The sequence below is a fragment of the Rousettus aegyptiacus genome, unplaced genomic scaffold (genome assembly GCF_014176215.1).
Source record: "Rousettus aegyptiacus isolate mRouAeg1 unplaced genomic scaffold, mRouAeg1.p scaffold_m13_p_12, whole genome shotgun sequence".
Taxonomy (NCBI): Eukaryota; Metazoa; Chordata; class Mammalia; order Chiroptera; family Pteropodidae; genus Rousettus; species Rousettus aegyptiacus.
In genome coordinates this window covers 54198728-55352160 of record NW_023416287.1, presented here as the reverse complement: position 1 = coordinate 55352160, position 1153433 = coordinate 54198728, and the positions used below count along the sequence as shown (strand labels likewise).

At 35.0% G+C, this 1153433-nt stretch overlaps 6 protein-coding genes and 8 pseudogenes across 24 annotated transcripts; 7 read left to right on the top strand and 7 right to left on the bottom strand.

The window, feature by feature from the left end:
* The first annotated feature begins 28201 nt into the window (after window positions 1-28201).
* CETN1 (centrin 1) lies at window positions 28202-28725 on the top strand. The gene has a single exon (XM_016164544.2). It carries the CDS (start codon window positions 28205-28207, stop codon window positions 28721-28723), a length of 519 nt encoding a protein of 172 aa, XP_016020030.1. The 5' UTR covers window positions 28202-28204; the 3' UTR covers window positions 28724-28725.
* An 11868-nt stretch (window positions 28726-40593) lies between these two features.
* Window positions 40594-41172, bottom strand: LOC107520576 (annotated as a pseudogene).
* Window positions 41173-46860: 5688 nt separating this feature from the next.
* CLUL1 (clusterin like 1) lies at window positions 46861-77001 on the top strand. Its single transcript, XM_016164542.2, has 8 exons — window positions 46861-46966; window positions 48070-48251; window positions 53446-53613; window positions 55443-55875; window positions 60643-60780; window positions 70949-71163; window positions 74241-74425; window positions 76727-77001. The coding sequence occupies exons 1-8, from the start codon at window positions 46861-46863 to the stop codon at window positions 76728-76730; spliced, it is 1431 nt and encodes a 476-aa protein (XP_016020028.2). The 3' UTR covers window positions 76731-77001.
* A 4600-nt stretch (window positions 77002-81601) lies between these two features.
* On the top strand, window positions 81602-91037 carry TYMS (thymidylate synthetase). Its single transcript, XM_016164564.2, has 7 exons — window positions 81602-81859; window positions 83530-83603; window positions 84383-84557; window positions 86751-86852; window positions 87587-87762; window positions 88098-88169; window positions 89293-91037. Exons 1-7 carry the CDS (start codon window positions 81673-81675, stop codon window positions 89428-89430), a joined length of 924 nt encoding a protein of 307 aa, XP_016020050.1. The 5' UTR covers window positions 81602-81672; the 3' UTR covers window positions 89431-91037.
* Window positions 90350-123042, bottom strand: ENOSF1 (enolase superfamily member 1). Its single transcript, XM_036229024.1, is given in 16 exon segments — window positions 90350-91900; window positions 92713-92794; window positions 99756-99843; window positions 99846-99854; window positions 100119-100248; window positions 103873-104007; window positions 105698-105773; window positions 107972-108006; window positions 108815-108897; window positions 109241-109308; window positions 109401-109471; window positions 111244-111270; window positions 111601-111743; window positions 114877-114940; window positions 117744-117852; window positions 122899-123042. Coding segments are annotated over 15 exon segments (1176 nt in total). The 5' UTR covers window positions 117807-117852; window positions 122899-123042; the 3' UTR covers window positions 90350-91798.
* A 7387-nt stretch (window positions 123043-130429) lies between these two features.
* On the bottom strand, window positions 130430-203900 carry YES1 (YES proto-oncogene 1, Src family tyrosine kinase). 6 transcript variants are annotated; one of them, XM_036229890.1, is made up of 13 exons: window positions 202774-202950; window positions 157673-157725; window positions 153545-153817; window positions 150233-150332; window positions 147457-147555; window positions 146143-146246; window positions 145891-146040; window positions 144345-144500; window positions 143996-144175; window positions 137255-137331; window positions 136320-136473; window positions 133637-133768; window positions 130430-132778 (listed from the first exon to the last, which is right to left on the bottom strand). In XM_036229890.1, the coding sequence occupies exons 3-13, from the start codon at window positions 153807-153809 to the stop codon at window positions 132570-132572; spliced, it is 1626 nt and encodes a 541-aa protein (XP_036085783.1). In that variant the 5' UTR covers window positions 153810-153817; window positions 157673-157725; window positions 202774-202950; the 3' UTR covers window positions 130430-132569. The 6 variants fall into 6 exon arrangements, with proteins under 6 accessions (XP_036085783.1, XP_016020044.1, XP_036085784.1 ...); XM_016164558.2 differs by lacking the exon at window positions 202774-202950 and adding an exon at window positions 160443-160564; XM_036229891.1 differs by lacking the exons at window positions 157673-157725; window positions 202774-202950 and adding an exon at window positions 203664-203900.
* Window positions 189908-190022, top strand: LOC118610157 (annotated as a pseudogene).
* An 81183-nt stretch (window positions 203901-285083) lies between the features above and the next one.
* Window positions 285084-946360, top strand: ADCYAP1 (adenylate cyclase activating polypeptide 1). Of its 14 annotated transcripts, none has more exons than XR_004953682.1 (9): window positions 285084-285754; window positions 286089-286199; window positions 288328-288459; window positions 288911-289009; window positions 290059-290199; window positions 343430-343540; window positions 351062-351275; window positions 380713-383151; window positions 383408-387018. XR_004953682.1 is itself a non-coding variant. In XM_016164561.2 (6 exons), the coding sequence occupies exons 1-5, from the start codon at window positions 287096-287098 to the stop codon at window positions 343509-343511; spliced, it is 639 nt and encodes a 212-aa protein (XP_016020047.2). In that variant the 5' UTR covers window positions 286576-287095; the 3' UTR covers window positions 343512-343540; window positions 351062-353079. The 14 variants fall into 14 exon arrangements, 3 of the variants coding, with proteins under 3 accessions (XP_016020049.1, XP_016020047.2, XP_016020048.2); XR_004953683.1 differs by having other exon boundaries at window positions 285084-285768; XR_004953677.1 differs by lacking the exons at window positions 285084-285754; window positions 286089-286199 and adding an exon at window positions 286576-287280 and having other exon boundaries at window positions 380713-380880; window positions 382411-383151.
* LOC107520577 lies at window positions 452224-455289 on the bottom strand (annotated as a pseudogene).
* Window positions 457582-457700, top strand: LOC118610488 (annotated as a pseudogene).
* LOC118610210 lies at window positions 606191-606309 on the bottom strand (annotated as a pseudogene).
* On the top strand, window positions 624543-624661 carry LOC118610500 (annotated as a pseudogene).
* On the bottom strand, window positions 665744-666753 carry LOC107520578 (annotated as a pseudogene).
* Window positions 946361-1089020: 142660 nt separating the features above from the next.
* LOC118610302 lies at window positions 1089021-1089139 on the bottom strand (annotated as a pseudogene).
* Between the last annotated feature and the right edge of the window lie 64294 nt (window positions 1089140-1153433).

Below are 1153433 nucleotides of genomic sequence, written 5' to 3'. Positions count from 1 at the left end.
TCTTTATCAGCTCAACCCATGACTACCCAAACCATTTCTTCACCCTTGAATGTTCTCCTTCCACCATCCTTCCTTTCAAGTCCCATCTCACATAGTCCCTCCTCCCCAAAATTGTTTATCATCTCTCAGCCTGAAATGATCGGGTCTTTGCTTATATGTATCAAATGTATGAAACAGAAGGTAGGTCTGTGATTATAATATATTCCTTGCATTACTAAAAGTTACTGTTATCAGGAATTATCTCCACATGGGTAATAACAGTATGAAAATAGACATTTGTGAACCAGGGTAGTATTCAATCCATAAAAATACATTCATCGTAGAGAACAATTATTAAGATCTCAATTTATTTTGCATTTTCTTTTATGTCAACATTTTTTTTCTTTGCTTTTGTAGCAAGGCATACACTCTCAGTTGCAGCCCCAAATGTCAGTTTGTGGGGCACAGTGCAATTTTAGGAGTAAAAATTGAAGTGCTGATATGTATATCTTGATTAATTAGAAAACAGTTTCCCTTCCCTTCCCTTTTTCATGTACCTCCTTCTCTTTTTTCTATTTGAATTGGCATGTAGATGTGGTGGATCTGCCAAATGAGTAAGTTGAAATAAGAAAATTTATTTTTTCATCCAAAAGAGTGTCAGCATTGTTCTGGGGCGGGGGATGGGGGGTTGGGGGGTGGGGAAGGTGTTGATATGTGTCCTGGCAGACCCTATCCCAAGAAAAGCACAAAAAGTGTTTGAGGAAAATCCAGCATAAATCAATGGATTGTCTGGCAGTTTAAATAAGTATGCGTGCACTAAACTATCTAAAACTGGTTGTCTTTTAGAATGAAGTATGAGCAGGTCCAGATGCAAGACAATAGAATAATTCCAAGCCTGCTCTGATTCTAAATTTTAGTTGAACATATATACATAGCAACATGCACAGAAGTAGTCACCATTCTGACTCTGCAGTTTTCATGGGCTATTGCTAATGTGTTCCATAAGATGGTAGTGATAATGGCTTGTCACTATTTTGTCACATATATAGACAGCCAAAATCTTATATATAGGTCCCAGTAGGAGCTGTTCTACTTATATCGATTAATCAAAAACTTCTAGCAATTTTTGAATGCTTATCAACACTGACAGGAGGTGCTGATCCCAAGGGCAACTTCACTGAGCAAATTCTTACTGTATATCCTGACAGGTGCCTCAGGAACTGAGAGGCTTCTGCTATATATGCTTATGAAAAAATTAAGAAAATGAATGAACTCTTAGCAAGCTGTTTGGGCTGAGGGTTTGGGATACCAAGGGGTTAATGGGACCTGAGTGATTAATGGGACTGGTGATTGTGCCAGCTGGGAGAGAAGAAACACACTCAGGCCAGAGAAGCCTGCGACTCATCTCCCAATCCCCACTGCAGCTAGTGACAACTTCCCAAGGTGGATGAGGTGGGTCAGGCAGACCAAAAATCAGGCCCGGGCCATCACCCACTCCCAATGCCTTTCTGTGCCATCTAGAGCAGCAGTCCATTGGTGTGAGAAGAAAAAAAAATTAAGATCTCTGTCTATATTAAAATTCTGTTCTAAAAGTAAGAAAAATTAAGATTTCTTAATACTTAATATAAACTGCCACTGGAACCTGTATTCCAACAGTTTGTTAGGGTCACACATACTATGTTTACTAAGAAGAGAAGGGGACCTCATTTTATGTTCACTTTCTGTATATCTCAAGGTTTTAAAGATGTCTTTGCTGAGATTGATTTTATAAAAATGAGATTATAGTAAGATGGAAACTGACCAAGAAAGTCTCCCATTGATTATCTTGGGGCAAAGCATTTGAAAGAATAGTTGAATATAGAGATAAGTTATACATTTTTTACAAGACAGTTTCAAATTTACTGTCATGACAAATAGTGGTCAGTAGTTTACTACTCAACATAGTATTTTTTAAGTAAATACTCTTAGGTTGGACCTTTACCTTATATTATATACAAAATTTAACTCAAAATAAGTTGAAGACCTAAATGTAAGAGCCAGAACCATAAATTTTAGAAGAAAACATGGGAGAATGTTTTATGACATTAGATTTGGCAATGATTTCTTGGATATGACACTAAATTCATGAGAAAAAAAGGAAATATAAGTGAATTGTACTTCATCAAAATTTGAAACTTATATGCATCAATGAACACTACACCAGAGTGAAAAGGCAACCCACAGAATGAGGGTTGCTACCATATATCTGATAAGGAATGAATGTCAACAGACATTTTTTGTCATTTTTTGTTATTGAAAACTACAACTCAATAACAAAAATTCAAAAATGGGCAAAGAGCTTAAATAGACATTTGTTCAGAGAAGATATTCAGATAGTAATACACATATGAAAAGATGCTCAACATCACTAATCATTAGGGAAATGCAAATCAAAACCACAATGAAATACCACTTTATACCCATTAGGATGGCTATTATCACACACACACACACACACACACACACACACACACCACAGACAAAAATAAAAAAAGACAGATGGTGGTGAGAATGTGGAAAAATTAGTACCCTTGTACATTGCAGGTGGAAATGTAAAATGGTGCAGGTGCTATGGAAAACAGTTATGATTCTCAAAAAATTAAACATAGAATTATCACATAATCCAGCACTTCCACTTCTGGGTATATACCCAAAAGAACTGAAAGAAGGGACTCAAACAGATATTTGTACACCCATGTTCATAGCAGCATTATTCACAATAGCCAAACAATGAAAAACAACTCAAGTGTTTATTGACAGATGAAAAGATAAATAAAATGTGGTATATACAAACAATGGAGTATTATTCACTTTGAAAAAAAAAAAAGGAAATTCTGGCACATGCTACAACATGGATGAACCCTGAAGATATTATACTAAGTGAAATAAGTCAGACACGAAAGGACAAATATTATATAATTCCAATTATATGACATACCTAGAGTAGTCAAATTCATAGAGAAAGAAAGTAGAACAATGTTTGCTAGGTGGTTGTGGGGAGAGAAAAATGGGAAGTTGTTGTTTAATGAGTACAGATTTTTAGGTTTACAAGATGAAACATTCTGGAAGTGGATGGTGGTGGTTGCACAACAATGTGAATTTTACCACTCATTGCACACTTAAAAATGGTTAAAATGGTAACTTTTCTGTTATATGCATTTATCACAATAAAAAAATAAATAAATAAAAATAAACACTCTTACTCTGTTACTTCATGATAAAGGTGATCTGTTCACAACGAATGAGAAAGTAAATAGCATCTGAATGAAATTTGTGCTATGGAAAAAAAGCATGGTGATGCTTTTTTAGATGGCTGGAAAAACTCCCGTAATTACGGAATTCTATTACCAAAAAAACTATGTGTCATCTATAAAAACCTGGATATCTGCATTTTTAAAAAACTTGAAGAGAGAATTTATAGCTTCTTTTTAAGAATTCCAGTCAGTTTAGTCAGTTTTGAATCCACTTTTGAATGCACAATATAGAAATGCAGCACTTCAGTTTAAGAACCAACTGATTAACACCAGGGGGTATTTAGGTTTACCAGAGGAATATGAACAAAAGGCTTTGTATAACTGGTGGCTATAATTGAAAATTAGGTGTCGGGAGGAAAGGCTTACTTACAAATTAATACTGTAAGCATTCACTACTTAAGAACATACCTGTAAGCTATAGGAGTAAAATCTAGATGTTGAGACCTGTTTGCTCAAAAAAAGAAAGAGAGAGAGAAGAAGAAAGGGAAAGGAGGTAGGGAGGGTGGGAAGGAAGGAAGGAAGGAAGGAAGGAAGGAAGGAAGGAAGGAAGGAAGGAAGGAAGGAAGGAAGGAAGGAAGGAAGGAAGGAAAGAAGGTAGGAAGGAAGGAAGGAAAAAGAAAGAAAATTAGGTATCAAGTTTTAGAAAATTTTATCAATGATGTAATTCTTATTTTTGGGTCTATTTATCTCTGTAAGAAATCTTTTTCCATGTTGTCTGTTAAAAAGCAAGCAAGCATCATGTATGTAAAAATGAGTTAGTACACATATCTCTCTGTATGTATGTCCTAGTTCTATCTACTGGATGGACTTAGAAGAAATGAAACTCCAACAACAATGAGTACACAGTGGTTTCTAAATACCATTTTCTAATAAAAATAACTGGGTGGGCTCCATAGGAGAAATTTGTAATTTCAGGGCTGGGGCAGGGAAAATACAAGATAAACCTGGAGCATCTAGTAGTACTAGAAAGTAGAGGATTGCCACCCAACCAAAAGCATGGTGGCATGTAAAAGGGACAGAAAAGCCAACCTAAAAGAACTCCGAATAGCCAAAGCTGGAAAAATTTGATTGATAGATAGCATGATATTGGATTATAACCAACTATAAAATAAGTATCCACCAGTCAAGGCTGATATAAATAAATGGAAGAAAAAGAGACAAATCTTCCTCACAGAAGAATTACAAACAATATATGTAGATACTATCCCTCCAGAAGGTAGAGCTTAATTTCTAACCCATTTCCCCCTGCCATAAGGGTGGGCTGGACATAGTGACTTGTTTCCAAAGAATAGAGTAGGGAAAGGGAAAAACAGTAACTCTGCAGTGGAGAAACTTGGCAAACAGAGAAACTTGGCAAACACTGCCTTAACCAAGTGATGGCTAACCTTTCTGTCATGTCACATGGCCCTCATGCATCTCTGACATATAATGAGAAGTGCACCTTTGCATTTGTTCCAAAAAAATCACTCCACTCTTATCACGAGAAAAACATCAGACAAACACAGATCAAGGGGCCATTCTACAGGCTACTTGGCTGATACTACCAGAGACTCAAGGTCGTGAAAAACAAGAAAAGACCCAGAAGCTGTCACAGACCAGAGGGGACTGGGAGACACAACTACTAAATGCAATGTGGACCGTGGGTTGGATCCTGGGGCTGAAAGAGAACATCACAGTGGTGAATCCCAAGTAAGTCTAGAGTGTACTTAACAATAATATACCCGTGTCACTTTCTAAGTTTTGACAAATGTACCACAGTAATGTAAGATGTTAGTGGTGGGGGAATGGGTGAGCGGGACACACAACCCTACTATCTTAGCGACTTTTTGTAAATCTACAATTATTCCAAAATAAAGAGTACATTTTTAAAGCATCAAAATACATTGAATTGAGAACCGAACTTGAACATTGCTACCTCACAAAGCATTAAACCAAGATTTCCATAAATACTGAAACTTCGATAACACCTCCCTGAAAATTAACATTATTAATAGTTGTAGTCAGAGAAAATTTTGTTTTTGCTTAATAAATAAAATAAATTATTTTAAAAAACATTATTTTAGTTTTTGCCCTTTCCAAAAATGTCTGTGTTTTTTGTATGTTCTATAATATAATTAATTTATTAACATTGTCATACATTTTACAGTTTCTAGATAAGTTAACATCATATGTATGTTTAGAGTATATGTTCAAATATTTTCACAAGAATATGAGGCTAAAAAGAAGTTTGTCCATCAGTGGTTTAAGGATATAGCCAATATGTCATAATAGAAATCAAACCAGAACGTCTGGGTTCAGGTTCTGGCTCCACTGTACACCAGTTGAGTGATCGTAACTGATTCACCTTGCTTCTCTGAGCCTCAATTTTCTCATCCATGAAATGAGGATAATGATACTACCTATTTCTTGGGATTGTTATATTGGCCAAATGAGATTGTGAATGTGAAAGGCTTTACAAACAATAGTGTCCCATAAAGTGAGTGGTAAGTCACACCAAGAGGAAGTGGGGTGTTCATGGTACCAATGCTAAACGCTAAAATCCAAGGTCAGAAGAGACACAAAGTACAGTATTGATTGCAAACTGAGTAGCCTAGCCAGCTTTAAAATACGGACCCTTAGTCCTTCCCAAAGCGCAGGACATGGCTGGAGTCAGAGTTTTGCCTGGGACCCCTTCAGATCAGTTGGGGTCTTATAAACAGCTGAGGTCATGAGGTCATTGAGGCCTGGAGGCTGGGCCTCAGTTTTTTTCTTTTGGTTCAAAACCTTGCTCTAATCAGTTAATTCAGGGATGTTGGAATCTGGGGAATGAATTTCTACAGGAATCAAACTTGAGAAAATTGATTTATGAATGAGTAACACATTTCCCAATTTGATGGCAGATGCGCTTGCCATGGAGAGTGTCATACTTGGTCCGCCGACCAGGGCCCGCCTTTCTGGTTTCTTGTAAGTTTGCTTGGAGAATGGAATAAGGCAAAGAGTGAGATCATCTAGCTGGGTATTCTGCTCTGCTTCAGGAACAACTTGCCACATAAATCACAACTCCTTAGTGTGCTAAACAGAAGCTTCTTTTTCCAGGTCCCCTGATAACCATCTCTTTCTGTTGCCATGACAACACGCCTTCTCCATACTATCCAGTTTTTACTATAGCCGACAATCCAGGGACAAAGCATTACAGGGATGGTGCCTGCTCTTTCTGATATCTGTAGAGGCATGTTAATCTCATCAGTAACATCTCTAAACCCCACAGCAGGACCCTTTCATTCTGAGAGTGGTTCAAGCCGTTTGGACCTGTCTGGGTGCATTTCAATAGCTTCAATCGTGAAAACTATTGCTATTGTAATGGTCGTTATTTAAAAAAAGAAAAAAATGCTCAGAGGGTGGTATTTCTCTCACTTGATCATCGTCATATACTCCTCTTGACCTCCCATCCAGATGTGTCCCGTCTTAAATCTCAAGGTCTTTCTTGCATTTCCACCACCATGACTAAGATGTGCAGATTTTGTGTGTGTGTGCGCACATCCAGGCACTTCTGTTTCCCTTCTCACTGATCTTCGGAGATTTGAGCCTGAAACTTACTGCTGAGACTTCCTTCCCCAGTGACTCCCTGTGTAAACAAAAACAGCTTGGAAAGATCCAAACAAAAAACATACAAACATCTCCTTATGTAGCACAGTTATACCATTCATTCCTCTTGGAGAAAGACTCTATGTCTTATCCCAATAAGAAGCCGGGTGCCCCAATCTATGATTATTAAGATTCTTGTCACGTAAGGTTTTGAACAATGTTTGGCCTCATTAAAAAAAAAAAAAAAAAAAAGTTGTCTGGTGCTGCATAATACACAACCATTTCTTTCATCCAAGTGTTTTGAAAAAGAAAAGCTGCAGAAGTTATGGATTCCACCGTCAGAAGGAGACTCCTTTGATAAAGGAATGTTTTTAATTATTTAAATACTTTCACAGCAAGAGTTCACGGTAGGTTGATTTCTAAAAGTATTACAGAGTCTCACTGCAGGTAACCATGTAACTTTGTCAGAGGCACTGATTAAACAACTTGGCATGAGGTAAAGTATCTTGTAGGAGTGTGTCCCCCTACATATAAACGTGCAACGCTGAGTATTAGCAGCCATTTATTTACTAGGTTTTATTCACTTTCACTTCTCAGTGACTAGAAGTTTTACTGTATCATCTATCCCACCACAGACTTCCAGGGTTGAGGTGAGAGAAGCACAAACCTCTGCTGGCTTTTTTATCTTTTTAAAAAACAGTAAAAGAATAACATCAAAGACAAAGAAATATTTTCCAATTTATAGGCAATTAGAAGTAGTCTTGAAACTCTATGAAAATAGAATTCACTAGTTCTTCTATCCCTTGGGAAAACATTTTCACATATAGAGAGGTAATTGCTATCCTGGGAATCTTTTTTGATTGCTTTCATTAAAAATAAGCATTGAAAAGATTGTAAATAAGGTCAAAGTTCAACTGGCCACAACTACTAAGCATTCCTTTTAACTGAGACATCAAGATAAGAACATACACAATTCTTCCTTCTCTCTTTTTCTCTTTCCCTTCTTTCCTGTTTTCTTTCTTTTCTTCTTTCCGAAAATATTTAGCACTTACTATGTGCAAGCATTACACTAGATGCTTGGGACACAAAGATAAATAAGTGGTCCCTCCCTTCAGATCACAGTTTATAGGGAAACCCAAACAATTAAATCCTTCCTTTTTCCCGTCCTTCTTTCCTTCCTTCCTTCCTTCCTTCCTTCCTTCCTTCCTTCCTTCCTTCCTTCCTTCCTTTCTACATACATTCACCCAACCATCCATTACCTGTAGAGTGCCTACTATATGTGCCCTGCATTGCAGTAACAATAAAATGCTTATTTACCTAGGGATGCAAGTGAATGCTTAAGCCACCTGGATTAAAAACAAAGGGGTGGTGGATGTTCATGTTCTCATTTTTTCTACCTGCTTGTGTGTTTGAAACATATAATAATAAATAAAAATAAACATTTTTAATGATCCATTATCTAGATTTTGACATAAAAAAATTACGGTTAGGATTAAATGTAATGAGATACCCATAAGGTAGTAAGAGGCATCAGCTGAACTGAAACTTAGTAAAATGTTTTACATCAAAGATAAACAGGGAATAGTCTCTGCAGAGTATGTTTAGAAATCTTTCCATCATTATGTAACTTTCTTGCTTAAAAGATGTGTTTCACCTCTTAGAACTCTTTTATCTTCCTATTTACATTGGAAAAAAGATTATTTCTTAACTTCCAAATGAAGACTCTCGGTGGTTTCCGAACCACTTGTCAAAAACAGAAAAGCAACACTTTCAGATCAAGGAAGACAGAAATTTTCTAACCAGATATTAACAAAAATCTTGCATAATTGGTACTTGGAACTAAAATAAAACAAACAAAAAAAATCCAGTATTTGCAAGTGCATCTGGAAGAATATATATATGTGTGTGTGTGTGTGTATATATATATATATAAAATACCATTTATATATATAATATATATAAATGGTATTCATATATTTTAGTGAGGTGTCTTTTTCAGCTATAAAAGTCATTAAAATCAAGTATAAAAATCAAGTGAACTTAGAACTAAATTTTCAAGTAGTTCTATCATAAGCTAGTAAACCAAAAATTTTAAATATGATAAAGTGTATTTGATGTCTCTGTAAAAGAGAGCAAAAATTGTTTAACATTAATAAATGTTTAAAATATTAATAATAATTATTATTAAACACTAAATATTCTAAAGGAGTATAGATCTTGACTGAAGATGGCAGAGTAGGTAAACACTGTTCTTGCCCCTCACAACCACCTCAAAATTACAACTAAACTACAGAACAACCATCATTAAGAATCACCTGAAGTCTAGCTGAACAAAAATCCTCTAAGGATATACAGTAAAACACATGGAGACTGGTAGGAGGATGTAGATGCTAACAGGCTGGTCCCATATCCTCATGTGGCAGTTATAAATTGGGAGGGATATCTTGGCTGCAGAGGTCCCACTGAGTGAGGGGTATCAGCCCCATACCAGGCTCCTCAGCCCAGGGTTTCACCGCTAGGAAGAGAAGTCTTCATAACTTCTGGCTGTGAAAACCAGCAGAAATTATAGCTGAATGCAATAAAAGGCAACTGAAGTCCCAGCTGCTTCTCTTAAAGGGTCCTCACGTGGAATTACTTGCTAATAGACTCACTCACTGGGAGCTCCAGAACTGAGGTATCAGCTTGAAAGGTGCCAGGGCCATATGTGGAGGAACTGAATTGTCTGGCGTCAGAGCAAGGGAGGGATGGGCAGCTTTCTTCCAGACACAAGCGCTGGCAGAAGCCATTGTTCCTTTGTTGAGCTCTCCCCAAAACTAGCATGTAGATGCAAGTGGCCACCATTTCTAAGTCTCCACCAACCTGGCTAAAACCCTTTGCTCTGCCCTGGTGATTCTTTGAGACTCCACTCCACCCAACTTACAGGCATACCTAAGTTGCTTCAAGTGGCTTTTCCATACAAATGGCCTCTCTTGACTCATGCTCAGACTTTCCAAAAATCTCTCAACGATTCAAAAATCCCAAATGAGCAGTATCTGGCCTCGGAGTGCCCTACACATCTTGCTGAGCAGTCTCAAATCCGGCACTAGCAGCAGCTGGCCTCAGTTCACTACTTAGCCTCTCTCAGGCACCTCCAAGCCCGGCACAAGGAACAATCATTTGCAGGTTACTTTGTAGCTTATACCAAGTGGCCCCTCGCAGGGAACAGGCAATAGCTGACCTTAGCCTGCAACAGAGCCCCTCCCAAGAGTCATCAGCACCAACGCACCTAATGGCCAACTTCAGACCACACTAGAGCACCACCCAACTACCTCCACAAATGATACACACAAAAGGGCAGACTCGCCAGGCACCAGAGCCCTGCTAAAGTGAATCCTCCTCCATAGGGTCAGCCCCGGCACAACAACTCCTCCACTGTAGTCACAGCCATTCCTCACAGCCAATCAACCTGGGAGTCAATCCCTCCCACTGATGTGCAAACAGCAACCAAGGCTCAACTACAGCAGGATGACACACACAACCCACACAACAGATACACCGTGAGCACCCGGCTCACGTGCCACTGAGTTCCCAAAGGACACCTACTACATAAGGCCACACTACTAAAACCGGGAGACAGAGCAGCCCTACCTAATATGTTAAAACAAAGAGAGGCAGCCAAAGTGGGGAGACAAAGAAAGATGTCTCAAATGAAAGAACAGAACAAAGCTCTAGAAAAAGAACTACAAATGGAGACGAGCAATCTATCGGAGTTCAAAACACTGATTATAAGGATGCTCAATTATCTCACTGAGAACTTCAACAAAGAGATAGGAAACATAAAAGTGAAAGTAGAAAACATAAAAAGAACCAGTCAGAAATGAAGAATGTGATAATTGAAATAAAGAATATATTAGAGAAAATCAAATGTAGATTAGATGAAGCAAAGAATCAAGTCAGCAATTTGGAAGATAAGGTAGCAGAAACCCAATCATAACAGCCGAAAAAAAGAGAGAGAGAGAGAGAGAATAATTTAAGGAACCTCTGGGACAACATCGAGTATACCAACATTTGCATCATAGGAGTACCAGAAGGAGAAGAAAGAAAGAGAGCAAGGAATTTAAAAACTATTTGAAGAAATAGTGACAGAAAACTTCCCTAACCATGTGAAGGAAACAGACATACAAACTCAGGAAACACAGACTACCAAACAAGATGAACCCAAAAGGCCAACACCATGTCCACCTCTCCAGGCACTGCTCCTCCATCCTCACTCTGCCATCGTTCCACCTCCTGACCTGTTCCATCTGAGCTCTCCAGCTGGTCCCCAATTGCCCCTCTCCCCTTCCTTGCTCTCTTCCTCCCTTCATCTCCTCAGCCACTCCCCTCCTAGTAGCCTCTCCTTCCTAACCTCTGTCTCCAAGCCTCCTAATCCTGCCCATCCCTACACTGGCTGATCCCTATGTCTCCCTCAGATCCCCTTCTCTCAGACAGTGCCAGGCCAGGGTGGGGCCGGGGCCAGGGTTGGGACTGAGCCCCGCAGCTGCCCCTCCTCACCTTTTTTGTATAATTTAATAAAGACATGGTCGCACTTCAAAGAGAGAGAGAGAGAGAGAGAGAGAGAGAGAGAGAGAGAGAGAGAGAGAGAAAATCTTTAAAGCAGCAAGAGAAAAGCAGTTAGTTATCTACAAGGGAATTCCTATAATACTGTTAGTTGATTTCTCAACAGAAACTTGCAAGCCAGAATGGATTGGAACAAAATATTTAAAGTGATGAAAAGTAAGGACCTACAACCAAGATGACTCTACCCGACAAAGCTGTCATTCAGAATTGAAAAACAGATAAAGAGCTTTTAAGATGAGAAAAAGCTGAAGAACTTCATCACCACCAAATCAGTATTACCAGAAATGTTAGAGGGACTTCTTTAAGAAGAAGAAAAAAATATATGAATAATAAAATGGCAATAACTATATATCTAGCAAAAATTAGTTTAAATTTAAATGGAGTAAATGCTCCAATCAAAAGACATAGGGTGGCTGAATGGATAAGAAAACAAGATCCTCTCATATGCTGCCTACAAGAGACTCATTTCAGATTGAAAGAAACACAGACTGAAGGGATGGAAAAAGATATTTCATGAAAATGGAAATGAAAAAAAAAATCTAGAGTAGCAATACTAATACTAGACAAAATAGACTTTTTTAGTAAAGCTATAACAAGAGACAAAGAAAGACCCAGTAATCTCACTTCTGAGTATTTATTCGAAGAAACCCAAAACACTATTTCTAAGGACATATGCGTCCATATGTTAATTTCAGCATTATTTACAATAGCCAAGATTCGGACGCAACCTAGGCGTTCATCAATGGAACGAATAGATAAAGAAGAGATGGTACATATATACAATGGAATATGATTGAGCCATAAAAAAAGAATGAAATCTTGCCATCTGGAACAACATGGATGGACCTAGAGGATATTGTGCTGAGTAGAGTAAGTCAGCTAGAAAGACAAATGCCATATGATTTCACTTATATGTGGAGTCTAAAGAACAAAAGAAATGAACAAACAAAACAGAAACAGACTCATAGATGCAGAGGACATTTTGATGGTTACCAGATGGGAAAGGGCCTTGAAGGACGGGTGGAAAAGGGGAAAGAATTAAAAAGTACAAATTGATAGTTACAAAATAGTTATGGGGATGTCAAGTATAGCATAAGGAATACAGTCAATAATATTGTAATAACCATGTATGATATCAGATGGGTACTAGATCTGTTGGGGTAATCACTTTGTAAATTATATAAATGTCTAATTGCTATGTTGTATACCTGAAACTAATAAAATATTGTATGTCAATGATAATTGAAAACTAAAAAACTATTTTTAAAAATATAGAAAGAAGAAACTAATAAAGATGACAGAAATTAATGGGGGGAAAGGCTATACTAAATAGGATCAGCAAAGACAATTATTTGAAATGACCAACAAGAATGCCAATCTCTTGCAAGACTGACCAAGAAACAAAGATAAGATAAAGCATTCATAAATAATATTTGGAACAGAAAAGGAGACTAACTATAGTTACAGAAGATATTTAAAATACTATATAATAATATTATGTACAACTTTGTGCCAATAAATTTCACAATGATAAGTGAACTATGTGAGTTATTAGAAATATTTAAATGATCAAAATTGGCTCAAGAAGAAATAAAAAATCACAGTAATTCTATATACATGAAAGAAATTGAATCATAAAAGAAGTCATTAAAGAAAATGAACTCATAAAATTGAAATAATTCAAAATCTTTTCTCAAAGAAAATAACAACCCTATTGTTTTACTATTGAGTCCTACCGAACATTCAAGGATTAAAAAAATTCTAAGCTTTACAATATTTTCAAGTTATAGAAAAAAGAGATTAATCCCAAAATCTATTATTATGCTAGCTTAATCTTAATACCAAAACTTAACCAGACCAATAAGAGAAAGTAAGAATATTGGCTAATCTCATTCATGAACATAGATGTAAAAATTCTAAACAAAATATTAGCAAACTGTATCCAGCAATGCTTGAAAAATATATTATAACTAAATTGGATGTATTCTAAGAATGTAGGTTTGACTCAATATCAAAAAGTCAAGTAAACAGTAAACAGTTTAAAAGAAGAAAACACATCTTCTTTAAATATGGAGAAAAAGAATTCAAGAAAAATCAGTTACTATTCAGAATTATAAAATAAACACCAAACACCTAAACAACAAGACACAGGAGAGAACATCTTTAATCTTACTAAAGTATCTAGACACACACACACACACACACACACACACACACACACAGGAAACATTATAATCATGACACATTAAAAGCAAAGCTTTTTAAATCATGAAAAAAGATAAGAATTCTCATGAATAACACTTGAAAGGCCATGCCAACATATTAGATATTTTTTAAAAAATCATGATGGTTGGAAAGGGGAAAAGAAAGTTTTCATCATTGTTTACATGAAAGACCCAAACTTATACCTTATTAGAATTAGAAAGAGATTTGTAAAACTACCAAATACGAAATTAATATACCAAGCTAACTGCATTTCTCTTCATTAGCTACTAATGCTTAGAATATTCAAATGAAAGAAAAATTACCATTAGCAACAAAAAAATTTAAGATACCGAGGAATAAGTCCATAGATGCATAGGAAATATGTAGAAAGTCATAAAACTTTAAAAATACATTAAATGATACTTTTTTAAAACCAAAGAGATAAGATGTTTATAGATAAAAAGACTCAATATTTAAATTCATAATTCCCCCTCTCAAATGGTTTATGGAGTCAATGCAAATCCAGTCAAAAATCTCAAAGATTTATTATGGAATTTAATAATATGATACTAAAATTTATAAAACCAAACAGCCAAGAATATAGCCAATAAAAGTAGCAATGAATATAATAAAGTAAATTGTTACTGGATGAACAAATGAATGAATAAATGAAAGAACAAAGAAAAGAAAGAATATATTTAGAATAACCTGATTAAGTATAATAAAAATGTTAAAAAATATATTACATAGCTAATGTTAAAAAATATATTACATAGCTAATGTATTTATGAAAAAAGAAAAGAATTTGTCCTACCAGAGATTAAGACATTGTACCGATACTAGTATACCAACAGACCAACAGAATCAAGGAGCCAGCCATAGACCAGCATACATGGGAAACTGATAAGCCCATCCAGTAGATGATGCTGAAACAATTATCTACATGGGGAATAAATGAAAGTGGATCTGTACTTTACCCCATTCAGATAGATTAAGTAACTTTAATGTGAAAGGCAAAAATTTAGAGCTATTAGTAGAAAATATAGTAACTTAAAGTAGGAACAGATTTCTCAAATAAGACATAAATAGCACTAATCATAAAAGAAAATATTGAAAAATTCAACTATAGTATAAGTTAAAACTTTCGATAATCAAAAGATATCATAAAGAGAGTAAAAAAGCCAGAAACTTGGAAGAGACTTTTAGAAACATATACAATAAACTATTTTTATTATCTATTGTGTAACAAACTACTCCAAAACTTGCTGGCTGGAAGCAGTTATTATATTGCCCATAATTCTGTGGGTCAGGAATTTGTGCTGAGCTCAGATGGGCAGTTCTTCTGCTTCCAGAGTCATTAACTGAGGTCACACGCGCATCCAGCTGGGAGCTTGGCTAGGGCTAGAACTTCCAAGACACTTTCACTCATATGCATAGCTTATGAGTTGAGGTGGTTGTAATGGCTAAGGTTTGCCTAGGCCTCTCTACACAGTCTCTCATTTTGGAAGGCCTCTCTCTCTCCACATGGCCTCTCTCTCCAGCAGGATAGCCAGAACTTTTCACATGGCAGCTGGCTACTAAGAGGGCGAAATGGATGTTGCAAGGCCTCTAGAAGGCTTAGGCCCTGAGGTCACACAGAATCACTTCTGCCACATTCTCCTTATCAGCTCAGATCCAAGAGGAAGAGAAGTAGACCCCAGGTCCTGATAAAGGTAGCCTATGCATTACAGGGATAGGAGGAATTGCTGGCAGCCCTCTTTGCAGGCATTTTATACATTAGTAAAGTTTCAGTATCCAAATATGTTAAGAACAACTATGAAAAATGAAGAAATAGATTAATAATAATAATAATAATATGCAAAAACACACATTCATAGAAGAGAAAACAAAAATGGCTGTAAACATATAAAATAATGCTTACTCTCATTATTAATCAGGGAAAACATTACATCTACCAAAAATGTAAAAGTCAGACAAGCCACAGTATTTGTAAAGAGATTAATAAGGACATAAAATGATATATTACATTAGAAACCAATTTTATGTTACCTGATAAAAATGAATATGCGCACATAAGCAATTTTACTCTTAGAAATTCTTGAATATATGCCTCAGGACCAGGGGGGTTGGTGAACACTAAAAACAACACAAATGTTAATCAATAATAGAATGGATAAATAATGGTAGATTTATATCATGAAGTACTATAATGCAGTGAAAATCAGTGATCTACAGATAGACCTGTATCAATATGAATGATTCTCAAAAAGATCATTTTGAGGTGGAAAAAGTCATAAAGGAATATTTCAGTGTGATTCTATGTATATGAAAAGTTCACAAACAGGCAAAAAAACCTGAACAATATATCATTTAGAGGTCCAAACCTACATATGGTAAACACACACATGCACACACACATGTGGGTGGGGGAAATGATTAGCCCAAATTTCAGGGGAAAAGGAGATGCTGGTAATCTCTCTCTCTCTCTCTCTCTCTCTCTCTCTCTCTCTCTCTCTCTCTCTCTCTCTCTCTCTGTAGCTCTATCATGGTTATATAGGTGTTTATTCTAATATTATGCTAATATTTTTAGTTCATATACTATTGGTTATAGAAACATTTTGCATATGTAATATATTTTTAATTGGCAAATGACCGTTCAACAAACCGCTGAGGACAAACAACCTGATGACAGGAACAGAAAAATAATACTTTTACATATGGCTGATGGGAGAACATCAGACTGGCATGGGAATCAAATCTTTCTTAATTCATACTGAAGTGTTTCCAGATGAAATGTCTAATATTAGCTTCCAGGAAACCTGGGAATGGGATAACGATGAAACAGTATTGACCGTGAGTTAGTAATTGTAGCTGAATGGGTGCATGGGGGTTCCTTTATATTATTCTCCCTATTATTACATCTATGTGAGGAGGAGGAGGAGGAGGAGGAGGAGGAGGAGGAGGAGGAGGAGGAGGAGGAGGAGGAGGAGGAGGAGGAGAAAAGAAGGTGGTGGAGAAATCTCACAGAAGAGAACTGAAACAAGTAAGGATATTTACTGATTATCCGACTGTTGAACATTCTCTGCTATAAAGAATAAAACATAGAGTTGATATAAAAATGGAATAAAATAAAGGGGAGTTTCCAGCTCCTTATATGCAGGGAAGAGTCTAATAGGCTGGAACACATAAAAGGTGCAGGTATGAAGACATGAGAGGTCCCTCTAGGTTGGCAGGGTAGGTGGAAGAGGATGTGAGATCGTAAAGGTTGGCCATGAATGATCGTATGAGCTGTATAAGAGGTCTTCCCTTTCTCCTGCTGCTGCCGAGGACCTTCATGGTTGTGCAGCAGACCAGAGCCTTTGGGCTGGAACACGAATAAGGCACTGTGGTCATCTTGGTGTGCTACACTGGCCATCAGCCAACTGACCTTGGTGGTCTACAACAAGGAAACCCACATCCCCACAGACCATCTCATTGCATGACTCTGACTTTCCAGGACTTCCATGGCTTATGCTTGCCACCCCAGTGCCTTCCATTCATGAGTATCTGGCAGAATTCCACAGGGCTCAGGCCATATCCTACTCCCCATCACAATGCCCCACCTTACCTTCATATGCATACATCCTATACTCAACCAGATGGCTGACTGGCAGCTCTGAACTTACTGTTTCTTTTCTTGTTTTTACTCTTTTCTTGTATTCCCTCTACCACCAAGTCTTCTGCTCTTTTCTCCTCCTAGACAATTCACCCACCAGACGGGCTGGAAGGGGACTTCCTAGAGCAGGTTCTCTCTGACCCACAGGGCGAGGGGAAACCTTCCTCCCTTGTTATATAGCTTCATACTCAGTGATACAATTATTTACAATCTTCCACTCTTTCCACCCTGATGAACTGTCACTCAGTTGAATATCCCAAAATTGTAGAAGACTCTTTTTTCGTGTCTCTATGACCATCATTATACATAGAAATATTGTCTTGAAAAAGCACACGTTTCCTATTTAAAAGATGGTAGAAGGGATCAGAGAGGAAGGTTATTATGTGCAGAAGGAAATGTAGGTTAGTCCTAGTTTTGTTCTTGACTTTCTGTAATTACATTTTGCTGTGATTTACATGGAGTTAGCCTAGAGAAGTTTCTGCTGAAATAAAGGACTGTGAGTGATGCTTTCTTCACCTGAGTATTTGCCCCTACTTTATAAGCGACCTCTCTCACCAGCCCCCACCATCTGCAAAGCCAGGCCAACCCCCAAGTGAGCCAGGCGTGGGGGAGATGGAGGCGGCAAAGGAGGTATGGGTTTTTAGAAAGTTATAATACCAGTGTCTTTCTTGAAATAAAATATTAAAGCATTTTTTTAAAAAGCAACCTGAACTACATCATGAAAACTATGCTAAAACAAAGCCGGATGCAGTTGAACTGAAGTTACTTTTTCTATTTCACTTCAGGACTCCCATGTTTATTAATCCTGGGAGAAGTACTGCCCTAACTGTAGCCAGACTTGGCAATTTAAACATCTGTCAGATCTGCAGTATCTGTTTTTATTTAGTAACGTTATATATTTTTATCCAGCACTGTTCTATTTCGCATGTGACATTTTAGTGCATGTGCAATGTTTTGGACCATATCTGTGATACAGAGGGCAGTCACTTTAATTTATGGGTGATCTCAATTGTCACTTCCCTCAAACAGCAATGGAATTTTTCAATATCCTCGGAATAAATCCCTCCTCTGGAGCAGTAAACACAATATGACAGTGTGTCAACCACGGATTTGTTTCTAGATTATTTACTTACAATTCAACAACACTGCTGGCCTACAGAGTGCCCTGTCAGCAAAAGCTGCATTGTTTGAAGTAGCTCAGGGAAACAGCCAGGGCTTCAGAATCCAAAGAATGTAGTTTTCCTAAATACCTCAGGATTACGAGATGCTATAGAACTAATAAATTTGCTCCTTAAAATAGTCCAGAAGGAATCCTTAACTATTCTTACATGTTTGAAAGTTTAGGTTATTGATGGGGAGAGAGAATGTAGTTTTGTCCTTTAAGCTCACATAGTAAGTATCATGAGTAATTCCCTCCACCCTATTTTCTCCTCATTATAATCACTTTTAAAAGGCTGAAACCCAAAGGTAGATAACCTTTTGGAAGAGAAGGAAATAATGATGAAATGAAGAAAGATTATCAGCAAGAACCCACCTGAGTGCAATCATTTAAGCAGCAAATGTTTACCCGATGCTTGTCACTATTTCCCAGGATGGGCTGGGAGAATTCATCCACCTATTGAGTGAAGTGGGTTGTGCCACAGGTAGATATATCTGTCTGGTAATATAGTAACAGAATGGAATGGAATATTTTGTCACTGGTTTATTGCTTATATTTAGGCAGTAACCAAATCTAACCTATATTTACATCATCCTTTATGTGTTTTAAAAGGTTTTGCTGTATGCAATCTCATTTTTATTTCAACCACCCAGAGAAAGAAATTATCACCATCACCATTGTACAAATTAGGAAATTTAGGCCCAGGAGACTTAAGCACCTTGCCTAAGTTCACATAGGAAATGAGTCGAAGAATGTACACAAAACCTCAGATCTCAGCCAGTGGTCAAAACTTCTGCTCTATCCATGATGTATTTGTGCAAATCCACATTTGTCTATCTAGAAGAAACGTGTACATGAATCATGTGCAGAGACTTCATCCACAGTAGTGGATTTTTAAACTGGGAGCATGGCCATCAAGAATAAAGAATTCTCTTCTCAGCCTCCCTTGCAGCTACATGTGGTTAATGGAAGCAGAAGGTGTGCAAGCAACTTCTAGTTCATAGAAGGTTTGTGTGCTCCTCTCTCTCAGCCTGGACTTCCCTGGGAGTAGAATCTGAATCTAAAGCTTAACTGAAAGTCTATTTAGGAAGGAGGGAGAGTCAATTCAAGAATGAGTTACTGAGTTCACCACTATTATAGGTGAATGATACTCAGTCCCACAGGACCTTCTAAAGTGGGGGGAGGGGGGGACAAAGGTGGAAATATCCACTGATATTCATATGTCACTGGTCAAGGTCATTGGTCAAAACTCTCCTACACCACTGGGTTATACTTGCTGTAATATCCACAAAGCCTCAGAACAGAAAGTGAGAGGTTTGGGGCCTAGGCCAAGGTGAAGCACAGCCAGCTTGCAACTGTACAACCTGGCAAAACACCTGTATAGCCCTAGGCATCATAGGAGTAGTTAGGTAGGCAGGGCGTAATACATCTCCTTTCTTGCTAGCTAAGATGCCTATGGTGGGAGCCATCTTAGCCCATATAATGGCAAATGGACTAGGAGGGCAGGAGCAATAATATTGAAGGATCTTGGTGCCCTGAGAATATCTGAGTAGCCAGATGAGCTTGTATTGTGCAAGAGAGAGAAGCAAATCTCTTATTTAAGCAACTGTTTGTAGAAACTAAGGTAAATCTGATAATTATAAGTTATAAGCATCAAACTTGAGATATTTATTCAGGGAATACAAATTTTAAGTGTCGGTAAATAGTTGACAAGACCACGGTCTACATGGCAGTCACATTGAAAATCTCACCACCGTGTGGCTCAGTCCATGACACCAAAGAATAGGCCTAACAACTTGGTACCAAATTATTGGATCCACACAGTGGTGTTGCCACTAAAACACGGCCCCTCCAAACACTTTATTAAATACACATATTCTTGCCTTGGAAAAGTGTATTTTAAGCTAAAGCAAAGGTAGTACTTTTTAAAGTACAAATATTATAATTTTATATCAGTGTATCACATCAATTCTTAAGGAGAACTGAAATAGCCTATAGAACACAAAACATACCCTCAAGGAATCATTAAACTTTGTAGCTAATAGGTAATATGTGACTAAGTTTGACAGAGCCTTAAATAGGATATTCCTTCAAACTGTAAATAGCGACCCAAAGGGAAGATTGTGCTGCATCGGGAAGGAGGAGATAGGTTCAGAGAAGTTGTGCACCAACGTAGCACAACCTGAAATGCCAGAGCTGGGATTTGAACCCAGATGTGTTTGGCTCAACGGCCCAGGCTCTACCTAGTTTACTAAATGTGACCGAATAGTTGTAAACATCAAACTTTGATACTCCCTGAAACTTTAGAAGGTCTAAAATAATGTCATCTGCCTTGTACTTAAAAGTGGGCACTATAAGGGAAGAGCACTGGAGCGGAGATCAGAGGACGGGGTGGGTCATTGCACTGCTGTTTGTGTGTGAACGGGAAAATTGCTGAGTCTCTAGTCTCAGGTGCTTCACTGATAAAATGGCAACAATGAAACACACACACAGTATAGGCTTTTTGAGTTGTGGAACAAGCTAGTGTTTGTCTGTAGACATGCTCTGCCAACCATAAAGCACTAAATTTACTAAGCATTTCCAGAGGGCCAGGCACAGTATTAAACTCTTTATGTGGATTATCTCATTTAAAGTTACCACTGCAATCCTATGAGCTAACCGCTTTTCCACCCCATTTTATAGGAATTTGAAACTTAGCTCGCCTGAGCTCATATAACTAGTAGTGGGTGGCGCTGGCATTCAAAGGCTCTATCTCAATCCCGCCACCACATTGGTGCCCTGCACACATGGGTCATATAGTCACAAACCTATAAATTTACATACCACGACATAATTTAAACAAAATGTACCCTATAAGCTACAATATTTTTGGTTTCTCCTTGTTGGAACTACCATAGGCTCTGGCAGAGGTAGAATGACCACAGTCAGAGGAAAAACCATGAACTGTGTTGAGGATGGGGAAATTTTCCCTTTCCTTCCTAGTTTTGGCTGGTACAATTATTAAAATGACATAAGGCAGATTAACGGGAGAAAATCAAGTTTTAATACATGTGCCTGGGGAATTCACATAAGCATGAAAATTCCAAAGACAGTAAGGCAAAATGACGTCTGTATGTCATTCTGGACCAAGAAGGGGAAAGCAGGGGTCCAGGACTTCAAAGGGAAGTAAGGAAAACTTACAAGAAGATGAAAAGAGTTAATGTTTAGTAAATAAAGTTTTGCTGGGCCTCCTTGAAACAATGGGACACAGGAGGGACTTAAATGGATTTTGCTAAGTTCCTCCCTGTCTACTATACCTAGTTCAAATTAAAGTATAGTTATCTATGATATCTCCCTTTCTGGAGCAGGCCCTCTATTTTAAATTCTTTTAGGCAGTAAAGGGAAGGTCAGATTATTTCAGCTCAAAATAATCTGCATGCCAGAGTAGTACATTTTGGAGATACTCATTTTGAACCCCCCATATCTGCTTTTTAGTAAGATAAAGAATACAATTCCTGAAAATGTTCTTAAGCTTATTCCATTTATTTAGACATTAATCCTAGCCTTGTAAATTTCTGGAATGTCCCCATGCTAAATTAAAATTTATTTGTTCTGTGCATTCTAAATTAATCCTTAATGAATCAGAAATTCTAAGGCACTCTTTCCTTTATTTCGAACAACATCTAAGCATAAAATATGTCGTTTGTGCTTTAGTCTCTAAAATTCAACTGTGTTGGAAAAAATTAGGATGTTCAGTTTTAAAGTAGAAAAGAGAGGCTCAATACTGCCTATCACTTTCTTAAGATTCACTAAATACTCACGATTTTGTTACGTCCACAAAGACAGGACTGTGGTGAGGTATGCGTCCCCCCGCCTTTTCAACCAAGCTTGGTAGATGAGTTAGAAGTGTGAGTTTATATCTGAGAGCTTACTTGCTTCCTCTCTCTTCCCTGGTCTCATTCCCATCTGTTATCCTTAAAGCATTATTTTTCAAAGGACCTGTATGAAATCTGTTCTTAGAGGATGTGGGGAACTCTAAAATTAATAAACCATGGGTTCACTCTAATTCAGTGGGGCCTGAAATCACCCTGGCAGGCAAACACTTTGTATGAGGTGTAATTGAAAACAATACTACAAGTAAATGACCCACTTTCCCATTCTAAGCTTTGTCTCATGCACAGCAGTCAGGGCAAAAGGAATCCTGATTGGTGCCAAAGGAAAAAAAAACAAAAGAACATGGATTTCAGATAAGAATGATCCAGAAACCAAAGGAATTTGGAAAGGGCTTTGTACATGCAAAGTAGCAAATGCAGAACATGACAGAAAGTGGGAGGGCCGGCAATTCTGGGTGCTGAACCCACTGAGTTTCAAAAGATGTTTAACCAACATCTAAATGAAAAACCTCCACGGGGATGGTCAACTGCCAACTAGAAAGGATGAGGGAGACCTCAGCTCCTCCTGCTCTAATTGCACCCCCTTTCTTATTTGGAGGCTCAGCAGGAGGGAGCTGTAATATGATTACTTGTTCATGAGGGGATTTCGAGTTGCTGCTTCAGAGGAGACTAACATGACCTATTCGTTTCCTTTGATGTTTTGTTTGCTGACACAACTGTTAAACTTTGAAATGCAGTAGAACTATACTTTAGTTCAGAAGCTTATTTTTAAATGTGCATTGCTGTCATGGAACTGATTTTTATTTGAAATCCACTTTTAGAATTTTTTTGTTAATACACGTCCTTTCTTCATAAAAAAAATATACATTACTATCACTTTCAATTGGTTTCCCCAATTCCCAGGGAGTTGGGGAGCAGACCTCTGAAAACACGGCTGTGGCAGCATATGTGGGAAAGAGTCACAGTCCCCAGCTAATCTGCTCCCTCGCTGTGTCATACACTAGACCTCAGGGTTAGTCCCCAGGGACTGTATCTGGATCAGCCCCACTGCCAATCAGAGGTGCCCTCTAGGCCCAAAGAGGTGCTGGTGAAAAGGACACAGGGACATGGTGGGCAGAGTGGGCCCCTCTCCATTCAAGCTGGTTCAGGGGAGAAAACCAAAGTAATTGCTATACCTGCAGTAGTTCACTGTGCCTTATGGGCTGGTCCTATGGCATGATCTATCCTTCAATAAGACATTTATGCTTTGCTAAAGCAACTTGACATGAATGGACTTTGGGCTAGAATTCAATTTTCCCTTTGGCTCTGTCTTTTTGTCTGAGAGGTGTCCTTACTACTTAAACCCCACCAGAAGTGGCCAATACAAGGACCAGATGAACAACACGCAGCCCATAGGCCAAATTCTGCCTGATCTGTTTTCTTGGGCCTGCACAGTTATTTTGTTTGTTTTGTTTTTTAATTTGACTTCCAATGACTTTTAAAAGGGCACAAACTCTCCAGGCCACTGCTAATCCCTAAATACACCCTTAGCATGCAGCCCACTTGGCTCATTTTGTGTTACTAACACCCCTGTGGGCTTTTGACCTTTCCTCTCCTAGAGAGCAGAAAATTCTCCTCAGTTGATAGAGGAGTCAGCTTTAGATGCTGAAATCTCCAGTCTCTTGGAGAGTGAAAGAAGGTGGATCAAAGAGTAAACCAACAGCTTAGTCTCTGAGATATTTTAAAAATCCAAGTAAGCCATTCCCAGGCCTCTTGGTTCTGCATTTTCTGTTACATGCCTGCACTCGATGGGCCCTCTGCAGATTTCTTACTGGGTGGTGAACTACTGGATCATAAATCCTGTGAGGTTCTGCTTTGAATTTATATCTGCATAGATTGTGTCTTTTCTCAGCTTTTTCCCATCAAAGTAATGCTTAAGTTGGGCTAATTTGGGCTCTGAGAAGAGTGGGCAGTCATTCTTTCCTTGAATGCATTTCATTTCACCCCAAACTCAGAATTCTCTAGAGTTTCATTTATCATCTTCTCTCTCCTCCTCACATGTCCTTTCTCCCTCTTCTTTGACTCACAAATCCAAATGATGTATAAGTGGAGAGGATCCTGGTTGGGAGTGGAGGAGGAGCATCATCAATTTTTATTTTTCTCCACATCAGATCTCACATCCACGTTTGCTAAAGCATAAAAAGTTCTACTAGCCTGGCCATGTCCTCTGGGTACACTTAAAGTCACAACATAAGCACAGTGCATTTTTTTGGAGGGAATCAAATTTGTTCGATGGCCCATCATTTAAAAACATAACAGAACCAGCAAACGTTCTGTTATGGAGCAAAACACTCATTTTTAAAGAAGATAAAACACAGAATTTCATGCTTGGTGTATGCTTTTTTCAAATGTTTCTCTGGGTCTCAAGGGAGTACTTTAAATCTCCTTCACCGTTAGGAGTATTTGGTGAAAGTTTGAGAAGCAACGTGAGATTTTGGTAAATTCCTTTCTAAAACACAGTCTGCTTTTCTATTTGAGTGGAGTATTTCTCTATTTCTGGGGTTCATGGAATGAGAAATTATGTAGCCCTTGGCTGGACACTTAAGTCTGTTCCTGGGTTTGCCAAAAAGGCCTGAGCTGAGTCACTGTGCTGGACTTCTTAGTCTCAAAGACCACCGGGATTGTAAAACTTGCTGCTCAGCTCATTTTTTGTAAACGGCTCCACATATTCGAAAATAAATAGTTTAGTGCTGTTATTTGTTGGTTTGGTTGTCACCCCTCCACCACTCTGCATGGTTGTCCTTACATAGAAGTGTCAACCATTTGTATTTTCTCTGTTCTGCGTATGTTGGAAAGTAAATAAGTAACAATAAAGAAACTTTATTATGCATGTTTTCTGCCTTGGGTGGTACCTGGAATTTGCTGAATTTGCTGACTGAAGCTTAAATTTTAAAAGGCTCCCAAGCCTCACTTTTTCATGCCATGCAAGTCAAATGGAAAACCAAATAATTAGAATAAGCAAGTTGTGTGGGTCCTTCCTCTTGGTCTCAACTGACCCCAGACCTTGTAGTGGAATTCCATCCCCTCTTTTTACCCACTTCCAGCTGTTAAGCTTCCGTGACTGGATTTAAACAACCGTCTCCTCTCCCTCTCTCAGATAATCAACAACTAATTTAGTATAGTACTTAGGTCATTCTGGTATGGAGAATTTTATGGGTAAGAACATAACAAGACAAAACTGCTCATGTCCATTGATTTTCCAGGACCTCTCATTTACTTTATGTAAATCTTATTGAACTTAAAAATTGATATTAAAGCAATAAAATTGATTTTCACAAGCACTATATAAACTCTAATGTCAATTAAAAGTACTTTACCCAGATTGCTTCCCACTAACTTGTACTTAGAGCTGAAAGCAGGAAATGGAGCGTAGCATAATTTAAAAAGAATAAATGTAAATATCAAGCATATTGCTCTTTCTCTCAATGAGTTGGTCCAGAATGGCACCCTTTCTGAGATCCTATAAAATCTTGTTAAATCTTCCTAAGCAAGATACTTAATAATTGTTAGGTTTAGGGAGGGAAATCAGTATCATATCTTTCAGCGATACTACTTTTTAGTAATAGTATCAACTTTTAGAGAAGGCAGTATGGTATAAATAAAGCTTAAGGATTGGACTCAGACAGGCCAAGGTTTAAATCCCAAAGCAACCATTTATTGGCTGTGTACCATTGGATACATTATAGACCTCTCCTGGGCCTCGTTTTTTTTTTTTCCATCTGCAAAATGGGAAATGATGGCAAGGATTAAATAAGACAGCAAATGCAAGGAGCCAAGTTCAATCCTAGGCACACGATCAATGTAAAAGTCCCCTTCTTTTCAAAATCAGATTACAGATTATGAACATAAAGTAACTCCCCACCAAGAGCTGACTCTGCTGAGAGCACTGTTTTCTATGAAGGAAGTTCTTGGTGGCCCTTAGCCATGACTGTTGATTGCATACATTTGGAAACCATAACAACCATTGTGCTTTGAGCTCAGTTTGGCCCAAATATAGCTCTGCCTAAGGCAGCTTCTCTACTTAAGTCTTTCCCAGCACATCATAGTATGGCTTGAATTTGGGCAGAGGAGTGGGTGTCAAGAGAAATGTACAATGTCCGGGAAGAATTCAGACTCAACTAACAATTATCCAGACCTGTATAGTCCCATTTGGGGACTGTCCCAGAAGGAACTCATTGAACAAAAGTCCTCTTGAGAACCTGTATTATTATGCCTACTTTGCAGATGCTTCAACTGAGTCTGTGAGGTTAAGTGACTTTCTCAATGTCACAGAGATAATAAAGCATGGGCTCAGGCTAAGATCTTAGGTTGTTTGACCTGATTAAGAAAGCAGGAGGAATTGCAGTGTTGGAAGATTGGCAGCAGCGGTATCTTCTTGCCAGTCCACTTTGCACGACACATTCTGTGACAAGTGCTTGACAAAATAAGTTTCATTGACCTTTAGAAACCCTGTGCCCAGGTCTTCTGTCCATTATGTCACATATAGACTGGGGCAAGTAGTGAGATATAACTAATTAAACATGTCAGGTAAACAATATCTGACCACTAATTTTAAAAAAGCAAAATGTGTAAAACACTCCTAGCATAATTTAATCCTTTGGGGTTTTTTTTTGTTTGTTTCATTTCAATGATTCAGAAGTATATTAAGACCAACATTAATTGTCATTTATTTATTCAACATATATTAGTCTACCTACTATGTGTTGAACACTTCTAGATTCCGGAGATACAAAAACTCTTCAATAAAAACTCTTAAAAATGCCCTCTCTTATGACAGATTGAGTAGCGAAAGTCAGTTTTTTTTTTAACTGTTAAAAAAAAGAGTTAAAGAAATACAGAGCAATTCTAAAGGTAATTCCTTTTTGAGCTTACCTGATGACTTTTTTTATTTTCTTTTTACCTGAAAAGCTTCCATTTTCCTCTTGTCCCTCTGTTTTCAGGAGGCAATTTTGAGTCCCAGCATGCTCTGTATCATCTGCCCAGGGCCACTGCCAGAGCAGGGCAATGAGAGTGTGGATTTCAGCACAGCTGTGATTGGATGATTAACAGTGAGAGTAATAGGCTGCTAGAGATTTTTTAAAATGCCAGAACACTGGAATGTAATGTTTCAACCTCCTTTTCTCCAAATCAAAAGCCTAGTGAATGAAATTATGACCGTTACTCAAGTGCAATTACCCTGAGTTTGTAAAATTGAAACACTGCAAGTAAATCATACATTTGGATATATTACATTTCATATTTCGGTGTATGCCAAATAAGCTAGTGAAGTTTTATTATTGTTGAGTATAATGTCAGGAGACAAACTTCCACAAATTTTATACATAACTTTTTCCATTTTATCTGTTTTCCATTTATGTCAGTTTGAACACATGGTGTGACTTTTAATATTCTCTCCTCCATCTTCCCCACATTTAATGCCAAGGGATCAAACTCGATCTTGATTATCCTAAATTTACCTTTAGGTAACCTCAGACCAAGAGGCTTTTTAAAATTAGTATGGAAGAAAGACGAAGAACCTCTAAATAACCCTATAAACCTGGAAAGACTAGCAAGTGTCAGTGCATTATAGAAGACAACTGTGGCTGCAGGCAGTTATTGCCAGAGTAGGTCTCAGCTCTTGGAAACCGGGTAATCACCGAGGGAGCTGTGGATTACAATGAAATAGGATCTTGCAGAAATGACGGGCTTTGTGAGCTGGGTCTCTCTAAAGAGGGCACAAGAAAAGGGTTTGAGAACGAATAAAGGGAGGCCCTGCGCATGCGCTCCGGAGGGGGGGAGGGGTTGACGCGAGCGTTGTGACCGCTGTGGCACCGTTAAAGGTACTAACCGCTGCAGAAGGATGGCTTCCAGCTTTAAGAAGTCAAACGTGCCCTCTACCAGCCAGAAGAGAAAGGTGGGTCCTAAGCCTGAACTCACTGAAGATCAGAAGCAAGAAGTTCGCGAAGCGTTTGACCTCTTCGATGCTGACGGAAGTGGGACCATCGACGTGAAGGAGCTGAAGGTGGCTATGAGAGCGCTGGGCTTTGAACCCAGAAAGGAAGAGATGAAGAAGATGATCTCCGAAGTGGACAAGGAAGGTACGGGGAAAATCAGCTTCAATGATTTCTTGGCTGTGATGACTCAGAAGATGGCCGAGAAAGACACCAAAGAAGAAATTCTAAAGGCTTTCAGGCTCTTCGATGACGATGAAACTGGGAAGATCTCCTTCAAAAACCTGAAGCGCGTGTCCCACGAGTTGGGGGAAAACCTCACTGATGAGGAGCTGCAGGAAATGATTGATGAAGCCGATCGGGATGGAGACGGCGAAGTGAACGAAGAAGAGTTTCTTCGCATCATGAAAAAGACCAACCTCTATTAAAATCGGTTTCTCCGGCAAGCATGTCGACAGTACCTGACTTTGCTGGATTCCCAGGTTCTGCTTCGTGAAACCTTGCACAGAGGACAGCTCTATCCTAACTCTTACCCCATTTGTCTAGATCCCTCTATTTCCAAATCTTTCGCTCAAGTATAGAATTTTAAAGATGCTTTTAATGTGAGTTTTGTTTTTTTAATTCTCAAGAGCAAATCTGGAGTATTTAGACTGAATTAAAAGGGGGGGGGGGAGGCTGAAGCTTCAGTCCACCCACGATTTGCCTTGCATTAGTGGACATACATTAAACTGAGCACAGCGAGGCTTCTTGGGACAAACAGCAATGCGGTTCCCTTGTCACTTCTTTGGTGGTCTTAAATTATCTTGCTTCAAAAATTATTCCTTAAATTCAAGTCACTATTCTAGCACGAGGTCGAATCAACAAGCAGAGGTATCCCAGCTATTGCTTCTCACTTAACTGAATACTGGTTTGAAGGAAAGCAGGGCAGCCATTTATCTGAGTTCAGGAAAGATACCGATATAAAGTATAGGCTTGCCTTTGGGTGGTGCTATGCTAAATTGTGTAACTTAGACTATTCTCTGACTTAATCACGTGCAAATGATTCTTCATTTGTGTGGAATAAATCATTTACTATGGATTATCCAGGGCCAGAATGTATACTTGAGCTATAGAATAAAAATAAAATTTAATATTGGCCCAAGCTAAGTATAATTTGCTTAAGAGATCAAGCTACTAATGATTTTAATAAACATTTACAAGTGTAAGATCTTAGTTTAGGGGATCCTAAAAAAATATAATGCATTTTAAGCTGTTTATCTGTCCTAAGAAAGATCAAGTGTTTTAGTTATTAGGCTACTATAATTTAACCATTGTCATTTACTGTTTTATTACTAAATAAAAGCCACTATCTACCTGCTAATTCTTAGAATATCTTGGTTCTGAGATGTTCTTGATACTTGATATTTTTCCCCCTCTGGTATATAGTTGATGCCAGAGTGTCTGTCATATAAATTGTTCTCTATTTTATCGCCCCAAGAAACTATTTTGCTGTGCCTTGTGTACGTGTTGATACTACTTGTTTTCTGTTAATAATTAAGCCTTTCTTGTTTTGAAAAGGCTACCCTTTTGAGTATCTACACATCTGAAGTTAGGGAAAATTTAAATAACATAATTATGGAAAGATAATCTATTTGCTGAGATGGAGGCCTAGACTAACTTTCAAAAATACACAACAAAACTATTAAACAGGCGAGATATTTTGGCCACAACTAAACCCAAATTAAATCTTCATACAAAGTCACATTGCAGAAAATTGCTGAAATTCTGGAACGTTTGTCACTTGCTTTGCCAGCAATTTTACTCCTCTGAGGGTGGTGGATCTAATTGGGGGAACTACTGCTTTGGGCTTAATTCTCATTAAGAGGAACTAACTTGTCAAAGCAGTAGTACTAGCTTAAGTGATGGGTATATGGGCATTCACTATGAAAAAGGATTTTTCTAAGGTGACTGGTACCAGGTAGGGAACTCACTCGGGCTGTAAATGCTAACAGTTCAGGTTCGAGGTCTTTGCAAGTGAGTTGTAGAGAATGCAGGTGCAATTTGGGCCAGCATCAGTGTGAAAGGCTTGCTGAGAGGAGTGTGGCATTCTGGGAAGCAAAGAGTTTCTGGTATCCTGTTGACCAGTCTTGACTTAAAGATCTACATTTGGATCAAGGTAGAAATATCAGAAAGAAAGAGAGTTGGCAGAAACTAAGAAAAAGAGTCAGAGCCTCAGCCAATTGAGCTGGACTGGCTCCTGGCCCATCAGAGGATAGAAGTGAAAACCAGAAACGTGGCCTTAAGCCCAGCAGTCTGTCTGCTCAAATACCATAGGGTCAACCATGGAGGCTGCAACCCACTACTTAAAAGATTTGCCCTTAGGGTGCAACCCATCCCACACAAAGGAAAGGGGCTCCAGAATATTTCTGAATTCCGCTCACAGCTAAGGAAGAACCTCTCAATTCACTATTATAGTCTTACTTCTCAGTTGGCTCATACTCTCGGGGATAGAAGGTAATGGGGAAAAGGGAGACAACTAGAGCAGGCCTAGACATTTGAATTTTAAGAGAAATTAATCATAACATGTCTGGCTGGGTCTTACATGTATCCAAGTCTTTACAAAAGTAGAACACAAAAGATTCAAAGAAAATATATAGATGCCTATATGCAGATGAGGAAACAGCTATAAAGTTTGGGAAAAACTGAAAAAGTAACTCACCGTATTATTACAATTGATCCCAATAAAGAAGCAAGAAGCATACCAAAGAAACCCATGTGACTGTGTAGAGACCTCACTGATAATCCCTTGCTTTCTAATGATAAATATAATAGATGAAAAGCAGAGCCTTGGGCCAAGGCTAAAAATATGACAGCATCAAAGTTGTATTAATATCTATAAAGTGAATGCCCAAAATGAGCAAGGAAAGCAAAAGAATTTTTTTTTCTTAAAGACATCTTAGTTATATTTAAGAAGATATAGGAAGAGATGGACCCAACTTTTGAGATTATTGCAGGTTGGTTTCTATGGGAAGCAGACTCTTGAGTCTGAGGTTTGTGTGCAAGAAGTGCCTTCTCCAGAACACGTGGGAAGGAAGAAACCAGGACTGGGCAGAGGGAGAAGTTGAACCATGACACAGTCATGACAAAGACCTCAACTCAGCTCATCCTATGGGGAGCTCTGGAGCAAGGATGACTCTATGGAGATGCCCAAATTGGAACAAAAACATTGAGCCTTTAAAGATTTTCATTGATTGACAATCACTGGACATGAGCTGTCCTCAGCAAGGGGGTATGACTTTGAGCAAGGTGGCCCTCCTCAGCTAAGGGTAATTACTGGGAAGGAGAATTCATTTGCAAACTGTTAGCTGTCAATACTCGCAGCACCTGTGGGGATGAGGATTTCAGCACTGAAGTGCAGGGCCAGAAGGGAGATCCGGGAAGTGTCCTCCAGCTTCCACTACAGTCCACCCTTCTATGACTTAGATCTTTGTGTAAGTTCTGGGAGATGCTAATTCAGGATTCTGATGGCCCTCTATTCGTGAGAGAAATTTATAAAAGCAAGATTAGAGAGATAAACAACAGCCCCTGCCACAGAAGCTAGTCTCAAGGCACAAATAATACTCATCTCCCTTCACTATCCAATCTAGATTCCCCACACCCTCAGCACCTCTGCTGATGTAGACGACTAACCAGGTGAAATGACCCCAATCCTCATCTTTGAGAAGTCCGAGCACTGCCCCCACTCCCTGCCCCAATCACCTGTTCTTGTCAGGCTGTGGCTGCTGCACTTATTCATTTACTTCAAAATTGAGTGAAAGAGCACCAAGAGACACTCAAGTACATTACCTGGTGCCAAACATGCTCTTTCCATATTCTTTCTGCAGCTCTACCTTCTCCTGATAACCAGGATCAGTTATTCATGGATAGTGTGTCCTTTCCTTGACTGTTGCTCTCTCAACATAAGGAATCCACTGTGATTGGGTGACACACATAATTCGAAATTCAATGGCTGTCTTGCTGTACCCACTGGTGGAAGTATTTTTCCCCTCCGGGAGCCCTCTGGGAGCCAAGATCTCTAAAAGCACATAGACCAAAATTGTGGGGATAAGAAGCATGAATTAAAGAACAGATGACTGAGAATTAAGGTAAGAACTACTTCCACCCTTGGCTTTCTGGACCCATGTGTTCTAAGAAAAACCACCTCATATAACGGTAATAATGCTGCATCCTGGAATATGGCACCACATCTTCACTGGTCATCATGTCCAAACTGGCCCCTCGGAGGCATCTTTAATGGCCTTTTCCATTGCTCCATCAGGCTGAAAGCTTCCGCGTGTTATAGGGCTCGTAGATTCTGTTGTCATATGCCCACTGCTGCACCTCCTTTCCTGTAAAGTGGGTCCCTTGGGCCAACGTAATATTATGTGAAATCCTGTCAGCAGAATAAATCCTCAAATATGGTGCTAGATAAAGCTCTGCAAGCAGGAAAGGCAAACCCATGACCAAAATATGTGTCAAAGCCAATCGAGATGAGCCACTTGTCTTTCCAAGATAGAAGGGATCCAATTGGACTATTTGACACCAAGAAGGCAGGTTATCTCCTTGATGGATGGTAGTGGTTTGCATTTGTCAGCAGCAGTAGCTATTTCATCCTTGATGACTGAAAGCCTTTGCTGTGGGGTCAGAGCCTTCAATTATGTCACAATGACTGCTTCATTCATGTGTCTATTATGCCAGCACTGGGGTGTTCAGTAAGAGAGGCAGATTGATGTTAACTGCCCAAGTCATTCTGTCTTCTTGGTGGTTTGGTGTCTGTAATAGGCACTCTCTGATAGGTGTTAATATGAATTACAAAGATCCTTACACTTTCCACCATTATCATAATTCCAAATATGTGCCTTTTTTCTCAGACCTTTTTTATCCCTGATGTTTCCTTTTCCATGGTCTTGAACAATCAGCCAACTGGCTTTTGGCCACTGTCTGAGTCCATATATATTGTAATCCCAGACCACTTCTCTTTCCGTACAAAGTGGATGACCAAGTCCACTACCAGAAATTCTGCCACCGGGAGGATTTCCCCTTCCACTGCTATCTTTCTGGTCCACCTCTACAGTCCATTATACCAATTGGACCTATCTTTGAACTAAGTTCAGCCTTTTTACTCCAACATCTGGTCATAAAGGACCCACTACTCCCATGTGGTCATAGGTTTGAGCTGAGGGAGAAGCAACTTCATGGATGACATGAGGAACCTCTTCTTTACACAGCTTACTTGGGCCCTCTGCCCATGTTTATGCCTGATCCTAGATATATCACTTCTTTTTCTAGTTTCCTAAGGTGACAGATTACATTATTTACTTTAGATATTTCTTCTTTTCTATATATACATTTAATGCTATGACTTTTCCTCTAAGCACTGCTTTTGTTGTATCCTGCACATTTTGACAGGTCATGTTTACATTTTTATTTAGTCCCAAATATGTTTGAATTTTTCTTAAGACTACTTTTACCCATGTGCTATGTGGAAGTATATTGCTTATCTCAAATATTTGCAATTTTCTAGCTATTCTTCTGTTATCTTTTCTAATTTAATTCCCTGTTGTCTGAGAACATACTTTATATGAGACCTATTCTTTTAAATGTGTTAAGGTGTGCTTTATGGCCCATAATGTGGTCTGTCTTGGTAAATGTTCCGCATGAGTTTGAGAAGAATGTGTAATCTGCTATTGTCAGATGAAGTATAATAGATGTCAGTTATATTCAGTAGATCGATGGTACTATTGAGTTCAACTATACCTGCTGGATCTGTCCTTTTCTGATAAAAAGCTGTTGAAGTTTCTAATTATAATAGTGGATTCCTGAGAGTGACTTAATTTCACCTCTCATTCCTGAAGGATCTCTTTGCTGGATATAGGAATCTGGGTTAACAGTTCTTTTTTTCTTTTGGTAGTTTAGTAAGTATGCAATTAGCTATCAAAATAAGAACTAAAATAAAATAAAAATAAATGTCTTTACAGGATTAATTCATGAAAGTACAATTCACTGAATGAGGAGGGAAATCTATTTCTATGATCTGGGGGACTGTGCTCACTTTCGGATATTACATATTAAAAGGAATTGAAGAAATTGAGGTCTGTTGAGAACAATGAGATAAATAGGATAAAGGGACATAAACCCATAATCTAAGAGAAATGATTTAAAAGAACGAAGGCTTTTTTCCTAAAAATAAAATACTCTGAAGTCATATGACCTCTAAAAAAAATAGAACTTGTTCCATAGGTCTCCAAAGTGTTTTAATGAGAAGGAATGATAAGGGGGAAAGATTTCAATTTAATGTCAGAAAGACTTCTAAACAATCAAACCTGCCCAGAGATGGACCATGCTGTCTAAGGATTATGTTCCTGTCATAAAGGTGGAGAGATATGGGTTAGATGAATATTTTGCTAAGGTGCCACAGATATTTCAGCCTATTGATGTTGAGATGCCATACCACGCATTTCCATTTTTTATATGGGTTTCTTAGATCTAAAATAAAATGGAATGTGTTTAGATAGAGATTTAGACTCACAGATTTCATTTTGATTTTTACAACCAAATAAAATTACTTTTCCAACATAAGAACATTTTATTACTACAGTTGTTGATGAATACTAATAGAAAATATTTCTATTTTCTATTGTTATTGTAATTGTTATTGATCTTGCCCTTATGTTTATAATTCAAGCTGATGCTATAAAGTGATATGTGTGATTTTAACAACAGTCAATACTTAAATAGCTTATTCCATACTACCCACTATTCTAAGAGCTTCTACATACTCGATTATTATCTCCATTTTATAAAAGAGGAAACTGAGTGATGGACAGATTAAGTAATTTGTGCACAGCTACATAGCTAGTAAGTGGTGAGGGAAGATAGAAACCAATTTGTCTGGCTCTTAACTCTAGACTCAAAACGTATACCTTATCCACTACTTTAACCCTTTTCTTATTTCAATCAGCTGGTCAAGAACAGTTCAATCCCCTTCAAAGGTCACACACTTAGTCGACAGTGTTTCTGGACTCAGAATATTTTTGGAACTCTTCGGTAGACAATCTAAAAATCTCCAGTATATTTTTCTGAACATTCTCAAGAGGCAAATATATTCCATTCAGACTGGGCTTAATTTTCAGAAATTACCTCGAGTTATTTATACTCAAATATGATGAACAGAGTGTCTGGAAAAGCTGGATATTATATTTTGAGGTTTAAAACAGTAATTGCCCCTGAAATGTTGAGACTAATGACTTTGCATGATTTGTAAATTCACTATAAAGATACTTCCAAAAGAAAAGCACTGAAAAGGTCGTAACTGACAACAGCATCGTTGGAATAAATCTCTAATTACCAAGGCAACATAGTGTTTTGAAAGAACAACACTCATTGAGATGTGTACATCTGGTGATATTTTCAAAGATGCATCAAAGAAGGCACCAAATAAGATATTTCCATGCATTAAGTGAATAATATAGGTGACATTAGGGAGAAAAGACAAAGCCTTTGTCATCTCAGGTAGAAGTAACAGAGTCATCATATCATCTTAGGGTAGCAACAGCTTCCTAGTGAGACAAACTTAGGTTTGAAGCTCAGCACATAGCCATTTCCTAGCTGGTGTGGGGGAAAAGTACTTGTCCAAGACTCAGAATCTTTATCTATAAAATACGGGGAATTATGTTGCTTTGTCGGTATGTTTTCAGAATTAGAAATCATTTATATAAAGTGATCTTACACATAGTAGATGGATAAAGGTAAGCTATTAAAATAATAGATGAAGTATACTAAAAAAGATAAAGTAGATAAATAAGTACATTCTTCTCACATATAAAGTGCCATAACCTCAGAAAAATACTGTCTAAACTAAACTTGCCTACCGATCCAAAATTCACCATCCATGACTACTGAGAGGCAGTTTAGGGAGGTAAGGATGGGAATATTTTTAAATGTCATGGCCCCTTATCAAGAGTAGACTTGCAGTTTGTGTTGGCTTTTCTGCTCTCTAGCTACTTTGTCCATCATCCAGAGTTTGTGAACTTGAGGCCCAGGGGCAGAATCTGGCTTATAGATTGGCAGCTACATGACTCACTTGGCAGCAACGTGAGGGCTGCCTGCAGCTGTGCAGGGTGTCCCTCCACAAAACGCCCAGCCAGCCAGCTAGTGGAGACTGAAACAGAGCCAGGACTTACTCATTAAGCCTCGTGCCTGGCACAGGGAGCAACTGCTCGGAGGTACCTCTGACTTGGCATGCTTTATCTGTCCAGAGAGGTGCTTTTTTCTAACTTGCACAGGTATTGTGTACATTACCCTTGGTCTACATCACAATGTTTTTTGTTTTCTTTTTTAACTGAGTTAGGTTGCCAGGTTTAAAAAGTAAAGAATGTCACTCAAGAATCAATATTTTAGCTTCTTTTGGAAAACTGGATGTTCTTTCCACAGTAGGCCCATAGTCCTGCTGACAATAATCAACTTTTAGTTGGAGCCGAATGACCTCTGCTCCCTTCGGACCTGGACACACTGGGTCTCCGCAGGCCCCTGAAAGCCAGTTAGGTTTCCCACCCTCTGTGCTAACTTTCAGCTAGCGGCATATGTGCCTCCAGAGGGCAGTACTCGGACGCATGTAAGTGATAGGTGAGAGCTAATAACCTTTAGGTCGAAGGCATGTCTCTCCTCACCATCCTGCTCACTTCTTCAGGGAGCCAGGGAAAGCCGCTCTCAGGTAAGGCAGGGCGAGCTCCGTGGATGTTCCGCCTCTTCCACATGGACAGAACAAAGTCACTCCTTGTTCTCGTCCAGAAAGGTAGAAACAACTGGTGGCTACTTCAGAGACTGCCAGCAAAGCTCAAGCAACCTCCACAGCTATTTCAATCCATTTCTTCTCTTCTTTAAAATAGCCAGGAGGAGAAAGGAGGTAGAGGAATGGAGACAACTGATCCCTACAAAACGACTGGCAAAAAAAAAAAAAAAAAAAAAAAAAGGCAGAAAAAGAATCACTGACATACGTATTAATGCTTGGGCATTTCACACATTGACAGTGCAACTTGCTAAGATCAGCATTGGAGGAAACCGTGACTTAGCCCAGTGATTTCAATCCACAGTCCTGACAGGCCCTGGTTAACTGTATTAATAAAACAAAGAGCTGCACACACTATTTACGGCTAGATTAAGCTGATTACTCTAGCTTGGCCTACTTTCAATCCACAGGTCTTATCAGTGGACAACAGAATGCTTTGTTATCTGTTTTTCTCCCCCTGGAACTTGTCCCTGGACATTAAAAACAGAAACCCTAACAAGACTATTTTTTACCTGTCTCATTTGAGAACAGAATTTTCAAACTCCTCCCTCAACATTGAAGAAACCCCTCAGTCCCTGACAGTGACTGGTGGAAGTTTGCAAAAATATGCAGCAGCAAAATTACTGAGAATAGATGAGATGTTGTTACCTAATAAAAATGCCATAAATATAGAAGGATGAACTACCAAGGGAAATGAATCAATAGAGAAGGACACATTGGAATGTGGGTTAGTAAAAATCACTTAAACTTTCCATGACCTTGAAGAAAGTCATGGCAATATATTTTTCCAGGTCCCTCAGATAGTGTGTTTCCCAAATCTTTCCATCCAATGAGCTGAATTTAAACCCTTTCTGAGCCTTCTTCCTCAACAGCCTGGAGTCTTTCTTGAGTCCAAAGAGTTACCTGAGTTCCGCCCTACACTCGGCATCCTTTAGGCAGGATCAGCTAACGAGACAATTAATTCCATAGAAGCATCTCGTTTGCAGCAGTGGGAACAGGGGTGCCTCTCTTTGATAATTTAGAGTAGCGGTGAGCAGAGGGTCAGATCTCCCTGGGGTGGTGTCGCAAACTGAAAAAGTGGCTGTGGCACTGCGCTCCTCCACAGTTTTCTACAGCTGTTCCAGATTTTCCATGGGCTCACCTTTAAATTAAAAGAATTTCTGCACTTTCAAGAATTTGAAAACAAAGCCATGTGTGAGGATATGAGATACACTCATATGCCCCTGCAAGAAATAGGTTGCATTCCTTTTTCTGCACTTAAAAAAGGTACCTTCTTTTTTTTTTAGGATGCCATATATGTAAATGAGCTCAAATTAATCTTTAGCATGTGCCCATGTTGTTTTGATTTACAAACTTTAAAAATATGCCCATTGTTCTCTTTTAATAGCTTTTGGCAACTTTTTCAGAAATTGAAATATATGACCAAATTAGCAAAATGAATAACATTAGCAAGTACCATTCAGCAAGCACTAAAGGTACAAATACCTCTACGATACAGAGAAAGCATCATTAGAAATCTTGTAACACTATGTAAGGTTTCTTATTTAACTCTACTCTTAATTAGCAAAATACAAATTTATAGAGAGAGAAGCAAAATACTAGTTACCAGGATACTATTTTTACATCTCTTTTAATTGATTTTGTTTCTGTTTTTAAGGTAATTATGTGATGTAGTAGAAGGAACAAAGAGATCTGGGTTAGATAGAATTTTGGTTCTCTAACAGTTTTGTGACATTGGGCAAATAAGTAAAACTAGAGTCTTAGTTTCTCTGATACTAGTTTTATTTATCAATGAAACAAAGTTGGTAATACCCATATCACAGGGTTGAAAGGATCAAATGAGATTCTATGTAAAATGCCTAACAGGGTGCCTGACTCAGTGTAAGATGCTCATTATTTGTAGTTTTCTCAGATGGTGGTGATTTTGGATACCAAAATTTTTACAAATTTTAAAAATAGTTGATTTTTAAAATTACTTAAATGATTTGTATTTAACACCAAAAATGTCAGTGACTGCCTTAATCATAGAAATTAATAATGATTTCTCATAGATACAGAGAATGAATTGATGGTTGCTAGATGGGAGGAGGTTTAGGGGAAAGGCTGAAAAAGAGGAAGGGATTAAGATGTACAAATTGCCAATTATAAAAACAGTCACAGAGTTGTAAAGTACAGCATAGGGAATATAGTCAATAATATTGTAATAACTATGTATGGTATCAGATTGGTACTAGACTTATTCAGGTGATCACTTCATAAGTTATATAAATGTCTAATCACTATGTTGTACACCTAAACTAACATAATATCGTATGTCGATAGTAATTGAAAAATTTTTTAAGAGATTATGATTTTAATCATAAGTATTATTAAACTATTTCCCTTACTATCACATCACATAGGTAAATCTTAATTTGGATGACTGGTTTATCTGTTCCTCTTATATACAAACTGTTGTTTGGCCTATTCGCTGCATGTTATTACCATACTCAGCAGTTGGATTTTTTAAAAAATTTGCTTTCCTACCAAGATTCAAAGCAATCCATTTACCATTTTTCCCCCTAAAATCTCTCATAAAATATGAATACAATATACTGGCTAAACACTTCTGTACTTACATAAAGGACACATAAATCACTATCTATATGATGCTTCTCACTAATAAAAAGAGTTTATCTGGTTCAAGAAACGGGTGGTTTTATTGCATATTTAGTTTCTATAGTTCAGCCAAAAGCTTGAGGATAAAGACTTGCTGCATGAGGTCTGAAATTGGCCTTGACCATTTTCTCACTTACCATGTACAGTGGTTCCCCCTTATCTGTGGGGGATACATTCCAAGAGCTTCACTGGGTGTCTTTGCTCTGTATATACTATGGTTTTTCTTATAAATACATACCTATGATAAAGTTTAATTTACAAATTAGGCACAGTAAGAGATTAACAGTAACTGATAAAATAAAACAATTATAACAATATACTATATTAGAAATTATGTGAATGTGATCTCTCTCTCTCTCCAAATATCTTATTGTACTGTAGTCACCTTCTTGTGAAGTCTTTCTGGAACTATTCCATAGAAAAGATGGCTGTTACCCACTCTTTCTGATTATGTTGCCCGGACTGTTTTTGTTTTGAGAGTTCTTGGTTTCTTTTGCTCTGTACACCATGCCTGGCTTTATCATGTGCCCTGCAGTATTGCCACATACTACCAAAGTTGATCTACCCTTCTGTGTTTTATGCCCTGGTGCCTCCTTTGCAGTTTTATGAATGTAGGTTCTATTGGAGCCTGGTTTCATCACAACCGAAGATTTGCTTTGGATGGTATCCTTTCTCCTTAATCAGCTTTTTCAATTCTGATGGAAATGTAGCAGGTGTGACTTCTCCAGTAATTTTTTTTTAATACACAACTTTTATTGCATCTTTAAAATATCACAAATAAGTCTGAGGAATCATCTGACATCTTGGTGTCTCTGTAGCTGGACAACTTAGATCTTATTCATCAGCCTGTTGAACTGCTTTTTCAGAAGCATAGATACCATCCAAATTTTTTCTGATATCCTTATTTTTAACTGCTGTGGCTTGTTGAATTTGATACACATTCAATGTCATTTCCTTCAAGAATTAACTCATCTTTCTGGTCTTGAGATACTGAATAAGCAACACTTGACCTCACCTGAACCCTGGAAATGTATTTTTCACCCAAGAATGTTCAGATTTCAATGAAAGAATCATTCTCCTGAACAATGATGTTGATGGGAAAGTGAGCATACACAGGCCCCATCTCACGACACAAGCCCAGTGTAACACCCTTGATCATGTTCTGTACACGACTACAAGTAGTGCGAACAGTAGCCAGTTTCTTTCTATTTCCTCACCATTTGTCAATCCAGATTCTTTTCTTTTTCTTTCTAAATAGACTGGATTCTACATTGATGTGATTGAAGCCCCTACGCAGGGTGCCTCTGGGGCCCTTCACAATGACTGTGTGTCCCTTCAGAGTGATGTCCACATTTTCTGAATGTCAACAGTCTGATTGCTGAGAATGGTCTTCATCCTCGCAGTAGATGCGTCAAAGAGAGCTCCATTAATTTTGTGGTCCAAACCTATTCCTGAATCTATGTAACCATCCCTTACTTGCAGTAAATGGCTTGGTGTTGTTATTTTCAGGGAATCCCTTGCTGAAGTCTTCATATAGGTTCAATGCTTTCTGATGCAATTCACTGCAATCAGTCAGAACATGTTTTCTGCTCATGTCTTCCAGACATAAATTTAATGCATTAACTAAATACTTCCATATACTGTGACTGTAACTTTTGCAGTTTGAGGTGCAACAGTAAAACTAGCACAAATTTCTTTTTCCTTCACAATCTCATGGATAGATTATGGATCATTTCACTTGTTTGCTCTGATGGTCTACATGCTTTAGCTTACTCAATAACAAAGTTCAGCAGTTATAAAGCCATTAACTCTCATGGGCCTTTACATTCCACAGGCCCAGATACAATACATCGCCTGGCAGTCTGCTTGCTTTGGCCACTGGATTGAAAGAGAGAGCAAAGTCTGGGATGATTCCCAAATGTCTGGATCTGGTGACAGGGAGACCATGGCAGGGTGAGCTTGAAGAGAAAAAGCTGCATTAGGAACTGTTGAATCTGAAAACCCTGTGGACTATGTGGTCAGAGAGACAGCCAGTACTGAAGGCTGTGCATGTCTGTGGTTCTAGGTCACATCAGCCAAGGGGGGTGCCTTGGCCTTGTCCCCAAGAACAAAACCCTGGAAAATATAAACATCTAAGAGTGGGACAGGAGAAGAGGGTTCAGGATAAGGACTTTGAAGGTGTCTAGTGTCTGGTAATTGCCTGGCACATAGCAGGCCCTCAGTAAATACTGTTAAAGAGATGAATATGTGACCAGGCCGTCAGGGCCCACATTGGGTTGGGTGGGCAAACAGGCTCAGCCCATTCTTACCGGCAGCTACTAAGAAATAGGCCTGGAACCCAAAGTCCCCTTGTCTGCTCTTCTCAGATCACCTTTTGGTAACTGTTACCAAAAGGTCTTCATCCTCGCAGTAGATGCGTCAAAGAGAGCTCTTTGTAGGTAACTAAGTCCGTGTCACATGACCTTGTCTCCTTCCTTCTTGATCTTCCTCACGCCTTCCTCTTCATTTCTCCGGGGTTCTGGCTCAGCTCACTCCACTGACCTAGGCCCACCTGCCTGCCTCATCATCCTCTTCAGAGTGGGGAGCACTTACAAGACAAACCTCTTTCTGCCAGTATAGATGGGCTCTCATGGCATTATTGTCCTAAAAGACGCTCTTCCTGCACAGGGGTTGGGATGGATAAGACAAAGGAGATTTAGAGGATGGCAGTCCCCAGTGAGAATGGGGGGTGGAATTAAAAGGATGAAAAGAGCAGACAGCTAGAAGAACCCCGAGAGAATGGCCTCATCAATACCAAAAGACTAGGTGCTTTAAAATACAGGTGCTAGTTTACTGTGTCAAATGCCACATGGAGGACAAGTAAGAGAGTGGTGAAAAGAAAGTGAGTTTGGCTGTCATCCCATTGGCAGTGGGAGTCTGTAGGACATGAGTGAGGGCAACATGCCCCGGGTTTTCTCATTTCGGAGAGTGGCATCAACATCTATCCTTAGCTCAAGCAAAAATCCAGGAGTAGTCCTTGATTTTACTCTTTCCCATACTTCACAATCCAGTCTTGCCTCCAAAAGAAACCCCAAATCTTGCCACTTCTCACTCTGTCCAAGGAGCCACTATTGTCTCTGTTATGGTGATTAAAACAGCTTCCTGGCTGGGTCCCTCTTACCTCACTGTCCTATAATCCATTCTTCATATGGTAGCCACAGTGGTCTTTCAAAACCAGTCAGTCCTCAACAATTACCCCATTTCTTACCCTGCCATACTGCACAATCTGTAGTTTTCTGTCTTTTCACCTAATATCATATTTTTCCTCTCACTGCACTCTACCACATTGGTCTCTTTTCTGTTCCTTAAACCTGTCAAATTTGTTCCTACCCTTGCACTTGTTACTCTGTCTCTCAGGTAGGGCCAGCTTCATGTGCATGCCACCTGTGCCCTATGCCCTGAATGACCCTGTAACTGGTTTAATGCTTTACTGTTGCCATCTTAAATTCTTAATAATTTTTGAACAAGGGGCTCTGCTTTTTCATTTTGCTCTAGATCCTACAAATTATGTAGCCAGACCTGCTTTCAGGGATGGTGTTAGCTAGAGGTCCCCTGCTCAGAGAGGCCTTCCTTGGCTGCCTACCCTTCCAAAGTAGACCCTCCTCCAACAAATTACTTCCCTCCCACTGGAATATAACATGAGCTCCCAGAGAGCAGTGTCTGTTCTGTTCCTGCCTTATCCTCAGTGTGTGGAACATAATAGGTGCCCAATGTACATTTGTTGAAAAAACTATTGGAAGTAAAGAGAAGTAGCCTGTTTGGTGTAATGAGAATTTTAGACTGTATTTGGTATTTATATACATCCTGATCAATAATTAAATTGATCTCCCTCAATTTATATAGATAAATTCTGACTCCGTGATGAAGTTAAGAGAGATATAATTTCCTCATATTGTATTCAAGCTACCTCTTTTTCATGAATGATTTTGAAGTCTAGATTTAACGCCTTCTTTTGCTTCCTATGTTATATGAGCCTAAAATAATAATTTTAGTTTAGTCTGAATTTTTAAAAGAGGTCGTTGGTCTACCTACCAACTAGAGTGTGCTCTATGGCTCAATAAAACATTTTCATTTGTATTAACTAAATGTGCCTGCTTGCAACTCTATAAATGAGGTAAGATAGCTATAATGCTTTATTTTACAGATCAATTCAACTCATTCATACACGCAAACTATGATGAAGCTTGGTGAGAATAAGTGAAAGATAGTTACAAAACTTTAGAACTGGGAGTAATAGTCGTGATTATTTCTTCCAATTATTCCCTATTTTTAGACAAGAATATAGAGAACCAGAGTGCACAGATTGGCAAGGATTTTGATAGAACCTGATCTCTTAAATAAGTAATCTTAATATATCACCATTGGTCCTCTATCAGTGAGTTAGCCAACTTTTGCCTGCAAAAGGGATAATTCTTAAAGGAGAATTGATACTCTACTGCTCAAATTTTGCTTTTTGATGTAAACCCTGTCCTTTAAAATTGTTAAATGAAAGGCTGAATAAATGAGGGTAAGAAATAAAATAAGAAAGAAAGAAGGAAGGAAGGCAGGGAGGAAGGGACGGAGGGAAATGAATCTAGTGAAATGAATTACTATTACAGTCTACATGAATGATTTAGTTGCATCTTTAAGCTTTGTCTTTTATTTTGCTTCTCTAATGAGATCCCTTCCTGATTTTTTTTTGTTTTTTTTTATTGGCGTTGAGTGGGGCGTGGGGAGTGATGGGGAATGCCTCCTCCTGCTGTGGAGGGACATCTACCAGGGCAGCCCTCTTGTCTCTTACCCTCCCAAGCAGAAGTTATTTGACTCATGGGAGAACATATTAGTCCATGGATCTCAACGGTAGTGGAGAATTCATTAGGTATTTCCTCGCTTTCCTTTCCTCTCCAACATTACTGGTACAAGACAGAAAATCCCAGCTTGTCTACAGGACACATGCAAGGCTCCTGGGCTGCTTAATTCCAGGGAACCACTGACCTTGTGCCTTAGAATTGGATGCCACATGGGAAACAGCACTAACAATGCAAGCTTCCTGCCAAGTAGGTGTCCCAACAGGAAGTCCAAATGTTGTCTGGCTACTCCAGTGCCAGAAGGGGTGGGTATAGAGGCAAATGTAATCTGGGGCAATTTATTAGCAAGTCCATTATGTCACATATCTAAGAAACTCTAGTCAAACCTGAACTTAGCAACTTAGCTTGACATTTTGTTGTCTATCTGTTTTACTCTATTTCTTGATCGATACCTAATACATCTTTTTAACTAAGATGACCTTGCTTCTAGGTATCCTTAGTTACCAACTAGATATTTATAATATTTTATAATCTACTTAAATCTTGAACATAATGATGTCATAATTACAAAAGTGACTGGATTTTTATGAAGTATTGCTTAATCTTAAGAACAAAATGGCAGCTGTGAAAACAGATGAAATAATTAGAGGAAGAAATTATTTCTTTTTGGAAGCTTCAAGATAGTTTAGGGATAATTGGTACTAGTTAGCAATAAAGTTCTCTTCTCAGAAATTGCACTTAAAGGGGGAACATGGGTTGCAGTAAAAACCTGTCTGCACTAGAGGATGAGCCACCGGACTTCCTAAACAACTGGTTCCATTCTCAACAAAATTTGGATTTGTTGAAAAAGAACGATGAGCCATGAATGACCTCAAATGGGCTCAAACTCGGACAACTGCCAACTACTGAGCAAGGGTTCTCAGGGTTGTAGTAGCGCTGGAGGATTTCCTATAACTGACATTTTCAGAACAGTGTTCTACTCTTCCTAAGAACCACACTTATTTCATATTGTTGCATATGTTTTCAATTAAAGAAATTTATTTGCCTGTATAAGAATATGCATATCATAAATTTCAAATTGAAAATATTTTTAAGGCTTTAATGAGTCCTATTAAAACATATTCGTGTAAAATAAAGTAACGAGGCCATTGTTCCTGATCATGTGCACAGCCCGCCCTCTAGCGTTTCTTTGTAAACCCTACCAAATGTTAAACCATACTCTTAATCTCAGAATATTAGGTTAATAGGATTAAGAACTGTGTCATCAAATTAATAGAACAAGGCCAAATCCCTGACACAGATGAAAACTAAATCAGAGAAAAGTGAAGATTCTTTCAGAAGAAGGTGGTAACCTCGCTGGAGAGATACTGCAAAGTTAGTGGTAAGTATATTTAAAGGTTTCATTTGGGAAACAGGGTCTTAATAAAAAAAAGAGTAGTTAGTCCAAATGATAGATATAGATGTGTGTAAAATGTGATAACTTTGTAACTACTAGTGCCAATATTATTTTATTATGTTACAAAGACATTCTGAATGTTGGTTAAATATTTTTTTTCCAAAATAGCAAATAGACATAATGCAGATAATTAACATTTTATAGATTTAACATTATTAAAGCATACAGCTGTTTTAATTCATTTAACTTTTCTTAGTGAAGTTTTAAACATTTGGAATATTTATAATTAACGTATATCAAATTAAATTTAAAAGGAAATCATTATCTGAAAAGAAAAAATTTAACTGTTCTCTGTTCACATAGCTTGATGGGTTTTATAAGAAGTACAAGAAAAATGTGTGAGGCTATTTTGCTTTCATAAAAAATACATTATAAAAAAATAAGTAGTTAGCCATCTAGGTGAACACTCCCTTGAGGATTCCAAATTGGAGGGGGGAAAAATCCTTTAGATATGTTTTAACTAATTCTGTGTTTGGGGATGTTGACAAGGAAATAAAACGAAGTTTAGATTTTATGTGGTTGTGAGCCATGCTATTCATTACCTTAAATTTCAAGGACTTCAGATGATTACTCTTATTTAACTGACATAAAGAATGTAAACAAAATAGAGACAATAGGGGCTTGGGTTGTCTTCTTCTTTTTTAAATTTATATTCCTTATGTCTCAGGCCTGTTAGCATGAATTGTCTAAAATCAAAAAGAAAAGCTGACAGAAAAATGCTTGGGATCACCATATGTTTTCAATTGCTGCAGACAGAACGTAACCTAATGGCAGGCATTTGATGCAGGTTTATTTTTCCTTTGCAGCAACAGCGGGAACATGAAGCTGCCACTCTTGGTGTTTACTGTGTATCTCCTGTGGTTGAAAGATTGTCACTGTGCACCTACTTGGAAAGACAAAACTGCTATCCATGGAAACCTGAAGGGTATGTTTAGTTTCTTTATCTGCGCTGTGTCTTGTTTGCATGTTTGCATGTCCCACTGGCACAGTGATTTACAGTTGAGAGATAACCGTGTTCATTATGGCCCTCTAGTTTTACGGTGAGACGTTCTCTAGGCACTTAAACCAAGTAGACGTGATGCCAAACATCTGGATAAAAATAGAAAATTCCAATCGAGTATCTGAGAACATTCACATGTCCAGATGTTTGCTGTCACACAGATAAAACTTGCCAACTTTTTGACTTCATTTCTTGGTTTCAGCCAGATGTTCAGTGTCGTCTAAGCACAGTTTTAATGAACAGTGAAATTCTTTTCTAACATTTGAAAAATTTAAACAATTAAAGTAGTCTGTGCAGTTATTCTTGAGATAGTTAAAGAATGGGTTATAATGACATTGAATCTGGTCGGCCTGTGCTCATTAACTTATGACCTTTGCTTGATAATATATGCTTAACACTTAGAAAAATAAGGTAAGTTAAAATGTTGCTTTGGGGGGTAGTCTATGATTAAATTTGAGGCAAGAATAAACTCCTTAGGAAGCCACATTGGCTATTGTAAAGAAAGAATGACAATGAATTTTACAGTCACTAAGGGCTTATAGGTGTGTAAGAGATGTTCACTAGGTCATTAAAGAATCTTGCATTATGTGAGATACTTTTTAGTTTTGATGCCTCCTGGGGAGGTTATTAAAGCTAAAAGAAAGGGAAATTGTTCATGGTGTTTGGGGTTCCCAGTTGGGCATTTAACATAAATTGAAGGGGAAAAAATCGAAATTTTTTCTAATATAAACACACTTGGGTTTTAAGTGAAAGAAAAAAATGGATAAATGAAAATGGGCCTTGAAAATGGCAAAAGCAAAGTTAAATGAACTCTGACTTGTCTAGGAGCTCAGCAGTGAGGAATAGAAGATATCGTCCATGTGGCAGCTGGGTCCATGTGGCAGCTGACAGCTAATTCATTATGATCTGCTTTCAGAGTTTGAGGCTATAAAAGAACAATTAAGCCTCTCTTTAGGAGACATGAAAAACTGGTGAACTCATTGTCTCCTGATGCAGATAGAGATACAGATACGTTGTAATCTCATCAGATCTCAAAGAAAATAACTGCACATATCGTTTAGGTTTTTCTGAGGCTGAGGAGATAGATCTAGATGAAGAGGTGAAGAAGGCTTTGATTGGTATGAAGCAGATGAAAATCTTGATGGAAAGGAGAGAGGAGGAACATACCAATCTAATGAAAACCGTGAAGAAATGCAGAGAAGAAAAGCAGGTATAGTAATTGAAAATAATATCTGTTCTTAAACATATCTGGACCATAAATATTGTACTTGTTAGGGCAATTGGCGAATTACTTATTTTCCCTAATACCAGATTTTTTGGAGAGAAGCTCTTATTGGAGGAAAAGTTTGAAGGTAATTTAAAATTTCTTCAAAGAACATATTCCTTGTAGAATAGGACTTTGCAGGACTCCAAACCCAGGAATTTCAGGGATTCATCTCTATTTGGAAAGTGCCACTTTCTTAAAAGTGCTTTACCCATAGATAGTTCCTTTCAGTTTAGGCTATTGAGTCGAAAGTGTTTAAGGAATTTTTGGTTAGACCAGTGGTCTCCAAAGTTTTTTGATCTCCTAACCCTATTACTAAATATATACATTTTAATTTATTTATAAGTTAGAAATATGAATTCTACCACCAATAGCTCAAGGCACAAAATACACTTAAGGCGAGGTTGGGTTCATGGTTAGCTAGGGTGGATGTAAGTTTATATTTCAAATAATCTAGATATTTTGAAATTTTTAGCCAACTTGCCAAGTCTAATTAGATCATCATATTTTACCTCTGTCATCTGGCTGGCTAATAAGGAGCTCAGAACAAAGGACTGTCAGCTCTACCATTAACTTCTTGTCTTCTTGAGCCAAAATTATTCGTATTTTTTTTAATCTACCAGCTTTTTCTTTTCAGGAATATTTTTATCCTCCTATTTATTTACCGAGGACTAGTTTAATCAAAACTAGATAATAAAAATAATCATTTAACTGAGTCATCTTAAACAGCAATTCATTACAATTGGCCGTAAGTGAACAGAGAGAGGGAGCCAGTGTCAGTGCTTGTGGAATGTGGAGGGCCCCTCGTCCCCAGGGTCCATGCGACGGTCTGACGTAAGCACAACAGAGCACCAGTGTTTGTGGAACAGGACATTAGCCTAATCACAGTTTTTATTCAAATACCTTTACTTAATAACTGTAGTTCAAACTATGTATCTTACCAATGGAGAATATGCATTACATTTGAACATCTATAGATGATGTTAAAAATTGTTTATGTGTTACAGTTATAAAACTCAATACATTTCTGAATTATAAACATTGCATGGCTCATAGTTTAACAGCACTGACCACTGACATAATACTCAAAACCATTTAAAAATTTTTAAATTATTTTCCAATATTACCCTTAAATCGAAGAAATGAAACTGTAAAAAAAAATGACTTGGAAAATATTTTAAATTTTAGCATTGAGAGTAAATTATTTTTAAAATTTGTTTTCATTAAAAAATGTTAATTGTAAATACACATAACATAAAATTCATCTCCTTAATCATTTTTTATGTGTACAGTTCACTGGTGTTAAATACATTCACATTGTTGGGCAACAAATCTCCAGAATTCTTTCCACATTGCAAAACTGAAATTCTATGCCCATTAAACAACTCCCCATTTTTCCTCCCCACAGTCAATTTTTAAATTAAAAAATACAAATAGAAGTTCTAGTATTTCCTCCCTACCCTACAAAGTTGGGGGCCACTGAGTTCCCGACAGCTACTGGAATTCTCTTCACTTCTCGGCACTGTCCTCTGGGTGTCCTATGGCATAGTGCTGTGTGTGGCAGGCTGACTACAAAGCTGTAGTCAGCTTGTCCACAGACTGGTCGATGCTGTGGCCACACCTACATCCCACCTCGCTTAGGGTCCCTAGCAAGGAAAGTAAATTGCCTGACCAGCAGCTGAAAGCCCTCCTCCCTTTGGGAGCATTCAAAAGTCTTTCAGGAAATTAAAAATAACTCCTCATGAGGAAAATGTGGAAGTCCCTTGAGCTGGGTTCTTCTCTAGTGGGTTTGTGAGTCTGGCCACTGGGAATAATGACACTAGATATCATTTATAGGGCCTTTATAAACACATTGTCACATGGAATCTGGGTAAACCATTACTTTCATTTATAGCTAAGCAAACTGAGGCTCAAGATGTTAATTAACATGTTAACCCAACTCTGTAATGAATGACCAGGCAGAAAGTCAGTGGCTGCTGTGCCTGTTGGACCCAGCGACTTTCTGTTTTTCTCCCTTTCCCCAGCTTCCTAGCAAGCCGAAGGTGTAGTACTATGAAAAGAATGCTCCAGTTAGGGGTGGGGCAAGTAAGCAAGTGTTGCTTTCAGTTCTGGCCCTAAAGAATGTTAGGACTCATGGAATTTTATTCTTAAAAACCTACCGTTGACTTAAGAAATGTCCAAACTGGTAGAGTATCTTAATGAGTTTATCTGAGCCAAACTGACGACAATTGCCAGGAAGCGAAATCACAATAGATTAAGAAAACACTCCAGAGAATGGCAGTTTTGCAGTTTGTTTTACACACTAGAATCAAAGGAGGAGGTCTAAGAAGGGTTACGTGACAACCATTGGTGGTAGATTAAGGGTGTGGGAAAAAGCTAAGTAGGAAAATCTCTGGGACCGGATAAAAAGTAAAACAGAGAGACGCATTCTTCTTTTACATTGGTGAGTACACGAGTTAAAAATTAATGTTTATAGCACATAGAGATTATGTACAGTATTCAGGTGACAAGATAACAATTAGGGGTAATGTGACTGTGCTCTGGTGCAGTGGATGTGCCCTCAGGGGTCTAGACAAAAGGGATTACTCTGACATTCCAAGAGTGTGTTATCTTAGATGCAAAAAGACAATAGTTAGGCTCAGGTAAGGTAAAAATTGGCTTTTGTCAAGAAAGCTACAGGTTCAGAATGTAACTACTACTGGTCATAGGTGACCTCCTTTTAATTAGGAATTTTTATGTTCAGATCATCCTGTGTAGTTAATTATGGTCTCTGAATTTGTAGGGCCTGCCATGCTGGCCACCCTGAGCTTGTCAGATTAGTATGTGGCCTCTTTTTCATCCACAGTGTGATGGGTGGGCAATTTTCCAGTAAGCCAGTATTAAATATTTACTTCTGATTCTGTTAACCAGGGTGTGGTGATCTGATCAAAGAGATGCTAATGGCCAACTGTTAACCAGGGTGTGGTGATCTGCTCAGGGATGTGCTTGTGGCTATATAAATTGCCTCTTCTGGGAGCTTGGGGCTGATCTCTTCTAACCCTGCGTGGTAGAGAGTCATTCTCTGGCCGGCTAATAAAGGCTCACAATTCATCTCAATTGGCTCCGTGGGTCTTGGATTTGATCGCACCACAACAACAGTAGAAAAACTTATTGAATCATACTCTTCAGGTCTGGACACATAATTAAAAAGTTAATTTAAAAAATTAAAAAGCTGTTTAACACTAAGTCTCCTCTAAATTATTTTAAACCTAGAATAAAGGATACTTTAGACAAATTATGAATTGGAAAATATGGAGTTGGCACCCCCAATCTCCCAGTACAGAGCACTTCTCATCTTCAGTTGGCCCAGCGTCATCACAGTCCCTCTCCTCAGCCCCTTCTTATTAATACTTAATAATAGTATCTGAAACTTATTTTACTTAAATGGAAAACCCTAGAGCGGCTTAATGTGATTTGTCCCCAGTCCAGGTTTATATGGGACTTTGATAAGCTGTAAACTACAAGAATAGGTATAGACTCTGTCAGTGGGTGGGGCATTTAGGGGGATATGGAAGAGATGGACAAGGCATTCCTGAACTAGAGATCTACTTCCTCCATGGCAACACTTCACTACCAAAACTTGGGACATAGGACTTGGTAATTGGTTTTTGTTATACACTTGGAGACAAGCAGAAGGAAACCCGAGATACTAATAATAATGTGCTAGGTGCCTTGCTTGCTTGCTTATCTTCTTTAATACAAAACATTAAAAGGTAGATCCTATTGTTATTCCTTTTTGCTAAGGAGTAGACTAAGGCAAAGAGATGTTAGGTAATTTGCCCAAGGAAATATTGGGATTTAGGCTTATGTTGACAATGAACAGAAGATTTAAATCTAGGACTTGAGAATCTGGGTGGTATTGTTGCCTGCCAAGGAGAGGCAACCTTTCTTGAGAAGATGTTGGATTCCAGAATTGTTCTGCAAAGCCCAAGGAGACAATAAAATCCTGTCTGGGTCACAACATGCATTTGGCAGGCTGGGACCCTGCCAGTTTTCTTATGTGGGTCATAGCAACTGCCACCTGGCTTAGCCTCAGGATTCTGCCATGAGGGCAGCTGCACAATGCAAGCCCAGCAAAGGAGATGCAGAATACTGTTCAAGTGTTTCTTTGGGCTTAATATGCCAGAGAAGGGTGAGTTATCTTTCTTTTCCACTAGATGAGAATGCACACTAAATTGGTTTTAAGTACAGAAACTTTGCTCCTTTGTGTAGTTTTTACTGCAGGGGTGGCCATTAGCTTTGAAGCTGTTATCTTATGGATGGGTCTATTATATCCTGTAACTCCCCTGAACTACTTCTCAGGCATCAAGGGAGCCTGTCTTTAGAAGTCCACACTTGCAGTGAGGCCAGGAATCTAGGTAGGGGTGCCGGCATGGAGGGAGCTCAGGGGACAGGGCTGAAGTTCTTAGGGACGGGTATCACTTCTGCTGGGCTCCCTACCACCTAGAGTAGGACCTGGCCAAGTACAGGAAAGTACCACAAGGGGGAGTGCTCGGAATATGGACAAGAAGAATGAAGATGCTTAAATAGAGCATCTCTGTAATTAGAATTAACTCAATGGGAGGGTTTGATTTCATATACAAGAATCATGCTTTCTTGCAATATTAAACATATATAAAAATTAAAGGCTGTGTAAATTAAGTAAGTAAATAAATGTGTCAGCTTTCTATGCCTTAAAACTGCTTCCCACATCTCACAAGGACTAGATGTGAAGACAGACAAGTAAACAGGTTAATTACAGTTGTTTCCCAGAGTAGGAACTTCATTGTTGTTGGTTTGCCTACATCTAGGGTAATGTCTATCCCATAGCAAGCACTCAATAAATACCTAGTGAATGAGTAAATGAACAGATGGATAAGATTTGTAGTCTGCAATAAGGATCAATCAATTCTCTTTTCTTTGTAGTCTGCAGTAAGGATCAATCAATTCTCTTTTCTTAATCAGAGAGAAAGCTTTGGGGTAGATCTGTCAGCTGCCAGGGGCCTGAAGAAGGAATGAAGAAGTCATTTAGAATAAGCACATTTTTAAGGAGTGAATCAACTAAGGTATACGTAAAGTCATGAAATGGAAATAGGATTATTTGTTTCTACTTTCTAATTAGGAGGCCCTGAAACTTATGAATGAAGTTCAAGAACATCTAGAAGAGGAAGAAAAGCTATGTCAAGAGTCACTAACAGATTCCTGGGATGAATGCAAATCTTGCCTGGAAAGTGACTGCATGAGATTTTATACAACCTGTCAACCTAGTCGGTCTTCTATGAAAAATACGGTAAGGGGAAAATAGAGCTCAAGATTTCAAAGTTCTTAAGGTATCAGCTTCAGCTTACTTTTAAAAAATTAATTTATGTTAATGTTTAGACTAGAGATACCTGATCTCATATTGGCCTTTTGCAAGCTTATGTAAGATTCACCTGTGCATATACAATTTATAAGTTAGAACAGCTATTCAGTGTTTTTCCCTTCTTTAATGATGCTGTGTGTATCTCTTTGAAACACCCTAACTCTTTCTGCCTTGTATTTGTTATTCGTGAACACGTTCCCACTAGACTGTAAGCTCTTTGAAGCAAGGGACCATATCTTATTTCTTTTAATTAAAACATCACAGCTATTCAATAAATGTTTGCTGAATTGCATTCTGAATAATAGTATTATAGTCTCTGATTTCAATCAGCTTTGATTTGAAGACATTCTCGACCTCCTGAATTTCTCCTTCAACAGGCTTGCCCTCAGCATGCATGTGCATGTACACGTGCTCACACACATGTGCACACACACACATCCATAACCCCTTTAACCCTACCCATGCATGTCCTATAGGACTAGCATGTTTCCTTTTTTGTCCCCTTTAGCTATCTTCGGGACAGAGAGATCACAGAGGGAGGTGACCTGAATTGGATGAGCTCTGCCCCATAAAAGTCTCCTACTCTATTGGCCTGAATTTCCCTTCCCCTTCAAGAAATGAGCTGAATATGAAATGGAGTATTAGAGCATGCACTAATTAGAGTATGCTCCTGGCTTGGCAGTGCCATAACCAATTATAGAGGGAACAACCCTTAGGATGATTCATATGCCAAGTTAATTTGCCTCCACTGTTAATTGCATCTGCTCTATTTTTATAGCCACTGTCATTCTCGAATACACCAGAATATGGTGGAATAAGCACTGGAAGTCAGGAGGTTTGGGGACCATTCCTATCTATGTCAGTTGTGTGGCCTTATGAAAATTTTTTTGGGCTTTAAAGTTCTGTTTTTGTAAGTGGATTCAAGTTAACAGAAGCTGGCAGAGGATAAGGCAGAAGATCCATCCAGATTATTTTTTGAAGAAGGCATATGTCCTCTAAGAATTCCTGGTGAATTCTTTGAACAGCACTGCGGTCCTATAATAGTGATGGTCAGTAGTTGATATGTTCCTTATCATGCAACATAGCCAAAAGGACATGAGCTTAGGTGTCACATAGAAGAAATAGAGTGTGGTGTGACTGCTGGAAAATCTCCCAGGGAGTAGGGAATTCTATAATTAGAGCTCCATTCCTTTCACTATGACTAAGGAGAGCTTTAATCACTGCAAATAAGTAACTATCCCTAAGAAGCCTATTAGGCTGTATTAAGCATTTATAGTTCAGCACGCATATGTTGATGAGATAAGAAAGAGGAGGACATAAAGACACTAATAATATTTGACTGAAGCAAAAAAAAAAGGGGGGGGGAGAGAGAACTGAGACACTAAGAGGTGAAAGACAAGAGCCTTCTTTACACATTTTAGGCAATATACATGGTGCCCTTTAGACCATGGCATGCCAACCACCACTAGTACATCAGACCGTGGCTTGTCGACAATATTGAAAACTTGGCCTTTTTAGAACTTTGATAGGCAAACATAAACCAGAAGGAATTTTCAACCCTTTCTCCACAAAGTCAAAGCCAGTATGAGAATATTAATAAATAATTTTAAATTAAAGTTCTTTTTCTTAGTTTGCCCAGACTTTTTCTTGATCTGGAAAGACTGCTATAAGTTGACTTTAAAATTTACAATAAAAAAAGTAATCCAGAAAGAAAATTAATTTCTTATCCCATTTCTGTCCCCCACCCCACCCCACAGATTGAACAGTTTTTCAGGAAGATATATCAATTTCTGTTTTCTTTCCATGAAGATAATGAAAATGATCTCCCTGTCAATGAAAAGGTCATGGAAGAAGATGCACAGCTGGTCCAAATAGAGCATGTGTTCAGCCAGCTGACTGTGGATGTGAGAGTTCTCTTTAACAGGAGTTTTAACGTCTTCAAACAGATGCAGCAAGAATTTGACCAGGCTTTTCAGTCATATTTCGTGTCAGATACAGACTTAACTGAGCCTTACTTTTTTCCAGCTTTATTGAAAGAACCAACGAAAAAGGCAGATCTTATGCAAAGTTGGGATGTTCCCAGCTTCTTCCAGCTGTTTTGTAATATCAGTCTCTCCATTTATCAAAGCGTCAGTGAAACAATTACTGAGATGCTGAATGCAATGGAAGATTCACCAAAACAAGACAAAGGCGAGTATTAAAAGATTATTTTTACTTAGATATCTATACTAAAGTCAATTTTTATTTAGCTTTGGGAATGGTAGTTATTTCTAAGTCATCGTACATTGTTTCTGAGAGTGACGATGTATGGATAATCAAAGTTTCAGAGCCTCTTAGAAACTTCGAAGTCTGCTAGACACCATCCCTCTTCCATCATTGTCAAGAGCTCTGTGGGGCTGTTTTCTCAGTAAAGCAGACTATCAAAGCTAAAAAATAAAATGGTGGTAGAGATAAGAACTTGGAAAAAAAAACAAAACGTTGCCTCTTTGATGAAAACGCATGTAGGTGCTCAGCTCTATCCTGCTGGAACCTCATGGAGTTTCTTTCAAATCAGTCTAAGCTCCTCAACTCCCAGTTTGGTAAGAAGCCTAGTGTCATGTAAAACCAGGTCACTTTTAGTACCCTCCACAGCCTCCTCTGCATCACTACTGTAATTCCCTAAACCGTAACATTTATGCACAAAACCATAGAAAGTACTCACAGACAAACCCAAAACTACAGAAATAGGAATTTCTGTAAAAGATAAGAATTGCCTTCTACCAATACCACTCATGCCTATGCTCCAATATTTCATGTTGGAAAAACAATGCTGCTTTATGTTGTAAGGCAGGAAAAAGTTTCTTCAGGCTTCTGTGTAGTGGCTGGGACACAGTTCTCAGAAGTGAGAGCTGCCATGCGGGCCAATTATAGGATCTGTGTTTCCTTGGATTTATTTTCTATTGACCACTAGGCCAAGTAAAAGGCTGCTTTCCTCTGACAGAAAAATAAAATGAGCTCCTTCTAAAATCCTGTCATTGCGACAACACGAATGAATGTGAAAGAAGACATTATGCTAATGAAATAAGCCAGACACAGAAGGACAAATACTGTATGATCCCACTTCTAAGAGGAACCTAAAATCATCAAACTCATAAAAGCAGAGGGTGGAATGGTGATGGCCAGGCACGGTGGGGAGTGGGACATGAGGAAGTATTGGTCAGAGGGCACAGAATTTGAGTTACACAAGTGAATGAGTACAGCATAACTCCCATAGTTAACAACACTCTATGGGATGCTTTAAAATTTGCTAAGAAGGTAGATCTTATGTTTCAGTTCTTGTCAATGATAATAATAATAATAAATAAGAGGGCAGGAAGACATTTTTGGAGGTGAAGGATAGTTTTATGACATATAGATTGTGAAGATGATTTCATGGGTATATACTCATTTCCAAAGTCAACAAGTAGTATATACTAATTACATACAGATTTTTGCATGCAGATAAAAGGCCTCCTTCTAGCTGTTTTCCAGTTATATCAGCTGTAGTTGGCAACATCTGAATCAAATGCTCAAAATTGCCACAACATTGCGTAAGGAGCCTCTACATAGGAGGCGTCTACCTCACACTATCAGAAGCCAAAGCCAGGAAGCAGTGCAATACACCCTTCCTGTCCCATTGTTCCACGAGTGGAACAGCCGTTATTACTGGAATTGTCATTAGTTTCTATTTTAGGGTCTGGAGGACTTTTCTAGTAAGTCAGGTGTTTCGTCTGGTATTCCATTCTGAGGTTCCAAATTCACCAAATATTCAAGAAAAGATCAGGGTAGTAGACTAAAAATATCAATGCTGGGATGACGTTGAATAATTTTTGCCTGACGTTTTTTAAAAAGTATGAATTGCCTTAGAATAATATTCAGAATGTGTCATTAAAACAAAATGACATCTCATCCTATCTTTCACATTGTGTAGCAATCTGACACATAGGTTGCTACATTCAAATGTGCACAGAAGTGTTAGTGATTCAGACAATTGAAATTTAAATAATTTTCCAACCAGTACAACTCCCTCCCACCCCACCAACTCAGAAGGTGGGTTTCCATCACTCTGCTTGAGGTTCCTCCCCAGTTTACACAGGACCAGCCTCTGCTCTCATCTGGCTCATGGGTACCCTCTCCCTGCCCCATGCACCATCTTCACCCCACTGATAACTTGGAAATCCAGGGTCCTCTATAAATGCAAAAATTAAAAACAAAAACAAACATCAAACATAAAAGCTTGTGTTGCTCCTTTGCATACTTCTTTCTCCAGTATCTCTACCCTAACCAAACAGTATGCAGCAAGCTCCAAAAGAGGAGACATTCTCTTCCCAGATGAATACATGAGGACTATTTATCAAAAATAGGCAAGCAGGGGCAGGAGGGCATTTGCATGTGGTTTCCACCACTTTTCTGGATGGGTGGTAGGTGAGGAATAAACTTATTGCCTCTAGAAAATCCATCTAATGAGAAGATATTTTGAGCTTCGCCCCTTATGCTAGGCAGAATAATAGCTTTCCTAAAATGTCTACATCCAAATCCCCAGAACCTGTCAATATGTTAGGATACATAGCAAGGGGAGAGTAAGGTTGTAGATGGAACTGAGGTTACTAATGAAGTGACCTTAAAATAAGGAGTTTATTCTGGATTATACAGCTGGGTGAAATATAATCACAAGGGTTCTAAAAAGTAGAAAAGGAGGCAGAAATGAATTAATAGAGATTGCAGCATGAGGACTTGGCCCTATTTGACTGGCTTTGAAGAGAGAGGAAGGGGCCATGAGCCAAGGAATCCAGGCAGCCTCCAGAAACTAGAAAAGCATGGAAATGGATTCTCTTCTAGAGCCTCCAGGGAAAAAAAAGCCCTGATGACACCTTGATTTTAACCTAGTGAGACCCATTTCAGACTTCTGACCTCCAGAACTGTAATATAATTTGTGTTATTTCAAGCCACTAAATTTGTGATAATCTGTTACAAGAAAAATAGTAAACTATTACATGTCTCTTGTTGATTACAATAGCCAACATTTACTGAGTGAGTACTATGTATCTGGCAACCTTCAGGGATGGAATTTATTTGCCATAATCGTCCTGAGAGCAAAAATAGAAAAATAGCTAAAATCAAATAATGAATACTTTTAAAAGGAGGAAGGTGACAATAAGCATGAAATATTTTGTTTAATACAATTTTTTATTTTATTGAGTGTCTTTGCAATTTAGTCCCCACATGGAAGAATTTTTTTCCTACTTTGGTCTTTCTAGACCTCAATTCCTGAATCCGTTGAAAAAGAATAAAATAGCTGTCCTCACTTGCCTTATAAATCGCTGGAAAGAAAAGGTGAGATTCTGTTCACTGAAACTGTGATATAGTAGTTTGACACAGTGCTGGGAGATCTGGGTTCTAATCCTACCTTAGAGGGTGTTTGCTGACCTTAATTTTCCCTTGGTGGGGAAAACAGAAACAGGTGGGAGAGTAGATGATTTATATTAGCGATGGCACCAGAAATTGTTCCCTGGAAGGGCCCTGAGGCTCTGTCATTGAGACCGAAATGAGGTGATGGCTTATTGCCATAGATACAGGATGGGGAATTGGTGTCCTAAGGACCTAGAGTTTACGGCCCCTAATCTATATACCAGGTATTAATTTAGATGCTGGAAATAAGACAATAATATGACACAGCCCCTGACTTTTAGGAGCTCCATCCGGAAAAAAGAAAAACAGACAGGTCAGTGGACAACTACATTGCTATCTCATAAGGGAAATGACGGAAGAAGGTATTTCAGAGGAATGGCGAGATTAAGATAACAAGACCAAATTCCTTTCCTCACAGGGCTCAGCATCTAATAGAGAAGATAAAGCATACAGTACATAAGACAGAGATAAGTTTGACAGTAGAACCCCTCGCAGGAGTTCTTGGGAGCAAGAGGAGATGCCCGTAAGTCTAGAGCTGGAAGCTGGGAGGAAATGACTTTCTATTCGACAAAGGAAGTGGTTGCCTTACATACCATATGATCTAACGATTGCCTCATAGGTTTTTAAGCAATGAACTTCATAATTTATCTCAAAATGAAATGTTTCATTTTTAAATGTTGAGGATTAAATATAACAGAAAGTCATCAAGCTTTAAATTAATAATAAATTTTTTCTAATGTGAAACAGTTGGGAACTGTTAGTTTTCTGTTGGATAGACTTCTTTATATCATAATTTTTATATGAATAATTAATGCTACCAGAAAAAAAATAGTTTCTCAAAAATTGATCTGGTTTAAAGGTTTTTCTAAATCTTTGATCCTCTGTTCATAACATTAAGTATATGAAATGCAAAAAGAATAGTAATAAAGTAAATCTCTACTACCTAGTTTGAGAAACAGACATCTTTAATATCTTTGAAACTCCAATGTACTTCCCCCAATAATGGCTTTACAAATTAAAATAATCATTAGTATTTTTTAATACAAGTCCAAAGAGAAAAGTGGCTTACCATCCCCTATTTAGTTAACCACATTGACATCAGAAATAATAATGATAAAAATAAGACACACTAAATTTAAAATAATTCATATACACAAAGGAACAAAATTAATGAAAGCTGCCCTCTCCTACCCCATCAAGTCTCTCTCCAAAAAATAGCTACTATTAATAGTTTCTCATGATTCCTTCCATAAAATAAAATTATGTGCACTAACCTTTCTGGGGATGGGGAGAAGGGAGTGTACTAAAGTAATTAGTCAGAATAATAGTAATGAGATTGCTGGATTAAAGTACATATGCAACTTTTAATAGATGTCAAATTGTCCTTGCAAGTGGTTACACCAATATGCAGTCCTATGTTTGAATATAGGAAGAAGATTTTGAAGGCACAGGTAAGAAAAAAGAAATGACATTGTATGTAGTCCTTAAAGTGCTCTAATGGCACCAATGTGTAAACTCCGTTACCTGCAGATGCTGACCCTGGAGGCCTCAGTTCAAAGATGATGCCTGTGCAGGACAGAGTACTATGTGGAGAACTTCACCAGAATTTCTCGGAATGCTTCCAGTTTCATGCAAGATGCCAAAAATGTCAGGATTACCTGTGGGAAGGTAAATAATTATTGGTTTCTCAGGCCTTCAATAGTATTCTGGTCAGAGGTCAAAATCTCACTTTTACAAGCATCGTGGATTCATTTACTTCCCTTCGCTCACTTTTTTTGCAAACTCATTTCCATATAGGTGTGCTCAGTGTAGGTTTATGACTTATTATTCAAAAGTAGGTGAACTCACTTTTCGCCTTTTTAAAATTTCCTCTTCGTTCCTGTAAAAATATTTTATGGTTAAAGACCAAATAAACACTAATGTGGGCAGAAGAGAATTATGAACAAATTAGGGTAACACTTTCCTTCTTACTGCAAAGGAAAACCCACCAATGGAGGAAATCTTTCCATTGTGTAAGCAAATTTTAACCAAGGGAGTGTTTCCTTTTTTTTTTTTTTTTGAAAGTGACGTTAATTCTTTCTAGTTGATGGCTTAATTACTGACTGGTGTTTAAATATGAAAAGCGGATTCTTCTCAAAAGCCCCGAGCCCACTTTGCTCTCCCAGATCTAAGAGTGACCTTCCTGTTCCTTCCCCAGGTGAGAAATCCTTCTCTCCATCCACCTCTTCCCCCTTTCCTGCCTCCTTCCCCTCATCTTCCTGTAACTAAAGTTGCTTTTCCCAGCCAGCTAGGGTCTGAAAGCACAATTCCTTTCCTCACAGGGCTCAGCATCTAATAGAGAAGATAAAGCATACAGTACATAAGACAGAGATAAGTTTTACAAAAGCCAAAAAGAGGTTTGATTCTGGTGCTTCTGTTTTTCACCTTGATAAAGACTTAAAGGAAAAAAATTTTTTAAAGTGTGCCTAAGGGCTTGGAGTAGGAAATTGAATCTAAACTAGACCTTTCTGTCAGAGCCAATGAGGATCTTGTTTCTCCTGAATTGCTCACTGGGTGACTCTCTGCACCTCTGTTTCGTCATTTGGAATATGGCATTAATTTATCTACTTCATATAGGTATTTTGAGAACTAAATAAAATGTCTGAAATATTAATGATTCTCATAATTCAAGTGTTTTGTTTTTTAAGTCACAGTTGTAAGGTTGCATACAGAAACAAAGTTTTTATAAGAGAAAAATATACACTAATATACTAACTACTTACAAATAAAGGCCCACTCAGAATCTGAAAAACAAAATAAATAAAAAAAAAAAAAAAAACAGAAACAAACTCATAGACACAGAGAACATTTTGATAGTTGCCAGATGCTGTGGGGTCTGGGGAGATGGATGAGAAAGGGGAAGGGATTAAGATATAGAAAGTGCCAATTATTAAAAAAAAAGTCACAGGGATATAAAATATAGCATAGAGATTATAGTAAATAATTTTTTAATAAGTATATATGGTGTCAGGTGGGTATTAGACTTATCAGGAGATCACTTTGTAAAGTATATAAATGTCTAATCACTCTATTGTACACCCAAAACAAATATATATTGTATATCAACTGTAATTGAAAAATAAAAAAAGTTTAAAAAATAGTCCCACTCAAACACCTCATCATTAACTTCTTTTCATCCAGTTCAAAACTTTGATGAATAATCTCTCACTGATTATTGTAAAATAATACAGAAGATGAGGGGAGAGGGAATGGGAGAAAGATGGTCACAAGGTAAAAATTTCCAGTTATAAGATTAGTATTAGGGATTAATGTGCAGCATGGTGACTATAGCTAACGCTGCTGTATGGTACATATAAAAATTATTAAGAGAGTAAATCCTAGGAGTTCTCATCACAAGGAGGTTTTTTTCTTTTCTTTTTATTGTGTCTATGTGAGATGATGGATGTTAACTAAACTTACTGCAGGAATCATTTCATGATATGTGTAAATTGAGCACATGCTGTATACCTTAAACTTATACAATGATGTATGTCAATTATTTCTCAATAAATCTTGAAAAGATAATACAGGAGAAATCAGATAATACAGTATAAACACATCGTATAATCAGTATACATCAGATAATGCATCGGAGACAGTATCCAGCAGGTAACACAGTAATTAATGTGTTATGTAATGTAAATAGACTGCTTCACAAGTAAAACATAAAAGAAGGCATATTCTAATGTGTTCCCATACAATTTAAAACTTTCGTTGTAAAATGCATTTTAGCGTAAATATGTAAAGAACAAATAATAAAAACCCATGCGCCTATTGCCTAAATTAAGAAATAAAACATGACCAAAATAGGTGAAGTCCCCACTGCGCCCCTTCCACATCACATCCTCTTTATCCCTAAAAGGAAACTGCTGTTTTTGAATTTGGTGTTTATTATTTCCTTGCATTTCTCTATATTTTTATCATGTATGTTTACATATAACACACATTATACATAGCAGTGTTTTACATGTTTATTATTTTTATATTGTCAAAGTATAATGTTTAAGCTTAAAAATACGACTCATACAATTATAAAATGAGCACGTGTCAAGATTAATTTATTCATGAGGAAACAGCAGTGTTCAAGATGTTTCAGGAGAGTATAGGAGAGACTGCCTGAAGTATTTATTTATAGTCAAAGATAGACAGCATGCTGAAGTAAGATTGCGAAATTAGATTTAAAAAATTAGTTAATGTACTAAAGGGCAATAAAACTATAATTTTTGCAGTTATCTTTTCCATTAGACCAAAATAATTTACATCTCCACTGGACAAAAATCAGTTGTAATTTTCTAATCTATAATTTACATCTAACTGCATAGAGTCTGGCCCTAATCAACAGTAAATAGTAAATCCAACAAGGATCATTTCCTCAGGCCTTGCAGCGGTCCCCAACCTTTCTGGCATCAGGGACCCGTGCTCCTATGAGAACCTAATGCCTGAGGATCTGAGGTGGAGCTAAAGCGGTGATGCTCCCCTATGGCCCAGCGGCAAATACAGATGTAGCTTCGCTGGCTCGTCCAGTTCCTAACAGGCCATGGATAGGTACCAGTCCACAGCCTGGAGGTTGGGGACCCCTGCCTTAGGGAATTTAGTAGTCATTGGGTGGATCTCTTAACCAATGTTTTATATGACATTGCGAGGACATGCAGCTGTTCTCTTGCCTTATTTCCAAGTTTTGGATCATTTTTCTTAACAACATAAATTTTATTGCTTATGTATTCTTTTGCCACTTGGCTCTTTACGCAGTATAGTTTGTGAGATTAATCATGTGAACATATGCTGTTCTAATTCATTAATTCACTGTCATATGTTAGTCTATGTAAGCATACGACAATTTACTTATGCATTCTCCCACTGAAATATGTTTAAGTTGCTTCCGACGTTTTGCTATTACAGACAACTCTCATATATTTTGTCAAACAATGATTTGCCTCTACAATTACCATTTGATTCACCTTTTATTCTAAAACTAAGCACATAGCTATAATTATAATCTTATACTTGTTAAATATAAAATAAATGAAATATTTTCCAAAACATTATAAATCTTTTTTCCCCACTATTTATTATACATTTTTGGTCCCAGTTTTAAACAGATACAGTGTAAGTGGCTCTTTTCTTCTTTTCCCATACCAATTACTGGTACTGAATATACACACTCAAATTCAAAATAGTAATTTCCTTTTGCGACAATAAAGGGTTGTGATGTGAAGGGAGCACAGTGGGGGCTCCATCTATTTGGGTAATATTTTATTTTTTAATACAGGTTGTTGGCACATGTGATTAATACTGAGTAATTTCTGTCTCTGGCCTAGTTTCTATAAGACCATGTAATTATCAATTAAACTGAATCTCTTTTGAAAGTGATGTAGGCAATATTAATAATTACTCAGAACAACAGGTATAAACTGGGAATGCTCACAGACTAAAGGGCACATATATACAGTAGATGAAAAAAAAAAATGACCACAATATTCTGAAGTTCCTTCGATCAAGAGGTGGAATCTGTTTCACTGATCTCTGAATCTGGATTTGGCTATAAGTCTGTCCTTAGCCAACGAGATATTGGCAAACATGACCAAAGTGAAGCCTTGATACGTGCTTGTAATTTAAGGCTTGTCCTCTCTCGCTGTCAAGAAGCCAAGCTACCCTTCTGGAAGATGAGAAGGCTTGGCCATACCAGCTGAGGACCCCAAATATGAATGAGGCCATCCTAGACCATCTGGCCCCAATGGAGCTGGCTCAGACATAAGAATAGTCCAACCAATGCACAAAAACAGGAGAAATAATAAATATTTGCTGTTTGATGTGCAGCTAAAGCTAATGGAATACATATTGTCACACTTTATAAAAGACAACGCCAAATATGGGCTTTCTTTCTTCCTTCTCTGGAGACATTCGTTCTTACATCTATGTGGTGACTAAAACATGCCTTAAGGTGCTCTGGGTCCCGCTGATCATATGAGAGTCTTTTTTAAAATAACAGCTTTATTGAGATACGCTTGATATAGCATAAAGCTCACCCTTTTAAAGTGTACAATTTAGTGGTTTTTAATGTATTCACAAAGTTGTATAATGATCACCATTATCTAATTCCAGAATAGTTTCACCCCAGAAGAAACTCCATACCCATTAGCTGTTACTTCCCCTCTTCCCGCCCCCTCTCCTACCCAGCGGCCTCTGGCAACCACACTGATTTACACCTGTGTTTTCTTCTAAGGGTTTTATAAATTTAGTTTTTGCATTTAAGTTTGATACATTTTGATTTAGTGTTTGTATATGTGTGAAGTAGGGGTCCAGTTTCTTTCTTTTGCAATTGGATATCCAGTTATCTTAGTTCCACTTATTGAAGACTTTTTTCTCCCATAGAATTGTCTTGGCACTCTTGTTAAAAATCCATTGACAACAAATGTAAGGGCTTATTTCTGGGCTCTCAGTTCTTTTCTTTATTTTAATTTTTATATTTTATTTTTTCAATTATAGTTGACATACAATACTATATTAGTTTCAAGTATACAACACAGTGATTAGACATTTACATAACTTCCAGAGTAATCACCCCAGTAAGTCCGCATATAGTTATTACAATACTTTTCACTATATTCCCCATGCTATACTCTACATCCACATGACTATTTTGTAACTATCAATTTGTATCTCTTAATCCCTCCCCCCTTCATCAATCTCCCTGCTCCTCAATCCAGCAACCATCAAAATGCTCTCTGAGCTTGTTTCTGTTGTTTCTTTGTTTATCTTGTTCTCTAGATTCCACAAATAAGTTAAATCACATGACATTTGTCTTTCTCTGTCTCAGCACAATACCTTTAAAGTCCATCTATGTTATTGCAGATGGAAAGATTTCATTCTTTTTTATGGCTGAGTACTAATCCATTGTCTATATACACCATTTCTTCTTTATCCATTCATCTAGAGATAAACACCCAGGTTGCCTCCATATCTTGGCTGTTGTAAATAATTTTACAATGAACATATGAATGCACATGAAATAGTGTTTGGGGTTTCTTTGGATAAATACCCAGAAGAGGGGGGTTACTGGGTCCCTCTTTGTCTTTTGTTATAGCCTTTCTAAAAATGTCTATTTTATCTGGTATAAGTATTGCTACTTCAGATTTTTTTTCATTCCCATATTCATGAAATATCTTTTCCCATCTCTTTACTTTCAGATTTGTATGTCTTTTGATCTGAAGTGAGTCTCTTATAAGCAGCATATTAAAGATCTTGATTCCTTATCCATTCAGACACCCTATGTCTTTTGATTGGAACATTTACTCCATTTACATTTAAACTAATTGTTGCTAGATGTGTAGTTATTTTCATTTTTTAATTCATATTTTATATATTTTTTTCTTCTTCTTAAAGAAGTCCCTTTAACATTTCTTGGCATACTGGTTTGGTGTTGACGAACTCCTTTAGCTTTTTCTTGACTGGGAAGCTCTTTATCTGTCCTTGGATTCTAAATGATAGTTTTGTTGGGTAGAGTCATCTTGGTTGTAGGTCCTTGCTTTTCATCATTTTGAATATTTTCTGCCAATCATTTCTGGCCTGCAAAGTTTCTGTTGAGAAATCAGCTGATAGTCATATGGAAGCTCCTTTATAAGTAATTAACTGCTTTTCTCTTGCTGCTTTTAAGGTTGTTTCTTTGTCTTTAAGATTTGGCATTTTAATTATAATATACCTTGGTGTGTGTCTCTTTGGGTTCTTCTTGTTTGAGGCTCTCTGTGCTTCCTGAGTTTGTATGTCTTCATTCTTCACCAGGTTAGGGAAGTTATCAGTCATTATTTCTTAAATAGGTTTTCAATTCCTTACTCTCTCTCTTCTCCTGCTGTCCCTATGATGTGAATTTTGGTATGCTTGGTATTGTCTCAGAGGCCCCTTAAACTATTCTCATTTTCTTAGACTCTTTTTTCTTGTTGCTATTCTGATTGGATGTTTTCTGCTGCCTTATCTTTCATGTCGCTGATTTGATATCTGTGCGTCATCTTATTTACTGTCTATTCCCTCTTAATGTATTCTTCATTTCTGACTAGTTCTTTTTTATGTTTTCTATTTCCCTTTTATGTTTCCTATCTCTTTGATGAACTTTTCAGTGAGATCACTGAGCATCCTTATAACCAGTGTTTTGAACTCTGTGTCTGGTACATTGCTTGTCTCCATTTTGTTTAGTTCTTTTCCTGGAGCTTTGTTCTGTTCTTTCATTGGGGCATGTTTTTTTGTCTTCCCATTTTGGCTGCCTCCTTGGGTTTGTTTCTATGTATTAGGTAGGACTGCTCTGTCTCCCAGTGTTAGTCGAGTAGTAGATGTCCTATGCGGCCCAGTGGTGCAGTCTCCCTAGTCACCTGAGCTGGGTGCTCCAGATATCTTCTTTCTTCCTTTGTGAGGGTTGCGTGTGCCCTTCTGTTGTAGTTGGAGCCTTGGCTGTTTTTGGTATTGACCCTCTGGTCAATTGGTTGTGAGGGCTGGCTGTTACTACAGAGGAGAAGCTTTTGTGCAGGGGATGACCATACAGAATAGGATTCACTTTAGCAGGGGTCTAGTGCCTGTCCATTCTGCTCTTTTGGTGTGTTGTTTGTGGAGGTGGCCAGGTGGTGCTCTGGCTAGGCTCGGTCTGAGATGGTCACTGGGCCTGCTGGTCCAGGGCCTCCTGGGAAGAGCCCTGCCACAAGCCAAGTTTCAGCCACCTCTATCTGTGATCTTCCTGGGGTCACCTGGCATGAGCCACAAAGTGATCCACAGATGTCTTCCACCCTCACTGGGCTTGGAGGTGCCTAGGAAAGGCTCAACTGCGAACTGCCGAGCTTGGGGCTACTTAGCAAGAGGTACAGAACACACTGAGGTCAGACGTTCCTTATTCGGGGTTTGTAAACCCTTGAAAGATTTTAGGAAAGTCTGTAGCCTGAGCCAAGACAGGTTGTTTGTTTGTATGGAAAAGCCACTGGAAGCTGTTTGGGTGGACCCACAAGTTGTGTGAGGTGGGGTCTCAGGGAATCACCAGAGCAGGGCGAATGGTGTTAGCCAGGTGGTTGGAAACTCAGGTATGGTGTCTGCCAAAGTCTGTATGCTGGAATGGTGGAGGACTCAACAAAGGAACAATGCCCTCTGCCAGCACTTCTGTCTGGGAGAAAGCTGCCCCTCCAGCCCTTACCCTGAAGCCAGATAATCATATGTCCCCAAAGCTTTTGGAGCTGCTTCCCCAGCACTAGAGCTCAGAGCGAGTGAGTTCATCAGTAAGTCTGTTCGTGAGGCCTTTAAGAGGAATGCCTGGGACTCCTACAGCCTTCTGTCTCATTCAGCCACAAACTCCACTTGTTTTCACAGCCAGAAGTTGTGGGGACTTCTCTTCCCAGCTGGTACTCTGGGCTAAGCAGCCCGATGTGGGGCTGGGATCCCTCATTCCTTTGGGGAGAGCTCTGCAGCCAGAGATATCCCTCAGATTCTCAACTGCCACACGTCGGTATGGAACCAGCCCATCTCGTGTCTCTACCCCTATCACCAGTCTCCACATGGCTTCTTCTCTTTGTCCTTAGCTGTAGGACTTCTGTTCAGCCAGACTTCAGGCGATTCTCAAAAATGGTTGTTCTGTAGGTGTTCTGTTGATTTGATGTAGTCATGAGATGAGGCCAGCACAGCATTTACCTACTCTGCCATCTTGACTGAACTCATCTCTGGACTCTCAATTCTAGTCCATCGATCCATATGTCTGTCCTATGCCAATCCCGTCTTTCTTGTATTTAGTAGGTTTTGAAATTAGGAAGTGAGTACTCCAACTTTGTTCTTTGTTTTCAAGATTATTTTGGCTATTTTGGGTCCCTTGTGTTTCCATGAATTTTGGGATCGGCTTATCAATTTCTGCAGAAAGAGCAGCTGGGATTTTAGCAAGGATTGCATTAAACCTGTAGCACAATTTGTGGAGTATTAACAATATTAAGTCTTTCAACCCATAAACATAGATGTTTCTCCATTTAAATCATCTTTAATTTCTTTCAAAGATCTTTTTTAGTTTTCATTGTACAAGTTTTGCACTTTTAAAAACTTTGTTCACAAGCATTTTGCTCTTTTTGATGCTATTTTGAGTGGAACTGTTTTCTTAATTTTATTTTGGTTTGTTCACTGTTATTGTATAGAAATAAAATCAATTTTTATATATTGATCATGTGTTTTGCAACCTTGATGAATTATTAGTTTTAATAGGGTTATTTTTTTCTGTGTGTGTATGTATTCTGTATACAATAGCATGTCATCTGTGAATAGCTTACTTTTTCCTTTCCCATATGATTGTGTTTTGCATGAAGGTTTACCTTTCTTCTTGAGAAATCTTTTTCCTGGATGGCACTTTCAAAAAGAGCAAATGAGTGTCCTTGTAGAATTCCACTTGCCTAAGATCATGAGGAAAATCACTATCTCTTCCCCCCATAATTAAAAAAAAATCTTTATATTACTATTCTAAAAGTTAACAACTATAAATTTGTAATTGAAGACATTTTAAAAGAATATCTGTATCTCCTTTCATATATATACTGTATCTTGTTTACTATTACTCCCTTTGTTTTCAAAGTGTTTTCTTGAATTACATTTCAAACATACACAATTGCAAATTTGTTTACTTGCAAGTACAAAGGTCTTTCTCTCCTGAAGATTCCAAAACAATTTCTGCAAGAATGTGAGGCACCAGAGAACCTTGTATTATATCCATGTGTCAAAAGAACAAATAAATGATGTTTAAAACCTAAGATGAAATAGTCACCTGGCTTCTGGTTGGTGGATTCTCCCCCATTCCTATCTTGCTGAAGATGTAGCTTTCAGTAAACAGCAAGACATAGTTTAGAGAGTCTCTGGTCTTCTTCCATAATGATCTCATTATCCTGGATGCTCTAACACATAAACACTTCCATAGTCTACAGATAATATTTATACTATATCGAGCTGCTCATTAGCACAGCTATAAGTTCCTACAACCCTGTTTCAGTTTAGACAGGCTTTGTGCAATAATAACAAAGTACCACAGACTCTTAGTGGCTTGGAAACACAAAGGTTTATTTCTCAACCTGTCAGTTACAGTTTGAGCAAGAGCTCTGCTACACATCTCCTCACTCAGGATGATGCGACTCCACCACATGGAGCAAAACTAGTTCCACCTTCATAGGGAAGGGAGCATGATAAATCCCAAACTGTTCTTAAAGTCTTCCTCCAGAAGTGAGATACACAGCTTTGAATAAGGTTGTGCTCAGGTTCGAGGTGGCAGGGAAGTGTAATCCCCCATGTGTCCTGATCAGAATATCAGTGAATAGCCCTGAGGACCTTCGGAGACACCATAGAAAGGAGAAAAAGGAAGGAAATGGAAAAGGGACATTTCCTAACCTGTAATGCATGCTGCCCTGTGATCGGGTACTTTATGTTATTTCATTCATTCATATTTTACCTAGTTAAAAACTTACTCAAAATCAAAAGACTGGAAATAAAAAGCTTATGGGCTAGGACAGGGGTCCCCAAACTCCAGGCCGTGGACTGGTACCGGTCCATGACTTAGGAATCAGGCTGCACAGCAGGAGGTGAATAGCAGGCAAGTGAGCAAAGCTTCTTCATCTGTATTTGCAGCCGCTCCCCAGAATCACCACCTCAGCTCCACCTCAGATCATCAGGCATTAAATTCTCATAGGAGCACCAGTCCCTGGTGCCAAAAAGGTTGGGAACCACTGGGCTAGGACTTAAACCCACATCGCCCAACTCCAAATTCCGTGGACCTTTTTCTTTATTATATTACTTTCTTCTTCGTTAGACTGTCCTGATGTACCTGAACTACACGCAAAAGTAGATGAGGCCCTTAAATTGGTCAACATATCCAATCAGCAATATGGCCAGATTCTCCAGGTGATACAACATCACTTGGAGGACACTACATATTTGATGGAGAAGATGAGAGAGCAATTTAGCTGGGTGACTGAACTGGCAAATCAGACTACAGGAACTGAGAACATCTTCAATTCCATAAAGGTAATGGAAAGACTCAAGAACAGATATGAAGATTACATGTGCATACAGTGATTTTTCTGTTAATTTACTTAATAATTACACCTGAATTTGAAAATCAGCTATAGGAGGATATTCATATTTCCATTGTGATTGTATTCAGGCTGACTTGATATAATGGAGTGCATGGCCTTTAGAAAACAAAAAACTCTATAAAGAAAATCAATTTAAAACACAAAATACTTTGTAATTCAGAGATAGCTAATTCTGTTGAGAGCGATAGGGCTATAACTAATATAGGTAATCTTGAAGAAACCTGATCAATGTAGTTTTTAAGAGAGAAGACTTTCAGGTAAAGTAACTTGAGTTCAAAACCTGACTCTGAAACTTACCAGCTGAATATGTTTGGGAAAGTTCCTTAACTTTTCTAGGCTTCAGTTTTTTTCCTGGAAAATAGAAATAATAATAGCTACTTTAACATGTATTTCTATAAAATGATTAGTATAGGTCCCATATACAAAGCAAGAGCTCTGTAAATCATAGCTCTTATTAGTTTTTGACACAAGCTGCTAACTTACCTTGAGAATTAAACATATTTATATATTAATCTTTACATAAAAGCATATTGTCATCTTAAGTTGGACTTAAACCATGTCTCTCTCATTCAATTAATAACACCTTTATGTAACATATAACAAACAGTGACTGAATTTCTTTCCTGACTCAATCCTCACCCCACACACATTACATCAATATACAAATGTGCCAGGCTAGTGATTTCTGATGAGATTAGTATTGGTGATACAAAATACCTGGATACAAAAATCACTGGGCAGAACAATTGAAGATGTAATAATATTGGTGGCCTCCCCTGATCTTTGGGTATCCCACAACCATCTCTAACTGCTGCTACTGCTAACTGCTCAGACCTGCAACCTTCTCCACAGGGCTGTCCTTGGGTCCACTTATGCTTCAGAGGCCCTGCAAGATCAGGCTGAAGCTAGATGTCACCTGAAGCCACAGTATCAACTGGCTTCTCCCTCTTCTCTGTCTGGCTTGCCACATGCCCTAAAAGTTTCCCTGAAGGCACTTCAGTGAATCATTCATGTCTGGATCTCAAGCTTTTCTTCTAGGAAATTGACCTATGACATCCTGTAACCTAGTGTTTCACTCTCTCTCAGACTGTAGAGTTGTAGCCCGTGTATGGTTTGACAAATACATTTAAAGAGTCATAACCAGCACATTAAAACAACAATAGCAACAAAAGCAGAATAGAACAGACTACAAGAGAAAATATTAGAGTGCATTACATTTAATGTCATATGCACATGTCATGGAATTTTCATTTCCATTATGTGTACATTTATGTGTGTATATACATATACATAGACATATGTATGTTTGGAGTCATGATGTAAAATATATTTGTTACTGTAGACCACAGTCAAAGGTTTTGAAAGTCACTGCTTCAATCCACACTAACTCTAATTCTATTACTCCATTAGATTATACTCAAAGAGCTCAAAATAATTCAATATATTTGATCACCCTTTTAATATAATGAAGAAAAATTCTTCTCTTGAAAAATAAAATTTTAAGAAAAACATTAACAGTGATTTCACTCTTTAGGAAGGCATAGTCAATATTTAACTGTTTTTTTTTTTTTTTTTTTTTTTTTACTGTAGTCAGTATTTCCCATTCTATGCTTCAATCTGCTTTCTTTCTAGGGTCTCTCAGTAACACTGACATATTTATCTAAAATTCTTTATACTGATAACAAAGGCACTTCTGTATAAAAACCTTCATATAAAATAACATTATGGTTTTCAATGATACATTTTTATAATAATCCATCACGAAAGAGCACTTACTATGTGTCAGGCAATGTTCTAAGAACGTTTTTTTATAAGGTAGGTATTATTGTTTTCCAAATATTTCAGATGAGGCACAGAGAAGTTAAACAACTTGTCTGAGTTCACGCAGCTGGTAAATAATAGAACTGGTATTCAACCCAAGCAATATTTCTGCAGAATGAATGGCTTACCCACTTTGTTGAACTTCCTATAAGTTACTTTTCTCAAAACAGCTCTCATTTCATCGTGAAAAGGAAAGTGCAAAGCCATAAAACAGCAAGTACTGAAGAGGAACCTTGTGTAAAAAATATACAAATCCCAACAGGTGAAAAAAGTTATGCTCTTTTGGTTGTAGTTGCATGGGTATTAGCTATACTTAGTTAGCTGTATTTAGTTTAATAATTATTTATTAAACTAAACATAAATGATTTTTGCAGTTTTTATATGTGCTATATTCACCAAAAGGAAAGGGGGAAAAGTTATGTTAGTTATTCCTTTATAATCTAGAATTTAGAAATTACCAGTTTTTGTCTTAACATTTTGTTTTAGTTTTTTGATAGGGAATTTATTTGAAACATTTTCAAAATAGTTCTCTTAAAGTTACATGAAGCTGCATGTCAGTGGTTTCATTGAAATTATTAAAATCAAAGTATATGCACTTGAAAATTCATTAAGAGAGTCACATGTGATTCAGATAACTGGTTATTATAAAAATCACACAAAAAACCCATAAATTATAAATCTCCTGGGAAAACTCAGCATAAAACTTGGTGTGTCACATTAACATTTGTGGCATAGACGGCAGCACTCACCAGCTATTCCATCTGCTCACTCCCATTTTCCAGTTCCTCTTGCAGTTAAGTGGTGCCATGTGGCAAGTTCTGGCCAACAAAATGTGAACAAAAATGGCAAGGGTTATTTCTATACTGAGATAGTGAAGAGTCCATGTGTGGTTGTCCACTTTCTTTCCTACCGAAGACACAAAGAAAGCCATTTGTTCCATATGCTACAGCCATAAGATGATGTGCCTCTGTCAACAAGGGTCCTGAATGTCTAAGTGGTATAGAGCTCTTAATGGACATGTAACATGACTGAGAAATAAGTTTCTGTGGAAGGAAACCGCTGGAATGTTCGAGCAAATTTGTTACCTCAGTGTAACCTAGCCTATCCTGACTAATGCGCTATTAAATTAATCCTGACTGTGCACTGGGATTTAGTCATCATTTACAGTATAATTCTTCTTCTTAGGTAGTCCCAGGTGTTCTTGAAGGAAATTTTTCCAAGGAAGATGAAATGATGATAGACTTAAGCATTCTGCCTTCCTCCAATTTCACCTTCAAGATCCCTCTTGAAGAAGGTGCTGAGAGTTCTAACTTCATTAGCTACATATTGTCAAAAGCTGTACAACATTTCAAGGAACATTTTAAGATTTGGTAAGCAGAGTACCCAATTAGGTATGCTTTGTTGGCAAATATAGATATAATTCGATTATGGGAAAAAACACAAACACTAGTTTTAAAATACCTGGAAAATATGTTCAACCTCATTAATAATCAAAGACATGAGAACTAAGACAAGATAGCATTTTTTTGCAAATCAAATTTGCAAATTAGAAAAAAATACAAAATCCCGATAGGAGTATGATGAAATGGGAATTCTTATAAGAAGTGGAGTGTCTGGTACTAGGGATATTGAGAAGTCCTATTAAACTCATCTCTCCCGGTAGGGGCCTTTGACCTTCTCTCTGTTCAGGAACATCTTACCTGCATGAGTCTGAGTTCTTTCTTTAGTTGTAGAGACCAAGGCAGCTAAAATGGAAGGCTAATGTCTGATGAACAAAATCAAAGGGGAAACCAGATAACCATCCCTGAAGCTCAAACTCTATAGGTTTGAGACAGTAAGATACTATAGGTTTTTGAGAAGGAAACTATGTGCTACTGCTCAAATAGATATTGACTATACATTATCTCCAAATAAAAATATTTTCAATAAAATCATCTGTTCACAGATTTTGAAGTGGTGAGGGTGCAGTGACAATGGAAATGAGATATTGAGAAACTGAGATTTTGAGCAAATTATTTGCTAACAAGGATTGTAAGATGATCTTTCACAAAGGCAGTATGAATTTTTACTTTTTAATTTATAGTTGTTAAATTCTAAAATCATAAATTTCACAGAAATTAGAAGGCAAAAATTATCCACAATCTCACCAATTTAACAATATCACTATTATCATCTTACTATTTTTTATTAACATTTTTTCATTTATTTTCTTAAATAGATTCCAAGTAGAGTGATTTGTTTAAAGGTTAACCTTCAATTGTTTTTCATATATATTTGATAGCAGTAATATCTGAAGTACCTCATATCCTAACTAATATTTCAATTTTTAAAACTTTACTAATAAATGAAAAATTTTATCTCACTGTTGTAGCTTTTATGTTTTTGGCTATTCAACAGAATGAACATTTTCCAAGTTTGCTTAACTGAATTTGTTCTTTCATGCATCCTATTCAATACAGTGTTTAAGATTTTGTCAGTGTTCTGGTCAGGTCAATACATCAAGGTCTCAAACCTGCAAACAGTGAAAGAGAAACATACTAAGGAAAATAACAAGGAAAAGGGCGGGGGTTGGAAATCAACCCAGTCATTTCTGATCACGTGAATATTTGTTAAGTGCCCTAGCTGCAAATATGTAGCTCGCTAAAATACGAATTCCAGTTTTATAGAGTGGAACATATATCTAGGGTCCTTTTCTGGAAATCTCATCTAGTAATCTAGCTTCCTGAGTGCCTGACTTCCCTGACTGTTTGTGGAAGTGTTTTATATCCTTATTCCAAACTTTCACAGCTGTCAGGCCTTGGATCAGGCTATAACAGAATACCTTGCACAACCCAAGTACTCAGCAAAATGTCACTGCCACCAATCCAGTGCCAACTGGAGTTCCTGGTCTAGCGTGAGGTAAAAGGAGAAACTTTATTCAGGTGAATGGTTTGCAAATAAGAGAAATGCAGCCACCTATTAAAACCAAAAGTGCACTCCTCCAAAACAAAGGGAAGGCCTGCTTATATTAGATAGAGAAAGTACCCACCCTGGTCTCTGATTGGTCCATTTTTATGCAAACGAAGAATCCAAATTTGCACAGTTTGATTGGTCCAAATAGCACTGATTGGCAGTAAAGATGCAAATGAGGCTATAGCTGCTTAGTACTGATTGCTGGAGAGGATCTCAGCCCATTGGTTGAAATATATGATCCAGGAACTCTTTTATAAGAGTCAGCTCAGCCTGCAGAAACAATGCAGGAAGTTTGGCATCTCAGTCTGTGGCTTTTCTCTGATAAGCAGTGTACATGAAACTCTGGTTAGGAATTTGGGCCCAGTTAGCCACAGGGAGTCTTTCTGGATGGATGTATTCCTTCTCAGGGTCAACAGTTATAAGCAACAGAAGTTTACTGAGCAAACGCTGTGTGTTTGTGAGGTACAGAGTAAAGACTCATGTCAGAAGCAGAGTCCATCATAGAATTTCATCAAACAAGGGGATGTGTGATGATGCTTTTAAATAGTGCTATTAAAAACATCCATACATATGGGTTTTCTATTATTTTGCTATGTGTTAATTTTTTCAAAAGCCAAGAGTATTTATTCTATTACTCATTCTGGACTTTTAGTCCAAGAAAAAAGACTCTGTTCATAAATAATATATTAATATTTTGATTATTGCTGCTTTTTTAAAAGGTAAGAAGATCTAATGCATCCTATATCCAGCGAATAGAATTACTTCTTCAGCTGAGACCTGAAATTCCTGCAATATATAGGGTAATACAATAATCATAGTTGCAGAAATGTTTGTCAGTTATGTATTATGAAGTACTATTTTCTTATGTTGAGGGGCAGTTGACTAGCTATTCAAATTGAATTACAATAAAAATTCCTTTTAAAAAAATCAAATATGCATATTAATGTACTATGGTACATTAATAGTTCTTTATATATGTTTATATATTAAATAAATATTAAATCACTGAAGTATCTGTGTTCTATCACTTCTGCTATACACATTCCACTTCCTAATTAACAAAAAATTATTTTTTCAATTTACTTTTGAATTTAATATATAATAATTGACTTTTTGGGAAAATATCCCTAATTCATTCCTTTATTTGGTAAAGACCTATACCTTCCTGCATAAGTTTTTTGTTTTTTTGGTTTTTGGGTGTGTGTGTATGTGTGTGTGTGTGTGTGTGTGTGGTAAAATATAACAAAAATTACTGCTTTAACTATTTTTAAATGTAGAGTTTGGTATGTTCATAGTGTTGTATAGCTGTAGACACCATCCATTTCCAGAACTTTGTTATCTTCCTGAACTGAAACTCTGTATCCATTAAACAATAATTCTTCATTTCTCCCTTTTCCCAGCCCTTTGCAACCACCATTCTACTTTCTGTCTCTATAAATTTGACTATTGTAAGTACCTCATATAAGTGGAATCATATAGTATTTGTCCTTTTGTGACTGGCTTATTTCACTTAGCATAATATCCTCAAGGATCATCCATGTGGTCACATGTGTCAGCCTTCCCTTTCTTTTTAAGGCTGAATGCTATTCCATGGTATGTGTGTCTTGCATTTTGTTTATTCATTTCATCCCTTGATGGATACTTCAATTGCTTTTATCTTTTGGCCATTGTAAATAATGCTGTTATAAACTGCATAGTTTCTTTTTAAATTAATAGAACAGTGTTCTCTTTTAACAAGTCCATACATATTTTATGAAAACACAAGATGTTTTTGGCTGACACTTACATAACCTCATAATTTGGACCTTGGTACAACAATAGGAGAGCCACTTGCCAGTATATATCACTAAAGTTTACACCAGGGATATATTTAGTTAGTCTTTCCTATTACAAAAAGAAATAGAATTAAAGAGTGGACTCAAAATATTTAGAACATTTTATACCCAGTCCTGAGGTATTTGATAGAAAGATTTGTCAGAAGAATTTAGAGCTCACAGGCAGCTCATTGAATATAATAAACTCTAAATGACGATAAGGTCTTTCCTAACATAACTGAAAGCTATATTAAAAAAAAAAACCTAGGAAACTATTGATAGAATCCTGGATTTAATATACAGTAAATTTCAAATAAATAAGCCTATTCAAACATACATTTCATATGTTTGTTAGAGAAGAAGCCAAAAAATAAGTTTAAAAGGGAATCTGACTATTGTATAGTCAACGAGCTATCAAAAACTTGTAGACTGAAGAGAGGAAAAGGAGAGATCGGGCTTAAAGCAGCTGGGCAGTGAAAAACCTTTGCATTCAGGCTGAGCTGGATTCAGGCTGCTATATTTTCTAGGTATGTAATTTTAAGCAAAATCCTAATTTCTCTAAACCTCAGTGTCTTGATAAAAGGAATAGTTTTTGTTTTATAGAGTAGTGAAAACTACAGTTAATAATCCATAATAAACATCAGTAAATGATAGCTTTGACTATATAAAGAATACTATTATCATGTACCTGACTCATAGTTGGCTCTCAAAAATGTTAGTTTCCTGCTTTCCTTTCCCTAATTGTACCAATATTTTTGAGTTTGTTGTGTAAAGGGGAACATTTCTCTAGATCAGTAATAGTCACATGTTTTTGCCCTGATATTCCCTAAAAGGAACCGGAAAAAGTTACATACACTCTTGTACATCATTTTTCAATGTAAGTTGAAAGAATAGAAAATTTTAATTTTCCTGTGTATTGTAAATACTAGCAATTTAAAAATAAAACTATTTCATTCCTCTTTAAAATGTACTCAATGGAATCTAAATATGGCAATTTGGTACCCAACATCATCCATTTAAACAAATATACAATTTTTTATTTAAGACTAAGCAATTTTATCTCATTTCATTTTCTCCTTAAACTCTTACTTTCAAAAAAATGAACTCTTATTTTCATTCTACTTTCTTCAGAGAATTTTATCTTAATTTAATATATTCTTATGCTTAAACATCTTTTACTGATCAATAAAATGGAAATATTTAAAAATATTTTAAATTAAAAATTTCCTAAGACACAAAAATCCAGTTATCAAATATTTATTCGATATTATTATTATAATTATCACTTATAATTTATAAAATACATAAATATATTATAAATTTCTATAACTATTAAACATAAAAATTAAATTAACATAATAGACCTTTTAATAAGAAAGGCTTTTTTCCTCTCAATAAATTAATGGATTTATTAATAATTATTATTTCTTCCTAGAATAAGATAGCATAAATACCGTCCTTATTTTTCATTTTTAGAGATGCAAGTGCTGGGAAACCTGCTGGCACAATGCACTTGAGATTGGAATGCTTTTTCTCCAGCTCTTCCCCTGATGATGTCTTCTATTATTCAGGACTCAGCTCAAAGGTGACATCCTCAGGAAGCCCTTGTCTGATGATGGCATCTAAAGTAGTCTCTCTGTACCCTCTGTAGCCCTCTACCCAGCTATGTGATCATCATAGCACTTGCAGGTATCTTGTCTGGGTACTTATGCATTGTCTCTCTCTGCTAGAATGAATATCAGTTCTGTGAAATCAAGGACCTTATCTCCTCCTTGTTGACAGGTGGTAGGCACTTGATATAAATCCTTGTTGGACGAATGAATGAATGAATGAATGGTATACTTGCCTAAAATGATCATTCATTTTAATCTACATTTACGCTGCAGCCACTGGGAAAAGAACTATTCTCTTTATTATTATCAAATCAAGATCCTCCAAGTGCCACAGCAGAAGAAGAATCTCCATGCGGGCAGGGGAGGGGAGTCTATCCCTGTCTTGAGATTCATGTTGTGGTACAACTGATATTCCGCCGGAACAATTAAACTTAGCTCAAAATAACAAGAAAATAAACACGGAAGGTACCTTGTAAGTGGATAATGTGGGATATTTTCAGCCTGGGATCCTCTCATGATTGGAAATGTGTGGAGACACTTTTCAGTAGGTGTGGGATTGGCTTTCTCAGAGGCATGCTGAAACCCTGAAATAATATGCAGGACAATCTCACTCCACCCTCTCCCCAGCAAAGACTCTGCAGTTCCTGGCCCGCCCAGGACTGCACCTCCATGCAGCATTTTAGCTTCTCGCACTCAGGGGCGCTCTTAAGCTACCAAAATGTGAGTCTCCCATTCCTGTCTAAAGCCTGCTTTCTGAGTTTGGTTTCCCGACAGAACAAGCATCTGGAGACAGCCCACTGCCATCCACCTTATCTGAACAGTACAACACAATATAGAAGGACCATCATTCCCAAAGGAGATACAGTGACTTTTTAAAACTATTATTACACTGATATGGGGGCGGGGTGGGGAAGGTGCAGGCCATGGGGAAGAACGAATCTATGTTGACCTAGGAAAGGCCAGCCTAGTATTGTCATGGATTAAATAGATTTAAAATATCTGATATCAGTAACCCAATGTACTTCAATGTAGTGGGGCCTTTGTGAGCATTCATACAACCAAGCACCATGAACATGGACTTTCCAAGTATGACGTTTGTGCAATGTTCCCTGAAACCCTTCCTTAGTCTGTTCTTAGGGGTTTCCCGCCATCCAATTAACCCAAATAGCCAGCTATTTTGTAAATTATCTTTGATTCAACTTATTTTGTATAGGCTTTGTGCCATATAAAGACATGCAACATTATTTTTGCTGAAATCAGGCAGATCAGCAGATGAAAGATATTACCAGAATCTGTTTTCCTGTTACCAAAACGTTAACCCTGAGTTAAAGAGGTACACATTAGCAGAAAGAATCCACAACCTTGCAGAGAATAAACTTGAGGTAACCAGGGGGAAAAAAGTTTATTGAATGGCAAGAAATAATGTTTATGTTCCCAAGAGAGCCCACATCTTACTCTTCATAATTCCAGATGTAGCAACAAAATATTTATTGACCATCTCTTATGTCTTCAATAAACAGTTGTTGATTCAAAAGATTGCTTACTGCATGTAGGTGTATTGGTACATTTTAAACTTATTATCAAATAGTTCCATCCACCGGTTGTTTATATTACCAACATTTCACTAAAATTTAAATTTTTGCTATTAAAAGTTTGAAAACGTCTGGTTGTCATGTAAAAAAGCTGCCTTTCCCCCCTGCTCCAGCTGCAGGCTTTCAGTGAGGATGAGAGAAAATGAAAATGTAAATCACTTGTTAGCACGCCCCCAGAGGCCGTAGGAAAACATAGCTCAACTAACAAGGTTTTCTTTGTTTTTAATTTTTCGAACAAGTGGAGATGTCCCAAGCTTCACTGCATCAGCATGAAGAAGTGGCGCCCGAAATTTCCCAACTAGAGCGGTCTTTCTCAGCCAATGCCCCAAGATACAGGCTTTAGAATTACTGTCTAGGACAAAGGTTCTTAACTTTTAAAATGTGATAAAGGCGACCGGATTCTGGAGGCTTGTGCGGGGCGCAGGGGACGTGGTGAGGTACGGGACACTGCCACCCCGCGCGCGGCTTCGCGCGCTCCTGGGACGCGAGGAGGCGTGAGACCGGGTGGGTTCGGGTGGGCTCGGGGGCGGACCCGACATCGCTCAGCAGGAAGAGGCGGAGTCGTCTAGGCGGCGGGAAAAATTGGCGCTCGAAGCGGCTAGGCTGCATTCCCGCAGTTGTCTGTCCCAGCGGTCGCGTCCGCGCCATGCCTGCCTCCGGTTCCGAGCTCCAGCGCCTGCCGCAGGAGCGGGACGCGAAGTCGCGGCCCCACGGGGAGCTGCAGTACCTGGAGCAGATCGAGCACATCCTGCGTTGCGGCTTCCAGAAGGCTGACCGCACCGGCACGGGCACCCTGTCGATATTCGGCTTGCAGGCGCGCTACAGCCTGAGAGGTGACGGCGGCCGCACCAGGGGCGGGGGAGGGCGCCCGCCGGGTGGGCTCGGAGCTGCAGCCGAGGAAAGCGCGCGCGAGAGGCTGGGCGCACGGTTAACGTTTAGTCCTAACCTCAATCCCGAGAGGCTGGGGAAGCATCCTTATCCTCACTTTACGGACGCCAAAGCCGCAGCTCGGAGTAGAGAGCTGATTTGTGTAGGGTCACACGAACAGGAGTGACAGCTGGGAAGTAAAACCACGCAGGTCCTTGTGGCTCCAGGACCTGTGCCCTTAATCATCCCGTTATGCTGCCTCTCCCAAAGCGGGCACGACCAGCAGTGTTTGCCTCGTACTAGAGTGGGAGAGAAGTGCCCGGACTTGAGCTGCGGTGTGGCTACAGGTCCCGGTGGTCGCCCTTCCCCTCCCTGTGTTGCCCTTTCCGCTTCGCAAATTCAAAATTGGAGATTATGTGGGCGGAGCAACGACGGCGGGAAGAGAGCTAACCGAGAGGCAGGGTGGGAACTTGTGGTTCGTGACAGTTTTCCCATCTGGTCTCCCAAACCATCTTTTCTCTTAAACCTTGAAACAAGAACTCCAGAGTCCGAGTAGAAATTCTTGTCTTTTCCATTAAAATAGGATGGCTCCTGGGAAGAAGTGTCTATTGGGGGTTGGTGGGGTCAGTCAGAGTCAGGCTTTCAGGGCGAAGCAGGTTCATTGTGGTCTGGGGAGAAACCATCTCTGCACGCCACACTTATTCTGAAGACTGGAAAATACCCCACTGCAGTAGCTGAACTACCTAGAACAACTTGGGGAATTCAGTTGAGCGGAGGACCCCCCTTCCCGCAACTCTAAATGTAGTGGCCTCCAATGAGCCACAGACCTAGTTTTTACTCCCACCCCTCTGTTTAGACCTTGTTACTTAATCTCTATGATCTTCAGCTTTCCAATGTGCTCAAAATGGAGGAAATAATGCTCAGTCAATACTGATAAAAGTAGGCACTTGAAAAATCTGTCCTTGTTACATGAATTTCAACCATACAACTGAATAGGTACTGAATTTAGAGGTAGGCTTTTACATTTATCTCTGTCGTTTGATGCAAAACTCTGTCTTCTGCCGTGGTGCCTGTCCATAAAGGTGCCTCATGGAGGCTTGTATTGAGGATTAAATAGCATCAGGCATATAAAGTGTTTCAACAGTTAGCGTTTTGGGGACGCATAAAACATAGGTTAATTTGCTTTGCACATCTTTAAAAACTATTCTGTAGTTTGGGCTAGTGTGGCATATACTATCCCTGAGTCCAGAAGAAGTTTCTCCTGGCAGAATAATCATGGAATAGCTCTGGGAACCTTCAGACTTTGCCTGATGGCACACTTTGTATGCTGTCTTTACACCTCTGCAAAGGAGTCACATCGACAGAGTAGTGGATGGTCTCTCTTTCCCTGTCCTCACAGGCACCAGTGGATGAAGGGCTCCGGAGGGTGGTCTCTGTCTGAATTGTGTCACTGACTTGCACTGTAGCCTGGAAGCTCCACCCTGATCTAGAGCACCCACTAGGCAGGAGACGAAATTTTCCAGTTCCTGTGTTCACTCCAGGGCCTAATATTTCTGGGGCAGTTTTATTTTACATGGAAAGTTGGATGGCATGTTTTATTTTCCATCTTGAAATTATATGGCATACTGTTTTTCAGATGAATTTCCTCTGCTGACAACCAAACGTGTATTCTGGAAGGGAGTTTTGGAGGAGTTGCTGTGGTTTATCAAGGTAAAGAATGATGTTAGAGGACAGTCACAGAGCCCAGGTTGTGTTGCACCATAGCCTTGCTTGTAACTATTACAGCCTATCATACCTGAAGGCACCAAAGGCTGACAGGGGTCTGTCCTTGACCTGGACTCACAATTAGGAAACAGGTTAAGATAACAGGGGCCAAATCTAATAAGACAGAATAGAAGATAAACATGAGGCTTCTTGTACTTGGCAAAAATGAAAACAAACCAGTAACACCTTAACTGTGCAAGTACAGGTTGGGGTAAACATAACTTGATAGCGGTACATATAAGATATGTGACAGATTCATTTGCCAGAAAAGCTAGTGCTGATAAGGCCATCTTGTAGAAGTATTCTATACACCATCTCTAAGGTACACCAAACAGGTTGCATGTGAGGCATTAAATTCACTCTAGGTATCACACTTGGACACAGAACACATTTGGTTAAGAAACACAAAACCACTAATGGGGTTGGGAATAATTAAAGGACTTGGAGGTGTTTAGTATAGAAAATTTAGATGAGGGGAACAAGAAAAAAGACTTGAGAGGGTGGTTCCAAAGAAGGGATCACTGTCCTGACGGCCCTCCAATTTTGGGCTGGGACCACCATGCTTAAAGATGGGATGGCCCGTGCAGGGAAGTGTTGGAGGCTGTCACAGGTCTATCAGCACAGAACAGAGGCCAGCTTGTTGGAGGCTGTTGGGGGTTGAGTCCTGATGACTCAGAAATCTCCTGGATGAGGGAATTCACCTGCTCTACTTCCATCTCTTCCAGGGATGCACAAATGCTAAAGAATTGTCGTCCAAGGGAGTGAGAATCTGGGATGCCAATGGGTCCCGTGACTTCCTAAATGGCCTGGGATTCACCTGCAGAAAAGAAGGGGATTTGGGCCCAGTTTATGGCTTTCAGTGGAGGCACTTTGGGGCAGAATACCAAGATATGGATTCAGGTGAGGAAACAGTGCTGCCTCAGATTCCTGAGCATCCATTGTGGTGAGTTTGCCCCACGGTTTCAAGTGAAGTATCTGGGTTGCTGATGTATAACTTTGACCTTGTGAGAGATTGTTTCAGATTCAGGAGCCACAACTATACCTTGTAGAGGTCAGATCACTCATGGTTATTAGCATTATTGGGTGCTTAGCACTTTCTGTACCTTGTTTCATTAAGAGTTGGTGACACGGTTAATCGCTGTATTGGGGAATAAGGAAGGAAGTTCATCTGGGAGGTTAGATCTCCCTTTTCTTTTCAAGACCTAGCCACCAGTAGGTGGCACTGCTGTGATAGTACAGTTCTCAGGTCACCCTCTCCTCACCCCGCTGGGTGGAAGAAGATAAAACATCTTACTCTTAGATGTCCACCTTCCACTGTAACGATTTGCTGAGTGTCACAGAATCCAGCTCTGGTTTTTTGACTCTTCCTGTCAGGGATTACAAAAACAAAATTGTACCCTGGGGTGGGCGGACGCACATGCACAGGAAGTAACAGTTTGCTGGCTGGGCAGAGACCAGTAACCTGGGAAGCATGAGTCTTATCTAATGGGTATAGACACATCTTACATCTAGTGAGCTAGAGAGATATGGGCCTGATATTGTCAGAATTCTTTAATAAAAGCCTAAACCCTGCATTTTATGTGCAATCAACTTTTTTTGAATGTTGGCAATTTTGATTAAGTTTTAAAATCGTGTGCGGATAGAAAGTAGAATGGTGGTTGCTGGAGTTGGGCAGAGGGGTAATGGGGAGTCGTTTAATGAGTAGAGAGTTTCAGTTTAGGAAGATGGAAAAGATCTGAAGATAGATGGTGGTGGCAGTCGTACAACATTAGGAGTGTGCTTAATGCCAATGATTTCACACTTGAAAATGCTTAAAATGGTAAATTTAATATTAATAAAAACTTTACCGTAATCTTTTTAAAAATGCTGTGTAGTCCATACTGTTTCTGCATGTAAATGGTGTTGGTTATTAGTGTGCAGTCTTTGTTTTAGGACATCCTCAGGGTGTGAGGCTACTCCCCTGTCTTAAATCCCACCTAGTGTTTATTCTTGCTCAAAGTGCTTAATTAAATCATGTCCTAGTCTAAAGTTGTATGACTACTCAGCTGTTGGACTTCAATAGGAGAGATTGTCATTCTTGTTTATTTTTAAATTTTAACCTTTAAATAATTATAGGTTCACCAAAAGTTGCAAAAAAAAAGAAAAAAGTACAGAGGTCCTTATACCCTTCACCCGGTTTCCCCCAAAGGTAACACGCTGTATAAATTGATGTTGACAAAATCCACAGCTTATCAGATTTCTCCAGTTTTATGTGTCTTCATTAGCATGTGTGTATGCAATTTTAGCACATTTATAGATGTATGTAACCACTACCACAATGAAGACACAGACTGTTCCACCACAGTTCATCCTTTTTAAATCTCGCATATTGCCTTTTTTTTTTGGAACTGATTGTGACAAAACTTTCCTCCAAAAAATTTAAGAACTGTTAGACTGGAACATAGTCTGGTACCAATAAGTGGAAATTTAATCAGAGGAGAAACATGAAGCTCCGCACTTCCCAGTTTCTAGTTTCATTTTAGAAGGAGGCAAATTAAAGTCCAAAATTCAGAAATGGGAGAAAAGTACAAATGGTATAATAATTATAGAGGTTTCCTGATATTTACAAACTAATAGGTGTTTATGTTGGAATGTCAGAAGAATAGTGTCATGGTTGTAGAAAACTCACAATCCTCTGTTGTGCATATGGAAGGCTATATTCTATTTAAGACCTAGTACTTTCTGTGGGACAGGAGTAAACTAGATCATACCAGTGAAGTGTGATAAAAATGGTTGATGGATATAGAGACTTAAGTCTTTTGGGGACCACTGGGAGAAACAAATTGTTGAGATTGGGGAGAGGGAGGAGGTGACACCATGACCAACCAAATATTTAAAGGATTCTTATGTAGAAAATAGACTTCGTTATGGCTCCACAGGACAGACCTAGGAGCCTAGACTAGGCCTTGAATTCAACATAACCCAATGAGATTTGTGGAGTGCATTGGATATCTTGTAACCATGGGCCAAGGTGGGTTATGGAAGGACAATGTGATGACCTCTAAGGCCTCTATGATTATGTGCACATGTTCTCTCTTTCTGATAATTCTACAGATTATTCAGGTCAAGGAGTAGACCAACTGCAAAAGGTGATTGACATGATCAAAACCAACCCTGATGACAGAAGAATAATCCTGTGCTCTTGGAATCCAAAAGGTTGAAAGCATCCCAGTCATCTTCTTGTGTTCTAACTGTAGCCCAAAGGGAAGCACTGTGGTCTTGCGCATGGGAGGCAGGCCCTGGGAACTGCCCCTAGCCACATGTCTGGTTGGGAGACCCTGGGCAAGTCACACTTGGCCCTATTTTCACCTTTGGAGGATGGGATTTGTATACTTATTCTTACTCTAAATGGGTTTTAAGTTGCCTATGAAAATATATACAAGATTTTAACATTTTAAATTGAGGCAGGAGTTTCAGATTGCTACCATTTCTGTTAACAACTGTATTGTAAAATTGAACTTTACTAAGGTGTAGTAAATACCCAGAGTGGAATGTTTGCATCTATAATAGAGGCTTTGGATACAGAAAGGTGTGCCTGAGACACTAGTTTTCTGTGGCCCCTGCAAATGAATGAATTCCTCCTGTACTTGTAGTTTGGTGCTATGAAGGTAGCACAAGTAAGTAATTTCAGCTGGGGCGGGACAGCGTTGCTTCTGTTGTAAGCATATATCACAGGTCTCTGTTGGCTTCGTGCCATCCCTGGGATTAGAATGGTCTGCTTTTGTCATGAGGGGAAGGCGTGGGTCATGACAAAAGATGTGGCCCAGTGGTTCTTTCTCATGGTACTTCGCTTGTGAGTTGACTTCTATTTCTCTCCTGTTTTACTTTGCCTAAATAGTATTCTTTAAAACTACTACCCATCTTGATTTTCCTCTGTGCTGGTTCCTCAGATCTTCCTCTCATGGCCCTACCTCCGTGCCATGCCCTTTGCCAGTTCTATGTGGTGAATGGTGAGCTGTCCTGCCAGCTGTACCAGAGGTCAGCAGACATGGGCCTTGGTGTGCCCTTCAACATCGCCAGCTACGCCCTGCTCACCTACATGATCGCACACATCACAGACCTGAAGGTGGGATGCTCTTGGGAAGGAACGATTGTTGCTACCATAAAGCGCTGGACTCTTAGATTCTTTAACATAAAAAAAATTGCAGAGAATTCTGATTAGTTTTAAATATGAGCTGGTTTACTATGGAACTTTCTTGTCCTTGTGTTTTGTATAAACAGGTTTATATAGGTTGTTTATAATATAAGCTAACTTATGAATTAACTTTTCTTAAAAGGAACACTTGTTAAGTTATTTTCTGAAGAGCTTTGAGATATCTACATGCTTATATAATGTGTTTTTAAATAGTGCATTTTAAAGGGATTGAAATTAAAATACTGTTTTGCTTCCATGTAATTTAGCCAGGTGACTTTATACACACTTTGGGAGATGCACACATTTACCTGAATCACATTGAGCCGCTGAAAATGCAGGTAAGAATTCCATCTCACACTTTGTAGTTTGGTCCCTTCTCTCGATAAGTTGATTTATGGAATATCCCTCCTGTACTAGGCATTCTTCTTGGTCCTATGAAGGAGATAATATGACCTGTTCCACCTGCGAGGCTTAGGTTTAGGAATGGGGGGTGGGCAGGGACAAGGCAGACACATGCCTCAACAACCACGGGCACCTAATGTGACAGGTGCTATGGGGTACTAAGTACCAATACCAGAAAGTGAGCCACATCCAGACGAGGGAATTTGGGACCTTCCCAGAGGTAGCATTTCAACTCGTAGTCTTATTTGAAGGAGAATTTAAATGCAAATGTTTTCGCTTAATTTTATGCTAAATACAATACTTAGGTTTGAATTTTCAAAAGTTTGTTCAAAGTCATAAGTTAGAGCAGCCAACAATGATTCTTTGAAAAGGCAATAAAAATAAGAGTGTCTGCATAAAGTGCCCTAAGAATAAAAATTTCAAACCAAAAGCCTTATAGGCCCTTCCAGATTAGGTACAGGTTTGGGAAGTTTCTTTTTTGAAGAAGAGTGTGACTTCAGGGCTTGTCCAGATGCTTCTCTCTGGCTATCCGCTCTGGTTGTGCTGGACAGAATAATGTGAGGTCGTGAACAATATTCACATCCTCATTGACACTGTTTGTTCATCCTAGGAGTTCTGGCTTGCATCCATCCCTATGTGTTTAATTTGTCAACAGATGTCATCTCTCTTTGCCCTTTCTGCCGAGAACAATAGGGATGGGGATTTTGGTACTCACATAGCCATTCTGAGTGCCTACTATGAGTTGCAGATACAAAAGTAAAAACTGTGGCCTGTCTTTAATAAATTTACCAAGAGCACTCAATTATTAAAACTTATCAGGAGCCACCAGACTCCCAATACCACGTGATTCCACAAAATACCCTTCACCATGTTTGTGAGAGTTGGTTATACTCCATCAGTGTTATATAACTAAGGGCAAGGTATTTACAGTGGTACACCCCTGTAAAATAATACTTTGTTGAGAAAAATACTGTGTTCTTGTTTCATTAAGGGACATTAGAGCAGAATTAAAATAGGTTGTACAGATACAGCAAAATAATGGTCCTATGTTGTTTTTAGCTTCAGCGAGAACCAAGGCCTTTCCCAAAGCTCAAAATCCTTCGAAAAGTTGAGACAATTGATGACTTCAAGGCTGAAGACTTTCAGATTGAAGGGTATAATCCTCACCCAACTATTAAAATGGAAATGGCTGTTTAGAGTCCTTTTAAAGGGGTTGTTTAAAGGATACTGTCTTTAGGGGTTGCACTGGATGCTCAGGTGAAAGTTCTTTTTGCTCTAAAGCAGAAGGATCTAGGTCAACTGTTAGGTTGGTGACCTATCAATCATTATTCATTAACTTTAATTTTTTAAATTAGAGTTGTCTTTCAGTATTGTTTCATCAGTTGCGGGTATACAGCATAGTGGCTAGACATTTACACAAGCTATGAAGTGATCCCCCGATTAGTCTAGAATCCACCTGGCACTATACACGGTTCTTACAGTACTGTTGACTAATCCCTATGCTGTACTTCACATCTCTGTGATTTTTGTTTCCTGCAGCCTCTTAACTTTCTAAAGCTCCTTGTTTTCCAGCCACCTATTTCTTTTCATCAGCTTCAGTCTTATAAAAACAACTTGCTGGTTTCTCTTTGAGGTGCTACAGCTTTATCTCCTCAGTGAGTCCTTTTCAAACATGGCCTTTTCTGCCCTGAAAGCTTTTCCCTCCAGCTGCTTTCCCCTAGCTTTCTTTCCTCCCAGGTGAAGTTTGATGCCTACCCTCTGGCACTGTTGTCCCGGCCTTGTGTTAACACAAGCCCAGACACTGGAAGGCTGTTCTGTATTTGTCCTGCCTTCAAGCCTGCACAAGCTGCATAGGGCTCGTCAGTCCTGGGCGCCCTGATGAGGACCCCACAGAATCAGAGCTCACGAAGTTGACCGCAGACTCTGCCAGATGGAACTTTACTTTTTCATTTTTTGTAAAAACGTTAATCTCCTAAATGTCTTTTCTTTTAGCCTGGCATTCAATATCCAGAATAACCTGACGTTGGATAAATTTTCTAGCACTACCTTCCACTAACCAACCCTCTTTGTGAAATCTTAAGGTCAATATGTCTGAGATATTCGTTCCTCTTCACACTTTGGTTTTTTTATTGTTTTTTCATCTATTTATGTATTGATTGGTTGATATATATCTTGGTACTTTTGCTTACCTTTTCCCACCTTCCACCTGTTGGTAATCCTATTCATTCCACAAATGTCACCTCTCCTGAGATGTCTTCCCTGGTTTTCCTTATTAGCACTCACTAGTCACTCCTGGGCTCCATGACTCTGTTTATGGAAGTGATTACTGCTTGCCCAGGTGTTGTGTGTGTGCTCATCTGTCCTACCAGGTTCTGGGGGCCTGACTTTATCCACAATCTCAGCGTTTTTGTACATCCTCAGAGTTAACCAAACCCTACGCCTTTTATTACTAAGAGAACCAGCACAGATAATCTGCCAGTGGCAACAGCCTTAAGAGTTAATGAATACCGGTCAAGATGGCAGGTGTACCAAGCCCTTTCATGCTGGAGACACACAAACATGGTACAACAACAGCCCTTGTCCCCACGAGAATAAAAATTTATGTATTCCTAACAAAAACATGTACATGCATTTCAGTCTTGTGTTTTTATGAAGGTTAGTGATTTTCAAGAATTAAGTAAGCTGTTCCCCAAATTTAGAGCTGAATAACATCAGTCATAATGATAATGTATAGTTTGTGTGGTTATGAACATTTAAAATTGTATTTGTTTTATATATGACTATAATAAAGTATTCTACATTCATCAGGTTTTTTGTTTTTAATTTTTTATTGCCATTCTGCATGGTTCCTACCCAAAATAGATGAACTCTCCTAAACATGCTATATTCTTGTTTGGATGCTACTGAAAAGGGTAGAGTATATTTTAGAATTGCTGGCTATGCTATATTTTCCCTGTTTCCCTATGATTCATCTAATTCTAGCTGTATTTTAGCTATAAAATATAATTATTTAGGAAAAGAGTATTTTTTAAAAGGTTATAAAAGATACTGATAGCATTTTGTCCTCATCAGTTTCAGCTTGGTATGAATTCTGTAATGTGCTTAGACTGATCAGGAAAAGTGCTAAACCATTTCAGAGCTAATCAGCGGAATCTTTTTATCTTTGTTGCACACCAGATACCCCATGGTGCTGCATAACTATTTTTATTCTGCTAATTTATGACGAGTGTTAAATAGAATAAGGAATTGTTCCAACAAATTATACAACATGCTGCTTATTTTCAAAGTACAGCTGAATGTCTGGGTACCAGCACTTGATAGAAATTTTAACATCTTCCTGGACTTTAGTTAAATCTAAATTTGTTTAAGGATTAAGTAGGAGAATGTGTGTTTATCAGCTATAAGAATTAGTGGTTACTGGGCTGATCCCTAAAGTTAATATGACTTTCAGCTGAATTTGTTTTGATTGGTAGGATGATTTTTTCCCCCATATTTTTGTAAAACCATGCCCAAGAAATTTTAAGCCTTTTCACTTAAAAAAGAAAAGAGTGTTAGGGCTGAACACTTAATTCCCCTGAGCAGCGAGGAATTTCTTCCAGACTTCACCATCTGGATATTGGTGTTTCTTTACAGATTCCTCCTTCATTTCTGTGGAATAACCAACATCCTATCAGAGACCAAAAAATGGAGCAGTGTTAGTTAACACCTGGAACAAAAACATTAATGTATTTCTGCTGTTCCTAGAATGCTTTTAAATCTAAAATTCAGAAGCAACTGAATTAATATTAAGTTTTCAGGTTGTTTGAAGTGGGGTAGAGGGACACACTGTTGGCTACTTCCCAGGATTAGTTAACTAATCAAGCCTTCAATAGCTCAACCTCTGTTCATGAAAATGAGCTCTGACCTCTTGAACATGATGAGGATAAATGGCCCAGATAACACAATTGTAGTCAAAACTTGTAAGTTAACTAACCTGCGAGATGGTGCCAGGTTTGGTTTGGTTTTTGCATAAGGAGTACCTGTTTTAAAGTCTCAGCTAGTGAGGAAAGGCTGGCATTCAAGAAGACTTGTCTGCAGTTTTACCCCTAAACGCCAACCTCCAGGCCCTGGGAATTTGCTGTGGGATAACTAAAGAGTCATTTGTTTCTAGATATAAAAATAAACTCTAAGGAGTCAAACTCTGCTCACAGCAGTTCTCAACCCTTTGACACCAGGGACTGGGTGCTTCTATGAGAATCTAATGCCTGATCTGAGGTGGAGCTGAGATGGTGATGCTAGCAGCGGAGAGTGGCTGCAAATACAGATGAAACTTCACCTGTCACTCACCTCCTGCTGTGCAGCTTGGTTCCTAACAGACCATGGACCAGTACTGATCCACGGCCTGGGAGTTGGGGACCCCTGCCTAGGGTCTAGCTCACAAGAATGAGCATAGTGGGGGCTGGCACACCTGCTCCAGGAGGCCTCCCTAGCCAAGCTCACCTGAAGAGGCATGTAGGAAGCATTCTTGATTATCACAGGATACTTGAAATGTTCATACAGGTGGTTGACATATTCACATATCCTTGGAGGAAGGAATCAGGGGGGCAATGATGCCTTAAGTTCAATCATTCTTGTGGTGCTGTTAAAGCAGAAGGGATACCTCTACGAAGAAAGGGTGCCTCAATCAAGTCTTGACTGATAACACCTGTTTGCAAATCCCCTGACCTCTACGCCACATCTATAAAAACAAGGTGGGGCTTTGGTGAAATTAACTATGAAATGTCTTATCCAAGGGTTTTGTGATCCCTAAAGCATCAGCTTAGGCTCCATAAGTATCTTGGATTAACTTTAGCCAAAAGTTGGGTAAATTAAAATCACCAAGTGAGGTCCACTGCAACCACACACGATTTAGAAGAGCACAGGGTGGGAAATAGCGTAGATGACAGAGGCTCTGTTCATCCCCCTGGCGACCAAATCAAAGTTGTGACAGAAACAAGGAGCAAACAGCAAGGAAAAATTGCCTGGGAGCTAGATGAACAAGCCATATGACTAAGGAGAAATCTAAGAAATCACCCTGCGACAGCAGAAGGTAGGACAGGGCTAGGACAGTCCCAAGCGGCTCAGTGGGACAGAGGCTGCAGAAGCGGCAGCTGCAGATGCCTCTTAAAGGGGCCGTGTCCGCGAGCAAACTTCTGCGGTGACAGACCTGCTTGCTCTGAGCACCAGTGCTGGGTTGGCTGCACAGGGACTTACAGGGTGACACTGAGTTGTCACAGTGAGGGCCATGGTAAGGCTCTCTCCCTGGCAGAAGTGCCGGCGGTATCCATTGTTCCTCAGTTGCACTCTTCCTCCTCCCAGGGCAAGGACTCCACAGCCATAGCAGAGACTCATCAAGCTAGATAACAGAGGGCGCTCCGCCCAGAGGATTCCCTGAAAACCTGCCTCCCCCAGCTCACGGCCCCACCCAAGCTACAACCGGATGTATCTTCAGTGAGTCAGGTGCCCCTTGCTGAGCAGTGCCTAGACACACACTGGTGGCAGCTGGCCTCGGTTTCTGGTGTGGCCTTTTGAGGCAACTATAAGCTCAGCATCTGTGGATTGCTTGCTGAATCTTAACAGGTGGGCTTAGAGGGGCACAGGCTTGGGCTAAATTTGGCCTGCGGCTGAACCCCTCTCAGGACTATGCCATTGGACACCTATTTCACAAAGCCTCACTAATAAGACCAGGAGACATAAAAGCTTTGCTTAGTACATAGAAACAGACATAGAAAGGCAGCTAAAATGGAAAGACAAAGAAGCAGAAACCATGTGAGAGAACAGAACAGAGATCCAGAAATAATGGAGTCAAGCAATCTAACACTGGTTATAAAGATGCTCAATGAATTTATGGGAAGGGAAGATGAATTTAGAACTTCGACAAAGAGGTAAAAAAAAACATAAAAATGGAAATGAAAACTATAAAAGAGAACCAGTCAGAAATGAAGAACACATCTGAGATGAGAAGTATATTAAATGGAAAAAACAAAGTGAATAAAGAAGAGGATCAAATGACCTATATAGAGGATGGGAAAGCCGAGGACATTCAATCAGAATGGAAAAAAAAAAAAAAGGAAACCAAAACTATAACAATAATTTAAGGAGTCTATGGAACACTATTAAAGGTAAAAATACCCATGCCATCGGGGTACCAGAGGGTAAACAGATGTTGAACAGCAGCTATTTGAAGAAATAATAATGGAAAACTTCCCTAACCTGGAGAAAGAAATAACCGTAAAACACCAGGATGCTCAAAGAGTCCCAAAAACCAGGAACCCAAAGAGACCCACACAAGATACATCATAATTAAAATGCCAAAGTTTAAATACAAAGAGAGACTCTTAAAAGCAGCAAAAGATAAGCAGATAGTTACCTACAAGGGAGCACCCATGAGACTGGCAGCTGATTTCTCCAAAGAAATTATGCAGGACAGAGGGCTTGGCACAAAATATTCAATGTGATGAAAACCCAGGATCTACAACCAAGAATACTTTACCCAGCAAAGCTATCATTTAGTGTTGAAGGACAGATATAAAGAGCTTCCCAGACAAAAATAAGCTAAAGGAATATATCACCACCAAGCCAGTATTACAGGAAATGTTGGAGGGACTTCTTTAAGAAGGAAAAACAGCTATCAAAAATAGGAATAAAGAATGGTAATAATTACATTCCTATCAACAAATACCTCAAACGGAAAAGAATTAAGTCCTCCAACCAAAAGATAGAGTGGCTAAATGGATAAGAAAAGAAGACCCCTCCATATCCTGCCTACAAGAGACTCACTTCAGATTAAAAGACACACGCACACTAAAAGAAAGGGGATGGAAAAAGATATTGCCTTGATGGATCTAGAGGGTATTATGTTGAATGAAATGGCCCAGAAAGACAAATATCGCATGATTTCACATACATGTGGAATCTAAAGAACAAAATCAACAACAACAAAAGTGGAAATAAATTCATAGATACAGAGAATATTTTGAGGGATACTAGATGGGAGGGGTGTTGGGGGGAAAAGAAGGCAAAGAGATTGAGAGGTGCAGGTGGGTGGTTGCAAAGTAGACATGGAGATGTAGAGTACAGCCTGGGGAAGATGGTTAATAATATTGAAATGGTTGTTGGGGGGAGAAGGGGTGCTAGATTTAATGGGGTGAGTGCTTTGCCAGTTGTGTAGATCTCTGATCAATATGCTGGACAGCTAAGGCTGTGTTGTATGCCGACTATAATTGAAAAAAAAAACTCATTGAATTGTACAATGTAAATGCAAGCAACTAGTTGTCTATTACATTTCAATAAAGACCAAAAAAAGGAAGCTATAAAAATAAAATATTAAAAAAAAAAAACCAGTACAGAGGGGCTGTGAAATCATCAACTTGCCTGCCCTGTCCCACCACCCCAACAGCCTGGTAGAGGTAACAGAGACACCTCAGAAACACAGTAGGGCCACTGACCATTAGTGAAAACAAGGTCGTGCTGGGAGCTCAGAAAAACTAGTCTCTACCACCTGCCACATACCTCCACCGCAGTGGTAGTGCCCTGTATCCGAGGTGAGCTGGTCACAGGGTACACCCCCTATCTCAGTGGATACGCAGCCTTTTCCTTAACTAAAGATGCTGCTCCACTGTGATCCCAGAGGTGCAAATAGGTAAGAGAAAACAAAAACCTGCACTACAATGCCATGTACTGGAAAACAAAAAAGTACCCAGCCTAGCAACTTCTGAATTGTAGAGAGCAGAGCAGTATCTAAACAAGAAAAGAGCTTACTACCTCAGATGTGCAGGCGGAACAACCAAGGTAACATGGGAGCACTAAACTTATGGACCTTGGTCTCAGAGGAATTATTGTGAACTTGACCCCAAAGGCAAAGGAAGGAAAAGCAAACACAAATGAATGGGACTACATCAAACTAGAAAGCTTCTGCAGAGCAAAAACAAACAAAAACCATCAACAAAACAAAAATACAGCCAACAAAATGGGAGAAGATATTTGCAAACAATACCCCCAATAAAGGGCTAATATCCAAAATATATAAAGAACTCATAGAACTCAACAAAACAAACAATCTGATAAAATAATGGTCAGAGGTCCTGAACAGATATTTTTTTAAAGAAGACATTCAGGTGGCCAACAGATAGATGAAAAAAATGCTCAACATAACTAGTTATAAGGAACATCCAAATCAATACCACAATGAAATACTACCTCATATCTGTTAAGAATTATCAATAAGATGAGCAAAAACATGTGTTGGAGAGGATGTGAAGAAAAGGGAACCCTCGTGCACTACTAGTGGGAACGTTAACTGGTGCAGCCACTGTGGAAAAAAGTATGGAGTTTCCTCAAAAAATTAATAGAGCTGCCATAAGACCTAGCGATCCCTCTTCTAGGCATCCAGCCCCCAAATTTTGAAAGCACCCATAAAGATATATGTACCCCTATATTCACAGCAGCATTATTCGCAATAGCCAAGACATGGGAACAACCTAAGTGTTCTCCGATGGGTGATCGGATAAAGAAGATGTGGTACATATTAACAGTGGAATGCTACTCTGCCATAAAAAAAGAAATATTGTCATTTGCAACAATATAGATGGATCTTGAGAGTATTATGCTAAGTGAAATAAGTCAGATGGAAAAGGACAAGAACTATATGATTTTACTCATATGCAGGATGTAAAACAAAAAGCAACAAATGAATGAACAAAATGAACATACAAATAAGCAAAAAAAAAAAAAATCCTCAGAGACACACACAACAGGAGGGTAAAGGGGGTTGAATAGATTGGTGATGGAGGTAGACTAGACTTCAGGTGGTGGGCACAAAATAGGGTATACAGATGTTGCATCACAAAGTCATACAGCTGAAATTCATACGATGTCATTACCCAATGTTATCCCCAATAAGTTTAATCAAAATTTATATATATAATTTATATAATTATATGCTCACATGCTGTTATTAACCAGTGTTACCCCCAGTAAATTTAATCAAAAGGTATATATAGTTACATATAAATATATATAAAAACAAAATATTAAACATGCATGATATGGTAAAAAAAAAAAAAAAAAGAAGAGCACAGGTTTTAGGATCAGACCAACCTGAGTTCAAATCTGTGTCAGCCACTTTTTTTTTTTCCTAAGAGGTGGACAGCTGAATGGTGAGGACATTAAACAGAGATCAGTGAGGAAACGCCAGGAAGGTTTCTGAGGTGAGAGGCCAAACCGAATGTTTTGTGATAGGGCTGTGAGTGCAGGTAATGAGATCCCTCACATTGTCCACTCACTAATGAATTTTTTTTTCCTTTTGGCCAATTCCTTTTTTAAGAAATGATCCCCAGGTATATGGTTTTCAAAACAGAAAAAAAAATCCTATGGAATAATTTTCTTCTTAAGACATTTTTCATGACAGAAATTACCCTTTATAGATATCATATCGTAAGATGGGACTAGCATCTGATTGAAGGGTCTAATGCCACTGGGTATGTATTCTTTTTTTTTGTTTAATTCTACATATAAGTGAAATCATATGGCATTTGTCTTTCTCTGTCTGACTTACTCAACACAATACCCTCGAGGTTCAACCTTGTTGCAGATGGCAAGGTTTCATCCTTTTTTATGGCTGAGTAGTATTCCATTGTATATATGTACCATCTTGTCCATTCATTCACTGAGACACCCAGGTTAGTTCCATATTTTGGCTATTGTAAGTAGTAAATGCTGCAATGAACGTATGGATTCACATGCCCCTTGGAAGTAGTGTTAGGATTTCTTTGGATAAATACTCAGGAGTGGGATTACTGGGTTCATCTCTGTCTTGTTATAGCCTTTGTTTTAAAGTCTATTTTGTCTGGTATATGTATTGCTACCCTAGCTTTTTTGTTTCTATTTTCATGAAATATCTTCCCATCTCTTTCAGTGCGTGACTTTAGATCTGAAGTAGGTCTCTTGTAGGGAGCATATGTAAGGGTCTTATTTTCTTATCTATTCAGCTACCCTATTTGTCAATTGGAGCATTTAATCCATTTACATCTAAAGTAATTGTTGATAGATATATAGTTATTGCCATTTTATTCATATTATCTTTTTTCTTCTTAAAGAAGTCTCTCTAACATTTCTTATAATACTGGTTTGGTGTTGAACTCCTTTTAGCTTTTTCTTGTCTGGGAAGCTCTTTATCTGTCCTTTGATTCTAAATGAAAGCTTTGCTGGGCAATCATGGTTGCTTTTCACCACTTTCTAATTTTGTAACCTGAGACAAGTGACCTAACTGCTGCCTTACTTTAGTCATGGCTAATGAACAGCTGCTTTGAGGGGCAGGCCATGTAACCCCCTGCTAGGGATACAGAAAGGAACTGGCAGAAGGGGGCCTCACGGTTTCAGATACTCAGTGGACATAGATACTCAGTCATCGACTATAATGTGGTGCTATGTATAACCTAGAAAGAACAGATGAAGTACCAGCCCCATGGGAGGTGGCAGTTGGGCCATGAAAAATGAACAGAGAACAGGCATTCCATGCAGACAGAATTACAGAGCAGAGGCAGCGTGTCTGGTGGCTTTCTACTTGCACAGTGGCATTCCTGAGCAGTGAGGTCTGCTTTCAGGAGAGTGGCATGAGGCACTTTTATCCACTTCTGGGTGGTCATAGTGCACAGTGGGTCAGGGCTGACCCTCTTTTTTTCATCCTTCAAGACCTGCAGGACCTTTTAAGGTCGTTTGGAAGTCCCCATGGTCCTGCCTTCAGGAACTGAAATGAGAGGGACAGAAGCAGAAAAACCTAGGAATGTTTATTTTTTAGAGTTTAAAATATTTCAGGCATATTAAAGGGCAGCATGTGCCTACTCACTAACCAGCTTAAGAAACCAGTACTTTATATCCCCTTACATGTTGTATTCTCTCTCACAATCCTAAATTTGGTATTTACCTTTCCCATGCATGTTTTTATGCTTCCACTATATACTTCTAGTGATCTTTCTGCAGTATCACATTTAATTCCAGGAGGATAGAAAGCATAATAAAGCTGTATGTGCGCAAACAACTAGGAGGAGACTATCTTGATTTAAAGCTCACCTTGGGCTTGTTGAGAAATAAGATGGAACTAAACAGTTATGATGTGGCCAGATCAGGGAGGACTCCACTGTTAGGAAGAGAATATACCCATGATGGAAGCAGGGCTTTAGAGAGTCAGAAACAGGTGCTGGATGAGGAAGGAGTTCTGGTTTCCATCTGGTTGAAAACTCACACTCCCACAGACACCCTCACACTTAACAAAACAAAGTGAGTCAGCTACCGAGAACCTACCCCTCTAAAAGAAAAGGGACTATTCACTGCTGGGTCTCCTCATCACTGCCCCATGTGGAGAAGCACAAGCAAAACCAACTCAGCCTTTAAGTTACAGGATGTGCCAACAGACAGGGTTCTTTGTGCCTCTGGACATGAGAGCAGAATGAAAAGACATGGCCTGAACTGAGGGACACAATTGAAGTTAATGCCATATTACTCACCTGTTTTTAAGGCTTGCAGAGACTGATATAAAGTCAAATATAATCAGATGCTGCACCAATTCACAAAGGCCAACTCCACCAGCATGGGGCAAACAGGAACTGAAAATGAAGACATTTCTATTGAAGGTCAAGAGTAGGGCAGAGGGCAGGAATGGTGAGAGAACATGTGGTTTTTCTTATTATTTGTAGGTGATTAAGTTATGCATTCATGGGATGAGATTCCGGGAGGAAAATCATCAAAAGATTCCCTGATTAGGCCAAAAAGAGTTAGAAAAAAATCAAAACGGCAAATTACAGAAGGAACCACAGATGTCTGACGGGCAGAGAAATGGAGGTTTGATCTGCAGGCCGCTGTGCCCTTACTTTCAAACTTTTTAGCCATCAGCAACACTGAAAGGTTCTCATTGACACTTCCCAGCCTGCAGCTGTCAATCTGGAGAAACTGCAGGGCTTTCACCTGTAGGAGCTGCTTAAATATCACTCTATTGTGGCACTGAAAATAGAATTAAAACCAACGGAAGAGTTAGCGATGGCTTTCAAGATCTCTAAACCTGACAATGTGCCAATTCCAAGTCACTCATCAGAGGTCTTCAGGAATCCTGGACTATATTCTTTGTTCTCACTTGGTATGAGGCAAGGCCTGATAGTCCAGGCAGGGACCTCCCGCTCACTCTTTTCAAATCTGCTGGTGGAACAATGTGAGTCATGCAAAATCACACTGCTTGCCATTTATTAAGAAGTAACCGTCATAGCGAAGCAAAGCATCAGGATAAAATACGGTGATGGCAATGAGCAGATGGCACGGACAACAAAACAGTACCATGGCAGATCAGCATTGCTCCTTTTGCTGGGAAAACCGAGAATCTGTTCCTTCTCACTGTTCTGCTCGTGGGCTGACTGCCGCAGGCTTTGGCAGGCACTTGCGCTTCGTTTGTAAGCACAAAAAGTGAACGCAGTAATGTTTACTCAATTTGGAAGCTGGCTTTCTTAAAACCACACAGTGTATTTTATGCCCCTGCAATGGCAACTTTAATTGCTGCCCTATAAATTTCCATTAGACACTGACAAAAATTAATGATGTTAGTCATATAAATTGTAGAAAAAATGCATAAACTGGACTATATCTGATTGCAGACCCTAATGAAGTGCTGTAAAATGGCCCAATTTCTAGGACTAGGAAGACTTTCCAACTCAAAATACAACAGGTGATGTAGCCTAACATATGATGATGTCCTCAGTCAGTGTGGCCACTATATGCTGACCCCAAGGAGGTGTTACTTACCTGTTCTCCTGTGGCAATGCCAATTCCTAGTGGGACCAATGGCTATAAAATATAAGGCAACCTGATGTTATTTTGCTAAGTTTTTGTACTGAAACTCCTACCATTGAAAAATTCAGAGCTTAACCACTTAATGTTTAAGTGTTTAGAGCTGAAGGAAGACATCCCTGCCACAGAGTCCTATGAAGTTTAAGGAGTGGCAGAAGGTGGTCAGGGGATATGTGTGTCTGCAGAGGAGAAAGCCAGTGCTTGTTCACAAGCTGCCATTAGTTTCCTTCCTGGCTATTACTACAGCTTCTGTCTGTATTTCCCAGATGAGAAAAGGTGCATGGGGCAAGCAACTGACCCGCGTCACAAAGCTAGAAAGGAGTGAAACTGGGCTTGAAATTAGGCTGACTCCAGAGCCAGAGGAGGCATCTGAATCACTAGATAGGCCAACTCCCCTAAAGAAAACGCTTTAATTTAGGATCCAGGGGCCCCTATGTCCACTATGTGTCCTGCCTCTAATAGGATGCATGGACTTGGGAGAGTCATTGACCACCTGAAGCTCTGCCTTCTCGCCTGCAGGTCAGGAGTTAGAGTGGATGGTCGCCGAGGCACCATCTACTGCTAACAACTTATGCTTCCTAAAACTTCTAATTTAAGTATGCTGAGTTCTTTATCTCAAAAGAAAATAGGGGTAGGGGGAAGGAGGACTGGGGAGGGGAAAAGCCATTTGACTTACTCATTCTACCATTTTACAGCATATAAGTTTCTGGCATGTAATAGGTACCAAATTTTATTTTCTCCTTTTGAATACTTCCTGAATCTGCCCTACTCCAGCTGCCCTCTACCTTCCTTTCCAACCCTTTAATGCGAAAGTCTCCTAGCTTCTATCTCAGTCTCCATCTCCTTCTCATTCCACACCTTTGCTATGTCCAATGTGAATCCCTCCTACAAGTGTCTACCAGTCAAAGACCTACAGTGGCTCACTGAGTTCAGCTGCATCTTCTGAGCAGGTGGGCCCATAACCTGGCCTCAGGTGCCTACCTTCTCCACGAGCCCCACCTTGCACTGGCATTCCATCAGGTACCTCCATGGCTCCACTGTGCTGTCTTTCTCAGCTTCCCCTGCCTTGGTTCCTCTGTCCCTTCTTCCTTAGATGCCTCCTGAGGGGATGGCCTTTCCAACGTAAACAAAATCTCAGAGGGTTGAAGCCCAGCAGAGCTGCCGGGGAGACTCTCCAGGTGGGCAGAGGTTGAGGTCCCTGTTTGGACAAGTTGGCAGCCACTAGACATGGCTACACTACAAGCACACAAGACAAAATGTCTTGTTTAACCATGGCCCCTCACCAGATTCTCATTTTGGAAGGATTTCTTGGAAGGTTTCCATTGTGTTTAAATACAGGCTATGGTCATTCCACAGCTCCTGCTCACATCTCCCTCACCTGCAGTTCAGCTTTCCTTATGGAGTCAGCTCTGTCCCAGCCCAGAGCCACCTTTCCCTTCAGTGACCTTCTTTCTACTGCCCTCAGCACTCAGGGCCCCGACCCAGTGTTCCACATGCCTGTTTCACACATCTTTTTTCTCTATAGCCAGGCTGTACAGTGGGGAGAGTGGAGGCCATTTCTTAAACACAGGCTTTAGTATAGTGTCCGACATAAGGAGATCATATGCTGATTTACTGAGATAAATGGACCCCACAGCACAGTAGGACCTGTGACTTCATGTAAGGCACATGAAGGTGTCCCTCCTAGAACTTGAGACTAAGACTGTTCTCAGAAGGAAAATTTTAAGAGCAACACATAACTGGGGAGAGTAGAGAAAAGCCAAGTTGCCTCAAGGAGAAAAATCAGTTCCTAGGCTCCTTGGCAGGTGAGACTTGCCTCTAAGCCAAATGAAGGTGCCAACCCAACTGCACAGTGTGGTGGTAAAGGGTTATCTGATGAAAACATAAAAGGAGGGTCACAGGCATGTGTTGGTACGACCTCTGCAAACACTGCCGGGGGAAGATGAGGCTTAAGACTCGACATGGCTAGGGTCAGAAGTAAGTATATCTGTGCCGCAGAGGTGAATGCGTTGGGCCATCTTAGTCTGACACTATCACATATTCAGATCCTATAACCAGTTCCTGCTCTGATTCCTCACTCATCCAGCAGCCTTTGGTTGAATATAGCTACTCATGGAGCTTGCTCTAGTCAGAAGATACAAAAATCTAGCTCTCCCAGAAGTTAAGGTTATCCTAAATGAACCAGTTGGCATTCTGATGTTATACATCCGTGCTATAAACTGGCCTATTGGGAGACTCTCCCTGAGAAATAGGGTGTTCTGGCAGATTATGTTCTTGCTAAACCTGAAAAGGACAGAGGTTGGCCCTCATTTAGGGTGGATTTGCAAAAGAGCCCTGGTTCCAGGGAAACAGACAGGCAGCCTTCTCTTGGGGAGGCCTCACCTCGACATTAGCTAAGCAAGTGTTTTCTTTTGAGTTACCCAGAGGAATCTATACTTTTTGTTTAATTCTAGGCTAGTAAAATATTTTAATATCAGTCAGATTTCTTATGTTCTTACAAAACATAAGGACCACGTCTATTAACCTTTGGATGGTTTGTAGCCATTCAGCTTTTAGCCATTTACTTTCTCTCAAATAAACAGAAATAACGGCAGTAGATAAGCTGAAGTGAACAAATGGATGTCAGGTCTGGAATCTAGTACTTGTTACAAGGTACAATTATTTCAGCTACTTCATCAGAAAATGTGAAGAAGAATAAGCAAAGGAATTCTAGGGTCTGCTGCAACCACTCTGGAAAACGAAACAAAAAGTATATGGTAGTGGCAGCCGCAACAACAGCAGCTTTTCTACCTTGGAGATGGTGGTGTGTCTCAGAATGTCATCAGGGGAAGTTGGCTCCTCAGTCCACAGTGGCTTGAACTCAGCCAGCTTTGACATCCACTCCACTGCCTCGGGCACATCCCAGCACTGGTTGGCATTCTTCATCTGTATGGAGAGACCCTTGGCAGTGAGGTCTGCCTGCTGCTGAACTTGCTGCATAGCTGTGACTCCGAGGGAGGAAAAGGCTGTCATGTCACTTACTGCTACCCACTGCTGAGCAAGACTCCCAGCGGGAGCCTGACATTTCTTTGGAAGCCCAGCATGCAGCCATAACAAAGGGGGCCAAAGAGCAACCACTTTCGCTCCAGATACAGCAAGTACTCGGTGTCATTTCATTAGAACGTTGATGAGTTGCCATAGGAACTTAACTCTCGTTTATATCAATTAGCCTATGGCAAAACAGGTTTCTTTATACATTGTTTTGCTTAAAGCTGCAGAACCGACTGATGATGTTATATGAGGATTTATTGTACTGTCTTGGGAGGAGTTGGGAATCATGGAGCTGCTGTGATGTCCAGGAGTGTCCTGGGCTAAGCCCATGACTAGTGCTCACTGCCCCAAGAGCTCTGGCTCAACATGCATTTAGATGCCACCCAAATACATTTGTGTTGCAGTGTTCATTGTTTATAGGAACTGTTTTATCACATCCTGAATCATGCACAGACAATACTGAGTCTGTTCAATGGTCATTTACTGATATTGCCTACTATGTACCTGACACAATAATGAATAAGCCAAACTCTACCATTAATTAAGCACCCATGCCACTAGGCATTTTATGTATTTTGTCCAATTAATATTTATAATAACTCTGAGGCAATTCATATCAACCCATTTTACAGAAAGAAAACTGACACACAGAGAAGTTAAGTAACTTTGCCATAAATAATAAGTCAAGTAAATGGTGAATTCAAGTCCAGGCCTCTCACTCCAAGGCCCTGGCTCTCTGCATGCAGTGATCTTGCCTGGAAGCCAAGTGCTGGGTGTGCAGAAATGAACAAAGAGCCCCTCCATCCCAACATTATTATTCTTCAGGAAGACAGACACAGAGACGGCTATCTCTAGTAGAATGTGCTAAATGGTAGGAGTGCCCTTACAGGATGCTATGAGAACCAGATGACAGTACACCCCGAATCAATTACTATCATAAATAATTTCGATGAGGATGACCTCATAAGATAAAAGTAGCATTAATTCATGTATAAATAATGAGATATCTGATCCTAGGTCGAGGACTCAAAACTTCTATTTTAACGTAGGAAACAGTCTCTAAAACTTTACCAAAAAATGTTATTACTTTCTTTTATGAAAATACTTTACACATAATAAGAAATGATTTCAAAACTACATAGTAACGACTGATCCTTTCGTTTACCTCAGAGTTCTAGCATTTCTGCAGCAATGGCTCCCTGAGACCCATCTATGTGATGGGCTGTGGGTGGGGGATGGAGGGGGATGGTATCAAACTTAATAAGAAGGAAGATTAAATGACTGACACACCAAGGCCTCAGTGGGAGACCTGTTTGCTCAGGTGCATCTATATTAAGAAAACAGAACAATTCCTAATCCTGATCTTAACTAGTTCTGCAGAATAAAAACGTTCAAAACTATAAGCCCCCTTAGTTTTTTTTAAGAGTTGGCCCACTACAAGACCACAAAGCTGTCCTTCCTCTAAAATTCAGTTTAAAAATTCCCAATGTTCTTTAATCCTTGCTTGAAATAAATTGTAGACTGGCTCTGGACAAAGGCTCCCTGCAAGGCTGCTTATTTCTCCGTGGGAGGAGAGGACATCTACCAAAGTCTTCTCAGGTCCAATCATATTTCTGATGAGTCGGCATCTATGGAGATCAGCACTGACTTTTACCTTAAACCTATAAAACCAATTTAGTCTGATAGTTCAGATCTGTCCCCTGACTTGGCAAAGATACTGAATCTTCTGCAGAAGTGATCATCTCTGTGAATAATTCACAGATCACACTTTCTAGTAATTTTGTGCTCTTTCCCAATCAATCTTCAGAGAAGTCACTTGAAAATACCCTGCAAATGGTATCTCTTTACTCACAAGCGGGGCGATTGCCCGCTGACCTGAAGTTAAAGAACTGGAGAAAGCAGTTAGATCTCTAATAACATTAAATGAGTTTTTACTATGCCATGAAAAGGAATTAAGAATGAAAAAGCTACAGACTTGAAGAGGAGAGTGGGGTTTGGAGGGGCAGCTGAGTGAGCTGTTCTGTTATACCCTGAATGAAAGTGTACGGTTGATAAAATACCCATATCTGCGTGGTCCTTTATAAGAGGGCTTTGTCCTAAATCAGCGAGAGGTCAGCCACAGGGACCTCGTGGTGCAGGGGCCTGAGGTTTAGGGATTAAAATGACTTGGTCACATAACTAAAGAGCAGCAGAGGCTCCCTTTACATCACAGCTAGCCACTTGCGGGGAGCTCCCTTAATCTGCTTTGGTACCCAATTGTTCTCCAGAGCCACACGTCTACATTGTCCCCGGTGACTCTGCTGAAGCTGTTTTTTCCTTGTCAAGAGGTGTGGTTGGCCTGAGCATGACACTGCCACGAGGAGGAGGAGACACCATGCCACTGTGGGTGAGGCTGGCATCCTTTCCCTTGCTCACTAGCCTCTCTGCACACTGGACGTTGAGGTCGCCACTCAAGACAGAGTCTGAGGTCCTTCCTCTACTCTCCACAATGCCCACCCTCTGTGCCAACAAAAAGCCCACTGCAGAATGCTACATACACTCAGGCATCCACTGCTGTTCTCGCCCCTCTGCTCAGTGCTAAACATACTAAAGAAGACATTATTATCCCAGATGGGAGCTTCAGCTTCCAGATGCTGGACTTCCTGTGCTGGGAGGCCTATGCAATCTCTCCCTGGCCTTCTCTGACTCACCAGTTATGACTGCTCCAGGCTTTCCTGCAGAGAGGGAAGCCGTCAGCATTTACTGGGCACCTGCTAAATGAATCCTGACTATGCTGGTCCTTTTTAGATATGGCAACTTTGAGGAGAACCAGGACTTAATATTATTCCCATTTTACAGAGAGAGAAAAGGAAGTTCGAACAGCAAGTATTTGCAGAGGATGAGGGAAAAGGGAAACATTCGATTCCGATTCCATCACATCCCTAAGCATCTTCCCACAGCTTCATGTTGCCTCTTCCAAGTTCTCGCTCCTCCACCCTTTCTTTAGCTTAGAAGTTCACAAGAATTCAACCCATTTAGAAGTGAATGGCCACACCCTTTACCCAAGGGTTGTGTTAAAACGCAGATTACAATGCAGCAGGTCTGGGAAGAGGTGTTGCTCCACAGACCACGCTTTGAGTAGAGTCATATAGAAAGCCTGATGACATATACCAGGCAAATGTGTCATCTTGAACTGTGCTGATGGACTCACAGTGACCAAATCAAGAGATGATGGTCCCTGTTTCCTCCACTGCATCAGGATTTAGGGCCAGTGACAACTAGTTTATTCAAAGGAAGACTCTAGATGCCCCGGGGTCTATAACCATGCTGGACAGAGATGTGCAGATGTTGAGTCTGGTGAGTTGATGGCCCAGAGGAAGGGAGGGGCTGTCATTTGAGTGGAGGAGGAGGAGCCTGGCTCTTGGGAACTCTGAAAAAAAAATAGGACCGGTGGCCAGAAGTAATGTGGAAACAAAGGGTTCACGACACTGAAGCTCTTTTTTACACCTGGAGCCCTCCAACAATGCAAAAGTGCCTTACAAAGTTAAGCTGCTGCCTCTGGAGATTTTCAAGCGGAAGCCGAATCAATGCTTGTTACCAATAGTAAAGAGTGGATTTCTAGTCTAGCTTGGTGATTGAAACTGATGATCTTCACCATTTCATCCAACGCTGATGTTCCAGGATTCTAGTTTGAACTTATATCTTCTTTGGGAAAAGAGCCTGGCCTAAACTGAAACTTATCTTATGTGACCCTACACACCAGACTGCTCCTGGACAAATCCTAAATCCCTTTGTGCCTTTTGATCCGGCTCCCCTCCATTGCCCAGCCTCTCATTTGCTAACTGGGAGAGTCAAGTTAATTCTCACACAGATGAGTTACCTGGTCCAGCCGTCCTTCAGCGCCTCTGTGCAAAGCTGTGGGGAGAGGAGCACGTCTATCATCTTACACTGAAAAGCTCTCTTTGGTCTGAGAGCACCTCAGTCACTTCTGATCTGATTCCACAAATACTGTCGTTTTAGCAGGAACCAGAAGAACAGCCATGTGTTGTTGAAATTCAGAGCAGAAACAGCTTAGCCAACAAATATAACTCTTTGTACTTGTAGGGCAACTTTCTTTCCTTGTCTCTATGGCAACCATTTCTTTAATTGTCACAACACTCCTGGAGGGGGAATGGAGCGTTTATATCCCTCTTTTTTTAAAGCAGGATATTATGTGGCATCCACGGAACTAATGGATGTAAGCGTAATAAACAGAATCTAGTCTCTCTCTCACTCTTAGCTGTAGGTTGAGTATAATATGATGGGCGTCATAAGTCAGCCGTGAACTGACGGCACATCATGTACCAAGCACTGTGTTGAGAGTTTACCTAACTTATGGCATTTCTATGAATCCTCAAAACCACCCACAAGATAGAGATTATTTCCCTAGTTTCGGTGAAGAAACTGAGGCTCAGTATGGTTATGTGTAACACTGTACAATGTTACACTGCTGCTTCTGCCTAGGAATCAAATCCTAGGCTGTCACCTTCCAGAACCCAAGGTAGGAACCACTGGTCGCAGAGCTCTGTGTCTACAATGTGTGAACAGCGTCGCCTTCACTCGAATATAAGTACTTCTAAAGCGAGGCCTTGGAGCCATAATGACTTACAGAAGAAAATAGTAAGTCTCTTCTAGAAAGCCAGGAATTTAAAACCTGTCTACAAAACCAAGTTCGAATGCCCACCTGCTTCAGTGCGTCGTCTAAGCACCCCAGCCAGGCGCATGATATAGTGTGGGCAGGGTAGCCATGTGTCAGCATTTGCCCTCCTGTGGAAACACAACGCCCATAACATTTTGTGTTTTCCAGGGACCTTTAGAATTAGAATTGCCTGTAGCTAAACTGCTGCCCCACAGAGAATCTCCTCCTGATCCTGCCCTTCACGTGCACCCAGCCCTGCAACTGTGCAAATTCTGAGGCTGTCAAATGGAGGTAGGAGAGGGTCAGGATGCCCTCTAGGACTGTACCGCTAACCAAGGGCCTTCCTGCAAAGTTACACCCAGGAGACTCACCTGGTTGTCACGAAGGACAATGTGAACCCCCAAAGGACAGGGATTTTTGAAAGAGGGCAATGGTAGCAAAAATAGTGAAGGAAGTTTCCTCATAACCCACCTTTCTCTTTTTTACCAACTCGACCTTTCTGTAATATTTCTGGGGGAAAAAAATTAAAAGCATCATCACTCTTAGACAACAAAGCACACCATTCACTACGTTATTTGCGCGTCAGCATGTACCAGAAAACTTCCAGCTCCATCACTTGAGAATGACTCACCGTAGGCTTCCTCCTGTCAGGACGTCAGTGATGTACCTGAAATCTATGCAATATAACAGCATCCTGGGGTCCTGGCAGGATGACAGGAAGGGAGAAAGGCCCAAATCAATTCACAAGATGATTATGTTTCTAAGAATCTGCTTACCCTGATACATGGAGCTTACCCTTTCCGGGAAAGGGCCTTTGGGATTTGTTTTACATTGTTTGATTCTTTCATTCCTCAGTATAGAGTCCTTCAGAGGGTCATTGCTGTCTCCTGGTAAAGTCCTCAGGCCCTCCCTCAAATCCTAGGCTCCCCATTCCAGGCTTCTGGAAGGAGAACCTGGTGTGTGGCAAGCACTCAGCATGAGTTAAATGGGTAGATGAGTGCCTGGTTTCACTCTGTACAACACTGCTCCACACTGCAGGGCTGACCATGATCCTGGAGCAGCTGAGCAGGAGAGGAAGGAAGGCTGGTCTCAGAGCTGGGCTGCTCAAGGTCGACCCTATGCCTGATGTTTATTAGCAGCATAGCCTTGGGCAATTTGTCTCCTGTCAGATAGGGACAATTCACTTCACTGACAGGAACAGAGTGTATTAAACTGAGAGTGCCCAGCATGCAGAGTCCCTGGATCATCACTGGCTGTACTCTCCCCACCGCTTCCCACCCCATGCTCAGTACTCCACCCACACTGGGGAAGGCAAACATGCAGTCAGGCCCCTGGCAGAGACCTCTCCCCACCTCACGCTAACAGTCACTTGGGAAGCAACTGGTAGCTCCATTCCCACGCAGCTTTTACTGTGACAATTATACTCCACTATAACTTAAAAATTGTAAAAGCTCTTTCAATGCTGAGATTCTGCTTCTTTTAAGAGTACTGGCATTGAAACACGGAACAGGATTTGAAAGAATTAGAAGTCCATGGGTGGCATTTCCAGCACTTTCCTAGTGACCCTCAGGATCATTCAGTTTTGGGGGCCACCCCCTGAACCCTTCTGAAAGGCTAACCTTGAGCCAAGAGGTCCATGTTCTTCTCCTTCAGACGGCACCCGTATGCCACTTATAACTATCAGAGAGATGCTGTGATATCCTACTGTCTTCAGTAGCCAACAGTCTTCAAGGCCAAATGATGCCAAATGATAACAAGGGCCTTCATTTGTTGATCACCAGAATTTTAATGCCCATCCAAGGCATTGCCCTGAGCCAGCTGACTTTCAGAGAGGTTAAGTGACATTCCCCAGGTTACCCAGCCAATAGGTGGTAGAGCCCAGAGTCAAAGCCAGGTCTGCCTGAGTCTGAAGTTCACTGCCCTTAACTTGCCCAGAGTTTTCCTCCTCAACTGCCAGGTGTTCACCCCTGCTATAAACATGTCAAGGAGAAAGGAGACAGCAAGATGCATATCTTTAGAATTGTACTTAGCTCCTTTCCTTCTGGAATGGTACAATCTGATCCATCACTTGCTTTCGGAGTCAAAGTAACCATATTATATCTTAATAATAACATCTTGCTCTTCAGAGTTTGTGAAGCACTTTCCTCCTTTGGTCTTTAAACCAACTCTATGAGATTTCTGGAGAAGTTATGAGCCTCTACTTTTCAGTTAGGCAACTAGAGGCTCTGAGAATTTGCATTATGTGTGAAAGCTCCACATTGGGGGAGGAGCAACCACCCTGCCTGCGGGAGCACAACTATCTGCGACTTAGAATGTCAGACAAGGGGTTTCAGATTCTGCTGGTGTTCTGCTTTATCATCACTACAGTGATCCCTAGACAGTCCTGAGGATATTGACTGATTATCAAAAGACAAGTAATTCATGAAATCCATTTCATTTACGGAAACAGTTATGATGTTAAAGAATTTACTTACCATGTCAACAAGTAACTTCCGAAGAGGCTTGAAAAAGAAAAAACTTTTAAAAACATATGTGTAAAGTATGAAAGTAAATGCAAACCCCCCTTCAAACAGCTGCCCACCTGCCAATCTGTCTCCAACACTGCCTCCTAAACCCTCACCTTTGCTGCTCCCCCCTTTATTCTCAATCCTTTCTAACCTTCTCCTACAATTTCCTAACTACCGCCAGTATCTCTAAAGGGAGAAAAAAATCAAACGACTGCCTACATTTCCTTTGGGGAGCCTGTTATGTATTTGTCTTTCAGGCTGCTCTTAGGGGAGCTGTTTATTCCTCTGCATGTGTTGCATTGTCCCACAGCGCTCCGGAGTGACCGACCTTTCCTGCTTGGCCTGCTTGGCCCACAGGTCCCACACAGCACTGAGGATGGCTGCTGTAGCCAGATGCACAACACCAATCTGGACCAATCTGGTTAGGAAACAAAACGCACTTGCTCTTCTTAGAAATGCAAAAGATACTCAGGTCTCCTAGCCACGGTCACATTTCAAGAATAAAGGCAGCAATGTAAACTCACTTAAAGGCTAAGTTTTTTTTTTTTTAATAGTTTCTAATCTACAGAATTGTTGCATGAATACTACACAAAATAAATCCTATATGTAAATCCTATATGTAAATATAGGATTTATTTTCGATCTCTCTCCCTCTCTGTCTCTGTCTATAAATTTTTATGAAAGTAAAAGTAAATACAAACTCCTCCTATCAAACACCTGCCCACCTGCTGAACGGTCTCTAACACTGTCTCCCAACCCCTCAACTTTGTTGCCCACCTGCTTCTTCCTCAGCCCTTTCTAATCTACTTTAAAATTTCCTAACTGCTGTCAATATCTCTAAGGGAGACAAAAAAAATAAATAAATAAAACAATTTCTTTTGGGAAATATTTTTTTGGGGGAAACTGCTGTGTCTTTATATAAAATATAATATAGAATAAACAAATAAAATTTATTTTACTGAACTATTTGAGAGTAGATTGCAGGTATCACGTCCCTTTAATCCTAAATACCTCAGTGAGCAGTTCCTAAAGCAAAGGACATTTCTCTTATATAACCATAGTACAATGATCCAATTCTGAGACCTGAACATTGATAGAATTCTATTAGCTAAAAGACAGTTCATAATCAAACTTCACAAACTGTCCCAATATTGTACTTTATTTTATTCACACATTGCATTTAGTTGTCACATCTTTTTAGTCTCTTTTATCTGGAACAATTTTTATTTTTTTAAAAAAAGTGATGTTGACATTTTTTAAGTGTTCAGGCCAGTTGACTTGTACAGTGTCCCTCAGTTTGGGTTGATCTGGAGTTCCATCATGACTGGATTCAGGTTAGATATCTTTTGCATGAATTCTATGTAAGCGATGTAATTTGTTTTTTTATTAGGGCTTTTAACTTTTAGTGCTTGGGTAAGTTAATGTCTATTAGACTGCTGCACTGTGAGGTTGCCATTTTCCTTGTCTAAGCAAAGCGATTACATGGCTCCCAAATTTTAGCATCTACAATTATAGTTGCGATAATTACAATAGGGTGATTGCCTGATGTTATCATTCCTTTTATATCAGTTTGTCCTCTATTGTAATGACAATCTTTCTCTGTTGTTTGTTTACTATCTGAATAAACTCATGGATTCTCATGTTATTCAATGAATTATAAGCCATCACTACCATATTTACTTTGATGCTTGTATTGTCCCAGATTTGGCTACTGGGAGCTTCTGAAAGAGGATGACTTTAAGAGCAAATTTAACTCGCTTTGCAGGAGTTAAGAATGAAATCTGAGGCAGTGTGGAAAGGGGGTTCCCTCATGTCTTTCTCTGTGAAGGGACGGGAGACTGAGGGGAGTTAGGAAAGACAAAGCCATGTCAGAGACAAGGGCAAGGCCTGGTTATTGGAACGATTTGAAGTGACAGAACCCTTTCTCTAGAATCTCACTTTTTTCACACCTCGAACTTAGGGTTCAAATAATATCTATACACATAAGAGGTGCTCTGGTCTATCTTCTTAATTTTGCCCTTCTCTTATGTTTCTGCCCTTAATCCAAAACTACTCTCATTCTCTCTCCTCACCAAAAGGTTGCCCATTCAGCACTTAATCATCGAGAGAATTTAGACGTGGGTCTTTCTATTTAGGGGCTGGAGATGAGGTCCAAAAGGGTAGAGACAGTCTCAAGATTCAAATATGTCTAGATTTAAGTCTTACCAAAAGGAACCGTTTACCTCAAAACACTGATTCTATAAATAGTTCAAGTCCTAACTTATCTGAATAAAATGTTTTACTTCAGAATTGTAAAATCGTCTCTATTTTCACATTTGTTGTAATCAAAGGACAACTCAGACCTTAGTAACATTATTTATAGAAGCATTTTACGAAAGAGACCCCTTGCCCATCTGAGCTGCCCATCACTCGTGAGCTGCCTATAGAAGCCTCTGAAGTCACCAACAATGTCCTTAAGATCCTTGTTAAGCACAAGGGGCCAGGGCATTCACAGCACAGACAACTGTTAAAAGAGGATTTAAGTCTAGTGTATGTCTGGGTTTGAAGTCAATAAATTAAGACATGCAAGCACTACAAACTAATGTTGATGTTTTATGAAAGTAATTTTAAATACAAAAGTATATGTTTTTAAAACTTGCCCCAGATATATCTTCTGTGGTTGTCATAGTATCTGAGAAGTAGAACAGCTGTTAATCCATATACTGAGCTTAATTTCTGAGCCAAGCAAACACATTTTGACTGGTTGCCATGTGAAAAACAGACTACAGATCCAAAAATTTAAATTATGTTCCCAAATTATTTTCTTGTTCACTTTGTAAAAGTGTCCAGACAGTCAGATTCAAAACCAAACTTTGCTAGTTCATTGTTCCAAAGGAATAAGAAGACTAATTTATAGAAGTAAAAAAAGAAGTGCCTATTCATTATTTTCCAGTAGGGGAAAATATCTTGAATTCACAACATAACACACTATTAAAGATGAAATGAATTTGCAATTAGCCTAATACAGGTCAGCTGTTAAAGTACATGAAAACACTAGTTATAACATTAAGTTGCTTACTATTGACTTATAATATACTACATTTTTCATGCATAATTTGAAGATTAAATTTAATTTGGGTCAGCATTACAATGAATTATTTATTTTTGGTGTTTTATTTAAAAAGGCTTTATTATGTTATTTCAGACGATGAATAAGTAGCAAATCAAATGGGAATTTCTATTTCTTCTATTCTTTGCTCGGTCTATAAAACACTTAGTCTATATGTAAATGGCTGAAATAATCAAATCACCAACTTAGTCCCAAAGCAATTCATTTATTAGAAAAAATTCTGATAAACTTATTTGGTATTGTCATTGCTTCGATATTAAAATTTTCAGGTCATTTAATAGGATAGTTGTAGAGATACAATTTTACTATCAGTCATATCCTAGGAAGAAGACCTTTGAAAGTATTTGAAACATGCTCTTAGAAACATGTCTGGCCTCTGGGTGAACAGCTCTCAGAGGATTACGCATCTGTTCTGACATGGAGCGTTTAAGGCTGAACCAACTATCCTGTGTTAATGGGCTACAGAATCATTCCAGTTCAGATATTCATACCCTCGAGTTGTGAGAAGACAGAATCCTCACTCCTTGATGGGTGATGCTCTTCGATTACAGCCATCTAAAGTCAGCAACTCAGAAAGAGGCAAATTGTTATCGATGTCAAACCTCCACCTCATTGATGAGATGGTTGCTGGAAACCACTGACTGAAGCACATCTCTCTTTTGTGACACAAGGGCAATGTATTTAACAAAAGTTAAGGATGACCTCGTTTTTTACAGTTCTAAAAGATGCACAAGCAACACTAACATTTCTTCTATAGTATGTGGATTTTCCTTGCTCAAACTGAGGCCGCTTGTTGCAAGCAGTTAACTAAATTTGATGCATCCGATAGAAATTTGGGTTGCGGTCATCTGACTCCAGCACAAAGAAAAGTCCACTTCAGGTTTTCATGTTTGATACATTATGTGAGAAATTTATCTGGAAAATACTGGTCTGTGAAGGTAGCTTCTTGCTGATTAAACTGAAAAGTTCTCTCTCCTACTACATCTGTCTGGGACTCAATTCTGGGACCTTCCAGCACAGGAAGGACAAATGAGTAAAGCATATGGATGACCACGGGTGTCTGAGCCTGAGAGCTGGCATGAATTCTTTAGGTATATTGGTCTATTCTATATATTAAAAAAAACCAAAAGTAACCTACCCTCCCTCTCCTCTCTCTTTTTATCTTTTAATCTCTCTCTCTTTCTCTCTCTCTCTCTCTCTCTCTCTTTCTCTCTCTCTCTCTCTCTCTCTCTCTCTCTCACACACACACACACACACACACACACACACACACACACACATGCACTCAAGCATTTTCTTTACGGTAATGAAGAAAGACTATTGACTATTTTCTTTCTTTTTTTGTTTGCATCATAAAAGAATGATTAGGTAAGTAATTTGATAAAGGCTACAGGAGAACAGCAAGGAGTTAATGGGATTTTTTTCATCTTTAATGTGAATGCCATGTAACACATTCAGCAAGACTGCAGTGAGTCACTTGATGATATATGTAGCAAGGTTAAAGTTAAAATGGATTCTGTCATGCTGTGGTTTGAAGAGGCAGATGCCAACAATATCACCACAGAAGAACCATTTATTAAAGCCATAAAGAACTGAAAATTGATCTAGCCCTGTCTGAGATGTCCATCTGAACAGCTGGATAGGATGAAAATGGAGGAAGGGAGGGACTGTGAAGACCCTAAAGCACTGAACTCAGCAACCAGCCCAGAAGAGCCTGATATCTGGCTTAGTGGCATGCAGCATGCACAGGGTCCCTCCACTGTGTGGAAGTCAACAAAGTCCAAAGTCTTGGCCGTTAATAGAAAGTGGTTCCAATGGCCTGTCCCATAACATATTTTGTAACCCTTGCTGAGTTTTAAACAACCTTTGGGGGCCACTTGCATGGTTTGCAGTATGGAGAAAGCAGATTCGTAAAGTACTCAACTCAGACCAGAGACAAGTAAAGTCACAGAAGCTACAACACAGCTCAAAAACCTATCACAATCAGCGGGCACTGCTTTGGGGTAAATGGTAACAGTAAATGCTTGACAATGAAGAGGGGACTGGGAAATCATAGCCAAGTCTCCTCCTGCCTGGCAAATTCCAAGTTACCCTTGAGACTCACTTCGAAGCCTTATCTCTGCTTTGAGGCCATCCTGGCCCTCTCGGGCAGTGAACTAACTGTTCTTCTGTGTAACTTGTAGCCAATTTAGAAAATAGTCTTTTTCACACTGCACTAGTATTTCTTTTATGTTTGTCTCCCTGAGTTTATGCATTCCCTTTTCCTAGTATGTAGGACTGTCTCCTTTTTTTTTTTTTTTTAAATTATCTCCACTAACTGGCAAAGTGCTTCATACACATGAGCACTCAAGGGAAATTTGTTGAAGGACTAGCCGATGGCATGACTGAACACCAGTCCTGTGGCAAGCTGGATCAGTAATGACCTTGGTGATATCCACTTAAAATTCAAGAAAAGTTCACTTGGCTTACACAAACACACACACACACACACACACACATTCTTTTATCTACTCAACAAGATTTTGATTCTACAACTGAGAGATAGCTGACAGTATACATATCTACCGAAGAAGTATCACATCACCACTAAAGTTAGAGAATCTGTGTCTTCCCTGCCCAACCCCTCCCTCTTGAGCCTGTCATAATTTGGCTTTGGCCCTAATGATCCATTGGAATTGATCTGGCAAAGGTCATCTTTTTGCATTTCATGAATTTTGTGCCCTGTGCATGGATTATTCATTTTAAAAAAAATTTGTATTGAAATGTTCTGGAGAGGCTGCTTCAGGCAGTCAGGGCATTCTGCAAGACCCGTTGAGCAGCTGTTTGGGCCTCAGTTTCCTTATCTCTAAAAAATGAGGAGCTTAAGACCAGCACTAAGCTCTGGTCCAGCTCTGAGAGAAGAACAACTAACTCATGGATCAATGTGCATCCTACATGATCTGCCTTTCCTAGATGAAGGCTCTGAAACTGGGCAAGTCCAAAGGCGTAAGGCATGAAGAGCAGTGACCTTGAAACCAATTCAGTGTGAAGCATTTTGAAAAGTGAGTAGACACACTGTGTACATCACGACAAGCCTTGCTATGTGAGTGCAGGTCTGCCCCGCTCATGTTCCTCAGTCACTTGCCTAGTTCCAGTCCTCAAAGCTCTACAGAGAAATGGACCAAGATTAAAAGATTTTCCCACAGGCTATAGATAACTACAAGGGGAGAAGCTAAATTCTGCCACTTTTTAAATTTCTCCCAATGAAATAAATAACGATGAAAGGTTGTTTTTACTTACTCTGGGCTGTAAATATAGAAAAAGACAGGTCAGAGTGAAATTTAAGCATTCTGGATCCTTAAGAGAATGTTCAACTCACCAACTTCAGTGCCTTTTCCCAGAGTGAAGGTAATTCCATACCCCTCGAGTCTATCTTCTGCATCGGTCTCTAAGACAACATAGGCAGCCGAGTAGTCAGGGTCTGTGTTCTGCAGGGAAAATTTCCCCACCCAAACAACACACACATGAGAGATCCAAAAATATACTTGACAATGATAACACTAAGAATAGAAATTGCAACAGGAGATATACAAGAAAAGCTCCAACCTGATGGAACCCTGCATGTACCCCAAAGAAAATATATACACTCTTAATGAACAAAAGGGATGTCCTCCTGAAGGATTCAAACTATTTTAACAAGTGCAATGTGTACATTTTTAATACCAGTTTGTAATTATGTTTCCTTTGATGTTCAGCTCAATTTTAAACCCAGGAGTCCACAGCTTTCTCTGTCAACTCTTTGAACAGAGTTACATTCACAAACAGTTTCAAATTGCACAAGCCAAGCTTTCATAAAATTCTCACATAAAATTAAATTTATCTTCATTATGGCCATTTAGAGCAGAGCCTAAAAGACAACGGCATAAATTCAGAGTTGATCACTGAGAGGGAGAGGGGGAGTGAATGAATAATTAAAACTTCAAGACAAATTAAGCTATTTTCTGTTTTGTTCTTTTTTGAAAACTTCTTACTATCAAATAGTATTTTGATAATAAACATTTACTGATGGACTATTATGAAACTCAACATTACTTGTTGACATGCTCCCATGTTAGAAGTGAAAAAAACACAAATCTATCTCTAGAAATTTCTCATAGAGTGGGGAGAAAAAGCCAACACGCAAGAACCAGGTGAGAACAACTGGTAAGACAGTACAAATCATACGCTGATGTGTGGTTAGTTAAAAGTAACATAAAATTTCAAGGAGGAAGAGCAAAGAGGAAATAAGGGACCAGGCCATTTGGATGGACAAAGGGGCAGGTGAAGGCATGCAGGCAAGAGAGTGATATAAGAAACTGAGGTCTCCTGAGATAGAGAAATAAAAGGCCCATGAGGGCACTGTTTTGCAAGTGAATGAAGACAAGATTGGATGGGTGGTGTAGGGGCAGGTAATGGAGACCCCGAAAAGTCAGGCAAAAGATCTCAATGGATTAATAAGAAATGCAGGATGCAAATCCTGAAAAGTTTTGCATAGGGCTATGACAATTTATTACCATTGTTGTTGTTGTATAATATTTATTATTCCAGGCAGTCTATTTTAAGAGCTTTACATGATTTAATTTAATCCTTACAACAATATTATAAAGAAGGTGCTATTATCCTTATCTTACAGATGAGGAAACTGAGTTTAAAGAGACAGAATTTAAATCCCTGTGTTCAAGGACGGGGAGGATGTGCACATAATGGACAGGAGGCCTTTCCCTGGCATTGAAGCCCAGGGGAGGGCATTTGATGTGATATGTCGCCAAGCACGACCTGCATTGCAGAGATCATGCAGGTTGCTGAGGGGCACAGATATGTCCGCCCTTGAGAAAGTTCCAGTTTGGAAGCCATAGTTATAGAAAGTCTGATACTATGAGCCAAAACATGGTAAGTCTCTGAGAAAGACGCAAATGATGAAAGCCAGAAAGAGAACACTATTAGCTATATGCACCTGAAGCTGGGGTAGCATTAGGATGAAAGCAGAATCTGAACTGGTCAGTTGAGGATGGGGAGCTGTGCAGCAATGTGGAAGGGGCATAAAGGATCTGGGAAGGAAGAATCTCTCAGGCCAGGTGAAGGCAGTAAACGGACAGAAAACGGAAAGACTAGAGTGTTTTTAAGGGTCGGTAACCATCCTGGTTTTGGTGGTTCCTGAGGGAGAGGCTGGAACATAAGACTCAGAGAGAGACTTCAGGAATTAAAGACCCATGGATGAATCTGGCCTACATGGAGAAGAAGCAATAGAAAAGAGAATCCTTTCACTGAAGCCTTCTGTGAGGGTCAAAGGAGGAGATGAGCTGAGAGTGATTTGAAGTTTTTGAGTCCTTAGGACTGGCAGAATGATCCCAAAAGGATCAGGATGGAGTGTGGGTCAGATTATGGAAGACAATAAGTTCAGATTTTGACGGATGGTGTTTAGCATAAAGGTGAAAAATCCACCACAAAGTGCCGAGGTGGCAGCTGGACTTGAGGTGAGAGGGAAGATCCGGAAATGGGGTCTGGGTGTCTTTGGCATTAAAGTGGCACTGAAACTGTGAACATGGAGGGGTCTTAATCAGAGTGTGCAATGAGATGGGAAAGGCTTGAGGCTCGAGCCTTGGAAGAAGGGGGTCAGTATAGGAAGAAGGATCAGTCAGAAAGGCGGGAGGCCAGCAGGGCAGAGATGGCAGAAAAAGGGGTAGCAGAGAGTGTGAATAAGGGACACTAAAAGCAGAAATAATAAGGGGACTCAAGGAGAAGAAAGGAGACAGAAGGCAACTTCGGATTAAGGAGAAATCAGATGTAAAGGATGAGGCAACAGGCATGGAATAGTAATTTAGTGTTTGGTGGGGAAGGGGCAGAAACAGAAGGGCGCAGAGAGGTATGAGGGTCAAGTAAAGACTATTCTACAAGTGAGAAGCCCTGTCCAAGTAGGATGGAAACAGGATCATTGGAAAAGGAAAGCCTGAAGATAAAAATGCTAGAGATAGAGGGGATGAGAATGGGAGACTGGAGGTCAAGAAGGGTGAAATGGGAATAAAGGAGAATAGTTTGGGAGAAAACACAACTTACAGAAAAAAAGGAAAGAGGAGAAGGATGGTTTGGAGACTGACGTGCAGAGATAAGGCCAAGGATTCATTTGTCTTCAGCATCGTCTAGAATGCAGTGGGCAACATCTTCTCACTGTTGGAGGTGCAGGACTAGGGGACCAGAGGACAGAGAATGGTCTGGAACAGCTGATCCAGCAGACAATAGGAAAAGGAGAGAATAACAAATCATAACTGGAACCCTCTGCTTGAACAGATTTTGGGGACAGTTTCAGGGGTCCTTCAAGAAAACATCCTGCTTATGATCAGGAAGGCTCACCCTGCAGCTATGCAGCTAAGTGCTGAACATAGCTGAATTGCCAAGTCCAGTATGTCGCGAGGGCATGGGAAGCAATCAGGAGGGTAATGGCAGCACCACTAAGAACTGCTAAGTAGCATATTCTATTAAAGAGGCACTTGAGAATCAGCATACAACATACACCATATCTCTGGAGATAAATACTTAAGTATTTATGAGCTTGTAATACAGGTATCAGATAATATCTCCTGATCCAGAGGTTATAAAACACTCAGGCCTAGAGACAAATTCCATTTCTTATTCTACAGCAAATCAGGCTACTTTAACTCATCATAAATTCAAAGTGGAGGAAAGTCTAAGTCAGGGCCCTTCAGCTTCGGTTTCCTTATATATAAATAGTAATCATAGCAACCCTTACTGATGGCTCTCACTGTGTCAGGGCTCTTCACAGGTATCTCATTTACAAGTATGAAGTGGACAGCATTAGACCCATTCTACAGATGAGAATACCTACGCTTAGAGAGATTGAGTGGTTTCCCCATAGCTGCTGTGGCAGGCTGACTCTGCCTGGCCCCTTCCTGCTCCAAGGAGTTCATTCCTGACTGCCCTTCCTCCACCTCAAGGGCTCTTCAGCTAACATCAGTTTTTCCATAGCTTGCCAAACATTTAATGTTCTTCCTTATATCTAACTGTGTAGGAATGACAAGACTGTATAAAACTGCCTGTTATGTTACAATCGGGGCTCAGCTTTTGGATAAGAATCTGCTGAGTCTGTGTTGGCATCAATAAACGCTGCTTCCTGCTTATAGCCTCGGTGAGCAGTCTCTCCGTTGGTGAATCCCACAACACTGCTACACCTCAGAGAGGCAAAGGAAGTTGCACTAGATCAGGTATTTTACAAGCCAGTAAAATTTCAAACATTTATTTGGAAATCCCCAAAGGATTGTCAACTGGGTGTTTTTTTGTCCTTTACCATAATTCCATATAAGGAAGATACATAAGGATATTAAAAAGCCAGAAGACCTAACTTTAGAATAAAGGAGATTCTTTTAAATGTAATAACTGTTTCGTTAGCATTTTTGAACAAGAGGTCTATTTTTATAAAATATTTAGGGTACACAAAGAGCATAGGTAAGGTAATAAACATTAAACGTGCCCTCTACCCACTTAAGAAGCACATTATGGTGCAAATTAGCATCCTCTAGGACCCATTCTTTTCTCTCTCCACAGGTGACAGGTCACCATTATCCTAACATGAGCATTTCTTACTTTCCAGCATGTGTTCACATTCACGGCATACTCATGCAATTGTGTTTTTCTAATGTGGCCATATCGTGGGTGGATGGAGGAGGGCAGTGAGGATCCAATGGGTGACAGGCCTCGAGGAGACCCTGCACAGAGCTCATATATTTGGGAATCATTGCACTAGATGGTGGTGGTAGGGGTGGGTATCCCTCTAACACTCTCAGTAAGCAAAACGGCATTTACTATTTAGGTAGGAGTTAAAGTCCGTGCCTTTAATGCATCTCCAAAGACTGATACTTGCATAATTCTTTACAGTGACAAGTCCTTTCTAACTACATTTTCAGGTAATTTCATGAGAGCTTCCTCTCATGTGACCTAGAGTTACTAAGAGCTTGTTTGTCTCATTTCCCATCCATACTGTGATTCCTTCATTTCATAGATGAGACCAAGAGGCCCAGAGAGTTTAGGTAGGGTATTCTCCAGGTCATACAGCAAGTTATGGCATGGCCAGGATCAACACCCAAAACACCCAGTCCCGGCTTCCTGATCTCCAACAAAGAGAACCCCATCAAGTTCTCAGTACAGAAGTCTGTGCTGTGTTCTAGGTTTTCACTGGTCGGGTGCCCAGCAAAAAGCATTTTGCTGTTGTTGCATATCATGCATCCTACCATTTCCAGCAAAATACGAATCATAAATGTAAAAACATAAAATATTAAAGGCCAGCAAGATAAATAAATAAAAGAAAAAAGAAAAAAACCCCAAGAGGGTGGAAAGTGTCTGGATATTTTTGTTCTCCTTCCCAGCCTCTTCTTTTACAAGTCTGCAAAGCTGGTAAACTGCCCAGGTCTTGCCCAGCTCCCTACGCCTAAGCTGGCGGAGCACCAGCGAGGCGGGAGGGCACCCGGAGGTCGGACAGCGCTTACCATGGCGTCAGAGCCGTGTCCCCCGAGCGACGTGGGGAAGCGTCTGTCGCGGACCGACAGCCGAGAGATCCTGCCACGCACCAGAGCGTCGTGCGCCCGGAAGCCGCACTAGTCCCCGACTTTGGTGGGGACCCGGTGCTCGCAGCGAGCGGGAGGCGAGAGCGGGCCGAGTGCGGTGCGGCGGGCTCGGATTGGCCGCGCGGTCGCGCACGTCAATTCGGCGGGACCCGAGCTGCTGGCCGTGCCCGGGCTCCCCCGACCCACCCGCATTCCCGCCGCGTTTCCGCCCGCACTAGCCTGCGCTTCCCCGCGCGGGTCGCTCAGGGTCGCGGAACTCGGGAGCAAGGAGGAGGTCCCGCGTCCGCGCCCCCGCAGGACCTTCTCCGCCCGGGACTGTTAACTAAAGAAGTGACCTTCCCCAGAGCGGCGCCCAGGACCGGAGAGCAGGAGCTGACGCGAGCGCGATCGCCTGGAAGCAGATTCGGGTGTTGGGCTCCGCTCCAGGGTCTGCAGGTCGAGGTCCGCGCAGCCAGGAGAGCCGCGGGATAGAAAATCCTGAGGGTCTACAAGTACCTTTAGCCTCAGTTTGCCATCTGATGAATTAAGAGGCGGTTTACCATTTAACACACCCCCGCTAATACAAAGTGCTTTAAATACATTACCTCTTATTTGACCAACCCTGCAATGTAGGTAGGTCGTTTTTCTTTTATTGGTGAAGAGATGGGAATTCAGAGAGATTAAATGACTTGCCCGAGGCCATACAGCTAAACAGCAAAATATTTTGACTGCAACCCTGGGCTGTCCTCTGGATTGCAGGGACTATTTTCAGAGCTATAGGATCCCTCTCAGAACAAGGTGAAAGCTATGGACACGCTCCCCTGGACCCATCCCCAAAGTTTGCACACGCATTGTGTTTATACCACTTTAAGGGTTTACTGATCCTTTGCCTTGCAGCACAGCACACAGCCTTTCAGTTCTTATCTCTGGGGAATGCTTTGAAGGTTAAACGTTTGAGAAGCAATGCTATAAATATATTATTTTGTTAATATGTGTTTCTGTGGGTATAGCAGGGATATTTTCAGGGACACTCAAGTCACCTCTGCTGTTCCAGGATGCCAGTAACCCTGTTGGATGAAATTGTTTTAAGGCCGAGATGGTCAACCCAAATGCCTACAGAGCCTGGGCAGGCACCAGGAAGCAAAAGAGTGAAGGCAGCTGTGACTGTGGCTAAGGGCCTTTGCTCTTTGAAAAGGGTAGCCAGTTGACTTCAGCTGATTGTGGTCCTGTGGAAATTAGAGCCCTGGGTTGCTGTATCTTCTTCTTCCAAGAGAAGTCTGAAATTTAACATGAAATTTCCTTTCTTTTCCCCTGTCCTGCACAACCCACTTTGCAGTACATATATAGAGATATTTTACATATGGATCAATATAAACACTTAATTTTAAACTTTACTCACTTGCTAGTTCACCATTATTTTTTGCTTTCTTGAATTTTTGGGGTGTTATGTGTGGCTGAAATATATGCTCTAATCATCTCTCCAGAATGGGTCTATGGCCTTGTTGCTATATTCTGAGTACTTTGTGTTCCAAAGATGTCTGTTTTCTTTCAGATTTAAATGCCGGTTTTGTTGTATAGAATTCTAAGTTCAAATTAATATTTTTTAGTGTTAAGTTTCATTCTTTAAAGAATAAACTGGCTTTTTTCTCTCTCTGGGAAATGTTTGGTTTTCTCTTTACTTTTATAATTTTGAGATATTACCAATATGTGTTTAGGATTTATTTTAAAATTAATCCTATTCAATAATTGATGGATCCCTTCAACCAGAAACAATATATTTCTCTGGAAAATGTTCTCCACTATTTCTTTCATTGGGTTTTCCTCTTTACTGTTTCCTTCTTCTGTAATTTAATGTTGAATTGGTAGTGAACCTCTAAAATTATCATTCATGCTTTATCTTAAAAAAAAGTTTTTTTGATTTTTCTTTTATGCTGAGTTCTGAGCATTTCCGTTTCCTTACTCTGGTCACTGATTTAATCTCCAACTCTGTCCATTTTTTTATTCACCCAAATTGTTAAATTTTTGTTTGGTGTTATTTTAAATTTCCAAGTTTTCTTTTCATCGTTCCGTCACCCCTTTAGAACAAATGGATAACACATCATCTCAAAACAAAGTCTTCATTTGTTTCTTCCATTAAGTTTGGTTCCTCAAATGTTAGTTCTTAGTTGAGTTTTTTTCCTTCATGGAGCTAGTTTTCTTCACATTAGTGTTCATGTCTGTTCATCATTATTGGGAATCACATTTTCCCTTTCTGTCAAATTTAGATTTTGAAAACCTGTTTCTGGTGATTGTGAAGGAGGGGGTGGGACACGTGGCTGCACAGGTATGTTGGGATCTTTTCTTCTAGGTGGGGTGGCTTGTGTCTCTTCTGAGTTTTCATTTCGGAGTCATTTTCGGGACCCTAGAGGAAAATGTCAGAATAAACTCCATTTTGTTTTCCTTGTGGTGATCAGGATTTACTTTAGGATCGACTCTGCTTTCATCAACAGCCCCCAGATTCCATCTAGGAATCTCCCAAGGCAAACCGAAAATTGTTAGTACTGTTACAACTCAGTATAAGACAACTTGATGTGAAAATATGGGTAAAAGATTTTAATAGACATCTACCAGAGGATACATCAATTTCAAATAAGTTTATGAAAATACTTTTAACATCAGTCACTAGGGAAATGCATACTAAAACCTTAATGAGATACTACTACAGGCCACTAGAATGGCTACAATTAAAATAACAATTAAAACACCAAGTATTGGCAAGGATGTGAAGCAACTGGAACGCTCATACATTGCTTCTTTGGAAAATAGGTTGTCAGTTTCTTCGAAAGTTAAATATACATGTACTATAGAACTTGGTAATCCTACTCCTAGGTATTTTTTCTAAGAGAATTTAAAGGCTGCATTCACACTAAAACTTGTACTTAAATGTTCATAGCAGCTTTATTCATGAGAGCCCCAAACTGCAAACAGCCTGAATGTTCATCAGCTGCTAAATGGACAAAACCAAGTAGTGGTACATCCATCCATACAATGGAAAATTTTGAGCTGTAAAAAGATAAATTTCAAAAGCATTGTGCTAAGGACAAGACACCAGACACAAGTGACTATGTACTCCATGACTCTGTTTATATGCAATTCTAGAAATGTGAAACTATAGTGACAGCATTGTTTGCCTGGGTCAGGAATGAAGGGAGTGCACTGACTGTAAAGGGACATGAGAGAACTTTTTGGAATGATGGAAAAGTTCTGTTAAACAAAAACCTTTGAGACCAGAAGTTGTCCAGAAAGGAAGAGTTTATTGAGCTATAAGCTAGCCAGAGGAAGGACCGGGTTCTGGGGCATGCAATCTAAACCAGCAGCAGGGACAGATAGAAACAAACATGCCAGCTCATCAGAGGTTAAAAGGACTCTTTCATACAATGAGTTTGAGGAAAAATGATGTAACTTGTTTTGAAAGAATTTACATTGGCTATAGATAAGAATGGGGAGGGGAAGGGATGTGGAGAGGTGGTAGGTGAACCGTTAAAAGTTCTAGGATAGGTGAATAGCCTGTAAGGAAGCAGTTGCTGCTTCTGGATTGATTGTGGGCAACACTCCAGGAAGTTCATGCATTAGCAAAATGCGGTTGATGTCTGGTGGTCAGCTATTCTTTTTAGATAATTGCTGACATAGATGCCTGGAAATTAACTCCGTTTTAATATATAGTCAGGACTGTGGACAACCTTTTTGTTGGTTTCAGGGTGTCTAATTAACTTCCCTTGTCTCTTCCTTCCACCCTCTGGCTTGCTGGAATTTAATTAGGACATCTCAGGATTTTGTTCCCTTGTCAGTTCTATGTCATGATTTTGGTAGTGGTTTCATGACTGTATACATTTGTCAAAATGCATCTAATTGTATACTTAAAATGGTAAATATTATTGTACATAAATTATACCTAAATAAAACAAAATATATTGCTTTGGGTCTCCTTCATCTTTGTATTACACTGAGTTTGAATTCTCTGGAATTGCACTAAAAAAACTCTCCAAGAATTTTCTGTTGTATTTGTTTTGGAATGGGTTTCTTAAGGGTCCCCGAGTTTCTTAAAATTTCTGCTAGACTGAGGCCACCCTTTCTAATTTTCTAGCAATAGTAAAGATTACAAAAACAAACTTAACAACGGAGTCGTCTGATCCTTTTGGGGAGGGGAGGTGTTGGAATAGGAGACATAAAAGCATGCATTTAGCTTACAGTCTAATTCTACAGTAAATTCTCAGTTTTAGGGGATCAAGGCTTTTCTTGAAAATAGTGCAATTATACAGTTAAAAGGAATTTGATAACCTTGAGACACACCACTTTAAATAATTCAGTTTTCTATTAGAATGTCAATCCTTTTGGCCAACTGCAGTTTTGCTTTTTATTATACTCACCCCTATTACCACTTAGGCTGGAGGCAATTTTTAACTTTGGATTCTGAGAGTCCTCCAGCTTGCTTATAACTTGACCTTTAAGATGTAAGTGAAGCTAGATTGACAACCCTGTGTGAGGGAAATCTGGTGTCCCTCCCAGGATCTCTGGAAGTGCTTAGCAGATTTATTTTTCTTCCACTCACCCAGTTTAGTTTCTCTAAAATCCACCCTTTCTTTTGTACCTTATCAACCCTTCGGACATTACCCTAATCCTTTCACTTCTCTAAATGCCACTGACCCAAGGGTGTGTAAAGCAGATTTGAAGGAAGTTTTGTGATAACAGAGGAGAGCTGAGAAACCATCTTGAAATTTAGAAACCTAGGCAAGTTTCTTAAAGGGCTGTGTGCCATTCCTGCTACCAGGGATTTTTCCCATTGTCTAATTTAGCTCCCATTGTTTTACTAATTTTCTGAATGCTCCTTTTTCTTCCACTTCCTCTTTTTCTTAGCTCAACACAGCCCAAACCCTCATTCCTATTCATTTTTTAATCCAATTCGTGAATTGAATGATTCATTCAATTTTTGAACTGGGGTGTTACCACTCATCATTGTTTAATGGTTTAATCACATATGGTTTACCTATTTTTGAAAAATAGAAACTTAACTGAAAAACTTGATTAGTTTTGAAATTAGTGTTTTGAATATTCTCAAAATTTGCTGTTCTCTCCAGGTTATAAGGTCTTATGGTCATTTTACATTTAGTATGATATTGCATATTGCTATTATACCAAATATTTTACTATTTTGTATAAACTGTCACTTTGATGTAATGATGTAAGTTTCCTATTTTCTGCTGATGCAGATATTATTGGTAGTATGATAAATGTCAGGGTCCCAACTGGAAACACTCAAATTAAGATAAAGGATATTTTACAAAGGGGCTGACAGGATAGGGGAACCACAAGAATGCAGTAACCAGTTTGTAGAAGCACCCCTAAGGCATAAAAGTTAATGGGAGCTGTTATCAGGCCCCATAGGGACAGAGGCTATATTAAGAGGAACCTTTGATTGAAGGACACAGCCAGCCCAACTTCACGGGGAGGGAACCAGGAGGATAAATACCTTGACCTCTTTTTCGGATTTCCTCTCATTTTCTGCTTGAGCTCCTCATTGACTTCATCCAGCAGAAATCCCGAGAGTGAGGAAACACAGACAAGCAGAGGTCAGCCTTCTAGCAGAGTATGGCTGTGGAGGGCCTAATGGATGATACAGGGCACGCGCTGCTTATTTTAATGCACGTGCTGCTTATTTCAATCGTAAGTATCCTTAACATTAGAAAGGTCTGTATTCACAATTTGAATGTTATTCAGGACTCTGGTTGTTGAAAGAAACTCAATTTGATGTTATTAAACAAAAAAGGAGAAAATGGATAAAGGGCAGGGGAGGAGCTGAATCTAAGGAAATAAATGCTACTGGGGCACACACACACACACATACTTCCTCAGCTCTGCACGTTGGTTTGTTTTGTAACAGTGGGGACCTGGTCTCCAGCAGCACTGGGATGGGCATCTTTAGAGCAGTATCATCAGATAAGGTATAAGGCTCATCTTCCAACTCCATAGAGAAAAGTCTTAGAGAAGTTTACTAAGAGTAGTAAATGAAGATTTGTATAAATAAAAGGGGTGGGAAGACAGATTAGAAAGATGTTAATACATACCAAATTAACATACAAGCTGAATGTAATCCTAAAAAATCTCACTTGAATTTTTTTGGAATATAAAAAATAAAGTCTAAACTTCACCGAGAAATCTGTGGGAATACCAAGGTTAAAAAAAAGTAATACCAAAGGCAACTTGCTTATTAAAATTCATTATCAAGTGATTAGTAATTAAAAGTGTTATGGTAATGGAATGGCAAATTAATTGGACAAAACAGGTATGTGTAGACATATGCCTAAATAAAAGAAAGGATCCAAACCAATGGGTGGGGATGAATTAACCAATACATGGTGCTGGGAAAATTAACAATATAGGGAAAAAAAATTCATGCTAGACCCTTAAGTCACATTTTATACCCAAATAACTTCCAAATGAATTCAAGAGAAATGTAGGAAAAGAGCATAAAATATAACAGATGAGATGAATATTGAATCTTGGGATGCAAAGGACCTTTTAAGCATAAAAAGATTTGATAACATACAAATGTACAACTTAAACGTCAAAAAATTACATGCAAAAATTAAAAGGCAACTAGCATACTAGGAAACTACTGAGGAACTACTACTATATTGTATACAATTTTTAAATAAATGTTTACTAAATTATGTGTTTGATTAAATGTCACTCTTCTAAAATCATTAGGGAAAAAACAAAGCTAATCATTTTAGATATAGTAAAAGGTAATTAATACTAATAATACCTTTTTGAAAATAACAAATGCTTTCAATTGGCCGTTCATGATTTAGTATAACTTTATTTTCATTATATTTAATAGAAGTTAAAACACACACAGAAATAAGGCTCATGTATTTTTCATTTTTAGAAAATTAAATCCCTCATGATCAAGAGTGGTTATTCTATTTTAAATTCTTCAACACAGATTCTCTAAGAATAGCTTAACGCAAATCACTTAGATTTCTCTGTACAATACATTAACTATAGTTGCTGGTATAATTAAAAAAGAAAACTTATAAAAATGTCATTCACCTGACATGGAAAATTAAACATACAGAATGAGTTCAATGATGTTTTGAAATTAATAAAGAATTGTTTTAACTCTGTTCGAGAGTTATAACTGAACTTTTTTTTCTAATGGAAGAACAAATTCAGAATATATTTTGCTTTAAATATCAATTTTAAAAAAATGAATGAGAGTATAAATATTGGCTAAAAAGATAAATGGGTATAGTCAATGAGAATTATTTCAATTATCCATAAAATGATATTATAATACGTTATAAAAATATTAAATTTTAGGCTACCATTATTCATTTAAAAAAGTGTGCTAGAAGGTTTTTTTGCCAACTTTTTTTTGGTAAGGGTTAAATTCCACATTAAGATATTGAAGACAAAAAGCTGTTGGAAAAAAATCTTCAAATGTACAAAGTTGTTTATTTTTTTTGGCAATTTAAAAATACATAACCATTTAAACTGAATACACATTGAGTTAGTGTTATTTCCTCACTATACAATTCATATTATAAGGAACAGCTCCATTCAGTTAAAACCTAATACCATCAACTTTTCCTGGCTTATTTTTCTGAATAGAATTAGTACATAAACATATAATTTTGTTATCCTTTATTAAATGCTAGAAGAATTATATCATAGTTCACATGAAGCCCTTTAAAAATCTGATATCACAGGTTGCAGATGTTAAGGATAAATGATGACGGCAGTCTTCATAGGAAGATCCTCTTGAAAGAGAGATTCAATACTATGCAGGTTATGTAAACATAAGAAACCACCACAATTTTTAGTACCAGAACTGTTGCCAGCTACATGAAGTTCATCTGTCACATTTTAAAATGATTTGAATTTCAACATAGATCCTATGGCACAGAATTTTAAATTTGATGATTAAATCAGTTAACTTATAATAGTTAAAAACTATATTTCTAAAATATGGGGATCTGATGTATTGCTTTATTTCAAGTATGACTATAAAAGAGTATTGAAAAACATAAATACCAGATTTTTGTCAGATTCAGTTCCTCTGCTAGATCCTTAAGCCAGTAATGCTGCTATTCAAATTCCTATTTTGGAATTTCTTTCTGAGTTAATCATAAAAATCTGTCTTTTTTGTATGTTTCACTTCTGCACTTTAGATGGATAAAAACTGTGTCCCCCAACTCTACTTTTACCACTGTTCTTATTCTGAATAAGTTTTCCTCTCCAAATCGACTAAATTCTAAAAGGGAAAAATTCATCACAATTAAGTATATTTAAAACTGAATGTAGATTCGAACATAGATTTGAACACTGTACTTTTAAAAATGTTTTGCATAAAAGCTGTATCATTGGAATTAGTGGGAAGCCTTAACTTAGTTATTTTGAGATGATCATTTATTTAGTGTTTATCGTAAGATTAATCTTATAGACATACCTTATAACTCTTAAAATCTCACAAAAAAAGTGAGAAGCTTTGAGTGCCAGCAAAGCCATTTTGTCATTCCATAACATCAACATTAAACATAACATTCCCTCTATCTGTAAAACTTTCACATTTCATTTTCTCATATTTCTTTTAAATACATTTTCCTCTCTGTTAGTCTATATGCAATAAGAGCAAAAGTGCATTCAAGTCCCTGACCTAGTGATATTTTATATTTGTGGCACCTATCACTATAAGCACATATTTAGCAACATCTCATATTACCAGTCTATTTTTTTAAAGGATTAAATGCTGGGACTTTTTCCCCCTTGGATTGGACAACAATTTCAATTACAGATTGCCTTTAAAAAAATCAATGCAACCTTATAAAAGATTAACTCTCTAGTTCCTTCATTATTCTAAACTGAGCTATTTAGAAAATGATTAAAGTGAAAAATTTCTTCCTCTACTTTCCAGTTCCATGAGTTTGACTGTTAACACAGTGCATTATACTTTCAAATCCCACCGCTGTCATTTAACATTGAATCAAGTTTAGATGTTGTTTATATTCCTATTTGCTTCTAAAAACCTCACTCATTTCCATGCAAAGGAGGTATATACTAAGATTGCATGTTAACTGTTCAACTTATAAAAAACTTTTGAAAATAATGAATACAAGAAAATTTTAGAAATGGAATGGAATTTTTGGTCCCATGAAGTTACCTGATTTTAGATTTTACTACGGTGTAACAGTTTTTATCTCCCGAGTTTTGTCTATAGTGAGAAATAATTTTCTCTTAATAATTCTGAGTTTGGGGATTAAAAGAAATAAAGTGATTTATAAACAGTAGCTTTGTTGCTCTTCATTGTCATATGCTATCACTCACACTGTCATCAATATCTTAGCTATACTTTCTTTGGACCCTGAAATAAGTTGGAAAATTCATCATTGGTACTTTAGAGTTTAACATTTGGGGAAAAAAAGTGGTGTTGTGCAACCATATCTGGAATTCCAGTTTACCATTAAAAACATGCAGAGTGAAGATTTTCTTCTTTTGATTCCTGTAAGTAAGTGAGGAAGTCTACATAAGTTTTTTACATTTTGGCAGTTTTGTGCATATAAGGTAGGCTACTTGAATTATAAATTTTCTCCCGGCTGATACTGTGGCTCTGTAGCAGTGAAGTAGTCTTCTAAGAAGGACTGGATATATTCAAATGTTGGTCTTTCATCAGGATCTTTCTTCCAACAAAGATTCATCAATTCATGCAGGGATTCAGGACAGCCCTGAGGGCAAGGCATCCTGTATCCCCGTTCCACCTGTTCCAGCACTTCACGGTTTACCATACCTAACATACAATATCAAACATAGCATACAATGAACCTATTGCAATCATTTCACAATATATGTAAATTAAACCATCATGCTGTACACCTTAAACTTATAGTGATGCAAGTCAATCATTTTTCAATAAATTAAAAAAAAAAAGAAAAAAAAAAAGAACAAATCCCCTAGCCATGAACTGATTTAAAGTACAGTAGGTTTACTTAGTGAGATTATTTTAACAAATTAATAAATTTTCAATGTCAAAGTATATCAAAAAGAGCTTAAAAAATGAGATCTAACCTGTTCTAACATATCTATTTTTTTTCCCTACCAACCCTGCTTTTAACACTAATCCTTGCTCAGTCCTTGCTTTTAACACTAATACGTTCAAAAGCCAATCCCACTTGATTAATGAAAATTTAGGGTGCTACTTTGAGGTACTGGTACTTTCTGACATTAACAGTTATTAATGACCAAACTTAGGCTAATGAGGAACAATGGCAAACACCTTCAATTACTTGTAAGACAGGGGTTATGGTAAGGGTAAGATGGATGACCCAGGATATTTAAGATGTGTTTATTATCTGAGAGTATAGTACAGATAAATAGCCCTTTTGGAAATGCCCTTAGGGAAAAAGCTAAGGATGAATGCACGGCACACCTCCTGTGTATACCCTAACTCAAAGATTATGACTCTCACAGGTTACTGTCCATCCAATGCCAAAAAAAAGAAAAGAAAAAAAAAAAGGGAGGGTGGGAAGAAAAGAGACAGAGAAATAAAATATAAAGTTCTTTTCCCCTCTTTACATTTCTGCTCCTAATAAGCTCCAGTTAAAGTCACTGATAGAATAACCAAGAGCTAATGAAATGCAAGCTTTACCTGGATATGGCACTCTGCCCTTTGTTACCAGTTCTGTCTGTAGAATTCCAAATGACCACACATCAGACTTTATTGTAAATCGACCATATAGTGCAGCCTCAGGAGCTGTCCATTTGATTGGAAATTTTGCCCCTAAAACAGTATTGACAATCTTAAGTAAATTGTTCCTAAAAATCTATTTGTGTAAATATGGCATAGGGAGGGCTAATTTTTTGTCAGTGTCCGTATATCTGTCATCAGTGTTAAGAACTTCAAAAGTATATGATACATGGGAAAATTTTTTAATATTTAAAATTTGTATTAAAATAAATCACATTTCTTCCTTATAAGATATTCAATGACATAAAAAATGAGTACTGTTGGTGGGGACAGAAAACCATTCAAGAAAATAGAGGTAGAAACTCTACTAAGAAGCAACCAAAAATGTGGATTATAGAATCTACAACTTTTAAGTCTATCACCTAGTAACTGTATAGCTAACTGTTGTTGGTTAAAGAGGGCAATATTCTGTTGGATTCTAATACCTATTGGTTTTTAACCACAATCTCTTTTACTTTATGATATTTCTCTGGAAAATTTTATTGTACTATCATTTCTAAAAGCCTATATTATTCAAATATTTAGTTTATGCTTTTTAAGCACAAGACTTCATGCTAATTGCCATGGGGAACAAAACATAGCCTTTCTGAAGCTTATATACTCATGGTGGCGATTACAGGTGTCTTAAATACTTCAAGTTATTTCTATATGTATGTACATCGTGTTGTAAAATAGTTCTTTAGATGTCCAAACAGAAGATCAATTTTCGCTAGCATAATCACAAAAGGTTTTATTAGAAAAGGGTTAGTTAAATTAAACCTTAAAGAACATTTAGAATTTTTACAGGTAAAGATTTTAGAATAGGAAAATATTCCAGCTGGAGGGAATTGCACAAAGGTGTGGAGGTTGGAAAGAAAGCCTTGTGCTGAAGGTAGGGTTTCTCAGCCTGGCACTACTGGCATTTGGGGCAAGATAATTTTTGTTTGGTAGAGGACTAGTTTTTATGTTGCAGGATGTTCAGCGGTTATGTCTGGCCTCTACCCATCAGATGCCAGTAGCAGCCTCTCAGTGGTATCAACCAAAAAGTCTCAAGATATTGATATTACTAAATGTTCTCTAGGGGACAAAACCACTTCTGACTGAGAAACTATGGTTTAAGATAGTAGTTCCCAATGATTTGTGTATCAATGTGGTCACTGATAAAAAGTCAGTCTGATCAAGAGAAAAAAGGATTATGTATCAATTCACAAATCTAAAATTATTAATTCACAGGTATGTCCTCTATTCTGAGATTGCATCTTTCCTACGTGTATAGTATTAAAATGTTCTTTAACGAAATGGTACTAGATGGTAACAGATAGCTGAAAAACAATTTTTTTTTGGTGTGTCTACTATTTAAACCTTCACTATCCTTTTTACTGGGCTTACCCAATTGGACTGAAAGAGTTTACAATTAGGTCTCAGGCATTAGTGAGCTCCTTGACAGTAGAAACTGTGCCCTCTTAACAGCTGTGCCCTCCCGCCTAGCACAAGCAGGGACTCCAATATCTGTTACAGGAAAAGTGGAGCTAGAGTAGGAGACAGTGAATGACAAGGCATCTTTTTTCTGTAGGTGTGAGGGTGGGTGGGTCACTGAGAGTTTCATGTAGGATGAGCAACCTATGCGGTGATGTGTATTGGACCTTACTCAATCTCTGCCTGTCAAGGTTACATTCTTTCTTCAAGGCCCCGCTCTCAAGCCATCACCTCTGTGAAGTCTTTCTTGTTCTGCTTTTCCACAGTTTTCCATATACTTTTGACATTAATCACACATAGCTTCCTTTATAGTTATTTATATGTTCTACCTTGCCCATTAAAATGTAAGCTCTAATATACACTGAGCATCTACCATGTTAAGTAATGTTGGGCACTATATATCTATTATCTATAAGTTGAGGAGATTGAGGCTCAGTCAAAGAGGTTTGATAACTTAGCTGAAATCCTAGGTCTAATAAAAGATGGAATTGGGATTAAAAAACCCATACTCTTTCCATATGCATGTATTATGTATTCATTAAGTATGTACTAAATGAGAGTTTAGAGAGATGCCAAACAGAAGAATCAGTCTATATTAATTTCCACAAGTTCCCTTCTCTTACTCTTTACAGCATCAATCTTCTAAATGTTTTTATTTATCACAGTTTTATATGTTATAAAGAATTACTGTAAATCTGGCATAGAAATGGTTTCCAAAGCCTTTATAAAACTGTATGCTATTTATTACTATATTAGCTTCAAATATACCTTTTCTCATCCTTAGTGTAGTAAAATCTGGAAGGTTCTCATGTTTTTTACAAAAGGAATTTTAAAACGTTTATTTGTTGGCATGCCACAAGAAGCATACAGAGGAAGGTAAAGGGAATGTAAATGGAGCTATATTTATAATGCAAAGAATACCAGTTAAGTTCTTCCTTGGGGGAATTAACTACCAGAAAGCCGTGATACCATGTATTACATATAATTTTATGAATAAAATCAATGTTTCTTTGACTCTTCTGAGAAGATCTAGAGCTATTCTTTTCTGCAAACCCTGTATATTCAAAGGAATGGTAAAAAAAATCTGTTGAACATTAGGTTACAAGCATTTATTAAAATGTAATTTTACCTTGTCTTGCCGTATATTCATTGTCTTCAATTAACCTTGCTAAACCAAAATCTGCTATTTTGCACACAAGATTTTCTCCTACGAGAATATTGGCAGCCCGAAGATCTCGGTGAATATAGTTCATTCTTTCAATATATGCCATACCATCAGCAATCTTATAAAGAAAAAAAAAAGACATGATACGAAGGGAAAGAGGGAGAAGACAATTTAGGTTAATGTTAAGTCAAATTACTGAAAACTCATCTCTCTCGAAAGGAGATGATGGTAACAGATGGTAATAGTCTAGCGGATAATAGAAAACACCAATAGAAGAGGAAGAGAGGCAGGGAGAATGAGAGGGAGGGAAGAGGAGAGTGAGAGGAAGAAAAGAAGCAAGAGGAACAATCACAGAGATGTATGTGGCCCACAAAGCCTAAAACACTGTTCTGGCCCTTTATGTTGGTGCCAACTCCTACTACTCAGTGCTTACGACCCTTGAACTCAGGAGTATGGACTAGGCTTGGCATATGCTAGAGTCTCACATGTAGTTTCTTGGTATAAAATTTCTCTAAATTTCAGCACATACTGTAGATTTCCAATACTATTTTCTTTGGAATAGCAATCATTCATTGTTTTACAATTTATCTGTTAAAATATACATTTAAATTTTATATTTGTGGATACATATGTTTCTGGAAGACTACATGGTAAGGACAGAATTGTGATGGGCATTACATGCTTGGTTCTAATACTAATGTTATATGAATTTTAGATACCTCTAGTCATCAGATATTACATTATCTATAGTATAAGAAGATGAGATTATCTCTAACGTTCCTTCCAGCTCTAAAATTTCAAGACTTCATTATATAAACAATAGTATTCTACTAAAATTATTTTACATTTTTAATGTAAACTTTCAATTCAAATTGATAGATGTATAAACACACAAGTACCTGAGCAGCCATATCAACCAGCTGTGGGAGCTTCAAATACTTCCCATCACCCTCCTTCAGGAAATCTAGCAAGCTCCCTGTAAGAGATGGCGAGACATTCATGGAAAATTAGCAGATCATAAACTAGGATTGAAAAGACATTCCCCCACCTCTGAAATCACCACACCAAGATACAAAACTTCAGCTTCTTATTCTTTATTAATTTTTGCAGCTTTGGAATTTCTGAATAACTATTTTTAAGATTCTAGAAGAGGGTCCTAAACTAAAATTTTATGAACTTCTCCCAATAACATATGAAAAAAGGAGAAATGCAATAATCTCACCAGATCACAGGCATTTCTTCCATGCTTTGATCAAATTCAATGGTCTCAATTTTGATTCAAAAAGCAATATTAGATATGTATATATTTTGAAGTCAATCTGAAATCGAGAGCTTAGAAAAATGGAAATATTTTGGGGTACTTAAAACTAAATCTAGGTGGTTGAGTTGACATGGAAGTGTAAGTCCAACTAACTTCTCTCAATTTTAGCAGAAGATACCATGGAACATTAAAGTACTATGAACAACAGCAGAGAAAGGCTAGAAAGCAAAAGTCTAGTTGCTATTCCTCTATTACTGGTTAAAGATTTACCATGTTCCTGAATTTAATCAGGAGAAAATATCACACAAGCCCAAGTTAAGACACATCTTATAAAACAAAGATAGTGTTCCCTTCGAAAATAACATGTAATGAAAGACAAGAAAGGCTGCAGGACTGCTCCAAATTAAAGGAGACCAAAAAGAAATTACAACTAAAAGAAATCCATGACCATGGACTGGATACTGGATCAGGAAAAATTGGTATAATTAAGGACATCACCAAGCTGACTGGTTTGAAATCTGAATATGAGCTGACAGGTTGTAGGTAAGAGAAACAGATCAATGTTTTATTTCCTCATTTACATCCTTATGCTGATTATCTAAGACAGTGTCCCTGTCTATAGGAGACAAATGCTCAAGTATTTTGAGGTAAAGGGAACATAATGTTTACAATGAACTCTCAAATGGTTCAGGAGAAAACCTTTATATTTTATATATTGATAGATATATCTAGTTAACAATTGATAAATCTGGCTGAAATACATATGGGACTTCTTTGTATTGTTTTTGCAACTTTTCTATAAGATTCTCATTTATAGAGATTCAGAGTCAGAGAATATATATATTTCTTCTGGTCTGTCTACTGCAGAGGGAACATGTTACTGTGCTTGTCCATTCATCTGTCCACTCAAATATTTGCTGAGGGTCATGTTAGGCAATGTAAAAGGTATAGAAAATACAAAGATAAAGAAGTCATGGTCTCTGCCCTTGAAAAGATTTTGATCTAATCTTATAGATCTAGAACCTATAAAATATATGCAAGCATAAATATTGTCCAGTAGGTATTATAAAAGTTTTTGTAGAAACTACAATGGATACAGTTAATTAATTCATCAGAAAAGCTTCACGGAGGGAGTGCATTTAAAGGAATAATAAGGACAAACAGGGAATTCCAGGAAGAGGGTAACAAGTACAAAGGCTGTAATGCATAAAACAGCACAGTTTAGGGACTGAAAACAGTCCCTCCTATTGGCTCCAGTTCCCGTGCCTCCGCACCACCCCCTGGCCTCTCACACCCACCAAATTTGATGTGACTCCAAGTCCCATGCAGTGACAGCCCCTCTCACTGTCCAGCCCACATGCCTCCAACGACCACCCTGTCACGCACCCTGGGGACGCACGGGCTCACTGCACCCTTTCGCATCTCCTGCGCCCCTTCCCACCTCCTCCAAGGGCGGAGACCTCCTTGCCCTTCCTGTTCCCTTCCACTCCCCACCCCCCTCCCCCTTCCCCCCCCCCCGCCCCTGTACCATGAGCAAAAATATTTTTTTTGGGGTGGGGGGGATAAAAAACAGTCCCTCATATATAAGAACACAGAGCACAAAGATGGGAACTAACAAGAAGGCTGCAGAAGAGAACACAGAAAGCAATGCATCGACGGACTTTATCTCTTTTATATGAAGTTTTATGCTGAGAAATATGATCAGATTTATGTTGAAAAAGTAATATGAAGAATGAAATTGGGCCAAACTGCATAAAAGGATTAAGTTTAAATTTCCTGTAATCATCTAGGAAAGAGAAACCATTATGTTAAAATCTAGCAATGATAGTGGGAACAGCAAGAAGGGGGAAATTTCCACAGATTTAATAAATGAGATCGAGAGCAGTCAATAAACTATTCCTACAAAGGGGGTGGGGAAGTGAAGGTTCCTGGGCCCCATCCTGAATCTGCATTTCTAAGGAGTTTCCAGGTGATGCTAAGGCTGCTGCTATCCAATGCACCAAGGCCTCTTGCACATGTGCAAAAGGAGGCAAGTACGAAGATATTCACTGCACATTGTAACAGCGAGGAACTAAAGGCAACCTAAATGTTCACTGGGAAATGAATGAACAGTGGTATATTCATGTAGAATCTCATGCAATAGTTAAGAGTATCTGAAGTAGATCTTCCCTTATCCACATGAATAAATCTTAACAGTGGATGTTGAAAAAACTATCAACAAAACAAAAAGACAATCTATTGAATGGGAGAAGACACTGGCCAATGATACATCTGACAAGGGGTTAATATCCAAAATTTATAAAGAACTCATGCAACTCAACACCAAAAAAAAATCCAATTAAAAAATGGGCAGAGGATCTAAATAGACATTTCTCCAAAGAGGACATGCTGATGGACAATAGACACATAAAAGATTGCTCAATGTCATGAATCATCAGAGAAATGCATCTATCATCAATAAATCAAAAAAAAAAAAAAAACAACAGCAAGTGTGACAAGAACGTAGAGAAATAGGAATCCTCATGCACTGTTGGTAGGATTGCAAATTGGTGCAGCCACTATGGAAAACAGTATGGAGGTTCCTCAAAAAATTAAAACTAAAATTACCTTATGACCCAACAATTCCACCTCTGGGTATTTATCTGAAGAAAACCCAAACAATAATTCATAAAGATTTATGCATCCCTATGTTCACTGCAGCACTATTTACCATAGCCAAGATATGGAAGCAACCTAAGTGCCCATCAACAGATGATTAGATAAATATGTGGTACAGATATGCGATCAACTATTAGTTGACCATAAAAAGAATGAAATTTTACCATTTACAACACGGATGGATGTAGAGGGTATTATGCTAAGAGAAATAAGTCAGAGAAAGACAAATACCATGATCTCACTTATATACAGAATCTGAAGAAAATAAACACACAAAACAGAAACAGATTCATAAATATAGAGAATAAACTGATGGCTGCATGATGGGAGGGGAGTTGAGGCGCTGGGTGAAGAAAATAAAGGGATTAAAAAGTACTAATTGGTAGTTACAAGAGTCACAGGGATGTGAAGTACAGCAAAGGGGATAGTCAATAACATGGTAATAACTATGTACAATGCTAGGTGGGTACGATTCTAATTGGGGGAACCCTTCGTAAATTATATAAATGTCTAACCACTATGCTGTACACCTGAAACTAATATTGGATGTCAACTGTAACTGAAAAAAAATATGTTGAATGAACTAAAGCTAGTTAGATCTTTGTAAAAAAAAACATACAAATATTGTTAATAAGTAAATATATATTAGTAAAAGCAAATTGACATTAAAAATGCAGATGGGAAAGGTAAACACCAACTTCAAAATTGAGGTTACCTCTGAGGGGAAATGGGCCCAAATGGCCCTGAAAGATGAGCTAAAAGGAAAATGAGTCTCAAGGAGGGGGTAAAAACAAGGATTCAATTAGATAGTTAAATGTATTGTTTCCTTAGAATGACCTGAAGCAAATGTGGCAAAATGTAAACATTAGTTAAATACAGATGGTAAAGATGTGGGTGTTATGGTATTTGTATGTTTCAAATACTCCAATTAAAAAAAAATTACTCTCTAAAAACTGTTGATATTAAGTAAACTTGAACAGCTTTCAAAAAAGACTAAATGGCTGGTTAGGAAGTGAAGACTGAGAGTACTGCCTGTTCTTTAAAAAATCTTGGCTATGAAGGGAAGCAAAAAGGTAGAGCAGTAGGTGAAAACCAGATGCTAGGACCAAGAGAGGGTTTCCTTTTTCAACGTAAGGATAAAGAATGCACTAAAGGACCTGTCCTTAAACAGAGGAAGGAACACTTCTTTTTCTTGGCCTGCAGGACAGACTAAGGTTTTAGAAATACTCTACATTTATACACTCAATATAAAATGCAGAGTGTATATAAAAAGCAAAAGATACAGTTCTTTAATCAATACGACACTTAGAACACTGTTCAGTGCAACAATAGGTGAAGTGCTAAAATTGCGCAAAGACTACAGAGCATAGAAATCCAGAATTAGAATGTGTCATTTTGACAATTCCTCTTCTGATTTTTAACCAATCACAACAAATACCACTTCCCCTTAAATATTTCTTATATCCATTTATTATAGAATGTTTTCTGCTTATCATTGTTCCTTAACCATTTTTTGGTTCATATGTTGAGAATCTGATGAAAACTATGAACACTCTTTCCAGAAAACATACGTAAGCATGAAAAAACTAACGCATAACTTCAAAGTAAGTTCATAAACCCTCTGAAGCTCATTTATGACCCTCGCAGAGGGTAAGTACTCAATAAATAGTAGTGGAACCAATTCAAAGCAGTCTTTAAATTTGTCTCATATACCTCCCTGGCCTTATTTCCTAGTTTCTTCTACTACGTCTGTACTTCCCATTAGCCATTGTTTTGTCAGCCATTTCCTCAATCCTTTTGGCTCTGCAAAAATACCCATTCCCTTCACTTTACCCATCCATATCCTCCATAACTTTAAAGTGTAGTTCAAGACTTTTTTCTAATTTTTCTCAATTTATTCCAGCCTGTGATCTCTTCCTCAATTCCTATTATCCTTATCGAATGTATCAAACACTTAGAAATTCATTATATTTTGGCCTGTAGCTTAGTTTGTTTATAGTGAATCGTCGTTTACTTTAATACTGAATAGTAACTCTTCGGGAGTTTACGTCTTTTATCTCCAAATTTAATGTAAGTTATTTGGGTGGCTTTATTTCTTTGACATCTTTTAATAACGAGCAGAGTGTGTTGTATGTTAGAAGCATTCAATACATTTTGGTTGTTAATAATTTCTAGAGTAGTCTGACTATAAAGATTTCAAAGACCATAATGCTTATGACAGATGGGGATATTAGTGGAAGGCTTCTAATACCTGACTTAAGTACAATGTGAAGGGCGTATAGTTGACAGACTGGTCAAAAGATAGGGAAACCAAATTCCAGGTGAAGGAAATAACACAAACAAACTCATGGAAACATGGAGCAACAAAATTACCTACTTGGCCAGAAAAGTGGGTTTATGTGAAAGCACTTGAGGCAACGAGATGGGTTCTATAGGGCCAACTGCTAAGTACCTAATTAACAAGATGAGGAATTAGTTTTGAAACTAGAAGGGACAATTGTGATCTTGCATTCTAAATTTCCCATTTAGAAATAATCCTAACCCAGCAACCTGACACCATACTTTTCCCATGCTCTCCCAATTAAGTTAATTCTTAAAATCAATATACAAAGCTAATGGACCATTATATTTTTATGCTATCAATATCTTGATTTACTTTTTCTTTTTTTATCCTATATCTTGACTTAAACTTCCTCTTTATTGTTCCTTTCCTTCCTTTTACAGTTCATCCAATGCACTCTGAAATGTGATATTTGGCGGTGGTTCGCAGAAGATTCCTTCCAAAAACTACAATGTGCTTTGGGGCGTTAGGTATGTTTGGCTATCAATTAGTAGGCTATGTCAATTCTTAACCTTTTATTTTTCCTCTTTGTTTTGGGGTGGGGGGAGGGCAGGGATTTTTCCTATAGCAAATGTGGAGCTTGTAGTTGGCCCTGTCACCACTAGATGGAACTAAATTGATGGCCAAGATGGACTGCTGGAGAGCGATGACAATCAGTGTTAGCTATGGATAGTGACTTGTTAAGAGTAAAAAAACGTGGATAAAACTCAAGAGGGTAAAAAGCAAGTCTATCAGCACATTTTATGACTTACTGGTTCCTCTTCTAAAACATCATTAGCAAAGGGAAAAAGAGGGAAGAGCAATCTTTCCTTTTCTTTATCCTAGCCCTAATCATTCCTGTTACTTAAAATCCCACTTTGGAGTCTGAGGTTTAGGAGAATGGAGACATTTCAGTTGATAATAGAAACATAGAAAAAAGTTTCTAGGCATCCATCCCAATTATGGAGAGGGAGAGTATGCTTATATTAAAACGAGATAAAGTTAATTTACTTAACTTTGCTTAATTTCTTTGCTTTAGTACTAAAGATGCATCTTTCTGACTGCATTGTTTTAATTCAATTTGTACAAGCACTTTTTTTTCTTTTTCATTTTCTTAGCTATTCTGCTTCCTTGAATCAAACAGAATGAAGGACTATTCACTTTCAAAATAAATTTGGCCTGCCTTATTTTCCTTTTGAATTTTGTATCTTGGAATAACGGGAGTGAATCACTATTCTGTTAAACAAAATGTAAGATTTTTCTCTTTTCAAATGTCTACAGAAAAATCTTAGAAAACACTGTATGATAAAAATCTGTATGCATAAAAATAAAAACGAAGACTTGCTTTTTAAAAATTTATTAACATGTATACCCTAAGAGATACTAATAATAGACACATACCTTTTGACATAAATTCAGTGACAATGTAAATTGGCTCTTCAGAAACAACAGCATATAGTGGGACAAGTTTGTCATGTCTTAATTTTTTCATTATCTGAGCCTCTTGAAGAAAAGCGTCTGGCATCATTGTACCTGGTTTTAGTGTTTTGATCGCAACTTTTGTGGTTCCGTTCCATGTTCCTAAAAAAACAATACTTTTACTGTTTTAATCTATATTTGAAAAGAATTTACATCAAACTTTAATGAGTAGCATTATCTTAAATATTTCAACATATCTTATAATTAATTGTGGCATTTTAATCTACAGCTAAACATTGACAAAAAAAACCTGAAAGTTCAGGCTTCTTACCCATCCATACTTCACCGAAACATCCTTGTCCTAGCTTAACTTCTAGTCGCAAAGATTCTCGAGGGATTTCCCAAGCATCTTTTGCTAGACCTTGAGTCTGGGGTTTCACAGTTGGACACACAGTTGTTAACTTATGACATAAACCATCAGCGTGTTCTAGATAAATGAATAAACTACACTGTAAAATAAATTACTCAGAAAAATTAAGGTACATGTACTATCAATATTTTTAAAAACTTAAATTATAGAAAATGAAAACAAAAAAGTGTTCTACCAGTTTTTTTATGAAAGCACAAACACAAGGGAGTTGTACAAAGGCAAAACATATAAGAAATAAAATATTTTGTTACATTTTAAAAGTTATTATTTATTAAATACTTATTATGTTCCAGCTATTGTACTAATTGAGCACTTTAGGGATCTCAGTCGAGTCTTGGAAAATTAATCAACTTTCTCAAGCTCACTTGGTGATCAAGATGGGATTCAAACCCTAGGTCTAGCTGCCTCCAAAGTTCTGCTTTTGACCACTGTGCTTTATTTCTTCCCAAAGAGAATACTACCATTAATTGTTATTTCTAGTAACCACCAATATAAGGGGTATACCAAAAATCAAAGAAAAATTTCTTTATTTAGGGGACTGAATTTTAAATAAGGGAGACACAAAAACAGGGAATCTTAAATTCATAAGAGTTTGATTTGTGAATCCTGCTTATACAATCTTATTGTAAATAAGACATGTTCTTTCCCATTCTCAGCAAGTTACCTCACAAACCCACATTCTAACAAGTGCAATTACGACTGATGCCACTGCTTGGCAACATGTTTGATCACTGTCAACACTGGCAGTTGATTTGATAGATTCAGTTTGCAGCTAGCCATCACTGAAGAAGAAATTGCTATGGAAACTTCCCCTTCCCTAGTATTAATTATTTAAAGAATTTCAAATGCATTCATATATCAAATTGGCAAAGAAAATTTTTGAGACAGAAGACTAAGACTGCACCTTTCAAAGGCCCTTGAAAGACTGAGGAATATCTATAGTTGCTCAGGTTAATTTTCCAGGAAAAGAAACATGCATCTTCATTGGATTTATTTTACTTAATAAATAAATCTCAACGAATTTATCCTTTAAGAAGTCTCATATAGTCCAGCCCATGCAGAGGAAGGTAAACCAAAAGGATATCTGATATAGCTTTTTCATAGCTTTACCTACTTAACAAGTGTCCTTAAATAAAATACTTGTTTTATTTATTCCCACAATCTAGCTTGTTATTTAGCTGTTATAACATGGAACTCCAATGTAAACATAATGCCAGTAAGATATTAAGACTCAAATGATGATAATCTGATTTTAACACATCCAAAAATACAATTCAGGTATAAGTATTCACAGTTCCTCATTTAAAAACTAAAATACAACAGATATTTAGTGAGCACATATTGTGTGTAAAGTAGCATGCTAAACCTTAAGAGATAAGAAACATGAATTCTGTCCTCATAAAATAGAACATGAGGAATAATTTTCACCTTTCAAATATTTACATACCTGTGTAATGTTTTACCAATTTCTGCAGAGTATCGAATTGTGCTCTGGTTGTGATATAGTATCCACCATTGTCAAGTTTCCTAATTTTGTAGTGTTTCACATTGTCACCTCTTACTTCATCCCAATCACGAATAGAGAGGGAAAAAGCACCTGTGGGGTGGGGGTGGGGGGATAAGGGGGAATAAAATCTTTATCTTTCTCAAAATACTGCCTAAGAATATTTTTATACTTACATTAACATAACATTCATACCTTTAGTAGTTTCACTCTCTCGTACTAAGAAAATACCTCGTTGATTCCCAGGATTCAGAAGTAATCTTTCAGCATCTTTTCTCCCCATTTTGCCAAAATACCATCTGCAGAAAAATTAATAGTGTTCTGAGTTAGAAAGGTGTATGGATAAGAAAAATTATACATAAGTATTAACAAGAATGGAGTGGGATTTAAAGGATGACAAAGAATAGCTATTGAATATATCATAAAAATACAGTAAAACACGATGAAAGCTATTTATTAAATAGGAATATTACAAATATTACTGTCAGAATATACTCTGGCATAGTATTTCCATGTATTGACTATTCAACATGTCTCTCAAATTCCACCTAGCAGTCATAAAAAGGGTAGTAAATGGAGAAGGAAAGGCAACAAGAGACAGAGCCCTTCAATCGGTGACAGATGGAAATACTAAGACTACAGTAGGAAGAATAAAAGTGATTCTCTGGTAACAGTGTGATCATCCATATTTAGTAGGATGCAAGTAAACCATATCCAAATTCTTAGGAATTCTAATTTGTGTAAATTTAATACAGTTTTAAAAATGACAGTTATGGAGACAAATTAAATATTATTAGTAAAAGCAAACAGTGATATGCAGTGATATGCAAGGCACCGTGTTAAATGTTATGATATGAAAATAAAATAGCATTTATGGATCCCAGATAAACTTAGTTCGACTTGAAAGTAATGTCATTAAAGGTGAACTTTAACTTCTTAAAAGTTGCAAGACTAGTAGACAGAACTCTCATATACCCTCCACCCAGGTTTCCCAACTGTTAACAATTTGCTTTGTCATAGTCTCTCCCTGACTGTGTATAGGTGTGTATATTTTTTTCTGAACTGATTGAGAGTAAGTTACAAACAAGCTGAACCGTTATTCCTAAAATACTGCAGTGTGTTACTTCCTTAAAGACAAGGATACTCTCTCTCCTAAAAAGGTGCAAACACCTAAGTCAAGAAAATAACATGGATATAACACTCCCAACAGAGGGTAAATTTTTAAAGTGAGACAGTACACAGAATACAAAAAGGGTTAACATAATTTTTTAAAGTAAAAGAGTAAAGGCATAACACAGCACTATAAATGTAGATTCGTTTATGATCCTGCTGTAAGTGAATACTATTGCATTAATTATTAATTTTCGAGTAACATCCCCTATTAATATGATACATTAGCTATATTAAGACTGATACGTAATTGTGTGTGTAAAGTTGTGGCTAAGTAGAATGTGCATTAAAACATTTTAAAAATCAAAACAATTAATAAAATATAAAGTAGCACCATACTCTTCTGCCTGAATGGAATCTGCAGGGGCTACATAATTGCTAGGAATATAGCCATTCTTTCCTGTAGCAATTGATCTTGCTTCCCACCAGTCTCCTTCCCTGCAACACAGAAAACAACAGTTACCACAAGGTATACTATTGTTCAAGGCATGATCTATTGCAGGATCTGAAGAAGACAAGAGATATTACTTTCGTTTTGTATTTATGCATTCATTTGATCAAGAATCAAACTCAAAGAATACTACTAAAAATAGGTTTTATGAATTAAGAGAATAAGCAAAAGCACAGCTGCATTTCTGCTCCAAACCAAATTAAAATATCACAGTTTAATTTTAGCTATAAGATCACTTTTTTACAAACTCCTTCAACCTGGGACAATCAACCACACTGAATAAAACAATCTCAGAGGTATATCTTTCAAATTACTCAGTTTCAATTGTTTTCTTTTTAAAAGCTTTATTGAGGTGTAATTTGCATATCATAAAATCCTCCCATTTAAGATTTAGTAGATTTAAATATATTCAGAGTTGTGCAACTATTACCACAATCAATTTTAAAACCTTTCCATCACCCCGCAAAGAAACCCATATCCATTAACAGTCACTCTCCACTCCCCTCCCCTCCTGCCCCCACCATTACCAATCACTAATCTGCTTTTTGTGGTTCTTAATCTATGGATATATCTACTGTGGACATTTCATATAAATAGAATCATACAATATATGGTCTTTTTGACTGGCTTCTAATTTTTTCAAGGTTCATTTATATTTCTGCATGTACCAGTAGTTCATTCTTTTTCTTTTTCTTTGTCAAATGCTTTTCTTTTAATAGGCCATAAAATTATAGTTCCTTTTTAGTCACTTTAGGAAAAAAATCAAGATGCCCTAGAACTCCTGTAGCCAAAATACTGTCAATGGGCAATAACAATAAAAATTTAATTATTGGAATAAAGTATATACAAAAATATTATCTTAAATATCCAAATAAAACTAAAAGCAATTTAGAACATGAGAACTATATACAGTTTATACTACATAAGTCTTGACTCTTCCAAAATTAATGTGAAAGTAGTAAATATTATCAGTCTCTAATGAGGAATATATATGGGTTCTACTACTGAAGATTAAAAGTTATGTTTTGCTTACCAGAGAAAAGTACTGAAAATAGTTTATCTAAGCTGAAATTTCATAAATGCTTAAGGTGCATTTGCTTTCTAGAAAATGAAATGAAAATAATCCTTTGGTGATCAAATATTTACAAACTCATACTTGATTTGTAGCTTCCTAGTATATATTCTATACTTTCAGACATACAAACTGAAAACTTTATATTTAATCCTGCCAATCATTCATTAATTCATTCAAACATTTACTGAATATCTTTTAAATTTTATAAAAAGCTGTGCTAGAAAAAGGAGAAAAAAAAAAGTCCTTACCCTCAAGAAATGTACAGTCTAGAGCAGAATCTCTCAACCTTGGCACTATTGACACTTTGGGCCAAATAACTCCGTTGTGGAGGGCAGTCTTGTGCATTGCAAGATGCTGAGCAATATCCCTAGCCTCTATCCACTAGATGACAGTAACATCACCCTGAATTTAACAACCAAAAATGTCTCCAGAGATTGCCAAATATCCCCCTGGGAAATTTTGTCCTAGGCCAAGAACCCTTGTTTAAAGAGTAAGTAAGTGATAAATTATAATTCAAAATTGGGATGGCAGCTATGCTTAAGGTTTGCATATGTTGCTATGTGAATATGTAAGAAAGGCACTTAATCCAGCAGGAGGTGGGGACTGGGCCGCCAGGGAGTGGAAGAATGTCAAGAAAGGCTTCCTTGAGAAAGGATGTCGGAATATACATTCTGAAGGATGTGTTCAGTTGGCCAGATAAAGGGGAAAAAAATGGAGAGATAAAATGTGATATTACAGAAAAAATAAATCATATGTATGAAAGCGTGGAGCAGGTGAGAAACCACAGTGTATTCAGAAAATTCAAGTAATTCAACATGGTTAAGCAGTGGAGTGAGAAACGGGAAGAAGCTTAATGAGTGATGCCTACTATTCCTGTTACTTTTCTTTCTGGTGATGGCAACTGGTAGCTATTGAAGAGTTTTAAAGCAGAGAGACATGAACCTATTTTATGTTCTGGAACAATAACTGGTAGTAAATGGGAATAAGAATGGACTGAAACATGACCGGAAGCAAAGAGACCATAAATACATATATTGAGAAGATACAAAGTGGTTGCTACACCTGCTAACAAAATTATGGCATCTATTTTCCATAGCTGGAACTATTTTCCATAGCTGGAATTTCTGTAGTGGGCTACTAACTGACAACAAGTTTAAGAATCACTTAGGAAAAAAGCAACTTACTTTGGGCAGTTTGGAATTATAGAAGTTCCTTACCTAGCCTTTTTCCTTTTTTTTTTAGAAACTGATCTCTAAATCACCTAGTACTTAAATAGAATTATAAAATTCTTTTTATAAAGATATTTTTTAAGTAATGTTTTTTGAAAGTAATATTACTTGTTTACATATGCTCGCTCGACCTTCATTCTTAAATCTCTACGTTTCATGGCAGAACCACAACAGCACAATTTGTAGATGTAACTTCTGGCTACATGAGTATTTTACCATGTGTCTAATGAAACCAAAGGCATCATCCAACCCAGTGGGCAGAGACCTATGCCTACTACTCTCATCTCTGAATGGTCAGCTAGGTGAGTCGTTTCAGTTGAAAGCAGGTAACAGTCAGTATTTTTCATTCACAACACTTACGTATTGTTAATTATTTGAAATCTTTCACCCTTCTTAAATGAAAGGTCTTCTGTAGTTCTAGCTTCATAATCATATAAGGCCACAAATATAGTAACACCACCTAATGAAGGAAAAAAGACCAAGGTAAATTATATAGGCAAATTAACAAAAAAGAAAAAAAAAAACACTGCCAGCAAAAAAGTTTAAGCATAGTTTTTTTTCATAGTCTCCAGAATCTATTTTTAAAATTTGGAAATATGGGCAGGTGGCATTTTCAAGTTACTAAGATGCTCTCTTAAGACCTTTTATGAAAGTTCTGTACTTCACAAATTCTAAAATTCTACAGACCCAGAGAAACAAATTTAATTTTGATTCATAGTAGCAACATCTCTAGCTTGAAAGACAGTCAATATTCAAATCAGTTATCTGGCAGAAAAAGCATTAACAAGTACTATAAACTACTGTTACTGATGGTCTAAACTTCTTATGAACTATGAGTGAACATTTTGATCTTTGAGACTAATCATTAACAGTAATAACTAGGGTTTTAGTAAGATAATTTATTATATTAACATTCAAATATAAAAACAGCATTTTTTTTCTTAGTAATTAAATTTTATGGCTAATATGAATTACAAATGCCAAAAATAACTGTGTCATACATATACAGCAGCAGTCCCTAATCTTTCTGACACCAGGGACGGGTGCTCCTATGAGAAACTAATGCCTGATTATCTGAGGTGGAGCTGAGCTGCTGGGGAGCGGCTGCAAATACAGATGAAGTTTCACTTGCTTGCCTGCTGCTCACCTCCTGCTGTTCAGCCCAGTTCCTAACAGGCCACTGACTGGTACTGGTCTGTGACCCAGGGGTTGGGGACCCCTGCCTGATATATACCATTGTGTGCTAAAGATTAGCACACTTAAACAGTCAAACTATTATCTACAAACAAAAGAATAAAACAAATTACCTCATTTATTGGGCTCCCCTCCCCCTGCCCCCCTGTTCCAGTCCTATATTAACTACCTATTTGACATCTCTACTTGACTGGTCTAACAAGCTTTTAAAATATATTATAAGTACAAAACAAAGGTGATGATTTTCCTCTTCTAAACTGCTACCCAAATCTTCCCTACCTAAGCAAATGGTACTACTAACCAATTAGGTACTCAACTCAAGCCAAGCGCATGACCAGCACAGTCAGTGCTACCTCTAAAATATCTTGTCTACTTTCTTTTCCATTTCTACTGCTGCAACCTTAATCCAAGTCCTTATTATCTTTCACTGGGACTGCACGGTCTACTGAGAGTAGTAGCCTCCTAATCTGCTTCTGTATCTGCTTCCCTACATATTCTCCACATAGCTGCCAGAATGTTTTTTAAAAAGGAAATTCAATCATGCAAATTTTTTACTGAATTTCCTTCCACAGTCTCTTTCTGGCTTTAAATAAACCCCAAACTTCTTACCAGAATCTACGAGGTCCTGAGTAATCCTGACTCCTTAATCCCACATCATACAATCTTACTACCTTTCCATACTGATCTCCTCACTAGTCCTTAAAAACTGCCAAGTCCAACTTACCTCCTAAACTCTGCATTCGTTATTCTCTCTCTATTAAGCTCTTATCCTAGTTCTGCATATATTTGGGTCATTCTAATTAACCAAATTTCAGCTCAAATGATTTTTTCTCAAGATGCCTTTCCTTGATCATTCAAAGGGCCCTTCACCAAGTTTCTGGTTAGTTCTTTCATAGCATTTAAGAACTATTAATCATACTGTTTAGTTGTTTGTATAATTATTATCCAACCTTCCACTATAATGTAAATTCCATTAGGGCAAAAACTTTGTTTCTCTTGCTTACAACTTTCTATACTTGGCATACAGACACTCCATATTTATTAATAAATGAACACCCACGAACTTACTATTTCACATAAATAAACTGCTTTAGGTAGCTAAAGTATGCCTTTAAGTTTAATATTTACTTTAATCATTTTGGGTTACTATCTTTCCCAAAGAATCCTGAAAATATTTTAAACTTTAGCTGATGACTGAGAAATACCATCACGGCCATTTATTACTAAAGTATTTAGAGTTAGGAAGTTGGAATTAAGATTGTAACTGACTCTGAGGTCTATAACTCCCCAAAGGAACAGTCTAATAGCATCAGTGCATGGCATTGCTCTGGCCTATTCTTGGTCTAGAGGCAAGCAAACTGAAGGGACAAATTTATAGTCCATGCTTATAGAAAAGATTCTTCTTTTGTCCTCATTGATTGTCAATAAGGACATATGTTGCTTAATTTGATGCTGACAACTGTTTGTCAGGTCTAAAGATAAAGTGGACACTCCAAGGGCTATAGGAGAAAGAGTAAAGAAACATGAGTTGTTGATGACATCAAGGAACTACTGAATCAATGAATCCTAGAGCTCATGCTACCCTTTTAAATCAGATGTATTTTGTTATTCAAGGGAAATGCTTCTAGACATCAGATCTTTCTAAAAGAACTCTCTCTTTAAAATTTCTGACTGTTTTTTAAGAGTATTTCTGGCTCCATTAAAAGTTGTCAGCTGTCACTTCTTGCTGTTCTCTGAAAGAATATTATTATATAAATAATAAATGAAGTTCTGGAATAGGCATTAAATCTGGGCTCCCCTGCATATTATCTGTGACTCTGAAAAAAAAATCATTTAAACTTTGACCTTCAATTTTTTTAAAGCAGTAGTACTTAATAGAAAAACTGTATTATCACCACACTGCCATTTAATTAACATTTATTAAGTAATTATTAAAATATTTTAATAGCAGATAGTATTTTACAATCCTAAGAGTAACATTCTTGAGGGTGAGGTATATTTTTTAAAATTTATTTTTCAATTACAGTTGACATACACTATTATATTAGTTTCAGGTGTAAAACAGACATTTATATAGCTCATGAAATGATCACTCTAATAAGTCTAGTACCCATCTGACACCATACATAATTATTACAATATTACTGACTATATTCCCTATGCTGTACTTTATATTATGGTTTAATCTTTATATCCCCAGTACTGGCCACATAATGGGCACTCAATAATTATTTGACAAATGAATTAATGAAATAATTAATGATGTAACTCAATGCATAATTACCATCAGATTATCACCAAATTTCCCAGAACATCCATGTATATGACTTTAATTTTTATTTTAGAGACTTTAATTTTCACATAAACTTATTTTAAGTTGCCCAGTAAGTTATTTCTCTTACAGAAGGCAAACCTTATGTATGTATTGCCCAAGGTCATGTTCTCAAACTGACAACAGAACTGTCCATTTAATCTCACCTGTTAAACCAGCAGGAAATGAACTTGGCACCACTGAGAATGAGGAAGATGCTCCTCCAAAAGGTGTGACCCCTGAGGATCCTCCAAATGGTGTCATGGAGAGACTGTTAAAATTAACAGATGTTCCCTTTGCTGCGGATGTCGGCGTCGTGGCAGTGTGTTCTGCTCCATAATGGGTGAGGCTTGTACTGACAGGTTCTGTAGTGTTTTCTGTCCTATGTTTAATGGCTGGACTTTTGTTCTCTTTACTTTTAATGCAGCCCATTATCAAATCTACAAAAGTAACAAGGCAAATACTTTGAGAAGCAGTTAACATAAAGGACATGTCAAAGGGTGTAATTCAAAAGTTGACTTTAAACATGGCATTTTTCTCCTGAAAAAAAGAAGTAACATTAAACAAAATAAAGGCAAAAAAATCAGACAGCTGAAAATGAAGCTCATTTGTCTTTATTACAATTCTGCTAAAGCATCATTCCAATCATGTCATTCTCTACCTCAACCACTTTAATGGCCCAATGACCACATGCCACAGTGTCTAGGGCCAATCAAGGGCTGTGAAGCCAGAGATCTAAGTTTGAATTTTGGCTTTCTATTTACTAGTGGAGTGGTTCAAGTATGTTGCTGAACCTCTCTGTATCTCAGTTACTTGAAAAGAAGAATAATATCACCTACTTCATAATGTTTTTTATGAGGATTAAGTTCTAGACAAAATCTGGCACGTAGTAGGTACTAGCAAATACTGACTGTAATCCTATGTATACCAGCACTGTGTAACAGAAATATAATCTGAGCCACAATTTAAAATTTTTTAGTAGCCACATTAAAATTAATTTTAGTAATATATTTCATTTAACCCAATACATCTAAAATATTATTTCAACACAGCAATATAAAAGTTTTTAATGAGGTGCTTTATACTGTTTTTTTTTTTTTTTTTTGTATTCTTAAAAATCTGGTACGTATTTAAACTTAAAATATACCTCAATTTGGGCCAGGCACATTTCAAGTATTCCAGAGCTATATGGCTGGTGGCTACCATATGGGACAGTGTAGTTCCACATCTTTTCCCTTACCCTCTAATAGACACATCTCCCCACTGCTTACCAAATACGACGCCAATTCGACTTCTCAACTTCATCTCCTATTATATCCTCAAACTTTTCTCATGTGTGCAAGAAAATAAAAATCCTATTTCCCCAATACCTATACCCTGTATTTTCTTATTTTTGTGGGTTTTTTTTTCCCTCATAAAAGTGCCTCTGTCCACAATACTCTCCTCACATCTCTGCTTGCTAAAATTTATCCACTCACTGATGAGAATCACAAAATACTTTTCCTTTTAGGTTCTCCACATAATTGGTAAAATATATTTTTCCTTAAAACTTGCAGTGTACTTTTGGGAAAATTTTTATATGAGACTCTTATCTTTTTTTTTTTTTTTTTTTTTTTGCTTACTAGCCTAATTCTCGAGCTACCCCCAAATTACAGGCAATGTTATTTCTTAACAGAGTTACTCATCTCTTATACACTGTACAGCCTACCAACATGACATTCATATGTTTACTAACATTACAATATTACTAATAGTACTAATATTGCATTAGCCTATTCACTTTCTGAAGAAGCACTAATGGAGATTTCATGAATTCACTTACTTTTAAAGGTCATTCTCATTTTACAGTTTTTCTTATATGGCATTCAAAAGGAAGAAGGTAAATAATGACTGCCTCAAATTCTAAAAGACTGAATGTTTATAACCTTGGTTGTATAATATTAATTTAAACTGTGGCTGTAAATATTAAAATAGAAACAGTCTCAGAATCTCAGAGTTGGAAAGTTTCCATATCATTCTTAAATGAGGATATTCTCAAGATGTGACGGTTAAGGCCAGCACTGAAACATGACTGGGCTGAAAATCTAAATATCTACTGAAAAAAACACCATGAGACTTAAAAGACAAATGCATAAAAGCTTCTAAAAGTGAAAGAAGAAACAAAATATAAGTTGTTTCACAATCTAGTGTTGGGAAAGTCTTTTAAAGCAGGACTGCCCAACCCCCAGAGCTGGAAACTGCTACTGCACAGCAAGCAGGAGGTGAGTGGTGGGTGAGCCAGCAAAGTTTCATCTGTATTTGCAGCTGCTCCCCAGCACCAGCATCACCACCTCAGTTCCACCACAGGTCATTAGGCATTAGATTCTCATAGGAGCACTGGTCCCTGGTGCCCAAAAGGATGGGGACCACTGTTTTTAAAGCATAATATAAAAGTAGAAATCTTAAAGGAAAAGACTAACAGACACATGATTATTGAACTTCCATGGGGGCAGGGGTAGAGACAAAAACTCTTAAGTGAAGCTAAAGATATGAGAAATGGGGAGGATATCTTTGTACTTGCTCATGCTCTTACTTCCCCTCTCAACACACACAAATGTACACATATGAAAACTGGGTGGCATTCTTAATATATACAACTCTTACACATAAAAAAAAAAGATAGCCCCTCAGAAAAATAGGAACACCTATCAAGAGGCATTTCACAGATAAAATACGAAAGGCCAATTAGTATATGAAGACATGTCCAACCTTCCCACTCTTCTAATAAATGTAAACTTTAAAAGGTACCTTTTTGTTTACCAGATTGGCAAATTCTGACTCAATACTCAAGGTTGAAGAGTGACTTTTAACTAATAATCAAGATATATATCCACAAAACATGTTAAATGCACAAATGTTTTTAAATCCATACGATCTTCAAAATACCTATATCCAAAGTCTAAATATTAATAAAACATTAACAATTACATAGACTTTGAAAGAATAGCAGTTGTATGATGGAGAAAAAATTATGAAAGCCAGTAAGGGTAATTTACTTTAAATTTCATTATAGGCTGATTGAAATATATCAATGCATAACAGGGATTCCTATATTTATTCAGCCTCCCCCCTATTTTCATTCCTAGCTTCTTTAATTCCTCATTTGCATCATTTTCTCCATCCAGGACCCTTGCTTAGGTCTTTTCTCCCTGTAAGACATCACTTCTAACCCTTCCCTTCCTTTAAAAGTCACACCTTTTTTTTTCTTGCCCTATCAGTTTTCCATTACTACTATTCTCTTAACCTGTCCTCCATCTTCTTTTTCTTTATCCAGAGTCTTTAGTCCAACTTTTCACATCCACCCACTTACCCCTTCTAACAGCTCCAGGATAGACCAACATTTTCAGTCCAGTTCCACTAGCACCCCATTATCAACACACAGAAGGCAACATCACTGCTGCCTATATCCTTCAGAAACATTATAAATGTAGGACATGATCACGATTTAAAGTAAACTTCAGGTGCAACGAGTTCAACAGACTTTTATGGGTTGTCTTAGAAACTAACGTCATTTAAAACATTTACATGCAGAAGTCTCTTTTAAGTTCCAAGCTACTAACACAAATATATAGTTACTAACAACATATATTTATTAAGACACTATAAAGGGAACTGAAAATAGCAAGAAATGGTCCCTTTTCTTTAAATAAGGTTATAAATAAGGTTAGGAAACAGGTATAGTATTGTAAAATGTGACTAACAGAAGATATGAGTTTTAGAATAACTATGGTAGTAGGAATTACAGACTGGAAAGAAATAATGGTGGCAGTAAGCAGAGCTGTAAAACTACTGCAATGACCTATGTGAGGAAGGAAAAAAGTAGGAACATTGTGGGGCCAAGATGAAGGGAAAATGAGAGGTACATATTAAATAGAATAATCAAGTTATGATATCAATTGAATATGAGTAGAGGAGATAATGAAGAAAAAGCAATCATTTACTCACTCCCCAGGACTTTACTGAACACTTTAAAAGTAGTTACTATGTGTTAAGGGCTGGATAACCCCAAACTTTCTAGTTTCAATTGAGTGGAACACCATAACTGAGGAAGAGAAGAAACAGGTTTTTCTGGCCCACTGAGTTTAGTTTCAGATGTTAGTTTTAGATGCCTGTGGGGTATCTTGTTAAGTCTAGTAGGGGACTGATGATAAGTCTAAAGCTCAAAAAAAAAAAAAAAAAAAATGAAAACCAGAAAAAGATTAAAACATAAATATTTTCACGGTTTAACCACACCTGTTGGAGATAATAAAACTCACCCAAGGCACAGGTTTGGAGGGGTGTGAAGAATTAACAGAATGTTGCAGCACACCTACATATAAGGGATAGACAAGCAAAGAAATTAGGAAGCAGTAATTCCAGCTGGGAGTACTTTTATAAATATAAAAACACGGTTGGAAAAGATAACCATAAATTTAAAGATAGTGGAATGGGTTACGGAAGAATTCCAACTATATATGTGGCATCTTTTTTTTTCTTAAAAGAAACATGAAGCAAATAGAGCAAAATGTTAATGTGTTAAATGTGAGTAATGACAATTATTTTAGTTTGAAGTATTTTATAATTTAATACACATTTAATAAGAAATAAAACAACACACTGGAAGTAAAGATACAGACTTTCAGGAAGAAAATGGCTAATAAGGCTAAATACCAAAATAAAGTCAAGTGCATTTATATTGATTTATAAGGCAAGCTGATCAGTAATAGGAGCTCACTGATAACTTTAGCAACAGCATTTCTTAGAGTCCTGAAAATAAAAGCTAGATCGCATTAAGTTGAATAATAAATTAATGACTAGAACATGAAAATGTGGAGAATTTTTGGAATGCAATATGTTCACAAATTGGCAACGCACACCTTTTATTAAGACATTTTCTCATTTCTTAGTCTAATTCACTGATCGTCTCCTTCAGTCTTTGTATAATCTAATACAGTAGATGCTTGGTTACTCAATAGTTGTTGCTCTCTCCCTGCTCTGATAAAAGAACCCTGATTTTGTTCACCCTCCTCCCATCTGCCAAGTCCTCCATACAGCCCTAGATAGTATAGTAAGCAATGACAGAATTAAGTCACTCACATGGTCTTATTCCTTTTGTCTATTAACTGTGTAAGCCATCAGCATGGGTTTCTAGGAAGTTTTTCTCACTTGTAAAAAGAAATGCAAGACAGGAATATTCCTATTCTTTCTTAGATGTTATCTGTGATGCCTAAGTCTGAGAGAGCCACTCGAACACTACAAAGCACTCATCTGAAAAGAGAACACCAACATACTGAGAATGGCAGGACTGAGAGTTGAAATCAACTTGGGTTCTTGATGATGTTGCTCAGATATTAACTTATACAACCCTATAATAACCCTAGAACACACTTTGCCTCAGAAATCTTATTATGTGAGATAACAAATACCTACTGTACATAAGCTACTTTTAGTTTGGTTCTCTGTTAATTGCAGCTGAAAAGATTTTAAATAAACTACTTAAATCACATGACAATGGTTATTAAATCCCTTCTCGACATATCAGGATTTGACAGCTTAACAAAAATACAATCTTGCATTGCATAATATTTTAGTCAACAATGAACCACATATGAGACAGTGATCCCATAAGATTATAATGGAGCTGAAAAATTCTGATTACCTAGTGATGTCATAATGTTTTAGCATAATGCATTACTGATGTGTCTGTGGTGATGCTGGTATAAACAAACCTACTGTGCTATCAGTCACATAAAAGTGTAGCACATACAATAAAGTACAGTATATCATAGTTGATAATGATAATAAAGGACTATGTTACTACTGGTTTATGCATTTACTATACTGTACTTTTTATCATTATTTTTGAGAGTACTGTTTCTACTTATTAAAAAAAAAGTTTGCTGTATATAACAGTACATTGTGCTACAGCACATCTTGTATTTATCTTGTCTCTTGAATGCATCACTTTCTCTTGTGCTTACTTTAATCTTGTGTTGTTTTGTACAGTAATATGCTATACAGGTCTATAGTCTAGGACCAATAGGCTACATCACACAGCCTAGGTGTGTGGTGGGGTATACCATCGAGGTGTGCGTAAGTCACTCTACGATGTTTGCAAAACTATAAAATCACATAATGATGAATTTCTCAGAATGTTTCCCTGCCGATTAGTGCTTGACTGTAAATCTCAAATTTCCCTCAATTTATATAACTCTGAGATAGTCATAATATTGTAAAACATACAGCCTATAAAGGTAAAATTAAAATTTTCGGCAAACTATTTCATACTGATATTTGGTGGAACATAATACGCATGAAAATATGCTGACAAGGCTTTAAACTCAATTTGAATATTCCTGCTGCTTTAAGATTTTTTGAGAAATATGAATTTATTTAAAATTAAGAAATATTCTTGCACACTATCAGAAATACTTTCCTACAATGATTTTTTAAACAAAATCAACTATGAGGTATAATTTACATAAAAAACAAAAAAATGCACCCATTTAAAGTGTATGTTTTAATGAGTTTTGGCAAATATCTGTAACTGTGCAACCGATACTATAATCACAATACCGAATATTTTGATCACACCCAAAAGGTATTATTGTAACCTTTTCTCAATGGATCCCAACCCCAGGCCTAGACAACCATTGATCAGTTTTCTGTAACTAAAGATGTATCTTTTCTAAAGTTTCATATAAGTGGAATCATATGTAGTCTTGTGTGTGTGTGTGTGTGTGTGTGTGTGTGTGTGTGTGTGTGTTTTGGCTAAGCAATGTGTATCTGAGACACTTTCATGCTGTTGTATAAACAGATAATTAATTCTTATTGCTAAGTAGAATTCCATCATATGAATATACCATAATTTATTTACTCATTTACTTGTTGACGGCTATCTGGGTTCTTCTAATTTGGGGCTATTATAAATAAAGCAGTTATAAATATTCCTGTACAAGTCTTTGGGTGAGCAGATGTGTGTCTCTCCCACCCCGCAATATCTAGGACTGGAACTGCGTGGTTATATAAAATTAAGTATACCCTTACCATAAGAAGCTGCTAAACTTTTCCATGGTAGCCGTACCATTTTGCATCTCCGCCAGCAATGAATATGAATTGCTGTTGCTCCACATTTTCCACAACAGTTCTAAGTCTTTCTTTTCCCTCTCAGAAACCCATCATATATTTACTTGAGTTTGGGTGCCACCTAAATATGCAGACAACTCTTTTAGGTTTTATTCTTTCTAAAAAAGCTTTCACAACTGCAATCTATCGATATTAAAAGGTAGCTCACAATATAAAATACATATGGCTGACTGGATGTTATACGTATTTATAACATGAGTATAATCAAAATCATTAGAATTGCAAATTAACCACTGATTTCTAGTTCACTGACAGAAATAATGATCAGGAACTAGGTAATTGCCAAACATCTTTATCACTATTTAATTTGTTCAGAAGCTATCAAAAGCATTTCAACAAGCCTGTCCTCTTAAACCCCAAATTATTTCTATACTTAGGTTAGAGTCCATGACAATTTAAGTAAGAGTGCATAGTTACTAAGACACCGTGATGATTCTTTCATGTTTGTAATGTTTCACTTGATCAGTTTCTCACTTGTAAAATCCCATTTAAAAAATTAAGGCATAAATATGCAAAATTCATCCTTATTAGTGCCCAGGTCTGCAAGTTTTGACAAATACAAACAGCTGTGCAACTGCCACTTCGATGAAGATAAAGAACAGTCCCATCACCCCCCAGTGACGTGTCTGTCCATGCACTTTTATAGTCAACCTCTACCCCCAAGCCCAGGCAACCACTTACCTTGTTTTCTGTTCTTATAGTTTCACCAGACACCATACAGTATGTAGCTTTTTGATTTTGGCTTTTTTTCACTAAACATAATGCATCTGAGATCCACCCATGTTTTTACAGGTATTGGTTAATTCCTTCTTCCTCTAAGTAGTATTCTACTATATGCATACACTGCTATTCATTCATTCCTTCCTTCCTTCATTCATTCATTTCCCAGATGAAAGACATGAGTTGTTCTTGGTTTTTGAAAATCACAAATACAGCCACTATGAACTCATACATACAGGTTTTTCTGTGAAGGAAAGTTTTTGTTTCACTTAAATAAATACCCGGGAGTGAAACTGCTGGGTTGTATGAGAAGTATAGGTAGAACTTTATAAGAAACTGCAAAACTTTTCCACAGCAGCTTTAATATTTTACATTCTCATCCAAATCAGAGTTCCAGTTGCTCCACATCTTCAGTTTTTCTTTGTGTGTAGTGGTACTGCTGTGGTTTTAATTTTCATTTCCCTAATGACTAAGCACCTAATATTAAGAATCTTTTCATGTGTTATTTGCTCCCCACATTCACTATGGCAAAGTATACGTTCAAGTCCATTTTTCAATTGAGTTGTTCTATTTATATTCCGGAAACAAGAATACTTACTACTATAATACTATCATGCTCTTTATATATTCTAGAATCAAGTTATCTTTCAGATATATGTATTGTAATATTTTCTCTGTCTAGTGGTTTCCTTTGCATTTTTATAACAGTATCCTTAGACATGATTTTTCATTTTGATGTTCAATCAAGAATATTTTGTTTTATGGTTTGTGCTGTAAATGCCCTATTTCAGAATTCTTCACCAAAGTAGTTTCTCCTATGCTTTCATCTAGAAGATTTAGCGCTTTACATCAGGCCTACTGAGACATTTTAAGTAAATTTTTATATATGTTACAAAATCCAAGGTACAATATTTTCAAACTGGATATACAGTTTAAAAGACTGTCCATCTCTCATTGAATTATCATGGTACCTTTGTCAAAAATCAAGTAATTATATAGTTATAGGCCTATTTCCATACTATTAGTCCTATTGCTGTGTATGTCTATGTTTATGTCAATTATCGCAATGCCTTCATTGCTATAGCTTTACAATAAGTCTTGAAAATTGATAAGTTCTCCAGTCTTTTCATCTTTTTCAAAATTGCTTTGGATACTCTAGAGCAGGAGATCAACAATTTTTTTTCTGGAAAGGGCCAGAGAGTAAACATTTTAAGTTTTGCAGAACAAATAATCTGTCACAAGTACTTGACTCTGCCATTTTAGTGTGAAAGCAGCCAGAAACAATACATAAATGTGTACGTGTGGCACTGTTGCAATAAAACTATTTCCAAAAAAAGGGGGTAGGCCAGATTTGGCAAGTTGTAGTTTGTCAAACCATGCACTAAGGTTTCTGCATTTTCAAATTTTAGACACAATCTATCAATCTCTACACCGAAAAACCTGCTGGGATTTTGACTGGGATGATACTGAATCTATAGATCAATTTGGGAAGAACTGACATCTTGAAAAATATTATCTCCTGATTCATGCATTTAGTACTCCATTTATCTAAGACTTTAAAATTTTCTCTCAGCAATATTTTGTAGTTTTCAGTGTGTAAGTCTTGTTCAATTTTTGTTAAATTTATCTCTAGGTATTGTTTTTTTGAAGCTACTATAAATGGTATTACTTTATTTCTGTTTCCATGTTCATCACTTACATAATATTAATAATGTGTGTGTGTGTGTAACCTGACACTTATACCTTCTTATCTTATGACCCTACTAAATTCACATTTTTAGTTCTAGTAGCTATTCTGTAGGTTCTGCAGGATTTTCTACATTCAAAATCATGTGTACAAATAACAGTTTTACTCTTTCCTTTCAAGTTGAATGTCTCTCTCCACCTTGCCTCACTGCACTGGCTAGCACCTCTAGTACAATGCGGAACAGAAATGATGAAAGAGGACATCTTTGCCTTGTTCCTGTTCTTAAGAAGGGGATACATTCGGTCTATCACCAGTAAGTATACTAGCTATAAGATTTTTTTGTAGCTGACTTTCATCAGGCTAAGAACATTCTCTGTTTGCTGAGAATTTTTATCACCGATGGGTATTAAATTTTGTCAAATACTTTTCTATATCTACTTATATGATCACGAGCTTTTTCCTTCATTCAATTGATATGGCAAATTATACTAATTGATTTTTTTCTTTTTTTCTGGCCTTATGAAAATTAGCTGCTCAAATTTACATTGTACCATTCAATGAGTTTTTTGTTTCAATTATAGTTGGTATACAGTAATGTATGTTTCAGTTTTACAGCACTGATATCTATATAACATACAAGTGACCACTCCACTAAATCTAGTATCCCTCTTCCTCCTTACATATTTATTACATTATTAACTGTTTTCCTTATGCTACACTTCATATCTCCATGTCTATTTTGTAACTATCCATTTACTCTTCTTAATCCCCTTTTCACCATTCCCTCCACCTCCGTCCCATCTACTAGCCCTCAAAATATTCTCTGTATCTATGAGTTTGTTTTGTTATTGTTATTTTGTTCTTTAGATTCTACATGTACATGAAATTATGTGATACGTCTTTCTCTATCCGACCCATTTCATTCAGCACAATACCCTCTAGGTCCATCAAAGCAACCTTTTTCATCTCTTTCCTTTTAGTGTGTGTCTTTTAATCTGAAGTGAGTCTCCTGTAGGCAGCATACGTAGGGGGCTTATTTTCTAATCCATTCAGCCACTATATCTTTTGGTTGGAGCACTCAATTCTTTTTCATTTAGGTACTTGTTGATAGGAATATAGTTATTACCATTCTTTATTCTTGTTTTTGATACATGTTTTCTCTTCTTACAGAAGTCTCTCCAACAATTCCTATAATACTGGATTGGTGCTAATAAATTCCTTTAGCTTATTTTTGTCTGGGAAGCTCTTTATCTGTCCTTTGACTCTGATAGCTTTGCTGGATAATTTATTTTTGGTTGTAGATCTTGGGTTTTCATCACATCGAATAATTTGTGTCAAACCCTTCTGTCCTGCATACTTTCTTTTGCAAAATCAGTTGCCCGTCTTATGGGTCTTCCCTTGTAGGTAAAATTAACTGCTTTTCTCTTGCTGCTTTTTGCCTCTCTTTGTATTTAACCTTTGGCATTTTAATGATGATGTGTCTTGGTGTGGGCCTCTTTGGGTTCCTCTTTCTTAGGACTTTCTTGAGCTTCCTGGGGTTGTATGTCTATTTTCTTCACCAGGTGAGGGAAGTTTTCCATCATTATTTCTTCAAATACCTCTTCGACTTTTTTTCCTTCAGGTACCCCTATGACATGAATATTTTTATGTTTAATTGTGTCCCAAAGGCTCCTTAATTATTATAGTCTTGGCTTCTTTTTTCTTGCCATTCTGATTGAGTATCCTTGGCTTTTCCATCCTCTATGTCAGTGGTTCAATCACCTTATCTATTGTGTGGACTCCCTCTAATATACTCTTCATCTCAGATAATGTGTTCTTCGTTTCTGACTGGTTCCCTTTTATAATTTTCACTTCCATTTTTATGTTTCTTTTTTTTATCTCTTCGCTAAAGTTCTGAGTTCATCTACACTTCCCCTATGTTCACTGAGCATCTTTACAATCAGTGGTTTGAACTCTGCATCTGTTAGATTGCTTGACTCCATTATTCCTGGATCTCTGTCCTGTTCTCTCATATGGTTTCTGCTTTGTCTTCCCATTTTGGCTGCCTTTCTGTGTCTGTTTCTATGTACTAAGCAAAGCTTATAAGTCTCCCAGCCTTAGTAGTGTGGCTTTGCGTAGTAGGTGTCCAGTGGTACAGTCCTGAGAGGGGTTCAGCTGCAGGCCAAGTTTAGCCCCAGCCTTAACCACATGTTAAGATTCAGCAAGCAATCCACAGATGCTGTGCATATAGTTGCCTCAAGAGGCCATGTCAAAAAGCAAGGTCAGCTGCCACCAGTGAGAGTCCTGGCACTACTCAGTAAGGAACACCAGACTCGTGGAAGACAGAACTCAATGTGGCTTGGGTGGGGCCATGAATTGGGGGAGGTGGTTTCGGGGAATCCTTTGGGTGGAGTGAGCTCTGCTATGGAGGCACTGAGTCCACACACTGGGAGGGGAGAGGGCTCAACAGAGGAAGAATGGATACTGCCAGCACATTTGCCAGGGAGAGAGCCTTGCCTCTGTCCCTCACTCTGACAACTCAGTGTTCCCCTGTAAGTCCTGGGTGCCCCCCATGCAGCCGACTTGGCACTGGTGCTCAGAGTGAGCAGGTCCGTCACCACAAAAGTTGGCTGGCAGACATGGCCCCTTTAAGAGGCATCTACGGCTGCTGCTGTCATAGCCTCTACCCCACTCAGGTGATGGGGACTGGGCAGCCTTGTGTCTTCTCCCCTTCCTCCCTTTTACCATTGCAGGGTGACTTCTTATTTCTCACCCTAGTTGTAGTGCTTCTGTTCATGTAGATCCCAGGTGACTTTGCTTGCTGTCTGCTCCGTGTTTTGTTACAACTTTGTTGTGGTGGCAAGAGGGATGAACAAAGCTCCTATCATCTCTGCCTGAATAATAACCCCACTATGGCACCTTTATTTTCTTGGAATAAAACCCACTTTGTCATGGTTTATTACCCTTTTTATATATTCCTGAAAGCTAATATTTTGTTTGATATTTTTATGTCTATGGTCAACAGGCATTTTGCTCTTCAATTCTCTTGTAATTTCTTTGTCTGCTTTTGGCATCAGAGTAATTTTGGCCTCATGAAATAAACTGGGAAATGTGCCCTTCCTCCTCTATTGTTTTAGAGTTTAAGACTTGTATTACTTCTTACTTAAATGCTCGAAAGAATTTACCAGTGAAGTTATCGGAGTCCAGAGTTTTCAATTATAAATTTAACATCTTTAACATACAGGGCAACTTATGTTCATATTTTTTATATTACTTTAGTAATTTGTATCTTTCAAGATTTGTCTAATTTGTCCAAATTATTTAATTTATATTAGCATAAATTTGTTCTTAATATTCCTTTATTAATCTAGTTCAGCACCATGACCCTTCAGGGGTTTCTATTAAAAGTCCTGAGTAATCAACTAAAATTTTTCTCTCTAGCTACAAAAAACTCAAATGCCTCCCAGCCCTGTGTGACCTCTCAGGGCCATCAGCTCACATCAACCTGGCTTCTCTTTCCCTAGCTTTATAGTTTCATTCTATTTCCGTACATTCTAGAATACTGCTCTCCCCCAATCCCCGCTTCCAAACAAAACAAAACAAAACAAAAACAAAAGCCAAAAACAAAAACAAAAAAACAAAAAAAAAAAACCCACCTCAAGAGACACTCCTATATAGACTTCTGGCATTATTATTCTACATAGTGTCCTGCTGGAACTTTGTCTTGTAACTTGCTGCAGCTTCCTTAGCCTCCAGGAATTCTGACCTCTGACTCCTCAACTTGTTGAAACCACTGTCCTTTGCTCAAGCTCCCTGTCCCCCTCTCTGCAATTCAAACTGCCTCTAGGCAGAGGCTGGAGTGATTAGGTTGCCATTCAGCTCACCTTCTATGTTTCCCATCTTTCAGGGATCACAGTCCTCCATTTCTGTTGTTCAATAGCTGAAAACAGTTTTCATATATTTTATCCAGATTTTCAGTTTGGGGTTTTTTTTGTTGTGTTAGTTGGTTGGTTGTTTTTGGATGATGTGGGGTGGAGATGGTGAATCCATTATGGCCACTTAAAATGTTCTTAGAAGTTAATCCCTAGAAAAACATTTCATCCCTTGTTTTTTGTTTGATTTTTTTAGAGTCAAAAGGAAAGTTTCTTAGAAAAGGAGTAACACTCCGCACACAGAGTGTGGTCTCCTCTCAGAGGCAGAGAGTGAGAGAGCCTTGGTGGTAATATAAAGTACAGAGGATGTTAACTTCTACATAAATTTATAATTTGGTTGATATAACAGAAAAAGGATGTATTCCTTAATGATCACTTTTAAACAAATTAACATTTCAAGAGTTTTACTGTATGTAATCAGTTAAAGTACTCTATGGCATTTTTAATTTCAAGAAAAAAATTTTAAAAAAGAAAATAATTTTTAAAGTATTATTTTCAGGAGGTCCAAGATGGCAGTGGCATTGGAGGATGCTGAATTCCCCCACTCCCATGAGCAAACTTAAATACACATGTATATGGAAAGCAACCACTCCTGCAAGACAAATGAAGACTGAAGGAACAGCTTCTGAACAAGAAACAGGTAAAATAGCCTCAACGGAGAAGGCTGGGAAACCACGGGAGCTCTCTAGGAGTTGCAGGAACTAACTGGGCCAGAGAAGCAGGTAAGCCCCATTGTTTACGATTCCCTTCACTTCCATAAGGCAGGTGAGAGAGCTTTATCCTGATGCTTTCGGCCTACCTGCAAGATCACCTCAGCATTCCCAGCTACACTGCTGGAGCCTTTTGCCTCCTGACAAAGGGAGCAAACAGGAACAATGGGGGTGGCACCTGACCTCCTTGTTAGGGACCACTCCAGTCCCACAGGCCAGTGCCATAGGTACCATAAGCACCTGCCCTGCCCCATATGGCTTCCCAAAACTACACAGCACTCAAAGCCTACACACAGGTTGCTTCAACATAAGACCACCTTCTGTACAAAAGAGACTATATAAAGACTAGGGAGCCAGGAGAACTCTCCAGGGACCAAAAGAATTCTCCAGGGTTGGGGTGCTTGTGAGCACCATTGTTTACATCCCCTTCCACTGCCAAAGGGTGGACGGAGGCTCTATCCAATTGCTCTGGCTTACTTGCAAGGTGGCTGGCAGTATGTTCCCAGACACATGGCCTGAGTCCATTTCAGTTCAAAACAAAAGGAGCAAGCAGGATCAACAGAGAATTACTACATATACCTTGCCTTCCTACCTGGAGCCACCCCGGGTGGGTAAATCAGTGTCCCAGGAAGCCTCACTCAATTCCTATTGACCTGCCAAAACCACTTGGCATATACAGCCTGCACAGAGGCCACTTCTACATAAGGCCATTTTCTCAAGACTGGGAGAGATACTTATTTTACCTAATTCATAAAAACAAACACAGAAAGTTAAACAAAATGAATATCTCTCAAATGAAGGAATACAAATATCTCCAGAAAAAAAAAAAACCCTAAAGAAACAAAGATAAGTAATTTGCCTAATAAAGAATTCAAAGTAAAGGTCATTAAGAATGCTCACTAAACTTCAGAGTGGAACAGAGAAACTTAGGGAGAACTTCAACAAAGAGTTATAAAGTATAATAATAATAATAATAATAATAATAATAATAATAATAAAAACACCAAGCAGACATGAAGAATACAACTGAAACAGGAAGCACGTTAGAAGGAATCACCATCAGATTAGCTAATAAAGAAGAATGGAAGACTAACTAGTGTAAATCAACCAGTAAGAACAGAAAAAATAAATAAATTTTAATAAACAAGGATAGTTTAAGGCCGGGGTCCACAACCTCCGGGATGTGGACTGGTACCAGTCCATGGTCTGTTAGGAACCAGGTTGTACAGCAGGAGGTGAGTGGTGGGCAGGAGGGCAAGCGAAGCTTCATCTGTGTTTGTAGTTGCTCCCCAGCGCTAGCATCACCGCCTCAGCTCCATCTCAGATCATTGGGCATTAGATTCTCATAGGAGCACTGGGTCCCTGGTACCAAAAAGATCGGGGAACCACTGGTAAGGAACCTCTGGGATAACATCAAGCACTCAAACATTCATATTATAGGGATCCCAAAAGGAGAAGAAAGAGAGAAAGAAACAGAAACTTTATAAGGTGAACCCAAAGAGACCCACACCAAGGCACGATGTAACTAAAATGGCAAAGGTTAAACAATCTTGAAGGAAGCAAGGGGAAAAATGAACTGCATACAAGAGAATTCCATATGACTATCAGCTGATTTCTCGGCAGCAACTTAATATGCCAGAAACTGCAGAATACACATTTTTTCAAGTGTACATGGAACACCCAGGATAGATCACATATTGGTCACAAAACAAGCCTCAATAAATTCAAGAAGATTAAAATCATATCAAGCATCTTTTCTGGCCACAATGTCACGAAACTAGAAATCAACTATAGGAAAAAACACAAACACATGGAGACTAAACAATACGCTACTGAACCACCAGTAGAAAAGAGGAAATCAAAAAGGAAATCAAAATCTATCCTGAAACAAATGAAAACGAAAGGACAACTTTTCAAAATACGGGATGCAGCAAAAGCAGTTCTAAGCGGGACATTCATAGCTATACACAACTACCTCAAGAAACAGGAAAAATCCCTAATAAACAATCTTACTCTACAACTAAAGAAACTATAAAAAGAACAAACAATACCCAAAGTAAAGAGAAAAAAGGATATAACCAAGATAAGAGTGGAAATAAACAAAACAGAAATTAAGAAAACAAAAGAAAAGGACGTGGTTCCATAGTGTAGCGGTCAGCATGTCTGCTTTACATGCAGAAGGTCCTGGCTTCACACTCCAGTGGAACCATGGTCCATGGTCTACAGCCATGCCACCCTGAACAAGCCCCATGTCTGATCTCAGAAGCTAAGCAGGGCTGCGCCTGTTAGTACTTGGATGGGAGACCACCTAGGAAGACCAGGTGCTGTAGGCATAAATAATAACAACAACAATAATAATAAACAGAAAAGATCACTAAAACTAAGAGCTGATTCTTTGAAAAGATAAAAATGACAAACCTTTAGCCAAACTCATCAAGAAAAAACAGAGCCTAAATAAATAAAATTGTCAATGAAAGAGAAGTTATAACCAACACCACAGAAATACAAAGTAATACTATGAACAATTATATGCCAACAAATTTGACAATCTAGGAGAAACAGATAAATTTCTAGAAGTATATAACCATCAGACTGAATCAGGAAGGAATACAAAATCTAAACAAATCAATTACTAGCAATGAAATTAAAGCAGTAATCAAACTCCCAAGAAACAAAGTCTGGGATCAGATGGCTTCACAGGTGAATTCTACCAAACAAAGAATTAATAACTATTCTTTTCAAACTATTTCGAAAAAATTAAAGAGGAAAGAATGCTGCCAAAGTCGTTCTATGAAGCCAGAATTATCCTGATATCAGAATCACACACAGACATTACAAGAAAAGAAAATTACAGGCCAATATCCTTGATGAACATAGATGTAAACTATCTCAATGAAATATTAACAAACCAGATTCAATAACACATTAAAAGTATTATACACCATGACCAAGTGGGATTCACCCCAAGGATGGAAGGATGGTTCAACATCCCTAAATCAGTGTGAAACATCACATTAACAAAATAAATAAAAGCCATATGACCATCTTAATAGATGCAGAAAAAGCATGACAAAATTCAACATCCTTTTATGATTAAAACTCACAACCAAGGATATAAAGTACAGCATAGAGAATATAGTCAATAATGTAGTAACTATATAATGTCAGGTAGGTACTAGACTAATCAGGGGGATCACTCTGTAAATTATATAAATGTCTAACCACTATTCTGTACACCTGAAACTAATATAAAATAATATTCGATGTCAACTCTAATTGAAAAAAAAACTCACAATGAAGTAGGTACAGAAAGAACATTATCTTAACATAATATAGGTTATATAAGAAAAACCCAGGACTAATATCAAAATGGTGAAAAGCTGCCAGCTTGTTCTCTAAGATCAGGGACAAGACAAAAATGCTTGCTATCACCACTTCTATTCAACGTAGTATTGGAAGTCCTAGCCATAGCAATCAGACAGCCCCCTCCCTCGCCAAAAAAAAAAAAAAAAAAAAAAAAAAAAGACAAAGAAATAAAAGGCATCCAGATCAGAGAGGAATAAGTAAAACTAAAACTATCATTATTTGCATATGACAAGATACTATGCATAAGAAACCCTAAAGACGCCACCAAAAAACTATTACAATCAATAAACAAATTCAGTAAAGTTGCAAGATACGGAATCAATATATAGAAAAATCTGTTGTTTCTAATACATCAACAGCAAATGATCAGAAAAGTTAAGGAAAAAAATCCCATTTACAATGGTATCAGAAAGCAAAAAATACCTAGGAATAAATTTAACCAGAGAGGTGAAAGACCTGTACTCTGAAAACTGTAACATACTGAAGACACAAATAAATGGAATACTTTGCACATGAATTGGAAGACTACATTTTTAAAAAATGTCCTAATACCTAAAACAATATACAAATTCAATGCAAACTCTATTAAAATACCAACGGCAATCTTCTTAAGAGTTAGAATCACTTTTAAGAATAATCCTAAAATTTATATGGAACCACAAAAGACACTGAACAGCCAAAAAAGTTTTGAGAAAGAATATGCTTCCTGTTATCAAACTATACTATAAAACTACAGTAAACACAACAGTATGGTACTGACATAAAAACATATATAAACCAATGGAATAAAACAGCACCCAAATAAACCCTCGCTTATACATAGTCAATCTACAACAAAGGAGGCAAGGATGTAAAATCAGGAAAAGATAGTCCCTTTCGGTAAGTGGTGTCGGAAAACTAGATAGATACATACTTACCAAAAAAGAAAAAGAAACTAGACTATTTTCTTACACCATATGCAAAAATAAACTTAAAATAAAGATATATATAAGACCTGAAACCATAAAACACCTAGAAGAAAACAGAGGCAGTAAACTCTGACACTGATGTTAGTAGTATTTTTTTCTGATATATCACCTTGTGCAAGGGAAACAAAAGAAAAAATAAAGAAATAGAACTACATCAAACAAAAAAGTGTTTGCACTGCCAAAGAAACCAACAAAACAAAAAGCCAATCTATTGAATGGGAAAAGATAACCAGTAATGATATATTCAATAAGGGGTTACTATTCAAAATAAAGAACTCATACAAGTTCTCACACACACACACACACACACACACACACCTAATTAATCTGAATAAACATTTCTCCAAGGATATACAAATAGCCAACAGATATATGAAAAGATGCTCAACATCACTAGTCATCAGGGAACTGCAAATTAAAACCATAATGAGATTATCACCTCACACAGGTCAGGATGGCGATCATCAATAAATCAACAAATAACAATTGCTGGCAAGGATGTGAACAAAAAGGAACCCTCACACACTGTTGGTGGGATTGCACATTAGTGCAGCCACGTATGGAAAACAGTATGGAGATCCTCTGAAAAAATAAAAATTGAGTTCCCATATGACCCAGCAATTCTTCTGGTATTTATCTGAAGAAAACAAAATTATTAATTTGAAAAGACATATTTACCCCTATGTTCACTGCATTACTAGTAACAGCCAAGACACAGAAGCAACTTAGATGTCCATCAATAGACGAATGGATAGAGATGAATATTATGCAGCAATAAAAAAGAATGAAATATTTACATTTGCAACAACATGGATGAATCTAAACTCTAGAGGATATTATGCTAAGTGAAATAAATCAGATAAAAGACAAATATTATATGATTTCACTTATAAGTGGAATCTTAAAAAACAAACGATTAAAACAAGCTAATGGTTGCCAGAGGGGAGGAGCTGTGGGGATAGGAAAAAAGGTAAATAAAAAATAAAGTTATCGAGTTGGCTTCATAGTGTAGCGCTTAGCACATCTGCTTTACACACAGAAGGTCCTGGGTTTGCACCCCAGGTGGTGCCACGAACCATACTCCAGGGACGCCGGGCTCCCAGGCTCTGGGTGCACCAGATCCCAGGTGCAAGCTGTGAGCATGTGGGAGGAGATGCCCTGCCTTCAGAGATCCAGTTCTTAAGGGGAAACGGCAGCATCCATTGGTCAGGGGTGGAGGGGAATTAAAGAGGAGGAAATAAACAATAAAGTATCATTTCTTTATGTACCTGCTTGGTTAAGTATAAAATTTATACTCAGCATTAGTTAGGCCATGTTGGACTCAAGAAGGGGTTTTATTCTAATGATAAAAATGGTAATAGGGAAGAGGCAAGAATACTCTAAAAATCAAAAACTACAGAACAATCTGATCATACAGATTAATCCCAAAAAAGGTGATATTTAAATTTGAATGTGGGTCTTGATACTAGGTAATTATTGCTTTATTGCTAGGAGTTTATTGGTTCCTCACTATAATGTGGATTCAGTATCTCTATTTCTGTACTGGTCTTGATGATTTAACCAGTTACTCACTACTGGGATGGTTCTTTCTGACCTCATAACTTCTACTTATTTATAATTTTGATTTACTTATGTTCTATTCCAGTTTACTTCAATCTCCCACAGCCACTACTTGATTCATCTATTTCTGAGTTTGCACTGGCATGGACAAGAATAAAAAGCAAAAGAATATAAATTGCTATCTAACTGCTCTAACTTGCTCACCAGTTATGGTTTGGCCATCAGGTGTTCATCCCATGGTCTCCTTAAGAGACTATGGGCCTACAAGGTACCATGCTAACTAGTCTGTTTAGCATTAGCTCTTGCTTTAATAGCTAGTGTAGATAATACACACTTTAGCAAAATGTACTAAAAATGAAAAGCTTTCAAATTGAAACAAATTTCTCTATTAGATTTTTTTAATTCTATGAGTCAAGAGATTGAGATTAAATTTTAGTGCTGATCTAGCCCCACTCAGTCACCTGCCATTACCAGAGGGTAGAGTCAGGTTAATACATGCAAAGTTTAACTTTGATTCCTCATCACACCTGAACTACTTTTTCACTTTTACTGGATAATGAGCAAGAGAAGGTAGAGTGGAACTAAAAATATCAACAGAGCTTTGCTGATGGGGCAACGAGTCCTCAGGAGCAGAGAAGTAAAATGGCCCCATCACTATTTCTTACATGGTTGTCTTGTTACCCCGCAAAAGAACGTAAATTATTGTACTTGAAAACCTAGACCATTACATTTGCTTTTCTTTCAAAATCTTGTAAGAAATAAAGGAGTAATAAGGTAGTGACAAGAAGAATATCAGGTATTTAAGACAGGCATTCTCTTTTCAAACCTCTGGCCTTTCATAATCCTGTCTATTTCATCTTTCCTATTTCTTTTTCTACATATCATACTTTACAAAAATTTATTCCAACTTTCCTATGTTTCTCATATTTGCCTATAATCTCAATTTTGATTTTTCATCTTGCTTCCTGCTTCTATTACATTAAAAGTGCCCATTATGATCCCCAAATTAGTTCCAAATGCTAAGTCCAATAGTCAATTTTCAGCCTTCATCTTACTTGACCTGTCAGCCACATTCAACACAGGGATCAATCCTTTTTCCTTAAAATGCTTTCTCTACCTGGTTCTAGAACATACTCTATTAGTTTTCCCCATCTTACTGGCTGCTCCCTTCCCAGTCTCCTTTGCTAGTTTCTCCTCACCTCATTGACAAATAAAAACAGTGCTGTAGGAAGGACTTCTTCATCTACACTCATTCCTTTGTATCACCCAGGCTTATTACCTTTAAATACCATTTATACAACAATGATTACCAAATTTATATCTTTATGAACTTCTAGCCTTCTCACCTGAATTCTAGATTAGTTTTTTAAAAATGTCTTCAATACACACACACTTAGATGACTCATAGTACTGAATTATTTCAGTAGCCGAAATGGTCTCCCTTGTTCCTGCCTTTGCACCCCTTACTGGCTTTTCTCAAAATATCAGTTATCCTTTTAAAACATAAATCATTTCATAATTTGCCCAAAGATTTCCTGCTGCACTCACAGCACTTACAATGGTCTTCAAGATCCTGCTATGTAGCCCCTATTATTTCTCTAATCTCATTTCCTACTACTGTGTCCTTATTTGCCCCACTTTTGCCAAACGGCCTTCTTATTAGCCTTCAGACAAGCCAAGCATACTCCCATCTCTGGCCACTACATGTTCTTCTCTCTGCCTAGAAAGCTCTTCTGTCAGATACCTGCATGGCTCATCCTCCCAGCTTCTTTAGATCTTTGTGCTACTATATCATTTTCTCAATGAGACCTTCTCTGACCACCCTGCATAAAGCAGCAATACAACATTCCAAGAGCACTGCCTATTCCCCTTGAATCTTCTTTGACTTTTCTTGATATATTTATCATTATATAAAACATAAGGAATGAGAGCACAGACTGTTTTGTTATGTTTACCCGATGTACAACATGGTGGTTAAGAACACAGACTTTAGAGACAATGTCTGGATTCAAAGTCTGTATCAATCACTTAAGAGCTGCATGAGCTTTGTCAACTTACTCAACCTTTGTGTGCCTGTTTCCTCAACTGGTAAATGGTACTAAAAGTAAGATTCAAAAGAGTTATCATGAGACTTGAAATAAAATAAAATTTTAAAAAAGCTGTTGTGAGAATTAAATGAGTTAATATATGTAATATACTTAAAACAGTGCCTAGCATATGTTAATCCCTAATGTTTGCTATGATGGTAATGACTTGGATGATAGTGATGGCTCTTCTTTCCAGAATGTAAAAATGGGCAAGGTATTATTTTCCAATTTTATTAAAGTGTAACACATAAGCAGAAAAGTAAATGTAACAAATGTACAGCTCAACAAACTAGCACAAAGTGAACAACAATGTACTCATCACCCAGATCAAGAAACAAACTCCCAGCAACCATTCCACTGGAAATATACCCTGCAGTAGATTGGGGGCTCACACGGTATGCACCAGTAAATAATTTTTCAGGGAGGCTGTGCTAGTTTATACTCCCATAAAAGAGTATGAGAATTACCACTGCTTCGTATCTTCACCAATAGCTGGAATTTTCCATCTTTTTAAATTTATCTGTTCTGGTGGATATATGGTAGTCTCTCATTGTGATTTCAATTTTATGTTCATAATTACTAATGAAGTGAGCACCTTTACACATTTACTAGCTATTCTCTTTTGTAAAATGTCTGTTCAAGATACTTATTCATTTTTTTCAAAGGGCTGCTTGTCTCTTTCTCATTAATCTATAATGCATTTTCTCTACTTTCTAAATGTCGGAGTAGGATTTTCACCCCTCTCAATCCTGTATCCCCAGAACCAAGAACAGAACTTGGAACATAATAAGCTTCAATAACTACTTTTTAAATAAATGAATGCTTTCTCTGTTTTTCTTCTGATCCTACAATTCTGCCTCATAACCTGACAACATATGTGATTCTCAGTCTCCAATCCAATCCAAGGAGGTTCTAACATGTTGACGTCCTAATAATCTTTATAAAGTAGAACTCTTGTCTATAATACTCTCCAGGGTAAATCTTCCAATGGCTTCCTACTACTAAGAGAATAAAATCCCAATTTCTTAACTTGGCATTTTAGGTTAACGTCCCCAACTTATTTTCCCAGCCTGCTTTCCCTCTTACCTGCTAATCTTCTATAATAGCAGTCCTCAACCTTTTTGGCACCAGGGACCAGTGCTCCTATGAGAATCTAATGCCTGATGATCTGAGGTGGGGGCTGAAGACGGTGATGCTAGTGCTGGGGAGTGGCTACAAATATAGATGAAGCTTTACGTGCTTACCCACCCTGCCACTCACCTCCTGCTGTACAGCCTGGCTCCTAACAGGCCACAGACCAGTACCAGTACTTTAGAACAAGGGCTGGGGACCCCTGTTGTAAAATACAAATTTGGGGTTGGGGAAGACAAGCCAATTAGACACTAACTACACAAATCAGGGGACAGAGATTGTCTCTTAGGCAGAGATAATAGGATGTTCAAAAGCCCAGACAGGCAAGAGCAAGATGGGCTTTTAAACCACAAGTATTCTGCATTAAAGTACAACATGAAAGAGTAAGAAGAGGAAATATGAGGCTAGAATAGATAGAAACAGAGAACAGAGCCTATGCCATAAGGATCTTATATCTCCTCCTATTTAACACAAATTGCTATAGTTGTACGGCATTCATTTAATTTTTGTTGAAAGAATAAATCGCTGAATTGTAACTTGATTCTAACTAATACTGTCCAACAACATGCCTAACATTTTTTATCTCCCCGAAGGGCCAAGCATAGCAAAAGTTCTAGAAATATGTGTAGGTTTTCCGACCATCTCCTAAATTATCAATTCCTTAAGCAGATAAAAGTTTTTCAACTTTATATCACATGGTCATATCAGATTTACCGTATACAGTATCAGGACCTGCTTTGTATATTTAGTAGAACTGGAACAAATTTGAAATAATTTTTTAAATGCAACTGGCTCAATCATTAACAGATACTTTACATTGTACAGTGTGTTAGAGGTATTTTGTTTTAAGAATATTCTATACTTTGACGGTGCTTGGTTTCCAAAGTACTTTATTATTTAATTTGATCCCAAAATAATCTTAATGTTAGCAGAAAAAGAATAGGGATAATGTCTACATAGTAAAGAATCTGAAGCCTGGGGAAGTTAAGACACTTGCTCAAGGAGATGAGGCTAAAAGTGAGCACAACTAAGGAGCTAGGTCTTCTGAGCTCTATGCTGCATTATTTCCATGATCCTTAGAGTCTGTACGGAAGAACTGTGTGTAACAATTTTTGTTCTTTGATAAGTTACTAAATATTAAGCCTTCAGAAAATGTTACAACATAACATTATTGGCAGCTGGCTTCACTGCTCTACCTACAACACAAACCTAACTGAAAACAGTATTCCATCCCTTCTCCACCCTGACCATGTTGCCTTATCAGTACAGTGATTCAAAATTCTCAGATGATTTAACATACTTTTGAACTCTTAAAAAAAGCATGTAAATGTACATTATTTCTATAAACTAACTAGCAAGCTAATTAATTATGACATTATATGCTGTATCCAGCAGGGGAGAAAAGGCCCGAGTTTGGCCATCTTGCCCAGATGGCTCCAACTTAGAACTAAGAATTTTAAATCTTTAAGAAATTATAGAGAAATATATTCATAGACTTAATATCATAAGATATGAAATGATCAGTCTTCATAGGTCATGGTACTTTACAGCCGATTCGTCTCTCATTTTAATTTTTAAATCCCCTCCCTTTAGCATAAAGCACAAAGGACAGGCAGGACTATGAGAGAATAGAAAATACAGAGCAGAGAGGAGGAAACCACAGACTACTAAAGGGCGTGCACTTTGTCTTATAAAAGCAAACAAAGAACTTAATTTTCCAAGAGTCAGAGGAGAATAGAAAATATGAGCAATGGAAAAGGGAGCTTGCAGGGCTCACTGGTAGTAATTTTCTGCCATCGTTTTCTCCCTCTCTCCCTCTCTCCCTTCCTCCTTTTCTCTTGCATTTTCAATAAACAAGCAATTGACCTTGAAAAAGTAAGCCAACTCATTCTAAATCCCTGGCGGTTCCTCACGGTTTTTTCAATGAAATCTGGCCATTGAAGAACCTAATGTAAAAAATATACAAAGAATTATAAAGAATACTTAAAGTTTATTGTTAGGAATTATAATTTTAAAAAATCACTTACAGACTAATATAAAACCCAATGACTTTAAAAAATATTAAATTCAACATAGGACAGTTCTGAATTATGAAGATCCCAGGTAAAAGTTAATCATGTGTGGCCATTTTGGGCAATTATTAAAAACAGTTTGTTGATAGGAAGGCACTTATAAAATATTAGGCCTCTAAGAATTCAGTCAACTCAAAAAAATAAACTGATTTTATACCTACCTTAAGAATTTTTGTCCTCAGATTTTCACAATTTATCAAGATTTTTGAGCTGAAAATTGTTGTAATTACTTTCAAGTCCTTATGTCAATTAAATGTTCCTCTGACACTGTATAGGTTCTTTTATAGTTGGAGTTTCATACCTTAAAACATACCATGCACGTACTTCTACAATAATGGAAATATCCCTTGTTTTTTTTTTTTTATTTTTATCTCTTTAAGACTAAAAAGCAGGAAAAAAAGATATATACACATTTTTAGAAACTTCAGTTTATAAAACTGACGTGAAGCTCTTTGATTTTTCCCAAATTCTTGTGGTATTTACTTTATTTCCACCATGCTTTTGCTGTTACAATACCTTGAGTTTCAATATAAGTTTTAGTCAATAGATATAAAAGTTTAATTGGTATATGTCAAATACACAACTGTAAACATGAAATTAATGCAGAACATCTGGGGAGAGGGAGCTTTGGCAATAGGAGCAACATGCAAGAAACAGGTGTGTTTCAAAAACCAAAATAAGTCATATGATGGGAAGCATGGCTAGAAATGAGTTTAGGGAAGCAAGGCAAGAAGTAAATCAGTTTAATCTGTTACAGCTCATAGAGACTAGCAACCATTTTGATCTCTGATACATTCCAGTGCAGGTATTGCATTGTTAAACTACTAGCCTTTTCTCAGGAATCAGCAGCTGTATCCTTGCCTCTCATACTGAAGCTAGTTTAGTTATAGCAGTAAAAAATAAGTTTTGATTGCTATCCAAAAATTTAATTGTAACTTATGCATATTATATCTAAAATCTATTTTTTTCAGTTATGAAAAATTTTATTTTGAAATAATTTTAGATGTACAAAAGAGTTATAACCACTCTCTTTTTATAAACACTGGTTATTTTGCTGCCTAATATCTTTTCTCAAGCAAGATGTTATATTATTACGTGAAGTAAATAGCTGATTTTGGTTGTTAGTTTAATGGTTTTAAAATGGCTGCTTCGAAATGTTAATTGACAAATATGTCAAAAGATATTTTAATTTTTAAGAAAATTGTGTCCTGACATCAATAATAAAAAAGCTATGGTTTTGGCATACATTAGCTACTTAAATGTTTATTATTCAATTTTCTTAGCTTTTGTGTCATTTAAAATCAATGCCAATATAATTCTCTGGATATCCACTATGTAAAAAGACATATTAAGTATCAATTTTGCCTGTAAATAGGCCTATTTTTCTTCTAAAAATAAGTCTACAGAATAATGGTAATGATACAACAAATGGCAAAGACAAAGCAATACTTTCTAGCAATTTATTGGAAAAAAGCACGATTTTATTTTAAATTAATGGAAAAAGTCTCTCTGATCTAAAATATCAACTTATTAGATATCTACAGGCTTTCTCTTCCAGATACAAAGTGTGAAAATGAAAGATAAGTTCTTGTTTTGTCAAAATATCCACTCACTACAGGAAGCTCTTTTAGTGGGTACAGTTATCTACAGGGCATTCAGTGGAACACTTTATAGGAATCTCAAATTTACCATGTCCAAAAGGGGACATTGTCATCCTTCCCATCAAAATCTACTCTTCCTTCTCTGTCACCCATGTCTCAGTGAATGGTAGGTAAGTACAGTGCTTCCCACCCACCCTGCTGCCTTAATCAGAAACCTAAGAGTCATTCTTAATTCACACCTCTCCCATGTCCCATATATTTAGTCACCAAGACCTGATCATACTACCCTGTAATCTCCAAAATCTTTCCACTTCTTTCTCTACTAATTACTACCTCCCTTAGCTACTAATCATTTATTGCCTGTATTACAAAAAAAATAGTAATAAAAAATAAAAAAATTTTCTTAACTGACCTCTACACAGCTATTGCTACAGTTTCTCCAGTCTTTCCTGGCTGTAGTGTGAAGAATGTTGTGCTTTTTAAAAAGAAAATCTGATTAGGAGCCTTCAATGGCCCAGCCCCCTCTTGCTCCCAATATTAAGTCCAAACTCTTTTAATATGAAATAGAAGGCCCTGCATAATTTGTTTTATTTCCCTCTTGGTTCGTTTCTTTCCATTGATCTCCTTGCATACTATGCTCCCTGCATACTGAATTTCTTTTAGATGCTCAAATGCATCACGTTCTTTACATAGTTAGCCCGGAAGACATTCTGTAACATTCACAACTATAAGAATATCATTAATAACCCTCCTTATCATGATTTGGTATTTTCAAATTAGTCTGCTTGCTAAGATTTATTTGTAACCTCCCAAATCAATACTCACACCATTTTTGCAGTTGCCAGACCCACACATTTCCAGCTCAGGTCAAACAAGTCTCTCATACTGTAAACAAGTGTCCTTTCACAATCAATCTAGTGCCTTTTTCTTTTTTTGCATTTTTGTGCCTTTTTATTGATGGTGTCACTGTTAAAAATGGTCCCCAGGTATTAGTGCTAAAGGGCTGTCTAGGGTTCCTAAGGCCTTTCAGAGAATATACATGTTAGATTAGACAAGCTCTATTCAGACATGAGTTATAGTGTTAACTCAGTATTAATGAGTTAACAATATAAATTAAATAAGGCGTCTTTAAATAGAAGCACACATAAAACAAGATTATGTATTAGTCAACAAAAATGTAACCAGAGGCTCGCAGAAACATAATTTTGTCATTTCTCTAGGAGCAATAGCACAGTATTCACTAATTCAGTGTTCATGGTGACTTTCTAGAACATAACTACTGTAAATAATGAGGATCAACTGTCTATGACTATTTCGATAATATATTTTTCTAAGTCAAAAGTGTGCTTTTTAAAAATTGTGATACATAATGTCGAACTTCCCTCTAATAATGAATTTTTAAAGAAAAAATCTAAAACGTACTTATTAAATGTTTTTTAGACTAGCCTTTTTATTTTAAAATTAAATCTTTAAATGAATTAATAAAGTCCCTGACGATTTCTATACCACTTTTGCATTTTAAGTGAATTAAAATTCATTCAAATGAATTGTTAAATGATATTGTATTGCCCCAGATGGAAAGTCCTGAATTTGCTAACCAGGTACTTAATTATTACTAAAACAAAAATCAATAATGTGAGCAAATTTAGAACATGCAGTTATGACATTCATATTTTCTGTATCTAATATTGTACACATTCACTATATTTCAAAATGTTTTGATGAATTAGTAAAGCAAATAACTAAACACAAGGTAATATGCCAACAAGCAGTCTGATTAAGCATGTAGGGTAAAATAAGTAATGAACTGAGTTATAATCTAGTAAAAATAATACATTTCCTTAATTAGATGATGATAACTAAAGAAACAACAGCTAACACTTACTGAACAGTTACAATGGTATAGCCACTGTATTTTAGCGCTTAAAACAGATTATCTCATTTAATTTTCAAAAAATTCTAAAAAGCAATTACTGTTACTGTCCTCATTACAGGCATAGAACCTGATACACAGAAGGTTAAGTAACTTGTTCAAGGTCATACAATGAGGGAAGCAGTTAAGACTCCAGAGCGCCAATGGTTTACTACTGTGTCCAACTGAACATATTTAAAGTTTCAAGGTATTTATTAAAAATGAAGATTCCTGGCTCTAAGTCCAAGTTTACTGAATTAGAATTTCTGGAGGTAGAACTTAGGAGACTATATTTTAATAGACATCCCAGGTGATGAGCAGTCACAATGAACTTTAAGAGCCCCCACTTTAAGTATATGATTGACCCCTTATTCCTATGCTCAAAGCACACCTACTGACTATAACTGGAAAGCATCTTGCCTTCTCCATCTTTTCTGTGTCTTTGTTCATATTATCAGCTCCCTCTGGAATGTCCATTTATCCTACAAACCCTACTCAAATTCCACCTCAGTCCTTTCCTGTATGTGTATTTTTCTCTCTTCTCTTGATCTGCCAATGAACTTTAAACCTCGAATACAATATATCTCTTAGGCTATCTAAAGAAGCAGTACACTTAATTGAAAAGCAGGAGACTACAGTTTACTTTTTATTTCCTAAAAAGCTTAATTAACATGGTGCCTTGCCTGGAGTAGATGTGATTTTTTTTTTTTAAAGTTGAATTAAAGAATTGCATTACAGATCCTTTTCTCCATCAATGTTTAGGACTTGACACAAAAGACAAATATTAGTTAACAAATTAATGTACGAATCTGGCTTCTTTAACTGAATGGAGTGGAGATAAAAAGACTATGTAAAAATCATTTAATTCATAATAAATTAACATATATCAGAATAATTTACTAGTTATCTACATTTCCTTTAAGCTGTGAAGACATGATAATACTTATGATTTCAATAACTGTTCTAGCATATGTATAAGGGGAGCAGATGACAAGGAAACAGCAACTACAAGAAAGGCAAAATGCATGATGACCATTTCTAGACATTTCTGACATCATATCAATTCGGAGTGGAAACAGCAATTGAAACGACCAGTTTTGCACATTACTTGTTATTTAGTAACCGCTATGTTTCCACTTAGAAAGAGTTAGGAACCTATAAACACTTGAATTAATGAAAATTTATGGGAAAAAAGGATATGGTACATATCAAATTTTTACACAGTTGAGCTGCAAGAACTATATCTATATCATAAAATCAAATATATCTGCATGATATATGTTCTGAAGAATTTCATTCCATTTATAACTTCAATCTCTGAAAAATAAGAATTTCCTGCTTTGGCTTTTTGGAATAAAAAATTATGTGGAAACATTGTGAATGGTTTTATTCTAGTCCAATGAAGCTGTCATATTAAAGAGACATGAAGCTTTTTTGTCAAAATTGATGTTTTCTCTCTTTTCACCTTCAAATTACACGAGGACAATTTTACTTAGTCTCTACTTCCTTAATATGACCTACAAATTAAAGCCAGAACCTTGGGACAATATTTCAGTCCTGAAATAATTTTAAAAATATATGTATATAATACGTGAATTATAAGCCAAGATTTAAAAGCATTATTAAAAAATTAAAAGAATACACTTGATTAGTATTTATCAGATAAAGGAGTGAAAGTTTCCAATGAGAGCCACAAAATATCCTGTGGAAAACTATTAGAATTCAAAAGGTTAAGAATTTTTATAATCCTGACACCATTCTGACACCAGTATATTAACAGCAGTATTAGTAGTATTTGCTCGTTCAGAGCCAAATATATAAAAAAAGTCTGTTGAACTGAACTATATCAACATTTGTCATGTATTAAGGTCCACATTTTATAATAGTATCTATTTAAGGAATGGGTATTTAAAATTCCATGAAGTTACCTATACATGGATAAACTACTGCTTATTGGAAAGAATTTTTTCAAGTTATCATTTATTTGGTACTGACAACAGAATATATGCTATAAAACCTAAAGAAATGGTACACAAGAGTGTTTTTTAAAAAAATTTTTCCTAATAAGATGAATACATGGATTTCCATGATCTAATATGTGTCAAAAAAGAAACGCAAACTGAAATTATAAAATACAATAATTTTCTAAAACATCAATGAGCTACAGGAAAGGCTGTGTTCAGAGCAAAATTAATAGCTTTATATATACATCTTGCTAAAAAGGAAATAATACAAAAAAAAAAAAGAAAACAAAGAAATCTAAAAAGAGGATTTTCACTTGTAAATCCTATTTTTCTATTTTTTCTAATTCATTAATTTTTTTAATTTTCTCTTATTTCGTTAAAACCGAAAAAAAATCCAATATGATTTAAAAGCAAAAGTTTATGAAATACATAGGTCACTAGATTTAATCTTAAGAGACAAAAAGGGAAAGCGCATGGTATTAGGTGTGAGAAGAGTGCTGGAGCCACTGAGACTCTGAAAAGACTATAAATAGGAACTTTGAATAACTCTCTGATAATAAAGTGTTAACAGCTAGATAGATGGAAAGAATAACTACTGAGACAATCAGAAATTAATAAAATTAACTCAGTTAAAGGACAGGAAATCTAAATAAATCAATAAGCATGAAAACAGTTCAAACTATGTCAAAATATCCATCGAAAAAGCATAAGTGTAATATATTTCACAGGTAAATTATCTGACACAGAATAAATTAGTTCTATGCCTATTAATCTCTCCCAAGGCAGACAGGAAAATGTTTCTTATTTTTTGCTGACAGCCAAATCTGACAGTTAGTTTGGGGTCTCTATGGAGCTAAGAAGTTGGGAAAACAAGGGAAATAGCTAGAAGAGACTCTGAGTCGGGTAAATTGTTCTTTCCACACTCAAGAATTCCTGTGTGGACTGCTAGCAAGTATCAGCACTACTCAGTAACTCGCTAATTACAGTTTTTCTGGGGAAGTAACTGTACTAATATATCATAACTACCAAGGACCAGAAGTAGTATCCTCTCCTCACCCACCACCAGATCAATGACTATAGTATTTTTTTTTCAGATTTAGAGAATTTTTATTGACAGCTCTGAAATGCAGCGTTAAAGAAGAAACAAACGGCCTAAAATGGAGTCACTCATGCTAAGCCCCACCAAAGCTTAATATCTAGCCTGAGAGCATTTTCAGCATCCCCCAGGAGTGGAATTTTATATAAACTGGTCTGGAATTTCCTGGTGAGCACTAGTGAAGAAACCTGCCTAACTCCCTGACTTCTACTAAGGGAAAATGACCGTTCCTGAAATAATTCACTTTTAACTTTCTTGTCCTGTCTATCTATAAAAGCCTTCCATTTTGTATAGCTCCTCGGAATACCTTTCTAATTACTAGATAGAATACTACCAAATTCATGAATCATTCAATAAAGCCATTTAGATCTTTAAATTTAAGTTGAATTTTTGTTAACAAGTGCAAATAATAAAACAAGGTATGTTTTTCTGCTTCTAAATCTCAAAACCTATCTAAAGTGTCTTTTGACTTTTCTAATCTTTTGATATAGGGATTTATCCTGAGAGAAATCCAGGTCATTTGTTTTTTAGGGATTGCAGTTTTCTTGTTCATAGAACATTCCGGGTTATCGAGAGACTTCCTTCCCAGCTATTGCCTAGGTAACCCAGAAATTCTCTAGTCATTCATTTATTTATTCCGAAAAAATTTTACTTAGCCTAAAAAGTAGAGATACAGAAGTGAACAAAATCCCAGCCCTCATGCAGTTTGCACTCTTACGGGGAATAACAGACAACTGTAAGTGCTACCAGATAACATATATCAAGTACTATTCTACATACTCTTTCTTGAACATATTAACCCACTTAAATCCTTACAACAACCCTATGAATCAAGGGCGACTTTAACTCTTTCTTTAAAGAGGAAGAAACTGAAGCATAGATCACAAATACTTGTCCAAGATCTTAAGTACTTCTAGGCAGCCTGGCTCAAAGCAGTGTTGTCTAATAGAAAAATAATGTGAATCACACGTATAACTTTAAATTTCCTAGTAGCCAAATTAAAAAGGTTAAAAAAAAAACAAACTGGTGAGACTGATTTTAACATATCTTTTTAACTAAACATATCCAAAATATTACCATTTCAACATGTAATCAATATAAAAAGTTGAATTATTTTACATTCTTTTTATCATACAAAGTCTTCAAAATCTGGTGTGTATCTTACACTACAGCACACCTCATTTTGTACTAGCCACATTTCAAGTGCATCATGAGAGATCATACAGCATTATCACTAGCCAGGAAAAGATCTATTGTTTTCATACCATCATAAAGTCCAAAAAATCTTAAATGGAATCATCTTAGGTTAGGAACCCTCTTATATTTGGTCTTTGCCCCTATTCCTAAAATTTCCTAAATAAGAGCAATAAAAGTGAAAGGAATACCTTTTGTTAATCACAAGTCCCTTTCAACCATACCTGAGTTTATGTTAATGTAGTGATTTTTGGAACACCCCTAAGTGTGGGAGGCTGGTTGCCAGGAACCACCCACATTATTAGGTGGTTGGGACTTTGAGCCCCACCACACACTCTCATCTGAAGAAAAGCTAGAGGTTGAGCTAATCACCAAAGGTCAATAATTTAATCAGTCATGCCCATGTAAAGAAGCCTCCATAAAAACCCTAACTGAAGGGTTTAGAGACCTTTCAGGCTGGTGAATATGTGGAGGTGCTGAGAGGGTGGCTTACCCAGAAGCCTCAGGCTCCTTCTCACATATCTTGCACTATTCATCTATTCCATATGGCTGTACCTGAGCTGTATCCTTTTATAATAAACCAGTAATCTGGTAACTGTTTTTCTGAGTTCTGTTAGCCATTTCTAGAAAATCATTAAATCTGAGAAAGGGGTTTGGGGAACTCGCAATTTATAGCCCTGTTGGACAGAAGTTGTGGGTAACCTGAGGATCCACTATATGCAACTGGCACCTGGTGGAGGAGGGGCAGTCTTGTGGGACTAAGCCCTTAATCTGTGGAAACTAAAGCTAACTCCGAGTAAATACCATCAAAATTTAATTGAAGGACATCCAGCTGGTGTTGCTCGTTTGGTGACCAGAGTGTTCTGTAGGTAGTGACAGAGGAAAGTTTTCCTTTAGTTGGTGTAGTTTTTTTTCCCTTTTCACTACTATGCTAGACAGTGCTTATAACCATTGTTCCATACTTCACAACTAAAAAAATATATAGTTTATTCTCAGAATATAAAAAGCTTTGTATTAAGAAGTCTATTAATATTAATTTATGCTAAAAATATGGAGGAAAGCCAAGAAAAAAAAATTTTGAAACCAGCATCCACCCCTACCTAATAAAACCCCTCCATGAAATAGAAAAAGAAGAATCCTCCCGTAAGATTATATATCTAGAGCTAAAGCTCAAATAAACTCTGGTGGCATCCTGCCTTAATGGCAAACATTAGAAATTGTCTTATTAAAGTTCGTAACTATATTTTAACCTGTTCTGAAAGTACTAACCAAAATGGAATTAGGCAACAGGACAAAATAAGATGGATAAGTACTGGAAACGAAATGGTATTATAATGATCATTTCTGCATAATAATCACATAGAAAAATCTAAGAGAATTAAATGAAAACCCATTAAAATAAGAGACTTCTATAGAGCAGCTACAAAATATATAGAAAAATAAGTAGCTTTTCTTAATATACCAAAAATAGCCAGTTATAAAATATAATTTAAAAATGAACCATTCAAAACCACACACACACCTGCTAAAAGGAACCAGTGCTCCTTGGATAAGTGGCAGATTCCAAAGCTAGAGCAAGGTAAGTACAAGAGGAGTCTAGAACATCTCACACCAAAAAAATGAAGTAGTACTTAAAAAATGATGAGGATATATAAAGAGTACACAGAAGCCATCTTGCTGGTGAAAAATAGGATAAATGTGAGTATAAAAATAAAGTGATACTAATGAATTACTGCATCAATAATCCTTAAGTAGTTTTATTTCCCTAACATAATTTTACAATTTACGCCAATACCTCTTATATAGTATTCCTGCTCTAAAGTCATAATCTGAATCATGAGGAAACATCAAACACATCTGCAATGAGATACACTGTACAAAACAAGCAGTCTTACTTTTCAAAAATATCAACATCATGAAAGATAAAGGCTCACTGTATAAAGTACAGCATATGGAAAATGTAGTCAATAATATTGTAATAACTATACATGGTGCCAGATGGGTAACGGACTTACTAGGGTGATCCTTCATAAGGTAGATAAATGTCTAATTACTATGCTGTACACTTGAAACTAATATAATGTACATCAGCTGTAATTGAAAAATAAAGTTTTTAAAAAGAAAGATAAAAGCTTAAGAACTGGTCAAGTTAAAGGAAACTAAAGAGAAATGACAACTAAGTGCAGTGAACTGGATTCTGGATTTTTGTTATAAAAGAAATTACTAGGATAATTAGGAAAAATTAATTATGGACTGCTGCATTAGTTTCTTAAAGTCTGCTGTAAAAACGTGGCTTACAACAACAAATACATTCTTTCATCGTTCTGGAGGTTTTAAGTCCAAAATCAAGGTGTCATTAAGGCAATGCTTCCTCTGAAACTCTGCACAGAACCTTTCCTTGCCTCCTTCTAGCTTCTGATTGTGGCTGGCAATCCTTGAGCTTCCTTGGCTTGCAGCTGCCTGTTGTCACACGGCATTCTCCTCTAATAAAGAACAGTCATATTGGGTTAAGGCCCGGTTCAGTATGACCTCATCTTAACTTAATTACATCTGCAAAGACCCTATTTCCAAATAAGGTCACATTCACAGGTACTAGGGGTGAAGACTTAAACCATCTTTTGGGGAGAACACAATTCAATCCACAACAACTGTGTGTTAGATAACTACATTATAGCAATGTTAAACCTCCTGAATCTGATAACTGTACTGTGGCAGTTTAAGAAAAATGTCCTTGCTTTTATGAAATACACATGAAAGTACTTAAGGATAAGGAAATACAATGCTTGCAACTAACTTTCAAGTGGTGGTGTATATGTACAGGGAGGGAAAGATAAAATCAAATGTGGCAAAATGTTAACGACTAGTAAATCTAGGCTAGGGCAATCTAAGAGTTCTACTACTCTTACAACTCTTCGGTAACTTTGAAATTATTTACAAGTAAGTTTTGTTGTTGTTGTTGTTTAATCACACAGGAAATAATATCTATGAATAAGCTCAACAAAAAATGTTCCAAGTCTATATTAAGAAAACTCTGTGGGATATGAAGAACTTCAATAAATCAAAATGTATCACTTAAGTTTAGTTAAGATCCATTACTATAAAGATGTCCATTCTTCCTAAATAAATCTAAATAATTAATATTATTTAAATCAAAATCACAATGAAATTCATATGGAAAACTAATGCATAAAAATAGTCAAGAAATGTTTGAAAAAGAAAAATGAGATCGTCCTACTAGTAATCACAATCTCATTGTTAAAGAGTACAGGCTCCGGAGTTAAGGAGCTGGTTACAACCCTAGTTTGTAACCTGAATAAATGTAACTTCTCAAAGGCTATTTCTTCATCTGTAAAAATAAAGATATTAAGAATAAGAATATCTAACTCAGAGCTTATTTAGGCAGGTAGCACATATATTAAAATTGGAAAGATACAGAGATTAAATAGTATAGCCCCTGCACAACAAGGATGGCATGCAAATTTGTGAAGTGTTCGATTTTTTTAAAAAAAATTTCATTAAATAAAATGGCTACATGTCAAATTATTTAAGCCAGATTTTCAAAAGAAAAATACCTGACTCAGAGGGTTTTTGGAGAAATGAATTAGTTAAAATATGTTAAAATATTTATCACTGTGACTAGCAAGCAGGCAAATACTCAATATACATCAGCTGCTGCTCTTTCTATTGTTATGGTCATGATCTTCATCATCACACAGCACCTATGTGGTACTGACACAGGAACAAACAAGTAAATATCTAGAAAAGAGAGGCCAGAAACAGGCCTAAGAGTAAAAGAGTCTGTAAATGCCAAAAGTGGGAAAAGGATACTTAATAGCATTGGTGAGCTATATCATCTGAAGAAAAAATAAAGAATTGGATTTTTATCTTGCAATATATACATAAATATAAATTCCAGAGTAAAGAGCTAAATTATTTACAAAACACTGATAAAAACAGATATCACACTAGATCTTTGCCAAAAGGCCAAGAAGCAATATAAAACAAAAAAAACCTGTGAAGAGAATTTTAAAAATGACCATCAGCTGTGAAAAATATTCTTAAAACAAAAAATCCAGAAATTATAAAAGGAAAATGACTTTTAATGTTTAAGAGAAAATATTAAAGACAAGTAGAGATACAGAGAAAATGTTTGCAACATAAAAACAAAGGATTAATATCCATACTGTAGGAAGACTCCCTAAAAATCTATAAGACAAAGACAAATAACCTAAGCAAAATTGTCAGTGGTTATGAACAAGGAGCTCACCACATGGAAAAATGCACAGTAACCTTCAATTGAAACAGAAACAGAAATAACTTAAAGGTATCTTTATTGCATATATAACAAAAATAAAACAATGTTCTCATATGGGATAAACAGGCATGCGTATATATTCCAGTTCAATCTTCCTTTTTAAAAAATCTGAAAATACATTTAAAAAGCTAACCTGTTAATATTCCTGGATCTGAATATGATCAAAAAGATAAAGCATTGTCTGCTGTGCCATTAGAAGATTCAATTACAGAAAGAAGAAAAAAAGGAGACAATACAGAAGTAATCACTGACCCTTGTTAGAAGGAAACTAAGCTTATCAGGTCCACCACTCACCCACAAGAAAATATCACTGACAAATAATCTAGATCTAGCATTAACTCAAACTCCACAGGCAGGTAGTTCGATGATTTAATAAGGCACTGCTGGACTATTGAAAATTACTTCTTTATAATCTTCCAATTGTTTATAAGTGGTAACTGATTAATAAACTGTTGGAATCAAAGGAAAATTTTCAGTGTCTGCATTTATTAAAATTTATCTTCTCAGGCATCATTTAATCAATTTTATTTGAGATGTCTACTGTGTCCATGATTTATCTATTACTTGTGGGGCCCTGGGAATATCAGAAATGTCTTCCAGAACCTTCAGATAGAATTCTTCTGTACCCAGAAGCTTAAAATCAGTTAAAGCTAGATGCCCTCTTACTATATACTATTATCTACTTTCTTAATCGTTTTTTCTAGCTTTTCTAACTTAAAGAGCATCCTGTTATACAGAAGTTAGGAGATAAAAAGACATGTTAGTTGTTCTCTGTTTTCTATTTCAAGTTTCCTAAGTTGTGGATTTATGGCTTCTTACTTCTAGATGTAAATTTATCTCTAAGAATCACCTATGTCATCATTAGTTTTTTTTTCTAAGCGTCAATCATTCTAAAAATCCCATTCATCCCCTGACAATATTCTAAGAGGTTCTTGACCTCTCTTCTACTTGACCTTTATCACAAGTTCCTCCTTCTGACTTTAGTTTGTCTTTTTTTTTTTTTTTAATTCAAAAATAAAAACTAAGCCCCAGTTGGGGTGGCTAAGTAAGTGTGGGGGGAAGAGGAGGTGTCATGTGAGATGGGGGAAGAGAGCTTTCAGCTCCCATAATTTCCATCTGTCACTATCCCCATCAAATTCTTTCATATGGCTAATTACTGTCTTTTCTCAATCACTAAAAGTGCTATATAAATGCTAATACAACAATCCCCATTCTACTCTGATACCCTCCCCACCGAAGTGCTTCCCAAGCTTTTCATATACAAAGTCTGGGGGCATCTTTAGACTTTTTATTCCTTTAGGTGGTATAGTGCCCATTAGGATCTTAAACCATGGGCTCTGACTGGTTTTCTAATGTTTCCTGAAGTCTAGGACGTATATTTCCTTAAAGTCCAGAGTTATCTTTGATGTTACTTTTAATACAAACCCAAGACAAACACAGTCCCTATCTCCAAAAGTTCTTTCTAGAATTTACATATCACTTTTTTTTCCTATGGGTCCTAATTAAGTTCAAAATAGCAAATATTTTGTTGTTGGTTTTCTTTTATTATAGTTAACATATAATGTCATACTAGTTTCAAGTATATAACACAGTGCCTCCATATCAATATACCTTACAAAGTGATCACAAGTCTAGTAACCTTCTGTCACCAGAGTTATTACAATATTATTGGCTATATTCCCTATGCTGTATATCACATCCCTTTAACTTATTAGTACAGTTTTATAACTGTACTACAGTGCTTATTAGTACTATAATTTGTACCTCTTAAGTCCTTTTCCTTTTCTGCCCATCCCTCCAAACCCCTCCACCCTGGCAAACACCACTTGTTCCATTTTTATGAGTTTGTTTTGTTCTGCTGGCTCACTTGCTTTGTCCTTCAGATTCCACATATAAGTGAAAACATACAGTATTTGTCTTTTTCTGACTTATTTCACTTGGCATAATACCCTCTAGATCCAGCCAAACTGTCACAAAGGGGAACATTTCATTTTTTTTTTTTTTATGGCTGAGTAACATTCCATATTGTGTGTGTTATATGTATACATACACACATCTTCTTTATCCACTCACCTGTCGATGAAAACCTAGGTTGCTTCCATATCTTGGCTTTTGTAAATAATACTGCAATGAACACTGGAGTGCATGTCTTTTTGAATTAGTGTTTTTTATTTCTTTGGTTATATACTTCAGAGTGGAACTGCTGGGTCATATGCTTGTCCTATTTTTAATTTTTTGAGGAACTTCCATACTGTTTTCCATAGTTGCTGCACCAATTTATAATCACACCAACAATGTACAAGAGTTCCCTTTACCCCATATCCTCACACTACTTGTTTATTTCTTGTCTTTTTGACAATAGTCATTTTAACAGGTGTGAAGTGGTAGTATCTCATTGTGGTTTTGATTTGCATTTCCCTAATGATTAATGATGTTGAACATCTTTTCATGTGTCTGTTGGCCACTTGTATGTCTTCTTTGGAGAAATCTCTATTCATGTAAAACAGCAAGTATCTTTATAGCTTCCTTCACTACCTAAAACATGAAATTAAAATTTTCCAGATACCTTGTTTATAAAAAGGAAACTTCCAAAAATGTGTTGAAATTTTTGACATTTTCCATAACCGGTTTCTGTACTAGTAGTATTGCCTTAAATTCAGAAGATACCATCTATAGCCATACCTTTCAAATAAATATTCTAAGCATGTTTATACAACCAAATAGTGTATTTCCATATAAATGTCTAACTTGTTTAACTATTAGGTTACTTCCTCTCCCCTTCTGTGGCAGAGACAGCTGCTACTTTTCCACCAAAAATTCATCCTGTCCCCTGCCAAGGACTATTTTTCCCAGCTCTACTTACAACCAGATATATGCATTTGACTCATTTACATCAATGTAACATAAGAACTGATGTGTGCCAGAGTTAAGAAGCTCAGTTGCTAGAGATACATTTGAAGAATAAGATAAAAAGAAAAAAGGATACTTTTCTTACTGCTCTTTAAGATTTACAAGTCACTACCAAATCAAACCTCAGCATCTCTATTAAAGTAGAAAGTTTATTTGAATTCATCCTGAGGTTAATGCCACTAGTTTAACACTAAGCCTACTACTCCAAGGAGTCTTGAGTAAAAACCATGTGTGGTTACTGCATGAGCTTTTAGTGAGGAGCTAGCTATTTACTGACAGTCCTTTCTCCAATGCCCATGGTAGGCAAATATTGCCAGCGGACTGTTGCACTTTCCTACATTTAGAAATATTTTTAAAGTATCTACTATGTGCTACTACTGTTCTAATGCTTGGACTAACTTCCTTAACCAAAGCAAAGATCCTTTCCTTCATGGAACTTACATTCTGGTGGCAGCCACTCTCATCATTTAGACTTGGCACAACAGCTTAAAACATATCTACCAATCCTTATGCAGACTTAATAAATATGGGCAATGATAGAACTGTTCGAGTGATATATGGAGTTGTACTGTAGATACTGTATGTGGGATAATAACGCTATAAAATCAAGCTAGTATTCCCACTAGAAAACAATGCTCTAGCTTATTAGGGAGGACAAAGGGCACATTCTTAGATACAACTGAAAAAATAAAAGGAAGCCAAAGAAGACAAGGCTTCTAAGGTGGTGAAGGAAATCACTGTCAATGGAACGTGACATAGCGGCAAAAGTAGCAAACAAAATTCCCATTTGGAGCTTCAGATGAGACTCTTCATCCACAGAGTGAGGAATTCATGTAACAATAAGATTTATAAAACAAGGCAGTATGGAAGAACCCTACTGTTTCCTCCAGAAGGAAGTGACGCTTTGAATAGTTGGTGAGTCTGTACCAGGTGTAGGAAATTCCATCCTACTGACAGGCCAAATTAGAAAGTATGCTCTCTTTCTGCGACATGTGTCTGAAATGTGATGGAGGGCCATTTAGAAAATGCAGAACTTCCATCTATTTCTAACACATGTAGGAATAAGTGATAAAATTAGTAGGAATGAAGGAAATGTTGTACAATAAAAGTCTGAGCAAACCTTTGAGTCAGAAGACTCAATCTGAACATGAAAGAAAGAGAAAGGTGAGGAAGAGGAAGAGGGGAGGGGAAGGGAGGAAGGTAAAAGGGAAGCAGGAGAGAGAGGAGCTGAGTATATATAGACTACATATATACTTTATAAACCCAAACTTACAAAAGGCCAGCCTTTGCTACAGTTTAGTGTAATAACCCACCTTTTGCATGAAGCTTCCTTATTCTTTCAATGAATTAAATTTAGACAGAAAAAAAGAAACCTGATTGGAAAAAAATCTGAACACTGTCTGTTAATCTGGGATTAACATCTTATTAAAAAATAATGTTTTGGAATTAGTATATCAATTTTCCATTACAAACCCAAATCTACAAAAGGAAAGCACTTGCCACACTTTAGAAGTGTAATAACTCCTCTTTTTCATATAGTTGACCTTGACATCTATTAAGAAATATGCACCAGGAAGCTATTTCCACTAAAAAAAAAAATTTTTTTTAAGTATAAGTGGCTGAAAATTCTCAGCCCTGATAAAAATGTACAGTTTAAGGGAGGAGGAAAAAGATAAGAAATTCTTTCTCCATCGTTGCTCCTTATTCCCAAGGAAACAGTTTGGCTGTCAGTTAGCTTTAGATTCAAAGCCAGTTCTACCCAATCACTGGTCATGTGACCTTGGCAAATTATATATACTTTCTGATCTCAGTTTCTTCATGTATAATATTTCATCCATGATTTTTGTATATTTTGCAAAGGCATTTCAAAGATTTAAGTTAATGGTAATGCATATGAATGTATAGCATAGCACCTGTCATCAAACAGGCTTTCCTCCTTACCCAGGGCCTAAGACGAGTGAACGGATGGGAAACAGAACAAAGGACACAAAAGGGAAAATTACAAACTCCATTTTACGTCCACTCTTCATTTTCCCAGTCCCTTTTCTACTTTGCTCATTTTTGTTTCTCATTCGCAATCTTTTGAAGCTTTTCTAGTCTTCACACTGTCCTATAGAGTTAGACAGGCTTCACAATGCCTAGCAAGCAGGTGTGAGAAACTAGAGAAGCTTCTGTACTTACATTCAGCTTAACAGTAAGGCCTCTCTGAAAGAGTCCAAGCATCCTAATATAGAACTCATAGTGATTTTTAAGTAGTGAGGAGCAGGGCAAATGGGGTGGAAATATGACTGGGAAGGTTATGGGTTCATTCACTCTATAATCAAAGTGTCTGTCTAGTAGGTTGAATATTTCATCTGTCCAAGAGTTCAGCAGGTTTTAAAAAACCTGAAAAGCAATTAGAACATTTACAACTGAAATACTGTTATACTTTTTAGATTTTTACAGGTAAACTCTAATGGTCTGCTAGAAATCGAACTAAAAGGCTAACGTTAACAGAAAAGATTTTCTCTGGGAAAAGATTTTGATTTTCAAAGAAATGGTTGACAAACTTTGGGAACACAATCTATAATTTTAGGGTTTGTTTGTTTTTACAAAATCTATTTTGAAAATCTTAAAAAGCTAACCATTTTCAAATGCCCATGCTCACTTTGTTCTAAATATTAACTAGATATGCTAAAGAAAAATCCCCAGAACAATTACCTTGCGCTTTTGTCAATTAAAAAAATTAAATGTTTAATGTTAGTGGCTATTTTCCTGATACAATGTGGCAAATCTGTTATGGAAATAGTCATGACTACTATTAAGTGACATCACAACTATCTGCTTCAATGAATAAGTCCTTACTTTTCTAATTTTACTGCAAATGAAATCTGAAAAAAATGTAAAAGTCTAGCTTTCAAATGTCTCCTCTTATTGTAAAACTTCTATATAGGTATTGTGGAGCCTGTGTGTGTCACAAATACCTGTAATAAACTAACATCTAGAAAACATCAAATAACATCTTCCTGCCTAGAAAACTGAATCAATTTACCTGAGGCTAAATCTATCTAGTGCAGAGAGATTTAGTAAAGTTTCAGAGGCATCACAAACTAAAATCATCAAAAATCAGAGTACTGTAATGGATTATCACACTAAAAATATTTATTAACCTACAAAATTTATAACAACCTCATAATCATGGCCAGTTCCACCCAACTGTGAATTCCTAAAAGGCAGCAGTCATGCTGTGATCATTTTCATATCAAATTAGCATAGTATTTGTCACACCACATGTTTAATAAATGTCCACTTAATGGAATAACACTGTATTTACTTGAGAAAGTTCAGTGCCAAGTCTATGGGTCAGTTTTTTACTATAACCTTTACTTACCTGATATCTAATTTTATTTCAAATTATCCTGAAACATTTCTGTAAATTTTTATCAATATGAAAACTTCAATTGTAGTAGAACCACCTATTTATTTATGCAAGGCTGAAAGGATATTAGAAACCATCTGGCCCAACTACCTCCTGTTTCAAATGGTAAAACTGAGGCCTAAGAGGTTTACTGAACTGAGGAAGGCGACATAGCTCTCCATTGTCAGAAGTGGAATTAAAATACAGATGGTCTTCTACCTTTTAGTTTTTCCTTATTATACCATATTGCTTCTCTGCTTCTTTTCAAATGCCTGGCTGTTATTATTTTAAAAGTATCCTTACTCGTAAAATACTAACTGCATCAGAATAAAAGTTGGAAATCAATACAATTGCCATGGAACAATTATAAGTATTAACTTATGCAGCAAAAGCCACCGACTTTTTCGACCCTACTCCAATTTCCACTGAATGCTAAAAAACTGAAAATTACTTTAAAAAATCAGATAACTGATATCCTCCAAAATTAGTTTAGGAAAACCTAGAGTATACATATTGCAAGGAACAGTCGCTGAAACCAGATAATCTTTAAGTTTCAGTGGTCAGGCCTTTTCTCACAGTACTTCCTGTCTCCAACCCCCACTCCCATTAACCAGCAGACATATCCTATAAATTATGCATTCTTTTACACACATTACGTCAAGAAAATCAAGACTTTTTTGTCCTTGAACTATACAAACATAAATCATAATTATAATATTTATTGTTATGAATAATGATAGAATGCCAAATGTACTTCATTCAGAAAAACCTAGGTTTTCCATAGCTTTCTACAGTCACTAAAATAGTAAAAACATTTTAAAATAATAAACCTTATTAGAGACTGGTTTAACAAAGAGTTTCCAGTTCACGTTAGAAATAGTAAAATGATCTTTAAATTCACATTTGCAAGTGTTTAAACAGTTCTATAAAATCATTTTCTAGAACAAAACTTTGAAAGAAAAAATATAAAGAATATGTTTTAACATTAGCTTGTGAAGAAGCACACTAAGCTAGCTTTAGAAAATTTTAGTAGAGGTGTTGTTTGGAAGAAGTCTATATATATAAAGTCATGTGAATATATGCAGATCATGTCCCTGAATACAATTCAAAATGTATTAAGCATTTATTCTACTTGGAACTGTTCTCAAAGATTCATGTAAAAGAGTTCCCTGACACCCTGAGCACCAGATCAAGTATATCTCAGTCATGGAAAGGAATAATTATAATACAAGGAGAAATGTGCTCTTATACCAGTTTTGTGAGAACATAACAGAAGTCAATATACCAGTGTCTTGCTAAATATGTGCCGCAATGACTATATGCCTGTTAATGTTCCAAAGTACAGTCTTCTGCACCTCTTCCTTCCTTCTCATTGTTCAATTCTGAGTGCTTCTCCCAATACTCTCTATCCCCCATTCAAAATTAGCCAAACCATGAACCACCAGTAATGAGAATCATCTCTGCAGAATTTCAGACAGTAGTGGTAAAAGAGAGGACAAGATGCTGTTGCTCTTCACTTGGCATGTTTATAAACAGCAACATTTCAGAAGCAGCAAAAATTGCATATGGCATCTTCCAGTCTGGGGCTTGCCATATTTAGATGATACTGTATCTGTGATGTCCACATTCTCATACCCCCAGGAATAAAGGAAGAACAGGAAAAAGAATCTAGAGTTCCTGCTTGTAAAATTCAAGCAGCCACAAAGGATATGCCATGTGCAGCTAGTTCTAGATACACTCCCTCTCGAAAGTCCTCCACTTCCTGGGAAAAAGTAGGGAGTCCAAAGAACCTGCTTATAAGCTCTCCTGGCATTCCCAATCAACAGTAACAGCAGCAGCACATCTAAAAGACACAGCTTAAAGCACCATGAAGTATATGGTATTTGCTTCCTTGAATGTGAAGTAACATACACACACTCAAACAAGGGAACTGAAGGGTACTGCTATCTGGAGCACAGAGGATTGATTATCACAGTCCCAAAGCACCTTATCGGTACATTATCCTGTACCCTGTCTAAAGTTACAGGATTCTCTCTTTCCTGAAGTGAGCTTTAAGATCTTAAAGAGTGATACCACCAGGTAAATCCAATCGAAACCAGGGTACGTTGCCATCAAGTCTGCTAGTTCCAAGACAACAGTAGTGCTGCTGCAGCCAACGATTCCTTGGCGTACAGACATGTTAAAATGATACTGGCAGCAGCACGAGCTCTTCTCTCTCACCCTCTGCTGTTACTATAGCTCCTTTTGCTAAATCTGCCTCTGAGTTTAGACAGGAGCTGGATGGTTCATAATCACCCAGCAGCTGCAGCTGAGCAATACTCAGCCTAATTGTGGAGCTGGAGCAGCTGAGAGGAAGAAAAGAGATAATACATACCCTGCCACAGCCACACACAAACTGCCGTACACACTACCAATAAGATAACCAAGATACTTTGATTGGAACAGATTATTTCCTTTAAAGAAAGGCAGTTGTACCTCACTACAGGAACTTGTATTTGTATTACAGACCTGTTTAAATGTGAACTGAAGGTGATCTAAGCCATGTAGGGTTCTGAACAATTGAAGATCTTAACTAAAACTTCCTGTAAATATTCACATAACAAAGCCAGCACCACAAACATCACCTTTATAACATGATTGAAAGTTCCTGTGATATAAGAATTTGGCACTGATGTGATCTCTTCTTCAACTCTACATTACAAAAATGCAAAGCAACCAGCATTTTGAAGTCTTTTGAAAGCCCATTGTCATTTGTGTTCTTTTGAAACAAAACACACTCTTCCTTTATGACACATCTTCATAAAACTTAAGTAAACAAAAACTTATGCTGAGAATTTCATGACATCCTTAAGGACAGCAAAGCTAAGGCTGAAATTACTGATCTAAAGTACTATTCCAGAAAACTGAAAGTGACTAAAAGTCAAGACTTATTACTTCTTTACAATGGTTAATTTTGAGTTTTAACTGTCTTATTACTTTTCTGAAAAATACATACTTCATCAAGAATAGTATCCATTAGTTTAATAAGCATATTTTGATTACCTATTTGTCACAATATAAATGCTAAACAGGATTTAAAGTTAGTAAAATCTACTGTTTTCCCTCAAAATATTAACATAATTAACATGTGATTTATATGTCAGAGTAGTTACACACACTAGCTGGTATATGATAATTATGATGTAGTAAGCCTAATCCTGTTAGCAAAGAACAACCAGGCAGTATTCCAATGTTGGTCACCAAATTGTAAGTTCTTTATCTAAGCACTTTATGTAGTACATTACACACAGGCTTCTTTAAAAATGAAAAAGTGTTATGTAAATTAAAACAGATACAGAAAAGCACACAAAACAAATGTATAACTTAATGATTTATACTAAGGCCAACACCCTTGCAACCACCACCACGTTAAAAGAACTTTGCCAACACTTCAGCAGCTGGATCCCAATCACAACTTCCTCCCTCCTCCCATATCTTTATTTTTGTAGAAAGCACTTCCTTGCAGGTTTTTCTTTAAATACAGTTTTATCACCCAAGTTCCTAGACACAAGAGCTTAGTATTGCTCTTTTAAATTTTTTGATATTAAGCTTCTTTTTAATGTAATGCTGATAGGAACTAATAAATGATGCCTATACTGAACACCAGATCGAGAGTTAAATATATGTATAAAGGAAAAATACATTAATAAATTATTTGCTGCCTAAAAAGATGCAAAGTTGAACTTTGTAGAAACAATTCTTACACCATGGGTAGGTAATATTTCACTTACACTGGATCATTGCTACTCTTAGAATATTTATTCTTTTAACATTACATACCATAAAGATTTATTTGCATGGACCCTGATTTTGCAGCTTGAGAATTTCATGAATTAAAAAACTACTTAAACCATGTATTAATATTATACTTCAGCCACAAGACAAATTCCACCTATCCCAGGAAGGTAAGTCAAAGATGTAATTTCACTTTCGATTGAACAGAAAGGAGTCAATTTTGTGGTTTATGAAGTCAGCAAAAACATACTGCAAAATTAAAGCTATTATAACATTACGGTGGTTATGGCAGAATACATATTTTAAGAGCCCTTTTACATTCTGGAAACACAGATATAAACTGTCTTGTATTCAGATTCAGATCAAAGGCCGGGTTTTTTTTGTTGTTTTTTTGTTGTTTTTAACATTTGGGACCCTATGAATTGTCCACCAGCGTTAAAAATCTCCATTGAGGTTTAATGTCCAAAACTTAAAATATAATTAAACTTTCTTGTGTTAATGTCAACTATGGCAGGGGTCTCCTACATTAGTAAAATAAATGTATTGTTTAGAAAATACAACTTTTCTTCAGAATATATGAAAATCATATATAGTGTATACAACATCCTTGGCTTTTTATACAAGACATTCCTTCATTACCTACCCATTCAAAATGTTTCTTGTCCACTGTGAGCCAAGCACTCCTCTAGTTAAGATATTAGATTTACCACATACCTTGCCTTAAATGCAGTCACATGTACACATTTAGAATATCTTCCTTAGTGTGTAATTTAACTTCAGAAATTTAACAAGATGGTTTAAATACACTTAGAATTAACAAGATACTTTTTGCACTGTGATCCTACAATTACACTGTACAAATATGCTATGATCAGGTATATGTGCATGTGAAATCACCTATGTGAAAACGCATATCAGGGGAACATATATACATAATAACCAGCATGAACAAAAAATTGTGATTCCACTAGAGACTTGACTTTAATAACTTACAAAATTTTAATGTGAGTCCATGCTTGTTTAATCAATTACACAGAAAATAATTCAACCCAATCCGAACTATGTTGCCCCCCACTCACTACAAAATTAAAGCAGTCCCTACATCGGACTTGATTTTCGAAGAGCTTCTTAAAAGAACGCTACCCCGTGCCCAGTATAGCAATAGCTGAAAGCAATTATCAAGAAGGAAAACACACTTTAAAACAAAATTTTCTGTAACACATGTGGGCATAGAACCGAACCAACTGGGAGGCGGAGTGGTAATAATACTGTAAGAGTGGATGCTGAATGGCATATTTCCCAACCCCCAACACAAAACAAAGGAAAACTTTAACATGTTGTGGTTTTCAATCAAACGAAGAGAAGGGAGAGGCTCATCCACTCGCCCCCTACACACACTCTCCACCGCTCTCGCCGCACAGCAGCCACTTGGCAGTTGCAAGCCGAGTAAGTCAACACAGACCCCCGACCTCTGCGACAGAAAAGGGCCGCTGCCCTCGCCGCTTACGTCGGGGTGCGAGCCAAAATAAACCTCGCCCCTTCCTCGCTGGGTGGCCCACACGACCTTTAAAGACGCGGGTGGTGGGTGTCCCAACGATCCTAGGACCTTCAGTCGGACTTCGGCGGAACCGGGAAGGACTGGACGGGGCGGAGACCGAGTCAGGGGGCGAGCAGGTAGTGCTGGGAAGAAGACACGCCCGCCGGCGAGTCGGGCCGGGGGATGGGAGAACTTTCTCCCCAACTTCCCGACTCGGAGCCGGAGGGGGCGGGGAGCGGCGGCGCCTCCGGGCGCCGGGGCCTAACGCTGCCTGGCCGGGGTCGGCCGCCTCCGCCCGCGGGGCCCCGCCGGGTCGTTACCTGCCCTCCAGTCGCGCACGCATGGGTCGCTGCTGCTGCGGCTCGGGGTGGCGGGGAGGGGGTCGCGGTGGGAGGCGAGGCCCGCGGGGCCCTCTCCCTCCTTCCACCACCTCGTCCCGGGCGTCTGGCGGCAGCGACGACTACACTGCCGGCCCCGGACGCGTTACTTCAGGAGGAGGGAATTCCCGGGCGCCCCCACCCCTCGACCTCGCTCTCCACCTCCCCTGTGCGCGGCGCCCGCCCTCACTCCTGGCTCCGCCCCTCCGCCCGGGGGCGGGGGCTGCGGCTACCTGCGCGCGCGGCCGGCCCGCTCACCGGAACCGACGCCGCGCCCACCCGGGCTCCAGCCGCCCCGCGCTCCAGCGCCCCCCGCCTTCCGGCGCCGGCGCGCGCTGCCCGAAGCTGCGGGCCTCCTCTGCCGCCGTCCCCCTAGGTGGCGAGTCCGAGCCACTTATCCCGACCCAACATGGCGGCGGGGTCCGGGGCGGATTCCCGAGGCGGCGCAGGCTGAGGGGGCGTGAAGAGGAGGCTCTTCTGCACGCGGAGAGCCGGCCCACAGCGCCCCTCCCAGCCCTGCGGACCCTGCGGCCGCAGACCGGGCCCCCGCGGCAGATGTAGCTAGGGTCGCGGATTCTGCCCCCTGTGCTGTTCACCTTTCCCTTCGACCCGCTCTCTGTCGTGCCGAGGGCTTTGGGGCTTTGATTGTTTTTGTGAGGGAGGACAGGGTTGAGTTTTTTTGGTTGGCTGTTTGCTTCTCAGTACTATGCTTCCGCACCCATTGTCGTTGATAGTAAAATCTCAGCCCAGCCGCGTGAGCCGGGGTGGGTGGAGGGGGGGGGGCGTTACTAACACCCTCATCACCAGCCTGATCATCGTCCAAAAACACTCACGTCTGGCCTTCTTCCGAATCTGTCCCGGCCCCAGGAGCTTCCTGTTGACAGTAGATCGAACCAGCCTTGTCGGTAGAGGGAACCGAAGCCGAGTTTTGTTGGCGACTCTCCCAGTGATGGTGGCTTTGGCTTATCTTGGGACAGCGTATTTTTACACATCCCTGTAAAATCCCAGGGAAATCTTATCCTGTTTGACAGCTATGTAAACTGAGGCTGAGACCCTGAAAGTGGAGCAGCCACAACTAGAATCCTGCTCATCTGAATCCAGGCACCTTTCCTAGTTGCCTTGGCCAGTCGCTGGAGAAGGGAGAGGATCCAGAAAGAACTGGGTTAAAGATGATTGTCAAGATCGGAACGGGTTGAATATTGAGGGTTTTCTGCTGAAATCACTTCTGCCCTGTCACACTCATATTAACTTCCTCTTTGTATTTATTTCCTCTGGCAGAGTTATCAGAACTATTAATGTGGGACTCTTGGTTTCCTTTGTGGTTTTTGGCGAAATTCAATCATCCACAGATATGAAATAGTAATCATACGTGTCAGTATTCTGGTATTCTAGGAACTCAGGAAATGCATATAAGGGTTTGAGGAATTTTTTCTTCAACTCACTAAATGAACTAAAGGTTGGCATAGGCATTCACCATTAACAAAAACATACCCATAACGGAACGGCACTTTATTTGATTTAACTACTATAACTTAATTTGCCATTGACTGTCTTAGGTGTTAAATTTTCGTGTAGATTTATATTCAGCTTTTTTTTTTTTACACTAGAAAATTCTTTGGACTATTTCTTCTAAATTTATAAGTAAAATAGAGGTAATATTGTTGTGGTTATAAACTTTCAGCCTCAAAAAAATCAACTCTAAAATACTAATTTACCCCAGTTAAGGGGTGAAGTAGCTTTGAAGATGCTCTGTGTCTCGTTTGAAAGGTAGGAGAAGGTTATATTAACTCCTCATTGGGTTTTCTTCTGTCCACCCTCATTTTGATTTTTTAAAATTACCTCATTCCTTGTTTTCTTTTTTGGTATATTCATTATACAATCCCAAGCTTTAGTCTGTAAATAACCTGGAGACTTCAGACTTAGGCTCAATGGCTCACTTATTTCCAGGGATGTTTAAAACACCAAAAAGCAAAACAAAACAAAAAAAGAAGAGAGAGAATCTGTAGTCTCGCTTAATTTGATAGAATAGAAATTGTTTTTAAGTAAAAATGTGCTCATGAAATGGACAAAAGAAGCACATCTGTGACCCTCACATACCATAGAGTGATGTGTGTGTGAAAGAGTGATAAGGTACTCAAGTCTTCGAATCCCTGGAGAGTCTGCTAGGTGAAAAAGCTAGGGGAAAGCTTGAAACAAACAATGAAAAATGTTAAGTCCCTACAAAAGTGAAATGCATCATTTAAGTTTATTAATGCTTACAATTTTTTGAAAAATTTGGAGTTTAGCTGGAACATACTTGCTCTCACCCTAGAACGTGTGATTTTGCCAGGAAATGTTTGTGTTTAGGATAAACCTCTCCTACCTGCTGTCAGTAATATGCTGCTGCTACATCCCTCGCTGAAGCTGTGATGATTCTTTCTGACATCTAGAAAACCGCCAGTCCTATGCAGGGTGCGTGCACTGGTCTCTGCTCTCTATAACTATCCCACTACCCCATCCTATCCCCAACACATCTTCCACTGGACTTGTGCTAACCACTCAAAGCCAAAAATTATCTGTACCACCCTAGGCTTGCCTCCTCTACCTGGCCAAAACTGCTTATAGTCCCAGTTAGGAAGAATGTGAGGACCCCACGTAAGCAAAGATTTGGAGGATGAGGCAAAAGAAAAATATTCATCCTTAAATGTTAGGCTCATTGTGCTAAGTTTAGTGGAGAGATATATAGTAAGCCATCAATTTCTGAATGTTCCTGATGCCTTCATTGCCTCAAGGGCTGGTGCTTGTATATTACAGATTTTACTTCCCCTCAACTGGGTAAGTGCTGTCTTAAGAGATTCAATTCATTGGATGTATAAGGACATATCCTACAATGAATAGATGTAAGAAATGGCAGTCTTACATGAGCTTCAGCAATTCCAGCCCTTTTTTTTTTTTTTAAATCTCTTTTGCCACACTCTCCCGCTTCTAACTCATGGCTACCTTGTCTACAATCTGAGAATTCCACCTGTGTTTGGTGTGCCTCCCTAATTCCAGGACTATTTTTTGGAAGTCTTTGCTGTTGGAATCTACTTTGGGGTCATCTCTTTGTTTACTTCTGACTTTAGTTCTTTCTGGTTTTCCCTCAATTTGGTCCCATGCTGGTTATATTTAGCAAAGTCCCTGATTTCAGCTCCAGCTCTTCAAGGTAACTATTTGCCTATTCCTAGGTAGCCTTATCCATAACTTCAAACTTTCATACTCTCAACTTGACTCCTCACTCTGTTCTGGGACAGAAGTTTCCAAGCTGAATGGTACTTGACATCTCACATGCCCTTTACCTAGCAGAATATAGCATGCCATGGACACCTTTTGAGGGGGTATGTTTAACCCAAGTTCCTCCTCTCTGAGAAACAATCCTCTAACAGTAGCTGGATCATAGCCCTATGATCTGAGTACTGCTACTCCCAGAAATTTTGAATTTTAAGGGAGTGTCACAAAAGTGACTCATTATTAATGGTGGTTGTGGTGGAGCTGAGAGACCAGTGGCAGTCAGCAACAAGTGTTCTGTCTGCGTTGATAGTCTAAGCAGACCATCCCTATAGCAGAACTTGGACTCTGCCTCTCCTTCCTTGGTTCTTGCCTGAGCCTACCTCACCAATCGTCCTGTCCATTCCCTGAACTTCCTCCATTAAATTGTTTTTCAGCTTGAATTTAGTAGACTGTCTCCATTCTTTGCAAATGAGAACCACTAAGTCTCTGCTACTTATTTGTACTGTGGACAGTAAACTCAAGTGATGTAAGGGCAGCATCTCCTGCCTCATGCACAGGGTCAGGGTTGGTATGGGTTGGGGGAAGCCAGTTTTCAGAGAGAGAGAATGAAGCAGATGTACAGCAAGAAACAGGGGTATGAGATGGCGGGACCCTGACAGTGAGACTCCAATTGTCTTGAGTCACATTTAAGACCCCAAACCTAGAAGAGAGCAAGTTAGTCCCTCCTCGCCTTCCCAGGGCAGTCATTGCTTTTAGATTGCAGCATAATATAGTTTCTCTCAGACCACTAACTTAATCCTCAAAATTCTCAACACAATGACTCAGGCAGCAACTACCTAAAATTGGTGTTAGATATTGAAACCCATTTGATGTCTCTGCCCTATAGCCTTGTAATTTCCTCTGAAGACATATATTTGTAATTCTTTAGCCATTACCAAATGTTTGGCCTTTACTTTTCTGATATATTAAGCTGATATGTGGTCATAATATGTCAGCATCTCTGATATTGAGTGTAAACACCACTAAAATTGCTACCAGATTGCCACTTTCTGGAAATCTTTACAACTAGGTTATGAAAAGTAGAACATAACTTTGCTTGAAGGCAAGAAGTTAGAATGTTTACCTACATCAAAAGTTTAGAAAAGCACTAAGTCAATCATGCTCTTACCTTTAAAGTTGACTGACATCAGATCATGAAGCAAACAGTTGGTATTCAAGAACTTTTTAATTAGATATTTTGGAAGCTAACATTGTGGCTGGAGTTTAAAGAAATGTGTTAAGAACAAATTATGATATTGAAAACCTGTTTAATTATTTTTCAAGCTAAACCTTCTATATTTTCAGTAGTATAGATCATTATTTTTCACATTTGTGTCTGAACAAATTAAAATCTGACCAGATCTCATATGGCGTAAACCATAGTGCATTTAATCCTTTAGTGAAGTGTATTTATACTTCTTCAATTTGTATATGAACAGATATTTTGATTGCTTAAAATAGCTACCTACTTTTTCTTCTTTCTAAGGGAATAACACGCAACACATATTTAAAATAAGATCCATGCTTTGACAAAATGTTTTCAGTAATCTGAATGAATTCATGAGACTGGCCATACAAATACTAGGATTGATAACAATAAAGGCTGTCTTTTCTTGAGCCCTCACCATATCCCAGGTGCTTTACCTACATCATTCACTGAATCCTCATAATACCCTATTTACAAATTGGATTCCTCAGGGATTGGGAGGTTAAATACTGAAAGTCATTGTGATTATAGAAAATAAATTATTTTTAAATATTATTTCAATGGGCATGTAAAACATTTGTCAAAATTCTGGAATAATTACCTTTGATAAATTGTCTATAATCAGAAATATATAAATAAATGTGGAATTCTATAAATTTATAGAAAATTATTTTACTATCTAAAAAAGATGTATAAGACTAGACTGAGAATGAATTCAATTCAGAAAAAACAGCAAGTATTAAATATAACACATGACATCTATCAAGTCAGTCTTCCAATGACACCTCCCCTAAACCATGGTCTTTAGGCAAATAACCAAATTTCTGAGAAATGACTATATGTGCAGCATTAATACTTACCTTGCCAAATACAAAATATCTAGGTTAAGTCCATGTTAAGGTTTACATTTTAATCTGCCATAGCTAGGTAATAGTAGTTGAGACTTCCATGGTAACCATAAATTAGTTAATAATAAACAGTTAATAATAATCCAACACTAAGTAGGTTTTTTTTAATGTTTTTAAAATTGGCGTATTTATTCATTCATAAAACATTTATAGAATGTCCCCTGATATATTTTAGTTTTTATTGTATTGAAAGAGATGACTTTATTAACTGGATATCTGGAAATTAATGACAGAATACTTTCTTTGTATTGAAATCCAAGGGGTATAAATATTAATAGATTTTCAAAGATCTTATTTTGATTTCCTTTTCAGAAAAAAGGAATTACTATCCTACCAAATTAATGTTAACATATGTTGTTTTGGAAATTTTAATTATAGAGACTAATACAATCAATTGTTATAGCTTATACTTTGTTTATTTACTTACTTTTTTTTTGTTTTGCTGAAAAGAACTAGCCGCTGTCTTTAAAAAATTATCTTTCAGCTTTATTATCATTACCATCATTTCCATTTCTTTCATTAGTTGACTAGTCTACAACCATTTCAAGTGATTTGAGACCTAAGTTCTGGTCATTAATATGCTTGGGTCTATGTCCTTATGAATCCTTGAAACCATATTTACTAAAGAATCAACAACCATGCACTGAAGAATCAAAAGTGCAAACAATGACTCACACTTTAGTGGATGCTATTTAACCAATCCAAATGTGACTAACTTTATAGTAGAGATTTTTCTTTTGGAAACCTGGTAATTTTGGCATAAATAAAAAAAGTTGGCACTCATGTTCATTTTATGTAAAATTAATTCCAACAAGCTAAAAGAGAAACAAAGCTAGAGACCAGGGAATGGATATTTTGAAAACCAAAGACTGGAAAATTTGGTTTATGATATGGCGATGAACTTTTAAAATGTATTTGAACTCCCATTCAGGAAAGTATTTAGGTTCTCCTTAGATATCTTAAGGACATATTGTCTAGTTGTGGATTTTATTTGAAAACCTTGAAATAGAATTTTTTCTTCCTTTTGTAAAACTCTCCAGAATAAATAAATTCTTTGAACTTTTTTCTAAAATCTCATGTATTCTCTGTAAAAAATTATTAGTATCATTTCCTTTGAGATGATGAACTACATATCCAAGGAAGAGAACATTTCCTGAGTCTGTTGAGAGTATACAGGTTCCTAAGTGTTTTCCGTGTACCACCAAGAATCCTGTAGATATTAAAAAAAACAAAGAATACAGAAATTTGTAAAAAATCTTGAGATGGTTAACAGCACAGAATTATTCAAAGTACTCACAAATGTTTGATAAATTTGATCATTTAGACATATAAACACTTGGTGAACTTTGCTTACCTTAAGGTAATCAGATTGAAAATCTATATAAAACTATGATGGTGGAAAAATCTTTGGATTAGGAGTAAATATTAATTCTGATCCTATTGCTAGTGGGTATGGGTTTTCTTTTGGGGGCAATGAAAGTATTCTGGAATTAGATAGTGGTGATAGTTGTACAACTTTGTTGAGTATACTAAAAACCACTGAATTGTATACTTTAAAGGGTGAATTTTATGGTATGTAAACTATATCATGATTAAAAGAAAATTCTGGTCCCATAGTTTTACGCCCTTATGTAGCTATGTAATCTTTTTCTTTCTACTGATGTATAACATTGTGCAAGTTAAAAGCGATAATTTTACATATGTATTTATTGTGAAATAATTCCCACAATAAAATTAGTTAGCATATCCATCACCTCACATACTTGAATTCTTTTCATGTGGTGGGAACATTTAAGACCTACTCTCTTAGCAATTTTCAAGTATCATTAACTATGCTTAATATTAATATTAGATCATCAGAACTTATTCGTCTAGCAACTGGAACTTTGTACTGTTTGACCAATATCTTATTTTTCTCAGCCTCTAGCTCATGGCATCACCATTCTATTCTCTATTTCTATGAGTTGGGCTATTAATTTTTCTTTTATTTTTTTAGATTCCACATGTAAGATCATACAGTATTTGTCTTTCTTGCCTGACTTATTTCACTTAGCATAATACCCTTGTGGTCCATCATGTTGTGACAGTTGCCAAGATTTTATTCCTTTTAATGGCTGAAAAACATTCTATTGTATATAGAAACCACATATCCATTCATCTGTCAATAGACATTTAGGTTGTTTCCATGTTTTAGCTATTGTGAATAATAATGCAATGAATTTGAAGGTACAGATAACTCTTTAAGTGATTTAATTTTTTTCAGATATTTACCCAGTGGAATTGCTGCATCATATGATAGCTCTATTTTTAATTTTTTGTGGAACCTCCATACTGTTTTCTATAGCAGCTGCACCAATTTACATTCCCACTAACAGTGCATAAGAGTTCCCTTTTCTCCACATCCTTGTAACATTTGTTATCTCCTGTCTTCTTGATGAAAGCCATTCTAACAGGTGTGAAGTATAGCTCATTGTTGTTTTGATTTTCATTTCCCCATTGGTTAGGGATGTTAAATATCTTTTCAGGTATCTGACAGCCATCTGTATGTCTTCTTTGGAACTCTGTCTATTAATTTCTTGGGCCCATTTTTTAAATCAAATTATTATTTTTTTGCTATGGAGTTGTTAGAATTATTTATATATTTTTAATAACAACATCTTATATAATATATGGTTTGCAAATATTTTCTCCTATTCCACAGGCTGTCTTTTCACTTTGTTGATTATTTCCTTTGCTGTGCAGAAGGTTTTTAGTCCCACTTTTTTGTTTTTACTTTTGTTGTCTTTGCTTTGGTGTCATATTCAGAAACCATTGCCAAGACCAATGTCATAGAGCTTTTTCTCTATGTTTTCTTCTAGGAGTTTTATAGTTCTAGGTCTAACGTTTAAGTACTTAATCCATTTCAAGTTAACTTTTGTAAGTGGTGTAAGATAGGAGTCCAATTTCACTCTTTTGCATGTGAGTATCCAGTTTTCCTAACAACATTTATTGGAAAGACTTTTTTTCCCCATTTGATATTCTGAGCTCAAATATTAGTTGACTTGTATATACATAGTTTATTTTTAAGTTCTCTATTCTATTTCATTGACCTATGTATCTGTTTTTACGCTAGTACCATACTGTTTTGATTAGTATAATTTTGTAGTTTGGTTTGAAATCAGAAAGTGTGTTGCCTTTAGCTATGTTCTTCTTTCTCAAGATTGCTTTGGTTATGTGGCTCCATGCAAATTTTATGATTATTTTTTCTGTTTCTGTGGAAAATGCCATTGAAATTTTGATAGTGATTGCATTAAATCTACAGAGGCCATTGGATAGTATGACACTGTAACAATATTAATTCTTATTTAAGAACACGAAACAGTCATTTGAATTTTCTTCAGTTTCTTTCATCAAAGCCTTATATTTTTCAGTGAATAGATGGTTCACCTCCTTGGTTAAATTTATTCCTAAATATTTAATTATTATTTTTTAATGCTATTTTAAAGGAGATTATTTTCTCATTTTTGTTTTAGATATTTTGCTGTTAGTGTATAGAAATGCAACTAATTTTTATGTTGATTTTGTCTTGTGCAACTTTATTCAATTCATTTATTAGTTCAACAGTTTTTTGATGGATTTTTAGGGTTTCCTATGTATAAGATCGTGTCATCTGCAAACAGACCATTTTACTTTTTCCTTATAGATTTGGATACCTTTTCTTTTTCTTTCTTGCCTAATCACTCTGTCTAGGACCTCTAGTACTATGTTGGATAGTAGTTAAATGTAGGCATTCTTGTTCCTGATTTTAGAGGAAAAGCTTTCAGCTTCTCACCATTAAGTATGATGTTAGCTGTGGGTTTGTCATATATAGCCTTTATTATTTTGAGGTACTTTCCTTCTATACTCAATTTGCTGAGTACTTTTATCATGAAAGGGTGTTGAATTTTGTCAAATGCTATTCTGCATCTATTGAGAGGACCATACAATTTTTATCCTTCATCCTATTAATGTGGTATACCACATTTTCTAACTATGTAATTTTAAGTAAGTTTCCAATTTCTGAGACATCAGTTTTCTCCACTTTAAAGCGAAGGAATTTTATTAGATCAATGTTTTTTACACTGTGGGTTGCAATTCCTTAGTGAGTGGCAAAATCAATTTAGTGAATGGCAACCAGCATCTTTCTAAAAAATATTAGAGTGTACTGCATATAATAAATATTATTTTTCCAAACTCTCATTTCCTTTATATGTGTGTATATCTGAGTCATGATGTAAAATATTTTTTCCACTGTTACAATAAAAAAAAGTTTGAAACCCAGTGTATTACTTGATTTGCAATGTTTCTCCTTCTATAAAATTCTGTCAATTTACAGTATTTAATTTGGTAGTAGTAATTTTCTTTGAAAACTTGCTGTTTGTCAAAGGCTTTTCTGAACTCTGTGTATTAACTTATTCCTTACCACCAACTATGAAGCAGTACATATGTTATAGTCCTTCCCATTTTATAGGCACACAAGGGAAAGAGAGGTTAATAACTAAAACAAAAACATATAGCTAGTGAATCTGGAAATTGAACACAAGTAATTAATTTTAGAGCCATTACTCTCAACCATTATTTCATTATCTCTAAAATTTTGGCAATATATTTTTTAAAGTGTTAAATCAACCTACAATCTCATAGTCTTTCTCCGCTTAATAATATTATAAAATTGTGTATTTAGATGTAAATATTGATTTAAAAAAATCAGACGAGTTTCCTTGATATTATAAACCATATTTGAGAAAGCATTAAAAGAGGTAGAGGAGGGTAGTCAAAGGGTCAGTTCAGACCATCAGCTCTCTTCCCAGTGCCTTCTGTAGGCATCAAGGCTGAGTAGCAAAAAATTGTAATTTTAAAAGAAAAAAAAAAAGATCTTTTGCAATCTTCCCTTAAGAAAAAGTAAAACAACTGTAATTCCTTTGTTCCATTCTAGTAATGTAAAGATTTTTTTCAACTTTAGTCCACTTGGATTTGGCCACAGAAATGTCTGTTTTTCCTCAGATCACAATTGTTCTCATTAGCTTCCAAAGAAGACAAATGATAATGATAAGCATAAGAAATGAGAAACAATTTAGATGAATTGCTGAAGTCAATGCAATTACAAATATAACAACAAAAAAAAATGCCCAAATCTCTGTCTTTCTATCTTTTTTCTCTTTGATGATAGCTGTATTCTGTAGTACACACACATACTGACTCTTCTACTAATTCGACTAACACAAAAATTATTTTGACATGGTCCTTGCTTCTAAAGGATCTTCCAACTTGGCAGTAAGAATTCTAAACTATTATTTGTAGAGAGTTTGTTCTTAACCAGGCATTTGCCCTGGTTAATATATCAATTAATTTAAATTAGTCTTCACTGCAATCTTTGAGGTTATCCACCACCACTCTTTTTTTTTTTTTTTTTTTTTTTACTGTGAGTACACTAAAACTCAGTTAAAATATTTTGTTATTAAGAGATCCAGCTTGAGTTAAGCCCCAGTTTCTCTGAGCCAAGACTTGTATTTTTCCCCACTGTATAGTTCTGTGTATGGAGGTGTGTGTATTTAGTATGTTTTCCAGTGTTGCCATTATTTGAAATAAATGACATATATCTACCAAGCCATTTTAATTCTTTAGCTTCCATCAGTTCTGGGATTTATTTTACGATTATAGAACATTTAGAAGATTTAGTTTAACCACAAAGACTTTTATTTCTTTTACCTTCGATTCAGCTCAAATCTTGACTGTTTCCTTTATATTTAACAATCACATATAAAAGTTTTACATTCTCTTTTTAATGCTTCACTATAGATTGTAAATTTAAAGCCTGCTGATAATGCAGGCTTTAATGGGCCAAGAACAATGTAGCTATTTAGATAGAATTTTGCAAATTAATCATGGAATTTAAATAGGAATAGAAACCCCTGGTTGAGTAGGGTTTTTTTTTTTCTCTCTCTCTCTAAATATAATCCCATCCCTGGAGCTTGAGATAATGATTCACACAAAGAATGTAATGATACAAAGAAAAAGCATTTGTAGAATGCACAAAATAAGAGATGAACTTCTAACCTGTAAAACCCATTTTGGAAAAATCAGATTATAAACTAATTCAAGACAAAGGAAGAACACCTGTAACAGAGATTTTAGCTAAGTAGGAATAATGCAGAACTAGAGTGAAGAACTTAGTGTGACAAGCCACATACAAACTTTCTGGCTATTTGTTTTCTAAGGCAGGTACCATTTATTTTACAATTACTAAGTTTCAGGCAAATTATTAGCACTTTACATCATTATAATACATTTAATCCATCATGACAATCTTATAAATTTAGTTAAATGAAATTAAAATCTCCTGAGAGTCAGAAATGTTCTTTTGTGGTGAATATCCTTTTCAATTTATACCAAATAAAAAGATAGAGAATACAATTCTAATTTGTGAATTTTCAAGATGAAGAAATTGAGACTTAGCAAGGCAAATATGTCCAAATTTGTGCAGTTATAACAGGTGGTATCATGATTTTAATCCAGGTCTGATTCATAATCACTTTCCTCTTCTGCCTCCACAAATTAGAAAGGTACTCCCAGCCCTGCCCTTTTTCTTAGAGAGCTCAGTTCCTTAACCACATATTAATAAATTTCAACTGCATACAGCTTAGGCATTTTTCAAAAGTTAGAATTTAATTATTGATTATAGATTAGAATCCTTGCCGTTGACGTAAGAAACATCCAAATCCGTAGAGAATTTTTATGAATTTATTTGAGCCAAACTGATGACAATTGCCAGAAAGCAAAATCTCAATGAACTGAGGAAATGCTGTGGAGAATGGCAGTTCTGCAGGTTACTTTATACATTAGAATAAAAGGAGGAGAAGTAAGGGGGGTTACATCAAACCTGTAGGTGGTAGATTATGGGGCTGGAGAAAGCAAAATGGGGAAATCTCTGGGACTGGATAAAAAGGTAAACTGGAGAGAAATTACTCCTTTTATATTGGTGGGTACAGGATAGTTAATAATTAACATTTACAGCACAAAGAGATGATATGACGAGAGCAAGATAACAATGAAGAGTTCTGCAGTCTTTTGTTCTGGTTGTGGGTGTGTCCTGAGGGTTCTGGAAAAGGAGATTACACTGACATTTCAAAGGTATGTTATCTTAGACGCAAAAAGAGAATAGACAGGCTCACTTAAGGTAAAGATTGACCTTTGTCAAAGAAACTACAGGCCTAGGACCTGACTACCAGCTAGGACTCGCTTTTAGTTAGGAATTTTTATGTTCAGGCTATCCTATGTGGTTACTTTTGGTCCACATTACATAATGAAGTACTTTTAGATACTTATCATGAACAGAAAATATTTAATCTCAGTAATAGACATTGATTAATTTCCTCATAATGACATTATAAACAAATAATGTCAACCTCATAGTGACATTCTAAACACATTATTATATTTGTAACTTATTCGGTCTTATTTTACCACTTGGAAAACAAAAATATTTTACGCAAAGTTTCCATTATCGAGTATTTTCTTCATTGTGTCGCTTATAAAAAATCAGAACATTGAAATTGAGAAAAGAATGAAGAAACAGAATGGGGTCACCATAGCTGAGCTAACAAAATTACTTAAATCAAAATGGGCTGAAACATGAGGTATAGATTTTTACTTTAAATAGTCTGAGGACCTAAACTTTTTAACTTTTTTGTTGTCCATTAATGCTTGAAGATATTTATAAATCCTACAGATAGCTCTCTGAAGAACTTAGGAAAGAATATTCACATATGTAGAGCACCTGACATCTGGAAGATCACCATCTCAGACCAATCCGGAAGCCAAGAATGCAGGACTGAGTCTTCTCAAGAATGTACTTTTTACTATCAGATCTCTCCACTTTTCTCTTTTCTTCAGAACAGTCTGGGTTTTACCTGGTAGTGTTGACAGATTTGCGAATCTTAAGATCCTTGAATAAACCTTTGTCATTTAATTCTAGGGAAGCCTCCTGATTCATTTATGCTTGGGCAACAAAAGGAAGTGATTTCTCACTTTCTCTTGCTGAATCAACAGTAGAAAATTATATTGTTAATCAAGAAATGCTTACTGTACTGAGCAAGACAAAGAAATGTAAGAAGGCATCCTACTTTTAGAAGGTTAAGAACTAGAATATTATATACAAGGATGAATAACAGCTCATATTTGACACATTTTAATAAAAAGCATATAAGTAAAATATTTGGGAATTTCGATTAGAAGGGGACTTAGTAGGCAGTTGAAAAGAGCTTTGAAAAGGTAGTAGGACATAATTGGGAAAGACAATTCCATAAAGGCATTGTTAAAGGGAAGAAGGGCTCAAACAGTTTCAGAGCCCAAATATCCCTGAAGATAGAATATTAAAAAATGCTAGAAGTAGAGGGTTTGTGCTGGGGTAGAGTAGGAGATAAAGATGCCTGATAATTCAACATTTACAACTCTAGAGAACATGAATTATCCTATCACAAGCCTCCAGCTCTCACTCTACTGAACTATGAAAGGCGGGTTCTTTATCTTATCTACCCTAATATTTTCGAGGCCTCACATCGTGCTTTCAGGGTGTGGCACAAAAAATGCACTCTGTAAGTATGAGATGAATGGATAAATGAATGAATGAACGAATAAGTCTCAGATGGATTAAGTGAATTACTCAAGATCAAACAACTAGTAAGTGATAGAGTTATGACTGGAACAAACCATTTGTTTTTATCCCATTCAGACATGAACTATAAAATATTATAAAATCATTATTTCTCCATCTCCTTAGCTTTCTATTCAGGCCTTCAACTGATTGGATGAGGCCCAGACACATAGGGAGAGCAATCGTCTTTACTCAGTCTACTCATCCAGAAACACCCTCATAGATTCACCCATACATAAAATTAACCATCACAAAGCTTTACCATTTACTAGTGTGACCAAATCTATTCTATTAAAATATTATAGTCTACATATTTAGTTCTAAGCATGTATTTACACAAGTTCCTTTTGTTGAGGTAGTACAGCCTGGTGGAGAAGTGTATCTCTGTTGGGGTTCAAATTCCAGTTATCAGATGTATGAACCTGATGTTACTTCTCTCAGCGTCCATTTCTTTATAAATTGGGAATAATTTGCTACTATTTATAAAAAATAATATAAACAGAGCAACTTTAAAATGGAGTCGGAGCTGCCATCCCGGAAGAACTGCCTTGCACATCTTATGCCTCCAACCTTTGGAATGTTAAAATAGTGGAAAATAGCCTTTTGGACTGGGCCTAAAACAACACTCCCAAAGAGCTGTTTACAAGGATAGCAAGAAAGCAGATATGACTACTGGACTGCTGACTATGGGACTGAAAATTAAAAACACTGTTTAGAATTAATATCACGATGTTAGTTTATCTGCACCAATAGAAATGCTTCATTCAAATGCATTGTGTAATTGTTCCCCTTCCCTTTCTCATAGATACTCCTTGCCTTTGTCTCCTAATCTGAACACCATTGGGATTGCTGCCTGAATCAGTGCTTCCCTACTAGCTATTCTTTTCTTTTCTTTTCTTTTTAAATCTCAAATAAATGCCTGTTGCCTCTCACTTTGGGTTACTCTTGGGTTCATATCCAATAAGAATTATTAATATAAATTTAATGAATGTGGTATATCACTACTATTTCTTTGATTCTATCATATAAGTATTCATTTAAAGTATCAAATTATGTTTTTAATTTTAAACACTCAAGTATAATAATACTCTTCCATGGCAGGCACCTTTCATTTTATTTATATTTCTACCTTTTAATTCCTAGCATAGTGCTTGATACATAGTAAGCACATGATAAAAAATTAAGAATAGTTACTATTGTATCAGAAAAAATATAATTTAGGGTATTTTAATTCTGTAACCCTAAAAATATATAAATTTGAAAATTAGTATTTTTTTCTTATGCAAAAAATATTGATTTGAAATGAAAGATTTGGAGAAGTTATAATAGCATGGGCAGATCTTTTCATTTACTTAATATTTGTTAATTATGTTGTCTTGTAAGCCTGTAAGTCTAAAACAGTTTCCACAACTATAACTGAAAAACAAAAGATTATTTAAAAAATAAAAAATAAAAGTTTCCGTAAACAACTAAACTTTTAGTTGATTCGGTCAATAAAGTATATAATTTGTTTGGATCACAACATCTTTGAATCTCAATGGCATGGATATAATGATAATGCCTTCTATGAATAATACCTTTTTCCCCCCAAATTATTTGAGTATACTATCACATTTGATTCTTACAACAATCTTGAAGAGTGCATAAGTAGATGTCACTATTCCCATTTTACAAGTGAGGAAACTGAGGAATGAGAGATTCCAATTAGTATGCCAAATGCCAAGCATCAAATTAATGACTGAGCTAGAAACCGTTAACTTAGTATGCTTTCTTATACACAAAATCTCATCAGACTGAATTCTAAACTTCAAAGTAAAAAATATCAGCAAAGTTTACAGTTAAGAAGTGATTTTCCTTCAATACACATGATTATTAGGTAGTATTTATCCCATAATAAAATCCAAAAATTTTACATCGATAGGAATGCAAAGTGGACCTTGTATATACCACATTAATACCAGGAAATTATAATCACAGTAACTAATTAACTAATTTTATACTCTTGAGTTTGGCTCATTAAATAATATCATATACTCTAGATGAAAGCTTTTCTCATATTAAAGTTAGAATCTTGGCTTTGACACAACTGCCTTTTTCTATGTTACTCTAACAAAATTTCCATGATGACGTGATATTGTTTATTGTCTTAAACTCACTTAAATTTTTTTTTTTTTAGTAGGAGGGTGGTGAGCAGTAGAAATAAGAATAGTTTTTGTAAGTTGGTGTAGGATTCATATCCTTAATGCCAATTTAAGACTCAAATCTTTCTATTTATTGAAGTTATAATCTTGACAAGATGGTGAAATAATTAGAATTACATCAAGTCTGCCACTCTGATGGTGTAATTATTTGGTATCACTGCATAATTTTCTCCTGCTATTTCATCCCTTCAGTTTCTAAAGAAGAGTAAATTCCAGTTGGTTTCCCAAAGCCCCAACTTGAATGGCTTCCTGGTAATTTTGAGTTTAAGGATCATGTCTTTCACTTCTTTCATGCCCCCTCTTATATTACCCAGAACAATGCCATGCCTGCAGAAGATGCTTAATATGTTCTAGAGCAATGAATATGTATGTACATGAAGTTGGTTTGGAAGAGACCCGGGGAAGTCTGGGATAGAGGAATGGGAATACTCTCTTTATTTGAAGTACAGATGAATAGATATTTCAAACACTGGGACATCAAAAATGACAATCCTGTGTAGCACTTGGTGAGAAGAAGCAAGGTATAAGGGGAAAATAAAGTAGAGGGAGACACAGAGGCAGTCCAAGGCAATGAAGGCAAACTTTGACCATGAGACAAGGGTGATTTAGGGAAGAGAATGATGTCATCAGAACAACAATAGAGGAAGACAGTTTTGGCAGCAGCTTTTGAATAGACTTTGAAGAAAAAAAATTAGAGAGAGGGGAAAAAGGAAACAGGAAAGGGAAGTCTGCTCAGAACTCAGTGTGACATTCGGAATGGGTGGGGAGCTTCCTGTCGCAGCTTGATGTTTGGAACATCTGGTCACCTTTTATAATGAGACCTTAGAAACTTCAGCTTTCTCAAGTGATCGGGTTATAATATCTATGGATTCCATGGCCTAACAGTCACTGCCAGTAGACAGGCATATCTGAAGAAAGAAAAAAATACAGATGGGAAACGAACTCTTCCCTTACACTGAGAACACTCCCACAAGTTTTCCCATGTAAATATTCATATTTGTAAATATACACACATATTTCATGTGTCTTTGGAATTTGTTGGTTTTGTATTAAAATTAAAGTAATTAAAGTATTGTAAATTCTTTTTAAATTAAATTATCTCAAATGGCGAAATGCGCTAACAGACTTACAAAGTTCCACACCTTGCTTCATTTACAATATTGGCCAAGTTTTCCACAACGCAATTGTGCCCTCTAGCGGTTTTAGTATTTAATAAAAACTACTTTGGCATTAAAATGTGGTCAGAGGTAGAAATGACTCTACCAAAGAGTAAGGCAGCTAGTAATGATTCCCATTTATCATCTATAAGCTACTTGCTGCCATGTTATGATAGCAAATCCCAAATTTTAGTGGCTTAAAAAACAAAAGTTTATTTCTCAGAAAGTCCAAGTGTAGGCTGGCAGGGTCTGTCTATAAGCAGCAACTTGGGGATCCAGGCTTTCTTCATCTTGTGGCCTCTATGACTTCCTCAACTGCTAAAGTCACCTGGACAAGGAAATAGATAGAGGAGGCACACTACTTCAGGCCAGAAGTGACACATGTCACCCTGCTACTTTCTTACTGGCCAGAACTAGTTACACGACCCCAGCCCAGTAGCAAGGGAGCCTGGATGTAGAGAAGCACAAGGATGTTCTGGGAACACTACCTCTGCTAATGCTTCTACAAGAGCAGTTGGGCGTGAACACAATAAACATTCTCGCTTTATTTTTTTTTTTATTTGAAGTTTTGCAATAAGAAGTAGTCAACAAGAATCCAGTAGCAATTTTAATATGCATAATTCTTCATTTTTTTGGTATGACACTTAAAATTAAGTATCCTGTTTGTATAATGGCGGACATGTGAGGACAGATATTTATATTCAAATTTCTGTTCTGACTTTTGTATGAAATGAAGTGTCCCTTATTTCCATTTTCTTTAAGATAACTATCCTCCTCCTCCTGCATCTATTCCTCGGATGCAAATTTTAATTTTAATATTTATTTTCAATTTTAATTTGGATATAGTTGAAAGCTGTTTCTCAAACTGTTCTTACTGATACTCCATCCTGGAGAAATATATTTATTTATGAAATTTTACACATTACCTCCATCAATAGGGAAACATGTATTTAAGGGAACTTTATAATTATCTATTAGCTATTGACATTAATGGCTCTTATTTTGATTTTTCATTGTGGTAAAACATACATACTATAAAATTTACAACTTTAACCATTTTTAAGTGTACAGCTCAGTGGCATGAAATACATGAACATCATCGTGCAATCATCACCATTATCCATGTCTGTCCAAAACTTTTTTATCTTCTGGAACTAAAACTCTACCCATTAAACACTAACTGCCATTGTCCTCTCTCCCCAGCCCCTTATGACCACCATTCTACTTTCTATCTCTATGAATTTGACTACCCTACGTACTTCACAGAGTTGGAATCATGCAATATTTGGCTTTTCATGACTGGCTTATTTCACTTAGCATAATGTTTATAAGGTTCATCCATGTAGTAGCATGTGCCAGAATTTTATTCCCTTTTAAGGTTGAATAATAAAATATTTCATTGTATATATACATCACATTTTGTTTCTCAATTCATAATGGCTCATCTTTGAGGATATTACATTTAGTTTAGTCAATTAACCCTTAATACATATTTTGAAAGTCTTCTATAGTCTAAACCACATCTTTATTAGAGAGCCATCAAATTGTTTAATCCTTGGTTGTTTGTGTCCTCTTAGTCTGCACATCTGATATATCTTACTATTTCTATCTTTCGTTAAGCTTCCTGGCAAAGCTCCATTTTTCTAAGGAACTTCTTTTCACTGTACCTAGTGGTGCTTTGGTAATTAGCCATTACAGTATTTGGCCTTTAGTTACATATTAATGTTTCCTTGTTCTATCTTGGTAGTCTAAGAACAGATTTTTTAAAAAATATCTTAAATATGGAGATGCTGATATTTAAGTTATCTTAAATACAGAATGGTAGGCTCTTCATTACCCCTCTAACCATATCGCTAAATGAGTTTTGGACACTTTGGGTTTGAGGTACCTGAAGAAAGCGGGTGTCTTGCGGAGGACAGCTAGCAGAAGATGAGAATTTGAGTCAGAATTCAGGAGCACTGCCAGGGCTGGAGGTAGATTAGGAATGAATAGTATGTAGGTAATAGCTGCAGCTGTGGAGCAAATGCGCTTGCTAAGAGAGAGAGAGAATGCAGCGTCTACTTAGCCTGGCACCAGCCCTGAGCTGAGCCTGAGAGATGAGTAGGAGTTAACCAGGGAAGAAGGCAAGGAAAGACAGTGCAGGTGGAGGGAACAGTGTTGACACGGAGCCTGCAAGGTGCCTGGCAACTCCCGTTCTACTTTCTGTCTCCATGAATTTGATTATCTGGGTATCTTGTATTCGTGGAATCATGCATATTTACCTGCATGGCTTATTGAGAGCAGGGGTTCTTACCCTGGCTGTGCAGCCAAATCACCTGAGGAGCTTTGAAAAACCACTGATGTCTGGGCCCCGGAGCAAGAGATTCTGAGTCACCGGGTCTGAGGTAGGGGTAAAAATTCTGTATTGAAAAAACCAAGTGAGAACATTTGTTGTGGAAGGAAAAGGCCAGAGGAAGAGAACCTCGTGAAAGCCAAATGAGGTTGAGGGTGAGGTGAATGGCCAACAGGGAGGGGACCCTGGGGCAGCCACTGGGTTTGGCAAACAGGTTTTTATCAAAAGTTTTAGTAGAGGGATAAGGAAATGATTGGCAGAGCAAATCCTTTGGGACACTGGAAAAATTAGGATCAAAATTATGGGTAGAAAGGGGAAAGATTCAAGGACGAGTGGAGATACAGATAAATTATTTGATAGAAGGGATGGAAATGGAGTGACCAGAGGCCTACTAGTTGCAATTGCCTAAGGCCAACTAGGTGAAGTTGCTGGCACGCTTATGGGAAGCCACAGCATAGAGGATTAAGAGCACAAGCTTTGAAGCCAGACTGCCGGGATTCAAATTCTGGCTCTGCCATTTCCCCGCTCTGTGGTCTCCGTGCCTCAGATTTCTGTCAATAGGATCTTCAAATACTATTTTTCTGTCCTGTGGGGCTGTTGTGACAGTTAAAATGAGTTAATACATGTAATGTTCGCCCTGACGTGTAGTGAGGACTCAGGTTTGTTAACAACCATAGAGGGAAGGGTTGGGCTTGTTGGCTGGGCTGCCTCTGAGGGGAATGGAAAAAGAGGCCAATTGGAAAAATATGCCAACTGGAGCTGAAAATGGTTGTGGGTCAGTTATCGTTTGATTTCCTTGGCAGAATTCAGCAGTAGGAAGAGGCAAAGGCAGAACGTCGACAAGTGGCAGGGTGGAAGTCCAGGGGCCCAGAACTACAAGTGCTACTATGACAGTGGAGAAGTGGTTAGACTTTGGCCCAGGTTGGGCTGCTATACTAGCAGATTAGGAGGACTTTGGGCGTGTGAAGGTCCAAGAAGTGTGAAGGAGGAGAAAATGCAGCAGGAGAGAAAGTTATGATTCGAGAGAGAAATTCAATACAACAATCACGTTTTAGGGCTCCTACTTCAAAGTTTATTCCATCTCATCAATAATTTTCAAACTCAACTGAGGAGCCAGGTTCTTTAAAGATGCCTCACGGACAATTCTTTCAATCAGAGAGAATTCATTTTCATTTGTCTAGATAAGTGGAGGTGTAAGGTGGCTGAGGTTGTGGGAGGTGGGGGTATAGGGGGTGTAGAGTGTGGGGCGGTGGGGGGTGTGGTGGAGTGAGAAGGATGTGGGGGGTGGGGAGGGTGTGGAGGGCTGGAAGAAGTATGCACTCTTTGCAAAATTTCTTTGGAAAAAGGGGTGTTTCTGTAGTTTGCTTGTTTTTATTAGGAAACCACTGACCTTTGGTGGAATGAATTTTGGGACTGACAGTGTGGAGACATGGACTTTGATCTGGCCTCCGTCAAAGCAGCAGGGTGGTTTGGGCTGGGTCGCTTACCTTCCTTGAGTCTCAGTTGTAAAACGATTGGGCTGCACTGATGATCCTTTCTGCTTTAACACCGCCTCCTTCGGGCTCGCTGAGGGCTGGGATTCAGCGGCACAGCTGCGTAGCGCCTTGCGGGGTTTGCGGCCGCCACCTTGTGGTAGAAACTGATGGTGCTGTCAACAGGCTCAGCGAGACGGAAGACCTGGGGACCCACGAACCTTTTTAGGCGGACTTCATACACAGAAAAATCTCTCCAGAGACAGGAGCTTTATTTACATACAGAAAAATCTCTCCATAGAGAAGGGATCCTATCTGGGGTAAGAGCACTCTCTTGTTAGAATAAATTAAAGATGAGCACAGTAGCCAGAATCTCATCATGGCAATCAGAATAACCAATCAACACATGAAGATAATTTATGACATGCTCAGTCTGTTGTAGAGAGAAGGTCAATAACATTAACCAAAACTTACTTGGAATCCACTTACTTCAATTCTATTTTTCTTTATTAAAAATGACCTTGAAAATGATTCCATCTTCATATTCAGGCCTATCTCATGAGTTTCCCAGTATGGTTATAAAACTACTCTCTGTGTGTGCTTTTTATATCAAGGTCACTCTACAATGAGTTACATCAGCCTTCTTTTTTTCTAAAGGATTTTTTTTAAATGACTGATAAGTGATATTGGAGAGCCAGGTATATGATTCAGAGAAGTTATTGGAACAAAAGCTTCTGGGATTGGCCTTGGATTATGAATTTCATACCCATGGCCAGAGACAGTATCTGCAACAAAGCCTGTCAGGAAACAAATACAATATAATGATAATGGAGCAGAAGCTGAGGGAGTTTTTCTATCATTGTGCTAATCCTTGGACCCTTGAGGGATGAGGTCCATGACCCCAGTTTTAAACTGCACACATCTACTCCCTACATTTAACCTCATTTCCCCCCCCCCCGCCCCCGCCCCCAGCAAAGCTTTATACAAAAATTTTACTCTCCAAGGAGCTAGTTTCAAAAATTGCTTGGAAGAGTTTCTGTTCCTTTATATTTAGGATCATTTTATTTACTCTATGAAGAAATTTATGTGTTAAAAACTATAGTATACAAAATTTATTATAGGCTGATATTACATCAATCATTTACTTTTATAATTTTATAGATCAATCCTGTAATTCTACCCTTGAACTTCTTGCCCGACAATCACAGATCTTACTTCTCAGAGCAATATAGTACAGTACACCATGAGAAATGTAGACTCTTTACTCTCATCGTTAAAAGTTGATGACATTTTAGTCATTTATATTTTCTTCTTATTTTACAGCAAAAGGTATGCACCTTCCATTTGTGTTCTGGGTCCTACGACTTCTTGCCTCTTATCTTATATACCAATTATCAACCCCTTCTGTATTTCCAACATTTCCTCCTGAGCATATAATCATGTATAAGCAATTTACATCTTGAAACAAAAAGCAAACTTGATGCTATTCTCCACTTTAGTGACTATTTTGAGTCTCCTCTTCCAATCCGAGCCAAACCCCTAATGAGCAGGTATATTCTGTATCTCCATTCCCATATCTTATAATAATTCCTCAAATGCTATTAATAAGGCTTCCAACTCAACTATGCTACTGAAACCACCCCTCCAGAGTCACTGCTGCCAGATTCGATGGATGCTTTTCAGACCACTCTTATGTACTTGTATGTAATAATGATGCCAAAACAACCAGACCCACATGTTGTGCTTTTCTTTCCTGAATACACTGAGATCACTCTCTCTGGTAATTATATGTCTCAAAGAGGTGATCTGATATATCTAATAACATCTCCTTAATTAAGGTCAGAGGGTCAAATGTTAAATTACTGGGCTTGCCATCGAAATGTAGAATTTAGCTTACAAAAGACCAATCCCACAAAGACTTCTCTGTGGTGTTTAATATCATGGACAACCTTCAGCTTTTAACTCTCTCCTCAACCAGTTTCAGTGACACCACTCTCACAGACTCTTTTCTTTCTTCTTTAGGAATTCCCTCTCAGTTCCTTTTTTTAGGCATGTGTGTGCATGAGTGTGTACATGCACATTTAGAATTTATTGAGCCCCTACTAAGTGCCAGACACCGTAATAGTTTGCACGCATTATTTCATTTAATTCTCAAGCAACCTTATGAGGTAGGTATTTTTAATTCTCATTTTATATGAAAAACCCAGAACTCAAAGAGGATTAGTAATTCCCTGAGTAACAGATCACATCCAAGGTCATCTGTCTTCAGAGGCCAAGCTCATATCACTGATGTTATAGTGCTTATTTTTCATCATGAGTTTTATTTTATTTTATTTTTTAACTTATTTTTTTTTTTATGGTGACATTGGTTAATGAAATCCAATAAGTTTCAGTTGTACACTTTAACAATAAGGCATATATACATTTACACTGTGTGTTCACCTCCCATAGTTAGATTTCTTTCTGTCACCACATATTTGACCCCATCTCTCCCACCCTCTACCTTCTGGTAACCACTAGTCTATAGTCCTTGTCCACGAGTCTCTGGTTATCCTGTTCATTTGTTGCTTTTAGGTTTATATTCCACAAACCATTTGATTTTCAACTTTTTCTGTCTGGCTTATTTCACTGAGCATGATTATCTTGAGGTCCATCCATGTTGTTGCAAATGGCAGTATTTCATCTTTTCTTATAGCTGAGTAATAATATTCCATTGTATATATGTACCACAGCTTCTTTAGCTAATCATCCATCGTAGGACACTTTGGTTGCTTCCATGCCCTGGCCACTGTGAATAATGCTGCTACATCAGTTGTGCAAATATCTTTCTAGATATGGGTTTTCAAGTCTTTGGGGGTAAATACCCAGTAGAGGGATTGCTGGATCATATGGTAGGTCAATTCTTAGTTTTTTGAGGCAACTCCATACTATTTTCCATAGTGGCTGTACCACTTTGCAGTTCCACCAGCAGCGTATGAAGGTTCTTTTTCTCCACATCCTCTCCAACATTTATTACTTGTCCTGTTGATTACAGTTATTTTAACAGGTGTGAGATGGTATCTCATTGTGAGTTTGATTTGCATTTCCCTAATAGCTAGTGATGTTGAACATCTTTTCATACATTTTTTGGCCATTTGTATGCCCTCTAGGGAGAAGTTTCTGTTCAAATCTGCTCATTTTTTGATTGTATCATTTGATTTTTTTGTTGTTATTGAGTTGTATGATTTCTTTGTATATTTTGGATATTAGGCCTTTATCAGAGACGTTGCTTGCAAATATATTTTCCCATTCGAATGGTTATCTCTTTACCTTGTTGACGGTTTCTTTTTTGAGCAGAAGCTTTTTAGTTGGCCGTAGTCCCATTCATTTATTTTAGCTTTTACTTCCTTTGCTTTTGAGGTCAAATTCATAAAATCCTTTTTAAGTCCAAGGTCCTTTAGTTTCATTCCTATGTTTTCTACTACACATTTTATTATTGTTTCAGGTCTTATATTCAGGTCCTTAATCCATTTTGAGTTAATTTTGGTGTGTGGTGGTATACAACAATCTAGTTTCATTCTTTTGCAGGTGGCCTTTCAGTTTTCCCAGTGCCATTTATTAAAGAGGCTTTTCTTTCTCCACTGTGTTTTTGTCTTTTTTTTTAATCGAAAATTATTTGCCCATATAAATATGGGTTTACTTCTGGACTCTCAATTCTGTTCCACTGGTCAGTGTGTCTGTTTTGCTGCCAATACTATGCCATTTTGATTACTGTTGCTTTGTAGTATAATTTAAAGTCGGGCAGAGTGATGCCTCCAGCCTTGTTCTTTTTTCTCAGGATGGCTTTGGCAATTCGGGGTCTTCTGTGTTTCCATACAAATCTGATGATTTTTTGTTCTGTTTCTTTAAAAAATGCCAAAGGGATTTTGATGGGGATTGCATTAAATCTGTATAATGCTTTAGGTAATATGGTCATTTTAACTATGTTGATTCTTCCAATCCAAGAATGTGGCATATCTTTCCATTTCTTTGTATCTTCTTTGATTTCTTTTAATAGAGTCTTGTAGTTTTCATTATATAGGTCTTTCAAATGTTTGGTTAGATTTATTCCTAGATATTTTACTCTTTTTGCTGCAATTGCAAACCGAACTACTTTTTCTACTTCTTTTTCTGAAACTTCATCATTAGAGTATAGAAATGCTATGAATTTTTGAACATTGATTTTGTATCCAGACACTTTACTGCATTTGCTTATTGTTTATATTAGTGTTCTTCTGGAGTCTTTAGGGTTTTCTGTATTGAGAATCATGTCATCTGCAAATAGTGACAGTTTGACTTCTTTGTTTCCTATTTGGATGCCTTTTATATCTTTCTCTTGCCTAATTGCACTCACTAGGACCTCCAATGTTATATTGAATAAGAGTGGCAATAGTGGACAGCCTTGCCTTGTTCCTGATCTTAGAGGAAAGGTTTTTAGCTTTTCACCACTAGGTATAATGTTGGCTGAGGGTTCGTCATATATGGCCTTTGTTATGTTAAGTTATCCTTCTATATAAATTTTGTTAAGTGTTTTGATCATAAGTGGATGCTGTATTTTGTTGAAGGCTTTTTTGCATCTATTGATATGATCATATGATTCTTATTTTTTAATTCATTTATGTGGTATATTACATTAATTGATTTTTGTATATTGAACCATCCCTGTGGCTTTTTTTTTAATCGAAAATTATTTGCCCATATAAATATGGGTTTACTTCTGGACTCTCAATTCTGTTCCACTGGTCCATGTGTCTGTTTTGCTGCCAATACTATGCCATTTTGATTACTGTTGCTTTGTAGTATAATTCGATTATACACTACAATCAAGTGGGCTTCATCCCTGTGCCTCTGGGATGAAGCCCACTTGATTGTAATGTATAATCTTTGTAATCCGTTGCTGTATTTGGTTTACTAGTATCTTATTTAGGATTTTTGTATCTGTGATTTGCATCATAAGAGATATTGGTCTGTAGTTTTCTTGTGTGTGTGTTATCTTTACCAGGTTTTGGTACTAGGATAATGCCCTTGTAAAATGAGTTGGGAAGAATAGGTATTAAATCTTTGAATGTTTGGTAGAATTCACTGGTGAAGCCATCTAGTCCTGGACTTTTACTTTTTGGTAGATTTTTGATAATTGTTTCAATTTCCATAATGCTGATCGGTCTATTTAGATTCTCCAGTTCTTGATTCAGTCTAGGAAGGTTGTATTTTTCTAAGTACTGATCCATTTCCTCTAGGTTATTAAATTTGGTGTTATGTACTTTTTCATGGCATTCTTGTTTGATCCTTTGTATTTCTGTGATGTCAGTCATAATTTCCCCTCTTTCATCCCTGATTTTGTTTATTTGTGTCCTTTCTCTTTTTTCTTAAGTGAGTCTAGCAAGGGGTTTGTCAATTTTATTAACCTTCTCCAAGAACCAGCTCTTTGTTACATTTATTTTTTTATTTTTTATTTTTGTTTTCAATTTCATTTATTTATGCTCTAATTTTGATGATTTCGTTCCTTCTGCTGACTTTAGGCTTCATTTGTTTTTCCTTTTCTAGTTTTTTAAGATGAAGCATTAGGTTGTTTATTTTGGCTCATTCTTGTTTTGGAGATAGGACTGTAATTATATGAACTGTCCTCTTATGAACACTTTGCCATGTCCAAAGTTTTGATATGTTGTACTATCATTACCATTCATTTCTATGTGTCTTTTGATCTCTCTTTTTATTTCTTCTCTGACCCAGTTATTCTTCAGTAGCATGTTGTTTAATCTCCATGTATTTTTGGTTCTTCTTGATTTCTTTCTGCAGTTGATCTCTAGTTTCAAAGAATTATGATCAGAGAATATGGTTAGAATTATTTCAACTTTTTTATATTTGTCGAGGCTATCTCTGTGTCCCAGTATGTGGTCAGTCCTTGAGAATGTTCCATGTTCACTAGAGAAGAATGTATAAGCAGCTGTTTTGGGATGCAAGGCTCTGTAAGTGTCAATTATGTCCAGTTGATCTAATACATCATTTAAGGATGCGATTTCCTTATTGATTTTCTGTTTGGATGATCTGTCCATATCTAACAATGGGGTATATAGGTCCCCTACTATGATAGTGTTTTGGTTTGTTACCCCCTTTAGTTCTATTAGTAATTGCTTGGGGCTCCCTCATTGGGAGCATAGATATTAATAAGTGTTATGTCTTCTTGGTGCATGATTCCCTTTATCATTATGAAGTGCCCCTCAGTACCTTTCTTTACCTTTTTTATTTTGAAGTCTATTTCATCTGATATTAGTACCACTATTCCAGCTTTTCTCTGAATGCCATTTGCTTGAAATATCATTTTCCACCCTTTTATTTTGAGTCTATATTTGTCTTTGGAGCTGAGCTGTGTCTCCTGGAGGTAGCATATGGTTGGGTTTTGTTTTCGATCCATTCTGCAACACTGTGCCTTTATTAGTTAGTTCAGTCCATTAACATTTAGAGTGATTATTGAAATATGAGGTCTTCTTATAGCCATTTTATATTTCGCTTTCTAGTAGCTCAGTATTTCCATTGCTTCCTTGTCCTTGTGTTTCTTTTTTTTTTTTTTTTTTTAATTTTGGTTGGCTTTTGTGAGTTTTCCCTCTGATTCTTCTTGTTTTATGTTATGTACTTCAGTTCTGAATCTTTGGTGTGTGGTTACCATTACAAATATGTAAAGGATAGTTATACATATGTACAGTCGTCCATTTTCTTCTGCACGTGCCTTACCTCTATTCCCCTTTGAGAATTTGGATCTTTGAATCCTCCCCTTTTCAGTCATTGTTGTCTCAGTTTGTCCCTGTGTATGCTGAACTTTCATTACCATCTTGCTATAGCAATTCTCTTCTTATTGTTTAAGCTTATAATGCCCTGTTGCATTCCCCTGATTCTATTTTCCTGATAGTCACATTACTCCTAATTATGTATTTTTTTTTTTTTTTGCATTTTGATTTAGGTGAGCTGACCCCCTTTCAGTATTTCCTATAGTGCAGTCCTTGTAGTGAAGAATTCCCTCATTTTTTGTATGTCTGGAAAGGTCTTTATTTCTCCTTCATATCTAAAGGAGAGCTTAGCTAGATACATTATTCTAGGCTGGTAATTCCTTTCACGCAATAGTTTAAAAATTTGATTCCACTCCTTTCTGGCTTGTAAGGTTTGTACTGAGAAGTCCAAGGATAATCTAATGCGTTTTCTTTATAAGTTACCATTTTCTTCTCTCTGGCTGCTCTGAGAATTCTGTTTTTGTCATTGATTTTTGCTAATTTTAATACGATGTGTCTTGGTGAAGGTCTTTTGGGGTTGAGGTCATTGGGTGTTCTGTTGACTTTTAATTCCAAGCTCCAGCTCATTCCTTAGATTTGGGAAATTCTCGTTAACTATTTGTCTGAAAATGCTTTCTAGTTCCTGTTCCTTTTCCTTGCCTTCAATAATGCCCATTATTCTTATGTTTCCTCTCCTGATGCAATCAGCTAGTTCTTGTATTTCTCTTTGATTATTTTTTATCCTTCAGTTTCTCTCTTCTTCCTTCTGATTTATTTCTAGATTTCTGTCTTTGATATCACTGACCCTTTCCTCCATTTGGTTGACTCTATTTCCCAAGCTCGCTATTTCATTTCATTTTTCAACTCTTGCAGTGTATATTTATTTATTTTTTATCTCCAGAAGATCTATTCTGTTCTTTTTTTTGAGAGTTTCGATTTCCTTGCTAAAGAACTCATTCTGCTCATTTAGTTATTGATATGACTTATTTCGGAACTGACTGATTTTTTTCAGAAGTACTATCCTGAATTCCCTGTCATTTAAATTGCATATTTCTATGTCTATAAGCTTATTTTCTAAAGATTTTTCTTTTTCTTTCTGAGATGCCTTGTCATCTTGGTTGTTCATGGTGTTTAATGGACTATTTCTCTGCCTGGGTATTAATGAAAGTGTATTCTGCTGTTTTTCCAGAAAGAAGATTTATTATTTAAAGGTCCCTCTTTAGCTTGTTGCAAAGAAGGTGCTTTTCTTTTGTTTTCCAGTAGGTGGCATCGAAGCTTCTTGGATCTCTGCTTTATATAATGCCTTAATAAAGCTTTTTATTCTCTTATAGATATTTAATCATGCTTGCTACCTTCAGTATCAGCCCTGTCAGTGTCAGCAACAGTTTTGGTAGTGTTCACTCAGATTTCCCTGGGCTCCATGGTTTATCTGTCTCGGAGGAAATGGAGCGAGTCTCCTCTGGGTTGGAGGTTGAGGGCTGCAGCTCAGCCTCAGGTTTGCAACCATGGCCAGTAAAAATCAATGTTGTTTCTCTGCCATCCTGCTTCTCTTCTTTCTGCCCTGATGACTGGGCCCTGCTATCAGCTGTGTGGAGCTCATAGCTTTCCCAGGCAGGGCTGTTCGCATAATTTTCTGCACCTTCTCCCCTCCCCCTCCTCCGCAGGAAGCTCCAGCCGCTGAGAGAGGTAGCTCCTTTATTTCTCCCAGCCCACTTCCTGATACCTGGGGTTCCGACCTGTGGTAGCTCTTATGTGCAGATTCAATGCTCAGACATGCTGGTGTGCAGATTGGGTGTTTTTTTGTTGCATTTTAGATGTTCAGTTTATTGTTGTTTCAAGGGGAGAGATCCGGGGATATGTCTCACTTTACCATGTTTCTTCCACATATATCATGTCATGAGTTTTAAAGTTTAACATGCCTGAAGGTGCTGTCCACTGTTCTCTTACTTTCCCCACGGAGTATCATTCCCACACTTGGATTCAATAACTATTTTTTATGCTCATGTGTGTGAAGCAACTTTTTGTACTGTCATTTTACATAAGTCATTGCCCTCTAGGTATATCTAAATCCATGTCTCACAACCCTCTTAATTTCAATTTGTTTAAAGATTTTTTGAAATTGTTGAAAGAACACTTACCATGAAACCACGAGAATAACCTCAACGAAATTTTAATTTTATGTTTTATGTCAATTATATCTCAATAAATCTGGGGGGGGAGAGAAATGCCACACACATGCTCGCGCGCACACACACACACACAGATGTGTGCGTATGTATATATGTATACATATACATATATACACATCTCTCTCTCTATATATACATGTATATATATTTTTACTGGCACCTACTGTAGTGCCTGGCATGTAGTAGATGGTCAATAAATATTTATTGACTAGACGACTGAATAAATGGATGAATCAGTAAAAAATTAATTTAAGTGTACAATATGATATTGTTGACTACAGTATATTATCAAAGCCCACAGAGTCCTATGGGTGGGGACCTTTCCACACCCAACCTCATTGCATCCTGCTCTTCTACTCACTCATGGCATTCTAGCCACACCAGCCTACTTTCTGTTCTTCAAATAAACCAAACTCATTTCTGCTTCAAGGCCATTGCACATGTTTTTCTCTTTTACTGCAATGCTCTTACTGTGGCTTACTTCGCAGTTTTTATACTTCATGTCTCATCTTATTTACCATTTTCTCAGAGAAACCCTCCTAATCACCTTATTTATAGAACTCTTTCTTCAGTTTTTTTTTTGAACACATCATCCTTTAAGTTATCTTGTATTTGCCTGGTTATTGTCTGTCTGCTCCCACTAAATCATAATCCTTTTGAAGTCAATTCACTTGTCCAGGGCCAGTATAAACATTAGTACAGGTTGTATGCTATCTATGGGGCGTAGCTGAGGTGGTAAGTGGGCTAAAATCTAGTCTGCCTCTACTTACCTCCCAGAAGGGCTGTCTTAAACAAAATTGTACAAAGATATCAAATTCAGGCATGGAGTGGACATGATGTGGTCTGTTCTGTTCAACAGTTTATTTCCAGAGCCTAGAATAGTGACTCTACATATTACATTCTCATGAAATATTTATCGAAATTAACAGAAGGGAGCTATGTATCTTCAGGGCAGGCTTATACTAAAAAAATAACCAACAAATCTTTAACATTTAAAAGTCTTCTGATAGGTTCCATTATGTGCAGAGTTAAATCAGAATTCATTACCTGGCCCATTGGGTCTGGCATGCCCTGCCTCCAGCTTGTATCTACAGCCTCATTTCATAACCACCCTCCTCCCTCTTGATGGCTATGATAAATTGCAATAGTTCTCACCCATTTCACAAAAGACAACCCCCCTCCCCAGATATCTTTTGCTAATCAAACTCTGATTATAAGTTCAGAGCCCACGAAACACAAGAAATGCTATTTCTTGCTATGTCTCAACTTAACGGAAAGGGATAGTTAGTATTTCAGGACTCGGTGGAGGATGCCTTGAACACTTGCATTTTCCCCACACCATAGGATGGCTTTTGATGACACTCAACCAAAATTCTTCCTAGTAACATCAGTTCCTCCAGCTCATATGAGCCCAAATTTCCCCGAGTGTTTTCTTGTCAATTTTTTTTTTGAATACCCACTTAAGTGGGAATTCTGGACCAATTCTGAAATTCCTTTGACATGCTCTTTGATAGTTATCTCTAATCACTTGGTGTCTTAAAGTAATTCCTCCTTAGATTTCTGCCTTAGCTTTCTCTTTGTGAATAACCCAGCTCTCCTACTAGATTCCCACCCTCACCTAATTCCATTTCACCTGTAGTAAAACCCTCTGTTTCCGGCTGACTCCTCTCTCCTCTCCATTTTTATAAGTGGTGGCCATCAGTCCAGGGGAGGCCTCTGATCCTGGTTGTAATAGTAATATAACAGCTGCAGAATCATTTTCTTTCAAGCTCCCTGGGTAAATGATGCGTTTTCTTTCTGGTTATGAGGATAATTGGGAATTCATTTCCTAATGACTCGACTTCCTTTTTGTGATGTGAGAGGAGGGGAAGCAAAGGCAAAGACCTGGACCTCCAAAATCCCTCTTGGGCTTTAATAAGATGTTCGAAAGGGAACTATTTCAGAACATTAGACCAAACCAAACAAAATCCCAAGGCCAAAGTTAAATTTTTCCTTATTCACTCATCAGGAAAAGTGGTGGTAATAGTGGGGATGGCCAAAACAACATCAAGAATATGTGATTTCTCCAAGTCCATAGTTCTGGTTAGGCCAAGTTGGCCTGCTTTATCATGCACATGTTCTTACTGCTGTGCATCTAGTACCCTCAGATCTCTGGAACAAATGTGAAGATCTTCTAAACTCCCATTAGCTTGCTTGATAATTTTGGGAAACTTGGGCACTGAGATTGGCACTGGAGCACTCCAAGCTTCAACCACAGGAAGCCTAGTGTGGAGAGATGTGTTCCTCTGAGCAATTTCTCTGAGGATACTTGCCTGAACCAAACGGAAACCACCTGGCCAAGTGAATTTATTGTCTTGAGATAATAACACTGTATATTTACATGAAGACTTAAAGGGCTAGGTTTTTTGGGGGGGGGGGCAGGGAAGACATTTTAATCAATTAGCCATTCTTATTTCAGTTTGGGGTAGATATTTTAGATCAAATTAAAAGTGATCATTTTCCTTTTGAAATACTTTCTGCCGCTCAATATTCTCACTTTTTAAAACTGCATCTGGCCATCCTTAATTCAAAGAGTAAGAAGATAACGATGATACAAGTGTTAATAAAAATTACGCATCTTTCCAATTATATGAATAATTTTCCACCTAAAGTGATTTTGGCAGAGGATTTCATTATATATAGTAACACATTTTAGACAGTCTGGAAGCAACCTAGATTACTTGACATAATAATTATCAGTTATTAAGCACAGAACATATGCCCTGCTAAATATATACACTAAGCACTTCTTATAAACACTTTCCCTCCTCTCACATCACTGTATCTCATTTAATCTCTAAATTGTAAATAGTGTAATTATTGCTTTTATTTTACAGATAAAGGAACTAAAATCCAGAGGAACTAAGTAACTTGCCCAAGGCATGATGGGTACAAAGCAGCAAACTGGGACCCGAACTCAGGTCTGTCTGAAGCCAGGCACATAGTCTGCGAACTATGTACCATGTAGGTAAGGGTGCTTGTTTCCTTTCTTAACTCAAAACCTCCAGGGATTTAAAATAAACCCTAAACTTGTGAAATCATTCCTCAAATAGAACTTAAAGTCAAACACAAGCTTATTAAGTTCTAATTCTTTTGAAAACAAATTACTATTATGGAAAATTTGGTTTATAATGAGAAGATTTGGGCTTAGTTGTCAAGGATAATACTATTTAGGCAACTGTTACTCATAGCCAGGCCTATCCAAGAGAAACTTTAGAAATACAAATTTTTGTTCACTTTAGAGTCCTTCTACTCCTTTGGCTATCTCTCTGTATTTGGTAGTTTTTAGGGTTCTTCTTAGTAGCATTCAGAAAATCTATCAGCTTAAAAATACCAATCAATTAAAACAAAATAAGACACAAAATCCATTGAAAAAGTTCCCTTCAGCCAAAATTGTTTCAATTATAGTTTATATTAGTCTGGACTCTTCAGTTTTCGTGACAGATACCCAACTCAAATCAGCTTAAAGAAAATGATAATTTTCAGGCTCAGGCAGCTGGGAAGGATTCTGGAATAAAAGGTAGAGCTGCAGGAACTAGGACTTTGGGCTCTGGAACTGGGACTCTCTCCTCATGGCTGTCTGTCTTCCATTTCTGCCATCTCTGCTTGGCTTCCTTGTACAGACAGGCGCTCGCCACAGGATGAGAAAGGGGTTCACTGGAAGCCTCAGCTTCCCTCCCAGATTAGAAACCCCAGAGAAAGGTCCTGATCTGCCCCTTATATATTTCTCCCCATTGCTGTGTGTGGGTACTGAGATTGGCCTGACTTGTGGAACATGCCAGCACCTGGGTCAAGGGATGGGGTCAAGATCAGTTACCTGAAAGAGCAATGGGGCAAAATACGTTGGGCAGCCAAAAGCAAAAGCAACTACAGCTCACTGTATGCCCTGTGTGGTGTACCATGTTCCTTATCGAACTAATTAATTTAGCCAATCAGATATAATTCCTTCAGAATGGAATCTATCTACTTTTGTACCAGTTAGGTTACATTAAATGATGTTCCAAAATAAATAACTCTGAGATCTCAGAAGCTCATGACATTGAATTATTCGTCACATTATATGTTGGTGAGGTTCAGCTCTGTGTCTCCTATTGTGTTTCACCTGCAACTGGCTGTACTGTCATATATTTCTAATACTTACTACCCAGAGTCAGGATCAGACTCCACAAGTTAAGGGATCAATTCTCTGTAAGACTGTTCTTAAATCAGACACTGGACACACTACTGAAGTCCCAAGGCCACCTACACTTCTGACCAACTGGCTGTCAGTTTGGGGGTTTCCACAACTCTCAGGTTTGATAATTTGCTAGAATGACTCACAGAACTCAAGGAAGTGCTATATTTATGATTACAGTTCTACTATAAAGTGTACACATAGATGAGGTCTGGGAGGGCATGCAGAACTTCCTATTCTCTCTCTTTGTGGAGTCAGTTCTTGTCACTCTCTTGGTACTTCACTGTGTTCAGCAACCAGGAAGCTCTACTAAGCCTTGATGCTCAGCATTTTTATTAAGGTTTTATTATATAGTCATGATTGATTAAATCATTGGCCACATAATTCAACTCAATATCCAGACTCCCTCCACTCCCCAGAAGTCAGGCTGCCCATAGTTCTAACTCTCTAATCACATGGTTGATCTTTCTGATCACTAGGCCCCATCCCAAGCCATGTGGGGGCCTCCCACAGTCACATCTTAGTATGACAAAGACACTCCTGTCATCCAGCAAGTTCCAAGGGCTTTAGAAACTCTGTGCCAGAAATGCTGGACAAAACCCAGACAATTCTTTATTATACCAAGTCTTCACTTGAGATCTCAGCCTAAAAGAGCAGCCCCTTTCCAAGACGGTGAGGGAAGGAAGAATCATAGTGGAAACTTGTGTTGACTGTTGAAGCTTCAGCTTGCAAATGGAGTAATTTACTTCTATCCATGTACCCTTGGTTCACATAAGTCATGCAGCCAAGTCTGACATCACTGAGGTGAGGAGATATAATCCTCCCACAATGAAAGGCAGCAAGTTTTTTAAACAGATAATACAATATACCACAACTTCTTTTACAGAAACATAAATATATATCAATAAAATAAAATTTTGTTAGTTTGATAAATCTTTTCGAAGCTCTCTACAAGTTTTCTCTTGGGTAGGAAATCAGAACTTATACTAAGTGCTTACATTATGGAGGTGCTGTCTATGTGCTGTATTATATAATTATCTACTGATTATATAAGGTGTGTATTATGACCATTTTGGCAGATATGGAAACTGAGTCTGAAAGATAACATCACATAATTATTGCTTGAATCAGGTGCAAATCCAGATCTGTCAGATTCTAAAACCTCTTCCTGGGAGCTTGTTAGATATAGAACCTCAGAGGCCCTTCTCCCACCCTCACCTGCCTAATCAGAATTGCATTTTAACAACATTCCCAGATAATTTGTATATGCGTTAATGTTTGGAATTAGATTACACAGAGATTTCAGAAGCTATCTGAGGTTTTTTTTTTGTCCCCTTCACCCCCGCCCACCATATTTTCTCTCTAATCTGTTAAAATAATCTAGGAAAAAATATCTGTTTAGCTGCAATCACTCACCAATACTTCACAAACACAGACTCATTTAAGCCTCATAACAACCTCATAGTGTCAGTACTATCATTCCTGCTCTGCAGATAAGGAAATTGAGTCCTAGGGTGGGGGTGGGGGATCAGAGTACTAATGTAGGAATTGGAAAAGATAAAAACAGTTCCTTTCAGGTGATGTTTAAGTTCAAAATGGTATAAAATATTGCTGCTTTTGACCTTTTTGACTAATGTTTAATAATCAAACAAAGCAGATATTGGTAGTAATAAAATTATAGCTATTTGTCAAGTGCTCACAATTTGCTAAGCACTATACTAAGTGATTTACCCATCTAAATGTGTCAAACAATTATTATATAAATGAATTTTATTCTCTCTGATAATAACAGGTAGCAAGTGTCGACAGTGTGTAAATGAATGAAGAGGCTTTGCTAGAATGAAATGACAAAGTTTTATTCAAATGGCTTAAGGTTTGCAAAACAGAAAACACTACCAGATGACACCCAGAGTGACCCAAAGAAAAGAGACAAGTTGGGAGCTCTTAAAGTAAAAATTACATCCTTGAGAAGATTCAGTCCTGCATTCTTAGCCTTTGGATTGGTTTGAGATGGTGATCTTCTAGAGATATCTGCAGAGAAGGGGAGCTGGGGAGAGAGGCTCAAAAGAGAGGTTTCTGAGAGAGGTGGTCTGGAAGGGCCGGACCTTGAGCATGTTCAGCAGCAGCAGGAGCTGCCATCTGTGAAGCGCTTACGCTGTGCTGTGCACTTTATTTACATTACTTTCTTTACTCAAAACAACTCTAAGAGAGGTGTTATCCCTGAAGCGGAAGCAGAAACTTTCAGACATTAGTAACTTGTCCAAGGCTACTTAATTAGTAGATACTAGAGTTGGAATTAAAATAGTTTTCTGGACTCTAGTTATACTCTCTCTGTCTGTATGTATGTCTATCTGTCTGCCTGTCTGTCTGTCTCTTTCTCTCTATAACAGACATTTATACTTTTAGTTAAACAACCTCCACTCACAAAATAGATGGTTTAAGATTTTTTAGTGAACAGGAATTTAGGTCTTAAGAGGTTTTATGAGTCTGCTACATGTTTTCTGGAAATCATTTGACGGAGCCTTTTAAGACCCCTGAAGAAAATAGAAAAATTGGTTCAAGGAAACTGGCAATTAGATTTTGGAATCAAACTACCTATTCTTAAGTCAGCAAACCCAGATTTGGGAATTAGGGCAATTCCTCTTCTGTATTTTCTGCATACTCTAATTTACCCCAGAAAACAAAAGTTGAGTCTACTGCAAGATGCAAGGCAAACAGAATGCTGTGGTATGCTTTAACACTAAGCTGAACACAATCAAAAGCCTGGAAAGTTTGTGGAATGATAAGAATTTTGAGGGTAGTTTGAGCAGGGATGAGAAAAATAATTAAACAATGCGTGAAGCAAGATCAGAAACCATGAATCTGTACCAACACCCACTTCATGACTTTTCTTAGCAGCCTTATGGGAATAATGGATAAAGTGAGTTGACCCAAGATAACTTCTAAGACTGGACTAAGCAATGAAGCACTTTTAAAGAAAGTCAACCATATTTTTTCCTCTAAGAATATGGTGGCTAGAGGGTTCGTAATGGTCACAAATTAATACTACAACAAACCTTAAGACTAATAATTCTCATCTTATTTACCTTATGTTCAATTTCCATCAGTTTCAATATACACTAGTGTAATTACTAACTTTGCATGAAATTCAGTATTTTACAGCTCCCGTGGAGTCACAGGATTAGAGCAGGAGGCTTCTGCTTTTGTGAAATTCAGTAGTTCTGTGGAGACCAAACCAATTTTGTTTAGGTTAATCAGAATTTGTTCTATTTTCCTAGCAATGGTGGCATTCTTTTAAACTTTTCTTCTTTCAGAAGCAGCAGTTATATAAATAGAATATTAGCTTAAATCTAAAAATGAGGGCCCCCTAGTCAACTTTCATTTTTTCGCATATGGTCATGTGAACAGATTAGGATGCCCTTCACATTTCTAAGCAAAATTCAATTAAAAATATTTGTCCTTGCCAAACTCAGAAAACAAACAAACAAACAAACAAACAAACCCCCAAAACAAAAACAAACCCCAGCCCCTTGAGAGTAAACCAGCAATGGGTTTACATTACATTACCCCACTAATGCTGTAGGTTTCACCACATGTGCCAATAAATCTACACGGCTAGTTCTATATTCCTTTTCCACAGAATTTATTTACATCTACTATACCAAACAACATTTTAAACACTGACATGTAAACTCCCTAAAAATATAAAGCAAAGATAAATGCATTTATAAGAAGCAAGATACATTACCACTTATAGCCTTCAAACATTATGACATTCTAACTTTCACAATTTGATAATGAATTCATGAAACAACCTGAAGAAAACTAGTTTTAACAGACAAATTAAAGAACACTTAAAAAAACAATTTATTTATTTTAATTAGTTTAAAGTATATATACAGTACATTGGTTAAAAATCTATATAGTTCATAAAATAATACTCAGTTGCTGGAGACTGGGCAGCCTCGTGTCCTCGCCCCATCCTATCTTCTGCTGTTGCAGGGTGATTTCTTGGATTTCTCCCTAGTTGTATGGCTTGTTTATCCAGATCCCAGGCAATTTTTCCTTGCCACTGCTTCTTGTTTCTGTCACAACTTTGATTTGGTTGCCAGAGGGATGAACAGAGCCTCTATCATCTATGCCATTTTGGTTGTCTCTAAAGAACACTTTTAAGCAGACATGACTGTCCTAAATTGTTTATTAGGTAAGAACTTCACAAACATTACTTATGTTAGCGGTAATGGTGAAGCTGGAGAGTATTACGCCTTCTTCAACCTGTACAGTGAGAACCACCAGTAGTGTGGTGGAACTCGTGGCCCTTTCTGAGGCCACAGCTCTTGCGGCCTGCAGACCTCACCCCTCGTGCTCGTGGACTGGTTTGGTGCTCCAATGGGTGTCTGGATTCCATCTGGTAGCTTTATGGAATGGATCAATGAAGATAACTTTTGCAGGGTTAACTCAGAACAGAGCCCCTCCACTTAGAAGACTGATAGCTTCCCGGCCAGCAGCCAAGAAAAGCAATACACAAAAAGCTTTCAGCAATGCCTATTCCTAAGGATGTTTTCTGCTGCTACCATTGATGTTATCTGCTCCTGTAACCAAGCAGCACATCTTGCTCCAATCTGAGAAGGTGGCTGCTCCCCTAATGAGATAACCTTTCACTCTGGCTTGTTTGCATAACAAAAACTCTGCTTGCTCTTGGTCAGCAGCTTTATACCTGCAGCTTTGACCAGCCACTGCTAAAGCTTCCCTGCCTCATGAGTAATAAATGGCATTTTTCACCTCTCTGGTCCTCCTGGTGGTTCTTCCAGAATAACCAATACCAGGTGCAAATTTCAGGCCTGGGGCTCCTATGTTATTACCTCAAAGAATTTGTTTGGGGAACTTTTACCAACGCAGTAAATATTCAGGACTCTCAGAGGCCCTCAGAGCGCCCAGCTTGCTCCTTGGTAACAGACAGCATGAAGGCTTCCAGCAAATTTTAGCTGGTTAACACCATGCTAGACAGGCTTGCTGTAGGTCACACCCTTAAGAAATGGGTGCCTGTGGCCACCAAGGGCTCACGTACATCTGTTATATGACGTAACCTTGCTTGGCCTCTATCCTAGCCTGTGCTCTTTATCTGCTGAGGGAGTGGGGTGCTATGAAGTGCAGAGAGCAGGTGGTACTGCCAGCAGGCCCCCCTGAGAAGAAAGCATGTTACATTGGACCGCTTCTTTCTCCATAGCTCCTGAATGTACTTGTAACCATCCATCTTGTCTGATGGCTTCGGCTGGACGGAAAGGCCAAATATTATACTTTAAACATTTTAAAAGACAAAGCAATTTCTTTCATGTTTTATGATACAGATAGATCAACGAAGCACTTTTTTTTTTTTTTGAGTTTATGAGTAGTTCCAAAACTGTTTTTTGAGAAAAAATAGTGTGGTTCTGGTAGCTTCCCTGAGAAAGTAGGATATGCTGTCTCTGGCAAGAATATAAATCAGGTTCCTAAATTTCCCCAACACTTTCAACAGTGCCATCTGCATGTCTGAGATCAAAACATATGTATTTCCCTCCCCTCAACAACACAGAAGACTGGCATTTTAGTCTTTTGTCACTAAGAATTGATTGCAATTCAGCACTTGCCAGAAGTTTGCTTGTGACATCTAATAAAAGAGAGAGAGAAAAGAAGAATGAGAAAAAAGATTCATGGCATTTATGTTTATTTGTTTCTCCAGGGTGTCTAAGGTATTTGACTGAATTATATTAGGTGATCAGAAAATAATAGTATGTGTGTGTGCGCACGCGTGTGCGTGTGTGTGTGCGTGCATGTGCATGTTCATAGTTCCCTTAGAACTATCTATGTAGCAAAGTAATGCCATTGGGCTAATCTGTCATTTTACTAATTTCTAGGGCTGCTTTAATTAAACTTAAAGAAATGTTGGATGTCTCTTTCTTTTCATACTATTTAGGGTCTGTTTCATAAAATTAGATGTTTGATGGAAGAAGACTTTCTTTTCAGATGCAGAAGGCTGGTTCTTCAATCAAGGTATACCAATGTCCAGGTTTTCATACTTGTCAGAATAATTACCTACTCCATTATTCAATGTATTTATATAAGCATCTCTGTGAGAAATTCTTGCTGGACCTAGTTTACCTTTATGGAAGAATTTATGTGCCCTTTTCTATTTGGAAGTGAGATCTCTTACTAAATGTCTTTGCTTTATGGTTTTGGTTACCAGAAAAATCATGGGAAAACGAGGGCTCGATTGCACTGCTTAATTCATTCTTGATGCTAAGTATACATATTGTTCTTTAAAATATTACATTTAAAATTTTAATTGTCATCTTGAGTTTTAATATTTTGTAAGTTAGCTAGAACACTCCTTCTCACTTTTTTTATGCATAGAATTTCCCCATGATTACTTTCTGTCAAAGGCAAAGTACCTTTAAAAAATGGGTAGATCTGACTTTCACCACCCAACATAGTGATCAATTCTAATATTACTAATAGTAGAATGATCAGATATTATGTACCTCTTAATGTATATAATATGATGTTCATGTTATCACTTTCCAAAATATTAACCTGAATGTAATCAAATCTTTAGGTCTTACTTCTAGTTCCTGGAAATATAAAGGATAGAGCAACAAGTTAAACAACATCATAAAGAACAAAATTAAATTTAGAATGTGGGCGATTGTACAATGCAATTGGCAAGATCTTTTAAAAGACTGAATTTCATGAAAATAATTGAGGAGACGAACTCTGTTCTAAATTAAAAGAGGTGGGAGGAGGTATAGAAACTAGATCAATAGTCATTAACAGCAGGCATGTAAATAGTACAGCTATTTTGGAAAACAGTTAATAAAGTAAATGTAAATTTACTATGTAATCCAGCAATTCCATTGCTAGGTATCTATTTACCCAAGAAAAAATATATGTCCACATAAGGACTTGTATATGAATGTTCATTGTAGTATTATTTATAATGGACCTAAACTGGAAATAATCAAAATGTCTACCAACTGGTGAATAGGTAAACAAAATGTGATCTGTCCATACAATGGAATATTTCTCAGCCATAAAAAGGAACAAACTACTGATACATGTTACAACATGGATGAATGTCAAAAACATTATACTAAGTAAAAGAAGCCAGATGCCAAAGACCACATATTATATGTATTCCATTAATATGAAATGTCCAAAAAGGCAAATCTATAGTGATAGTAAGTAAATTAACTGTCTTAAGGGGCTGGAGGTAGAAATGGAGATTTACTACAAATATCATGGGGAATATTTTTTGAGGTAAAAAAAAAAGTTCTGAAACCAGATTATGGTGATAGTTGCACGACTCTGTGATTTTATTAAAAATCATTGAGTTGTACACTTAAAACAATTGAGTTTTATAATATGTAAATTATATATCGATAAAACCAATTTCAAAGAGAATATGGCAGAAGTGATGGTCTTTGAGCCTAGACCTCAAGAGGCCTTGCAGCTTTCACCATGTCCCTGCTGAAACCTGCCCTAAGCTGTCATGGAGGAGAACTGAGGCATCCAGCTAAGAGCCCACAGTAACCACTACAGCTGGAGCATGTCCATCTTGAACCTTCCAGCCCAGTCGACCCTCTAGGTGACTGCAACCACAGGAGTGAGCCCAGGTGAGACAAGCAGAAGAAATACCCAGCCAATCCGTGAATTACGAGGTGTAATAAATTTTTATGCTGCTAAAATTTTATGTATAATTAAATAAAAATATATATTGGTGATGTGGTATGGCAAAGGGTTAATAATTGTATTTCAGTGGTGGATAGATGCTTATTTATATGCTATTTCTATTTTCTGTGTGCTTAAAAATTTTTTAATGAAAAGTTAAAATAGGCACATAGGAGAAATCATGCCTGGAAAGGGAAGTAGTTATTTGGAGTGGTTATAAATCCTTTCCTAAATTCGTGTCTGCACTTCCGCTGATGCCATTCTTAGATATTTGAGACAAGTGTTGAGTGAGTAGTCACTGAGGGAGAAGCAGAAGGAATTCTAATCAGAGGAGAGAGCAAAGGCATAGAGTAGAAACAGGACAGGGCTTGGTTCATTTGGGGCTCGCTTACTCATTTATTCAACAAAAATAATTGGCATCTACTGTGTGCTTGGCACTGATAAAGGTACTGGGGATTTGGTAGTGAACAAATTGGCCAAAATTCCTGCCTACTTGGAGTTTACATTCTAGTGAAAGAAGACTAATAATAATAAACAAGTGAATAGTATATATGGAATACCATATAAACAGGAGTGGATGCAAGTTTGAGTTCTGGAGCTTATATGAACTCGGAGCATTCATTAAGGGAAAAAAAAGATCTTTTTTGGTGAATTTCACAAAAACATATGATTACGTGAATACATTTCTAGGACACTTCCCAGGGCGGTAAAGGGGCCTGTGTATGTGAGCGGTCTGATGCCAATGACTTGTTAGCTTTGTAGCAAATCTGCTAATGTATTTTCATTCAGATTTTACACAAGAGGAACTGGGATGAAGATTTGAGTATAAGTGGTTGATATGGGCAATAATTCCAGAAAATACTGGTAGGAGTGGGAATGTGAGACAGAGGAGAAAAATAAGAAAAATAAAAATAAGCACGACGAATGTGCTTACGCCTACTCAGGGAACTAGGAAACAGTATAAAATATGAAGCTTAAACTTATCTCGCTTGAAGGTCAAAGAGGTTGGGTATAGTTGTCTACGCTGTCGCCTGTCAGCTGCTGGAAGCTTGCTCCCAGAGGCACTATTTCTGGGGCACTTCTGGCAGTGGGACCGAGTGTGTGCCTGCAGTTGGAAGTGGGACACTGAAGTGTCAAGAGGAAGGAGATATGGGCACTGGATCAGGGGCATCCCTATAGTCCACCACTTGCACATCTCTGATCCCTGCCCTAAGTTCACGGCATTCCGCCACCGATTTTTCTAGGATGGCCAATTAAAATTGCTAAAATCTAGCTTTACAACAGGTGATTGGAAGCTCATGCTACAGATTTCTCTGCTGCAGTTGGTCTCCAAACTGTAACTAATATTCACCATCTTCCTCCTCTGCCATCCATTCTAGATTCTCCTCACCCTTGGTTCATCTTTCTGCTGCTCTAGGTTGAGAAACCCAGGCCCTTTCGTGGAGGAATCTGAGCCCTTAATTCCTGTGCACAGCAACAGGTGTGGTTGCTGTGTATGAAAATGACAAATGGTAAGCTGATGGATCCCTAAGTTCCAGACAGATTTTCCCCTGCCTCCACTATGTAGCAGCAATTTTCTTTCCTCAGACAATATCTAGGTCAATTACTCCCACTAGTACAGTGTCTCCACTGTGTTTTCTGGTCCACTAGCATGAGAAGCCCCAAATGGCTGTTACGGCTTTAGGTTCAGTGGACATCATGCTTGGTCCCTTATTAGAAGTGTACCCTGTGGTCAAGGAAAGCCTAAAATTTCAGGGACAGGAACTGCTTCCATTCTATGGTTCTGAGACCTGTGAACTCTGCCTCACAGAGACATGGCTTCACAGCAATTTTACCCTTTCAACAGGGATAGAAAAGAAATACTGCAAAAGACCATGCAGATAAAAATGGGTTGCTTAAAAAGGACAATCCATAGGCTTTAGGAACTCCATGTCAGGAACTGAGATCAAAACCCAAATATTAGAACAAAATATGTGTCTAGTGTTCTTATCACTTAGGAAATCATAAGGGTGTTAGGAGCTCTGTGCCAGGAACCAGGGACAGGGATGAACACACATATTTTCTATGATTGCTGAGTCCTGTTTTTTTTTTTTTTTTTTTTTTTTTTGTGGGGGTGGGTTCTTGTTTCTGCTGGGCCCTGTGCTTAAGGTCTCATGAGGCTGAAATCAAGCTTTTTGTTAGGGTTGCAATATCCTCTGGAGATTGGGATCTTCTTCTAAGTCCATGAGCTGTTGGCAGAATTCAATTCCTTATGGTTACAGGACAGAGGTTCTTACTTCCTTGCTGTTGGCCAAGAGGGGACACTTCTCATACCCTAGATACTGTCTGCCTTCCCTGTCACATGGTCTTTTCCCTAGCATGGCAATATGTCCCTGTGAGGCAAGCAGGAGAATCTTTCTTATCCTCTGAATCTCTTCCTTCGGGAGAAACCCAGGGACTTTTATGAGGTCATCTGATTAGGTCAGGCCTACCCAGGATGGTTTCCCTGTTGATTAGCTCAAAGTCAACTGATGAGCAATCTTAATTCCATCTGTAAAATACCTTCTTCATGTGATGTAATATAATCATGGAAATAACTATCCCATCAGAGTCACAAGTCACACCCACACTCAAGGGGAGTGGATTGTACAGAGCGAGTACAATAGGGACAGGGATCTTGGAGGCCATCTCAGAATTGTTCCTATCATGACATTTCTTCTCACATCAGGTTTTCTGGCTATTCCATAAACACATTTGTATTTAGAACTTGAGGAACTTCATAGCAAGTTTTCTTAACTTTTATTGTCTGGGACTGTTAGGAAAGAGCACTATTGAACAGAATGGAGTAAAAATATTTAGGAAGTATTTCCTCCCTTGTCATGAAGTGAGAAGGATCAGAGTAAAGACTAGGAGCTCTGTGTCTTGTGTTTAGGGTGGGACCGACAGCTGGAGCCAGTGACACAGCATGTGTCAGCCATTCGACTGCCCTATTAATTGCACAGATGAATAGCTTTTCATTAGGTTTCCACGTTCAAATTTGAATATGTTTTTAATCTCTTTAGGATCTTCTGAAAATTAGGTTCTTGAGTTATTTTATAAAAATTTAAGTTAGTTATTTTTAATGATGACTGGAAGAAGGAAGAGAAATTATTATAGAATTTTTAACAGGAAAAGTAATTTCAGTATTCTTTTGGGGAAGCGGTTTCAAGCATAAGTTATCCATAGAGTTTCCATGATTATTACTTCAATTATGAACCTGAGTTAAAAGAAGAAAGACTTGCTGATTTTTGTTTTAGATTTATGTACCGGAGGCACAGGGAATATTTGATTTATTTGTAATGCAATAAATTATGCATTAGATTAACATTTTTTGGTGATTCGCTTTCTCACTTATTAATATAATGAACACAGTTTTTCAAAGTGAGGTTTAATATTGTGAGTAATGCAGTAATTAAGGATGAGGCAGGCCTGTTCATCCTGGGTTAAATGAGAACACCTTTATTTTCATAACTTAGAGCATTATCCCATTTGTAGAGAGACTGAACTAAATACCATGCTTCCTGTATTTGCCCAGAGAGCTTATCAGGATGGTTTTTTAACAAGGAAACATTTCGTGTTTGGCTGAAAGTAGCAATTTACAAAAAATCTCAGGAAAATTTTAGGGACTAAATTACTCCTACGCTGTTAGGAATTATAAATTAAGTAGCTGTGGAAACAAAAAATGGTTATAAAGGTTATTTCTTAATAGGAAATACTATGCACTAGTATCATTAAGAACTTAGAAACCAGTTTTGATGATATATGTGGTATATATGAAATAATAAACTAATATTCTATCTTTTATCCTAAGTGATTATAAGTATAGAAGCCACTGTAAAAAAAAAACATATATAGCTCACAGTGAAGCCATGAATTGCTGGACTTTATGAAAAATGAAATTCATCAATAAGCTTGAAAAGGGAAAATAAGCTCAACATCAGATCCTATGAGATAATAACATTACCCAATGTGCATGTTGAAAATGCAATTGTTAACTAGCATTCCATCTTAAAAACAAATCATGGAGGATTCATTTCTGAGGAGAGTAAACATAATTTGAATAGATTTTTACCTCAACATGTCAAGCAGATGTGGATACTTCCAGGTGGAATGACTTTATTGAAAAGTTTGAAAAATTTAGTCTGTTTTAGTTCTTGGTAGCCACAGCTCTGTCAGGCTACCGCTCACCACAAATGATCACCACAAGTTTAGTTAACATCAATCACCTTACATAATCACAGAATTGTTTTCCTCGTGACGAAAACTTTTAAGATTTATTCCCTTAGCAAATTTTAAACATGCAATACAGTATTGTTAACTCTAGTCACCAAGGTGTGCGTGACATCCCCAAGACTTATTTAGTTTGTGCATTATGACCCCCTTCACCCATTTCACCTACGCCAACCTCTGCCTCTGGCAACTACTAATCTATTCTTTGTATTTTTTTTTTTTTTTGGTTCTCTATATAACTGAGATCATACAGTATTTGTCTTTCTCTGTCTGACTTATTCACTTAGTATAATGTCCTCTAGGTCTTCCCATGTTGTAAATGGTAGGACTTCCTTTTTATGGGTGAATAATATTCCATTGTATATATATCACATTTCTTTATCCATTTATCTGTTGATAGACACTTAAGTTGCTTCTGTGTCTTGGCTATTGTAATTAATGTTGCAGTGGACCTGCGGGTGCCAATATCTTTTCAAGACAGTGATTGTTTCCTTTAGGTATGTATCTCAAAGTAGAATTAGTGGGTCTAATAGTAGTTCTATTTTTAATTTTTAAAGAATCCTCCATACTGTTTTTCATAGTGGCTGCACCAATTTATAATCCCACCTACAGTACACAGGGGTTCCCTTTTCTCCACATCCTCCTCAGCACTTTTTATCTCTTGTCTTTTTGATAATAACCCTTCTAACAGGTGTGAGGTGATACTTCATTGATGTTTTGATTTACACTTCCCTAATGATTAGTGATCCCGAGCATCTTTTCATATATCTGTTGTCCATGTGGACACCTTTTCAGATCTTCTTTTTTGATAGAAGTTAGAAATCTTGGCTCTGTTTTGTATGAGATCTTCCAAGTTTTAAATGTTGGCTCAATTTTTATTAAGGGTGCCATTTGGCCCAAAGGAAACCTGCATGTGGCCCACTGGGGAGAGAGCTCTCAATATCAATGTGGGGCATTGATATCAATGTGGGGCATTGATATCGATGTGAAATAGAAAGAGGGTGGATTCAGGGCTGCTGTACTCCTCATCTACCTGGCTCCTTAGGGAAACCTCTTTATCTCCCAAACTTTAGCTTCTATTTATACACGAGGGGACCAGCAGATTTGTGGTTCCCAGAGGCTGAGTGTGGGGAGGTTGGGAATTAGATGAAGGTGGTGAAAAGGTACAAACTTCCGGTTACAAGATAAATAAGTCCTAGAGATGTAATGTACACAGTGTACAAATTCTAAAAATTCTAGCACTAGCTGTACTACTTCTAGTTTTGCAGAATTTGATTTTTATTAAGATTGATTTCCTAGATTCTTGGAATTATTTTTGAACAATCTGGGCTGTTACACCGTCTAAAAGCATTATACCATTTAAAAAACAACACTCAGGTGTAAAAGAAACACTAAGAAAAAGGCAGCCTCATTGTAAAATTCTATTCAGCGTCCCTAACCTTTTGTCGAGGTCTCTCTACTTTACATATTTGTTGTGAAAAGGTATCCTTAGCAACCAAGATCACTGGTTCATTGTATAAAAGAGACCCCAAACCAGTCTTCAAACATCTAAAGACTCATCTGCTTGATTCTGGGTTTGCTTTTTCTTCCCAGTGATAATAAGCACACAGATGATAAGCCCTGGCAGCAAGAGCACACAGGCCAAAGCATTCGAATAAAAAGTGGGATGTGCTTTGGGCCATGAGCATGGTGGCCTCCCCTTCTCCTCACTTTCTTCTTGTCTTTCAACAGTCTCTTCTAGCAAGTCCGCCCCACAAAAGGAACTCTGGCATTTCATCATGGCGCTAGAGAAAGGAAGGAGAAATAAAATGCTTAGAGAGCATTTTAAAAATCAAAATGAAAATGGTCATATCAAGTTCCACCTGAAAGCAAAATGTTTATTCTTACACATTGTCATTATTGAAAGAAGAATGAGAATGAGACCCAAGGATGATCATACTTGGGCATACTTGAGAAATAATAACATGGAGGCTTTCTCATTTTGATTCAGAAATTGGTGATTTAGTCAATCGGTGCTTCTATGGCGGTCCTTTTTTCATAAACTAGGTTGGGAAAGTTTTCCAAAAAAAGGCTATTATTGTCAAAATTTCTTTGAGATACTAAATGTCCTTCTTTTCTCCTGAAGGAAACTGCAGTAAATGTCTCAATACGAGGCCATGAAAGAAGCATGGTCACTCTGACTAAAGACAGCTTTGACACTAGTGAATTACCAACAGGTCGGAGCTATCTAGAAATTTCATAAATAAGAAAAGTGGGAGAGGGAGATCAATGATAAACAAACAAAACCCTTTCTCCTTTGGTCCTCCTGTTTTGGAACGCCATTTCCTGCCTCTGTTTTGGTTCTCTTTAGTTCCTTTTTAACTACAGAAATGTTTCCAAGAATTGGTCAGTCACACTTATATTACAAACCTTAGTGCTGACAAGTTCTTTAAGATTTTTTTTTTTTTCACTTTTTCTTGGCTGATTGACTGTTAAGTGAAATTTACAATTCAGGCAATGCTTTCTGTTTCTGACCTACCACTCTCCAGGTGGAATAAGGACAAGCAGTTTGGGGATTCTCATTTTGAACAAGGACAGCCAAGCTCTCAGGGAACACTGTATTTCTTCATAAAATGTAGAAATAAGAAAATATTCCAGGATGTGCAAGGGACCGTCTCAGAACTTCTCCTCTTGTAGAATTCAGATCCGGTTTCATAATCTTCCAGTTTCTGAAAACCCAAGGTGACTTTTAACATGAGGCATCAGGGCATGCTCAAATAATCATTGCCTGAAGGAGACGTGCACCGGGAAAGAGGGGTCCCTTGACAGTGCTGTTCGTACCCACGAATTTTGGGTTTTAAACCTGGACACTACTTACTGGGTTTCTTTCTTATTAACGAGTTCCCCTTAAGGTACTAGCTCAGACTGTTCTATTACTTTTTTGTCTGAAATGACCAAATTCACTCTTACATTAGCCAAGTAAAAGGTTGTTACAAGTCACTTTTATGGTTTTTCTCATGTGGAAATTACCCTTTAGAGAATGGTGAACTTCTTTTATTTGGAATAGAACGCATACACTACTCAGAAGATAAAGTGTGTAAAGCAAAGAAGCTTAGTTGTCCGCTTGGGATCAAGCATCCCATGAAGGTTTCTTCAGGATTGGTCCTTTAACAATCCGTCCTGAAGGGCAAGGAAATTCACTTTCTTAAAACGTTATTTTGCTTTACATCAAAAGAATGAGCTTAAGTAAACACACAGCACAAGAGTAAGTGCTCAAGTTTACTGTCAGCATGCCCTCAACAGCCAAGTAAACCTGGAAAAAAATATGATTTTCTCTCTTTCCTAACTATATTTAAAGATAATCAAGTGCCTCCTTGCGGCTCAAGATACTAACTTTGGTAAATACGTAAATGTTATATATTCCTATTCCATTTTTGTATTCTTTTTTTCTGTCTCATTGGGGGTTTCTGTGAAATGGTGCACTTCAAATCGCTGCTATCAATTTCAATGTTTTTGCCTCCTTTTACTTAGGTAGCAGTGCGGGGTGGGAGAGTGTAATTTAAATAATTGAGATATTTATTTAAAGTGAAAGATATGAAGACTGGGGTTCCTACTCACTAATATAAATTGTTTCTGGTCTCAGCTGGCTTTATGATAGATGATGGTTCCTATTTGCTAGGTGGATTTTAATCCGTGAATCAAACGATTTCATGTGATAAGTAGAAATAAGTTTCAGGACCGCTATCCCGGAAAGGCCAAGGGCTATGATTTTGGTAGCGAGAAAGTCCTTCAAATGGGCCACTAGATGGCAGTGCTGCACTGTAAGTGCTAGGACGCCGCACGCCCTCTGCAATTCCAGGGCTGAAAATATTCTGGTGGAGAGAACTCTCTGTCACTGATGCTTGTGCCCAGGAGGAGTTAGGGTGGCCCAAACAGGTGTGGGTTTTTTTATGTTATATATTGGCAACCGAATTCCCTGTTAAACTTTTGTTGAGTCAACAAACCATCGTTAAACAACATTGGAAAGGAGGTTAAGGAGAAAATTTAGCATTTGTCGAGGTTATAAGTACAATTTTATTTTTTATATTAATTTATGTTTTCCATTGGGTGATTAAAATCTTCCCAAGACTGAGGAGTTTTGAAGACTGAATGGACAAATAAAGAACTGGTAGCTGGAGTGACATCAGGTGGCAGGAGCCTTGGAGCTGGAAGGTCACCAGGAAAGGCACCTATTTGCTGGGTCTGTTCTCAGGACCAATGTGAGAGATTTGCACAGAGATTTCTGACGTCCTTTCTAATTCTAAGAATCTATAATTACCTGATTTTGAGCAGTTGCAAAATGTAGAGCTCTTGAAAGCCATTTAATTTGATTCCAGTTTACTGTTAAGGCATATAGATGTTCATGATAAGGTATATACCTAAATAATGCTCTTGTTTGATGTCAGAAGTCATGTCCTTTCCTGGAATTCCAAGATACAGAATGAAAACTTTGAAGGTTTAGTTAAAGAGATAATGGAATTGTCTATTATAATATTATTTTAGCGCTTTATCTTTGCTATAAATGATTTTGAAATGACTGGCCTTTTATTTGCTACATTTAAAATCACATTAGAAAGTCAGACAGAAAGACAAATACTGTAGATTCTAACCCATATGTAGACCCTAAAAAAAAATAAACTCAAAGAAATAGAGAGTAAAATGGTGGTTACCAGAGACTGAGGTGGAGAAAGTGGAGAGATGTTGGTTAAAGGGTACAAATTTCCAGCTCTAAGGTGAATAAATTCTGGGGATCTAATATATAGTATGGTGACTATAGCAAATAATACTGTATTATACACTTGAAATTTGTTAAGGGGGTAGGTCTTAAAAATTATCACCACACACACATAAAAGGTAATTATGTAAGGGGATGGAGGTATTAACTAACCTTATTGAGGTAATCATTTCAAAATATGTACATGTATCAAATCATCACCTCATATACCTTAAACTTACATATGTTATATGCCATTAATATTTCAATAAAGCTGAAAAAACAAAAATTACATTAGAAACTGAATCAAAAAATCTGAAATTAAAGAATCATAAAAATTTCTCTTAGGAACATGGTATATTTTGCACGTTATATATATTCCCTTTGAATTAACTTATTAATTTTCTTTTAAATACTTTATTCATTTATTGAGGGAACCGGTAATGGGCTCTGCCTTCAAGGAGATTACATTTTTCTGGTTAATCATTTGGGCAAACAATTACAAGAATGTGTGGTAAGTAATCCAACTTGATAGAGAGCTCTTCTGAGGAAACATAGCCGTAAAGATGAATATTACTATCTATAGCAACTTCATAAGGAAAAATTGAATCTTAGCTTAGATTGTACAGGGATGTATATAGAAAAATTAACCCCTCAACAGAAGAAATGGAAAAAAGCAATGTGCATCTGTGTTAAATATTTTTTCTTTATGAAATCTGAAAACATATGTAAATTTTTTTCAACATTTTGATCATAGATATTACAGAAAAGCTACAGAAATAATTAGAAAGGAAATATTTTTCTCTTAGTTTTCAAGTCACATAAATGGTTGTATCTGGAAAAAATTTTAAATATCAGTAGTTTTTCCATTCTGTGTGAAACTTCTTTTTTTCCCTGTTGCTCATGCCCTTTCTTTGGGAGAATTATAAACCCCTAATTAGAACTGCATAGTTACCCCAAACTTGAAATAAGGAAGCAACAGTTTGCATTTGCAATATAGAGAATTTCAGATTAATGACAACTTTTACTTATACGAGAAATAAATATACTGAAATCTATCATTCATACTGTGAACAAAAGAAAGAGAAAATACTCATAGAACTGTGATTCATAGTTATTTTTGTTTGGGTGAAAAACCATCTTTCGAGAAGGACAGTGGTTCAATGAACAAATGCCATAGTGCTTGGGATGACACAGCTATACTCACAGCTGAATGGAAGAGGAAAAACGTTTTTTTCTGCAAGGCCAGTTTTGATGCAACTGAGACATTATGTTTATAAGATCCTAGTCATCGTTGATGAATAATCTGATTTTAAGGGCAATCCTTTGTTTGAGATACATATATTCTGACAACGAACTTCTCCTATTTCTACCTCCTAAATAGAATGTTTGAAGTTTAATACATTCTCTATTCATGTTTTCTGCACTGCTTACACAACTTAGGCTCCTTCTAAGTGACACACACAATTCTAGCAACCAGAATGCATTATGACCCTTTCTGTCAGGGACAGTTTTCAGGGAGTTTGTATTGAATCAGAGAATGTTAGGAGTGGACATGGCTTTAAAGATCATCTAATCCCTTATATGGTAGGTTGTGGAACTCTCACTAGAATTCGGAGAAGAGGATAAAGTATGACAGAATTTGTATTTATGAAGAATTTATTGTGAAAGCCATGGAACATACCTTACTTAATTGTAGTCCTTAAGACTAGAAAAGTAAGAGATACCAGTCTAAATCTGAGTTTGCTAGCTTTTTACTCTCACTCACTCACCTCACATACTCACACATTAGAGGCTCTCTGTGCCAGGCACTCTTTTGGGGATACAAGGGTATACAAACACAGATGTACTCCAATATCAAGTTGTTTATAGTTTGCCTGCAGAGACAGACATTAATTAATCACACAAAAATGTAAAATTACACTGACGAAGGTTGTGCAGGATATGACAAGTGTTTCGCATCACATCATGATATAAAAACAGAGTAGAACAGTTTCCTGTGAGTGTGGTCCTTATAGAGTCTTAACTAACTAAGTGCCAACCCCTTGCAGAGCGAGTTTTGGGGATAGGCTGGACCAGTTAGTAGGATGAAAACAGATAGACAAGGTGCCACCCTTCGACTAATTTCTCTGGGGCCTCATGGTCTTGCTTTCACAGATTTTCTCTAGTGATTTTTCTGTCATAGTTTTAACAATAGCTGTATCAATATATTTTTCTTTTTAAATTAAATTTATTGGGGGTGACATTGGTTAATAAAATTATATCGGTTTCAAGTATACAATTCTATAATTCATCATCAATATATTTTTCTTGAAAAATTGTAGAAAAGGTTTCGCTTTGTGAAATGTGCTCAAAAGTGTGACAGCTTGCTTTGCTCTCTCCCAACCACACTTCTGAGTTTTAGTAAAACTCCATGGAAATGGACTGTGACATTGACAGTGACTTTGCTCTCCTAAGAACTATGATCCTAAAAAGTTAAGACTGCTTGCCTATCTATGAGTGAATGTTTGTCCTCCTTCCCTTCCTTCCTTCCTTCCTTCCTTCCTTCCTTCCTTCCTTCCTTCCTTCCTTCCTTCCTTCCTTCCATCCATTCATCCATTCATTTCCATTAGTGGTTTTCTTTTGTTTCTGACACAATTCAAGTCTAAGAAAGATTTTGCCATTGGTTATGATGACTCTGCAAATTTTGTTAGCTTATAAGACAAATCAAAGAAAATATAGAAAATGAAATAATTTTGTTTTGACAAAATAGTGAAACCCTACATGAGTGTTGCCCTTTTCATTTCTACTGTTGTCATTATAAATTTTGTGCAATATAATTTTTTTCTCTCTTTTGGTGACATCTTTCCAGATGTATTTCTTTGCAAACATATGCATATACTTATTCATTTTTTATGAAAATGAAATCATACTTTCAAAAATTTTTTGTGGCCATTTTTCCTTTTAGCACTATATCACAAATATCTTAAGTTCAATTAAAATAGCTCTTAATAATAGTTTCAATGGCTGCAGGGCATCCCATTATAAGAATGTGCCATAATATATTTAATTAATCTCTTTTTGTTGGATACAGTTTGGAATTTCTTCATTCTCATCAATTTTGCTGCAATGGATATTTTTGCATATTTACCTTTGTGCACTTGTCTATTAATTTCCTTCTGATAGGTTTCCAGAAGTAGAATCAATTTACTAAAGCTGCCAAATTGTATTTCACAAGATATATCCATTTATACTCCCACCAACGTGTGAGATATCTGTCTCTCCTCTGATTGCCTGCTGTAGTAACATTAAATAATGCCAGCGAACATTATTATTTGTTTATTTAATTTTTAGCTTTGGAAACTTTCCCATCTACTATTGACTAGTTGCTTTTCTTATTTTGTGAATTGCCTGTCTATATCATTTGGCCAATTTTCTACTAGTTGTTCAGCTTTTTGTTTTGGTAAGGTGTCTTTATATAGAAAAGACAGTTTTTGAGCTTGTCATTTACATATTGACTTAGATAATGATATTTTTTTACAAAATTATTTGATATAGTCAACTTTATTTAATTCTTTCTTTGTGGTTATTGTATCTGCTGCCATATTGAGGAAAGACTTTCATGCTCCAAGTTTATATAAGTATTCTACATTTTTGTTCCAGTACTTTATTTTAAAATATTTATTTATGCCTAGAATCTATTTTGAAATATATTGTGTATGAAGAATAATCTTTTGTTCGAAAATAGATAGTAGGTTGTTAAAGACCAGTAATAGACTATTTTATTTCCTCTCTGACTTGAAATGTCATCTTTGTCATTTATTAAATTTGAAAATATACATGGATCTGTTTCTTGGCTTTCTGTACTGGGCATTTCTGTGCAGATGAAGACACCAATATTACATTGTTCAGATTAATACAGGGTTGGGTTTTATTTTTTGTTATTTTTAACTGTTATTTTATGTCATGTAAAATACACATAATATTACCATTTTAACCATTTTAAGTGTACAATTCAAGGGTATTAGCTACATTCATAATGTTGTACAACCATCGTCACTATCCATTTCCAGATGTTTTCATTATCCCAAACAGGACCTTTGTATTCGTTAAACAGTAACTCCTCATTCCCCATCCCTCCAGCCCCTGGTAATCTATTTTACTTTCAGTTTCTATAAATATGACTATTTTAGGTCCTAATATAATTGGAATCATGCAATATTTGGCCTCCTGTGTCTGACTTATTTCACACAGCATAATGTTTTCAAGGTTTACCTATATTGCAGCATACATCAAAACTTCATTCTTTTTTCTGTGACTGAATAATACTCTGTTGCATGTATATATTACATTTTGTTTATTCATCCATCTATTGATGGATATTTGGGTTGTTTCTTCTTTTCAACTATTGTGAATAATACTTCCATGAACACTGGTATATGAATATCTGTTTGAAACGTAGTTTTATAATACTCTTAAATATTTGCTAGTGTATTTTCCCTTCATTATTCTTTTCCTTTTTTTCCCCTAAATATTCCTGCATGTTTGTCCTTTCTGCTAAATCTGAAAATAATTTGGTTGATTTCTCCTCTCTAATTTCAAATACTTTTGGAATTTTCTTTGTAGTATATTACATTTAAACGTTAATTTTGGCAGAATTATATTTAGACTTCCCATTTATTATGGCTTGCTTCTCTATTATTTACGTTTAAATAATTGTGTCCCCAGTAAAGTTTTGAGCATATTAGTATAGCTCCTCTGTGTTTTTTAAGACTACTTTTAGGTATTTTATAAGTTTTATGGTTATTTTTAGTGAGATAGTTTCCATTTTATTTTCTACTGCTTATTGTTGATATATATGAAGGCTATTAATTCTTGTGTATTAATTTCCGTTACCAAGTACAAACAGGAATAATGTGTATATGATAAGCTTTAATCTGTTAGTTAATATTTTAAATCAATAGTGTGCTTGGGATTCTTTTTGCATGGATTGCTTTTGCATTTATTAGATACATATTTAAAGGGAAGAAATTTTGCTTTAAAAGACAAAATTTTTGCTGCAAGTCCATGTTATAGGGAATAATAGCATTTCTCTTAAAGGGAGACAGCTCTTTTTTTTTTCTTTTAGGCTAAAACTTAGTGAGTATTTTGATTATGGAGGTCCTAGATGGGTAAAGGTTGAAAAAAGGAAAATGAAGCTGTTTTGTCAGGTAAACTAACAGAAACATTCATAAATTCCTCTGCTATCTAAAGAAGAGGGTATGGAAACATCAAGGTGAGAAGAGAACAAACTATGGGGAGTAATGGCCTCAGTGGGGAGCAGAGTCTCATGAAAATATGGCTTCTAAGAAATTCCTTGTCAGACTGGCTAAGGGACAGTGAGGTTTAATTAATTGTAAGTTGATTCCTGTTCTGTGTGCCCGATTATGATATATTCTATAATATAGCATATTGATAGAAAAAATTGAGGTATAGTGAGCCCAATAGATTAGCAAATGATTGCCATTGAAAAGATAGTTTGTTATTCACAGTTCCCAAGAAAGTAGGCATGCTATGCCACCTGGAGCCACATTAGGAAGCACCAGGTTGGCCATGAAACAGAGGAAGAGGGAGGAAATGTGGGCAAGAATTTACTGTGCTTTTTTTTTTTTTCAGGAAACAACAGTTGAGGCAGGGTAAACAGGCTTAGATTGCTAGTTTAAATAATTTTAGCAGGCTCTAGGACATAGGGGCTGTCCCTAGTTGTCTGGAGTGATTAGGGCGGGTGGATAATGGCCAAGAGTATGAGAGTCCCCTAAAGAGGTGGCTGAGAGTGTAGATTCTGTATTGGCTGGTTTGCATTTGAAAAACATGTCCCCCAGAGGAGGACTCCTCTTGAGGGAGCAGGGGTGATGAGGGAGGCTGGACGTCAAAGTAAAGTGACTCATGCATATTATTGGGTTGTCCAGAACAAGGCATATCCAACATATGCATGTAGGGCAGATATTAAAGCATTAAGTTTACAGAAGCTAGAAACATGACTAATACATGATCCTTCTCAGATTTGCTAAACCTTCAGTAAAGTTCTGTTATATGCAACTGTTTTATATTTATGGTACTTGGGGAATAAAGGAAACAGGGCTATTTTCCATGCAGACATTGAAACAGGAAGTGAATAAAGTAGGAAATCAGAGTGAGAGGCAATTAGAGGAGAGATGTAAGCTCTCCACACCAAGAATTCTCAGAAACACTGGGAAGGGCTATGAACATTATGTGGGATGGAGGCTTATGTCAGCTTATTTGGAAAATAAATGCTTTAGGAAGGCTGGAGGAGTTGGAAGGACCCAATGGAAAGCCTTTGTGTTATGATGGTAGGAATTACAAATTTTGGAGGCATTAGGGAGTGGCTTGAGGACTGGTTTGTTTCTAGAGAAGGGTTCCCTTACAAAAGTCCTTCTTAGGGCTTTTAAGTTTCATGGTCATAGATTTTGGGAATCTGATGAAAACATGTATTCTTTTTCCATAAAAGAATGCACACACATATATATCACTTCAGGAGCTTAACATAAGCCTTAGAGCACATCTATAGATGCTGGTCCATGAACCTTGGGTGAGATATCTCTGCCTCAGAAGTCATAGTAAAAATAAACACTGTATGTTCTCCTTATATTGGTCATGACACACTCTGTCCAATTATGCACCTTTGATAACCCCACATGTAAATCGAGAGAACTTTTTCTTTAATCAATTCTAATGCTTAAGTCCTTACCTATCATGTAGTATAAAATCAGGTAAATTTAGAATGATGCAGATAAGATTTTTATCATAAATGCCAGGACAGTTTTTTTAGTATTTATTATTAACACAAATGATTTCTCTCTACAACTAGTCCAGTTAAGAATTCATTTTTATACCCCGTTGCTATTTAGGAATGTGGGTCAAATCAGGAAATCTAATTCTTTTTGGTTCTGAGTACAAGTGAACAAACATGATTACCAAAAGGGAGAGTTTACCTTCAAATTATTGAAAAGTTTTCTCAGTAGTTCATTGAGATAATAATAATGACATAATGGAATAATGATATTTTTCTTAAAATTTAATAAGAGGTAATTTGATAACTTACTGCTGGCTAATACATGCCTTGGGGCTATGAATTAGAAATAATTTCACTGGTAAAATGATACCTAGAGGGACTAAAGCATGGCAATCTCTAAGGGTTTCATAAGGCGCACTTCAAGAGTCTCTATCTGCTTATCTGTCTTAAGTTGCAGTAGGAGGTATTGTGTAATAAAGAATTTGTCTGGTCTTTGCCTTAGGTTCCTAGGATGGAGATTTTAATCCCTTGTATTTTCACAGTGATAGAAGTGACTATTATTCATGGAGGGCCCTTCAGACTACACCTAAGTTTATGCTAATGAGATGACTCACGGCCAGCCTCTAGATGGTTTCAGGATGGGGGCCGGCCATGCAGGGAAGACCAACCACATGATTAGATGGTTGCAACTTTGAGCCAGGTGATATAAGCCCAACCTCTGGGGAGAAAAGTAGGGCTGGAGATAGAATTTAATCACATGGCCAGTGACTCAATCGGTCATGCCTACTTAATAAAACTCCAATAAAATCTCTGAACACCAAGCTCAGGTGCACTTCCCAATTGATGATGTGTCATAATTCCACAGGGAGAGAACATAGAAGTTCCATGTTTGTGAACTTCCTAGATCTCATCCTGCAGGTTTACTCTTTTGTCTGGTCTTGATTTGCATACTTTATAATAAAACTATAATCATAAATATAGCAATTTCCTGAGTCCTACAAGTCTTTCTATTAAATTATCAAACCTGGAAGGAGCAGTGCAGACCAGAGGTTTAGCTAGTTGGGCTGGAGCATCAGTGGCCTGGGAACTCTAGGGCTGTGGCTGGTGTATGAAGTGAGGGGGCTTTTGTGGAGGATTTCTCTCATGAACTGCGAAGTCTGTGCTAACTTGGCAGTTGTATAGTCAACATCTAAATTATTTTTCAGAGTTCAGGTGAACATAAATAGAACTTCCTTTGGTTAGGTAAATTAGACATTGGACCTGGCTATACACTGAATAGGTGATCATCTGTCTTGTTCAAATTGTTATCTTGGCTAGATCTAAGAGATATGGACTAAATAAATAGACTGTCATAAAGTTTTACCAAACTGTTGGCTAACACAGTTAAGGATTTACCTTTTTCTGTTGATAATTAAGGATTTTTATAAAGGTTCAGTATCTAAAATTGATAACAAATTTATGCAATTATGTTAAATGAACACCTAAAGTTCTCTATAATAGAAAAAGTTCTCTATAGTAATTCTGAAAGGACCAGAAAGGTTGATGAAACACTTGTTAAAAAATACTATGTGATGGAGTAGAAATAGGATTCCTATTCTTAAATATGACAAAGCTGTCACAAATTTTCTGCTATTTACACACCATTTCTTTGGTATTTGTCAGTAGTTCTTATAATGAAAAAGTTTCTTTTTACACGTATAGACACTCTAATGAAAAAGAATTTGAGAAAATCTTGGGATTTGAGTACTTGGGCATTTGATTAGGAAAACAAATATCCAGTTATTTTAGACCCTCCAAAAAGAACTGAAGAGCAACTGTATTCATTTCACCCTTGGTAATATTTTATCTACCTAACAAATAGAAATAATGATATTACCAAAGATGTTTTCTAACTCTTGAACTCCTAATGCTGTGCTACAAGTCATCGCAAAAGTTCCAACACAAAGTATTTGTTTAGTATGCTTAAGTAGCGAATAAATACAAAGCAACAGAAACCACAAAGCTAACAGAATATGTAGAGATTGCCATGAGTGCAAAGCCAGCTCTAGACAAATACATGAAGTAAAATTTGTCTTCAGTGCCATTTTGGGATCCAGTGCTCCCTTAAAGCACCTTTCTACCTCTTTTCAGTTTCCCAATAATATCATGCTATCCAGGTAGACCAGGGCCTCCATTGTGTATCGATTTGAAATGATTTCACATCCACTTATTTATGACAGAGATGAAGTTGTTTTTACGAGTAAGGTTTTTGTTTTTTGTTTTTTGTTTTTGATATGACAGTGAAGTAAGTTGGGTCAGAGCATCATCATCTCATCACTTGCTGAGTATAAGTAAATATTAGCTAAGCTGCTGATGGGACTCATCAAATAAAACATGTGAGAGGACAGTTATAAATACCGACAGTTCATGAGGACTAACCAAGAGTGTTTTGTCTGGGTAATGCTACCCTTTGCTGATCTAAATAGCTATCCGAAGACCTTTGGGCATTAGTTTCTGCTGTGGAAATGTAACTATTTTACCATGCAGCAGCCCTGCGAAGGAGAATGTATTGCCTGTCAACACCAGCACCATCATTCTTTACAATGTGCTCCAGCAACAAGAGATTTACTTTTGTACAGGTAGCTGGATGTCAGCTCTCATTGGCTAAGCTGTCTCTCCAGAGTACCAACTCATATAAAGTTACTCCTTGACTAAATTTGGACTTTATTCCTTTCATCTCCTCTTGTCTGGAACAATAGTGCGAATAATCTGTCATTGGCTTAGAGTATGTTATTTCTTTACTGGCTTAATAAAGAGACATTATTCTGTATGCTACTGGTTTGTGAAATTATTATAATTACTATAATCTTCCAGTGAACTTGTGTCGAATAAACTATTGGTGAGGACCTTTGGAAACATGGTGGAGTAAGAGATGTCCCCAGACCTCTCCCCTTGAAACAATAAGCTGAACATCTAAAACTCAACAAAAAAACACTCAAACTGCACACCAGCATGTGTGAGTGTGGAATCTGTGCATAAAAGCTACCACAGGTCAGAACCCTGGGTGTCGGGCAGTGAACTGGGAGAAATAAAGAAGCTGCCTCTTGCAACTGCTAGAGCTACCTGCAGAAGAAGGGGGAGGGGAGAAGGAATGGCACGTTCTCTGAGCAGCCCTGCTTGGGAAAAAGCTGTGAGCTCCCTGTGGCCAGCTGGCAGCAGGGCCCAGTCATCAGGGCAGAAGGCAGAGAAGTGGGACAGGACTGCAGAGAAACATCAGTTGATTTTTATCAGCCACAGATGCAAAATTGAGTGAGCTGCGGCCCCCAACCCTTAACTCAGAATGCCTCTTCCCCCATACTCTCCGAGACCTAACACAGCGAAGCCCAGGGGAATCTGAGCAAATGCTACCAAAACTGTGGCTAACACTGACAGGGACTGAAACTGAGGGTAGCGAATGTGATTAAACATCTATTAGAAAATAAAAAAGGCATTTTTAAGGCTTTATATAAAGCAGGGATCCAAGAGGCTTCGATGCCCCCTACTGGAAACCAAAACAAAAGTGCCTTCTTTGCAGCAAGCTAAAGAGAGACCTTTAAATAATAAATCTTACTGGAAAGAAAAGCAGAATACATTTTCTTTAATGCCCAGGCAGAGAAATAGTCCATTAAACACCATGAACAACCAAGATGACAAGGCATCTCAGAAAGAAAGAGAAAAATCTCCAGAAAATAAACTTACAGACATAGAAATATGCGACTTAAATGACAGAGAATTCAGGATGGTACTTCTGAAAAAACTCAGTGAGTTCTGAAACGAATTATATAAACAATTTCAGGAACTGGAAAAACACCTAGGTGAGCAGAGCATGGACATCGAAACCCTCAAAAAGAACCAAATAGAACTTCTGGAGATGAAGAACACACTGCAAGAGTTGAAAAATAAAATGGCAAGCTTGGAAAATAGAGTCAACCAAATGGAGGAAAGGATCAGTGATATCAAAGACAGAAATCTAGAAATAAATCAGATGGAAGAAGAGAGAAACCGAAGAATGAAAAATAATGAAAGAGAAATTCAAGAACTAGTTGATACCGTCAGGAGAGGAAACATAAGAATAATGGGCATTATTGAAGGCAAGGAAAAGGAACAGGAACTAGAAAGCATTTTCAGACAAATAGTTAACGAGAATTTCCCAAATCTAAGGAATGAGCTGGAGCTTGAAATTAAAAGTCAACAGAACATCCAATGACCTCAACCCCAAAAGGCCTTCACCAAGACACATTGTATTAAAATTATCAAAAATCAATGACAAAGACAGAATTCTCAGAGCAGCCAGGGAGAAGAAAATGGTAATTTATAAAGGAAAATGCATTAGATTATCCTCGGACTTCTCAGTGCAAACCTTCAAGCCAGAAGAAATGGAATCAAATATTTAAACTATTGAGTGAAAGGAATTACCAGCCTAGAATAATGTATCCAGCTAAGCGCTCCTTTAGATATAAAGGAGAAATTAGGACCTTTCCAGACATACAAAAATGAAGGAATTCTTTACAACGAGGCCTGCATTACAGGAAATACTGAAAGGGGTCAACTCACCTAAAACAAAATGACAAAAAAATAATAATAATTAGGACTAATGTGACTATCAGACAAATAGAAGCAGAGGAGTGCAACCCTTACATAGAACAAGGCATTATAAGCTTAAACGATATGAAGAAAATTGTTATAGCAGACATGGGAACAAACTGAGATAACAATGACTAAAAAAGGGAGAATTCAAAGATTCACATTCTCAAAGGGGAATGGAGATAAGGCATGAGCAGAAGAAAATGGACGATTGTGTGTGTGTGTGTGTGTGTGTGTGTGTGTGTGTGTGTGTGTGATATATATGTATATATATAACTATCCTTTACATTATCATAATGGTAACCACACACAGAAAATTCAGAACTGAAGTATATAACATAAAACAAGAAGAGACAGTGGGAAAACCCACAAAAGCCAACCAAAATAAAAAAAACCAGAAACACAAAGACAAGGAAGCAATGGAAACACCGAGCTACCAGAAAGCAAAAGATAAAATGACTATAAGAGGACCTTATACTTCAATAATCATCCTAAATGTTAATGGACTGAACTCATCAATAAAAGGCATAGAGTTGCAGAATGGATCACAAAACAAAATCCAATCATATGCTGCCTCCAGGAGGCACATCTCAGCTCTAAAGACAAATATAGACTCAAAGTGAGAGGGTAGAAAATGATATTTTAAGCAAATAGCATTCAGAGAAAAGTGAGAGTAGCAGTTCTACTATCAGACGAAATAGACTTCTAAATAAAAAAGGTAAAGAAAGATACTGAGGGACACTTCATAATGATAAAGGGAATCATGCACCAAAAAGACATAACACTTATTAATACATATGCTCCCAATCAGGGAGCCCCGAAATATGTCAAGCAATAACTAACAGAACTAAAGGGAGAAACAGACCAAAACACTATCATAGTAGGGGACCTATATACCCCACTGTTGGATATGGACAGATCATCCAAACAGAAAATCAATAAGGAAATAACGACCTTAAATGATGTATTAGACCAACTGGACGTAATTGACATTTACAGAGCCTTGCATCCCAAAACAGCTGCTTATACATTCTTCTCTAGTGCACAAGGAACATTCTCAAGGACTGACCACATACTGGAGATAGCCTCGACAAATATAAAAAAGTTGAAATAATTCTAACCATATTCTCTGATCATAATTCTTTGAAACTAGAGATCAACTGCAGAAAGAAATCAAGAAGAACCAAAAATACATGGAGATTAAACAACATGCTACTGAAGAATAACTAGGTCAGAGAAGAAATAAAAAGAGAGATCAAGAGATACATAAAAATGAATGATAATGGTAGTACAACATATCAAAACTTTGGGACACACCAAAAGTAGTCACAAGAGGAAAGTTCATATCTTTACAGGCCTATCTCCAAAAACAAGAATGAGCCAAAATAAACAAACTAATGCTTCATCTTAAAAAACTAGAAAAGGAATAGCAAATAAAGTCTAAAGTCCGCAGAAGGGAAGAAATCATCAAAATTAGAGCAGAAATAAATGATACTGAAAACAAAAATAAAAAATAAAAAAAATAAATGTAACAAAGAGCTGGTTCTTTGAGAAGGTTAATAAAATTGACAAACCCCTGGCTAGACTCACTTAAGAAAAAAGAGAAAGGACACAAATAAACAAAATCAGGGATGAAAGAGGGGAAATTATGACTGACATCACAGAAATACAAAGGATCATACAAGAATACTATGAAAAAGTACATAACACCAAATTTAATAACCTAGAGGAAATGGATCAGTACTTAGAAAAATACAACCTTCCTAGACTGAATCAAGAACTAGAGAATCTAAAAGGATGGATTAGCAGTATGGAAATTGAAACGATCATCAAAAACCTCCCAAAAAGTTGTAAAAGTCCAGGACCAGATGGCTTCACCAGTGAATTCTATCAAACATTCAAAGAAGCCTTAGTACCTATTCTCCTCAAACTCTTCCAAAAAATCGAAGAGGAGGCAATACTTCCCAACTCATTTTATGAGGCCAATATTACTCCGATACCAAAACCTGGTAAACATAACACAAAAAAAGAAAACTACAGACCAATATCTCTCATGGACACAGATGCAAAATCCTAAATAAGATACTAGTGAACCAAATACAGCAACATATTACAAAGATTACCCACTACAATCAAGTAGTCTTCATCCCAGAGGCACAGGGATAGTTCAATATACGCAAATCGATTAATGGAATACACCACATAAACAAATTAAAAAATAAGAATCATATGATCATATCAATAGATGCAGAAAAAGCTTTCAACAAAATGTAGCATCCATTTATGATCAAAACACTTAATAAAATCAGTATAGAAGGAAAGTACCTTAATATAATAAAGGCCATATATGACAAATCCTCAGCCAACATTATGCCCAATGACGAAAAACTAAAAATCCTCCCTCTAAGATCAGGAACAAGGCAAGGCTGTCCACTATCACCACTCTTCTTCAATATATCATTGGATGTCCCAGCGAGTGCAATCAGACAAGAGAAAGATATAAAAGGCGTACAAATAGGAAACAAAGAAGTCAAACTGTCACTATTTGCAGATGACATGATTCTCTATACAGAAAACCCTAAAGACTCCAGAAGAACACTAATATAATCAATAAGCAAGTGCAGTAAAGTGTCTGAGTACGAAATCAACATTCAAAAATCCATAGTATTTCTATGCTCTAATAATGAAGTGTCAGAAAAAGAAGTTGAAAGAATAATTCCTTTTGCAATTGCAACAAAAAGAACAAATACCTAGGAAGAAATCTAATGAAACATGTGAAAGACCTATAGAATGAAAACTATAAGACCCTATTAAAAGAAATTAAAGAAGATGCAAAGAAATGGAAGATATTCCACGTTCTTGGATTGGAAGAATCAACATAGTTAAAATAACCATATTACCTAAAGCATTAATCAGATTAAATGCAATCCCCATCAAAATCCCATTGGCATTTTTTTTAAAGAAATAGATCAAAAAATCATCAGATTTGTATGAAAACACAAAAGACCCCGAATTGCTAAAGCCATCCTGAGGAAAAAGAATGAGGCTGGAGACGTCACTCTGCTCTATTTCAAATATACTACAAAGTGACAGTAATCAAAATGGCATAGTATTGGCAACAAAACAGACACACTGACCAGTAGAAGAGAATCGAGAGTCCAGAAGTACACCCATATTTATATGGGCAAATAGTTTTCAACAAAAAAGCCAAAAAAATAGAGTGGAGAAAGGAAAGTCTCTTCAATAAAAGGTGCTGAGAATCTGGAAAGCCACCTGCAAAAGGATGAAACTAGACTTTGTCTATCACCACACACCAAAATTAACTCAAAATGGATTAAGGACAAGAATATGACCTGAAACAATAAAATGCATAGAGAAAAGCATAGGAACTAAACTCAAGGACCTTGGATTTAAAGAAGAATTTATTAATTTGACCTCAGAAGCAAGGGAAGTAAAAGCTAAAATAAATAAATGGGACTCCATCCAACTAAAAAGCTTCTGCTCAGCAAAAGAAACCACCAATGAGGTAAAAAGACAACCATTCGAATGGGAAAATATATTTGCAAGCAATGCCTCCAATAAGGACCTAATATCCAAAATATGCAAAGAACTCATATTACTCAATAACAACAAGAAAAAAAAAAACTCAACGATCCAGTTGAAAAATGGGCGGAGGACCTAAACAGACACTTCTCCCTAGGGGACATACAGATGGCCAACAAATATTTGAAAAGATGCTCAACATTGCTAGCTATTAAGGAAATGCAAATCAAACCACAATGAGATATCATCTCACATCTGTTAGAATAGTTATAATCAACAGGACAAGTAATAAAGGTTGGAGAGGATGTGGAGAAAAAGGAACCCTCATCCATTACTGGTGGGACCGCAAATTGATACAGCCGCTATGGAAAACAGTATGGAGTTTCCTCAAAAAACTAAGAATTAATCTACCATATGATCTAGCAATCCTTCTACTGGATATTTACTCCAAAGACTTGAAAACTCATATCCAAAAAGATATTTTCACACTGATGTTCATAGCAGTATTATTCATGGTGGCCAGGACATGGAAGTAACCAAAATGTCCTACAATAATTGGCTTAAGAAGCTGTGGCACATATATACAATAGAATATTACTCAGTCATAAGAAGAGATGAAATACTGCCATTTGCAACAACATGGATGGCTCTTGAGATAATCATGTAAAGTGAAATAAGCCAGAGAGAAAAAGTTAAAAGTTACATGATATCATTTATATGTGGGATATAACCTAAAAACAACAACAAATGAACAGAAGAAACAAACAGAGACTCATGGACAAGGACTATAGACTAGTGGTTACCAGAGGGTAGCAGGTAGGGGAGTAGCAGGGAGGTAGACAGGGTAAAGAGGGTCAGATACAGGGGGGTAAAGGGAGGGTGAAGTGGGTAAAGGGATCAAATATATGGTAGCTGAAGGAAACTGGACTTTGAGTGGTAAACAATAGAATATACAAATATCAAATTACAATGTACACCTGAGAATTATAAAATTTTATTAATCAATGTTACTCCAATAAACTTAATAACAAAATATTCTTAAAAAAAGGAAAAAATAAAAAAAAAATAGAAACCATTGGCAAAACTAATCTGTTTCTGAGCATAATTTGGCACAAAACAAAACAGCCTCTCGCTCAGACTACCTTCTCAACTCTAGAATGCTTTCTTCCACTTCTCCCAGCAAGAGTGTTCTCAGTCATTACATTGAGAAGATCTGATAAACTTACTCTTTCTCAGCTGTTACTCACTGATAAGTGTGAAATGTTATTCCTCCATGAGAGTGTTTTCCTGGTCTCTTACATGGTGTGAGTTGAGCTGTGACAGGAAATGTGTCCTTTTTCCCTACCTGATAAGGTTCCACAATCCCACCTTAATCTAATTCCTGGACTTTGAATATTTTTGATCTTTAATTGACCTTTATTAAAATATATTTCAAAACTCTATCAGCCAAAGTTAGCTAGTTGAAGGGGTCGAAATTGAGTATGGGGATAAAGGCTGGAGGTTGGGGTGTGAAGTGATTATCAGAAAGTGGGTTTCTGTTTGACTGTAGTGTCTTGGAAGAACTCTGGAAAAAGAGGTGAGAAGCTGTCTTGTTAAATTGAATCAATTTATAAAACTCTAATTTTAGGGCTTAAATGTAGCTACGTGAAAGAAGACCTGGAGAAAAATATACACACAACTGTGTGACTGCTTTATCCACCTAGACGAAGGTGATTTTAGTCAAAGTTCTGGAAATGGAAAAGCGGATCAAGTCAGTGTGTAGTTCAGGAAACAATGAAACACAGTGGAAAAGTCTGGGCAGTTTCTAGTTTCACTTTTGCCATGGGACAATTGTATAAACTTGGTCCAGTCATTTAATCTTCCTAGGTCAGCATCTTTAAGGATATATATGAGGTCAGACTAAATGACTGATTTCTAAAGCATCTTCTGGCTCTAACATTCTCATCTAGAACCCTACTTTCTGATAATCTCGAATGTGTTCAATGTGATTTGCTTATTTGTGAGAAGTAAGAAAAAAATAAACAACATGTAGGTTTCGAATTCTTTCTCCAGTGAAATGCCCATTAAAAAAAATCCCATAATATTGCCTTCCATTGTCAATCACATCCTTTTCAAGGGTCACCATACTTAGTGTATATCATCTTTCTCTTCTACTTTGATAATAATCTTTTTTTCTTTTCTTAAAACTTTCAAACTCCTCTTTTTGATTTTGGGTTTGAATTGAGGAGTACAGCTTTCATGGGTCTTTGATTTTAGGTCATCTCCCAAGGTAGGGAGACTGTGGGCAACAGTGGATCCTGGAAACAAGGTTGGAAGCAAGATGGTTATAGCAGGGATGAGTCTGGTTTAGCTTGAGAATAGATCAAATGATAATCTCATTTTAGAGATGAAGAGCAAGTACCAAGTTAGGAGCAAGGATAGATCAAGGAAACTCCAAACTACAGAAAACTTCTTATATAATCCCAGATACAAAAGGACCCAGTGTTTGCCTTTTCCAGGGTATGGCCGAGCTAATACATAAATGGTGCTTCTCTGTAGAAACTCACTTTTGGGCAGATTTTGCTCTACTGGACTTGCAGTAGAATTATAGAGCAGATATAATGGACATGTGTTTGTGTGGGAAAGGACAGGGAGTAGTGAATGATTGGCCGAAGAGGTCAATTAGTCCTGAATACTTAGATATTAAAATATCTAAAATTATCCTGGATAGGTGATTATTTCATCATGACAATCTTACTATTTAATCTACAAAGAAATTTATCTTATATACAACAGTTTATGTTGAGATTGTGTCAATTGGGACTTTCACATTTTGCCTAATTGGACTAGGGCACCAACATTATCCCTTTAACTTTCACAATAACTTCAGAGGTAGGTATGGGGAATTAGGAAATGAATATCAGAAAGGTTAAGTAACTTGTCCAGGACCAATTAGAGAGAATTTAGTGGACCTGGGATATGAATATAAACCTGTCAGACCTCCTAAAACCCAAGGAAGTTTTGCTACTATATGTACCATGGTCAACGTGAAATAATAATGGTTTCTCTGTTACAATATTGTAACTATAGTGGCATGAAAGGCTAAATCAAGTTTCCTACCACTTTAATTTTTTGCCAAAATTCTAGGCTTTTTTATATCAGTGGAATTTTGGTACTTTTGGCAAAGGATGATATAACCAAAGTAAAAATAATGTTATAAAAAAATATTCTTAGGGTTTCCCTTACACTGAAAATATGTAGGCCAGAAAAGTCTTTGAATACTGAGGCACAGGTCTGTTCACATACTGCTCCCCACCCACTACCATTCAAGAGGATCAGCTAGTGAGAAAAATGAGTTTTTTAGTGATAGTGTTATGGGTGGACAATTTTCCAGTAGGCCAGTATTAAATATTTACTTCTAATTCTGTTAACCAGGGTGTGTTAATCTGATCGAGGATTCTGTTAACCAGGGTAATCTGAACAAGGAGATGCTGTTAACCAGGCTAATCTGATCAAGGATATGCTAACGACCAACTGGTAAACAAACCAGGGGTGTGGTGATCTGCTCAGGGATGTGCTGGTGGCTATATAAACTGCCTCTTCTGGGAGCTCGGGGCTGATCTCTTCTAACCCTGCGTGGTAGAGAGTCAGTTGCCGGCTGGCTAATAAAGGCTCACAATTCTTCTCAATTGGCTCCGTGGGTCTTGGATGGATTCGATCGCACCACAATAGCCAATAGTAGAGTTAACCTCTGGTGAAAATGGTCCCAGTGTCCTGTCACCCCTCTCTGCACTGTGTGTGTGTGTGCGCGCGCGCGCGCGCGCGTGGGTGTGTCTGAGCATAAGGCATAATGACATTATACTCCAGGTAGGCTAGGGGTGCATGAGTACTTTCCTTTTCAAGTTAGACCTGGGGGAAAAAATCCAACCTTTGCAGAGAAGCCCCATCCCAAAGTATGGTTTGGCAGTGGCAATGCCGGCAGGGGAAGTCTGAGGCTGCCCCTTGAGTAACCTGTGGACCCAGAGGAGAGCAGAAGGCATTAGAAGTTTCCATGCTCTCATGAGAAGGGTAAGATTGGCTGAGAGAAGGCTGATGGATTAGAAATGGCCTCCAGTCATGAATGAAGGGAAGTCATGATGAAGGGAAGCATAGATGCTGCATAGACCATTTGAATGAGAAACCACAGCTGGAAAAGATGCCTACCATTAAAGACCCAACAAGAAGAATTACATCTTTGTGGATACCTGTGGAAGACAAAACCACCAAGAACTAGACACCTCACCCACTCAAACACAGGCATTTATGCCCTTGTGTAAAAATAGAACAAGGGGGTCTCTGGATTTTACTGGTTAAAAAAATTGCTGAATTGACTAAAAAATGGAGTGATTGAGTAATCATTGATTTGACTGAGTTTACCTAGAAATGATTAAACTTTCTGCTATTAGGCAGTAATAGAAGCTCAGGGCAGAAATTAAATTGTTATGGAAAAATGAAATATAGTTTTACATATTTGAGTTTATGACTATAAAAATCTATTTCATTCAATGTAATAATAAAAAATAAATCAGAGTATTTCCCATCTGCCCCCATGTTTTTTCAGAGTTTTCCATTGATTTTGCTCTTATTTCCTCCCACACAGGCTGAATTGCTAGGCTATCCCTGTCAGCTTTCTCAGATTTAGATGCCAAAAGATGTCAGATTGTTAGTTATTATTATAATAACTGTTCAGTTAAATAAAAGCCCTATGAATTTTAATATTGAAAATACAGCTTTGTTCATTTTGCAATAAAAACTTTCTATTCAATTATTAATTTGACTTATTTCTGGCAATTCTTGGCTATAAATAAGTTGTTTTCAAAATATTATCCACAAACCACTAAGGGTTTCTTCCTAGTGGTAGAGCTGTTATGTATGAAATTGTTGATTGTAAGTAGTATTTAATCATAAAAGAACATTGGTAATGTAAATTAAATTTAAATGATAGTTTATTATTTTGGAAGGACTGGGAACATAAAACAATTTAGACAAAACTTGTGATATCTTATTGTGACTAAAGGGATTCTGCTATAACTTGGGTAGGCTATGATACCCAGTTATCCAATCAAACATTAAGTCTTGCTGTGAAAGTATTTTATAAATGTGGTTAACATCTACAATTAGTTCACATAAAGTAAAGAAGATTATGTTGGTAATGTGGGTAAGCCTCATTCAATAAGTTGATGGGCTTTAAGAATAAAGCAATTTTCCCTGAGGAAGAAATTCTGTCTCAAGATTGTAGCATCAGTTCCTGCCTGAGAGCTCCCAGCCTACTAGCCACCCTACTGATTGCCAGCCCCGCAATCTTGTCAGCTCATTCTTTGAAATTTCTGTCTCTCTGTCTCTTTCATATATATATATATAGAATACTAAAACCTCTAGAACCACTCTCAGTACCAAAATCTGTATCAGTCATATAGTGCTAAACTGTGGATCTCAACTCTGTTGCTTTATGTGCAGCTATTTGTAGTATTACTATGTTTAGATTTTTATATAATTCTGGGTTTCTTTAGCTCAAGAGTTGGAATGTTTGCTTCACCTTTTGGGGTGGGGAGCTTACTCCTAAATGTAAAAGTTTGCTAGCTGTAGGCTACAGTAAAAGAGAACAGGTAAATATTGTTCCAGCTCTAAAACATGTGTTTATCCCTATAGCAGAGACATTTGGGATAAAAGAGCAAAGCTGACCTTATAGAGTACTATGTTTCACTGAATCCAGAACCTATGTATCTCAAGGTACTCTGGGGCTCTAACTGAAAGGTCCTGTGGCCTCCTTCTTTTGTTCCCTGACTATTACCTTGAGTCATGCAGTTTTCCTAAAGATATTGTATTTATTTAACAAAACATTTGCCTTCCTGAAACAGCCTTATTTATGAGGTGTCTGTTGTGTGAACCTCTAGGGAATGGCCATCATATACTTCTGCCCTAGTCTACGTAAATCATACAGACAGCTCTACAGAGATTGCTCTGTCTGCACACCATGCAATGAATGAGTTGGGACAGTAGCTTGTTATTTTAACACACCAGTGAAGCATCACAAGATTGCAAGACATTTAAAAAGCATTAGATAGAGTTAACAATTGCCTTAATCTCTTAGGGCCCATAGCTTTTCAGCACGTGTTATTACAGCTGTTGCTTTACCTGGTTCTGTTGTATTTATGTACTCCCTTCCTTTCGAAGTGCTTCCCAATATGCTTTAAGTATTAATTCTGTTCAGTAATCCTGTGAGGGAGACAAGAGTTTGACCCCAATTTGAAGATAAAAATAATGGCAAAATGAAAGCTGAAGGTGAGGCTGTGTATATAAAATAGGCAGAAGTTCTGTCTGCACATGCAGATAGAAGCAGATCCTTAATTCTTTATAACTAGCTTTACAGCAATGCATTAGAGGGCTTTTCAGTATTTCCAAGCATCCCTAAGGAATTACCTGAACTCTTTTTTAGAGAGGGTGGTTATACCACTTGTGTGAGTTTCCTAGGGCTCCTATAACAAACTATGATAAGCTAAGTAGTTCAGATCAACAGAAATTTATTGTCTTATAGTTCTTGAGGTTAGAAGCTTAAATCAGATGTTGGCAAGGCCATCTTCCCACTGAAACCTGTAGGGGAAGGAGCCTTCCCTGCCTCTACCAGCTTCTGGTATCCCTATACATTTCTTGGCTTATAATAGTATCACTACAATCTTCACATGGCATTCTCCTTTTCTCTTCACATAATCTTCTCTTTGTGCATATCCGCGTCTGTGTCCAAATATCCTCGTATAAGAACACCAGTTATATTAGATTAGGGTCCACCCTAATGACCTCATCTTAACTTGACTATATCTGCAAAAACTTAACTTTCAAATAAGTTTGTATTCTGAGGTACTGAGGGGTTAGGACTTCAACATATATTTCTTGAAGGACACAATTCAACCCCTAACACCACTTCTTGAAAATTCTGTCTAATGGCCTCAAATGCGGCAGCTGACCAAGCCTGTTTGATAGATGTTGTTCAGCCCTAATAACAACTAGCCCTGAAGCCTGGCACAAAAAGGATGTTCTTCATGGAGAAGAGGTGGGGGTTGGGAGACACTAATCAGATGTCTTGACCTCCCTGATCTCACAGAATGTGACAGCAGACATGGATGACAAAGGAGCCAAATTTTGTATAAACTACAAGTGAGTTGATCTACCTCTGAATAATGTAGGAGAGAATCCACTTTCAAGATACAGCTTAGTTTCATTCAGCATAAATTTGATTTAAAACATTCAATTAATCTTATCAGTAATGGCTTACACACATGAGGATTCACTAGATACACTGGAAATGGCCACTCTTGATGGCTGTATTGCTTAGCTCTCTCCTCTGTGTTTCTTCTCACATTTGCCTTTGCTAAACTTCCTTCCTGGATGTGTTGCCTTGGTTCTATTCTTTCTTCTGTCCCAGTTTGCCTTTAGCTTTCCTTCCAAGTGAAGGTCATAGATCAGCATCTTGAGAAAAATCAAATAGATACTTACCTCAGTGTAAGACAACAAAAAAAATTAATAAAGAAGTACATAGTTATTGAAAATGTGATAAAGAAAAACCATGTATTATATTTAAAAATAAATCTTACACTTTTTCTTATTATAAAAATATATATTCTTTAAGAAAAAACTTTAAGAAAAAAATAGCTAAGCATAAAAAGACAATAAAAAGAGTTCATGATCTTCTCCATAATTCCAATACTGGCGATAAACATTGTTAATGTTTTGGTATATGTCTTTCCAAATACACATGCATAAAATTTTTGGTTTTACAAAATTGGTATTGTATTGTACGAGAGGGTTTATAATCTGTTGTCTTTACTTTTCAACAACATATTACAAGAATGTTCTCATTAAAGATTTTTTACAGCATCATTTCATTTCATTATTCTACAATAGAAATAATGTTTCATTGCAGAGATGTACTAAAAGAAATTTAATCAGTGCCCTAGTATAGGATATTTCATGGCTATTTTTAAATGTTCCTTATAATAATCATTGGCACTATGAATAGGGGTCGTAGATAATCTTTGGATATATCCATGCTTATTTGCTTAGCATAAATTCATAGATGCAAAATCAATGGGTCAAATTAATGCATAATTTACAAACTGCTGTCTAGAAAAGTCAGATCAATTTATACTCCTGCCAGCAGTGCTTGAGAGCATACGTTTCCTGGCGTATTTGACATTACAACATAGTAGAATATAAAAAATTATTTCAATTTGGTAAATTAATAAAACATTTTAAGTTGCATTTATATGACAATTTTTTTAATGTAGTATTCATGAAAGAAATCAACAACAACAACAACGAATCATGAATAGAAGGAAATAGACACTGTTATGTAGTTTCCAATGGAAAGGATAAGATACTGAGACAACCAACTACCCATCTGGAAAAAAAAATTTTGTGCAAACTTATTTGCTATTTATATTTCTAATTTTGTAAATTGCCTGTTTATGTCCTTTACCAACTTTGCATTTAGGTGTGATTATCTATCCTTTATGAATTTGTAAGTGTTCTTTATATTTTGAAAATATGAATTCTTTATTTTTCATTAGTGATGGTAACACTTCCCCCAAGTTTTCATGTGCCATTAACTTTATTTGTGGATTTTTTTTTAATACAGAGAAATTTTTTTAAAAAATCAAATTATCTCTTTTTTTTTTTTTTTGGTTTCTTTTAAATCATCAGTCTTAAATTTTCCTTTCCAATCTTCAAATTATTTATATATATTTTTTAGTACTTTTGTCATTTTCTTTTACATTAACATTTTTTAAATGCCAGTTTATTTTTTTCATACTATATATACATAATTTTTTTTAACACTTTATTTTTTTATTTTCCTCCTCCCTCCTCCCCACTCCCTTCCAGTAACCACTAGTTCATTCTCCATGTCCATGAGTCTCTGTGTTTTTGTCCTGTTCATTTGTTTCTTTTAGGTTTATATCTCACATATGTGATATCTTGTGATTTTCAACCTTTTCTGTCTGGCTTATTTTGCTTAGTATGATTATTTCAAGGTCCATCCATGTTGTTGCAAATGGCAAAATTTCATCTTTTAGGGCTGAGTAATATTCCATACATTAACATTTTTAATCTACTTGAATATGCTTGATGTTGTTATAGGATATGAAATAATCATCTAATTATGTTTCTTTTTTTCCCAAATGGATAGTCAGTTGTCTCATTATTCTATTCTTTCCTTGGAAATTACAAAGTGTTTCTTTATATTTATATACTTGATTTATTTTATTCCTTTGATTTATTATTTCACCAGCATCACACTGTTTTAATTGCAGCAACTTTATCACATTTTTAACCTGTGAGTGCAATCTTATTCATTACTTATCTCTTTTTAAGTGTTCTTAAAAATAATACTTACATGTAAGCTCTTCACTTATTTTTAAATGTCAAGAAAAAGCTATAAGAATTGTTCATATTATTGCCTTAGACTCATGTTTTCAAACTTATAGAAAAAGAGATTTGATTTGTGGTTACCAGAGGTTGGGTGGGGAGAGGAGAAATTAGGCAAAGGTGGTCAAAATGTACAAACTTCTAGTTATAAGATAAGGGTAATTTGTAACATGATGTCAAGTTAACCCTTCTGTATGGTATATATGAAAGTCATTAAGAGAGTAGATCCTAAGAGTTCTCATCAGAAGAGGATATATATATATATATATATATATATATATATTCGTTTTTTGTATATATGTGAGATGATGGTTATTAACTAAACTCGTTATCATTTGACAATATATGTAAGTCAAATCATTATACTGTACACCTTAAACTTATACAGTGCTATATGTCAATTATATCTCAATAAAACTAGAAAAAAACTCTCATGTTTTGTTAAATAATTATGTGCTTTTATGAAAGCTGATGTTTCTTTCACCTTTCATAATAATGGTAATTATGCAGCAGTAACAAGGAGGCCAAATGGAAGGAGAAAGCACAGTAACTTTGGAAATAGCCAGTTTTAGGTTTGAAACCTGACTTTATTTGTTAGTTGTGTGCTTTGGGCAAGTTAATTCACCTTTAAGAATCTCAATTTTTCTATCAGTAAAAATAGGCATAATAGTACCATATCTACCTTCCAGAGCAATACGAGGATTAAATGGGACATTGTTTGTTAACAAAATATGTTATTGATATCTAAGGAGGAGCTCAGTAAATGTTAATTTCTCTTCCCTTATACTTGTCTAGAATCTATTGTTTATAAAACCTTTTTATATACATCATCTCTTTGACTCACAAAAGTCTTGATTCATTGGCAAGCGTATGGTTTCTGTGGTATTGAATTACATGATGATTTGATAAGATATGATGATCACGTAATGGCTATTAAATGATTATCTTAGAAAATAATGGGTTTTTTTTACATAAACACATCACTGAAACTTTTGCTACATTCTTATCTATGAAATCATTTTTTAAAATGAGATGGCAATATTTTAGAAAACTTTTTGACAATTTGATATATGTAAATAAGAATATATGCACTATTAATGCACTTATTTTTAGAAGCATATCTATTTTATAAAACAAAGCTCATAAGTATGTGATATGTTTGTAGTCTAACTTAACCAGTTTCTAGTGTAATAATAGCATTACCATTACATACACTTAATTTTTAATTTAAAAATTAATAAAAGAAACCTATTTTCTCAGTTGATCAGATCATAGATTAAAGCTCACATTAAATTAGTAATCTGTATTTATAACAACTCTAGAGAAAATAAATATGTAAACCAGTATAATATACTATGGTTTTTAAGACTGGCTTGAGTCACTGAGACTTGAATTTGAATCTCTGCATTACAATGTAGCAGCTATGTGCTTTGGGAAAGATGCCTAACCACTATGAGCCTCAATTTTTATCTGTAAAATGGAATAATAATAGTATCTAGAAAGAAGATAGGTAAAAGAAATAACTCTAGTCAAGCATTTAACATAGTAAGTGCTTAGTAAATAGTTATTATTACAGTTATTGACTGGGGAGTAGTGAAATTATGCAGCCGTACTGGAAGGAAGAACTTAAGAGAATTTAAAGAAATAATAATTGAAATTTTCAAGTAGTGAACTCATGGCAAATATAAGTGTATTGCAAGCAGATGATGGCTTTTTTTAAAAAATCATACTTGTGTATATTTGGGTAGAGAAAAAGATTAGTTAGAAAGTATTTGCAGAGCTATTATTATTATTACCATGAAGTGCTAGTAATAAAATACAAAAACTCAGAAATTATTACAAATAGACCTATATTCACAGATAATAAGGCAAAGTCTGAATCCAGAGGACAGAAGTTTGGAATGCTATGTAGAGCAATATTCTTCTTTGATTTTCACATTAAAACTTTGTTTCATTGTGCACATGGATCTTCCAACATTTTTGGAAGCTGTCACAAAAACTTATTTAGAATATTGGGTTTCCTAGATCCTCTCCAAACTTTTCTTCCTGCATTTAAGCCTTTTATTCACAGAGGATTTACACTGAATTAGAAAAATGACTTTCTTCTCTTTAGCTTTTAAGAGAACAAAATCTCAAGAGAATTTGACAAATACCTCAGAGTAAGATCTGGGGTATACTTTTTTGGTACCCAAAATATTGCCAGGAACGCAGCCTTGAAAAAGCCATATATGTAAAATAGTTGAAATCACCCAGACCTACAGCAAAGGTTAGATTCCAGTTTTTGCTTCTTGAGTGTCTGCTTTGTCTCAAAACAACTGACAAAATCTCTTGGCTCTTGAACATGCAATTCTGTGCTTGAATTAGAGATGCTTTTGCTCATGTGGTTTGGAAAGGCTTCCTTTGCTGGTTGTTTTTAGAGAATGTGAAGCACTAAATTCTGAAGGTCAGAGAAGTAAGTCATGACACATTATGGGTAAACTCATCAGCTTCTTACTTCACAGTGAGTTCAGAAGGGCGTGATGCAGGCAGTCCAGTAAGTGATGGTCATGATGTTCTGCTGCAGAACATTTGGGTTTCCCTACAGGTGTAATCAGTAGGAAGTGAGTCATTAGTCATCACTTTTTATGGAAGAGTCAGGAACGAAAAAGTTTAGAGTGAAATTGAAAACAGTGTTATAATTTAGTTTTGTCACTCATATGAAAAGATGATGTTTTGCCTCAAGCTTGAAAGTGTTTACTATAGCCTGGTTCTTATGCTAGACACTGAGTAGAAATGAACAGAATGAGAATATATAACTTTTCCAATATGATTTAGTATTATTTGTACCAGGAATGTATGAATATGTGTGTCCATACTCATACGGGATGTTTTTTCATATGGTAAAATAATAATCAATGGGGGTAGGGGGTGGAGGTGGTGGTGGTACAGGCAATGGGGAGAGCAATAAAGCCAAAGAAAGGAAAAGTGAACACATGGAAACTATATGTAGGGTGAGTAGCTAGGTCAGAAGGAAAGAAGTAGAAATCTCCTTACCCTAGGGAACTGAGTCTTGTCTATACTAGGTATTTGCTAATGTTGGAAAGCCATCTGTAAGTTCAAACTCTCGGTGAAAATACTAGACATGTTCTTCTTGTATGAATACAAAAATCCATTTTTTTCCCCCCAAGGACTAAAGAGTTTAAATCAAATGTTGATTGAAAGTTCAAAACTTGAAACTTCAAGGAAGACAGAAGCGTCACTGACCAGGAAAAACAATACAATGCTAGGCTTTTAGGTGGCATTCACTATTTCTGAAAAAAATTTATGTAGTCATATCTTCAGGACAATCAGGTTAAAAAGTAGTTGATATATTAGGAGTTTGAAATTCAGGGTCTTTATCATTTCCAACAAATATTTCCAAACAGTCTCTTTTGCGTAGGTCACTCCTCACCCATGAGACCTTTTACTCTGAAGATTTCCGTGGTTCCACCAACTTTTTGAAACTGAAAATGATTCCAGTTACATGCCAATCTTCCCTGCTATAGCCTGGAAAGAAACTTTGCTGCCTGGGAATTCTACTTCGTCTGACGAACGTTGGGGAGAGGGATGGGGACTTGAAATTCCTTTGCTGTTATCTGTAAATAGGAAGTTCTAACTCTTCGGTCAGTTCCCTTCATCCCCTCCCTCTTTTCTCCCATGTTATTTTCTCCCATCATATATAGGAGAGCTGAGGGCTTCTTTCTCTATCTTAACCTCAGTCACCTTAGGATGATGTAAAAGTCTCTCAGGGAGAGAAAGCCGGGTGAGAACAGGATAAAATTGGAAGGTATCACCCTCCCTCCCCGCCCCCGTTCTGCCCCTCCCAATCATCTCTCGCTTTCCCTCCCCTTCTCCCTTCTTCTCCCACAAAGGGCTCATAAGTTGAGGTCCTTCGGGTCCTCACCCCCCAGGCCCCATTCCTCACCCTAAGCCAGGTTGGCGCCTGCATTTGTGATGAACCAGTCCATACCCGACCATCCAGGTTGGCGCCTGCATTTGTAATGAACCAGTCCATACCCGACCATCTCAGTGCGCGCCAGGGTGCTTCCCCGCCTCTGCAGCCTGGCATTTCAGTCTGATGCGTCCTTCTCCCCGCCGCTCCCGAAAGCTCCCAGATACGTTATGCTTTCAAGGTTCCTTGGAAGCAGCATTAATGTTTCGAGCTGGAACGCTCCCCCCAGATTAGAAGCAAATTCCCACTTTCGAGGGACACTTGTGTAGTTTTGGTCTTTGAGACTTCAATCGCCCCATATTCCCCTCCACTGCACAGAAAGCAGAAAGGCTTGAGCTCACGCCTGAGCGTTTGGAGAGGCGGGTGTGCACCCGAGGCTCCCAAAAGTCTCCGATCCCTCTGTCCGGTCCTTAAACTTCTAGTTCCCTCCTCTGTCTTCCCGACTTCCCCCGGTCCAGGACTTTCAAGGACAGGAAAGCTTCTTTGCCTAGGGGACACCAAATTCGTCTAATCAAGAGACAGTTAATGCCACCAAAGATCTGCGGGACGATCCTGTCTGGGGTTCGGTTCCCCGAAGCAGCTGACTGTCCGGGCGCGACGGGTGTTTAGATTGTGCTGAACATGAATGAGTCTCGAAAGTTAGATTTTTCTGGAGTTTAGTGACCAAGAACCTCAAATTAAACTATCCATTTAGTTTTTAACTTAATTGATTGGGTTCACACCTCGAGGCTGGTAATTTTACAGTGCAGGGCCCCGAGTTCTGCGCCGAGAGTGCTTTCGCCACGAAGGTGGGAAGTAGCAGAGCTTTTTTTGTAAGCCAGAGGCTCAGTTCAGAGTCTTGCGAGCTTGTGAGCCAGTAGTTCCACAATGTTCCCCGCGAAGTTAATTGTTTGTGGTTTTCCCCCTGTAATAGGCCATGAAGTCAACAAACTCCCCACATGGTGGCTCCCTTTACTTAAGTTGAGTAGGGAATTTGTACACGGAGTCTTGGAAAATTTCAAGTATTTCTACAGATTCAACTCATTTCAGAATTCGCGTGGGAGGAAAGAGTAAGGATTTTAATCGGGTTCACCTTTGACGTGAAGCAAGGCGGAAGGCAGGAAAGCCAGAGTCAGTAATAGCTTTGGGCCGTCTAGTAAGGATGACTGCCTCTGCTTGATTATCCGGTCGTGTTCACCGCGGGCTCTCTGTGTGGGAGCTTACTCTAGAGGCAGAGCTGAACACGGAACACATGCATGTTAACACTCCAACATAACTCAGAGAATATATGCAGTAAAGACAAAGAGGTACATTCCATGTAGATGTGGTTCGAAGCTTTATTGCTGGCAAGCAATCTGGAGCATCCCCAAGAATAAAGTAAGAGGAAGTGTGCAGTTTCTTGTGATTCATGGTCAGGAATAAGCAAAACTGTCTTCTTGGAGGAAGTAATAAATATCAAATAAGAGAGCGGGAAAGGCATTGAAATGAGCATTATAATTTTGTCTTAGAAAAAGGATGCAGAACTAATATAGCTTATTTAGATATTAGATCTAAATCATAGTAACAGGAAACTCACTAAATTGCCATTTCCTCTAATTTTTAAGATCCAATCCAAATAATTAACATGTGCACACTAATGGTTATTGAGGCTCTATTTCCTTTTTGAAAAAAATAAATCTGAGTTCTTTTTTTGGAGTAGAAATTTACAAATCTTAAATTACCCAGGGACTTGGAAGCCTCTGGTGGATGTGGTCTTCCCTTATTGCTTTCCACTTACCACGTCATTTTCAGTTAAAAAAAAATATCATTTCCAACTGAGGGATTTGTTAGAAACCCTCAGCAAGTGAACTTGTATTGGAGATCCTTGTGCTTTCCCATTCTGCCTGTATTTCCCTAAACAAAACTCAAGTTGTAAATAAAGGAGAAAAGCATAATTCTTACTCCAAAATTCTTAAAGCTTCAATTTTTCTGGAAGGCACAATTTCAGTTTCAATTCCTCAGATCAGTATGAGACATAGAAAGTGTGAGGGTGTCCAAAAAGGCCATCTAGAGTACCCAAAATCCAAGACTAGCGGGAGACACAGAAGGCTCTTTATTAAAATCTAGACAGGTTGGACCATTCTCAGCTTTAAAGGCATTTGTGAACACTCAATCTGACAGTGGGGTGACTTGGGTAATGAAATGCCACATTAATGGCCCCACTGCCAAATCCTCAGATTTAGAAGCTCTGGTGAAAAATTGAATCAGGGGCAATTTTCAATGTTCGTGTCATCAGCACTCAGAGTCTGGACAGCTCCACAGGCCACACTCTGGACGCAGCTTTAACTGTAATCAATCTACTCATAGCCAGACTGTCAACGACAGCCAGACTCATTAGCAATTTACCGAAAATCTTCCAAGACTTCCCTTTAAAGACAAAACGACTTCCACATTTAATTGTCTATCTGAAAGAACATACGCAAGAAATTAGGAAATCTAAATTAAATTTATTAATAGGAGAGCTTGATGGTGCTTAATTCCAGAGATTAGAGCTCTGATTGCTGGGGCTTGATGAAAAGTAAAGAGAAATAGTAAGGACATAGTTAAAAGCATGACCTTTATGATGCTCAAAATTCTATGAATTCTTTACCGACTTTGAGAAATGGGTAAAACTGTAAACCATCAAAATAATTGGACTTCTTAAAAATTGGACTGTATGAGTGAAAGGTGTTTATGAGAAGTGGATGACTCCAGATCTTATCATCCAACAGGACAGCACAGAATAGTTAATATGTTCCTTGAGGGACTAGGATGCTGACGTCTTTTTCTGATACCCGATCATTACGTGACTGAAAAAAAAAAAAGGAAGTCATTTCATGAATAAAAATCGGAGCGCAACAGTGCAACAAAATATTCTGTACTTAAAGGCCACAGGCAGATAGATATTGGCAAAGAAGTCTCTTCTAAAACCATGTTCTGATAGATTTCTGCTAACTGAACATATAAATAGGAGCAGAGGGCCGTCACCTCTGTAACCACCGGCAGCAGCAGCAGAAGCCGCAGCTCAGACACAACGAGAGGAAACTCAGAGAAGAGAAGCCGCTGCCGACTCGCAGCTGCCTGACCTGGCAGCTCCCACAGATTTCAGCTGCACCTTGGTCCTCTCTCTTTCCTTCCTTTTCTTCAACTATTCCTTTTTTTCTTTAATCACTTACTTCTTTCTCCCGGTGGACCTAGGCCACTTTGTCCTCCACCCCCACTTTAGCTCGTTGCCTCCTCTTTCTTCCTTCTTCTTCATCTGTCTCCTCGCCCCCTTTTCTCAGTGTCACGCTCCCTCCTAGTTCTGTGCGTCTACAAACTTTTGAACAGAATCCTGTCCTCAGCAAACAAGTCCTCCAGCTCCTCCTGCTCGTTCCTGCGGCTTCTCCTCAGATACTAACGCCAGATGGTGATGTCTCTTGGGTTGTGACTCCAGCGCAGAAACTTGGAGGAGCCCTTTGCCCGCCGTCCTACTTGGCAGCAAACCCTCTCCTAGCGGCGGTAAGAGTTGAATGGTAAGGGGGGAAAATCTTCCCACACCAAACTGCTCACTTAACTGCTAATTCTTTCGCTGGCATGAGGGTACGAGTTAGCTTTCCTTCTCACCAGGTCTGGAGAGTTATTGGGTGCTGGTATATAGATACATATTTTTTCTAACTACGCATAGTGAGAAGGAAATGGCAGGGTGCGCGTAGTCTGTCACTAAGCCGTATTCAACACCGGGAGCCACGGTTTTTCTCCCTCCCTCCCCCAGCTCCTAGAGTTTCTTTGGGGTGGAGGGTGGAAAGTCAGGGGCGTTCTGACAGCTGTGTGTCCTCTTTCCTGTCCTGCACAGAATGACCATGTGTAGCGGAGCAAGACTAGCCCTGCTGGTCTATGGGATAATAATGCACAGCAGCGTCTACTGCTCACCTCCCGCCGCTGGACTCCGGTTTCCTGGGGTCAGGTAGGTGCTGGCCGCCTGGGTTGAATTGAAGCTGGGGCTTCCTTTCCTCCGACACCTTCTCATGGTCGCCCTCTTGCATTTCCTCAGTCTCAGCTACGACCCCATGCGCCCCTGAGTGCCGCAGCCAGCCTGGGTCGGGCTGCAAGTCCCTGGCTCCGGCTCAGCTCTAGGGCCGGGCAGGCTCCACTTCGGCTCGGTGCCCCTCTCTCAGCCCACTGCAGTCTAGGGGCCCGGGTGGAGCGAGCGCGCTTCAGAGGGCTGGAGAAACCTACCCTCCTCCAGCCCCGCCCGCGGGAGGGGGGCAGGGCAGGGCAGGGCAGGGCCGGGAGGTTGACATCTTTTCCCCATTCTCGCCCGGAGTTAGAACTTCCGCTCCCAGAGCCAGGTTGCTGAGTTGAGCGTTCTGCTCCCAGGCACTTTGCTTTGTTACATCTCGTTCCGGACTATCGCGGAGGGGTTTCCCTCACCTCAGTCAGAATTCTTTCCCCTCTAAGAGCTTTCTCTTAAGTGATACGTTTTGCAACTGCATTTTGAGTCTCAGGCTGTCTTGGGGAGGGGGAGTGTTGGCTGAGTATGATTGAGGAAAGCGATTTGAGAGAAGAGAAAAACAAGAATGAGTCTGAGAGGGAGGGGGAGAAACGGCTGCAACGGATGCAAGGAAGGAAGAAAAGAAAGCAAGCAGGCAAGCAGGACAAGGACGGCCGCGGCCGCCCTAGGTGGCTTTTTTCTTAATCCTGGTTTCGAATCGGTAGGGTTCCCCGCCTCAGCCCAGAGTCCCCGGCAGGTCAGCGGGAAATCGGAAGCCACTTTGCAGCGCTGAGTCCGCGCGCCGCGGTGTATCCGGCTCCTGACAGCAAGGAGCGCGAGTTTCGCCTGCAAAGCTGCTTCTCCGAGCGATGCCCAAGAACACGCCTTCGGGGCCGCTCAGCATTGATTTGGTCCAAGAGATGCGTTCTGGCTTCAGTATTAGGACGCCAGCAATTGGGTACAGGGCAGGGGTGGAAGAAGCCAGACAGACCCACGGACTCCAGGAAGCCGGGACAGGGCAGAGGCGCGTCGCCTGGGAAAGGCTGTGTGCGGGGTGGGTGAAGGGATTGCCTGCCTTGCCTTAACCTTTCCAGGGATGGAGGAAAGAAGAGCTCTCTAACCCTTCCTAGAGGGCGCGACTTGCCCCGGCCGCTTTGCGAGTCTCTCCAGGGGCCCAAAGCAAGGAGTTTTTGTTTTAATGCATCTCTCCCGTCCTGCATCTAGTATAGAGGTGGTAGGCAAGGGCAACTGCGAGGCTGTTGTACTCCTGCTGGCTCTGCCCCCTGTTGACCCTTTTCCTGGTTCCCGGGGTCTCATCGTCACGCCATCGCTAACGGATTAGCGGGAATTATTTCTGTACTGGATTTAAAAGCCCTATTTCACCCTCGTCTATTTTTAAAGTCCCGTGTGTCTGGCCCTTTCCCCGGACAAGAAACAACGGAGGGCGCGGACAAGTCACAGAATGAGCCACCGCCGAACCGACTAAGTTTAGGGGCATCTATTATTCATGTTCCTGCCAGATTCTCTCTGGCCCAAAATAGAAGCTGGAGGTTCTCCGTGACCTACATCTGCTGGGAAGGGCTCCCCTGGGCTCAGAGGCTGGGTGGGGGTGGCTGCCAGAGTTGGCTGCTGCACACCCGAACCATCCACCTTCTCTGTTTCGCTCCTGGCTTCCCCCATTGGGTCTTGGGGTTGGCCATCGCCCAACGGTCTTTCTCGTCCCCGCCCGTTGCTGTTTGTGCGGGTAGGCTCAGGCGCCAGGCCGGGAGGAAAGGTTATTTTCCGCAGCCAGGTGTGCGTGGTCGGCCGAGACACTTCGGCTTCCTAGTGCCGGCTGAAACTGCGGCCCTGCTGGGCGACCGGTCACCCGCGAGAGGAGGGGTGGGAGAGCCGGCCGCCTCGCAGGGTGGGAATTTCATTTGGGTGTAGTTTCCTTCTCCTTACCTCTACCTCCCACCCCTGTCCCGGAAGAAGAGGCAGTTCTTCATTGGGATGCCTTTAGGAAGAAGGAAAATCAGTAGGAGCCCATTTCTTTGGGTCCTCGCAGAGCCAGGGAGGTACTTGCACTGACCATTCCTTCTACCCCCGGCTACTCCTGCAGGCCGGAGGACGAAGCCTACGACGAAGACGGAAACCCGCTGCAGGACTTCTATGACTCTGATCCGCCTCGCGTAGGGAGCCCCGCCTCCGCGCTGCGCGACGCCTATGCGCTCTACTACCCGGTGGAGACGAGGTACTAAATGCTGGGTCTCCAAGCGGCCCCGGGAGTGAGGTGGTGGGAGAGGCAAGGCGGTAGCCCATCCAGAAGGCTCTTTTTTCATACGGGCCATCAAGGCTCTTTCCTCCCTGGCTGGTTCCCACCGCAGCAAGTTAGTAGCGGACCGGTCTGTACGGAGGGCCGCGCGGTGACCGAAAGGTCCGTGGTCAAGGAGTGGCAGTGAGTGCCTGTCCCGGCTGGGTGGGACGCCCAGACTCCACACCTGCCACCCTGGAGTTGCAGGAGGAAGTTCCGTTCCTGGCATTCACTCACGGAAACATCCCAAGAGAGTTATTCGCGAGTTCTGGGCCTCAGGGGGTTTCCTGTCAGCCTACTGGAGCCGAGGGGCGAGCATGGCAACCGGAGGGCCTGGGGAGGCCCCTTTGGGACAGACAGTGACCCTGGGCGCCCTTTGCCTCCTCATTAGAGATGTCGCCCACGGGATCCTTAACAAGGCCTACCACAAATTGCTGGACCAGCTGTCCGCCAGGAAATACCTGCAGACGCTCGTAGCCAAGGGCATGGGGTAAGAGTTCACGAAAGAGTTAACCCGCGCGTGATGCCGTGCGCGCGCCGGGGTGGGTGTTAGTGCTGAGCATGCGGGGCGTGCGGCGCGGCTTTTACGTCCGTGCGTGCACGTGGGGCCGAGGGTGCGTTTGCGCCCCGGGGTCTACGGGGCCAGCTCCCGGCCGCGGGTGAAGACTTCGGGGCGCATCCGAAGTTTGGCAAAAGCTTGGAATCCGGGAGAGGAAGAGAGAGGGAACGAAAACTGGGCGTGTGATCTATTTTGAATAAGAAAAAGAAACCAAACAAACCCCTCTGTCATTCAAAACCTACAAGCTTCGCGGGATGGTTTGCTATAATTTCCTCTAAGCTTGACTTTATTTTTTTAAAAAACATTACTGTAAATTTAAATTGAAACCAATAAATCCTCAAATTTGGACATTAGGGAAACACTTTCTGCTTGTGCCAGACGAACCCAGAGCACAGCTTGCGTGGAGCATCTCTCAGTAGAAGGCAACATTTTAATAAAGCCCATGGGAATATAGATAACATTTTCCGCAATGAATAATTCATATGATGAAAAATATTGCTTACAGCCTGTCGACTTGTATTATTATCACGTTTTTCAACTTAGCGTGCAGAAGGAGAGCGCTTCGCGTCTGGCGAGGAATTGCGGGATCGATGTAAACTCCATAGCTGCAGCATTTAGGGTTCTTTGGTTATTTTTCTGTGCAAGTGGGGGATGAGAGGAACAGTTAGGACGATTCAGCGCAAACGCACGAGTGGGAGACAGATAAGGCTTAAATCGCTCGCCCTTGGCCTAGACCTCTTCCCTGGCCCCTTCCGTAAGGATTTAGTGCCAGGAAATCCTCAATGGGGAGGGAGGAGTGAGGGGTTTTCGTCGCCGCTCTTCCTCCAGCTCTCACTGGCAGAGGAAGGCAGCGCGGTGAGCACTGAGGGCCTCTGCCCTCTCTGCAGGCTTCCATGTAGGGTGGGGTCCGCTTGGCCCCTGCAGCTGTTGAATCTGTGTCTTCCGCCCCACAACCCTCTTCCTGACCCCTTTCCTTGTAGTGGGAACCTAGGCGACGGCGCGGAGGACGACTCGGAGCCGCTCTCCAAGCGCCATTCAGACGGAATCTTCACGGACAGCTACAGCCGCTACCGGAAACAAATGGCTGTCAAGAAATACTTGGCGGCGGTCCTAGGGAAAAGGTATAAACAAAGGGTTAAAAACAAAGGACGCCGAATAGCGTATTTGTAGCGAGTTAGTTACCAGCTACCCTGTGTATACAACCCTGACACAATGAAAAGTCATTTTCCCAACTAACTGAACAGTCATCGCTCATGTGTTCTATCCAAACGTGTATTTATGTATGAAGTAAAGCCATTAAATGAATATTTTGATAATAATATTGTTTTTCTTTTTACAAAGCACTAGAGAATGCACAGGTATACTTTGTGGGTCAATTATTGATATATATTATAAATATATATATTTAAGAATATATATAAGTATAATAGAGAGCAGTTCATATAAAGTGTGCACAAGGATTGAAAATTTCCCTGAGCTGTTTATGTTTTTATATAAAATAAATAGAAAAATAGACAATCATTGTTTTGAATATTACTCCTATTTTTGTAAACAAGAATTAAAAGGATAGTATTTTTATCCACAACAGGCCTGAAGATATTAATACTGACCATTTGCTACTGTACATAAACAATGATTCCCTGCTCCAGGGAGATTTCAAGGTAATGGTTTGGGAGAATTGTTGTAGGACATTCTTTTCCAGTGAGTCTCTGGGGCAGGCTCCTTCAATCCCAGCCCAACTCAAGTAGGCACTGTCCCCCTCATTGGGTGACAATTCTAATACTTCTGCTTTATTTGATTCTACTTTTATGTGTATTTGTCTCTCTTCAGATTCTCAGCCCAGAAGGAAATTCTCCTGATATAGCAACAGCTCGATCTAAATTGTGCTTCTCCCCGGAATTCACACCACTCCCTGGGGGAAGAGTTGGGAGAATGTACAGAGAAGGGAGACTTGGATGGGAAGTTCCCTTGTCTGTACTTCTCGGAAACCGAACATCCCAAGATTAGGGCAGTTGGAACAAAGTGAAAGGAATACAGGTATATGGGAAGAGGCAGAGTATAGGCAGTAGGAGAACCCTGGAGAGGGGCTAGTTTGGGACTGCCCCAGGTCTGGGATCCTGGGTGTAAGCCAAGTCCCCACCTTAGGTCCCCAGCCTGACTGACTTTGGGCGCTGGGTCTTGGAAATGGAAGCAAAGTACAATGTGTTTTTCTCCAGTGCTGTCCATGCTTCTCATCTTGTGATGGCCAGGATCCTCCCCTTTGAACCCTGCTCTGTAGAAGCCACCCTTTTCTTTTGTGGTTTTTCTGAAGATCCCTCCTTTCCACCCTTTTGCACTGTTTAAGTATTGTTTACCATTTTTCATTCACTTCTCTTAAACTTGTTAACGTGTCTTCTTTTGTTGTTGTTTGATGCAAGAACTTATTGTAAATTTTAGGAACCCCTGTGTAGTTACCACTAAGTAATTATGCACTAAATATGAACCTTTTGTTTCTTGTTTATTGAGTTTGTAGGTAAAATGTATTTTTCTACATTATGGCTTATTGCTTAGTAAAATTTATTTCATAAAACCAACCTTTGTCATATTAGAATGTGTAGTGTTCACATGTTGCTCAGTTTTACTAACTGATAAATCATTTACACCTCTTCTTGATATGTATGAGTACTATCTTATATTTGTGGTCAAGAGTAAGGTAAGCAAGCTCCAAAAGATCCTGAGAATCTCCCCTTGTATCCTTTCTTGGTTACAGAAAGCATGTCTGTCTGTTTCCTATCAATTCCTTGAAATACAAGTAATCTTTATAAACAAAAGAACCTTCACCCAGCAACCAGATCAAGCAACAATAGGCAAACCAGCCAAACTCCCAAATTTCAGGCATAAATTCTTTTGGAGAAAAAAAAAAAAGAACAAGAAAAGATTAAACATTAGCTTGTAAAGTTTAAACGACCTTTCTTTTTCCTTTACGGATTTGATCAGTATGAAGTCATAAATCAAAGAAAACAGAATTGGATTTGCATTCCCAGGCGGGATGGATGCTGCCAGGAGATCACATTGCAAACAGAGAAAGCACAGAGGTATTCGATCTATGCCTGAGTCCTGTGTGTGGGATCAATCTTTCTTTAATTCTGCAGTCTCCTCAGGCAATGTGACGTGGGACGCAGTTTGCAGCTTTAGTGCCTTTCTTCGCCTTTTAAATCGCCACGAATCACAGATGGCTATTTAGTGGCCCTACAATGCTGCAACACATCGGCTTGCATTTTAGTCTTAATTATTTGTTTCTTGGATAATGGGCAGAGTTTTCTGTATTTGTGTCAGCTGTTAGTGGTGAAATAGGACTCTAGTTAACCCTTTATTTATGAAATCTAATTTAGTGTTCCCGTGGCTAGTTGCAAGCATTTACAGTGATCACCCAGTTTAATCTTTTGTATACTTTTTAGAAATGCCAAGAGCCTTACTAACCTGGAGCAGATTTATGATATAGTGATAATTTAGGTACATGTTAGTCTTGAAGCTCTTATTTTGTGTGCAACTGATTATAAAAACATCTTAACCAAGTATTATTACACACATGATATCTATAACTAGGACTTTGATAACTGTTATATAAAGTGTGTAAAATTTGTATGAATAAATTTTTGTAAACAATGCAACTTCGTCTAATGTTTGGAGAAAAAAGACAAGGAAATAACTAAAAATCTCAAAGTATTATATTTTCTTTAGCAACCTTAAGAATTTTCATGTCTGGAATATATCTCTATCCAAGCATCTATGTATTTTCATAAATGTACTTTAATATCTGCTTGATGGGTTACTGATTCAACCAAAAATTTAAAGTAGCTACTTAGAGATGCCTGAGAAGATACTAAGCTCATAAATAGGCATGGGTGTTGGAACGTTGATTGGACTCACAATTTAGATGAATTTCTGTCCCTTAGTGTGTATATACATTGTTCAGTATTCAGAAAGTTACTATCTCGTGGTGGGACAGAGTACCTGGGTACTAGTTACATTTCTAAAATATCAATCTAACATTGTCCTTTTACAACTGCAGACTAAACTGGTCTCAATAAAATGCTGTATAAAAATGACTTAAACAATCAGTTTTGGAGGTTTTAAAATATGTTTAGAGATCTAAAGACAACTATCTTTGATTAAAATGCTTTGGGTAAAAGGAAAAAGAACGCAAGTAAGCAAAGAGTTAAATAAATACCTTTAAAGGAAAATATTCTTTGAAGCCTAGGACAAAATTTGAAAACTCATTTGTGAATTATCTGTTTTATTAATTAATATTAACAAATTTTAAAGCAAAGCCTTCATATGAAATTTCCATACATTTCTCAGTGGTGTTTGTTTTTGATGCCCTTTGATGATTTCTGTGTTAAAAAAAATGTTTTGAAAGTCACTTATAATAAGTCATATACCATTTTAAATTGCCAGGTTTTCATCTTAGAATTAATGAAGCCAATTAATAAATTAATAAATATGACACAATAGTACTAAAGGACCAGCAAAGATGAAAAGATCAGGAAGGATTTATAAACTATCTTTAGAACTTAGCTCAGTATTTAAGTCCCAGAATCATATAGATAGTGGCTTATGATCTAGAGATCCCATTTATAGTAAATTAAAAAAAAAGGATACAGTACCATTCATATTTACATTGGATTTTATTGGGTAAGGAGGTTTTTTTTTTCATCTTTAAACACCCACTCCCCCTTGTAGAGAGAGTATGCATAGATATAGATATAGTGTGATAGTGTGGTAAATGGAAAAATGGAGAGAGATAAAGATAATTTTCTTGGTTGTCATTAAAGACTTGTCCAGAAATTAGAAATGAAGTTCATGTATATAGCAACTTCATGTAGAAGTAAAGTTCATGTATATAGCAAGTTGCTATTCTGTTATGTGGGATAACTCGAATGCTTTTCTCTGAAAGATGGTATATTTAGGTATCCAAGAAATTATCATATGTGTCTTATTGCTGTCAGGGCTGAGAATACATTGATTTAATACAATATATATTTCTTGAAAACCTAAAATCAGCAAAGCACAATGATTGAGAGAGCTTAACTAACACCTGGGAGTTAAGGTAGCACTTTTCCAAAGAATATTTGTCTGCAACAGAATTGCCTGGAAGACTTGTTAATAATGCAGTTTACAGGGCTCCACCAGAGCATTTTAAACACAAAACTCTAGATTAACAGGCACTAAAGTTTGAGACCACCTAGATTTAGAATTTGGTGACATGTAGGCACATATGTGTGTTGGGACTGGGTGTTTTTTGTTTGTTTGTTTTTCTTTGTTTTTTTTTTTTGTTTTTCGTTTTTTACATAAGCAACAGGTCATGCTACCTGCACACAGTAATAAATACACCAATACACCAAAACCAATAAGCTCTGTTCTCCTTGGTTGGACATTAGGTTCTTTGACAATTGCAATGCTTCCTTTAGATTACTAAGGCCATAGTTAGCATCATTTTACTACACATTCTCGTTGAATCTCTGTTAAAAAAGCTTCTGGAAGGAAAGCAGTCCTATAAGTAGAGTTCAAAAAATTCAATCATGTTTTTAAGAGATTAATGAAATAACAGAACTGTGCAGTTAACTGACAGTAATTTTGCAGATCCAGAAGTCCACTTCTAATTGCATTATATCCAAATTTGGCTTGAGTGTGTCCCCCCAGCTGTTTACAAGATGATTTCAGTTGGCACTCCACTATGACCTCAAACTGAACCCTCTTTACAAGATTGGGAACCTTTATCAAGTCTGAGCTCTTCTGTTTCATTTTAACTTTTCTTTGAAGAACGAAGATGCCCACTTCTTGTGCTGCTGCTCATGACCTTACCGCTGTCTTCCTACATTGGTTCGAAACTGGTCAGCCTGCCCTTGGTCATTCTCCCTTCAACCAGGGGGATTTTAGCTCCTTATCATATCCCTCTCAGCGGATGTTCCAGTTAGCCTCCACTGTCACAGGGTTCAAAATTTTTCATGCTCTGGACCTGCTTTGTAGCTAGTTTCACCCCCCAACTGTTTCCCAGTATAGATCCTCCTTTAGAAGGAGAACCTCTTACCAGTCTTTCAAACTCAACTGCTTCTTTTCATCTTTTGTCTCTCAGCAGCCCCTCCATGCCCAGAATGTCCAATCTAAATATTTTGTAAGGTTCAACTCAAGCCCTCCTTTTTTTAGGGGGTCTTCCTCAGCCTCTCAGAGTAACCACATCTTCATTCCCTCATCATCATCTTCACACTCTTTTCCTGTAGAAAAGAGTGCAGAGACCCCATTTATGGAGACTCTTACTCTCCATAGCGCTGCATGTGATAATTCCATGCTGCTCTGGTCTGTTCCTTAACTATGAAAGCACAAGATTCATCTCCCCAACTAGATAGCCTCCTGAAGGGCATAGATGATGCATACTTTAATGTCCCACACACTTCGGGGAACATAATATCCCTTTTGAGTGATTGAAATAACCAAAGGACTTACAGAATTCACTGCGATATTTCCTCCTTTATTCTGATAGGACAGCTACAAAGCATATATAGGAAGTAAAATTAACTTATTTATTAGATGTTCATAAACCAATCTAGATCTCCCTCTAATATAATTAGGTGTGTTTCTGCCATAAAATAAAATGAACTTTAAATTCACATATAGGCAAAGGCTGCAACAGATTCGAGCCAGTAGGCCTTTATTTTTTTCATTATGATAAAGGATTGTATTTTCAAACTAAAGAGAATTCACCTTATACCTCAAGATAGTAATACCTTCTTCTAGAATAAAGGAAAAGGGATTTCTTGAGATGCAGACTGGGAGTTAGACTGCCCTCAAAGTGATAATTTACAGAGCAGTTATCTGCAGCTGCCAAAGAAACTTCTCCCATCAACAGAAATGTAATTTGAAACATGAGTTCATAGACAGGAAAAAGGACATAATGAAAAATATTTTTTAACAACAGTGGAACATTATAGTAGGTGATGTCATCTGGTCTGTTTATTTTCTTCTTAGCTATATCTTTGCTATATATTACAGAATCCTAATTCAGGAAGGAATGTTACCTATAAACCTAAAAGAAGGTAGCATATTGTGTATCTGTACATATTTCCCTTCTCTTGTTTAAATATCCTGATTTTTGTTCTTGACCATATGTATCATGCAGAACATGGGTTTTATGGGACACTAACTCTACTTCTAGATATAGCTAATCAGGATAATTGCAAATGCCTGACCATGGTTCAGGCTTGCATGTGTTCCATTTATGATAGTGGGATTAGAGAAGATATTTTTTTCTTTTTTCTGGAAGCTTCTGGGAAAGTTCTTTCTTTCCTTCTGAGTGGTGTGATATATAATGTAACACACCAGATAAGAAGCCAGCCTCATGGTGGAACTGACTCCATAAAGGACAGGGTCAACAGGAAGAAACATGTCTTTAACAACATCAGCAAGCCCTTGAGTCAAACAAACCCTGAAGCCTGAACTTCTGTCTGACTTTCCCGTTAAATAAGCCAATAAATCCCCTTCATTGCTTAAGCCAGTTTCTGTGTTTGTGGTTTGTAATATTGGTTAGCATCTGTGTTGCAAGTAATGGAAAACCCAACTCAAACTGGTTATGTATCTTTTCTTCAGAACACGGAAGAGAATGTTAGGATTTATCTGCAGAGGTTCCAGCGCAAAGAGAGTGTTACAAGTTCCAGTGCTCCAATGTTCCAAAGATCACATCCTCTGCTAACATTTTACTTTAATGTTTTAGTATTTAAATGTTACAAAACATCTAGAAGTGAACCCTATAACTGTTTTCAACTATAGTAAGAAATGTCCTTTGAGGAGCCCTGTCTTTTGCCATCAATTATGATATTCTTTGAACCATTGGTGGCTTAAAATTGCTCAGCTCTGAATTTTTTTTTTTTTTAATTTTGCCCTTCTCTACACAAATGGAACTTGTGATAAAAATCAGTAGAGAGATACACTGGAAGACAGTTTGCTTGTTGCTTACTGAACTAAACATCATCTTATCATATGATCCAGCAATCAGGATCCTTGGACTTTATTTGAAGGAGTTGAAAACTTACGTTCACACAAAAACAGGCACACCATTATTTAGAGTGGCTTTATTCATAATTCCCAAAACTTGAGAGCAACCAAGATGTCCTTCAGTAGGTAAAAGGATATATAAACTGTGATACATCAAGACAAATATTATTCAGTGTTAAAAAGAAATGAGTTATTAAGCCATGAAAATACATGAAGGACACTTAAATGTATATTGCTATCAAACTATTAACTATCGAAGCTACATACTATATTACTCCAATTATACGATATTCTAGAAAAGGCAAAACTAGGCAGACAGTGAAAAGATCAGTGATTGGCAGGGGTGGGGAGTGAAGAGGGAGAAGGGGAGAATTGAACAGGCAGAGCATAGGGGAACTTAGGGCAGTTGAATACTCTATATGTTATAATAATGGGTATATTATTATACTTTTGTTCAAGCCCATATACAGTTGACCCTTGGAAAACACAGGTTTGAACTATGTGGGTCCGCTTATATGTGGATTTTTTTTTTTTTTGATAAATACAGTTGGCCCTTTGTATAGGCAAGAATTGCATTTGTGGGGTTAACCAACCTCCACCTCAAAATGATATTTTACAACCTTGGATTCCCAACCAAGAATTGAGGATTGAAAATACTGTTTTTGTTGTTTTCTTCCCCAGTTTCTGTCCTTATAACTTTGCTTTTTTTTTTTCACTTCAAGTTTCCATTTCAATTTCTTGCTATCTGTATTTCCTCTAAAATTTTATTGAAATTTCTTTCTATTCAATTGTTCCATATTTTTTTAAAGCCATTATCATTACATAGGATGGAGACATCCTATGGTATCTCTCTTTTTCTTAAATTTTTCAATTAGGGTTGACATTCAATATTATATTAGTTTCAGGAGTATAGCATAGTGGTTAGACATTTATATAATTTATGAAGTCATCCCCCTGGTAAGTCTAGTACTCACTTGGCACCTTACACAGTTATTACAATGTTATTGACTATATTCTCTATGCTGTATTTTATATCCCCATGAGTATTTTATAACTACCAATTTATACTTCTTAATTCCTTCCCCTTTTTCACTCAGCCCATGAATCCCTCTCCCATCTAGCAACTAAAAGTTTGTTCTCTGTATCTATGAATCTGTTCCTGTTTTCTTTGTTTATTTTGTTCTTTAGATTCCACGTATAAGTGAAATCATATAATATTTGTCTTTCTCTGTTTGACTTATTTCACTTAGAATAATACCCTCTAGGTCTATCCATGTGGTCACAAATGGTAAGATTTCATTTTTTTTTATGGTTGAGTAATATTCCATTGTATATATGTACCACTTCTTTATCCAGTTATCTATTCATGGGCACTTAGGTTGCTTGCATATCTTGGCTATTGTAAATAATGCTGCAATGAACATAGTGAATATATCTTTTTGATTTAGTGTTTTGGATTTATTCAGATAAATAGTCAGAAGTGGAATTGCTGGACAACAGATAGTTCTATTTTTAATTTTTTGAGAAACCTCCACACTTTTCCATAGTGGTTGCACAAATTGCAATCCCACCAACAGTCCATGAGAGTTTTCTCCACATACTCACCAACACTTATTTGTTGATTTCTTGATGACATTCTGACAGGTGTAAGGTGAGATCTCATTGCAGTTTTAATTTGCATTTCTCTGATAATTGAACATCTTTTCATATGTCTATTGACCATCTGTATGTTCTCTTTGGAGAAATGTCTATTCAGGTCTTTTGGTCATTTTTTGATTGGACTGCTTTTTTTGGTGTTGAGTCGTATGAGTTCTTTATATATTTTGGATATTACCCCTTTATTGAATGTATCATTGGCAAATATCTTCTCCCATTCAGTAGGTTGTCTTTTTGTTTTGTTGATGGTTTCCTTCACTGTGCAAAAACTTTTGTTTGATGTAGTCCCATTTGTTTATTTTTTCTTTTGTCTCCCTTGCCCAAGGTGACATGTCAGGAAAAATATTACCGATATGAACAATGTTAGAGAGTTTACTACCTATGTTTTCTTCTAGGAATTTTATGGTTTTGAGTTTTACATTTAAGTCTTTAATCCATTTTGAGTTTATTTTTGTTTATGATATAAGAAGGGGATCCAGTTTCATTTTATTTTTATATGTATCTGTCCAATTTTCCCAACACCATTTGTTGATTAGTTTGTCTTTACCCCATTGTATATTTTTTGCCTTCTTTGTCATAGATTAGTTGACAATATAGGTGTAGATTTATTTTCGAGGTCTTTTGTTCCATTGATATAGGTGTCTGTTTTTATGCCAGTACCATGCCATCTTAATTACTATGGCCTTGTAGTATAGTTTGATACCTGGTAGCATACCTCCAACTTTGTTCTTTCTCAAGGTTGCTGTGACTATTTGGGGTCTTTAGTGATTCCATATAAATTTTAAGTTTATTTGTTCTAGTGTATGAAAAATGCCATTGGTATTTTGGTAGGGATTGCATTGACTCTATAGACTGATTTGGGTAGTATGGAGATTTAACAATGTTAATTCTTTCTATTTATGAGCATGATATATGCTTCCATTTATTTGTACCTTCTTTAATTTCTTTCTTCAATGTCTTACATTTTTCCAAGTATAGATCTTTTAACTCTTTGGTTAAACTTATTCCTAATTTTTTTTTTTTAATGCAATTGTAAATGGGATTGTTTTCTTAATTTCTCTTTCTGATAATTCATTATTGGCTATAAAAATGCAAATGATTTCTGAATAATAATTCTGTGTCCCCCTACTTCACCGAATTCATTGATCAATTTTAGTATTTTTTGATGAAATCTTAAGCGGTTCTCTTTTTACATAGTTACATGTCATCTGCAAATAATGACAGTTTTACTTTTTCCTTTCTGATTTGTATGCTTTTATTTCTTATTCTCGTCTGATTGCTGTGGCTAGGATTTCCAATAGTATGTTGAATAAAAGTGGTGAAAGTAGACATCTTTGTCTTCTTCCTGATCTTAAGGAAAACTCTTTTAGCTTTTCCCCATTGAATATGATGTAGGTTTGCATTATATTGCCTTTATTATGATGAGGTATGTTACCTCTATTCTCACTTTGTTGAGAGTTTTTATCATAAATGGATGCTGAATTTTGTCAAATGCTTTTTTTTTTTATCTACTGATATGATCATATGATTTTTGTCCTTCGTTTTGTTTATGTAGTGTAGCAATTAATTTATCTGCAGATATCGAACCAACTTTGCTTCCTAGGAATAAAGCCCACTTGATCACGGTGTATGATCTTTTTAATATATTGCTGAATTTGATTTGCTAATATTTTGTTGAGGATTTTTGCATCTATGTTCATCAAGGATATAGGCCCATAATATATTTTTTTGTAATGTTTTGTCTGGTTTAAAATCAGGATAATAGCGGCCGTATAAAACGACGTTGGGAGCCTTCCCTCCTGTTGAAATTTTCAGAAATAGTGGGAGAAGGATAGGTATTAATTCTTCTTTGAATATTTGCTAAAATTCACCTGTGAAGCCATTTGGTCCAGGACTTTTGTTTGTTAGGAGGTTTTTGACTACTGAATTGATTTTGTTAGTAGTGATCAATCTGTTAAGATTTTCTATTTCTTCTTGATTCAGTCTTGGAAGATTGTTTTTAGTAATTTTTCCATTTCTTCCAGATTGTCCAATTTGTTGGCCTATAATTGTTCATAGTATTTTCTTATAATTCTTTGTATTCTGTGGTTTCAGTTGTCACTTCTTATTTTGTTTATTTGGGTCCTCTCTCTTTTTTTTAAATGAGTCTGATTAAAAGTTTATCAATTTTGTTTATCTTTTAAAAAATAAGCTCTTGATTTCATTGATCTTTTGTATTTTTTTAGAATCTATTTTGTTTACTTCCACCATGATTTTTATTATTTCCTTCTTTCTAGTCACTTTGGCCTTGTTTGCTGTTTTTTTTCTAGCTCCTTTAAGAGCAAGGTTAGATTGTCTCTTTGAGATTTTTCTTGTTTCTTGAGGTAGGCCTGTATTGCTGTGAATTTCCTTCTTAGGACCACTTTCACTGTATCCCATAGATTTTAGGTCATTGTGTTTTCATTGTCTCAAGATACCTTTTGATTTCTTTCTTGATCTTATTGTTAACCCATTCATTGTTTAGTAATATGTTATTTTGCCTCCATGTGTTTGTGTGTTTTTCAGTTTTTTTCCTTGTAATCGATTTCTACTTTTATACTTTTGTGGTCAGAGAAGACACTCAATGTGATTTAAATATTCTTAAATTTACTGAGACTTGTTTTGTGGAATAACATGTGGTCTATATTAGAAAATGTGTTATGTGCACTGGAGAAGAATATATATTCTGCAGCTTTGGGGTGAAATGCTCTAAAAATATCAATAAAATCCATCTGGTCTAATGCATCATTTAAAGCCACTGGTTTTTTTTTGTTATTTTCTGTCTGGAATATCTGTCTGTTGACGTCATTGGAGTGTTAAAGTCCCTTACTATGACTGCATTGCTGTTAATTTCTCTCTTTACATTGGTTAATATTTGTATTATGTATGTACACAATACATAATACATAATATTTGTATTATGTATTTAGATGTGTTGAATACATAAATGTTTACAAGGGTTATAGTCTCTTGTTGGATTGATCTCTTTAGTATTATGTAATGTCCTTCTTTGTCTCTTCTTATAGCCTTAAAGTCTGTTTTGTCTGATATAAGTATTGCTATCCCAGCTTTTTTTTTTTCATGAAATATCTTTTTCCATCTCTTTACTTTCAGTCCATTTGTGTCTTTCAACCTGAAGTACATCTCTTGTGGACAGCAATGTATGGATCTTATCTTCTTATCCATTTGGCTACCTTATGCTTTTTGATTGTAGCATTTAGTTCATTTACATTTAAAGTGATTATTGATGGGTATATAGTTATTGCCATTTTATTATTCATATTTATGTTCTCCTTCCCACCCCTTCTTCTTAAAGAAGTCCCTTTACATTTCTTGTAACATTGGTTTGGTGTGATGAACTCCTGTAGCTTTTTCTTGTCTGGGAAGTTCTTTATCCGTTCTTTGATTCTAAATGATAGCCTTGTTGGGTAGAGTAGTCTTGGTTGCAGGTCCTTGCTTTTCATCACTTTGAAAATTTGATGCCAGTCCCTTTTGGCTTGAAATTTTCCGTTGAGAAATCAGCTGACAGTTTTATGGGAGCTGCTTTACTTTTGCTGCTTTTAGGATTCTCTCTTTGTTTAACTTTTGGAATTTTAATTATGTGTCTTGGTATATGCCTCTTTGGCCATTTTGGCTGCCTTTCTGCATTTTTATGTATGAGGTAGATTTGCTATGTCTCTCAGTCTTGGCAGGATGGCCTTATGTAGATAGTAGGTATCCTGTGGGGCCCAGTGGCACAATCTTACAGGTCACCTGAGCCAGATTTCCAGGAGTGTTTCTTGTGTAGGTTGTGTGTATTTTTCTATTGTAGTTGGGCCTTAATTGCTATTGGCACATCAGTGGGTGGGATTGACCCTCAAGGTGACTGGCTCTGAGGACTGGCCATAACCACAGCCTCTAAGCTGCTGTGCAGGAACTGATCCCAAAGAGTGTGATTTGCCCCAGTGGGTTCATGAGTCTATTGAGACCACCCTTTGGGTATATTACTTGTGGGGCTAATCAAATACTGCTCTGTTGTGGTTTGAAGGTGGCTTCTGTTGTATTGCTTCTGTGATCCCTTGGGAAGGGCTCTAGTGCAGGCCCAGGTCAGCCATTGCCTATGACTGGCCCAAGGCTACCTGGTAGTTGCTATAAAGCTACCTGCATTGGTTGCTGCTGGACCTAGATGGGTGTTAGAGAAGCCATGCTACAACCTGAGGCTGGCTGCCACTCATATAAGTCCTGGGGCAGTGCAGGAAAAGGCTCAGGGCAGCCTGGGGACTGCCATCACCTGCTGATTGCTTTTAAGGCTTAGTTGTAAAAGAGCGCAGGGCAGTACTCAAGCTTGGTGTGCAGGGTCTCAGGTTATCACCAGGGTAGGGCAAGCGGTATTCACCAGTTTAATGCAGATTCACATTTGGCCATGTTAGCGGTGGGTGCTTAACAAAGGAAAGATTTGGCCATGTGTGGGAGGCTGGGACATAGGGACACTGGAGGCTATCCTTCCAGCCCTCACCTTGAAGCCACAGAACTCAGTGTTTCTCTGTATGTCTCTGGCACCTCTTGAGCTGCTGTTTCTCATCCAGAGCCTAGGGTGAGTGCCTGCATGTGAGTGAGTCTGTGCGTGGGCCCTTTAAGAGGATATTTAGGTTTTGAGGCACTTTCTGTCTCATCCAGGCAGATGGAATACCTGCTGACTTTCGCAGCCAGATGTTGTAGGGGCTCCTGTTCTTGACACTGGTGCTCTGGTTTGAAGAGCCTGATGTGGGTTGGGGACCCTTTGCTTTCCAGGGAAACCTCTGCAGCCAAGATATTCCTCCTGATTCTCAACTAACACGCGGGAGTGTGGGGCCAGCCTGTTTTGAATCTCCTTCCCTTCTACTAGTTTTATGTAACTTCCTTACATCCTTAGTTATAGGACTTCTGTTATGCTAGTCTTCAGATGGTTTTCCAAGTTGGCTATTCTATGATTTAGTTGTGATTTCGATATGGTCATGGGAGGAGGCAAGCATAGCATTTACCTACTTGACTATCTTGACCTGAACTACCTTATGGTATCTTTTAATAGCATCTCTTTCGTTCCTAAAATTTTCTTTTCACTTGGTTGCAGGGACTTGACTCTCCTGTTTTTCTTCTTTTTAATACCTATCTCTTTTTCCAGTCTTCCATATTGCCATTGCCTATTCTTCCTTCTTAGATGTGGATGGCCTCATGTTCTGTTCTTCCTCCTTTCTCCTAAGCTATACTTTTACCTTAGATGATCTCATCTATGATGATCTGATGACTCTCAATCCTACAGTTCTTGTGAAGAGTTCAAATGTCCAACTGACATATTCACTTGGATGTCTAAGCTCCTCAAGCACCTCAAGCTCAATATGTTCCCAAATGAAATCATTATCCATATTTATTCCTTCTTTCCACTTTTGGCATTGCTATCCACCATGCTACCCAATCTAAATATTTCAGAGTATACTTCCCTTTCTTTTTTACTCCATTGATTTAATTGGTCACTAAATCTTATAGTTTTTTCAATCTTATTTTCTTTCAGAACTCCACATTTACATAATCTTTTGCTGTTTTTACAATAGACTCCTAACACGTTGGCTCTAGTTACTCCCTCCTAGTCATCTCCTTTGCCTCTAGAATGCTCCGTTTGTCAGACACAAATGCTCTTGTTATGTTACCTCAACTATGCTGGCTTAAAAAGTTTTTGATTTCCTCTGCCAATTGAATGAAGTCCAAAGTCTTTAGCGTGTCTTAATTTCCCTCAAATCTACCTTTCTCTTCTCATCTATTGCCTTCTATTTGTGGCTCCATTTTTCTAGAATGCTCTTCTATCTCCACCCCCCCCCCCACCCAGGTGAAATGCCGCTAATTTTTTGAGGAAGGACAAGGTCCTTTGTTTTCCTGTTGCATTTCTTCATACTACTATTTTAATATTTACTTTCATACATGTTTTTGCTACTAGGTTGAGAACCTAAGGAGCATAATTATTCAACTTCTAAGCCTTAGGGTCTATAGTTTCTGGCACATAATGGGCACTCAATCACTCAATTTGTTGAATTGAAATTAATTGCATGAAAGTTGGTAAACAATTTTTCTTCATATAGACACTAGGAAAAATAATTTCAAGTATAACATGAAGGATTTTGTTCAGATATTAGGAAAGATTTGGGCAGCAATAAATACCTTATGAATGACTGAGTCAAAGCTTATTTCTTTGAATACTTTTATGTGCTGAGGTTATCTGAGTATTGGAGGATTGTTTTCCTCTCTGTTTTATTATTCTCTTTTAATACACACAGGTGATAAATTTTATGCTTTTAGGTGACAGATAGGAATAGTAACATAGAACTTACACATACCAGGTGTTCACTAAAAGTTGTAGATTGACTAAATGAATTTGTGTTCTAAGAAAACACAGGTCACAAATTTAGAGCCCAAATTCCTCAGAGTTGCTCAAAGTCCCCAAGTATATTTGACCTTGTGCATTGACTTGTGTGTTTTTAAAATTTAAGCTTTGGTGAGAAATGAAAAAAAGAAGGCATTTGAACAATTGACACAAGACTTTCTTGAGTGGTTAGGAATTTTCCATCTCACTTGTAGATGTGGATGTTCTTGGATGATCTTCCACTAAGATCTCTTCTGCCTTTTCTGCTTTGAGTGTAAATTTGGATCATTAGGCAAAGGCAGTCTGACTTCTTTATTGTCATATACTCTTTTGTCTGTAGAAACCAGATGCTCAGTCCTACAGTGAACTGGGGAAATAAATGATGCTCTTAGCATTAATTAGATGGAAACTATCTTAGGATTGTTATTTTACAGAGGGCATATCTTGCTCATGTAACTTTTATAATTATGTAAGGAACTATTTGCAGATTCTGTCTTCTGATCATGAAATTATTTATTGTGTTTTAGTTAGAGAGAGGGAAGGAGAAGAAAGAAAAATGTGAACCAGTTCAATTTGCTGATTGCTAGGCATCCTTTGGAAAGGCTGGTGAAAAAGGATATAGAAACTGCCAAAGCAAGACCTCTAGATTTCCCATAAATCTAATCAGTGCATGCTTCTCTCTATTAGTAGTAATGGAGAGAGTATCTTGTCTGTTCTTACTGGCATATTTGTTTGAGATGTAGTAAGGTTAACTCCTGTTTGTTTGTTTGTTTGTTTTTAAATAGTTTAAAGCTAATAATTAGTCTATCTTAATGAGTAGCTTATATCCCTGACATTATTTATAATGTCAGGGATAAAATCGACAGATTTATGGAGTAAAGATTTATCCTATTAAATCTTGAAATAAATTTTAGTCATTTTTAATAAATTATCTTTGTGTAGACAAAAGTCATTTAGACTTTAGGCTTAGTTTTGTTTTCATTCAAGTATCTAAAAACTATGGCAACTTCCCTACCTGATTGTTATAAAGATACTAAACTCAAGTGTTTGTTAAGTAGCTTTTTGTTTTTGCTGTTGTTCTTTTAGATGACCCTGAAGAAATCCTTCAGAGAACCAAGCCGGAGGCTTGGTTAAAATGAGTGCTTGGACACCTAGATATTCTAGAAGTTTTCATTATTGTCATAAACACAAAGGATCTTTTTTAAGCAAAGAATATCAGAAGATATCAAGCTTAAGGAGGTTTGCCTACCCAGTGGTAGGTCAAGTCAGGTAGAGGAAAGCCCTAAGTAAGAGATTTCCAAATCTCTTTTGTCCCAAACTACAATGCCCCAACTCCCAGCTTAACTACTTTATTTGGTTACAACAACTGCCTTTAGCAAGCTGCCTGTGTCTAACATGCTGATAAATATATATTTTTACAACCTTTGCCATACTGTGCACAGATTATTTAAAAGGATTGGATACCACCAATTTATAGTCACAAAGAACAAATAATATAAGGATGACCAATCTGTGAACAGATGCAAATAGACTAGATACATAATTTGTGAGGCCCAGTGCAAAATGAAAATTCAAGACCTTTTAAAAAAATGCTTAGAAATTTCTAGACAACAACGGCAAAGTATTAAACCAAGTGCAGTCCAGGTTGTATGGCCATGAAGGTGGCCCTGGTTCTAGATCTAAGAGTGCTGAGTATAGCAGGCTTTGCCATAGCCTACCTCAGATCCCAACTTTATTTGTTTTTAAATGCTCTCTCCTTAGTGTATGTGTGTTTGATGTGAACGTAATTTTATTGTCAACTCAGTTTGCCAGTTGCAGTTAAATGGAGAATATATATGTATTCATTTATTTATTGTGTTAAAAAACACATAACATGAGATCTACCCTCAAATTTTTAAGTGTACAGGACAGTACAGTTTACTATAAGTACAATGTTGTACAGCAGATCTCTAGAACTTTTTCATCTTGCATGACTGAAACTTTATACTCATTGAACAGTGACTCTTGATCTGCCCCTTCTACCAGCCCCTGGCAACCACCATTCTACTTACTCCCTGCTTCTGTGAGTTTGACTTCTTTAGATACTTCACATAAATGGAATACAATATTTGTCCTTCTGTGATTGGTTTATTCACTTAGTATAATGTCAAGGTTCATCTGTATTGCAGCATATTACAATATTTTACATTTTTATAGCAGAATAATATTCCATTGTATGTATATACCACATTTTCTTTACCTGTTTGTCTGTCAGTATGAATTTAGATTGTTTCCACCTCTTGGCTATTTTGAAAAACCCTGCACTGAACATTTTCATTGTGTTTTAATCAGTCTAAATATTACTAATAAATAACTGTATATTCTTTTGGAAATAGACATGGTACAATTGTTAAATGAATAAATGGAATCATTTTACTGGTTTTGCAATTTTTTCTCTTACTGAAATGACCACCTTAGGTTACCCAACTGGCAATGCAGGCAATAAGCTAGCATTCCAGATAACTAAACTCATTCTGGGAGAATGTGAGATGGCCCAGGCTCCATGCTGGATGCTCTGGGTTGGTCAGTGGCACATGATGCTACTTCACCAGCCTCCACAGGGCTGTATTCCATCAGCAGAATAAAGAAAAATATCACTTTGGAAAGGATGCTCTGAGACTGCGTAAATATTTGTCAGCAGGGCCTTGGCCCCTTCAGGCAGAGAGGCCTGCGGCATTCAGCTGTGAGGACTTCTCTATTAAGAGCTAAGGATTGAGTTACTTGTGTTAGCAATGCTGCTAGCAACATCAGCAGGCTCTGCTCATTCTGGAATCTATTATCTTGTTTGCCTAAATCTTAGTTGTTGGGGGTTTAGTTCTCATTCTTAATTAGAACATTTCTGGGGCTTTTACTTACATAATCTTGTTTTGCTTCAGGGAGAAAAATGGGAAAGTTCAGGTTGCAGCAGTTTTCCTTTGTGAGAAGCAAATAGCTTGGTTTAATATGCAGATAGAAAGGGAAAACGGAGAAACCAGCTAAGTGGTTGCTGGCTCTGCCATGACACGTTTTCTAACAAGCTCCAGGTACGCTGGCTTTCTCACTTTTGGTCTCTTTGCTGATCAAACTCGCGCACTGGTGAATGTGCATAGTGCTTCCTTTGCTATAGACAGACCTAAGAGTATAAATCATCTACAAATGTTCTTAGACTATTTGTACCTATAGAAGCTTCATTGAGCACTGATATGTATTTTTTCCTATTGTGGTGCTAGATGGAACATTCCTTTTGTTCTAAAATTCCGTGACTCTCCAGTCATCTGTGATAATGAGAAGTGGCTACTCTTACCATATTTTAAATGTGTGAGCTGCTTTGGTGCTCTCCTCCCCAGAGGCGCTGCTCAGAAAGCACCAGGGTAGGATTATGTGCAGGAGCCCTCAATGTGGATTGCAGGGATACAGCTGAGGGAGGACAGGGCACCAAGGAAGCGACGTGAACAGAGCCCTCGTCTGATGAATCAGCAAGGCAATGCTGTGATTTATTAGTGATATTTGGGCATGAACATGACCCTGGCTTTTATTGTGTGATCTTTTTTTAGGAGCTAAGAAACCAGCCTTTTATTGGTCTGTTCCTTAGAGTATTGCCTCTAAGGTACTGTGTTTTGGTCTTCACATCTTAAGTTGCATGTGGTAAAATTAGAAAGGGACCACAGATGAGCAATGGAATTGATTGAAGGCATGAAAAATAGGACTTCAGCCTTACGAGGAGGTCTCAAAGGAATTGTGGCTACTTTACTGGAGAAGAAATATTGAAGAGATATTAGTAGGCTTTAAAATATTAAATATATTATTTAAATGGCATTGGTTATCTCTTCTTGAACAGATTTAAGAAAGCTAATGGAAAACATTGAATTTAGATACAAAAGAGCACACTTTTCATAGGAAAGATAACTGAACATGGGAATGGGTCTCTTAAGGAAATTGAATAATGCTTCCTTTTCACTATTTATGGACAGGCTAGATGACCACATTGGTTGGATAGCCAAGGTGTGGGCTCACACCCTCAAGGCCTCTCCCGGAACATATATTCTGTGGTTTCAGACCTATCTTTTACCCAGAGGATTGTGTATTTTCCTGATTTAGTTGGGATTCCTTCCTTACCTATCTGAATATTTGTCTCCCTCTTAAGTTTCTCTTTTAGCTATTTGACCTATGTTTTAGAGTGTATATACTGGTTCCCCTGATATGAGCAGGCAGTTGACTATTGCTAGGAAGCTTGGGTCAGTTCTGGCCACAGTAAATAGAAACCCAGTAGTGGGGCTTAACCACATTTGTGTGTATTGGGACAGAATCATTTGGCATAACCACTACTTAGGCAGAAGAGTGTAACAAGAAGACTTGCTGAATTTTGATGACTAAGGTGTGCAGACCAGTTCTGCCATTTACTAGCTGAGTAACCTTAGGTGAGCCATTCAGATTTTCTGAATCTTACATTCTTCCTCTATAAAATGAGGATAAAAATAACAATATCTAAATCATGGGTGTTTTATGAGATTCAAATGAGATGAGAGAGTTCTCTGTAAACCATATATTTCCATGCAGGGATCAGTCTTGGTCTCTGGCCACAGTTAACCTTTTGCTCATACTTACCTGGCTTCTGGTGTCCCTGTTACTGTCCTCTGCTATTTGCTCCCTGTGCCTAGACCTTGGTGGGGCTGCTAGACTGTCCAGGATTCTGATTTTCTCCTCCCAAGCAAGATTCAGGGCTTCTCAAGTATCTCTGTATGTAGCTTTCCTTTTCCTCATGCTGTCAGGATCCTAATCTCATATGAGGTTACAATAAGTGGGCGGTGGTGGATTGATCAGATAAACTAATCTCTCCAGTCACTCTGATTTTAAATGAACATCCTTTGCAAGATAAAATAGTGTACTGATCCAGGTAAAATGCATGACCTTTTTAAGAAGGCCTTTAAAAAATGAAATAATGCCAGTGATGCCTGGAACCCCAGGCTTCTCTGAGAAGCCTGTGGGGGAATATTTTTGGTAGTGAGACCCCCATCAGTCCCCAAGTTATACCATGTGGCATCTGTCTTGTGTGGCTATGTGCGAATGGCACTGTCTGAGGAGAAGCCAGGGAAAGGGGGTCAGGCCTTCTTGTCTTCCCCACAACGTTCACTTACATGCTCATACACAGCTTCTCTGAGGAGAACAGTCAATTCATAGAGATTAGACTGGGGGCAAGCGGGAGAGCTAAATTCTGAACATTTGTCAGTAAAACTGCCTCTTAAAATAGCTCAAGGATGTTTCTGTGCAGGGTGTTTCTGTGGATATTTGCATATATATTAATACATATATATGTGTATATATATATATAAATCTATGTGTATGCAGAAGGTATATCTTCAGCTACAGCATGTATAAAAACACATAGCACATGCCCTAATATAAGTCATGAGACAAAAATGATTGAACTCACATAAGTTACAATATTTATGTCCTAAGGATAGCTAAACTTAGCTACAACATCTAATTTGCAGTGACGTCTTTCTTTAACAAGTTTTATAAGAGGGATGATTTAAGTCAAGGAAGAGCAGTGACTCATTCACATGGTGGGCCAGCGGCTGAGCTAAGTTTAGAATAGAAGGGATGCTGGGATCTTCTAGGGCTTAGAAGTTTACCATGAAGTCATTTTGCTTTCACACTTTTTTTTTTTAATCTTTCATTTAGGTAAAACCAGGAACTTGTAATGCAATAGCAAAATTCTCATTTTCTTTATTTAATTAGTTCACTTAATATAGCTCTCTGTTTTAGGTTCTATTTTGAGACACCATTCAAATAGTTTGGGCTTAGAGTGATTGTTTTGCAGTTTATGATATGAGATTTTACCAAGTTGATTTTTACCTTTAAATTATGACAAAGGTAAAGGCCTCCAACAATTAGGTGGAAATAGAGATGGAAATGGAGAGACAATTGGGAAGAGTAAGAAATTCTTTTGCCTCAAATGGAGGAGTCAATTATCTGAATAATACACTGTTCAATATTCATTAAAAAAAACCCTTTCATTTAATAACAGCTAGGTACTAGGGCTGGGAGGTGAAATTTAGAAAGCATTAGGGAGGAGTAAATGTGGCTCTATGGAGGTCACTGTCAGGGATGGCCGTTCCGGGCACTCACCAATACCTGCAAAGGCTTAGAAACATGGTATATGTGGAGCAACAGGTCTTAGCGGGTCTTTTTTTTAAAAAAAATTATTGAGATAACACTGATAAATAAAATTAAATAGGTTTTAAGTACACAGTAATACATCATATATAATACATTGTGTGTTCACCACCCAAAGTTAAACTTTCTTCTATCACCAAAGATTTGACCACTCTTACCCCTATCTACTTTCCCTTCTTTTGGATTTTTGTAGCTGGGGCTGTTTAAATGCAGAAAATTTGTTTCCAACTGGAATTGCTCCAAGGGAGGCTGTGTGGATATTACAGAGGGAGGGTGTCTGGAATCCATGACCTTTTAAGAGTCTTTAAATTCCTCTCTGATTTTTAACATTCTCCAAAGATGAGGATTCAGATACTCTGGCTTCTGGCAAGGTGAGGAGTAGGTCAAGACTTGTGACCTGCACACCTTTTCACATGCCTCATGCACCATGGTGTAGGGCAATGGATTGCAATCTTAACTGCACTTTTTCAAACTGTAATGCCCAGACTGTGATCTAGACCAATTGATCAGAATGTCAGGGTTGGGGAGAACCCAGACATCATTTTTAAAGCTCTTCCAGTGATTTCAGTGTACAGCCAAAATTTAGCATTTATGGTCTAGGGCAAAGTGTGGTTCCTGGACCAGCAGCATTAGCATCATTTGAAACTTAGAATTGCAAAATCCTCATCCCACCTGAGACCTACTGAATCAGAACTTTTGGAAATGGGGCCTCACCATCTGTGTTTTCACAAGCTCTTAGGTGAGCATGCTAAATTTGAGAATCATTGGTCTGAGGAGACCATTTGTTCCAGGAACTTCACTTTCCTAATTGATTCAGCAATTCCAACCTTCACTAACTTTCTACCTGGGACTACTGCTACCGTTCATTACCCCACCTGGCCATGAAAAGGCTCTTCTTGTCTTCTAGTCCATACAATTTCTTACTTGTTCCAGCCTGGTCAGATTGGAATTTTCTGAAGGACGTTTACTGAGGGAAAGCAAAAAAAGAAGAAATGATATCCTAAAGCATAAAAATCATTGACTGTTTAGTATATAGATAATTAAAAGTTAACTGAAGTCCATTTACTTATTTAACAAATTTGCATTGAATATCAGAGACACAAAGATAAATTAGAAATGTCTCTAATGTGAAGGGACTCAAGATTTTAGGGAAAGACATATGAAAATAAATGTGTGTAATGAGGTATGAGAGGTGCAACCATATCAATAAGGTCTTCACAGAACTCATCGACAAAGGTGGGGCCAGGTTTTGCAGGACCCGAAGCTCATACGTTTTTAGGGAACCAATTTAAATAAAAGAATACAAAAATATAAAAAAAAAATATTCGGCACAGACCTTGAAACACAGTCTGAAGCTGCAGCTTCCTTAGCCTACTGGTAAATGTACCTTTCCTTATCATAGTTTAGGAGGTAGCCTATAGGGCAGTGCCTGTGTCAATCTTTCTCATTGATATATCCTCTGGAAAGCAGTGCCTGGCACTTAGTAGGGGCTCAATAACTATTCGATGAAAGAAAGAATGAACTTATGTAGATTAAGAAGGAAGCACAAGCTAGTTGTCTTTAGCAGACTGAGAAAACTCCAACTGCAATAACTTTGTTTGACCACGGTCCTATAGGAGGCCTAGGGAGATCTCTTTCATTCAGAGCCCACTCTTCCCTAGCGGAGTGGGGTTCCTGTGAAACCAGGACTGTCTATACTGATATTATTATTACCTGGTTTTCTCCTTTCCCCTGAAGACTGGACTGGTGGATGAGAACGGTCTACCCCATCCTACCTTCAAGAGCCCTACTGTGAGTATTAGGTTTGTTTGTTGGTATATTATTGATTTATTTTTCATCTATCAGGAAGCTGCTTTGACCTGTCCTCTGAAACTATTCCACTTATTCTTGATCTGTATCTCAGGGTCATACTTAATTTAGCTGTACTTATTCATGAACCAGACGGCAACAGCAGGTTATGCCAATTGGTTGAGCTTGGCCTTCTCATTAGCATTTTGGCTGTAATCTGGTTTGATGTTAATGTTCACTGTATGATTCAAAATGGTGGACTCCATCTTTGCTCAGGATGGAGGGCACATTTCTATATTTTTCATCCTCAGTCAGACTGCCACCTATATCTGTTAGATTAAGGAGCATATCAATTTTTACCTCATTTGCATAACCATGAGGCATGATGTGACTAGGTTGAAATCTTACTCAGTGTCTTTGCTGCTGTGATTCTCCCAGGCATTCCTCATGAAGGCAGCTTGGCACAATTTCCCATTGCCTTGGTCACACCTCCAGTATTACAGCTCTTGCAAGTTTGTGACTGTGGTCTATGGGGATATTTATATTTATTGCTTTGTCGTGTTGCCTTTGGGATTTCTTAATAGCTTTGCTTAAATTGCTTAATATTTTCTGTTTTCCTATCTAAAATTTTTCTCTATTGTTGGACATTAATTTGTTTCTACTTTAAAAAGCTATTACATTCTGGTCTGCTTCTTTATTTGGGCGATGGTTAAATGGGTGGGTTCAGTTTGTGAAAATTTATTGAACTGTACATGTCTCTGTATGTTATACTTTAATAAAAATAGAAAACTTATTAAATGTAATCAAAATATGCACATTTGTATACAAAGTTTTTATTTGTTTCAGTTTTATAGACATAAAGCTACTGAATTGTGAAACTTTTAAAAGTTCTTGCTAAATTGCTTTCAAAGGGGTATATGAGTTTACATTTCCATCATTAGAAATGTCCTATTGCTAAAAAGAATACTATGACAAGATATAAGCAAAACTGTTTTATTATTCTAATTTAAATTGTTTAAGTGTCCATACAGTTGAACATGGTCCAATTTAGAAATTTCAAATTATAAAAAGAATCTCTCTCTTCATGTATTTATAGATACATACATATGTATATAAATAAAGTACACATAGATAACATCCATATATACACATATGTAAATATATATATTATATATAGTCATTGTGAATAAGCTGGAAATGTAGAACACTGGAAAGAAAAAATCTAGCTGGTATCTAAACTCTGAATGCTATGACCATAATATCAGAAATTTCATATCTACTGTCATACAGCAAAAGTCACAGTAAAGGAGGTTAATCTCAAAAATCACTTCTAATTAGGTTGCCCTGTTTTTTATTCTCAGATAAAAGCCTAGGCACATTTTGATCTAATTGAAAGCCACCCTGAAATAATTGTTGCAGGTTTCCAAGTTGTATTTACCACAAATAATTAGGCTCTAAGGATAAAGAGATTCTCTTAGATGGAATTCCATTAAACATTTAAATGATAAATATTTCACTCCTACTTAATTGTATTTCACTTAAAAAATTACAATCACTTTGCAATTTTGAGTGCCTAAGAAAGTCTTGCTCGTTCTGGCACATTCTGAATTTTGTTTAGGAAACATTTCACTTGGGAACAAGCAACAATGGAAAATCTGATGACCCTAACTTGGGAGTGATTGCTGCCCAGAAGGTGCATCTTGTTCCAAAATGCATCACTGTGTTTACACTTCTCAGTTCAAATAGCCTTTTATCTTTCATAATGAAGGACTTTCTTAAATTCTCAGAGAATTGGAAAGTTTGCGTGTCATGCCTCGCTAAGAAGAAAACATTTCTCACTAAGTATTTTATTTCAAACCATGATTTTAAAGTAAGCGCTTGGGCCAGTTAATACTCACCGTTTAGATGGGTCAAGGCTATTCCCAGGGGCCATGAGTTTGGGTTCAGACAGCTGGAGGGCAGGCCACCAGAAGAGAGAAACAACCGCTGGCAGTTGGGAATGAACATACAGCAGTGAGCATGAAAATGGTGAAGGAATTTGAGGACATGAGAGCAGGTCATTGACAGCCTTTGCTACACCATCACTTATAAAACAGGTGAAGGAAAGGATTTGGGCCATCTAGGCAGAGGAGGAATACTTTCTCATTCAGTCAAATCGCTACTCTATTGCATAATTTTATAATCTCTAGAAGCCACTATTTTCTGTGGCCATTGCAGGCAACATCTGGGAAGACTTTTGGGTGTGGGTGGGAGAAAAATAATGACAGTTGAGAAAACTCAAATTCATGTTATATACCAGGTTCAGCTATATGCTTTACATGTATCTGCATTTGGCGAGGCCCATAGAATTTTAAGTTGCTTGTCCCAGGTCACATAATTAGGTCGTAGTAGAGCTGGGCCTTAAATGGTGGACTGAGGGCAGTTCATGCTCTTGGTCACTGTGTAAAGCTGTGTACATTATCTGAGGTCTGTGGATCAAGGCTCTGCCTTTGCTTTGTTAAGGAGAAGGCTCCAAAAGGTAGACTTTTTCATAAGGATGAGGATATAATTCTTTCTTAGGGGAGCATTTTCTTAACAACATTTATCATGACTTATAATTATATATCATTTTATTTGTCTATGATCTGAATGCATCAATGTATAAGCTACATGGGAGCAAGGACCAAGCTGTTGGTTCACTAGTAATTAGTGCATGGTGACTCAAGGAGTGGCCTACTCATCTTTCCCCCACTCCCTGCACCATGGCAGACCATAGGGTGGGCTCCTCCTTTTTCCTAAGTGAATTTGAAAGTTAGATGGCTATGTGAACCTGGACACATTATTTAACCTCTTTGAGAATTGTTTTTTTCTGGTAAAAAGTGGGGATAATTGTACCTACTTTAAAAGGATGTTGAGATGACTAGATTTAGTAATTATAAGGAGTATCTAGCATACAACAGAACTCAAAAATATTGAATAGGGCCCAATGTAAAATATAACTGCTGCAAAGGTGGCTGGGAGAGGAGCTTTGTTATTTTCTCTTTGAGTTACAACCAGGGATTCAGACTCAACAGAGGGTTCTTCACTTTGTCTTCAACAAGCCTTGACTATGGGCATGTCTAAGGTAAACTGCACATGTCTGAGCCCATGCAGAACCACAAGCCTTGTGTGTCCTGGCTGCTGTTGAAAGTTGACAGAGGGCTCCCTGCAAGCCCCACCTGCTGCCTTTCATCAGGTAGGATTGGATTGAATGTGTTGTTCCTTAGCCACATGGCTTACTTAGATCCTGGAAACAATCAGGTTCCTGAAGGCATTTCTATTAACCACTTAATATGCTTAGGAGCCAGTAATACTGGAAGCATCACACTATCGACAATAAAGTATTTCTCAAGTAGGTTGAAACACGTTTCTTTCTCTATCCTTCTTGTCCATTCAGAGCAGAGGCTTGTTGTCGTGGTAACAGAAACAAGAGCAAGTAAGAGTTTTTGAGTGCCCTACATGCTTTTGTACAGGAAGAAGGGTGAGGTTGAACTGAAATGTGGACTGAAAATGGAATACTTTCATCTCTCTCTACAGATGGTAGATATCATGATTGTGCCTCAATCTATTCCCCAAAAGTAAGCATATTCAGTCAGTGCATTTAAGGATGCAAGAAAAGAGAGAAAGGGAGATGGAGGGAAAAGAGAGTCTCCTCTTGTCCCCTTGCTCCTTCCCAAATGATTTCATCCAATGACATGGTTCTGGAAACATTTCGTCTCTTTCGTGGACTCATGAACTATAACCCAAACACATATCAGTTTTGAGGAAATTTGTAACTGCCCCCCGATCTCTATATTTCAAAAACATATAGGTTAGGTTCTATTTTTTTAAACATAAATTTGATTTACCTAAGCACACAAACAGAGTGGATTTGGTTTGGAGTTTAGTAAAGAAAAGTGAATTTTGCTAATTTTTATGTTTGACCCAAACTGTGGTCCCTGCTCCTGAGACCAGCCTTCAGTTTAAATGCATTTTTTCTCTGCTTCAGCCCAATAGTGGCCTCTAGAGATCACACATTCTCAGTTCTGCTTTTTTCTGTCCCTTCCTTTGCAAGGTGCAGGAGATTCTCACAGCACACCCTTGGCACCAGGTTGCTTTGTATTGCCCCACGTTCCTACTTACCACCTTCCCTTGGGAATCTCCATAACTTAGCTCTGGTTCCCTCATGCCTTTACAGGGCATAGGGTACCCTCACTTCAAAGTATCTTTCCTTTTCTGTGCATGTGTTGAAAAGCATCAGTCCCCCAAACTGTTTAACATAATAAGCAATTTTAACTAGAAACCTGAGGTTGGAGACCTGAGGCCTGGGTAGGCAAAGGAAAGATGAGAGAGCATAAAGAAGAGAGGATGCAGAGACAGAGAGAACTGTGATACTGGAAGGAAAGGAATAAGTGGCAGAGAGTGGTACTCTGTAGGCTGCCAAGCCCAGGCTCCCCAGGGCGTTGTCTTTTCTGGCTGTGGAAAGTTGGACATGTTGTTGAACTTCTCTACATCTTAGTTTTCTCATCTGTAAAATAAAAATATTAGTACTTACTTTAGAGTTTTGAGGATTGAATGGAATAATGTATGCAAATTACTTGATGCTGTACCTAGCATATGCTAAACGCTTGATAAACTTTATTATTATTTGTGAATATTATTTCCACCAGAGATGAGCTTTGTTGATATTCATAGCTTGCCTCAGAAGAACCGATTCATCTGGACCAAACACCTCCAGTGGTAAGTTTGAGGACATACGGAATCTCAGAGGTTTAAATGGCAGGTTCACATTTGTGTTACTTCATTAAATGTATTCACTATATTCAGATTCTTGAAGTTCAAGAAAAGAATTCGAGGAAAATACTCCTAACATTTGCAAAGCCAGAGGCACAAGATTAAATAAAGATCTACAAACCATATGTCTAAATTCTGAAAAGTTGTACATCCAGCTACCAAACTGTCATTACTTTCCATCTCGACATGTATACCTTTATGGTAACCTAGAAAGCAGCTCTTTTTTTTTTTTTTAAACATGATTTAAAAATAACATTTATTGCTCATGTTTCTAGTTACAAAGTTAATACATGTGCATAAACATAATTGTAGTCATAATTATTTTATTGAGCATTTTTCCCGTGTCAGGTACTATGCTTCAAGCTTTCTGTACATTGTCTCATTTAGTCTATTACAATTCGATGAGTGATGTCTTATTATTATCTCCACTTTATAGACATGGAAACTGAAGCCCCCCCCCAAAAAATCAAAACTCAGAAAAAAATCACTTGCAATTCTACTCTCCAAATTTAACCGACATCTTGATGCATGTTTTTCCAATTATTTTGGAAGGTGGCTTTGAATTTAAAATTCTTGGCCTCCTTGGTGGTCTATGTTGGAAAATGGTGGCATGAGGAGACAAGCCCTGGTCCTTAGCCTGAGGCCATGCCCCTTTGTCCCCATCCCTGGCTTTTTCCTGTATGCACTTATGTGAACCTCCCTTCCTATTGTGTACACCACCCACCCTGTCCCCAGCTGAGGGGTAAACTCTCTAGCTGCGGTTGAGCTTCTGGTGGAGGGACCCTGAGAGGCTGTGTTACACAGATTCTGGAAGTAGGCTTGAGGCTGTTTGATCTAGGAACCCTGGGATCCTAGATACTTAGAGTGTGGTATAAAAGAGGGAGCATGGGCTTTAGGTGTGCACGTTCCTTTGGTCCTATAGACTCCCCCATGGGCACAGGTTGGAGGCACAGCCTGATAAGTGCCATAGAGAGGATTCAGGAGAAGTTCTCTCTTGCCTGGGTCTAGGGGAAATACTTCCTTACTGCTACTGAAGAAAAAGAAATCTGGTAGCTTAAACATTTTAAAATTCCTGCACAACTTAATGAAGGGCTGATTAAGGCATAATAACAGTCTGTGTTTAACAAATAAGTCTAGTAATGCATTACTATAATTATATTCTGGTAGCAGAATTACCTTTGTAGTATCAGTATCTCAGTACTTGCTTGTAGTTTAATAGAACACATTTAGAATCAATACCATATGTTGCTGAATTAATTAAGAACACCATTTGTATTTTTTCTAACTAAAATGAGTCACAGATTTCAACACTTCATTTGTTCATGCAACAAATATTTATAAATGCCCACTCAATAGATAGTTGCTAGGTACTGTATTAGGCACTCTAGGTACTATTAATAATTACATAAAGAATGACAGGAGCTGCATGTTGTAAACAATTGACACAAGGCAATAAATTTGAGATCCAGGTTCAGGGGGAAAGTCTAGGAATTTTCTGGGGAGAACGGGGGTGAGTGTGGTTAGAAAATATTTCTCAATTCATAATATGCTTTTGTTTCTCTAGCACCATCACTTGATTTCCACTTGCTTAAAAAAGGTAAATTATGGAATTTAAAAGCATTTCTCTTAAAAAATGGCTCTTCTCCATGAATACTGAATCCTGTCCATCTTCATGTATCTTATATTCTGGATTTATGTTCTAAGTATATAGACATAGGTTGACCCTCCTATTTGTTCCGTGACCAGGCTATATGATGCTGGAGTCCAAGGGAGACTACATAATGATGGCCTGATCAAAGGCATTTAGGTGAATGCCAGCATCTTCTTCAGGGGTGAAAGAACTGGGATATGGCAGTAATTCTGAGGGTGGACCTCAATGACAGACATTTAATAGATACCTAATAAAAATTTGTTAGATATTGCAATCCCACTCTGTGCCAGAGATTCAATCATCACGATTTAGACCCCTATTAACAGCAGCACCAGACCACAGATGTTCTAATGACCATAAATTTAGTTTCTGCTTTGTTTTTACTTTGTGGTTATATATGTCTATATGAAGCAATGGAAATGGAAAGCAAGAAGTAGCCTTAAGAAGAATGAGTATGTGGATCTGGGATGACTGTGAATAACAGACTCTTATTTAGAGATTATGACCTTATATTCTAGCTAAGTTAGAATTTTTTCACCATTTACTTGAATATCAGTTTCTGGGCAGCATTTTGGTGTGACATATGAAATTTTATTTGCATAATATACACCTATAATTTATTGAAATCTTGTCAATCTAGAGATAGGGCAAAAGGCATGGTGGTCAAACCATTCAGGGATCAAGGAGCATGACTCCTCCATTATCTTTACAGCATCTTTTAGATGCTTTGAGGAGTCAAATGGCGAAGCTCCTTGCATCATGGGAAATAGCCACCTTCTTTAAGAAGGGACAGCATCCCTCTTTTCCCATGGTACTGTAATTCTTTCATTTCCTTGGGCACACAGGCTGAAATTCATATTTCTTCTAGGACGAATTCATGTGGATAATAAGCTCTACTTTAAAATAGTACTACCTTGGAAACTGATCTGAGAATGGATAATTTTAATCCTATTGCTTTCCTTCTAGTACCTCCCTGAAATCAGCCATACTGGATTTGGTGGGAGGAAGAGAGGAACATTGCCCCTCTTGGAGAGAGGAGAGCTGGCCTGGGAAGTCCTGAGTGCAGGCTTCTGGGAGAGACCAAGACAGCTTCGAGTAGAGAGAGAGAGGGGAGAAAAAGGGATAGGAGGAGGGCACTAACATTTTTCATTTTATCTCAGCCCAAATTATCTAAAGGGGTTTAAATGTACTTAATACTTTTTTTTCCCCTGGTAGAGGACACGCATGAATAAAATAGAAGAATGTTATATGTTGTTTGAAGCAATCACACAACTGAGCTTGTGTATGTGTTCAACTTTTTCTGGCTGTATGTTGCAGTGGTCTTATTCATTTATTTTTTTTTTCTAGCTTTATTAAGATATAACTGACATACATCATTGTGGAATTTTAAGATATACAGTCTGATGATTTGAAACACATATATATTGTGAAATAATTACCACAACAGTGTTAGTTACCATCCATCATCTCATGTAATTACCTCTTTGTGTGTATGTGTGGTGAAAACATTTGAGATCTACTGTCTTAGCAACTTTCAAATGTATAATACTGTATTTTAATTCTAGTCCCCATGCTGTACACGAGATCCTCAGAACTTATAGTATTATAACTAGAAGGTCGTACTCTTTGACCAGCATCTCCCCATTTCTCCCACTTCCCTCCCCCATCCCAGTCCCAGGCAACCACTATTCTCTGTTTCCATGAATTCGTTTTTTATTTAGATTTCATATTTAATGAGATCATACAGTATTTGACTTGCTTATTTCACTTAGCATAATGCCCTTAAGGTTTACCCATGTTCAAATAAATGGAAGGATTTCTTTCTTTCTCACGGCTGAACGATATTCTATGGCATGTATATATCATATCTTTACCTAGTCATCCATTAATGGACTCTTAGATTGTTTTCTTATTTTGGCTATGGTAAATAATGCTGTGATGTAATAGGGGTGCAGAGATATTTTCGATATCCTGTTTTCATTTTCTTTGGATATATACCCAGAAGTGGAATTGCCGGATCATATAGTAACCCCATTTTTAACTTTCTGAGGACCTACCATACTGTTTTACAAGTGAGTGTACCAATTTACATTCTCACCAGCAATGCACAAGGGTTCCCTTTTCTCCACTTCCTCACCAATACTTGTTATTTCTTGTCTTTTTGATAATAGCCGTTATAACAGTTCTGAGATATAGTGCGTTGGGGTTTTGATTTGCATTTCTTTGATGATTGGTGATGTTGAGCATTTTTTCATGTACCTGTTGGCCATTTGTATGTCTTTTTTGGAAAAATGTTTATTTAGGTACTTTGCCCATTTTAAATATATATGTATATATATATTTTGCTATTGAGTTGTATGAATTTCTTATATATTTTGGATATTAACCCCTTATCAGATAGATGATTTGAAAATATTTTCTCCCATCCTGTAGGTTGCCTTTTCATTTTGTTGACTGCTTCTTTCTTTGCCATTTAAGTAGGGTTTCCTGGAATGAGCAAGGTCAGGGTTTGTGTCTTGTGCATATGTTTAGGCAGTGGCTAACGTACTCTCTTATGGTTGAAGAGGATCCTTCAGATACTGAGAGTTATTTTAAATCTTTGAGAGAGAATCGTTCATAAGAAGAGATTTTATTTTCAAACACATCATGTGATAAGCCAAGATGGGCCATATACAGAGTTCTATCCCCTACTAAATGAGTAACTTCTAGTAACTGCTGCAAATGTTTAACCTTAAAGAGGGTTTTGAATTTTGGGAAAGTAATTTTTTAGCTTTTCAAAACTGTTTTGTGTGTAAGACCTCAGGATGAAAGGTTTTTTATAAACCCCAAATGGCAGTGATTTGCAGCAAGATATAATGGAAAGAGCATTACGGACCTCTGCAGACAGACCTGGGTTTTGTTGTTTTCTTGCTGCATTAGCTTAGGCAAGTCTCTTATACTCTCTGACCCACATTTGTAAATGGAGATGGTAATTGCTATCTTACAGTCCTGTTTTAAAAGTAGAGATGAGGTATGTGTAATGGACTACATGTTTGTTGGCCCCCACCTCCAAATTTATATGTTGAAATTCTAACCAAGGTGATGGTATCAAGTGGCACCTTTGATGAGGGTGGAACCCTTTGAATGGATTAAAGTCCTTTAAAGGGACCCCAGAGAGCTCTTGCCCCTTCTTTCTGCCAATACAACAGAATTTGGCAGTCTGCAACCCAGAAGAAGGCTCACAAGAACCCTGTCATACAGATACCCCGATGTTGGACTTCTAGCCTCTAAAACTGTGAGAAATTTTTGTTGTGTGTAAGCCACCTAGTGTATGGTATTCTGTTATAGCAGCCTGAGCTCACCAAGGCAGAGATGTAATTTACATTGCAAAGTGCCTGGCACATAGTAAGTGCTCAATAAGTGTTCACCCACTCACCTCTCTTTCTTCTCTTTCTCTAGGCTGAGTAGCACAGAGTAAGAGGGAGAATTTGAAATTATTTCATGAATTTGATAACTGCATTATAAATTTGAACCACTGTACATTTTTAAAAACAACTTGGTAATGAGGCATACCATATATGAAGAAAAGTATACAAACTGTAAGTGTACAAATTTGTGAATTATCACCAAATATTTACACTCATTTAGCCAGTGCCAAGATGATGAAATTACCAGTACCCCAGAGGCCTTCTCACACTACCTTCTTGCAAAGGTAGCACTATGTGACTTCTAACAAGATAGATTACTTTGTCTTTGTTTTCCTTTTGTTTGTTTGTTTCAATATAAATAGGTTCACACAGAATGACCTCATTTGTGTCTGGTTTCTGTGGGGGTTCAGAAAATAACTTCCATCCCACCTTTCTATGTTCTTCTGGCTGGGACACTAATCATATTAGTATGAGACAGATTAACAGGAGAAAAAAATCACATTTAATACATACATACATGTGGGGTACCATAAAAATATGATACCTGCAGACACATCGGACAGTTGAAGCTTATATCTCATTCTGAAGCTAAGGAGAAAGAATGGGGCTAGAAGTTGTGGTTTGAGACTTCAAAAGCAAGTCACGTGGAGACAGAAATGCAAATGTTTGGTAAGTAAATGTTTGCTGGGTCATCTTTAATAATGGATCACAGAGAGGACATTGATCAAATGGGCCCTGCTAGGTTCCTCCCTGTCTGTCATACACTACTTTATATTAAACCATAAGTATCTATAATGATAGCTCCCTTCCTGGAGCAGGTCCTCTATATAAATTCCTTTTAAATAGTTAGGGAGTAAAATCTGTTGACATAAGAAACGTCCGAGCTTGTAGAGAATTTTAATGAGTTTATTTGAGCCAAACTGACGACAATTGCCAGGAAGCAAAATTGCAACAGATTAAGAAAATGCTCTGTAGAATGGCAATTTTGCAGCTTATTTTATATATTAGAATCAAAGGAGGAGGTCTAAAAAGGATTACGTGACAACCACTGGTGGTAGATTAAGAGAGTGGGAGAAAGCAAAGTTGGGAAATCTCTGGGATTAGATAAGAAATAAAATGAAGAGACACATACTTCTTTTACATTGGTGGATACAAACAAGATAGTTAATAATTAACATTTTATAACACATAGAGATGGTATTCAAGGAACAGGATAACAAAGAGGGGTTTTATAATCTTACACACTGAGGGGTCTGAAAAATGGAATTACTCTGACATTCCAAGGGTATGTTATCTTAGATACAACGAGACAATAGATAGGCTTACTTAAGATAAAGACTGACCTTTTGTCAAAAAAGCTACAAGTTCAGGATGTGACTACCACCATGACCTGCTTTTATTGGGCATTTTTATGTTCAGACCATTCTATGTGGTTAATTTCGGTCTATGAGTTTGTAGAGTCTGTCATGCTGGCCTCACCTGAGGCTATCAGGTTTACTATGTGGTTCCTTTTTTGCCCACTTCCACTTAGTCATAAATCAATTCAAAAGATGCATTGATGACCAACCTCTTGGTTGGATAATGTGGTCCCACGGTGCTAGGAAGGCTCATTCCTAGGAAGTATTAGTATCATCGTTTGTCTTGCTGAAATGGCGGACCATTAGAGATGGGGCAAGATTGTAATTTTGGATGGCAGCAAGGCCACATATTTTTTTTCAAAAGGAAAGCCGGGTAAATTGGATGTGGTCAGGTCTTATGCGCCTTCATTAAGAATGAAAACACTGGATCATTTCTAACCTACAAACTATCATGATCCAAGTTTTGCTGTCTTTCTTACTTTTCTGTGTCTTGCATCTAATATAACACTTACTTGTAGTTTGCAGGTACATCATACACCTCTTCAGTTTCTATTTACTAGTGTTGTTCTTATTATTATTTTAATATAACCCATCTACTTCTTATTGGAAGCAAAGTGTCATTCATTATAAGTCTGATTCCTGCTAGTTGTGCAAATGGGAACTATAAGGTTTAATTGGGGCCAAGTTTGTAAGAACACAGCAGTGTAAATTACAATTACCATTTAAAAATTTCTAGAAGCTAGAGGGACAATAAGAGTTTCCCTGTGCCTCAGCAGCCATTACAGAGGGCCATTTTTTTTTTTTAAATAACCACTTCAGCTTCCAACTGAATTAATATAATAAATAGTCTTTGCTGGGTTAGGAGGTAAACATGTTTCCATCATTGGGCTTTTGCATTTATACATAAAATCCCTTTCTCAGCATTCCTTTTCCACTAATGTTCTACAACTTCCCTGTTCTCAGTTTGTTTCCTTTTACTCATTTAGAAATAACCAACTTACTAGGACAAACTACTTCCTTTTACCTTCTCTCAAAAACACATGCACATCCCTTTCCTTTCTTCTGCAATAACATTCCTTCTAAATTTTAAAAGAGAAACCGTAAAATGAGTATTATTGATAATATAAAGTTACTTTATACACCTTCGACAATTATTAACAGTTGGGCTATAGAAGTTGAGAAAAGCCCAAAGAACAAGTATAACTATTATTATAGCTAATATTATTAGCAGACAGTTAAAGACAATCAAACAATTACTATTAATTTTTTAAGTTCAACACCAGTTATGTAGGCATACAGGCCTTCTTGATGTCTTGGGGCATCTGTTTACTTCTGATGTTGGCAGCTTCTTAAACTTGAGGAATCTTTGATGTTTGCTGATAAGGCGCCTTCCAATGAGATTGGAGAGTCTTTGATTGACATCTTTTTCAGGGGACAAAATCTCCTGGTTATAAGTCATGGTCTTTGAAATCTTCATCTCCTAGGAACATTGAAGTAAATAAGTTACTAATTTATCGATTTCTTTAAGTTGGTTAATAAGTACTTGATAATAATGCAGAATTTCTTTTAGTAAGGTTAGTTCATATGTCCCTTCATCCAAATGCATAGGATGACCAGTGACTATTTAATGAGGAGAAAGGCTACGTTTACCAAAAGGAGTAGGTCTCAGGTAAGAAGCACTGTAGGGAGAACTTTTGGCCAAGGGAGATTAAAAGCTTCTGAAAATTTACCTAGTTGAATTTTAATTGTACCATTTGTATATTCCACCCATTCAGAGGACTGGAATGATAAGCTGAATATTACAAATGGATTACATTATTTGCCAGGTAAAATGAGTTCCTCAGTCACTATGTAACTCAGAGGGAATTCTCCAGTTGGGAGTTGTTATTATTTTTTCCAATAATAACTTACCATATTTGTATCCTTGAGATAGTGGCACTTGGATAAAATCCAATTACTGTACCTTAAATGGAACTAAAGGAAGTGGGAAATATTCTTGGACCTGTAAAATGGTTTTCCAAGGTTGTATTTTGGATAGGTAGAGCATCTGCTATACACTTTATGAGTTACAGTAGGTTTTCAGTCATATTGTTTACTCCATGAAATCATCTTTTCAAGATCCCAGTGTGTTAGCTCATGTATATGTTGAAGTATAGGTAATTGAGCCTCCACAGGTAAGATTGGTTTTTGATTGGGCCCAAGCCACATTTGTTTGTTTAGGTCAAAGATTCTCCCTTATTTTTGTCATATTCTTTATTCTTCTTTTGCAGCTATTTATTGGAACTGTAAAAGAGAGTCTTTTATGAATTAAATAGGAAGATGAAACATTGTCAGGTCTGGATAATTTGGCTACTTATTGCTGTTTATCTAGCTGCAGCATCAGCTAAATTCTTTCCTTTTGCTTTGGTGGTGGCAGCTTTAAAATGTCCCGGAATTTTGATAATTACCAATTCTTTTGCTGCTATACAATATCTAACAATTCTGCAACTGGTTTTCCATTCTTTATGAGCTGCCCCAAGGAGGTCAAAGACCTCTCTTTCCACAGCATTCTAAAGTTGTGAGCTATACCAAAGGCATAGTGACTAAATATTGGCTATTTTATCTTTGGCTAATTGACGAGCTCGAGTTAGAGCAATTAGTTCAGCTTCTTGAGCAGATCTTATTCAGGTAAATAAGAACCTTCAATTAGGTACACCATGGAAGTTATTGCATTTCCATCCCAGTAATGTCCCTGTTCATCTTTCAGATAAGATCCATTTGTAAACCAAATTAAGTCAGCATTATCAGCAAGGAATCATTTCTAGAAACACAAAGGTGGCCAGCAAGCAAAACAATCATAATGTCTTCATCCAGCAAAGAAGGTAGCAAAGTTATTGGGTTAAAACCATTATATCGAGTTAAAGCAATATTAGGCACAGAAAGCAAGACTTTCATGAGAAACCAGTGGATTGACTGAAAAGTATTGACTATGATGAGAGTTCAGTAAAGATTCAACAGAATGAGAAGCATAAATAAAAGAGAGTCCATAACTATTTCTTCTGTTCGTTTGTATAACATGGCTGTAGCAGAGATGGTTGTCATACAGGGAGGGAGCCCTTTGGCTACTGAGTTTAATTGCCGACTATAATATCCTACAGGTAAATGATGATCTCCATTTTTGAGTTAAAATCCCTAAAGCATTTTCTTTATTTTTATATATAAAAAAGAAAGAAAGTTTGTAATTTAAGGTTTCCAGAGTAGGAGCTTTCGATAATACTTCCTCCGGAGCTTCTTCAACTTGTTTCCCTTCAGGGTCCCATTAAATTGAATCAGGCCAATTTGATTTTAGTAAGGCATATTGGAGGCTGGGCATTAATGAAAAGTTTGGAACTCAGTTGTGACAGTATCCAGTCTGACCCAGGAATCCACTAAGCTATTTTTTGTTTGTTTGTTTGTTTTTAGAAGAGGAAAGAATATTATCCTCTGAATCTTTCAGTGTTAATTAGTAGCCATCTTTAGGTATTAGATAACCATAGCATTTTACTTAGGGTAAAAGACTCAAAGCTTGTCCTTTGAGACCTCATGTCCCTTTGTGGCTAGCTTTTATAATAGTAAATTGTGTCCTCTTTGGAGTCTAATATGTCCTAGAGCATAAAAGTAAGTCAGCCACATATAGATTAGAGTAGAATTTCTGGGAAATTCAACATCATTCAAATTAGCTGTTAGCACCTGAAATAGGTGGGTCTCTACATATATCCCTGGGGCATCACTGATCAAGAAAACTCATGATCATCATCATCTCCTCCTCCTCCTCCTCCTCCTCCTCCTCCTCCTCCTCCTCCTCCTCCTCCTCCTCCTCCTCCTCCTTCTTCTCCTTCTTCTTCTAAAACAGGAGTGCCAAAAAAGGCACTACACAAATCTATCAATGATAGTCCACAGGAATAGCTGATAATCGGATATGTGGACTTGGAACCACAGGATGTCTTTATCTATAGCTATGAGATCCTGTGCAAATCTCTATCTTTTCTCCTTGGGTTTCTTTGCTGGAAGGATAGGAAAAATAGAGGAGCTCCAGCATGGAATTATAAGCCCCCTTTTTAAAAAAATTAATCTTGTATAATGAACTAATTCCAGCTAGTGCATCAGGTCTTAAAGGAAATTGGTGAACATTAGGTAGAGACAAAGTACTGCCAATAGTTATTTTAATAGGAGTGACTGACTTAATCTTGCCAATATCTGTACAGGAAACAGCCTGAAGTTGCATTGGAATGTCAGTTTCAAGATTAGTTTCCTCTTACGAAGTTTATTTTAAAATCATCATTTTTCCAATTGGTTCCGTATCTGATTCATTTCATTCTAAATACATTTCACCCTTCTGGGAGGATGTGTGGGCATCATTGGCTTCAAGAAAGTCTCATCCTATCAGGTAAATAGGGGCAGATTTGACTATAGATTATATATATTTGCCCGTAATATTCCCTAGCTTGAAGGGAACAGATTCTGAATTTAAGAAAAAAAAAAAAAAAGGCATTGGTTGATTAGATATCCCTAATATTTGTACAGAAGCTTTACTCTGAAGAAGAGAACAAATTAGTTGGGTAGCATTAAGAACAGATAAAGTAGCCCCAGTATGTATAATGGACTTGGTAGTTTCCCCTTTTCTGGCAATTTCAATTTCTCCTAAAATATTAGCAAGGAGAAAGGAAAACACCTTCTCGGAGTAGCCTTATGCTTGTTTCTTTTTCTTTTCTTTTTCTAAATCTCATTTCAGTTTTCTACAATCCTTCTTAAGGTGACCTGACTTTCTACAACAAAAACAGACTTTTCTACACAAGTTTCCCAGCAAACCTTATTTAGTAATTTCGCTGCTTTGCTCTCAGAAACTAGTAGGTGTATTAACTGAAATAGGTCAGAATAGCCAGGATCCTATGTTTCAACAGTTAAATAAACTTTGTTTGTGAACCCATTGGGGTCCTGGAGAGAGTCAGGGAAATCTTCAGGTAGATTGCTTAATTCTGTTCTAGGCCAAGGAACATATATAATCACTGATTCCTCTATGCTGGAAACTGGCTTTTCTTCAAAGGGAGCTGCCAGAATTATTGTCGTTGTCTGTTTTTTCTGGTATATCCTGGTCTGGTTTTCTATTCTGAGTATACCCTAGGTCAGTAGGGAACTGAAGTGGAGGAGGTGTAGAAGAGAGAGAAGGAGGAGGAAGAAAGAAGAGTAAGTCTGGACAATAAAGTTAAGAGTACAGTGAGGCAATTGGAGAAGAAGGAAAAATGGAGCACTGGGATTGAGCAGCTTTGGAAACCTTTAGTTCAGAGAGTCTCAAAAACTTTCTTGTTAACTTCCTTGAGAGAAGTAAGTCTCTGTGTTCCATTTCAGAGGCTTCTATCTGTCAATTGAAGTAAACCTCCCATTCATTCAGTTTGATTTTAGAAGTGGCTTTTTTTTTTTTCCTGTTGTGTGCGCAAAAAATTAATTTAGGCGTCAAAAGAGTTCCATTTGGGCCATCTTAAGTTGATATCACTCCTAGTTAAATTTTCCCATTTCTGTAAGTACTTGAAAGTATAGGCTTCCTATGAATTGTACCTCTACAGGAGTATCAATGGGGACTGGGGGCTGGGAGCTTGTTGGCTTTGGAGGCACAACTTCTCTTGTTAGTTTTAGTTTTCTTTTGAGATCTGCAGGGTCTGAACAAATTTTTAGGGATATTGTGTAGTCGGTCGAAGTGTGCTGCTTTTGGGTTGAGCTCCAAGGGGCTGTCACCTCCCAAGTTGCTTCAACCCTCATATGGGTTTCTCTTCCCCACTGTCTAATACAACCATGAAGACTCTAACTGGCCTTTATGTGAATGTCCTGGAAGAGCCAATTATTTAATTATAGTTGTGTTGGAATTCTCTGTGGGTCTTACTTTTTTGAAGCATACCCTCGAACATCCTTACATAGTTTCTTAGTGTTACCAAACTCAAGGGGTTCGTTTTGCCTGCATGTGTCTATAGCCAAAAGAGACACAGACAGGAGTTTGCAGCAAAGAAAGCAGAGGTTTATTTAAGGAAATGATGCCAAGACCAGAGACATAGGTGAGCTAGTGCTCAAAGACCTGGCTCCTTGATGATCTTGGAGGAATAGGTTATACAGGGGTAAACTCAGTCATGGTAGCTAAGGGAGTTGGGGCCTTGGGCTCTACTGATTGATCAGAGCTAGAGTAAAAGGTAGTTGATCATTGCATCAGGTCCTGATGTCAGTGACTACGTTGTTCTGTCTGGTTTCAAGGGGGGTGCTGGTAGGCTCGTGGCCTTCATGGGTGTGGAGCTGCAAGTTGGTATTATTAGTTTGGAGCCAGTGGGGCACAATGGGCCCCTGCTGGGACCTAGCACCAGGTCTGGGTCCTCAGGGTGGTCCTGGGTGGGCTTCTTTGGAATGCTGCCATCTGCGCCAAGTAAATGTTGATGGAAGAAACATCCAGACCTGTAGAGAATTTTAATGAGTTTATATGAGCCAAACTGACAATTGTCAGAAAGCAAAATCTCAACAGATTAAGAAAATGCTCCATAGAATGGCTGTTTTGCAGCTTATTTTATACATTAGAATCAAAGGAGGAGACATAAGGAGGTTTACATGAAACCCACTGGTGATAGATTAAGAGGATGGGAGAAAGCAAAGCAGGGAAATATCTGGGATTGGAGAAAAAGGAAAATGGAGAGACACATACTTCTTCTACATTAGTGAGTACATATAGGTAATAATTAACATTTTACAAGCACACAGAGATAGCATTTGCAGGATGAGATAACAATGAGGGGTTTCATAGTCCTGTGCTCTGGAGCAAAGTGTTGTGCCCCGAGGAGTCCAGAAGAAGGGATTATTCTGATATTCCAAGGGTATGATATCTTAGATGCAAAAAGGTAATAGACTGGCTTACTTGAGGTAAAGACAGACCTTTTGTTAAGAAAGTTACAGGTTCAGAATGTGACTACCTCCCATGACCCGCTTTTAGTCAGTAATTTTTATGTTTGGACCATCATTCTATGTGGTTAATTTTGGTCTCTGAGTTTGTAGGGCCTATCATGCTAGCCTCCCTAGAGCTTCTCAGGTTTTAGTATGCAGCTCCCTTTTCATTTACAGATCCAAAATTTTTCCTGAGTCTCTTGTTTCTTAAAAATAACCAGCTTAAATAGTCAATATCCTAAAAGGCATATTTTGAGGTGGCAAATTCTACTTCCCCTCATTTCTTTTGCTCAACATTGTTTTTGTGTTTAATCCACATTGTCGATGTAGCAATAGTTTGTTCTAAATCACTGAATTTTCAAGCCAGTAGAGATCATAGGGATTCTCTCACCTACCCCTCTCATTTACCAGAAAAGGGAAATGAGGGCCAGAGATGATAAAGTGATTTGCCCAAGTTTACAAAGCTAATTATTAGCAGGGACGCAATTAGATCCCAAGTCTCCCCATATCCAGTCTAGGCCCCCTTTCTGAAGTATCTGTAGTAGTAGCCTACACAGTTCAAATCCGTCATGCAAAAAAAGGGGGGTGGGAAAACTAATCGCAGCATGTGCAGGTATCTCTGAATCCTGGAGTTGGAGATTTTACTATTGTCTTTAGATCTGATCCTCTCATATGTACCTTCTCTACGTGAAAATCTCTGGACTGATGTTGTGTGCTCAGATGTTCTTATAGCATGAACCACGTGCACATCTTAAAGTATCAGAACCCGGAATGAGAGTCAGAAACATCTACACCTAACCCTTGTCATATTAATAAGGCATTATCTTAATTTAAAAGCTTCCAGAGGAGATTCTCTAATTTTTTCTACTTTTTATAGGCATAAATTAGATCTGCCTATCTAACTCTGAATCCATATATACTCTCATTTGAGCCTGAAAGTTAGTTCATTGGTATCACTTGAGAACACCATATATTACACAGCACGAACAACTCAGGATGCACCTAATTGGATGAATTCCTCTGGAAACCCACTGTTCTTAATGCTGCTTCCCAAACCTGCCATGGTGCCGACAATTCTCTAGTTACAGTTGTCCCATCAAGTTCAAGCAGTATTTCAAGGTCTCTGTCAAAATGTATCTGCATTTCTGTGAATGATACGCTTTGTGTCATCAGTATACTCTGCTCAGAGACAAAATAGATCTGTTTGACTGGGATGGAAGAGGGACAGGTATGTCTGGTTGGAAGGTACAGTGCGGTGTGCATAGGAGTTTTCCCCAAGTAAAAAAATAGACTAGGCTGTATCTAATATAAGGGGAAATCTATTAAAGCCAGTTTTTCTTCTATAATCATGGTCATCCCTAACAGAGGAAAGGGTTAAGAGCCCTTGTGCTATGCAGGGGTGGGGGTGAAAAGAAAAGCCAGGAGGACCTTAGTGATTATAAAAGCCCAGACTCTGGAGTTTGAATTTTTGTTCTTCCATCTGCTCAATGTGACCTTGGGCAGGTTATTTAATTCTTTGTGCCTCAGTTTCTTCACCTGTAAAGTAGGGTTACTGGGGAGTGGGGTTCCTCTTTTGATGTGTTGTCCAGGTTCTTGGTGTCTCAAAGAATCGAGCAAGACACTGAAATGTAGCAGAAAATAATAGCTTTATTAGAAGTGACAGTACACTTCCAGATGTGGAAGTGGGACTGAGCAAGAGAAGACTAGCTCAAAAACCTGGTAATAAAGCCTTCAGGGTTTTTACCCCTATTTGCTGTGCGTGGTTATTTTTCTTAGAGAAGTGGCCTTTCTTGATTGACAGCTAAGATGGACAGGACCCAGTGACTCATCATTTGCTTTCTGCACGTGTAGGTTCCCAGAATTCAGTTGGTTATTTGATATTAATGAACTTCCGGGCATATACATAGTGTAACGAGGCTCGGATGAATTAAAGGTTGTTGGAGTCTTCATTGCGCAGGTGCGAATGACTGGCTGAAACTAGTACCCAATTATCTCCTTACTTGTTTCCTTGTATGAGTAACTTTTAGACCAAAAATGCCTTCTGGCTTGCTTAATTTAGGGCGGACTGCTGAGGACCCTTTCTAGAACAGGATGATGACCTCATAGTCTTTGCAGGCAGACCGGAAACTCCCTAACTTTCCTGCCTAATTCTTTTCTAAGAACCATGGAAAAAAGTTTTATTATTATGGATGTTGAAGAACAGGAGGTCTCTTTTTCTGTATCTGCTTCCTGCAGAGGAGGGTTGTAGTCCCTGCCTATTGTGGTTTCATGGAGCTCTTCCCTCTCTGCTTTAGTCAGGACAGGGTCTTGGGTTTCTTGCTGAAGTGCTGCCTCAGTCCTAGACAAAGAAAAGCAAAGATACAAACTTATTACTCGAATCATATATTTAGTTATATCTATTATTGATTTGCCTATCAAGCAGGTAAAGGAAATCAGGCTGGGTTAATATATTTCGTAAAAGAAAGAAAAAAACTTGAGTTAAAGATCCCCTCCCTTCTCAGACTCCCAGGGCCCTGTTTTGGCCTAAAGCCATTCCTGCCCTGTAATGGGCTAAGGAGAATCTGAGTTTCAGTGATCCTTATCAAATAGCCAGAGGACCTGAGTCACTAGTTACAAGTTAATTAAGTTTTAGAGAGAGGGTCTTTTCTTCAAAAAAAAAAAGAAAGAAAAGACTTAATTAGGCTTACTAAAAAGATTAAGAATTTTGCAAGTGATGGCCTCTATTGCTAGGGTGATCATAACATCCTCATAGGATTGTTAGGAGGATTAAATAAGTTACTTTACATAACATGCTTAATATAGTGCACTGAATAATAAGATTTATTATGATTATTACAACTTCTATTACTGTTTCAATTTTTCCATCAAATAGTAAATTCTCTGTAATTCTTATTGTTGCAGGATTCTTGAACAGGGAGGCAGGGCACCAAAGCAATAAGCAAGAAGCAGCATTTATTGATGCCGGCACCGGCTCAGCGGATTATTATCCGAAGGCTGAGCCCTGATTGTAACATGGAGGGCAGTTTTATACTATCTTGTACTTCCGCATTCCTACACAGCTATAGATATTCCATATAAGTACGGAGAACATAAGGAGAATATTGACTGGCTGCCGAAGTAAGGAAACCGGCTTAATCATTTAAGTTGGTTTTTGGACTGCCATGTCAGCCGGAGAGTCCTGGGATGGCGGGTGTAGCCAGGAACTAACTCGTTCGAGCTGGAAATGGTCAAACAGAGTCTGGCTGCCACCTTATAGCCCTTTATGCTCTCCAAATTATACTTTTCTTATAAAGAATTTCCACCTAAATATTACTACCTCAAAAGACAGGGGCAGAAGAAAAGGATAGTCCAAACTGGACTCTAAATATATAATTTGATTTACTTGACTAGATACTAAAGTAAAATTGGGTGTCAGTTCTGTTTTATCTTCAGGTCTAGTAGGCTAGAAATATGTTTTCTGCTAGCATAATTAAATGCAATTTTACTGTAAGTAAGAGAGGAGACATCTGAGAAATGCAAAGGAAAGGGCTTGTAGAAATGACCGGACTCAGCTGGTTATAGATCAACCACACCCTATACATCTTTAATTGGCCTTCTGGAAATTCTTGCCATACCTACAAGACAAATGATCTGTAAATAGATAGGACTGGTGGTCTGGAAATTTCTTCCCCCTGGCAGCCTCCACCCGAAACTCCTCTGTCAGGTGTCCCTACCTGCAACATAAGGGAATAATAGGGAAGCCTCCTGAACTTCTTCTAGTGGGATTTTTTATTGATTTCCTCCTTTCTTCATTTGTATGTTTTATCCAAGGAGCACTTAGTAGCCGTGTGCCCTTGGGAAATTTACTTAACCCTTCTGGACTCCGTTTCCTCATTTGCAAAAAGGCAGTGACAATATGTACCTTGAAGAGTTCTTATTGAGAATAAGTGGAATGATTTCTGCAAAACAATCTAGTTCCAGGTACATTGGAGGTGCTCCTTAAATGTCAGTTTTCACAGTAAATTCTTAACAAATAGATGACACTTTTCTTTATGCAAGTTTCATTTGTATGTATAATAATTAGTCTTTTTAGCTCCTGGAATTTAGGTAGTCTGTTCGATAATTTTGTATTACTTTCAAGTTCAAAACTGCACAAACCCCTCAGTTACCTAGTATATGTTAAGCTTAAACTACAAGCATATGCTTGCTTCAACAAAGATTTCACTGATGTTTAACATATAAATGTATGGATGTCTTTAAAATACATTTGTGGGTGTATGTAAACCTATGTTCCAGGTACGGAAGTACCTCTAAAATTTATGTATTCTGTTCTATTGTCTAGTCCTGAGGTGTAATATTTTTAATTCGAAAACCTGTTTTATCATATATGAATTGCTGCCTATCCAATGACGTCTTTCTTCTCCTCTAGTAATTATCTCAAACTGTGCTGGATACATCCTGAACTTTAGTAAATTGGATCTGGAATAAGAGGCTATTGAGATAGCAACCCAGACTGTGGAAATATCTCTGAAGAAATAGCAAGTAAAATATGTATACACTTACACATGCACTAAAGAATTATGTAACCAGTTAGAGGAGAGAAGGTTGGGGTTCTCCAGCTCCTCTGAAATTTATTTTCTGGTTCTGGATAATTCTAACTATTGTCTTGGGTTTTGGTTCCCTGTCTATAATTCAGGGATAAGGATAGAGTTATTGTGAATATAAACTGGTAAAATAAGTGGAGTACTTTATGAACCTAGAGCAGAAAAAGTTGTAAAGAGCCGGTGTTAAAAAATTCATACAAGAGTGCACTGGAAGCCAGTAAGAATAAAGATAAGATTTTTAGATCTTATCCTAGGAATTAGCGAACAGTAAGTGTGATAAAACTAGAAACAAATTTTGTTACTTTACACAGTGAGCTGCAAATTATTTACATTTTGTTCTGCTTCCCAAGTGCTAATGATGGTTAACACTGGACCAGTTCATGGGCTTCTGCTGGCTCCATGAGCAGTCTCTGAGAAGGAAAAGGAGAAAGCCCCTTCAGTTAGTTAGGTGAATAAGACGGGTATATCACCAGGCAAATAAAACAATTTACTGTTTCTACAAACACCTAGGGGCGTGGTTCTGGTTATGTGTGGCCCCATCCTCTATCTACTTTGGTTCTCTGCCTGGCTCCTCTGCTTCTAGTAGGGCTGAAAAAAGATATTTTCAGAGCTGGGAACTTAGAAATCTTTTCTGTTTCTTACATCTACACCCCTGGATGTTTATAAACATAAGTTATAGTCCACTGTGTCCAGTTTCGTATGCTTCGAATTTGGGCCCTGTATTAGTTTACTATTGTTGCACAGCAAATTGCCCCAAGCTTAGCAGCTTGAAACAACACACATTTCTTCCCTTGGAATTTCCTCGGGTTAGGAGTATAGGTGTAGCTTAACTGGTACCCTGCTCAGGAGCTCACAGGTGTCATCCAGGCTGCGTTTTCATCCAGAGGCTGAGTCCTCTTCTAAGCTTGCTGGTTTTTGGCAGATTTCAGTTTCCTGAGGACTGTTAGAGACCACCCACTTTTCCCAGTCATCTGGCATGCTTCACAACATGGCAATTTACTTCTTTAAAGCCAATGGAGGATATTTGCTGCTGCCTTGGTTCTCTACGATTTTCAAAAATGGCTCACCTGATTAGGTCAGTCCCGCCTAGGATAATCTTCCTAATGTAAAGTCAACTCTTAGGGAGTTTATTTTTATTTATTTATTCCCATGCCCTTTAATCCCCCCCAACCCCCCCCAACCCCCACCCCACAACTTTTACCCCTGACCTATGGATGTTGCCTTTTCCCCTTAAGAACTGGATTTCTGAAGCTGGGCATCTCCTCCCACAAGCTCGCGGCAGGTACTTGGGGCCTGGCGTACCCAGGGTATGGTTCATGGCTCCACCTGGGGTGCGAACCCAGGACCTTCTGGATGTAAAGCAGATGTGCTAACCCCTACACTGTGGAGCCACCCCCTTAGAGAGTTTAATAATGTCTGTAATATCATTTCATAGAAACACTTAGAAGGTGCAAATACCAAGGAGCAGGAATCTTGGGGCCGTATTAGGATTCTGCATACCACAAGTCCCTTGTTGAAATCTGATCCGCCCACAAGGGACCCCTTTCTCTGAGAACTGCTCTGCTATCAACAGCCATGTTGGTGGCGTACTTGGCCTCAGATGATTGGATTCTAGGAGGTTCAAAGTGTGACCTGTTAAGGTATTAGAGGACGGTTACAGGTCTTCATTTTTCCAGAATCACTCCCATTTCTCCTTACATGTCTATAAACTCTCATTTAAAAGCATTTGGCTCAATTTGCATGTGAGCACTTAAATTGTTAATTCCACAGTTTGAAAAGCTGGAGGCATCTTTTCATGGTTATTTTGTACTTAAAAGCAGCAGTTTACTATCAAGTGGTGCCCTAGCAACACAGAGCACTAGCATCCTCTGTCCAACGGGCTACTTTATTCCTAGAAGTAGGTTATATACCAGGAAAATCTGGTATATCCTCATAAGCAGCCCAAAGTTTTCTTTAAAGAAATAGCTGAAGCAAAGTGTGTGGCTTCTTTCAATCTCTATTCTGGAGCAGTAACTAGTCTGGTGGCTGAGAGTATGGCTCTGGAGTCAGCTGACCTCAGTTTCAGCCCCAACTCTCCTACTTACTTGCTTTGTATTGTTTGGCAAATTTTCTTATTTCTTTAGCTCTGCTCTATGTCTATTAATTGGGGGCCAAAATACCAACTTCACTGGATTATTGTAAGAATTAAATGAGATAATATACACAAATGATTTAATTAATACCCAGTAAGTGATGGGCATTATTACTGGTTTATTCAGAAAGAAATTTTAATTTTATAGTGGGCTATCAGGAGTCGGAAGTTGATTAAGGTTTCTGTGTTACGGATAATGTTATATTAGATGTTAGGTCTTGACAAGAGCTTTAATCTGAAGCATGATAGGCATGGGGCTAAATAGCCAACATATTAGTCTAATGTTAAAGTCATATCTTCAGAGGAACAGAATCATTGTTTCTTAAAAATAAGCCTGGAGTTCCTTTTATCCTTACATCTAGCTTTAGATTCCTTTCTAAAGAATATTAAGAACCTCATTCCAGGCTGTCAAGCAGAATCCCCAGGTTTGGAGAGGACTATTTCTCATTCCTCTAGAAGGAAAATGGCTGGATTTCCTACAAATGCCTAGATAAGCTGCTGTTGTCTTGGAGGCTGTCTGAACTTGTCTGTAGTCTACAACACCTTGAGTAAGTGAACCTAAATAATTCATCACTCCCCATTAATAAATTTGATGATTTTGATGATGTTTCATTTTTTTTTTTTAGGATCCTTTTTTTTTCTGACTTTATTGAAATCAACAATTAGCTGCTGGTATTTACATTGTACAGTTCAGTGAGTTTTTTTCAATTATAGTTAGCCTACAATAATATATTAGTTTCAGTTTTACAGATTAGTGATTAGAGATCTATATAACTCACAAAGTGACCACTCCACTAATTCTAGTACCCCTCTTCCCCCTTACATATTTATTACAACATTGTTAACTATTTTCCATATGCTTCATTTTATATCTCCCTGTCTATTTTCTAACTATCCATTTGCACTTCTTAATGCCTTTGCCCTTTTTCGCCATCCCCTAATCCCCCTTCCATCTAGTAGCCCTCAAAATATTCTCTGTATCTATGAGTTTGTTTCTGTTTTTGTTGTTGTTGTTGTTCATTTTATTCTTTAGATTCCACATGTATGTGAAATCATGTGATGTTTTTCTTTCTCTAACTCATTCAGCTCAATATCCGATTGGTCCATCAAGGGAATATCTTTTTCCATCCCCTTTCTTTTAGTCTGTGTGTGTCTTTTAATCTGAAGTGAATCTCTTATAGGCAGCATATGTAGGGGTCTTGTTTTCTTATCCTTTTAGCCACCCTCTCTATTGATTGAAACATTTAAATTTTTTTTTCATTTAAAGTACTTGTTAACGGATATGTAGTTATTACTATTCTTTATTCCTGTTTTTGAAACATGTTTTTTCTTTAAAAAGTCCTTCCAACATTTCCTGTAATATTGGCTTGGTGGTTATGAATTCCTTTAGCTTATTTTTGTCTGAGAAGCTCTTTATCTGTCCTTCAACTCTAAATGATACCTTTGCTGGATAAATTATTCTTGGTTATAGATCTTGGGTTTTCATCATGTTGAATATTTTGTGCCAAGCTATTTGTCCTGCATAGTTTTTCTTGAGAAATCAGCTGCCAGTCTTATGGGTGCTCCCTTGTAGTAATTAACTGCTTTTCTCTTGCTGCTTTTAAGATTCTCTCTTTGTATACAAACTTTGGCCTTTTAATTATGGTGTCTCTTAGTGTGAGCCTCTTTGGGTTCATCTTTTTTAGGACTCTCTGAGCCTCTTGGGGTTGTATATCTATTTCCTTCACCAGATGAGGGAAGTTTTCCATCATTATTTCTTCAAATAGCTGTTCAAATTCTTGTTCCTCTTCAGGTACCCCTATGACCCAGATGTTTTTACATTTAATTGTGTCCCCTAGGGTCCTTAAATTATTATTCTGGTTTTGGCTTCTTTATTCTTGCCATTTCGATTGAGTGTCCTTGGCTCCCCCCATCCTCTTTATTGGTAGTTTGCTCCTTTTCTTTATTCACTTTGTTTATTTCATTTAATATTCTTCTCATCACAGACAATATGTTCTTCATTTCTGACTGGATCCCTTTTATAATTTTCATTTCCATTTTTATACTTTTTATCTTTGTTAAAGTTCTCACTGAGTTCATCTACATTGCCCCTAAGTTCATTGAGCATCTTTATAACCAGTGTTTTGAACTTTGCGTCTGTTTGATTGCTTGATTCCATTATTTCTGGATCTCTATTCTATTCTCTCATATGGTTTCTGCTTCTTCGTCTTCCCATTCCGGCTGCCTTTTCTCATCTATTTCTATGTACTAATAAAGCTCCTAAGTCTCCCAGTCTTATTAGCATGGCTTTGTGTAGTAGGTGTCCAGTGGCACAATCTTGAGAGGGGTTCGGCTGCAGGCCAAGTTTAGCCCTAGCCTGTGCCCTTCCGAGGCCATCTGTTAAGATTCCGCAAGCAATCCACAGATACTGTGCTTATGGTTGCCTCAAGAAGCCACATCAGAAACTGAAGCCAGCTGCCACCAGTGTGGATCCTGGAGCAGTTACTCAGCAAGAAACACTGCACTTGCTGAGGATACAATTGGATGTGTCTTGGGTAGGGCCATGAGTTGGAGGAGGCAGAGTTTCAGGGAATCCTCTGTGCAGAGTGACCTATAGTGGCCTGCAACCAATCAAAAGTAGTAAATATTTCTTCCTTACGAATTGTGCACCTATCCTAGAACTGCCCTTACATCACTTTTTCCTGCATCACCTCCCCTTATCCATAAACAATGTAAATTCTTTCAAAGCAACTAACATCTTTTGTCCCCAAAAACATAACATACAGAAGAGCCTGTCAACTCCAGGACAGTGGGCATGTTTGTCTTTTTCACCTACCTCTGCTGCTGGTGGTTCAGACTATGCCCAGGACCTAGTTCTTTTCTGACTAGTATTTGACTCAATAAATCCTATATTTCAGAAAAGCTTTTGGCCATTATAATTTTTGTTTAACATTATAGCGAGAGGAACCAAAGCCTAATTAGCAAAGAGAAAAGGTGTATGGGGCAGAGTCCTGGAGAAACTAGGTGCCAGCTTCCAAGGATCCTCTGCAGTAGAATCCCAAAGGATGTGTCTTAGGCCCCCAGTAATGAGTTGTGACACATGTATGAAAAATGCCAATCAGGGAAGCTCATTAGAGACCCAGCACCAGGGCTTTTACTGGGTCACTTAGACAGCCTCTGCTTGTCACATACCCAAACTGCAGATTCCAGAAGGAAAGCAGGTGTTCAGCATACATAAACCACTTGGTTTGTACAAACAATTTATGTCTAATAAGCTTCTCTTATTAGTTCTAGAAATATGGCTAGTGTGACTGAAGAACTGAGTTTTTACCTTTTCGAATTTAATTAATTTTAAAAAGCCATATGTGGCTGGCTAGTGGCTACTAGAGTTCTAGATTGTCCATTTTGTGATTAAATGATCTGTTGGAAAAAAGGATAAGGAGCGATCATCAAGATGATGGTACCAATTGAGGTCTTTCTCCACAAAATGTCCTATATTTCCCCAAATCTTGTTTCTCCCTATTGGGCTTAAGTTCTCTCTCTCTATGTGGTCCTGTCTTCCATCTAGCAGCTTCTACATTTAAAGTGAGGATATTGTCCTCAAGTTTTTCATGGCTTGAATGTCAATAATAGAATATCAATGATCATTAGAAAGGACAGAGATTTCGTGGAACACATCATGCTTCAATATTACAGGCCAGGCAGGGGCATTGGAAACTTTCAGTTATAGACTGTCAGGTAAAACAAATTTCCTGTTGGAGAGAAATCTTCAGACTAGCATTTGTTATAATAGTAGGTATGCTCCATAAAATCATGTTATATAGGTGTTGTTTTCTAGCTTTCTTGGGAAGTAGGCTCTGAGATAGATTTGTGCACAAGAGGTTTACTGGGGAGTGGTCTTAGGAACAATAATCATGAGGAATTGCACAAAGCAAGACTGGGCAAAGGAGAACGTGAACTGAGATTCAGTTGCAGCATTGGCCTTACCCGATCCCTTAGTGGGATGGCTTTTCAAAGTTGTACTAAAGCAAAAAGACCAGGCCTTTGCATGATCAACTGGACGCTGGCTGCAGCCACCACTTTAATTGAGGGACAAAGCCATGAGCTCCCAGCAGACCTCACTCCCAGCAGCCCGGGAAATGAGCACCTTGGCTGTATCACAGCATCCGTTGCAATAGATTTAGTTTTCATTGGGAAAGAAAACTTGTCTGCTTTCCTTTGGTGGGAGGGCTTTTGCAGAATAAAGTTAAAAGCAAGGTTTTGGAATTGGCTCAAGTCCTGTGCTCTGTGACCTTGGGCAAGGTACCTAGTTTCCTTAGGTCTTAATTTCTTTGGCCAGAAATTGCCAATAATGCCACCTACTTGGCCTTCCTACTTGCTGTGGGAATGGAATAACATGATGTGTGAAAGCACTTAGCACAAGCCCTGATGCTTGGTTAACACTCAATAAATGGCTACTATTGTTATAATTCTAGGAATTTTATAAGACACAACTTTTGGATACAAGAATTTCTCACTGGGAGCACAGTAGAGTTGACAGTTTTTTGACAAGAGTATGAAAAAGTGCTTCATTACTCACCGCTGAGGCCTTTTCCTTCTCCTATTTTTCTCCTTGCTCTGGCAGAAGTGCCCAGAATTGGGATAAGCAAAGTTGGAAAAGCCAATAGGAATGAGGGTGCTGCTGTTCTTGGATCCAGAGGGAAGGGAGAGAAGCTACTCAGTGAGCACTTGATCCTTTGCTCAAGAGGAACTAGTCCCAAGAAATTACAAGAGGTTTGCTCATTTATGCTTAGGTCAGTGATGTGACCCTTAGAGATTTCTGGAAATGCTTTCTCCACAGACATTCACCCTTGCTTCCCCCGACCAAATTTTAATTACATTTCTGTAATCTTGATGGTATTCGGTATGAACATAACCCTTTATCACTATTAAGCACTCCAAAAATGTTAACTAATTAAGTCATTTCATCAAATAACAGTTTTTTTGGCTCAGTCTTGGTAGCCCAACTCTCTAGTTTCAATAACAGTCATAGAGCCAAGAAATGTACTTTTAAAACTTTTATTAACATACTTTTTTAAACCTGGACTTCCAGGTGTAGGAAGAAATAGCTGCCAAACCCACCCACTCCAACTGACCCCCAGTTGACGGCTTCTTGCCTTTGCTTTTGTGGTGTTTCCTAGACCTCTTTTACTGCTAATCCTGTGAGAGAGGGTTTTGTGGTCAAAACAGTCTCTCAGACTTGTGTTTCATAAATTAGTAGTTTTTAAAAAGAAAAATTAATTTTCTAAGCAAGGACACCAAAAGCCCCTGTTATTTTTTGTCATCATCATTTCATAGAAAGGAAGGAAATTTTAACAAAACAAAATAAGGAAGATAGTCTTCGGATAAAAAGCACCTTTTAAAGTAGAGTACATTCAGTTTCCTGGAAACCTACATCCTGTATTTTTTACCTCTTGCCTCCAACAGTTACAAACCTCTTCATGGACTGGGTCTGGCCTTGGGGCAGGAGCGGAACATCATCGGACGTACACCTGGGTGGTTCTCGTAGCCACTGAGCCCTGGAAGGACAGCCACCAGGTCTGTTTTGTTTATCACTGTACCTGATCCTTAATACAATACCTAGCACATGTTAGGGACTCAATAAATATTTATTGAATAAAGTAATGAATATGATTATCTGCTGTGACCTTGGCTAAGTCACGGCATTTCTGGGGCTCAGATCTGTACAGTTAGGTCTGTGCAATCCTGTCTATGTGATCTGTATAACTGGAAGGTCATATTGGATACCTGCCAAATTCCCTTTCATTTAAAACAACAAAGACCAAAAGATGGGATTGGAAAGGAATAGTACAGTATTTTCTGTCTCCCTCTCTTTTTTTCTTTTTTAAGAATAATTCAACTTTTGGGTCATTTTTTAAAGAATAATTCAACTTTTGATGACTTTTTCAGAGGCTTGTGGCAATGTTTATCTCCTGAATAAAGGTGTTGGTTCTTTGTAGGTAAATGCTGCTTCTCAGGGGTCCCAGAAGGCGAGAGCCTTGTAGACTAAATTATTAATTTGAAAACTAAGTGTTCAGGGATAGAAAACCTTACTATAATTTTTAATTAGAGGTTTTGATATTAACTCTAAGCAACTTTTTTCTGTTTTTTCTTTTCCTAGACAGCATTTTCAAAAAAGATTTTTGTTATTACACATTTTGTTATTACTATTATTGTAAAGTATCTCATGGCCACTATGTGTAATTGAGTTTAGAGTTTGATAAATCTTTGATGAATAATACAGTAGTCACCTTAGCTTGTACATATTTCAAAGCCAGTTAAATCCCAAGAGCTGGAAGCAGGTAGAGGGTTGAATACATATTTATATTTCTTTTTCTACATTCCTACTCAATACACTTTTTTAAGGAAAAGCTCCTTTTTGTCATGATTAGCCAGAGGTGAAGAATGAAGGAGAGATGGACTTTCATTAGGAATAGAGGCTTTGTATGCAATTTTTAAATCTGTCTGAACATCTGATAGGAGTGGGCCTTTGAAAAATGATCTCAGATGGAATCGTATATTGATTTTGAATAATGCTGTTATGCAAATGTTTCCCTGAGTTATGGCAAATGTTTAACTGAAAAAAGGATTCTTAAGACGATATATTAATATAGATTGTTTGCTTTTTAAAACAGTAACTATGGTCTGTATCCTGTGTTTCTTTGGGAATATAGAGGATTCATTTTTCAATTATGAAATTTCAGATGAATTTAAAGGATATTTTCTCTATTAAAATTTTATTGCATTGTTTCTAGCTCAAAAATGGCTAAAACATAATGATAATATTATTTCACATTAAAAAATAACTAAATAGTATATCTTCAGCTTATTATTTCAAATGGAGTTGTTGTTTATTGGAACACTGAAAATTGAATGAATTTTAAAAATGTGATCTATCATTTGCAGTGCTATTTCTTTAAAATAGCGTGAGGCTTCTTGTCTGCTAAGAATGACCAGGCTGTCTCCTGCATCAGCCTACTCCCAAGAGAAGTCTGGCTCTACCTTCCATTGCCCCCACTTTGCTTGGTACTAAACTACTCTTGGACACATTTTTCTCGAGCTGAGATGTGAACCCAGCCTCCGCTGATGTCACCAGAGACCTTGATTTGTGGGGGTGTTTGTTAATGGGAGGAAGATGAGAAAACACGGCTGGCTTTCACTTCCTCTCTGCTCAGCTCACCTCTCTATTCATACCCTTCTCTCTGTTCTCAGAGGTTTGTGAGATGGAGTGTGAAGACTAGGGTGTTTCTTGTTGTGGGAGAGCATGTCGTAGGTAATTGAGGAGCTCTCTGATTCATTTCTCAAAGCTGGCGGCACTATTTGCTAGCTATGTGGGCACAGTTACTTAGCTGCTCTCAGCCTCAATTTTATTATCTGTAAAATGGGGTTGAACATATACTTCATAAGATGAAGATTAGGTGAGATATTGCATATAAAGCACCTGCCACTCTGCTGGGCACATAGTTTCTTTTTCACACGTCTGTTTATTTCTATAACCTAATATCTTAATTAGAAACAGAATCACTGCTCTAAGAAATTTCTGTCCTCATGTTTAAGCTAACCTTTAACTGAAGGTTAGCCCGAAGAATGTAATTAGCTGGCTCTTTGGGGTCCTGATACTGAGAAGACCGGAAGACCAGTGACACTGTGTGGCTCAGCAAGAGGGTGGAGTTTTAAAAATGTCCATGTCTAGGTCGCTCTGTTTTCACTGATAGACTGCTTGAGCAATTTGGGGTTTGTAGAATCCTTTTCCTTATAAAAAAGTTCCATATTCAACCCACCTTAAAGCCTCAGGGAAGTTCTGCATTGTTTTTTTCATTGTTCCTGTGAAATGGATGGAGCATAGCATTGAGTAGTAATCGATCAAAGAAAATTAGAGCTGGCATCCCAGCTCTGCCCCATGCCCTGACACCCTCCTGCCTGCTCCTCACCCTCCTTCACCGTGTGTTCTTGCTGAGCCCCAGAAAAAGTCCTCAAAATGCTTGATAATAGAAATCACTTTTTTCATTTAAAAGGAAAAAAAGCCCAACTAGCTTCAGGTCAACTTTTAAGGATGTGAAATAATTACTTGAAACCTCTTTGAACTTCCTTTTGGTATTTTATGGAGAAATGATAAAAAGGCAAAATTTTCTTCATAAATGACCATTTAGATACAGTATTTGTGTTTGTTTTTGAACCTACACTGGCTATTATTACACAGAAGAAAATATCATGATATTAAGCCCACATCCCCAAACCCACACCCAATATTTGGATGGCTCTGGCTGAAAATAGAGCTCTAGATCTGTCTTTTTCCTTTTTTCTTTTTCTTTTTAAATCATTAACTAAAGCCCAGTATATGTTTAACTTTAAAAAATTATATTTTTTAGTTCGAGTTGACATTCAGTATTATTTTATATTAGTTTCAGGTGTACAGCATAGTGGTTAGATTGTTTTGATTGTTCAAGCACATTTGGTGATCTGAGTCATCAGGAGTTTTAATAGATTGGATGGCTTAATGAGGGAAAATATCTATTTGGCTTTCTTGGTAGGCTGGATGTTATCTTCACAGTGGGCTCCAATCTTTTTGGCACCAGGGACTGGTGTTCCTATGAGAATCTAATGCCTGATGATCCGAAATGGAGCTGAGACGGTGATGCTAGAGCTGGGGACCGGCTGCAAATACAGATGGAACTTTGCTGACTTGTCTGCTGCTCACCTCCTGCTGTGTGGCCCAGTTCCTAACAGGCCACAGACCAATACTGGTCTGTGGCCCAAGGGTTGGGGATCCCTGTTCTAAGATAAAGTTATTTAAACAACAATGTATTTTTACACGTAATAAACAACAACAATAACCACTAGTTGCAATGGCAAATATAATAGAGCTTATTTTGTGCCAGGCACTGTGCTAAGTACTGTATAATCCATTTATAGTAATTTCTTATAATAATTTATTTTATTTTCCTAATAACTACTTTTATCCCGATTTCACAGATGAGGAACCTTAGGCTTGGAGAGGCTAAGTAACTGACCATGATCACATAGCCAATGAGGGACAAAGATTGGACATCATAACCCTGGCAATATAATATCAAGCCTATGTTCTCTAACTACTACTTAAGTTTCCAGCTATTTTCTGTAAGCTGAGTCTTGACTTAATTTCCTCTAAATTTGTTTAAATGACTTTTAGACATGCAGCTAAATTTCACTGCATATTCCTGATATTTGAACCATTGTTCAATCCCCTAGACTGAAATGTAATTTATATGTGTAGAGGAATGGGCCAATACTGATTCAGTCATCCCATTACACATGTGATATTAAAAAATTTTTTCATCTTGATCCATAGTAAGAATTAAATTTTTACTTTATGATATATATATAAATTAAAATGTGACATAGGTTACAGCTCTCTTGACTGAAAACCCTCCTCTTCCTTTGGGAATACTCTGTCTTTTATTACTTTTATCTTTTCACCTCCCAAAATTCCACAGGGCTGCAGCCTTCCTTAGTGTGATCCATTGCCTTCTAAAATATATCTTTAATAAATCTTTTTCTAAATATCATTTAAAAAATGACATAATATTTTACCTTTATTACGTGGGACATATTCTGATATTGTCTATTCTATTCTATTCCATTTTATTACATTCTATTCCTGTTTTGTTTTATCATAAATAAACCTCTTGAGATTAACTAAATTTTACTTCTCACTAATAGGCCAGAGTCCACATTTTTGAAAAACAGTCCTTTAGCTGGATAACTTTCTCTATTCTTTACAAATACTGCGCACAGTGTTATACATTTCTGCATCCCTCTAGAGGATTTTTCAAATTGTGAGGAATAGTGAAGGTGAAATTGGTATTAGAGGACCCTGAAGAAAGTGGCATTCTCTCTCCGAAAGAGGTCAAGACTATAAATCTAGCTTCATCTGGAACTGAGAACTCCAACCTTAGAAGCTGGGTCCCAGCAGGATAATAGCTACCATGGCACAAAGTCCAGTCGTCAATGAATAAAGACTTAAAAGCCTGAGCATCTTGGGGCAAGGGTTCTTTAAGGGCATTCAAGGACGAAAGTAATCTCGGATTTTTAATAGTTTCTCAATCAGAAAAACACCTCTTACTCTTCAGCAGGACATTGAGGAGCTCTCGAGTGGCTTGTGAAGTTAGCCAGGGTGTGTTTGATAACTGGGAAGTGCTGCAATTTTGACTTGTTGGTTGTCATGGTATCCTGGGTGGCTGCGACTAGCAACAAGGATGAAAGTGAGAAATAAAAGTTAGGGAAAAAATACAACAGTTAGGCATAGTATGTCTATTTTGAATTGTCAGGCACCGATTGTTATTTGGTTTTATCTTATTTCTTATTCTGCCTTTTGGGTACAACTGATGGGAAAGGGCTTAATATTAGTAACAGTTAACATTTATCTAGTGTCAGCTCTAACCTAGGTACTTGTTCAGTGCCTTATATAGATAGTCTCATTTAGTCCTTACAGAAACCTAATGAGGTAATTGATCATCTCCCCATTTTACCAATGTGAACATTAAGGTTAGGAAAGCCAAGCAGACTTCCAAAGATTATATAACCAGTAAGTGATGGACATGGGATTGAACTAAGGAAATCTGAATCCAGAGTCTGTGCTGTGAGCCACCACATCACATTCTGATGATTCAGCTTCTCTTCATTGGCACCTGGTGGTCTGTTTCACAGGGAGGGGGCAGAGGTTGTGGTGGGAGGTGCCTGTGTTGTGATGAGCGCTCTCTCATTTTTTCAATATATATGTATCTAGCGTCTTCTCTGTACTTGGCACTGGAGGGTCTATTGTTTGGCTAGTGAAACTTTCACACTCTTGTTCTTCCAGACACTCAATGTTTTTGGAAAGTTGAACATTCTAGATGCTTGTACTCAAGGGCTTGTAACTTAGTACTTTGACGAACTGTTCAGGTGGCTGAGGAAGGTACTGGAGAACGGACATGGCATTCAGGGTAGCCAGGTCTTGGAGAAACATGCCTGGCAGCTAGCAGTGGGAAGTGGTCTGGATGATCTGGCAGAGCATAGGGACAGAAACAGTGGGTGACAAATAATGGAAATACACTGGAACCATGAAGACAATGGGTGAGATCTGGGAAGGCAGAGCAGCCAAAAGTTGAGCCTGGCTTGGCCTGGGATTCCGGGACTAGACTTTAGTTCCCAGGAAGCCTCAAAGGGCAGAAGAGTCCAAGTGATGGAGGAACCGAGCATTATCCCAGCTTCAAACCTCAGCCTGTGAATCTCTAAATTCCCTTTGAATAGTAAAAGAATTATCCAAGAATTAGCTTAAGTTTAGAGATGAGGACTAAGTGGTTAGGTGTGGAAATGAGAACGTCAGAGGTAGTGGGCTGGGTTGTCGGGAAAGGAGACAGAAATGGTTTTCTCCAAATAAGCATTTCTGTTGGGCAAAATCTCCCAGGCGGCGAGGATAAGTGTTAAAAATGAAAATCTTACAAAAGAAAAATCCAAAAGGTTTTGTGTTTCTTTTTGAAAGGAATAACAATGTCCTGGCAGGGTTTATAAGATAGTTAAGTGTGTATGTAAGGAACTGGGAAAGCTATTGGAATTTTTTCCTTAAATGATAGCTGCCAAACCATTTGAAAGTGAGAATAACAATAACTCTGATTTAATAATCTTACCTCTTTTAAGCATATTCAATGAATGCAGAAAATTCAATTATTTTTAAGAGATTTAAAATTGTTTCAACTGATTTGGCTGTTGTATATTTTATTTTGTGGCCTAGGGTGAATGACTATGCAGAAGACCTGGTAATAGATCTTGAAAAGGAAGTAGATGGCTGTAAATTAATGATTACTACTAAGCTCTTTGGCTCACTGTTAGAATTATTTCACTAAGTATTTTCTCCTCCCTCCTGGAGGCCTGCAGGGGGTTGCTCTCTTAGCTAGTTATTTAGAATCCTTGCAGGAGAGATCTTGGGTTAAATGTTTCTATTGTGGTGACAATTCCATTGATAGTACTTTTTGCTTGTTTTGTTTTATTTTATTATTTTATTTTATTTTATTTATCTTATCTTATTTTAACTTTATTTTATTTTATTTTATTATTTTATTTTATTTTTTTCCCAAGGAGATGGCCAAACACAGAGTACCATACTTTTAATTTGTAGAGGAACACTGCCATCTGGATGAAAGGTTACATTTTGAAAGCTCAATAAGTGAGTTTTATTTCCAACTTTGCTCGTGACTCTAAAATACCTGTTCTACATCTGTAATCTCCATCTGTGTCACAGCAGTGTTATGAAAGTGAGTTACAAAATGCAGTATACTTTAAGTTTCTTTTGGAGAAATAGAAAATATAACTATCCATGAAAAGGATAAAGCTTAGTATATGAATGTACATTTTTATGGCACTAGGATATGATAAATAAAAATGAAATCAACAAACTTAAATTGTAATGTTATTGATATAGATTCTCTGGCTAATAAAGTAGTCTTCCTAAAGAAAATTTCAAAAATCAAGGACAAAACAAAAATATATTTATACAAAACATTTAAAAATTCAAAAAAATCTTAGTGTTAACTAAAACTTCAAACCGTGGCAATAATTTATTTTTATTTTTTGTTATAATGTATTTCATGAGAAATTAAAAGGTATTCAATGCATAATATGTTCAGTGATCAAATATGTTTAAAGTATGCTAGATTACACAGCTAGGTTAAATACTGGATTACATAGCTCTCTTTCTGTGCTTCTGTAGTGGTTTATAGTGAAGAGGAATTTTCCAAGCAAATGGCTAACCTCGTAATCAGCTCTTTGTTCTTCTTCTGTAGACATGCTTGCTGCGTAGGCTGAAGAGCAGGGTGACCTCAAGATCAACTGAAGACTCATCCTCCCCTTTGCTTGTTCTGTCTAGATAACAGATGTATCCCCTTTGCTTATTCACAGATAAGCTCTATAAAAGTAAGGTTACCCCCGAGCTCTAGGCCCAGATCTTCAGAGTGCTAGCTCTTTTGAGACTGCCAGTGTAATAAACCCAAGTTCTCCAACTCTCTGAGTGGTGCTTGGTTTCTCACCAGTCTGATTTTTCTGCAGCATTTCTGGAGGCCCCAGAAAGATTCCAACCATGTTGGCCCTTTAAGCCACCGGACCAGTGGCTTGATCAGGCTGGGCCAGAGGGGTTCCGAGATGAAAGAGGAGACACGCCACTTGACAGTATTCTGGGTTCTCTTTTGGATTGGTGCTCCGACTCTTAGGATGGCTGAGACCCGACTAGAATCAAAGGAGGGATGGACCAACTCAGGATAAGGTAAGGCCCCAGGGCTCAGTACCTCAGTCAGGTCCCATCTTTGGATGGAAGAAGAGCTTGATCACCTCCTAAAGTTTTCAGCAAGAAGACACAGGTCAGGGTTTTCCCAACAGGAGAAGATATCAGGGTCTTCCCGGGGGTGGAAGGGGGTGGGAGACAAAGGTCAGGCCTTCCAAAGTGGGGGAAGCAATGTGTTAACCTTTGGTGTGTAAATGAGTGAGTGAATGAGCATTCTGGTTGGTTTGACTTGCTCAGGCACAAATTTGTGGCTCCATGGCTGGGCACCCATAAAGTCTCCTAAAGGCTATGGAGTCTGAGTGGTCTCATCTGCGATTTCATAGTGCATGGCATATGGTCCAAGGTGGCATTGGACTAGTGTCCGATCGTAAGTCACAAAGCTGAGTTTGCTATGCCAAGTGTCACCTAAGCTCTTTTGGGACACGGCCAGATGAGCACCTGAGTGGTCTCTTCTCTGGAGGAGGCACCCACCCATGTTTGTCTTTGTGCCACTGACACAGGGTGGGATACACAGGGAGGGGGGACAATTGATTACTGATGTGGCTTAAGAATTGTCTATCTCCAAATGGCTGCTTTGACATAGGAGCCCTCTATCAAATTATTTTCTTGAAATTTTAAAATCTATTTTCCCCCTCCATTAGGAAGCTCCCTAAGGCAATATGGGTGAAAGTTCTCTTAGGCCAACTGTCTTAAATTGTATGTTGAAAAATTTTAAGAAAGATTTCCCAGGGGATTGCAGGATCAAGCTGACCTCAGAAAACTTTGTGCTCTTCGTGAGCTTGAATGGCCCATGTTCCGGGTAGGATGGCCTTCGGAAGGGACCTTGGACCTCCCCACTGTTAGAGCTGTGTACCAGGTAGTGACAGGGACCCCTGGACATCCAGACCAGTTTCCATACATAGACTCATGGTTGCAAATTGCTGCTATAGTGCCTGCGCCCTTGGGCCTGGGTCTGTACAAGGACAGAGTAAGGTACTTGTGGCCCAACCAACTTGGGGGAAGGACAAGGAAGAGCCAGCAAGAGTCATCTATCAAGGGGACCCTGAGGAAGAACCTATTTTCTCACTGCTGTACATCCCAACAGCTCCATCAGTCCCCACATAGCCAATCTACCCTCAATTACCGGACAGCCATCCACCATCCTTTGCTGCTTCAACAGCCTGAGTGGCCGCTGACCCCGAGCCTACGGTGTCTTTGCTGTACCACACAGTCAGCCCAGCAGCCTGTGGCCCTCCAGATGCCTCTCTGAGAGATGCGAGGCCCTTTTGAGATTTGCCGGGCCGTCCCGTCCTCTACTATCAGCCATGCAGCAAAACTGACCTCCTCAGCTGGAAGCAGCGCTCCCCGTCCTATTCAGAGAAACCCCAGGCAATGATCGACCTGCTTGAGTTCATCTTCCAAACTCATCAGCCTACCTGGGATGACTGTCATCAACTCCTCCTAACTCTTCAACACCGAAGAATGACGCCGAATTCTGTCAGAAGCACAGGAATGGCTCCAAGGACAAGCACCGGACGGTGTACCAGACCCTGTAGCATGAGCCTCAGGGGCTGCACCTGATGCCAGGCCCATTTGGGGCTTCAACATCTCATATGGAAGACAGTCTCCTGACAGGTACTGGCAGGCCATACTGCAGTGGGTGAAAGCTGGGGCAAGAAAGCCAAAAAACATGTCTAAAATGGCAGAAGTACTCCAGAAGCCAAATGAGTCATGCAAACAAGCATAGAGTTCTATGAGAGACTGTGTGAGGTGTTCCGGGTGTATACCCCTTTTGACCCGGAAGCACAAAAAATTTAATGCACAGTCAATGTAGCATTTGTGGCTCAATCTTACACTGATATCTGCTGCAAACTTCGGAAATTAGAGGGCTTTGCTGGGATGAATGCCACCCCGCTGCTGGAGGTCACAAACAAGATGTTTGTGAACCACGACCGGGAAGCCCAAAAGATAGCTGATAAGCGGATGAAACAAAAGGTGTCCCTGCTGGCAGCCGTGTTAGGGAACCCAAGCCCAGAACAACAGACTGCTGCTTCCCTACGGACCAATGCACCTACTGCAAAGAGACCGGCCATTGGTAAAACTAGTGTCCCCACCACGGGAGGACATTTGAAGAGTCAAAGTTCAATCAATCCCATAAAGGAAAATACCATCCTGAGCCAGTTGTCTAAGACCTTATTGGCCTGGCCAGAGCAGAGTCAGACTAGGGATGACCGGGATCCCTGATCCTGGGTCCCTGGGAGCCTATGGTCACAAAAGAAGTAGGGGGCCAATCAATGACCTTTATGGTAGATACTGGGGCTAAACACTCTGTGGCAACGATGCCTGTGGCTCCCCTCACAGACCTAACAACAACTATCATCGGAGACAAGGGGGACTGAGTTGCTTGCTTATTCTGCAAAGCCCGCTCATGTCGGTTAGGGGTCCACCTAGTGATTCATGAGTTCCTGTACCTAACAGAGTGTCCCATCCCTGTTTTGGGTAGAGACTTATAAATGAAGCTCGGAGCACAGATCACCTTTGCCCCTGGGAAACCCACCAGTCTCACTCTGGGGAGCCAACCTGCTCTAATGATGGCTGTGACTGTGCCCAGGGAAGATGGATGGCACCTCTATTCTCCAGAAAGAAAATAAACAAATCCAACCAGCCTGCTAGAAGAGTTCCCTGCTGTCTGTGCACAAAAGGGGCCCCAGGTCTAGCCAAAAATCACGCACCCATTGTGGTAGACCTTAGGCCAGGAGCCGCTCCTGTCACACAAAGGCAATATCCAGTGCCACAGGAAGCTCACTTGGGAATTTGGAACCACAACCAGTGTTTGCGCAATACCAGAATCCTAGCTGAGTGTCAGTCACCCAGGAATACTCCACTCTTACTGGTCAAGTAGCCTGGAGGGAATAACCGCCCCGTCCAGGACCTCAGTGTCATCAACAATGCAGTGGTCACCATCCATCCAGTGGTCCTGAACCTGTACGTCCTCCTGAGTTTCTTACCTGCCCAAGCAAGCTGGTCCACCTGCCCCAATCTCAAAGACACCTTCTTCTGCCTCTGGTTATCACTGGTCAGCCAGCCTTTGCCTTTGAGTGGGAAGACTCATACACCAGGAGAAAGACACAATTGACTTGGACTCGACTGTCACAGGGCTTCAAGAACTCATCTACCCTGTTTGGCAAAGCACTGGCCTCAGATCTTGCTACCTTCCCTGGACAGACTTTGAACTGCACTCTATTCCAATACGTAGATGACCTGTTGCTGGCTAGCCACATCCAAGAAGACTGCTGGAAAGGTACTAGAGCCTTGTTGGCCTACTCTCTACCATGGAATACAAGGTGTCATGAAAGAAGGCTCAAACCTGCAAACAGGTCAGGTACCTTGAATTCATCATCTTAGAAGGACATTGGGCACTTGGACGTAAAATGAAACTGGCCATCTCTTTGATACCTTGGCCAAACACTGAAAAAGGGATCCATGAATTTCTAGGGGCTGCTGGATTCTGTCATATCTGGATACCAGGTTTCTCTGAAATTGTCAAGCTGCTGTATGAGGCCACAGCTGCATCTGGTAAAAATCCCCTGGAACGGGGCTCCAAATAAGGAAGGACCTTCAGAGAAATAAAGAGACTTTTAATCAATGCCCCAGCATTTGGACTACTGGACATGACACAGGACTTTATAACCTCTTCGTACGTGAGAAGAATGCCTTACTGCATTAATGAATAATCAGGGACACAAGTGGCTGACCAACTCCAGGATAACTCATTATCAGGAACTACTTTGTGAAAATCCACATGTCTGCCTCAAGACTGCTACTTTTCTGCCTACTGAGGAGGGATCTCCCAATCATGATTGTGAAGAGGTCATAGATGAAGTCTAATCAAGCCTGTCAGACCTGACTTTTCTTCAGGACCCAGAACTGGTATTGTTCACCGATGGGAGCAGCTTCATCCATGAAGGACAGTGCAAAGCCGGTTATGCAATAACAACTACAGATGAGATAGTCAGAGCTGAAGCTCTGCCACAGGGCTGGTCGGCACAGCGGGCTGAGCTATGGGCACTTGTGTAGGTGCTGTGGCAGGCTGAAGGGAAATGGGCCAATACCTACTCAAGGTATGCCTTTGCTACTTCACATGTACATGGAGCCATTTATAAAGAGGGGGCTATTGATGGTGGGAGGAAAAGAAATCAAGAACAAAGAAGAAACCCTTCAACTGTTTGAGGCAGTCTGGAAGCCTTCTCAAGTGGCAGTCATCTACTGTAAGGGCTGTCAGAGAGGAACCCTGCCAGTATGGAAACTGATTGGCCGACCAAGCAGCTAAGGAGGCTGCCAACCAACCAAGTACCACAATGGGTTCCGAGCCAGTCTCCAAGTTTCTCTTAGCACCACAATTGCCTCTGTCCCCAAAATACGCCAAGGAAGAACAACAATGGGCCTTAAGTGAAAGGGGAATCAAGAGAAAGGAGGGCTGGTGGGAGCTTCCAGATACCCAAGCTACCAACCCTGTGTGCCCAGATCAGTGCTAGATGTGTAACTTGAGCACAATGCCGGCCAAAGGCCAAAATCCAATCCAGGGGGACTATGCGCTTTGAAGACCTAGAAGGGGACTTTACTGAGGTCAAGCCCTGCTGGGGCCACCGATACTTGCTTGTGTTAGTTTGCACATACTCCGGATGGGCTGAAGCTTTTCTTGCACACACCGAATGGGCATTAGAAGTAGTTAGAGCCTTGTAACAACAAATAATACAGGCTGCTCTGTTTAAGAAACCTTTATGATTCTCATGGAAACCCAAAATAAATACTGCAGGGTTATTAAACAAAAATTCAGGTTACTGTCAGGAGAGGCCAAATGACTGTTTAGCAGGAGTAGTCTCACAAAACTGTAGAGGACTTGATCTTCTGATAGCTGAAAAAGGAGGGTTATCCTTATTTTTAGAAGATGAATGTTGTTTTTATGTTAATCAATCTGGTATAGTTAGAGATGCAGCCAAGAGGCTTACAGATAGAGCCTCAAAAAGAATCCATCAACAATTGAACAAGTCATGGAGGTCCTGGTCCAGAATATGGAGTTGGGGGTCCTGGCTTCACCCACTTGCAGGTCCTCTCCTTATGCTCTTCATAGCAATCTTATTTGATCCCTGTATCCTGAACTGTCTTGTCAAATTTGTCTCCTCACTCCTAGAATACTTAAAATTACAATGGTTGTGACATCCAGACAACCCTTATACCAGTCCCTAGGCCAAGAAAATCAAGAGGTTGATGCCCTATAAGAATTTAAAGGGCATCAAAATGGGGAATTGAAGAGGAATTTTCCACAAATGGCTAACCTTGTAATCAGCTCTTTGTTCTGCTTCTGTAGACATGCTTGCTGCATAGGCTGAAGGGCAGGGTGACCTCGAGATCAACTGAAGATTCGCTTTCCCCTTTGCTTGTTCTGTCTAGATAACATATGTATCCCCTTTGCTTGTTTGTAGATAAGTCTTATAAAAGTAAGGTTACCCCTGAGCTCTAGGCCCAGATCTTCAGAGTCCTAGCTCTTCTGAGACTGCCGGTGTAATAAACCTGAGTTCTCCAGCACTCTGAGTGGTGCTTGGTTTCTCACCGGCCTGATTTTTCTGCAGCAGTAGCATTTCCAAACTACTTTGACATGGAACTCAGTTTGAAAAAAGTTATGGGCTAATAACAAATTTAAATAAGGTGATATTTAAAATGACTGCTTAGTTTTCAGTTGTTTGACTGTTCTTGGTAATTAGTAATAGTGAGATAAATTATTTGGCTACTTTTATATACAATTGACACTCAAATAACATGATCTGAGCTAGGCAAGTCCACTTACAAGCGAGTTCCCTTCAACAAATACAGACAGCACTTCTTACCCTCCAGTTTTGCTTCTGCAGATTTAATAAGCCAAGGATCGAAAACAGTATTTTCCATCTGCGGTTGGGAACCTAAGGTTGGGATTGCAAATATACTGTTTTCCATTTTGTGGCTGGTTGAACTGTGGATGGGAAGGGCTGACTGTAGTTGAATATTTTCAGAGTCGAAAATTATATGCAGATGTTACACTGCACAGGGGTTGGTGTTTCTATAGTTCAAGGATCAACTGTACTTGCTAAGTTAAGAGAATTTAACAATAATACATTACTATCCTTTTTGTGGGATTTTAACAGCTTGCCTATTACATTATATATGTAAGGATGCTGAATATATAATACATGATTCTGTTCCTACTCACATGAATATTCTGTATATACACATATGCATATATGAACTGAGTATCTAACAATTCCATTTGAGTTGTTTTCTGGGCCTTTTCCTGTCCATACATGAATTCCTTTTCTATGTGTTTGTAAATTGTACAGAAATGGAAAATAGATGATTTTAGAGGAAGAAACAATAAGTATTATTAATAGGTACCTCATAAGTTAAGCAGGTTTTGTGGATTTTGTAGCTGTGAGGTGTTAAAAGGATCATATTTACTCTTGAAATAAAAAGAAAATCTTGTAAAAAGCCATGATAATGAAGGTTGCTTCAAAAAACAATAATAGATATGTCAAGGAATGTCAAGGTCCTAAAATATTCAGTCAACAAATGTTGTCTGTATTTGGTAAGGGTTATGAAAGTTTTAGCTGGAGAAGAATTGTTTTAGCTTGGGTCTTTGCTAGTTGGAGAAATAGCTACAACATTTAACAGTGACCCCTGAAGGCTAGAGTGCAGAGTGTCACTGGCATAATTTCATTATTGTTTTAACTTATCAGTTAAAGAAAGGGTTCTTTGGCTTTCTCTTTGCTGGAAGCACAGGATACAGCAGCTCTGTGGTAGAGTCCCCAGTTATCTGCTGCTGTTTGAGGTTCTGTCATTTTGCCTTTCCATCATGTCTTCACAGGATACCAGAGACACCACCAAAGTGGTTTCATTTGATGATTACAATTCTCCACACTCTTGGGCCATGTAGTGTTTGTTTCAAAGAGAATAAGAAAATTCTGCCTTCTGAATGAACATTACTTCTTTAATGAGAAAGTGATCATCATTTAAAATCTCCCTTGGGTACAAAACTGGGAAGACATTTTTCTCTGGAGTTTTCTGACATCCACCAGGGAACTACAATGATGTGAAGTGTGGGAGACAATCAGGGATACCACTCAGACATGTCGGAGAGACATTTTCTACCTATTAGTTTTGCACCACTCCTGTCTTTTCATTTCAAGGTATCAGATGATAAATGGTCTGCATAAGAGCCACTGCCACTCACCCTGTTTAGAGCCCTTAGTTAAAATGAATAATGTTATTTTTGGAAAAATTTTGGACTCTTTATCCAAAGGAGATAAATATTAAATTATTTCTCTCAAAACATATGTAGCTATTAAAGCCAAGTATCACATAACCCAGAAAGAATACAAAAGAAAAAGCAATCAAAGTTTTAAACTTAAATGAATTTTATTATTAATTTGGGTCAGATCCTTATAATGATTGCCTTATTTTCAGAGTCTAATAGGCAAGATACATGGGGTCCTTACCTGGGCCCCACTTATAGTCTGGTAACCTTGAAGAAATCTTTGTGCTCTCTGTGATCTGTAAAATAGGGTGAAAAATATCTGTTCAAATTGCATTGCAGAATTCCTATATTGTTAAAAAAAATCAATGAGAAAAATCATATGCACTTGGTATACAGTAAGGGGATAAAACACTGTGAGGTTATATGTTATGTTCTAATACTTTGTGTAGTATGGAAGTCAATTTTGTTTCTGGTGTCTTTGGCAATAGCAATAAGTAGAACACTGAATAAGGAGGATTAATACTTTGAAGATGAGTGTGCAGGCAATTTGGAGCTGTGGCCAAGAACTGAAGTACTTTTGCCGATGAAGGAGGATTTGCACCTGGCAAGAGAGAAGTACAGAGTTGGGGTACAGGGGTGGGGATGGGACATAAGGGTATTTTAAAGACACTCTGACTACTTGCTGGTGGGTAGCACCTTGTTTGAGGTGTGCAGATGGGTGTCAGCGAATAGCAAGTTGATCTTAAGTTGGAAAGTATGCTCTGTGAGAAGCATGAGGAAGAACCCTGATTGGTCTGGTGTAGCTTGCGTGCCCACAGTTTGGACCAATTACCAATCAATTTTCACTAAATGAAGTAATTGATATTACAACATTTCATAAATTGTAAAGACATATGAAAACAAATGCTATTATAATCATAAATGTAATTATTGCTTTCATCATTTTCTCCTTCCCTTCTTTATCTGGTTCACTTCTTATTCTTCAAAATTCAGTATAGTTGTGGCCTTTCCAAGAGACCTCCTTTGACCACTCCCTTGCCCCCACCAGGACAGGTTATATGTCTCTTCTTGGTGTTGTCCCTTGTCCCTTCATTTCCTGTGCTAAATTCACCCCTGACCATGAGCTCTTTGAAAAAAGCTACATCTTTCTTCTAGCACATAATGTGTGCTTAATAAATATTTGTTAATTAAATTATTATTTTATAGATGAAGAAGTAATGAATAAATGCCTATCAAAGCTAGGATGTCACATAGAAGTTATTATTTAAAATAAATCCATGAATAGAATTTGTTGTCTTGTGATTTGTCTCTGCCAGTCTTATGACTATGTATTACTTGTACTGAAGCAAAATTATTTGAAGATAATAACAATAGTTAACTTTTTTCAAATACTTATATGTCAGACACTTTTCTAAAAGCTTTATACGTGTTAACCTAATTTTCATGAAAATGGGTTTTACTATTATTATTCCCATTTTAAAGAAAAAGAAACTGAGGCACAGAGAAATTAAGTAACATAGAGGAATTAAGTCACACAGCTAAAAAATAGATGTCGGGAATGGTTTGCAAATGTAGATAGTCTGGCTCAAGAGCCTGTACTCTGAATTATAGGTTACTAGTTTGTAGGGCTTTTCTTAAATAAATTTTCATCATACTATATGTTCCTACAAACATGCCTTTATGTTGGTATTGAGGGAACAAATTGTCTCTAACCCTTTGGTTCTCTACTCGGTACCAATCGCAATTACTCTCCACACTACCCTGCCACCAGCACCACCACCAACAGTAACAAAAAACTCCCACTGAGCCAGCCCATTAAGTTCAGGATACAGCACTAGGAACAGGGGACACAAAGGGGCCCATGACACATAGACTTCAAACAGATTAAACTCCAGTTAGAAATACTACTTGGAAGAATGATATTATTCCAGATAGTCTGTGCTACGTCCCAAATAAATAATACATACAATACATATTTTGGAATAGTTAAGGCATTTTAAAAAGTGGCCAGAAATCTGGATTTGAAACTCATGAGATGAGACACACCCCTGTAGACTGTAAATTTCTGGGGATGGGGAAATGTCTTAGTCGTCTTGGAGAAACACAGTGCTTGGTGCAGAGAAGGCCCTTGCCTGTGTTGTAAAGTGAATTGGATCCTAGCTTTGTTAACTTACAACCTGGACATGGGTAAGTCAGCCACCCCACCTGTGTCCAGTTTACTCATCTTACCTCCCTGTCTGTGTTACTTCTGCAGGGTAAAGAGATGGCCTGGGGAAAGTTGGTAGCAGAGTTCCCAGGATTCAGGACTGGGTGCCTTCACTGAGTTTCTGTCCAGGATAAATCTAGGCATGCAGGAAGGGGAGATAGCTGCGAGCCGCTTCTCATGGTTTTGCAAAGCTATCCTGTAGGCATTTAGAGAGGAGCACACTAGGGTTTTGCTTTGGAGGCTGAAATACGGTTTAATTGAGTGTGATGTCTCCAGTGGCAAACCTCTCCATGGGAGCCTTGTGGTTGCAGTTGCTGACTCAGCTGGGCATCGGAGGGCACCGGAAATGTAAACTGATGGATGAACCCAGACTCAAACTTAAATTAACCATTGTAAGTTATCTGCCATTTATTTCTTCACACTTCTTCAGAATGAGCAAAGCATTTCACTGAAAAGTTGGCCCACAAAAAATTTCTGATGAATCCCAACTGGTTCATAATTTGTATATACGGCTGAAACCAAGAACATTTTGTGTTCTCATACATTCTGTTCCCCAGGCTCTGCAGATCTGTTTTTCCTTTTTTTTCACATTGTTGAAGCTGTGACACCCACCTTCTTTTACTGCTGAGATCCTATTCTCATAGCCTCCATGGGAGTCTGCAGTCATGATTAATGACAGAAACCAGACTCACCATGTCTTTCACTCTCCTGCCACTCGGTGGAAAGACAGCAGGAAGGAGAAACGCTTTCTCCTTGTGGGCTGGAATCCTTGGGTGACACCACGGACTCAACCTTCTACTACGTTCCATGGTCAGGTTCACAAAGAGGTTGGAGCAGTCTCTCCTGGCATAATCTGGAAATAAAGGAACCCATTAACCCTCTTGTTTCTTTTGAAGCTTACAACCTATTTTCTGACATTTCTGTTCCATGCCTGGCAGATTTGCAAACACTTCTGCTAAATTGTGTCTAAACACTGTGAGTTTTGTCTTCTGGGAAACACCATATAAATACTAGGGCTGTGGAGTCTGAGAGGTGTGGTTTGATTCCCACTTCCACTTGTTAGCAATACCTCTTTGCCTCAGTTTCCTTATATATAAAATGGGGGTAATAATAATATACATATCTGGTAAAACTTTACTAAGAATTATATGATATGTATAAGCATTTAAAGACCTCAATAAAGTGTCTGGCACATGGTAAACATTGGTATTATTACTGGTGACAGTACTGAGACAATATGATTTAGTTAGAAGTTGGAAAATGGATCACGGTGTTTTTGTATCTCCTTCTTGGAGGGTCTAGGCAGACTGATAAAGACGTAGGAGGATCCAAAGTGGTGGCTACTGGAAAGTCACCACTCGGTCTTCTTGTTCCAGCCATTTCCTTTGAACTTTCTTAGTCTATATGTTTGGCCCACCATCTGACCACCACCCTACTTCCATCCTTTTTGAAGGGAGGTACCTGGAATCCTATCGACACAACAGGCTTACCAGAAGGAAGCGGTCAGATGCGGAGAAGTACTGACAACCTCTGGAATACTTCCACAAGCAGCTGCCTCCTTCCTCTTGAAATCCTGAAGTATCAAAAAAATGAAGCATTTTAAGAGTTTGTGGATTGAAGTCTCCTAGAATGGTGGAGATAGACTTCAAGGTCCTAGGGCTGCCCTGTTCGTGGAGTGGTTAGCATGTTTTGCAGGTACACGGTATGATGATGATGGATTAAACTGGAGCTATGTTCAGCCTTACCTGTGTTCACACTTTTCCCATTGTCATGCCTGGATCTAAGTACACATTGGATTGACTTTACCCACCTCCGATGAGTAGGCAGAAGGCTTCTGGGTCTTCTGCTGTTCTAGGATTAATATTGGTCATGAAGACCATGATAGGTTGGCAGACTGTGACACAAATCACAATCATGGGACACCTTTGTAGTTTTTAGCATTTATTAGTTGAAAAGGAATGAAATGATAGGTAATTGAATAAGAGAAATAAGCAACTATTGGAATCATAGTAATCATCCCGAGAAATGGGAACTTCTGTGAGTTTTTTACAGGGGGCGACTGACCATTCTACCATGAAACTTGTATTCCGAATTAGACCAGACTGAAATCTCAGACTTTACAAATTGCCATATTTAGGTATATGACATCATAATGGACCAAGCGCCTCTGTTTTGATTGTGTGGTGGGTTCTTATCTTAGCCTTATCACATTTCTTTATGTTTGATACTTAGAAGTTTTGAGATTAAAAATCACAGTGGGAGAGAAGTTCATAGTAAAGGAGAGCCAGTTGTCCTCTGTCCTTGTGCCCTGGAGAAAATATGAGACCTAAATCTCGAGAATTGGAGAATTCTATGCCAATGTGAAATTGTTTTTGCTATCCCCAGGCCTGAGGTCTCTCTCCTTTCATAAAATTTTTTTATTTAAAAAAAATTTATTTATTTAAATTAGTTTCAAGTATACAGTACTCCCACGCCTGCAGAATATCTAAATCACACACCCCTGCTCCCTGAGAGCCACTTTTTGTATCTTTCCTGCTTACTTGCTCCCCTTCTTTCTCTATCTCTCCAGTCCATTGGTCCTTCCACTCTCTCTCTCCCCATCAATCCCTCTTGTGTTCACATTCTCTTGGTCCAACTTAGACATCATTGTCCATCATGACCACTCCTTTGTTGCAAATACCTTCACATTTCTTTCTCTTTCTGTCTCACCAATCTGACAACACTCCACCTCTGAATAAACCCAACCATTAACCTTCTCCAGCCCACTCCTGAATGGCTTGGCATTGTTGGAGAATATCTCACAACTTGGCAGTTGGCTACACTGTTTCCACAATAACTAAATGTAACTGGTTTCTCCCCACTGCATGGCAAACCTAATACTGCTTTTTCTAGTAAGCTTTATCCTACCTTTTTCAATGACTTTCACACCTTTTCTATTCTCATTAAAACTTCTCACTCTCCTTCAGTCCCAGAAGATGACCTTGCCTCATATTTAAAAGGGAAACTCTCAGATGGAAACTCTCTGATGCTCCTTTTACATGATCTATAGTAGAGCCTACATCTACACTTTCTTTTCACAATTTGTGATGGAGGACAAACTCCTCTTATCCAGAGTCACTTGCTCCAAATGTGGTTTGAAATCTATTCCCTCTAGCTTTTTCCAACTATCTGGATCTATCTGATCAGTGTTAAAATATCCCACAGGGAACAACCACAGTGACAGCGACAACAAAGATGATGATGGCAAGCAACACCAATAACTACCAACTTTCTTTGACCTTAGTCACTCTTCCATTACTATACTTTCACAGCCACAGGCCTTGTCTGCTCATACTCTGTGTATTTGTTTAACTCTGTCTTTTCAACCCTCTTCAGCCTGGCTTCTGTCTTTACAATGCCATTATATCAGGGCTTCCTAAGTTTATTTGCATGCATTAAATCCAAGGGACTAAGTTTACTTTTCATTTTACTTTATTCGCAGCACCATGCAACATTCCTTTATTGAAATGCTTTCTTCTCTTGACCTCCCTGACACCAAGCACTCTTGGTTTCCTAGTATCCCATGCTTCTCCTTCCCAGGTCTCCTTGGCCAAACTTGATATGCTGAGCCCTCTTCTTCCTCTACACTTTCCATGTAGAGGGCAATCTTAGCCACTCCTGTGATTTAATTACTGTTTGTATACTCCTGTGACTTCCCAATTTATAGCTTCAACTCTGACTTCTCTTTTGAGCTCTAGGCATTTATAGGTGACTGCATTCTAGACACATCCACTTTGGTGGTTGCAGACATTTTAAACTTGAATCATCTAAAATTAAATTCTTTATCTTTTTCCACTACTCCTTGCTCTTACTCTGCTTTTCTTCTGGTATACTACATTTAGTGGCCAGTACCACTATCTATTCCCATTTTGTATGCCCAGGCCATAGCTAATTGAATTGTAAGTTTATCAATTCTACTTTATAAAAATATATCAAATCCATATCTACAACCTAGCTTAAGTGATATCATCTCTTGTTAGAGTTACTGCAGTAGCTTCTTAATAGTATCTGCACATCTACTTTTATATTTCTGATTCATTCAGGACATTATGGTTAGAATGATTTTTTAAAAGCAAAGATTTGATCAAGACATTGTTTCTCATTGCATTTGGGATAAACTATAAAGTAAATAAAACAGCAAGCAAGACTGCCCGGTTTGGTTCCTTCCAGCTTTTGCTAGTCCTCCCTTTGCTTGGCTGATATTTCAGCCATCAAGACCTTGTTCTAGCTCTTAGAATGTCTTGAGCTCTCTCCTGCCTCATTCACTTTCCACATCCTGTTCCTTCTGCCTGGAACTCTCTTTCCTGTACTCTTTACCTGAAGAATTCCTACACATACCTCAGGTCTCAGAAATCAGGTCCCTAAGGTTTAAATACTCTCTTGTAGCATTTTGTAGTTTTCCACCATCACATTTATTGCAGTTTTTTTCTTTTTTATCTTTACTTATGTGATTATTATCTGGCTCCCTACTAGACTGTCAGCTCTAAAAAGGCCAAGTCTATTTTGTCTTCCCACTCTGTATCATAGCACCTGGCACACGATATGGGCCCAATAATGTATGCTGAATCAATAAATGATTCATTAAAAACCCTGGACCAACTGGAGGTGATTATGTCAGAATGTGTTCATTTGTTCCTCCCTCTCTCCCTCCCTCCCTTTCTTTCTTCATTCCTTCAACAAACACTTAGTATTTTTAAATCAAAAGGAAGAATTGCTCTCTTCAACTTTCCCCCAACTCTTTTACATCTTAATATTCCTTAATAAGTTTCACCTAGCTCCTCAGGGACCCAGTCCCTGTCAGTGGCCACGTTTGTTATATCTGCCCGGCTCACTGAATATATCAAGTTCTGGGAAAACATTTTCTTCTCTCTCTGTATTGCACTGTTATGTTCCTGAATGCCCTGACTGTTCTTAATTCTGTCACAAATAATATGAATTCATCTGCCAAAAGTGAAGTTAGGTGTGTTCAGGGGGTCACTTGTATCATCTGTGTGTTTTCTTAAGCAAACATTTATTGGACAACAACTATATTCTAGGCTTTCATAGACTTTTTTTCATTTAGTTCTCACAACCTTTTACAGTGGGTTTTACTATTTCTACTTTATGGGTAAGAAAATTCCCACTCTGTATCAGGGAATTTGAGGTTCAGGGAATTAAACTGCTGCAAATCAGAGAGATGAAAACGCTTTCTTTTTGTTCTGATGTGATGCTTGCATTTTTCAAAATCATGAATTCATGTTTAAAAATGACCACAGCCAAATGTTGAATTATGTCTGGTATTTCTTTCAGAGGACTTAAATACACATTTTTATGGATCCTATTTTATAAGAGTAAGATGCTAGTGACCCAAAGATCCTGCAAATGGTCCAGAATTTAGCTGAGCCCTGCACTTGAGCTTTGGGGGGATGTGGGGTTGGGGGGAATGCACTTGATTCACTCTGAACCAAGTCAGGCAGAAATATGGTACCGCCCTTTTAGACAGACATCTGTTCAAATATAAATTTCCTGTTTATTGAGGCTTCTGTTCTATTGAAGTAAAGGTCTCGATACGGCTGAACAAGTCAATCATTATAAACCTTGTTAGTGTGACAGCCCCTTGTGTATTGTTTAACTGGAAATGAAACACAAATACACCAAACCCCTGCAGTATTTGCTTCACGGTGCATAAATCTACCGTGCATCATGTCACTTGAAATTTGATGGCAATTTACCAAATGGCAGAAAGACTTCATCCTCGGAGGGCTATGCAAATGAGTCCAGGCTCTGAACAATAAGGTGAAAGGACACAGCCTGTCCTTTGCTCCCTTCCCCCATATCCTTCCCAGAAAGCGTTCCCTGGGGTAATTTCTTAGTGGCAACTGGTGAATTATCAAATACAAATGACCAGTGTTCATTCAGTTCCACATGCAGATCTGGCTTCGGATGTTCTAAATAGGGTTGAAACATTCTTCCTGCTTTCCACAAGCCAAGCTGTATTATTGCTTGCAGCAAAACCGTCTCAGACTCTTATTAAGCCATCTTAATTGCTTTCCTCAGCTTTCTTTCTCTTTTATTCAAACCTCAGAGGTGAGGGATCATCTGCTCTTAGGCTAAGATAAAGATACTCATCTCACTCCCCACCTCACTTGCCCCCCTCCGCTAATTTATCATGTATCCATGCCATAGAAAAGCCTGCAATTTGGAAAGGTCTAAACGAGTCTGCTAGTTTGCAGCTGGTAATAGTTCTGGACTGAGGTTAAATTATTTTACCACCAGGCATATTTTCTCTCTTTGGGTTTTAAGTGGATAGGACATTTCTCTATCAAGCTCTACTGGGAAGATTTATCCATCTATTGTTAGAATGGAAACCTGAAGTCTCAAGGTACCATCCATTACAGCTGCTAGACTTGAGCCGATTAAATAATTCAAAACAAGCAGCTGGTTGTCAGAATCAGCCTTCTGGGTCATGGCCAAACCTTGTCAGGGCTGCCCCTGAAGGCAGGGCCCAGGTGTAGGGAGGCTGGGACAAGCCAGTGCGAGTCCATTAGCAGTTCATGGGAGGAGCAAGCTGGCTAATGTCTGGAAAGGCTGGGTCCTATAAGAGCATGTAAATGGGCATGCCAAGCTGAGCAAGCAAAGCAGGGGAAGGCTGGAGCATGAAGCAAGGATTAGGAACGGTGGCCAGATAATGGAGGGTCTACTCACCGTAAAGCCATTGTCTAACTCATCAGTTCTTTCGTGAGCATCTAAGAGGAGCTGTAAGCCTCTTGATGGGCTGAACATGTGTGACAATCTCTCCTATGTTCAATGGCTTTCTTAGAAACACTTAATGTACTTTTTTTCCCTTGTCAAATATAACATGTCCTTTATTAATAAATACAGTAGCCTCCTCTTATTTGTGATTTCGCTTTCTGTGGTTTCACTTACGCATGGTCAGCCACGGCACAAAAATATTAAATGGAAAATTCCAGAAATAAACAATTTATAAGTTTTAAATAGCTTGCTGTTCTGAGAAGCATGATGAAATCTTGTGCCATCCCGCCCAGGATATGAATCACCCCTTTGTCCAGCATCTCCATACTGTATATGCTCCCTGTTCATTACTCACTTAATAGTCACCAACTAGGTTATCATATTATCATGGTATCACAGTGCTTGTGTTCAGCTAACCCCTATTTTATTTAATAATGGCCCCAAGATGCAAGAGCAGTGATGCTGGCAATTCAGATAGGCCAAAGAGAAGCTGTAAGTGCTTCCTTTAAGTGAAAAGGTACGTATGTATAAGAAAACACTATATATATATATAGGGTTTGGTACTATGCACGATTTCAGGCATTCACCAGGAGTCTTGAAATGTATCTCCTCTGGATAAGGATGAGGCACAGTAGTCCTTCCTTTCCACCTTGAGGAAAAGAAGAATTTATTGAATTTTATAACATAATTTATTCCTTTTCTCTGAGAAGATATCAGTGTAACTTTTGATGGGATGAAACATGGAAAACCATATTCCATATAATGAATTGGTTATATTTTAAAATACATGTTTGTGATAAGCTCTTGAAATATCTAAGCAATGTATGAAAACATTATTGATTCATTTTAGGTTAGATGTACCTTATGAGTTAAAAGCAGCAGGCTCTATTTCTTGTTGATGAAAGGGGAAAATAGTCTCCCTTTGTAAGGCTAAAGATTTCATCCTGGAGAACATTTTGTTCCTTAGGAAAGCTGTTGATTTCTCAGAAGGAGCAGTTTATTTTCTCATCTCGGGATGAGGAAATTGTTTGAAAAATATTTTATATGATTCAACACTAGGTAAATCTATATGAATTCCAAAGCTGTAGCATTTTATAGGAAAAATACATGCTATGTACACTTATATAATGCCAAGATATTCCATAGACTTAATAATATTTCATTGCTTCTATAGCCAGAGAATGTGTTGTTTCAAGTATAGGCTGGTTTTTATTAAATAGAGTGAAGAGCAAAACTTTCAGCTTTCTGTTTTGGGATGAATCAAGATACCCGAATCACAGCAATCATTAGGTTACAAGTCTTGCCTCTGTTACTCCATTAATTCTTCCTGAGCAGCAACCTGTAATTCTCAACTATGTAATTTCTGGTATTTTTCTCATAGATGGTCTAGGACACTGGTGTGGGAACTCAGGCAGCCATCATTGTGCTACAAACAGTTGCAGGATACAAAAGAAAAATAAGATATGGTTTCTGCCTTGAAGAATATTCACTTTTAGCTGGGAAGGCAGAATACATGCTTGTGAAGACCAATTAAAGACAAATTTACAAAGACAATGTGTTCATTAACATCTATACATTAGCATATAACAATTACAGCTCCTATTTTCTGTACCAGAGACTTTACATAACATTCTATGGGACATATAACTACCTCTGCTTTACAGTTGAAGCTGAGATTCAGAGAGGTTGTATGAGCAACCCAGGGTTACTCAGTTAATAAATAATGAACTCAAGACTGGAATCTAGCTGCATCTGACACCCATGCCTGATCACTTGCCTACTGCTGTATCTCCATAGGCAGCAGCAGTGAGTCTCCTTCACTACCTTACCTTAGCACCTCACACAATGTTTGACACATAGTAAGTACTCAAGGATGATTTACAGGTTGACTGACCACTGCTAAATTACACAAAAGACTAATCCTGTTTTAAAGCTGTAAACTTGTCATTGAAATAAATTTGTTTTCTCTGAAGTAGACTCTATGTGGTTGGATAAAAGCATTTTTTTTTTTTTCCTCCATAAGGCATATATGGTTTTGCTTTCTCTGTTGAGCTTTTTTATCTGCCTCTGCTTTTTACAAACCATGAGGATGACTTTAGGCTTAGGGAGGGCAGTACCTGTGTGGTACTAGCTGAAGTACTTCCTAGTTTTGTAGTCCCCCTATGCTTGGCTCTGCAGCCGGGTGCCTGGCTATAGCTGGGGTAGGGGTGCTACTCTCTGGACAGCTGACCTCAGAGGCTTCCGCATGGAAGAAGAGAGCGGAAGAGCCCTTTTCTCTGAGAGTTTGTTCTGCTTGTGGCTTCCTAAGTGCAGGCTGGGAAATGCGACTTATTATCCCTCATTAGAAGATCACTCTAATTTACAGACCTTAGAATGAAGTTATGTGCATGATGCACTTTTGAACTCATTACTGAGTATATTAAATCATATTGAAATGCTGTTCCTGCAGCAGGTGTACTGGTGACTGGGAGCTCAGACAGGGCCTTGGGTATAAAATGTCAGGCTGGCAACATTATTCGCTCTTCTTCTGTTGTCGTATTCCTTCCAGTTTGGAACATCTGTTCATATTTGTTTATTGAGCCCTTGGGGCCCACTTATTCAAAACCATGCTTAACTTTATGAAAGTGCCATTTTAAGGACTTTTTTTTTTTAAAGCCACTCTGCTAAAAATGAATGATATATAATAAAAAAGAGCAGTTTAAGGGGTGGGAAGGATCATGACATTTCAGCCCCTTTCATTTGCTGCAGGTGATTAAAAGACATGGACCGCTCTTAAAGAGGGAAAATGGTCTTGGGCACTCATGAGAGTGGGTGTTCTCTGGTGACTGGACTTTCAACGTGGGTTTTAAGCTTAGCCCCTGGTAACAAGCAGTCAGGAGTAGGAATGACAGGGATAGCAAGGTGGAAAGTGCTGCTGCCGCTGCTGGTGGCTGGCAGGATGTATTAGTCTGCTGGTGCTACCATCACAAAGTACTGCTGACTGGCTGAAACAGAAATTGATTGTCTCCCAGTTCTGAGATCAAAGTATAATCAGGGTTGGTTCCCTCTGAGGACTGTGGCAGAGAAATCTGTTCATGCCTCTTTCCTAGCTTCTGGTAGTTTGCCAGCAATTTTCGGCGTTTGTTGACTTCTGTCGTATCACCCTAATCATTGCCTTCATGTCCACATGGCACTCTCCCTGTGTGTGTCTCTGTGTGTGTGTGTCCAAATTCTCCATTTTTATAAGAATACCAGTCATATTGGAATAGGGGCCCACCCTCATGACTTCATTTTAACTTAATTACTTCTATAAAGACCAGTTATTTTCACCCTACTTTTACTCCTATGCTGGTGTGACTTGAGAAGTATAGGTTATAGATAAATAAGGCATGGTCTCTTCCTTAGACAAGCAAATAGAACAGAGTGGGAGGCAAAGAGCAATACATAATTTTAATAGTCACCCCAAATTGGCTCGGCTAATTAATTCAGACTTTGTTCTTACTCTTTATTTCAGATATTGATCATCTGCTGGCTTCTCTCATTTCCGTCCTGTTGATTTTTTAAACCTAATTCTACCTTTCTGTCAAGTTCCAAGAGAGTGAAGTCTCATTTACATACTTTCTCTGAACCCAGCCTCCTGGGTGACCCTGTTCTCCTGCCTAACCCGGAGTATTGAAATACTTTACATATATCACAGTATGCTGATGTTCTTCAGTCTTTTTTATTTGGGAGAGGAAAGGTTTAGGAACTCTAAGGATGGAGGAGAGTTTGAGTAGAATTTTGAAGGGAATGTTGGGGTTTTTCATGTGGACACGGAATAAGAAGGCAGAAAGACACAGAAGCTTGAAATAGTTTCACATGTTTTAAAGAGACTGCAAGTAGTTTGGTATAAGCATGAGGTTCTCATGGGCAAGTAATGATATGAGAGTTGAAAAATTAAGCATGGGCCAAATTATGAAAGGTTAAGCATATTGCATTTTACTCTGAAGGCAAGCAGAGTACATGGAAAAATATTTTTATCAGTTTTATTGGATATAATTTCTGTACATCTTTGTATAAGTTTAAGATGTACAGTTTGATGGTCCGATAGACATATCACATGAAATGATTACCACAAGTTTCCACTAACATCCATTTTTCCTTATAGACACAGTAAAAAGAAAAGAAAAAAAAATTAAGAAAAATGTTCTTTTTGTAATGAAGACTCAGGATTTAGTCTCTTAACAACTTCCTTATATATTATGCAGCCCTGTTAGCTATAGTCATCATGTTGTACATTACTTCTCTAGTACTTATTTAGTATTTTATAACTGGAAGTTTGTAACTTTTGGCCACCTTCCTCCAACTCCCGATTCCCTCATACTCCACCTCTGTTAACCACAACTCTGATTTATCTATGACTTTTTCGTTTGTTTGTTTTTTAAATTCCACACATAAAAGAGATTATACAGTATTTGTTTTTTTCTGACTTATTTTACTTAGCATAATGCCTTCAAGTTCTATCCATGTTATTGCAAATGCTAAGATTTACTATTTTTTTTCATGGCTAAATAATATTCTGTTATATATCTGTACCACAACTTCTCTACTTATTCATCTGTCAATGGACTCTTAGGTTTTTTACATGTCTTCACTATTGTGAATAATGTTGCTATAAACATGGGGGTGCAGATATCTTTTCGAGATAGTGTTTTCATTTCCTTTGGATATATACCTAAGAGTGGAATTTCTAGATCTATTTTTAATTATTTGAAGAATCTCCAATACAGGGGCTGTACCAATTTACAATCCCACAAACAGTGCACAAGGGTTCACAAGGGTTTTCTCCACGTCCATGCCAGCATTTGTTATTTCTTGTCCTTTTTTTGATGGCCATTCTAACGGGTGTGAGGTATATCTCATCATGGTTATTATTTGCATTTCCCTAATGACTGGTGATATTAAGCATCTTTTCAAGTACCTTTTGTATATTTGTGTATCTTTTTTGGAGAAATGTCTATTCAGCTTCTTTGCCTATTTTATTATTATTATTATTATTATTATTATTTGCTATTGGGTTGTATGAGTTTTTATATATTTTGGATATTAACCCCTTATCAGATACATGGTTTGCAAATATTTTTTTCCCATTCCACAGGTTGTCTTTTCAGTTTGCTGATGGTTTCTCTTGCTGTAAAGAAGCTTTTTAGTTTGATGTAGTCTCACTTTTTTATTTTTTGATTTTGTTGCCTGTGCTTTAGAAGGCGTATACAAAAGGTCATCCTGCCAATGGTTTTAGAGGTTATTACACATTAGCTTCTCTGTATTTATAAATCTATTATTTTATAAATTGGTCTAAAACTTTTCTGATATTTCTTAGATCCATTTTCTTCTCATTCTTGGTAAATTGGGGCAATGGTCTCCTTTTATAGTTATTGCTCAAAAAATATCTTCAATTGTTCAAAGATAAAATCTGGGTGTTTTTTCACCCTTTTTGAGTGGAATTTGTTTGGTCCTCAAGTCTTGAATTTATTTAAAGTATTAAATTAACTAGACTTATTGTGATGCTAGTTTCATAATATATATAAATATCAAATCATTATGTTCTATACCTGAAATTAATATATGTCAATTATATCTCAAAAATTATTTTAAAAAAGGACAACAGAAAGAGCATGGGATATTTGTAGCACACATCAACAAAAGACATATCTAGAATCTATACATAATAACTGAAAAGAAAAAAAACTGAATAGAAAAATGAACAAAATACTTGAGTTGGCATTTTAGAAAAGAGAATAACCAAATGGTCTATAAATGTAAAAGCATTTATTACCCATTAGGGAAATTTATTAGAAAGACAATGAAGTACCATTACGCACCTAATTATGTAGATAAAAAATTTACATCTGATAATCCTAAGTATTGTCAAAGATGAGGAAAAATGGGAACTCACATATATTGCTAATAGGAGTTGTGAAGCTTGGCAATGCCTAATTTTTAAAAAATTAAATTTATTGGGGTGAAATTGCTTATAAAATTATATGTTTTAAATATACAGTTCTATAACACATCACCTGTATATTGCATTGGGTGTTCACCACCCAAAGTCAGATCTCTGTCACCACGTATTTCACACCATTTACCCTTGTCCATCTTCCCTCTCCCTACTTTCTTATTGATAATAGCCATTCTACTAGGTGTGAAGTGGTATCTCATTGTGGTTTGGATTTAAATTTCCCTAATAGCTAGTGAAGTAGAACATATTTTCATAGGTCTGTTGGCCATTTGTATGTCTTCTTGGGAGAATGTTCTGTTGAGATCTTCTGCCCATTTTTAAATTGGAATTTTTTGTTGTTGAGTTGTATGAGTTCTTTGTATATTTTGGATATTAGCTTCTTCTTGGAGGCATTGTTTGCAAATATCTTCTCCCATTCAGTTGGTTGCCTCTTTGTCTTGTTGATGGGTTTTCTTTCTTACTTTTTTTTTTTTTGCTGTGCAGAAACTTTAGTTTGATATAGTCTCATTCATTTATTTTTTGCTTTTACTTCCTTTGCTGTTGAGGTCAAATTCATAAAACTCTCTCTAAAACCAATATTCATGAGTTTAGTACCTATGTTTTCTTTTATGCAATGTATTAAATATATATATGTATGTATGTATATGCAAGTAATTTTTGACAGAGGAGCCGAAAATATACAATGGAGAAAAAAAAACTCTTCAATAAATGGTGTTGGGAAAATTAGAAAGCCACATGCAAAAGAATGAAACTAGACTGCTATCTGTCACCATATACCAAAATTAACTCAAAATGGATCAAAGACCTAAAAATAATACTCAAGGCAACGCCTAATTTTTAAAAAAGTGATCTGATCCTGTGTTACTTTCTTATTTTCTTCGGGATGCTTGATCACCTTCCTTCCAGTTCTTTTATTCCTTCCTTCCCTTCTTCTTTCCTCCCTCCCTCTCTTGGCCCCAACCTTCATAGTATTATATGCAATTGTTCTTATATTACCTATTACATTTCACCATTGCTTTCTAATGTATGGACTATTTTCACCTTGTTCCTGCCTCGGGAAGAACATTCTTTAGCCCCAGTCCCCAGTGCACTCTCTATGACTATGCCTTATTTTTCCTGATTGCTGTAATTTTTGTTGCACTGGAGGGAAGATTAAAAGGTTAAAATGGACAGATTTGCTAATTGGGGGATGGTGACGTTTGAGTCAAAAGAATTCCTGACTCTGCTAGGTAAAATTTCTTGTTTGCATATAGACTGGCTGAAAAGTTTTTCCTGGGTTTATATTTCAAATCATTATTGTCTATTTTTATTTATATAATTTTAAATAATAAATACAATCATATCTTAAAGTTTTGTATAAGGGAAACCTCTGTTCATACTAAGTTAAAGAAATGACACTGTCATGCTTATTTTTTATTTCAAAGCACTTAACTTTTCCCCTTAATATGATTACTTTACATATTTAGGATATACTTACCTCTAGGTTGGGATGGGTAGGGAATAAGGAAGTACAAGGAACTTTCCAACTATATTGGTAATGTTCTGTTTCTTAAGAAAGGTGGCACCCCAATGTTTATTGTGCAAGCCTTTATACATTTTTTTGTGTAATTAATATTGCATAATTAAAAATGGTTATACCTATTAAAAGAAAAACACTAAAATTAAAAAGAATGAATTGTTTGACCAATCTTAATTATTATGTTAAAAAAATAAAGTTTTAATTGGCTAAACCTGACGGAGTCCTGCATTCTTTTATTTACTTATTCATCCAACAAACATTCACTGAGCAGCACTTACTGTGCTCTGTGATAGAGCTATAAAGTCAAATAATTTGGCTTCAGATCCCACCAAATCTTCTAGTACAGTGGAATAACCAAATTTGTAAACAAGTAATTATGTTTCTATGTCCAGGGATACACTAAAGATATAAAAATGTGCTATGATAGCTGAAGGTGTGTGTGTCTATGTGCACTTATGGATAAGTATGTCAAGGCAGTCATGGATGGCATCACAAAAAAGAGATTCCAAGCCTCTCTTTTTCTTAATTATATTGAAAGTACGATCCCTGTGAGCCTCATTTTCTGCATTGGAAGCTTATGAGAGTTATTTATCCCTCGGTAGTTGGATAAATATTTTGCATAAGCTCCCAATGCAGAGAATGAGAGGGTGGCACAGGTGGCTGGTCTTGTTTTTACGCACCTGTCTGTATGCTTTTTTTTTTTTGATGCATCCTTTGTTAATTTATCTCCAGTCCAGAATCAATAGATGTTTTACTTTAAGGAAGAGAGCTTTATTCAAGTCACATAGGAAGACTACGAAGAGGTAGTAATTGCTATTCTGGGTTATGTGAAAAGGAAATATGAGCCTAAGTGATTAATTCACGCCTGGCCCCGTTTTTACTTTTTTCATTAGTTTAGAAATGCAGGGAAGTGGTAGAGAGTGAAGGGAAGGGGAAATCAGTTTAGGGATTAAGTTAGACATATCATGCAATTTGGACATAACTCTGGAACATCGTCTGGAGCATTTTCACTGGAAGAGGTAATACTTGGGATGTTTATAAATTGAATTTGATGCTGATAAAAGAATCGATTTAAAATCCTAGTGTTATGTTCATTCCCTAGAGGCAGAGCTAACCAAAGGGCAGAAGTGAGGGGGTACGTTAAATAGGATGAGTACCCTGGGCCCGAGATACCAAGGACTGAAAGAATGCTCTACATATCTTTGTAGTTGGGGATTGCATTATAAAATTTACTTTCGGAGGAGGGGATGAGCTGATCAGGAAATATTCACTCCTACTCCCCCAACATTATCATGTATTTTCTCTAGTTTTTATTAGACTGGTGCGCTTGTCTACCTACCTACTACTAGAAACATTTCTCATGCTCTTTCTAGCAGTCTCTAGATTAGAGAATGTTTTGAGACTTCATTAACTGTTTAAGACTGAAATACATGAGATGCTTGACTAGTATAGTTATGGAAAAGTAAAGCTGATAGTAATTCAAAACCTTTCCACTGCATAATACTAGGGCCAGTATCTTATTCCTGGAGAATATCCCAGTCTTAACTTGTACTTTTCTTGACTTACTAATAATTTTTCCAGAAAGAAATAATAAGACTATCAACTTGAATTGACATCTTGTAACTGTTATGGAAATAACAAGTGATCTTAACAATTTAATTTGATAAGCAGATACCTTTTCTCATCTATAATTGATGAAATTTGGGCAGCAGTCCAAAATTATACCTTCACAGTCAAAGTACAATAAAGTTAAGAGGAACAAATTCAGGTATTTGAGTAACAGCAATAATAAGAAAACTATTTCATTATTTTCCCTGATTTTTTCATTCATTCATTCATTCACCCACTAAATAAATATTTTATTGGATACCTATTATGTGCTAAGCACTGAGTGAAGTGTCAGGGGTAAAATGATGAACAAATAGAAGTCTTAGCCCTATAAAATTTATCTGATAGGAAAGGCAGGTATTGAATAAATAATCATCTACATTTATCATTACAAGCTATACTAAGTGCTATAATAAAAGTATATGAGGTACTGGAGAACTTGGAATAGACAGACTTGGTTTAGCCTGTGAATCAAAGAAAGGTTCCTTGAGAAAGTGATTATTTTTCATTTTTATTTTAAACATTTACTTATACCAGTTTGCAATTTTGTGACTTTCACATGTAAGGCGGTCTTTTGTTTTTGTAGCTTTTACCCCCCTAAATATTAGAGCTAATTTTTGAGCAAGAGATGCTCCTTTTTGTAAAGAATTTAACTGGCTAATTACAGAAAAGAAGTAGGAAAGATTTGGAAGAATTTACAGGTTAAAAGTTTAGTAACCGATAGAAATTATGAAAACTAATAGAACTATAGTAAGTTTTTATATCTCATAGACCAGGTAGTTACAACAGAAATATATCCCAAGCTGTTTTGTTTGTAAAATATCTGGTTTTCATATAGCTAGTTTTTTATTTTTAGAATTTCTTTAATATCAAAATGTCACTTCAGTTCTCATCTGGAGTAATTTGGCATGTAGATAACCTGTATTATTTCTTGAAAATATAGTAATTTTCGAATTCTGTATTTGTTTTTAAGTCACGTAAGCAATGAAGTAGTTGAGAAAGTGGTTTTTGAGTTGAGATCTGAAGGGAAACTAGGAGTTAAGTAGGCAAAGAAAATGGACTGTGTCTTAGTTAACTTGGGCTGCTACAACAAATACCATGGATTAGATAGCTTAAACGACAAGTTATTTCTCATGTTCTAGAGGCTGGGAAGTCCAAGATCAAGATGTTGGCAGATTTGGGTTTGGTGAAGGCCTGCTTTCCAGGTTGGCAGATGTCTGTCTTCTTTTTGTATCCTCACATTATAGAGAGTAGAGAAAGAGAGAGAGAGAGAGAGAGAGAGAGAGAGAGAGAGAGAGAGAGAGAGAGAGAGAGCAAGCTTTCATATCTCTTCTTATAAGTCCACTAATCCCATTCATGAGGGTTCCACCACCTAAAACTATTACATTTGAGGATAAAATTTTAATATAAGACTTTTTTGGGAGGAGGGGAAGGAGACGTACAAATAATCAGTCTATAACAGAGTTCTCCAGTTCTGGAACAATATGTGCAAAGGTCTTGAGGTGGGAAGAAGCATGTGCAATTAAGGAACTTAAAGAAGCCAAGTGTCTGGAGCTCCAAGACAAGAATAGAGGGCTACACTGTGAAGCTGGTGAAAGAGGCAGGGACCACATCATTCAGGGTCTTATAGTAAGAATTAAGGATTTTATAATTATTTTAAGGGAATAGGAAAATTATTTGAGGATTTTAAGCAGGAGAATGGCATGATCGTATTTGCATTTTGAAACATCAATATTATAGAGTGGAGAATGGATGTGGGGAAAAAGAAAATGTTGAAGGGCCCATGAGGAGGATATTCCTTGGAGCAGGAGAAATTTCATCATAATTTGGATTAGGTGGTGGAAATGGAGATGGAGACCATTGGATGGTTTGAGTTATTTAGTGATAAGTTGGTAGGACTTGATGATAGATTGGAAATAGGAGATGAAAGAGGCAGAGGTGTCAAGCCTTACTCCAGTTATCTGGTTTGTTGTACTTGGCAATAGTGCTTATCACTGTGATAAAGATCATTGGAAGAGGGTAAGATTTGGGACAACAGTCATGAAGCTCAAAAGAAAAGAATGGCTAGGGATGTAAATTTGGAAGTTTTTTACATACAGATTGTTTTTAAAGCCATATTTTGGGTGAAATATGGGTTGAGGTTAAGGAACTAACTAATGCAATTTAGCTCAATATGATTACATGGAGGTTCATAAAATTTTTAGCATTGGATGAAAACTTGGAAGTTACCTTTAAAATTTGTTTTTACACTATTAAAACAATTTTTATTATTTTCACTATCAAGTAACGCGTGCTTATTATAAAATATTTTTGAAAAAGCTAGCTAGCTCTCCTTCTCCTTTCCCCATTTTTGTAAACAGATGATGAAGAGGCCACGTTAGGAGATGAAAGTGATTCATCTTCAGCAGCAGATCTGGGTGTAGAACCCTAAACTCTTCAGATATGGTTACTTTATATTATGGTCATAAATTATTTTTAACCTAGTAATTCTTTGATATGGAAGGATAAGATCTTGTGAAACAGAGAAGGCATCTATTACTATTATTTTGATTAGGAACAGGACCATTTCTTAAAAAAGGGTCTTCAACACCAGGACATTTGTAGGTCCTGGGTGACATAAGTAATATACCACACAGAGACATCCTTTTATCTTCTCTTCTTTTCGCCCCTAAGGTTACTTGGTTACCTGATTTCCCAGATGCCATTTTAGTATGGGGAAGGCCAGGTTATATTAGAACCTTCTGTTATTTTGTACAAATTTGTAGTTTCAGATCTAGTTGAATTATTGTTTTTCCACCTGAAATTAATCAACAAATAAGTTCATGTAATTATGGAATTGGAAAAGACAGCAGTATTTTTATCTCAGTGCCATGTTGGGGAAACAGGAGGAGCAAGGTTAAAGACAAGAATTCTCTTGTCCATCCCTAGAAATTAAAGTGTTGGATGCTCTCATGTGAGCTTCTGACCAACATAGGTAATAGGAGAGTTCCTGGTAGGAAAAAAAATGAATTGAGGAGGTGGAAGAGAGTTTTGTGCCCTCTATTTTCCTAGGACAGCCAGGATGAGAGATCTTAAAGTAAGTAACTTTAAGAAATCTCAAACCATGATCTTGCCCCAAGTATTGCTGCTGAAACCACAGAATAACCTTGTAATGGAAAGGGCTAGCTCAGTGGAAATGTAATTAATCTTTTTGGCAGTTATTTACTTTCAAAACAAGAATGAATCAGGGATTTTATCTGAGGTTGGTAGTGAGTCATCTTTGAAGAAAAAGTCTAATCAAACTCTGGACATCTGGGGCCAGGTTGGAAGACAGGATTCTGACCCCTTACAGTAAGTAGTGTCTTATAAATAATTTTTTGCTTGTCTTTTAGTAGATAATGATGCAGGCAAGTTGGATAGTGAATGTACTGGTGTTTATTAAGTATCATTCAAAGGAGAGAACTTACCTGGAAGACATCAGTATTTTTAGTGACTGTATTTTGGTGTATACTATAGGTTGAGTTTGTTTTGGGAAGCAGACTCAGAAGAAGATGAATAGCCAAGGGCTTATTAAGAATTGCAGAAGGAAAAGAAACAGGATTGGGTAGAAGGAGAGGTTGAGCTGTGATGCAGACTCAGCAGAGGCCTCAGTCAACTCTGGGGACATCTGAACTTTGGATGTCCCTTCAGAGTTGTCCTGACCTGGGCCAGGAAGAGGCCATTATATTCCCATGTCAATCAGTCATTAGATTCTGGCTGTCCTAAGGAGGTGTAATCTTGGATGAGGCAATTCAACATGGTAGTCCGATAGCTGAGAGCTTCTGTTTTCAGCACTCCCAGAAGCTGGGGAGTAAGTCCTTCATTAATGATGAGGTAGCATATCCCAGCAGTCACCACAGTTCACCCCTTGGGACATTTTGATTCTCTTCTTTGTATAAGTTCTGGAAGTAATTACTCTAGGATTCCACTGGGTCTTTCTTTCTTCAATGCAAAATTAGAAGAGAAAAGTAGTTTGACAATTGTAGCCCTTGCATTTGCAGTTGGTCTTGGGGCCGCATGAATACTTATAGTCATCTCTCTAACTTTTCATTCTAGATTCCCATCACCCTTCATTAACACCTCTGCTGGTCTTAGTGGCTAACTTGTTGGTGCGACTCAGACCCTCGTTCTGGAGGAGTTGAAGCCCTTGGTGTGAGGAGCCTACAGTGCCCAGGTGGAAACTTCAGCTTGTGGCTCAGTGAGACTCTTGCTGTGTCCCCTGGAGTAAGCATTTCCTCTTTGGACATTGAGACCCGTAATACCACAGAGCCCCACATTGCAAGGCCAGGAAGCACAGATTTCTCAAATGAGACTCTGGGAATAATGGTAAATGGGGCCATTTCTGCTTCTACTCCTTGGTTCTCAGACCCGTATGTTTTACTTGTTAGAGACCTAGTACTCATGTAAATGCCATTGATTTAAAATGTATACTGCATCTGGAAGATGGTCTCTTAACTTTACAAAGTAGTATTTTTGAGGTGGCACTTCAGCTGTGCTTTCAACAGGCTGTTCCATCATTCTACCAGTTTTCAGCTTCTAGGTGTTACAGTACATTATATGGTCATTGTCCTCTCCTATAGCTTCTTTGCTAAAATATACATTGCTTGGTCTGATGTGATGTTATGTGGGCTACTTTTTCAATGGATCAAATATCTGAAAGCCTTTGAATAGTAGTGCTGAATAAGGTCTTTGGTAGGAAAGGCAAACCTTTACTATGTATATTTCCTAGAATTTATGTTTGTTCCTATGAAAATGAATAATTATTCCTTCTATGGAGGAAAGGGTCCAATGTAATCAACTTGCTGCCAGTGGGTGCTTGGCCTCTCAAAGGGTGAATCTGTACTCAGGACTCAGCATTGGTCTTTGCTCTTGGCAGGTTAGACATTCAACAGTCACAGTAGCTAGATCACCCTTGGTAGGTAAAGGGTCATTCTTTGAATACATGCATGGCCTCCATCTCTGCCACCATGACTACTCCTTCAATGTATCCATTGTGTCCATCATGGGATAGCTATTGACAGAGGTTGGCTGACTTCAAATGGCTGAGTTGTTCTGTCTACTTGGCTGTTCAGTGCCTCTTCTATGACAGATTATCTCTGATGGACATTGACATGTGATATAAAGATTTTCTTACCTCATCCCTACCCCTATATGTCCATCCACATCCCTATTCCCTAGATCTCCTTGGCCCTGATCTTACATTCTTCTTCCAGGCTCCTGACCAATTAGCCAAGCCATTTACCCATGCATCCATGTATAATCTATCCTCGGGCCATTTCTCTTTTCACAAAGTAGTCACTGACCAAAGCTCTGCTTGCTGGAGAGAATTCCCTTACTAATGTATTTCTAGACCAATCCTGAGTAGGGTTGTAGTGCAGGTGCCACTCGTTTTTGGCTTTTACCTGCACACTGAGCTGGCCCACATGTAAACTAACCTTAAACTTTTTTTTTCTTCCATCAGCTGGTCAGGTGACCATAGGTATGCCCTGAGGGAGAGGCCCTGATAGAACAATGGTGGATGACATGTGGATCTGGGTTACTCGCTTGTGCAAATTACTTCTGCTCTTTGGCCCTGCTGTATTCAGTCTCCCATGTACCATTTCCATCTGGTCCTGTCCTACCTATGACCAGACATATCAAATTCATAAAGGGCAGTTCCAACCTTATGTCCCATGGTCAGACACTTCATCTCTACCACGGCCCAGTAATGTTCCAGGAACCATTTTCCAAAAGGTGTTTAATTCTCTGTTACAGATTGCATACTGCAGAACCCTATGGATCTGTGTTATGATTCCCCCATTGGTACCTGCAATAAATTAACCTCTTTTCCTACCACTGAAGCCTCAATTACCGTAGGATCTTCTGGGATATGTCATCCAAAAAGCAGAGTTGCTTGAATTGCAGCCTGGACCTGTCACACTGACTTTTCCTGCTCTGGACGCCCCCTCTCCTAAAAGCTGGAAACTTAGTATATTGAAGCAATATTCTCAGGTATGAAATATGCTCCCTTCATAACCCAAAGAAATCTGCTAGGTCTTATGCTTCTTTTTTCATGACGAGAATGCACATTATAGTATTGTCTTGTCCTTTGGAGGGAAAGACCTGGCTTAGTCCAGTCCATTAGACATCTAACATTTTTACTGATATACTGGGGTACTGAGTCTTCGGAGGGTATATCTCCCATTCTCTGGAGTTCATGTATCTTATCATGACCTCCAATGTACCAGCCACATCTTGCTTATCTGCTCTGCTTAGCAAGTTGTCATCAATACAGTTGGCCAATGTGATATTTCTGAGATGTCCAGTTAGTTCAAGTCTTGCTGGTTTACATTATGACAGAGAGTGGGAGAGTTAATATAGTCCTTGGACAAGACTACAAGTGTTTACTGTTGTTCATTTCAGGTGATTGAAAACTGTTTTTGATTTCCACTTATGGTAGAGATGAACAAGAATGCATATGCCACATACCATGAACCTGAAGCTGCTTTAGCAAAGGTTTCACATGTGGTATAGCAGGCACAAATGGAGTCATACTACTTGGTTGAATTTGTGGTAATCCAGTAATAGTAGTTTTTACAGAAACCAGAATGGTTAATTAAATGAATAACATTTAATTCTTTAAATATGGTACTAATCTCTGTCATTCTCCATGGAAGGTAGTATTATTTTTTATTTTTCTCTCTTGGTAGTGGCAGAGGTTTGCAGAGGTTACATCTTGGCTTTCCACACCACTTTTCTTCTCACTCTACAGGCCAAGGAACCAATGCGGAGGTTCTGGCAAGTAGCAAGTATGCCCATTTCAATTATCCATGTGGGGACCAGGAAAAGACCATCAGGTGGGTCAGTGGACTGTGAACTGGACTTGGGTCAGGACAATTTATTATCTGCTCCTATATACCTTCACTCTAACAGGGAGGCCATGATGATATTTCAGTTTTCTAGGTTTTTGTATCAACTTGGATCCACTTAGAGGAAGAGAATCTTTACATCTTATAGGATGCCATAGGAAGGAGGTGTGTGCCTCTAATGAGGGGCTTTCTTCAGCAGAGGCAGTCCTTGAAGGGGCTGGCAGTTGAGAGCATTTTCCTTGCAATGCTCCTAGCAGATGGAAAGCAAGTTCCTGGAGGGAGATCTGGGGAACGTATTAACGTTTATTATAGTGCCTATCTCCTACTATACCAGCTCCTCTCTGTTCCCCACCTTCATGCCTGTATTCTGCCAGAGGCATGTTGACTAAATCTAGTGAAGCATAAGCTTTAAGACCCTTTACTTGCATGGGTCCCTTTCAAGACCTAGAACTAATTTTGTATTCTTTTTCTTAGAAAGAGCCCTCCAAATATAGAAGTTTCATAAAAATTAAATCTTTCTCTTATTCTACTTCAGTTAGTCTGAGTTTGGAAAGGAGAAGAGAAAGGATATTGACATTTGAATATCTATTCTGTCCCAAGAATCACGGTTGGTATTTTGTATGTACTATATTATTTTAGTTTGGAAACCTTGTTTGCATTTCTTCAATGTTCACAATCTCTGATTTCTAAGTACCTTCTTTGCATATGCTGTCTTTTTGCCTGGAAGATCCTTTCTTACTTTGCTTATTTGTGGAAGCCTTTCTAATCCTTTTTGATTTAACTCAGATACTGGCTCATTTTGGAGTCCTTCTCGATGCCTGAAAAAGGGCTGGATGTTTCTCACAGCGCTTTGTGGGCATTCCTCACTAATTTTGTCACAGATCACAACTGCTGTTTACACCAGTGTCTCCCTTGCTCTTCTCTGAGTTCTGAAATGGCCGATTCTGTGCTTTTCACCTTTGCATCTTTCGGCTTTAACACAGTCTGTGTCATGGAGTGGGCGTGCATTAAATATGGGTTGAGGATTCTCCAGTCTGGAAAAAAGTCTCAAGAGCATCAAATTCCCTTTCTTTTGAGAACAGAGCTCATGAAGCTACTTCTGACAAAGAAACATGATTTTCTAGTTTCTCAATAACAGGGTAAAGATGTTCTTAGAAAAAAGAAACAGATATTCCTAGTAGCAAAATTACGCTGTATATTTTCACTGCAAAAGAATAAATCATCTAGTTTGTCAGTAAAATTCTTGAGAAAACTTTATCCAGAGTCAATCTCCCAGATCTTGAATACTTCTAAGTTAATGGATAAAACTGAATTTTAGAAGATGTAATAAAAGGTAGAGAATCTGGACTCTACATGGCAAATCATCATTTTATACTTTCCAGATATTTTTATACAAAAATAGCCTTGTCCTGTATGTCCTGGTTTGCAAATTCCATATCAATCAATAAATGTTGATAGCATCATTTGTGATTTATGAATAGTATTTCATTTTATGAATGTACCATAATTTATTTAACCAATCTGCTTAAAAATATTTTTAAGTTGTTTCTAATTTTTATTTGCCATCATAAACAAAATGTCAGGGAACATCTTTATGCATGTATCTTTGCCCACATATCTAATTATTTACTTCAGACAAATTTTGAAAAAAAGGAATTTCTTGCTTAAAGAATATAACAACTTAAAAATTATGTATATATGTATATGTGTACATAGACATGTGGAGATATATATATGTATATACACATACATTTTTTATATTATTTATTGATTTAGCTACTTGATAGAGACAATCTCATGCCTTTCATCCATTCATTGCTGGGCAGCAGCTGTTCCAAGCTCCCTCTGCATCTCAGTGGGCCCATGTCCCTAATTCTTATCTATGGACACCGAGCAGAAGTAATGGGTGTCACTTCCTCTTGTGCCTTTTCTATGGCCTTTTGCTTTTCCTGTCTCTCGGCTGAGTGTTGATTCTCCAGGTGACCTCAGTAACCACACTGAAGACAGTAGAGGCTCTGTCAATCAGGCTCTATCATTCCCTCTGTCAGTGAGAGAATGAGAAGCCCCTACCACCCATCAGGACTACCCATTTCGGATGGTAGGCAAGTAAGAACTACTCATCATGTGAAGCCACTGTAATTAGGGGGTTGTCCGTTACAACACTTAGTGCTTCCTTATCAAATATAGCTGGCTCATTCTCCAGAAAGATTGTTCCTCTACCAACAGCATATGAGAGTACCCCTCTTTGTTCTCTTCATCCTTACCAACACTTCCACAGTGCTTGAAAAATTGCCAGTAGTAAGTAATAGGTATTTCCTTGTTCAATCATGCAATTCTTTGAGTCCTAGTAAGTTAGACATGCTGATTAACTACTTGTATTTCCTCTTGGCCCAGAGATCTATGACTTCAAAAATCCTGGAAGGTGATAAAAAAGAAATCTAAGTTTTAAAAGTTCTCTTACACGCATATTTATGAGCTCTGAGAGATACTCTTTAATGCAAAAAAGCTAGGCTGAGTTAACAGAACTATGAGAGTAACTTCAATATAGTCTATTTGGAGATCCTCTCAGTGGGACTGTAAGCCAATCTAATGGGGTATGTATGAGTAAAAGGAAAAAACTCAATGCAAGTTGTTCAGTTATTTTAATGAGTCTTGAATCCAGTGGATTAAGTAAAATTTAATTTGATTTAATTGAGTGATACTAATTGATGAAGAAAAGGCAATCAAATAGGCTGTATAGTGGTTATTCAAAGTTTATATTTTTTCTAATTTACCTTTGATATATTACCTTTCTTCTTTTGTGCTCTGTGGACAGATTCTAAAAATAATTTATATTAATTGAAACACACCACAACAGATTAGAGAATGCTCTGTGTACTTTGGTTTGCTTTTATATTTTTAAACTAAGGGTTAAGATATTTTGTTCTTTGAGTTGGATAACTGAACACAAAAATAGCCTGTGATGCATCATCATGTTTGTTGCTAAAAAACCTAAGTCCATAAGGGATGAGATAATTTGCAGAGGCAATAGAAGGGAGAGGAGAAGATTTACAGGAAGAATCAGACTAGTGTAGAAAAGGGAGAAGGAAAATATGGGCCTCCACCAGACTGAAGACATGATTCTCAAAGCTGGGCCCTGTGGATTCAGAGCACTGAGGACCCAGACTCATGTTTATGCTGAGGCATCAGGACCTTAAAGAGAATGGCTGTATGGTACACAGGAGGGGGCCTAACCTCAAGCTGGGGGTTCCCAGCCTTACACGTATCTCTACCTCTGGCAGAGCACAGAAGCCACAAGAAGTTCCTAGGTCTGAGGAGACCATGTAATCTGGGACAGTGGGTACTTCAGTAATAATTTATGAAGACAGATTACATCAACATGACCCTGAAGAGAGGGGCAACCTTCACAAAGCTGTGAAGGAGACCAAGCCAGAAATTAACTTTATTTATTAAAAATTGATTATTTTGCACACCTGAGTTAGTGGACAGAGATTAATGTCCACTCTGTCCACATTTCCTGGGGCCAAATGTCTTAGATCATTATGTGCTCATAAGGAGCTATAGTTTTATTTAATTGCATTTGTTCATTTACTGTAATTTGATAATATTTCCTTTGAGCACACATTTAAATAATTATTCAACTAAAACAATGTTTTCAGAGTTGGCCTGGCAAAGGGGCTTTGAAATCAGAAGACTCCAGTAATATATGATCCCTCAGCAATAGGTTTACATTTGAATTTCATCATGACTTAGCAGAAATCAGAGCAGATTCATTGTGTGCATTTAACTTGGGATAGAGTTATCTGGAGAAAATGCATCTTAAAATCATTAAAAGTGGTATAGAGTGTCATTGAGCTCTAGTTGTAGAATGCTGGATTCCAAATTTTAGGAAAGGACTCCAGAGTTTTCCCCTGTATTTATATCTTTGCTTTAGGGTATTTGAGATTTCAGTCATTGCATTAAGCTTTGAGTTACCTTGAAGAGAAGTTAGAGGGATGTTCTTGGGAGCAGACATGGTGGCTGGCCCTGGCTTTAGGGCCAAAGCCTTGATTTTGGAAGGCTGGACTCCCTGTCACATGAGAATAGACTGTTGCACCAAGCCCTTCACTGTCTTAGTTTGTTTTGAGGCCTGGAGCCACCCTGGTGATGCCTGGGCTCTCACTCTGGGTTCTGAGTTACTGCTGTCTTTCTCATGTTGATGCATTTGGGTTAGTACTTGGGAATCTATTTTGCTAATGCAGATCTTATTGCAGGGCAGGACAAACCAATTCCTAGTTTGTTCCCCACCAACGGTCTGCAACATTTTAGAGTAATTTTGGCATCGATGTTGTCTGCGAGTGGCTAAAAAACTGATATAATTTCTGTCCACTGAGACTTGCTGCTACTAGCAAGCCTGCCTTGACCAAGTCCTTCCTCCTCACCTCTTGGGCTACCTTTGTGTGAGACCACTGCTGTTGCTGTTTTTGGGGGTTATGGTTATGCCAAAGTGCTTGAAGCCCGCTCAGTATGGTTTTCATTTATTTTTATATTTATTTACTTTTTTGCTTGTATGAACCATGATTCCTTCACAGTGACTGCAGGGGTGTCATCCACCTTCTATTCAGGTTCTGTTCAACGTGGTTGTAGCATGCACTGCAGGCTGCCCAGAAGGTCGCTTTGTTGATATAGCTTTATGAGGAGATCAACATATCTAATGCCTATTTTCTGATTTCTGTGAAGGCCACTTCTAAGGTGGCATGGGTCTGGGAGTTCATCTTTGTTGAGGGAAGCAGCGGGAATTCTGTTAATCACCAATGTGAAGGGAGAGGCTTAGCTGATATTACTTCTATATTTGCAACAGTTATAACATTAAGGATTTTGAAGAGACCTGAGAACATGGGCTGATTTGGAGCAGCCTCAAGCCTCTATTCTGGAGCTTGAACTATGTTTTTTTTTGGCAGTCACTCTTGCTTCAGATTGAATTCAGAATCGTAATGTTGGGACTTCACAGGGACCTCTGTCTTTTTTATTTTTCTATTTTTCTTTGACCTACAGATTAAGTTAAAACAGATTTTTAGTCTTACATTTTTTGAACTATGTTTTGGTAGATAACATAACAAAGCAGATGATCTAAAAACACTTCAGACCTCACTTTTTAAAAAGGGTTTTGGGGGGATCTGGCCAATGAGAATGAAGCCTCTGTTTCTGATACAATAGTCTTGGTGAGATGCATGGACAGGAAAAATCTTTTCTCATAGTCAGGAGCTGGGAGTGGTAGGGTTGGGGAGAGGAGATGAGTCAGGTCAGACTAATGCTCTGGTAACACATGTAATCTCAGTGGCTTGCAGTGAAAATTATTTCTTGATCATACATTGTATTTTGCAGACCCTGATGCTCCGTGGGGCAACTCTGTTTCAAGCAGTGATTTAGGAATCCCACCTGGTTTTTTCCAGCGTTTCCTGATATCAACACATGGATTCCAGTCCACAGTGACAGGGGAAAACAGAGTTGGAGGGCTGTGCAGGAGATTTTCACTGCCTTTGCCCAGAAGGGACGCATGGTGCCTCTATATAGAGTTGATTGGTCAGAATTGGTCACCCTACCCTGCCTAATTGTAAAGAGGCTGGGAAGGGAAGTCTCCTCCCAGGAATGAGAGCAGACCTTGCTGTTTGTGACCAATCGTAATGTTTACCCAGTGGAAGATAGATGATAAAAGGACTAAGGCTGTTGTCATGAGGTGGGGCTGCTGTGGCTGGCATTCTCCTGCAGTTTTCTTCCTTTCTCCCGACCAGGGACCATTTTAACGATTTAGCATTGCTAACATGTGATGTTACGTCACATCCGTGATTACCTACATTTTTGCCTGAGAGTTTCTGCTTTGGGGCTCATGTTGAAAGAGTGGGGAGCAAAGGGGGAGACTTGATGTAATTCTTCATTTGTCTTCTGTACCCAATAAGGTATTATTGTAAGACTCATTTAAAGTACTCATTTTGCTTAGATCACATGGGTGGGTATGTAAGATTTTGAAAAGCTGCTGCCATTCCTCCAGCTCATTTAGGAGCCACCTGGAAGAGGCCTTAGGGCAAAGGTGGATGAGCTGTTTCCCTACCCTCTGCTTGTGCGCGCGCGCGTGTGCGCGCACGCGCACGCACGCGCACACACACACACACACACACTTTAAATCACTTCTCTCATTGGTGCTAAATTAACTTTAAAGCTTTCTAAACTTCTGAATGAGCTGATTGCAGGATCCTGGGTGGCAGGATGCTAAGCCTTGTGCTTGGCATTTATTAAATATCAATTGTATTTGTTGAGAGATTTAATGAATGCATTATTAGAAGCAACAGTGCTTCCCAAATGCTAGCCTGCAGATTGGATGAAACAGAATCACCTGGGACACCAGGTAACATACAGGTTCCCAGGTCCCATCCCAGTTCTACTTAATAGGAATCACCGGTACTGAGGTACAGCCGTCTTTATTTGAATAAGCTCTTTAGGCCATTTAGATGCACAGCTGGGTTTGGGAATTCCTGCTGATGTGAAAATAATACTGGAAATTTGAGGTCTGTTAGCTGGGGTCTACTTGTGCTCTATGCTAACTGTGTGGACTTACAAGTCACTTACCTTTCTGTTCACAGTTTTGCCAGTGACATCGTGGTGAGACTGATGGCCATAAAAGGAGGGGTAGTATGAAAATCAATGAAAAATACTAGTTTAAGTAGGATTCATATACTTTCTTTGTCTCTGTCTCTCTGTTTCTGTTTTTCTGTTTTTTTTTTTCTTCCCTCTATCCTATGTTAACCTCAAAATAAAAGGCCAAAGTGAGAGGCAACAAACATTTACTTGATATCCAGAAAGAATAACTATTTGGAAAGCACTGATTAAGGCAGAAATCCAGGAGGATTTCTGGAAGTGAAGGAAAGAGGTATTTATGAAAAAGGGAAGAAGAAAAATTACTTGAATAGAAGAAAAGAATTTCTATGGGTATTAATCAGCTAAGGAATGAATGAATTTTAGATGTAGATAAGCTAATATAATGAGGCTAAATTTAAAGAACGTCTTTAATTTTCAGTCCTGTAGTCATATGTCTGGTTTCCCGTTAGCTTTGCAAACATTTCTTTGAGATATAATGCTGCTTTAGGCCCATTCCAAAATTTACTTTACCCAGTTTTAATAATCCAATGTTTTGAAGAGTAAGATGTGCAAAACAGTTCCTCTGAGATGGCAGCTCTGACTCCATTTTGAGGTGGCTCCATTTATATTATATTTTTACACCTAGAAGAGATATGTATAATTTCTAAGTTCTTAGGTGAAATTTGAGAGAATATCTGAAACTCATTTTAAGATGCAAAGTTGTTCTTGCCTGTAGATTTATTTTTTTACCTTCAATGAAATTTTGAGGTTCAGATCAATATTTTTTGAAGATGAATTAATTAATTTCCAGGTTTTAACATTTCTTAACACATTTGACAAAAGTTCTGGCAGGCAAATCAGACACATTATCAATAAGTATGTATGATGTATGGCATGGACTGTGTAAATAGGCTTTGATTCTATTATTGCATTTAACCATTCAAACAATCTCTGGAATCCTGACTATTTTTGGTTTTGGGATGTCAGGTAGATCTTATATTAGAAGTATATGAGATTAGGTAGGACAGAACTACTTCAGGAATGAAAAAATTTAATTAGGTTCCAAAATTGTCCTGGTTTAGCATAGGACCAGATCCTATAAAATCTGAATTTAGCACGTTATAACAGTTTTATTTTAAAAATAAAGTCATTATTTCCAATATTAACAATAATGACAACTACCATGTGACTTCAAGGTTTTTTATTATTTTCACTCTTTATAGCATGTAGATCCTGAGAACAAGGACAGTCTAACACACAACCACGTAACATTCTATCATATAAAACAGGACATTAAAAAGTTAACACTATATGATACTATTATCAAATATTCAGATTTCACCAGTTGCTATTCATTTTTTGATAATAATATCAATATAAATTTTCATATTCATTTTCAGACTTGAATGTGATAGCCCTATAGTAGTAGTATGGATAAAGTACTATAGGATAATTAATCTATATATTCATTCATTCAACATTAATCAATAACATTTAGGAATATATAAAAGTAATTTCTAGGAGTATAGATAAAACATATTTTACCTTGAAGATTTCACAGTCTAGAGGTGGCCATAAAAGTAGGCAGAAAATCACAAATAGCAGAACATATATGATGGAGAAAATCACAGGGTAATATGAAATGAATGGGCACCATTAACAGAAATGGGAAAATCAGGAGAAGGAAGATGATTTGCGGATGCTGAATTAGAGTATTCCACACATGTCGACTTCCTGTGGGCTCTTGGAGAGGGAGATCTGTAGAGAGATTAAGGGTAGGGTCATAACTTGGGAGATACCATAGAAAAGAGAAAGTTGAAATCTTGGAGGGAATACTTTTTTCAAAGGGGAGAATATGAAAAATTGATGATAGAAAATTGGAAGGAAGATGAAGATCCAGAAAGCCTCAACACATAATCTCATGTAAGACTACTTCTTGAATCAAAAATTTTGACAGGTTATTTATTTATTTATTAGAGGATTAGGTCATTGAAATTTGTGTGTTGGTGTGCCTGAAACTGTAATTTATCTTCTACATTGGATTAGAGGATTTGAAAAGAAAACGGTCCACATACAAATTTAAATAGGAAGTTAAAAATTCACTTTGGCCTTTTTCTGTTGAAATTATGATATGAATCACTATTTTAGAAGCTTTTTGCTTAAAATAGGTAACATCCTGTAGATTTTCCCCTAACTATTCTATTAATTGAACTACTGGCATGTTTATGTTTTGAGGCCTATTCTAGCACTATTGGATTCGCCAGATGAAAAACACAAAGACCAGTTCAACTGAGGACATAATCAATTTTTCATGCTCATTATCATTTAGATGAGTCTGTTATAAGGGAATGGTTGCAGCCTGACACATTTTAACGCTGAGTAACACCTCATTCCTCTAGGTAGCTAAGAGGAAGACTTACCCGCTCCAAGTGAAAAATGTAAAGATCTTAAATTTCAGAGTAAAATAGAAAATCAAAGGAAATTTGTGAAAACAAGAACCAGAGAATCAATAAAATTTATTGCCAGAAAACTTTAAATTTCATCAATATTTTTATGGTTGTTTAACCTTTATTATTCTTTGTGTGCCTTCTGACTGTACCTGAAAGAAAAAGAAAAGCCTTCAAAGCTTAAGTATTTTATTAAATCTTTTATATTTTGACACTATTTGGAACAATTTAATACTTTATACTGAAAAAGGAAAGTCATTTCATGTGTTTCTGAGAAATTAAAATGAAAACAAACCTGATTACACTGGTTTTAGTAATTTCAGCCAAATGTGGAACATCTGACAGCCTCACCACACTGGCCTTTACCTATGTAACCAGAGAGTGACCTCAGAGACTTGATTATTGGGAGGGGAGATAATCCTATGATTTTGAATTTTCATCAATTACTAACATTTCCTCCATCTTACATTTAAAATGGGACTATTCCAAGTAATCTCCCCCCCGTTTATATTCCAAAGTATTTAAGAAATGTATTTACACTGCACCAGGCTGTCCCCAAAGAGTATGATTTACAAAGCTACTTTATAGCCGTGCTTTATTCTTATTTTTCAAAGTGGCTTTTGACCTTTGACCCTGGCTACCAGGCCTACACGCTTAAACTCCTTCTGCCTCCATTCAACCCATGCTGCCCCTGTTCCCATGGGATTACTCAGCAAAGTGTGTGTGCATGAGGTGAGCAGACACACACACTCACATCAGATACATATGCCCATGCCAGGGAATATGTGGCAGAAAAAAACGACCATTTAAAAATGTGAGTACTGAAATGGGCAACTAAGAAACATTGCCACCTTCCCCTGATATTAGATTGCTATTTTTTTTAAAAGTATAACAATTTATTCTTTTCACCATTAAAGCCTCTGGCAGTAATAAGTGTGATTTCCAAGACCGTACATCTCACCAGAAGAGCTCCAACTAATGTGCCCGCCTTTAGTTTCAGCGGAGCTCATTAGAACAACAATGCAAACCAGCTGTCCCCTGGTGTTTGGAGAAGAAAGATCCAATTAAATGGCCATCATCCACCTGGTTCCAAATTTCGCCATCTCCTTATGAGCCTGTAAGAACAGCCAGTTTGCATGAATTCTAGTCATTAAATGCAAGACAGAGGGTGAGGGGAAATGGGGAGGATGGGTATTCTCTGAACTACTGTGTGTGGGGAGGGGAAAGTGAAAGGTCATCTAGAGCTCGGATTTCTGGAAAGGCAGCAACGAATTAATTTAGCAAGGTACTGACTTTAAAACTGTTCCTTATTTTGTGTAGGTTGAAGGCTAGAAATATATTATGTTTTTATGAATGCAAATGTAGAACCATTTTATAATGCATTTGTTTGGATTTTCTCTTTAGCAATAGTGACATTAAAAGTGTGAACCACACATCTATATTGTAATTAACCATTTACCTGTATTGGAATATTTAAATTTCACAAGAAGTCATCAGTAAGGCTTTCCTTCGTGGATTTATCAAAATACGATTAACTCAGAAGTAAAAGCAATGAGTCAAGCCCTTAAGTCATTGTTATTTTATCCTTTGGAATAAAGCACATAATTAGTATCTGGCCATTTAGTACCTGTAATAAAACATCTAATGTTATGGCTCCTGGAATGTTATAGGTCTATGTCTTTCTGGAGTAACATCACATTTTCAATAGAGTTGTCAATAAAACCATCATTTCTGAGCACTGAAGACTGAAAAACCTGTTGTATTACACTTTCCAATCTCTTCAAAATCACATTTTAAAAATCCATTTTGTTGCAAGATGACCAATCTCATCTGATTTATAAGCCGTGGCCTCAGAGGAAATATGGAATGCTTGGAGTTGAAGCCAAGGAATAAATGTGCTAGGTTGTTAAGCAGACACTTCCTGCATTTCGAGCAGTTTCCAAGATGTGCTTTAGAATGTGTCAGTTTAAAATGTTAAGTCATGTGGCAGATGATCATTTACTTGGCAGACTGAGTATGATGCTTATTCTCCATTAAAGTCTTGTATTTTAGATTTACATAGACCTATCCTTTCTATCTGGTCAAGAAAGCATATACACAGATGATTATTTTCTAGAACTCTCCTTTCTTACCATTTTATATTTTAAAGAATTTCATGAATTTTCAAATTGATTGTATTAAAATGGTCTTATTTCAGATGGGTTTTTTGCCTTTATCTCCCTCCTTATTCTTAGTAATGTTGAAATACAGTTTAGAAAATATTGAGATTTCTCTGACCTAGATGTTGTTGTTGCCTATAATGTACAAGAGATAGAGTTTTTTATGAAGTATACTTAGTGGAGTTTCTTTAGATCACTTGGGGGTTATGTATTTTAATTTCTATAAAATTTTAAAGTTAGATATTTACATCATATCCATGACCAAAAACAAACAACTCATCGATCTCGGATTTCTACTACCTTAAATAAGCAGTTGAAAAAAGAAAACAAAGCTCCTCAAACTATAGTCACAGTATTTTTAATGTTAATATTTAAAAATTATTCTTCTAGGAGGGGTTATTTGCCATTGTGAATGAATTGGCTAATACTTGATTTGAGAAGTTCTAATCAATATCTTAAATACTGTTTAGTTTTTCTCAACTTTCCCTTTCCATCTCTTATTACTCAAACCTCCTGTACTTCAAGATATTCTCATTACATTACTTAGCGACTACACCATCTTTCTGAAAGTTATCCTTTTCTTTTTTTCCTCAGTCTTCTTTAGCGGCCCTGATTTCTTTGGTGTCAACCCTTCTAAAACTATAGCTTCATACTTTCTTTATGTTCTCAACTCTAGTCACCTTCATATCCACTTTGAACTTCTTGATAAAAATTACTCTGAACTTGGGTACAGTTTGAAGTTTTCTTTTATGGCAATACTTTCCTTACTTTTGCAACCACCTTTGCTTATTTGTATTGATTGAATTATTTTTGCTCATCTGGACAGTTCAATGTGTTTGTCTGCCCCTCATTACTTGCTCCTTCAGACTCAATTTGTTTCCCTACTGGTCCTCATTCTGTAATTAGCCATTACAATACAGTAAGTAAAATTCCTCAGCTCACTTTACCAACCTTCTGTGTCATTGGTTTTGCTTGCTGCTTACCAAAAATTGTTGCAGAAAGTCAGGATGTCATACTAAGTAAATCCGTACTTATTCATGTTAGGATAAAGACCCAAATCTCTAATAAGCTATATATGACCCTTTGTGAGCTAGCCTAATCTAGTGTCTCTCTATTCCTCTCTTGACTTCTGTTCCAGCCATGATTGCCTTCTTGTGGTTGCTTAAAACCATCACTCATCCCCTTGGTTAGCGACTTTTATTTAGAACAGTCTCCTCTTTATCTTGTTCTAGTTAACTCTTAACCAGTCAGTAGATGTCAACTTAAATATCACTTTCAGTGGTAGTTTAGATTACGCCTCCTTATCTTGCTAGTATATCATAGACCATGTCCCTCTATCAGAGTTATAATTTATATATTTTTTTGTGATTAGAAATTTGCTGTCATTTTGATGAACACACAGACTAAAAGGGTTTCTATTTTTCCCTGTATACTCAACAATTATACTGTGTTCAATAAATATTTTCCATTGAGTAAACATAGTAAATATTTCTACTAAATATTAGTAGTAGAGTTACTACTAATAGAAGTGGCACTTCTATTAGTAGTAACTCTTGAAACAAATTATATTTAGACATCTTCAACTATTAGAAATGTTTTATTTATATTGAAGTGGAATCTCTTTTCCTAATTTTGTTCCTTGGGGTCATAGAAAATAAATTCATTTCCAGTGTGGTGTTGTCAAATACAGAGTAGTGTAGTAGAGAGAGTATTGATTTGGAGTAAGATTTAGTTGAAGCTACCATATTGGAAACTTACTATGGATATGGCACCATGCTCTTCTGTAAAGTGGGAATAATAATAATTATTTAACCCAATTCAGTTTAAAAAGCATCTGTTGAACATATATTGCATTCCATACAGTGCATTAATATTTGAGATAAAAGATTAATAACACATATGCTATATTTATGAGTTTACAGTTTATTGAAGAAGTATAAGAAGATAACAGGTGGACTTTTTGTCAGGAATATGGTTTACTGAAAAATTGACTCGATTTTTTCCATTCTCACAGTACTGATAAACACTCAGGAATGTATTGGGATTCAGATTATTTCCAGTATGCCTGTCGAAGGTAAACAGACAGGTATTTAGACAGAGAGTCTGGAATAGTTGTGACTCAGAGATGTATAAAGATCCCCTGAGGATGGGGTAGGTAGATGAAACTCTTAGAAGAATCTCAAGTTGTATCATTGGTCAATGGGGGCTTTGTTGGGGATTCATGGCCATGGAAACCTGCCTGCCTTTCCATCCCGCACTTAGGACTACATTGCACCCCTGTACTGTGTGGTCTTCTGTGTGCAGATGATTATTTTCTTTCATATAAATAGACTAACTTTTATCCTTTGTCTTTGTCTGATGGTGTCTTCCCATTCTTCCTTTCATCTTTGTATCAATTGTGTAAGGAGATGTACATGTACATCGATCATTTAAATATACGAGGAAAGTGATATGATAGGGAACTTTCATGCAGTGGGAGTATAAATTGGTACAACCTTTTGTGAAACCTGGCATTACCTACTAAATTTGAACATATGCATTTCTATGACTCTGTGTTTTCACACTTAGCTGTATACTCGACAGAAGTGTGTCCATATGTTACCCAAAGATATGCACTAGGATATTCATAGCAGTGCTATTTGTTATAGCTCCAAACTAGAAACTACCCAAATGCCCATCAACAGTAGACTTGATAAATTTGTGTTGTATTTATACACTGGAATATTATATGATAAGAAAAATTTATAGCAAACTGTAATTTGAATGACTGTCACATATAAAATACAGAACAGGCAGGACAAACACAGGTGTTAGAAGTCAGGATAATGACTACCTTTGTTGGGACTAGTTCTTAGATGAGAGCACAGGGCGTCATTCCTGGGGTGCCGATTATCTGTTCCTTGAACTAGGTGTTAGGTAGTTTGTGAACATTTGTTGTGCTTTATGCTTATGGCCTGTGCACTTAACTGTATATGAGTTTATATTTCAATATAAAGCCTGTAAAGAGTTGGTTCTACTGGTTCTATTTTTTTTTTTTAACACCTACAACACCTGGTATTCCTAGGTGGTCTTTCATCCAAGTACTAACCAGGCCTGACCCTGCTTACTATTTTTCTTTTTATTGAACTCAGGACTCCTAAAAGTAGCTTTAGTTACAAGAGTAAAATATGGAAAAATACCATCTAGGAAAGGAGCTATCCTGTTACACGTTGTAAATTGGCACTTGATCTGAAAAGCAATTGTCAAGCTAGTAGGGGGCATCTTTGAACTGATGTTTCATAGATGATAATGCACACTCAGTTGTTAATTTTCACAAATGTCTATTCTATTTGAATAACTTGGGGAATGATTCTAAATGTGCATCTGTGCTGAACTGCTCACTTGAGGTTGCAATCTTTGATGGTAGAACTTGGCACAATTAACTTGCCCACTATGCACATAATCAGCCCTATTGACCTATTTGGAGAATAGTAAACAGAACTATTTGTCAAGTTAATTCTGGCCAAGCATAACTAACTCTGGAAACAGATCTTCATTAGAATAAAATTACATAGAGCCTCATACCAAAGGCTTTTCAAGTTAGAGCTGGAAGATCTGTCACTCATTGATTTAATTTCATTTATATGATGGTCATTCAGCAAATATATTGAATGCCTACTTCATACTGGGCACTGCGATCCAATGATTAATAAGACCTCTGGCCTCAAAACATTCATAATCTGATGGGCAAGGCTGTCTATTGAACAGTGTGCTGATTGCTGTGGTAAGGATAGACACATTAGGACAGGAGTATGTTCTTTTATTACTGCATACTACATGTGTTTCAGAATGTTATGTTCTATGCATCATTCACAAGAGTAAAGACACAATATAATAAAAATCTCTGCCAACAACGTGTTAGAGCAGCAGTTTTATTTTTAAGTCTACATTCTGTTTCTTTGGAAAATTTTTATTCTACGTCAATTTGGACTTTAATTTGGGTCCTATTTCACCAAAAGTAATGTTCGGTAACATAATGTTAGGTAAATAAATGTACCCTTTATTACACTACTTTCAACTTGTGGTTAAGATACTTGAATGGTCAGAACAAGCAGAATGCCTCTTTTGGTTTATGAGTGCTTTAATTAATTTTTTAGTTTGTAATATATTTTTAGTTTATCAGTGCTTAAATTAATTCTTAATCTGGTGTAATAATATAGTATGACCTACCTACACAGATATGCCTTGCCAAGATAGGCAGTTGAGTAATGGATAAATTCAGACATATGAAAAATACTTTATATTCCCCAAGTTTTTAAAAATTTTTTAAAAATTTAGGGTTAAGTATACAGTACATTGGTTAGACATTTATATAGTTTATAAAATGATCTCCCCAACTGCGCCCTCCCTCCCCTGACTCTCCACCTAGCCAATGTATTAATGTCAACTGCATTCCCTATGCTGTGCTTCCCATCCCTGTGACCATGCATCAGCTACTAATTTATACTTCTTTAGCCCTTCACCCCATTCTCCCGGCCTCCCACACCCCTCTCCCTTCTGTCTGACACCAAATTGTCTACTATATTTGTGAGTCTGTTTTTGATTAGTTTGTTCTTTTTATTCCTTAGACTCCACATATAAGTGGAAATCATATAGTGTTCATCTTTCTCTGTCTGATTTAAACATCTTCTAGGCCCATCAAAGCAATATCTTTTCCCATTCCCTTCCTTTTCATATGTAGGGATCTTATTTTCTTATCCTTTCGGCCACTCTATTTTTGGTTGGAGCACTTAATTCTTTTCCATTTTAGGTATTTATTGATAGGAAGGTAGTTGTTACCATTCTTTACTCCTGTAATACTGGCTTGGTGGTGATAAATTCCTTTAGCTTATTTTTGTTTGGGAAGCTCTTTATTTGTCCTTCAACTCTAAGTGATAGTTTTGCTGGATAAAGTATTCTTGGTTGTAGATCCTGGGTCTTCATCCTGTCGAATATTTTTTTTGCCAAGCCCTTCTGTCCTGCATAGTTTCTTTTGAGAAATCATCTGCCAGTCCTATGGGTTTTCCCTTATAAGTAACTATCTGTTTTTCTCTTGCTGCTTTTAATATTTTTTCTTTGTATTTAACTTTTGGAATTTTAATTATGATGTGTCTTGGTGTGGGCCTTTTCGGATCCCTGATTTTTGGAATTCCTTGAGCTTCCTGGTGTTTTACGTGCATTTCCTTCACCAGGTTAGGAAAGTTTTTCATCATTATTTCTTTAAATAGCTGTTCAACATCTTGATTTTCTTCAGTTATGCTGATCAGACAGATATTTAGACCCTTAATAGTGTCCCATATGCTTCTTAAATTATTTTTATAGTCGTGGCATCTTATCTCTTGCCATTCTTATTGCATGACCTTGGTTTTCTCGTCCTCTAGTTAGGGCATTTGATCCTCTTCTTTATTCACTTTGTTTATTCCATTTAATATACTTCTCATTTCAGATAATGTGTTTTTCATTTCAGACTGGTTCCTTTTTATAATTTCCACTTCCATTTTTATGCTTTTTATCTCTTTGTTGAAGTTCTCACTGAATTTATCTATACTTCCCCCAAATTCATCAAGTATCTTTATAACTAGCATTTTGAACTCTGCCTCTGTTAGATTGCTTTTCTCCATTATATCTGGTTCTCTGTTCTGTTCTCTCATATAGTTTCCGCTTTTTCGTCTTCCCATTTCAGCTGCCTTTCTGTGTCTGGTTTTATGTACTAAGCAAAGCTCCTAAGTCTCCTTGTCTTATTAGTGTGGTTTTGTGAAGTAGGCGTCCAGTGGCACAGTCCTGAGAGGGGTTCAGCTGCAGACCAAATTTAGCCCAAGCCTCTCTGCCCTTCTGGGGCCACCTGTTAAGATTCAGCAAGCAATCCACAGATGCTGTGCATAGAGCTGCCTCAAAAGGTCACCCCAGAGACTGAGGCCAGCTGCCTACAGTGTGAGTCTAGGTGCTGCTCTGCAAGGAGCACCTGACTCACTGAGGATATATCTACATGTGGCTTGGGTGGGGCCATGAGTTGGGGGAGGTGGGGTTTCAGGGAATCCTCTGGCCCTAGCAACCTCTGTTATCCAGTTTGACGATGTCATGACTATAGCGGCACTGTGTCCAGTACTCTGGTAGAGGGGAGGGCTCAATAGGGAACATTGGATACCGCCAGCACTTTTATACAGAGTGAGTCTCTTTTTGCGCCCCCTGCGTGCAGTCAAATTGGCACTCAGAGAAAGGAGGTCTATTGCCACAAAAATCGGCTCGTGGACATAGCCCCTTTAAGAGGTGTCTGCAGCTGCCGTAGCCTCTGTCTCACTCAGTTGCTGGAGACTGGGCAGCCTCCTGTCCTCGCCCCACCCTATCTTCTGCTGTTGCAGGGTGATTTCTTGGATTTCTCCCTAGTTGTATGGCTTGTTTATCCAGACCCCAGGCAATTTTTCCTTGCCACTGCTTCTTGTTTCTGTCACAACTTTGATCTGGTCTTCAGAGGAAGAAACAGAGCCCCTATCATCTATGCCAATTTTTCCCCTCTTGCTCTTTTGCAGTCAGTCCCACCCTACTCCCAGCCTCAGATTTCCTTGAATCTGATTTCTGGTATTACAGATTAGTTTTATCTGCTATAGAATCCGATAAAAAGAGTCATTTGCATTGCAGTAAATACAAGTAGTCTATTACTTTTTATTGTTGATCAGCATTCCATTGTATGGATATACCACAATTTGTTTACCCATTCATTAGTGGGCATTTAAGTTGTTTCCAGTTTTTGGTTATTATGAATAAGTTGCTATGAATAAGTGTTTGTATAGACATATATTTGTGTTTCTTTAGTGCAGATGTCCAGGAGTGAAATTATTGGATCATATGGTAAATGTAGATTTAATTTTATAAGAAACTGCCAAACTGTTTTCCAAAGTATTTGAACTATTTTACACTCCCAAGGCAGGATTAAGGCTTCAGTTGTGCCACATCCTTGTCAACACTTATTTTCAGTCTTTTCAGTTTTAGTTATTTTAGTGGTTGTGTAGTTGTAGCTCGTTATGGTTTTAATTTGCATTTATCTAAAGATGAATGATAGTGTACATCTTCTCATGAATTTTTTGACCTTAATGACATTTACTTTAGCAATGCTTTTTTTCTGATTGATTTATTAAAATTTAAAAAAGACTTTATTAAAATATGGTTAACATATAAATTGTATTAGTTTCAGGTATATACCATAGTTATTCAATATTTATATACCTAAAGAAGTGATCATCATGATAACTCCAGCAACCATCTGACACTGTACAACGCTATTACAATATCATTGACTGCATTTTTTATGCTTTATACCACATACCCATGACTTGTTTTATACTTGGAAATTTAAACTTCTGTATCCCCCATCAAGCTTTTCCCCTATTTTTTGATTTTTTAATTACAGTTGACATTTAATATTATTTAATATTATTTTTAGGTGTACAGCATATTGGTTAGACATTTATATAATTTACAAAGTGAGTCCTCTGACTAGTCTAGAATCCACCTGACACTATGCATAATTATTACCATATTATTGATTATATTCCCTGCGATTTACTTTATATCCCCTTTCTATTTCCTAACTACCAATTTGTACTTCTTAATCCCTTCACCTTTTCCACTTTGCCCTGCAACCCCCACACCCATCTGGCAACCATCAGCTTGTTCCCTGCATCTATGAGCCTGTTTCTATTTTGTTTATTTTGTTCTTTAGATTCCACATATAAGTGAGATCAAATGGTATTTGTCTTTCTCTGTCTGACTTATTTCATTTAGCATGATATTTTCCAGATCCATCCATGTTGTAGCAAATGGTAAGATTTCATTCTTTTTAATGGCTGAGTAATGTTCCATTGCATACATGTAACACTTCTTTATTCAATCATCTATTGATGGGCACTTAAATTGCTTCCATATCTTGGCTATTGTAAATAATGCTGCAGTGAACATAGGGGTGCATATATCTTTTTGAATGAGTGTTTTGGATTTTTTGGGGATAAATACCCAGAAGTGGTATTGCTGGGTTGTATTGTAGTTCTATTTTTAATATTTGGAGAAAACTCTTTACTGTTTTTCATAGTGGTTACACCAATTTACATTCCCACAAATAGTGCACCAGAGTTCCCTTTTTTTACACCCTCGCCAACACTTGCTCTTCGTTGATTTACTAATGATAGCATTCTGATAGGTGTGATGTTGAGCATCTCTTCATATGTCTATTGGCTATCTGTATGTCCTATTTGGAGAAATGTTTATTTAAGTACTTTGCCTACTTTTTATTTATTTAATTTTATTTTTAAATTAAGTTTATTGGGGTAACATTGGTTAATACAATTATATAATTTTCAGATATACATTATAATTTGACATCTGTATATTCTATTGTGTGTTTACCACCCAAAATCCAGTTTCCTTCAGCTACCATATATTTGATCCCCTTTACCCACTTCACCTGCCTCCTATTCCCCTACATTTGACCCCCTTTAACTGTCTACCTCCCCCCCTCCCCCGTTCCCCATCCCCTACTCTCTGGTAACCACTAGTCTATAGTACATGTCCATGAGTCTCTGTTTGTTTGTCCTGTCCATTTGTTGCTTTTAGGTTTATATCCCACATATAAGTGATATCATGTGGTTTTCAACTTTTCCTGTCTGGCTTATTTCACTTAGCATGATTATCTCGAGGTCAATCCATGTTGTCGCAAATGGCAGTATTTCATTTTTTCTTGTGGCTGAGTAACATTCCACTGTATATATGTACCACAGCTTCATTAGCCAATTATCTACTGTAGAACACTTCGATTGCTTCCATGTCCTGGCCACAATGAATAATGCTGCTATGAACATCGGTGTGAAAATATCTTTTCGGATACAGGTTTTCAAGTTTCTGGGGTAAATATCCAGTAGATGAATCACTGGATCATATGGTAGATCAATTCTTTGTTTTTTGAGGAAACTCCATACTGTTTTCCATAGTGGCTGTACCAATTCGCAGTCTCACCAGTAGTGTATGAGGGTTCCTTTTTTTCAGCATCCTCTCCAACATTTGTTATTACTTGTCCTGTTAATTATAGCTATTTTAACAGGTGTGAGATGGTATCTCATTGTAGATTTGATTTGCATTTCCCTAATAGCTAGCGATGTTGAGCATCTCTTCATATATTTGATGGCCATTTGTATGTCCTCTAGGGAGAAGTGTCTGTTCAGATTTTCTGCCCATTTTTTGATTGGATAATTTGCTTTTTTTATTGTTATTGAGTAATATGAGTTCTTTTTATATTTTGAATATTAGGCCCTTATCGGAGGCATTGCTTGCAAATATATTTCCCCATTCGGGTGGTTGTCTCTTTACCTTGCTGATGATTTCTTTTGCTGAGCAGAAACATTGCTTATTTTTTCATTGGATTGCTAATTTTTTGGTGTTAATTTGCATGCATTCTTTACAAATTTTGGATATTAACTCCTTATTGGATGCATTATGGCAAATATCTTTTCCTATTCAGTAGGTCTTTTCATTTTGTCAATGATTTCTTTTGCTGTGCAAAACTTTTTTAGCTTGATATAGTCCCATATGTTTATTTTTTGTGTGTTTCCCCTGCCAAATGTGACATATCAGAAAACATATTACTATGAGGAATGTCAGAGTTTACTGAGTATGTTTTCTACTAGGAATTTTATGGTTCCAAGTCTTACATTTAAGTCTTTAATCCATTTTGAGTTTATTTTTGTATATGGTGTAATTTTTTACATGTACTGCCCAGTTTTCTCAACATCATTTCATTGAATAGACTATCTTTACCTTATTGTATATTTTTGCCTCTTTTGTCATAGATTAATCAACCATGTAGACATGGGTTTATTTCTGGGCTCTCTAATCTGTTCCATTGACTTTTGTGTCTGTTTTTATGCTAGTACCATGTTGTTTTGATTACTATAGTCTTGTAGTATAACTGATACCAGGTAGCATACCTCCAGCTTTATTCTTCTTTTTCAAGATTTCTGTGGCTATTCAGGGTCTTTTATTGTTCCATATGAATTTTAAAATCATTTGTTCTAGTTCCATGACAAATACCATTGGTATTTTGATAAAAATTGTATTGAGTCTATGGATTGTTTTGGATAGTATGAACATTTTAACAATGTTAATTTTTCCTATTCATGAACACTTTCATTTATTTGTATCTTCTTCAATTTCTTTCTTCAATGTTTTATAATTTTCTGTGTATAAGTCATTTACCTCTTTGGTTAAATTTATTCCTGGATGTTTAAATTATTTTTGATGCAGTTGTAAATGGAGTTGTTTTCTTAATTTTTCTTTCTGATAATTTGTTCATGTATGGAAATGCAACAGATTTCTGAATATGAATTATGTATCCTGCTACTTTACTGAATTCATTATCAGTTCTAACATTTTTTTTTGTGGGAATCTTTAGGGTTCTTTCTATAGAGTATTATGTCTGCAAATAATGACAGTTTCACTTCTTTCTTTTCAATTGGATCCTTTTATTTATTTTTTCTTGTCTGATTGCTGTGGCTAGGACTTCTAATATTATGTTGAATAGAAGTGGTAAAGGTAGACATCCTTATCTTCTTCCTGATTGTAAGGAGAATGTCTTTCACTTTTCCCCATTAAGTATATTAGCTGTGGGTTTGTCATATATAGCTTTTATTATGTAGATGTATGTTCCCTTTATTCTCACTTTGCTGAAAATTTTTATCATAAATGGATGCTGAATTTGTCAAACACTTTTTCTGCATCCATTGATATGATTATATGATTTTTATCCTTTATTATGTTTATGTGGTGTATCTTATTAATTGATCTGTGGACATTGAATCAACCTTGCATCCTAGGAATAAATCCCACTTGATTATGATGTATGATCTTTTAAAGTATTGCTGAATTTGGTTTGCTAATATTTTATTGATAATTTTTGCATCTGTACTTTTCTTTGTCTGGCTTTAAAATCAGGGTTATGGTGGCCTCATAAAATGAAGTTGAGAACCTTCCACCCTTTTGAATTTTTTGGAATAATTTTGGAAGAACAGATTAATTCTTCTTTGAATATTTAATAAAATTCACTTGTGAAGTCCTCTGGTCGAGGACTTTTGTTTTTTGGGAGCTTTTTGATTATTAATTTGATTTTGTTAGTGGTAATTGTCCAGTTCAGATTTTATGTTTCTTCTCGGTTCAGTATTGGAGATTGAATGTTTTTAGAAATTCATCCATTTCTTCCAGATTGTCCAATTTATTACTATATCATTTTTTATAGTATTTTCTTATAATCCTTTGTGATTATGATTTTAATTGTTACTTCTCTTTCATTTATGATTTTATTTATTTGGATCCTCTTTTTTTCTTGATATGTCTAAAAGTTCATCAGTTTTGTTCATCTTTTCAGAGAACCAGATTTTGGTTTTATGATCTTTTGTATTGGTTTTTAGACTCTTTTGTTTATTTCCACTCTGTTCTTTATTATTTCCTTCCTTCTACTCACTTTAGGCTTTATTTGCTGTTTTTTTCTTTTCTTTTCCTTTCTTTCTTTTTAGCTCTTTTAGTGTAAGGTTAGATTGTTTCTTTGACATTTTTCTTGTTTCATGAGATAGGCATGTATTGCTATGAACTTCCCTCTTAGGACTATTTTTGCTATGTCTCAAAGATTTTGGGCCATTGTATTTTTGTTTTCATTTGTCTCAAGGTATATTTTGATTTCTTCTTTGATTTCATTGTTTTACCCATTTGTTATTTAGTAGCATGTTATTTGGCCTCCATGTGTTTGTGTGTTTTTTGTTTTTTGTTTTTTCTTGTAATTGATTCCTAGGTTTGGAGAAGACACGATATAATTTCAATTTTATTAAATTTATACAGATTTGTTTTGTGACTTAACACGTGGTCTATTTTGGAAAATGATTCATATGCACTTGAGAAGAATGTATATTCTGCCGCTTTGCAGTGAAATGCTCTAAAATACCAATTAAATCCATCTGGTCTAATGTGCCATTTAAAACCACTGTTTTCTTTTTGATTTTCTGTCTGGAAAATCTGTCCATTGATGTCAATGGGATGTTAAAGTTTCCTACTCTGACTATGTTATTGTTGATCTCTTTTTATATGTTTGTCGATATTTGCTTTATATATTTAGGTGCTCCTATGTTGATGTATAAATATTTAATAGCGTTATATCCTCATTAGATTGATACCTTTATCATTATCTAATGTTCTTCTTCGTCTGTTACTATAGTGTTTGTTTTAAAGTCTATTTTGTCTGATATAAATATGCTACTCCACCTTTTTCTTTCATTTTGTCACATGAAATACCTTTTTCCATCTCTTTACTTTTAGTCTTTACTTTTACTTTTGATCTGAAATGTGTCTCTTGTAGATAGCAAATGCAAAGGTCTTGTTTTCTTATCCATTTGGCTACCCTATAACTTTTCATTTGAGCATTAATCAATTTATATTTAAAGTGATTATTGATAGGTACATAGTTATTCCATTTTATTATTCATATTTTTGTTCTTCCCTACCCTCTTCTTCTTAAAAAGGTTTCTTCAACATATCTTGTAATACTGGCTTGGTGGCAGTGCATTCCTTTAGCTTTTTACTGCTCCTTGTCTTACTTTCAATTTTAATTAATAGTCTTGCAGGGTAGAGTAGTCTTGGTTGTAGGTTCTTATTTTTCATCACTGAGTATTTTGTGCCAATTCCTTTGGCTTGCAAAGTTTCTGTGAGAAATCAGCTGACAGTCTTATTGAAGCTTTCTTGTAAATAATTAGTTTTTTTCTTACTGCTTTTAGGATTCTCTCTTTGTCTTTAACCTTTGGCATTTTAATTATGATGTGTTCTGGTGTGGACCTGTTTGAGTTTGTCTTGTTTGGGACTCTTTGTACTTCCTGGACTTATATATCTATTTTCTTCACCAGATTAGGAAAATTTCCCATCATTATTTCTTCAAATAGGCTCTCAAATTTTTGCTTTTTTTCTTCTCTTTCTGATACTTCTATAATATGAATGTTTTATGTTTGATATCCCAGAGGTCCTTTAAACTATTTTCATTTATTTTGATTTTTTTTTCTGTTCCAATTAGGTGTTTTCTGCTACCTTGTCTTCTAAATCACTGATTTGATCCTTAGCTTTATCTAATCTGCTGTTGATTCCTTCTAGTGTAGTCTTCATTTCAGTTATTTTCCTTTATTTCTGATTCATTATTTGTTATGGTTTTTATGTCTTTTTTATGCTTACTATCTTTTTGTTGAATTTCTCATTAAGTTTCTTAAATATCCTCATAACCATTGTTTTGAACTCTGTATCTGGTAGATTGCTTGCCTCCATTTCATTTAGTCCTTTCTCTGAAGTTTTCTCCTGTTCTTGCATTTGATTCCTTATTTTTCCTGCCTCTTTGTGTTTTTTAGATGTATTAGATAGATCTGCTATGTTTCTCAGTCTTGGCAGGGTGTCTTTATTTAGTAGGTGTCTCATGGGGCCCAGTGGTGCAATCTCTCTGGCTACCTGAGCCAGATGCTCCATAATTGATCCTTGTTTGTGTTGTGCGTACTCTCCTATTATAGTTGAGTTTTGATTGTTGTTAGCATGTCAGTAGATAGGATCAACCCTCAGACTGACTGGCCATGGAAATTAGAGATTACCATAGCAAACAAGCTGTTGTGCGTGGGTTGACCCCACAGAGAAGAATTTGCCTCAGGGGACTCAGGTGACTGCCAAGATCACCTTTTGGGTGTTTCACTTGTGCGGCTAGTGGGTGATGGTCTGTCATGGTGTAAAACTGACCATGGGTGTACTGGGGCCCTTGGAAGGAGCTCCTGTGTAGGCCCAGGTCAGCTGCTACCTGTGACTGGCCCATGGTTACCAGATAGGAGCCATAAAGCAATCCATGATTGGTTGCTGCCTGTGCTGGATCTGGAGTTGTATGGAAGAGACCATGCTGCAAATTGAGGCTGGCAGTCACCAGTACTGGTCTTTGTGCAGCTAAGCAAAGTGAACCTTGAGGCCCGTCACTACCTGTTAGCTGTCCATAGGCTCAGCCATTAAAGGATCCTTGGGGGTATGGGTGGTTCAGGAATTGGATGTGGCGGGATCTCAGAAGTCATCAGCATGGCCAAGTGGTGTTCAATGAGTTAATACAGATTCAGATTTGGTGCCAGTTCTGAGCCCGTACTTCAGCAATATCGGATGTAATGTTGTATATGATGTGTTTAAAAGTTTTGTAATGTAGATAATATGTATAAATAGTAAAATTTTAAATAATACAGAAAGTCTGTTGTAATAAAAATAACAATAAAAGATCTCGTCCTAACCTGCCTTGGTTTTCCTGGTACCTTTTTTCTAAAGGCAACCATTATCACAAGTTTATATGCTGCCTTTTATGGTGCAAATACTTTAAATTCTTACAGATCTTATCATATCTTTTAAATATACAGGTTTTTTACTTGTTTTACTTTTTACTTGGATATACTATACAGAAAAGTGCACATATCTCAAGTGTACAGCTTGAGGAATTTTCACAAACTGAACATAGCTGCATAAGCAGCCTAGAGATAGAACATCACCAACACCTTGTGTTTCCTTCCGGTCTTTTCTCACCACTGTTTCAAGGGTAACTATTACCTTGACTTTAACAATATAGAGTAGTTTCATATATGTTAATATTTTATATAGATGGAGTCACCATATATACTCTTCGATGTCTGGCTTCCTTCACTTCACATTTTTTTGTGTGAGTCATCCATTGTCGAGTATACGTATTTGTTGATTGTTTATTCCTATTACTTTTTTGTATTGTAGCATAAGGATATGCCACCGTTTATGCATTTTTATTGCTAGTGGACATTTATCTATTATGAAAGATGTCTCTACACATATTCTATTATACATATTTTGGTGACCATTATATTCATTGCAGTTGAGCATCTAGGAGTAGAATTTCTGGGTTATAGTATAGGTAATGTATATGTTCAGTTTTACTGGCTTCTGCCACAGTTTTCCACAGATGCACCAATTTATACTCCCACCCACTGTGTTCAGGTTGCTCTATATATTCAATACTTATTCCATGTTTTTAGTTTCTGGTGAGTGTTTTCTCATCAAGATTTTAATTTGCATTTACCTGATGACTAATGATATCAGGCACCTTGTCATATGCTTACAAGCCATGTGGATACACTCTTTTGTGAAATGGTTTTCAAGTTTTTGCCTATTTTTCCTATTGGCTTATCTACCTTTTATTTTTTACTTGTAGGAATTTTTTTTTATGTATTCTGAATATGATTCTTGTGGCAGTTATATGTATTGTGACTATCTCGGTCGGTTGATTTTTACTCTTAATGGTGATTTTTCATGAATAGAAATTCTTGATTTCAATATAGGTTTTTTTTCCTCTTATGCTTTTGTGCTTTCTGTATCTTCCTTAAGAAGTCTTTTCCTCAAAAGTCATAGTGATGTATGTTTCCAGTAAAAGCTTATTTTTTTTTTTTACCTTTTATGTTCAGATCTACAATTTTTCTTCTTTTCATACTTTGAACCAACAGTTTACTGGCATTATAAAATAACTAGAAAGTGTTCCCTAATTTACTATTCTTTGGAGAACTTTTGCTGTATTGGTGTTTTATACCTTGAATGTTAGGAAGATTTCACCAGTGAAACCATTTGGGCATAGATATTGTGTGTGTGTATTAGGTGTACATGTGAGAAAGTTTTGTCAATGAATATCATACTATACAGATTTTTCTCTTTCTTCCTCTGATAGCTTTGACGAGTTCTATTTTTGGAGAAATTTTCTTTCACACAAATTGTCAAATTTATTAGCATGAAAATTTGAATACTCTTATCCTTTAGTAGTTTTCATGTTTGTATTATCTTTTCATATCTGTAGGATCTGTAATGCCGCTCCTTTTTTTTAAATTCCTGATATCAATAAGTTATGTTTTCTTATTTTCCTCCTTGATCAGTCTTAGGGGTTTTCAAACATTATTAATATTTTCAAAGAAGTAACTTTTTGCTTTAATGATTATTCATCTTACATATTTGTTCTTAATTATTTTCAAATTAATTTCACTATTTCTGCTGTTATCTTTATTATTTGTTCCCTTCTATTTTTTTAAAGGTTGGATTTGCTGTAAGGTTATATATTTTTGATGCAAACTTTATATTCTTTGAAAACATTTATAATATTTTATATGTATTTCCAAACTCGGTGACAGTGAATTTCTTTCACAACCTAATGGTAAATATGAGAGATGAACAAAATGGAATATTTTGAAGAGTCACCCCTGAGGAGTCCAGCTTCTAGCTAAAAACCTATGTATAAACTTTCAGGCCCAACCATTGACATTTTTGTAATTATAATTATGCGACAGGTAAAATGAGGAAAGCAGCCCTCCTGAGACCATACTTGGTGCATAGCCATTGCATTGCAGCCTGTGAAAGGAGTTATTGTCAAGGACTCTAGGTCTCCTGGCTGGCCATGCTTTTATGCATAGCTGTCTTCCTGGCTGTATGCTTCCATATGGTGGCCTCTTTATCTTGGGTCTTCAGCATAGATTTTTTTTTTTTTTACAGGAGGGGGAGAAAAGACCTTAAAGACACTTTTCTCTATTCTGACTCAATACTAAGTACTTTTCCACTCCTGGAATTTCTCACTCCCTTCCCTTATCCCTATGTCTGCTTTGGCAGTGAAATGATCCCTCCTGTGCTGATTCACCTGATCCTCAACTGGCAACTGGCACTTTTCGTGGGAGAAAATGGAACGGGGGAGTTGATACTTTCTCTAGTTTAGCCTCTTGCTTATACTATTGACATGAGTGGTTAAAGGCTCAACTGCTACTTTCATTTTGGTCACTTAATTGGTCACTTTAACACCTAACAGCTCAGGTCAGGCTCTAACAACCACATTGATCATTTTGGAATGTTTGAGAACTTTTCACAGCAGACAATCAGAGATCATACTTTGCATGTTGAAAAGTAAGAAGCTGAATAAAACAGAATTTGGTAAAGATTAATAATATTCATCTCCTTCTTTTAGTGCAAACATCAAATTTCCCTCCAGAGGATTTCCCCCCTCAAATCAAAATATTTTCAGAACCTTTTCATTTTCAGACAAAGAATTAAGAATTTTCATTAACTTTTCTTTTTCTCTAAGGAATAAAAAAGTAAAAAATAATATTTTTTTTCTTGCATAATGATTTGGAGTTTTGCTTTAAGTAGAAAGGTATTCTGGTTCTCAAACTGCCTAAGATTTAGTTGAAATAAGTTTGAGGCTACACGGAGTTCTGAAGCTATCAAGAAAACTATTTGATTACTCTCCTTATAGTGTTTCTACATTTACACAGTGTTTATATGTTTTATATGTTTGGTGTAGAATAACCGGTCTGAGATTTTCAAGATATATGTCTCTAAGTTGTTAATTGTGAATGTAGGATATACTTTTCTGCTGCTCTTTGTTTCCACTTTTGTTATCACAGAATTTCAGAAGGATAAATACCTCAGTAAAAAAATTATCAGATTTGCCTGTTATTCAGGATTTTACATAGAATTACTGTAATTTTAGGTAAAAAATACTGATGGTTACTCTACTTTTGCCACCACCTCTGAAGCTTTACTGCAATGTTCAGAGACTTGCCTTATGAACCAGAGTGGTGTTATTTCATCCCGTATCATCCAACTTTACTAGGGGATAACTGTGGAAACATTAAGGCGAAAATGGAAGAAATCATCAATGCTGTTTATTGTTCTCTCTACACAAAAGCAAAACAAAGAGTAACACAAAGAACAGAAGAGTCACAGACCAGAATTGTGATTGTGGTTGGTGTTTGTTTCTCCTTTCATCTTCTCCCTCCTTTCCTCTTGCATTTAGAATTTCTAAACTCGGTTACCTTTGGCTTTGGAGTGATCTTTATTTTAGAGAGCTAAGAGGTGAAGAAATGGTAGAATTGTTGTTTTAGAAAAAAATTAAAGTGTCAAGAGAGATAGATCAGCAGCCTTTTAAGTTTACTTGTGGTCTTTCTTGCCTAGGCCATCAGAATAGAAAAGGATTCTGGGCAAAATCTGTAGGAGTTACAATTGTATATATGGTTAAGTAGTTCTTTGCTCCAGAGTGCAAGTTACTACAACAAGAACAAGACTGAACTATTAAAAGTAATATAGCAAGCTCATATGACTACTTTTCATTAGTAAAATCTCTTTAAAATTTTAAATTGAGATATACTTAGGTAAACTGCATAGTTAAATGATTTTTTATCTATCATCTATATCTATCTATCTATCTATCTATCTATCTATCTATCTATCATCTATCTATCTATCTATCTATCTATCTATCTATCTATCTATTTATCTATCATCCATCCATCCATCCATCCATCTATGTGATCTTCAGGTATCAAAAAACAGAATAAGAAATAAATTAAGACATTTCCAGTACTACAGAAGGCTTTCTCATGACCTTTCCTAATTGATATTTTCTCACCTCAAAGTTTCCACTGTTTGGACTTTTGTCCCCATAGATTATTTCACTATTCCTGACCTTTATGTAATTAGAGTCATAAAATATGTATTCTTTTGCTGTATGATTTCTCTCACTTATCATAAAGTATGTGAGCTTCATCCAAATTTTCTCTAATACGTTCTTTCCTCCTCAATATTTTACTTAAAAAAATTTCAAACAGACTGAGACATTGAAAGAATTGTGCAGTGAACACATACATACTCACAACCAGATTCTACCATGCTGTCACTTTGCCACACCATCTATCCATCCATCAATCTAGTTTTTGATGCATTTCAAAATATGTTGCTGGCATCAGCACCCTTCATCCTAGCCCAACTTCAATATGCATATCTTTAATTTAGTATATTTTTGATTTCTGAAAAGTTTAATAGATGGCTGTGTTAGGAAAATCTGTGTGTATTTGAGAGAAAAAGTGAAAATTATTGAAACAGTACTTGAGTTTAGGATTTCCTGTTCTAACATTTCAGAGTTTAGGGTTACATATTTTTTTCTATGGGGTAGCAGTCTTTATTTGTACCTTATTTTTTTCTCTTGGGGTCAGGAGAGTAATGGGGGCCATACAGATCCAGAATTCAGAAAGGAGGAGGATGAGATACAGCAACACAAGGAAAATGGAATCAGGTCTGAGTTGTACTTTCTGACTTTAGAAAATAAAAAAATATGGTGTAGATCTTTCAATTAACCCTTAAGTTTGCTCTGGGTAAGTGAAAATAGCAGATGTTTAGTCGAAGCATAACAAATGTATATATAGAGAGTTATTTAGAAAAAATTTTTTTATTGCTTTTAAGATGAGTAGGCAAATAGAAAAATGTGCATTATTATTTCTGAAATGAACAATGAATTGAAAAGGACTTTAGAGACCACCTAGTCCTGATTCAAGTTAGAACACCACAGAGATTCTGATCTAATTGATCTAGGGTGAGGCCTAGACATTTGTATTTGTAAAAAATTTTTCCAAATGATTCTAAGGTGCAGCTGATTTGAAAACTGATGCAGCTCCAACTTTTGGTGTCTACCTTTGCTGATACTTTTAAAGTTAAGATGTAGGAAGATAAAGTGACACTTAATGCATATTTTTTTTTGACTAGCCACTGCACAATTTTAGACCCAGCACAAAGTTAAAAGTGTTAGTCACCAATTACCATCTGAAGAGGAACCTTTCCACAAATATCTGTGCTTAGAGAAATTCTTTCTATAAATTGGTTGTGTTCTGATGTCAGCAAACACAACTGATTTGGAACTTCTTTTCCATATGAATTGAAATGATTATATATGGGCTCCATGGGTATGGATTATCCAGAATCCAATAATAGCTGAATAAGACTATGTTGTTAACATTTGTTCAAGCTACTGTCTATGGTGATATCCTGACATCATGACACTAGACAAAAACAACAGTCTATGGAGAGGATAGTTGATATATACAGTGACTTTCAGAACTGTTAACTCCACAAAAACTCTTATATAGTCAGTTGCATGGATCATCTCATGTTCCTTGTGAATCTATTCTGTAAGCAAGGTGATATTTAACAAGCATGTTTTTAAATGTTCTCATTTAAATTTTCAAATCAGTTGTAATGTATATTATAAAACAAGTTGGCTTGACATCTATTTATATAAAAAAGATGTGAGTTGACCACAAACTAAGAGAAGCTAACTGTATAATGATCCCTTTAGTCCATCCTTTACTGAACAACGATGTATAGAAATAGGAAGTCATACCATATGAGAATGGTAATAAAAATGAGATGATTCTGAGTTTTGTTGCTAAGAGTTACTCTTTGTTTTTCCAGAAAATCAAACTAAGGTGAATGAATGGGTTACTAGTTAAAGCGAAGCTAATTTTACTCTTTGTAGTATTATAGCTAACATTTATTGAAGACTTGCTATGTGCCATCACTGTGCAAACATTTTATTTTCTTAAATTCCAGCAGTGACCCTATGATAGATACTTCAATCTACTTCATAGATAAATGGGAAAACAAAGTCTTAGAAATTTCTTTGTGGTTGCACATTGATATAGATGAGATTTAAACTCGGTCTGATTTTAGAACTTGAACTTTCACTCCTGTTTCCCAAGGAAAAACCTCCCACCATATTTTGTTGGTTGCCTCAAGATTTAGCCACCTCTTTTTTCTGTCAGAGGGAACTTTTACTACTGAAACCTTAGGAACTCTTCCAACTGCAAGAACCTAAGCTACACGGGAAATAAGACTCTGGCAGTTTAAATTGATAGCGTAGCATTTTGTGGTAGAGAGTATGGATTTTGGAGTCAGGAGATTCAAGCTCAATTCCCAGATTTATTCTTTCCTGGAAGTCTATCTTTGGACAATTTATTACCTTTTCAAGTTTCTCTCCTCTCATTTATGAAATAGAAATAAAAATTTCTACCTTTCACTATTGTTCTGGGTATTAGAGATAATTTATGTAAAGTGCTATTTGACATATAGTACCATCATTATTTTTCAACATAATTTGGCACTTGTGTGGTCAGGGACCACCATTGCAGATCTAGTAGTTGTGATTTGGTAGAGGTGAGTAAGGAAGAAAAAATATAACTTTTCACTAGGCTTTCGGTAAAGTAAGCCATGAATTAAGTTTTACTAGGTTTTCATATGCCTAAATGGATATGAAGGATTGTTTTGGATTGGAAAAACTAATACAAAATCAATCTAGTTACTTTGAAAGTTGCCCTTGTTTTTATCAAGGAGAGTATACTTATAATTATCTGTGACCAGAAGTCTCATCCTCTCAGAAAAGGAACCAATTAGTCTGCAGTTTTCATGCTTTAAAATTGCCCTTTGAGTCAGGAAGTTTGTTCATAAATGCATGTTTTTTGGGGGGGGGGGACACATCAGGAAAAATAGAAATCTAACATGCCCCTTTGGTTAGTTTCCAATCATCTGTTAATTTCTTTAAAATCTGCTGTGCATAGGCAGGGGCCAGGCCTCTTGCTTTGTAGGTGTAAATAAGGAGCTTCCTACTTATTCCAGAGAAAGGACACTGCTTAAAGGGCAATTAGTATACCTTATTCCACTGTATTTTTTAGTAAGGAAGTTGAGTAAATTAGATAGTTTTTCTTTGTGCCATATAGCTATATAAAATAGCAGAAGAATCACTGGCATTTCTGCAAAAGGTGATATAGTTCTTTTGAAGGATTTTTTTTAATCCGGTCTTCATTGAGTATTCCTGACCCTAAGGGGTGGGGGGAAACAACAGAAAAGCTTTAAATAAAAGAAAGAAATTTTATTGGGGTTTCAAAAAAGACCAAGGGACAAGAAGAAGCAGAAAGAGTTGAATAAATAGAGGGAAAGGTTCGGAGGTGGGTATATATACTTGATAACTGTTGAGTTCCATCATCGGTGAGTATTTTAGTCTGGGGAACTATTATTTTTAAAACAGGAATAATCAAATTTTATTCCATGGGGAGAGGAGGTTCTATATGCCTCCAGGCCTATAATTTAGAGCCTTAGCATTCCAGTTAGCACCACTAATGAATTCATATTCCATTAAAAACAAAAAAATAAACTCAGCCCCAAAACCTGCCCTTTACCCTGTCCACCCTTTCCCAAGAGGTTGTCCCATTCTCTTTCACCTAGGCATTGGTTCTCTTTTATTCTTGCTCTGTAATGCCTTTCGCCACCTAAATGTATTTTCTATCCATCCACTTCTCACTATTGTCACAGCTACTACTCTAGACATTATATGTTGCCTGGGTTACTGTAATTGCTTCCTATCAGGTCTTAGTCAACTGCATGTGTTCTCTAATTAGTTCCGCTCACATCTGGAGTAATACTTTCAAAATACAAACTTTAATTTGTACCTCCCTTTGTTAAGAAAGCTACAATGGGTTCCATTGCTTACAGAATAAAGACTGTGGCCTACATGGCTTATGCTTTCTGTTTGTCCAACTACCTCTTTAGCTTCATTTCTTACCATACTCCCCTTCACTCTTCCTCTCTAGTTTTGCAAAACTTTTGACTAAGCTTCCAACTTGTACTCCAAGCTCTGTAACCAAGTTTGCCTTTAGTCTCTGTGCTTAAATCTTTGTCTTTGTTCTCTGCCCAGTATCCCAGTCCGTTTCTATTTCTCCATTTGGTCATTGCAAGATCTTAAATCTTGCCTCTAGAAACTTAGTTTCTGTGTTTGCCCACTATATTTTTTATACCTGAGAGCTTAGCTATTAGTATTTTCTCTATTTAATCCTATATGGTTTGTCCTACTCTCACGCTTCCACAGTCTTTGCTGTGACATTTACCTTTTTTAAAAAACAACTCTTTAAAGCTCTAATTAAATATGTGTAAATAACTGTCACTCACTGCTTTTTTAATTACAAAATTGATTTGTAACTTTACTAGTCAAGTATCGAAAACTGACTCATACTGGGTCAAAACATAAAAGAATACTATCTCATAACTGGGACACCAGAGGCCTGCCAGGTCACAGGTACAATGAGGTCATGGGCTCAGTGATGACATCAATGTCTAAGGTTCTTTAGTGTCCATTCTCTGCCATTCTCAGCATTTTCTTCATCCTAAGCCTAGTATCCGTTTTGATTGCAAGATGGCCACCAGTGTCAATTAGAGGTGTGCATTTCTTGGTTCATGTCTACAAAATAAAGAGAAAGGGACTCCTCCTCACCCCCTTTAAGCATACAATATAAGTCTTTTCCTTCAGTCTGACTATACCAACTTTGGTTACATTCTCATCTCAACTGATCATAGTCATCAGGGAATATGATATATTTATTGGTTTAGAAGTTAATCAAGATGCTCTTTGGAGTTACCTGAATAAAGTCAGGGTTCTACTAGGATGGAAGAAGAAGGGAGTGGATGTTGGATGGGTAACAAACAGCGTCTACTACAAATAATACTATAGACAAAGGGCTGGGTATGACATCAAGATAAAAAGACAGAAAGAACTTTTATAAGTTTTGAGAGACAGACGAGTAAATAAATAAGTATGGTAAAAAGTCATGAATGTTAAATAGTAATGTAAACCACAAGGAGCCGTGGTTTTGGGGCTTGTGGGTTGCAGAGACGGGAGAGTCAGTGAGCCCTGTAGAGTCCTATTCTGTGGTTGATACAACTTGGCGTTCAGTGACCCTCAGGGAGGAGGCTGATTAGATAATGATAGCAAAGGTATTTAACTTTTTGTCTTGGATATTGCCTTTACTGCCTTTCCTAATAAACATGTATGAACATTTAAGCATCAGTCTACTGATTGGTCCATTTAATTTTCCTAAGCCACACTAAATTGAGGAGAAATTCATCTCTAGCTACATCCTTTCCTTGCATCAGACAAAATGAGACCCCACTGCCTAAACCTTGAAGGCTATCCACATGGAGATCACCCGTTCTTTCTTTCTCCCCCTTTTCACTTTCTCTTTAACTTGTCCCCCGTAAGTGTCCTCAGTGCCCTTCTGTTCTCCTGGATATATCTTGTCATGTTTCATGCTTCTCTCTTTCATCTTCTCAAATATATCCACTTATTCTCTCCTTGTGTTTTGCTGATATCATTGCCTCCATTGCTAATGAATGCCAGAACATCCTCTTTTGCTCAGCTCCGTTGGCCTTGCTGAGGGGAGTGAAGGCAACTCCATTAATGCATATGGCATAAGGTTAAGGAGAGAAACCAGAAGAGTTTTTACCCTGTTTGACAGTTGGCTTTTCTCCTCAAACCTGAAATTGGTGCCCCTTTATCAGAGAACTGTTTTTTTCTTCCATACTAAATTAGATTAATATTTTAAAGATTAATTAGAACATTTAAAATGTTTTTTCCTAATGTTTTCTCAGGAATGTCTTGACTTTATTAAGCTAAGGCTGCATTCTCTTCTCTGGCTTTATAGTATAAGGCACCCTTACATAAGCTCTTAATGAATGGGATCAGACCTAATTTACTTCTTTTAAATCTCTAGCTTTAGTCCATGACCAGTAAGGGGAGGATAGAAGTGGGAACTAGAATGACTTGTAATGTGGTGATACAGAAAGTTTATAGAAAGGAGGTGTCAACTGGACTGGGCTTTAATGAATGAGATGTGTAGTTAGTAAGGATAAGTGTGAGGGTGAGACATTCTGGGGCTGAGGGACTAGTAGATATAAAATATGGAGGCATAAAAATGATACAGTCTGTGTAGGATGTTATCCTTGAAAGGCAAAGTGTATTTTGACAATTTGGTGATTATATACTTAAATCTTTCCTTTTCTATCCTGTATAAAATATGTCCTTGTGAAAATATTTTTAACTGAGTCTAGTATGGCAGTGTTCCCCCAATCTTATTTTTAATTCTTGATTGAATTTTGTAGGTAGGAGTGACAAATGAAATTGGGTTTAATTACATTAATTCTTCCAGTTTAAAAATAAAGGTAGGTGATGACATATTGTGAATCAAAATCTTAGGAGTGAAGATGGGGATTGGTGGGTGGAAGCACAAAGTAATTTTTGCATAGGAGAATTATGGCTAATAAAGGATATTTAATTTTAGTTATATCTTAATTCTTCATGTACCAAACTAAAGTTCCAGGCTAAGAAATTAATTTCACATCCTGATAATTTCTCCAAAGTATCAATCATTATATGGTAATTCTCCTAAAGTCTTGGAATATAAAACTGCAAGTCATCCAAATTCTACATATTAAAATCTGATTCTGCTTCTTTGCTGTCTTTTATTGCTTTTCATCCTTCTCTCTTACCTATCTAATACTTTACTACTAAGTGGAATGAAAGGAGCTAATAGACACTTTGCTCTTCCATTTCATGGGAAGATCAATTAAAATACCTGTAGAAAATTTGTTACAATCTTTTGTTAGGGTTGGGGACAGCTGAAAATGTGTTCTTCTGGCCTGTGTTTTGATGATGATAGAACATTTGAAAGAAATGTACCTGAAATAAAAGATGATACTTCCTCATTTAAGGATAGTCTCTTAGTTCCATATTTTGTTCCTGAAGCATCTAGTTGGGGAAGGAGATGTTAGAAATAATGTGAAGCCTATAAGTAGTTGTGGTCCAAGTTTGGCCAGTATTGGCTTAATGTTTTCTGAGATCTTCAAGGAAAATTTTATTGAATTATGACAGGAGTCATTTGTTATTTTCTTGACAGCCTAGCTTAAATCTTGTAAAAATTTGTTTATATCCTAACTTTATTGCCATTTACATCAAATATTAAATTTGGAAGGGATCTTAAACATCGCTTTGTCCATCTTCTTTGTTTTACTTATGGAACACACTTAGAGTTGGAAGTGAATTCCAATTGCATTTTGAGGAATAAATTTAGAAGTTAGGAAATAGAATCATTGTTTTAAGTTGCTTTTGGTGTAAAGCACAGTTCTCCAGAGAAGATCAGATTTGAAAAGTCAAAAGAACAATGAGTAAACCTACAAGCTGCTGAAGTCTAAAGAAACATCACTAAAGCTAGGAAAAATTAAATTTCAATTTAGAACATGGTCTTAGAGTTTTCTGGTTGGGTAGCTGATATCCCATTGCGGATGGCTCCATAAGGTGTCTGGGAGAAAATGGCCAACCATAGTAATGGGACAAGGGTAAAAGTTCATTTTCAGAAATATTTCTTTCTTATTAATCTGCTCCACTACTGAAATTCAAGAATGCTCATGGTGGCCATATTCAGGTGTGCTTTATTTAATGATATTGGTTTGTCTCCCACTCCCCTTAAGTTGGTTGTAAAACAAATTTTGTATTATGAAATTGTTTTCACCATAAGTGGCATAATGGATTGGAAATATTCTCTCAGGAATTTTTTTGGTCTCGACATGAAATGCAAAACAAAACAAAACTCTAAAGATAAAATATTCTATTGCCTTTTGGAAACTTATATCACATAAAGGTATGTGAAATGTTACCAACTTCAAGTCTCAATATGCAAATACCCTGCCAGAAATTTTATTCTCATGTGACTAAACTTATTTGAAGAAAATGATCCTCCAAATGACCTTGCTGGAAAGCCAGTCTTTAGTGACATAAGAGTATAAAGGGATATTGCTGCATAATAAATTACTATAAACATAGTGGCTTAAGACAATATCCATTTATAATCTTACAGTTCTGTGGTCAGAAGTGGGGTGGGCTTCTCCACTCAAGGTGTCACCAGGCCAAGATCAAGGTGTTGGCTATTCTGGGCTTCTATTTGAAGGCTCTGGATAAGAATTTGATTCTAATCTCATTCAAGTTGTTGGCAGGATCCAGTTTCTAGTGGTCCAAGGTCCTTACTGGCTGTCAGCAAAAGCCTGCTCCCTGCTCCTAGAGGCCATCCACATTCTTTCTCACATGGTCCTCTCCACCTCCAAAGCCACAAGAGTACATCAAATTTTTTTCACACTTGGACTCTCTCTAACATCCCTAGCTGCCATCAATTGAAGAAAACACTCTACTTTTGAAGGGCCCCTGTGATTAGATTGGGCCCACCAGGTTAATTTCCATTTTGCTTAAGAACGTAACATAATCGGGAGTAATAATCTTACCATATTTATGAGTTCTACCCACATTCAAAAGGGAGGAGATTATATAATGATGAGGGTGATTGGAGGCCATTCTTAAAGTTTTGCCCACCACAAAGGATAAGCTTGGATTTCTGTAACCCAAATTTTCCTTAAAAATACCAAAGCATGAGCTAAAAATTGGACAAATGTTAGTTTCTCCATTGTTTCTATAGCTAAAGTATTTTCTGTAGACCTGTACTTGAAAGAGTTTCAAGTTTTAAAAATTTTAACCCAATTTAAATTTTAGTTTAATATGTATTACTTTCCAGTTATGAATAGACTATAGTCATATATAATACATATACATAGATGCATAATACATAAGGAATATAAATAAATACCGTTAATGTTTTTGACATATTTTATTTTAATTTTTTTCTGTGCATATATGTATATCAGTTTTTAAATTTTCAGTTGTAGTTTTGGTCATGCTATCTGTGTTTTTGCATCTTTAGTTTTCTTTATTTTTATATCATAATCATGCCTCATATCATTTAACACTTTTTATACACATTATTAATCATTGAATAAAAATGCTGCCTATTAATCTGTTTAATTTGTGTTTTTATTGATCTAGAGTGATACTAACTTTCCAAAAGATGGAAAATATCCACTGTATTTTGGATTCATGCTTCTAAATTACTATTTCCATAACAGTGAATTTTTGGACAGTGACTTTTAAGTGGATGCATACAACTATTTTTTTATCGATCACACATCTCTACAGAAGGTAGGAAGTTCCCTAACACTAACCCTTTTTCTTTTTAAGTTTTTCATTATTTTTTTCTTAGAATGTTATGATTAAAATTTTAATCAATCTTCTATCTGTCCTTGACTGAAACAGGTTCATCCAATAATAGTACATTGAAATACGTGGTTTAAAGTCATCTCTACTTCTGTTGCAAACAGAAAAAAAAATAAAGGGTCTCTAGAAGCAAAATTAATTGCTTTGCATCAAGGTGTATTGCCTTTAAAATAAATTTATCTTTATATTATGAAAATTTCAGGCATATTTCAGTTTTGGTTTTGTAGAGTTTCTGTTGTCAAGCTGACTTATTATTTGTTCGATCTTAATTTCATTAACCTTGAATGAGTGCATTTTTTGGTGAAAAAGAATCCTTATAATATCCATAGGCTTTTATTTTTTAAAAAGATTTCTTATGTCTCATTTAATTTTGAAAATGCTATAATGACATGGTTAATATTATTGATTATATCATTAAACTGTTAGTGTTCCAAATTTGGTAGTTTAAACACTGTGAATGCTGTAGTTGATTCAGAGAATTCTGTGGAATCACAATTTTATTTGGACTTTCTACTTTTATGAATTTCATTTTCACTTCAGATTCCACTTGCTTTGATTTTAGACTATTTAAATCAGTATATTAAGAGAACACAAATATATTCTCAATCCGCAATGACCTCACTCCCCCCTAATAGATTCCCATTGAAGAAGAGTGAGAATGCTCTGTTTCTTTTATCCCCTAATTGCTTTTAGCTTCTACAAAGGTTCTGTTTTGTCCAGGTGGTATTTTTGAAGCATGTTGTGCTTTCTGAATCTCTTGAAATATTTACAGATGATGAATCTGCAGCCAAAACACTCAGTAAACAGCACCTGCAGAACTTAGACTTTGTCTAAATTTGGAAGTTAAAACTAAGGACTGGTGGTTTAGATAGGTCTAGGGAATATGAGTTTTGGAGGAGAATTTCAGAAATTTAACATAAAAACTTAAATCATATTTACAGCCTAACTGCTAGATTTCTTTTTATACAGTGTATTTTATTATAGTTTCAATTGTTCTTTAAATGTAATGTGTCAGGTTACCAATATTTTTGGTAATTAAGAGATTTTATAAATGTTATAAATTTGCAGAACTGTACCTTTAAGTTAATGTGGGGTCTGAAATTAAGGTTCCCTGTACATATTACCCAGAGGGTAGATTTTTGTCTCTGCTCTCATCCTCTGTCCAGTAGTACACTGGTAAATGTTTAACAACTGGCTTGCCAAAAATAAAGCAAAGCCCTAATTTGTAGTATTTGATGATTTCTGTGTAAATACTTCCCTCATGGACAATTTCAAGGTACCAATGACTTAACTGCCAGCTTGCGAAATTTCTGAAAATTTAATAATGAGCTGATGAACTGGTATGTTGAGCTGGTATAATTATGAATTGCTACAAGTCTGTTATAACACACCACTGCCTGAGTCTCTGTTAGCTCCTGACATGTACTTGACTGTCTCAGACATCCACAATTTAAGAATTTTTTTCTCTTCGTATATATCTTGACATTTTTTCCATGTTGCTATTGTGTTAGATTCATGAAAAAGCTGAAACTTTAAGGTTTTCACTCTACTAATTTTCATGCAACAAAATTGCCACTTGCAACTGACTGCCTTCGAATGGTTTCTTTGCATTGAAATCAAGGGATCCTATTTTTAGGGAGAAAATAAAGTTCATTATCCATCCTCCTCCTCCCTCCCTACTGCCTACCCACAGCTGAAGAAGTAAATGAATGTGCATATGAAAGAAAAGGGAAGAGGAATTTTAAAGTAAAGATAAAATTTAGTCTAATATTTATTTATTTCTCTTCATAGCATTTATAGAAATGTTTGAAGTATAGGTACTTTGTTCCTAGCAAAAAGTAGTTTCTTGAAAAAGTGTGTCGAAGGAATGAGAAGCCTGCTTGCCTAGACTAAAGATGGAGAGTCACTTAGGCTCTTTTAGAAATTATAAGAGCTTTCTGAAGATGTTTTACTGAGTGGCCTTACCATAGTGAAGCAGAATAAGAAAGGAAATGATGTGAAAATGGCATTATCATCCCTCTTTCATTGCTCCTATAATGAAGTAGACTTCTAAGAGTTTTGGGGTTTCAGTCCTCAGCTGTGGTTAATCAGGCCACATGAGCAAAGGAGGTGGTGAGTGAGAAGTTTTGAGCATTTTAGTTAATCTGGTTAGGCCAATTAGCAAGAGAGAATAATGACTACCCAAGTTTCCATTCTCTTGGCTTTATCAACACGTCATTTATTTACTAGTATTTGGGTGATTTTGATTTAATTCACCTGGGCTCCCAGAGACATGATTGTATTGCAAGGATATCTCTGAGAACATTGAGGGATCTCAGTGATCACCAAAGCAATGGTTAATGTTTAAAACAGTGAAAATATGAGCCATTTATATTTTCTCTTAGAAGAATTAAAATAAGTATTCTTGGCAGTATAGGTAATGCAGTTATTTGCTTAAATGCACTTTTACTATAATTATCTAGTTTATTTTGGCAAATTAAAATTCAACAAAAGTGCATTTTTTTTAGTGCATTTAGTATAATTGAGAAACTTGAACTAATGTTAGCATGAAAGATTTTAGATATTCTTATTGTATTGTTATTTCCAGTTGTTGCATATGCCGTCAGAATTGAATTGATTCTTGGTTATTGAAACGTGAAATTGTTAATTTCTCTATTCCTTAGGCATGATTATAGAGTCATCAATTCAAGCCAAAGCAAAGGTATTCTAATTAAATCTGAGGGAATAATTAGGTTAAATTGTGACTGAGTTAGTAAAAGTTGGAAACAGATGGAGCTTGAATAGAAAGCTAATTTAATCATATCGGAGATTGAAGTTGTCAATATATACACAATATTCTCAAACTTATAATAAATTTCAAGTTTAAAACACAGAAAAATGGAAGAGTCACTTTTAATAACTTTATGGAGGTATAATTGACATACAACTAAGTACGCATGTTTAAAGTATAAAACGCGATACAACCCTTCACCCCAAATCACCGTTCTTAGGCAACTGTTGAAGTTAGAATATTCTTGAGCTCTATATAAATCTAAGCATATAATATGATTGCATTCTTTCACTGAGCATAGTAATTTTGGAACTGAATTTTTGAATTTTGGTATGTATTATAGTTCATTACTTTTTATTGCTAAGTAGTACTTCATTGTATGAATATGCCACAGTTTATTTTTCCATTCATTGGTAGATGGGCATTTGGATTGTTTCTAGTTTTCAGCTATTATGAAAACAGCTGCTATAAAATTTTGTAGACAATTTTAGGAATGAAATGGTCAGGTCATATGATAGGTTTATGTTGAAATGTTAAAAATTGTCTTTCAAAGTGGAAGGTAAATACCACTTTACCTTCCCAACAACAATATGAGAGTTCCAGTTGTTCCTAATCTTTACTATCACTTGGTATGGTCAATCATTAATTTTAGTCATTCAAATAAATGTGAAATGGTACATCATTGTGATTTTAATGTGCATTTTCCTAATGAATATTGATGTTGAACATCTTTCTGTGTGCTTATTTGCCATCCTTATATTTTCTTTGATGAAGTATCTGTTAAAATATTTTGCCTTTTCTTTTTTTTTCTTTTATTTTTTAGGTTGGGTTGTTTGTTTACTTACTATTGAGATTTGAGAGTTCTTTATATATTCTGTATATAACTCTTTTATCAGATATGTGATTTGCAAATATTCTCTCCCAGTTTGTGATTTGTTTTTTCATTCTCCTAATGTCCTTCAGAGCAGAAGGCTTTAATTTTGATGAAGCTTAATTTATCAACTTTTTCTTTTATGGACCATGATTTTGGTGAAGTATTCAATAAATCTTTGTCTAACTCAAGGTCACAAAGATCTATAATTTCTTCTAGAAGTTTTATCATTTTAGGTTTACTTTAGGTCCATGAATCATTTTGAGTTATATTTATATCATGTGATCTATAGGTTGAATTCTTTTTTTTTTTTTTTGCATGTGGATATTCAATTGTTCCAGTACCATTTGTTGAATAATAGTGTCTTTCGCCACTAAATTGCTTTTTTACCTTCTCAAGAATCAATCAACGAAATAAGTGTGTCTCTTTCTGGGTTCTCTATTCTGTTTCATTGATCTATTTGACTATATACCAATATTACATGATCTTAATTACTCTAGCTTTATAATCTCTTGAAGTCACAAAGTATAAGTCCCCTAATTCTCTTCTTGTAATAAAGTGATTTTGACTATTCTAGATTTTATCAACCTCTCCTATTTCCCACAACTACAACCTCTGGCAACTATCTTTCTATTCTCTGTTTTTGAGCTTGGTTTTTTTTTTTTTTTTCCCTTAAGATTCCACATATAAGTGATGTCATGCAGTATTTGTGTTTCTCTGTTCGGCTACGTCACTTAGCATAACTCTCCCAAGTTTTGTCTATGTTGTTGTAAATGGGAAAATTTTCTTCTTTTTAAAGGTTGAATAACAGACCTGTGTGTGTGTGTCACATTTTCTTTATCCATTCATTTGTTAATGGACAATTACGTTGTTTCCATATCTTGATTGTTGAGAATAATGGTGCAATAAACATAGGAATACAGGTATCTCTTCAAGATAATGATTTCACCTCCTTTAGATATATTCCAGAAAGTGGAATTGCTGTATTATTTGGTAGTTCTATTTTAATTTCTTGAGAAACCTCCATACTGTTTTCCATAATGGCTATACAAATTTACATTTATACCAACAATGTAAGAGGGTTTTCTTTGCTTCACATCCTTGCCAGCATTTTTATTACTTGTCTTTTTTATAATAAATATTCTAACGGGTGTGAGGTGACATCTCATTTTTTGATTTACATGTCCCTGATAATTAGTGATGTTGAACACTTTTTCATGTACCTATTGACCATTTATTTGTATGTCTTCTTTGGAAAAATGTCAATTTAGGCATTTTGCCAAGTTTTTAATTGGGTTATTATTATTATTTTTTACTATTGAGTTGTATGAGCTCCTTGTGTATTTTGGATATTAACCCCTTACAGGATATGCAGTTTGCAAATATTTTCTCCTATTCTATAGGTTGCCTTTTCATTTTGTTGGTTTTCTTCGCTCTGAATAGCTTCTTAGTTTGATGTAGTGCCACTTATTTATTTTTGCTCTTGGTGTCAAATCCAAAATATCAAAGTCAAAGAGCTTACCCTCTGTTTTCTTCTAGGAGTTTTATGGTTTCAGGTCTTACATTCAAGTCTTAAACCCATTTTAAGTTGATTTTTGTGCATGGTATAATTAACAACTTGCTTCTCTTGCAGCTTTTAAGATTCTTTTGTCTTTAACTTTTGACAGTTTATTTATAATGTTTCTCAGTGTGGATCTTTCTGGGTTCCTCTACTTTGTTGTTCTTTGGGCTTTCTGGATCTGGATGTCTGCTCTTTTCCCAGGTTAGGGAGGTTTTCAGTCATTATTTCTTTGAGTAAATTCACTGCTCCTTTCTCTCTCTCTCCTTTGTGACCCCTATAATACATAAATTGGTATGCTTTATGGCATCCTGTTTGTCTGTTCCAGTGGCCCGCAACTTTTTTGGCACTGGGGACTGGTACTTCTATGAAAATCTAATGCCTGATGATCTGAGGTGGAGCCAAAGTGGTGATGCTAGCGCTGGGGAGCGGCTGCTGATACAGATAAAGCTTCACTCACTTGCCTGCCATTCACCTTCTGCCATGCACCATAGACCAGTACCTATCTGCAGCTTGGGAATTAGGGTCCCCTGTGTTATCTTCACTCTTTTACATTTGTTTTTCTTTTTTGCTTCTCTGATTGGATGAACTCCACTGTCCTGTGTTTGAGTCCACTGATCCTTTTGTTCTACTTGATCTACTCTGCTGTTGAAACCTATTTATTTCTAAATTCAGTTATTATATTTTTTAGCTATGTGATTTTTGCTTGGTACTTAATCTTTTTTCTATCTGTTAAAATTCTCACTCTTTATTCATTACTCTCCTAACCTTGATGAGCATTTTTATGACCTTTATTTTTAACTCTTTTGGTAACTCACTTATTTCTGTCTAATTAAGATTGTTTTCTGAAGATCTGTCTGGTTCTTTTATTTAAAACACATTCCCCTGTTGTTTCTCCTCCTCATCCTTGTGCTTCTCCTCCTCTCTGTGTTGGTTTTCATGCATTAGGTAAAATAGCCACTTTTCTTAGTCTTGACAGATGGACCCCATGTAGATGAACCTTGTCAATGGTTGCCTCTCAAACCTATGTGGTTGTCCCAGCTGCTGTCTTTGTTTTTATTTTCTCTCAGTTGAAGGTGTGCTAAGACCTATCGGTGTCCCAAAGGCATGGGAAATGCTCATATACCTATTCAAGCTCCTGGAGGACTACTAATTACTTGCCCCTTCAGCTCCCTGATGTAGGCTAATTGGAAGCCAAATCTTAAGGCAGGATGTTAGATATATTGTCTAGCTCCTATCAGGGAGAAACCAGGAATTGAATGTTTTTGTCTACTTACTCTGTGCTGAGCCAGAGGGAATGAATAGTCACTGGGAGAGCTTGTGCTCCCAAAGAGAACAACCTCTTTGTATAATCCCAGAGGACTTGTGAATGTTGAGCTCCATCAGCTCCCAGAGATAGGTGATTTGAAAGTTTGTCCTTCAGGTGGCAGCTATAACAATTAGGGTGCTAGATATGTGAATGAACTTCTTTCAGAGAAGCTGGATATTTGGTTTTACTATTCAAGTGCACTGGTAGGGACAGAGGGGGATGTGTCTGTCAGTTCTTTCAGGCTCTTGGGAGGATCCCAGTCATTTCGCATATGCCAACTGACTTGGAAGTTGTAATCTCGGGAAGCAGTTGGGAAAGTTTGCATTCAGATCCATTCCAGGGAGAAACTGGGAGAGGGCTTTTGTTTGTTTGTTTGTTTTTTGCCTGCTCCCTCTGCACTGTTCCTAGGACATTCCAAACCTGATATTTTGTTGTTGTTGTGTAATATGGTCCTGTGAGACTCATAAATGCTGAACCTTGTTGGCTATCAGGGATAGGTGATTTGAGGGTCCATTACTTTGGTAGTAGCTGCAAAGTTGGGGAGCTAGATATGTGGGAAAGCTCTTTCCAAAAAAAAAAAATACTGTGACCTGGTTTTATTGTTGGAGCAAGCCAGAGGAAGAAGGCAGAGGATGTGCCCACTGGTTCTTTTGGGCTCCAGGGAGGATCACAGTTAGTTCTAAGGTGCCAACTAATTTACCAGGCAATAGCTGGTAAAGTATGCTATAAAACCCTTTCCAGGGAAAAACTGGTAACTGTCTGTTCCCTCTGCTCTGAGCCCAGGGTGATAGCCATGGGAAATAGTAATGTTCTCATTTAATAACAGCTTCTTTGCTACAAGAAGTTCTGTGGGTGCAAGGCTTGTTGGCTTTCAGATCTAGATGATTTGGAGGCAAGTTCCTTGGATGGCAGTGTTAAAAGTTGGAGTTCTGTATGTGTGGTCCAAACCTTTTGCTTCTCAGAAGCAGGAACTTGGGGGGTTCCTTTTCAATTATAAGCTTCTGTGCCAGGGGTGAGATTTATGATGAGAGTATGTCTCAGCCTTTCCTACCTGTTTTCTTTATGGGTATTTTCTTAGTCACTCAGTGTGTAGGAGTCAATTAGTTCCTGGATTTCTCTCAGAGGGAATTGCTTCATGTGTAGCTGTATGCTCACTGCATCTGTGGGAGGAAGGAAATTCAGGAGTCTCTTATGTTGCTATCTTGGTGATGTCCTAGTCTAAAGCACTTTCTTAGTTTTTGGTTCTGCAAGATGCTCCAGATGTCCCACCCCTGGGAGAACACAATGTGAACATAAAGTCAGAGTTTGGGGTGATGCCTCTACAAGCCAAGGAAAACCAAAGATTTCCTGCAAACAATTAGAAGCTAGGTGAGAGGCATGGAACTAATTCTCCCTCACAGCCCTGGAAAGGAACCATGCCTGCTGACGCCTTGATCTGAGCTTCCAGTCTCCAGAATTGCGAGGCAATAAGTTCCTGTTGTTTAAGCCACTCAGTTTGTGATACTTTATTATGGCAATTCCTAACAGTTGGGTAAAGAGCATAAGATCTGGGTGCTAGGTGTGCTTGTTGCTGCAGAGATGTCATTGCTTCTAAGCCGCCTCAGTGTACAGGCTAGGAAATACATGTATGCATACTAACCCATGTGTGCATAAATTATGATTGTTTCTGCATCACTTTTGTTTTTGAAAGGTATTTTCAGTGAGCATAGAAATGTAGGTTGATAATTTCAGCACTTTAAAGATATTGCTTACTCCTTTCTGGCTCACATTGTTTCTGATAAGAAATTTACTATAACCTATATCTTTGTTTCCACTGTATGTTATATATTTTTATCTGCTTTTAAGAATATTTCTTTATTACTAGTTTTAAGCAATTTAATTTTCATGTGCCTCTGGTGTGTTTTACTTCTTTTTCTTTTTTTTTCTTTTCTTTTTGGCATTCAAGGTTTGTTGAGCTTCTATAGTTTTCATCGAATTTGGAAACATTGCCATTATTTCTTAAAAAAAATTTTTTTTATATAACCCTCCTCTTTCTGGTACTCTAAGTTTATGAGGCAACTTGAAATTGTTATCATGTCTTCAAGTTTACTAATATTTTCTTTTGCAATACCTATTCTAAAATTAATCTCATCCAAATTATTTTTTTCATTTCAGACACTTCAGTTTTTTGATTCTAGAAACTTGATTTGGGTCTCTTAAGTATCTTTATGTGTCTAATTAACAAGTGTGATTTTTTTCTAGCATTTGAACACAAATAACTGCTTTAATGTCCTTGTCTGTTAATTCATTTATCTGCATCATTTCTAGGTTGGTTTTGATTGGTTAATTTTTTTTCTCCTCATTATTTTCCTTTTTGAGTGTATGCTACCCATTGTGAATTTTTGCTTGTTAGATGTGGGATGTTTTTGTATTCTATTTTGTTTTGGTATGCCATTAAGTTACTTGGAGGCAGTAATACAGTCTTATTTTTAAGCTTGGCTAGGTGGAATCAGAACAATCTTGGCATATATTTTTTCCTCTATCTTTATTCTCTTGTTTATTTACTGAAGTCCTGCTTGTACTTTAAGATTCAGTTCAACATAACATCATTCTTGACTTTGCCAGGATGATTTGTATCTTTTCTTACTGCTTGAGATTCCCATTTAAAGTCACCAAGCCCCTCTATCTTCTTAACACTCTTCATACTTTGTGACAAATTATTTCAAAAGTTACTTCTTTCATGAAATTTATCCCCTAGCCAAAGTAGAATTAAAACCTCATTGTTTTGGATACTCTCTATATTCTGAAGACATTCTATCAGAGTACGTGTGACAGACTTAATTTTGCTTCTTCGTTGTAGGCCTCTCTCCATTTATTAGACTTTAATTTACATGAAGGCATTGAAGATTTCTCATTTTTTGTGATTTCAACGTTTGCTACTTACTGAGCATATTGTAGGAGCCTGATAAACGTTTGTTGAATAAATTTAGTGTTCTTAGCTTTGTTATATTTCCTTTAAGATCAAGTAGTTATATAAGATCATAGTTTTGTTTTTTTTAAAGTAATTCAAATTTTTCCATTTAAAATTTTATTATTAATTTATAATTTAATAGCATTATTATCAGAGTGTGTGGCCTATATATTTTACCCTTTAAAAATTAATTGAGTTTTCTCTGAAGCTGATACTGGAATTTAAAAAAATAGTAGTACTTTATATTACTTTATAGTAGCTCTTTAGAGTATTCTGAGTTGTAAAATTCTTTTGATTTGAAAAAAATTAGAAAACCTATTTTTTCTTAATAATGTAAGAATAGACTATTTTGGAAATATCTGTATTTTCTCTACCATTGGCTAATAATTTTTATGAACGCTTCTCTCAAGTTAGAAATATTGTAATCATAGTAAATAGTCATCTCTGTGTACACAGTATTCTCCTATTCCTCTAAAAGTACTTCTGTGAAATCTTCCGATAATTTTTAGTTATATTTTGCAGATTCGTTGTTTTTAAAATGCCAACACTTGTCAAGAATGAAAAGATCCAAAGTTTGAGAAAGGATTTAAAAGATAGTAATTGATAAAAAGGAACAAATATATGCAAATAATAGTAATATAATATCTATTGATTAGATTTAAACTACCTCAACTTTGATATATAGTCACAATTCACAGAAAGAGTAGAAGCAAAACTGTGAGTAAATAGTTGTTATAAAGGTCATACATCAAAGTCTGTATAGTATGTATTTAACTCTATAGAGTCTCTAGGCTTTCACTTAGAGTCTGTTTCTGCTTTAGACAAGGCATTAACAAACATTTAAAAAGTTGGTAGAGTTAATAAATAGTATAAAGAATTAAGGAAACATAGTGGCTTGCTTGACAGCAAAGGAAGAGATAGAAACCTATAATTATAGATACATAAAATTAGGATTTATCCATTTAGATTCTTCAGTATAGGACAATGTCCTTTGAGAGCATTATTATATTATTTTACTATATATTATTTATATATTCACATCTATTATTTTGTGATGTAATCATTTATAAAGATCACCCTGAAACATAAAGAAAGAATGATAGGGAAAAGATTAAATAAAGCTTAGCCTAATCTGGAAAACCTATCTTTGTAGGTTACTTTATTCTATAAGTGAGTTGCTATATAAGTGAGTTGCTGCACATGTGTATTCATATTGTGCCTCTTTCTATGCAATATGCACTCTACTTAGGAAGTCATTTCATTATGCTGTAGTTTGCAAACTTTCCCGCTGCCTTCACCCTTCTGGAGCTCATTCAAGTGGAAACAGACCGGGTTTGGTGACTTATAAATAGAGATGGGTCAACAGAGTCCATTAATAGCAAAACTGTCCTAAATCTCTGGAGAGGACTCAGATGAAATCACAACTTAAAATTTGTAAATATGGATAAGTTTCAAGTCGAAAACAAAATAACAAAAACATATATATCTTTATGCTTCTAATTGTAGGAGGAACAGAGAATATAACTGTCTTCTGTGTGGATGTTCTATTTTAAGCAATACAAATTCTTAGTATATTTTCTTGAACCACCGAAAATGGAACATTACAAACATTTAAGTTTGTACTTGAACTCTGGAGTGACCGAATTTTTAAAATTAGAGAATAAAATCTCATTAAAATGTAAGAAACGTTAAAAAACATAATAGGGAACATTTTAAAATCATGTTCAACATAGACTGCCATTGTAGGACATTTTATTAATAAAATAAATAAATTCTCTTACTTGATTCATCATTTCAATTACAGAGAGTAAACAAGAATTGTAGGTTTTGTACAACCCCTCCACCACACCTTACCCACACATATTTAAAAATGAAACCAAATATCCTTTTGGATTGCATTGTGTTGTATTGGGGTATTTTCCCCAGCAATAAACATAGTTAATACTCAACTCTAAGAATTCAATAAACATTTCTTAATTGGTTTAATTTTATTCTAGAAAGTATTTGTTTAATGAGATAGGTAAATATTTCAGTAGATCGAAGTATTTTAAATTGCCAAAACTGGGGTGGAATGTTTTGAGATCATCAAGTTCAATTGCCTCCTTTTACAGATAAGCAAACAACAAACATTAAGAGGCTGAGTGAGTTATCTTCAGTGTAAAGGCCAGTTAGTGGCAAGATAGAACTAAAACCCGTGCCTTGCATCTTAACTTCATGTTTTATACCCTATTGTTTAGTATTCTGGAATTTTCACATTGATTAGGCTAAAATTTGAAGACATACCTGTAACCATTTATATAATAGAATCATGATGGGTTATGAGTCAAGATGGTGAAATGAAACTATTTTATGATACTGCTTAGCTAGAATATTGTCAATTCTGTCAAACAAATGCAGTAGCAATTTAGTTTTCTCATGGAAGTTCTGGCAAAGGTGTGAAGGTCATTATGATTCAGTTCAGGTTACTTTTTTTCCTAGCTAAATGATGCCTCAAAATTTCCCTATTGTGGGATGGCTCACCTTTACATAGTCAGAAAAATGTAAGGGAAAGTGTGATTATTTTACCTTTACTTCTCAAACTTTTGGGGCTGGCTATATTTGAACTCTTGTTAGTAATTTTACCAAAAGGATAATGCTGTGTAATTGAACATGTATATATGTTTTTAATGATGTAGTGTCTTTGGTGAGTTTGCCACTGATTTGAAATATTTTAGACCATCTATGGTAATTTTCTTGACTTAAAATTAAATTCCTTCTAAATATGATTATAATTAGATTAGGTAATATAACTGAAATGAAATACTAATTTATGTGGACAATATCCTTTCTAAACCTTTTTAAAAATTTGACTTTTTTAATACTATCATATAGTGTTATGTTACCAGAAACACTTTTTTACAGATATTTGTTGAAATTTAAGGGACCATAAGAGTTAATATTTACTTTGAACATTTTCCCAACTAATGCGATTCATTTCATTTCCTCTGCATATCACAATTGCTATGAGCTCAGCCTACCTTCTAATTGAGTTACTTATTTAAAGGGTGAAATGGCTTCTTAATAACTTCTTTAATTATTTAGCTATTTAACAGAGCTTAATCTTCTTGTCTAGAAAATAGTGATGTTAAAACAGGTAGTGTGTGATCCTAAGTGCTGGCATTATTTCTAGTTAATGATAATAAGCTAGAATATCCAGTAATGCCTTCATATTTGTATTTAACTTGTTTTCTTTGCCTTTATGTTACCTCTGTTCAAAATTCAGAGCCCCAACATGTTGAAATAGGCCATCTTTAACCACAAAAAGCACAGCTTAGCCCCAGACTCATTTATTTTGAATTAGGCGAGGTTGGCACCATCCCTGCATAGATGAATGGCTGTTGACTAAATTGTGTTGTGTTCTTCTAAATAGGAAACAGCTTTTTCTCCCCCCTGAACAAACACTGTCACTTTTATTAGCAATCGTTAATGGTTAGACATGAAGCTGGCTGTTCTCTTTATGTTACCCCAGTGATTACGTATTCATTTACTATGTATGTATAACAAATAGGCTCCTTGTCTGTTATCCTTGTGATCATTTTCAGATAACAATCCACAGCCAGTTTGTTCCTGAACTCTGACCCTATTGCTTGTGTGGTATCATCCTCTTTGTTAATTCATTTCTTGATCACATAGCTCTTATGCCTAATATATTTTCATCATGCTCTGTAGCAAATTACCATTATTCTTATAGCCCAAAGCTCTTGTATTTATCTTCATCAGAGTCAGTTTGGCAGTGACTACATCAGCATAGAGTGATACAGTAACAAGGTTCTTAAACAGGATGGGGGAAGGAAATGCTGGGCCATATTCTTAGTTTTTACATCCCAGAGGCTTGGCAGGGAGAGATGCTATGCCCACTAAATCTGTTCACATCCAAGCGTTTTTAGAATCTTGGAATTTTTATGGGGTGGGGAGCTCTTCATAGTGTGGATCCATTGGAAAGCTGATAAAACAGATTGCTTGTAAGAAAGTCAATATAAAAATAGTCTGCAAGAATGCATGCCACCATCTGTGTTGTCTTATCTAGAAATTGTATCTGTCTCAGATTGACTTTCAAATTATTATGCTTATAAATATTAATTGATAGGAAGAAATTAGAAAAAGTGTAAAAGCATGTCTGTGAGTATTATATACGTATACATATATATTTAACACATACACAGTTTTGGATGAGAATTTCCTCTGTCTTGGCAGAAAAATTTAATTTGAAGTTTCCTTTTGAAATGTGTATTAATTAAAGTACATGTAAGAGTTTTAAATATATTCTCTTTTGTGATAACAGTTTTGTAAGTGAAAGGTTAACCATGGAGACATATGTCAACCAGAGCATCCTCAGTGACTCACAAAAGCACTCAGAAATACATTTGCTTTTGGATAATATTTGAATGTGTACATGATATACAGCTACCATATATCATGACATGAAAATAGAAGTAGACATTATTTATTAAGTGAAGAAGAAAAAACAAGGCTGACATGGCATAAAGGAAAAGCTTTACTTAACCAAAATGAACTAGTAATTAAAGGAAAACAAACAGGTAAATATGATTATATTTGGCTCAAGTTGCTGTTCTAGTCAAAGTGAGTCATAATTGTCTTTTTAAATGCCCTTTTTTTTGGATGAGAAATCAGTAGGACAAATTCTCTTTGGCTGACTTATCAACATCGAAGCTCTACGCCTGGAGAAAATCTCTCTGCAATCTAGTTACTCAATAGTTTTTATGAGTTTTCCCATGCTTTTTTTTTTTATTTTAAATTAAAATGGTTTTCTTTAATATACTATTTGTAGGAGGAAAATATTTGAAAATGAAGTTCTATAATCTTCTGGTCTTTTCTTCACATAGTTTAATTTCCTACATCGTGAAAAGTACTTTTAATTGGACAACTTAGAGAAGACAGTTCTGGGAGTAGCAGAATGGAATACAGAGACTAGAACATCCACGCAGTCTTCTTCAGTTGTTTAGATGGAAGCAAGTGAACCAGATCAAAGGTTAATCCCTCTCAGCCCTTTTTTTTCCCCATCTACTATCATGTATTTAATGAATGGTTAGATTACTAGTAGACTTAGCATGGGTTTAGGGGTTAACAGTTCCCTATTGAATATTGATTCAATTGTGCCAGGAAAGACTACCCATCCAAAAGAATTTCCCCTACTTGGATAGAATCCTTTGAAAATGGGGACAAAACTTTTAGTTCTACAATTAGAGTTGAAGTCTAAAGAGGCAGCATTGCAAACAACTTATACTAATGTTAGGGTGACTAGTTAAGTCAGCTCTTAAAAGCAGATTTAGAGGAAAGAGACATACATACTGAGAGCATGAAAACCTTATGTAGTTGAAGGAAGCAGTTAAGGGGCCGTAGTGGGTAAAGTGTGCTAAAAGGGAGCCTGAGATACCTTGATAAATATGTATATGATTAGCAATTTCTGATATGTACTCTCTGGTCAGAAAAATGAGTAAAAAATTTTCACCAAATAGATTGGTGTGTATGTGTGTGTGTGTGTGTGTGTGTGAGCATGTGTGTGTGCTCCAGGCAGGGTATCTCTGTGTAAACAAGTTAAGAAAATGCTTGTCCAGAACAAATCATTCCTCCTGCGGTAAACCCAGGACATATGACACAACAGGTGGGATAAGCTGCTCAAGAGTCTAAAACATCATCTCTTAACCTCTATTAGATGAGGTCTCTGCTTCATTTGTGTACACCTGGGGACAGTAGTGTGACACTGTGGTAGGAAATATTCCTCATCTTCTACATGCCTGTGTCCAGGCCTGCAGAATAATCTGGAGGGCACCTGCAACAGAAGTAGGAGTATTAGCTTGTTCTTGGCCTGCTTTGAGAAATATCTTTTACTGGTCCAGTGGTTCTTCCTGAATTATCTCATACCTAACCTTCATCCTGATTTCTGTGATTATGATAATGGCAGCGGTCTCTAGCCTGGCTATGCATTAGAATCACTTGAATTTTCACAAATGCTTAGGTTTTGAGTCCCCTGCAACCTGGACTTTTTTTTAAAGTTCATAGCTAATTCTGTTTGTAGTAAGGGTGAAAATCATTGTGTTTGTTTCTTTTTAAGGTATAGGTGAAACAAATTCATAATATCCATGGATAATATCTTAGTTACTGAAAAGATAAAAATTATAATAATATTTTGAAATAATGTCTATGAAAGGTATTTTTGTATCTAAGAGTATTAAAGTTTATTTTTAAATTGTGGCAAGTTTAATGAAAAAAAAATCAAGACAATTTAGTTAATTGACTATGGAAGGAAAAACCTACACATATAGGTTTTATATAACTATAAGATATATATAATACTTGTAGAGGGAGTAACAATTTCATATTTTGATAAACTAAAGATGCCTTAGGTTGAAGTCATTAAGTGTTAGCACTATTGAAAGCCACTAATTGCCATTAAACTTGGTATTTCACTTTATAAATGTGATGTGCTTAAACTAATGTGTTTCAATGAGATTATTATGTGAAAGAATATGACATATGTCCAGAAAAACTTGCTAGCACTTTCTTTTATTTTTACTGCTGGTCAAATGCCTTCAGAAAAAGAAGTGCTTAAAAATACATTTAATAAAGCCTGAAAAAAATTTAAAGATAAGAAGTAGATATATACAGTGTGAAAAAATATATATTAAATTTAAATATTCTACCAACGTAAAATATTTATAAGGTGATATTTGACTTAGGGCAATGAGGTAAAGTGGGCAGGGTAGGGGAAAATCGCATATTTAGGTAGTTTCCAATTTTTTATTATATGCATGAGGCTCTTTTTTTTCTGTATTTAGGATTTTTTTTTAAGAACAGATAACCAGATTTGAGTTTATTGAGTAAAAGGCTAAGAACATTTTTTTAAAAATTATTTTTTTTTTATGGTGACATTGGTTAATGAAATCCAGTAAGTTTTTTTGACTCTTAAAAACCTCTTGCTATATAGATTTCCCCAAAGATTTTCTGACTTACACTTATATTAGCCACATGTGGAAAGGTCTGTTTCATGGCAACTTCTCCGTGGGATACTAGACCCAGAGGTGAGGCAGTACAGTTGTCCCTCGGTATCTGTGGGGGAATGGTTCCAGGACTCCCTCAGATAGCAAAATCTGTGGATGTTCAAGTCCCTCATGTAAAATGGTGTAGTTTTGTGTATAACCCACTCACATTCTCATGTATACTTTAATCATCTCTAGATTACTTGTAATACCTAATACAGTATAAATGCTATGTAAATAGTTGTTACACGGCATCATTTAGGGTAGTGGTCCCCAACCTTTTTGGCACCAGAGACCAGTACTTCTATGAGAATCTAATGCCTGATGATCTGAGGTGGAGCTGAGGCAGTGACTCTAGCACTAGGGAATGGCTGTAAATATAGATGAAGCTTTGCTTGCTCGCCGTTCGCCTCCCGTTGTGTGTCTCAGTTCCTAATAGGCCACAGACTGGTTACAGGTCTATGGCCCAGGAGATGGGGACCCCTGAGTTAGGGGATAATGATAAGAAAAAAGTCTATATGTGTTCAGTACAGACACAACCATCCTAGGCCTAACTATATACTACACATCAGTAACAATGTGACATTAGCGGATGTGGCACCTGTGGGTACAGAGGACCAAATTATAAGGAGGACTTTTTTTTTTGCAGCCTCCATTTAATGTTTCTGTTCTTTACTTTCTTGACAAGGGTCAGCTCTGCTTGTTGACAACATTGAAGGAGCTGACGAGGCTTTCTCTTATTCACCTTCCAGTAGTATAGCTCTATTTTAGAATACAGACTTTGTTTAGGTGTTATTGCTTTCTTTAAATCTTTTTCAATGAGTGTGAAAGTTTGTGGAAAGTTGTATGTGAATGTGGTCCACATTAAATTTTTATTATTAATTTTGAGAACTGTGTATGTGTGAGGGTATATACTTGTACATATACATATATGTTGAATATGTTTTCTAAAATATTTTTTAAAAATTTGGAGAAAGAGTTTTGGGTAGTCACTCTACTTCATTTTTATTGAAGTACTTATACTTAGGTTCTTAAGTACTATCATTTTGAAAGAAAAATATATCTATTTTATTACCATAGTCATGGGACTGAAAAACTAATAGTGTTTGCTAGTGTTTTAGACATGTTGATAAATAACTTTTCATTGAATTTAAGTCAAGTTTTATTTTTTTTTTAATAGAGTCCAGGAACATATCAGGTAGCTTATTTTACTTTTCTCAAAGAAAAAGATCTAAGACACTTTTCAGAGTTTCTATAGTACTGCATAATCTTTCTGCTGTTTTATTTCATCTCAATGGCTGGACTTGTTTTAACTTTAATCACATCAATCACTTGAAAAATACCTTATATTTCTTTCGACCTCATAGTACTTATTTGAAATTTAAGTTGTCCCTTCCCAGGCCATTTGTCTGATGACTATTTTTTTTTTCCTTGAGTGAATATTTCTAATACCCAGCCCCGATACTAGTGAGATTATTTTGATCAGTGTCACTTAACTGTCACTTAGCTTTTTGCCTAGTCTGTGCACTGAATACAATTTTGGCTTTTCCTAACATGTAACTTACTAATAGGTCCTGGTTCCCAAACATCTTTTCTCCACCAAAATCTTTACTGCATTTTATGAGCTTGCTCTGATTGCTGTACATCTCATTCTTCTATATAGTTGATCATTACTTTTATTCGTTTTTACATATGTATCTGTGAAGAGTGAAAAAGGTTAGACATTTTGAATTGTTTTCCTGGCAGAAAAGATAAATTTTTAATATTCTGTTTTCTTAGTTTCATCTTTTTATATCAATGGTATGTGTGAGTTGGTAGTTGTGTGTGAAGGCTGTGGTTCCAGGGCAATAATATCATTTTAGAATACATTTATGACATTGTTTACTTATGATACTGAAACTGTTGGACAAATCACAGAGAACATCTATTCAAACAATTCTCTACTTTTCCTGTCACAGCACATTTAGAGGATACACCGCAGTCACATCAGTAACAGTGGTCAGTATAACAGGTCCCAACCTAGGACAGAAATGGGTATGGTTTTTATAAATAATCTGAAAAAGGCCTGTGGAGATGTCAGTCTTAATTCAAATTGCTGAACCAACACTCTCATTTTAGAGTGGAAGGCATTGGGTTCACTAGTCTGTAAACTTTATATCTGTGTTGTATATCCTGAAAATCTTGCATAGTAGTTGCTCAATAAATATCTATTGAATAAATAAAGATTATACTGGGGTACGGAACAGTGAGTGATTTAGCAAAGTCAAATGGCTAGTAAGTTTTATGGCTGGGATTTCTGATTGTTTCCTCATTCTTTTGGTCAATTCTGTTCTGCTTTATAAGGAGAAGAAACACGAACTCTTCTTGCTGATAGCCATTCACTTTCTGTCATTTAAAAATTTTCCTTGCTAGCTGAGAACTCTAATAATAACAGCAGCAGCAACAAATACCGAAATAGTGCTTTCTATGTGTTAGACACACTAATAGTCTTTATAACAATGCTATTACTATTAATAACACTAGGTACTATTACCCCCAGTTTATAGATAATGAAATTAAGTGAGGCATAGAGAGATTAAATAACTTGACTGAAGAGACAGCTAGTAAGTTGCTATGTCTCATACTGCCATTGCTACTCCAATATTCAAACACATTTTGGGACTCTTATCTGTATATGCCTTCTTAAACTTGGTCTATATAAACACTTGAAAGAGAAGAGCTTTTTACTCATTTATTAATTTGTTAAATATTTATTGGGCATGTGTCCTTTGCCAGAACTTGAGCTAAGTGGTAGGGGGAAAGAATGAATATGTAGTGCCTATTATTAAGTAAAAGGCAGAATATAAATGATTATATTAGAACATATGTGTTACCATAGAAGTATTCATTTATTCAAATATTTGAGAGCTTGTGGTGCATCAGGCACTGCGTGCTAGATATTTTTGGAAAATCAGTGATTAAGAGGCAGTGTCTGCTCTCAACAAGATTTTAGCTAATAGGGTCACTGGCACATAAGCAGTTAAACTGTAATATAATACACGTTATAATGGTGGTATGCATAAAGTTCATTGGGAATATTAAGATGGTGTCCTCAAGTCTTCTGAGGACATTTGAAGCCAATTTATTTGTGGGGATGGTGTTGGATTCTGTCCTGAAAAGAGTTAAAATTTGAGTGGATAAATTAAGAAAGAGAGTTCAAAGCAGAGGCACAAAACTGTGACAACATGAGTATTACTGAGGTATGAGGGTGGAAAGGAAAATGAGGGTCGGGTTATGAAGAATCTTACATATCATGTGAAGGACTTTTCTGCTTGGGTCACTATTTTCCGCCATCTGATATCCTATCCTGGGATCCTGATCATACCCTCCAAATCTTTTGTCTTTGGATTTCTTCTTACCTTGTATACACTATTTGCTTACTTCTCTTGGCCTTACTTGAGTTTCTTGGTCTTTGTCTTTGATTTGTCTACAGCTTAGTACAATGTGTCCCTTTTCTGCTTGGAGCTCCTGAATCTGGGTTAGACATCTTGGAATTCCCCAGGAAGTAAGAGAGTTACATGCATGGCAACTAGGGGAATTCTTTCCTTTTGGAAAGAGTTAATTAACTAGGAATCATCTTTTTAATGCACAATGCATTGGCTAGATCATGGTATCTTCTCAAGTGTGCACCAATTCAGTGTTCATTTCTTGCCCCAATTTCTGCTCTTTTGAGTAATTTCCTTATCTCAAATTAGGCAGTAGAATTTTTTTTTCTGTAATTTTACAGGGCAGTAATACATACACAGTTATCTCTGGTAATAATTGAACAAATATGATGGCCAAATATCTTTATGACAATAAAATCATGATGTTAAATTTCCCCCTAACGTTTGATGATTAGAGTGTTTATAACATAATCGCCTATTTCTTCTTTTCTGGATTCCCTGTCACTTACTTTTTGTTAATTTTCCACTTTCATCTTCTAGAATTTTCCTTGTAATTTCTGTATAATGTTATACTTATGATTTTAAAGTAGCATATGAGATTTTTTTTTGAAATGTATGCCTCTCAAATTATCCTTCTGTGTTTCTTTGCATAAAAACTGGGGCGACATTTGCAACAATGTGAATGGACATTGAGGGTCTTATACTAAGTGAAATAAGTCAAAGAAACACAAATACTGTATGATTTTATCTATGAGGAATTAGAAACAAACAAACAAACACAAAAAAACAAAACACGAAACTCATAGATATAGATTGGTGGTTGTCAGAGGCTGAGGGTAGGGGTTGGGTGAAATGGGTCAAGGTGGTCAAAGGTAAACTTTCAGTTACAAAAATAAGCCTTGGAGATGTAGTGTACAGCATAGTGATCATAGTTAATAATACCATATTACATAGTTGAAAGTTGCTAAGAGAGTAGATCTTAAAAGTTTCCAACACGAGAAAATAATTGTAACTGTGTGGTGATGGATGGTAATCAGGCTTATTGAGGTGATTATTTCACAATATATACAAATATCAAATTATTATTTTGTACACCTGAAATTAGTATAATATTTATGCCAATTGTATTGCATTTAATCTTTTCGGCTCTAAACACTATTAGGTACACTATTAAATACATTTTTTGTGAAATTCTGTTTTGGCATTTAAAAAGGAAGAGTTTTGGTGAGAACTTATAGTGTAAAAGAAATAAGTTAGGGAATTTAATAAAATGTAGCTGAGATACTGATATCTATGAGCTTAGAATTAGGGGTTTGTGGCCTAAGGATCGTAGATTCTTCTTCTTACATAATCAAAATTATACAATCACTTAACTTTCTGATAAAGTAAAGATTGCTTAGATTTCTAGGTTCTGGATGGAGTTACGGAGTATAATATATTTGAAAAATAGTACATATAGGAACAGGATTATAAAAAAATTCTATTCCTTTTTAGTGGAAACCAAGAAAGAAAACTAAGTATCTCAGTCCATGTTCAGATGCAACATTCAGTGATTAGTTCACACATAATTATTGTAGAATTCTTTTTACCAGATCTACATAACAATGGTTAGCCTTGTTTAAAAGATAGCTGGAAATTCAAATTCTATCCTGAGCAGTACAGTTTGGTGTGAAGAACATTTTATTTGTAGTCAGATGTGTTAGGCTCTATTTTTGCCTGTGTAACCTATGAAAAGTCCTTCGGTATCTCTGGGCCTTTTCTTCACATCTGTGAAATAAAAAGTCAAACTAATGACTCTTATGGAACAGAAAGATTCCGCAAGTATATCCAAGAAGGAAAGGGAGGTGTTAGTGGTGGAAGACAGCATTCCTATGCCTCTGGCCCCCTGAAGAAAACACAAACATGGTGAGGGCAATACACTCCCTCCTTAGGTTTGGCATCCAAACAACATAACATTAAAACAAAGAGCTAGCCTATTGTTCTTGAGGTTCCAGTGATGAAATATTTTCCTCAAGCATAAATTCCCATTTTCTTCAAAAAATTCCTCAAGCTTCTTAGATTTTATATTAAAAACTTAAAATATCTTACACTAATTTTTATATTTATACTTTTGCTAAAAAGAAGATGCATCTTATTTATTAGCTCTTAGTACTTGACTTTTGTCAAAATGCAAATTATTATTGTTTAGCCGTGATCATTAAAATAAACCCATTTGCAACAAAACACTCCACTGAATGCCTAGACTAAATTATTATGTAATGAGAAGAATGACCATGGGATGAGTCCCACAGTGATATCATCAAAAGAATTTAAGGCTATAAATACCTGGCTATCAAGGGGCCAAGTAGTTAAGTAAATTTAAATGTATTTATGCATTTGCTGGGGTGATATGCTGGTACATCATTTTTTTTTTTTTTACTGGTTTAACATTTTCTAATTTAAGATGAAGGCCAAGTAAGAATATTGCTGCAATGTCACAGTGTATAATTATTGGGCAGCCAGAAGCAATTTTTAAAGCAAATTTCACACTATCTCTGAGACTAGTGTCATTCATTGCTAGTTTGAATTAGTTTGTGAAAGTTATTTATATATCAGATGCTTTAAATTAATGAGAGATAGCATTTCATTAATAAATTAGGTCTGGAAATTTAAGTTTGCAAGGGTGATATAGCTACAAATAGATATGTTAAACAAAGATAAAAATTTAGATTTTTATTTTCTTTTGTGACAATTTACTTATAAATTATTTTCACCTTTTGTGTTGTGTGTTTCTCTCTCTCTCTCTCTCTCTCTCTCTCGCTCTCGCTCTCGCTCTCTCTCTCTCTCTCTCTTTCTTTTTTTTTTCATTAAGACCTTAAGATTAGCTTTAAATATCCATTGGAAAACAAGTAGCATGATTGAACTTCTCTGTTATCTCTTGCTTTCCACACCAACTCAATCAATTCCATTTGTGCCTTCTATGCCAGTTTTTCTATTGACATCCTTGACTCCATTTCCTATAACAACATTTAAGTAACTCTTGGCTGCAGCCTTCGTAGTTTTAAGAGGGGAACCTCCATATTCCTGAGCAATGTAAGGAGCAATAAATGACAAGGACAATCCTAACATCACTACTCTTTACTGTGTAATCTTATTTATATATTTGTTCTTATAGAGTACCTTGGACAAGATAATGTTAGGCTGATTTTTCAAGAATCCAAGCAGAATTTGGGGATGGGATCATGGCACCACAGGCAGGGCTTAAACAATATGCATGGTCAGCTGGCAGAAAGCTGGAAAGAGCAAGGTTATTATAAGACCGAAGATAAATAAAGGATTGTTTAGAAGCAGGATCTACAGATAAGGAAGTCTGCGGTTTGGTTAGCAGGCAAACTCAAGCCAAGAGTTTTCAGTGAGCAAGATGGACGGCTCCCAGGGCCACCTCCGAATGCAGGTGTTTGCACTAATAGCTGCCTCTGGCAGCCCAGGTATGGACAATGGTAGTTCTTGGGTCAGTAACTACAGGCTTGAAGTGGATTTGAAGTTGATAATAATTAGTGAATGATTCTTTGCATGAACTGTAGAAGTACAATAGTCAGTATATTATAACTAATGCATAACTTGCAGTTTTATGGTTGAACAATTAAGCTTGGCCTCAAGGATTGGAAAGGTGTGATAGTGTCTTATAGACCTCCGTGGAATCTGGGAAGCAGTAGGTCAAGATGGTTAAGAGTGCAGGCATTCCTGGCTTTGAATATCAGCTCTACTTCCTAGTTATCTGAGTTACTTACTCTTCCCAAGGCACAATATCTATATCATGAATACACTCCATTTATAACACATGAACGATAATAACAGTACTGACACTGGAGGATTCTCAAGAGAATTAAATGTTAGTATTTATTATTACAACAACAATAATAACTAATAATAATTGTAGTATATGGCATTTACTATATAATATAATCTTATTCATTCTACTAAACCGAATGGCCATACCATCACATGAACCTGAGGATCCTGGTGAATGTCTTAAGTATGCCAGGCTTGTTTGTATAAAAAGCTTTATAAAAGTTAATGGACACTAATTCTTACATCAGAGAAGTGTGGTAAAGCCTCTATGCTTTGGCTTGTATGAAAACCACTATTAAAATATTTAATACAAATTAAAAATCAGAACTTCAAATCTAAAGGTATAACTATGTCTAGTTCCTTGAATGACCAAAGCTAAGATTGGCAGCTTCAATTTAGGAATGTGTGTGGTGATCTCAGATGCACTTATTTTAGTCTTGGTTCTTCTTAATCTTGTAATGAAATACTTTAAACAAGCTATTTAGGTCTACTGTACAGTAATACAGTATTTGAATGAGCTGAGTGGAAATAGTTTGCTATAAAAACTCGTGATTCCAATAACTAGTTGTATGTGACTGTGAGATGTGTGTATGTGTATGAGAGAGGGAGGGAGGGAGTCGGGGGTGGGGAGAGAGAGAGAGAGTGACACACACACACACACACACACAGAATTATATAATGAAGAGTTGTCAGGATTTTTTTTGAAACAGAATAGCTTAAATTTGAATTTCTGAACAGAAACTTACTTTACCTGAGCAAATCACTGAACTTCCTCCAACCTCTGATCCTGCCTCAGCAAAATGTAGATAATATTTATTTTGAGAGTTGTTATGAAATTAGAGATGACATATAGTAAGCATTCAATAAATGGCAGCTATAATTATTTTCATTAAATTAATGTACAAATTCAGCCAGTTATTTGTACCAAATTTGTTTATATTAAAAATTCTCTCCTTTTGTGGTTTTGCCAGAGGTTAAATTTATTCCTTTAAAGAGCCTTCTTTAATGATGGCCTTGATTTTTAAAGTTAAAATGTTTTTAGTTTATTTGATTTAAATATGTAAGTGTACATTCCCCTACTTTTTGATGATATTTTTAATTGAAATCTTAATAGTTGCTTTTAGACATTTCCATAAACAATGTTTACACTTTATTGCTTTTTCAGGTCACATGACAGTACATATTTGTATGTTGTAACTGAAAAGTCCACATGGGTATTGAATTTAAACAGGCTGTTCTTTTCATTAACTTTTACATTTTATGTATTATTACATTTAAATGAACTTCTCCTTTAATAAAAGTCTTAAAAAAATAAACTTCTTTGTCCCAGGAAAAACACATTTTCCTTCGTGGGATGAATCACTGTGGACTGATTCATCTTCCTCTCAGGGCGGAAGCTCGGTCTAGTGGTTCAAGCTGTGATGTGTGAGTCAGTTGTTCTGGTTCCATTCCCCTTTGGCTCTTCAGTAGTTGGTTAATTCCCTTGTCCAATGGTGATGCCACCTCCCCATGTATACTTCACAGGGGGACTGTCAGAAGTGATTAATTTTTGCTAGGGAGAGTGGGGAATGGGATGATGGGGACAAGTGAAAAAAACATTAGTCTTCATTTAAAGCAACACATTCAGTCGTTACTTTTTCCCCTGGATCAATGTTGACTTCAGGGATTCAGTGGTAAATGAGAAGCGGTTGGATACTGGGACTTCAACTGCTGACCAGAGGAGATAATTACCTATATATATCCCTTCTCCAATAGTAGCACTGAAATGACTTAATAGGCAGTGAGGATTGATTACTAATCTGAAGCTTGGAGGCCTGTTAAAGCTTTTATTACAATGATATTTTTTCTTTTAAAAACCATTTAACTGAAGCTTTTCTCAGTATAGTTTTATTCTCTGACAGAAGGGGTATGCAGGGCTAATAGCAAACATATTGTTAGTATTTTATATTGCTCGGTAAGCTTTCAGTTCAAAACAGGCTATAGATTTTACATTTAGCATATAGAGTAAGGTGAGTTTTAAAGAAAACTGCACGTCATTACACAGGTATTTGCAAAAGAATCCATAAAAAGAAGAGATTTTCTTTAAAGGTACATCGGTAGAATTATCAACTCAGCATTAGAATAAACTAGTTATCTATTTATTAAATAAAGGTATGCCAAAGTACTCTTCAAAGTTTCATGGCTTGGTATTTTTGTTTATTTAAACATAGAGGCAAAGTATTAGAAGTCAGTTTATGTACATGCACTTTTTTGTCAAATGATTATTTAATTTTTCTCCAACTCTGGGCTCTTTGGATGTTAATATGAATATATATTTTTTCTCATGGTATTTTCCCTATCTGTACCGTTTGCAGGGGTGCTTTCATCAGAGCCTTAATTTTTATTGTGTCTTAGTCTGGATTCTTCTAGGAGACCCTAAGACAAGGACTTGAGTATAATCAGTTTATTTGGGAAATGATTCCAGACAATAAAGGAATGAGAAAGGGAGACAGAGAAGAGAAGGAAGTCAAGAGTGTTATCAATCAAGTTACTGCAGTGTGTGGCTGCAGCCCAATCTGACTGGGGATCTCTGAGCCCAATCTGACTGGGGATCTCTGACTGAGATACACGTAGAACATGCCTCAGAGTTATCCTCACAGAGGGGCAAGGAAGCTGAAGTATGATCCCTAGCCAGAAGTGGCTGAGGGCTATTTCCTGAGGCCTTAACTATCTTACAGCTTGCCCATGCATAGGTAGAACATGCTCCCATGTCTGGAAAAAACTTGCAGGCAAGGAGACACAGGTGTTCCTAAGCAGTCTTCAGTGTAGGAGGTGGTGCCAGGGGAATACAAGCAGGCATTGACACAGTCTGCCACGTAGTCTTTCCTTCTTAGTTACTTTTATCCAGCAGAAATTTCTCCCAGGTTTCTGACAATACATTTGTCTCGTTTCTTTCTTTGGAAGTATTGCCAAATTAGCTGCTTCTTCTGTTTTTTTTTTTTTTTTTAAAAACTAATTGTGGCTAATATACATAACAAAATTTACCACATTAACCATTTCTAAGTGTACAGTTTAGTGGCATGAAGTATATTTACAATGTTGTACAACCATCACCACTATCAATTTCCAGAACTTTTTCATCATTTCAAACTGAAACTGTACCCATTAATCAATAACCCCCATTCCCCTCTTCTGAGGCCCTGGTAAGCACTATTCTAATTTCTGTCTCTATGAATTTGACTATTCTAGGTATCTGATATAAGTGGAATTGCATAATATTTGTCCTTTTGTGTCTGGCTTATTTCATTTAGTATAATGTTTTTAAGGTTCATCCATGTTGTGACATGAATCGGAATTTTATTCCTTTTTAATATTCCATTGTATGTACACACCACATTTTATCTGTTCATCTGTTGATGGACACTGGGTTGTTTTCATCTTTAGCTATTGTGAATAATGTTGCTATGAACCCTGGTGTACAAATATATATTCAGGTCCCTACTCTCAATTCTTTTGGTTATGTACGTAGAAGTAGAGCTTATGTTTAATTTTTGAGGAAACTGTCATACTATTTTCCATGGCAGCTGAACCATTTTACATTCTCACCAGTCAACAAAGATTCCAATTTTCCCACATCTTCATCAACACTTGTTATTTTATGTATTTTTTAATGAGAGCCATTTTAATAGGTGTGAAGTGATATTCTATCTCATAACTTACATTAACCTTACTTTATCTCTATTCTTTGAACATCTTTGGTTCAGAGCAAAGCACACATTAAAATCTTTATGTAAAATTAGTTGACCTAAAGTGTTCTTTTAGCTAAACTTTTACTTTTTCTGTCATAAATTGATAAAGTACCATTACTGACAATTTGGAAAATATAAAAATATATAGAACAGATAACAAAATTCACCTCTAGGCTTATGAAGTAAATATAATTGATGAAAAGATAATTTATTTAATAAATTACTGAAAAAAAATATTTGTATAATGGTGATTTTTAAAGCTTGGACCTCAAAGCAGACAGTCTTAGAATTAATCCTGACCCAATATCTGTTTGATTTTGGGAAAGTTACATGAACTCTCAAAACCTCAATTTACCTACCTATAAATATGGTAATAATAATAATTACTTAGGGTTGTTGTGGGATTAAATGTAATGGTATGTTATCAAATAAGTTATTAGAACAATAGACCTAGGGCCTGCCACTATATAATAGTCTAGTGAGCAAAGAAATCACTAATGAATATATACAATTGCAAACCAAGAAAAATTCTGGGAAGAAATAAAAACAAAGTTCTAAGAAAGTTTATAAAAAGAGGCCTGACCTAGTCAAGGGTCTCAGATTTTTCTTAGGAAGTGAAGTTTGGAGACATCTAAAGATTGAAGAAAGTTAACTAGCCAAATATTAATTAGATAAGGGCAGTGGTGGGGGAAGAGTTGTTTTATGATGGCTGAAGATACAAATGGAATATACAGGAAATAACACTAAATTCAAGATTGGAAACTCAGAAATGATTTATGGAAGGGGAAATATTAAGCTTTTTTTGAAGGAGGAGATTTTGCTGGGTAGAAATTGGAAGAAGGCAGGTAGTACACTCCAGGCAGAAGGAGAATTTTAGGAACTTTATCCAGATTCTTTAGAAATTGAATTATCATGTGGTGTACTGGGATACTAAAGTATAAAGAAGGAGCAGTGGTAGGTTAAAATGGAGAAGTGAGCAGAGGCCAGATGATGAAAGGTGTTAAAGCCATGTGGAATCCATATTTTTATCTGTGAGCAGTGGGGAGCTATCAAAGGAGTTATGGAGGAATATGACAAGATTTGCATTTTTAAAATAATACTCTGGAGGAAATGTGAGAAATGAATTTGAAGTTGAGGTGAAATTGGAAGCAGGGAAACATAAGGCAATTATTTTGATAGTTCTTTCAGGAGATGATGAGGACCTGGATTAAAGCTGTGATTGTGGGGGTGATAAGGATGGAGAATTTCAAGAGATTAAGTGTTAGAATAGCACTTAGTGACTCATGGGATACTGAGGATGAGGGAGAGACATACAGAATAACGTGAGATTTCTGGATTGGGTGATTGGAAAGAATGGAAATATAGAGTAAGTGTGCCCTGTCCCTTTTTGAACATAGAAGAAGAATTGGAGACAAAGGATTTCAGTTTGGACATGGACATATGGTCGAAGGCCATATATTAGCTTGAAAGTAATGAAAATTTTCTGAGCTAGAAATGCAAAGCTTAGAGACGTTAGTTCATAAACAACAATTGAAGCCAATGAAATGTCCTCCCAGCCCTCACAAATTTCTTTCTCATCCTTTCTTCTCAAGACTAACTCCTTATACTTTATGTTTCAGCTTAAAATTACTTTCTACAAGGGGCTTTCCCTCCTACTCAAGTGTGTTAGGTGCTCTCCTGGCACCATGTCCTGAGTCTCTTGACCCTCAGCAATCTCCTTGAAATGCTTGTCATCCCAGCAAGATCCCTGAGGGCAGATACGATGCCCTTATCATTCCCTTCAATGTACCCAGTGTCTAGCAGGATGCTTGGCACATGGATGATACTTAAGTAATACACATTGATTGAGTGATTGAATAAATGAATAAAGAAGATTGTTCAGGAAAAATGAGTACCATGAGAAGAAAATCTCAGGGTCAAATTGAGAGAGGGAGAGAGAGAGATCAAATAAGATGAACATTTAAAGTGTTCTTTAAGAGCCAATTATTGATCTTGGCCATTGTTTGTTGTATTTCTTTCTCTTTCTTTCTTTTTGGTATGTAGTTAAAAAATTTAACATAGTTATTATTCCAGAAACACAAAATTGATTTTTCCCACTTAATAGTTTAACACAACTTTTTTTTTTTTTTTGAAATGTCTTTAATTTTACTTAGACTTTAATTTGTTAGGTTAGGCACTCCTTTGCTATATAGCAGTGCATTTTATTTATACAGGGACAGTTTCAGAATTCTTATCAGTTCATCTTTAAGCACTTGGTCATTCATATGTGCATACAGTCATTTAAAAATATGACGTTATATATAGGATTTGAATGTCGACCTCACAGAACTCATTGTAGGATGGAGGAGACAGTCATGAACACAATTAATTATAAAAAGATGAGTACTCTAATAGAGGTCTATGCTAAGTACCATAAATCTACAATGAGTGAGGGAGCACCCTACAAATGTTCACTTAGGTAAATGCCTGCTTCAGGGAGATATTTTATTTTTTATTTTTATTTTTTTATTGTGTCTTTAAAATATCACAGGTAAGTCTGAGGAATCATCCGACATCTTGGTGTTTTTGCAGCTGGACAACTTTGATCTTATTAATCAGGCTGCTGAACTATTCTTTTTTCAGAAACATAAATACTATCCAAATTTTTTCTGATATCCTTGTTTTTATCTGTTTCAGCATGTTGAATCAAAGCAGCTGATTTTGATACATATTCAATGTAGTTTCCTTCAAGAATTAACTTGTCTTTCTAGGTTTGAGATACTGAACAGGCAACACCTGTCCTAATCCAAACCCTGCAGATGTATTTCTCACCCAAGAAATTTCGAATTTCAACAAGAGAACCATTCTCTTAAAAAATGACGTTGACGGGGAAGTGAGCATACACAGAGCTCATCTTGTAATAGAAGCCCAGTGTAATACCTTCAGTCATGTTCCCTTGATCGTGTTCTGCACACAACTATGGATAGTGCGAACAGTAGCCAGTTCCTTTCTATTTCCTCACCATTTGTCAACCTGGAGCCTCTTCTTTTTCTTTCTAATGAGACTGAGTTCTACATTGATGTGATGGAAGTCCCTCCTCAGGGTGCCTCTGGGGTCCTTCACAGTAACTGAGCATCCCTTCAGAGTGATGTCCACATTTTCTGGAATGTCAACAGTCTGATTGCCGAGAATGGTCTTCATCCTCGCAGTAGATGCAGCAAAGCCAGGGTGATATTTTAAATTAAATACAGTTGTGTTCTCTTCTTAATTTTATATAATGTCCAATTCTATTTTTGAATATTCCTCTCTTTAAACTTTAGAACATATGTTTGCTTACTTCTCTGATTAGAGAGAAGGAAAAGTGGCATTTATCAATTACTTGCTATGTACTTGGCACTGTGTAAGGTGAAATTATTCGTATCGTTTATTTAAATCTTCATTATTTCCTTTAAAACAGCTGTAGTTATCCTTGTTTGACAGAAGAGGAAATTAAGGCTTAGAAAAGTTAAATTATCTACCCTTGATTACGTGAATCATAAGTAAGGAATTCAGGGAAAGAGTATTCAAATCAAGGTCTGCCTAATACAAAGGACCTTGTGCTTTTATTGTATTCTAAATATGTAACTCAGTCTGATTCTTAAAGAACACAAGGATCTTGAGAAGAAACTTTCGTATATGTAGAACATCTATATAGTTATACCATTTTTCAAATACAATATTTTAATATGTTATAGTGCTCAATAAAGCTATTATTTGGTTTTCCATGCTAATATGGAAAATGACACTTGTAGGTAACCTCATATCTTTTTTTTAATCAATAATTTTACCCTTTTCCCTTCCTCCCCTATGAAGACTCTTCTCAGATCTATTAAATAGAAGAAAAACAACAAGCTCATTTGAGTCCCAGTTGTCTTAAATGCCTTGTGGTAGCAGTAATGATAGACAATAAATCTCCCTAACAAATTATTGGTCAAAGGAAGAACACAGCAATACTTGAGTAGTGATCTGCAGTTGTTTTCTGTATGTACATTGCATTTTCGCAACCGGAACAGCATTCCTCAGGCGATGCCCCTTCCATCTCCCTTTCCTTTCTCTTCCTGTCCCTCTCCCTTTCTTTTTCCCTTTTTGTCCCTTTTTCTCTTCTGCAGCTTCTCACCAGGTACAGGGTACAGAGTAAGTCCTTGATAAATATGTGTTCAATTGACAGGAGCGGGGGCCAGCTGAGCTGATCTCATACTATGTCAGCTGCTGAATAATAGAGAGTGGCCTGTGTGATTAATGTACTTATGTATTCAACTTGTATTAGCAATATCCTCCTTGTCATCTTTCGACTCTATGTCCTCATCCCTAAGCCATGCATTTGTAGAAAGGCACTCTATAAAGTGTGCTTATTAATAAAACAAGCAAGGGGAGGCATGCACTGTAATAAAGGTGTTAGGGAGTTATTTATTTGAAAATATATAAACAATTTATGTAAATGTTCTGCTTCACACGTATACACAGATTGTAGATATAGCCAATCAACAGTTCCTCAGCAATAGCTGAGATTGAAAAGGACATATTTATAAGAAGTTGATGTTACTACCCCAGCCAAGGGTAGTTTTATTTTCTTTAACGTTTCTTAGGAATGTTACACACAACGTAGTTAAAAATGTCTCTATTCAAGGTCATATATGATGTCTTATTTCATAGAAATGCATTGTGTAAAGCAATAAGCAATGATTCCTTTTAATTAAAATAACCTAAGCTGAAAAATAACCTTAGAAAAAATTATAAGTAACTGTTCTTTAGTTACCAGGAAGAGATACAGAACATTTTCCAGATGATGCTCTTATCTTTTCTTTTTAAAAACTATTTTATTGAGATATGATTGACATGTAAACAGTTGTGTGTATTTAATATATACAACTTGATGAGTTTGGGGATAAATATATGAAGCCACCATGACCATTAAGGCCATAGACATATCCAACACCTCTCAGTTTCCTCCTGCTTCCTATGTTATTATCATTTTTTGGTGTGTGTAGTAAGAACACTTACATAAGATCTACTCTCTAAGCAAATTTTAATCTTCTGTCTTCTCAAACCCAGAAAGTAGGAGCAGAGATAGAGGATAATTCAGTTTTTACATGCACATAGTTACAGAAAGGATATTGTAGGTCAGGTCTACTTAGATTTAGTTATATTAGGTACAACAATGCTTAAGATACTTAAGGTAGTACCTTTTAGCAAAAGGGATTTTATGAAACTCACTCGATTCATACAATTTATGAGGGGTCATAACTAATATTTACAAAGTAGACCTAGCTATCTATATGTTTTTGTTTGTTTGGTTGGTTTTTTTTTTTTTTTTTTTTTTTTTTTTTTTTTTTGGTTACGCTGTGAAGATTTTAGACCATCAAAACATTTTTTTTTTCAATATGGAAAGTTGGCATCTCTCCACTGGCCAGGAGTAGCTAGTCATCCTTAATGAAGCACATGCTGTTTTGTTGGCTCAATTCTCTGGGGTCTGCCTGTGTCCTGATTTCTGGATCTATTCCACAATGTCTTGATCTATTTCTTCAGAAACTCTGGCTCTTAGCCTATAGAAAATTGTTGCTTGGCAAGTTGTAGGGACTTTAGTGTTCTCATTGTAGACCCTTTTGGGTTAAAGCCAAGGTTTCGATAGTGTTAAATGCTTCTGGGTTTACTGTGGGGCCGTTCTTGTCCTTGCTGGTGGCTTTCTATATTCTATCCTTAGCTATATGGTGTATATTCTGTTTCTTCACCTTGTGGAATGGGAGATGTAGGATTTAATTCTCATGAAAAACCAGTAATTTTTGTCAGGGAATTTTACTGAAAGTGTTATATGGAAGACTGACTCCTTCAGGAAATACTTCCGATATAGCCTGGTACCTGGGAACGGAGATTCATAAGTTTCTTTACTTTCAAGCAATCCATAGCCATAGCTGTGTTATGCTCCTAGGATCAAAGGGCCTTTGATCATCCTTTTATTTTAAGTAATATCAGTCAATTGCTAACTGATATTGTGCTAGTTATACTTTCTATTCAGATGTGTTTTACTTAATCTTGTTTATTCATTCAATTTTGGGGTGACAGTTCTAAAGCATTCTTTTGTGTGTGTGTGATGCCTAGCTCTTTTTGCAACTTTACCGTTCAGCTTAATAATGGATGGAGATGGACACCTGACATAAAGCCACTCTGCGTTGACCTGCTAATGGACAGTCAGTCAGATTCTCTTCCTGGGAATTTGAATAATGAGGGATCTCTAGACCAGTCATTTGGCAGTGACCTATGGCTCTATATATGGCCATGAAGACATCAGGCTAATGGCCATGTTGGAACTTTGGCTTGACTTTGGTCAAATTCTAACTCTAATCAACCATATGAGCAAAAGGGCCTGGTACTATGATTGATACATTAAAGGAGTTGTTTCTCTACCAGAAAATAAATGGGGTATAGAAAACAGTAATAAATGTCTCCTTACATTTTTTAATATTTGAGAATTTGCCATATTATTTACCTGTGTTACTATCTCATTGACTTTTATTCTCCCTGCTGAGAGTCATGAATCTAAGAGACTAATATTATTTGGGTAAGTAATGCATGTGCTCATTCCTAGGAAAATTATAAAAAAGTCTCAAGATAGGCTAGTTTTGCAATATACTTAGAACAAGACTGGATTTGGGGTGGCTACACATGACATTATAAGGTACTTTGCTAAGCTCGACTGTTGCTCAAGAGAAATGAACTGCAAGACAATGAATAAGTAGCTGGAGTCTTTGAAAAAGCAGGGAGTATTCCTATGTGAAATGTACACCAGACCAGTTTGGAAAAATGTCATGGGTAAATCACCATTTTTCTTCCATATTTAGATAGTTGCTGATATTGGCATCTTGGTGCTCAGAACAGAAGTTAAATTCCAGGAGTGGGAGGAGTGGGAGCAGTGGGAGGGCTCTAATCCCCTAAAAATATGAAGACTTTATTCCTGTAGGCTCCAAACTTACATATGATTATGTAGAGGCAGTATAACTGAAGCCAATTGGGACACCCTCAGAGTGTAGAATAATCTGTTGTGCAGGGGAATATAATGACTGCCACTTGTGTGACAACATGTGCTGAAAATGGTATTAGGTAATTTATTATTCCTATACTTACAGTAAGCATGCAGCATATGTATTATTATTTTTATTTTACACATGAGGAAATTAATTGTCTCATTATTTGCTAGTGAATGAAATGAAAACCCAGGCCTTTTGATTTTAATGACAGTCCTAAAAGAACCCTGCTTTGTCACACTTTGGAGGATTTCTTATATTTTCCAGTAAAACTCAGAACACAGATTAGATCATCTACACTTTACTTTTGGACAAATGGAAAAGTGACTGAGTCCTTAGATGTATCCTAAAACAAACAATAAAAACATCCAAAATACCACATTGTGACCAACTTTCATAACAAACAATTTCAAAATGTCACCTTTCAATCAAAAACATCCAATGAATCCCCTAGAGGAGGAAGTCTATGCTATTTAGATTAACATTCAAAGCTCTTGGCCAGGTCTATAGCCATGTTACCCTGAACAAGCCCAATCCTGTCTGATCTCAGAAGCTAAGCAGGGTCGGGCCTGGTTAGTATTTGCATGGGAGACCACCTAGGAAGACCAGGTGCTGTAGGCAAAATAAATAAATAAATAAATAAGGGATTGTAAACTGACAAGGTCCTTGCAACCTGTGAGGTCAACCAAGGGTTGCCTTACCTAAAAAAAAAAATAAAAAACAAAACAAAACAAAAAAGGAAAAACAAAAACAAAGCTCTTGGCCAGAGTAGTCTCTGAAATGCTTAGTATAAACTAATTTTATCTTTCTAGACTCCTCCCAGTAGAATATTAGTCTTGGGCTGCATCCAAACCTGTCATTCTGCTTTTCTCTTTCCTTTTGCTTGCCACCACCAGCCATGACCACAGCCTCTTCCTCTGTGTGAAACAGTCCTCATTTGCTTTATTCTTTGAATTTTTATGTTTTTAGTCTGTATTTTGTATATGGTAAATATATTATAGCCTACTATAATTATTTAAGAATCTCTACTAGAGTCTCTTTATCTGGAAGAAGGGAGAATATCTTAAATGTCTTTCTTTACACATGGCCACACAAATATTTTATTCCATGATTATTATAATCAAGTTAACAGATTCTTACTTGATATGATAATGATAATAGCTACTACTTATTGAGCATATATTATGTGCAAGATAGTATAAGGCATTTTATATAAATCACGTATCTCAGTCCATGATAATGCTTCTGGGGAGGAAGGCATTGAAGTGGCTGGCCTGTGACTCTATCTTCCCTGATTACTAGGGGAACACTCCTGGGAAGAGAAAGATGGCAGGTGGCTCAGTATAGTCTCCTTGGAAACATAAAAAATGGACCTCCAGTGAAAAAGATTAGTAATTTTTTCTAGTAGGGTATTCTTAGTCTATGGATGCCTGGAGGAGGATGTTCCTGTTTTAGGATTACTTGTCATAAGCAAACCAACAATTGATGGACTTATGAAACATGGCTCCCTGGTGAATATCATGTATGAACTATCAGGGGATATAAAATGGAAGTGTTTTATAACTTGAATACTCTCCACTATGTGGAGTTTTCTTGAGATCTCATCTACTATTTTGGTCCAGGGAGCACATGTCCAAAGCACAAAGAGAACCTAGGATGCCAGAGAGTGTTTCAGACTTCTCTCTGCTTTGCCTCTGCCTCTTAATTGCTTATATCTCCTGGAACTTGTGAATGAACATGTTATATTACATGGGAAAGTAGACTTAAAGTTGAAGACAGAATAAAGATTGCTAATCTACTGACCTTAAAATAGTGAGATTATCCTGGATTGTTTAGGTGTGCTCAGTGTAATCGCAAGGATTCTTAAATGTGGAGGAGAGAGACAGCAGAATCAGTGATGCAATGCGAGAAAGACTTCACCAGTCATTGCCGCCTTTGAAGACAGAAGTGGTCACAACCAAGGAATGCAACCAATTCCTAGAAGCTGGATTAACCAAGGAAGTGAATTCTTCTTAGAACTTTCAGAAGGAATGCAACAGCCCTGACATTTTGATTTTATTCAGTGAGATCCGCTGTAGACTTCTGACTTTCAGAACTGCAAGATAAATTTGGAGTTATTTTAAGCCACTAATTCCGTGGTAATTTGTTACAGCAGCAATAAAAAACTAATACTATAGGATATACCCTACATATCTCCATTTGTAAGATTACTTGCCCAAGCTGACTGACTGTTAAGTACGTTTAAAGCCTACATTTCAAGCCAGGTCAGCTGACCTTAAAGTCTGTGCTCTTCTGCTCTGTTTTACAAGCTCTGCCCTTGTTAAAGAATGCCTCTGTAGAATTTTCTCTTGGATGGTAGTTAGAGTTTCTGGTTTTCTGTCTTTATTTATAACACTTTCTCTTGTTGCGTTCAAGTTTGCTTGCTTCCTAGTAGAAGAAATCATTTCCACTCACTGTCATGCCTAGCAGAGACTTTCCCGCAGGTTTTTAAATGGGTCTTAAAAAGTAGAATTAAAATTACTCTGAATATTAAGTTGAGCTGTTTCAGTAAGAGTGATTCTGATTCAGAAGTCATATAAATTAAAAATATTTGCAAATCTTTGAGAAAGAAAAATTTCTTACCTGCCTAAATTAAATAAAGTTAAATTTAATTCATATGAATATACTAAGTTAGTGTGGCATTGCTTTAAATAGTATCTTATGTCAAGAACAATTTTTACTGTTTATAAGATTAGATAAGAAGTGTTTGGAGTCAGAATAACTTTTGTTTAAATTCAAGCTTCTACTTCTTTGTGTGATCCTGCAATGATTATCTCTGAGCTTTAATTTCTTGATTTTTAAAATGGTGATAACATAACTAAGGTTCAACTGAGAATTCATGTGGAAAACATTGTAATCCATAAACAATATGCAAACTTAAGGTGTAATAATTGATATTATTATGAGATTTGAGAGGGAATATATGAGTTTATTTGAATGTAATTCATTTGCTGTAGGAAAAGTTTGACTGATTATCATTTCCCTAAGGAATTACTACTATCAATTTCATTTGAACAATTACTGGCTGATCAAGGAAAAATTATGAATCAGTTTCAACAATACACATTATTATTAGCTTTCCCAAACTAATTTAGCACACAGAGGTCCCTCAGTGTTCAGAACTCATAACATTTATTATTTATAGCAGTGGTTCACAAACTTGACTACATATGAAAGTCACAGGAGAAAATTTAAAAAAAAATCTTTGGTCCCATGCTGAAATACTCTGATTTCATGTTTTATGATTATGATTATTATTATTATTATTATTTTAATTCCTGATGATTCTGGTTGCTATGCAGGTTTGGATACCACTCATCTATGCCAGTCTTATTTAACTTGTTCTGTTAGGTAATTTTTCATGTTTAAAAATTTTTTCTCAGTTATGTTGTGAGCTTTGTATCTTGACAAAAGTGGTTTGCACCAAATATTATTGCTGATGATGTTTACATAAGGAAAATTACTGAATTTCTAGGCCACAAGTGGTGCTTTGTACTGAAATTATTTGGAAAGATAACAGCATGTTTTAATTATTCATAACACATGCTTAGTAAACTTAGAACTTGACAAAACCATGGAAATTATCTTCAATCTTTTTTTCCCCCTCTTCTCAAAATAAAGAAACTTAGGCCATGAAAAGTTAAAAGGCTCATTTAAGATGTTTATACTAGCCACCAGGACTAGAATCCCCAGATCTTGCCTTTTCTTTCTATTCAAGATAATTGTAGAAGGCATAATTGAAATTCACACATAGTCAAATCCTTAACTGTAGCAGAAAGTCAATCTTCTTTCTTTTACTAGAATTTTTAATAAGTGGCAAAATTCATAGACTATAATTTAAAAATTTCCTCCTTGAATAGTATATGGTGGATGTGCTAGGCAAGCATTTATAAAATTTGAGAAGTGAAGGAGAACCATCTGAATCTGCAAGAGTGTTTATACCTTCAATTGTTTTTATTTTGCTTTTCCTGTTCTCCTATACATTACCCAGCATGGAAATTACTGCAATATTAATCTCTTCCAACATCGTTAATGGAACTGATCCAAACTGAAGTGAGTAAATTGAACAAAAGAGAAACAAAGAGAATTTCAACCTTGCTAAATAATGAAGTATGTTTTTTTACCTGTGGTTTCATGCAACCAGATATAGGAAGAAATTCCTCTTCTATGAGTTTTTGAAAAGTAGATTGGGAATGTTTCAGGAATTACACATTTCAGGAAGAAGGTTCCATTTATTCTAAATTTCTCCTTTGTCTGCTCCTGAAGTAGTGTAAAAAATATATATATATATATATATTTATAATTCTTACTAGACTACATTTTTTAAGGTGTAGATTGTGTCTTATTCATCTTTGACCTTCTGGAACTTACCTTATGGTTGACTGTCAAGAAATATCTGTTCAACTGAACTGATAAATAAAGAAAACAAAAACTTTGAGAGCCAGAGTAAAATAAAAATTTTCCAACTTCAATATTCCAATGAAAACTTTTTTTGTACTAAAATTTAAATAGAAGTTGGTTTCTTTGCCCTTTTTATTAGATTAATTTTTATTTGGCTTTTGACAATGAAATTTGTAAAAATCAAGAGATGTTTATGTTTTGAGTTTTAAGGATTAGAGATTAGACCATCATTTGAAGGAGGTGTATTTAAAACCAGACTTTTAAAATAAAAGTAATAATTAGGGAGGGAAAAATTCACCCTTTTAACCAATACCAGGCACTGTGTCAGTGAACAAAAAGAGTTCTAAATCTGTACTTTCCTTAAAGAGAATATAGAATATGAACACACATACTAGCAAGTGGTAAGTGTTAGAAAGAAAAACAATGGAGTAAAGGGATAAAGCAGTGGTCCCCAACCTTTTTGGCACCAAGGACTGGTGCTCCTATGAGAACTAATGCTTGATGACCTGAGGTGGAGCTGAGGTGGTGATGCTAGCACTGGGAAGCAGCTGCAAATACAGATGAAACTTTGCTTGCTTGGCCGCCACTCACCTCCTGCTGTGCAGCCTGGTTCCTATAGGCAATCAGTCAACCAAAGGCTCAGCTGGTTCGTGTTATCTCAACTACACCTGTTTTGACCTTCCGGTTATAATGTATGTGACATACATGAATCCGTGAAAACTGACAGGATAAATCAGACATTTTCTTTTTTACTTTACTTTAAATTTTAGTTTACTTTAAATTTATTTGAATGTCATCATCAATAATAAAAATCATTAAAAGAAAAAAATAATGTATTCTGTCTTAATCTGTTTAGGCTGCTATAATAAAAATGCCATAGATTGGATGGTTTATGTAACAGACATTTATTTCTCACAGTTCTGGGGACTAGGAAGTCCATGGTAAATATGCTGGCAGATTTGACATCTAGTGAGGACCTGCTTTCTCGTTTATAGTCAGCTATCTTCTCTTGTGTCTTCACATGGCAGAAAGGGCAAGAGAGCTCTCTGGGTTCTCTTTTATATAGGCACTAATCCCATTTATGAGGGCCCCAACCTCGTGATCTAGTTACCGCCCTAAAGGCCCCAACTTCTAATACTATCACACTGGAGATTAGGTTTCGGTATATGAATGGGGTGGGGGAGGCGAGGGCACAAACATTCAGTCTACAGCACACATGAACAATTTTAGAATCCTATTTGAAAGGTTTGTTAAATCCGTACTAAAAAGATCTTGATGTTGTAGTTCTTGTCTTCTAATAGCTCAACTTCATTAGCTATTAGAAAAATGTAAATTAAGACCACAATGAGATACCACATCACACCTGTAAGATTGGCTATTATCAATAAGACAAGCAATACGAGTGTTGAAGAGGTTGTAGGGCAAAAGGAACACTTATATACTGCTGGTGGGAATGTAAATTGGTACAGCCACTATGGAAAACAGTATGGAGGTTCCTCAAAAATTAAGAATAGAATTACCGTATAACAAGCAATCCTCTTCTGGGTATCTACCCTCAAAATTTGAAAACATTTATCCATAGACATATGCTCCCCAATGTTTGTTGTTGCACTATTCATAGTGATCAGGACATGGTAACAACTGAAGTATTCTTCGATAGATGACTAGAGAAAGAAGATGAACATATATACAATGGGATATTACTCAGCCATAAGAAAAGATGAAATACTGCCATTTGTGACAACATGGGTGGATCTTGAGATTATCATGCTAAGTAAAGTAAGTCAGACAGAAAAAGTTGAGAACCATATGATTTCACTCATATGTGCTATATAAAACTGAAAGCAACAAACGAACAAGACAAACAAAAACTCATAGACATAGACAACAGTTTAATGGTTACCAGAGGAAAGAGGGGAGGGGAGAGGTAGATAAGAATAAAGGAGGTCAAATATATGGTGGCAGAAGATTTGACTATGGGTGATGAACATACAGATGATGTACTATAGAATTGTACACTTGAAACCTATATAATTTATTAACCATTGTCATCCCAATAAATTTAATAAAAAAGTAAAAAATAAAAAAATAAAATTTCTGTTGCCAAAAAATTATATTGATTAAAAAAATAAAATGTCTATAAAAACATATTCTAATAACGTCACTTATTAGCTATTTTGTATCTCAGAACAATGTACTAGAAAAAGAAGATAAGAAATTGTCCTGATGCTGCTTTTGTGCAGCAAATACATTATTTTGTTTTATTTTTCCCTGTACATTTTTGTGGCTTCACACTGTTTGCAAAACAAGCATTTTACTATTTTAAAAACCTAATAGTCAATAATTATTGAAAATATGGTTTCTGGTTCCAGATTATGCCTGGATTTAAATCCCAGTTCTGTATATCCTAGCTGTTTCGTGTTGGGTTCATTTCTCAAGCTCTCTGTGTCTCAGTTTTGTCATCCATTTTTATCACCCATAAAATGGAAGGAATATTAGTACTTATTTTGTATAAGTGTTATAAAGATAAGAGGAGTTAATGTATGTGAAGCATTTAGAGCAGGACCAATAGAAATACACTCAGTGAATATTGTCTATTTTTCTTATGTTTATTTGGGGTTGTTAGTGAGCTTGTGAGAGGAGAAGACTGGACTAAAGTTGCCAATTAAGTCGTTTTTTTTTTTTTCTGGTCACTGTGTCAAAATGAAGAACAAAATCTGTAGGGTGGCCTATGAGAGAAAATTTGAGACTACATATGAAAAATAAAATTATTTTGATCTAGGTAAAAGGAGGAATGGAGAATGAGGAGAGAGGATAGGTGGGAGCAAGATAAATATAGTTTAATCTGAATTAAATACATTAGTTGAATATTCTAGATATTCTTTAATGGTAATTGATATCAAAATACTCTGTGAATATAATTTTAAACTTTCTGATTATTGGGAGAGCCTCGCCCTCTAATGTGTGATGCATTGTATATGCCATGGAAAGAAAATCGATATTTTTTTTCGCAGAAAAAAATTGAGATTTTGCACATTGCCAAGCCATAGGGATTTTTATGTTTAATTGAGATATGGTTATATTAAAGAAAAGAGCTATGATGGGCTTTTGGTAATGTGGTTTCAATTATTGTAAAATGTTCTTTTAATAAGACAGATGCCTTTAAAGAAGTTTAGCTGAGTATGGACTATAAAAAGATGCATGGATATAATAGTTTTGAGAAGAGCTACAAGATGTTGGGAAAATATTTGTGAAGTAGAATGTCCTTTATTTTTAATTTTTATTTTTATTTGTTGTATTTCTTTTTAAACATGCAGCATAATTTAGCTGAGGTTTCCTTTATCTGACTCTCATGGTTCTTTTCCAATGAGGCAAATTAAAAATGTGTGCTTTCTAAAAAATTATGTACTTGGCTATTTTGAACCTGTATCTTTACAAAGGTATTTAACATTCTATATAGGCCACTGAAACTCTGTTTCTCTGTTCCTAACCTATCACATTTTTCCTGAATATGCCTGTGTGGTATATGGTCATAACTGTTTTTGACAACCCACATTTTTTTTTTAGTCTAAAACCAAATTTATAAAAGAACCCGTAAGGTATAAATATAAAAATGAGGTATATTTTTTTGATATTCTATTTTTGTCAATTGCACTAATGGAAAGGAGGTAAGGGCTATGTTTTCTCAATTATTTAGATTTGGGTATTAAATAGGAATGATATTTGCAAGGAAAGCGATTAATACACCTATCAGAGTAATTCCATCCTATCTTCCACTTTTGATATAAATGGGACTGAATGAACCGGGGTCAAATGAGAGATGGAAATGTTTAAACTACTGTAGATAAAGGAATTCAGAAGATCATTTATCTTCATATGTATTAAAAACAGGGCGCATTACCTTGATGTCACCAAGGTCTTAAGTCTTCAGGAACTAGATATAATCCATGATTTTTTTTTGCTCCTAAGGATGGTTTCATGGAGCTGTAGATCAGAAATACTTTTAAGGTATTTCATCCATCACTCATCTCAGAAGACAAGGTCTCTCTTATGCTAACGGCAGGACTTACCAAATGTGGCTTAGTAGCTTTTTCTTTTATATTGTGATTAAAAATGTGGGCAACTTTCTTTTTGTCCAGCATTCTGTTATTGAACTATGTCTTTTTTTTCAAACTTCAGAGAAAATAGAAAGCAGTTTGATATCTTTTTTTAAATTCACAAAGTTACCACTGACCTTCTGTCTTCTTAAACTCTCCAAAGATTCTGTAGTTCACTGACCCTTATGAATACTCATGCCCCTCAGGACTTTGGGATTTAGAGAAAGGCAGCAGTGTCTGGTTGCTTGATCAGAAGTAAATGCATGCACATAATATTTGGATACTCAGAGGAGTTCAGAGATGTTTATAAAAGCTCTGATGTCACAGATTGTGGATTTTACATGCAGAATATAGACTTGAAGACATATTTCCTGAAAATATAGGCCACATATAATGCATCTAAGGAATTGCAAAATCTCTACCTTACAGCATGTGGAGATAGAAATCAGTGTCATATCTTCAGGAACTAGAATTGTTAAAGTTAATACAACTAAGGAGTGTAAAATTTGTCTGCACAGTAGCTAAGAGGTGATGTTATTTGTAGTAAATTTTTCAACATGTAGGCCATGATGCATCACTGAATTGAGTGTTATCTCCAAGAATAACTTGGCCTAGATGGAGCAGAGATTGCGTATTACACTGATTATTGATGAAAAACAGACTCTAAACATTCTCAGACTTTTTGTTTGCTTCTTTAGAACTCTTTTATTATAACAGAATGCACTGAAAAGAAAATTGACCAGGGTGGTTGAACTCCTTTTGCTGGAGTGATAAAATGGCCCGTTTTCTTTTCCTTACTCCATAAATTAAAAATCCTTTCATGTAGCATTTAAGTGAATAAATATATACAGCTTGGTAAATAAATTAATTTTTAAAATGAAAGATTAATTAAATTTAAAAAATAATGGAATATTACGATGTGGGATTAATAGAATCAGAAAAAACCTGGACTAAAAATCAAGAAACACAGAATCATGTCCCGTTCTTAATACTTGCTAACTTTGACCTTGAGCAAAATAATTCAGCCTTTTATCCTTAGGTTTTTTATTGGTAAAAATTGTGTGTATGTGTGTGTGTATGTGGGTGGGTGAGGATAATCAGTCAGTTCTCAAATAAGGTGATATTAAACTCCAGGGAGCATTTTTGTTTGTCTCAATGACCTGGAATTTATTGGCATTCACTAGTTGCTGATCTGGATTGGAAAACATCCTGTGATGAATAGGACCATCTTACACAGGGAAGAATTGTGCTTCCTGAAATGCCAGTAATCAAGACACTACTTTGAGGAAACTGTAGGTGATTATGTGGGATCTCTTTCAGTTCCATATCAAAATTACGCAATTGGTCAAAACAATAGTGGATTAAATTTAAAAAGTAAGTTTCATGAATTAAAAACCAGAAGCATAAAGAAACACTTCAAATTTTTATAAAAAACTTGAGGCAAAGGTAGTCAATATGCTTATTTACTGATGTTTCTGTACGAGCCATTTTCCCACATGCAATTGCATACATTTTAATGAGAACAGTTCAATTTAGATGAGCCTGAAGCTAAGGGAGGGCGAGCAACTTGTCTAAAATCAAATTATAAGTTGCAGAGCCAAAGTGTTAATTTGACTCCAATCTGGCTTCAAACCTGGGGCCCTTTCCCTGACTTATGCTCCCTTGAAAATAAAAACAGTAAAGATTAGGGTAGAAAAATACATGCGTGTCAGGGACCAGCCATTATAGACACTGGACACTTCTATTTCTTGAGTGTATGACACTCTTGCCACGAAGCCTTTGCAAAGACTGAAATCTTTTTTCCGAATTCTTCCTCTGCACCTGGCCAGCTCATCTTTTTCTCAGCCCTTGCTTGTGCTTTGCTTCCTTTGGGAAGCTTTCCTGACCACAGTGAACCTAATTTAGGCACTCTGCTTTGTACTCTAGATGCCTCTTACACCTCCTCAATCACAGACACTGCTTGATTAACTTGCATGCTGAAGGTAATCTTCGTGAGGACAGGGATCCCTATTTCCCTAATTCTTAGCACTGTATTTTGCACCTTACCAAATATTTGTTAAATAAGGGAATAAAAAAAGTGAACATGGCAATTTATTTTAAGAAAAGCAGTGATGGAGAGGGGAAAGAATGATGCAGGTGATAGAGGCTCTGTTCATCCCTCTGGCAACCAAATCAAAGTTGTGATAAAAACAAGGAGCAAACAGCAAAGAAAATTGCCTGGAAGCTAGATGAACAAGCCATATGACTAGGGAGAAATCTGAGAAATCACCCTGCAATGGCAGAAGATAGGACAGGTGAGGACATGAGGCTGCTCAGGCATAGCAGCTGAGTGGGACAGAGGACGTAGCAACTGCAGATGCCTCTTAGAGGAGACTTCTCGTTGTGTCCACGGGAAGACTTCTATGGTGATGGACCTGCTCGCTCTGACCACCAGTGCTGGTTTGGCTGTGCAGGGATTTACAGAGTGACATTGAGTTGTCGGAGTGAGGGCCTTAGCGAGGCTCTCTCTCCCATAGATGTGCCGGCAGTATTCGTTTTGTGGATGGACTCAGTGCCTCCATAGCAGAGACGTCATCAAACTGGGTAACAGAGGTTGCTTTGCCCAGAGGATTCTCTGAAACCCTGCCTCCTCCAACTCATGGCCTCACCAAGCCACATCCAGGTGTATGCTCGCTGCGGTGCTCCTTGTTGAGCAGCGCCAAGACTCACACTGGTGGTAGCTGGCCTTGGTATTTGGTGTGACCTTTTGAGGCAACTATAAGCACAGCATCTGTGGATTGCTTGCAGAATTTTAACAGGTGGCCCCGGAGGGGCACAGGCAAAGGCTAAATTTGGCCTGTAGCTGAACCCCTCTCAGGACTGTACCGCTGGACACTTACTACACAAATTCGCAATAAGACTAGGAGACTTAGGCACCTTGCCTAGTACATAGAAACAGACAACTTGGCACTGACATCACTGAATTCCTCTACCCTTCCCATAAGCTCACTGAGCATCTTCATAACCAGTGTTTTGAACTCTGCATCTGTTAGATTGCTTGACTCCATTATTCCTGGATTTTTGTTCTATTCTCTCACATAATTTCTCCTTCTTCATCTTCCCATTTTGTGCTCCCCTTCTGCTCCCCAAGGGATCACATGGCTCCACACGTATCAGAGTACAATAGTGGCATTCAGCTACACATGTGTGATACAATAAGCGGAATTGTGTTTACATATTTTAGGCACAGGCACTCTACTACACTAATGTAACATTCTAAATCCGAGGTCCTATTTTTAGCCTTGAGCCTGGATCACAGCCAGATTTGGGACCAGCCAGGCCTGAGACCTACAAGTGAGAACTTCAACAAAAAGATAAAAAACATAAAAATGGAAATGAAAATTATAAAAGGGAACCAGTTAGAAATGAAGAACACATTATCTGAGACGAGAAATATATTAAATGGAATAAACTAAGTGAATAAAGAAGAGAATCAAATGACCTATATAGAGGATGGGAAAGTCAAGGACATTCAATAAGAATGGCAAGAAAAAAGATGCCAAGACTATAATAATAATTTAAGGAGCCTCTGGGACACTATTAAAGGTAAAAATATCCATGTCATCGGGATACCTGAGGGAAAACAAGATGTTGAACAGCTATTTGAAGAAATAATGATGGAAAACTTCCCTAACTAGGTGAAGGAAATGAATATAAAACCTCAGGATGCTCAGAAATTCCCCAGAACCAGAAACCCAAAGAGGCCCACACCAAGACACCTTATAATTAAAATGCCAAAGGTTAAATACAAAGAGAGAATCTTAAAAGCAGCAAGAGATAAGAAGATAGTTACCTACAAGAGAGCACCCATAAGACTGGCAGCCGATTTCTCAAAAGAAATTGTGCAGGACAGAAGGGCTTGGCACAAAATATTCAACATGATGAAAACCCAGGATCTACAACCAAGAATACTTTCTCTAGCAAAGCTGTCATTTAGAGTGGAAGGACATATAAAGAGCTTCCCAGACAAAAATAGGTTAAAGGAATTTATCGCCACCAAGCCAATATTACAGGAAATGTTGGAGGGACTTCTTTAAGAAGAAAAAACCATGTATTAAAAACAAGAATAAAGAATGATAGCAAATATATTTCTATCAACAAGTACCCCTCAAATGGAAAAGAACTAAGTGCTCCAACCAAAAGATAGAATGGCTGAATGGATAAAAAACAAGACCCCTCCATATGCTGCCTACAAGAGACTCACTTCAGATTAAAAGACACACACAGTTTAAAAGGAAGGAGATGGAAAAAGATATTGCTTTGATGGATCTAGAGGGTATTGCATTGAATGAAATGAGACGAATAGAGAAAAATAAATATTGAATAATTTCATGTACATGTGGAATCGAAAGAACAAAATCAACAACAATGACAAAAGTGGAAATAAACTCAGAGAATATTTTAAGGGATACTAGATGGGAGGTGGATTGATGGGGGGAAGAGGGCAAAGGGATTGAGAGGTGCAGGTGGATGGTTGCAGAGTAGACATAGGGATGTAGAGTATAGCATGGGGAAGGTGGTTTATAATGTTGGAATGAATACGTGGGGGGAGGGGTGCCAGATTTGGTAGGGTGAGTGCTTCACGAGTTGTGTGAATCTCTGATCAATATGCTGTACAGCTGAGGCTTGTGTGTTGTGTGCCAAGTATAACTGAAAAAAAGCTCATTGAATTGTACAATGTAAATGCAGGCAACTAGTTATCTATTTCAACAGAGACAAAAACCTTAGGACATTAGTCAAATAAAAAAAAAGAAAAGTGGTGATATTAATGGCAAACATTTTGAATATTTGTTCTTTGATCACTTGTTAAGATTAGGATAAAATTTATTTTATATAATTATATATTTTTATGTTACATGTATTTTTGTGATTCTTTATAGTGTACAGTTCTAAAATCCTTTCCTCTTATGTTTTCTTTCTCTTGTGCTTTAACTATTTTATATCTTTATTTTATCTTTGTATTTGTTTTGGTTCTTTAGACATGTTTTATTTAAAAGTTAAATGTATGATGCTAATATCTCCTGGGGGCCAGAATCACAGAAAAATAAGAATACAGACTATAGAGCCAGGTAGCTTTAGCTGAGAAACTTGGTTCCACTACTTACTAGCTGCATGGCTTTTGGTAAGTCACTTGGTCTTTATATGTGAAAAATAAGGAAAAAGGGCCACTTATCTTTTATGATTGTTTTGGATTATTAAGTGAGGTAGTATACGTAATATCTAGCATATAAGTAAAACATTTAAGGGGCTTGAGAAAAAGTGCTATTTAGTATAAGTTCAGTTATTACTATTATCTTTTTCTTTAATTAAAACTTTCTGGTATGTTTTTTTGAAAATGTTTGTTATGCCAAGGGGGAGATGTTTAAACTTGATTATTTCCATTCAAGGAAAGGTTAAACAGAGCAAATTTTGATTCACAAAATCCAAGGCAATTTATGCCAATAAGTTAGTGCAAATAAGCAGGAAACATTCTAGAATGTTTTTAGGTCATCCTAGGATGAATTTAGGAGGGGAACATTCTAGAAGAGGACACCAGCTGTCTTGTGCCATTTCCTTACTCCAATACAGCTTTGTTCCAACCCACTATCTTTGTGCTGTTACTGTCAAATGTAGGCTTTTTCTTTTCTTCTCATTTATTTATTTTTAAATTCATTTTATTAAATTTATTGGGGTAGCAATGGTTAATAAAATTGTACAGGTTTCAGGTGTACAATTTGATAATACGTCATCTGTATATTGCATTGCGTGTTTACTACCCAAAGTTAAATTTCCTTCTGACCCCTTTTACCCTCCAGCCTCCCTTTTCTTCTGATAACCACTAAACGATTGCCTGTGTCTGTGAGTTTTTGTTTGTCTTGTTTGGTTATTGCTTTCAGTTTTGTATTCCACATATGAGTGAAATCATATGGTTCTCAACTTTTTCTGGCTTTTTCATTTTCCTTAATGAAATGGTGAGAATGAAGGCTAGTAAGTTTAACAAAGAAGAGATCCTTGGGTGATGGATTTTTGCAATACAGTTACATGTAATTTTAGTACTCTGAGGAAGTTCCAAAACATTCCTAACAGTAATTTAACAAATGGCTTATACATACCTGAAGGATTTAATACATCACCAAAGCCATTTTCTCTTCTTGGTACTGGATCTAGATTAGGCATCACAAAAACTACTTTGATACAAAACCAGAACCAAGACTTTAATATTTCTCACTATTGTTTTAATGTATGGATCACTGTGCACCTCTAGACTGCAATAATTAATAAATGACAATTATACTGCTTTCCTCAAAACTATTTCCTATTAACCTTGGCTTGCCATGCATCTTTTAAATCATATCATTTTAAATCATATAAGTAAATCCTTGTTAGTCAAATGAGTATAAAGATTTCCTGATGCATGAAATGCTAGATTAACAATCATATATATATTTTGTATAATTCCCATCAAGTTATAAAAGGTCTGAGAGGCAAGGAATTTTAGATTGAGCGGTATTATTTTTTTCTCACTTTTGAAAGTCTAGAGAGTTTATATTTTAGTTGTTTACTAAACCATGCATAGCCCAACTGTCAAATTATTATGTTGTAATGTTAAGAGAAAGCTAAGAAAGCCAAAATTATTCATTACACTGTAGGGAACAAGTAGTGTACTGTGACAAAAAAAAAAAAAATAGCTTAGAAGAAAACCTACATGGTGGGACTAACGACATTCTTCATTTTAAATTGATGACATTTAATTAATGGCATTCTCCATTTTTATTTGCTTCATAGGAGAGCATCTTATATTCTTAAATGGTATGCATATGTGAAAACAAATAGGAAGAAAATGTTATAAAATATGAGTATTGTTGGTAACAAACACTGGTTGAAGTTTGTTTTAATGCATACCAAATAAATGTCATTCTATGGCTATTCATTCATAATTATTTGGTGGTTATAGCTGAGTACTCTTGCTAATTAGGAATTGGGTAAATATATAATGTCTATGTTTTACATACACCTATGAATGTATTTTATGTGACATCATACAAATGCTAACATTTCTCAGATGTAGCAACTGCTATGGCTGTCCCATTTGGTCATTATAATTCCAGGAATGTGTTAGAAGAGCTCTTTGCTCTTCAGTGGTTTAGGAGAACCACAACTAAATTAAAGAAGCTGAAAGAAGAAAGGAGGGAAAGTATATATTTGTAAAGTTTGTTATATTAACCTTCTTATTTACTATTTATGGGTCTTTCCATTTCTTAACGCTTTGAATAATCATCTGATGTCATTTTTTTATTTCAATACAGCTTTGCTTTTACATACCTCTTTTGTGGTGTTATTGTCAAATGCATTGCATTTATTCATGTTATAGGCCCAATAATACAATCATATACAGTTAAGTGAAGAAAGATACAATTAAACTGTCCTTTATAATTACCTGCAGAATTATCTTTACTGGCACTTTTTTTTCATGTAGATTCAAATTCCTGTCTGATAATCTTGCTTTTAGTCTAAAGAATTTCCTTTAGTATTTTTTTATAAGGTGAGTCTGCTAGCAACAGATTCTCTCAGTTTGTGTTTATCTGGGAATGTTTTTACCCCCTTTCTTCTGGTATTTTCATTATGTATATTTTGGTGTGCTTAATGGTGTTGCACTTTTCTCTGAGAGTCTATTCATTTTACCTTATTCTTTTTTCCTTTGTTTTACAGGTTGTATAATTTTTATCAATATATCTTCAAGTTTGCTGATTCTTTCTCTTGTTATCTCAAATTTACTGCTGTGTCTCTCTAGTGAATTATTCATTTTTGGTTATTACACTTTCAATTTCAGAATTTTCATTTTTTTGTCATTATAATTTCTCTCTCTGTTAATAGTCTCAAGAACTGATGCCATTGCATGGTTGTGGACACTATCTGATATGGATCTTTTGCATCTCAGTGCTGGGAAGGAAGGAAACTGTTAATATTCAGCTGCCACATGGTCTCTGTACTAGGAAGCTGGGGAAAATGGGTGTTCCCACTTGGCTGCCAAGCCCACTGGAACAGCTCAGAGGTGTACAAGAAAGGAGGAGTGTACTCTCTACCAGCTCTTCTGCTTGGTTCCATCTTAAATAGTGGGAGTCGATATGGTAGAACAGGTAGCACAGAGCTGTGTGAAAATGAGATCTGCGGATGTTCACTGGCTGCTGCAACCACCAGAATAGTTCTTCCATTCTAGGGAGCTGGGGAGGTGGGAACTGCCATTTGGCTACTGATCCCACTGAACCTGCTGAAACAGTTCTCAAGGCGGAGTTGTTAGATGACTAGAGTCCCTGGCTTAAATGCCACAGCCTCACATTGTTCTTATTGGGTTTCCAAAGATTTTGTTGAATAAATGCTTCTAAATTTGTTGCAAGCCGTTTGATCAATCTCCAGAGACTTTGAATAATTATTTTTCTGACTATTAGGTGCTTCCTTACATTTTTAACAACATAGTTTATATAACAAACATCATCAAGAAAAAGCCAAAGTTTTTAATTGAATCATTTTCCCCCATGGTTGGTGTGGAGCCCAAATAGTGACTTTGGGCTTTAAATATGTGCTCTTTGAAAATCTAACTTTACACTCAGTACAAATATGAAGATGATTTCTCTTTCCTGGAAATTTTAGGTTCCTTGGGATACAAACAAAAGGGCTTCCAGGTTGCTCAAAGCATATGCAGAAGCATGCCAAGGCAGGCTCCTGATTGGCCTAGCCTCCTGGGTCTCTGAGGGCCTCATTAATTTGATGTGCTTTGCTTCTATGACAATAGAACACTTACCTAGTCAATTACTTGCACCTGCATTTCTGAGCTTGTCACACCCCGCCCTCTCCTTTAGGATCTGGAAATAACTGGAAAAGAAAAGCCTTGTTGAAAGGAGACACCTCCAGATTTGTTTTCCCGTTGTACCCAGGAAAAGGTGAACCTACTCATATAAAATATAAAAATTGTTTTTTGCAATGTATGGGAACATTCAAGTCTTTTTCTTTGGTACAATTTTCTTATCTCTTTCTTGGCTTTTTAATGGAGGATTTTTGTTTGTTTCCACACACAAGATAAGCAATGTAGTTTGTTTATGCTAAAAGCCTTAGACCAGTAAATACTGCCAATTCCAATATTTTTACATTCATACATTTCTTTCTTTTTAGAAACCATATTGTTACTCTCTCACTTCCCGTATGAGAAAATGGTTATAGTGAAAATGAAGATTAGTGAAAACTAGACTTTTTAGTTTAATATAATGTTACTATAAAGTCAGAATCTCAATTTTGTCTTCTGTCTTCAAGGGTTTGAGGATCCTTAATGTAAGCATTAAATTAGGCTCTATTTTAGTAAAAGATAATTTTACTATGAAAAAGTAGAGAATCTGCTGTTTACTTAGTTTTTCTGTTCACATGCTATTTAAAACTGGTTTTTTTAGTCCATTATTTTTTTTCCTGATATTTCATAAATTCAATTCCTCTACCCGTGTTTTTATTTCTATTCTCCCTAATCTCCTTGAATTAGTATAATAGATATTTATTGAACTCAAAGTAAACACACACTCTCAGCAACACTATAAAAAGTTAAAATTATTTCCTTCCATTTTATGGACGAGGAATTGATCTTGAACAGGTTAAGTAGCATGAGGAAAGTCTTACAAAGACTAAGTAATTGAGCTGAAACTTGAACCCAAGACTAACATAAAAGCCTAACTTTCTACACGTAGTGATAAACTATCAAGTCTAGCTCTTCCATCATCTCTCTCCATTACATTCTTTCCCTTAACTTCTGAGCATGCGCTACTGTCTCATTCCTTGAACCAATAAATTTCTTTTCTAGGTTTTATCTCTCAAGTTCATCTTTTCTTCTCTTTCATTGTTCGATATCTTGAAAGATTAGTTTTCACACACAGACTTTACTTTTATGTTTGTTCCTCAGTCCACAACCACTTGACATTTGACTCTAACATGGTATAAACCTCTTTTGATGAGAGTAACAAGATATTTAAGTGCTGAATCATATAACTTTTTTCTTTAAAACATTTTAAACTTAAGTATAAGCGCACAGAATTTAAGAGTACAGTGTAATTTTTACATGTTTATACAGCACTGTGGGTACTGCCCTCCTGCAGTGATCACGTGCCAAACCTCCTAGGTGTAAGGGAGGAGCCCTGAAGGAGCGGAGTGTGAGGAGAAAGAAAGACTGCTGTAGTCAGGCTCCCTCCCGATACACTTAGCAGCTAACTTCCCTGCGGAAGTGACTCAGCACATCTCCCCTTATGTAACCATGTGTCCAGTACGCATGCGCAGGCTTCCATTAACTGGCAGTGTGCCACTGTTGTTTAACCTGTGTATAAAAGGCGCCGCTGCCTTGAGAGGCTGTCTGTGCCCTTGCTGGAATAGAGCTGTGTCGCAGTTACCTAGGGCTCCCCGCATTTTCTTCCAACTGCCCTCCTGCCCTTACTTTGGAACCTTGAACCTGCAGCAACACAACACTTAGTTCAAACTTTTAAATATCTGCAGCGTTCCAAAAGGCTCCTTTATGCTCCTTGACAGTCATAGTCTTATCTTCATTCAAAGGAGCCCCCAATTCTGACTTCTATCACCACAGAGTGGGTTTAGCCTAATCTTGAATTTCCTATAAACAGAATCATACAGTTGTACCCATGCTTATCTGATTGTGTTTACTCGACATCATGTCTGGCAGGTTTTACAATGTGTTACACCTAGTACTTCATTCTTTTAAGTTGCTAAGTAGTGTTAAAAGTATGGATAAGTCACAAATTACTTATTCATTTTACTCTTGATGGACATATGGGTTATTTCCACTTCTTGCTATTATAAGTAAAGCCACTATGAGCAATCTTGTACATGACATTTGGTGGACATGAACACCCTTCTCCCTTGGATATACACATAGAAATGAAATTGTTGGCTCATAGACTAGGCATTTATTACATTTTAATAGATACTGCCAAATAGTTTCCAAAAGTGATTTTCTCAATATACATCCCTACCAGTAATGTGTGAGGATTTTAGCTGCTTCATATCTTCACCATCGCTTGGTATTGTCAGTCTTCTTTTAAATGGTATTGTTTTTTTAAAATTCCATTTTCCAAATGTTCCTTGCTAGTATATAGAAATATAATTGACTTTTTAGAAAAAGCTTTATTGAAATATAATTCACACAGTATACAATTCAATGGCTTTAGTATATTTACAGAATTGTGCAACCACTACCATAATCAATTTTAGAACATTTTTATTACCTGAAAAGTAACTCCACACTTCTTAGCTATAATCCCCTAGCCCTCCATTCTCCCTCTCCACCTCCTTCAGCCCTAAGAAACCACTAATATGCTTTCCATTTCTGTACATTTACCTATTCTAACTATTTAATATAAATGGAATCATCCACTATGCGATCCTTTATAACTAGTTTATTTAACCTAGCATACTGTTTTCAAGGTTCGTGCATGTTATACCATGTATCTGCGCTTTGTTTTTATTGCCGAATAATATTCCATTTTATGGATATACCACATTTTATCCATTCATTCATTTAGTTGATAAACACTGGATTGTTACTTACTTTTTGGTTTCATTTGTGTTTCTTCAGTTCCTTAGTTCTCTGACAAGTTTTTAACAAGCCATGATTTTGTAGTTAAACTAGTTTGTTCATGTTCAGGTAAAAGTGACAGTATCTTGTGATGTTTGCATTTAAACAAGAAGTGAAACCCTTCCTAGATTTCGAGATGCTTAAATTTTTTCCCATCATAGTAGTCCTGTGAAATGTATGGTGATTTTATACTTATTTCATAGATGAGCAAATGTATACTGTGTGGAGTTTAATGATTTGTCCAGGACTAGATAACCAATGAGTACAGTTTTCATTTAAAACCAGGTCTTTTTATTCAAAATCCAGTGCTCTTTCTACTCACTATCTTTTGGGACCAAGAGGGAGGTAAGAATAATTCATACTTCAGATATGAGTCTAGAGAACCATTGCTTGGTGTTGGGATTGTCAGGTCTGCTATTACCAGGAAGGTGAAGGTTAAACAGGTCTATCTTAATATATATTGTGAAGCATTCCATGAATTTTTCTGTTTAGAATCTTAATTTTGATCCTAATTTTGCTATTCTTTTCAGCAACTGGATAAGTAGACTTTAGAGTTTACTCCAGTCAGGTAAAGAACAGCTGTCTTGGCATACTTTCAGGACCTGCTCTCTGATGTAACTCATTAACTTGTTGGCAGGTGGCTTAGCAGAATTTTTGAAGAACCCGTACTTCTCAGCCAGGGTTACTGAGATCCAGAGAGAGAATGCTTAGCTACTGATACCTGAAGCATAAGTTAACTCCAATTTTGAGGAAAAATTTTTCAGCTAGAAAAATTCAGTATAAATGTTATGATCTTCTGAAGAATATATACTCAGAATCCTCTAAATTTTATATTTTAAGATGTCTAACATAAAATCTTTCACTAATATATGCATAAAATAACATGAATATGTGCCTGGTTCCATTTTTGAATTTTTAAAGTGAGGTCTGATTTCCCAATTTGATATCAATTCAAAAGAAACAAGCCGATGCATAGAGTTAAAGACATCATGTCACGTAAAGTTAGCTTTCAGTGTTCTTTTCTTCCCATCCCTTTGCATATTTTCTTCCTTGTGGCTGCAACTGTACCCCCTGCTTTGGCTTTAAGTATCTCTATATTAAATATTCAAAAGGAAATATGATTTTGTCCTGCTTGACTCTTTGATAGTCTTATCGTCTGTATGTTAGGAAGAAACATACACATGGATAAGTTCTATCTTCTCTTTCTTCTCTTCCTGTCAACTACCTTTCCCTCAGCACTCATCTAATGAGTGTAAATGATAAAGAGGAAGGCCAAAACATATGTTATAATAAACATATTATAAAAATTGTAGTAGATGTAATAAATAAAAAAGTAAAGATCTTTCTTCTGTGGAGTTAGAATGATATTTCTAAATCACAGACAGTGCAGATTTGAATAGACAATTCATCTGCTGGCAAATGCCTCAATGGCTCTTTGTTGACGTAAGGACTCAAAATCTCCATCCTTACTTGGTATATATGGTTCTTCATGGTCTGGTGTAGCTATAGTGAGTGAGAAAAGCACTGGATTTGATATAAAAAGACCTTCATACTCAAGGCCATTTGAAAATGAATTTGTTTAAAATGAAAACTGTAGTCACTGGAACCTGTACTTCAAGTCACACTCTAGTCTCCAGACTCGTGCTAATCATGCTCGTGAAAGCACAGTGATGTATTCAATTCCTTGTCCTTTAAAATTTCGCTCAGCATGTAACGCGACCACTTTTTCTTTTGGGAAACAACTCTGTTCTCTTTGCTTTCATGGCAACTTTCTCTTATGGTGTTCCTGCTAAATCACTTGCCATTCTGCATCATTTAAGTTTTGGACATGTTAATTTTTAAATGCATATGAGACAGTTACTGGGGATCATAAGTAGGTATTTGGATATCGGGCTGTATAGCTTGTATAGCCTCTTTTTTTCAGGCTCCTCCTTCAACTGAGCTCCAAATATTCGAGCTCTTAAACTCTTGGTTCCAAGTCCTTCTCTCCCTTCTCCCCCTCTTTTCCTTTCACATTCTCCTTTCTTCCTCCCCGCCCTCTCTTTCTTCTCTTTGGTGATGACTTTTGCAACTTAGTACAATTCCCACATTTTCATCTGTAGCTAGTGCTTCTCCTCTGAGCTACAGACCTTCATACTCAAGGCCATTTGAAAATGAATTTGTTTCTTGACCACAATGTGAGCTCTACAGGAATAGGACCTTCTCTTGCTTATTCAGTATTGTATCTATATATTACCTAGAAAGAGAGCTTGGGACTCACTAGATGCTAAAAATATTCAACCGGATAAATTCAGACTTTGCTTATTTATGATATTTTGTGCATGCAAAACCCTGTGAAACTCTAACTAAAGATTAGCAAAAATTTCTCCCTTGATAGACCTGTGGCTGGGCGTGTGGATAGTGAAGTGAGAAAAGGTATATACCAGCCAAGCACTGAAGCCAATGGTAAAAGGAGAGTCATTTTGTGGAAGCTTACAAGAGTAAAGTTCTAAATATATTATTAAATTTCATTTAGTTTACTAAATTGTTGCATGATTATACCACAATTTTATCTGTCCATTCTTTGTCAATGGATATTTGGGACATTTCTACTCATCTGTGATTAAGAACTTTGCTCCTATTCAAACTATAAAGTCAAATTAAATGAAAATTTTATAGAGAGCTATGGTCATGTAATTAATTTGTGGAAGGGTCTGCTTTAGCAGACAAAATATACTGATATTCTGGAAATGTTTTCTGAACAAGCGAATAAGGTTAGAAGTAGTATGATAATTTTTTTTTTACATTTTTCCTTTTATTATCTTTTAAAATCTATATAATTTATAAAAGTATACTATATTACATATGTTAATTATAAATCATAATTGCATAAAAACATTTATGAATCTACTTCTCAATCCAAGAACTAGAACAATAAAAACTTTGAGCTACCTATTAATTTTCTTCTCTGTACCATATGTCTCCCTGTCACCTGTATCACTGTTTCACAAAGGCAACTACTATTCTTAAATTTAACATTTTTATTACATTAAAAAATATATAGTTTTATCATAAGTGTGTATATGTCCAATTATATCAATTAGCTTTATTTATTATTGAACTACATAATATATTATACTCTCTATAATTCGTTAGAACATGCTTTTCTTTTTATTTTTTTTGCTAAACATTATTTTCAAGTTATATGTTGTTGTAAATTGTTGTAATTCACACCTTTCATTGTTGTATGAATATGCCATAGTTTTATTTGTCTGTTCTCTGTCAATAGACATTTGTGATGTTTCTGCCTTTATGACATAAAGGTTTTCTCTTATAGAAATCTTTAATGAAATTATGTTTTTTAATTTTTAATTCATTCTTTTTAAACAGATATTTAATAATATTATATTACTTTTCTTTAATAAGATTTTGTCAATGAAAACTTAACCAATGTCTACACATTTTAGACATGAAAAGGATTAGTATTCTTGTTATTTCCTCAAAAGAACCTTATTTTCTCTTTTCCTTGGGCCTTTGCATATGCTGTTCTCTCTATTTTGGATGACTTTTGCCTTCCTATTCATCCTTCACTATTTGTCTTTGATGTAACCAGGAAGCCTTCCTAACCACCCCAAGTTGTGGTAGGTGCCTGCGATTCCCTTCAGACACCCCCTAACCACTTCATATTTCCCTTTCAAGCCACTCATTATTCTCATATGAATTATACATTCTGTTTTACTTCCTTATCTCTACCACTAGCATGTATGCTTGAAATGGTAGACATTTTTTCTCATTTTGTGATCCCTAGAAGCCAACCTAGGGCCTGGCAAGAGATGGATGTTCAATAAACATTTGTTAAATAAATAAATGAGAAAATTTCTAATCTCTCACCTTCTGCTCACCAAAATTACCAATAAGGACACCTTATTTTGTTGATGTCAAAGGACAACTATTTGCTAGTAAATGAAATATTTAATAACGTTTTCCCATTGGACCAGGTGTTATCAATTTTAATGCTGTCAGCTGTCAAAGATGGAGATTAGCAAAGGACTAAACAAACTAGACCACCATTCACTTCTTGTCTCCTTTATTCCATGGAGATATATTCCATAAAGACAGCTATTGATTTCTACCATTAGACTGCCAGGAAAGCCAGCAATAATTGCTTTAGGAATTTTGTTCGTGAATATTTTCTGTTAATTTCCCAGGAGCAAGACCAGCTGCTCCCCTTCTCTCAACAAAAATTAGAGAGCTGGTGGAAATTAACATACTCACAAATGCTTTTTAAGAAAAATATTATTTACTTGACTTTGCAGTAGTGAAGAATAAAAAACAAACCACAAAAGTAAAGTATCTAAAGGATTTATATATAACATAATCTGTAATATATATAAATCAAACCAAAGACAAAAGCAGAAAAATGTATCCACTTTATGTAAACATTATTGTTCCTATTTTTTAAAAATTTGATGTTTTTCAGGGTTTGATAAACCTGAAAGCATGCTTGTCATTCTTCTTAATTAGCAGCTATGAGAGGAATACTAATCATTTCCAAAAATCTTCTGTATCTTTCCTCTTTAGTTTTCTCTCTCTTTCCCATTAGTATTTGAAACTTTCCTCCTTTCCCACAAATCTTTGAAAATTGAAAGAGAGACATTGGAACTGGAATGAAATGTACATTTGAAAAACTGAAACCACGGATCTACTTTGCCTAGGATAATATATGGGTAGCCATTGCCATCTCTCCAGAATCGTCCTCCTTAATTATATTTTAAACAGATCATTCATTCAGTAAGAGTATTTTTGCACACAGAGTTAAGGAAATTGGTTTCTTAAATTGGACACAGGTTGATAATAGCTGTTGATAATATGCATATATTAAAGTTCTCATGCTGCCTCTCCTTGGAGATTTATGCCCTTATAATTTTTCTTTTTCCAGAAACTTTCTGTTATGTTTACTATAGCCCTAGATAAACTTGATAATTTTGTATGTATGTGAACTTATTAGGAATAATAATTAGTAATACTAATTCCTATTTTAAACACCTCCAGTTACTTAGTGCAAAAAGTTTTTCATGTTAGAGCAATTTTAAATGTCTTTCCCCAAGGTATGTAACTTTGTTAAAGTTACATTGGTCATATCACGAAATAATTCTTGGTACCTAGAAATAACGTAAGCAAAAATTGCATATTTTATTTTGAAAAAATCATAATACAGTAAAAGTGTGATGATTTCATCTCTCATTTTTAGGGCAATTTTAGGTTGCTGTGGCATCTCTTTCAGTGTTGTTTAAGGAAAGTGCATTATTTGTTGAATCTTATCACAGAATCTTATGACAGGATTTTTTTTTAATGTGAAAAATATTTACTTTTCAGAGAGTTTTTTGTTTACTTATGTGGTTTTGAGTTTTAACCTAAAATTTATGTACATAAAAATATAATGTTTATCTTTAAAAATTCCTTTATCTATTTTTTATCATCTCCCATTCAAAAGACATATAAATCTATAATCTCAGGTTTATACAGAAACAAGATATCACTGAAGTTTTTGGTTAGTTGAAACTTACTGTCTTGAAAGGTAAATCAACTCTTTGTCTTTATGCATTCATGTTCTAGTAATCCACATCGACGTAACAGAGAATAACAATTTTATAGACCAAATTACTTCCAATGATTTTTTTTTAACAAAAATGTAACTCATTAGTTGTTTGACTTTCCATCAGATATTTAAAATGTTACATTGTGATCCTTTGTTCACGTATTTCACCGACCTCCTTTCTTAGTCCATATATTAATAATAATTATCTTTTTAAAATCAATTTTTTGAATGTAGTTATATACAATAAATTCACTGACTTTAAATGTTTAGTTTGAAACATTTTGACAAAACCCTATACCTGCATAACCACTACCAATTCAAGATTCTGTGTTTGTCTATTTTTATGTTAATACCATATTGTTTTGATTACTGGTCATTGGAATTTCTATATTATTTTTAGAATGAGTTTGCCAGGATTATTAATAAAGCCTACTGACATTTTTATTGCATTAAATTTATAGATCCCTTTGAAGGGAACTGACATCATAACTATACGAGTCTTCTAGTTCATGAGTATGGTGTATCTTTACATTCGTTTAACTCTTCTCGAGTTTTTCTCAGCGGTGTTATGTAATTTTCAAGGTACAAGTCTTGCATTCATTTTTTTTTTGTTCCCCAGCTTTATTGAAATATAATAGACAATTCGTTGCTCATATTTACATTGTTCAATTTGAGTTTTTTTTTAAATTATAGTTGGCATACATTAATATATTAATTTCAATGTACAGCATGGTGATCAGGTATCTATATAACACACAAAGTCATCACCCCACTAAATCTAGTAACCTTCTTCCCCCTTACATATTTATTACATTATCAACTATTTTCCTATGCTACACTTAATATCTTCATGACTATTTTGTAACTATTCATTTGTACTTCTTAATCTCTTTGTCCATTTTTGCCATTCCCCCTACACCCGTCTCATCTAGTAGCCCCCAAAATATTCTCTGTATCTATGAGTTTATTTCTGCTTTTGTTGTTGCTGCTGTTGATTTTGTTCTTTAGATTCCACATGTACATGAGATCATACAATATTTGTCTCTCTCTGATTTAGTTCATTCAGTGCAATACCCCTTAGGTCCATCAATAATATCTTTTCCATCCCTTTCCTTTTAGTCTGTGTGTGTCTTTTAATCTGAAGTAAGTCTCTTGTAGGCAGCATATGTAGGGGTCTTGTTTTTTTTTTTTTTTTTAAATTTATTCAGCCACTTTATCTTTTGGTTGGAGCACTTAGTTCTTTTCTATTTGAGGTACTTGTTGATAAGAATGTAGTTATTACCATTCTTTATTTCTGTTTTTGATACATTTTTTTTCTTCTTAAAGAAGTTCCTCTGACATTTCTTGTAATACTGGCTCGGTGTTGATCAATTCCTTTAGCTTATTTTTGTCCGGGAAGCTCTTTATCTGTCCTTCAACTCTAAACGATACCTTTGCTGGATAAAGTATTCTTGGTTGTAGAGGCTGGGTTTTCATCATATTGAATATTTTGTGCCAAACCCTTCCATCCTGCATAGTTTCTCTTGTGAAATCAGCTGCTAGTCTAATGGGAGTTCCCTTGTAGGTAACTAATTGCTTATCTCTTGCTGCTTTTAAGATTCTCTCTTTGTATTTAACTTTCGACATTTTCATTATGATGTATCTTGGTGTGGGCCTCTTTGGGTTTATCTTTTTTGGAACTCTCTGAGCTTCCTGGAGTTGTGTGTCTATTTCCTTCTCTAGGTTAGAAAAGTTTTCCATCATTATTTTTTCAAATAGCTCTTCAACTTCTTGTTTTCCTTCAGGTACCCCTATGACACGTATATTTTTACATTGAATGTGTCCCATAGGCTCCTTAAATTATTATGGTAGTCTTGGCATCTTTTTTCTTGCTGTTCTGATGGAGTGTCCTTGGCTTCTTCATCTTCTATATCAGTAGTTTGATCCTCTTCTTAATTCACTCTGTTTATTCCCTCTAATATACTCTTCATCTCAGATAATGTATTCTTCATTTCTGACTGGTTCCCTTTTATAATTTCCACTTCCACTTATATATATATGTGTGTGTGTGTGTATATATATATATATATATATATATATATATATATATATATATATCTTTGTTAAAGTTCTCACTGAGTTCGTCTACTCTTCCCTTAAGTTCATTGAACATCTTAATAATCAGTGTTTTAAACTCTGCATCTGTTAGATTACCTGACTCCATTATTTTTGTATCTTTATTCTATTCTCTCATATAATTTCTGCTTTTTTGTCTTCCCATTTTGGCTGCCTTTCTGTGTCTGTTTCTATGTAATAAGTAAAGTACCTAGGTCTCATGGTCTTACTAGCATGGCTTTGTGTAGTAGGTGTCCAGTGGTACAGTCCTGAGAGGGGTTCAGCTGCAGGCCAAGTTTAGCCCCAGCCTGTGACCCTTCAGAGCCACCTGTTAAGATTCTGCAAGCAATCCACAGATTCTGTGCTTATAGTTGCCTCAAGAGGCCACACCAGAAACCAAGGCTAGCTGCCCCCAGTGTGAGTCTTGGAGTTGGCTCAACAAGGAGCACCGAACTCGGAGGACATAACTGAATGTGGCTTGAGTGGGGCCCCTAGTTTAGGGAAGCAGAGTTTCAGGGAATCCTCTTGGCGGAGCGACCTCTGTTATCCAGTTTGATAACATCTCAGCCATGGCGGCACTGAGTCTGCACACTGGGAGTGGGGAAGCTTAACAAGGAACAATGGATACTGCTGATACTTCTGCCCAGGAAAGAGCCATACCTCTGACCTTTCTCTGACAACTCAGTGTCTGCCTTTAAGTCCCTGGTGCCCCCTGAGCAGCCTACCTAGCGCTGGTGCTCAGGGCCAGCAGGCCTGTCACTGCGAAAGTCAAGTAGCGAACATGGCCCCTTTAAGAGAAGTCTGAAGCTGCCACCTGAAGCTGCAGCAGCCTCTCTCCCACTCAGCAGTTGGGGACTGGGCAGCCTTATGACTTTTCCCCCTCCTACCTTCTACCATTCCAGGTTTATTTTTTATTTCTCTCCTTAGTTGTGCTTTTGTTCATCTAGATCCCAGGTGACTTTGCTTGCTCATTGTTCCTTGTTTCTGTCACAACTTTGATTTGATCAGAAGAATGAACAAGGCCTCTATCATCTATGCCATATTTTTTTTGCTCACATTCATTCTTAGTTTATGTGTTTCGATGATACTGTAAATGATATTTTAAAAACTTTTATTTTCCAAATTATTCATTACTAGTAAATAAAAATATAATTAATAGTTGTATGTTGATCCTGAATCCTGTGACTTTTGTATTTAATTAACTGATTAGCATAAATTTTTGGTATATTTTTTAGGATTTATATGTATACAATCATATTATCTGTGAATAATGACAATTTTATTTCTTCCTAATTTACATACTTTAATTTCTCTTATTTTATTCTCTTTCTTTCCCTCCCATCCCCTCATTAAACATTCTGGAATCTGTAGTACAATGTTAAATGGTAATGAGAAGAGTTAATATATTTTTCTTGATTCGAAATTTGGAGGAAATTGTTCAGTCTTTCACCATTAAGGATGACCTTACCTGAAGGCTTTTCATAGGTATCCTTTACCAGGCTGAAAAAGGTTTCTTCTATTTCTAATTTGCCTTGATTAAAAAAAATTATGAATGAGTGTGAATTTAATCAAATGCTTTCTCTGCATCTATTAAAAGGATTATATGATTTTTATCCTTTATTCTGTAAATGTGGTAAATTACATAATTTGATTTTTCAAATATTAAATTAAGCTGGTATTACTGGTACTATGTCAGAGCCTTTCAACAGTTGACTTCCATTTCCTGCTTCAAATTTTTGTTACTATTGTCATACATTTTACTTACAAATGTTATAAACCTATAAAACATATTTTTATTTTATAATGCCAAGTAGGCGTCTTTTAAAGAAAAGTTAAAGTGCTTTATATTTACTCACTTATTATTTGTCATTTCTGGCATTCTTGTGTAGATCCTATCTTCCATCTGGTGTCATTTTCCTCTAGCCTGAAGAACATCCTTTAACATTTCTTGTAATGAAAGACTGCTGGTAATGAACTCTTTTATCTTTTATTTTATGAAAACATGTTTATTGTACCTTCATTTTTGAAAAATATTTTTAGCGAATATAGAATTCTAGGTTGATAGATTCCTCCCGGGCCCCAGCTCTGTAAACATGTGGTTCCAATATTTATTGGCTTATATCGTTTCTGATGAAAGTGAATTATGATTCATATATTTGTTCCCCTGCTATATAATGAATATTTTTTCTGTTTTGGCTGATTTCAAGTTGTTCTCTTTATTACTAGTTTTTAAAATATTTTTTTAATTTTATGGTTGGCATACAATATTATATTAGCTTCAGGTGTGCAACATAGTGATTAGACATTTAACTTCCAAAGTGATCACCCCAGTAAGTCTAGTACCCATCTGACACCACACACAGTTAATACAATATTATTAACTACATTCCTTAGGCTATACTTTACAACCCCCTATTTTTTTTTTTAAGCCTATCGCCCCTGGTATTCTTAGGTGGTCTCCCATCAAAGTACTAACCAGGCCTGACCCTGCTTAGCTTCCCAGATCAGACAAGATCGGGCGTGTTTAGCGTGGCACAAACTGACTATTTTGTAACTACTAATTTGTTCTTCTTAATCCTTTACCCTTTATCACCCACTCCCCAAACTCCCTCCCATCTGCTAAACCTCAAAATATTCTCTGTAACTTGAGTTTATTTCTGTTATGTTTGTTTGTTTATTTTGTTCTTTAGATTCCACATGTAAGTGATATTATATGGTATTTGTCTTTCTCTATCTGACCTACTCTACTCAACACAACACCCTCCAGGTCCATCCTTGATGTTGCAGGTTGCAAGATTTCATTCTTTTTTTGGCTTAGTAATATTTCATTGTATGCATGTACCACCTCTGTTTTATCCATTCTTCCATTGAGGACACCCGGGTGTTGGCTGTTGTAAATAATAATAAATGATACACGAGCACATGGATTCACATGTCCCTTGGAAGTAGTATTTTGGATTACTTTGGATAAATACCCAGAAGTGGGATTACTGGGTCTTTTTTTGTCTCTATAGTTTTCATTTTAAAGTCTATTTTTTCTGGTACAAGTATTGCTACCCCTTGTTTGTTTCCATTTTCATGAAATATCTTATTCTGTTGCTTTACTTTTAGTCTGTGTGTGTCTTTTGATCTGAAGCGAGTCTTTTGTAGGCAGCATATGTAAGGGTCTCATTTTCTTATCCATTTAGCCACCCTATCTTTTGATTGGAACATTTATTCCATTTATATTTAAAGTAATTATTCATAGATATGTAGTTATATTGTCATTTTATTTTTCATATTTTTGATCTTTTTTTCTTTTTTCTTCTTCTTCTTAAAGAAGTCCCTCCAACATTTTCTATAATACTGGCTTGGTGATAATGCACTCCTGTAGCTTTTTCTTATCTGAAAAGCTCTTTATATGTCCTTCAATTCTAAATGATAGCTTTGCTGGGTAGAGTAATCTTGGTTGTAGGTCCTTGCTTTTTATCACTGTGAATATTTCATGCCAATCCCTTCTGGCCTGAAAAGTTTCTGTTGAAAAATCAGCTGACAGTCTTGTGGAAGCTCCCTTGTAGGTAACTAGACGTTTTTCTTTTGCTGTTTTTAAGATTCTCTCTGTTTTTAAGCTTTAGCATTTTAATTATGATGTGTTTTGGTGTGGACCTCTTGGGAGTTCATCTTATTTGAGATACTCTGTGCTTCCTGAGCCTGTCTGTCTGTTTCTTTCACTGGGTTGGGGGAATTTTTACTTCATTATTTCTTCAAGTAGGTTTTTAATTTTTTGCTTTCTCTTCTCCTGCTGGTAGTCCTATGATGTGAATTTTAGTATGCTTGGTGAAGGCCTCTTAAACTATCCTCACTTTTTTGGATTCTTTTTTTCTTGTCGCTGTTTTGATTAGGTGTTTTCTGCTACCTTATCTTCTAAATTACTGATTCAGTCCTCTGCTTGATCTAATGTACTGTTGATTCTTCCTATGGTAGTCTTCATTTATTGTATTTTCCAATTCTGACTGGTTCCTTTTTATGTATTTTTTTTATACCTCCATTTTCATGTTTTCTATATTTTGGTTAACATTCTCACTGAGCGCCTCTACTCTTCACCTAAGTTCATTGAGCACTCTTACAACCAGTGTTTTGAACTCTGCATTTTGCACTCTCCATTTTGTTTAGTTCTTTTTCTGGAGCTTTTCTCTGTTTTTTCATTTGAATATGTTTATTTGTCTCCACATTTTGGCAGCCTCTCTGTGTTTGTTTCCCTGCATTAGGTAAAGCTGTTATGTCTCCTGGTTTTAGTAGAGTGAACTTATGTAGTAGGTGTCCTGAGTGCTCCAAATGTGTCCCTTATATGGATTGTGCATGTCTTCTTGTTGTAGTTGTTCCTTAGTTGCCATTTGCATGTCAGTGGGAAGGACTGATCTCAGGCTAGTTGATTGTGAAAACTGGGTGGTGAGGGGCTGACCCTATAGAGCAGGGTTCACTTTAGCAGGACTCTGGTGCCTGCCAGTTTGCCCTTTGGGTGTTGTTCTCAGATGCAGCCCCGGCTGGTACTCTAGCTTGGGTCAAAGCTGACCTCTGAGAATGCTGTCCCCAGATCCTCCTGGGAGGGACCATGCTGCAGGCGAAGTTTGGCTGCAGCATATACCCTTCCCAGCCTATGCCACCTGGCAAGAATCACCAAGCAATTCACAGGTGGCTGCCATCTGTGCTGAGCTTAGAGTTTTCTTGAGAGGCTAAGCTGGGAACTGAGTCTGGCTGCTGCTATTTCTGGGCTTGGGGCTGCCCAGCAAGAAGTATGAGACACATTGAGGCCAGATGCTGCTTGTTTGGGGTTTTTGAACCTTTGAGAGATTTTAGGAAATTCTGCAGCATAAGCCCAGGTAGGCCATTTGTATGGAAAAGCCACTGGAGGTGGCATGGGTGGATCTGCAAGTTTCTAGGGGCAGGGTCTCAGGGAATCACCTGGGTGAGGTGACTTGTGTCAGTCAGGTTGACGGAGCCTCAAATGCATCAGCCATCTGAGTCTTCGCACGGGGAGTAGGGAGGGCTCAGCAAAGAAACAATGGATTCTGCCAGCACTTATGTCTGGGAGAAAGCTGCACCTTCAGTCCTTGCTCTAAAGCTTAAGAACTCAGTGCTTCCCTGTATGTTCCTGATGCCTTTCAAACTGCTGCTTCAGTGCTGGAGCTCAGAACAAGTAAGTCTGACAGTGAATAAGTCCATGCGAGGGCCACTTACGAGGAATATCTTTGACTCTAGCCGCCATTTGTCTCACTCAGCCACAATCTTTGCTAGTTTTCACAGCCAGAGTTGTGTGAATTTTTCTTCCTGGCACTAAAACCCTAAGCTAGAGAGCCCATTGTGGGGCTGTGACCCCTCACTCCTCCAGGGGATGCTCTGCAGTTGAGATATCCCTTCTGATTCTCAACCACCACATGCAGTTGTGGGACCAGCCAGTTTTGTGCGGTAGCTTCTCCCACTAGTCTTGAAGTAACCTCTTATGTAAGTTCCTAGTTGTAGGACATGTGTTCAGAAAGCCTTCAAGTGATTCCCAATAATGACTGTTCTGTAGTTTAGATCTAAGTATAATGTGGTCATGAGAAGAGGTTAGCACAGCATCTATCTACTTATTATACCATCTTGACTAGGAACCTAGCACTAGTTTTAAATAATTTGATTATGATGGGATTTGGTGCCTTTTATTTATTTATTTAGGTATTTATTTATCTATTTATTTATTTATTTTTAATTAATTATTTTTTATGTTTGTATCTTGCTTGAAGTTCATTGAGATCCCTGGTTCTGTAGGTTTACATTTTTCATTATATCTGGAAAAAAATTATTAATTATGTCATTAAATATTTTTCTGCCTCTTTCCTCTTTCTGGGACTACTCTCATATTTATAATAGACTTCTTATTTTTGTCCCCATGCTTATTGTAATTGTCATTTTTTTCAGCTAGTTTATTTTTGTACTTTTATTTGAAAACTTTCATTTGCCCTTTCTGTAAGGGCAAATTACCAATTTAATGTGTCAAATCACCAAAAAATTACCATTTTTTTCCTCTGTAGTCCTTGTCTGGTAATTTTATAATATCAATATTTTGGGTCTGTTTCTATTGAAAAAACTCAGCTTTAATTTTGTGAAGTATAATTCTTTACTGTCTATTTCCCAATTCTGAAAACAGTTGTCTCATATTTTTGTCCACTTATCTAGGTATTTATGGTGGGATAGTTTAGCCCATCATGAGTGGTAGGGCAAATTCTGACAATTACCTTTTAATTTTGGTTTCTTCAGGGTATTTCTTTCTTTCTTTCTTCCTTTCTTCCTTCTTTCCTTCCTTCCTTCCTTCCTTCCTTCCTTCCTTCCTTCCTTCCTTCCTTCCTTCCTTCCTTTCTTTCTTTCTTTCTTTCTTTCTTTCTTTCTTTCTTTCTTTTTGCATTATATGGAAAAGTAATAGAAGTAAAGTCTAAAGTTTAATTGAGTTGGAGTTAAGCATTCATTTAAAATGGAAAACCAGTTAGATATGTTACTCTAAAGATCTCCCTCTTCATTTACCTGTATGAACTTTGCTAAAGTTCCCATTATTTGCTTTATCTCTTATTTTGGATTGTTAGGTTATGATACCTATTTCCTATTTACCAAAGGCCTCACTTGTCCTTCTCTATATTGCTTTTCTCTCTTGATTTCAATAAGACCAAGTTGCACGTTTATTTCCAAAAATTACCTCCGGTTGTCTATAATTGTTTTAACTCTTAATGATTTCTTCTTCTTACCCCAGTCATTGCTGAAATTGATACCTAAGAACACTGGACTTAGATTCACAAGACTGAAGTATGTATTCCAACATCACTACAGCTGTATGACTGTGTGGGAAATTTGTATAATTTCTCTGAATTAACTCACCTATGGAATCAGAGTGAGAATACACCTTCTTATCTCACAGATTTGATAATGGTAATGTACAAATTTAAGGTTCAAAACATGTTACTATCTTTGTTCTTACTTATATAACAGGATATCAAGTAATTTTGTTTTACCATCTATGCTTTTTTATTAGAAAATTATTCTCTAATGTGACTTACACATTGTCTTCTGCTCTATAAAATCAATTTTAAAAAATTGAGCTAGAAGACAACTCTGAGAGGCATGTCAACCCCCTGTGACTCATTTGGAATTAAGGTGCATTTTGCCCTCTCTCTCCAGCAGATTCCCACAGATCTCCCAGGCTTGCACAGTTGGTGGACTTTCAAGATCATGAAGGTTCTAAAGTTCAGAACCATTAGTTTATAGCGAATTTGTGATTCAAAGATTTTCTTTAAATTTTTTTTTTTTGGGGGGGGTATTTAGAACCTGTTTCCCAAGGACATGCTATTCTAGATCATAGCAAAAGACCAGATCACAAAACTTTGTGCAGACATAATGTAGCTGCACTATAAAGGTTAACTGAAACAAATAAACTACTATTCGTGTCAGAGATATTTGAGCTATGAAGATTAAATTAGTTTTAGCCTAAACATATGAACCAGGGGTATCTCTGATAGGTGTAATCCCCAGGTCTGTTTTATTCATAGGTAATTCGCTTTTAGTAGCTTGTGTTAGCTGATGAGGAAAATCTTTTTTTGTTTGTTTTGCTTTATTCAGGATATATGCTGAGGGCTGAGGATCTTCATTGGATAGTCAGTGAAGCCAGGGGCTTGCCATTGATGGCATATCTTGATTTCTTCCTTACGTATCGTAATATGTGGAGTTATGTGTATGTGTATTTCATAAATGGTATGGACTAAATATGTTCCCATTGAATTCACACATTGAAGCCCTAATCCCCAAAGTAATGGTATTTGGAGGTAATTATAGTTAGATTAGGTCATGAAGGTGGGGCCCTTATGATGGGATTAGTGCCCTTATAGAAAGAAGAGACATTTGTCTTCTCTTTGTATACAGGATACAAGAAAAAGGCAGCCATCTGCAAACTAGAAAAAAGATTCTCACCAGACATCGACATTGTTGACATCTTTATCTTGGACTTCCCAAACTCCATAGTTGTGAGAAATTAATGTCTGTGGGTTAAGCCACCCAGTTTCTGGTTATTTTGTTATAACGATGTAATATTATTATATAACAATATAAATATGTATATATTATTTGTATAACACTGTTATATTATATAGCAATATAAATATGCCATATGTTAAGCATAAGTTGAATATTTAAGTGAACATGTATAATATGCCCATCCCCCTACCATACATATTTCTTTCTATAACTTAATTCTTTTCTCTTCATTCACTCATATCAGTCAAAATCCTGAAAAGTAAAGCAAGACTTATTTTTCTCTGTCCCACTTCCCTTTTGGACTTTTTTACAGTACGGTGCTTGTTTTAAAAAACTGCCACTTCACATCTTTGCATTTTATTCCCCATAGTCACACTTGTGAATAGGAAAACAAAACAAAACAAAATTTTTCTTGGCATTAGGTAAAATGGAGCGAGTTTGTTTTGATGGCTTTGGGGAATTGGTTGGAGGGATAGCTGAAACACTAAGCTTGAGATGTAACTCTATGGGGACTTGATACTGATGTAGGTTATTGCTAAGTTTTAGTATTATCACTTAGGATTTTGATGGTTATTGTGGGAATTGCACTCTGATGAGTATAATAAAGAGTGTAGTAAAAACAGCTTTACTATAACATTGGTGGAGCCCCCATAACTTTCCCTTTGTACAGTTTTGTATTTAATTCCTAGAAAGTAGAAAAGTCAATTTAAGCAAAATAGGAAAAAGTTATTGGGATGGCTAGATGTGTGTTATTCTTTAATTTTATTTGCCTTTTGTTAACCTTGAGTTTTTATTAAAGTCTTGTTTAATTACTTCTGCTTTATCACATTCATGCTTAGGAAATAAAAACAAAATCTTACATAGTCATCTTGGATAGAGCTTTAAAAAAGAAATGACACCCCTCAAGGTTAACCACTGCTGATAAAGATGATGACTAGGTATTCCCAGGGGAAGGTAAATCTGAGCACTTGGAAGCTCACAATGATTCCTCCTCTCATAGATGGTCTTCCCCCATTGCTACGTCAGATGATCTAGCTTAATTTTATTAAGAAACATAACTTATATGTTCTGAATATGAAAAAAAAGTAACCCAAGAAATAAAATATACTCTCCTTTTCCCCCCTCCAGTTTTTAAGTTTTCAGTTTTTGAAGTCATTTTAGTATGATGCTGGTTTATGTTAGGAATACTAGATCTAAGAATACCAGAATACAAGTGTCACAAAGTGCTATGATGTTCTGTAAAACATGAAAATAACTCTTTCACAATTTTAGTAAAAACATTTGTAGAACTAAAATTTTTAAAGAAAATCGATAGTTCCATTTAACTTTTGTTTCCACAACAAGACTTTATAAACTTACTGAAGTTCACTAGTTTACATAAAACTTATACTTTTGTTGCTTTCTCCAAACTTGAGTCCTAACATGGCTCTTTTTGTATCTTGACTTAGCTTCAAGATAATTGATGCCTAGGGAAAAAGTAGATCTACTATTTGTTTTACTGATAAGATTTTTCTGCTTTGCTTCAGTTTTCTTTATCTCCTAACCATTTAACTATCCCATGCATCCCCATCTCCTGTTTCCTAGATAGAGTGCTAACTTAATCTATGAAAATGTGTCCTTCTGGACAAGTTTATTCTAAATTGTTGTTTATGCAATTTGAAATACTGTTAAAAACATGCAATTTATTTTATTAGAATCTATCATTTAGGGAACTTTTGCCAAAGTTAATATCCTGACAAAACTCCTCAAGAACAGAATAAGAATAAGAGATTAGAATTCTAGAGCTGGAAAAGATTGCTGTTGAATTACAGACTCAATACATATAAAGTAGTTCAATAATAAAATATGTAATACTGTGACTTACCAAATTAATAGATAAAATGAGAAAACACATATAATTATTTATAGCTGAAAAACCATTTGATGTATTTCTTCTCTCATTTTTGATAAGAAACTCTTAATGCAATGCAATATATTAACACAAAATATACATAATGTAATAAAAATATAACTATTGTTCCATGTCTAAAAAACAACAGCACCTAGAGCATCGAAAAAATCTAAAGCTATTTTTTTACCTTTAGGAACAAGAGAAAGGCATTGTTCTTTAATGAAGTCCAGCTAATGTAATACAATTAGAGAAAGAAACGAGGGGTATAAAAGTTATAAAATAGAAGATGAAATAAGTATTTGTAGGTATATAGCTATATGCATTAAAAATCCAAGTAAGTTACCTGAAAAATCTGTTAGAACAATAAGAAAATTCAACGAGATGGCTGAGAACATTAAGAAAAAAACATTAACCTTCCCAGATACAAAATAAAACAAGATAGAAAATTATAATTGAAGGAAAGCATCTATTTATTACCCATAGCCAAAAGATTAAATACTTAGGAATAAACTTAATAAGAAATATAAAACATAAATGAACAAAAATTTAGAATACTACTGGAGTATCCAAGAGGAATTAAATAAGTAGAAGTCATTTCCTCTTCTTAGATATGGAAACTCAGTATCAGTATGTTTATTCGTCTCCAGTAATTTTATGTTTAGTTTTCTCCTCAATACCTACACTAAGAAATTTTTTAAATAAACTACACAAACTGATTCTAATGTTCTTATGTTAAAATAAATGTACTCACTGAGACAATGGGTAGTTAGTCCTACAGGATATTAAACATATTACAATGATATAGTAATTTAAGGTTGGTATTGGTACTTGTATAAATAATATATAGATCAATAAAACAAAGTAAAATGTACAGAAATGGGTTTAATATATTTGAGAATTTGTTATGTGTTAAAGGTGGTACTGAAAAATCAGTGGAGAAAAGATGAATTATTCAATAAATGATGCTGGGACAACTTCATAGCCATCTGGAATAAAATAGAATTGGCTTACATTCTGATTTCATATGAAACAAAGGTTTTAGTGTAAAAAATTAATCAGTGAAAATAGTAGGGCAAAACAACAGAAATTAAAAAAAATTTTGGAAAAAGAAACACTTCCAAATGTCATATAAAACCCAGAAGTCATAAAATAAATAATTCATAAATTTAAAAATAACATTTGCATGGCAGAAATAACCATGAATAAAATGAAAATAAGAAATTTAGAAAGAATATTTGTAACTAGGCAAAAACTAATTTCCTTAATATACAAAGACTTTCTATTCATTAACAAGGAAATGATGAATAAGTCAATAGAAATAAGAACAAAAGTCATAAACATATAGTTGACAGAAAGAAATTATAAGTGACTCCAACTTATAAAAACATACATAAGCACTTTCAAAATAGAAGATAAATATAAATTATAACCACAGTGAGTTAGGTAAATATGCTCTTAAAGAGATAAAGATGAACAAATTAGATAATACAAATTTGTGTTTGTGTGATATGGATTAATCATAAAACTAATAATAATAATTAACATCTTTAGTGTCAGGAACTTTCTAAGAGTTTTACATGTATTTATTAACCAAGTTTTCACAATGGTCCTGTAAAGCAAGCAAGTACAATTATTACTTTTATTTTAAATGGCAAAATTGAGGTCTAGAAAGATAAACAACTTGCCTGGTCATGAAGAGTAAGTGATAGAAGTAGAAATTAAACCCAGGAGATCTGGCTAAAAGATGTTTAGAGGACAGCTGTTGTCCTCTAAATCAGTGGTACTCAACCTTTTTGGCACAAGGGACCGGTGCTCCTAAGAGACTCTAATGCCTGATGATCTGAAGTGGAGTTGAGGCAGTGACTCTGTGCAGCGTCAGCAAATACAGATGAAGCTTCTGTTACTGGCAGCTCACTTCCTGCTGTGAGGCCTGGTTCCCTACAGACAGACTAGTACTGGTCTGCAGCCTGGAAGGTTGGGGACTCCTATTTTAAATGGTGTTACAAATGCCCAGTTGCTTTAACTCTAAAATTCCACTGTCAGAGTTTTATCCTACAGATTTATTCACACGTGTACAAAATGAAGAATGTTCACAGATATTCTTTGCAGCCCTGTCTGTTATAGCAGTATATTAGAAACAAAAGTTCTCAGTAGGAACTCATTATATATACTATGATGCAGCCATGCAGTTGAATCCTAGGATGCTAAAAGCAAAATGACAAAGATTTAAATTTCCTCATCTATACCATTTGGATAAAAAGTATATTATTATTTGCAAAAAAAGTATATGTCTATAATTTTTGTGTGGGTCTTCATATTATATTAGAAAACCTCTGGAAAGATGCACAAGTAATTAATCATTGTAGTTGCTTTGGGAAAAGAAATTGGGAATTTGGATAGGAGGAAGACTCATTTTTCATTGCATATCCATTGGTGTTATTTAAAGTTTGTACCATGTGAGTGTATTATACATTAAAAATAAAATACATTGATGCAATTTATTTGATTTAAAAAAATGTTTAAACATCTTTTTATTTATTTGTTTGTTTATCTATCTATCTATTTATTTATTTATTTATTTAATTGAAGAAATGTTTTAAATTCTCCCGTCCATATACTTCCCCGTCCTCCACATTGATACAATGTTTACATGGTGTTTGGAAATGGCTTTACCATATTCCAAAAAAACCAAGAGATGTCAGAGAGGTGATTGGCATGCACCTTGTTGGAATAGCTGCCTCTAATGAGAACAGGTGGAATGGGAATGAGTTGTGTTTTAGATGGTGTTGAGGAGGATCTAAAGTTGACATCTATTGAATCGGGCTTCCTCTCTGCTTAAAGAGACATTTTCTTTTTTCTTAAATTAATTTTTTTTCAATTACAGCTGATGTTTAATGTTATTTTATATAAATGTTAGGTGTAAGACATAGTGGTTAAATATTTATATAATTTATGAAGTGATCCCTCCAATTAGTCTAGTACTCACCTGGCACTATACATAATTATTATATTATAGACTATATTCCCTATGCTGTACTTCGTACTCCTGTGACTATTTTATAACTACCAATTTCTACTTCTTAATCCCTTCATCTTTTTCAACCAGTTCCTCCAACCCCCTTTCAACTGACAATCATCAGTTTTTTCACAGAAACATTTTCTATATCCATATAAGGGATATTGAGGCAATGTTGAGGTTTGCTCTCCCTGTTCTCACCTGTCTCCATTGCCCATACAAACACCAGATACTTGAATCATCTGCACACCTGGTATTATGCCTGGGCCTCCTAGAGACACTTTTTCTACTCTCTCGTCTCAGTTTTGCACTCCATCATTCACTGGTTTGTTTTTATAGCCCAGAATCTTTGTTGTTTTTTCTCCAGTACCATAGTCCACAAATGTGGAGCCTTAGAATGCTTACAGATAATCTAAATCTAAGTGTTTCTTCTATGGAGAAGGATGTAAAGGTCCGAGTGGTGGAGGGTTTTACCTTCTCAATCTCTCTCCCTTGCCCAGTGATAGCAGTTTCCTCTCCATATGCCCAGTTACTGCTGAGATGCCTCTGGTCTGCCTCCTTTCTGGATGGCTTTGCTCTGTTAGATGGAACTGAGAGTTGCTCCCTACCATTCTACATGGATATTTAAAAAATATTCTATAGTACAGAGATGTTATAGATTGAATGATAAATTAGGACATAGCTATTGAAGATACAAATAAGTGTTTATTTTCTCATTGAGTCTAAGTTTAGTTTTAGGCACTTTTCTGGTCAGTGATTGAGTTTGTTAGCTTTGAGCAATAAATGTGGGAGAGGTGTTCTGGAGAAACAACTTCCCTTTGTCATCTTGCTATAAATGTCTTCATCATGGTTATTTTAGCATCTGTGATGCAGCGAAGACGGTGTTCTTGAGAAAAATATAAAGATTCTGGGCTATGAAAACATGGGATTGGACATTGGCTTTGGTAAATAATTTGTAAAGGTGTTCATTTTCCAGTAAAGTAGGATACATTCCAAGTAGCATGCTTCTTCTTGGTACTTAAGGCAACAAAACTCACTCCATGCACTTAAAAATTCAGATGACTTATAAATCAATTGAAGATCTTAAAATTGTCAACTCATTATTTTTAAGTTAACTTCAGATGATTGTGATTAATAGGTAAGTGAATTTAAAAATTAATGAAAAAGTGACTACATCTTGTTATTGTAACAGTGTTATGAATATGCTAGTGTAATTAATGGCAAAAGTGATGTCTATAACATTAAAGTACATGAGCAAAGTGTTATTATCCTTGGTTCTGGCTATCAATTACTTATTCTACAAATCATCATTGAGCTCTAGTACATGCGAGGCACTGTAGAAACTGCTAAATGCTTCTTTGCTATTGCACTCACAATCATTTTATAGCATATTTTTTTATAACAGACTAAGATTAATTTCAGATGAATTATGGGGTGCAAAATCTTAAAGTCAATAAAGAATAAAATATTGCTGAAAACAATATCTCCAGATAGGAAGCCAATTAAATCATGAAAATAAATACTCAATAGTTTTAGTCAAATTAAACCCCTATACTTCAAAATCATCACTTTGAGCCAAATTAAAAAGAAAGAATAACATGGAGAAAATAATAGAAAAAAACAGCTAAAAATATTTCATTAGATGTCTATATATATATAATAATTTTATAGCTATTATTAATAATGTTATTTCTAAATCAAGAGTAGTAGAAAAAATCCTTGCCTTGTAGTGATTATATTTTTAAAAATCTATCTAAGGAACAGGAATCAGAAAATACAATTTTCATGTGTTCCTGTACATGAAACTCCAAAATGGATTCAACATAACTACCAAATTCTTATTTGGGCTTATGAGGTCTTACATATTCACACCTCTTCCTCACCTTAAAAACAAAACAAAACAACCCTATTTAGTTTCATCTCTGGTCACTGTTCCCTAGTATCTCTTCTCCAACAGCATTAAGAAACCCAATGTTTGTGTTCTTTCTTATCCCCTTCTTCTTTTCGTTTCTGTGTCCAGGAGGATGGAAAGATTATGTTAGGAACCCATAGTGATCATCTGGACTTAAATAATTCTGATCCCTCTCCTTGCCTTGCCCTGTGGTTGCAAATCCCTGAATGCCTCAAGAAACTGTTTGGTTTCCTTATTCTGCCCATACCTCTTTTAGTACTCCCTTCCTTAAAGTTTCTTCAGATTCCAGGGGATGTTGCCATGTTCTTTCATATCAACCTGAATGATATAGCATTCAAAATTCAAAATTAAGAGGTGTTAATATTTTTTATATTTTATTAAATTTTAAAGAAATCAACTTTATTTAGGTATGATTTATATAATAAAATGCACCCATTTTGATCACATAGTTTGGTGAATTTTGGCAGTTGCATATACTTGTTACCATCAACACAAACAAGAAAAAGTGCAAATCTAATACTCTCCAAAAACTTCCTGTGCCCTTTCTTGGTCAGATTCCTTCCCCACTTCTTCCCTAGCCTGCACCCCTCTCCCCTCCCCTTCTCCCCGCCCCACCAAGGCAACCTCTAATCTGCTTTCTGTATCTATAGATTAGAATTGTGTTTTAGAGTCAGTTATTAGATGTAATCAACACTTATTTGTATTGTCCGACTTCCTTTGCTGTTGCATTTATCAGTAAACCATTTCTTGGATATATTATAATTTGTTTATCCATTCTTCTGTTGATAGGTATTTGGGTTGATTGCAGGTTTTGACTATTATAAATAAAGCTACTATGAACATTCGTCTACAAATCTTTGTGTGGATATATTTATTTTGGGGGATAAATAATTAGGAGGAGAAATTCAGAAATGTATAGTGTTTGTACAACTTCAAAAGTAGCTGCCATATATTTCTCCAAAGTGATTGTACCAGCTTGCATTCCTACAAGCAATGTATCGGAGTTCCAGTTGCTCCATGTCTTCACCTAGCACTTGTTATTTTCAGTCTTTTAAACTGTAGTCTTACTACAATTTAAATGTGATGTCTTTGAGGTTGTCTGTGCTCTGATGATGTCACACCATTGGTCAGGAGTATTTCATTGTATTTTTAATTTGCATTTCCCTGATGACTGATGATACAGAGCATCTTATCATTATCCATTTGCTCATTTAAAAAATTGAGATTATTTGTCTTCTTATTATTGAAAATATATATTCTGGATATGTCTTTTGTCAGATATCTGCCTTGCTAATATTTTCTCCCAATTTCCCTTGGCCTGTTAGATTTCTTTTAAAAAACTGCACACTCTTCTATTCTCTCCACTCTGGTGGGGCTCGGGAGTGTTAGTTAAATGCCTTTGGTTATGTGCACATAAACTTAATTTGACTAACTTAAACAAAAGACATGATATTATTGAGAGGCGTTTGAGCTCACTGAATTGAATAAAAGTTGGAGGTGAACAATTCTTCCTCTGAAAGGGCAAGGAGCTGGGAAGACTTAGGTTGTCAACGGCAGGAACTGTGAAATTTTTCCCTGGAAGCATTGAGTAACATGGCATCTCTGAAATTTCTGCTCTAGATTCAGATACCTGGGACAGAGAATTCAGTCAGATTAGCATAGACCATGGGCCTACTAGTGCCTAGGAAGGAAGATGTTCTGTGATTAGCAGCCTGACCAGGCACATATGGAAAGGAGAAAGTGAAATTCTTTTAACCTATTTCCCATTTGTCCCTAGAGTATTTGTTGGTAGTGCTTGCAGCTGCAGCATTTACCCCAAAATAACTCACAGATTACAGTTTTAACCTTACCCCTAAATTTTGCCATACGTCTCCTATGCTTTTCAATGAATTGCATCAAAACAGGACTAATGCAGTTGGACAGCTCATTTGAAGAGAAAACAGTTGCCAAACAATCTGAAAGAAAAAAAAGAGGGAGTGACTCTAGCCAGATTCTGTGGTGAATTTATGGCACTGGAATGGTGTGACAAGAACGAGGTGACGGTGTTGTCAACATTCCACAATGCAATTGTGATTGAAGTAGACAACAGAAATGGAAAGAAAACTAAGAAGCCATGTTACATTGTGAATTATAACGAGAATATGGGAGCAGATGACTCAGCTGATTAGATGCTCATTTCTTATTCAACAGAGCATAAAAGGCACACGTTTTGGTATAAGAAAGTCCTTCTCCATCTTCTCAACATTACAGTGCTGAACTCCTACATCCTGTTCAAGAAGGGAAATCCTTCTGAGCACATGATCAGCCATGTAAGCTTTGGACTGAAACTGATTAAAATAATTCTGGAAAAGCATCTTAAGCTAGGACAGTGATGTCTTTGAGGTCTTCTGTGCTCTGATGATGTCACACCATTTTGCCTATCTGGAAGACATTTCCCTAAGAGCATACCACCAACATCAGGGAAACAATGATGCTGCTTGCATAATGACAAGTTTGGCAAGAAGATCCAGAGAGAAACACAATGTTTTTGTGCAGAATGTGATTTTTCACTTTGTGTTGTCCTGTGCTTTGAAATTTATTACATGAAAAAAATTATTAAATATTGATCATCATATACATTTCTGTTACATTAGGATAAGAGACAAGTTCTGTTTAGAAATAACTCCAAAAACAGTTTTTATATTTTAGTTTTACATTGAAAACCAGTTAATTTTTCTTTATCCTCAAAGAGTATTTATATGAAATTAAATTAACACTGGCAGCAAGCTGCATTTTTTTTTTCTAAACAGGAAATGGGTTAAAAAAGTAAAGATGTTTAGTTGGTACAAGAGGGAGAAGTGGTGCTAAGCATATTTACAACAAAATATATCCTCTACAAAGGGGGAACCGTTAAGCCATTGATACTTTGGTGTATATATTTATTAAATTTCATCTTATACTGGTACTTGGTCAAGCAAAGGGGAATGATATTGAATGTTATCATCTGGCCACATTCTAGGTACTTTTATGAAAGTTATTCCATTTAATGGAAAACTATGGCAGTGGAGTCTAGGAGCCGAGATGATAATGAAAGAGTAGTGCTGTAAAGAGGGAAAATAAGGAAGGGCTGAGGGCTATTTTAGACTAGCTTTTCTATAGAAGCTTTGTCTAGATAGAGAGCTCATGTGACTGTCGGCCAATGAGTTCGCTATTCAATTGTCTTCATCTCTACAAAACTTGATTGTATTTAGATGTTTTATATTACTTCCTAGTAGAAACCCATCAAGGACTTTAAAAACAATCAGCTGTGGATAGAGTTCTCTTGGAATTCTGGATGATTTATTTTGTGGAAGAAGTAAATGAGAAGTACAAGTACCATGTGTCAAGAAAGGAGGGAAAAATCATAAATCAAAAGTTACACACCATTAAATTAACTTTCAGATTTGAACAAATGGAGTTTCAGGAGAGAACAAAATAGAGAAGCAGAGATGAAGCACAAGTGCACAGAAATTAATTTCTTAGGAAATGTGGGACTAACATCTGTTTTTGTATTTCGGAGTAGCACAAACATGGGAGATCAGAAAACCTTTACAGGCTGTTGCTTGTAGAGCAAGTACACCTTGCTATAAATAATCTTTGCAGCTCTGACCCTGAAAGCTGATATTAGATAATGTTTAGCTAGATGTCTTCTGATTATATTCCCTATTGTATTCACTTTCTTCACTAGGACTGCCTAATAGGTCTCTAGCTCATTCACAGAAGATTTTAACTGGCTTTTGATAGCATGCTTAGAGATGAATTATGTTGACAATTTGGTCTTTAAAGTGAGAATGGATGTCGTTCATATGCCTGGAAACTTCTAAAGTATTGTATCCCTCATGTTCCCCCAAACAAAACTACATTTTGAGTGAGGAAATATAGCTTTGTTTCTGTTATTAAAATACTTGATGATGATTCTATTCCCTGCCAGATTCTCTTAGGCTACAGGATATTTATTAGCCAGGCATTCTGTATAGGATATTTTTTATTTCAAAATAGCATAAAGCCTCATATGTTCAGACTTTTTAAAAATTAAGAATTTGTGATTATTTGAAAAGATTATCTTCATATCATGAGAAAAGAATAATGTAAGCAATATTGTTAGAATATGTTTAACCTGGATAAAGGAACCAAACCCTTCTGTCATATTCAAAGTACTTATTTAGTGGTTATGGGTAGATTGGACTTATCTATTGTTTGCCTAGTGGAATTTCAAGTGTCTTTCCAGCACAGTTACCTCTGAGGTGCTATTGGTGCTTATTGCTCTTATATCAGAGGGAAAACTATTCAGAGAATATTTTTTGAAGTGCTTTTGAATCTTACAATAAGAATAAAATGGTAATTGGTGACGTTCCATTTAGAATATCTCAGAGCTACATTAAAGCCATGTGTATGCCTACATGAGCATAGCACAGAAGCAATATCTAGGGAATACAAACTGTCTTTAGCAACAAGACTGGAATGACATGCTGAGATAACAAAGTAGTATCTTGTTTTCTTGGGTACCAAAGGAGAGTGTTAAAACACTGAGTTATTGCCAGGACTGTAAGGGATCAATAATACCTCTATCACTATATGAATAAGTAGTGAGAGGAAGCGGTTTTCCTTAGGTAGATAGTATCTAAAAAATTTCATAGGTCACAGTGAGTAAAATTATACTTTTCGAGTTTGCAGAATTTGCATTCTTTGTTATTACTAATGTATATTTATATAGGAAGTGTAGTATAAGACCTGAAATTAATATTATGTGTTGCTTTAACATCTGGTAAAATTGGAAGGGCCTTGAATGGCCTAACCAAAAATGCCCTGTCCCACTTACTTTCTTCAGATACATCTTTTAGCCAAACAACCCTCCAATCAAAGGGACCAAATGAAATTCATGCTTATTTCTGAGTATTGGGTTTCATTTTTCTGCCAGCCTGTGAATTATTCAAACAAGCCAATCACATCCAATATAAGGGAATCAGAGGTGCACCCCAATCGCTTAATATTACAAAACCTGCCTCTCACAGCCCCTGGTTGTTCACTCTGTCCTGTCCTGGAGTGCAACTGCTGTATGGCCCTGCATGGTGTTCTCCTGTCCCGAGCCACAGATATATGTGACTAATAACTATTGTTGATCTCATCTGCCTAGTGACAGGTGTCATGTGGATATCTGTGTAACCTTGCAGTAGGAATCCTTCCTTCACCAATGGAGAGAGAGGAATTAAAACAGTAAAATACCAATGTAGAAAACTACTAATCCCAATATTTATGTAATTATAAGATTATTAAAAGTTATGTCATTATTTTGAGAGAAGAGAAGTATATCAGTATAGTAAAAAAGAATGCATACTCAAAAGGGTTAAATGGTAAAATCCATGAATTGCTTCAGTTGGTGAAAATGTTATTGTTATGACACAGACAATACTCAACTGTGATGTTTCAGCTCATTGAAGAATTAAGTTTGAACTCAGAACCCAATCTAGAAGTTAGAATTTCTGCCACTGTAAATTAAATCTTAATCTACTTCATTATGACAGTGTAAAGTAAAAGACAAAGGGCCAGAATGGGGGAAATCTCATAATGCTTCACAAACTAAGCAGATATAGACTATTCTTGGGAAAATAAGTAATGAGCAACATGTGTTTTAAAAGACCATTTTTGGAAAACCAATTTTCTTAAATGTATAATAAATGAATCCTAGATATTTAAGACTAACTTCGAACAATTATGGATTTAGAAATGGAATGATTTTAATAAATAATAATAACAAAGAACCTGGGATAAGAAAGTCCTGTATCAACATGGAATATTTTGGTAGACACACGGAAAAAGAATAGGAGAAAGTAGATAGTGAACAAAAAGGAAATCTAGAGAACCAGAATAGATCCTGGTCTCTTAGTTGTGATTGGCCTATTTAAAACAAAGTGATTGTGAGAAATTTATATTTCAAATTACCTTTAGCATTCTTAATTTTAATATACAAATTTGCTTATTTGGTAATTTAATGTCTATTTTTTTTCTTGTATTTTGGGAGTCATTTAATTATTATCAACGCCTCTTTTTTTGACTTTACATGGTATTATTATTTTTACAGATCTCTTCTAGTTACCTTTTGTAGCCAAGATTTTTGTGCTCAGAGAGACAAGTTAGGGGATTGGTCTATCCCTTACATAATGTTGCCTCAGAAAGTTTATTTCTCTAAGTGTTTAACATGTGTTTTGTAAAATTAACTATAAAGTATTAATAAAAAACAGGTCAGAATTAATGAGTATTACTACATGAGCTTAACAGGTATATAATATAATCCATAACTGCTCAGTTTTCTTTATTCATCTGTGTGGTAACTCCTGTAGAAATTTTTGTAAATTCTCCAAAATAATTATTTTCATTAAATACTCTATTTTCATGGAACATTCCTTGATAGCATAGCCCCTTTATTAATGTCTGGGAAAAATCTAAATTTATGTTGACTTTTAGTTGAAAAAAAGTCATTTGGAACCTATGTCCAACATCTTGTTTATGTATTGTTTAGAGTCTGAATATTCAGCAGAATTCAAAACCTATTCACCTTACCCACATGAAAAACCTAGAAGTATCCAACGTACAGCTGCTATTTCATCAGTTTGGATTACCCCAGTCCTATCATTGATTATATTATTTGTTTATTTTAAAAAATCAATCACCCTTTATCATTATTTTAAATTACAGTTGGCATTCAATATTATTTTATATTAGTTTTAAGTGTACAGCATAGTGGTTAGACATTTATATAATTTATGAAGCAATCCTCCCAATTGGTCTAGTACCCACCTGGCACTATTCATAGTTATGTCAATATTATTGACTATATTCCCTATGCTGTGCTTTATATTTCCATGACTATTTTGTAACTACCAATTTGTACTTTTAATCCCTTCACCTTTTTCACCCTGCTGACCAACCACCTTTCCCTGAGATACCTCTCTTTTCTTTCCCTGTATTGTCTAGAAGGTAAATTTGAGTTTCATTTGGGTTCTCTTCTTCTTTGTTAGTTCTCTAAAGCTCCTTTTCTTTAGATCCTCAAGCTCGTAATTCTCTACAATGGGCTTTTTCCCCTCATGATCTTGTTGCTTTGGTTTTACAAGTAAATCTACATCTGGGAACTCTGAATGTGCTTGCTTTAGGGAAATACTTCAAATTAATGGAAGTGTATCATAGGGAGCATGTTTTGAAGGCCAGGTGAATGTCAATTAAAATTTGCTACAGAATTTTGGATTTCAGGAAATGATTTTCAAAGTTGCAGATACCTATTTATTAATAACATGTAACAGCTATCAAGATTAATTCTTAATCCTTTCTCTTTAAAAACTTTTTATCAGTCACTGAAACTTCTTCCTGTTCCTTTGCATAATGGATTGCACAAAGCATATTGATACAGAATGGTTGATAAGCTCATGCATTGTGTTTTACCTGTGTGGTTTGGTACCCAGCACACATTTGCACCAGTTGGGCACAGAGCCAGTGCTCTTTGAAAAGAAGTGAGAACAATAAAATCTGTATCCTACTTATACAGTTTCTGGGACTTAGACAAACTAGAGTAGTAAATATCAATACAGTAAAACAAAAATTTGTATGTATTTTTGGTGCAGAAAGTCACTTCAAAGAACACTGCTGTGGGAGTCTCATGGGTTCTTGGTTTGCTATCTCTAATCTAGAAAGGAAAACTGCAAGTTCACCTTCCATTTTCCTTTAATAGCATATTTTTGCATGTCACCTGTGAACATCCTGTAGCTTGCAAACCTCACTTGATACATGTGTTTTCTGTAGACTCTGTGCAGTCACAAAGAGAATTTCTAGAGCTTTAATAATGCCATAGCATCCTTCTCTCTTTTCCTGTCTGACTGAAGTCTACTTTATCTTCAAGGCCAAGTCCAAATCTCATCACCTTCAGCTGCAAAATCTACAGTTACTTCTTTCATTTTCTGAACTGCTAACATTTGTGCCTGTGCTCCTCTTCCAGTGTTAATTCTTTATAATTTCTTATTATAATCCATTTGTATTATTTAATTTTGACATTTTGTTGATTAATAAAACATAGTATGTAGTAGTTCTCAACTAGATTATAAATTCCTTAAGGAGATAGACAGTGACTTCATGTCTATTACATTTTAATTAATTAGGCACCTGTTTGAAGGCTACTCTGCCTCAGGACCATGTTAAAACCTAGAGATAAAACAAACAAAAAACACATTGTCCCTGCCTTAAAAAAAATCACAGCCTAATGTAGATGTAGACATGCAATTTTAATGTAAAATAACAGTTGCATCATTTTAGCTATATACGATTTGTAGTGGGAACTCAGGAAAAGAAGTTCTTTAATTTGCCTTGGGGTTCATAAAGAAAATAATATTTCATAAGAGACTTTAAGAAAGAGTAGGAATTTTTAAACAAGAGGAGAAAGTGGAAGGATATTCAGACAGAAGGATGACATTTTAGGTATGGTGAAGGAGGAACATGTATTTTAGTGTTGTTGGAAGACAAAGTATAAAGATTTCATGGGTGAATAGCTGGGGAGATATCAAATCATGGTGGAAATTTTATGTCATTAGAAGATGCTTCTATTTCTTCCAATGGGCAGTGGACTCTAACTGAAGTTTTATGTAAAAGAATGGATGTTATCAGATTTATATTTTAGAAAGAGCATTCTACCAATTGTGTAAAATTTGTGTCAGAAAGAACAATTAAATTAGAGATAAGGAAGTTATTGCATTATTTTTGATGAGATATAATAAGCTAGGATAGTGGTTATGGGAATGAAGAGAAGAAAAATGTCAATAGATTAATGAAAAAATTAATTCAAAGAATGATAGAAAATGATCAAGAGAAATGGGTATAACTGAGATGATTAGGAACTTTTCAGTTTAAAAGGGTAAGGGCTGAACAATATTAGTGTTTTTCCCTGGGGAAGAGTAAATGTTTTTCATGTGTGATCAATAAGCTATGTGGTGGCAGGAGATGCAAACTGTGGCAGAAATTGCTAGTGTTCACCAAAGCTTTTCTTGTTTTTCTTCTTGGACACTCAAACACATTTTTCTGCCTCTTTTTGTGTCATGTAACTCCATTATAGTCACTGACATCTGAACCCAGAGGATGTGTCCCACTTTTAGATACAGCATATTGTAGTTGTGAGTACAATAATCAAAGAATCCAGAGCTGAATGATTATGTGGATTAGAAAACTCCCCAAATCCTAACCTGGAATATTTATCTTCTGATAAAGAAATCAATTTCTATTGTTTTTGAGCCATTACATAGTGAGTCTATTTGTTATAGCAATTTACCCTATGCCAACTAATAAACAGGCAATATTGAGGCATATTTTGGTAATGTAATGAGACATCAAAACTAAAGAAAAAAAATCTTTTGGGAAGCTAAGGACTAAACTCAAGTCACTTAAAAAATGGAGAAAAAAATCAGCCTGTCCTCAGATTGTTGCATTTCAGCATTTGTTATCAATGGAATTATTCTTACTAGTCTTCAAAGAAAGGAAATGTGACTCAAGCATTTTATATTTAGACAAATTGTTATTCAAGTATAGAGACAACAGATAAATGTATTGAATATGAAAGAACTTAGGGAATATTGTTCTCATCGATTTTTCTGTTAGAAATTGTGAAAGGATGAACTCAGTTTTCCAAGCGATGAGTAGAAAATTATGGCAGAATAATTAACACTGAGAATTGGATTTATTTAAATTAACACTGAGGAATTGGGTTTATTTTTTGACATATGATATGTGATATGTGGAAAAAATAAACACGCCAAAAAGGCAACAATACCACTAATGGGCACTATTTCAATAAAATATTCAATACTTATGTGTACTAGGTTCTAAATAATATGGAATCAACATTTGTAAAGGAACTGCTAAGGAGATTATACAAAGTATAATAAAAGTAATACAAGCACAGTAGCCATGAAAGAATTTAAATTACATTTCTCAGTCCATAACAAGTTAAGGAGATGAAAAAAAATCAAGTGGACAAAAATGACTAAGGATATGAAAAATAGAAGTAAAAGATTGACTTATGAGATATATTTATTTGCTGTGTATTGAACTTTGTACCTTAAAAATAGATAATATGCCTTCTTTTCAACTGCTAATGATGTAGTCACAAAGAATGGCCATATCAGATGCCACAAAGGAAGCTTCAATAGCTATCATAAAGTAAAATATTTTAGACAAAATTGTGTGAAATAAATGCACTAAATTAGGACAACAAAATTAGAGAATCAAAAAGGCCTTCCACATAGAAATTTAGATATTTTCTCTTAAACAACTCATATATATATGAAATAGCAGAATAACTCATTTTGTATAAAATATAAAATATTGATAATGAAAATACTATATAACAATATTGAGGATATACAGAGGATAAATCGTTATGATCAGAAATGAATTAAACATGTCACTAAAGGAGTTACAAAAAGATAAAGAAATCAATAAATTAAAAAAACTAAAATATGGTGAAGCTGTATGTGTACCTAAGAGCTGAGTTTTGAAAAACAAATAATATAAGGTAATGCCAGTTAACTAGGCAAGAAAAAAATGAAAAAGCACAAATATACTAAATAAGAAACAAGAGAGAAAATAATCTTAGTTATAAATGAAATTAAATGAATCATAGGAGGCTGTTTTTCTAAATTCCTTGTAAAAACACTGGAAATATTTTGAAATGGAATTTTTTCTAGGAAAATAAAATTGACTCAAACAGATTCTAGAGATGGGAGAAAAAATCCAAAAGACTAATTAAAATCAAAGAAATAAAGTTGTCAAAGAGTGCATACTCTAAAAAGGACTCTGTCAAGACAGTAACATAATAGATAAACCCAGTACTATTTAAATTACTCCAGAGCTTAAATAATAAAGGAAAGCTTCTAAATACATTCTATGAAGTCATACACATAACATTGTTACCAAAGTCCAATAAAAAGTAGCACAAAAGACAATATACAACATAATATTTGTCTAAAAATCCTAAATACCTTACTAACAGATAAAGGAGTAGTCAATAAAAAGAATTCATCCTACGAATGTGAGGATCTTTCCAATTAGAAGGAGTATTAATATACTTCATCTTAGTAAGAGATCTAATGTTAGTCTTATGATCATGTCCAAATATTTTGAAAAAACAGTGAAATGTTTTTTCAGGTTGAATTATATTACTTGGTATTAAAACAAGAAAAAAATTAAGTATGTAAAATAGGAAATTAAAAGTAAGTCAGTCACAAAAGACTACGTATTGTATGATTCTATTTATATGAAATATTCAGAACAGGCAAACGTGTAGAAATGCAAGTAGATTAGTGGTTGCCTAGGGCTGGGGGAAGGAGAATAAATGGGAAGTGACTAGTAATGGATAAGGGGTAATGAAAATTAAATTCCAAAATTAGTCTAAAATTAGATAGTTACACATCTGTGAATATATTAAAAGCATTTGAATTGAATGGTATATAAATTATACATCAATAAAGCTGTTAAAAATCGATGTACATTCTTGATTTAAAACTTTACATAAAATATTCTTAACTTCATAAGAAAATATATCTGGCTCAACCCCAAAGCTTACAACAATCTTGATGGAGGAAATGATAGTATTTCCCCATAAACAGTTGAGACAAGGCAAGGATTTTCACTTTTAGCACTACAATTTAACACTGTACATAGATACCAGCTGATGCAGTTTGACAATGGAAATTAGAGGCATAACATTTGAAAAAATAAGGTGAAATTAACACTTTTTTACAGTTGCTATTATAGTACACATGAAAAATATAAAACAGATCAAGAGAAAAAAGTACAAAATACAAATAATGATAAAAAAATCAGTAAGATGGATGGATATGGAATTAATATGCATTTATCAACAGCATTATTATTTGCCAGTTAAAATATTTAGTTGCAGTAAGATCATTTTATATATTTGTAGCAGTCATTAGCTCTATGACCTAAGACTTTACATTCTCAGTACTCAAATGCAGAAAAACAGAATCTCCTGAGATAGGAGATGAATGTCATCTTTAATGCTAACTCTAATACGTTAATGGTGTAAGCTGGGGTTGTCATGTTGAGAATAATTGTGAGGCTACCTATGGACTAGGTGGGGAAGAAAAATCTATGATCAATTATGAATGACCTTCTTAGAAGAGGGTATGGCTGCAGAGTTACCATGTTTTTATGGGAATAGACTACACCAGAATATGTATTCCAGATTTCTCCTCCATTTTCATCATCACAATTTTAGCTAGAATTCTTACATTATCAGGACCAAAAATCATAAATACTAAACATAAATGCATACTTAGTACTTATTTATGGTATATGAATAGCAGATACTAGCTTTTTATTAAAATGACAAATCAAGATTTATTAGGAATAAAAGCAAATGTTTCTTTCTTTTTCTTTTTAAAAGCAAATGTTTCCAAGGCAAAATCCAGGATAATACTTGTTATATTGAAAAATAAATCTCTCTTGACCTGCTTGCTCTTGTTCTTTATCTCTTTCTGTCCATTTCTCTTTCTCTCAAATAATCTTTATAATTGTACTTTAAAGATAATATTTTTGTTTGAATTTAACTGTATATAAAAGTCATGAAATCAACAAAACAATATTGTTATTACACTGAGTATATTTTTGAAAAAAAACAAAAAAACAAAATATACCAGAACCTTTACCTTTAAAAAATATCATCTTTCATATTTGCTATATTAGAATGCTAACTACTTATTTCATTGATACTGTTACTGTTTAAGTCATTTTCTGAGCTCTCATAATTATCATCACAGCTTGTAGCATTTTCTTTTGAATATCTTCAATATTGACAAACCTTTGTCTTCTCATGGTGGATTACGTATGTGGAAATAGCTAGAAGTAATTAGAGGCAACTCTTAGGGGGAAAATGTATGTTTAGGTTGAATTATATTACTTGGTATTAAAACAAGAAAAAAAATTAAATTTGTAAAATAATAAAAGTCTTTTCAGATATGTCTTATTTGCTGTTTTCTAAAAGCAATTTTATGAAAAAAAATTAAAATGCTTCAAATGATTGAACTCTAATCAGGATAGGTACATGAAAAGTTATTTTGGTTTTAATACTTGAATCAGCTTCAGACAAGCAGAAATAGATTTATCCAATTATACTGAATATATCCAAATTATATTGCTATACTGAGTACATTGTGGTGTAATGAACTGAAGTCTAGCAGATGTGAATTTCAGTCCTGACATCTCTCTTGTGTAATAGTCAAAGTAATCTCAGGCAGCTTTGCTGTTAGCATCTGTGAAATGGGATTATAAAATATAACAAGTTGTTAGGATAAGTGAGGCAGCATTAAAGTACCAGGACTCATGATATACAAGTGCTCACCAAGGGTTCGCTCCTGGCTGCTTTAACTTGGGGTTAGAATAAGATGGGATATAATAGAATAATATCGATGAAATCTTCTAGTTCTTTTTTATTTTACCATGGAATCTAGTAGAATAGACTATTGGAGAATAGCACTATAAAGTGGTTCTTTATGAATAGATAATTATCCATTTGTGAACATTTTCCGTGTCATGGCAATTTTCTTTCTGGACATGTTTTCTACATTCAGTCTAAGGCATGAATTAATCTGTGATCCTGGCCCAGTCAATGGGAAGAAAGAATCAGTGAGGGCTGCTGACACCTAAAGCTCTACTTGGGGAAGATGGCATCTTTGGAGACCCCAGGGACGGAGTGCTCGATGGGCCCCCATTACACTCTTGGTCTTATAATTACATTTGTAACAATTAGTGCTAACCAAAATTTTAACAGGAATACTGTTAAAATTAGAAAACTCTTCTTAAAGTGGTTTAAGATAAATACATGTAAAGAATTATGGAAGTGGTTTATGAGACTCCTATAGGGATAGAACGGACTTCATTTTTGGTTTGAGTTTTGCTCTTTTCTGTATGTGATTTTGTGAATAGAAATCAATTGATGCCTCTCTTGGGGTTTCATTTTTCTTATTTTCCTTTGAACCTGTAAAAACTTTAATATGGTTTGATATTTGTGGAACACCAGCGTTGTCCATTAGGTATGTGTTTCAGAAACTATTTTATACTTAACCATCTCAATTTTTTTTTGCCTTTAAAACAAAAGGTATATTCTTCCAGAGAATTGGTCCTTTAGCTAGCTCTGAATAGAAAGACAGTGACTCCCTTTGGTTTCTGCTGGTGAGTTTGTTGGCAGTTTTAAGAAACTGGATTGTTCACATGGGATGAATTTCTGAGACTCCAGTTTCTAGTGGTAGAAATGATTTTCTTCCTGTGCAGAATGGAGCTGGCTATAGTGCATGCCAATGAACCATAGAGGAACAAATAATGCTCCATTATCATAAGGAGTGAATAGCTAGATAAAAACTCCCTAGTATAGCAGAAATCTATACTAATGCCATGGTATCCATTTTAGCACAGCTTAGAAGGTCTTTGAATATGACAAAAAATATAATCGAAAGTTTTTCCTAAAAAATCAGACCTAAAGTATTAGTCAAAGGTTGTCTTTTGAGATATCACATTTCTTCAAATAGTGCACTCTTCTCTTTATTATGCATTATTTCACAGATTGAAAACTTAACCTATATGTTGTCAATAGAAAATAAATGTTATGTAAAAACAAATCAGTAGTAAAATCTAAATCAAAATTTTATGTGATTTCATAGATCCATTCTTGAAGTTAACTAAAATAAAGAACCAATATGCTTTTAAAACTGTAAAAATGCTCTCCTGAGGGCAGCTACCCAAGTTCTACACTTATGGTTTTGCAATATCAAAAAAGCTGTAGTGCAGTTTCTCAAACTTGTCTATGGACTATCTGTCATGTAATTTCCAGGATGCTGATGAAATGGGTTGCTTCTTGAGCTCTTTCTTGAGACCTATTAAATTAGGATACCTGGAAGGCATATCTTTAATTGAATTTAATCCTAGATTTATCAAGGGATCACTTTGTAAATTATATGAATGTCTAACCACTATGCTGTATGCTTGAAACTAACATAAAATAATATTGAATGTCAACTGTAATGAAAAATAAAAAAAATTTCATTCTGGAAATAGAATTCATTGGATTAGAAGAAGCAGTTTTTAATCAAAGGAGTAAAGTTGAACATAAAATCCTGACACAACTGAAGATTTTTTTGCTGATTAATGTGTTAATTTATTTAATAATCATATACTGAGTGCTTACTATGGACCAGACAATAGGAATAAAAAGATTAGTATAAAAATGATGGTACTTCTTAAGAACAAAAAGTTAATTTGGGAGAAGACAGACGAATAAACATACAATAGAATGTGATAATTCTGAACCAGGAGGTCTATCCATCATTATGCAGGATAAGAGAGGGAGTGCCTTATTGCTCGTGGGGGTTGGGAAAGACTTCACCACTGGAAGGTCAAGGAAGGGTGTGCTCACCAGGGGCTATGGAAAAGTTGTACTAAGCAGAGGATTAGCATGTAGAAGATATTCAGGTGCTAGGCAAATTTTGTTTCACTGAGATGGTACAAAGCCAGTTCCAGAGGATGAGGAAAGAATCAAAAAGAAATGGGTACATTTTGGGGAGAAGATTTCCAGGCTACTCTAAAAATTTTACGCCATTTATTTAGAGACTGTTCTAGGGATTATGGATAAAACAGGCTAAATTAGAGATAAGAAACTTAGAAATAAACCAAGAAGCCTCTTTATACCAGGCATATGGATATAAGGGTGAGATCTAATTGAGGAATTGTGCAAGTGATAACAAGAGGTTAAAGGGGAGTAGCATTTTGGAGCAAGAAACATTAGCATTTGATGCATCTATTCTGACCTAAAATTCATCCATGAAATTATCTACTTTTCTATATTCATAACCCATAATTCAATCATTATTTTTAAAAGTGCAATTTCATACCTTTTTGTGCATTTTGACTGTGGCAAACACACAATTCTTCCCTAGTATAGTGATTTATTTAAATACTATAATTTTATTAATACCTCCCCAATATGTGGCATATATGGAAATAGCCTATCATTAAGTTGTTGATAATACCATAATGGATTTAGGAAAAATGTATTCTACTGGTAATTATTTTGTGTCCTGTAGCTTCATTAAGTTACTCATCTAGACTTCAGGAAGATATATGTATTGCATTAATGGTCTATTGCCTAGTAACAAGAGTTTTGAAATAAAGGATGAAATTACCAGGGAGCAATCTGTATGAATAATGGAAAAAGTGAGATAATGAAGTGTGAGAACCTCTTTGACACCATGTATCAGCCAAGGCTGTGCAAATTAATTTAAGTATTAAATGTTTGGAACTCAAATCTTTCAGAGAGAATTTCTTTTCCAGTTAGCATTGGAAGAATAGAAGTAGCCAAGTATTCTTAAAGAGACACTACATTAGAATGATATTTTAGATACAGAAGTGAACTGCACAGATGTGAAATTCCTTAAAGGCTATAGAATAAGGGTCAGCAAACTGGCCTGCAGGCCAAATTGGCCCACTACCTGCTTTTGTAAATAAAGTTTATTGGAACACAGTCACTTTCATTCATTTATGTATTATCTATGGCTCACTTTGTGCTATAACAGGAGGGTGGAAGAGTTGTGACTTTTAACTAGCCCCTGCATGAGAAATAAAAAGTTTACTGACCCTTGCTCTAGAAATAAAAATAATCATAATATTAGAGGAGGACAGAGGAGGTCTTTCAGTTCTTCTAGGCCCCTGGAAGCTCCACTTTTGCTTTTTCCTATTCCTAGGTAGAAAGTTAGAAATTACATCCTTTCCTAGTGTCCTTCCTACTTATAGGCATTAAGGTTGGGCCACTTGTTATTAAATTAGTCTCCTGACCTCACCTCTTTTCCTGTCACTCTTGCCTTGTACTCTAAACCACGCTGACCTTCCTGTTTTTCTTTAAGAATACCATGTTTGTATTCCCTTAAGGACTTTTCAACAACTGGAAACACTCTTCCACGATGTTTTTACATGGGTTGTTTCTTGTTCTTCAGTTCTCCCCTTAAATGTCAAATGTTCAGGGAAGGCTTTTCTGACCACCCTATTTATAATGTGGTCCTCATACCCCATTAACCTTTAACTCATTACTCTCGTTTACTTTTTCATTGCATGAACCACTATCTGGAATTATTTTGTCTGCTTTTTTACTTGTTTATTGTCTATTTCTTCCACTAGGCTGTCAGCTTTAACACACAGAGGAATGTTCAGCATATAAAAATCCTCATTTGTTGACAGTGGCTGTTGAAATGATATGCTATGAGGAAAAGTTGACACTGCAATCCAGAGACAGCAATAGAGCCTAGATTCAGATTCAGAAATTTATTTATCCTTATGCAAATTAATGTGTGGATAGGTTCATAATTTCACAGACATAAGGTCTAATTTTACTTACAAAATACTCCCAAGAGCCTTTGTAAGCTTCCAACCGAAAATGACTGCCTAAGTATAGTTTTCTTTGGTAATTCTTAGTATTCTGATTTGTAAGTAAATAGCCTATACCTTTCTCAGCTCCAAATTCTTATCTGATGCCTGGGTTGTCTTCTTTAAGGAGTCACTTTTAGACATGTCAGTTTCAGCTATAATGTTAACTTGAGAGTGAAGGTGGAGTTATATAACAAGTGAACAGCTTCCTCAATTATGACTAATTTCCTGTATTGGTCTTATTATTTATACATGCGAGAATATACATGCTTGAAATCCTATTAAAACTTATATTACCTCATTTTTATCCATGGTGTCCTTACTGGATTTCAAAGTAACCCTCTAGAAAGAAAGCTCAATTATATTTCTGCTTTAATTTTCAGATAATTCCATTTACTGTGACATACTGTTCTCATCAGCAACCAGATTAGGTAACAAAATTTAGGTGGGCAACTCTTAGCTTTAAAGAAGTAGCTATTTGACGTCATTTAAAGAGATCTAGCTGGACAAAGCTCTAGTGCTTTCATAAGTTTGATGAAGTAGTTTTAAATATTGTTATTAGTAGGTTGAACTATTGTGTTATATTACAGAATTAACAAAGAAAAAAATGTATACCAGTTAGCTTCTCTTGCTTAAGATACTTGAAATGGAGTTCAAGTTACAAAGTATGTATTCTAGCAAATTTGAACTTTGTCAATGTTCAACATGCCTAATCCAGGACAAAACAGTGTTGTTTATTTCTTTATGTAATGTTGACTTAAGAGATCTTTGGGATTCTGTGCACTTAAATGCATGTCCTGAGTCACTCTTTAATTAGTAAGATGCTGGAGTACTATTTAGTAAATTACTCCTACAGTGCATTAAATGACTTCCTTCTCTCTGAAGAAAAACAACAAAACTCTGTATCCTCATGTACTTAATTTATACCTAATTTATGATCAAAATTAAGTTTAGCACTAAAAAATATAGTACATTCTCTCATTCAAAGCTGAAATTATGATATTTTGTTCTGAATGGTGTTATCTAGATTCACAATGCTTTCTACATAGTTAGGCTCAGTTCCATACCCCCTAGTGCCAAAATGTGACACAACTTTTAGTCCATAGTTTACATGTGTTGGATTATTTAGTGTTAACTGGACATTTCTGTTACGATACATCTTTTAATATTGCAAATCTCTTTTTTTATGGACTGGATTGTGTCCCTCCAAGTTCATATGTCGAAGCCCTGGTCCCCAATTGACTGTCTTTAGAAATAGGGCCGTTAGCAAAGTAATTAAGTTTAAATGAGGTCATGAAGGTAGTGTCCTTAGAAGAGGATGGCACATTAGAGGTTCTCTCTTTAGACATGCACAGAGAAGAGGCCATGTGAGGATACAATGAAAAGTGTGTAGTCTTCAAACCAACAAGAGAGGTCTCTCTGGATATCGATCCTGCTAGCACCTTGATCTTAGACTTATAGCCTCCAGAACTGTGAGAAAAATATATTTCTGTTATTTAAGCCACCCAGTCTGTGATATTTTATTGTGGCATCCCTAGCAGACCAATACATTCTATATTTTAAGAAGAATATTTGCTATGACATATTCTTCTAAGTGGTGAGTCAGTGACATTACAGAGCACTACACTGGAGAAATCACAGTGTCACTCTCAAGAAACTCAAACCACCATTGAAACTTCTGAGAAGCAATGCAGCAACAACAAATAAATGTGCATGGGGGCCACATCTTAAAACTTTCCACTATTGGTCTGGGTTTGATAAAAACAACTGTTTTAGGCCACACTCAATATGATTCAGGTACTAAAGTGCCTTAAAAAATTGATTAAGAGCTACAGGATTTTCCAGCTAATATTAGCAACAGCTCATGCCTTGGTAAATTTTCAGTGCAATACCCAAAGATTAATAAAGGTAAAGTAGGCACTACAGAGAAATGAAATACTGAGGTTGTTTATTTCACAAGTTCCTTATAGGAGGTTAGTTTTGAAATAGAATTGTCACAAGTTGGGGATAACATTTTGGGATGAAGTGTTGTCAGGGAGTGTGATGTGGGGCACCAGGATAGGTGTTCAGTTCCAAGTTAGTTCCCCTCATGATCCTGTGCTCTCTGCTAGAGAAGAATTGCAATTTTGGCTGCTGAAATTTTTTAAATACCCTCTTTGAATTTTTTCTTCTCGAGTTAATTGTGTTGTAGGTAAAAATCTTCCAGTCTTAGAAATGAGAAATGTAGCTGAGAATGAGTAGAGGGATTCACTCTCCCTAAGCACATTCTTTCTCACTTAAGGCCTCAACAGTTTTAAAAACTAGGTTGAGTTCCCCACCAGCCTGTGCTGCCAGCTCCACCTCTTTGGTCTTACTGTTGTTAGACCCTGGGGAGTTGGTCAAGGCTAGATTATGTGGGGCCTTGTAGATGAGGTTGGTCAGTTGGGTTTTTTCCTCTCTGTATTTGGAGAGCAGTGCAATGACATTGTTTAGTTTAAATTTTAAAAAAATGTTTGGAATAAGTTGTAGCAAATCAAGAGTGAAGACTGGGAGACCAGTTATAGTGCTGCAGTAAAAGAGGCAAGAAATCATGGCGCTTGGATAAAGATGGTAGTAGTGAACATGGAAAACAGTGGATAGATAAGGGTAATATTTTGGAGTTGCTGATGAATTGAATGAGTGGGTGGTGATATAAAAGAAAAGGAAAAATGAGGATAACATTTGTATCTGGGGCTTCGGTAATTGGGTAGTGGTTTCATGTACAGAAATGGAAAATGCTGTGTGGAGCAGGTTTTTGGGGGAAAATTAAGAATTCTGTTTTTGACATGTTAGTGTTAAGATTCTTATTAAATATGTAGGTCAGGTACTTAGACATATTAGCTTGGAGCTCAACATAGTGGTCCAGGTTAGAGATATGAATTTGGAATTCATATATTTAAATGCCAACCTACATATCTTGGCATACCATACATTAGCATTTAAAATCATGGAAATGGATAAAATCAACTGGGGGGAAATGTTAAGGCAGATGCAAAAACGACTAATTCATGATCCTTGTTTCATATATCGTTTCTATGTCTATATCATCTATATCTCAGTGTGTAAATGCTTTAATAGAACTCCGAAATTTTACCCATTTCCACACTCCATTTTTGGTTTTACAACTGCAGATAATTTATTCCCTGATAAGGTAGTTAAATTCATAGCTAAACCTTAGCTTCCTTCCTACTTTTCTCATCTAAATTGAGTTAACCTTGGATTAGCAGGAATGATTAAATCTCCCATTCTCTCAGTGAGAAAAACTGTAACCATTACCCCATGAAGCTGTTTTCTGAACATCACCTAAACATGGTGATCCAGAATCCTCTTGTAGTTTGGCAGATTCTGTGATTTCAAAAATAACTTGTACTCAGGGATTATGGATTCTCTAGAAGAAGGGAATCTAGACTCAGCATGAAATATTGGTACCCTCCTCACCTCACCCTAGTGATGTTAGCCGATGCCTACAAGCTTGAGCAAGGTAAGGGGAAACTAACATTTTTGAGAAACTTGAATGAGATGAGGCTTTTATTTTTATTTTTGTTTGTTTACAAGGAAGAGCAACAGTAAATATGGTAACTGTGATGCTTACTTGTGCTGTTACTCCTCCTTACCAACCTCTTCAACCTCCAAAGCATTAAGGAAAAAGTAAGTGTACCGTGAAGCCTAAGGGCTATGGCAGGCCATGGTGTACCCAATGGAGGCAGAAAAAACTTAGGAATAAAAGTGTAAGAGGGAAATTTTGGGGGCCAACCTTCCTCTTTCTCATCCTGGTGGACAATGGAGAAATATACATAACTCAAATCACAGAGAAGATTTACATCTGATATTGTCACAAGAAGTGTGTCTGAAAATTCAGCTCAAACTCTTGGAAAAGCAAGCTAGTTCTAGTTAATATTTTCCTCCTAACGTCTCACTCCTAAGTCTGTAAACTTGTGCAAATGACAATGGTAAATGTCCTTTTATGAGAGAACATCCTCTTCCTGAAATTAAATATGGCCATTGAATTACATTGGTAGATATACCCTCATCTCATTTTGTTCAGAATTTACCTAGAGCTTTCCTGACATAAATACACTTTACCTCTTTGAACCTTGAATTCTGCTATTGATGCCTCTTTGAGAAGACTGTCAAAATGGTTCCAAGGCCAACTGAGAACTGGATTTCTACCCTAATTCCATTTATATAGACTGCTAGAGCAGTCCCATAATCACAACTTATGACCACCAATGTCCTCGTTTAGACAAGACCACTTGACTCTTAATCCCACTACTAACTTCCTTGAGCCATAAACTACCTAAAAGTGAGTTAATTTAAAAACATAACTGAATGCCATATTTCCCTCTGTTCAAAATAACTAGTCAGAAAGGTCTCCAGAATGCAAATGTGTGCACTTTTAAAAAACTGCCACTCCTTCATTATATTCAGTATGTCATATATAGCCTTTGAGATTATTAAAAGTTCCTTTATTCATTAGAGAAAAGCTAATTTGTCTTCTATTATTCAAGAGGTGTTTTGTTTTCCATATGCACATGGAAGTAACAGAATCATTAACAAAGGGACAAAATATTTCAGTTCCAACCTTTATAATGGCCATGATTTGATACAGTAGAATATTGAGCGAAATCACTAGGAGCTTCCCCTCCCACTATCATGACATCCAATTATATCTTGCAGTGACCCTGGAAGACCTGCTTGAAATCCTTGTGCCTTAATGCCATGCTCTTTATCACAGAGAAGACAAATGAAAACAATGACCTTTAAAATATATATCCTTCTAATTGTCTGCTGATGGTCTTTCATTGCCACCTACCCTGTTTTAATGAGTAAAACCTGATGATCAAAATTTTTTTAAAAACCCTCAAAGTTTAATTTTCTGGAACTCATGATATGTAGCTTTTTGAATGTGGCCTAATGCTTTGACTTAGGATAATGATTTCGAGATTCATCCACATTGTGGCATGAATGTGTATTTTTAAAAATAGCTGAATAGTAATTCATTATGTATCTACATCACGACTTGTTTTTTTCATTTACCAGTTGATGGATGTTTGGGTTGTTTCTAGTTTTTGATGACTATAAATCATTACTATAAATAATCACAGAAAGTTTTTGGTGTAGACAGGTATGTATAACAACATTCAAAATAACACAGGAGGAAGTGAGCCAAGTATGGAAGGAATGTTCATCTTCTAGGGTATAATTTGGTCAACTTTCTTTGTTCAACTTTATTTGCTTTGAAAAGACATACATCTTTTTTTTTTTTGGCATCCATCTTTTTAAGTCTCTGAACTTTAGCTTCTCATTTTGCTTTTTCCTTTATTTGTCCTCAGCATCTATGAGGTACATCCATAATTTTGGAGAAATTTGATAAATACGTGGATTTACTCATACTAATGAACCTATTTAGATTCACACAGTCAGATTGAGGTTTTAAAAAACTAATTGAGGTATGATTGCTATACAAAAGCTGTATGCATTTAACATATACAAGTTGATGAGTTTAGAGATAAGTATATACTCGTGAAATCATCACTACAATCTATGCCATAAACATATCATCACCTCCAAATTTTCTCCTGCCCTCTTTATTATCATCATCATTATTTTATATAAGAACATTTTACAAAAGATCTACCATCTTAGCAACATTTTAAGTATACAGTACAGTATTGTTAACTAGAGGCTCTATATGCTTTATAGTAGATCTCTAGGACTTACCTATCTTTTATAACTGAAATTTTCTACCCTTTGACTAATATCTCCTTGTTTTACCCTGCCCTCAGTCTCTGACAATCACCATTCTACTCTCTGCTTCTGAGTTCGACTATTTTTGATTTTTCATATAAGTGTAATCAAGCAATATTTGTCCTCTGACTAGCTTAATATGACATTCTCCAGGTTCATCATATTGTCATAAATGTCAGGATTTCCTTAATTTTTAAGATTGAATAATATTACATTGTATGTATATACATTTTCTTTATTTATTTATCTGTTGATGAACATTTGGGTTGCTTCCGTGTCTTGGCTATTGTGAATAATGCTGCTGTGAACCTGGGCATGCAAATAACTTAGTGTTCCTAATTTCAATTCCTATGGATATATACCTAGAAGTATGATTGATGGATCATATGGTGGTTCTGTTTTTAATTTTCTGAGAAACCTCTAAATTGAGTTTTAATAACGTAGGTAATTAGTAAACATTTTTGAGCTTTCAGTACAGGTCCAACATTGTTTTAAGTGAATAGAGAATAAGAAAGTTTAGTTGATTGTGTTCAGTTCTTGTTAAGATTTCAAACCACTTTGAATGCTCATGAAACAGTAAGAGAGTAACATTGGACAGCATAACTTAAAGCTATTTTTTGGTATAAATTTTAAAATGCTCTAGCAATTTAGAGAATTAATATACTAACTAATATGCTAATCTTAATTCAATTAGTATATTAATTTCCTATTTTCTGCTGTAAAATTACCACAAACTTAGTGGCTTAAAACAACACATATTTATGAACTTAGTCAGAAGTCTGACATGACTTTCAGTGAGATAAAATCAAGGCATAAGCAGAACTATGTTTTTTAGGAGGCTTTACAAAGAATCCATTTTCTTACCTCTTTCAGTTTGTAGAGGCAGTCTGTATTCTTTGACTCATAACCCCTTTCCCCCATCTTCAAAACCAGCAATGTCAGGTCTAGTCCTTGACTGATTCTTCTGCCTCCCTCTTCACTTTTAAGGACTTTGTGATTACATTGGGTCCACTGGGACAATCCAGGATAGCCTCCCTGTTATAAGGTCAGCTGATTAGCAACTTTAATTTCATCTGCAACCTTAAATTTATTTTTTCACATAGGTTTTCAGGGATTAAGATGCGGGCATCTTTAGAGGGTCATTATTTTGCCTACCACAATTGAGGAAAGAATTGTCATTCTTAAATCATTTGGAAATATCTCTGTGGGCCATAGAAGATATGAACTAGACACTCAATATTCCATTTGTGCTTTCCTGTTTCCTTTTTAGAATATTGTTTTTCCTCTTAATAAAAGGAAAGTGAAGTTTTCTATTCTTTTAGGTTTGTTGACTTTTGGCTAGTTGTTTTGAACAAGACCTTTGGAAAGAACCTAATATTGTAAAAGTAATAGATTCAGATTATTCTAATAACAGGGCCAGTAGGCTTGAATAAAAACCCTTTAATATTTGGAAAAGATAAAACTTTATTGCATGGGGTTCATGTGCTTTCTGAACTAGAAGAATTTGGTCACAGAAACAGTAGAAAAATTAACTAGAATAAAGTATTATTATTGCATCATATCTATTAGGGGAGGATTAATGCTTTTCTTTGTTTAAATAGTCAATAAAAAGATTAATTTTATTCTCTCACTAAAGAATAAGATAAATTTTGAGGAAGCCTCCAAAGTTTGTATAGTTACCTTCTGAAACACTTTGCAAAGTTTGGAAATCTTGTGCTTTATTAGATTACTTAGCCATTGCTTTGATACAGCCTTAGCTTAGTTATGACTTAGCTCTTTGGCTAAGAGAAACTTCAGTAATTAAGTGGATAATTGCTCTAATCTCCATCTAGCTTTTAGATCTACTTCTGCCTTTCACTTAATGGATGTAGAGATATTAGCTAATGGTGATATTATTTGTTCGACAGAGACTGTGCTGGGAAAAACAGTTCTCTTTAGCAAAATTTTTTAAATCAGTGTTCTCTAGAAATTGTATTTCTTTTATGGTCTCCTTGGTGGAATGCCTATAGCACGAAAGTTATCATTGCTTTCCACCTCATGCAATCCATTTGCACTGCTCTTGCCCATCCTCCATTGCTTTATTTTATTAATTATTATTATTGTTATGGAATAAGGCCCAATTTTGCATGCATGAAAGGCAAGATTATTTTAAGCAATTGAGGAAAATATTGCAGACTGGAAAATGGCTCTGATTCTTCAATTCTTGCACAACATATTCTGTGGTAGGTAGTTTAGGAATCCAAAGCAGGCATAGAAATCATGATAAGCGCTCCTATGCAACTTCTCTGGATCTGAAACTGCCCTTGCATACACTGATTACTTGCAAATGCAACTGTCTAGGTTACATACAAAATGAGCATAATAAGTTTTTATTTCCCATGATGATACACCAACAGCTACATTTGGTTTCTAATAGCTTGCAATTCAGTAATAATAGCGTGGTTCGGTTTAGTTTATTGAAGACATAAAAATACTTGGCAGCTAGAGGCTGGAGAGTGTGGTTCAAAAGAAGATTCCAACAGGGACCACAGGATCTGTACATGGAACATGGGTATACTTGGCACTTAGTAGCTATGATTTATTCATTTAGTGAAAAGCAGCATCCCATAAACATGATTTATGTAATTACTGAGGGGGGAATTTGATCTCTATTTATATAGAATGACACCTCAGAATTATGTTGCCCACATTTTACCTTTTTAATAGCATTCCTTTTGGCTGAAGTTATTCCAGCTCACTTTCCTCAGGAGAAAATTCTTCATTTTTATTCTTTGTAAAAAACAAAAGGAAATAGAAAAACACCAAGTTCTTATACTCACTAACTGGCTTGAGCGCTTAGGCTTTACAGATATCTGTAGTGAAAATGAAGATTTTTTGAGTTTAGCTGAACATCTTCAAACAAGGAGAACTATTTGGAAGTCATTTTTATCAATATTGTATTTTCTAGAAGTGAAAATTGAAAACTTCATTCAGATTGGAAAATATTCATTAAATGTGAGATTCTATCATTAGGCAACAAAAATGTTAGGTAATGTTGGTAATAAAATTCACTCTATTTTTATTTATCTTTCATATTAATTAAGTAAAATAATTCAGGATTTGAAAACCTGTGCACCAAAAGCACTATATTCCAACTCTTCCATACTACACACCTGACTGTACAAGCTTTGGGAATTTTCTTGGTTTTCTCTAGCTTTACCAAATAAATGGGCATGTTAGTATCTGTCTTACTGCTACACCACAGGTGTGTAATAAGGATCCCATGGGATAATGCATGCAGATGCGGTAGGTCAATTGTAGAGGACTTCATGGCCCTTTTATTATTACGCAAAAAGTAGCCGCCAGTAAGTGAACACCAGTAGGGTATTCCTTTTTTGGTAGTGGTGGAATTGCACAATTCCACACACTTTTTCTGCTAACTCTTTTTATTGCTATTATACAGGTTGTAAGTAGTGATGAAATGGAGAGAAAGGTTGTCTGTTACCATTACTATGAGAGAAAATGTGGTGCAAAGAATCCAGGTTTAAGACTGAGTTCTTTTAGTGTGAGATCACAGATAATCAATTGAAATTCTTTAAACCTCAGTTATCGCATCTGTAAAATATGTGAATAAAACTCACTGACATGTGTCACCAGATCGTCTTTATCAACATAAGAAATCCATATAAAAACTCTCTGAAAATTTAAGAACTACAAATGCAAGTTATTATCATTACTCTTTTATTTGGACATCGTAACCTTTAGCATTGATAAATGAAGCTACATAATATGCAATTATTTCTTGATAAAAACTTAATGCTATCCTGGTGAAGGAGATAATATCTTCTGTTTGTTTTCTGTGAGAAATAGCTTTCAATATAATTGCAGTAAATAAAATATGTAATGCCTTTAGAAATCTTTATTTAGTCAGAACCCTACCTATTTCATATAGTGACCTTTTCTTTTGAAAATGATGAGGTTTTTTTTGTAAATAAAGACTTTAGGAGTTAACAAATCAACAATTAAATCATCCCTTAAAGAAAGCTCAAACAAAAGGCTTTTATAAGTGTTTAAGAAGTGTCACATATAAAAATCCATGATTTCAAAATAGATTAGTTGGGGTAGGGAGTGGTGGGATAAGTTATTCATTGCTTCTTAATTGCTTTATAAGATTTTAAACAATACATTATCTGATTATAAGTATATTGATATAATATATAGTTAAAAACTAAGGGTTGAAATAACAGCTTAGGAAAAGAAGTGGCTTTTTTATTTTATTAAGATAAAAAGCTTTTATATGATATGAAAGTACTTAAATTTACAGATATATTGAAATCTCAAATATTGAATCAATGCAAGAGCTATATATTTTTTTGTATTTTTAGTGGGATAAAATATATATAACATAAAATTTACCATTTTAATCACTTCTAAGTGTATGATTCAGTGGCATTAACTGCATTCATATTGTTGTATGACCATCATTATTATCTATCTCTGGAAATTTTTCATCATCCCAAACTGAAACTTTGTACCCATAAAGAGATATTTTGAAGAACTGATGTCATCATGATGTTTTACAAAAAATTTACCTTTACATTCAAATAATTTTTTACTTTTAAATAGTGATGTATTATATTTTTAGTGATATTTTGAACAAGGAGCTTTTCCAAATAATGTATTTATGTTAGGTAAGTTGAATACAATATACTCATATGTTGTATTTTTATTTCAAGTTCACTTGTAATTTTGTTTTTGAATATTTATCTGATAACAGAATTTTGCTAAGACAATAATAATTTTTGTTTTAGTATTAATAAATTTTCTCTTTGAAACTTTCTAGTACTTTACTACATTTTTTATTTCAGTGATTACAGGTGTACTGTAATGAACAATGTGGAAGGTGTTTTATTCCAGATAAGTTTATCCAGACTTTTAGAAACACATCTACTAAATAAAGTGAGATGATACCTATAATATTTAAAAATAATTAAAGTTGTGTAATTTTCTATTTTACTTTCTCACCTACATTGTTAAAGGAATTATACATTGGTACAATCTCTGTAGAGGATAATTAATCAATATCTATCAAAAGTTTTAAAAAGTTTTGACCTAGCCACTACATCTCTAAATATTTATCCTATATATATATGTATACATACATATATATGTAAATATATATACACATAAATTCATCAAGGCATATATATATAGAGAACAATATATAAAGAACTCTTAAAACAGTAATCAGAAGTCATACAAATTAAAAATGGGCAAAAAAGATTTAAAAAGACCCTTCAAAAGTGTATAAGTAGCCAAAAAGCCCATGAAAAGATATTTAACAATATTAGTTATCAGAGAAAAGAAATTAAAACTGCAGTGAGATATACTACACACTCTTTGGAATGGCTAATCCCAAAGAGAAGGACAGTTCTAAATGTTTGTAAGAATGTGGAACATCTGGAACTCTCACGTGTTTCTTATGAGAATAAAGAAATGGTATAACCACTTTGGAAAACAGTTTGGCAATTTCTTATAAAGTTAAAAGAAAACATAAAGTGAAATATATGTATACACAAAGACTTGTTCACAAATGTTCATAGCAATTTTATTCAAAATATATTTTAAATGGAAAAAACAAAAATGTTTATCAACTGGAGAATAAATAAGTTGTGATATATATATATATAGACATCTTACTCGGCAATGAAAATGAATGAGCAGCTGATACATGCAACAACGTGGATGAATCTCGGAAGTATGCTGAGAGAAAGAAATTAGAGAAAAGTACACACTGTATGATTCCACTTATATAACTTTCTAGAAGAGGCAAATTCAATATATTTTGACAGAAAACAGATTAGTCATTAAGCAGGACTAGGCCGACTGCAAAGGAGTACTAGAAAATATTTTGAGCTGATGAAAATTTTCTACGTCTTGATTGGAGTGTTTATATGGGACACACATGCTTAAAACTGATCAACCAGTACATTTAAAATGGTCACATTTTATGTTATGTAAATTATATCTTAATAAAGTTCATTAAAAATAATGATAGTAATGAATCATAGTCTGTTAAATAAAATATAAAAGCATGAGCTCATACTGATATAAATAAGTACATTAGAAGTGTGGTTTGCATAGTTTCAAGGCACTTTTGCACAAAATGCTTATTCATCATTGAGGAGAAGAAAATCATACTTTTATAAGGGAAAAAATGGGCAGAAACCACCTTAATCAAGTGATCAAAGTGAACATCATCACTAACGGAACAAATAAAAATCAAGTTCACCTGATAGGTTGCAATAAGAGGAACACATCACTTTTGTGATAGTCCTGCTAAAGGTATTCTTTATAAGCACTGAATCATAAGGAAATATCTGGCAAATCCATTCAAATTAAAGAATAGCCTACAAAATAACCAGCCTGGGATCTTCTGAAGTGTCATGATCATAAAAACCAAGGAAAGATTGAGAAACTGTTTCAGGCTGATGAACTCTAAAGAGATAGTACAAATAGGTAAAACATATAATTCTGAACTAGATTCTTTCGTTATGAGGGACATCAGGGAAACGATTGGTGAAATTTGAATGGTTTCTGAGGATTTAGTGTTAGCATTTGACCAATGTTAACCTCTTGATTTTTGGTAGTTGTATGGTGGTTGTGTAGGAGACAATTCTTGTTTGCAGGAAATATATACTGTTTTGAGGCTGAGTGGCATTGGATTGGCAATTTACTCTCAATTAGTTGAAGAAAACTTCGTGTTGTACTGAAAATTTTATATAAGTTTGAGATTGAAATAAAAACAATAAAACACTTAAGGAATAAAAGAAAAACTCCTTTGTAAACTTTTTTCCCTTTAAGGTTATGAAAAAATGTGTGATGTTTTAGGTCAAATAGCTAAAAATGATATTTCCTTGAATTATTTGCCCTCACAGATTAAATGTCTTATTTTGTTTCTTCACTGAGAATCTACATATTTAGTTTGTTTTGAATTTTTCTTATATTTTTAACTTCTAGTAGTTTCTGTGATTTTTTCTGAATTTTCTCTATTTGTCAGAATTATTCACTGCAACAATTTTAATTATGCATGTGAGTTAATAAATATCTTTCGTATGTTCAAAGACTTAGCTATTAGAAAGCTATAGATGATTTCCAAGTTTTGTAAAAAATGATGTTATTTACTTCAAGTCAGTAACCTGCAACCACTGATCTTTTTACTGTCTCTACAGTTTTTCCTTTTTAGAATGTAATAGTTGGAATTATACAGTAGGTAGAATTTTAAACTGATTTCCTTATTTAGTATTATGTATTTATGGTTCTTTCATATATTTTTGTGGCCTGATAACTCATTTCCTTTTATCATTGAATAATATTTCATTGTATTGATGTGCCACAATTTTTTTATCCATGCACCTATTGAAGGACAACTTGGTTGCTTCCAGTTATTGGCAATTATGGAAAAAATCTGCTATACGCATTCATGTGTAGGTTTTTGCATTAAGATAAATTTTCGACTCACTTGGTTAAATACAATCCTTGATCAGTTATGGTTTTGCAAGCATTTTCTCCCATTCTGTTTCTTGTCTTTTCATCCTCTTGCTAGTATGTTTGCAGAGCAAAATTTTTTCAAAATGTATTTTTCAATTACAGTTGACATACAATATTATATTAGTTTTAGTTATATAACATAATGATTAGACATTTATAGAACTTAGGAAGTGTTCACCTCAATAAGTCTAGTACACCTCTGACACCATACATAGTTATTACAACCAATGTTATTGACTATATTCTCTATGCTGTACTTTATATCCCGTGATTGTTTTTATAACTGGCAATCTTAATACATTCCCCTCTTTGGAGAACTGATCCCTTTATCATTATGCAATGTCTCTCTTTGTCACTGATATTTTTTCTTGTTCGAATTCTGCTTTGTCTGAAATTATATAGGTACTCTAGTTTTTTTTTTTATTAGTTATAACATGGTATACATTTCTCCATTCCTTTATTTTTAATATAGCTGTGTCACTATGTTTAAAGTAGTTTGCTTATAGACAGACAGAGTTTGGTTTTGTATTTTTATCCAGTCTGATGGTCCCTGTCTTTTAACTGGTGTTTTAGGTTATAGGCATTTAAAGTGAATATTGATGTAGTTGGATTGATATCTACCATATTTATTGTCATTTTCTGTTCATTGTCCTTGTTTTTTGTTTCTTTTCCTTCCACCATTTTTCTGCCTTCTCTAGTTTTAATTGTGCATTTTATACGATTTCATTGTTTCTCCTCTCAAAATATCAATTATCCTTCTGCATCTCTTTCCCATTTTTTCTTCCTCCCTCCCTTTCTCCCTCCCTCTCTCCTTCTCTTTTTTCCTCTCCCTCTCTTTTTCACTCTCTCTTTTGTAAGTGGTTGTCCTTGAGTTTGTAGTACACATTTTCATGAATCTCAGTCCTCTTTCAAATTATATTATTTAATTTCATTGGTAGTGCATATCCCTTACTTCTTCCTTCCAGTCCTTAATACTATTCCTGTCATTCCATAAGGTCTAATCACTAAATATATTGTCATCATTATTTTGAACACACTCTTACCTATTAGAATGATTAAGAATAAGAAAAATAAAATGTTTTATTTAATTTCATTCATTCCTTCTCTAACACTCTATTTATGTATATTTGAGTTCCTGGTTTTTTATCATTTTCTTTCTTTCTGAAGGAATTTTTTTAACATTTCATGCAAGGCAGGTCTACCAATAACAGGTTCCCTCCATTTCTGTTTGTATGAGAAAGTCCTTATTTTTCCTGCACTTTTGAAGGATAGTTTCATTGAACACAGAATTTGGGTTGGTGACTTTTTCTTTCAGCATTTAAATATTTTACTTCGTTTCTTGTTTATATCACTTCTGAAGAGAAATGACACTTAATTACTATCCTTGCTTTCCCATAGGTAAGTTTTTTTTTTTTTCCTTTTTAGTAGACTATTTTTAGAGCAATTTTAGCTTCATACCAAAAATTGAGGGGATGGTACAGAGTTCTCGTGTGCCCCTATCTCCACACATACATGGCTTCCCCATTATCAACCTCTCCCATCATAGTGGTACATTTGTTATAATTGATTATTGACAAATCATTATCACCAAAAGTCCATAGTTTATATTAGAGCTCACTCTTGGTGTTGTACATTCTATGGGTTTTACAAATTTATGATGGTGTGTATCCACCATTATAGTATCATACAGAATAGGTTTCACTGCTTTAAAAATTCCCTATGCTTTGGCTATTCACCCATTTGTACCCCCAATCCCTGGTAACCACTGATTTTTTAAAAAAATGTCTATATAGCTTTTTCTTTTCCAGGGTATCATATGGTTGGAATTATATATTTGCCTTTTCAGATTGGTATCTTTCACTTAGTAATATATGTTTTAGGTTCCTTTATTTCTTTTATGGCTTGATAGCTCATTTCTTTTTAATTAATAATATTCTTAATAATCTTAATAGTTATTATTAATCATAATCTTAATAATTAATATTCTTAATAATTTGAATAATATTACATTGTCTGGATGTAGTACAGTTTATTTATCCATTCACTTACTGAAGGACATCTTGGTTGCTTTCAAGTTTTGGCAATTATGAATAAAGCTGCTACGAACATTCATGTGCAGGTTTTTGTGTAGATATACATTTTTAACACCTTTGGGCACATAACAAGTAGCACAATTGCTGTATCGTATCGTAAGAATATGTTTAGTTTTGTACGATATTGCCCAACTGTCTTTCAAAATGGCTCTACCATTTTGAATTCCAATTAGCAATGAATGAGAGTTTGTATTGCTACACATCCTTGCCAGCATTTTTTGTCACTCTTCTAGATATTGGTCATTCTAATAGATATGTAGTGGTATCCCATTGTTGTTTTAACTTGCATTTCCTTGATGACATATAATGTGGGCATGTTGTCATATGCTTATTTGCTGTCTATATATCTTCTTCGGTGAGGTGTCAAAGTCTTTTGTTCATTTTTTAATAGAGTTGTTCGTCTTTTTATTGTTGAGTTTTAAGAATTCGTGTATATTTTGATAACAGTTCTTTATTGGATATGTATTTTGCAAATATTTTCCCTAGTCTGTTTCTTGTATATTTATTCTATTTTTTTCAGCTTTACTGAAATATGATAGACAATTAGTTGCTCACATTTCCATTGTACAATTCAATGAGTTTTTAAAATTATAATTGACATATAATAATATATTAGTTTCAGTTGTACAGTGTAGTGATCAGAGATCCACATAACTTACAAAATGATCACCCCACTAAATCTAGTACTCTTCTTCCCCTTACATATTTATTTCATTATTAACCATCTTCCCTATGCCACACTCTACATCTCCATGTCTATTTTGCAACTATCCATTTGTACCACTTAATCCCTTTCCCTTTTTTTTGCTGTCCTTCCCAACCCCCCTCTCATCTAGTATCCCTCTAAATAGTCTCTGTATCTATGAGTTTATTACAGCTTTTGTTGTTGTCATTGTTTATTTTGTTCTTTAGATTCCATATGTACGTGAAATCATGCGATATTTGTCTTTCTCTATTTGGCCCATTTCATTCGGTGCAATACCCTCTAGGTCCATCATGCAATATCTTTTTCCATCCCCTTCCTTTTAGTCTCTGTGTGTCTTTTAGTCTGAAGTGAGTTTTTTGTAGGTAGCTTATGTACGAGCCTTGTTTTCTTATCCATTCGGTCACTCTATCTTTTGGTTAGAGTAATTAATTCTTTTTCACTTGAGGTACTTGTTGATAGATGTGTAGTGATTCCCATTCTTTATTCTTGTTTTTGATACATTTTTTTTTCTTCTTAAAGAAATCCCTCTGACATTTCCTATAATACTGGCTTAGTGTTAATAAATTCCTTTAGCTTGTTTTTGTCTGGGAAGCTCTTTATCTGTCCTTAGACTCTAAATGATAGCTTTGCTGGATAAGGTATTCTTGGTTGTAGATGCTGAGTTTTCATCACATTGAATATTTTTTGCCAAGCCCTTCTGTCCTGCAAAGTTTCTTTTGAGAGATTGGCTGCCAGTCTTGTGGGTGCTCCCTTGTAGGTAACTAATTGCGTTTCTTTTGCTGCTTTTAAGATTCTCTCTTTGTATTTAAACTCTGACATTTTAATTATGATGTGTTTTAGTGTAGGCCTCTTTGAGTTTATCTTTTTTGGGACTCTCTGAGTTTCCTTAGGTTGTGTGTCTATGTCTTTCTCCAGGTTAAGGAAGTTTTCCATTATTATATCTTCAAATAGCTCTTTAATATCTTGTTTTCCTTCAGTTGCCCCTATGGCATGGATAGTTTTACATTTAATAGTGTATCATAGGCTCCTAAAATTATTATTATATTCTTGGCTTCTTTTTTCTTGCCATTCTGATTGAGTGTCCTTGGCTTACCCATCCTCTATACTAGTGGTTCAATGCTTTTTTTTTTTTTAATCCACTCTGTTGATTCCCTCTAATATACTCTTCACCTCAGATATTGTATTCCTCATTTTTGACTGGTTCCCTTTTATAATTTCCATTTCCATTTTTATGTTTTCTATCTCTTTGATAAAGTTCCCACTGAGCTCATCTATATTTTCTCTAAGTTCATTGAGTATCTTCATAACCAGTGTTTTAAACTCTGCATCTGTTAGAGTGCTTGACCCCATTATTCATGGATCTCTGTTCTGTTCTCATATGGTTTCTACTTCTTTGTCATCCCATTTTGGCTACCTTTCTGTGTCTGTTTCTACGTACTAAGGAAAACTCCTAAGTCTTCCTGTCTTCTTAGCATGGCTTTGTGTAGTAGGTGTCCAATGGCACAGTCCTGAGTGGGGTTCAGGGTCAGGCCAAATTTAGCTCCAGCCCCTGCCCCTCCAGGGCCACCTGTTAAGATCAGCAAGCAACCCACAGGTGCTGTGCTTCTGGTTGTCACAAGAAGCCATGCAAAAAACTGCGGTCAGCTGCCACCAGTGTGAGCCTTGGCTCTGCTGAGCAAGGAGCACCTGACTCACCAAACCTGGATGTGGCTTGGGTGGGGCCACAAGTTGGGAGAAGCAGAGTTTCAGGAAATCCTCTGGGTGGAGTGACCTCTGTTATCCAGTCTGATGACATCTCAGCTATGGCAGAGCTGTGTCTGCACACTGGGAGTGGGGAGGGCTCAACAGAGGAACAATGGATATGGGAGAGATCCTCACCTCTGACCCTCACTCCAACAACTCAGTGTCCCTTATAAGTCCCTGTGTCCCCCCTCGCACAGCCAACCTGGTGCTGGTGCTGAGTGTGCAGGTTCATCACCGCAAAAATCCGCTTGTGGATATGGCCCCTTTAAGAGGCATTTGCAGTTGCCAATACTGCTGCTGCCACAGCCTCTGTTCCCCTCAGCCACTTAGGACCAGGCAGCCTTGCATACTCACCACATCCTATCTCTTCCCTTTGCACAGTGATTTCTTACTTCTCTCCTTAGTTGTAGGGCTTGTTCATCTAGATTCTAGGTAACTTTCCTTGCTATTTGCTCTGTGTTTCTGTCACACTTTGACCATTCTTTTTTTGTCCCACTTGTCTTTTTATTTTTTTGACAGTGTTTATTCAAGAGCATAAAATTTTAATTTTAATAAAGTTTAGTTTAATAATTTTTTCCTTTCATAATTGTGCCTTTGAGGTTATATTTAAAAACTCATCACCACATCAAAGTCATCTAGATTTTTCCTATGTTATCTCTTAAGAATTTTATAATTTTCCATTTTATATTTAGATCTGTGATTCATTTTTAGTTAATTTTTGTGAATTTTATAAATTCTGTGTCAAGGTTTACTTTCCTTGCATGTTAATGTCCAGTTGTTCCAGCACTATTTGGTGAAAAGACTTGTCTTTTCTCCATTTTATTACCTTTGCTCCTTTGTCAAAGATCAGTTGACTAAATATATTTGGTTCTATTTCTTGGAGCTCTGCTGTGTTTAATTGATTTAAAATTTTTTTCACTGATAATACATAATCTTGATAACTAGCTTTACAGTAAATCTTAAAGTTGGATAGTGTCAGTTCTCCAACTTTGTTCTTCTTCAACATATATTTGCTTGTCTTCCTTTTTTTTTTTTGCCTTTTCATATAAACTTTAGAATTAGTCTGTCAATATATTCAAAATAACTTCATAGGATTTTGATTGGAATTACATTGGTTTATAGATTATGTTGGAAGAACATACATCTTGACAATGTTGAGTCTCTCTATCCATTTAGTTCTTCTTTGGATTCTTTCACTAGAGTTTTGTAGTTTTTCTCATACGGGTCTTGTACATATTTTATTAGATTTATACCTATATCTTTAATTTTAATAGGTACTAATTGTAAAGGGTATTATTTTAAATTTTAAATTCCACTTGTCCATTGGTGGTGTATTAGATAGTAATTGGCTTTTGTGTATTAAACTTGTATTCTGCAACAATACTATAATCACTTATTAATTCCAGGACTTTTTTGGTTGTTTTTTTTTTTTTGGATTTTATACATAGATGATCATGTCAAGATAATTTTATTTCTTTGTTATCAATCTGTGTATCTTTTATTTACCATCTTGTCTTATTTCATTAACTAGTACTTGTAGTACAGTGTCGAAAAGGAGCTGTGAGAGGAGACATTCTTATTTTGTTCCTGATCTCAATGGGAAAGCTTTGAGTTTCTCACTATTAAGTTTGATGTTAGCTGTAGGTTTTTTGTAGATATACTTTATCAAGTTGAGGAAGTTCTCTATTCCTCACTTACTGAGAGATTTTTATCAAAGACGGCTGTTGGATTTTGTCAAATGCTTTTTCTGCAGGTATTGATAGGATCTTGTGAGTTCCTGTTTAGCATGTTAATGTGATTAATTACATTAATTGATTTTTCAAATGTTAAATCAGACTTGCATATCTGAGATAAATCCCGCTTTGTCACGGTGTATAATTCTTTTTATACATTGGGTTAAATTTGCTAATATTTTGTTGAGTATTTTTTCCTCTATGTTCATAAGAAATATTGGTTTGTAGTCTTCTTGTAATGTCTTTCTGGCTTTGGTATTAGGGTAATGAATTAGGGAGTATTTCCTCTGCTTCCATTTTCTGGAAGAGATTATAAAAAACTGTTATAATTTGTTGCTTAAATGTTTGGTTAGATTTATCAGTGAACCCATCTGGATACAATGCTTATGTTTTGGTAGATTATGAACTATTTATTGAGTTTTGTTAATAGCTATATGCCTATTTAGATAGCCTGTTTCTTCCTGTGTGGAGTTTAAGCATAATATGTCTTTCAAGGAATTGGTTCATTTCATCAAATTGAATTGTTTGGGTATAGAATTGTTTATAGTATTTTTTTTATTATCCTTTTAATTTTCATGGGATACTCAGTAATATCCCTTCTTTCATTTGATATTCATAATTGGTGTCCTCTTTTTTTTCTTCTTTGTTGGCCTGGTTAGAAGCTTATTAAACTTATTTCTTTTCAAATAACCAACTTTTGGTTTTGTTGATTTTCTCCATTGGTTTCTTATTTTAAGCTTCTCTGATTCTTCCTCTAATTATTGACCTTTTTTTCCCCCTGACTTTTTTAAAGATATATTTTTTTGTTTCCCTGGCTGGACAACCCCATCTCTGAGTATGATATGCCTAGGCGTAGATCTTTGGATATTTATTCTACTTAGTATCCTATAAGCTTCCTGGATCTGTGGTTTGGTGTTTATTTTTAATTTTATAAAAATTTTAGTCATGACTTTAAATATTTCTTCTGTTCCTTTCTCTTTTTCTTCTTCTTGTGTTTTCTTTATGTATATGTTAGAGATTTTTGTTATTGTTCCATAGTTCTTAGATATTCTGTTCTATCTTTTAATCATTTTTTTGCTTTGCATTTCCATTTTAGAAGTTTCTCAAAAAAACTATAACAAAATTGAAAAAATTCTTTTTTTTCCAGTTATGTCTAGTCTATCAAAGGCATTCTTCAACTTTGTTACAGTGTTTTTGATTTCTAGCATGTCCTTTTAATTTTTTCTTAACGTTTCTATCCCTGATTATATTACCCATCTTGCAAGTTGCCCTCTTTTTCCATTAGAGCCCTTAGCATATTAATCATAGTTGTTTAAAACTATTGGCCTGATAATACTACTATCTCTGCTGTATGTGAGTCTGGTTCTGATGCTTTTTCTGTCTCTTACCTTTTTGTCTTTTAGCATGCCTTGTAATTTTTTCTTTAAAGCTGGACATAATGTACTTGGTGAAAAAAAACAGTGGTAAATTAACCTTTAGTGTAAGGTTTTATGTTTATGTTTGTCATAACTATAGATTTTAGAGGCTAAAATTTCCTCTCATGCTCTTCTGTTTTTTAATCTCCCTGTCGTCTTAAGTGTCCTCTAGAGATTTCTTATGTAATATCTGAGATGTTCAGTTCTTCAGTTGTTTTCCACTTTTACTTTCTAGGAGTCCTGCTAATGTTGTGATAAAGTGTGGAAGGCGGAAGCATTCTGTAGTTCTTTGATGAGGTTTCTTGCCCCTGGGTCCAGACATTTACAAGTGCTCCTAAGTTTGCACGCCTCTCCTTAGGTGAGGCAGGAAGGGTAGAAGGGCTTCATCTGGCATATCTTAACCCCTATGTGGAAGGCTACAACAGGCTGAAGTTAGATATTGATCTTCCCTCAGATTAGAGGGGTTGTGGTAAAAGTCAATTAGGTTTTGGTGAAATAGTTCTCTTTAAGGAAAATTCTATTGAGAGGAACAGAATGCTCTGGGCTTATTTCAAAATGGTTACTTTCCACCTTTCCCTGCCAGAAGCACATGAGGATTTTTTTCCAGTCTCCACTGTGAGAACCTGGTAGGATTCCTGGAGGCAAAACTCATAAAAGAGTGGGGCCTAGCTAAGACTGTGCCTCCCTGGAGTTCTTAAATCTCAGACTTGTTCACACTAATCTTTCGGCAATTTTAAAATTGTAATTTAGATTTTTTTTTCTGCCCAATATTGCTTCTCATAGTAGTTTCTGCTCTTAGATTTCTGCTCCAGTAAGTCGTGATTGCCTGTCTTTAATTAAATTGGGCAATGGTTTACCCTATGATCTCAATTATCTGATGGATCTAAAGAGTCATTAAATTTCAGTTTATTCTGTCTTTTTCTTGTTGTGTGAATGGGAGTAATGGCTTCTTACATGCAAGATTGAAAACTGGAAGCTGAGTTGTTCTATTTTTTAAATATATATTAATCAGTTATTTTAAAGTTCTCGGTTGGGATTATCAATGGATCTACAAATATTGCCTTTCTTTTCATGGCTGATTCTATTTTCTTGCTTATTTACATATCTAATCATTTTTAATTATAGCACAGACATTATGTATTAAAGAATTATAAAGGCTTAAGTTAAGATGACCCTTTTCTTCACCAGAGAGGTGTCTCACTTTCCTTTATTAGGAATTTAGAATTTAGGAGTTAATCACTTCAAGCCCATAAAGGGCTGAACTGAATTTAAAAAGGATTATAGCTTAGTAAGTTTCAGTTTATTTCTTTCTCTCATGTTCTTTAAGAAACCTCATAGACTTTTGATTAAGTGCCTTAACAGTGTTTGTGTATACATTTTTGTGAGTGTCCAGGAGATTCAACTCTGTATTTCTGATTTTCTCAGGCCAGAACTCCAGAGCCTAGAGTCAAGCAGTCTGATGGCAAATGTCTTGAGGGGGGGCTGACGTGTGAATGAGATTTATTATTGCTTTTTGAAACTATTTCTTTTTGAAACTTTTACTATTACTTTTAAGAGATTTACTATTACTTTTTGAAACTTTCTTGCTAAATCTTTGGCCTCAAACACAGCGTCAAAACTTATCAAATGTCCTTTGGGAGAAACAAGCAGTGCATTTGAGGCCCCTCAAGCTTGAAATTTATTATTCCAGCTCCACACGGTCATTGAAGTCCTTTTTCTTATTTAAAAAAATTTTTTTTTTTACCTCCAGCAGATACTTTCTGCTTGGGCTACACCTGATCCTTAGTCCACTCTCAGATTTGGTAAATGAACATAGGTGCTTGTAATCTCCTCTGAGAAATGTTCTTTCTTCTCTTGAATTTTATCAGATTTTTCTAGTAGTCTTTGCAGGAGCAAGTAGCATGCTCTTACTTATGATATTCATCTGAGATGTAGAAATTTCCAAATCCAGGAATTTTGCTGTGGAACATAGTGACTAAAATGAAATGTGTTCCTAATAAACAATACCCTTTTTTTGCCAGCTCCTATTTTTAGGAATTATACTCCCTGAGTAATGGTGGTTAGATATACTAATGAGGCAAGTAGAAAAATGGCACTCCTACTAATATTCTATATAGTACAGCAGAGATGGCTGCTAAGCTTTATAATTGGTACATATTTTGTGTTTATAAACAAGGCAATAGAAAATGCAGTATACGGGAAAATTCTTTTTTTACTTAATTTAAAGGTGTCAGAGCACTCTGTTTCCAGCCTCATAACATTAATTAGTCACTGATTGCATTTTCAAGCAAGTTCCATAGACTTAGTAGCTATTACGAATTCTTGCTACATTGGCAAAAGGTCAGTCATTGGCAAAAGGTCAGATCTTTGAGGGGGAGGGTGTAGGATGGGACTGGTTCTTACCTTTTTCATTAACAATGTGTCGAGTCCTGTTAGCCAGGCATAAGATTAGGAAAACCATATGTTTCCTATTCTCTTTTCTGCTATATTCTCACCTTCTGGCATAGTTATTAATAAAAGTCTGTGCTTAGTAAATATTTATTGAATAAATAAATGAAAAAAAAATGAATTCTAGTGTTAGTGACAGAAATAAGAAAAGATGAACGTGTCGTGTGAGTGGCAATCTAGTTTTGGGGAATAGGATGAGATACTTTACTGGTTAGGAAAGGTCCAATACAGGTTGATGGTGTTTGGAGATTGTAATCTTTTCATTGAATTTTCATTTTTCAACTTTATATCTTGATTCCCCTGCCACCACCAGGTAATTGGTAGAACTAATATTTGTTGCTCCATATGGCTGTATACCATAAGGCAGGTTTTAATATTCTGTCCTCTGAGTTTAGAAGTATCCTACTATGGTTTAGTTTAAAGTAAATCATTATTAAAATAACAATAATTTTCCTGTATATCCTAGTCCTAAAGCTCTACAGAAAATAATGGGGAGAGATTAAATGTAGATGTATAGAATTATATCTTCTACTACAAGTAGTTCCAACTAAGAGCACCTAAGTATCTTAATAGATCATTGGGTATTGTTATCTATTGGGAAAAAAGCTTCTCAAGTGCATAATTATAGCAACAAAAAATACCTATAACTGTTTCCATGTTGCCTATTTAAAATGGCTCTTTTTAAGATAATGACAAAAGCTGTTATTTGGTAAGATATGTATTCTGGTCCTTAGTTTCTTAACTTTCTAAAGAACATGGTTGCCTGGTTCCTTACTTCTCATCAGGGACTGTCTGCCTCTGCTGTGCTTTCAGCTTTTAATGGAGATACTTCTTCAACAGTATTGCCTACATTTTCTACTTGGATAATGGTACATTGCCTCATATTCTGCTCTAATGTGTTTTTGACCTATGTGTCTCATTCTTCTCTGATTTGCATTTTGTGGGGTTGCAATTTATTGGATTGTACACATCAGTGTGCTTTGCATACTCAGAGTATTTCTAAGACTTGTAGCAACCTTCTCGTACTGGAGTACTTATGGACATGAAAATGACCCATTACAATTATCTTTCACAAGGAGAGGCTTATAGGTATTATTGACCATGATGAAAATAGTTATACTTTCATTTGGAAGGAGAGCTGTGATATAACCTTAAAACCAGGATCTCCAAAGGGGTATATATTTTTTTAATCAAGTGATTCATCGGGGAAGAGGACAAAAAGAGCACTTTATTTTCCCCTAAGGGAATTTTATTTTTAAAAATTATTTTTTCAATTAAAGTTGACATTCAGTATTATTTTATATTAATTTCTGTGGTATAGCATAGTAATTAGACATTCATATAATTTATGAAATGAACCCACCAATTAGTCTATTACACACCTGGCACTATACATAATTATTACAATATTATTGACTTGATTTCCTATGCTATATTTCATATCTGCATGACTATTTTGTAACTACCAATTTGTACTTCTTAATTCTTTCACCCTTTTTACCAGGCTATCTCCCTGCCCCCAGCCCCACATCTGGCAATCACTAGTTTACTCTCTGTATCTATGAGTCCATTTCCATTTTGTTTATTTGTTTTTGTTGTTGTTGTTGTTGTTCTTTAGATTCTTTATATAAGTGAAATCACATGATATCTGTCTTTCTCTATTTGACTTATTTCACTTAGCATAACACCCTCCTTGGTATTCTGTAAAGTAAGTTGTCACTTCTTCATTTCTGATTATATTTATTTGAGTCCTCTCTCTCTTTTCCATGATAAGTCTGGTTAAAGATTTATCAATTTCGTTGATCTTTTCAAAGAACCAGCTCTTGGGTTCATTGATGGTTTGTATTTTTTTTTTTTTTGACTCTATTTTGTTTATTTCCTCTTGGATCTTTATTATTTTCTTCCTTCTGCTCACTTTGAGCTTTGTTTGTTGTTCTTTTTCCAGCTCCTTTAGGTGTAAGGCTAGATTGTTGATTTTGAGTTTTTTCTTGTTTCTTGAGGTGGGCCTGTATTGCTATGAATTTCCCTCTTAGGACTACTTTTGCTGTGTTTCATAGATTTTGAGTTGTGTTTTTATTTTTATTTTATCTCGATGTATCATTTAACTTCTTTCTTGATCTCATTGCTAACCCATTCATTGTTTAGTAGCATGTTATTTAGGCTCCCTGTGTTAATGTGTTTTTCAGTTTTTTCTTGTCATTTATTTCTAGTTTCATACCATGTGGTTAGAGAAGACAGCTTGATGTGATTTCAGTCTTTTAAAACTTATCGAGATTTATTTTGTGGCCTAACATGTGGCCTGTATTGGAAAATGTTTCAAGTGCACTTGAGAACAATGTATATTCTGTTGGTTTGGGAGGAAATTTTCTAAAAATATCAATTAAATCCACTTAGTATAATGTTTCATTTAAAGCCACTGTTAGTTGTCATTTTCTGTCTGAAAGATCTGTTCATTGATGTCAACAGGGTTTTAAAATCTCCTACTATGACTGTATCGCTGTCAGTCTCTTCCTTTATGACAGTCAATATTTACTTTCTATATTTAGATTCTCCTATGTTGGGTGTGTAAATGTTTACTAGAGTTATATCCTCTTGTTCGATTCATCCCTTTTTCATTGTGTAATGTTTTTTTTGTCTCTTATAATAGCCTTTGTTTTAAAGTCTGTTTTGTCTGATATAGGCATTGCTATTAAAATACAAATTCATTTTAATTTTCATGAAGTATCTTTTTCCAATTCTTTTCAGTCTGTGTGTGTCTTTCGATCTGAAGTGGGTTTCTTGTAGACAGCATGTGTATGGGTCCTATTTTCTTTTCCATTTGGCTACCCTATGTTTTTTTCATAGGAACATTTGATCCATTTACATTTAAAGTGATTATTGATAGATACATAGTTATTGCCATTTTATTATTAATATTTATGTTGTACTCCCCTCTTCTTTGTGAAGAAGTCTCTTTAACATTTTTTGTAATACTTGCTTGAGGGTGATGAATTCTTTTAGCTTTTTCCTGTCTGGAGAACTTTTTATTTCACTTTCAATTTTAATTGATATCCTTGTGGGTAGAGTAGTCTTGGTTGTAGGTTCTTAATTTTTATCACTTTGAATATTTCCTGCCAATCCCTTGGGACCTGCAAAGTTTCTGGTGAGAAATCAGCTGCATTCTTATGGGAATAGCATTGTAAGTAAATAGCTGCCTTTCTCTTGCTGCTTTTAGAATTCTCTTTGTCTTTAACTTTTGGCAATTTAATTATGTCGTGTATTGGTGTGGGCCTCTTTGGGTTCATCTTGTTTGGGACTCTGCACTTGTATGTCTATTTTCTTCACAAGTTTAGGGAACTTTTATATCATTATTTCTTCAAAAAGGTTCTCAATCCCTTGTTCTCTCTTCTTTTTTTGGCACTTCTATGATGTTAACATTGTTACACTGGATATTGTCCCAGAGGTCCCTTAAATTATCCTCATTTATTTTGATTCTTTTTTCTTTTTGCTGTTCAGATTGGATATTTTCTGCTACCTTATCTTCCTTATTGCTGATTCGATCTTCTGCTTCATCTACTCTACTCTTGATTCCTTCTCGTTTATTTTTCATTTTGTTTATTATAGTTTTCATTTCTGATTTTTTTAATGGTTTCTGTGTCCTTTTTTTGTGCTTACTATCTCTTTGTTGAAGTTCTCACAAATCTCATCTATTCTTCCTCTAAGTTCTTTGAGCATCCTTATAACCAGTGTTTTGACCTCTGTATCTGGTGATTGCTTGCCTTCATTTTATTTAATTCTTTTTCTGGAGTTTTTTCCTATTCTTTCATTTAGAACATGTTTCTTCGTTTTCTCATTTTGGCTGCCTCTTTGTGTTCATTTCTATCTATTAGGTAGATCTACTATGTCCCCCAGTCTGGGATGGGAGGCCTTATGTAGCAGGTGCTCTGTATGGCTCGCTGGCACAATCTCCCTAACTACCTGCACCGGGTGCTCTAGGAGTGTTCCTGTTTGGATTGTGTGTGCCCTCCTGTTGACAATGAGCCTTGATTACTATTGGCAAGTCAGTGTGCGGGACTGACTGACTATGAGGATTGGCAATTTACATAGCATGAGTTGCTGAGTAGGGGCTAACCTCAAGGAGTGGGATTCACCCTAGTAGGCTTGTGTGCCTATTGAGACCACCTTTTGGGTGTGCCACTTGTGAGGCTAACCAGGTGGTATCTGTGTAGTCTGATATCAGCTTTCAGGTATGTTGGTTTGGGGGCTCCTTGAGAGGGTTTCTCATACAGGCCAGGGTTAGCTGCTGCCTGTGATGCCCATGAGGCTACCTGATAGGAGCTATAAAGCTATCTGCTGTCGGTCATTGCCTGTGCTGGACCTGGTGGAACATGGGAGAGGCCATGCTGTGAATAGAGGTTAGCTGCCAGCAGTACTGTCCTTGGGCAGGTCAGCAAATGGCCCAGGGTACCCCAAGAGCTAAGTCTGCTTGCCAGCTGTCTTTAAGGCTCAGCAGCTGGGAGAGCCTCAGGCAGTAGGAGAATTGGGTGAAGTGGGATCCCAAGGAGTCACCTGGCTAAGTTGTGTTCCCCAGGTTAGTGCAGATTCAGACTTGGTGCCAGTGCCGAACCTATGGCCAATTGCAAAATTCTTAGATAACACTGAAGCCAGCCATTGCTCACCTCAGACCCACAGACCCCTGATATTTGTTCAAGAAATACTGTAGCTCATGTTGGGGCTGGCTTCCTACCACCAAAAATGACTCTGGAGGCATGGGAGCAGAGGCCTGTTGATTGCTGCTGAAAGAGCCTCCTACTGAGAGCTGGGTGGGGCTGGCTGCCTACTCATGAAAATACCTCCAGCATCGCGTGAATTGTGTGAGGTGGGATCTTGGGGAGTCACCAGGGTGGAGCAAGTGAAGTTCACCAGCCCAGCTGTGTGGGTGGATGGCTCAACACAGGCAAGATGGCTCCCACCTGCAGGCTGCACAGGAGGAGGACTCAACAAAAGATTAATGGCAGCTGTCCCTCCAGCCCTCTCCCTGAAGCTCCACAAGTCAGTCTTTCCGTGTATGTCTCTGGCACCTCCTAAGCTGCTGTACCTTTTCTGGAGCTCAGGGTGATTGCCTGTAAGTGAGAATGTGTGGGCCCTTTAAGAGAAACTCTAGGTTTCCAGCAGCCTCCTGTCTCACTCGGTTAGAATCCCCACTGATTTTCACAGCCAGATTTTCTGGGTACTCTTCTTCCCGGCACTGGAAGAGGGGGCTGGGGAGAGCTGGTGTTGAGCTGGGGCCCCTCACCCCTCCAGGGTAGGCCTCTGCAGCTGAGATATTCTTTCTAATGCTCAACTGCCACACATGGGGGTAATGCCAGCCCGTTTTCTGTCTCGCCTCCCTGCCTCAATGTGGCCTCTTTTTTGTATCCTTTATAGGAGTTGTGTTCAACTAGTCTTCAGATGGTTCTCCAGGTTGACTGTTCTATAGTTTAGTTGTAGTTCTAATGCAGTCATTGGAGGAAGCAAGCATAGCATTTACTTACTCTGCCATCTTGACCAGAACTCAAAAGAGCACTTTTATCATTAAAATGAGGGAAAAGGCAAGTATAGTTAGAAAATAACAGCTGATTCACTAACTACTGCAATCAGGGTTACTTCAGGTAACAAATCACTCCAATTTAATATTAAAAGGGGGTTCAAAAAGGAGATTTAAGTATATAAAGAGACTTACAAGAGCAGAACATTATAGTTGTGAACTGGATACACAGAATTCTGTCAGCCATTGTTGCTTCCACAGTTGCTACTGTCACCACTACCTTTCAACTCACAAAACTGGTAACTAGACACTAAGGTACTTATTCCAGTCACCAGAACTGCCTTAACCACCATAACCTGATTTGCCAGTAGCAATAGTTTTTATTTTTCAAATCTCATCTGATTTGCCAGTAGCAATAGTTTTTATTTTTCAAATCTCATCTAAGGGTATCCAAGTAGTGGAACCTAATTTATATCCAGAACCTTAGCTGCAAGGGAGTCTAGGAATTGTAATTTGTAAATCTCTAGGCTTTTCCAAAGAGAAAAAGTAAGGAAGTAAGTTAAGTGATCAATCTATAGTATCTAATGGACTATCATGCCCATGCAACATGAATCTATAAATATTTAAATAATTATTTAGATTGACCAGAACCTGATTCAGCCAGAGATACAATAGATGTGCAATACCCTACATAATTTGCAAGCATAAAGATGCAGTCTAACACTTTTATACAAAACCTAAGTCCACTTTTTGTATTCCTATCCTTTGCTTATCATGCACGCCTTTCCTTAACCTCTCTGCTGGTTTCCCTTGAGGTAGAATGATGTAGACTAGAGGTTTGCAATTTCTGTTTGTAAAGGGCCAGGCAATAATTATTTTAGCTCTTTCAGGCCACATATGATTTGCTTCTCCTCTTCTTCTTTTTTTTTACAACCCTTTAAAAATGTAGAAACTATCCTTCACACCAAAAAAGGCCACTGTCAATATTTTGCCAACCCTTATCCAGACAATGTATTGCTCTACTTTTAATTCATAGTTACTTCACTTCCTTAAGTCTTTTCTCATCATAAAATCCTCATTATGAGGAGGTGGTTCTGTTACCAGGACAACCAAGAATTAGTCCTATAAAGTTTATTATAAACTGAATTCTCTGCTTCACTGTTAATTTTCAACCTCATTTCTTGCTTACCTCACACAGAGTCACAAGAAAGTAAATATTTTGCAATCTTCCTGTCCTCAACTGTTTGTTCTTTCAGAATGACATAGAGACTTGTAAATATTCATTGGCTTAATTCATTCTATTTCCACAAACTAATCCTGACACATTTGTCTCCTTTAATACAAAAGATTTATTTTCTGATCAATATTTTTGACATCTTACCTCCCAAATAACCAGTAATAAAAAACCTAATGGGTTGTGGTGAGATTATTGCTATAGATAGTAAAAGATCTGAATACTCTTACTTCATTTGAAAATGGATGTCAATAAAGAGAAACTAGATATTTATTTACCCTGAAAATTTGCAAATTAAAATATACCATAATGCTACAAACTATCTAGGTTACGGTTTATCTCTTCTGTTGAAACATCATTGCTCATGTTAAAATATGGAACACAATATGCGGTTATTGGGGGAAAAATGATGGAATGGTGTTCATACAGATTAGATATTAAGCAGTCATTGAGGCATCAGTGACTGTAAGCAGCATATGAATTCCTACAAGCTACAGAATATCAATATGACCTATTAAACTCCCATTTCTTGGAAAACTACATACTTGCATGTTTAAATTGACATTTTAAAAAGTTTTATAAAGAACAATTTAAACTGACAGTATAATGAATAATCTTTAGGTTTATGAGGCCTCAAGACCTAGTTCAGCATGAAGCATGTCAGCTTACTTAGTTATTTAATAAATTATTTCTTATTTTTCTAATATGATATGAGAAGAAATACTGTGATTTTTATTCTCAGGCAATCCACAAATTCTACTCCCACCAGATTTTCAAAGCTGTGGATACTTGGAGGTGTTTGATTCATGTCCCAAGTCGTGAAGAACTTACCCATGGGAGGGAGATTTCATTGAATCTAAATACTTCTGGACATTCTTAGTAGTGTGGGATGGTATACATCTCTACTGCCTAGCTTAGGTTTGAAATAATTTCTCCTCTTAAAAATAACACAGTAAACCAATTAGCTTCCCTAAATTGAATTAACCTAATAACATTCAAAAACTGACAAACATAATCTGCTTGTTTTAAGACAGAAGTGGATTAATCAACAGAATCATATCTTTAGTCAGGTCCAAATCAAGTTATAAATTCTAACCAAATAGTGAGTGCTGGGATCAGTCATATTATTAGTATGCACAGTCATACTGATCTCAACTGTAAGCAACATAGGCTTTTTCAGTAGGGAAATACAAAAATTTATAGCTGAAGAATGTTTTTTCACTTTGCGGTAAAGAGATTGTTTTCCTTTGATATCCACGGCTCCCTTAAACCTTCGTCCATATTGTTACATTCTTGCAGTCACAAGAAGGAATCTCTCCATTTTTCCTATACCATTGTTTTGGCATGTTATTATTTAATGCTTTTTTGACATAATATTGTTTGTTAGAACCTGCACCAAAGCAAAAGAAACAAAACTCAAAGGCACCAAATGCTTTTTTCTAAGTAAAACTTTTTAAATTGAAATATGCAATGTCTTTTATTACTTTTTTTATAAAGTTGTCTTTTAAAGGAGTGACTGATAATATTGAGAAAGATGTGGATTTAAGAATTATTGATGCATTTTATTTATTTATCTGAATTACTTACAAATACAGAAAAAGTCAAATACATTTTAACTTGCTAATATGAATTATCATTGTGACATGTTATTCTTTAAAATCTGTTGAGTTATCTGTCTGTTTATATTCTGTGCCAAAACTTAGAGCACCACCAATAGAATGAGGTAAAAGTGATGCTTCTGAGGCAAGGTCCTCAGATACCTTACAGCTTACCTAGGTTTCTTGGAACGAGTGCTCTGGGAGAAGTCAGCTGCCAACATGACGTGAGCAAATGGATAAGGTAGTCAAACAGTGAGTCCACCTGGAGAAATAAAGATGCATGGATGTTCTTCATCTATTCCAGTCAACCCAGCTGAGATGAAGACATATGAGTGAAGAGGTTACCTTGAATGTCTAAGCCAGTTAGGCCTTCAGGTATCTCCGTCCCAGGTGCTATTTAAATGAATCCAATGAGAGACCCTAAGTGAGAACCAACTTGTTCAATCCAGTCAACACAAAGAACTTTTGAGAGAATACTAAAGGGCTGGTTGAAGTCACTGAGTTTTGGGGTGTTTTGTTACAGCAATAGGTAACCAAAATACAGATGTAGACTATTTGCTTTTTTTTTTTTTTGGTTTCATTTTTAATAACATGCCATTGCTTCTAAATTAATTTTGCATTTAAAATTTTGTTAATTTATTGATATTTCTGCTTTGTAAACATAATTATCTGCTTAGAAAATCTGAATGAAGATGTAAGTGTGTGTATGTGTGTGTATTTTACTATATTATATAAATGGATCTTGAAGAGCAACTAAATTGGCTTTTGCAAAGAGGGAAGAATACTTCTGAATATTTTTAGTAAATACTTTAATCTGGAACAACTATGCTATGAATTTGGTAATTTAATATAATTTTGAGACAGCATATACTGAAACATTTAAAGGTAACAAAGCCAAGTTTTCAAAGAGGAAAAGAGCATCAGAGAAAAGAGAACTAAAAAGAGACTCCAAAAGAAAATATTTAACAGAGAGTTGGTGAAAGGAATATTGCTTTAGTACTAAAATTTTGTTAGATAATTGATACTTAATGTCATTTCTCAATCAGTAAATATTTTAGGGCAGTTAACATCTAGTTTATGGAGAGAATTGAGGATTCCTATGTATTAGCAAAGTGAACAGATGTGTAGTATGATAACATGGAGAAGTTTCCATTTATAAAGTTCACAGAGCTGGAAAAAAACACTTAGCGTTAAACTCAGAAGTTTTTGATGTTCATGTTTGGGGTTTACCAGGCACAATGTTCCAGCTATGAAACCGGGTCTATTAACTAGCTATATTAAGAGTGGTCCTCTAGTAAGTTAGAATATAAGTCGTACCTGTGTCAGATTTAATTTATGTAGTTTAGGCATTGTGAAGAATTGAATTTAGAAACTGCTAAATGTCAGTGTTCACATGTGGTTAGTAGCCAATATTTCTTGGTTCTTCAAGGAGAAAGGTACAGGTCTTAGAAAAACTGAATGATATAGTAAAGTATCAATATTATCACTGCAAAATCATTCCTTAAAAAAAAAACCCTACAGATATCTTAATTTTAAGTGTTAGGATAAGTGTAGAGGGCATAGAACACCTAAATTTGTCTGTTGTATGTAGCAAAGGTGATGTCCGGGAAGTTGAGAATTGAGTTTAAGTCTTTTGGATTGAGTAGATTATCAAGATGATAAGAGAATACATGTGTAAAGGAATGGGGAATGCATTTCAAGTAGGGGAATTGATCCAAGAAAGAGCCATAATATCTTATGTGTTGCCAGATAGTCTATCTGAGCATCTGATATAGTGCTTAACATATGATGATACAAAATCAGTTTCTTATTGTCTGCTTCCTTCACTAGATTGTCAGCTTGAAGGATAGAGACAATATCCCTGTACCTGTTACAATCTCTGACATATCACAGGTGCTCAATACTTACAAGAAATAAATGAAGAAATTAGCAAGTAGAAAAAACCCTATTTATAACACTTATTTTAATAGTCTGATATACATATATTTTAAAGTTCTTTAAATTGTGAAATCTTTTAAGAAAGGGATATTGCCTTATTTTTCTTCCTTTGAATGGTGTGTGACACATAGTTAGGTCTCTATATACGTTGACTGGGAAGCAAACTATAGTTCTTTACCTTTTTAAATCAACCAAGGCCTAATTTAAGCCTATAAACTCATCTGAAATGCTGAGATATTACAATAAATGACCTTGAAGCCAGCATAATTCTACATTATAAATATGAAGTTGTCATATTTCTGTATTTCTGGTTGCCTAGAAACAAAGATGTAAAGTTGTAAGAGTTTATAAGAGCCTATACCAATAAAATTATTTATACAAAGTTCAGCCAGCCTCTTTGGATTTAGAAGGCATCAGTTCTGAAAAGCTTCAGACAACAATGTGGTCCGAATTGTTTCAAGTCTGCAAAGTTTGGCCCTTCTTTTGTTGTAGTGCTAGTATATACACTTAGCTAAAGAAAATAATTCTTCACATAAAGTAACCACAGCAGACCTGTAATAATACAACTACTTTATATTGATTGATATGAAATAAATATTTTCAGACTTTAAACAATCACCTTAAGCGCTGGAGTTTAGAGGAAAGGGAAATGATAAGGAGAAGGCTGATATTTGGCAAACTAGTATTGTCGAGAAACCATTATTAAGATAACTTTGACTTCTTGATAAATAACCAATGGGTGAGAGTGTAGAGGTGGTGCGGTAATACAGGGTAGTAGACTAATTTCTACTGGGTGGTGCTTTTTTCTTCCTGCTCTGGCCGTTCATAAGTAGATAGATATGTAGTATGACATTACAAGAGTAATGGGCTAGGAATCAGGAGTCCTAGGCTGTATTTCTGGCTTCAGACATTTATGTACATAAGTAATGATAATTCTGTCCCCATGGAAATAAAGAAAGGCAAGTTTGCTGATTTTATCTTTTGTTTGTTTATTTTGTTTGTTTGTTGTTTTTTTGTTTCGAACTACTGCAAGAGGAGAATAGGCTAGAAGGAAGAGAGAAGGTTAAAATCAGCTACTGAAGTGAAGAGAGGAAAACTGGAGGATCTGTTCTGAGGAAATCAATGAACATTTAACAACTGTTTTGGACACAGCTGGGAGCAGCTTCCCAGCATGAACCTGTTTTCTTCAAGAGCAATTTCTCATGTGTCAACTCATTTTAATATTCACAACAGCGCCTGAGTTAGTCAGGCTACGTGGTATATTACTAGAGCACATCTCAAAAGTCACATAGATTAAATGATGACATAATATGGTCCTACAAAGAGTTGGCTAATAAACTAGGTCTCTTGATGTCAATCCTAGTGCTGTTTCACTGTAATGCTCTCCTGTATTTGTTATGGTGGAGATCTTAATTATAATTCTCAAGGACAAGTTTAAGAATGAAAATGGTCATTTGGAACTTCTCATGTCATGTGTGGTATGCAGCCTTCTTGTGCATGTTCTGCCATATCATAAGAATCTAAAGGACACTATTTCATAGTAATCAGCATTTAGTAGGTATTTAATAGAAATGTATTAATAGCTTGATATAAACACATGCTATACAATCAAAGAATCTTTAAAATAGTTAAATGTTGTTACAGAACCGTACATTTATGACGTTATGGGGTAAGAAAGGGTTAATTGTTCATACTTTTTTGATGAAAGTCTTCTTGAATAATTATCACAACTTTTTACAAGATAGACTCCTAGTTTGCCCTGGCTATGTTTTATAAAGCCTAGATAATGAACAAACTTAAGATTCTTTTTATTATCTTCTAAAATTCTATTTTTGAGCTAATATAAATGAATGGTCCTCAGGTTCCAGCTTTATATCACCAACTGAAAATTAAAGGAAGGGCTTTTGTAAGAAAACTATTATTAATGTAGATTTCTGGTACCAGAAACTATACTGGGCCCTTTCAGAATTCAATCTTATATAATTCTTGCAACAATGCTATATCATAGATAGCATTATCTATCTTTCATATTGCGATACTCAAAGAAGTGAAGATGTCCTAAGTCACACAGCTAGTTAGTTCTGGGACTTATATGGGTTTGACTGAATCTTTTCGATTTCATAACTTTTTTTTTTTTTTTTTAGTGGGTGCATATCTTCAGAGAAATACAAAGGATACTCTATCTATATATCTACCATCGTGATTTAGTAAGAATTGGCATTTGTTCTTTTTTTCCTTCAGAGCTTTCACTTCATTTTTAACTTAAAAAAAAATAAAGCTCTTTTGTCAGTACTATCCATTTTGCTAAATAATATACTACATTTTTTTTGATTTATCAACTTTAGATGTTACATATTGACTTCTTGCTGATAGAATAGAATTTAATTCAGTTATGTCAGCCCCCTTTTCCCCTATATCATTATATCATTTTATTGTTTTTCCTGACATTACTTTAACTCAGTTTAAATACTTTATTAAGCCTCTATTAAATGTAATATTTAAACCTTTATTTTTTCTTTAATTATAGTCATAATTCTTGACTCTAGAATATAAGATGATAGTATTAATGTTCTTACTCTTCCATTTGACATCCCTTTGACAACAACCTCCCAATTTCTTTTACTTTTATAAAAATTTATAATACCTTCATTCCTTACAGCCATAATTGAGCCTTTCATGATTTGTATATAGGTTGATTCTAAAAGTTGAAATGATAAACAGTGCTTAAATTATCATGATCATCTAACTATTATTTACTACAGAGCTATTTAATGAGCTATTACTATAATTTCCATTTACATTTCTACTGTAGATACCACCCGCAATTCTTGAAGAGTCAAAAGAGAGTGCTCTTACCATCATGTACAAAGGGTGAATCTTTTCACACTCAACCAATTGCTTAAAATAATGACATAATTTTTGTTTGCTTCATATTTCAACTATATATTTATGTAGTTTTAAAATTGGTTTTCTCATAATTTCTGGGTATCGTTTTTCCCGTGTTGGAAGAAACAAGCAAAATGTTTTCCCAATTCATATTTATTCTGTCTACTGCCTGAGTTCATCTCATTCCACTTGACTCTCATTGACTTGTATTCTACTTTGATGTGTTACTTCATGTATGGACTAACGTACTATAACTTCCTTGAATAGTTCTTGTTTCCTGAAATTCAAATTGCCTTTTTTTCTTGCAGTTTTTGACCTTTTATACCATTATTTAAAAAATATATATTTATGAAATTTGTATTTTTCAATAAGAATTGACATTCAATATTATTTTATATTCATTTTATATGTACATCATAGTGGTTAGACATTTATATAATCTACAAAGCGATCCCCCTCATTAGTCTAGTACCCACCTGGCATTATACATGGTTATTATGATATTATTGACTATATTCCCTATCCTGTACTTTACATCACCATGACTGTTTTGTAACTACCACTTTGTATTTCTTAATCTCTTTACCTTTTTCACACAGTCCCCCCAATCCCCTCCCATCTAGCAATCACCAGTTTGTTCTTTGTATCTATGAGTCTGTCCCCATTTTGTTTGTTTATTTTGTTTTTTAGATTCCACATATAAGTAAAATCATATGGTATTTGTCTTTCTCTGTCTGACTTATTTCACTTAGCATAATACCCTCTAGGTCCATCCATATTGTTGCAAATGGTAGGATTTCATTTCTTTATGGCTGAGTAATATTCAATTGTATATATGTATCACTTCTTCTTTATTCAGTCATCTACTAATAGACACTTAGGTTGCTTCCATACCTTGGCTATTGTAAATAGCACGACAGTGAACATAGGGGTGCATATATCTTTTTGAATTAGTGTTTTGATTTTCTTTGGATAAATATGCAGAAGTGGAATTTCTGGGTCATAAGGTAGTTCTATTTTTAATTTTTTGAGGAAACTCCAAACTGTTTTCCATAGTACTAATTTGCAATCCCACCAACAGTGCATGAGGGTTTTCTTTTTCCACATCCTTGCAAACACTTAATTTTAAATTTATTTTATTTAAAGAACATTCTTTTTTGGAACCTGGATATAAGTGTCTAGCTGGAAATCATTCTGAATATAGAAGTGAGAAAGGAGCTTCAGGAGGAGCCGAAGTAAACAACGTATAGATCATCCATCAATATTCCTCTTTTTAATTCTACATATCTCTCTTTCTTTCTCTCCATTATCACTCCCATGTCTGATTCTGGAATTTCTCTTAGGTTTTTCCTGGTAGCTATCTCTTTTCATAAAACAGTCTCTTCTGCATGTATTTCTGTCCACGTATTATCTATGAGAAATTTGTTGAAAGTTCTTGTCCACTGATGGTTCTTCCTCCCATTTGCTTAGCTGTCATCATTTTGTAAGTTTTAATATTTTGCCTTTAACAGGGTTTTAGGAGAGAAAAATATTAATATGTTTTATCTACTGCATTTATTTCCTTTGGCTGCTGTAACAGACTACCACACATTTGTTGGCTTAAAACAGCAGAAATTTATTGTCTCACAGTTCTGGAGGACAGAAGGCTAAAATAAGTATCACTGAAGTGAAATCAAGGTGTCAGTATGGTCAGGCTCCCTCCAGAGAATCTAGGAGAGAATTGATTTCCTAGCCTTTTCAGGGTCTAGAACTGCATTCCTTGTATTTCTTCTCATTTCCCCTTCCTCCATTTTCAAAAACAGTAGTGTAATATTTTCTCCTGGTGACTAAACTTCCCTCTGCTTCTGTTACATGTATTTTTCTATTCTGTGCCAAGTCTCCCCTGCCTCCCTTTTATAAGTATACATGTGATGGCATTTAGGGAACATCTGGATAATCCATGATAAACTCCCAATCTCAAGATCCTTAATATAATCACATCTGAATTTTTTTTCTTTTTTGGCATATAATGTAATATTTACAAGGGTTAGGACATGGATATTTTTTGTGAAACCATTATTCAGCCTACTACATCTACCATTTTGAATCCAGTTTGTATTGTCTTTTAAACATGCTTAAGAGAGGAGGGAGAGGAAGAACTAATGTTACAGTGGTAAGAAATCTGTCCGGTATACATTTACCAAGAAATATTTAGACTTTGAAAGCTGGATTAATCTTTATAATGTCAAAAATAACTCTCAAAATTATTTTTACATTGCCCATGGGTGAAAGAATTCCTTCTGTTGCCATTTGCTTCTATAAAAACCTTCCTGGAGACAATAAGGTAATAATCAATTTTCAGGAAACAAAGCACTGGTGTTTTTGCATTATAAATAATTACTCCTATAGATATGTTACCTATCCTGTTCATTTAATTCTCATTTATGTATTGTTTTGTGATACCACCTATATTATCTTCATATTTTGGGTGTCTAAGCTACAATTGACTATGCTTTCTCAATATCCCCCAAATAATTTTCCACATGCTCTGAATGATCAGTAGTTACTTTTCCTTATAAAAAATATAATAAATATAATTAATGAGCTTCTTCTAATTTCCAGTCAGTTTATATTCACTATTTAACATCATCTTCATAAACTCTTTGTGGTCATTGTTTATTAATATCCCCATTTTCGTATTGGAGAACAGACTCTGGGGTAAGAAGTAACTTTTCAAAACCACACAGTTAGTGAATGGCAGACACCAATATTAAATTGTCTAACTAATGTCAGAATTTATAGTATTTCAGTTACATAACTCCATAGGGAATGTTTATGAGTTAAAATATTATAGATTTAAATCTCTCACAAAACTGTTCATTCTTGGATGCATTTTAAAAATGTAACTTGAAACACAGCTTACAGCAGCAAAATTTAAATTATGGAACATAAAAAAACTGAAGAGAATTTGTGAACTCTTGGAAAGACAGGTTTAGCAATCCATTCCATGTGTTAGGTAATTTATAAAAAGCCTGTATTTGGAAAGATTTTATTTTTCCTTCTTTCAAGCCTCTCTCTTCTGTCATAAAGGCTCCATAGCTTTGGCAAAGTAAGTTAGAGCAAAATTTTAAAAGTATATCTAAAAACATGTTCATCTTGCTGTAGGAAGTAAAATTTTAGAAGTTCGACAGTTGGGGATCCAGATTTGAAAAAGAAGAAGAAGAAAACAGTAAGCATGCCAACATTTCACTTTGAAATAGAAAACATAATCCAAAATTAGGAAAAGGTGGCAATCAATTTGGAAAATCACTTATGAGCTGATGTATAATAAAATGTTTGAATTCTATTTTTAATATGGAACATTTCATAGGGTTCCAAGTAAGGATCTGAAATAGATAAAATTGTCCAAGTAAGTAGTCTCCACCCCACTTGCCAAAAGTATTCTAAACTGACACACATTTAACAAATATTCTCGGGAAAAAATATTTCTACTATGACTGAGGAATTAGTATACTGGTGATTTGAATTGATGAAACTACTAGAGTTTTAGATATACTTTAACCTAAGAAAACAGACTATTTATGTATATTCTAAGTAAAGTTTATGTATATCCTAATTATTCTAAAGTTTATATATATCCTAATTAATTTTTACTCCTCCTGGAACACTCTTCCTGATTTTTTTTTTGCCAACCCAGGTCCTTATTGGCCTCTAATTCAACTATATTATGTGCCTATATTATGTCTGGCAGTCTCATCTCATTTTATTTTCTAAACAACTGACACAGGCACTATCATTTCCTTTTAGGGATGAGAAGACCAAGAATCAAAAGATGAAATGATTTCTCTAAAATTATACTACTGGCAAGTGGCAGAAGCCAGATTCAAAACAACATTTGATTACAGGGTTAAGACTTCATTTTTTAGCCACATCAGCATACAATGGTTTTCATCACTGAATTTAAAATATATTTATAGTCTACTCTGTGTGATTTAACTTTTGTTTATTAATGTTTTCTTCTGAAATATAGCATAAATGCTGAGGAGTTATATATGCTCTCATGTTCCTTGCAGTATTATTCACAATAGACAAGATATGGAAACAACCTAAGTATCTTTCAGCAGAAGAATGGATAAAGAAGATGTGGCATATATGTAGTGAAATTTTATTCATCTGTGAGTAAGAATGAATTCCTGCCATTTGTAACAACATGGATGAATCTAGAGGACATTATGTTAAGTGAAATTAGCCAGACAGAGAAAGAGAAATAATTTATGATCCCAAATATCTGTAGAATCTTTAATAAAAGTTTGAATTCATAGAAAGAATTGAATGATGGTTACCCAGGGCTGGAGGGGTGGGGGAAATGGGGAGATGCTGGACAAAGGAACAATCTCACAGTTGTAAGATGAATAAGTTTTAGAGATCTGATACACAGCATGAAAATTATGTTAAAAATACTGTTTTATAATTAAAATTTGCTAAGAAGGTAAGAATTTCAGCATTCTCATTACACATATATCCAAAGGTAATTATGTAAGGTAACAGATGTGTTAATTAAGCAGGTTGTGGGGATCATTTCATAAAGTATACACAAGTAAAATCATCATGTTGTACATTTTAAATATACAAAATTTTATTTATCACTTATGCCACAGTAAAATTGAAAAAAGATCAATAACATATCTTATTTAAGATATTGATTAAAAAAGAAGAAACTAAACCCATGCAAGCAAAAATAAAGAATAGAGAGTGAAATAGATATTAATAAAATAAAAAGAAAAACAATAAAGAAGATCAATACACCAAAATTTGATCTTTGTAAAGATCAACAAAATTGATAAATCTCTAGCTAAACTTACCAAGAAAATGAGAAGATTCACATTACCAAAATCAGGGATGAAGAGGAGAATTACTTCTGACTTCAAAGAAATGATAAAAGATTATAAGTTGATAATATGAACAACTCTATGCCAACAAAATTTAAGTGAAATAGACAAATTCCTAGAAAGACATAGACAAATGAAACTCATATAAGAAATAGAAAATCCAAATACACCTTCACCAAGCAGAGATTGAAATTGCAATTAAAAATACTTTTCCAATGAAAACTCCAGCCAAAATTTTCTAAGAATCTTACTAAATATTTAAAAAAGAGTTAAAATCAGTTCTTCAAAAACTCTTTCAAAAATTAAAAAGGAGGGAACACATTTTAGTTCATTCTGTGAGACCAGTATTACACTGATACAAAAATTAAATGCACCACAAGAAAAGAAGAATATAGACCTATATCTTTTATGATCACAGGCAAAAACTATCCTCAACAAAATATTAGCAAACCAAACTCAACAATATTTATTTATTTTTGAATTTGTATTTATTTATTTATTTTAAGCCAGGCAACCATTGGGTGACTGCACAGATTGCAAGGATTTTGTCAGCTTACAATCCCTTATTTTTTGATTTTTTACACCTACAGAACCTGGTCTTCCTAGGTGGTCTCCCATCCAAGTACTAACCAGGCCCAATCCTGCTTACCTTGTGAGATCGGACAGGATTGAGCTTGTTCAGGGTGGCACAGCTGTATAAAAACTCAGCAACATTTAAAAAGAATTAGACACCATATCTAAGTGGAATATATCCTGAGAATGCAAGGTTGGCTTAGTATTTGAAAATCAAGTACTGTAATATACCATATATAAACAGAATAAAGGTCAAAACCACATGATCATCTCAATAGCCAAAAAAAAAAAAAAATCATTTGACTAACTCCAATAACCCTTTACAAAAGTAAAACAAAACAAAACAAACAAAACATTTTATCAAATTAAATGCTTTCTGCATAAGATCAGGAACAAGATAAGGATGTTCGAACTCACAACTTTAACATTGCCAGGGTAATTAGGCAAGAAAAAATGTCATTCCCTTTGGGAAGGAAGAATTAAAACATCTCTATTTGCAGATGACATGATCTAGTGTATAGAAAATACTAAACACACTAAAAAGCTTTAGAACTAATAAATGATTCCAGCAAGGTTGCAAGGCACAAGATCAATATACAAAAATAAATTGCATTTATATACACTAGCAATGATCAATTCTGAAATAAAATTAACAAAGATCATCACAATTTAAACTAATGTCAAAAAGAATTTAGGAATATACTTAACTAAAGAGGTACAAGAATTGTACACTGAAATCTACAAAATATTGCTGAAAGGAATTAAAGAAGACTTTCATAAATGAAAAGCATGCCATGGATCATAAATTCATGAATCATAAATCTAAATATTGTTAAAATAGCAATACTGATTTCAGATTTCAGATTTATCACAATCTTTATACAAATTATAGCAATACAGATGGCTTTTTTTTGTAGAAACTGACAAGATTATCCTAAAATTCATATGGAAATTCAAGGGACCCAGAATAGTCAAAACAATTTTGAGAAAAAAGAAAAAGTTGGAGGAATCACACTTCCTGATTTCAAAGCTTAGTACAAAAGTAGAGTAGTCAAGACTGTCGTACTAAAATAAGGATAGACATATAGATCAATGGAATATAATTGAGAGAGCATAAATAAGTCTTCACATTTAAAGTCAACAGGGTTTCAATTAGGGTGTCAAGAATATTTATTGTGGGAAAGAGTGGGGTACTGGAACAACTGAATATCATATGCAAAACAACAAAGATAAATTCATTTTTACACCATATATAAAAATTAACTTCAAATAAATCATAGACCTAAATATAAAAGCTAAACTATAAAAATTATTGGAGGAAAGATAGGAGTATTTCTTAGTGATCTTGGGTTAAGCAAACTTTCTGAGATATCATCCCAAAAACCTTTGTATTTCAAAGGAAACCATTAAGAAAGGGAAGAGACAACCAACAGAATGAAAGGAAATATTTGGAAATATTTTTGATAAGGGCCTTGTATCCAAAATATCAAAAAAACTGTTACGACTTTTATATCTCAAGAATAAGAAACCATTTACACAAAAATAAGCAAATGATCTGAAAAGATATTTCTCCATAGAAAATATACAGATGGCCAATAAGCATCTGAAATGATACTCAACCTCAGCCATTAGGGAAACGCAAATTAAAATCACATTGTGACAACATGATAAAATAAAAAAGACAGAAAATAATAAGTGTTTGTGAGTATGTGGAGAAATTATAACCCGCATAAATTGCTGGTGGGAATTTAAAATGGGACAGATGTTTGGAGAACAGTGCAGCAGTTCTCAAAGTGTTGTATACAGAGTACCAGGTGCCCCAGAAATTCTACTTCTAGGTATGTAAACATGTCTACAAAAAACTTGCACAAGAATGTTTATAGCAGCATTATTCATAATAACCAAAAAGTTGAAACAATCAAAATGTCAATCAAATGATAAATCAACAAATAGAATGTTATGTCTATACCATGGAGGGCAGCAGGTTCTCAAAAAATGTTTCGTTTGTTGTCTTTTTGTTATAATGCTGATGAGATACTGTAGGAACTCAATTCTTGTTTATGTCAATTAGCCTGTGATAAAATTGGTTTCATTATATATCATTTCACTGCAATTCCAGGAACCTATCTATGATAAGTGAGGACTTATTGTATTACTAAGCAATACAAAGGAATAATATTCTTATACATGCTACAATATGGATGAACTTTGAAAACATGTTAACTGAAAGAACCCAGTCACAAAAGACCACATATTGTAAAATTTTATTTATCTGAAAACCCAAAATAGATAAAGCTATAAAAAGAGAACGTAGATTAGTGTTTGCTTGGGCTTGAAGAGTGGGTGGGTGGGTAATGGAGGAATGACTGCTAAAGGGTAATAAATGTTCTAAAATTAGATTGTGGTAATGGTCGCAAAACTCTGAACATACTAAAAGACATTGAATTGTATACTTTAGTAAATTATGTGGTATGTGAATAATATCTCAAAGCTGTTTTTTTAAAGGCCATGTATAGAAGGAAAGTTGAAATTGAAAGCCAAGTTTTTATTTCAAAGGAAACTAGTCTAAAGTGGTTAACAAGGCAGTCTTAAACCAAAGACAATGAAGACAGCAGATTGGTTCAGAATAAATCCTAGGAGCCTAAAGGTAATCCCCTAGAAATGTACTTAAACTGAAATTTCAATTGCTAGAACTGTTAATTAGACATATAGAAAATAGTGGGCTTACTGAGCACCAAGTTTTACTAATGATTACACGGAAGGTACATAATGAGTGACAACATATCTGAGATGCCTGACTCTTTCACATATAGCTCCTAGTGCTCCATTTCCCATACTGTGGTACCCTGGCCTAGAGGATCTTTACTTACAGTCTAATCTTAATTGATTTCTATAACTCTGTTTTCTGAGAATATTTGTTTTAGTCCACAAAGAAAGCAAAGCTTAGGACTCTACTACTGTTATTAACAGAGCAGGGAATAAAAAAATAAAAATATACATTATCATGTTTTTCTAATTCTGTCTATATGCTTTACTTTTAATTTTTAGAGTCTCTTTTCAGCTTTTCAGAAAACCTGATGGCATTTTTAGTAAGTAGAAAGTAGATTATATAAAGGTTTTTATTTTTCTTGGGAAAACCTGAATCTATGAAGATTTCTAAACTACAGTTACACTTATTCTTTAATAAAGTAATTATTTTGTCAGGTGTTGGGCTAGGAGGTTTACCATATGTGTGTGTAACACTGAATTAAATTGGTGCATAGTAGATATAGCATGCATTTAGCTATCTTATTAGTTTATTAGATTTAATCCCCTGAAATATTTACCACTTAGCCATGAGCCTTTGAATTCACTTTAATAAATCTAGCACCTTTATCAGTTGCTTCTTGAAAAATGATTTCATTACTTACCTTGGCCATCAAATGATTGTGAACTACATGCTCATAATGCATTTTTATCTTGATAATTCCTGAGAATAAAGAAAAAACAAAACCCACTCCAGTCAATTGTTTCTATAGAACTTTCTTTTAAATGATGATGTCTGTTGAGATTTGGAAAAAAAATCCATGACTTGACAGTTTTGAAGATAAAACTCACCCAAAGTTTCTGAAATGTTAACATACAGGAATATATTTCATAAACTTCATAGCATTTTATGCACATTTTAAAAGATGTGTAGTGTCTTTTAATTTTTTTGGCTTAAATAAATTCGAAAGTGGGGGCTAAAATTAGTGGATTTTAAAGGAAGAAGATTAAAAAAAATAAATTGAAAAGATTATTGGTCAAGTTCCCCATTATGCTCAGGATTCATTGTTCTCTAAGACAGGATGTTGGTTTGAAATGCTGAAAATCATTCACTCATTAACATTTGGCTTGAAGAATAGGTGACAACACAGAGAAACCAACTCTGCTTTCAATTCCTAATATAAATTATTTGTCCCTGCCGTCTGACATAGCGTGGAACTGACATTCCTCATTTTCTTTTTCTGTGTGGTCTAATGTACCTCACCTGCCCCATAGCCCCAGAAAACACTCAAGCAGACTGGACATCCTACAGCATAATAATTTAAAGAAACTGAACAAAATTAGTCACCAAAACGACTGGTGCTAAAAAATAACTGCACATAGGAAACAGGTTTTATCCATATTTGTCTTTCAGACATCTAATCCTTTTCTGGCTCCCTCTGGCTCATCTGATGACAGAAAAGATCTTTTCCTGTAAAAAAGACAAAAAGACTGGGTAACTGTGTGAAACAGACTAAAAAAAAATCATGTCCACAATAAAATTCTGTCTTGCTGTTTGGTCCAAATCAGTTGCTATAGTTTTTGTGCTTAGTAGATTTAAGTATGGTCTTGGAAGAAAAGCAAAATTAGCGTGACTGGAAAGATCATGTATATTTGTGATTATTTTTATTTTAGTTGGTTGAATAATATTATATTAGTACTCTGGTTTCGTGAACTTCTGGCAGGTAAGCCAATATGTTTTGTTCAGAAATCTCTTAAAAGAAGAACCTTAGTCTCTCTGAAGTAATGCTGGAATAAGTAATAAATGCCATTCTCGTTTCCTACTGATACCAATTTTCACAACCTTCTCTTAGAATTTACCTTGACATAGAAACATGTGAACCATCTTTAACCTTTATAAATTCTTTTCAGTCTTCCAGTTAACCCCTTTTGTGTTTACGTGTGTGCATTTATGTAGTGATTTGGTTATTTATTTGTACTCCCACATTATTCCAGAATGGATAAAAGGTGGCTTGTGAGAATACAGAAAACACCAAAATTATTGAAGTTAATAATGGCAGTGAATGATTAAATAAAAAATGTATGAAACATAGATTGGAGATTACAATGTGGTCATGATATACATAACCTAATAATGGATATACTTATTAATGAGTGAGCTATTAGTTTTACACTAAGTAGTCAATATAAAAAAATAAACCTGATTAGTTGCACAATTCAGAGGGACCATAAGTTAAAATCAAACTAATTTCTCAGGAGATAGACAATTAACTTTAATACTGAGACCAGTCAGTCATTTCCTTTTAGAGATTTTTTTTAAGGTTAATATCCATGGATGGCTTGCTTGGCTGCAGACTTTGGAGACTTTTTAAATAAAAGGATGAAGAGTTGGGCTGGCTGCAAGGCATGGAACAAGGAGGTTTAAGCAAAAGATTAAGAATTCACATTTGGAGAAGTGCCGGCAGACCTTCTGTTAGCTTAAAGTCTTCAAGGACATTTATGACAGCAGAAATCATGCAACTTATCAGTTGAAGGCAACTGGATGGAAGCTCATGGGATAGATGATTAAACAACTCTCAATTTTAATAAATTTCTGTAAACCATCTGATTGAGTGTACTTATTTCAATTTAATAGGATAAAGGAAGGAAAGAAAATAAGACACATCTTAGTGATTTATCAATCATTTTAAATGGGAATAGAGTATGAACAAGTCATTCAGACACCATCTCATCAGTTTCATTAGTAATACAGCTGATTAACATTTTTTAGTTAAAATTATTGGGGTGACATTGGTTAATAAAATCAAATAAATTTCAGTGTACAATTCAATAATATGTCATATGTATATTACATTGTGTGTTCACCGCCCAAAGTTAAATGTCCTTCTATCACCAAATATTTGATCTCCTCTACCCCTAGTTACTTTCCCCTCTCCTCATTCCCTCTGGTAAACATTAATCTTATGTCCATGTCCCTGAAGTTTGTTTGCCGTGTTTGTTTGTTGCTTTCAGTTTTACATCCCACATATGAGTGAAGTCATATGGTTCTCAATTTTTTTGTTTGACTTATTTTGCTCAGTATGATAATCTCAAGACCAATCCATGTTGTCACAAATGGTAGTATTGCATCTTTTCTTATGGCTGAGTAATATTCCATCGTATATATGCACCACATCATTTTTATCCAGTAATCTATCAAAGGACACTTCGGTTGTTTCTATGTCTTAGGTACCACGAATGAGGCTGCAATGGACACTGGGATGCACGTATCTTTGTGGATAAATGTTTGCAAGCTTTTTGGCTAAATACCCAGAAGAGGGATTACTGAGTCATATGGTAATTCTACTTTTAGTTTTTTTTGAGGAAACTCCATACTATTTTTCATTGTGGTTGTACCAATCTACTCTCTCACTAGCACTGCACAAGGGTTCTTTTATCTGCACTCCTTTCCAACATCTATTATTACTTGTCCTGTTGATAATAGCCATTCTAACAGGTATGAGGTGGTATCCCATTGTGGTTTTGACTTGCATTTGCCTAATAGCTAGTGAAGTTGGGCATCTTTTTGTCTATCTGTTGGACATTTGTATGTCTTCTTGGGAAAAGTGTCTGTTTAGGTCCTTTGCCCATTTCTCAATTGATTTTTTTTTATTGTTGAGTTGTATTTGTTCTTTATATATTTTGGATATCAGTCCCTTATCCAAGGTGTTGTTTGCAAATATATTCTCCCATTGGGATGGTTGCCTCTTTGCCTCATTGATGAATTTTTTTGCTGTGCATAAAATATTTAGTTTGATATAATCCCATTCATTTATTTTTGTGTTTACTTCTCTTGCCTTTGAAGTCAAATTCATAAAATTCTCTCTAAGTCAAAGGTCCATGAGTTTAGTACTGATGTTTTCTTCTATGCAATTTATTATTTCAGGTCTTATATTCACATCCTTGATCCATTTTGAGTTAATTTTGGTATATGGCGATAGCTAGCAGTCTGGTTTCATTCTTTTGCATGTAGCTTTCCAATTTTCCCAATTGACATTTTGATGTTTTTATAGGCTGTCTTAGGCTTGAAAGTACAATTTTTGCTAAGGAACAAACTACAACCCTTCTCATGCTAAAAAAAAAGTGGCTTTAGTCCAATCTAATAAATAACATTCTTGAGACATCGCATCTATAAATAAATCTACTTTCTTTACTTCCTGAATCAAGAGTTTCTGGGGTATTGATTTATAATGTAGTTAACATTGATAATTATGCTTCAACATATTTTAATAATATCGTTAATGATCATTATTCTTATTTACATGCATAAATTTAAATAACCAATATATGAAGATCAAGGAAGGCTTAAATGCCCTGGGTATGTGATAGTTTTTTAGTCAGGATAGATTTTTAAAAATCCTATCAATAAAAGAGTCCTGTTTATTTTTGCATACCATATTTATTGAGGTAGTTAAAAGGCCAACGTCTAAGTTTTTCATTTGTATAAAAATTATACATAGATATGAACAATCCCTCTCTTATTTTTTTCTAAGTTTTGGTTTATATCATACTTGTAACATTTAGGGAGGTCTGATATCCTCCTTAAACTGAAAAAAGATAATGCCAGTGAGATTTTCTATTGTATTATATGTGGGTTATGAGAGAAAGAAAAGAATTGAGGATGACTCAGTGTTTTGACCTGAGCAACGAGCAGGATGGAGTTGCCATTTATGGAGATGGGGAAGATGGTACGAGGGGGAGAACAGATTTTGGGGGAAGATTGAGAATCAATTATAAATAAGTTTAATAAGTCTCTGTGACTTCCAAGTGGAAATTTTGAGAAGACAGTTGGATATGAGTACCTGGAATTTGGGAGAGTAGTCTGGTCAAGAGTTATAAATTTAAGAGTCCCAATGTGTAAATTATACTTACAATCATACACTAGATAGGTGAGTGTAAAGCAGAGAAGGGAAGTGGTCTAATTGCTGAGCACTGAAGCATTCCACTTTTAGGAGTTTGGAAAAAAAGAGGACTAATCCGCAAATGAGATTGAGAAATCACCAGTGATGCAAAAGTAAAATTGGAAAAGTAAGGTGTCTTGGAAGCCAAATTTTGAAGTTTTTTTTAGGGAGGAGTACATGATCTATTGTGTCAATATATCTGAAAGGTCAGGTAGGAGCACTGAGAATTAATCATTAGCTTTAGCAACATGGGAGTCGTCAGTGACACCGGCAAAAACAATTTTAGTAGAAGTGGTGGGGGGAGAGTGAGAATAAGAGAAAAAGGAAGAGGAATTTAAGGTGGCAAACATTACTAACTTTGAAAGAAGTTATATTACACAGGGAACAAAATGGTGGAGTACAGCTAGAGAAGGAAACAGGGCTAAGAGAAAAACAAACAAGATGGGAGAAACCACAGCTTATTTTTATGCTGATAGAAATGTTCTGCTAGGGAGGAAATTTCTGGAGAATGTTTTTGAATAAGTGAGAGCAGGTGAGAGGGGATGGGGTCTAGCAAAGGCATTGGACCTAGTGGATAGTACAGAGAGGGAGGGCAAAGAGAGGACTGATACTTGTAGATAAGAGTTGTGGTGAAAAAGGAAATAGCCATCAGCTGAGAATGAGGACTGGGGAGATGGTACATGTTTGAAGAGCCATGTTTATAATGGTTATAAAAAAAGGTAGTATAATCGTCAGGTTTTCTTAAGAACCCAATTCAAATTAATACTATAAATTTCAGGCAAGACTAGTCAGAATCCTTGCATGTCTCTCCAGCCATGTCTGTGTAGGGTTGTGACAAAGAAAGCAGTTATTTTTGATTAGGGTTGGGGTTTCTATGTATTTATTATTTTATATTTAGAATTACCACCTAAAGAGATTCAGAAGTGATATGAGAATTTCACATAGGTAAAACGAATGTAATTACTGTTTTCAGGGAGTTACATATAGCATATGCTAAATAAGTTGTTTCTGGAAGGAAAGGTAGCAGATGACATAGGTTTGTCATGTGAAAGTCCAGGACAATCTATTTAGACTGGAAAATGGATAACTGTTTTGAAAATATTATGCATAGGTACAGAGAAATTATAAGGGACTCAATTATTTCCAATATTTTAAGTCAGAAATCCTTGAACTTTGGTCTCCAAACAATTTTATAGTCTTAAAAAATATTGAAATCCCCACAGAGCTTTTGTTTATGTGGTTATATCTATTGACATTTACATATTAGAAACTGAAGCCAAGACATTTAAACATATTTATTAATTCATTTATAAATAACAATAAACACATTATATGCTCACATAATTAACATACTTCTCATGAGAAATAACTATATTTCCCTCACAAAAAATACTCAAAGTGTCATTGTTTTACTTTTTAACCAATTTCTGATGTAGCAGGTGTAGTTGAATTCTCATATCAGTTTCTGCATTTAATCTGTTTATAGTATATATCACATAGTTTCTGGAAATGCTACTGTATACTTGCAAGAGAATGAGAGCAGACAAGACGAATAGCAGCTTAGTATTTTTAAACAAATAATTTTGAACTTGTGGGCATTCTCAAAGGATCTTGGGGGCCCTGGGGTCTCAGCAGCACAGTTTGATAATGACTATTCTCAGTAACAGCTAATTAAAAACTAAAACAAATGTAGCTGTCATTTATAAAAGTAGCATGTACATAGAAAAACAAAATTGGCCAACAATTTAATTAGAGTAAAAAAGCATTGATTGATAATGTTTTTTGTTTTTAATTAAATTGTTGGCCTATTATAGGTTTTATTTTGCTTTTTTAAAAATGTGTCTCTTAAAAACAGAATTGGCGAAATTTAAAGAGATCTAGAATTCAACTATTTCTGCTCTTCACTATGCAAACCTGGAAGCTGAGGTCCAAAGAAGGGACAATCTGTGGTCTCACTAATCATTAGGGATGGCTGTTTTAAAAAAGAAAATGTAAATCTACTGATTTCAGTGGTTGTCAAAATAATTACATGAAATCAATATAAAAATGATTATATCAAATACTGTAATTTATTATCTAGATTTGATCAACTATTCATCCTGAAACAATTTAAAGTTTTAATTGGGCCCTTTTACTGATACACAACAAATTATCTAGCTGCTTCGAGATGAGGCAGAAGGTCTGAAGGGAATTAGGAAGTTGCTCTTGGATTTTCTTAATAGTTTCAAATCCTTTTATGTCATGGAGATATCATGGTATATTATTCACTTGCTTCAAGAACATCAAAGGCAAGAACAAAACAAAGAAAGGGAAAGAATAGAAAACCATTACAGAGTTTAGTTTTCTAAAATCTGTTTTATTTACTATCCATGGCAATACATACCTCTCTTACAACAAATAGTATTTAATGGACAACAGTTGGAGCTGCTGCAAATCTTTTTTATTACACACTTTAATTACAAACTAAGAAACAACACAAATCTCAACTGCTTTTTTAAAAGAATTGTAGATTCGATATGAGTGTTATTACTCAATACTAGAAATAGCTGATGCATATCTATATGTCTAGTCTGTTTATCTATCTATCATCTATCTATCTATCTATCTATCTATCTATCTATCTATCTAATCTATCTATTTATCTATTAATCATCTATCTATCATCTATCTATCTATCTATCTATCTATCTATCTATCTATCTATCTATCATATATCTATCATCTATCTATCATCTGTCATCTATCATCATCATCTATCATCTATCTATCATCTTTCTATCTATTTATCATTTATCTATTCACTCCCTACCCCCACTTCAGGGGTATATCTGGAGGGAGGAGTAAATATTACTGCTTGTTAAACAAAAGGTCATTAGCGAACCATAATATTTTCATGATGGAGGTGATGTATATACAGCAAGCTAGCTAGAAATTTAAAACTGGTTAATAGAAATTTGGAAAAAAACAAGGTCAGCATGTCTTCAGTATCCTTTTTCCCTTAACTTTTTAAGACAGGCAACTTTCCTCACTTGTATGATAGTGATACTTACAGGATAGGGAAAAGAAAAAATCAACTATACTCAACTTTGTTCAGCCTTGACTTCCTTGTCTATTATCATTTGCTTCTTCCAAGGTACAACAGAGTAACTATATCACTAACTGGCCACCTTTAGTAAGGTTATATGTTTTCACCAAGGTTTAACAAGATGAAAAATGTATATAAATGAAACATTTAGTGGAGCTTTAGAAATGCCTCATAGAACAAACAACACCCAGGCAATATATATTTGAGGACCAAGTACAGTGATTGTCAATATGGACACACCTTAAGATCACCAGGAAAGATTTCAAACACCACCACAAGTTCCTAACAGCATTTCAGATCAACTAAATCAGTGTCTCTACGGCAAGGCTCAGCAATCAATATTGTTTTTAATTCTTAGGTAATACTGATGTCCTAGAAACTGCTCTACTCACTAAAGATAAATAAAGCATGGTCCTTTTTCAAGGAGGTCACAGACTAGTAAGGAAGACATATATGTGGAAAATTGCACTAAAATATAATCTGAGGTTATATAGAATGTATTTTCAAGCTATTTGTTCTGGGGGCTACATATATAAATTCTAATCTATAAACCCTGAAATTTGTTATTATCACATTTTATAGATTTGAAATTAGACTTCAAAAAGGTTTGTAAATTTACCAAGGTCACATGCTAACAAATGAAATAGGATGTTCAGTTTTATTTCTCTGAGTCCAAAGTTAAGACTCATTCCACTATGGCACACTGTTGCTGGTAAGGCCTTGAGAGGTAATAGCACTTCATTTGATTTTAGGAATGCATAGAGTTGGGTGCTTGGACAAGAAGATAAGAAGATTTCAGTATGTGCCAGATACAGAGGTTGAAAGAACATGGTTTGCTTGGAAATTAAGCAGAGTACCATGTAGCTACTGAGAGTAGTCACTAATATGTTTGATGAATGGTGGGAAGAGAAAGTATAAAAGTGAGCAAGGCTTATATTATGGTTGTTAAATTATCTTATATAAATTTCAAAAAAATTAAAGAAATATGAATTTATAGTGACGAAGTGAATATCCATTATTTTGTCTTCTCAGCAACTTCTTTTGTCTTGGGAATATTCCTCAGCTGTTTCGACTATATCTCTACTCCTTTCTCCAACCACGTCATTACATGATTATTACATGCTTTTATCTGTCATTTCCTGACTCTGAGGCACTGACCCCTCTATATAGGCTCAGGAGAGTACCTAGACAGCCTAAGTCCTTTCTCAAGGTTTTCTGACTTGCATGTGAGGAAAAAAGTTATTCCCCTTCAATTGACAGATGCCATGAGATTTGAAGCTCAGGAACTGCTGGCAATTATTTTGCTGCTTAATAAACGGAAAAAGAATAGCACCCACAGTCATGGAAGAGCAGAGACAGAAGCTGAGACAGAAAATCCCTGATTCTGACTATTCTTTAGGTCCATCTATCTATATTTCTAATTATATTAATTAGGATGGCCTATGTTTCTTTGGTATAACAAAAAGCTCTCAAATCTCGGTGGTTTAAATAACACAGATTTGTTTCTTGACCATGTTCTTACCTCTCATGGATAAATGCAGGGCTTTGCTCATCATAGGCATGTAGGGATCCAGATTAATGGAACAGACCCACCTCAAATATGCCGGAGGGAAATGGGTTAGCTCTAAAGTGTCTCTCACTAATAATTAAATGTTCAAACCAGGAGATGCTACAATCACTTCCATTCATAAAATCATTGACAAGGAGTAGTTATGTTGTACCACTTATCCACAAGGAGCCATCAATACATGCCATTTGGCCAGATTGGGGGAAAACCAGAAAATAGTTAATCTAACAGCATTAATAACTATTATATTATCCTTTCACTTTTCTTTCATTCCTTCACATTTCATGAAATGTGCTATTATCCTTCCTATAAATTCCTCTTTTAATTTCCATTTAGTGCAATAATTTTTACGTTAATGAAGTAATAAATGTCTGTAAAGTAAATGATGTGAAAGACTTTTAAGAAAAGCAGTTCTTCCATCATTCTGGGTTCCGATCCCAAGAAACAATCATTTTTAAGTCTTTAAGTTGCTTCTTTCCTTTGCTATATCAGTTACTTTGATAGCTGCCTTCATTCTGTCCCAATATATTGGTATCACATATGTAGAATACTTTCACGGGCCAGGATTTTTCTTTTAGTATGAATATTTGTAGCAATAAATTTAAAATGTTTGTTGTCTCCTTTCTCCCTTATATTACCTTTGAGGGTTTATTGAAAAAAAATTCTTTACTGTTTCAAAAAAATTATTTACAATTGTTTTTATGGGGTTTCAGGAGAAAACAGAAATATGTCATGTATGTTTACATTCTCCATTCCCTGATTTCCCCCACATTCTAACTCAATTGAGATTAAGGGAGTTTCAACAAATATGGAACTCTTTAATACTATGGGTCTTCAAACTGTTCAGCAGTAATATAGGTCTATGGACTGAAATTTTAAAAAATAAATGTTAAAAAATTTATTTCCAGGAACTGTGGTGTATTTTGTTGTTGAACTAGAAAAGCCAAACTTGAATTTATAGATAGAAAATTTGATTTGGAGCCTCTATGAAGTATTCTTAAATTATACTCATTAGTATTATTATATCATTTCCCTGATCCTTTCCACCTAGCTCAAGAATTATAATACAAAGTTAATCTAGCATTGGGACTCGACTGAGAGAAATAAAAATTTTAGTCTTGTCAGGTCATCGATTTTATGACACTGATTTATTTTTCCCTAGGCTTCAGAAATCTTTTCAACCTGTTATCCCTCTTTTTCTCTATTTTGTTTTGAAAATTCTTCTGGGGATCTCTTAAAAAATATGTTTATTTTTTCAATAAGTTTTGGAAGTCACTTGAGGATCTTTCAAGAACATATAAGAATGACAGAGTAAAGGACAGAGTTTATTCTCAGAACAGTATAAACTCTATTGTACATACAAAATTTTAGATTTTCATAGCTACTTGTGGCTATTCCACAGATGATAACTAAAAGAAATGTTATCCTTTTATGATAGTCACAGTGACTCAGAGAGAAAAAGCCTCTATGATTGACTGTTTTCTGAATTATTTCAGTAAATTTTATAGGACTGGGAATATATTTTTATATTTTTACTTAAGAGCTTTGTTGTGTCAACATTGTATGTATTCTTTTTATGTTTCCATTAGGAGTATTGTATTACTGATAGACTTAAGATATTTCAAATCTAAATATTTATTGCATTGGAGTACTTCCAGTATCATCAAAATTTATAACATCCTTTGTTGAATTAGATGCATGCCTACAGTTGCACATAAATTTTTATTGAAGTACAGAGACACTGTTATCTTTAGAAATTAAAATAAAATGATTTAGATGACAAGAATTTCATTGGTCATTTTAGGTTAATTTTTCTACCTCTTTCTCTTCTGGCACCTTTGTTAGAAGCTATTAACCTAGTACTTAATATTAAGAGAGTTAAGATTTTTTAATAATGATGAAATTACTTTTGGGGGGAGGATTGGGTGAAGAAGGCTGAACATTACAGAGGCGTTTTAAGTTTCAGAATAAAGAAATTATATTTAGAAAAGATAAATATGGGTAGTGAAATAACCCAACGTGTACTTCTTATCTTTAAAAACCCTCATTTATCTGTATGAACAGAGGCAGTTTTACTTTGGGTTCTTCTTTGATCATTTCCAAAGAAATAAGTGCCATATTACAGCAAACTAAAATGGTTTTCTTTATACAATAAAGGCCTGTTTGTTTGGGTTTCGTATATAAAAAATAAAAAGTGAAAATTACCCATTCTCTTCTTTTTTCTGTCACTCAAAATAAAGTATTCTAATGGCTGAAGTTTCTTTTATACTATATGATTGCTGTTGGGTGTGACCTGCCTTCTTTTGGACCATGTCTTGACCTCTGTTGTACTCCCTACCCCCACTCACTATGTGCTTTTAGTAGTTTATTCGTTGGGTAAATTATGAAGCTTCAAGTTGGAGCTCAGACTATTAGATGAACAAGCAGATGGCACCATAACAGCTTACTATTTTCATTTGTAGAGTTCTCCCCACTCATGTCCACTAGAAGTAGGCCTCACCTTTACTTCCATTTTCTCCATTCTTTAAAGTCATAATTAGCTGCTTTTTTCCTCATCAGTTTATTTATCATTAATATCTAATTGGGGAACTGGAAAATTAATTAATATGGGTTCTGTTGCTTTAGCCTACTTAGTGCAACAAAATTTAGCTAGTAGTGAAGATCGGCATGATTTTTTTGGTCAGGTCCTTATGACTAGTTCAAATTCTTCCTGGTTTGTTCATTTACTTAATAAATGTTTATTTAAGGGTATCGATAAATATTTATCAGTACTGGGATAGAGCACTGAACTATACTTAAGAACTGGGGATACAACTCTGAACTGGAGGTGTATTTTAGGTGGGAGAGACAATGAACAAAAATATGTAATATGTTAAGAGGTAATAAGTGCTAAGACTAACAATAGAGCAGGGCAATGAAATCAGGTAATGATTCTGTATCTGCCCTGGAAAGGTCTCTTTGATAACTTGTCATTTGAGCCTAAACCCAAATGAAGTGAAGAAAAAGTCATGTAAATAAGTGGGAGAAAATGCTTTGACAGCAGGAACTAGTGGAAAAGCCCCGAGGTGGAAGTGCTGTTGTCATAGTGGAAGTACAGCAAAGAGGCAACTGTGGCTAAAATGGAAATAGGGAGGATAAATGTGATGGATGAGATAAGGGGAGTATGATTATTTAGGACATTATAAGGCTCTAGATTTTATCCCGATCATTTAAGTAAGATGAGGTTGGAGTCTTGGGTTTGGAAATGTGAGGACATGTCCTTTATAAAAAGGGTTTGCTGGAGTAATGAGAAAAAGATTGCTTAGAGTGTTTTTGAGAGAGAATGGGTTGAAATTGAGTAGAGAAAATGAATACAAATGGTCACTGACTTATGATGGTTCGACTTACAATTTTTCGACTTCATGATGGTGTGAAAGCAATATACATTCAGTAGAAACTATACTTTGAATTTTGAATTTTGATCTTTTCCCGGGCTAGCAATATATGGTATAATGCTATCTTGTGATGCTGGGCAGTGGCAATGAGCCACAGCTCCCAGTCAGCCATGCAATCACGAGGGTAAAAAACTAATACTCTACAGTATACTGTGTCGACATATATTTTTTTAAATTTTGCCTTTAACTATTATATAATATTTAAGCTCATAACACCCTGTTCTTAATAAGGGTTGCATTCTCCTGCTTCTGTCTGACTGTGACTCAACTTACTCATAGTTACGTGTTTTTTGTCCTTTTGTTTCAGTTAGAATGACCCCATTCAGTATTTCTTGTAATGCAGGTCTTGTGGTGGAGAATTCCCTCAGCTTTTCTATGTCTGGAAAGGTCTTAATTTCTCCTTTATTGGAGTTTTGCTGGATACATTATTCTTGGCTGGTAATTTCTTTCTTTCAATAGTTTGAATATTTGGTTTCACTTCTTTCTTGCTTATAAGGTTTGTGCTAAGAAGTCTGATGATAGTCTAATGCATTTTCCTTTATAAATTACTGTCATCTTTTCCCTGGCTGCCTTGAGAAATCTTTCTTTGTCATTAATTTTTGACAATTTTAATGTAATGTGTCTTGGAGAAAGCCCTTTTATGTTGACATAATTGGGTGTTCTGTTTCCTTCTTGGATCCGATGATCCAGCTCTTTCCACAGATTTGAAAAATTCTCATCAACTATTTGTTTGAATATGTTCTCTGTTCCCTTCCCTCTCTTGTATCCTTCTAGTGTACCCATTATTCTTATGTTGCTTTTCCTGATGGTGTCAGATCTTGTAGAGTTCTTTCATTTTTTTTTTAAACTCAAGTATTTTTCTTTTTCCTTCTGTGTCATTTCCAGATTTTTCTCTTTGATATCCCTGATTCTTTCCTCCATCTAGCCAGCTCTACTTTCTAAGCTTGTTATTTCATTCTTCATCTCTTTTAATGTGTTCTTCATCTCCAGAAGTTCTGTTTGGTTCTTTTTTAGAGTTTCAATCTCCTTGGTAAAGTATTCATTTTGTTCGTTTATTTTATTTCTAATTTCTTAGAAGTATCAGTCAGAATTTTCTTGCATCTCATTGAGTTTTTTCAGAAGTGCAATCCTGAATCCTCTGTCATTTAAATAGTATATTTCTATATCTTTAAGCTTATTTTCTGTAGATTTTTCTACTTTCTTTCTGAGCTGCCTGTCACCTTGGTTGTTCATATTTAATGAACTATTTCTCAGAGATTGCTTATTTTTTTTCTTTCCCAAAAGAAAATTTATTATGTAGTAATCTCTTGCAGGTCGATAAGAAGAGGTTATTCTTTTGATTTCCAGTAGGAGGCATCTAAGCCTCTTGGATCTCTGCTTCAAGGCTAACAAACAATATATACTTACTCTGCTATCAAGCTGGCTAGGTCCCAGGGCTCTGCCCACATGAAAAGTCATAAAGGGTGATGGGGGTCTGGGAGAGACTCTGAAGAGGCCCTGAAGTCCCATTACTGCTCCAACAGTAAGATGCAATGTTCTACTGCTTCCTTCTTACTCAGCCTGACTGGGTGGGGGTGGGGTTACTTGGGAGAGGCCTGTAGTGTGTGTGGCATCTGTCCCCCAGGTTTCAGCTGTCCTCCTTCAATATCATCACCCCTGTCTCTTGTACCAGCTGTAGTGTATGTTTCAGTACCAGTTGTGCAAATTCCTCTGGGGCTTGGTGGTGCTAGCTTTGAGAAGATATGGGGTGAGGGGAGGGTACACTCTGGGTTGGTGGTGGAAGATGAGGCCAGGCTCTATGACTCAGTCTCCCATTTGGCAACAGTGGCTGCTAAGACACAGCTGTTGCACCTCTGCATTCAGGCCCCACTTCCCTCTCTGTGTGGAACATGCAGTACTATTCAGGGAACCAGCTGCAAAATCTCCCCTCTTCTTCTGCAAGGAGCTCCCGCTGCCTATATAGGCTCCTTTGTTTCTCCCAATCTACCCACTAGACTTACAAGATCCCAATCTTCTGATATTCTTAACTTTCAGACGTGCTTTTGTGCAGGTTGGATATTATTGGTTGAGTTGTAGACGTTCAGTTTGTTATGTCAACAGGAGAGATCTGAAGAGAATCCTCATGCCGCCATGCTTCTGACATCACTCCCAGCTTTTTTTAATATTATATTTGGTTTTCATAGTCCGTCAAGTCTACAAAATGCTGCCTGTATCTCCTGTTTCTCATGAGAAGAAGGCAAGTACTCCTGAGATGAAGTTTCAAATTTCTCAACTTACAATATTTTCAACTTTCAATGAGTTTGTTGGGATATAACTACATAATAATCAAGGGACATCTGTATAAATAATGCTTTAGAGGAGTTTTGCTATAGAGGGTGGCAGGAAATGTTGAGAAGATAGTGAAAGTGTTTATTTATTTAGTTTGAAATGTTTAATTTCAATTGGGGTTATAACACTTTTGTGTGCTGAAGAAAATGAGAATAAAGGGATATATTGTTATTCTGCAGAAAGATGCAATGATTTCTGGACCTCTTTCTCTTTTTTTAAAAAAAAAATTTTTTATTATGGTGTCATTGGTTAATGAAACCCAGTAAGTTTCAGGTGTATAATTTAGCAGTAAGGCATATATATCGCATTGTGTGTTTACTGCCCATAGATTTCTTTTCTTCACCACATATTTAACACCTTTTACCCCATCTACCTCCCTCCTCCTCCCCTACCCACTGGTAACTACTAGTTTACTATCCATGTCCTTGAGTCTCTGTTTGTCCTGTTCAGTTGTTTTGTTTGTTCATTTTTAGGTTTATATCCCACATACAAGTGATATCATGTGATTTTCAACTTTTTCTGTCTAACTTATTTTGCTTAGCATGATTATCTCAAGGTCCATCCAAGTTGTTGCAAATGGCAGTATTTCATCTCTTCTTATGGCTGAGTAATATTCCATTGTATATATGTACCACAGCTTCTTAATCTAATCATTTGTTGTGGGACACTTCAGTTGCTTCCATGTTTTGGCCACCGTGAATAATGCTGCTATGAAGACCAGTGAGCAAATGTCTTTTTGAATATGGCTTTTCAAGTCTTTGGGGTAAATACCCAGTAGAGGGATTGCTGGATCATATGGTAGATCAATTCTTAATTTTTTGAAGAAACTTTATACTGTTTTCCATAATGACTGTACCAATTTACAGTCCCACCAGCAGTGTATGAGGGTTCCTTTTTTTCCCACATCCTCTCCAACACTTGTTATTACTTGTTCTGTTGATTATAGCTAGTCTTACAGGTGTGAGATGGTATCTCATTATGGTTTTGATTTGCATTTCCCCAATAGCTAGCGATGTTGAGCATCTTTTCATATGTTCATTGGCCATTTGTATGTCTTCTTGGGAGAAGTGTCTGTTCAGTACCTCTGCCCATTTTTTGATTGGATCATTTTTGTTGTTGTTGTTGTTATTGAGTCATATGAGTTCTTTGTATATTTCGGATATTAGGCCCTTATCAGAGGCATTGCTTGCAAATATATTTTCCCATTCAGATGGTTGTCTTTTTACCTCGTTGACAGTCTCTTTTGCTGAGCAGAAGTTTTTTTTAGTTTGATGTAGTCCCATTTATTTATTTTTGCTTTTACTTCCCTTGCCTTCGAGGTCAAATTCATAAAATCCTCTTTAAGTCCAAGGTCCCTGAGTCTAGTTCCCATGTTTTCTTCTATGCATTTTACTATTTCAGGTCTTATATTCAGGTCCTTAATCCATTTTGAGTTAATTTTGGTGTGTGGTGATAGACAACAGTCTAGTTTCATTCTGTTGCAGGTGGCTTTCCTATTTTCCAAGCATCATTTATCGAAAAAGCTTTTCTTTCTCTACCGTATGTTTTTGGCTTTTTTTTTTGTCAAAAATCATTTGCCCATATAAATATGGATTTACTTCTGGACTCTCGATTCTGTTTCACTGGTCTGCATGTCTGTTTTTCTGCCAATACCATGCAATTTTGATTATTGTTGTTTTGTAGTATAATTTGAAGTTGGGCAGAGTGATGCCTCTAGCCTTCGTCTTTTTTCTCAGGATGGCTTTGGCAATTCAGGGTCTTTTGTGCTTCCAAATGTTTCTGATGATTTTTTGTTCTATTTATTTAAAAAAATGCCAATGAGATTTTGATGGGGATTGCATTAAATCTGTATAATATTTTGGTAATAAGTTCATTTTAACTATGTTGATTCTTCCAATTCAAGAACATAGAATATCTTTCCATTTCTTTGTATCTTCTCCAGTTTATTTTAATAGAGACTTATAGTTTTCATTATATAGGTCCTTCACATGTTTTATTAGATTTATTTCTAGGTATTTTATTCTTTTTGTTGCAATTGCAAAAGGAATTATTTTTTCAACTTTTTTTTTTGACAATTCATTATCACAGCATAGGAACCCTATAGATTTTTGAACATCAATTTTGTTTCCAGAAACTTTACTATATTTACTTATTATTTCTAGTAATGTTCTTGTGGAGTCTATATAATCATGTCATCCACAAATAGTGACAGTTTGATTTCTTCATTTATTTGGATGCCTTTTATATTTTTCTCTTGGCCGCTTGCACTCACTAGGGCCTCTGATGTTACATTGAATAACAGTGGCAATAGTGGCCAGCCTTGTCTCGTTCTTGATCATTGAGAAAAGGTTTGTAGTTTTTCACCACTAAGTATAATGTTGGATGAGGTTTTTTCATATATGGCTTTTATTATGTTAAGGTGCTTTCTTTCTATACTGATATTGTTAAGTGTTTTGATTATAAATGGAATGCCCATTAATCTTATGTTTCCTTTACAAAAATCATAAGATCAATAAGTGCAAAGAAAACCTCACATAAGCCACACTTTCAGCACTACCAGGAGGCAGAGATTACTATGAATTTTATATTATCTGTAAGTAAAGAAATAAAAACCAAATTGCAAAAGAGCTTGTATTATCGATAGAAACCCAAGAGTATATAGAGTGAGGAAAGGAGATTAAGGGAATGCAAGTAAAAGAAGAGAGAAGGCCAGAGGACATAGATGAAATATTGACAAGTCACTCTCAGAATGAAAAAATCCAACAGTAAAAGTCAAATATTCAGCTGAGATCTGGAACTTGGTAATTCACAGCATTGGCTACAAAAGATGGGCTTGAAAGTGACCAAGGGCAACAGTTCTGGAGAGACATTGCTTCTGGGGGTAATTGGATATGTAGAAAAGGTATAGTGGCCTTTGAATATGTGGTATGGAAGAAAAAAAAAGAAATAGAGGTGAAAATTGAAAGAATATTGTTCACAATAGCCCTTGAGTAATCTAGTGGCTGTATTTCCTCCAACCTAGAGATAACCAGAGAATCTTCAGTAAAATGACAAATAGTGAGAATTTTTAATATTTAATTGTAGAGCTAAGATTCAAAACAAAGGGCTAGCCCAGGGTTGGAAAAATAATGTGTAAACATTGTATGTTATGAAAAAGTAAAAAATGCAACTAAATAATTAAAAGATAAATGCAGAGAGAAAGAAGAAGTAGGCTATCATTGACTACTGAATAGTAAGTAGGTGGGAGCCAAGGGATACCATTTAATTGGCAGCACAGATAGTAAAAATTTAGTTAGAGAAAAACAGAATTAAAACAATAAAAGGCATACATATAAAGGTAGGTAGCCAATAGAATAAAATCCAAGCCTTCCTAATACTAGAAACAATTTAGTTAATTAAAAGACACACTAAATAGAGAAATAACATAATATACATAGTACTTATAAAGTAAGATGATATAATGAGTTGAAACCAAGTGTATTAGTTATAGCGATAAAGGTGAAAGGACCCACTTTTATTCGACATAGTTTTGAAAGTCCTAGCCACAGCAATCAGACAAGAAAAAGAAATAAAAAGCATCCAAATTGGAAAGAAAGAAGTAAAACTGTCATTATTTGCAGATGACATGATACCTTATAGAGAAAGAACCCTACAGTTTCCACCAAAACACTATAGAACTGATAAATGAATTCAGTGAAGTAGCAGGATACAAAATTAATATTTTGAAATCAGTTGCATTTTTATATACCAATAACAAACCGTCAGAAAGCGATAGTAAGAAAACAATCCCATTTACAATTGCATCAAAAAAATAAAATGCTTAGAAATAAGTTTAACTAAGGAAAAGTATAAGACATTGAAGAAAGAAATTGAAGAAGATACAAAAAATGGAAGCATATATCATGCTCATAAATAGGAAGAATTAACATCATTAAAATGTTAACATCATTAAAATATAGATCCAATGGAATCCCTTTCAAAATACCAATGGCATTTTTCACAGAACTAGAACAAATAATCCTAGACTAATTGGCGGGATCACTTTGTAAATTATATAATTGTTTAACTACTATGCTGTACACCTGAAGTTAAGATAAAATAATATTGAATGCCAATTGTAATTGAAAAAATATAAAGATGAAAGGGCTTTGCTTACCTGTTAAAAGAAAAAGACAATGATTGGCTTATTTAGTAAAAACTAATTCTAGACTACAAACAAAAGATATAGCTAAAATATAGTGATTTAAAGCGATAAAAATAAAGGAATGAACAAAGATATAGCAGACAAGTGGAAACAATAAAAAATCATGTGTCCTAATCTTTCATCAGATAAAGTAGAATTCAGGCCAAAAAAACCCAAAACATTAATCCAAATAAACATTAAATGAGACACAAGATACCTTCTCATATTAAAAGCTGTAATTCACTATGAAAATATGTTTTAAATATCTCTGCACCAAAAAGCAGAGAAAGCCTTATATAAAAGGAAGAATAAAAATAAAGTTCCTAACTCATAAAGCTAGAAAAAGAACTACACAGGACACCTGAAGAAAGCACAAAAAGATGATTACTAAAATAATAAATAGATATCAATTAGGTGGAGAATGGAAAAACAGATCAAATCAATAAGTCAAATTCTTGGGTCCTTGGAAAAATCAACAAAATAAACAACTTATTAGTATATTTAATCAAGAAGATTAGAGGAAAAATATATGAAATATATAGCTTTTGGAAAATAATGACCGATACAGAGAAAATTTTTTTAAAAAATTACAAGATACTATTCTGCATATGTCTATGCAAATACAGTTGAAAACTTTGATAAAATAAATATGTTACTAGGATGAGATTGTTTACCAAAATTATTCTCAGAAAAAATAGAAAGCTTAAATAGACTCATTTGTATAAAAGAAATAGAAGTGTCATCAAGGAGCTACCACACAGAAAAGCAACAGGGTCAGGTGGTTTTACAGAATTACATTGTAGTGCCAATGGAATATAAATTACTTAATAGAGAAAAAAATGTATGCATTGATTTCACAAAACAAGTATAACAGCTATGCCTGACTATGTTAAATGAAACACAAAAAAGAAAATTATAAGTAAATGTTACTTTTTAATATTAATAAAAAATCCTAAATCAGATATAAGAGAGGCAACTCCAACACTACATTTAGAAAGTAATACACTATGACTTAGTGGAATTTATTCTAACACTATAAGGGTGATTAATATTAGGAAATCTACTAATATAATTTTTCATTTTAATTGGCTAAGGAAGAAAAGTCTTATGTTTTCTCATAGATGTTGAAATAGGCTTTGACAAAATCAACTTCCATTTCTAATAAAAGCTCATAATAAAATAGGAATGAGTGTGTTCTACCTTAACATCATAAATTTTATATATGTGTGTTTATATTTATATTTATATATACTTAAATTCTAAATTTGCATTATTAAAAAGTGAAAAATGCTATTAAGATGCAAATGCAAACTACAGAGAGAAAATATTTGCAACATATATCTGACAAATATCCAAAATATAAAGATCTCTTCCAATTCAATATTAAAAATATGAACAGTTTGATAAATAATTGGCAAAATAGTTCAGCAAATATTGTAAAAAATCATATAAAGTGGAGCAAAAGAACATGAAAAGATGCTTAGCATATTAGTCACAGAAAAATGCAATTTAAAAACCTCAATGAATATCATACATACCCATTAAAATGGCTAAAATTTTAAGAGCTACTGCCAATGTTGATAAGAATGGGAAACAGCAGGCATTCTATACACTGTTGAAAGGTATGCATGCAGCACACCATTTTGGCACTTTCTTATAAAGCGAAAATACTCTAACCATGTGACACAATGATTTAATTCCCATGTATTTACCCAAAAGAAATGAAAACACATGTACACAGGAAGACTTGTTCATAACACTTTATAGTAGCCCCAAACTGGCAACCTCTTAGGTGTCTATCAACAGGAAAATGGGTAGACAAATTGTAATATATTCATATAATAGAATACTACTCACATCTTAAAGGAACAAGCTACCAATCAATGCAAAACATGCAAGAATCTCAAAAATAATATATTAAATGAAAGAAGCCAGACATAAAAGAATACATGTATTCTAGTTTAATAAAACTCCAAAGCAGGCAATGCTAATCTATAGTGATAGAAAGCACATCATCTATGTACTGAAATGTCAAACAATGGTTTTATTTGGATAGTATCACTTTTTGGATTGTGCTATTCTTAGTCAATTATTTTTTTTTCTTATTCGTAGTTTTGATTTTTTTCTCTATTGATTATATTTAGTTAAAAAAAAAGTTCTGTGGATGTAATATACAGACTATAGTTAACACTTGTATGTTTGAAAATTGCTAAGAGAGTAAATCTCATCACAAGAAAAAAATGTAACTATGTGAGGTGATAGATGTAACTAAACTTATGGCGATCATTTTGCAATATATATATATATGTATATAGGTATGTATAATCATCACATTGTATACCTAAAACTGTTATAATATTATATATCAATTATATCTCAAAACTGGGAAAAAAACGCAAAATAACAGTGCACTGCTCATAATGTTGATAAATATTATTTGACGAAGTTTTGTTACAGTTTTGCATAGGTACAAGTGTGAACTGAGTCACAGTTTAAAATATATTTCTTACTGTAGGACTCAGTCAAAAAAGTTGGAAAAATACTGCCAGAGTAGTTAAAAGGAATATATTAGAGTGATACTCTGTGATAAGAATAGATCTCAGAAATGTAATGTTGAGTAAAAAATGTGAATTGAAGAATGTAAAAAGTGATACTATTTTTTAGAAAAGAAAATGGTTTCATATTATTGAATGTATCATATTTTTGGAGGAATCATATTTTCATACAAAACAGGTTTGACAGATTTGCACTGGGCCCATATCAGAGGAGCTCTCTGGGGACTTAAGTGGTATTTAGAGAGGCTCGAGCTTTATATTGCATGCTTTAGTCTGCAAAATAAATAAATAAATAAAAATGTGTGAATGTTTTACTTGTATATTTAAGTGATTAAAAAATGTTTACACATTATGGAAAGATATTCTAAGGAGCCTTTTAAATCCAGGTGCTTTTCCCTTAGTTTTTGTTTTTCTAATTCCTCTACTGTTACTGATCAATTTAAGCTTTAATTTGAGTATTCTAAAAACCAATGTACTAGCACATTCATTTTTGGGGCAATTAGGCTGAGAAATCTCTGAGAATTTAAGTATTTCTCACCATATAGAGTCAATCTGTACCACATTTCCAAAGAAATCTTTGTACACAAAAGCTCTTCATTTTCCTTTTTATTATTTCACTCTTTTCACTTTAATACTAAGACAAAACACAGGATAAATTGCATCTATATCAGGGCAGATTTTAGATGTTGGTCTAAATACTCTTTGCTGATGCTAAATGTTAAGTGGATTAGTTAATTCAGTTGTAGAAAAAAGAATTGAAACATATAACTTCCCTTGTTAGATTTAATAAGTAATTAGTATACTCAAAATATTCATGGATTTTGTAATTTGTACTATGTATTTCTTTCAAACAGAATTTATATAAACTAATTCTACTGGCCTTCTTTGTGTCTGGCTAAAATTGGGCCTGGGGAATTTTTTTAGGTATTAATTCTCAGTTAAAAAATAAAACAAAACAACAACGGAAGTGAGAGAATGAAGCTTCTCTCTTATTGTGTGGGGTTGACTTAGTAATCATAAACTTAACTTAGATAAGGGAGAGCCCAGTAACATTAGATATTGGGAAAGGATGGAATAGCTTTTTTTAATATTTAAAATATTCCTTGGAAGAGACCAAGTTATTTTTGCACATTTGTTTATGATTTGTAAAAATAAATCTTGTCCTTATCATCTTATAATCATTTTAATCATTAGTTTAGAAAATGGAATAATTTGATAACTGTTCAAGTTTATAATATACTATGATCCCTATGTTCATTGGTTAATTTTTGTTGATTATATTATTTCAAACCAGAATGTAAAATGTATGTATTTTATTTCCAGGGTTTCACAAAAATCATTACTCTCTCATAGCTCTGTACACTTTGCATTTATTTACAATAATGTCCTTCCCACTAAGACTATGCATAATATAAATAGATCATTCAGTGTCTCCTGAGAAAAAGTTTTTCTAGCATGTGACTTTTAAGTATATGAAGCACACATTTTTAATTAATTAACTTTGCTTTTTTAAAAAAATAATTAAAATATTTTTCAAATGTTATCTTTACCTTTTTAAAGAAAATATCTAACAAACAAAGATAACAAACAGAATCACGGACATGACTGTGAATTAGTGGTATATATACAATATACTGTTGAATTTTATACTTGGACCTTATTTGATTTTATTAATCAATGTCACTCCAATAATTTTTAATAAAAGAATAAAATAAAAAATAAAGAAAATGTCCTAATATAATGATGATACTTATATATTACCCAACATAGCAACTGGTAACATTCTCAAACCAATCTTTTAAAATTAACATTATCATTATTGCTGTTATCATTACTATTGTTTGATGCATGAAATACTGTAGCATGAATAATTTAAATGATTTTATGGTTTTGGAGTATTTTTAACTATTTAATAAAAGTTTTTAAGATTGGGATAACACATAACAATCATTTTTAAGTTTACAGTTCAGTAGTGTTAAATATATTCAGCAAGAGAGTTCCATAACATGGATTTTTTAATGGCATCATTTAAAAATCAAAACCAATAGCAAAATACTGTATTTTAGTTTAGAGGTATATTGAATAGACTTATGATTGGTGTTTTATGCATCACAAATTTGTATTTTTTTCAGTAGATTCATCTCCAAGAGAATTTCTTATACAAAGGCAATTCTGATATTTTTCTTATTTGTCTCTATCATAAAATTAGGGCATGGGCTTTAAATTTGGCTTCTTTATTTGCGATATTCATTTTAGTTAACTCCATTAAGAGATTTGCAGTCACCCTTGTATAGAAGTCCTATTCCTGCTGTACTACAAATGCGTGAAATGCATGTGATTAAATGACACCTCTGGTAGATAGGCCACTCAGGAATCCCTAATTAGCTTATGCCAATAGCAATGACAAAAGGCAAACTGGTTCTAAAATAAAAATAATATTGACAGCCTTCACACATGATATTTAGAACTTTGACTTTGGACTTCTTCAACATGAACCAATAAAATAATTTAAAAAAATAATTTCAGAAAATGAGTGTATTAGTCAGGAGAGATGAAAGGATCTTGAATGTCAAATAGTTAAGACTCAAGAGCCAGCTTGAACTAACTAGCATATTATAGCTAAACTCAAGCCAGGCAGACAGTGGTGTTGGCTGCCTGGGTTTTGGTGTCTCCTGCAGATGCAGGTCCAAAGATGGATGTGCAGGCTCACACTTAGGCACATTTAACTTTGGTATCTTCATGTGGCCCTTGTCTGGGTTCTTTATTTTCCTTCTAGCTAGATCTCCTTTCCCCATATGATTACCATGGTCACATTCTAGTTCTGGTTCTGAGCTGATTACCAAATTACCAGAGTCAGACTGGCCTGGGTGACTGAGAGCAAAATTACTGGAATTCCTCAGATTAGTCTCTTCTTCTGCAAAAATGGGGGAAATAACAACCCACTTAGTAAGTTTGTTGTTAGGATTAAATTGAGTAATGCATTCTGCTCTAAGAGAAAATCCTACACTGTGACAACTTTGTCAACTATTATGTCTGGGAGTGTGGTGGGAGTCAGTGGGAAAGAGCTGTTATGTTAAAATTTCCAATAGTCTTTCTGTTTTTTGTTTGAAAGGAAAATTGCTCCTTTATTTGCATAAAATCTTTTTATTTACTTTTTGGCTAATTAAATGGAAATCCAAGATCCTGTTTTGAAATGGACATCTTTGGTGTTTGAAGAGCAAAACTGTTCTACATAATAACATAGTATAGTTGACCCTTGAACAACATGCTGGGGTTAGGAGTGCCACCCCTGTGGAGTAGAAAATCTGCATATTACTTTTGACTCCTTTAAAATGTAACTACAGTTGGCCCTTTGGTCCTCTGTATCTGTGGATGGAAAACTACTGGGAAACCATAGTTGGAAATCTGCGATTGAGAACACAAAAAATACTGTTTTTGATCTGCGGTTGGTTGAATCTGCAAATGTGAGACCTCAGTTATAAAGGGCTGACTGTATTTATTGAAAGGAAAAAAAAATGCTGCAAGTGGACCCGCACAGTTCTAACTGGTGTTGTTCAAATGTCAACTGCGTAAGAATTAGTCTTTGTAGCAACAACATTTTTACTACTCTGAATTTTCACTGACATATACATATCGTAGCTGTAGGAGAAATAACCACCTTCCCTACAAGAAAATGCCCCCATACACTTCAGAGAAACCTGGCTTTGTGGGGAAGAGCCCATTGAAAGAAACATTCACTGTGAGTTCTTAAGTTGGTTTCTCAACCTCAGGGGCAGCCTGGTGAATGTGGGAGTAGGAACTTATCAGGTTACTCTTGGTAGCCTAAGGCCACTTCGTTATACTGGTCATGTCTAGTTCCCATTATAATACATAGGTTAAGTTTTTCTTTCTACTCTGTAATTCATAGCTTTTGGGCTAAATTATTAACACTGTGCTAAATGTTAAAGGTTCTAACTAGTTGTGCTTTGGGGAGGGACTTGTGTTAATATTTCTATACTGAAAATAGGAAGGAGGCTGAGAGAGGACTTGCTGGGGAATATGGTTGCTGAGGTGACAAGAGACAATCAGCACATCTTTGTAAATATACATTCTTTGGGGATTCCAGAGATATTGGATCTCTGCAATCAAACAGAATGCAGATTTAAATTATTGTTATTTGAACATTAAGATGAGTAGAATGTTGGGGAAACACTATCTGCTTTAGATTAATTTATACTTTTAAGAGGTTTTCCTAAGATGGAAAGAATGGTCTACATTGAAAGAATGGATCAAGAATGGTGAAATGGAACTTACTGGTAATATTCGAGGGACATTCTATTCCTAGTGCTCCACCACCCCCAATTAAAATTAAACCAGATTTAGAAATTGGTTCTTATTTTGTTCCAAAAATAAACTGTATCTCAGAGCCTGGCTCCCCACTCCCCTTTCATCTCTTCAAAAACTTTTGAAGCCTTTGAAGAGCTGGATCTGTAATTCTTGGATCTATCCCTGAGCTTACTTTTTGTCTAGCCATTTAATGAAAAGAATAAAACATTATCTTTGCCACCATCCTGTGCTACTAGATAGAACATTTATTTAGTACGATTATGCATATATCCCTTATCCCCCTCTATCCTTCATCCCCTCACCTTGCTCATAACTATTCTGAGGTTCTAATAAAATATTGTTGAGTAAATATTATGGGATATAGAAAATGAGAGTAATGCTGATGATACTGAAATGCTACCAACAGGACTCAAAAGTGTCTGAGAATTTCTGTGAGGGACTATGTAACCTTGGGCATGCCAGTATTTCAGTTATAGAAACAGGTACTAAGTTGGGAACTTCAAGAACAGTGGCCCCAGCCTTTTCAATTGGTATGTCCTACCATTTATATGTAGAACTGGGAGAGCTGGTATTTACGACTTCAAGGCTATTTAAGTCCTCTGAAAAAGGGCTTTACACTGAACGCTCACAGATGGCCAGGAGAGTGATATCTGAAGAATATCAAATGGACCGATTGTCTATACTTTAGAATTGAGTTCTAGCGTCAGGTGATAATGTATGATATTTAGGAATATATGTTTGGATTATTGAAGAAAAACTTAACTTACTTTCTGGTCTGAGGAGAATTCTGTTTTTTTAATTTTTTTTCCTGAATCTTTAACATTTTCCCTCTATGTTAATGTTTGGCATAATGGGATTTTATTTTAAATGATTTGTGGACATACAAATGTTTACTGGAATAAACACAATTTTGATATATTTTAAGATGATTTAAATGCTTGCTTCTTCTGGTTATCTAATATCATCTGAAGATTATCGTTATTTGGCAAACTCGTTTTCTATTTCTAAAATAATATGAAATTGCTCTTTTACTAGGAGGAAAGTTAGTAGCATATCATTTAGGGAAGTTATGCCATTTAACCCATAATAGCCTATGACCTCTAAAAGTAATTATAGAAGAAATAGAGACAACCTGGAACAGAAATGGTGGCTAGTTTACTTGAAAGAAATCTCTTACATTTTTTAACTGCCAAGCCAATTAGGTGGTACTTTTTATTAAAACTACAAAAAGGTAGGACTTGAAGTTTTCCCTCTAAAACTTTTATTCAGTGACTGATTTGATAATTTAGACATATCGTGTCTAAATTAATTTCAACATTTGGGAAAGGAGAATTATTCTTTAAAACAATATTAGTCATTCAGGTTTTGAGGCACTAGGGTACCCTGTCTTGCAAAATTCAGCAGAATTCCAGTTCCGAACTTTGGCTAGATTTTGAGTTATTTGGTTGTTTATAGTGTCTCTATAATGATTTTCCAACACATTTCACAATTAATCTTAAAAATGAGTATTTTTTGCCACATCGTCCACCCACTCATTTTTTCTTGCAGAAACTGTTTTGGGTGATACATAATAGCTAAATATATTCATATATATTCTGGTAGTTAGTTTACAAACAGATACAATTGCCTAGCAATATGGTTTATTATTTCTGGGATTAAATCTTACTAAATAAATACCTTTTTTAAAAAAATAAAATTTAAATATAAATTTTCTTGTCACCTTCCTTGTTTTAATAATTATACATGAGTTTCCTAATGCATGAGATTCATCATGATATTTACACCAGAAAATACTGGAAAAAATATAACATTCTTTAACATTAAATTACTTAACAATAACAAACATTTAATTAATGCTTATTATGACCTGGGTGTTTTACAAACATAGTTTGACTTAATCCTCATAATCATGTTATGAGGTAGGCAATGTCCTCGTTCCAAATTTATAGATGAGGAGATTAAAGTCTAGAGAAGTTAAAAATTTTTTCCAAAGTCACATAGCCACTAGGTGATGGATATGAAACTGAAATCTAAATCAGTTTTCTCCCAAACCTAGCACTCTCAAGCTCTATGTGTTTTGTCAGGTAGTAATTCTGTACATAGAGAGCATTTCTTTGATTTTTAAATTGTCTGAAAGCTATGTGTTAAGTAATAAATCAGTTATGAATGAGAATGGACTTTTGTAGTCAAATTCTCTTACAAAATAGTCTTGATATGAGTATTACTGAGAGTAAATACTTTTGTTCATTGCCCTTTTTGCTGAAGAACTGCTCTGATGGGTGTTACACATGGATTCACTGTGACAGGTAATAGCTGTATGAGCAACTGGGACCTACATTAACTGAATTCCTGACTTCTATGCCCTTTACTGCAGTCACCTGTTTTGCTTGCAGTCACAAATGACACCCTAAGAAAGTCCCTCTTGCTATTCTTTGGAATATATCTTTCTAACTCAAGAGGCAGTTTCTCTTATATTTCTTCTTTTATAGAGTGTTTTCCTTTATTGCATTGTGCTAAAACCCAGAAACTGCAGTGAGAACACTAACTAAACAATTCATGGTGATCTTCTTAAATTCCACCTAGTGTAAATAAAATCAGTCTCAGTAGACCAGCAAGCTCTATCAAAAGGGAAATTCCACATAGGAGAATTCTATCTCCTGACATTTCTGCTTCTAGTCTAGGCTGAGGTAGAACACTGGCCTAGGAATTAAGAGATGTAGTTACCAGTACCAAGTCTGTAAATTCTTATTGGGCTACAGACAAATTATTTAATCACTCTGGTTACCAGATTCTTCATTTGTAAAATAGAGATAACGGCGATTGCTTAACTTTACAGAGTTGTGATGAAGGTTAAATATGGTTAAGTATTTTGAAAAAATAAGGCCCCACACAAATAAAAAGTAGTACATTTCTGTGCAGTGAATTAATACAGGCATAGGAATGTAGGGTTGTAGAAAATGGAATCATTGTCCAGGAGCTATGATTTGTCTAACCTTTCTGTGCAAGGAGATTCTCATGGCTACAGGAAATTAGATTGAGGACATTTTTCTGGGGTAAATTTGGCCTTTTTTCTCTGATCCCTGGCATGATATTTTGTTTGTAGGTTTGTTTTTCAGCTCAGTTGACTCAAAGCTTCACGGCAAAGGCACTGCTACCACAATAATAAGAAAAAATACTTGCCATACTTCCACACGGAAAGTGTGAGGCTTAAACTAATTATTTGTTAAGGGCAAAAAAGAGATCCCAAAGAGCAGCACTTATAAATGTTCTATTGGGTAACCCTGGTTTGGGACAAGCAGTTTGTTGCACACAGAATTTTAAGGTGCATTCCCCCCACCACTCCACACCTTCTGCCCCACCCTCACCCCCTACACACACTCTAAGATTTTCTGCCTTTATCCCTGGAACTGTAAATATCGTGAGCCATTACGTCCACAATATGTATATACTTAATGTTGCTTATCGATTGACTCTGAGTTAATCAAAAGGGAGATTATTCATGCGGGCCTTATCCAACTACATAAACTCTTTTTAAAAAATTCTCTGATTGGTAGCAGAAATCAGTGAGATTCCAAGCATGAGATGGATTCAACCTGTCCTTGGTACCTTAGAAGGTGAAAGGGGCTATTTGGCCAGGAATGTGGATGACCTATAGGGAAAGTGACTCTAGTTTGTTTCACTAACCTTCTTCTTGTAAATTTCCTCAGAGAACAACCAAGATTCCAGAAAAACTCATCTCCTCGGGGGCAGACTACCTGTATGAGGCAAATGAATCTGTGTGGCACAGCAGGTAGGGTGTAGTAAAGCTGTGGTCCCTCTACAGGACAGAGACACTTACTCTATCAGCTGCCTGGAAGATTGGTCCACATTTGAATCCTTCTCTTAGGATTGCCCTTGACCCATGTCCAGTTCTCTCCCCAGGGAAGCTTATGTGCAATGATTGATCAATTTCTGGTTGCAAAGGGGCTCCTGACTTCAGTTTAGTACCACATGAAATGTCCATCCAAGATCTAGATCTCTGTGGAATTGACTGAAGTTTCCGTTGCATCTGCATTGCTCTTCAACTCTTCCCTCTGGCAAATCTGCTTCCCTCACTCTCTTACAGATATTGTTCCAGAGAATAAACTATTAAACCTTCTATATGAAAGTCTATGTCTCAGAGTCTATTTTCTAGAAAATCTGATCTGAGATAGAAGATGTGTAATATATAAGTGTATTACATATCCATAGAAATACACCAGATTTTATCCGGGCTTGTCTTGGGTGATGGGACTTTTGATGATTTTAATTTTGTATGTTAGATTGTTCTGCTTTTATACATTTTTAACATTAGTCATATATTACTATCATAATCAGAATCAAAAATAACTATTATAAAGTAAAATAATTTAATAAAGAATACTGTCTTTGAAACCAGATAGATAATTTAGGTTCTGTGGCTAAAATACTGGCTGTGTGGCTTTAATCAAGTCACTTATCAGTTCTTCTCTAATAGTTTTGTCTTCTGTAAGATGGGGACAGTTAATATTACACAGCCTGGTTTTGTTGTGAGGAGAAACATGATAAATATAAAACACTTGAAAATCTGTAATATACTATAGAGATGTTATTTTTTATTTTATTATTTCTTGGAGCTGTTTACTACTGTTTTTACTTTTATATGTTGGTACCAAGTGAGAGTGGTACTAGCTTAAATGACCAAGAGGATCACTATATATGTTTAATTTACCCTTCAAGTACAGATTAAATAGAACTGAATCAGTCAGTCTCCTTACTCAGACTATACCCAGATCAGAACTTTGACATTCTCTATTAGGGTAAAGGGAATCAATATCTTGTGTAGCTTTTGGAACAATTCTGTATTATCAGGTCTATGATTACTTCTGGGTTTCAAAGCCAGAATACTCAGTGCCTCTAAAATAAATGATTCCCAAGGCATTTCTCTAACTGTTGGGACAAAATAAATGAATGATCTATGGAGGTTCCTGTTTTTACTCGGCTACATGAAAGAATTCTGCTTGCTCTAAAATCTGATAAAGTTGGGACACTTGGATCCGGTTTAAAGTAGCCTTCAAATTTTCTCTAGGCAACAGCTCAAGTCCATGAAGTTATTAAAATCCTGTCTGCCTTGAATGAGGAAAGCATCTTTTCACCACTGTTGAAGGAATTTTTAAATGAAATTTGTGATGATTATCTGTAAGACAACCTTCTGTGACCAAATTAGTCTGGTTTGGGTCAAAACTAATTTAAAAAGATAGCATGCATTTTTATATCTAGCAGTTGATTGAATAGTTTTCCCTTCTGTGGTGAATAATAAAAGGAGATAGAGCATATCTAATAAAAGGTTTAACTGAGATGAAAGCTGATGAGGCTCTTTTTTCACACTAGTTGTTCATTAATGCAATGGGAATTTGTATTCACAGAAAACTGTAACAAATTTAGAAAAAGCATGGCCCATGTACAGGTGTATGAATTGAGCAAGTGTGCAGGGTCCAAAATTCTATATCTTGAGAATTACTACTTGGAAAAATTTCACATAGAAAATGCTAAGTTCTTAAATGCAAGAAGTTATTTGTTGGTGGAGTTTTCTTCTCAGGAAAATGACAAATGATAAGAGACAACCTCTGAGGGTCTCTGTTATTTTAACAGAAAAGGAGACCTATTATTGATAGGGGACTACCATTTCCTGATGTTAAGAACTATTAATTATCCAAGCCTTTGAAACTTTCTGTGGCATATAGTATATAGTTCTCTTTCCTGCTAAGGAATTTGTTAAAAGAAGACACGAAATAACTTCTTATTGTCAGTGTAGTGTACATGACTAGGCCAGATGAAAAATATGAATGCTAATTTGATAAAGCTAAAAAAATCAAAAGGAAAGGATTTTAACTTTTTGAGTCCTTATTATAAGTCTCCCATTCTTTAAAAAAATATTTAATAAAATGTAATTTGTTTACAGTTTTATTAACGTATAATTGACATGTAATAAACTACACATATTTAAAATGTACAATTTGATAAGTTTTGACATATGCGCATTCGTGAACCATAACAAAGGTATATACCACCCTAAAATTTCTTTGTGATCTTTTATAATTCTCTATCCTTCCTGCCCCTGCTTCATCCCCAAATAATCACTGATCTGCTTTCTGTCACTATAGATGAGTTTGCATTAACTTGATGTTTCTATAAGTAAAGTCAGGTGCTTTTTATTGGTCTGCTTTTTTTTATGCAGCATAATTACTTTGAGATTCATCCATATAGTTGCATGCATCTATAGCTTGTTCTTTTTTATTTATGAGTAGTTTTTCATTGAGTGAATTTATCACAATGTTTATCCATTTAAGCACTGATGGAAATTTAATAAACTTTCACCTCATTTTTACTATAATTTTTTTCCTTTAGGGAGGAGAGAAAGAAGTAAAAGGAACACTATGATAAACTTAAGTCTAACCAACAAAAGCAAGTACTCAAGTGCCAGTTGGAAGAATCATGGAAGAAAATGGACATATCCCAATTGAATTAGTTATGACCTTATCAGACAGGTATTTAGACTTCAAGAAAGCAGTTTTCAAAAAATAGGTAATGTAAAGGTATATATCTCTTTCATTATTAAAGTATGAATTAGAGAGACTAAACTACTGAAATAAACAGAGAATTAAATATGTAATGGCTCCACGCAATGGAGTGGCTTTCAGAATGTAGTTCTGGTACTCCTGGGAGATGCCAAGAACCTTTTAGAGATCTGAGATGGCAAAATTAATCCTGCTATTGCTACTAACACATTATTTACGCTTTCCACTCTCTTGCTTTCAAGAGTGTACAGTGGAGTTTTCCAGAGAGTACATAAAACGTGCGCTGTTACAACAGAGAATGCAGAAGTAGATATGAGAATCTAGCTATCTTCTATTTAGCCAGACTTTAAAGAAGTTTGCAAAACTGTTTATATTCTACTCACTAATTCTCTTGGAAAATTTATTTTTCTAAACATATTTATGATAACATGTAATTAGTTTATGATTGCTATTTTAAAATTTTAATAAATATTTTGATAATTTTCAATGAAAATTTCTATTATGATATATAGAGAGTAAATATAAACTAAGTCTCTTTGGAGTTTTCAATATTTTTTAAGAGTGTGAAGGGAATGTGAGATCAAAATTTTATGTAAACATTGCACGGAGGTCTATTTAGCACTCGGGTAGCAATCTTAGGTGGATTTTCCTAGTCGATGGATGACTTTTATCTATGAAGTCATTCAGCACCCCAAACTCCTTCCATATTGTTTCTGTGTGCTCTATGGCCTTCTGTCACATACATATAGCAAGCAAAATGGGGAAGAAATATAAGAAAAAGTATACCTATTTCTTAAAAGTTCTGTCAGGAAAGTAGCAAACATCATTTCCACTCATATTCTGTCATTGAGAACTCACTATGTAACCCATCCAGCTGCAGGTGGGCTGGGGCTGGGAATGTAGTCTCTAGTGGGACAGCCATTTCCATGCTATAGAGATACTTTATGGAAGAGGAGAACTAATTTTTGTAAATAATTAGCAGAAGAGTGATTTAAATAGCACTATTTTATGTTATTCTATTGAATAGAATCTCCAAACTGTAATATTCATGGACATTTTAATCACAGTCGCCATGGCTTATTCATCTTTCAAACTTCTAAACCTGAATGTCATAGTTGGTACAGTAAGAGCTAATGATGTTTGCAGAACGAGTGGCTAACCAATTGAATGAATGAAAGTGTTATAAAAGGTTAACTTTAAAGGGCATTACATAATGATAAACAGATTGATAAATCAAGAAGTCATAACCCTAGTAAACATACGCACCCAACATAGAAGCACCAACATACATAAAGCAATTATTGATGGACATAAAAGGAGAGATCAACAGTAATACACTCATAGTAGGAGACTTTAACACCCCATTAACACCAATGGACAGATCTTCCAGACGAAAAATCAGCAAGGAAACAATGGGCATGTAATTGCTCATAGACATACCAGGCCACATGGATCAAATATTTTCAGAGCATTTTACCCCAAAGCAGCAAAGTAAACATTCTTCTCAAGTGCACAAGGAACATTTTCCAGGATAGACCATGTGTTAGGACAAAAAACGAATCTCAGTAAATTTAACAAGATTGAAATCATATCAACCATCTTCTCTGATCACAATGGTATGAAACTAGAAATCGATTACAAGAAAAAACGAAAATACACAAACGTGGAGGCTAAATAACATGGTACTAAACAATAAATAATGAGATCAAGGAAGAAATCAAAAGTACATAGAGACAAATGAAAATGAAAAGACAATGACTCAAAAATCTATGGGACACAGCAAAAGTGATCCTAAGAGGGAAATTCGTAGCAATACAGGCCTACCTCAAGAAACAAGAGAAAATTCAGATAAACGATCTAACCTTACACTTAAAAGAACTAGGAAAAGAACAGCAACAAAGCCCAAAGTGAATAGAAGGAAGGAAATAATAAAGATGAGAGTGGAAATAAATGAAATAGAATCTAGGAAAATCAATACAAAAGATTAATGAAACCAAGAGCTGGTTCTTTGAAAGAATAAACAAAATTGAAACCCTTAACCAGACTCATCAAGAAAAAAAGAGAGGACTCAAATAAATAAAATAAGAAATGAAAGAGGAGAAATAACTATGGATTCCACAGAAATATAAAGGATCATAAGAAAATGTGAACAATTACATGCCAACAAATTGGACAGTCTGGAAGAAATGGACACATTCCTAGAAACATACAATCTCTCAAGACTGACTCATGAAGAAACAGGAAAATCTGAACCAACCTATTACCACCAATGAAAAAGAATCAGTAATCAAAAACCTCCCCCAAAACAAAAGTCCTGAACCATATTGGCTTCATAGGCGAATTTTATAAAACATTCAAACAAGAATTAACACCTATTCTTCTCAAACTATTTCAAAAAATTCAAAAAGAGGGGAAGCTCCCTAACTCCTTTTATGAGGCCACCATTACCTTGATTACAAAACTAGACAAAGACATTACAAAAAATAAAACTATAGGCCTATATCTCTTATGAAGATTGACACAAAAATCCTCAACAAAATATTAGCAAACCAAATACAGCAATACATTAAAAATAACATACACCACGTTGGATTTATTCCTGGGATGCAAGGTTGGTACAATATCTGCAAATCAATTAATGTGATACACCACATTAACAAATCAAAAGATAAAAAGCATATGATCATATCAATAGATGCACAAAAAGCATTTGACAAAATTCAGTATCCCTTTATGATAGAAACTCTGACAAAGTGGGAACAGAGGGAACATACCTCAACATAATAAAGGCCATATATGACAAACCTACAGCTAACATACTCAATAGGGAAAGGCTAAAACTGTTTTCCTTAAGATCAAGAGCAAGACAAGCATACCCACTTTCATCACTCCTCTTCAACATTGTATTGGAAGTCTTAGCCACAGTAGTAAGAAAAGAAAGATACATAAAACATATCTTAATTGGAAAGGAACAAATGAAACTTGTTGTTTGCAGATGACATGATACTATATATAGAGAACCCTAAAGGTTCCACCAAAAAACTGTTAGAACTGATCAATGAATTCAGTAAAGTAGCAAGTTACAAAATTAATATTCAGAAGTCAGTGGAATTTTATATACCAATGATGAACTTTCAGGAAGAGAAGTTGAGAAAACAATCCCATTTACAGTCGCATTGAAAACAGTAAAATACCTGGGAATCAAATTAACTAAAGAAGTAAAAGTCCTGTTCTCAGAAAATTATGTCATTGAAAAAAGATATTGAAGAAGATACAAATAAATGGAAGCATATATTGTGCTCATGGGTAGGAAGAATCAACATCATTAAAAATGGCCATACAACCTAAAGCAATCTATAGATTCAATGCAATCCCAATCAAAATACCAATGACATTTTTCAGAGAGCTAGAACAAATAATCCTAAAATTTATATAGAACCATAAAAGACCCTGAATAGCCATGGAAATCTTGAGAAAGAAGAACAAAGTTAGAGGTATCACACTACCTGATATCAAACTATACTACAAAGCTACATTAATCAAAACAGCATGGTACTATCATAAAAACAGATACATTGACCAATGGAACAGAATACAATTCCCAGAAATAAATTCACTCCTATATGTTCACTTAATATAGGACAAAGGAGGCAAGAATAAATGATGGAGTAAAGACAGTCTCTTCAATAAATGGTGTTGAGAAAATTGGACATATACATGTAAGAAAAAAAAAAAAGAAACTGAACCACCTTACACTGTATACAAGAATAGACTCAAAATAGATTAAAGACTTAAATGTAAGACCCAAAACCATAAAACTTCTGGAAGAAAACATAGGCAGTAAACTCTCTGATATTACTAACAGTAATTTCTTTTCAGATATACCTCCTTGGGCAAGGGAAACAAAAGAAAAATTAAACAAATGGGACTACATCAAAGTAAGAAGGTTTTGTACAGCAAAGGAAAACAACAACAAAAAAAGGCAACCAATTGATTGTTGAGAGAAGATATTTGCTTATGATACATCTGATGAAGCTAATATCCAAAATATATAAAGAACTCATATGACTCAACAACAAAAAAACCAAACAGTCCAATTAAAAAATAGGCAGAAAACCTGAACAGATACTTCTCCATAGAGGAAAATCAGATGGCTAATAGACACATGAAAAGATGCTCAAGGTCACTAATCATCAGATAAATGCAAATTAAAACTACAATGAGATATCACTTCACACCTGTTAGAATGGCTATCATCAATAAATCAGAGAACAAGTGTTAGAGAGGATGTGGAGAAAAGGGAACTCTCATACACTGTTTGTGGGATTGTAAATTGGTACAGCTGCTATGGAAAACAATATGTAGGTTTCTCAAAAAATTAAAAATGGATATATCTTTTGACCCAGCAGTTGTACTTCTGGCTATTTATCCAAAGAAAACCAAAATAATTATTTGTAAAGATCTATGCACCTCAGTGTTAATGGCAGCACTATTTACAACAGCTAAGATGTGGAAGCAGCATAAATACCTATCAGCAGATGATTGAATAAAGAAGTGATGGTTCATATATACAACGGAATATTATTCAGCCATTAAAAAAGTGAAATCCTACCATTTGTAATGACACGGATGGACCTAGAGGTTATTATGCTGAGTGAAATAAGTCAGACAGAGAATGATAAATACCATATAATTTCACTTATATGCAGAATCTAAGGAACAAAAAGAACCAACTAGTCAAAAACCGATTCACAAGTACAGAGGACAATTTGGTGATGGCCAGAGGGGAAGGGGCTGGGATGTGAAGGGTTAAAGAAGGACAAATTAGTAGTTGGGGATGGAGAGCATGGCATAAGGAATGCAGTTAGCATTAATGTAATGGCTAGGCAGAGAGAAAGAGCAATTAGTGGGATTGTTTTATAACATATAAATGTCTAACCAATGTACTGTGTACTTGAAACTAATGAAATTTTTTTTTTAAAGAGGTAACTCATCTAAAAAAAGGTTAACTTTAACGCAATAAAATTTACAAAAAGTGATGATAATAAGATTTTTTTCCTTCTCTTTGTAGAAGTATTACCTTCAAACTGGAAAGTTTTATAGTTTTAGATGATAAAATTGAGAGGTAAAGTTAAGATATTGAATAATATTGCCTAGTTTAGTGGGGATGGGGCAAGGGCTTGATGGGTTGAATTTATTCCCTGAAATTGATACGCTTGTATTCAATTGGAACACATAAAACCTAGTTTTTGGGTTTGAACACCTTACTGCAAAGGTACTAAAAATATCAATTTTCATATTAGTTCAAGTGAAAACTTACTTAGTTCATCACAAGTCCAGTATGAGTTGAGGTATGAAATGGCTGCAAAAAATATATACTACAGGTCTAGGCAATGTTAATATAGGTGGAACTAAATTTGGGAAATAAATAAACCGTTCTACTGCATTGTATAATTTCTCACCTCTTCTGGAATATTAGGCCATTTTGGACCCAAAATTTAAAGAATGAATTTGGCAAATAGAAAGACAACCATACTGTTAAGAGTTCTAAAAATCATGTTTGTAGAAGGCACAGTTTTAGATTTGGGAATATTGATCACTGAAAAGTGAGATTATAAGGTAAAATGGGATAACGTTTACAAATATTTGAAAGGTATTGATAAGAGGGATTAGGTTTATTCTCTAAGTAGATTTTTTGAATAGAGCAGTGTTCTCAGTCTCAGCGCTGTAGACATTTTTGTCTGGATAATGATTTGATGTGGGGGTTGTCTTGTCTATTGCAGAATATTTAGCAAGATGTGAAATCAGAGATTCTGAGCACTCTATTAATGGTCTCTGGGTTTATTACATCTTTCAGATTTACAGCTATCATAAATATGGTTACCACATAGGTCTAAGGTAATGCATGGCAGTGTCAGCCTTTGAGAAGCCAGGTAGCACATAGCTGTTTACATTGGCAATTTAATTACATTGGCTATTGGACTGGGTCAGCATGTGCTAAACTTTGATCTATCTTTCCTATGAGAAAGAACATTGTTTTGTCTGGCCACTATTTTTTCAGCTGGTTACAAATCACTGCTACTGCATAAGAAAAAAATAGTGTTGTGTCTTTTTTTTTTTTTAATTTAGCTCTGCCTGTGTCATTTCCTTACTAATTTTTATGCTTGAGAGATGCATAGAATTTTATTGGGGTGAAGAAGGGAACGACAGACAGATGGGCAGTCAAGCTTGGTATATAAAAATGCATACAGAGGCCTGACTGGTAATATCTTCTAGCCCAAGTCATGTTTCTGAGTAAATTATTTAGAATTTACATATGAAAGATCTCTCTGAGATCAGTTTTCCATCTGTGACCTGACAGCTTGTGGATGAACATTTAGTGTGTTTTTAAAAAGCCACTATTTTACATTTGATTCATGTGTGTGTCAAAGAAAGTATAGACCTCTCCATTCTTTAATCTCTTCTAAACTCTCTTTACTAATGAATAATTATAGGACTTCTCTGTGGCATGTGCTTTGTAAGAGGGATGATGGCTGTTACTGAAGGTCACTCAAAAAGAATTTATTGTTTGTTGACGGTTATTTATTTACAATTGTAGTATATATTCTGCATGCCTGTATATCTGTCCCTCTTTCTCTATCTTTCTATCTCATCTTCAAACTTTGCCATAATGTTCATTCTTATTTGAAGAGTATATGATTTATGGTTGTACTATAATGTAAGAAAGAATTTTTGAATTGTGGAAATAGGATGATGTATTTTATATTTGACTCTTTTAGATATAGCAGATCATATCATGCACTTTTTTTTTCGATTTGTAGTAATCATCAATTCAGAATTCTTTTGGAATCGGTAAAAATGTAAGATTTCAGTTGGACATTTTCCAAGAGAATATACTTGATTGATTTATTTCATTGTTTTGTTTTAATTAGTAACTTTTGACTGAACTAATTATAAAGGAAACAAATCCTTTGAAAGCTTGATTATGTTTCTGAAGTTTGTAAATTTTACATTCATTTTGTCACTGTTCTATTATTTTTTTCCCTTATTATTACAAAACCATGTGTTCACATTTTAAAGAAAAAATATTTCAAAATTTCAATAACAGAATGCAACTATTTAAAAAATATTCCTTTTTATCCTTTATTTTGTGAATATACTTATATGGCTTTATATTTTTTCTTTAAGTTTTCTATATTAAGTATTTTTAATATTTCTACAATTACTGATGTCAATAACCACAGAGTAATCTGTTAGATAGTGCATTGTGATTTACTTTATCATTCCTCTAATCCTTTTATTGATTTTCTTTTAGAAATTTTTATAATGCTGTAATAAATATTCTTACCTTGATAGCCATTCTTTCTCTGCTGAATTAATTACTTATGAATATTTTATGACTTTTGAAACATTATCATTTTGCAGCCAGGAACAGTCAGAGATACAATTTTATAGTTCCATAATTGTATATAAATATATTAGTTTTATCATATCATGAAAATTCAGTGTCAATATTTTAATTTTTTCATTTTAATAGATATAAAATTATATCTTAATGATATCTTTTATTATTTCTAATCAAGACTGATTTTTTTCAAAATTATTGTATTCCAGCTAATGTGAATTGTCTTGGGATCTTCAGCGTTCTTGGGGCATTTACATAAGCTCTTTATTTTTATTGGTTTTGATACTTCGTTTTTCATATTTAATCAGTATTTCCTCAAACTTTTTTTTTAGTATTTATTTTATTTTTCTTATATTAAAAATGTTATAATGTATAAATGTTTTGGAAATACAATAGGTCAGTCTTCCCTTTGTGATTTTATTATTGCAAAATAGTTTTCCATTTTATAAATGAACTTCAGATTAGATCTCGGAGCAGAGGATAAATTTATGTAAAGATTTTCTGGATTCTAATTTATGCAGCTAGAATCAGAATTATTTATCAGGATGGCTTTTATCGGTGAATCGACAATTTTGAAAACAGAATCAAATATTTGTTATACGTATTTATGAGCTGTTTGGAAGTTGAAGGTTAGAACTATTCTTGGTATAGGTATCTGTTTTATTTTGATTAGAAATGGAAGTAAATGGTTCATTTACTAAACAAATGGTAAATTACTGAAAGGATATCAGAGGCTCACTGAATGGAAGGGTATCTAGAGGCCCAGGGTTAGAAATTGGATAGAAATAAGGAAGCTTTGGCGCTTTGAGCAGTGGCACCACTGCTTAGATCCATCACATCAGTCTGGTCCACTGCTGCTACCAGGATATGGAATTAGGTCTTTTTGGTAAACACTAACCAGACTATTCAATATGAAGAATTCTCCAAAATGGAAATCAGGGTTCCAATGGGAAGGGAATTTTGAATGTTGGAGGGCCCCCAAGGATAAGTGTTTATACTAGCAGTTTTGATAATTCAGCCCTGCCTATCCTTGTATTCTGATTTATTGCTCATGAAGGAATAATTAATGTCTCATAGTTGAAATTCACTAACAAAAACTCCAAGGAAATTAGGTTTTCTCTACATTTGTAAATTTCCTCTACATTTTTAATGGAAGATGTAAATAGCTTAAGAATGCTGACCAGTTATCTATTCCAAGTCTTTTGAAAAAATATCAATTTATTACACCTAATAACTATTAGATATTTAGTCTGATGAAGTTAGTATCAGAAGGAGTGAAAGATAATTATTTTAGGTATTATTTCACTTGGAAGATTTATTGTTTTTCACTTGGTACATTTTTATTCACGGGTCTAACCTTGGTTTTGTGTTTGTTTCCTATGCCTGCTATAACACATTGCCACAAATTTAGTGGCTCAACACAATACATATATATTATTTTATAGTTCCAGAGGTAAGAAATCTGAAACGGATCTCAGTGGGCTGAAATTAAGGTGTCAGCAGAGCTAATTTCTTCTGAAGTCTCTCGGGAAAAATGCCTTTCTTTTCCTTTTCCAAAATCTAGAGGCTTCCCTACATTCCTTGACTTGTAGCTGCTTCTGTCTTCACAGCCAGCAATGGCTAGTTAAGTATTTCTCACATTGCATTATTCTGACACTGACTATTCTGCTTTCCTCATAAATGTTTAAGGACCCTTATGATTATATCAAACCTACCTGGATAATCCAGAATAATATCCCTATTTTAGGGCCAGCTGATTAGCAAACTTAATTCTATCTCCTACCCTAATTCCCCCTTGTCATGTAACTTATTCACATGTTCTAGGGATTAGAATCCCTAGATTAGAATAGAGCCTCCTTTATTAGAACAAATCCTCCTCCTCTAGAGGAGGAGGCTTTATTCTACCTATCACAGTTATTCATAGGGCTTCCCTCCTTCATAGATATTTGTGCTGGCATGGGTGAATGCTGATCTTTTGAAGTTTCATGTAAGGTATCTCTTCTGTTTGCTCATGGGTAGAACTATATAGGTTTATGCTGAAACAGTTTTCTTTCTTTGAACTCTGCTAGATTTAACGTTAATCTCGTTTTGAAAGACATCGAATATTTGGAATATTTGAATACTATTGTTCACTTAGTTTACCTAAAACTTGAGTGACTCTTTAATTGATAGCCATCTATCCCCTCAACATCTTAGTTTTAAGTTAGATCTCAGAACTATTAGGTATTTGTATTCACATACAATTATTAGAACTATTATAGTTATTTCAGTTGAATTATTTGAATTATTACTTATAAGGAAGTATAAATATACCTATTGATATAGGTTTCGAAGCCTTACAATATAAATATTAAACAGTCTTTTACCATAAAAATTTACTTCTGTAAAAATGTGCTAAAGGAGCAACAGGTATTGATTGTTTATACTTTGCAATAGGAAATCCTGTTATACATATTTTTATTTAGTGCTTCAACTCAATGAAACAATAAAATACTTTAACTCATTTTCTCCTTTATTTTTTCCCTTTTAAGATCAAGACATCTGGAATTAATGATTAAAATGAGAATGTGAAAAATATTCTGAAATTTGCGATTGTATACCAGGATTTATTACATTATAAATCTGACTTTTAAGTGGACCTATTTCTGAAAATTTGGCATTTGAGAGACCTCTAAGAATGATTCTTTAATCTTTAGGGTAAAGAAACAAAACAATCCAAAGAAACAAACCCCAAAGTTATAGTTTCTAGTTATAATTCAGAGCCACTATTATTTCAAGACCCAGTCAAGCTAACCAAGTAAAATCTACATGTAGTCCTATATATTCAATTAATCATTTAAACACTATTTTTCTGTGCATTTAATATGGACCAGTCACTATAGCAAATAATTGGTATTCAGATAATCAACATGATCACTACATTCAAGAAGTTCACAGTTCAATATGCTATTAATGTTATTAATTCAACAATTTATAATCTCTGCACTGCCTACTTTTGCCATAAAAAAACCTGAATTATGATTGTAATGCCCGTCCTACAGTATTGTTTAGTCATTGCTGCACAGTCCACTCCAAATGTAGTAGCATAAAAAAAGATAACAGTTATCATTATCTGTCAATGTTCTGGGAGTTGACTGGCTTTTGCTAGGCAGTCTTTTCTGTTGGCTTTCAGGTAGGGCTGGGACTGGAGTTAAGTGGAGGCTTCCTCACCCACATGTTGGGTTGTTGGTGCTGATTAGCAGATAGGATCTCAGCTGAGGCTGTTAGCCGGAATGCCTCCATGTGGCCTCTCTATCTTGGCTTCCTTACAGCCTGGAGGCTGAGTGCCAAGTGCAAGCACCTGAGAAAGAGAGAGTCAGGTGGAAGCTATTTTACCTTTTGAGGCCTTACCTTGGATGTCACTTCCAAAGTGTCACTTCCAGAGTACTCTGTTGATTGAGGCAATCACAAAGGAATATCATGTAGTAAGGAGAGCATATGGAGATATTGTTGCAAGCCATCTTTGAAAAATACAGTTACGACATCTATTTAATTTTGTATGTGGTGTACTTAATATCTATGCTACATGCTGAAAGTGGGTTTACAGAGATCAATTTAGTAGCCATACATGAATTTACTAGGGGATAGAAATGGGGAAGAAAAGACTAGAAAACAATTTAGGGCTAAGTGAATAACAATAATATTAATAATAATGATAATAATATATATCAGTTTACAATCCCTTATTTTTTAATTTTTTTTTTTTATTTATTATGCCTACAGCACCAGGTCTTCCTAGGTGGTCTCCCATCCAAATACTAACCAGGCCTGACCCGACTTAGCTTCTGAGATCAGATGGGATCAGGCTTGTTCAGGGTAGCATGGCCATAGCAAAGTGAATAATAAAAGAGAATGGAAAGCTTGCATATAAGAAATACTTTGTTGGAAAAAGCAGAAACTAATTACTGTTGGATATGAAACATAAATTAGATTTAAAATAATTCTGAGACATTAATTCTGGGTTTCTGGAATAATAGTCATAACAATACCAGAAGTGGGTTTATTGAAAACTATGTCGAATTTTCTAGGATGCTCAAAGTAATTAATTTTATACAGTTGAAGTTCGACATGATTATAGACACCTTACTTAACATTAAAATGCAAGGTGAACATAACATACATTTAGATACCTTCTATAATGTCTTCAGAAGTATGTGTTTTGAGATTATCGGTATGGGAAAGAGAATTTAACCAATAAAATAGAATACTTTATCTGAGGGAATGTTGTAGAAAGAGATGAACCTAAGCTCATGAACCAAATCTGAGGTTTTCTGCAGTTGATATATAGAGAAAAATATTGTGTGATGACTTATAAAAACTTTAAATTCATATTTTGTGGCCCAATATTTGGATTTTTACAGCTTGAGCTCTGAAGCTGCTTGCCCTTTTAGACTTCAGAACTGCCTGAAGAGCCAGCAGCCCCATTGTGCTGATTGTACTGCTTGAAAAATTGTACTCCTTGCATCATTGTTAAATAATACTCTTTGTACTATGACTGTGTGATCAAAGACAGCCTTTTTGTTCTACAGGCTTGAGCTGACACTAGGATGTTGATAAATGTTTAATCATATATTACCCATTGTTCTCACCTCACAACCCCACTTGCTCGAGCACTGAATCAGCCAACTATTAAAAGTCTGGTTGTCTGAACCAATCAGAAAACAAATGATATAAGTTTATGGTCTTGTTTTCCCTAGCAACCCACCTCTTTAATCCATAGCTCCTTGCAACTTTTGCCTTTATAAACCCTGCTCTACCCCCTCTATTTTGGTTCCCTCCCAGTGCTGTTTCCGTTTTGGGAATCATTATCTGAATAAACTCTCTTTAAACGTCTTTAAAAAAAGTTAACTCTGGATTTTTGTTTACATGTGCTTCATTGAAAAACTAGGCATTTTCTGTAGCACATCCTCCCAGGTAATCAGATTCTAGCCTTGTTCACTGTCTTTGAGCTACTTAGCAATTCTTCTAGTTGTAGATAATTGAAATAAGCAAATACTTTCCTGTGATTTTAATCTACCCTCTTGTCTAAGGAAAAACCAGTTTTGTCTTCATTTGCATTTTATCTCAGCAGTTTTTTTATATAAAATTGTACTGTTTTGACTTTCCTTTTGAATCTGTTATTTCATCTGCCTAAGCCCTCTTGTAACAAGAGTAGAAAAAATTCTCTAACATGTGTTTATATTTGTATATTATTAAAATGATTCTTATGTTTTTTAAAAAACAGTATGGAAGACTTTATTTAGTACTATTGGGTGTCAAGACTATCTCAATAGGGTAGAGCAATCAGGCTAAATAAACTCTTAAAACAAGGATAAGTAGAGATTTATAACCAAGGAGCAGTTTGAGAGAGGCCAGTGGATGACAAACTTCTAAGAAAAGACATGAAGGGTAGGGGGAATTCTTGTTAGACTGACCTAACAGGATTCTTGCTAAGGGCAGGCCAGGATGATCAGGTTGTGGTGGCTGAAAAATTGACTCTTACTCGAAATCACTGTTTGACTATCACTATGGGAACGTAGGCCTTTGATTATAGGAACATAACATTCTAAACAAGCTTTCTGCTTCTGTAACCCCGCTTATGCACCTGACCTGTGAGTTGACAGGTAATGAATAGAAGGATAGACCTTTGTGTTTAGACAGAATGGAGAATGGGATTTTGGGCTTAAACACTATCCACCTTTACATTTTGGGGCTGCTTAATTTGGGGTCTGCATACCCCTCGCAGACCGAGCTGGCTGAATAAAGAGTGTTTCCTATAACTCACTCACTGGGTTCTGGTGGTCACTCACGGAGGCTGGCGGCTACAAGGTATTACTTGGGGGATGGTAGGGAATGAGGAATTTGATCATATATTGAGGGTGATCATATATCAAGGATGGGAGGATTCTTTCTAAACTGGCTTAGTGAGGTTTTTTTTTTTTTTGCTATAACTGAGCTAGGCAGGCTAGTTGTAAAGAGGGCTCACAGGTACCTGACTAAAGTTTGATCAAGGAGAGTGTTTGTCAGTGTAATCATGATTTTACTTTTTTTCTGAAAATTATCTTAGCAGTTGATAGAAGGATAATCTGACTGGCAGAAGAAGAACCTAAAGTTGTGTAATGATGAGCAAATTTGACCAAGAGTGAAACAAAGAAAAAACAAAAACAAAAACAAAAACAATGTGTGTCTTGTCTCATGGCAAATTATGACAATTCTTTGAATATCTGTTTCTTCTTACTAGAGTTGAAAGGTAATAATTATAATGCCTTCTTTACAGAGTCATATTCAGCTAAATGCAGTAAAGTGGATTACGTTTTTCAGATTGGTATTATGTTAGTATGAAGTTATGACTACATTTTTGGAGCCAAAAGAAGGGAGTGTTTCAAAAAGAGCTATGGACTAGAAACATGGTAGAGACTGCTAATTGACTCCTAGTAACCATTTTCTTCTTTCTCTGTTGTGGAACTTCTACTTTTAGTTGAGTGAATTACTGTCCACTTATCGTCTTCATCTCCCAGCCTCTTTGATCACTTACTACAGTTGTGGATTGAGTTTTGGTCACAAGAAATGAGATGTGTGGGGTATGATTTTAGGAGGTTTTTAAAAATTAAATATAGTTTTTTAACTACTAGAAGCTAAACTTGCTTTGTAATTTAGTTACTTTTGTTAAAAGTGCTCTGTATTCACATAGACTATGCCCTTTCAATTTTTTTTTTTTTAGTACAAAGATTTTTTTTTTTACAAATTTGATACCTATTTTTTCTTGGTTTGTATTTCCTTTGGCATTTATTTCACACTACTGTCATCAACTAACCCACTTTCCATAACCAGAGGCATTTAAAGAAATATGCAATGTCAAGGGAACAAAGAGAACAGAGGATTTTATCTTTAATTTACAGTTTGCTCTGAAATTCTGAAATTTGCTCTGAAATCTTTAAATCGTGAGATTGTTAAGGGTGGAAAATTTTCCAGTAAGCCAGTATTAAGGATTTACTTCTGATTCTGTTAACCAGGGTGTGGTAATCTGCTCGAAGATATGCTAACGGCCAACTTCTGCTTCTGTAATCTGTTTACTTGTTCTAGGCTTTATAAACTACCTCTTTTGGGAGCTCAGGGCTGATTCTCTAGTGGGGAGAGTCAGTCGCTGGCCAGCTAATAAAGGCTCACAATTCATCTCAATTGGCTTCGTGGGTCTTAAATTTGATCTCGCCACAACAAGATAACATGGTAAAACTGCACGAAAATTATTTTTCAACTTTGCTACTTCTTTAATATATATTTTTAAAAGGCCTTAAATTTTATTTTTACTCAGCTTAAACTCATCAGAGTGAATATGAGTAATGTAAATCATTTAGTCTAATATCCATTTGGGACTCAGAATTATCCACAGGTTCATAAAGGCCCAGATAATTATGCAGTAATACACTCAGTCATATTAGAGATATATTTTAAAATCTTAAGGAAACAGGTCTTGAACATTTCTACTAAACAACTTTCCCCCTCCTACCTACCTTCCCCAAAAGCAAAATGAAATCCAAAAAATGACTATATCAAAATTCTCTGGTTCAATTCATTCATTAGTGTGATTAAAAATTTTTACTGAATCCTTCTACTCTTCCCAAAGGAAATTTTTTGCCTTCAAGATGGCTCTATTTTGTAAATTCATGTAGGGCATATTGTTCTTATATCTTTCTAAAATTTTTATCCTCTTGATATTTTTATTGTTGATGTGCATTTAAGTTAAGAAATAATTTCTTCAGATTCTGTATTTGTGCCAAGACCAACATAAAAATAACAGGATAAAAAAATTTGGTTTGTTTGGGTTATGTTCTGATTAACATAAATATGAATATATTGATTGCTTCACCAGCACTTGTATTTAATGCACTGGTTCACTGAGACTAATCTTAAAAGTGAATATTTTCCTCTTTCACAGTATCCTTTCCTGAAAGGGAATATAAATGTCTGAGTTAGACATCAGCCCTGAAAATGCTTTTGAAAATTTACTTTTAATACCCGTTAGTATATGAACTCATTTCAACTCAGGAAAGATATTAGAGAAAAGCAATATGGATTCATTTATAATGATTCCCTTGCTTTAGGAAATCATTAACTTTGGAAATTAAGAGATTAGGATGACTAAATTTCTCCTTAAAATAGCTCATATCTAGGGAGAATTAGGAATGGGATAAAAGGTACTAGTTCTATGTACAGAGGACTTGAATGAAAGTTTAATATATTTATAATTAGATCATAGAACCAGGAATGGACTAAAATCTAGTTCATTTGAGGCTTTTCTGATATACCACACAATGTTCTACTTGCATAAACATGCGTAAGTTTAAAAATTAGAGTTTTACTACCTTTCTTTTTACCACTTCTAATTCTGACTAGTTTTCTTGTTTACGCCAGATTTGTGGTTTCCTTACTAACTTTCTGCCACATTTTGCTTACCATGTCACTTTCCTAGGAGATATCACCTGTTAGCTGTCCTGGCCTCCTGCTTACTATATAAACAGAACTTCTTTTCCTTAAAAAATTAAGAAAGTTAAAAAAAAATTACAATCGACATTAAATATTATATTAGTTTCAGGCATACAGCATAGTGGTTAGGCATTTATATAACCTACAAAGTGATTCCCCCAATAAGTCTTATAACCACTTGACATCATGTATAGTTATTAGAATATTATGGACTGTATTCCCTAAGCTGTACTTTACATTCCCATAACTATTTTGTAACTGCCAATTTGTATTTCTTAATCCCTTCACCTTTTTCACCCAGGCCCCCAAACTCCTCCCTATCTGGCAACCATCAACCATGTTTGTTCTCCACATCTCTAAGTTTGTTTCCATCTTGCTTGTTCATTTATTTTGTTTTTTAGATTCCACATGTAAGTGAAATCATAGGTTTATTTTTCACTGACTCATTTCACTTAGCACAATCCCCTCTATCTCCTTCCATGGTGTTGCAAATGGTGAGACTTCATTCTTTTTTTATGGCTGAGAAATATTCCATTGTATATATGTACCACTTCTTTATCCATTTGTTTTTTGATTAGAGCATTTAATCCAATTACATTTAAAGTAATAATTATTTACAATGAATGTTGAAGTCTCTTTAACATTTATTATAGTAGTGGTTTGGTAGTCATAAACTACTTCAGCTTTATTTTTTGGTCTGGAAAGATCTTTATCTGTCCTTTGACTCTAAATGATAGTTTTGCTGGGTAGAGTAATTTTGGATGTAGGTCATTGCTTTTCATTACTCTGAATATTTTGTGCCAATCCCTTCTGGCCTACAAAGTTTCTGTTGATAACTTTGTTTCTGTTGTTCATATGACAGTCTTATGGGAGCTCCCTTGTAGGTAACTAATTGCTTTTCTCTTGCTACTTTTAATAGTTTGTTTTTCTCTTTAATGTTTGGCATTTTAATTATCATGTGTTCTGGTGTGGGTCTCTTTGGGTTCATTTTGTTTGGTACTCTGCATTTCTGGACTTGTAAGACTATTTCCTTTACCAGGTCAGAAAAGTTTTCATGATTATTTCTTTGAATAGGTTTTCAATCTCTTTCTCTCTTCTCTTTCTGGTGCTCCTATGATGCAAATATTGTTATGCAAGATATTGTCCCAGAGGTCCCTTACATTATCCTCATTTTTTAAAATCTTGTTTTTCCTTTGCCTCTTCCAATTTGGTGTTTTCTGCTACCTTGCCTTCCAAATCACTGATTTATCCTCTGCTTCTTCTAATCTGCTATTGATTACCTCTAATGTATTCTTTTTTTTCATTTTAGTTATTGCATTCTTCATTTCTGACTGGTTCTTTTACTGTTCCCTTTCTCATTTTTAATGTTTCTTATCTCTTTGTTGAAGTTCTCATTGAGATAATCTATTATTTTTCCTAAGTTGTTTGATAATCCTTATTGCCAGTGTTTCGAATTTTGTATCTGGTAGATTGCTTGCCTCTAATTTGTTTAGCTTTTTTTCTGGAGATTTTTTCCTGTTCTTTCATTTGGGACATGCTTCTTTGTCTCCTCATTTTGGCTGCCTCTCCTTGTTTGTTTCTGTGTACTCAGTAGATCTGTTACCTCTCCAGTCTTGGCAGAGTGGACTTATATGGTAAGTGTCTTGTGGGATCCAATGGTGCAGTCTCCCTATTCACCTGAGCCAAGTGCTTTAGGAATGTCCCTTCTGTGGTTGTGGGCCCTCTCCTGTTGTAGTTGAGGCTTGATTGCTGTTGGTACATCAGTAGGTAGGATTGACCCTCAGGCTGACTGGCTTTGAGAACTGACCGTGACTTTAGCAGAGAAGCTATTGTGTGGGGGAGAACCTACAGAGCAGGATTTACTTTAGCAGGGCTCAAGCTTTTGCCAAATCCACCCTTTGGGTGTGTCATATGTTGCACTAATTGGATAGTGCTCTGGTTTGGCCTGAAGCCATCGATTCTGAGGCTTCTGGGAATGGCTTCTCTCCTGTGCAGACCTAGGTCAGCTGCTACCTATGTTTTGCCTGGGGCCACCTGGTAGGAGCTACAAAATGATCTTCAGTTGTTAGATGCCTGTGCTGAGCTTGGAGGCACCTGGGAGTAGTTATGCTGTGAGGCCAAGTGCCAGTTGTTTGATGTTTGTGGACTTTTGAGAGATTTTAGGAAAGTCTACAGCCAGGTATAGCCTGGCCCCTTGCGTGGATTAGCCTCTGAAAGAGGTTCTGGCTGGGCATGTGAACTGGGTGGGGCAGGGTCTCAGAGACTCACCAGGCTAGGATGAGAGTGTTATTAGCTGGGTTAGTGGAGACACAGACTTGCCACCTGCCTACATCTGTAGGCTAAGTAGGGGGAGGGCTCTGCAAAGGAAGAAAATGGCAGAGAGAGCTGCCCCGCCCCCACCCCTGCCCCCACCAGTTCTTGTTCCTAAGCCAGACAGTTCAGTCCTTCCTTCTACGTCCTTGGTGCTTTTTGAGTTGCTGTCCTTTCACTGGTGCTTAGGGTAAGTGTTTGTGAGCAACTAAGTCCATGTATGGAACCTCTGAGAGGATACCTGGGTTTCTAGCAGCCCTCCATATCACCTGGATTGAGTCCCTGCTGATTTTTACAGCGAGCTCTTTTGGGGACTCCTCTTCCCAGAACTTTTGCTCCAAGCTAGGGAGCCATTGTGGGACTGGGACCTCTCACTCTTAGTGGCGACCTCTGTAGGTAAGATACCTCTCCTGATTTTTAACTGCCACATGTGGAGGTGGGACCAGCCCATTTTAGATCTTTGCCGCTCCTGCCAATCTCCACTTGGCTTCTTTATATTTTTAGTTAAAGGAGTTCTGTTCAGCTAGTCTTCAGGTGATTCCCAAAGGTGGTTGTTTTATGATTTAGTTGTAATTTTGATGTAGTCATGGGAGAAGGTGAGCACAGCATTTACCTACTCTGACATCATGACAAAAAGTAGGACCTCCTTTATGAATTATAGTTAACTTGTCAGGTCTGGTGAGCTGGACCAGGTAATATATAGCCTCAATAAAGCCTCAGTAGTAAAATAGTACACACACACACACACATATAATTCTTCCCTTAAAGGGAAGATGGACATAAGTAATCAAGTCCCCATGCCTTTCCCTCTGCAATAATTTCAGCTCCAATAGCTCCACTTAACCCTAGTCATTTGACCTCAGCCACCCAGGGGATTAAAAACCTCCCAAAAGCTTGAAACAGTTCATGGAATAGTCCCATACAACAAAGGATTATCAGCTTTGAACCCAACATTGGTACCTTGTACCTTGAGAAATAATGTTTTGGGGGAAGTGCAGGTGGGAGAGACAGTTGTGTATCTATTCTCTGTTCTACCTTATTTCTGCCTTTTAATGTCATCTTTGACTCCATACATTTTCTATTATTTTTCATATTTGTCCATGAGTGGTTCGAGGTGAGAGTAAGTGCATTTATTTGTTATGTGCCCATGTTAGGAGGATGGCAGCAGAACCTGAGATTTCTGAAAGGCCATACAAAATAGATGAGAAAGATCATTGTAATAATAGTTTCCAAGCATGATGCTTTGTAATGTGAAATTGCTGCTTTTCTGAGCAAGGGGTGGAGTCTATTTGTCTACTGCTTTGAATCTGGACCAGCCTTATAATTTGCCTTGACCAATAAAAAGTAGACTAAATGATGTCATTTGAGTTACAAAGTTTAAGGTCTGAGAGGCCTTGCAGCTTCTGCTCTTGTTTCCTCTCAGAACCTTACCATTATCAGGAAGACTGGGTAGACTTCTGAAATAGGAGACCTTGTAGAGCAAAGTCTGTAGCTGAGAGTCAGAACCTAGGACCTAGCTATGTAACTGGATATTTTAGACCCTTTAGTTCCAGTCAAGTGGACATATGATTGAAAATGCGTAAGTGACCAGATGAAGCCAACAGAAGAAACAATTAGCTGAGCCAAGCCAGCTCACAGAATCATAAGACATAGTACATCATTGTTGTAAGCCCTTAGCTATGAGGGTGGGACAGGGAGGGTTGCTCTATATCAGTAGATAATTGACACATGAGACCAGAGGTGATTGGGCTTAACAGAAACTCAAAGGAAGAAGACCAGACATGGGAAGAGAATTACTTTTAGAATTGAACATTCTGATTCCTACTTATTAATTATCAGATGTTTAAGTGCTTTCACTTAACACAACTCCTAATTTTTTATACCCTGTCGAAGGTTGCTAAAACTGTCTTACTATGAGATTTTTATAGGAGTTTTTGGTATAAATTTTTTTCAAGAAAAGAAAAATATAAATAAACTTGGTCCTTGTTAGAACAAAATAGTTAACAAAGTGTGGTATTTTATAGTGCCTTTAAGTTAGTAGATATCAGCAGACATCCACTATAGAAGAATGAACTAAAAAAGTTTCAAATAAGCAATTAGGAAGGCTAAATAGAAAACTTCATAACAGCCATGTGCAAACCTGACAATAAAATCTGGCCCTAATCAAAGGAGTCAGTGTGTCTGAAGAAGGGTGTTTGCAATATTGCAAGCATAAATAATCAAAGAGTTCATCACTGAAGGACCGGGAGAAAATTCAGAATATTCTTAAATTGATGTAACAAGCAGGACCAACTGTTATTTGGAGGATATAAGTGATTAAGGTGGCACAAAATCTAAAGGTATTTTATTTTCAGATAGTTGCTGGAGAATTAAAGTAATTTAACCTATATTGTAATTTTATTAGTTGTAAACGCTTAGTGTAGAAACAATAATTAGGAGATAATACAGAGGTAATAAAGAAGTCAGGGTAAAGATAATTGTTCTAAATTATTCTGCTTTAAAGGAAGTTATGGGTGAGAGCTTTTTTTAAAATCAACCTTTAAAATAAAATGCCTCTATAGTAATATAAGACAGAAACTAGTGCTATGTTGTACATCCAGGTTAAAATAAAGCCTAAGAGACTGTAGGGAGATCATGTGGAATGGTGGTTCTGAGACAATTAAGTTCAATTGTACAGCAGCAATTTAGCTACACCATCTAAGGCTAATCTATTAATATTTTTGAGCTCCATTTCATCATCTTTGAGATAATAACAACAATACCTATCTGGGTATATTTTACAAAGGTTACATGAAATGATAAGTTTAAAATTATATGCAAAACAAATGGTAACAAATAGTCAAAATTATTAAAGATAATATATGAGTCTGAAAATGTGGTCTTTTGAGGCTGGCATAATTTCCATATGATAAGACAAACACAGTTTTGATGAATTTGGACATTTGTGCACAATCCACCACAAACCAAATCAAGATAAACAGTTCCATCACCCCCAAATTTCTCTCATGCTCTTTTGGAGTTAGTTCCCAAACACTTCCCTTGCTCCAGATACCAGTTGATTTGCTTTCTGATACTCTAGTTTCAATTTGCCTCTTTTAGAGTTTCATAAAAATGAAAAGCACCTCCTCCCCCTCAATTTTTTTCTTCCTTTTGTCCTTCTGCCCCAGTGTGGAGTAACTGCTGTTAACTATTGACCTTCTCACTTTTCTCAGCTGCAATTAATGCATTTTTGAGAGGGGAGGGGGTTAGCTTTACATCCAAAAAGAATATGTTTCAGTAGACAATACTGTTTCTCATGTGTGATAAAACTGACAAATTATACCTGTGCAAAACACTATATTGACCATGCTATTTCTCTGAAGGCACTATAGCAAGTTCACATATTTTCCTGGGAATGTTAAAATGTTGGCTCTGAGTGTTTTCTTCAGTATTTATGCTTATCCAGGTTTATCTGTGCCACAAAAATTGTGAGAAAAGATGTATGCATGTTTTTAGTTTGATCATTATTAGCCTTTTTTTTTTTTTTTTGAGTCAGAGGGAAAATATGTTCTTTAAGTAGAAACTTAGATACTCCACCCAGGTTGTGCTGCATCTGTGCAGCCAATTCAGGGACTGCTGATGGGATAGATTGTCTAATATGGGAAACTTTGTCACTGCTTCTGGGGCTGGGGGAGGTTTGAACTACTGGAACATTTGAAAACTTTAATTATGAGCAGTTAACTGGTCTAAACATTACACTAATTCTATCTCAAGAGAAATATATTCTGTATTAAACCACTTTAAATGAGTCGAGCCACATTCTCATCCTTCTCCCTAACAAATTATAGTGCTTCATTACTGTATTTATTTTACTATATAAAAAATACTTATACGGGTAAATGAGTTAAACTATTTGGCTCTTAGCTCCAAGATAGAAGGAATTAGCTTATGATTTCACTTATAGACTGATCTGTAACATTAAAATTCAAGAATATGAAGAGAACATGAAGAGAATGAAAACAGAAACTTTCATGACATTTACTATTTTCATTTCTTTTTTTCAGAAAAATTGAGTCTTAGTTGAAATTACCTGTACAAATACTGATCTTTACAAATGGCTTTGGATGCATATCGGTTATATTATAATCAGAAAAATATGAAAAGGAGAATTTCAATGAGAATAGAACCACAAAATATTCTTGGTCATATATGACTTCAAAGGAAGGTGTCGAATTTTGTTATTGGCAATTTCATTTTGACTTTTTTCCCCTAAGAATTCAAAGCATATACTACTTTAGAGAAAAAAAATCTGAAGCATACTAGTGGGCATATATTGATAGTTCTAAAATGTTTTTTATGAAAGATCTATGGTTTGGAAAAAAAAAACTCTCCCAGTAATTGTTGTTATAATGTTGGAGAACTATGAGCTCATTTCCTGTGAACTGCTTCTCCTGAATTTTCAAGGATTTTCTGGGGTTTCAATAAGGAAAAAAAAATATTCTTGTTTGTCTTACTCAGTATGTCACTCTGTCAAAATATATATATTTTTTCTTTACTTTTTACCCTTGATTCCTGAGTCCGATCTGTGCCCTTTGACCTTGATTGGAGAGAAGAATGGCTGGGTTTTCATTCTCTCATACCAATACTTGGAGTTATATGACATGAATTACATCTTGAGTAGTAACAATTTAAATGCTAGGAATCTCTACATTTCTGGTGAATATCAAGCTTTTAGGCAATTGACACTATTTGTTGTTCTATCTAAGTTTTTATTTTTAAAACTTTAAAATTTTCAAGTGCAGTATTTATAGGCAAAATGAGAGATATGTGGGATCTACTTCAGAATATTTCAGTGTGGCAGTAAATGATTGACTCAAATCTATTTTCCTACTATCTTTCGATTTTCTTTCTGTTAAGAAAATACATTTCTCCAACTCTCTTTCACTCTGGATTCCAGTTTTGGTCAAGGGGAGATACTAGTGGAAGAGAAAATGGCAGGAAGGATGAGCCAAGCCTGGGTACCCCACTCCTAATCACTCTTGCCTCTTGTACAATGGTTGTTAATGATCCAAGTATAACTGAACTCCAAGTATACTGTAGCTCCCAGTATAACTGAACAACTCTCATCATGGTTCTAGCAGTGCATCTTTGGGTGTTCTAGCTCCTACCAGATAGTCTTGACATCTGGGCTCTGATAACAACATCTCTTTTTATGGTTCTTCCAACTTTAGGGTTGTCTGGCTGTTGTCCATCCCTGTGTTGATTTGAGATCTCCTTTTAAGCTCAGAACTTCTATCATCTGTGAAACAAATCCACTTACATTTAAAGTCTTTGTACTTGAAAAAAAACAAAGGTGTTCTTATTTTCTGGCTGGACCTTATTGACATATCCTCAGACAAACAAGCAGAAAGGTTGGAGAAACCTTCATTTCTGGTATGGTCATGTAAGCCCACTCCAGCCAGATACATCCACTGATGACACTTAGAAACTCAGAACAAAATAAACAAGCAACATGAAGACTTTGAACATTAATCTAAAGAACAGATTTTGAGAGGAGATCACAATTTAGAGAAGTTAAATGCTTGGGAGTAGAGTTTACTATTTATTTTTTCCTTTAATCGTTTTACTCTAAGGGCAGTCCCTAGCCACAGGTTTGTACAGTGGCACGCGCAGCTAAAACTAGTATAAATTTCATCTTTTTGAACAGGGGAATCAGAAAAGGGAGCCTCAGTTGGCCAGAGAGTTTGAAGGGGGGAAATCCTGTGTGAGAGAAAAGAGCGGGGGAGAGAGCGAGCACACGTGTATTAACCTAAACTAGTCTTAGATTAACCCCCGAAGTATGCATGCATATGACACAAGCAAAGACCCATAGCCAAGGTGTAGGGAGCTTAACTGAAATTTGAATTATTTGAACAAGTCTCCTGACTAACACATTGATGCTCAAACCAATGTAGCAAAGGTTTAAAGAAGTAAATAAAAAATTGAACTACCAACACAGAAGGCAAAACAAACCTTAAGTTATGAACCTAACCAGAATGAATGTCTTCTAAACTGGAAACATTAACACTCTTCAGAGCATTATAATAGGACCTAGTACCTATGCAGTATAATATTCATAATGTCTAGAATATAATTTAAAATTATTCAAAATGCAAACATCAGGAAAATGTGACCAATTCCAAGGGGGAAAAGAAGGACACACACACACACACACACACACACACACACACACACACACACACTAGATGAGCCAATATTGTGAGCATCAGACAAGATTTTAAAGCAGCTATTACAACTATGCTTCATGAGGTCAAGAAAAGTATACAATATCACACAGTTATCATACATAATTAGTTTTGAACAATGATAATTGTCAGGATTATAGTTTGAATTGCTTCTTTTTTATTGTGGCAAAATATACATAATGCAAAATTTACCATTTTAATTATGTTTTAAATGCACAGTTCCGTATCATTAAGATTGTCATGCAACTATCACCACCATCCATTTACAAAACATTTTCATCAACTTAAACTGAAACTCGGTACTTATTAAATAATTAAACACTAGAGATAACTAGGGTGTTTCTCTTTTTGTATAATTAAAAGGACAACTGACAAGTAGAAATTTGATGTTAACTATTATAATGGAAAATTGTGGTCTTTCATTCAATTTTCAGATCTAAATTCACAGACCCAGAGCCCATTGATTGTAGATGAGCTGGAGAACTCTTAAAGAAGATCCTGCAATGCCATTAGAAGTTTACAAAACAAGTGCTTCTTTTATCCTTTCTTAAAAAGACCTGATATTATTTGCTAGGATAACTTTATGATAAGTAAACAGGATTGGACAGTGATACCAGGGGATCTAAAACACTATCATAGTCCTCTGGCCAGACTTGGTCTTGGCTCATGTTTGTTTCAAGGCAAGCTCTGCTGGTCTTTGGGCCCATTTGAAGTTATTTCCTCATATTTTGACTGTATAATTGGAATATATACAATTAGCAACTGGCAGAAACTTTGGAGTTGTATATATCTGTCTATGAAGTAATGACGATCATAATAGAAATGGTCATTTCTGCTACATTATACACCGTTGACCACTCACTCTTTTCTTAAAGTCTCTTCTTCCTTGGCGTCCATGCTTCTGATATTGTTCTGTTATTTATTCTGTCTATAGAGTAATGGGCATATAGCTGAAGTCCTTAAAAATGTCTTTCACTGTCCTGGCCATAATGGTTAATGTGAAAGGCCTGGAGAAAAAAAATTAGTCCTCCAAGCAGAGTGAACAGCCAGTTTAAAGGCTCTGAGATGGGAATAAAATTGATGCATTCAAGAGACATAAATGAGAGCATTGTACCTGGAGGGTGAGGTAGGAAGAAAATAGAGAAAAGTAAAGTTTTAAGAGTAGAAGAGTAGGGTGAGTCATTAAGCTTAGGATACAATAGATAATATGTATATAATTTTAAGTGTTATTTATTAGCACAGGACAGAAGTGCAAGGCAGAGATAGTTAATATGCATAGGAGGGTAAAGATATAACAAGAAATATTTAAAGAGTGGATAAAATGTAAAAGATCTGGGCATTTGTTGGATGTGGGGCATGAAGGTAGAAAAGGATTCTAGGATGACTCTTGGGTTTCTGGTTTGAATGACTATGCTTTCATTACAGTAAAATTATCTGGAAAAAACAACATGAATAAAAGCAAGTTTGAAGGGGGCAGAATAATGAGTAAAATTTGAACATGCTGTACTTGAAGGGAATATATGAGTGAAATATGTCTATATTAGAATATTAGACTGTAAATGTCAATATGTAAATATTTGACTATAAGTGTTTGACTAAAAATAACAGTAATTTAAACAAGATAGAAATTATGTCTTTCTTATGTCAATAAAGTTTAGAGATCAGAGTCCAGGTCTGATTTGTGCCTGGCTCTTGAATTATAAAGGTGATTGAATACCGATGAAAGGAGGGTGGTGTAATTGAATTAAAGTTTATCGTTATTCATAGTTTCACTAGAAATGAGAGCCATGCTATGCAGGGCCACCTGGGGAAAGCACCAGAGTTGGTCAGGAGGTGGAAGAAGGAGTGATGGGAAAGCACAGGTCATAACCCTCATTGGGCTTTCTGTGGGGAAGGAAGGCAGGGCTGGTGTCACAGTTTAGAATTGGCTAGTTTGAATAATTCTGATGGGCTTTGGGGCAGAAGAGATGTCCTTAGTTATTTGGTATCTGACCCTGGATTGATTTGGGGCAGGAGAAATATTGGCTTGGTGTGTGAGAGTTAAGATGATGTTTTGGGATGTGGGCTCAGTACTGGCCGTTTTTCATATGAAATATGTGTTTGCAGGCAAGTTGTTTATTATCTCAAAGAATTAACTCGGTTGGAAGGGGCAGTATCCTCAGCTAGTAAGCTCCTCTAAGATGTCAAAACATTATAAAATAAGTAACTTGGTTAATATGGGGTTTAGTAAAGCAGCTACATTATTATTAATAACTCCTATGTTGTTAATCCTCTATCCTCAACACATGGACCAACCTCAGGGGCCAAGATAGCTCCGTGACCTCCAGATAGCACATCTGAATTCTACTAGTGGGAAGAGGTAAAGATGAACACATCTCTTTCCTTTAAGAATGTTCCTGAAAATATCACACACCAATTTCCTTACATCTCATTGGTAAACATGAGGAAGAGTCTATGAAAGAAAGTGAGAATTGACCTGAAATAAGTAAAAATACAAGGGGTATGGAGCCAAGTGAGTGGAAACTTTAAGAGTGGAGGGTAAAGAGTGTATACAGAATGTAGCAGAGAGAGCAAAGTGTTCTTTGGATAGTCCAAATATAGGGTGACCATCATCACCGCAATCTTAAGGGAGGGATAAGAATGAAATAAAAGAGAAGTGGAGAAATACATAAGATGGTAAGCATGGACTGCTTTTCCTGATGGTCAGCTGACAAGGGAAAGTAAGAAATTGAAGGACACATAGATTTAAGGGATTCGTGTGATAGATGTTGACAATTGTCAGTGTAATCTGCCTAGAAAGGGTAATACATTTAGAAAAAAAATGAGAACAACTGATAACTAAAAGCAGTAATATTCAAATAATAGTTAAATGCTGTTTTAATGGAGGTATTTTGAAACGTATTGTAGCTTATAGTGCACTGGAATAAGCTAAAATAGTGAATGGTTAAGATGCAAGTAATTGAAGACACTGTATGCAAAACTGTGTGCTGGGTAGGTGTAAGCAGAAAAAGAAGACTATGTCATTTGTCTTTAATTTGGTCATATAAACAACTACCCGTTTTTCCTAATGAGGTGGGGTTTTTTTTCCTAATGAGGTGGTTTCATATATATCAATTTAGTAGGATGTAGTTCTTTTGTATGCTCTCCCAGAGGAAATATTTAAGATGAGATTTTATTTAGAAAAGTGGTGAAAAATCAGAGTGATATATTGTGGAAGAGAGTGAGTGCCATCTCTAAATAAAAAGTTTTAAAGAAAGGTTTCCTTGGGAGTACTTTATTATGTAACCTGTCAGACAGTCTCAGTGCCAAATAGGCAGAATTTAAAGACCATTAAGTGACTTAAATATTAATCTGACTTGTACTTTCACAGGCAACCAAATTACTGGTATTCAACTAGCATTCTTATTGTTTAACTGGAAAAAAAATACCCTCTCATTTTCCTTCTAAGATTCAACAAAGTTCCTAATTGTGTCACTGATCTTGCTACAACCGCTGCACTTGACATCTAATATATCAGATTCTAAATTGGTTTGTAGTTGAATTTTGAGAAGGATCAATAGATTCATTTACACTGACGCTCCCTGTTACCAAAACGTGCCTATACATGCAAAGAATGAGATTACTAGATTTGATTCACAACCTTTTGGCAGTCTCAGAAACAGCAGTATACCTGGAATACTGTATAACAAATGAAGAATTAAATTACGAGTACTGGCTGGTGCCGACATTCTCATCTGTACCTAGTCTACATCAAGAAGTTAATGAGATGTTGATTTTTTTTTACCATTGGAGAACACCTTTGTTTGGATTTTTTACCCTCAAAAATAAACCCTTAACTACCACCATTATCAATAATAGCAATAATAATAATTATGATAAAATCAAATGCCATGTTATTTATATGATTCTAACTTCATATTGAAAAACACTGTATCAGCAGATTATCCTTTTAAATTTAACCTGAAGAATTTAAGGAAAACTGTCTTAAAAAATTACATGTCTGTAGAACCCATTAAGGATTTATTTATTATTTATTTGAGTTCATTACTAGATTTAATTCAATAGTTATTGAAATAATATACTATAGTATTATTTGCTGTTCCGTTGTGGATAAAATACATATAAGATAGACACTATTTTCTCAAGTAACTTCTAATTTTTCCAGTAACTTCTAATTTTATGTCTCAATACTCTACAATAGTTACATAGAGAAAGTAGCTATTAATTCCAAAAGAGGATTATGTAGATGGTTTATGTGGTGGTGACAGGGTTGTTTAAACTGTTTTTGAGGAAAAGGCAAATGTCTAATGTGCAGAGAGTAGGTGGTATCTTAAGATGAAGATGAAATAATAAAAAAGGAAATGTAATATGAAAGAGTGTATTATGCTTAGAAAAAGTTCCAGCATTAATTGGAGTAGAATGTAGAAAATGAGATGGAGAAGGTATTAGTCAGAGCAAGGAGGCTCTCAAATGTGTAGGCCACATGCTTAAATTTAATTTCAGGTCAACAATGTGAGGGCCATCATTTTATGTAGAATAAGAGTAAAGATGATTAATTAAGGATATAAATTAATGTCAAAATGCACTGAACATTTTCAGTGTTACTAAATAAACTATATACCCTCTGTGAACCCAGTGTTAATATCACTGTACTTTTAAGTCCAAATCTCTGAAATCAGAAGACCCAATCTTACTCCTGACTCTTCCAGTGATTTGTCTTATGACTTGAGAAGTTATTTCTCTTCTGAGTCCCAATTTCCTCACTTGTATAATGGGAATAAGAAGTTTTCAAGGATCAAATGAAATTACAAATGCAGCATTCGTTTATATAGAAAAGCAGTATATAGGTATAAATTTGTTTCCAAACAGAAGTTTATAAAAATATAATTTATTTTTAAATTTTTATTATAAAATATTTTATGCATATGAAAAAGAATATATTATATTTAATAAAATACTACACATGTCTTCACAACCAGGCTTAAGAAACAATAATTTGAGATCCCCAAGTGTGTTCTCCTTGTTCGCTTCCAGATAAAAAGCATTCCTTTTTAAAAAAAATTTTATCAGTCTATGGCCATGCCACCCCAAACATGCCTGATCTCATCTGATCTTGGAAGCTAAGCAGGTTTGGGCCTGGTTAGTACTTGGATGGGAGACCACCTAGGAATACTGGGTACTGTAAGCGTTAAAAAAAAAAGTTTTATTACAAATATTTCTATAAATATTTTGAAATTTTGTGTTTCTGATATTTATATAAATTAAATCAAATTATAGGTATTCTTCTGACTTGTTCTTTGAATATAATATTAATTTTTAAAGATTCATCTACACATTCAATTTTACTTTCGTTCAATCACTCAAAAATATTTATTGAGCCCATTTTGTGCTAGGCCCTCATTGAACTTATACTCGAGCAGGGGAATATAGTAAATAAACATAAGTAAATAAGGAATTTAACATATTACTTAAAAATTAAATGGTGAAAATATAGCAGCAGGATAAGGGAAAACAATAATACTTAGAAGCAGGTGCTATAATTTTAAGTACAATGGTCAGAGTAGGTAATCCTGAAACAGAGCTATTTAAGCAAAGACTGAGGGCTTAAGCATGTGGGTAGCTGGGAAAGAGTATTTGGGGAAGAGAGAACAGCCAAGTCCAAAAGCTCTAAGATTTTCACATGCGTGGCATATATGAGGAAGAGCAAGTAGGGTGGTGTAATGAAAGTGGAGTGAGAAAAGGTTGAAACTGGTAGAAAATGAAGTCAAAGAGGTCATGGGGCCAGATATGTAGAATCTTCTAGACTATTTTGAGGATTGCGCCCTTTTTTTTTTTCCTCAGGGGGAATTGAGAATCACTGCAGGATATTGAAGTAAAAAAGGATGTGGTCTGATTTATCATTAAAAGAACAATAGGGGGATCATTTTATAAACTATATAAAGGTCTAACCATTGTACTGTATACTTGAAACTAATAAAATAAAATAAAACATTAAAGGAAAACTAATGGAATTTAAATTACTGATTCTAGGAAAATGTAGGCCAAAGCCCAAAGAATTACCCATCTAATATAGGCTATTCTGTTGTTCAACGAATGCTTAATGAGCATGTACTATATGTCTGGTTCTATGCATAAAAGGAAGTGAATAAAATATGTGTATAACTTAAAAAAAAACATTAATCTATTTGCTATGGTGCCACAGGAAGGCAAGTGTGGAAGCAAAACAAAACAAAACTTTAATTTGGAAGCTATTATAGTAAAATTTTACAAAAATAATGGCAGTCTGTCTAGGATGAGTCAATGTGCAGTTGATGAGAGAGGATGGGCTTCTGTATATATTTTGGTGACAAATTGAATGTTGGGTGAGAAAAAGAGAAGTCAAAGATGGATTTAAGAATTTTGGCTGAACAACTGGGAAGATGGAATGATCATCAACTGAAATGAGAAGACTGGGAAGGCTATAAATTTCTGTAGATTATCAGAAATTCAATTTTGGACACTTAAATTTGAGATGTTCCTTAGATACTCTACTGAAAATATCAAGTGAGAACCTGAAAATGATATGAGTCTGGAGTTCTGGAGGAAGGTCTCGGCTGAAGGTATAAATTTGGATAGGTTGACATACTGATGACATCTAAAATTATGAGGCTAGATGACATTGCTAACATAGAAAAAAAATGATAGCCAAATACTGAGCCCTGGAATATTTTAACACTAAGATGTCAGAAGGAAGAGAAGAAAATACAAAGGACACTGAAGAGAGATCAGTCAGGTAAGAAGAAAACCAAGAATGGTGTCATTGAGGTTAAACAAAGAAAGAGTATCAAGGAAAAAAATAATCAGCCATATCAGATGCAGATGATTAATCAGATAAGATGAAAACTGAGAACTGACACTGCATTTAGAAATGTGAACACCATAGATTATCTTGAAAAGGGCAGTTTCAGAATGGTGGTGTTGGGGGAGGTGAATATCTGATTAGAATGGATTTAAGAGTGACTAGAAGAGTGTTGGAGGAAGCCAGGCAAATATTTTAGGGGATTTTGCTGCAGATGGAAGCAGGGAAGTGAGGTGGTAAATGGTGGAGGAAGTAGAGTCAAAAGACTTTTAAGATAGGAGAGTTATCAGTATATTCATATGCTGATGGGAATGTTCTCACAGAAAAAGGAAAAAAAAATTAAGTTTATAAGAGAGGCAGATTTGCTTCTGTGACGTTCATGAATAGATAAGAGGAAATGGAATCTAGCAAATGAAGAATTAGTGTTATGAAGGTATATGGGCAATTTGTCTGAAAAGAGGAAGGAAGATAGCAGATAGGGTATAGCTACGGAAGGGTGAATAGATTGGATTAAGAAAATCAGTGAAAGTACTCTTTGATTGCTTCAATTTTTTTTTTTTTGGTGAAGTTAAAAACTTATCAACTGAGTGGGAATGAAGCAGGAGTATTGATTTGATGATAGAATTGTTTAAAAGAATGGAGAGAGAATGGATCAAGGAAATACTTTATAATTGGTGGACAGCATTAACTTTATGGTTGTGAATTTAAAATGAAATCTCTAGCATGGTTATGTGTTTTCTTCTAGTCATATTCAGTTTGAAGAGAATTAAAAGACGTGTTTTCCAAGAACAATTCTGATCATTGAACTCTTAAAGTCCTTCGATGATTTCCCACATACTTAGGATAAAACCCAAATTCCTTATCAGGATCCATAACTCTGATATCACTCTTATTTACAGTATTCTAGCCTTATTGGCCTTTTCCTGAAAACTGCATTTTCATGACTTCGCCTTATCAGTTAGGCTTTTGAAAAATGTCAATTCCCAGAGAAGCTGTCAATGATCACTCTAGTCTCTTCCTATCTCCATATTGTTTTATTTTTATCATAGTATTCATTGCTACTTGAAATTCTTACCTCTTTATATGATTTTTTTAATACCCTTTCTGTGGTTCAGATATCATGAGAACATGGGTTGGATCTACATTGCTCTCTCTGAATCCTCAATAACTCTCACATAGAATATGTAGGTACTCAATAAATACTGAAGTATTGTTTGAATGAATAATTGTACCTAAACATAACCTGGTGAAATATCAGAACAATAGGGATAAAGAAAAAAATACCTTAATATTTCCAGAAAAAATAAGTGTTTTCACAAAAGAATGGTATTGGATCCTTATCTTAAACCATACATAAAAATAAACTCAAATGGATTAAGACTTAAAAGTAAGATCTAAAATTGTGTAACTCCTAGAAGAAAATGTAGGGAAAATCTTGACATTGGTCTTGGCAGTGAATTTTTTGGATATGACACCAAAAGTACAGACAAAAAAAGCAAAAATAAACAAGTGGGACTACATCAAACTAAAAAGATTTCTGCACAGCAATGATGAGGCAACTACAGAATGGAGAAAATTTTGCAGACCATATGTCTTATGAGGGGTTAATACCCAAAATATATAAGGAATTTATACATATCTATAGCAAAAAAAAAAAAACTAAATTAAAAAACAAAAACAAAACTGAAAACCAAATAACTAATTTAAAAATGGTCAAAGTACATGAATAGACTTTCCAAAGAAGACATACAAATGGTCAGTAGTTAGATGAAAAGATATTAAATATCACCAGTCTTCAGGGAAATGCAAATCAAAACCACAATGAGTTATCACCTCACATCTGTTACAATGGCTATTATTGAAAAGACAGAAGATAACTAATGTTGGTGAGAATGTACAGAAATGGAATCCTTTTACACTGTTAGTGGGAATGTAAATTGATATAGCCATCAGGAAAACAGTATGGAGGTTTTCCAAAAATTAAAAATGGAACTACTATGATCCAGCTATTCTACTCTGGGTATATCCAAAGGAATTGAAATTGTATCTCAAAGAGATATCTGTACTTTCCTGTTCATTGCAGCATTACCCGCAGTAGCCAAAATATGTAAGCAACCTATGTATCTGTCTATAGATGAATGGATAAAAATATGTGAATGTATATATAATAATTATGTTGTATATATTATATATACAATGGAATATTATTGTCAGAAAAAAGAAAGACATCTTGCAACTTGTGACAATATGGATAGACCTGGAGGGCATTATGCTAAGTGAAATAAACAAGACATAAAAAGAAAAATTTCTAATATTTACTCAGGGCAGTCAAGACGATAGTACTTTCTTCCTCCAAATTGTATCGAGGTTCATTTGGGATTTATTCCTCATTGTTCATTTGCTACAATGTTTAATGACATATATGCCAGTCACTGTGCTACATGTAAGGCATAGATATGGCAGTTACAATAGTTTTTCCCTGCCATTCTAGAGTTCAGGGTCTATTTTAAAATTTTAATTTAGACTGTCTTCTTCCTGCTGTCCAGAATGATTTTACTGTTTTGTTAGTTGTATGCCTAGGGAAATATTTGTGAAACAAAACATAATTTAGAAAGTAAATCTTTCTCCTCAAATCTGAAAGTGAATCCCAAAGAGTAAAAATAGTACTTCTATTTTTCTCTAGGGATATATAAATTTTCTCCATTGCCTTTAAAAAGGTTAACGCTGTATGTGTGTGTGTGTGTGTGTGTGCGCGCGCGCGCGCACGCCCACATATGTGCTCCCATATGTTGATCCCGTCAGTGTGCATTTGTTTGTACATTTCATATATACAAAATTTTAATATAAGCACAACTGTTCAGGGATGAATCAGTAAATAACCAAATTGAGAACTTTCACATCTTGGCTTTTCTTGCTAGCAGTGGGATATATCGTAATCTGCTTCCAGATTTGCAGCGGGGAAGAAGATGCTTTTTCCAAGGTTCTCCACTGAACCAAGCAGAGAGGTGATTCACTCACTTGTAGCTGATGACCTCTGGGGTGGGTGACTAATGACGATTCCCTATAAAGCTCCTTATGGCTATTCTATAAAAGACTTGTTTTAGGGAGATACCTGTGTGATGGGATTGCTTAATAGTGCCCAGAAGTTACTTTTAAAAAAATTTCCCATAGAGATATTCAGATTTGGCTGACTTTTCTTGCATATTCATTAAGTGCCAGGTACTATATTAGGTACTGCATACTTTTTCTCACTTATTACTCACACCCCTATGAGATAGGTACTATCATTACCCCCCAAATAGAGATGAGGAAACTGAAGTTCAGAGATTTTGGGTGGCAAAGTTGGTGCAACTAGTAAATGGGGGAACCAGGATTAGAACACAGATTTGATTAGACCTGAAAATTTATGATTTTGATGAATAGTACTACCATATGGTTTTTCCAATTATTCTCAACTCTTAATCTTTTACCTTTACATTGTCCCCATTTTCTTATTTATTTATTTATTTATTTATTTTTAATTGCTGCCATTTACTTCCAAGTACTAGAATAATGATAAAAACTGCTTGGTCAGAAGCCTGATTTATTATATGACAGCTGTAAATATGACTCAAAAGATTATTTTAAGTTACTAGCTAATAAGAGAAATATATTGATTTATTAAAACTTAATAACTGGATTTAAAAAATCCATCTTACTAACATTGAATCAAATAAAACTAACAGACAGTATGTTTTGTGCTTTGAAAAGGGCTATGTGCTTAAAGGGAAAGAGTGCTAGAATAAGAATCACGAATCCTAGATTTTTATTCATTTCAGCCAACAACTAGCCTAACGAGGAAGTTTCATTTTGAAACCTGATTTTCAAAATGTATAAGGTCACTTCCATCTCGAACCTAAAATTCTATGACTTGAGACCACTAATAGTTCGTTTAAAGCTTCTCAGGCCAGTGTGATTACATATATAGCCTGTAATGATATTTAAAAAAAAAAAATCAAATGAGACTATGCATGAAATCAATTCAGATTTTTAAAAGGCAAACTCTGTGGTTAAGAGATTGAAATAGTAGATTTCATGTTATTGCTGACCAAATTCATCTACAGTCTTCAACCTTTAGAAGTCTTCAAATTCGGTAATAGTGAAAAATTAGTGGTAACAGGGTTGATGCTACTTGTTATTTGAAAAATAATTCTATTTTTGTAATCTGAAACAGAGCAATTGCTCATCTACCGTATTGTAGTGGATAAATGGAGAAGACTCTAGGCCAAACTGCAGGACATCTGCATTGCTTTCTGGAGTTGGTAGTAGAGGAGCACACTATATAAGTGTGTCATTTGGTTTAGATGTGCTGTGCCTTTCAAATAATTCTGACATGAGGGCTAGAGGATGTGTGTGGGATATGGAAATACACAGGAGAAGAAACAAATCGGATGCTGGAACTCAGAATAGAAAATGTATTTAAATCTCACATGTTAGGAAAGACAAAATTATATTAATATTGTTGCTTCCGTTCCTGATACTATCATTTTAATTCATTTTTACACAAATAGAAGAGGAAACATCGTTTCTGTGATCTTAGCTCAGAATGAAATTTTTGCCAGATTTTAAAAAAAAAATAAGTTTCCTTAAATTATAAGACAGTGTGATGAATATATTCTGAAATAAAAATAAATCTTGGATGAAGTCTGAAGAGAATGCACTGTGCTCAAATTTTATCCTTTCACCAGTGATGTAAATATTGTGAACTTAATCCAGGAACATATGGCTTAAAACTCAATAATGAAGGCAATGAGGTAAAATACCCCTGTATCTATGTGCACCCCAAGTTAGAAATTATATTTCTTATTCCTCCCTGAAGGGAACATATTTCTGTTGCCTTTTATGAAATTTATGAAGAAATAGGGCTTATTTTTAGAGATTTTAATTCACAGCTTATTTTTCTAATATACACAGACCTACTTTGTGAAGAAGCACACCTAGGCAACAAGGATGTGCCCTTCTCAATAAAAGATATTTGTTGGAGCAGAAATAAATCTTTTACCATAAATCTAAAAATTTTTCCATGTTTCTTAAGAGTTATTTTAACATCTACTCCAATTTGTTAGGAACATAAATTTTTCTCCCCTTCAATCACTGGATAAAACATGAAAAGAATTTGAATAGCCAGTTCACAGAAAAAGAAAACAGATTTCTATTTTACTTACGTCAGTGCAGTTATAGAACTAAACAAAATGTGTATTTTTAAGTCTAAAAGTTTAGAATCTTTTTTTTCTTTTTCTTTTTAAAAAAAGAACTTACTCTATAGTGCTCAAGAATTAATGTGAGTTAAACATACCCTTTAGCATCGAATAATGTCTTTATGGTCAAGCAAAAACTAACTAATATTTATTTGCTATAATTTAAAAAAACTTTAAAAGAACTATCTTGTAACATTCTTTCTTTAAAGATACTATCTAAAAGCAACTTCTTTGTTTACATTTATCTATGAACAAAGGTGAAACCCATAAACTAGAGAGTTATTTATGTGATAAATCTGTGTCCATATATGCTACACTAGTCCCTACACACACTTTCTCTTTCCTCCTTCTCGTAGTCCTCTTACCCACACTTATTTTCCTTTGGTGTTTAAATCTCTTCCAATTTTTTCCCTATATTTTCTGATTCCTTTTGAGCCACTGAAAAACATTTAGAAATGCTGGATAAGGGGGTAAATCTAAAAGTTCTCATCACAAGATAAAAATTTGTAACTGTGTATAGTGACAAATGTCAATTAGACTTGTGGTGATCGTTTCACAATATATACAAATCTCAAATCATCATGCTGTGCACCTGAAACTAATGTTATATATGAATTATATGTCAATAAAACATGCTGGATAAACTATAACAAAAGTCCTTTAAAATGAACAACTGGAATATAAAGAATGAAATGGAAATGCTCAGGGACCCATATAAAGAGGGAGCAGAAAACCATTATGGCAAGCGAATGCTGAAGTCAAGGCTTTCCTGAGGGTATCTGCCAATCTCAACATCCTAGAGCTTTGGGTTTGACGATGTCATTATAAGGAGGCCAGTGAGGCTTGAGGTTTCTGGGACCTATGAAGATCTACAATGTGGATGAGAAGGAAGACTGGGAAAAAAACCATAGACCAGCCAAAAGAGAAGATAAAGGAATTTGAAAGTTTTGTCCTGGGCTTTCAATAAAAACAAAAACAAAAACAAAACAAATCAAAACAAGACAAAATATTCTCTAAGAATCTGTATTGATGAGCCTGTGTTTACATAGGTTTGGGATTCAAATTTATAATGGGTGATCCAGAAAATCCCAGTCTGAAAATTTACCTTAAGTAGCTTCTGTTGGATAGCATCTTTGAGTGCCTGATTGTAGATTAAAAAAAAAACCTCTAGGGAGGAAATAAAAATGGCATAGATGATAGAGGCTTTGTTCATCCCTCTTGCAACGAAATCAAAGTTGTGACAGAAACACGGAGCAAACAGCAAACAAAGTCACCTGAGATCTAGATGAACAGAAGCTATACAAGTAGGGAGATAAATAATAAATTAGCCTGCAACAATTGGAGGTAGGAGGAGGCGGAGATGCGAGGCTGCTGGTCCTGAGTAGCTGAGTGGGAAAGAGGCTGCATCAGTGGCAGCTGGCAGCTGCAGATGCCTCTTAAAGGGGCCGTGTCCATGAGTGGACTTTTGAGGTGATGGACCTGTTCTCTCTGAGCACAAGTGCCTGGTTGGCTTCACGGGGGAAACCCAAGACTTACAGGGACACTGAGTTGTAAGCATGAGGACAGGTGAGCTCTCTCCTGGGCAGAAATGTTGGTGGTATTCATTGTTCCTCTGTTGAGTCCTCCCCACTCCTAGTGTGCAGACTCAGTGCTGCCATAGCTGAGACATCATTAAACTGGATAATAGAGGTTGCTCTGCCCAAAACATTCCCTGAAACTCCACCTCCCCTAACTCACAGCCCCACCCAAGCCACATCCAATTGTGTTCTCAGTGAATCAGGTGCTCCTTGTTAAGCAGAGCCAAAACACACTGGTAGCAGCTGGCCTTGGTTTCTGGTGTGGTTTCTTGAGGCAACTATAAACACAGCATCTGTGAATTGCTTGCTGAATCTTAACAGGTGGCCCCAGAGGGACACAGGCTGGGGCTAAACTTCACCTACAACTGAACCCCTCTCAGGAATGTGCCACTGGACACTTGCTATACAAAGCTGTACTAATAAGGCCAGGAGACTTAAGAGCTTTGCTTAGTACATTGAAGAGACATAGAAAGGCAGCCAAAATGGGAAGACAAAGAAGCAGAAACCATATGAGAGAATAGAAAAGAGATCCAGGAATAATGGAGTCAAGCAATCTAATAGATGCAAAGTTCAAAACAATGGTTATAAAGATGCTCAATGAACTTAGGAGAAGTGTAGATGAATTCAGTGTGATCTTCAACAAAGAGATAAAAAACATAAAAATGGAAATGGAAATTATAAAAGAGAACCAGTCAGAAATGAAGAATACATTATTAGAGGGAATCAACAGAGTGGATGATGAAGAAATTGAACCACCAATGTAGAGGATGAAGAATCAAGGACACTCGACCAGAACAGCAAGAATAAAGAAGGCAAGACTATAATAATTATTTAAGGAGCCTATGGGACACATTCAATGTAAAAATATTTGTGTCATAGGGATACCTGAAGGAAAACAAGAAGTTGAAGAGCTATTTGAAGAAATAATGATGGAAAACTTCCCTAACCTGGAGAAGGAAATAGACACACAACCCCAGGAAGCTCAGAGAGTTCCAAAAAAGATGAACCCAAAGAAGCCCATACCAAGACACATCGTAATGAAAATGCCAAAGGTTAAAAACAAAGAGAGAATCTTCAAAGCAGCAAGAGAAAAGCTGTTACCTATAAGGGAGCACCCATAAGACTGGCAGGTGATTTCTCAAAAGAAAATATGCAGGACAGAAGTGCTTGGTACAAAATATTCAATGTGATGAAAAATGAGGATCTACAATCAGGAATACTTTATATAGCAAAGCTATCATTTAGAGTCAGACAGATAAAGAGCTTTCCAGACAAAAATAAGCTAAAGGAGTTTATCAACACCAAACCAATATTACAGGAAATGTCAGAGGGACTTCTAAAGATGGGGAACCTGAATGGATAAGAAAACAAGACCCGTACATATGCAGCCTACAAGAGACTAACTTCTGACTAAAAGACACACACAGACTTAAAAGAAGGGAATGGGAAAGATGTTGCTTTGATGGACCTAGAGGGTATTTTGCTGAATGAAATGTAAGATAAAGACAAATACTGCATGATTTCACGTATATGTGGAATCTAAAGAACAAAATAAGCAACAACAAAAACAGAAACAAACTCATAGATACAGATAATATTTTGAGGGCTACTAGATAGGAATGGGGTTGAGGGATGGCTGAAAAGGGCAAAGGGAAGAAGAAGGACAAATGGATAGTTACAAAATAGACATAGAGATATAAAGTGTAGCCTAAGAAAAATAGTAAATAAAGTGATAAATATGTAAGGGGAAAGAGAGATACTAAATTTACTGGGGTGATCACTGTGAGTTATATAGATATCTAATCACTATGCCACACAACTGAAACTAACATATTACTGCTTGCCAACTATAAAAAAAGAAAACCTCTCTCACACAGAAGCACAAAAATCCTACTTGCAAATCCCACATGAATTTGATCTTATAATCTATAATGACAAGATACAAGCTACCATGAGTGACAGTCAGCAGAAATTTAAAAAAATATTATTAGACTCTCAAAGGCACTTGATAAAAGAATTATTGTAGAGATATAAAAATTGCTTAGTATATTTAAAAGAGAAAATCGCAAACATAAACACAAAATTGAACAGTGTTTTAAAATAAAGACTTGAAAAAGAACTAAATATTGTTTGGGTGTAAACAAGGTAGACATCACTCTAAATGATCAAAAATGTTAAGTAGCAGAATATACAAACTTGAAGATAATTTGTAAACTGAAACATGAATATAAGCACAATTGTACACAATATAATACAGGGAGACAAAGGAATAGATAATATGAGAGGCTAGGCAACATGGAGGTTAGAATGAAAAGATTTAATCTACCTCCATGGGTATTCCTCTGAAGAGATAGAGAATTTAAAGAATAAGGGAGAAGGACTATTTGAAGAAGTAATAGGAGAAAATAAAATAAAATTTATTTTGAAATACATTGTAGTGAAAGTTTGAAACCTTAAAGCAAACAGAGTACTTAAAAACAGCAAGAGAGAGGAGATGACCAGAAAGGGCCTAGATTTCTGAAAAATGTTAGGAACCTGAAGGATAGAGTGATGGCTTCAAAGTCTTGAGAAAAAATAACCATTAACCTAAAATTGTGTGCCCACCTAGCTATAAGCCAGGAAGAAGTTATAGATATTGATTTAATTTAAGACGTTGGATAAATATGTATGTTAAAAATTTAAAGATAACTAAAAAGTAATAAAAGAGAGGAGGAAACCTGTAGAAGGAAAAAGAAAAGTTGAATATCCCAAACAAGATTAAAATTTGCATAACATCGAGTGAGTGAGAAACGGGACAACAAAAAGATTGCTATGCTGCCAGAGGAAACATAAATTTGTCTGATTTGGGGGACATGTGATACTGCCTATAAAAGATGAATATATGCCCACATTAAGAATATTCATAAAAGCATTTTATGTAACAGAAAAAACTCATATTACCATCAGTAAAAAATAGTTAAATAAATTATGACATTTTAATACAAAGGAATATTACCAAGTGGTAAAAGAAAAATCTGAGCTATAGGTTAACAGAATTGAATCTCTCAAACAATTTGTACAAAAATAGAATCATTGCCATCTGACATTTATATAGTAATATTTAATAAAAGGTCATAGAAGTGAATTGAAATGATAATAAAAGAGATTGAATTTTTCTGTCAGGTAGAAAGAGGATGTACTCAGAGAGAGTCATTCAGGGAGCTTTTTAGGTAGGGGCAGGTTTAGGGTTTTGTTATACTTCGTATCTTCTTGTATTAACATTTTATAGTAGATATTAAAATGGCAAAGCACATGCACATTGACCTAGTAATTCTATTACCATAAGTCTATGTTGCAGACATGCTAAAAATACATTTTAAGTTATATATTCTGATACACCTACTAGAACTTGCCATAGTCTTCACATGGTATCTTCTACCACGTTGACCGCTGAAACCATTAGGTCTGTCAGATTATAGTGCCTAAAAGGCAAAACTGCTTGTACCTCATCCTGTTTATAGGTCTTTTCTGCTGTAGTTCCCACACAAACCTGGTAGCATTTTCTGACACTCTTGAATGGATCAGAACAGTATTCCCAGGTGAGAAAAATACTGCTTTCAGAACCCAAAGAGGCCTATTGGTCTTCGTGTTTCCATTTTAGTGACAAGAAGTGCATGATACAATAATTTTTTCCTTTATATTACAGAGGAAGTCCCGGCATGCTCCTGGCCACTGGACTCACAAAAACTTCACAGATGTTTTGAGCACCACAGATGATTTATCTTTCACTATTTAACTTAGTGGCCTCTTTTTATTCAGTTGGCCTAAATAACATAATATCAATGGCATAATGGACCAATGGTATGTACTACAGAATGTCCACACCACCCAGGCCCCAATCAATCCCCTTATCTTAGAAGAACAGACATGCAGAAGTTGAGAAATCAGTCTTTTCTTCCACTCTTATAATTAAATAATTCTGATCCTCAGCCTTTTCTGCCCTCTGCCTAGAGGATTTGAGAGCCTTTAGGTGCTGGCTACAAGGCCCTCTGGCTTTCACACTTAGCCTAAATTATTGGTTAATCTAATATTTTAATAGATCCTGGCAAGAAGTTTTCTATTTCATAGCTCTTATAATTATTAGTTTCTGTCCCCCAACATTTCAATTGCCACCCAGATGCATTTCCTCCACTACTGCTCAATGTCATTTCACCACTGGTTTAGATGACCCATTCCAGGTCATTTCAGTTTACTAACCTACTTTAAGCTATCAGGATTCCACTTTCCACCAGTCATGGTGATCTCATTGACAGCCAGTGAGTCACTCATTCTAGAATTCCAATGTAGAGTCTGTTTCTGTGGCCCTCCTCAGGTACTAACCCTCATAGTTTCATTTTCCTAGGGGACAGATTATAAAATGAAAATTTACATGCTGGTGATTTATTGGGATTCTCTCAGAAGCAACACTGGTAAAGAAGTGAGTGAAGCAGGCTTAGGCAAAGGGCAAAGTTGAACTGTGATGCAATTGCAAAAGAGACTTCTGAAGGTCTCCTAGAAAGCTCTGTAGGTGGGATAGCCATTCAGAGATACTGAATTGATAAGACACCTGGGCCTTCATAGCCTCCTATCTACACTTCAGCAGCCATTGTGTGTAGGCTACTCTTGGGGAGGGAAGTTCTCTTTGTCCAAGGCAGTTTCTGGAGAGAAATTCAGCTGTGAGCCCTGAGCACTCAACACTACCAGCAATTGGGGAAGTGAGTGCCTCAGTCTTAACAAACAGATTTAGTAAGCACACTGCAGTCTCTACTGGAAAAAAGGGATCAAAAAATAGGAGAGAGAAGTTTTAAATTTTTCTCTATTATCTATCATCTCTCTCTCTCTCTCTCTCTCTCTCTCTCTCTCTCTCTCTTTCTCTCTCTCTCTCATCTATCTATTATCTATCATCAACCTGTCTATCTATCTATCATCTCTCTATCATCTATCTGTCTACCTATCGACATCTATCTTCTATCTATTTATCTATATATCTTATAAAGGTAAAATTTAAATTTTTGCAATGTGCATATTTTTAATTTATTTAAAAATTATATTGTAAAGTAAATGAAGTGGGGGAGGGTGGGGAGGAAATGAGGAAGAGGAGGAGGTAATCTTGATTTAGCTCAAATGATAATCTCTGGTACAAATTTAAAAATGCCCTTAGCAAATAAGGCAGGCAATGCTAGATAAAGTAGCAGTTGCTATTCCTGAAAACTTACATTTAACTACATCCATAAATTTGCATATTTGATTATTAGTTCTTTTGATAATGAAGGAAGCAGTGTAAAAATCAAAACCCTTTGAAATCACATGAAAAACTGTGGTTTGTAAAGGCCAGTAGAGTGAACATAAGACATCAAACACAACCCAGCAGGAAGGAAAGTAGAAGCACCCTGGTCGTACCTAACATTTATGATTGTCACAAGACATTCTCTTTATATAAAGAAATCACAGATTTAAATGGCAAACAAATATTTCTGATGTTATTTTTGGTGCATATGATATTTTGTGTGCGTTAGTTACTGGAGATAACTTTGAAAGCAGTGAAGTAATTGAGAGAAACAAACAAAAATATATACTGCTTTTATGGAGGTTCTAAAATATATCAGTGACTTTAATAAGATAGCATTTTTGTTTTCGTTTGTTAAATTCCAATATTTCATGATTAATTTGATTGTAGAATGCTAGGGAGTTACCAAATCACAAAAAAACTTTTTTTTAAAAAATGAATATGCTTAAAATAAAAGAGAGAAATTCAAGCTATTATAAAATTGTTAATACTTATTGTGACAACCCCAAAATGGGCATTATCAGACAAAGTTCTTGCAAAATACTCTGAAAGTCAATAGTATGAGACAAATCTTTTCATCTCGTTCTTTTCCATCTTTCCTGTAATGCTTCCTCTCCATCCAATCTCTTCTCTCCTCTTTTTTTATTTCTCATTAATTCACTTTTTTATTTATAAATTTATATACATTAAATGACAAGCAGAATTCAGTCAGTTAACAAAAACCACTTTAGATATATCGATAAGGGAAGTATTTAATATAGATCGTTAGACTGGAAATTTGTTAGAAATACTAGAGGAACAAATGGAATAGTATTGAAAGATGAACAATTGAAATGAAGCTGCCCACTGAAGTCTTCTTTCATTGGCATCCTGGATGCACAGTTGCAAAGTAGCCTATGACTGTCCTCTGACCCTAGTCAGCTCTTCTGTGTTGCTATATGCCTGATTAGGGCAAATTAGACTACTACTAGAATCTGAAGAAAATTAATGGCTTCTACCTTCCATTTTCTTTCTAATCTCATGAAAGTGCCTCATTGGCAGACTTTATACTAGAAATATGCTGACAATAGAGCCTTAGTTGTTTAGCACATGAAATATAGGGGGAAAATTAGAAAAGCAGATGTGGCACTAAGTACTAAAAAAGGTAATATCTAGCACAATTTATCCCCTGGTTATTTAGTATTGTGAAAAAATCCAGAAATAGCAAAATTAAAACTATCAAATCAGTAAAATAATATTTAGTAAGTTTGCGTATATAAGAATAATTCACAAACTGGGAACTTTTAAATCCAAAATTGATATGAAGCTCAGGTGCATGATGTTGCAGCGTGGGTTATAAAGTAAAAATGAGGAAGTTGTTTAACCCTTAGAGTTGTCGATTATTACAATGTATTTTTCTAGACAACGGGAAATTGGTTTAAAGTGATTATATTAAACTATTTTTGAGAAGATGACAAGTTTTTTTTTTTTTATGTTTCTGAGCCATTTATAAGAAATAACCCAAGTTAAGTTTGCTTATGTTCATGCAATAAACTAGATTTAGTTTTGCTTATGTGGCTTAAATGGTTTTATTTTTTCAGGGAATTTTTAAGTTTGGTCTCCATTTTGCATTTAATTTTAATAGCATCCACAACTCTTCATGTGTTAATTATTCCCAGTCTTTGCATATTAGCTAGAATCATTCTTCTTATTAAAAAAAAAAAAACAATGATCACAATGTCTACAAAACTAGGGTGGTCACAAAGTCCCATGAGTCACTGTGGTAATCTCTGAGTTTTGTTGAATCCTCTTTTTAGTAAGAACTTTACTAAATATTATACCATAAAGTCTGAATTACATAGTTTTACTTATAGTGAAGATGGAATAATAGGCACCGAATTTATCTTCTGCCTAAAACAACTGAAAAAAACCCCAAATATATGAAACAATGGCTCTAATGACATTTGAAACCTGACAACAAAGTGATCCCTGACATAAAGAAAACAAATGAGGCGAGACCTGATATTACCTGATATACTAACTGGAGAAATTTTCTAGGACATTTCATAAAGATGAAGAAACCAGGCAGAGCACAAGCTGAAAAGACAAAGCTAAGAGTATAGAAATTTCAGGGTAGAACAATGGAGGAGCAAGGGCTGCACAGAGAAAGAACTCCGGAGATCTTCAGAGTACCCTCATAGATTCGGTTTAGTACTAATGGGTGTATGTGTTTGAGTCAACTATCCAAGAATGAGAATTGAAGGAACAGTGCTAAAGCTCATATAAGGCCAGGAGTAGTGTGCCTGTTCCAAATAGCAAGAGTAAAAAACCTGAGAATTGACTGAACTTGCCTCATTAGTGGGAAAAATTAATTTTTGACTAAATGTTGCTATAATTGACCTAACAAAGTTTAAAGGAAGACCCCAAAACATTAATTTCCAAATAACTATTATTTATTCCAAAACAAAAGAATATTTATAGACATACAAAAAATATTTACCAACCAAAAGTTAATATTCACAATATTTAGCATCCAATTAAAAATTATGAGCCAGGCAAAGAAGCAGGGAAATGCAATTTACAATTTGGAGAAAAATTCCTCAGTTGAAACTCATCTTGCAATCACACAGATGATTGAATTAGTGGACAAGAATATTACAGCAATTATTATAATTGTGTTCCATATTTTCAAAAAGTTAAAGAATAAATATTAAGTATAGACATGGAAAATATAAAAAGAACAAATTAAAGGTTTATATATGACAATTATAATTCCAAGACGAAAAATACACTCACACACCCAACTACATGCTATTTATAAGAAACCCATTTTAAATATAAAGGCACATGTATAATAAAAGTAAATAGATAGAGAAAGATATACCAGGCTAACACTGATCAAAAGAATGCAGGTGTAGTAGCTATATTAACTTTAGACAGAGCTGAATTCAGACCAAGGAAAGTTATCAGAGATAAAGAGGGGCATTACATAATAATAAAAAGATCAATTTTCCAAGAATACATAATAAGCCTTAACATGTAAGCACCTAACAACATAACGTCAAATTATGTGAAGCTAAAACTGATAGAACTACTAGGAAAAACATATGAATTCATTATTGTAACCGGCAAATTCAATGTTCCTGTATCAGAATGGACTAATCTAGTCCCCAGAAAATTAATAAGGACATAGTTGAACTCAACAATACCATCAATCAACAGAAAATGATTAATATCTATGGACTACTTCATCCAACAACAGTAAATATACATTCTTCTCAAGCTTACACAGATGATTCACCAATAGAGAGCAAATCTAAATAATAGAAACCAGATAATTTCTGCTATAAGACCACAGCAGAACTCAACTAAAATTAATTATAGAAAGATAGCCAAAAAAATCTCCGAATACAAGGAAATTAACAATGCATTTCTAAATAGCATATGTATTGAGTAGAAAATCATAAGAGAAATTTAAAAATCTTTGGACTAAAAATAAATTAAAGCACAACTTATCAAAATTTGTGGGATTTACCAAAAGTAGTGCTTAGAAATAAATAGCATTGAATGTACATATAAGAAGAGAAGAAATATCTAAAATTAATAATCTAAGCTTCTACCATAAGAAAGCAGAAAAACAAGAGCACATAAATCCAAAGTAAGAAGAAGAAAATAGATAATAAAAGATCAAAAATCGATGACATTGAAAAGAGAAAAATATAAATAAAATAAACAAGACAGAAGTTGGTTTTTTGAAAAGATCAATAATATTGACAAGCCGCTAGCAAGGTTACTAAGAAGAAAAGAGAGAACACAATTTATCATTACTGGAAATGAAAAGAGAGAACATCCCTACAGATCCTACAGACATTAAAAAGATAATAAAGAAATACCATAAACAACTCTATACCTACAAATTTGATAATCTAGATGAAACAGATCATTCTTTGATAGACATTTATCTATTGGAATTCACACAAGAAAAAATAGACAACTTGACAGGCATATATCTATTAATTAAGTCAATAATTAATAAACATCCGAAAACAGAAAGCACCAGACACATATGTGTTCACTGGTGAATTCTACCAAATAGTTAAGGAAGAAATTATACCAGTTCTTTACAATGTCTTCCAGAAAGTAGAGCTAAAGGAAATACTTCCTAACTAATTCTATGAAGCTAGTATTACTTTAAACCAGAAGCAGACAAATAAATTACAAGAAAGAAAAACTATACATTAATATCTTGCATTAATATAGATGCAAAAATTCTCAAAATTCTCAACAGAATGTTGATAAATTGTATCTAACAATGTATATAAAAAATTATATGCATGACCAAGTCAGATATATTTTAGGTATGCAAGGCTGGTCAACACTTGAAAATCAATTAATGTAATCCACCACATCAACAGGTTAAAAAAATAAAGATCACACAGTCATATCACTACATGCAGAAAAAGCATTTGACGAAATCCAGCATCCATTCATGATAAATACTCCCAGTTATATAGTAATAGAGAGGATCTTCCTCAGCTTGGTAAAGAATATCTACAAAAACCTATAGGTAGTATCATTCTTAATGCTGAAAAACTTGAGGCTTTCTCACTAAGATCAGGCAGGGATGTCTCCTCTCATCACACCTTTTCAACATCATATTAGAAGTCCTAGCAAACTCAATAGAACAAGAAAAGGAAATAAAAGTATACAGATTGGAAAGGAAGAAATAAAATTATCTTTGTTCATAGACAATATAATCATTTATTTAAAAAATCCAAAAAGGATAGACAAAAATCAATCCCGGAACTAATAAGCAATTACAACTGGGTTGCAGGATACAAGATTAACACATAAAAGTCAATCATATTTCCAAATGCTGGTAACAAACAAGTATAATTTGAAATTAAAAATATAAGATGTTTACATTAGTATACCTTAAAATGAAATACTTAAGCATAAATCTAACAAAATATGTACAAAATCTATGTGAGGAAAACTACAAAACTCTGATGAAAGAAATCAAAGAACTAAGGAAATGGATATTTTATGTTCATGAAGAAGGAAACAATATTGTCAAGATGTCATTTATTTCCAAATTTTTCTATGCATTAAACAAAATCTCAATCAAAATCCCAGTGAGTTATTTTGTGGATATTGATGAACTGATTCTAAAGTTTATATGGAGGGGTAAAAGACCTAGACCAGCCAACACAATATTGAAGGAGATAGACAAAAGTGAAGGACTAACACTACTCAACTTCAAAATATACTATAAAGATACAGTAATAAAGACAGTGTTGTATTGGAAAAATAGATAATATTGAAGGTGAAACAAAGTTAGAAGACTGACACTCCAACTTCAGTGGTAATCATATGAGTAAATTTAGACTTTTTTCTTTTTATTATAAATATCTATAAAAGATAATTGACAGATGTGCAGTTTTGGCCAACTGGAGTAACAGGAACCAAATTTACTCTTCTACATGGAACACTAAAAAAAGCAAGAAAAAGAAAGAAAAAAATATTTGCTTTCAAGGCATTGTACAGCAGGCAACAAAGGACAGTAGTAAATTCATGAAATACTTAAAGTAAAAGATTATGATGGTTAGACTATATACATAAACATGCTTTTGACAGAAAGACTGAAAGTAAAAGAAAAGGAAAAGAAATGCTATGAAAACACTTACACTGTTGGTGTAGCAATTCTAATATCGGAAAAAGTATAATTGGTAAAAAGGTGAATTACTACATACAAAGAGGACTATATTTATAATATTAAAAGGGTACACCTACTAAGAAGATATTACAATCCTATTTCTGTCCACTCAATTTCATAACTTCAAAATACATAATGCAAACACCAAAATAACTAAAAGGATAAATAAACTCAGTGTCACAGTAGAAAACTTTAACAGTGCTGTCTTAATAGCTAACAGAAAAAGCAGATAAAAATGTTCAATTATAGAGAAGGTCTGTAAAACAATCAACCAAACTGACCTAATTAACAAATATAGTGTACATAACATATTTTCTAAAATTAATCTTACCCTGGAACATAAATAAAGCTTTCACAAACATCAAAGAATTTGATAAAATATATTCTGCTATCACAGTGGAATTTGATTAGATATCAGTAATAAAATAGCTACATTTATAAGTAGTTGGACAGTAAAGAATGTCTAAATAATCCATGTGTTAAAGAAGAAATCACAATGCAATTAGACAACATTTAAACCAGATGATGGAAAGATACATTTTAAAACTTGAGAAATTTGGGTAAAGCAGTGATTAGAGTGAAATTTGTAGCCTTAAGTTCATGTATTAAAATAAAAGGAATCAAAACAAAGGATGAGGAAAAAATAAAAATGAAACAAAACAAAACAAAATAAAATAAAATAAAGGGAAGGTGGAAAATAAATCATCTTATCTTTGACTTCAAGAATTTAGAAAAAGAAAAACAAAATGAGATGAAGAAAGGAAAAAGGAAACAAAGAAAATAAAAATAAAAATTAATAGAATAGAAACAAATTCTATCACAGAATTCAAAGTCAAAATTTGGTAATATGAAAAAAGCAACAAAATTTATAAACTCAGCCTACCTTTATCAAGAAATAAGAGAAAAAAACGTGTTATTAATATTAAAAATTAAAACGTGAACATCACTATAGAGTCTACAGAAATTAAAAAGATAATGAGAAGATTCTAAACTGGCATAAGCCTATAATTTAGAAAGTTTAAATAATATAAAAATAAAAAATATGACTTAAACTAATAAAAAAATAAATAATTTAAATAGGCTAGTAATAATTAAAAATGATTTTTTTTCATTAAAAATTTATTTAAAGAAAACCTCAGCCTTAATAGATTTACCAGGAAATTCTTCTAAACTTTTATGGAAATAATAACATCAATATTATATAAACTGTTCAAGAGATTAGGAAAAGAGGCCCACATAATATTGATACTGAAACCTAATGAGGATATCACATTAATGGGAACTTGCAGGTCAGTTTCTTTCACTAACGAAGTTACAAAAACCATTTAAACCTAAGAGAATTTAATAATATTTAAAAGAGGGATGGGGGAAAGGTAGATAAGGGTAAGGAGGTCAACTATATGGTGACGGAAGCAAATTTAAGTTTAGGTGGTGAACACACAATGAAATATACATACATTGTTATTGAATTATACACTTAAAACCTACATAATTTTATTAACTAATATCTTCCCAATAAATTTACTAAAAAATATTTAAAAGGAAAGTAAATCACATCAGAGTGGAATTTATTTCAGGCATGCCAGAAAGTAGTCTGTCTAATTAATCATATTAACATAAAAAATCATATTAACATAAAAAATGAAGAAAAATTATATAATTATATTGATAGATTCAGTTATAACACTGTAAATTCAGAAAGCATTCACAAGATTAAAAAAAAGCTTAGCAAGGTAGGAATGGAAGATAACTTGTTTAATCTAATAAAGAATTATCAGAGCCATTGTATTTAATAGTGAAAAATTTCTCTGAGACCGGAAATGTGATGAGAATGTCAATTTCACTAGTTCTTTTTAACATTGTATTGGGTACACACTGCAAGAAGGCAAGTAAAAGAAGAAAAAGAAATAAGGATTGGAAAGGTAGGAACTAAACTGTCATAATTCTGACAAAACAGGATTGTAAAACAAAAAAATTCCAAAGACTTATTCACAGATTATTAAAATTAATAAAATAAAGTCATAGTCATTTAATAAAGCTCAATAGCAAAACTCAATTTTATAATTTAAGTACCTAGAAGTTCAAGTACCCAGAAAATTAATTTAAAATAATATAATTTTCAATTGTATTAAAAATTACAAAACAGAAAGTCAAAGAATTTCTACACTGAAAATTACAAAACTATTGACAGAAATTTAGAGATAAAATAAATTGATATACCACGTTCATGGATTGAAAGACACACTATAGAAATATATTTTGTTAGAAACCGTAGTATTACAAACTTCCCCCACATTTTGTGACTTAAAATAACAGCCACTTATTATTATTCATATATCTACTTGCTGTAGCTGACCTAGGTTATGCTCAGCAAATCTTGACTGGTCTCACATATGCATCTATGGGCATCTGGCGGATCAACTAGATTCTAGTTAGTCCAGAATAACTCTACAAACTTGGAGCTCTCTGGCTTTCACTTGGGCAACAGGTGTTATATTTCCATTTGTCTCCTGTAGTTAAGTAGGCTATCCTAAGTTTGCTCAGGATATGGTGGCTTGATAGAGTTTAAAAAGAGAGAGAATAAACACAAAGCTTCTTAACCTATTTCCAGTTTGCCCCAAGAATATGAGCTGGAGGCCTTTGCAGTTGTAGTGTTTGCCCCAAGATAACTCGCAGCTTATAGTCCTAACCTAACCCCCAAAGTTTGCCACAAAATATCTTGCTTTTATTATTATTTTTGCATCGCTCTAGTATATCATTAGTCTTTGGAAACAAATGTAATCATTCTATTTGTAGCATTCTGTTTTTAGTAGTGGTGTTTCCATTTTAAAAATATAGTAATTTTCGATCATTGAAAATGTCAAATTCTAGAAAGTGGAGTATTCCTATGAGTGATGTTAACATTATTCTCAAACAGTTGTTAGCCGAAGATTCATTTGACAAATTCGATTTATGTATGCATTTCTGTTACATTAAGATTAGAGACAAGTTCTGTTTAGAAATAGCTCTAAGAATAATTTTTATATTTTATTTTCATATTGAAAACCATTCAGGTTTACTTCTGCCTCTAAAAGCATGTTTATGTAAAATTAAATTAACACTGGCAGTGAGCTACACTTTTTTTTTCTAAACAGAAAATGGGTTAATGCCTAACAATGATATTTCCATTGCATTTTATCATCCAAAACAAGTCATATGACTTGCCCAGATTCAGGGGTTGAATAAATGACTTTATATATTGATAGGGTGAGCTGCATGTTTCATTGCAAAAAGATAATTATAGGTAGGGATGAAAAATTGTGGGCATTTTTTATTTCTATAAAGGATATTTGTTCTTTCCAAATTTGTTTATACTTCAATGCATCCAAATAAAAATCCTGTGATTTTCTTTTCTGGAAATTGAGAAACTGATACTAAAATTTACTTAGAAATATAAATGACCAACAATGGTCAAGGTGATCTTAATAAAAAGAAACAAGGCGGAGACCTATACTGACGAATAAAGGAAACTGTTACAAAGTTGTAATTAAGATAGAATGTTATCGGAACAGCAATATGCATCACCTCATTTTAACAAAGATGATTTGCAAGACATGTGAATAATTGTCCTTTCAAAACATTGTGCCGGGTAAATTAAATATTTATATGAAATAAAACCCAACATTGACCTTCCTTAACACCACACACACACACACACACACACACACACACACACCCCAATCAAGCAGACTGCAGGTGTAAGTTTAAAAGATAAACAAAATTCTTTAAAAAAGACATTAGAAAACATCTTGATGCTTTAGGAGTAGGCAAGTAATTCTTCATCAGGACACTAAACGTGCTAACCATAACTAAAAAATGAGAACTTAGACTATTTTAAAATAATAAATCTGTTCATCAAATACATTAATTATGTAAAACTATAAATCACAAAAATGGCAAAGAACTGCTGCAACTCAATAATAGGAGACAAACAACCAAAAAAGCATAAACGAAAGACTTGAAGAAAGACCATGAAAAGATATTCGAAATAATAATGCCAAAAGTCAGAATAATGGTTGTCTTTAGGAGGACTGTAATGTGAGAAGGCCTTCTGTGAAGATGATAATGTTCTGTTTACCAATATGGGCTAGAGTTCTAGGGGGAAAAAAAAGAAAGAAAAAAGCCAGTAATATTTAATAATACCTAGAATGTTTTAGAATAGGTGAAATAGTATTGAATTTGAAATATGTAGTACAATTATTTTTTTTCAGATATGGTTTCTTAAACTGGTAAAACTTTATATTAAAAGTGCATGCTCTTATGTTATTTGCTCATCTTCATTCTCATTGATCTCTAGTCATTCAATAATATCATACTTGTCTGATTAGTAATCTTAGTTTACCATCCAGATCATGTCTGAATATTAATGTTGTCTAATGAGACAACATTAAGGACCTAATTCCCAATTGGGGAAAGTACATTTTTTATTAATCAATTCATTTCAGAATTTAATGGGAAAGTTTTGAACTTTTTCCCATTAGAAAAACTGGCAGATGGATTTGTATCAAAAATTATACTTGTGCTAGAATACAAAGGCTTAAGGCCTTAAAACAAGAAAAGTCAGGGCACCTGCCCGAGGGTGCAGTCTTTCTCAGCTTACCAAACAAGTGGTACATTTATAGGAACTGAGATGGGAGCTGTGGAAGTGACGGCACTGTATTTTGTGGCTCCTTTGATAAAATTGTGACCCTGTAATTTGGAGAACAGTTAGTGGCATCAAACCATGAAATATTTATTGTTTTATTTTTCTCGTGAATTTGTCATTAAGGACTAAAGAGCTATTTTAATTTGAGTGGGGTAGATTTTTAAAAGATTTGGCAGAAGGGAGTGCACTTGCAACTCTATAAGCAAAGCACATATGAATAGATACAGATATATATGTATATATAGTATATATGTATCATCTGTCTATGTTACCTATCTGTATTAGAGAATTTCTACTCTTAGTATTGTAAGATTTTTAATATTATGGCATGTGTTCCTGTTTATAGTCTTTTTTTGAGGCAGAAACATGAAAACATTAAAAATAATTCTTTACGACAAATGAATGTACTATTACAATATCCCCAAGGTATTCTCTTTCAAAATATGCTGCACATGACATTATAACTACATATTTTTGGTTGTTGCAAAATGTCTTATTGACTTATTTATTAAAACTCTCTCTTAGCCTATCCTCATTTTAGCTGAAATAAGAACCTTTCAACAACCCTCCCTCCCCGCCCCACTAAATAAAAGGAAATGAAATAAGTAATATCTATTTGGAGGCTGTAATAACCATATGAGAAAAGCGAGAGTTATACCTGTCTTCCCTTTCCCTAATCAGCCACCCTTGCTCTCAGGCAGAGTGTTTTCTTAATTCTGGAAATTTCTGTCCAAACAGACATGGTTTGTAGAAACCTGATAATTTACAATAAATTGTACTTGAACCATGACTTTGCTCTTACCAACTTTTGTTTGCTTCCTTTGTTCTCACTTGGTACTTAAGGAGGATGTAGTTGAGTATTAGAATCTATTTTGAAAAGTAGGTTGTGTATCACAGCAAATCCACTTACGTTTGAAGTTTACTCGGTTTTCTTATTGTCATGAATATAAGAATGTAGAATACACTGAAGTGTAAGATATATGAAGACAGGAACTTTCATCGCTTTACCACCGCATGCCAATTACCTGGAATAGCATGTAATAGGAACTCAGTATAAATTGTTGAGTGAATGAATGAATAGTGTTTATGTTCTTTCATGAAGCAGTTCTAACTCTCCAATTGTTCCTTTTCCCCAAGATTATAAATTGGAGCTGCACTGGGACCAGTCTCCTTTCATCAATTCTGCTTCTTAATATTGCCAGGGAGAGAAGATCTAGTGATTATAATTTATGATGCCCAAATCTCAGTGGTTTAGCAGAAATTTATTTTTGTTCTCATTAAGTTCTTTTAGAGGATGTGGGGACAATAGGGAATTGAAGGGGCGCTAAATTGCTCCAAAAATGATTTTGGGACATGAACTCCTTACATCTTATTCTTTCTTCTTTTTCTAAGATCTTAGAGTCCTCTCTGCTAGATCTTCTGAATGTTACTGGCAGACAAAGGGAGTGAGACGCACACATAATACTATTTATGGGTCAAACAGGATGTGGTACACATCATATCTGCCCATACTCTACTGGCTAGAATTCACTCAGATAACAATACTTAATTGTTAAGTGATGCTGAAAACTGGTCTGCCTGTATGCCTAAGAGAAAGAGAAAGGAAGTTTATTAAGCAGCTAACCAGTTTCTGCTACTGGTATTATTGGCCTCTATATTACCAAAGAAGTTGAATACTCAGGGACATTTGTTATTAACCACTTTCTTCATCTTAAAACTATCTCTTCCTTTGATTTTCGTGATCTAAATTTTCGTATTTTTCTCCTTTAGTTATTATTAGCCATTCATTCTAGGTTCCTTTTGAGGACTGCTCTTTCTCTGCTTGATCTTTAAAAGTCAGTCATAATTCCAAAGGACTCCATCATCATCTCTTTGAGCTGTGTACTCTATATTTAATTACTACAGTATCTTAAAGAAAACCCTTGTCGCACATCTTTCATTTTGATGATTCTTAAGTCTAATAAAGAACTCTTTGCTACAGTCATGAGCCATATTTCCAACAGCCTAATAAATATTTCATTTTGGAAGGTCCACAGGCACCTCAAGTCAATCACATTAAAAAAAGAATCATTAATTTCCAACAAACTCCTTCTATATTTTTTTATGTGGTGAATTACTGTCCTTTGCCTTGCAATTTCATATTCTTTCTTCTCACATACACACTTTTCAATGAATATCATCAATTAAGTTACCAAATTCTACAAATTGTAGCTTTTTAGTATCTTTTGTATCCATATCTATTCTCTGCTGACTGAATTTAGATTGTCACCAGTTTTTGCCTGGCTTTTAAATCTTAGCTTATTAACTGTTCTCTCAGAATTGGGCATTGCCTTCCTTGAACTCATTATCCATACTGAGAATCAGAAGAAAGTTGGAAATATCTAAGACACAGTAGTTGGGAAGAACCAAATTGGAATGCACAATTGACACTGTGGATTGGAGGACTCTGGAGAGAAGATTAAGAGCTAGACAGAGTGGTGCCTAGGAAAGAAGATGGGCCTCAGAGCCACGAGTGATATCTCTGCACAGGATTCATTACCTGAACAGAGACTGTGGTTAAGTCGATGGGCTAAACTATCGAATTTACTAGACAGAGTCATATGGATGGAAAAAGCAGACTCAGAAGCACAGCAAAGAACAGGAATATTCAGGCCAGATGGATGTGGATCAGAGTCATAAACAAATCAGAATAATTCAAAGTGCCAGAATCAGAGAGGGCTGGGGTATAAACTATGAAGCAAACTTCTTAGATAAGCTCTTAACCTGTTGAATGGCCAAAATGAGAATTAGTGTGTGGAAGCTTTAGAGGGGTAGATTTCTGCTCATGCTGAGAAATACCTTTCAGTCATCAGAATTTACTGGTGAAAATGTGGAATGCATTGTGAGCTAGTGAGTTCCCAGTGACTAAAAGGATTCAAAAAGAGACTTCATTACTGTCTGTGAAGCTATCGTAGAGGCATTTCTGTATCATAGGGATGAGGTGATTAGATAGTTGATAAACTCATTATAATCCTCAAAAATTTTTTTCTTGATTTGGCTCCAATTGGGCTATGTGACATTCTTTGACATTTTCCTCCTAATATAGCAGATATTAAGTAACCAAATTTATGTGTTATTCTGCTTGTGTTGAATTCCACATCCCCAAAGAAGTGGTTTTCACCGCAGTTCCACTTATATTTAACAAATACATCAGTTAGTTTGCTCTCCTTCACCCTGTCCTCATTGAATTGAGCTGCCGGTTAACTAGTTAATTCCATCAGATTTTGAGTTTGACTGGGTTTTGTAGTAGAACAGGAAAAATGAAGGAGACCTGAAGTGTAGAGCCCAAATTATGGAAGTTAGCTTTGGCAAATAGCTGCCTAAAACTGACTGGTCTTTATATAGAGACTAAAGCCAAGTAGTGGTGACACAAGATCTAACTGGGGAAGCTTCTAGCTGAGAAGGCTGAGCTTCTTAGATTTGTTGTCAAATGTAACATTTGGAAGTGGTAAATCATTTCAGGAGCCTGGGTGCTTGGCAGCCACATTCCTGCCTGGGCTGCTGGCAATGCAAGCTGTGGCTTCATAGTCTCATACAGTTCTGATAGGGACATATGAGCCATCAGTGACTGATCATTTTGAGAAAACCTGACAGAAAACAGAAATTATCCTTACTTTCTCTTGCTATAATGAAGTGAGCAGAGGCTGAATGATATAAAGTTGTCTCATTTATTATACAGATGACTCACATGCTTTCTGACTCATGCCAGTAAAAATTACTGTCACTAACAGAACTATGCCAGAGCTTAAGAAAAATTGTGTTCTCTGGCCCCCACAGCCCCACCCCACACCCCTTCCTGAGGACTGGGCTATCATAAAGCTGTGTAGATCTGCCCTTCTGCTTGGAACTCGGGCACTAAGTCATTTAGTTGCAGAATGACTTTTTTGGCTATAGACATACCCTTCAGGATAGCATGCTGTTAATCAACCTTGTCCATGACATTATTAAATTAACAGCTCCTGCATACAAGTAACATATTATAGCTATGTCATTCCCCTGATTTAAAATGCTTCTATCCTTTCATTCATCAGCTAAAACAAAGATGCAGTGGAAACCTGTACTTTCTGAACAGATGCTTCCATAACTGTGCTGTCATGATCTGCATTATGTCTCTTTTCCATCTGCTTTTTGTCTGGTTATGTTTGAGCAGCAGCCATCTTTTCTCTTCAGCTTACTTTCAAAACTTGATGTGAGAGGGGCATTGCCAAGAGATTGAATAAAAGCAGAATGTCATTGTGTGATGTCATTGTAATACTTTGCCCAGTTAAACACTCTGAAAATCTACTATATTAATCAGTAATACAATTAATTTGTATTGTTTTTCCAAAATATGTCTAAGTGAACTCTCTCCAGGTTTACACTAAAATTCTAATTTTGCATTAGAGTTTAATGATAAAAATTGACTTTCTGGAAAAATAAAAGTTGTTTATATCTATTGAGATTTCTCAAGGGGTAAAATTTTCCAATTTTTAAGAGCAGGCTTTCACTTTTCAATAGCTTTTTTTAGCAAAAATTCTGTATGGAAATAATAAAATAAAACCTAGAGCTTCAAATGCTTTTACTTTCTCTTATCTATCCAACTTCTATGTGGGTGCAGAGATTTCTCTAGGCACAAGAAAATGAAGTAACCTACCTGATATTCCAGGGGAAAAAATTTCACTGAGGTTCCTGGGCTTCAGGATCTCCATCTTGGTATTCTGAAAGCAATAAAATATGTATGTTATTTTATTTTCTCAATTGATATTCATGTGATATTCATTCTTATGAAATGGCTATTTATTGACAAAAATAATCTAGTTCTTTCTTATTGGTTTTACATTCTTCTCTTGAAGAACTGAATTAATCTCTGCATAACTGTTAACATTTGTCAAAATATATATTTATCTTTTCCCATTTGCCTACCTTCTTTTTCCCTATATCACATTTTGTCTTCACTGGCAGGAGCCTGGCATATGGATTCTTGACAGAAGAGAGCAGGAAGATATCTCTTGCTGACTCAAATTATATGTAGAGGGTCATTTTAAAAATGTATATCAAACTAAACATGTCTAAGGAAAATTTTAAGATGGATCAATAAATGTGAATTGGTCAATAGGGTAGATAGGACTACTTATTGACCAACCTCTGAACTAATTAAATTGTACCTTATCTAGAGTTCCAAAAATATGTCCTATTAGAATAATTGATTCAAAGATAATGAATTTTAACTGTGAGCTTCTTAAGAGTAAGTCCTATATTTCTTGTATTTTTATCACCTAGCATAGGGCCGTTAGTGAAAGCTCGATTTTTGTTGCATTAATAGCAGTAAAGAAAAAGATTTTTTAAAGATTTTAGATTTCCTTGGACAGAAGAATGTGCACTTGAATGTTTGAAAGAAAATTAAAATCTGTTCCAGTCCATTCAAAATGGTACATTTTCCAAAAATAAACTGTTTTCTTTTTTGACATAATTTTAGGTCACCAGTGGAGTCTCACTGAAAATGGATACATTGTATTTATAGTTTTCTAAGCTAAAAGAAAAATGTAGAACCACTGAACAGCTGTTACAGTTATCCCATAAGAGACTAGCCAGCTTTTTTTAACAAGTGTTTTCTAAGAGATAATAAGAAACAATATTAATTAAATCTGTACTTTTTTTTCTCTAGTACTTTCAATGCAAGTCACAGATTTACTGACATTTCTATAACTCCAGTGGAAACAAGTATATAATAATTTCCAGTGGGGTTTTTATTGTTGTTTTGTTTTTGTTTATGTTTTAAAGCTACTGAAAATACCATATAATTATTGTCATGGTATTGAATATGTGGTCTGGCAAAACAGGTGCATGACATGACTATAGCCAATATAATGATAATTTAGTGGTACAGTAATCCAGGACTAATTATTTCAATTCTCTCTGTGTTTTCCTTTGGACACCTTAGGGCCTTTTTAACCTATTTGGTTCTGTTTTAACTTCAGGTGAAAAAAATCACATTAAAATCAACAGAAAGAGGAGTTCTGAGTAGACTAGAAGGCAGTGGTATTGAAGTTGTGTGGAGTTATGGTCTAAGAACACTCTCAATAGATTTGTGAGTCCAGTGGATACATTTATTTGGTATTGATATGGTGGATTGGAGCCATGTTCTGATATAAGAAATAGTATTGTTCCTAATATCAGAGAGAGAGTGATTCCCAGACTGATGGAAACATCTCTTTCAAACTATTAACTGTAGAGTAGATTATTGTGCCATGTAGATCAGAAAAATTTTTTGACTCTTTAGACCCATGGTCTTTACTTAGTCTCACTAAATTATTTACTCATCAGTATTGTCATCCTTGTTATTTTTTAGTAGTAGTTATTTAACTATGTTGTCTAATCATTTTTCTGCTCAAACTTTTGGATGGTTGCATTATATTTATACAATATTTTATTCTTCTCAATAAAACCTTTCTCTTTCACTGTTATACAGCATCTGGAATTCTTTATCTTTCTTAAAAACAAAATTAGAAGAAAATTAGCACTACCATCTTATAGTATCCTCATTCATTATTTCACTTAAATACTTTAAATACCTTTGATTCAATTATTTGTTTATATTCTACTTTTGCATATACATATGCAATATATATATATTTATATGTACATATAAATACACACATATAGTTTTTTTTTAAACTTCTCAAAGGACAGTCTATTTAGCATGAATTTTGGGAAGTTTAATATGTCACATATATGAAATCACTCATAGTTACATAAGTACTCTACATATATTATAACTATCTTAATGATTGTTATGCAGTATTGATTATCTATATGATATTAAGCTAATTTATCCTCAGTTCTATTTTTCTAAAGCCACATGAAAATTAAATGAAGGGGTCTGTGATGGTATTATATCTGTTTATCATGTGATTGGGTCACATAACCTAGCAAAGCTGGACTGATATACTTTTTAGCATATGGAATATTAAAACAATGATGTAAAAAGGAAAGAAAATAATGAAAGAAATACATCCAATTTAGTATAAAATCTTTTTTCTATGGTCATAAAATTTATTATTTTCATTAGGTTGCCATTTTATGAAGAACTAGGGCTAATGTTTCATGTTTCTTGACTTGCAAGACTTGGCATTGATAGCTTAAGTTACTATTAAGTACTGCTGCTTGGAAGCAGTACAACTGTTTGAGAGTTTTAAGACTACAGACTTTTACTACTCAGATCTTGTTTAGTGTATGTTAAAATCAGAAGGTTCTGAACAGCTGGTTAGGAAAGTAGCCAAGAGCAGAAAAGATGTCTGTGCTTCTTTTTCCAGGGCACTATAAAATCTTAATGCTTTATTATTATAACTTGTGAATGAAGTTATTAAACAAATTAAGCAAATATTTATTGAGTGCTTATGTTGTATCAAGCACTAGAGACCTACTATTATGTACATATATTGAGCAAGGGATGATTACTTCCTTTATGGGACTTACTATTTGTAATACATAAATGAATATGTACTAAAATAACTATACATTAATATATTCCTATGAAATTTCGTGGGTAGAGCATTCCAGGCAAAGATGACATGAAATGCAAAGGCTATGACTTAGGAAAAATCGTGGAGAATATTCTAGATAACAAGAAAGATGGCCAATGTGGCTGGAAGGTAACAAGCAAGAGGGAGGATAGCAAGAGATGAGGCAGAGGCTCAGTTATGCAGAGTCTTAGTCCATGATGACGAGTTGGGATTTCATTCTAGGTGTGATGGAGAGCAATGAAAAGTTTTCAAACAAAAGAGTGACATGATTTTAGGCTTTTACATTTCTGTATAGAAAAAAAAATGAATTGGTGGGCATACAAAGTAGAAGCAGAGATAACTCTTAAGCTTATTCAGGCTAGACATTTTGATGACTTATGTAGTATAAACACTGATTTTATTTTTATTTTTCATAATGCAAGTGCCTGACTTAAGCTCTGATTGCTAAGGCATTCATTTCAAAGAGGCAAACACTTCAAAATAGCTATCTCTAACAAATACTTTGCCAACCAAAGGACTAGATAAAGAGCCAGGTTGCCTTCCCCCACTGAGGTTCCATTGTTTTGGAGATCTTGGTTGATTTCAACAACGGACCATTTGGCTACTTGGTTTTTTTTTCTTTTCCTGTGTTTTAAATTCCTGTTCTTATGTTTTAAATTCATCAATGAAGAGTGAGCCCATAAAACCGTAAACCCTTATTTTTGATCCCAATAAAAGCAGCACCCCAGGCATATGTGCTCTTTCCCTCTCTCTCTACCCCCATGATCTTGACCTCACTGTGTGGCCCCAAATATGCTGTGTAATTTTTTGTAATAGTTATTGCTGAAAGATGTCTTGTAATCATAATAAGAACCACAATGGCTGGTCCAGCCACAACATTGGCTATTGATAAGCTGAGACAGGCAGAACAGTACAAAACAGAGTGGTAGCAATGGAAAAAGAGAAAAGTATATGAAGTAGAAAGATATTTTTGGAGGTGATATGATAGGATTTATTGTTGATGAGTTATAGAAGATAAGAAGAGAGAAATACATGAAAATGATGATTCTGGATTGAATGACCATATGATTGGCAGTGATATTTATTCAGAGAGAAACATATTTGGAGATTTAGATAGTATAAGTTCCATTTGGACTTGCTTCTTTGAACTTTCTATGTTTGAGATTTCTATTAGGCATCTAAGTGGAGATGTGATTCTATCATCTATCTATCTATCTATCTATCTATCTATCTATCTATCTATCTATCATCTATTTATTTATCTATCCAGCTATCATCTAATGTGCTGGCTTGGAAAATTATTGCTTGGAATCACCATGGAAACATAGGCTATTACCTATGGGAACATAACATTCCAACAATAAGCTTTCTGCTTCTGTAGCCCCACTTACACACCCGACCTGTGGGTTGACAGGTAGTGAATAGAAGAAAAATAGATCTTTGTGTTTAGACAGAATGAGGAATGGGATTTTGGGCTGAAAAACCCTGTACCTCTACATTTCGGGGCTGCCTAATTTGGGGTTTGCATACCCCTGGCAGACCCAACTGGCTGAATAAAGAGTGTGTTTCTAGGGGTCCGTGTGTCTTTCAGGGGTTGGGGGTTACAACACTATCATCTCTCATCTACCTGCCTATCTATGTATGTATGAGTCTAGGGCTCAAAAAGGAGAAGTCTAGATTGGAGATCAGAGAGTGTGATAGAGAAAAGTGAGAGGGTATAAGAATGAGTGCTGAGATATCCTTATCTGTGGGATTTTGGTAAAGGAGGAGGCATCAGTCAACATAAGGAGTGGTCAGAGGGGTAAGTAGAAAGCCAAGAAGTGCAGTGCATAGAAACCTAGAGGGAGGAACATTCCAAGGAAGAATAGATGGCCATCTTTGCCAAAGCTACAAAAGTCAAATAGTATTAGACAAATATGTTCTCCAATTTAGCAACCTGAGCCACCAACAACTTCTACAAGAACTATTTCAGTGAAGTTTTGGGGATAAAATACAGGTAAATATGCACTGAAAAGTAAATGCAAGATGAAGAAGAGGAGACACAGTATGTGGATAATTATTTTAAATTTTTTTTTTAATAAATGAAGGTAGAGAAAAGGGATGGAAGATAATGTAGAATGTGGGAATAAGGGAGTTTTACTTATGGTTAATGAAATTTATTCTGATATATTGAATATATGAGGCAATTAACACATTGTGCAATATTTCATAGGAACAGAAAGCTAAGAAATAGCCAGAATTAACTCTTAGTTGAGTAATAGTCAAGTATTTTTATTGATACAAGCTATCACCTATCTTGATCATTTCCATACCTGATTATAAATATATGTTACTGACAATAATAATCCACTGAACAACTAGTTTGAAACAACTTTCTTATGTAACTGTCTGGAGCAATCATGGGAAACAGTAAGATATCCTTTATCTGAAGGTGATCTTGGTAAAAAACAATTTTTTAAAAAAGACTTACATGGAAAATTTACTTTTATCGTGATAACAAATAAAGCTCTACATCTCAAGATCATGGCTAGTGTGTCAAGAGAGAAGATATGTATTCAAAGGGAGCATGAGCTGTGCATGGTTCCAAGGCATCTTTTCTAAGTGATGTTGGCCAAGGTTACCACTACATATGCTTTCTGTGGTGGGCTCAGAGCAGAGATGCCACCAGCACTGTAAGGCCCTTCTAAGGAGGAAAAGACATCCTGAGCATCTGTGTTCTGCTGGTATAAATATGTTGCCTTTACCAATGGGCATGGCAACACAGAGTTTGGGGTAGAACTTTTTAAAGACATTTATTGCCCATTGAAACTATCTCTGAACCTAGCACTTTTCAAGGGAATTTGGCTTTCCCTGCTTTAATCATTTGTGTTTCGAAAGCTTCTACTTGGACTAGAAAGAGTTGAACATTAAAAAACTTGCATATTAGAGTATAAGACTCAAAGAACTATTAAATGCAGGAGTTCTTCTTGTGGACTGAGTGTTAGCTAACCTTCAGGATTTTTGGCTCAAAGAATTTTCAGAGGACACATAATCTTATGTGTTTTGATAGATGAGAGCATAATTCCTTATCTTGGCAAAGAAATCAAGTTCAAGAACCAACTCAGCTACATGCCCAAAAGATAAGGGAGAATTTCCTCTGTTTATGTTCTGAAGCACTGTCTCCTCAGTCAGAGATGGTCCTGGGTGGAAATAATGTACAGATTACTGTTACCTGATTCTGACCCTAGCTGGGGAGTTCCTATTTGCTCCCATTTGGCCTCTTCAAAATATGTTTGACTACTTTCAATGATAGAGAAGTCCAAGAGAAGAAGGCAAAACATGCTACATAGTGAATTACTTCTCCTAGGTGGCTGCAATAAAATCTTTAATCTAAAATTGTGGTGTATGTGTGATTATTTGTCCGTTTACTGCAGGGAACTGTTAAATAGGGCATTTGGGAATGAAGGACATCTAATCAACATGTTTGCTGCTGTTTTAGGATTCACTGATTGTTAATATGGTAGTGCCTCTGCTGTTTCATAAAGGTCATGTTGTCACATAAATTTTGCCTGCAGAAGCTCATTCACGGAAAGGTGAGGGCTTGAGGAAGAACAGGGTAATATGACAGTCTCAGGAAGATACATTTATGCACAAGCCTTTGATGAGGAATAGGGAATGAAACTCAGATAGCAGTAATTCCATTTCTTTAATTTTTGTTTTGTACTGCCCTGTTTCATAAAGTGATTTATAGAAACATAAAACAAATGAATATAATTAAGTGATCTAATTTAGAAATGATGGACTTTTAAAGGTGATTATTGAATTTACCTTTATGCAAAAATTCTAAGCTTTTGGAATGTTGGGTTTTGGTCATTCTGTGTGTGTGTGTGCATGTGTGTATGTGAGTGAGTATACATGTGTTCATGTCTAAAATGATTAAAAGTGAAAGGATAATATGATTTTAAAATGAAAGCTTTTTGACAGCCCTCATGTACATAGTTCAGAATTGAAAATAATATTTTACTGTTATTTTTAATGGTAGTTAGTGGCAAACTGATTTGGTCAAAGTATAAAGCGCTCATTGAATCAGGATTTTTATTTTGTTTGCTTTTCGTTCTTTAATAGGAGGGTGAGACCTTAGCATTTTACCAAGCCTAGTACTCACTTTCAACATCATGAAACCAACCCTACCCTATAAGCCAGTCCATCACAACCATACATAGTCCAAACCATAAGCAGATAAAATTCATTTGAGGAAGCCCTAGAGTTATTTGCAGCCATCACCTTAGATTCTACTTGCTTTTTCTAGAATTGCCTTCTCTGGCCATATTTCTGAATAATTCAAACCCTTAAATTTAAAGTTTTTTTTTTAAATTGAGACAAAATTGACATATTCTTAGATTTAAGTTTTAACTTTTTCTCTCTATTGCATCAGGTTCTCAACTTATTTGATTGATTGTGGCTTAACTCCCTGGCTCTTACCATGCCTGAGTTTATTAGGTAGAACTGGGTATGACACCCTGTTTTTGGGACCTCTGACTCCAACCCTGACTCAAAGGTAGCCCTGGTACCTACTGAGGGCACACTCAGAAAGATTATTATTCTCTGTCACCTTACCACTTTAATAGGATCACTTAAACCCCTATGTGAACAATCACTTGAGTGTGGCTTCAGGTGTCAGTCACTGAAGTTTGGCAGTGAACTAATAAATTCATCCTGAATTAGCCGCTATGCTCAGGCATTTGTGTCTTAAAAGAATGACCAAAAGGTAATCAGATCAGCTTCAACCCCATTACATACATAATAATCTTGTAGAATCTCTTCTTTTTTTTTAAAAAAAGTAGTAACTTTAAAGCACTTATTGAGGAGAATTTCCAGGATAAGAACAACTTTACTATAAGCAGTTCTCAAAGCATCCTTTCTGGCAATCTATGAGATCAGAACTATTTTCATAATAATCCTAACACGATATTTCTTCTGTATTCTCATTCTCTCACAGTGTATAACAGAGTTTCTCAGAGGCTGCATGATGTGATGATACCATTGCTGTACAGCTAATGGAACAGGTGCTTGTGTAATCTTGGGTTTTAAACATTTCTCAGTTTTAATTTCTAATATGCTAAATAGCTATAGATATAACCTGTAGAAATAAAAGTACTTTGGATCCTCAAAATTGAGAATTTCTGATCTGGGTTATTGAAATTCATGCCCTGCTACTTGCATTTTTTGATCTAAAAAAAACGAATTATTTTTTTATTGTTTTATCTCCCAAGGTTTTCATCATTATTTACACCAATGAAAAGCTGCCTTGTTCAGAACATTTTCCTTCAAGGTGAATTGTATGGTATTTTAAATATACATATGCAATTTAAAATAATTAGACTATAGTTTCAAATGCCAGGATCCTCAATAATATCAGATTTATAAACTGCCAGTAACTTACTTAGCCTGTCTGTGCCTCAATTTCCTCATATGTAAAATAGAGATAATTCTAGCCATGTCAAATGGTTGTTTAAGTTATGCAAAATAGCACATTTAAAAAATATTTATTTTTAATTGAGATATACTTGACATATAACATTGTATTTGTTTTAGGTGTATAACATGATGATTTGATATATGTATATGTTGTGAAATGATTACCACAATAATTTTAGTTTAAATTAATCATTACACATAATTAAATATTTTTCTTATGAGAACTTTTAAAATCTACTCTCTTAGCTACTTTGAAATATACAATATGATATTATTAGTTATAGTTACCATGAGTGAGCACATTTAAGGTACATAGAGCACTGCTTAGCACATAGTGGCACTTAGCAAATATTAACAATTAGCCGTGACCATTATTTCTACCCATTTGATTAATATTAAATGAGAGCTTACATTTAGAATTGGGGTCAACAAAAATTGTAAGATTAATTATTTTGGAAATAATAATAAAAGTCCAAGAGGAAGTTTAACTTTATTTTTGTATATTTTCCTTACACACCAATTTGATGAATATTTTTCATTTATTAAGTGGTTAGAATGAAACTTTGTAATTGTTCTTCAGATCTTTAATTGGATTAGTTGGGGGTAGCAGAGCTTAGAATGGAAATAATATTAAAAGAGAAGGGGTAATAGTAATAAAGATTTGACAGTCTTATAAAATATGAATGTAAGAATCTGACCTATAATTTTAGGTTATTCGATGGTTGACCTGTTTATTTTAACTCTAGAAAAAGGAGTAGAGGCTAAAATGCTTACTATATGCCACATTCAATTATTTGTAGTTGCTTTTTTAAGGCTAAAATCTACTTCCAAATGCTGAACATTCACTTTTACTCCAATATATACACTCTTAGGATTAGTGTTAAAAACTACAGCACAAATGAATGATTTTCTGTATGGTAAGTAAGGTCCAGTTTGGTGAGGGTAATGATTTGTGACATGAACCTGAATAAGCTACTATAATTGACATAGTCCAAAATATCAGTCTGATTACAATACTCTCAATTGCAGCTTTCTTTTAAACTACTTCTGTCTTGAACTTGGGGAATGATGTCATTGTGTCTCACTATATACATCTTCTATGTATATAAAAAGATCTGTATTCCCTAAAATTTTACATGTAAAGATCTGAATAAACAATTTAGATGGCTTTCATGTTCAAATAATCCTCATTTCAGTTGGGGAAAGGGAGTATTGGGGTTATAATAGGATGGAATTGGAACATAGTCTCAGGACCATTTGAAAACGTTCTTCAAATATTTCCCATAGAGGAAAAAGCAAGCTGAAGAGCTGAAGTACCATTTACTGGGCATTACCCAACCCAGAGGGAGTCTGGTGGCACCTATAGATTAATCCTTTGCTTAGGCTATGTTAGATCTCAGTACCAGAATGAAAATCAGTCAAAATACCTATTTTGTCTGATTTCAGCCTGACTTCAAACTGAAATCCTTATTGCAACACAATTTATGCAAATGACTCCCTATCAAGAGTACACTCATCAGTATAAAGTAGCAGAGAACTTAGAACAGAGTAAGGGAGTAGCTTTGGCGACCAGCCCAGATTTTTCTTACTTGGTACACCTTTTTCCAGGTATTGCCTTTAGTTCAGTGAACTGGATGAAAGAAGAACACATCATACAAAGAGCAAAGGGCCATAGAGAACATGAGCTGCTTTTTTGCCTAGCACAGTCAGTGCTCTGAAGGGTAAAAAGGACAGCCGAACACATGCTTGATGACCTCTACCTTTAAAGGAAGGGCTAATGATATGTTTTTATCTCAATAAATGTACAGTAGCACTTCTTTTTTAGGATAGACTAGGGATGACACGAGTGTGGGAAGGAAAGTCCTGAAGGAAGCTGTATGCTTTCCTTTAGCCAATAAATTTAACCCATCTTATTAAATAAGTGCTTCTGATTTACAGTGTATCCAACTAGGATCACATAATTAAACAAAATTGGCATAATAATAATACCTTCTCACCTGTGACAGTTGGAAATGATTAAGATGTTCAGAATCTATTTCTGAACATCTATCTATCTATCTATCTATCTATCTATCTATCTATCTATCTACCATCCATCTATCTATCATCTATCTATCTATGCCCTAGACTAATGATTGCAAAATCTAAGTCTTTTTGCACTCCAAATATCTATTGGTCATGTTTGTATTGAATCTATGTATATATCTCATAAGCACTTCAAAACTTTTCTAGGATTGTTTTTCTGTCGTCAGTCTTCTAAATCAATTATGGATATTTTCTACTATGAAGTCACTTTTCTAAACAGACAACTTTGAGCTCTTTCTAGGCCCCACCACTCTCTTATTTTTCTAATTTAGTTGATCTCTATGTCCTAGCATTCCATTTTTCAGATATCTACAATCTCATCCCTTCATTGTCATCTTCACTTTGAGTTCAAACATTTATCTTCCTTCTTGAAAACTATCTCCTTCTCCTAAAAATTGTGTTCTTCAAGACCATCCTTAAGAATGCTACCTGAAAGTAAGATATCATGTCACTATAATAAAAATACTTCAATGATTCTTTAGATTTTAGGAGGAGAAGATAAATGAATGATAAATTAAATGAGAAAAAAATCAATGATTACTTACTACATTTTAGGTGCTATGCTTGGAATTGGAAATACTGTGTTTTATTTAATCTTCATGACAATGGTGTAAATGGAAATAATAATACCTATTTTACAGGTGAGGAAACTAAGTTTTAGAGAGGTAAAGTAACTTGTCCAATTTATAAGTGGAAGTGCCAGGATTTAGGCCTAAATTTGGCTGACTCTTTTCTCCTTTGACTCTTTTCGTATGTCCCATTTGCATTTGCAGAGCCTATCAGCTTCTCCTATGACTCCAGCTTTTAGTATTCACCATTCCCTTTATTTTCAGCTCCCCCACTCATTCTTCAGCAGCACTTCCCTTCTTCTTGCTTTGTAAACCTTTCTTTATGACAAACTACTTCTTTAAATCTTCCTTGATTTCCCCAAGCTTCTACAGTATCTGTGTTTAGCTTCATTATGGCAGATATAATGGTTTATTGTAATCATTTTTGTGTTTCTTGCTTTCTCAATGGCCTGTGACCTTTCTAAGGGCGTCTCTTTTCAGCTGAGAATGTCTACAACATTGCACAGTGTCTAACACAAAGCAGGCACAACAGATACTTGGCTGGACAAATGCATAACTGAATGAATAAATGTTAAACAAAGAAAAGCAATGTATAATTCACAAGACTCTACCAATTCAGCTGAACACTGACATGAGCAAACATTTACCTTTTGTCCCCTTCCCACTAGAATGTAAGCTTTAGAAAAAGGGAGTTTTTTATACGATTTGTTCACTGCCATGTTCCTTGCACCTACAGCTGTGCCACACTCATAAAAATTACTCAATAATTGTGTATTAAGTAAATTAATCTCACCATATTACTAATTCCTAGAATCTCATATAAGAGGAGAATATTTAGGTCAGTTTGTTTATTAAAATGTTTGAGTGTCAAATATGTGCCCAGCACCATGCTAAGTACTGGGAATAAAAAGATAAATAAGTATTAAGGAGCTTACATTTTAATGGGTGATTACTGATAATGTCAATATAGTTATTTTTATGAGATACACTGATGGATGAAATAAATAGTTTTCTGGAATCATGATAATTTTTAAATTTACAAATTCCTTCTAAATTTTATTGATTAAACTGTGGTCCTCCTCAGGGATTTTTTATATGGCAGAGTAATAGCCAACACAAAAGAAGAGGTGGCAATTAGTGTGACAACATATGGCCCACAACTTCTGTCATATGTGAATTTATAATAATTTTTGAAAACCTAAAATTTTGCATAAAACTTTAAGGATTTCTCTGTTAAATATAAGATATTTACATTTCCATTTCCTAGAAGATAATCATTATCGTTGTTAATCTATCTAAAACAAATTCTATAGATAAACAATCCATAAAAATCAATATCTTTAGTCTCTGTTTATAACCATCCTCTGTTATAATATCCAAAAAACATGAGCAAGTTGCCATTGTTAGCTCAAAGGTATTTTATCTTAAATATTATTTCATAAGTCAGTAAAATAGAATAAAATGTTTGGTATTAAATAAAACTATGATGAGGAAGATATTACTGAGAATTGTTAAGAAAAGACTAGTGCTTTTTTTTTCAATTAGAGGTTTTTAATTTTTCTTTTTACACTTATGCCATGAGTTCATATGAGTTCCAGTAATTCAGGCTTCTTTCCATTGGTTCTCACACAGTGGTCTTCTCTTGGTGGAGCAGGCTGGTGCTTCAGTTGAACCCACATACCTTTCTCTTTGGCTTCCTTCTTTTTCTGATCATTTTCCTTCACATGTTTCTAGAAGCTGTCTCAGCTCTTAGAGTGCTTAATATGCTCAATATGTACCTTAATTCTCTTGGCAGGATTCTTTCCCTTAACTTGTTTATTTACAACAATGCACACCACATGTTGGTTAACACTGTAGATTACCAGGTTTGCCATAGTAACATTCATGAGGCATTTCTTTTTGAACAGTGCCCATTCCTTTGATGTCTACAATATATCCTTTCTTGTAGATTTGCATGTATGTGACCAAAGGGAGAACTATATGTTTTCTAAAATGCCTAGAGAACACATACTGGGTGCTTCTCTTCTTTTTCTTTGTGGCGGTCATTTTGGGGAATTACTGGAAGATGGTCATTCCAGTCAAAAGGTACAAGGATGAGTTTTAAGATAAGGAATTGTACTTTCTCTCTCTCTCTCTTCTTGCTCTCCCTGTCTAATAACTTTATTTTTTGTGTGTTCTGATATAGGGACTAGCTAGCTATTTGGACTCCATTATAACCATGATGAGTTTTGGATTTCTGAGAACCTGTGGTGTTGTAGCATCTTGGTCTTGACTTTTGAGGCTATACAAGCACTAATGACCAGTACTCAAGAGTATAATGTAAGGATCTCAGTCCTAGTGTAGTTTGTGATTTAACTTGTAGTATGGGTTACATATATACCTTTACATGAACACTTATTTTTTAAAATCATATTTAGTAGTCAGCACTATTGAATTGTAAACTAATTCTGGAGAAGAGACATGGCTCTGAGCAGGTGCTCAAAAATTGTTGGTTGAACTGGTGTTTAATACTGAAATTAAATTCATGTCTTCCACCCCTTTAAACAAAATAACTTCCAGCCTTTAAACTCCATTTCTGGAGTTCCTAACTTATTTAGAAACTATGGATCTTCAACTTTTTTTGTTGTTCATTCTCATTTTACTTCATTTGTGTAGCCCCATCCTTAACATACATATCCAGAATAAAAAGGTTGTAACTTATGTTCTCAACTATAAAGCTGACAGTGATACCAGTTAACATGTATTAGCCTGACTTGTGAAAGTCCCAAATTACTGGCAGTATTCTAGCCTTTACAAGTAAAATCAATGAGTTAAATTGGTTAGAACAAATAAGGTGACAAAGGGTAATGATGAATGGCAGAAAGAGCAAGAAACCTGCAATTTAGGAACCAATAAAGCAATAAAGTCATTGCAGTTAGCTCTGCACAGCAACTTGACAAAGCATATTAGATAGTTAATTATATGTTTTAAAAGTGATTTTATTGTTTTCTCCTGTGAAGTTAAAAGGAGGGTTGCTTATTGAGTATTTTCCTTGGATGAAAAATCAGGATCTCATTCAAATGAGAATTATGGAGGAAGCCATTTGGCAAGGGTGTTTAAGAGATTGAATTGGGTAATTTGAGCTCTTCAAGGAATAGGTTTCATTTTCACCAGATTGAAAAACAAATCAATTGCTTATTAGCAGTGTAGCTCTATGAACAAGGTGTTCCTTTTAATGCATATGTCAGATGTGTATTATGGATCTGATTGGATAAATACAAGCAAAATATAATTCTTCACCATTGAGCCCTTACAGGAAAGAACAAATTGTACAATCTTAACCTCTGAGTCAATCTTTTAGTTAGGTCATAAGAGCTGCATAGAATGGGAGGTGAAGTTTGGGGAGATAGAATTTCTCAGGACTTCTATAAGTAGTTCCCCTTCCTGGGCCTCTGTGATATCAAACTTGATTATGACTTGATGGGAGTGTAATTAATGACTGATGTTTTCTAAGGCAAACAATCAGTTTTGCAGCTACATGCTCACTGTCACCTCTGAGGTTCAATGTCAAATGTTGAATAGTCCTGTGACAAACAACTGGCAAACGATAAGGACTTTATCTAACTCAAATTCTGAGTGTCACTGAAAATATTTCAGGCTGCAAGATACTTAAACAACTACATCAGACCATACAGCTACGCTTTATTAACTGACTATGCCATTAGGCTCCAGCAAACTCCCATGATACCTAGATGCTAATAAGAGGATTTCCAGAGCAAATCTGGAAATGATGGGATGAGGAAGCCTGCCCTAGCATGTTGACTTGGAATATATTTATGTGGCTCAGAGTTTCTTCTGTATGACGTTGAACAATAGACAGGTAGATGTATGACAATACTGTCATTGTGAAAGGTAAGAGCAAAAAGTTGAAAGCAGGAGCAGCTTCATGGATGTGTGTGATCAATGCACACACTTGCTGTCCAGTATTTAGAAGCATCCTGCATTGGTTTAATTATCTGCCTTCACTTTCTTGAAACTTTATTTTTTGAACAAGAGGCCCTGCAAATTACATAGGTAGTTCTGGCAAGAAGCACCACACACATACATTAATAAACATATAGAATGTGTGTCACACTTGGCTCCTCTTTAATGATTCAAAGACATTTTACCATTGAAGACAAGAGGTGACTCTATAAGTGGTTGACTAATTTAGCAGTTTCCAATAGTTACATGTTTTTTTTTCAAGTTTATCCTGCAGGTAAATTCTTTAAATATACACATTAACATGAATTTTTCTTTAAAGATTTCAAGTATAATGAGACTGTAAGACAGTTAAAGACCATATCATAAGCAAAGTTATGTTTCGAGGTCTCTACAATAAAATTTCAAAGACGCACAAGAGAAACTTGAATCTGACATGATGCCAAAAGTTACTAAAAAGTTAAAGAAGTCAAACTATTTTAACTAAAAATATGAAAAGCTCTTTGGAAAATTTCAATAAACATAGTAAAGTAAATTGCTGATTTTGAAATATCTGATTATAATTTTAAAATTAATTTACCAAATAAAGAGAAAAAATCAGATAAATGATCAAATAAACAGAAATTATCCTGGTATTTAGAAATTAATGGTAAGAAAACAATTTTTGGATCATACAAGAAGCAGTGATTTATCACAAAGAGAAAGTTTTCATATAAATTAATGAAAAAGCTCTTGATTTAATAATACTGAATAAGAATAAATTATCTATATGATAATATATACTGATATATAATATAATTATATACATATTACTGCACAATCAAATTTGAAGTGTCCTGAAATCTTAGAGTTCATATATAAGAAACTTGATAAAAGTATGCCCAAATTTAATAACATTACAACATTTTATATGACATTTCTGATAATAAAGAGTGAAACTGAAAGAAGTTTTTCTGCACTATCAATTTAAAACTTTTGATTCAATTTTCTAGAGGGTAGACAATTATCTTTTTATTCATATATAGAAAGTATTATAAAATATTATATTGTTATATAACAATAGAGGCCATCAAAAGATCTGTAGCTGAAAATGTAGGTAAAGGTACTACAAAAGTGTTTCATTAAGTTAAACTACAATGTTCTATATTTCTTGGTAATATTTATGTTTGTGAGTTACTTCAAATTTGCCAATTATTGTAGCTTCTTTTATCATTTTAAATAAATATTTATTTCTAAAACATCTAATTTGATATTTACAGTTTTGTATTCTTTTTCAAGTGCTAACTGATCTCTCCCCATTTGATGTTCTTCAAGCCCCACAAAACTTGGCTTCTCTTCTGCCCATTTCAAAAATTTATTTAAGAAATGAGGATACTTGATCTGATTTTCTGATCCTAGAGTCAGTGGTTTAAGTTTATCCTTTCATCTTAAACTCAACTAAGATCCTGTAGACTTTTCTAGTTGTAAAGTGAATAGGTATCCAAAAGGAAAGGATTGCTCCACTCCACTGCCTTCTTGAACTTTGGGCTTTTGGGGTGAGGTAAGTAGGGCATTTGAGAGCATTTGACAATGTACCCAATTTCATAAATTAATGAGGTTTCAGAGACCCAAGGGTGATAAGGCATATGTTGATGATAAACATAATTTAGTCCAAAACATTTTCTTTGTAAATGAGAAGAATGAGGCCCAGAAATATCACACTATTGATAAATAGAAGAGCTGGTGTTGGAATGCAGGTTTAACTCTTCTTCCAGTTCTTATCCCATTAACTTTTTTACTCATTCATTTAACCAACTGGGTGCTTTCGGAATGACAGATACTCTCTAAGGTACTAGAGATTCAGCAACAAACAAAACAGACAATCTCTGCTTGAAGTGCTTCAGAGGATAGTGTAAAGGGCAGACAATCAAGAAAGAGTAAAGTATAAAAAGTACTGGTATAGAGATTTCAGCCTTTCTGTCCCTATGCCCAGTACCTGACCTGTTCATACTGGATCCTTATAAATGAGACTAGTATCTGTGGTTATTTTGAATCAGGAAAATTCACTACTATTCTTTCAGGACACTGTAATCCCAAAAACTCAAGGATCACTGACATCCTGTGGTCAATTCTTTCATCCTACTTATTAGGCAATTTCATTTTATTAAGTTCATTTTGGTGGAAATTTATCTATGAAAGTTCAACAGTAACATCACATTCCCGGTGGAGTCTTAATTTGAGACAAGAAGTAAAGGCCACTCAGAAGCATATGGAAATAATACTATGTAGTGATAAGATCTGAAACAGGTAAAAAGCACGAATATATTCTATTAAAACACGAAATAGATAGGACTTTAAGTCTGACTATTATTAGAAAATTAAGTCAATTTTTCTGTGATTGAGAAATTATCAGGCATGAAGGAAAAATTGTAATTTTTTGAGGAGAAGATGCAATATTACATTTTAAGCAAGATAGATTTGAGGTAATGCTGGAACCTTCAAGAAAATAATCCAGTATCGATAGAGCTGTGGACAAGAACTTCAGGTGTTCATAAGATCTAGGAATCCTTTGCAGGAGGAAAAGAGTTGAATTATGGAAGTGAGGGAAGCCTACAAGAAAGACACTGTGGAGCAAGAAAAGCAGATGGTCAAAACGGAAACTAGGGGCTGCTCAAAATTACAGAAGTGACTCATTGGATTATAAAGAAATGGAGGACCAGGAGGGGAAGTAGGGTGACACAATCTGGTTAGAGAATAAGTGCTAAAAAAATATATTGAACTTGGAAAGAAGGCATTCTTGAAAGAGTTTTCTAATACTACAATTTCAATAGAGGCAATTGTAAGGAATTGGTGGTTAGAAGCTAAAGAATTTAGACATTTGTAGAAAAAAAAATTACAAGGTTTAAAAAAAATCATCCAAGAGGTCTACATATTTGTATGAAAAAGAAAGAGCCTGTAGAAAGCAAGAGACTTCTGCTCATCAGGCAAAATTCTCCTTGGTGAAACAAGTAAAATATTTGTATCAGAAAGTAGAAAATTCCTTAAGGAGCCCATTTTTACTTCTGTCTCACCAGTCTTGGTTTCAAGAGAGATTATCAGCAGAGACAGAAGACCAATGTGTGTCTCATCCCTCTCATTCCCTTTAGAGGGAGCTCTGTTTATATGAGAGCTGGAAGCATGTGCTGTTAAAGGTGCAGAAGATACTATTAAAATGGCAGAATATCTGGACCGTACTTCATTGAGACTACCTGGAAAATAATGGCTGCTTGCATGGTTGGTTATATTAGAGTGGAGAACTCAAAGTATTTCATAAACATTTTTTAAAAACTGGATTTTGGTGTAAGTTCAGAAACTTTAACTATGAAGAAAATGGCTATTTTTCTTTCTCCTAGAATTCTTTCCTAAATAGTAAGATGGAAATGTTACATTTTAAAAATGTTGGATAGAGTATTTACTTAGGACAAAGACTGAACTGGGTTTTAATATCACTTTTGTTACATCATGGCTGGGAGATAATGGGTAAGTTACTTATTTATTCAATTTCTTTACTTATAAAATATAGATAATAATAATATATCTAAAATACCAACTATAGTTCTGGGTACATAATAAGTCCAATAATGATACATACTGATAGCCTATCATTCTATTCTCCATAGGAAGGATTTCATGACTTTAAAAATCTAAAGACCTATAATTTCTTCAACATTAACCCAATCTAAAAATTTATGGCCAAAATGCCTTCATAAAAGGATTGTTTGATGCTTTTATCTGTTCTAGAAATATACCATTAATTGATAAAATATGAAAGATAAAAACCAAAAAGATATGTAGCTGGACTTGAAAGCACGATAAACTCTCTGAGGAGCATTAACACATGCAACGTACAGGGCCGAAGCCACAGCTACTTGGGGCACTGGGTCCGTAAGTCAACAAGTGCACCCAGAATTGAATTATTTCTATCAGAAAAGGAGAATGAAAATGCTTCATACAAATCCAAAGCCAGGCTCATAACTGAAGCCAGGGCTGAGGGTGGATGAGGCTCCCTCAAAAATGAAAGAAGAATGAATATCAAAAATGTGCTGACCAGTGCCTGGGATAGAACTTTAAGAAAGCTGTAGACTTAGGAGGGCGGGAAGACACAGACAGGCTCAGCCTTTCTACAGGAAATAAATCAAAGCTATCTGTTGGCTCTGAGATTTATCAAAAATCACTACCAAAGAAACTCAAAATTCCATTAAAAGATTTGGTTGTGGAGTTGTAGGAAGGTCTGGGTGGAGGCAAACTCAAAACTGCTAGACCTGTCTATGTGGAAGTTTATGTGGGGGAGGGAGCAAGAGAAATAAGCGAAAAATCATAAAATCCTTTACATGAACTGAATCTATAAAATAAAACCCCTAAATATGTAAATAAATATAAACTTAAGACAATTAACAAAACCAATAGTCAGATTCACTGTATGTGAAATTAATATATTTGGAAATTCTAATGAAGACTTTAAAATGTCAGCCAAGGGCACTGTAGAAAGTGGGGTTGGTAGCCATGTAGACATGAATGTTCTGTCACCTCTTTCTAAAAGCTGTATGAGTAAAACAGAGAGCAAAAACATATATCCACAACTTGTATCTATAGGATTTTCAGGAGGCAAAGAAGACTGCAAATTCTAATTTACTAGATGTGGGACATAAAGACTGGAGTGAAGCAGAGATAGACTCAGAGTCTACATAAATGGAGGGAGTATAATGACCATGCACAGAAGACTGATGAAGGTAGAGCACAATGGTAGGAAGAAAAAATAACAGGAGGAGAGAACAGCCGTATGCATGGTAACTCCTGAGAACAGATCTGAAATAGTCAGAACACTGGCAACAAAGATCAAAGAAGGGACCAGAGGAGGCGGTTTGGGGAAGTCATTGCTTCTGAAAGAAAAAGAGAAAGGCACACAGGAAGACAACAGTGTCACCTGGCAAAATCAACTGATGGTGAGAGGTGGAACACACTTTGGATGATAAAGGCCTTAATGAAACAAGATTTAAAGATTCAGTGTGGAGTGGGGCAAATTATAAATGAGCACAGAACACAAAACAGGAAACAAAGCTTTCTAGCAGATGAAACAAATCAGAAAAATCGCACCAGAGAGTGAAGGAAACCTGTAACACAGGATCCCGATGTGAATTTTAAATAATTAAACAAGAATTATAAGTAATTTAAAAAGTATTTGTAGATATAGAATAACGAGTAAATTGAAATTCAATAGAAATAAAGAAGAGAAGGAAAAAGAGCAGGGGTGACAAAATTCAATAAAGAAATTCAGGAAAAAGGTAAAATTATCTTAGAAATGAAGATTATATGAGAAAATATGCAAGGGAGAATGGTTTTCATTAAAAGTATAGTAAATGCTACTAAGGGTATAAATGAGAGAAGCCAAGAAATTGAAAGACAGTTAAAGAGATTCCATACTCCCTAAGACATATTTAAAAACACACATGGTTGACATATACACACTGGGTGAAAATTAAAGAATGAGAAAAGATTAGCTTGGAAATATAAACAAAAGCAATGGTAGAGGTTAAAATCAGACAACACAGAACTAAAGGAAAACTTGTTAAAATGGGTAGAAAGGGATTACTCAATATTACAAAGAACAATCTACAAGAAAGATTTAATAACCATTATCTTATATGGACCTAATAGCATAATCTAGAATTATAAGAAGCAAAAATTATCATAAATTGATTTTTAACCTATTTTTATTCAGAAATGGGAGAGCAAATAGACTATAATTAGAATATATATAAATTATATAATTAGAATATATATAAAAATTAGAATATATATGGAATATATATATGAACTTGAACTCTCACATGGGTTCTAAATAAAGATTGACCATATGACCACACAAAAGATCTCACAAAAAGTTTCAACACATTTTGCCTTGTGATTTTTAACATTTTATTTTTAATTATGGTGAAATATTTATAACAGAAAATTCATTATCTCAAATATATTTTTTTCTTTATTGTTGAAGGAGAATGAGCTAGTTGGGGTGCCACCATTCACAAACAGGTATGTCAGAGACCAGTGATCCTTGGCACCTTGCTCTCCCCTGTTTCGGTCTAATCCATCTCAAGCCCAATGTATCACCCCACTAAAAGCCCAACTCACTTCCTTTTGTGCCCAGCACCTGTCTCAGGACCACACCCCATTTCATGAAGCAATAACATCTTGCTCTCAGTGAGCTATTACCTGCTCAACCATTCTGGGTTTATTATTTCTTGTGGGATGGAGGCAAATCACACTCATTCTTTAGAGTCCATGTGCGGACTGCCCTCACCTCTTCACTAGTTTCTTCCCTACCCAATCCTCCTCAACCTTCTAAGCCTTCTCCTTCCTGAATGTCCACACTCCACCTGTCCCAGGGCCTTTGCACATGCCATTGTCATTCTTCAGTTCCCTATCCTTTTCACATGGTTTTCTATCTCAGCCTTCAGCTACTTGGTCTCCCTGACTAGGTAACCTCCCTAAAGTGTGTTGGTGTACACGCATCAACAGGCCAGCTCTGTCATGGCATTTTTCACACTTGTACTTTTTTTCTCCTTCTCCCTTCCCAGCTTTATTGAAGTATAATAGACAATAAGTTTCTCATACATACAGTATACAATTTAATGAATTTTTTCAATTATAGTTGGCATACAATAATATATTAATTTTAGTTGTACAGCATAGTAATTAGAGATCTATATAACTCACAAAATCAAGTACCCCTCATCCTTCTTACATATTTTTTATAACATTGTTGACTTTTTTTTTTATGTTACACTTTATGTCTCCATGACTATTTGTATCTATTTGTTTGTACTTCTTAATCTCTTTGCTCTTTTTCACCATTCCCTCCAACCTCACTTCCCATCTATTAGCCCTCAAAATATTCTTTGTATCTATGAGTTTGCTTTTGTTTTTGTTATTGTTATTCTGTTCTTTATATTCTACATGTACATAAATTCATGCAATATTTGTCTTTAATTCACTTATTTCATTCAGTGCAATCCTCTCTAGGTCCATCAAGGCAATATCTTTTTCCAAACTCCTCCTTTTAGTCTGTGTGTCTTTTAATCTGAAGTGAATGCCTTGAAGACTGCATATACACAGGTTTTATTTTCTGTTGCATTCAGCTTCCCCATCTTTTGGTTGGAACACTTAATTATTTTCCATTTGAAGTGCTTGTTAAAAAGAATGTAGTTATTACCTTCCTTTATTCATGATTTTGATGCATGTTTTTTTCTTCTTAAACAAGTTCCACCAATAATTCCCGTCATATTGGCTTGGTGTTGATGAATTACTTTAGCTTATTTTTGTCTGGGAATCTCTTTATCTGTCCTTTGACTCTAAATGACAGCTTTGCTGGATAAAGTATTCTTGGTTGTAGATCCTGGGTTTTCCATCACTTTAAATATTTTGTGTCAAGCCCTTCTGTCTTGCATAGTTTCTTTTGAGAAATTGGCTCCCAGTCTTATGGGAGCTCCCTTGCAGATAACCAACTGCTTTCTCTTGCAGCTTTTAAGATTCCCACTTTTTCTTTAACCTTTGGCATTTCAATTATTATATGTCTTGTATGGCCTCTTTCGGTTCAAATTTTTTTTTGTGGGGTTGGGGGGTGGGTATTCTCTGAGCTTCCTGGGATTGTTTGTCTATCTCCTTCACCAGGTTAGGAAAGTTTTCCATCATTATTTTTTCAAATAACTTTTCTACTTCTTGTCCTTCTTCAGGTAACCATATGACGTGGATGTTGTTTCCCTTAATTTTGTCCCATAGGCTCCTTAAATTATTATTATATTCTTGGGTACTTTTCTCTTGCCATTCTGCTTGGGTGTCTTTGGCTTCCGCATTCTCTGTATTAGTAAATTGATCCTCTTCTTCCTCCACTCTATTGATTTTTTCTAATATACTCTTCATCTCACATAATGTATTCTTCATTTCTGACTGGTTCCTTTTTTATAATTTCCACTTCCATTTTTATGTTTTTTTTTTTAATCTCTGTTAAAATTCGCACTGAGTTCATCTACATTTCCCTTAATTTCATTCAACATCTTTATAACCATTGTTTTGAACTCTACGTCTATTAGAAATCTTGACTCCATTATTCCTGGATCTTTGTTCCATTCTTTCATATGATTTCTGCTTCTTTGTCTTCCCATTTTGGCTGCCTTTCTGTGTCTGCTTCTATGTACTAAGCAAAGCTCCTAAATCTTCTAGTCTTATTAGTATGGCTTTGTGCAGTAGGTGTCTAGCAGCACAGTTCAGAGAGGGGTTCAGCTGCAGGCCAAGTTTTGCCTCAGCCTGTGCCCTTCTTGGGCCAGCTGTTAAGATTCAGTAAGCAATTCACAGATGCTGTGCTTATAGTTGCCTCAAGAAGCCACACCAGAAATCGAGGTCAGCTGCCACCACTGTGTGTCTTGGCGCTGTTCAGCAAGTGGCACAGGACCCACCAGGGACACAATGGGATGCGGCTTGGGTAGGGCTGTGAGTTGAGGGAGGCAGAGTTTCAGGGAATCCTCTGGGTGGAGCAACCTCTGTTATCCAGTTTGATAAAGTCTCAGCTATCAATGGGAGTGGGGAGGACTCAAAAAAGAAACAATAGATTCCGCTAGCACTTATGCTCAGAAGAAAACCTCATGTCTGGCCCTCGCTCTGACAACTCAGTGTCCCCCTCTAAGGTCCTGGTGTACCCTGAGCAGCTGAGTGAGCAGGCCCATCACCAGGAAAGTTTGTGTCCAGACACGGCTCCTTTAAGAGACGTCTGCAGCTGCCAACGCTGATGCCGTAGCCTCTGTCCTACTCAGCCACTGGGGATCTGGCAGCCATGAATCTTTGCCCCCTCCTGCCTCCAACTATTGTAGGGTGATTTCTTAGCCTCTTTTCCTACCTCTGATTGTTATGAGCCATATAGAAAGTAGATATAGTCTTGAAGAGTTGGAGACAACGAGGAGGCTATAATACAAGAAAGAAATGTAGATAGTCTCTTAGTAGAAATTTGAGGGGCTGCTGAGAAACAGGAATCAAAGCAGAAAGCAAGTATGGTAAAGTGGCCAGACAAGTGAGGAAAAGAGAGCTGTAGTGACCTCCTACCAAGCATGAGTATTCCAGAGATAAAATTCTCCCCTTCTACGTTAAGTGCAGGTGCAGCTTACTAAATATGACTTACGTAGATAAGTTTCATATACTATCACATATATTATTTAGTTTGTTTCTCATTAACATAGACACTATATGAAATAGAAAATGTAGCTCTTATCGTTGTTGGCAGGTGGGTAGGGGTGAGAAGAACTGAGAAGTAGAGCAAAATATCAGGTAGGTCATCATAAAAATGCTTGTTTTCTTTTGGATAACTTTCTAAATAAATGAATATAAGAGTTATCAAAATTCATGTCTTGAAAACACAAAACCCAACCCAAACCAAAATTTTCATATATATATATTCCTTTTATTTACTTATACATAATGTATGAAATGATACATATCCTTTTTTTCACTGATGAACAGAAAGCAATTTGAAGGCATTATTCCATTGCTTAGAATATTTTACCTTTATTTTTGAGTTTACAAAAATCAATGATGTTTTAAAATTTGCCTTTACCCTCAATTTCCAAAATTTGATGAATATATTATTACTAATAATTTTACTTTTTCATGTAAAATTGGCACATTGTGGCAAATAATTGAAAGTTATTATATAAATTGGCCACAAAAATATTTAGAGTCTAGTTTAATTTTACTTTTTTTGTCAGTGCTGAAATATTATTTTTTGTGACTCGACTACAAAAAATTTAATGAAAATGTCTGGTGTTATTGTGTATGTCGTTTTCCTTTGCTTTTTCTTTCAGTTTTCCTACAAGGAAATAATATAGGAAATAAATCTTGTTTTTACCAGGCACTGGGTTTCATTTTTGTAAATGGGATGGAAGTGATTTATTATACATAGGTGAAAGTGAGTAATTGGTGATGAACCAAGAGCAGAAATAGAACAGAAGACTATATGATGCATGGCACCTTCTTTCTAAGACTTTGTGCTGCCATGATTCCAGAAATTCTCCTTGTGGACTTGTGAGATAGCCTGCTATCACAGAATATCAATTTTTTTTTATGTAAATGTAAATATATCATAGAATGGTTAAACTATTTATTTAAGATTATAGCACAAGATTCTAGATGAAACAAATATGGTCTAAAGCCAAGTTCTCTTCTCCATGTCTGATTTTTACTTTTCACTCTAATATTATATTAGTCTTAAATAGTTGACATGGAACCTGATTCCTTTTAAGTAGTTCTTCACCTGGCTAAAACAATACCACTTAAAAATCTTGGGTGGGTTATTAATTGCTCTAAATTTGTTTGCCACTCTGTAACATTAAAATAATAGGAGTATTAAAATTATATAGTGTAATTTTGAGTTTTGGCTCAAATAATCAATAGCAAATTTTTTGGCATATAGAAAGTGACATGTGTATTGCACATTATTATTATATCATCATCATCATCATCATCATCAAATATTAAGGGATTTTCTGACACTAAGTATAAGTCATTAAATAATGTCCTATAACTTGATTTTTGTATAATTTTTCAAATGTTCATTTTCACATCCTACCAAATTCCTTATTGATTAAAATAAAAATAAATTTTAACATGTTATATAGTAGGCCAGATATTTTTATTAAGTGCATAACTTTTGATTATAATCAAAGAGATCAAAGAAATATGTAGATTTGGGCTTTTATATGTGCATCTGCTTCAAATGTGAGGTCACGGAATGCATATCATAGTATCTGACTCTGATTATACTCCTGGCCTGGTTAACATAATATCTGAGCTCTTCTCCATGTCTGATTTTTACTTTTCACTCTAATATTATATTAGTCTTAAATAGTTGACATGGAACCTGATTCCTTTTAAGTAGTTCTTCACCTTGCTAAAACAATACCACTTAAAAAGCATAGGATAATTATTTGCTAATAATTTTAGTCACCTAAAAAAGTTAATTAACTTTTCAAAGTCCCTTGTGTTTATCATGGCTGGCATTGATATGAGTTTATTGCAGGCATATTTGCTAGAATATAAACTTTTTGAGGACAAAGACAATACCTTATTTTTATTTTGTGTTTTCTGTTATTAAATACCATGGCCATATGTACGTGACTTGCTTTTCACTCCTGCTGTGATGGAAGTTGGACAGTAAAGACATTAAGGAGGACAATAAAACCACGATTTTCCAACATCCCCGTCATGCGTGCCAAACATGATTCTAATTCTTTTCCTGACACATGAAATGAAGTTCTAAAGTCCTGTTTGTATTAGTTTAATTCTGATACCTGAGCTGTCTTTGACTTCTTTTATTATTATTATTATTATTATCATACTCTCTTTGTCACACTGAAATCATCTGCCTATGGAGTTGAGAAAGGATGACTAATTTTTGAGGTGATGAGCACAATGTAGTTTCTTGAAGGTTCTAACATCTCTTATTATCCTATCATAGTACTTTATTTTTTAAATTTTGATAAATGAAAGTTAATTGGAACATTCACTCATTCAACAAATATTTTTGAGTAGTTACTGTCGTTCAGTTGCAATTCTCCATGCGAGATATCTAGTAGAGTGGTGAATAAGACAATTAATGTCCTTTAACTCTTGGAGTTTACATGTTATAGCATGGGAGACACACATTTTATAAGCAATTGCACAAGAAATTATTTAGTTGCAATGCAGATAGTGTTAGGACTCTAAAGAGAAACCTATGAGATCATGTAATAAGAGGATCTTATCTAGTTTGGAAGAACATTTGGGTAAACATTTCCTGGAAAAAATAATATTTTAGATGATTCTTCAAGGATAAATGGAAATTGAGTAGAAAAGGGATAAGGGGAAGTAAGAAAACAACATTCTTAACAAATGTGAATGCAATGAGGTGGGACAGAGCAAGATTTATTGAAGACTCTGAAACAAATGCAATATCATGGATGATACAATGTGCTAGCTGAGAAAGATTTTTAGAAAAATTGTTGGTTCATTCCCTATGACTTATTGGTGATCACTGACATTACCTGCTTTATTACTAATGGGATCTAATGTCAATGGCTGGCTGATTGTTAGGGTTATAATCTGTGGGAAATTAATATAAGCCCACTAGAACTTGTAGATGTTCTCTCTGAATCAGTTGAAGAATTTGGCACTGAAAATTCTTATCAATAATCATTAGACATTATTTCAATACATTTTTGTTAATTTTTCATTGATATCTTTTTTCCAATTCCCTAAACTCTTTTGTCATAGAACCTGTAGATTTTAATTTTTAGAAACTTAACTTCTAGATTAGCTAGTGAAAATACTTTAAAATATGCTTTTACATATTCTGTATTCAAAACAATTGTGCAGCAGGTGAACACACAGGTATAGAAATGAGAGGTAATATGTTAAGAGGTGAGAGAAGATGCAAAAGTACTGGATCACATATGGCAGATACTTCTGTGTATGGTTTTCAAGCCCTAGGGTGAGGTGGCTCTGTTATTGTGGTCCTGAGAACCATCATACACATTTACAGCAGTCCAGATCAGGGCTATTGCATAACTGGAGGAACTTCTCATGTACAGCTTCCATTCGTAGGCCCAGTCAGTTTGTCCATGTGCCATTTGCTCTTATGGCTACACCAAGTTCTGTTTGTACATTTCTAGTCTTATATTTCATGTTGGAGCGAGTAACAATAGGGCTGATTTTATTTTTCAAAGTCATGCTACCAGCGTCTTAGTGAGAAGCAATTTACAATCTCTTAAATTAATGTTAGTATTGAAGTGATCTTATGAAGAATAGCTGAACTTAGCATGATGCTCATTATCTGGACACTTGATGAGCAAGTCAACCATACATTCTTTAGGAAAGCTCATTTTCTGTGTTTTGTGTGTGTGTGTGTGTGTGTGTGTGTGTGTGTGTGTGTTTCATTTTGTTTTGTATTTTTGTCTTTTCTTATTAGCTAATATGTACTATCGAATAAATGTTATGCAAACTTTGTTAAACATTCAGATTTTACTTCTTCCTCTCAGCTTTTACAGCATTTTATTTATTGTTCCATTATATCACTCTTTACTCTTGCATTAGATATATGTGTTATTGTGTTGTAAATGCTTTGAGAACAAAGGAGGAGTTGATTTTTTTTTCTTTTATATTCCTTATGGTACCTACTTGGCAGATATCTGGCTCTACAAACATGTATAAAATTCATGGAAATTCTCAGGTGAAAGTTTTTTGAAAGATTCCTTCATAAAATCATGAAAGCATTGCTGTGTTCAGGCAACAAAGAAAGACAGACCATGCTAGAGAGCCACATTCCATATCCTGTGAAAGCACCATTGCTCATCTCAGCTGAATCTTAGTATTCACTGTCAACAGAGAGTTTGTTTAAACATAAATCTTTGACAGAGAAGTTTCCTTTTTCCCTTAAAAGACAGACATTGTCAGTATATTGATGCAGTGGTAGGAGATGGGAAGGAGAGCAGGGCCAGCAGTAGCATGGGAATCCTGAACTGGTTTACCCATACTATTTCCATTTGACTTCTGGCTGTATTTTTAGGAAGTCCTTCCCTTAATTTTTGTATCAGTTGAAAAAAAAATCACAGATTTAGTCCTCTACCATGGGGGTCACTATAATGCTTCTGGCAACCAAGGATATATTCCAAATCCTCGAGAAAGTACAGACAGTCTTTATTCATCTTTTGGATGGCCTGTTCATCATTTCAGTGACATTTTCACTTTGAATTTTCTCCCTCCTTTATTTTTTACCTCTCTTCCCTACAACTTAGTCTGACCTTTCAGTCAATTCCTATATATTGTGCATTATCCCAGTCTTAAGAGTGGAGGATTTATTTTTTCAGACCAATTCCCTTTCACAGCAGTAGTCTGATAACTTTTTATGCCAACATGTCTCCTACCCACAAGTAACGATGATGCCATTAGTAAAAAGGAGCAAAGGGGCAAGAGACACTATCCTGCCATGTGTCATTTCATTTGAGTGTTAATGTCTATGATATTTGAAATTTTAAAATGGTCTCATTCTTTTTTCTGTGTTACCTGTTATATGTATGGGATTTGCGGTTGCATCGAAATCTTTAAAAAACACTTCTTACCCCCAAATTTATAAAATAACAATTATTTCATATTTTTTACTATACTTTTATTAATTTACATTGGAAAAGGAAAGCAATAAATTTATAACAATTGCCTACTAATTGCCAAGCACTGTGAGTAAGAATACTATTGACCCAGATATATTAATTTGTCTAAGAAAACATAGGTAGGAGGGGTAGATTCAAGACTTCAAGTCAAATCCCTTTGACCCATTTCGCTATAACTTGCAATCTCCTAAATGTATTCCTTTATTTGGATTATAATTTCTTTTCTGTCTCTTCACATATAATGCATTCCTCCAAGACAATTCTTTCCTATCATGTAAGATCTTCTCTAAACATTGGAAGTCTCTGAATATTTTCCCTTCTCTAAATTTCTATAGTATTTTTAGTATGTACCATATATTTTTGTTCTTGTTTTTTTTTTATTGATTATGTACATTATTTCACCTTTGCAGCTAGATTTCATATCCCTTGAGGTTAGAGACCCTATGAAAAATCTGCAGCACATACAAAAGTTAATAAAGTGTTCTTTAAATTTGTGGTTTTCAGGACTATTCCAAGGATGTATATGAACATAGACTGTTCACAGACTTTTTCCCAAGTTTGTGAGCAAATGAAGGAGACATGAGAATGCTTAAAAACAAGTATGTGAAGCTCTGAGACATTAAATTTTAGTTTGAAGAAAATATAGAAAGGCTATATCTAGATACACAGAAAAATAAGAATGGGGTTGGTATTAATAAGGAGAAGATGACTACTAAGACCAAACTTTAAACAAAGGCCACTCCTTCTAAAGCTCTATGCCTAATATTTTTCCAAGTTGTGTCTCTGTGGGGAATTTATTTTGGAATTATTCCTGAAGGAGAGAATTTGTGTTACCAAGGCTATGTGACTTATTAGGTATAAATGTACTCTGGTTCTTTTGAAATTCTCTTTTTATCTCTCTGTCTCTGTCTCTCTCTGTCTCCCCCCCCCCCCCACACACACACACATACAGAAATTTCCTAAACTGAAGAGTCCAGAAGAAATAAATTCAATTGCCATATGTAGTCTAAACTCAGAAGTAACTATGCCCAGTATTGTTCTAGCCTTGTATCGAAGAAGCGATTGCCAGATTTTATACCTGGCTCTTATTACTCCCTACTCATACAAATTATTTATCTAAAGTCTAGGTTAATTGTTTTACAATAAATGAAGAGTATGATAGTAATTATCATAAGTAGATATAAAAACAGGAAAAATTAAAGTCTGAGACCGTGTTGTTTGCATACTGTACTTATTGCTAGACAGAACTTATTTCTATTATAAAATTACTTGTGGTGCACATTCATAGGATGTAATTAATGGCATTATACAGTTAAGTGTCATTTGTACCCGTATATCTGCTTAAGTAAAATTGCTTTCACTGTTTCCAATATGATCACATTAAAAGGAGAACATGGAACAGGACACAAGGCTAATTTAGATGATGTAAAACTCAGAATAGAGAAAGGCAGAGCTACAGCTAAGAAGCCATTATAAGAATAGTAAATAAAATAGCCGATCATTATTTTATAGAACATATTAGAGGGAAAAACAATTTTCCTGGTATACAAAAGAACACTTTGAATTAAGCAGAATTTTTAAGTAAGAGATTAAGTCTTCTGCAAATAGAAATATTTTCTTGGAATAAAGCATGACTTCTTTGTGTAGCACAGGATTAGAATATTCAGAAAACAATAGCATAACTCTAACATTCAAGAGAAGCCAAAATTATGTAGATGCCAGAGGCTTTGTTCATCTGCTCTTATAACCACATCAAAGTTGTGATGGAAACACAGAGCAAACAGCAAGCAGAGTCACCTGGGTTCTAGATGAACAAAGCCCTACAACTAGGGAAAGAAACAAGAAATCACCTTGCGACAAGAGGAGGTAGGACTGGCGAGGATACGAGGCTGCCTGGCCACAGCGGCTGAGTGGAACAGAGGCTACAGAGCGGCAGCTGAAAGCTGCATAGATCTCTTAAAGGGGCATGTCCAAGAGAGGACTTTTTCAGTGACGGACTCGCTGTCTCTGAATACCAGCACTTGGTGGGCTACTGGAGGTGGGGGGAACCAGGGACTTACAGGGGGATCCTGAATTGTCAGAGTGAGGGCTGGACATGAGGCTCTCTCCAGGGCACAAGTGCTGGTGGAATCTGTTGTTCCCCCGTCGAGCCCTCCCCTCTCCCAGTGTGTGGAGGCAGGCGCTGCTATAGCTGAGACATCATCAAACTAGATAATAGAGGTTGCTTTGCCCAGATGATTCCCTGAAACTCTACCTCCCCCAACTCACAGCCCTTCCCAAGCCACATTGAGTCGTGTCCTTGGTAAGTCCTGTGCCACCAAGATCTACACTGGTGGCAGCTGACCTTAGTTTCTGGCATGGTTTCTTGAGGCAACTATAAACATAGCATCTGTGAATTGCTTGCTGAATCTTAACAGCTGGCCCCAGAAGGGCACAGAGTGGGGCTAGACTTGGCCTGCAGCTGAACCCCTATCAAGACTGTGCCTCTGGACACCTACTGCACAAAGCCATGCTAGTAAGACTGGGAGACTTAGAAACTTTGCTTACTACATAGAAACAGACAGGAAGGCAGCCAAAATGGGAAGACAAAGAAGCAGAAATCATCCAGGAATAATGGAGTTAATCTAACAGATACAGAGTTCAAAACACTGGTTGTGAAGATGCTCAGTGAAATTAAGGGAAATGTAGATGAATTCAGTGAGAATTTAACAGAGTTAAAAAACGTTAAAATGAAAGTGAAAATTATAAAAGGGGACCAGTCAGAAATGAAGACTACATGATCTAAGATGAAAAGCATGTTAGAGGAAGAGTGGAAGAAGAAGAGGATCGAACCACCAATACAGAGGATGGGGAAACCAAGAGAAAAGTATCCAAGAATATAATAATAATTTAAGGAGCCTATGGGACAAAATTAAGGATAACAACATCCATGTCATAGTGGTACCTGAAGAGAGACAAGAAGTGAAAAAGTTATTTGAAAAAATAATGATGGAAAACTTTCCTAACCTGGTGAAGGAGATAGACATACAGTCTCAGGAATTTCAGAGAGTCCTCCACCCTGCAAAAGAAAATGAACCTAAAGAGACCATACGAGACATTTAATAATTAAAATGCCAAAGGTTAAATACAAAGAGGGAATCTTAAAAGCTGCAAGAGAAAGCAGTTAGTTACCTGTAAGGGAGCTCCCATAAGACTGGTAACCAATTTCTCAAAAGAAACTATGCAAGACAGAAGGGCTTGACACAAAATATTTAGTGATGGAAAACCCAGGATCTACAACCAAGAATACTTTATCCAGCAAAGCTGTCATTTAGAGTCAAAGGACAGATAAAGAGATTCCCAGACAAAAATAAGCTAAAGTAATTCATCAACACCAAGCCAATATGGCAGGAACTGTTGGAGGGACTTAAGAAGAAAAACATGTATCAAAATAATGAATAAAAATGATAATAACTACATTCCTAGCAATAAGTATTTCAAATAGAAAAAGAAATAAGTGATCCAACCAAAAGATAAAGTGGCTGAATAAATTTTAAAAAACAAGACCCCTACATATGCTGCCTATAAGAGACTTACTTCAGATTAAAAGACACACACAGGCTAAAAGGAATGAGATAGGAAAGATATTGTTGATGGACCTCAGGGGTATTCCACCAAATGAAATGTCAGAGAAAGACAAATATCGCATGATTTCATGTACATATGGAATTATAGAACAAAATAAACAACAATAACAACCAAAATGGAAACAAACTCATAGATATAGAGAATATTTTGAGGGCTACTGGACAGGAGGAGTGTTGGGGTGGCAGTGAAAAAGGGTGAAGGGATTAAGCAATACAAATGGATAGTTAAAAGATAGTCATGGACATATAAAGTGTACCATAAAGAAAATAGTCAACAATGTAATAAATATGTAAGGGGGAAGAGAGGTACCAGATTTAGTAGGGTGATCACATGAGCTTTAATAACTATGCTGTACAACTGAAACATATATTATTGTACGCCAACTATAATTGAAAAAACCTCATTGAAATATACAATGTAAAAATGGGCAACTAATTGTCTATCATACTTCAATAAAGCTGGGGAAAGATTTAAAAAATTGAAAAGAAAAACAATTACACTTAAAAAAAGTAGATGAATAAAAAATATAGAAAAGGGCTACAATATCCTATAATAGTAATCCAAAATAAAATATTTCCTATTGCAAACTGACACATAAAGTGATTTGTATATTAAAATGTACAATATGAAATCCATTTAACTTGGACAATATTTTTCAAATTGTAGGTGACCATTCATTAGGTGGTCATGAAATTAATTTAATGAATCATGAAAACATTAAAAAATGAAATAAATTAGACTATACCAGAATAAAATATAATAGGAGATGAACTGCATGTGGTAAAGATAAATATTTGCTTTGTAAAAAACTGTTTTGTTTGTCATCTCTTTATTTATCAGGACTTATGTGTGGGTCATGGCCAAAATATTTTAAAATGCTGCCTTTTATGATAGGAAATCATAAAAACCCCTGTAGTGGTGGTGACATTTTGGCTGATCTTTTTCAAAGAAGTAGAAGTTTTTAAGACAAAAAAAAAAAAAAAGGTGGAGAGGATTAGAGTTGTCATTCTGGGCAAAAAGAAATAGCATTTGCAAAGGCAAAAATAAAACTTATCAAAATCATTAGTCTAGGGATGTTAATAAGATTATACATAAAAAGTCTGTGAAAACATTTTTTGTTAACACCTTTACTGAGATGTATTTCACATATAAGACGGTTCGCTCATTTAAAGTGTACAAGTTAATGATTTTCAGTATATTTGTCTGAATTGTGCAACCATTACCACAATCAATTTTAAAACATTTTCACAACCCAAAGAAGAAACTCAGTGCCTGTCAGCAATCATTCCCTTCACACTTGCTACTCTCTCCATCCTGCCTCATCCCTAGGCAGCCACAATCTATATCCTGTTTCTACAGATATGCCTATTTTAGAAATTTCATGTAAATGATTATGTGACTACATTAATTGATTTTCAGATGTTAAACCTCCTTTGAATTCCTGGGATAAATTCCACTTCATGGTGTGTAATTTTTACATATTGCTATATTTTGTTGAGGATATTTGTATCTATATTCATGAGATAATGGTCTGCAATTGTCTTTTGTGTGTGTGTGTGTTGTTTAATTTGGAGGGTGGGCAGAGCATGGGTTCCAGTGAAACTTTAAAAAATACTACATGACTTCTTAGAACCTAAAATATGCTCATGGTCATTGTGAGTCTGTGGGGTTAAGTTATTTTAAAATGAAATTTATTTTGGGCATTGAAAGGGACAACTGTTGCATGGAAAATGCTTTGAGAAACACTATTATAAATGAGTATGGTGTATTCTGAGTCCTAGAATAGTTTCATATTGATAAATTTTTTATGATATTCTTACTGAGAAGAGAATGGAAAATTAAAAATAATGTAGGAACTTCACTCTACATTTTCTAAAGTTTGTAGTAGAAATTAAGGTAATTGTAGAGAAAGCTGAGTAGATACCTCTCATTCCACAATTCAGAAATTTTCGGCTAGTCCTTTGGTTGGACTCTGTCCTCATAGAATCTGGAAAGTATCCCCTCTTCTGCATGCTAATATTTGGGATGGGAAGAATCTCCATCTTGATCATATAAACATTCTGTAGCCAAAATGATGTTACTTAAAAAAAATTATTTCTCTCTGTATGAAGCATAATTTTTCTGAGAATGCCTTTAGTTTATCAACGACTAGTCTCCATAGATTCCTAGTGTAATCCTGTCCTTTTTAACCACTTCCACCCCAGCCTACACTAGAAACTTTTCTTTCCTTTGCCAAAATTTATTTTGCACATTATCTTTTTCCTTGTCTTGCCTCTGTTTTCTCTGTGGCTTCATAGCAGGGTGTGTATAATCGTAATATATTGTCAGCTTCCCACATGTCCTCAAAGCATTTGTGTTGGTCATTAGGCTAATGAGCATATGTGCTATGGCGTTGAGTGCTATAAAAATAATCAATGGAATGTCAACCATCTTTTTACTTTTCTTGCCTAGACATTCACTGCCTCAAGTTAAAGATAGGCACAATTTGTTCCTCCTGAGTTATTACAGAGCCAAAGTGCTTCTTTTGTAAGCACGTTGTAGGAAAGTGTGCATAAACCCAACCTTTGGATTAGTGACAGATTCTCTGTCATCTCATCTGATTAGTCTAACTGTACTCCCTGTTAGGGATTCTTAAAGGTTAGAGATTACACTTAAATTGCATCACCATTTTTTTTTTAAAGTGTCTGTAATAGATGCACCAATAACTTGACTCTGAGTTTGTAAGCAGAAAATGGCACTGTTAGTCTTTTCCTATTGCAGATACTGTTTTCTCATATTCCAAAATTGCAGAATGCTCAGTAACAAATCTTTATGCTTTACATTATTCTTAGAGTTCTGTATTTATAATCACCTACTGTCTGGATTTCCCAATGATAATTATTGACCTTATCTGGAGAGACAGGTGCCCAGCTTAAACATGCCAGTGTAATCCTTTTCTTTGATGGTGTACTAAACAATAGTACACAACCTATTATAGAATAAACAATAAGCCACTAGTCTTCACAAGAAAAAAAGTCACAAAAAATGAAAACTCTTTGTTTCCATTTTACTTTCTGTCCTTTAATGACTCACTTGCCTTTACACTCATTAGAAGAGTCCCTCTTCTTCCTTGTTTTTGGGTTTGGTTTCAGGCCAAAAAATTAAGACTCATTTGAGACCTGGTCTCTACTGGTTTCAAAGCTTCAGAAAACAATGATAACAGAGAAGTTCAAATGGCATAGGTGACTACGAGCACCACCTGCGGTAAGTAATGAATTATTCAGCCTAAGGTTTTCTCTTTGCTCCCTCCCAGAGTTTGTAGTTCCCATAGCTAAAGAATCATCTGCATTTTAGTTCTCTCACCTGAAAAAATATTAACTTGCTTTCTAGGATTTATGGCTTCAGAAATAATAAATCTATGACCCTCAGATTCCATATTAATCCAAGTAGACTCTCTCTCCCCCTCCCCATATATTTGAACTGGTATTAACATTCCAAGAGGAGGAAGATGTTGTTGCCCAGGTGGAAACTACTAACAAGAATGCAAATTTTCTTTTATTAATCAATATGGAAGGCATATTCACTTTGATCCAACAATCTAGCTTATATGTAGATTTCATTTCTGTTTCCTCATTCTTCATTAGAAGAATTATTATGCAGAATTATTTTACTTCTGCATAAAATGTTTGCACAATTAGTGAGAAAGGCCAAACTATATTCCTTCCTTTTGCTTCTTACCTTCTGTATAAAACACAGAATGAGTGTTAGTGCCTTCCAATAGAAATGTATTATTATTACTATATTATTATTATTATTATTATTATTATTGTCATTATCATCTCATTCCATGAAAATTACCAGTTAGCAGTCCAATTACTGTTAAACAGCCATTTATCAATATGTACGAGAAAGAGCTTAACTCTCAGGTAAACATACTTTTTGAAATCTTTTGTATTTCTTCAATTCAGTAAACCTGAAATTGTATCAAGAAAAAATGCTCTTTGTTATAGACATTTCTAAAAATAAAATAAAAGTAAAGTGGCAGATTGGCAACTATAGATTACCAACAGCCTAGCACAAGGCAGGCAATCCACCAGCAGATCCAGCTGCCCTGGTTTTTAGAATGTAGTTTGGTAATAGAGACAAAAGTCTGCCAATCAGTTACCAATTGGGATGTAGCTGAGTTTCTGTTGAAGACATTTGAACTGCCTGATTTGTTTGTAAATCTGGGTCTGATTTCTTTCTCTTGATTGGTGTGAAATAATTTAAGATGCCAAGAATCTCATTTAAAAATATTTATCGATTTGCTATTAAATTGATTTGTTTAATAGTCTTGCTTCATTGAGTCTTATGAGAATGAGTTCTTATTTTTACTTGTTTTAGAATTTTAAAAATGAACTCCAATTTTCTTCCCTGAGGAAATAGCGGATATTTTGGTTACTACACCTTCAAAAAGTTTCATTAAAATGTAAATGCTAGCCATTGATTTAGATGAATATCTCCTTATCTTTAATCAAGGTATTCAACAAAATTATGATGGGGAGCAGATGTCTTGGCTTCATCTAGATATTTCCTTTTATCCCTGTTTATTGTGTAAGTTTCTGGTTAATCGGTACAAGCAGCACCTCATTTTTTTCACAATTTCTATCTTGATCTCTTTTTTATATGGTATCTTCTAAATTGACATTAGACAATTAGAAAGAAAGAAAAAATATTAGCCTATTACCCATAGGATACAGATGACTTTTTTTTTAAGGAAGCGTTTCTCTTTTCACTGTTGTAATCTCCTATAAGATAGCTTCATTTTTAGCTATTATTTTAGTTACAATTCTACTTAAAATTTTGCTTTCTTCCGGCCTTTGCCCACCTAGTATTACAACTCCTCTACATCCTTTATAGTCTCTTGTTTGTTCAGACCTCACATTTATGAAACTACCCTTTTTATTTCTTGAATTGCCTAATAAAAATGCTACAATGACTTACTGTGGAAGATTGAGGGATATGTTTCCTTGGAAAATAATTTTAATGGCATGTAGATGTGGGGATAGATGTAAAAAAGTTTATCTTAAGGCAAAAATCATGACATTTGCTTCTTATATTCTTATAGCTTCTAATATACTGAAAAGACATAGCAGGAGCCTAACAAATAGTTAGTGAATTGAATTGACCATTCCTAGTAGTGTTTCTAACATGCAAACTGAAAATGTCTTTTCTGCCTCTCCTAAATATGTTAAGCAGCCTCAAGATAGGCTTCAGATGCACACAGCAATTACTGGGATATTTTAATGGTTTATGACAAATAATGGTGCAGCATATTTTAAATAATGATATATGGGCAGCACATTCAGCACAACCATATTTACTCTACAGACATTTACTAAGCTTTGCATGTGATGCAATGATAACCAAGATGCTATGCCTGCTTCCAAGGAGCTCACAGTGTAATGCTCTTAGCTAGCTACAGGTGTACTTTTAGAGATGAAGGTGTTGCTGCCAAAGAAGTAAAGCATTCTGGAGACAATGTTTTTGATGCAATTGACTATATATTCCTTTGACTTCAAAATTTAAAGGCAAACCTTGCATACTGTTAAATGGCTATCCTTACCTGTTTATGTTGACTTCTTTTTCTGAAAATGTGCCTGCCAGTTATTTGGTTAGCCAATTTTTCGATTTTATATGCTAATATGTTAAAAGGAATCCTCAGGTAATTTAAATAATAAGTATTTATCTTTATTCCATATTATACCTTTTCAATCTTCCTAATATAACACTTTTATATGCAATTGTCTCTAAACTTTTGTTACTGCTGAAATATACTGTGATGCCCTTGTATTTGAAACTAAAATATAGAAAGTGTTGTTTATTTAGTCTTTAGATTCTAGAGGTTGATCATAGAAATGGATAATAATAGCATTATTTTAATAAATAGACTTGTGTAATCTTTAATAATCTCTATTGGTATTTTAAAAATATATTTGTATTGGTTCTAACATTACATAAGACGGAATGAGATGCTGATGCTCTATGAGTTAAATAACTTGCAATTAAATTCAAAACCATAAGCACTTAAAGTATAATATTATGTTTGAGGTACTTGGACATTCTATACTTTATCATATTTGAAATTTTGAGTGGAAGAGTTAGAACTGGAACTAGAACTCACATATTTTTAATATTGCTGTACTGTAAGCAATAACTAAAGTGGAATAATTATAGAACCCTAACTTTTTAGAAAAACAAAATTTACAGACATTATTCTATAATTTGCAACTCTAGATTATACTATATGATTTTTATCCAATTACATATCTTGATAATTTTAAGCTTTATTTTGATGTTATAATATTTTCAAAGTACATTGAAGCATGATTTCTAGGTGCCCTACCACCTGAACTGGTTTGAGAACCTCTGCTTTAGGTTTGTTCTTTCAGTTAGCAAACATTTATTGAGCACCTGCTATGTGACAACCACTCTTTGAGCACCATTAATACAATGGTTTATAAAACAAAGGCATTGCTCTCATAGAGTTTTCATTCTAGTGGTTGGGGTAAATGATAAACTGGTACATGAGTAAATAAAGTAATTTGAAATAGTGAAAGGTGCTATCGAAATATGCAATGGATCTCATTCATTTTTCATTAACTTTCAAATATGTTAAACAATAATATCTGATGCCTAAATCTTCTGTTTTTTTTTAATTTTATAGTTACTCATATTTAACTTTGTTAACCCCACAAGAATAATTTTTATTTAATTATATTTGACATATAGCATTGTGGAAATTTGATGTGTACATGTTAATTTGATACATTTCTATATTGTAACATGATTGCTGTTTTAGTGATAACACTTCTATCATATTACATAATTATCCTTTCATTTTTGTCTTATCCTTTGCACATAACTAACAATTCTATGTGTATCTATGTATGTGTATGTGTTTTCCTCAAGTGATGAATAAAACAAAATATTTCTGCAAACATCTTCAGTGCAGGTTTACTTCACACAGCTATTTAAGTGCCAATGATAATACTGTGCTCTTGCGCTTCAGAGTGGAAATACCAAGGTGCAGAGCAGCTTAGGAGGAGTTAGCCCGAAACTCGTAGACCCATCTGGGTTCACATTCAAACCTAAAACCCTGAGACTCTCTTCAATGGCCAATTCTCAAGTCTTCAGTTATATTAACTCAATTCCTCTGTAAGAGTCTGGATAACGAATGATACAAAATAAAATAACTTGCATTATTTGCTGTGCTGATTTACATTCTGAACTCATTCACTTGAGAATAATACATATATGTAAAATGTATTGTGGGTTTATTTAGATGGGCATTTTATTTTTAACAGTGGCACCTCTTTAAAATATTTTCATGAGGCAAAATGTATATACTTAGATTGTTTATAAGTCATTCTTGGCAACTTATTTAGAGCAGTACTTCTTCACCTGACTGTACATATGAATCACTCAGGGATCTTGTTAAAAAGCCCTATTGGGTGCAGTAGGTCTGAGGATGGGTCTGAGAACCTGCATGTCTGTTCAACTCCTAGAAGATGCTAATGTTGCTGATCTGTGGGTCACATTTTGAGTAGTAAGGCACTGCAAAAAAAATTTTTTTGCTTTGAAATTAAATCATCAGCCAAACATTTTCCAAACCACCAGTGGAATACAGAAATTAAGTGGTGTTTGTCTCAGAAACTTTTTAGCTTCTTTTTAGAAAGATTGCCTTTCTTGCTTGTATTAAAGTCTTAATAAGACTTCTCTTTTGTGAATGCTAGAATGAATGGGTAAAAAGAGGTTGCTATTTTACATGGCTTAATTCATCTTCTAAATTCAAAATAATTTCAATTAGTTCGGCAACTCTGAGTTAAAAAATGAAAGCAGCATACTAAAGATTTCCAGGTAGCAGCTTTTCTTCTTAATTTTGAATGAAATATTGTAAATTCTCTTTTCCTCTTTGTTCTCCTCCCTGTCTTGTTAAAATGTTTCTCAGAGTTATTTTTAAATCTTCCTCAGGTAAATTTTTGGAGCAGATGATTATTTCAGGAACATCCCAAGACTTCAGTAATGGGGAGAGGAGTCATTAATAGAGGCCAGAAAGCATCAAGCCTCCCTTCCATCTGCCAACCTTCTTAAGAAACTCTTGAGCTCTCCATATTGCATGCCATGGCATCTGTAGGATTTGAGGACTCCACATCACTTGCATTCTCCATGCAAAAACAGAAAAAGTAGCAGCTGAACCTGTTCTCTTCAAACTCTTTTGCCTGCAATTAATGTGAATATATTCACTTTTTGAATAAATGAGAAAGAAGCCCAAATTTAACTCCAGGTCCAAGTCGTATTTCCCGATGCAACCTAACTATGGGTTATTGCACTTTGGACAGTACAGCAATCCCCTTTTGTTTCCTGGGTCTGCTTTGTCAAATGGTTACAAAAGTATTTGGGAGAAAATTGTGATAATTTTTTGCACTCTCCAAAACTTCCCCTTTTTGGTATATTTTCTATTTATTTTTTGCTCCTAATCATATTCTATTATCTCTTCAGCTTCTCTATTTGAAGGACACCAAGTTTCTCTTCTGTTGAAAATGTTCTAGATATTATTAAATAAAAGAAAGGCTTAACAATGGGAACATTCTGTGGCCTAGCAAAAGCACATTGAACTGTTTTGTGCACTATCATTCATGATTGAGGAATTTCTGGAGAAATTTCAAAAATTGGAAGCTGTACCAAACAATTCTTTAATATGCATGTGGCAGTGAATGGAACATTTGTTGATAATAATTTTCTAACCTAAAATTTTGTTGGAAATTTTTTACTCTTTTCCATTTGTTAAAGAAATATTTTCCAAAGACCTTTAACATCAAAACTATAGCACTGTTTAGCTCTTTATGAATCAAAACCTTTATGAGAATCAGTTAAAAATTATAATGCTCTCCATAAGACTTGAACTTAATCATAGATACAAATATTTAGCAGATACTAAATTTTATTTTACTGAAACTTATTTCACAAGAACAATATCTAGTGAAACTTTGTTTTTGTAAAAATTATTTTTTTATTATTTTTAATTTTTTTCAAGTGAAAAATTAATGGTAAAAATTAAGAATAACATAAATATAAATTCTGCAGGTAGAATAAAATAAAATTAAACTTTGTTTCTTGGTAATCTTCAATAAAAAATTGTTGAGTTTTGGATTGAAAAGGTTAAAACTGCGAAGCCATCTATAACATGGCAAAGTGCGTTATTTTTGACACGCAGACTATTTTTATTTTGAATGGTACTTAGCATGGTACTTAAAACATGAGAGCTACAAAAGAAATTTTCAGAGTGAATTAATAAATCAGTTTCAAAAAAATGTTGATGTTGTTGCACAACTGAATTTATCATCAGGTGCCAATTGAGGATGATATATATATATATTCAGGACATCTTTGATCTAGGACTCTTTCTACTTTACAAAATTTCTGAGAAGTGATAAAACATGTAACCTAAAGTTTAATTTTAAGGGACAAAAATTACGGTTTAAATTGTGATATTTTAGGTAGTTATACTCTCTGACTGTTTAAGGTGCATAGTAGCTAATAGAATCGGATTCTCATAGTTTCCTTGAACAAAGAAGCTGGCCCAGATGAGATAGGAGTTACCATGTGAGGCAAATAAATTGTAGCTTCTTCAAAGCAATCAATATTATAGAAATGTTTATTAAATATTTGATCCGTTTGCACTGAGAGAGATCAATTTTCTTTTAATGAATCTTATCTAATTCTTTTTATCTTCCAAATAGAATGTGAATTATATGCAGTTTTCCCAATTTAGCAAGTTCTTGAGAAGCATTAAACCCTTTAATTTTTGGCTAATGTAAATCACTTCTTTCTAGTTGTCACCATTTTATACTCAGCACTTGTTTCCAGTATCATGAATTATGACAATTTAGAATTTCACTAACTCTGAAAATCTATCTGAAGGGGCTAGTCTTGGCACTGGAGGCAATGTGGATGTGCCATATACATTGTATCTATTTGTTGCAGAAACAGCAATAAAGATATCCTAAAAGAGTGCTTTTCTTTTTAAAAATTAATAGAAGCAAAAATGGGATCATATTTTTTACTTGTATCAATTGTTTATTTAAGTTTGAGTCCCTTAAGTCCTTGAGTTATTGAAACCTATTTCTGTCTTAAGTAGGTAAAGAATTCTCCTTATAATCTTTCTTTTATTAGTACATTAGTTGACATTTATATACTTTATGAAATGATTCCCCTGATTGAAATGGGATCATTTTATATTTCGCCAATTACTTGAGAAATTACATGAGAAACCTGAAGAATTGGTAGCAGCTTCCTACTTTATATCGGTGTTGTTTTTGAGACTCAGATGTTATTTGATGAGACACTTCTTCAAACTTTTCTTTCCCAAGCAATCTTTTTAAGAATAAGTAGTTTTTTCCCCACATTATCTCCAATGATTTATATCTCATCTTCTTCAGTTAATAGTAGGTTTATGAAAACATTGATGCTTATCCATTTGTGATCAAATACACTTCACAACATTGGTATAGAAGGAAAGTACCTTAACATAATAAAGGCCATCTATGACAAACCCTTACCTAACATCATACTTAATGGTAAAAAACTAAAAACCTTCCCTTTAAGATCAAGAACAAGGCAAGGCTGTCCACTATCGCCACTCTTATTCAATAAAACATTGGAGGTCCTAACGAGTGCAATTAGGCAAGACAAAGATATAAAAGGCATCCAAATAGGAAACAAAAAAGTCAAACTGTCACTATTTGCAGGCGACTCTATTATCATTATAGAAAACCCTAATGACTCCATAAGAACATTACTAGAAACAGTAAGCAAATACAGTAAAGTATCTGGATATAAAATCAACATTCAAAAATCCACAGCATTCCTATACCCTAACAAAAAAGTGTCAGAAAAAGAAGTTGAAAAACGTAATTCATTTTGCATTTGCAACAAAAAGAATAAAACACCTAGGAATAAATTTAATGAAACATGTGAAGTACCTATATAATGAAAAATACAAGACCCTATTAAAAGAAATCAAAGAAGATGCAAAGATATGAAAAGATAATCCATGTTCTTGGATTCAAGAATCAACATAGTTAAAATAACCATGTTACCTAAAGCATAATACAGATTTAATGCAATCCCCATCAAAATTCCATTGGTATTTTTTTAAAGAAATAGAACAAAAAATCATCAGATTTGTATGGAAGCATAAAAGACCCCAAATTGTCATAGCCATCCTGAGAAAAAAGAACGAGGCTAGAGGCATCACTCTGTCCAACTTCAAATTATACTACAAAGTGACAGTAATCAAAATAGCATGGTATTGGCAGGAAAACAGATACATGAAACAGTGGAACAAATTCAAGAGTCCAAGAGTAAACCCATATTTATATGGGCAAATAATTTTTGACAAAAAAGCCCGAACCATACAGTACAGAAAGTAAAGCCTCTTCAATAGATGGTGCTGGGAAAACTGGAAAGCTCCCTCAACAGAATGAAACTAGACTGTTGTTTATCACCACACACCAAAATTAACTCAAAATGGATTAAGGACCTGAATATAAGACCTGAAACAATAAAGTGCATAGAAGAAATCATAAGAACGAAACTCAAGGACCTAAAGAGGATTTTATGAATTTGACCTCAAAGGCAAGGGAAGTAAAAGCCAAAATAAATGAATGGGACTACATCCAACTAAAAAGCTTCTGCTCAGCAAAAGAAACCATCGGCAAGATAAAGAGACAACCATCCGAATGGGAAAATATATTTGCAAGCAACACCAGCGATAAGGGCCTAATATCCAAACTATACAAAGAACTCATACAACTCAACAACAACAACAACAACAAAATGATCCAATCAGAAAATGGGACTTGAACAGACACTTATCCCTAGAAGACATACAAATGGCCAACAGATATTTGAAAAGATGCTCAACATTGCTAGCTATTTGGGAAATGCAAATCAAAACCACAGTGAGATACAATCTCACACCTGTTAGAATGGTTATAATCAATAGGACAAATAATAAAAAATGTTGGAGAGGATGTGGAGAAACAGGATCCTCATACACTGCTGGTGGGACTGTAAATTGGTACAGCCACTATGGAAAACAGTACAGAGGTTCCTCAAAAAACTAAGAATTGATCTACCATATGATCCAGCAATCTCTCTACTGGGTATTTACCCCAAAGACTTGAAAACTCATATCTGTAAAGATATTTGCACACCAATGTTCATAGTAGCACTATTCACAGTGGCCAGGATATGGAAGCAACCCAAGTGCCCTACGATAGATGATTGGCTAAAGAAGCTGTGGTACATACATGCAATAGAATATTACTCAGCCATAAGAAGAACTGAAATACTGCCATTTGTGACAACATGGATGGATCTTGAGATAATCACGCTAAGCAAAATAAGCCATACAGAAAAAGTTGAAAATCACATGATATCACTTATATGTGGGATATAAACCTAAAAGCAACAAATGAGCAGGACAAGCAAACAGAGGCTCTTGAACTTGGACTATAGACTAGTGGTTATCAGAGGACTATAGATTAGTATTTACTAGTGGGGTGGGGGAGAAAGGGGGTAGTAGATGGGTTAAAGGGGGTCCAATATAGAGAGGTAGGGAGAGGGTGAAGTGGGTAAAGGGGATCAAATGTATTGTAGCTGAAGGAAACTGGAGTTTGGGTGGTGAACACACAATAGAATATAGAGATGTTGAATGATAATGTGCACCTGAAAATTATATGATTATATTAAGCAATGTTACCCCAATAAATTTAATAAAAAAAGAAAAAAACAGAAAACATTGATGCTTAAAGACAAGACTTCCGTATTTTTTTTTTCTCATTTCCTTGGAAAGGCTTGGCAACGTAAGTAGTACGTACCATCCTTTTTATTTCCTTTTATTTCCATTGATGAAAGTAAAGCCCAAGATAATGTATGCTCTACGGTACTTAATCTTTGAGATTGTCCCATGTAAGTTAGGACTCAATAACAAAGATAGAGGCCCAGAATTATAATGTGAAAGTTTCTTATTTCTATCCTCTCATTTATTAATTATTAATTCAACAAACATTTTAAAGCATTTAGTATGTATTAAGAACTTTGCTAATCCCAGGCTACCTTTGCAGGTGGTGAGACATGATCCTTTTCGCTGGAATAGGAGATAAAGAGGAATGGATAAATCATATCACTATAATTCTATACAAGCTGTGATGTGGTCACACTTGATCTAGCTGGCACACAGCTTAGTCTTAGAGGAGCCAGGAGATCCTTCTTGAAGAAATGACATCGAATTCGAGCTCTAAATTATCTCAAGGAGTTAGCTAGGTAAAGAAAAGGAGGGAAATAACATATGTGAGGCCAAAAGGCAAGGGAAGGTAATGAGTGTTTGGTGAAACAAGGCTTTGCCACACACTGACATGGGTGGATTTTAAAGTGGGGTTATGTAGAGAGGTAAAAACATATCATTTAGGTTTTGTGAGCCATGTTGAGTTGCTTGGATTGTATCTGTAAAAAAAATGTAAAAAAAGCTATTTAATGTTGGAAACATAAGTATCACATGTAGGACTTGCATTTAAAGATGTCTGTCACAGCAGTTCATAGTACAGAATCTAGAGACAGAGAATCTAGGTTACCACCCCAGCTCTACCACTTATTAACAACTTCAGCGTGAGCTAGTAGAGGAAAAGGGAGGTTAGGAGAGATGAGGGAAATAAAGCTCTGCATTGTAGAAAAGCTAGATTGTCTACTGTGTTCCCAGATTTCAGGCAGACTAGAACTACTTAAACTCCACAAAGATGTATAGATTATCCTCTCAAATGTGAGGAAATAGAATATAGTGCCTATAATCTAAACTTTTTACTAGAGAACATGAGTGATTATGTTAGTCTAATTTTATCTGTGCTGCTGATCTGGAATCTGTTTTTAGTGTTAATCGTTTCTTGAGTGATCCATGAAATTATCCATTATCTTGTAATTCAAGAGTTAATTTTATGTAAGAACTTTGGCAAACTCCTAAATATAATTCAGGTACTATGTTAAGACCTTGGATAAGGAAATTAGAAATGTTTTGCTGGTTATGAGTCAGGTCTGCACTGTAGACTCCTTTACATCCTACAGAGAGAAACTATTCAATAATCGATAATGGAATAAAAAGCTAGATATTATCACAGAATCATTTAAAACTAATTCTCATTTTGCCTCAATAATGTCTCCTGGCATGTTTACAATAAACTGAATAATTTCAAATACTTGTTTCTATTTCTTTTTTGATTTACTGATTAGTCTTCTGATTCTCGTGCCAGTGTTGTATCATTTTTATTCTTGAGACTAATGATAGTTGTATTGGATATAAAAATTGCTTCCACTTATGAGTACTTATTACATACCGAGGTTTATATAAAAAGCATTATATATTTTATCTGATCCAATGCGAGATACATTCAAGGTGTTTACTGGTCCTCTCATTTGAATGATCAAGAAAGAGAAAGTTAGTGACATTAAGCACTGGCTCAATAATGAACAACTAGCTGGTGCTGGAGACTAGATTTAAAGCCAGGTTAACTTCCTTTCCTTGGATTTATGTATCTTCATGAAAAAATGTCTCATTTCTCTTGTCGATAAATATGACCATTTAAAGCTATTTTCCCACTTTAATTCTTCTCTATATTAGTCACACTTTATGGTATCCCTCTTTCAACAAAACCCCTCTTTCACATACCACTGTTATTTTGTTAGTGTTTCACTTTTGTATACATATTCAAAAAGGTGATTTTTTTCCAGGCTTGATTTTGTGCTATCTTTGTCAGGATTTATTGTATAAATTACACAAACTTTGTAAAATAAATTGTGCAGTGTTCTTTCTGCATGCTCTAAAAATATTTATATGCTATGGGAATTATGTGTTCTTGCAAAGTTTGAAAGTTATAAGTTATTTGGCTTCTGAGTTTATTTGAAGAAAGTTGTTTGACCCATCGAGAGTTTTTATGGCTTCTCTCTCCATTATTATTAAATTATTCAGGTTTTCTACTCCCTATTGAATCAATTGCAAAAACTTATTCATTAAAAATTTTTAAGTTTATTATCATAACATGATAATAATATTTGATTATAGTTTAAAATATAAAATATATTAATCTCTCATTTTCACTTGTAATTTTGTCAATTAAATTTATTTCTCTTTTCTTTATTAGACTTGTGTTTATTTTATTTTTCCCCAAGAACTGGCTCTTAATATCAGTTCTACTCTTTTTTTTTAAGCTAATTCACTGATTGAAATTATACTGTTTTCTTAGGCTTATAAAACTTATTTGCATTGATTTTTATTTTTCAAATAATATACAAATTTACAATAAGGAACAACTCTGAATACAGTTTTACCATATATCATATTAGCTTTTTCTAAATCACATATAATTGGAATTTTGACTATGTACTTCCTTCAATAATTAGTACATAAGTGTAAAATACAGTTGGTTATACCTTTCTTGATTGAATTTTTGTTCTTTTTTATTTTCTGATTTTTATTGCAAATTCTTCATAGAAACTTTCTAGTTTATGGAGTCTAAAAAAGTTTTTTTAGAGATTACATTCTAAAATTTTTAAATCATTCCATGGATTTTTTAATAAATTGTGTATTTCTTATTTGTATGAAGATAGCTTTAACCAATTAAATCATGTTGATAATATAATTGTAACATATTATGAAATTATATATTGTAATTTAATATGCTATTTATGTCATTATGTATAATGTATTACATTCACACATCTAACTACATAATATTAAAATGTATATATAATATATATTATTCAAATCCACGCTATCATTATTTTTTCCTTAGTAGGTAAGTGGAGGTAAATAGATCATGTAAATTATTTCCTTTCTGAGTCCAGCTTTTCTCCTGGGTGTTGTTCTATTCTTTGCTTATTGGAAATTCTTCCTGAACTTTTCTCCTGGCAGATCATTTATTACTTTTTTTCATTCCCAGTATTATTAGCATTTTACATCTGTGTTGTTTCTTAGATATTCCACTGAGCAGGTGTCAAAGATCAAATCAAGTGCAATGAGCTAGTTATTTATTTATTTATTTTTGTATTTATTTTTCCTCACACTGTCCTGATGCTGAGAACAATGACTAACACATACACAGCCAATGTTCTAAAAACATTTGTGGAATGAATTCCCAGGGGATCCTCCAAGTCCCTTTTTTAATTTTAATTAATATTAGTATTTGGTAGCTTCATTTTTCTCTCAATTTCTCTTTCTTTGATCCATAGACTATCCAAAAATACAAAATTATATTTGTGGCAATCATTTTCTAGCTTGACCTAAGAGATTTAACTATGTATGAAAGTATTTCTAAAAAACATGTTATTTCAGTTTATCTATTTTTGAACTTTATATAATAGAACTATAATGTGCATTATTCGGATGCTTACTTCTTTCATTCAACACTATTTTTGAAATTAGTCCCTATTAATACCTTTAGCTTTAATTCATTAATTTTTATTGTTGTTTTGTGGTTCATTTTATAGTAATTGTTTTTTTTCCTACTTTTTTTTTTTTTGTTCTACTTTTAAGCAGTTTGGAAGGCATTGCTATGGACAGTTTTATTTGGATCTTCTGGTTGTACATAGGCAATGCTGTTTCTAGGGTGTATTGGTAGGAATAGAATTACAATGTTGTGTATGCATGTACAAATATTGCTAAACCATTTTCCAAAATATTATATGTAGCCATTTACATTCCCAACAGCACTATAATCTTGTTTACATTGCTTTATAGCATTACCAACATTTGCTGTTCTTAGACTTTAAACGTTTTCTAATCTGATGGGTGTGGGTTAGTAACAACTTTTTACATGTTTATAGGCTACTCGTGTTTCCATTAATTTGAAATGCCTATTCGTGTTCTTTATCTAGTTTCTCTATTTTGTCATTTGTATTTACCCTGTTGATTCATAGGAAGTCTTTGTATAGTCTAAATACTTTTTTATAAGTTATATGTTGCATAGATATCTTTCACAGAAATCTTGGGATAAGATCCTCATGTTCATGGCTCCAGTTAAGATTTTGATTAGAACTACATTAAATAAGTAGACAAATTTGAAAGTAATAGAAATCTCTATTAAGATTCTATAGTAAGATTCAAATCTTACTATCCCTGGACATAATGTGTCTGTATTCTTTAAATCTTCTTTAGTGATTTTTAATCAAGTTTTGTCTTTATCTTCATAAAAATCTTGTGCACAGTTTGAAGATTATTCTCTTAGGTGACACGATTTTTTGCTTATCGTAAGTGGTATCTTTTAACAAAATGAAGATTTTCTTTCTCAGTGTTTAGAAGTGCGATTAATTTTGGATATAGATTCTATATCAAACTACAATTTCCTTTCTTGGTGTTTAGAAGTGTAATTGATACTGAATATAGATTCTGTATCAAACTAAAATACTAAACTTTTGTTAAATCTATCAACATATCTGAAGGTTCTTTTTAGTTCTCTATATAAACAATTATACCCTTTATTAAAAAATAGATTTTTTTCTTTTCTAATCCTTATACCTTTTATTCCCTTCACTTCTGTTATTATTGTGATCAGTACTTTCAATAGATTGTTAAACAAGAATGTTTATATTCTTGACTAGTTAGATATTTTAAAGGAATGAAAAATATTTTCTATTTTATAGGTGAGTAATCTACTTTATAGATATTGCATATTCTGTTCACTATTCACTTAATGTTGATGTACCAAAATTTGCATTTCTACCTCTTGGACTTTGCTTTTGCTCTTGTTAGCTCCTAAAAACACAGTAATCTGGAACAAAATTATTTTCTATATGTGAGAATGATTTTGGACACACAAAGTTTTCAGGTCACATGAATGAGGACTTGTAGTTGGGAATTCTGAGTAACACTTTCTTTAACTAAGTAACTCCACACAAAGCCAAAGCCAAGGTAAATGCCTCTTTCTTTTCTTTCTCTGGTGTAGCCACTGGTGTAATTTTGTCTGATTCTGATGACCTGAGAATCAGGGGACTGATGATGTAAGTCCTGATCTGAATCTGAAAACCCAAGAACCAGGATGTCCAAGGCAGGTGAAACTTCATTTTTAGCTCAGAGAGTAAATTCACCCGTCTTCCACCTTTTTGTTCTATTTGGACCCTCAACAGACCAGATGATGTCTATTCACATTGGGGAGAGTGAACCACTTTACTCTGTTCACCAATTAAAATGCTAATTATTTTCCAGAAACACCCTCATACACACACCCAGAAATAGTTTTATCAGCCAACTGAGCATCCTTATCCCAGTCAAGTCAACACATAAAATTAAGCATCATCACACAATATGATTTATCATTCAGTTTACTTGGACCAGGGCTTGTTATTTTGAAAAACAACAACAAAGCTCCATATCAACAGATATTGGTAAATGTTTTCAGGGTAAAAGGTATCATTTCCTTTAGAGCTCAGTTACTCCTTTTAAAGGTTTCTTTCATTTTGATTGTAGCCTTTTATAGTTTTTCTAAATAATCAGTTAGGGTTTAAAATATATTAATAATTTATTTTTTCTGTGTTCTATATCAACAGGTGGTTTTCTATAATTTGTTCCTCAACATACTGCTGGAAGAGAAATTCTTAATACTTTCTTTAGAGATTTATTATTATAAAGATGAAAATGTGCACATATGAAGAAGACTTTCTACACATTAAAATGCTCTGAAAATATTTGGTTTATAATTTTGTATCTTTGCAGAGCTTGATAGAAGAGAATGATATGATAGATACATAGTATGTTGAGTCAGTGATCAAATTGGAAGGTTTTTTTTGCTATATCTCCACATTTCTCCATTCATTTTACATACATTTATTAAATCTCTACTTTTGCCACATGCAATATGATTTTGAGTTACATATTTATCATGGCGTATTGAGTATACTTCCATTTTTGGAAGAATTAAAGAACAGATTTACATTGAATTAGTTGTTTCTGGTTTCTTCCCAGCCATCCGACTGATTTTTCTTTCAGTGATTAAAGAAATCACTTTTCAAATTTTGAATATCCTTGACATTAGTTTATAATTCTTTAATGTTAAAAAGTCATATACTCTTTTACTTTCATATTTTTCAGAAGTCATTTAAAAGCAGACATTAAGGACATGGTTGTCTACAGAGTTTTTACTACTTTGTTAACTTCAATTTTTTTTTTTATTTTTTAACATATTTTACAAAGGTAGTATTATTAATTTTTGTCAAATAAATTATGACTTTATTTTTTCTTATAAAATATAAACCAAATTTTATGTAAATTTGAAACTCAAACCATAGTTGTTTTTTTTTTTTTTTGTAGTGAAAAAGCTAATACACAAGCCAAGTTATAGTATGAAACTATGTTAAGCTATCTGTTGTAATGGAGTTATTATGACAAAAAGATTTGCAGTATCTGAGTCGGTGAGTCCAATTAGTTCTTTCTTGAATTATTACTAGGATGGTAGAAATTTACTATTGACCTCCACATTGAAGTCATAGAATCACCAGCAATAACTTTATCTAAGTGTATTGAAAATGAATAAAAGCTACATCACAAAATATAATTCTTGAATTGAAAACTAATGTGACAGCCACTATACGACAAATAAAAAGTGAATGTTTCATTGAAAAGATATGAGTCTATAGAGCATAAAAGATAGAGGATATCAAACTTCAGGTCACACTGATGTACACAGCTCTGGGAGGAGTGAATTTGCTAAATTCACAGTCCTGCTTAATGATAACAATTGGATTGCAAAATCCACTATAATTGGCCTGCAAGCTGTCTTTTATTTTTATTTTTTTCATTTTTCCTGAGCTTCAGGACTGATCAGTACTTTCTATGTCTGTATTTCTATTAAACCACCCTACCCAAAAGGCATTGGCTGAGTCAAAAATAATTTTTATTATTTTATTTCAGTTTTCTTCTGATTTTGAGTTTTTCTGCCACTGGTTCCACCCACTTGAAGAAATTCTCCCCTATAGCTGAGACTCAGTAATTTCTTTAAAACACTTTAATCACATCCTTAAAATCCTTCGATGGTGTCTGGCCAATATATTTCAAGCTTCCCAGCTGGATATTCAATCTTCTATAGTCTTGTTCTCAAGTCTTCTTACTTTCAACGCACAAATCTCCAATTTTTTTCTAATATACATGGCTCTCCTTTGCTTATCCTTTTATTCTTTTGACTGAAATGTTTTAATTTTAGTTGGTTATATAAATATAATCAGTAATAACTTAAAGATCAAAATTTGTAAAAGATTATAAACAGGACCACTATGTCTTTAGAAACCAATTCTCTAGAAAAATCTTCATTTCCTTCTCCTCCACTTACTCAGTGTTCCAGTTGAATACATCATTTATTTTCTCTGGCATATATTTTATATGTTTCTGAGAAAGAAGGTTGTTACCTGCACTGTAAGGAACCACCATTCATTTAAACATATCTGCTTGTCTCATACTATTTAATAAAAATGAAGTTCTCATACTATTTAATAAAAATGATAATCCAAGAGAAATTAATCCTCCTCCATTTGTACAATAGCCATAAAGATTTTCTTTGCTTTAGAATAATAAGTTTTTGTTTTTTCTAAATCACCAAGGCATTGAATACATTCAGTATTATGTATTATTTCGAATCATGTTAGTGCAATCGTCAGGCCAACTATTAAGTAATAAATAAATGAAAACGAATAAATAAAAATTTTGCATATTTTTGATGGTTCTACTTACCTATGCACGTTTTAGTCTTCATGAGGAAGGAAATAAAGATTTTTCTGGGGGAGAATTTATTTTTTAAGACACAGTGCTCCTGTTCATAATACTTTATAAATTTTGATCTCTAGTTTATTTCTGATAATATTTCTATAACCAACTAAAATTAAAACATTTTAATTAAAAAAAAATAAAAGGATAAGCAAAGGAGAACCTTGTATATTTGAAAGAAATTGAAATTTTGTGATATAGTAATGTGGGGCTTTTATAAGTTTAAAGCAGGACATAAAATTAGTGTCTGTACTTTAGAACTAATTGGATAGTGAAGAAGATAGAATTGAGATAAACAAGACTTGGAGTACAGATGTAAATTAATCTGTAAGTAAATAATTTGAAGAACAAAGAAAATGAGAGAGCAAACAGAATGCGGGAGATGGTTTAGCGCTAATGTGAAAGTAAACTGATGGGATCCGTTAATTGACTGATTGTGAATAGACATGGAAAATTTAGTTAATTTAAGTTTCTTGGTTGGGATACTGGTTGGAAATACCAGCTAATTAGACAAATATGTATTGATCACATACTGTGTGGGAGTACTGTACAACACATGAAGGGTGGTTAAAATAAACAACACACTTTTGTTCTGAAGTAACTTATACTCTAATGGGAAGGATGTTGGACTAAAGCATAAGACAGTGTGTGAAGAACTTAAGGTCACAGTCTGTGTCTTATTTATTGTTATGATTTGACACATAATAGGTGCTTAAATTTGTTGGCCAAGCTAAGGAAGGGAAGGGTGAAGAAGGGATGAAAGATAAAGCCCCCTGCATTTTGTCCTGCTCTATTACTGATTTTCTCTGTTATAGTTCTCCTGACATGAGATATGCTTTTGAGGCAATACATCACAATTCGCAGAGAATCTGTCAGATAATGGGGCTTTATATGTAATTTCCAGTAGTTTTTTCACTGCTTTATTGCCTGTTTCATGATTGATTTGAAAACTTCTTTACATTTTTTCTTTACACAGTGAGCTCTGTAACACAAAACCTGCCCGCAAGCCTAAAGCAAATTCTTAATTTAACAGTAAACCCTGAATTACCATTTTTCCAACCACTGAATGCCAGTCGATCTTCTGAAGTTTCTTGCCCTTCTTGTAAGAATCACAAAAAAGATCAAAGCTGCTTCTATCTGTGCACATGTGCACACACACAACACACACACACACACACACACGCGCGCGCGCGCGCGCGCACACCTGTGAGGGAGCAAAAACCAATGCTCAGCTGATGATATTGAAAGATAAAAAAAAATGTTATTTTTTTCCTTTGAATAAACTTCCAGGTTAAGAAAATAAAACCACAGACAATAAGAATTAGGAAATGTGACTAAAAGTTGTGAAATTTACTCCATCCAGGAAAATATCCTTCTTAAAAATGTTTTTTAAAAGTTGCACTAATAAAGCACATTAGTCCTTTTCCATGTTAAAATAGTTTATCACTTTTTTTTTCTTGTAAGTTTTTATGCCTCATTCTAATCAAATGCAATCATCTCACAACCCAGGCTAAAGTCTAAACAACATATAGATATTTATATATATGGGTCTGCCAATAATATTGATAAAATATTTTCATAAATCTCTTGTGAAGCAATGGAAAAATACTGAAAAAAAAATTGTACTCACTGTCTGGCGAAATGAGATTCAACCACAACTGTATGAGCAAAATAGACACACAAGTAGAGCAATAACAATTTTCTTATTGCTTTTGCTAATAAACTTTTCCATTTCCTTAAAACAAAATAATTACTGGTTTACTTTAATGTGGCACTTCTGATTCTTACAAAGTGTTATGTGCTTTTAGAAGAAAAGCATTTGAATATAGATATGTCAATGCCCCACTTTCTCTCGTGTTTATTATTTCTAAATAAAAAGAGAGTAGATTGGCTAAAAATTACATTACAACTTGTGCTTATAGGGATAAGGCATATAACCAATGCATAACATTAGCAATTAATAAATGAGCTACATAGATTAAAGTACTAGTTTTATTTTACTTAGTACTGATGCTTACTAAGTCTGTCTCAAAATAGCTTTGGTCATACTTAATATCTTACGCTCTTGATTAGAAATCTATGCTATAATGAACTAGTAAGAAATGTAAAGAATAATTAATTAAATTTTGAAATAATTTGAATTAATGGGATAATAACGGGAAAATTGCATTAGTTGTTTTCTTTACTATAAAAGCTGCTTATAGAGTGGAGAGTATAGATAAACTTAAAGTGAGATGAATATATCTAAGGTTTAGAATTCTGCCAGTTATAACTCTGAAATCTATTCCTGTAATTGAACCTGTTGACTGAGTAACCAAGCAAGGATTAAATTTAGTAGCTCTTGGCTAGAACTGAAATCTGTATGTGTGTGTGTGTGTGTGTGTGTGTGTGTGTGTGTGTGTGTGCGCGTGCGTGCGTGTGTACTTTAATAACTCAGTAAATAAATGAGATAGCCTGTATTAGGCTACATATCAGTTTCTTAGGTTATAGTCTGTTTATCACAGGATCTATGAAAAACGTATTTATAATAGAATTTTTCAAAAGGATTTGACCACAGGATTCTTTGTGTATGTAAAGTTCCTTGCAATTCAGAAATAGTTATCAACACTGACAACTCATTGTTAAATGCTGGTCTAGCTCGTGGTTCCAGACTGTTCGAGATTTTTCATAAACTGGGGAAAAAAAGTATTTCTACTTAGAGTAAAGCCTGGTGATTAAGAGTATAGTCTCTGGAAACAAGCTGCCTGGTTTCAACTACTGTTCTACCATTTGTTAACTGTATGACCTCTAGCAAACTACCTAACTTCTTCTTGTCTTAGTTTTTTCTTTCTAAGATTAAGATAACAAATATAATGATGTCCTAAGTCTGTTGTGAGATTTGAATGAGTTAAATTATTATTTCCTTTCAAGTGTTCATTTCATATTATTAAGTGGATGGCAATAATTTGACCATTGTACAAAAAATGATCAATAAGATTTAGTATTAGGTCTTAGAACTTGTAACATAAACTAAGGTAAATTTTCCATGCAGTCAGATTAAAATCTACCACAGAAACCATTTGCTCATACAGGTCTGTCAGTATTATCAACAAAACAGTTTCTTCAGTCTTTTTGTAGTCATGAAAAAACATTGCAGGTATTTCAATCCATTGTTTGGAAAAACCAAGATATCATATGCTGAGGGGAAAAAAAGTATGATATAAGGTCCTGTTTGATCAATACTAGAAAGTGAATGAAACAATACCATAAAAGTTAAAAAAATCTAGAGGAGTAAGAGGTCACTTGTAGGTAGAGTGAGTGTGGAAAGATTCATGAAGCAAGTGGATTTGGAGATAGATCTTGAAGAATACATTTTTATTTCAATAGCTCTGGAGATAGAAAGTAGATAGGTAAGGAATAGTGGTGGAGACTACATTTTGGAAAGAAGGAATGGCACAAACAACTGTGCAAATGGGAGGAGGTTTTAGTGTATGGAAAATACCAGCTTAGGTGTGGAAAATAAGTTATTAAATTTATGCTAGTCAAATCTCAAGGATCTGAGTCTCAAAATTACTAAAGAAAACATGTTAATCTTTCCCCCTAGTCTTTCCAAAATATGTTTACTCTTTTAAAAATTCACAAAACTTAAAGGTTTTTTTTCACAAACCATTAAAAACAGCAAGATAAAAACAGTACAACAATGAATACTGAAAAGGGAATTATTAATTTTATTTATATTTAAAGCATTTAAAAATGACATGTCCTAATATTCAAGTAATGTAAGGTAAACTTATGCACAAGTGCCTAAATAGTATAGATAAATACTGGAAATCTAAAATTATTATTAATGGCAAACTGTGGGAAAAAGTCCAGAAAGTAAAAGGATAAGATACTTTGACCAGGAACGGCATCCTTCTTTGAGCTTTACAGGAATTCACACAGATTGGAAAATATGAACTCTCTTGAAGACATCGCTCTAGAAATAGTCTGCTCTAAATTGCAATGTGAGGAAATATTACTGATAAAGTTAGTGTTTACTCAGATATTGTCAGGAAAAAGCCAACCTAAATGTAACCAAGGAAAAACATTCTCTCTCTGGGGTATTATTATATTTTATGACTGCGTGGTGAAATGAGGAAGGAAGTAATTGAATGACTAGAATAAAGAGAAGAGACATGGGCATCCCAAGTGCGAGAAAAGAGAGAGTTGGAGAATAAGAAAGTGTCAGACTGTCACCAATGCTATTGAAGGGAGAAAGTTCCATGGCTACAGTGAAATAGTGTAGATGTAATACAGATGTAATATAGATGGTCCTCAAGTTGTGATGGTTTGACTTACAACTTTTTGACTTTAACATGGTGCAAAAGTGATATGCATTCAATAGAGACTGTATTTCAAATTTTGAATTTTGATCTCAGCCTAGCGGTATGTGATATGATATTCTCTTGTGATGCAGGGCAGCAGCAATGAGATGATTTTGCTCAGCTATAGGTGAATAAAGTGTCCTGAGTACATTTAAAGTAGGCTATGATAAACTATGATATGTATGGTAGGTTAGGTGTATTAAATGTATTTTCAACTTATGGATTTATTGAATGTAACTCCATTTTAAGTCAAGGAGCATCTGTTTAAAAAGGTTATTTCATCAGAGCATCATAGCTCACTGAAGGAAAGGGCTCTAACTCACAAACTGAGAAAAATGCAAAAGCAGTAGAACTTTTGTCTATCAATTGTTTTGCAAAAGTGACACTCCCCCTCTCTTTTTATTTTATTTAAAATATGTTATACAAGAGAGGATAGTTAGGTCTCCCTCTTTTATTGTTTTGTTTATAAAAGTTATTGAATGAGGAAACAATCTGGTTTTGAACTTTCTTCCTTTTAAAAAATAAGATCAGTTTTAGAATATTTAGTGCTGTAAAAGTTTTACTGAGCAAATCTTTTCACAGAGTATAATTTATGTTAAAGTAATATAATATGTGTGTATGTATGTGTATATATATATATATATACTCTACATAGATACTATATATGTGTATGTGTATATATATATATATATGTACTCTACATAGATACTATATATGTGTATGTGTGTATATATATACACACACACATATATATAGTATTTACAAGAATAACTTAAAGTCATTGCTATAACTTCTCTGAATGGGAATAACTTCATTAAAAACTAGAGTACCATTAGTAGATATTAATTTCTTCTGTGAAAAGCACATACAAAGGTAGCTCTTGCCCTCAAAAGATTTGAATATATATTCCAAAAGATGCATTATTTTCCAAAGCACAAAAGAAACTTAAAATCCCAGCTGACCCTAACACTCAGTATTATTAGAGGGAGCTGAGTATAAGACTCATGGGTAGGAATAAGGAAGGGTCTTGTCTGTGACCCCTATAAGTTGAAGTGCTGCTTTTGTGTCCTTAGTCTCAGCTCCTCAAAAGCCCCAGGTAACAAGTAACGGCTTGTAAGATTTAGGCTTAAGGAAACCAGTTGTGGAAAATATCAATTCAGAAAATATCACTGTAACACAGAAAAACTCAGGTGCAAAGAATTGTGTTTGTAAATTCTTCCAGAGCAATAACCTTGCCTGATTCATAGTAGGATTTTATAAACTGAGTTATAGAAACAACACATTTTTAATGTAGAGTGTTAATTTTAATTCATCATTTCATCCAGAATTGTTTAGAAATTATGTACATTCTTTTTCTAAGGCTGAGTACAGTCTGCTGAGTGGGGAAAGGAAATAGTTGGATTAAGCCTTCCCAGTTTACTTCAAAAAGTCACTGTTGAATTTGTTACACTTTGAGTACCCTTTGAATTTGTGACTGAGAAGTGTTTTACTATGATTTAGTACGTTTTTTCCTATATTGGATTGTAAGTCAAGAGCAAAATCTTCAAATCCAGACTTTATTTATTATATTCATTTGAAATGATTACTTAAACTGCAGACTTAAAATAAAAATGAAGAAGAACAAAGGTATGTGTTTTAACCAGAGTTTTCCAGGGAAACAGACCCAATAGGAAAAATAGGATATTATTCTATTATGATAGAATGGAGATACTTGCACGCGCGCACGCACATGCACACACAACACACACACACATATGTGTATATATATCCATCTTATCATTATATGTAGTAGTATATATACTATATCTTATATATACAATATTATGATATATGATAAAGACACACTTCCTCATAGCTGGCACCTTTTAACTAACCACATATGAAAGAAGGAAGGGGTTGGGGACCTTTGTGGGATCTCTTTTATAAGAGCTCAAATCCCATTGGTGAGGATTTCACCTTTCTGACCTAATTACCTCTCAGAGGCTCCATATCCTAATATTGTCACATTGGGCATTAAGTTTCAGCCTATAAATTGGGGGAGAGGCACAGAACTCAGGCTGTACCACCCATGCTAGGAGATTGTGTTGTTGTCATGTCTGTGAACCTCTTTAAAGATGAAAGCCCTACAAGAAGTGCTTAGACAAAGACAATGAAGACAGAAGTTGGCTCTCAAACTTTTAAACCATTATAGAAAACTTTTGACTTCAATAATAGATGCTATATAGAAGGCAAATCATATTTGTTCCCTAATTTATGTTTCAGTTGTGATGGAGTAAAACAATTCAGATGATATTATAAAGAATATGTTACTTCTTTTTCTTAAATAACATTTTTATTCTTTAATTATGCTTGACATACAATATTATATTAGTTTCAGGTGTACAACATAGTGCTTAGACATTTATATGGCTTACAAAATTATCAGCCTGATAAATCTAGCACCCATCTGACACTGTACATAATTATTATGATACTACTGATTATATTCCTTATGTTATTGATTATATTCCTTTATATCCCCATGACTATTTTGTACTACTAGTTTGTACTTCTTAATCACTTCCCTTTTTTTATCCATCCTCATAACCCCCTCCCATCTGGAAATCATTAAATTGTTCTCCATATCTATGAGTTTGTTTCTGTTCTGTTTGCTTGTTTATTTTGTTCTTTAGATTCCACGTGAAATTACAAGGCATTATCTTTCTCTGATTTACTCCACCCAGTACAATTACCTCTAGGTCCATCCATGTTGTTGCAGATGGTGTTACCAGAGCAAAAGGGTCTGCCTGTATATAAGTCAATCAGATTCAGACAGGTTTTGCAGCAAAGAAAGTAAGAATTTATTAGAGAATTGCAAGTCCTGAAGACACAGATGAGCTATCGATCAAAGGCCTGGCTCCGTGTGTATTTCAGGAGTACAGATTACATAGGGAAAAATCAGTAGTCATGGAAACTAAGGGAGATGGGGTTGTGGGTGCTACTGATTGGATGATTAAAGGGGGATGAGGCAATTGATCATTGTATCTGGTTCTGGAATCAGCTATGGCACTGTCCTTTCTGGTCTTGTGGCCTGGTGGGGATATTCTGCCTGGATGGGCCTGGGGCCAAAACACATCTAAATCATAGATGTTATTCTTAGTCTAAGGTCTAAGGGAAACCTAATGTTCTTATGATTATGGGCCTGAGACTTAGTTACTCCTATGTTCTAAAGCTTAATGATTAAAGGAGCAGGCATACAGAGGTAGAAGGTTAAGGACAGAAAAAGCAAATGAGTAACAATACCATTATCTGGGAAAATAAGCTTAAATCATATATATATAATATATATATATTAAAGAAATGAAGTTTGTGTGCAGTTACAATGACAAGATTTTATTCTTATTTTATGGCTGGGTTCCATTTTATATATGTACCACCTATTCTTTATTCATTCATTCGTTGATGGGCATCCAGGTTGCCTCCATATCTTGACTGTTATAAATTATTCTGCAATGGACATATGGATTCATATGTCCCTTCAAAGTAGTGTTTGGGGTTTCTTTGGATAAATAACCAGAATTGAGATTACTGAGTCCTTCTTTGTCTCTTATTATAGCCTTGTTTAAAAGTGTATTTTTTCTGGTATAAGTATCGCTCCTCCAGCTTTTGTTTCCATTTTCACGAAACATCTATTTTCATTCCTTTACTTTCAGTCTGTGTGTGTCTTTTTGATCTAAAGTGAGTCTCTTGTAGGCAGCATATGTAAATGTCTTGTTTTCTTATTTATTCTGCCACCTTATCTTATGATTAGAGCATTTAGTCTATTTACATTTAAAGTAATTGTTGATAGACGTATAGTTATTGTCATTTTATTTTATATGTGTGTGTATATATATATATATATAATTTCTGTTTTCTTCTTAAAGAAATCCTTTCAACATTTCCTATAATACTGGCTTTGTGCTGATGAACTTCTATAACTTTTTTTTTTGTCTTAAAAACTCTTTATCTGTCTTTTAATTCTAAGTGATAGCTTTGCTAGGTGGAGGTATTCTGGTTGTTGAGTCCCTGCTTTTCATCACTTTGAATATTTAATGTCAGTCCTCTCTGGCCTACAAGCTTCCGTTGAGAAATCAGCTAGCAGTCTTATGGGTGCTCCCTTGTAGGTAACTAACTGCTTTTCTCTTACTGCTTTTAAGATTCTCTTTGTTTTTAAGCTTTCGCATTTTAATTATCATATTTCTTTGGGATCATCTTATTTGGGACTCTCTGAGGTTCCCGGGTTGAATGTTTATTTTCTTCATCAGGTTAGGAAGGTTTTCTGTTATTATTTCTTCAAATAGGTTTTCAATTCCTTGCTCTCTCTTCTCATTCTGGTACCTTTATGATATGAATGTTGGTATGCTTGATATTCCAGATGTCCCTTAAACTATCCTCATATTTTTGAATTCTTTTCTCTTGTTACTTCTGATTATATGTTTTCTGCTATCTTATCTTCTAAATTCTAATTTGATCCTCTGCTTCATCTGATCTATTGATTCCTCCTAAGGTAGTCTTCATTTCATTTATTGTATTATTCACTTCTAATGGTTTCTTTATTATGTTTTCTATCTCTTTGCTAAAGTTCTCATTGAGTTCTCCTACTCTTCCCCTAAGTTCATTGAGCATCCCTATAACCAGTGTTTCGAACTCTACATCATGTAAATTTCTTGTTTCCATTTTGTTTAGTTTCTTTTCTGGAGCTTTGCTCTGTTTTTTTCATCTGGTACATGTTTCTTTGTCTCCGCATTTTGGCTGCCTCCCTGGGTTGATTTCTATATGTTAGGTAGAGCTGCTCTGTCTCCCAGTCTTAGTAGAGTGTATTTAGTAAGTGCCTTGTGGGGCCCAGCAGTGCAGTCTCCCTGGTCACCTGAGTTGGGTACTCCAGGCATGTCCCTTGTATGAGTTGTGTGTGCCTTCATGTTGTAGTTAAGCCTAGGTTGCTGTTTACACTTCAATGGGAGGGATTGACCCCAGGCTGGTTGGTTGTGAGGACTAGCCAGTGACTACAGTGGAAAAGCTATTATGTAAGTGCTGACCCTATGAAGCAGGATTAGTTTTAACAGGCCTATGGTGCCTACTCAGCCTGACCTTTGTGTATGTCATCCTCCAATGTGGCCCCAGGTGGTGCTTTAGCTCAGACCCAAGCCAGGTACTGGGAGTGCAGGCCAGGGCCTTTTGGGAGGGCCCCTGCCATAGACCAAGTTCAATCTCAGCCTGTTTCCTGCCCAAGGCCACCTGTCATGAACCACCAAGCAATCACAAATGGCTATCACACTGTGCTTGGATGTGCCTCAAGAAGCCAAGCTGAAAACTGAGGTTGGCTGTCCCTAGTTCTGGGCTTGAGACTGCTCAGCATGATGTACAGGGTACACCAAGGCCAGATGCTGCTTGTTTAGGTTTTGTGAATCTTTGAGAGATTTTCAGAAAGTCTGCAGCATGAGACAAAGAAGGCCATTTGTATGAAATAGCCACTGGAAACAGCTTGGGTGGACTCACAAGTTAGGTGGGGCAGAGCCTCAAGGAATCACCAGGGTGAGTCAACTGGTGGTAACCAGGCTGATGTAGACTCAGTTGTATCCCCAGTTGTAGAATTTCTGTACAGCTAGACTTTGGGCAACTCCGAATGATGGCTTCTCCATAGTTTAGTTGTAATTTCAGCATGGTTATGAGGGAGGTAGGTACAGCGTTTACCTATTTCATCATCTTGTGACTGTTATTTCTATAAATCCTTTATCTTTTCAAAATATATTTATGATCAAGTTGAAAAAATATGAAAGAATATATCATATCCTCTCATTAAAATATTTGTTATACAAATTCAAAATTAGGATTGCATTGCAGCTATAAATACACAATGAAATATAATGTTCCTGTACCCGAGGTGGTGTTTTGCACATAGTAAAACCTACTATAGCAATAATCAAGAGAACTTTTAAGCAAGCTCTTGTTTATTTTAATATGTCCTGTGAGGGAATGGCATTCCTATGAGCAGTAGAATTTGGAAAATGGGGTTTACTAAATACAGATTAGTTTAGGAATATGAATTATTTCCTCAAAATGCAAGGAGAAGGAACCTATGGCTTTTTTTTTTTTTTTTTTTTTTTTTTTTTTTTTTTTTTTTGATTCTGTGTGTTGGGATAAGAAAAGCTTACAGAGAAATAGGCCTTTCCTTAGGGTCAGATGAGAAAGTGCTGAGAGTTACTAAACGCCATGCTCAGAAGCAAAAAACAAAGGAGTGAAATCTGTCAGAATGCCCATATGCAAGCCCAAAAGAAAATGAGGACTATAGATTGTTTTTAAGATTTGGAATTACTGTTAAAAATATATAACATCTGGCAGTTGTTTTAGTGTTCCTGTATTTGTTTTTGTATGCCAGACCTCTTATTTTCTAACATTTAGCAGCAAAACTTTTAAAGTCAATAGGCCAAAATTTTATTTTATTTTATTTTAATGTCTTGAAATAGCAAGATATAAGTAAGCTGAAAAAACTATGTTTCTATAAGTAGGCTTGTGAGGAATACAGAATCTAAGGGAATGTGTTGGTGGTAACAGTTGTCAAGAAGAGGAAGAAACTGTATGTCATGTAGATTGCTATAAAGGAGAAGAAGAGTTCAGATTATTTTCAAAGAAAAGAGGTGATATAACATCCAGGGTATCTCAAGTAAATACATAAACTAACACCATTAGCAACTTTGGGTCATATAATACTGATATTCCAATCATAAAACCATGTCACTTTTCATTTGTGGTTAGCCACTTAAAAGAAAAATCTACACAGTTTATTGGCTAGATCTTTGAATCAGACAACAAGGCATCCTGACTAGAGCTTCCCTTATGAATTCATTATACTTAGATTTGTACCAAGTAACTACATGGTTACATGTACTTTACCTCCAAATATTAACAATTTTCTTTTTGATGCTAGTGTTACATATAATCATGGACAATCATTTTACATATATGTAATAAAAAATATCTGAGATATTCAGGGAACTTGATATTAAAGGTTAATTTTGATTGATTGTGACCATTATGTGAGTGAAACACTATAGCAAAATCTGACAGTTTATGGGTCATTTAAAATAATTGTCCACAGCAAAAAGTATATAAATTAGTTAATAAAAATAGGACTATTTCTTTAAGGGATATCCAATGTCTAATGTCAACCCAAAATTAAATTTAAGTTCAATCCAGACTGTGGAAAACCTGCAAATGACCCTGTTAATTATTAAATAAGGCTAACCTAATTCATACTTAATCAATGAAGAATACTCTGAGGGAAGCCTTGGTAAATGTGAGTGGAGACTACCAATTTTACAGGGCAAATGTTATTTTTGAAAATATTTTGAGGAGTCATAAAAAATACTCAATAACCACTTTATTTGTAGTGAAGCTATCTTGCTCACTCTGGAATGGCATTAATGTTTGGGGTCAAAGTTACATATATATGGAGATGAAAAGAAAGCACTACCTGTCTGGTTTTTACACATATAGTAGAGGAGCAATGGCTGTGGAGGGACAGAATTGGGCATTTTAAAATCTAGATTCACTCTGCAATTATTCATTCACCTATTCATTCTAATGTCTTTATTTTTTCCTTTTATCATTGCTTAAACTGTACTTGACAGGTAAAAGAATCCTACAAAATGTTATCTGTGACTCTTGTCAATGGCATGGAAATTAACAAATGGTCTTAAAAGGCTACAATGGTCAATACGAAACCAAATGAAAACTCACAGGCCATATCGTGAAAATGAAATGCATCATTGCTTCTGAGCTCTGTTAACTTCTGTGCTGATTTCACTTCTTTTGCATCTTCTATTTCTTCCATCAGGTTATGATGACTAGCGATTTCCATGGCCTATTTTAATATGACACATTTAATTACGTACAGCTGTTATTAGGACTTTTGAAGGGCACAGAGAGATAAATGGAAGCATCTGTGTTGTACATCAGAGTATATACTAGCCATTTACACTAAATTGGATATTATCCCATTTATTTTTTTCTGGATATGTTTAATATACATTATTTTTAAAAATAAATTACCTTTGGGAGTTCCTGAAAACATCTGTTTACACTATTTAACTCGTTTCGCTTTTAAGCGAAGATTTTGGCTCAACTAGGCAATTTTTTTTTTAAGTTTATTGGAGTAACATTGGTTAAATACAATTAGATAATTTTCAGGTGTACATTATAATTTCTTGTGTGTTTACCACCCAAAGTCCAGTTTCCTTCCTCTTTACCCACTTCACCCTCCCCCTACCTCCCTATATTTTACCCCCTTTAACTGTCTACCTACTCCCTCCTCCCCTACCCCCTACCTTCTGGTAACCACTAGTCTATAGTTCATGTCTAGGAGTCTCTGTTTGTTTGTCCTGTTCATTTGTTGCTTTTAGGTTTATACCTCACATATAAATGATACCATGTGATTTTCAACTTTTTCTGTCTGGCTTATTTTGCTTAGCATGATTATCTCGAGGTCCATTCATGTGTCATAAATGACAGTGTTTCATCTATTTTGTCTCTTCTTATGGATAAGCAATTTTTCATTGCATATATGTACCACAGCTTCTTTAGCCAATCCTTTATTGTAGGATACTTCAGTTGCTTCCATGTCCTGGCCACTGCGAATAGTGCTGCTATGAACGTCAGTGTCCAACTAGGCAATTTTTATTCTTCACTATTTCCCACCAGTACCCTTGCTCTTTCTTGATTAAAATGGAATCGTCTTAACTAAATATGACACAAAGATTTCCTACATTCTCTGAATTTCTCTAGATATTTGTCTCAGTTTAGAAAATATACTATTAATGACCCTAGAGTGGAAAAAGAAAAGGTCTTTCTGACAGCACTGTGGGGAAAAGCTTAGATGTGGGAGTCAGGCAGCTAAATTTAAGCATGCTGCTTCTTCATGTTGTGACATCAATGAGTTCCTTTATCCTCTTGCAACTTACTTTTATACACTTTTAAACTTAGAAAAAATAAAGCTAAATGAGTTTTCTCTGTGTACTAATATCACTTTTTTCGCTCTCAAAATATCCTTGTTTTAGAAAGAAATTATATAACCACACAACTGATAAAGATTGCAAGTTGTATAAATATCATATTGTAGTGGTATTTATAAGTATCCTTTGCCAGAGCAACTGTAATGTATAAAATGGCCCAGTTTGAGTTTCATATCTTCTATTAAGTGGTGACTCCCAGGAAGTTATGGTAACTACCAAGAGGGTAAAGATGAGCAAAGAAGAGACAAAACATTATCTCAGATTAGACAGTGATCTTTTAAATACCTCAAAAATGACTGCATTATTTTGCTGTCACATAAACAGGCATGTCAGAAATCTGATTATTTATTCCATAATTTGTGTGCCTGGTTATTATTGTAAGTTTTTTTCTCTTTCCTGTCATTGTTCATATTCACAGTCATGTGCTTCTTTTTAATTTGATTGGTGTATTACTCTTTTTTTTTTTTTTTTTTTTTTTGCAGAGCTAGTAATACCATAATTAAGTGGGGTCATGGAGGCCAGTTCTGACCAAAAACTTTGAGAGGAATGTTCTGTGTTACTTCCAGGCCGATGTTTAGTAAAAAGTCGCTGCCATTCCAACTAATACAAATCCTAGAGAGTGGGTCTCTGTTGGGCTGTATAGAGCAGAGTCCTGGTCCATCTACAGAGGCATGTGCTGTTAATGTGAAACACCGTTTGGCACCTGAAGCCAAAGATTTGGAGGTTATTGGTTATACCAGCATCAGCAAGCCTGTTCTTACTAATACTGAAACTGGTACCAGGAGAGATATGCTGCTATAACAAGCGAGCCCAAATCCTCAAGTACATGAATATGGGTTTGGTGACCACTGAAGACACAACTATTAAGCTTGAAAGGTAGGAATCAATTTTTTAAATAAGCTTTTCAAAAAACTTTTAGATTTAGATTTTTTACAGTAGCAATCTGTTTTCGCAGAGATAAAATATTTATATAACTGAAACTTGTGATAATTTGGGAAGATGACGTTGTAGTATATCTGATATAGCTCTCTGGGAACAGGTTGGAAGATAGAGCACTAATAGTGTTTGCTGGTTGCTTTCTGGTTGTATTTCATAAGGTATCACAAGAAAGAGGTGATTTCAACCAAGAAATTGTCAATTTGCAGCTTAATAAAAGGAAATGAGGACACTTGGGCCTCTCACTGTTAAAACACTTGATTGCTTTGACACCCATCAGCAATAAGCTTAAGAAAGCCTTTTTGAAGAACCTACTCAATATCACCATTCAACTAATTAAAATGCTTAAGGGCAAAATTAAACTAAGGATCAGAGCCTCCAGCCCACAAAAAAAATAAAAAATAAAATTCCCACTGAAGCCCAAGGGACTAAGACACCCCCATTAAGTTTTGAGAAAGTAAGAGTTATAGGGGTGAGAAAGTAAATAAATATTTTGTATATGAGAACTATGTCTCAAAGAGACTGTTAGATGCATTCACTGGCATGTCAGGGCTACCTGAAATGGACTAGATAAGAAACTCTATTAAGTTTTTGAAACAGTTATATTACCAAAGAAACCATTGAACTGAAGAGATGGGGCTTATATCAATTTTAGAAAAGGTTACATTATACTGTGGCAACAAACAACTGCAAAATGCTAATGGTTTACAATAGGCAAAGCTTTTTTTTTTTTTTTTTTTTTGCACCATGCGACCATCACAGTTGGCTGTGACTCTGTTCCATGCTGTCTTTACTCTAGGTTCCACCTGAAACATCCACTTTGGTAAACTGCTAATGAAAGCAGCAGAGGGTAAAGAGAGCACAGGAGCAGGTCCAACACTAGAGGTAACACATGCCGCTTCTCATGCGATCTTGGCTAACACTGTTGCAGAAACAAGACCGGTGAGAAACCAAGCACCACTTAGAGAGTTGGAGAACTCAGGTTTTTTATGCCAGCAATTCCAGAAGAGCTAGTGCCCTGAAGATCTGGGCTCAGGGGTAACCTTTCTTTTATAGGGCTTAACAAGCAAAGGCAATACATTTATCTTTATTTCCCCCCCTCTTTAATTCCCGCCTTCTCCCTCCCCCACTGCACACACACTTCCACCTCTGACCTATGGATGTTGCTGTCTCCCTCTATTTTTAAGAACTAGATCTCTGAAGGTAAGGCTTCTCCCCCCATACGCTCGCGGCACGCACCTGGGGCCTGGTACACCTGGGGCTTGGCATGTACCCGGGGCATGGTCCATGGCTCTATCTAGGGTGTGAACTCAGGACCTTCTGCGTGTAAAGCAGACATGCTAACCATTATACTATGGGTCTACCCCTACATTTGTTCTCAATAAGCAAAGGCAATACATCTGTTATCTAGAAAATTTCTTTTCGAAACAACGATAAACCCAGAGATTATAACAGTAGATGTACAATCCCTTTGAGAGGAGGGGCAGTGAATATTGGGACAATAATGAAGATGACAACAGGCTACTAATGTTTTATGGATAGGAACTGGGATCAGCCATTATGAAGTTATACTCCCCATTGCCCAAGTCAGATGTGGACAAGGAGAGTCAAGGTAAAGGAATCAAGGATCATTTCCCACCCGAGCTGAGGGTGCTCTCCAAACATGTGTTCAGTGGAATTTTTGGAATTGGTACAGAAAATCACTATAGTGCATTTCCTGTTTTTCACTCCAGACAGAAGCTTCCTACCATTGTTTTTTATTAGCGAGGACAGTAGCAGGTCTTTTTAGTACATAAGCTTCTGGACCCAAAGGAGACAAATATATGCTAATATAAAGATGACTGCATATCACTGAGACTCTGGTCTGTAAGCTAAGTCTATGACTGGCTGAATTTTTTATGTGATCTCCATTGGAAGGCGGTTAGATGTGGCCAATCTGTTGGAAGAAGAGAGTATAAGGATCTTTGGTAACTAAAAGGGTAAGCTGGACCCCAGACTTACTTAGCTCTGCCTAAGTTAGCTCTGCTCTGTTTCAAATGCTCACTGAATATTCCATTTCCCCCTGCATTTCCACCCATGTGACTGGTGATGGCCAATGAACTCTGAATGAAAGCAAAGCGCCACTTGGAGGCTGAGGTAATGAAAAGCCCACACATGATTTGCAGTCCTTTTTCATGGTGTGGAGAGAGAACATGCCTCTTGATTTAGGTAGCACAATTACAAAAGGAGAACCCTCTGTCAGGTCCATCTCTGAGGGGCAGTGTGGAGCAGAGCTTCCTGCCTACCTGTGTGAGGCGTGGGCCCTGAGTGAAAAATAAACTTTTGTTATATTAAGCACTCGCACTTTGGGAGTAGTTTGTTCCTAAAGCGTAATCTAGCCTATCAAGTTATGTAAAGCTGAAAATTCTGTACGAAGCAGATCTTTTTTTTTTTTTTAAGTGTTTAATTTTCTCCTTATATGTATGAGGACATTTTGTGTAGTTTATCCCTCCTATTCACTCATCTCTCTGCTCCTGGGGGAAAAATAAATATAAGAATATTGGTGAAGAGGCAGACAGTGAACTCTACCTAACTATAAACACTGTGTTTCAAATGCAGCAAAACGTGGGTAGAAGAGTTTGTTTTTCCATTCCTACATAATAGTGCATCAGAGGTTAGATACACTCAGGAAAAGGTTACTGAAAATATCTTTTGGGAATTCCATAATGGGCGCTTACTCTTTGTACATTACTTCTAATCAATGCAGAATAGCAGATTGTGGGTTCTCTAAGCAAAAGCACAGACATTTAATCACATGAATGCACACAGATCTAAAAGAAGAATTAATTATTAATGATGCTATGGTTAGGCTCAACTTCAATTAATAAATAATTTAGAATGCTATATACAAGGAAACCACATTATAATAAAAAATAAAATAAAGTCAGCAGAAACCTCCAAATCAAAATTTAAGAGGTCATTTCTCAGCATTGATAATTCCTAATATTGTAGTTTTCCAGTCAACTCATTTTTGTTTATTCATAGCAACACCCATAGACCAGCATGAGGTAAAGTATTTACAGGCATACCTCATTTTATTGTGCTTTGCTTTATTGTGCTTCACAGATATTGCCTTTTTTCGAATTGGTGGTAAGACACTCCACCAGCAAAAAGATTATTACTCTCTGAAGGCTCAGATGATGGTTAGCGTTCTTTAGCAAAAAAAATATTTTTAATTAAGGTATGTGCATTGCTTGTTTTAGACATAATGTTATTGCACAATCAATAGGCTATAGTATTGTGTAAATATAACCTTTATTTGTACTGTAAAACCAAAAAAACTTGTATGACCTTCTTTATTGCAATATTCACTTTTTTGAGGGAGTCTGAAACCAAACCAGAAATATCTCTGAGGTATGTGTTACTATTTGCAAAGTTCTTTTTATGAGTTTATGACAGTTTGTTGTAAAAAGGACATAATTCAAGCTATAATCTGGCCTGATAAAATAAAAATTTATACCACCCAAAGCAATTTCCACTAATACATAAAAGGCAACAAACTTATTTCTGCTTGCAGTTATGCCTAACTACTTTAACACAATTTAACAACCATCTTAAAAAAAGTAATACTCCAATAGGCGCCACTCTCACCAAATGGTCTATGTGTGGTTCTTAGCTAATGCATAGGACAAGTTGCTTATTTCAGAATCCACCAGAATCTAGACTTTGAGAGAAAAAGGAAATATCATCATGGGATGTTTTTGTTGTTGTTGTTGTTTTTGATATGAACTTGGTAAACATTCCTGTGGTCATTTAGTTTTAGAGTTATAATGCTCAATTTTTGTGCTACTTTTCAATTTTCATTCTTATTTCATGGTAAAAATGATAGCCTTAAAAATTGCTCAAAGTTAAATAAAATAGAAGAAAATAAGGGCCTTGTGAAAGCCTCTGATTCTATATTTTATTATCTAGTGTTTAGCTTTCTTTGCTTTCTTCTTAGTCCATTAAATAGAAGTGATAGTACCAATGACTCAGAAATAAGAGACTATTTGTGAGTTTTGTAAAATACATTGAGTTCTTATGAAATAAGTGTAAAGTAGGTTAAATTTAAAGAGATGTACATTATTTATGTATTAAGAACTATAAGATAGGCTGTTAAAATTGGTTAACCTGCATTGAAATATTTGCTAAAAAAAGGAAAATGAAAAATTAAAAACAACTTTTATTCTAAGGAAGACAAGGAGAGTCCTCATGCTGACATTTATGCTATGGTCTCCAGTATTTTAGTGCCCAACTCTCCTGGGTAAAAGTTTCTTTCAAATGACAGATCTCAAAGGGTCTTTGTCCTTGTGATTGGCAATAGAGGGTTTTGTGCTTAGTTTCAGCATTTCTAACCAGCAGCTCAGGTGATTCCAATGTGCATGGTCCCAATCCACACCTTTGGTTTATAGATAAAGGTATAAACTGACAGAAAACAGCTGAATGGGAAGAGAAGAGCCTCTGAGAGGGGCAAGGTATAATAAATAAAAGAAAAAATTTTCTTGGTAAAAAAACAAATGAACAAACAAACAAAAAAAACAACTAAGGGAAAGGATATAAAAACACATGGGTTACCTAAGAATTAGTTATCAAGTAGGAAACAGCCAGTCTATCAAACCTGGATAGACCAAGAAGAAAAATTAACACACATAAGAGAATGATGAGAAAGAAAGAGGGTAACATTAATTTTATTGTATGTTAGTTTTTCTTTTAAATTAGCAGGTTTTTTTAATCATCTTTTTTTTTTTTTTGCCCCCCTCATCCACTCCCAATGTCTTGATTTTTCCCTCCTTACAGAAATAACTTGTTTCCTTAACAGCTGTTCTTTGATGCCAATTTCTTGTGTCAGGAAAGTTTGGGTCAGAAATAACAAAAACGTAAGTGGGGAGAAATTACTGTCCTTGACTCATGGTTCCCAGTCTTGGGGACACATATAAATTTAGAAACAATTTTAATAGATTCATGGACTCCTTAAGTCAATCCACTGTGTATTTTTTTTTCCCCATAGCATTTTAACACAGTACAATTTAAGCACCCTGGGAGAGGATCTTGGATATTTTTTTCAAGTGTAAAGTATTTTTTTATAACAGATACAGAAAAGTACATTAAACAATTTTAAAGTTTAACAAATTTTTATAAAACAATATCCCTGGGAACCACCCAGTTCAAGAACCCCACCCACAAATGCTCAACGTGTCCCTTCTTAATTTCCACTTCCATTCTCTACACTAAAAGAAACCACTATCCTGACTTTTGTGGAAATCACTCTCTGCTTATATATAAAAAAATGGTTTTATCTAGAATATTACATTTTAGTTTTTTTCCACACATGTTAAGTATCATTTTTCCTCCATCTTGTCCCCCCCCCCCACTTAAAATCTGTTATTTTGGAAAATCAGGTGGTTTTAACTGTGTAGTTTCCTATAGTCTGAGTATTGCTGATTTGATTCTCATGTGTTTCACGTTTCCTTTGGATTGCCTATAACTTGGTAGTTAGGTTTAAAGACTTGATTGTATTTTTTCTTTCCTTTTTTTTTTAGCAAGTTAACTTCATAAATGATGGTGCATTTCATTATTAGGAAGTTACCTCTCTTTGGGGATATTAGTAACCTTTGGTGTCTGATGCCTGGGTCCATTAATTCACTGAGAATTGGAAATGATGACAATTTTAATTCCATCACTTTGGCTTTGGCTTCGTTTATTGGTTAAAATACTTTTCTAAAGAGTTGTTTCCCTTCATCTACTATTTTGTTATAAAGTGGCATAGATATTATTAAAAAGCTAAGATACGTGTTTATTCTTTCAAGACAATTAATTGAATCTCTATTATTCTCTAAAGTTAAACAGTTATTTTTTTTAATTGATTACAAACTTATAGACAAATATATTTGCTATTTCAATCTGTTCTAATTAATATCCTTATTGGAGCTTAAATGATCTCAATTATTTTATCAGAATTTTTTAAAGTTAGCTTCTAAGTCATTTCAACATGACCTTAGTAAACTTTGGTTTTCTTTCTATCTGATATGAAAGATGGCTTAGCTCATCTTATATATCACTTTTCCATATTCTATTTCACTGATTTTTAGGATTACTTTTACTCCCTTTCCTTTAGATTAGATTTGTTTATGTTTTTTAAATTTCTTAAGATGGAATTATGACTCATTGATGAAATTATATTTTAAATATGACCATTAATGCTTTAAATTTCCCTCTAAGCAACGCTTTAGCCAAAACTAACAAGTTTGATACACTGTATCCTTATTTTCACTCAATTCGCATTCAGTAAAATTTGTTCTTTTTGGTGAATAGCTCATTTTTGACAAATGTAGAAAGTTGTGTAATTATACCACAATAGAGATTTAAAATAGCTCTTTCATTAAAAAAAAAAAAAGCTTCTTATGCTCTTCATTATACAAATCGTAATATCTCCATCCCCTCACGTGAACTAATCTTATAGTTGTGGCCTTGCAAGAATGTCAAATAAATGGAATCATAAAATGTGCCCTGTTGAATTTGGCTTCTTTCACTTACCAGAATGCATTTTAGATTCACTCATGTTGTTGTGTTGATGATCAGTTGTTTATTCCTTTTTACCGATGAACATTATGAAATTATATGAATGTACCATAGTTCATTCATTTTCTAGTTGAGGAACAACTAAGGTTTTCTTCTGAATTTGGCTATCATAATCATTCATGAGTAGAGTTTTATATTTTTATTATATTTGAACAAATTTCTGAGAGTAGGGTTGCTGGGTCACATGGTAAGTATAGATTTATGTTATTGGAAATTGACAAACTTGTTTCAAAGTGACTGTATCATATGAGCATTCCAGTTGTTCCACATCTTCAACAACACTTGATATTGTGTTTTTTAAAAAAACTATTCTAATGGATGTATAATAGTATCTAATTATATTTTTAGTTCACGTTTCCTTAGTGACTAGTGGTGGTGAGCATATTATCATGGGCTTATTTGCTGAAACATCTGTTCAAATTTTGCCCACTTTTTTCATGGTCATTTGGTTTTTATTAGAAATTTTTGTTAATGTATTTGGGATACAAGTCCTTTATTACATATGTGATTAACATATATGTCCCGTATGCGACCTCTTTTTTCATTTTACTGACGGTGTCTTTTTAAGAATAGATATTCTTTTGATGAAATCTATAATTTTTCTTTGATGAATCATGCTTTTTATGTTATATCTGTAAAATATTTGCCTTAACTAAAGTCATATAGCTTTTCTCTTATGTTTTCTTCTAGAAATTTCATAGTTTTAGATTTTACATTTGTGTTGCACATCTTTTCTTTACAAAAGTAATATGGGCAGTGTTAATTTAAATTGAAATTATAAGTATCACATGCTTTATAGAATGTTTGAATTCTGTAGTACACATTATAAAGAGTGTAATCACTCTCAAATCTTATCATGTAGAAATATTACTGTTATGATATAGTCTTCTAATTTTTTTCAATATTTGTGAAGATTGTTTAAAACAAAAATAGTACCAAAACATAATACTGTCTTAGAGCTTGCTTTTATTACTGCTTGAAAATATATTTATCTTGGACAGTTTGTCATTTTAGTACAAATAAACTTGTCACATTTTTCAATGACTACATAATAATACATTAACAACTCATTTGGATGGACTTTAAGGTTCTTTTCTTTTCTATTAAAACTATTTTATTTATATTTGCTATTTGTATAGCTGTATTTTTAGGATTAATTTCTCAAAGTGAGATTGCTGCGTCAAAGGATATGTAGAGTCCATATTACAATTTCCCATTTTTTTTGTTATTTATTTATTTATTTTATCAAAGACCTAATTAAAGTTCACAATTGAATTTAACTTTCATGTATTTTTTTAAATGATCTTGCACATTTAAGGAGCCTAGGCCAGTCTGCTCATAGAATATCACACATTCTGAAACTGTCAATAGATTCCTCATGATTAAATACTGGATAAACACTTCTTATAATAATGCTACATAAGTAATGTCTTACATCAGGAGGTATGTTAGATAATGCTACTATTGGTTGGCTTACTTGGGTTAAAATGATGACTGTCAGACCTTTCAATTTCAAGCATATATTTTCCCCTTGGTAATTAATAATCAATCTATGATAATATGATATATTGCCATTATGGTAACCTATTTTCTAATATTCTATTACCCGGGGGTTTAGTATTTATTGATGATCCTTTCTTAAACCAGATAGTACATTGAAGAATGGTAATTTTCTAATCCTGTCTGTTTTCCTACATTTATTAGCTAGCATCCTTCTTCTTGTCTCTCCTCTTTCTTTTTAAACGAGTATCACTATAGACATACGAAATATTTTTATTGTTATGTTTCTTATTCTTTTTGGTTGTTGGTAGCTCCTGCAAACTGGTTTTATGTCCTTTTGTCATGATCTCATTAATCACTGAATAATCTCTTGCTTTCTGGAAGTAAAAGCTATCCCAAACTCTCCTACTTTTTCTGTACCATACTTAGAATCAGTTTTTTCAAGGAGTTCTAGACATTTTAGTGAGGAATGATACTTAGAAAACAATTCTGGTTGTAAGGCGCTCATTCATTTCTTCTAGGCTTTTTCAATGGTTGGAGCTTTAGGAAATATATATTTTGTTATATAATATGAATTTATACATTTAAGTCAAATGTAATATCACAGTGTTTTCTTACCACTGATTTTAAAATTTTGTATTTAAATCTCTTATAGTGAAAATTTTTAACTCTAATGACATTACTATATTGCATATCAGTTTTAGCCTTTCTTATATACATATACACATAAACAATGGTTTTAGAATTGCACTATTACTATTTCCACCATTAACAAACTTGCAAAGTCAAGTTTAAGACCTTTTGGATTTACTTTGTTCTTTGGAATAGTACATTAAGTTCTCTTTTTAATTAATCGTTTTCTTCTCAGAGTCAATGTTATCCATTTGAAATGGAGTTAGGTACATGTATTTCTCTCTATATATATAGTTTAGAGTTTATTTTCTCTATTTTCTCCTCCTTCTGATTTAATTTAATTTAATTTAATTTAATTTAATTTAATTTAATTTAATTTAATTTTGACTATTTTTGAATGTTATAAAAATTGCTATATTTAAATTTTTTAATTTTAAAAAAGTAGTACACTTCTTACCATTTCTATCCTCTCCGCCCTGTTCTCATCTGCCCCACCGGTATCATTTCCATTAGTTTATAGCTTTTCTTTTCCTTCCTTCCTTCCTTCCTTCCTTCCTTCCTTCCTTCCTTCCTCCCTCTTTTCTTTTCTTTCTTCCATCTTCCTTTCTTTTTTCCTTCCTTTTTTTTCCAGCAAAGTTATATAATATACATATTTGTATATATTATATGTTTTGTATATTTTCACTTAATAATATATCTTGGTAATCATCCATATCAGTTTATAGAGATCTTTCTAGTTTGTTTTTCTGTGGCTGCTGAGAATTTCATCATGTGAAAATACTTGTTTATGCAACCAATTTCCAATGAATAAATGAATAGACATTTGAGTTATATATAAATTTTGACATTACAAATAATGTTTTCATTATTAATAAAGATGCATATATTCAATTTTCCAACAAATTTTAATTAGTTTACATTCTGTTAACAATGCAGCACAGATAAGCCCTACTTTAGAGACCTATTAAGTTGACAGTGTGATAAAGAGCAAGATGCAAGCTTTGAGACTAACAAGAACAGGAACCTTTACCCTAAATTCACTGGTTGAACAAGCATGTGGCTAGCAGGGAGAGTGCTCTTCCTTTGTTTCCTCCTGAGAGTGAAATAGGAGGTCCCTTCCCACTAAGGCAATGTAAGGAACAGGCTACTCTTCAACCACTATGTTTTGGCCATTATGTATTTTATTGACACAATTAGGGTCATAGATATCAGGGTTGGAGGAAGCTGCTCTACCCTTACTCTTAACAGACTCTTCTCAAAAGTTCAATTAGTTCTAGAGTTATTCCAGAACAGTATTTAGAATTATGCAAGATTTTGGGGGAATACAATTGTGCTATTACAAAGGGATTGAGTTGTCACTGTCTATCCTGTTCATAAGGATAGGGAGAGACTTCTTGAGAGTAACAGGACAAATGATGTATGTCACTATCACTATTCCATATTGCCAATGAAGATCAGTGGTTTTTCTTTTCTTTGAAAAGAAGCAAATATTTACTCTCCTAGTTATTGTAAAAATATTTCACTTCGTGCTATCCCAGTACAGTTTTATTTGATTGCAGAGCCTATTGTGCTTCACCCCAAGGAGGGAAATAATGAACAGATCCATCTTTTCTTAAATATATATGCACCTAACTCTATTAGAAGTGACTTACACATATGTCAGTTTGTTTGGTATAATGAGGCACCAATATCTACTTTGCCAAGTATTCGGCTCTGAAGTTCCACTTGGGGGTAGTAAAACTATTTTGATATGTGGACTGTAAAATAAAAATGAAAAATATATTTAATATATCGAGACCAACAATCTAATATGTGTATTACTTTTGAAGACCCTAAATTATGAACACCAAACACTGATAGTAATTGTTTTTAAAAATTATAATAGCTTTCCTTTTCCCAGTGGATATGAAAAATTTTCTGTAGCATATGTTGTGGAAAGATAGAACATTTATAAAGAGTAAATACAGCCAAGGACATCACACTTGCCAGGTTCTCCTATTTCTTTCCAATTTGCCTTTGGATTCCTAAATACTTAATGTTGCATGTTAACAACATTTTCTACCACTTAGAAACATCATATACTCAGAAATCCCTCATTTTAATTAAAAAACTGTTACCCAATTAAGAGGTCTTGTCAGGACAATCTTTTTTACTTTATGTCAACTGCCTGTTCTGACTACAGATTAATAACAAAATGATTTGGGGAATTAGCAAGAGGACTATTTTTCATCTTTGTTAGTACTATTTTTTCTTTTCTATTATTTGTAAACAGTAAATACACTGGCTATAAAAGAATAACATTATATGCCATCATTAGGTGTTATCTATAATTAAATATTCCTATAGAATTCAACATTATGCTGTGAATTTTTGCAAAGACTTTTATTGAGAAAATGAAAACCAAGTAAGAGCAACAAGAGAAAGGCTCTTCCTTTCAAAATACATGCAAACAAAACCTACTTGAACAACCAATAAAAGCATTAAACACATCAATGGTTCAAATTAGATTAGGAGCCATTTAGGAGGGGTATTATAACAAAGTGTAAATGAGCCTCAGATAGAATGCTGAAATTTCAATAAGAAAGTTATTGTTTACCCTTGATTCTTGCAACTTTTGTGGCATCTAATGATTCTCATACAAGAAGAGTTGGCTCTATTCCATGGATGCTGCCCATTTTCAGAAGCTGCTCTATGAAACTCCTGCCCTGGCTACTGAGGAACCAGCCAGGTTCCTACAACCCCCACTTAATGTAAGGAGGAATTCACTCTGTGAACTTCACTCTGAACTTCTGCAGGGGCCAGAAAAAAACACATGTTTTCCCTCATGTCATTCTTACACACTATCCTTCCAGCAAACCTTTATTTTTTAATCTGTTTCATCTTCATTGCACCACTCTGTATGTCCTCTTTTATAACCCATTCCTTCCAGTTTTCTGTTTCATCTCTTTCCACTATGCCCTTTAGAGTTCAATTCTATAAAAAAAACAAGCACAAATAATAGTCTCTTTATTTATTATATTCCACATATTACATTATCATTTTTTCATGACTTTACCTTATCATGGTTTTCCCCCAAGTTCATAACTTTTCTTGAAATCTAATGCGGTTTTCTAATTTGGAGTTAAGAGGTTGTGACTGGTAGTCTATTAATCCATTTCTTTATTTCAAGTCAAGATTATTATTTTTTCACTTTCCTAAAGGAGGAAAACAATCAAAACAAAAGATAGATTCTCTTTGAGTTCCATGATTTTGGGTACACCTCAGCCTCATCTCGTTATTGTGGAGAACATCTTCTTAGTTGATGTTCACCCCAGACCCTGGTCTTCCTTCTTAATTTCTGGCTCCTGTCCACATATTATCCTTGAACATTCTCTGCTGCATCACTTGAGCTCCAGCCAATCTTGACTTCTCTGTATGTTCCATACTCTCCAGCTCTCTCCCTTAAATACCACTTGCTTCTCTATTCTTTTGACTCCACCTCTGCTCTCCTCATTCATATGTTCTCCTTCTGGATACCTTCTGCCTTTTCCTCTTCTATAATCTTTTTTGGAATCAGTGTCCCTTTTCTGCTAGAGTGTTCTTATTGCTTGTTGATGCTCCCCTTTGACAGTACTGCTCTTTGAGATTGGGAGCTTCGCTGTTTCTCTTTCCACTGTATGCTGGAGTTACCCTACAGTAGATGCTAAACACTTGTGGGCTCATTGAATGGATTAGTGGTCAGGGGAGGGAATGAATGACCTTTGATCTTTGATTATTTAGGCAATTTATAGTCTAAAGCTCCAGGTCTGGGAGGTGTAGAATTTGAAACTCCCTCTCTAGCCAATAAATAACAGATGTCAATGACTTACAAAATCCACTTAATGGAGATCCAGTTTTTTTCCCAGTTTTATGGAAATTTCTGTTTAATTCATCAATTTTTCTTACTAATTTTTGACTTGGCATTCTAGAATCCTCTCAATTCTAAACTTAATCAGGTACAGTAAAGATAATAGGTAAAGATAAAAAGAAGCAATATGTATTGCTAATAATAACATGTTAGGAGTACATCTCAGCTTGAGCCTTGGCAAAGTAAACCTTCAGGAAAGGTATGGTTGGCTTCTACTCCTCAGTTTCTAAAATTCCTTCCTTATATCATGATGTTTATTAGGACTTTTGACCCGTGGATCAGAAGAAACAAATCCAGAAAGGAATTAACTGAAAGGCCAAATATAAATTGTATACTTTGAGACTTCTTTTTATATTCTGTATTATATTGAATCCTTAATTAAGGTCACAGTTAAGTATATGTTTTTACACACAGAGAGATGATTAATATATTTATTGCTAAGTGTATAGATGCTGCATACATGTCTCGGAGTTGAGATCAGAAAATTTCATTTTTATGGAAACAGTTATCATAGTACTGATTTTGTTATGACATGAAAAAAGACACCAATCTTTAAATTCACTTAGCAGTATATAGCAAGACTGTGAACATAGCTATTTAGAAATCTTGTCTAATTTTTCTGTAGTTTGCCAGATGACTTTTCAGTAAGGTGGAACTTTAAATTAATGGCTTATGCCTCCTTAATGTTTTTTAGACTCTCAGAAATAAAAAAAAAAAACTATTTTGGTTTTATTTCTTGACCCTTGAGAGGTTCCAAGAACAATCATTTTTCTTAACACTCAATGACTAAGGAAAAATTCAAGCAGATGAAACAACCTGGTCTTCATAAACCTCTGAGATTTTTTTGTACTTCTTATGGTTATTCTTACCATTTTGCAAGTGGCTTTAGTTTATCTAATTTTGAGAAGTGACTTGAGAATTATAACCTTGAAATTTTTTTTTTATATTCAACCTTCTTTTAATTGTACTTTTCTTTCTTGCTCAAAGTAGGTTTCATAAAAGGCGAGGACTCACAGAACCTTGTAGAAAGTTCCATGTTAATGAGTAGTAATGTGAAAATGTTTCTATATTTAATAATCAGTATTATTTTTTTCAAGTACTCATCAGTCACATGGTTGCCTTTTTTGATTGTGTATGAGTTTATATAAATAATATAAATATACTGTGAAGCTCACCCATGTGTTATATCTCATCTCATTTTTCAAAGAATGATGAGAAATTTGTTCAGGAAATAAGTAGGCCGTTTGTGCTATTGTGAAAAGATTTTTCTACATAAAGTTTGTTATTCCAATAAAGTCATAATGTGCTTTTTAGGAGAAATTAGTTTGAAAGAAATGGAGAAAGTCTTTGGCCAGTTTTAACCAAAGGACACTCATTGAAAGGATACCTAGGGATCACAGAATTGGTGGGAGACCAGAGGACAAGGCAGGCAGACATCAAGATGCAAACTATAAAGGAAACTTTTGATCATTTCAAGTACATTGAAATTAGAAACATTTGCATAAAAATATAAATTTTAACAGAGTATTAAAAAACAGATCAGAGACAGAAACAAATATATAATGATTATATCCAACAATTAATCATTCAGATTATATTTAAAAAATGAAAAATCAGTAAGGAAAGTGCAAAACTCTCAACAGACAAATATATAAAGGAAATGAGTAGGCAATGCACAGAAAAAGAAATCCAAATGCCTAAAATAAACAAGATGCCCAACCCCATTGGAAATAAAGGAAATAAAATTTAAAATGAGATTTTGGTTCATATCCATCAATTTAATAAAAATTTCAAAGCATGAAAATGCTGTGTTGGTGAGGGTCTGGAATAAGGTCATCTCTTGTACATTGCTGGTAGAATTACGAACCTTTCAAATAACTTTGTAGAGTGACTTGACAATATCTGGTAAAACCAAAGAAACTTTCAATTTGTAGATAGATACTCCAAATTAACTCTTATACATGTTCAAATGGAGATATATGTACAAATGCTTACAGTAGCTTTTATTTAAAGGCAATAATAAACAGGTGAATAAATTATTTTTAGTATATTCATCAACTAGAAGATTATCAAAGGGAAAAATAGACTAGAATTACCTATGTTAATATGGATAAATTTTAAAAATATTATGTTGAATAAAATAAGTTTCAGAACAATGTGTGGCACTTGAACTAGGGACAAAGGCCAAAGTGCAATTTATTCCTTCTGTCCAGGAAATCACTGCCCTACCATTAATTAGAGCCTTCAGTTGATTAAGTCAGGTACACCCAATTATCCAGGATAATCTTCCTAGATTAGAGTCAACTGATTAGGGACTCAAATTATATCTGCAAAATCACTTCATGGCACTCCCAGACAAGTGTTCTGTAGAGTAACTGGGAACTGCATCCTAGACAATTTGACATCTCAAAAAAAGTCATCATGAAGAAATTAATAAAATACTTAAAGCTTCTATGAACCAGATTGGGAAGACAGAATTTTCTACATTATCAAGGGGCCAATTTGGGGCTATAAACACAGGATCGATTGGGAGTAGGTATCTGATACTGATATTAATGACCATTCCCAAAATAGCTTTGAGTAAATGAATTAATATATTTGAGTGAAACAGCCTCTTGGGAGAGAGCTGTATTGTGTGTAGGTGCTTTTGTAAAGTTATTGCTGGAGAGAACATAATAAAAGGAACTGTCAGTTTTAAGCATTGCTTTCTTCAGGCTTCAGACATGGTGTGACAAGAACAAGACTTTCACACTGTCTCCAAAATATTTCCTTTTTCATCTTTTAATACAATTGCATGAGAGTAGAGTATTTCCAGCCATTTTTTGTGTCATACCAATATCTCCTTAGATATCAATGGGTGCTCTGTGAAAAATAGGACCCAAGGTAAAACAAATTTGGTAAAAAAAAAAAAAAAATTAAACGATATAAGTCAGGTAACCAGTAAATCTTAGTAGCTTAAAACAACTAAGGTTTATTTTCCACTCACAAGTGCCCACTGTGGATCAACTGCAGTCTCTGATCTATGTCATTGTTGCTGTTCTTCCTCCGGGAGCCAGTTGGACAGAGAAGCCACTATATGGTTTGTATTACTGTGACAGAGGTGGAAAAGAGCTCGAATAGCATTCATTGGCTCTTAGTGCTTCTGTCTAGAAGTGACACATATAATTTCTCCTCATATTTCATTAATCAAATCAAGTTCATGGCCCAGCCTGACTTGAAGAGGGCAGGAAAGAGGAGTACTTTGCAGAAGGGTAGATGTTACGCGGTCCATCACAAAAGCAGACCATAACGTTTTACAGAGCCTAGAAAGTGCTAACATGCATTACAAATAACAATGAACACTGCTCATTTCCTGGCAGTGCTACAGTACATATAATATTAGCCCATTTATTAGAATGAACAGATTTTTTTCTTCTATTAATGAGAAGGTAATACAATATAGATAATTAAATGCGTGGACTGTGATGTCATGCTGCTTGGGTTCAAATTTCACTCCTGATTAGCCAGTGGCCTTGGGCAAAGTACCTAGCCTTCTTGACCTTTAGTGCCTCAATAATGTCTCTTATCTAACAGGTTTCTTGTGAGGATTAATGCACATAAATCACTTATTTACCTCCTGGCACATTATGAACTCTTAATAAAATTCAACTAACATCTTATGGGATAATGGGGTTCGGAAGAACTCTGAAAAACAATGTTCTGTGGTTTTGTGTCATTAGTTCACAAAATAGAAGATATTTTTCCATGTGCTTAAATGTTAAAAGTTCAGTGTGTGGTAGTAGATAGGGGTTACTAGAGGTATTAATCAAGGTCATTGAAGAAGCCAAAATGAGTAAGGCAAGTGGGTGGCGCAGGAACCAGAAACAGGGGAAGTAGAGAAACCAGAAAGACTAACCTAGATGAGCATTACATTTCCATTTGGTGAGCCAGCAGAATTGAGTTATTCGAAACTTCTCTTAAAACATTAAGTAAAGTTCATGTAGTATATATAGAGTTATAATGGAATAATATTTGGTTGTTTGAAATTTAAAGGGTCAACATGATAATTTCCCGATAACTGGTACTCTTATATTGATGGAATGCTCTGGAAGAACATTTTATAATCAGCTAAGTGTCAAGTACCATTAGCTACATCATTATAAAGGTATTGTTTTAGTCCATAATTTTAATGAACTTTTTCTTACTTGTTATGAAACAAAAGCTACAGATTTGTATAATGAGCAGAGAAATATCAAATTTTTAAAATATCTTGGGAAGTATTGTTAATTTCTCTTTTTTAATTGATAACTTCAGGATTTGTAATTATTTCTAAAGATTCAAATGTACATTTTGCTGATTATAAGTTGTCTTATAAAATATTGCTGTACAGAATTACTAAATCATATAATTATTTTTGTACTGAAATAAATGAATAATTTCCATTTATTTAGGTTTAAAATTTTGCTTATTTTTTTGTAAAAGTTGATTTAAATTTTATATTATTATTGCATAATTTGCGAATAAAACATGTTTCAACCCCTTAAAGTAGGAGAACTAGAAAGTGAAAACAATTTCTTAGAAAAATTAGATATAGCCTCATTAAAATCCATTGGAAGATTTCTCATGGAATTTAAATTTCTGAACCAAGAGGTTAACCTTTATAGAATTGAATACAATTGAGTAATTTGCATAAAAATGAATTTCTCTGCATTTCTAACAATATTTATGTCTATTATACTCTCAGCTTGAATGTATCATAATACTTTGAGATTGAAACTTAAAAGTTCTCTGCAAAATAATTGGCACAAGTGTTTTATTCTTTATGTGTAAATCAATGTAAAACTTAATCATGCAAAGATGAGATACCTCAAGTGATCTGGCTCTCTGAAATTCTTCAGCATCATTTGAAAAGTAAATAATTGCTTCAGCGTTCATGGAAATACTTACTATTTTTTTATGATTTCTACTTTTAAAAGTTAGTAGGTAATATTGTGTCAGGTAAATGCATGGAAGAATTTTAGAAGTCCGAATATAAACAAAATGATGCTGGCACTGTTTATTTCTCAGGTAAAATAAGCTTACTAAAGATAGTACTTTTGGAACCTCAAGGTAATCTGTGAATATTAATCAGTCAACTTCCAGTCGAGTATGTTACTGTGTTTTACATTTTTGGAAAAAAAAACTATATATGTTTCCAAATATATGTGGTAAAATTATATAGATATTTTCAAATCATGAGTATTTTATATTTATATACTATACATATTATATATACAGTATTCCTACTTTTTATGCATACTATACAATTATATAAATGTATATACATTTAAATATTAGTACATATTATATATGTTTTATATATACTATACATATTTTGTATGCATACTATATAAATATGGATTTTCTAATATTCAACATTTATGGGTTAATAAATGAAGAAGAAGCTAATCACTTATTTATCTCATTTCCAAAGTTTATGATCAGCATTTTGGAGAAGACTCAGAGGACTTTGCTATTCCTATCATTATGGCAGGTACTGATTAAGAAATACACGCTGTATTTATTTGCCTTTATGCTAAGATTGAAACTCGCTTTGAAACTTTCTTCCTTTTCTCTGGAACTACTTCTTTTTCTGGGGGAACGTTGAAACATTTGAACTTGATCTACAACAAATACTTGACCGTCTTCCCTCCTTCATCTCCCAGATGAGCAAAGGGCTGATAAATGTTTTCACACTATGAGTAGGTTAATTGACTAGATCTTTGCTGAACTCTTTTAGCACCTATTTGTCATATTATACATCATGTGTTCAGAAAGTATATTACCAAATTTATCCATATTTTAAAAATAATTCTGATCAACATTAAATGATAAAGTTGGATATTGATAACTATTATTACAATCAGGTAATAATTTCTCTTTTATATAAATAACAGTTTCCAACACAAAGAAAGCTCTCTCTCAGTGAACATGCATATGACCCACTGTCTATAGCATATATCAGACCTTATAATACTTTGCTCTGTGTTTATAAGTGCATTTCATTCATCTTTTGAGATTACAAACCTCAAATTGTACACATTTTTACATTTTTTAAATGTTCTTTAATAATTCAACCATATCTTGAACAATAGAGGAGCTTTAAAAACATTTGTCAAAAAAATGAAACAGTAGAGATAAATGATAATTTATCATTGGATTGATTCCACATGTTTAAATATGATAAAACATTGTCTTAGGTTTTAAATTTAAAGAAAGAACAAAATGAAATTACATCTAAATTCCTGCTCAAAAATATTTTACTTCTAATGTAAACCCCAGATAACTTTAAAATCTAATGTGCTGGTTGGAAACAAATAGATGAAATTTACTTTAGAAATTGAAAAATAAATTTATGTATTTCAGTTAAATTTTGATTTTTGAAAAAAATGTCTCGTGTTTATTTCTTTACCAAATAATTTTTAAAAGACAAGTTCTAGGAAAAATATGATTTGAGTGTTTGTTATTAGATTCTGGGCTCAAAACCAAAGCACTGCTCAATGAGTTGTCCAAAGACATTAAAATCCTCAGCTTGTTCATGTCTTAGGACGGAATCTCAAAAAGGAGAAGTTAAAATGCAAGCATGTTTATCTTGTACTGGTGATGGATATTAACAACAGACAGAATTAAAGATATTTAATAAGGATATTATAATAGTTTTCAAGGTAAATATGAACAAAGAATACATATACTTTCTTTATACAAAGAGGATTTTCTATGAGAACACTAATTATAATAAAACCCAATCATACGGGAAGTGGTTTTTAATGTTTTGAGAATTTGAGAAAAGCTATGTACTCAATTTCAATAAAAATACAGAATTTCAAAATAAATTTTGCAAATTAACTTTAGGGAGTTCTTGAACTCTTCCACTGGTCTGAGCTAAAGATTCCTTCTTCCTATGTGGCAACCCTAGCACTGGAAAGCTGAATAGGATCACACTTATGCTTTTGGTCTAAGAACTGAAATAATTCTAGGCCAAGCTCCTAATCTTATCACTGTGTCTACAACAGTTCAATACTGAGATAAAGCAAAAAGGATCACAGCCAAAGAGAAGAGAAGGCTTCTTTCCAAGGTCTAGAGCGGAGTTTGCCTTAGAATCCCTTGTAGGCTTTCCTAAGGTAGTGAAGAGGTTAGAGTGGGATGGGGAAAACAGACTGCTATTCTTGCATAAGAGAAAATTAGTCCGAATGATCTGGATAGAAAACAATAGAAAAATTAAAAGATTACTTCAGAGAGGACATGTGATGTAGTCACCACAGTTTTTACTTCTGTCATGAGCTAAAATTTTTAAGACTTTAGTACCTTGACCCTAACTCTTATCAGTGCTTTTCATTTTCCAGAGTGGAATACAGAAGATGGGAGCAGATTTCTCTTGTGTGTCTTTCAATTATTGGCACTTTATTGGCTTGGCTTTACATCTTTTTTGCAAGAAAGACTATGGTTCAGATAGAGGAAAGCAAAAGGGGAAGAAAAAGAAGGCTAGCCCATATTCTCAAATCTTAGTGTGCAAATGGATCATAATCATATGATTCCCTTCCAAAAATTCTAATTTAACATTTCTGGAGGGGTAGCTAGGGATTTATTCTTTAAATCAACAATACTTTGTAAATAATACAATACATACATACATACATACATACATACATACATACATACATACACACATAAGTTATAGTGTGTTAGAAGGAGAAAAATACATAGAAAGAAAAGAAAAATAAATAGATCAGGGTAGAAGGATCAGATGTGACTATGGTACAAGTTCTCATTTTAAATTGTGAGGTATAGGATAAGTCTTATTAAAAAGGTGACATTTTGGCAAAGACAAGAAGGTAGGAAATTGACTATGGGAGTATCTGAGGAAAGCGCATTACAGTAGGGCCTCAGATAAGTCTTCAAGGAGTAGTTAAATTGGTGTGGAATAGAAGAAAATTAGATGGAGAATAAAGAATTAATCAGGGTCAGGTAATGTAAAGCCTTGTAGATCTTGATGTTTATTCTGTCATTGGAAGATGTTGAGAGGTCATTTGAGATTCCTTATATTATTAAAGAGACATGCTTGGCTATGGCTGGGGTGCCAGGGTAGTATTTAGGGAAATTTGGGAAAAATTCAGAAGAAAGATGACCAGTAGTGGTAGTGAGAATTAGTAAGAATCTAGATATATTTTGAAGATCAAAAAATATTTCTTGTTGAATAAATGTGAGATAAGATGATATGATAGAGGGGAATAAAGAATTATTCCAAGGTTTTGGTATCAGCTACATGGAGGATAAAGTTGCCATACAAAGATATTTAGGAGAGAGTACTATAAAACCATTCTGTTGTCTACTATTTCTAATGATATAATGCAGTGTGTTCAGTGTCATAAGACATGGATTATCTTCCTTGATCTACTATATAGTAGTGATTTGAACTTATTGAATCCATGTTTTTTCATCTTTAAAATGAAATACCTGTTTTGTTTACCTTACTGTTTTTGTATGAGGAACAATCGAGATAATATATATAAAACTATTTTCTTGTGATATATTAGAAAGTTTTAAGATTTTATAACTTTCCCTAGACTTAGTTATTATAAATTATGAATTTTTAAACTTATTAGTAGAAATACAATAAAATTTAATGTTATTTGTTTTATACCTAATACATGCATCATCTAAAGCAAATGGAATGTACCATTTTTAATTTTTATGACATCTTTACAGATCTTTTACAGATGTGGAAATAAACTTGAGAATTTAAGAAAGTTCTCAAGTTCAAAAAAATAATAAATAGTATAACCATAATTTTATTTCAAGCTCTTTTCTTTACAAGATTCAGCCTCCCTAGTAGATAGAAAATCATTGACTAAATCTGATAAGCTATAGTCCTGTTTTCTTTTATAAAAATTCTACAAATACTATTATTGTGGTAAGAGAAGAGTAGCAGCTGGGTTAAGGGTAAAAGACCCAGAATATGCAGAGCCAAAACATAATTGTATGTTTTGAAATTTAAAAGAGTAATTAAACTAGAGCAATGGGGAGAAGATTCTATAATACTATGACTAATTTGTCATGTATTGCAAATCATGTTTGTAAATCCACCCTAAAGATTTTTCTAGGACTAGCTATCTCTGGCCTCCTGGGGTGTATCCCAATGAGAAAGGGTATTTAGAAATAGGGTATGATGTGTTGCCTTGACACATAACCTATAAGACTTGAGAGAAATATGTTAAAAGACTTTGTTTTCCTCTAATAAAAAGTGGAAGATTAATGACTCTGGAATAGGTCTGTGGGAAGGTAAAGGGAGAAATAAAAAATCTTTAAGATGAGCAATATTTAAAAAATAAAACATGATAGGCAAATTTGAATGTTTTAGGTGTAGGAACACTGAGAATGGGCTAGGTGAAATTAGTAAAACTATTTTGTTCAGATACCCTGAAATTAATTTTTCTGTTAATTGAGAGAATTCATTGTGTTCTTTGGCTACAATCCTTTCGAACTCTTGCTGTGAAATGTTATTATGCACTTCTTTGAGATTTCCTTCTACTAATACTCATGATAGTTGTAAAAAACATATTTTTATTTCTTTGATGGACTGTCAGACAAAGGTAGGCTGCATAATTTTTATAATAGCAAAAGGGAAAGTTAGATCACTTTAAGGACTTTGCTTGGTATAAATTTAATAACAGAGTTTAATCTGTTTTGTTTTGTTTTTGTTTTATCATTTGTTCTTTTATAACATTATCTACCACTCTTTCCCTTTCCTCTTGACTGAAGATAAAAAATGCCCTTGTTTTTGAATGGGAGTACAAACAGGAAATATTGTGCCTATTTAATGATCCATGCAATTCATAAATGTCTTTCTTTGGCCTATTAATTATTTTCAGTGTATAAAATGAAGCTGGATTTTAAAAACACTACTTTGATTTGATGTTTTGATATTTTTGTTATTAAACCAAACAAAATTAAGTAAATTATTAATCTTTTTTATCTTCCTACACAGCTCTAAGTATTGTTTTCTGTTTTATTTTTTAAATATGGCTCATCTTAAAGATTTTTTATTTCTCCCTTTACCTTCCCACAGACCTATTCCAGAGTCATTAATCTTCCACTTTTTATTAGAGGAAAACAAAGTCTTTTAACATATTTCTCTCAAGTCTTATAGGTTATGTGTCAAGGCAACACATCATACCCTATTTCTAAATACCCTTTCTCATTGGGATACACCCCAGGAGGCCAGAGATAGCTAGTCCTAGAAAAATCTTTAGGGTGGATTTACAAACATGATTTGCAATACATGACAAATTAGTCATAGTATTATAGAATCTTCTCCCCATTGCTCTAGTTTAATTACTCTTTAAAATTAAATAGTCATTATTATTATTTTTTAAATGTGATAACTAATCCAAAAATTTCCAAGTTCATTGATTTATTTCATCCTTATAATAGCACTTAGGTAATAGTACAAGAGATATAATTATTCTAACTTATTAAAAAATAAACTGATATTAAAACAACTCATTTACCTAATTTTAAATGTCTATTATTTAGCCTTTGAATGTTACATAAAGGTCCTCTGGCTCATCTATTACACTACTCAGGATCTCCAATGCCACATCTTTCTTAACCCCATATGCCCCATTAGGCATCAACACACCATCCTCTCTAATTATCGTCAGTGTCTAGTGTGCCCCCTAGAGCTGGTTCTGCCCTAACCTTTGTAATCTGGAGTGGTGCCCAGAGCCATCAATAGAGCCTCCACCCAGGGAGGATTCCAAGTATGGTTTGTACCCTGCTAAGTGCTACTTTTGTCTTAGATATGTATGATTAAGTTAATCCAGTGAAAATTTGATTCTATATTAGAGCTGAATCTCAGAGGTAAACTGTAGAATTAAAGTTTCTGTGAGTTCATTTTCATTATTGATATATTTAATTTTGACAAATGAACCAGAGTGAATTTAGCAGCATGACTGTACTTGTATTATATATATTACATTAAATCATTTTCATGTGTTTATGCCCAGAAAAACAATGAGCATCTTAGTATGGGAAACAATTTCTGAATTTTATTAACATTAATTTGCTACTTACTAAATCGTATTTTATCTGCTAGTTCTTTTTTGAAAAAATTTCTATTTTTCAATTACATTTGGCATATAATATTATTAGTTTCAGGTGTACAAGATGATGATTAAACATTTATGTAACTTACAAAGTGACCACCCTGGTAATTCTAGTACCCATCTGACACCATACAAAGTTATTACAATATTAATGACTATATTCCTTATGCTATACTTTACATCCCATGACTATTTTGTAACTACCAATTTTTACTTCTTAATCCCTTCCCCTTTTTCACTCAACACCTCTCCCATCTGACAACCACCAAAATGTTCTCAGTATCTGAGTTTGTTTCTGTTTGCTTGTTTGTTTATTTTGTTCTTTAGATTCCATGTGTAAGTGAAATCATATAGTACTTGTCTTTATCTGACTTACTCCACCCAGCAGAATACCCTCTAGGTCCATCTACGTTGTTGCAGATGGCAAGATTTCATTCCTTTTATGACTGAATAATATTCCATTGTATATATGTACCAACTCTTATTTATCCATTCATCCATTGATGGATACCCAGGTTGCCTCCATATTTTAGTTATTGTAAACAATGCTACAATGAACATATAGGTTCACGTGTCCCTTCAAAGCAATATTTTGAGTTTCTTCAAATAAATAAACCAAAAGTGGGATTACTGGGTCCTTTTTTGTTTCTTGGTATAGCCTTTGTTTTAAAGTCTATTTTGTCTGGTATAAGAAATGCTACCATAGCTTTTTTGTTTTTGTCTGTTTCCAGTTTCATGAAATGTCTTTTTCTATCCCTTTTCTTTCAGTCTAGGTGTTTCATTCAATCTGGAGTGAGTCCCTTATAGGCAACATATGTAAGGGTCTTGTTTTTTTATCCATTCAGCCACTGGAGCATTTAATTTATTTACACTAAAAGTAATTATTGATAGTGTATAGTTAATGCCATTTTATTATTCACATTTTGATCTTTGTAAATCTTTTTCTTAAAAGAAATCTCTAACATTTCTTATAATAATGGCTTGGTGGTGACAAACTTTTTTTTTTTAATCTGGGAAGCTCTTTATCTCTCCTTCAATTCTAAATGATAGTTTTGCTGGGTTGAGTAGTCTTGGTTGTAAGTTTTTGCTTTTCATCACTTTAAATATTTCATGCTAATCCCTTCTGGCCTGCAAAGTTTCTGTTGAGAAATCCACTGACAGTCTTGTAGGAGCTCTCTTATAGGTAATTAATTGCTTTTCTTTTGCTGCTTTTGAGATTTCTTGTTGTCTTTAACCTTTGGCATTTTAATTATGATATATCCTGTTGTGGGCCTCTTTGGGTTCATCTTGTTTGGGACTATTCTCATTTTTTTTAGATTCATTTGTTGTTGTTGTTGCTATGCTGATTGGGTGTTTTCTGCTATCTTATCTTCTAAAACACTGATTTGATTCTCTGCCTCATCTAATCTACTACTGATTCTCTCTAATGTAAACTTCATTTCAGTTATTGTATTCTTTATTTATGACTGGTTCTTTTTATGTTTTCTATTACTTGTTAAAATTCTCATGGAGCTCCTCTACTCTTCCCCAAAGTTCATCAAGCATCCTTATAACAAGCGTTCTGAACTCTCCATTGGTAGATTGCTTGTCTCCATTTTGTTTAGTTCTTTTTCTGGAGCTTTGTCCTGTTTGGTTTTTTTTGTTTTGTTTTTGTTTTTTCATTTAGGATGTGTTTCTTTGTCTCCCAATTTTAGGAGCCTCTCTGTGTTTGTTCCCATATATTAGGTAGGGCTATGCCTCAAGGTCTTCATAGAGTGGCCTTACATAGTAGGTGTCCTATGGAGCCCAATGACATAGTTTTTTCTGGTCACCTAAGCTGGGTTCTGCAGGTGAGGCCCTTTTTTGGGTTGTGTGAGCTGTCTTGCTGTAGTTGAGTCTTAGTACTGTTTATAGGTCAATGGGAGGGATTGCTCTTTAGGCTGATTGGTTGTGAGAACTGGCTAATGAGGGACTGACCCTACTAAGCAAGATTTGCTGTAGCAGGGGTCTCATGCCTGCCTGGTCTGCTCTTCAGATGTGTTGTCCTAGGATGAAGCTCCAGGTGGTGCTCAGGCTCTGTCAGAATCCAGCCACCAGGCATGCTATAACCAGAGCCTCCTGGAAGGGGTTCTGCTGTAGACCAAGTTCAGCTGCCGCCTGTGCCTTGTTAAGGCTCACCTGGCATAAATCACCAAGCAATCTCCAGATGGCCACCACTTATGCTGAGCTTGGAGGTTTTTTGAGAAGCCAAGCCATAAATCGAGGCCAGCTGCTACTAGCACCGAGTTTGGGGCTGCTCAGCAAGAGGTATGGGGCACACCGAGGATAGATGCTGCTTGTCTGGGTTTTGTTAACCTTTGAGAGATTTTAGAAAAGTCTTCAGCACAGGCCAAGACAGACCATTTGTATGGAAAGGCACTGGAAGCAGCTTGGGTGGGCGTGCAAGTTGGGTGGGGCGGAGTCTCAAGGAATCACCAGGATGGGGTCAATATTATTAGTCAGGTTGATAGACACTCAGATATGGCTGCCACCTGGGTCTGCACACCAAGAGTGGGGAGGGCTCAACAAAAAAATAATGGATTCTGTCAGCACTTCTGTCTGAGAGAAAGCTGCTCCTCCAGCCCTCTTCCTGAAGCCAGACAATTCAGCTCCACTCCGTATGCCCCTGGCACTTTTTGAGCAGCTGCCCCAGTGCTGAAGCTCAGAGTGAGTGAGTCCAACAATGAGTAAGTCTGCTTGTGGGCCCCTTAAATGTCTATGATGCCATAGCCAGAAATTATGGGGAATTTTCTTTCTGGCACTGGAGCCTTAGGCTGGGGAGCCTGGTGTGGGGCCATGGCCCCTTGTTCCTTCAAGGGAACCTCTGTAGCTGAGATAGTCTCCCCAATTCTCATCCCCCACACACAGGCATGGCACCAGCCTGTTTCATATCTCTACACTTCTACTAGTCTCGAGATGGCCTCTTCTGCTTACAGGACTTCTGTTCAGCTAAACTTTAGGCAACTTCCAATAATGATTGTTCTGTAGTTTAGTTTTAATTTTGATGTTGTCATGAGAGGAAGCAAGCACAGTGTTTATCTACTCTGTCATCTTGACTGAAATCTCTATCTACTAGTTCTTATGAGCAGGTATTCCTTGATAGTTAATTTTTAAAATAAGACAAAAGGGCAAAGAGAATAATCGAATGACTCATAGTTCTTAAAATTGTCATTTTTCAATCTTAGAAGTAGAAAACATTGGCCCATCTTGTAAAACTCTAGTGCAGTTTAACTTTTTTGGCTAATTTAAAAACTAACAAGGACACTTCCTATTACACAGCATATATAAAGAGAGATGGTGAAAAAATTATGACTTCTAATATCATTTTGGCTTGTATCCCATTAAAAATTTTTGACTAATATTGAAAATAAAGTTTAAATGGGAACCCAACAAATTATAGACTCACTTTTAAAGGTCATTAGCAGAAGATATTTTTATCCTTCAGGTAGATTCTCTCTCCCTTGAAACAGTCCTCTTTGTTGTGCTTACTCAGCCCTGACAACCAGGCTACCACCAGGCTTTATCCCTCATCAGCGACAGAAGCATCAGAAACAGGTGACCTCCCTCCTCTTTCCTTCCTCACTCTGCTCCAGTCACATTGGCTCCTTGCTTTCTGTGAATGTATGCAGGCACTGTGAATATATCCAGGCATTCTCCTGCATGGTCTGAAACAACCTGAAAATGCTTTTCCTAGAAAGCCACATAGCCTTCTCTTTGACCAATATGAATTTTTATATAAAATATTCTCAGTGAGGTCTTCCAAACCATTCTCATCACTGGTACTTTCTATTCCCCTTTCCTCAATATTTATTTACTTATTTGTCATAAAGTTGATGACTCCTGGTATACTATAATATCTACTTATGTATTTTGTTTATTGTCTATGTTAGTCATCTTGGGCTGCCATAAAAAATGCTACTTAGGTAGTCTAAGCCATCTAATATAGACAATAAACAGTATGTAATCTAATAGAAGTTGTAAGTTTTATGATAAAAAATATTGTGGAAAGGAGGATAAGAAGTACCAGTGCCAAGAGTGATTTGGAAGATCACTTTCTTTGGTGTATGCACACACAGAGAGTTCTCCGGTGTTTCTTCTTACAAGGAAACTGATTCTATTAGATTAAAGTCCCAATATTATGACCCCGCTTAATCATAATGATCTCCTCAGGAGCCGATATCCAAATACAGGCACATTGAGGCTAGGGCTGCAACATAGGAATTTGAGGGGCAGCACAATTTAGTTCATAGCATTGTCTGTTTCTTACTGCTGGAATTTCCTTTAAGGCAGAAGCTTTTGTCTGTTTTGTTCATTGCCATATTCTCAGTGCCTGTACGAGTTTTGGCATGCAGAGGGCACCCAAGAAATATCATTGAATTAATGACTGAATGATTTAAAATATTTAGGAACTGAGTATATGAAATTGTTTATGCTTATAGATTCTATGACCTAACATATAGAGATGACTTAGGAAAGCACCTGTAAGAAATTGCAAAGAAGAAGATGACCCCAATCATAATATTGAAGAGAAAATTCATACAATTAAGTGGTCACTATGTCTCCTTCATGGAGGTAAACATGTTGGATTGTCCCCCTCTGGTTCCACCACACCTCCACCAGGTTATCTCTCAATGACCTGTTTCTTTCTTTTAATATTGTCTGGATGCACATACCCTCAAGTATATAGATGTGGTCTGAGAGGGGAAAAGGCAGTGACAGACCCTAGGATAGGAATTATGAGTGGCTATCACCACATCATTTAATTTTTCCAAGTATTGTTTATGCTTTGTGCATTATATATTACTTTGGACACTTAAGAAATCCTTTTTATTTCTAAAGTTTAGTGAGTACACAAACTCCGTACCTAGTGTAGCTTATCAAACATTAGGCTGCCCTTTTATTTTCTCCTTTATGTATAAATGAAATGAATATGTTTGTAGAGGTAAAAAAGATAGCCAATTCTGAGTGTCTTTGAGGGAAATTGGGTATATGTCTAGGGATCTATGAGGGCACTTAAATTATTTTATGTATGTAAAAGAACAAACATCATTTATACACGGAGCTTAAAAGTTCTTTTATTCTCCATCCTGACAAGAGATGTTCTGAAATTGTCTGCTTAGCTTATTTGTCTTTACCCATCAACTGGTGATACAAAGAGAAGAATGAACAGGGTCTTATTTTCATGAAATAATTGATCAGAATTTATGTGGAACCAGATCCACTACCTGATGTAGATATGAAAGCCAAGGAGAGAATGTTTTCGGGATGTTATTTGGTAAGAGGCTAAGGCCCAGAGGGGGGAGGGTATCAAGGATGTGAGATGGTGGGACAAAATAGTATGGCTGAGGAAATCGATTCTTCTCAAGAAAGTAGATTGAGATGCTTCTATAGATTGTGAGGTAAAGGTCAGGCAATTTTTAAAAAAATACGAGTTGCTTTGGAACATATACTTTGTAAAATGCAAATAAATGGTAGAATTCTACTTGGAGGGGTTATGATTCTTTAAATTTGATACTGGCTTCAGACTGTATCATTATGGATCATAGCTTCATATATATTATATTACACGTCATGGTAGCAACAAAGGAATATAAATGTTCTGCTGCCCTAAAAATGGAACTTAGCTCTGGGGCATTCTGTGAATAAATTCAGCATGTATGTGTGTGTCTGTGTATATGTGTGTAACATAGACTAGTCATTGTTGGAAATAAACATAGGGTGAGATAAAATAGAGTATTATCTTTCAACTTATGAGAGCTGAGCACTGTGTCCCTTAGTCTAGAAACAAAAAGTAGTTGATATTTGACATAGAGACTAGAAATTACCATGTTTTTGTTATTCTGAATTGTGTCAGAGCAGGAGAGTAAGAAGGAAACTTTCATATATGCTGTCAAAGTATTTATCAAGAGAGAGTTTTATGGAGGAAAATTGACTAGTTCTTTAAGCATGAATCGTTGAAATTAATGATAACTCTTGAAAATGTCCAGGATATTGACTTAGACTCATTTGTTAATTTTATACTCTATATCTTATAGAAAAAAAATTAGAAAAATAATAATCAGTGGTTAATAAAGAGCTTACCAAAATAGCAGCATATCTAAAAAAAAAGAAAAAAACTATTGAGGAAATTTTTGTGAAACTGTAATGTACTGAAAACAGCAGGTCCAGATGGCATGCACGATGGGGTATTAAAGAGAACCAGCTTGTGAACTTACCAAACTAAGCTGCTTCAGTCAGTAATAAATCATGGATATCTGAGTGGGATGATCCTAGTCCATTTAACAGAGGAATAAAAATCATACAACCCATCTAGATTGAAAGTAAAATAACAATAAACTGTCAGAGAACTATAGGCATTAAGAAAATATTTTCTACAAACACAGATAGTGAGCATATAGTAAATCAATAAGTGGAAACACAAAATAAAAGCAAATGAATTTTAGCTTTTGATTTTCCCAAAATAAAATAAACAAATCTATTTGATACTATTAGTCAGATGCACAGCCTATACAATTACAAAACAGTAAGGTTAAAATAAGAATCTCAATTTATTTAACTTGGATAATTTGATTCAACTCATTCTGGCAGACATCTTGGAAAGTAGTTGAAAATTACTTGAAATTTTTTTTTTCAGTAACTGAAAAATGGACCAAGAATCTTAACAAATATCAATAGCAGTACATATAGTATGCTTTACTGACATTTTAAAATATAAAGATGTAGATATTTATTTCACAAAGATAAGACACATTTTTATTTGTAATAATAATATAGCTAGATCTTCCTAATGACATGTTGTAGCAGATGTAGTATCTTTTTTTTTAATATACATTGTATTTTCAAATACAACTTTATTATATGAGTCATATATAGATTGTTACACTTTTCCCTATCTTCACAATAGCCTTCACTCCTCTATTTACATGAAGTATGAATTATTCTTGCTAGATGAGTACGTTCACTTTTCTATGAATACTAATTTTTTAAAAAAAGGTTTGTATGAGGTACAGAGTAGAGGAACCTGTCACTCACACACATACCTGCAAAATCATTGAGTAGAAGAAACAAAGAACTGTACTTAAGAAGACTTATTTTTCTTTCATTTCTCTGATAAAATTATGAATAATAAATAATAAATAAGAGAGAATAAAGACAAACACAGTCATTTATTGAATACTTACCATGTTACATTATCCTCAATCTATCAGATTCATTATTTGTATGAGGACACTGAGTCCAGAGAAATTTCAGTGCTTCAGGGCAGGCCAATTCTAATTATAACTGAGCTTTAGGGTAAGCTCTTACTGTGTTCTTTCTATTTCAAAATACAGATAATGGAGATTTTCCAAAGGTCACCAAATAAATTTTGCATTCTCCTCTGAACCTATGAAAAACTGCAGTTTCCTCAATAGCACGGCAGAGAGACTATTTTTCTTCTCTTCCTTATTTGAAGGGTTTTGGGAAGATACATGAAAGATGTCTTTTTAACTTGAATGGAAGTTACTACATTTACCAAAGGGAATGGTTTACATTAAACCATAATACCATGAGGAATTAGGGAAGAGAACTTTCTCTATAAAAGGAAAGTATAAGACATAATTGGATGATGATGACTACAACAGACATAATGTTACTATTTTTTCGGTTAAGCCTACAAAATGATGACTTCTCTTGAAACTGAACTCTACTCATCTCTCAGTATATATTAGAAGTCTTCTACCTGTGTGGCTGTGGCACTGTTTTATGCTCTCTGGGGATCAAGAAAGGAAAAACAGTGAAAGAGATGGAAATATAAATCTACCACATATGGAAAAATGAGGAAGAAAAAATAGGAAAGGCCGTTTGTATGGTGTTTTGTTTGTAAGAGCACAGGTTTTGTTTCCTGGTCAATTCCCTTTGCTCAGGTCTCTTTGGACTCCTCACCTTCAAGTCCAAAGACTTCCTCACATGTTCATCCCCTGTTCTGCTCTCTCCTTCTGAAGCCTCTCAGATGAACATAAACGTAAGCAGGCAATAGCAACAACACAAATATCTCCTGGAAAAGGAACTCCTTCATTTTTTTCTCTTACTGAAGCTAAGGGTCACGCACACATAATCCAGTACTACACACAATTTTTACATAAATATGTAAATTGTGCATTTGTGTGTATGTGTGTGTGTAAATTAATACATTTTAAGTCCAAAGTCTGTGTACCTTGTAGTGCACCATAACAGTCTGGTTTGTTTATTGTTCTTGAGCATTGCTTTGCACATCCATATATTTAATCATCATTTGGTTCCTCTTTTGTGATCTTGTTTACCAGCTCCTGGTTGCAGTCTGGTTCTTGTTTCCCTTTCTCAGTCACCTGAGTTGCAATTAGATTTACTTTTTTTTTTTTAGCAGTAAATAAGTTATAGCAGAATTTGGTAGAATCTAAGTAGGTACCTCTCATATTGAGCTATCTCATGTGACAATGCCAAGGCTTCATTTTGGTCAAGAATGTATTAAGCTGCAGCAATCTGTGTTTAGATTTGTATAGACATTATCACCAATAATTCTTCTAAAGATTTTCTAGGCTGGTGCTGGGTTAAGTTCATACTGTCACCTGATTTATCACTTTGTGTTGTGATCTGTATTGTGGCTATTTTCAGGCTCATCAAAGACACTGCAGTGATAGCTGCCCACAAGTAGCACTTTGGGAAGTTAGTTGTGTTGGAACCTTTTTTTGAATGTTTCAACTTCAGATAGCCTGAAGGAGGCTCTAACTAGACCCTCAATATTGCCTTACAAAACTTAGTCCTTAAACCATCCTGAAATTTCATTGTCCTAACCATAGAAATAGTTCATTTGATTCCCTAAGAATAGAACAGGTATTAGTCACCATTTTTATTAAATAGCTTGAATTCTCCATGTTTTTCTTTTAAAAATTAAAAGTCCATGCTTCTCAGTATGCTAGCTTTGATGTATATTCTGAGGATTAGCTAGATATAATGATTTCTCTCATTGTTAGATACGCTACTTTATTATAAAATATTAATATTACCAGTCAAATCAAGTACATAGTGAGGCTCAGAACCATGCTGTATGAATTTCCCATAGAAATATTACTATCCTGTGAACTGAAGAAGGAGGTAACTTAGTATTAACAAATTTAATAGAATATAAATATTAGTCTAAAATTATATAAATCTATTGTAGAGTAAATTTCTTAGGGTCTTACATATTAATGCAATGAACTTACATATTAAATTAATAAGCTAAACATCAAAAATGGAAATTGTCAGAGGCTATTTCTACAATGAGAAAAGTGTCTTGTTTTAAAAAATGCTAACAAATGCAATGATTTCAATATAAGTACATTGTTGATAGATAAAAATATTTGCTTGTCTTGTAAAAGATTTCAAATTTTTGTTCTATTTTAACCCATTGGTAATGGGTTGTAGTAGCTAACTCAGCAAAATCTAAATCAGGCTCTCATTTCGAACAGTGGTTGTGCTCCTTACCAGGTCTATGACACTGAACAAATTCATTCTTCTCTCTAGGTTGAGTTTCCCATCTATTAAATGAGTATAATTCCCACTTCATAGGATTTTGTAAGAAATAGCAGATTTTACAGTGACTGACACATATCAATTGCTCAATGGATCTCATTTTTTAAAAATGTTATTTTATTAGTTTCAAGCATACAGTACATTGGTTAGACATTTATATAGTTTATAAAACGACCCCCCTAATTTCTCTTTCTCTCTTCTGGCTCTCCACCCAGCCATATTAACACTAACTGCATTCCCTATGCCGTGTGCCCCATCCCCGTGACCATCTATCAACTACTAATTTGTATTTTTTATCATTATTATTAAGACAATCAGCTACTGTGTCTGTCACCTTGAATATATTTTTCACTCCACCTTATCTATCTGTATTTTCTTGTGATAGATAAGAGCTGGCTATAAACTCTTTGCTACACTTCCCATTGACAAGAGGAAATTTGTTTCTTTGCTTTGAATTGGAGTTGGATTCTGTGTCAGTGATGGCACACCAATTTCTGGGTCAGCCTCAAGGAATCAGCATACTTGGGACACTTGGTCTTGAATGCCTGAGCCTCTGTGTAAGGAGACCATATACTCTGAAACCAACATACTGTGTAGAAGCCCAAGAACTCATATGGATGCCCATGAGGAGAGGAATGAAGGCCACTGATCAAATATTCCAGCTGAGATCCCAGCTGACAGTCAGTACCGATTTGCCAGACATGTGTCTGAGCTACAATGAAAGTTGATTTTCCAGCCCCAGCGGATCCTCCCCTGCTGATGCCTCAGAGATATACTGCCCTGCTTGATCCATGCTCACATTACAGAATCATGAGCAAAAGAATTGACTGATGTCCTAGGGTGGCTTGCTATCCAGCAATAGATAACTGGATTCTCAAATGACAATTTTTTGAGGTTCACACTTAAATTCCACCTCTCATATAAAGCATTGCCTGCATATTTCAGCATACTCTGATGTTCTCTTTTATTGTATTCTATAGCTTTTATGATCTATACTATTCTTTATGTTATTTAATCACAAGTAGACAGTTGATATAAATAAATATTTATAATATTTTTATAAACAAACTTTAAATATTTACATTATTAGTATTAATATTTAAAAGATTTTAACTTTAAAAATATCATTTTAGAGATTTCCTTTGTGTAAATAATTTGTATTAGTATATACTATATATGTGTGTATATACAGTTGACCCTTGAACAACATGAGTTTGAACTGTTCTGGTCCATTTACACACTTACATTGCTTTTTGGAATCCTGTTGATAGGAGCTAAATTTAATTAAATTCTGCATGAAACAGATCTAATGGATATAATCTCAACTTTTGTCATTCAGATTAATCAGAGTCGCCAACAGAAAAGTATGAACATGGGAAAATCTGGTAGAAGCCAAGAATGTAGAAATCAAGAGTGGAATTATTGGAAGACAGTTCTTTCTGGTGTCTCTCATTTCTGCACACTAAGGCATTAACAATTTTCTCTGGGCTATTTTTATAAGAATGCTGTTAAAGCAGACAGCATTGGAAAGATAGTGATATCACACACATTCTAGAGAGTGTGTATGTGTATACATATATGTATATGTATTTGTATATTTATATACATAAAAAATATATATGTATATGTATATTCTAGGGAATATATATATTATAGAATAGTAAAGATGGGGATATCTTCCTCCCCTCTCTGGACCAGATTTACTTACATTACAGGTAATAAAGATAATATTCTCTGAAGGGTAGAATGGGTGTAAGAGATCAGAGCTGCCTCATCTTGGGATTTCTCTTCTATAATTCATCCCATTGCACAGACAACACTTGGCCTTCATCATATCACTTTGTGGAAATCAGAGCTTGGGAAAATGGGACAAGATGTTACTCTGGTTACTTGTGAGTAATAAACTGTCATTTGTCTCTAAACCAAGTCTTGTGTTTTCTTCTTATCTCTGAAACTGTGACAAACTAACTTACTAGCTTTCAAACAGGGTAAAATCTTACACCTTCACAGTCCCTTTATTGAAAATGCATTAATGATTTTTATATCTTATTGATAAATTAACCATTTTTCATTATAAAATGTCATTTGTATCTGTTAATACTCTTTGGTTTGGTCTATTTTACCTGATATTAATATAGTCAATACTACTTAAGTTTACCGTTTGCATGCTCTGTGCTTTTTTTTGATTCATTTACTTTTAAGCTGTATGTGTCTTTATATGTAAATATGTCTCAGAAGTAGCATAGAGTTTGCCCCTTCCTTTTATTTCATTCTGAAAAATCTCTGCCTTTTATTTTGACTATTTAGTGAATTACCATTCAACCTAATTAATTATTGAAATGCTTAGATTTAGGCATACCATTTATTTTTTGCTTTCTGTTTTCCCCTGTGCTTTTTGTTTTCTGAAATCTTTTCTAACATCTTTGGATAATTTGAACTATTTAAAGATATACATTTTAATTTATCTCCTGAATTTTAAACTATATTCCTATTTATGATACTTAATGTTTTCACTGGAGATATAACACATACGTCACAACTTTTCACAGTCTAGTAAGGCTTATCATTGTACCTTCACATAAAATGAGGAAATCTTACAATATAATGATCCATTTAGGCTTTATTCATTGTATTATTATTGTCATATGTATTATATTTATACATATTATAAGATTCATGAAATAATTTTATATTTGCTTTAAACATGTCTATGTATTTCAAGAAATTTAACATTTCCTATATATTTTATAAGAAATTTTCCTTCATCTTGTAGAATGTCCTTTAGTATTGCCTTTAATCCAGATCTCTGGTAACAAATTTTCTTAGTATTCCTTTATTTGAAAATGTGTTTATTTTGATTTTATTCTTAAAAAATCTTTTTACAGAATACACAATTTGAGGTTTAAAGTTTTTTGTTTAATGCTTTCTGGGCTTTAAGGATATTTTTCCTTGTTCACCTGGACTTCATAGTTCTGATCAGAAGTTATTGTGTATTTGAATCATTCTTTCACTCTATATAACAGTATTTTCCTGTGGCTACTTTCAAAATTTTCTATTTATCTTTATTTTCTAGTAGTTTTACTGCCATGTGTCTATCTACATTCCCCCCTCCCCATATTTATCCTCCTTATAATTAACTGAGGCTTTTAATTCTGAAAATTAATATTTCTCCCATCCTTAGGGAAAATATTTTGACAATTCTTTGTGCAATATTTTTTTCTGCACCATTCTGTCATGTCGTTCAGGCACTTAAAGTACATCTACATCAGGCAACTTGATATTGTTACATAGGTTCTCAAAGTTATTTTTTATTTTAAGAAAAATCTTTTTTCTCTGTCATCTTTACTATTCTGTTATTAATTTTATTTATCAAATTTTGTGTGTATTGTGTATAGAGATGTGTTTATGTGAAAAGATTGCTTCGTTTCTTCCTTTCTTTTCACAAAATATATCGACACGAACGGGAGCAAGAAGGGAGACTTTAAAAGTTTGGCTAGAAATGAAATGAGCCTCCAAAGAGATTAAAATAATGCTATGGTGGGGGGGATGTATGAGGGTGCAAACATCCAGGAGGGGCAGAAGCAAATATGAAATATGGAGACTGAGTACTTTAGGGAAATAAAATGAACTGCTTTTTCCTGTCATTCGTATTTTGGTAATGTGATCTCTAAGGTTGAGATACAAAGCTAAGCAGCTACCAAGTAAATCTCCTGTGGTTCTTAGAAGATTTTAGAGAAACAGTTTTTAGAGGTAGAATAAAGGGAGTTTTCTGCTAAGGTCCAAAATTTCATGTTACTTTTTCTAGAGCAAAGGCTGTAACTCTGAGAAAGTGTTTTGCAACAGATCCTGATTAATATGCATCATTGTGGGTTTATAGAGGGAACAAGGAAAGTAGTGCAAGCGGTTGAACTTCAGGCCAGTTGAGAAACTATAAATGCCTGACTCATTAGGAGCAATGCACCCTTATGTTTAACATACAGAATTATTGTGGATAGGATGTTAACCTAATAATAGTAATGAGGCGAGCAACTCATTCAAAAGGAATTATTTTCTACAATAGAGATTATATATATGTCATACAGTGATTTATATCAATTATATATACTTAGTACGATGGTGGGACTCAGCTTAGCCATCTCTAAGAACGTTAGCAAAAGAGCTCTCACACACCTGCCAAAATATCATGAAACATATTACTTTAGGCAATTCATAAATAATACTTTTAGGAAGATGTGCTTCATAGAAAAATATTATTTAAGACATTATTATGTATTCAGTAATCTCATTCTTTTATTACACAGATGATATGGAAAATTAAAAAGTTTCTATTTAGAAATAGGATCGAATCCTATCAGAAACAATAATTCTCTTTTAAAACAGAGCAAGTTATTTCTCTATTACTATTACCCTAATTGTCAAAATGGGGATAATAGTTCTCAAATAATTATTTCAATAACTAAGCTAGCATCATACCTGACATATAGTAGCATATTTCTGTCATGAGTTCACAAATCTAGCAGACTGCATAAAGCAATGAATGCACTTGAGGTTGATCCAATTTCATTAATTAGGAGGAAATATGACCATTTTTTTTCACAGTTTCAATATATAACATCCATCTCTTCTGCACAGCTTTTAAAATTTTAGTTGAGTTTTTGCTTTTCTTACACAAGTATCATATAATGTTTGATGAAACTACTGTTATATCAAATTAATCCTCTGTATGGGTTTTTTGTTTTTGCTCAGGAATGAATTCTGTCAAATTTCTAATCTTTCCTTACCTGGAGTGAATAAGCACTAGTTTTCTAAGGCTCTCTCTGAGAATTGTTTTCTCTCACATCTCAACCATTTTCTGACCTACAAGATAGGACTTCTATAAAAGGAGAATAAATGAATTAATTTGGTAGAGAAAAAGAACTATGCATGTAGTTCCTAAGGAAATAAAAGATGTTTTTTTTCTACAGATTAAGATTCTCAGAAATGTTATTTTCTTCAGATTAAGACTCTCAGAAATGTTCTTTTCTTCAAATGTGCTTTTAAATAGAAATAAGATATTTTATTTTTTGGAAATTAGTTGAATGCTGATCAGGCTTTGCTCAACAATATGGTTTATAAGATGAGCCTGTTTAATTTATTTTTCATCATTGCCGACTTAATCTCTTTTAAATTGATTTTATGTTTAGGAGGAGAAAAAGTATCAAATGCTTCTTGGACATTTTCTCATCATGGAAAATCTGTCAAAAGATTTCTCCCTTTTCTTAGACAAAAATGGTGAATTCATTTCTTTCACCTCTTGCTTATATGAGTCTCAAATGTTTTAGGTTTACTCATATTTATATCTTAAAATCTCTCCTGTTTGGAGTTTCACAAAAAACATTAAAAATATAGGCAATATATTTCCAGAATGAGGAACATAAAATTGAATTAAATAAACAAATTAGTCTTTAACAAAATTGACCTGGCTATAATTGTGGTACCTTCCTTATGTGTCTCAGAAATCCTGAGACATCCACTTGCACAAAGTGTTTTCCATTGTATCGTAAGTATTTATTGATCTCTTCATCACTAGAGAGTTAATTATTAGAAGAGAAACCCTGTCTTCTCTACCATGATATCCACAACATTAAGCACAATACCAGACATATGGCAAATACTCAATAAATATTTGTTGAATGAATCAGTAGATCTATGTACAATGAGAGATATTCTAAGGATGCATTGGTGGTAATGAGACAAACAGAAATCAGAGACGGACCAAGGAAATTCTAGAAATATTGGTCCTCAGTTCATCATTTTTCTACATTTCTTTCTTTGATTTTGAATCAGGCCATAGTGTGTCCTTCCTAATTATATGTGACCAAAATGATCACTTTTGCTTGAACTCTTTTGCATTGTCAAACAGATCAGTTAAGAGTGGAACAGTAATGTGTTTAGAAAAAAATGTATTTCTATATTTATTGAATATCTGCTTGTGTTCCCTGTTATTCTTATTTTGAATTATGGTTTTATAATTATTTCTGTTGCTTTTTAATCCAATAATATAATTTCAAAATATAACATTTTTCGGGAGCTTCTTTGTTGCTTTCTTTGGTTTCTACTTCTCTAGGGCGCAATAGTTCTATCTTCAATAACAAACCTTCATCTGTTAACTTACAAAGAAAAGTTTGTACCACAATGGGTCCCAGATTCAGCCATCTGTGCCTACAAACTTCATTGATAATTGCTTGCAAATGGGCAGCTACCTGGTTATTTGACATATCCAGTGTTGCTATTTTTGTCTCAAGCAAATTCACCCTTTCTTTATCTACCTTAATTTCATGTCCAGTTTTAAATAATTCAAGCATTTTGAGGATGTCACGGCCAATGGAATTTCAAGTAAACTTAGCAAATCTTCCCCCACCCCCACAGCCACCCCCAGTTTCTTCTTTAATGGATTAAGCTCGGACATTATTTCTGGAACAACTACATAAAAGTCTGATTGAATTTCATCATCCATAATCTTCTGAATCAGATCAGTTCCTCCTACAAAGGCAGTTTCATTTTCTTCCATTTTAATCTCGACGCATCCCCTGTAAATACAACAACTTTGATTTCTGAACTGAACGGTTATTGAAAACTGAAAGCATTGGCAAATGGCTCTACTTTTTTCTTCTTTCTCAGTGCCATATCCAGTGTCAAATCAAGATAAATAGTTTGCTTTAGATTTGCAAAGTCCAGGATTTGAAACTTCTTAAGTAAGTGAATAGCTTTCTCTACCTTGTGCATTTGCTTTGGATATAAGCGTTTTAAGTAAGCATCATCCTTAGGTTCACCTTCCATAAAGGGATATGACTATTTTTTCTATCTCATACATTTTTTTTTCATCCAATGCTTTTTCTTTGGCATTTTTTGTTTGTTTGTTTGTTTTCTTTGCAGGCTTCATCACAGCAGCAAATTGTCTACTGGGCACTGGAATGCATACGGAACAATGATAAAGAGATATCTGATTACCAATCTTGGAAAGACTATGCCTTTGATACTGTATCAAGGCTCTACAGAGGCATTTTACTGCGGCCACGATGTTGATGGTTCCAGATGGTGTTAACCCACTGCTACGTATATTCTGAGAACATAAAGGTTCCTGAGATAGAGTAGCTTTCTTCCGGGAGCTTGCAGACTAGTGGAGAAAACAATTTATTAATATAAATCCTGCCACAAAAAGTGATGGCATACAGTATCAAATTGCTTAGGGGAAAATTCTAGCTCTATAAAAAGAACTGTAGATTTGGCTGAAAGCTTTGAGATTTTTTTTTACTATATTATATTAAGACTGAATACTGGTTGCATATTCAAAGCAGAGGTGAGCTAGTACTATCTCAAACTTCTCACAAAAACTGATTGTTAATTTTCAGGAATTTTGAGAACTAATCACTAAACAGTTATTTTAAAATATAGTATATAAAGTTACTATTAAATAAACTGTTAGAAATAAAAAAAAATACAACTCATCACTCCCTAATTATTTGACTACATATTTATATACGCTCTATACATCTATATTGGGGTGCGTAGATGTAAATAACTCTATACGCTCTTGAGGTTATTTACATCTACATGTACAGTGGAAATACTACATAATAATGTTGTTACTACCCATCTATTCTCAACTCCATATTTAGTGGCATCATGGCAATAACTCAAAATTGGCCTTGGTGGGAGGATCTAAACATTGATAACAAGCAAATATTATAAATGAATTTATTGTTTTTTATTTATTTTGTTTCTGTTATCTATATTTATTTTATTTAATTATTTAACTTTATTGTCTAAACTTAAAGTGATAGAGAAATGTTAATAAAGCAGATTAAACTTTAAAAATATGTTATATCTGTAGCTGTTTCACTGAAATAGCACAAAAATTGAGGAAGCATTCTTCTAATATTCAAAAAGTTTTTAAATTAAATTAAATTTTTTATTGTTTTAAAAAATTAATTACTTATTTTAATTCATTTCAAGTTTATAGTACATTGGTTAGACATCTATATAGTTCATAGAATGAACCCATCAATTGTTCTCTCCCTCCCCTGGCCTTCCACCTAGCCAACATATTAATGCTAACTGCATTCCCTATGTTGTGCTCCCCATCACCATGACCATCTATCAACTACTAATTTGTACTTCTTTAACCTTTCACCCCATTATCCCAGCCTCCCAAACCTCACTCCCCTCTGTCCATCACCAAATTGTCCACTATATTTGTAAGTCTGTTTTTGATTAGTTTGTTCTTTTCATTCCTTAGATTCTGCATATAAATGAAATCATGTGGTATTTATCTTTCTTTGTCTGACTTATTTTACTCAGCATAATAACCTCTAGTTCCATCCATGTCATTGCAAATGGTAAGATTTCACTTTTTTTAATGGCTGAGTAATATTCCCATATATATATATGTATATATATGAACCATAATTTATCCAATCATCTGTTGATGGGCATTTAGGTTATTTCCATATCTTGGCTATTGTAAATTATGCTGCCATGAATATTGGGGTGCATAGATCTTTATGAATTATTGTTTTGGTTTTCTTTGGATAAATACCCAGAACATATGCCTTTGTTGTTTCACTTTCATCTTACCATTTAATAAAATTAATAAAATTAAATAAAATTTTCAAGTAGATATTTATGTTGCAGCCACATGAATTTATCACATACAACCATAGGTTAGCTATGGATATAATAGTTCACCAAAAGTCAGTGAAAGCATTCTGGGAATATAAATTGGCTATATAGAATTTACAGTAAGTTGTATTGTATACTTTATTTTTATTTGTAAGTTATGTACTACTTAGTGTCTATGTGAATCAAACATAATAAACTTGTGTTTGTATACATATATATGTGCATATATATATATTTATATTTGTTCGTATAAGACAGTTGTTAAGCATTTACAAGCACACCCAGATAAAAGAGCACAAGAGTTTAAAAAACAAACAAATACAGGATTATATTTATTAGTTTTTTTCTCTCTAATATTCTTTTATAATGTCTCAGTGTTATTTTCCAGTTTTGCAGGGAAATTACAAGATAAGTTATAAATTATATGTTTATATACATATGTATGTTTAGATATTTTATACACATATATTAAATGTGTGTGATTGAATTATAATTAACACAAAAATGCACAAATTGTAAATATACAGTTCAATAACTTTTATAATTTTATAGTGTGATTATCTTCTTCAGGTAAAGTTAGAAAACATTTCTAGCTACCTAGAAATTTCCCTAATGACCCTTCTTCTGGCCACAAAGTTAGTCACTATTTTCATATCTGTCTCCATAGATTAGTTTGACTTTCCTTGAAATACATATAAACAGAGAAACATACTATGTTCTATTTTTGTCTTTTTCACTCAATGTTTTTATATTTGTAGCTTGAGTCAGTAGTTCATTTTTCTTTATTGCTGTGTAGTATTCCATTGTATGAAAATTCCCCCAATTGTTTTATCTTTTTCTTATCAATTGACAGTTTGTTACTTCCAGTGTGAGACTCTTAAGAAAAAAAAGCTTAGTAGGAAAAGTTTGAGAATTTCTATGTATGCTTCCTTGATTTTTTTCTTTTAAAAAACCCTTTGTTCAACTTTGGCTGTGGAGTGGGAATTTGTGGCATTTATTATGTCACATCAAAAGAACTCATGCAGTTGGCATTAATATGTTGGCTAGGTGGAGAGCCAGGGGAGGGAGGGAGCATTTGGGGGGACTGTTTTGTGAACTATATAGATGTCTAACCAATGTACTGTATACTTGAAACTAATGAAAATAAATGAATAATTTTTTTTAAAAAAAAAGAAATCTAAGAGGCATTTTTTAAAGTAACTTGCCTGTATTCTTTAAAATTTTTAATTTCATAAAAGATAGAAGCTGAGGAATGATTCCTAATTAAAGGAGATCCAAGAGACAGGTAAACTAAATCCACTGAGTGATCCTGCACTGGATCCTTTACTAGAGGGACAAATCTTGCTATAAAAATATTATTGAGACATTTGACATAATTGAGTCCTCAAATAAGAGTCACATTAATAATTTAACTTTTCAGAGTTTTATAAAACAGAATCCTATCCAAAATTCTTGAAAAATCAGTGAAAGAGCTTACAGACTCCCTTCCGTTCCTAGGTACCAGTGTCTGTTACCACTTGCTGTCTTGATGGCAACTGATCTCTCCTTTTCTCCTCTGTTCCCATTTTGAAGGGAAATTTTTTTCTGTGACTACTTTGTCAATTGATGATTCACAGCTGATTTTAACTCAGATCTTTACTTGTCCGCATTCTTTGTGGTCTTCAATTATAAAAATTTGCTGAATTAAAATAATACTGATTGTATCCTCTGAGTAGTATAAGTGTTGGAAGAATGAAAGGAAAAAAGAAAACCTCATATTTGTTAAGAGTTATGTGAGTACATAAACTTTGATTCATGTAATCTTATTTGGTTGTCAAGCCAGTAAGATAAGTAGAAATAACTACCTCCCACTTCTGTAGGAAATAGAAATTTAAAAATATCAAACAACTTGCTTGAAGTCACATAGCTAGTTATTTGGGAAGGCACAGTTTGAACCCAAGACTTCTCACTGTAAGTCCTGGACTTGTTTGTTGCAAAAGGCAACTCGAGCTCCAGATCTGAATAATAGAGTGGATAATGATAAGAATAGCAGTATATAGGGAGAAGTAGTAAGAGTATTCGTTAGGGAAGATGTTCTGCCTCAGTCTTAATTTTTAGTTATTTTCCAGATTAATAATTTAATTAAAACATTAACCTTCATTCTTTGACGATATCACAGAATTTGTTAAATCTCAGTTATAGTTCTTACTAGCTGTGATTTATTGTATACCTCTTTCTAATCACAATAGTTCCTTACAGTTCACCTCATTGTATCTGCCATTGTTCTTAGAACAATGTTTTCCACAGTGTGTAATCAATAAATGCTTCTTGAAAGAATTGGATTTATATCTCTAAATAACAGATTTTCAATGACACATTAAATATAAAAAATGTAAGGCCACAATAATAGAGGTTTACATTAAATTTAAGAATGTAATGTTTTTATAGGCTGAGTTATAGAAAAATTTCCTACTTAAATTTTTGTAAGAAAGCTGCAAATGAAAGTGGGAATAAGGGAGTTTCTAAATTCATTATATGCCTGTTAAGTGAAGTTTGCAGGTGCCTCATTGGCATGGGTCTGTTTTGGACCACAGCAAATGTAATAAGTGGGTTAGATTCCAAACTTGCAACTGCCAAGGGGTTGATTATAAGATCAATAATGGACTGCATGAGGGAGAGAATAATCAAAGACGAGAAAATGAAAAAGTATATGCAAAGCTTTGGTCTAAGGTCTAATTGTATTATTGACAATGCTAAAGAGGTATAAAGTCATTTCAGATATAATTGTCTTAATATAATCAGAGTGATTAAGCTGACATCACTGAGCAATCTATGGGCAGAGAGGTGAAAAGAAGTTCCTCCCTTCTCACAGGTTGTCTTTTTACCATTACTGGCCTCTGACCCAATAGAATAATTAGTTTCCATTGTGTTAACCTGTTAGAAAGTACAAGCACGTATTATTGCAATTATAGAAGAATTTTTTTCCCAGACCAAAAACATTATATTTAGAGCAAGACCTTCCCTTAGCAGCTGTTGTAAAGATAATAAAGGCATCATACAACAGTACTCATTTTTAAAATTATTTTCTGTTGAGGATAAGTTTTATATTCTTACATATTATAAGTAGTAGAAAATTTACTGTTTTGAAAACTACTAAATCATTCTAGAAGCAACACAAGTAAATGTGTGGTATGAAATATAAAAATGGAAAGAAAACCATGAATAACAGGTATGGTAGGTAGAGGGTCTCTTCATAAATAATGTTTTGACAATTTAGTGCTTCATAGGCTGAAGAAAAATGTACATGAGGCTATTAATGACCAGTCTGTTTATAAGTTCCTGAGTATCGGAAATTATAAATGGTGTTGCTATATTGGTTTATTATAATAACTGTGTTTCTTTATCCAAGAAAGGCTAGTAGTACACAAAGATTTCTCAACTAAAAAATCATATTATTGAGAATGGATAATTTGATCAAATGGATAATTTGATTGATTGATTTTCCTGAGCCCGACTCAAGGGTTTGACATTTCTAGTTTTTCAGTCTGTATTGCTTGAGTTTTATAGATGTTTAAACTGTTTTCTGATTGTTTATTCTTTAATAACATCCATGAAGGTTTCCCTAATACAAGTATTCTACTAGTCACTATATAAGTTTATTGTTTATATAACTCTATATAAGCACATGAATACAAATGAATAGAATCAAGAAAAAGCTTTTTTGCTCATGCAGTACTACTGATAGATACTGATTATTTTAGGGGCTTAAACACAAGGATGTTAATTAAGAAAATGACCTTGAGCACAATATACACACTATCAAATTCTATCTAATATCTAAATTCTTTTTTATGAATGCAAAGGGGCTCTTTTGAATAAGTCAATGGTCTTCAATTCAGCATGCCACCTATATTTTATAAAGTTATATTGGAGTACCACCATGCTCATTTTTATTGTTAGTGGCTGCTTCCTTGCTACAATGGCAGAGTCTAGTAGTTGTGACAATGATCTTCACTGACCTTATCACCCACATATAGCCCGAAATATATGGTAGCCCTTTACAGAAAAAGTTTGCTAACCTCCAGGCAAAATAAAATGGAAGAGAAAATTGTCTGAAAGTCTTTGCTGTTCTCAGTTCTTAAAAAAATGACTACTGCACACTCATACAAAAACATGCACATTGTAATTTTACTGAAAGTAAGTATCAAACAAGGTAAGAGAGTAATTTTAGTCCCTTCTGTATGTACTGCCTTTTCTAAATATCATATAAAATATATTTGTTTTGTTTTGTGTACTATTTCAGAGTTTAGTTCTTCCACATAATCATTTAATTTTGCTATAACAGCCTTGAAAAATAGATAATGTAGATATTATACTCAGTTTCTATATGAATCAATTAAAGTTCTAATTTTAGAACTTTTTTGAGTACCTAGCAAATAAATGTAATGAAAATCTCAATCCTTAAGTCAAACTTCTATTTCTGTCAGTTCCCTTTTGGCAGAGATGCTCTTCTGTGTTTATTGTACTCTTTACTCTTTCTAGGAATATGGAAAGACTATACTTTCTAACTTTTCTTATAGTTAAATCGGGTCATATGACTGAGTTTTGGCCAATGAATTGTGGATTAAAGTGATGTAAAATATGTATAGACCTTTCCTGTAAAAACATGTTATGCCACCTGTTGGTTCCTTCTTCCCCTAGATAGTATAGCCACAAGACAAGAGAGGTTTCTACCTTTGCAACTTGTGCTAGATTTTCAGAGAGTGAGGAAATAAATCTGGTTTGGTATAAGGCACTAAGATTTGGGGGTTATCTATTATTATAGCATAGTATAATCTATCCTTGAAAATGGGATTTCCAGTTGAATTCCATAAAAACCTTGAACACGTATTAAAAAATCACCTATTCTCTTCATTTTGATTGGATAGTTTGTTTTTTATTGTTATTGAGTTGTGTGGGCTCTTTATATATTTTGGATATTAGGCTCTTATCGAAGGCATTGCTTGCAAATACATTTTCCCGTTTGTATGGTTGTCTCTTTACCTTGCTGACAGTTTCTTTTGCTGTGCAGAAGCTTTTTAGTTTAATGTAGTTTTGGCTATTGATCGCTAATCAGATATATCATTGGCAAATATCTTCTCCCATTCAGAAAGCTGTCTTTTATTTTGTTGATAGTCTGCTATGGTGTAAGAAGATGGTCCAGTTTCATTTTTTTTGCATGTGTTTATCCAGTTTTCCCAACATCATTTATTGAATAGATTGTCTTTACCCTCATTGTATATTCTTGCCTCCTTTACCACAGATTAAATGACCATATAGGCATGGATTTATTTCCTGTTCTCTATTCTGCTCCACTGATCAATGTATGTTTTTATGCCAGTATCATGCTATTTTGATTACTATAACCTTCTAATATGTTTTGTTATCAGGTAGTGTAATACCTCCAATTTCGTTCTTCTTTCTCAAGATTCACATGGGTATTTGAGATCTTTTATGGTTCCGTATGAATTTCAGAATTATTTGTTCTAGTTCTATGAAAAATGCCATTAATATTTTGGTAGGGATGGTGCTGAATCTATAAATCGCTTTGGGTATTATGGACATTTTAACAATGATAATTATTCCTATCAATAAACACAATACACAATATATCTTTTCACTTATTTATATATTCTTCAAATTCTTCAGTGATTTATAATTTTCTGAGAACAGGTCTTTTACTTCCTTGATTAAATTTAATCCTAGGTATTTTATTTATTTATTTTTTGATGCAGTTATAAAATGAATTGTTTTCTTAATTTCTCTTTCTGATAGTTTCTTGTATAGAAATGCAACTGATTTCTGAATATTAATTTTGTATCCTGCTACCTCACTAAATTCATTTATTATTTTTAATAGTTTTTTGGTGGAATCTTTAGGGTTTTCTATATATAGTATCATGTTATCTGCAAATAACAGTTTTACTTCTTTCTTTCCAATTTGGATGACTTTTCTTTCTTTATTTCTTTCATTTTGTTTTTGTTTGCTGCTGTGACTAGGATTTCCAATAGTATGCTGAATAAAAGTGATGAAAGTGGACACTTTTATTTTGTCCCTGATTTTTAAGGAAAACACTTTTAGTTTTTCCCCATTGATTATGATGTTAGCTGTGAGTATGTCATATATGTGGATTTAACATAATACTTTATTATGTTAAAGTATGTTCCCTCTAGTCCCATGTTGCTGAGAATTTTTATCATAAATGGATGCTGGATTTTGTCAAATGCTTTTTCTGCATCTATTGATATGATCATATGACTTTTATCTTTCAATTTGTTAATGTGGCGTATCACATCAATTGATCTGCAGTTATTGAACCAAACTTGCATCCTTGGAATAAATCCAACTTGATCATGGTGTACAGCATTTTAAATGTATTATTGCATTTGGGTATTTTGTTAATATTTTGTTAAACATTTTTGCATCTATGTTAATCATGGATACTGGCCTATAGTTTTCTTTTTGTAATGACTTTGGTTTTGGAATCAGGTCTATATAGTAGCCTCATAAAATGAGTTTGGGAGCATTTCCTCCTCTTGAATTTTTTGAAATAGTTTGAGAAGAATAGGTACTACTCATTCTTTGAATATTTGATAAAATTCATCTTTAAAGACATCTGGTCCAGGACTATTGTTTATTGTGAGTTTTGATGACTGATTTGATTTCATTAGTAGTATTTAGTCAGTTCAGATTTTCAAGTCCTTCTTGATTCAGTCTCGGAAGATCATATGTCTCTAGGAATGTATCCATTTCTTCCAGATTATCCAGTTTATTGGCATATAATTGCTTGTAGTATTTTCTTATAATCTTTTGTATTTATGTGTAGTCAGTTACTTCTCTTCTTTCATTTCTGATTTTATTTGGATCCTCTGTCTTTTTTTTCTGGTTAAAGGTTGATCAATTTTGTTTATCTTTTCAAAGAACCAGTTCTTCGTTTTATCGATCTCTTGGTTTCTTTTTTCAGACTGTATTTCATTTATCTCTGCTTTGATTTTTATTACCTCCTTCTCTCTACTAACTTTGGGCTTTCTTTTTTCTAGTTCCTTTAAGTGTAAGGTTAGATTGTTATTTGAGCTGTTTCTTGGTTCTGTATTTCTACAAATTTCCCTCTTAAATTAGTTTTGCTGTGTGCCATAGATAATGGGTCATTGTGTTTTTATTTTTATTTTTTTCAAGGTATCTTTTGATTTCTTCCTTGATCTCATTATTAACCCAATTATAGTGTAGTAGCATGTTGTTTAGCCTCCATGTGTTCATGTATTTTTCATTTTTTTCTTGTAATTGTTTTTTTGTTTCAGACTATTGTGGGTGGAGATAACAACTGATATAATTTCAATCTCCCTAAATTTACTGAGACTTGTTTTGTGGCTTAATGTGTGATCTATCTTGGAAAATGTTCTATGTTCACGTGAGAAGAATGCATATTCTGCTGCTTTGGGGTGAAACATTCCAAAAATATTAATTAAATCCATTTGGTCTAGTGTATCTTTTAAGGCTGCTGTTTCCTTGTTGATTTTATGTCTGGAAGATCTGTCATTGGTGTCAATGGAGTGTTGAATTCCCCTACTATGACTTTTTTATTGTCCATGTCTCATTTTATGTCTGTCAATTTGCTTTCTATATTTAGGTGCTCCTATTGTGGATGCATAAATGATTACTAGGGTTATGTCTTCTTGTTGGATTGATCCTTTTATCATTATGTAATGTCCTTCTTTGTCTCTTATTATAGCCTTTGTTTTAGTCTATTTTGTCTGATATAGGTATTGCTACCCCAGCTTTTCTTCATTTACTTTTGCATGAAACATCTTTTTCCATCCTTTTACTTTCAGTCTGTGTGTGTCTTTTGCTCTGAAGTGGGTTTCTTGTAGACAGCACATGTGTGGGTCTTGTTGTCTTATCCGTTCAGCTACACTATGTTTTTTTCATAGGAGTATTTAATCCATTTACATTTATTAATTATTGATAGGTATATATTTATTGCCATTTTATTATTCATATTTATGTAATTTTTTTTCTTCCCCTTTTTTTTTAGAGAAGTACCTTCAACATTTGTTATAATACTGGCTAAGTGGTAGTGAATTCCTTTCACTTTTTTCTGTCTGGGAAGTTCTTTATCTTACCTACAATTTTAATTGATAGCTTTGCTGAATAGAATAGTCTTGGTTGTAGGTCCTTGCTTTTCATCACTTTGAATATTTTGTGTCAATCCCTTCTGGCCTGCAAACTTTCTGTTGAGAAATTAACTGACATTCTCATGAGAGTACCCTTGTAAGTAATTAACTGCCTTTCTCTTGCTGCTTTTAAAATTCTGTCTTTGTCTTTAAACTTTACATTTTAATTATGAGGTATCTTTGTGTAGGTCTGTTTGGGTTCACCTTGCTTGGTATACTCTGAGCTTCTTGGACTTGTACATTTATTTCCTTCACCAGGTTAGGGAAGTTTTCGATCATTATTTTCTCAAATAGGTTCTCAATACTTTACTTTCCCTCTTCTTCTTCTGGTAATCCTATGAAGTGAATGTTATTACACCTGATGTTTTTCCAAAAGTCCTTTAAATTATCTTCATTTTGTTTGTTTGTTTGTTTTATTGTTCTGATCGGGTGTTTTCTACTCTTCCTTCCAAATCGCTGATTCAGTCCTCTGCTTCATCCTATCTACTATTGAATCCTTCTAGTGTGTTCTTCTTTTCAGTTATTGTATTCTTCATTTCCGACTGGTTCTTCTTTGTGCCGTCTATATTCTTTCATTCTTACTATCTCTTTGTTGAAGTTCTCAATGAGCTTATCTATTCTCCCCCTAAGTTCCTTGAGCATCCTTATGACCAGTGTTTTAAACTCAGTATCTGGTAGGTTTCTTGCTTCCATATAATTTAGTTCTTCTTCTGGAGTTTTCTCCTGTTCTTTTATTTGGGACACTCTTCTTTTCTCTTTTGGGCTTCCTCTTTGTGTTTGTTTCTATGTATTAGATAGATTTTCTACATCTCCCAGTCTTAGTCAGGTAGCCTCATGTGGCAGATATCCTGTTTGGCCATTATCACCTGCACCAGGTGCTCCAGGAGTGACCTTTGTATGAGGTGTGAGCCCTCCTGCTATAGTTGAGCCTTGATTGTGGGATTCACTCTCATGCTGACTGGTTGTCAGAATTGGCCATGCCCAAAACATATGAGCTGCTTTTTGGGAGCTGACTCCACTAAGTGAGGTTCATCCCAGTGGGTTCATGTGCCTGTTGAGACCACTCTTTGGGTGTGCCACTTGTGGAACTAATTAGGTGGTGCTCCGTTGAAGTATAATGCCAGCCTTCAGGTGTGTTGGGAGGGGCTTTCATATAGGTCAGCTGCTGCCTGTGACTGGACCAGGGCTACCTGGTAGGAGCTACAAAGCTATCCACTGCCTGAGTTTGGCCTGGCAATGTGTGGGAGAAACCAGACAACAAACTGGGCCCAGGGCAGCTCAGCTAAAACACCCAGGGAACCCCCAGGCCAGAGGCTCCCTGCTGGCTACCTGTAAGGTTCAGCAGCTGAATAAGCATCAGGGATACAAGAGTTGGATGAGGCAGGGTCTCAGGGAATCACCAGGGTTGGGTGAGTTTTGTTCCCCAGGTTGGTAGAGATTCAGATTTGTTACCAGTGCTGAGCCTGTGGTCACTTGCAAAAGCCTCAGCTCACACAGAGGCCTGCTGCTGCCTGCCTCAGGCCTACAGACCCTTGAAATTTGTTCAAGAAATACTGCAGCTATGGCTGTTGCTGGTTTCCCATCACCTAAAGTGTGTCCCAAGGTGTGTGAGCCAAAGCTTATTGATTGATTTCAAGGGAACCTCTTTCTGAGAGCTCAGAGTGGCACTGGTTGCCCAGTAAGCACTCCAAATTGTGAAATTGCCATGGGCAATTTTCAAGTTAGGTGGGGCAGGGTATCAGGGAGTTACCTAGAGGGAGCAAGCAGATCTCACCTGGTCAACGCAGATTCAGATTTGGCCAAATGGGTGGAGGGTTCAACATAAGCAAGATGGCAACCACCTGCAGGTTGCACAGGAGGGCTCAACAAAAGGACTATAGTGGTTGTCCTTCTAGCCCTTCCCCACAACTCAGGCTTTTCCTGTATGTCTCTGGCACTTCCTGAGCTGCTGTTCCTCCTCTGGGGCCCAAGGTAAGTGCTTGCGAGCAAGTGAATCTGTTAGTAGGCCCTTCAAAGGGACATCTGGATTTTCATCTGCTTTCTATCTCACCCAGTCAGCTGGAATCTGCACTGATTCTCACAGCCAGTAGTCCTCTCCCTGGACAAGGGAACCCAGTGTGGAGTTGGGCCCTGTCGCTTCTCTGGGGTGCCTCTGCAGTCAAGATATCCTTCCAATGCTCAACCACCATAGGTGAATGTAGGATGAGCTTGTTTCCTCTCTGCCACTTCTACCAGCTTTCATGTGGTCTTCTCTTTATATCCCCAATTATAGATGTTCTGTTCAGCTAGTGTTCAGATTGTTCTCTAGGTTGACTGTTTCATAATTTAGTTGCAATTTTAATGTGGTCATGGGAGAAGTTGTGCACATTGTTTACCTACTTTGCCATCTTGATTTGAACACTTGAGTTTGTTTTTCACCTGCTGATTGTATGGACTAATAAAAAAAAACACGTATGAATCAAGAGAATGGGTTTGAATCCTGATTCTGCAGCGCCTGATTTGATGAGAACTAAATTTGACAGTTTATTAGTATATCAATCACAACTTTGGGTGAGTATGTGTTTGAGGGTATAGTTATGCTGTTATCCTTAGGCTAGCTTTTGGCTACCCTGTGTTAGCTCCCAAAGTTCTTGGTAATGTAACCAAAAAACTATAATCTTACCCAGCATAAGGTGTTGGTAATATAACCACAGTGCTGTCCTCTTATCTAGAGTGTTTATGAAAAGTCAGTTTAACTGAGGTCCTAAGCTTAATTCTTATTTATTCTCCAGTTCCCTGCTGAGTCTTATCTCTATTCTGGGATTTGAGAACCAACTGTGTTAACTGGATCTTGAAAACCTATTCAGCTTTCCCAGGGATTGGACCATGATGATGAAGTCTTTATTTAAAAATGTGTGCTTCTGCTTCTGGGTTACCATTCATTATTTAAGAATTGAGTTGGTGACTGATAGCCATAAACATGAATCAGCATGGAATGGGGAAAGACCTGAATTGTGAACCAAATTCACAGCTTGCTTAGTTAGTCCTAACTGCAGTTTATTCTTTTCATCATTCTAGCCTACCATTGATGTCTCAGTGTGGTCTGTGGTTTTATAGCGTATGTTTATTGGGCAGGGAAATGAAATTTTAATAATGAGGAACTAGAGAACATCTGCTTTCTTTAGAGCAAGTGTCAGAAGGAGAGAAAAGACCCCGATAAGTGTTTTATTTTCAGAGAAACTGAAGATGCATACCTAGAATTTTATCATGGAGGAAAGCTCAAAGACTCACTGGGGTATTAGGTTGGAACTGAGGTATTAGGTGGGATGATTATTCTTTAGAAACAGGGCTGTTAAACACAGGAGCACCATTCTGGCTACAAGGATGAGACAAAGGACTTAGAACTCGTTCTGATGATACCAACCATGAGTGAAATAGCTTCCAAACCAGTGATAAAAACAAAATGGAAGAAAAAAAGAGCTGCCCTAGATGTTTGAAACCTGAGAAAAGAGAGTAAAAACACAATGAAAATATCTTTTGTTCTGAGAAGTTGTTAGGGACTAATTATTGTTAAAAAAAAAAAAAAAAAGATTCTCCATAAGTAATAGAGATACATCTGAAAAGAATGAAGAAATGGATTAAACTGTCACTATCACTGAATTGCCATTAGAGAATGCCCTGTCTATAAATATATTGTCTGTTTTCTGCCAAAGGTTGCTAGTGAGAAGTCACGCGATGTAAAATACACATAGTAATTATCTTAGACGTTATTAGTCAGGCGTCCAAAAGCATCGAATACAGTGAGGAAAGATTTGGCATATTGGCTTCCATATCTGATTGCTCCTAAGAACTATTCCCACCCATGGAATTGTATGACTCCCATAAATTTTATTAATATTTTATCCATTCTTTATTCATTCATTTAGCAAATTTTTATTGAACATTTACTCCATTACATGTAGACCAAGAAAAAAATTACAAATCTGTGTAACAATAGTTCTGGAGCTTATAAATATGAAAAAAAAAAAAAGCTTTGTAAGAGGTTGAGTAAGGAAAATTTCAAAACAAACATGAGGAGAATATACAACTCAAGCTGTATCCAGGTTATACGTCAGGGTATACCCAGATACTAAGGTTGTAAAAACTTAAGACCTGTTAACTTGGTTCCTGTATAATTATTAAAGATGTGTCAAAAATGCTGAACTTCAGTGTTATGAACAGGGTGTCTTTATTTAGGAAGGTTATTTAGAACTCCAGAATAACCTCACTCCCTAGCTAAAGGACCTATGAAGAAAAAAGTTCCTTTGTAAATTATAGATGAAAACCAAGCTTAATTGTAGGACCCAATATAACTGGAGAGCTTCTTAGTCTTCTACCCAGTGGGATCAAAGAGGGTACCCAAAGATGTGAGTCATAAACAGTCAATATTTCTAGGAAAGAAACATCATAGGCACTGTGAAAATTCTGCTGTGTTCTAATTAATGTTACCTAGATGAATCTTCTGCCCAGAAATGATTTTTTTTAATAAAAAGAATATAAAATTCCAGATGTAGGTAAGAAGACCAGAGGAGTAAAAATAATCATTAGTTTAAAATGGTCATTTCCTTAAATGCAGGTCATTTTGTTTATTGTCAAAGGATACATCAGAGGGGAAAATGTGCAATAGATCTATCTCTCTGTCATGCAGTTTCTTAATCTTACTGCTAAGACATCTCATCTGATTTGTTTCTGCTTTATTCTGTGGGTACAAAATCTACTCCTAGGCATTAAAATTCTAAAGGTCCCTACCCAAAGACCATTAGCTTATTATCATTCATCATTTAGTGCTTACCTTTCACTGAATTTGTGCACTGGTTCTAGCAATCAGACTTTTGTTCTATGACTAAGCTTTTGGCTTACATTGCAGTTCTGGTAAAAAGATGAGTGTCTCATTCTTCAATGCTTTAAATTATCCTTTGGTCCCTTGAATATATTGCAGTGTTTCCAGAGATAGGTTCTAACATATTGTCACAAGTTTGTCTGGGGACTAGTTCTATCCTAAATTTCAGTAGTTTGGGTGTGGGTTCTATAGCTGTTCCTTCCTAAAGCCCGTTATCCTTCTACTTGGTTCTATCGCCTACGGTTCCACATTTGTGATGGCATTTACCACGTAGTCTGCTCCTAGTCTCCAAATAATAGTTACATAACCTGAATGCAAATTATTTATTCTCCTTGAGATTCAGTTTCCAGAAAAATACAATAAGCAGGTTAAACAACAAGAATGCTAATATTATTTGATCTCTTCCAACTCTAGGTATGTAGCGAGAACATCCTTGTAGCTCTTGCTAAAAGGCCACGTTTCAGAGTTCAATAATGCAAGCTTGCTACTCTGTTCCAAGCTGACATTACTTAAATTAGTTTCTTCTTTTAAAAAACTTAGCTGCTTAAAACAATACACATTTCCGTGAATTATAAAGCTGGGCACAGCTTGTGTCATTTGCTCAGATTCTCACAAGACCACAGCTTAACCACTGGCTGAGACTGCGATAGGATCTGAATATGGAGGTCTTCTTTCACAGACACTGGTTGATGGTAGAATTCCGTTTCTTACAGTTGTAGGACTGAGACCCTTAGCTCCAAAAGATTGCCTTCTATTATCTGCTATGTGACATTATCCACAACAAGCAGCAATTTTCTTCTTCAAGGGGAACAGAAGAGCATCGCTGCTACTTCTGCTATTTCTGACCTGTACACAGTCTTTTAAAAGCTCACTTATTGGGTCAGGCCCAGCCAAAATAAAACCCTTTAGATTAACACAAAATGAACTGATCTGGGATCATAATTACATTTGCCAAATCCCTTCAACTTTGACATAAAATGTTAACAAAACCAGGTGGAACATATCCCATAATATTCACAGATCCAGCCCACGTTCATATATATATATATATATATAGCATGTATATCACAGGGAAGGACTCTTGAAGCATCTTATAATTCTGCCTACCACAGTAACCCTATTCACACTGGGAAAAGGTAATGTGCTACAATTTTCCATACATATTATTGGTTACTAGCCAGAGGAAGTTTATCCATCATATACATAAACATACAATAGAGTTAACATCAGTGAAGAAGGAGTCCTTTGCTACTTGCCTGTCTTGTCAGACTTTATTTTCTGACACTGGTCTGTTTCAATTCATTCATTCAGCAAACATTTTCTGAGATTCTCCTATGATGGAAGTGGAATACTAAGGCTGATGATATTACAGAGAATATGACCATGTATCTTGGAAGAGCGATATCTACTAATGTAAGAGATATAATCCCAATATTAAAGTGCAACATGGAATTGATATAATGGGGATATATTCAAAGAATGTAAATACAGAGAGAAAATGCTATCAACTTTGAGAAGCAGTGTGAAGCAATGAGGAAAGACTTCATATAGGTGTCACATTGGAGCTCAGTCTTAAAGGATGAGCGAAAGTTCGTGTGTGCACAACGAGGAGTCATGGAGATTTTAGGTTGGGAGAAATGTTTCACTAAGACACAAAGTCATTTGAAGAATGCTCTAGATGACACTTAATTTTAGTCTGGAATCAAATAATAGAGATCCTCATTTACCAGTGATGCATATAGATCAAATTAGAGGCTTATGAAAAATATTATTTTCTCGCTTTATTTCTGTATCACATCCATCTTCTTAAGGTTACATGTGCAGAACCACTTGTTCTCCCCTTAGATGCTTATTATTCAGAAGTACTAAAACTTTTTACTTGTCATTTTGGACCCTTCACAATCCATTTTTGTTCAATCTTTTCAACCTGATAATTTCACTCCTTTTCTTAAAATCTTACAAGGGTTTTCAATTTTACTTAGAATAAAAGCCAAACACCTTACCACGTCCTTGAAGATCTGACCAATTCTAGTTTTTACTTCTCAAATCCAGTCCAACAACACATATGGTCCAGTTCCATCTTTGGGCTCCTGGAAATTATTGAGATGCTTCAGCAATGGCTTTACAGTGCAGCTTTTAATTTTGCTTGAAACACTCTTCCCTCAGATTTTCATAGGTCTGGTTTTATCTGTGGTCAAGGCCTCAATACAAAGAATATCAAGTCCTTAGAAGATTCTTCCCTGATTCTACAGTGTAAGTAGCCCTCCTCTACCACCTCGTTGTCAGTCTCAGCACCCTGCTTAATTATTTTTTTCTGAGTGCTTCTCGTTTTGTGAAATTGACCCTCTTTACTGTTTTATTTTAGTTTTTAATTTGTTATTAGAATATAAGCTTCTTGGGTGTGCTCCCCACTGTATCTCCAAGGCCCATAACAGTGCCTGCCTGCCATATATTAGACGTGCAATAAGTATTTGTTAAGTGAATGTATAAGTGAAGCATGAATCTTATCTGCCTTCATTGTTCATTCTATTGTTCCTTAGAGAATGACCTTCTCAGTAATGCATAGAAAAGTCTTGGCTAAATCATTTTATCTTTGCTTTTTCCTTATGGTCCCCTTCTGTTTTATTATATTTTCTTTCTCTTTGTTAAAGGTAAGTAGAAATTATATTGATGTTTTTAGCTTTCACATTATACATATATAACCTATTCAGTAGAAGACATAATTAGAAAGTATATCCAGTATTATGTATTTCCTAAATGTATCCTGCTGAATTGACCATATTTTGTTCGTTACTAATTTGAATTATTGACAGAAAGCTGTTTTCTAGAGTATATTATAGATTACTCTCTCTCTGCTCTCCTCTGCCTTTGGCAGGAACAGCAAAAAATGCTACATATGATGCTCTTTGTTGGCGTCTCTCCTTTAGAAGCAATTTTGCACTATATATCACAGGATGTCTGTGAAGAATTAGTGAAGTTCAACTTAAATACGATTTATAGCACATCAAGTCCAAGAGTAGAATTGGGAGCCACACTGTGACCTCGAAGCAATCTTTATTGATCCAACTAGGTTTTAATAATATCAATCAAGATGAACTCTGACAACTACTTGATATTTTTTGGCTACAGTGAGAATTTCACCGACATCTTTAGATTCTTTCCTCATCTGTCTCCTTGTTTGCCATCTTCTCTCCACTATCAAAATTCATTTATGGCCAGATCTGTTGACTCGGGGGCCCTAGCCTCTTCATAAATATGGTAGAAAACAAAGATATTTTCAAGCTGCTTTTTGCCTCTTCATTTTATGCTGTTAGGTCTGATGACACAAAAGCAGCTACATTGCTCTTAGATAAAAATGTACCTTCTCTTGATTACCTAAATTTCAAATAATTTACTTTAAGAAGTACAAGAATACTACACATTTTCATGGTGAAAACTTTCCAAATATTTTTTAACCTTACGAAAACTGTTTTGGAACATGGGATCCAGTCAGATATTATTTCATCTGTACTGGTTTTCTTAGGAAGTCATTAATTTTGCTTATGCAAGTACACTTTCTTCATCCCCATTTTTACCAAGTGAACAATAAAAATTGCTAGTGGATAGAAGGAGAAGGTGTCTTAGAGAGAAATAGAGTGGACTTTTTTTTATTATGTTTTTAATTTACCTCTGTATATGTTTCCCCTCTAATCAGAATAGTTTCTTTTTTGTTTAGAAATTTATTGCAGTTTGCATTACTTCTGACTTGTATTCTAGTTAGTTTTGTTCATGGTTCCTTTACTAATTTAGAACTATGTTTCATTAATTTTCTTCTGACTACCTACTCATTGATTTAAATCTAGCATGTTGACAATATACTATCTAAATTTTACATAAATATTTATTGAAAACCTACTATGTGCTAGGAACTATAATTATGTATTTGATGTATAAAAAGAGTATTAGACTATCATATGGAAAATACACATAGAACTTTTACTTAGCACTATATTATGATTGCACTGTTAAATGACAGAAATAAAATTCAAACCTTGAATTTTTATGTATTCTTTCTATTTTAAAACAGTAATTATAAATGTCACTTATCCCACTATAAACCATCCAATATTTTTTTCATCTAAGGAGCAAAAATGCCATCAGTAATATTTTAGAGAAAATAGAATTGGCCTTGCTCATGAAATCACTGGCAAACTGGCTTTTCAAAATAATGGTATGATAACTAACAGGGTTTATGATATGCCATGTACTGTAATGAACAATATATCCTTATCATGTTTATTTCTTCAGACAATTCTTTGAGGTTATCATACAATCATTTTCACTTTATGGAGAAGTCAGCTGAGGCTTAGAGGTGCTAAATAACTTTTCCAAGGTCCCAATGTAAATGAAGCAGAGATTCAAAGTACCCTGTACTACTCCGTCCTATGAGTTAACCAGCTCATTTTTTATGAAATGAGTGAGTGCTGATTTCTGCTCAACATTCCTACTTGCATTCAAGTAAGTGTGGTCTTGAACTCTCAGCTCTACATACATTTCCCTAAAGAACTGAACTTTCTTCAAATAATCACAAGGTGGCAGTGTATCAAACCTTAATTCAAATGTTAAAGTGTATGCATTTGTCGTATATGATACTGGCCTCAAATGTAAATCTGGAAAAAACTAATTGGTAGATGTTTAAACTAATATAAAGCTGAAGAAGTTCTTATAATATCATTAGGAATTTAAATTCTAGATGATTTATGTTTGGGTATTTACTTTTCTTCTACAATGTACAAGGAAACTATTTCCCTTCATTTGATGAGATAGGCCATATATCAATTTTTGGCATTTTCTTATTTTCCATTTGAAACATAAATAAGTGTATTTATTACTCGATTATAATGTTATGACCTGAAATCTTCATGATGGTTCTTATATAAAAATACTTTGACATGTTACAACTATTCCTAAGGATGCATTGCTTTTATGAGTCATAATAGAATCCTTCTAATGTCATAAACAATGCTAAACAACTATAATCATTATTACAGATTCATTTTAAAGTGAACACTTCTTAAATGTTCCACATAAACTTAATGTTGAAATAATTACATGCATTTTGATTTTTATTTCTTAATATTTATGTCATCTCTTGATTCCATCACTATTGCTTTTAGGCCTTAATTATCTTTTGGAGTTAATATCCTTCTTTAACCAAAAGAATTAAGATGACTTCTGTTTAAGAGGCAGAATATTATAATTCTGATGTTTCAGATAGATTGACACAGAATGAACCAGAAATGACATTTAGAACTTTATATGCCTTAAATGTAATTTTTAATTAAGCTTTTCTCTTCTCATTGCTGGATTTCGAATTATAAGAAGGAAGACCTTTCCAAGGCAGTCAGAATAATACATATACATTCTTAAAGATACTAACAAAGACTATGGAGGATAATTGTCTCAGCTCTGTAATTCAGAATGATTTTTTTGTTTATTTTGCAGCTCCTGTGTGAGTTTTGATTTCTCTTCCTCAAACACATCACAAGTCATTGTCCATCTTATTCATTCTTTATCCCTGCTGCAGCTAACTATAAAGTAGCATTCGGACATTTTGTAGATAATTCTGAATGTAGATCAGCTTTCTTATGCATGGAGAAAGTAAAATATAGATTTGTTTTTTATGTCTCTAAACACTTTACTCTGCTTTTCTTGGTGTGACAAGTTATACCTCCAAAAAATTTCCTAATTTCTATTGACAGGTAATAAAAAACAAAAATATGGTAGAAATAAATATTTGAATTAATGGTAAAAATATAATTACTTTGTTTCTGAATGCACATTTATGAAACAAAAATACCAGTATTATGGTGTTTTAGTTTTAAATTTAACCATTACTTCAAAATGCTCTTTTATTGTTTTCTATAATCCTGCCTATTTACTGAGAACAAATTCGTCAAATGAATTCAATTTGTTTTACATTTCATTTTCTTCAATTTATCTTGTGCATCAAATATTTCTCAAACTTAATTCTATTCATTGTGTTTCTTCTTTTCAAAATCTATTTTTTTCCTCTTGTTGTCTGAGAAAGGCTGCTGTCTGCTGTCTAGAGTAGAGGAATAGGCAGTAGAAAACAGAGGAACTTTATACTTCTGCATTCTAGCGGGTATTATTTATTATTTAAAAAATAAGTTGATCCTTCATCTAAAATTTTCTGGTACAATCTTTTATCATGGGAGATATATTTTTTCTTTTTGTTACCACAGTGGATCAGAAGAAATTTCTATACAAAAAATTTTATTGCCTCCTAGAAAATCTAACGCCAGAATGAGTTAAGTCCCACAATACAAAATTGTGATCTCTACTTCTAGGTTGAATTTTAAGCTTTTTGCATATAATAAAATCTTGCACTATTTACCATTTTTAACAACTCTTCACTCCTAAAATTGGCTACTGTGAGTAGAGGAATCATGATGAGAAACCTTGGATGCCGTCTTACATGGGTTTAGGAACAAAGGGTGCTTAGAATAGGTAACAGAGGGGTACTATTCCCCAACTTTCCTAAATTTTTTTCTAGCTAAATTCAGAATGTATTGGCAATACCTTTATGCGTAAAATTACCCATAGCCTTGTAATGGTATATTATTTTATATAATAAAAGTAAACTCATATATGACCTTAGTTTTTTGAATAAAAATACAGCATGAATTTCTTAAGGTAGACTAGTTGAGTTTAATGACTGGATCTTCTGCTTTGCCAAATATTCTCTTTTTCCCTATGGAGAAATATGTTCTTATTTTGTGTCAAATAATTTTGCTAAGTCTACTTACAACTGTCTGAATATAAGTTTTATAATTGTCTGCTTCAGTTTAATTCTATATTTTTTATAATTTAGTTTGAAACCTTTATTAATAAAAGTAGAGCCTATTCAAAAATAATTAAAATGCTTATGAAGAGTAAGTAGTGATTTTTCTGGAACTAAAAGTACAAACAAATAGTGATTTGTTTGTTCCATGGTGGCCAAAAGGGAGGGGGATTGTGGGCTGGTTAAAAAGTTGAAGGGATTAAGAAGTACAAATTGAGAGTTACAAAATAGTAAAGTACATCTTAAGAAATATAGTCAATAATATTGTGATAACTATACATGATGTCAGTTGGGTGTAAGACTTATTAGGATGATAATTTTGTAAGTTATATAAACATCTAACCACAATGCTGTACACCTGAAACTAATATAATATTGAACATCAGCTGTAATTGAGAAATTTTTAAAAATTAGTGACATTTGAACCATCAAGATATTCTAATATGAGTTACAAAGGTAATTTTTTCTAATTAACTAATTTTAAAATAATTGTTTCAAAGTCATAGTTTACTTAATGTATTACATAAATATTTTATCTTTTCAAATTTTCAAATCTATAGAAAAATGAAATAATTGGATAATAAAAATCCATATACACTTTAACTAGATAGAGTACTAAAATTTTTTAAAAATAGTTGCTTTACCTTGTTCTCTATATCAATGCATGCATGTATCATTTTTTCTCTCTGTTAATATAAATGTGCTTGTGTGTGTATGAGGGTTCCCTTTTCTCTACATTCTTGCTAAATCTTGTTGTTCTTTGATTTATTGATGATAGCCATTCTGACAGGTGTGAGGTGATATCTTATTGTGATTTTAATTTACATTTCTCTGATGATTAGTGATCTTGAGCATCTTTTCATGTGTCTATTGGCCATCTGTATTTCCTCTTTGGAGAAATATCTATTTAAATCTTCTGTTCATTTTTTAATTGGATTTTTGTTGTTGTCATTGAGTTATATCAGTTCTGTATAGATTTTGGATATTAACCCCTTATCAGGTGTATCATAAGTGAATATCTTCTCCCATTCAGTTGGTTGTCTTTTCTATTTGTTGATAGTTTCCTTTGCCGGAAGCATGAATATTTTTAGCATTAGAGATTTTCCTACATAAGCACAGTACTATTAGCACACTCAAAATAACTATTATTTATTCAATAACATTGACTCTGAAAGTTTACTTGTGCCACCTTCTGGGCAATTTCTACCTCCCATAGGCAACTATAGTTCTGATTTCTATCATCATAAATTACTTTTGCCTATTCATATAATTGGAATCGTACAGCTGTATTCTTTTGTCTTTGGCTTCTTTCATTAAAACAATGTTTTCCAAAGTTATTAATATTATTATGTATAACTTTATTAGAAACTGTCAAAAAGTTTTACACTGTGATTGTTCCATATTACACTCCTATCGGCAATGTGTCAGAGCTTCATTTGGTTTACATCTTTACTAACGTTTAAAGGCAACACTTGCTTTTGTAGCCTTGAGAAGACATACGAGAAGTCTGGTTACTTTGAAGGCTTCATACTGTAAGAAATCTCAAGCTGAAAGAGAGATCATATGTTGGTGCTCTGCTCAACAGCTCCAATTAGTTGAGTCTTCAGTCATTCTAAACCCAAGTACCAAAACATAAGTAAAGATGCCACCAAACAATTGTGGCACCAGTCATTGAGTTGCCCCAGCTGTTCCAGTATTCCCAGTTCAGGACCAGACATTGTGGAGCAGAGACATGGCATCCCTACAGTCCCTGTCTGAATTCCCAAACCACTGAATCCATGAGTAAAATAAAATGATCGTTTTATGCCACTTAGTTTTAAGTGGTTCATTATACAGTGGAAGATATTTGGATACATATTATAATTTCATTATTATTCGGTTTGAAATATTTCCTAGTTTTTCTTGTGACTCATGGTTGTTTTTAGAAGTGTGTTGTTAAATATTTTTGTATTCTCTAGATATTGCATTATTTTCATTTCTAATTTAATTATGTTACGTTTAGAGAACATGTTATGGATAAATGCAGCCCTCCAAAATTCACCGAGACTTCTTTTATGGCCCCTGCATGGTATTTCTTCGTGAATGTTCTATGTAAATTGAAAAGAATATGTATTCTTCAGTTGTTTTGTCTACTTCTTGTCTAAATATCAATTGGTTCAAGTTAGTTGTTAGATCTTCTATTTTCTTGCTGATTTTTCAGTCCAGTTGTCCTATCAACTATTAAGAGAAGAATATTAAAATTAAATATCACTAATAATGATTGTGGCTTTGTCTATTTCCCCTTTCAGTTATGTCAAATTTAATGTCATGTATTATTAATCCTCATTATCAAGAGCATATGCATATAAAATTTTTACATATTTTTTATGAGTAGAGATGAAATACTGCCATTTGTAACAACATGGATGGACTTTGAGATAATCATACTAAGAGAAATGAGCCAGACAGAAGAAGTTGAAAATCACATGATATCACTTATATATGGGATATAAACCTAAAAGCACCAAATGAACAGGACAAACAAACAGAGACTCATGGACATGGACTATAGACTAGTGATTGCCAGAGGGTAAGGGGTGAGGGAGGAGGGGGGTGGTAGAAGGGGTAAAGGGGGCAATATAATGGGATAGGGGGAGGTCAAAGTGGGTAAAGGAGATCAAATATATAGTAACTGAAAGAACCTGTACTTTAGGTGGTAAACATATGATAGATTATACAGATGTGAAATTATAATGTACACCTAAAAGTTATATAATTGTATTAACCAATGTTACCCTTATAAACTCAATTAAAAAAAATGTAATGAGGCATCCATATGCAGAAAAAAAAATAATAATCTAAAAACAGACCTTATACCTTTCATTATAATTAGCTGAAAATAAATCATAGACCTAAATACAACCCACAAGATTATAAAATTCTTATAAGATAACATAGGAAAAATCTAGGTGACCTTACATTGGCAATGACTTTTAGGTATAAGACAAAAAACATGATCCATGAATGAAAAAATTGATAAGTTGGATATCATTAAAATTAAAAACTTTCACTCTGCAAAATATACTAAGAACAAAAAGACAAGTCATAGGCTGAGAGAATATATTTGCAAAAAAAATCTGATAAAGAATTGATATACAAAATATACAAAGAATTGTTAAATTTAACAATAAGGAAACAAACAACTAGATCAAAACCTGGGCAAAAGACCAAACAGACACCTCACCAAAGAAGATATATCAATGGCAAATACACATATGGAAAGATGCTCAACACAACTGGTAATTAGGGAGCTGTAAATTTTTTAAAAATGAGATATCACTACATGTCTATTAGAATGTCTAAAATCCAAAACACTAACAATACCAACTGCTTGTAACAGTGTGGAGCACCGGGAACTCTCATTCATTGTTGGTGGAAATACAAAAAAGTAAAGCCATTTTGAAAGAGTTTGGTGGATTTGTTAAAAACTAAACATACTCTTACTACATGAACCAGCAATTTGTGTTCTTTAGTATTTGCCCAATGATTTGAAAATTAATGTACACACAAAAACCTGCACATGAATATTTGTGGCAGCTTTTGCCAAAACTTGGAAGCAATCAAGATGCTTTTCCATAGGTGAATGAATATACAAATTGGTACAACCATACAATAAAATATTATTCATCAACAAAAAATAAATGAACTCTCAAACCACAAAAATACATGGAGGAATTTTAAAAGCATTTTGCTAACTGAAAAGTAATCAGGAACTTGAGAGCTAATGAAATGGGCAAAAATTTTGACAATATCTTTTTCTTCAACTTTATTAAGATATAATTGCCTTAAAACATACATATTGAAAGTATAAAATTTGATGAATTTTGACATATGAATACACCTGGGAAACCATCACCAAGATCAAAATAACGAGCATATCTATTACCTCAAAACTTTCCTCATGCTCATTTGTAATTCGTATCTTCTCTTGTCCCCACTCCTGTGTTTCCAGGCAACCACTAGTCTATCAAGAAATAATCTTAACAGTGGAGAAAGTGGTGATGACATGGTTATATCATATTTCAAAAAGAAAACTTTGGTAACAGCATGGAGTAGGAATTGAGATAGGACCTAAGCAAATATCAGTAGACAAGTTAGGAGGCTATTAAAGTAACTCCTGACATTAGGTTAACTTCCATGGTGGTGGTACAATGAAGGAATTTAAAAGGTATATAAGGCATAATAGCAACAGGATATTATTGATGAGTGAGTAGGAGGTGAATTAAAGGAAATTAACTATCAAAAATAAGTTTTAGGTTCCCAATTTGCATAATGGAATGGATAGTAGTATAATTACTTAGGTTAATTATAAGCACTAGATATGAGTAGGACTAGATATGGTGATTTGGCTTTGGTGCTTTTGAGTCATTCAAGAGGAGATAGCAAATATTTGGAGTCTAAAAGAAAGATCTGCTACAGAAACAAGAGGTTGTTGAGTCACAAGTGTTTTCCATTAGACCATGCTGCCTGATTTTCATTTTTTAATTCTTTCTCATTTTAAGGGAACAGAAATATATTTGGCTGAGTTGCGAGAAGAGAAAAAAATGTGTTCATAGTCTATCAAAGATATGCTTTTTATAAAAAGAACAGAATTTGCAGATAAAACTTGATTTTCATCTTACTGTACATTTATTTCTTCATATTAGATTTTTATTCATTTATATTCAATTTATATTTTATATAAGTATTTCTTCAGTTTCATGTACTGATTTAGCTTCTAAAATTAAGTGTTATTCTTACTTCTTAGGGTCTTTCATGTGCTTGATCGTTTTTTTACTGGTTGGCTCTCAGCTTTAGTGGTGCGGTGGAGGGTGGGCATTGGCTTTTTATTTTTTTGACACTTGCCATAAACTTCACATTTTTACAGGGGAAGATGTTTCTGGTTATTTGTAAAATTATCCTACTATCTTTATCTACTGCTCTGCTCCACATGTTATTTTAGTTACTCTGTTACAATGTTACTTTTTTTCAACACTATGCTAATTGCTATATAGCTTTCTCAAGATTTTCTGTTGTAAGCCCTAACAGAAACTAGACAAATATGAAGCTAAATTGAAGGGAGCAGTTTATTTCCCTGTAGACGTTAATCAGTTTTGTATCTAATGCAGCAACTTTAACCTAAATTTATTAAATTTCTTATAAATGCCTAGGCGAATCAAATCTGTGATATGTGTTCATTTTATGTTTTTATGAGTCATGTTTTTAAACTTTTAGAAAATTATGCTTAAGCAATTTTGGAGGATGTTCTCTGAGATGCTCAAGTGGACTAATCTGTTTAAGAGGAAATAAAACTCCATTTCTTGAGACGTATCCCTGATAGGCAGCTTAACCTTTGCCCAAGGAAAATCACACACAGCAATACAACTTAGTATTTTTTCCCCCTTCCTACTGATTTTATTCTTTATTTTGGTTTCTGGTTCATGCATGGCCAATCCATTAGTTTCCATCATTGGCAGCAGTGATTAAGAATTTTGCTTTTTCCCAATCAGTTGGTAATCTCTGTTAGATGGATCATAAAGATGGATTCTTCCTTTGGTGACAGATAACAGAGAATCTGATTAGTTGGTCTTTTTGTTTGTCTCTTAGTCTATTTGTGATCTTTGATCAATTAGGAATTCATTCATAACAGCTTCTTGGAATCCAGACTGGTGAGTTTCCATTTTCATGTTCATTTTGTAGAACTAAATTTAAAAGTGGCCTGTGGATCTGTGTCTGTCTCTCTGTGTCTGTAATTTTGAACTCCTGAAGCCTCACTGAGGGAGTAAAAGATGTTTTCCTTCCATGTTACCTAGCCTCCAAGGTGACCCCAATCATCCTAGCCTCCTGATATTCACAGTTCTATATAGTTCTCTTCTTGATTGTGCTGGGTTGGTCTAGGTGGCCCATAGCTTATGGTAGTATGCCATGTCTCAAATTAGGTATAAAAAAGAGTGTGGCTTCCATCTTGGGCATGCTTTCTACTCTATCTCCCTCTTTGTCTTCGTCGTCATCCTCATCGTCCTCCTCCTCCTCCTCCTGCTGCTGCTGCTGCTGCTGCTGCTGCTGCTGCTGCTGCTGCTGCTGCTGCTTCTTCTTCTTCTTCTTCTTCTTCTTCTTCTTCTTCTTCTTCTTCTTCTTCTTCTTCTTCTTCTTCTTCTTCTCTCTGTCTCTCTCTCTCTCTCTGTCTCTCTCTTTCTCTCTCTCTCTGCACTTACTCTGGCAAAAAAAAAAAAAAAACTGTCATGTTGCACAAAGTGCCACAAAGAGACTCATGGGGTGAAAAACTAGAGCCAGTTTCAGTCAGGGAGGACCTTAGGCCTCCAAATGAGGAAGTATAGAAGCCCCTGTTGAGCTTTGAGATTCCTACAGGTGTGGACAGCAGCCTGACTGCAATCTTGAAACTTCCTGGCTAGAAGCACCAGATGTTTCTGCATTCCTGACCTTCAAATTACTACAAATTAAGCTGCTTAATTTGTAGTAATTTGTTAAGCAGTAATAGGTAATTAATATACCTACTTCTAGAGGTCATTAATAAATTAACATCTCAAGTTAAAAATGCTTTGTTCTAGTTGATTTTTAGTTATGATAAAGAGCTACTTGTATAAATCTAATATCCATCAACTCCATAAAATAAAACAACTGAACTTCTAATAATTTTTAAGTTTTAAATGTAAAATTTTCTTATAGAAACTGCTAGCTCGGGAATATTTTAATATGAGAATCCAAGTTCATTAAGTTAAGATGAATTGTGAATAAATTAGTTTAATAATGTGGCTTAGAAATGATACCTATGTCTTTTTTTAATTTTTATTGGTATAAAATATTAGATAAGAATACATTTTATTATTTTTTAAATGAGATTTATTTTTATTTTCTCATAAAGAGACTAATTCTTGGAATTTCTTCAGCTACTTACACCATTTACTGATAAAATAAGGTTAACAGTAATCTTATATAATATTTAAAACTATAAGAGTTATAAATTTGTGTCTAACTTAATTGAATAATGATTCTGACAACTTTTCATAACCAAAGTAACTTATTTTCTATGTATCAACTCGAAGACCATTTCCAAAACCTTTAGATATTTTAAAATCTTGTAATAATACTAAATTGAATTAACAGCTAATCATTTGATACTTTGTTTCTAAGTAATATTTCTGAATACAGAAATACTGATTACTAAACCTAATAATAGGTTTTATATATATTTGCTCCTTTTTTCATACATGCGTAGACTTTGGAACATGTTAACAAATGTGTGTGTTTTTTTAAAAAATGAAGTTATGTGGTAAAATGATTGTGAGCTTTGCTAGTCTTCCAAAATGCTCATGTATAAAAGTTTTCAATTATTATCCTCTTAGTTTTTATGAAATATTAGTTACTTTTCTTTAAAGTTATCATTAGAGATTTGAATTTAAGAGCAATACTGACAGAACATTACAAACATATTCCCAGGTAGGTGGATGAGATTTTGTTTTTCAGAAAATCAGAGAGTAGGTTTGTCCCAATTAAAGTATCAGTTTGTTCTAGAATATGATGGATCATGGTGAAGGACAAACAATTATTTTTTCCAAGTTTTAGAAGATATGAAGGAAGAGAACTGGATTTTCTTTGTTTTAGTTATAAGATTCCATACTTCACTATGATGTAGGGAAGAAGCATGGGGACTAAATGTTAAATCAAGCTGTATTCAGAGCCTGCAATGTGCTGCTAGAAACCTACAGAACAAAGTAAGATTCCTGCTGGAATTACTAATAAACCATTTACCCATACCATGAAGGGAAAGCAGTCTTTAAGTCACATCATATAGGAAATAAACCCAACATTCATTTCCTACAGCCAAACTGTTGGAAACCTACAGAACAAAGGGTGGGATCGCTAGCATACTTTTCAGGCTACATACCATACCATCAAAGAAAAATAAGTAAGCAATGTCTTTTTTTTTATTTGGATGATAATTAATTTTTTTTTATTTACTACTGTTATGAAAAAAAATATTTCAGTACTAATTTAGTTGATCATGTTTTATAAATTCTTATAAAAGAAATTCAGAAGTACATTATATATAAGTGATTCATTTATAAGGTATTTGTTTGCATTCATTTAAAATGATATTTTTTAAATCTCATGGGATTTAATGAGAATATAGTATAATTAACATTTATAAAAATTATTGACTATTTGGTTTTATATTTTCTTATATTATTCAAGACATATTGACAATTTTAAGATTGTAATTTCACGTTTTTAAATAAATACTATCTAGGGTCATTAACAAAGTCTTTAAAGTATAATTCATAGATACCAAGAATGATATATAAATTGAATTCCCTGAATGCAGGGTCCTTTTCAGTCTCTCCCATTCTCTGTCTTTGAGAGGAGAACATGCTCTGACTTTTTCCTTCTGACTCTGACTCTAAGTCTTGCCTCCACTTTCTCACGCACAGTCACAGATGCTCGTCCTCTTCTTTCAGTGCAGGACTTGAGTCCCCACTTGGGGAGATTCACCCCATCATGCATCAACTAGAATAATTTTCTCTGCTTTAAATTGACTTTGAAATATTTTATTAATTTAAAAAATGGTTCCTCAGTTGTGAAAGAGCTAATATTTTTTATAATAATAAATAACAGTCTTCTGCTGTATTTTTAAATAACACTTTGATTAAATAGTTAGCCAATACTGATTCTATTTCAATTAAGTAACCAATTCTCATTTGGTAGTCCTTTTTAGTTCCCAAGACTATCCCTAATATCAGAAAAAGGTATCTAGAATGTCTTTTACACCTAAAAATACCTTTGAGATTTCTCAAAAATTCCCTGGAAAATCATACGTATCTCATTTTCTAAATGCAGGATGCTATAAATACTGTAGAGTGCTGGGTACCCTCTAAATTTGATAATTAGCTCAACATTATTGTAATTCTGTATGTATATATGAAGAGTTGTCAATTTAGAAGAGGTGTTCATTCAGCCTTCTGTAAAATGAGATTGTGTAGTTAAAATATACAAAATGTATTATTTTCTCCAATTCAAATATTTGAAAACACTCATATGAGTACACTCATACGAGGCTTATATTTAAAAGCAAAGGCTATGGTGCAGTGGTGCAGTGAGAGAAAAAGAATGCAGAGGTCCAAAAGACATTTTGTGCAAATTTTCCTGGTAGTACACAGAGCTTGACTGGGTCTCTGGCTTACCTCCCAAGATCAGTGCGAGGAATCTTGGTTTTAGAAGAGCTCTCAGAAAAAAACTCTTGGATGACTATTTAGGTAGTCAAGCAAGTCTTGTTAAACGGTTTAGTACAATTTCAGGTTATAAAATAAACTAACTCTGAGGGTCACTAGGAGAGTTTAGAATTTTAAACTGGATATCAGAAGTTCTGCTCTTATACTGCCTAAAACAAAGAAAAAACAAAAACATACGAACAACAGCAAAACAAACATGTATTCAGGCATCTTCAGAAATAAAAGAGATAAAGGAAAAACTTTTCCAGCTATAAGTTAAACCTATCACCACATAAAATGTTATTAATAAAAATATTTGCGATTGTCTTTTTTAAAAATTTATTTAAGAAAGTCCATGGAGATTTACCAATGACCTTGCTGTTCATAGTTTTTACTCTAAGGGGAACTATTGATCAAACCCTTATGAAATAGTATGTCCTGTATCCTAATAAGAAATTTTAATTTCTTCCATTCTGACATTGTTTTTACTTAATAAAATAACTATGGACATTCACTCTCATTCTCAAACAGTTCTCTGCTCCCCTCTGATGCTTGCTGAAGGCTCTGCTATAAGTAACAAGTTAGAATTTTTGTCTTTAACAAGATGCACAATCTTAGAGCCTCATGAAAAGGAGTTCACTAACTACCCTGAATTATCTGTACTTCTAAGAATGGTTTTTTGAGTACTGGCTTCTAAGCTGACGTCGTTCAAAAAACTTTGTGATTGTATCAGTGAATCAAGTCAGGACTTCAGGGTTCCCTTTAGTCCTGAAGCAGACATGTTTAATAAAAGAAGACTTCTCACTCAAGATTGAGCAGAATAAGAATTAATTAAACTGAACTGAATAAACTGATAAAATTTTTATTGTGGTTATTTGTTCAAAATAGTGTTATTATTTCCAAGGATTTATTCTTATGAATATATGAGGAAGACATCCCTTTCTTCTTAAGCTATCTTTAATCTTTAATTTACTATATGGTGTTTTTTGCAAAATAAAAGGAAACAATTTTACTGATATCTGATACTCCCTGACATTCTGCCCCAAATTTAGAAACAAATACTTCTATTCAGTTTCTTTACTTTCATGTAATATATTTTTTGTGTATGTTCTATGACAACTTGTTCTTATTTTAACCAGAATATAATTTTAAAAATTAATCGTATAATTGAGGCCATATTTAAAAATAATTCTCATTTTCATAAGGTATACCAAGCCCACTATTAAGAAAGGTATTGACTTTATAAGTTAGATTTGGTGCCTACAAACCTCTTCTAACAAAAAATAGGCTTTCTACCTGGTTCATAGGGTCCCAGTCTCATGGATGGCAATGGGGGTCACTTCTGGAATGCCAGGAACTACAACAAATTGTGTGGACCTGAAGAGATGGGGAAATTTGTGAAAATGTATAGGTACTGCAGGTGAAGTATGATGGGAAGAGTCTTCTAGGCTTGGTTTTTCAACTTTGGGATATATGAGCAAATAATAGAGGATTTTGGAAGAGCAATCCAAAATTCTTGAGAAAATTCGGATATTAAGTCTCTGGCTATAGATGTTGCAGAACAAAATCAAGAAGGCTATTACTTAACACTCTTGATGTACCTAAATAAATAACTAGGCTAAACATAATGAAACCAATCTTTTTTTATCATACTTATGGACAATTTTTGCACATTACTTGTGATCACAAGGCAGAAGAGACTCTTAAGAATCTTGATTCAAAGTTCCAGACTAAGTTACATGTCATCTTGTAGATTTTTGTGTAGTCATTCTGTGGTGGAAAAGATAGCCCCAAAGCTTACAATTTTTTGCTCTGTAGAAAATTAACCAGTTTTGTACATAACTCAGAAATATTGTTCTCAGTTAAACTTTAATTTAGTTTCTTTTAAAAAAATTCCCAATATATATCTAACCACTGAAATACTCTTTAAACAGGTCTTAGCATCTTATTGGTCTCCTCATTAATTAATTAGTTGAATTAAATATTGAGAAACATTTACTTGATATTTGTATGCAAATCTTGTTATTTTTTTGAAAATTATCTTTAACAATGTTTTCAGAATACCCATCCTACTGTGTTACCAAACTATTTATAATTAGTAAAATATTTTCAACAAGTAGGTAAGTAACTCTCCTAGGAATAAAGTGGAAATTAAGTAAGGCTATAAAGGCACTATTATCTATTGCTTCTTAGCAGATTATGAAAGGAGAAATTAAGCGAAAAGAAATATCTCTCAAACTCTCTTTCACATCTTTTGCTGTGTAACAAGGGCCAATGTCTTTTTCTGTAAAGGCCCTGACAATATATATTTTAAACTTTGAGGGCCACATACCATCTGATCACAGTCTTCTCCATGTTGTTTATGATTCTTTAAAAATTTAAAAACCATTCTTGGGTCATAGGTCATACAAAAACAGGATATGGGATACAGCTTGCCAACCCTTGCTATAATTTGTGCAGCCTAATGATTTGCAAAAGTTTGATTATTCTCTGCAACAGTGTCAGGTGGCCAAATAGCTCAATATCTTGATTATCATTTCTATCTTCTAGGATTCTCTTATAGGTCATGTAAACTATCCCCCAAATGTTTTTTTTCTTCAGCGATTAGATTTTTAAAAAGAATCATTACACACTCAATTGAATGCTATAATAGACATTCCTACATAGAAGAAACTGAGATTATATAATCTGATTAAGTGTTCAATAGAGGAAAATAATATTATTGTTAGGTTTTTGGAGCATGAACAGAAAAGTGAATTGACTGATTTATTGTTGATAGGATAAATTTGAAAGTCATGGAATAGTCTTTCAGGAAGTCATTATTTCTCTATTTGCTTTTTGTATTTCTCACCATAGAGTGCTCTTTATTTGGCCCATGTTTTTTTTTTTTTCTTTTGCAAACAAATATTCATAATTCGAGTATGTCCTTAACTATGAAGCTATCAGTAAATAATTTGAATGTGTGATATTGGGGTTATTTTCTGCAAGAGAAAATTTATTTAAGAGATTATTTTTATACTAGTATTGTGCTGAAATGGTTGATTTAGACATCTGGGTAGTATGCTTTAAAAAACTATTAAACGAAATGCCATCTCTCGTCTGCTCTAGTGATTATTGGTTTCCCCATTAAATGTAGGTCATTGGATTGTGTCAAATACCCTAGAATAAAATTATATTTGTTAGGTAGAAGGCCATACTTGAAACCACTGTTAATTGTTCCCCTTAAATAACAACTATTTTAACCAAATGAATTAGCTGTCAGCAATAAATAAGACACTGTTGTTTTGAAAATTGGGATTCCATAAATAACAAAAGTATGAGGTTATTGCTACATGATATTCCATCTTGGGACCCTAGGTGGGAGGAGCATGGAAAGTACTAGAGGGGAGATAGGTAAAGAGTTTTCAGAGTTTCTGAGAATAACTAGTATTGGCTCTTGTGTCATAGTCAAAATATATGTTTTTCTATTCTTTAATATGAAACTCAACAAGTAACCTCGTCTTCATTTCAAAGAAGATAATAGTATTAAAGTAAATTTTCATTGCTGCATCAAAGTATGAAAAATTTCAAATTGGCAGAGTCTGCTTTGGGGAGGACTAGTGGAGAAGAGTTATTATGGAAACCAAAAAAGAAAGTGGAATCATTTTAAAAGAGCCACACAATTATTTTCTTAAAATCTATAGTATTTTCTCATCCTGGATTTAGGGTGGACCTTAAATTCAATGATTAGTGTCTTTATAAGAGAAAGGAAAGGGAGATTTGGACATGCAGAGACACTGGAAAGAACTCTGTAAAGACAGAGGCAGAAATCAGAGTTATTCTGCCATAAACCAAGGACCACCAAGAGTCCCCAGAAGCTGGAAGAAGAATGAAAGGCCCCTCCATAGAGCCTCTGGAGAGCATGGTCCTTCTAACATCTAGGTTTTAGATTTCTGGCTTTCAAAACTGTGAAAGAATAAATTTCCGTTATTTTAAGCCACAGACAAAAGTATCTATGGTATTTCCAATTAAAGCCTGAAGAAAATGTTTCTTTTTCTGCCTTACATGGTTTTTTTTGTTTTGTTTTGTTATGTTTTGTTTTTTCTAGTGACATGAAAGACACCTGACAAAATAGTTAGAGAACTAAGAGACCCAAAGGCTACTGGCTGTGCCGTTAATAGGGAAAACAGAATAAAGGCTTTTAGTTCAGTAATATCATTTTACACCATGACATCTCCAAACACATCACAGAGAACAGTTGCTATGACTAATCATATTCTTGATGGTGTTTTTTGTACTAAAATAAGAAGTCCTGCCAGAGGCTTTAACCTTAAGTTTTATTGTGTGTCTCTAGATGTTATATCTTTTTTTCTAATTTTTACTTGGCATGTGAAATCAACAATATCTCATTTTTTTGAGTTATTCTGAGACAAAAATCTATCATTCTGTTTTCTTAAGACTAATAACCAAAAATGTTAGACTTCTAACATTTGTCTAAAAACTCTTTTTGTAAATGCTCTATGACCTGCCCACTAAGAAGCTATGAGCTACGAAGCTGAGTAGATATCAGCATGAATAGATATGTAACACATAATAATTGGTTTCAATTTGCGTGCAGTTTTGTATTCTATATGTATCTATTTTAAAACCTCCATATTCTATTAATTAGAATTAATACATTTTGAAATAACTTTTTTAAAGAACACAATTTTGTTACTCTTAAAAACATAGTATATGTCAAATATATGTAACAATGTTTACAATGCACTGTCTTTGAAATTTTGTATAAATAGTTAAGATGGAACTGGTAGAATTTATGTTTTATTTAAATATAATTCTGAATACCTTTAAAATTTATAAAGATATAATATTTTAAGGTACATAAATATTTTCTATGAAAATAAATATTTCTAAACAAATAGCCTAACCATAGATAAATTAGTTTCAAATTTCACATGTATATAACTTAATACAAATATTTTTTTCAGAATAAATATTTTTCAAAGAAAAACATCATTATATGATTTAGTTTTAAAAAGAAGATTTTTTTTCCTTCTATAAAATATGAGAGGTTACTCTTACTAAACATCTCTTTTTTTCCAGATTTTAGGAGGCAACTCTGGAATTAAAGTTGCTTAACAGAGGGAGAAAGAATTGATATAAGTTTTTTACCCTTCCATTTAAATACACACATACACACACACACACACACACATACATACATACATATATGTGTGTGTATGTGTGTATTTTTTTTTTTTTACAAATTTAACTTACCATAGTTGAGAATGGTCAAGACCAAAACATAAACTAAGCTGGGAGCATAGGTATCTACAAGCTATAGAAGGGATTGGCCAGTGTGCAACATTCAATCCACCATCTGTTTTTATAATAAAATTATCAGGACACAGCCATGCCCATTCATTTATGCTTTTTTCCTATGGCTAGTCTCACATTATAATGTAAAAGTTTGGTAGTTGTCACAAAGATCACATGGTTCACAAAGCCATAAAATATTTAATACCTAACACTTAAAAATTTTTTGCTGACCCTTAATGTACAGGAATTATTCAAAGACTTAGGATAATGACTAAAAGAAAAGGCAATTTCCAGAGATAACTTACAAATGTAAGAGAGCTCTGTAGCATTTTTACTTGTGTTTATCTTATCCTCTGTCTGGCTTGGTGATGGTATTGAAGACAGCAGCCTGAATACCCAGTGTGGAATTCTGGTCCTTTATTCTGGAGATAGCAGAATAGACCTGGTTCTCAAAGTGTGTTTGTCAGTTTGACATGCTTGGTGGCTGCCCAAGAAATTATTTTAAGATGCATCTTTTTCCACCTAATTTAAATAGTTCTCAGGGTGGAAAAACGGCTCTGCAGAAGTCATTCCATAAAAGTATCGAAAGGTAAATAGATAACCAGCTGCTACCTGAGGGAAATAAATAAGTAAGTAAGTAAGTAAGTAAGTAAGTAAGTAAGTAAATAAATAAATAAATGAATAAATAAATGACGACTATTATTGGGTCAAACAATGGACACAGTAAAAGTCTAGGAGATAACTTCTTTGAAGAATTAAGGCATTAAAAACCTCTTTGCAGACAGAGGAATTTAGAAAGTCATTCTTATGCCTACAGCAGGGCGCAGGCTCAGGAAAAGGCTGAGCAGACATTACTATTTGACCTCAGGCTGACCATAACATTAAGAACTGTATAGAGATAGATTCTTTTATACAAACTTGACTGTCATAAGTTTAAGAGGTTAGTTGTAAGTCCAAGGATAACCACTGAGAGAATTACTAAAATATACACAGAAAAGAAAATGAAGAGGGAATCAAAATGATAATCTACCAGAAAAATATCAAACATTAAAAGTGATAATAATGGAGGAATTGAGGAACAAAAAAGAGATAACATACAAAAAACAAATGGAAAAATGGCAGAAGGAATTCCTTCTTATCATTAATTAATTTAGATTACATGAGTTAAACTCTCCAAATGAAAGACAGAATTTGTTAAAATGGATTTAGAAAAATGTGATATAACCATATGTTGTCTATAAGGGACTCACTTTAGATCTACAGACACAGATGAAAAAGATATTCCATGCAAATAGCAATCAAAAGAAAATAAAGATTTTAACTAAGAAACTGTTACAAAAGACAAAGACATTATATATCGATAAATATTTAAGAATAAATAACAAATACGTACACACTTAATGACATAATCCCAAAATATATAGAACAAAACATGACAGAATTGAAGGGGCAAACACACAATTCTACGATAGTAGTTGGAAATTTTAGTATTATAATATCAATAATGTATGACACAACTAGAAAAAAGATCAATGAGGAAATAGGAAACTAATAATAGTGTAAACAAACTCAACCTAATAGACATCCAGAAAACTATACCTAACAATAGCAGAAAACATTCTAAAGTGTAAATGGGTCATTTCCCAGGATAGACCATATATAGTCTACAAAATGCATCTCCATAAATGTGATATGTCTGAAATTATAGAAAATATCTTTACCACAGTGAGATGAAATTAGAAATCAATAACTGAAGGAAAACTCAAAATTTCACCAACATGTAGAAATTAAACAACACATTCTTAAACAATAATAGATAAAAGAAGAAATCACAAGGAAATATAGAAAAATACTTTGAGACAAAGGACATGAAACCACAAGATACTAAAACATATGGGATACAACAAAAGCAATGCTCAAATGGAAATTTATGTAAATAAACATCTACATTAAAAAAGTAGAAATATTTCAAGTAAGGACCTAGAAAACTAAACTAAAACTGAAACCAACAGAAGAAAAATTTAAAAGTTAGAGTGGAGGTAAATTAAATGGGAAATAGAAATACAATAGAGAAAATCAACAAAACCAAAAGTTGGTTCTTTGAAAATATTGGTAAAATTGACAAAATTTTAGCAGAACTGATCAAAAGAAAAAAAAACAAGTTACTAAAATCACAAGTATAGCGGGAACATTACTACTGACCTTACAAAAATAAAAATTGTTATAAAAGAATGCTATGAACAATTACATACTCACAAATTAGATTAACTAAACAAAACAAATTTCTAAAAATGTACAAATGATTAAAACTGACAACCAGAAACAGAAAGTATAGCCAGATATGTAAGTAAAAAGACTGATGAACATGCAATGTTCAATTGTATTTCTATAGACTAATAATGAAAAATCTAAAAAAAAGTAAGAAAATAATTTTATTTATAATAGCACCCCAATATTAAAATACTTAAGAATAAATTTAACCAAAGTAATGAACCAAGTGAAAGACCTGAAAACTGTAAAACATGAATGAAAAAAATATTAAAAGATCTATAAAAATGGAAATACACCCTATGTTCATGGATTGGAAACCTTAATATTTTTAATATTATAATATTTTGCAAGTTAGTTTACAGATACGATATAATCCTTATCAAAATTCCATTGATAATTTTTTTGTAGAAATGAAAAAGTCATTCTTCATATTCATATTAACTCTCCTCTAAAGCCAAACAATATTTAAAAAGAACAAAGAAGACATACTTTCTAATTTCAGAACTTACTATGAAGCTACTGTATCAAAACAGTGTGGAACTGGCATTAGGATAAACCTAGCAAACAGTTGGATAGACTTGAGAATCCAGAAATAAATCCATGTATCTATGGTCGATTGATTTTCAACAAGTGTCATAATGTTCAATGGAAAAACTAATAGTCTCATCAACAAATCGTGCTGGGGTGACTGGATAGACGCATTCAATAGAATGAATTAGATCTTTACTTCACACCATATACAAAAATTAACTCGAAATGAGTCAACAATTTAAATACAAGAGTTAAAACTATAAAACTCTTAGAAGAAAACAAAGAGATAGGTCTTTGTGATCTCAGATTATACATGGTTTTTAAAGATATGTCACCAAAATCACAATCAACAAAAGGAGAAATGGATAAACTGGACTTCCTCAGAAGAAAAAAATTGTGCATCATAGCACATTATTAAAAAAGTGAAAAGACACCCTACAGAATGGAGAAAGATATTTATAAGTCATATATCTGAAAAGGGTCTCGTATCCAGAATATATAAATAACTTCTGCAGCTCAACCATAGAACCATAAATAACATCGTTAAAAAACTAGGCAGAGGACTAGGATAAACATTTCTCCGAAGAAAATATATGAATTGCTAACAAATTACATGAAAAGATTTTCACCATTATAATTATTAGAGAAATGCAAGTCAAACTACAGTAAGATACCATTTCACATCTACTAAGATGGCTATAAATTTTTTAAAAAGTATCAGAGAGGATGTAAAGAAATTGTTAACTCTCATACATTGCTGATATGAATGTAAAACGGTGTGCAGCCCTGGAAATAGTTTGGTTGTTCTTCCTAAAGTTAAACATAGAAGTACCATAAGACCCTGCAATTCCACTCCTAGGACATACTCGAATTAGCTATAATAATTATTTTATTATGTATATGTATATCAAATCATCTTGTTGTATGTATTAAAATATATTTTTTAAATTTAAATAATAAAAATTAAAAAATTGGAAACTTAGTTCTAATTCTTTTTGAAACTCAATTTTGAAAATGGAATTTTGAAAAATACTTGTACATAAACATTCAGAGCAGTGCTGCTCACAACATCCAAAAAAGTTGGAAACAACCTAAACGTTTATTAACTGATGAACAGATAAAATGTAGTGTTTACATACAATGATATGTTATTTAGCCATAATAAGAACTGAAGCACTGATGCATGTCATAACATGGATGAACCTTGAAACATTATGCTAAATAAAAGAAGCCAGACTCAAAAGGTTACATATTGTTATATATCTAGAGTAGGTAAACACAGAGACAGAAAACAGATTGGCTGTTGCCTGCTGTTGTGAAAAGGAAAGAACAGGGAGTGACAGCTTAATGGGTGTAGGATTTTCTCTTGGAGTGATGAAAATGTTTTGGAACATAATATAGGTGGTAGTTGCAAAAACGCTGTGAAGGTAATTTATGCCACCAAATCGTACACTTTAAAATGTTTTAATTTTATGTTACGTGAATTTCGTATTAATTAAAACAAAAAATCTGGGAGAATTATATTGATTAATCAAGATTAAAAATAACATAAAACACATAAATATTTTATCATTTATAAAATGAGACAGTAAAGGTATTGCTTATTATTTATCGAACAAAATGTTCACTCATTTACTTCCTCAATGTTTGGTTGCTCATGGGCACCATTATGCCAGCGGGAAGGTGGCTCGGTACCTAAGATGGCCAACGGCTCCCGACCAAAGTTACAGCGGAGACTTCCCGGGGGGCAAGATGGCCAAACGGAAAAGTCCCCGCCCTGTAACCCCACCGACATCCTGGGCCAAAACCTTTAAAAACCGCGCCTATACCCCAGGCACGCGCGACTTCCCTGGCCCCTTTGCTGGACCAGCGAACCTTGCCCACAGCCCCTAATAAAGCCTGTTTCATACTTCACTTTGGCTCAATCTCACCCTCATTTTCGTCTCCTCCGGCCGATCACTCAACAAATATTTATTCAACATCTATATGCTAAGCATTATTTTAAGTTTTAGAAATATAGCCTATATTACCAAAATAAAGTTCTTACTCTTTTGGAATTACATATTAGTTGGAATAGACAGAAAATAAGTAAATACAAAGTAATCCACGTAGTGATAAGGTTTATGAGGAAAAATAAGCAGGGTAAAGGAATAAAGAATGTGGAGTGATGGAGTGTTATTTTAGATAGCATATGGATTGTATCCCCAGCACTTAGGACAAAGCCAGAACTTCTATCAACAAATACTGTAAAATAATAAATGAATGAAAGGTCACCTTCAGAAAATTGAGATGAAAACTTGGTAGAGTGAAAAACTATTAAAAAGGGAACCAAGTAAATAATCAGCCCACATATTTTGATCTCTTTCCATGTGGTGGAAGAATATCAAGACAAAATGAAAGCACAAGTAAAAGAGGCTGGAAATTGTGTGGAGCAGATCACAAAAGGTTTACAGCTTTACATCTGGACTTTATTGTTAGGTCTCTAGGGCCTGCAACAGTGTGCGGCCTTGAGCTTGCGAGTGTACTAAAATACACTGAATGGATGGTCAGCACACAGCTCAGTGCTCTGCACATCATGAATGCCATAAAAAGTCTTAACTCAACCTAATTTCAAAAACCATGGGAAAACGTTAGTGCCCCTAAAATACCTCCAGAATTTGATAATTAATTTGAGTACTGCATTTCTACATTGATTCATCTTATTAGAGAATTATTCTTATGTTTTAATACTTTCAGTTATGTTAAAACAGAAATGCTTATAGGAATCATGACACTATACTTTTAACCTTATTAATCATTTGCAGTTCACCTAGTGTGGATACATTTATGATATTCTTTTTTGATAACAATTAAGAAGCACTCAGTTTGGAAAAACGCAATTTCTTGATTTTTTTTTGAATTCCAGGGATGATGAAAGCTTAAAATACCAACAATAATTTGAATTTGCTTCAAAATATTGGAAAGGATAGCACTAGTTAACAACATTCAGGTCCCCTGTGTCTGGAAATTAGGCTAGAATATGTATGACCTCAGAGACTGGGGAATTTTTATTGGATTCCTAAGACATTTTTAAGTATTTTCATGTTAAATAACCAGGATGTATGCTTTCAGTTGCAGCTTTTCTTCTGTCCTTGCAGCTTAATGACCCTGTGAATCACTAGACAGAAGGTAAATAACAAAGCTCCAGTGAGCTGCTAACCAGATCCCTTTATTCATCCCTCAGCAGAAAAGCAAGAGGCTATATTTATTCTACTCATTATGAAATCCATGGATGAGATGAAAAACGACCTTGCAGAATGTATAATCAAGGCAAACTAGCAAGGGCTGCTTCCTGCCTTATCAAAGAAGTATATAATGGCTCTTCTTTCGTTTTCCTGGGTCACAAATCAATACAATCAATATCTCTGAAAAGGTGTCTACTGATTCTACCAAATGGATAATGGCCATGTACTGGTTCCAAATAAGAGTCCTTATAGAGAAAATTATTGCAGTGGAAATTTTGTTTCAGCAACTATTCCCAGGCAAAATAGCTATTAATTTATATGATTTCAAAACTAGTCTACATATTTCCGTATCTTTCAATTGCCCCTTTTGTTCTGACTCACTTGTTTAGTACTCTGATCCTTTTGGACTATATTATTTTATCCATCTTTCCCTGCTCACCATTCTATAGGCCCAAATAGTACCCACTAATTCCCATTCTTGGCTTGGTCTCTCTTAACTTTGATCCAGAAAGTCTTCTCAGATTAGAGGAACAAGTTTTTTGTGGAGTTAGAAGTACATTTTTTATTCCTATGACATCTACTATTGGATTTCTAAATTTAAATAGCAATTAAAAAAAACAACAAAATAAATATGATTCTTGCCTTGCCAATTATTAAATATTTAACTGAGAAAATAATCTAACGTTAAAATTTCTCATTCATAAAAGGTAAAATAATATCTATTTTGCATCATAAACAAAAAGTTTGAAAAAGATGTAGACTGCTTCATAAATTTAAAAATCCTGTATGGATTTAAAGTTTGTAATCTCAAAGTGAGAGTTATTTAGTTATTTAGTTAGGTAATTTAAAGTTCGTAAGCTCAAAGTGAGAGTTATTTAGTTAGCTAATTAAAAGCAGACTGAGTAAGAAATACATGCCTTGTCTTAACAAGTGATCTCTAAACTTCTATAGTTCTATATATCCATCAGAAAAAAGGTGAGCATAAAGTTTTACCAACATACATACACTTATTTATTTGCAAGTTATATCCCCACTGTGCTAAAAAAAATATATAGGTTTTAAAATCTAAACAAAATAGGAAAAAATTTAAAAGTATCATTAACAGTATTTGACAAATTTTTAATTAGGTACTTTTTATTTCAATGCTTAATTTTATTGGCAGATATATTTGAAAAATATAACAATGTAAGTGCAGGGGCCCAACGGCAGAAGCACTCATAGCTTGCTCATAATTGATTCATGTGTGATGTTCCTCTTTGGAATATGTTTATATTCCAGTCAAAGCAGCCATCCATCAAGACTGTACTTATACTTTTTTTCCATAATCCTATTGAATTTTATTTGAGAAGTTACTCACTACTTTATATATCTACTCTGATTCTCTGATTTTATTAAAACAAATCTAGCAAATCTGTAACCTAAGAAATGTGACAAACATGAACTTTCATTAATTTCAAGCAAACCACTTACATCAAGTAATTTGTTGCATTATTTATTTTTTCAATTTTTTTTAAATGTTAATACATTTTAAACATTTGGTGACAAATACATTTTTATTTGTTTCTATGTTGTTTCTTGCATATTATTTCATCCATTTAAAAATTATTTTGCGACATTAAGAATGATAACATCATTAATTATATGTGGCTTTCTATCATTTATTTCAGTGAGAAACTCCATGAGGCTTCCTTGTGTTTACTATTAAATTTAGTGAAATATTACATTAACTATCATGTGATTAAAATATAGCATTTATCTCAAAATTCAGGATGTTTAAAATCTCTTAAAGAATTATAACATAATAAGGATGACTTTCTGATTTAATATAGAAACTAAGATATTTTTGATAGTAAAAAGAAATTAGACATAGAGGGGGCATTCCTCAACTTGATAAAGACTATCTATAAAAAACACTACAGCAAATATTATACTTACTGGTGAAAACCCAAATATTTTCTCCCTAAGATCAGAAACAAGGCAGAGATTCCTATATCACCACTCCTATTTAACATCATACTGGAAGTCCTAACTGATGCAATAAGGCAAAAAAAAAAAAAAAAAAAAAAAAAGGAAATAAAATGTATACAGATTGAGAGAAAAAATAAAATTGTCTTTGACCACTGGTGACATGAGTATCTATGGAGAAAATTCTGAAGAATTTTTAAAAAATCTTTTGGAACTAAAAAGGTAAAATTTTTATAAGTTGAACAAAATATGTGCAAGATCTATAGGTGGAAAACAAATAATAATTCTGATAGAAGAAAAAGAAAAGTATCTAAATAAATGGGAGATTTTCCATATCCATGGATCAAAAAAATCAATATATTTAAGAAATCAATTCCTCCTAATTTAATTAATAAATTTAACTCCATCCTAACCGAAATCCTAGCTATCTATTTGTGGAAATCCATAGACCGAATCTAAACTTTATATGGAGTGGCAAAAGACACAAAAACCTGGGGGACTGACATTCCCTGGATTTAAGACTTACTGTAAAACTATATTAATCAAGACAGTGTGTTATTGGCGAAAGGAAAAACATATAGATCAATACATTAGAATGAAAAGCTCAGAAACAGATCCATACAAATATAGTCAAACAATCTTTGACAAAGCAAAAAAAAAAAAAAGGAATTTTACTGGGGGAAAGGATAGTCTTTTCAACAAATAATGCTGCAACAATTGGACATCTAAATGCAAAGTCTATCAGTTGATCTGGATGAATTACACCTTTTAAAAAATTAATGTAAAATGGTGCACATTCTAAATATAAAACACAATGCTATAAAACTTCTAGAAGTAAACATAGGAGAAAATCTGTGTAACCTTGAGTTTTGATAATAATAAGTTTTTAGATACAACACCAAAAGCATGAACCATAGAAGAAAAAACAAATATTAGATTTCATTAATTTTTTTTTTTTTGTTAAAAGAATGAAATGACAGCCACAGATTGAGAAAAAATTATTTTTTAAAACACATATCTGAGGACATTCCAAAATGTATAAAGAAGACTTAAAACACAATAAGAAAATAAATGGGCATAAGATCTAAATAGCTACTTCATCAAAGAAGATATGAAAATGACAAACAAATATTTTAAAATGATTAACATCATTTGATACTAGGGAATTAAAAATTAAAAGAACAGTGAGATATCACAACACATCTATTATAACGGCTGAAACCAAAAAATTTGACATTACCAAATACTGATAAGAATGCAAAGCAACAGAAACTTTTATTCATTGTTCTGAGAATGCCAAATGACAATACCATTTTGAAAGAATTCAATAGTTTCTTTTAAAGCTCAGCATAGTTTTGCCATATAGTCCAAGTGAGCTGGTTGGTGTTTTACCCAACTAAGTAAAAAACATGTCCATGCAAAAACCTGTACATGAATATTTTTATGTTTTATTTAATCACCCAAAACTGGGAGAACCAAGAGTACTTCATAGGTGAATAGATAAACTAATCTGTGGTACATTCTGAAAATAGAATATTACTTAGTGATAAAAAGAAATGAGCTATCTAGCTATGAAAAGCATAATGTAAATTGTTAAGTGGAAAAAGCTAGTCTGAAAAAAACCAATATACTATATGATTCAATTCTATAACATTTTGGAAAAGGTAAATTGTAGACAATAAAAAGGAGTTTGGAGGGGGAGATAGAGGATTGACTAGGTAATGCACAGGGAAATTTTATGGCATTGAAAACTGTTTTCTGTGATAGTTTAATGGTGGATGTATAACAATACATTTGTCAAAACCCAGAATGTTATAGCATAAAGTTTATTTTAATATATATACAAAAATTATTTAGGAAGTTGGAGGATCCCAGGAAAAAATGTAGAATAAGACATGAGAATCCAATCGCATTATAAATATAAGAAGCAACCTTGCTGAAAAGGATGGCAGTAAAAGATACTGACCTAAGTAACTCCGGAAATGAGAGTAAGCTATAAAACTAATGGCAAAGAAACTGCAAACAAACAAACAAACAATCAAACCCCACTGTACTGTGGTTAATAACATTTTCCACAGTGGTGTGGGTTAATAATTCTGATACTGCGATACATGTATACTGAAACCGAACACTTAAGTAAAAATGGTTTTTAATACCGTTCTTTAATAAGAGGACTCAGAGCTTTTTTGGAAATAAGACTAATTTAGGATTGAAGTGGATAGTATAAAATGTGAGTGTGGAACACATTTTAGTGCCAGAAAGTGAGGAGGTACTAAAACAAATTGATAGCTGATGAGAATATGTCAAAAGGCACAGTAACCAACTTAAAATCACCCAGTGTCCAACACTGGAACAATTTGAGCAAAGTAATAGTAGTAGTAGTAGTAGTAGTAGTAGTAGTAGTAGTAGTAGTAGTAGCAGCAGCAGCAGTAGTAGTAGTAGTAATGTAGTACCTGATTATAATCCAATTGTAAAATAAATATCCACAAGTCCATAATGACATTTAAAAATATATGTGTGTGTGCGTGTGTGTGTGTGTGTGTGTGTGATTAAATAAATTAATAGGCAGAGAAAAGAGATAGGCTCCTGTGCTAAATAATTCTAAATAATTTACATAGATGCTCTGCTTTCAAAGAGGGGAAACATAACTTCCACTGTTCCTACCAAGATTTAGTAGATTTTCTTGAATGGATATTTGTCTGTTTCTATATGCTCCTAGAAAAATTTGTAGAGATCTTAAATGATTAAAAAAATAATATTTACCAGTTAAGTTGTTGTTTTAGGGTTGAGGTTTTTCTGAGAAACTTATTTTGTCATTGTGGAAGTCTCTTTTAGAGCAGGCTTACTGTCAGAAATGATGTAAGCCAGAAGACAATGGAGAATCAAGGAAACTGAAACTTTTTCTGACTCGATACCTATGTAGAGTCTAAGTTCTTCTGGATTCATAATTGTTGTTGCTGTTTCTTTTGAATAGGCACTTTACCCATAATATCTGAACATTTTTCTTATTTTTCAAGACTACATTAAGACGTTGCCTCATCACTTACCTGCAAGTAGTATCTCTAGCTTTTGAAATTCCGCAGTTTTTCTCCATTTTCTCTTATGGTAGTGCTCATTTTGTAATGTTAAACATTTACTTCAATTCTTCTCTTTTTCTCTTAGATACCAGAGTCCTAATTTTAATTCAGGTTGGAAATACATCTAACCATAAGCCTACAATACCATGCCTCCCCTCCAGATGGATTTGTGACAAAATGGTGTCCAAGGAGATATAAATGGAAGCCTACCTAAAGCAAATGGATGTATACTTTAACATTCCTATATCTTTTTTTTTTTCCTGAAATTCTGGTTCTTGTATGTTGGACAATAAGATAACCAATAGAAAAGAAAACAAGTGCAAGAATATTGGAGAAGAAAATCAGAAGGAGGTGGTGTCACTAATAATTTCATGAAATTGACAAATCATCCCTGAATTTTCTACCTTTTGACTTTTTCTTTAGTGTGACCTAGTAAGTCTTTTATTTCAGCTCATAAAATCTAGGGCAAAGATTCACACAGTTATTAACATAGTTATTTATGTGTGTATCTTTTCCCCACTCTCCTGAAAACTCCTTGAAAGTAAGGAAAATAGCATGCATGTACAAAGCTTTACAAAAAGTATATTAATGGTTGCACAGAGATTGGGTGATTAGAGGAAGAGATAGGAAATTATTGCTGATGTATATGAGTTTCTTTTTGGTGTGATGAAAAGGTTCTCATATTAAATCATGGTGATGATTATGCAATCCTGTAAATATACTAAAAATATTAATTCTACATTTTAAATGGATGAATTATATAGTATTTGAATTATATATCAACAAATCTATTTTTAAAATAGAAAAAATTTACCCAAAAGTGTAAGAATAGATAATGATCAACAGCATAATTAGAATACATGATCATTTTTTACATTTGGAGGTATAGAATTAGAATTTGGGGAAGAATACTGGGTTATATTTTAAATTTTAATGAGCATCTTATATAAATAAAAGTCTTTATACACAGAGCTAAACAAACTCAGTTAAAAATAAGCAAATGCAGCTTTTACAATTTATCTTTAAGCTCCTGCAGCCCTGTCAGTGATCAAAAATATTTGTTTATTAAATAAATATATTGGAACTTTGTTTGGAGTCTCTCAAATAATGCATTTAGAACAACAAAACATATGTTTTTAAACATTTTACATTGGTCCTTATATCCAATGAGAGATAGTTTGTGAATTATTTAAAAATAATATGATCACCATTCTAGGTAAAATAAGTTCTTTCTTCGTGTGTTTTATTTATATTTTTAAAGTGTTTTCATATTTTTCTCTTCTTTGTCTGTATCTATTTCTTTTATTTTTCTTCTCCTTTCTTTGAAGATTTTTACAATTTTCCTCAACACAGAGCATGAGACAGAGTCCAAGGACTGCCCAGATTTGGCTCTCTGAAGGAATATGTGAACCATTCTGAGTTTAGGAGCATTTTACTTCAGTAACTGGTATCAGGAAGAATAATTAGGCATAGAGAGAAGATGTATAAATTTGGTAAGAGATGATTAAAATAATTTAGATATAAAGCGATAGATCTGAACTGAAATGTTCACAATAATAATAGAAAGGAAGAAATAAAACATTATACAGAGAAAATTATAAATATCTGAATGAGAATGCATACAAGAGATCTCAGTGATATTGTGAGTTTAGCTTTGATGACTGAGAAACGAATAATACAACTCTGGAAAAGAGAACATAGAATGTTGTCAGGACTAGAATCTGGCAATGAAATACCTGACATCAAATGTAATCACACATAGAATCTTGATCTAAACAGAAAATCTTCCTGTGTATATTACCTGGGTTTTCTTATTTATGAAAGAAGATGAGGGGATGGGAGTTTTATGCTTAAAGTAGAAATTTTTGATTATAAGACACTGGATGCGTCAATTAACACAGTTGTTTAGAACACAGTGTAAATAAGGCTAAGGCGATGGGTTAGTTCCTGCATAACAGGCTGTACTCCTAATATTAAAAACAAATCCATTAGTCACCAAGTGCAGTAGGGAACAGATGTGTTTTCCTCATTGTAAAAATGTCACTATTACTGGAGAAACATTAAGTATATGTTTTATTTACAAGTTAGTTCTCAGAATGTCAGGAAGAGAATGACATCTAGTCAAAAATTATAGTTATTGAAGAAAGTTATCTAGTTTCCAATAGTAAAAATGGAATTCTATATTATTCCTATGAGTTAGCAGAGGTTATTAAATTGATCAATTTAGGAAAAAAACACATGATTTTAGAAATGTGTATACAGAGATGTTAAATAGTCAACCCAATTCAAGATATTCTATCTTTTAGGGCAATTATCTGACCTGATTCCCTATTTCATGGGTATGGTAGTTTATAATACAGATATTGACTCAAATGTGCACAAATTGCTACAGAAAAATTATCTTTGTTACTATATCTTTCACTGAGTATTGGATGTCAGAATGTATTGCATGCAACAAGTAGTCAAGGCAGAAGTTGTGCCTAAAAAATAAAAACTGTGAAGTAACAACTTAAGATTTTTAGAATTAGCAAGCATATTTTTAACGTATTATAGCATTTGCAATGAGTCTCTGTTTCAAATATAATAATAGAAAAATTGAATTCTGACTTCTTTTTTGGACTTGTGTTGTAATGCCTGAATTTTTCAAAGCATATGGTGATTCTCAAAATTATTCTTTTTCCACCTACTGCTAGAAATTTCTTTCCTACTGATTTCAGCACCCCTTCAATGGTGTTAAAACCAATTAGTGATACATCAAAGGGTTTTTTAATAACAGAAACTTTAAACTACTACAGAACATTTGCACATTAAGCCTTATGAAAATCTATGATATCAGGATCTTTGATTTGTTACTATAAGGTTAAATTTATAAATGCATTTTCATTACTAAATTTAGTATCGTCTGAAAGCAATCAGAACAAAAATAAGTGATCTAACCTTAACTAGAATGGTAATATTTGTGAAACTGACATTACAAAGCAGGCATTAATTTTTTTAGTATATATATATATATATTTTTTCTCCCGTACTATTTCCTACAGTGTAATAATCAGTTATTTTTTAATATAAAAATGCAGCAATAAATAATGGACAGACTACAACAAAACTACAACCAACAAGCTATATATTGGCAAATGTTTGCTTTTAATCTCATTTCTAGTTCAAATATAATTGAAGATCATGCATTCGTTAATCTATACAGATTGCACACAAAAATCATTTATTTTGCTGATGTAGTTTGTATTTATATAAGGAACCATGTTGTTATTTTGACATCAAATAATTCAGAACTAGCAAAAACGTGGCATTGCAATAGAAAATTTAAGTTCATTATTTAACATTATAAAGGAAACTTTAAGAAGAAAGAAAAAAACTTATTGAGAACTAATACAGGCTTCACCCCATCATGAAGGATGGATTTCAGTGTTACTTTGGATGCCTGCATCTTTTGACATCTTTTCATTTCTCTGTCACCACTTGTCAAACAACTTCATATAAATACTCTTTTATAGTCACTATCTGAAAGATCTCTATCATAACAGAGGATACAGTCAACCCTGTATATTGTTCCTTGATATGCCAATGGATAGTGGAAGAACATGAGTCGGAGTCGAATCCCAATCTGACCACTGAATAACTGTGTCAGGGTTATTCAGTCTCTCCAAATCTCAGATCCCTCTTCTTAAAAGTGGGGTCATAATATATATTCTATAGTACTTTTGTGAGAATTAAATATCATATACTGCATAAGAAACAATTAATGTCATGTTTTACACATAGAAAGTATTCAGGAAATGATTCAGTAGAAATGCTGCCAATAACAGAGATCCATGCAGATATATTTTAGCAAGCAGTCAAGAAAAACATAGTATTTGGATATTAAATAAAGAGGATGAAGTATAAGTGTGAAGTCTGGAATGAGAACAAGTAGGTCTAAATTGTTTATATTTTATTCCAAGAAAAAAAAATAAAAGAAAGATGATATAAGGATAAATAAGTCTCTATGCATGAAATCAATCCATGTACAGTGGAGAGCTGCAGTCTGTTATGGTAGCTATAAGCCACATGTGCTTGTTGAACACCTTAAATGTAGTTGGTCCAAAATGAAATGTATGGTAACTATAAAATGGCCACTGGATTTTAAAAACACTTAATACAAAAAAAGTATGTAAAGTAGCTCAGATAATATTGAATATTTTGATTTAAATGAAATATGTTACCAAAATTATTTTACCTTTTTAAATGCAGCTACTGGAGAATTTTAAATCATGAGTGTGATTCACACTTTTATTTCTATTAGACAGAGCTAGTTTAGGGAAAGAGAGAAGCATAGGAATGGCTCTATTCTAATGGCCTAAATGTTAGGAAAAATATTGTTTGGTGCATCCTTAGTTTCATGTGGTGTTTGGAGACGGTTCTCAAAGAAAATGGAATTTGTATTGTATATAAGAATATGAATAAATTTTCTCTAGGTAGTGAAAATAATAAGGAGGACCTTGGTCATTTGCTAATTATCAGATAGAAAAATTGCAAGAAAACTCCAGCTGGATCTAGAGTTAGACTCAGAGAAAAGACAAGAAAAGAAAACTGACTTCTCAATATCATAGCCAGAGAAAGAATTCTGGTTTTACAGGTCATCCGAACAAGACTTAACTCATTAATATGGACAATGAAAATTTACTGGCAGTTCTTTAATTTTAAATATAATGCAATTTAAAAAATTGTGCAGATGTTCATTTATAAACCAGAAGTAAATATTTTGCAAAACGTGATTCTTTTACCACCAAATATTTAATTTTGCTTTTAGATATGAAATTCAAATTTCTCCCTCTAAACATTTCATAAAGCATCTTTGTTTTTTGATTAATAGTTCAAATACAAATAAACAGTATGAGTCTTAGGAACATCAATTTAAGTTTTCATTTTAAATACACTATTTTTCATATTTTCCCAATTCAGTATTTATGATTTCTATGCCTCTTATCATTAGTAATATCACTCTTAAGTGTAAACTCCACACATTATAAAATTAATGAGGGCAAGATTCAAAAATAATTTATCCAAATAATTTCAAAACCATCATCGCTTTACATTTATGGTGATGCTGCCTAATTACATTATTGGTTTGTTGGCAGTTATTAGAAATATCAGTCATTAAATATAGGCAAATTTGAATTTAGGTTATGAAAGATGATCTAGGGCTGTTAATGTATAAAAAATGAAGAAGATGTAAGTTGTTTGAAATCTAAGGTCTGAGTGATGTGACCCTCCTGTACAAACTAGGGCAGCAGAGCAACCCGTTTTTTAATTTGTTTCCCACTTTGAAAAGTGATATTGATGAACATTTGCTTAATGAAATTACTATATTCATCTTAACTGACTCATTGTCCAGAATAATAACTTAACATGCAAATTTATAAGCTGATCTTTAGGTTTTATGCTGATTATATTCATATATATATGTATAAAATTTTATATTTCAATGTCATTAATCATGTTAAAACATACAGATTTCCCTTACTTTTTTCTTTACTTTTATTCTTATTGTTATGTTTTTACTGCTTAGAATGAGTTCTTTACAACAGGGTCAGAGGTTACAATACTAAATGATTGTAAGATAACTATCTGGATACTGTGTTGTTATGTGAACCTGGGGTCAAAATGTACTTTTTACATTTTTACAAAGTAAATCTACTTGAGATGAGAACATAATGTTGAATGAATGTTTTGGGTTTCTTAGGTTAAACACCCAGAAGTGGGATTACTGGAACCTTCTTTGTCTCATGTTTAAAAGTCTATTTGTCTGGTATAAGTATTGCTACCCCACCTTTTTTGTTTGTTTCTTTCCATTTTAATGAAACATCTTTTCCATCCCTTTGCTTTCAGTCCATGCGTGTCTTTCATTTGAAGTGAGTCCCTTGTAGGCAGCATATGTAAGGATCTTAGTTCCCTATTGATTCAGCCACTCTATCTTTTGATTGGAGCATTTAATCCATTTACATTTGAAATAATTATTGACAGATATGTAGTTATTGCCATTTTATTATGCATAATTTTTATCTTTCCCCCCCTCTTCTTTTTAAAAAAGTCCCTCCAACATTTCCTGTAATACTGGCTTGGCGGTGATAACTCCTTAACTTTTTCTTGTCTGGGAAACTCTTTTCCTATCCTTCAATTCTAAATGATACTGGATAGAATCATCTTGGTTGTAGGTCTGCCGGAGCCAGCCGGCTGAGATCGAACAGCACCTAAAAGAGAGGGGCGAAACCTAAGGAAAAAAAGAAGACAGAAAAGTTCTTCGAGAGAGCTAACAGTCAATGCTGCAGCCCCAAGTTTATTTAGCACAGCATATTTATAACGTGAGAAGCAACACTCACAAGTATGCAAACAATAGCTGACATTGTCCTAGGGAGCCTGTGGTTATCTTAACATCTTCTTACTCAGGGATAAAGAACATCAGAAGCTAAAGAACATCAGATACTTTCCTTGAGCTCTAAGTGTACTTTTTCCTAGTCAGCAGATGAAACAGTGTGTCAACTTTGCAAAACATCTTGCTTTCCTGGGAGTTTAATACTGCCTCAAAAGGGCTCCTGACATAGGACTTTTTTTTTTTTTCATCACTTTGAATATTTCATGCTAATTTCTCCTGGCCTGAAAAGTTTCTGTTGAAATAAAAGTTGACAGTCTTATGGGAACTTTATTGTAGGTAACTGATTTTTCTTGCTGTTTTTAAGATTCTCTCATTGTCTTTACCCTTTGGCACTTTAATTATGATGTGTCTTGGTGTGGGTCTCTTTGGGTTCATCTTGTTTGGTACTCCACTGCATCCTGGGCTTGTAATTCTATTTCTTTTGCTTGGCTAGGGTTTTCAGTTATTATTTTTTTAAATAAATTTTTAATTTCTTGCTCTCTTCTCCTTTTGATACTCCTATGATGTGAATTTTGGTATACTTGTTTCAAAGGCCCCTTAAACTATCCTCATGTTTTTGGATTATTTTTTCTTGTTGCTGCTTTGTTTGTGTGTTTTCTGCTACCTTATCTTCTAAATTGCTGATTTAATCCTCTACTTTATTTAAGCTGTTGATTTCCTCTAATGTTTTCTTCATTTTAATTATTGTATTCTTCATTTCTGTTTGTCTTTTTTATGTTTTCTTTTTCTGTTAAAGTTCTCACTGAGTTTCTCTACTTTTCCCCTCAGTTCATTGAGCATCCTTATAACCAGTGTTTTAAATTCTGTACCTGGTACATTGCTTGTCTCCATTTTCTCTTTTTCTTTCTTTCTTTCTTTCTTTCTTTCTTTCTTTCTTTCTTTCTTTCTTTCTTTCTTTCTTTCTTTCTTTCTTTCTTTCTTTCTTTCTTTCTTCTGGAAATTTGTTCTATTCTTTCATTTGGGACATATGTCTTTGTCTCCCTATTTTGGCAGCCTTCTTGTATTTGTTTCTATGTGTTAGGTAGGGCTGCTATTTCTCCCAATCTTAGTAGAGTGGCCTTATGTAGTAGATGTCCATTGGGGCCCAGTGACATAGTCTTCCTGGTTACCTGAGCCAGGTCCTCCAGGTTTGTCCCTTGTATGAGTTGGGTATATCCTTCTGTTATAGTTGAGCCTTGGTTGTTGTTTACAGGTCAGTGAGACAGCTTGACCCTTGGGCTGATTGATTGTGATGACTAGCTAGTCACTACAGTGGAGGAGCTGAGCCTGTGCAGCAGGATTTGTTTTAGCAGGGCTCTGGTACCTGCCTAGTCTGCCCTTTGGGTGTGTCATCCTCTGATGTGGCCCCAGTAGTGCTCCAGCTCATATAGAAGCCTGTCACCGAGTGTGCAGGCCAGAGCCTCCTGGGAGGGGCCCCACTGCAGGCCAAGTTTAGCCACAGCTTATGCTTTGCCAGGAGCCAACTGGCATGAGCCACCAAGCAATCCCCAGATGGCCACTACCCATGCTGTGCTTGGATGTGCCTCAAGGGACCAATATAGAAACTGAGGTCGGTTGCTGTTAGGGCTGGGTTTGAGGCTTTTTAGCAAGAGGTATGGGGCATGCTGAGGCCACATGCTGCTTATTTGGAATTTGTGAACCTCTGAGAGATTTTAAGAAAGTCTGTGGCATGAGCCAAGACAGGCCATTTGTAATGGAAAAGCCACTACAAGTGTCTTGGGTGGGCCCATGAGTCGGGTGGGGCAGGGTCTCAGAAAATCACCTGGGCAGGGCAACCAGTGTTAGCCAGGTTGATAGAGACTTTGATATGGCAGCTGCTTGGGTCTGCACTTCAGGAGTGTGGAAGGCTCAATAAGGAAACAATTTCCTTTGCCAGCACTTTTGTCTAGGAGAAAGTTGAACCTTCTTCAGCCCTTACCCTGACACCTGACAAATCAGTTCCTACCCTACATGTCCTGGTGCCTTTGAACTGCTGCCCCAGCACTAGAGCTCACAGTGAGTGAGCCTGTCAGAAAGCAAGTCTATGCACGGGCCCCTTAAGAAGAATGTCTGCGACTCCAGGAGCCCTTTTTCTCTCAGCCAAAATCTGCTGGTTTTCACAGCCAAAACCTGTGGGGACTTCTCTTCTTAGCATTGGAACCCTGGACAAGGGAGCCTGGTGTGGGGCTGGGACCCTTCACTCCTCTGAAGGGTTCTCCCCTGCTGAGATGTCCCTCCCAATTCTCAACCGCCGTACATGGGTGTGGGACCAGACTTTTTCTCATCTCCGCCCCTCTTACCAGTCTCAAAGTGGCCTCTTCTGTGTGTCCCTAGTTGTAGGACTTCTGTTTAGCTAGACTTCAGGTAATTCCCAATGATGTGTGTTCTGTAGTTTAGATGTAATTCTGATGCAGTCGTGAGAGGAGGCAAGCACAGCATCTACCTACTCAACCATCTTGACTGAAGTCTCTAGCACTTTTAATTTCTTTTATATAATTGGGAAAAATAAGCATTTATTATATAAATATAGTTTGTAAATGCTGTTAAAAAACTTAGTTCTAAAAATTTTAAGGACTTTTTTTCTACTTTTGGAAAACATTATTTCGACAAAACACCAAGTACTGTAATCTGGTGGAGTTGTTGTTTTGTTTTGTTTTGTTTTTGTTTGTTTTGCTTTGTATGTGAGAGAAAATTGGGTTAGGTTATAATATAGTATCCTGACTTTTGTATTATATGAATGGTTTTCTTATTTGCCATACTTCTGAGGCAGTTGAAATATGAAAATAAAGACAGTTTAGGGAAAAATTAGCAAAATGAAAAATTGAGACTAAAAAATTATTGTATGACATTTGCTGGCAGAAAATTTCATTACATAGCAAAATTCACAAAACAGTTCAGTGACAGTATGCTTTGGTCAGAACTTTGCGTGTTGCACATGATAAAATCCCAGTTTAAGAAGAAAAACCCTTACATTGACTTATTGATTTAAGAGACTTAGGCATACCATAGGTACAATGAATTTTAAACATGGCTAGATCTTGGACTGCAGATGAGTTCGAATCTCTCTCTCTTTCTGTATATCTCTCTGTGTCTCCTCTATTTTCTTCTCAATACTTTATGAAAATTTTGTTCACTGAAAAGTTTGAAATACACGATTTCAATATTGTTTGTGGAGACTGAATATTTCTCAGTAACTGTAGAAAGTAGCTCAAATTGATTCCAGGCTTGAATTTCATTGCCTCTTCTGGGACCAGACAAAAGTCTCAGACATCTTGAATCACAAAAGGTAAAATGGCACATTTATTATTTTTATTTAATACATAACGAAATTGAGAAAAATAATGAATGCGAATACCATGTAAACTTATATGGTGTGCCTGAGTATTCAAACTCAGGTTTTTCCAATTCTAAATCTTATTTCTTTTTAAAAGACTCATGAAGAAACTATTCTTACACACCATTTTAGAATGGGCATTCTGTTTTCCTGAACAATTTACCTAACTGACGTTAAGATATTGTTATTCTTACTATGAATAATATTTTGGTTAATCAATTATCATCACTAATTTATTATGGAGAAAGTACTATGAAATATGCATACAGGTAAAAAGATTAGTTCATGCTTTAACTTAGCTAAGTTGGGTTATGCTTTAAACATTTTAAACAAAAGTATATGTGGGAATTGCCAAAGAGAAAAAAAATAGCAGCCCAGAGGATTGGGAAGACAATATAGATTTAGGCAATTGTGAAAGGTTTCCTAGGATGTGGTATGAGTTTAATAACTGCATAACATTAGTGTAAGAAGAGTAGAGTTGGAATGCATTCTAGATGAAGAAAGAGAGATAATGTAATCAAAGTTGATAGAAAATAATGAAGAAGAAAATTTGGGGCAAAAATTAAAAAACTTCTCTGAGATTATTTTATGTGACACTCTACAAGTTACTTAAAGTCTCTAATTATCATATGTAAAATAAATACACATTTTTTTGTACCCTACCTAACAAACTCCTTTTCCCATTATTGAATGTTTTCTTTTTATAGTTTTAGGTTTTATATACAGGTCTGTGAAATATTTGCTTTTTTTTTTTTTAATATGGTGCAAGACAAGGGTCAAGATCCTTTTTCTTGTTATATTTTCCTGATGGACTGATCCTTTTATCAACACACATACACAACATTTCTCTGTAGCTTTAGTAACTAATTTTTGTTATTTCACTTCATATTGTTATAGTCACTTCAGATATGTCACAGTTGTTGTTTGCATTATAGATCTTTTTCCATTCCTCTATATTAAATCTATCATATCTTTTAATATTCTTATAAAGAGCATATTTGGATATGGTTTTATGACCTAGTCTGACAATTTTTGCCTTTCGATTGGGATGTTTCTTCTATTTATATTTAAAGTACTTACTGGTAATGTATCATTTGCATCTGTCATTTCAGTTGTTCTTAATGTTGTTTGTGGTTTCTTGTCCTATATCCCCTCCCCCATTTTTGGTTTCTTTATTATATATTTTTAGTACTTTTTAGTGGTTGCTCAGTTAAAATAATCTAGTGGGTTAATATCAACTGAATTTTAGTAGTATACAAAAGCTCTGCTCTAATATAATTTCATTTCCTTCCCCTCCTTTGTAATATTGTCATATAAATTACTAATTTGTATATTATTAGTCCATCAACACATTTTCATAATAATTGATTTATTCAATTATGTTTTAAATGGAGAAGAAAATGTTAAAAATTTTTAAATTTTTTTTTTTTACATTTACCTATGTGTTCTGTGTTACCAGTGTTCTTCATTTCTTAATGTGGTTTTGAGTGTTCTAGTGTTCTTTCATACCAGACTAAAGGACTTTATTTTGTATTTCCTATTGGGAAGGTATGCTGGAGAAAAATTCTCTGATTTTTGTTTGTTTGTTTGTTTGTTTGTTTGTTTGTTTTTGGAATGTAAAATATCTTTCGAATGTTTTGAAAATGCCATCTCATTCTGTTCTCCAGGGTTTCTATTTAAGAAACAGTTGTTCTTTTTATTGAGCATCTCTTATACAAGTCTTTTTTTCCTCTTTCTTTTCTCAAGCTTTTCTTTGTCTTGGATTTTGATAGACTCTATCATATCTAATGATGTATTTCTTTAAGTTATTTAATTTGGAATTTATTGAGCCTTGAAAGCATAAATTTACTTTTTAATTAAATTTAGAAAGTTTTGGACCATCATTTCTTTAAACACACTTTTTCTCTCTTTCTCTTTTCCTCTGAGACTTCATTTATGCATATATGCAATATTGCTAGAATCCCACAGTTCTCTGATATTATGTTCATTCTATTTCCTTCTTTCTCTTTTTGGTTTCTCAGACTTGATATCTCCTCTTGGTCTACTTTCAAATACTTTGATTATTTTGCCAGCTCAAATCTGTCCACTGTTGAGACCTTCTGCTGAACTTTTTATAGTAATTATTTTATTTTTTAAGTTGATATTTTCTACTTTTTTGAATAACATTTCTCTATTGATATTTTTATTTGGTTGACTGTCATTATTATACTTTTATTAATGTTTTAGATATGTTTTTATTTAGTTGAACCTGTTTATAATGGCTGCTTTAAAATAGTTTCTAATGAGTCCAAATTATAACCTTCCTCAGATACTATTTTTAATGATTGCTTTTTCCTTCTGTGTATGGGCCATATTTTCATGTTTCTTGCATATCTCATAATGGTTTGTTGAATACTGAACATTTTTGATAATATAATATGGGAGATTTTGTTGTTATTTGTTGCTGTTGCTTGTATTAATGTGGTTCATTTGTTTAGTGATTGTCCTGAATTAATTCAGTAAAGTATGTTTTCTTGGACATGTACAGTTACTGAGGTCTTTATTTAATGAGTGGTCAGCCAATGGTTGAATAAATATTCCCTTAGATGCTTTGAACAACTTTCTTCCACTCTTTCTGAACAACTCTGTGTTTATGTTGGGGTATGCCTTTAACGATCTGATAATTTACAACTCTTCTCGAACCTTCGTTTCCTTCTTGTCTATAGCATCATTGTCAGAGATGAGACACTGTGGCCTTCTTTTCTGGGCAGGCAAACAACTATGTACTTGCATGTGTAATTCTCAACATTCAGGAATATGTCAACATTTTTCAAAGTCCTCTATGGGTATCTCATTCCCAGATTTTATTTTTCAGTTTTTCTTTGGCCAGCCTCATATTTATTCAAACTGGTATCACCATTGCAGGAGGCTGCAATGTTGAACAATTGTTCCTGATACTTTTTGCTAAATAATATGAGGATGGGAATTTTCTCAATGAGGTAACTCAGAGGTCATTAATAAAATAAGACCAGTGAACATAGATTTTTCTAGACAATTGTCAAACAGGTTTGGTAGAGCTCCAAACCTGTTCTGGTCCCATTAGTACCTTCTAGGCTGCTGATTTTACAGTTACCATTTTTGCAAGTCTGTTGGTTTTTAAGGCTGCTGTAGAGTCAGGGAAAGAAGGAAGGGAACAGAACAAAATAAAGTGATGCAAAGTTTGTTTTTACTGAGATTCGGTGATTTTTCTTAAAATAACATACCTTAGATTGTTGTAAGTCTTTGCTTAATTTCCAGAATTCTGAAAAAAAAATTATTTTGATAATATCTCATTGTTTTTATGAAGGGGCAAAATTTGGAGTCATTTTTCTACCACTCTCCTGGTAGGAGGCATTAATAAATATTTTTTTTACAGGTGTGTTCCTCTGATGAAGTTTTGTAACAGAACACCATTTGGCAGGTGTTTCGGGAAACAAATTCCTATAAGAGTACTTTCTGTGTTCTTTTCTTGGCACATACCCAGTCCAAATAAGTAGTTTAAATATGAAGTCCAAAATCAAGTTAAGTATCTTGTATTTACAAATTCTCATTGGAAACCTTTTCTACTTAGCGTCCAGGCTAGGAAAGATGTACATTTTTGTTGCTTTCATATGCTATTTTTTTTCTAAATCACTCTTTTAATGAGAATGGTCATAATGACAAAGGGCTTCCACTATGGCAAATTGGGTTGCATCACACCTGTTCTCCTTCTTCTCCAAATATCACATGACTACACTTCTCAAGATGATCTATTCTTTTAAGGATTTATTCTTGTTAAGGATAGATATCTATCTGTTCCAGTTGACATAATTGGGGGGAAGGAGCATTGCTATTTCCTCCTCATTCCATTCATACTCACATGCCCAATATTATTCCTGCCTCTACTGGAGTTTTTGCTCCCAGTTCTTACTGAAAAATCACATTTCAATTAATGGTCAGGTTTTTGAGTGGTGGGTACATGTTTACCCAGTTTTACTTTTGCTTGCTTGCTTATTGGTCTTTATCCCTTTTATTGGAATTCTGATAATCTTGAATTTTACCCCAAATGGAGTAGTTTGTAAATGTTATGCAGCAGATATGCCCATCTGTGACATCATACAAGTATCCTAATAATATCATCTTGAGCTTACTTAGGCAAATATAAGGAAAGTGAAGATAATAAATATCTCTGGCCTTTGAGTATTCAAGGCTTTGAATTCTCTTTATATGAAGACTGAACTAGCGTTTAGTTCTAAGTTATATCAACTTAATTATATTTCTTTACTCAGCTCCAATATTGGATCCTACTTAATTCATTATCATATTTGCTGAAGAGAATAGCTATTTGACATATCACAAAATTTCATTTGGTTTTCTAACAACGTTTTAAGATAGAAACTATTTTAAAGTCCATTTCATAAGTGAAAAAACTGAGGTTTAGTACATTTAGATAACTTGGCTGTGTATATAAAGAACGAATTGTAGAGTCAGCATTCAGAATTATGTCTTTTACTTTTATTTTTAAATACTTCATATAACATTATTTTTTTACATCATAACACAAAAATGATGGAGAATAAATTGCAATCAAAGCAAGAGACAATCTGTGCCTTTAGATTAGAAAGTAGTAACACTGTCTTCACTCACAAATGATGAATGTGTTGAAAAATCCAAGGAAATCTACCAAAAAATTTACTAATACTAATAAAATGAATTTAGCAAGAGGGAAATATATAAACTCAATACATAGATCAATTGTATTTCTACATACCAAATAATCATATATGAAAAAATTTAAAAGTAATATTTATAATAGTATCAAACATGAAATATGTATCATTAAGTCTGACAAAAGATATTAAAGATGTGCATATTGAAAATATAAAGCAATTACTGAGAGGAAATTAGTGTGAAAATGCAAAGGACCTAGATTAACCAAAATAAATTGGTAAAGAGAATAACAAATTTGGAGAACTAAATACTACCTAATGTTAAGACTTATTATATAGCTATAGTAATCAAGACACTTTTGGTATTGGCAAGATAGATAAACAGATAAAAGACAAAGAATACAAAGAATAGAAAGTCCAGAAATAGATACACACATATATGGACAATTGATTTTGAAATGGTGCAGAGTCAATTCAGTGGAGAAAGAATAGCATTCATCAAATGTTGCTTAAACAATTGGATAACTACATGCAAAAACAAAACGAAACAAAACAAAACAAACATCAATTCATATCTTATATGTAATAACACAAAATAAATTATTTGTCTAAATATAAAATTTAAGACTATAAAACTTCTATTAAAAAATAGAAAAACTTGTGACTTTGGGTTAACATCTGAGATATGGCAAGATAAAAATACCAATAAGAGAAAAAGTGATAAATTGATTTGATAAAAATTAAAAGTTTCTGTTATTTTTCTTTTAAAGATGCTATTTAGAGAATTAAAGATAAGCCACAGACTAGTAGAAAATATTTGTAAAGTATATATGTAATAAAGGATTTATATTCAGAATCTATAAAGAACTCTCAAAACTTAAGATATCAAACAAAGTAATAAAAAAAAAAACTGGGCAAAATATTTAGACTCTTTATTAAAGACCATCAGTGATTTCCTGTGCATAGATGGAAATTACACATAGGCAAGAAAAAATTTTTGAAAGTGATGAATATATCTATTACCAATTGTAGTTATGATTTCAAGGGTGAATACATATTTAAAAATTATCAAATTGTATACTTTAAATATATGTAGTTTATTGTATACATTTTTATGCCTTGTGATGAGCAAGATTTAGTTCCTTGAGTTGAAAGATCTATAAACAGAGTTATTATAGCTCTTTTCAGGGAAAGACTACTGTATTTTTAGTCAAAATTACCTTCAGGGAACCAGGAAAAAACTTAACCCAAGGACACCTTACACACTCATATATAAGTTGATATGATAGATGTCAAAAACAGGAGATAACTTGTATAAAGATTGCTACTAGCATGATTTACTTCAGGAGAAAAATAACCCTTCTGCTTTAGTAGTTGCTCTTGTAACTGAGCTTGCCTGTGGGAAGAATATAAGTAGTTAGGATAGTTTACATTGATTTATAGACCTCTTCTCTTCTGTTCTCTATGCAGGAAGACAGGTTTTTCTCTACTACAGAAAAAAATATTACAGTAAACAAAGAAGTTACTTCGGGAACTTGAATGAATGTTTCATTGGCTCTTTATATAAAGTCAAGAAGAAATATTTACAACATATAATGAAAAAATTTTTTTAGCATTAATACTATGTGAAAAACAAATGAAAATAAATGAAAAAAGATGAGCAAGAAAAAGATAAAAATACATGGATGATATGATTTAAATTAAAGAAAAAATATAAGTAGTCAATAAATATATGAGAAAGTTATAAATCTCAGGAGTATATAAATAAAACAATTATATATTCTTTCTCCTATCAGTTTGGGAAAAGTTGAATACACATGTGTGTGTGCACGCGTACACACACACACACAGATGCTGCGTTGGCAACAACTTCAATGATTTTTGTAGTACTGCTATAATACTCTCCACTTGTGCTTTTTAGTTCTTTTGCACAGCTGTCTTTTTCTTGGACTTCTCATTACCACTATCATTGGTTGCAGCCACTGCATCCTGAATCATTTTTTACTAGAACTAGGGAGAGTTCAATCATGAGGAACCATGCATCAAAGATAGAAATCTATCCCAAAATCTCCTTCATTCAGAAATTCCTTGATTCCTAAACTGGGAACATGATTGTTCAAAATTCTTTATTTAATGGAGGAGACCTGCCAGAAAATAATTGCCATATGTATATAATTATAGTGGAATCTTACCCTTTATTGCAAACATTACCAGATTTTGGAAAAAGATATAAATTACTCATTGTCCTCTATGAAATAAAATTAGCTAGAATGACCAGGGCCTTTCTTTTCAAGAAAGATAGTTCTAGTTTTTGTTTCATCTTCCTCTTTATTCTTTTGCTTTTCTTTCATTTTCTCTTCTTTCCTGCCTTCTCCTCTCCTCTTCTCTCCTGTCCTTTCCCTTCTATACTTTTTTATCCTTTTCATTTCCTGTTTGTGTCATGTGCCAGAAATATTTCTGGAGTGACCAAGAAAAAAACAACAGGCTGCTACCTAGAGGAAAGAATTGCTTCACAATGTCTCACTCTTCTTGTTGTGATTATGTATTCTCTAAACTGCTGATCTGACATTTCTTCTCCCAGCTGAGACTTCCGCTATGCACACTTCCTCTGTGTTCTCACAATACCCTGTGAAACCTGTTTTTATATTTATAAATGTGAATTATGATTATAGTATACATGTGTCCCCCAGTAGATTTTTAGTGTCTTTAACACAGGGATCTCATCAATTCATATTTTATTCGCTTATAGTGCTTGATACATAACATGTACTCAAAATTATAACTGATCTGAACTTGGATACATAAAATAATTAAAAGGAAGAATGTTGTGAAGATAAGTTTATCCAGATTCTTAGACCAGTAATATTTGCCCACAATCAATTATCAATTACTAAACATGTACCTGATAATGGTTTACTGGGCAGATATACCAATGTTTCTAGGGAGAGTCTCAGGTCACTGAAATATGGAGATGACTCTCCTAAAATATTAGCAGCCCCTAAGGGTAACCTAATTCAGCTTGAAAGTACACTCTACAGAGCAAGATGGTTGCAAAAGCCAGATTGCAATGAAAGGAGTATACATTTTTAAACCCATGAAGCACTCCAATCAAGGTTATTTTAAGCCTTTTTTGAGTGTATCTGCCTCTACCTTAGGATCTCATATCTGAAATGAGATATGACCTAATCAGCCGTCCAGAGGAAATAAACCGAGTCCATTAATTTCCATAAATATTTATTAATTATCTATTATGTGCAAGGAGTACAGGTGAATGACTGAAAGAAACCTGGGTCACTTTACATGAAAACAAATTAACCTCTTTGAAAGCAAGGCCTGTGCTTTTTTATATATATTTATAGTGCTGGTGCCTGGTACAGGGCAGGAAATTAATGCATATATAGTGAAAGAATTAATGCCTTAGTACTTACAAAGAATATTACTGTGTTATAGAACCATGTAATGATTAATGTTAAGCAAGACTCAAATTATTTAAACAGTATTAACTTGTACTTTTCATACTTTGGAAGGAAAAACACTGATATATGTGTCTGATTACTATCTTGAGATATTTTAAATTAATAATTAAAAAATATTGTTATTAAAGGGATCAATATCCCTTATCCCTGCCTCCTCTTCCCAATTTATGTATTTGGATCATCTTCTTCCCTGCCCACATTAGACATATGTATGAGATGAGGCTCTGATTGTATCTGATATAAGCACCATGCAGTGCTTTGGAGTAACTATGACATTATTCACTTTGATTCTTTTTCAAGCCTTCTGTGAAATCATTTGCAGGCTGCTCTTATACTGCTGGCAGGGGCAGTCAAATGTCAGCACAAGAAGTAGGGGTGCAAACAAATCTCCTTACGAGGCTTATTTACAGTTCTTACAGATTATTTGCAATATTTGCAAGTTCAAGAACATAGACTTCCATTTTAAAAGTTTTAGCGAATTACAGAATTGAGTCTCCATTGTTTTCAGACACAGCTAGCAGTAGAATATTAATCCCTTCTCTTCTGTATCCTTTGCAGGAGATTTCATTAGGAGGAATACTCAGTGATGAGCATATTTAGGAAAAACTGCACCACTAGTCGGGCCTACTAGTTTCTTTAAGACATTGCATTTTAATGGTTTACTTGGGTGTAAAAATATTTTCTTATGCCTAATTTTAATCAATGATATCAATCTTGATCCCAGTAAAATATTTTAACCAAAAATTTGAATAAAATTGAAAAATCCATAATTGTACATATTGGATCTCCTGATTTCCAAGGTCAATCACAACTGATAAAGTTGTCATATGCCCTTTATTTTTCAAGAGTTAGTATAAGCTTAATTGGGATTAATTCAAAGTTGCAATTATATATATATATATATAAAATTTTTATTCCAATTTTCTCAATGTGTGGTCTATTTTCATTAAAATTATTTGGAAATTCTTAATTGAAAAAAACTCAGATTCCTGGCCTCCACTCAAAAATTACTGGAACAAAATGTCCGGAAGTAGAGCTGAGGAATCTACATTTTTAAAAAAAGTTTTCTAGTCATTTTTATACACACTAAAATTTGATTTGAGTGCTATTGACAAGAATCAATGGAGAGTCCAAGAGCCATTAAATAAACTGGCTTAGGAAGAAGTATGAAAACGGGAAAGGACAACTCAGTCTGGGTTATCATTGTATAAATAATAGAAAGGCAAATGTTGTTTTCTTCCTTTTTATTTTGCATGAACAACTGATATTCAGTTAAATACTGAAGAATTGTAGTCACTTTCTAATTCACAGTAAATTGATGAATACAGAAAAGGAGAATGTTCAAAAAATTTTAAATGAGAGAGATGTACATTTTCATGTGAAAAACAAAGCTGTTTATAAAGTTGATACGAAAGACAAATTAAAGGAATGGGACAGAATATCATTGCCATTTCCTATTATAGATTTAGCTTTTTGTCCATTAAAAAAATTTGAAGCCAAATTAGTTTTATCTCATTTATCTCCATTTATATTGATGTTACAATTATACATTAAAATGAAATAAACACATTCCATAAACATGCAAACACTAAATTTCACTCACTTAATTGCACATTGAACTATAGAATTTTCAACATTTGGATCAAAATGCCTTCTATCATTTTGTGAAATAGTTATAATCAAATAATTTTGTGTGTGTGTGAAAGATCTATTTAAGTTTTGCTTTGCATTTAATTAAGAATTTGTTGGCATTCTCCAAATACGTTCTCCTGAGAAAGGAAGAAAATAAAAAGAATTACACTTTCAATTTTTGATATATATATGTGGTAAAATATTTGATATTTGAAGCCATTGTGAGATGATAAATAATTCATGTAGTCTGTTGGCAATTGGCAACGTGAAATGGGAACCACATAAATGAAATGTATCTCTTTGCTATCATTTGCCCAATGCAATATATTTTATAGACACTAATGATACACAAACAGTAAAGTTTAATGATGTTTTGAATGCTGATTATACCTAAAAGATGTTTCAAATCATACAAATATTCCAAAAGTGATCACACCATGAGCTATTTGTTGAAATAAACATTACAGGATGGCTTAAGGTCATTTTAATTAAATATATATGGAAATCTTTTTGTAGTTGCATGTATCTAGCTATTGCTCAGTCATTTAAATCTGTTTACTTCTCAAATAATCAGTTCTAGAAAAACACTAAAGTGGAGTGTGTCACCAATTAGTGCCACAGTTCCTCAAAGTTAATTAACCTTTGGTTCAATGAAAGGTCATACCTGCAAGTTCCATTTATTTGGGAAGTGGGGAGCTGGTGGTGCTATTTCCCAGTAACTGTTAGGACTTAGGATCTTCTAACCTGATTATTGATAAAGTGAACTGTTATGTCAGAGATGAGCCAGTTTAGTATGGTAAAAGTAGATAAAATGTATTAACAAAATTAAACATTTGGAAAATTTCCCTTTTTCTTTAAACATCTAATTCTGTTTTGAGAGCTTTCACACTGTATTTGATATTTAGAAAGTTTTTATTACTAGCAAAATTCTTGTTATTAATATGTGGAAAAGTACATAGTGAAAAGGTAAGAGAGATTACATTTTATAAAAAGACAATTGATTATATGCCTTGTTCATACCTAGAATATTTTTACTTAACTAGCTGGTCTATGGTAAGCAGTAACCTTGTGAAATGAAGATTGTTAGATCTCAGTCTAGCAAGAAAATAGCCATTTTTAATCAGTAAAACTGAATGATGCTGCTTTACCTAACTGATTTGGGCAGGTTGCTTATTATACTCAGGGTATTGTCATCTAGCTGTAGTTATAGTGACATTCTGAATAGGAAGTGGGATCTCAAAAGCCTTTCACCAGATGGAAGATTTTATTTATTCCTGGCAACCAGATGCCACTAACTTCTCTTTCTGATGAGGGTGTTTACTGATTTTATATAGAGAGATGATGACTGGTCTAGCTCATGTTTATTGAGAATTTCTACTCCCATTTGAACAAAAAAATCTGTATTTAATAACAGTGAATTAACACAAAATCAACAATTTTGTGTTTGTGTGTGTGTGTGATTTAAAAGAACCTTTCAGCCTCTTTGCCTTTTTCACTAGCAACTCCCATGACTATGATTGTTGAGAGTTGATGGTGAATGTGCAGCCATAAAGGAGGTAACACTACAGTGGTCTTGTCTGCTTACTCTGAAGCAACTTTGAAGCACCCCGGAATGCGACCCCCAACAAATGGTAGAGCTGAAAGGGTGCCCATCAGTCCATAGAGCCCCAACCCTGTGATCCCTAAGCCTTGGTATAGAGACTTTATCAGAAGTACTGAAATAAAATTAAATTGTAGGGCTAAAATGTGATTAGTTTGAAAGTAGTCCCACCTGGAGTGGGCTCTAGAATTGAAGGCTTTCAGTATTCTCTCAAAGGAACTCTACACGAGCCATCCCAAAACTCATATGACAACTCTATCCTTCCACCACTAATGGAAGAAATTCTATATAGAACCACATTTAAAAGAGATCAAAGCGGTGTAGTTCAGAGGGATCCAGAACTTCAGCTATTAGCATTACTCCTGTAGCTTTGTAGGAACTCCTTAATATCCTTGTATCCAGCACTAGACCAAAACTGCTTCTGAAATGTCAGCTGTGCAATGTCTTAATGCACACTGTACAGTGAAGCAGGTGATTCCCAGCTAGACCACCATGTGTGTCATCACATCACATAATTTATGTCCCTTCCCTCAAGGAAAAGAAAGATGGACACTGCAACCCAGTGTCTGTCTATGAGATTGAGTCTTTGTTGAAATGTGTCCCATTACCATACATATTCACACTTGTTATATATAATCATAGAAAATAAAAGCCTGTTTTAGTAAGTTAGATGATAGGGCATGTGTTGGTTTCCTAGCATCATTTCTCTCACAAAATATATACATTCAAGTATGCCCGCAGGGAATACAGAGTTTAATTATCTGCAAACAATTGTAACATATTTGTATGAAAATGGCTTTGAAATCAAAAGCCCTATAGAAGGATATGCAATATAACCTTATCATATTTAGGGTAGCAAAAGTGGTTCATGCGGTTGCTATATAAGAAGGCTATGGAGTCAATCAGATCTTGGTTTATGTCTTGGTTTAAGTTACTCATTGGGAAATTACTAAATTTCTCTAAGCTTTGGCTTTTCATAAAGAAGTGAGAATGTAAATAGTGCCTATGTATAAGGCTGAGGATTGCATGAGATATGTATGTGAAGTTCTTAGTGTAGTTTCTAACACATGTTAAGTACTTATAAATTTTTGCTATTTTAATTATTGCTAAAATTATTTTTAATATTGATAATTCAATCCTACTTTCTCAATTTATAAGATAGATAACTATATTAATTTCCCAATGTTTCTGTAACAAATTTAGTGGCTTAGAATAACACAAAATATTCTTACATTTCTGGAGCTTAGAAGTACAAATTTAATCTAACTGAGCTAAAATCAAGATGTGTGCAGGGCTGGTTCCTCAGGAGGCTCTTGGGGAAAAAACATTTCCTGCCTTTTTTACCTTCTAGAAGCTGACTGCTCTTCTTAGCTGGTGATTTCTTTCTCCATCTCAAAACAGAAGTGTAGCATACTTCAGTCTCAATCCCTGTCTGTATCTCTGTTGCTGTCTCTCTCTTTCTCCTTCTATTTGTCACATCACCTTCTCTGTCTTTGACTTTGCCTCCCTCTTATATCTAGCCCGCAGAATAATCTCCCCATATCAACATCTGCAAAGTCCCTTTTGCATATAAGGTAACATATTGATAAATCTAGTTTTATTTTATTTTGAAACAAGTTCATAGACCCTTGTTTATATTTTTTAGTTAACGAGAATAATACATATATTTAATTTTATTATAGAAAAAATGCAGAAGTTCTTTTTCCTCTATTTTTTTTACTAGATGTGATCACCCTAATTGTTTCATGGCCAACCTTCTAGTATCCTTCTGTGTACTTACATAATTATTACATTTTATGTAAATTTATATAAATGCCCATGTATCTTTTGGGGTCTTTTTTACATAAATAGGATCTTATCATAAGTATTACTGCATCTGCTTTCCCCCCCAACTTACCAATGTCATTTTTTACAGAGAATATAGGATTCCACTGAGTAGATGTATCATATTTTCAAATATTGTTTTACAGATAGACATTCCTAGTCTAGCTTTGTAATATCACCTCAACAGTGTGATATATAGATGTTTTCATGCACATGCGAATGTATTTATAATGGTAAAGTTTTAGAAGTGAGAATGTGTGTGGTACACATGTGTTTTAATGCTAAAGTCTAAAGTTCGAAAGCTTAACTAATATATAATTCGACTAATGGTGTATAACAATGCTCATATCACCATGTCTTCATTATACTTGATATTCTCAATTTTCGTTCCCATTTTGCAGGAGGAAAATTGCATTTTTTGTGGCTTTAACATGTGTCTCTTGAATTCGTAACACTGAAGGTTTTTTTAATGCTTCTTTAGAAAGAGGAATCAAATCTTGATGTACAAGGTATTCAATAAAACCTTCTTATCTTAACTGGCCAAGTAAAATTCTGCATGACAAGTCTCTGCATATATTTCACAGCATTCCTTTCTGACCTGACTCCACATTATATAGCTTACATAGGATTCTCCTGCAAACAAATTCTCAGTCAGTGAAATATTTATTATTTATTTTGTGTCTGACAATTTTCTTTGTATATGCTTATTTTGCTTACCATATTCCCTCAAACCAGTCTTCTTTGTTAAACAGTCTTGGGATAACAGAGTTCATTGTTACTTTATAATTGTTATCATCATAGTTCTTATTTTCCCATATTTTCGTATTGGTTTGGGTTTATCACTGATCATTTAAAAGTAATTAAGCAAGTATACTGAGCTATGCACAATTTAGAATGTCTAAGGTTTTACAAATTAGTCTGTTTATATATAAAATCACATAAGGCTGATACTAATTTATTTATCTATCATGGTTCCTCAGGCAATCAATGAAAACTTTTAATATAATCGGAAGCATGCTGCTCAAAAGAATGACAAAAAAGACATCTGATTTGCACTTGCTTAATGTTGGTAGAAATGCCATGGAACCTGGTGTCTTTTTCCATCAATATCTCTTGAATGTGGTCATCTGAAAGCCCAGACACATTGATTGTGTGAACTTGTGTGTATCCTTTGATTATGATCATGTTGTCAGTAATCAATTATGTTTCACTGGTAGAACAAGAAGTGGCCATTATAACCTGAATTATTTTAGTACTGAAGTTTTTAACTACTTGAGTGAATTTCTGCTTCTATTATGTAGGGGACAAAAGTTTATACTATAATCCAGCAACTGAACTTCACATTATGTATTTTTAAAAAGCACACGATGATTTTGGACTCATACATTCCCAGGAATCCATGCTGGAGAAATTTAGGTGGTCAAGCGATATCTCCAAGGGGTTGATATTTGTATTGAGATCTGAAGGACAAGAACCAAGCAGCCACGTTAGAATTTGAAACTGAGTATTCCTGGCAAAGAGAGAGTGAAGGCAAATAAATGTCCTAAGGTTAGAATTGTAGTTTTTAAGAAACAGAAATAAGTCCAGATGTGACCAGACCATATGAGCACAGATGAGGTAAATGTAAAATGAAGATGATCATCCCAGCTGGACAAGATTATAAGCACAGTGAAACACCATTAAAGGGATTTTTAGGGAAGGAGAAATATGATTCTATCTGCATTTTGTAAAGAATCGCTTTGGCTACTGTATGATGAATGGACCATAGGGATCAGAAAGAAAAGCAGGAAGACAAAAACTATGAGAAATTGTGCAGAAAAAAGATGATTATAACTGGACTAGAATGATAACAATGGAGTTGGTCAAACACAGAGAGAGTCTAGGTAACTATTAGAGGTAAAGTTGACAGTACTTGGCTGGTTGTAGTGAGTAAGGAAAAGAATAAATTGAAAGATGAATACTTCCATTTGTGACAACATGGATGGACCTCGAGATAATCATGCTAAGCAAAATTAGCCAGAGAGAGAAAGTTGAAAATCACATGACATCATTTATATGTGGTATATAAACCTAAAAGCAACAAATGGACAGGACAAATAAACAGAGACTCATGGACATAGACTGTAGACTAGAGGTTACCAGAGGATAGTGGGGAGAAGGGAGGGAAAGGTAGACAGGTTAAGGGAGTCAAATATGTGGTGACAGAAAGAACTGTATGTGAAGTGAACACACAGTGTAAATATATATATGCCTTACTATTAAAGTGTACAGCTGAAACTTATTGAATTTCGTTAACCAATGTCACTATAAAAGAAAGACAGAAAGAAAGAAAGAAAGAAAGAAAGAAAGAAAGAAAGAAAGAAAGAAAGAAAGAAAGAAGAATATTCATTAATGATAAAAAAAAAAAAGAAAGATGACTCCTGGAGTTTTGGTTTAAACAACAGTAAGGGTAGATAGTGTGACCATATACAAAAATAGGGAAGATTAACAAAGAGGTAGGGTTAGTTCTTGTTTCGGGACATGTTAATTTTGATAAGCATGTCAGTTGCAGATACCAAGTAAGCAATTAATAGTTAAGACCCGTACTTCATGTAAAGGTCTGGGCTAGAGTTGCAAAGTTTTAATTATGAACATATAGATAGTATTTAAAGCCAAAGTAAAAAGCGAAATTAAAATTTAAAAGATAGTTTGAAGAAGTCATTGAAAAGGCATAGGATGACTCCTGAGAGATCAATACTTAGAGTTCTAGTAGTTAAGGTGGGGAGCAAGTAAAAGAACAGGTTGAAAAAGTGAAAAGTGGCCAGGTGAAAAGTAAGAAGAGAAAGTTTCACAGGATACAAGAGACAAAAGGGAAGTATCAGAGAATGGCAAGAGTATTTAACAAGCTGAGTATTGGAAATCATCCATTTGAATAAGCAATAGATTAGTAAATGTGATATTGATAGAAACAACTTTAATTGATTGATGAGGACCAAATTCTAATTGGAGTGTGTGGGAGAGTGACTGAGAGGTGAGGCAGTAGAAAATGAGATTGTAAAAAATACTTCTGAAACTTCAGGAAGGGAAAGAGAGAAAAGGTGGTGTGGCTAGAAAATGATGTGGAATCGAGGAAGCTATATTTAAACATGGGAAACTCTGAAGTGGGTTTCTACACTTACAGCAGTGATCCAATAGAAACAGTGTGGTATTGCAGGGGAGGAGATAACCAAGGAAGTAAAGCCCTTGAAAAGGTAATGTGAGGTATAACGTGGAGAATATATGAAGGCATTGATATTTGGCAGGGCATTTCTCCTTTGAAAGAAGAAAAATGAGAAGATGGGAGCAGATCCAGATTAGGTTTATAGATCCGGCCATTAGACTATGTAGCATATTTCTTTATGAGGCCTTCAATAGGTCAGTGAAACATGATGTAAAGCCATTAACTAAAAGTGGAATGAGGATTAAGGATGGCAGGAAATTAGAAAAGAAGAAAGAGGTGTGAAATGCTTCTTGTTCAGAGTAGGAAAATACTCTTATTTGAAGAAATAACACAGGTTTTCCAGAAAGTGCTTAGAACTCATTTATAGTTCAAGATCATGAATTTATAGTGATATCAATTGAGCTAATTTCAAATTTTTTCTTGCAAAATTTCACTGCTTGAGTGTAGACACCAGGAAGATAAAACATTAGATTGCAGCTTGTGGATTTTCTGGGTGGGTGAAGTAAAAGCTTTGCAGGTTAATGCAAAGAAGTGATCACATAGATGGATCTTTAAACTGGAGCTAGATTAAGAGTACATGAGGTCTAGAGTAGGTGGCAGAGTCAATGGATTGAGGGTCTAAAAAAGTTGAACTATTGCTTCCATGAAACTATTAGACACAAGTAGTAACAATAGGGCATTTGTGTTTTAAGATAAGATGATTTCTGGTGATAACTTGAGCTAGGATGTAACCATGAGAGAAACATAGCTCTTGTGCAGTGAAGTGAATGGACCCAGAAATGCATCTATTCATTCGACAAATATGTTTTGAGTGCTTCTTGTGTGCCATGCACTTTTTAAGCCATAGATTTACAACAGTGAACAAAATGGACAAAAAAAAAATCCATGAGCAATAGATTTTACATTTTAGTAGATAATAGAGATGACAAAATAAGACATATACAATAAAGTGTCAGGTGTGACAAATGGCAGGGACTGAGGGAGAAGAGGTGGCCAGAAGCTTGATAAGACAGAAAGCTTCATCAAACATGATAACGAGATCAATTTTTTTTTCTTCAGTGTGGTGGGATGCCACTAGGGGCTTTTGAGGTGTGTGTGTGTGTGTGTGTGTGTGTGTGTGTGTGTGTGTGAGAGAGAGAGAGAGAGAGAGAGAGAGAGAGAGAGAGAGAGAGAGAGAGTGAGACGGGGAGGAAATGATCACATTAACATTTACAAATGGATCACTAGAGCTACTATCTGGAAAATAGACTTTTTGTGGTCAAGAGAAGAGACTAGCTCAGAAGCTTCTGCACTGGTTCAGGCAAGAGATAAAGGTTCTCCCCTATACAGGGTATCTGTGATGGAGGTGAGCAAAAGGGGTTGAAGTTGGATATATTCTGAAGATAGAATATCAAATTATTAGATTCTTGAGAAGCAATGTTTGAAAAGTGACTCTCTGTGATCTACTGAGCTCATTAAACCATAAGAGACCACTTCTGCAAAATAGCTTGGCATGGTCAAAATTAAATTTGGCAACTCTCTTTACATTTATGATTGTACCTAGTCATTATAATAACTCTATGTGGTAGGTTTCATTAACTATCTTACAAATTACTATATATCATGGACTTTGTATGATGTAGAAAGAGCTAATACAAAAGTCATCAAATTTATAGATACCAAGAAAATATTGTATTTATTTTCCATTATTTTTCTTTATTTGATTTAATACCAGCCTAGAGTTGAATTCTGTGTCCCGAGAAATTCACAAGAGAATGTACACATTTTTGGTTAAAAACCAGAACAGTTTACTCAGTTTTATGCCATGAGAAATTCAAGAAATAAATATGATTCTATTTAAAACAACATGTTTTCTTCCCACAGAAAGACACCGCTTTTGTTTCACAGGTCAGTGTTTTTTGTGCATGCAATTCTTGATCTTGCTCCCAGAATATAAGACTTATCAAAAATAGAGTAGTTGTAGTTGAGCAAAGTAATCCTGATTCAAAATCTCTTTAACTTTTGGAATATTCTTCTGCATTTAACACATAAAATTTTGACCCAAAGCAATGACTGTCACTGGCTTTCATCTTTGTTTCCCCAAGCACCAGTCTCTTTTTTGGCTGAGGCACAAGAGCAATTAAATGCATTCTGAAAAAATAATCAAAATGGTGTTGGAGTAAAATCAATGACTCAAGGAGCTGAGATGTCAGGGTATTAAAGAGCTGTTCTAGTAAATATTAAAATTACTTAAAATCCTGTCAGGAAAGGTGTGATGAGGTGATTGTGACCCAGGTCCTGAAGGCATCGATAATTGAAGAGAATTGATAAAGAGGTCAGTAAAAGCCAGTGATAATGAGAGCAAATGGCATAGATAAACCTCAAAGTAGTAAGGTCTTCTATAAGAATAAGGGGAGGAAGTACTAACATGATAGTGTGTCTGGAAAGGAAGAAGTTGCTCACACTACTATGTAGGTGTCAGCTTTAAGGAACATGTGAAAATAAATATCTTCTACTTGATAGCAACTGTTCTCAGGGAAGGCCAGCATTTAGGTAGAGCAAGGAAGTCAAGGATACTTTCAAAAACAAAAACAGATGAGATAGGGGATTGTACTGATTATAAAGTAAGAAATTCAGAGGACCTAGTGCAATTTTTGTTATAATCCTCATTTACTATGTTGAGGTAAACTGAAGCTCAGAAATAATCATTTACCCAGAATCAGAGGTCTATGTGGCAGTAGAATTTAACTCCTTATGCAATATTATGACTCCAAAACCTATGCTCTCTATAAGGGATATGAAGCTAACTCAAAATAATATTAAATAAATGCTATTATTTACCATGTTTTAGCTAGCAGAGCATTACAACACAGACACTTAACAATGCTTTTGATGGTAGTATAGAGATGAATTCTCTACTGATAGATATGATTGCCTCTAAGAATCTTGTTCAAGTACTGGTCAGAGCAAACTCTGGATTTTGATAGGTTTTAGTACATTTTTGAGAACACTTCTGGAAAAAAGCAAGGAAAAATAAATTTGGTTGTTGAATGATATTTGACCAATTCACAATGTGATTAAGGGTCTGCTACATATCCATCTACAAAAAAAAAAAAAATACAGAGCCAAAAAAAAAAATACGATTTTGTATCACTGGCGTCTCCTGTATCAATCTTCACTTTTCAGTTTTTTTCTTCTTATTCATCATAAAAATATTTAAATGTTGATTCTTATCAGAATTTAAAAAATCTAAGATTTATGTTTTAAAAATAAAGCTTATCTGGTCAAAGGGTGTTCAAAAGAGTCTGTAGGGTTGCCTTAGCAACTAGCACACATGACAATAAGTCCCTCCCTACAAACTCAGGGGTCAAAGGTTTTCATGGTTCAGAATATAAATTATTTTAAAAAACACAACTTTGACTTATTTCTCCAACTAATTGAGGAAAGAAATAATTCATATAGTAGTTCCATATTTTAATAACTCTCTCTTTTTTTTTTCTTTCTGGCTAGCAGAGTAGAGAAGGCTAAAATTTAGATGCCTGCAGATAGGGAGAATGGCAAAGCCCTGATTTACTCCAGAGGTTCCCAGAACAGCTTGAAATTCAGATGCATCAGAGCCATGTGAGGTGGGCTGACTCTTAGGTCTAAACCCCAGTAGGGGCTGATTGTCTACAGTGAAGATGAAATCTTAGCTCTTCATCAAGCAGGTAGCCAGGTGACTCTCTTGTCCCCAGGTGACTCTCTTTTCCCCAACTCAGCAGATAGAAGATATCTATTCTTTGGAGAAATTGAACTCAAGATGCTTGGAATGTGGGGTGAGGTTGACTGAAGATAGATTATGTGAAAATCTGCATAGCAATCATGAGACTCGATCCTTTTCTCATTCCTGCTCCAAGAACAGAGGCCATCAAGAATATGCCTTTCCAATCACCAAAGCAAGAAAACAAAAAATTATTTTCTAGAGAGATTACTCTAGAAAAAACTTTCTCACTTGTGAAATCTTTTGACATTTGGGGTCACCTAAGACAAGAGATTGCTCTGCTAGTTCACTTTACAATATTGTCTATCGATTGAAAAGTCCTGCCATGTACCTGGATCTCCCACGAGACTGTTAGTACCTCACTCAAATGGGAATTTAAAGACAAGGGTCACAAGATATTTCAAAGAAATCTCTATAATCAAGGTAAAAGCCTAAAATAAACATGGAAAAAAATAACTTGAAGCAAGAAAATGACTCAAGATAGCCAAAAGCAAAATTTATAAAACTGTTATTAATATGCTTAGTTTGATAAGAATGAATAGCACATCTATAAAATGAAAATAGGATGTGGCAAATTAAAAAAAATGGAAATTAAAAATATGATAGTAATTTTTTAAAATTGGTAAAAGGTATTAGAAGATTTTCAAAATAATTCTCCTGAAATTAGAAAAAAAAGAAAACACAAAGAAAGTGATGATAGGAAAAAATTTTTTTTTAATTAAGCATTTCTCCAGAAGGTCCAGCAGCCTAATATTAGGAGTTCCATAAAGAAAGAATAAAAAAAAAATGGAGATAATGCAATTTTAAGTGAAGTAATAAAATAAACTTTCATAATAAAGAGAAGTTTTCAAATTTAAAGAATTGGTTTTCAGATCAATGAGTGAATGACAGCCACCAAGCCATATCATCTTGAAATGTTAGAATAATAACTTTTAAAAACCATATTTAAAAATCTACCTGAAAGAAAAGATGGCACACAGGTAAACAAATGAGAATAAGAATGGCCAAGAGCAACATACTGTAGTTAAATCTGCAGAAAACCTACAAGGATTTAAAACTATTCTGGTACTATCTGGTCCTGAGCCAAATTCTTAATCTCTCTGAGCTTGTTTTTATTACCTGGAACATTCAGATAATAATAACATCTACTTCACAGGATCATTTAGAGGATTAAATAAGATAATGCACAGAGTGAGCTCTCAATATTAACTATTTTTATATTGATAATATGATTATTATACTTTTCTATGAGCACTTCTTGCTAGAAAGAATTATCTGGGAAGCTGTAGTTATTATAAAATGAATGAGGACTTACTAAGCATGGAAAATTAATGGAGGAAAGAATGAGATCATTAATTTATGTATTTAAACATATAAAAATTAAAGCCACATATAATAGTCACAAATGTTACAAAGTGAATTGAAAAATTAAAATAAATTGCAACAATCACATAGCAGAGGTTAATGTCATTCATTTATAAAGAACATCTTTTATCAATAAAAAAATCTATACATTACTAGACAATGGTCAAAGGATCTGAACAGGCATAAATCATAGGAATATTTTGAAAAACATGTGAGACCAATTATTTGTAAATGTAATCAAATTAAAAAAAATGGATCGATATTTTTGGTGTAGGAATTTGGCAAAGAACATCAATAACTCATTCACTTTTGAATTATATTTTTATTAAATTTTATTTTATTACTTGTTAAATATGTACCTTTATTTAATATATCCGTTCCAGGCAGACACTAGGCTTTGTTAAGGTAGAGAGAGACCTTGACTACTTTGTTAACGCGACTTCCTCGGTGAAGCCGAATCCGGAGTCAGATTACCTGGTCCCAGCCTCCACACCCTCCATTCTGTGTTATGGGTGGAAAGGTTCATCCTCAGGGTGCTCTGGGTCCCCATATAAGAGAAGCTGAGCAGTAGGGTAGTGTGTTTGGGGGCTCTGGTCCAGGACGGAGGTTCCAGGCAACAGCAGTGATGGTGGCTGAGTCAGAGGCTGCAGTGAGTCGACCCCGCAGAGCTGGGTTTGTGGATGGAAAGTGCTGTTGTTCTCACTCAGAGGTTTATTAGCAGGTTTAAGGCTATTTGGGTCCCCCAGTCACCCAAAATGGTGAACAGGAACAAGCACCTAGATATGCATTAGGTGCTTAGTATTTGCTGACTGACTAATGAGAAAACGCTTTTGTAGGTTGCAGAGCATTCATATAGTGTGTGTGTGTGTGTGCGCGCGCGCGCGCGCGTGCGCGTGCACACACATGCAGGGGTTTTAAAACATCCATGAATCTATACATCTATATATCAAAAGCCATCTATAACCTTTGACACAGCAATTTTCTTTGTTAGATTCGATCCTAAAAAAATCATCACAAATGAATATTTAATAATAAAGAAAACATGGAAATCACTACAATGCCTAAAAACATGGAAAAGGTTAAAGAAATTGTATTAGAATGAAATATTATGCAGCTATTAAAGTCAACAATTTCAAAGGACACTGAAAGATCTGGGAAAGTAGTAATGATATGTTAAATGAAATTTGTAAAATGTGAAACTATATATTGTGAGGTAAATGTTTAAAAGCACTTACATTTAATTAAAAAACTGCACTAAATGTATTAGTAGTAATATCCCTAGATGTGGAATTATGGTAAGTCTAATGTATGTATTTCTAAAACATTGTAAAGCATTTTTAAAATTAGAGCCATACAATAAGCATCATTAATTTAGCAGGAGACAGATAAAGACAGTAAATTATAAACATGCTCTGTACAGTGTATGATTTATTTCCTATGAAGACGATTGCCTTAGATTGTAATTTGTTTATGCCAGAAATAAGACAACATTTTCATAAAAGAAATGATAACTTCCCAGTCCATTACTTGATTACTTCCAGTCATACTCCTCTAGGAGAAAGAAGAAAGGCTGATTCCCACCCAAATAAGCCAACTCCTGGAACTGTTTGAAGACAGAACAAAGCCCTCCTCTTTTATGGCACGGGGCAACTTGCAGAGCAGAGAGGGAGATCTGCCCACCATTCTGAAGCAAGAGAGGCTCACACACAGCATGGAGGAAGTAGTACAGGCAATTCAAGGACAAAAATATATTTTCCAACAATTTAAAGATTCTTGGAACCACCAGGGTCAGCTCTCTGGTTAATTCATTTTCTAGGCTGTCAAGTCTCCAAATGTTCCCAAATAGCATCAAATGGTTATTTACAAATGTGGTATTAAAGTAAGTTTGGTAAACACTGGGTTTCATTGTTATATCACTTCTAGGAGCCCTTCATATGCTAAAGGATCCTGTGAATCTCTGAGGTGGAAATATGATTTGCAGATTTCCTAAAACTTAATAGTTCCCCATGCCCATTTTTTGCAATGATTTTCTGTTGCACATTGAAATTTAGGAAATGATGGCCTTAGTAGTTCCCCTAGAACTCTAAACCTAGATATCTGTCAGGAAGGAAAAAGAATTTATCCTAAAATTTCTCTATCAGCCGATTTTGAAGACAGGTCTGAATTAGGGTAGCTGTAGACATGCCAGAGTTGTCCAAGGTAAAACTTTGGGAATAGGGAAAGTTGAAGTGTGTGGGCTCCGTGTGGAAAAAGTTTTATCAGAAAGTTGATTTGGATTAATTGTAAATGTATATTTCTAACTTTAGAGCAAACACTAAAAAAATGTAAAAAACAAAAAGTATAACTAATATTCTAAAAAGGGAAAATTGAATCATATAAAATGTTCAATTAAAATCACAAAAGACAGATATAGAGTGGAAGAGAAAAATAGGAACAAAGAATAAGGCCAACAAAGAGAAAATAGTAACAAACATGGTAGATAGTAATCCAGCTATATGAATAATCACTTTGAACATTAATGGTCTTAACACAATGATCAAAAGGTAGCAGTGGTCAGCTGTTAAGAAGTCAGTAGAATATAGCAAGGAAGCCAAGGAGGAGAAACTTAGAAATGCAAGGCTAGCATGAAATGAATTGCTGATACAGAATTCTATGGAATTGCCATGAACAAGGTCTTGAAAGATTCATTATGTGATTAACTTCCATTCCCTATAGTACCTAATCTTTACAACAAGATAATGAATTCACCAGTACTATGTCATACACCACTAGAGTATTTATTGCAAAAAACAGTAAGTTTTCATTAAATGTTTTATTAATTAAATGTATTTCCAACTATACTCCTATTTTATGCTGAAAGAGTCTGAGAATATAACTTGGTCTTTCATAATAGTAAATGTTATATTCTATTCAGAATTGGTCTTTGGTTTCTGCCTTGTAAATTTAATTCTCACCAATTCGATTTATATTTAAAGAGTTTTAAGTTTTAACAAACACATGGCTTCCCATGAAAAATTAAAACTTTGCTTTGACATCTAGTTTATTATGCTCCTATGTTGATAAACATCTTTTTTGTTTTCAAGCTCTCTCTATGTAATATATTTTTGGGCACAAAAATAGAGTTTGCTTCACAGAAGTGCTCCCTCTGTTTCACTAAAACTAAATTAGCTTAGAAATGTTTCATTCAGAATGCAATATTAATAAGTGAACTTGTGTGAGCAATAACGAGATAGGGTTTTATTCTGAGATTCAGTTATACTCAGTAGGATAATCAATTCTCTCAATTATATGGCCCCACCAAGGGGTTTGTTACTACATATGTGCTTTATCCCTGAAGAGAAGTTAATCACTATGTCTGTGGATATCCCATTATCAGAAGATACATACGGGCTAAATCAGTATGCTAACACTTTCCTATACTGTCTACTCAAGCTCTGATATGCCCAGTTCAAAAATGTCACCAAGGCAGTCAGTGAGGGGTGGGTATAATAAAACCTTGGAACAGAGTATAAATAGTAGCTGATATTAAGTATGGTTTAGAATCAAACATTTGAGATAATTTTATGTCAGTGGGCATGTACAAGAAAAGTGGTGCTCACATCCAGAAAAAAAGCCAATCAATTTATCCAATGGAGCTTAGTTCATGCTTATCATAGCTCTGTAGAATCAGTGCCACCTAGTGGTTAATCACAAGCACAAGGCAGCACATGAACCCAATTCTGGCTCCATCAGAAAGAAATGCTTCATAATATAATGCAGACCATAAAGAACATTTATAATCATTCTTACTTTGAAGAATACTATTTTGATTCACATACTATATTGCTGCAATCTCCTGAATCTACTTAGCCACTAAGCCCAAGCCATATTACCTATAAAATAGTCAGCCTCTGATACATGTACCTGTTTCTGTTATATTGGCTGACATGTTTCATCATAAACTGAGTCCTGTATTATGCCAATATATACTTAAAATAAATTCCTAGACCCCTATTTACCACACAGAATCTAGACTTCGCTTAAGAAAATACAGTTCACTCACATTCAAATTCCAGCTCTAAACCTAATTATGTGGCTTTGAACAGTTATTTAAACTTTCATAGGCTTATTTCCACAAATCTTTAAAACAGAGAGTCAGTAACCATCTATTAATACCATTAGAGATATATTTATATAAATAAAGTTATCTATGTAAAGCCCTAGATATACCAGATTTGTTCAATAAATAATAGCTATTATCATATAAAGACTTTGAAAAAAGACATGATGCATTAGCAGTGATGTTTATTCTATTAAATTCTATTTATTTCATAAATAAGAAAATAAAAATTTTGACTCCACATCCCACAGCACATGAAAAGCTGCCTACATGTTAGAAATTCAATGCATCTGCAGAGGGAATGGAACGATGTCAGGGTTTCAGGACCAGATCATCCCCATTCTCTCTCCCTTCCTTGCAGTAGCCCTTATGACAATAGCATTCACATTTTTTTGAGTGTGTGTTCATAGCATTCTTTCAAAAACTGGAATTTTTAGCAAAACATATGAAGAGATCGAATTTTATCTACAGTTATTACATATTTTACTTAGTCACTTGTAATCAGACTGTTGCTATTTTAACTGCACTATCTCATAAATCCAAAAGGCAATTTAATCACACATTCTTCCTAATGAGATTTTTTTTTGGCCTGACCCTCTCATCATAGTATTTCATTTGGCATGTATCACCTTAAAAGTATATCTTTTTAATGGTAGCAAAAAATAAAATTCATACAGTGATCGTACTTTGTTCAAATGTTGTTAGCGGTTGATTCATTATGAAAAGCTATTATCTTCACCTAATTTCCTCTCTTCCTTAAAGTGACTACCGCACAATTGTGCCTTGGAGTTCTTGTCACTAATATGAACTGTACAAGGATTGCTGTACATAGATGAACTTAGCCAGTCAGAAAATGGTCTTCTCTAGGGTGGCGAAACTGGGATGTGCTGGGTAGGTTAACAAGATTTATAGAAACTATTGATAAGTATGTACTCCTGCTCTTTTATATGAAAATTGGTGATATTTTCAAATAAGTAGAGAATTATCTTTAGAACAACTAGTACCTGGGCCTCTATCATTACTTTTTATCACCCATGGTTGAGCCTTTGGAAAATAAAATGTTTGCTATACAAGGTATAATTATAGGTTGAATTGTGACCTAAAGATCCAGAAAGACCATCTCTTGCATAGAGATGGATTGTATTTCTCAATGTCAGAAAAGAATGTGTTTCCCTGGAGGCTAGGTGACTATAAGTTTTAAACTAAAGACAGAAGAGTGAGGAAGAAAAATTCCCAGGACAATAGGAATACAGATGATAGAATAATGTGAGAGAATTGATTGTGAATAACAACCAGAGGAGACAGAATATGCTTCAAACACCCAGATACTAATAAAAAACACAAAGGAAAGAAGAAAAGAACGTTTTAGTTTTAAATAGAGATAATTATGGTAATATATGGGATGTATCTATGGGACTATAAGGAGAAGCTTCAAGAATGGAAAAGATTTACTATATGCACTAAATGATGCAAGGTTGAAAGCTTATAGCACAAAGTTCAGCATAAAATGTGAGGGCAACAGCAAGTACATAATTGTGGGAATTTACCACAAATACCTACAGGAAGTGCAACACAAAACTAACAAAGGAGGGAAATGTAGGAGTCACGAGATTTCAATGCCTTCAAATGTTTCTAAATGTTATTTTAGTTTCACTAGAAACAGTCCGTCTAAGCCCCAATTTTAGTAGGAAGAAAGTGACAAAGTCTTCTTTCGATCCTACCACCCAGATCAGAAACTCTAGAAATTTCCTCAGATTAAATGAAAATGCAGTTTAGAATACTTGCAGATTGTATGAGCTTTATCTATGTTGAACATTTAGCTCTAGGTCTTCAATTTTGAATATTGTTATATTCTGTATGTAAAGGTGCTATAATTTATTATTTTATTTCTTATTTGACATCTAGTTTTCTCCAAATTTATGTTCTTAAAATAATGTTGCTATAAAGGTTGAACATGTCTGTGTGTATACATGTGCAAGAGAAGCTTTAGACTCCAGCAGTGGAATTGCTATATCCTGGTTATGTATGTATTTGTATTTCTAGATATTGTCAGAATGTTCTCCATAGTTATGAGAATGTAACCCTCCTATCAGTAAAGTGTAAGGTTTCATTACTCTATAGATTCACCAAACATATAGTATTGTCTGACCATTTAAGTTTGGTCATTGCTAGATTTGAAAATTGTGGAAAAGTATTTAGTGAGAGTAAAATGAGACTAAAATAAGAGCTAGAAATAATGAAATGATGTTACTGTTGCTTTTCTTCATTTGCTTTGGTACTATATCATTTAGTTACTATAAAAATACACTGTGTGACAAATCAAACTTAGTAGCTTAAAACAATGAGCATTTATTGTCACAGTCATAGATCTGCAGTTTAGTTATGGTTTTGCAGATCTTTGCTAAAGTTGGCTGATAACTGTGCTTCAGTCTGCAGTCTTGGTGGTATTGGTTTCAGGTTAAAAGTTAGGTTCAGGTCGGCTTCATGGCATTCTGAAATCAGCACTTATCTCGGATATTGTCTTATAGAAACGGTTGATGCCAAAGAGCAAACCAAATTGTTCAAGACATATTTGAATGTCTCTGTTTGTATCATCTCCTACTCACATTCTTTTGCCAAAGCAAGTCATACGGCTAATTCAAAAAGAGGGTGGGAAATTATACTCTGACTCAAAAGAGAGGAAGAGGCAAGTTATTAAACAATTTCTAGTCTATGACTGCTAGCTTATATATTGGAGTATAGGTTTTTTTTTTTTTTTCTGGCCAGATTATTCTGGAGAGATAAAAAATACCATGTTTTTCACCATTTTTTGCATGTATGTGTGATCGTTTAATAAGTTCGCTTTATAATTTGTTATAAAGAATGTGGGAATGACAATGAGGGGACAATGAGGGCACATAAAGTTCTATATTCAAAATAAATATATAGAACCTAAATTTTAAAAGGCTTAGCAATTACATTTTTGTTTGTTCATTTTTTTGTTTTAAGAAACTTATTTTATTCAAAGGATATATCCAAAATCATATCCTTTTTGATGCTCTGCAGTCATTCCTGCATTACATCAATTCAATCTGAGATAATATTCCAACATATTATTATGAAAATATTCAAATACATAGCAAAGAGAAAGAATTTTACAGTGAACAATCATATACCTACCACCTAGAATCTATAATGAACATTATATGAAACTTGTTTCATCACATATTTATCTAACTCTCCCCCCAGCTATTCATGCATTTTATTATGCGATATATTTTCCAAGTAAGTTGCAGCTCTCACTATGCTGCTTGATAAATACCTCAGAATGCACATCGTTAACCTGAGTCCAATATTCATTGACAATTATTTTACTTTGAGGTAAAATGTACCTGCAAGCAATACACAAACCTTAAGCGCATCAGTCAGTGAGGTTTGCTGGGTGTCTAGACCATTGCATTTATACTGGAGCAGCTCTTGCCGAATATAAAGACTTCAAGATCCTGAAGCACTGTAAAAGTGTAAGGAAAAGAGGAAACAAAGACACTTACCATTCTGCAAGGGGAAATAAAAAGAACTCTTGGATTCATGCATTTCATATCTCCTGATAACTCTGTCATCTAAGTTATAGAACTTGCAAGTCATCTTCAAGTCAGACGAAAAAGTGTTAAGCACAGGATGAGATATTTACACTCAGTAGATTGTTACCAGGAGACAAGGACTAGCAACTACTTGTTCTCAAAAATTAATTTCATATATACAACTATTGAGAGCTACTTTAATCATATTTTATAATAGAGGTAGCTCAAATGGGCAAATAATATTGAGAAAGAAGAAAAATTAATCTATTTCCAGCCAATGTTTATCAGAAAAATCATTAACAGTTTTACTGTAAATGTACATTGTTTATCATGTTCTCTTTTTTTTTTTTTTCAGTCTTTCCTAAGGATGACCATGGCAAGCTTTAATAATGAGTGGAGGAATCTCTATTGTAGTCTAAATCTCTCTCTTTTTTTCCCCTTTTAATAGTATTTTGGAGCATTTATGAAATGTTCAGGTATGGTGCATTTATTTGTCTGGTTATATAATGGAGAAAAAACAAATATAACCCCTGTTCATGAGGTGCCAGAGTTCTGCAAAGGGTATACATGGCTTAGAGCTATATTCCTAGCAGGGGATGTAGCAAGGGCTTGAGAGGACTGTTTGTATTCTGTGCCCTGGGAACACAGAAAAGGGGCATAAACCAAGGTAGGAGAAGAGGGAGAGGAGAAAGGAGGTTATAAAAAGCCTCTGAAGTGAAGGCTGAGCTTGATCTTGACAAACAAATAAACAAAGCAAAATATAGGAGAAGGTCATTTAAAGCAGAGAAACCAAACGAAATAGAGGAACGCAGTTGAGAGAAAACGTAACATAGTTAGCTATTAGTTAAACAAAGATTTAATGGGAAACACTAATTTTCAGGCACTAAAAAGTTACTGGGGACACAGGGATGAATAAAACAAACGCACTCTCCAAGAATATAGACATCGAACTCAAAGTTATAATGTAATAAATGATTTTTTACCCTAATTTTTAAAAAAAGATTGTGTATATGTGGTGAGATATGGCCAAAAGTCACTCTGACAAAGTGAATTTAAACAGAAATCTGTGATAAATAGGAAATAAGAGGTGTGAGATGGAGAGAGAGGAGAAAGAAGTAGAGAAAAGTCAATATAGCTGCTTGGCCATGAAGAGGAGAGAACATCTGTAGAACCCTGATGCAGGAGAAAATGTGGCACATGTGAGAAGTCTAAATAAGTATGACTTCAGGGTAGAATGGAAAGAAGGAAACAGCAAATTGAGGTTAGAAAGGCAGGTAGGGGCCTAATTTTGCAAGGCATTTTGTTTCCCATTGTCTATAGACAATGGTAAATGTTTGTTTATTCTTCCCTTAAAAGAACTAGGTGATAAAAACAGAGTCTAGAATAGAGGTACATGTATGTAAAAAAATGTATTAAACATGTGAGATTCTAGAAATATATTTACATAGATATCTAGATAGATAAATAGTTTTAGACAGATAAATATAAATAAAGAGATAGAGAGGTAGAAATAGAGACAGAGATAGACACAGGTAGAGATATGTACCTAGAGAAAGTGGGCATGTTCATCTTGGTTGGGATGAGGTTGGATCATTATGGATTCACCTAAAAAATTGCAGAGGATTTTAGCCTTGAAAGTGAAGGTATCTGATACAGGTCAAGCAGTTCATTCTTTACCATTACAATTTGGCCATTATCTTGCATGCCTGGAAAAAAGAAAAACTACTTATTCTGCTAACCTATCATCAGTTGCATGTTTCTTTGTAAGTTACTTTGATTCTTGCTCATTTGATGTTCCTTTTCCCAAAACAATGACATGAAATAATGAGCACAGTTCAGCAGGAGCTGTCAAATTAGCAACATCGCAAAACTATAATCAGAGAAAATAGATTGTGGTGGTCATGCTCTAGCAATGACTATTCCTCTGTGGAGCTATTAGCAAAACCAAGAGATTGGATCAGTATGCAATTTTAATGAAGTCAGGAGTACACAAATGGAAAATTACACGGGAGGTGTTTTATTTCTTTTCTTTCTTTTTCTTTTCTTCTCTCTTTTTTTTTTTTTTTTTTGAGATATATGTTTACCATTCCATTCCACTTCCACAAGCACTAGACCCTTTATCACTGTGAGTGCTTTGAGTCAAGTCATAGAAATCATCAGCACTAGAATTTGTGGAAGATTCACCAGTGAACCCACAAGACATATCCCTACAATTGTCACAGATCTTCGCTTTAGTTTATTTAAATTAATTTTATTTTTAAATAAAAAGGACCAGCTTAGTTAACCAAAAGAAAAGGTAATACTGAATTTCTCAGGCATCAATTAAGATTAATCCATGAATTTATTAGATCATTCTAAAAGGCCTACATATCCTGACTTTGTTTCCATTTCTTCACATGTAAGAAGGGCCGGATGAATACTTAAAATATATGATTATTTCTTTTACTATCTTGTATTTACAAAGCTTCTAAAAATATGGATACCTAATGAAATATGTTTATTCTTTTTTTTAAATATTAGGTCTTGCACATCAATTCTTAAACACTTCTGCTAAACAAAGCATCAAACCCTTTGCTCATTAACCAGAAATGGAACCAACAATTGACCAGCCTAGCAAAGTTCTTTCTAAGCATCAATCTGTCAATAAATACTTATTTGAAACTAACAAGTTGCAAACCTTTCAAGCTCCTCATATATTTTGGTAAATGAGACACACTGATCCTATCTTCATGATATAAGAAAACCAAAGAAGAAAAACAAAATAAAAGAAATAAACAAAAATATGAATTGACTCTTAAAAGGAGCAAGAAAAGAGAAATTAGAAATTTTGGAAAAAATAGGACATACAGAAAATTGCAAAGGAAGGTAATTTATAATCAAGTCAAAATATATAAATAATCAAAATAAATGTAAGTTGACTAAACTGACACATTAAAAGCAGAGACTTTTCAATTTTAAAAAAGAAAATCTGTCAACATGACATTTAAAAAGGGCACAACTATCATACAAGGTTACAGAAAAGTTGAAATTAAAAGGATAAGAAAATATACCAGATAAATATGAAATATTTAAGAAAGTGTGAATTACAATATTTGCACCAGACAATATAGTGTGTAATAAAAAGCATCAGTAATGAGAGGGTAAACATGTGGATAAATACTACTTTAGTTCAATAAGAAGATTTAAAAATTCTAAATTAGTACCCATGTAACTAAATCTCAAATTGTGCAAAACAATTAGATAGCCACAGCAAAAAAAAAAAAAAAAAAAAAAAAGAATTTGACTCTTATTCAGAACCTTATTTTATTGATAAAATTAAATCAGAATGCGTCAAAAACCTAAACGTAAGAGTGAAAAGTATAAACCTTCGGAAGAAAGCATAGGAGTTAATATTTGTAATCTTGAATTTGGCAATGGATTTTTAGATATGATTCCAAAATTATGAGTAGTAGAAGAAAAATAATTTGGATTTCATCAAAATTAATTTTTTGTGTGATTCAAAGGATACTCTTAGGAAAATAAAATGACAAGCCACAGAATGGGACAAAATACTTGCAAATTGTATATCTGTTAAGGGACTTACTTGTAGAATATCTAAAGAACTATTATAACAATAATTGAAACATGAATAACCCAATTTTAAAAATAGATAATAGGTCTGAATAGACATTTATCCAAGGAAGATATCAAATGGTCAAAAACACCATTAGTCATCAGATAAATGCCAATTAAACCATAATGAGATACTGCTTCACATTCCCTAGGATGGCTAGAATAAAAAAGACAGATAATAACAAGTGTTGGAAAAGATGTGGAGAAACTGGAATCTTCATATACTGTTGGTGAGAACGTAAAATGGCAGTTGCTTTGGTACACAGTATGGTAGTTCCTGAAATGATTAGTTATAAGTTATTATATGTTTCTCCAATTTTACCTCAAAGTATTTACTCGAGAGAAATGAAAACTTATATTCACACAAAAATTTGTATATAATAGCCAAAAGGTATCAACTCAAATGTCCTTAAGATGGTGAATGGATAAACTAAAGGTGGTATATCCATGACAATAACAATGAAATGTTATTCGACCATAAAATGGAATGAAGTACTGATACATGCTATAAGATGGATAAACCTTGTAAGCATTATGCTAAATGAAATAAGACGGTCATAGAAGTGCCCATATTATATAATTCTATTCATATTAAATGTCCATAATAAGAAAAATTTATAGACAGAAAGTAGATTAGTGCTTGCTTAGGGAGAGGCAGAAATGGAGAATAGGTGATGTTGGCTAAAGAGTATGGGATTTCTTTTTAAGGTGGTGAAAATATTCTAAAACTGACTTTTGTAAAGGTTGCACATATCTACGAATAAACTAAAAACCACTGAATTTTATATTTTAAATGTGTGATATATGTTATATCCCAATGAAGCTGTTTTAAAAAGTAACCTCCAAATATGCAAGGGAAAATCTGATTGATATGCGCAATCATTGTGAGAGATTTTAATATGTTGCTTACACTTTTACATTATCATAGTATTAAAAATAATATTTAAAAATGTAGATGTAAGAAATATATAAAAACCCCATACTCAATTATTACAGAATAGAGATTCTGTTTTAGGCTTGCATTTCAAAAAATTAGGCTATGTTTTAGTAATAAAATAAATCTCAAAATTTTCAAAGAATCATGCATATCACATTATTTTGAATCTATGCAATAAGTTTGTTAATAACAAAAAAAAATTAAATTTAAAAAATTGAACATTAGAAACACAATTGTAAGTAATCTATCAGTTAAGAATTTAAATGTGAATTAAAAATATTCTTAGAACAAAAGATAATAAATATGCTAAATTTTTGAAATCCTGGAGTATAAAAATAGTACATCAAGAAATATCTATATCTTTAATTGCTGTATTAAAAAAGAAAAGGGGCTAAAAATGAATTGTGTCCAATTTAAGAAGTTAGAAAAAGAACAAAGCAAAAGAAAAGTAAAAGGAAAATGAAGGCGGGAGAAATAAACAAATTTTAAAACAAACATTCAATAAAGAGGATCAGAAAAGCTACATGTTGGCTCTTTGAATAAACTTGTAAAATTGATAAATTTCTGGCAAATTTGAATGGGAAAAAGACATTACAAATATACAATATGAGGTTTGAACAAAGAGACATTAAATATGCATCAGAGATTAAAAATGTAAAAGGATACTTTAAACAGCATTGAGTTAATAACAAAAGTGTTAACAAAATGATCAAATTTCTACAAAAGTAGAAAAACAGATTTAAGACTAAAAAAGTCTTCACAGCCGAAAACAATTAGAGCTTTACTCAGCTGTTTAAAATAATTCTTAAAAGAATATGCTTAAGTCTAAAAGGTTTTAAAAGTGACTGCTAACAAAATTTCAACAATAAGATTATTACAAATTTATATGAACTTTTTTCAGGTGTGGAAAAATAACAACACTCAATTCTATATAAAACCAATCTCCCTTAAGAAAAATAATAAAAATTATTTTAAAATAATGACATAATAAATTCAGTGATTGTAAAAAGGATAATGACCAAATTGTTTTAATCCAGACATTCAAGGGTGTAATAACTAGAAATCTTCATATGTTACTCCCCATTTAATGATTAAAAATAGAAGAAAACTCTTATGATCATTTCAATTAACTGGAGAGATAAATGAAGTCAAAGGAATGTTTGAATGTTGGTGGGAATGATCCAGTGGAGAGAGAAAAAAAGAAGTGGGATTGGAAGTAGAAAATTTCTGGAACACTGTCTTTAACTAGGTGAGAGAGGATGAGATCTCATAGTGGATAAGTGGAAAACTTGACTCTGGATAGATAGCCATGCTACAATGAAAAAAAAGTGGATATGAATACAGATGTCAAGGTAGGAGTATGTATTTCTTTTCTGATTGCTTCATTTCTTTTTATGGGGGATGTGTGTGTGTGAGTGTGTGTGTGTGTGTGTGTGTGTGAGAGAGAGAGAGAGAGAGAGAGTGAGTGTGTGTGGACTGTTTGTAATAGTAAACTAAGGACTTTATATGTTAATAAACAAGACCATTTTGAGACAATTTGGCTATGAGTAAGTATTAGAAGACTATCCTCAAAAACAACTTGACTACTGAAAATAGAATACTTTTAGTTGAGTAGTCAGGCTTATTTAGAGCTTCTCTTTGGCATTATTCCAACGGAGAAGGTTTCTCACCTTCTTTTTAAAGCTCAATGCAATATTCGACTATATGGCACAGGAGTTAAGAGCAAAGACTGAAGTCAGACTTGAGTTCTACAGTTTGCAACTTGCCAATTGTGAAATGTTTGGAAGGACAGAGGAGTTCAATAACTTCAGTTCTCTCATTTTTAAAGCACCTACACCACAGGACTGCTGGGAATATCAGATAAAGTATATATGAACTATTAGACATGGTTAAATCAGGAAAACAGAAGCCACACCATGTATTTAGGTATAAGGAATTTAACATATATAATTAGGACTTAGGGGAATGGTGGAGAAGTAGAGTTCAGAGAAGCTGCTCCTGAAATTAATAAAGTTGATACTGAGGATCTCAGTTATAAGCACCAAACTAGGTGGTTTTCTCCATTTTACCAGGAAGATGCTCACATTCCTGAGACTCTCTGAGAAGGTGTTGTCAATTAGTTCAGTCTTCAGTGGCAAAGTGGGTGGGAAGCTGCTATGGAATTCTTGTCTGCCCAGGCATCTGGCTGCAGCTGCCTCCCAAGAATAATGGCTTCTTCTTCACTTACACCATACAAATCTCCTGTGAGTTCCTCTCATCAGTAAACTCTAGGCCAAAATGATACAGTGAAGAAGATTCTAAGAAACATAATTCACAGTGTTAGAAGGGAGTGGTGATGGTGCTAGATATGAAAGAAATTGCTAAATAAGTGGTAGCTGCCCTTACTACCACATAACTCCCATGTTTATCTACTTCACAACTTCATTGGGCACTCATTTTCGATTAGTGAAGTTAGGAAAAAGTACTACTATTTATGGTTGTGTCAAGTTTAATGCTTTAAAAGAGTCCATTCAAACCAGTAGTCTGTTTTGATGTGTCAGAGAAAATCACCTCAGATCATGGTTACTATAAGACAATTAATGGTAAATGTTAGAGATTTAATTCTTAAAGTAGTTATTGTGCATTCTGTATACAATCACTATATTATATGACCAGAAGAATACTGAAACCAATCTAACATACAATCCTTGCCATCAAGAAATTTGCATATTTATCAGAGAACTGGTGGTTGAATGATAGAAACAAATAATTCAATTGTTAATGTCCCTTGGTATTCCAGTATGTCTATTTATTCTCATTTTCCTCTTGACTCCGCTTAATTCATTTGTAATTTTACTTTTGAGATCTTGCAGTCAGTCATAAAATGTCAAAAATGCTTAGATGAATTCATTTATGTGAAGTAAACATTCTTGACATATCTCCATCAAAACTGGAATGTTTCATAAAACTATTTAAATAAAGGTAATGTTGTCTTTCTATAATAGTTATAAAAACTTTTGGATTCTTTTTCTATCATATTGAGATATGCTAAAAAAATCATATTCTCTTGAGGACATATTTTCCAGGCTGAGTGTTTTTATTTTTTTGTGTTTTTGTTTTCTTGGCCTGGAATGAATTTCTCTCTTTTGGGTACCCATCTTTAGAGACGTATTTTGAGCATTGTCTTTTGTAAAGAAACCTACCTCATCTCTCCCAGCCAGAATTAGATGCTTTCTTTATTATGTTCCCAAACTGTCAGGGCATATGTCTATCACACTGTGTTTCAATAATTCATATTTTCCTTGTTATTGTCACTGTTTAAATCCACATCTCCACCACTGAACACTGATCTTCTTAATCTATGGATGGTGTCTGGGTTATCTTTGTGTCCTCAATGCCTATTTCATGACAGGTCTCTATGTTAGTTTTCTGTTGCTATAGCAAAAAGTCACTCCAACTTTAGTGACTTAAAACAACATGAGCTTGTTCTGATGTTCAAAATTTGAAATGGATCTGACTGGACTAAAAATTAGAATCAGCAGGGTTATGTTCCTTCTGAAGGCTCCAGAAAGAATCCATTTTCTTACCTTTCCCAGCTTCTACAGGCTATCTCCATTCATTCACTCTTGGCTCCTCCCCCATCTTCAAAACCAGTGTAGTGTCCTCAAATCGTCCTCTACTTCTTTTACTTATAAAAATCTGTGGTTATGTTAATCCAGGATAAACTTCCAAATCAAGATCCTTAACTTAATCATATCTGCCAAGCTCCCTTGTCATGTAAGTTAACATATTCACAGGTTCTAGGGATTAAGATGTGATATCTTTGGTGGAGGGGAGTGTTGTTCTGCTTATCACAGTGTCCAAAAAAAAAAAAAAAAAAATCTGCTCAATGAATGAGGCATCCACATTATCTGAGCCTCATTTCCTGAATAATGTTTTCTTTGCACTCTCTGGACCTCTTTCAGCTCTGTACAACTTTTGTGTCATGGAGTACAGAACTCTGTATTTTTTTGAATGTGCATGCTCTGGTTTTAAGATATATTTCTTTAAATATTGATTTCAATTATACTTCCAATAAAAACAGCTCCATTTGACTCTTCTAGGGAATGAAAATATTATAAAGTTTAGATTTGTATTTTTTATGAAAGTATTAGATTTTCTCAAATTTCAATTTTTACACAGTCTCTCTCCTACAGTGCAACATAGAAATGGTTTGTCAGACAGAAAGAGAGAGGGAAGAGGTACAGCTAGTGTTTGATGACAGAAAAACAAAATAAGCCAATTTTATCACATGAAATCTATTGAGATTTGTTGTCCCTTCTGTTCTTTAGATCTGAAAATTAACAAATGACAAAGGAAATATAATAGTATAGTTTCTAGACATTTTGCCTTGCTTCTGCAACTTTTATCAATTTTTTTTTCTCGTTTACTTTTTTCTCCTTTTTATTATGTTTTATTTTCTTTTTGGTCATGTTTGATTTAAAATAACCCTCTACAATGCTTCTCTGGGATTCTCTTATTTATTTTTTAAAAATTTTATTTTGGGATTCTTTTTGTTATTTATCCATTTTCTATTTTAATCCCTTAAAGAACCCAAATCAAAAATTTCCTTATCACTTTTATTTAAAATAAATTTGAAATCCACATTTTATTACAAACACATCCATTGACTTTATATTGCTGCTCTAAATATTAATGCTATCAGCTCTAAATATTAAAGTTATCAGCAGCAATGTCAAAATAAATATCTATAAAAAGTTGTCATTTATTTGTATTCAAATTTCCCAAGAAATAGCGACAAGTTGGCATATGAGAGAAAAGCATTTGAATGCTGTAAGAAAATGAAAGTCTCATTGGTGTCAGTTTAAAACCAAACTAAATTTTAGCAGACATTATTACTTAAAATCTCTGAATTTTAATTTGGCAAATTCAAGAAATGCTTTGAGGTCATGGAAGGAAACCAAGGCAGGATAAAGAAATAAAAACTCCTAATGGACAAAATAAGTAATTCATATGACAGCCATTCTTTTGATTTTCAGGGGTTCTAAGGAATCTATACAACCTTCCTAACACTCTGCCTCTCCATCTGCAGCACTGTGTGTAGTGAGGTGACCAGGTAATTTAGAGCACATAAACAAATGTCACACATACCTAAACCTCAACACATGACATAATGAATTACAGATCACTAATTTTGATTGCCAATAAAGTAAAAAACAACATTTAAAAAATATCCCCTATGGCCACTAATATTAAACATATTATTGTAAGAATTACCCGGTGCAACTAAAAGAGAGAAAATAGGGGCAGAAACATTGGAAGAGAGGTAAATGCATTTCTATTTGAAAAGTATGATTCTCTTTCAGAAAAACTCAAGACAATCCATTGATATTGGGTCTGTTCTAAAATCATCTCATTTTATCCCAATTCCCCAAAATACTAACAAAAAGTTTACCATCTCCCAAGGAATTGTTTTACCAGAGGCAAATTAGATTTACCATAATAAATTATTATATTTTGCTGGAAGATGCTCCCTGCTGATATCCTTACATTTTACCATGGCACACAACTTTTGAAAATGAAAATATTAACCATCTAAGATTGATATATTTAAAATTTTATTGTTTTCGAATATCTGTGATTCTAAATTTAGATTTAAAATGGATATAGAGTTGTCTCAGTTTATATAAATGTATATAGAGTTTTACATAAAAGTTATAAGAGGAAAAGTACCTTTTTCTTCAGACAGACTTTTAGACCAAGAAATTTTTAAGATGTGTCATATCTGTAATTTCATATAGGTAACTTGAAAAAGTCTTGTTACCATGTCAATTTCTTGCCTCAAATCCACAATAACAGTATAGACTTTCAATTTTTGCTCACATGTATGTATAAGGGAAAAGACATGTGACATTTATCTTAATTTTTTTGTCTTGTATATAAATTCAAAATTATTAAGAGCAGAGATATCATAACAGAACTAGGTAGAACTTGAATGCGTTATATTGAGTTACTTTTAATAAATTATCTGTAAAGTCTTAAACATCTTAAATATACAAATATTAAGGTCATCTTATAGTAGACATGCCCAGGAAAATTCAGATGTAAATAGCAGCATTGTTTTCTAGATGTTTTCTTCAGTTGCTACTTATGTATTTATTTAGCTACTTATAATATTGATATTTTTACTTTGTAACTAAACATGATTTTGAGTTATTATGACTTCTCCTGAATCAAATGAGATAATAAACTGAAACAAATTTATGGATTCTTTCTGCATTGAGTATACAAAGATTTGTATAAAAATTAAATGAACAATAATTAAATGAACAATAATTAATAATTTAACTCTTTATCCAATTTTACTATCATTTAAAATAATCTTATTTTCATGTTTTATTAATATACTATAGCATAAAACAAAGTTTTAAAATTTCAGTAGAGCATTAACATTAAATTATTGATATTTCCTTCACTTTATTGTACATTAATTGAAATATTGGTGTCATATTTTTAACAATGGATTGCTTTCATTATTTTTAATTTTAGAGAAAGATCACTACTTCACTTTAATTGCTAACTTAAAATATTATAATAACAACTCAGAAATGTTTTTTTGCCCCTCTATTTCCTAGTTTTTGATAATTCCTTCAATTACTTGCTTTAGAAACTTTCTGGAAACTGCCATGTAGTTCAATGTCATAAAAACATAAAGGTTAATTTGTTCAATTGCTGAGACTTTAATTACGAAACATCAGTTACTTAGATTGTTTGACATTTCCTGTAAATTCCTCTAATTAGGAAACCCTTAGAGATTCCTACAAAAGGAGATGAAATCACCAAAATGTGTTGGCAGAGATAGATTTTTTTTCTCTTACCGAATGAGCCCAAAACATCATAAACATTTGGAAAAACTTAAGAATTATAATATTACAGTTAAAATGTTGAGTGGTGTGACCTCAAATGCTTTCCGAGTTTGTTGTGATTGCTTTATTGACCATGTTTTGTGGAGAAGGAGAAAGTGCTTGCATTTATATGCAAAAACAAATTTTGATTAAAGAAGAGGAACTCATTAAAAAGTGTATTACAAGAGAAGATCCATAAATTGTTAGACTGGAAATTCAGAAATTGAGAGTTTATATTCAAGAGGGAAAAAATCACCTTAGATTTCAGTTGTGTAATTTAATCAAATTTTATTAGTTTAATTTTTTTTTTACCAAGAGTGAAAAAGTGTTTGCTTTAGTGTATAACATAAATGTGTAATGTCAAGAACAAAACGAAAATACAGATTGACAATCAAACCATCTTTTAGTCTACTGATGTGAAACATGTAGACTTCCTCATGGGCAATAACCTGGTTATCAAAAACCTTGCCAAATCCTTAACTACCCATACCAGCTACACCATATATTTTTGTGACCAGAGCTAGGGTCCTTTCCCCTCTCAGGATAGAAATCAAGAGAGTGGGCAAAACAGTTCTACAGACAGAAGGGTTTATTAAAGTGAAAGCTTGATGTACCAAGGGAGCACCTTCAGAGGAGGGTGGATGTAGCTCCCAGAGGTTTATAGGTTACAGCATTTTTATGTGCTCTTGGGGTTAGGGACCACCCATTCTTCTTTCTCTCTTCTCTCCCCAAAATATGTTGAGGTGAGCCTGTCCTGTCCCTGTGCAGCATACCTGCATGCTACTTCATGCGTGGCATATCTGATTAGCATCTTAAATCTCCACGTAAGGGTGTGTTTCTTACATGATAATGAAGAGAGGTTAACTATAGGCTAGCTCTTTTAACTAATGGGAATACAGATGTTAGGAACTTTCCCTGGGCCTGTTTCTTATTGGTGGAGGGATGTGACTCAAGGTTGTTTTCCCCAGATGCAGGTTCTAGCTATGTAACTACCTACCACATTTTCACCTCAACACACCCTGGCACCACAGGGGAAGAAAAAAAAACGCACATTTAATTATGAATAAGAGACAAATTTTAGAATGCTAAACTCAAAGAGATTATTAACTTCAGTTTCGACCCTATTTCTAAGTCATTTTCTATTCAGATAATAGAATAGATATGAAGGTCTAGTTTATTATGAATAAGACATTTTTCTAACAAATAACTAGATTTTAACTACAAATTCAGTATCTATTGCAAAACTGAAAGAGAGAAATGGGGTGGTGTGATATCATGGTCAGAAATGAACTTGAGAAAGCAGAGGGCTCTGGGAAAGCCCTTGCTCCTCTAGGACTAGGCATCTTCATACTTGGAGCTCGTGTCATAAGCCAGTGTTTTTTGACAAATCTAAGAAAGAAGACCAGGTAAATTCCTGAATCATTTCATGGGTAAGGTTTCAACATTACTAATAATGATAACTAAAATTTATTATAAATTCAATATGTTCCAGGCAGTATTTTGAGCCCATAATTTCACTCTAATCATGAGCCTGTTGTGTATGCATGAGTGTTATCGTTATTTACAAGTGGGGAAGATGAAACATAAAGAGTCTGAGAGTATTGTCAAGGGCACATGGCAAGCCGGTGTTTAAGCTTTATCTTCTGCTAACTACTACCATCTTTGGGAAAGTAGTAGGAAGAGTTAAAGTTAGATAGTTATACCTGAGGGCAGCGCCTAGAAATTTCAAACACTGAGCAGAGTCCATAAGCAGAGGTCAAATTCATCAAATATCTAGTTCTCAGAAGAGGAAGTTAAATATATAGATAAGAACACAATCCCTGTGTATATACTCAAATAAGAGTCTGTGGTTTTAGGAAGACAGTCTTGAGTAAAAATAAATGGAATGAAGTTTAGAATGAGCAACTAGAGTTAGTGTCTCAAGACTCATTTGATATCAACCAATATTTGACAGTTAGTATCTTAGGAAAAATGAAATCTTGTTTTATTATTTTTTTATTACTTCCTTACTTTCTCTGCCTTAGTAGCCTTACTGTGTGGGTAAAGGGAAGTGACTGTAGGAGACTGCTTCCAGAGAAAAAGGGAATTGTTCTATTTTTAAAAATTTTTACTGACTAAAAATTTCACTTACTGTCAGATTCTTTAATATTTTGTTTACTGCCCTTTTTTTTTTTCTATTGCAGAATCATCTATGATACCACAGTATAATCATATTGATGCCATAGGCTCCTATTGGCTGTGACAATTTCTGAGACTTCTTGTTTTTACTGACCTTGACAATTTTGAGCAAAATTGATCAGATGTTTTATAGAATTCCCCTTGATTGGTATGTCTGATTTTTTTCTAATGACTAGATGAAGTTATGGGTTTGGAGGAGGAAAACCCCGAAACCAAAGTGTCATTTTCATTCCACTATATCCAGGGTTCATACTATCAACACAATGTCATTACCAAACTTGACCACCTGATTGTTGTAGTGTTTGTCAGGGTTCGCTAATATAAAGTTACAGTGTTTTCTCCCTTTCCATACTCTACTCTTTAGAAGGAAGTCACTGTGCATAGCCCACACTTAAGGAGTGGGAAATTATACTCTACCTATTTGAGGATGAAGTATCTACACAAATTACTTAGACTTATTCTGCATGGGAGGTATATTTCTTCTCCCCATTTATTTGTTTAATAATTTGTTTATACCAGTCTGGATTCCTGGGTATTTATTTTATATGTTGTATTACAATCTAATATTGCTTTATTTACTTTATTGCTCAAATTGCTATGACTTTGACCTTAGATGCTCTTTTAGTTGTCCATGTGTTCCTTTGACATACCACATCATTATTTTGTTTTGGTTTGTTTTGTTTTAGTACTTCCTTACTTTCTAACACCCCAAAATGGTTTAGGTTCTTTTTTTTTTTTAATTTTTAATTTTAATTTTTTGATTAAAGTTGACATTCAATATTATTTTATATTAGTTCCAGACATTCAGCAGAGAGGTTAAACATTTATATAATTTATGACATGATCTCCCCAATTAGTTTAGTCTAGTATGCACCCAGCACTATACATTTATTACAATATTATTGACTGTATTCCCTATGCTGTACTTCACATCCCTATGACTGCTTTGTAACTACCAACTTGTACTTTTCAATCCCTTCACTGTTTCATCCAGTCCTCCAACCCCTACTCACATCTGGCAATCACTAGTTTGTTTTTTGTACATATAAGTTTGGTTTAGTCTTGTTTGTTCATTTATTTTGTCCCTGAGATTCCACATATAAGTGAAATTATATAGTATTTATCTTTTACTATCTGACTTATTTCACTCAGCATAATACCTTCTAGGTCCATCCACATAACTGCAAATGGTAAGATTTCATTTTTTATGACTGAGCAATATTCCATTGTACATATGTTCCACAACTTTTTAGGCAATTGTCTATTGATGAGCACTTAGGTTGCTTCTATATCTTGGCTATTATAAAGAGTACTACAGTGAACATAGAGGTGCATATATCTTTTCATATTAGTTTTTTTTTTTTATAAAGAAATACTCAGAAATGGAATTGCTGGGCATAAGATAGCTCTATTTTTAAAATTTTTTGGAAGGGTCTACATTTATTTTTATATTCCCTACCCCAGTCCTAAATTCATCTATTTTTCCGAGGAGACCTAATTCTTTTAATTGTTACTGGAGTGTCATTTTCTATAGGACTTCTCAGCTGACACAGAAGTTAATATATGAATATGTATTCTAACCCATGTACTTACATTTAAACATTTCTAAGCTATCTGTTGAGCTAAATATGACGTCACATGTATTCTCCAACTTTAATTCATTACCACAAGGATTATTCTAGCCTCTTTTCCTTGTCGATCTGGAACTCCCCTCTCCAGTGAGAAACCAGGCTCCAACCAGCCATAATCCATTCACTGAATTGCTCAATTCCAAAATACATGACAGTAGTTTCTTAATTGTTCTCCTGCACACCCTTGGGAAACAACTTTATTATCTAAATATTATTTAGAGTTTCTTTTTCCTTTAACCTTCATCTATTTGCAAAGTTACTCAAGTCAGCGCCCTTTCCTCCCCACCTCTTTCAGTGAAGTGGTTTCATACATTTGTAATACAGTTAGATTCTTTTGTCACATTATGTCTTCTCTCATGGATTCCTCAGACCTACTAAAGGATATTTTAAATTAGTTTGCATTAAGGTTATAACACTCTTGGAGCTGTAAAGTTCTGTGAGTTTTGACCGAAACCATGATATTATTATACAAAATTGTTTCACCATTCTAAGACTCAATTGTTCTTCATGTATATTCAGTCCCCATCCAATGAAACCCTGAAAACCATGGATCTTTTCACTATCTCCATAGTTTTGCCCTCTCTAGAATGTCATATAGTTGGAATCATATACTATGTTGTCTTTTCAGATTGGCTTCTTTCACTTAGAAATATGCATTTTATGTTCCTCCATATCTTTTTATGGCTTCATAGCTCATTTATTTTTTGTGCTAAATAATATTCCATTGTCTGGATGTACCACAGTTTATCCATTTACCTATTAGGGGACATCTTGGTTGTGCGAGTTTTTGTGTGAGCATAATACTAAGGAGCATGATTGCTGGATTTTATGATAAGTGTATGTTCAGTTTTGTAAGAAATCATTAAATTGTCTTCCAAAGTGGATGTCCCATTTTACGTTTCCACCAGCAATGGAGGAAAGTTCCTATTGTTTCACATCCTCACCAGTATTTGGTGCTATTTGTGTTTTGGATTTTGGCCATTCTAATGGTCGTATAGTGGTATTTCATTGTTATTTTAATTTACATTTCCTTGATAATATGTGATGCAGAACATGCTTTCTTATGCTTGTTTGTCATATGTATATCTCCTTTGGTGAGGTGTTCAGGTGTTTTTTTTTTTTTTTTTTTGAAGAGTCATTTTTTTTCTTATTGTTGACTGTTAGGAGTCCTTTGTACATTTTAGATAATAGCCCATTATTAGGTGTGTCTTTTGCAAATATTTTCATCCCGTTTGTAGTTTATCTTTTCAATCTCTTGACAGTGTCTTTCACAGAACAGGCAATTTGGCAATTCTTTTTTCATAGATTTTATCTTTGGTGTTGTATTAGAAAACTGCCAAATCAAAGGTCATCTCGATTTTCTCCTGAGTTATCTTCTAGGAGTTTTAAGTTTTACATTTAGGTCTGTGATCCAATTTGAGTTCGTTTTTATGAAGTGTATAAGATATGTGTCTAGATTCATTTTTTATTCATTATTAAATCGAGAAAGTCTCCCTCTGCTTCTAATTTGCTTAGAATTTTTATCACAAGTGTTGGATTTGTCAAATGCTTTTTCAACAGCAGTTGATGTAATCGTATGATTTATCTTCTGTTAATGTGGTGCATTATTTTGATGGATTTTTGAAGTGTTGACCCAGCCTTGCATACTTGGAATATATTTCACTTTGTCATGCTGTATAATTCTTTTTATATTGTTGGATTCCATTGGCTACTATTTCATTGCTAATTTTTATATCTCTGTTTATGAGGTATGTAAGTCTACAGTTTTTCTTATCTGCTTTAATATCCTTATGTGCTTTGGATATTAGGATAGTAATAAGTATGTAGACTAATTTATATTTTCTGGAATAGAGTATACAGAATTGGTATCACTTTGAATGTTTGCGGCAATTCACCATTATTTATTCTATTACTAGATATAGTGTTACGTAGGTTATCTATATTCTCTTGTTTTAGTTTTGGTAGTTTCTGTATTTCATGTGATTGGTCCATTTCATAAAAGTTATCAAACTATGAACACAGAGTTACTTCTAGTGTTCCTTTTAATGCCCATGAGCTCAGTAATAATAAAACTTCTTTCATTTCTTATATAGATAATTCAGGTCTTCCCTCTCCTCTCCTCTCTTCTCCTCTCCTCTCCTCTCCTCTTTTTCCTTTCTACTCTTCTTCTCTCTCTCTCTCCAGGGACCAGCTTTTAGTGTTCATTGATTTTCACTATTGCTTTTTTGTTTTCAATTTCATTTATTTGTGCTCTAATTTTTATTATTCTTTATTTACTTGTTTTAGTGGTCGGTTAAGTTATTAATTTTAGATTTTTTCTAATGTATGCATTTAATGCTATAAATATCCCTCTAAGCACTGTTTCACTCAATCCCAAAAATTTTAATAAGTAGAATTTTCATGTTCATTTAATTCAAATTATGTTTTAATTTCCCTTGATGTTTTCTTTTTTTGACTCATGTGCTATTTAGAAATATAGATTATATTGTTCAAGCTCTATTTGGGGATTTTCCAGTATTTTTCTGCTATTGATTTTAGATATTTCCATTGATAAGACACTTTGTATAATTTCTGTTTATTAAATTTGTAAAATAGTGTCTTATGACCCAGAATGTAGTCTATCATAATGAATGTTTCATGTGAGATTGAGAAGAATGTGTATTTTTGCTGCTTTGGCTGAAGTAGCCTGTAAATATCTATTAGATTCAATCGATTGATGGTACATCTTGATTTATTAGTTATTGAAAGAAGAATTTAAATTTCCCAAATAATAGTGGAGTTCTCTATTTCTTCTTCTGATTCTATCAGATTTAGCCTCAAGTATGTTGATGCTACGTTATTAGGTACGTGCACTTTTAAAATTACTGTGCCTTCTTGGAGAATAGGTTTATTATCATTATATAATGCCCTTTTTATAGTTGATAATTTTTCTCATTCTGAAGTCTACTTGAAATTAACATAGCGACTCCAGCTTTAATTATTTTTAGCATACTATATATCTTTACTTTTAACTTATCCAATTCTTTATAGTCAATGTGGATTTCGTTTTGACAACATACAGTTTTTTTCTTTTTTAGATTCACTTTGACAACCTCTGTCTTTTAATAAATGTGTTTAGTCCATTCACATTTAGGGTGTTATTGATAAAGCCATAGTAATATTTATCCTGTTCATAATGTTATATATTCATTGTATTTGTTTTCTTGTTTTTTACTCCTCTTTTTCTGCCTACTGTGATTTTAATTGCTTTTTTTATAATTCCATTTTACTTATTTATTTATTTTTTTTTTGCAAATCGATTATACATCCTGTTAAAACAAAAGGTGGTGGTCCTAGAGTTTACAATATACATTTTTAACTGATATAATTTCTCCTTCTAGTAACACTGTATGTGTCACATGTAGTATAGGTACCTTGTATCTGAGTATTCCCAATTCCCCCCTCATATCCCTTGTGATATTACTGTCATTCATTTCACTTATTAACATGTAGTAATCTTGTCTCTTCAGACTGTGGGGCTTTTTTTTTTTTTTTTCCCTTCTGGCATGCTGTGTAATTTTTTGTTTAAAGCTGGACATGTTTTGGGTAATAGGAACTGAAGTTAATAGGCCTGCAGAGTTAGAATTTATACTCTGCCTAGCAGCTAGGTTGTATTTAATGTATGTTGTAACTATAGATGCCAGAAGCTTCAGATTCATCTTGAGTACTTGTGTTTGTTTCCGCTCTTGAATTTGGGCTTCACTAATTATTCTTCCTCAGAGAGTCTGTGTTTTGCAACTCTCTCAGTTGTAATTTACTGTTGTTATATTGGAGTCCTATTGGTTTGGTGGAATGGTTTGAAGCAAGGGAAAGCATTCTATAATTTTCAGATTAAATTTCATTCTTTGAGTGGCCTTGAGTCTCTGAGATGTGATCTTCATCAACATCTCTTCAACTACATATAGCACTCCTCCATACCTGCAATCTTTTCCCTGCTTGCAGTGTCCTCAAAATAATTTTTGACACTCTGAGAAAAACTAGAGAGAGCTTGTTTGGGAGTTATGTCTTTCCCCCAGTTGGGATAAGGCTCTGGGAAGGTCTTTTCCACTTGAGAGTAGGATTTTGTTGTGGAGAGGTCTCTTGGCACATTTTACAATGATCACTCTTTCTCTCTTGTCAGCACTAAAGGTAGATCATTCTGGGATTTACCATAAGAACCTGGCAGGCTTCCTGGAGGTAAAGCCTATAAATTGCGGATTCTTCTAAGAATGTGGCCCTCCTCCAGAAGTTTCTTATTCTTATGATTACGCTCAGCTTCCAATAATTTGTAAAATTTACCATTTTCTAGTTACCAGTTTATGATACTAACATCTTCTGCTCCAGGTAAGCAGATCTCACTGTGTCTCTGAATTTACCTTCTCTACTGTTTTCCAGATGGTAGTCTTCCTTGAAACCTCAGTAATCTGATAATTTCAAGATAAATCACTGATTTTCATTTTTTTCCGGCTTTTATTTTCTCTTGCAAAGACAGGAGCGATGACTTCAAAGCTATTTCCATGCTGGAGCTGAATCTAGAAGTCACCAAAAAATCTTTTAAATGTTTAAAAATTTTTTAAATTTTTGAAAGTTGCCTCTCAATTTTCATTTTAAACCTCTTTAGAAATTCAAAATAAGCAGACAGTATATTTCTTTCTTTTAAGAACTATAAATTTAGACAGAAAGATCATACGTACATATACATATAGAACATTTTGGACTGCTTAATTAATTATACTTAATTTGTAATTCCTGATCTACCTGCAATGTGAATTTTCTGGACAATACTAATTTTTATGTTTTCAGCTTTGTCCTGAATAAGTGACCTTGTCCAGATAGGAAACATCTAGATAAATGAAATGCTAATGTCTTTCATATTAAGTGCTATGAGCAGCTTCAAATTCCTAATGAGATAAGCAAAATAACTTTGAAGACATATAAAATAAGGCCCCTACAATTGTGGCTAATATTAAAAGTCTGCTAATTAATTTTGTATAATCTGCTTCATTATATTTGTGAGAATTTGAGTTCTTAATTTATAAATGTACAGTTTGACCTATGACTTTAAAGGAAATCATTTAACACTCAGTCTTTGAAAGAAAACAATTTTCTCACTAATATGTGTAGAACAAATTTTCTATATTATCTCTTTTAATATTATTCATACAACAAAGGAATTGCCAAAGAGCATATTTTTAAAACACACACTGAGCTCTGAGTGATTACTCAAATTTCCTTCAATGAATTAGAAGACAGATATGAATCTAGACTTTTTTACAAGATGGTGTAACAGGACACCCAAATTCATTCCTCCGAATTTTATTTCTGTTGGCAATGATTAATTTTTCTAATATTCTCCATTTTCTTTACTTAATGATGTTTTGCTAATAGCATCACTAAAGCCCACTTGGACAGAGGTAATTCTTAAAAAAAGTAGATGGATCCTTATTAAATTGATGAAGAGCCAGAGTGAAGGAGACTCATGAGGTCAATTGTTCCAAGTAAGCTTTCATTGGGGGTTTGCATTACAGAAAATACTTGGCTTTTATGCACAAAACTAACTGAAATATTCATCTGTATGAAAGATTTTAAGAATTTCCTTATAATAATACAGATTTATTTTAGAATCATAAGGCTAGCTTGTTCACTTGAAAGCAAGCTGGGATTCATATGGGAGTTTAGTATGAGATGGCCATTGGAGGTAATCACTTTTTAATCTTTGTAAGAAAAACATACTCTTTGCCAGAAACATTTAAATTTTTGAGTATATATTGCTCTAAGAGTTCTAAATTTAATAATAGGTACACAGGTGTGATTTGAGGTTAGCGAACAGTAAACGATTGAGTCACCAGCATTATATTATGAATCACAGTTAGAAAAAAAAAATCACAATTTATTGAACTCAAAAAGTTATGTGCCTAATTTCTCTTGATTCTGCATACTTTTTGAATGTCCATAAATTTGCACTTTTGATTCTTCCGGAATGTAGGCAATCACTTTTTCTACTCTTCTTCCATTTATCTGTGATTCCCTGGCACCTATTGAAGCTAAATCAATGATCTAATAATGTAAGTCATTGTTCCTTAATAAAATAACTGCACACTTTGATTGTTAAATAACACAAGACTTTTTTTTTAATTAACTTGGAGTATATTTATTAAAGATCATTCTGTATTCATTGGTTTCACTCATTTATATTTTATTTGTACTTCATTTTGAGTTTATATTATAGTTAAGAATGAATATTAAGCTAAAAGTTGTATTGCATTTGTACATCCAATGTGTGTTGTAATATTTAAAAGGCTTTTGAATTTTGACCTCTATTACAATCAAAGTTTCTAAGTTTCTGGTATACTACAGGAGTTTCCTCCCCACCCCACCTCTGACCCTTGCCAACTAAACCTTTCAAATATCTATTTGATTCCTTAAGTAGGACCAAGAAAAATCAACCTGTTCTATCATATGACTCAGGGTCAATTGACACTGTCAAAGGGAGACAAAATATTGGAGGTTCCAAGTTGCACCTATGCTTCCAGTCAGAATGGAAATGGAGCCTAGGAAATTTTAGAACTTTTCAAGATCAACCTTCTAATTGTTGGCAGAGCCATGTACTGTGTGTAGGCATGCCTGTCCAAGCTAACGGCAGGATTTTTAATCCTACACATGAGAATCACAGCAAGAAAAGTACCACTTTATTTTGCCCACTAGATATTGTCCATTTTTACTTGTAATACTGAAGCCAACCCTACTTCAAAATATGAGTTTTTAATTCAATGACCTTGATACTTATTCTTCAGTTGCATAATTTTTATACAACTTCCCTATTAACCCATAGAAATAAAAAAGGGGTAGATAAATGGTCAAATAAATTAGAATATGCTTCATACATTTAAAGAGTTATAAGCATTCGACTGTTAAATCTTCCTGATCCAATTTTACCAGTGTTTGCCTAACTTTTTTTGTTTTTCAAAAATACATATTAAAAAGCCAGGAAACTATTCTTATACAGAAAGCACATTTAAAAATAATAGTCAAACAAAAATTTCCTTAATTTCTTTTATCATTGAAGACTCAAATGCTCATTATTCCAAGAACTACTATTTGCTTTTTTTCCCTCTTAGCTTATTCTTGGTGAGAAATAATATTATAACTTTTATTGAAATTGAGGAAACATTAACTTCTTGAGACCTTTTAAATGGCAGCTAATGTCCAGTTCATAAATTTTAATTTCACATATACATTTACCAATTAAAGATGGTCTTTATTTGTCTGTTTTTGCACTAAGAGTAGGTTGTATGAATGTATTCTACAATCTCATTATCATCAATATAATGTTATTTAGATGGAGTTGGTTTTTATGTCTCTTAGTATACTTGAAATTAAGTACTGGAACTTGCAAACAAGACAAAATTAACCCTTATCTTTAAAAATAATTACTGATCATATCTTAGCTGGCTCATCTGATAAGAATAAAAAGGTCAGGTGTCAGTGAATGAAACAAATATCATAAATTTACCACTGAAAAATATGAAGAATATCATTGTTTTTATTCTATAACAAGAAATTTTTTGAGTAGTAAGCTTTTTCCTTTATTTTTGTAGGGATATACATTGGCTACATTTGGCATTCAGTGCACTGCACATAGGTCTACATTGCAGTTATGAGGGTGATAAGGTATCTAACTCTGGAATTGACCAGTGGAGAAAAATGGCCTACACAGTGAGCCTTTTAAAGTTTATCATTGTAAACATACTCAGACACATACTTTAACATCTCAAGAGGAGCAATTTTGATTACAAACTATTAAACAAAAGCAAACTATTAAAAATTTAGATTCTGTTAATATTCCTGTACTTAAGCTACTAATAATTTAAGTGAGATTTGTTGAAATTTTATTCAAAACTTCATAATTTTCTTCATAGTAAATCACATATCAATTAGTGTAAAAGTTTGAGTAGTGATTTGCATATTACAATCTTGAAATTTAATAGGTATATAATTTATTAAGGACTAGAATTGTATCACCAAACACTGTTGTGTAGAGAAAAAAGGAAAAGACAAACATTAAAATCATAGTCAACTACCTCAGTTAGTTGACTATTTTAAATGTATAGTAAAAAAAAAAAAAAAGCAAAACCAGGGTTATACTCTTCATGTGTGGATTTTTACTTCTAGTGAATAATACCATAAATCTAAATCATACGCTTTATTTTAAAATGTTCATCTATTTTAATCTCTAGCAACTCACTTCCTAATATGGAATATAGTAATTTGTTTCACTTGCCAGACTACTTAATTCCTGTCTCTTAACTTTTTCTTGAATTTAGATAGTTGTCTAAAATTTTTTATTCTCTTATTAATTGCTTTAATTAAATATAAGTACTACTTTTGTTCCATTAACTTTAGAAGTTATTATAACCCAACTAAAGAAATTTTATATCTAAATTGCCCTCCAGTGCCCCATACCTCATTTTGTTAGCAAAAATATTTTTATCAAGTTTTGTAATTATTGTATTCTTTCTTATAATAATAATTCAATGTTTAATATTTGAATGTAGGTGTCTTTGTCCACGAAGTCTACCATAACAAAGTATCATAGACTGGGTGGCTTATAAGCAATAGAAATTTCTTCTTCACAGTTGTGAAAGTCCAAGGTCAGGATGTCGGCATAGTCAGGTTCTAGTGAAGGGTTCTGAGTTGCAGAGTTCTGGCATCTTGCTGTGTCCTCACATGGTGGAAGGGGCAAGGGATCTCTCTCAGGTCTCTTTTTTAAGGCATTTATCTCTTCACAAGAGCTTCATCTTCATGACCTAATCATCATTGCTTTAGGGAAAGCAGACTTGAATCTTAGATAGACTGCACTCCACCTTTGTTGTCAGAATGAAGATATCTTTATCTTAGAATATTTGTTCTTAACCCAGCAGCCTAGGTTTCTCCAGGCAAATGATCCCATTCTTTTTATCAATATCAGCCCAGATTCACCCTGGGAGCCTTTGGCTCTGTTAAGTGTGTAGGGTAGATGCTAGCTGGCTGTTCTTCCTACAGACTGCCTTTCAATTACAAGCTTAATGCATTCTCCTCCCTACGTTTGTTCTCCAAATCTTCTAACTGAGTTTGGTGTCTGAGAAACATAACTTCTGCCCTTACTTCTAATTCCTCTTCAGGGTTTTTTGTACTCTGGTCTCTCTTTAACACGCTGCCAATCTACTTTCATATATTCTGGTTTCTAGAAATTCATAAAAGTATCTTAGCTATCCTAGACCCTTTTTTTTCAGTATTGCTACAGACTTTTTTTCCTTTTTCACTCATCTTCACTGTATTTTCATTGGAATTTTATAAGGTAGAGGAGATAAATGTTTGTGTTCCTTTTGAATGGGAAATGTAGAATCAATATTTTGGTCTCATGTTGAGGCACTATTGCATGGTATTTAAGAGAACTGGCTCTAGAACTTGATTGTCTATATTTGAATACTAACTCTGACACTTCCATGTTTGACAATATGCGAATTATCTAATTCTTGAATTATATTTCTTTGTCTGTAAAATGTAGAGGTCCTAATAGTACTTAATAGTACTTACCTCATCAAGTTATTTGAATACACACACATATACATATGTCATATTAACAAAATTCTTATTGTAAAGAAACGATCAAAAAGGTTAATTATTATGATAATGACATTCATGCTGCATGGGCTTGCATAAATTTTATAAACTTTATACCTTTTCAAGAAGAATGTCAAAAGATCAGCTTTTCTCAGGTATCATCCGTGAGCACTCATGACTGTTTAGTCAAGGCTTTTCCCCCTGTGCATTCTAATTCAGTTTTCTGTGGTGGGATCCAATAATCTTCTTCCATTTTTTTAATTTTTAAAAAAATTTCATAAGATTCCAGGTGATTCTTAGTTTCAGATATGTTTGGGAAGCATTCATCTAGCAGACCTTGAAGTCTGGTCCGGTTGTCAGATTCCATGGTTATTCAAATAATTTAATTCTTTATTTTATATGTAAAAAAAAAAGAAGAGTGTCAAATATGATGGTAAAATAGTATATTATAGTATGTCATAGTATTTTTTTAGTTTTTTCTTTCTATTTATTTTCCTTTTAGTACTTAAAGTGATACCAAATATATCACCTTTACAAATCCCTTTGACCAGCTATTTCGCTATTCAAAGATCACAATTTACGAAGTACATATATTGCTCTTCTCTTGAGTAAATATTATAGGCTTTTAGTTATCTTAAAGGGAAAAAAGATAATCTGCTGTGGCTTTTATGCATCAGTAATCAGTTGATATGAACATATATGGCTTGAGATGTCTATTACGGTAGGTGTAGTTCATCTTTAAGGGATGGGGAATTCTAGAAAAGATTCTGAAAATTAAATAGAGAAATGAATTTAGCTATGATTCTGGAAATACAGCTTATGCAAACTGTGTTACTAACTAACCCAGTTTGTAGCTCTATTTTAGTCCATTACAACTGAGCACCTGTTTTCTATACTCTGTATTTTGAGAATGATTCAGTAGACTGTGCCTTGCACAACAGCTTCTTCCAAGATACAGGTGTTTAAGATATAAGGCAGTAAACACATTCAGCAGGCTCCAAAGTTAAGCTGCGATGAAACCTTTATGATTTTTGAAAATTATAAAGGCGTTGGAAACAATGGTCTAATGAAAATATTATAAAAATATTACTTCTTAGGAAGAAAACAGTACAAAATGTCCATAAGAGAACATGAATCTACAACTTTATAAATAATGCATTAATATCAAAAGTAATGAAATAACTTGAAATTTGCAAAAATGAAGAGAATGGCCAAAGAAAAGAACTATTATTATCTTCTAGACATGGCCTGTTGTTAAAAACAGAAAATTTGCTGTAGAGAAGTTTTTAGTAGCATCCTTGCAGTAATCACATTTGCAACAAGCTAAAACACAAATTGTAAATATCTAAGTTTTTTAAAGAATTTTATTATCTTTAAGGTTCAGTGCAGACTTGAGTAGTTGGTATCACTGTGTTTAGACAGAGTTTTTTTTGGGGGGGGGGAATTTGACATAAAAAAGAAAATTAAACTCATGCAAATTAACCCACAATGGGATACCATTTTATACCATTAAGATGGCTATAATAAAATTGATAGACAATGACAACTGGTGGATTAGTGGTGAGGATGCGAAAAATTTGGAACCTTCATACTTTCCTAGTGAGAATGTAAATTGGTATGGCCGCTTTGCAAAGCAATTTGGCAGTCCTTCAAAATGTTATGCATAGAGTTACCATATGACTCAGCAATTATACTCCCAAGTTCTCTTTCTTAAGAGAAATGAAAACATACATCTACACAGAACTTGTACATTAATGTTTATAATGACATTATAACTCATAATATCAAAAAAGTGGAAATAATCCAAATGTCCATGAACAGATGAATGTATAAACAGAATTGGTGCATCTATATAATATAATACTATTCGACAATAAAAATGGAATAAATTACTGATGCATGTCAAAACATGAATGGACCTTGAAAAGGTTATTCTCAATGAAAGAAGACAACTACAAGAGACCACATATTATACAGTTCCATTGATATGAGGTATCCAAAACAGAAAATAAATAAATAAAGTAGATTAGTGGTTGCCAAGGGCTGGGAAGAGGGAGAATGGAGAGTGACTACTACTTAGACTGTGGTAGTGGTTACACAATTTTGTGAATACACTAAAAACTTTTGAACTGTAAACTTTAATTTGGGGAATTTTATGGTATATAAATTATATTTCAATAGAGATATTAAAAAAGAACATTATTCTTTAAAAAGACAAATAAGTCAAATTTTAAACGTATCAGATGCAATTGTTCAACACTGTGAATTGAACTCTGAGAATAGTGACTTAAATCAGAATCTTTATTTTTGTCTTGCACAAAACAAATTAGCTTCCGAAGTTGACTTTCCTCAAAAGAAAAAATAACTATGATTTTACTGCTTAGTTTCACTTATGGCCACTCCACATATTGCTTTTAGCTGACTTAAGATTTATTACATTTAAATGTTTATATATCTACAGCAGGGACATTAACTGTTTAGAGAATTTTTTTTTCTCCAGAAAAATGCATGTAGATGTAAATCACAAAATCATGTATGCAGTTTTAGAGTTCTCAGATTAAGTGATAATCACTATTAATGTCAAATCTAGAAAACACAGTGGGGAATCATGATAAACAAACAAAAGAACTCAAAATCTTGGGCTTCTTTTTAAATCAACATTGGGTAAATTAAAGTGTCTTGTCCTCACAATAAAAATGAATAAACAAACTAAAAAAGAGAAGAAAAAACAAATGAGCTCAAGTATAAATTGCACAAGGATAGATATCTTAAATTTCATTGTGAAGTTTACAGTTCCTAACACAGTGTGCATAGATTAAAAATTCCACAAATGCTTGCATAACGAGCAAACTAATTTTCTGTGTACATAAATTGATATATCTCATATCTATTGATTAGACTAGGACTGAACATTTCAAACTCTGTTTCAAGGAGTCACAAAGTTCTTTGAAAGTACCACACAAGCCAGATAGCTACCCTGGGTTATTTCATATCTGCTTTTCTAATTACTATTTTATTTTAAAATTAAAAATCAGATTGTTTAAAATAATAAGTAAAATTGTGACTGGGAGTGAAAACTAACTCCAGCCTCTGTACCTCCTTTTGGGAAATTCAAATATTCTCTATGAACTAAATCAGCAACATGAAGCATTTTTCCTGTTGTTAGCAGTTGTGTATTTGGAACAAACTATTTCTGGTTGCTAAAATAGCCAGTGAGATGATTGCATTATATATTCCACATTATTTTTACATACAGGGTTGTTGTGTTATAAGTAAATAATACTATCAGAATTTACTACTATTGAAATGGAGATCACATTTGAGTGAATTTGAGAGTTGAGCTAAATTTACAGGAAAATTTGGAAAAAACATCATGGAAAATAAGGATATGTCTGCAATAACACGATCACATCCATTCTGATGAAATACAGATGTGATCTTCTGTCAATCAATTTAACATCTCGAAAATTTACCACTGATAAACACAAACTTGTCATTAAGGGACTTATGCATTCAAAAAATCTTAGTGCTTCAATTTCCTCTGTGGTCAAAAAATGTATCCTCAATTAGATGATCTCCAGCTCTGAGTTTTTCATAATATAAAAAAAGTGGTCTGCTCATTGCACATTGTACATATCCTTTCAAATACATGTCAATCAGATTAATTAAAAACTCAGCACTCTGGGATACACATATAACCAGTAATGGATTATGTTTTGACAATATTAAGTTTTGTTCAGTCTTCATTAAATACATGTCCATCATAATTGCTCAAATCTAGTCCACCCAGCCATAAAATGAAATAGCGGTGTATCATCAGAAGAATTTGGTTCTACTTCCAAGTTTTTTCGATCAATTGAAATATGACAGTTACCGGGTTATTTCATTCATTAATTAACTAATTAATTAATTCAACAAATATTCAATAAGTGCCTACTATGTATCAAGAATGTGTCTTGATACAAGGGATAAAATAGTAAACAAGACAGACTTGGTCTCTCTCCTCTTAGATAAGGAGTTGAAGTTTTTTTTTTTTTTTTTAAATAGGTTTATTTGGTTTATGATTTGTGTGCAGTATAGCAAGAGTAAAAGCCTCAGATTTTTATAATTAGAAGAAAACTTAGAGTTTATATAGTTCTACCACTTTCTTTAGAAAATGTAGATATTGAGATCCACAGAAGTAAACAGGTTTGTCCACGGTAATAAAGTAAGTGATGAAAGATTTAGGAAAAGAAGATAGAAATTCCGACTAACAAAATCCTCACTGTTTCTTTATTATAGTTCTATGAATAACATGTTGCTCAAGGGAAATAAAGCACTTCACATGACGAAACTATTCTCTGGCACTTAATCTTAATTATGTGTTAGGTGGCATCTTTGGGAAACATGAAGAAGATAAAATACCAAAATACCTAACAGCGAAATCTGATTCACTTTCTATAAATATATTGCTCCAGACTACTTTTCTTCTAAAGATGTTACTTTGAAAGGTAGTTCTCTGGGGAATAGCTTCCCTCATGTTTTATGTCAATTATTTTATATTTGCTTTTCTCTTATGAAAGTTTCCCATGAATGACTTTCTTAAATTGAAGATTAAAATTTTAAAGCAAATATCTAGGAAAGGACTTTTCTATTTGCTGCCAATTATACAGATCGGAACATGGGTCCTAATTCTTTTGTAGGGGGTGGGGTCCTGAAATATAGAGGATCCTTAGACAATTTTTACAACTTTTTGGATATACTACATGGTAAAGTATAGCAGTATGAGAGTCTAAAGAAGTGACTTAGCCTCGAACCTTGTCTGCATGATCTCGGACAAGCTGCAAAATGACTCTATACCTCAGTTAACTAAACTGTAAAATAAAGGAAATTTATAATAATCTTAAGACAGCTTTCAGCTCACAATTGTGGTTAGAAAAATTAGGGTAAATGCCTATTCATTGAACCATATTAGGTAATGTCTATTCTGGTAGTCACTAATGCTATCTATTCCTTCTGAGCACATCATAGCTGTATTTTTTCTCATCCACTTGAAATTGTACATTGCTGTGTAGTTTTTTTAGCCAATAAAATCTAAGTGGATGTTCAGTAAAACACAAGACCTATAACTAACAGGCACCAAATAAAGTCTGGAGACAAAATTGCAGGGGGTGAGGTTTTGCATATATTTTATGTTGATTTGCATGTGTGTGTGTGAATACTATTTGTAAGTTTGCCCCAAAGCTAGATATGCTCTAGCACCTGGAAGACAGGTTTTCAGGACCCACAATCATTAAGTGTAGAAATGAAGCAGAGACTGCTTCCATTTAAGAGAACTCTGCTTCAAAAAAGAGAATTTGTGAACAAACAAGGAAAAAATTTCTTGCTTTCAGATATCAAGGATTAGATTCAGTCAACAAGGAAAGAGCTAAAATTTGCAAGTTATTTACTAAGGAATTTGTTTCTAGGTAAAGTAGAAGAGCAAATGGTCAACTGGAACTGAGAAAAGAACATGGAATTCTTGGGCAGTCTTACAAAGAAAACAGAGAATGCAGAACAGAAAATTTCAGAAAAAATTCAGGAAGCAAAACTGATGGTCACAAGAATACCTGGAATTAAAGGAAATGAGAAGATGCAAACAAGAAGTGTATTCAATAAAACATCCTCAACTGCTATTGGTCAAATGCTCTGGCTCTTCTTTTTTATTCCCTTCTCCAAATACCTTCTGTTTCCACCAATATACTAATTTTCTCCTCATAAGTCAACAATGGCCTCTATATAAGAAAATCAAACAAACCCTTTCTTTGTCTCATTTACATCTCAAAAGCATTCAAAAGAGTTAACCAAAATGACCGCAATTCTCTGTTAAAATATTTCCTTTAGTGGTTTTTTTTTTCTGATTTTATCTCCCTCTTCTGACCTTTTTTTCCAGATTCCTATTTCAGCTTTTACCTCTTTCAAACCTTTACATGTTAGACCTCCTCAGATACTCAAGCCTTGGTCTTAGGTCTTAGACAGAGTGATCAACTTCCTTTCTGTCTCACATATTTTTTCTATGCTATTCTCTTTAGAAAACTCTTTCACCTAGCTAGTGACAATCTGGCTAACATGGCTAATTTGGGCTCATCGATTTGATTGCAGATGAAATGACACTACAGGAGGGAAGTGCTCCCTGCTCCTTCTCATTAGAGTCTTTATGCTTTTTTTTTTTAATTAACATATTCGTCTTAATGAACATAAGTTGTACAATCTTTCTATAATATCTTTTTCTACTAGACTCTCGGTTTTTAAAGGTAGAAGTGATGTCTCCTTTATTCATTTCTGTGTCTTGTTTCCACAATAATTTGGCATATAAAGGGCTAAAAAAAAATCAAATGAATGAATTCAGAGTGTTATACCTATTACAAATATCTGATAACCTCTTTTTAAAGGTAGTGACATTTCTCTAATAATTTAATTTCCCAGACTTTCTCTTTTTGCCAAGAGCCGACACTTAAATTTCATTGTCATTAGTTGCATCCTTGTCTTTAGTAAGTCTATTAGCCTCTTGTATTACTATTTTTTCCTCTAAAATAAGCAATGAAAATATATTCTTGGCCCAGATACTTGTTCAAAAATCGTGATACCATTCTAATTTGCATTTCAATTTCCCTAACCTTATGAAAAATATTTATTTCTAGGTACTCAGAAAGAAATCATTTTCTACCACTTATTTCCTAATTACAGGATAAAAAAATTACTTGGGGGACTATTTATTGACTCAGTGATATGAAAAACTGAGAATATTATTATGGTCATATTTCTTCCTTGCCCTCCTTCTTATTGTCAGTTTTATTATTATTTAATATTATCACAGTTTATGACAGTTACATTCTGTTTTATAGCCATAATTCCCATTGTGTTTAGTCTTAATTTGATATTTAAATGATTCCTTTGCTCAACATCAAGCAACTCACTATGGCTCTTATATTCATAACTTTTTATTTTGACTTATCTTTCTACTAGAAAGAAATCACCATCAAATATCTATCTTGAATGGTCATGTACATGGAGATTTTAATCTCTAAATTCTTTTATTCTTCAGAATGTCCGACCATATATTTCAATGACATTTTGACTAAATATAATATTTTTAAGTTACATTTTGTCCAACAAATGTGTAGACATGGGTCCACTGTGTTATATCTTTGAATATGGTTGTAGAAAAATCCAAGGCTTGTCTACACTTTTCCCCTTTTGTTATGCAATTGCTTTTCTACATGAAGGGATAGAGAATCATTCCTTCATTCTTTAAGGTTAATAATTTAACCAGGATATGACTCAGAATCCATTGTTCTGTAACAAATTTTTTTTTTTCTGGAAGATGGATTGGTCTTTAAAGCATCAAGATCTTTCCCCAAACTTTTAAAAAGTATGAAATATAACTGGTAAAACAGTGTAAATTAGTTGTATGATCTTAGAGAAATTATTTCACCCTAGCATTTCATAATTTCCTATCTTCACAAAGAAATAATCTGTTCTGACAGAAAATAATTGGAAGTCTTTGCTCTCATTCCCACAACAGGAAAAGACTTAAACAACTGAAAGCCAACAAATCTTCTTAGATCCATTAGAAAATCAACATCATAGGGCACGCTGCTGCCCCTTGAACTGGAGAGGCAGTGGAATACAGAGAATCACTCTTTACTAGGTGTAAAAATTGCTTGAGTCAGTACCATTAGAAACTCTTAAACAGTAGTGACAGATTGCTAGAGGCTGGGGAGTACTAACTGTTAGGGTAACTCCACGCTTTTGTGACTTTTACCTCCAGGCCCCCCAGCTGGTTCTCACAATGATGATTAGAGAAAATTCTCTCATGTTTCCATCAGGTGGGAAAGAAAAAGTAACTACTTAGGAAATAATCACTTTAAATGTGGATGGGCTGAATTAACCAACTATGAAATAGAAAACAAGTGAATAAAAAATTAAAAAAAAAAACAACAACAACAAGATTCCACTATGTTTTCTATAAGAAACTACTTTAAATTCAAAAGCACAGATAGATTAAAAGCTAAGGATGGAGAAAATATATTATGCTAACATTAATCAAAAAAATGTTGAGGTAGCTTTATTTTAGAAAAAGACATCAGAGCACGGAAGATTACCAAGGGTAAAGCAGAACATTATGTAATTGCAAAAGGAGCCAATTTTCCAAAAATACATAGTAATCTCAATGTACATTTAGTTAACAACTTAATATCAAAATGTGAGGCAAAAGCTAATGTAACTACAAGTAGAAAGAGTTAGATCTGCTATCATAGTTGGAAACTTTACTACCCATCTGTCAGTAATTGAAAGATACAGTAGGCATAAAATCAGCATGTAAAATAAAATGATAATAATAAAATATTATGAAGAATTTTATGTCCACAAAATTTATCTATTGACTGAATTACCCAATTTCAAGAACTGTTATAAAGCTACAGTAATCAAGATTGTGATATTGGTGACAGAATAGACAAATAAATCAATGCAACAATCTAAAGAGCCCAGAAAGTCTACAGTCATGCTGCCCTGAACAAGCCTGATTCCATCTGATCTTGGAAGCTAAACAGGATCAGGCCTGGTACTTGGATGGGAGAACACCTAGGAAGACTAGGTGTTGTAGGTGTAAAAAAATAAAAAATAAAGAATTGTAAGCCGGCAAGGTCCTTGCAGTCTGTGAAGTCAAGCAAGAGTTGCCTTGTCCAAAAAAATAAAAATTAAAATAAAATAAAGAGCCCAGAAACAGACCCTCTCAAATATAGTCAACTAATCTTTGGCAAAGATCAAAGGCAATTCAATGGGGAAAGGATAGTCTTGTTAACAAATAGTTCAAGAAAAATTGGACATCTATTTGTCAAAAAAAAAAAAATGAATCTAGAGACAGACCCTATATCTTTCACAAAAATGAACTCAAAGTTGATCATAGACCTAAATGCAAAATGCAAAACTATAAAACTTTGAGAATCGACCTTGAATGTGGCAATTAGTTTTTAGGTACAAAACCAAAACATAATCTATGAAATAGAAAAAATTGGTAAGTTGATCTTTATAAAAATAAAAACTTCTGCTCTGTGAAATAAACCATTAAAAGAATGAAAAGATTAACCATAGACTGGGAGAAAATATTGTAAAATATATTCCTGATAATGACATTGTATCCAGTATATACAGAGAACTGTTAAAATTCAAAAATAAGAAAACAGATAACCCAATTAAAAAGTAAACTAAAGATCTGAATGGACATCTCACCAAAGAAGATATACCAGTGGCATATAAGCGTATGAAAAATGGTTAACCTCCTTCATTATTAAATTATAAATTAAAATAGCAGTGAAACACCACTATACACTGATAAGAATGAGTAAAATTTTTTTCAAAAGCTGACAATATTAGATGCTGACAAGGATGTGGAGCAAGAGGAACTCTTATGTATCAATGGTGGGAATGCAAATGGTATAGCAACTTCGGAAGACAGTCTGGCAGTTTTTTATAAAACTAAACATAGTCTTACCATGCAATGCAGCAAACATACTAATAGATATTTGCCCAAATGAGTTAAAAAGTTATCTTCACAAAAAAAGCCTGTACACAAATGTTTAATTCAGAATTGACAAAAACTAGAAGTAATTAAAATGCCCTTTGAAAAGTAAATTGATTTTTAAAAAGCTGTGGTATTTCCTTACATTGATTATTATTCACAACTAAAACAGATGCTCAATAAAGCCTAACAAAGACGTAGAGGAAACAAGTGCATATTGCTCAGTAAAAGAAGACAGTCTGAAAAGGCTACATACTGTTTGATTCTAAATATGTGACATTCTGGAAAAGGCAAAACTCCAGAGACAGAAAATAGATTAGTGGCTGACAATAGTTCAGGTAGATGGGGCCAAGAATGAATGGATAGAGCATGGGGGATTTTTAGGGCAGTGAAATGATTCTGTATGATACCATTTTGATGGATACATGACATTATGTATTTGCCAAACCCATAAAGTGCATAACACAAAGAATGAACCCTAAATTAAACTATGGATTTTAGTTAAAAATAATGTATCAATATAATTTAGCCAATTATAGCAAATGTTCAATTCTAATGCACAATGATGATAGTAGAGGAAGGGAATGGGGACATATGGGTTCTTGCTGTACTTTCTGTTCTATTTCTTATAGGCCTAAAGCTATTGAAAGAAAAATCTATTAATCTTTAAAAGTATATAATACATGTGTGTAGCCTAAGTACACATTCATGTAACCACATGAAAGTCTAGAATTGACATGTGGCTACAACAAGAATGAAATACAATAGGTCGAGGTGTATATGTGCCATTTAAAATCAGAATGTCCTGGAACCTGGGATAGCATATGCACATTGTTGGGGACTGTGTAGATCCATGGTTTCACCTGGTTTAACCAGCTGCATGGCCCGTTTTTGTCACATGGTCAGCAGAATATAAAAGACCTAACTGTAGAGTTTTGGTTTTATATGGTTTCTCAAGAAATTATAATTTCTTGCTCCTATTTTGGTGGTTCATGTTGCAAAAGCAAAATGTGTCTTGAGCTGCTAAGGATGGACTTTACGAACTGTGCCTGAAAGTCTAGTACCTTGGTGATTACTCATACTTTCCCCTCATGCTGTACCATATCCTTTACTTTTATTAAAGGCTTACTTGTAGTACCATTATTTGAGTCCTCTGAATCCTTTAAATTATCTAAGTTAAGTCACAGCAAATTGACAACATTTTAGAATAAATATGTTTCTTTTCAATTAAAAATCCTCTTCCCCTAAAGTAAAACACAATCATGATTTTTATGATAATCCTGCCCTTGCTTTTCTTTATAATTTTATCATTTCCATATTAATTCCTAAACATTATTTAGTTTTACTTCCTTTGACATTTATGCTTCTTTCACTCAATGTTATATTATTAGTATTCACTCATTGCATAGCTGTTTTAATATGTCTTTTTATGAATATTCCAGTTTAACTATTCTACTCTTAAAGGATATGAGTTATTTCTAACTTGAGAATATTATGGTAAAACAAGCCCTAAACATTCTTGTTCATGTCTCCTTATGTACGTGTGCATGCACATCTATAGTGTATACACTTAAGGATAGATATCTGAGTCATGACTAATGTTTTTTCAGCTTTACTAGACAATGACTGTTTTCCAAAGTGGCTGTATCAGTTTATATTCCCATTGTGTTCCCATTGCTTCATATCATCTCAAATATTTGATAGTATTAGACTTAATTTTATCCATCCTGGCAGATGTGTAGTGGTATCCCATTGTGATTTTAAAAGCATTTCCCTGGTTATTAGAGAATCTGTCATCTTTTTTCTTTTTTTCTTTTTAGCTATTTAGTTTTCCTCTGTCTAAAGTCCCTAAACAAGTCTCCATTTTCTCATTGGGGTGCCTGTCTCTTTCTCATTGATTTGTAAGAGGGCTTTAGACATAAACCACATCTCTGTAATATGTGTAACACATATTTGTCTGTCACTATTGCAGCTATAACTGTCTGCATCAACAATTTTTCATTATGTTTTCTTTTGCCCCCTTATTTAATGGTCTCTTATAATAAAGAGGGATTCTTAATATTAATGTTAAATTTATAAATCATTTTTATAATTAATCATGCAGATATTCTCTTATAAAAAGTTTTATTTAATTTCCCTGAACTGATTATTTACCTAAATTTTTGCATATGGTTTACCAGCTGTCTGATACCATTTCACAATTTGTGAATAAGACAAATATAAATATATTCCTGGGTTTTCCCTTTGTTCCATGGTCTAGTTTTTAATCTTTATGACAACATGATTCATATATATATATCAGGCATGTCCATTTTGTTCTTCAGGATTCTCTTGGATTTTTTTAGCCTTTTGCCATTTTGTGTATTATATCTATAAATAATTGCTTTTCATTCTATATGATGTTTTTTTTTTAATTCACCAAATGACATTATACAAAATCATTCTTATATGGATTCTTTCTCTATTGTTTTTCTGTTTCTAGTTTCTTTGTATATTTTTTCTGCATTCATTTTTTTTTGTATTTTTTCCTCTGTATCATTTGATTTTTCAGTTGTGTTTATTCTATTACTCATTTACAAATAATTTTTCATTTTTTCAATGATGATTAATCCACAATATTTCTCTGTTCTCATGTCATTTTCTTGTTCTTTCATTTTATATTTGAACTATTATGGTTTTCTAAAGATAATCCATTTCATTATTAAATAGCCCTCTGATAGGATGATAGAGTATTTTCTTCTGTTTATAATCTTATTTCTTTTACTTCCATACTAACTCTTTTCATGCTGGCTTTCTTATTATTTTTTTTTTTGTCTTTTTTAATTTCTCACTTTTCCTTTTTTAAAAAAACTTGTTCTATTTAGTATATTTTGTATATTGAGCTACTTTCCATGATTATTTTTAAAATCTAATACTTAATATATATTGCTCTGTTCAGGCCTTCTACATGATCTATTACTGCAGGTGACTTCTTACTTCCTTTCACATTGTTTCTGAGACTGTTTTCTGAGCTCCAGTATGATGGCTGAGCATTCCTACATACACTTCCACTTTCTAAATACAAGACATATTGGAAAAAACATATCAGAGGCTACAGGGTCCTATCTTCATTGAATTGTAAGGTAAACGTGTGACACACCGAGAGAAGTTCTAAAAGCAAGCCTTCATTGGGAGAGGGCTCCCAGGCGAGGTTCACTGATTCAGAGAGGAGAGAGGCCAGAGAAGTTGCGCCCTGGGATGAGAGGGTGTAGTTTTTATAGGGTTATGTGGGGGTAGGGTATAGAATGGAGAATGTCAGTTGAGAATCTGGGTTATGGTAATGGTGCCAGGGCTTTAGGGTGGGCCCTTATCAGTTGGGCATCTGGATTCCGATGTTAGGCTAGGAAGTCTCCAGGTAGGTATCTGGCTGGCCCTCCCCCGCTGACCTAACATCTTGACCTCTTTGGTATAGGGGCGCCGAGTCAAATCTGGCTACTTCCTGCTGACCAGGGGCGAAGAGGTTGGGGGTCTGAAGCCAGGACTTCGGTGGGGTGTGAACACATGGATGTAAAAGTAGCTGGTTGACTGTCATCCAGGAGACTTCACAGATGCATACCTGAATGAATTGGAGTACACATGGGGCTATTATTAGTAGTATGCAGAGGAGAAGGATAGGCCCTAGAATTCGTGCAATTAAGGTAATGAGAGTGGATCTCTACCAAGAGAGGAGTGCCTCGTCCTCTCAGTGGGATTGGCGGAGGTCCTCACTGAGCTTAGAAAGGGTATTTACATTAGCTTCAGCTAAGCCTGATTCATTCATATAGTAGCAACATTCTTCTCTAAGGAAGAGAAAGGTACCCCCTTTATCTGCTGTCAGAAGGTCTAAGGCTCTCCGATTTTGTAAGGCTACCTGAGCGACAGAGGTGATTTGGCGTTGGAGTGAAGCTAGGGATTGGGCTGAGGCATCAACTGCAAGTTGAAGCTTTTCTGCCAGGTTGCTAGAGGCAGTGATAGAATGGGCTAGTGCACCCCCTCTCAGGCCAGTGGTGACTAGGGAAGATGGTAGGGAAACTCCAACTATTAGAGGGAGGAATACGGCTTGGCGAGCATGGCCAGTGATGGGAGGAGGGGTGTAGAGGATGTGAACTTCTCCCTAACTATACAGGGTGAGCTGGGGTACTAAAGTTACAGGGAGACAAAGATCAGATGAGTTGGGGGATGATAGGTTTTTTCGAAAGAGTCCTGTTACGCCCAGGTAACAGGACTCTTTCAGGTGCCCAGGAATTAGTTGTTTGAGAAGAAGTATTACATATAGAGTGGTTAGGAGAAGAATAGCAGAAAGGAAATTGGGAAGAGAGCAGGTCAGAGATGATTTGAGAAAGCTGGTCCGGTAGCTGAGTCTGTTGTAGGGGCTTGGAGGAGAAAACAGACAAAGGCTGAGCTAAGGTGATTTTAATGGCCTCTTTAGTGAGTTCAGCGGCTGCTGCTAGGGCCAGGAGGCATGGTTGTCATCCTTTTATGGTGGGATCTAGCTGTTTAGAGAAATAAGCCACTACTTGATATATGGGACCTACTGGTTGAGCCAGTAGGCCGGTGGCTATGCCTGAACGTTCATCAGTGAATAAATGAAAGGGTCGAGCGGGGTTAGGTAGGGTGAGAGAGGGTGCTGAGGCCAGGGCATCTTGGAGCTTAGAAAAATACTGTTTAGCAAGAGCAGGGGCAGTAAGAGGGCCGATAGGGGTTTCTTTGGCCGCCTGATATAGTTAGCTAATAGGGCAAAGAGGAACCCAGTGTCAGAAAAACCCTACAAGGCCCAAGAAGGAGAGAATCTGTTCAGCACCTTGTGTGTGTGGGGGCGGAGGGCTGCAGATCTGTTAGGAGCTGGATTTTATCAGTTGTGAGAGATTTGGTGGTAGGAGTCAAGGCTACTCTGAGGTAGGTGACAGAGAAGGTACAGAGCTGAGCCTTAGAAGGTGAAACCCAATATCCCTTAAACCCTAGAAGGTTTAGGAGGGTCGCTGTATTGTGTTGGGACTGTTTGAATGAAAGGCTACAAAGGAGCAGGTCATCTACATATCGTAGTAATGTGCTCGGTTGCAAGAGACAGGAAGTCAGGTCAATGGCTAAAGCCTGGCCAAATAGATTTGGGCTATCCCTAAACCCCTGAGGGAGGACTCTCCAGGTTAACTGTCCAGAGGCACGGGTGTCTGGGTCTTCCCAGGTAAAGGCAAAGAGGAAGCACAAGTCGGGGTGGAGCGGGATGGTGAAGAATGCATCTTTCAGGTCTAATACTGTGAAGTGAGTCATGGAAGGAGGGGATATGGGAAAGGAGAGTATAGGGATTTGGGACTACTGGGTGGAGTGGGACAACCGCCTCGTTAATAAGGCAGAGGTCTTGGACCAACTGGTAGGCTCCGGAGGGCTTACGGACAGGTAGGATTGGAGTATTACAGGGTGAACTAATAGGAATGAGGATCCCCTGACCAAGAAGTCTGGTAATGATAGATTTAAGGCCCCTACGATGGGTCTCAGAAATAGGAAATTGCAAGCGAGCTGGATAGTGAGAGGGATCTTTGAGGGAAATATGGATAGGAGTGTGATGAGTAGCAATAACAGGGGTAGATGTGTCCCATACGAAGGGATTGACAGGGTCAGAAAGGGTGGGGAGAGGAGGAGTAGAATCTGGCACTAGGAGAGGTAGCAGGAGTGGAGAGACCTGTATTTGCGGTCTAATATAGGAGGCACCTAACTTGTGTAAGAGATCTCTACCTAAGAGGGGAGCTGGGCATAAGGAAATGACTAGGGAGTGTGAGAAGGGGAAGCTATCCAGGGAACATGAGAGAGGAAAGGTTTTAGGTGGGCATTAGGCTGTGCCGTCAATTCCCATAACTGAAATAGGTGAGGGGATTGTAAAACCCGAGTGAGATGGCAAAAGAGAGAAGGTAGCCCCCGTGCCCACCAGGAAGGAAATGGACTTACCAACTACCTGGAGTGTTACCCTGGGCTCGGCGAGAGTGAGAGGGGTCTCCGAGTCTGGGCCTTGTCAGTCATCCACTAACCCGAGAAGTTCCAGTGATGGTTTGCCTGACTGGATGATCCCCCATGTGGAGGCACCGACGACAATCCGGTCTTTGGGCAATCAGATTCCCAGTGGCCCTTCTGTCTACAGATCGGACAGAGCTTCATGGGAGCTCATGGTTTAGGGCACTGAGGCACCCAGTGGCCTTCATGACTGTATTTGAAGTATGCCCCAGAGGAAGTTGATTTTGGGTTGACCCCAGCTCATTGGCCCCTGGGGCCCACTGGCCTCAAGGCAGCTACCAAGGCCTGGGTCTGGAGTGCTACCTGCTGGTGGAGATGGGCCTGGTGGTGAGTTTTAGCTGTCTTCTCTCGGACATTGATAACTTTAAAGGCCATTTTCACCAAATCCTGTATAGGGGTTTGAGGGTCACCCTCAGCCTTCTTTAATTTTTTTTCCTGATATCTGGGGCTGATTGGGTAATAAAGTGGATGGCTAGTACTGTTGCACCTGCTGGGGAAGTTGGATCTAGATGAGTGTATTGAGTAAGGGCCTTGGTGAGGCAATTGAGAAAGAGAGTTGAGTTTTTGTTAGCCCCCTGGTTTACCTCCCGAAGTTTATCAAAGTTAACTACCTTTTTGGAGACAGTTTGCATGCCATCGAGGATGCATTGTAGCATTAAGTCATGTTGCCAGCGGCCATCTTGCCCAGCTTGTTATTCCCATCCCAAGTCAGTTCCTGGGACAGCCTGAGGTCCAATGGGCATGGTGTGGCATCCATGAGGTGAGTTTGGTCAGCATAGGCCCTGGCAGCAGTGAGGATGCGATCTCTCTCTTCAGGTGTGAGGGTAGCGGCCTGGATGACAAACACGTCATGCCAGGTTAGATCATAGGCCTGAGTGAGATAGCGAAATTCTTTGATGTAATTAGTGGAGTTAGAAGAAAAAGATTCTAACTGCTTTTCTATTTGAGAGAGATTCTGTAAAGAGAAAGGAACATGATTTTGGACAACACCTTCAGCCCCAGCGACCTCTCAAAGAGGGCAGAGGAGATCAGAGTCGGGGGCAGGGGCAGAGCGAGAGTGGGTATGGGCTGAAATAGGGGATGGAACAGGAGAGGGAGGAAGAGAAAGGTATATCAGATGAGTGGTAGAGTCCAGCAAGACAGGTGGCAGAGGAGGAGCTAAGGTACTGGGGTAGGGAGGCGGTGAGATAGGCTGGAGTGGAGGGGGAGAAAGGATTTCTGGAGGATCGTTGAGAGGAGAGGCAGATGAGTCGGTTTCAGCTTCACCTTCTGTGTCAGGGGTCGGTGAGGTAGAAGGCTTAGGGCCGGCCTCCTGTGCTAAGAGGACCTGAGCAGTGGAGCATTGAGAGCAGAAGGAGGGACAGGAGAGTAGATCCCAAAAGGCTTGCACATACGGGATTTCAGCCCACTTTCCTGTCCTATGACAGTAAGTGTCTAGATCTATCAGAGTTTGGAAGTTAAAAGTGCCTTCAGTGGGCCACTTAGATTGATTGTCTAATGGATATCTAGACCAGGCAATGGAGTAAAAGATTAGTCTTTTACGATTTAAATCTTGACTGTGGCCTAGACAGCTAAAATTTGTTAAGAGACACCCAAGTCTGGTTTCAAATTAGAAGCTCTCATGGTCTCAGCCACCTGGACAGGTGAACCAGAGATAAGGCATCCCTGAGATTCTTATTTAACCCAAGGGCAGAAAGGGCTGTGGAAAGTTAGAGATGTCTCTCATAATTTACCAGGTTGGGAGTCAAATATGATGGGGGGAGTGGGGGGACCCTGACAGGGCTGCAATTACGGACAGGGGTCCCCGTGGGCCAGGCCCAGAGAAGGTGGGGACACCCGAAAGGGAACTTACCCTATCCGACAGTAGGAGGTGGGCAGCAAAGTTCTTGGAAGAGGAGGGAGGAGAAGCCCCTCAAGGCAGGGAGGCTGTGGGACACAATCTCCTCCCAGGTTTCAGCACCAAATGTAAGGTAAACGTGTGACACACTGAGAGAAGTTTTAAAAGCAAGCCTTTATTGGGAGAGGGCTCCCGGGTGAGGTTCACTGATCCAGAGTGGAGAGGGGCCAGAGAAGTCATGCCCTGTGATGGAAGGGCATAGTTTTTATAGGGTTATGTGGGGGTAGGGTATATAATGGGGAATGTCAGTTGAGCACCTAGGTTATAGTAATGGTGCCAGGGCTTTAGGGTGGGCCCTTATCAGTTGAGCATCTGGATTCCGATGTCAGGCTGGGAAGTCTCCAGGTAGACATCCGGCTGGCCCTCCTCCGCCAACCTAACATGAATAAAATACTTAGTCTGGTCTATCCCTCAAAGATTCAATTGGCTGTTCTATATTGTAATTTATTCTTCCTGGGGACAGGGTATAAGATTCATTCTTTTTCATATAGGGAAGCCTTGTAGTGCTAGTGAATCAATTTTAATTTACTACAATATGCTATATTTCTTTCCTTTTTATTTCTCCCTATTTTCCTTAGCATTATTTTCTATTATTCCAAAATAAAACAAAGAAAAATGCAAACTCACATATTTCATCTACTCCCAAGATTGGTCTCTAATAAGTTTTCTCAGTTTTGCTATTTTCTATTGACCTGTCTTCCAATCCCCTAATCCTATCTTCTCTTTTGATCATTCTGTTTAAATTTATATATTAAATTCTGAATATTAAATAATGTTTTAGTTTTAGAATATTCACATAAGTTTTTAATAAATTCCAAATTTCTATTAAAATCCTTCATCTTTTCTTCTATTTTGTCCCTCTTTTCCTCAATTTTCTTTAACATAATTAATCACAGTCATTTAAAATATCTGGATCTGCTATTGCCAATGTCTGGATAAGTTGTGAGTCTGTATCTATTGTATACTTTTCCTCTCAGTCCTAGTTACTTTTCATTTTCACATATCTAATACTTTTTTATAGAATACTGAACACTATGTAAAACAAAGTAGAGGCTGTAAGTGACATCTTTTATCAGAGAGAGTTCTCTTTTTATATTATACAGACAATATGACAGGTTGATCTCTTCAATCAACATCTCAATCTGATAGGAAACTTAAATGGGATAGAGCTAAATAGTAATATCGATAGCAGTCACTCTACTATGCTTAATCCCTGATCCTCAGGTGTGGTCCTACTGTGTAAGTGACAGGAAGCCTAGAGGCTCTCTAGTTAACATCCAAAAGAATGTGGGAGATCTAGCTCTGACTTTTCTATCTCAAAATGCCCTGATTGCTAACCATTATCCCCCCTAATTATTTCAAAATTTCTGCAGAAGTTCTAGCTCTGCCTTTTAGAAATGGTTGGCTTAGTTCCCTAACTCCTTGGTAGCACTGGATTCAGCAAATAACCCAAGAGGGAAATTAACTTTACATTTGAGTCCCTTCAAATTTCCTTGTCACAGCAGTCATTTATGACCATAAGTGTATAACCTACACCATAGCAAATATTACAACAACTTGTTATTCAATAATTTCTTTTTGTCTCTTGGTTAAGTTGTAAATTTGAAGGCAGAGACTATGATATTTTTCTCTATATTTTCAGAATACTGAGCATAAGGTAGGCATTCAATAAATATTGGTTGATGAATGAAAAATATCTAATTTTTATAATAATTTTTTATTTTATATATATTTTTAATGAAACCATTTTATTGGCCTTGTAAGTGTAGCTAATCAATTAGGTTTATTGCTTAGTCTATTCTTTGTCATTATAGGTAATGCTATAAATTTTTGTTTATTTATGTGGTTATTATTCTCCTCTGTTGAATTATAGTCCAGGGATATAATCAGTGTTAAAGCATATATAATACTTTTGCCAAAAAAAGACAATGATGACAGCAGCTTTGTAACAAATGAAGTAATAGTAGGTGTTTTTATTTATATTTTATTACTAATTTAGTATATAATTGTCTTCAGTAAATTTATTTTCATTTCTTTTAAATCTATTGATAAATCTTCATAATATTTTAGTATCTTTGAAATATGGAGTCATTTTAACTTATTAATTCAAAACTTATTTTATTTAATGCATATTTGTGATGATCAAACTTCTGAAAAATAGAACATATGATACGCTACCAAGAAATGAAAAAGATACACTAATCTCGTACCCTTTATAGTATCTTCCTAATTTAAGCTATAATTTGAATCCTGAATGCTCAAGAAAAAATAAGTGAAACATCCTTAAGAGTATCAATCTACTGACTCAAAAGGTCAATGAAAAAAATGATCATGTCCAATTATATAAATGCCATTGAAAGCACACACAAAAAAGAGTAGCATTCATGGGTGATTACTTCCATTATGTACAATGTGCTCTCAATGCTTTTCTTTTATTAGGATTACAGTTTTCATTAGTAGTTCATTTCTATAAATGATAGTGCTTTAGTAAAGTGGAAAAACTGAACAAAAACATCTGAAAGCTGATGTTTTGAGCATTGTCTTTTCTTTTTAAACCTACAATGTCATTAGATCCTTTATGTATTAATGGTACACAGTGGCCTTAGATGAGCTGCTCTTACTGAGCTAGTCACTAGCCTCACACGCCTATTTACAATTAATTAAAATTAAAATATTTAAAACTTAATTCCTCTGTTGCACTAGTCTCATTTCAAGTGCCACATGTGGCAAGTATGTACAATACTAAACAATGCCAATACAAAAACATTTCATCATCACAAAATGCTTTTTTATGGACAACACTAGCTAGAATTTTCAACAAATTGAGGATGAATTTGTGCTTTTCATTGAAAGACAATTGGGTCTGAGCAAAACCAATGAAACTATTTGTGTGTTACTTGTACTAGTTGCTGTTTGAATATTATAATTTAGAACAAAAAATTGGCTATGAGGTCAATTGGAGATTATTTTATCTATTTCTTTTATTAATCAGTTAGAGATAGGACAACCTAGGGGAGGTTATTATGTAGTGGAAACAAAGTATAGGTTGGAAAATTAGTGATAAAGGTGGACCTGGTATTCATCTCTTGATGTGAAGTTTATTTCTCAATCTACTGTACCACATTGTCTCATTCAAGATTATTTCACTCTTGGTACTCTACTACTACCAGAGAAATGAGAATAAATGACCAAGTTGGCAATGTATCAGTGTGAAGTTATTGGTTATTAGTTAAATTATGTTATCGGAAGTTATTTCCATTGTGATAAAGAGATAGCATATCATTTTAAACCCAAATTGAGAATTATATTTACATAGCTATCATTTTTACATATAATAATTATTTTTCTGCTTTGATTTTGTTTTAAAAATTTGATAATGTGCCAGAGTTTTAAGATATTTTATAGTATAGGTATTTTGGACTTAATGAAATGGTTCAAGAAGTAACTGAATTGCCAGATATAAAAACCTAAATTGTGTCTCGGTGCTCAAGTTGCTAACAGTATGAATAATTATTTTTTTCGTCCTGCTCATAAACAAGTGTAATTTTACCTCTTTAACCTAGCTTAAAAATGAACATTATTTATGAGTCGGTAGAGAAAAATGACCTTATTTATCCCCTACAAGCTGTACTTACTACAACCATGGCATAAAACATAATGAGTTGTTGGATCCACTTGTATGTCTCCAAGAAAGATTGCGAAATTTTTTAAGTCACTGCATCACAAGAAATTTTTTGTGGTTCATGGTAGGTGTTCATTTATAGTGAATATGAATAAATTTTAAAAGATGAATTAATCTATAGGTACCATTTAGGGATAACTAGCCTCTTTATTGTCCACTATTTTCATATCTTTGTATCATGTTAGTCCTAAAAATATAATGTAAACAATGTGAGATTTACTTTTAGGTATCCAGAAAGCAACTTGCTGATTTATATGAAAAATATGTTTCACTGGTTTTTAGGGATCTATCTAAAACAAGTTGTCTTAATTTAATATACCTCTTGGAGAAATTAACTTCAAAAACAAAAAATTAATCCTATATAAAACCTATAATGACACTTTGCAAGTGAAGTTGCTTGAAAAGTGTCATTATAATTTTCTTATAATTATGCTTGAAAGGCTCCTCAGAAAAAGAGTTCGATGGTTAAAATGGTAATGAAAGGAAGTTAAATGGATCTAACATTTTGTAACATAAGCTAGAATGTTATAAACATTTTCCATAAAATTAATGAATTTCATGAGAAATTTTAGGGTGTTGAAATAGAAGAAGTAAGTACTTCCAAAAAAAATTAAAGTAAGAGACTATACAGATTAATTTTCAAATGATAACAGAAGAACAAACAAAATATATCTCCTGGTGGTGATAACAAAATTGCAGGTTTAAGAGGAACTTTAGTAAGTCATGCATTTCAATCTTTTACCTCATGTGAAATACTTCCCATAATATTTATCCAAAAAATATATTTTGAACATCTACTAGGGGAGAGCATACTTTCAGGTCTGGAGATCAAGTAACCAACAAAAGATATCATGCACTTTGTATCTCAGTCATGATATTTATATGCTAAACAAATAAAAAAAAGTATAACAAATTAGATGATACTATATTGAAAAAGGAAATAGAGTTGGTGGGTAGTGGCCATACTATGTTATAAAGAGCTTTCAGAGAAGGTCTTTTTTGATAAGCTGTTATTTGAGCACAGGTTTAAGTAAAATGAGAGAGCAAGCCATACAAATAATTGAGTGAAGGCATTCCAGGCAGAAGGAACAATGAAGACAATGACCTGATGCCAAAAATGTTTGTGATTCAAAAGAATACAGAGGTCTAAGAATTTAGAACAGAATGAAAATGAGGAAGGGTGGTGAAAGTTATGTTAGAGAGTTATTTAGTCAGATATAGAACAGCATGTGACTTCATTTTAGGGCATAGTAAAAATTTTGGATTTTATCCAGGTGAAATGATATGTTATCAAAGGGAATTGAACAAAAGACTGGCATGATTAGATATATTTTTTAAAGATTTTCTTGGCTGTTCTGAAGAGAATATGCTTCAGAGGCCACACATGGAAGCAGGGATATCATTAAGAAGCCATTGCAACAATCTAAGCAAGAGGTGATAATAACTAAGTATGGGGTTTTATTTATATATGTGATGAGAAATAGAGAAGTGGTAAAATGTTTTGTATTTAATATGCATAGCAAGCCATAGAATTTGCTATTGTATTGAATGTGAAAGATGAAAAAAAAAAGAAAGGGATAGTTATGGATGATTCTTCAATTTTCAGTCTGAACAACTACCACTGAAATTTAAAAAATAGGAAAGAGGAGCAGATTGAGAAGTTTCAGAATTTGGGAGGGAGCATGTTATATTTAAGGTGCTTATTAGACATCAAAGAAGGGATATTGGTATACAATGAGACATATAGATAGTCATGTTGCTTAAACACTTATCATTACAGAGTTCACTACTACTTTTGAGTTTGTTTAATTGCCTGCTGTCAATCTTAATTGTTAGAAAATTTTATTAAGCCAAAATTATCTTACTTCTACCTTATGCTTAATGAATAATCTAGTTTTTGGAGAATAAATATAAATAAATTTAATCTCTCTTTCATTACAGCCTATGAAAATTTAAAAACAGATCATTTTATCTAATCGATCTTCTCTTGTCTAGTCTAAGCATTCCACTCCTACCATTCCTCATCTCAAATGGTTTACTAATCATGATTGTTCTAAAATTAGCACTCCTCCCTCCACCTCATCCTCTCACTAGGTCTTTAATGAACATGAACAGCAAAAGATTTGGCCAGAATTTGACAGATGCAGTTTCTTTGCACATCTTTCTTAGAAATAAGTTTATTTGTACTTTCTTCCTCTTTTATGTGTCATTGTGAGCTCATTATATTTTACAGGCTACACATTGTTTAACTCTCTGCACCATACCATTCAAATCTTATTATTACAGTTGTTATTTTTTTTTCATTCTAGTTATATTTGTTTCTAATTTTAAATTTTTTTAGGAAGCCTACCAATCTTTTTAAAGAATACTATTCCTGTGCAGTGGATTTTTTAAAAAGAAGTATTAACATGGTTGCCTAGAAACCTCAAGAATATTCAAATAATAGGAAGAAGAGGGAAAACAAATGAAAATATCATCTATGATGACATTCCATTTAAGTGAGACAACAGCTGAAGTATTTTGTGCACCCTCAATTTAAAGAAACAATTTTTTTCATCAAAGAAGCACCATTGCAAATGTGAACTTCCTTGAAGATTAGTTACCATATTATTTTAGTATATATTCACCATAATTACAATATGCCTTTTAAATTATTCTATTTAGCAATTATCTTGTTTTCTTCACTACAAAAGGTCAATGTTTATCCCACATGTTTTCTTTGACATGTGTGTGTGTGTGTGTGTGTGTGTGTATGTACCTTTCATATATATATATATGAAGAATTTTTAGTAGCAAATGTTGACTGCTGTATTTAGTTTAGCAGTTATGTGATTTTGAGAGTGGCGATTTGACGTGCAATATTGACGACAGATTAGATCTGTGGTTGAACACACTTCCTTTTCTTGTACACTTTAAGATTCTATAATCCAGTGAGTTTACGACAGTTAGTATTAGAAATAAGAAATGAAATAAATGAATTTGGTTCACTGAGGTTAGAAAAGTAAGATATATTCAGATGACCATTTTTTAAAGCTGCTTTGTATCTCTACTAAAAAGAAAAGTTACTAAATTAAAGTTCAGCTGCTTTTAACATCAAATGACTAAAAAACTTTGTCTTAAAATTCAATGTTATGCATTTTAAATAGTTTTTTCACATTTTTTTTTGTCTAATCTAACTTTTTCTTAAATATTTCCAGAGTTGTTGCCTCATCCACCTGACTTATTCTTTGGTTTTACAGCTTACTAAGAACTTTTAGCAACTGAAATATTTTCAGTATCTATATCTAGCTAGGAAATGTCACTAAGTAAAGGCTCAAAAACCCAAAACATTTTGATTTGACAGATCAAGGTACCACAAATTAAAAATCCTATGACTGCTTTAAAGAGAATAAAAAATAAGGAATAAGCTAAAGATAAAGGATTCTCCTAATTATTTTTTAATTAAAACAGTAAGTAAAGAAGTGAATATATGATGTCATAGAATGATAAAATTATAAACATTTTATATACAATTTAAATTGATAAATTTTAGAGAAAATAGGCAGTGCATTCACTCATGGCCTCTTTTTCTGGCAAATGGTCATTCCCACGGCCATTGATGCCTGGGAAGAATGCTTCATGATCCTAACTACAACTGTGGAAAGAGAGCGGTGGGGGCAATATAATTATTTTTTTCTTCCAAGAGTTACAAGTATGAGGACAGATAGTAATAAGTTGATGATGGCTTATTGAGCTGAGAAGTCATGTAGAGTCAGGGTAGAGGTGATAACATGGCAGTCTATTTTATAAGATAGCCATCTTTATCAATTTCTGAAGGGAAATTTTGTAAAATATGTGAAAAAGATTAATTGAAAATACTGAATCTCCTCTATGGCATGTTCTATATAAGGTAATTAAACAACTACTTTAGATAAACGTATTTACAACAAGCTACAACTCGACCGTAGACTCCATGAAGACAAAATCCTTGACCCGAGCTCTTTCTGGAAAATTACCAAAATAATTAGCACCTACCAGGTACTAGTTAATGCGGTTCTGATATTAGCTCCTATTACTTCCTTCTCCATTGTAATAATTTATTGAATCCTTTCACCAAAGATAAATGGCTGTGGTTACAGACCTTTGTTTTTATCATTTTAACCTTCATTTCATTTTCTTGGTACTTTATCATTCAGCAAACTTCTGATTCTCTGGCTATTTTATGTGCAAGTTTTTACATTCAAGTTCAAGTTGAATCAAAGTGTATCCTTTTTACTAATAAGAAAAAAAACTAGACGTCTCTGTGATTCCTCACAGTTCACAATATGGAGCTTAGCTTTCAATTGAAACGTTTATCCACAAAATGTCTTTGCTTCTGTCACATATAAAAAGTGTTAAATTTAGTTGGATTTTTTCCTTCATTGAAATAGAGACGGCATTAAAATCAAGCTGAAAAATGACTTTTTTTTCTTTGTCCTTTCTGCACTCGCTTGGCTTACTATGAATACTCTGAATACAGTAGCAATTAGAAGGGACACTCAAAGTTGATTGTGAGGAAAATAGCTTTAAAATAAAAATTTTTGTGAAAAATTACACCATGCTAGGCAGAAGATATCAACTCTCTCACACTCACACATTTCCCTTGTCTACAGCTACCACTTAACTATTTATTATCCATCTCCTTCTAGGCTCTACTGCTACTTTATATCTCTCTGATCAAATAACTACCTGATTGGAGGTGAATTAGGCAACTACTAATTATTATATATTTACTATGTATCAGGTGCTGTGTTATGTACCACACATTCACTACCTTAGATACTCTGCGATTAATTCTGCTAAAAACTCTATCTTGCTCTGGAAAAGTTAATAAAACTGACAAGAAAGACCTTGTGGGATAAACATTACTTTCAAATTATTCATGACTTTCAAATTATTCAGAGGTATTCATACACTGAATATGATCTGCTTCATTTGAATATAAATTCAATGAAGGCAATGCAAAAATCTGACTCATATTTTATAATATCTTAATGCCCAGGATAGTATCTGGTTTGTTGAAAGAACTCAATAAATTTGTATTGAATAAATGAAAGAATGTCAGATTACATACAAGTTTATAGCCATTGGTAATAATGGAGGTAAAATCATCAATGATTATGAAATAATACCAAATAAGTGAGAAGAAGCACAAAGAACTGTGTAGAGAGTTTGGATAACAAGACATTTCAGGAAGCATCTCTTATCTGAGTGTGGAAAAAGTCATGAATGAATAAATACAGACACTGCTAACTGGGGAAATCCTCTCTACCTGTGTCATTTTGGGAAGGTACTATAATCTCCCTGAGTATGCTTGTTTTCTCATCTGCTGTACAGGATGACTACACTTATGTTGCAGGGTTTCTGTGAGTATTAGAGAAAGCATGATACCTAGTTCTAATCATAAAGAGTTTATTTCTTTATTAATTTAATAAGCAACTATATTTACAAATTTTATAAAGGGAATGTTTGCTCACTTTGGTTATTGGACATTTTAGGCATGATAATTTAAATAAATTATACAATCAATCATGTCATATGTGAAGCTTTTACAAAACTTCAAACTTTTTAAAAGGACTATCAATCTTATGACAAAACTCCCAAGTAGTTATTCTTTGTATTAATTTTAAAATACAATGACTAAAATATTAATGTTGAGTAGTTAAGAAGGAAATTTTGAATTATATAAATTTTATACTACCTGACAGTGATCTTCATTATTAACGGAAGTATGTGTAGAATTGACACATGTAGAATTGACTTTGATAGATGTTTTAATTCTCAAATTCGTTGAAACCTATATGATCAAATAGAAGAGGCTAGAAATGAAAACACTAGAGTAAGATTAGAAAAATGCAGTATACAGATATCAGACTATAAAGTTGTACTCTTGAAATTGATATAGTGTTATTAACCAATTTACCCCCAGTAAACTTAATAAGTAAATAAATATATTTTTAAATAAAAAATAAAAATGACTTGTAGTTTAAAAAAAGTGTTTTTAATTTATTCTTTTCTTCCAAAAGAAAAACAGAATCTGAGGTAATAAAATAAGTAAAAGAAAATAAGACATCCAGGACTTAACTAGACTTTTACGTATTAATTTTACTTGAACAGATGTAATACTACTATTGACCCCTTTATCATTTAAACCATACATAGAAAACTTGAAAGTAAAATATTTGTTGTATAAAGTATTATTTTAATATTTGGTAAAAATAATGATCTTTGTAGTAACATTTAGTGAGGAAGTTGCCAACTTTTATCTGTGTTAAGGTTCACCTGCATTAGTCAGAGCTCTTCAAAGAAACAAACAACTATGTATGTGTGTGTATGTAGACACACACACACACACACACACACACACACACACACACACTGGACATACAGAGTCCCATGATCTACTTTCTACAAGCTGGAAACCCAGGAAAGCCGGTGGTGAAGTTCCAGTCTAAGTTTGAAGGCCTGAGAAGCGAAGGGGTGGTGTCGTAAGTCCCAATCTCAGGGCAGGAGAAGAAGTACCTCAATAGGCACACTCTGAAGTTTTGATAGAGCAGTTTCTACTTTAATTGCCAGTTTGTGATATAAATATTTAAGATAACTGAGGACATCAAGAGTATTTTAATTATAAGCAATAGCTTATGCTATTTATTTTATAATCTAAATATTTCATTTTCTAAAATTTGTTTGTTTGCAATAGCAAAGACAGTTAATGATGGTAAATAACTATGCATCTTTTGCAAAATAAAATTTTCTGATAAAGTGAAGTCCCATTTTTTTGGAGGGTACAACTAGTAACTTGTCTCACAAAAAGTTATATTGATAACCAATGACATTGGCCTAATAATTCCTTATGAAGATGTCTCAATTATAGCTTAGAAATTCCCATCATATTTTAATTCATATGATTCTATCTCAAACCTGGGATTTGTTTTTCCAGAAGAGAAAACCAAGTAAAGAGTACAAGATTGAGTTTAGAATTTCTAATTATTTCAGATTAACTTAAACCTAGTATGCTAAATATTTCAACAAGTTATATTTGCTCAGGAAAAGAGTTTACTTTTCTGCATAAGAGAAGGAAAGAGGAGAGTAGAAAGTAAAGAGAGTAAGGATGGAGAATAAACAACAGAGAGACATAAATGTATGAGTATTTGAAGAGAGCACTTCAGATCACTTATTTGAAGGTTTAAAAAGCTACAAAATCTATGCCTTGGTATCAAAACAAACTAGAGTAGTCAAAATGTATTTTCTTTTTGCATTGATTTTAGGGTCTGTTACAGCAATTGTTTATATTGCTACTTAATTTCCTTCGAGAATTTGGCAGTTGAAATGTTCATTGCAGCCCAGAAGTTTTCCAGCTTGCATTAAATAAAACTTCTTAGTACAAGCACAGTAGGACACCTTTGTTCAGACACGGATCTCTGAATCAACTTTAAGTATCATGTTTTCTACAGAAACCAGTAAAATCAACTAAGTCTCCCATCTGAAAATGCTCAGGTTTTTTAAATTAAGATTTCTGAACCTCATTCTACAAATGAGGTTCCAAGTATTTCACAAGGAGACTATATTTTTTGTGAGATGCTAATATGTATGAAAGGGTTAAATATTCAAGACACTGGAAATCTGAATTTATCTTGAAATTAAAATATAAAACCACAATAGCGGCCACAGCTGTCTAGGTAAAAGTTAGACATAAACACACAAAATCAGTGAGATTGCACAGTTTTCTCCCCCTCCATGTGGCAAATCAAAATAATGGCGTGAAAGAAGGGAAATTAGCCTTTGGGCCTTCTGATTGGACAGAAAAATTCACAACTAGAAACAGCTTCCACAGCTTTCCTCTGTGGCACTTATGGAAAAGCCACTAGAGAGGAAATATAACTACCTAATAGCTCTGCATGTAAAGATGCTCCTTCATCATCATTGAGATGCTTCTCTTAAATCCAGAATTAACATTAAATTGATGGAAAAATGAGAGTTTGCCTGGAACTTCAAAGTTAATATGAAATCACATTTATTTTACTAAAATAAAATAAATTCTGCAAAGGAAATATTTTCTGATGATTTTCCTGATACGAGAAACTATAATATGTATGTGTGTATGTATGTGTATGTGTGTTATGTATATGTATATGTTTGTATATGTATCTGTAGATATATATGCAATTGTTCAATTGTAGTAAAAACAGTGAGGTTACAATCACTAGGGAATTATCAGTCTTTGGTTGATAATAATTAAAATAAAGAGCAAAGCTTAGTCAGAATTCAACTTTATGGTACCAAAGAATAATTTTCCATTAGTCTAAAATTCAATTTTAAGTTATCATGATATAGAATAAGAATTGATTTAACTTAATTTATTGGTTACTGTTTTGTAATTATATTGCCTCTGTTATATTTCTAAACAAGGGTAATGGCTAATTCAGTGCTTTGCATTCTCAAAATTACACCTCAGCACTGTCTTCTCTCAGTTTTTCTTGTTTCATTGACACATATGCCTGTAATTTAGCTCATGTTTTAAGTAAGGATAAATTAATACATTTGCAACATAATAATCTGACTCTTTGTACTTAACAGTGAAATCATAAGAAAATTCTTATTAAATAAAGCAGGCATAAGAAAAGAATAACCACTATCATCAATATTTTAAAATTGTACAAATTGTTTCAAAGTTTGTTATTTTAAAATTTTCATCCTACATAATTGTTACGGTTATTTATTGATATTTCTATTGATATTTACAGCCAAATAATTTTCTAAATGTTGTGTGAAAGCAGTTTTTAAGTCCCATAGCAGGTACTTGATGTATTTAAACTGATCTTTATAGCAAACCTTATGAGAAAAGAATTATTATTAGTCACATTTACAGAGAAAGAAATTGAAGCTCAGGCAAATTAAGTAGTTTTCTATAGTAATGACTATTCAATTTGGTATAAAATGTTTGTATCTAAATCTTTTATTTATCTTTTAAAAACTTTTGGTGTTGCTTTGTTTTCTTCTGTCATTTCCTATAACCTAAGGTATGTTTTATTTTCTTCCCTTTGCAAGTAATCTGATTGTTTCTCATATGCAATCCATAAAATTAAAATTTAACTAGAATGCATCTAGATTTTTTGAAAACAAATTTGACTGTTATTTTCCATGATTAACAGATACAAATAAGATTTGAGGAAAGCATTTCTTTTTTTATACCTTTTATGTATTGCTTCCATTTTATTTTATCTTACATCCGTTGCTTTTTATGTTATCCTCTGCTTTTTATACTGTGTATGTATGCATATGTATTTCTGATTCTATAGTCATTTTTCTGTCTTTTACATTTTGAAAGAACTCTGTTTGATTTTCACATCACTTGATAGGAATATTTTGTATATTTTTACAGATTTGATGCAGTATGCTGTGCACTCTCAAGGTTTTAAAATATTTCGCAAAGTTATTTTTAAATTAAAAAAAATTTATTTGCTCTAGCTCTTTTTACTTTTCTAAACAACTTTTAGCTTGATTTCTTTTTCTCTCACGTTTAGTAGTCTTGTCTCTTTTTAATACTTCTTTCATGTTTCAAATTCTTGATTTTCGTCGAATGTACTAAAATAGTGGAGTATCACTTAGGGTGTTGTTAGTTAGGTAACAGTTCTAATCAGATGTTTCAACTGAAAAAAAAAACTTTAAAGAAAAGTCCTACTTTCACAGTGTAGGCAGCGTAAAGGAAACACAAATGCAGTGAGGCACCCAGACACTAGCAAAAATGGGAAGCCATTACAGTCTCTCGGACCTTAAGAATCTAAGGATAGAAGTGGTGTTTCCGGTGCCCCTTGTCAGTTGGAGCCTTAGAGAAGGGACCAACATGACAGATTATATAGCTGTGAAAAGATTTGGTTAGGCCACTGCCAGAAGTGCAGTGCCAAAGTAGGAAAAGGGAGAAGAAATATTCAAAGACCCTGTTTTCCTCTCAGTCTTCAATTTCCCGCCTGTGCTTCCCAGGGGTTTGGACAATTAGAAGCCAGACATCAAGGATGTTTTGAGTGATGCAGTCGATAGGGAACAGGGAAGATCTCAGGTCAGAAGCAATGAAGAATGGGGTCGGAATTGAATCTTGGGAGCAAAATAAGAAATGTCTATATGCATACTTTCTAGAACATAGCTCAGTTTCTAATATCAAATCATTTTCAAATTATGTTTGTATTCTACCTTCTTAAGTATTATACTATCTTTTTTTGTGCTGCCAAGTTCTACAACTTCTTAATTTCATTTAGTTTTCATTCATCTACATTTATTAAGCTCTCAAGTTCTGTTGATTTTATGTATTAACATAGCTGATGGCGTTTCCATCTTTCTTTTCGATAATTAACTGATTATCACTAATGTTTTTTTCTTAAGCCAGATGTGAGTTATATTTGCTTAATTTCTTGATAGCTTTCTCATGTTTTACTATTTTATTTTGTGTGGATTTTTTAGCCTGAGGAAGGATTCCCTGATTCTACTACACGATTTTCCCCCATACATAATCTGAAGCCATCATTTTTTCTTTCCTCACAAAAGTAACAATTTCTAGAATACTTCAGCCAAGTTAATTCTCTTCCAATCCTATTATCTAATATAAAGTGCTTCTTATATTTCACTTCTCTCTCACTCCTTTTTGTTGCTTATATGATTTGGTAACCTGAGTCATTCTAACAAAAAAAGGAATTAATAGGAGAAATTGGATCAAGAAACAGCTGTCCATCACAGAAAATAAGTCCCATAAGTGAATGTGCATATGTGGTGCATGCACATGTGTGTGTGTGTTTAAGGCTTTACCCTTTGAATAATGAAAAATTTATATCTATGCAGTAAGATAATGCAATAGGTATATTGCCATTTTACAAAGGTCATTAATATCTCTCTGGCTCCATGTAGATGTGGTGAGTAGAAATTCTCCAGCTGCTTTATTGCTCATTGATAAGCAGTTCTACTTTCAGAAGGATTTCAAAACAAAAGAAGGAAACATGAAAGTATTTTCACTAGATATTACTTGCTTTCCATTATCATTTTTCATTATTTCCTTCAATTGTTTCTTATTTACACATTACTGCAGGGATGGGAAAATTCTTTCTTGCTTAGAAGATATACCCTGGAATCTATTCTAATTTTTTCAAGAAAAAAATTTTCATTGGACAGTGGTTAGAATCTACCTAATTTCTTTAGTCATTTCTGTTCTTTCCTTCTTTCTTTCTTTTTCTTTTTCTTTTTTTCTTTTTTGACTTAAATGAAGATAGGAAATATCTTTAAGATGAGAACCTGGAATAAAGATCACATTTCATATTAATATTGTATCTTGTTTTTATTTGAATTTTTAAGATTGTGTTTTATGTACTGAAAACCTGGATAACAGATTTTTCTTTAGGAAGATTTAAGATCCCATAGTTTACTGTTTAAGAGAATGGTTTGAGTCATTATAAAATGGTGCCTCTTTTACATGGCAAGGATTAGCTTCCTCTAATTAAATAGCATTGGCTCTGTATGACTAACCTTTGAAATCATTTTTGTAATCTCAATATTTCTATGAAGTAGTTTATAGTGCCTCTTCTGTTTCATTAATATTTTTGATGTTCAGAAATATCTTGCTTTCTCTAGTCTTCCTAACTTGCCCCCAAATTCTACATGTCCACGGATTTTAAACATTTTTGATAATCAAAGAGAGAAAGCAACAAAGCTAATTATTTTGTAATTACTCCAATTCCGCAGCACAGTTATATTAATCAATAATTTTTAACTTCATACCATCTGTTGGTATTTGGCCTTATCACTTATCTCTAAGGACAGATTTTTCAATTAGTAACTGTTGAAAAAAACCAAGAATCTACAATATTGTGTGTGCAACTTCACAGAGATAATTTCGATGATAGATTAAATTGCATGGCCAACACATCTATAAAAATAGAAAGCATATTTTTAAACTCCAACAAAAAAATAACCTACAAGGGAAAAGAAGCTAACATCTTTCCACCTTTATAAATTGCTAATCAATAAATCACAATTTAAAAGGAGCTAACTAATTATTATGTGTGTCTTGAAGCAATAGAATCCTCATCTGCATATTAACAGATGTTTATAGAACTAGTTCCTATCATGGGTTTGTATATATTTAATGTTTAATATTATAAATTACACCAGGAATTCAGATTGATTTTTCTAATGCATAATAAAAAGGCATTACAAAATCAGAAAATACATATCCACTTACTATAGAAAAATCCAGAATTGATTTAAAGATTAAAATTAATTGCAAAATATATTTAATCATTCTTAAAGCATCCACAATTTTTTAAGGAGGCATGGGGAGGAGCATAGATTCCTAAGTTTTAGGAAGTATAGGGAAAAGCAAAATTTGTCACCTCCTTATGTGTCTCTCTGACCTGAGCATTATTTTATTCTTAAGAAACAAAAGACTCAGGTAGAAACTTTGACCTTCCTCCTTACTGTCTAAAAGAATTTAGATGAGATATCACCATAGATAACTATAGTATATTATAAACTAGGTGTGGTGGAGCAGACTCCACAAAGCCTAGAGATTGGAGTACACTCTGTGTCCCTTTGTTGTCTCTGCATGCCCCATCAAACATTTATTCACCAAACATTTGCTTTTTCACCTTATGTGAATTGTCTTCCTCCCCTTTGAAGTCTCAAACCACTATCATCCTTCTTCTTAGGTCAAGATAGCATATAAGTCTCAATTGTTGGGCTCCATATGTTTATGGAACTCCCATATGTATGTATCTAATTAAATTTGGTTATTCTCTTCTGTTAATATGTCTTATGTTAATATAATTCTTAAACCAGCCAAAAGAACTTAGAAGGGTAGAAGAAAAATTCTTCTCCCTCAGCAGAAGTATACTCAGGGCATTCTCCTTAACATTAAAAAAGCCTGCTCTGAAGTGGAAGAAACATTACAGAGCCTTATACAGTCTGAAGGTAGGGCAATGACGCGGATTATGCTCTGGCCTTTGTCTCTCCTAAGGTGAGGGGTTGTGCGTGGAAAAGAGCTAAGAGGCAATTGGGAGGGTCATGGCCTAGCTACAGATGCCCACTAAAAGCCTGATATTTAATCATAAGATTATAGAAAATTTCATTTTCCCACATCAGCAGTGCCATAGTATAATAACAGTGGATACAATCAAGACCTTCAAGGCACAGACTGTATTTAAGAAATAGTTCTTGGGGTAACCCTAAAACAAGAGAGACAAAAACAAGAATTTACATTACATTTCAATTCATTACTCCCTTCTTTTGCGTAAAATAGATATTTTCTATGGTTTCATTTTAGAAGAATACAATAGAAAAACACTTTGGATGGCAAAGGTGTTTTTAAATTAAAAAACAAAAGTATAAATCATAACAATTGGCTAAATTATACTTTACCGAAATTAAAATTTGCTCTTTAGATAAAAAGATGTTTAGCATCATTTGTCATCAGTGAAATGCAGAATATAACTATAATGAAAAACTACTTAACACACACTCGCAAGCTTAAAATTAAAAGAAAAAAATCCTTAGAATACCAAATGTCAGTGAAGATATGGAGCAACTGAATATCTTAAATATTGCTAATGTAAAATTATTTAATTCTCTTTAATCTTTTTTTTCTTGCCTTGCTCTTTATTAAATGCATCTTCCTGCTAACTAGTAGTAATGTCCACCACTTGACTGTGGACCTACAGAAGCACTAAAACTACATAGATGAGAGAGCTTCCCATATGTTTCTGTAAGCCTCTCAGTCATAGTCCTACTTAGATGGCTGGATTTGGTTCTTCAGACTTCTCTGCTAGCAATGCTTTTTCTCTAAACATTCAATTACCCGTTCTGATCATTCATTTTCCTAGTTCTTTTGACAACTGTGTAATTCTAATTCTGATAATGAATTCCTGATCCCATATCACTCATAGTACTCTGTTACTCTGACTGAAACTTGGAACACCTTTTTCTTTCATTCTCTCTCTCTCTCTCTCTCTCTCTCTCTCTCTCTCTCACACACACACACACACACACACACACACACACACATTTTCATAGTCATGCATACTATTTAAAATAAAAACATTTTTTCCTGGGGCTTTTTTTTTGGGGGGGGGACAGGATTTTGCCTTTAAAACACACACACACACACACACACACACACACCCAAAGGTTAATGATGTAAATGAATTTAACTAAGAAATGGCTCAGGTAATAATAACTGTGTACTATTAAGAGTTGATTGATCATAAATTTATTCCCTTCATCACTCAGAGAATCTAACTCCAAATTTCTAACTTGTATGCAATAGGGCTCCAGATTTTTTCCAGAGTCAATTACTATTGAAAGTGCCACTGGAACCCTCTGCAGGCAGTCTTCCATCCTTTCTCTTCTACTTTACTATCTATATTCACATACTTATTCATTCAAGAAACATTTACTTAATACATATTTTGTTAAAGACATTATTTAAAAATGGCCTAGAGAATTTCACAATAGGGAGGCAACCATGTAATGGAAAAATGAGCTTATAAAGAATCATGTGCAAGGTGCGGTAGATTCACTAACAAGAGAATAACTAAATGTATAAGGACTGAGTTTTTCAAGGCAACCTTTGTAGAGAATTAAAAGTTTGCTAAATTGAACCATACTAAAAATACCTAAAGTAAATTTCTATGAGATTTATTTTTTATGACACATATATTAATTTTTCTTATACAAATAAAAGTTATTCTTGGTAGAAAATTCAGAAAATAAAGCAATTCATGAAAAAATAAAATTCTGGCCATACTTCAAACATACAAATATCTGTTTCATAGTTACCTAGTGTTGTTAATTTTTTAATATTCTGGTCACTTATTTTATCAAGATCATCATCTTTAATTTTCCTAATAGTTTTTAATAACTCTATAATATGCCCCCTATAAAATTAGTATTAGCTCTTCTTCTGTAATACAGGTTGCATTTTCTTTCCAAGTTTGTCATTTGCTGTTTTGATTGTGATGTTTCAGACTGGGTCACTGCAGAAAACAGATGGCTCATCCAAAGTTTTTAATTTAGAAGAGTTTACAAACCTATGAGCATGGTTAAGGGACCAAAGAAGGGATAATGAAACACTCAAGGATTATCAACAGCAGGGAGCTGTTACCCTCTCTAGTCCTGGAGGGGACAATGTTACTGGAATCCAACAGGGACTGGAATCATGGAAGAAGATCCTTCTGATTTCTTGATAGTGCCACCCATAGGCCAATATAATCAAGAAGCTGGAAGGCGATGGTTTTCAGTGTTATAATTAATAGAGGTCAATCTCTGGGTAGAGAAGAGCAAAGACAAACCACAAAAGTTCTTTGATTTATAGAAGTTTTTAATTTTCATACAGTCAAAACTAACACTTTTTTTCAGTTTCCAATTTCCTCTTTAAGTACTTTCTTCACCCAGAGACCATATAAACATTTTTCTTCCACTTTTAGTTTTTTTAAAAGAACATATTTTCCATTTGACTGGACTTCTTTCTCTTCCCAGACAATTCATTGCTTTTTCTTTAAAAACTTCGCTCTTGCTTTTCCTTCTATCTGGACAATTGCCACCCAATTTTAAGCTTAACCAAATCAAAGCTATCCTTTCAGATCTCTAACAAGTCAGAGATCTAATGTCCAGAAATAAGAACAGTGCCTAGCAAGTAATAAGAGTTATTGCGGCCCTGGGACCAAATAATCACTTCACATTGATAGTGTTAAATTTTATCTGAATGCTCCAGGAAAGCAGCAAAAGGTAAAAAAAAAAAAAAAAAAAATTCTCATTTTTTGTGTTCCAGGAAATAGTTTAATGCAAAGAACTACCCTTTCTCATATGACTTTAACAAGACACTCCGGATGTCTCTCTTTCTTAAATATGATTGTACCCAAGAAAGACACTCCAAATTTCCTCTTCGCTTTATAAATGATTAGCTGAATTGTTTATATGCACTGAGCAATGTAGGTACAATACCTGCTAACTTGACTTGATCAAACTTTAGTTAAGCTTCTCTCCACCCCACATCAGACCCCTATATACTTTGACACACTCTTGAGCAAGCATTGGAACTGAGAACAATGCCTTCTTCACATCCTCTCAGGAATCATCACATCAGAACATTGATCATCTTACTTCCTCATTCCTGAATTTTTGTTTTTGTTTTTTTTTTTTTTTACTTTCTATAAAAGAAAATCTTTTTCTGCCTGACCTTTGCATCACTTATAGATCTAATGTCCCTTATGGTCAGTCAGAGAGTAAAAGCCCCCTATTTAGCCTTTCTCCCTCTTGCAAAGACCCTTACTTTGTTGTTATAGTCCCACTCCCTAATCACAATAATCCTGTTGAATAAAGTCTCTTTTTACTTAAATCCAAATTCATTTTTTTCATTTGATAATACTTTTGCTCTTTCTCACCTTTCGGACTGCTTGAATCTGGGAAAGGAGTGCTCATTTAGTCAACAAACATTTATGAAGCAGCAACTCCATGTATCAGTACAGGAGAAAGGCATAGTCTATTCCTGTACTGAATTTACAGGGTTATTAAAATACAGCACAATAAGTGCTATCAGAAAAAGAAAAAACTAAAACAGTTGCTATATACTCTAACAATACAGAGGAAGGGCACTTATCCCTTAGCGAGGTAAATCAGAGTATGTTTTCAGAAATCAGTAGTATTTGAAATAATCAAAATATGTTATAGAGTATAATCAATTCAGAAATGTATACTGTAGGCAGTAAGCACTGTTGAAAGTTGGAAATGCTAGGGATGAGTTAGCTGAAATAGCAAGGTTCATTTATAGAAAGGTGAGGTGAACCTGAAAGAATAAGGATTTAATAGCATAGAAAGAATGGGAGATGTTTCAGCAAAGTTTTATGAGCACAGGGAGCTTTAGTAGAGTGTGTATGTTGAGGAGAAAAAAAAGAATAAGATTAACCTTTGCATTTCTGTACATAAAGCACTCTTTCAGCACCCACTGGAATCCACACCTGTTTTTAGCTTATATTGTGCCATAAAAATCATGTCTCTTTTACTTGCTATATTCAGTTTATTTTCACATAGGCATTCGTTTGTAGATCTAAATGCACTAGAGAGCACAACCATTGCAAACATTTTTTTCCCAAAGCAGAACTCAGGTAACCAATGGCTCCATTTTCATGGTGACATCAAGTACTTTATTTAGTTATAATGAGAAGTAATTCTTGCTCCAACACTGATTTGATATCAGAAAATTTCAGGCATCATTTTAGACAGAACTTAATGATTTTATTAAGTTCACATGCAGAATTGAACATATTTGGTCTGATCTAGATTGACTGTTATCCTGAGGATGGAGCACATTTGTCAGAGTTTATTTTCTGCTTATGACAGATCTGCAGTGATGGTCTGACTGACTCAGACCTTATGGTTAATTTCTCGCATTATAATGCAATTTCTACCTTGGTAATCCAACAGATGGTTTCTCTCTTCCTGTCTTGGATATTATGAGAAAGTGGATCATACTCAGTCTGGTGAAAACAATGTTGAAATTCTGACACAGACCATAAGCACATTTACATATGTGCACAAAAAAATGGGGCATTTCTGCCCCTCCCTGTCAACTTATCTCTCTCTGGCTTGGCATCATGCCAATGAGCAGAAATTGTGGAGACAGATATTCCTGGAGACAGACAGCAGTTTTATTGTGTCATTTACTACACTTTTCTTGATTTTCTATTTTCTTCTAAAGCAGAAGATAATTTTTTTTGTTGTTGTTTCTCTCCACAATACCAGCCAGTATTCTGGCCAAACTTTCACATAGGAGGTAGTCTATGTGAAGAATTGTAGTCTTGAAAATAGATATACTTTTGGCATGAGAATAAATTTGATTGAGCGAAAAATATCATATATTAGATAGATAGATTATACAAATGTAATTTGATTTTATGAAAGCTCTACAATAAAATTGCATGTGAACCACTAATTAATGTATTTCAGTATTGTCGACCTTTCTTTACATAAAGTGTGAGATGATCACCTTACTTTTTACTACCTTTCATATTTCATAGTCACTCTCTGCAGTAAATCCCTTAGAGTCACTTTATAAAGCAGGCATTATTTCAACATTTATTGGAAATCTTTAAATACCTAACCATCATTAAAAGAGAAAATGATCTTTTTAGTATTTTATATTCTGAGTTCACTGAACATTTTATAAGAAATAATCATTTTGATTCTTTATTTTAATTTATTTCTAAATATTTTTAAATAAACATATCTCCAATTTATAATATAAATCCAATGTGAAAATGGGTTTGGTATTAATATATATAACATATAGGTATTTTATCAGAAAACTTAAATGCTAGAATATGCAGTAGTGACAAAGAATAAGTTATAAACTTATATACATATATGTCTAACAGAATATTCAAAATTTACAGCATTTATGATGACAAGAATATAGCTTTCTAAAATAAAATTTATAGTTTCTATTGTTAGAATTGAATAACCTTTATTATCTCGAGGACCGTAGGTTAACATGAACAGTTTTTTTTTTTTTTTTCAAAATAGGGAGTGGGTATCATAACTAGCTCTTGTAGAAATTCCACTTAAAAATTTATTTCCCTGCGATGCTTTTTCACTAAAGTGTGGAGATCAGATTCCTGAACAAATAACCTAACTGACTTTGAATCTAGAACTATCTTAAAATTTATAACATGACATTAACAGTGCCTAATGCAATGCCTGGCACATACAGATGTTCAACTTGATCTCTTTGCCTTTTGTAAATAACAAGACACTTGTCTTAAGTTCCAATTTCCTTTTTACTATATTTATACACTAATGACGTAAAAGTGGTCAAACCAATTCTCTGGCATAATGGTTGAACTCATCCTCCCAGGCTCAACATTATCAGATTTTCACTTGCAGAAAAATCTGATAAATTCTGTAATCCTTTCAATGATTTCTCTCTCTTCAATGACTGTATTTTAACATCTCAATACGTTACCCCATACTGCATGTGCTATAGTTATCTTGCACATGTGACTTTTCATTTTTCTGACTCTATGACTTTGTATTTCTTTTTAAAATATTATCTTGAACCTGTTGCCTATAAACCTATTAATCATTTATATCTAAGCTCCACTACTACTAAGGTATGAACTAGTCCAATCTCTTCCTCAATTAGAACTAATACTTCCTTCCACTGACTGCTTATTTTTCTATACTTGAATCATAGTTGTTACTTTATTCTGTCTTCTATTTTAGTATTTTCATACTTGTTTGTTTATGGTAAAATCCTTAACAATAGGTAGGACCTGTTTTGTCTGTACTCTTCACAATGCCTCATTCTCTAGAGCTTACAATAAAACTCTAATAATCTTTTAAAGTAGAATGTATGCACTTGAATAAAAAAATTATTGAGATATATACAAATTTTATAAATGCAAATTCAAGACATATACACATATGCTACAGTTTTCTATTTGTTTAAATGTTACTAAGAACTAAAATACACTGTTTCACTTTATTTTACTTTTTTATTGTTGTGGTAAGATATACTTAACATAAAATTTGTCATTTTAACTATTTTTAAGTACACAATTCAGCAGTGCTAAATACATCATCCTTTTCCAGAAATTTTTGGTCATTCTAAACTGAGACTCTGTACCCACGAAACACACACACCACTTTATTTTATAACTGCTATCAAAATGGATGACCTTGATTTTAGAGAGGATTTTATGAACTTGACCTCAAAGGCAAGGAAAGTAAAAACAAAAATAAATGAATGGGACTATATCAACTAAAAAGCTTCTGCCCAGCAAAAGAAACCATCAACAAAACAAAGACACAGCCAACTGAATGAGAGAAGATATTTGCAAATGATGCCTCTGATAAGAGGCTAATATCAAAAATATACTCATACAACTCAAAACAACAACAAAAAACGCAAACAATCCAATTAAAAAATGAGCAGAGGACCTGAACAGACACTTCCCCCAAGAAAACATATAAAAGGCCAGCAGAGATATGAAAAGATGCTCAACTTCACTAGCTATTAGAGAAATGAAAATCAAAACCACAATGAGATACAATCTCATACTTATTATAATGGCTATCAACAACAGGACAAGTAATAACAAGTATTGGAGAGGTTGTGAGCAAAAGGGAACCTTGATACATTGCTGGTGGAAATATAAATTGGTACAGACACTGTGTAAAACAGTATGGATATTCCTCAGAAAATTAAGAATAGAACTACCATATGACCCAGAAATGCCTTTTCTGGATATCTATCTCCAAAATTTGAAAACATTTATCTGTAAAGATATATGCACACTGATGTTCATTGCAGCCTTATTGACAGTAGCCAAGACACAGAAACAACCAAATTGTCCTATGATAGATGATTAAATAAAAAAGATGTGGTAAATATACAATGAGATATTACTCAGCCATAAGAAAAGATGAAATACTTCCATTTGCATAAGCATGGATGGATTTTGAGATTATCATGGTTAGTGAAATAATCAGAAAAAGTTGAGAACCATATGATTTCATTCATATGTGTATAGTAAAACTGAAAGTAACAAATGAACAAGTCAAACAAACAAAAACTCATAGATACAGGCAATAGTTTAGTGGTTATCAGAGGGAAAGGGGCAAGGGAGGGAGGTAGATAAGGGTAAAGGGGATCAAATATATGGTGACAAAGGATTTGACCTTGGGTGAACACACAATGCAGTATACTGGTGATGTATTATTGAACTGAACAGTTTAAAACCTATATAATTTTGTTAACCAATTTCACCCTGGTAAATTTAATTTAAAAACACTCTACATAAGAATTCCTAAAACATTCATATGTATTTCCATTTCTAATATTGTGGGGTAGTCATATCAGAAGATATATTCTGAGATATTTAAGACAGTCTCTTTGGAAATGTTAGTCATGTAAAATGTATAGATTAAGGAAGTTACTGACTGAGCTGAAGTTTGAAAGAGGCAAACTAGAATAAATTATCATGAAATAAATGCCTCTTTGTGAAGCAAAATCTTAATTGAGCCACATATATCTAAAATGTTTCAATAAATATACCTTATCATTACTGCTTTTACTTATTAACATATTTCGTAAATAGATCTAAGTGACTGGTACAAGATAATGCATTGATTTTGCAGTGTAGGATTTAAATTTCTTGGAAGACCCTTATTATATTTAGAACTCAAATTTATTTGTTAGGTGAAGACATAGGCATATGCTTCCAAGCACAGACCTATAGGCATTGCTTTTAATTATGTTTTGGTTATAAATAATATTCTAAAATAGAAGCAGTAAAACTTATATTGGGGAGCAATTTCAAAATATCAATTCAACAATGTAGGGAGTGATAACATTTTATTATCTAAAAACTATTTGGCACAAACCATTCTCTAAATATATAATGTTTTCAAAAAGTTTTCCTTTGTCAATTGAGAGAAATTGAGGTACAATTGAAAAAAGATACATTAAATATTATGGCTATACATTCTAAAACTCCTTACAAATTTATTCTGGGTGTCAGAAACAAAGAAGACATTATGATAAAAATGTTTCATTAAATTTTCTAAGTTGTATATATTTAAAAATTGTGATTACAATACTTGTAAATTTATCTCAGTTCTCATTTGAAAAGTTTCATCTTATGAACACAAGTAACTTTAACTCTACTTGGAGATATCAGAAGAGTGCTACAAAGAAAGGTTACAAATGAGCCAAGTATTAACGAAAGGATAAGAGTTGCTTAGGCAGCTTGGATAGTGTATATTGTAAATAATGAGGATTACATGTAGGGTCAAGAAATAGAATACACAGAGAAATATATATATGTGTGTGTGTGTATATGTATATGTATGTGTATGTATGTATATGTATGTGTGTATATATACATATACATGTGTATATATATGTTTATATATATACATATACATATATATGTATACATATATAAACAAATTTTGTACTTTTTCTTGAGTCATGGAACATCACCATAATGAACTGTTATCTTTTTACATAACTTTCTCTCCCACAAAAGTGAGAATACATTGAAAGAACAGACTGTGTCTTTATTATAATATCTCCCACAGCTATCATCATGTTTGTAATATTGTATGTAATCAGTAAACGTTTTTATAAGAATTAAGGCAGACAGACTTCTAAGCATAGAAAAGAGAAATATCTGGAAGTCATTCCTTCCCCACTCCTTATGTAGGGAACACTTTCAAGAAAGCCATGAAAAGCATTGTAAAGATGGTTCAACAATGTAGATAAATAAAAGTGCAAAAAGGGATTACAATTTCAACAATATGCATTTTATTTTCAACAGAGTAATATAGCTGTGAAATAATGTTTTATTTTGTAAATATTCTTCCAATTTCCTAAATTATATTGTAGTAATAATACCTAATATTTAGTAAGTACCATATACCCTTTACTCTTCTCAGATTTTTACATGGATTAACTCATTTATTTCTCACATTTGTGATGTAGATACTATTATCATTCCTATTTTATAGATTTGAGGATTACAGTATAGATAAGTTAAATAACTTGTCCAAAGTCTTGCAGCCGTTAATTTGTGGAGTCATCTTTTGGACCCAAGCATTCTACTTCAGAGCCAATACTTGTAATTATCATGCTGTCCCATGTAGTATTAAAAATAAATCGTTTCTTTTGCTAATATTACTGTTCTTACCTCAACTGACACTTGATGAGAGTGAAAAGTTGTAAGACAGAATTGCCAACAGAGTTCTAGCCAAAGACTAACTTGACATCTTGGCTTGCTAAATCCTGCAGTCAGTCCCATCCCTGTCATGTGGCAATTATTCAGAATGCCAAAAGTAATTCAATGAGTATTATATGAAAATATATACAAGCATACACACACACACACACACACACATATTTTTATTGCTCAATATTTACTGATATAGGAAATACCTCAACACATTTAAAATTCTTTGTGAGGTAGATGAATTCACCCTAATATGTAAATAGAATTTTCCTACCAAATAAGTCAAGTTGAGCAATTCAGCTTATATTTTAAAATGTAAGTTGATTTGAAGATAGAGATATCATAAAGGTGCACATAAATCTGTATGGATGTACACAAACATATTCATCCATATATATGTATATATATACATATATACATATATTCATATATACATATATGCATATATATATTATATACAACTAAAAAACACTATGTACCATTTTATTTGTTTTACAGAATAGAAAATTATATTGACATAAACTTGCTCAGATTCGCACAGTGTGTTGGATATTATAGGCCAGAGAAACCCAAGTCTTCCCAGCTGAGCCCTCAGATCATATGAAACAGAGGAAAGCCATTCCTTGGGCTTTGCTAAATTCTTGACACCACAAATCAGTAATCATAATAAAGTGGTAGTTATTAAGCTGTAGTTTTTCATGATGATTTGTTACACAGCAATAGAAACCAGAAAGACATACCAAAAAAGGATGCTGTTTGCTCATATTTTAATAACTATGTGGAATTATAGTTTTTTGATATGTTCAAAAACGGAATTTGATATTTCTCACATGGTTTCTTAGCATGATGTTCAACTTTCCAGAATTTGCAGGATTATAAAAGATACAATTACTAGAGGTTTTTATTTTCTGAAAAGGGAAAGAAATCACTCTCTATAAGTTTGGCCATCTCTTTTTTTCATTAAAATTTAAATCAATTCCTGTAATAATCATGATGCTTAAATCTTTGAACTTTAAAATAGAGTCTCACTAAATAATTCTTTGCATTACATTTTCATTTTTAAAAGTGTAATTCTAGCTCTTAAAATGGAAATGGAAATATCTTCTTGTGTGAAACAGAGAAATGTAGAAATATGGCACCATATAAAAACTATTAACATCTTACAATCCTGATTTAATCAAATAGTTAAATACTTTCCTTCAGATATCTATAACTATTTAAATATGCTGATTGTTATATACTTTTCCATATAATTTCTAAGCATTAAATTATGTTTTTAAATAGAATTATTATTCAACACCAGAATTAATTTTAACATGGTGACATTTAATCATGTTCATATTTATATTGAATGTATTTCTTGTCAATTCTTGTTTTTACATACACATAGAATATAATATGGTAAATAAGTATAATATTTTTTAAGTCCGTTAAAATTTATCGACTAAGAATTTTCTGAAATTTTATAACTTACAAAAACTTATTTCGTAGATGCATTGCTCACCATATTGAAAACAAATTTCCTTTCAGGATTTTGATTCCAATATACATGAAGTAGGTGTGAGAGTTTATTTGCTTTTCTTTTTTCTTTTTTGGATAAAGCATCCTGAAGAGGAGGCTGGAGAATGTGTCATGAGAATTGGAGTATTCACAGTTTTCATTTATCTTTTCATTGTTTCTCTGAGCCTGAAATGTGCTCTTTGTTCTATCTAGTAACTTCCAGGCTGTTGGGCAAATAATACTCTGGTGTTTATATAAAGGTGAAACTGCACTCTGACACACAAATGAATGAGTTTGAATGTCAAACTCTGATTTAAAAATTGTTTATGTTTTTACTTAAGAGTTTTCAGAACGTTTTTACCAAATGTAAAGTTTATACAATTGGCTAGGAAATAAAATTATAGAATATATACTACTATATAATTTTAGTTTATAAAGTGCACATCCTGGAATGCTCTATCAATAAAAAAGCAAATTGCCCCTCAGAAGAATAATTATGAGCCTATTGTGTTAACTCAGAAATCTATGCCTTTGGACTGGTGGGACAGAAATGGTAACTGGGACAATTGAATACTGTCTCATGAAAAAGTGCAAGTGGCATTAGTTGCCCTACCTTAGGAGTAGATCTTCAATCTAGGAAGAAACAGGACTTCAAAGATGCTCTTATTCCTAAGTAGCATAGTTGAAGAATATTCACTTTCATTCTTATTCTTGATTCTTCCATCTTTTTAGCCCTCAAAATAGTTTACTAGAAATACTTTAAAGAGGGCTAAAATGACCAAAGTATCAATATTTTTCCCGAGATTATGATGCTCCCTATCCTGATTTTAGTTATATTCTTTACCAAAAGAATATCTTCAAAGTTTACCTCACTAATGCTTTTCTTCAGAATAATTTGATGTAATCATTATCTAGGTGAGAAAATAGAGACTATTTACTGAGTGTCAAATATATGTCACGTTCAATGTGATCTGATGCAGTACCAATTTGAAGATGAAGAATTTACGGGTCAGTTCATCTAATTACCCAAGATCTTAGACTCATAAGGAATGGAACAGGGGTTCACAACCAGGTTGTAATTATTCTTGTTTAATCTCAAAGCTCACATTCTTTCCAGTATTTGAGGATGCCTAAGTAAAAGACTTTAAGAATATTAGTATTAAGACATGTCTTTAAAGGAAAATGATGGTGGAGGTTACCAATAGTCAAGAGCCTATTGTTTCTAAGTGTTATCTAAAAGAGTCAGCAATGAATCCTTTCCCAACTGTGTGAGCAGAGAAGTGACAGGTCTACCACCCATATGCTCTAGGACTTGAGATGTTTGAAAGAAAGTCATCAATCCTTCTTTTCCCTCCAATCTTCCTATACCAATAAAGTTCTGACCCTATTTTATATCACATATATAAAATAGATTAGAACTTTGATAAACCATCTTCCAAAGATTTCCAGATACTGACAAAAACCCATTCATAGTCACTGTGGTAAAGATGGCCAGCCGTACACCAAAGTCATGCTCTACCTTCCAGAGACAAACTGCTTAAATAGGACCTACATTTTCCAGTCCCTCTTGGAACCAAATATGGCCAATTCATATGACCAGTTTTGCCTATGAAATATGATTAAAAGGGATTGTTTTCAACCTAGAATGCTTAAGAATAAGTTGGAATGTTTTCGTTTTGCTGTTTTCCTCTCGCAAGTTGAATACAGAGGGTTCTGGGGGCTGTAGCAGCTGACAGATCCACAATTTAGCAGAAGCCTGAATTCCCTAATTTACTACAAGGAGCAAATTCATCTACTAACTAGGAGCTTCATATTGCCCTGTAAATTTGAACTAAATATAAAGTTTTTAAGTATTAATCACTTCTAGTTATGGCAACTAATGTTACCCTAAGACACAAAACCAACAAAAGCAGTTAAAACATCACCAATTATAATAAAGATAAATAGAAGAGAAAGAAGAAAATATCTGCTATATACACATATATATGTGTGTGTATGTCTGTGTGTGTATATATACATATGTGTGTATGTATATATATGCATATGAACACTTAGCTGAATCACAGGAACCTGTGAGGGTGATGTAATCCCAGGTCTAATTAAGTTGATTTGCACAACTAAGGGCCAAGACACCAACTCAGTCTAATCCTAGCTTAATACAAACTGAGGTTTAGGCTTTTGCTAGATGTTTTGTTGACCTGTTAGAGTGTTCGCCTGTACAGTTTTCTGTATGGACATGTATAAAGATATTTAACATGTAAAAGAACAACACACATTTTTTTACTGAGTATGTTCTATATAATGTGTTGGAGATACAACAGAGAGAGAAAGCAATTCGGCTTATGGTCTAACAATCCTGATAACCCATCTATAAAAATAGCAGCCTAATCAGAATGCTGTGGCGCAGTATCCCATCCAATCCACTCATATTTTGAATGTTTATCTCCAGAGTTGGCAGTCTACAAATGAAGGCAAAGGTTAAGAGCAATTTCCAGACCCACCGTGACTTAATAGTTCCAACTGTCAGCTGTTACTTATTGATTTAGCTGGCAGAATTGGAATCTGCTCTTTAAACACTGTTGTTCTTTTGTAATCTCTGTGTGTTCATTCTCTGCCCTGGAGGTATGTGATGATACCCATCTGTCAACTCCCAGCAAAGGAAGAACTATAATCCCATTTCAGGGACTGAAACTTGCCATCTGCTAAGAGTTCAATTGTGCCTTTTTAGATATTTTACTAAATTAACAAGGAACGTGAAGACATTATCTTAAATTTGGTGAGTTGCTATGTAGCCATAAATTAAATTAAGCACAAGGCTGATGTTCTCACTGTGAGACAGTAAGTTTCTTGTCTGGGTATTTGTTGGCTGAGCAATTCTTCTGGGAAGAGAATGAAAAATATTTGATTCTACTGAAATCTCTGTTCATCACTTGTGGTACAAGACTAAGAACTTGGCATGATTTTTACATGGAAAATTTTGTATTCATATCATGTATATGGTTTTATTTTCCACAGTTTATAATTGTAAAGTTCTTCCAGCTGCTTAATACTTCCCTTCCCAGTGAGTTTTTAAACACAAATTCTAGTGTGAAAGATACTTATGGTTGTTAGAGAAAAACTAAAATTACAGAAAAGTGAAAATTGAACAAAAATCCTTAATCCTACTCTTAACCATTTTCTGGTTTTCCAACTAGGCTCTATCCATAGATTTTTGTACATAATTAAGAGCATACTATGCCTTGTCCTTTTGACTAAGTTTTTTAAAGTAGTTTCTCATTTTGCTTTATTATTAAAAACTTTTTCTGTTTGTTATATTCGAATGTGTGAGGCATCAAACAACTCACCTGAAATTTCTTCTGCCTAGGATGTTCTTCTCCCACCTATAATCGTGTTTTGCTTAGTTTATATTTTTATCCAAATTTCACTTTCCCACTGCCCATTTTCTCCTTTGTTTTTATTCCTAGCTTTTATTAATATTCTTCATTTACTTTACACACGTATTTTCTTTACCATCTGTCTCCTCTCCTAGAATGTTGGTAATAATATTTTCATAGTGTTTTGGGGACTTTGGGTTACAGTCTTCTCTCAGGGATATAAGCCTTCTTTATATTTCTTTTTATTTCTAAAGGATCTACCATCTGCCAAGTTTCAGTATCTCTTCCAAAATCTATTCCTAAAACATTCTCTAGAGAAATATATTTTTAAACAACAACTACTTTTAATTACTTGGTATATAGACTTTATGAAATCACAATACTTTCTAGAAGCTCAGATCTTAAAAGAGTAATCTGACATCCAACTGCTACAACAGAAGAAACTTTAATCAGTTAGTAATGCCAATGGGTTACTTGGAAGTGTGCAGTTTTAACCCCTTGTGCAGTCTACATCAGACATCCCATAGCCACTTGAAAAGACCACAGATGAAGTGTACTTGCCACTCAAACCGACTACAAAGCAATTCGCCTACCCAAACCTCCTCAGAACTACTCACCTCAAGTTTTGACTTCATGCTAATTCTAGAGCTGCCTCTTGGTTTGCAGATGTTCGAAACTGTGCTATTGTCAATTAGGACTTTTTGAAATAACTATCATAAACCTAGCTCAGCACTTGCGCATGTGTGCGTGTGCATGCATGCACTTGCATGTGCGGTGAGACATTTATAGAGACCTAGAAAACTACCTGGGAGACTGAACACAGGTGGCTTTTATTGTCATTGAAAGACTAAAGATAAAGCTTAATAAATAATAAGAGGAAGAAGGCTTTGCAGCTAATAAAAATAATGTATTTTGTTTGTCAGTGTGGTTTTGTTGGATTTTATTTGTTTGTTTTCTCTCTCTCTCTTTTTTTGGCTCAAAGAACTCAATATTATAAGAAAATCAATCAATAAATTTTGGAAATTCATCAATCTAGTTGTTATCCTCCCTAGGCTGACATCGTTCTTTCAAAATTAATCATTCAGTGGCACTCTTGAAGGGATCAATGCAGGGCCAGGGAGGAACCTAAATGGTTCTGCAATAATTACCTCACTATCATATCACAATAGAGCAATGTTTCCTAGTGTCTGGAAAAATCAATTTTCTTTATTGTTCATTAGATCTGGTTTTGCTGTTTCACTAGAACTGTTCACTGCCCAAACACAGTTCTCTCACATATTTTCTTGTAAGTTCCATGATCTACATATACTAAGTCACATTAAACTGCTCAGAAAGAAATTCCATTAACTGGTTACCATAGCATTAGGTATAATCAGTTGTAGTGAGATAAATTGAATACATTAACAATGATATGCAAACAAATCTCAGGATTCCTGGTTCACAGATGTCCTTTGGCATGCCAGTCATGGATCATTGCAATAACCCAGTGATACAGTATTAATTAATACATTATTTAATTTCCCTCTTGAGTTATTTATGTAACACATAACACCATGCATGCTGTATAGAAGTCATATGTAATTTCATGTTCTTTATCACTGTGTGTTCCATGCTCTTCTGTGGTTGGTTTTACAAAATAGAGATAGAACATACCACCTACAATATTTGCATAGAACCTAACTCTTACTGAGTGTTCAATAATAAGCGACAGGTTGAAAGTTTCACCAAGAAAGCAATCATGTTTCTTTGATCAATCCAACACTTTTTTACTAGGTTCTCCATAACTCTCTACTAAATTGAATTCAATAATATATGGGCAAAAAATGGAGAATGTGGTCAGGGTAAACCAAAGTTCATGAAGTTGATATCAATAAATAGAGAGTATAATAAAGATAAAATTTGAAATTTGTACATATGCAATAACCATATTTGGGCATCCCACTATTAGCATGGGTAGTTGACAACTGAATAACATTCCATCTAAAATCGTCCGACTCGTATTTTCTTTTATAAACTTTTAGGTTTCAAACTAAAATTAATTTTTTCTCTAACTTTCTTTTTTAAACAATATTATATATTATTTAAAGAAAATAAAACCATAAGTTGGGTTATTATCTTAATGCTCTCTAACATAATGCTTTATATTGTCTCTGATTATTTTTATTCATACATACTCTTTATAATTTATATAATTGGGAACTCGAATGTCACTATATATTAAATGTTTTATGTGAAACAAGTTTATTTTTAGTAAAAACAGTTTTCTTTTAATATTTTCTTATCAATGCATCTATATATCTGCACAATATTTCACCGTGTCCATCCGCTGTGTTATATCTCTGTTATTGCATATTTAGATGGGTGACATTACGTCTTCACTATAGATAACATGGTAATAAACCTAGTTATATACATATATTTTCCTTTGAATTATATAATTACATAAGTCATATATAGTTTTGTTATTTATATAAATTAGTTGAATTACAGAAGCAAATTATTGTTCTTTATTTTTCTCTCTTCTCACTTGATCTCATAGTCCACCATCCTAAAGGCTTTAATGTGCTTCCATTTTCAATGTACTTATTTTTAATTTAGAAAAAGTTCATCAAATTTCATAATATTCAACCAAAATCTTCATTGGAATTTCATAATGATTTTTTACTGTTTTAGCTGTGATGCACAAATACTGATCTGTTGTTTTTTCCTATTATCAATTACTTTTTAAAATTTCCATTGTAAATTTTTAACACATGGGTTATTTATTAATACATTTTATACCTTCCAAACATAATATATTTGAGTCATCCTTATGTTTTTGTTTTTTTCTCTTTTATGCATTTATTTACTTATAAACTTTATTTAGTTTCTTTTCTAAAATTTGCATTTTACATTTTTAGGGAAGTTTTAGTTTCACAGAAAAATAGAAAGATACAGAAATTTCCCCTGCCCCCACACATCCATAGACTGCCCCATTATTAACAGTCCCCACTGGAGTGGTACATTTGTTACAGTTGATGAATGTACATTGTCACATTGTAATCACCCAAACTGCATAGTTTGCATTAGGGTTCACTCTGGTGTATATTCTATGGGTTTGGATAATATATAACGACATTTATCTACAATTACAGTAACATACAAAGTATTTTCACTGACCTAAAAATCCTCTGTGCTTCACTTATTCACCCTTCCTCCTGTTCCCCTGGCAACCACTGATTATTTTACTATTTCATAGTTCTGCTTTTCCTAGAATGTCATATAATTGGAATTATACAGTACGTAGCCTTTTCACATTGTCTTTTTTTCACTTCATAATTTGCATTTGTTTCCTCTATGCCTTTTCATGACTTGATAACTCATTTTTTAGCACTGAATAATATTCCTTTGTATATATCACAGTTTATTTATCCATTCATCTTCTGAAAGAATCTTGGTTACATCCAAATTTGGACAATTATGAATAAAACGGCTGTAAACATCCATGTGCAGGTGTTTGTGTAGACATAAGTTTTCAAATTCTTTGCATCAATACCAAAGAGCACAACTGCTGAATCATATGGTAAAAGTTTGTTTAGTTTTCTAAGAAACCTAACTATCTTCTAAAGTGGCTGTTTTCATTTTGCATCCCTACCAGCAATGAGCAAGAGTTCCTGTTTCTCCACATCCTCATCAGCATATGGTGGTGTTACTGTTCCAGGTTTTGGCCATTCTAATAGGTTTGCAGTGGTATACTATTGTTCGAATTTGTATTTTCCTGGTAATATATAATATAGAATATTTTTTCATATGCATATTTGTCATCTGTATATCTTTTTTGATGAGATATCTGTTATGGTCATTGACTTATTTTTTTAATCAAGTCATTCTCCGATTGTTGAGTTTTAAGAATTCTTTATACATTTTAGGTCTTTTATCAGATGTCTTTTTTTTTTTTTAGTTTTTAGCTTTATTAAGATATCATTGACAAATGAAATTGTAAAATATTTAAAGTGTACATCATGATGATTTGATACACATTGTGAAAGGATTCCTCCCATCCAGTTTATTAACACATATTTAGGTTATATACTCTCTTAAGAAATTTTAATTATGCAATACAATGTCGTCAACTATAGTCACAATATTATACATTGAGTATCCGAACTTATTCATCTTATAGCTGAAAGTTTGTATCCCTTTACCAGTATCTCCCTATTTCTTCCACCCCTCAGCCTATGACAACCATTTTTATACTCTGTTTCTATGAGTCTGACTTTTTTATTTAGATCCATGTAACTTATAGCCATTCATCTTCCAGATACAAGCCACTCAAAACACACTCAATGCTCTGAATTCATTGCTCTTTTTGTTTGTTTGTTTTGTTTTGTTTCTTTCTTTGTTTCTGGGATCCATAATCTCTTTCGTTTCTCTAGTTTATCCAGCATTAAATTTGCTTGTTTATCATTATGAAATTAACCAGCAGCTTTCTGAAGTGATTTACAAATAATTTTAATGAGCTTGGATGTCAAATGCTTTCCAAAATTAACAGATAAATTTACTGTTCTGTAATCAATGCAGTAGTATTCTGGATTTAATGTATTATCACTAGTTTTTGGAATCATTATATTTTAGAATGCATGTCTTGTATGCTATACCTTATATTTGCTTTAACTTGCATTCTTTTCAATCCTGGAAAAATTAAGTTATCTCCAATGTGTGTTTATTATGTGCATTTCCTTTTGAGTCATTTTACTGTTCACATTCTTTGCATATGCAATTATTACCACTGTGATGTTGTTCTTAAGATGGGGAATAAATATTTCACATTTTTTAGATTCTTTATTTCTTACTTTGGTAGTCATAGGAAATAAATGAAAACATTTTGAAATGTTATGAACTCAAATGTAAGATTAAGGAAACTAGACCTGTCTATCAGGAAGCAGGGAGTGAGGAATGTTATACTTTAATCATTGAATCATTGAAATCACATATGCTTCTACATTCACGAGGTGCAAACATCATTTATAGTTTATTCAGTTTGGAACCTACTTTCTGAGGTGATGGTGTTTTTGTTTAGAAAAGAAGCTAAGACACTAGGAGTTTCTTCTTTTTTGTAGTCTCACTTTACTTGGTGTAATGTTGGCACTGGAGCATGTTAAGAATAACAGATGTCGTCAGGAACAGAATATTCTCTGCAACCAAGTTTCAATCTGCTATTTGCATATGTTGCTGAGCACATAGATAGCAGTTTCATTTCAACAGAAGACAGACAATTTATTTCACTTGCAAGTGTATTCCCTTTTCAGCTCCTAGAAAAAGGATGAGTTAATTTTCTTATTGTTATTCAAGGAAATTTAAAGAGAACAATTTCCACAAGAAATCCATAGCTTTAAATGGTTCCCTCTAGAATATGATGTTAAAGTAGGTTTTTAAAACATATACAACATTGAATACACAAAAGTGTCTTCTTTGGTTGTATGATGAGATTAGGTACATGAGGTGCTAAGCTTATTGAACACCTCCTTCAGAATCATGGAAGGAGAATTGTGTCATAACACAGCCTGTCATTACATTGTTTTATGTTGACATCAAGTCAAATATTATAAATAAATGCCTCATGGCTTTAAAAAAATGTGCTTCATGGCACTGCCTTTATTGGGAAACTCATAGTACAAGATTTTTACTTCTGCAAAGAAGCCTAGAACTGTGGATAGTAGAAGGGAGGAATACAAAAATAAAGAAATATAACATATTTTGGTGGAATATAAATTATATTATATTCTTAGTATTCTATCTTTTAGTAATTAAATTCTAATCCCCTAAGAAGTAAAAGAGAAACCATATGAGTGCACGTGTGATGATTCATCACAGCTGTTGCTATTTCTTTTTTGTTCTTATGTTTTTATTGTGGTAAAATATATAACATAAAATTTGCCATTTTAATCATTTTAAGTGTACAATTCAGTGGTATTAATTTATATTTACAATGCTGTGCAACCATCTCCACTATTTGTTTCCAAATTTTGTTATCATTCCAAAGAGAAACTGTAACCATTAAGTAATAGTTCTCGATTCCCTTTACTCCCCAGCACCTGGTAAACTCTAATCTACTTCTGTCTCGATGAAATTTCATATTAATAGAACCATACAATTTTTCTCCTTTTATATCGGGCTTATTTTACTTAGCATAATATTTTCTTCCATGTAGTAGCATATATCAGTACTTAATTCCTATTTAAGGCTGAATATCATATCATTATATATATTTCTTTATTTATTCATCTGTCGATGGACATCTGGGTTGTTTCCCAACTATTTGACTTTAACTGCTTATTATTGCAAATAATGCTACAATGAACACTGGCTTACAAATATTTGCTTAACTCTGATTTTTTTTTTTGTTGGAATTGTAAATTGGTGCTGCCATTATGGAAAACAGTATGGAGTTTCCTTTAAAAGTTAAAAATACTACTACCATGTGACTCAATGATTCTGCTTCTTGGTATTCATCTGAAGAAAATGAAGACACTCATTTGAAAGAATACGTGCATCCTTATGTTTATTGCAGCATCATTTATAGTTAATATAAATGAAGTGCATCAGTAGAATAATAAAGAAGAAATTGTATATAGATAGATATATGTACAATGAATTATTACTCAGGCATAAAAATGAATGAAATCCTCTCCTGTGAGATAACGTGGATAAATCTAGAGGTATTATGCTCAGTGAAATAAGGCAGACAGAAAAAGACAAATATTGTATGATTTCACTTACATGTGTAATACAAAAAACAAAACAAATAAAAAAAAAACAGACTCAAAAATACAGAGAACAGACTGATGGCTGCCAAAGGGGAGGGGTTGGAGGACAGACAATAAAAAAGGTGAATGGGATTAAGAGGTACAGACTTCCAGTTATAAAATAAATAAGTCATAGATATGTAATATATAGCATAGGGAATATAGTCAATAAGACCATAACTTTGTACGGTTACATATGGTTACTAGACTTGTCATGGTGATCACTTTGTAAGGAATATAAATGTCAAATCACCATGTGTACACCTGAAACTAATATAATGGTGTACATCAAATATACTTAAATAAATATGCTTCACACACAAAAATAAGATATTCTTTCTTTTTTGATGAATAATTTATAGAAACCCTCTTAATGATCAATAAAAAAGAATTGTTAACATTTTTTCTAACATAGTAGGTATACAATAGTCTGACAAATGAAGAAGGTTTAATTGCAAGATGGCCCATCTACTAAATTCTATTGCTCATATTTATGCCCCAAGTTTCAAGTAGGACAGGAATATGTCAGGCGTATAGGTCCTTAATATATATTTTTTGTCATTTATTTCTATCGATATTCTATTTCTATTCAGTTTATGAGGAGCACTGGGAATTTTATATTATCTTAAAATTGGCATTTTATTTCTAAATCATTAACTTTTTATTGTCAATCAGAATTTAACAGGTGGCTTGTAAGTCAGCTTATTGAGATATTGTGATTTTTTCTTTCTCTTGCAACTATTTATCATTGCTTTTATTTCCATGTTATCCAAACATACTTCTTATATGTTTTTTGAGTTACTTATGAAAATATAGAACTGGACAAGTCTTAGAAACTGAAATTGGTAATAGAATAGAAACTCTCCTCCAGTCTAAAACTAGACTCTGAATTTAGGCTTCAATTTAGATAGTTGTTTATTCTTTAGACTTTTGGAGATTTATAACTGATAAGGGCCTGATAAATCACCAATATCTTAATCCAAACCAGCCCAACAATTTTTAGCAAGTGATTAAAGTGATTACACCTTCCTCATTTTCTTCCTCCTGAGCATTCTCACTGGATCCCTGAGTGTCAAAGAGCATCTGGTAGAAGACTGAAGACTTATTTCCTGTGATGTCTTTTGACCTCATTTGGCATTTGCAGAAAAGATTTATCAGCTACAAATTGAAAGAAATAGGAATTGATTGTGAATGTAAATATCAGGATTCTATTCTGAAAGAAAATGAAAACAGCCCTAACTTCAAGTGAAAAATTTTTCCAAATGTTATAAAACACAAAGGAAAAAATCCAGATTGTTTTCTTATTATATTGTTTATTCCAAATCACTGATAAATTTAAAATACTTTTTAAAAACTCTTCTTTCCTACTTAACTGATAGTAGTGAAGCTGATGGTAGTCATGAAATCTAATAGCTTCTTAATTTATCCTCCATTTTTTATTATCCCATTATAAAATGTTTTTGAGACTTTAGATATGGCACTAGAGTCTTGTTTTGAAAAAACAATACAGAATCATGGTTAAATGAGATAGACTGGCTACATGAAAATATCTTTTCTTCTTCCAAAAAGTGATTAAAATAGCATAAAAAATAAAAAATAAATAAAAACAAAGGCAACGAAAGATGAAAAACAAAAGCACAGGAAGAGTTTAAATATTTTTCAGAAGACATAGAATGGTTGGAGTTGTCATAAAGAAGATCAGAGATCCCAGGGAGTAATACTTATTTGTCAAGGTTTTCCAGTGAAAGTCGAGTTCTCAGACTTCCTAAGAAATAGGTGAAAAAAAAATGCTGGGAAAAAAGTGTACTTGCTTGAAAATTATATATAAAAAGCAGAAACGTACAGTTCTGCACCTGCATTCTAGGGAGCCAGGCAATTATGACTCTCCCATTTCTAGAAAAGGATAGAATTGAATTCTTTGTAGAGACTGAATCAGTAGTCTCTTGACTTTGAGAAATCAGATTTAGTGGAGTACAGATGTGAGGGGCTAGATTGTAAACCAGAGACTTTAGGAGCGAGGTTACCTCAAATCAGGTTACATGGTAACTTGGTAGCACATTGTTAAATGTCCAGAAATAAGCAACCGTAAGCCTTTTCTCAAAAGGAAAGTATGTATCTATTGGGAATGGCAGATATTTGTTCCAAAATCCCATATCTTCACTGTGGTTCACAGGTAGAGGTCTGCCAAAGTCCTCAAACATCATCTCTACGGGCCACTAACACTGCAAGCACCACTGAATCTGCTATTATGTGGTACAAGTGGCAGAGCCTTCTCTTGTTCTGGGTCCCACTCAAAACTAGCAACTTTTTGGGCCCTTCTATAATAAGCCAGAGTGGGACACTCAAAGCAGAATAAGTTGCCTCCAAAATTATCCTTTTCTTTCATCACTCTTTCCAATGCAGTTTAGAGCAACCTGCCAATTCCATTATACATTTTTAGAAAAAAATGTTGTACGGTATCAAATACATGGTCAACCAGACTCGAAGTATTATCCACAACAAAGCCCTAATTGCCAGGGTTAAAATCTTTATTCTTGAGGGAAGGAATTTCCTCCCACTTCCAGCATCCTTAAGCCTTCTTGTATTATGTAAGGACTGGAGAAGCTATACCACTGGACAAACACTTGTATAGTCACAGCCTAGAGACATAAATCACTGAAAAAGCTGAGATTTAATCATAAGATAATAGAAAGTTTTCTCTACTCCATATTTTACCAGCACACCCACAGGGACCTGATATAATAATAGTGAGTTACAGCTGAGAGAGTATTAGACACAGAATCTCTCTGAAGTCAGTGCTTAGGGATAACCAGAGTCAAGAGGGAAGCACAGCAACAATGATACTAGAGGAATGTGAAGCCTCTGGCACCTTCAGTTGGAGCAGATATTAAACACAACCCAATTCCTAATCATATTAACATAGATCTTTATACTTGAGGCCTATTTATTTCAATCCCTGTTACCTGATCCTAAGATACATAATATCCAGCTTTCAACAAAAATTGCAAGACATGCCAAAAGTTAGGAAAAAAATAACTTGAAGAGACAAATAAGCATCATAACCAAACTCAGATATGACACAGATTTTGGAATTATCAAATGACATACTTAAAATAACTAGAATTAATGTGTTAAGGGCTCTAATGGAAAAGTAGAATATTATGCAAGAAAAAATAATATAAGCAGAAAGAGAGAGAGAAACTAAGAAAGAATCAAAAGGAAATGTTGGAAAAAAAACAGCCATTGAAATAAAGAATGTCTGCAAAGAATTCACCAGTAAACGAAACTAAACATGGCTAAGAAAAGAATCGGCGAGCTCAAAGGTAAGCCAATAGAAACTTCCCAAAATAAAATGCAAACAGGAAAAAATATCCAAAAAATGTTAAACAGCTGCAAGAGGTTTAACACATGCATAATTGGGACACAGAAAGAGAGCAAGAGACTATAGAACAGAAGAAATTTTTGAAGTATAATGATGGCTGAGAATGTTCCAAAATTAATGCAGATGCCAAATCACAAATCCAGAAAAGTGAGAGTTACAAGCAGAATAAAAGGAAGTGGAGTAGGGGTAGGAGAGGGGAGGAGGAAGAAAAGGGAGAAAAGAAGATGGAGAGAAAAAGGAGGAAAGAAGGAAGGAAGGAAGGAAGGAAGGAAGGAAGGAAGGAAGGAAGGAAGGAAGGAGGGAGGGAGGGAGGGAGGGAAGGAAAGAAGGAAGGAAAGGGAATACATCTACGCATATCATATTCGAACTGCAGAAAACCAAGGAAAAAGAAAACGTCTTGAAAGAAGCAAAACAAACAAACAAAGCCCTTAATTATAGAGAAACAAACATAAAAACACAGTAGGCTTCTCATCAGAAGCCATGCACGTGAGAAGAGCGTAGTAGCCATGCTCCTTCTAACTGGAGCACTTCTACCCTTTATCCATATTCATATTTACTCTCTCATCTCCTTCAGGTTTTTGCTCTAATATCACAGTATTTGTAAGTCCTTTCAATGACAATTCTACTTAAATATGTAACTCTTTATCCCCTATTGCCCCAAGCCCAAGCACTCTGTGTTCCCATTCCAAGTATTATTTTTTCATTTGAACTTATCTCCATTTATCATGTTAAATATTTTATACTTTTACTTTGTTTATTATGTCTCCACACAAGAGAAGCTCCATAAGGACAAGAATTTTTTTTTCCTGTTTTATTCACTGTTATAGCTTAGAAGACTATATGACCTGTAGTAAGTGTTTTAAAAAATTTATTAAATAATTGAATTAATTACCTGGAACAATTAGAAATGCAAAGGTAACCTATTCAATATTAATAATAATAATTATAGCATAAATTATTTATTTAATACCTACTATGTGTCAAGTCTAGAGACTAAAATCTTTTTCATGTATTTTGTCATTTAATTCTCAAAATAACCCAATGAAGTAGGTGTCATGCCAAATGAGTCTTCTCAGTGTAATGAGTCAGATAACATCCATGTCACATGACATGGCTGATGGACTAGTTCTTATGAGGGGAAGTTTAGTTCAAATAAACAAGGGTAAACAGGCAAAGATCATATGGTTCCTTAATCTTTCCATTACCTTCTGTCACAGTCAGGAGATCTTGTATAGGTGCTGATTTGAAGAATTCCTTCTTCCCTCATTGAGTATCTTCTTTCTAAGGACATGCAGATATAGTCTTATCAATGGGGAAATACATAGATTGTTTGATGCTCAAAAGTCTGTCTTTGGGATGCCAACACTTTATGGAGTTTTCTGGGAAAGACAGCTGCCCTCTAACTGGGGACTTTAAAACCACTAGCGACCTTGGAGCTTATAGACAGTCTTGGATCTCCCTGCCAAGGGAACAAGACTTGAGAAACTGAACTCCAGTGTCATTCTTCAAGATAGGAAAATAATTTTCATGCTTCACTCCTCTGTACATTAATTGAGACATGGTCTTGGGAACAGAGGTCGAAGTCAAATTGTGACACAGTTGCAATAGAGCCTTAAGAATATTGATGGCAAATTCTGAAGCTGAAACGACCCTTCAGAGATGTCTCAAATTGAGATTTGTACTCTCAAAGTGACCAGTCATTATTGAAGTTTGTCCCAGGAATAGGCATAGACTTGAGTAATAAATCTCCCTTGGTAGAGAGTAATTCTCATAAAGCGGCTGGTCTAAGAATAGTCAGTAATGTAACTTGCAGCTGGAGAAACAAATGCCTCAGTTATAAAGTTGGGGGATTTGTCTAATGTACCACCATATACTACAGTCTCTGTTGCTCTTCTTAATCAAAATGTGTCACTAGAATTTATGATCCTAACAACCTATGGTTGATCTCTAATCCCTTGATTCAATGATTACTTAAAATACCGAGCAACTAGAAAGGCAATTGCATGAAAAAAAAAAAAGAAAGAAATCGGCACTGTAAAGGGTTTGTGTTTCTTAAGTAATAAAGAATAAAATTATGTGGAAACATTTTTATAATACAAATATCCCAATAACTTAAAACACACAAAATCTTATTGAGAACTATAAATATTTGGAACTGAAAAGTAATACTAAGAACTCAAAAATGGTATGGAAATAGTAATTTATTCATTGCTTAAAGTACCGGGAGAATTATTATAATCTATCGTATTAAAGTAATTTGTCTTTAGAAAGTGATTAATAAAAAAATTGCTATTAAACAGTCTCTTCAGTTATACAAACCAAATTATTGCTGTGTGATAAATTTGTGTAGGCAGAATTTTAAGCAGAACGCTATAGGAATTGAACCATTGAGTTATGTATCAAAATGACTGAATCTTACAGTAAAAATCATGTGAAGCTGGTTTATTATTACTCTCACTTCTATTAATTCATGAAACACCAAATTATACTTGTAAGCTATTTGATTTAATAATATTAAGCAAGTGATTTAATACTCTCCTTTTTGCTTCAATTTCTTTATCTATACCATTAAGATAAGAATACCAATCTCTCATCCTATTGGACAATCAAAGTGAGAACATAAAGGTAAGATCTTTGAAAATTGAGTAGCAATAAAGAAATGTAAAGTGTTAGTAAAGGAAACTTAAGGTAGTTCATAATGTTGACAACTGGAAAACTCTGTAAGTGTTACATAAAGTTAGAAACTAATTTTTTGTAAAGTCTTTATTTTTAGAGCAGTTTTAGGTTCATAGAAAAATTAAAAAGAATATAAATATAGTTCCCACACATTTTCTATCCTCACACAGGCACAGCTTCCTACATTATCAGCATCCCTCAGAGTGGTGCATTTTTTATAATTACCAAAGAAACTACTTTTTTATTTAAAATAAATATTTGAGTCACATGTGAAACCAGGTGAATTATTTAATTTTTTAAAACTATATTTTCTTTCAGATGTAAAATGGGGTGAATACCTGTCTAACAGAATGATAAGAGATAATACCAGTTAGAAGCACTTCTTATTCTAAAAATATTACACAGTTCTTATCAAGATTGTAATCATCACTATTTCCATCACCATCTCCATCATCATGACCATTCTTGTAACCAACAACACAATTATGTCACATTATCACTGTGCTCCATAAAATGTATGAAGAACAAAGGGAGTGTCAAATTTTACTTTATGCAATGAAATTGTGAATTTATTTTTGTCCAGTCAGAAGCACGGATGACATGGCAAATTGTTGTTAATAAATAAATAACCACCACATAAATGTTTTGATTGACATAAATTAGGCATAAACAGAAATTTGTAAACATGGCAAGGTGAGCCTGACTTGAATTTTTTTTAATTTGGGCAAAAATCAGATAAATAGTAATTTTATTCTTATTTTTAAATAATTACCAATATCTTATTTAGCGTAATGAAAAATTTTGGAACAAGTCCACACAAATCTTAATAAATTCAGATTTACCAGGTTAACTCTAACTATTAACATAGCAAGTCAGTAGAACTTACTATTTGTAACCTCCTAAACCGTCTAAGAAGAACATCTAGTTTTGTTATCTATAAAAAAGAGAATACCTTTAATCTTCAGGATATTTCAGTGTTGACCTCAGTAAGATTTCTCAGGATTGTCAGAAATATTTCTCAACATTTTGTGTTGAGTTCTTTTTACAAACAGGCTTTTTGTTAATATCTGAAGTCTTCGTCTCAAATGAAGTTCACAAATACATTGGTGCCAATATATCTGAGAGCTGCTATGTCAAAAAGATGGTTAATTTCCCTTCTCTATATCTAGTAGTCAATCTCCAGGATGACACCTATTGATTTATGCCCTTGCAAGTATCACATTGCATCAGTGTTGTCTCTGTCTCTGGGTAACCAATATAATATAAGTGAAAATGTGTGATTTCTGAAGGTTAGTTACAAAATGCAATGCATTGTAGTTCCTGCTTTGGTCTCTTGAATCTCAGGCTGTGGGCAGCCTGCCAGGAGGGCTTGAGAAAACAGAAGCAGTCCTAAGGTGGGGCCAGGCTAAAGAAGAGCTGATATCCTTAGCCAACAGATATTTCCAATTTGCCAGCTATATGAGAGAGGCACTTTAAATGTGGATCCTCCAGACTCATTCAGATGATGTAGCCCCAGCTACTTACCATCCTCCATCCTTGGGAGTAAGTACAAACTAGAAAATAGTTTTCAAATAAATAAAATACAGAATAAAAAAGAAAAATTACTACAGACACAGCAGTGAATTAAAAAATAATAAAGAAGTATTACAAATAACCATAAGCTAATATTTGAAAGTGTACATAAACCTGATATATTTCTCAAATATATAAACTGGTATTTACACATATTTTTCTCAATAGAGACTGAAAATATTTGATAAATTTATTTGTATATGATTAAAATAACTCTATTATCAAATTAGAATTAGATACTAACTTCCTTACAACATTTAATTGTTCAACACAAATCTATAGCAAATAACATCTTCAATAAAGAAATTCTACAGTCCATGAAGTGATCCACCCAATTGCTCTGACATCCATCTGGCACTACACACACCATTACAACAATATTGACTGTATATCCTGTGCTATGTGCTAAATCCCCAAGACTGTTTTGTAACTACTAATTTGTACTTCCTCATCCCTTCACCTTTTTTACTCAGCTCCCCATGTATAAATGTCTAACTTTTTTAAATTTAAGAAATAAAGAATTGAATGATAAAAAAAGATATAGTAATTAAAATAAAATATATGAAACAAAACACACAAAAAGATTTATAGAAATTTCACTTAAGTTTTGGAAGAAGATGAAGATTTACCTTATCACCAATACTGAGACTTTTGCCCAATGTTATAAGAGAAATTTTAAGAAGAGATAGATAATAATAATAACAAAAAAGAAGAAATCATCATTATTATTACTATAATTATCTCTTCCAAAACTCTATAAAATAATAAAAATTATTAGAACTCACAAAAGAATTATCTAAATTTACAGGGTACAATATTAGTTTACAAAAATTAATATTATTTCTCTATACTCACAATAACCATCTAGATATAAATATACACCATTTCCAATAGCAGTAAAACTGTAACCCATCTAAAAATATATTTAGCAAAAATGCCTTCATGCTTCTGTGAGAAGAATTTAAAAGTTCTATTTATGGATAAAGAATATTTGAATAAATTGTAAGAAATTATCTGTTCTGAGATGAAAACAATTTAATAAATTAAATGTTGAATCTCTCTGTCCACCAAGCATAAATAAATCAGGAGGCTTCCCCAGAAATAAATTACAGTATTATTCAAGAGGCTTAAGATTTGAAAATTTGGAAATACTATCAGGTAATACCCAAGTGTTCTGAAGAAAAAAATTGAGAATTCTTACAGGAGAAAATACATTCTTGAAAAGGATCAGTCCTGCATTTTAGCCTCTGTATTGGTCCAAGATGGTGATCTTATAGATGTCAGGTGGTCTGGATAATGAATGCCAGACAAACTAAATATGTGAATATTCTTTCCTAAGTTTTTCAGAGAGTTAGCTGTAGGATACACACGCACACACGTACGCATGCACACACACACAAACGTGCGCGCGCGCGCGTGTGTGTATGTGTGTGTGTATCCAGGCATTGATGCACAACTGAAAAGTTCAAAAGCTTAAGTCCTCAGACTAAAGTAAAGTTAAATCTATTCCTTGTGTTTCAGCCATTCTGACTTAAGTAATTCCGTTACCTTGGTTATAGTGACTCCCTTTTGTTTCCTCACTCTTCCCTCATTCCCTAATTAATATAAAGTTAAATGTAACCCAAACAGAAATACATCTGGATTTTTTCAGCAATCTGTTAAACTTATGCTAACATTTTTATGGAAGAAGAAAGATTCTTTGGTGATTAACTAAACTCTGAAAAGGAAGAGCAGAGCATAGGGACCGACAATTCATGTTACAAAGCCACAGTAATCTAAAACTGTATGACAAATATTTTTGTGGAATCTATTAAAAGTATAGCATCTGATCAGAAGGAAAAGAAATAATTTTGAGTTAAAGTTGCTGGGAATATGGGTTTCCTGTATGAAGAAAATCCTAATTACACCACATAGAAAATTAAATTCGAGATAGCTTGCAGACCTAATCAATTGTATTATATAGAAGAATATTTTTCAACCTAGGACTCCTAAATAAAACCCCCAAAGTACAAACTAGGAGGCAAAAATTACTAAGGATAAAAAATTGTAAAAGTTAAGAATTTCTTTTCAATGAATGAAATGATGGGCCAATTTTTTAAATAACAGATTTAAAAAGATATTGACCTTATGTAAAACAAACATGGAATAATGTTTATAATACAGAAGAAAATCCTAGAAATCAGCAAATAAAGAGAACTCCTAATAGAAAAATAATCAAATTATATCAATAAGCAGTCACAAATGTCGAACCCCAAAAGGTTAGCAGTATGTGATTTAATATTTAAATTCATTAGTAATTAGAGAAATGCAAATTAAAACAATTATAAGATATTAGTTTGCACTCATCAGCTCAGAAAAAAAAGTAGAAAGTTTAATAATGCCAAATACTTACAGTCCAAACTGATACTAACCATATATATACTCTGCGATTCATGTTTCCACTCCTAATATACATCCTCGAGAAATTCTAACTCCATCAGAAGGGATAATTTTAAGAGTTATTTGTGATAGTGAGAAGTCAGAGGCAAACTTGTTAACTATCACTAATGATAGATTTTAGTGGGTGCATATTGTGAAATACTGGGCAAGTCTTAGAAGCAATGGACTAAATATGTCATGTATATTGATCTTCAAATATATTCCTGAATTAACAAGTAAGAAAAAGAATGATTTACACAGCATAATTATATTTACATCAATTAGATTCACATAAAAGTTCAAGGCAAATTTTGTAATAATGCATATAAATAATACATATTAAGTTTATGCATTTTTTATATATTAGAAGGTAACAGAAAGGACCTGGGGCATGGCAAAAAAAGAGAATGCAAACATTCATACATATTTTCACATATTCACACATGCATGCATATATACATACATACTCACATGCAAATATACATACATACATGCACAAAACAAAAAAAGAAGCTATATGAATTAATGGTGTTAGGCATGCTATGAAATGAGTTGATGAACAGAATACTACCTCTGAGTGTAAAAATTAACAAATAGATTATCCGAATCCAAAATAATTTAATACCAAAAAAGAAAAGAACAATCTAAAATGTTTTACATTCACTCTACACTCAGATAAAATTTACTCTTGATCATTTTTTGAATGATCAAAATAAAATATTGACATCTGACTTGAATCTAGATAACTTGCCAAACCATCTTGCAGTTTCTTGGCAGACAGATAGTCATAGTGATGCAGATTTCTTTCTATTTTAAGAGAAATATTTTCTGGAATTTAAAGCAGTAGAAGAATATTTACATCACAGGCAAATTTTCACAAGACATATTTCAATATTCTATAACTCATTAACTCATAAATAACTATTAATCTAATTTTATGCTACAGTTTATATATAACCATGGGGATGTATCATAATGTGTACGATTTTGTGTGTGTGTGAGGGTAAGTTTTATTCAATGTCATATTCAGTCATTTTATTTATTAATTCCTTTTATCATGTAAGGACATCATCTACTTAAATGTAAAGGCATATGTTTATGCATATTAGAATATACTATGGGATAAATAACATATTTCTTTTAGTGATTATATTACAAAGAGGTATCACATGATAGAGTATATGCAAGATTTACTTCTTATTAAAAAAAATTACACACAATACTCTCAGAGAATTCTGCTCCTTAGTCATCTTTTCACTAGCTGATTCTTCTAATTCAAAGGCACATCTTTAGTGAGTCCTTCTCTGATCACCAAATCCAAAATAAAACCTTCATCATCCCAATCTTAATTGATATTCTTGGTAGTATGTACTATTTTAGATTCCCCCTCCCTCCTTGTCTATCTCCCTGCCTCCTTCCCTCTCTTTCTCCCCCTCTTCTTGCTTATTATCTCCATATGGTAACCATTCAAGAAATATTTGTTGAATGAATGGTGCAACATTGATGGAGTAACTAAATTAATTAGATTTTCCACAATTTTTTAATTTGACTCCTTAAGTGCTATTGTCAACTAACATATATACTGTAAGTTTTTAAAATTAAAGTAATAGATGAACTTGATTAAAAATCAGCAGGTTTTATAATGAAAAGAAACAGTCCTCTGCTTTATTCCTCTCTTCCCTGAATCCTAGATTCCAATGGCAAAAATTGGGGAAATTTCTGTTTTTAATTTTTCCAATAGTCATTTTCATATCTTCCAGTATTATGCTTGTACTGGTATATATGGGTTAAACTTTTACATTATCTCTTGATTTTCTCCTGAGGTAGATAAAGCTCTAGATCACTTATACTTTGCTCTCTGAACCCCACCTTTAACAAGTAGAATTCCATCACAATGATCACTTCCATCACTAGTAAGCTCTGCAATTTTAAAAACAATTCTTAAACCTTAAATTTTTTTTCCCATCAACTATGGACATCTTTGATTTGCTAATCTTCCTTCCTAGCCTCCCAACCCATTTTCTATTCAACATGGTTTTGATACTGCATTTTCGATTTGACCATAGGTTAATTCTAAGAAAAAAATTGCATTTACATTTGTATGATGATATAATATTTACAACAGAACCATGCTACATACTAACATTACATCCTTTTCTACAGTTCTCATGTCACACAATGGCAAATTGGAAAACAGTCATATATTTTTTAACCCTCCAACTAATGTCTTCGATGCTACCTCATATTTTCAATCATTTTGCACATGCTAGCAGTTCCTTTTCTTTACCGAATACTTTTTTTTTAAGAGGTGTCCACTTTCCAGCACTGGCCTAAAATGGATGCTGCTAGTTTTACTGCACATCTATATTTCTGGAGCAGGAACTAACTACTCTCCTGGTTCATCTAGTGTTTCCTTGGATCCCATGACCTTCTTTCTTGATTTATTTTTTCTTTCCTAAGAGTTTATTCTCAATTAAATGACTAAAGAAATGTTAATGAGAGTTTATTTTGGATTAGTTTAGTTTAGTTTTAGATTTTTATACTATCAGAAATGCCATTTTTCTCTCTCACATTTAATGTTAGTTTGTCTGGATATAAACCTCTAGCTGATTTTTTTTTTCCTCCTTAGAACTTAGAGAGCTTATTACATTGCCCTCTGTTATGCTGATGTAGATAATGACAGGTCAGACACCAGTCTGATTATTCATCCTTTGTTAAGACTCCTGGTTATTTCTTTCTAAAAGCTTTTTGGAGCTTTTTTTTTTTTTTTTTTTTTTTTTTTCCCTCTGGAGGAATCTGTCTGCTCTATCTCAATCATAGCCCTCCCCTATTCATATTATCTCTAATCTTTCTTTACTAGAGAAGTTAATTTTTCTACCTCACTGCTGGGTTATTTTGCAAATCCACTTTAATTTTCATTGATCTTGGTTTTAATTTTTCCTTCTCTATAGCATCGTGTTATTACGAATGCAATAGGTTCTTGAATCTAGGATATTTTTTGGTGCTTTCTTTTTAATTGCTCTTACGTTTCCTGAATTAAATCTTTTTTATTGTTTAGTGCCCATTTTCTTTCCTACTAGTTTATGTTTGTCTTTTTCATTTACATTTTTTTTTTTTTTGCACTCTGAAATATCTGGAGATCATGGGCTGAATTTTTATATTTAAGAAATCTGCTTTTCTCAGTTCTAAGTAGCGGAATGGGGCTTGCTTCATGGTGAATGATTAAAAAACTAGCCATGCTTCACATCTGAAGTCTTTGCTCTGGAACACCAATAATCATGTTAACTGCCACAGTTATGGTTTGAGATTACTTTAGGAATTACTGCTTGAAACATGTGGTCATTCTTATTTGGTAGGAATTTTACCGAAGTAATCACTTTTAAAAATTCTCTTCTGATTTTTACTTTCCTTCTATTAAACTCACAATAGAAAATCATTACATAACTTATATATTAACATTGAATATCAGAGTTAAGTACATTGTTCTGAGCATACTTAAAATGCTGCTCTTGTTGGAAGAGTGCAACAAAACAAAACATCAAAGCAAAGATGTAATTTTACATTGGTAAAGTGGTAAATTGGAATATGTGTTATAGAAAAACATGTATAACAAATACAGTACTACCAAATTGTCTTTCAAAATATAATCGTTTTAAATTTACAGTGGTGGGTGAAAATGCTTATTTTTCAACTCCATTCAATATTGTAGGTATCAAACTTTTAATCTGCATTATCTCAATCATATTTTATATGCTTCCAAGTCATTTTGATTCGTTTAACAAATGGTTGCTTCCTTTTTCATTATTGTCTCATTCTTAGAATTTCTTGTTGATTTGTATGAACTTTTTGGATGTTTGAAAAATTGTGATTTTGTTACAAATATTTTTTTCTGTTTTATAATTTATCTTCTGTCTATATATAACACTATTTTTTAACCACAAAGAAGTTTTTATTGCTTTTATACAAATTAATCTATCAAACTAATTCTTAGACATTCAGTATTCTGAGATTGACCTTTGCAAAAATATCTCTTTCTCAGGTCTGGTGTGATATCTATAATTCTCAATATGCCTCCTTGTCTTTGTCAAGGTTTTGTCATAGTTTAAATGTGGAGGTATTAGCAATTTACTTATTTCATTAAATTGTTTTTCTTTTTTAATTTTTGGTCTGTTCTTTTTCTTTCATTTTTTTTTTGGTGTAATGAGAAAGAGAAACATTTTAAAAATATGAGCATAGTAGGAAACAGTAGCAAAGTTTCATAGTTTGCTTATTCATTTTCTCCTCTTCTAACAAAAAAAAAGAAGAAAAATTTATTCAGCGTTTTGCTTATATTTACACTAAACATTTATTTTTTAATCTAAGAGAAAATTAGATTATCACATTGTATCTTTCTCTCTAGGAAAAAGGTGCATCTTTGCATTCATTCAAGACTTCATCTAGGTTTCTCAATGGAATTTTAAAATATGCATCTTCAGGTCCCAGGCTTTTGTATGCCTTTAACAACACTTATATGTCTTGGATTTGTATTCCCAGCCCTATTTATTTCTCTGAATTCCAGACTCATATATACCCAACTGTCTACATCATTTCTGCATGAGTAACAAATAGGCACCACAAACTTCTCAAACATGGCAATCCATTCCTCCGGAAGCTGCTACTCCTCTAACATTCCCTATTCCTTGAATTCAGTTGTTTTAGCCATAAATCTGACTCATGGTTAATTCTTCTTTTTCTCTCATACCCAATATAAGTTTAATCACAAAATCATGTAGGCTTTATCTTTAACATATATCCAGAATCCTAAACAGTATCTCACTGTTTCCACTTTAGACTGAACTCCTTTGCTTTTTCACCTGGACTATTGAAAGAGACTGCACTGGTCTCCCAGCTACATTCTTGACACTATGGTTTGTGAGCCACAGAAAGGTTAGAATAAGCTTTTAAAAGCCAAAGCTAAGTATGTTGCTCTTCTTCTTGACTTTCTAAAGATTCTCATTTCACTTAGAACAAAATTAAAAATAAGACTATTCCCTACTCGGGGTCTTTGCGCTTGCTATTTGCTCCATCAGGAACATTCTTTTCTGCAATACTTTCATAGTCTGCTCCCTCATCCTTCAGATCTCTACTCAAATATCCTCTCTGTTGATACAATGTCAAGTCTCACTCCATCCATTACTATCTTGACTTTTCACATTGCTTTTCTTCATAACATTTATCGCTCTTGATATAATTAATAGTCATTTGTTGTATATGGCTTACCTTCTCTGATGAAATTGTAAGTTCCATGATAGTAGGGAATTTTTTTTGTCATTTACCACTATATCCCCAGAACTTATAACAATATACATGGATCCTCAATAAATATTTGTTGAATAAACATATCCTAATATACCTTATTAAATTTAATCTTATAAATCTATTCTTTGATTTCTTTTGAAGTTTTGTTTTTGTTATACTATAGAAATACTTTCTTCCTTTTCTTTATAATTTGTGATCACCTTGTATTTAAATTGTACATAAGAAGGCTGTATTTTTATTATCTGGGTAGCTAGTCAAATAATTGTATTATTTTTTTATAACATTTTAGTTAAATCTCTTAGATATATAAATAAACAGTCATATCATTGCCTCTTGCTTCTCAGTTTCACTGTTTCTTATTTTTTTCCTAACACAAATTTCTTCTCCTTAATTATTGTTTTGAGTAACTTGATTTCACTGCTCATACAGTTAAATCAAAATAACAATCGATTTTAATGCATAATAGTTTGACTATCAGTAAATGTAATAAAATAAGCAAGTTGTACATGTAAAATGTATTGACTGCATGTTAAATATTGGTAAATTATGTAGCAGCAAGGTCCATGAAAACTTTATATTAAAAACCTTAAACATGAGTCCTGCTCGTATTATGACTACTTGAGTGATACTAGTAAATTAAACAAATCTAGACAAAGAATCTGGATTCACCAATGATTTTTTTTTCTTGAAGACCTGATCATGACATGCTCTTTATAAGTCCATGTTCTTTATTCTGAGAGTAGATTTATGAACTCAGTCATTATCTTACTACAGACATCAGTTTAGTCTTCCCATAGCTTGAGAAAACTTCTTCATTCTGTAAACATGATGTGGAAAAAAGTTTTGTATGTTATTTCCAACAATTAATTTTATAATTATATAACAGTAGAAGAGGAATAGAAAGACCATCCTTGTATCTCTCATTGCAGAAGAAGAAATTGAAGCTCAGAAAGCAATACTGAGTTATTCAACTATTAGGAAACAGAGGAGGGGTTAGAACTCTGTTAATCTACCTCTTGAACATAAGAGTTGCTGCATTTCACTTAGGAGCATAATTTTTTTGTTAGAAATCTGTGGAGCATTTTTGTTTGTAGATCTTATGAAAAACTTATATTGAACATGCCCCAAACTGAAGTAAACATATTCCCTGGAAAAAAGTTTTTTTTCATTTAATTTGTAAGTCCACCAACGACATCATTATCTCCTTGATTATCTATACCATACACCTGGAAATGATCTCAAACCTCTCTCTTTCCCTATACCCCATATTTAATCAGTGCATATATTGAATTAATACTTTTTAACTTTATCTTAATTGATTTCCTTTTATCCATGCCCCTTTAAGATTATATACTATCAGGCAAGAATCTTAATTCTTTAGTGTGTTATTAAACACTCTCTCTCATATGGCTCCTACCTAACTCTAGTCACCCTTTCTCAGCCTAGCCATGTGTTACCTCAGTTCCTGCATGCCAGGTACTTGTGGGCATGCACCTGCTATTATTACGCTGCTTAACTGCTTGGAGTGCTGTCCCATCCTTTCCAATCCCTCTATCCTGTTATTATTAGGCAAAACAAACAAACAAACAAACAAAAAAAACAATTAACATACTATGCAAGTATTAAATACCAGACTAACATTTCTTAGAAGAACAGAATTTTATATTGCTCTTTTTGTATATTCCTGGGACAATATCTGACACATGGGTATATTTAATGATTTAATTAATTGATTAACCCCTTTGGCATACTGAATACCAAAAGGCCAGGAGAGAATATACTTGCACATTTCCCAATTTCCACTGTGGCTAAACAAAGATAATAAGAAGCTATAATTAGAAGAAAATCTTTGTATGTTTTTTTTTTTTTTTAAAGATAGCAAGAGAGCAAGAGCAAGAGAGAGTATGAGAGAGGGGGAGCTGGGAGAGGAAAGTAATTATATGGGTGTTTTGGGATTTTTTAGATGAAATTATGTTGTGGTCCAAATTGATTGCATAAGTAAACTCTTTTTCTATTTCATTGGGTATCCAAGCATTTAATATTTAAAATCAGGAAATATGAAGTGGTAAAATTATGCAAATAACAACATAAATAAATGTAATTTGAAACAAAAAAGACAGAGTAGTTGCTGTGACTGTGATGAACAAAGAGAGGATAAGTAAGAAAACAATGGGATATTTATGCTCCTAGGAAGTTTGATAATTTGTGAGAATTATTAGGTAACCCACTCTCTTTAAATTAGCTCACATGATAAATCTTATGTGGTCACTGTGTTCTGGTGTGCAGAAAGACTGAGAGGGAAAATAAAGAATAATCTTATCCATTATTTATAGTGAATAATGAATTATTCTGTTTATTACTCATAAATCATTAGAATGAAAAGAGAGAGCTGGATAAAAATAGTTAAAATTTTCAACTTTTCTACTTTTAAAAAAATGTTATTTAATGTTCAATTTTTAACTAAAAAATTTCTGCACAGTTATTTAATGTTCACTTTTTTACAAATTCCTTTTTGTTAAATTTGATAATTTCATTCTCTTCTGACTTCAAAAACATACCAAAATAACCTCTTCAGCACCACATTCACAGTTTGAAAGAAGAAAAAAAGATTCTAAAGTTTAGGTGGGATGAATGCTGAAAAGGTTCTAATAAGAATATCTGTTTTTAGATAGCTGTTTGCCTGATATGACATTTTTTTCCTTCTTATTCTGTGTTGTCTTCGGTTGCTACATAAAACTTTTTTCCTTCTTCCTCTCCCAGGTTCTCAGCACGATGAGACCAGTGCTGATTAGCTCCTTGAAAGAAACGCAGCCATGAGATGTGGTGCAGAAAGGTCACTCTTGAGTTTCTTTGAAATATTTTGTTAAATCAGTAACGGCAAAGGTCATGTGAGCTCTGAGTGGGGTTTTTGCATTTATTTTTCTGCCAGCCTCAAGATAGTTCATGTTTGTAGAATTCTATATTTGAAATGATCTGATTTCAATTTTAAGAATCATGTGTACTCAATACATAGACACAAATGATATGAGATCATGGAATAGTGAATAGCAATGTTGTTTAGTACATGATGGTAAAGTTCAGTAAGGCAATAGTAGTTAGGTCCTCTAACATTGTAAAATAAATATTCTGTAAAATTATGTGATACTAAAGAATTGGGCAACGTGAACTTATAATAAAAAAGAACACACAGTTTATTGATGCAGACATTAAAAAAATCTCCGTAGCCACTTAGACTCATTATTTTATTTATAAAACAATTCATTCGCTGATATTAAGTAACTGTATTTATGCCACTTTCTCATAGCCTACAAAAGCAGCAGCTTTTTAACATAAGCAGTAAACCTCCTAACGCTTAAGAGGTCATTCCCTGACCACATTTATTGTTTACAATATAATGCTACATAAAGTCTCTTTTGCCTTAGGATGTTTAAGCCATCTTCTTTTTCCTTATATTATTTAAAAGCTTACCATTTTAATCCTTTCTTCTATTTATAAAAGATACCTATGCATCCCATTTAATAATTAACTTCTAGAACAGAGAAATTAGTTTCCCAAATTAAAAAACAAACACAGAGGACTGATTGTAATCACTGTCAGTTGTCTCAGTCATAAAAGAGAGATGATCATTTTGCTCCTTGAGAACAATGATCAGACTTGACCATGTGTCAGCCTTTTTTGTCCACTCCTCCTAAATTATTAAGTTGTCTCCATTATATAGACTTTTGAAACAAAAGAATCTATACTTACTGCTGCTGAAAAGTAGAGAGGGAGTGTCAGAATATTAATGAAAGTCATTATGAGTAGAACAGCTCTAATTTAGACTGATTTCCATCTCTTGAATCTGAAATGTTAATTCACTGCCTTATAATTAATAACCTAAGGTCCACTCAATGAATAAGGAGAATTTTTCCCTTATCTCTAGTCATCATTCCCTAAAATAACAAGTAAACTGATATGTAAACATATATTAAGTTGAATTTTTTAAAGACGTAAAATGTATCAAATACATAAACCTTCCTTGTCTTGTACCTTGCCTCTCTTTAAAAAAAATGCTTTAGGAAGTTAAGAAGCCATAAACCTCCCTGGTCATCCATTTAGAAAATTGATACTCAACTGTAAAAGTTGTGCTCTGTTTTTCAAATATGTTTAAATGCTGAAAGACAAAAGAAAAAATATTTCATCTTAAAAGTTCATTGAAACAATAATCTTAAATATCTAGGATTTGACATATGAATTACGTGATTATTATAGAATTATTAATTATTTGAAATGGATTTTAAATAGATTTCATAGTTCATTTTAGAAAAATGAATGAGTGACTTTGGCCACAGAACCCTCTACTAATTGACAGAAAGAGAGAGAGATTTTCTGCAGGTAAGTACACTGCTTGCACTTTTATTCTTTTTTGCTATTTTCTGAGTTAGAATAAATAAGATAAATTAACCTTTAGAGTGGGAAAAACTTCTCAAAGATATACATATTCTTATGTAATATAAAACTTGCCAATCATGTTATTAAGTGCCAGTCGTTGTCCAGATGAGTGTTAATGATAAACTGACACACGAGGCAGAGTCATGGACTTTGTGGAAATTACAACAAGTAGTTGGAAAAGGAAGAGTGTCCCATCTCTAGTTGACTGAGAATTCCAAGCCTCACTACTTTTAGTTAAATGACAGCAGGAAGAAAAAAGCTGCCAACAGTCAATTGGGATTTCTGGGGTTGGGACACTTGACAAATATGTCAAAAAGAAAATATGTAGAGAAGTTCTGTTGAAAACAAGGAAAAATAGAATTAAATTCAGCAGAGATTAATGGTTCACATTAGTCTTAGGAATAAACATTATTTATACTAATAAGCTCTTGAAAATTTACGTATTGAAAAAAGGTAACTTACTGTGAGAACTTGTGTTATTCTCAGTAATCTGTGTATTGTAGAGGTCTAGCTTTTTGATAATGAAATCAAAGTTAGATTCATATTAGCAGATTGTACTAAATAGCCATACATTCTTCATTCAAATTAGCATATCTCAGAGTCTTCTAAGGTAAAGAAGTTTCACCTGAAATTTCTTCTTTGTCTCTGTTTTTTTTTGTCTTTTCTTGAGTGCATCTTGTATTTTGTAACCTAAATCTACTATGGCTAAATGTAATCAATATGCAAATGCTTAAATCTTTGAAAAATATTTTCAATTATTGACTCAAGCCCTCACTTACCTTATTAACCAAAATGTGTCTAATATTCTCCTTTGATGGTCACATGGTCCTGATTTTTTTTTTTAAAGAAGCCTGGACATCAAGGCTTACCTCTATGCCCATCTAAGAATACAAGTCAGTACCCAGCTGCTATTGCTACTCAGTGGTTCACTTACCCTCTAACAAGTGATTCTGTCCCTTCCTAAATCTATTATTCTTTGATCCAAATCTTGGCACAAATGACTATGCAAAACCATATTCCCTGAGTGCTAATTTTGGCCACAGGGCTTCATGCTTGGACTCTAGTGTTTATATGCTGACAACTTTCAGGGTGTCCCCACTATCTTCTTAACCAACCAGGGCTGGTTTCTGATGATTCCCTTTCAAGACAACCACCACTAGGGGTCAGGAACATTTTCATTTTAAATCTTCATGTATTGGTGATCTGATAACTTCTCTTTACTTTAAAGATGAAGCTTCCAAATAATTATCTGAAAGAAAGCAAATTCATTGCTTCTGGAAAATATTGTGTTCATAATTCAGGGGGATTCCAAGATTGTTTGTAGCACTTTTTTTCTGCCAAAATAAAAAAGAAATTATTGTGTCAGAGCATCCTATATCATGAAGAAATAATTATAACTGCATTGATTTGAGATCTAAAAATTCATTCAGTTTTACTGAGAAATAACCCAAGCTACATATATTTACTATGATTAATTAAATAGAGTCTGTAGTCATTAAAGTGGCATTAAATATTAATTTATGTTAAAATAAAATGACATCATAAGATACATATATAATATTCTAAAATTAGATACCTATTACTTGATTTAAGGTGCTAATTGTACATTTATCATTTCATATTTTATATATGAACCTAGTATATATTCACTTTCAATTTCACATATTGAAGAAATCTGGATCTTCATGTGTTGTGATGTATTTTTTAAAATATGTTTAGAGTGTTTACCATGTGTCAGGTATTTAAGAAATGGTAAAATAATTCTTGCTTGTTTAAGTGTTTAGCTGTTAGAGATACAACAAGAAACTAAGACAAAAATCTATGCCTTAAGGGAGCTACATTATAGTCATTTGTCCTTTTTTGAATGGTATCCTTTTAAAGCATATTCTGTGGTCTTCTGTGACCTTGGGTAACTCATAAGTCTCCATCCATAAGTAGTGAGATTGTACTTACCGTGTAAGTAAGACTATATTCTAAAGTGTAAGTCATACATAGCTTTCCATGAGTACAATTTAAGATTTGATATCTTACTTAAATTTTAGAACATCGATTACAGAGGAATATCACTACTGTTCAAAAACACTCATCTACAACTATTTCATTAGTCATTCTGATGTGGCTCCACATCTTATGGGAGAAGACAGCTTTATTTTCTGAAGAAAACTGAAGGAACTGAAATATAGAAATACCACTAAGTGACTGAAGGTGTCAAATACACAGTAAATACCATTTGCCACTATTTTGAAACATGTTATTAAGGGATGATAAAATCTCTTATGAATGTTAACATCTTACACAGCAAGTAGCTTTTATCAGTTTCTTAAAAAAGTTTGCTATAAAATATATTGGTGAATGAATGAGGTGAAGGAGAGCATGGATTTCAAAAGTGCATATTCTAGTGCAAGCAGCTCATAACCACTTCCTCAGTTGAGAAATAGCAAAATAATTCTTGTTTAAAGGAAGCTCAACTAGTTCCATAGTATTCCTTCCTTATGTTGTTTGTTAGCGATTATCTTCAGCCTTCTGACTAGATAAATGTGAAATACAGAATTTAGTCTGACAAGTTCTCAAACATATTTTGGTAGAGCTGTGATTCTTATAACAGAATTAAGGTCCAAGAAAATAAAAATTGAATCTGTGACCTTTCAATATTATTTGTTTCCAGAATAATGGCTATTTATATTTGAAAGTTTCTGTAATAGAGATAAATCTTCATAGTCATGTAATCTTCAAAAGAGATAACTGGAGTCAAAGTTGGAAGCTTTATAAATCACTAAGAGAAAAATTACCTGGAACCTGAAAATAGTAAGCAATTACTGGACATTCTCTCAGTGTTGGGCTTACAAATTTGATTAGCTTTATAATGGTTGTGCTATTTTGAAATTTTATTGGAGCAAAGGTTAACTGGAAGGTCTTTCTCTGGTAGAGATGTAAATAATATCATTATAGCGTAACAGACAAAATTACAGTTTATTGTGACTAGTTTTCTATCGAACTCAGCTATTTTACTATAACATTCCTTTACTAATCTGCCTATAAAAACCTAACTTCTCAAGTGCTCTTTAGACCAGTTTTACCATCTAACTGATTCATTAATGTAATGAATTCAAACCAATATTGGCCATATACTTACGTTTTATTTGCATAAAAATCATGTTTTTCAATTTTTTGAAAAATTATACTTTAAAATAGTTAGACACTTTTAAATCACTACCCTTTCTCTTTATTTTATTGGGTCTTGCAGAATTTTTTTTAAGGTGGCTCAAAATAGGTTGTGTGGCATAACTGAATGTAGTCTGTATAGCAAGCCTAATCTTACCACTTACTACTTATGTAACCCTGAGTAACTCCTAACTCCTCATTCATAAATTGTGACATTATGCTAGTTGGTATATAAGTGTGAATTTTAAAGAGTAAGTGGGTACAATTTGAGACATTTTGTACTTATATTTTAGGACACTAGTTGCAAAGGACAAACACAACCATTCATTGATTATTGAGGCTTCACTTTCTCAGCACAAATGCTTAAATTGGAGAAATTAAAAATAAATCAGCATAAGCTCTACACAAATAGTTTTATGAACCAATCCATATTTTTATGCCGCCTTCTCCACAGAGCTTGCCCTGCTTGATTCTTCCGGCTTGAAGCAATACCTCCCTTTTTCAAAACTACAATTGTACTTTATATATCCCTTTTCATGTTATATGATTTTTATGTGTGTGTCTCTATCCCCTTTTATTTAATTACAAATAAGAAATAACAGAACAACGTGCTTCTAACCTGGTTGCATTTCTCAAAGATAGGGAACCTGGGATCTACTATTATCTACCTGACTCTCTATATAAATTAATATAAATACTGGGAGGAGATAAACCGATATCAGCAGTGGCTATATTTCTAGATTATTATAAGTTTCTCTTATAATCATTAGAAAACAGTAAGTCTGAATTGGGTTAAATAAAATAAAAATAAAACAAGCAAATAAAACATCAAAGGCTTCTTTTAATACATGAGGTAAAATGTGAACTTCTAGATGTCATAAAATGCCCTTTACAATGTGGCTCCATCTACATGCCCAGACTGAACTTCAATCATCTTTTCCTATAAATTCTTTTCCACAGCCATAGTGGAATTTTGTGGTTTCAAGTGTGTCATATATTTTCATACCTTTGTATCTTTAATCATATTGTTTTCTTGACCTAATAGCATTTCTCACCATCTTCATTTGAAAAAAGATATGATAAGATCAACACAAAAGGCAAAGCCAAACTAAAATGTGCTCTTCTTTGCACAGTTATTTTCAACTTTAAAAATATAGCACAGCCTAAAGGTTAACCATGTATTTTTTTTAACCCTAGAGCTTCTCCAGAGTAAAAGCTGTCTTATTCCTTCATAGTCTATGCAATTAAATAGATAATAAATGATAATAAAGAATAAGTGGAAGAATGTAAAACATCTGTATTTTTCCCTAAGAATTAGCTACCTATTTTCTGTTATCTATAGCCTGTTTACAAAATCTTCTATCCATTTCTCATCTCTAATTTCTTATTAAATTATACATTCTACAGTGTACATAGTCACCTACTCTTTTCTTCTTTCTTCATAGTTTCACCCTTATTCAGTAATTCACAAATTTTCTACTAAATCATTCTTTTACTTTATGAGAATTTGGCTTCAGAGGTCTTATTCCATTTCCCACTTCTCTCTATTCCAAGAATATGCCTCCTCTGTAGTCCTTACTCTCCCATATGCTGTTTACTTAATTGTGGAATGCACGGTATCCTGGACACCAGAGATCTCCAAGACTTGGTTCTGTGCAGCTACAAGAGCCTATTTATGTAAGCACTTTTCTCCCACCCAGCTTACCAATAGCACATTTCTAAGTCTGTTAGGCTTCCTTTTGTGTAAGAGCAATGATTCTCAACGGCCATGGGAGATAGAGAAAGTATATGAGATGGTATTCTCCAAAGGAAAAAATATTGATATTTGCTAATCCACCCACTACCTACCAAATCCAATCCTTATTTTTACATATCTATTTTTTGCTCCTGGGGAAGAAGTTGTCTTCAGTAACTATTAGAAAAATAATATGAGAGGAGCTGCAGATAAACACAGTACTTGAGAGGTGAATGACATTTTAGGACAAAGGAAAAAATAATAATAACTAAATCAAAACTGGATGTGGTCGCTGATCAGCTACATAAAGGCTAAGATCAGATCTATAGTTCTTCTTACGTAATCGGTTAACAGAGAATGTCGAAGCTGAGTTACAAATATTACTAGGGTGAAAGGTGAGGAAATTGAGAGAAATAAGGAAAACACGAAGAAGTCCAGCATTTCACATGTTAAAAATAATAAATAGAATTAATAAAGTATCTGCTACTTACTAGGAGCTTTGTGCTCATTATGTCTTGTCACGACTACCAAAGGTGATATTATTTTTATTATACAGATACATGAACTAACCTTCAGGAAGGGTAAGTTTTCAGACCAAGATCACACAGAGAGGGAAAAGCAGAGGCATGATGTAGACTTGGGTCTATTTCTGCTCTTCTTTCATTCTGTGTTTTCCATAGCACTAGCTAAACTCATGCTATGATTGATGGTGATCTAACCTAGCAACCTTTAGATATGGTGACTGTAGTTTGAGTCACAAGACATAATAGGAAAAAAAAAAATAGAATCTGTGTATTTCAATTTTGTTACTTATAAATTTGCCTCAAACACTTTAGTGAAAATGAGTGGTTAATTAGTCAAAATAACTGGTTAGTAATAGGAGAAATATTGAAATCAGATGACTAATATTTACAGCCATAAGCATAAACATCTCTGACTATTTCCAGAGCGACTTAATATTTCATATGCATAGTCACTGATGGACTTCCTTGGCTTGCTACTTGGCTTACCTTAAAGTGTTCCAAAGTTAATTGCCAATGATTCTTCCCATGCACTAATACTTAACGGTTATTGAATTTTGCCCTGGGCCAGGGCCTATGTTAAGTATTTACATGGATTATTTCATTTAATGCTCATGAAAGACTTATGAGTTGGATAACATTGTTATCCCTACCTTAAATATTGTGTAAAGGAGGCTCAGAGTCTGAGTAACGTGTTTAAGACTCTACAGATAAAACTGTATTGAGTGCACACTGTTGCATCATAATGCCATTGGGTTAAATTACACACAGCATTTCAAACATAAGATGATGTCATTTCACTTGAAAAGAAATGTTATTTATAAAACAAATATATTAAAATCACCATTGTATGAGCAAAATTAGAACATAATGAACAATAGTTCAGCAAAAATTATATGCTTAAAAGTTGCTTTAGGTGGAATTTTTTATTGTACACTATAAAAACTAGAGTAGTGGAAACCCTTAGTGGAAGTTAAAGCACTTTTTTCATAAAACCAAATCAGGTGTACAAAAATAGTATACCTTACGAATACTGGATAGATAATGGTCAATAACAGTGTATATTCTCTCAGCATGATTGTGCCATTTTTACAGTTCTCATCATTGTATCCATAGCAACAGGTACTACAAATGCATTGAATTGTTATAAACACTTCAGGCTTAGAGATTTTGTTCATCCACGTTTAAAAAAATAGTATTCCTCTTATTTAAACAAATATATAAACATAAGCCTCAACATCAATATGAAAAGTAGTTCAATATCTTATGGTTTAATTTGTGTTTGTTTTATATGTTTTATATATATGTGTACACATAATATTTTTAGAATTTTCGAGTGAAGGTATTTTTTCTTTATATTGAAATTTACCTAATTCAATTTCAAATTTTATTTGGTTAATTTTATATATGCATAATTGTATTGACTTTTAAAATATTAATGTGGATTCAATTCCTGACATCAATTATTTCCACTGGTTTCTTGTTTAGATTAAAAGTACATCACAAAAAAGAAATTTCAGTGCTATTGCCAATTAGCCTTGATATTCACAGACCTCAAGTTAGAATATTTTCTTAAATTTTAATAGTCTTGTTTTGAAAATCACATTTCTTAAATGATATTATTTAGTTACAGAAAATGTTATACATCATGATGTCAGTAACACATGCTGCTTTCTCCTTTCCGCCTTTCAGTTGCTGTCCACTTTTGAGTAAATAGGGGAACATGAGGACACTGGGGCCCTGAAAGAGGCTGGTTCCTCCTCCTCACCACGTCAGGGAAAAAATCTCACTGGCAGTGTTCTTCTTGAGAATCTTATGATGTCAAGAGACCCATTTGCAACACCTTCAGAAATTCTTGTATTGTGCTAACTGCCTTGGCTTATCTATCTCTAGCCATTATGTTTCTTTCTAAAGGCCTGGTTACTGGGAAGGGTTTAGGAAGATTGGAGACAGAAAGGGGAAAGCATGTTTTTACATCTGTGGACAGAATAACATTATAAATTTTCGTCTGTAAAGCCATGGCTTGTTCAGCTGTCTAAATAGCTTGCTTCTCCACCCTCCCTGCCCCCCACCTCTATATTTCTTGTGATAGGAAATTACTTAGTATCATTTTGATTATGGCTTTTTAAATGAGCATTTCAGAGAGAGGAATAAATAAAGGGAGAGAGGGAGCTGGGAGAGAAATATTTCTCTACTCAGAGAAATTAATAACAAGTGAAAATTGTGGAGCAATAATAGTCATTTACTGCACTTATCCCACGTCAAACTCATCCCAAATCAGGGGAAGAGGAAAGGTTCTACAATTTAGCAGCGGCAGGAAGGCCATGGAAAATATTAGGCATGGGTCAGTTTTCCTGGCTTCCTGATGGCTGTCACAGACCTCAGGCCATCAGAGTATGGGTATCTGGAAGACTGTCCTACAGCAAACTATTCAACGCTTCAAGAAGGCCAACACTGAAAAAAAAATTCTCAACCTGACCAAGTCTCCCTTTGCTACCAACTTGTATTTTTTTAAATCAATTTGCAGTGATATCTTTTCCATTTGACAAGGGCTATGATCATTACACTGTTTTTAAGTATGGGTTGATAGGTGTGAAAAACATGAATAAGAAAATAGCTGAATTAATTAATGAACTACAGGTTACATAAAAATACTGAGCAAAACTGGGGACTGAGATAAAGCTTGGAGGGAATTAACAAAACACAAAAAAGCAGGGTGCGAGAGAGTGGGGTGGGACACCCTGAGAGAAGGGACTGCGCCAGAAGCTCATCCTGGGTGAGAGTTCGACAGATTCAGGTTCTCATTCCCAGTTTGCATACTCTACCCTCTGTCCAGCAAGCATGCCGAGGACCAGAGGGTGCAGCCTCCACATGACTGATTATAAACTCATTCTATGAATTTTATAATATCCCCACTACTAAGCACTTTCCAACATTCTGAGGAGGCCTTACCAAACTCTTATTTAGCTCTACATCTTAACCTGGACAAGAACCTTGCAAGTTACACATTATCATCCAATTTTATTTTATTAAGAGAAGACACTCATTAATATTAAATGTCAAGTAGAAATAGGATACAATATTCGCATAAATATAACCATATGTGCTATCTTGAGAAAATAGTAATTTTTATATTAAAAATTATCTACACATATTTAATACATATACTTGTGTGTGTATGATGAAATAAAATGCAGCAGACTGGGGTATGAGAAGATTTCATCGATGTTTGAGAAAAAAATGTAAAACTATGTAACTGTGTCCACAGTATTCATATGTGGGAAATGATTATCACACTATATACTTTAAATATCTTATAATTTTATTTGTCAATTATACCTCAGCAAGGCTGAAAAATGTGGTAAAATGAAACAGGGATATAAACTATGAAGAAAACAAGTGTTAGTAAAATAAAAGAGAAGATTCGAGAAATGCTAGACACTTAAACTTTGTACTAGGTTGCTATCTGCCTGTTAATTTCAGCAACAGATTGTTAAAAATAAAATAGTTCATGTTTTATTTCGTGTCCTTCTCCCCCTACCTTTACCTCCAGCACAGGGACTAATCTATTAGACATTCACTTTCTAACTCCAAACACATGTTCAGAAAGGAAGGATAGCTATCAGTAGAAAAGAAATGTCATTAGGCAGTGCCTTTTCAATGTACTCAATGATATCTAGCAGTATTTGAAGTTCTAGAGCATCTAAAATATCAAAGAATGCAGAAGAACAGTAATATGTGTTCCTATATATATATATATATATATGTATTTGCAGAAAACAATTTGAACTCAACGTTTCCATATCATTAAGTATAAAACTAGTTGGGACAGCAAGACTAATGTTAGGCAGAAGACTTCAGTCAAGGTTAGTATGGAGAAAAATCATTAATGGCATTTTTACTTATTTTTGAACCAAACAGGAGAAAAAGTAGAACTATAAGTTTCCATGGAGTAATTTTTTTAAAGCTCAAAAAGTAGTTTTAGAATTTATCAGCACCGTCATGGTCCCTAGCAAACTCAGAGTTGCTAATTGGGCAGAGTTTTAGTGGCCTCAGGGGACTCTCTCAAACGTGATTGCTAAATCTCCATCCTTGGATGGCATTAGCTTTCTGCTAAGCCCTTATTTTGGATGGCAAGTTTCTCTCACTGCTGAGAGAACACACACACACACACACACACACACACACACACACACACACAGAAAAGCAGCTGATGCCACTGAAGAGCGGGTTGCGTTCCAGTGTTTTCTTAATCCACTAGTGTCTGGTGCTTTTCTTTTCAAGGGAAAACGTAAAGTCGGGACGAGAGCGGGGGACAGAAACCCCACAAGTTGTCTAACTTTGCTTTTATAATGTTTGAAATTTAGAAGTAACCAGTGGCTGGGAAGCAAGTAAGCATTCTGTTCCTTATCTGTAGATTTTGGGTGCCCTGAGGGTCTAAAAGGGCTCAAGCATTCCTTGGCTTTGTGGAGATAGTCAAGCTATTCAATAGAAAACTTTTTTGTAACCATAGGGAGAGTATTGGGCTTCTTTTATGTGCAAATGACAATTTATTTTTCTGAGTACAGGTGGAATGAGGTGCTTAGAGAAATTCCTTGCTATAATTTTCACATGTAAAGGAGCAGCAAGGCATATAGAGGGCACTCCCAGTTCTTGCTATCAATCGCATCACGGGCGGCATCTTACTCCTATGAGAGTCTGACATTTTTGAGCTGGCTGTTGGCAGAAAAAAGAGGGGGAGAGAAAGAGAGACAGAGAGACAGAGACAGAGACAGAGAGAGACAGAGAGAGAGAGACAGAGAGAGAGAGACAGAGAGAGAGAGAGAAGGTGTCTTTTGCAATTTTTATCTTGCAGAAATTTTTCCTCAGCCAAATGAAAATAAAAATAGGAATATCAATTCTTGCCACATGTAGTAGGCATCTTGGAACAATGAGATTAAAGCAGTATAATCATTAACATCTAGATTCTGTCATTGTCATAAGGCTAGATTCTCAGCTCCACATTTCGAAGAGGTTGGAAGGGCAAAGGCATCTGAGGTAGGTGTTAGATACTAAGCTAGAGAGGTCAGTTGGGCAATCTAATGTGTTACTATTACTAGTATGGTCCATAAACAAGCAGCACAGTTATTAGACATGTAGAGTATCAGACCCTGTCCTACTACAGGACTTGCAGAATCATAATCTGTGCATTAACAAACGTACTTTCCATGTGATTTGCATGAATGTTAATGTTCAAGATGTACTAACTCATGGTATTCAAAGAACTGGGCCAGCTCAGACATGGTTTAAGAGAGTGTTACCTTGTAAAGAGAGGAGATCAAGCAGACTAAATGCAGAGAGGAAAGAGGTGTAAAAGGCAGAAGTAAATTTGAAAGTCAGGCAGACATTCTGAGTCTACCGGCACACTGCTCCATTATAGTAAGACACCTGTGCTCAGAGGGCTGCTGAGGTTGGTGTTTGAGATAGGCATTGAGGGGTGAGTGGGCGATTAAAAAGAGCAGAATTCAGCCTTATTCCCTCAGTGGGTGATAAAGTTTTTGGCCAAAGGATTAGCTTCTTATGAAAGCTGTACTTCAAGTCAAGGTTCCATTACTAAGTAAAGAATTAGAACTCTAGTTAGAGAAAGTGTAGTTTTATTTAAAATCTGTCCATTTGAATATTTGAGCTTGAGAAGATCTTGAATTCGAGAATCTTAAAACTCAGAGTCTACTCTAACACCTCAAAGAGCATATCTTTGTCATATCTGACCTATTGCAGCAACACTTACTTCCAAAACTTACCAAAGGGTGTCGTCGCTGAATTTCCTGATACACATCTCTAACTGGAATTGACTTTCTAATCTGAAGGCAGAGGCCATAGATAGGGCTCACAGGATTCTTGGAAGAAAAGAGAAGAAGATGAGCAAGGGGTAATAAATTTGCCAAGTCAGTATCAGGTAAGCAGCACCACATGTTTAGGACCATTTTCCTCCATCATAAATATTTATTTTACTGTGAAAATTTGGAAAGCATAAGGTTTTGAAAAGAGTTGTGAGAATAATTTGCCAGTGGCTGCTAGAGACTTAAAAAGTAAAGATGATATCTTTAAAAGTCCCTTATGGCTTTTAATTCTGGACACACAATATAAACATTAAAGGAACTTTTAAGAATGGCAAAGCCAATACCTTCCTCAAAGAGATAAGTATAAAGTATAACCAGAGTTGAAAACAACACTCTTAAGAGATTCTTGGTTCTCTTGGGCAGAATGAATGAGCATAAAAGGCATTTAAAAAAAAAATCTATCTATACACCAACACTTAAATTTTATTAAGACTCCAGTGAAAACCACGAATAATAATACATCATGGTGTTTGTGATTAAAATAGACGTTAAACATGTATAACAATAAAAGCACAAAAAGGGGAAAAGGGAGAGTTACTGTAAAGTTAGCTACATTGCTCAACTAATATTATTTACAGATAGACTACAGAGATATGTATAGTAATCTCTGTGATAATCCAAAAACAAAAACAAAAACAAAACATCAGCTAAAAATTCAGTAAATAAAAGAAGAAAAGGAGAAATAGAAAAAAATGGGGACAAATTGAGGTATAAAAGTAGATATATTAATGTTAATGAACTAAACACTACAGCTAAAAGACAGTTTTTAGATATCTATAAAAGAACAACATTCAGCTATATACTATTGAAAAAAACTTTAAATATAAAGGCACTGACAAGTTGAAAAAAAAAGGATGAATAAAAGATTTTTCATATAAACACTGTACATAGGAAACTGATGTGGTTATATTAGTATCAGATCAAGTAAATATACCAGAATTGTTAGAACTAAAAAGAATAAAGAGACAATAAAAAAATAAAGTGGGACATTTCATAATGATAAGAGAGTCAAGTCATCAAGAAGAGGTAACAATTCTAGATGTTTATACATTAATAACAGTACTTCAAAATACATGAAGCAAAAATTGATAGTATTGAAGGGTACGCAGACAAAACCTCAGTAATAGCCGAGGACTTTAACAACTCTCTCTCGTTAATTCATAGAACAAAAAACCCCACAATATTAGTAGGTATGTAAAAGACTAGAACAACACAGCCACCTTCCCTTAGTTGTCATGTACAATGCACTAAACTCAGTGATTGCAGAGTACATATTTTTCTTGAGTAAAATATTTATCATTAGACCGTACACAGGCCCTAAAACAAGTCTAAATAAAATTTAAAACATCTAAAATTTTTAAACCAGATGTTTTTTATTTCTTAAAGACGTATGTTGTATCCATTTATTTAAAAAAAAATAAAGATTTGAGCATAAGTATGTATAAGAGCAAGACAAAAATCATATATTAAACTTGGAGGGAGGAGACAGTCACTAGACATTTCAGATAAAATGACTATCACGTTGCATCTTAAAAGGGATAATTTTCCTGAGTAAACATGAAAAGAAAGACTAATTTTTGTTATATAACTGTTTTGTTTTACAATAAAGGGTATACAACTTGATTTACAGAACAAATTTTCCAAGAACTAATCACAGAAATGTCTATTACATAATAATTCACAAAAGTAATTTATAAAACTCAATAAACACATTTTAAAATATGTCATTACAAAAGTCTGCATTCCTAAACTATACCAGTTATAAAGTTGGAAGAAAATTATGTAAGTAAATTATCAATATTTTTTATATTATGTAAATTTAGTAGCCAAAATAAAGAGAGAGACACAAATGTATACCTTCAGCCTACTCATTAAAAGATGATGTCATCATGCTGAGGTTGCACTGCAGGAATGTGTACTCATGTGAGGTTTGGGCACTGTGCATCTGTGTTTGTTTTTGTATATTGTACAAATTGATTTCCCATGCCTTTAAGAGTGTTAATACTTCTATAGCTTTATACCCATCACCTGTTTAGCCCTGAAGGCATCCAGTATTGTTTCCTTACATTTATAAAGATTTACTTTTAGTTCATTCATGTAAGAAAAGCATGTTGTTAGGAAAACATGCATTGTCATTTGTCAGAGCCCAGAGGTTTGAGTACCAGCTCTGCTATCCAAGCTGTGAGACTTTAGCAAGTTTTGTCATAGGGAAAAGGTAAGTGCCTGTATTTGGTATGATAATATTAAGATTTAAAAATATATAGCTGTATACAAAAACTACTTCTTAAATTATGCAATATATGAATATCACTTATATAACTAAAAACAGTGAAATAAAAATAAAACCAAAAACTGAGAGTAAGAGAATTTTACATCTATAATTGAATATTACATAACCGGCAAAAACCATGATTTTGGAGAATAGTTAATGATCAGGGAAAAAATAGTATACAAAATTATAAAATTTTAATTATATATATATGTGTATACACACACACACACACACACACACACACACACACACACACACACACATATATATACACACGGAATATAGAAGTGTCACAAACTCCCCCATCATGCACAGTCGAATGATTTACTCCAATCAGTTTACATTAAAATTAACACTTTGCCTTTTTCTCTTCTAGTTCCCACCAGCTTATGTGGAATCCTCAGCCTTGTGTGGTGTCCTCTTGTCTCAGTTACCTCCAGAAGACCTCAGAGCTTCCTCACACGTGATCACAGCCTGCCAAATCAGTCTGTAAATTAGGTAGCCATGGTGTCCATTCTTTGTTTTTTGGCTACTGATTTTCATTGATGCTGTTCTTTACTCTTGAAGCTTCTTGATAAATTCACTATTGCCACCACCCCTGTGTAAGGGGCATTGTTTCCATAAGATAGTGGCCTTGGAGGTGATAGAGTAGCTCTAGGTGCAGTCTAAAGTGGGCAAAGTCAAGCCTGTGCCTCCAATCTGTGCTATACATTGTCATCTGGCCCCAGAGGAGAACTAATTGGAATTTTTTTCTGAATCAGTTTCTCTCACTTTCGGCCTTCCTTACTGGGTCTCGAAACCAGTTCAGAAAGCCAGAAAGAGCACAGATTCAAACTTCTCCATCTATATATATCTTCACTTAATACTATGAACCAAATACACATAAACAAACAAAACTCTCTTCCCCTAATTTCACCTTTGCAGAAAATTCTAAATCCCTCATGGTTATCTGCTCTGCAAGAAGACATGAGGCCTTTCCACTATTCCTTAACCCTTCCAGATATATTAGCCTACTGTTTCTCTTAGAATATACTTGTGTCTGTCACCACTGGTCCTGGGTTGTTAGATTCTCTTCTTTGCCATGTTCTCATTTTTTGATATATTTAGAAGGAATGTCCAATTTAATTTGGTGATAACATTTCAGTAGAAAAAGGGAGTGAACTCAGAAAAAAAAAAGAGGGTGAAATCCAAGTTGATTTTATTTTCACCACCATAGTTTTCTGTTGATCATTGGAAATCTGTATACACAATCAATATACTTGTTTTTAAAAAAAAAAAGCTATTTCAAACAGTAATAATTAGCCATGTAACTTAAATACAAGTGAAAATGCATACCTGTATTTCTATTTATACCTCTGGGATGACTATATATTTTTAAATACTATAAGACAAAGTAATTCCTCATTCCTTGTGGGTTTGTTTGTTTAGAGATCTCTCTAAAATGATTTTAATGAAAAAAATTCCTATTCCATGGGAACAAGACCAAACAAATTTATTCTTCTTCATTCTAGTTCAGAGATGGGGCTCTAAATTCAATTTGTTCTAAAGGTCATTTCATGTCAAAACTTATTAATAAATAAATAAATAATAGATTTCCTTTTGTTATTTGAAAAGTTGCAGTTGACTCTTTGAAATACATGTTTTCTTTTGAGACTACATTTTCATAAATAGTAAGTTTTGAAAGCCTCGGTGTTAAAATCCATAATATATTGGCTTATTAATCTTGAAATTCACATAATGATCCTGGTTCTTGCCTCAAAGGTTACTGGGGAATGACACAAAATGGTCAAAGAACAGGAATGTATTGTAGCCCCAAATGCCTTCTGTGTTAATATGAGCCAATGATTTTCGAAGAAGACTTCTCTTTACAAAAACACCTATGCTAGTCCCATTTGTTCTCCTATCTCAGTAGGAACATTAGTGACTCTTGTAGGTTTTGCCAATCAATTATGTTTTTCGAATTTAAAAAATCAGTTAGTAAAACAATGTTACCTATCAATGTCCATAAAATTAAAATGTTTAAGTTTTTATTTCAAAGGAATATTAAGATCAATTCCTTTATTAGTGTGAAATGAAAAATTGAGGAAAATATCACTGGCATGATGGAGACAATTAAAAGCATTAACTCCATAGTCGGACTAGTAATGTTTGATTTGACTTCTACTTCACTGATTTTGTATTTATCCTTTTGCAGTTTTCTTAGATTCTGTCAACATCGATTTTCTCATCTATACAACAGAGATAATAACAGTGCCTACCTCATAAGGGTGTAATAAAGATTAAACAAAATAATGTATGTAAAGTATCTAACATATAGTAAATACATATGGGAAGATTTACTATTATTAAAGTACATTATATTTAAGATTTGACATTTAGATTACATGTAATCTCTGTGTTTTATATTGAAAAAGGTGAATCTTCATTTTTATAAGTGGGGATTTGTAGTGCTTGGATATTTTTAATATATCAAAGTTTAATGAGAAAAAAAGAAGAAAATTATGTTAATAATTATTGAAAACAGTCTTCAGTATTTCTGCAATCGTCATGGTTCATTGTTTAGATTATCAGTAAAACTGATCTTTTTCTAAATGAATGAAACTTTCAAAATATAAAAAAGGCTATTATACATATTAGCAGTATACATAATTTAATGTACAATTTATTATGAGCTTACATTTTGTGAGGTTTATACAATTCCTTCTCTTTTGTATAAAATAGTATCACTTATACCATATGCAATAAATCAAAACCGTTTCTCAAAAAAGACAACTCAAACAAACACGAAAATGCTGCTCAACTTTTGAAAAATTAACATGCTTATTTTACAATTCTAATACAGAAAGGCATTGTTTTCTAGTGCTCTTGTATAAATTATCAATATGACAGATATGCATTGTAGTAAATTTATCCTCCACTCACAATCCTAGCAAGATATTGGATAGTATATGATAAGTTTTAAAATAAATTTGAGGATTAAAATAAAATGACAGCCATTGAAAGCTTTATTTACGTCTCCATTATTATGTATGTTTTTTTAAATTTACTTTTTTAAGATATCATTTAATCAACATTTTAAAACATACATGCCACTTGTGACAACTACATATGTTTTAAAATGTGATTAAATGATACCTTGTAGTTCCCCACCTGGCTGAGTTGCCACTGAGTATAGTCCGCTTAGAGTTTTTACCAAATGTCAGAAACCATTTTGTATACTTATTAGTGTATGAGCGGTCTATTTGAAGAAAATGTCAAGGCTGTCTCCAGAATGGATAATTAATTATTCTTTAAGACTAGAGTGTATGCCATTTGATCAATAATATTAAGAATCATTTGTTTGTCTAGCTGCCTCATTTTACTGGATGGAACAAACACTTTTAATATAATGTTCAGTATAAGGTCAGAAGAACAATGTTAATCTTAGTAGAGCTTGCCAATTCTGACTTACTGTGTTAAGAAAGCTAATGTGTAAAGAAAACAGGAAAGAGCTAAGGAGATGTTAATTAACATACTCCTTCTCCCATGATGTCATTACTATTATTTCATTTTTTAAATCTGGTTGAAAGAAAGTAGTGGTTCATTATGATTTTCCTATTTCCTTCTAGTTGACTGAGTAAATTCATTAAATATGCTCAGTTGACATGTCTCAAACCTCACGTTTTGTTTCTTTCCTAATATGTACATGAATATAATCTATATGTTATTTCTACTAGCACTATTACGCCCCTAGATTTATTACCTCCAACTCAAACTTTTCTGTAGCTCTATAGTAATTTATTTTATATGTGTATTCATCATTCTGTTTTCAACAACTTTTACTAGTTCTCTATTATCTATAGGCTTAAGTTCAATAGTACATATAAATTGATGTCTATAACCTACACTCCAATTCTTGTTTCCCCATCATATGCCACACAATTCTTATTTTTCTCGAAAAAAATTGTGTATTCTCACTACTCTGTTTCTACACTAATTTGATTGTCCTCAAAAATCTACTGGCTTAATTCTTATTCATCCCTTAAAAGTAAGTGAGGTATTAGCTGGTCAGTGTAACCCAGTGGAATTGGCATTAATTATCTTTTCTACTGTCACAGAATATCTAGGGTCTTATATCTATCTTTATAGCATATACATCTTAATTTTCTAAGTAGATTAAAAATGTCTTGAGGACAGGTTTTTTTTTTTGACATTCTACTCAATAGTCTAAACAAACATCACGAGACTAACAGATGACTCTCTGTGGTGGTATTATCATTTTTTTCATTTATTGGCTTATTTGCCTATAAATCCTTTAATAATTTCCACAGTAGCAAGAGCATTGTTAAAAAAAATACACTCCGAAAATTGTTCAAAAAAATAGTAATGAGTTTGTCATCACAGGAGATATTTAAAAAGCAAACAAAAATGTACATTTGTCAGATAGCCTGCTATGATATTTTGACTAAATCTCAAAGTTCCCTTTCAGATAAAGAATCTTATCCTAAAGAATTAGAAGGTGGGAGGGAGGGTGTCCTCGATGTGAACATTAGCCTTGCAAATCAATAATTTAAAGAAGAGGCCAATGAAAATACACTCATCATTAGCATTTCTTGATATTAAGTTCAATGTAAATATGATCAAGCTTTTTAAAATTCCTTCTTTTTCTGCAATTTTTTTTCTTATTTCTTAGATCCAGAAAAAATACTCTGCTGAATAGTATAGACAAAGACCCCTCTTGGCATGGAGGAGGGATTACAAGAGATCATTACAAAATTGTAGATAATAAATTGAATGTAGGTCAATGTTCCTTTTAAATCTTAGACTACAGGTATCTTTAGAAATGTCAACAACTCTGAAAATATAAATATTGACAAAGGCATGAAAAATCAAAATATAATGTCAAATATAGCTATGAGCTAAGCTCTTTAAGGCCAGGGATTTTGTCCAGCTCACTCAGGACTTCATGTTCAATATCTAAGACAATTTTTGACATAATAGACATTCTTGGGTATTTGTTGATTGAATGAATAAAGGATTATTAATAAATTTTACCTTCTTTGGTTGATTATTTTTGTGATATTAAATTTTAATAAAATTTATTAAGATTTTAGTAATGTGAGTTTTAGTGACATTTACAGTACTTTCTTAATATCTCTTCTTTTTATAGTTCAAAACTGACCATAGGAAAACTTCTATTTTATATTACAGTGTATTTTCTTTTCCTCTCTCAATCACACCATTGCTTACCAGTCACAGCTTGATGATGCTGGACCTTGAGTATCTGCTGCATGCAACTGTCATGTCCTCTCTTTGACCTCTGTGATTAATAATTTTTTAAAAAGTTAATTCTCCCTTTTTTCTAAAATATAACTATTCTTGTTTAGGAACCATTTTAGAAAAGGAGAAAAAAAAGTCCTTTGTTCAAATCATCAAATTCCTAATACTACCTATAGTCAATAAAAGGATGGCATATGCTAAAGAATTATATAATTGAAAGAAAAGGAACAAAAGCAATAAGAGAAAGGGCTCCATAATGAATCTTCCGGCAGGTTTCAGAGAAAGAAGCAGCTGGGTCCTCATGGCAATAAAACATAGTGGAATCTATTAGTAAAATATGGTGACAATTGCTTTCAATATGTTTAAAAATATTCTCATTCAGCAAACATATGTTTCAAAGTCCTCGAAGATATTTAATAAGAGAATATAATAATCTGAAAGGCTACATTTATGCCAATATTAATAGCTATGTGTTAAATGGTATTTTTCATTTAGGATTTAAGAAATGCAACATTAGGAACATTTTATCTCTATTTGTAAATTTTGCTAAAACTTTTTTTGGGGGAATAACTGTAGGATTTTTTAAATTAAAGGTACATTTTTTAGAGGCTTGATATCACTTGAGTGAATGCAATTTTCTGAATATTTTAGCACTATTATGAAAAATAACCAAAACAAAGATAGGGTTACAAATGTAAATGCCAGAGCTACCGATTGCAGCACAAATACACTATGGAAACAGCACGGCTCAGTAACTAAGCAACAGATTAGAAACTGAGGTTTAACTTCTACTTCTGATTTTTTTTCTGGGTGCCAGCTTTGCTTCTTATCAGAAAACTATGAAATATCAAGTTAACTTATCCAGGTGAAGGGTAAAAATGGTGTAAATAAGCCAAAATAGCAAATAACTTCCAATTTTAAGTTGCTTAAATTTTACATTAAAATATGTTGAATATAGTTGTTATGTTAGAGTTGCACAACACTTCACAAATACATAATGAAATTACATATAAGACATTTTGAAATGCAATATGTTGTTTCTTTCTACTATCCTGTTCAACCAGTCCTTGCAACAGCACCATTAAGTGGAGGAAGCTGCCTTTTTCTGTGTTGTCTGGCTTTTTGGTTCAAATGCTCCCAAGTGGAAAGTATATAATTTCAAACTCAGGCAATGATTTTAAACTTTCTACTTTTCTGATCTAGTCATGAAATGGTAAAAAGGAATTGAAATCAGAATCTCAAAGAGATACCTGCACTCCGGTGTTCATTGCAGCATTATTAATAATAGCCAAGATATGGAAACAACCTAAATGTTTATTGACAGGTGAATGAATTTAAAATGTGGTACATACATTTGATAGAATATTATTCAACATTAAAATAAAAGAAGGAAACACTGCCATTTGTGACAACATAAATGGACCTGGAAGACATTATGCTAAGTGAAATAAGCCAGACACAGAAAGACAAATACTGCACAACTTCATTTATATATGGGATATGAAATAGTTAAACTCATAGAAGCAGAAAGTAGAATGGTGATTGTCAAGGGTTGGGGCAAGGGGAAAATGAGAAGGTGATTGTCAAAGGGTACAAAATATCAGTTATGCAAAATTAGTAAGTTGTGTAGATCTACTATACAGCCTAGTGCCTATAGCTAACAATACTGTACTGCATTCTTAAAATTTTCTAAAAGGGTAGATCTTACGGTATATTCTGACCACACACACACACAAAACATATACATAATAACAATAAAATGGGTAAGAGGAAGCTTTAGGAAGTAATGAATATGTCTATGGCCTTGATGGTGGTGACAGTTTTACAAACGACTACTTATCCTGAACTCATCACATTGTGGATATTAAATATGTACAACTCTTTATATATCATGAACAATAAAATGGATTTAAAAAAAACTAATAAAATGATGATGGTACCAATATAATATTATAGCAGAGAATATAATATACCTTTAAAATGTTAATTAATAAGTTTCCACAGATGAACACATGTACATAATTTTTTTCGGTTTCTTCATTTAAAAAATGAAAATGATAACTAGGTTTTAAAAACCTACCTATAAGCTTATTGTGAAGAGTAACTAAAGGTGTAGTCATTCAGATGCTAGGAGAATGCTTCAAAAGATTAACTATTCTTCTCCAGCACCAAAACCTTCTTTTCTCCATAAAAAATGAAACAAAGTGCAACAGTATATTTGTCATAAAGCTTTATGGATGCAACAGAGGTATTTTGCAGTTTCTTCAAATGTTACTATTGTCTGCCAAGAATTGGAGTCATTAACCATTGGGTGGATCCAAGTATTATCTAGCAAGTGTTTAACAATTTTAACTTAACATTATAAACTGACTTCATATAAACTAATATAAGCTAACATTGATTCATTATGTATCAAATGCTGACATACAACAAGAGTGAGATTTTAAATTCCAGTTCCTAGATTACAGATGTAAAGTAGTACATTACTGTGAAGGAACAAAACAGTAAAATTAGAGAGAGTGGGTTTGTTTTCTTTGGTAAATCTTGTATTTTATAGTTCATTCATATCAATAAACATATCTATATTGGTATTAATTGCTTAGCTTAAAGCAGAAGAAACCAAGATACAGGAGATGCAGCCTCTTTAGTCAGGGAGCTCTCAGGGAAATGCAAAGAAAGACATTAAATAAGTACAATATAAGGGGTTAAATACTATAACTAAATTATTGTTTTAAGTGTCATGGAAATAAGGAGGGTGTGCCTATCTAGGTATTAGGAAATGTAGGATAGCTTCACTGAGGAGGAAGCATTTTAATTTAACTCATAGAATCAGAATAGTCAGGAACAAGAAGATAAAGCTATTAAAGGGAAGAAAATTCTAGACAAAAGGAGCAGTGTGGGAGAAGAGCGTGATATTGGGTTTCGATGTTATTTTACTTTAATTTTTATTTGCTTATAGGAGAAGAAACAGAAAAAAAGAAGTAAAGCCAAGGGATGTGAACTTCAAGAGCTATTATAAGTTCAGAAAGGAAGAAACTTTAAACAAAGATTAAAGGGCACATCTGAGGCTGCCTAGGGATCCTTTGTTCCAGCAAACTGGCCATGTACAGAAAAAGAGGGTGAAGAGGTGAGGAAATGACTTATGACAGAGACAAAATAATTAAGATATGAATTGCAACAGAATGAGTTGATCCAGAAACTTTACCCTGATGTGTAGAAGCTTTGCGCTGAGTGGTTCTGTAAAACACCTGGTAAATAACAAAGACTGCAGAAATACAAAAAGATATTCATAAAATAGGAATCTAAAGTATTTAACAGTAGAAAAGACTAGAAGGAACATTAAGAAAAAATGAATCTGTCAAACATATATTCTGAAAGTGAGTAATTCCGATGTTACAATTTCTGATGGAACCTAAATTCTTTCAGTTACACCTTTACATTTAGAGTGTTTTTAAATTTTCACAAAAATTCTCGTTATTCAATAATTAAATCCCTAGTTCTACAGAATTTATTACCTTAATTTTGGGCAATATGCTGGAGCCGCTCTGCTTCACCTGTCTGACCTCCCATGTCTCAGTTCAACCATGCACAAGCTGGGGGCAAATCTCAATGTTATCTCCTAATGTGGCTCAAGACAGGCTGCTAGAGTTCAATAAATATTGATTGATGGTAATTGAGACAGTATCACTCTTTTTAGATATGTTGTCACCCTGCCTGCAAGAAATCACTGAGAGTCTCTGCTAGTCAGGACAGTTTCCATGGCAGCAGAAATTAAACACCAGCAAATTTTAAGCTACACAAAAGTCATAGGAAAACATCACTCTGAACCTTGCATCATTCATGACTTTTTGTATTGTCTCAGTACAAAGAACAGGCTGAGAATTTTTAATATGTTCACATTGAACAGTAACATTCCGTGACAGCTATGCCAAGGCTTTCATGAGATTATAATCTTTCAAAACTAAATTATAAATTATTGGAGTAAGGAAAAGTGAGGCACATAGTTCCTTCTCATGTTTTAGCCTTAGGCCACAGGAGGGAGAACTTTTCTGGACTTCTTGAGGCTACACTGGAGAGAATATGTCTAGCCTCTCAGTACACTTATTTGCACCTTCTCATGGCAATAATAGCCAATCTTACTGAGCAGAATTTGACATATTCGCTGGGCTATATCACCAGTGGCTGAAACACCATTCTCTAAAAAGGCATCTCTCATGTTCAGTTTCTTCCTGAACTTTCTGTCTCTGTCATCCTGGATGTTTTCATTTGTCGCTATGTGGATGCCATCCTCATTACTGTAATTCATCATTCTGAATCTGCTCTAAAAAAGGCCAGTTCTTGTTCTCTCCTCTCTCTCAATCTCTCTCTCTCTCTCTCTCTCTCTCTCTCTCTCTCTCTCTCTCTCTCATCATTTACACACTCTTAAGAACATAAAGAGAAAGACGTCTTCCTAGTTTCACTTCATCTTTAAACCTAAGCTAAAATATTCTTAGCCAGCTTTTACCAGTACTTTCCATTGTTGTGTATGAAACTTACATTAATAAAATAGGCAGTCCACAATTCTTGTGCATACACATTACAGAACCCCAGGCACAGAAAAGTCCAGTAATATGACCAAGGTTTACAATCAGTAATTGCTTGAGACAGAAGTATAAACCCCGGCAGAACTCAAGAGCCTAAGTTTTTAAATGCCACATAATGAGTAAACAAAACTGTACTGAGATGATGAAAATTATATAAAAATACTTATGAAAAAATCTGTTTATACCATACATTTTGAACTTTTCAAAGTGCTGCAGGCCAGACAAATGGAATGAATAGTACGACTCTACAATGATGGTTGAATACATTTGAAAAACACACACAGGGCAGGAAGGAAGCGAAGAGAGTTAAAAAGATGAGCACTATTCTTTCAAATGCTATATATCTTAAACAAAATATTGTTTCATGAAGTGTTCTCAGAACCTTTGGAGGTGATATTATGAAGTAAGTTTGAAACTTCTGCCACAGTTTCTTATTTGGCTAAATTGTTAAAATAATGTACCTTAGTAATAACACCCACGGTTAGTTTACTAGAAAATAATTTTTAATCTTAATATCCATTGTTACTAGTAAATATTTAGGAAAATGTGAATTCTGTTATACTTCTGGGGAATATTTACAGGTATAACATTTTAACACTTTAAAATTTCCTTTGACCCAGGAATTCTACTTCTAAATATTTATTCTAAGGCAATAGAGATGTGTAAATTATTTAAGTACAAAATATTATTACATCAGTAGTACCTAAAATACTCATTTGTAAATCTCCAACAAGAAGAATTTGGTTAAAAGAAACAAAGAATTACATGCATGTAATAGCAGACAATGCAACAATTAAACCAGGACTGTGAAAGATATTCAATAACACTGTATACTTTATTTTGAAGCAAGCAAAAAATGATATATACTAAATGATTTCAGCATTTAAATAAAAATTTGTTTAAAAAAAGAAATGTAGAAAAAGAAATTTAGTAATACTTTAAGTTGAGTCATATCAGGTATTTTTATGCCTTCTTAATGTTTACCTATAAATTTCTTCAATGTACATTTGTTTTCCTTAAAATTAAATTAAAATTTATATAACCTGATAATGAGTTGCTTTTAAACATAACATTACAACATATTTCAAAGCAAAAACTGCACCTGTAAAATTGAGTTTATCATCTTTGCTATTTTAGGCTATTCAAAAACTAAGCATAAACCAATAGTAACATGAATTAAAATTGTGAGTTATTATGAATATAATGCTAAAATATGTGTCAAGAGTAAAAGATTAAGAAGAAAGATTTTGAGCCAATAATAATCTTTAAATATTCTAAAATAGAAGTCACTGAATAACAGCCTTCAAAAATGGAGGAATATAGTATAGACTAAAATTCAATCTTTAGGGAGAGAAAAGAGCAAGGGAAAAAAAGAGAAAGGATTAGGTGATATAAAAAGAGTGAAAAATTATTTCCTTTCCTTCCACACACAAAAAAAGTGATGTTATTATACCATAAAGCTACCCTTAATTCTACTCAATGAATCAAGAAAGTTGCTTTTTTCCAAAACTTGCATCTGTAAAGACTTCTGTATGAATAGATGCAAGGGTCAAGAATTAATAAGGAAAATTTCCATTTCCAGCAACCTGGAGTCCATAAATGGATACATCTCTTCTTCTGACTATATATACATACATACATATATACATACACACATGTGTGTGTGTTTATTGCTAGAGAAGTATCTGTAAACAAATCTTATTGCATGAATTTCTGAGCTAAAAAAAGGAATTTAAACTAAGAACAATGGTGGGGACACAGAGTTAGGTGAAGTAGTAGAGTTAATGTACATATAAAGCCCATATGTTGGACCAGATAAAGTCGAGTTTAGTTTTTCCTCATCTTATGGATCTTCAAAGTGAAGAAAAATAAAAAGACACATTCTATGATTGGAACTTATTAAAACAACTCATCTCTTGCAGTCCCCTTCTTCCATAAAGCCAGAAGCACAAAAGTTTGCTGGGGAGTGGGGAAGAAAACATCAGCCACCCACCAGAGGTTTAATATGAGTTTGCAACCAAATTTCAAATTTATTTGGATTTTCTGAAGAATCTCAGGCCATGAATTAAATTTAAAGTGGCTCCCAAAGATATGTAAGATTCTGATCTAGTAACACTACTCATATTGAGAAATAATTTCTGAGATCTATCCCTTTGCACCATTTGAACTTGAAACATCAACATTATAAAACTATTTTTAAAAAACAAAAATAAAGGCATCTTAGATGGGGAGTGTCTCTAGTATGTTCCTGGGTATGGATTGCTTATAGAAATATTCCTAGAATGTTTAGAATTCTGAAGAATGGCTCCTTGGAAAATAATCACAAAGACTGTAGTATAAAATGGAGATGCTCCATAAATAAAACACTTCATACTTTGAAATAATCGAACAAAACCCCACTTGCAGACATTTCTTCTATTATTCTGAATCAGAGTGGCTATTTTATAGATTATAGTAACATGATCAATTGTTTTCTCAAATTATTCTTAATTTCTTCGGTATCTGAAAGATATCTCGGAATCAAAACTGCCTCCACAAATTAGGAATGAATGACCTAAAGTGATCAGTGGCCTATAACCTTGTTTGTTTTCTCGCTTTTTAAAGAGTTTACTAGCTTCAAAAACAAAGCAAAACAGAACAAAGAAAACTGAGAATGGAAATGAAACTTTCAGGCACAAAAATGATAAGATTTCTGGTTGCAAGAAGGATGTTGATACTTTTGCTCCAACTTATAACAATGAATTTTAATTTCAAGATATATTAAATAGCTTTACACACACAAATAGCATTGATTCACAGAAAGTGCCAGATTTTGTATAAAACAGAGAGCATTTGAGACTGTAAATTCTGAGAGGGGTCTTAGGTCACCGGTACCAGAGGAAATTAGGATATATGAAACAAAGGATCTAAAAAGAGAAAAAGACTATTCACAGGGCTGGTACAAAGGGCAAAAGTAGTTGGACTAGGGCACTATATCCAGTCTTCTAACTGTGTTTCTGCAATTTATATTTATTACCAGAACCCCTGAGTCAAAAACTGTTTAAACATTTCTAATGGCTAATTTATCTGCCCTTGCTTTGTGGAATAAAAATTAACTGATATCTGAAATTACTAGGAGAATATCACTATCACTATTACCCCAACACACACACATGTGATGGGCATTGGGTCAAGAAGGGTGTATATGCACATATGACTGTTCAGTTATAGGAATAGTACCTGCCCCAGATGATAGTTAGGACATACTACGTGGAAAAAAGCAGGAGAAACAGACCTACTCACGTGACATATGCATATTTACTGAAATATTACCCTCTTTGAACTATACTCTATTCAGTTTTCTCAAAGCATAATTATAAAACATAGGTAGGGAGAAAAAAAAACCTGATATTAATGGAATACTTACTGTTTACCAGATACTATACAGGACATGTTTATTATGCTATCACACTTAATAACACAAGTCTGTCAAGTTTATATTCTTATTCTCATTTTTCATATGAGGCCATGAGAGATAGAGTAAACTGCCTAATATATTTTTAAAGCTATAAATAGAAACATGGAGATATGAGTCCAAATCTCTTTGACTATAAATGAAGTGCACTGTACCAAACAATAACACTTATCACTCATTGAGAGTGCAGCATATGCCAAGCCTTTCGTAGATAAATTACATTTTATCTTTACAAAAACACTGTAAGTGTTATTTCTCACTTTATAGGGAAGAAAAATAAAATTTATGAGATTAAGTACCAATGGCATAAATTTTAATGGCTGGAGCCAAGAGAGAAATCCATATCTGTGTAACTCCAAACTCTAAGTATTTACCACTATAATTTCCTTCCTCTGTGTTTACAATTCTTGCCTGGTAACTTTTACTTATACTGGGACTAGCTTTGACCCCTTGGAGGTCTTAGTCTAAATAAATAGAATTAGCTCACAAAATCTATGACACCTTATTAACCTCAGGATATTTAGCACCCTGATAGGGCTTATAATAGCCTTCTGAGGATTCCTGAGACCAACTTATAGTTTAAAAAAATTAGAGTTTATTACAGTAAGGGAAGACTCCCTACAAAAAAAAATGCATACCTCTCCTCAAACAAAAAAATAGATAATGTTATTATAGAATTTGGGGATGTGAGTAGAGAAGTGAGGAGTTTAGATCATTTTATTAAACAGTGTTTGGCTCAAAGTAAAGTAGATCTATATGTTAAAATGTTAGTATTATTTTAGGGGTGCAAAGTAGATTCAGGGTTGTGTTTGGTTGGAAAATACAATGTTCAGATAAATATGAAATCCTGTGTCTAGAAATTCCTTACCCAGAACTCTGCAAGACTGCTTCTATGCATCAGAGACTCAGATCATTCATGTAAGCGTAGGTTGTTCTGTTCTTAGTGAAATGGTATCCAACTGCAAAGTTTCTGAAGGTATATAATTTTAGTCCTCATAAAATTAAGTATTGTCCATTTGTTAAAGAATAAATACAGTTTTTACAGATTTACAGGGTGGAGCATGCAACTTTTTAAACTTATTTTAAAAAGTGTATATTGAGACTTAAGTCGCATTTCTTCCCCAAATTACAACATTGCCCAGCACCTTCCTAGTTTAATGCCATTCCAATGTCTCAATGTCTAAAAACCCATAACAAGCAAGAAGGCACTCTGGAGACATGATAGAGAGGAGAAAAGTGGAGAGCGAGGAGAGTGAGTTACTGCCAGATAATATCACTGAGAAAGGTGGAGAGCTTCCTGGATGGTGAGTAGAGCATAGCAATGGGCTTTGTGGACTGCGAGGTATAGTCATCTGACAGTACAAAGGAGTAAATGCAAGGAAGGAATATCTCAACTTCTCTTCTCTGTGAATCAATGGGAAGAGAAAAAGTGGCCTTTCTTTGAAAAGTTCTTTAAGAAATGTTTTGATTTCAATGTTAGTTTCAGGAAGAGGAGGAAACAGAAATCACTGAAAAAAAAAATAGTTTTCCCTCATTCAAAAGCGTAGTGGAAAGATTGGCAGGGAAAATGATAGGAGGGAGAATAATAGTAGTCATGCTGATGGTTATGCCTTGAATTGTCTTTTAACTGCATAAACGTTTAAGAAGTAGAATGTTGGAGATATAACCAAAGGAATTGATTATACTTAAAAGAAGAGAATGCTAAGTTAATGAATTTAGTTATTAAGGAAGATTGTAGAATTCACCATTTCTCAAGGTACAAATGAAAACTCAGAGTTCTGTTCTGTATGTGGCATAAATTACTAGACATTCCTTAATATCTGTTCTCTTTGATTGCTCTCTCTTGTTAATAGAACCTCCAGTTCTAACTGGGCGCATAGCTATGTAAATAAAAAATACATTTTTCAGGCTCCCTTGAAGCTAGATGTGTCCATGTGACTAATTTTTGACCAAGAGAATGCAAAAGGAAGTGAAGAGTACCCAGTAAATCCCCTTTATTGAATTTTTTTTTTTCCTATTCTTTTGCTAGTGATGACTGGAACCTGAGCAACATCCTGGAGCATGAGATAAAACCTACTTCCTAGGAAAACAGAGCAGCAACCCTGAAAGTTTCTTGATTTTGTGAAGCTATCACACCAGAGCTAGACTGCCAACCTCCACTCATCTTTTGCATGTATAAGAAGTAAGCATCTTGTTTAATTGAGTCATTTGTGGCTCTCTGTCACACACAGCCACATACATTCCTAGATGATGCATTGTTCTTTTGCTTTAATAGCAAAGCCCTAGGATTGGCTATATTGTGCCTCCCTCTAATGTGGAGTATCACAAAACTGTGAATCAGTTACAGACGTGAATTGAGATCAAAATATAGTAAATAATATTCTTGGACAAAAACATGGTACTGTGTTTGAAACAAATCAAAATTGAATGAAATTCTCACAAGGTTAATTTTTAAAATGGAAGCAATGCAAATACAGTAGTCAAGAATACGGATTCTGGAAATCAAATCCTTTCTAAGCCACATACTTTGTAAATTTGGCCAAATTACTTTGCTTCTTTTTACCTCAATTTTCACATCCATAAAATGAGAATAATTATAGAATCTATTCTCTAGGGCTGTTGTGAGGAGCAAATGAGTTAATATATGTAAAATACATAGAGCAATGCCTGGTGAATAATAAGTAATATTAACTGGCCTACCTAACTAAAAAAATTTTTTTCCATTTCCATAAATAGCTAAGTTGAAGGGTAGACAATAGGATGCACTCTTTGACTAGGAAAACAAATTCAATAGAAGGTGGCACCTGATATTACTCCTTACAGTATTGGAAAGAGAATTTGTCACCCACGAACTAACCTTTCCATAGATCATTCCAAATGTGTAGGGAGAGCTGGCATAATTCAATTTTAGGGTTTGCAAATGTCACCACAGCTGTCAATGAAATGAAAAACTCTATAATATATTTTAAAAATAACCTGAGGTATCTTTTCCATTAAATTGGTTGCCTCCCCAAGCCGACTACTATAGTTAATAATGAATAACTTTTAGTAATTATGTGATGTAATTTTCCTATTTTATTGATATGTAACTGGGTCATAAAATAATTCCAAAAGCAATTGATTAAATATTTTTTAAAAAAGTCTTCACACATTATTTTTTAATTTCCTTTAAGAGAAAAAATTATAATTTTCTATAGAACTTTCACCGAAAGTTCAAAATTACAAAAAAGTTACAGATATGGGAACATTTAAACAGTTTTTTTTTTAATTTATAGATTTTTGTATAAACCAGACAGGGATATGAGAACATATTTTCAATAAAGTGAATAGGTTAAAATGTTGTGACTGCCAGAATCCAGTCAAGGATACTTCTATTCCCTCATCTTCTCTTATTGTCAGGTTTTTTTTCCCCCTTGATATATTATCTCAGATTTTAAATGACTTCTCTCCAGCATGTTGAATGAAAATATGCTGGCCAATTCAAATCTTCATCACCATTCAGTACACTAAAGATAAATTTATAAATAGGAAGCTTGAAAGGCTTAGCTGGGAAAACACAAAAGCTCAAAGAAGAATCACTCAGGATGAGCAGCTGGCCTTTTTTCTTCTTGTAGAATTGCAGTTTATAAACTTCCTCTCTCTATGAGTCTTTTGCACCATACTGGGAAACTTCCAAATATAACTCAGTTACAGAAGTATCTGAAGAAGCTAAAAAAATCCATGCTGATCCACAATAGAAAATATATGACGTTCAATAGTTGTCAAAATTTTACCTTTGCAGCTGTTGAACCTATAATGACAAGGACTAAGAAGTGGTTGACAACAAGAACACAGTTAATACTCACTGGAGAGTTTAAAGGAATTTGAAATAAATCTTAAACAGTAGAGGATATATTACATATTTTTTAAAGTGCCTTTTGTATATTTAAAACATATTAACATAATTTCCCACCATTAAATGCCCGTGTATTCTAAAGTTTTAATTTTTTTCCTTAGCCTACATATGTTGACAGTCAACATTTATTAAGTTCTTCTTGTGCCTGAAACTTTACTGGACATCTTGTAGTTTATGTTTGCTCAGAGGTATATTCTACCAAATTTTGCCCATTCCAAACCTATAAACACAAACTTGTTAATGCTGAATGAGCACCAGTGTTCCCAGGGTAGGTAGGCAAAACTATTGAAAATACTTTAATATTGTGCTGTTCAAACTTCATAATTAGTATAAAGGCAATTAATTGAAGGAGTTTTTGTAAAAATCAATATAAGGTAACTCAGAAGCATGACTGAAACTTTTTCTCCTTGCTTGTTTTGGAAATTTCACTGGGTGAAATTTTATTTTTAAATTCTGCTTCCATCTGTTCTAGTCAGAGTTCTGCTTGAGTTACTTTGGTAACTAAAGAGAACCAGAAATCTCACAGACTCAATAGAAAGGCTAAAGAAGCAAGTCTGAAAACAGACCAAAAGATATGGAAGCCACAAAACAGAAACTTCAGTTGAAATCATGTCATCGGTTGAATCTGGTGAAAATGTCACTGCTACTACTCCCAGTAGCATGGATGAATTAATGACTAGATACCACCACAGCTTCCAGGATAACCACTAGTGTGTATATGAGACACTGTACCTCACCACTGCTAATGTTCTATTAAAATTTCTATGCCACCATCATTGAAACACTGCTATTCCTGTACATTGTATAGTACTGCTAGTATCCCTGCCTCTAGACACAAGGTGCTACTGCTGCCACCACAGACAGAATTCTAAATTTTTTCTTTCTTTTTATTACTTCCTCTACACAGCAAGTTTATAGGTAGGATCATGGAATTGGTTTATGTTAAAAACCCATGTGTTTCCCAAGAGAAAATTTGGAGAGGGAAAATCTACCTCTTCTTTTTAATCCAAACTAATTTGAGATTTTAATAAATGAGAATTACAACTACTAAAAAATATTTTAAAATAAGTATTATACACACACATACACACACACACACACACACACTAAGAGATGAGATTAAAAGAACCATAAAATGCTTAATTAAAGCAGAAGACAAAAAAAAGGAGAAAAAGACACAAAAACCAAATGTAATGAATACAAAATGGAAACATGACAAATATAAACAAAACTACATCAATCATTACTTTAGATATGAATGGTTTGAAATCACAGATTTTAAGTGAATAAAACAACAACATCCAACTGGTATCAAGTCTTTAAATGACATAAACTACCACTACTCATAAAAGGAGAAATAAAAAATCTGAATAGCCCTATAAACATTAAAGAAATATAAACAGTGATCAATAACTTTCCAAAAAAGAAAATGTAATGTCTATATGGTTTACTGGTGAAAATATAATCATCATGTAAGGAAGAAAATATACCAGTTTCTGTGATCTCTTTCCGGAAATAGAAGCAAAGGGAATACTACTTAACTCAGTTTATAAGGTTAACATTACTGTAATAACTAAAAGATAAAGACATTGCAAGAAAGGGAAACAGAATACCAATAAATTTCATGAATACAGATGCAAAAATCTTTAATAAATATTAGCAAGTCAAATATAACAATTTATGGAAAGAATTATGCACTATGACCAAGTAGTATTGATTCCAGGTAGGCAAAGCTGGTTCAACATTTGAAAATCAATCAAAGTTATCTACTGCATCAACATTCTAAAACAGAAAAAATATAGTATAATATTATTTGTGCAGAAAAATCATTTCACAAAATCCCAATCTCAATAATTATTAAAACTACAAATAAATTAAGAATAGAAGGGGAACTTAACTCAAGCTCATAAAGAACATTGGCAAAACAAAACAAAATAAACAAAATAAACAAACAAACAAAACACATTTACCATACCTAATGCTGAGATTCTTTCCTCCGAAGGCAAGATGGCCTGATCTCCTCAAAAATGATTTCTCTCACCACTCCTATTTAAAATCATCCTGAAAATCTTAGATAATGCAATAAGACAAGAAAATTACTCTCTCACACACACACAGAGAGAGAGAGAGAGAGAGAGAGATCAAAACAAGGAGAAGCAAAACCATCTCTGTTCACAGATGTCAGGACTGTTTATTTAAAAGATCCCAAGTAATCAATAAAAAAATTCCTGAAACTTACAAGCAACTGTAGTAGTGTGGCAGAATATAAAGTTAATACGCAAAAGTCAGTTGCTTACCTATAAATCAAGAGTGAATAATTAAAATTTGAAATTTAAAATAATTCAACATATCATAGCACCCCCAAAATTAAAAATATGTCTAAATCTAAGAAAATATGTATAATATCTATATACAGAAAACTACAAAATTCTGATAAAAGACATTGAAGAAGATCTAATAAATAGATATTTTGTGTTCTTGAATTGGAAGACTCAATATTGTTAAGATGCCAATTCTTCCCAAGTTTATTGTATGAATTCAACACAATTTCAATCAAAATCCCAGCAGCCAATTTGTAGATACACACAAAGAGTTTATAAAGTTTATATGGAAAAGCAAAAGACCTAGAATAGCCATCAAAATTCTAAAAAAGAAGAATGAAGCTCATAATTCCTACTACCTCATTTTAAAATTTACTATAAAGCTATAGTAATCAAACCATTGTAGTATTGGTTAAAGAATAGATATATTGACCAATGGAACAAAATAGAGAGCCCAGAAATGGACTCACACAAATATAGTCAATTCATCTTTGACAAAGGAACAAAGACAGTCTTTGTTCCTTTTCAACAATTGGTGCTGGAATAACTGAGCCTCCTTATGCAAGAAATAACTCTAGACACAGACTTTACGGTTTTCACAAAATGAACACAAGATAGTTCACAGAACTTAACGTAAAATACAAAATCATAAAACATCTAGTGATAAACAGGTTTCCAGGGGCTCAGGGGTAGGGTTATTTGTATAAAACATAGTGGATGTTTTCAGAACAATGAAACTATTCTGCATGATATTACAATGATTTCCTTCCAAGGAGTACAGAATGGGAAGAGGAGAAAAAGATATAGAGTTGCTTTAGAGTAGAGAAACCTGACAAACACTATCATGTAGGAGATCAAGGTAAATGTCAATATTAATAAGTTATATTGATAGTATGTACACTTGACATGATGTAGTAAAAATGTACTTTATCTCTGTAGTTTTCTTCACAAAAACTAATGACTCTAATCATAATGAACACATTAGACAAATTCCAATTTAGGAACATGCTAAAAAATATCTACCAGTATTCTTCAAAACTCTCAAGGTCATCAACAACAAGGGAAGTTTGAGAAACCATTGCATTTAAAGAAGGAAAATGGGACAACTAAATATGTAGTATCCTGAATGGGACCCTGGAACAGAGAAAAAATATTACTTAAAAAACTAAGAAGACCTGCATAAAGTTAGGACTTTAATTCATAATAATATATCAGTATTGGTTCATTAACTGTATTAAGTGTACCATACTAGTTTAAGATGTTAATAACTGGATATGGGAGATAGGAGAACTCTGTGTATTATCTTGTAAGGTTTCTCTAAATCTAAAATGTCTTTAAATAAACCCTTAGATTTAGTGTTGCTAAAATATTCTCAGCAATCTTCCTTCTTATCTAGGAAGCTAAATACTGAAAGCAGTAAGGCAGAACCAATCCACAACAGCAACTATAGCAGCAATAGATAATGAGAAAGAAAATAGCTAGTAGCAAAAAAAGAAACAGGACTGAGGCTGAGAGATGAATTGTGAAAGTACAGAACATACAACGAAAGAACAATGATTACTTTAATTAATTTAGCTACCATGTTGCCATTAAACATATAAATCATACAGGAAAAGCGAATTTTCCCATGAGAAGGCCAACAATACAGTTCTAAAATTGCTGCAAAGATATAAGTAGTATCTAGGTTATCTGTGTTTAATTTACTCTTTGTTTTAACCATGCTTCTCTCAAAGTATAGCAGTAGATTGCCTGGGATTCAGATAGACCTAGTGTTAAATTCTAAATTTATTATTTATTAGTTATCTGACTCTTGCAAAGTTACACAAAGACAATGTATTCCCATTTCTTAATCTACAACTGAATATAATTTCTCTTTTAGAGTTTTATTATTTAAGATTAAAAGAAAAATTATAAGTTCAGTGCCTGACATATAAGTTCTGTGAAATAGTAACCTTTCATTTCATATTTAAGTCACTAGTTTATAGGTATATTTTAAAATATATTCTTCTGTAACAAGGAACAAAGAATCAGACTTGTCCAAGAGAAACAGAAGCCAACTTGAAAGAGCTCCCACTGGAAAAACTAGAACAATTTTAACAATGCATTTTTTTAAATGTTGTGTTGGATCTTACCTCATGTGATAATATAAATATACATGAGCTTGTATGAATATGAATTAATGAATAAGTAAATAATGAGAGAAGGGACAATTATCTTTGTAGATGTATTTTATATAACCTAATATAGATACTACCCTTTTCAGGAGGTGGAGCTTAAGTCTTAAATATGAACAGTATTTAATAACTCGTTTCCAAAGAATAAAGGACAAACTATATGATGTTTTGAAAAATGCCAAACTGTAGAGACAGTACAGCAGTTGTCAAGGGTTAAGAAGTGGGACTAAATTGGCAGAGTACATCAGAATTTTTAGGACAGTAAAAATATTCCGTATAGTACTATAATGATGGATATATATCATTGTATGTTTTTCTAAACCCATAGAATGTGTAACACCAAGATTATACCCTAATGTAAAGTACGGACTAATAATGGGTCACCGTAGGTTTATTGATTGTAATAAAAGGACCGGTCTTGGGGATTTGGAGTGAGGGTGTTGATAATGGGGGATGCTACCCATGTGTGAGTGGCAGGGGGGTACATGGCAAATCTCTGTATCTTCTCATTACTTCTGTGAACTTGTAACTAAAAAATATAAAACTTTTTAAAAAAAGAATAAAGTATGGAAAGGAAAAAAGTTTAACTTTATAGTGGAGAAACTGGCAGACACCACCTTATTAAGTGATCAAGTTCTATTTTTAATTTTTTACAGAATTTCCATAATGTTTTCCGGAGTGACAGAATTAATTGATATTTTCACCAAAAACACACAAGTGTTATCTTTTCATATTTTCACTTGTTATTTCTTGTCTTTTGATAATAGCCACTCTACCAGGTGTGAGGTGATATCCCTCTATGTTTAGATTTGCATGATAATTAGTGGTGTTGAGCACCTTCGCTTTTTTCTTTTCTTTTAAATTTATTTGTTTGTTTATTTATTTGTTTGTTTATTATGGTGACATTGGTTAACGAAATCCAATAAGTTTCACCTGTACACTTTAACAATAAGGCATATATATATTTCCACTGTATATTCACCTCCCATAAATAGATTGCTTTTTCACCACATATTTGACCCCTTTATCTTATCTATCTCCTCCCTTCCCCACCCCCTACCTTCTGATAACCACTAGTCAACAGTCCATGTCCATGAGTCTCTGTTTGTTTGTTCTGTTTTTTTGTTGCTTTTAGGTTTATATCCCACATATAAGTGATACCATGTGATTTTCAGCTTTTACTGTCTGGCCTGTTTTGCTTAGCATGATTATCTCGAGGTCTATCCGTGTAGTCACAAATGGCAGTATTTCATCTCTTCTTATGACTGATTAATACTGCATGGTATATAAGTACTACAGCTTCTTTAGCCGATCATCTACTGTAGAACACTTTGGCTGCTTCCATGTCCTGGCCACTGTGAATAATGCTGCTATGAACATCGGTGTGAAAATATCTTTTCGGATATGGGTTTTCAAGTCTTTGGGGTAAATATCCAGTAGAGGGATTGCTGGATCATATGGTAGGTCAATTCTTAGTTTTTTCAGGAACCTCCATACTGTTTTCCATTGTGACTGTACCAATTTGCAGCCCCACTAGCAGTGTATGAGGGTTCCTTTTTCTCAGCATCCTCTCCAACATTTGTTATTATTTGTCCTGTTGATTATAGCTATTCTAACATGTGTGAGATGGTATCTTGTTGTGGTTTTGATTTGCATTTTCCTAATAGCTAACAATGTTGAGCATCTTTTCAAGCATGTATTGGCCATTTGTTTGTCCTCTAGGGAGAAGTGTCTGTTCAGGTCCTCAGCCCATTTTCTGGTTGGATAGTTTGTTTGTTTGTTTTTGTTGTAATTGAGTTGTATGAGTTCTTTGTATATTTTGGATACTACTTGCAAATGTGTTTTCCCATTCAGATAGTTGTCTCTTTACGTTGTTGATGATTTCTTTTGCTGAACAGAAGCTTTTTAGTTTCATGTAGTCCCATTCATTTATTTTTGCCTTTACTTCCCTTGCCTTTGAGGTCAAATTCATAAAATCCTCTTTAAGTCCAAGGTCCTTAAGTTTCATTCCTATGTTTTCTTCCATGCATTTTATTATTGTCGTTCTTATATTCATATTCGGGTTTCTAATCCATTTTGAGTTAATTTTGGTGTGTGGTGATAGACAACAATCTAGTTTCATTCTTCTGCAGGCAGCTTTCCAGTTTTCCCAGCACCACTGTATGATTTTGGCTTTTTTGTCAAAAATTATTTACCCTTGTAAATATGCATTTATTTCTGGACTCTCGATTCTGTTCCACTGGTCCGTGTGTCTGTTTTGCTGCCAATACCATCCCATTTTGATTACTGTCACTTTGAAGTATCATTTGAAGTTGGGCAGAGTGATACCTCCAGCTTTGTTCTTTTTCCTCAGGATGGCTTTGGCAATTTGGGGTCTTTGGTGCTCCCATACAAATCTGATGATTTGTTCTTCTATTTCTTTAAAAAATGCCGATGGGAGTTTGATGGGGATTGCATTAAATATGTATAATGCTTTAGGCAATATGCTCATTTTAACTATGTTGATTCTTCTAATCCAAGAACATGAAATATCTTTCCATTTCTTTGTATCTTCTTTGATTTCTTTTAATAGGGTCTTATAGTTTTCATTATATAAATCCTTCAGATGTTTCAATAAATTTATTCCTAGGTATTTTATTCTTTTTGTTGCAATTGCAAATGGAATTTTTTTCCACTTCTTTTCTGACACTTTGTTAATGCTATGGATTTTCAAACACTGATTTTGTATCCAGAAACTTACTGTGTTTTCTTTTTGTTTCCAGTAGTGTTCTTGTGGAGTCTTTAGGGTTTTCTATGTAGAGGATGATGTTATTTGCAAATCATGACAGTTCGACTTCTTCATTTCCTACTTGGATGCCTTTTATACCTTTCTCTTGTCTAATTCTCCTCGCTGGGACCTCCAGTGTTATATTGAATAACAGTGGTGATAGTGGACAGCCTTGCCTTGTTCCTGATCTTAGAGGGAAGGTTTTTAGTTTTTCACCATTAAGTATAATGTTGGCTGAGGGTTTGTCATAGATGACCTTTATTATGTTAAGGTACTTTTTTTCTATATCGATTTTGTGAAGTGTTTTGATCATAAATGAATGCCGTATCTTGTAAAAGCCTTTTTCTGTATCTATTAATATGATTTTATGATTCTCATTTTTTAATTTGTTTATGTGGTATATCTCATTAATCGATTTGCATATGCCGATCCATCCCCGTACCTCTGAGATGAAGCCCACTTTGATCGTGGTGTATAATCTTTTTAATATATTGCTGTATTCAGTAGGCTAGTATTTTATTTAGAATATTTGCATTAGTGTTCATGAGAGACATTGGTCTGTAGTTTTCTTTTTTGTGTGTTATCCTTGCCAGATTTTGGTATCAGAGTAATACTGGACTCATAAAATGAGTTGGAAATTTTGCCTCCTCTTCAATGTTTTGGCAGAGTTTGAGGAGAATAGGTACTAGATCTTTTTTTAATGTTTGGCAGAATTCACTGGTGAAGCCATCTGGTCCTGGACTTTTACTTTTTGGTAGAGTTCGATAATTGTTTCAACTTCAATATTGCCAATCAGTCTATTTAGATTTTTGGTTCTTGATTCAGTCTAGGAAGGTTGTATTTTTCTAAGCACTGGTTCACTTCTTCTAGGTTATTAAATTTGGTGTTATATACTTTTTCATAGTATTCGTCCATGATCCTTTGTATTTCTGCAATGTTAGTCATAATTTCCACTGTTTCATCCCTGATTTTGTTTATTTGTGTCCTTTCTCTTTTTTCTTTAGTGAGCCTAGCCAGGGGTTTGTCAATTTTATTAACCTCCTCAAAGAACTAGCTCTTTGTTGCATTTACTTTTGCTAGTTTTTTTGTTGTTGTTGTTTTGTTTTGTTTTCAATTTCATTTACTTCTGCACTAATTTTGATGATTTCTTTCCTTCTGCTGACTTTAGGCTTCATTTGTTCTTCCTTGTCTAGTTTACTAAGATGAAGTGTTAGGTTATTTATTTGGGCTAGTTCTTATTTTTAGAGATAAGCCTGTAATGATTTGAAATCTCCTCTTATAACTGCTTTTGCCATGTCCCAAAAGTTTTGATATGTTGTACTATCATTATCATTCATTTATATCTATCTCTAGAACTCTCTTTTTATTTCTTCTCTGACCCAGTTATTCTTCAGTAGCATATTGAAGAATACGATCAGAGAATATGGTTGGTATAATTTCAACACTCTTATATTCATTGAGGCTATCTCTGAGTCCCAGTATGAGGTTGATCCTTGAGAATGTTCCATGTTCTTCAGAGAGCAATGTATAAGCAGTTGTTTTGCGATGGAAGGCTCTGTAAGTGCCAATTATGTCCCGTTAGTCTAATGTGTCACTTAAGGACGTTACTTCTTTATTGATTTTCTGTTTGGATGATCTGTCCAAATCCAACAGTGGGGTATTTAGGTACCCTACTACATAGTGTTTTGGTCTGTTTCTTCCTTTAATTCTGTTAGTAATTGCTTTACATATTTTGGGGCTCCCTGATTGGAAGAATAGATATTAATAAGTGTTATGTTCTCTTTGTGCATAATTCCCTTTATCCTTAGGAAGTGTTCCTCAGTGTCTTTTTTTACCTTTTTGATTTTGAAATCTATTTCATCCAATATTAGTATCACTACTCCTGCTTTTCTCTGAATGCCATTTGATTGCAATATCATTTTCCATCCTTTCACTTTGAGTCTACATTCGTCTTTGAAGCTGAGATGTGTCTCCTGGAAGCAGCATATGATTGGATGTTGTTTTTTGATCTATTCTGCAACTCTGTGCCTTTTTCATTTATGAGTTAGGTCCATTAACATTTAGGATGATTATTGAAATATGAGGTCTTCTTATAGCCATTTTATCTTTTGCTTTGTGAATAGCTCAGTGTTTTCATCGCTTCCTTGTCCTTGTGTTTCTGTTTTATTTTGGTTGACTTTTGTAGGTTTTCCATCAAAGATTCAGTTCTGAATCTTTGGTGTGTGGTTACCATCACAAATAGGTAAAGGATAGTTATGTATATACAGTCATCCATTTTCTTCTGCGCATGCCTTATCTTCATTCCCCTTTGTGAATTTGGATCTTTGAATACTCCTTTTGGATCTTTGAATCCTCCCTTTTTCAATCACTGTTGTCTCAATTTGTCCCTATGTATGCTGAATATTCATTACTATCTTGCTATAGGAATATTTAAGCTTATAATGCCTGTTCTTAGTAAGGGTTTCACTCTTCTGCTTCTGTTTGCCTGATAGTCACCTTACATCTAATTATGGTTTTTTTTTTTTTTTTTTGGTTATTTTGTTTTAGGTGAGCTGACCCCTTTCAGTATTTCCTGTAGTGTGCAGGCCTCATAGTGAAGAATTCCTTCAATTTTTGTATATCTGGAAAAGTCTTAATTTCTCTTTCATATCTAAAGTAGAGCTTAGCTGGATGCATTATTCTAGGCTGGTAGTTCTTTTCCCTTAATAGTTTGAATATTTGATTCCACTCCTTACTGGCTTGTAAGGTCTGTGCTGAGAAGTCCAATGGGTTTTCCTTTATAAGTTACTATCTTCTTCTCCCTGGCTGCTGCTCCAGCTCTTTCTTTAGATTTGGGAAATTCTCATCAACTATTTGCCCGAAAATGCTTTGTTGCCCCTGTTCCTTTTCCTCGCCTTCGATAATGCCCATTATTCTTATGTTTCCTCTCCTGATGGTATCAGCTAGTTCTTGTATTTCTCTTCATTATTTTTCATTCTTCAGTCTCTCTTCTTCCTTTTGATTTATTTCTAGATTTCTGTCTCCAGTATCACTGATCCTTTCTTACATTTTCTGGACTCTATTTCTCAAGCTTGTTATTTCATTTTTCAACTCTTGCAGTGTATGTTTTTACCTCCAGAAGATCTTTTCTGTTCTTTTTGAGGATTTCAATCTCCTTGCTCTGATCTTCGAGTTGTTTTTTCAATTCCTGAAATTGTTGATATGACTCGTTTTGGATCTCACTGAGTTTTTTTAGAAGTACCATCCCGAAATCTCTTTCTTTTAAGTTGCATATTTCTATGTCTGTAAGCTTATTTTCTAGAGATTTTTCTCTTTCTTTCTGATGTGCATTGTCGCCATGGTTGTTTACAGTGTTTAATGGACTATTTCTCTGCCTGGGAATTAATGGAAGTGTAATTTGCTTTTTTACTAGAAAGATTTATTATATATAAAGATGTCTCTTTTGCCTGTAGTAAAGAAGGCGCTTTTCTTTCGGTTTCCAGTAGGTGGCGTCTAAGCCTCTTGGATTTCTGCTTTATAAAAAAGGCTTAATAATGCCTTTTTATTCTCTTGTATCTATTTAGTCACACTTGCTAACCTCTGTTTCAGTCCCTGTCAGTGTTAGCAACAATTCCAGTAGCGTTTGTTCAGTTTGTTCCATGATGTTCAGTTTCAGAGAGTATAAGGGGAGGGGTCCTCTGGATTGGGGTTTGGGGTTTTGCAACCATGACTGGTAAAAACCAACTGTTGTTTCTCTGCCTTCCTCCTTCTCTGCTTTCTGCCCTGATGACTGTGCCTTGCCACTGGCCACGTGGAGCTCACAACTCTCCCAGGCAGGGCTATTCAGGGAACTAGCTACACTTTCTCCCCTCTCCTTCTCCTACAGGGAGCTCCAGTGGCTGCAAGAGGCAGCTTCTTTGTTTCTCCCAGTCCATTGCTCATTCCCCTGGTTCTGACCTGTGGTAGCTCTTATGTGCAGATTCCATGCTCAGATGTGCTAGTGTAAATTTTGGGTGTTTTTCTTGAGTTTTAGATGTTCAGCTTATTGTTGTTTCAAGGGGAGAGATATGGGAACATCTCTCACTCTGCCATATTTCTTGTAAAATGAGCATCTTTTCATGTACATATTAGTCATCTATATATTTTTGGGAAAATGTCTATTCAGATCCTCCACCTATTTGTTAATCAGATTTTTTTTGTTTTTTGCTATTGAGTTATATGAGTTTTTTTTTTACATATTTTGGATATTATGCCCTTAATAAACAAATGTTTTGCAAATATTTTTTCCCATTCAGCAGGTTGCCTTTCATGTTGTTGTTTTTCTTTGCTGGGCTGAAGTTTTTAGTTTGATGTAGTCCAATTTGTTTATTTTTATTTTTATTTTTGTTGCCCTTGCTTTTGGTTTCAAATCCAATAAATCATTGACAAAACCAATGCTAAGGAGCTTATCTCTTATGTTTTCTTCGAGGAGTTTTATGGTTTCAGGTCTTACATTCAAGTCTATAATCCACTTTGAGTTGATTTTTGTCTATGGTATAATTGATCCAGTTTAATTCTTTTGCATGTGGCTGTCTATTTTTCCTAATACCATTTATTAAAGACACTGTCCTTTCTGCATTGTGTATCCTTGTTTCCTTTGTCATAAATTAACCAAACATAGCACAAATAGTAATATTTGACTGTATATGTGTGGATTTATTTCGAGGCTTTTTGTTCTCTTCCAGTGATCTATTCGTCTGTTTTTATTGCAATAAAAACTGTTTTGATTATAATAGCTTTGTAGTAAAGTTTGAAATGAAGGAGCATGATGCCTCCAGCTTTGTCCTTCTTTCTTAAGATTGGTTTGGCTATTCGGGGTCTTTTGTGGTACCAAAGAAATTTTAGAATTGTTTGTTCTATTTTTGTGAAAAATGCCATCAGAATTTTGATAAAAATTACACTGAATCTATGGATTTCTTTTGATTGTATGGACATTTTAACAATAGTTAGTCTTCTAATCCGTGAGCATAAAATATCTTGTCATGCATTTGTGTCTTCTTCGACTCCTAACATCAATGTCTTAGGGTGTCCAGGTCTTCTACCTCCTTGGTTAAAGTTATTCTTATGTATTTTTAGCTTTCTTTTTTTTAATTTCAGTTATAAATGGTACTGTTTTCTTAATTTCTCTTCAGATAGTTTGTTATTAGTGTATAGAAATACAAGTTATTTTTCATATTAATTATAGTAACTTTACATATTTTCAGTTCTACAGAATAAACCAAACATAGGTCATGAACATCATTAAATTCTAAATTATTTCTTTAATTAGAAATTATGGGAAGATCACTCTCTGACTTAAAATAAAGTTATACTGATTGCTTGTAAAGCAACTATCTCAAACTACCCAAAAAATGAAAAATTAAATATGGTAAACTAGGATCAAGGATTAACATTTGGACCAAAAAAAAAAAAAAATCAAGAATAACTTTCAATGAAAATAAAACACAATTAAAGCTTTTAACTTTGGACTATTTTGTTATATTTGGTTGGTGAAGCAGCTCTCTAAATATAGGTCTTTAATCCTTCCCCCATGGTCTATCCTTGGATCAGCAAACAGAAAATGAGATGCTTGTTTTTTTCCTCTGCAAGAGCTGCTCTTAAAAAGTTGCCTTCTCTCTATGCCCCTGATTCTTCTCTTTATTCATTTCATCACAGATTGGGACTTCAGAAAGCACTTATGTGGTAAGTATCAGCTTTGGCAATGGTGATTTAGGAGGTGGTGGTGGAGGTATAGTGAAGGAAGTGTTTGTGGTTATGGTACATTGAATTCTGGAAACTGCATAGACCCTCCAAGGCAAGCATACTCAGAGATTATAAGTGGAGAATTGCAGAATAAGAACCCTGTTAGCAATAGATTCTGATATTGTAATTTTTTCATATATTTATGTGCTCAAATTCTAAGGTAATTCATACAGCTTATTTGTTATAAAACACTTGACAATGAATAAATAGGAAAAAAATAGTATAGGATCTATCGAATATACTGTAAATAAAAAAATAGCATCATTTGAGATTTCCCCCAAAAAGTATACCTATGGGATTAATTTCCTATTTTTGATTAAAGATATTCTTAGAAAATGTGTGCTTTAAAAGTCAAAGACATAAAAAGCAAGAGATTTAAGATAATAAAAAACTCGAATGAGATTTAAAAAAAATAAAAGATTATAGTGCATATTCGCTGCTTCATTTGTTCAGTCTCACTTTCCTTTTTCTCTGATAACAAAAGTACTTTTTATAATCTGAATGTGCTCTCTCACATGGTAAGACTGTCAATCAAATACTAGCTTCCATGCCTTGTGAAACCAGGCTGGGTCATCTGAGTGTCGCCTTAACCTTGAGATGCACTGATGGGTCCATGAGTGGTTACACCCAGAGCAAATGTCCTTATATTCAGACATAACATAGAATCCTGGAAGAAGGAATCTCTCTTTTTCTGGGATCTTGGGTTGCCAGGAATCACATGAGTCAGGCAGTGCTTATGTGCTTATAATTTACCTCACAATTACAATGACAACTCTAAGACAGACAAGTAAACTCCAGTTCACAGATGAGAAGACAGCACTCAGAGAGATGAACAACCTCTTTAAGTTCAATCAGAGATTAAGCATAACCTTGAGAATTTTCAGAAGATACTGTTAAATTTTGCTTGTTAAGAAAATAACACAAGATTCTTTATTTTCACTTCTTTTCCCTTCTGCTCAACTTTTCAAGATATTATGCTTCTTAACACCTTATCACAAAAATGATAAAGGGTCAGCTATTCCCCAAAGTCATTCAATCTTGTTAACACTGGCGGGGGTGGGGTGGGGGGAGCAGTGGGAAGAGAATGAAATCATTCCCTATTATCATGTTTAATTTTGACTAAGCTCAAGAATGCTTATGTCTCAGATTTAAATAGTGCCTCTGTATCAACAACATTGTCTCACACTTTTTAAAGGGAAACAGATGCCTTCGTTTCAAGTTTGTCAGAGAGCTTAGCTTGTGCAATGTTGTTACTACTGCCATGCACTCTGTCATAGCATGTGTCAGCGGTAGAGCAGTGAACCAAGCCACACCTTCCCTTGAATGTGAGCAACTATATTGGAAAATCCCTCTACAGTTTTTGCCTTGATTTACTCTGCCAACTTGTTCTGTGTTCTCTCTCCCGGCTGGGATGATGTGTGAAAATGTGGCCTTTGACCATACCTGATGCAGTCCACGTCAGCCTCAAATAAGCTGAGAATTCAGATTCTTTGCTCAGGCCAAAAATATTAGCCATGAAAACAAAGCTGTCTCCAGCAGTCTGCCTGGTATTAAAATGCATGTGACAGACTCTTGCTGATTTGCCACCTGTCAATGAATCATTTGGCAAGGAATTTTTTCTAATGTTATAATTTAATTTTCACATACACCCACAACACCTAGGGTAAAAGCAAAACAAAGATCTGTATTAAGAATTAATATGTGCCAGAAATATTCATTAAAAATATTCTACTAGATTTAATCTTGCCAGATATCCTCTAAGTCTCCCATTTTTCAAATGAGAACCTAAATTCAGAGAGGTTAATAAGTTGTCAAGGGTTGCATATTAGCAAGGGACAGAGCTGAGAATCAAACTCAAGCTTTATAAATCCAGGACAAAACTCTCTTTATACTACAACTACTTCTCAAAGCTATATGACATATATACTAATACATCTTTTTTTAAAGTACAAGGAAGTCAAAGAAAAAAATATGGAGACTCTGGAGGGCTGCAAAAATTTACATGCTCTCAAAACATGTTAGACCTTAGTGCTCATCTCCTTCGCCTCAAAGTCAGTTCAATAAACTCATTTAGAATGGCTTGACCAGTGATTATACAATCTCTGAATACTTTTGGAGGCATAGTGAAAAAAGGCACACTGAGTTATAAAATAGCTTAATGTTTGGAAATTCTTATGTGTTAGAAGGTTTTTTTTTGTTTTGTTTTGTCTTTTTTTTTTTTTTTAACATTGAGGATAATTTTCCTGTATTAAATACTTGTCTTTTTTAATCCCAGGGTACATTGAATAAAGTTCACAGAATGATCCCTTCAAATGGATAGACAGGGATAATGCCTCCCAAAGTCTTCCTTAGGGTGGGAATAATACTGCATCTCTAAATGGCTTCCTCATGGCATGGCTTCTAGTCACACTTCTTTGGCACATAAAGGAACATGATATGCCAGCTGTAGACTGACTAATGTAACAAAGCGAGGGAGAGGTAAATTTCTCACAAATTATTTTAATTGCTGTGTTTCTTTTTATATAGGTTAAAATTAAATTTGTTATTTTTCTATATGTCAATCATGCCTCACTGTTGACTCATAATGACTTTGGACTCAATTAAAACCCCTGATCTCATATAAATAGCTAATAAGTCAGAACACTATATAACAGCTAATATTTAAACATAGGAATTAACAATTATCTTGTTTAGATTAGACATTGTTAATTTCAGGACTAATGGTGTTTTTGAGAGTAGAATTCTTTAAAATTAAAACTAATAATAACTAAGAGATATATTTTAATATTTAAATTTCTTAGGCATTATAAGTCCTATCTAATGAATCCTACAACAGGTCTACAAATTATATATTATTATTCCTCTTTATTTATAAAGAAAGCTATAGTTAGCCAGACTAAGTTTTCACAAAGCAAGTATATGCTACAGTGATATTTAAACACAGATATGTCTGATTAGTTCTTTCCAGTATTGTACCATACTCCTACGGTTCTCTGTCACTTCACAAATTTGACACATTTGTCTTCTATAACTTTATTTATTAATGATAATAAAGTAAAACAACAAAATTATAATAAAATGCAAGTAAAATTCCCTTATGAGGCTGAAAAAATGTAGAAATCAAAATCTTCATAGGCTAAACTACATCAGTTATGAATCCACTTAACATTATTATTTTGTTGAACATTACCTCCCTTACCAGAAAAGATATAATAGTAGTCTTGGTCAAATGCCTTACAGAATCTCAATTCAATCTGTGCTTATTCTGTAACTTTATAAAACTATTAACCCTGTTTAAAAAAGTAAATGTCAACTTGTTTTATTCTGGTTTATTTTAATAAATTCATGTTTTATTCCAATTATTATTTTGGCTTTTGAATATTTAGAAATGTGTATTTAATAACCTGCTCTAAAATTTTGCCATATTCAATATTAAGAACATTGATTTATATTTCCAGAATTCAGTTCCTCCCTTCCTTCTTTTCTTCCTTCCTTCCTTTATACCTTCTTTCCTTCTTTCTTTCTATACATATAAAGCACAGTAAATACCTACCGTATGCTAGGCAATATGTTTGGTGTGGAAGAAAACATACACAAAAAGAAAGCTAAGTTTAACAGGTTAGTGCAAAAGAAACATGTTAACAAGTTAATATAGCAATTTAGCACACACCATAATAAAAATATGTACAAAGTGTCATGGAAATGAGAGAAGTAAATAATCTGATATATAGGACCATGATGTTTACATTTGATCCAAGTCTTTGAAAATAAAGAGATGATTTCCAATAGAACACAACAGAGAAAGAACAATTCAGACAGAGGCAACAACAGACCCCCAAAGCAATAGGCCATCAGCTGAAGATGAGATATGACTGCCAGTGACATGTTTTGAATAATTTTTTAATTCATTTTTAATATCTAGTTCTTTGTCATGGGTCATAAGAAGCCATTGAAAGATTTTATTGAGATCATGTTTATTTTCTAAAAAAGTAATTCCATCAGCCATATGGACAATACCTTGGAGGACCAATTAGAAGGGTGTTGTACTAAATCAAGTAAGAAATAATGAAAATCTAGTCTAAGAAATTGGCAAGGTAAGACTCATATACCCATATACCATAGTTTGCCATAGGTGTCATGGTTAAGAGCATTCACTCACTTACTAGCCTTGTAATCTTGGGGAAACCATTTAATGCTTTTCTCTCTCATTGTGTTCAACTGAAAATAGAGCTAATAGTAATAATGTATATTAAGCATTTAGGATAGTCTTCAAGAGATCTTAGCCATTAATAATATTACTATCAAGAAGAAGGGTAAGTTTTGAGGTTCAGATGTAATGTAATGAATTCACATACTGAATTTTAAATGTTTACAGAATACTCACTAGAGCCTCTTAGGGGCTGGATACATTTGTGTCTCAAGAAGGTACAGTTATATATCTGTGGCTCTCAAAACCATCAAGGTAGAGAGATAATTCAATAAAGATTAAGAGGAGAACAAGGCTAAGGTTGGTACTTAGAGGAATACTATCACTCATAGGCAGGTGCAAAAGGAACCTGAACAGGAGACTTAAACAGAAGAGTGGGAGAAGAAACTAACTTTAGGGTGTAGAAATGTTGAAAAACAGAATAGCTCAATGAAACCAAAGGTGAGAAAGATGGTAGATAACATGGACACTTCGTCTAGGTTATAAGAAGCTATTGAAAGATTTTAATGAGATCATATTTATCTTCTAAAAAGATAACTATGTCAGCAATGTAGAAGAATACCTTGGAGGGATAATATAGGAAGCATGGCTATGAAAAGAGTGGTGGCTAGAGAGAGAGAGTACTTTTAAAGTAGAAAATAAGAAAACAATGCAGAAGAGGTTAATGCCTTATAAAATAGAAAATAATTTTAAGTTGTATAAGAGATTAGAGAAATGAGGGTTCAAAACACAAGTGGTAAGAATAGCTTGATAAGAGGAAAAATAAATGTTTCCACTAAGAAAGAAGGGAATGACATGAAGAAAATATTGCAGTTTGGTAATGTGGATGGAACCTCAATTTGCTTCATAAAGTAGAAGGCACAGTCTCCTCCAGAGAAGAAGAGCAGGAATAGTTGTGGAACCATGTAGAGAATTGTTATGCACTAAGAGTTTCCCATGTGGAAAAGAGAGCAACCAAAAAAAGGTAACTATAAATGATTGTCATGTCTCACTGAGGACCAGATTGAGGTTGGAGACCATAAACTTGTACACATATCTGTACTGTTATGTAATTTTCTCTGGTAATGTTCAGCTAATAGAGTATAGCAACAGGTACCATGTATTTTAACCTTATTTTTATCCTGAGACTCTTAGCAATGTGCTTTGCATATATTTGTTCATTTTATTTAGGCTATGGTCTTAAATAGATGACTCTACAATCTTCAAGCTTGGATAGCAAGTTTCAAAAAAAAGAATCTAGTGGAATTTGTTTATCTAAATCCTGGCTTTTAGATACGCCTTAAATGCCCCCTGAGAGAATGATGCTGGTACATGAAAATGAAAGTAAATCTCAAATTTTTTAAATGTTGCCCTTACAGTATAAATTATACTTGAAATGCATTCTTAAGTAGATTTGTCATGCCATCTGGGATAGCTTCTGGCATTTGGAGTTATACATCTGTTCCAAAGTCATGTTGGTTTCAGCCAACTAGAGAAAAGGCCATCTGTAAATTAATAATTGTCATCTTTCCATGCTACTCCACTCAACATTTGCTGTCATGCCATTAGCTGATTTAGAGATTTTCTAATAAATATAGACCTTAACAGGCATTTTTTCCATGTTTCTAAATATTTTTGCTAATACCTAAAAAAAAAAATCAATGTTCTAGTTCTAATAATATGCCCATTATAACTAGTGTTGCTGGGTCTATTCTTTGCTCTATTCATACATGCAGCTAAGAATCTAAATATAATTAAGAGCCACCTGTGTTTCTCATTCTAGATATCTTTTTTTTTTTCCATTAGGGATAAGAAATTGACTTTTTATCTCCAAAGCAAGGACGTTTATGCCAAGTCAATTTTGTAGTATCTAGATGTTTTCTTTTTGTTTTTTATGACAGTAAAATTCATCCTACAATCTTTCCATGATCTTAAAATAAACACAGTTAATAGGATTGTTTATACCTGAAGAGAATGGGCTCATAAGATAACCTGTAGTGAGAGCTTCACACAAGGTAGGTGATCAATATATTTGAATGAGTGGTTAGTTTTATTATAAAACAATGTGCAATTATCAAAGAATTAAATATTTAAGATACTTCTAGTGAAAAGGAAATTATAGTTGGGATACAAATTTATTGACAACTTAATATGCATGTCTATATTTCCAATTTATCTGTATTAGCCATTTGTTAATTCAAATCTTACTTCTTTTTTTTATGACTGCTCTGATTTTCCAGAATAAGAGAAAAAATAAATGTAAATGGTTCATTTAATAAGTGGATAAGGAATACCTTTTAAACTAAGACTTTCTAACTCATGTCTTCTAAGCTGTTAATAATTCAGATTAGTTCATCTTGGTTCTTTTTAACTTGATATGAAAAATAGAAAAAATTCTTGTCAAAATATATGTCCCTAGTGGTGGGCCTGATGTTTCTTAAGGCCAAGACTACCTGGTAGCTACTTGGGTCAGATCCAGACCCATTGTCACTCATACACAGTGTTAAATAAATATTTAATGCTTGCAATGGATTGAATTTCTAGTGTGGGTTCTGCTACAACTGCCACTGTGACCTCGACAGATAAAAAAAGGACATTTGTAAAAAGATCTATTCAATAGGAAGATATACACTGATACACAGCTATACATATAGCCTCAAGTGCATAGAGCAAAAATAAAGAAGGAAATAAAAAAAATCCACAAACACAGAAGTAAATTTTGGCAAATATCTCTCGGTGGTAGATATAATAAGCAGGCAAAAAGATCAGAAAGACATAGAATATTAAAACATTAAGTAATTTATGTATAAAATATAGAATCCAACAACTACACAATATGTATTGCTATCAAACACACATGGAACAGTTGCAAAAATTGTCCATATATTACACCAAAAAAGCAGGTATCAATAAATTTCAAAACACTGAAATAAAACAGATATCTTTGATGTGGATTTAAGCTAGAAACTAATAATAGAAAGGGAATAGAAAGCCTACAATGTATGGAAACTATATTATATTCAAAATAACCTATGGGTCAGAGATGAAACCGAAATGAAATTAGAAATGTTTGAACTTAAAAATAATCAATACACAACAAGTCTTAATGTATGGAATGCAGCTAAAGTTATATTTAGAGAAAAATTTATAGTATTAAACAAGAAAAACTGAAAATTAATTTTCTGAAAGTTAATTTCAAGAACATAGAAAGAGAACATGAAGAGAAAGGAAGTTTCTATCCAAAGAGAGTTAGGAAAAACACTTAAGAAAAGAAAATAAATCAATGAAATGAAAATCAACAAAATAAATCAACAGAGCCAATAGTTGGCTTCTTGATAAATTCCTCACAAAACTGGTCAAGAAAAAAAGATGAAGCACATATAATCAACAACAAAAATTTTTTTAAATGGAAACTACATATCAACAATATAACAAAAATGACATCCCAATCAAATTTAAGTAAATTAGAAAAAAATAAAACAAAATTATTTTAATACTTTTCAAGTGGAAGATTTTTGTGCAAATAATCCAGAACCTATAAAAAGTATTTTCTAGCCGTTATTGACAAATATAGTCTCAATTTTTAAAAAAGATTTAGTCTACAGCCATGCCATCTGAACAAGTCTGATCCTGTCTGATCTTAGAAGCTAAGCAGGGTCTGGCCTGGTTAGTTCTTGGATGGGAAACCACCTAGTAAGACCAGGTGCTATAGGCGTAAAAATAAAAAATAAAGGATTGTAACTTGACACGGTCCTTGCAATCTGTGAGGTCAACCAAGGGTTGCCTCATCTTTAAAAAAAAAAAAGAAGAGATTTAAAAATTTAAAAAGATTTGAACAAGTAGAGCCATAAAATACTATTTTTGTCATATTTTCAATATCTCAACAGTGGAATTTTTTAAAGAATAAAAACAAAGTATATTTTATGAACCTATATTGCTTTAAGAGAATGTAAAAACTACAACATAGGTAATAAAAAATTTCTATGATAAAATTAAAATAATTTGTAGTAACTTTTGTGGTGATAATATGTCATATTTGACCCTGTCACATTGTTTTGAATATGCTATGTAAAATGATGGTTTATTTCCAAAAATTAGTATTGCCTTGAGTCTTACTGTCAATTCCAGTTGCTACTATTTTAGCAGATTAAAGTTTCTTCAAACTGAAATTAGTGAAAAAATATCTAAGAATAGCAATAACTTAAAAAGATTGCACGGTGTGCCATTTCTATCACTAGGTCACAAATTATGTGAAATCTTTTATCGTGAGTATGAAAGTCACGGTTCTGCTGAAATGTAGTCAAGGAAAAACACTTCAGGAAATAAATGTATAATAATTCATTAGTAATATATGCCTTTATTTTGTTACTCATCCCAAATCACCAGTCTTTAAAGAGAATCTTCAGAGATGGGCAATTATAAATACATTCAGTGATTTTTGATAATTTTCTTGACTTCCAATCATCTTAAAACAATGAATTTTTACAAATATTTTTATTTTCATCATAAAGGTATATTTGTAATCATATGAGAAAAGAACACATTTTATTTAACAGTTTTTTAGATTGATAATTTTTAAAACATTTAAACATAGAGTGTGGGCCTTTATTTTCACTCCTACCTGAGGCCCCAAAATTGTTAAGGATGATTCTGTCCCAAGTTTCCAAACTGAGCTCTCTCTGCTGGGATCATGCCACTCTTTTTTCATCCTTAAATGTCACTATTTGCCTACTGCTCACTTTTTCAGAAAACTTTAGATTTAAAAACTTTTTGGTTTTCTGTGATAGAAAAACATATATGTGAAAAACTTCTAAATTATGAGTAAAATGAGATGACACTAAAAAAATTTTGAAACGCAAAACAATTATTTAAATATAATATGAGGTAATTTTAACATTTCCATTTCCTGGGCCAGAATGTACAAATTAAGATTTCTCACTTTGTTTTTATATGTCAGACCTTGTAATAATTATTCTGCTCACTCGGGCAGTGATCTTAATGTACCATCTCACTTACCTTATTTAGCAATATGGATGCAAAAGACTATTAATAATTGTAAATAACAAAGAAATGAAAACAAAACCCACTGTAATACAATGGCTGATATAAGAAGCTGACAATTGTCCTTCGTTATGTTCCTTTGCCACCACAGTTCTAGCTGTCAATATCACTTCTTTACCTGGCAAGTCATATCATTGCTTCACTAACCTGGGCAGGTGAGCTGACTTTCTGCCCTCCCACAATCTGCAAGCATCAAAGTTGTTTTAAGCTTTTTGTTTAAATGCCAGGATCTCTTCAGAACATTGTATTTTCTCAAAGCATAAGGAGCCTTCATGTTTCCTTGGCCCTCATCATCTTTGTTCTCTTGATTATTTTTGCTTCTGAGAGTAATTTTTTATTTCCCGAACCATTATAGATATTATAGACTTTATTCCAAACTAGTCTTCTGATTCTAAGCTATATGTTGGTGATATAGTTGTATTACAATAATAAATAGTGATCATATATTTTAATAAACTATAGATATAGCCAATGTGCTAGGTCATAATGTCTTATTTTCTTTAAACCATTGTAAGATACTAAAACATTTAACATTTACTATGTGAAAGTACTATGGTAGACACTGTAAAAGAGGTAAAAAAGTATGAAACCATTACTTTTAAAATCCTCCCTTCCTCCTTTCCTCTCTTCCCTTTCTCTTTTCTTCCTTACTTCCTAAGAGCATACTCATAGGAATTCAGACCTCTGTTTAATATAATTAAGTTACTTCACTTTGCTGATGACTGAGTAAGGAAAATAAACATTTTCTTCCTAAGCAGTGACTTCTTCAGTGGATTCTCCTCTACACTGTATTTCTTTAACAATCCTCTAAAACATTAATCTGGAAAAATAGTTTTATCAACAACATGCATTGCTTCATCAAGTATATTCACTGAATAAATAATTCAGTTGTATAATTTAGCACATATACAGACTCTGAACTGTACATGCATATGTATTATAAATTTCATAGTAAATAGGCATTAACCTCACATTAACTGTAATTTTCTTTAACTTTGTTGCAAAATACCAGTACTTTAATATTGAAATAATTTAGAAGTATAGCTGCCTTTCCTAGTAAACATTCACTTTTTTTTGTTCCCACAGGGGAAAAAAAGACAAAATTATCTAATGGTGTTTTAAAAATAGAGATATATGCATTTTTCACTTTTAGTTTTGGCCAGTCTAATGAATGAAATTATGTGTTCCTTCTACTTTCATCTTTAGAATCTATAGTTACCTATATTTTTAAAATTTCATTGATTAATAAGATTATATAGGTTTCAAGTGTGCAATTATGTAATTAATTATCTATATATTGTGTGTTCACCACCCAAAGTCAAGTCTTCTTCCATCACCGTATCTAATCCCCTTAATCCTTTTATAACTCTTCACCTCTTTCCCTCTGGTAACCCCCATACTGTTTGTTGTCTGTGTCTATGAGTTTTTGTTTGTTTGTTTGTTGCTTGCTGGTAGAAATGTAAATTGGTATAGTCCCTACGGAGAACAGTATGGAGAGGCATCAAAATTTAAGAATAGAGTTACCAAATGACCCAGAAATTCCTCTTCTGGGGTTAAGGGTGGAAAATTTTCAAATGGCCAACTTCTGCTTCCATTGTTTAATGTTAAGGGTGTAGTTATCCTGTGTGAAGACATATTAATGTTAATTTCTGCTACTGTAAACTTGTTTGCTTGTTTAATGTAATTATAGGCTTTATAAACTACCTCCTCTGAAAGCTTGGGGCTGATTCTCTAGCGGGGAGAGTCGGTCCCTGGCCAGCTAATAAAGGCTCATAATTAATCTCAATTGGCTCCATGGGTCTTAAATTTGATCGCACCACAACACTGGGTATCTACCCCAAAATTTCGAAAACATTTATTCATAAAGGTACTCCTTTGTTCATTGCAGCATTATTTACGGTGGTCAAGACATGGAAACAACCAAAGTGCCCTTCAATAGATATTTGGGTAAAGATTTGGTACATATATACAGTGAAATACTACTCATTCATAATAAAAGATGAAACTTGCTTTTTGTGACAACGTGAATGGATTTAAGAGTATCATGCTAAGCAAAATGAGTCGGATGGAAAAGTCAAGAACCAAGTGATTTCACTCTTATGTGGTATAAAACAAAAGAGATTTTTAATATAGAATTTGCTCACACGGTTAGAGTCCTAAGAGGTTAAGAGTCCTAAGACCTGCAGTCAACAAGCTGGAGACTCAGGAGAGCCCATGGTATTGTCCTGATCCATGTTCTAGTACAAAGGCAGGAGAGAACTGATATCCTAGCTGGAAGATATAGTCAAGCAGTCAGAGAAAAAAAATTCTCTCCTTTACTCAGCCTTTTTGTTCTACTCAGGCCTGCAATGAACTGTCTGTGAGGCACATCAGATTGAGGAAGGCAATTTGCTTTATTCAGTATACTGATTTGGATGTTAATCTTGTCCATTAACATCTTCACCAACACACCCAGAACAATGTTTAAACAAACATCTGGATAGCCCCCTGGCTCTGTCAAACTGACACATAAAATTATCATGGAAACTGAAATCTAGGGTCCTTATGACTTTAATTAAATTTAGTTTTAAATATTAACTCTTTAAATTATCTTTCTCTGTCCATCAGTCTCTATGCCCCTCAGAGACCTAGCCTTTCCTCAAGATAATTAGCAACCTCCAAGGCACAGAAGACAGTAGCCTGGACTTGACTAATGGTCACAGGTGGGGACCTCTGGCAGGCTAAAGATAATATCTTGACCTAAGTTATGTTTCAACTCCTGAGCCTTAAGGTGGAACGAACTCTTGGCTAGTTTTTATTGAGACCAGAGGGGTTCCAGAAAAAAAGTCAGAACTGCTATCAAGACCTGAAGAAATAATTTATAACCTTTACCTCACTTCCTATCAATCAGCTCCCAGCACAACCCTTAAGCCACCATGTCTTGTGATTTTGCGCTATATAATCTGTAACCTGTTATTTCCAGCTATATCTAGACCTTAGAAAACACAAAAGCAACTCGAAAGAATTGGAAATTCTTCTAACAGAGATGACAAGTAGACATTTCACCAAAACAAACCAAAACTACTAAGATAAACTGAAGATTGGAGTGTCTGAAAGTTTTCCTTAATGCTAAACTGACTAAAGTAGTTTAGAAGAGATAAAGATATACATAAAGAAGTATAAATCTCCAAAGCAAATTGACTCAGTTTTAAAATTTATCAGATGTTGTGCTAATTATATTTGATGGAGGAAAAAAAAGGCATTGATATGGGAAGTGCCCTAACTTTCCTAGAGTCCTGTAATCATCAGTGTGAATAATGAGACCATACTCGGCTGCAGTAAATTACAAGGGAGAATGTTAAGACTAAGATGAGAGGACTGAACAGGAGGACAAGCTTCTTCTACTCCTCAGGACCTTAGAGCAAGGGGTAAGTTGCATTGTCCAACATAGTTGTAATTAGGCCACATGTAACTATTTAATTTAATTTTAAATTAAACTTTAAATTAATCAGTTTAATAAAAATTAAATTGAAATTTAATTTTCACTGAGTTATATATTAAATTAAATTTATATTTAAATTGAATAAGTTTAAATTTTCATTTTCCCAGTCACATGAACCTGTCCGAAGTTCTGAATAGTCACATATTAAAGCACATGACCATCACAGAAATATTGTGCTATGGTACTGGCCTAAATGGCATAGATCATCTCCCTGGGGGCTTTCTTTGTCTCCAGAGTAGGCTCTGCAGATTCTGGACAGATTGAATTGGGTCAGAAACCCTGTATTTATTCTCCTGAGTGAAGTGTGGAGAATGGAAATGAATAAGAGGGTCGAAGAGGATGTTTTTGTATGAGAAGATGATTGCCTGAGGCAGAGTTAACTAAATTGTGAGGGATGAAAACAAAGGAAAGCAGAGAGTTTAACATCTGAATGTCCTCCTAAGGGAAGATAAAGGAATTAATGAGGAAAGAAAAGTACCTGGTGACTACTATTAGCTCTCCACTGGTACAGGGGTTTGTGGTTAATACCTAGCACTTCGTAGTTATCTTACAACATCAGTAAACAGAGAAGGGAGGGGTATGGAGTGTGGAACCTTTCTTTTATATGTTAGAGGGTTCAGTATTCATGACTCAGGAGGAATTGGAAATTATTAAACCGTTAGCATATAACACTCATTTCTGGAGTTCTTTATCCTATGAGACAGCTATTTTTGGATCATGGCAATCAACATAATGGTATAGGGTAGAAAATAAAATGCAAAAAGAGAACTGTCACTTAACTATTCTTTCATGATAGTTAAGTATATTAAGGAAAATTATGACAGATATTGCTGGCAAATTCATGCTGGTGATTTTTGCAGTTTCCGCTGACATAAAACTATGCTTTCAATAATGTTTTCTGGTAATCACTTTCTCTCACTTTTTTCTGAAATCTGGTTAAGATAAATTTGTTTAAAATTTTTGTTAAAATGAATTTAAGAATATCCCTCCAAACCGAAAGACTTTTAAACATTTGCATTTTTTTCCGGGGTCAGGGGAGTGGGAGGGTATGATCCAATGTTCTGAAGGTTAAAAGGAGCTTCGACTTTTGGCAAAACCACAAGCAATACTTTCTCTTAGGAATCATTCCTGCCACCTCCTGAGCAGGAAACTTGTCTGACCCTGTCTGCAGAGTTGCTTTAGATATCTTAGGTTTTCTTTTTTTTGTGCAAATAGTTCCGATAATTTTTGAAATCCTAGATATTTATGGTGCATGCATCCAGAAATTCCATTTGATATTCCAAAACTAGAGTGTATCACCTCTTAAGATATATAAAATTAATATGTGTGTGTATGTGTGTGTGTGTGTATGTGTGTGTGTTTGTATATATAATCACAGGAAAAAAGTACATTGCATTCTGATAATGTGCTTCATTCTTCACATTTTATCCACTTGTAGTTAATACCAACTTTACCCTGTAGGGAAAAGTTTATGAACAAAATTATATATAAGGATATAAACTCAAAGTAATATCAAACTTTTTCAGAAACATGAGATGTTGCAATTGATACCTTATAAGAGGATCTTTCTTTGTGTACTTACGTGACTTTATTATCAGCATTTATCTCCAATTAAAAGGACAAATGATTTTGCCTGATAACATGGCATGTGAGTCATCATTGTACTACTTGGAACAATAACACAACAAAGCCAAATTTCTTGTTAAACTTAAAAGAATAAAAACTGGGAGCAAAATGGCATAGATAATAGAGGCTCTGTTCATCTCTCTGGTGACTAAATCAAAGTTGTGACAGAAACAAGGAACAAGCAGCAAGTAAAAATTGCCTGGGATCTAGATGAACAAGCCATACAATTAGGGACAAGTCCAAGAAAGCACCCTGCAACAGCAGAAGGTAGGATGGGGTGAGGACGTGGGGCTGCCTGGTCCTGAGCAGCTGAGTGAAATGTAGGCTGCAGCAGTGGCAGACGCCTCTTAAAGGAGCCAAGTCTGTGAGCGGATTTTCGTGGTGATGGGTTTGCTTGCTCTGAGCACCGGTGCCAATTCGGCTGCATGTAGGGGGGCACCAGGGACTTACAAGGAGACACTGTTGGAGTGAGGGCCTAAGACAAGACTCACTCTGTGCAGAAGTGCTGGCAGTATCCATTATCTGTTGAGCCCTCCCTGCTCCCAGTGCACAGACACAGCATTACCATAGCAGTGGTGTCATCAAACTAGATAACAGAGGTTGCTCTGCCCAGAGGAGTCCCTGAAAACCCACCTCCCCAACCTGCAGCTCCACTGAAGCCACAACCAGGTGTATCCTCAGCAAGTCAGGTGCTCCTTGTTGAGACTCACACTGGCGACAGCCTTGGTTTCTGGTGTGGCCTTTTAAGGCAATTATAAGCACAGCATCTGCTTGCTGACTCTTAACAGGTGGCCCCAGACTTAGGAACTTTGCTTAGTACATAGAAATGGACATGGAAAGGCAGCCAAAATGGGAAGACAAAGAAGTAGAAATCATATGAGAGAACAGAACAGAGATTCAGATATAATGGAGTCAAGTAATCTAACAGATGCAGAGTTCAGAACACTGGTTATAAAGATGCTCAATGAACCTTTGAGACATGTAGATAAATTCAGTGAGAACTTCAACAAAGAGATAAAAAACATAAAAATGGAAGTGGAAATTATAAAAGGGAACCAGTCTGAAATGAAGAACACATTATCTGAGATGAGAAGTATAGTAAATGGAATAAACAAAGGAATAAACAAAGTGAATAAAGAAGAGGATCAAATGCCCTATCTAGAGGACAGGAAAGCCAATCAGGACACTCATCCAGAATAGCAAGAAAAAAAGATGCCAAGACTATAAAAATAATTTAAGGAGGATATAGGACATTATTAATGCTTCAAATATTCATCTGATTGGCCTAAGTGAAGAAAATCAAGATGTCGAACAGACGTTTGAAGAAATAATGATGGAAACTTCTCTAACCTGGTGAAGGAAATTGATATAAAACCCCAGGAATCTCAGAGGATTCCAAAAATCAGATATCCAAAGAGGCCCACGCCAATTAAATGCCAAGTTTAATTAAAATACCAAAGGTTAAATACAAAGAAAGAATATTAAAAGTAGCAAAAGAAAAACAAATAATTACTTACTAGGGAATACCCATAAGACTGACAGTTGATTTCTCAAAAGAAACTATGCAGGATAGGAGGGCTTGACAAAAAATACTCAACAAGATGAAGATCCAGGACCTATAACCAAGAATAATTTATCCAGCAAAGCTATCATTTAGAATTGAAGAACAAATAAAGAGCTTCCCAGATGAAAATAAGCTAAAAGAATTTATCAACACCAAGCCTGTATGACAGGAAATGTTGAAGGGACTTCTTTAAGAAGGAAAAAACATCATGTATCAAAAACAGGAATAAAGAATGGTAACAACTATATTCCTGGTAAGAAGTACATAAATATAGAAGAAGACTTGCATGTTGTACATTTGCAACTTTTTTGTTTTGTTTTGTTTTGTTTGAGGTTGGGCTAGATATAGTTGGCATAGCATGTGGGCTAGTGAAGGCTTTGGTGGAAAATTAGAGTCATTCTTTTCTGGGGTTCCAAAAGGGTAAATCTAGGAAAACATGAGCACTGAAGGAAAGCACAATCCACAAAGAGAAAAGGCTAGAAGAGGATTACCAAATTCAATCTACCATTATCTATGGCTAATCCCAGAATGAAAAATTCCAGAGTAATCCCCAAATCACTCAGCTAATGACATTCTGAACTCAGATCATAGCTGCTATCCAAGAAGCAGAGTTTGTTGTTTAAGTCTAATCAATATAATTGTCTGATAAAGTAATATTAATCACAGAAAAATAACAGAATCCAATGTTTTTATAACTTAAGACTCATAATGTCCAACATGTAATTCAAAATTATGTGACAGCTGATAATCAGTATAAGGATATATAGTCTTAAGAGAAAATAAAAATCAGTAAAAACTCATACTAAGATGAACTACATATTGGAATTAACAGGACAGAATTGTAAAGCAGCAATTATAACCAGTCTCACAAATATATATTTTAAAAAAGGCTTGTGATGACTTAAAAGATAGAAAACATTGGATAAATAGAAATAATTTTAAAAGACGAAATAAAAACTCTAGAAATGGCAAATACAATATTTGAAATAAAATATTTATTGTAGAGACTTGACAGCAGATTAGAGATTACAGAGGTAAGAGTAAGTGAATCTGAAGATAGATTAACAGAAATATCAAACATGGAGAACAGAGAGAAAAATGAGCCTGAGGGACCCCTATAGATAATATCAAAGCATCTAACATACAAGTAATTGGAGTTCCAGATAAGAGAAATGGTAGGATGGACCCCTAAAAAGTGTATGTGTGGCTGTGTGTGTGTATTTGAAAAACTATGACCAAAAATTTCCCAATTTTGATATACATATTTATACATTTAAAATACTCAATGAGCACTAATCAAGGATAACCATATGGAAGACCACACTGAGACACATTACATGCAAACTAAGGAAAACTCAAACTAAATAACAAAGGAGAACTGAGGTCAGATCATTTCAAATTTCCTTCCAGAGGAATTAGTCAGGGTCCACAATGTGACCAACATCTCTCCTTAATTTTGTCTTGGAAGATTTTTTTTTCCTTCTTTCTTTCTTCTCTCCGTCTTTGCCTACCTCCTTCCCCTTATTTTTTCCTTCCTTCCTTTCTTTCCTTTTCTTTTTTTCAGAGTTGGAATCAAGAAATTTTGAATGAGAACATATATGACTTACTAAATTTGAAATTTTACATGCTGAAGTCAAAACACAACAAAAAATTACACTTGATAAAAAGGGAGAAAAAGAAAAAGTGGTCATCACCAAGAGTTAGGTGAAACAGCCAAATCCTTTCATAGAAATTTTTTTAAAAATCTTCTCTTATTAAGTAGAGACATCAGAGGTGGAGTGGTAGATATAAGAAAATATTATTAGCCCCACAGTTTTTATTTCATTTCCCAGGTTATTATCACAAGCCTCTTGCATGCTAAACTTTAAAATGCCACTCTGTAGTAGAAAATTAAATTGTTTTTATCTTTACTATATTATATTATATAAAATATATTTTTTATCTTTACTAAAAAAATTTATCTTTACTATATTATATTATATAAAATATATTTCTTAATACTTCATGAAATCTTATTTATAGAAATTTTTACCAGAAATTTAAATGTTTCTAGTAATATGTTTTTATTTCTCTCAATATTATTATCAAGTAAAAATAAAATGTAAGTGACAACGAGATTCACAAAAGAATGTCTCCAGCTCATTCCTATAAAAGATCATCCCTAGGTTGCTTCTACCTTACAGATTGAGAATAAACTCAAGTACTTTACTTTAACAGGCTCTTCCAATTATAGTGCTAACATTTTTTTCAATTTAGTTTACTTTTTGTCCTTAATAGATATTGTTTTTATGGTCTAATTGTACCCATGGTTTGACACCTCTTCTGCAACAATTTCCAGAGCTTCTGAACCATAAAGCAATCCATGAGCAGATCTCAATCAAATTACTGGCCACATCTATCTATAAATAGTGATAATTTTATGTCAGTTGGATTCTACAAGAGCGACAAAAAATAATTTGTTGCAATTCATGGATTGGTGTTAGAAAAACATTAACCACTTCTAAAAACTCATTTTTTTTCCCCACAACTCTCATCTCCAAGTTCCCTGTGGAGACAACTCAGGAAAAGTATGACATCAGTGAAGTCCATTTTGTGTTGGCACTACTTTCTGATTCTGTGTTTCTCTCACCCAGTGGTGTCCCCTTACCTCACCTGCTCATCACCCTCAAACTCCCATTGCTTACAAATTATGGTTCTACTTCAGAACATTTTCAAAATCTTTGATTATAGACTTCTTTCACATTTCATTGGAAAAAATAAGAAAACTTTTTAAATGCACAAATATACAATCTACAATCTAACAGGGAGCAAAAGCTTCAACCACAGATTCAACTCCAAATGGATAATTTCAGGCATGAGTTTGACTAACTTTTCCTGATTCCTCTGATAGTGTAATCTGGCAGTGATGCTAAAGTGGGGGTTCTTCAAACCAGTTTAGCAATTCTGATTTTCTCAATAAACAAAGCCACCCATGTCCTTAGACAATAAATAGAATATTGTCAGGTCTTTGTACTGTTTGAGAAAATTAGTTATTAAAACTAAAATCTAAGTTAAATATACATATTACATTTTAAAGGCAATGACTTAAAGAATAAAACACCATGGAGTGTGGGTGGGAATGTGTTTCAATTCAAAAGAAGGTTAAAAAGAGGAAACAGAAAACAATAATGTGCACACAAAAGAAAAGTTAAAAATATACTGCAGAAATGAAACTAAATAGATCAGTATTGTAAATTTGTAATCGATTGCAAATGTCTTAATGGGCTAAATTATCCTATTGAAAGCCATACTAGGTAATATATACAGCTTTACATTGTTTGCAAAAAACACAACAAAACCAAAATTGTTTAGCTGACATAAATACCAAGAAAAAAATGAAGTCTAAAGCAAAAAGTATTACTAAAGTTAGGGAGGGTTATTAAATATTAATAAAATGTTCAATTTATGTGGACTATATAATAATTCTAAATTTGTGTGTACCTAGTGTCAAAGCTACATCAAACAAAATTTTGAGAACTACAAAATAAATAACAAATGTCCTCTTATAGGGGACATTTCAAGATGCTTCTTCCAATAATCGATAGATTAGGGAGACACAAAAAATCAGCAAGGATATGGAGAATTCGACCACATAATTGGGAAAGGGGTTATAAATGATATATAAGATATGGCTTCCAATAACAGCAAACACATAGAAGATTTGCAAACTCTTACCACATACTATTGCATAAAGCAAATCTGAACAATTTTCAAAAGTACTTTTTATACACATACTCTCCAAATGTAATGTAATATAATATATACATGCTTAATTTTTTTCTGAACCATTTGAGGTTAAGTTACAGATATCATAGCCCTTTTCTCTGAAGACTTTAGTGTATATTTCCTAAGAATAACAATACTCTATTATATAACTACAGTACAATTTTGGAAATTTATATTGATATAGTGCATTTATCTATCTATTGCACAAATTCCAAATTTGTCAGTTGCCCTACTGATATGTATTCCAGTATAATTATTTCCTCCAGCACAGGATTCTATCTAGGGTTAGATATTATATTTAGTTATCCTGTCTCTTCAGCCTTCTTTAATTGGAGATATTTCTATAGGCTTCCACAGACTTTCTTTATCTCTTACGACATTAACATTTTTTGAAGAATAAACCCCCCACCTTTTCTTTTTCTTAGAATATTGTTTATTTGGTATTGGTCTGGTATTTCCTTATTATTAGATTGAGGTTATACATTCTCAGCCATAATACTTTATAGGTGATATTGTGTGCTTCCCAAAATATATCTGGAGACCCATGATATCTATCTGAGTCTTGAAGGTAATGTTAATTTTGATTGCCTAATCAAGGTATTGCCTCTCCACAAAAAACATTGAATAATTACTGCTTTGTTTCGTCTTTGTACCAAATAAGCAGTATGTGGAGAAACAATTTGAAATAATGCAAATATTCTACTACTCATGAAAATTTATTTCTAAGGGTAGCAGTCATCAGTGAGTCTCCTCTGATTTGGGCTTTACCATGATGATTGTCAAGTAATAATTTTTCATTTCTAACATCCTCTACAAATCTATTAGTTGGCTTTTAGCATTCTTCCATAAGCAAGAGGCTTTTCCTCTGTAATTATTTACATATCTATTTACTATAGGTTTGGATTCATAAATATTATAGATCTGTATTTCATAAATATTTTATGAATTTGGATTCATAAACCATTTTTCAATTGTTATAACTCATTACTCGATTCAATTATTCTGGTACTCAAATAGCCCCAATTTGGTCTTTATTATGCCTCTTGTCTCTTTATAAGATGCCTTATCATTTTTTCCTTTGAGCACTTTCTGACTTTCTGGCATAACAAAGTATTGCAAGCTCATCCAGCCCCAGTCAGTATCAGTCACTTCTCTGAGAACCCTGGTTCTTTTAAGTGAGAATGACTTTGGAGACCAAGATCCAGTTGTCACGTGTATTTATTATAACTGGGAGATCTTTGTTTCTTGACCCTTTCAGTGGACAGAGGTTGGCGAATACACATACACATTCACATACACATACATGTACATATACACACATGCAAATAATCATGCATATACACATTATATATCTATTTTAGGAATCATGAATTCATATCAAATCCATCCCTTCAGTTCCCTGTCTTGTCTTTCCCATTCCATATTTATAGGTTCATTACTTCCACAGTGAGAACTCTGGCTCTTAACAGCATGAATACCTTTACTTGTTTGCTCAATGGGTACATACATCTAAAACGGTTCAATGCATTTCACTCACCATATGTAAAATCTACTAAAAATAATTCAGGATTTGTTTGCAATTCTCCATACCTCACATTTCACTGTGCCCAAAACTGAAGGTATATAGCCAAATGCTATGTTCATAAGTATTTTAATTAGATTCCTCTTTTCATCTTTTCTTTCAGTGTGGTTATAAAATTCATTCTTTTCACTTTGCTCTCAGTTTTTGGTATCCCCTTTCCTATTCTTATTAGTTAGTGTACCTTTTTAACATGTAGAATATATGTGCTTTCAAAAGTCAAAACTAGGTTCTGATCAAGACGGCAGAGTAGATAAACTCTGTACTTGCTCTCACAAAGACATAAAAATTAAAGCTACAGAACAGCCATGATTGGGAGCCACATGAAGTTGAGCTGAACATAAATCCTACAACTGGGGACTCATAGAAGAGGCCACTTCAAAACTGGTAGGAGGGGTCGAGATGCAGAATGGGCTGTTTCCACACTAGCATGTGGAGGTTGAGAATCAGGAGATATATCTTGGCTATGGAGGTCTCCTATGAAGAGTGAGGATTTCCAGCCTTACACCAGGCTCCCCAAACCAGAGTTTCAGTGTCAAGAAAAGACGTACCCACAACTTTTGGCTGTGAAATCACAGATATTCCTTTTAATCGGCCCATGTACAGATTTACTTGCTGATGGATTTACTTTCTCTGAGCTCCAGTGCTGGGGCAGCAACTCGAAAGGCTCCTAGGAATATGGGAAGAAACTGAGTTGTGTGGCGTCAGTGTGAGGGCTGGAGGGGCAGCTTTCTCACAGAAAGAAATGCTGGCAGAGGACATTGTTCCTTTTTGAGCCCTCCCACACCGGACATGCAGACCCAGGTGGTTGCCATATCTTAATCTCCATCAACCTGGCTAACATTAGTCACCTTGTCCTGGTGATTCCCTGATACCCAGCCCTACCCAATTTGTGGGGCCACCCAAGCCACTTCCATTGAATTTTCCAAACAAACGGACTGTCTTGGCTCATGCTGCGAACTTTGCTAAAATCTCTCAAAGGTTCACAAAACCTAAACAACCAACATATGGTCTCAGTATGCCTACACCTATTACAGAGCAGCCCCAAGCCAAGAACTAGTGGCAGCTGGCCTTGGCTCGAGGCTTGGCATCTCAAGGTGCATCCAAGCCCAGCGCGGGTGGCAACTATCTGCTGCATAGTGCTTGGTGGCTCAGTGGCCCTGGGTAGAAGAGAGGCTGTAGCTAAATTTGTTCTGTGGAGGATGTGGTCACTCCCAGGAGGCTCTGTCTTGTGCTTCCCTAACCCCTATCCCAGTGGCTGGTTTCAGGCTGAGTTAGAGCACCAACCAGGGACACACCTAGGAAATACACACCCAAAGGGCAGATTGAGTAGGCACTAGAGCCCTTCTAAAGCAAATCCTGTTCTGTAGGGTCAGCTCTTGCACAACAGCTTCTCCACTGTAGTCACGACCAGTCCTCACAACCAATCATCCTGGGAGTCAATGCATCCCAATGATGTGCAAACAGCAACCAAGGATCAACTACAACAGCAGAGCGCACAACCCTTACAAGGGACACACATAGAACATTCGGCTCAGGTGACCAGGGAGATTGCACCACTGGGTCCTCCAAGACATATACTACATGAGGCCACTCTACTAAGACCGGGAGACTCTGGAGCCCTACTTAACACATAGGAAAACACACACACACACACACACACACACACACACACACACACACACGGAGGCAGCCAAGGTAGGGAGACAAAGAAACATGTCCTAAATGAAAGAACAAAACAAAGCTCCAGAAAAAGAACTAAACAAAAAGGAGACAAGCAATGTGCCAGATGCAGAGTTCAAAACACTGGTTATAAGGATGCTTCATGAACTTATGGGAAGAGTAGATGAACTCAGTGAGAACTTTAACATAAAGGAAGAAAACATAGAAATGGAGAAAGAAAACATAAAAAAGAAGCAGTCACAAATGAAGACTACAATAACTGAAATGAAGAATAGAGGGAATCAACAGTAGATTAGATGAAGAGGATCGAATAAGTGATTTAGAAGATAAGGTAGCAGAAAAACACGATTAGAACAGCAATAAGAAAGAAAATCCAAAACACAAGAGGATAGGAGTTTGGAGAAATATGGCAAAGTGAGACATGTCCCCAGATCTCTCCCCTTGAAACAACAAGCTGAACATATAAAACTCAACAAAAAACACCCAAATGGCACACCAGCACATCTAAACATGGAATCTGCACATAAGAGCTACCACAGGTCAGAATCCCAGGTGTCAGGCAGTGGACTGGGAGAAATAAAGTTGCCTCTTGCAGCCACAGGAGCTCCTTATAGCAGGAAGGGGAGGGGAGAAGGTGAGCAAGTTCCCTAAACAGCCCTGCCCGGGAGTGCTGTGTGCTCCAAGAGGCCGAGAAGTAGGACGGCAGAGAAACAACAGTTGATTTTTACTGGTCACAGTTGCAAAACCAAGGCAGAGCCACAGCCCTCAACCCCCAAACTAGAGGGTCTCTCCCCCTATATTCTCTGAAACCGAACACCATGGAGCCCCAGGGGAATCTGAGCAAATGCTTCTGACACTGTCACTAATACTGACAGGGACTGAGACTGAGGGTAACAAACATGATTAAACATTTACAAAGGAAAAAAAAAAGCCTTATTAAGGCTTTCTATAAAGCAGTGATCCACAAGGCTTAGATGCCACCTATTGGAAATCAAAAGAAAATCATCTTCCTTTCAATAAGCTGAAACTCAGTGAGATCTGAAATGAGTCATATCAACAATTTCAGGAATTGAAAAAACAACTAGATGAGCAGAATGGGTTCTTTAGCAAGGAAACTAAAATCCTCAAAAAGAACACACTAGATCTTCTGGAGATAAACACACACACACACACACACACACACACACACTACAAGAGTTGAAAAATGAAATAGCTAGCAAGCTTGGGAAATAGAGTTGACCAAATGGAAGAAAGGATCTGTGATAGTGAAGATAGAAATCTAGAAATAAATCAGAAGGAAGAAGAGAGAAACCGAAGAATAAAAAATAACGAAAGAGAAATACAAGAACTAGCTGACATCATCAGGAGAGGAAACATAAAAATAATGGGCATTATTGAAGGTGAGGAAAAGGAACAGGGACTAGAAAACATTTTTGGGCAAATAGTTGGTGAGAATTCTCCAAATCTAGAATTCAAGAAGTCAACAGAACACTCAATTATCTCAACCCAAAAAGGCCTTCAAATCATCAAAAATCAACAACAAAGACAGAATTTTCAAGGCAGCCAGGGAGGAGGAAACTGTAATTTATAAAGGAAAACCAATTAGATTATCCTCGGACTTCTCAGTGCAGACCTTACAAGTCAGAAAGGAGTGGAATCAAATATTCAAACTATTAAGTGAAAGGAACTAACAGCCTAGAATAATGAATCCAGCTAAGCTCTCCTTTAGATCTGAAGGAGAAATAAAGACCTTTATAGACATACAAAAATTGAGGGACTTCTTCGCTATGAGGCCTGTACTACAGGAAATACTGAAAGGGGTCAGCTCACCTAAAACAAAATGACGGAAAAAAAATTTTATGAGGATCGCTTAATGGGATTCTGGAACAACATCAAGCGTACTAAAACTTGCATCATAGGGATATCTGAAAGAGAAGAGATAGGGCAATGAATTCAAAACCTATTTGAAGAAATAATGATGAAAGACTTCTCTAGCCTGGTAAGGTTAGGGAAGCACAGAATCCCATATAAGATGAACCCACACCAAACAAAATAGGCCCATACCATGACACATCATAATTAAAATGTCAAAGGTTAAAAACAAAGAAAGAATCTTAACAGAGTAAGAAAAAAGCAGTTAGTTACCTACAAAGGAGCTCCCATAAGACTGTCAACTGATTTCTCAACAGAAACTTTGCAGGCCAGGAGAGATTGGCATGAAATATTCAACCAAGATTACTCTAACTAGCAAAGCTATCACTTAAAATTGAAGGACAGAAAAAGAGCTTTCTGGATAGAAAAAACTAAAGCTGTTCATCATCATCAAGCCAGCATCACAAGAAATGTTCAAGGGACTTTAAGAAGAAGGAAAAAAAGAAAAAAAAAGAAAAAATATGAATAACAATGGCAAAATCTATGTATCTATCAATAATTAAATGTAAATGAATTAAATACTTCAATCAAAAAATAAGATAGCTAAATGGATGAAAAAACAAGACCTTTACATATGCTGCTTATAAAAGACTCACTTCAGATCAAAAGATACAAAGAGACTGAAAGTAAAAGGATAGAAAAAGATGTTTTATGAAAATGGAAACAAACAAAAAAAGCTGGGGTGGCAATACTTATACCAGATAAAACAGATTTTAAAGTAAAGGCTATAACAAGAGACAAAGAAGGACCCAGTAATCCCACTTCTGGGTATTTATCCGAAGAAACCCAAAACATGACTTCAAAGGGACATGAAAATCCATTATGTTCATTGTAGCATTATTTACAGTAGTCAATAACAGAGGCTACCTGGGAGTCCATTACTGTAGGAATGGGTAAAGAAGAGGTGGTACATATATATTCAGCCATAAAAAAGAATAAAATCTTGCCATCTGCAACAACATGAATGGACCTAGAGATTATTGTGCAGAGTGAAGTGAATTAGACAGAGAAAGACGAATGCTATATTATTTTACTTACGTGTAGAATCTAAATAACAAAATAAACAAACAAACAAAACAGAAATGAACTTATAAATGCAGAGGACATTTTGGTGGTTGCCAGATGGAAGGGGGTTTGGGGAGTTGGTAAAATAGAGGAAGGGATTAAGAAGTACAAATTGGTAGTTACAAAATAGTTATGAGGATGCAAAGTATAGTATGAAGAATAGAGTCAATATTGTAATAACTGTATGGTGTTAGACGAATACTAGATTTATCAGGGTGATCACTTTGTAAGTTATATAAATGTCTAATCACTACATTGTACACCTGAAAATAATATAATAATGTATGCCAACCATAATTAAAAAACAAAATATTATTAAAATAAAAAGTCAAAACTACACAAAAATATATACTCAAAGAAGTGTGACTGCCTTTCCTTCTATCTTAATTCTGCTCCCTATTCATTGTGGGTAACAGCTTTATGTTGTTTGCTTTATTCTTCTTAACATGTTTTTATAGCTATAAGCATTTATCAATGTTACATTTTTCATTTTTAGTATGGCTTCTTTCACTCAGAAAAATTATTTTGGAATTTATTCATGCTGTAGCATGTTTCAAAAGTTCATTCCCTTTATTACTGAGAATTATTCAATTTGAATATACTGAATTTATCCATTTATTAGTTGATGCACACTTGGGGTGCTTCCTGTTTGGGGCTATTACAAATAAAAGTGATAATTATTTGTGTACCACTCCTTGTATGAGCATATGCTTTTATTTCTCTTGGGTAAATATCTATAGGTGCAATAGATAAGCTATATAATAGTAATAACTTTAAATTTTTAAGAATCTGACAAACTATCTTCTAAAGAAGTTGCCCCAGCAACAGTATGTAAATGTTCCAGATCTACCACATCTGCCCCCAAAATTTGGTATGGTCTGTCTTTCTGATTACTAATATGTATTTCTCTTATTATAAGTGAAGTTGAATATCTTTTCACATGTTTAAAAACTATTTTTAGGTTTGTTTTTGTGAGTTGTCTGCTAATGTCTTTCGCCCATTCCTCTATAGTATTTTTAGCCTTTTTCCTCCATGATAAAAGTTTTTAAAATAAATTTGAAATTTTAATATTTTATATTTGTGGTAATATTTTTTCCCAGTTTGTCATTTGACTTTGAATATAGTGTCTTTAACATGTAAATTTTAATATATTGTTTTATTATTTAGTCAAATTTATTTTTCTTTTGTCTTATCTGGAATTTTAATCATAGTCAGAAAATCTTTGTCTATACTCAGTCTGTAGAGGAATCAACCCATGTTTAATTACAGTAACCATACTGTTTTATTTTTTACATTAAGATCTCTAATCCATATGAAGTATATGCTTACATATGATATGAAAAATCAATCTAATTTTATCTTTTTCCAAATGGCTATTCTGTTGTTATAAACAGTATTAATTTGAGAGACTATGATCGCCTATTGATTTGAGAGACCACCTTTATAATACATTAGATTTTTATATATAGTTGACTTAATTTCTGCTTTTTTCATTGATCTGTTTATTCATGTGACAGTGATACACTGTTTTAATTACATAATAACATGCTATGCTTTAATACCTAACAGAATTAGTCACCCTTGGGCATTTTTTTCTTCAATATTTTGCTATCTAATATTGTCTATTTTTCCATTTGAATTTAAGATTCAAATTTTCTAGCTTCGTAAAATAGCTCATTGAAATTTATATTGAAATTGTATACAATTTTAAGTAAATCGAGATGAATTGACTTCTTGATAATGTTGAAATACCCTAACAACGAATAATGGATGTCTTTTCCTTTGTTCATGTTCACCTTTGTATCTTTCAGTAGCAATTTATAGTTTTGTTCATATAGGTTTTGAACATATCTTGCCATGTTTATATCTAATATTTTATATTTTTGCCATTATAAATGGAAATTTCTATTTTACTATATTTTCTAAATGATTGTTACTTGCATATGTTAATGCCATTAATTTGTGTAAAGTTTGTATCCTTGCTGAATTCTTTTCTTATTTGAGTTTATCGTTGATTTTCTTGGGAAATAAAAGCATATTGGTACACCATTTGAAATATAATTCTCCTTTTTTCTAATTCTTATGCCTATGTGTTCTCTTCTAGTTTAATTGGCTATTAACTCCAAAACAAAGTTAAATAGTAGTAGTGGGCTTAAATAGAAATAGTGGCCTTCCTTGCCTTGATCATGATCTTGCTGTGATTCTAATTCCTATTCTACTGTTCCCAGGTACTTGATATATTTTTGCTCAGACCTTTATTTTTAGCCTTTTTGAATCTTTACATTTGAAGTTTAATTTTGTATAGAGTATAGAGTTGGTATTCCTTTATTATCCAGTTTTAAAGCCGTTTTTTAATAGGCAATTTCAGTCCATGCATATTTATTGATCTATACGTGGCAATTTTTTTTCTTAAAAAAATACTTCATAGTTATGAATGGTTCTTAAATTAGTGAAAGATAGGACATATGCTTTTGTTTCTCATTCTCATTGTTGTTTTAGAGTGATTTCCAAGTGGAGAAATAGGTAAGGTCAACTCAGAATTAGTGGGGAAGGCCCAAATATAATAAATGCCGTGCTGTTCTCTAAAAAAAGAGACCTTTCGAATCATGATAACAGGAATTAAGACCTCAGAAGACAGTGATACCAAATTCTAAATTAGTCCTAAAATCATGAATTCTTTTTTTATAGAAATGATTGTTGTTGCAACTTTTCAACAGAACAAGAGGCATTTTGCATATTTTCAGTAGCATTGAAGTATTAAGAGAATTGACTAAATAAATTCATAATTAAAGGCCCAAGTTAAAGTTTTTTATAAGAACTATTAGTTTAGAGTTAAATGCAAGACAACTAACTTGAAATAGGGAGAAAAAAAAGAGAATCAATTAAATTGATAAGTACTGGACTTTGTTTTTCAAATACCTCAAAAGTTGTTGAATTTTTCTATTGTATATAAAAGTGAGTCTTTTAAAATGTGGAATGTAATTAGCAAACAATAAATCTGTCTTGCCAAATGGTTGTAAAGGTACAGCTTATTAGTAGTGTGAGAAGAATCTATATCAAGCTAGAAAACACTGCTTTAAATTACGCATGATCTTATAATTTGGGGTCTTATAGTTTTAAATAAATGTTTGCACCACTTATGTCACAATCTTTAAGCTATTACTTAACAATTGCCAGATGTAATTTCTCACATTATCCTGCAAGTCTTAACAAGGTGTGTGTCTTTGTGTGTGTGTCTCTGTGTGCATGTGTTTTCCCTAGGTTACCCTTTGAAATAAAAAGATTAGGCTTTTAGAAAGGCACAGAAAAACCTGATTTTCTGGTTTTAATTTTCCTGCGAGCACATTATTTATTCCACACTTATTGAGCACTAATGTATACTAGACATCTTGTTTGTCACTGGCATACTAAGATAAATATGTTGCAATCTGGCATTGGTATAATTTACAAGCTAGTGAAGGATACACATATGCAAACAAATCACATTTTCCTAAAAATAACGTTTACTAGATTGATCTAAATAGCTTTGAAATCCATTTTTTATCATATAATTTTAGTTTTTAGAGTTAAATAGCTCTTCAAAACTCATTTAGTATAATACCTTCAGCTTTTAAATTTGGATAATGAAGTCCAAGCAGACTCTTATTTTCCTAATTGTCCTTATAACTCCAGAACTAGAAATAAATTTCCAAATTCAAGTCTAAAGCTTTTTCTGTTGGGGAAAAATCATACGCACACTATTTACAGTATATCACTAAGCCCTGAAATATCTTTGGTATCTATTAAAGACATCTTGTTAGAATGATTTTCTCACTTTATATAAAATGTGATTTTATATAAACGTGAAATAAATGATGTTATTAAAGAATTTTCGTTTGCTAATAGAATTGTATTTTTAAATTATCACTTGTTATATTACCAATTTGCTAAACTATTTTAAAATAATTTTAAAATAGTTTAAAATAATTTTAGAGTTTAAATTAATTTTTATACTCTGGATTTCAATTTAACTATTTTTAATTAATTAATACAAATTTATACTTATATTTATACTTACATATTAAACTTAATTTATATTTATAGTTATATATTCATATACATATTTATGCTTTTTGTTTTTTACTACCTCAAAATGGTGTAAAGGAACACATATTCAGAAATTATTTCAGACATTTAGATGAGAGGTAAAAAAGTAATGAAACTCAAATGTGCTTACATTTGTATAAATGACCATAAATGACAAGATGCTTAAAAAAATACAAAGCAGAGATTATTTAGATGAAGGCATTTCATAGGACTAGATAGCAAGCCGAATGGTGCTTATTGTCAGTAATGCATTGATTCCACTGGAAATACTCTCTATTATAGTCAATAATAGTATTATAATAGAAGATATAAAAGTTTACATTCTCTACTCAGCCAACAATTACTGTGTACCTATCTATGTGCCAGCCACATTTCATTTATTAATATAGACACTATTTATCTAATACTGAGTATAAGGAAATTGACGTTAATCCCCAAAATGGTTAAGTCAAATTCCTAAGGAGACAAAGCAAGTAAAACAACTAAAAGTTCTTTTAAACTCTAAATTCTAATGTCTTTCTCTATGTTTGTTCGTCCAGGCAATGTGAAGCAGGAACATATTCCCTGCTCATATGAGTTATATCATATCAGTAGATTATGCCATGATTTTCAGACTATATTTTATGAACCAGTTAGAAAAAAAATGTTGCCATTAAATATTTGGCCAATGATGGTGGCACTAGCAGAAACATTATGGCAGGGAAGGCAAATCCATTTACAGAATATTTGTCTATCTCAGTGAGGATGAAGCTTTGCTTCCTCCACAATGGAAGAGACCAATGTACTCAACTACCCACTAGGTGGCTGACAGATTCCTCAGAAAATGATGCCAAATTAGGTGCTCAATGGCACTTACTGTTGGCAGATTGGACATTCATCAGTAATAGTAACCAATTCAGATAAAGTAAAAGGAAGTCTAGTTGTAGATCTCATACATAGCCAATGAAAGAGACTGACTGACATCCTCAGAGTGTTTCATCTTGCCCTTCTAATTATTAACAGCCTTTTAAATAAGATGCCCTGTTTTTTTTTATATTCACATGATATAAATATCTTTACAATATGCCAACTCCAAATGATCTATTTCCCCTGGATTTTCTTTTCACCCGTCTTGCAATCCTGTTTATTCTAACTCCCTAACTATCCATTCAAACTGTTAGCAACCACCTTGAAACATTGAAAACATATATTCATGGCAACTCGCTCCAGACAAGCTATATACTTTCCAGTGAAAAAATTTTCTTTTGTTTCTGTCCTTCAGGATAGCTGCTGAGTCAAGCTGTAATGCTCATCCACTTTTATTTGATACCAGCATTTCTTGCAGAGTTACTTATCTGTACACTATGCTTGAGTTTTTCTTTTGTCACTTGATCAAGGTACTTTGTATAATGGTTTAAGGGAGGGGAGGCAATGAAACAGAAAATGATGCTGAAGATGTCTTAGCTGCCTACTTGTAAAATGTATTTGTACCTTCTATACCTGCCTAACCCCATTGCCTTTTAGAGACTTTTCATGTGGTAATAAATTATTAGTGTCTATACTCATATGTATGGCTAAGATGGCATCCAGTTCATGATAAGAAACTTAGGCTGCATGGTCAACCAGTGTTCCATTGTTAAATACTCACTCTCTAGCAATGCCCAGTAGCAAGCACAGTAGCTTGTATCAAGCCTAGTAACAAATATAATATGCACAAGGTCCAGTAGCAAATGTAAGAAATTTAAAACAGCACTATTAAATGCATTAATTATTTAAAGTAATAGACATACTAATGAAAACATAATGAATAATTTCACTCATACGATTTTCTCCAAATTGATCTATAAATTTAATATAATTTCAATCAAAGACCCAAGAATCTTCTTGTAGATATTAACAAATTAATTCTAAAATTTAAATTGAAATGCAGAGGACATAAAATCAGATTTTAAAAAGAGAAACAAAGTTTGATCTTGATTTCAAGATTTAATTTAAAACCATAGTAACCAATTCTGTACAGCATTGCTATAAGTATATAAATAAATGGAACACTATAATAAAACTAGACACATGCCCAGACATATAAGGTCAATTGATTTTCAACAAAGTCATCAACACCTTTGGACATTGGGAAATTAGTCTTTATAATGCAGATTCCAAGAATTACTGAGAAGCCATACAGAAAAATAAATAAATAGGTAAACTTAGATCCTTATTCTACACCATACCCAAAACTTAAATCACAATGGATCATAGACCTAAATAGAACAGCTAAACTTTAAAAATTTTAGAAGAAGAGCTAAGAGAAAATCTGATTTTTTAGTAAGTAAAGGTTTCTTAGCCAGGTAACAAGAAGAAAAACCTTCAAAATAATTAGTAACATGAACTAAATCTAAATTTTAAAAAGTATGCTTTTTAAAAGTACATCAATGAGAAAATAAAAATGCAAGCAAAGATGTGAATGTCCTGTAAATGTATATGTATTCTTCAGTCATTAAATTAACAGAAAAAAAAATCATGGATATATGTAAGTAAAATTCCAAAGGCAAAAGTTGATTCTATAAAAAGACTAATAAAACTGACAAATCTCTGGCAAGTCTTGAAAGAAAGAGAAAAAATAGAGGCAGAGAGAACAAAAGAAATTATTAAAAAATAAAAGGAAAGGACAGGGTCAAGTTGGTGTAGAGGGCTTTGTAAATCTCCTCTTGCGACCACACCAAAATTGTGATGAACCTACAAAACAAATAGCAAGTAGAGTAACCTGGGGTCTGGATGAACAGAAGCCGTACAACTAGGGAGAGAATTAAGAAATCACCTTGAAATGGTAGGATGGGGTAAAGATGCGAGGCTGTCTGATCCCTTGCAGGCTGAGAAGACAGAGGCTATAGCATCTGCAACTTGCAGGTGCAGATGTTCCTCTTAAAGGGGCCATGACCACGACTGAACTTTCGTGGTGATGGACTTATTCACCCTAACTGAGCTCTAGTGCTGGGGTTGTTACCAGGGGTGAGGAGGTGGTGCCTAGGACATACAGGAGGCCACTGAGTTGTAGGACTTTGGTGCGAGGGCCAGAAAGGCTTTTTCTCCCAGGCAGAGGTGCTGGCAGTATCCACTGTTCCTCTGTAGAGCTCTCCCCTCTCCTAGCATGCAAACACAGCCACCGCCATAGCTGAGACATCATCAAATAGACCAACAGAGGTTGTTTGGCCCAGAGTATTCCCTGAAACTCTGACTCTTCCAACTTGAAGCCCTATGTAAGCCACATTCAATGGTGTCTTCGGCATGCCCTATGCTGCTTGCTGAGTAGCTTTAAGACCCACACTGGTGGCGGCCAGCCTCAGTTTCTGGCATGACCTCTTGAGGCAACTATAAGCACAGCACAGGTGACAGCCTTCTGTAGATTGCTTGCTGACTCTTACCACTTGGTTCTGGAGGAGCATAAGCTGTGACAGAATTTGACTTGCAGCTGGACTCTCTCAGGACTCTGTCACTGGCCCCACAAAGCCATGCTACTAAGACTGGGAGACTCAGGAGCTTTACATAGTACATAGATACAGAAAGGCAGCCAAAATGAGGAAAAAAAGAAGCATGTCCAATATGAAAGAACAGAACAGAGCTCTAGAAAAATATCCAAACAAAGTGAAGTTAAGCAATCTAACAGATGCAGAGTTCGAACCCCTGCTTATAAAGATGCTCAATGAACTTGGGGAAAAGTAGATGAACTCAGTGAGAACTTTAACAAAGAGATAAACATAAAAATGGAGATAGAAATTATAATAGTGACCCAGTCAGAAATGAAGAAGATTATATCTGAGATGAATTGCACATTAGAGGGAATAAACAGTAGATAAAGAGGAAAATTGAATCACCAATATAGAGGATAGGGTCATGGAGGACTCTCAATCAGAACAGCAACAACAACAACAACAGAATCCAAAAAAATAAATAAATAAATAAAGATACTTTAATGAGACTATGGGATAACATTAAGTGTAACAACATTTGCATCATAGGGGGACCAGAAGGAGAAGAAAGAGAGCAAGAAATTGAAAACCTATTTGAAGAAATAATGATGGAAAACTTCTCTAACCTGATGAAGGAAATAAACAAACAACCACAGGAAGCTCAGAAGATACAAAAAAAGATGAACCCAAAGAGGCACACACCAAGGCACATCATAATTAAAATGCCAAAGGTTAAATACAGAGAATCTTAAAAGTGGCGAGAGAGAAGCAGTTAGTTACCTTCAGGAAGCTCCCGTAAGACTGGCAGCTGATTTCCCAAAAGAAACTTTATAGGACAGAAGGGTTTGGCACAAAATATTCAAAGTGATGAAAACCCAGGATCTACAACCAAACTTACTTCATCCATCGAAGCTATCATTCAGAGTTGGACAGATAAAGACCTTCTCAGGCAAAAAAAAAAAACAAAAAAAAAAAAAGCTAAAGAAATTCATCAACGCCAAGCCAATAATACAGGAAATGTTGGAGAGACTTCTTAAGAAGAAGAAAAAATATGTATCCAAAACATGAATAAAGAATGGCGAAAACTAAATATCTATCAACAAGTTCTTCAGATGAAAAAGAATTAAATGTTCCAATCACATATGCTACCTACTTAAGATTAACAGACACATACAGACTAAAAGTAAAAGGATGGAAAAAGATACTGCATGATGGACCTAAAAGGTATTGATTGTGCTAAATGGAGTAAGTCACATGGAGAATGATAAATGCCATATGATTTCATGTATATGTGGAATCTAAAGAACAAAAAAACAAACAATAATCAAACATAAATAAAATCATAGATACAGTAAACATTTTGAAGTTCACCAAATGAGAGTGGGGTTGGGGTGGGTGGTCATTAAAAAGGGAGAAAAGAATTAAGAAGTACTATTGGGTAGTTACAAAATAGTCATGGATTTACAAAGTATAACACAGGGAATATAGTCAATAATATTGTAATAAATATGTATGGGAGCAGAGGGATACTAGATTTATTGCAGTAAACACTATGCTGTACACCTGAAACTAATATAATACTGTATCTCAACTATAACTGAAAAATAAGAACTTTTATTAGAAAAATAAATTAATATAAAAAATAAAAGGAGTATACCTCAGGTATAAACACTTTAGAAACATTAGAATAGAATTTTGTGAACATTTTTACAATAATAATATTTAAAACTTAGACGAAATGGGAAGATTCCTAACTTCAAAAATCACTGACATTTTGAAAGAGAAAACCTAGGTAAGTCCAATCTTATACAAATTATCCAACTCTATAGAAAAAAAACAAAACACTCTTCATATCACCTTTGAATCCAGAAAATCTTTAATATCAAAATCAGATAAAGATATGAGACAGAAAATTTGCTTACCAATCTCATTCACAAACATAGATGAAAAGTTCTAAACGACTGTGTAAATTAGCAACTAAATTCAATGATATAAAACATGTAATACCTCTTGACCAAATAAATACCGACAGGTCAACACCAGAAATTCTATTAATATAATTAATTCTATTAGTAAGTACAGAATATGACATGACATTTTTACAGTACAAAATTTTAATGAATCAATAGCCTTAAACTAATAAAGAATATCTATACAAAACCTACAATGAACATGTCACTTAAAGATGCAAAATTCTAAACAGTTTCTTTAAACGAGGTTACCAATTATCACCAATTCTAATAAATATTATACTGGGAATCCGAGTCAGCATACCAAGGCCACAAATAAAAGTTAAAACATTATGATGGAAAAAATAGTACTGTCATTTTTGCAAAGGAATATACATGAGTTATTAGCACTCTTTCTGTTCATCAAATTTTTTGGACTAAAATTAATATGCAAAAATTAATTATGTACCATTATGCCAGGAAAAAATTATAAAAATGAAATTTAAAAAATACCATTTACCATAGCATCAAAGACTATGAATAACCTAGGTATTAATCAAACATAAGAATTCTAGACTTCAGCAGAGAAAGCTATAAAACTTTATTAACAAGTATTTTAGAGAATCTAAAGAGAGGGATATACCATGCTTACGAATTGGCAGTCTCAGTATAGTAAAGATGCTGATTCTCCCCAGATTGATCTATAGTTTCAAGGCCATTCCAATAATACCTCAATAGATTGTTTATGAAGCTTGGAAGCCTGGCCTAAAGTTTCAAAAAAGGTTTTTAAAATAACAAAGCAGTAAAATTGCCTTAAGATATTAACAATGGCTCGAATGTTATGATAATTAAGCCAGTGTTGTATTAACACAAGCATAGATAAACTGAACAATAGAATAAAACACAGATTCCAGAAACAAATTTATCCACTGTCAATGAAACTTGCTTTAATCACAGAGCTATAATTTCAAATCTTTGGGGAAAGATTTATTTTTCAATAAATGAAGCAGCAGTTAGGAAACTGCCTATAGAAAAATATGAAATTAGACTTTTATATCTCATAATACATAAAATTCAATTCCAGTGTAATGAAGATCTAAATGTGAAAGGCAAAATTATGAAATATTATAAGATGATATTTCTGTGATCTTGGGAGAAAGAAGGATTTCTTAAACAAAATGCAATAGCATATACTGAGGAAGTCACAAAACTTTGAGACTATAGCATTAAGTGGATCTTACACTTGGATTTTGAAATAGCTCAGGATACATAGAGGACATGCAGTAAAGAAGAGAGCAGTGGCTAGAATAAGGAGGAAGATGAAGAAGCAAAGGCCAAGATTCTTTATGATATATGAAAATAGCCTTTAAATTAGTAGACGACAAAAATAAAAAGAAATGAAAGCCAAAACTCAGGAGTTTTGGCTGCCTACAAAGCTGTGTCTTTCAGGAGCATTGGATTTCCTTTTTGCCAATAGGATAAAGAGAACAGAAGACTAGAAAAATAGATGTTTTTATTTATAATTAACTGTGTATCATATAGGACATAGTAAAATAGGTTTAAAGGCAAAGCAAAAATGGGAAGAAGATAGAAGTAGAGGAAGCACGTGATACAAGGGAAACTATAATTGAATTCATTATAGACCCTTATTATTATTCCTATCATAATATTACAGAATGAGAAGCATGGCACATTTAACTGACCCAGTTTGTAGCCAGAGGCAAATCTCATGTGTTGTGTGAAGTATAACAAGGGCAGCAATGTTAGCACCTACTCCAAAGTCTCCATTTCTACTTCAGGAATCTAAATAGAATGTTGGCAGGAATTGTTCAAATCTTCCGAACAGGTGGCCACTAGGGACTGAATTGACAAGAAAAACCAGGCTCTAAAGAGGACTCAGTCCAAATGAGGAAAGGGGTATGCTGTGCTATCTAAAGAAGTTTACCTTATGATGCACACCTTGGTTTGTAAATGTGTTGTTGTCTGGTAGAACCAGAGACAAATCTTTGACATACCAAAGAGTATATTAAGGCATAACTAGGGGCTGGAACAAATATCACATTATGAGATTTAAAGAGAAGTTTAAATAAAAGTTAACAGAGATATGAATTTCCACAGAATGGGACATAAACTAAGCAGGTATTTGTCATAGATTTATTCAAGTACAGCTGAGTAATACTAATTAAATATTGATCTATGAGAGATGTAATTGATGAATCAAGAGTAAATTATGTTTTTAAATATTAAATTCCAGTTGTATAAAGTTTTAAAAATTGTTGTTTGGATCTTGTTTAATTTCCATTTTTACTTTTTAACAGGGAGAGTGACTATTCTTTGCAGGTATCAGGCCACTTATATCTGACTCAGAAGTTCCTTGCCTCTTGCTACACTTGGGAAATTGTAGATGCATCACTACAGTGTTATACCAAAGCTCTAGTTGGATCTCTGAGTTTGGTTCTTTCCATTAGTGTCCCTCCTTTATTGAAATCAACCTTCTGAGCCTTCATTTCTTTAACTCACAGTTTCCACCTACAACACATTTTCTTTCCTCCTTCCTATGCCCCATGCACAGGTCATAATGTACTCTCATAAGTATATTATGGAATGGTGATTTAAAGCAGAAAGTCAGAGCTGAATTTAAATTCCAGCCCCATCTCTTATATGTGCCTACATAATTTAATGGAATTTGATGATTATACCTCAGAAATGTGTAGACTAAATGGAATAATATATATATAAGCTATTACTTAGTACCACTCCTGACACACCATATACATTCAATTAACAGAAATTCTTAATATAATTAAGATTATTATTATTTGTATTCATTTATTTAATAAGCATTTGGTAAGTATTTCCTATTTCCTGGACATTGTACTAATAATGCAACAGTGAACAAAACAAGCATGATTCCTCACTTTGTGAAATTTACAAAGGAGATAAAGATGAACTTTTCATGGCAACTCTAAAATGATGTATGACCTGTTTCTGACTGGCTTTTTCACTGATCTCTGTCATATGTGACTATTAAGCATTTAGGTTCAGTTTTGTTTTGGATTACTCTCACATTTGGTATTTCAGGCTTAACAATACAGATAAAGATTTTTGTGCTTGCCAACCTCCATGCCCTGAATTACGGCCTGGTCAGGCTTTTTCTCCCCACCAGATTCTTTCAGTAAGGGAGAAGTATTGGTTCTATACTCCATTTCCATCCTTACAACTCGTCGGTATCCTCTTGGACTCTCTAGACTAGTTTAAAGAGATTTTTATATAGCCCTGATCTTTTCCTAAAATTTCACTACTTAGATTTAACTAAGCCAGTAATTCTCTGACGCCTTCCCAACCCTCTCAAATATAGTGACACCATCTGCCACCCCAGTCCCAAGAAGAGAAATTAGCATTCAATATTAACAAGTTTCACTCAACAGACTCTGTTTGAAATCCATTACACATTTATACCATCCATCTCTTATTTTAAACACCAATACACAAAAATTTCTAGATGCTCTTGGAGTGTTTGGTCTACTTCATTTTTCTTCTTCAAGTCCTAAGCCCATTATAACTCCAAAATCCACACAACAACCCACCAGGCTTCCAAGCCTCTTTCTTAATTTCCACAGCACTTTCACCTTTACTCCCTTTTTGCAACCCTCTCATGTGGCACCACAATGCTTTTTCTTACCACCAAAATGTTATTCCATCTTTAAAATCTTAAACTTGGAAATTCAGACATCCAACCAGGATTTTTTAGCTTCTTCTAATTCCTCAAAGTAAAATTATTTTTTGACTTCCAATTACTTGACCCTTTCTTAATTTTCTAGGTTATCAACTTTCATTTGACTTTTTTTCCCTCTCTCTCCTTATCCTACTACTATTCTAGCTAACTACTTAAAAGTCTCACTATCCAATATAGAATATCCCTCTGAGTCTCGCTCCTCTTCCTCATCAGTCTAATCTTTTTTTTTTTAATTCAAAAAAATGTACTATGATTGAATACTTATCTATTTCCTCCACTATACTGGGAATTACCTTAAGGCAAAGGCTATATCTTTAGTAGCCCTGTAACTCGAAGGACAAGCCGAACACCTGTATGTACTCAGTATAGAGATTTGTTAGCACTTACATGTTGCTTCAATTTATTAATCAATGACATAGAAGATTTCAAGTAAGTGGTGTCGTCTTGAAGACTTGGATTGAAGAGGCCAAAAACTTTTGCTGCTCAGGCAGTTAATTTTGAAGATTGATGAAATCTTATCTTTAGATTATGAAAAAAATACAGGCACTTGCTTTAACAGTTATTAATGACAGCTGTTAGAGATACAACTATTGACTGGAGTTGAGTCAAACTGGCCATAAAAAACATTTGAGTCTTGAACACAAAAGGAAGAAATAAGGTTGTATAATTGTTTATAAGTACACCAAGAAGGTTCTACTAATTAAATATTAGAGTGTTTACCTGCAACAGCCATTATAAAAACTAATGAACTTGTTCAAAGGATGCAAACAAGTTATCACCTGCACTGTTAGTCAATAATACTGGAAAGAACCAATTTCCATCACTGTAGGGACCCACAAATTAATTCAAAAGCCACCAGATTTTTAATGAGCTTCAAAGCCTACATACTGGGTAGTAAAGTTTAGCCATCTACCTTTTGTCATATAAAAGTCATTTTTTTTTTAAATATAAAATATGGCGTGAATTATGGAGGTCTGTATGTCATTCATTATCTAGAAAAGGAAGGTGAAAAAGAAGAGAAGAAAAGAGACAGGAAGATGGTCTGTTTTGCTAAGGCAAAGAACAGAAGAAATTGTTTAAAAACAAATGATTTAATAAAAATCTCACTATTTACTATATATCTAATTGTCTTATCTTATAACACCCATGACACAGTAATGAGAACAATGAGCAAGAGGGATCTCCCTACCCCAGGTGTGCTAAGTATGATGTATTAGTACTCTAAAATATATGTTTTTTCTATAAAAAAATTACTAATTTTTAGGATAGAAAACTATAGAACCATACTCAAAACAAACATTGAATTTAAAAATGTAATCAAATTTTCTGTAGTGATCCTTTATCCAGCAACTTTGCTAAACTCAATTATTATTGGTTGTTTTTTTTTTTGTAGATTTTATTGGATTTTCTACATAGATAATCATGTCATATGTAAATAAAAAGAGTTTTAAACTCTTCCTTTCCAATCTGAATTTTTTTCATTTCTTTCTCTTATCTTTTGCACTAGCTAGAATCTCCAGTAAAATGTTAGATAAAAGTGGTGAGAAATATAAAAATCTTTCAGATTTTAGGGAGAAGCATTTAGTCATTCACCATTAAATATAATTTTAGCTGTGGATTTTCATGAAAGTTCTTTATGAAGTTGAGAAGGCTTCCTTCTATTCCTTGAGGGTTTTTAATCACAATAGATGTTGGATTTTGTTAAATTATTATATTAAACAACACGAAATAATTATATTGATGTTTTTGTAACTTCTCAGTATGCTGAGTAACATTGATTTATTTTCAAATGTTAAACTAACCTTGCAATCTTGAATGAAACTCGTTATATAAAAGATGTATTATTTAAATAATGTTGAATTTTACTTGTTAAATTTTTGTTAGGAAATTTTACATATATATTCATAAGGAAAATTTTTCTGCAGTTTTCTTTTTCTATATATCTCTTTCTGGTGTGAGTATCAGGGTAATTCTGGACTCATGAAATGAGTTGAAAAGTGTTCCACCAACTTTAATTTTCTGGAAAAATTTGAGTACAATTAATATTATTTCCACTTAAATGTTTGGTTTGCCATTAAAGTCTTCTAAGCCTAGAGGTTTGTTTGTTTTTGTGGAAAGGATTTTAACTCCAAATTTAATTTAATAACACATACAGGACAATTCAGGTTATCTATTTTTTCTTAAATTAATTTTGGCAATTTATATATTTCGTCTAAGTTGCTTAATTGAATTTTGCAAACAGTTGTCCCTAACATTATTATCTTGTCTTTTTAATATCTGTAGAATCTGTTTTGATGTCACTTCTTTCGTTTCTGATTCTGGTAATTTGTCTCCTTCTCTCTCTCCCTCTCTCTCTCCCTTCTCACTCCTTCTCTACCATCTGTATTCTCCTCCCAATTCTCAACTTATTCTCTTTCTCTCTCTCTCTCTCTCTTTCTCTTTCTATTTATTTATCTCTATTATCTCTCTCTTTTTTGCCTGATAGATCTACGTAGAGGTTTATCGATTTGATTAACTTCTCAAAGAACCAGTTTTTCTTTCCTTTTCCCATTTGTTTTGGTTTCCCCCCACTTTATATGTCATTGATTTCTTCTCTAATCTTAGTTATACATTTTTGCTTGCCCTAGGTTTAATTAACTCTACTTTGTTTTTTCAGATGAAGTCCTTGACATATTCCTTTTTGTTTTTCCTGAAATTCTACCAGTTCAAAATACTCATCTCTTTCTTTTACTTGCATACACCTACTTTATTAAATATCTTGAACATCAAACTCACATTACAGAAGAAGATCGCAACTTCTGGCCTTCCCATTTAACCCAGAAATAACCTAACTGAAAAAAAAAAGGAAATAAACCTTTTTTTTTTTCAGTTTCAAGTATTTTCAAGGAATTCCCAATAGGAGGAGGAAAAGCTAAAAATAGGTAACAAATATGGTCCAATTACCCAGCATTGTAAAAAAAAAAATCCTTTAAATTTCTCCTTGTCTATATTGAAATATCAATAAAGTTAAGATGACCCTGTTGATCACTTTCTTAACCTTGTTTTTTAGGTAATTCTTAAACTGCTTTAAGTTGATTTTCTCATCACTTTGAATAAACCTTGTCAATGCATTTCCATCCTTTACCTTTTTTCTTGTTTCTTTTACTCTTGGACTTGTGTTGTGTGTGTGGTAGCTCTATCAATTTTCCATGGCTAGATCTTAACTTCCTTATTTAATGCTACATAACAGACCACCCCTAAACTTGGTACTTTAAATTAAAATTTACTACTATTTTACCTTGATTTTATAAGTCAGGAAATCATTCAGTGCTTCTCTCTATTTTATGATTTCTGAGGCCTCAATTAGGATGAATTAAAAGACTGGAGGTTACATTTTTTGGGAGCTACACAGGCTCTCTATAGCTTCTACCAGTATCTAACTTAGAATCTTTCATCATATGATAGCTTCAGTGGGTCCAAGAGAGAACAAGGAAGAGACTGCAGTCCTGTTATAGGCTGGCTCAAAACTGGCACTTCTGTCATACTTCATCATCCAAAAAGTCACAAGTTTGTTGAGAAGAGAAACAGACTCCACCCTATAAGGAGGCATGTCAAAGAATTTACAGCCCTTTTAATGCAGCACTATGCATGTCAATAGGCACCAATATTCCTAGACAAATTCTGGTTATTTAACACTTTCATATTTGTTATATCAAGATGGCTTCTCCTTATGAGCTATCTGGACATCTCTGGTTTTTTAAATAAAAGGTTAATTGTTGACTGATTATAAAACTGAGTTATACATACTACTGAAAATTTGCAAAAACAGTAAAAATTAAAGAGGAAGAAAAAATTCACCCGCAATTCTTCCAGAGGAGGTTACTCTTAATAGTTTATATAGTTCTTGCCATGTTTTAGTTTCTTTATAAATTTTTTCTTATTGAAAATTTGAAACTAAAATAATTTTTTAAAAATTCTTACTTTAGAACGAAGGATAACGTTTTATTATAATTCCTTCTAATATTTTTTACTACACTTAAATTGTTATACATCATTGAAATAATATACATTATTTCTATTGTGCTTATGTTTGTAGTATTTTCAAGTATTTTTCTAACTGAAATATAATTAAACTCATTCACTTATCAAATGTGTTAAGAGTCTCATATATCAGACCTCATATATCTTGTAGGTTGTTAGGGAACTTACATTCTAGTGATGGAAGACAAACAATACACAAATAAATGAGAAAATATATGAAGCAATGATTGCTGGAAAACTAAACAGGGTGCCGGGACTGGTACTGGCTGCTTTGGCTGGGCAGTCAAGAAAGCTGTCATTCATGAGATGCTATAGAAGTTGCGATATGAATGACAAGGAATTAACCATGAAAAGATCTAAGAAAAGAACATCCCAGAAACAGGAGGCAGCATATGGAAATGACCCAAGACATTACTAAACTTAGTCTGCTTGAGAAGCAGAAAGAGGGCTATTATGGCTGGAGCATGCTGAGCAAGGAGAAGAGAAGCATGTCATGTGATTGGAGAATGAGCCAAGACCACATAGGACCTTGGAGACAGACTAAAGAGACAGGATTTTATCACAAGTGCCATAGGGAGCCCAAAAGGACTTCAGCAAGGTTTTGATATAACCTGATTAACTTAAAAAAAAAATTACTGTGGCTATTGTATGAAGAATGAAATATAGGAGGTCCATTGGAGAAAGCAGAAAACTCTTTTGAAGACTATCATAGCAGCCTACCCAGGAGCTGTTGGGTGTTAGAAATAGGGAAATATGGGGATTTAGAAAAAGTAGTCATATTTCAAATATGATTGAACAGCTGACAATACTCCCCTATGCCCTGGACTTGGCAGGGACAAGAGGGAAGGAAATATAATTGTAATAATTAAAAGAACTAGGCTATCTATAGCATGCCTCATTTCTAAATCATTTATCTGTGCATGATATATTTCTATTTTTTCTAGAGCTATAAATAATAAAGTAATATATTTAAATATCATCTATTTTTAAGGTTTACATGTTATCATTATTGGTATTTTAAAAATGAATTCAACTTCAACTGCTCTATTGAGTAAGCCAAGAAAGTGAATGGCTCGAAGATGAATGGTCTATCAATGCAGAAACTCACTATCACATAATATTAAAATGTACTGATTTTTTTTAAAAAAGAAAGCCTAACTTGGTAAAATGTGACAAATTACAAGTTAGTGGTATTTAGATTTTAGTGTCATGTATAAAAAAGAGTCAATAGTATTTCTCATTTATTATATAACAACCTCTGCTACTTTTACCTTTAGCTAGTAGTTGAAAGTGCACAATGATCAAGCAGAAGTTGCAACTAGATCTAAAGATACATTGTTCTGGGTAAGAGCATAGGGTTCTGAGCTCTGATCACCTGTATTTTATACAAATTCTTCTTTACAATGTGGAAATCTCTTAGCAAAAGACCTGTGACTTAAAAAAGAAGCTCAGAAATCATCTTGATATATGAATAATTAGCACTCTTTCTCACTACTTGCCAGCAAACTGCAATGGTTCAGCACTCGTTAGTTCTCAGGTGTTTATACAATTGCTAATGAGTCATAATTTTAAAAAGCAATCATTATGTATCCCATTGCAAGAGGCAGTGCAAACAGATAATAAATAATTTCCTTTGGCTTTCTTAGCAGCAGAGACAAGAAGGGATTGTAAAATCAAAAAGTAAAATAATGATCTAAATGTCCTCTCTAAACTCTAAAGTAAGCCTTCTCTAGTTACCTAACTTTTCATCCCCACCTAAATTTGGTAGTATATTAATCTATCCCCCACAAACCTAAAATTCTATATTGAGATCAGATTTGGTGAGGTAAAGAGCTGCAGAATAATCATGTACTTGGTTTTATTTTCATTTGTAAAATTTAAGTGAAAACAGAGATGGGATTCAATGATATATAATAAATGCGACAAAACTTGGTGTGAATCCTCGCTCTGCTAAGAATGACATTGAGAACCTGACATTGTCAATATTCCTACTTTTCCTCTTGCAAAATTAAGATAATAATGAAATTATCCTCACATACATGATAAAGATTAAATTTAAAAACATATTTCAGGTGCTCAATATGACACTATAAGGTCTCTTTTCCTATATGTCGGCACTATTGTCAGGCACATTTGCCTCCTGGTGGTAAAATGTCTGCCAGGGCTTACATTTTACATTTTAGTTTTTAAGAATCTCGCTGAAAGTAAGAATGACTCTTCTGTCTCTATCAAAGGCCCTAGCATTGATCCCACATGATGGATTGAGTCATTGAGAACCAGAGATCCTATGTTCTGATTGAGCAGGACAAGACTACATGCCTACCCTTGGATTCAGGAAGGAAACCCAGAGCCTCCCAAATCACATATCCTGAGGAGGGGGAGTTGTTTCCCCAGAGAATCATAGGTGTCTGCCACAGAATTCAAATTCTACTACTATAATTCTATATTTCCTATCTATGCATATTACTTTAAAGTTCGCTGTATCTCAGGATACTCAATTGTAAGATACTCAGTAAAGTTGCTGTCAAGTTTTAATGAAATTATATGCACACATATAAAATAAACAAATCATGTTGGGTACATGGTAGGTACTAAGCACATATTCTCTCTTCCTGTTTTCTCAGGAGTGATACAGAATAAATGTAGTATGTATTAAGGCCTAAAGACAACTATAATGTCTTCACTAACTTTTTTTTCCTATTGCAGGCTGAGCCATCTATTTATAGTTTTTCTAATATTTCTTGGTTTTTGAGCTAGTTCATCATCCTAGTCTCATAAACTTTTCATCATCCCACTTGAAGTGTATTGCTCAGATCAGAACACAATGTTCAGCACGAAGTTGGTTGTAATCTCTTTTGATCTGAAAACACTTTCATTGATGACACCTGAGATTTTCATAACAGCTGGTGTAGCAGTTTACTCCCCGCAGATATTTGAGCCAACTAAAACCCAGGCTTTCTCTATAAACTCTGCTGATAACCTACATTTATCCCAGCCTGTGCCTGTTAAGATGCACTTTGAAACATATGCTAGAAAATGTATTCCTATTCAATGATACCCTATTAGACTTTGACAATTAATTGTGCTTATTTATTCAATTATTGACAGCATCTTTTTTGATATGGATTGACTCATTTATCAAAACTCATGGCATATACAAATTTGACCAGTGTTCCCTAGTGTCTTTATTCTCAATGAGAACAAAATCAGTACCCAGCAGGGGATGGAATTCTTTGGCACAGTACACATCTCCTCTAATTTGGCAGTGGTCTTATCAATAGCATCCTAGTTATCCAATGAAGCTTGAATCCTGCTGAAGTATTATGATTCAACGGGCATGTACATCTCTTGTTTAGAAAGAATTGTGATAGTTAAGATAAACGCAGGAAGTTCTATGTAGTTGCTCCGCACATTTAATTTTATTAACTTCATCATTCAACCAGTATTATTTAATGCCTTTGTTTATCACCATTTTCTTATACTTCCTTTACAATAGAAATTCATAATGTTTAATCAAATTAGCATCAGCCTATGGAAACAGAGGCACATCTAAACAACTAAATGGCAAGAAATAAAGATTATGGCCCCTAAGACAGTATATCAAACAGTTTTCAGATAAAATCAATAAAAATTAGATACAGATAAGAAGGCCAAAGACCAGACTGAAGAGATTTTGAGTTTTGAGTGATGGATGTTAAGCGAATCTGTTCTCAATGGAGAAGCCTGCTGGCCTCACTGTCATGAGGAAGAATAGGTTATTTACTAAACCTGCCCCCGCCCCTGCCAAAGACAATAGGTTAACTCTCCTGTGTAACATATTGCAACCCAAAGAACTCTGCTGTTAGAGCCCTCCAGAATAGTAGAAACTTCAACATTTGAAGCTGTCGAGCACAATGACACACGGCATGGCCCCAAAGTCTCCCACTAGCAGTCAAGAGCACTGAAGACAGTGAGTCACTCTCACTCTGAGAGCACATAAAGTTTTCTGTAGAAATTCCTCATAATACGAGAGAGGGAAGACCTGCTAGAAAAAGGGCTTCGTCCTTGCAGCTGTACAGTTGGGAAAGCTACCACAACTACTGAGCAAAACTAATAATATGACCTCATTTATACCTTTGGCTGGGGAAAACTTGGGAAAATTAGGGACTATGCATATTTTTTTTCAAAATGCTAACAATGATTGATTATGGTTATGAATATTTATTGGCATTGAGATTGTGAATAATGAGTAATTTTATTATTTCAGGTATCTATTATCTATATTTTAAAATTTCCTATAGTGAGCAGGATTTTTAAATCATAGAAAATACTCATAAAGTGAAAAATCTAACTTAAAAAAAGGTAGAATTTCCAAATGCTTCATTATTTAATATGCTTCATTATCAACCTTTCTATCCAACAGGTAGAATGGTTTAGTCTTAAAAATTCTCCTCAATGCAAAAGAAACAACCTTTTGAAACAAAGTTGGAAGCAAGGTATTTTATTTTAGAACAAGAAGCAACAGTGTCAGCATGAAGCTGATTGAGAAGGGAAGGTTTGGATGGTGAGATGCCCAGTTGAAAGAATGCACAAGGAGCTAACATGAGAATTAAAAGGCAGGCACCAATTTTATTGTAGGGAGCACGTTTCTATTGCAGGGAGTGCAGTTCTGTTGTGGGGAGCATACTTCTGCTCTTCTTCTGCTCCCCTTCTTGTGTTCCCCTTGTGCTCCCTAGAGGACCACATGGCTCCACATATATCAGAGTACAATAGTGACTTTCAGCCACACATGCGTGATATAATAAGCTAAATCATGTTTACATATATTAGGTGCAGGCCCCCTCTACACTAATGTAACATTCTAAATCCGGGGTCCTATTCCTAGCCACGAGCCTGGATCACAGCCAGACCGGGGACCATTTAGGCCTGGGACCCACAAGCAGCTAATAAAGACACTGAAATATCATTTCCCATATCCAGTACATTGTTTTATTCCCTCCAAAATACCTGCTTACTGTCAAGAGCATGCAGTAACTTTCTAACAACATGCTATAAGTCAACTGCTTCTGCACATGTATATAGAAGTGTAATTACATCAAAACGAAACAGGAAGGGACATTTATTAACTAAGTCACACTGGTGTCCTGCATGTGTGGGAAATTCTATAAGGATTATGATGTTTGTAGCCTCAAATAATTTCTATCTCTGAAAGCTAATTCCTCAAGACTGGTTCTGAATCCTATACAAAGCTCCAAATTATAGAATAGCACATATTAATAAAGTTTGAAAAGGAAACAAACAGAACTCTTACACAGCTCAACATATTCTCAATGCAGTCACAATTATTGAACTTGTAACACTTAAACTTCTGAACAGAAGGTTTAAGTTTATTTTGCCTTTTAAGCTTATATTGAAAAATAGCGACAATAATAAAAACTCCCTAGACAAATCTAGGCTTGATCATAAAATACTTTGAGTACCCTTTCTGAGACATTGCAATGACATTTATTACCAGAACCAAAAGACATAGTATTTACGCAGACAGCAAAGTTCTGAGTTCATAACCAAAGTGAAGCCAAAGCATGTCCAGGAAATTTTTCAGAATGTAAATGAGTTACATTTAAACACAGTGCAAGGAGAAAAGCTCCTCACCAACTCCAACTTTGACAGATAAAAAAGAGAGTTGGGGAGAGGAAGGCCCTTCAATAAGGACCCAGGAGGATATAAATGTTTAAGTAGACCTACCTGGGAAAAAGTAAGCGGTGTCAGAAATGCGCTAGTGTTTCAGGTTTTAATTATCATCCTGAACTGCAACCAAATACAAATCAAATGTAATAACCAGTGTAATTAATGCTAATTCACAGGAGTGAAGATTTTAAAAATTTATAACAAAGCTTATATGTTTTCTCCCTTTTGCATCTGACCTCTGGAGAAGACATGAAGGAGTTACTATTCACTTAAGAAACAGAATTTCCTACAATTTCCATGTTAGTTTGATAGACATTGTGGGAGATTTGGTACGTGCATAAAAGTTGTAATTTGAGATATATTATACTAAATGATCCTTTAATAATTCAAAGAACTATAGAAATTTAAAGGAGAAAGCCACTATTTTTATTCAAGGTGCTTAAAAATGATATTGTGAAAGAGGTGGCACTGGATCTATAACTTAAACAATAGATAGAATATTCACAGCAAGAAGTAAAGGAGAATTGTTTAATTTAGGCAACATTATAGGAAACCATACAGTGTGAAGAAACAGGAGTGAGTGGCGCCACTGAATTAACCACTATGAAGTAAACAGTAGAATATATAGTTACAGTGTAAGAAATTTTGAATGGAAGTTTAAGGACTTTGGTGCAGAACAGTGAATTATTTGGGTTTTTAAGGAAAAGAATCTGGAATCAAAATGGTGATTTAGGGAGGTTAATTTGGCATCAGGGTAATTATTCCCTAGAGAAGAGCAATTAGAAGTAATGTGACCCCATAGGAAGTTTTTGTAACACTATAAGGAAGAGTAGAATTTGAACTAGAATTGGGTAATGAGAATACATTAAGAAACAAGGTAACAGAAATGAATGAAGAGGATGTACTACAGAGATCATATGCTGAAAATGAGAAGATATGAAAAGAGCAAACAAAGCCTTGGATCCACTGAAGTTATTGCTGGAGCTAATCAGATAAATGACAACTTCTAGACAAAATATGTGGCAAGATGGAAGAAGGACGTTGAGGCAAATCTTTGGAGGAGAGAGACTTAAAAGGAAAAGGTCAATGTAAGGTTCTGCCGCTCAACAGAATCTGACTCATGATTAACAGGCGTCCTTTACTGAAAGGCAAGCGGTCCCAGGCGAGGTTCTCTGGTCCCAAGGAAAGGGGCCAGAGAAGTCGCACCTGGGCGGGGTCGGGGCAGGGTCTTAAGGGTCATGTCCAGGAAAGGAAAGATTCAAAAAAGGCAAAAGTATAGCGTGGGGCTCTTTCGTGGGGGCAGCGGTGTGGCGCCACGGGTGTAGTCCTGGCACCCGCGGACTGGTCCATGGGCCTCAGGTGGCTAGCAAGTGGGAGCTAGGGGTGGGGACCTGTCCCTGGGGTCTTTTCTGGGAGTGCTGGCCTTACATCCCACCCTGTTTGGTATAATAGGGCGTCTACTTAATCTATAGCTACTTTCTGCTGAGAAGGGGCGAAGTGGTAGGGGGTCTGAGGCCGGGACTTCAGTGAGGAGGCGAGCATATGGACGGATGTAAAAGTAGCTGGTTGACTGTGATCCGGGAGACAAAGCGGATGCATTCCATGCATCGCGGGGTGGAGCATGCTTCAGGCTAGTGAGGTGGTACCAGCACTGATGACCCAGGAGTTTGGCAGCTGTCAGTATGGTCAGAATGACAGTGTGTGGACCTGACCACCAAGGTTCTAGTGCCCCAGGCTGTAGCTCCTTGAGGAGGACCTGGTCCCCTGGAGACAGCGGATCACTATTTGAGTAAGCTGGTCTGGTAGCTGGGTCTGTTGTAGGGAGCTGGGAGGCACGAGTCTGCGTGCTGCCTGAGTAAGCTCTGCAGGAGACAGAGATAAGGTAGATAAGAGATCAGTGGTGGGGGAATTACAGGTAATGTTGATCAGTGAATAAGTGGAAGGGTCGAGTGGGGTTAGGTAGGGTGAGAGAGGGTGCCGAGGCCCGGGCGTCTCGGAGCTTAGAAAAATACTGTTTAACAAGAGCTGGAGCAGACATAATAAAGACTATAAAGTAAAATAAATTATTTTGACAAGATATAGAATCTTTGTTTCTTTAGTGTATTGCTCACAGGTAAAGAAAAGCCTTTTACAGACCAATAATCCAAACTCTAGTTTTGTGTCAGTACACTGTTGGTATTAAAGTTCATGTTAAAACCTTATGATAAATACATTTAATTTTAGCCAACTTGACTGTATAAAATAAATTTTCTCTTTCTCTTTTCCTTTACAACTTCAGATGTTCACTAATGCTCTTGTCCTTTATTTTCCTCTCAGGATTTCTCTTTGCAAACCTTCTACCACTTTCTTCATTCCTTCAGTTTGCCTCTTCTCACTCACTCAGAAATAACCAACTTTAAGACAAACACCTTTCCTTCAATTCCCTTCGAAATAAATCTCCATACTTTATACCTTCTGTTACTAAAAACATATATTCCTTTCCATCATAATTAGAATTCTTAACTGAACTACCATATTACATATAACACAGACAAATATAGATCAGAGGCCATGCACACACTCATATTTCCCCATCATCAGTATTTGTAACCTCACTGGGTGTGCATATTTCAGGGAGCGATGAAATAGGTTGAGTCCCGAGAGAACTCATTTCCCCCTCAGAGTTCAAGGATGAAGCGGAAGAAAAATCCTGATTACGGAGAACATGAGGAGTAGGGTTTTTTAGCCTAATGAGGACGGGGTCATGGTGAGCTGCGATGATGGGGGTGGAAGTATCCCAAATGATGGGGTCAATGGGTTGGGAGGATTTGGGAGCCAAAGATGAGGGCGTAGGGGGAAGAGGAAGAGCGGTCGATCATGGCCATCAGCAAGGGGGCCTCGGAGGGTGTCTGGAAGCAGGGAAACCGTAAAGTCACTTGAAGTTTGGACAGGACAGCTCTTCCTAACAAGGGAGTTGGGCAAGAAGGGATGATTAGGAAGAAATGAGAAAAAAGGAGATTCCTGAGCTGACAGAGCAGTGGGCCGGGTCGGGGCAGGGTTTTAAGGGTCGCGTCCAGGAAGGGGAAGATTCAAAAAAGGCAAAAGCATAGCATGGGGCTCTTTCATTGGTGGAGCGGTTTGGTGCCACAGGTGTAGTCCTGGCACCTGCAGATTGGTCCATGGGCATCAGATGGCTAACAGGCAGGAGCTAGGGGCAGGGATCTGCCCCTGGGGCCTTCTCTGGGAGCGGTGGTTTTATAGTTAAGTCAATGTTGAAGTCATAAAAATAGAAACATCAGAGTCGTGGAGTTTGAGAGAAGATAAAAGTCAAGAAGATGGTAGTCAATAGTATTCAATAATGCAAAAAAGTCAAGAAGGACGAATAGAGAAAATAAAGGCATTATGTTTAATAAGTAGATTATTGCTAACTGTTGAGTAAAGAGTTTGTATAAACTGTGCTTTGAGAAGAGGTAGAGCCCAGAAAGTTAGGAAACACTCATCAAGTCAGTTGTAGATTCTGAGGCTAGCATGTTGATTATAAAATAGATAACCTCACAAGGCCTTATGAAAGCAAAGAGGGGTGTTTTTAAAGTGGGATATGAAGAGAAGTAGAATTTCTGAACCTAAAATGCAGCTAAGCACATGCAACAACATGGAAGATGGGGAATGTCTAGCAGAGATCAAGGGAGCTGTTAGAGAAGGGGTCGATTTTGTAAAATTACAAGTTTGGTTGTAGTTTTTCCTTTACATATGGTTTGACACTTTCACTCTGCAATATAAGTTTGATCTGAAGTTAGGGTGGACAATGAGGAATCATAAGTAGTATGAATTAAAAAAAAAAAACAAACCTAAAATGGAGTCATTTGTGCTAAGCCCCAGGTCAGCAAACCAAGACTTAGTTGCAGTTTCTACTTCTCCCACCCAGCACCATGACTTTTAATCAGCCAATTTGGAATTTCCTGATTATTACTAGTGAGGTAATATAACAGACCTCCCCTCTCCTCAAAGAAAGGTGACCTTGCCTGAAACAATCCTTTCTTTTCTTTTGCTAATAACTTCCTTGTCCCACCCCATTTCTGCCTAGAAAAGCCTTCCATTTTGGAACTCCTTTCTACTTTCTAGACAGGATGCTGCCCAGTTCATGAATTGTTCACTGAAGCTAATTTAATATTCAAATTTACTCAGCTGAGTTTTCATTTAACATGTATAGATTACAGTTTTTTTTTTGAAGTTTTAGAATGAAAGGAAAGAAAGAGTAAATGATTTGCAATGACTAAGAAATTTTTAAAGCAATATGTTTTATTATGGTTTTATTTTCAAAAAGAGAAAAATATAGCTGATAGGAAACAGGAGAGGAAATTAACTTATAAAAAAATTTAGATGAGGTAAAAGATGGATATGAGCTGGCACAGAAAGCAGGATAAAACTTGAAAAGGAAAATGTATTTAAAGGAAAGAAAACTACCAACTAAAATATTCTTAGTGGGGAAGATGAGTGTGAATAAAAGTTTTGAAGCTGAGAGAAAAGAAGGTTTGGCAGCCTTAATCTTCTCAATAAAATTGGATTTTACATCTTCTGCTAAGATTAGTGAGAGACAGGATGGAATTGTTGGCCTGAGGTGAATGGTAAATATGAGGAACAACTTGTGAAGAGACAGAAGTGATGTGAGGTGAATAAAATGAAGTGAAGAACAGCAAGGTGAAGTGAGGCAGCAAGAATTTCAGTGGAGGCAGCCAGACACATAATGTAGTTTTTCCCTGCAATGCACAAGAGCCCAGAAAATTAGATGGTGCCTATGACCTCGGACACAGACAATGCAGGTTGATTTTCCTCCTTTTAGTCTTCATTTTATCTGGATATACAACTTGACCCACTCGGATTTGAACTTTAATCTGCACAACTGTTACTTCATTTTGTTGTGCTCCCCTTTTCATAGTCACATGCCGTGGTTTTATATCTTGCCAAAAACAAACAAACAAAAAAAACAAAAAACAAAAAACAACAACAACAAAACTATTTGGCTCAAGAAAGCATGATGATAGCTAAACAAATTTGCTTTCCAGAGAGGAAGAGGCTCTCTTTCTGTGAACAAAGGCTCAAGAGCAGACAGACAGGGGCTAGAGGAACTTAGTAATACTGATTCTCAGCCACTGGCTGGAGCTTTTGAGCAGTTTCCAGGTATTGGGGAAACACACTATGCAGGGTTGGGTTTAGCATACTAGGTATGTGGCAGAAATCTATTCTTTTTATTTAGAGTAGGTCAACTTTGAATATTACATAGAATTTCATTCAGGAATTTCATCTACACCATTTAATAAGGCTTATGGTTAGATAACTTCATTTGTTTTTAAATCTTCACAATAGTGGTTCTTTGGTGCTTGGGGAAAATGCTCACTAAAGGCCATAGGAGCCCTGAGGTCCTGTCAACTATTCTCTTCTCCTGCATACAAATATGTTGGGATTTTATTAGGATGAGGAAATTAGTTTCAGCTTGATAATGACCTGCCATCTTCCCTAAGAGACACAACGATATAAACCTGAGGCAAATCATTAGTGAATAATTTGCATTTTTGAAAGTTACTATTAAAAAATTTATACCAAGAGAAACAAAAATCTCAGAAGAGACAACAATTAAGCTCAACTATAAGGCCCTTGGATAAAGTTTCTGAAATTTTTGTAACTTTATATTTTTAAATAAAATTTAGGCTGAAACACCAATTATGAAAACAGAAATAGCTTTTGGGTCTTGATACCACCCCCCCCCCCCCACACACACACACACACTCACACCACCAAATAACAACTTACACTTATCGTGCCCTTAAAATGTAGAACATTTCGTAAATATTTTTGGATTTTATTTATAAGGGTGATATTATTATATGTATTTTACTGGTGAAAAGTTGAAATCTAAAATGGCCAAGTGGTTTACCCAATCTTGCGTGGCTCTCAAGTTGCAAAGCCAGCATGAGAAAGAAATAATCTAATTTCCACTTCATTCCTCTTTCTACTCAACTCTATAACAAAGTCAGGGGTAGATTATGCATTCACCATCCTGGTAAATTTTCATTCAGAGCAGGCTACAGGTCAGAGATTTGGATTCCAGATTCAGTTATGTTCCTAATGTATATAATTTTTTGAAAGTAATTTTATTTCCCTAGACACCAGCTTCAGTTTCAGTTTAAAAATAAAAGAAAAGAGAAAAACAAGGAAGAAACTAAATTAAAAGCTATTTCATTTCGGAAAAAAAGAAAAGAAAAGAAAATTAGCTTGACTTTCAATTACCTAGAAATCCTCTTCAAAGAACCAGTCGTTTTAATCTCTCTTTTAATGAAAATAAATTTAAATGAAAGGGCGGTAGAGTGAATGACCCAAAGAGTCTTATACCTTACTTTCGAGATGTTCCAAATGGAACATTCAGAAAATGGAACAATCACATCCGGGATTGAGTTAGCACGTGTATCCACCAGTCAACAATAAGGTTCTCTACTTGCTCTTGATGATCACTTATACTCTGTGACTATTACCAGTGGATTTAGAGAGAATATTTCAAAATGGGCAGGACTTCTCTGACAGAAAGAAAAAAATGAGAACTCAATAAAATTCCCGAGGATCTCCTATTCAAGGATACATCACAAATAGGAGACTTAAAGGGAGGAGGTGGCATAAGAGATTGTCACCTGGGAAAATATCTTGGTTTATTAACAAACCTGGAGCATGTTGCCTGGCAGGGGTATGGGGAGGGAGAAGAGACACACATTTTACTAAGAGAGAAGATAAGCTGGCACCCAGGAGAGTAGAAAGTAATTCCTATCAACAAGCCCTCTATAGAAGATATATTAGATAATTTTAATCAAGTAGGGCTATTCCCCTGACTCTCTTCCTGAGACAGAATGGTGATTCCAGATGGCACGGAACTACCATATGTCCTTACATGGAGCAAGAAGTGGAAAGGCTAAGGCATGTGACCAAAGCGACAACCAATTTTCTTTGGGAAGAAAACTTCAACAAAGGGGAGTGAAAAGGAGCTGATAGAACTATCCTATGAATCGTTTTAATGAACCATCTCTTATAAACTATGTAGTCACAGATTTCAAAATGAAAAGTCAAATGTAAGGAGATTTATGATGTCTTCATCCCATTTTCATTAAAAAGTAGTAATAAGAGGATATGGGAAGTACTTTTCATGACCACTGAGGGGACAGAAACAATCAGATAACCTCATAGTATGGAAGATAGCGAATATCCAGATATGGATGAGGTTGACCCAAACTGCAAAATTGTATGTTCTTATGATATGAAAGTAGCAAAGTGTTCAGTCAATGAAGTGTTACTTCCTAGAGGGGCTGGTAGTTAAGGAAGACATTTTTGACTGAAAAATTGTAAATCCAGTCCTCCACTTGCCCCCTGCACAATTCAAGTGTCACAGAAATGAGAAACTTATAATTGGGATATCCAAATACCAGCCAATCTACCAATGAAATGTCCTTCATTCTAGGTATGCCTTTCATACTTTAAAATTTTTTTCTACTATGATGCTCTCAGCAGTTGGAGAATCTCAACACATCCTTCAACAGACTGTAGGTGAATTCCAACCTGCAGGCCAGCATCTGGTGGTACAAAAGATCAAAGCTGAAAATATTACCTTTACCCTGTCCCATAGACTTCTCTGTTTTGCATTTTCCTGACTTCAGGCTGCAGCTGCAGATGATAGTCTTGTCCACTTCATTCTTTTCCTAGCCTCTGCCTGGCCAACCCAACAACCAGACCTAACATTTTCCAGCCCAAACCATGTATTCCTTGAGATGGAGACAATGAACTGACAGATAAAGGTTAACTTGTTACAATTGATTCTCTGATTTCCTGAAAGTGAACATCCCCGAGAAGGAGTTGGCTGCCTGCAGAGATCCAGAGACGTCTGTTACAGAAAAGTGCAGAAGGCAAGCAATCCAGGCAGATAGATAGCTGAGGTTATGACCATAGGACCTGGACCCAGCCCCTGCTTATTCCAGGGAGGAGCTGGTGCCTCCTCAATTATTCAGTGTCTAGTCAGGTCCTTCTCCCAAATTCTGACATCTGGCCCTGCTAGATCCCTGTACACTGCCTAGAATAGAATGAACAGTAAGGGAGCATACACTTTTATGCCATGAGTTTCTCCTAACAAATACTCTTTCAGAAAGTCTGATGTTGCTTTTAGGTCATTAGCTTCAGTTTCCTTAACAAAATCCTTTATATTTTAATTAGTTCCAAGAATTTTGAAATAGTTTTAGATAATGACAAAGTCAAAAAAAACAATGGATAGCAAGAAAATAATTAATGATGGGTCAAACTTTGAGTCAATTTATGAAGGAATTAGCAGAGCAATGATAAGTTCCATTTTTGAGTCTTTGTTTTCCAGCTCTAAAACACTTCATTTATCTCCTAGTGATTGAAATGGGCAATCTCACTTGTTACCCTTCTTGGAAAAAATTTCTCTGATAATTTTCTTTAAAATGAAATGTAGCAAAGATTTTAACTGTTTCAGTTTTATCTTTACTTTTGTTTTCCATCTTTAACACTTGTAGATAATGAGAATTGTCTACAATTATAACTAATACAAGTCACTTGTCTCAAGAATCCATGTGTCAATTTCCCCAGCTCCTCCTCAAACCCATGTTTGATTGGAGTGAGGCAGTTAGATAAAGAGGTAAGTTAAGTCCTGGCCAATCCAGCCTGGTAAAGCATTCAGGAGCCATGCTTTATCTGGGATCCTAGAGACTAGACTGTAGATCGAAAGAAAGCCAGAAATCCAGTATTCAGAGATAAAGCCAAGCTAGCAAAAATGAAGTTATCCAGATATCATCAAAGAGAAAACCAGGAAGAAGGTTGAGGCCCAGACTTGCATTACACAGAATTTCTAGTTTTCTGTTATCTCCATTCCTAACTAATTTGATTGATCCAAACATTTCTGAAGCAGTCCCGTCCCAGGATCATTGCTACCAGACTGTCTCCACTGTCAGGCCTCTTGTCAGGATCAAGAATGGGGAGAGCTGGTTCTATACCTTAAACTGTGGACTTAATATACATCTCAGCTACCGCAGCATGTAAAACTCCATGCAGGGAGGCAAGTAGGCATTAGGGATATTCAGTAGTAGACAAAAGGCAGAGTCCAGAATAGGGATAGAGGCCTCAGGAAGTGTCGTAGCAAGCTAAAGACAAATGTTTCCCCTCAGGTCTCCTTTCAGGATATTCTTTTCTCTGTGGAGCTTTAGGTTACTTGGTAGAGAACCAAGAACTAATTCAGATAAGGAAAAAAAGATAGCATGGTAGGCCGAATAAGGCTGTCCTCAAAGATGTTCTTCTCTAAATCCCCAGAACCTGTGACTATGTTACCTTTCATGGCAAAAGGGACTTTGCAGGCATGATTAAGTTAAGGATCTTGAGAGGTAGAGATTATCTTATATTATCCTAGTGGGCACAATGTAATCACAAGGGTCTTTGTACAAGATGCCAAGAGAGTTTAAGTCAGAGACAGAGACAGAGAGAGATTTGAACATGCTAGGCTGCTAGCTTTGAAGATGGAGGAAGGGGGCCACAAGCAAGGCATACAGGTGGTCTCTAGAAGCTGAAAAAAAGTAAGAAACAGATTTTCCTCTAGAGCCTGCAGAAAAAACACAGTACTGCTGACATCTTTATTTTAGCCCATTGAGATCTATTTTGGACTTCTGACCTCCTGAAATATAAGATGATAAATTGAATTGTTTTAAGCTATCAAGTTTGTGGTAATTTACTACAACAATAATGGAAAACTAATATGAACGGGTATATACCCATTCTTAAATACCCATTCTTAAAGAGGGCTCAAGGTAGTTGCTGATTGCAATGTAAAGGCCTAGGAATTTTAAAGTGAAGTCAATAGGAAGACTGAGATAGAAATAAGCTAAAGAACTCTAGAACCTAGAGGTTCAATTGATCCCATAACCTGGTAAGACGGTGAGCAAGAAGTTTGGATATTAATGGAACCATAGACAAAGAATCAGTCATCTCCTTACTTAAAGTGTTTCTTAACAGTCAGTCACTCATTTGTTCATCTATTCATTCATTCAACACTTGGTGAGTCAGACTACTAAATGCTGGAGCCAGAATTAAGAATAAGGCAGCCTAAGTTCTTGACTTCAAGGAGCTGTGAGTCAAACTGCATAGAACTAAAGTGACACCTTTCTCTGAGAGAAACATTCTCCTCATTTTTTTTTATTTTCGAGAATTGTCTAAACAAACTAAAACAACTAAGCAGGGATGCTCTGTCGACACCAAACCTGAACTCGAGAAAGTCAGATTAAATACAGTGATGAAAGCAGAATTTCATGACCTGAGCACTGATTCCTGTAATCCTCATCATGAATAAAAATGAAGACAAGCTATAAAATGATGTGAGTAGAGAAAAATAGCATACGCATTTCAATTTATTTAAAACTTTATTCTTCAGAGGCCTTTGAGTAACCCAATAATCCCATGTTGGAAGTCTGCAAAGGAAAATAAACTTCTTAAGGCCTTAGGGGGAAAGCATAGGGCTATATTAGGGACCTTACCAAGTAGATGGAAAGAGGGCAAATGTAAAACTTGAACCATCTTGAGCAGAATGAAGATTCTAAAAATGGCTGGAGAATCAGCTAGAAAAAAAATACTCAACCTCCAACAATGCACAGATATTTGAATTCAACATGAAGGAATAAAAAAGAGAAAATAAAAGCAGGGTTTCTCCAAAAGGTTCTAAATTTTTCTGTAAGGGTTAGGTAGTAAATATTTTAGGCTTTGTAGGCTATAGGGTCTGTCTCAACTACTCACCTCCACCACTGTAGTGTCAAGGGATATAGATAAAATATAATAAATGGGTGTTGCTGTGTACCAATAAAATTTTATTTACCAAAACAGGCAAAAGCCTATATTTGGACCACTGGTTATAGTTTGCCAACCTCTGCAATAGGTATACCTAATTTTGCAATGAATTTAAAACTCAAGATCAACTCAAATTCATGATGTTCATGCTACCATCCCTCCCTGCCATATTTATGGCAAAATTTGTGTATGACGTTCAGCAAGTTACTTAAGTTTAGTAAGACACTGTTTTCTCACCTTGTAATAGTGACTATGTCATAAGATTGTTGTTAAGATTGAATGAAATGGTGTATTAAAACACTTAGTACCATGCCTGACTCATACTAAATAAATAATAGAAGACGGTTATTGTTGTTATCATTGTCATCTCCAACAATCTTATACTCCGCTAATCAATAATTGTGCTTTTTCCACTGCTACAGGTGTCATTATTAATTGATTTACTCTGGCACTAAAGTTGAAATTCAGGTATCAATTCTGTTCTTTTCTCTTTTGAAGCTATTTAACATTCTACACCTCCTCCTTTTAGTTTCATATAGGTTTGTTTTCCTGACTTTTTAGCTAACTTTAAAAGCTCTGAAAAGCCAAAGTAGTTGTATAACACCTTGAAGGACACAGCAGGCTATAACCAGTGTTCTAAGAGTTTTGTTTTGGTTTAAAAATGAGCCAGAGGTGGGGAAAAAGAAAGGTCTCAGCAGAAATAGTCTGTGAGGACAAGGGAGAAGGTAAACAAGCTATTTCCAGGAGCTAGGGAACAAACCGAGAGCTACAGAAATGAAGTGAACATGACATCACAGAAATACAATCCTCCTTTTATAATTTCTATAAACCTTAGGGTTCCTCTGTATAGACTCAGATACAATCAACCTTTACAGATAGGACATATACATGGAGGGAGAGGCAGATGGCTGTCTTTTGAAGTTATTAGTCTTTTTGGCACACACACACACACAAAAGACAGGAATTTCTTCTCAATATATATATATGGAATCCTTGCCTGCTTTTGTATTCTATTCTTCTTAAAAGCCAGGACTGGGTGTAGAAGCCCAAAGAATAAACCTCCATTTGGGGAGTCAGCGGTCACCTATTGTGTGTGCCCAGAAGCTCCTTCTCTTCTGAGAACTCCCTGTCTCTCCCCATTTACATCCCATTCCCTATCATGGGATGTTCCAGGAGTTGAGTTCAAGCTGATTGACAGTTAATTGGAAAAGCTTGAGCTTTATCTCTGGGGGCATCTGAATATCTGGTGTTTGATTCTTGGCCAAGATAAGGAAATTGGGATTTATAAAGTGCTGTTTAAGATTTCTCACCACACACAAAAAAATAAAATTAAATTAAAAAATTGGTAATTATGTAATGTGATGTGATGGAGGTTTAACTAATGCTAAGGTTTTAATTATTATTATTATTATTTTCAATATACAAAAGTGTTAAATCAGCATGTTGTACACCTGACAACTTACACAATGTTATATATCAATTATATCTCAATAAAATTTGAAAACAACAACAGGTACAAGGAGGAGGAAGAAAAAAATCACAACTTCTCTTGGAGATCACCCCATTTCCACCTCCATATTCAGCATATTTCAGACTTTCTGGACCATATGGGTAGTACACATTATACACTTGAATCCATGATAAGCGCAAACCTGCAGATAGAATTCTCAGAAGAGAATCTTTATTCACTCAGAGTCAAAGCAAAAAAAAAAAAAAAAAAAAAAAAGATTACTCTTATTGGTACTTTTACTAAATCCCACCATTTTAATACATAATGTTTCTATCATTAATTGGTTTTAATGTTTTCTAGTTTCCAATAAGGTATATTGTGACCCATGAATTATTTCATAAACAAATGAAGATATTCAACTTCTCTCAAAATCAAGGAGGAAAAAAAAAATAAAACAAGAGGTCATCTAATTTCCTTCTAATGGGCAAAAATTATTTGGATGAAAATGTGGAGATGGAGAAATTTACACATAGCTGGTGGATAGATAAATTAATGCAACTGTTTTAAAGAACAACTTAGATATACCTGGTAAGACCAAAGATGGACACAAAATGAGTTTGCAATGCCAATTCTAGAATGTTTCCTAGAAAACACACACAGGTACACAAAGATGTTTACATAATCTTTGTAATCACTAAAAATAGCACATATACTACAGCTTATTCTTGTAACAGATACTACAGATCACTTAAAATGAATAAGTTATAGCTATGCATGTTAACAAACAGAACTCAAAAATAATGATAAGTGGGAAGAAAAAAAATTGAAAAGAATGTTCATGCTATGATACAACTTATGTAACATTTACGTTCACCAAATGGTGTTTAGTATCTATAATATTTTATGTAGGAAAATACTGATATCTACATTAAAATGACATAAAAAATTTAGTCTCCACTTCTAACATAGAATCATCCAGACAGAGCCAGCTATGCATCCCTAACTAAACAAGAGAAGACCCCACTAGTTTGCCAGCCTACATATAGCTTCCCCATGCCAGCATCCTCCAATCAAGACACAGCTAAAGTATTTACTTTTTTCCACAGTAAAGCTTTACTACTCTCCTGCCTGCCTTCAAGTTTCTGCCAGAACACAAGTAATGGTGACTGACTCTTCAGCAAGTTCTGAATAAATAATCTTTGCACGTTCTCAAAAAAAACAAAACAAAACAAATCAGAATAGTGATTAGTCAACATAGAGATGCAGAAGGGCTTTAGACAAATACCACAAAATGTTAAGAAAAGCTAACTTAAAAAATGATGGGTATATACTTGTGTGATATAATAGTGCCTGTAACTCCTTTATGTTTGATATGTTTAGTAAATATATAGATAGATAGATGATAGATAGATAGATAAATAGATAGATAGATAATAGATGATAGATAGATAGATAGATAGATAGATAGATAGATAGATAGATAGACGTAGACATATAGAGAGATATAGCTATTAGAGAGATCTATATTGAATGAACCTGATACGCTGATGTAAAATGAGAAATTAAGACAAAAGATGTAGAAATCAATAGCCATTTCTGGGCTCACACATTGCTTTGGTTCCCTTATTGGCTTTATCCTGGAACCTGGATTATAGAATATATTCCAGTTACTTTAAAAAGCACTTTTTTTTTTTAAAAGCAAGATTGAGTTGAAATTCTGATACTAGCAACCAAAAAACCATTCTAAGTAATCTTGAAAGAATTAGAGGTTTTAGAGAATTCTTGCTTTCCTGTAACCTCCAAGCATCCTGACTATGCCAGCATGTCTGTTTGGGGTATAGGGAAAGCATATTTGGGGTGCCATATTCTGCTCCCCTTCATAATTATACAACCTCTGAGTTTCCCATATCATGTCAGGATTCTAATGCAGATTTCCAAGGAGTATAAAGGATATCAGAGATTTGAAGGTCCTATTTCAATTTAGAAACAGACAAGATGCAGACAGATCAAATGCATAAGTAAGACATATCAGCTTGTGGGGTCTATGGCCTCCCTTCCCTGGTGGGGAGAATTAAATGTCTGCCTACTCAGGCCCCCTCCAGTCACCACATCAGTGGTGTTTCCCCAAGTCCAGATGGAATTTAACAAGACCAGGTGGAAGGTAACAGTTTCCTATGAAACCAAGTCCTGAAAAGTGTCTGGAGTTTTATATGAGCTTCTGCTCTAGGCGATGGAGCAGCCCCTAAATTATTCTTATCAATCAGGCCTTTATTCAGGACAATCACCTGAGGTAAAACAAACCTATTCAAACTAGGGTATGTCCCCTTTCATTCTCTAATGTCCCTTTGATCAGACTGTTTTCTTAAAACATTCACCTTTGCTTTACGAGCTCCACTGTATCATAACCTTGCTTTTCTATGCTTCTATCTAATAATGTCATAACTATAGATGTATTTTAGTGTATGCCTTTGAAATTGATATTCTGTTCACAGTATAGGATATAAATATAAGATTCCCAAAATATTTTACAACTTTTATCTCAGAATGATTTCTTAGTTATGATGGTCGATTTTACATGTTCTCTTGACTGGGCTAAGGATTGGCCAGATAGTTGGTAAGATATTATTTCTGCTTGTGTCTCTGTGGATGTTTCTAAGAGAGATAAGTATTGGAATAGATTGAGTAAATCAGCTCACCCTCACCAATGTGGCCGGGCATCACCCAATAGACTGAGAGTCTGAATAGAATAAAAAGGCAGAGAAGGATGAATTTGCTCTCTGTCTGGGACATATACCTCCCTCTGTCTTCGTACATGGGCACTTCTGGTTCTCAGGCTTTCAAACACAGACCAGAACTTAATATCATCACTTCCCCACATTCCCCATTCTCAGGCTTTTAGACTCAGACTGAATTATACCACTGACTTTCCCTGTTCCCCAGCTTGCAGATAGCAAATCATGAGACTTCTCAGCCCCCATAATCATGTGGGCCAATTGCTGCAATAAATCCTTCCATATTTACAAATGTTCTACTGGTTGTGTTTCTTCTCTGGAGAACCCTGAACCAGACAATCTTTGTTTTTTGCTTTTTTTTTTTTAAGTACTATTTTAGAATATAGTTTTACTTTTTTCAGGGTTTCTTTATAATCCATTTAGTCCCATTGTTTTGCTGTGCTTTTTTAAAAAGCTTTTGTCAAAAATTTTTTTCAGCTTTGCTGAAATATAATAGACAATTAGTTGCTAATATTTACATTATACAATTCAATGAGTTTTTTTTTTCAATTATAGCTGGCATATAGTAATATATTCATTTTAGTTGTACAGCATAGTGTTTAGAGATCTATATAACTCACAAAGTGATCACCCCACTAAATCTAGTACTCCTCTTCCCCCTTACATATTTATTACAACATTCTTAACTATTTTCTTTATGCTGCACTTTATATCTCCGTGTGTATTTTGTAATTATCCATTTGTACTTAATCTCTTTGCCCTTTTTCACTATCCCCCTCCCATCTAGTAGCCTTCAAAATATCCTCTGTATCTATGAGTTTGTTTTCATTTTTGTTGTTATTATTGTTTACTTTGTTATTTAGATTCCACATGTACATAAAATAATGTGGTATTTTTCTTTATCTGACTTACTTCATTCAGCACAATTCCCTCTAGGTCCATTAAGGCAATATCTATTTTCATCCCCTTCCTTTTAGTGCGTGTGTCTTTCAATCTGAAGTGAGTCTTTTGTAGGCAGTATATAAAGTATTCTTGGTTGTAGATCCTGGGTTTCAATCACGTCAAATATTTTGTGCCAAGCCTTACTGTCTTGCAAAGTTTCTTTTGAGAAATCAGCTGCCAATCTTATGGGAGCTCTCTTGTAGGTAACTAATTGCTTTTCTCTTGTAGCTTTTAAGATTTTCTCTTTGTATTTAACTTTTGACATTTTAATTATACTGTATCTTGGTGAGGTCCTTATTAGAGTCATTTTGGGGGGACTCTCTGAGCCTCCTGGAGTTGTGTGTCTATTTCTTTCACTAGGTTCGGGAAGTTTTCCGTCACTATTTCTTCAATTAGCTTTTCAACTTCTTGTTCTCTTTCTGGTACCCCTATGACACAGATGTTTTTACATTTAATTTTGTCCCATAGGCTCCTTAAATTTAATTTTGTTCCATAGGCTTCTTTTTATTCTTGCCATTCTGATTGGGGGTCCTTGGCTTACCCATTCTCTACATCAGTGGTTCGATCCTCTTCTTCATCCACTCTGTTATTTTCCTCTAATATACGCTTCATCTCAAATAATTGTATCCTTTATTTCTGACAGATTTTTAAAATAATTTCTATTTCCATTTTTATGTTTTTTATTTCATTGTTAAAGTTCTCTCTGAGTTCATCTAAACTTCCCAAAGTTCATTGAGCATCTTTATAACCAGTGATTTGAACCCCGAATCTGTTATTTTGCTTGATCCCATTAGTTCTAGATCTCTGTACTATTCTCTCATATGGTTTATGCTTCTTCATCTTCCTATTTTGGGTGTCTTTCTGTGTCTGTTTCTATGTGCTAAGCAAAACTCCTAATTCTCCCAGTCTTATTAGCATGACTTTGTATAGTAGTGGCACAGTCCTGAGAGGGGTTCAGCTGCAGGCCAAGTTTAGCCCCAGCCTGTGGGGCACCTGTTTATCAAGAAATCCACAGAGGCTGTACTTATAGTTGCCTCAAGGGGCTACACCAGAAACCAAGGCTAGCTGCCACCAGTGTTGGTCTTCGAGTTCCTTAGCAATGGGCACTGGACTCACTGAGGACACCACTGGATTTGGCTTGGGTAGTGCCATGAGTTGGGGAGGCAGAGTTTTAGGGAATCCTCTGGGCAGAGTGACCTCTGTTATCCAGTTTGGTGACATCTCAGCTATGATGGTGCTGAGTTTGCACACTGGATTTGGGGGAGAAACAATAGATACTGCCGGCACTTCTTCTAGGAGAAAGCCTTGCCTCCGGCCCTCACTCCAACACTTAGTGTCCCCCTGTAAGTCCTTGGTGCCTCCCACACCAGCAGCCAATTCAATGCTGGTACTCAGAGTAAGCGAGCCCGTCACTGCAAAAGTCCAGTCTCAGACACAGTCCCTTTAAGAGGAATGTCCGCCACTGCCAGCTGCCACTGTCATAGCCTCTGTTGCACTCAGCCACTCGGGACGAGACAGCTTCGTGTCTTCACCCCCTCCTACCTCCTACCATTGCAAGATGATTTCTTATTTCCCTTCCTAGTTGTAGGGTTTCTGTTCATCTAGACCCCAGGTGACCCTGCTTGCTATTTGCTCTGTTTCTGTCACAATTTGATGTGGTTGCAAGAGAGGATAAATAAAGCCTCTATCATCGATGCCATTTTTCTGTTTTTCTCTGTTTTCAACTAGGTTCAAGCAAATTTTGTCTAATTGTTTGCACGATGTTATTTGGAAAAACAATTCCTCTGTTTCATATTCTTCAATTATTTTCAAAACACATGTAGAAATTCTTGCTTTTTCCAAAAACAATATATATTTTTTAGAAATCTTACACAATTTTTCTCATGTATATCACCCATATTTCATGTAAATTATTTCCGTGGCTTTTACAACATGCATAAGATAATTCATGTGAAATATTTTTTTTTTTTTAAGTAGGTTCTCAGCAAATTGGAAGGTGGGGAAATGAAAGTATGAGCATTACAGAAATGACTATTGTTTTATCATTGCACATCATTTAGGGTTGTTCTGCCCCTTCTTGGCCTTAAATTCATTAATTGGTTAATTTAAAAAAAAACAGTAAATTAAAAAAATTGGCTCAAAACTCCAAGAGATAAGTGTGAGTCACAATGGTTTTGACAAAGGTTTTTTTAAAATTTAAGATAATCAGATATTAATGAGAGTGTTTTCTCAGCCTTCTGCTCATATGGTTTCATTCCCTGATTGTTCCACACATCTGAGAAGAACTGGAAACCCTCACCACACACCAAACCATGTGCCTTTATCTGCAGAGTGTGGACAGAAGAGGTCTGTGTGTAGTCAGCCTTGACGGTCACAATCAGGACTGTGTGCCTTCCTTACAAAATAAACTCTCTCCATATTTTACATCCTCAAAAATTAGGAGTAATGACACCCAGTCACAAATTTTCCCTTCTATTTGGATGTTGAAAGACTATATCAGTTCTTTAGTTAAAAATACTACAAAGTAGTAAGTATACAAAAATTCTCACAATAGTTAGAGATATAAAGAATGAAGACAGTTTCATCTTCTTTTTACAATTCTTTGCTTTAGTTAATTAAAGCCAAAGATCTCCAGGTACATACCCCCCACTTCAGTCCTTCTTATCAATGGTTACAGTAGTCTTCAGGTTGTATAAAATTTCTGAATTTTACCAAGAAGAATGTCCATCTGGTTTGACAAAATCATAGTCCTAGTAAAATATTGACATTCAGCTTGAAATGACAGGTTTTTGTTTTTAGGCATGAGTACATTCATTCCAAGAGCTCAAACATCATTCGCAAGTCATATCTCAATAGGTTACTACTTTATATATTATTTCTGACTTGAGTTGAAATTTGTTTAATTTTCAATTCTACAGCATCTCCAATTTTAATAAACGTTTTACTTGTTGACAAAAAAAGAATTTTTAATTTCAGAATAAAATTATCTAAAACTGAAGTAAATCCAAGTTTATCTTCATTTCCGGGGTCCTAGAATAGTATTCATGTTTCTGATCATCCGGTATCCAAACGCCAAGGAGTTGTAACAGCATGTACTTCTTTGTTCAACCAATAATAAAATGAGTATCATTAATTACATTTCTTATATCTTAATAGATGTGTTCCTCGAAAGAGCACTGACAGTAACATGAGTTGCTCTAATCAATTTGCCATATACAATTTTTGATGTACTGTTAAAATTGTTCAGCCCTTTCTCCACTGTCAGTGATTCATAAAAAGTGAGAAATTTTTACAGATTAATGAATAAGATTATAAGTTTAATAAAATAAGAAGGATTAAAAAAATCACCTGACATTCTGACAGTTCTGTCTTGAAATTGTGTATTTCCAATCAGTTCTCACTACTTCCTGCACATTTACAACTCTGTAAATGATATGATAACCTCAGTATGCAGGACAGCCACTTTACCTTATCTGATCTCTTGATATTATAAATTCTTCCTCTGTATACATGAAAATTAATTAAAATGACTCATTTTAAAATATCATTTCCCTTTTTCTATGCTTCTAAAATAGTTTAATTATTATTGTTGACAATACAGTTTTAGCTGAGGTGGCTTTTTGACTTCTAATAAATTATTCATTATTACTATTTGATTATTAATTAATATGATATTTTTGACTAGTTTTACCCAGCATTGTAACAAAATATTACCTATCTTTGGCATTGCAAGCCATGGCTGTAGTTATACCATTGTTTTTATTCCCCTCAGCAACTTCAGTTTCCTGAATATTCTATTCTGTTAGTAGAAATGTTAAATTTACACAGAAATTCATAGTTTGCTATAGGCACTTAATATACTTAATATGTGTACGCATCAATCATCCAAACTATATTGTAAATGCTGTCACTTCCCTGCCTATATTCCCTTGACTTTACACAAAGGTTTTTTTTGACTGCACAAGTGCTTTCTCTCAAAGAGGAAACCTCTCTTCCTTCTTCCAGAGTAGGTCAGGAGTGCCAAAAAATTTAAGCTTCCCCCACAACTCAAGAGGTAAGTCTATAAAAATCTCAACTCTCTTCTTCATAAGTAGAGAAACAACATGAGGTACCTGTTGCACACCGAATCCCAGAGTTCTCCTACAAAATCAAGCTCCAATTATCAAGTGGCACAAGCTTGATAATGCACCTTTTATTGGCTGCCCTCTCTTCTTTGGTTCACTTCCCCAGTCCCCTAAACCAGTCTTGGTATTATCTTTCAGATAAATGCTTTCATTTAAATGTTTATCTCAACAATTGATTCTGGGGAATCCAAGCTCATACAAATGGCCTAGAGTCTCTCTCTACACATGGCCGTTATTGTTAATGATTATAGGAAAGATGGGAGGATATACACTGCCATAAATCTTTCATGGAAAAACAATAATTTCAAAAGATTCTATCTGCAATGCCAATTCAAACTATCATGTTTTCCACAGAGAGTTTGTGCTGAAATTCATAATGTCTAGACTTTGTATTGATTTGGTGTAGTGGGAAAAATCGTACAATCAATCACTTGAAATGGTTGATAAATTCAGGCAAAACAATGTACTTGGGAAACCTAAGATGACACACTATAAGAATAAGGGTAGAGGTCCCATATATAGCAAGGAATCTTAATTTGAAAATCTGGCTGTGCTAATTATCCTTGAACATTATACTTGCTAGAAGTTCCAAAAGAGTCAATGTCTTCATTTTTTCTTAAATATTAATTGTATACCTTGATTATATGCAGAAATTTTTCTCACGATTTTATACCTAAAAAATGTATAGACATTTACATCATCTTCATCTGAAAAATTATATATCTATATGTATATAAATTTATATATCTATATGTACATATGTATATAATTATATTTTTAACAGAAAACTAAGATACCCCAATTTTCATATTTCCATGGTAAAGAAGATATTTCTGTCTACATGCTTTTTTTAAAATCTCAAGGGATGGAAGGAAGGTAAAAATATTCAGTGAATATATTTTAATTATTTTAGCTTTATATTTGGAGGGTCTTCTCAATGTGATAGCTTATTTAGAAATTTTTTTGAATAAATTTATTTGACCATAGCTTCTTTGAATCACATCATTTATCTTTTCATCATTTTCTCTTATGTGATGTATATGTATTTTAGATCTCTTGCTCTTTTTCTATAAAATTTTTATGTATGTATATAAAAATTTATTGTGTATGATAGTTCTCTGTTCTTTAAGTCTTTTTTCCCTTTATTAATGATTCATGTTTGTATCATTTTCTTCTGAATTCTTAAAGAAATTACCAATTCTGTCTTGAAAATTACTGATTTAGTTTTCTGAAGTCACTTAAAGACTTCTGATTTAGTTTTATATCCCCAAAGGGAAAATGCAAGGCAAAAGATGGGAATCAATTGTGGGGAAACAGACAGCTTATTCGAACAGGGGCTTTTTAGTTGGGGTTGTCTGTCGGTAGAATTCATAGATGTCCATAAACTTGGATGGAGAAAAAAAATTACCTCAAATGAAATTAACTATTTTTCCATAGTTTACAACTAGAGTAGAGTTAGCAGTGTGTGTGAGTTTTAATGTCGAATAATAGTTGTTACATATATCTGAAATAATCATTTATACTTTCACTATTTTGAAATTATAAAAGTTATTTATCAACTCTCCACATATTTTAATTCTAATCAATATGCTAAAATGGTTATTCATAAAACTTGAAAATACTGAAATTTAAATAGGAAACTGAAAGCAAAGAGTAGTCACAAATAGTTTGAATAAGAGAAATAAAAAGCACAAATACCAATTTATAACAATTTCAGAACAAAACAATGTGATATTGATGCCTAGAGAACATAGCAGAAAAGAGAGACTAGACACAGATCCTGGATTTATCAGAGTTTGTAACTGTCATTTCAAAGAAGCCAGAGAAAGTACAAATTATTAAAACATGCTCCTAGAAAATCTGCATACATATATAAGGGGAAAACATGACCCTTAACCTAGTATAAAAATGTATAAATTCCAGGTAGATTAACAATTTAAGTCTAAAAGGCAAAACTTTGAAAGTCTTGGGTTTAAAAAGAACCCCTCAAACAAAACACAAAATGCACAAGAATGCACAGAAGAATGATGGTTTTTCACTACATTGGAACTAACTAACAAAAGATTCATAGACAAAGTTCGATTATAATACACAAAATGGAAAAAGATATTTTCGAACCATAGAACCATATGGTTATAATTCGCAATAAAGATATCTTGATACTTTACAAGTAAACAAAAAAAACTGAAAAAATAGCAAATATAACAGCCTACAATTCATAGAAGTTCATTAATCTCACTAGTAATCAGAGGCATAAAAATTAAAACAACAGTAAAATGTTATTTTACATCCATCATGTTAGAAAATATTGAAAGCTTGTCTATACCAAATGTTGATAGGAATACAGGGAACAGACATTTCACATACTACTATAGGGAGAATAAACTCTTATAAATACTTTGGAGAAAATAATGACTATATGCAATAAAGTTTACGATGCACATAACCAATGACCCAGAAGCTCTATTTCCAGAAATATACAATAGAGAAACTCTTAGATAATTGTACAAAGAGTCCTGCCGGTGATATTTATAAAGATTTGGTTATCATAGCAACAAATACAATTATAATAAATATCTTCCCAGTAGGAAAATGAGTAAACAAATCGTGGTAGAAATGTGAAATAAATTGCAGTAACAAATATGAATGTGCAAGAGCCACATATATTGATAATGGTGAATTTTAAAAATAATACACTAAGAAAGCAAACCAAATGCCTAAAAAATACATAGAGATGATTAAATTTATGTAAATTTTTAAAATGTTAAATTAATTTAACATATTATTTAAGGATATATACATGTAGAGAAAGTGTCAAAAGTATAACACCAACCTCAGAATAATGGCTACTCTAGGAAAGGAGAAATGGGAATAAGATAGAAAATGGCACAGTATGAGTGCCGATTCTGTCAATATTTTACAGTTTGAAAAAATCTGCAGGAAAATTATATTAAAAAGTAGCCTTTGTTAAATCTGGATCATGGTCATGTGGTTATTCGTTATATTATTCTCTATTTCTATCTGTATGTCTAAAATATTTTTTAATTAAAAACAACTTTCTTACCCCGATGTTTTCATTAATCTACTTAAACTAAAAAAATATTCTCGCAAATGAAATTTTTTCACTGTTGGATGTATCCAGGTTTTTTTTCCCAAAAGATTTCATTAGTTTTGTTGTGTTTATTTAGTCAAATTACCGTCAAAATACATTGTTGAAGTATTCTACGCAAATTATCTTTTCCCTTTACTCCAGTAATGGGAAAAAAAACCAAGAATTGTGTTTGTATTTTTACTTATTGTTGGCTTTTTTATTATTTTATATGATATAAGATTCAAGTAAAATTTCTTCATGACATGTACTTTTGATACCTTAAGGTACTCAACTACTTTTTTTAAAGAATGAGAATAAGTGAATATTACTTAACCATTCAAAAAAAATTATACGTAGGTAATGAGATTGACCCTATACAGAACAACAGAAGGATGTGTTCCCCAAATATTCTTACATTGTAGGTAAAATGGCGTTTGTGCGAAGGATGGTATATTATCTGTGTATTTCTATCTACAATAGGAAAATAAAAAATCTCAATAGTTTTCTTTGATTTCAATTCTTAATATAATTAGGTGTTCCCATTTTGTCCTAAAGCTTTTATTGCATACAGTGAAAATTAAAATATATATCAATGTATAACTATCTCTACAAGTAGCTATAAATATTATAATCTCACTGCCTCACCCATAACTAATACCTAAGAAATTAGCATTAGAATAAGAATTGGTATTAGTATAAGAATAAATAAACCATTCTTAGTTCTTAAGATTAATTGTTGAATTAGTTTATTGTTTAAAATAAATAAGATCAACTCTCTAAGCCAATTTGAATTCCAAGAATGCAGTTCATGTATCTTAGCTGTTATTTTATGCCATTCATCTTGGAATTTGGACCAACTGGATACAATGTCAATGCTGTGTTCTATCAAGGTAATTATCATAGTATCATGGAGAAGACAATTTGCATTTCTCAATACATATGGCATAGCAGAGCCCCCGATCTTTACTACCTGTGACAGATATAAGGCAAGAGTAATTTTTGGAAACTAAGTATAGTTAATTAGTCAATTAGACCTAACTGACATTTGTAAAACACTCCTCACCAATAGGAGAACATACACATTTCCAAGATTACATGACATATTCACAAATATAGATCACATCCTAGGCCATAAAAAATATTTCAGATATTTAAAAGGCTTGAAATCATGCAGCATATACTCTGATTACAGTGGAATTAAACAAGAAATCAATAATGGAAAGATATATTTAAAAGTCCCATATTTAGAAATTAAAAGAACACTTTTAGTTTCCTAAGGCTGCTATTACAAATTTACTCAAATATACTGACTTAAACTTTGAAACATAAAACAACAGAAATTTATCCTCAGAGTTCTAAGGGGCTAAAAGCCTTAAATTAGTTTCACTGAGCCAAAATCAAGGCATCAGCAGAAACATTCTCCTTCTGAAGGCTCTAGAAGAGAATCTGTTCCTTGCCTCTTCCAACTTCTGGTAGATGCCTTGACTTGTGGTCACTTCCCTCCAATCTCTACCTTTGTGATCACATTCTTCCTCCTCTGCCTCTCTCTGTGTTAAATCTTCCTCTTTCTCTCTCTTAAGGACATTTCGAGTTAGATTTAGGGCCCTCCTGGAAAATTCAGGATAATCTCTCTGTGCTAAAATCCTTAACATGCTCATTTCTACAGAGACCCTTTTTCCTCATAAAGTAACATTCACAGGTTTCAGGGATTAAGACCTGATATCTTTAGGTGGCCATCATCTAGCCTACTAAAAACACAGTTCTAGCCAACTCATGGGTCTAAGATGACATCACAACAAAAAATAAAAAAATATTTTGAATTGAAAATTTTAAAAACTACAAAATTCCAAAAATTTTGATATGTAGCTAAAACCATGCTTACAAGAAAATTTATAGCATTAAATGCTTATATTAGAAAAGAAGAAAGCCCTCAAATCAATGATCTAAACTTTGACCTTAAGAAACTTAAAGAAGAACAAATTAAGGCCCAAAGAAGGAAATAATAAAAACAAGAGCAGAAATCAATATAATTGAAAACAAAACAAACAAAAACAATGATACCAAAAGCTCTGTGATACTGTTATAATGACCTTGATAGAATACAAAATTTACATTGCACCTAAGTCATCCAAATGCCAATATGAAGGGTACTGTTGATATAAGAATATCCAAACCTGAAGGGAATTTTTATAAAAATGTATTTGATCCAAACCAAGGATACACTGAGAAGCAAGATCTCAACAGACTGAGGTAAATACTTCAGAGAATAACAGTTTGCAGTTTATTTTATGTATTTAAGATTAAAGAGAGAACATAAAGATTAAATGAAGGTGGAAAAAAGTGAGGCAGGGATTGAATTATAGGATAGTTAAGATTATGTACTTTCTTGCATGCTTCAGAAAGAGAGTTCTGAAAGGGCACATTTCAAAGCTATGTTAACCTAAATGCACAAAACAATGGACAAAGTTTTTTTAAGGAAAAGATAAACCTTTCACTAAAGAAGTTACATGCTTGGGGCATGACTACTCACCATGACCTGTCAGTTAGGAATTTATGATCAAACCACCCTGTGAGGTTACTTGTCTTAGAACCTCCCCCCACTTTTTTCTTCATCTATGGTATAAAATAACAGCTATGATACATGAAACTGTATTCTTTTCCATTATCAGAAAGGAATGAAAAAGATAAGAGTTCAGCCAAATCTATCTAAAAATAAATCAATAAAAAGTGAGAAACACAAATTATCAGTATCAAGAGTGAAAGAGTAATATCATTGTGGATCATTCAGAAGTTAAAAGGAAAATAATAGAATTTTTATCCTTCGACAATTAATTCAAGAATTTACACAAAATGCATCAATTCCTTGAAAGATATAATATTCTATATCTATTTAATAAGTGAATTTGTAATTAAAATCCTTTTTATAAAGAGAAATCTCCTGAATACAAGCACACGATCCTGATGTCTCATGAATATCATTTGAATGTACATCCTAACAATTTTTCTACATATAAGTAATAAATCAAACATATGTGTTTAACCACATACATTATTGTTTCATGTTTTAAAATTTATATAAATAATTATCTTTTCAAAAGTATCTGAAGCCTATATTTGGGGATATAGTCATGTTGACATAAGTTGCATTTGTTTATTACATTTAACTCAGAAAAGTATCTATTTTATGAATATATCAAAAAGTATTTAATCATAATCCTTTTGATGGGCAGTTAAATTAATTTTTTTTCTATGCCAGCAATGTTATGATGAAAATTTCCTATACCTCATGTGCAAAATTGGGATGTACATCAGTTTCAACTCTTTATGAGTCTTAGCCCCAAAACTACATAACTTCAGTTCTATCAATACCTGTCTTTTGACTACTAGATCAATACAATTTTATACCACATTTTTACAGTTACCTGTCACTATTTTCATTGACCTAAAACTGGATCTGTACATTTGGCAGATGAAGAGTCCCAGAAAAATTTCACCCATAATGAATGTATTTATGCAGTTACTGAAGTATCACAAGACTAGTTTCTGTCATTTCTGCAACTATCAAACAAATTTTAGGGAAGAACCTATTATCTGCTGACAGTAGACAGCCTGAAATAGGTTGTTCAGTATTGTGAAGGTCAGCCTAAAGATACTGGTTCTATTCTGTCTTGAATAGTAATTATAAAATGGAAAGAAAAATGTGCTGTTTTATTAAGCATTAGAGAGATGGTGTGTACATATTTCTACAGTCAAATTCTTTACCCAGTGGGAGAAAAAAAAAAAAGGAATGGTTTCAAAGAAATAAGATGATTTGACCATAATTCCCCATCTGTCTGGCTTGTGTACCTTTCTTAAACAAATAATATTCTTGTCTCCTTTACATCAGTAAAATACCAATCTCAGAAATCTTTGACCTCATCTTTGTGTTATCTAATGAAATAGCTTCCACAAAGAAAAATTATCATGCTCAGCTATAGCTCATGTACTACGCATTTTCCACCGCTCCTCAAGTCTAACAAACATTATACTAGTTTCCAAGAATATTTTTTTAGTTTTGTGGCTTTGTCTGCTTGTGGTAACTGGATCAAGCCAAAACCATGAATTTCAATACAATTTGGTTGGTCTTTTTTATTTTCTCAAATGTTGGAAAAACTAAATTTTCTCCAGATCACAAAAGTCAAAAATCTTGCTTTCAGAACCAATTGTCAAGCTATCACCAGCCCCTAAAAGTATTAATATGAACTAATAGGTAACTAATTATTAGGCATATTTGACTAAAGTACAATATTTTTTCTTATTTGAAATAACTGTTCCATGTGTTCCAATTTAAAATTAAGTAATCCAAGAACTAGAGGATATGTAAACCCTTTCTGTCCATAGGTTAACCAGTAAGGTATCAATGATTTCTCTTAAAAAGGATCTGATTTTTAGGTTATGCTTATATATTGCTTTGTTTTTCAAGAATCCTAGGAATTAGTTCATATTAAAACACACACATATAAACAAATGCACATATGCAAAAGGTATACATGATTACTTTTATATATACACACCGTTTTATATAACTGAGTTATTAGCTAAACCCTACTTGAACTGAGCCCATAATTTTATAATTTGTAACTGTACTCCCATAATTGTAATTCCTTTCATCTTAATCCCTTGTGAAATTTTAATACCACGGAAATGCTATCTGTATACACTTTCTTCAAAATCCCCAGAAAGTGCTTTCTCATCATCTCTCTGACTTCCATGTATGTATGCTACCTTGAAAAATTATATCAACTTCCACAGCAAACTAAATCTTCACTGATATTTACCTAAACTAACAAACTTAGATAAAATATTTTAAAGGTTTAGTAATTTTAACATTCACACTCATTACTGTGCAAAAAAGCAAGGATAGGAGGCCATTAAATACCACACAACCTCCTACCATCTCTCTAACTCTTTCAAGTCCTTCTCAAAAGCTTTTACCACAGCATACAGCCATGTTATTTCAAATAAATTTATCAAGTCATCTTCCCAAGAAAGCTGATTTTCTCATTTGAGGAATTTTTATGCCACTTGGTAAAAATATAATATTCTTCATCTTTACACATGAATATTGGGCGAGAGAGAGAGAGAGAGAGAGAGAGAGAGAGAGAGAGAGAGAGAGAGAAATATACAGCAGGTAATATTTCACCATAAATGATAATACTGATAACTTTAAAGTTTACCACGATTCGGTCAAAACTACACAACTTGTAAGGTGAGCTGAGCAATCAGGACTGGACTTCACTATTTGTATTCTTTAGTTCTGATTCTCTTCATTATATTCCAATATCTTTTTAAACCTATTATTGAAATAAATTTTTAAATGAAACACAAACTTTAAGTACTAAAACAAAATTCACTAGTATTCAATACTTCTTCAGATTCTTTTCATGATCAATAAGTAACTTAGTTTCTCAAATACCAAAATAGCTTGTTCTGGGAATAGTCTTTAATTGGAAGCAAGCAGAGTAGTGTTAGATGTCAATTTTGACTAGGTATAGTCCTTAATACTTTTATAACCTCTTTTCTCCAAGAGATAAGAAACAATGTGTATAAATAAAGGATATAAACTACAGAAGAATATACTGAATACACCCAGAAGGAGCCAAGAGAGCAGAATCAGTGGGCTCAAATACTCACACTTTGATACAAAGTCAAGCAATGACATGAGGTTATAGAAACAGAATTCTGGTGAACCACACCAAAATGCCCCCAAAATAATTTCAGCCAACTATTCAACTAATTTACAAAATGTCATCAAATATCTGGCTATTTGATTTTGTTTTGTTTTGTTTTTGTGTTTCATTTTAATAAACTTTATTTTTTAAAGCGGTTTTAGGTTCACAGCAAAACCGATAAGATACCACTTTCTTTCCTCATTGTCAGCATCCTCTACCTGAATGGTACATTTGTTACAAATGATAAACCTACACTGACATATCTGTTAAAGAGAAAATCATGGGCCCAAAATGGCATCACTTGTGCTAAATCCCATGATACCAAATCTAGGTTTAATATCTAACCTAATTTCTGTTTCAGTCTCTCCCAGAAACATAACCTTAACCAGTCTGTAGTTTTCTGGTCAGCACCATTGAGGTAATATGTTCCCGTGGGCCCTCTTCATCCCTATAGAAAGAAGAGGCAATCTACATCAGTGGTCCCCAACCCTTTTGGCTCCAGGGACTGGTGCTCCTAAGAGACCCTTACACCTGATGATCTGAGGTGGAACTGAGGTGGTGATGCTAGCACTGGTGAGTGGATGCAAACACAGATGAAGTTTCACTCTCTCACCTGCTGCTCACCTCCTGCTGTGTGGCCCAGTTCCTAGCAAGCCACGGACCAGTGCCGGTCCACAGCCTGGGGTTTGGGGACCCCTGATCTACATGATAAAAACCATTGCCAGGGTCTCTTCCCCCCAAAACTGTCTTGGTCTAAAAATAATTCATTTTTTTCTTTAATCGGTAATTCCTTTGCCTGACCCTTCTTCTTATAAAAGCTTCCATTTTGTATAATCTCTCCAAGGACCATTCTAGTTGCTAGATGGATGCTTCTCAATTCATGTTGTTCTTTAATAGATTTGGTGGCAGTACTGAAAAGGAAGAGAACTTCTGACAGAATTCAGGGAACGATGAGAAACAGCCCCAGAAAACCCCATTTTGAGTTCACTGTCCTTTTTCACTGTTTCCAAGCACCTGAGCTGGATGTCACTCAGATACTGAATCCAAGACTTCTTGATATTCAGGCTATACTCCTAAATAATTGTAATAGTTTACAATCAAACAAAACAGGATGGAGATAGAAAAAATTTTATAAATCATATGCACATCTTTACCTCTTTATTACATTTAGAACTGACAGCAAAATTGTTAAGCAGATTACAAATAATTAGCATTTCACCTAAATTTGCTGTTTGGTAAAACTCATAGTTGGTTTTGCTGTGGTACTGTTGTTTATTTCTTCTTGATTTCTGAAATATCAAGAGGCACTTATAAATCTTTACAGATAAATGTTATAAACCCATCTAATAATCCTTTCATAGTATGAATAAATCATCAAAGTCTATATTTGAAGATTCTATGAGAGATTTTGCAATAGCTATGATTTTTAATGGCTTTCCCTGGCACATGACAGAAAATTTTCTGGGAAGTTATATTGCTCTTTAATTTTAATGCAGTTTCATTGGTATAATTTTTAAGACTTTTTAAAAATTAAACATAAAATTTAATTAAAAGTTTAACCATCAGTGTAGATAATCCAACTGATAGTTAATCAGGACTTGATACAAAGTAGCACTTGTGAAGGTAATAAAAATTATGTTGGAACATACTTCTTCCTTTGACTAGCAGATTTCTGTTGAAATTGGAAGATGCAATCAAATAACAGAAACATTAAAATGTTGTGTATATGACAGATTCAAAGAGTTATGATGTACCTCTAGTTGTGAGCTCTCTTTTGGAAATATATCATTTATTTGTTTCTAGGCCTCTGCTTCTTATCCTTCTTACTCATTATCTTCTCTTATCTTCTTTATAATATTTATTATTTTATAATATTGATTGTATTATACAACTTTTTTCTTTGTTCTCTATTTGGTGATGATGGTAGCATGGGAGATGGTCAATGGGATCTATGAATATACTTAGTCTCTTCTAGTTTAATTGAATCATTTTATTAGCTAGGAAACAGATATGGGTGGAAAAGATTCTCAAAGAGTATTCAAAATAAATAGTACATTTTATGCTTTTTTCCTTCCACCTAAAGAGGAAATTAAATAAAACAAAAATAATCAGCCCAACAATGGTAGTAGGTTAGAGCAACAGTAAAAGACAGAGAATTATGTACAAGTTGGAGAGCCAGTCCAAGTGTTCTTGATGCCCTTCTTTTCTAAGAGTTGTAACTTGTTTCAAAATAGTCATGGTGAAGTGAAGTATAGTATAAGGAATATAGTCAACAGTATTGTAATAACTATGTACGGTGCCAGGTAGGTACTAGACTAATTGGGGAGATCACTTCGTAAATTGTATGAATGTCTAACCACTATGTGGTACATCTAAAACTAATATAAAATAGTATTGAATTGCAAATCTAATTGAAAAATTACAATTAAGGAATTGAGACTAGTTTCATACTTTGTATGATTCCATTTAATCTATTTTATTGGCATATCATTTATACTTTTTTACTTATTTCTTTTAGTGGTTACAGGATTTACAATATATACTATTACTAATCTGAATTCCCCTTCAAAGAGCTCTCTATAGCTTCTTATATAATACAGTTACCATATAACAAAGTACTCCCAATTCTTCCCTCCTGCTTCTAACAATATTGCTATTTTTCACTTCACTTATCCACAGTCTATAACCAGCCAATACATTGTTACCAGTGTCACTTCGAACAAATTTGTTATCTTTTAGATTAAGTAAGGATAACAATAATTTTTTTTACCTTTGTTTATTTCTTTTTTTGATGTTCTTTCTCTTTTTATATAAAGCCTAGTTTTTTGGTTATATAATTTATCTCCTTCCTGAAGAACTTTTAATATTTTTGCAAGGTAGGTCTCCTAGTGATGAATTTATTTTCCTGAGAAACTGTTTATTCTTTACTTTTGAAGAATAATGTCACTAGGCATATATTTCTAGGTTGGCAGTTTTGTTTTTGATTCCTTTCAACACTTTAAAGATTTCAGTGCATTTTTCTCTTGCTTGTATGGTTTCTGATGAGAAACCTGCAGCTTCTTGATCTCCATAGAGAAAGCATTTGCTCTTCTGCTTTCTTCAAAACTTTATCCTTGGGAATCTACAGTTTAAACATAATGTGCCAAAGTGTGTATTTTTCTTAGTGTTTATCTTCCTTATTGTTCTATGAGCTTCCTGGATTTGTTGTTATGTATGTCATTTATTTTGTAAAGTTCTCGGTTTGTATTATCTCAAATATATTTTCTCTTCCATTCCCTCTTCTCCTTCTAGTATTTCAATTATGCATATGTTATACCTTTTAATATTGTCCCACTATTCTGAAACATTTTGTCCTCTCTTTGCATTTCAGTTTGAGAAGTTTCACTGGCCTATTTTCAATTCTTTCCTGAGTCACTGATGAACTTGTTGAAGAAATTCTTAATTTCTATTGAAATGTTTTAATATCTAACATTTTTTTTTTCTAATTCTTTCCTATGGTTTCCATCTCCATGTGGACCCTATTCATTGGGTCTCGTAAATTATCTGTTTTTTAATTAAAGTCCTAACATATTATTCCTAGTTATTTTAAATTTCTTTCTGATAACCCAACATCTATGTCCTATCTCAGTAATGATTTCTTTGTATACACAGACTGTATTTTTTTCTTGCCTTTGGGTGCCCTTTGCAATTTGTCATTGAAAGTAAGACATTTGTATCTTGAATATGTTCTGAGATTAAACAGACTTTTTTGTGTGAAGATTTAGTTAATCTGGCCAGGCATTTGGCTGTACTTGATGTTAGTTATGACTATAGACACAAGTTTGAAATTCCTCTAATGAACTTGTTTTATTCTCACCTATCAGCTGTGGGGCTTCCCTTTGCTCTGCTCCACTGAGTCTGGATCTTGCAGCTCTTTCAGCTAGAATCCACTGTTATTATACCCGAGGCTTGTCTGCATGGTAGTGGAATGTGAAGGAAGAGAAGCTTTCTATAATCTAATTAAGTCTCAGTCTTTTAGTCTGTGTCTTAGAGTATGGCTTTTACAAGTGCTTCTGTCCTCTCTCCTGCTGACTTTCTCCTCCACCCTGGGCTACAGTGCTCCAGATTTATTTGAAACTTGGAACCCTGTTGACTATATTTTTACTTATTTAGGTGAGATAGGAAGTCTGAAACCATCTCCAGTGGGGCAAATATCCTTCTACTTATAAATTTTCATAGCTAGGATGAGGGTTTAGTATTGTCCTCCGGTGAAATAGTTTCCCCTGTAGAATAGGTTTTTATTATGGAGAAAAATCAAGGAAGATTACACAATGGTTATTTTTCCTTTCTTTTTGCTAGGGCTTTGAGGGGCTTTGTCTTGGATCCTTATCCTGAGGATCTGATGGGGTTTGTGAAAAGTGTGATATGTCTCTAGGATTTTATTCAGTGATGCCTCACATTCACAGTAGTCCACACTCAGCCTCCAGCAATTCTCCAAATATGAGTGTTTCTATCACATATGGCAAAAATGATCAACTTCTGCTCAAGGGAGGCAGATTTCATCTGTATCTCACTGCATACACCTGACAGGCTAGATTTTAAAGTGGTGGTTTGCCCTGTAACCTCACTTTTCTGATGGGTATAAGAAAAGTCATTGATTATTATTTGTCCAAAAGTCATTGATTATCCTTTTCCTTCTTTGTGAGGATGGGGCAATAAAATCCTAGTTCTTTATATGTTAGAGCTGAAACCAAAAATAGAATGATAAGTTTCATTTTATTTGGTAAATTTTTTTGTTTGGTAAATTTATTTTGCTTTTCCTAGGACTGCAGTTTTCCGACTGTCAGTAACTGGTCCTAATATTTCTTTTAAAATGAAATACAATCTGGAAACGTAAATGTTTTACAAACAGTTTATTTTCTTACCAAAAAGTATCCAAGTTGCCAAAAAAAATCAAGGCACCTCAACCTTTTCAACAATTGTAAAAGAAAGGAAATTTTGATTTTATTTTCTATGGATTGCATATACTAGAAAAATGCTTAAAAGAATGGTATTTGGTTAAGAAAACTGATTCCATAGCAGCACAGTAAATTCTGTGAGAGATGGTCAACTTGACTGCCACAGCATTTATTCAGTTTTCTGCAGGAATAATTAAGTTCTCAATTGACTGAAATAAGGGTTTACATTCTGATGTCGGGTTTAAATTTTCATTTGGGTACTTCTTTATTTCACCCATCAATTTTCAACATTTTTTATAGGTCTGTGTTACGGAGAAAATCAGGGAAGGTTACACAATGACTATTTTTCCTCTTTTTTGGCTTTCTGTTTCACTTTTATTTATTTTATGTCATGAAAAACACCAGTCTTCTGAAATGTTTCCTTAACCCTTTATTAGATCCTTTTCAGGAGTATGCTCTTCTTGAGTTTTCTAGATGCTATTCCCACTTTACTTTGTTAAACTTTTGTTGTTTCTCTTTCCTATTCTCTATGATGTTTTCAATGTTTTTGCTGTTGTTTTCCTTACTTATCTTCAAATAATGCAGTATTTGTTTTGATATAGAAGGCACTTATGGCTCCAGAGGATTTTGGATTGCTTTGGTCTTGCCTTCTGCCTACCTATAGAATGTCAGAATCATCAATTCAAACCTGAATTTTAAGAGTATGTCTTCAGTAGTCTGCCTAGATCTGAGTCCTAGATCTAGTGCCATAGTGTGTCCTGAGTAAGTTCCTTAATGTATTTGTGACTCTCTTTCCTCAATTACAAAATAAAGATAATAATTTAATGTGCACTTAAGGTTGTTGACAGGACCGCAAGAGATAATGCATGTTAAAAATTAGAACCATACCTGGATCATAGTAAGTACTCAAAAATGTTAGCTATTATTAGTATCTGAAAACCAAAGCCTGGGCTGTTGGAGCCACCTGCACTAGGCACTGTAAGTGATAAAAGAGTATGCTATCTGTGCCCCGGATTGACTACCCCCATACCTAGTGTGGCGCGGTATGGATGGAATCAGTCCAATTCCGTATTTGTAACAAGGTTTCACATTTCTGCACCTGAGTTGTACAGAGGAGCAGAGCCTCTTGAAGCACTACATGCTCTAATTGTCTCTACATATAACATAACTAAAAAACAAAATAAAAAAAAAACCCTGATATCTCCACATTTACAATTACCAAAACCTTCTTATCTCTGTTTTATGTATGAAGATTTTACTGTACAGGATAAAACTATCTCCTGCTGCCTATTTACTCCTATTTCTATGATTTTAAAAATGGTTTCCTTTCTTCAGAAGTTTTCAGACTTTTAAGATAAAGGTTGGCTGACTTTTAATTTTTTTTCTTCAGTTCAATTCAGCTTTATCTGCTTCACTGTAAGTAGATTTTGCCCATATTCTGGCTATAAAGTTATATATGGATCCTTGCTTGGAATGTGGTTATTTGTTTTCACTTTGTTGTTATGGGTGTTAATTTGGAGATATTTTAGTGGGAAGCTGGAAAAGCCTGTACTGCCATATGCCATTATAAAGCAAAATCTGAACCAAATTTTTGAAAAAATAGTTTAAAAATATAAAATTTTGAGTAATTTCCTTGTAACTGTCCTTAATAAATTTCAATAACACGTGTTGAAAATGAATTTTTTTCCAGAACCTTTACATAATCTGTCTCAAACAATTTCTTGGTTCAGATCAGTGTAACTCTAAAACCACTTCCATACATTTGCCTTAGAATCATAGAGATATGGAAGTTTAGGTTATTTATTTGGATTTTTAAACCTAAAAGATCATGTATTTTATTCTTAAATTATTTTACACATGAGAAACAGGAGGTTAAGTAATAATCCAAGGATTATACATAACCAGTTAGAGGAAAAATCAGAACTAAAATCCAGGTTTCTTTGAGTTATTTCTTTTAGAGCAACTTGTTGAAATCCAATTCCATATACTAATTATATTTTTATATTTTCTTTTGAACTTAAATTACTCTATGATTTCCATTAAAGGAAAATTATCATTTTTTCTATATGATTTGGATTACCAATTTTTTCCTACTCAATCTTAAATTCTGATTTTATGCAGAAAGACCCCATCAGTGCTGAAATGGTTCAGTTGGCATAGGACAGGATAATCTAACTGTGGAAACCATCTGGTTCTGATGATATCACATGCCTGGTTTATCCCAGATACAATTCAAGTTATACCCTCTACCCTCTATCTTCCTCTACGATGGAGCCCTGAAGTCTCCACAGGAGTGGTATGAAAGGAAATTTCTGCCCATTTTATTTTATATCTCACCTCATTTTAATGTAAATTACCCCTGCACGCAGAAGTAACTCCCCAAAGATGCTTACTTGTGGCTATCTATATTCTTATAATGAATCCTAAGTTATCATCCACTAATACATTAAGCTTTGAGGATGGAGACAAGAGTGTAAATATCCAATAACAAGTTAGAAAAACTTCTACTGCCCTTTTGGGAGTTAGGGTTAAAGCTCACAAATGCAAGAACAAGAATAAACAAAAGTGAAATATGTCTTCACTCCAGCTAGTTGAAATGCAAGAGCCCATTAAATTCAGAGCTATAAGAAGGAAATGCAAAGTGCCTTCTCTCATTCTTTTATTGTGGCAGCTTCAGCATCATGATATTTGTTGGCACATTTACTACCAGCTGATTCACTCTTATTCAAACTTCTCCTTCATGCGTAATTGCAAGGTTTTACATTTAACTACCACCTCCTCCAATTTCCTAGTAAGAAATGTTTGGTTATGTTGAGAGTAAATTAATCAAGATGGTTAACTCACTAATGAAATAAACTACAAATGTCAGGAGTCTCTGAGAACTGGCATTAAAATAATATTCAGGGGGAACTGAGCTGTGCCATTAGAGTGAAAAATGGAATAAAAATAATGTATATCATAAAAGGTATTCGATTCAACCTTAGAGGGAGGACATTGGAATGATTTGTTAGGATCGTAGTCACTTTAAACTGGGGAGTAAAACTAAATTGGCCAAGAACTCTATGGAGAGGAAGAAAACAGACCCTTCATATTCAGGGGGAATATTCAAATCAGGAAAAAAAAAAAAATATATATATATATTATTGTAAAAGAATGCTCTTGGATTAGATGTGGCAAATAAGTAAATATTTTGAAAACACAGGTCAAAGATTCTGTGTGTCTAACTGTTCAAGAAGCTGACCATTATCCATGACTAAGGCACGTTTTCATTTGTACCATCTTCTTCTGCTATTTGACCGTCACCTCTGTAATTTGTTACCATATATATGGGAACCAAACAATGCAACTTAAGAAAAGCTTCATTTACTTATTCTAAATTATGAGACCACTAATGGCTTTTGACCTCATGGAGCTTTCAGTCTAACTATATGATCCATAACAAATTATCACATACTTAGAAATTTTTAAAACAGTCTATTTATTAGCTCCCATTTCTGTAGGCAAAAGTATAGGTGGGTTTAGGCTGGGTTTTATGCTCAGGGGATCACAAGACTAGAATCAAGGTGTTAATTGGGCCAGGCTCTAGGGAGGAATTCACTTTAAGCCTCATTCATGTTGTTGGCATAATTCAGATCCTTGAAGTTGTAGGCCTGAGGGCCCTGTTTCCTTGCTAATTATTGGTTATGACTTATTTACAGTTCTCAGACTTTCTCTCTTTCTGTTCCTTGCATGTGGTCCTCACCATCTTCAAGCCAACAACAGTGTGTCCTGTTCTCATCATGCTTGAGACCCCTTGACTTCCCTTCTGTCTCCTCCATGCCTCTGGCCAGAGAAAACTCTATGCTTTTAAGAGCTTAAGTATTATATCAAGCCCATCCAGATAGCCTCCCTATTTTAAGGTTGACTATGCCTTATAATATAACAGAATCAGAGGAGTGATAGCTCATCATTTTCATAGGTTCCAAGGATTAGGGCATGGAATATTTCTCTATTATACAAGAATATATATATATATATATATATATATATTCAATATCTTGTATAATATTAGAATTAAATCACTTTTGAGTAGCAAGTTGCTGAAGTCAATAAAGGTAGAAATGAAAAAAGAAGACATGAATAGTGAATTCATTCAGAATATTCAGAAGCCAAAGCAGGTGCAGTCTTACTCCAAGAAATAGAATCTACAGGAGGCCACAAGAGCTGTTACTAGTAATTCATGAGTGGTGAATTGAAGAGAAACCACGAGACATTCTGAGAGGTGTGATTTAAGAAGGGGATTGAAATCAGAAGCTATGGAATGCTGCAATGCTTAGGAATTAGCCTTTCTTCCAGCTAGCTCTGGTTTTTCAGGTATACCCATAGCTTACACTTGACACAACATGGGATAAAGAATCCCCGACTATTCTCTACTCAGACAAATATTTGAATAAATGCATAGATATTTGCCATTTATTCTGGAAACCAACCCATTGTGTGACAGTGTTCGTAATGTATTTTATCTGAATGGAAAGAAAATTTCTTGATCCAAAAAAGTACTGTCAATAGATGTAGTGGACATTTTTCATTATCCAAGCAATATCTGTTCCCTCCTCTTCCCCTACCAGAAAATTCCAGACTATTGCTTTGAGAAGCCACCTTTCTCCATATGAACTGCTGCCATGTAGTTTGAAGGGACATTTACCCTACCCCCTTCTCCAGGTGTAAATGTATCCTCCTTGTCCCAGTGATAGGATCAGAGACAGGAACTTTTCCAGGCACAATGCATTAACCTAGGTTAATGTTTCTCTCTACAGAAAGAAACAAAATCTTTTGCTCCATGTTTGGAGAAAAGATTTTTCTCTTGCTTTTTACACATTAGTACATGTAAAGTAAGGATATTTTACTACCAAGAGGGAAGCCAGTCTGATGGTAAAGCCATCACATGGAGAAAATAATCTATAAGCTATCTAGAAATAGAACTGAAGCCCTTATCAAACTATACATGACACCTGTGCTAGAAGTGGAGCGAGACAATACATTTCCATATAATTTTAGCTAGTTTACTTTCTGTTTTTCTCTTATTTGTAACTAAAAATGACTTACCTGATACAATGAGGCATATGAAAATTAAAAATATATATATAAAAGAATAAAGTTAAAGGCATGAAATCTGTTTTTTAGTATTTCTTTGCATCATGATTATAAAGGAAAGTATTCCAATTTCCTATAACATTTTCAATGGAATCCATTACATTTAAGGTAAAAAGAGTATTCTGTTAATGCAAAGCAAAACCAATATAAAATTAAGTTTGAGAAAGAAATAAAAGAAAAAGAAAACTTTCAATTTCTTAGCTCACTGCAGGGGAAGTAATTTCCATTTCCATTTTCTCAGTTTTTCCTCATTACATTTGATTTGTTAGATGGAGAAAGCTTCCATTTTTCAACTGCTCTGCAAGCTTTATGCCACTACATGGCACATAAGTTAGTATTTCCATGCTGGTAATAAAGTGCTTACAACCCACAAGAACACCTACATATTATTCAAATTGCCCTTCCATTGTGAAAGCTTGTGCTAAGTTCAGACATTACATTTGTCGAAAGCTATAATCATCTTCTCTTCTGAAGACAAGAGCCAGGGGAACTTCACAAATGCCAGCCAGTGCTTCTCTAGGAACACTCGATGAAGGCTAAGATGGCAGAAAGATGTGTGAGCAATCACTCATTGTTAAAATTAGCTGAAAAACACTAGTGTTTTTGCTCATTAGCATAAAGAGACAATAGGATTTATGGCCTAATTTGAAAACTTCCTTAATATGAAGAAAGCAGACAGTCTTGGACTGAAATGTATGAACCAGGAAATTAAGTCGTTCAAACTTGAACAAGTAGTTTATCTTTTTAGGCCTCTGGTTTGTCCTCTGTAAAACTGGGACAATAGTATCTACCCAATAGAGAAGTTATGAGGATAAAATGAAACTTCATAATGTGTTTCTAAAATAAAGTTTATCTGAAATGCCAATGTAGATTTATGGTTAAAACATTTTATGTGAAATGAGAAATTTTACATTTAGTAAGTTGTTCCAGGTGGAACATAATGTTCTAGGAAGATAAGGTAGATTATTCATTGTTTATTCTCAGTATTCTCAGGACTCTTTTTGCTATGTTTTGAGGTACATCTTCTGGACATTTTGTTGCCTGTGAAAAGGAAGTTTAGAGATAGAAGAAAGGCACAAACGTTAATCTTTCTTTTGAGCGACAACTATCTCTACCCAAGCCCCAGCCTTGTGACTGAGGCTTGGTATATGCTAAATGTCATCTCTGTTGCTGACAACCTGAGCTCCTACAACTATAAATAGTAGGCCTATATTTCCAGTATTCAGCTCTGTCAACCTGTGGTAGAGAACCACTTGGAACTATGGACAGTTGAACCCAAGATCACCTCTCAATACAAACTGACCAACTCTTTACTTCTCTTCTTTCCCACAAGTCCCTAGGACTCAGCCAATAATCTTTTCCTTTTTTATGCTTCCAGTACTCACTCTACCCCTTAGAATTTGTGGAAGATACAGTAATGCCCACCAAAGATTCCTCTACTACCCTAAATTTCCAGGCCTTGTAATTCGGTAGAATCATGTGACTAGTTCTAACCAATGATCTGGGAGAGGTGGTAATACTCTGTGTCACTTCTAGGTCAAAGGATTGACCTGATGGTACATTACTCCTGCAATCTCATTCCTCCTCTGTGGTTGCCAGCTACATTATAGATGGTACATTCTCCATCAGCCTGGGCTCCTGAGTGATTATATAGAGCAGATCCCCAACAAACTCACAATGGACACTGAGCTTAAGTGGGAAGTGAAATCTTTATGTTTTAAACAAATAGAATAGTAGGATTAATTTGTTATCCTAGCATAATCTAACCTATCATGATTAATTTAGGCTCTTCATTTGAAATGAGACAAACCATTACTCAAGACGTCTCCTTTACTCTCCCCAAATCTGATAGAGGACCATTTTCATTTTAGGGATCATAATACTAATCATAGTGAAAGTAATTTTTAAATATTGATTGATATATGTTTTAAAGTTGAACCAAAATACAGAGACAGGAAAGCATTGGATGAACATAGGGAATCTAAAAGTGATAAGTATAATTTGTACGAAGAGGAATAGATAGATGTTTTTTGTTTTTGTTTTTGTTTTGTTTTGTTTTGTTGGTGTTCAGTGAAGGGGGCAACAAAAAGGGAAGAAAATTGGAAGAAGCAGAGAAGTGCTGGAGAAGACAACTAAAGACAGACCAGATTGTAGATAGCCTGGGGTGTCAGGGTAAAGAGTTGCCTTTGGTAATGAAAATGTGCATGACTTATGTGGGCATTTGACATTAAGCAACAGTACACTGAGACTATAGAGGATTAAAGAAAATACAGATATAAGTTTTTTTTATACAATAAGGCTTTCTCACGTAGTTAGTTCATGTCGTGCAGCTAGCTGCTCAAAGATATCAGTAAGAACCCAGGCTCCATTTGTTTTTCTGTTCTGCTATCCTTAGTATATATTTTTTATCCTCATGGTCTCAAAATGGCTGCTACTCTCCAAACAGCCAGTCCTCAAGCCAGCCTGGAAGAAAGGGTTAAGAAGGACAATGAGGTAACATGAATATCAGGAAAAATTTTCCCCCAAAATCCCAAGCAGATTTTTATTTTAAATCCCAAGGTCAGAATCGGCTGTTTTCGGGGACAAACAAATTGAAAAAGTGAATATTTATATGTACATTGGAGTTGTATAAAATATATAAAAACAGAAAAATGGATGTTACGTATACTAGTCATGCCTGCTATATCATATTACTATATAATCTCAAAGTTTTATAGTGAAAGTCAAATCTAGGTTTTCCTTTCCAATGTCTAGTTCGTCTCTGTGTTCTTTAAAGTTTATATTCTAGTTTCATAGAATATTTTTTTAAAAGTTATGTTATCATGATTATTACAATCTTGGAATTAATTACTGAGAAGCCAGTCATTTATTAGATAGCTCCCCATGTGAGCTCACTAACAGATTGTTATTCCTTCTTCCAAGGAGATTAGATTGCACTGTCCTGGAAACCAGGATCAATGTCTCTACTTGATGGAGTGATCAGGGCAGAAGCAAGTCATCCACATTGCTTCAGTTTTCTTCTAGTGGCTACCTTAAAGATTACACTATCTATGTTTGATTAATAACACTAATACAATTATTAATTTATTACTAAAAGCTTACAACATTTTAATTACTTTCACCTACTTCCTGACTCTTTTATTATTGTCCTGTATTTTAATACCACATATATTTAAAACCTTGTGAGACTTAACTGTTTCGCTTTAAGAATCAATATTCACTTATATTTACCAAAATTTATCTTTTTTGTTACTCTTCATGATTTCCTGCATCTGTGGATCTAACAATTTAGAGTCATCCTGAATCAAAGACTCTTTTTAGTATTTCTTTTAGTATGAGACTCCTGACAATGATTTCTCTTAATATTATTTTGTTTAAAGATTTCGACTGAAGTTTTAAAGGGTATTTACTTTTTTCTTGGGTAGAGAATTCTTAGTTGCCAGTAATTTTCTTTTAGTACTTTAAATATTTCATTCCATTTTCTTCTGGCTTCTACAGTTTCAGCTGAAAAATCAACTATCAATCTTACTTTTATTTTATAAAAGTGTTTTTGTTTATTTTTTAAATCTCTGACTGCATTGATGGCTTTAAAGATTTTTTTTTTGTCTTTGGATTTCAACAGTTTGATTATCATATGTATAAGTGTGATGGCTTCTTTGTGTTCCTCATTCTTGAGATTTGCAATACTTTCTAAATCTGTAGCGTTATATCTTTCTTCCATATTAGAATGTTCTCTGCATATGTAATATTTCTTCTGCTCTATTTTCTTCTCCTTTCTTCTGAGACTTTATTAACTGTATTTGATCTTTTCACTGTGCCTCATGAGACTCACACATTTTCTGTGTTTTTCTACTTTTTCATTCTCTGTATTCTGTCATTAATCTGTCTTCAAGTTAACTAATTCTATCTTCCTCTCCATATCTTTCATGAGATTTTTAATGTCCTTGACCAATATCTGGATCACTTTGGGATATGTTTCTATTATATGTTGTTTTTTCCCCCTCTTAGTTTCTGTTCATGTGGATCTGTCACTTTGCATACCTGAAAATTTTTTGACTAAAAAACATTATGTATGAAAATTACAGAAGTTGTATACCACGTTATCTTCCTCTAGAGAAGGTTTAACTTTTCCCTTGGTAACAGGTAACCTTATTGGGGAGTTAGCCATATTGAGATGTGATTGCCAATACCTTGAGTCCATTCTCTATTCATATGAGATGGCTCTGTGGCATTTTCCATGGAGATCCTGGAATATTCACCAGAGGATCTCCCTCTTGAATGTCCAGAACTCTAACCCTATCACCACAGCTTCTGTCAGCTCTACCTTGCATGTCAAGGACTTCCTGCTTAGCTTATTACTCTGCTTAGCCTAGCACATACAGCTTTAGAATTGTATAATGACTTGAGGAAAAATATCAGTGGTGTTGGTGTCAGTTCTTTACCCATATCTTCTTATTGAGATGTATAATCTCAAGTCTCTAATTATTTTTCTCTGTCTCCTGCCAATATTTCTGCTGTTTCCCTGTCTTTCACTAGTAACCTTCTGCACGAACCATTTAGTGAGATTCTCAGCTTCTTGATCTGCGCTGAATACCCTAAAAAGAAATTAACAATAGAAAATCAGTTCATTTCTTTATATGGATCCTGCTTCCCTAAGAGTTTGTCCCTTGAAGTCTTGTTATACTGTAAGCTCAATGATGCCTTTAAAGAAATGTTAATTTTTATATTTTATTTGGCTTTTTTAGTTGATCTTGGCAAGACTTCCATGAACAACTCTATAAGAGCCAGAAATGGAAATTCCAACCTTGCTTTTCAAATTTATAGAAGTCTTCCAAATTTTTGGATAATGCTATATAATATTAAATAAATTCTAAATCATGAGTATATTTTTCCTTAGAGATAACACATTTTCTTTTATTCAAGTGCTAAGTATTTTATCCCAACTACTCTTTCAAGACAATTCAAGCCTTTGTTTACGTATTACAAATCAGTTTGTAAGAAAAGTAAAAATAAAGCAATGGAATTGTAAAAATGTTTTAATAAAATTACATCAGTGAAAAATAAATAAAGTGGTTGTTTTACATTGAAATATTTATACAGGAAAGGGACTTCTTTTTCTCTCTTTGATGAGTTATTCTAACATTGTAAAAATTTAACACCAAATGTATAATATCAAATATCTACCATGTGGCTCATATGACAAGAACTGATTCATAGCTACTATATCCTAAATTCATATTTCTTTGAAATCAGAAATAAGTGAATCATCTTCCTTGAAAATTTGGTCATCTTTCTTGAAAATCTCTGTTATTAAACCCATATCTAATAGGTTGCATTTCTTGTTTAACATTTTCATTAATATTTTTTATTCCCTTTTTCTCTTTTTACAAAAAAGATAGCTTTTTATTAAGTTATAAGAGTCTCTATAGCAACAGGATAGGGGAAAAGCAGTAATTTAGTGGGTCATTTAATAAAAGCACTCCAACTTTTAAAAAAATCCATATATAGTTGACGTAAATGTCAAGAAAGTTGAACTATGATCCTTTTAAGGCAGACTTTCAGCATTTCAATCCACCTTAATTTAACATACATAATTCTATTTTCTTTTTTAATATAATCTTTTAATATCGATGGCATAATTCACATTTTCATACTAAATATCTGTAAATTTTACATGTGTTCTGAGCGTACAAAGAGCCTAAAAACTAATAAATAAGAAATAAAATAAAAGTTCAAGTAGAGATTGATATGGTATTTGAAAAAAATTAGTTATTTTATTACTTCTAAAATTTTTTTAATTGATTATTAAAGATGAGTCACTTTCAAGAAGTTGAAAATCACTAATTAAAAACAAAATAGCAAAGATTTTATTTTCCACTATGACTTTGAGGACACAAGTTTCCTATCCACTGCTATTCTAGCAAGACCCCAAAGATCTGAGAGGGGTGCTCATCATGGTCAAGTACTACTCTGTAACCAAAAATATATACAAAAGGTAAGAATAGGCTGTTCTATTAATCTAATTTGGCAGGCAGGCTTGTCATGAATATAACATAAATAAGTAACTCTTTTAAGTGCATCATGAAGTCAGATTCCCTGGGGGCAGTAATATTAAGGAATAATTCTAATTCCATGTGCTCATTAGGTAATTGACTTACCATCTTCCCTACTGTTTCAACTACAAAAATAGTACCCAAAATAAATCTGTTATAATTCCTATGTTTTGAAATTCTTTTAAAATGACTATGGCTCAAAATATATGTGATTTTAAAATGTTTCACTAAATTCTTTTTAATATATCTGCCAATGTGTTATTACTAAACGAAGACCATGAAATGATTCAATATTATCTCACAGAGAACTTTGTGCACTATAGAAAACATAACTTGAAATTCGATCAATATAATAAACAATATAACAATACAAACATACCAAAATTAAGTTATTTTAATTTTATGTAATATCTTTTCATGTCCAGTCTCATGATGATAATATAGATATTTCTTTTGAGTTCTGCTTAATTTTACTTAATACTTATCATAATTGCTTCCACTGTCATCATAACCATTGCTTTTAGTGAATGGTTAATTCCATTGAATTAATGTACCAGGCTGACATAAGCCATCATTTATTTTGGACATTAATATTATTCACACATTTTCATAAATACTCTTGGAATGATTATTTTCATGCACAGAGCTTCCCTCAAAACCTGTAAAGTGGAGTTTCCAATGGATCAGTCTTTAATTCTGTTCTCTTCTCTATTTATATTTACTTTCTCAATTAACTCATTTTATCTCATGGCTTTTAATGGCAAATATGTGTCAATAACTCCCAAATTTTCATCACTACAAAGATCTCTCTCCCAAATTCCATGCTTTCATATGCAAATACATGCTCAAGTCTCCATTTAGATATCTAAAATAAATCTCAAACACAGTATGTCCCAAACTGAACTAGTTGCCCCTTTACAAATTTTTTTCATCTCAGCTGATGCAAAATCATTTCAGTTGCACAGGCAACTTTGGAGTTATTCTTGACTCCTTCCTTTATTTCATATCCCAATTTTGATCTGACTGAAAATACTATTTATTCTACATTTAAAGTCTGTTCAAAATGAAGTTCTAACCATTTCCATTTTTATCATCCACCTCTGAACTGCAACCATCTCTTTCCTGTAAAACAGCAATAGCTTCCTGTAGAAGTTTTCTATGGCTGCTGTTACAAATTGTTAAAAACTTGGCAGCTTAGAACAACAGAAATTTATTCTCTGTGTCCAAGATGAGTATCACTGAGCCAAAATCAAGGTGTTGGCAGGGCCATACTCCCTCCAGCAGCTGTAGGGAAGAATACATTCTTGACTTTTTTGTTTTTCTATCATTTCCAGCAACTAGAGATGCACTCCTTATATTCTTTGGTTCATGGCCCCTTCTTCCAAACCAGTGTTGTAGTGGTACCAGAGAGTGAGGTTCCCCTCTCAGCACATTGTCCAGATTCTTGATATCTTGAACAACAGAAAAGAACAGCTTTATTAGAAGTGATAGTACACTTCCAGACATGTACTGAGCAAGGTAAGTGTGGCTCAAACAGGCTCACAGTCTCAAGGGCACAGTGAAAAAACTTTTGGAGTTTTTACTCTTATTTACTGTGGACGGTTACCTTTCTTAGAGGAGTGGGCTTTCTTGCTTGACAACTAAGATTTATTTTCTGTGCATGTTCGTTCCCAGAATTCAGTCTGTTATAATAATATTAATGAACTTCTGGGCATATGCATCATATTATAATGATAATATAATGAGCCTCAAGGGAATTGAAGGTTGTTGGGGTTTTCATTGCACAGGTGCAAGTAACTGGCTGAAACTAGTATCCAATTTCTGTTCACTTGTTTCCTTGTATGAGTTACTTTTAGCCCAAAAATTGCCTTCTGGTTTGTTTAATTGTGGGCAGACTAAGGCAGACCCTTTCTAGAATAGGATGACCTCAGTGTCTTTGTAGGCAGACCTGAAACCTATCTGACTTTCCTGTCTAACCCTTTTCTAAGAGCCATGAACCCCCTTTTTATTAGTATAGATGTTAAGAGATGGGAGGTCTCTTCTGTATCTGCTTCCTGCTGAGGAGGGTCATCGTCTCTGCCAATTGGGGTTTTATGGAGCTCTTTCCCTCTCTTTCTCAGTCAGAACAGGGTCTTGGGTATCCTGACAAAATGCTGCCTCTGTCCCTAGACAAGGAAAAACAAATATAGAAACTGTTACTTGAATCATATCTAGTAACATTTCTGTTACTGATTTCCCTGTCAAGCAGATAAAGGAAATTAGACTTAATTAGTATATTTCAGAAAGAAAGAAAGAAAGAAAGAAAGAAAGAAAGAAAGAAAGAAAGAAAGAAAGAAAGAAAGAAAGGAAGGAAGGAAGGAAGGAAGGAAGGAAGGAAGGAAGGAAGGAAGGAAGGAAGGAAGGAAGGAAGGAAGGAAGATTTGGATAAAAGGTCCCTGTCCTTTCCCTTTCCAGAATCCAAGGGTTCTGCTTTGGCCTAAAGTTGTTCCTGCCTTATAATGGGCCAAGGAGAATGCTGAGTTTCAGTGACCCTTATCAGTAGCCAGAGGACCTGAGTTACCAGTTTAAAGGTAATTATCTAAGTTTGAGGGAGAGAATCTTTCTCCAAAGAAAGGAGAAAAGAAAAGACTTAACTAGGTTTAGTAAAAAGATTAAGAATTTTATAAGTAATGGCCTATATCAGTAGCATGTTCTCTGACACTGTTTCAATCACATAGCCTTCTAGTCTGTGGTCAAATCACCCCCTGACTCCCTCTTAAAATAACACAGATGGTTGCATTTAAAGGACCCACTAGGATAATCCAGGATATCTCTCCATCTCAAAATTCTTAATTTAACCACATTTGCAGAGTCCTTTTTTTTTTTTTTTTTTTTTTTTGGCCATGTAAGGCAATATTTTCAGGTTTCAGAAATTAGAATCTGGATATCTTTTGAGGAGTAATTATTCGGCCTACCATATTTCCTAACTGATCACCTGACCTCAATTATTTCCACTATATAGACTATTCTCAATGCAGCAACAAGAGCAGTCTTTTTGAAATGTCAGATCGTGACATATTTTTTCCTCAGAACCTTCTAATTATCCTCACTTGATTCAACTTAAGAGCTAAATTTTTACAAAGCCAACAAGAGCCAAATTCTCTACATGGTCTGGACTCACATTTCTCTCAAACCTCACCTTCTACTACTTTCTCCCTTGTTTACTCTGTCCCCTTCAGCTGGCCTCATAGCTATTTCTGGAACATATCAAGCAATTTCCTACCTCAAGACTGTTGCATTTGCTATCATCTTTCCACAGGTAATCAGGTGACAACTCTCTCTTTTCAATGCCTACATATTACCTTCTCAATAAGTTTGACCCCCAAAACTCCATTTAAATTTTAAGCCCTAATTCTATATTCTTTTTTTTTTTTATGCTTACAGCACCTGGTCTTTCTAGATGGTCTCCCATCCAAGTACTAACCAGGCCCAACCCTGCTTAGCTTCTGAGATCAGACAGGATCTGGCTTGTTCAGAGTAGCATGGCTGTAGACCCTAATTCTATATTCTTGATCCTTACTTTGCTCTTTTCTTTTATCAAAACACTCATTATCATCTAATATCCTATATAATTTAATCATTTATAATCATATTATTCATCCATCACTCTCCAGTGGAATAAAAATTCTATTCTGTTCAATGATATAGATCAAGTGTCTGCAACAGTACCATTAATTAAATAAATGAATGGCATTTTCTGCTAAGAAATTGTTTCCTTAGAAAATAATCTTTAATATAGATGTAGGGCCAAAAAGCTTAATTACTCTTATGGACCCTGAAAGATCCTCATTTCACTCTGAATTAAATTTCTTACAAAGTGCCATATTGCTCTTCCAAATGTTCATATTATTTTATATTTACATGAGCTTTATGAGTTTACCTGTTTCACCATCATCTTTTAAAAACTAGACCTGTATTTCCTCTCTTTAAAACAAATAGCAAATACAATGCTTTGAACCAATATGGCATAGAGCTACTTCCAAGATAGTCAACATACATATAATGAGTATCTAATAATGTGATGGATTATTCTATGTATTCAGAATGTAAGTATACAATAATAAGATTATTTAAAGAAATATGTATGGTGTCCATTTATTGAGAGGAGAGGGAAACATGAAAGTGAGTAATTAACTGGCATTTGTTGATTCACAAAGGATGAATAAATATCAAAAAATTTTCAGAGGATACTATTAAAGCTCAAGTTGAACTATTATATTTTGCAATTTGATATACTTAGATGAAGTTCAAGTAAGAAAATAGATTCTTCTTATTCTGTTTCTACAGGGGCATTTTATTATGCTATTAATTTTCTGACATGACAGGAGTGAGCCTTCAAGGAACCTCTCACTAATCCCTAAGGGTTTGATTAAATAACATAGAGTAATGTGGAAACCGAACTTTTATTTAAAAGAGAAATATTTACTTTAACTTTTAGCTGTAAAAATCTCATGAGCTACTTCTCTAGGATTTCAATTTCAACAAAAATAGACTCAGAGTTTGGATTGATCATTAGAGGTTCCCAGTCAGACTTGTATATCTCTGCTGTGACTCCAGCCAGAGCTGTGTGTGAGAAAATCCTATCTATGAGCAGAGATAGAACTTATGAGGGTGATAATTTCCTGAATAACTAAACTATATCAAGACCATTTGGAGAATTAAAATTCAAATATTACAATAGAAAAAAATCATCTTAAAGGTATAAACTTCTAGTTATAAAATGAATAAGTCCTAGAAATGTAATAATATCATATTGCATATATGAAAGCTATTAAAAAAGTAAATCTTAAAGGTTCTTATCACAAGCAAAAAATATTTGTAATTATGATAGTGATAGATATTAATTAGACTTATTGTGGTGATCATTTTGCAATATATAATGATATTGAACAATTATGTTGTATACCTGAAACTAATACAATGTTATATATCAATTATATCTCAATTTTTTAAAAAAGAACATCAGTAACAACAAAAACAGAAATTCCAAATACTTCTTTGGCAATTCTAATAAAAGAATGTATTTTTTAAATTGTGTTTTCTTTCTCTAAAAAGGAAGACAATTGAAGAGACAGATTTAAAACAAAATTAAAAATAAATTATCCTAAAGTCATCACATTGTTGACCTAGAGAATAAGGCTTTTATTCAAGACCATAATAGCACAAAGAGTTATAATACACTTAATGATGTGAGACCAAAACATAAACTTGAAACTTACTAAGGAAATTTCCTATTTCTAGTAAACTATCTTTTCTCTAAGATTGACTAGAATCACTTTTTAATAACAATTTTTGAGATTTTTATTTTAAATAAAACATGGAACATTTTAAAACAATCCTCTTCTTCCTATCATTCTATTCCATCAGTCTCTAAATTTAACAGTTATAAATAACCTGAAACATCCAGAACATCCTTCTTATTGCTCATCTCTTAAAAGTTACAAAATGTAAAATATGAAATAAGTCTTCGAAGTGTATATGCTAATAGTTAAAGATATAAAAGTATCTTGGCAAAAGCCTTCAAATTGGAATCATAAAACTTAGGTTTGTGCCCCAAATACTCATGCTTTGTATAACTCTAAAACAATGTAATTTCTTAAAAATAAAAGGTACAATTAGGAGTGCCAATCAAGATGGTGAAGTAGATAAATGCTTTACTTGCCTCCTCTTATGACCACATCAGAATTACAACTAACCTACAGCTCAACCATTGTTGGAAATCTCCTGAAGTCTAGGTGAGCAGAAGTCTTTCAACTTGGGACATACAGAAGAGACCACCTCGAGACTGGTAGGAGAGGTGGAGACACAGAATGGGTTGATCTCACACCCAGATGTGGCAGTTGAGACACAGGAAGGTTATTTCGGCTTCAGAAGTACCCCCAGAGAAGTGAGAGGTCCAAGATCCCACACCCGGATTCTCATCCCAGGGTTCCAGTATCAGAAAAAGAGAAGTCTCCACAACCACTGGCTGTGAAAACCATGTGGAAATTACGCTGAGTGAGACAGAAGGCTGCAGGAGTCCCAGGTGTTACTCTTAAAAGGTCTGCTCATGAACTTACTCACTGACTGACTCAACTTGTTTTGAGCTTCAGCTCTTGAGTAGCTGCTTAAAAGGTGCCAGAGACATACAGGGATGAACTGCATTGTTTGACTTCAGGGAAAGGGTTGGAGGGGCCACTTTCTCCAGACAGAAGTGATGGCAAAATCTACTGTTCCTTTGTTCAGCCCTCCCTCCTCTCAGTAGGCAGACACAGGCAGGCACCATATCTGAGTCTCCATCAACCTGGTTATCACTGGTCACACTGCCCGGGTAATTCCCTAAGATCCTGCCCTATCTAAATTGTGGTCCCACGCAAGCCATTTTCAGTGGCTTTTGCATATAAATAGCCTGTCTTGGGTTATATTGCAGACTCTTAAAATCTCTCAAAAGTTCACAAAACCGAAACAAACAGCAGCTGCCTTTGGTGTGCCTTGTACTTCCTGCTGAGTACCCCCAAGGCCGGCATGTACAAAAGCCAACCTCAGTGCATGGCTTGGCCTCTCAAGGCATCTTCAAGCCCAGCACAAGTGGTAACCATCTACAGATTGCTTGGTGGCTCATGCCATGTGGCCCTGAGCAAGGCATGAGCTGTGGCTCAACTTGGCTTCTGGGGCCCCTTCCAGGAAGCCCTAGGGCCAGCAACCCAGTAGCTGTTTTTGGACCAAGCTGGAGCACAACTCTAGGCTGCATCTGAAGATGACACATCCAAAGGGCAAACAGGGCAGGCACCAGAGCCCTGCTAAAGTAAATCCTGCTCCACAGGATCAACTCATCACTGGCCAGTCCTCATAACCAGTCAGCATGAAGTTCAATGTCTCCCACTGATGTACAAACAGCAAACAAAGATCAACTACACAGGAGGGCACACACAACCCATACAAGAGACATACCTGAAGCACCTGACTCAAGTGACCAGGGAGACTTGTCACTGGGCCCCACAGGACACCTATTACATAAAGCCACTCTAATAAGACTGGGAAATTTAGAAGCCCTACTTAACACATCAAAAGAAACACGAGGGGTAGCGAAAATAGGGAGACAAAGACACATGTACTAAATAAAAGAACAGAACAAAGCTCCAGAAAAAGAAGTCAACAAAAGGGAGACAAGCAATGTATCAGATACAGAGTTCCAAACACTGATTATAAGAATGCTCAATGAACTTAGGGGAAGAGCAGATGAACTCAGTGAGAACTTCAACAAAGAGATGAAAACAGAAATGGAGAGAGAAAAAATAAAAAAAGAACCAGTCAGAAATGAAGATTACAATAACTGAAATGAAGAATACATTAGAAGGAATTAACAGTAGATTAGATGAAGAAGAGGATTAAATAATTGATTTAGAAGATAAAGTAACAGAAAACACCCAATTAGAACAACAGCAACAACAAAAAGAATCCAAAAAATGAATATAGTTTAAGGGGTCTCTGGGATGACATCAAGCATACTAACATTCACATCATACGGGTACCAGAAGAAGTGAGAGAGCAAAGAATTAAAAATCTATTTGAAGAAACAATGACAGAAAACTTCCATAACCTGGTGAAGAAAATAGACTTACAACCCCAGGAAATTCAGAGTCCTAAACAAAATGAACCCTAGAAGCCCACACCAAGACACACCATAATTCAAATGCCAAAGTTTGAAAACAAAGAGAGAATCCTAAAAGTTGCAAGAGAAAAGCAATTAGTTACCTACAAGGGAACTCCCATAAGACTGTCAGCTGATTTCTCAACAGAAACTTTGCTAGCCAGACAGAATTGGAAGGAACTATTTGAAGTGATGAAACACAAGGACCTACAACCAAGATTATTCTACCCAGCAAAGCTATTGTTTAGAATTGAAAGAAAGATAAAGAGCTTTCTAGACAAGAAAAAACTCAAAGAATTCATCACCACCAAGCCAGTATTACAAGAAATATTGGAGGGATTACTTTAAGAAGAAGGAAAAAAATAAAAATAAAAAATAAACATGAATAATATAATTGCGATTATTACATATCTATTAACAATTACCTTAAATGTTAATGGAGTAAATACTCCAAACAAAAGATAGCGTGGCTGAATGGATAACAAAACAAGACCCTTACATATGCTGCTTATAAGAGACTCACTTCAGATCAAAACACATACACAGACTGAAAGTAAAGGAATGAAAAAAATATATTTTATGAAAGTAGAAACAAATGAACAAATCTAAGAGAGAAATACTTATACCAGGCAAAATAGACTTCAAAACAAAATCTATAAAAAGAGACAAAGAAGAACCCAGTAATCCCACTTCTGGGTATTTATTTGATGAAATCTAAAACACTACTTCAAAGGGATATTTGCATCTATATTTTCACTGCATAATTATTTATGATAGCCAAGATATGGAAGCAGCTAGGGTGTCCATCAATGGATGAATGGATAAAGAAGAAGTGGTACATATATACAACAAAACATTATTCAGCCATAAAAAGAATGAAATCTTCCTATCTGCAACAACATGAATGTACCTGAAGGTTATTATGCTGATTAAAATAAGTCAGACAGAGAAAGGCAAATACCATATGATTTCACATGTATGTGGAATCTAAAGAACAAAACAAAACAAACAAAGCAGAAACAAATTCATAGATACAGAGAATATATTGATAGTTTCCAGATGGGAGGAGGATGAGAGGTAGGAGAAAAAGAAAAAGGATTAAGAAGTACAAAGCTGTCAAGTAAAATATAAGGAATATAGTCAATAACATTGTAATAACTATGTATGGTGTCAGACGGGTACTAGATTTATGGAGGTGATCACCTCATAAGTTATATAAATGTCTAATCACTATGTTGTATAGTGAAACTAAAATAATATTGTATGCCAACTATAAATTAACAATAAAAATTATTTTTAAAAGGTGTTAATAGTATATATTTCAATATTTATCTTGAAGATTAAGCAAGATAACATGTGAAAAGGCTGTGCAACTGTAAAGGGCATTCACAGATAAGAAACTACCATTCTTGTTAGCTTACCTATTTATTTAGTTTAGTTAGTTTATTATACAACTGAACAAATATGTAGCATCCACTTGACAAACTTTTTCAAATTTTCAGCTTTTGTGATTAGATCAATCTGGATTCTAAAGACACAAAATCCAACTCAGATTTAAGCAGAAAAAAAATGTAAGATATTGGCGGGCATAGTCTGAAAAGTTCAAAGAACAGAGAGATAGCTACCTAATAGCGTAATTAGGGCTTTTAAACTATACCACACACATGCGCATGCTCTGACGTGGCATGGAAGCCCTATGCAGGCCTTCTTCTCAGGCTAGTCACCCTGAAAGAAGTTTTTTACACTATGGAAGAGAAGAAACCCTGATCGTCATAGGTACCTGAATTTGGAAGTGTGAGTTAATGCTGCCCAAATCACATGGATGAGACTGGCGGAGAGCTGTCCTTCAGCAGGGTGCTGTGGACATAGTTACCAAAATAAGGGTAAATGAATACTAGGTGGCAAAAACAGCCTGTGACTACTAAAACCCTCTTTAAACCTTCTGTGTCATCAAGCAAGTTTGATTATAGTCATTCACATTGGATCTTAAGAAAATATAACAATACTTAGTATGTCATAGGATTCCTGGAGTACCTGCCACCCATATCCACCCTGACAGGTATCCTGTAGCTTATTTTCATCTCACCTTCCTTTCTCCTCAGGTCTCTATGCTTCTATGGTCTTATGTTTTAATACTCTTTCCACATATTTTCAGTGATATTCACCATTCTTAAGCTGCTTTTCTTCATATGTTGAAGCTTGCAAGCACATTCCTTCCTGAACACTCACTTTTCAATCTCTTCTGTGACTAAATGTAGATGAGAAGAATCAACCACAACCCTGAATTACATTTAGAAACTGGTGAACAAAGAAAAGGACAATGATATACACTGAGCCTTTTAAATATAAATAAAGTATTAATTTCCTGTGCATTTATCTTCCAATGTGCCCATTTTGCCAGCCTCCTTTCCCACCGTTGGCCCCACATCGTGTCACACCCTGCAACACTGAACTGCTTAGAGTCCCCACACTCAAGTCCCCACACTTGGATTTTGCCTTGATCACATTTCTTCCATCTGTTACTCTTTTCCCACTTTTCTTTACCTGACTAAATATTTGTGTTTCTTTCATGTTTAGCTTGGCCTCCAGTACCTTCAGGTAGCTTATCTTGAACTCATTTCTTTGTTCTCCTATCCCATTATGTATACTGTTCTTAGCAATTATCATATTTTGTTGACATTTTTGGTTTGGGGGTAAGTCTCTACCACTAGTCTACACCATTCTTGAGAAAAGGAACTTCACAATGATAGACAGAAGTAAGAAGTCAATAATGTTTCTAGTTGAAATATGTACTTATTGATTCATTCGCCATTGCCATTTTAGTCTATAAACTTTACGAAAGCATAGTTACATTCTCACTGAGTCTAAGAATGCAAATTATACCTATAACCCATCAGTATGTAGCTGGTGATATTTTCTCCTTAGAAAACACATTCATGAGTGATTTACAGAGAGAAGATTTAATAATAAACATGGCTTTTCATAGTTGATGTTATCCTTTAAAATATATCACAAGTAAGAGAAAATATTGTGATACAGGGAGAAGCAGCCAGAGAAGAAAGAAATAAAGAAAGAGAGGGTGGAGAGGTAAAAGAACGATATGAAAGAGGCAACAAAAAATATCTGAAATAGTATTATTTGAAAAATTGATTTTTAGAATGGTTGTATACATTGTTAATGCTGTTTACTTGAAAGTAAAACTGAAATAAAATTATCTCGAGGATGACAAATGAGAATCATAAATTATCCACATTTTCAGCAATCAGAACATCATCTTGAGTGTCTACAAATGATTTGTATGCTGTATGGCAAGCATGCTCCATTGGGTACAATTATATGATTGTTTATTGAATAATTGCTCTCCTTGTCAAACGTTTGATTGAATATTTGCCTGCTCCCTGTAATATTTTCACTGAGTAATTGTCTGCTGTGGGTAATACCTTCACTCAGTAATTGCTTGTTCTGAATAATATTTTCACTGAATCATTTCCCATTCAGCATATTTTATCGAACGATTTTCTTGTTGTGAGTCATGTTACTATAAGTTCACTGAGAATTACTTGCTGAATTACATATTTCCTTTGTATAACTTGGAAACATTATCTGAGTCCTTGCGCTGTACCTTTTCCAGAATGTTGAGAGATTATATAATAACTTTTTGTTTCTAAGTTGTTTTCCCATGGTTCTGAACTTTGGAATTGAACTCTGTTCCCAAAGTCAAATAAAGTAAAAATTCTTCTTTTGTGGAAGCGAATAATTTACATCAAGGAGAATGAAGAAAGTTAATCTCAGTAGAGTAGGTTCAGATTAATATGAACCATCATGAATAAGCAGTCCCCAAGACCCATTTAGAGGTTTCTGGAATCGGTTTAAATGGAATTGTAAGACCGACCAATTGACAAAACATATGGTGCCAACAGATCTAATAACTCCATATTTAGTGCCATTGTACTAGCATTAAAAATGGACTTACCATTTTCCTTCTCCAACATCACCCAGGTTAGATAAGACAGAAGTAAGCACTGTATCACAAAGAGAGCTCCAGAAAAGCCCTCTAGTTCTGGCTTGAGGAGTATAAAGGAGAACTCCTAATAGAGAGAACATGGAAATTTCTTCTTTTACTTTTCTCTCTTTTTTCCATTTTATTGCACTTAAACCTCCCTTCCCCCACCACCCAGCCCCTGTGGTGATGGCAGTGACCAGTAAAGGGGGTTTGAAAGAGTCAAATCTTTGAGAGATGGAACCTTTCCTCTCCAATTGAAGGAGCTGAGATACCAAAAAGGGTGGGGCCACCCTGCTAACATTTTTTCTTTCTCATTCCTTCTGCTGCATGCGCCCAGAGGTTAGCCCAAACACAAAAGTGTTTAGCAAAGTCAGACAACTAGAGTACCAAGATTATGGCCAGAATTCTGGAAAAGGGAGACCCAAGAAGCCAGAAAATGCTGAGACAGCAGAAAGCTGTCAGAGTCTTACATTAGGACCCAATCCTAATTAGTAATTTAAAGACTTCGTGAGCTGAACTAAGTAGTAAACTACCACCTAGGTCACTGGGTATGGGGTGTGGCACAACCTGGACATTATCTGAAGAGTGCTTACAAGGCTTTAAAAACTGAATTGACATTGGAGCCACAGTCTACAGAAGGCAAACCGAAATTTCTGGCCTGAACCTAACAATTTATCTAGTATAAAAAGTACTACATTTTCTGTAGAATTTAAACAAGCCACAAGTCTTATAATTTAATATTCAAAATGTCCAAGATAACAATCTAAAATTACTCAGTATACAAAGAACCATAAAAACTTAAATGGAAAAAGAGCAGATGCTAATTAGATATAGAGAACAGATTAGGAGCTTGCGGGTAGACAAAATGGGTGAAGCAGGTCATAGGATATAAAATACAACAATGATAATTACAGTTAGTAATACTGTATTCCTTATTTGAAAGTTGCTTTAAGAGTAGATCTTAAAAGTTCTCATCACAAGAAAAAAAATTGTAACGATGTATGGTGACAGGTGTTAACTAGAATTATTATGGTCATCATTTTGCAAATGTACAAATATTAAATCATTATGTTGTACACCTGAAACTAATATAAGATTATATATCAGTTATACCTCAATAATAAAAAACATATTTATAACAAATAAATAAATACTTTTCCTAAAATTCTGAACTTTCATTGCCTAAGAGTTGCTATACCCCAGCTTATGTAATATCTACAATGATTGCTTGAAGTGCGATGTCCATTTTAAGGCAAAAAAAATCAGGTTGGCATTATTTTTGACAAATTTGTGGCCTAATTATTCATTCCTTTATTATTTATTTTAATAACTGATTAGCAGAATGATGTTGATTCATGAATTACTTAAACCAAAAAGGAGGAATGTAATCATCATTTACCATCAATAAATCCTATTTTTTCTTTTAGGCAGATTAGGTTCTATTTATGCATTCTCCCTCTTACAAAGTAAAGATAAATTATTCTTTCTTCTCCACATCCTCTAATAATGTTCCTCAATATCTATTCCAATAAGAACAAAACCAGGGCAGGATACTTCCAACCTGACACAATATCAAATATCTGGAATTTAGATGAGCCCACCTCAAAGACTAAGGTTCAGAAGAGTTAAAAAGGAGCACTATATTATAACTTTCAGATTTCACTGAGGAAGTGTGTTCATGGAAAGGATAAAACCATGCACCCCAGGTATTTGAAATAGCAAATGTATTTAAAATGGCTACTTTTACTCAGCGCTTTTCCGTGTCTGGTAAATTAATGAACCATAGAATGGTCTCTGAATTTGGTTTATAGTTTTAAGCATTTTTTCATGTTATAATTTTTTCCCAAAAAAGTGATGCTGGTTTTTGTTTTCATTTCGTGCATTTTTTGTTTACTTTTCAGACTGTGTTTACATTTATCATTTGTTTTCCATCAGGTATATCTGCTCATTTGGCAATATCTTCATGAATTTTATTTTTTTCTTAAGATTTCAGTCAATGTTTTCAACTGCTAGGTAATGTATTAGTAACATTTCTGGACCCTTGATTGCTTTTTATAATTTATATACCATTTTAAAATTGTTTTTACTTTCTATTTTACATTTTTATTTTAAATACACTTTCATCCATTGATGCCAATTTTAATCATCTAGCAATGTTTTCATCTTTTTTTTAAAATTATGCTTTATTTACATCTAAGCAGCATTCTGCATAAAAAAATAAACACTTGTAGTAGGGATAATGCCTATGGTTATTAGGTTTTAGGAATAAAAGGGTAACACGACTTTAAATACTACTATTATACAATACAATGTAAAATAATATGATCAGAATCTGTCTAGATGATTAAAATTCTTACACTCAGAGATATCATTATATCTTATATTCTATTTACATTACCATGTTGTCAGTATTATTTCCAAAATTTGACAAGGGGAGGGGATTACACTGGGAAGTGAGTACCAGGAGGCAGAAATCATTGGGAATCATGCCAGAAATTGCCTACCACAGCTCCCTAGGAAAGTGTAATACCCTCTTTCTGGCCTCCTCTCTCATCTGTGGTTTCTCTTCTTTCTCAATGACAGGCTGATTCATTGCCTGCTTATGTCTTCACTGAAAACACCTGGGAATAACTTGAAAAGAAAACTTGGATCATCAAGTTAAAACCGGTTTGTAAAGAAGGCAAAAGGTTTGTAGGTTTTGTTCATATTGTTTTTCATTTTGAGAATGGAAGAGTTAACAAGAGGTAAGAAAATTTGAGCTATGAGTGAAAATGTAGTGCTATTTCATTTATCCATGTCATTCCATTTCTCTATTGACAGAGCTTATTAAGAGCTGGATATGTGTTAAATAAATCTAAATATACCTGATCCTTAACAAAAATTCATGGTCATTCTGTTTAGTTAACCGTTCATCAGAAACTATGAAAAGTCATACACCGATGTGGCCAGTTAGATTAGCATGTAAATCACCTGAAGTCAGTATGAATAATATCGGAATCATTTTTTTAGAAAGCCCACTAATTATTTTTGTGCTTTGGTTTCCATGGTTATAAATCTTTACTTAAGCTATTCAGAATGAATTGATGAACAGGAAGTCATTGCACTGGTTCATACACTGTGAGAAATTTTGAAATCTAGATGATTATGGGCCCTTGAAAGAAAATTGTCTTTCTTCAGTGTTAGTTGCCATTGTTCCCAAATCACTTTTAATATCTGAGTAAATTTTTATTAAAAATATCAATAGAAATTTGTGGTAATTCAGATGTTAATAAGGGAAGAATACTTTCAATAACATCAGAATTCTTTTTATTACATTTGACTAAATACATAGCTCACATAAAGATTGTTTTGCTTATAGTGGCACTATAGATTCTGAAGGAGAATTCTACAGGGCAGCTATCTTTTTAAGTTCTTATATATTTAGATTTGCCTCTGAGCCAGACTTTTGTCCTGAGTCCCTTTGCTGGAACCACATAATTGTTTCCTTGAGCTTCGTGCCCAGCAGGAAGTAGCAGGGGACATGGATTCAAATCCACAGAGCTCTTTTGCTGTGGCTGAGGACCGAAGATTGGGCTCAGCCAGGGAAACCCGACTAAGAATTCTGAAATCTCAGAAAGCTTCATTGCACTTGTGGAATAACTTGTCCAGCCCAGGCCCATTCCTAGAACTTGTTAGGTCAATGGAAGTCCAATAGAATGAGCACCGTGATTCTAGATATACTATACATTCTTTGGTGGATTCCAACACCACTTAAAATCCAATGTTAATCCAGTTCATAGGATACTGCAAGCCTCTTGACCCACCTTCCTGCCCCTCCCTCTGAGTGCCTGACATGTTCCCCCAGTGCCTACCCTTTGCCTGACTCAGAGTCTCATACTAGTAGTTCTCTCTGCCTGAGCCTTTTTCCCCCCTGATCTCTTGTCATTTCTTCTTTCAGATCTCAACCTGATACCCACTTAAGAATTTCTTGAACACCCATTATCAAACTCCTGATTTTCTATTATAGAAACCAGTTTTTTCATTCATCATGCTAAATCTATTTAGATTTATATTTCTTATTTGTTTGATGAATAACTTCCCCATTAGAATGAAAGCTCTGGGAGTATAGAACCACATCTGCCTTGTTCTTTATTATATATCCTCAGTGCCTAACACAATGCCTGGTATGTAAGAATCACTCAATAACTGCAGATTGAATGTTGTATCACTCTAACATTCAAAGTGATTCTAATTCAATTTGAGAATTCATTATAGTCTGAGTGCGTGTATTTTATATGGAAGTGTCAAAGTGAGAAAGTACTGAGGCTGAATCTGCAAGAAGTATGTTTATGTAATCATGAAAAGTTTTAAAATATATATGTAGTATTGTCTTATTTATTTGTTTCAACTTGCATGAATGGATCTATCACTTAGGAGGAGAATGTGGTTAAGAAAGGGGCTTGTTCGTGTTTAAAAGTATATGTATGAAAGGCTTTGTAAATTACAAAACACATTTTAAGCAAGTTTTATTATTGCTATAAGAGTGTAATCTGAGGCTGGCATCTGGGTGATACTTCTAGAATTTATGGTACTCTTGAGAAAGAATTCTAAGAAGCCAGTAAGTTATCATGCAGCACAAGGAGCTAAAGGGAATATACTCTTATGAAGAATCCTTGAATACCATTAAATCTGATACATATTAGTGAAATAGAAACAGTATACCATTAGCACTTTATCATTTACTTCCTTATCTAACTTTTCCTGAGAACAAAAAAAAAATTTTCTTGGAAGTGGGGAAAATCAGTGAATCAGATTAAAAATGTTCTGAGTTCAAATTCTTACTTAGCCACTTACTAGCCATGTGACTTTGGGTAATTCATCTTTGTTAGATCTAATGTTTCCTTATATGCAAAATATTTTGGTAAAGATCATATGAAATAAGGAATGCAAAGAGTTTTATAAATTACAAAGTGATGTAGAGAAATAAGGTATATCGTTCTTGGGGACAACGGAAAAAAAACTTTGCTGTTTCTTCTTAAAGTTCTTGTCTAAAATTTTCATTTTATGGCCTGTTTTAGATTTAGCAAATTTCATTTGATTAAATACTATGTATATTCCTTCTCTTTCTACAGGATTTATGAGGTGCTAACAAGTAGATTTAGATATCTACCTGCCTTGGTTCACCCTAAAATGGAATATTTGAATTTTAAGGTCCTTTTGGTTGACTTTACATAGATAAAGCTTATATTAAATATTGGCTTTGTATTAAATACTGTTAGGAATTTTATTCATTGATCATGGATGTCTTCTTTCTTTCTTTCATTCATTCTTTCTCTCTCTTTTTTTTTCCAAATTGTGCACCATTTCAATCTATCCAGGAATCTTTATTTTATCATGAACTTTTGTTAATGGTGATTTTCGTATAACACAGAAAATGAGACAGCTTATATACTTTAATTATCAGAACTTCTTTTAGTCCTTATTTTGAGAATGCATAAAACCTTTACAAAAGACTCTGTTCAGAGATTTTTCTGGAAGAAAAGAAGAAATAAGAAAACTCAACCAAATTGCTTAGCAAGCCATCCCTGTCAAGTTGTTTTCATAATGTTTCTCATATACTTTGAAACTACCTAACTGCCTGCCACTGCCATCTTGTATATAGATTTTTGGAACCAAGGTCAACATCCCATTTCCTGTTGCTACTGTCTGATCTTCTACTACTGTTCTAATGAATTAGAAGAGTTCATTATGTCTGCTACCTTCCCTGCCCTTGGTAAGGGGAAGCTGACCACCCATCACCAAGTCGCCCAGACCAGTGCAGTCACCAGGACCACAGCTGGCTGGGCCCATGGTGGTATCTGACATAGGGTAACCAGCTTATCAGCTTGGTCATAGCCCAATAAGTGTATTTATGAGACAGTACTGCCAAATTGCTATAACATTGACTTGTGCCAATGAAAGCCTTTCTTGGGAAGTTTGAATATGAAGCATTCCAAAGGAGCTGAGAATCAGAAGTGGGAGAGAGAAGCTGAAAGAATACACCGACAAAAAGTAGTCAGCAGAAACCACCAGTAGTAAACACGAGGCATGGAAGTATACAGTGGTGATTATCAGTAATAACAGGAGGAAAAGAAAAGGGTGGCCCAAGTCCATGTGGTCAATAATAACCATTCCTGAGGCAACAATAATTAGAATGATTATTGTGCTTATTATTGCTGTCAGATTAATAAAGCTATGGCCTTGTTCCTGTTTCCCTCCCTTTGTATCCTTAAAAGAAGATCCGCATTGCCAGAGGCTATCAAGTATGCCTCTTTACTTGTAATGGATAAGAACAAAGTTTACATATCTAATGTTGCTTATTACTGTGATCACACTCACATCTTGTATACTGAGTTTAGTAATCGACTCCCTGCCTTGGTGCTTTACCTGGTATTAAAGTCTTAGAGTACTAAATCCCTATCATATTACCTTTAATAACCCCATAGTCTAAATTCTATCTTCTAAATCCTGATATTATGGTTGGCTTCTCATTACATCTGTCAGGTTTTTCTACTGCCAGCTGGCTTGCTGGAATCTACCTATAACCTGCTGCCAAGTTCTCTGAATACTTGTTTCACCCACCTGAAAGCAGACCCCTCCTAGAAATGTAGGATAACCTGTAGGTGGCTCACCTGCATGAGACGATGCAGACTTCTTCCTGTCACCTATTTGCTGTGTTTCCTCATTGCCTGCTGCATCCTGCCATGTTCTAAGTTTAACCTATCTTAATGATCACTATCTGTCTGTGATCCTGTCTGTTATATGCTCATTAGATGTGAGTTCCCTTTCACTTTATGCCAGGTAATTGCAATAACTGCCTAATTGGTATGATATCTCAGTTTACTCATCTATTCAATATAGCCTATAAGTCACTTTTTTAGTATTTAAATGAGACTTTGAGGACTTGCCCATATTGGAAAACCATTAAGTAAAATAGTTAAGTGCATTCAAGGTCCTCTCCCATAAGACTCTCCTTTTGCCTACATGAACCTTCTGGCCCACTTGGAAAGTCTCACTATTTTCTAAAATTACTTTAACATTTTTTTCCTCATCCTTGAATATTGTGTTCTGCTATATTACAACATCCCCTGAATCTTCTATAACAATTGGAATCCTACCTAAGTATTATGTAATATATTAACTCAACCAAAAGACAGTTAAGATGGACCACTACTTGCCAGACACAATAGCAGTTGATAGTCATTCAAAGAGATTATATGACTGTTTGCTCTCAAAGAGTTCACAGTTTGAGTAAGAGAGTTAAACATAAAGCAAAGAAATGAGTGGAGAATATACAATAAGGAAATCACTGATAGGAAGAGGCTTTAAATTCTAATACCATAAAGAGAATAAAGAGGAGAAGCTTCAAGAAGGAGGGATCCTTTATCTGAGTCTTTATTTAATAATAAGCAAATGTTTGACAGTTCATAGGAATGAAGACTTTGTAGAAGAAAAAAGTTACAGGAGCAAAGGTATAGATATTAAGAGGTATTGTTAGGTAGTTAGTCAGGCATGAACAACAGGAGCCGAGGCCCAGCTCTGTAACCATAGAAACTTCCCTTGAAGACCTTCCTTAAGGACCTCTCAGAAATACCTCCCTTTCAGGGTTATAAATTAGCCCAAATCCTAGAGCACAAAGGCCACAAAAGCTGCTAGCTAAACCAGTTACAAACATGTGCGCAAAAAGTACTGCCTATAACTTCAGCCTCATTATATCATTATTATAATATCATGACTATCCCTGGAAGTTCATGAATCTAATTATAACAGACTGAATTCTGGGTAAGTACATATGCAGTAGGCAAAGTTATATAGCAGTCAACCCGTCAGTCAAGATAACCTCACATAAGGATCATCTAGGACCTCTCATCATGGTCCCAATATAAACAGACCTTCCTGTTTCTACGGTTTTTACAGCCCTCCTGGCTGGAAACCTGCCCCTCCCTTTGGGGTATACTATCCTATCTCTTCACTTCCTAAATTCCACAGAATTACAGTCTCTCTTAGTGCAGCCCCTCTCCTTCTAAAATGTACTTTCAATAAATCTTACTTTTCCTAAATCTCACCGACCTGTAATTCTTTGCTGCATTGGCAGGGGAGAACCAAGGAACAACACACAACGCCACCATCAGCTGTCCACCTCCTCTCTCATGTCACTGAGGCAACACCGGATTTCACATCACCCAATGGTGACACTATGCTGTGCGTTTACAGAACACCAAATGTTAGAAAAGGAGTCGTTGTGTAAGATGGACATGGAAAAGGAAAGATAAAAATCAGATCATTGTATTTTGCAATTAGAAAATAATATAGGCAGTCTTGAATAATAGTAATGTTGACTAAGTCTCTCCTGTCTGCCCCCTTGTCACCACAGTTCTTCCTTCTTTCTCTGCCATCTGAACTCTTCCTCTGTATCACTATCAAGCTGCTTCCTCATCCCCACCCCCACTATCCAATGGCAAATTTTTTTTAGTATTTGATCATTTCTTGCCCCACTGATATCAGAAGCACCTCTTTTTAAAAATCATAACAGTTAATTCATTCAACAAATATTTATTTGTAGTGTATTCAGTAGTGTGCCACCAGATCTCCCTTTAGGACCTAGGCACTCATTACCCAGCTTCCAGAAATCTTGGAACCTGATGAGTCACATCTGTGACCTGCTCAGTAATTTAATTTTGTATGAGGAAGATGCTTTTTCCCCATATTTGCTCTCTTGCCAAGAGAAGTTAGCATGAATTGATTGGTACATGCATGGATACACAGGCCAATGCCCCTTGTCTGCACTCAGGACAATGCTGAAGGTTAGTGCCAGCTCCATAAGAGCTTTTAGACTCAGTTAAGATGCAGTTTTCATCTACATCTCAGCTCACCTTCTCCTACTTTCCAATTATGCTTCCCTAATCTCTCACAAGTATTAACTCTGAGAAACAAACTCCCAGATAAACTTCCTGAATGCAAATTTCAGAGTCTATTTCCCAGAGAATACAACCTACAAAATTATTCATTGCCAACAATATTTCCAAGAAAAAAATCTCTGAAGAAGTTTTATTTATTATTAAGATCTTAATAGCACATCCAACATGCTATGGGCAGTGTGATATCTAGAGATGTCACAAAGAACAGGACCTGACTTGGGTCATGGCAGTTCAGCCTCCCAGTCTTGGAGCCAGGATTGCCTGCCAAGGGGGAATCTGCTCATTCTTCATTTTGCCAAATGCTCCAGGACTAAGTATACAATGGAGTGATCTCGTTTTACACAGTCCAGCAATATATAGATCTAGAAAGTTGTAAACTCACTTTTTCTTGGATGCTTTAAAAAAAAAATTAATTTCCTGGTACCAAAGTGGTGATTATGCTCCTCTTTAGAAGAAGAGAGAAGGCTAGATGATGTCTCAAAGTTCTTTTCAGGCAAAAATTAATGTCAAAAATTAATATTAAAATTGATGTACAGTTTTAAACAAAAGCTATTTTAGTTTTGAATAAGAATGCATTAAGGTCCTCAATAAATTTGCTTGGGGTATTTCCCAGTATCAGGACTATTTATTGTGGGCAGGCATCATTTCCCATACATAGTAAACCTACATCTTAGTACTATTTTTAATTCAATTTTCTGACTAAGACTGTGGGTTGCTGATAGTCAATTATAACATTGTGACCATAGATTTGTTATTTAAGAAGGGTCACTGAACAATGGCCATTAGTACTTCTATTAAAAGAAATGATAATGATTTTTCCCCTGACAAACAACAAGCCTGCTGTATCATCCTGGGTTTGCAACTCCAAAGGGTAAAATAAAACATGTACATTCTCTCACACTTGTGTTATTTGTCAAAATGACAGTGTAGCCATTTTTTTTTTACAGCTTAAAATGGCACATCAATGATAATTACTTTAATCTGCTTTTTAGTATATCACAAGATGTTTGAATTGCTGATGTAATTTTGTAGTCCATCTTTATTTATAGTCAGAAGTCTCCCGTGGTGCAAATATTCGTCATTCATAAAAAGCTAAATAGAATATCTATTCATAGACTCTGTCAATGAAGAGCGGATACTCAATTTAGAAGGTAGAAGTGAAACAGGAAATAGAACTTATTATTTCCATCTCAAACTTTTCATACTATCTTATAGATTAAACTTCATGTAAATGAAGTCATTTCTCTTTTTATTAGCTTAGAGGAGAAGTGCTCCAGACTTTCTAACTCTCTCTCTGGGTATATAAAAAGAGATCATTCATTTACTATTCATTCAACAAATACTTATCTTGTGTGTTCTATAAATTAGCATAAAGGAACATGAGTATAAAGCAGGGGTCTCCAACCCTCGGGCCAAGACCAATATTAGTCTGTGAACTGTTAGGAACCGGGCTACACAGCAGGAGGTGAGCATTAGATTCTCATAGGAGCACCAGTCCCTGGTGCCAAAAATGTTGACTGTTAGATAAAGAACCCTATGGTATAGCAGTGACCTTAGCTGAATTTCTTCATTGTTCTATACCAATGATAGAAAAGTGGGCAATCCATAATTATTTCTTGAGTAAATAAGCAATACAAGGTCTCTGACTTCAACAAATATATGACCTGATAGGAAAGTTAATACCTATGGAATTTTTCAAGTGTGAAGAGGCCTGCTTTTCCAAGTTGTCACTCAGGATATGGCACCATTCCTGTCTGATCTTAGAATAATGAACTTAACACTGAGATTTCTTATTCTCTCCAACTCTACTCAAAGTGGGATGAAGTCAGATCCTCTTCTTTGGGACACTGACCAGTGTGCCTTTTGAATGCCCACCTCTCTGGCTTGCCTCTGTTTTTCCCAAGTCAGGAAGTGAGTAACTATCCTGGAACAAGAGCAGAGAATATTGGCTCAGAAAATTTTCTTTCAACGCTATTGTAAATTCAAAGATCACTATCTAAACTGACTCTTTCCTTTTTTTTTTTAATTTTGCTATTATATCTTTTCTCTAAGATCCTAGAAGCCTAATAGCCTAATACCTAGGAGGAAGAATGATGTGCTAAAAAAAAAAAAAAAAAAATTGCATTTGCACAGGAAAAAAAGGAAACAAATCCCTTTTTATTTCAAATGATAATTAAACAGTATTATTTCCATTTTATAGGTGAGAACATTGAATCCTACACAGGCTAGTAACTTTTTCATATTTACAGAGTTCATTGTTAACGAATTCAGTACCCAAATCTGTGTCTAATTTCCCCAAGTTCTTTCTCTTAATTACAACATGACCAGTATCATTCAATTTTTAGAGATGAGAAACCTAAGCTTGGAGAGATTAACTGATTTATTCACAATCACACTATTAACATACTACAGAACCAGGATTAGAATACAGATTTTCTACACTATATTTCTTACTACAGTGGTATTTCCACACCGTCTACCCATTTTTTCATGCCTTGGATTTTCTATTCACCTAAAAAAAATGGTAGTCTTGGAACTGCATCATAGAATTAATGGAGTTAATATTTCCAATTAAAGAAAAGATTTCATTATTTAATATTACTGTAAAATAGGACCTGTATTTCCACAGAAATCATCTACATTTATTTATTATTTTATTATTTGGTTTCAAAATAGATTTCAAGGCTACACATTAATAACACAATAACAATGGCGATTATATTATATATCTCAAACAATGCCATATGTAAATTTAAAGGTTAATGAATATTTCTATGGCTATCACAATAGAAGAACAATGTCTTCAATGTAGAAAATGCTCGCTAATGTTCTGGTATTATGAAAGAGCTAGCACACCTCCTAAAGTGCCTATCACTTTCTGGGAATGTTTTTCTCCACAGCTGGATGTGGCACTCAGAGCTGCTAGAGATTTATTGTAGATTCTCTGTATGAAAATAATTAACCTAAGGAGAGTAAATAAGGACAAGAGATATTTTCCTTTGTAGACACAACCATTTACATTTGACTCATGGTAATGAGGTAGTACTGACGGTCTAACTTTATTGAAAGAAAATCTTTTATATTTGCAGTTCACCAGCTGCTTATTTCCCTATCCAATTCAAAATTCACTGCTTTGTTATGTTTTGTTTTTGTTTTTAACAATCCCAAAAATCTCCACAGCAATAATCACAATATCAAAACAATATTATAGCTTTGAGTTTGAGAGTTTTCAAGGCGAAATCTCAGGTTTTCTTGGGCCATAATATCATGTGAAAATATTGTTCAGGGACTTTGTGTGGTCAGCGTTGTATAAGCATAGTTACAGCTGAAAACTTCGTGTTAACTTTTTTTTGAAGAGCAGTAAGTAAATACATATTCAAAGAATTGTTTAACTCAAATAATTTCTCATATAAAAAAGAAAAACTGAAAGCAGCAAAATATACAGTTCTACAAACTAGATTGAGCAACTTGTATGAAGTTATGACCTTATTTTTAATGTTTGCATCTCACTCTAGCCATCTTATAATGTCTTCCTTGAGGGTGTTTTTACTTTAATTAAATAAAAATCTATAACACTACGGAATTGATCTTTAAGAATATCAGCTAATATGTTACTGTTTTGTCCTCACCGTTTCATGTTACACAAGTGGTAGCTAAGAAACTTGGTAATAGAATGTTTCTAGAGACTTCAATTCCAGTGACAAATAGCTGATATATCCTAAAAATATATAAATAACTTAAAATGCTTAGTAATGTATTAAAATTATTTTTAAAATAATTTCCCGAGAGATAGATAGATAGATAGATAGATAATAAATAGATAAATAAATAAATAAATAAATAAAGTGAAGAATATTTTGATAGATAGATAGATAATAAATAAATAAATAAATAAATAAATAAATAAATAAATAAATAAAGTGAAGAATATTTTGGAACTGGAAAACGAAAAAGAAATTTCTGGGAAATTAAAAAGCCTGAAGCCAGCTTTCCCCCAGGAATCATCTACTTAACTATGATAATTTCAGCTTCTGTTTTGGCAGTAGTGCTGACCATGGGGAACAAGTAATAAAATCAAGGACTATCCAAAGTTAAGGGCCTAACAGAAGATCTCTTCATAAAATTGAGGTCTTGGAGGGTGAATGAGAATTAAATCTACCATACTAAATGGTCAGCAAGTAAGCTTTCTTCCTTAAGGCTCTATGATAATTTATAAACACACTTTCGCTCTCAAAAATCTTAATTTTTCAGCATAGATTCTCAGGTTAACAATGAGACTCAGTGAAACCCAACAAAAATGCACTCCAGTCTATGGGCATGCCACACTGAACAAGACCAATCCTGTCTGATCTCGGAAGCTAAGCAGGGTCAGGCCTGGTTAGTACTTGGATGGGAGACCATCTACAAAGAGCAGATGCTGTAGGTATAAAAAATACAAAATAAAAAATAAGGAATTGTAAGCTGACAAAGCCCTTGCCATCTGCGAGGTCAACCAAGGGTTGCCTTGCCTAAAAAGATAAAATATAAAATAAAACGAAATAAAATAAAATAAAATATTTCTATAATTAAAAAAATACTCTCCAGAGAGTACAGTCATATCCAGTCTTCAAAGAATTATCACAGCTGAAGTTCTAAGGAATATGACATCATAATGAAAAATCATGAAATACGTGAACAAATGAGGTGAAATTAGAGACAGCAAAAAAATACAGTAGCAAATATTTCGGACATTGAAATTTATCACAAAGAAATATAAAATGAATGTTCTCATATGTTTCAATGAAGTAGTTATTAAAATTATGAGCAGCAAGAGAGTGTATGTAAAATAAATAATAAGATTTGAAATAACTGAAATATAATTTTTTAAATGATAAATAAAATAAAATTTAAAACTCATTTGAAAGATTGAAAGAAAGATTAGATACAGCTGAAGAAAAATTGAAATAGGAAATAGTTGTAAAGAAGATAGAAAAATATGGAAAATATAAGAGTTTAGGATGGAATGAGAAGTCTTACATATGTCTAATCAGAGAACCAAAAGATATAGTAGAAAAAAATCAAAATAAGGTAATAATAAAAGCAATGAAACCAAATAATTTTACTGAATTATGGAAAGGCACAAAACCTCAGATCCCAGAAACCCACTGATTTCCTTAAACAACAAATACATATGTTAGCTATATTTATAAAGTCGGTCATCTGACACTAAACACAAGTATGTTACTTAAGGAAGCCTGAGGAAAAGAATTATTTTAAACTGAAAGATTTTAAACTACAACAGAAAACAAAAGCAATGTAAGATTCTTTACTGTGTATAGAAAAAAATTATATCAATCTAGAATTCTATACAAGCAAAGTTATCTTTCAAGAATAATAATAAAATTTTGTTTGTTTTGAGCCAAACAAAAACTGAAAGTTTACCATAAAATCTCACTAAATAAAAGTCTAGAAGTCCTGCTCCACTCAAAAAGAAAATTATTATAGAAGTTCTGAGATGCAAATGGCGAGCAGTGATTTTGGTAAATCTGTGAAACTTTGATTTTAAATAATGATAATATCTAATATATGGCAAATGGAATGTAATTTATTTGGGGAGTTGTGATCACAGTTAAAGCATTTTAAGATGCCAGTATATTTCAAGTGATAGAAAGATATTGATCAACCTCAGACATTGTTTAGTTAAATATACATACAAAACTACCTTTAATAATTATTTAAAAATAAATGTAAAGAGTGTAATTTCTAAAATAGTAAAGTATTATAATAATAGAGAGTTAATGAGAAAAATAACCCAACAAAACAAAAGAAACAAAAAACAAATCAAACGATCCAAATGAAGACAAGAAAGGAAATAAACATGAAACAAACAAAAAGAAATAGAAAGTAAAAATTAGATCTAGAAATAAAAACAAGCATATCAGTAATTATAAAAGTGATAAATTGTTCTGCTAAAAAACATAAATGCCCCACCAAGTTTTTAAACAATCCGGCTATAATTTCTTTACAAGAGATCCTATTAAAAACATGTAGATGCAGAAAGATGGGAAAAAATCTGTACCGGGCAAATACAAACCAAAAGAAAACTTGTGTTGCATTATAAATGTTGGATAAAATAGATTTTGAGACACATTGCGAACTCTAAGAAAAATAACTGCTTAAAGTTAGATTCATTAGGAAGATAACACATTTCTAAATTTTTATGCATTTAGTAACAAAATCTCAAATTATATCATTTAAAATTGATAGTTCTTCAAGGCAGAGACAAATTCCAATCTCATAATGAAAAAGGGTTAGACATGTCTCAGGAATTGATAGATTAAGCTGACAAAAAGAAAATCAGAAAAATCTAACATTTGAATACTGTAATTAATAAACTTACTATAAGGAATATATAGAACATTACTGTGGGTCCCAGATCTGGCTGTGATCCAGGCTCGCAACTAGGAATAGGACTCTGGATTTAGAATGTAACGTTAATGTAGTGAGGCTCCTGCACTCAGCTCATGTAAGCATGATTCAGCTTACTGTATCACACATGTGTGGCAGAATGCCGCTATTGTTCTCTGACATACGTGGAGCCCATGCGGTCCCCTAACGCAGAAGCACAATCTCCGCAATAAAGTTGGTGCCTGCCATTTGATTCTCATGTTGGCCCCGCCTACACTCTTTCATTTGGGCATCTCACCACTGAAACCTTCCCTTCTCGATCAGCTCGGCCCTGACAATTACATCCAACAATGAGGGACTACAATTTTTTTCTAAGTACACATCAAATATCTATTAAAATTTACCAAATGCCAGGCCAGAAAGCAAACCTCGACCAATTAATGATAGGCATGATCACAATACAATTAAGTTAGAAATAAAATTTTATTAAATATGAATTTTTAAAACATACTTTTATATGTTTATGGGTCCAAAATATATATCTATAAGCAAACTGAATCTAGCAATGTGCAAAAAATATCAAGTAGAGCATGAATAATTTTTTTATCTAGAAATGTAAATTTGGTTTAACATAAGAAAATTAAATCACCACAATAATCAGTTACAAATTTTGAAAAGCCAATTATAATCTCAACAGATATAAGAAATGCATCACAAAAATTTCAGTTCAATTAATATCAATTCATGATATTAAAATAAATCAATAAATTAGGAATAGAAGAAAACAGCACAACAAAACCATCAGCAAACATTATCTTAAACATATAACATTGAAAGTATTTACTTTGAAATCCAAAACCAGCTAAGGATGAATACTATAACCGTTTATGTTCAGTAGTAAACTGGAAGAAACCAGACTATTTGTAGGAGAAAATAAGAGTGCCTACTATCCAATAGACTATCCAATAGAATCTACAGATTATCAATACTATGATTATGCACATATTTTATGTTCATAATGTATTTGGTATAATAAAGAGTACTATACAATGCAAAGAAAATCTGGTCATTTAATCAGATCATGAAAGCAGAGCAAGCACTGGGGAGATATTAATTTCACCTCTTCAAAAAGTATAATAGTCCTATGTAAATATACTCTTCTAAAAACACTCCAAATAACAATTTTCATAGAATATTGCATTATAGTTTCTATATCTCCCCTCCTAAAATCCCTATAAAAATCAGAAATATTGGTGATGTTCTGTTCAGTCCTCCTACTATCCTTTCAGTTATTCATTTCACCCATTTGCATACAGTGCTTTTCATTTTGCTGTGGCTGACTGCTTTCTTCCACTTTCTGTGTCTAGCCCTAGGAAAACATCAAAGAAAAAGATAAAGTCTGCCTTCACAAGGATCACAGTCTTGTGGGACAGTCAGTAACATAAATAAAGCAATCAGATGATAAAGATCTTCCTGCATATCCCAAGGCTATTGGTCTAGATCTATTAATGATGAGAAATGATGAGACATATCACAAATGCTATGAAATTATGCATATAGAAACACATTCCCAATGTCTCTACTACCCAGCCATTTAATAACACTGAAGTTCATAAAAATTTGCCTAATTTACATTATTCTAAACTGTGCATTCTAATTAAATGCAGAATTTTAAATTTTTACTAGAATCACTTTAATACAATATTTTTTTAAATCTAAGTTTTTTAAAGAAACTACAGAGGGTTTTGCATCTTCTAACTTATCTTTCAACTAACCTATCCTATGGATTCAGACCACTATGAACATTACTTTTCTTGGATTAGAATATGAAAAGATGGATATCTGACCAAAAGAAGGTATGTGAAATAGCTGATTGACTAGATTTTCACTCTCAGGATGCTGGTGGTTGGAAACTCTGAGAATTTTTTTTAGAAACTTTCCCTGAAATAAGTAGGATATCATTATGCAGAACCACAGTTCTGCACTATACCTAATGAATGGAAAACTGGACACTAGTTGTCTTAGCTGAGTCATTCCACCTGTGGTTTCTGAAGCTCTTGCACCTACCATACTTAAATAGCATCTCAGCTAGGTTCACCTCCAGAAGATATAGTGATATTCTTACCTTGCAGCATTATGGACAGTGCAGACCCAAGTACATCCTAATTGCCATATACAGAAATATGAGAAGATAGAAAAAGGTGTCCTCACAGTCATATGCCTAGTGAATAGTCAATATTATCCAAGAACTAGAATATTTAGGGATATTGCCATCCTTCTCAACCTGAAGCATCAAGGATGGAGGAGGTGGAAGAAACAGAAGGTGGAAGAAAGCAGTTAGCCACAGCAAAATAAAATACACTATATGCAAGTGGGTGAAATCTTCACCACAGAAGCCAGGCTACCTGAGTTCAAAATCCTGGTTTAGTCACTTAATAACCCTGTTACTTTTGACAAGTTATTTATTCTTTCTGGCTTTGGTATCACCATCCAAAACTCAGGAGGACCTCACCTCATAAGTCTGTTGTGAAAACTGTAGTGCACAAGAAAATGGTAAGAGTTTAATTACTATTAGTTATTTTCTAGATTTTCTCAATGTCTAACACTTTCAAGAATACCATTATACTTCTTTCTGAACTAAATTATAATTTTCAAAAAAAGTTGAAAAAGTTATGAGCATGATACATAACACAAGCAGCTGAAATATGAAAATTTTTGTCACCCAACTATTTTAACCACATGTTTTTTCCAGAGAACAGAAGAGCTTTCCAAGACCAATTTGAAGGTAAATAAATAGACTCACTCTTTTGGCATGAGGCAATTAAGTCCTGGAAACAAAATAGTTTTATGCTCCTTTTCGTTTGGTTTAAGATTGTTGCTTATATTATCCATGGAGTAATCTCTGCAATAAATAATGAATTGCTATCTCAACTTGAAGCCAAAGCATAGTTCAGAAACAGATTTCGGATGAGCATGTTTCTAGCTCTGTGTTGTACAATACAGTAGCCAGTAGGCTATTCAAATATGTCTGTTTAAATTTATTAAAATTAAAAAAAATTAAATTCAGTTCTTAGTCAGTTAGCCACATACCAAATGTTCGATAGCCACATGCCACTAGTGGAAATAGAACATTTACATCACCACAGGACTTGCTATCAAATAACAATATAGATTATGACCTGGGGTATCTGGTACCACTAGTCTACCAATCTTATCTGATTAATAAAGACCATTATAAGTCATTGGTGTAATAATTAAGAAATCTTATTTTGCAATTATTTGTGTTACTTATTCCCAGGCAAACTTTACAGTCTATCACACTTGTATGTTTCAGTTGTAACATCAGAAAATTATATAGCATCATATGTTTTAAGGATAGTTGATAATATGAAACATACGCATGAGATTTCCCAAGCCATAATTTCTTAGCATAATCACATATTACCTATGCAAATGACACTGTCCAGACTCCCCAAGTAAAGTTTACACAGCAAAAATTACACAGAGTCAAACTGTTGTTCAGGATATTTGTGCTATGAAGGCAGCTCACCTAAACTGGTAAACCTGTAAAACCAATTCCTTAGTCTTGATTTTTCTGAACGAATTTTTCTGATATCTAAATTTACTACTTTACCATATAATTCTTTCCTTGACTTCAGCTCATCGTAGCTGCTCTTTCAATATCTTTTCCTTACAAATATCATCATGAATCACTGCTCCAGCTTCTCATGGGTGCAAAACAGGCAAGTGTAATTCACCTGCATTTCTTGGTCTGGGCCTCCCAGGCCCTGGCCCTCCGAATGACTCCCTAGCACATTAGCTTTCACAGCCTCCAAAGAATCCAACTCGCTCGTAAGATCTGCTCTAACACTATTTAAATCTCCTATTCTCACTGTGACCTCCAAGGAGGTCAGAAAATGGTCACATGAATGCGCCCTATGTAAGTGGACACTGTAAAGACTATCGAAGTAAAAGTGCCTCCTATAGAAAGGATGGAGAGGGTGAAGAAAGATTGGTGGTCATTTCCAGGGTTTAAAGTTTCTAAGGGCTATTGTGGGGTAGTGATAGGGGTGCTGAAAGACATTCAAAAGTCAGAATTAAAAGTTGAAAGAAGCTATTTAGAGATCGTTTGGCTCAACTTCCTACTGAACAGGTAAATAAACTGACGCTCAGAGAAGGCAAGAGTATGACGGCATAGTATAGTGATTAAGACCAAAAACGCTTGAAGTTGGAAAATCAAATACTGGTCCTGCTACTTAGTGGCTAAGTGAAGTTGGATAAATTTAATTTAATCTTTCCAATTTTTAATTTCTTCATTTATATAATGGAGATTATGATACCAATAACTGCCACATAAGTCATTTGAAAGAATTAAATGAGATAATATGTTTCAAGTGTCAGAGCAGAGACTGACAAAACTAAGTTTTCAGCTCATGGAGGTGAGGATGATGATGGTAATGGTTGTAACATGGTCACCCCAGACTTATCTGCAAGGTAATAAAAGAAATAAAACTTGAACCTAAATTTGAGATTCCTAGTCTGATGCTCTAATCCATGCATTAGCTGCTGCACTAGTTCAGCAATAAATCCAACTTGCTACTAGTTCACTTTTTATATCAATAGACATGACTCTCATCAAAGACTCAAGAAATGAACTTCTCTAAGATTGTCAGAAGGTACACAGGATAAAGTCACCAAACTTCATTTCTCCTCAATATGGATCTATTATGTATTAATTTATCAACAGCTCATTTTCACGATGAGGTTATAGAGAATGTGGTCCTTTATTCTGGATGAAGCTGAAGTCTGCAAAACCACTCAGCTTACATCAGGGGCACACACCTTGTCTTTCTGTTAGAAGCTATTATTTCCCTATTTTACTTTGTTTTGAGTTATCTTGCGCTGTGTCCATATGTTGTTTCCTCTGCCCTCTTGGGGTCATCCTTTTTCAGCTCACCAAATAGCAGCTGCTTTTGTCTCCTGCAGGTATCTATTCTCGGCCTGTGCCCACACTAGTGCCGTGGCAACTCAATTCCATGTAGGAAACTGGCTATTTTCCAGAACATCATTGTTGTTGCAGAGTCTTTAAACGTCTGAAATTTCTACCTCTGTAGATTCCAGTTTCAATAAAAAAAAATAAGCTGGAGAATTTGTATTGCATATCTTGAAGTACCCAGGTGACAAAAGCAAGGACACCTGAAGAAAGGTAATTTTTTTCTCCGCTTCTATATTCATTCCAGATTTAAGCTCATCAACCTAAAATATCCACTAAGATGGAAACTGTGCCTATATTCAAGTATACGTAGATATTTACACTTTTCTTGAAATTTGAGATATTCTCTTCAAAAAATCTTCCTATAAAAATCTGTTCATTTCTCTATTCACCAATCTTGTTCAGGACCCTGTATTTACAATGTTACATGCAATATTGGATAAGTGTTTGACAAATTGATCATATGCCATATGTTTATGGATAGTAGTTAATAGCCCTCTCTCCAAACCTAAGAACATCTGTATCAGTTTACTGGCCACCTATTTAAAGCCACAGCATCATTGTTACCTAGATCTTGATCCTCTCTTTCATCATTATCCTCTCTTTAACATTATTAATTAACTATTCAAAATGTAAAGATAAAGCTCTGAGCATTTCTGCAAAGACAGCCTAAAAGAAAAGTCAAGATACCAATGCTAAATTTCGATTATTTCATGAATCAGTCTATCAAATGTCAGATTGCTAGATTTTCACACTGTCCTTTCCAATGGCAACTTGATTCACAAAAAGCTCCTAGCATGCAAAAAAGTTTCTCATTAGCATTATGGAAAACAAACAAACAAACAAAACCACTTTCTAATTAAGAGTGAGTGAGTAAAGAAGTAAAGATTTTTTTTTTTTTGCCAGTTTATCTTTCTACCTTTGAAATCCAAGGAGGAATATCCATTTGCCCTAGAAGCCAAGGAGCATGTCTTCTTATCTTGATTCTTGCGAACAGAAGCATACCACTTGGAACAATGAAAATAATTCTTCATCCTGTTGATGTTAAAACAAACCTTTTTTGTGCTTTTCAAATTATAAAGAAAAACAGCAATCCATAGGTTTCTGCTTATACCTAGTATAACTGTGGGCAAGAAAGACAGTTTGTTGTTCACGTCAATAAAAAAAATGTTTCAACAACAAACTCTTTTCTCCCTTCAATGTCCATGTATCTGAGGCAATTATTCAACACTGTTAATTATTCAGAATGCTCTGTATTTAGCCATATGTCTATTATTACCAATTGGATGTTTCTTTTAATTATTCAAGAAACTGTTAACCTATATAACATTCTTTTTACTTTTACTTAGCATTCCCATGAAAACTCACTCAACTATTATTAAAATTAGTTTCCTGAAAGATTCATGGAAGTCTTGGAGTAAATAATACTTAGAAACAAAAGAAAAATATATTTGTGAGGACTTTAATTTATTATGTTATTCTTAACAAAAACCTTGATATAATTTTATCATTAGCGGTAAAGACTGTTTTTTTACTATACGTCGTGACTAAATTGCTTTCCTAGATAGTGTTCATTGTATAGTAATTTCCCATACAAATCTATACAAAACACATAGTGAAAGATGCAAAATAATTAGTAGTAAGAGGTACATGTCTATCCCATTGCCAGTAATTTCAATATCAATATGTATTTCACCCACATTTTCTTACAATTTTTACCCATTTCACATCATATGATTTGTTATAGATATCTGAACTTTCTAGTACTTTATTAGAGAGTATATTTGATCTTAAAAAGCTTTTAATCCACAGCAACAACAACAACAAAAGTCCAATAGGCTAAATTCTGTGTTCCTAAAGTAATTCAACTGCTTTTATTTCTAATTAGTTTCTGGAAAGATCAACAATATTAAAAAATAGGAACATCAAGGCAAATAGAAATTGAACCCAACATACGAACTGTCAATAAGACTAGAAAGGGTCATATAATGTAATGCTCCAGTTCGGGTCTGTGAAGCACTAAGGATTCTAGAGAAGTGTCTTTAGGGCAATCTTTGTCATGTACATGTAAGTGGAACATTTCAACCAGATTCAGTCTCATTTCAGTCACTAAGCTCTATTCTATTCTACATATTAGGTTCAGTGCATTATTTTAAAGAAGTTTTAAAAATATTTCACTTTGGACCTATATTCTGCAGCAATTTAAGCTGGTCAGTGCATAAAGGAAAAAACAGGAAGCCAAAGGTTTTGTTTTTGCTCTTCAACTCTTGGGTGTCAAAATGTATGCTTTTGAGCTCTTCTCAGGAAAATAATGACCTGTAAAGAAAATTGATGATTGGCTTGTCTACTATACATTTTCACCACTTCCTTGAAAACGCCACTGTGTATAAGAGACAGTGGTATGTTTTATGTAGTGTCAATATATGTGTCAGACAGTGCAGCAGGAATTTTACACTAACAATAAACTTACAAGGTAGATATTATTCTGGGATTTAGAGAGATTACCTAACTTCCCTATATGCTCAAAAGCAGATTCAAGCCCAATTTGACTTCCAAACCATGTTCTCTATAAAACACTGCTTTCCACAAAGCATGTATTTTTAATGGAATCAATATCTACCACAAGGGAGCAAATTTGGTTGGAGGAGCAAAAATTCTTAGCTATTACATTGGTTTGTGGCCTCGCAAAGAATCACAGTAAATGAGCAAATATACAGTATGTCTGCGGTTTTAAATTTTCATGGGGAGTAGAGACAAATAGAAAAAAAAAAATATATATATATATATATATATATTTAAAAAGTCTCCTTGGTTGGAGATGGAAGGGTGATAATAAAAAAGAAGTTGAGAAATAGAAAGATATTACATATTCACAGATTGGAAGAATCAACATAGTTAAAATGGCCACATTGCCCAAAGTGATTTACAGATTTAATGCAATACTTACCAAAATCCCATGGCATTTTTTAAAGAAATAGAACAAAAAAAAATCACCAAATTTGTATGGAACCACAAAAAAACCCAAATAGCTGAAGCAGCCCTGAGGGAAAAAAAAGCAAGCCAGAACTATTACACTCCCTGATTTCATATTATGCTACAATGCAATGATAATCAAAATAGCATGGTACTAGAAGAAAAAAACAGACATATGGACCAGTGGAACAGATCTGAGAACCAAGAAATAAACCCACATATATATGAACAAATAATTTTTTGACAAAAGATCCAAAAACGTACAATGGAGAAAAGAAAGCCTCTTCAATAAATGATGCTGGGAAAATTGAAAAGCCACATCAAAAGAATGAAACTAAACTGTTATTTGTCAGCATACACAAAAATTAACTCAAAATGGACCAAAGACCTAAACATGAGACCTGAAACAATAAAATACATAGAAAAAAAAATAGTTACTAAACATATGGACCTCGGTGTTAGAGAGAATTTTATAAATTTGACCATGAAGGCAAGGGAAGTAAGAGCAAAAAAATAAACGAATGGAACTAAAGCATACTAAAAATCTTCTGCACAGCAAAAGAAACAATAAAAAAAAAAACCCAAACAAACAAAAACAAGGAGGCAACCAGTCAAACGGGAGAAGTATTGGCAAACAATACTTCCGATAAGGGGCTAATATTTGGAATACATAAAGAATTCATATGTGTCAATAACAACAAAAACAATTAAAAAATGAGCAAAGGGCCTCAACAGACACTTTTCTGAAGAAGATATGCAAATGGCGACAGACAAATGAAAAGATATTCGACTTCACTAGCTATTAGGAAAATGCAAATCAAAACTACAATGAAATAACTACTTCACAACAAGACAAGAAATAACAAATGTTGGAGAAGTTGTGGAGAAAAAGAAACCCTCATACACTGGTGGTGAGAATGGAAATTGATACAACCTCTATGGAAAACAGTACGGTGCTTTCTCAAAAATTAAGAATTGAGCTACCATATGATCCAGCAATCCGTATTTTGAATATCTACCCCTAAATTTTGAAAACATTTATTTGTAAAGATATATGCTCACTGCATTTATTGTAGCATCACTCACAGTAGCCAAGACATGAAAACAATCTAAGTGTTCTTCAATGGATGATTGAATAAAGAAAATATGGTAAATATATATATATATATATATATACATAATGGAATACTACTCAGCTATAAGAAAAAATGAAATATACCATTTATGACAACATGACTAGATCTTGAAAATCAGGCTAAGTGAAATAAAAGGACAAGAACCATATGATTTCACTCATATGTGGAATACAAAATACAAAGCACAAATTAACAAACAAATAAAAAACTCATAAACTCAGACAACAACAGTAAGGTGGTTACCAGCAGAAAAGGGGGTGGAAGGAGGTAGAAGAAGGTAAGGGGGGTCAAATATATGGTGACAGGAGATTTGACTTTGGGTAATGAACACAGTGCAATATATAAACGATGTATTATTATAGAACTGTACACTTAAAACTTATATAATCTTATTGTCCAATGTCACCCCAATAAATTTAATACAATTATTTTAAAAAGGGGTTGAGATATATTTACATAAAGATACTACATTTAATATTTCCCTTTTAGCTTATTTGGATTTTATTCTTTAATATCATTCTTTCCTTTAATATTTATTGACCTGTCAAGGATACAATAGCAACCTATTGTAATATAGTAATCCTTCGTAGCACTTATATCCTAGTACTTATCTATCTAGCTCTTGTCTAAGCTTGTTTTATTTAGTTATATTCTTCCTCTAATATTTTCTTTTCAAGTTTAATAACATCGTCATATTTTTCCTATCCTCTTTATCTTTTTCTACTAATTTTATTGGTTTCAAGTGCACAGTATAATGGTTAGGCATTTATATAACCCATGAAGTGATGACCCCAATTAGTCAATAAGTCTAGTATCCACCTGGCATCATACCAAGTTATTAACTTAAACTTTTGTATCTGACAGCATTCTTTCGGTTTTAAATGATAGAAGCCTTTGTTATTTTATGTGCTTTTTTTCTTATCACGAGAACAAATGAAACAAATAGATTGTTATCTCTGTTTTTAAACAAGGTAGACCAAGATATGGGAACACTAATGAATACCCTATGCCCACCCCATTGAGTGAGTTAATACTTCTTTTATTATTTATGGTGAGTTGGGTTTCTATCATTTAAAACCGAAAGAATGCTGTCAGATACAAAAGTTTAAGTTAATAACTTGGTATGATGCCAGGTGGATACTAGACTTATTGACTAATCGGGGTCATCACTTCATGGGTTATATAAATGCCTAACCATTATACTGTGCACTTGAAACCAATATAATATTGACTGTCAACTGTAATTAAAAAATAAAAATTAAATTAAAATAAAAAATTAAGAAAAGTTTAATGGCAGGCCCATTTCCTCACAATTGCTGAAATATGCATTATTAAAACCATTGCTTTTTATTAAAATATTGATTTTAAAGAGACCATGTTTAAATTGAATATTTAGGCATATTATGGCATATCGCTTAAACTAAAATCTTAGTATGTTATCACTGGCACCTCCTAGTAAGAAGTCACTAATGAGATTAGTAGTTAGTTATTGCCTAGAGGCAGGGATGATTTAATTAATTAAACACTTATTTATTGAATGCTTACAGTGTGCCAATTCTACTCCAAGCAATGTAGATACAGCAATGAACAACAAAGACAAAAAACTCTGCCCTCTCAGAGCTTATATTTTTGAGAGGAAAACAGATGATAAAAGAATGCACTTGTAAAACATGTAGTATACCAGACGGTGATAAGAAGTAAAACTATCCAGGCATAGAAATAGAGTCTGAAAATGAAAAAGATGCACTAATTTCAAAAAGAGAGTCATGGAAAGCATCATTTCTCATTAACATTTGAGCAGAAATCTCAAGAAAGTTAGGGGGCAATAGGGTGCTATGGCAGAAGCAGGGATAGGTAGAAACCTTCTTGCCTTTTCATGTCTGGGAAACAGCAAATAGCAAGGAATGCTACAAGGCTAGGCTTCAGTGGAAAAGGAAAGGTAGAAAGTAGATCAGAAAAGGAACATGGAACCAATTTGCACTTACAAGAGAGTCCCAGCCAGTAGCTAGCACAATAATATACAAGTTACTAGAACAGGTATACTTTGAAGATAGAGCCAACAGATATGTTGATGGATGGATGTGGGTATAAGAGAAATCCATCAGTCAAAGAAGGCTCCAAGGTTTTTAGTCTGAGAAACTAGAAGGTAGTATTAATTGAACATATTTCTTTGTGCGGAGTGAGGGGAGTAGCTCAGTTTTGGGCTTGCTAAATTTGAGCTGCCTGTTAGAAACTCAAGTAGAGATGTCAAGAAATCAGTTGATTCTGGGAGACAGGATTCTGGAGTTCAGGGGAGAGCTCTGGGCTGAAGCTGTAAAATTAGAAATTATTAGTGTATAGTTGGTACTTAAAATCATGACATTATCTAGAAAGTAGAAGTAAATTGTAAAAATAAGAAATTCAAGAACTGAGTTCTGAGAAGATGTGACATAGAACAAGTTTATTTATCTTCAGGAGAGGGGCCCAGAAAAAACTGTTGCAACAGAGAGAGAATTCCTATTTCCAACTACCTACAAAACTTTGAGAAACAGAAAGAAAGGAGATAGGACTCACATACCTAAATGATTATCTTTATGACTTTAATTCTCCAGTCCACATAGCATAACCTAATCTAAAAGTTCACTGAGAGTTTGCTTTTGTGATGGATCATTTAGCCACAAGTTACAAAAGCCTCGACTCAAATGATAACTCTTTATCTCAGGATTTGGTTGTCAGGAAGAAAGGGAAAACTAAATATGCAATATCTGATACGATAAAGATTTAAAAAATATCTAAAGCAAAAAAAAAAAGGGAGGCAGGGCTAACAAGTTATAGAAAGAATAAACTATAATTACAAATATTAAATAGCTATCTATTTTATTCCAAAAGTTCTAACAATAAAATATGAAATAATGGGAAGATTAATTTGGATTTTTAAAATCACTTTAAACACTAACATTTTGAGTTCAATACTATTTTGATTAAAAAAAATAACCTATGAATTGCTGTAAAACACCATAAAATATAGAGAAATCTTAGTATTTAATGGTAATAATTTTAGGACATAAGCTAGTTGATGTAATATTTTAAATATTACACAGCTGACTCCATGTAAATATAAGACCGGTGTTAACTGGTGGCAACTGATAATTTGTAATCTGATGTTTCAGATTATAAATTAACTTTACTTAGATATATCAGAAAACATCTGATTCTTAAAATGTAATTTAGGAGCTATTATTGAAGTTGCAATATGGACAAAACTGGATTAATAGTAGATTAGATAAATGTTGGTGATGTCAGTTCTAAAGCTAGTTTACAATTTACCATATGCCTCTTTTTCTCTCTTTAAGTGAGAAAACTCTAAATTGATGCTTATAAAAGCCATAAGGCATCCCTCCAAATCTTAGCTATTATCTCATCAACCATGTATCCTAGGTCCTGTAGATTCTGAACTTCACTTCACTTCCTTTGCCTCTAATTGGGTCTCTGTCACGTTAATTGAATTTAAGAAGGTTATTTTAAGAAGGCAGAAAAACACCACATGTTATACATTTGAAGAATTGTCATTTGAATAGAAAAACTCTTATAAAAATCAATTTTTAAAAAGAAATATAGAAATATATGGAACAATTTGTTCTTTCTGTTCCTGACTAAATGTAATTAATGCCATCTCTTTAAAACTGATAGACCACTGATCTAAAGATATTACTGCTATTGATTTTCTGTTGAACAAAGTTGGTAGTGTGTTTTTTCCTATGTACTTTTAATTTCCATATGATGTTTATTTCTTTCCCTTTTTTTCCACTGTTGTTTTGTTAATGAAAAATCATTTAATGAATATCATTATTTATGTCAGTTCTTTTTCTCAAGGAAGATATCTTTCTCATTTGTGTTAATGTAGATTTGAAACATTAATCTCTCCTTAATTTTTTAAAGACAATTCCAAATTAATTATCAAGCTGCACCAACTAAAAGTAATGCAAATTCTTAAAAGGGAAAAAATGGACAGATACATCATGAACTAGTCACCTGAAGCTTTTCTTTCATATTTAAAATAGTCTTTTTAAGGTCAGAGTTGGTATAATTCATGAAAATTATTGTATCACTTTTCTGAGGAAGTTGAAATATAGAGTTGAAGCCAGTTTCTGAGAGAAGCTATTATTACCTGACAAAATAACTTATGGGGCTATGATGAGGAAAACATTAATTAAAGTTCCCAGATTTATGTACCTCTAGCCATCTTTCCTGAACCTGCCTGATTGCAAATAGATTATATATTACTGATTGACTAATAATGCATGAGTCATCTTTAGAACCTAAAATGTTCCAGTGTGGAGTGCCACTTTTGCCATCTCATACTGAATGTATTCTTTGATATAATGATTCACTTTGTATTTATGAAGAAGTACTTTATCATTATTTAGAGCCCAAATATACTGATGCACATAGTCCAACTTTTTAGTTTAATGAAAATTTAATCAAACTACAATTTAAAAGTAATGCATACTGCTAACAAGGTCACAGTATGAAAATAGAAATGTGCACTGGTAGCATAAGGTATAGAATTATATACAGAGCACAGTCCACAGAAAAAAACACATATCTAAAGCAAAGCCTTGGTTTGTTGTGATGACAGATCCTGCCCTTTGCAATAAAGCAATTGCTTGATATAGGTTAGAAAAGTTGTTCTTTCCTGCACAAAAACACTAACCAGACAGTTTGCCATCCTGTTAACAGGCATTTCTCTTCACCATCCCATTGGTTTTGTCTGTCTTGTCTCTGTGGCTGTTGGTTGCTGCTGCAGCTGTTATGTCACAGTTTTGGCCCATCCCAGTTTGAGTGAGAAGCAATGAAGCTATTCTAGGCTCTATGAAGTAGAATATGAACACCTCCATCTCCACTCTAACCCCAGTGCACCAAAGTGAGGAGCTGAAGAGCTTTAGCTCAATGAATGTGCCATAGAAAAGTTGACAACATAATAAAGAGAAAAGTGATAGAAAATAAAAAGATCCAATGTTGCATTGTACACATTCTTCAAATTTTTCCTAATTGCCTTTCCTTTCTCCTTATATAGTCTATCTTATTGCATCTTCAAGAACATTATCAAATTTCTTTAAACTCTTTTTCTTAGTTTCCTTCTTCTGGTCCTCTATCTTCCTGGTCAGCCTGAACGGATGGCTCTCGGGGCTTACCGTCCAAATGTCATCATGGGAATGTGTCTCATTACTCCCCTGAGAGAGATCAATTGTTCTTTCATGATTTGCTCCTCATTTTGCTCTAGTCCATCTTTAAGTAACTTCCTAGGTAAGACTTAGGAAGTATGGTAAGTAAACTTTCTAAACCTTTGACTATCTGAAAATGTTATCATATTATACAATTTGTTTGGGTATAGAATTCTAGGTTAAAATTATTTTCCTTCGAATTTTGAAACTACAGCATCCTTGTCCTCCAGTGCAATGTCCACAGATTGAGAAATCAGACACTATTTCAAATCTCTTGTTCTCTTTCTCTGGAATGGTTTAGGATATATTCTTTGCTCTTGATATTCTAAAACTCAAAGTTTTAACCTCACTAAGCCTCCTCCTTAGCTTAAGAACCACAAACAGATCAAAACCCAACTTCAAACAATCTTAAAGGCTTCTAATTCCTCCAAAATTGTGTTAGAATGAGTTAGCTTCTGTTTAACACAAACACACCGCCACAGTAATTTATCGTGGCACTACATCAGCACTGCAGAAACTACAGAAGTTGCTGGATTGCGTTTTCAAAATGATATGTTGTGAGTAAAGCTAATGCTTACCCACGTACCCTGCCTTATATGTTGTTTCCTAAAACAAGCATCCAACATTCACACAGCACTCACTATGCATTATAAAGTATTCTTAATGTTTTACAAATATTAACCCATGTAATCCTCATAAAAACCCTGTGATAAAGATACTATTATTATCTTTATTTTAAAGATAAGAAAACTGAGGCACAGAGGGGTTAAATTATTCATAAAGAACACACAAATGGAAAATGTCTGATTCAGAATTTCAAGATTTACACCCAGGAAATCTTGCTCAGGAGACTGTAAGCATTAAGCTATGCTGCCTCTCAAGAGCTAAACATATCAGACGCCTTAAACATTACCTTACATTATGTATACCCAATAAGCATTTGAACATTACAAATGGATAAAAAGCCCTACATGAAGATGTGATGCTATTTATACTCATCTCGCTCAAAATATTTACCTCTAAATTGTCTAAGTTCTTATCTACTTAGCATTCAATATATTTGGAGCTTTCAATAAGTGCTAAGTGGATGCTATGTAGCTGACGCTGTTATAAACCTTGAAGTATAATGAGGTTCTCAGAAGAATAACCACTTATTTCATTAGTTAACTCAAAATATGTTTCCCTCTATTTTACAGATAGATCAAATCAGGATAAATTCTCAAGACTATAAAATTTCAAGATGGTAGGTGTCCTTTTCAATTACAGTGGCATATGTATTGACTAATATTTGATACTCAAACTTTATTCTTATCACTGGATTTTCGTTTTAAATAATAAAAACAAATTTAACAGATAATACTTTAAAGCATTTTTTTCAGTCTTTATATCTACTTTTCACAGATTCATTCAATGCAGTTGTACCTTTCATTTTTTTCTCTTCTCCATCCAAGAGCTAATATCTTCCTTAGGAAACTGCCCTGGTGCCTTTGTTCCTACCTCTGACACTTAGTAGTTGTGAGACCTGACACAAATGTCCATTGTCTCTGGAGCAATAATAATCCTTTCCTTGAAGATTTGTTGTGAAAATCATAAGCAACATGCATGAAGGATCTGATCCAGAACAAACATTCAATAAACAGCTATTGTTCTATCTCAGTAGTGTCTTAAATAAAGAAAATGCATTGTGTCTTTAAAAGCAAATGGCCTAACTAGAAGTTTTCCTATAAAGTATTGCTTCCAAAGTTTGGGGAAAAAAATCAAAAGATGATTTCTGGAGTAAATGCTCTATATTCCAAACCATAAAAATGAATTTAACTTCTCGAGAATGAGATTTCTTAAATTGCTCGTCTGGGATGAAATTGAGCAAAGGGAAACATTAAGCAAATTTTAAAGATTTCTTCCTAAATGCAAATATCTAATTATAACAGTTGAGTTTAAATATTCTTTCAAAACCCTGCCTGTCAAATATACATGTTCAGCATTCTCTTTTTAGAAAGACCTTCATGGCTTCAGCCCTTCTATGAACAATTAAAATATTCTGAGGGGGCCTTGAGTGATTAACTTTTTTTCAAGTTGTTAATTAAGAAGATGGACAAGGTATACCAAAAACAATTATAAGCATTCTACTCTGAAATATTTAACTTTTCTAAGTTTGGTCTTGCTTTAAATTATCTAAAAGAGAATCTGAATTGGTACAGAATATTTTGATCTTTAACATTTCCCACTCAATCAGCCTGAAAGTAATGATACTTATAGGCATGAATTCATGAAAGAAAATGATGTCTTCTCACTTACTAAGAACAATGCACAGCGAATGAGTCTTTCTTCCTTACTCAGTCATATACTTGTATCCCATGCTCTCTCTTGGATTACTGGTAAGCAACCATTCCATTAGGTTATGAATGTATTCAAGTCTTCCTCCAATAAACCATTATCCTTCTTTCCCACATACATAAACACACTTAGACTTTCTTTACATATGCAAGAAAGGAAATGTCTTGTCCAATACTAATATCAAAAATAAATATTAGAAAGATAGATTTCATGCCTCACTTACACGTTATGAAAGGTAGTGATGCTAGAAGTGTCTGCTGAATGTCATCTTCTTTTTTCTGTATGTGCGTGTATTTGTTACTGATGTCATTTTTAAGGAAAACTTATAAACACAAATACTTTAACATTGTCTGTATAAACTCCTTTAGTTTCACAAGATTTTACCTAATTTAGATTTTGCTTTAGATTGAGCATTACTAAACACTATTAATTATAAAAACAGCTAAACATAAATATATAACTATGACACAAAATATTAAATTGTGAAAATATAAAACCTTGGACCAGTTTTATTTCTAGCAATTTATACTAAATAATTAATCCAAAATGGGCTCAAGTAAAAACATAATTTCATCATCACATAAGATATATTGAAAACTCAGGTGTAATTTACTTATAGAATATTTGGGTATCATTTAAGTTAATCAAGGTAACTTTGATATGATAGAATACTGTAGAGCAATAAAAAAAATTAAATCTGGTTTCCAAAAAAAATATTATCGATTAAGGAAATGTTAACAAATTAAAAAGTATATAAAATAATTATAATATGACCTAATTAAATATATATGTTATGTATATGTGCATTTGTACATGTATACAATATACTATATATACACATACTATAAAAATTTATTTATATAGACATATAGGTGCATGAATATATAAGAAATACTGAAAGGATATATACTAAGATGTCAGCAATGTTATTTCTGGATGATGGAGAAAAAACAATATTCTTCTCTTTATGCCACTGTTTGTTCCATGTGTTATAAAATGAACATGTATTTTTCTGATTAAAAAATATTGTTTTGATTAAGAAAAAACTCAACAGGATATTGAAATAAAAAATCCTCCACATCACTTGTCCAGTGGCTTTGGTAGTTATGACAAAAAGAACTAATTGCTTTCTGATACCTAGTTTTTGTCTTTTAGTGGAAGAGTAGTAGAGAATCCAGCCTGCTGCCTGAAATTAGGTTCTACATTTTCTAGCTAGGCATATGATTAAGTCATAAGGTTATATGGTTAAGTTGACCTAATGAAATGTGAGTAGAAATGCTATATGGCTATTTCTGAAAATCCGTTTAAATGGCAGTTGATAAGGTAGGAGAAGGATTTTTTTGCCCTTCTGCATTTCCTTCTACTCATGACCAACAACAAAGGAAGTGACCTTGATGATGAAGGCTGCCTGAAATGCCAAAGCTTAGCCCCAAAGGAAACCTAGGCCCATATTAGCCATAAAGCCACTCTCTCATTCCTAAATGATTTTTACAAGAGAAAGAAATAAACTTGTATCTTGTTTAAGCTATGTTATTTGGGGATTTTTCTCTTTTATGCACCCACTACAAACAGTCAACCTAATATTGGTCTCTGACAACCTCAGCAATTACACCAATGGGCAACAGCAGCAGTAAAATTTTCTTTAGCAAACTTCAGAAAAGTACATGTCATATTTGTCTACAGAGAACCCAAGCTGATGGAAGAGGTCACCACGCCCCACATGACAGCAGGACCAAGAACTATTTAAGAAATTTGAAGGAGGCTGGCATTCCCATATAACAGGTAGCCATTCTTTACTGATAATATTCTTACTACAGCTTGGTAAACTTTTAAATTGAATAATTCATTCCATCAGTTTATTCTTGTGACAAACAAGTAAAAATCCCTATGGATTCTTTTTCTTCAAACTTTCTGCATAATTATAACATAAAATTACTAATTTTTGTGACTGATCATTTGTTGGTAGTGTTCAGTTTCCCCCCTTTAAGGTATATCATTTAATGTTTAATTACTACATTATGATATTTTTAAATTACTAAACTTTTATCAAGCCTTCATGGAATTTCAGAAGTGAAATATATATTAGATTTAACTTATGAATATGTAATTGCATGATGACTTCTGCAGGCACTTTGTTTTTCATTTATCTAATAGGTTGAGTTTAAAGTTTTTATAACATACTGCAACATTTTTAATATCTTATTCCAAATGATTTTACAATGTAGCATTTCCCTCTTTTCTATTCCATCAAACTCTGCCCCTTGCCCCTAATATATCATATTTACTGATTTTGATAATTGAGATTTTGCCTCATTTTCCTGATATGTATCCTGATTCACCCTCTGGGGCTAGACTTCTTCATTGAATCTCTTTCTATAGATGGTTAAATCATGCAGGTTTGTCCTTCTTGAAAGCCGGACCTCTTTTTCATATCCCCAGCAGCTGGATACTGTTCCTTCTAAAACTGAGGTGGTGGCTGTGCCTGACCTACCTCTGTTTCTATGATACTCTCTGCTATCAGAGCCAGCTCAGCCAAAGTATGTGGTCACCACCGCCCTTAGGATGCACTTAATCTGCTCACTGCCCACTGCTAGAGTTAGTACCTCTGATCACTGCTGAGATTCTAAATTTCCTTATAAGTAAGCTCATCCAAGAAACAATAACTATCATATCAGTTTTTCCTTCAGTTACTTTTTAAATCAGTGACATTAATATAATTATGCTTTGGTAATAATACCAAATCTAAATGTCTTCAACTTTCCAGGACTGTAGTCCTCTATGTTTTGGCCCAGCCTTATCAATAAGTGGTTTGTGATAACAAAGTCAGGAGAGAAAGAATTGGAAAATAATGCAGAGTCACATACCAGCTTTTAAATGTTTCATTAACCAAAGATAATTTCCATGGCCATCCAAGGGGCTGGGAATTTTAATTTTTAGGTATACCCAGAATGAGAAGAGTACCAAATATTAGTGGATAACACTAATGTCTACCACACCTAGTTACAATATTTACATCACTAATTTCCATTATCATAATATCATTATAGCACTTTGCTTAAAAAAATTGGTCATAATGAATTATCATCTTTGATTCTTATAAGGAGAAAAAAATGTTACAATGTGGTTCCAGAAGGTCACAATTCATTTGAGGAGTTTGCTAAGAATTTCCCATAACGATAGTTAAGTACACTTTTTGGAAGTGCCAAAAAGGGGTATAAGTGAATGAACCATAATCATTTCCTCTTTTCTCATTCATCAGATAAATTGAACCAAATCGTCATACTATGGCAACATTTACATAATATAAAAAGAGCCAGAATCATAAACATCACTGTAGCTTTTTTCTTATGGTGACAAATAAGTAGATAATTTATTCTAACAGTTCAATTGCTTGTATTAGTATTTCATAGTACAAAAAAATAAGTGACTACTTCAATGATATATTTTGGGGTTAGGATAATAGATGGAAGTTCACAGAGAAATAAGGAAAAGTTTTACTACTGTCGTTTCTGACTATGGGTTTTTGTTGTTGTTGTTGTTGTTGTTGTTGTTGTTGTTCTTTCATTGTTGTTTTTTTTTTTGTCTGTAGAAACTTTCACCCCTGAGGCCTAAGAGCACATAGACTACCTAAGGGTTATACTGGAACAAGAGAATCGAAAGCATCTACTTACTCTCATGACAAGCCCAACACTATATACCTTTGGGCAAAGGGCAAGAGTGTCAATAGAGTCCTTCTATGTTGCTCAGGAATTTAGAAATCACTGAAACAAAACCGAAAGGGAAAAAGAAGCACTGAGAAGATCTCTCTCTCCAGCAATTCAGTTTCCACGCTAAACATAAGGAAGCAATAGACTATTACAGAAAAAACATGAGGTCTGCAGCTAATTATAGTATTGCAACTATAGCAACAACAGGGCCCCAAACCCAGATTAGTTACTGACTACATTAACCTAATACTCCATATTCATAACCTGAGATAAGATAAGTCATGGCTATTTCGAAGCATAAATACTTCATATTTCAGTTTCTACTTTTCTTCTATAGATAATGTTCAAGTCAATCAAAATGTAGGAACACATATAAAGTGAGAGAAAACAACTCATTGTCAAGACATAAGGTAGTCAACAGAAACAGACATAAAGATGACTTTATTTTGGCACTGGTAAACAAAGAAGTTAAAATAATGATAATAAATATGTCAAAGATACTTGTGGAAAAGATAGACAATGTGCATGAACAGAAGGGAAAATTCAAATAGATAGATACTATTAAACAATCAAATTTTAAACTATAAAAAATAAACGTCATAGTAAAGATGAAGAATACCTTTGATGGACTAAACACAGCCGAAGAAAAACTCAGTTAAACTGAAATACAAAGTAAAATCTTGAAAGATTAGTGAGAAAAAAAGAGTGAATAAAACAGAAGAAAGCATCCATGTGCCATGAGAATATAAAATAGCCTAACATTTTATAATTGAAAACTCATAAGGAGAAGAGAGGAAATGGAGAAGAAACAACTAAAAGATAATGCCTGAGAAAATTAACTACAAATCTGGGAACCTCAAACAAGATAAACTGGATAAATAATGTGCACATGAGAACACACACACACACACACACACACACACACACACACACACTTTCCTAGACATCATAAATAAACTATTAGAAACAAAAGAAAAAGAGAGAAAGGGAGAAAAAATCTTGAAGAGAGCCATGAGGTTGGGGTTGGGTATAGTACATACAAATAAACAAATACAATATTTAGAAGACACATTTCTACAAAAATTATACAAGCTAGAAAACAAATGATTGACACCTGAAAGGATTACAAGAAAAAAATCAGCCTAGAATTCTATAGTCATCAAAATATATTTTTAGAAAAATAGAGGTTAAAAAAAAGATTTACAGACCAACAAAAGCTTATAATAAATAGAAGTTTAAAAGAATTTCTTCAGGCAGGAATATGACATCAGATGGAAACTTGTATCTATGCAAGAAATAAAGAATGCTAGAATAATTAAAGTGAGCACCCTTTTCCTGGCTTATGGATTGCCACCTTCTTGCTGTATCCTAACATGGTAAGGAGGTAGGGAGGGAAGCAGGGGAGAGAAAGAAGGAGCAAAAGAGCAATCTGGTTTTTCTTCCTCTTCGTATAAGGACACTAATTCCATCACTAGGACCCTATCTTCATGAACTTATCTAAATCTATCTCCCAAAGGCCCTACCTCCAAAAATCATCACATTGAGGGATAGGTCTTCAACATATGAATGTTAAGGACACAAAGGTTACCTCCATTTTTGTGCTCATAATACTCAATAAACGATGTTTTACTGAGATGCACGCACACACATACTCATACACGGGCACATTTGTTGGTCTCATTTCAGAATTGTGCATACTTTATGTGAACAAGGATATTTTATCTATTTTATTTCTTATTTATCTCCAGCCATCAGAAAAGTGATTGGTTGTGAATAAATATTTGTGGAATGAATGACTGGATGATTCCAACACTTTTTTTCTCTATGAGATCTGAAAACACTCCTGAAGATATATCAAGTGGATAGAAAACAGTCTTCTACTTAATAAGTATGTAAGGAACATTTAATGTTTAAAATTCAGTTCGTTTACATAATACAAATGTGTGATTGATTTTTCCCTCACAAGAGTTTCCAACTCAATGAAACAAGTCCTTAATTGTTACTTTTCCTCCCATATAATATCACATGTATACAAACTTATCTGAATTAAGTTTTTTAGCACAATTTTTGCTAGCACTAAATTCATACTAGCTCTGGAAAGAACAGTACATCTTTCAAACAACCAAGAAAGAAAGCCTCATAATTTCATTGTTATCTATTTTAGTTAGTTTATATTAAAAGATATATGAATTGAGAGAGTACATAATATATAGTGAAATATGGGGAACTACTCATGTGGTAACATACTACAAATTTTTAATAATTTACATTTTTATTTCTATTCTTCATTTTATCATATTTCTCTTATCAAGAATGTAAACCTCCTACATCTTTTTATGAGTTATCTTTAATGTTAAAAGACTAAAATTGTCATGTAAAATCTAGAGTTTAAATATCGTATAATGAAATCTATGAGGATTTATGCTTACGAGAGTTTTACATGTTTTACCATTTCCAAAAGAGCTGAGTTGGATCTAGAATAGGCCAGAAATCTTATTAATTCTGTCAAAACTTTTGTCAACAGGAATAATTTTTCATGCTTTAGGTTACTAAAACTTATTAAAATGTACCTCATGTGTGATAATGAACCATCGCTATTAGGTCAAATCAAGGTAATACATTCAGGTATCTCATCCTGAATTCTGGATTTGCAGTACAAAAATTAAAACATTCTTAATGTGTGCTCATAGAGGATAATTTTGAAATTCAAAAGAATGGCTTAAAGTAGAAAAGATGGAAAAGCATAAACTGGAACTCTGAACAAAAAAATACACATTATTTTAAAACCTGGAGCAACTTTCTATTTTAACTTACTTTTAAAGAATAGGGAAATTTTAAAATGTATATATTTAACCTTTACATAAATAGTAGCTTTAAGCACAGTTTAATAATGAAAAGTAATATTTTGAGGATTTATTTTAGTGTCCTTCTTTATAAATCCTGTTTGGCAAAGAGATTTTGGAAAATTTATTACATGATTTTTAAATTTATTTTAATGGGAATAACACAAATTATTTACTATTATTTAAAGTTATTAATGATAGCAATCAATAAGTAGCAACATTATAACATGAACTTTAAACATAACAAGTATTTATGTTCCATCTGCCCCCCAAATTCTCTAATTTACATGAATATAACTTCTAAGTATTAAGACTATTAGCTAGTTATTTCTAACTTTGAGAAGGAAAACAAACTCCTAACCACACATTTCTTAAAACATATAAATGTTAGTATTTCCCGAAGGATCCATGATGGAAATTGGACTCATTCCTTGCTTGGTATATATCAGATATCAATAAAGCCTAATTAAGAGTGTGAAAGATTGGAGAATCTAAAAGAAGATACAAGCAGCAAGAAATACCAGTGAGAGGTGCCTAGAAAAGTTTTTGAACTAAAAAGTAAGTGATTGAATGATGTCAAAGTTCAACCAAACACAAAAAGCAAGGAGGAGCAACCCTTTGAAGATGGTATTATGACCTAAAACATTAATCTTAATTTATGTCATCCTACAATTTCAGTTCTTTTTTAGTATTTAAGGACTTGATAAATACTAAAAAGTCATCTTTCAAAATCTGAAGGTATTCAGTAAGATTTCATATTAAATTTTGATCAATAAGCTCTAAAAAGAGATTTGCATATCGCTCTCTGAAAGAAAAATTAAGACTCAGAGAGAAGACGGTGCTGTTCACATTACCAAGAAGTTGTCTCTCAAACCTTCAAACCTTTTAAAATTAAATTTATTAGGGTGACATTGATTAATAAAATTACATAGGTTTTAAGTGAACAATTCTATAATACATCATTGGCATATTGCATTGTGTGTTCATCACCCATAATCGAATCTCCATCTGTCACCATATATTCGACCTCCTTTACCCTTTTCTACCTCCCCAAACCCCCCTTTCCCTCTGGTAACCACCATACTGTTTCTAAGAGGACAGGAACTTTTATTTGTCTTGTTCATTTTTTACCTCAATTTTATATCCCAACTCATACCTTTTAGAATTGCTTTTATCAACAAAACAAGTAATAGCAAGTATTGGAGAGGCTGTAGGGAAAAAGGAACCCTCAAACACTGTAAATTGGTACAGGCACTAGGGAAACAGTATAATTGTTCCTCAAAACATTGACCCAGCAGTCCTTCTTCTGGGTATCTACCCCCAAAATTTGAAAACATTTATTTGTAAAGATATATGCACCCCTATGTTCATTGTAGCATTATTGGCAATGGCCAAGATGAGGAAAGAACCAAAGTGTCCTTCAACAGATGATTGGATAAAGAAGATGTGGTACATATATATGATATATTACTCAGCCATAAGAAAACATGAAGTACTGGGATTTGGGACAATGTGGATGGATCATGAGATTGCCATGCTAAGCAAAATAAGTGGATGGAAAAAGTTGAGAACCATATGATTTCACTCATATGTTGGATGTAAAACTCAAATCTTCAAACTTTCGATTAATGTTTCAAGCTGGGAAAGTCAGTTCTCTCCTACTTCTAGGGTTAAATTTTCAAATAATCCAAAACATTCTTGCTAAAAGTGCCTTTGTTTTCTTCTCAATTAAGTATCATTCTATGCATTGTCTCCTACAATCTAATCATCAGTTTAAAATCTTTGTCACTTCCCAAGGAGCCTAGATTGACACCACCAAAACCCTAGCTATCCCACTCAAATATTTTTGGGTAGTGGTTAAAAGTCAAAGAGATAGCAAGAAAATGGAATACCAAGAAACCTGAAAACCATGTTTGGAGTGCAATTATGCATAACTGCCATTTACTTATCAAGCCCTAGTCAGAAGCCAACAGAGCCTTTCAGGAGCTCCATTAACTTTTTTTTTTTTTCTATCATAATACAAGCTGTATTATTATAAAAGAATAAACATTAACTTATACTGTTAAACAACTTTTTACTCCTCATCCCACAAAAAAAAAGATCATGCTGCTAGCACCATAGCAATAGATGCTAATTATACAATTACCTTCTTTACTAAAACATCCCCATGGGTTACACAAATTTGCAAAGGGCCCATGAACTTTATTTTGGTTAATATGAGAAATATAAGTATTGTCTAAAATGTGTGAAGATATGACAAGATTGTACTTCAACATGAATGATTTAATTTTATTTTGTTTCTTATAATTTCTGTGCTTCATTTGTTTATTGTTGGATACAAGTTTATCCCAAAAACATCAACGGACTGCAATCTGATTTTTAATCAATCAAATCTCTGTCCACCTGGGAAAGGTTTGCAAAAGTTTTCCTAGTGAGATGGCTAAATCAAGAACTCTGACTTACTTGCTTAAATTGAAACAATTGCACCCTTGTAAGAAGACCAGATGGAGCTAAAGAAAAAAATTGCTCACCCTATATGAAGTAACGGACTCCTTCCTGGCCTTGCTTTAAATCCAAATAAGGTAATTAATAGAAAATTCTCTATTTGTCAGCTAGGGAAAAATTCAGTGAATTATAACACAGACATGCATCACTGCTCTGAACTCTTTTTTCTCATTTTAGAAAAAATAAGTTATTTTTGCCATGAGGGCCCTGATGCCATCAGCAACTTTGCATCACATTTCTTCAAAATGACTCGATTCCTCCTGCACCTGTGCGTTGCCTCTCTGTCTAACTTATTTTCTTCCCCTCGGGCCCCCCCCTAATTTGGCTCTGCCTTCCCTCTACTGCTCCTTTTTTATTTTTTATTTTTGCTATCACTAAAAAATAAATTCATTGCAGTCCTCTCCTTCCCACTCTCCAGAAGTTTTGATTATTTTTTATTTTGATCTCAGATGCTGAAAATGTACCAAACACACACACACATACATATACATTCATATGTGTATACACACACACACACACACATACACACACAGAGCTCCCAAAATGATATAAATGGAGGTGGTGGCTTTCAAGTCAAAAATATTTGGCCCTAGATAACAGATACAATTTCTTTCTGACAAGTAACAAAGGGAATGATTTATTATTGTGCTAAAACAGAAACAGTCTGTCCTATAAATTGATACAGGTTTATCTGTTTACCTGATAAAGCAGTATTTATTTAAGTTTTCTATTCCTTCCAAAGAGACTTGACACACTAACCTAATCACACCAGGGAACTTTCTTAGTGGTGAAGCTCTAACTACTTGTTACTGAAAATAACACTATAATATTAAATAATGATCTATAGCATAAAACTTTTAACCTGGGCAAATGGAAAATATGTATTACAGTGTCTAGCTATTGAATATATTCTTTACACATTTTAATGCACAATCAAATCTATAAGGTAAGTGAAAATTTCAACTATACATAGAGATATAATATGACTTAAATTAAAACATAAGAGCATAAAGGGAGAGAGATATGAATAGGTGAAGCACAGAGGGTTTTTAGAGCAGAGAAACTATTCTGCATGATACTATAATATTATACATTACTCAAAACCCATGTAATGTACAGCATCAGGAGTGAAATGATATGCAAACTGTGGACTCCATCTGATAATAATATGTCAATGTAGGTCCATTGACTGTAACAAATGTACCACTCTGGTAGAGGATGTTGATAATGAAAGAGGCAGAAACTACACCAGAATTTATTATACTTTCCATTAATTTTTTTCTGTGAACCTAAAGCTGTACAAAAAAACCCCACAGTTTAAAAGGAAGAAAATGGGGCAAATTGGCTGAGAAAAGAAGAAAGGTGTGTGCTTAAGCATTTCCCTTTATTGAAGAATATGTACACGAAATCCCGTGGTGGGGGTGGGGGGGGTGGTGTTTGAGTTAATGCAAATATATAAATGGATGTTTATTTCTAAGTGAGTTTCTATAGCTTTGTACTCTTTCATCTCAAGCTTATTCCTGATGTGAGGAGTTTCCTAGTGCCCCTTAAGTTACTTTTCCTTCTATTATCTACTATCATTGATGATAAAACCTCTCAGAAAACAAAGGTAGAAAACAATTGTAGAAAACCAAGAATAAAGCATAGCACTTCCTTGTTTCATTGCCTCCGATAGTCTCATTAGAAGTCTATAATTATAAAATTTTAAACTTTAAACATTCTTATCCCTTACTTTTTAAAGACTTTTTAAAATGCCTACAGGACCTGGTCTCCTAGGTGGTCACCCATTCAAGTACTAACCACTCTCGACCTTGCTTAGCTTCTGAAATCAGACAAGATTGGGCACGTACAGGTTGGTACGGTGGTAGATTCCCTTAATTTTTATTTTTATTTTATTTATTATATTTTTATTAAGTTTATTGGGGTAACATTGGTTAATATAATTTCAAATGTACATTATAATTTGACATCTATACATTCGGTTGTGATTACCACCCAAAGTTCGGTTTCCTTCAGCTCTATATATTTGATCTCCTTTACCCAATTCATCCTCCCCCTAACCCCCTATATTTGACCACTTTTACTTCATCTACCTCCTCCCTGCTTCCCCAACCCCTACCCTCTGGTAGCCACTAGTCCATCGTCCATGTCCATGAATCTCTGTTTGTTTGTCTTGTTCATTTGTTGCTTTTAGGTTATCCCACATATAAGTGATATCATGTGATTTTCAGCTTTTACTGTCTGGCCTGGCCTATTTTGCTTAGCATAATTATCTCAAGGTCCATCCATGTTGTCACAAATGGCAGTATTTCATCTCTTCTTATGGTTGATTAATATTCCATCATATATATGTACCACAGCTTCTTTAGCCAATCATCTATTGTAGGACACTTCAGTTGCTTCCATGACCTGGCCACTATGAATAATGCTATGAACATCAGTGAGCAAATATCTTTACGGATATAAGTTGTCAAGTCTTTGGGGTAAATATCCAGCAGATGGATTGCTGGGTCATATAGTAGATCAATTCTTAGTTTTTTGAGGAACCACCATACTGTTTTCCACAGTGGCTATACCAATTTACAGTCCCACCAGCAGTGTATGAGGGTTTCTTTTTCTCCACGTCCTCTCCAACATTTGTTATTACTTGTCCTGTTGATTATAGCTATTCTAACAGGTATGAGATGGTATCTCGTAGCTTTGATTTTTATTTCCTAATAGCTAGTGATGTTGAGCATCTTTTCAAATATTTGTTGGCCATTTGTATGTCCTCTAGGGACAACTGTCTGTTCAGGTCCTCTGCCCATTTTTTGATTGTATTATTTGTTTTTTTGTTGTTGTTGTTATTAAGTCATATGAGTTCTTTTATATTTTGGATATTAGGCTTTTATCTGAGGCGTTGATTGCAAATATATTTTCCCATTCAAATGGTTGTCTTTTTACTGTGTTGATGATTTCTTTTGATGAGCAGCTTTTTAGCTTGATGTAGTCCCATTTATTTATTTACTTCCCTTGCCTTTGAGGTCAAATTTGTAAAATCCGCTTTAAGTCCAAGGTCCTTGAGTTTCGTTCCCATGTTTTCTTCTATGCATTTTATTGATTCCAGGCCTCTTTCAGGTCCTTAATCTATTCTGAGTTTATTTTGTTTTGTGGTGATAGATAACAGTATAGTTTCATTCTTTTGCGGGAAGATTTCCAGTTATCTCAGCACCATTTAGTAAAGAGGCTTTCCATTCCTTTCTTTTCTCTGTATGTTTTTGGCTTTTTTTGTTGAAAATTATTTGCCTATATACATATGGGTTTACTTGCGAACTCTCAATTCCATTCCACTGGTCTGTGAGTCTGTTTTGTTGTCAATACCATGCCATTTTCATTACTGTCTCTTTGTAGTATAATTTGAAGTCAGGCAGAGTAATGCCTCCAGGCTCCTTCTTTTTCCTCAGCATGGCTTTGCAATTTGGAGTCTTTTGTGTTTCCATACAAATCTGTTGATTGTTGGTTCTATTTCTTTAAAAAATGCCAATAGGATTTTGATGGGGATTGCATTAAATCTGTATAATGCTTTATGTAATATGGTCATTTGAACCATTGATTCTTCCAATCCAAGGACATGGAATATCTTTCCATTTCTTTGTATCTTCTTCGATTTCTTTTAATAGGATCTTATAGTTTTCATTATATAGGTCCTTCAGATGTTTGGTTAAATTTATTCCTAGGTTTTTTTATTCTTTTTGTTGCAATTGCAAAAGGAATTATTTTTTCCACTTCTTTTTCTGACACTCCATTATTAGAGTATAGGAAAGCTGTGGATTTTTGAACGTTGATTTTGTATTAAGAGATTTCACTGTATTTGCTTATTGTTTCTAGTAGTAGTGTTCTTGCGGAGTAGTTAGGGTTTTCTATATAGAGAATCATGTCATTTGTAAATAGTGACAGTTCGACTTCTTTATTTCCTATTTGGATGCCTTTTATATTTTTCTCTTGCCTGATTATACTTGTTAGGACCTCCAATGTTATATTGAATAACAGTGGTGATAGTGGACAGCCTTGCCTTGTTCCTAATCTTAGAGGGAAGGGTTTTGATTTTTCACCATTAAGTACAATGTTGGCTGAGGGCTTGTCATAGATGGTATTTATAATGTTAAGATACTTTCCTTCTATACTGATTTTGTTAAGTGTTTTGATCAAAAGCGGATGCTATATCTTGTTGAAGGCCTTTTCTGCATCTATTGATATGATCATATGATTCTTATTTTTTAATTTGTTTATGTGGTGTATCACATTAATCTATGTTGAGCCATCCCTGTGCCTCTGGGATGAGGCCCACTTGATTGTGGTGTATAATCTTTGTAATATGTTCCTATATTTGGTTCGCTAGTATGTTCTTTAGGACTTTTGTATCTGTGTTCATGAGAGATATTGGTCTGTATTTTTTTTGTGTGTGTTTTATCTTTACCAGGTTTTGGTATCAGAATAATATTGTCCTCATAAAATGAATTGAGAAGTATTGCCTCCTCTTCAATTTTTTCAGAGTTTGAAGAGAATAGGTATTAAATCTTATTTGAACGTTTGGTAGAATTCACTGGTAAAGCCATTTGGTCCTGCACTTACTTTTTGGTTGATTTTCGATGACTGTTTCAATTTCCATACTGCTAATCGGTCTATTTAGATTTTCCCGATCCTCTTGATTCATTCTAGGAATACATATCTTTCTAAGTACTGGTCCATTTCTTCTAGGTTACTAAATTTGTTATTCTATACTTTTCATAGTATTCTTCCATAATCCTTTGTATTTCTGCAATGTCAGTCGTAATTTCCCCTTTCCTCCCTGATTTTGTTTATTCGTGTCCTTTCTTTTTTTTCATTAGTCAGTCTAGCCAGGGGTTTGTCGATTTATTTAAACTTCTCAAAGAACCAGCCCTTTGTTACATTTATTTTTTCTATTATTTTATTTTCAGTTTCATTGATTTCTGCTCTAATTTTGATGATTTCTTTCCTTCTGCTGACTTTAGGCTTCATCTGTTCTTCCTTTTCTAGTTCTTTTGTGATGAAGTGTTAGGTTGTTTATTTGGGCTGTTCTTGTGTTTGGAGATAGGCCTGTAATGATATGAACTTTTCTCTTACGATCACTTTTGCCATGTCCCAAAAGTTTTGATATGTTGTACTATCATTATCATTCATTTCTACGTTTCTCTTGATCTCTCTTTTTATTTCTTCCCTGTCCCAGTTGTTCTTCTGTAGCACGTTGTTTAATCTCCATGTATTTATGGTTTTTCTTTTTCTGATTTCTTTTTGCAGTTGATCGTAGTTTCAAAGCATTATGGTCAGAGAATATGGTTGGTATGAGTTCACCCTCTTATATTTGTTGAAGCTATTTCTGTGTCCTAGTATGTGTTCAATTCTCGAGAATGTTCCATGTTCACTAGAGAAGAATGTATAAGAAGCTGTTTTAGGATGGAAAGTTCTGCAAATGTCAATTATTTCTAGCTGGTATAATGTGTCATTTAATGATGTTATTTCCTTATTGATCTTCTGTTTGGATGATCCGTCCATATCTGACAGTAGGGTATTTAGGTCCCCTACTACGATAGTATTTCGGTCTGTTTCTCCCTTAAGTTCAGTTAGTAATAGCTTTACAAATTTCAGGACTCTTTGATTGGGAGCATAGATATTAATAGGTGTTATGTCTTCTTAGTGAATAATTCTCTTTATCATTATAAAGTGTCCCTCAGTACTTTACTTTTTTGATTTTGAAGTCTATTTCATCCGACATTAGTACCACCTTTCTCTGAATGCCATTTGCTTGAAATATCATTTTCCATCCTTTCCCTTTAAGTCTATATTTGTCTTTGGAGCTGAGATGTGTCTCCGGGAGGCAGCATATGGTTGGATTTTGTTTTTTGATCCATTCTGCAACTCTGGGCCTTTTTATTGGTGAGTTCAGTCCATTAACATTTAGGGTGATTATTGAAATATGAGATCTTCTTATAGCTATTTTATCTTTTGCTTTCTGGTAGCTCAGTGTTTCCATTGCTCCCTGTCCTTATGATTCTGTTTTCTTTATTTTGGTTGGCTTTTGTGAGTTCTGTCTCTGGTTCTTCTTGTTTTACGTTATATACTTCAGTTCTGAATTTTTGGTGTGCGGTTACCATTACAAATATGAAAAGAATAGTTTTATATATACAGTCATCCTTTTACTTGTATGTGTGTGCCTTATCTCCTTTCCCCTTTGTGAATCTGGATCTTTGAATCCTCCCCTTTTCAGTCATCGTTATCTCAATTTTTCCCTATGTGTGCTGAACATTCATTTCTATCCTGCTATAGCAATTCTCTTCTTATTATTTAAGCTTATAATGCTCTGTTCTTAGTAAAGATTGCACTCCTCTGCTTCTATTTGCTTGATAATCACTTTACTCTTAATCATGTTTGTTTTGTTTGTTTTTTGTTTTTTGTCATTTTGTTTTAGGTGAGCTGACCCCTCTCAGTATTTCCTATAGTGTAGGCCTTGTAGTGGAGAATTCCCTCAATTTTATATGTCTGAAAAGGTCTTAATTTCTCCTTCATATGTAAAGGAGAGCTTAGTTGGATAATTCTAGGCTAGTAGTTTTTTCACTTAATAGGTTCAATATTTGATTCCATTCTTTTCTGGTTTGTAAGGTCTGCACTGAGAAGTACGAGGATAATACCTTTATAAGTTACTGTTTTCTTCTCCCTGGCTTCCCTGAGAATTCTATCATTGTCATTGATTTTTTATAACTTTAATACAATGTGTCTTTGTGAAGGCCTTTTGGGGTTGAGATAATTGTGTACTTTGTTGACTTCTTGAATTCCAAGCTCCAGCTCATTCCTTAGAGTGATTAAAAATCTAGAAGCTCTACACAGTCATAGCTTCCTTTCCTTCCCACAAGCAAGAATAAGCTTCATTGTTTAACAAGCCCTAGCATCTTTCCACCTAAATAAATATTTGTCTCCTTTCCACTCCACACAGCTTCCTTATTCCACAGTCTCATTATTTCTCATTTCAGGCTGTGGTAAATTTCTTACCATTTATCTCTTTCTCCACATTCCAAATCAGGCTTTCTAAAAACACAAAGCAAAATTTGTCACCCTCTTTCTTAAAATCTTTCTATGAATCTCCATCACTTCCAAAATTAAGTGCTACACCTTTACTTCATATGCAAGTAATGAGTGATCTTATACTCTGTATTCCTCTTCAGCTTCATTTTTCACCACTTCTCCCCTTTCACATTCTGGGGTTCAATTTGAGAAAAGGAGAAAATGCTCTTTATTATTCATTATGATTCTCTAATATGCCCTCAATTCATTGGTATTTGCTGGAGCATCCTTACCCCACTGCCCTGCCCCAGTGTAAGGTTCGGCCGCTCAACAGACAGAGTCTGACTCAGGAATAACAGGTGTCCTTTATTGAAAGGCAAGCGGTCCCGGGCCAGGTTCTCTGGTCCCGAGGAAAGGGGCCAGAGAAGTCGTACCCGGGCGGGGTCGGGGCAGGGTTTTAAGGGTCGCGTCCAGGAAGGGGAAGTTTCAAAAAAGGCAAAAGCATAGCGTGGGGCTCTTTCATGGGGGCAGCGGTGTGGCGCCACGGGTGTAGTCCTGGTACCCGCGGATTGGTCCATGGGCCTCAGGTGGCTAGCAGGCAGGAGCTAGGGGTAGGGACCTGCCCCTGGGCAAGCCTTGGGGCATTTTCCGGGAGCGCTGGCTTTACACACAGATCTTCCAAGCTGACTCCTCCTCATCTCCCCAGACTCAGGCAATATGTTGTTTATTCCATAGAACCTTATGTAGTGGTTTCTAAACTTTTTGGCACCAGGGGCCAGTGGAATCTAATGCCTACTGATCTGCGATGGTGCTGAGGTGGTGATGCTAGTGCTAGGTAGCAGCTGCAAATACAGGTGAAGCTTAGTTAGCTGGCCCACTGCTCACCTCCTGCTGTGCAGCCCAGTTACTAACGAACCACATACTGTTACTTAACAGGCCACAGACCAGTACCAGTCCACAGCCTGGGGGGTTGGGGACCCCTGTTATAGAGGATGAAGGCTGGGTGACTGGATGACTGCACCCAGTACTTGTATCTTATCATCAGGGAGGGTTTTCTAATTTGCATCTCTATAAAAGCTGTGGTCCAAAGGAAGGAAAAGCAGAGCCAAATCTCAATCCTAGTCAATTACCAACCCCTTAGGTTTAGCTAATTTGTATAATAACAGCTACTCGGAGGAGTAAAGAGCACTACCTCAGGAACATTCACATAAAGGGTATTTTACATTACAGAGGATAGGAACCCTGAGATCCACAAAGGTCCCTGGGGCATTGTCCCACCACCCAGGCAAAGCTGTCTCTCTCTCTAGAGTATTCTTAAAGAAAGGTGCGTTGTAGAGGTTCTGAGAGAAGTTTCTCAAATATGATTGTTAGTTGGGGGCGGGGGGGGGAGGGGGAGAGGAGAGGACTAGCCCAATGCCTGCCTGGAGATTTCCCATCTTGATATCAGAATCCAGACCTTCCAGCCAGACATCAAAGTTCATAGTCCAAATGATAAAGGCCCACCCTAAGGCCCTGGCACCACCACCCTAATCCGGATGCTCAATTAGCTTCCAATTAACACTCCCACATTCAATTAACACTCCCCCATTCAATTAACGCTCCCTCATTCTATACCCTACTCCCACATAACCCCATAAAAGCCACGCCCTCCCGACCCAGGGCGCCTCTCCTCTCAGGACCAGTGAACCTCACCCGGGAGCCCTCTTCCAATAAAGACTTGCTTTTAAAACTTCTCCACGTGTCCTGTGTTTACCTTACAATGATGGTCAAGGAAAGGCCTGAGCAGCCACTTGACAATAAATGTTAAGTAATTCAGAAAGTCTAAGCTTGTCTGTGATCACTCATGACACCAAAGACAGCAACGTAAATGTAGCTCTATGCCCCTCACTTTGACCATTTGAATTGAAGGTCCTTCCTTTGTCCATCAACTATACCTTTCAATCTGGAAGAAGACACTGGCCTCCTAGCAACCTCCTAACACCTCCTGGAGCTCTTCTAAGAACTCCTCAGGATAAGAAATGTTTCACTTAGTGCCTGATAAATAGTAACACTTAATAAGTGTTTGATGAGTGAATGAAAACATTTTAAGAAATACCACTTCTAGTACAGGTGATTTCTCTCTATTATGAAATCAATAGCTAAGTATGTTGTGTGTATGTATGTGTGTGTACCCCACATTGAAACGACCATGACAAATTCCAGCTCAGTTTGTTATGTTCGGTGTTTCCAGGCGATAATTTCCTCTCCTAGTTATTTTTTTTCTCTTCCTCTGAGTCATTATTTTTCCCCTTCTTTTTAAAAAATGCCTTTCTGGTTCTGCCTCTAAAAAATTGGTTAAATTATAAAGACCTATTTAATGAAATAAATTTGTGTGAGACAAGGAGTCGTTTTGCTCATTTCTCAGAGCCTAGAACCACTACACAATATTCAGTTCAGACTTTCAATTTCCATTAAACAATTACATTTTAATTCTTTGAATTCCATCTAGTATATCATCTTTTGTAAAACTTTAACAAATTCAGCAAAATAATTGCAATTTCTTCCTCTTAATTGTGTTAAATGGGTTTAAACTTACAAGTTTACCAAAAATGGTCCCAGAAAAATTATTAATACTTTTCATAATTTGCATTGTTTTTCAAATACTCAGGCCTCTAAGTATTAAAGACAAAGAAATATGAGTAAAGCATTATACTATATTCATATATCACCCATCCACTTCCTGCAATTTAGCCTCAAATCTGCAAGGGATATGCTTGCAGTAGGTGGCATGAAGTTTATCCTCATTTATTCACATTTGCAGAAATACCACACATGATCAAATTGTTGAGTTTGATTTGTAATTCATAAATTCAAACCACAGATGATCCATTTTAAAGATAACTTAAATACCTAAATCTAGGCAAGCAAAAATAGAGAAGCAAGGCATTGATCAAAGGAACCAGATATAGATCGTATTTTGATTTGGTGCCCAGTAAGACATTAAAATATTTAGACAGGTATATATCTAGGCAGATAGAAAATTACACGGAGATAGATCTGTTGAATACAAGAACGAAAAGTTAGGTAAAAACTGACTAGCTTGGCAATAAAAGGTCATATTTACTCTGATTTTTAATTAAAACTAAGAACAGAATAACAAATGTTCCCTTGTAAATTTTTGGGTCTAGCATACACATAATTATAAGTGACTATTAAAAGACTTTAGGCTTGTGCTTCCCAGTTTCTTTGTCTTACACCACACTTATCCAGAAAGTACACTAATGAGTTTCACCAATTTAGTGAAAGCTCCTCATCTTGCTCCTTTTAGTATCTTTGCAGTGGTTATAAATAAAGGTGAGGAATTAAAGCATTTTTTAAAAAAAAAATGCTAAGCACATTAATTTGCAAGTCTTATTAGTATCTCTTTCAGAAAATCACAAGTAGTATAAATAACATGTGATGTGAAATTGTCATAGTAAAACTGAAGAGCCTTGTTTAGTCTATTTAGTTCATTCAGGGATAAAGTTCCTAGTGTTACATAGCAATCACTAAAAATAATATTTTGGAGTGATTTTTATGCAACAGAATTTCAAAATCTCTTATTTCTCCCAACATAATTATACTAGAGTAAACCAATTAGGCTAACTTTTATTAAAAAGTTATTAAAGGAAAATGAGATATTATGACAAAGGCTTTAAGGAAATCAAAATGTAATTCAAACATAGACCTCTACTGAGTTGATGCAAAATGTCATTTTCTCTATCGTATATCAGATAGGAGTTAATGTTCAAAATATAAAGAAGTCAAACAGCTCAAAAACAAAAACAAAAGCAAAAACAACCTGATTAAAAATGAGTAGAGGAGCTGAAAAAACACTTTTCCATAGAGGACATACAGATGCCCAACAGGAACATGAAAAGGAGCTCAACATCACTAATTATTAGAGAAATGCAAATCAAATTCACAATAAACTATCACCTCACACCTGTTAGAATGGCTATCATCAAAAAGATAAGAAATAACAAGTGTTGGGAAAAATGTGACTAAAAGGAAACACTTATGCCCTGTTAGTGGGAATGTAAATTGGTGCAGCCACTGTGGAAAACAGTATGGAGGTTTCTTAAAAAAAATGAAAATTGCCCTTTCCTTTACTTCTCTATGAATAGAAACTGGACCAAACTCCTGCATCTATTCATTATGCGGTGATTTGAATCATGGGCCTGGATTATTAATTAACATCCTAGATTGTCTGAATTACCTAATACTATCACATGTAGCTTTAAAAAATAAAAAACAAATTTTAAAAAAAGGTAAAATGAGAAAGAAAGGTCATTTTCTCAAACTCCGAACAGTCGTTTCTCTAAAACAAATGAAGGCAAATATTTTACTCAAGGTCTTTCATCATCTGGGCCAGCCTAACCTCCTTCTCCCACTATACCCTAGAATTCAGCTCCAGTGGGTTAACAGGGGTCTGAATCTTCTGCAGATGGATGTCTCACTCTTCTACTCAGATTATCCCTTTCTCCACAGGTAACATCTTAGTCATCCTTCATGGCAAAGCTCATACATTGCCTCTAGGAAGTCTTCCCTACTGTGCCACTTCCCCTCATTTGAATCAATCAATTTATTACTCTTTTCCTTTTGTTTCCACAGCATCTGTTCCTACCACTTTTATAAAAAGCCTCCTACTATTTCAGGGTCAGCTACGTACACCCACCTCTTCTGCTAAGCAGACCATTGCAAAGGCCTAACTATCTTCTGTTTCTTAGTGGAACACGGTAAGCACTTATAAATGTAAGTTGCATTAAACAAGAGTCACATTCAGAGTGCTAGCTATGATTTTTATCACTTTTAAATGCCTTCGATAAGATATAAAATGTCACTCCTATTCAACGTAAGTATGTTTGCGTGATGCAACAGCAAGCACCATGACTACCTTTTCTATTAGAAGCCTGTCCCACCAAGTGACTGCGGCACTTAGTGCAATGCTAGGACTAGGTAACCTCCAGAAATCAGCTCAGCAAATGCCCATTTTATCAGGCAGCTAAGCCTTGTTCTTAGTATGCTGTGGCAGAATGCAAACAGGTCAGGCTGTCTCTCCAGAGGTCCTTGAATATACTGCTTACTCCCCAGAACAAGCTGTCACTGAGCTTTGCTAGGTCCTTTACATTCCTGAGGGATTTCCTCCTTCTCTTCCTCCAATAAGTTTAGTTTCCCTGCATCCAGTACTAGCATAGGCTTCAAATTTATACTGTCAGCTAAACCACAAAGAAATAATGGCTAAAAATGTAATCAAATAAGCTTAATATATAGGCAATTTTGGAAGGAAAAAATAAAGGGAAATCTCTAGGTGCCAGCAATTAAACAGAAACTCAAAGACAGAAAAATCATTTTGTGTCCCAATTTAATGGAGCCATAGAAATACTAGCTCTAAAATTAGCCTCCAGTTCCTGAGAGAAAAGCATGGCCTGGAGGCCTGGTGAGACAGGTAACTGACACTTAACATTTCCATTCACACCCAGAGCCCTAGAATGGGAGCCCCTTTATGAACAGGGGCCTGGAAACTCTCTTATTGATCATCTTCCAGGGAAACATGAAAAAGTTTCTATTCAGGATTATGAGTATTAATTCTATTATCAAAAACAAAACTCTAAATCTGAAATTTATTTAAGTTCAGGGAACATTTAGCTACCTGGGTGGTGTAAGATTCTTGAATTCAGATATCAACACAAATACTGCTACCAGCTTAATGAGAACTCATTGAAATCTTAGCAGAAACAAAGGTAATACTATTTTGGAGAGGCTGTTCCATAATCCAGGATGCATTAACTCCCACAATTAAACAAACAGCAATACTAAAGAAGTGTTTTCAATTTTTAAAAGAGTTATAAAGCAGACAAGAAGATAAACAACCAAGAGCGTACCAAAACCAACAACAAAAAGAGTAAAGAAGGATTAGCATCCTCAACAATTTGATGCAATAGAGCAATCTGAAAAAGATTTTAAATACTTAAAAAATTGACAACACTGTAAAAATTGATACAACAATAACATAAAAATTAGAATGATAATAACAAGTGGCCAAAAAAAGATCCATATGATTAAAAATAAAAAGCACAGTTCAAAATAATCTATAGATCAAACAACAACAACAACATACTGTAAATTAGAATCTACTAAGAATTAAATGGTAATAAAAACACTATGTATTGAAATTGTGGTGTATAGATGAAGCAGTACCTAGTATAAGAAGTATTGCTTAAATGTATATATTAGAGGAAAAATTAACTAAGAATTTAACTCAAAAGCTAGATAATGACAACAAAATAAAACCTAAATAGGTAGAAATAAGAAATTTAGCAGGATTTAATGAAACAGAAAACAAAAAAATAAAGATGTAGAATTTTAAAAAGTTTTAAAATAAATAAAGAAATATAGACAAACTTTTATGTCTCCCAACATAAAAGGAAAAAAGGCATAAATAAATGACATTATCAGTGAATATGAGGATAGATAAAAATGCAAATAAAAATGTATTAGATACTATAGAAAATAACTATATGCTAAAAATATGAAAAGTTAGAAATACAGAAATTTTTTCAAAGTATAAAAATACAAAATTATTTTATGCAGAGATAGAAAATAAAAATTCATGACCACTAAAGAATTTGAATCTTACCCACAGTTCAAAACTAATTTGAATTTTACCCACCAGAAGATGACAGGACAAGGTAGTTTTAAAGATGAGATTATATGAATAATCTAGGGAAAAAGGTAATGTCAATATTATAATAAACTGTTCTGAGAAATATAAAGTGAGAGATGACTCTCAATTCAAGAGACTTCAACAGAGAATCAGACAAGCCAATCACGAAAAAGAAAGTATAGGCTAAACCTACTTTTAAACATAAATGCAAAAATTCCAAATAAAGCATTAGCAAATCAAATCGAGCAATATATTTTAAAAAGTAATGATGCATTGAGAGACAGTTTATATTAACTAAGTAGAGCCTATCCCAGAAATAAAAATATGTATTAGAAAGATATTACATAAATTTTTAATATAAATTGCCACATTAGTAGATACAAAGGGATAACTTATTTTATAATTTGATATAATACAAAAATGACAGTCAATAAAATGTAATTTTCATGATAAAAACTCTTAGATAACTAGGAATAGGAAAAAAAACATGTAAAAAAGTCTACAAAAATACTTAGAACAAACAATAAACTTAATAGTGAAAATTAGAACATTTTTTCCTAAGTGTAAGAAAAAGACAATGCTTGCTATTTATTATTTCTTGCATCAAAATGCTACTGGAGACATAGTACTATGCACATTTATGAATAAATTCATCTATATATTACAGAAAACATAAATAATATGGCCTTAAAGAAGATGGTAGAGTTTTTTTTTTTTCCTTGTTTAAAAGAAATCCTGATATAATCGGTATTGACTTCAAATTGTAATTCCTCAAATTTATCAGGGGCAAAGTTTCTTCTTTCATTCTGTTCCACTATTTTCTACATTTATTTACATTCTCAGATGTACTTCATGATCCTGAAATGGAGACTGGAGCTCCAAGCATCATATCCATATTCTAAGCATCAGAAAAGAAGACACGAGAAAAGCAAAACGATATTATTAAGTGACGAAATAGGCTATTCCTAGATGGGCAAGCTTAACATTTTAAACATGTTAATCCTCCTAAAAATTAATCTATAAATTCATAAAAAAACAATAAAAATTCCAAAAGTGTTTGTATGGAATAAACAAAATTTATATGGAAGAACAAAACACTCAGTATAGGCAAGATAATTATTAAAAAACTAAGGTAGACCTGCTCTAACAAATAACAACATATTATAGAGCTGTAGTAATTATGATAGTGTTACAGTAATATAAGAATAACCAAATAGAAATATAAAACAAAGAGTTCAGAAACAAACTCTCACTCATATTTGAAAAGTTGACATAAGATAGAGACAGCATTGCATAGTGTAGAAGCAATAGACCACTTAATAAATCATGTCAGGGTAATGGTTAGCTATGTAAGGAATTAATAAACTTAGATTCTATATCACAACATGAAAAAATT

Coding starts and splice junctions, on each gene's coding strand:
- ADCYAP1 (XM_016164561.2), top strand. CDS start 287,096: ATGCCCAAGAACACGCCTTCGGGGCCGCTCAGCATTGATTTGGTCCAA. Junction 287,281..288,327: donor TGGGAAAGGCTGTGTGCGGG/GTGGGTGAAGGG, acceptor CTACTCCTGCAG/GCCGGAGGACGAAGCCTACG. Junction 290,200..343,429: donor GCGGCGGTCCTAGGGAAAAG/GTATAAACAAAG, acceptor TGCCTCCAACAG/TTACAAACCTCTTCATGGAC.
- CETN1 (XM_016164544.2), top strand. CDS start 28,205: ATGGCTTCCAGCTTTAAGAAGTCAAACGTGCCCTCTACCAGCCAGAAG.
- YES1 (XM_016164556.2), bottom strand. CDS start 160,482: ATGGTACGGCTACCATGGAAAAGTTTAGCAGCTTCTTATG. Junction 147,556..150,232: donor TTTCAAATAATTAACAATAC/GTAAGTGTTGTG, acceptor TCTGTGTTGCAG/GGAAGGAGACTGGTGGGAAG. Junction 133,769..136,319: donor TGAATATACGGCAAGACAAG/GTAAAATTACAT, acceptor ATACTGTTTTAG/GGGCAAAATTTCCAATCAAA.
- TYMS (XM_016164564.2), top strand. CDS start 81,673: ATGCCTGCCTCCGGTTCCGAGCTCCAGCGCCTGCCGCAGGAGCGGGAC. Junction 84,558..86,750: donor ATACCAAGATATGGATTCAG/GTGAGGAAACAG, acceptor ATAATTCTACAG/ATTATTCAGGTCAAGGAGTA. Junction 87,763..88,097: donor CACACATCACAGACCTGAAG/GTGGGATGCTCT, acceptor CATGTAATTTAG/CCAGGTGACTTTATACACAC.
- CLUL1 (XM_016164542.2), top strand. CDS start 46,861: ATGAAGCTGCCACTCTTGGTGTTTACTGTGTATCTCCTGTGGTTGAAA. Junction 53,614..55,442: donor GGTCTTCTATGAAAAATACG/GTAAGGGGAAAA, acceptor CCCACCCCACAG/ATTGAACAGTTTTTCAGGAA. Junction 55,876..60,642: donor TTCACCAAAACAAGACAAAG/GCGAGTATTAAA, acceptor CGTTACCTGCAG/ATGCTGACCCTGGAGGCCTC.